Raw genomic sequence first — 1,137,126 nt, forward strand, 5'->3', positions numbered from 1 at the left:
AGAGGAGAGATGGCAAGAGTCAGCCCAATTTTTTTGTTGTTGTTGTTTAAATGAAAGGATTTCGTCCTCTTTGATTCTGAGCATCACTTTGAGGCTGCGATCACACGGCTGGGATCACGTGGATATTCATGGCTGAGGGGGCATCTCCATCTCTGCAGGAAAACTCAATATATTATCATTGACAAAAAAAGACAGAGGCTTTGTGCCGGTAGCACAATGCCACATGGGAAATAAAGGGGCTTTTAAAGAAATCACGCTGCTGCAAACAGTCTCGGAGCCAGCCTATTCCTCACCACGGACACCCAGAAGAGAGCTCGGCAGGCCTGGCCTGGCCTGCTCACTGCAGGGCTGCCTAGCCTCCAGGATACAGGCGACCCCATTATCAGCAGAGAAGCGTGGAGCAGGGACAGAAGTTTCTCTAAGATAGGTTAACAAGAAACCCGCAGCAAGAGGACATGGGAGCCTGCCTTGAACCTCAAAGAGGGGAGCAGTCCTGCGCAAGCCTGCATGGTGCCGGCACTGAGCGAGGGGCAGCGGGGCCAGCGTTTCTGGGTCGACAACACCTGGAAGCACCCCAACACTCGGGCATAAACCACTTGAGCGCCACATCAATTCATTTGTCAGCATTCACCCTCTCCCTGCAGCACCTGAACAATACAGGAACTGCCTCTGAAATAGACCAGCTTCCTTCTTTGCTCATGCACAAGGAAAGAGCGCTACCCAGTCTTCTCACTTTGGATTTTGCCCTCTAGCTCAGCCTCAGCCGTCAGGAGCAGTCAAAGTCCTCAGAGCCCTTTACCATCTATAACTAGGGTCACTGACAGTTTGCATTAAAATCCCCCCGTTTGCTATCTAATGCCCCTTTTAAAGGAAAACATCCATTGTGATGTGGGACAGCAGCCAAGCCCTTTAGATGCTAAACGTTGCTCCAACCATTTCCTCCCTCCACTGCCTCCCCAAAACCATCACTGCTGTCACCAGGCAATAAGAGCTGACCAAGTGGCTCCTCTCTGAGGAGCTGTAGGAGGGACTTCATTGCCATCAATACACACACATTCTTAAATTAGAGCGCTATTTGAACAGGGTTACGAACAGCAAATGCTTTGGCTCATTCGGAGATAGTGAAGTGCATGAACAAACAGAATTTAAATTTTCCACAAGCAGTTTTGGCTTCTTCCTACATGAGCATCACCAGGCACAGATAGAAATCGTGAGGTGTTTTCAGAGTGTAATTGCGCTCAGATAGCGTCATGAGAGAGGAATACCTTCACTCCTTACAAACTTCTCCCTAGCATATCTCTGCTCAGAGACAGGTTCCTCAGCTTTGGCTAGCTACTCTTCCTCATACGTGTTCAAGCACACTGCAGTCACCAGATCTGAACAAGCAAAATCCAGCTCCTAGCTCAGGATTTACATGCATCGGCCCAGAATGCATCCTCCTACTGTGGCTGTACGTTCTCAAGCCTGCTGGTTCCCATTGTCTAGGCACATTCTTGGGAAGACGGACAAGCCAGGCAGCACAGTCCCGTTCCTGCAGGACTCATAACTCTAGGGAGGAATAGGAGGCTCCCTTCAATGTAAAGGGCAAGTCTTGGATCAGGAGGCCAGAGCAGGGTGCCCACAGGGACCTGGACCACAAGAAGTCAGGATGCATTTATCAGGTGGACTTGCCATTCAAGAGGAAAACAAAAAGCTACGATACAGACCACACTGAGGTAGCCAAATGGGGATATGAAACTTTCAGGTAAGATTGTACTTGGCTTCAACAGATATGAACCACACCTGTGATGGGTTCTGACCATAACATTGGCTAACAGGGCTCAGCTGTTTGATAAAAAGAGGAAAGAGGAAGCGTTACCCAGCTGTGTTGATCTCAGCAGACTTTCTGCTATTTGGTTTCCCATGACCTGCAGCTCTCTAGCTTGACACAAAGTAATGCCCACTTGAAAAGCATACCCATCTTTGCAAGCGGAAATAGTTTTTGCCTCAAGCCTGGAATGCAAAACAGTCCTAAAAGGTCCAGTATTGCTCATTGCACTAACTGACAACATTACCACCCTTACATGCCATTACATTGAAGAAATTCAACTAGACTAACCTGTTTTGGACTATAAAACAGAAGAGCTTGCACGGAAAAAAAGAAAAAGAACCAAGTAGTGTTTGAGCAGAGCCCAGAACATCTACTGTTTCTACGTGCAGTTCTTTAATGAAAGGTAGATAAGGGGGAGGATGACTACTAGCTCAGGATGCTTAATATTAACACTATGTTGATGTTTGCCCAAAGTCAGCTGCAGACAGAGCTTTGGTCTAACTTTAGTCTAACCTTGCACTTTAGGTCCAAAACAGAGCCAGGATCACTGCCTGACAAGGCAAGAGCCAAGGTCTGCACCTGCCACAGCAGAGAAACTAGCACATCGTCCTGTTGGCGCTGTAAAACTCTTTTTAAAGAAGTTTCAGGAAAAATCCCACCACTTTTGAAGTATTAGCTCTTTAGTTAAGTGTCCCTTGCTCAATGTTTCATGTAGCCTCTTCCAGAAATGCAGCGCTAAACGTTGTTTCACCTCTGAACTGCAACAGAGCACCCTCAATCTGAGCTCATTCCCTGAAGCTTTTGTATACGAGAGGAAAGACAGTTTGCTCCCGGCCCTGGAGTGCACAGGAAATACTATATTTAGATCACTCTCGTTACTGGCACGTGCACCTCAAGTTAAACAGAGGAGGAGAGAAGGAATTTCTTAACACAGTAGCCACCCTCTGAGGAAACCACCAGCTAGCTTGAGCCTGCTCCTACACCTGCAACCTCAGAGTATTTCTTAGCTGATTCCAAGCTTTAAAGTTGCCAATAAATTCAGCCTCTAAAATAAGTTTTGGAGGTTTCACTGGAGAAAGCTCTCAGAGAGGACACAAGAAAAGAAGCTCCAGCAGCAAAAATCTTCCAGGGAGGAGCAAGCTCACTCCTGCTTTTTAAGTTCATGTAGCTACTAACTCTTCACAGGTGAGCTAACTATTGCAGCCCAATTACACCTAACAAGGTCCTTTTATTTAAGTGGAGCCAGGTGCACCTTTCAACTTTCTAAGCTGCCACATGCTTCCTTTGCTGCCTCTTCCTAGATAGGGTATTTTACTGCTAAATTGCTTATCAATTGAAGAATGCTCTGTAAACGCTGTATTTTCCTGTCTATCTTGTAACTCTGAGTATGTACACCTTGTTTAAAACACCAGCATTTTAGAAGAAGCTCTCTGTTTACTGGCGCAGTGTCATACCTCAGAGGAAAACGAGCCCTGGATGAGATGAAAGGGGATAGGAGCACCAAGGGGGAAGCAGCTCCTCATATTACTTCTGCATGTTTACAAACTGTGCTGTTACTTCAGCACAGCACTCTTTCTCACAGACAGATCGCAAGGTCCACAAACTGAAAACACAGCACTAACCACTGATAAAAACTTCTTTTTTTTCCCCTCCTACCTGTAAACTGCTACTGCTCCGTGCCCCCAATGTCCTCTGCAACAGGAACAAAACTCCCTACCTTCACTCACAGTCTTACCTTATCTGTAGAAGATCATCCTCTATCTCTGGCTTTCATCCTTCCCAGCCTGCCTGCCTCTCTCTCTCAGCCTCTGCACTTAAATCACTTGTGCTTAATAACATTGTAATCTTTGGCAATCCCAGGCACCTGTGGCTCCTGTGGTTTACTGTGTCCCTCTGCAACTCCACCTGTATGCAAGTCTCCCCTCTGGTGTCCTCAAAGGGTTAATAGCTGCACTGCAGTGAGTTTAAGCTGAAACATTTGCAAGTGTGTAGCTTAACAGGCAGACAGGTAGGGCTGGAGAGCGCTGAAGATGTGGGGAGGACAGGAGTACTGGAAGAAGGGCAGGGGCAACACTGGGGAAAAAGATCCAGGTCAAAAGGAGCTGGCTCCAGCTCTTCACCTCGCCAGCCTGAAACACTGCTGCTCCAGAGGTGATTTTGTCTTGGAAGAAGCTTTCATGGATAGCGTGTTTTTGTGAGAGGCAGGGACCAGAAAGGAAGGCAGGATGAAAATCAATCAAGATTTGTCAAATACATGGGAGAACTCATTTTCACGAGAGAAGTGCCTTCGAAGGAAACAGTGGTAGACACCTAACACATGTTCAGCCTGCTTACTGGCGAAGCACGCATCATTAATCACTGTCACTTAAAGGGGGCTGGGTTCCCATCGAACCATGTTCCAAGCTTCTTCCTTCCCTTCTTCAGTCTTTCTCTCCCCTTTCTCCTGCCTTAGCATTTATTTGGTGCTGAGCTGCTCTCAGTGCCTTGCGTCAGCTATTTACTCAGAACGGACTCATTTCATGTAAGATAATTAGTGGCATGTGCCAGAACGGTCTTTAGAGATGCCTGCTGCCCCTTAGTATATGGACTTCATGTACTCTGCTCTAAAGTGGTGTGAACTGCAGGGGGAACTTGCTCTTAGAAGGAGAAAGGGAAAAAATACAGTTGCCAGCTTGACAAACACAGTCTTCTCAAAGCTATTACTAATGGCAAGTGAAGATGGCTTGCTTGGGCTGGGCTGATCGCTCAGGAATCTGAACTCTGCCAAAAAAGCGTCTTGAGAACAGGAGCACATCATGGGACTCATGCAAGCAGGACTGCAACAGAGGAGCGTGCAAGGACCTGAGCATGTTAGGGAAGGGGAAAAGGTGATACGCTCCCAGAACGTTATCTCCAGCCTCCTCCATTCGACTCCTGCTCCCAATAACGTTGCTAACTGTAGCGTACTGTTTGTTCCTGTGGTCGTTACGGCTGTGATGCTTAGCTGTGTGTTATATGGCAACCCGTCCTGAAGAGGGGTGAATGAACTTCTGTCGCAACAGGGTCAGGGAACGGCCCCATCCTGAGGCGTGTTCAGGAAGGACCCCTTGGAGGGAGCATACTGCCCCCAGACTCTTTTTCAGAGACTGTCAGCCCTGGGGATCTTGTTCCCCAACTGAATAGCTTGAAGTATGAGTTTTGGCTGTGGCAGCGAGCGTTTTGTCTTCCAAGTATACCCCCAGGTAAGTGCTCTGGATAGTGCCTACTAGGTTAAATACTGCACCTAGGGGATTGGGGAAGACCGGTTTGTGGCAGCGCGTATGAAGTCCCCATGGATGCCACTGTCGGGTTTCTGTAAAGTGTTTCTTTGACTTCAGGGAAGGGGGTCAACAAACAGCTGTTCTCCACCTCTCCTAATAAAAGCAATACAGAGCCTTCAGGGAAACTGAAATGCGGGGCTTGTCAATGCAGTGACTGACTGAGCTGGGGAACTCACTGCTGCAAGATATCGCTGATGCCAGGGACCCACCAAAGCTAACGGCACAGAGCAATCAACAAAGGTAGCAAGAACAAGTTAAAGCTACAAGAAGAGCAAGAAAGGGTTAGGAAGTCATTAAAAGGCTCTATTTTCAGGTCTTAAGCCAGCTACCGTCTTTAGGGATTAGCTTCTGCTGAGAAACACACTGCCCTAAGCCTTGGGCACCATGGGACTGCGCGTCGCACCATCACAACTGTGGCTGAGGACAGAGTACAGGGTTAGAGAGAGGAAGCTCAATCAAGGTCTATTCCTTAGAGGAGCGATGACACCCACTGCAGGAAAAGACGAGTGCCATTTCCACAGCCTGCTGGCTGGGCAAGACTGCACCCCCTGACGCAGGACCTCATGTAAAACAACGGAAAAGAGAGGAACGCAACAAGGACCAGAAAACTTACTCCACTCGCCCAGTCCCCGACAGAAAAGTTGCCGAGCCAAAAGGTGTAGCTGCCTGCTCTCATCGCCCCCGGCTCCCTCCTGGACCCAGCTCTGATTTTATGGAGTTACTGGTAGCACATAAAAGCAAGATGCATTTGGGCAAGTCTAGGGTACCAGATAAAGAGTTGGCCAAAGCATTCTGTCGGCTATTGTACAGAGAGGCAAGGAGGGGGGGGAACAAAAATCTGTCTGCTAATGCCCCAGACTTCTCCCCTCTCATCCTAAAAAGGGATAGAGATTTGAAAAATTGGGTGAAGATAATCAGCAGTAAACATCTGAAAGTGTAGGTTTTTGACTTGTGTTTATCTTTCCTTCTCAGTTTCTACATCAGAGAAAGCAAAAGGCTTTTGAATGCTTTATATACTAGCATTTTTACACTTTTTTTTTTCTTTTTCTTGGCAACGAATAAAAGCTTGGCTCCTACATCAAACCCTCCAGAGCCCAGTCAGTAAACCTACTGCCAAGGTTATTTCATGACTTATGTGTTAGGGGAGAAAAGGATTGTTGCAAGGTAGAAATCACAAAAAAAAATACTTCTTGCTCATGGGTGCAGGGTGGTTCAAGAGATGGGCTAGGGGATGTGGTATCTTTTGGCTCCCTCTAGCTTCAGAAGGGCACAAGCCAGGACCAGCAGAAGCTTTGCTATTGTGCACAGGCACGCGAGCACTTTGGAAGGAGTAGTAACAGGGACACTGTCACCACCTCCCAGCTCTGCGTTACCACCCTGCTGTCGGAAGTTGCTCTGCCCCAGAGCCAGCAGAAGGGAGGCTGAGGGCGCTCCACAACCTGCTCCAGCGCAAAGTCAAACCGCCCCAGCGGGCTGCCGGAGCAGACAGGGCGTGCGCCCGTCATCCCGCAGCATCAGCCACAAGACCCTGTCCATCTGTGCCTCGGTCTTTCGTGATGGGAGTTTATCCACTGAACGTCCAGCAGATTGGACTGTCTTCCCATCTTCTACTTTACTCGCCCGTGGGTCCCCCCCATGTCACCCCAGCGTCGTTACTCTAATGCATCCAAGCCGACCTACAGCTTGTGATCCGCCCAGAACAAGAACCGTCTTCTTTAATGCCTTTTTTTTTTCCCCGCATACTGGGGCACTGAATCTAAGCCAGAGCTCCTACGCCCAACGCAGGCACAAACAGCCCCGCACGGCAGAGGGCTGCTGCACGCTCCAGTGAGGAGCGCTAGCGATCGCGGTCTAGCATTTGATCAGGAAATACCCTCGATCACAAATACCATCACCCCAGGCGGCCACCTGAGAAAACAGGACGAGGAACAAATCGCGGTGGAGACAGAGGTACCGTTGCGGCCCTAGAGGCGATCCCTCGAACTGAGGCGGTAGCGGATCAGCCCAGGCCAAAGGAGGGCAGAAAAGGAAGGAAGAGCGTTAAATCTCTGCTGCTTCTCTCTAGTCTTTGCGCTGTGAAGCCAGCGAACTATCCAGAACAAAGGGGGAGTGGAGAAAAAAATTAAAACTTCAGATACAAGTATTTATTTGCAGGTGCTAAATGATTTCTTGATTAATTCCGCAACCCGCTGCTTACTCGCCTCTAGCCGTTCCCTGCTCAGCAGTTAGAGGAGAACGGATTCGTTTAGCTCAACAAAGAGAACTTTCAGGCTGAAATTTGCCTGATGTGGGCAGCAGGGCAGTAATTGGCTTGAAAAACAAAACATTCAGGAAAAAAACACGAAACTAATCTGAAGCCTTTTTAGCTAGACAAAGGCCTTAGCTTACCATCTTCACATGTCTAAACTTCTCCAGGCCTAATAAAGAAGCATTATCAGTACAGCAGATGTTAAACGCAAGCATTACTTAAAAAGAGAGAGAGAAAAAGAACGAACGAACCTGCATATAAATATGGGTACAGATAAATAGGTACCACCACGAGCTCTCAAGTTGCAGGCTTTCGCATCCCTCTATTTTACAGTGGGATATCATCAAAATTAACATGACAATATATCGTTACAGGAAAGCAATGATAGCCATTGCTTATACCTGCAGCCCAAACGCTCAAACAGGATTTTATTACAGTATCCTTCAACAAATCGTCTTCCAAAGTCATTAGAGCTGCCATTTGCTCCGAAGAACGCACAGAGAAATGTGTGGAAGAGCAAACGTTTTTGGAGGCGTTAATAACAAAGAGCGTAAACTAATAAATTCGGCTCTTGCCTACCAACGAAAGGCCCAAGCAGCCGGGTCCCGGGAGCGGCGATATGCTGAAATCCTAGGTGTTTCGGGGGGGAAGCAGGTGAGGGCTTTTGTGTAGCACTGTTTGCTTTATTCAGGTTTTACTCCATGGCATGGACATCCCCTTTGCAGCCTGGGAAGCACCATATGCAGAGAAAGAAGCAGCCTGCACTCCATATATTCACTCCTCCTTCCTATATTAACTTCTTCCTTCCTACCGCTGTGACCACCCCCATCAGATCTGTGACAATCTCCCACATTTTCCCTTCACTTTCCTAAAGTGGCTGCTCCATCCTGACCCTTCTAGGGAGCCCCACAGTCCAGGGTGGGCTAAAACCCCACGACTTGGCCAAGACCTGCCAGGAAGCCAAAACGTCCCCGTAAGGGAGACCACGTCCTCCTTCCATACGCTGCCTTTTTAAGAGCAAAAAAGACAGACTGAAGCTCGGACCAGGAACTTGAAGTTAAACACGGAGAGAGCCATGCAAGCCTACAACCCTTCCAGGCCACCGTCACCCAGCTGCTCTCCTCCAGGATAAACCCATCCTCGGCTCCCAAAGGCTGGCACGCTGTAAGCCGAGGGTTATTTGGGCCGTTCCTGCCTCCCCTGCACGCGAGGAGGCCAGCCTGGGCCTAAGAAAATCTCTTTTCCTCTTGCACTGGGGACACTGGATTGCACCAAGGTGCGACAACTTAGAGGTATCACGAGCAGCGTGTTCGCTGGCGAGGAGGGGGCAGAGGGAAGTCCTCGAGCAACATAAGTCAGCTTAGATGGTACTAGCTTACAGATCCCTGCGTTTAAATTGATTAATAACGACACTTTTAAATGGATAACATAAATTAATTTCGGAATTGCACCATTAGTAAGTAATTAATTTCTTTGCTCTGTGAAACTAAGATATCACTGTTATCTAGATCTATAAAGAGAAGAAATGCTGAACGAGGACTCCATTAATGTAAAAATTGATTTTTCCATTTACCCTCTTCTGAGGGTTTTTTTTTTCCTTCCCCTCCCTCCAATGCATTTATTTGTCAAGTGGCTGGGGGTGGGGAGAGTAACCTAATTTATACTTCCAGTGGCAATCAAAAGTTCATGCATGCTCATTTCAACCAAATGATGTCATTATGAAGGCTGTTAAAGCTGGAGTTGCCTTGGAAACACAAAATACTGATGGTCGAGGTTGGGCATTTGAGTTCTCCGTGGGCACAGTCACGAGGAAACGGTGCAGCCCTGCCAGACCTGGCCTGACTGGTCATGCTGGGAAGATCACCACAAGTTACTCCAACGGTCTCTTTAGCACTTAGCACGCTACCATTTTTCTTATTCCTCCGACCACCTGCCATAATCTATTACTTCCACGGAGCCAGAAGCCGAGAACTTGGTTAAAAGGGAAGCAAAAGGATGAGGGCAAGAGCTGTTTGCCCAAGCGGGAAGGACACGCAAGCCAAAAGCTGCGTGCTTCTTAGCACCAGCGGTCTCAGTTCTGCGGTCCAGGCTGAAAAGCGTACCTTGGTGTCTCTGCCGCCCTGCTGTTGCAGCCCACGGTGCAGAATTACTGGGGGATCATCGGGGCATCTAGAACCAGGACCCAATTTTAGCCAAGGTTTTAGACCATCCTTTTCAAGCCAGCAGAGCCAGCTTATAACCTGGGACACGTTCCTCCTGGGTGCATCCAGATCACAACTGCTGCACCGTCAGCAACCTGCCATCTGCCCAGGAGCGGAAGGTGCAGTCTTGGAGAGCAGAGCTTTATTTTGCGAGCCCCTGAGCGAGGGGCTTCCTTGCAAAGCTCAGCAACCTCACTCGGGTTGGACAAAGCAAGAAACACTTGCCTCGCTCTCCAGATCCTAGCAAGCGTTCTCCGCCGTGACTTGGCAGGGAAAAAGGCAAGCAGGCACAACAAGGACACTGCCTGACTGGACAGCGGAGATACCGGCTGCTCGAACAACGTCTCCCAAAAGGGCCAGATGCTGCCTGCCAGGACACAGGGAAGCTGTTTCATTACGGAGTACACTGAGGCAGGAAGATGCCCACAAGCCAAGTCACATGTCGGGGGGGGGGGGTGCAAACACAGCTCCTGGATCTACAGTTCTACACGCTTTAGATGAGGCTATTTTGGCTGCCCTGCTGTATGTACATCCTAAACCATAGAAAGTTATTCTAAAAGGCACACTTCTACAGAAACAAAGACGGCTTTCTTTGCACTGCTTAAAAGGAAAAAAAGCCCACAAATTTTTCATGCAGTGAATCTTTCCAAGGCCTTGCTGCTGAGATGGCATTAGCCAGCTGTCCCCACTGGTGTCATTTGCTCGGGGCAGACAATAAGAAATGGTCTCACGGCGCCCAGGTTAGGCAGCAGGTTTTGAGCAGCCCAAGGCATCTGTTTGCTAACAAAGAGGATGCAGACTGATGCCACGATTTAGGGAGAACACCCTGGGTCTCATTAGCCAGTTCTCTTGGTGTTCACGGACCGAAAAACAACGTAGTATGACAGAAAGCTTAGGGCTAACAGGCGATGCATTAGTACCTCCAACGCAAAGAGCCGTGCCTGCCTCCTTCCTCCCAGAAAACAGCTATGCTTCCCGTTTTTGCATCCGAAAAGTGTATTACACACCTGTGTATTGCGTAGGGCAAGGCAAGGAGGTGCAAACGTCACTGCTGTCTGAGAAACAGAAGTTTTTGAGCCAGTCTTACTTTCGGGGCAAGACCTTGCAGCTGGCCTCTCTTAGTACAGCAAAACACAGGAGCCCCACCCCTCCCACCTGGGTCTTTCAATAGCTCTGAGCTACGAATTTCACAGTCCTTTTTCAGCTTTTTTTTTTTTTTTTCCTACCTACCCTGTCCCAAGAACAATGCGATGTCATCTCTGATCACATCATGCCAAGCTGAAAGCGAACTTTAAGGGACGCCTCGGTGAGTAAGGGGCACAGTCTGAAGCCATCTCTTGAAACGCCGGCACCGAATCCGCTGCGCTTAAGAAAAGAATAGAGTGGGTTGAATTATTTACAGTGAGTGTTTTGGCCCTATCTTTTTTTTCCTTCCTTCTCCTGTTAAAGAGCACAGAACAAAACGTGCATACAAACAAGTCAATAGCATGAAACACTTACTATCTGTGCAAAGAGTGTTAAATGAACTCATTTCAGCTGCTCTATTGATTAATATCTGGATGTGTCTCCTAGTCACTCTTAGGCGTTTTACTTTGGTAGGCAGGTAACGACATTAATAACATCACGCGCTCTTTCTGTTCCCTTACTGAGTCACCTTCCCCTTATAAGCAGGAGTTTCTTTTAAGGCTCATCAATTGAAATTGTTTGAATGCACCAAGAAAATAATAAAAAGAACATTTCATAACATTAGCAGGAGCGTTTCAGCCATGAGCACTTTGAATATTTATTCGCCCTTTGTGGGAGCAGTCTCAGGAAGAAAAAGTCGGCGTGAAGAAAAGGAATTGCAAGTAACAGCCAAGTAGCTTGATAGTTCTCATTCAGGAGAATATCTGCACAGGCTCCTGGGAGAATTATCAAGCTAGGTAATGCAAAATCCCTTGTAGCGTCAAAGCTTTGGACACGGTGTGATCCTTCAAGTCCAACAAAAAGCATCTTCTCCTGGGACCTGGGGGCCTGAGCTGTCATTTTCTGGCTTGGGGAGCTTGGAAAAGTGGTGAAGAACCTTGGAGAATCCTGCATCACTAGCCAGAGCTGTTTCTCTGCCCCCTTTCTACTTCACAGCGCTCCGATTTTCTTCCGCCTCTCATCTCCCATTCACCATCTCTTCCTTGAGCCAAAACTGAGAAGAGAGGGTAAGTTTCCTTCTGAAGTGAAGGTGGGCAACTCCCAGGAAAAAGCCAGTCAAGGAAGAACCTCCTACCTACGGGGCTGGATTAGAAGAAATCCCATACGGGAGCACAACGGGAACAAATTGCCAAGAAGCAGAACCAAAGCATCCTTCTGCAAGGGAAAGAGGGAGAGCAGGATAAAAGGATCCACTGAGATTTTGGTGCCCAGCAACAAAAGAGCCAGGGCCAGTTTACTCACAAGTAGCCTTTACGGGGGAGAAACTCCCATAGAATTTCATTCTTGCCATAGGCTATTATAGGATAGTTCAGCAACCTATGGAAAGGATATTGTTTTCCATTATCTTGCCCAGGTTTTTAGAGCATTTCTCTAGAATTCTCTAGAATTTCAGCCCTGCTAAATTCAATAACTTCCCTAAGGGAGTGCTTTAAGTGTCAGACTTGATTTGGTTACATCAAGGGATAAGGGAATAATCGTTAGACGGTGCATGGGGATGGGAGAAGTGGTTCCGCGTGGCACCAGTCTTATTTAAGAACAGTCTGAATTTATAGATGAGGCTGACGAGAAAGTTGGAAGCAACTAGCGAAAGTGTGAGAGACAAGCCCAGGCAGCGCTTTTACAGTACACTGAGAATAACTGGGATACCACAGAGACGTGAGAATGGTTTCAGAAGGGTATTTTAAGTGGTTTTAGATGTTTGTCTTGGTTTCATCAAGACGATACCTCCTGCACTCTTCTTGCTATTCCTAATGTAAGCTATGTGCATTGCAGTTTATATAAGGGCCAGTATTGCTTGCTTTCCAATGAACATATCCTGCAATTAGTAAACCAGAAACACTAACGCCTTGAATATTTCTTCTTCCTGGTAACACAAAATACTTTCCGTGTACTTTGCTTCTAATGCACTGTTTTCTTTGCACCTCAATTTATTATGGTGCTGTGAACCGTGACTAATCTGTCCTTCCGAGTACTGAGCACAGGCAGGGTCCAAAATCCCAAATCCATATCCTTCCGTCCAGCTACCCATCCAGCATCCTCACCAGAAAGAGGGGAGGTGGACAAACACGGCCTAGCTGCTGCAGCGGATGACCTTCGATCACAAGGAGATAAGGTGTGTGAGCAGGGCAGAACTTCCCCATCCAAAACTTGCTTTGCTCAGGAGGCACCTGCAATTTGAGGAGGAGAAAGGGAGTGAAGTTGGTTATACATGCCACGGTGTCACAGCAGGGGAGAGGCAATTCCCAAGAGCCAGGTTTCTAAAGGCACTTGTGAACCTAAAGATGCTCTCATAGACGTTTCACCTAGCCTGTGTCTCTCAGAAAGGTCAAAACTCAAGCAAATTTTTGAGAGAGGGGTCCAATTTCATCTTCTGCACCAGCAACAGAATCAAGTAACATGCACTTTGCAGCCAGGGACTAAAAATATCAAAGCTTTGTACCTCTAACCAGGTATATTTGTAGGCACTTTCCAAAAGATCTGCTTCATAAGCAGTCTGTCCTCAGGTTTCTTACCCACATTCTGAGACCAGCTGACAATTTCTGAGGTCCTCCAGGAGGCACCTCATGACTCCTCACCAACCAAACCCAACCGACCAGCCCAATTAGCTGGGACACTTACAGCTATGCTTGCGTACCGTGCAGCCACCTTCTGAAGTCAGCACTTGATGGTGCTCCAGACGATGCTGAGAAATGCTGTCAACACTACTTCTGAGTGCGACGTGCATATTGCTAGCACGAGCAGCAAGTAAGGCAGGTTTGGAGCCTTTCCCAGTTTTGCCATCAGTGACCAGAAACTTAGTTAGCACCAGGTAGCAGGACACGGTGGTTCAGCACATGGTAATGTTGCCTGGGTCTCTCCCTGCAACATCAGCACGGCCAGGGAAGAAACTTCTTCCTGGTCTCTACCTCTGTGGGCACCGGTCAACACCCAGAAGCCCAGAGACCAACAGCTCCTATTTCTGTACAAGTCAGGACAACTGCAGCAACTCTTTCCTAACTACACAAATGCCTACTTTCTCTCTGAAGTTACTTAGCTGTTTTCAGCCCTGCGATGGGTGCAGATTTCCTGGTCCGTAATTACAAAACCTTTTTATGACTTCTTCGGGTTTATCCCTGGCCTGAGTGTGAGACGCTCCATTTGTTTTGGAAAGAACGTCCCTGAGATTTATACCCATAATTATACAGGTAACCTTTCCGACAGGGATTTTTAAAATGATCAACGCTAAAGCAACCTACGCATTAAATGTGATTAATAAGACGCCAAATGGCCAGGAGCCTGTGCCTCCCTGCTTGTTAAGCATGTCAGCCAAAGCGTCCCCGGCTGATCTCACCACTGGGAGACATCACGGGATACCTGAAACGGGTGCGGAGTGGCCTCGGGTCATTTCCACTGGACATATCCAACAGGACAAACGCCTCTGCACCCAGGGGCACTGCTGCCAGGCAATGTCCACGGGATGGGTAGGGTACTCACGAGCATAGGTGACGGTCCATCTTCTGGGGCTTCACTTCCACTCCGTGCTAATATGTTCTTCTGCCCCTCCTGCTCTCTCTCTTTTTCTTTTGTTCCCCCCTTCCCAGCTGGAACCGGCACCAGCCTCCGTGGCAGCTCGAGGGATGATGAAGAGGTGACGGTGGAATCTAAAGTGACAGGAGACAGATGAGCCCGAGCCTCCCTGGAAGGCGGGTTAAGTGAGGGGCCCGTTTGCTCCGCCACGCAGTCTGTCTCTACAGAATTGTCTTGCAATCCCGCGGGGCGTCTAATGGAGCTCTTTACCTCACTCACTGAGCAGGAACCGGCTTCACCTGCTATCAAAGCGCCCACTACCCATAGCATTGGGGAAAAGAGCATCTGTCAGGATATCTATCATGCCCTGCAGATGCATGGGGTCCACTCCTGCCGCCAGCGAGGGTAGCGCGAGTGCGAGACGAAGCTCCACCGTGCGCAGCGCTGCCAAGAAAGCAAGCTTCACGGTATGCTTCGCAGGTCGCACAGCACTATCTGTTATGGCCTCCATTTAGTCGAGGTTTTACAAAGCTTGCATTTTGCTGATGGGTTGCCCAAAGACAGTAAAAATCAGTCATAGTCAAGCTTGCATTGACCTTCAGTCGACGGCTCCAGTACACTCAAATTACAGGAGAAACTCTGATGGCTGCTTCCCCATTTTCTTGACAAAGTTATTGCGTAAAAATTGTGTATTGATTAGAGGCAGGAAACGTTACTCAGCTCCTTGGGAAAACTGGAGGGTGGAAAGAAATTCAGGGCCTGAGGAAGGAGCTCCTTTAATTAGAAAGGAAAACAAAGTAGAAGAAAAAACCAAACCACCACAACCTCCCCTACAAAGCATCCCACCCCGACATAAAAATCTCATCAGCAATTCTCTCTTAAGGAAAGGAAACCGGACTCTTAAGCTATGCTGGATGCAGGAAAATGAGTTGTATTCCTCCCTTTACCCAGCCTCAATCCGGATGGCGGCTGTGGAAAAGAACCGCTACATACTGCTCCCGGATTTTGCATGCGGTAAGGGGAAACCGATAGATCACCTAATGAGTGTGTAACGACCTTGCATATTTCTGCCTTCTTGCTCAGAGTGCTTACAGGGTAATGACACATTTTGGACTTACTAGCTGTTAATTACTAGTTTCTGTAATCTGCAGAACGTGTCACTAAGAGCACGCACAACCTCAAACGGTCTAAACATGCTCAGAGAAGTTTTCTGTTTATCTTTAACTTTTTCTGTCTCAACATGGCACTGCCATCATGAGATAAGGTGCCCTCTCGCTGTTAAGGCTTTCCCAGCCCCCACCGCCTAGTAGCTGGAGGCTGTGATTTCCTGACCTGGGACAGATGGGACGCTCGTGGGAACAAACCCAGCCCTCGTCTGCAGCTGATTACAGTCTATGGGAAGCTTTCAGAAATCCACAGATCATTCATATAGCCAAATAACAGTCAAAACACTCCCTTGGATACACCCTATCCAGCGACGAACATTTGGATCAGCTACAGGATTTGAGACTGTTCCTTCTGTCCCTTTAACTACTGGGTATCGCTAGGACTTTGCCTTAAATAGGATGGCTTATGATTTATATAACCATCAGTAAGCAGAAAACAGAGCTCGTAGAGTCAGTCTGGAACTACAGAGAAACCCTGCCAGTCCATCACAGGTGGGACTGGTCCAGGCCACAGGGCGCCCAGGTTCCTAGGCAGATACCAGAACGCAACGTACAGAAATGAGCTATTTCAGCATTTTCCTGCCGACCAGACTGGTACAGCCCAGGCTGCTGCACCGCCCCCAGTTCACAGCCTACATATATGACTCACTCCTCCTCTGCACGGTAAACTCTCGCTGCTGCATTTCCTTTCAGCCTCCCCTGCTTTTCAGGACGCAGCCTGGACCCTCACCTCCAGACGGCTCATTCGGTGAGCTGCAGTGACCCCCGCCAAGTCACCAAGTCCCACCCTGCAGCTATCTCACAGCCCAGAGCCTACCTTCGCTACCTCACAGCTAATATCCGTCTCCCTTTGCAGACCAGACACACCACCGCTGTCACTGGGAAAGCTGGTGGCTTGCCCGGCACTGGAAAGGCAGAAGCCGTGGGAAAGACGGAGATTCCCACACCTCAGACAATTAGCTTCTCCATAAATGATTTCCCAGGGCAGCTTAGCTTTGCTAGGGCAGCCTTTCTCCAAAATCCCGTTAATTTTGCATCGATGCATGAATCAGAAAAGCCAGTCTCCCAGCCCATCCTGCAAACCAGTACCCAAGTCGCCTGGTGAACACAAGCCAGGTAGAGCCCCAGGAATCACCAGAGCTCCTGATGACACTTTGCTCGTTCAGAGAGGAGGCACAGGCAGGAGGATCCTGCTACCCAAGGCTGAGAAGAGTCCACAGCAGAGAGGTGAAAGATCCCTCCAGGAGGAAGGGTGAGGAAAGGACATGAGCTAGCTCACCCCTACCCCCACATCAAGAGGCCTCTCAGATCCAAGCTTTCCTAGAAATCATGAAGCTGTAGCAGAGGTCTCCCAGGACCTCCTAGAGCTGGGCTAATATTCACCGGCTGAGAACACGGCTCTGCAGCCTTTGCCTCAGATGTAATGCCTCCAAGACCAGCTGCCGACGAACGACCACAAATCAGACTGTGCTGCAAAGCTGAGCTTGACCTAAATACATTGCAGAGGCTGCTCCTAAGTTCTGTCCCTGACTGATCTTTAAGCAGGTTTTGTTTTTCCCCTAACATATGTCTTTAGGAAAGCTGTACTCTTCTTCCTCACATGATGTGGAGTCAGGTTTCATTTCTTTCTGGGTCCTGCTTATTGTTTTGGCCCAAAATTTACTTGCAAGGGAGGAAAAAAAAAAAGGCCACAAAAAAAAAAAAAGGCTAGGCTGATAGAGAGGGACCAAGCTCTGCACAGGGGTCAGGACTGCCTGGGACAGTTGACCTCTTCCAGAGGCGGCAAACTCCGGTCCCACTAACAGAGCTAATGCACCACTCCAGGGCTGAGCAAACGTTATCCTCCGTCAGGCAACAAACTTCGGCCGAATGCTGCTTGCTGAAAAACTGAAATCATTTCCGTGTCTGCCACAGACATCACAGTGCTGAGCAACCTTAATCCTTTTCAATCATCTTCTGAATTAAATCTCTCCATTTGCCCCAAATAACTCTCTGATGTTGGGGACAGCCCCCTGAAGGGCCTCAGCGCCCGTTTACTGCAAAGTCTCTCCGGGTAGCACACCTATTCTTGCCACCAGTTGGAGGTGAATCTCTCTGGAAGAGAAAGGCAACAAAACGCAACCAAGTCAACATAAACAAGCATTTTCATGGCAATTTTCCCCCCCCAAATAACGCATGGGTTCTTGTTTGTGAGCATCTAGTACTCCTTGAAAGCGGTACTCGCTTGTGGGACTCTGGTGGCCACCTCACACAGAGCTGAAGAGGACAGCAAAGGTAGCGTACAGCCAGAGCACTGTCCTGGTAACCCCCTAGCAAAAGAAAAAAGAGCAAAAGAAAACGTGACGACCGTTTTCTTCTCGTTTCCTTGGCTATCAACGTCCCATTCATGAGGCAAAAAACGAACTACTCAGGTAGACAAATTCTGGTTTCTCTTCCCTCCGGGGAAGTCTCTGAAGAGTCGCCACTAAAGTCAGTAGAGCTCATCTGGATTTACACAGACACGACAGTGAGGAACATGGGCTGTAGGCTTCAAAAGCATTGCCACAAGTACGTACTGCGGTGGCTCCACGTTTCTGGTTGCCAGCAAGCAGGTTAGATGGCGGAATTATCCCACAAGTGTCCTAGATCTTTTAAGCATGCTTAAAATTTGCCACTTTGTTTCTTTACCCTGTAGCAAAAAAATCACTGCCCAACGCTTAGCGAAAATAGTGGATATAATGTCAATCATTAGAGTAGCAAATACTTATCTCACAGGAGCTCTGAGAGGCTTAATTAGTTAATATTTGTAAACCACGATGAGCTCCAGAGATGAAGGATGTAAAACATCCAAAGAGAGATGCTCATAACAAAGCCTAAAGCATCTCTGCTTTCTCGGCTCTTCAGCTTAGCGTCCAGAAAGCCTGGCCAGCTTGAACCCCTCTCCTCGCTGGCGGCGCTGCGTCCGTAAAGCAGAAAGGCACCTAAGGGAGCGTCTCCTGCTGCATGGGAGCTCTCTGAAACCCAGCGTGAATATGACACTAATGACATCTTTCAGAAACGTAATTAGCCTTCATTCATGGCAAGGTACATTAGGGAGAATTCAGAGGCTCGGCGGAGTGGGTTCCAGTGGGTGAGAACTGAGGCTTGCGCTTTGAACGCTGCATTAGGGAAGGGGGAAAAAAACAGAAACAGAAAATGTTCTAATATTATTTAATTACCCCAAGTCATCCTCAGATGTAATCGAGCTTGGAGGGCTAAATGAAGGCTGCGCGTGTGAGACCAGCAGAGGCTGATGCATTTATAATGAGACCACTTTGCAAGGCAAACTAGGTCCCCGCAGAACGAGAGGGGGGTGAAGAAGAAGGACACGAGACGGGTTGGGAAGGCATCACAAGCCTGAAGGTTTGCCAAACTCCAGCAGCTTTGAGTCTCTCTCTCTCTCTGGAGACAACAACTGGCCTGGAGACCAGCTCGGTCCCAGCCACACCATCGTTACACCAGGAGCTGACCCTGCCGGAGCGAGTCCCGTGGCCACGCACTAAACACGCTCGGTAAAACGATCCCCGTTTGGGAACCAGCGGAAACCAGCAGAGCTGGGGAGCGCAGCACCAGCGACTCTCGGCGGGACAGCAAGAGCGAAAGGCTGGGCAAAGGGGGATCAGGAACAAACCTTTTAAACCGGCTCTGCTGGCAGCCGAGCAGCAGTAGGGACCCGCAGCCCTGGAGGCATGGGAATTCCCATACAGCTGCAGGCGCCGTGAGAAACGGAGCACTTACCATCACCGCTGCTTTGCAGGCATGCCGGCTTGGCCCCAGCCAGCGTCACTTGGGCGCCTAATCAGCATCCTGCTCTGGAAGCGCCTCCGGGTGCTGGAGCTGGGGTGGGAAAGGGAGCACAAGGCGTCCTCGGGGCAGGGCTGGCTCTGAACGCGACGGGGAAAACCTTCCCCACGGCACCCGGGACTTGGCCACACTGCTCCCGTTAACGTTAATGGAAGCCGTGAGGCTGAATCCCAGTACTAAAAAAATCAGTCCTTTTATCCACAACACCAGAGGCCCGTTCCTGCCCTGATTTACATACTGTACAGAAGGAGACATTAAGATCTGAATGGTTTATGGTAATTAACGCTCATTTAAATATTATACTGTTAACTCTCACTTCCAATTCCTCTCAGCCTTGAAGGGGCTCTGTGCACATGTATATACGTATGGGGAGATTTTAGAGGGATACTATATCTTTTCTGATTACTGCTTTCCCAGGAAAAGGATGTTTAACGGTTGTTAATTGTTTCACTTCTGGAAATTGCTGTGAAAAGACACCACAGGAGAGAAGGATTTTTTTCTTTGTTTCAAAGAAAGTAATAATAATGGGAAGCCCTGCCTGTCCACAGAGGTATTAGCTGAACACAGCCCTGTTCAGGGTGTTCAAGCGCTGCAGGGGGTGACAAAGAGCTACTAACACAGAGTGCTCCTCCACTGGAGGCATGAAGACTATGGAGACCAGACACCTTAGGCGTGAACAAAACGCATTATTGATCACCAATTAGTCGTCTTCCTCCTCGTTCACTAGGAAGCGCAAGCAAGGAGGAAGAGAGCTTTGCCTCGCTGAAGGCCAAGGTGAAGAACACAGCAGTTTGTCCCTCAAGCGACACCCAGCGAAATCCTTTCTGGCATCTGTGAGACGGTCAGAGAGCCCATCCAACCGAACACATAAGCAGCAGCTTGCTGGGAATGTCTCCTGCACAGGATATCTCCCTGTGTGGAAAAGGGCCAATGTGATTACTCTACCCCATAGTCACCTCATTCTCTCTTAGCACCTGGAGCACAGCCAGAGAAGATGAGACCCCTGCACAGCAAATCGGTGGGATCCGGTTATCAGTGGCTACCACAGCTGCCCTCCAGTCCATCTCATAGCACGTGTGATGCAAAGACAGCAGAGATCAGACATGGTCCCCTCCTCATCTCTGGCGCAGCCAAGCTCTGCTTAGTGCATATGCTGAACCCTAGGCCTTCCACGTTATTCACCTCGAGCTCGCAGGAAGAACAGTGACAGAAGAAGAACAGCCTCCTTCCGTCTCAGATCCATCCCTTGACCGTGACTCCCAGCTTAATTACACAACGTTTTCTTGCAAGGGACCACCAAGCAATGCTGAGATACGTAAGCAGGAGTCGGTGTCCATTCCAATCACTTGACAAGGGCTCGCGAGATCCATGTTTGCATTAAAAAGAAATTAAAAGGTTTTCCACTCCACTAGCTTGCCTAAAGCCTGCATACTAAATAGAATGCTACCTATGAGGTTGAATAAAATCTTCATTAAAAAAACTAGCAGTCATTGAATACATCTTGAACAATGACATTGGGGAGGCATTGTTCTTCTTCTGCCTGATGGACCATGCGGAAACACCTGTTTCTTATCTTGAAACCGTTAATAACTGTCACCACTGAAATCAGTGCTGAAAATGTGTCATTAAGTCAAGTTACTCCAATCACCACCTAAGTGAGAAAAAACTGCGAGGAAGAATAGAGGCAAAACTAGATCTTTCAGATAACCTCTTACATATGTCAAAACCATACTTGTCCGTTTGTCCACTGAAAAAAACACTTGCCACTGGGGAGAAAAAACACCACACATATTCGCACTACCTAGTAGACAGCTCCTGCCTCACAGACTTTTTCCAGCTGACATGAAAGACACAGCTGGGTAACTACAGGCAATTTTAACTTATTAACTACAGACATTGACCCTTTCAATTAATTCACAGGGGATCTGTTTCATCCCAATCATCTCCTAAAGCTACAGCCTCCCCATAGGACCAAGAGAAAACCAATTTCTGGTCCTGCCTTTCTCCCACGCCAACTGTAAACGGGTAACAGGTCTAGCTTGTTCAAGGGCATTTATCGTACTAACTCAAACAGGAAGGACAGAAAGGACGCTTTGCACTTACAAGGGCGGACGTTTGCAGAACACAACCCACTAGGGGCCATAAGGTCTCTATCTTCTCAAAGAAACTGAGAGTGATGTGCAAATCAAACCCTCTAATACTGCAGAGTACAGATGCGGAAACAGATCTAAGTTCTGCAGTTGCAGGACCAGCTTCTGTAACGCAGCCTCTTGCCGGCATTTGGTGCCCTGCTCGCCGCTTCTATCGACCTGATCTTCTCCCATAACTGCTGGAGCTTTAGACTGTGGAAGACCTTCATCCTTCTAGAATTAGACTGGCTATTTCTGCCTACCGTCGTGACTGGTAGTAGTCTCAGCTTCCTCTTAAGTCTGCCCATTGTCCAGTCTTGCTTTTGGTCCTTTTTTGGACCAGTTTCTTCCAGTGGAACCCCAGTTACTGCCTTGCAAATTAACTCCCCCTACCTCACCTGAGGCAGCAGCACCAAAGCCAGAGCAGGTCTTCTGCCCTGGCAAAGTAGGCACAGATATGAAGGCTGGTCGTCCATGGGGGCCTACCTGCTCTAATTAATTAGCTGCCTTTTTTCCTGTATTGAGGACTCACCCTATCATAGCACTGATGGAGCACTTCACTTCATATAAAGAAGGGTCAACTGGAGGAGGAAAGGGGTGCTGCATCCCCTACATTTTTGGCACAAGGCTACACGGTCTTTTTAGCGTAGCACCAGATTTTGAAGGGGGTAGCACAGGAACTGAAGCCGCCCGCTGCAGGCAGCCCCGGGAACGCTCGGGGCGCAGAGGGACTAGCGCTGTAGGTGCCAGCTGCCTGGGGGAGCCGCAAGGAGAGAGGAGCAGCCAGAGAGCCCCTACTTGCTGAAAATGGTTATATGCAATCCTGCCCAAAAAGTCAATTACATTGGTATTTTCTCTCCAACCCCCTCTCCCCGCCAAAAATCAAAAAACAAAAAAAAAAAATCAAAAAAACCCCAACAACCTAAGCGGAATTTCCTGCCCAGAGTGACTCTTCACCCTCACCCTGGGCATTCACATTGTGAAAGCTTCGTCCTTCTGTCCTTCTTATGCTGCACAAGGAGGCTGGATTGCCTCTCTGTGTTTCTTTTTTCTTGCCACGTTCGAATTTGTTTTCCTCTGTCGCCCACTTGGCTTTGCGGCTATAATACCAGGAAGAATTTAGAAAGGATCTGTACTTCTTCAGCGGTCCAACGGCGCTGGACAAAAGACGCGCCTGAGGTGACCTTGAAACCATTTGAAATGAATCTCCAAACCGAAGGGTGGCGGAGGGGAAGCAGCATGTTTTTTGCCCGCACCGGAGCAGCCCGCACGCGGGCCGGAGTCAACCCATTAGCATGTCTGCAGAGAACGCATGCGTGGTGGTCCTGAGGTCCAAACCAACACAGCAAGCGGGAAAACAAACAGTGAATCTTCGCCCAAGTCCACAGCTCACGGTCACAAACGATGCTGCAGTAGCCTGGGCCGCTTTTATTTTCAACTTTCGCCCGCCGACAAGCCAAACGAATCTTCTCGCAGACAACTGCTGCGTGCCCTCGCCAAGTGGCAGACCTCAATCATCTCCGTCCCACCGCTCCGCGCGCAGGCACGCACCAAGTCGTGGTAGGTGCTTTGGAGAGCAGGAAAGGGATGGCCTCCTTTTGTCTTCCTCAACAAACTCTGTGACAGCCCCAAAAAGACGGCTCAAAGGAACAAAACAAAACACTCACCTGCCTGACAGTGTCTCGTTTGCTTAATCCCCCAAAGGCAAATCCTGTTAGCACGTAAAACTAGGAGCGATAATTGTAACCAGTTTTCAACCTTTGCTGTAGTGGAAATAATCACTTCGGCGGCACTGCCTTGCTCCCCCCCCCCCCCCCCCCAGGGAGCTCCTTCTCCGCAGATTAAACTAATCTAACGAGGGGGAATGGGGAGGGCACAAGGATATAATATAAAATTAAAGAAGAGAGACGATTTTAGATGGGGGGGAGGACGCAATTCAGACAGTTACAGAGCTCTCGGGCTGATCTTAATAGCATGCCGACTTTCAAACAAACTCCAAGGAAAATGGATAAAACGCAAAATGGATTTAACACAGACGGATTCTGCCAGGCAAGCCTAGTAAATATAAGTATATTTTTTGGTAAGATAATAGACAAAAATCAATCTTTGTCTTTTGTAGGAGGGCTCGACCATCTGGACTTCAGAAAAACATTGGTATTACGCCACAGAGGCAAAAGATTAGTCCAATTGTAGGAGGGGAATATTACAATAAGAATTATGAATCAAAGAAAAGCTTTGCCCGAAAAAATAAGATTACAATAGATAATACCAAAAAAGGAGGCAATCTGGAAGAATTTTGCTGATCAGCTGCTCAGCGACTACCCACATCCAATGCTTTCTTAATGATTTTCTTAATGACGCTCATCCGCACACCAGTGAACTGTGCTGCTGAGGCTAAGTTAGGAGGCAAAATAATCAAAAAACAAGAACTTGTGGCTTCATTTGGAAAGAAATGACGACTTTGAGAACCAAAACAACAGAAGTAAGGATGACGCTCAATGGTACAAACCCCAAGATTTAGAGAGCAGTAGGCAAGGACGCCCAGTCCAAGACAGAAACTTGTTCACGGGAGATGACAAATGGGGAGATCCATCTGTGGATTTTAGCTGTCCTACAACAAATTTGGGAGCCACTGGCACTTTATGACTGTGTGCCAGTCATAAAGGCAACTAAAACTCTAAGGAAGTCCGGGACAGAGACGTATTAAATACTAACGAAGACTGTTTTAGAGAAATCATCTCCTGAATGCTGCAGTGACCTTGGAGGGAGCAGATATAAAGCAGTCTTGAGTACGCTTTGATTGACGATATACTACTAGTCCCCATCAAATGAGCAAGGGTCTGAGGAAGGCTTCGTGGGAACAGCAGGAGCAGAAACTTGTTTGCCATTAAGATAGCTTCCGATAAAGTTTATAGAAAGGAGCGTAGCGAGCGGCTGCTTAAAATAGCAAGCGATTGGACACAACGACCCAAGAGATCCTCGCAGCCCCGCTTTCCTATTATACCAGTAATTACAGAGAGGGCAAATAAAAACACCACAGCTGGCGCAGCGCCCGTGGTTCTTTGCACGCTCACCAACTCTCCAGGAGGCGAGCAGGGAACACAAAGAGGTGCCAGCCCGTGTACGGCTAAGCCCGTAATTAGTTTCTGGTGGCACAGCCCATTCTCGGGTGCCTCGGTGCAGACATGGCTCAGTCCCCTCGCAATCTCCAGAAGTGCTGCTCGTCCCACGGCACAACTCCTCTGCCGAGCTCGATACGCTTTCCACGAGCATCGTTTAAGGGCTTCTGGGTTTTGCTTTGTATAGATGCTTGGAAATAACCCCCCGGCTTTTTCCCAGGTCCAAAACAGATTAATTTCAGGCTTGGTCGTTCTGGGAAGGTTGGTCTTCACTGCAACTGAGCCAGCCAAATTCAGTCAGCCTGGAGTTACTCTCTCTTACTCTAGGAAGGCTTTACAAGAACACAGATTTTGATAGCTGTCTCAAAAACCAAGGCGCCAAATAAGATGCCATGGGAGCTGGTCTTACGTAGTTCCCAGTCCCAGGGGCTGAGGCTTGGCAGCGCCAGCCGCTGCAAAACACCCACCTGGCAAAATCTCCTCCCCAAACTCTGCCATGTGCAATCACCTGCTGAGGAACCCCCAACCACAGTTTCTCTTTGTAGCTCTCTGTCAAAGGCCTGTAGTAAGCAGGAGGAATGAAGCTAAGGGATTTCAGCAGATATTAAATAGAATTTACTCCTGTGAGTTTTCAGTACCAGATACTTTGGGCAAACGTTATTAAGCTTCCCTAGGGAATGTAATTAGACGTTCTATTCCTTTTATCTAGAAATTGCACCCAAAAAATCCATCCCTACATCACTGCATTAAAAGGTAAAAAGGTTTTTTTTTTCTGTCTTCTTCTTAGTAAAGGTTTTTCTAAAGCCTTCTCTAAGCAGGAGACCGTTTCATTAAGAACCCCAGGCTCAGGTTTTACATCAACGTACTATGGCAGTAGGCCTCAACGTTCAGAGGGGTATTAAAGAGATGGCAAGACAGCAACGGCCTCTAAGGGAATTACTCAGGTACACCCACCAATTTCTGTATTCATGGGCAACACCCACTCATTTTTGAGTAAAGATGATCAGACGCTTAGACAAAAGGGAGTCTTAGTCAGAGGACGTCAACGTGCCAAACGCAAAACCTTGCGGGGAAGGGGAAGAAAGGCTATTTCAAACGATACATTTATTTAGCAGGCCAGAGATTTTTCAGAGACCCCCGTGGAGTTGTCAGCGGTTAAATAAATAAATAAAAGAGCTTCATAAATTGTGAATAACCTGGTCTGTCGGGCACCGGCCGGGGATACAGACAGCTCAGATTCAAGCCCTTCCAAGCAGGGATGTGAACCTCTCTGCCTCCGACACTCCCAGCGAGTGCCCCAGCAATAAACCTGTCCTGAAGTTTCACTCTCATCTTCTTTTAAAATATATATATATACATACATATATATGTACACACACACACACACATACACATAGAGAGAGCAAGAGAGAACGAATATCTTGGTGTTACTGTGATGCAGAAAAGGAACTTCTTTTGAAATCTCAGGAAGGCTTGTAGATGAGAAAGCAGGTCCCTCCCCTCCCTGTTTGCGATTACAGCTTATTACTCTCATGGTTTTGTTTTAAGATTTCCCATGAAATTAAAATTTCCTCATAAAACTAAAAATTTTTCCCCGGAAAAACCCCAACCAAAAGAGTAAACAAGTGTCAACAGGCCAGGTGCTTCATCAAGACCCCAGTTCCCTAAAGAACAGGAGCTCCTACGTGCGTGCACACGTGGCCATCTCAGGCAGTCTCTCCTCCACGTTTGACAGAGGGTAGAAATCTCAAGCTATTACGTTCCTGCAAGTTTAATGGAAATAAAAGGCTGGACAACAGAGATAGTAATAGTACAGCCTGCTCAACCTCATTAGTAGACATCACAGAAGCCGCGCTGAGAGAAGCCAGAGGAAATCACGCTTTGCACCTTCCCCTGCTAGCACAAGTACTCGACTTCGAAAAAAATAAGCTATTGACAATGATAATCTGGACTGCTAGGGGGGAGGGAACAAAAGAAAGAAAAGAAAAAGCCTTTTCTTCTCCCTTCGGCACGCTCTTCGGCTGGGAAAGGCTGTTTCCTCGCTGCCACTCCCACCCCAGCGAGGCAGCGGCCGCGAAAGGATGCCGTGCCCATCTCCCCGGGCCGAGCGCCGTGCCACGGCAAGCTGCGAGCAGAGGGCGCGGACACGCTTCTGTAATGAAAAGCCTCTCCCAGAAATTAACTTTAATTAAAGTACGGCCATTTAATATCTACGTTTGAGAACATGCCTTCGCAGAGGGAGGGAGGCAGCGGCGGGGCCAGGAGCAGCCTCGCGTCTCACACCTTCTCCATCCCCGGGCTCCGTCCCTTTGCTGCGCGCGGGGTCGAAACGAAGGCGGACGGCGCGCTGACCTCCAGCAAAAAATCAGACGGAGGAGGCTCCCCGCGTTTGCCCTCCCCAGCACGCGCTGCCGCCCAGCCCTCGCTCCCCTCCACAGACGGGGCCCCGGCTGCTCATTTGCACAAAACTCGTAGGAGCTTCACGTCTTGGAGCTCCCGATCCCTTCCAGTAAACTTGACAAGGGGTTCAAAACTGATTAAGAGGACGACGGTGGGAGGAAAAGTACTGACAGACAGTACAATCACATAAGCCTCTTTTCCTCAGGAAACCAGGCTAAAAATAATACCCTGCAATTTGACAGCCTCAGCCCAGGAGATGCGCAAGTGTGCTGGTGAGGATGCAGGAGCCCGAGCAGAACGAGACTGGGCGGCGGGTCCAGGGGCTGCAGGACCACGGGCTGAGCGGGATCGAACGCCCCCGGTGTGGACGTAAAACATGGGGAGGACTGCCTCATGGGAAAGAGCACCCACAAATCAGAGCAGCACTCTGAAATGGGAAACAGGGCTACCCACAAATCAGAGCGTTCCCTAACCCCCCCCCCCCCCCAAAAAAAACAAGGCTACTAAATCCCAGATTTGTGTGAGCAAGATCATTCCTGCAGGTACCACCACTTGCACTGCTCAACAGTGCTTATACGCTGCGTTAGTCTAAAAAAAAGCAGTTTTACTGTCCGAAAGCATGTTCCACTGACGCGAGAGGAAAGTCTCCTTGTCACAGACAATTCACTCTCAAGATCCCACTCTGGCGACGGAGGAGAAAACGCTCTGGTAGTAATTGCTACGCAAAGGGGGGAAGAGATTCTGATAGCTTTTATTATCAGGGTATGCAGACGTAAAACGAATGCTGGCAATATTTATACATGTCATCACTTATAATAAGTAGCCTGATTTGTCAAAAGCAGACAGATTCAAAGATGTCAATTGGGAGGAGACGGAGGGAGAAGGAGGAACGTTGCACAGTATTTGTGTCAGTGCTGCAGATGCAGTTTCCTAAATGGCAGACAAAAATCGGGGGAAGGTTTTGCTGGAGAAGGCATGGCCAGACACCCGACCCAGGGTGAAGCGGGCGAGCGGAGCCAAAGGCTGAGGCAGCAGCTGGGCCCCGGGTTCAGGCCAGTCCTTTACTCCTTGGGTGGGTGCAAGCCCATCCAGGCAGGAGAAGGAAAGAAAAGGTTTCCTGGGACTGCCCTCTAATGCCAGGTAGAGGAACAAGAGCAGCGGGTGCTGGAGGAAATCGCAGGTACCAGCAGGACAGCGAGGCTGGGGAACCATCTCCATGAGGAGTCGAGAGGTGCTGCACTAAAACCTGATGGAGCCAGAAAACAGCCCAAGGGAACTGTATCTCTGGAAAAACCAGCACCGCCTGAGTGGTACACCTTCATGGATATTTTAGGCCATGGTTGTTGACGGAGATTCCCATTTTCCCCAGAAATAATTAGTCCTGCAGAGCAGCGATGGACAAAAACCTTGCTAAAAGCAGGAGTGCACTCACATGCAAAGGGCAGTTCTTCCTTCCCACCCCAGCTGATGGAAAGCTTCACCCACACTAGCGTTCACCTCAGCAAGGCACTGTCTTCTGCACAACCTTTAACCCCGGCCTTGCCAGCAGCATGATCAAGGCTGAAATGCTGACGAGTTCATTCAAAAGTTAGCAAGCCCTGGCACCGGGTTTCTGGAGGGCTGCTAACACCAGTCTGGGGCAGCCTTGAAAACCTCCCTTTCTTGCAACCACGGGCTGCGCTGCTGTCTGGCATGTGGTTGTCTCAGGGCAACGCCTAGCTGCTGGAGTCTCATCCTTCCAGTGCTGCAGAACCACCTCCAAACGGCAAGCATGCCACCGCACACTTGGGGATTGCCCTTGCTGCCAGGAACGCCCACTGCTGCCGCTGTCACCAGGCAGGAGGAAGTCCCTGGTAGAAGCAGGGCGATGGGGAACTACAGCTTTTGGCAGCTTTATACTTAAAAGTTTATGTGAACTTTGAGCAAAGCTCCCAAAATATTTGCGCCCCTGTGGTGCTGCCTGCACGGCCGACACCTGCTTCTTCCCCTGGCTCAGCAATAGGTGGCAGCAGTGAACTGAGCTGACCGTGCTCTGCAGGGCTACTGCGCCTTACCAAGGCAGCCAGCTGGTGGTCCCTGGTCAGCCTCAGTCAACAGGGCGCTTTCCTTCAAAGCACGGCCTTTTCTCCAGCGCGGGTGGAAATAACTTCTGCACCGTCGCTAGTGGCTAGACTGTAACCAGAGAGGAGGTGTTGGACAAGGAGCCAGGGAGGGGTAAGCAGCCCTGCACGCGGTCCAGCTGACCACGAGTAGCTGGGATGAGGGATGGGGGAGAGAAAGAGAGGAGACCCACGTAGAGTCCAATCCTCTTACTCGACAAAGTGAAATTGCCCCAAACCACCTAAACTGACGATGATGCATGAAAGACCCCAAGAGACGTGATGATGTAATTACAAGCGATATTGTTCACTAATCAAGGCAAAAGAAGGGCACCGAGAGAAGCAGCTGCAAACAGCGAGAGCTGGTTCCTCAACCCCAGATTAGCAAGGAATGAAACGGCTGAAGTGCCTTTTGCCACTGAAAATATTACACCCAGTCAAGGTTTTATTCTGATCGCTCCTCAGCCACTCAGGACAGACGGACAACACCCTGAAAGGCCAATACCCTATACGCTTCTTGAGTCAAACGCAGTTTTCCAAGTCTCTGGTAAAGAGCCCTGCAGAAGGAATCTCCAGTACGGGACCGCTGCAGAAAGATGGAGTCAGAGCCACCCTCTTGCCTGGGAAGCAACATTATATCTCAGACGGAAAATAACCAGCCAGTTCACCAACTACCAAGAATGTCACCTGCACCAAAGCCACCAGGAGGAGGAGGAGTCCTGCAAGAGCAGGAGAAAAATCCCTAAACAAAACTAAGGGAGATGCTGACACTGGGATTCATCTTGTTTAACTTAATAACTGCAGGCACCTACATCTGAGCTACTAATTCCGCACGCCTGTCTGTCTGTAATGAAGAGAAATAGGCGCTTTTAGGTTACAAATCGATTTTAGACTTCTGTGGTAGCAGAGAAAACCTGAGCTGAAAGCAATTGCGTGGAGGAAGCTGCAGGTGTCCGCGTTCAAGCTGTCCAGGTCCATACCTTGGCTTTTTTCACAACGGTGAGGCTGAGACGGGCTTTTCTCGCTGGCAGTCGTGGGCTATACCTACAGCGGCAAACAACAGGCTCCATGGGGCAAACCCCTCGCAACGGCAAGACGAGAGACAGCACAAGGGACCGGTGTGAGAGTGAGATGCGTCTTCCTGAGAAAGGAGCTGATGTTCAGAGACAGCGGTAGCTGACAGCTAAGCAATCCCGACTCCTTCCTCCAGCAAAGACAGAGCACTGAGCCTACCCACTTTCGGAGACGGGCCAGGCGGGAACAGCAATGACAGACACATTAGCACCTTTTTCGTGTTGACAAGTTTGTTTTCGTCTAAGCTTTCCTGTCCTTTGCTAATTATTTCCTTTTGATTTGGAGACTTCAGAAGAAAAGATGCAGCAGTAGCCTCCAGACACCAGCCTTGGGGCTGAAGAGGGGGGGGGGAGAACCCTGAGGGACAGAGAGGACACAAAGGAAGGAGGGAGCTCTTTTGCCCGTCCCTGCATGGAGAAAGCAGGAGTTTCTCTTCACAGAGGCCTGGTGTCCTCAGTACGTATCAAAACCAGATGCTAGACCTATGCGCTCCACCAAACTCCACCGAGATTTGGGGCCAACTCAGGGAGACCCAGCAAGGGCGAGCTTCAGTGGCAGGGGGGATAAACAAGGTACGTGTGCCAGGCTGATGAGGGAGAGCAGCCGAAACACAGCACAAGGATACGGGTGGCCACCTGAGAAGTAAGGACAGCTTTCAAGCCTGGAGGAGCACTGTACTCGCCTTGGGCCCCATGCCTCGAACCAAGCATAAATCTCTGCATGCCTCTTCAAATTAATCCATGGGAAGAGGCTCGCTAAATGGCAGAAGGTCAGAGAGGGTGATTCGGACCAGTGAGTTGGAGAATTCTCGTTTTAACCAATAACCAAAGATTAGAAAGGAAAGGGCACGCTCACAAGAGACGGAGGACAAGATATCTAATGGGAACGCGAACTGAAATAACCTGAACGGAAACGCAGCCACTGGCTTTGACCATATGCAACAATACCACCATGTGCATATTCCTCACATACTTTCATTAGCACATTTTTTCAGTCCAGGTCCTTTCCCCAACTCCTCTGAAGTGTGTCCAGTCTTACACGAGCACTGCTCTCTGCAGCAAGGCTGCATACCCAGTTCTGCAAACGCTCCTGCTGCCACTCCCAGCTCACAGCGAGGGGCTTCGGGTACCAAAAGCGTGAAGCCGCAGAGACCAGGTTACCAACCACCCCCAAAACATCACAGTACATGCCCACGGTGGCGAGGAGGCACTCAAATCAGCACAGACCTTCCAGCGCCTTCCTCGTGTGATTTAAGCCAGGTTGAAAGGACCTGCACAGCAGTCGCAGCGACCCAAGGCACCGACTTGCTTCCCGCACGCAGGGCCAAACCTGGGGCCGGGGAGGAATTTGCACGCAAAAGTCCTCTGCCTGCTTGCAGCTTCTTCAAGCCCAGACGTTTGTATTAAATGGTCTGTTGGAGATTTGCCGGGTACTTTTCAAGCTCTGACAGCCCTGTTTTTATTTCAATTGCCTTTAAGCCACTTCAGGAAATTTTCATATATAAATATGGAAATATGCAAAAAGTCCTCAGATTTATAGGACCCGACACTGTGCTTTAAATGAATCCCCAATGATCTCGTCCCCAGCGCATGCCTTCTCTATTGCCACCCCTTCCCCTCCAGGCTCCAACATCCCTACTCAGTACAGAGCAATCCTTTCCAGGCAAGTGGGGCGTCATGTCTCGACTCTCTCCTGCCTTGCAGCCTGCCAGTCATCTGTCATTTACTTTAAATCCCTCGCCTCCTAACGAGCAAGGACCTGGGCCGCTGGTTTGCTGCCCTAAGCAGCAGCCCCAGTGCCGACTCGAGAGCCAACGTGTCACCCTGGGACGCCTACCCGGGTTGTCCGGGTGCGCTCCTACCCCTACCCCACGTAAGCCTCCGTCTCCCTTTTCCTCATTGCAATCTCCCCTTTAGGTGGAAAACGGGCTCCATATCGCATTGTAAGAGTTTGGTTTTAGCCACCCAGGGAAAGGCCGCCGTGTGGCCACAACCGCATTAGTAGACACCAGAGAATCCACACAGCAGACGAGGGAACGGGGAGGGGGGCGAATAGGAAATGAAAACCTCCGTCTTCTGCTGCTGTCTGCCCTCCTGCGGCAAGACGACCCTCCTCCAGATGCAACAGGAACCGCAAGCGCGATCAAAGGCGAGGGCAAGCAGCGTTTTGCTCGCTCTCCACCGGCACACGGGGATTCGGCTGCGCGGCGGTGACTCCCGGGGGTGCTGCTGGGCTAATATCCCCGCAGGGCCTGCTTCGAAAAATTTCTTTTACGTCGCTCCTTAGCGGTCGAGTGCAACAAAAAAACCAACAAAACAAAAAACAACCAACCCTGAACACATAGCTGCAGAAAACCTAACAGCCCATGGGCCCAGCGGTGCCGTTTCTACCCCAAAACCTCGCTCTCCCTGGCAGGGGGCACCAGAAATATCCTTTCTCCTCTCGAGCACAACAGCGGGACACGAGCAGCGACGACGGGACTCAGCTTTACCATTTACATAGGATGCTGCGGAAGAGTTAAAATGGGAAAGGTTTTCAGCAAGTATACTTTTAATGGATTGTTTTTTAAAATTCATTCTTAAAAATCACTAAAAAAAAAATCACGATTAAAGTAATGGTAGCCTGCACGAGTCCAAAGTTTGCCAGGGTTTAAATCGCTTAAAGGCAATTTAAAAAAAAAAAAAAAAAGCAAAAAGTCATGCATGCTTGCTGCTGAAGTTTTAAAGAGAGTCAAATCAGTGGTCTGGAGAAAATTACTAGTTACGTATCTGGAACAAGAGCTGGTTAAAATAACTTCCCGACAGCTCTATTTTTCTATAGGTGCCCCATATTCCCCCTGCACGCTAACTCGCTTAGTTAAGTTCCTCCGGGCCCGGAGGCAGTTCACGCAAAACCGAGAAGGCAGTTGCCAAATGAGCGTGGCATCCCCCAGCCTTTGCTGCGTGCACTTGTTTCGGTTCAGAAAGTGCAAGTCTGGCCTGCCAGCAAAGCTTAAGTTGTAAGCTTTAAGGACACACGAGAAGAAAAACCCAGAGGAAACCAGTTTGGTTTCCTAGCTAGGAATAACAACGCCTTGGTTTAACAAACCAGGTAGCTGAAAACACAAGGCATCTTTGACCAAGAAAAGACAGCACCTCATCTCCATGAGTTTGGTGTTTCTCTTGGACCTTTTTTTTTTTTTTTTTGGCCTGTTTTCTGCATCAACAGAAATTCAATTTCCCCTCAAAGGCAACTTGATACAGAACCCAAGAAGGAAAAAAAAAAAAAAATAAAGCACATTGGTGCAGTTTTTACTGCAGGACATGCGTACAAACAGCTGTGCTAGAGCATCTATTCCTTCAGATGAAAGGGATTTGCAATTTCCTATGAAACTCTGAATTTAGAACTTAAGCTTAATGTTAGGGCCATACTTGGTTATCAAGTTAGCACCCTGATTAACCACGGAAAATTAACTCTCGTCGGTTAAGATGGGCAAAAAGAGCCGACTGTTTAAAAACACAAAAAACCAAAGTCTCTTTTCCAGTTCAAATCCCGACGACAGTCAGTTCTCGCAGGCGACCCATGCTAATACGTTCTTGGCTGCGCGTGTCCTGGCATCCGTGCGCTTTACTGGCTAAGGCGCGTCACGGCAAGCCAGGAGGGCACAACAAACACGGCCGCCGGCGAGCGGTCCCCAGCAAACCCTCGGTGCCGGCAGCCCCGCTGCAAGGCACGCTCGGCAGGCCGCACCACGTCCGCTCCGCTCCTCCTCAGCCTTTCCTACCACCTCCCGCGTTATTCCTCCCCGTGCATCGTACCGCTGTTAACTCGGGACACCACTAGCTCTTGCTGTCACTGGAGCAGACAATTAAAAAGGCCCTCGAGAACTGTCTGCTCGGCCCGCAAGGAGCGCGGCGCCGGGGTGGGGGAAAGAGCTGGCAATAGGCCACTTGGCCCCATCTTGTCCAACATCTCAGCACCTCGGCTTGCAGGAGCAAAACCCCTCTTCTCCCAAGAAAAGGGTGCCCGAGGTCGCTGGGAAGGGGACGGAGGCGCTTGCACCCTCAGCACGCGGCCCTCCCTCTGCGGGGAGGCGAGCAGCTCGCCGAGGAACGGTCCGACCCCTCGCTGAGGATGGCAGCGCGCGGGAGCCCGCCGGCAGCCCCCACGGGGGTCCTAACGGCAAGGCAACCCTCTCCTCCTGCTCCTCCCCGGAGCAAAACACCTGCAGCTACGCCAAAGCAAGAAGCAAAAGTTGCAATGCTTCAGCTCCCGAGTTAAGGCTCGTGAACCTTTCTCTGCGGCTAGCAAAGTAGAAGCTAGCTTGTAGAAGAAAAAGGAAGAAAAAGGGGGGGGGGGGGAAGAGGAGAAAAAAAAAAAGGGCAAGACTTTGGCACTTGAGAGTTAGGATTTCAACCCTTACCTCATAGGCATCCAATCTGCAAAACAAAACCCAGACCCCGAGCTAGATGCAAACAGCTCCCTGCATGAACGTATGCACGTGCAATGGTGCAACAGCGCTAAACCCTGAGCCTGCATACGCGGCTACGTAAGGACCACTCGGCCAAAACGTCTTCAACGTGACACATACACACGCGCTCCTCTCCAAAGTCATCCAGCCTTCTCTTCAAGGTGGACGGCACGCACCCATGGGCTCGCTGCCAAAGGATAGCCTTTTCTTTCACCCTTTTTCCCCATCTCTCACTTTTAACCCAAAAATCAGGGTTCTCATCTGGAAGGAAAGAGACCGGGGCTCCCATCAGCATGCCCAGGACCAGCTTAGGGGAAACAGCCACTGGATAACATGATGAAAACCTCATATATGGCCTTTGACAGCAGGGAGAAATTTGAGAGCTTGCCACTAAAAAAAAAAAAAAAAAACATTCTCTCCCCCCCAGGTTTGAATCACCAGCACAGCTTTCGCTCCTTGAAGGAGCTTGATACTCCAGGGAACAGAATCAAGGCCAAAATCGTATTATACTCTCCAGGTTATCAACGGGGCATCCCACAGAGATGCAGCCCCAAATTATTTCCTCCTCCCTCCCTTTTGCCTACTGAAGCATGGCAGAGAGAAAGGAGAGAGAGCCTGTTTTTTGTTTTTTTCCTTTGGAAGGACAGAAATTGATTCGTTTTTTAAAGAGACTTCGATTTAGAATCAATTTCCCAATTAAAAAGAAGGGGGGGGGGGTTATAGCTGGTGCAGAATTTAAGCTGGTCTGTTTGTTTGTTTCTGTTACGAGATCAATGCGCCAGCCGAAAGCGCCTTGGCTGCCACTGGTCTGACGAGAAGTCTTTCGTTCACCTTTCGGGGGGAAGCGTCCCCTTGCTCCAAACCAGCGGAAAGGAGAGCTGGCAAAAAGGCTACGCCGAGTAAAACAGCAGCAGGCAGCTAACCGGGAAAGAGCTGATACAGCATCGCCCACCTTCCTAGCAAGAGCAAAGCAAGCAGGGGGCAGTGGCTAATAAATCGGGGTCAGGTGGGGTGGATTCTCTGCTGTCTACTAAGGGGCTGGGTCACTCTGAACTCGTTCCCCATGGCGGGGTGGGGGAGACCAACAGTGCCCCTTTATGGCCCAGCTCCCTCTTCTCACCACTTCGGCAGGGACCTGATGCATCGCCGGTGTCCGCGAGTCAGCTTCAACTGAAACAGGTCAACGGGTTCACGAGTTAACAGATGCAGAGGAAGAGAAACGGGCAGGAGAACTGAACAAACGGCCTCAAGAAATCAGGCTTTTAAAGAAATAAGGCACGAGGGGGGAGAAGAGTGATGCGTTCCTTGCAGGTGTCGAAGGATTTTGAGCTAGGCAGGTTCTTGTGGGATTCCTCTCCTGTTGGCTGACTTCTGCCTTCTGCAGTCCTCCTCCCGTGCAGCTTGAAGGAACAGGTTCAAGGCTAAACTCTTATCTCCCACAAACAGAGCTCCGCTGGGCCACATTTGCCGCAAGTCCTATTACTTTGGGGCAATTCAGAGCTAGAAGCTGCTTATTACAAGCAAGGAAGGGACATTCTGGCTTCTTCACTATTTACAGCTTTTATCGCATAAAAATCCACCTGCGCAAGCTATAAAAATAGATAAAATCTCCCAGCAAAGCCTGCTCTATTCAGGATCCCATGTCACTAAAAAGTCCCTCTCCGTGCTGGAAACCCCCCCCCCCCCCCCCCCAGAGAGCAGGAGCTCTGGAAAAAGCTGCAAGGTTTTCCTCTGATTCAGTCTGGCCTGTGATCCTCGCTTAGGATAGCTCTAAAGAGACAAACTTAATACTGACAGCGCAGCACATTGCTGCTTTGCACAGGGTCACGCAGCAAGCTGGATCAATGCTTCCATCTCTTGGCACGGCGATGCACGTCAGCAGCCACAAATGTGCATTCGCAGCAAAGCAAGTCGCTTTAGCAAGACCAAGCGATGCCAAGAGGGAGAAGGAGAGCACGTTAAAAAAAAAAAAAAAAAGTAGTACATCCCTGTTCATGTACCAACAGAGCTACTTTTATGCCCAGAGCACAGGAAGCCCATTCACGATGATGTCTGCACTTGCTCTGTGGTTATAAAAGATGTTGACTGCTTCCACGCTTCCCTTTGGAAAGAGGCTGACAGCAGAAAACCACATGCTTGGACCAAACAAAAACATAGAGGCACTTGAGCCGTTAAGAAGCGAGGGAGGTGTGGAGAATGGCAAGGAGGTGTCTAAAAAGAAATGAGGTGGAGAAATGCGGTAAAGAATACCAATGCAAGAAAGTTAGGAAATGGAAGGGGATGAAAGACAACTTTGAGAGAGGAAAGGGATTTAAGTGAGTAGCAGCAAGCAGCGCTGAGAGTGCAGAAGGGAGCCTGAGGGCTAGATGATGTTGGAGAGCCATCACGATCAAGTAAGGGAAGTTAGAGGAGGGAGCACCCGGGGTTGGCATCTGAACAAAACGAAACCGAACACAGCCACCCTCTAAGTCTTTTTAGGGTTTCTCAGAGCCCTGGTGCCAGCAGAGAGGGTTTGACGAGCTGAAAAAAACCTCACTTTACGTTTTAAAAAGTGTCCATCTCCCACAGCTGAAGGGAGAAGAGAAGAGGAGAAGAAGAAAGTGTAAACACCCCAACACAAATTGCCAGGGAAGGAAGGAATCAGGAGACATGCAACAGAACCCCACTTTTAAGGCGTGACTCATGTCTACTGATGGATGTAAAATGAGTCTACCTGTACCTTCCTCCAGTACCTTCACAAGCTTATATCCAGTCTCTGCATTAGCCTCTCTCCCTCGAGAAGCCTCCGCTTCCACTCGACCCATTTCACCAAAACGCAACAAGGCAACGGAGCTCTCCAAGACACACAGTTCCTACCAGGCTTCGTGAAAATCTGCATCAGCGTCAGGAAAGAGATCTAGGCTAGCACCTCACCGACTGGTGCTCATACCACGTGGACCCGGACAAAGGAAACGGTGCCTCATCCGATGGCCAGGGATGCGGGTGAAGCCGCGGGTGCCGTGCAAGCAGAGCCGGTCAGGCAGACCAGAAGGATGAGGGCACAGAGAAAATCAGGTTTCACACCTGTGTTCTTCTCCCCTTATGACTTCTGCTGCTCACAGGACAGCTTGCTTTTCTTCTCCTTCCCCTCTCAAGGAAAGTCATCCCTCCTTTTCATCTCTTCTCTGGTGAAGGGCCTGGCTTGGTCGCAGCCCAAACCCAGAGGCCCGAAGCTGTGATAAGCCAAATTACCAGAGCAGTTCTTTGGCCAAGACGACCTTTTCCAAACCCGGGGAGCAGATCCTCCTGCTTCTTAAGAGTGCATTGTTTTCAGTCTGACATTCCTACAAAGTTACTGCTTCCACAAGAGAGGGAAATTTTAATTGAGGCTCATTTTCCATTGAAAAAATCCCCTCGGGATTTTTTCCACTAGAGCCAAGATAACACAGTACCGAGGGGAAATCAGCTGAAGGACAAGGCAGCATGGGACTGCTGGAGGGGACGAGAGCTCTTGCAACCCTGTCATCACGGCCGTTTGGATGCCCTGATGTGACAATATCACTTTTATCCTCATCTCTCCTTTCCAGTTCTCGGATAGTTAAGGCAAAGAAGTTTTTAGAGGGGGCAGGCAAGCAAGCGTACCCTTTTACAATGCTATCAGCAGGCTGGCCGTTGCCTGGGGTCACCGCTGTGGCTAAAAGCGGCCACAATAACCCTGAGAGAAGCGAGGCACAGCCTTAGCTCAAGGCAGAACCCACTAGACATGTCAAGGTCCTGGGCCCTGAGCACCCAAGCCCAAGTGACATGGGTCCTCCGCCTTCCTTTGCCCTCCGAAATTCACTCCCTTCGTTCCAGGAGTTGCAAGAGTATAAACCCGTTTGCTGCCCCATTGCCTCTTTCCTTCTACGTTGTTCTCACACTTCAGCCTTCTCGGCTGCTCAAGGACTACGTTTAGAAGCTCGCTAAATATGGGTTTTTTTCTAGTTTCTGAAACCTAATTTTGGGCTCACTGCTGTCTTCACAGACACACCTCAGCTGAGAAATACAGTTCAGGTAACGCATCGTTCGTCCAGGCCTGAGAGGAGACAGAAATTGTTCACTCACTCCACCTACAAGCCCAGGAAAACAAACGTTCCCTCCTACTCCTGCCGTTTCACTAAACTAATTTTATGCATGAGATGAGATGGCATCTTTCCTTAAAATAATAATAATAATAATAATGAATACATTTTTCTCCCACGACAGGATCAGTGATGGGGCTATGCTTTACTACAAAGTACATATTCCAGGAAATCCTCATCTTGGATGATGCTTGGTTAAAAATTTACAGCCAACAGCCAGAATTAGCACCTGAAGGAATTTATGAGGTTTTTTTAGGTCATTCTGGAGCAGAAAGGTTAAGCAAGCCAGCCACGTGGAAGATGCACACAAACATGTTTCCAAAGCAGCTTCCTTCCAAGGGCAGGAACAAGGCCAGTAAGATTCACCCGCAGAACTGTACTGAAAAGGACAAACTCGGAAGGCAAAAAGTAGAGATTTCTAGATACTAACTTTGTTAAAAAGCAGAACCTTTCACAAGTCCAAAACATGACTCCGGAAAAGGGATGCCAGACAGCTCCCTTTGGAAGAAGGTACTCCCCAAGTGAGTTGGGAATCGCAAATCTCCACATCTCCTGACTTGCTTCGCCCCCACCACTCCCCCATGAAATCCTGCCCAGGACTCAGCAGAGACTTTCGGCACGTCCCAAACCGATTCACCAAAGCAAGTGGGTCTGGAAGTGCCACAGAGGTGGGCTCGCAGGAAACAGTGACCCTCAACGCTGCCTGGAGGGTACTTATTCAGTGAAGCCACACCACGGAGAGGCACTCCGGAAGGACTCCATGTGGTCTTCTTCCCAAGCCCAGAACACAGTCGTAAAGAAAGGTGAGACGGGGAGACAAATAAATCAATGTTCAAGTTCTTCAGAGAGACACCAGGAAAGGCAGGAAGGGAGCTGCCAAGGCTCAGGGCATCGCGTTGTGTGGGCACCTACTGCCCCAGAGCCGGGACACGCTCTGCAGTAGCAGGGTCCACGCTCAGCTGGCTGGCTCCTAACACAGAAGTAGCTTTCGGGCCAGACAGAGCATTTCAAGGAGGTATCTCAGGAGAGAGAGTTCCACTATGCAACACAAGGAGAAGAGACAGAAGGACAGAGCTCTCTACAGAAAGAAAAAAACATCTGAAGCTTTTAGCACCTGTTTTCTTGCACTTACAAATAAGGAAAGAGGCCATTCCAGTTAGAGAGGACAGTAGCCACCGATCCTCCCGTGAATCCCGGTCACTCTGTCCTCTGGGTGAACTCTGCGCTTCATCAGGGCTGCGGCAAAGAAAGCTACAGCTGTGAAAGGAGGGAAAAGGTGAGGAAAACAACATCCCGCTTCCTTAATGAAGGCGGGCATGGAGGAGTGTAGGGCTAATCACATCACACTTGCAGACGACTTTCAGAGAGAGGAAAGCTGAGAAACCTATCACCTATAATTAGAGGGCAGAAGTTATAAATACAGCAGCTGAATTAAAAAAGCAGAGGCCTGAACAGAGAGAAGTCCAGACCAGAAAAGCAGGCTTTTGAGTACCATCCAATCAAAGCCTCCAGCTCCAGCGTTTGACCAGTCCTTGAACCTGATGTGCACTGCTGTGGCACTCGATGTTTCCAGCCAAAGAACTATGATGCACTTAAGGATATGACAACTGCTTAGCTGCCAAAATAACCCCGAGCACGCAGCCCACCACCCCGGAGAGGGATACGTCCTTTTCCAGGAACGTGCATGGAGATGCCTCCCCCTATCGTTATTTCGCAGGGCAGAATATGTTTAGCACGGGTGATAAAGCGTAGTCATTTCGGAAAGCCGTTACAAGCAAGGTGACGGGCACTGCTATCGCTGATTAAAGAACTGAGCGCAGTTTTTACTGAGGTAGGGTATTTTGCTGTCTGCAGCCAAGCACGTAAGGTCAGCGAGCGCAGTTCCTCTGCGACACAGGCCAGAACTCAATGGCCGTTTAACCCAGCAGGGTTTCCAGACTGCCTGCTCTGTATGCCACAAGGCACCCTGAACACCCACGGGCCTCATAACCACGAGTTAGGATTTACGATACGCACGGACACAGGACGCTCCCAGACCGACGACCGCACCTGAGCCTGCCCGCAGCTGTAACCGCTGAAGAGGCTAGAGAACCAACCAGCAAGCTCTGCGTCAACATGCTGTTCCTCCTCGCAGCCCCATCTGACTTCACTCTGCACCATCGAACAGAAAAGGCTAGCAACAGGCACAATTCCCCGCCAGCACGCGCAGCGGGGGGCAGCCGTTGAGGGAGCTGGGAACGACGAGGCTGCTGAAAGCCGTGATTGCCCAAGGAAGACATCACAGACATGCAAGCTGCTTGCTGAGACAGAAAGCAAAGGACCTGGAAACGGTGCAGCATCTTGTGGGGCGAGAACGGGCTGCAAAGAGCCTTGTCGCCTCTTGACCTGCCAGTTCGGTCTTTCAGCACGGTAAACCAGTGACAATTTCCCCCAAACATCCTGCCCTGTCTGACAAGCTGCTTGACCCTGCAAGGGGCAGCGTAGGGCAGCCAGCCGAGGATGGTACCCTGCCAAAAGCATGAGCAGGGCCGGTCAAGCTGTGCACAGGGGCCTAAAGGTCTGTTGGCCCTCAACTATGATAAGCAACCATTGAAGACGGGGAGCAGGGGGGAAGCAAGAGTGATTTGCAAGCCACGTTCTCCCTCTGGTCACAAAAGGGACAAGTGCACCACTGCAGCACGTGGAGTAAGCTCTTGGTTTTCCCTCTCCTGTGGGGTAGTCTACAGGTTCTGGCTGATCCTGCAGGGAGAAGTTACGGGCGTTTGTACCGCCAAATCTGTTCACAGAGGATAAGGAAAGCAAGAGCGGTGCTTAAGTTAACAGATGCTCCGGACACCAGCTCCTCAACCCCTATTGAGGGTGAGGAGAACAACACTGTTGGGAGACTTCAGGCCCTCTTGTGAAGTTGCATCCATAGTCTCTACTAGCCTGGAGACCCAAGCAAGAAAAAAAAAAAAGAAAAAAAAAAAAGAAAGCAAGAAAAAAAAAAAACCCACCCAGTAACTCCAACCAGTGCTGGAAGAGCTGACTTGCCTGCTAATCCTGGCAGACTTGAATGGCAGCAATAGAGGCCAGGCTCAAATTTGAAGGGGTTGCTAATAAACACATGACTACAATAAGCATGAGCTCCAAGCATTAACCATCTGAGGGGAAAGGGGGCTGGAGTTGTGAAGGAGAGGAAAAAAATTCATGTCTTTTTCTTCCCCCCAAGCAAGTCTGCACTTGACACCTAGACACCCATGGTTCCCTCACCCCTCCCCTCTTGGCCCCCACCCCATTCCCATGCCCCCACCATAATAGGGACACTTCCATTTCAGCCCACCTCTCCAGGCCCCCTCTTCTCAGGAGAGGGCAGGCACCCCTTGCATATTTAAACATCCTCCTCACCCTAAGTTTCTTTCGAGCTTTGGATCAGCCTCAGTGTTGCAACAGTTTTCACAAAATCAGGCAGCTGCGAACAGGCAAGAGGCCCTGTTTTCTTCCCTCCAAAGGAAAGGTTAATGAGCTTACCCTTTATTAGGCATTAGAGACCTGTCAAGACAGCCGTCACGATCCCACCAGCAGAGCAAGGATCCAGCCAGCAGGTCCACCAGCATTCCCACCCCCTCCACTTCCCTCTCCCCATTTTTCCAACCTCCTCCTGTCCCTGTCACTAGTCAGCATTTACCCAGGGAGCAGCAGCCCAGCTCAGCGCGGCGGAGGCACCCACGGGCTCCTCGCAGCCGGCTCCAGGGACGTGTGGCCACGCTGGCGCAGACAGCTCAAGAGATGTGGACCGCGGTCCACGTCAAGTTGCACGGGCTGCTGTCACTCCTACCACCTCTGCCAGCTGGCTGTGTCTCTAGCAGGCAGGATCTTACCGGAGGAAAGCACGTTAAACCCCAAGAGGCAGCATCACCAGGCGCCTTCAGAGCGGGGACAGCCCTGTTCCCAGGAGCACGACTTCAAAGAGAGCTTGCCTGTTTATGGGCTTGCCTCAAGACCGCGGACTAGACTCACTTAATTATTACTGCAACGAGGGACAGGAGATTTTCACCAACGTGGCATAAGGGCTACGAGCGGCGGCGTAATGTCTCACAGGGCTGTTCCTAAAGCGAAAGCAAATCATGCCCACGCGCGCAGCTGGACCACCAGCCAGGTCGCAAACACCAAACACCTCGCACAGCGCTGACCAGCACAGAAGCTATCCTGGCAACTCACAGACGGCTGCGGGCCATCAGCCGAAAGAGCTCAACGTTTCAGTCGACATTAGAATGAAAGTGAACGACATTTTCCTTTGCACCCCCAAAAACACCCACACCTTCAGGACAGCATCTCCGAAGCAGAGCTTCGGTGGGACGACAGAGGTGGGAGGAGATCAGAACGAGACCCCCTGGGCTCGGAGGAAGGGCTGGACTGGGCACAGCATGCCTTTAGCCTTGCACTACCAAAAAAATGGCCAATTTCCTCTCCACCTGCACTCAAGCATCAGCAAGCAGAAACACTCCCAAGCATCACGCAGGAGGCCTTGGCTGATAAAATCTGCATGTTAAGGAATCCTCGTTCAGCAAAGCCAAAACAGTATGCAATAAATAAAGAGAAAGCGTGAGCATTTCAGTAGTCTAAGGCCCCACCAGGACCCTCCCCAGGTGGGCTTAAGGCAGCTCAACTGCACCCATCACACAAGGTTCGGGCTCTCAGTCACCTCTCAGCATGGACCGCAGCCCAGCAGAGCCGGCATGCGGGGGCTTCCTGCTCAGCTGAGAAAGTCTGTTTTTATCCTTTCCTGATGTATTCAACTTTACCTGCAGCCCAATTATATGCTGATGCTTTAAGGGAATAAAAAAAACAAAAAAAAAACTCTTGATACGTACAAACTGTTGCTTTACTAAATTAGCTTGGCTGGTTGTATGGTTTAGGATTTTTTTTTTCTTTTTAATGCATTCTGATGTCTTTTCTATTTTGCTTTATGAAGAAACAATTGATAAAAATTAATCCAAAACCTGCTATAATGACAGGGAAGAGGAACAGAGTTTTACTAAAAAAAAAAAATCAGCATTAACAGGGTTAGAACTACAGGCTTTTGAAAAGCAAAGCAGTAGGTTAGGAAATGAGGCGAACCCTCGCAGTGGAGGGGGTTTCTTTTTGGCTACATAAGAAACTTCCATTCCCCCCCCCCCCAGCTTCTACATGTGATAAAACTGATAATGGTAACTAAGTATATAATTGCAATGAAATGAAAGGAGTGTAAAGTTCAAACAGATGCACTTGCTACTCTTTTGCAAGAGCTGCCTGCACTCAGAACATCAGCACTAGCACAAAGCTTTCCTCCTTCATCAAGAGGAATTGTTTGAATATCCGATGTAGCACACGCGTGGCTAAGGCTAGTTAGGCGTCTACAGCCAGAGAATATGAATGAAGACAGGCATTTGTAAGGGCCTTCAAGGAATTAGGTGCTCAAAACACACACATGCAGGCTTTTAAGTCCCATGGACATCCAGCATTTCGACTTATCTTGCTAAAGAGATTTCTTCAGATAACCCAGAAAGCTTACACAATACAAAGATTTTTCTTAGGGACACTTGCCGTACAACGTTATGATTTGGTTGCAAGAGGAATTCTGTCTTAGGCTTCTTCTCGCGAGACCTCCAGCCTTTGGGGAAGTTTCAGAGCGCGTTTACTACTTATTCTGGCAATAAACAAACAAAGTCTCTTGCCTAGTACAGCGGTACCACCTGCAAGCCAAGAAATCCCTTTCCTTGCTCACGCTCGCTCACACCTATCATCCACTGCCCGTATTTTTAGTCAAAAGGCAACGGAAACGTCTAAACCGCATTGCCGTGCCTCAGACAAACAAGCAGAAACAACCCGCACGCAGCTCTCGCAAGCCAAGAGCATCGCTGCAGGCGTCCTGGCCCGTCTTTGGGAACGCGCCCTTAGCCGAGGACGGCTCAAGCACGCGCAGCATCCCGGGCTGCCACAGCTGGACACCGCGGTCCTGCCCACCGCTGCCCCAGCAGTCTCACCATCCATCTCCGCACCGCCATAGTTTGATGGAAGCACGAGAGAAGACACAGAAAAATTGAGCTGTTAGGAAGCCCCTCCCGTTTCCCAGGCCTAGAAAGACATCCACAAACGTAACATCTCCCAGAGCTCTGGTCTCGGGTTACGGCCGCTGCGCTCCTGCGGCTGCTCAGCCTCTGCGGCTCGCAGGGAAGCCGAGGGGAATTCCTGGCTCTCGGCCCCTCGCAGGAGTTCCTATGCGACTTCTCCCCTCCCCGGGAAGGGGCGAGAACAGAAGTCCTTCTCCACGAGCAGGACAAATCCTATCCAGGCTCATGTTGCTGCACGGGCTGGAAACAGGCTCTGTTTCCTAATTCAGGCTCATTTAAACCAGGTAGGAAATAGCAGACTCCCCTGCAGCGGTGGAGGTGAACCTCTCGCCTGGGCACAGCACGGGGTTGACAGTGGCTTGGGAAAGGCTGTGCCGTGCCGTGCCAGGGCTTGGGAACACCGCCTGCATCCCCCACGGCCTCTTTCTCCACGCAAGAAGAACAGATGGATAAAGAGGGATCAAGCACGGAGATAAAAATTAAAAACTGCTTAGGCCCACACGGCTGCACACAGGTCACCCTAAAGTCCCAGCCAGCCCCGTTTCATAAAACTTAAGTGATTTTTCAAAAGGGGCAGGATGACAGAACTGAAAGCCTACAAACGTGGGCGATAATTAAGCAAGCATCAAGAACACCACAGGCTGTGCCAGAAAAAGTTATTAGTTAAAAGAAAGCCACCTGCATCAGAAGAGAACGAAGCCAGCAACTGAGATATATATACATCAGGGGACAGGGAGGAGAGCGCGACGTGATGAGAATCGACATAAATACGAGGCCAAGGCAGAAAACTGCAGGAAAATAAGGAAAGGAGAAGGCGTGTAGCACTACAGGGCATCCCTGGTTCATCAGATCTGGCCCTCTGCTATTGCAAGCCCCATCTAAAAGCAGGAAGAGCCTTCTCCTTTCTACTCCCCCGGGAGGCTGGTCCAGCGTCTGATTGCTCTCTAATTGTCAGAAACGATCTTCCAATTTCCAGGCTAAATTTATTCTGGGCCAGTTTATGTACATTTGTTCTTGTGCCAACACTGTCCTCAGGCATAAATAGTTCTCCTTCGCCGACGCTCTCCCCTCCCCGTCTTCCGCCAATGTATTTATAGGCGGCAATCTTCCTCAGCTTTCATTTTGCTAATTTAATTAAGTCAGGCTTTCCCAGCCTTCTCTCCAAACACACGAGCTCCGGTTCTCTTAGCACGCTAGCAGCCCTTCCCAGCCCCTGTTCCCGAGTTCAGCTTCTGCATCCCTTCAAGGGAAACGCGAGCCGTAAAATCGCCCGTGGTATCTCTCCTCAAGAACAGAGGCTTATGAACCGAGTGCCTAATTGCAAAATAATAGAGACAGTCTTGTGTTTTAGCCTGTCAGCTATTTCGAATCCTTTATAGATCATAAATAGCGTTCTGGAGCATAAGCAGGTCTTGTAATGCTTTGTAATATATTCAGTTTACATTTTGGCTACGTTATCACTCCATAATCCTGAACTGTTCTTTTTCCAATTACACTGTGCCACTTTGTGAAACCCGTATGACGGATGTCAGATTAAATATTATCCTATTTGGGGTTAGAAAGCAGCCGATATTGCAAAAGAAAAAAAGCTATGTCCAGCAGAGCTGAGGACAATAAGAATTTTCTTTCCTGCTATTATTATGAAAGGCGAGAACTTCACAGCGGACTACACGGGAACATAAAGTCCCACTCCCTTTGTGTTGGAAGGAGTAGCAAAAATTAATGCATTTCATAACAACTAAAGATCATGCAAAAATGACCAAGAAGAATGTTACGTGGCAACTACTGAAGCGCAACGTGTTTAAGTGACCAAGGCTAGGGAACTTGTACTCAAGAGTTTTAAAAGAGCTGGCCAAGGAGCAGTTTGGGCCATTGTAACGCTCACGTTTCGTAAGGGCCAAAATGCTGGAAAAACCTTTTGAAAACCAGGGAAAAGCTAACATGACATAAATATATGTATATGTAAATGGGAACGGATTTGAAAAAATGTGAAGTCCTGGCCGCACGACTTCAAGTGCAGGTAAAACAGGACACTGGTCAACACGACACAGTAAAAAAAAAAAAAAAAAGAAAGAAAAAAAAATACGAGGTGCAATGAGCAAAGCAGAGCTTTAAGACAACTAGACTTTACACTATTTTGTTTCAATATTGGTTAATACAGGTAATAGCGTTGCTGTAGCAACTTTTCAAGTTTGTTGCTTCTGATGTGCTCATGCGCTACGTTTCCTTTAGGAAACTAGAATACCACAAAATTGGCCAGGACAGATGACAAACACAGAGACAGACGCAAGATCTCCAAAGCGAATAGTGAATGGAGCTCCTTGTTTGGTGGGTCCCTCCTCAGCGGGTCCCACAACAAAGGGTGGAAACCAGGCACTGACACAGAGGATTACTTGCTGTGCAGGCACATGGGGCAACACGTGCTGTACCGGGAGGTCTTGCTTCAAGAAGAACCACCCTCAGAAAAAGAAACACAGCTTTGAAGGAGATGCCGTGGCTGGAGGGGAAAACACAGTCCTTGCAGGCATAAGGCAGGATGGCGCTGCATAGGGACAGCAGCTCGCAATACTGCTGCCAGCACTGGCACAGAGGCAGGGGAGGGACACGAGAACGAGAAACGCTCTCCAATCCCAGCGCTCCCGTGTCCCGCTTAGAGCCGCTCAGGTCAAGGGAGGGCTTTGCCTGCTGCCAAAGAGTGCACAAAGGGTGGGTTTGGGGCAGAACCTGCTCCTCCCGTGAGGGTTTTGGGGAGTCAGCACATTGAATGGGGTCTTTGCACGGAGCCTCTGCAGCCGAACGCATTCAAGGCCATACAAATAAAACCCCAGTGCTCTACAGATGGGCCAAGAGCCTCGTCTCCCCCATCCGGTTCAATCCTGCTTGGAAAGCATGAAAATAGCATTGCTCATTTTCTACCTGGATAATTACCATGGCCCACCTTCCATACGAATGAGACAGGGACAGATTAATAAGTACAGCCAACGGGCTGAGAAGTCACCCAGGGTATAGCTAGAGCCAGGCTGCGAGGTGATTGTCATAACAACTACTTCTAGGAGGCGGTTAATTCCCAAATATGACATCTTCAGAAAAGTAGAGGCACAGATGCTCAGTGTCTCTGCAGCTGGTGTTAGACTGACATTTAAAATGACACCGTCAAAGCACAGCCCTCGTTTTCAACCTACACAGAAACGTTCATTAATCTGGCATAAACCATCCTCTGGCTCCTCTAGCCATCCTTCTCTGTCCGTCTTACCGACGACCTAGACCAACCTGCTGGCTCAACAGCCCTTTCTTTACCCTGCGCGCAGGGTAATAAGGATCCCACGCTGCACCTCAGTCTCGTCTTGATGACCACCAGTGAGAGGGACGCGGAGCCAAGAGCAGACCCAGGCGCCTCCCTCCTGCTGAAAGCTGTCCCTCGAGCCACCCTCAAGGTTTGAAGGGTTACAACAGTCAGAGCTTTTGCTGACCATCCACGCTGGGGAGGCGCCAGCGCTCTACAAGGTGGCGCGCGAAGGAACTCAATATTGCTTCCACATGCCATCGCATCACTGCTGAGTAAGGCGTTATTTTCACACAGTATCCCCCGCTGGGTCATTGCAGGACTCGGTAAGGTTTCATGGGATGCTTTTTGATCACCCAGCAAGTAAGATAGGCTCCCTCCAGTCAAACTGGAGGAGAAAAGGTGCAGCAGGAGACCAATTCGCTGCAGCACAACTGCCAGAAATAGCAGAGGAGGATGATAATATCCTAGAAGAATCCCTAGCCCTTCAATAAATAAGGAAAGATGTTGTCACGAGGTAAAATAGTAAGGTGTTACTCGTATGAGACCAGATAGCAGTGGAGTGCAATAGATCCAGAAGAACAGTTATCTCCAGCTGCTCGCTCTTATTTCTTCGTGAAAATCACGTTTGATGCTGGCTCAAAGACACAAAAGCCAGGATAATTTCCAGCGTTAGAAACACAACCAGCACATCAACAATTTGTCAAAATGACAAAACTAGCAGAAAACGAGAAGGGGAAAAATGTTGTTTTCAAGCACCTCAGCAGGGGATTTGCAGAGAGCAGGTGTTAAAAATAAAGCAAACGGTCAGAGTTCTTTAATACAACTCGTTCCACTTGTGACTTGATGCTTCTGGTTGCTGGGGTCTCTCCGAGCCAACAAGAGAGACAGGTGTCCGCTACAGAAGATTCAAGACCATCTTGCAATGGGTTCTCCTACGGTTAGGAACGAGAAGATCTAGTGCAAGTGCCTCCTGGCTAACGGAACATTATTAATATCAAGAGAGAGACCGCCAAGTCTCTTGGGCTACTGAAATATTAGCTTTTAACTGCAACCTGGGCTTGCCCACAGCCTATGCCATTCTCACGCAAGGTGCTCACAGGGAACCTAACATCAGGCTGCCCAACGTGCGAACGGGGGACGGGGTGTAAAGCTGGGTCAGGTCATCACGCCTCACAGCAGGCCAGGAATAAGAGTTGGAGAGGTTCCCGCCATGGCTCGGCAGCCAACAGGTTTCCCCTCCGCCGGCTCCGCGCCCGCGGGCCCCGTTCGTGGAGGGGGCGAGCGCGGCGGCACGCTGCCTGGCAGAGACGGATGGCCAGCCTCGGGGCGGCGTGGCAGAGGCAGAGCGGGGACTTTGCAGCATGATTGATTTTCCTCGTTAGCCCGAGCGGTTAAGTGGGGTGGAAGGGTTGCCACGCAGCGAGCGGCGGCGGAGGGACGGGGTACAGGGAGAGCAGTTTGTCTTGCTAGATGCAAACGCCAGTCTCCCTAGCAGGGCAACAAGCAGTAGACAACATAGAAGAACAGAAACCTCTTTCTGCTCCTAAGATGGACTGTAACGCGTTAATGGAAGGGTTTATGTGAAGCATCATAGCAGGGCCAGGTAGGACAAGCCCTTGCTCATAGAATAGATAGGTTTTCTCGCTGCTCCCTGATGCCAGGCCCAGCAGCGGCTTTGCCTGACCAGCTCCTTGCCCCACCATGGTCTAGGCACCGCTGCTGGGCAACACTTGGCCTCATAGCTCCCACACCTCAGGGTGACAAGGTCCTCACCACCTCTACCACCAGGCTCCTCTCCTCAAGATAGCATGAGCATCAGTTCCAGCACAGGCACCAACCCCTTACTACTGCTGCTGCAAGGGAAGGACTTGTCTTCTTTGGAGAGGTTCCCCTCTCCATACGAACCACAGGCTGAACTGAGGCTCAAACAGCTCATACTGAGGAAAAGCAGAGGAACAGGACCACTAATGGGCCTCTTGCTGACCACGGAAAATATGCCCTGAGTTGCTCCCCCCCCACCCCCCCCCAAAACCGATCCTGAAGCAAACTCACCCACGGAAAACCCCTCAACTGGCTGCAACCCCAACACAGACCCTGAGCCTCACAGGGCAACACCTGCGGTGGGCGAGGATGCTGCCTGGTCGTGCCCCAGCCACAAGCTGCAAGACCAACCCCAGAGCAGTGGCACGCTCCACCTCGGTTTCTCACCTCCCCAGGCAAGCTGTGTCCCAAAGCAAAGGCGCTCAGAAATGTTTTCACAGCGGTCAGACACCCACTGAACTCACCAAGAAACACCCAGGTACCGCACAGTTGAGGTGCGCAGGGACTGAACAATCCTAGAAAATCCACAGGTTTGGAACAGGCGTTAGCAAGAACAAGCCTTCCCAGCCCCCGCTTCATAACGAAAGTAATGGAGGGTTTGGCCTTTTTCTGGACAACATAGTCACGTCCTCTCTGACGTAACCAGGAGCTGTCGCACAGCACCTTGCTGGAGAGTTTTACAGCCTGGCCCAAAAGTAAAGTTTCCCAGAAAGTTTCCTTCCAACTTACACAGCTCACTTCAGCTCTTGAGATTGATTTCTCATTTTCTAACTCGCTAGTAGACGTTTCCGTACTGCTATTATTCCAAAACAGGGGCTTCCTTGGGAACTCAATGGCCATACTACTCTACCTCACAGGCATCAAATCTTAGGGTAAGGCCACAGAGAGAAAGAGCAAGAAACCACTCCCGCATCTCAGCATAAAAGGTAGGTTAAAACTGGTGTGGTTTGGGGTTTTTTTTTTTTGTGATATCCAACAAAACGCACCAGCCGTCATCTTGCACATCACCCACAGCATGAATGTGTAAAGCAGTCATCAAACAAGACCGCCACAGGCCACAACAGAAATGAAATATGGGAAATTATAAATCAGCGCAGACAAGAGTAGGAGGAAGCACCAGAGGGAGAGGGCCGCAAGCAGCCGCGGGCTATGAGCCCGGGTTGCCTTTGCAGCAGGCCACCGGCCATGCCCGGGAGCCCTGCGCTCTGCAAGGGGCTGGTTTGAGGAGGAGAAGGGCACCTTGGAGTCCCGGGGCGCTCTCAGGAACTACTCCGCACGGGCTATTTTTTTTGTCCTGGCAGATCGCCACGCCAAGCTCAAACCCGTGCTCAGAGGTGGGGACGCGGGCATCCGCAGGCGCGTATAATCGGGCACAGTATATAGGTCAGCTCCAGCTCTTGGGTTTGGTGGAGGCACGTATGCATTTGTCTTGCCTCCTTAGGCAAGCTGGAAAACGTCAGGTCCTCACCAGGCGCTCACTCGGCGCGTTGCTGCCCTGAGCGACCACCTGCTCCGCTTACGCAGGCCTGCCGCCACGGGAGCACGCGCCAAAGCCCAAGTCTGCAAGGCCGACAGCACAGTCCTGCTTTGTAACACACTTTGCCCAACTCTTATTTCTAAAGGCACACAAAACGATTTAGAGCAGGGGCCTAAAAAAAAAGAAAAAAGGCAAAAAATTCCTACTGGTGCATCCACCTCTGTTCCTGCCTGTGCAAACAGCATCTGCTGCGCAGCTTTCCAAAAGCATCCCCATAAAGCTTTTCCTTTAGGGTCGTGCTGACTCGAGCAGCAAAGCCCAACGCGCAGAGGAAGGTCTGCGGCGGCCTGAGAAGTCACAGCGCGCCCTGAGGCCAAAGCCCCGACCAAGACAGCGCGTGCAGGACCTGTTCGCGTGCGCAACGTTGCAGGCGCGCCGGAGAGGGCTCAGCAGCAAGCAGGGCAATATTTACAGGCCCCAAAGCATCTGGCACCCATGCATTTTAACCCGTCAGGAAACGGCTGTAGGACACCATGCTCAGTGCTTTTAAAGACATTACTGGCAAGGGGAGAAAAAAAAACGCCTCTACAGGAAAAGCAGCCTCCCCGCATCGCTGTCTCAATTACAGAAGATGCATTAAAAGGTTTTAGTAATGATTTCTTGTCAATAAACTGGATCTTCAAGTCCCCAGCACTCAAGCGTCCTTACTCAAACTCTCCTGGGAGCAAAACGTCCGAGCAAAAGGGACGTACCACAGACACAACGGCAGGGGAAAGATAACACGTATCGGACAGAGAGAAGAGAGCAGAGGCAGCCATCCGTACGGACGCAGACAGCTGACGAGTGTAAAGGAAGGTGATTCTCCACCCTGTTACGGCCACTTTCCACCTCTGGCAGGGTAAGACGAGTCCCTCCGACGCAGGGGAGCAGAGTCCACGCTTTCCCAGAAACTCAGCAATGCTCTGGGACACATCCAGACACTTTTGCAAGCCTGGTTTCCTAAGGAAACAGCATACACCTGGTCACAACTTCTCTCTGTGCGCCACTGATCATCTCTGAACCGGCTGGCCAGTTTTAACGGCATATGAAGAGAAGGGAAGAAGTCCCAGAAGTCACCCGATACCACAGACTTCACTCCTGCTAGCGAAGGCAGAGAGCGGGGATGTCTAGCTAGCTCAGAAGAAAGCCAGCAATTAGGAGCTTGCCCCTTATTAGACTCCAGGGAATCCACCGGTGACAAACGCAGGCACCACTGCAAAGCAGGCTTTGTAGCTCTGCTGGTCCTGGGATGACTACTTTTCATTAGATGAGCAAAACTGAGTAGGCCCTCACAGGAGAAGCTATTCCTCGCGCAATCAAAACTTGCCCTGAACCACGGGGCACTGCAGGAAGGTACATTTTGCAGCCTTCCCTTGCTCTGATGAGACTCCCAGCTCACAGGAACAGGAAGGTTGTGGTATGAGGGCTTGCCTGAATTTTCTTTTCTTAAGAAAAAAAAAAAAAACACACCTTCATCTCTCTTCGCCACCGAATGTTGCCTGGAGCCCATCCAAAGCTTTCCAGGAGCACAAGCGTCTTGAGCGTGCATGCCTTGCAGCTTTTCCATTCTTCTTGACGTTGTAAAACTGTCTTGTAAAAGCAAAATTAAAGGCCCGAGTGCTGGCCACAAAGCCCTTACTGTGGGCATGTTTTTTGTTGCGTGCAACTCCAAGCCAGGGGCAGGGAAAGAAGGGGGAGAAAAGAGCTATCGGCATTAAACTTCTTTATAAATCCATTGAAGGTATTTTATCACTTCCCGACATTCCTCTATAAAAACACTCGGCTACGTTTACAAATTTAAAATTAGTTTTTATGTGCAGGGTCCTGCTAATGGCCCAGCTAAATCTAGGGAGCAGGAAGATTAGATGCTTCTCCCTTCCTCGTGCTAAATTTATTGCGTTAGCATGTTTGTGCTGGGAGCAGCGTTCCCCGTGGGGTGGAAGGTTTCTCCTCTTGAACCAAAGCTTTTGAAGATCAACAAGGAGTCGATGGCTAACCGAAGAGTTTTGGAGAAGCTCTGTCTGCGGTGAGGAAACGGAGCTAGCCAGCTCAGGGCAACATCCGTGGTTCACAACTACGAAACGTCACCAGCAAGTTAGGGAACAAAAGACTAAAGAACTAAAATCCTATGCAAGATCGTTTATGCACGTGGGATGGAGGGAGACGTGTTATTATGAACTTCTCAAGAAGAAGAGAGAGTTGTCGTCATTCTCCTTACGCCACGGGAGGCAATCTGTGCTGAATTGCACCAGTACCGCCTGGCACCTCGCACCAGGGACTAGCACCTGCCCCACAAAGCAAACCCAGAAAGCATCAGGGGCTCAATACCGCCGTCAGTGAAGCACTGAAAGCCACGCGTGGGTGCCCACGCACGGCCTCCCTACCCTGGCGGCGAGGCACACGGAGGGATCTCGCTCCAGAGCAAGGTCACCTCCTGATATGTTCGGCCACTTAATAGTCCTCGTGCTGCTAGGGATCAGCTTAGCAGGGGAGAAGGGAAAGCAACCACGACTCCCCCAATTAAGGCTGCAGAAATAATAATAATAAAAAAAAAAAAGCTAATCAGCCTTGAGCACAGGGGACATGAAGAGAACAAGCTTGCTCAAGGCAAGTGCTCAGCTTTAGCTCTTTGCTCCCTTTAAAAAAATAATTTCCCTCTGTAGTGTATTAATCACTGCAAGTCAGCCCTGGCAAGAGTTATCCGTGTAGCTATGCCGTGCCTGGGAGGACGCTGTGTTATAGCAGGATTATTTACTTTTATAACCTTTACACAAACAAGAGATAAGTACCCTCGGAAAAAAACTTCCCTGCACATAACAGCTTCCCTGCGAGGGCAGCAGGCGCCCTCCGAGCGCCAAGGACGTGCCCAGAGGATAAGCACTCACGGGCGGCTATCGCACTTGCGGGCAAGATTGAATTTCCGCTCATCGACCAAGGCGCATCCCCAAAAAGGCAACGGAGCAAGAGCCGCTGCAGCAAGCTGACTCGGGGGCGGTAGCGGGCCTCCAGCAGCAGTGACACCGGCCCCCTGAAACGTTCCTTTGCCCACAAGCAAACTCTGCAATTTTATGAACGCTGCGCCCGGAACGACGGCACTCAGCAAATTCCCAGCTAACAACCGCGCCGGGAGCGGCTTCGCTCCGCTGCCGTTCTCTCCAATCCACCAGGTGCAGTTTGCGACTGCCTCACAAAAAAATAAAAATAAAAAATAAAAATCAAATGACACACGGAGAAAACAGAACAATTACCTCCATCTCCCATCTCAGCAGCAATTAGTCAAACCTTGAAGCGAAAGTGCTCTTGCATCCCTGATTTCCATTTGCCCCTGAACCCGTGTCTTGCACCCTCTGGAGCCGTCTCCCATTTCCGCAGAGCGCTGTGGGTGACATCCTGATCTGCAGATGTATAAAGGAGTTTTTGTTTACCAGATAAGAGCCGCAAAATGCAAATAAAAAGCCCCAAATAGCACAAGATCAAACAGGGTCCGTATCTAGCCTTTCAAAGGCATCCAAACTGCAAAGCTCACCATAAGCAATGTTTTTGTTTGGAACACTAACTAGGAACACTAAAAGCATCTTCTGTTTGAAAACAACATGCATATGAGTTTATTTATGTTATAACTTTAATCTCTTCAATAACAGGTCTTTAAAGCTTATTTCAGGCTGAGAAAATAATACCGAGTAATGAATCAAGGCCTTAAGAGACAATGAGCAGCAGGGAACCACTGCAGAGAGTGCCCTCCTGATTTAATTAAACTCTTAAAGATACTCCAAGAAACAAAATCCATTCACCCATCAATATGATAAAAAGACTGTAAGTTCCCTTAAACTCACCTACCTGCCTCATGAATGCTCTGGCTGGGAAAACGAGGCAAAACAGGGTCCTCTTTCATTTAATTCTTCAAACCAGCAATGTTCATGCAAGCATGAGCCTTTTAACTGCTCCCAGGATGGCCTGGTGGGAGTTATACCGGCGTGGGAAGAGGGTAAGAGGCATCAAAGCCCACCGAGGCAATTGTAGACGGGCTGTTATTTTTAGGACGGAGGCATGCCCTCTCTTCTGAGCCGATGCTTTAGGAGACGGAGTTTTCCAAAGGCAGCGGAGTTTGGCCAGGGCAAGCGATCCCGGGCACTGAGCACAACCGGGGGCAGGAATCGCAACCAGCCTCCGCCTTTAGAAATCCTCCCAGGCGCTCGCCCAGCTGCAAAGCTAGAGCCTGCATGGGTAAAAAGAGCACACGCGCTGTCCCCCTCGCCCTGTTTGCGGGGTCGCACCCAAGCATACACCCCTGGGATGCAGGACCCCTGCCACAGGCCCCTGGCTCAGCCCTCCTCCAGCAGCCAGGCTCCAGCACGGGTCAGGGCCAGAGATTTTGGAATTGGTATAAATAATTGCAGGAACGTCACATGCGTGAATCTCTTCCCCCTTCCTTTAGGCAGCCCCTGCTATGATATCCATCAAACATATGTATATATACGCGTGCACACACACAAACATATGCATATATACACACACAGAGAAAGAGATATGAGAGAAAGCTATATATATATAATCATACCTATACACACATATATATAAAAAAAATAATGCACCTAGGAGCTGTTACGTTTCTCTGGCTTCACGCGGGACTTTTTTACAAGGTGGCTGTCCCGCACTGCATCGCCAAGGACTTTTCTTACACCACCTTCCCCTTAAGGTCATGCATTTAAGTGGCCTCCCTGAACGATTCTTTCAGGTCCCTCTAGCTTAGGGGAGAAACGCCCAATTCGGTTGAAACCAGAGAACCCCAAGGGATTTAAGCATATACTTAACGTTAAGCATGCGAGCAACGTTTTCCCTGAATCAAAGCCTGAGCAACTAAATGAAAAAAGCAAATATTTGCTAGAATGAAAACGTCAAACGCTTGGCGGCTTTCATTTTGCCTTGTGTTTCTATTCATGGGTGCTGCAGCCAGTTAATAACCATGTAATTCATAGGGTTTTTTTTTTTTTCGGTTGAGGGGGCGAGGTGTCATTCTGAGGCAATTCAAGACAGTTTTGTTTATATCTTTCTAAACGAAATTAAAAGCGAGGAGAAAAGGAAAAAAAACAAAAGGTTCACTGGTGGGGTGTTGATCATTTTTTCAAAGTTAGCATTAGCTTCACTTAGTCTCAAAACATCACTTCAAAAAGCAGAAGTCAAAGCATCTCATTTCAAAAACGCTCAAAGAAATGAGTCTTTTTTTTAAATTGCTACTTTCTGTTGTAATTATTTGTTGAGTTCAACACAAATAATTTCAGCTGACCTGAAACTGTATTTTTCAACACATGCACTCGTGTACATTAAAAAGGGAGGGAAAAAAAAAGAAAAAAAGTCCAGTTCTTTAGCCCGAATTGTGCAAAACCACTAATTTTTAGCTGTTGGCCTTTAGCTTGAGAAAAACAGACTGAACAAACGGCTGAATAAACAATCCTTCTCATGGGCGTATCAAAAGGGCAGGCAAGAAGAACAAAAAAATAAGTCAGGATATCAGAAAAGTATAAAGGGGTAAACAGATACCGGTCACTAGAAATACCTCTAGAAACGGAGCTCCGACATCGACAGCAGAACATTTGCACCACTGGTGCACGCTCCGCGCAGATTAGGTTGCACATCGTGGCACCGCGTGCATCCTCCTGTAAGCCAAAAGCTACAGAGCCAAATTTCCCCTGCAATAGCTTGGGGCGGCCTCAAGAACAAGCTTGCTTCGCTCGGGGAGCTCCCGTCGCCTGTGCCCTCCGTTGAGCCGCTCCGAGGACTCGGGGACTGGCACCACCTTTCCTCCTTACATACTCGCGACCGCATCACCAAACCCACACTGTGACCTAACAGAGGGTACCCCTATAAAGGCAAAGCCCGCTGGGAAAAAAAACAATCATTCACTGCCCGTCACTCACTCCGCAGTCACATCTGCCCCTTCCTCCCAGCTTAGCGGGGAGACCGCCGATAATTTTTGTTAGTTTATTGCCTTCCCCCCCATCCGCATCCAGCTCTCATCTTCATGCCGCAACAAAACCAAGACCCAACAGTTCGTCTTGGGCAAAAGCAACGGTTTTGAATATCATTTTCATCTGTTTCTCTTCAACTCCAGCTGCCAGATGCAGATGACCCGAATGCCACCAACACCCCCATGCCTTTTCTTTCCTACGGGTCGGCTCTTGGCCTTCAGAGGAGTCCAACCAACAAGCAATAACGAGCATAGGGATGTTAACAGACAGTAGGTCAAACCTTACGGGTTGTATTTGTCTCTGTTGCTGGTAGTTGGGTATCTGTGACGAGGCGCTCTTTCTTCTTTTTCTTCTTTTTTTCTTTTTTTTTTTTTTTTAAACAAAAATAAACCAGCCAAGCTGCCTCCGGGCCTCTCTACACACCCACACATCTCTGCAAGCTACCTGCAGTGCAGGACACGGAGACAAGTGAACCCCGTGCCGATGCCCTTAAAGGCAATCTTAAAGATGCTCACCCTCACACACTTCTAAGGCCCGCAAGCAGGCACGTTCTTGGGTCAACATCCGGGGGCGAGAGACCAGTTTTTGAGGAATTTTGCCAAGTAAGAGAGAAATGCCCTAAGCACCTGACTTTTTACAGAACTTGGCAGAACTTTAGAAAATCTGTACATCTATGCGGCTGCTGAACAGGGAAATTCTCTTTCTGAGCCATCACCACTGTATATTTTCTTCTGATATAAACATGAGTTAAGGTTATGGCTCAGTGCGATCTTCCCAGGAAGAAGCACAGATTACATCAGTGTGACCTATTAAAGCAATCTTAAATGCCTACTGATGGTTCATTATAGCACATTACTTTCCTTCCTGATGTAATATTTATTCAAGATCTTGGGCAAAGAAAAAAAGGCTCCAGGAAGGCACTGCCTGGACATCGTATTCATGAACTAGGGCAAGGCAAGGAACGGTCTTGACAAGTTGGGGAGTTCCCATTTACCCCCCCTCCCCTGGATGAATTAAAATACCTGCTCCTGAAGGGCATATGGGCTGCTATTAGCAAAGCCAAAGGGAGAGCTAATTAACAGGAGTCAGAAGGAACAAGGACGTTTTCATCCTGTGCAGCAATAAATCATGCTGTGTGAAACAGAAGAAAACTCAGATGAAGTTTTAGGTCTCCCTAAAAACACTCAGGAACCCTTTTAATATAGGGTATAGGATTCCCCATTGAAGCCACTTATCCCCCTCCGCACACCTCGCCCAGAAAGCGGTGACATAAGAAGCCCGAGACACCGTCTGAGCTCGGGGGAATGAGACTTTATGAGGCCTTAAAAAGAAAAATATCATCTTTTTTTTTTTTGGTCACCGCAACACAAAACTGAGTCAATAAACGTCTTGCTGAGAGTCAAGTCTAGAGGATTTTTTTTTTCCTCCTTGCACCTGCCCTGCCTGACCGACCTCCTGCACAGGCAGCCTTCTCCTCCACCCTGGCACCTTCTCCTCCACGCAGCAGCTCCGATGCCTGCTGCCACCTAAAGAGGAGAGAATTAGAAAAAGAGGCACAAAACCCTGCTCCAGATGGCAAAAGGTGGCAGAGTGGCTCTTCCTCCCCACGGGTCCCTGCCCACACAGGCATCTATTTTGCACAGGCTTCTCCCAAAGCGCTCGCAGGGCGCCGAAGGTTGGAAGGGGCGTCATGAAGATGCCACCTCCTCCAACGCTCCAAGCAGGGCTGGCTTCAAACATGGACCGGCTTGCTCAGGCCCTCCAAGGACAGGCATTTCACAGCCTCTCGGGGACCCTGGGCCAACATTTGACCACTTTTTCTTTTTTTTTTTTTTTTTTTTCTTTAACCTGCCTCTGTCTTCTCTATTATAGCTGAAGACCACAACTGAGTCTACTTTTCCTTGGCCTTTTCTTCTCCGGGGCAAACAAACCTAATTCCCTCAGTACACATACCAGCTCCCAACCATCTTAAAGGCCAAAATCACCTGCCTCTCTCGAAGCACAAGGAACCTAAGACCAAGCGAAAAAGTTACCTTTTCCCTCCCCGCCATGTATTTCCTATTGGCTCACCTTCTTCATTCGGTACAACTTCCTTCCAATTTTCTGTGTTATTCATGCATCTAATTAATGATTCAGATCATTAATATTTTTGGAGCAGATATTCTTCCTGTCTCTAAAGCGGCTGTGCCAACTTCTCGCCCTAATTTTAAACAACGTATTTTGTGTAAGCTTTCCGCACAGAAAACAGCTTGAGACCAGACTTTTCTGTCCTTCCACAAGAGAATTATTCTGAATGCTATCAGAAAATCTTAACACACCTTCATCTGCAAGGAGGCTTTTTTTCCAACGCTGCTACAGAGTACACCCACCTATAGATGTGCACAGGAATACAATCAATACATGTTAATTAAGCTGTAGCCCGCTCCAATTAAAATTACAGGATCTGAAGGATAGGCATTTATTTTTGTCAGTAAATTCATTTAAGCATTCATTAATTTTAAGTTTAATTTTCAAATTATATAGCACTTTAACAATAAATAATTCCTCTCATTACAGAAAAAAACATATGGAGCAGAAAGATAAAATGGGAAAGACTTAGACTCAGTCAAGAATATATTCTCAGGCACTTCCTTCTCTTTCAGCACATCAGCAACCCCATTTATGTCAGCAAACTGGGCTCTTTTGAAAATTTGCCCGGATAGCACAGTGTTGAAATAAGAACAGAGATTCTTTGAAACTCTCACCTCCTTCTCTGCTGGGAACATGAAAGCTTGGCTGTGAAATCTCAGTGTTTTAGAATAGCTGAAACTTTGTACGCACGACCAAAACAAACACTTTTCCATGAAAATAAAAATATTACTGTGTTAACAGTTTTCTAATTTATATAATTTATTTTTTTTTTAAACAGCTTAACCATTTTCGCACATATCCCCAGCAGATAGCACTGATTTCCAAAACGAGTTTTGCGCAGAGCTCACTGTGCTCGGAGTTAGAGCCTCCCTGGCCTAGGTAATTATATACGGAGCAGAGCAGCAATGTTTCAGACCTTCTTTTCCCAGTAGATACTGGGGGACAAATGATCTGGGCTGGTCCAAACCAAGGTTTTAACCCTCAGATTCTTCAACCCAAACGACTGCCCAGCGGCTCACCTCTCAGCGTCAGTCTCCTCTGGGCTTTCAAAGGTCTCTGCTCCACCTCAGTGCAGAATTAAACAAATATCCCAAGTCTCTTCCCTCTGTATACAGAGGGCCCGGCGCCCCAAAATGCTTCTCTGAGATCACAAGCTCTTCACTCCACCGGATGTAGCCATGCAACACCTCCCATAGCCAGGATGCTGAATAAATACCAACACCGCATATCACAGACTCCTCCATACAGACGTATCGCACTCTGCCTGAGACCTGTCAAATGCCAAAAAAATCAAAACAGAGGATCTGAATAAATTATTCGGCAAAGAACGTCAATACTCCTTAAGCGCTGTGAGGCCTGGACTGGCAATAATTGAGCTTCACAGAGTGATTCGGGATGGCAGTAAATAAATAACAAAGCAAATAATTCGGCGAATAGACTATCTGACAAAAAGGAGCTAGAAAACCACTACATCTCAGCCTCAAGGGAGCTGTAGTCCTGCAGTGCAACTTGACTCCCTTCTTACCATATTTCTCCCCGTGAAAGACCGCACCCAGTCCTCTTCCCAGGCCAGCTTTGCAGCTAGCAGTGAACCGTTGCTGCCTTTACCCCACGAGACATGCGCCGAGGCAGGGAAGAGCCCGTGGCACAGCCCAGCGAAGACCCAAGGCTCCCCTGCCACGCTTAGCATCCATGCTAAGCGGGGCAGGGCATCCCCGTCTCAGAGCTCCAACTCGCTTCTCCCACCTCCTCTGCCTCTTACCATCTCCCATCTCACATTGTCCCCTCCTTGCACAGGGCCAACGTTAACCATTCCCTTCGTGAGATCCCACCACCAGCAGCACCCACTCTACCTCTCCAAAATCAATCCACCATCTCCCCCCCTCCTCCTTTTGCTCCCAGCACTGGGCTCTCTCCTATCTCCTGCGTGCCCCTTGCCAAGCCATGCGAGAACAAACCCAACCTACAAACCTGGCTGGAAAGCGGTATTTCCGGCCTCAAGTGCCTGTTGCGGGGTTAGTGCAAGTCTAGTACATTTTGTCCTACACTTTTCCGCAACCGCGGTCACAGATGAACAATGAGAAACCTCTCAGAGGTAGGCAATGATTGCTCAGGGTCACCCTCCCACGTCGTAGCTGGCCTCCTGACAGCACAGTCCACTGGCCCTTACCGTTGTCCAAAGCACGTCATTTTATTCTTCGGCACCCCAATGGAAGCTTCCGGTACAGAGACACTCGCTGTCTCGAGGCCACGCAGTCTCGAGGCATCGCAGGGCCCTTGGTGACGGCGTCTTTCCACAGCAAACTGCCTGCTTCTCCACAGCAAGATGGCTCCTGTTAGCCCGAGCAACGCCTCTAAAGCCAGCCCGCACCTGGAGACGGCTGAGGGAACATCTCCAATTTGTGCTTCAGCGAGGGGAACTAGCTTGACCGCTTAAATAACACTGCTGTGACAGCCCACTGCGCCACTGCGCTATCCCTGCTAGCTCCAGCTAGAAGCATCCTGGAGACGTTTTCAGTAATCTTTCCTGTGCTTTGCTGAAAACGAAGGGATTCCTCCTGCAAGCAAGAACACCGCGGCCTGGACCAGGGTTTCCATGTGTTGGCACAGAAGCAATCGGGAAACAACCTTGTGCTTTCAACAGGCGGGGAGATGGACTAACAGCTTGGACAAAAAAAACCTCCTTCAATGGGAACACGCTGGACGTATACAACGCAGAAGATTCAGTCAATTCCACGCCAGTAGTAGAAGCTGAAAAGGGACGGGGCAGTGAAAGAGAAACTATGCAAAACACATTACTTCCTAGCAATCTTTTTGTTTCCTTAGCTATTGCAGATATTTGAGCATTTAAAAATGCTCAAGTGATTCCTCCACCCAGCTGTGCTGCCAAACTCCCATATTTATGGCAACGGTGCGCATGTTGCTATAGAGATAATTAATTAATGCAACATAATAAATTCAGGAGTTTTATTACTTTGCAGGTCAACACAGGATTTGAAACAGAGCGGGGAGGGTAGGAAACCTTACTTCTAAAAAGCAGTATCTTTAACGATCCTCTGAGCACAGAGTAAGAGAGTTGGGCCTGAAAATCATTTCCATGGTACATGAAACGTGCCGCATTTGGTGTAATCACAGTGATTCGGAGCCCAGAAGAGAATTAGAAAAATAGCAATACAGACGAATGAAGGTTCAGCTGAACAATTGCAGGTGGAGGAAAGAAAGTTCTTGGAGCTTTCAGCAAAATTCTTCCTCTCAGCTTGGCAGAAACGTGTCAGATCATCAGGCACTGGGCCAGAGAAAGAGTTAAGTTGTGATGTCCAAGTGGCTGACTCTGAAGGCACAGGGCTCTTTTCCAAGAGTCCTCAGATACCAGCCTCCCCACAAACAAGCTCTCCAGGGGTGTCCAATTTGCTACAGAAGAGCCGCTGAAGGAGGAGTAAGCGCAGTTTCCTCCTTGCGGGTCCTTCTCAGCAAGGCAGGGAGGAGAGAAGGGCTCGAGACAAGCCTGCTTGCACCCCAGAAGACTCGGTGTCACACACAGCCACGAGCCTGCAGGTCTCCCCACCTGTTACCCAAAGCAGGATTTCTCCTGCTTGCCACGGGTGGGCCATACGAGGAGGCATGAGGTAAGCCCACAAACGTTCACCTTTCTCCTGAGTATCAGGTTTCTCCTGAGCATCAGGTTGACGTTCACAGGTGATACAGCCATCAGCAACTCATCAACACGTCCAGCAACACAACTCTAACTCTTTGATGACAGAAATAACCCCACCGCAGAGCTCACCTTTTTACATATAACTAGGCCCAAGGATGCTGTCGAGCATTCAAGTAGGTGCCACGCTTTCAGTTCACTCCAACTCTGCCATTTTTGTTGATTTAGAAAATTAAAAACAATCCTCTCCTCAAGCGGGGCCTAATTTTATTATTTGTCCAGTGCTAATTAGAATCTTTTCGTGTTCCTTTCAGTTCAGGGTCTCCACCTTCTGAGGTTAGAAAGAAGAAAAAAGCACAGAAGAAATTGGGTCAGCTAATCCTCCGAACGCTACTGTTCTTCAGCAAAGCTACTTCTGCACCCAATGAAACAAAGGGGAAAATGCTTTGAGACATGCACACACACGCAGAACAAAGGAGCCCAAGTCTCTGTTTTGGGACAAAAGCAACATCATCAGACAGCATCTCCTGCAACCAAGACAGCACTAGTCACGTTGTAACACTGTCACATGGCAAGCGTCACTGTCACACCAGGAGTGGAGACATCTTCAACCCTTTACACTTCTTAGAACCGCCCAGTTACAAACAAAAAACAAAACCAAAACAAAAAAAAAAACAGGGCCATTTACCAGAAAAGTCAGAAGCCCAGGATACCTTTGCGCAGCTCGTAAGCCATCTCCGCATTATGCTATTTCAATAAAAGCACGGAAATGTGTACAGCAATATGAAAGCTTTTATAAAAAAACGTGTTCAGCTTTTATATTGCATTTAGATTGCATTCATGTTCAGCACAGTTGAGGAAAACCAGAACAAAAAATGCCCCAGTATTAAATGCATTATGATCTGTTTGGAGACTTCAGGATCAGCTACCAGTTCTTTAGAGGCTCAGCTACCTTCAATAGGATAAAATTGCATGGAGTCATTAAAATCCAGAGCTTACTGCGTACCATCTGCAAGCAGAGATAGTTTCTCTATTCCCAAGTCTTAGCTGTTTTCCTGGCAGGCTGCTGCTCCGACCTGTTGCAAGACTTCCCCCGTCTGTCTGCAGCGTACTCCCTGAGGGGACGGGTCCATCTTTAGGGGCTGGTTTAGCTGCAGAAAGAGTGGCAGAAGTCGATCGGACAATTTTCATGAGACAATTAGAGTGGCAATACCCAAAGCCAACAAAATATTTGCTCGATCTGCACAAAAACCAGAGCAAAGCACAATCCCGCAATGACCAGCTGCTGCATAGGTTTGAAACTAGAATAAAGAGAACACATTTTTAGCTAAACCCAGTCAACAACCCAACCCAGAAAGCAGAGGCACGCATACATCTATGGCGAGAGTAACAATGGGCAATTTAGCTTGATTATATCCTTGCAGATCTTCCTTTTTATAATAGTCTGCATTATTTTGAATGCAGACTGTTTTTTTTCCCCTGAGCATCAGCTCTTGTAACCAAAAGTTATCATTAGCTCCTGATTAAAGGAGGCTTTAAATAAAGAGCGGAAACAAGTTCAAACAAAGACGTGCTGCTGCATCCCAGGCCTATGGTATCAGGCCGACTGCTGCAAATGTCAGTTTTATTTACTGTTTGGAGCCCACTAAGCTTTTCTTCAGCAGCCTTATTTGTAGCTGAGGTAAAACTGGGAATGCTGGGCCAGATGGGACAAAGGAAGAACAGAGAAGAAAGGAAGAGGGAAATAAATAAGCAAACACGGGGCCCATGGCTCCATGACGATCCTGGTCCTGGTAGTTCATACCAGCAACACACGTGCACGCGTGCACACGGCCGCAACCTGCCACAAATTACATAAACTTTACTAGTGAGAGCCTGACCTTTTTCATCTCCTCCCCCCCCCCCCGCCACCCCCCAGCAGAAACCAAGCTCCATCGGGGACCGAGAAGCAGGTTAGAAATAGCAAAGATGATAAGGTCAGTCGTCAGAAGCACAGAAGACTGAAGGGGAAAGACAGACAGGTGAATGGACAACAGCAGCAAAGCCCGAAATACTGCAAGTCATTGTCTACTGCCAAAATCCTGCAAGGCATAGCCGGCCCCACTGACACAGTGGCAGTCAGGGTGCAGACAGGCAAGGCGAGCAGCTCAGATTTTGAAGCTGAGAGGAGGAGCCTGCTCCCGTTTATGCAAGGAACTGCTCCTTTTGGCACGCGTTTGCCGAGTGTTTTTTAGTGGAACAAAAGTCCCCTCCAGCAAAGCGAACTCAGACACAAAAACAAGATTACTTTGAATTTTCCAGTCTCGGTGCCATCCGGACCACGGGAAATGGCAGTGATGATTTCGAGTTGCAGGTTCGCAACCCCCTGGTGGCGGCTGAGCCTTTAGGGCACGTCTACACTGCACAGCTACCGATTCCTGCCGGCCACGCTCTTCCCAGGCCAGCAGAGAAAACCAAGCCAGCGCTGAGCTGGTCGACCATGTCACCGCAGGGCTCTGCATGGGTTGTTTAGTCCCTGCTTAATTAGCCTTCGTTAGTTCTTGAATGCTCTCCCGCAGCCCCCAGGCCAGATGCGTGCAGACCAGCCAAAAAGCTTTTCCTTAAGAAATCTGCAGCCAGATGAAAGCCTTTCACTGATCCTGCTGATTTTCATGCGGACTCTGACCCAGTATCCTAGCAGGGCTTTGGTCCTTGGACCGGAGAGGAGAAAGCAGGCCGTCTCTCCACCAGATCCAACATCTACCGTACAAATAACGCGAAACTTTCCAAATACGCAAAAAAAAAAAAAAAAAAAAAAAAACAGCAAGAGAGTAAAGCAAGGGGAGGGGGAGGAAAACAACCAAAACCAGATGTTTCTATGCAGCTGGCATCTCCGTTTCTCCCAAGATGCTGATGAATGCAAACACTGCAGCCTGACAGACCCCCGTCGGCCGCCCTCTTCCTGCTAACAGAAAATTCAAATCAGCACTGTTGGATTTAATCATCTTCTCGCCTTAAATAATAAACTAGAAGGAAAGAAAACGGATTTATTCATGTCACTAACTGTCAAAAAAAAAAAACCCCACACATTTACTGTGTTAAAATAACCTGTGCTCTTCAAGCGCAAAAAAAAGAAGAAAAAAACCCACATACACACAAAAACCACCCAGGGGAGAGGGAAACGCGTTAGAACATAAGCTCTGTGCAAGAGAGGGATGAACTTGCCTAGGTAGACGTTAAGGCGAGACTTTTGCGAGGTCTGTTCAGCAGATATTCCCAGGGAAACGCAGCGAAAGCGGGCCAGAAGGGACAGGGGGAGCAAACCGGTTGACTGAGCTGAGCTGTCGGAGTCGAGGGCCAGTCTTCGGGTCGAGCTGAGCACATCTCTTCCTTCAGCGGAGCCTCGTGGGATCCAGGCCAAAGGATCACAGCGCCTAATCCAAACGCTCGCTCAAGAGCGTGCACGGCAGCTTCCTGCCGGCTGTACCCCCAACCCACCGCCCTGCTGCCCCTCCGCAGCAGCAGGTCGCCCTCTCCAAAATACCTTAAACAGCAAAGAGACACAGCAGGAGGTGGAAGCAGCCCTAAAAGTTGCTGTTTCTGCTTGGGGGAATGGTCAGGAGCTATAGAAGGCCCTAGAACTAACTATGACAACTCAATGTATCAGGGAAAAGAAAAAAAAAAAAAAAAGGCTTTTGAGTGTTACTGAAAAACGTTCCCAGTTTGGTCACGCAGTGCATGAACCGCAGAACTCCTTGCCACAGCATATCCGAAGGGCTCAAAACATAAACGTTGAGGCAAATTGGCAGAAGTCCATCAAGGACTATTAAACATGACATTACAGATTGACTTCCAGCTCAGGAAGCTGCCAACACCCCAGAGGGGAAAGAAGCGAGACAGGGGCTTGGAGTCTTGCTTCGTGGCGTCATCTGATCCTGCCTCTCGCTGGAGACCTGCTAGGGAACGCATGGACCTTCACGCTCAGCAGGGCTGGGGTTTTTTGCATCTGTCGCAGATAAAACAGCTGACGGCCAGATTTCACTCCAGGGTGGTGCAGGCACTGTGAGGCCGCGGCAGCACTCCCAAGAAGAGCGTGCTCTTTTTCGGGGGAGCCACGCCCAGCTATAGCCACCACATCCCTAAGACTCCCTTCACCTCCTGCCAACAGGAAGCTGGGAGCAGGCTCTGAGGACACCCAGCTGTCCAGCCTGACCCACGCCATCCCGTCCTTCCTAACACCCAAGTGATAGCATCGCAATTGCGGGCAGGAATAAGGATCAGTTCACTGGAGCAGGGCCTTCAATCAGCTAAGAAAGCCTTCTCAGAGCAGACATTCCTCCAGAACAAAGACTGAAATGCAGTGGAAATATCCCAGGCCCCCTACAACTCATTTCATCCACGCCCCTCCCAACCTGCCTCCACTCTCTCACAAGCCACCACTACGTTTGCATCGGTGTCCACAGCTGGAATCCTGCACAAACCTTTTTCTTGGTGTTTTGAGCACGAACCAGACCCCTTCAGAGCTGCTCAGTGCTCAGCTGTTATTTCTCAGCCTGGGAGACACTCTGCTGGTGGGATCTAACAGCACAGCAAAGGCGCAGCGGGATCCAAACCAACCGCTCGCATCTCCAGCCTGAGGGTCAGAGGCAACAGCCATCTGCAGAAAGCGGTCAACAGGAGCATTAGCCAGCGACAACGCAGCAAGCCCCTCAGCCAGCTGGAAAGGAGGGAGGACTGCAGTGGACTTTCTTCCTCTATTAAAAAAACAAACCAACCAACCAACCACACTCAAGCTAAATCACTACAAACCCGCAGTTGGACGACACTGATATAGCTCTGTCCAGCAACAAACCTTTTTCCCCCCCATAAATTGGGCCTTTCACTGCAGTCCTTCGGGAACAAGCAATGGAACAAGATTTCTTCCTGCCCAGAATTAAATCAGGACATCAATGACAAAAAGAGCTCACTTTGCTGCACAACGGCCTTCGTTATTCCGGCAGCGTGACCCGGAGGCGGTCAAACCGCCACACGGGCCGTACGTAGCTTCGGAAGAGCCAAAAGGCACATCGCATACCAACAGCTCAGCCTTCCTTTGCCCTGCACGGAGCCAGGGTGCGCGGGAGGCTCCCTCCGGACACCTGGAGGCACAAGGAGGCTTGAGAACCAGGAACTGCACGGGAACCAATTTCTCTGTGGCAGCTGATACCTTGTTGGTAGGGAAAAGTAGGCTATATATAGGGTAGAAAAACGAGGAAGGAGAGGAGCCTTGGGGCTGCATAAAAGTGCTGTTACGTTGCTTGAAGGGTCAGGAGGTTTGGGCTCCCCAGTATAACCTCACAGAGCAGGGCCAATGCTGGATGCAGCTTCCCCAGGAGCGATTCCTAGGGAGCTTGCATGAATTCTCTATTCCAGCTCATTTTCCCTCTGGTTCGGGAATATTTGCTGAAACTGAATTTTACAAAAGTATCAGAGAACGTTTCAAAATGAAATCCGAACTGATACGTTGGGACATTCATAATGCAAAAGCATCTGAATTATCTGGCTCTCCCTGCTCACCCAGAGCCACCAAAGGAGGGGAAGAAAAAAAAAAAAAGCCTTCCAAAGAAAGAGAAACCAAATCTGAAGCCATCGCCCAGCAAGACCAGATCCTGCAGAAAGCACCTATCGCAACAAAGAAGCGTGCATCTCCTGGAGAAGCAAGCTTCCATGACAGAGCTGCAAATCCCTATCTTCAGAGCTCCCACCGAGGAGAGCTAGATAACCTTGGAAGTAGAGCCAAAACCCACTGTGGAGGTAAGCGCGCAACCCGTGCTGAGGGGTGGGGGTGAATTAAGTCTCTGTGATGTTTCAAGCAACCTGACACGATTTAGGCATCAGGCTCAGGCTGAAAGTAGCAGCATCCCACCTGGTTTACCCAGTAGCCCTTTCTATTAAACCAGGAGCGTTGTTAAGAGACGCAAAAAAGACTCCTAAGAGAAACAACCCCCAAACTTCTTAGATTCCAAATCAAAAAATACCCTCAAAACTGCACAATTAAAAACAAAATTGAAATAGCATCCATACAGCGTCAACAGCAACAAGGAAAAGCATCCACACGTTCCAGCTCGCATGAGAAATCCCTGCGGATAAAACACAGCCAAGCAGGAGAGACGGCAGAGTTCACAGCCCGGGTCGCCAAGTCCCAAAGCCAGGGGAAGGCACGGAGAGAGTCAGCAAACGAGCCCCGTGCAAAAAACGAAGACAACAGCGACCCTGAGCTGAGAACGCATTTGTAATAGGTCTATAAAGGTGCCAATCTCCTATTTATAAAGCGGATAAATACCTACGCAGCTACACAGGAAGCCATGCATAAAAATCCTGCACCAGGCTCCCAAGAAAACTCCACACCGACGACTTCGGCTCCCCTATCTGCATCGATCTACAGCAAAGCTGTTCTAAGTGCTTTTTTCCCTCTCCATAGATAACAACAGAAGACCTAAACGCTGTGCGTTTTATCTGAATTACCAGCATCCGCTAGGCCTGCCTTTAACTATGCAGGCAGCAATCGTGGAAGGGAAAAAAAAAAAAAAAAAAAATCAGTACTGCTTATTCAAAGGCTGGAAACGTCTCACAGCCCTAGTTGTTACAGGGTGATTTTCTTGCATGTCTCTTCAAACAGAAAAGCAGCATGGGAAAAACCACAGCTCTGAAGTAGCAGCTGGACTGACCAAGCAAAATGCTTGGGGAAAAAGCAAAAAATACCATGTGAAACCACTCCTATTAGACAGGCATCTACAGAGGCCCTTGAGAAGCCAACAGGGAACACCAGGCAGAGACAGAAGCCCAAGTTCCCACAGTTTGCATTTCCTACCGCTGCCTTCCCAGTTCGTCACGGGCTCTCCCAGGCTCCGACCCACCGCGACTCACCTCCCACCGCAGCGCTGCTCCTGACTGCCTAGACTCTGCTTTGAAAAATGACGGTTAAAGGTGCAAGTTTTGACAAGGCATCTGGTAACACCTCTCAATAACTTCAAAAAAAAAAAAAATCCACCTTTCAATTTCTGCACGGCACCACATCTACTACCCCTTTAGCTTTTCAAGAGCATCAACAGCTGACGGATCCAAAAAAACGTGAAAGAGCACTTTGCAAGGTCCAAAATCTTTCTGGGAGAGCTACCTGGGGAAAGCAAGCTGACAAGAAGGCCCAAGAACACACTCGCCAGCTCCCCGAAACCTCGCGTTTCTGGTGCGAGGCACAGATCTGCCAAGAAGCCTGCGGGTGGCCATCCAAACGCTTTTCTTTTCACAAACCGCTCTGCTGGCAGAGGGCTCACACGTCCCCTGCTCCGCTCCCGAGACGGATTTGCCGAGAGGTTAGCTCCGGCCGAGATGTGATCAGTAGACACGCCGACATCTGCAACAGCAGCAGCTCTCAAACTCCCTTCGTCTTCCCAGGGCCGCTTCGTCCTAATTAACACACATTTGTGGGAAGAAACAATTTAAAGAGGCAGCAGGGAGGAGAAGGTGCAATTTCATCTGATAAAATTTTAAAGGGGGACTATCTTCGAGCCAGAGGAGAGCGGCAGCAGGGAGGGATGCATTATTTAGACGTGGGTTCGTGTTTGTCACCCCCAGCAGCAGCCACGCGATTGCCAGGCAAAGCACAGTACCTCAGAGGCAAAAAACCCAAGCGCCCCAAGACGAACATCGCGTAGCAACATACGCTTAAATAATCCGTTTATTGCATTCTCTGATGGTAACTTTAACAAGGCACAAGTTTTACAGCTAATATTTTGGAAAACTGCAACGCTTTTTACGGCACGCCAAGAATTCGTAGGAGAACGAGTCTCACCTAAGTTTACTTCTTCCATCAGGGGGCTAAATAGATTTTTCACATAAAATTACATATCACATAGTGCCTATAAAAAGATGCAGCTGTAAACGTCCCCATCTCATCCCCGCAGCTGAAAGTTAGTATCACGACGAGCGGAAATTCATACAGCAAAACGGCTAGCTGCAAAAGATTTTACACCTGTCTGGAAACTCTTCCTTCAGTGCTGTGTTCCTGCATACGCTACCAGATGCTGGACTGGGGTTGCGTTGTTGCTGTGTGGCATGCAGCGCCGAGGAGGCGGGGTGTGTTTGACTATCACTTGAAGTCAAAAGAAAAGAGAGAGAGAGAAATGTTAAGTCAAAGAAGAATTAACCTTCTCCAAAAAACGCACAGGCCATCTCCTGCGGTGCTGACACAATAGTTTTCACTTGCAAGCAAATGAAAGTTGAACTTAAACGTCAAACGTTCATTTATCAGCGTTAAACTAGCTCCCCCACACACACTTTTGCCTCACGGGCGTTTTTCTTATTTGTTTTAAGTGGGCTCATGAGTGCGTTGGCAGAGCTGTTTCTGTTCCTTTCTGTTTGCGAGTGGTCGCCCAGCTTACTCCATCTCCTCCGGCCTACCAGTTGTCCCCAGTGACACAGTTGCCTGTTCTAGGCAACGTTTTAAAAAACAAAAATCAGACTTCCTCAAAGGTTCCCTTTCAGGAAACCCATTATCATTAATGGCAAGTCTCCCAGAGTCTGTTCTTCATTTCTTTTTCATTTTAAAATGTCAATGCGTGTCGTCAGAATGCAATCGTTTTCCTTAATCATCTGCAGCAGTGAAGTAGAAAGCGCTCGTCTTCAGGGTGCGGAAAAGTCACTTGCTTTATTCATATCACACTCAGCAGTTTTCAACAGGATGCTTTCCAGGCTGGTTTTGCCCTCAAGAATCAAGGCTTACACGGGCCCGTCCTGGAGGAACCTCTGACCAATAACGATCCTGCCACCAGGAAACTCAGACTGCTTTGCCAGGACTGCCACTGAAAGGCAGACACGAGTGCGAGGACCCACGCTAGGAGACGTCAGAGAACCCTGAAGGAAAAGCCTTCCAGAAAAACAAACCCGCAGGAAACAAATCAGGTATCCTTCTAAGGCTGGAAACCAGAAAAAGAATTTGGGTATTGCTGCCATCTTGACGTTCGTCAAAGCCAGAAAGGCGAACGGCAGGGCGTCGTCCCACTCCATTATCGCTTCTCAAGAGTTGCTCCTCAGTGCAACAGCTACATACAATCTGTGCGGTTTGCTAATTGTTGTGTTTTCCCCAATAATCACAAAGAGAAACTGCTGACAGGTTTGAGCAAGAGGTTTCTTAAAGAGCTGTTGACAACTCCCAAGAAACTTTTCCATTTAGAACGCATTCTGCCTACATTTCATATATTTTCTGTGTTTCTTAAGTTCCCCAATTTAGCATACAAAGCTATTTGCATGAAAATAGCATCTTGAGAGTTTCTTACGGAAGACTTACAATACCTTTCTTTAGGGGAAAAAAAAAAAGCACATAATTGTAGAATTGTGTGTTGAACGTCTCAGGTACATGGGGTAAGAGGAGAATGAAGCACAAAACTGATTGCAAACATTTTTCTTTCATTTTAGATCCCATCAAGTTCTCATTCTCCAGCTGCCACTCACAATGGTACTCCTGGATACATTAATCTAGCGCCATTATGATTCGCTAAAGGCAAGGAGTGCTTTTATTAAAGCAAAGACAAACGAATTTAATAGTTTGACTCTCTGCGTTTCCAAAAATACACACAGACTTCCTCTTGACCTGCAGGTAGTAAATTTTATAGTGATATATTCCTGAACTATATTCACTCCCAGAGAAAGATAAAACAGCCCATCTGGAAAGCACCCGTTTCCTCCAAGTCCTAGAAAAATGACTTGCAACCTATGATGCATCTCACAGGTCAGCAGAGTGTTAGCTGGGAGAAGAAAACCGTTTCCAGATGAGATGGTCCTACGTAAACCCACAGGACTATGAACTGCACCAAGACCGATTTGTAGTGGTGAAGCGTTATGCACGCAAGGAGATATCTCTTTGGTAGCCAGAAACCACATCACGCTGGACTTTGTACTTCCAATCAACATCTTCAATTGCACCAGACAGCAAACAGGCAGTTAGCGTTTCAACGTGCTCCAGACAGGAAAAACGTCAAAGCTACGCATTTGCCAAATTGTACACGTGCAGGAGTTACCAAGGATAACCAAGACACGGGTGATGGCTTGCAGCCACCGTGGGGCACCCTGCCTGCGCAAAGGCCTTGGACGACAGATGTTCTCCGGACCCTTCCGGACTAAATGTTTCTGCAGGTTACCAACAAATACAGCGAGCTGGAGCCAATCACTTGGGCCTTCCAGCTTTACCTGCCTACTTCTAAAAGCAAGGACTTTCTGGCCAAACCCGTACCACACAGATGATCGCAATGGACGCAAAATCAGTTTTGCCACTCCAGTGGGAAGCACCACTCAGTATTTGGGGGGCAAGACAGGACTGCAGAGAGCACTCTTCCAGTCTTCAGCCTGTTGCACACTAGACGACTCATCCCGTGGCACCAGCTAGTGGAAACAACAGAACCGAAGGAGAAACACCACCTAGCTCCCTTACCCAGGCAAGCCTGTTCTTTCCTCTCATTTCAACCCACAACCAAAACTTCTCCCAACACCTCTAAAAGTTAACAGCAACTACAATTTCCGTCAGACGACCACACTCGGTTCCCTACACGTGGCTCCATCACTGTCAAGCTACTCAAGGGACGTCCGTCAGAGCTGTTCTCAGAGGTGAGAGGAAGAAACAGAGGATCATGCAGCTTACCGTAGCTCCAGTGTACCTACATTTTACCACCTATCAGGCAGATTACGCTGCTACTTCAATTGCCCGTGACTCTCAGAATTACAACATCAGATTTCCACAAAAAGTCCAAGGAAGAGAGACACAGCCACCCTATAGGCAGGCTATGTTCTGAAGAACTCTGGAGACACCATGTTGCCTATTTTATGTCTCAGACAGTTCGCAAGTACTTTTACACAGTGGCCTACTCAGAGCGGCAGCTTCACGTACCCGTGTTCACCCAGACCCGGGTCTCGGAGGCATTCACACGTAGAGACCAGAGACCGTTTCACCAAGGGCCGTATCAACTGGGGATGCCGCTGCAATAGCGTTTTGCTTGAACTTCCGAATTAAGTTTCACATTTCTGCTTCACGGTCCTTAGTAAAGGAGACACTTCTCAGACAGAAATCTTGAACTCCGATGAGAAAAATTACTGCACAAGGCCAAGGCTTAATAAACTATTTTACCCACCTGACCAGGTGCTTCCAGAAATTAACATCATGCTTCAGATACCCCTGGGCGCACAGGAACACGACTTGCCACAGGCTTGATTTGGAGCGATCTCAGCACAGGGGAAGTCAAGTCGATCGATAGTCTCTCTCTCATAACGCAACCATCACCCTCAAGATCACTGGAATGTCACATGTAAGAATCTCTTCTGCCACCTTCTAGGGAGGATCACAGGAATCGTGTACGATGTTAGACATGAGTAAAGAGAAAAAAAGCAAACAAGGGAAAGAAACCTCAAGAAGGAAGGGTGAACAGCATTTATCCCAAAACTGGAATTGCAACAAGGCTAGGGTTTCTTGAATAATTAATCCTTGAAGGATTTTAAGATCTGGCTATGTTGTCCTTTCATCTATAAGCAATTTTTGCCGCACACACACGTACCTCCAAATAGGACTTTATTCTAAATAAACTAAATAAAGTTTATTCCAAATAGATGCCAGAGGCCTTATAGATAACCGCAAGTGCTCAGATCCTCTGTTTCATGCTTCATCCAAAATAATACGGACACCATCATCACGAAAAGTCACGACGACAGAACCTGGAGGAGGAGGAGAACAGCAAATTAGCCAATATGAACCCAAGCAGCACCTGGACTTCCCTTTGTGGGCATCCCAGCTTTGATGCTGCTTATCTCATGAACACTGTCAAGATCATCTCCTAAAACAGCACAGGGGGAGAGAGGTGGGGGTTTGGGTTTTTTTTTTTTTAAACATGAAAAGATGCCCAATTATCTTTGTGGCTGGCAGTATTCAGCATATCGTCAGACAAATTCATTTAAAAAAAAATTACAAGGTCACCTCCAAGCAACTCTTAAGTAGCTATTCTCATGCAAACGTTTGTGTGTGTAAACGCGAGAAAAACACAAAGAAAAGGAAATAGACTGCAAAGTAGGAAAAAAAATCACTGAGTAGAGGAGCTCTCCCATGAGACAGCAGTTTTTTTTTTTTTTTTTTAAAACACTTCTGTCTGTTACTGCAAAGGGAGGAAGAAAAGACAAATTAGAAAGATGAGAAGGTAGCAAAACACAAGGTCAGCAACAAGGTATTATTGAATTCAGCCAAGGTTAATCAGGGAAGCCAAGTTTTCACCTTGGCGCCTTCGCCAGGTACCTAAAAATGATGTAAGGATCCAGCTCAAGAAACATTAGATTCTCCCATTTCTGCCTCACAAAGAAGTATTTGCAAGACCTCGGTTAATTAAACCAATAAAGCACAAGTGAAAGCCTGGCCTTATGCCACATCTTTACTAACATGTTGTGCAGGACTGTTGCATTAACAGCTGTTATCCTAGCACCGAGGGGGATGGGGGAGACCAGAGCAGGAGAAGGAACAACACAAACCAGCTGATTTTCAATTAACAGTTGAAATAAAAATGAAGTGCTTTTAGCACTTGGCCTTCAAAGTGCCAGTACGCTTAAATAACACACATACCTGGCCGCTCTATAGCCCTATTAAATCAACTTAGCATTTGTTTTAAGCCAAGCTTAACAGCACTCATTTAACGAGCTCTTCTTCAAGCATGACTCAACACACAGGGAGGAAGCGTTGCAGGGCAAAGAAAAACATCTCAGAGGAATGCCGGGAGAAGAAATTTCGCGATGGACTAGCAATCACTTGCCACAGCAGCTTCTGGCCAGTTCAGGAGCATCTGGAGATGAGCAGAGGAGCATCTCTTCATCGTCAGGCTGGGGTAAACCCTTCTTTGCCCCGTAAGGGTTTGGTCGCGTCCCCAAGCGTTAAGACCCTGACAGAGGGGCGAAGTGAGGACCTGGGGCTCCTGAAGGGAGAAGCGGACACGTCAAAGGCGATTCCACTCAGTCAGAACTGCTAGCCAACGCCCAATTTTTGGCACTTTGTTGCTCGGTGATCTGAACATCTTCTCGGGTTACCTCCCTCCTCCTACCACCACCTGAAACCACTCCACTGCCACAGACTTAAGTGAAGCAGTTAAATCAGAAGCAAAGGTCCTCGGGCTAAAAGGTGCTGTGCCTCTGCCTGCAGACACGAGGCACGCGGTGCAAGGGGTAGCAACAACGGCCACGGTGCCTAGCCAGCCTCCCGTGATGCCCTGGCAGTTTTCTCCCGCAGGGCTAGGGGAAGCAGCGTGGCCTCTCTCGTGTCTCCCTTTTCCTCTCTCCACCCGCGCACCAGCTCTCCCCTCAACAGCCTGCTCCTGCTCACGCAGCCACCCTCCGGAGGCACCGAGCATCTTTTATAGCTACGTTTCACCCAGGGAAGTAGAAACCTGAACATACCTGCGGCTTCTACAGCTTCTCCACTGTTCTCAGGAGCTTCCACCCGTTCTGCTTTGCCCTCCCTCTTGGTACTGTACCAGCTCCCTGTGCTCCACTTGCATTGCAAGTAAGCCCCCTTACAAAAACACAGTGACACATGCAACACTTCCCTTAAAAATTACATAGCTATTTCCCACCTTATTTGGGAGTCTTAGCCCTTCCATTTCTTGGAAACATCAAGGATTTTGCCCGAGAGCAGAAAAAGGACAGGCATACTAGACCCACGCTAGCCATGACCGAAGCCTTCCTAACATCCTCACAGCCTTGGGCCTCCCAGGCCATCTCTGCTGTCCCAGACAGGGCACATCACAGGTAAATTCTCACCCGCCCTAGTCACTTAGGGCTGAGTGAAGGTCCTGAAGCTTCTTCAGGAGGTTTTAAGTACTCAAGAGACTCAAGTTTCATTAGTGCTTGCTTTTACCCATTGTTTCCTTTTGTCTCCGTTTCTGCCTCCTGATCTTTGCGATCCATTTACTGGGAGATCCACTTACCTTCGGTCGCCAAGCCCTCATTTTTGACACAACACACGACCAATTCTTACTCCGAGCCTCTTTTGCTCTGCCGAAGAGCTCTCCACAGAGCAGCTTTGTGCTGCAGCCAAATTCACTCAAAAGCCCCTTCATACGCTTAACCTGAGATTCTTTCTCAACTAGTTGCAGGTTCTCCATGTGCAAGTAACTCTTGTCCACACGCGACCAAGGCTCCTGTGTGTTCAGCACAAAGCGTCTCAACGCATTCAAAACGCTGTTTACAAACCAAAACTATACTAGACAAGCTGCATTAACCTTACCTCTTGAAAAAGCGAAGATGGAGAACGACGGTTATCCAAAAGGCCTTACTACAAGCTGGGAGCACGATGTCCTGCAGAGCACTGAATTCCCTTCCTGGGATGGTTTGATGAGGGACATAATCACAGGAGAAGCATTTTGAAAGAGCCTGCCTTCATCTCTCTTAAAACCACCAATAATCAGTCGCTAATTTTCTCTGTCCTGTTAGAGCTCGCTTCACTTCTCGAGAAATTAATATCTGTCCCTAAAGTTAAGCTGATACAAGCACCACTGATTTTTCAATGGCTCAACTTCAGGGTGGCTAAAATAGCAAAATTATCACCACTTAAAGGCATCATTAGTTAAAGCAGAAGTTTCATTATTTGAAGTAAAACTTGATACCAGAATATCGTTTGCAATCCACGCAGAAGCAGCACACCTCTCGACACAGGGATACTAATATTTTGGAAAACAGCCCCAACTCTCCGCTACCATTAATGTAGTCGGAAACACAGACTAAGCTTCAGATGCGGGGAAGGGATAGCACCACCCACTGAGTACAAATACTTTACCTCTCACCTGCCCCCATAAGCCTGCTTTTAAATCCTTCCTCTATATCTTGCCTGCCAGGCGCTCTGAAACGCCGCTCTGAAGGTTCAGATCCTGGCTTTAAAGCCTTCGTTGTCCGATGCCACACGGCCACGCTTCCCCTGCAGCACCTCTCCCTAGGGACCCACCCCTGCTTCAGGAAAAAGCATTGGAAAAGGCATCAAATGCAGCAGGCCACTCTCCTTCTCCCCAGCCCACAGCCGGGTGACGCCGAAACAGCCGCTCCCCTTGCCACCACCCACTTGCTATTGCGCGGACAAGCAGGACCCCAGAGACCAGAGGCACGCGAAGGCGCCCCTCCGATCCCCACCACAACGGTGGCCCAGGCACGGGGCCGCACAGCCCCGGAGAGGAACGCCATCCACGCTCGCCTGGCCAGGGCTGGCCGCAATCGCGGGCAGAGAGGAAGGGACTGTCTCGGCTCCCGGTAGGCAGTGCCACCCACCAAGACCGTCTCCCTTCCGCCCTCCCCTGCCATTTCAGAAGCAATCAGCAGAAACTGGACAAGGCTGCAATTTATTATTCTAGGTTTCAAAACCGGGAGGGATGGGGGAGGCTAGGAAATGTCACAAGCTTCTTGCGGACGTGACACAGGCTGGCTTGTGGGCAAATTAACACAACCGGGAGAATTCACTCAGGCTCATCAGGGTAATGAAATGTGATATCCACTGGAGAAAGCAGTGGCAGGGACACACTCCACTTTGCTGTAGCCGCGATGCCCTTTAGACAAAAGACTCCCTGGTGAAATGCAAAACAACTCCGGGACGGAGTGTATTCAAACAGGATCCAAGGACAGCAGAGCCATCACTACCTACCTAGATACTTTTCACTTATTTCTCTACCACACCGGGATATGCCAACATGAATTTGGGGAGAAATACACGCTCAGAAACACTACCTTCTTTCTTGTTTTCTGTTGCCTGCACTGTAACAGTCCTATTGTTTAGGGTCCAGATAAAAAAGCCCTGCCTCGCAAAAAGCCCGCTGCCTATAGCTACAGGCCACGCACACCAGTCACAGGTTCCTTAAGATTGCCTTATGGCAACTGCTGCACCACGCGGGGAGGCAGACTAACCCAGCAAGGAAAGCAGCTCCTGCTGACCATCTAGTTCCCCACTCTCTTCACATCCAGACTCCTGTTCTCTCCTGCAGAGCTACCCAAACCTGCCAGCACCCTTTTCCTGTGAAGACAGGCAAATTCCAGGTTCCTGAGCTGCTCTTAAGCTCTCTTGGTTCAGGATGCATTGCTGTCCGTTAGGACAGACGGTATCATCTCTATCAGCTCTCAAGACCAAGCAAGGAGATCTTCACTGCTAATACATGGGGTGACCCATCTAGAACCTGGCCAGGAATGCCAGTCTCTTCCCTTCAGAGATATTTTTTAGTGGCGCGCCTAGCTTTTGCCCACATTTGCCAGTCTCCAAACAGCCCACAGCTCACATGACGCCGCAGACTTGCGGGTGAAGACTTGCCTGTGGACCTCTCATTATCAGCCTGAGAATCAGCTTTATTTCAGGGCCCCCCTGCCGTGTCTCTGCCTGTACCCATCCTTCCATCTTTACAAAAGTCAGTTTGACTTTTGCATAGATGGGGCTCCTGGAGAGCTCTGCATCTTTTCGGAGGAATTTTGAGGAGGTATTAGGAAAGGTTCTGCAGAACAGTGGCTATTCCAGTCCGAGTATCATTAGGCATGGTATGTATGCTATTAAGCATACATACTGAGCAGAAAAATACCCTTTATCCCGTAGATAACACTACCTTAGACGTGACTCTGGTGTAGCGCTGAGCAAAAGGGAGACATCAGTGATAAGCTGAGGAAAAAGCAGAGATCGCGGTTTACACTTTACTTTCCACACTTTCGCTCTTAGAGAAGAATCTACCCTTAAGATGTTGGGTGAAGTACAACAAATCCCACGTTCCCCACCTTGGCCCAAGGCGCATAGCCCTCCACTGCGGAAATCGTGATGCTCAGGCACGTCAAAGTAAGGTGATACGTTTTTCCAATCACTTCTTTGATGTTATGCGACTTGAATTAATTCTAATGGGTACAAACCTGAAGATGCCAACACTTCTCCCTCCAAGAGCGGGTTGTTGTTAACCATCAGATGGAATTGCTTGGACCTGGCGGGCCTCAGAACCACCTGGACCTGTTGATACCAGCAACACACAGGCATTTATTTCTCCATACAGGGTTTTGTTAAGGACTTTTAGAAGACTGTTGGGAAAAAACATGGACTTTACAAAAGAATTTTCTACTTGGAACAATCTATCTGATACATACCATATTAATTTAGATGTGTGTTTTAAGGATGCTTCTCCAGCCAGCAGCTAGCTGTGGGAAAGTTACATAAATCAGTACGTTTACGTTTGTACTAGCTAACAAGCAATGAACACTTCTTTCCCTTCCAGTTAGCACTTGCGTGTGTCACGGGTGCAGCTCTCTCTTCCCCACCTTTTCCACTGTCTTTGGGATATGACCGCAGAAATTGTCTTATTGAATTACACTGATAACCCCTCTAATTTAATACTCTCTCTACAGTAATACCCCGCACACCAGCTGCTACAGAGGAACATTTAACACTCCTTATAATTGACAACGATGGAACAGCACCACCACGAGGAATGCATTTCCTCGGTGTCTCTTACGGATCTCCCCCTTCCCTGAAGCATGGCCATTTATATTGTTATCCTAGCTAACACACCTGTGAATGTTTTACGTCACAAAAATCTGCTATGTTTTAAGACTTGGTGGTATCCTGGGGCAATGAGTCTTGTAGGTTAACACGTTAATTGGGTATGCAATGTTCTGCCCCTTAACAGTTGCAAGGGGCTGCTTCCAAAATATCACGGAAAAGGCTACGTGAGGGCATGGAACGACTCGCCCGTGTCGTTCGGCAGCTTGCATGCCTCTGTCACGTCCTTTCTCTTTCTTCTGTGAACGGAAGCAGTCCTAGCAACTAACGCAACCGAAGACAGGACAGTTTGAAAAAGCGTGACGCTATCTTCCCAAACCTTCTGTTCACGCTAGATCGCCCTTGCTGCTCGCTGCAGAGCTCCAGGCAGCCTGCCAGCTCCTACGGATACTTGCACGAATGGCTTCGAGACCTCCTTCACCCCGCAGCAAGAAGAGTTTCAAGGAAGGATGAAACAGGCCAGGTTCAGCCCGGCTGGAACGCCTCCTCCCACGACGGGGAGGCACGCCGGGCACGCACGCAGCCCCGCGCCGCGACTGCGGCTACAATACGTTAGAAAGACGTTACTAATTGGATGTCGCCGCGCTCCTGTGGCAGGGAGGGGACGGGAACGAGGTTGGGCTGGCTCGTAGAGTTCAGCTTTCTTCCTCGACAGGGAAATTTGCGGCGTAATTAAAATGAAATGTTGATGTCTGTGTTCCATGTTGAAATATTGATGGAGGGAGGCATAAAACATTTTATGAATGCATAGTTCCATTTTGTAATTTACTGCCCCCAAACACCATTTTCACAGAACCGACGCAGGAAGAAAGGGGTAGAGATGAAAGAGTGATAGTGTTTTTATCGCCGTAGAACAAGGGAATGGAATTGGACTGAGTTAAATACAATGTATTGAAAGGCAGGCTTTCGCTCTGCACTTTATATATAGCAGGAGCGCCTTCGCACCTGGAAAGTATCCATTTAAGCCTACAGAACTTTTTCCCCTTTCCTTGTGCCCTACCGTGTAACGCTGGGAGGATGGCTATGTTGTTCAGCAGCAGTGAAAAAGAGGCGACTCCCCTGTTTATCAGGGAGCTTGGGGTAAAGTACTCACAGCTGGCCTGAGAAGCCACACAGGCAGGACTCTGGACCTAGAGGTTAAGTCCATCACTTGCATTTACCTGCCGCTGCGGTTTTTTTGTTTGTTTCTTTCTTTCTTTCAAAAGACAGCCCCACCAAGCATGGTTTGGCCAAACGGAGGTCTTATTCCGTTCGTATTTCGAAGGGGGGAAGAGAGGAAATATTCAGAGCGCTCTTTAAATGATCTAATTATGGCACAGGCTAGAACAGAGGCCTTTGCCGTGGCTGCAGCAAGGGCAGCAGCTAACTCTGCCCGAAGCCCACTGGCCACCAGGACGTGGCCTCCAGAATCAGCAAAATCCCAGTTCTGAGCTCGTTTCAGCCAAAGAAGAGACTGCAGCATCTATCAAACCTCGGGCAAGGGGAACGGAAAACAGCAGGGTACGGAGACGGCAACCAGCTCTGAAGAGGGGGAGGGAAACATCACCACGCGCCAGCAAGAGAATTTAAAGTACAGTTTCACTCCACTTAATCACTGCTGTTTTCCTTTTTGCTCCGTCAAATCAATTAATGAGCTGCAGCAAGCAGGCAGGAGTCAGAGAAAACATTATTAGCCCGGACGCGGGTCAGGCAGGGCTGCCGACCTAGCGACCCAACCATCTGCGCTGCCGCCCGACAGTACTCACCATTTCCCCTCTTCTGCCGTGCTCCTGCCTGGCTCCCTCTCCTCCCGCGCTACTCCCTCCTTCTCCTCTTCCGCTGCTCCTTGTCAGCGGGTTCAGGGAGGAGAGAGGAGTCGCTGGCCACACACCTGGGACGGGAGAGGGCCCCAGGGTGCTGTGCCAAGGTCTGCGCCCTAGGACAAGGAGAAAGGTCAATCTGCAGAAACCTCTGCAGCGTCAGAGAAAGAAGTCTTCATCTTGGGCTGGCTACGCCGGTCACAACCACACCACACGGACACACTGCACATTTCACTCCAGGCCACCCAAACAGCAATGCTTTGAGATGTAGTTAAATAGTACCTCCAAATTCCAAGCCGAGGACACACAAATCAACCATAGCTCCCCAGGCTGACCCACACACCTGAAAAAGAGTATTTGCATCACCCACACACAGAAGCTTTTTGAATGTTCAGGCCTGCACCAACCTACCTGATTCCAGGTCCCTAACTTCACATCCTGGCCACTGTCAGGTCTACCCAGAGCTGCAGAGGGAGGCAGGTGCCTCAGGGAGCAACGTGACCCCGCAGGGATCTGAATAACCCCTCAAGAGGCATTCAAGCCCCCCCAGATCACCTGATGACACGAGGGACCCAGGCACTTCACTCAGGGGGTCTACAACAGGTTGGGCTCTTGCTACTGGACTTCAGGTGCAGATGCAGGCACAATCTTGCTTCAGTTTTTAAACTACTACTCGTTCCAAAAAATGAAGCTTTTATCGTTAGACTTCAGCTTTCTATTTTCTACCTATACTTCTTCAAAGTTGCATTTCTTCCGATAACCCCAAGACCTTGGTTTTCTGTGCCAACCAGAAACATTAACATTCCAATGTGTTCTCTCTGAATTCAAGCATTTCCACGTGCAGTTTTGAATCCCCAACACAAAGCATATGCTGTCCCATAAGCATACTATAAAGTGAGGCAGAAGAGACAAATAACAGAAGGAAAACCCTACAAAATTCAATATTCAAAAGCTAGCTGGTTGGAAGAGTTCTTACTAGCTACATATGCTGTGAAAAATTCATTTCATTTTTAGGTTTGATTCTCTTTTAACACAGACACATGGGATTTATACAACAGAGCAACTTTTTTGCAAGATTAATTTTTATATTCTATGTTCCCTTTACAAATAATTCACTCATTGCAATGCAACAGAACACTCTTCAAAGTCCCTCAATTTACTATTTACTCAGCAGAAAATAACAGTAAGAGCGCTCTGCAGAAAATTAAACATATGTACACGCTAGGAAAAACAGGAAGTGATAGATCTCGCTCAATGAAATTTTATGTGACCGATAGCTGTTTCTGGATATGCGATTTAAAGGTTGCGTTACATATCTGAAGCTTTAGCTAATCGCTCTATAAATAACTTGCAGCGGTGCTTTCAGGCAAACTACTTGTATAAGGTTTCTCAGCAGAGACAGACGTGTATCAAAAAGGGTGACTCTTGAATAAGCACTACAGAAGGAGAAAATATTCCTAGAAACAGCATCGGAAAAGCTGAGAGAGAAGAGGGGGAAAAAAAATTCTCAAGCAGTTGCTATGCACAGAGGAGCAAGCCGAAAAGATGATGTCTCTTGCTTGTTCATCTCTAGCACGCTGCAATGCAGGAGGCAGTCAGGCCCCAACGGATCTGCAAGCAGCAACATGGTCTGAGCATCCCAGTGGCATCACAGAAATTTCCCTCGACTTGCAATGCTCCTTTTTGATGCTGTAACTCGTAAGATTTCCACAGAAATCTCTGGAAACTCTTTACTTTTAGCCTGATGCTCTAACCTCCCTAACAGCCTCAAGTGTTTTACTTTCAGCGCTTAACCCATAATCGATGCAGCCAAATACAAGCCATTCCTCCTCCTCCTCTTGATTCGAGGAGCTTTGTGCAAAGTCTGCTTTGCATTCTTGCATTATTTACCGAAAAGAGACCAAAAGGCTCCCCAAGGAACACCACCGTTTAACAAGGCCCATGCATTGCCAAACTGCACTGCCATCCTAGGAGGTGGAATCTGACACAGAGAGCGCCTGGAGGGCACCTGGGCAGGACCTGCACTCCGCGAATGCCTCTGGGCCCAGGCCAGCATTGCAGCCGGGGCCGGCAAGCTTAGCGCTGGGCAGCTCAAAAGCCAAAATTTTGCTTTTGGGCCACTTTCCTATAGAAGGGGATTTCAAAATCACATCAGGACAACTTGGTCTCTATGGAAACAAGGGCTCTTCGGGCAGCGCGGAGCATACCTCAGTGTGGCGTGCGATAGCTGACGGAAGTAGAAAGCTGGCAAAGCTGCTCGGCCAGCTGAACGCTTCAAAGCTTGGCCTTTTTCTTCTTTGTTTTCCCTCCCCAGCTGACAAAAAAAAAAAAAAAAAAGATACGCTTTAGGAGAAAGTAGTAGTTAATAGGGCCAAACCCACCACCCTTCACGATGTTCATGGAACGGAGGACCACATCATCTCCAAGTGTGGAGACAAACCGCAGCGTCTCAGAACATCTCCAAGACCGGTAGCGCCTTTTAGCTCTTTATTCTCAATAACGCTAACCTGATGAAAGGAGGAATTGCTTTAATTGGCACAAAAGCCAACTCCAACACTGTAAAAAAGAAATAACGAAAACAGAGCCCTTCCCCACCTGCCGAAGCCTGAAACACGCATAGAGGGTTGGAAGAGCACAGAGTTGGTTTAGGTTGCCTTTCGGAGAGGTCGCTTAAAAGGTAAGTTATTTCCACACCTGCAGCCATCCCCAAGAAGTGATTCTGGTCAACAGAGGGTAAAGGCCCCTGCCCAAAGGTGTCTGCATCCAGTCAAACAGGGCCTAACCACTCCAAAACGATCCTGGTGCGCCTCTTTGCCACTGCCACTCCTCTAGCACTTCAGGGACTTAGTTCCTTCAAAAACCTGCTTTCAGATATCTGCCAACAACTGCTTTTGCCCTGCAGAGAGCTCACCTTCATTTCAGAGCAGGTTCAGCCAGGAGGAAGGAAGTCACGCGACTTCCCAAAGCGACCGAGCATTCGCTGCTTTGCCACGTGGCAGCAGCCTTTAGGAAATAACCCTGCAGATGAGCAAGGACAGCACTGCCCTCTCGGCCTGTGCAGCAGCAGCGAGTGCACAGCGATGACTCTTCGTTGCTTCCAGGAAAATACCAGATGTTCAGTAAGGTTTGGAGCAATGCAGTTATTGAGCACTTCCAAGCAGCGTTAACATAAAATTTTGGGGCAGTTAACATAAAATTTTGGCCAGTTTAGGGTTGCCTGTAGGTTCCTGCAACTACACAATTGGCAACGTTTTTTTTTTTTTTTTTTAAAACTACGGGGGAAGGTAATTCAGACATCAATAAGTATTGATCTCCACTTTCTTCCTTCTTGACCTGAGAGGCATTCTCAGATTACTTACAAAATGAGGATAATCATAGGTTATTTATCCGCTTTTAAAGAGGATCCCGCCCATTTTTTCCCCACTAAGGATAACCCCCTGGGTTAAGGAGAGGAGCTGAAGCTCCTGCCCATCTTCTCCTTTAACCAACGCGCAGCAAGGCGAGAAAAGAAGAAGATCAGAAAGGTCAGTTTTCACTGGGACGAGAAAAGGACTTAGACAAGAAACTGTCCTTTTACTGTCACTCAGGGCAGCTCTTCCTGGCACTGAAATCCAAAAGCTAATGAAGATAGATGGGTTCATCCATGCTGTTGGGCTCTGGATACTAATGAAAATTATTTAATGGTCAAGAGCTGTCAGTAGGAGCATTGATTAATCAGCAGAGTTAGGAGGAGAGTGACTCTAATGGCATGTGAGCTACTAATAATAGAGGCCCAATCACTCAGGAAGCATATCTGAAAGGAAGATGATGCAACCGTAGGCTCTCCGCTCACCTTCATTGGAGTAGCAAAGGCAACAACTCTTCCCCAAGGGTCCGCTGGCATCCCTGACCTCCTGCCAGGGACAACGCGCCCAGGATAAGTTGCTACAGGGCCAGGAGCACTCAGGGAGGAACTTTTCCCCGAGAACTGGGTGTTTTAAACACCTCTGAGGAGCCCGGTCTTAATTCCTCTCTACCTCAGCTTCCTATCTGCATAAATAAGACTCCTTCCCCCCCCCCCACCACCACCTCCCTTTCAAGCATAAGCTGCTCAGAGCAGGAAATCTCTCTCCCTATGTGCGTACAGGGCTGGGGAGCGGGGAGCTTGTTCTGGGGCTTTTCTACACTCCTGTAAAACAAACAGAAAAAGAATTAACAAAACTGACCCCTGGGAAAGGAGGGTGCACTTAAGATAAGCTCCCGGGTGCCTGGAGAAGTGCAGGGAATTATGATGAAATAGCTGTATCATATATACACACATTTGTTAAAGCAAATACTGACACAGCTGGGAGACACTGACAGCTCTGCAGAGTAAGACTAATTTCCAAGCGCTGAAAATCATCTTGGTGGAAGGCTTAGGGGTAAAAATTATCCAGCCAATCTGACAGAGTGGTCATAATTTCGGTGTCTAATGTCTCAGTAATGCCTAAGCCACAAATTACTGTTCTGCATCAGCAGAAAGCAGAGGTCTTAACGCTTTTTGTTGACATGGCAGACTCGATCACCAGCTAGAGAGATTTGGAAAATAAAGACAGCCCCTCTGCACCATCTTTACTGCCAGTGAAGACGCAGGCACAAGTCAAAGAGGAGAAAGATCCCGGCCTCTTTTCCAGTTTGTTAAAGGATCCTCCAAGCTCTAAAACACCCCCTCCATAGTTCTAAAAAGAAAAAAAGAGTTTCCATTCTCTAAAGTGGAACTAAATCCTCCAGCAGTGTAAATGGAAAGGAGTAAAAGAATGAAGAGCAGTGTATTATTTCTTCCTCTTAAACTAAACGCAGAAGAGATCTCAGGTTGCCCCTTACATTTTGTCAGAAGATGGTACCTCAAAGACAGTAAAAACCTCGCACCAGTTTCATCCCTGCTCATTGGCTATTTTTGTCAGTGGATCGCACGCAAAACGTGACCCAGAACCACATCAACTGTCTAAGCTCTGATTTTTCCAGTTCATGGTTCATCTTCAAAGTACTTTACAAAATCATTTAATGAAAACTAGATGCCACCGCTAGAAATTCGAGCATTAAGTTCCAGTCCACACCCAACCTCCAGGAGGAGCAATTCAGATCCCAAATTGTGCACTACCTCGGAACAGACAGGGTAGGTAAGACACACCCCGACTTCGTCTCACTGGACAGACTCTCCTCCTGCACCGCCACATTTTGTGAGCTGGAGAACTGCAATAGCACCAGGAGGCTATCCAAAAAAAGCAGATGCTAAGCAGAAGCCCAAAAAGTCTCCCTGGTGTAGCACAGCTCGCCCAACGGAGCAATGACCAATGGCTCAAAAGGCTCCTGCGCGTGGGCCATCCACCCAGGGCAAGTTCAGGCAACACACTGGGACCTCTAGCAAAGAAACCAGCCGGCCACAGAGACCACCAATTACCTGCTCAAGCAGCTAATCAGCTGCAACTACCAGTCTGGAGTGAATCAGCCTCACCTGCTCAACTGTGCATCAGAAAAGAGGGTTGAGTTATTGCAGAGCCCGTGGTCATGCAGGCCTAGAGAGAGGGCTCCAGCCAGCCAGCAGTGTCTGTATTTATTTGTGTGCTGGGCATTGATTTCAAACTGCTGATCAATAGCCAATTCCTAGAGAGAAACACTCTCTCTGCTTCTGTAAGGGCACACGGGTTGCTTTCTGAGACTACGGATGCATGCCCTTGCTGCCACGGTAGGTAAGGGCACATAACATCTCCCAGGTGGCGCCGGAGCTGTCAGTCCTTTCTCCCAAACCCTGCTTGATCCAGGAACTGGAATCCGGGGAGAAACATTCCCTTTTTGCTCTCTCTGCTCTTCCTCTGCCCTTGGTCACTGGGCCTGTTCCTGCCCCAGCTCTGCTTGAGCCATCTGTTCCTCTGTAATTGAATGTAAAGGCAGTTTGTCCAGTGCTGTAGCCACTATGCCAACTTGGGAGGGGCAAGCACCAGTAGATGAGCTTTGCTGAGCACCCTGATATGCCAGTAGCAGCTTTCCTCAAACACATCCTCGCATCGGAAACCCTCCCATACCACAAAACCAGCACATCTCCCCATCACGGGGCACGCGGGTGCTCACCTTCCCTTCACGTGACCAGCGCGAGGAACAAGCTCTCACAGGGACCTGCTGGAGTGCTGAACGTTCACAGCTGCTGTGCAAGATACCCTCCTTCCAGAACAAGAAGCAAGTCTTTTTCCCAGCAAAATCCTCCTTCCCAGCATTGCAACTTCCAACACTGTCACCAAAGTCTTGGCTCTTCACAATGCATCGAGCAGCCAGTAGCAGCCTGCAGCGCAAGCTCTCTTGCCACGGGACGTTAGGTCTGAGATAACAACAGGGGGCATCTGGTGCCACCAAGCAACGTCCCACAGGAGTTCAAGGCACCAGTGATTTTCCAGTTCAGCTCAGAGACGGCCACCTCCCTTTCCCCTTTCCCCTTCCTCCCTCCCCATTCAACACCGACTTTGGAAGGTCATAAATCCAGCCTACCCCAAGTAACAATTTCCAAGACTGATTCAGGGCAACAAAGGCCACAAACAAAGCATCGAGCTGCAAGGGTATTTCACGAGCATGACAGTCTTCTGGCGATGCTTGCACCTTCCCTCTCAAGCTCCAGCGGTTCAGAGCAAGGGCCGAGCAGTAGGTACTGGGCTACGGAGAGCTGGTTCGAGTCCTGACACTGCCAGAGACTCCCTGCCGCACCAGGTGCGAAGGGCGCTATTCAGACCATCCTCAACATCACCTCAGACGGATGTAAGAGAGTGAGCATCCCGGTCCAAGGGACCGAGCAAACCGTTACGAGTAACTGTCCGCCCCCGTTTGAGCCCAAAGTCCCTCTGCAGACACAGCTGCCGCAGGAGGGAGCGGAGAGAGCTGAGATTTAAACACAGCTCCGTTTGCCTGTAGCACATCAGCAAACTTCCCAGCCCAGGCTGCGAAGCAGTGACAACATGTAGCATTTCATCTCGGCCCTTCTTAGCAGACCTGCCAAAGGAACTCTTTATCCTCACGCTTTGAAGCGAGCTGCTGTGTTATTTAATTTGCTACCCCCAACGGGTGAAGCACAGTAGCATTTTGGTTTCTTAAGATGCTGCGTACGCTATTTTCCCATTAATTTTTATCCTGCTTCGAACAAACAGCGCAGACAGCATGGTCCAGTGGTCGTTCCCACTAATAGCATGAACGAGCAAAGCAGATGGATTCAGTTTGTAAAAAGCAGTACAAACTCATTAGGCTGGGGAGAAACAGAGGTGGCAATATAAATAAGAGGCTAACCTCATCAAAAGAATGTATTTAATATTAACGAGGAGGGGCGGGGGGAAAATCAGCACTGCACGTGACATGAATTTCACACGTTAATTTCTTCCATGATATTTAGACCAGACTTGAGAAAAAAAAACACGTGTAAAACTTGCCAACATATCCCCAGTAGATTCCCTTACGCCATGCCCGCTCCATCTCTGGGTATTACACCTCTGCTGCCATCAACGTAATACTCTTCATCCAGCTCACCTAACGCCCTTCTGGGAAGGATATAAATGAAACTAAGGAACCACTAAAGCATCCGCGCAAACTCCCATAGACAATCTGCGAGGGACAAGCACATCCAGCAGCCAGCTGGGGACTACTTATCACACATACCAAAAAGAAACAGACATACAGCGCTCTCTCTCTCTCTCTCCATATCTCGTTCCATCCCTGCGCTCTCAACCCTGATCGAGGGGGACTCTACAAAACTACTCCCAAAGACAGATGTGGAAAATATAATTCACAGCTCAGCTCTCCTGGAGATCAAAAATCCTGGACTTCACCACTGTCCCCCTCCCCCACTACACTCACCCCGTTCCCCAGGCCATACACTACCTGTCTATCTCCTGGGAAATCGCTATCTCGGCGCCTCTTTTTCTCTATTCACCTATCATCGTCCCCTTGACGTTACTGCCATCAACCACTCTTTCTGCCTAAAGCAACCGTACGAGTTAAACGTGACTAATCTCTGAGCAACTGTTTGTAACACGTGTAGCTTTGAAGCCCACTGTTCCTATTTCAGATGGGAAGAAGGACCTGCATGGCCAAAAGCTGATCTAGTTTGTCTAATCCTACCTTCTGGTCCAGTAAGAGGTCTGTGCAGAGAGACCTGGCTGTTACCTCCGTGCACACAGCACCTTCTGCTGTCCCCACCTCAGCTACTGCAGCATGCAGACCATGCTATATAACAACAAGCAAATGCTTTTGGTGACCTTTGTCACCACAGCTTTCACCTTTCCTTTAAATGTCTCCGAGGATTGAGCCAAGACCTCCGTTCCTCTCCATTCTCACTTTGCACTAGTTTGTAAAGGAAGCAAAACCTCGCCACTCCGCTGCTGCAGCGTCCCCAGGAAAGAGGAGCCAGCACAGGGCTCTCCTCTGCTCCTCTCCCCACCAAGCCCTTAGGGCAGGGAGATGGCCCAAGGAGGCCAAGTGGGCAGAGTAAGGGCTTGGAGCCTAGTCAAGTTGAGGATGAGGAAGAGCAGCTGAACTGAAACAGGTGCTCCCAACACCTGAAATGAGGAAGTCGGAAATAAGGCCAAGGACCTCCAGGACTCAGGAACATGAACGGTAGCCAAAAAAAATGTAGCAATCTGGCTCAGGAGATACCCTCAGGGCTCACCTACCCACGGGAGCGTGCGCCTCAGGAGTTATGATAATATCCCGACGCATAGACAGACAAACAAGTTCAAAAGCCACCAGGGCAACTCGGGCTTGCGGGACTGGAAAACCAAGGAGCCTTCTTTTCCCACCTCCCCTGTTTTGCCAGATGCCCCCAGTATACCAAAGGCTCGGGGGGTGCTTATTCCCACATCAGATACAGCTGTGCCGTGAGGATACAGCACCTTGTTTCCCCTGTCCTGCAAGGGTTATACGTAACGACGATTGGGAGAACAGGCTTTCAAAGAGAGAGGCTTTCAAAGGAGGCTTCGTGGAGGCAGATGGGAGGCAAGCTTTGAACTAAGCCAGCTCCCGTGTCTTCCCAAAGCCAAACTGCAAGGTAGAAGCATGTACATCTGGCAGCTACCGGAGCAGATGCGACTCAGAAGGCACCCAGGGATCGGGGCCAGGCAGGAGCATGGGATATCACTGAAGAGCTGTTTTTCTGAGTGTAGCCACTGTTTAGCTGAGCTAATAACGTCTGCAATCACTTCTAATGTTAGACTGGTTTCTGAAAGCCCCAGCTCTGCGCCCTCAACGCAAGGGATTGCGATTTCAGTGAATTCTCCAGTTTCTTAGCATTTTCCTGACCCCTAGTGACAAGAAGCAGCTGTTACAGCATGCACATCTTAATATGCAGTGCCCAACACTCCCTGCATAAACACAGAGCCAAGCTCACTCTCTAAGATGGAGAAAGGTTTCCAATACCATCAAAACATTCACCTTTTGCCTCTGCACATCTGCCAGAAGATCCAACCTGCTTAGCAAAGAACCTCAAATTCGGATTGCAATTAAGGAAACAAGTCAAATACAGGAAGATACCCTTGTGACAGGCTCCAGCTGTGCCTAGGGCAGCCTGGTTACATGATTAATCCGTCACCAGACTGGACCAAGCAAAGGGTGGGGAGAAGGCATTTTTGATGCATTACCTTCCTCCAGAAAAACACATCCTGGTGCAAGGAACACCGTGGCCTCGGCATGGAAGCAAACTGCATGGTCTCACCAGCGTTTCTCATGGATCAAGGAGCAAACGCCCACGGACCTGGAGAACTAGACTTGTGACGCCAGTGGAGCATTAGCTGCCAGGCACCATGCCCCCCACCCTCGTCACTGCATTTGGTTTCAAGGACAAACCAAGGATCACAGCAATAATATTCTAGTCTAACTCATTCCTATAAGATTTCAAAACCATTTCACGCCCGGCTTCTCCACGCACAGGCTAGCAACAGGTTGCCTCTTCCAGCACCAGTTCAGAAGAGAACGCATCCACTGAAGTCAAGACCCCTTACCTAAAACATCACGTGAGCAGACCAGAGAAGCCCTGATTTGTACACCAGCCTCCAATTTATTTTGTTCACCGCGCTGAGGTACAATGCAGACCTTCGCTGACTTTGATAAAATGACAGTACCACAAGTCGTCTCACACAGGATAATTAACGATTCATCTCTATTTACTGGGCCCTTTTGTCAATTTGAAGTTGTCACAGCTGCCATAAATCGCCTCCAAAGCTAAACAAACGCTTTAATTAAATCTATTATATCGCAAGAGCAATGCTTCAGATACCAATAGAGTAGTCAGTGATGAAAGAAGTGAGCCCACCCTTGCCCAAAACACCCTTTGAGGTCTGTGGGTCACCAGGGCACTCAAGTTCACCTGCTCAGAAGCCCTAAACGCAGATGCAGACTTTGAAAACACATTTCCAATGAACTCCTGAGGCACTTGAGCTGGTTAACTGTTCTCCTGCTGACTAAGCAGTCATTCCCCCCCATCCACAGCACATGAGTTGTGGTCTCATCACAGAGGCAAGCACAACGCCACAGCAGCTAAAAATCTGTCCTCCCCACTCGTGGCATGCTAAGAGATCCCCTGCCTGCCCTGGTCTCCCCACTTTGGGAAAACGGGTGAAGCACAGCAAGCTCCTCTCCCTCCCAAATGGCGGGGAGAAAGGAGGAGGAAGGATGATACCAGACCTGAAGGAAAGCCCAGGGCGTCAGTTACAGGTGAAGCACACTGACGGCATAACAAGAATTTTCTAAAAGGCCTTCTGTAAGGACCAGGGCCATCCTGGCAGGGAAACTGGTTCAGACTGAGCGTCTGTCTAGCCCAGTATCCTCACTTCAGGTATAGCCTAAGTGGACCAGGGAAACGGGAGAACAGGGCAAGTACAAAACAATGCCTCTCCCAGGTTCTCCTGGGAGCTCTCCTGAGTAGCTTTCAACTACTTTCAGCCCAGGAGATCTCCTTCCCTTGACATGTTTTTTCTATTTAGTAACCCCCGCTGGATCTCTCTTGGACATGACAATCAAAGCCCTCACGTGCAATGCTGAGGAACACCCACTCGTCTTCCAAAGTACAATGTAAAACAAACACACAGCCCTGTAACTGCACCTCGGTTGAGATAAAGACTCCTTCAGCCAGTGTGATCAGCAAGAGTAAAGCTGCTGACACAGCACCAGGACGAACAACCCACCCAGCGCAAACTTTCTTCACAGCAACCAAGACAGCAGAAGCCACCGCCTTCTTTGCCGGTTAATCCCATTTGCCTTGTGAGAGGGCCTAAAATGCAAAATCCAGGTGAACTCACCGTGACTCGAAACGTGCAAATGCCAACGCTAACCCCATGGGTCCACAGTTCCAAAGGGACGCCTGGAAAAGCACACCTGCAGAAAAACGACACTAAGCACATTTTTAGCACTATTTAAGTGAGGAGCCAGCACAGACCATGAAAAGCCAACCGCACGGAGCAGACGACCTCTTGTCCTCTTGTTGCTGTGTTGGAGAGTCCTAGGTTCCCGCAGGGAGCTTCTCCCTCCTGTGAGCAGCAAGCATCATGCTCCCCACATTGCTTCCAGGATCGCGGGCAGCGTCGCTTTGCTGCTGGCGCTCTCGGAGAAGGCAGCTGGCGTTCCTCTTCCCTCAAAAGGGATCATCGAATGTTTTAGGGAACGTGAAGCGAGAAAGGAGGAGAAAATTCACCCCAAGAGCAAAACAAATCTGGAGATGGAGAACAGTACATGGGTCTCACGTTTTGGGACCAGGTGGATTTTGTTAAAAAGGTATTGCCAAAGCAACAACAACAGCAGCAGCAGATTATTGACGTGAGAGCTCCATCCAGCTACGCAGGAGCCACCACAGATACAGCACTGCATGCACGTGACTTAAGCTGCCATCGACCTGGCCCAAAAAAAGCAGTTATAAACGAGACAAAAAGGGCGGGGGGAAGAGAGAGAGAGAGAGAGAGAGAAAAGTCCCCAGAAATCTCTTCCCAACAAGCACGACCCTTGCATGGCACTGCAAACTACTCTGAGCAAACACCTTGCCCAACACCACTCAATTAATCATTAAAAGCAGATCTATAGAGTCCCATCTCCAGAAAAGAAGTCGAAGCAGCGCCGAGGGGGAGTTTCACATGGCAGGGGCACATTAGGAGGAGTCAGCCACAGGATGCCTCCCCAGCCACAACCGCACACAGAGGAAAACCACAGCTGCCCTGCTGCCTGCTTTCAGCAGGAGCATCCCTCTCCGCAAGAGCTCTCTCACATGTAACACCGGCAGGTCAGCTTGATTTATAACCGAGGAGAGAAAACAGCATTACCAGGGAGCTGGGTAATCGGTAGACACAGGATAATTAATCGTTTTTCTCCTGATGCTCTCCTGCCACAAAAATCCCCACCTTTAATGAGCTGAGGTGTCTGGCAAGTGCTTCGCAGCAAGCGTTGGCAAGGTAAACAGGAGCAGTTCCCAGCTGCGCTGCAGCAAAAGCCACCGAGGAAAAGCAAGGTACTGTGAGAGGTGGTGTATTTGCTTCCTCGCTCCCCCTTCCAAATCCACAGGGAGGCAAAACTCCGTCAGTCAGCTGGAAAATCATCACAGTCCCTAGGTGCACTGTCACCCAGCTGAGACATATCAGAGGCCCTGACAAGTCACCATCAAAACTGCCATTGCATTTTAAGAATCTGACTGCAGCCGGGATCGCCTGGGCACGACCTGCGGCTCCTGCAGCAGGACGTTGCTTCCTTCACCTCCTGCTTACACCATCACCTACAGGGGTGTTTCTGGCGGGCAGCACCAGGTGCGCCTCAGGCTAGAGGCGATAAACGCTCGAATGCAGAGTTGCCAGGGTTAAGATTTGTACTCCATTTCAGATAGGCACTGCTTCATCAGTTATTCATCTGGCTGCACCACCCAGCTCCCCCACCCCGGTAAGGGATGGGGAGACTCTGGCCGGGTGTGCGACTAGGACAACCCCTGCCACGTCTAGCAGCGGGCTGACGCTGAAGGCCTCAAGGTCTACAGCTTCATATCTGCAATTGTTTTCTTCTCAGGCCCGCTTTGCTTTCCGAGCCATCTCTCCCTGGACAGATATACAGCTTCTCTCAGGACGGAGGAGACGCTCGTTTTTCCTCTCCGTTACTATGGCAAGAAAATCTATTGAGGACGACAAAAGAAAGGGAGAATTTGTTTCCCCTCAAACTTCTTGCATGCCGGCTAGAGAAAGAGTTGATGGCTAGATCTCTGTGCGACCCACGAACGCCAGGAGCAGAAGCCAGAAGGGGCACCAAAGAGTACCCACAGGGAACGTATGTCACGTTATATTAAAAAACTCCCCACAATCACTTGCTTTGCAGGCACTGAGCTGCAGGACGTGGCACAAATCCAACAGGCCAGAAGACGACAAGCGGGCCAACAGCACGCAGCATCCCTGCGGGCCCGCCTCCCCGGGCAATGGGAGCACCCACCTAAAAAAAGACTACGTACGCTCCCCTAGTTACGCCAGCTATTGAACCACGCACACCCTGCCCGAACGAACGCAGCCTTCGGGGCTCACAATTATCGTTGCCCGGGGGGTACCTAGGGGCTAGGAGAGCAGCTGCAAGGATGGCCACGGTAACCGCGTGCGGCTCCACAGCTGCCACTCGGCGCTGCTCCTCTCCAGCCCGCTCCGCCTTTTGCTGCAGCCAGGACGCTGCAACAGGTTAAAGGAAAATCAAACCAAAAAGAAGCAGCCCTACAGGAAAGGGACTGGCAGCTAAGAACCACCAGACAGGCGCTGCCTCTGCGCACGGGGGTTCAGGAGACGACTGCGTTTTAGCAACACCCCAAGGCCTGGCAGCGGGGGGCCCGCGGGGAGGCCGCCGGCCGTGGGTGGGCCCAGCGTCCTCGCCACGCCTCCCGCTGCCCCAGCCGCTCGCGCACACGCTGCTGCTCCAGCGGGCTCGGCAGGCACGCGCAGCTGAGCCGGGACGCGGAGGCCGCGAGGGACCCCGCCGGCCATGGTAAGCGACCGCTCAGCGCTCCGGCTGCGCAGCGGCAGGGAGGTTGAAGGCAGCGGCTCCAGCAGAGACGAGACGGGAGGGAAGCAGGGCAGTGGGGCGGGGGGGGGGGGGGTGAAGGGAGAACAAGAGCGATGCTCTGCGCTTCGGTTAATGAGTAACGCAGGGAAAACTCTGCCCGCGCCGCTGCATCGCCAAAGCCAGCGCTCGCCGAGGTTGGCGCTTCCCTGCGCCGGCCAGCCGGCTCGCTCGGGAGGGAAAGGGCTGCAAGTGCGACCCTACCGCGCACACCCGCTCCACGCCACCAGCGCGGCCCCGAACCTACGAACCAGGGCGATCAGACAGGGGCGCCGGCTTTTTCCCAGCCTCGTGGCAGAGGGGCGTGCGCAAGCTTGGGGGACGAGGGGAGAGGAGCCAGAGACAGTGGGTCCCGCGGCATGGCTAAACACAGCCCTGCTTGCGGGCCCCGCTGCGGTCAGGGCTGTCACCTTTACCTTTCCTAAGTGATGGATAGTTTGGGCAGGGAGGGTGGTTTAATCTCCAGAAAGCAAGCCCGGGAAACTCACGGAGATAAGCTCTCCTGATTCCTCGCACCAGTTCCTTTGCTTCAGTTAGGCAAATGCATCTGCTTGGTTTCAAAAGCACGTTTAAAAAAAAAAAAAATCCTATGCCTTAGCTGTGGAGAGCCAGAAAGAAAACACCATGATGACACATGCACGATGAGAAACACGTACTTTAAAGGACCAGGCGTGCGTGAGCAGCATTAACGTGCAATAGCCAACAGCAGCAGCAGGCTGGCCACCACGCTGGGACACAAAAGGGGGGCCCTGCGGCAGCCAGCAGAGAGGACGGGAGCCGGGTCGAGGACACCGGGGGGCCGGCAGGGCGCCTTGGCCGGAGGGAAACGCAGCTCAGGCGTTCACCAGCCACAGAGCGGCCACCGGACGCCGCCGGAGGAGCTGGCTTTCACGTGGTCTCCGGGCCAAACCTTGGCCTGGCCATGCCTCCCGCTGGCTCTGCGCTCTTGGGGACGAGCTGGGCCTGGAAAAAAGCCCCAGGGGCCCGTTCTCCCATGCAGTCACCATGCCGAAAGGGGTTTCGGAAACCAGTTAAGCGCCGTCTTTAAAGCGGCCGGGTTTCTTGCTCTCTCTGGAGGAGGCTGGATCAGGACCTGAACTCGCACCCTAAACGCAGGCACTGCCTGTGCCTATCTGTGTGCTCTGGGCAAGCAGCAGCTTGGGCTTTAAACAGGCTGCCCTTGCTCTAGCACAGAGCAGCAGCTTTCGGTCCCCACTCCCATGACACCTCAGGGTGCAATGGCACCCGTGCTTCCCCTGGATTACCCCTCCCTCCAGGCACCCACAAAGCACTCCAGGTTGAAAAGCTTGAGGCAGAGCAAGGAAGTCCCCTCGCAGCCTTCGCTTCGCTAGGCTACACTGAGCAACAGGCATCCCTGCTCCCTCCTCATCCTCACCTCTACCTATCGCCCAATGGGGAGAGCGGGACTTTCCACATCCCACGGGGCATCTCGAACCCAAACCAGGAACCGATTCCAATGCGCCGAGAAGCCCGAAAGGCTGGCGGGCGGGCGTAGGGGCTCCCTTGGCTCTCCCTATCCAGGGCGGGGAGAGCCGAACGCTTCAGCATCCGTACCCGGCCGAGACCCTGCGGTCCCTCCACCTTGTGCTGTGCGGCGTGCCGGCTCTGCTCCGGCGGGCCCCCGTGCAGCCGGCCTCCCTGTCCACGTTATCCCAGTTGCTAAGATACCTGGAAGCGGCTTATCGCGCCATCGCCGCAGAAGGGCAAGGGCTGAGGGTTTATTGCGCAGAGCAGTGTTTGCTCTCTGTCCGCCCCCGAAACCGAGCAGTCTGCTCCCAGGAAGGGACGGGGCCGACGTTCGCAGGAGGAGCCGGGGCTGGCAAAGGGTCGTCCAAAGCCCCCTAACGTTTCATCACGCACCAGACCCTCAACAGCACTTCCAGGGCTGTCGCTTTGGGCTTTAACGATGGCGAGGAGGCGAGCTGGAGAAAAGGACAGTTTGCCTTCGTCAGTCAGCGGTCCCCGGAGACCCTTAGATGGGAGAGGGGCTCAGAAGCAGCATCTCAAACAGCTGAACAAACACAAGAAACAGCGGGCTGCGTTTGTTGGGACTTGCATTTACCATCCCGCTCTTTGCCCTACGGCAGGCGAAGGGAAACACATTGCAAAAAGATGCTGGTCTTTGCCGCTGAGAAGCAACGGTCTCCGCCAACTCTCAAGATCAGATCGCCCACTAGGAAAGAATTCCATTGCCAGAACAAGGACGCAGCTTTCCAGATGCTACCACACCCGTCCACACTCGCTCATGCCTTCCTCACCGAGCCAAAAGACACACCGGCTCGGGTAGCCCCCGTCCTTCCACTAGTTTAGTACTCCCATTTCTAGTTTCACCTTTGCCATTATTCGCTTGCCAAAGCTAAGCTAAGAAGAACAGCAGCTTTTCCACCCCCCCCCCCTTAAAAAGCAAGCAAAAGCAGCAGCAGCTCTGCCCAAGAGTAGAAGACAACGCTAAGTCATAATTGCTCCCTCTGCCCTTTGTTACGCATAGACAAGAACAGCCTCTTAAACCCCACTGTAACATAAGGGAGATTGCAACGGAAAAGGAGCTCAACTCCAGTTTCATGTGACTCACGACTATGATTCACGCCACTTCTTTCTCCTTTATGAGGCTTCTGATACCTCTGCCCTTGAAATAAAGCCCTCCCGTTTCGGAAAGGTACGCTGCGCACTCCAAAAGCGAGCAGTTCTCGACTCCGGAAGTCATCACTGATCCTTTCCAGAGGATTAAGTGCAATGTATTTGGGAGCATAACCTCACCCAGCCATTACTTCTTAGTGCTTCAGATGATAATGGGCCTATTTTTATATAGGTACGTATATACACACACACACACTCACTAATGAAGTGTGCCAGGAGGCTCTGTTTGTTTTGCAGATCAGGACACCACCCCCATAACCCATAGGATGCTTCCTTTATTTGACCACTTGCTTCACCTTACCTCTGCCCTGCTGACCTGCTCCTTTTCTCTTTTTTCCCCCCTGTCTGCCAGGCAGGGAAAGCCCACAGACTGAGCGCCGAGGAGAGGGAGCAGCTGCTCCCAAATCTGCGAGCTGTGGGGTGGAACGAGCTGGAAGGGAGAGACGCCATCTACAAGGAGTTCCACTTCAAGGACTTCAATCGGGTATGAGCGTCGGTGCCGAGTTTTACAATAGGGGAAACCTGGTGCGCAGAGCGGGGAGTCCCATTTGCATGGCTCACGCATAGAAACCCCTTTCCGTTTTTCTTGAAATTTAATGGCTGAGCAAGGTAACACAATCAAGACACCAGAACGCTCAACCAGTACACAGTTTGTGTGGGCAAAGTTCTTCGAAAAGAGGAAAACCCATAGAAATCCCCCAAGACCCAGCACATACCAAGCCTTGCCTCTGACTGGTTTTCTAGAAGTATGGGGTATGTAATTATTGGTAACAGGCTGAGCGAAGAAAGAAAAAAAAAAAAATCCCAGGATAAGCTGTTCAAAACTAACTTTGCTTCTTCACCCACCGAGCAGGCCTTTGGCTTCATGACCAGAGTGGCTCTACAGGCAGAGAAACTGGATCACCACCCTGAGTGGTTCAATGTGTACAATAAGGTAAGAAACACGCACGTGGGGGCCACCAAGGCTCTTCAGAGAGCGGTTCCCGTTTACGAGGAATAAAACGGCACCAAGAGCAGCAGCAGCTCCTGTTCAGCTCAGTGGCATCTCTTCCTCCCTCAGATGCTGTTCCCTTTGTGTATCATAGATGGGCTGTGACTATCGCATACCACGTCCTCTCCTCCCCTCCTCCTTTTCTGGCCAGCTGAGCAGTAGCTGCTTGCAGGCCGCCACCAGGTCGCTTCTTTGAATTGCTACCAGGAGTGGCAGCAAAGTGAGAAAGGGCCTGGAGAAAGAGCTAGTTGAGAGGTGGCACAGCGGCTGCCGTGATCAAGGGTGGCAGGGCCTGCTTGCGGCCAGGACGAGCTGCAGGAAAGGTGAAAGTCACAGAGGTAGCAGCCACCAGAAAGGGCTGGGGAAACATCCTGCTGTGGGGATGGGCAGTGGAAGAGGGGCTCCCTGGGAACTGGGAGAAGGGTAGAGTCATCGCACCCACCAGCCTCCGGAGCTGGACGCAACCGGGCAAAATGCCAGAGCACAGCTCCCACCCTGAGAAATTTCACTAACAAGCCTGGAGAAAGTAATAACACTACCTGCTCCATCGGGTGATAACTGTCTGCAGCTCTGGGGGAACCCGTTCCTGTCCTTTCTGCCAGCAACACTTGGTCTGTCTGTCTGTCTGTCTGCCTGGTTCAGGTTCACATCACCTTGAGCACCCACGAGTGCGCAGGCTTATCCGAGCGAGACATCAATTTGGCCAGTTTCATAGAGCAGGTTGCAGCTTCTCTATCCTGACTAGAGAGGAACACAAAGTTCACATCAACGCCTCGCGTCTCGCCCAGAGCCTTCTCCCCGCTCCAAGCTAGCTGCTGGACCCAAACAGTGTACGCCATCCAAACCCCCCACCGCAGCTCGGCGTTTCCCTGGATGGAGGCACTTCTCCTGCACTGGGAAGGAAGCCTCTACTGCTTTGTGTACCACCACCTCTGATCTTGCCACTTCCGTTTTCAATCCCGTCTTTATCTGCGTCTGCAAATTGCTGAAGCCGTGGTCCTTTCGGTAGGCATGCCTTCTACCAGAAGGAGCAATGTTACACGACTGCACGAGCCAATCTTTTCACAGCTTGACCCCATCCAGGCACTGTGCTCTTGCTTCTTAGCTATGAGAATATGCTCTACCACCTGAATTTAAGGTGGCTTGTGCCCTCTGGTTATTACTGTAACCCTTTCTCAAGCAGTATTAAAAGCGGGCATGTGATCTCATCCCTATTGTAACGGGCCTTTTAGTAGAGAACCACATGAAAATGTTTACAATAAAGTTCCCAGTTAACCTGACGTCAGCTTGGCAGGAGGCTTCTTTGTCAGAATTACTGCAACCGGTTTTTCCAAGCCAGGCACTGGCCTGGCTCCTCTCTCTCCAGAAGGTGTTTCTGTCATGGGAAAGCTTCTCCACGAAGCAGCACGGAGAAACGGCACGTGCCTTCGCAGGCCTGCGCCTCACAGGGAAGAGGGTCTGAAAGAGAACCAGAGTACTGAAGCACTTTCCAAAAAAGCCAGAGCAGATCTGGCAACAACTGTTTTTAAAGAGGCACAACTATCATACCTAAGGCAAAAAACACAGGCAAGGGACAACCAGAAGGCATAAAAGCAGGCCAGATTGAGACCAGAAGCTGCTTAAGTGGGGTACCTCTCAGACGAGGTCCTGAATGGATTTGGTGCTGCAAGATCTTCGCTCCAGCAACACAGTAACTTGGCATTAACATGCAGGTGAGTCTGCGCTCCAATCACTGCTTTTCTGTTAGCAGGAATGATTTGCTGTGAAGCCAAGAGGAGCTGCTTCCAGCAAAACATTCCAGGAAAATACTACAGACTCCCGATTCAGGATAAGGGGTTTTTAAAACATTCCAGGAAAATACTACAGACTCCCGATTCAGGATAAGGGGTTTTTAAAACATTCCAGGAAAATACTACAGACTCCCGATTCAGGATAAGGGGTTTTTTGTTTGCTTGGTTTTGGTTGTGTTTTTTTTTTTTTTTTTTTTTAAAAAAACCCTCCAGGTTCTATAAAGTATTAAAAGAAAATCCATAGCTCTTAAATGCAACACTTTCAGCATCCTTGACCATCACCCGCAAGGCATAGTCAGGGACACCACTTTTATCTCGACAGAATGACAGAGCAGCTCCCAGGTAGAGCTCGTAAGATTCATAAAGTATTCTCCAAACCACAGACCAGGCTGCTCGTGAGCACAGCCAGGCGTGATAGGTCCCCATCCATTGAGTAAGTGTTAAAACAGAGGAGTTCAACAAGCCTATAGAGCTAAGTGTACCATTTTAATACACACCAGGCCTTCTTTCACCATCTCTTCAGTTATGTCAGCCTACAGCTTTACACAGTGGTAGACTAGAGTGATACAGATTATCGTCATCGGATGAACTCTTGTCCCAGAAGTTCATTAAATACACACTGACCATTTTTGAAGGGCAAGACAGCGTGCTGTACGCAACCCTTACACCCCCTACCCTCCCCCCCACAAATCATCAGAAAAGTGCAGATGAAATCCATGGCATGAAGACAGACATCTCTCCTCAGTCCATCCCACTGGATAGTCTTCAGTCTGGTACCTACGAGCACCCAGCTCCCTTGGGAGCGCTTTGTACAAAAAATAACTTTAACGTCCCACTTGCTAAACCTAACCAGTCAGAAATCTTACAGGAATTAACAGTTGGGAAGTTCCCTCCAAGTCTAAAGTACCATCCAGTTTCAGGTCATAATCCAGCCCACAGATTTTTTTCTTCCCTTTTCCCACCCCCCCCCCCTTTTCTTTTAAACTACACAGCCTATCAATCTCATCGTTGTTCTAAAACCATGTGGCATGATAAAGGTGATGCAGATTACATATGAGATGACAAGGATGAACAAAACTACACACCAGTAGATGACAGTGCTCTTTCTCCTGACCACAAGAAGATTACATTTACAGTATAAAACAAAAACACATAAAACAATTAAACCCACAGATATTACTAGCAGTTCGTGAAGCCCAGAATGGAGTACATTGACTTACAAATAACATCTTCAAATACCCAGAACAGAGTACATTGACTTACAAATAACATCTTCAAATACATCCAAAAAAGTGAAAGGGAGTACTGATCCCTTAGATCCATCTACTTCCTTGGAGGAGAACACAAGTGGGGAAGGGGAAGGCATTTCCTCACCCCTACCCCAATCTGTCCCCACTTCTTTTAAAGCAGAAACAGAGTACTTCCCTTCTTTGTTTTCCAAATCGTGGCTCAAGGACAACCATCACAGCAGCCAGATACTGAAGACTCACTCTCCAAAGCACAGAAAACTCTTGAGAGATGCACTTAATAGTCACATTGGCAAGATGTTAACAGAATAAACAGCTCCAACACAAATGCTGACCTCCAGAGCCCACACCACCATCAAGAGAGCATCAGGCAACTTAAATGCGCTGCTTTCAAAAGGGCTCAGAGACATGCATACTGTCATCCGTTTAACATTGCCAAAATACAACGTCTCACGGCAACGAAGAACAAACCTGTTAAAAAGCAAATACTCCTCCTCACAGACATTGGGCCAAGGCTATGCTTGTTTTTGCAGTGGCTAAGTAACCCTCTCATTCAGTCTAATTATCGTGCAAGTGGGTGCTTCAGCTATGTTAAGCCAGTGAGGGTCAGTTTAGGGATAACCAGTCCAGTACCGCAGAGAGATGCCTTCAGATGTCCCGCACAGGACCGCGCACTCCTGGCGTGCAGTCTTCCCCCAAGCGTTGCACAGCAATCCCATCCCTTGGGCAACCCGGCCCGTGAAACTCTCCGTAGCACGCAAAAAAAGCTAGGAAGAAACGCACGGGAAAGCCCTGCAGGAATAACCCCACCACCGTTCCACAACTCAAGTGATTCTGGTTTGTCCTTAAGGCCGCCACTGCCTCACAAGTTGCGCTGGTAAAACTCTCTCACGGTAAAAATAGTGGAGAAAAATAGGAAGGGTGGGGGGCCATGCAGCCAAGGCTCAAATACCCTCAACTTGGTGCACCCTATCACTCAGCCTTTCAGCACTATACCAGCATCTCTGTAACGCGGTGAAGGGACTTGGCTCAATACAACTACTATCCTACCTTATGGGCAAGCATACTTCACCTAAGGTCAGTCTGCCCTTGAGGTTTTTTCAATATAGTACCGTATGGAAATGACTGCAGCGAGCGTTGCAGTCGAGAGCTGAGCCCTCAAACTCTCCCTGGCGTCCCACAAAAAGCCAGGGAAGCGTCAAGGCACCATGGTGAATGCCCTTTTGAGAATGTGCCCTAAAGGAATCAGTGCAAAGAGCAGACAGAGATTGCTACTTTCTATTACAAAAGTCACCTTTTCATACTAAAAGATTATGGTAAAAAAAAGTGTCAACTTTGGTGCCATACGTTTGCATACAAGCCCGTAGCCATAACACACACCAGGGCTCGACTGACTCCACTACAGCATTGTGAGATAGTGCAAAACCTTCAAGTTATCATCAGTGAAATCACCGTTTTGCACATCCCTCCAGAACTGTGCACAGTACAACAGCAATCTAGGTGGCAAACACAGGTGTTCTGCAAGAGGCAGGGAAGCAAAATAGATACCACGTATCTAAATTCGGAGTACCATCCAGCTCCTCTCCTGCACCACCCACTTGGTTTCTATTTCTGTTGCTATTCAAATAAGAGATTCCAGAAGAGGATTTGGCGGGTTTTTTTTTTTCCCCCCTCTCCTCTAACAGATATCGATTGCAGTCTGAGACCTCCAGGAGGGAATTTTGAAGAGTATGTGACCATCTTTCCTTTGCCAATTTATCAACCCTGCATTACACTGATACAAGGCTCCTAGCACAGTCTGTTAAATGCATTAGCTTGCAGGAACACTCAGAAGAAAACAAAACTTTCAATTTATTTTCTACCTTCAACTTCTGGGAAGCTCGAAGCTTTGGAAAACATCATCAGAACTGGAATATATCCCTTGGCTAGACATTGGCCAAATACAAGGTCTGAGGAGAAGAAACAGTGAGGAATTAAGTGACATTTAGGTATGATACCTGAGGAATTTGGGAGTTGTGGAATGGACATTCATTTCACCATCAGTAATCCTGATGAAAACGGGCAGGGGGAAGGGAAGAAAAGCCCCACAATTAAAGTTGGGCACGAAAATAACGCAGATTTCAGAGCAGACACAGGTGGGGAAGGAAGTTTCCAAGACCAAGCTGCCTTCGGATCTGCACTTGTGGGAACTAAGGCTTACTGCAATCTCTTCCTCAGAACACCTTTAGAGCCACCCCAGTGCTTGCTGGAAAGACACCGATTGCAGCACTGCAGTCAGCGGTGGCCGGGAGAGCCGTTCATGTGCTTTTCGCTGCAAGGAACATCCGTGCTGTAGAGGCCGTCCAGGTACGCCTGAGAAATCTCCGCTACCAAGCTCCGGTCCGGAATGGACTGGGCCATTCCATAGATGGCTCCCTAAGGGGAGAGGAAGGGAGCGTTACTACCATCAGGGAAACACGCTTCGACGTACGCAACCCTCTCACCCCGAACACACCCTTGCTATCGCTGGCTCCTTACCATGCCTGTGGTCTTGGCATTGACATCCTTCATGATCTCGCCAACGCTGTCTTTGACATCTTTCAAGAACTGTTCGGCGACGCCCGGCTTCGTGTGCAACTGCGTAATGCAAAGGTGAATGCTGGGCAGGCAGGGGAGAAGGGAGAGATTAGCCACACCACCTACGCACAGCTCCACATTCGCAGAGCAAACAACAGCATCTGAGTCCTTTCCTGGCCAGTGACAGCTGTGTATCTCCTTAAAATACCATTTCAGAGGTATAAAGGGAGCTCCGCTACCTTCCAAATAAAGGCACTCCCTGCATAATACTTGCTATAACCAAGCTCTTCTTTTGCAAAATGCCAAATCTACCTTCCTCCCCAACATCACCATACACAGTTAAAAGCCTGTGACTGCCTCACCTCACTCCAGTTGCATCTGGTTAGAAAGATGCAGCTGCAGGGAAGCACGCTTCGCTCCCAGGGACGCTTGCCATAATTTCCCTCCCCTTCCTCTCCAGCTGAGGCTTGCTGTCAGCCTGGGCGCGTCGGCCACCCCCGGCACGGGAGTCAGCACCGACCAGAAGGGACGAGGCTACTCACACCTCTTGAGCTACTGCTTCAGGCTCTCTAGGCTCCTCTTCATGCTAACTGCAAGTCTAAAACATTTTTTCAGCGCACCTACAACTTAAAAGGTTTGCTCTTTTCACACACAGGAACACAACTTCTACCCGCTCAAGGAAAATCCTTGACAAACATTCATTTCACATCAGGCTGGAAAGATCACTGAAAACAATCAAGCCTTCACTGTTCTCTCAATTACCTTCCTGTTCAGCACACAGGAGGAAGATACAAAAAAATCTACAAAACCTCAGTTAGCTAGCACAAGATAGAGTCCTGGCTATTTGTATTTTTCTGCTTGTATAATACAGAGGTAAAGAGAGAGAAATTCTCAGATATGCCCTCTGCTAGGCTCATTAAAATTACTACTGCCTCATCTGCACTGCAGTAACCATTCTGTATCAGCAATTACAAAGGCAATTGCTTCTCCACAGAGGAAAAGCCTACGTATAATTTATCAGATATGGACAACACCACTCAGCAAATCAAGAGAGCTACGTGCTCCAAAGACGACCATCTCGCCTAGTCCAGACCACGCGCGTCGCTCCGCTGGTCTACAACAACGGCTCCCCCCTGTGACCACAAACTCACCTTGATGGGAACTGCAGGACATTCAAATTCCATCCTTTCGCAGCTAGCAAATTAGATAATCGATAAATGTCAAAAACGTCCGAACCGATGGAGAGGACAGACACCTCAGGTTTCCCAAAAATGAAGATGCTGTCAATTTTTCTCAACCTTGAAACAATATTAAAGAGAAAAGAAGCGACTGGTCAGGGTTACAGCAGAAAGAGGTCAGCCATTCTGCCCATCTATCTGGGGCCTCAGAGAAAAGATACATACGGAGGGGGACAGAGCACAGCACCTTCCAATCAAAAAGCATGCAACCGGCCCAGGCCGTTAGGACTTGCAAGAGGACTCGGGTGATTAGAAGTCCTAAGTCAAGTACGCTCAGGAAGAAACGGAAAGAAAGGAGGAGACAGAGAAGCAAAGAGCACTGGTCCCTCAGATCACACAGCAAGGCAGGCACCCTAACAAGGGCAATTATAACCCCTTACTCCAGCAGCTGGAGTAAGTCCTTCCTGATTCCCCCTCGGCCATGACCGATGCAGAAGAAACTCCTGAAGCGAGGCCAGCTAAATAAAGATGCCTGAACCCCTCCTCTCTGTGCCCTTCAACTGTCTGAGGGAGGGCAGTACCTTAGGCATAAACAAAGCATCTTCTCCCCCAGTTTCCCTCCCAGTGGATCCCCACCCAGCGGCTAACGTGCTCCAGCTTCTCCAGGGAAAAAAGGGTGCAAGAGAAACCAAAACAGTTTGGGAGAGGGAGCCCCAAACGGGGCTAAAGAGTACAATCAGAAAGCTAAGTCATGGACATACTCCGATTCGAGGAAGCGAGCCGTTTTAATGATCCTTTTCGTCGCCTCAACGTAGCCAGACTCCCCCATGTGCATCAGCGTCGCCCAGCACGCGGCGATGATCCCACCAGCCCGGGAGCCCGCCATGGTGGGGGAGGCGTATATGCCCCCTTGCCAGTCGGGCGCTACGAAGAACTGGTAGCTCCTGTACTTCTTGTCGCTGTACAGCACCACAGAGGAACCCTTGGGAGCGTAGCCGTACTGCAAGAGGCACACGAAGCATTACAAAGTGGCAAGAGGACGCAGGAACGCTTTCAAACGCTTATCGCGCGCGGTCACCACGATCCCATATGCCCGCACCTTGACGCGCTGCACAAAGCATCCGTACAGGGCAGTCCTTACCCTGGCACTCCTCCACAGGGCAGACCAGCTACACCACATCAGGACTTGGCACAAGTCGTCCCACCTCGCTGTGTCAGGACCTATGCCCTGAAGCAGGCTGAGGACCTGCTTTTCCCTGCACACAGCTATGTACCTGCTTCATATTCTAACTATTGAATTCATGAACTCAGAAAAGACAAACTTAATTACTAAAGATTAATTTCTTAGAAGCAAGGGAAAACTCTGAGGGGAGCCTTAACACAAAACCTGCCACGCGATGAAGACTTGAACAAAGCAGCATTTCCTCTTCATTTAAGTTTAATGCCTCCTTACATACCATGGCTGAAGCAAATGAACTCGTCTTTACCTCAAGTATACCCCCGAAAAGGCACCTCTCCTGCCCTCCAGCAGCAGGGCTGCAGCACTCCTGACTGCTCTGGGACTTGAGTCCCTACAACGAGGGAAGTTAACGCCGGTGGGTCTCCACCACCCCTGGACAAACCCCTGCTCCAGGTATCTGACACCACCTTCCCATCACAAAACACAAAGTCTGTGAATAGTTGCAGCCACTGCCCACAGTTCAAGTCACCTTTCCACGACAGCCCCCCGCCAGCCATGGGCCATTGTTTCTGTTTAACATCTGCTCCAATCCCCCACAGGCCCATGGTAGCCAAGCCCTGAAAAAGCAATGCAAAGTGTACTAGAAATGCCTGAAAACAGGGATGGCATTGAGAACGGCTCCCCAAAAACGAAAGCATTGAAAGAGCTTTCCACCCCCGGCTCACCTTGTGGGTATCAGCAGAAATGCTGGTCACACCTTTCACGCGGAAGTCAAAGGGACGCTTTAGAGGGAACCCTGCCTTCTCCATGAAAGCAATGAGAAAACCACCCAGGCAGGCGTCCACGTGGAAGGGGATTTTGTACTCCACTGCAAGCTGCATGCAAACAAGAGGTTCTGGTGAGTAATGCACAGCCAGGGAGGACAATGATGTGGTTGGAGGTAACCAAACTCCAGTCACCAAAAATGCTCCGTATTTCACACGTGGATGTTTTCCGGACCCTTCTGGAACATCATGCCATTCTCAAGCTGTCAAGCACTGCAAGATCTGGAAAGGCTACTTGTAGGATGACTCCTCCTACCACTTTCCACACATTTAGGGATTAACAGGGAGAGGAAAAAACAACACTGTATTTTGGCAGTTTACTGTATTTGCCAAAGAGATGGGACAACTCGGTCTGAAAGCCGGTATCCAAAATACACTACAAGAACGTGGTCCAAAGGAAAAGAAGATCAGATGCCCTGACTGGTTGCATACAAAACAAACAACAGGTGCACGGAGAAAACAAGACAAAAACAAAAAAACAAAAAAAAAAGAACAAAAAAACCCAAGAGGCCTGCTTCAAAAATGAGATCCTGGTCCTTTCATTCCTCCTCCCTCCACATATTCCTAAAGACTTCTCCACTGAGCTTGCTGCAACCAGTAGGCCCTACACCTAAGCCTTTTACCAGGTGGACTATTCTGCTGTTATTTCCTTTCGGGTGTCAAAAGAACGAGCTTGCCTTGTGCTTGGTGCCGCAATGGAGCGGAGCTCCATTGCACAATACATACTGTGCACAATACATACTGTTACAGCAGAAGTTTACGGCACTGACTTCAGAGACAAAACACGCACTAAAGGTGCGCCCGTGCCACTCCGCCTTGCTAGGACACATTGCACGCAGTGGCCCAAGTTTAAATCCGGCCTCACGCAGCCAGCTTTATGACAACGTCCAGAGTTAACTTCAGATATTTAAAGCCCACCCTCCCACGGCAGTGGGTTATACCAGTTTTACTGCTATAGCTCCCAGAAGCCATGGGCGTGGGTGGAAGGGGTCCTACCTTGGCCACCTCTTCAATGGGGTCCATAACTCCATGCGGGAACTGGGGAGCAGAACAGACCAACACAGCGGTGTTCTTCGAAATAGCTCTCCTCATTGCCTGAAGATTTAAAGAGAGAAGATGCTCACACTCCCTTACCAAGTTCCACCCTGCCAAAAAAGATAAAAAATGAAAACATGCAGCTTCTGGTCTTAAAAATAAGCCAGCCCAAAAGAGCCCATAGAAACCAACACAATGAGCTGTAAGCATCAACAGGCATCAACTCAGTCATTTAACTCGTCCACTTGGAAGCGCTGGAACATGTTGTTCACCCTCATGTGAAACCTGTAGCTGTCTCTGAGATACATAAATTATTTGATCCTAAATGAATGACACGGGACAAAGGGATGGTTTACATCCAATTATTTCAAATAAGACTTTATATGCAGTGAGGGGCATTTATTCTTATGTTTTCTTCCTTCTTTCCAGGAAACACAGCCCGCCTCTCTGTATCTATCGACTTAGTACCCTGCCAGGTAGATGCCGGCTATTTCCTGTACACTGTTAGTTTCCCACACAGAGAGCGTAGCGCTGCCTAAAGCGATACCTGAACGTCCACTTCCATATTCTTGGTCAACGGGATGTGAATGATCTTCAGCCCAAAGTAGTGTGCTGCTTTGTCAAACGCTGCATGAGCGCTCTTCGGGACCAACCTAGGAAAGGAGCAGATCCCAAACTTCAACCCAGGTTGCACCTAAGCCTTAAGCTGAACAGGAGGGGAAAGAGCAAAAACGCAACCTGTAGGCGTTTTTGAGCTTCCTCCTTTATAGACGGGTTAAAAACAGGCCAATGCCAAAAGTCATACAGACTGACAGAAAAGTTGGGGAAAACAGGCTTTGGGGCGCAAGAGAGGCCATGTGCTATTCTGAATTAAAACAAGGGTCACTCAATCTTCAAGGACACCGAGTAAACCTATTAAAAGTAATTCTATTCCGCTACATGGTTTTCTGTCTGTCAACCCGGAAACATAGTTCCTGTTTAAAAAAAAATAAAAAAATAAAAAAGTTAATTCCTTGCCATAACAGACAATGTTGCACGGTCTCCAAAGAACCACCCTCTCCGAGGGCACATCACAGCACAAAACAGAACGAACAGTATAAACGCACGAACCCAACGCTTGCTCTCTCCTATCTCCAATGGCAGTGGCTGGACTACCAAAAAAAGGCATTTGCTTTGTTTTCTGTGGCATCCTATCCTTATCAGGGCCTTTAATAGCGTGCAGAAACATTAGAAAGGGAAGGAAAAAAAAAGGCACAGTAATTCAGCAGATGAGCCCCACAGTGTTTCATCTCTCATGTTCTCCTCTCGTGAGCAATTACCCAGAGAAACAATCCTGAGGTGCAGCTTAGAAAAAAGATGCACATCAGAGAGAGCAAATCCTACATTAGCAGCCTAATGATTAGCACAGATTCTCATTACAGTCCCAATCAGCCCTGACTTTAGTCCTCGAGTTTTCAGGCTTAAACGTCTTTGATCGGAATAAATTAACACACTTATGCACTTCAAAGTGCCTTGCAATCTGTGCTGAAGAGGGGCCCAAAGCCGAGATGAGCAGGCTTTTCCAGAGCAGTGCAGAAACACTGCCAAAATACATCTGCACGGCATGGCTACGACAGCAACGTAGGCTGCGTAAAGCTTCCTATGCTTTTGCTCCGTTTCTCTGCATCCACGCTTCTCTCCTGCGCTCAGTCCTTCAGGCGCAGAAGGGATGGTAAAGAGCTACAAATCGAAGGAAGACTGAGGTCAAGCAGCCACCTCTCCTCAAAGGAGCAATTAAGTCGCAAGAGCCTCCAAAGAGGAGGTATTGCCTACATTTCTGGATGTTTGACTCCCCTCTCGTACGCCAAGTCTCGGTACGCCTTGCAGGCCATCAGAATGCTCTCGGTCCCCCCAGACGTCATCTGTTGCAAAGAAAAGAAACAAGAAAGTAAATAAATAAATACACAAGAAAATCACCTGCGTGGGTGTTACAGAAGAGAAGGGCAAAAAAAGGGATGCTGCCACAGCACCTCTGCCCAGAAATGTTTCAGAGGCCAGAGATGCACAGGACAACTCAGGCTTGCAAGGGCAGCAGAACCCATCGAACAGTTCAAGGTAGCTTTCTAACGTTCACGTTGAAAGCGCACCATTTAGGTAAGCACTGGCTCTGCTATTTAAAGGGGAAAAGCCACCCAAAACCCTGGCAAGAGAGGAACGGACTGCGCAGTCGCTGGCAGTACTGGCAGGGATGACCGCACCTCACGAAAACACAAGTACATACTTAGCTCTTGATTACCTGGGGATCGTTCTTCTGGCTTACAGATTAATTACGCCACGTACACGGAAACAACAAAGTTGATTCAGTACCAAGATAGCTCAGGTATGGTGGAGTTTATTAGGTCTGGAGCTCTGCCAGGTTGAGGCCCGGAGCCAGCTCGGGGCTGGCACTGCTCCGCGGCCAAGGAGCCTTCCTGAGCTTGGACAGTGGCGAGGACGGGGCTCTCTCCCACCCCACGTCTGCAGAGGCCAGCCAAGGTCTGGCCAATACCGGGCTGGAACCAGTAGGACCCAAAGGATCCCAAAAATTTTACACCACAAGGGATTTCTGCCGTACAAGCCCCTCAGTCTCTGTACGGCTCACCACCCACACCGCCCCAGCCCTTACCACCCTGAGCGCAGCTGAGCAATGGGTTTTGCATCAGGAGACAGGAAGAGGAACGTACGGGTGTGCACACACACCAGCTGCTGGAGCACGTGTACTATTGCATACCGGAGCTCAAGAGCTTTTAAAAACAAATGTATTGAAGCCCTCTACAGGAAGACAGCCATAGAAAGGAAGGCCGACCAAGGGGAGGATTGTTCCTCCTCAGCCAGCCTTTGTGAGCTCTGAGGTGCAAGGGACAGAAGAGAGCGTGCGCAAACCTTTCAAAGTCAAGTTTCACCCTAATAAAACCTGGGGCTGTTTCTTGCAGCAGGACTCGTGCTCTGCGTGAAAGTCAGCGCCAATGCCAAGCGAGCTGTAACTTGAGGAGCGCTGGTGCGTGGCCCTGGTGCACATAGTTCAGGTCAAAGCTATACACATTGCTTAGGGAAGACTCACTTTTCATCTCCTCGGGTGCTAGACTGACTGTCACTTCCCCTTTTTTACCCCCCTCCTCCCCCCCACCAGAAGCATAAAAGGGCACAGTTGCATAGGCACGTCTTACGTTATCTGCTAGTCTGGGTTTTGGGTTTTCCCCAGCTGACACTGCTGCAAAACCCCAAAACACGAAGGGCGACTGCGTGACTGTGACAAACATAAGTACAGAGACGAGGTGGGGGGGGGGGGGAACCCACGCACCCCCGCCGCATTTGTGCGTAGCGTGAGCCAAGCCAGCAGCAGCTGCTGCCGCGGGCATCGTGGAAGCAACTGTCTCACCACAGACAAACAAGTCTTGCTTTTATGTACTTTGGAAAGCAGCAGCTGTTGCAGGGAAGAAAAAAAAAATCCTAACAGAGCCTCACACTGGAAGAAGAAAAAAAGAATCATTGCGCCTATTGTGAAGCAAATGGATGGTAGCAGGAACACAATGTCCCGAGTATTTTATAGGCAGTGCCATTCACTTCTCAACCCTTCTCATGAAAAAAACTTGTTAGCTATTATTTGGGGGGAGAAAACAACTGGCATCATGCCAACTTCCCTTCCTACTGCAGGGTGGTGGAACAGGAACGGAATTATTTCGCCCTTACAGCACTGCAGCGATTGCGAAAACGTTGCTGGGCACGATGTTGAGATCTTGGACAGATGTTACTGAACACTAAGTAAGTTATGGCAGCAGGCCCTGCTACTTGTTGAATAAGCAGACGCTTACCTCTACCTTCATCTAATTCGCTCTTCAAAGAGCAGCCCTGGGAACAGCCTTATGCCTGCGCCCATCTTTCCACCGAAGCGCCAATACCTCACCCTTATATATGAGACCTTCCTTCAAAATCTGGCTTGCAAAGTTGCTGAAGTTGAGCCACGCGCACCTTTTGGGAGGTCAAAGTCAAGATTATTCACTGTTTGATTGTAGAGGCAGCTTAAGGGCAGCTCCGCTTCCCTGAGCGCACTCCACCACGGATCCCGCCACACACCGACACGGGCACGCAGGCGTCCACGCGGGTGGCTCGCTCAGGCAGCGGATCCGGCTGCAAAACCCACTCCAAAAGCCTGCTTCCAGCCAAACCAGCTTCCTAAATCGGCCCCCGGGCTGCACGTCAACCCTGGCACGAGCCCAAGCCAGGGAAACGCGACAGCCCGGCTTGCTCTGGCGCGGCGACTTCAGCACGGATGGAGTTACAACAGCCTGCTGGCCTGCGCGCTTTCCACCTGCAGAGGGAGTCCGCTCCGGCTCGGGAGGCTCCAGCAGCTCAGCTAGACAGCAAACCTACGCTAAGACCCTCCAGGCCTGAATCACCATCACAGGACACAACTTCCCCGCCAGCCAGCCGGCGGTGATTCAGCACCGGCCAACGCCAGGCATAAATATTTCTCGCTCTCCTTTAATTTGAAGTCCACAGGGCTGGAAACAGGCATTGTTTTAAGCAGCTTCCCAACTGGGCGCTATCTGCAAAAGCCAGAAGCGGCATGGGGAAGAGGTAAACAAGCATGCTTTTCTGCTCCTGATTTGTTTGTTTTTGCAAATAGGAGGGGAGAGAAGCAAGCACAGGGGAAGAAAAATATTCCTCCTGCCTCCTGAAATGGATACACCCGTTCCATTGCTTGCTCCCTCCAAATCCCAATTCTCTGCAACCTCAACATGACAGCAGCAAGGAGAGGTACAGTCCCTATCACGTGAGTCTCTGGTGAGGCCACTTTCGTGTTGCTGCCAAACTGCCACACACCTCGCATAGTTAGGGGTCGCTAAAATTTTGCTTGCACTTCCCCCCCCACCCCACCCCACAGGGAATATCTCCATCCAGGCCCCGGAGACCAAGCTGACCAAAAGTTTCTCTGAACTACCCTATGAATAAGATCAGTAAACCGCAACTCATTTCTGAGATAGCATGAGAGCAAAAATACACCATGATCCACTGAACGGTCATAACATAGACGCAGGCGGACCTAAAACCCCTGTGAACCCGGGGGTTGTAAATGCCACAGTTCTCTCTCTCAAGATGACCCGCTTATCACGGCAGATAAAGCCTGAAAGAGCTGCAGGAGGGCAAGTCGGAGTTTAAGCCTCCCAGGATGCAGCATTCATATTTCACTTTTAGATTTCAAAGCGGCAACTAGCTACATGACAGAGTTGGGAAGGCCCAAAACACGGAAGGAAGGGACAAAAGTCAACTTCTTCAGGGCGTTTAGGTTTCCATCGTCTTCTGATTTTGTGTCCTCTATTCTGTCCTCTGCTGCAGAACAAGTGCAAACAAGAATCGAGAGAGACAAATGGATGTCAAACATATACATACACAAAGACAACTTTCCTCTGCACTAAACCTGAGGTTACCTTTTCTTCTTAAAGTTCACAAACACTAATCATGTAAAAAATAACAACTATTGAAGTTTGCAGAAAAACAGTGACTTCTCAAATTACAGGGGAAATCCTCAGAGCCGGCACTGCAAAACAGAGCTCGCGAATAGGAACAAAAGTCCACATGAGCCAAAACCAACCTTCTATGTACTCAGCTTAATTAGTCCCTCCAAATCATGGAAAGGATGTTGTCAGAATCTCATGGGAGCCAAAAATCACCAATTCCTGTCTCTTCGCTCCTGCATAACATGACTAAACGTAAGAATAAAAGCAGCAATTAGTGAGAAATAGAAACCATCTCTCCACTCCTGAAAATGATTATTTTTTAACATGGCTTAAGAACCTGGAAGATCTTTTAGTGCTTTTTAAGGTAAGAGGCATGCCTGAACAACCCACAAGGGAAGTGTCAGTATTTTTGTGCTCATGCTTAAACTAAGAAGAATTGTAGCCCCCATGCCTCAAAAAAAGGCAACTTCTGTAAATCATGAAAGCTACTCTATCTAATTTAAAATTCAGAAAGCTAAGACACCACCATTTCTTTTAACATTTATCTAATGCATCGGCATGAGAGCACAAACTGGACTGCTCTCCACAGATCCTTCTTTAAAAGATGTCCACGCGACCCAGGGGCAGAACCGTGCACACCCGTGGTCTCCCAGAAGCCCTGGGAACAGCACAGATGAGGTACTGTGCTGCTTCTGCCAGGCTGAGTAGCACAGAGTGTTAGCCCAAGAAAGTGCCTTTCTGCAACACACCATGGAAATCGGGGCACAAAGGAAGCGAATTTGCCTCCCGGGGAAGCAGAGGCAAACACAAAACTGTGTTTTTTCCACCTAGCACAGCCATGGATGGACAAGCAGAAACACCAACAAACTCATCTACCTTCAGGGACCATCACCGGACACCAGCAAAATTGGACACACAGTCCCAGGTGCCTGAATCACATTAGTAAACCCCCTGGACAGGGACAGACAACAGACACGCATCCATTGCTTCTCAGAGATAGCTGTGACAAAATTCAGGGGGGAAAAAAACGTTTGTTTTAGTTTACAAGCACTGCGAAAGTTTAATCAAGTGAACGAGAAGCCTTCTTGCTCAAAAAAAGCGGCAGCACTTCCTAAACATATCAATTTAAAGATAACTCACAGCATCACGCCCTCCCTGATGTAGCCATCTCTTATTTTACCGCCTCGCCAGGTATCCGAGTGCAACTGTGGCAGCATGAGCGACCAGTTACAGCATGGCCTCGCAGAGACAGAAGGAAGATCATCAGTTTGAGAAAAACGTTCTTTTTTAAACAGCTATCGAACTGTCTAAGCCGCCAAAAATCATGCCGAAATATTAATTCTGTTTTGGGGAAGAAAAATAAGTGTCTTTTGACTCCAACGACTCAAGGAGCAGGTAACCCCCACATCCCCTCCCAAGTCCCTCCATCAAGCGTCAGCTCCTTCTGGACGCTCTCACGGTCAGGAAGGGCTGCGTGGGAGGAAGGTATGAAGTCCAGTGGAGAGACTCGTTTGGACAAGATAATTACAGGGATATAACTAATCTGCTGCTTCCGCCCCACCAACTTTTTTCAGCCCTCCCTCTGATCCCGCAGATTTGACTGTTCAGCCAGCTGGAACGTAACTTCACAGCAGGTTGAACGCTTCCCCTTTTGCTTGGCTTCGGCTTGAGTTTCAGCTTTGCGGGCTGATCCTCTGAAGGGGGGGGGGGGGGCAGAGAAGGAAGGAGCAGAGGAGAAAGTGGAATTCCCCAGAGAGCCTACGCTGCGGTTCTCACGCTGACTGCGATCACTGTGTGATCGTGGAGCAGCTTCTTACCGTTCCAAGTTTTTCCTCTCACGCAATTCTACTTTCAAATTGCAGTGAAAGCGCAGGCAGGGCCAAAACTGACACTTCTACAACATACACTTTACATAACAGAACACGTATGTGCGTGGCAGGCTTCAGCGAGCACAGTTCCCCAAACAGATGACGCGTGTCACAGAACTACCTATCTGATCATTATATCCCTTAACATCTCAACCGCGGCTCAAGATGAGTTTCAACAGTTAAGACCCAGCCTCTTCCCACTCCAGAGATAATCTAACCAGTGCTCTCAGCACTGCAAGTCAACAAGGAGAAGAGATGGGGTTAGATGCTTTTTAGACACCAACAAGCACGCTCATTCTCTAAACTGGAGGGTGCACAGAGAGGTGGACCTCCTGCTATCAGAGGCAGTCATGTCCTACACTCCCAGTCACACACACTGATCAAGTTTTTTCTTCAACCCAGTTGGAGTTTGGTCCCAACTAACCCTACTAAACAGCCCTTCCAGCACCTCCCTGCACTTAACACAACCATGCTTCCAGCAGTCAGATTAAGCCCATTCAAAGCCAATTCACCCTGTCAGCTCTTGGGCCAACACTGTCTTCCTACAACGATCTTCAGCCTTTCCTGGCCTTCTGCCTCCCTAGCATACTTACAGAGAGCAGCTGCCTCATGCCCAACCTCTGAAAAGTCTCTTCTGAACTATTCTCACAAAGTACTTCTGCGGCCAATTTGTATCGCAATAGCACTTCAAGACCCTGCTGGGAGATAAAGGCCTCACTGTCCCATGCACCACACAAACAGGGAGAGAGAAGACTTGGCCTGAGGAGTCATAATCCTCATCAGAGAGGTAATGCAAGAGAGGAGCATTAAAAGAAAAAATATATATATTTATGGTTTCATAACAAAAGCACAAAAATCTGAACTCTTTCGCTGCGAACTCGATCGAGGCTTTAGAAATTGTTTCAATCCTAGCACACTGGAAGGCAACACAAATCCACTTGCTAAGATGGTTTTCCAGTCAGAGAGATGACAATATATGCCATGCCTGCCTGATCACCACCACTTTGAGCTGCTCATGGGCGACTGTCCAGCCAGCCAGCTGGCCTTGTCCTCTGCCTTAAGTGTTCTGGCAAGCTTGCACATTTCCAGCTCAAAGACTGAAACTATAGGGAGTTGCTCAAAAATGACACCGCTCTGGTCCCCATTCTCCGCCAACAATCAGCCAGGTTGCTGTGGCACATTACACGGAGTCTCTTTTCCTACTGCCATCAGGGTAACATCATTTAGGAGTATGAAAAACAGATCAAGCAAACGATCTTCTCCGAAGAACTACTTCCCTGGTTTAAATTGTCTCTCATAAACCTTCACCAAGAGGAGGAACTGGCAACTTCCTTCTGTGCGACTGTGCTGCCATGGCATTTACCAGACGCCCGTCTCGCTCGGCGTGACCTTGACCTCCGTCTCAGCTGGATAGCAGAAGTTGCATGTGTACTTGGAAAATCCAAGTCCAAAAACATACAGATGTCCATGGGACACTTGAATACTCACAGCACCACACGAGTTGGGGCCCCCATTGAAGAGCGCACAGGCTATCCTCACTACTTCCGCTTCCATTTTCCTCAAACCTGGGAATATATCCGGATGGAGAGGGTTACTCCAGGCAAACTCCTCGTACACCTTGAGAAAACAGAGACAGAAAGTTAGCCTTGCAAGGCAAGCCTTGTGTTATCAGCAAAGGGGTCCAGACTTGGGAATTCACCATACGCATACAAGCAACCTAGCCCAACAAACAGCATTCAGCCTCCACAAGCCCAAGGAGCTCTGCAGTGCTAACTCCTACAGTGAGTAAATACACAAGCTGGGAAGCTACAGCTGGGCGGGGGGGGGGGAAGGGGGGAAACCACACATTTGTTTTTCTAGGACTTTCTGGCCTCTGGAATGCTTATATAACAAAGCAATATTGCTTGTTGTACAGACAGGTTTAACGGTTTAGCTAGTTTAAAAAAAAGATTTTTCCATTAAACCAGTATCATATATATATAGGCACTCCGTATTTGCTTTAAACACAGTAGGCCACTATGCAACCCCAAAAACTCACTTTGCAGAACTAGTTTTAAAGGAAGACCACAGGCAGAAGAAAACAGCAGCAGCAACCACCAAGCAAAACTCCCTGCAGCTGTTTTTAAAAGCCTTGCTCCCAGGAGCAAGGCGGCTAGATTTCCCTTTCTAGCAAAATAGTTCTTGAAGTAGATATATTTTAAAAATAGACCTTTGGGCTGTTCAGGCTGTTTCCGACCTTCTCTAAGGGAAAAGCTCCCAACTAGGTAAACAGACCTAACAAAGACTTCACTGAAGCATGCCAATCCTCCATTGTTGTAGGATTTGGACCGCATGGTAATGCCAAAACACATTGCAAACTTCTTTTTTGCCTCAATCAAGAGCAATTCAGCTTTGCTCAGGAAAAAGCTGTTCCAATCCAAAATCCCACAGCACCTCTGTAATGGGATAGCCGGGTACGCTGTCACTCCAGCCTGCAGCTAAGTCACATCTATCAGATGGTCCTGCTGAAGCTGACCTACAGCAATTTTACGCCTCGCATCACACTCTGAATCAGAAGGTCGGTACCAATTTCCAGCTCACGTGTAATCAGCTTCCTGCTTTCTTACTCAAAACAACGTCTTATCTGAACGGATCCTAGTTATCTCTACACAGCATCTTCACGGTGACAGCCACCGGCCAGCTTTACACTGCCCAAATGCTGTTCTCATCGTTTCCCTTCCACTTAAGTCTACCCTAGACTCCGTCTTTGGCGCTGGCAATGTTAGTTTCAGGTCTTCCCCGTTTATCTTAAAAGACGCTGGAACAGTCTTGAGGGGGTTTTGGTCACCCTGAGGGTCCTTAACATACCTGCAGAGATGCCACATTAGACCGTTTGCACTTCTTTACCTTGACTAGTAGACGAGTGAGCTTCTCTTCACCACTGTACACAGTCCCTGAGACTTTCCCATCCTCCCAGCGTACATCTCCTGAAAGAGGAGGGAGAAGAGCACATCGCTTGCAATCACAGCCATTCCCAGAAAGCACTCAGAAGTGCACAAAGACGTCTCCCACCAGGTCTGAGGAAGAGGATTCAGGTTTTGAGACTTCACTGAGGAGAAACAAATACATTTTTTGCGCCACAGAGATAGCTTCCTAGAACGCTGCACCTCTGGCACCTTGCGCCCTACGAGCTTAGCAAACTACAAGCAAACGATGAATAGATTCAGCACATAAACAATATCTAGCTGCAGCAAGCAGTTATATCAATAAGTAATCCACTTAATCCCCGTTCAAACACCCCAAACTGCTGTCCACACAGCCGAGTTCACATTGCTAAAGTTACAGCCAGATGCAGAGAACGCCCATCAGTACTGCAAGCTGGGAAGGGAGAGAAGGGCCAAGTACGCGTTGCTAAAACCCGCAATGCAGGATGCCGCAATTAAATATCACCTAAAACTACACGCCACGGAAGCATTAGCAAACCAGAGCAGCATCAACAGTGCATCCCGTTTAACAGCCCCGCAGAGTGTTTCCACCTGTTTGGTTACGCGCTCCTCCTCCAAACCATGAGCCTCCTTCCTACAACTAACAGGCATAAGCTTCACAACCATACAGAGGGTGAACACAGTCACAGTCCAGCCCTTGCTTCCAAGTGGCATTGGAGGGGGAACGTATGACTGTGGGAAGAAGGGGGCAACAGGGGAAGGGGAAAAAAAAAGAAAAAGAAAGAAAAGAGGGAAGGAAATCATCTGAGAAAAAACACAGATGCAAGACAGACCCAAAAAGCTACAAATGCAACATAAAGAAGTAGGAAAGAAGGATGTGGTTACAGAATATTCATTCGTGAAGCTGTCTGCTGGAGTAAAGGCATCTGAAGTCAGAAACAGCCAGTTCAAAGCATTTCTCAGATTTGGGAGAGGAGCAGGGCAGTCATCATACTCTCCCCTGGACAGTAAGCCACCCAAATTTCCAGAGTAGAAGTAACAGTTATATGAATTGGAGTGGAGATATTTACATCAGTGCGGCAACTCAAATTAAGTTTCAGACACTGCTTATGCAGACTCAAGCCAGGAGAACGTCACGGCTTTGTCTTCCTTAGAGAGAGTTTTCAAAGCACGAACCGTTATGACTTCAATTGAGAGAGACGGTCCTTGGAAATTCCCTAAAATACTGTTTGGAAGCTCTTTTTGTTACAAATATTCTTTGGGGCTTTACAGAAAACGCATTTCTGGTAAAAGCCAAACATCCAGGTAATTGCTCAAAAACGCATTCAAACTTGCATTCAAATAATTTCCTCCGCACTTCCCTTATCCTCAGCTCTCATCACCTTCAGCCTTAAAAATCTCTTGGGGAAGGGAGGGAATCTCAATGTAAACACCCAAATACAGTATCAGAAGTCAGGAATACTGTCCTTAGTCGCTTCCAAAAGGAAAACAGGCATACATTTGCAAGTGAAGGACATCAAGGAAGAAATACTGAAGATGAAACTATGAGCAGGCGTCATTAAATCTCACAGTACAGAGTAAGCCTCACGTTAGGTCCAGGAAGCAGGCCCACCTCTGTAGCAGCACTGCCTCACGATCATACCTTTTGAACTGTACTCTTTCATCTTCTCTAGCACTTCAGCCTGGCTCATGCCTTGCTCCGGCAGCACTTTGATATAATCCTTTTCATCTTTCAGGAAGGATAAACTGGAGGTGACATCATTCAAGGCTTCATCAATCTTCTTTTGAATCTAAAAAGAAAGGAAAGTCCAATCAGCAATGGGGCCGGCCACATTTTACATAGTTTTTCCGTGCCTGCAAGAGCAAGATCACTAGCGGGAACCACTCTGCTGAGAGAAACACAACTAGGAACTCGTTCAGCCCTCTGACCAAAACCATAGCAGGGATCACAGCCGCGCAGCTGAACTCGTCCTCCCTACCTACCTCTCCCTCCAAAAGCAAGCTGCCACGTCCAAAATGCCTACGGGAACGGTCACGGGCACACGCTAGTCTCTAAAGCGCATCCGAGCCGTCAGAAAGCGCCAGCCGGTGCGGCCCAAAACTATGCCAACCAACCAGCACGGACGACCACAAAGCGGTGCTTAGGCCACAGCTTGGCTGCATTTTATTTAACAGCACAGTCACCATCACCACATTCAAAGAGAATATCTTCTTTAGGGAGTACCAAGGAGCAGTGGGAGTTTTAAGCCTCTTTAACCCTTGAGGAGGAAAAAAAAAAAGCTTAAGGGAAAAATACGGCATTTTTATCCACAGAATCTTTTTAAGCTACTGTTCTTCATTTGTAGAAGTCTTCAGACAGGTTATGTTTTGTACCTTGTGTCCTCTACCATCCCATATGCAATTTAGAGACTTAAGAAAACAGAGATGTGCGTTAAAAAAACACTCCATTACAGACAGAGTTAAGAGATTTCTTTCTTCCGACCCACACCTTACACTCCAGAGGCCCAGATTTCTTCTCACAAGACATTCTTGCACAGAGGCTCTCCTTCCAGAGCCACTAGACAACACAGCTGTGGGGATGTTATCAGCTTTAAAGACTTTTGGACATTGAAATGCCTCAAAGTCAAGGCCTCCTGTACGCGACTGATAGGATATCACGTACCAGCCGGCCAAAGAGTGGGAGCAGTGCACAGACAGGACACGCCAGGAGTCCTCTGGCACAGGAGAGCGCAACGGTGCTACCCTGGGAACATGAGTACCGTACACAGGGACCCCAGAAATTGTCCTGTTCTAAACGGCAGAGAACAAATATAAGCAGAAGAGTTCAAGTCATTAATACGCCTGATCAAGGGCTGCTCAAGCCAGAAGGTGAAAGTCGGGGCACTTAACCTCAAATAAAGGGGAAATGCTAGTCCCTTATCGAGGGAGAAACTTGAGAACTGCCTCCACATCAGAGACCACAAGGAATAGCTCCTACTACCATTTGATAAGATGGCCTATGACAAACCCGCCCCCCGCCAAGTCAATGCTTAAAGACGCCTACACATCAAGCAGAAGGTCAGTCAGTAGGTACGACACCATCATTTACTAGGTAAATGAAACCAAACTGTGTGTTAATGATCAAGAAATAAGCGCTAAAAAAAAAATGCTGAAATTTGTAGTTCCAAGTTTTCCTGTAAAAAACATCTCCCAGACACTAAAGCCTGTCTCATTTTAACGATTACACAAACTCCTGATATCTCTGTGCTAAAATACTAACTGTTGCTATCAGATATCTGAGCTCTCAACTAATCACAGCCAGCTATCAAATAAAAAAAAAATTCATCCTTCTGTGCGGCACAACAAAGGCCTGGCTATTTCACACTTGCTCAAGAATAAACATGTTTCAGAACAACAACCCAAGTTCAGTCCCGTCCCGTTCTTCCACGCATCAAGTTATTTTCTTGAAAATCAACAAGGAGAAAACATCACTGGCAAATTCTGTGACTGCACTCGCTGATTATTGGCTAAAGAGGTGGCACCCCCATTTTCTGAGAGTGATACTGTTACAAAAAGACCAGGGAGAAGTTTTATTTTTTATCAAACCAGGTGACAGCCAAAAACCTTCCAGATACATATCCTCGGAAGAGTACGATGACAACATGGCAGTTCAGATGCAAAGAACTAAGTTCTCCAAGTCAGAGCTACACAGGCTGAGACAAGGACCCGAGATAATACTAAGAAAAGCTGCTGAAATACTTACTATGGCCCCGACAAAAGGCATCTTCCTCAAGAGTTTAAAGAACTGTTTTTTAGTTCGGGATGTTAAACCTGAAAGAGAAACGTCAGCAGTTAACGTAGCAAGACTCAAGAAAGCAAACACACTCCGAGCACAGTACTTCTGATACAAGCCGTGATTCAGCTGTAGCATTTCTGGTCCAAGCGACTATAACACAGAGAGCAAGGGGACACAGGGAGACAGATGAGCGCGTCAGAAAGCAAGGTTCAGACACGTACCAGGCCACAGAAAGAACTGGCTTGCAAAATAGTAGCTGCCTATGAGGATCGACATTTGTCTCACTTTCTTACTTCGCTGCTAAGGCTGCTGCATAAAGGCAGGCAACCTAGTAGGGCTAAAATCTTTGCTTCATTAGAGCCAGAAGAACACTTTTTGAAATTATTTTGCATCTTCAACTCAGGATAGTACTGCAACATCAACACACTCAGAAACGCAAAACAACATTCCCAGCCCAAAGGAGGAAACAGCAGCCCAGCTGGAAGGGGACCAAGTTTTCTTCCGGTCTCTGGCCATTCGACATAGGTGCCGGATGATGCTACGGGCAGCGTTTCAGCACCCACTGCTCAGGGGAAGGGGAGAGAGGGAGAGAAACTAGAAATCCCACCACAGGCCAAAGACTGAAATGGGAGAAGCCAGTTACGATGAACACCGGAAAACTCCTGGGGTAACTTTAAAGGCAGGAATGAAAACAGGATGAGAGAGCTTCTTTTGCCACCAAAAATGCCTTTTGAGTCCTCCAAGCATTGCAGCTAATTAGAGAACACTTTCACCAAGATATAATTAAACAAACTTTAAAAGCCAGCCTTTTAAGCACTTCACAATCTTAACTACAGCATTAGCCTGCCTTTTTTTTTTTTTTTTAAAAAAAAAAAAAAAAACCCTCAGGTGTATTTTGAAAAGCTGCAGGAGAACAGTAGTCGCAGTCTGGCACATTCTGTAGGAAATATTTAATGCTCTGGAAATAACATTTCTACTGCAAACACTGTGCACAAACAGTTTAAACAGGAACTTCCACGCTGAAAGACGACTTACAGTTACTGTAAACTCCTCAAAAATTCAGACCATATAATCAGATTTCATGCCATTAGTTAATATTTTAAAAAAATTAAATTACATAACTAAAAAAAATACCACGCAACAGTACAAACATCAGCCAAGAAGCTAATATAACACTGTACTGAGCAAAAGCTTCATATCATTTTGTTCCTTCCACAGATGCTCCCCCTATTCAGCTACTCCTGCCTTTAAAAGAAAAAAGTCTGCTGGGGAACAGAGAAGCACAGTTAAAAATCAAGTTAAAACACTGAGTTTAAAACATGGCTTTTTTTTTTTTTTTTTTAAAACCAAGCTGCCACTAGAGTGCAACCCTACGGCGTGTGGGATCTGCAAAGCACCATTGCCTCCTCCGAGAGCAATCGAGCATCTCTGACCATCCCACAGCCACAGTAAAAACTGCAGGCTTATCAAAAGAGCTGTCAAGAGCAGAAATCGCTCCAAGCAGAAAAAGGCTCCAAAAAAACAACCACACACAATTATCTTGAGCATCCCGAGCACGAAACATGCTTCCAACACCAAATCAGAAGCAAGTCTCCTCCTCGGACTGAGGAACGATCAAGAGCTAGAGCTACCCCGACATTTTGCTCTAGCAACTACATTCACAGAGACCCCAGCTCTCAGATCGTTTTCCCCAGGTTTTGAGCCAGAAGGGAGTTATTTGGCAGGAAAATGGCTTTGCCAGAAGCTAAAGGGAGACAAAAGGCAGGGGAGAAAGAGAGGCACATTCCAGGCAGGCCCACCACACCCTTCGAAGGAATGGGGAAGTTGCATTGACCAAACAAGCCTTGACCCCAATTTGGCAAAGGTTTCATTAATACTAACCAGTTGACAGCAGAAGGCGCATTTTAATAGCCGTTTGGTCTCTTTGTTCCCCTCTTTCCCTCCACAGCTAAGAACAAACCTGCCGCCCGCAAAGCCATAGGAAAATCCTCCACTTTAAATACTTACTCTCAGACTGGAAGAGGAAACCATGCAGCCATACAGCAGTAAGAGTAGAAGCAAATGTCAGTGCCATCAACTGCCAGGGTTCGAGTCCATCGCACCAGGCATTCACGAAGCTTGTTGCTTTCTCCCAGTACATCTGGAGGATTTCCTTATAGGGGATAATGGCATCCTACACAAAGGAAAACAAGGTGACTGATGGTGAGAAAACAGCCATGTTCCAATGCACACAAACAGGGCATCAGAAACGCTTTAATGAGAGAACTGCCTCCCATATAAGTCTATTGCCTATTTAAAAAGGGCTACTTCAGCATGCAGATCACGCGCTTTTCTTAATTCTTCCTATACACGGAACGGGCAGGACATGGTTATCATTCGTTTCCAATCAAAATCCACTGATAAGCATACACAGCTTGAGAGACTGAACATTCAGAGAGAAGGGCCACTGGCGGATGAGCAAGATGCGCAAGCCTCCAACGCCCATCAGGAGACCTCAAAGCGAGATATGCAGCAAGCGCCCGAATCTTACTACAGACAAAACAAACAGGAGCAACTGCATTAATCTCGACATTATTTCCAAGGACTTATCAGGTCAGGTGGCAAACGAAGGATGAACTACTACAGCTCTTCCATTAGAGAGGAGTTACCACTCACCAGGTATCACCAAACAGGTCTATCCAGGTACCTATGGCTGGGTTTTTAAAGACGACGCAAGTACGCAGCAGCTTTCCCAGTTTAAGACCTAATTATTACACTCCTTACAAAGGGAGGGCTGCAGAGACAAACCCTGCTGGAAGAGAAAGGGGGAGGGGGGAAGAAACCCTGCAAATCGTGATGCAATCACAATTATTATGTTAAACTAGTAATTACGGCAGGGCCAGAGCCCAAGTACCCAGTCAACAGCTTCAAAGCTAGTCTCTTCAACTGTCTCAAAAGAACAGGGTGGGGAAAACTGGATGTACAAAAGGGAAAAAGGCCATTTCCCTCAAACATAAGTCTTTAGCGCAATACTCTGTAAAAGGGTTCTTGAGCTAAGAAGAATCCAGGTAACCACATGTTGTCTAGAGCTAGGACACAAATAAGTATTTGGGGGTCTTGCTGTATGGTACAGATAAAAGCTTGTGCATTTTGTTTCATTTCTTTAAGCTCCGGCAGACTCTTTCCAACCCTTCTCCCCTTTTAACACACTGTCAAACCTGGTTTGCCCCGGGTTCGCTGGAGAACTTTCTGGGGGAATCTCAAACGTGCTACAAAGCTTCATCTGCCAAACAATGGAAAAGGTACCCTGGGCCTTCCAGATTTGTTAATAAATCCGTGGATGGGAAGAAATATGGCCTTGATATGACATATTCCCTTGACGATGTCATAAGCATGGTGGTTTTAGAGTAGCCTGCAAAGAGTTTTGCAAGTCAAAAGCTGCTAAAACTTCCCTTCTCAGCACTCTCTATAGATCTCACTTCTGGGTCAAGTTAACAACAGAAGCAGCATTTAATTTTTTTTAGGTCACCATTTAGGGGTGCAACCAGAGAGACTACAAACTGCTTTAAAAAAAGAGCAAAAAAAAAAATCACCAAAAAAACAAGTTTTACCAAAGGAGGAAGGCAGGATTCCTTACAAAAAACACTACTGAACTTCCACTACTTTGAGGAACGGGGAAAAAAAAAAAAAATCAGTAAAATACACGTAATGTGAGAGAGGTTAAACACTCTTAAGCATCCCCGAAATAAGGGTAAAACAACAGCATCAACCCATCACAAGAGAGTAGAATCACCCACAAGCTAAAAGAAGTGGACCAAACTAGGCAAAAACATTTCTGCACATAAGGAACGGCACGTCAAATTAGCACCCATTTACTTGGCAAAGCACAATTTAAAAATACCCCAGCTATGTTGGCCTGGAAACTAGACAGCTGCATGAACCGCTACAATTAGGAAACATCAGAGTTAATGCCCACTCCCACAACCCAGTCACCACAAAGCTGGTTTAACCCTCGAATTTAGAGGGAGAGCTACCTTTTCCAGCTAATCAAAGGCGCTTCTAAAGTATCATTGAAGTTGCTCAATCTTCTCAGGGGGAAAAAAAAAATGGAAAGCGGCGCTTGACTGTGCGGAAGCCAACAACCATGACTTCGGTTGATAGACACTAACGCCTGGATATCATCCAGTTTTGAAACAGCACTGAGAAGGATGGCAACGGAGCCACCAACCTATCGGTTTCTTCATAGCTGTTCTCAACTGATGGCAAGAAAACGCTGTAGTATCCAAATATAGAGTGGTGCTTTTTTTTTTTCCTCCTGAAAATGGAGAATACTGTAAGCTGACTGTCCCAAATCAAAACTGAGCATTACATTTTAGGTAGAAGTCACATAAGGCAACGGCCAACTAATAAATCTGGCAACGAACCGTTCTCACTCCAACGAGCTGATCTCACTCTTGGATGAGGATCTGGACAGAAGACCTCAGCCAGCACCACATTTTGGTGTCAAATCACACGCTCCTCACCGAAATCCCTGCATTTTGAAGGGACGGAGGGAAAAGAAAATAAGTCCGCTTTTCTAGACCCAGCCAAGCTGCACAATACCAATAGCAAATCCTGCAGGTTACAAGAGGCATACGTGCACCCACAGGCCCCTCCTGTCCTTCTCTGCCCATGACCTCATCAAACCCGTGGCCTGCTCTGCAAATTCAGACTGCTCGACTCCAGACTCGCTTCTGCAGCGCGTGACCCTGCCTTACAGCAACGCCAGCGTGCTGCCGCACAAAGCTATTTCCTCAGCTGCTATCAGCTGCAAAAGCTCAGGTGCACAGTGAGGACATCACAGCTGAATGAGCAACACATGAGCTGACCCACCTGCCTTCCTGCTCTCTGCCTACTGCAAATGCGAGCTAACATGCCTTGGCTTACACTCCTGCTACTCAGATGCAAACCAAAACATTTTACCTTCAGCTTACCCCCAGCCAAAAGCACGCAGGCTGCTACCGCAGCTCAACCGATAGCTGGCAGCTCAATGATGTGCCTAAGCTTTGAACGAACAACGAAAGAGCTTCACGCTGTTAATCCTAACCCGCTGAAAAACTTCTTTCCCTTTTTCAGTTCAAAAAAACACAAACACACAACACACACACATACACAGAGGGATCTCTCCACAAAGGAGCACAGTTTGACAGAGGGAGATTTTCCTCTCTATACTTCTCACTCTGTACTTCAGCCATCTCACTTGGCTTCCAGACTCCTTGAGAGTTGGAAGGACGAGATTGATCAAGTTAGGATATTAAAAACAGGGATTTTAAAAAAGATTTTTAAAAGGTGGTGATTGGCATGCAAGAAGAGTTAGCTACGAAATATAAATTCTCAGCTCCTTGGCTAATAAGTATCCAGAGATTTTAAAGTGCTTTTTTCCCCAAAATATTCAGTAAGGTAAGCGAGACCTCTGCTTTCCAAATTACTAACTTAATCCTGGAGAACCTGGGAACTGCATTTAAGTGTAATCTATTTTTACGACATCCACCAACCTGCAGTGCTAGCCTCGCTCCTGCGGTTCTACGCTGCTTCCTTATTCTATGGGGAGGCAGCGGCAGGGGGAACAAATAGCCTATGCTCAGCCAAATCATTTGAATTCCTTCCCTTCAGGTGCTGGGGAGGCGGCTCCCGATAGAGGGAAAAATAGGTTTTTGCACCAAACCAACCCATGCAAGAAGAAGGGATGCACTTCCAGCTTTGCGGGATTATCACTTCCCCTCTCCTCTGCTATTGCCACTTTCCCAGCTGGGCTAAAGGCAACGAGCTGGCCCCATTACAACTCAATATTCAAGACAGAGTCCCATGTAAGATGATAACCTGCGTTATGTGTGAAGGCATTTCAGAAAAAAAGCTTTCCCTTCCTACTACAGGAGAGTGGATAAGTAATTCCCCCCCCCCCCCAAAAGAACTTTCCCCCAACAAAAAAAGCTACCCAACTTCATGAGATACAGGATTATTCTAGACTCAATTTAAAAGCCTGACTTATGAGCGCATTAATAAGTATGGGAGAAAATCTCCACTAGAGGATTTCTTCTTAATTCTCAGAGCACTAAGGCAGATCCAGGTATTAGATAAAGTTACTAACTGCTATCATTAGGATAGGCACTATTCATTTGTACCAATATTAATGCACTTGGCAAGCCAAGCAGTTTACATATTGCATTTTTAGCTACACAGATTTAGGAATACATCCGTAGGACTTTATTTCTGAAAGCCATTAGCTAGCTGAGCCATTTCAGGGATAGCACTTGCACTGCTACAAAAGGGGACACATTAACTGCACTAATGCTCTTCTGTCCCAGATGATAGGAAAGAGGAGGGGAAAAAACGCCAAAGCTAATAAGAGCAGATTTTGTAGTTCTGCCAGAACAGCGTCTCCTTGGCAGCCAGTTTTAGAACTGTAATAAGTCCTTGTATATCATTTAAAAAAAGTGCAGAAAGGTGATAAACCAACAAACTTCGCACTTCCATTACAGCGTGCGACAGGCACCTGCTTCCCATTCCTTCTACAACTCCTACGCGTCGCCACGGCTGTACGTCAAAAAATCATCCTGGACAGGCAACGCAGGTTGGCAGCGGCTTCGCCCGGACCAGTGCCGACGGAGGGGTAACACGGCCACGCGCTGGGGCTGGAGCCAGCCTGGCCGCGCTCCCAAGCCAGAATCTCAACATTCAAGTCAGGAGGTGGGCACACAGAGCGACGCCGGACGCAGGTCAGAAATTAAAACTTGTGAACCTCAAGATACATGGGAAAGAAAGCCACGTTCAGGTCGTGCTCATCATACCTCAGCTTGCTGGTACCATCACCTTCCTCGCTGTTACACTTCTTTCCAGCACTGCCACCCTCAAGACTTTTTATTTTTTGCTATTTAGAGGGATGGCAATTTTTCCGTCATATAAAACACATGCAAAATAATGTACACGCACTATCCCAGCAGCCTGGAGGGCTCAAGGGGAGTGGCTGGAGAATGGCTAATTATAGCTTTCGCACAAAAATAAACAAGGCAGCAACTGAGACTCAGAGCAGCAGCACCCCTGGGTTCCACTTCTCAGAGGCAACACAAACCCTCAGAACAGGATGTTATAAAAGCTAATTCCAAACTCAAAAAACACTGTGGTCTTTATGACAATCCAAAGGACTTTCAAAATCAGGTGAGATTTCAGATTTCATTTGCGTGGGGGGGGGGGGGGAGGAAGGGGGGAAATACAAGCAGTGGTTACTATGAAGAGCCTCATCGATGCTCCCCTTAGAAAGTAAAAGGGAAACTAAACAGAGTAGGAAACAGACTTCCACTACCACAATGGTATTTACCCGAAAATCGCATACAAGATACTACCTAGGCCACTTCATTCCCTAAAATGAACCGATTCATAAAAGCAAAGTTGCTGCACAACTCTCGGCAGCCAGGCACACTCTCGATAGCGCAGACCCCAAATCTCAGAAGAGAAGGGATCTGCTCTGTTTCTGCCCTACGTGAACCTACTGCAGGTCTCCTGAAGGGCCACTGGCTCCAAGAAGGGGCAGTTTCTGCTTGGAAACCTCCTCCCGGCATACACAGCGATCAGGATAAAAGAAGCGTTGGGTCCTCCGTGCACTAGGACTCCTCCAGACACAATCCTTCACTCCTCTGCTCGGCATCCTCTCCCAGGCAGATCACGCAGCCCCTTCCCAAGCTCCTTTTGGAGAACAAAACGGGGATTTATTCAAAACGTTTTGCGAGCAGCTCGGTGCCACACAGAGGTACGCAAAGCATTTGAAAATAAAGCCTTGGAGGGAGCTGCCTGGAAGCAGACAAGAGCTGAAGCACGTTGCAATTGTTCGGGGAAGCGGCAGCGGAGCGCAGAGGCGGCCGGGTGCCCTGGCACAGCTTCCCCGTGGGTTACACAAGCCTTTGAGAAAACCACCAGTATCAGCACAAACCAAACACCACTGTTAGACAATAAGGGTCCTCTCCTCCGGCAACTCTGACCACCGCGCAGAAGCCGCAAAGGCTCTCTTATCAATACCAGCCTAGCGTTGTGCAAAAAAGCCCTTCTGCCCTTGCGAAACCCCGTCACGTGCCCTTCCTGGTGCTTCGCACAGAAGGCTCTTCATGAGCTAGAAGGGACAAACAAAACAAAAATTCCCCGAACACGAGGACTTGCAAGAGACCATGGCCTGCAAACTTCTGGGAAACGCAAATCTTTTCTGAAAAGCAGCCAGCTGTCTACAGGCACCTCTGGCAGCTGCTGGGTGACCCCAATCCGAGGGAACCAAATCTCAGCTTCACATCATACTCTAAGGACAGCATTAAAACATACTGAAAAGCAGGATCTAACTTTGAACGAATGCCCTTTTCACACCAGAATTAAGCGTGCTTTGCAGCAAAGGCAAATAGCACCTCAGAATCTGTATTCATGGAAGTTTTCAGACTCTACTGACTCCCTTTTCTCAGGACAGTCACAACAAGGTTTCAAACACTACCACAGCAATCAAACCGTGCACGCACAACAAATGCTGTGATCAGGTTCAACTTCGGACCACCGAACAACAGCGGGAAGGTACCCTGGAGAAAACAAAGGCCAGGAGCAAGGCGTCCTCTCCACAGCAGAAGTCAGCAGATCCTCCCCTGCTCGGGTTCCCGATTTGCCTATAGCCTGTACGAGTAGCGAGAGGGTGGAAAACTTAGCAGGCTGAAAGTGTGCAGCGGATGGGAGAAGCAAGATATTTTTTTTTTCCTTCATTTAGGCAAAAAAAAAATTTCCAAAGTCTCACAATCCCCTTTGCTGAGGGCACGGGAAGGATCACAGACTGAAACCACACCTCAGGAAAAATGCCATAGATTGGTGGCTCTCCAGAGAAAGCTTCAACCCCTGAATATATAGCCAACTTCGTTAGCTTTCCAGACACCAATAACCCTTTGCAAAAGCTGATGTCTAGTCTCATGAATAAGACAGCTAAGCTGCACGGGTCTTCCAGGCATTGCAAGTAGCCATACGCTCAACAAAGCCTTGGCAAGGAGAGACCACAAGGCGAACGGCCTGATCACACCACACGCTTCCAGAAATCTCGGGCCAGTCTAGAGCAGACGGCACACAAGATGCGCCGTAGTTATTCAGTGCCAAAAAAGCGAACTTTTGACAGCCAAAAGCCACCAGAACAAGCGGCACGAGGAGCCACGAGGACAGAAAAAGTAATTGCCGACACTGTCCCCAGACGGTGTGGGCAGGCACGAGGCCTTGCCTCCATCCCTCCCACGGAGGTGGTGACACACTGGCTGGGCACAGCTCCACATCAGAGTCGAAACAGGAAGCAGCACTTGACTGCTTGGGCATGAATGACCTTTCCCTGGCTCCCACTAGGGAAAGAGAGGCAGCTGGCCAGGGATGCTCTTTCATGGACTACCTTGGAGCAGCCAGCACCATACCGTGACTTCAGAGCACACAGCAGGGACCCCCAGGTCGCAAACGCCTTGGGTAGGAGAGACGGCGCCTCTGCCACGTTTGAAGAGAGGGCTCACAAAACACGCGCCGCGCCACCGCGGCCCGGAACCGACTATGTTTCAACAAACCTCGGTTCGCCCGCAACGCAGCCAAAGGCTTTGCTTCTCTGCTACTACGGGCAAAACAAAGCGAAAGAGTAAAAGAGAACAGAGCAAAAGAGAACAAAGCCAAGAAGACGGGTCTCCACCAGGCAGGTGGCGGCGTGCAGAGCCAGGCGCCTTCACCCAAATCCTTTGCGCAAGCAGCAGCTACGACTTCTACCCCCCCCAGCAGGCAGCGCGGCCAGGAGGCAAGAGCGCGGCCGGCAGCGCGCAGGCCGGCTCTCCCCCCACCACCCCCCCCGCGGGCAGCAGCGGGGCCAGGCCGCGGGGCGCAGGCCGAGCCGAGCCGACTCCCGCCGTCGGGGCGGCCGCAACCGCGCCGCGGCCCCTGCCCCGCTCACCATCGCCGCCGCCGCCGCTCCGCCGCGCGGGTCCCGGCTGGGCCCGGCTCCGCCCCGCCCCGCGGCACCGCCTCGCTCCGCCCCGCGCCGAGATTGCAGCCAGGCGGCGCCGCGCCCCCCGCTGGCCGCGCCCGACCGGCCCAGGGGATCCAATCCCAGCCCCACGCCGGGTCAGCGGTTTACCGTGTCGAAGGATTACGCGCACAATCGCGCCAAGAGATGCAACGTAGCGAGGTTTGCAAAGCAAACCTCAGGGAGACCCAGACGCTGCCTAAGGATTCTATGCACGATCAGTCAGCGAGGTAACTTAAAGTTACAAAGTTTTAGCGTGCTATCAGTGGCGCTTACCGAGGAGCTGTCCTGGGTAAGGCATCTCTCAACCCCGCGGGGTAAGCTTGACCTTGAGAGGCATCCCTGCTCAAGAGGAGGTTCGGCAGGGCAGCCCGCCGCCGTGCGGGAGAGCTCAGCGGGCTCTGGGCCACCCTCTGTTTATGGGGGAAAGAAGACTGACTCATAGTCATGCTAGCATGCTAGATGGTGCTTCATTAACCCCCCCCCCCACCCCCGTCCAGGTGTATTTACATAGTAGACAGGTTTTAGTTAGTGCATGCTCAGCTAGTTCCCCCACCCCACACTACCATGTGCTGCTCTTCCCTCTCAGCCCAAACATCACCTGCTGGCAAACAGCACCTGGAGAGGGGCTAACTGAGCACGCACCAACCAACATGGGTGGGCAGCTGACTGTTGGGGGCCAGCCTCCTACCAGCACAGCAATTTCCCTGCATCCTGGGCAAACAGCACCTGGCAAATACCCAAAGGGTGTTTTTTCAGCTGTGGGAAGAAGCAACACTGGGAAGAGAACACCTTAAACCACTGGCCGGGAGAACTTCCAAACTGGCCACCAGCCGCTTCACAGCGCTGATGTGCAAGTGGATTCTCTGATAGCTAGTAAGTGGCATGAAATAGGACAGGACAGACAAACAAGGCAGTAGCATCCAGCACATTTCCTTAAGAAACCAGGCCAAACATTAATGTGTGGTGCAACCGGGGTTCACAAGGTTTCTGGCCTCTGCCACCATGACACAGAAGCAGGAGCGAGGCATGCACCCTCACCTGCGCTCACAAAATGGCTCAGAGAAAGCACAGCCTGAATTCCACACTCTGGCCACTTACGAGTAAAATAATCATTTATTTTTATGACTGGATGGTGCCTTTGCTCACACTGAATCGAAACCTGCAATTATTTTATGCCCATTGTGCCTGTGGAATATAGTAAAGTGCGTTTAAGGTACACCTTCTGTTGTGAGTTGCTAAACCTATTAATAAGGCAATCGGGCTTAAACTGGAGACTTCTGGCTAGTCACCCCAGAACACATTTTGGCTGCAAAAGGTGCAATTCCACATCTACTTGCTTGTGCTTGCGCAGGTTCCCATGTGGCTTTTAAAATGCTTGCATTTCCCCTCCCGCACTTCTGGTTTTGCAATGTTTTGGAAGGGGCATGCCAGCATCAGACCTTGGCATTCGAGCTTTGTACAAACATTTAACTGGGCGCTGTGTTACAAACAGTAACTACTTTCACCAGTTTGTCCCCGTGCCACCCAAGCAGTCGCCTCACAGAAAACGCCATCTCGCGTACGTCACCAGCCACTACTTTTTAACTCGAGAAAACTGCCCTCCTGGGATCCCCGTCTTTAAGAGGGCCCCCAGGTACCTGTGCCAGGAGGCCTCCGCAGAACGCCCCAGCCAGCCGATGGCCGCTTTGTCCTGGCACAGTAACTCAGCCGGCTCCGTGCACTGAACGGGTTCGGGGTGGTGGCACAGGCGTCCCTGCTCCTCAGGGAGGAGTTTACACTTGCAACAGGTTAAGCAACAAAGCTTAACAATGAATTAGTGAACAGTAACGATAACTGTAATAATATTGGTAACAACATACAACAATCACAAGGTATTAAGTTATTTACAACGGTATAACTGAACCTTCAGGCCTTGAAAAACACCGCCAGCAGCTCCACCTCCTCTCCCTCCTCCTGGCGTCGCCCCCCGCATAACGGCTCGTGGCCTTTTATAGCTGGACCGCGTCACGCCCACAGGCATCCCAACACTGCCATTGGTCACACCCGTCTGGACCCGCCTTCCGATTGGTGCGTCCCGGGTCCGTCACCAGCTTGTGGCCCCGCCCCCGTCCAGAACGTTCCGTGACTGACAGTCGCCGCCATGACTCGAGGGCGGGAGGCGAGGGTCAGGCCAAGGACAGCACGACGGACAGGACGCACAGACCACAAATAGAAACCCTTCCAGCGGATCCGAGACAACTTTCAATCCGCCAAGGGTTCTACTATGACACTGTCTGACGTGCTTTTTTAGCAGCGAGGGGAACAGGCCGATCTGCTAGCCCACCAGCAGCCTCACAAAGCGGGTCCTCCCCACGCGCTCCCCGAGCGAGCAAGCTTCTTCGGACCCCGAAAGCGCTAAGCGTTTTCTTACGGAAAGAACCTCTGCACCAAGCACTTGAAGGCCTCCAGACTTTCAGAAAAACATTGACACTCGGAAAGCGTTCTGGGGAAAAAAAAAGTTTACTCCTAAATCACATTTTACTCTGAAGGGTGTGAGAAGAAATCTCATTTGTTCCTTAAAGCCTGAAATAAGCCTCCTCAGATGCATCCTTCCAAGCCTTGTTTATCTTTAATACCCACCTCCACGCAATGCCAGGAAACTGGGTGCGTGGTTCCTTTAATCTAGCTGAGCACAGGTAGAAAGGGCTATGCTATTGGGGGGGGGGGGAAGAGGACCCCCCCCCCCCCAAGGAAGGAAGGGCCATGCAAGCAAAATACAATGGTGGCATGAGAACAAATGGCTGCAGGGTGCATGGCCCTGAATCCATTTAGGCCAAAGAAACTGGAAGAAGGTTTGTCACCATTAGAGAACTGAGGTCCTGGAGCAGCCTGGCCATTACAGTAGTGGGAACAAAACAAAGCAAAAAAAAAAAAAAAAAAGAAAAATCAAAACACTAACTTGTAGGATTTTTAGACTTTGTGGAAATACCTGCCTGTGTAAAGAGTAGTCTCAACTCCATTATGGAAGGAGCTTGTTTTTCCCCCACCTCCCCAATACCCTCATTATGTGGCAGGATAACATATAGTTCATATCTAATACAGTAAGGTCATTTGATGTCATGCCTTGCTACTGTTGCAAGAAGCCATTTAAGTGTAAACATTTCTGGTGCTGTTTGGGGAATCGGGAGCCATAAGCATCACACCATAACTACTCACAGAAAGCAGAGCCACTTCTCCAAAGCACATTGTGACAAAGGACAATGGCTTTGTCCAGGCTTTAAATCCCAGAGTTTAAGGAGCTCCCTGGGAACTGGAAGGCTTTCCTAACGGGGACAAGAGTATTTTCAATCAGAAGTTATAAGTGTCTTCTGGATGAGATTTTCCATTTCTCTGGGCTAGCATTGCCCATGCTGAAACAGAGCCCTCATGCTCCTTTAAAGGCTGCCTTGCAAAAGGGGCTAAGGAGGAAAAAAAAAAAAAAAAAAAAAAAAACAGACCTGGTTCTAAACTGCTCCAAGACCTTCCCTGCCACAAGGGCTGTTAAAGTGACCCTGCCTGTCACACAGCTTAGTTACATCCTTATGCATGAAAACACATTGCAGAGGCCAATCCAGCAGGACAGATTGGGTGAAGGGCTGATCAAGTCAAGGCTGAAAGCAGTCAAGCGTGAAGGGGAAAAGTGCTTTTTTTCCCCCCTCCTTCCATGGACTAATGGAAAGAGGGGATTATAACAGCTTTCCCAATGGAACAAACACTTCTCCCTTCCCTCTGCCCCAGCTCTGCCGCCCACATCTGCGGGCAAGCAGCAACCAGCCGGCTAAGAGGAGCCAAGGCAGCTGCGATGCAGCAGCAGGAGCCAGCACCCCGACTTCAGCACACATTGGTCAGATGGCCTCACAAGGCAGAGACAGGAGCACAGATTTAAATATTTGTGTTTATTTTAAAAGCATATTGCATTGTTGATGCAGTTTAACAGCTCCACCTATTCAACCCCACTTGGCTCAGCTCTGGCAATCCAGGGAAGAAAGCGTGGGCTAAGAGACAGGAAGAAGCAATGGGGATTTCATTCAAAAGCCCGTGTCCCTACCGATAAGCATCGCTCCCCAATTCAGCAACAGGCAGGAATTGCCACCTCTGCTCCAACCAGCCCCAGCCTGTAGGACATGTAGGCAAGAAACAGTGGCTTCCTAGACCAGATCCTGATGAACATGCTGCTGTGCCTCTCCCCAGACTCCTTTCTTCTCCATGCATCCCTGCTGATTGATTAAAGACCACAGTACGTGGTGCTGGGGAGTTGCTAGCAGCTGCCAGCTACCCCAAGAGGCCCAAACAGTGGTCAAGTCAGCAGATCTGGACTTCCAAGGGCCCCTCCACCCCACTGTGCCAGCCAAACCCTTCGTGCAGCCATGCCAGAGCCCGCAGCAGTGCTCCTCAGACTCTCCAGGGCCTAACCCTGCAGAAAATTTGAAGCTCACAGCTGCACAGCAGGAACGTGGAGCCATTTTGTTTGATTTTGACAAAAGCCATGAATCTGAAGTATAAAAGCGGGGCCAGTAAAATTAAAGTGACAAGCATTCCCAGCTAGTGTTTTAACTGAGGCTTCAGTTGAATAGTAGTCCTCTGACTGCTGCTTCTTGCTTGTTTGGAGGACATGAAAGGCCCAGGGAGGAGACGCTATCCATACCTGCTTACCCATCCTTTCACCTACCTGATCAAGGGGGAAATACAGTGAACATGTGCATAACCAGTACAGGGCAGATTCATGCATGAGCTAGCAGGAAATCTCATAAAAACCTTCCTAGCTAACGGAATCATTTTAAGTAATAAAATAAATCTGACTGAACTATTTAGGAACAGAAAAGAAGCACAATTAGTTGAACAGATGGTCCCCGCAAACAGTTTGAACAAGTTTCCCACGTTTCCAGTAAAAACGCCCAGCTTGTTAACACAGCCCAAGTCCAGCGGCTGGGGGTAAGGCACATCCAGCCCAGCTGCTCCATGAATATGTGGTTATTTAGGCCTTCCTCAACAAAAGCTTCCTTGCCCTGGCTTACCCTGAAACTCTTTGGAGGCAAGTCTGGTCCTGAATGGAGGCTCTAAGCCTAAGCTCAAAGTACAGCACAAACTTCAAAGAACTTATGGTGCATAAAATTAAGTTTGGGGATATAGCTTTGGAGGATTAGGACTAGAAAACAAACTCAATGTGAAGAATACAGACTCAAAAAAACATACATGGAAGTGAGCTCAAAGAATCCTTGCAAGGAAAATTTAGTGTGGATTCATGTAAAACTACAATGTCTGTTTTAACCTGGAATTTTCCAGCTGATTTGTTTCAGTTATACATAAACACATCAAGAACAGTATCTATTTTCTACACTAGCAGAGCTTCCTTCCTGTAATCTTAATTGCAACATTTGTGTATGAATAAGCTCAGCTCCTGCAAGAGCTATAAAACATTCCTATCTGGCAAACAACATAAGTTCTCACCTTATAGAAAATTATACTTTAACTCTAAATGATAAACAATTAAATTTACACTGAGGCTGGCTTTAAGAGGTGACCTTTCTTTTATTTCTAGTGCTGTTCAGGGACTCAAAAGTATTGAAAGTGCTGAAATATGAGCACTCAGAATAGAGACTTACCTTATGCATGTTGTATTTGTCACTTAATGTACACAATTCTGATTTTATATAACCTCTCCAGAAATTAGAAGACAGCGTAATACATTTTAACATCTTCCCACAGATATTTAGGAAATTGCTTCACTTAATGATAGTTCAAAATGGAGAGAGAAAAATCACTCCAAAGCAGTTCTTTTGAAAAAAGAGGTAGTTTTTCTTCTCCTGTGTAGCTTTGTAGCCCCATATGTATTTCCAAGATTTGTTTTCTTTTCCAAAATAGAAAAAAACGCATCTTTCCAAAGGCAATAGAGAAGCCTATCAGGTACAAAGCTGTTCATATTATACACCACGTACTGCAAGATGACAACAGCAAACGTTCAACTCCTTGAATAACCCAAGATCCCTTCTCACCCCTGTGCATCTGACAGTTGGTCCTATTCGACCTTGTGCTGCTTCTATCTGAATGCAGTGGATCTATTACCAAGATCAGTGGCATCAAAGCACTGCAAAAGGACTCTAATCTGAAACACAAGCCTGGTTTGTTGCAAGGAAAAAAACAGGACTGTCATACAAAATAAGACATTTAAATGGCACTGTGTCACTGCCATTCCAAAATGCTTCTCCCACAGCACTGTAGCTAGGCCCAAGAATTTCCTCGACTTTTTCACTAATAAACTCCGCTGCAGACAGTTCAGAAAAGGAAAGATGTACCATATTGCCAGTATGTTTGTGTGCGTGTGACTTCACCATCAAGCCCAGTCTCTACTGCCCCAGGAAAGCCTTGTAGACGTGCACCAAGAGGTGCCCCCAAAAAATTAGACTTCAAATATATTGTTTCTATGAAGTAGTCCCTGGCGTTCTCAGTGGAATCCTACAGGAGTTTGGTACCACACTGCAGTCCTCGCTGTCGAGGATGCTCAGAGTCCAGGGAAGCTGCAAAAGAGTCTTCATCCAAGGTGGATTTTTTCTTCGCATACCTGCTTTATTACTCTCAGCCATTCAAGGCAGCAATGGGGAATGAAATATCTGCAGTCCTTTACCATCAGCAACAACCTCAACAGCTCATTCTTTACAGCCCAGCAGCAAGTAGGGTCACATTGCTACAGAGCACATATTGCCTGGATTCAGAATAGAGCAGTAGAGTTTCTTTCTACCACCAGCACCTTTTGAATACCTAGTGGGGGTTGTATGTGTATTTATGCATATACACACACACATATATAATATATATGTAATTGTCTCTTCCCACCTGTGCTTTCTTCATTGCTTCTTAGCAACGAGACTTTTCTCCCCTCCCCCAAAATTCTGTTATTCAGGAGATGGAGGATACAAACTGAAAAGCTCCTAGTCAGGTCAGATCCAATTTCAGTTCCTAAAAGCCCCGGGCATGAACCACAAAGTCCCCTGGGAACACCACCTGGCAAAGCCCTCCGGAGGCTCTCTGCAGTCCATGGCTGCTGGTCCCCAGGCTCTGCGCTGGGGTCACAGGAGCCCAGGAGCCTGCAGAGCTGAGGTTTTGACCCTGGACTTTCCTCCACGGCTGCACAAGCACCAAGGCCTGGGTTAGATAACCTGTGTGACCCTTCCTAGTATTATGCCCCTTCATTCAATAAACAGCTTGGGGAATCACTATATTACTTTGAGTTAACTGCATAGCACAAAATACATGCAAAAGTGTGTCAGACCAGAAAGATTTTGGCAAGACTCTCCTACTTGTAGCTGTCTCTTTATGGTTAGTAGTGCTTGCACAAGCACTTCAGCAGTGTTTCGCCATCTAGAGCACTGGGATCCAGCCCAGTTCGGAGTAATTCCATGAGTTACCACATCCTGCTGCCTGCTGGCTCTGACCAGCTGTCTGAGCAGGATGTTAACAGCACCACAAAACATGGGGCTTTTATGACATCAAGTGACTTTCTCAGGAGTTGCAAAATAAACCTTAAAAGTAAACAAAGCCTGTGAAGTCCACAGGGCACTAATTCCCAAGGCAATGGCAAAGGTTTTATCACTGCGTTGAATTTGCCCAGTAGATATTAAAATACTTGGATTAAGCCATAAATGTAGCAAGGTCCTTTCCACTCCCTCAGTGGAATAAGTTCAGTCCAGGCTAGAAGCAAGACAAACTGTTTCCAGACAATTAAACCACAACTGAGACAGCTTCTAGCTTCTTCCCAGGAGCAGCTGTTTGAACTCAAAGAAAAAAAAACCCCACACTTGCCAAGGCCTGGGCAGAGGCAACGCTCCCCATCAGAGGCACCTTTCCAAGTGGATTTGGATTGCTGCAACAATTACCTCGTGGTCCCGGGCTCACAACGGCTGCAATATTCAGTTTCAAGCTGCTCTTTCTTCAGTGTTGCAATTTGCTTCCCACTGATTTCTTCAGAGCTTCTTGCCAGTGAAAAATTATCTTAGACTTGTTCTGGAGGCAGCAGAGAAAGAAACAGAAAGCTCTCCTTTCAAAAGGAAAGGCTCAGCATTTTGCAAGGTGAGCTACCAAAAACAAACAGGACAAAGACTCTCTCAGATGTCATGTATACACAGAACAATTTCTGTATTCCTGCGTCTTTGGCCTGGAGGGCTGATACCAGTCCTAAGCACATGAGATAATGGTGATAAAATGTTGCCTATCCCACATCACACAGCAAACTAAGCCTCATTGGGGAAAAACGTTACTGAGAGCCAGTTTTAAAACCAGTGCCTGGGAATCAGCTAACAGTCTCATATTTATGGTGGTAAGCCCCACTTGCAAAGCTGTGCTAATATCTGCATGCACTCATGCATATTAGCTTGTTATCTCTGAGGATCACTAAGGACCTTGTTCCTACAGCTGCAGCCATTAGATGTGGTACATAGACATGTAACACCACTTACAGTCCCCTTCCAATGTCTAATGACAGCAGACTACCCTCAACAGCCCCACTGATGAACTGGTGGGAATTAGCATAAAATAGTATAACTGCTTAAAAGCTGATCCGAGGCCCTGGCTGCGTGACACAGCCTGGATTTATCCCATTTAAGTGCAGTGCCCAAGTCAGGAGCAGAGTCTTCCCGCAGCCACACCTGGAGAGAGCTACTTCAGCCACAGGATTATCCCTGCCACAAGCGGGCTGAGTCACCTTCAGGTGTCCCTCACCCTCCTGCTGCCACCCACCAGAGGTGACCACGCTCCTGGCCTGAGCCTCCAGCTGAGCACCCAAAGCAACAGAGGAGGGACTGCTACCTGCACCGTGCCTTGCTCTGCCAGGAGGCCCCTGGGTCTCACAACTGAGCTGTGCTCAGCACCTAGGGATGCAAAAAAAAACCCATCTCCACATCTTTTTGCAATTGTTGTAAAGGGTTCCTACGATTTGATAAGCAAGGCTCAAAATCCCAGCAAAAAGCAGCAGGCTGCTGGCTGAAAAAACCTGCACTGCAGTTGCTCTGCCTTAAGCTCAAGCCCACCTCCAGCACCTGTAGGCAGATGATCCTGCGAGTGCCTCCAACCATGCTGGGCCACCTCCACCTCCTGCCAGGCTTCCACACAAAGGCAGCTCAAGCTCTCTTCTTGTCTTTCAGCCCAGAACCCTGTCTTCCACTCGAGTCCTTGTTATTTTTATTCATATGCAAACGCTTTTGCGCCTTGTGTCATGCCATCCAAAGAGCAATCGATGATCCAAATCGCAGCTCTTGTGAGGAGGGTTACCACCCTGAGTGGGATTTACACCACGGCTTTAGGAAGAGGCAAGGCTTTCTCTATAGCTACTAGACAGACAACTCCCACTTCTTCCAGAGCGCAGCGAAAACTGAAAGAGCCCCCGAAGGAAGGTGTCTCTCCCTCTTCTGACCGTAGAGGGAGCTGACTCTCCAATGTTAAGCCGGAAAAAACCCTGCGTTTTTACAATATACCTCCCACAAACGACACAGCACAGTACCCAGACCTCACACGTAGAGGAAGAGGGCAGTGCAAGTTAAATTATAATTGATGCCCCCGGATACTTTTTCTACTGCTGCCCCCTTAATTGTAGGTGATCGCTAAGAAAAGCGCTTTTCTTAAATCTGATTGATTGCTCTTGCTGGAACAGGAAAAGAAAGAAGTCAGACTGGAATATTCTCCTGCATTCAGCTGAGGATTTGTCAAATACTACGGCTCCTGCATTTAAATGAATGCTAAGTTGCTTTTAAGTCAGCTTGCCGCAGTTATGTCAGCGAGCACGTTCATCCTGATTATACTAATCCCACACAGGAAAGCAGTCTTCATATCCTACCCCTCTTCAAATCATCCAAAGAGTCTGGAGGTCTCTCTATAGCAAGCTCCTAAAAATCATATCTTTCTTGTCAATCTTATCAACTGCCTGTTTAATTGTAAAAATGTAAATTAAAATGCAGCAAGAGTTGGCCTAATGGCTCACACATATCTCCCAAACAGAGAGAAGCACGAGGCTCTTCAGCAGTGCTTGAGGCTCCTCAAGAATCATTTTAACTCTGAGTCAGCACTGGCTTTCTTGTAGCTACCTCTAACCCCAGCTGCAGCAGTCTGATAAGGAACAAGATACATGTCTCAGAGTCAGGAAAGCACCTGTGATTTCCTTATATCTGGTTAAACACCAGATCAAACATCAGTTAGAGAGTGACACCTCCCAGGAGCACCTGCAACTCATGCCATGACTTAGCTAGCTGTCCTCGCTACATAAGGCGAGGATGCTTTCAGTGGCAGCAGAGATTATGGGCAACTGAAAGATGATCCCAGCACAGGCTTCTCTCTCCACTTTAGGTTTTTTTTGTTTTTGTTGTTGTTTTTTTTTAAATGGAGCATGCTTTTGTATCCAGGTAGCTTAGGTTACACTGCTAAACAACATACCTTGCATGCAACTCGGGGATGCTCAGCAAAGTAACAGGACACCCAGCACAAAGGGTAATCTGGTAATTACACCCCAGCATGCAAACAAAGACCTAGCTGATGATACCGGCTACTTTGAAAAATTCATGGCAAGGTAGGACTTGAACGTCCACCGATACGAGGGTTTTACATGTCCTCTGGTTGCTCCTACCTTTATAGGCCCAACATCAGCATCTCCTCATTAGCAGGTCTCTGGGACAAGATCAAATGACTTCTAGAGTTACAGACAAGCACCTGCATAGCAGAAAAGCCCCCAAAAGCACTCACTCGAGAGCAATCTACTCCCAGACCCAGAAAGATGCACAGTGATGTTCCAAAGACTTCAAAAGGTGTAATCCTGCATCTTCAAAAAACAAGCAAAACCCAAAAAACAATTTCCCTCAGATGGAGCAAAGCTCTTCACTTTCTGAAAGCCTGATCACTTTAAGGGGCCTTCGTTTGGGAAATAATCTAGTTACAAGCATGGATAAAGGTGAAAAACTATTCACTGAAACAAACAGAGGAAACAAAACAGAGTTGTGAATTTTTCTTGGGGGGGGGGGTTGGGGAGGGAGAAGAGTAAAACCCCTCAAAGTACCATAGTAAAAAAGTTAATATTGCTTATATATATTTTAAAGATCTAGAAGAACAGCTAGCAAAGCTCCAATCTGTTTCTGTTCTGTTAAATCCTTTACAATCGAGGCATCTCTAAAAACCCTTTTATTTATATTCCATTTAACCAGAATGAGAAGTGATCTGGCTGCAGACTGGTGAAGCATTGACTGCCTAACCAACAATAAGGGAGCTTCCTCTCATCTGCAGTTATCCCACTAGGTCCCAAAATACTGAGCATTGACTATTAGCTTTTTCAAATTTAACTGCAAAAAAGGCTGCTGGGAAGGACTACTCTTCAGCTATGTCGGGAGATCTCTTTTCCACAGCAAGGTGGAGAGCAGGCTGGGGCATATGCTTTAGCACACAAAGCTGGCCCTGTGCATTTTCCTTCTACTTCGCTGGTTTTAGCTCAGCCCAGACCCACTGCGCTCATGAGGAGCCTGACGCGGCGTTGATCCAAGGATGAGTTAGCCTTCTGCATCACGCAAACTACAGCCTTAACCCATGCCAAGATGGTTACCTGAGCTCTCCACTTCAGTGGCGCTCCAAAGATTAGTCTCAAATCACAAGCAAACATGTGCTTGTTATTCTTTGACCTTTGCAGAAGGCCATTAAAGATACAGAGCAAAGATCCTGCTGAACAACCACTGGCTAAATCAAGAATTCAAATCAATAGCAGAGACACCACCAGATTTAAAAACCTATTTAAAAACTGCATTAAAAAGCAGTTACATTGCCAATTGACAAGATAGGAACAGTTTCCCTAGCAATTGTTGAGAGTACAAACTAATGAACCATGTGGAGAGAAGATGGAGCACCGGGGGCATTTGCACTATTGGTTTTAACAAGTACAGTCATGTCACAAGGACTTGAAGGAAGCATTATTAGCTTAAAGAAAGGAAAATGTTCCTTTTTCCTCCTCCATCGCTTTTCAGCAGGCTTTTCACACTAGCCTAAGGAAGCCCTGATCACTGCTAGAAAGTCCAAAACCAGAGTAGTAGAGGGGAGACTAGAACAGCTACAAGATTATTTGCTCGAGCAAAGGGAGCAGGAGGTGCTCATCAAAAATAGACCTTCATCCACGGCTTCTAGGAGATGGAAGAAAGAGCAAATAACAGAGCCTTCCCTGGCCCCAAAGGGACAAGCAGTTCGCAGAAGATGTGCGCTGATTACCAAAGGTTTACAGAGGAGCCACAGTAACGACAAGGGGTCTGGAAAACAGGATCCTCAAGGTGAGGCAGAAGGCAACGGGGCCATCAATCTCCTCAAAATCTCTTGTAAAGAGGAAAAGAAACAGCCCTCCTTGTCAACTGGGATTGCAGGGTTAGAAGCTATAAGCTACAACTGAGGCAAGATGAGACACCGGAAAAAACCTTCAAGGCACTGGACTGAATTCACAGTCAGGAAATCTGGGAAATCTCCACTAGCAGAGGGGCTTCACCAAGAGGCAAGACAGTCATCGGTCACAAACTGTGCTGGCAAAGCTGACCCTGCCTCAGAGCAGGGAGAGGGGACACACAACCTCTTCCAGTCACTTCCCGCCTCATTTTCTGCAATTCCAAAATAAGTCATTGGGCAAGGTAACAAAAGCTTTTCTTAGGGTTATCAGGCCCAAAGAGCTATACAGTTGGGCTTGTGAGACTTTGGATTCAGATGCAAAACTGGCTCCTACCACTCCACCATGCCCAGACAGTCTTTACTGACCTCATCTATTAAACCCCCAAGAGGTAACTATGGTGAGCGACCAAGACTTGCAAGAAATGGAGTGGCAAGGTTATTTCACAGCCCCTGTGGGTGAGGGGGATGGAGAAACCGGGGCGGGGGGGGAGGGAAGAAGAGGGGGCAGGCTCCACTGTTGTCCTGAGAAATGCAGCCTAGCAACCCAAACACAATAAGGCACAGAGCACACACGCATTGCCATACAAATGGGGAGATTTCACAAGACTCTCTCCACGCGGTGGGAGCCAGTAGAAGGGCTAGTGGTAAGTAGTTCTTTTCATATCTCTGATAACAGAGATCACTAGCATTGACTGCTTTCCTTTGTCCAGGTATCACAGTCTAAGTTTTCCCTACAAAACTATTGCCTAAAAATAGGCTGGGAAGAGAGACCTTCTAGCTGCTAGACTCAATTTGCATGAACTGTCTTAAGAAAAGGTATAGCACAAGACCAGAGCTGTACAAAGAAGAAGGTGGATTCATAAACAAAATGGCTCCAAAGATCTCAAAGCCCAGTACACACTGCTGCTGCCTGAGAGTGTTTGAATATTTGCACCCACCTTTCTTTGTTTATCATTCGCTTTTTTTAAACAAGCAATAACAGTACCAGCCAGATACTTTCTTGTCCTTCCTCACAAGGCAGGATATGGAGTGCTTTGCAGGAACGACCTCTTCACCTAAGGTACTCATCCTGAGGAAAAAGTACATCTCCATAGTTTTGCTGCCAGCATCTGACTACGCTTATACAATTAACAGAGCCTCTGGGAGCAGAGTCAGACCCTAGGTGCCCAATCTTCCTCAATCCAGCCCCAACTTACTGCTTGGCAGGATATACCCCATATACCTCAGAGAGGGGAAGCAGGAGGAAAGGGCAGATGGCCTGGGAACACTGACAGTTCCCTGGGGAAACCTACCTATCCAACAGGGCACCAGGCTCCACTGACAGCCCCAGATGCAGCAAGGGGATGAACCAGGTCCAGGGTCCCTCCAACCAGGAGCAGCCAGAGATAGTGCAGCAGCTAAGGCTGCAAAATGGACCTGAAGGGCCCATCCAGGGCATGGGACTGGGCTTAAATGGGGTGTGGGCAGGTGGGTGGCCACCAGGTGAGGCTGCTCAGGGCCGCTAAGGCCCGTTAGTGCCCTCAGGGCCTGTCATCAGCTTTATGCTAGGCACGTGCTTGGCTCTCCTGGCCTGAAGGGTCCTGGTGGCCAGCGTTGTCTGTAGGTGGCAGGCACTGCTAGGAAGCTTTCCTCCGTGTTAAAATACATCTTTTAGCAGGAAGAGCATTTGCACAGGTTGATAAACACAAGAATTAAAAAAGCGCTAGCAAAGCATCAGGCAGGCATGCCTGAACAGGGAAACCAAACTGGGCGATATGATGACACCCCCCTCCCACCTCTAAACTGTTTTGCAGATGCCTCACTCAGAAAAAACAGGTTATTTCACAGAGGGATGTGTTTGGAGAGTTTACTGTTTCCAGAGAAATTACTGAAATGCCTTTTGCTTATATTATTTGTGCATGGCAAATGGTTTAGAGACCGTGTGTTGCAAGGCTGTGTTTCCCGCCGAGTACTTTACTCCAGTGCTGCACACTGTTGGAGGAGAGCATCATGATCTGCTCCCAGTGAGCTCTAGGATACTCTTTCAAGTTTCCTCCAATATCTCCATGAATTCCCATAGAGGAGCTGCCCCCAGCCTGGAGGAGAGAGGCAATGAATGGTCCGGCTCAGATGGGAAATGGACAGTTCAGCCTCTTCTCCAGATGTTCAAGCACTGGCCTCTAAAAAAGGCTGATAGAGACCTTGACAGGCCCCCAGCTCAGAAGGTGCATCAGCAAACAACCTATCAGTGGCCACGCTGCTGGGGAGCATGGACTTTACATCCCAAGCATCTGGCTGTGAAAGTGAAGTCAGGGCCCACCAGGTCTCTTCCTCCGGTTTGTTCTCCCTGCTCCAAAATCTATATACATGAATACCGCACTGTGACACCCTCCGGTTTTTGCTGAGCCCCCACACCCAGAGCTGGCTGGTGTGTGTCCCTGGCCACCAGGGCATCCTTACCAGCCAGGTGCAGTCACACGGAGAAGCTGCATGGCTTTACATCATCCACAGGTTGTTTCGCAAAACTGGAATCTAGACGGGGACTGGGAAGTTAGCGGCAGCATTTGCCCATGTAACACTAAACAGTCGCGTATCGAATGGACTGTGTGGCTAAGAGCGCTGGGATAACCATCAGCTTTCCTGTGCTCTTAGAGACCTGCTCAGATGCCAACAGACACCAGGGATCTGCAACCTGACCCGCAGCAGCCGCAGTAAGTACCAGGGCCAGGAGGACTCGTTGAGCAGCATCGGCAGCAAAGGAGAGCTGCAGATGCCGTGCGTTGGTTCGGGTTCAAAAATCAATAGCAGCGCAGCAGCGGCGGCGGCACTCGGTCGTTTCTCTGGGGTTTTCCCTCGCCGGCTCCTTTTTCTGCATTTCAGCACATTCCCGGGAGTCGGCACAGGCTTGCCTCTCGCTTCTCCTCGCACAAGCTGCCTCTTGGCCTGGAGGTGACAACACCACGTCCTTATAAATACTGAACGAGCCATTCGCCGCAGGACTCCTCTGCACACACACATACACGTGTCACGAGCCCGGCCGGTCCTCCTGAGGCAGAGAGGTTTCATCAGCTGAGACTGCAGGTAAGTGATTCGCTTTTCTTTTCCTTCCAGCGCCAAGTGTGCCCCTGCGGCAGAGGAGAGGCGGAAGCTCAGGAGCCCCGGCGCCCGGCCGTGCGAAGGAAGAGACATCATCGCTTTAGCGAGCAAGAAGCTGAAACGCGTGGCCACGGCCACCCCACTGCTGCTCGGCCCGGGGGCTGCGAGACCCCCCACGCAGAGCAGCTCCCGCTTCGGCAACCTCAGCCACCGCTCCTTCTTCTCGCGCCACAACCCCCACCCGCACCGGGTGACCCACATCGCGGGTGGGTGGCGCGGGGAGGGGACAGCGGGGGCCGGGAGCAGCCGGAGGATGCTGCGGACCCCATGCTGCTTGCAAAGCACTAGGGGACACGAGAAGGGAACGGTATCTTTTCTGAGTGATGTTTCTTGAGGCAGTTTTTTCACAGCAGCCACTTAGAGCACCAAGGGTGATAATCTGGGAATCCACACGTCCATCCTATACCTCTCTCTGTTTCCCCCTCAGATCCCTTTTGATGCATTAAGACATTCCCAGCTGAATAATTCTCATGTAAACACCCGGCAAAAGCCATCCTTTATCCCGCTTCTCGTTTAAAAATGGCAGAGACTGCAGCTCAACTCATCTAGACCGCATACCGTCCAGACTGGGGAGGGATCCTGAAGCAGAGACGCTGCAGGAACCCACCTGGCTGTGCAGGAGGAAGAGGAAGATTTGTCTGTCCATCCTGCAGAGCCGGGCACCTATAGACGTATTACCCCAGTGGGACACGACAGAATACACTGACATTTGTGTGGGCTCCTTCCTCTGATGGCCGTGCCGTTTTTTCCTCTTTTCTGCAGGCCTGAACGGCATGCCGGTGTGCGCAGTGCAGGACAGCTGACCAGCGCTGAGCCCTCTCTCCCGGATGAAGGGCCAGCTTTCTGCCTCTATCCCAGGGGCGCCGGGCAGGCAGATGCCAATCGGGGACCCCCCTAGCAAGGCGATCCCGTGGCTGACCACAGGTTAGCGCGCTCCCCACCGCGGGGTCCGGTAATCGTTGTGCCGATGAAGCCGGGTTCGGGATGAACGGCTCCACCTTGCTGGGCTGAAACAGCTCCCGGTTCTGCTCGAGACGCTGCTGGATGGGGAAAGCAGGAGGACGTCTCTTTGCTCGCGGTTTTGAAGACTTTTGGATGTCACCGGTGTGATTTTGTGGGAGTTTCTGACAGCTCTTCAATTTTCCCAGGTGCGTTGTCGGAGGCCTGGAGGGAAGAACTGAGGGAACTCACCGCCAGAGTTGAGGCTTTCTCTCCCGCTGAAACGGCAAAGGAGGAGGCAGCAACTCAGGAAAAGGTTCTTGGAGGGGGGGAGTGTAGAAGGGCGCTTTATGGCTGAAGGTCATTTAGAAGCGAAGAGAGGAACGGAGGGGGTGACAAGGAGAAAAACCAGAATTACATTCAGTCTGAGGTTGCTCCATCACTTTTCTAAGTCCTGATCTTTGGATGTCGTTTAGGATTTCAAGGGACTTGGGGAATCTCCTTCAGGGTGAAAGGTGCAAGCGGAGGAATTCTGCTCCCAGCCCCAAGCTTTGAATTTTCCCCTCCCAAACCTGGAGCCCACACAGTGCGCATCCCTTCAGCGTGTGCTAACTCGTAGTCTCTGGAGCCCTGCGAACCCTTTCTCTGGGACACTGGAAGGCCGGCTTCCCTCTTCAAAGCCAATGCCTCCAGCAACAAAAATGAAACTCCTGAGCCAAACCAAGAACTGGTTTAACACAGTCGTTTTTCCACCTCTTGAATTGCAAGGCCAATGCTGCCTCAGCACACGGATGAGACGAGCTGGCGCTGTCCCCACTTCAACACCCAGCCCCAGCACCCAAGAGAGGCACAGCAGCAGGGGTGGACGAGGGTTTATAAGCAGCTGCAGGTCAAACCCAAGGGGCACCACTGGGGAAAGGTAGCGGCTGGGCACAGAAGAGGCAGTACGGGGCAGGAGCAAAGAAACTAGAGGGGAAGCTAGAAGGGAAGACCTCTGCAGGTTAGGAGCAAAGCGCATGTGGAAACCCAGCTGGTGGAAGATGGCACCCTTGTGGTATATGTTGGCCCCTCCTCAGACCGCACATTGCTTTTCCATTTTGGCAGGCCCAGCGGCCCCAGCGAGTGACCCAGCACTCAGCGGAGACCGGGCGGCTCATCCCACCTCCCTCGCGTGCCACCGCTCGACACTCATCCCGCCAGCTGCACCGCAAGAGCGCCAAGACCGAAGGGAAGCAAGCTGCCCTCTCCTGCCAGGACCAAGAGCTCGCAGTAAGTAAAACTGGAGCGGCCAGGCAACGAGGGCTGGGACAGAGAAGCAGACAGCAAGACCTGCCTTCACAATCTTCTGGTCCATAATAGAAAAGATAGGTGTCACTTGATAAGATTTAAAGCCACTACGGGTCGTTACATCATGTCATCTGACGTGTTGAGCAGAGGCTACAGAATTATGCCCGCTTATTCTTGCACTGCCAGAGCGGCCGTTTTCCTGAAAAGTATTCCTTCTGGGATGCAGGTTACTGAGAGATGGAGCATCCGCTGACTCCCTCGGCAATGTGTTCTGCAGTGAATCAGCCTCGCTGCTAAACTGCACGGTCTGTTCCCAGTTAAAACATGCCTGGCTTTGCCTCTCGGCCAGCGCACTGCACGAGGGGGTGCTCAGAAGCACCCGTGTGCAGGGAGGACCAGAGGAGTGGCAGCCACCTGAGGGCTTCCCCTGGCACAAAGCCCAGCTGGCTGCAGTGGGACCTGCTATGGGTTGTCCTGGTTAGTAGAAGCGAGCAGACCCTAGAGAGCTTCCTCAAGGCAGCCATGATATCCCTCGGGAGAATAACTCGTACCTTCTCCTGCTCTGTAGGTGCAGCCTGCATCCCTTGCTCTTGCCTCTATGGCCGTGCTTTTCCACTGAGTCATCCTGTAAAGATTTAACCCTGGGTGCCTGTTATGTTCTCTTCTTTATCTCCCACTTCCCTCTTTGGGCTCTCTGCATATTTTATTAGTGGGTTTTTTTGCACAGGTCTTTCCTAGAAACTCCTGAATACTAAGGGGCTGGAGCGAGTGTATAACTAAGGAGGGTCATGTAGAAGAAATGGGAAAGGAACAGAGCCCTCAGGGAGTCTTTCTTTCCCCCTCCGATCTGCCCCAGGGTGAGCAGACACTAGAAGTGGAGCTGGAAATTTCCCAGCAAGCTGAGATCTGGGCTGGGAAAGCCATGAGACCATGCAGCAGCCTCTGCAGTTCAGATCCGAGTCCCATAGCTTCCTACTGCCTCCAAGCCGAGAGACCCTGGCTTTCTTCTGGTGCTGGCACTCGCATGGCTAATGCGTTGCTGTTTCCAATAGACGTTTCTGTCAAGAATCTGCCCCCGCAAATCCCCCGTCCCATGTGCGGGTACCCATGGATGGGGAGGCTGGGCACCAGCAGAGCCTGAGGAGCCTGTGCCCATTCAGGACTGGTGGCTGGTCATGCTTCCTGCCAGCCAAGACCATGTGTTCAGGCTTGCAGCTGAGGGTCTTTCGTGCAATAATCTCCATTTCCTCCACCCTGCTTACAGCTCTGCAAGTTAGGCTTTTGGGCAGGGTGACCACCCTTTGCCAAAGTCCGCCCTGATGTCATAACTAGGTGACCAAGGTCCCTGTGTGTGCCTCGCTGACCCGTCGCGTGATCCAGGCACGGCCTGGGGCGCAGCGACCCGACTATGCTGACCATTTCTACTATGCTCTTCTGCCAACAGGTTTTGGAGCTGCTGTGTCAGATCCTGCAGACATACTCCTTGATGGCAGTTCAGCAGTGGCTGCTCACAGCTGGGCCGAGGGGTGAGGACAACCAGGAATATGAGGGCTGGAGACCAGGGTGAGGGGCAAGGGATCCCATCTCTGTCCTCAAAACTTGCCACTCTCATTACTTCGGCTGGGCATGCTTTGAAATTCAGCATTTCGTATCTCATGGAGCCCAAAGCTCCCTGCCACACACATCCCCGGGGAGGAGAAATGCTGTGACAAGAAATTTCTTGGCACTTTCTAATCCCTGTCTCTGTAACGCCTGCCCTTTGCCAGGGGTCCATTCTGCTGCTGATTACTTTTTTGATGTTTTGGATACTTCCCAAGGGAATCCAGAGCTAGCTCAAAAAGGTTGTTTACATTTGAAAGACATTGGTCAACGTTTTCAGCTACGAAATTTCCACTTCTGTGAAGCAACCACTCACCCCCAGGAAGTCATAAGTGCTCAGTGCTTCAGAAACTGAGGTTAGCTGCTTACCTAGTCATTTTGGCTTCAGCTGCCCAATATTTGGCACAGCCACTTTGGCTCTAAGTTTTAGGTGCTAGTTGCAGATAAACCCCCAGACAGCATTCAACTAAGAAAGTATGATGATGGGGAGGTAGATGTCCTTGACCGCATGGCACGGATTTAATTTATTAGGAGAGCATTTACACTGGCAGCGTGCACCAGGAAGGAGGTGGGAGATCATGTCTCTCTCGGGTGATACGGTGAGGGCTGAGGGGCTGGAGGAGCACCCAGGTGTTTAGCAGCACTATTTTTAGGACAACAGATCTGTCCATAGATCTGCGATAACGCGAAAGCCGTCCTCCCGAGAGCACGGCGTCCCCAGAGGCTGTGTGATTCTCACCCTGTCCTGCATGGTACGGATGGTGGGCATGAAAGCGGAGATTTTTGGAGCAGGGAGGGCAAAGATGGAAGGAAGGAAAACAGGAGGTAAAGATAAAGGCTTTGGGGAGAAAGTTTAGCAAATCAGAGACCTTATACAAGTCGGTTAATTTCAAAGCGAGTAGAAGTCAAAAGTGAAAGTCCAGAAAGCAGGGGGAAAGAGGGCTGGCTTACAACACCAGGGCCAAGGCTCTTAGTGCAACGGTGGAAACGCGCTGCTTTCTGCTTCCTCTTTGCCCCCCTCTTCTTTCAGAGAAGGACATTGCCGTGGGCTTGTTGCAGACTACAACTGCCACCCTCCAGCTGGAGCTGCAGGTCCTGAGCACGGGCACGGGGGACAGCGCGGGGTCCCAGGCATCCCAGAGCACAGCGGGCATCTCCTCCGGGGGCCAGCGCAGCGGGAGGAACCAGCCAGGCAGGTACCTGCAGGGTGTTTCCAGGAGAGGACTGGGGAGACCCACACTTTGGGACCCACGTATGGGAAGAGAAACATCAAGGGGTCCTAACCAGATTAATCTTGCACAAACACTTTATTCCTCCTCCTTTTGGTGGGTCAAAGCTCACTAACGTTTACGGCAGGCCTGTGACTTTGTTAGCACGTGGGATGAAAGCACAGGATATGGGTAAACCGTGTAGTGGTGCTGGGCAGCAGACCCACAGCCGCCGTATTATATAGTCACTACAGAGAGGACAGACACAGCGACCAAGCACAACACTGAGCAACAGGCTAAGCCACCTGTCCTTCATATCTGTGACTCGCACCGGGAATATAAAGCATCTAATTTCTTCTGCTCTCTCACAGATACTCCCAGCGACAGAAGCAAGAACCAGTTCCACAGGAAGAGAAACCAGGTACAAATAGGCCTTAAAACGCGTTGCGTTTGTTACCCACGCGCTTTGCATCCCAGGCTTTTGCGGTAGCCTTGCAAACCTGGACCAAGGTAGCCTCAGCGGACGCTCAGGCAGAGAAGCCTTGTTCCAGTGACTGCCCAAGCTGCACGTCACTTGGCGAGTGTGATTCATTTCTAAGCACACATCAAAGCCTGAGCTAGGTATTAAATTTCCTACATAATTGATGGAGTTAAATAAATACCATCAGAGGGAGATTAATGTCACTGTAAGGCAGTGTCCAAGATACGTGGCACATAGCATCCTCCAAAGACACCTCTCTTTTCTCCTTCGGTTTTAGAAGGATCCTGGATGGCTGGTTTAGTCTAGAGACCTCATTCAGGAACTTAGCAATAAATCCCATCCCTGGCGACTTTCTAGCTATGCGACCTCTTTTCCTGCCTATTGCCATCTCATTATGAATGTGAAATTATAACAGAGCAGGTAAAGAAATGCCAGCGGGAGCGAGCAGTAGCCCAGGCTGGGGGAGCAGGTTTCCTCCCGCCAGGATTTGGGTGCGGGACAGCGGATAAATTCCCTTTCTTAGGATTGCTGGGAAAATTCTGCCAAGTGACTAGCACACGGTTTTGCTGCTCAGGCTCCCCTGCAGGCAGAAGTCAGCAGTCCAGAGCTCCACGCAGCAGAGCCGGTTGCACCTCGTCGGCGTCCCACACTCTTGGAATGACATAGCATCAAATCTAAACAAGCCAACCTGCCTTAGCATCCAAAGTTCAGTCCCCGTTTGAGACCTCCTTATCAGCATGCTCTTTTTTCACAAGCTATTTCTGTTTGCCCTTCCTGGCCAGGTAGCATGTTTTTCTGCAATCAGCAAGCACTCTGGAGCCTCGTTTTTAGATGGGACTTAGGCCCTTAGAAGCCTCAGCCGCTTTGCTCTTCTAAATATTTCACTTTTCCCACCCTAGCCAAAGGGCTAAATTTCTTGGTGTTCAGCAGAACTTTAATCCTTCCCAAATGTGTTTTTCTTCTTCCGTGCACACTGGCACAGCAGAATTCCTCCAGGTCCATTCGTCCCAGGAGGAGAAGCCAAGGCAGCCAAACCCTACCAACTAATGGTGTCACAGTCCTGTGGGAGGAACCGCTATCACATCAGCCACTGCACCTGAAATGCTTTATTCTCTACATAGCACAAAGAGCTCATGCAACAAGCTGTACGGTCTCGGCATCACCTAGATCCTCTCTCCTTGCTTTTACTTCGTATGCTGAGATGCACCGAAATTAACTGCAACCTAGTTACTGACCCACTCAGTCCTGCAGTGACCCCTTCATGGAGTTTCTAAAATTGTCCACAGCTACAGGGGTGCCTGAAGTCCAGCTACACTTGCACGGTTTATTATTCAGAGGGATGGCAGAGGAAAGCTGGCCTTGTGTTGACAGCCCTTCCAGGCATAGGCAAGGCAGCAAGCCTGGACGTGGGTTGACTCTGCCTGAAAAGACGGGCCTTCACACATCTCACCCCTTCCTCTGAGACGGCAGAGCACAGAGCAGATGCTCACCCTCCGATCCCTGCGCAAAAAGGGGCCAAGCGCCGCACTCCTGCCTGCGTGCCCCCACCTTCTTGGCATAAGCAACCTCCATAAATACATACCTGACCCTCCTAATTTGTGCTAAACGTAAAGCTTCGGCTGAAATCGCAGCCCTGCAGAGCCCCGCAGAGCAACGGTGGACAGGACCGAGCAGGACCAGCAGCGCAGGACCCTGCGCGCCCACGCTGTCCCAAGCCCTGCACTGCTTCGTGTGGTCCCTGCTGCTTTCTGAATAAAAATCCTGTTGGGAATCACATCCTCAGGTTGGTGGATGGGTTTTGGCCTGGCTAGTCAGAACCTGTCTCATATAAAGGGCAGTAAATACAGCAAGGCAAAGCTCCCCCCTCCACCCCCAAATCCTGGCACTGAAGCCTTCCCCCGCCCCAGTTTCCTCCAGTTCACACAAATTTCCATCTCTACCCCTTCAACCAAATGAAATGCAAAGCTCCGGGAAGGGAAGAGCCGTCACCACCCTCCGCGCAGCCCGGCGCAGGGTGTCCCACGGAGGTGACAAGCAGCTCGCGGAGCACAGGGGCGGCCGAACGAGCTCCCTCTTCCTCCACACCAAGGACTTGGCGCATACTTCAGCTGCCGGCCGCCCCAAAGCCACACGCTCCACGTGCAAAGCCTTCCCGAAGCCCGCTTCAGACGGCCACCACATGAAAAACGTTTGAAGCGCTCCTCTCCCCACAGAGAGCCTGGACTCCACGGGACCCGAAGTCCCTCCATCACCCAGCCGGAAGGGGCCCTGGTCCCTTGCAGCCACAGTCTATAGGACCTTTAGGACTGAATTAAACTCAGCAATTCGTGTTCAGAAAGGCCAAGCACAAAAAAAAAAAAAAAACACCCAAAACAAGGAGGGTGGGCCATGGCGTTAGCAGGCGGAGCGCGAGGGGTGCAGCACCAGTCTCCGAAGCCTTTTGGCCACCCTTTCCCGTGGTATTTTTGCAGGGACCTTATTTTTGCCCCCTGTGCTTGGCGCAGTGCTGGGATGGAGGCCGATTGCCAGCTTGACTCCCTCCACGGGTGCACGTGTACGTGTTTCGTGGTCCACCCGGTCGCAGGCGCTCCCGCCTTCCCCCTCCAGCCTGGCCCTTTAAGTAACTTGAGCCTCCGGGCTGGAAATCTCAGTCTCTAACTCAAAAGAGGAGGGAAGGCTGCTGCTTTTCCATTCATCGCCTTCTGGGTCATTTCTTTTAGGAGCAACAACTTCTTCCGCTTTCCCTTCTGATGGGGAGGGGGTGGGTAGGGGGGAAACGATGGTTTGCTAAGGGACAGAGCTACTTTCTGAGCAGCCCCCTCCCACACCGAGGCAGATCCAGCCGGCCGCGCTGCTGCATTTTCTCCACCCAGAAACGCTCCTAGCAGCTCTTTTTTGCAACTTTCCCCCTTACCAATCTTTGGCATAAATCAGCCAATTCCCCAACTTTCTGTGGCTGCAGGGGGCTGGTGCAAAGGATTAATTATTTGCTTTTCCCGGGGTGCGTAATGCAGGCACAGGGAGAAGGTCGGGCTCAGTCACCTGACGCTGCAAATCTTGCCCACTTTTTTGCATAGTCCCTCTCCCACCCGCTTCCGTCCCCATCTCCCGCTCTCTGCCCAGCTCCCAGATCCCACCATGAACCTGCAGGCGGTTTCGGGATACATTTGCCTGCTTTGCTTTTCCTTCGGGAGCACGGCGCAAGGTAAGAGTCTTTGCACTTTGGTCCCGGCAGCGGCCCGGGCTGCGGAGCGTGGCCGGCTGCCCCGGGACGCCCGCGGGATGCTCATCCCCTGCACGAGCAGCTCACAGGCTGCTCCGCAAGGGAAGCGCAGGGAAACAAGGCTGGGGAAACGCTCTGGCTTCTGGGCAGCAGGGAAGAGTTATTGCCGCGGCTGCTACGGCCGTCCCGTCCACGCTTCTCCCGAGCTGAAGGACGAGTCGGGGTAATTGCGTTTTCAGGACCATGCAAATCCTCTCGGGGGTGGGGGGAGGTGAGCAAAGCTGGGGCTTTCGTAGCGTAGGAATAACTCCAAATTACAGAGGAAAACCCAAGGGAGCCTCCTGGATTTTCATTTATTCCTGACTGCATCATACGTGGATTTTTTCCCTTCCTGGAGAACGTGATAATTTTTCAGAGGGATTTTAAAGCCTAGTGTGTCAGTTATCCTAAAAGTAGCTGCACTCTAAACCATTTCAAAAACCCAGAAAGTGCATCAGATCGGGAGGAGTATTTCACGTGACTTCAGAAAACAGCAAACTCCCCAAGCCATTTTGCATATGAACAAGGCAAGTCACTGCAAATAATTCTAGGCAAGTAAGAGTGAAGCAAAGAGGGATTTTGATATAAAGCTGCCCGAGTGACTTCATTTAGCCATATCACAAGGCCAGCGATTTAATTAAGGGTGAGCAGTTCCGATAGAGCTGCTCTTCAAGTGGGGGAGGAAAACAAGAGGGAAAAGGTACGACCTGAATAGGACCTCTCATTTCTCTTAGCTAAAAACACTAGTGTTGTCCCTGTTGAAGCAGAACACTGAAAGACCCTTCAAAACAACTTTCCCAGCCGTAGGCATGCTCAGGAGACTGTGCTTCAGCATTGAAACGTATTTCACTGGCACTTTCAAGAAGTCCCCAAGCGGGGCACCCACTCTGAACATCCTTTCTAAGGCAAGCCTGGAAACTTACCCAGGAGTCAACTGCCACCCTGCAAACACCCAACTATCCCCTAGCCTGCATATGTTAGAGGTGGGTGTTGTCTGGAAGAAGTATTTGTCCACTGTAACCTGCCAGAGGAGCACAACTGTTCCCAACATGAGTAAAATCAAAACCAAACTGCAGGCACAAATATTTTTCCAGGAAAAATCTTCTCATAGCCTTTAAAGTCAGTTCTACCCAGGGCTTGGTGAAAAAATGGTGCTTTCAGATGGCAAAACAATGCAGTTTGCAAGTATTTCTGGAAGCCCGAGTCCTCTCTAGCGTGGGAGCACGCCCGCTGCAGCAAGCAGGGGGACGGAGAACCACGGACATACTCAAGGACCTTCAGCGCTTGCCTCTTTCTCTAGGGAATCTGCAGCCACTTTCGTTCCAGCCCGGGATCCTGTATCAATACCACTACACCCTGGATGTCCAGCTGGATTATGTGTCCCAGCTGTCCCTGCAGGGAAGCTGGCTGAAGGCTGAAGCTTTGGTTCAGGTGCACCGACTCTGGAGGCATCAAGCAGGGGAAGAGCTTCTCCAGGTGCAGGTATGCAAGGTTGCTGAAGGGTTATTCGTGTTTCTCATAGCAGACCTTGTTTTTTTTTTTTTTTTTTTTTTTTTTTTAAAGTGAATGGTAAATCCATTGCAGCTTGATACTCCTCGTATGAGGAGTGGGGGTTTTATTGCCTTAGCCCCTTCCATTTTGAACCCAAGTGATATGAACAATGACCTCAGCGACAAAGAGCATTGCCTGCAGGTTAAATGCACAGAGGCTATGGGGAACCTGGGAGCAGATGTCTTGTCATTGCTTTCTTCTCTCTTCCACCACCATAGATCCAAGACCTAAAAGCCCAGCATGCACCAGAGCATAAGACGAGTCACAATGGTGCTGGAGACCCATTTGTGGAGATTGCACTGAGCCAGGAGACCCAAGCCGAGCTTCAGCAGCCGGTTTTCATCTCCTGGAACAGTGGGAAGGTGAGCTGGAAGCATCCTGCACCCACCTGTGTCCCCCATGAACTAATCAGAGTGGCAAATACAAGAACTCATGGTCTCCCACAGAGCCTGGTGTGCCTCCAGATGCTCCAAGCTGGGACAGTGCTTCAGACTCAGAAGCAGCTCCAACACGCCTTTTTTAGCAATGCCTAGGCCTTTCTTGGCCTTGGGAGCTCCTTTCTGACCTTCATCTCTCCTAAGGTTTGGGAAAAATCAGGAAAGCTTTGCTGAAAAGAATAGAGTTGCCAGCAGAAATCCACAAAGTCAAGGCTGGGCTATTCAGGGATGTAGTCTTTCTTGTAAAATCTCCAGGTATCCGCAGGGTATCTGGAATCACTTAAGTTGCAGGGGAAGACCCCTTCGAGCAGAGAAAGCCTGCTGGGCATCAACAGGGCTGCCCCACAGCCAGTCACCAGTTTTATCCTTCTAGGTCAAAGCCTTCTACGGAAACGAAGCAGAAAGTCCCCTGATCTCTAATCTGAAACGAGGCCTCATCAGTCTGCTCCAGGTCCAGCCCCATCCTGGCACAGCAGTGGAGGTAGGTGCCGAGCTGGGGTTAGTTCAGCAGGCAAATCTTGCAGGAAAGACGGGCCCGGAAACCTTGCCGCTGCAGTAAAACCAGCCCTGAAGCAGAGCCAGCCCAAGCTTCTCAGCAGAGAGGTAAAATTGAGGATAAACACAGCTGGGTTTGCTGCTCCGCTTGCCCCTGGGGTGTGAGCGAGGATGACTGTTGGAAAGGACGCACCAGGGCAGGGGGTGCTGTGCAAACACCCTCACTGCTCCTGCCAGACAGCGTTTATGAGTGAGGGAAATCCCTCACTTGAGGGCTGAGCTATTCAGAAGTGAATTTTGAGCAAAACTAAACACTCGCGGGACTGTAGGCTCAGAAGTCCAGGCACAAAGGTGCTGCTGCTGCTAGCCTGAAAACGCAAAGAGGGTAACGTCCTTCCCAAATGGATTTTAAGATATCAAACACCCTGTTGGGGCATTACTTGATTTACAGATGCAATCTGATGCTGTGGCCATGTTAGCAGCTCTGCACAGATAACTGGACACGGGCTTCAAACTTCATGGCCTTGGGACCAAGTCTGCAAAATACAGCCCCGTTCCTAGCTTCTGGATGATTTTTGTATTCATTGGGTTTGTCTTTTACTGTGTCTGCTGTCTACACAGATCATCATCTTCAGGCTTTCACAAGGTGTGATGACAGCTGACTGCCATTCACCACTATTTCTTACATTTAATTGTGTTTCAGGAGGATGTTTCCGGGAGCTGCCAAGTCACATACGCCGTTTCCAACGATTCAGCCATAAAGACAAAAGATCTCCTTAGGTGCACAACGCCGCAATTTGGATTTGCCTCCGTAAACAAAGCAAGTCCATTGCTCTCGTGGTGGGGGCAGGTCTCAACTCGTGACTCTGTCAAATATACTGTGGTCTTCCTCAAATCTTACTACAGGTGGTCTTTGACTCCCCAGCCTGAGTGACCCACTTATAGCTGGGAGCAGCCTTCTGCACCAGTCTGCAATGGGTCTTCAGACCAGCTGCCTTTCAGCTCCCTCCCCCTATGCAGGCCCAGGTGCTCTGATAACATCCCCTGGAGTTATCAGCCCTCTCCACATCAGGGCTGTAAGATGAAGCAGAGGCAAGGGGTGAAGTCCAGCATGTGCATCGTTTCTTTTAGAAGGAATAAAAAAAGAAGCAGAGAGCTTCCCCAAGGTCACTGCACAGCATAGCAAAGAAGCCGGGCATTTTTGGCATAAGTTCACCGGTGATTATTTTTGCTTAGCTTTCTCTTTTGCTTGGAGAAAGTCCTTGCAAACGTTCATCAGGACAAGGCAGGTTTCTTTCAGGGTGCTACCTCCTCCCACACAAGACACTTGTGTTGGGGCACCTACATCGCTAGTGCTGTCAAATGGACCCAAAGGAAGGGCAATGCCTTGCGAGGAACTTATTTCCAGTTTGCGCAGCCTCCGGCCACCACTCACGCCAAGCAAGGGGCATCCCCTCCCTTCGGGCAGGCCCTCCTGGCTCTGCTTCCCCTGTTGTCTCCTGTAGCTGAGCTGGCGACGCGATGAAGTAAGTGTAATAAAAGAGAGCATCCACACGGTGTCACCAGTCTTCCTCCACATGTCAGCCAGGGCACCAGAGCATCTGTGCAGTGGTCCTCACCAGGGCTACCGTCTCCCAGGCCTGCAAAGAGACTGGGTCCTTCCCGATTTTCCCTTCTTACCCTCGAAGATCAAGAGGGAGACAGGAAGTGAAAGAGGTTGAAGGGGTTTTTTTTTCCTTTTTTAAGATTTTTGGAGTCCAGTGGCAACCCACCAGCAAAAGTCTCTACTTGGTGAAAGACAGCCTCATCCGATCAGTGCTCGCAGAGGAAAGCCACGTGGTGTCTCTGAGCCTGAGGTCCACCACTGGTATCAAAATCAATTCAAGGTGAGCAATGGCTCTGTGCAGCTGCCTAAATTGGCCAGCCTAGCACAGGATGACCTTCCATCTGTTGAAGTTGGAAGCTGTTCATTGCTTTCATGCCAGCTCAGTTAGCATAGCCTGATGCAGGCAGCGAGGAGATGCAGTGGTCCAACAGCTGGGAGCACAGACATCAGCTTAGTGGCAGGACACATTTCAGTGCTTTCCCCCCCACAGCTGGCTGTTTCCCCACCTCCTGGCCCATGGGATCCATCCCTTGAACCATAAGTTTCGTCTGGAGAGAGGAGCTGCCAGGGGATGTGCTACTCATGGGAGCATGCCAGCACAGTGGGGATTGAGAGAGGCCCAGAGGCCCTTGGGGTAGAGATTAGAGGCCCACAGCTTTGGTTGAGTGAGCAGTCATCAGCCTGGGGTGAAAAAGGGCAGCAGGACACCTCTGCAAATCTGTCTCTGAGAGCTTCCCCTTCTCTTCCTGTGTGCCTCAGCCTCTCCAAAAATATCTCATCTCCCTCTCTATCCCTTCCTTCTCCAAACCTGCACAAACCCAACCAGCCTCAGAGCAAAGGAGGGTGCAAACGATGTTCCCATTTTCTTTTTCTCCCCTCCACAGGCAACAGCTCGAGCTAGTGTCTTCTTCGATGCCTGGCCCAGCAGAGGTGCCCGGACAAGGCCTTGAGGAAGCGCTGGCTAGCACAGAGCAAGAGCGTCAGCCCCTGGGCATGGCCTGCCTGCACTACCAGAGGGTCTGCACCCACTGCCCTTCGGTCAGTGCCACCAGACGCCCCCAAAACACACCTCATGTGCTCCTCTCCCAGCTGGGCACCCACACGCACATGGCACAGGCAGGAGATGGCTTCCAGGCTAGCTTCTTGCCTAGACTAGAAGGGAGAGCATCCCACCCATCTTAAGCCTGACCTGTTATTTCTCTCCTAAACAGCTGTGTCTAATGTTGTTACAAGCTGTGGAAAGGAGAGCTCTCTCCCCTCAGACATAGCTGTGTTTCTGTGATGGGAGAAGCAACCAGCTGCATGGCTGGCATGTCTAGTCAGGGTTAAACTCATCATAGGTCTGAGATTAGGAAATATGCCCACCACTCACCCACCCTGCAGGTCAGGTTGGCAAGGACAAACAAGGGGTTGTTTCTGCCTCCAAGCATTCTCCTTAGGAAATCTGGAATTGCAGTGCTTTACACACACTGGTGGTGCCCTCAGTTTCAAATCTGTAATATGCTTTTCAGCTCCTGTACAGCAAGACTTCAGTGGTGGGAGAGTGCAGCAGATGTTCTGTGGCCCCCTCCGTTTGCAGGCAATTGCATGGCCTGAATTCAGTGTCCCTATGGCTCCCTCCACTCCTAAGTATTTCCTTATTGTGATGTTGTCCCCTGTTTCAGGATCCTGGGAAACGAGGCTAAATTGCACGTGATGCCAGTAACAGAACAAACCTTACCCTTGCAGCTCAGAACCTATCTGAAGACTTTTGACAGCCAGAAAGTCAAAATGGACATCGCTGAGGTGTCAACAACATGGCAGTTCCAGAGGTTCGTCCAGATGCTGCACAGAGCAAAGAAGAGAGATATCCTGCAGCTGCTGAGGAAAGCTCCAGAGGAGATGGTGTAAGACCTCCAGTATCTATCTTGCCCCAAGTGGCTCTCTATAACAATAAACGGCATGCAGGACCCTGGGATGTAGGGTCACTTCTGGACATGCTGGTCCATAAACCATACCTAGCCCAGGCAGCTGGGCAGGAGTTTTCCCAGCTTATCCTCAGTGGTGCAAATAGACTCCTTTTCCCTCAGTGCCTGTTCTTTACAACCACCGTACAGCCTGTTTTCACCGAGCAGCAGGCTTTGGAGCAGAGCAACGGCTCCAGCAAGGCTTTGGGAAATACTGGCAGAGGCTTGGCCTTTGCAAGACATACAGCCCTGACCCTGTCATCCGTCCCCTGCCAGGGCCAGGCTCCTGGCTGCAGCAAAATGCTAGATGCAACCGAGTTCAGAGCAGAGTTCACAGTTGTAATACGCACAGATAATGCCAGCTCAGTGGCCAGTGCCAATGAGCTCGTCTTTGAGGAAAGTCATCTGCAAAAGTCCCAACCTGTTAGATTTTTTAAATCTGGGAATTGAAACTTCAGGGTGTTTTTCAGTAGGGAAAAGCAAATGAAACTGGGATTATCTGTAGCAGCTTTAGAATGGTTGGGAGTCACATTCAGCCCCAGTGGCAGTGCATGCAATCCCAGCACCCCTCAGAGGACTCAGCCTTTGCTCCTTGCCTTGGCCTGGAGAGGAGGAGCCAAGGTCCTCTGCCAGGGCCAAGGTCACAGATCCCAGCAGCGTCGCACCGGGCACCTCATTTCTCCTCCGCCTCAGACTCCTCTGATGACCGCTTCCCCTCTCATTCCAGCCCCTTCTTCGTCGAGGCAGCGGTGGCCGCCCAGTCAGCAGCATCCTTGGCAGCTCTCTCCGACTTCCTGGATTTCGGCAAGGCTCCCAAGTCCCTGCTGGAGAAGTTTCTCTATGCAGCAGCTTTCTCTCCCCGGCCTTCTAGAGAGCTTCTCAGCCTGGTGTTAGTAAGTAGAGGCATTTCTCTCTCCCCCTTAGGGTCCCGGATGCTGAATGGTTTTAACTGGACACCAGCGATGGGAGTAAATGCATTCAGCAGAAAGTCCTTTATGTCAGTTTATTACAGATAATAAAAGCTTAATTACCTACTGTGAAAGCTGGCATTTATCTGATTAGACCATGCATTGCCCCCTTCAAGGCTGGTAAGAGTTAGTCTTTCACTTTTTTAGTAAACACTTTGAGATAATAGCTAAGGCATACCCCTTCTGTCTCTTTTTTGCCATTTTCCTTGTTTTTCTTAACCCACTTCTCCTCCTCTCAGGACAAGCTCCAAGGGAAGCGGCTGGCACCAGAGATCTGGGAGACGGGGATAGTTGTCATAGGCTCTCTCGTCAGCAAGTTGTGCCAGCAGAAGCTGTGTGGATCACAGGTGGGTTCCCTGACAAACCTCCACGCTTGGTTTTTTCAGCCTTGCCATCCTTGCCCTTCCTCTGCAACTGCCTGAAACATATTCCACACATCATCCTCATCCTCTCCCTCTCCCCTCCTGCAAAAACCAAACCAGGAGGTGGAGCGTGGAGTGGAAACCATCCTGCAGGGACTAGGAGGCGCCAAGGAGGAGTCCGAGCTGGTTATCTACCTGGTGTCCCTGAGGAACGCTTTGCTGCCCGAAACCATCCCCACCCTCCTGCGTTATGCCGAGGAAGGCCCTGCTGCGGTTGCGGCTGCAGCAGTCGCTGCTCTGCAGAGGTTTCCCACGCGGCACATCTCCAGCAAGGTACGAAACGAAGCTTCCCAGTTGAAGCCGAGACACTAGGGCTGGGGATGCAAAGCAGAGCCCGAAAGCCTTGACCACCACTGTTTACACATCAGTGGGCATGACACCAGTTTTAATTGCATTCGCACAGCAGGTGAAGAGAGCAATGAGGAGGATTTTCCATGAGAAGAGGAAGAGCTATGAAAAAACATGTCGCCTGGCTGCTGCGGAAATCCTCTTAGACAACGAGCCTTTGCCCATGGATGTCATCAACATCCTCCTGGCCACTAAAGAGCTGGAAACAGAAACAGCAACGTTTCTGCAGCTGAAGGTCCAGAACAGTTTGCATGCTGACCACCACCCAGCAAGGTGGGTCAGGAAAGGAAAGTTGTAGATCAGCTGGGGAGGAAAAAAAAACTGCATCGTTTTTTTTCTCCTCTTCTACACTCCAGCTGTGGCTTTGAACTGCATGCCCCTCATAGCTGGGTCAACATCTGAGCATGTGCTATCAGGGCTGCAACAGTGCCAGGGCTGCTTAGTAATTCCCAGCTGTGGGAGGAAGAAAACCACAGGGCTGCTATAGGCAGGTGTTGCCAAGCGAGCCCAAACCCAGCATCCCTCCTCACCCAGTCCCACGGCACAGCAGCACCAGGGCTCGTTGCTTCAGCAGGAGCCCAGCAGCAGAGTCCTTGGAGGCCAAAGCTCTGGCTTACAGGACAGCGCACAATTTGTAACTGCCTTAATCTTTCTGTGTGCACAAAACAAACCAAGCACAAAAGTTTCCAAGCTAGGCAGAAGCTGCACAAAAACATTTGAATGGTTTATTCTGATAAACCAGAGGAGAGGGAAATTCCAGCGTGGTCCTAGTCTGCTCATTTCCTTTTTGCTCATGTTTGTCTGGGCAGTCAGAATTTCAAAGAAACATCTGTAGAAGTCAAGCCAGTTATACATATTCACATCTAGTGGGATTTACTAGACTTCCACCCTGTAGGCATTCACATAGTTGCTCTGAATGCTACTTTGAGGATCATTGCCTTGTAAAACAGAAACAAACAGTGCTCTATAAATTAGCGTGCCCTGTGACATGCTTGCTCCAGCTGAGCGGCATAAAAAGCTGGGGGAGTTGCTTATTTTTCCTGCAGTTTTTAAATTCGTGTTTCCTTCTTTTCTTTGTCCAGCTTTCTTTTTCAGCTATTGATTTGGCTTATCTTGAATTCTGACTGAGACTTCCCCTTCCTTCCTTTCCAGTCCTCATATCCCTTTTCCCTTTTGTTTCCAGGGGGGTAGTGAAGGATGTCATGAGAGACCCACGGATAAATAACTACAACTACTTCTCGAGAGCTGGTGCCTCCTCTGCCTTCTCAGGACCCCTGACAGGTGACGCTATGGTCGACGCTGTTCCCCTTCCCCCTCAAAGGGCTAAAGGAGGGGGCCCAGTGGGTGCCTCTGGTTTATAAAAATTCCCCAAAACTTAGTCCGAGATTTATGAGCGTCTCCCACAAGCATCTTCTGAAGCCCAAGAGCAGGTATCACCCCTATACGTTCCTATCCGGTTGCCTTCTGTGCAGGGCTCGGGCCCTTGCCCTGCTCTCATACATATAGGCCTTCCTCCAGCTTCTTTGCAACCACCTGCTTTCCAAAGAACATGAGCTGGGCCACATACTTTTCCCAAATGCTGCTCATTTAGGGGAGGAATTTCATCTGAAGGTGAAACCAGTGGTAGAGCGTGGGAGGGAGTTTCTGTGCTTTTCCTGATAAGTCAGTTCTTTAGGTATTTTTAATAAGCGATTCAAAGAGGAAAATCCTTGGGCTGAGATAAAAATCATCAGACCTCAGAGACACTGTGGTTAATGCCTGCTAGATATCTGCTTAGATCACCTGTCAGCTCTCACTTCTAATCCTCTTCAAGTCATCTTCCTCTAGCTTTGTATTTGTAAAACTCTGTTGGGGGGGGCGGGGAAACATGAAGGCAAAGCAACCAACACCCCTAAGAAAAGTAGGGCCATGCTAAATCCTCTGAGCATTGTAAGAATAGAAGAAGATGGTACAGAGAAACTTTTCCCTCTGAATATTTTAGCTTTGTCAGACATTCAATCACTAATGTATTCAGCCACCTCGACCACAAACCCAGGAGCTCTACAGGACTAGCAACACAACTTCTTAAGTAGGCTTAAAAATTACCAAGGAGCTCTCAGGACTCTGTTTTCAGGCATCCTCAGTGACCTCCCACTTTCCACAGTAAACCTGGAGAAGCTCTTCATAGAAACCTCACCTAGTCTGCCAAGCTCAGGCTCCATTGCACCAGGGGAAACACACTTGTCAGCCAGGTTGCCCATGGTCACACTGGCATCTGCAGCTCTCTGCCAGTGCCTCCCCCAGCTGCTGGTGGGCTCTTTATTATCTAGTCAGTGTTGATCCCCTGCAGCTGCTAGCAGAGCAGTTGTGATTCATTCACAAAAAGCAGTGTGTCACATCCTGCTGCGGTGCAGGCCCATTCACAGGCACCTCTCTGTCTTCCAGTCACCCAGGACCTGCTTTCCACCTTTGGGCTGGAGCTGCTATTTACAGAGGGTGGATTCCTGAGAAAGAGCCTCTCCGACTTCTCGCTGCTCAGCCGTGGCCATCAGCTTCACGTGGCTCAGGTGTGCTCCCTGGAGAGTGGCCAGGTGCCAGCCACGCAAAGCAGTTCAACAAGCGTGGTATCTCAAGTAGTACTGACTCTCTAGCTTTGCTCTGTGCAGCTTACATGGCTCCATCTCTATGTTTTAGGTCACTATTGAAGCACAAGGGATGGAGTCTATGCTGGGAGAAAGCACCCTAGAAGGAGAAGAGGAGCCAGAGCTCATGGCTGGGATGTCTGCCACTTTCTTCGACGTTCAGTTGCGGCCGATTGTGTTCTTCCAGGGATATACGGACTTAATGGCCAAGGTCCTGTTAAGCAGCGGAGAACCCACAAGTGTGGTCAGAGGGAATCTCCTGCTGATGGACCATCGCCAGGTAACAGAGGGAGGGGTGACCTGTCTCCACCCCCACTGGCTGCTAGTCTGGGCTATGGACGCCAAGGCATAGTGAGTCCCGATACCTGAAGTGCACTAGGTCATGCCATGTTATTCACTACGGACCCAAACCTAAGAGTGAGATGGCACTACCAAAGGCCTTTAAGGGTTGGTAAAGCAGCCGGATGGCTGTGCTCTGCCATGGGACACACATGGCTCTAGTTCCTGTCATGCAAACCCAGCCAGGAGGATTAGCCTACACATTTCCAGGAGCCTCGCATCATTGCCTGTATCAGCATCTCAGCCAAGAGCTGTGCGTCCGGCCTCAGAGCAAGTGCTGCCTTTTCTATCTCACAGGTCATTCCACTACAGTCTGGTCTACAAGTGGTGGTCAAACTCCAGGGTGGGCTTGGGCTTGACATCTCAGCCAACATGGATGTGAGCATATGGGAGCAGGAACTGAAAACCAGCATCAGCACAAGGTCAGTGGAGGGGGAAAGGTTTGGCTCTGGGAACGCAGGCTACCCCGGAGGGTCTTAACACTCAGCACAAGGGTTGCCCCATCTTAGACTGCTTTGCAACAGTCTCCATGCCCTTCTCCCACTGTGTCCAACCATGCCTCTGCTAAGGGAGAGTGGAGATGGGGGGTAGGGAGCTGGTGGGCAATGGTTACACACTTTCTTTCACCAGGGGGACTTAAAATAGAGGCGATCACGGGCTTGCAGAGCGCCAGTGCAGGGTGTCCAGGTACAGCACCGTGCCCGGCGCCTGGACCTGCGCTCTTTGCTCTTGCAGAGGAAGTTTAGCCATCGATTTCCAGGCAGAACTAGATGCCCCTTCCTTCCAAGCCACCGTGAGAAGCCAGACTGAGATGGAGACCTCAATCCACTTTGACACGGTCCTGCAGTTTTCTGCGAGCCCTGTGCTCATGTGTCTGCAGCTGAGAGAGGACCAGGTCCCATACAGGTAAGCTCTGGAGCTGTGGTCGAGGACGTGGTCGGGGATTCAGGCCCAAGGAGCAGGAATGAGGCCTCTCTGCTCAGTGGGTCTGCACTGGTGTCACCCTCATGACACAATCCAGGAGGCAGCATTGCTCCTCGCTGAGCTGAGACCGTACCTGGCCTCGGCTCCAAGCATGGGAGCAGCAGGAGCAGCAGCTCCAGCAGCACTCGGTTAAAGACAGGGAGGCAGAGCTACCCAGGAGAGAGGAGATTTTAAAAGCTCATTTTCCTCTTCCCAGGGATGAGCTGATTGCTTAGTACCCTGCTTCTTGGAGGGAAGGATAACAGCGTCCATGCCCATAATTTATTTTAAGCAAGTGCAAGTTAGTCCTCTGCCTGGGTACCTGAGGGGAAGGCTAACAGAAGCCTCAGACAGCCCCAGGCAAAGAGCTGAACTAAGGAATGTCAAGATTAACTAAATCCTCTCCCCAGAAAACCACTAGGCTATTTTCCGCTGTTAAGGTAATAAACTGCTCTATGCAGGAACCGTTTATCCTTCTGTTAATAATAATCCCCTGACCCCAGACATAACAGCACCGATTTCTTACACTCTTCTGGACCTTCTGTCTTTTAGGGGGGGCCAATACAATATATCAGTCTCAGACAGCCTTTACTGCAGGTGTCCAAGACACAAAGATCAAGTAACGAGCACTGTACCCACCCCCAGAAAAGCTTAGGGAAGGACATCCACTAACAAAGCAGAGTAAGGAGGATTTCCCTTGTGAGGGGCTGAAACTTTTCAGGGTTTATGAGTTTCCCCACAGATCAAATCATACCATAAGAGCTTTCCCAATTTCTGCCTTGTTCCGTGGATACCTCAAACACACAGATGCTGCTCCTTCTCCCATACTCTTCTCAAATAAGAGCTTCTCCATTTCAACACATGGCTAGAAGGGAGACGGCACCCAAAACAACACTCTTGTTTTCTCACCACCAAAAGGACAATGTGGTTCCACCTATTGTGGAAACCCCATAGGACTCAACCACCTTACAAATAAAACCAGCGGTGACATTTCCCTTTCTGCCGCTCTGACAAAAGACCTAGGCCTTCTCAGGGAGAGGAGGGAATTAACGTTTGCACCTTTGTCGAGCAGGGTGGGCCAAAACCGGGAGGGAGACCAGGGAAGCACTCCGCAAGTTCATGGTGAGGTGGGTGGAAGCACCATGCCCGGACTATCAGGTCTTCAGGAAATATAAAGGCCCAAGTGTGAATATGCTGGTGTGGGAGACGGATGAGGTCCGCTAGCACAGCCTCCTGACCCATCTGCTCTGCCCCACAGAGAGATCTTCACAGTTTCCAAATCTGCTGGGAGCCAAAGCAGCACTGTGCGAAAAGGCCGGCAGGGCACCAGGGCCGGGCGGGAGTTTGCCTTGCATGGGGCCAACTCCAGGATGTGCAGCCTCCTGCTGACAGCAGAAGAATAGGAGAATCGGCATGTTTCGGGCCTGGGTTACTGCTCCCCTCCCACCACGCGCCCCAGTTCCTCAACGTGAGCTGCCAAGGGCCCTGCTGCGCTCCTACGCAACCGTCTTCCACTGACAATAATAAAAAAAAAAAGAAAAGGAAAATGATGAAATCAGGGCATAAGAAGAGTCCAGGAGAGGAACTGCTACAGAACAGCAAGAAGCAATCCCTCCCGTCCTGCGCCAGGGCTCGGGGATCTAGGCCTGTCCTGCAGCCCCGCAGGTTTGTCAGCCTGAACTCTTCCTCTTCATGGAGAAGGGCAGTCTGGAGGTGTAAATGGTCTTCAGTGAGCCTTGAAAAAACCAGCCTTCTTTTGCAAATGAATGAGTTTCAGATAGCCTGAGAGAGGGTTCTGCAAGACGACACCGGAAACACTGCCTTGTTTTCTCCGCACTTATCAAAGCAGTCAGGAGGGAGCACCTCTGCAGCTGGCAGGGAGCAGGTTCCCCAGAGAGAAAGTGAATGCCCCGTCCTTTAATGCCTGGTTTTGTGGCTGCCAGAGAGTCCAGGGAGGAAGAAATTTTCATTTCTGGGGGAGGTGCAGTGTTGTTTTTTTTTTTTTTTAGTACAACCACAGAGACATTCACCCCAGAATAATCCTCAGAGAGAGAGAGAGAGAGAGCGAGCAGCACGACAAAATGCTGCATAACCTGTTGGTGTATGTTCTTTCCAGCATAATTGAAGGCGTTTGCATCTATTTGCAGAAGAAGGCAACTCAGCTCCGTCACAGCTTGTCGCCATCGTCTTATCCCTGTGGGCAATTTGAACTCTGTTGCCAGGGATATGGCTGATGTCACATCAGGCAGCAAAGATGAGACAAGGAAAGGAACAGCTTATACTTCAGAGAGGTCAGAGTCGCACTTGGTGCAAGGAAAAGGAGCGAGGCAGCTTAGGAAAAGTTGGACAAAAAGGACTGCAAACTAAAGCACAGTTAAAACAGAGCAGAGGAAACTCTAACCTATGGCAAGAGTCCCTCCTTAAGAGCACGGACCAGCAATCTCAAGCCTCATCTTAAAACAGCCTGAACCTTAGCGAGCGCGAAAAGATGCTGAAGACCCACTGGCTGCCAGTGAAAAGTGGAAGGAGACAGGGAGTCTGGAGCAGGAACTGGCTCAAGGAAAAGGGAAGAGACACTGGTGGGCCCAAGGCATTAGACCATCTCAGCACACCTCTGCATACCCCCTCGTGATGCTGATCCGCAGAGATTGCTTCCCGTTCTGGTGTTCACACTTGCATTTTTTCCCCACACGTTTTCTCCCCCTCCAAGAAAGGCTACAAGGACCAGCCAAGGTCATGAAAGACACCTTGCAGTGAAAAACTGCAAGAGCACAAGCATTTCAGTCTGCAAAGACCGGACTTAAAGAGTGCCGTGATTATCAGGACTGCCAGCATGGGGTGAAGACGCTGGAAGTAGAGAGGTTACTATTCCAACAGGGGTAGCACACAGAGCTGGATCTGAAGTCAGCAATGCTCAGTCGAGGAACAAGACGATTTCAAACCACCGCCCCAGGCTGCCAAGAGGTTTGGAAAACTCTCCATCCCTTGGGTATTTTTTCTATGAGTTGTTGTTAGTTCAGTCCCTGTTATCAGGGCCAAACACGGGTATCGGTTGCCGTGGAGAGCAAAGCACCACGTTTGACTGATGCGGTCCTCTCTGGGTTTGAGAATCCGTCACAGCAAGTTTGGCCAAGGTAGTACAAGACCATTACTTCAGGTAATCATCCTTCAGTGTGGACATTAGTCAACCAGAACTGGAAAAGCTAAGCTGAGGGGGGGCCACACCTCCACCCTGTCCCTTTCTGCTCTCTATGGAAGCCAGCAGATGTTAGTAGTATATATATTTTGCTTATGCGTACAGATTCAAAATTCATATATGGAGGGATGGCTTCTGTCTAGAGCCTCTTCTTTTTGATCCAAAGTTTACATATTAAAGGAGAAGCCTCTGGTCTCTCTTATCGCCTGAACAGCAGTTCCTCTTCTCTTTCAAATGAGGCAGTAGATGAAGATAAGATCACCTCATCCCTCCATGCAGAAGGCAGCGTTCCAGCAACAAAGAGATACAGCAGCTTCCCTTTTCTGCTTATATTTGGGCACTTTTGGTGACAACTCATGAAAGTTACAATTAACTTCAAGTAAATATTGTTCTGCTGTTTTGAATTCTCCTCTCAAGCCTGACTTTTATCTGCCAGAAAAGCTGAACATCCCTTCAGCACCGGAGGGAGGCTTACAAGGCAAAGCTATATTTCTTCACCCCTTTCTGATAACAGCGCCTTTGAAACACTTGTACTTTTTTTTGTATTAGAAAATACACTTTTTAGGAAGATGAGGGACATTGAACATTGTCAAAATTGTGAACCTGACGTAAATGCAGCACGGGGGTCTCCTGGTTTTTGGAGAAGAAACGTGGCTGCTTTTTCATCTGCAGACACTAATTCTGAGTGCAGTGATTACGTACAGAAATAAATGAGATGCTTTTTTCTCTGTTCGTTAGCTTTTCCGGACCAACAACCGGGAAGGAGAGGAAGGCAGAGAGCAGCTCCTGCAACACAGGCATTTCCAACAGGAAGAGCATGGCCACAGCCAGCTTTATTTAATGCTGCTCCCCAGGAGCCCGATTTCTAGGTCCATACTTAGGGCCCTGCAGAGACCTGTGGCTAAACGCCCCACCGGGGCTACCAGCCACGAGCAGCTCGCCCCCAAAACCTGGAGAGCGCCGGCAGGGACAACCTGCCACCCCATGAGCAGGTTCCCGTGGGGCTGCCGACCCTAGCGCGTCCACTCCTTCCAATTGCTGCGAGGGTACTGGAGACCATCCAAGGCATTGCTTAAAAGAAGCAGGGCTTCCCCTGCACCAAGGCTTTGCTGATTACGGGGCGATCTCGCCCAGAGCGGGCCTCAAGGACAACAAGTAATTGCGCGGGGACTTGCCCTCGGGTCTGAACAGGAGGATCCCTGCGTGACCGCAGGAGGAGCAGCCCCTATCTCCCTTGTTGTATTTCTCACACAGCTCTGCCAGCAGCCTGGGGAGGACTGTTTGACCTGAAACTTCCCAGAGTGAGGTGCAAAACAGCCTCAGCACCTTGCTCCTCGGCCAAAGCCGAGAGAAAGGGGCGGGGGGGGGGGTTGCCAGCAGCCCATCTGCTGTTTTGGACCATTTCCAGAAATCTCTTCCCTGCCTCGATTTCCTTTGCCTCTCTCTAGTGGATAAGGAGATTTATAGAGGCAGATTTGTCATTCAGCTGGGGTTTGCATTTCACAGTCTAAATCAGAAAACCCTTTAGGTTAACCCTTGGGATGGGGGAGAGTAACACTGCCGAGCGGTGAGCTACTATAGCAGAGAGCAGACTGCTCGCTACCCGCAGCAATCACATGGTTTAAACGATCTGGGCAGCCAAAAAATGGTTCCTCAAAAACACGGCCAACAAATCCCAGGTAACAAGGACAAGGTACTCATTTCACCCGCCCTTTTCCCTGTGATTGCTGCCAGAGGCAGTGCAGCTGCAGGCGTTAACCGCGGCATCCTCCGCGCTGATTTGGCATCATCGCTGGGGCCCAAACACCGATGGTTGGATGTTCAAACAGCAACAAACAACGAAGAGGCGTAAGCACTTCTCCAATATTGCCGGTGTCTTTGGCAATGCCATGAGGCCCTCTTAGAAGGCTCTTTTCAGCCCCAAACCCTGGCTCTGACTGCATTGCACACCCGGAGCTGGAGCACCAAGCTGCCTCCTTCGAGCAGAGCAGTGAGGGGCGCTGATTCTGGCCTCTTGGAAGAAGCAGTCATTAAAATGACTTACCGGGACCACGACAGTGGGATGGTAGCTTTGTTTTTTAAATCAAAAGGCAAAGACACAGTCTGGCATTTCCAAATAACCCCCTTGGGCAGACTAGCAGAGGTTTTCCTCCTGCCAGGTTCAGGCCCGAAAAGCGTCTATTTGCTTTTCACTGTGGCCTGGGACAGGCTGTAATGACAGAGCTGCCAGTCTCCCATAAAGGCACGGAAACACCCTGAGAAAGGGCAAGGCAAGGAAAAGGAAACTCCGGAGAGTGCATGATAAAGCACGGAGACAGTGCGTCCTCTCCCCTTACCCAAATGCCACCTTCCCCGGGGCTCCCCTGCAAACGGGTGGGAGGACACAAACATTTGAACGCATCTCCAATTACAACCCAGTGAAATGAGGTATAAAAGGAGAAATAAAAAAGGACACCCTCCTTCAAACGCACGTTACTCCTAGTGGACTATTAGCCAAGAAGAAGGAGGGGAGAACTCACTGCCGAAATCCTGGCGTTGCTTCCCGAAGCGTCAGCTACACGCTCTGCATTTCACGTTTGTGTTTCCTCGGGAGCTCAGGCTATCCCCAGAGCCCATCTCCCAAAACCGAGCTGTGCAATAGGACCTGACAGCGTCCTTTCCTCTGGAGCAAAGGACAGCGATGGTCAGGGCGGGTCGAGGGCGCCAGACCCCTTTTCTAGCGGGGCCAGGAACGACCCCACAGGCTTCGCGGGGGCCGGAGCAGCCTCGCTGGCTGGCTCTGCACCTCGGAGCTGCGGATCAGCAGTGACCTCCAGCGGCTGCTGCCAGACGCGGGGGGACGTGTCACCCCCAAATTTGTGCTGCTGCCACGGCCAGCACCCGTGGGGGCAGCAGGGGTGAGGGATCAGGCCACAGTCATGCCGGGCAGCTCACCGCCAGCAGAGCCAAACCCGTCCCGTGCAGCCACAGCCTGAGCCCAGAGCAGCCACCTTCCTCCTTTAGGAACGGGACCAGGCACTGAGCTGGTACCCAGTGCTCTGGTAGGTGGGTCCTCCAAAAGCCAAGCCTGCTCCAGCACATCACAGTCTGGGAGATGCCTGCAAGAAGCAGCACCCCAGATAGGCTGGTGGAGAGCAGGATGGGGAGGAGGACCACTCTTCTGCCTTGTCCCTCCTCACCTGGAGCTGCCCTATCTGGGGAAGGGGGCAAGTGGGTCTGAACTGAGATCTCCAGGTGGCCATGCAACACTCTCTGGGCCTTCAGGTTTGCCACCATAGACAACTTTTTAATTTTTTTTTCTCCTATAGGTCATTCTACCCCTGTACCCCTGGTACAGCTCTCAGGAGAACATATGGGCAACGGTCATCGGGGTGGGGGGTGATAAAACATTATCTGCATGCCTGCTGCAACTTTGTGCAGAGACAGAACTAACACAGGCAAGAGTGCACAAAAGCGATGGGACTGTGTGCGAGAGGAGAGACCCTCCTCCAGGGGAATAGGCCCTCTCAGGGAGGTAGCAGAGGCACATGTCTGTAGCATCAGGCTTCATTCTCTTATCCTCTGCTCCTGGGCAGCTTGCAGAAGGAGAGCAGCCTAGCAGGAACACAGGATTTTCTAATTGCTGAGCCTCAGAGACTCTGCAGACCCCAAGACCCCCAGGACTGAGAGAAGGGGCTTGTAACTCACCAAAGAGTGAAACCCAGCACTGAATGCAGTTTCCTGGCAATATCAAATCTACCGTACAAACAGAGACAGGCTACAACAGGCCCCAAAACCATGGCTGCAAAGCATGCAAGTGCTTTGGGCTGTGCATACAAGACATGCACGCCTGTCAGCCCTTCCTGCAGGTGGGATGTGTCCACAGGTATTCACCTGGGTTAGCCGTGGTGGAAGAAGTCACCCCAGAGCAGGTCAGAAGTACAGCAGCATGCTGGGAGAGAAGAGGAAGAAGAAGGACACAAGCAGAGCAGCTCTTCTGGGGAAGCACCAGCTGAAGGTTAGCTCTTCATAACCCACCCAGCAATCTGGGAGCACGTGCAAACGTCGCTCAGCTGCAGCTGGGCACAGCTGCGCGAGCGGCTGTGGAGGGAGGTTATCCCCAACGCAAGAGCCTGGAGGGGAAAGCTGAGGGCCAGAGCTGATGGACGAGCCAGGGAGGGAGCATGGGAACTGGGTGAGCTGAGGTGGCCAGGCCCCAGGACCGTGTTAAAAACCCTCCGGGGCAGTGTGTGCGTGCTCAGTTCTGTCTGCAAAGCTTCTGCCACGTGCCCCACCAGGGTCCCCTGCCACTCCGAACGCTTTACTGAAAAAGGCAATGCATTTTTGACGATCCGAGGTGATATTACAGTCCAGAGAGAGGACATTTCAATCAGAGGAGAAACAGAGAGGCCAAGCAGCTTTGGAGACAGCCCAAGCTTCTGGGCTATGGTTGAACACCCACGTAGGCATTCATCTGCCCTGGCAGAGGAGAAAGGCTTACAAAGGGCCGTGGGACTTGTGGATGACATAAGGAAAGATGCTCCCGAGTCTGATGTTAGCTAATCCAGTAACCTGAGGGAGCTACTTGGGATCAGCTCCCATCCACTCAGCACAGGATGCAACCACCACTGAAGGCTTCGAAAAGTGCCTTGGTTTGAACAGGTCGAGTGTGTCTGGTAACAGCTGGGTTTTAGCCAGACGAGCAGCTTGCAAGGAAGCACCAGCTTTCCTATGGGACTGTTCACCCCCCGCCACCCCGCTGCCTCCTCGCCTCTCAGAGCATGGTGACGTGATGCAGTGCTTGCAGAAGGTGTTTGGGGAGACATCTGGGGCCCCAGCTTCCACGTGGGACAAGTGTATCAAGGGCAACATCTGGGCCAGCTTCCTGCTTGGGCGCTCTCCCCCATATAGGCATAGCGTGTTGACTTTCTCAGCCCCTGGGACACCCTGGGCCATCTGCAAGGGCCACCAGTTAGGTTAGAAGCTGCTTCTGGGAACTCACATCCACTCAAAGCAACCAGCCGTGACGAGACAGAGAGAGCCAATAATTGTATTTATCTCCACCAATTTTCTTTGGGTGAAAACAGTCATTTCCTACCATTGCCCTTCCTACCTGTTCGATTACTCTCTGCCACTGTTATTCCATGGCTGAAAGACGTATAGAGGCACCTCCCTTGCTACTCCCCCCCCTTCCCTTAGCACGTTAAAACAGCATGCAATGGGACGTAGGTCCATCGGACCGTCCCCGCTACGGCTGCGATTGCCCTGGTGCTGCGAGGGACCGGGGTCTGGGGGCAACCGGCAGCCGTGGGCGCGCCGTGCTCCAACAGCAGCTGCAGAAGAGGGGCCGGTCCCAGTGCGGCAAGAAACCCGCTGGCCATAACCGTAACTGACTGCAAGCTCCCGCCGTTCCCTTTCAAAGCCAAAACTGAGGCCAACTGAGGCAGCTGACGGCTCGGCGGCTCAAGCTGAAATTAGCCGTCGTGACACTAAGCGCAACAGCAGCATCTGACCCAGCGGGTCGCTGTGGGTGGAAGAGCCTTTGCGTGAGCAACAGAGGTCTGCAGGCGGTTTACTGAGCGAGAGGGGAGCCCGCAGCGAGCCCCCCCCCCCAGCCGTCCCCACCTTGGGGTGCCTTGGAAGCCGAGGGGGGGGCTCATCGAGGCCGGGGACGGCGCGGCGCGCGCCCCCGCCGCGGGGCGGCCTCTCCCGCCGGCCCCCTCCTTTGGCGTGCCTCGTCCTTGAGCGCGCCTCCTTCCCAGCTGCTATCTAGCAGCGCCGGCCCCTATCATCAGGTGTTGGCCTTCGGGGGCGGCTATAAAGGCGGGGGGGGGAGGCGAGAGGCAGCCCCGCTCGGAGCCATGCTGCGGGCCACCGTCAAGCTGTGCTGCGGCATCGCGCACGACCACCTGCGCGGCCTGCCCGGTAAGCCCGGCTCGCCGAAAGCGGCGCCCTGCAAGGCACGCCGAGGCTACGCCTGGGCTCTCCCTCTCTCCCCCCCCCTCCCCAGGCCCGCAGACAGCGGCGCGGAAGGACGCGCGAGGACCGGCGTCGAGATGCTCCGGTGCAGGATGCGGGACGCCCTGCTGGCCGCCCCGCTCAGCAGGTCTCGCCGCCTCTCGGGTAGCTTCAAAACCGTCCCCTCTACTCGGGGCCAACAGCGCGGGCAGGGGCGCTGCAGGGTTGGGGGGGGGGGGGCGCACAAATTAAATCAGCTTCCAGCAAAGGTTACGGGCGCTTCTCAGCGTTTCGGCGCCCGGCCGCCGTGCCTGATCCCCCTCCTCGGCTCACATCGAGATTTGGGCTTCCCGGCCCCGCAGCCACGAGCATCTGCAGGGATGTGAAGCCGGGGGGGGGGGGGGAGCTTTCCACATTGACGTGCCCGTGCGCTTGCTCCTACAGGCGCGCGCCCAACCGCTGAAGGCGACCTGGGCCCCGGGCAGCTCTCCAGCCTGGACCTGTCCTACGTCAGCCAAGGAGAAAGGGCCCTGCGCAGGGCGCTGGGCATCTTGCAGCAGCACGACAGCTGGCAGGCAGAAACTATGCTGGTAAAAGCCCCCAAAACCTGTTGCCTTTGCTGCTCCGAGCCAGGCACAAATCCAGGGTCGAGACGTTATTTGGGGGAGGGGGGGGCACAGAGTTTGCTCCTCTTATTCCTTTTGGTGACAAGAGCAGGCAATCCAAAAGCTCAGCCGAATTATTTCGTTTAGCCCGCGGGACGCCTGCAAGCGGCGACTGCAGCGCGGAGGTTTTACTCGAAAGCGAATTTAAAACAACAACAGAAAAAAAAAAAAAAAGGGGGGGGGGGGAGTTGGGGATGGGGTTGAGCCGCAGCGGGGCTGGCGAGGCGGAGGGGAGCGGTGCCTTCAGCCGGGCTCTCGCAGGACGCGGGCGCCGCGGTGTCGAGCGCGGCCCTGCCGGGGCTGGGCAGGGTGTTTCGGGCCGAGGCGGTCCTGAGCGTGCCGGCGGCCCGGCTGCAGCGCGAGCTCTTCGAGGACATCGAGCGCATGCCCGAGTGGTACCCGGCCCTCAGCCACGTCAAGGTAGGCGCGATGCCGGGGTGGCGGGCGGCGGGAGGGGGGGGGGTCCAGCCATGCATGACCCCAAAGAGGTGGTTTTTTTTTTTTTTTGGGTGGGGGGCCCGGCAGGTGCTGCGGCGCGTGGGGCAGGACACGCTGCTGACGCACGAGGTGACGGCTCGGGGCGCCGGGCGGCTGGCGGGGCCGCGGGACTTCGTCAGCGTGCGGCACCGCGGCGCGGCCGGGGCCGCCCGCTACCTGGTGGGCACGGCCAGCGGCGGCCAGCGGCCGCCCCCGCGCCGCGGCTGCGTCAGGTAAGGGCTGGCCTGTCCCGGGGGGGGGTCCGGAGGGGGGGGTCCGGGGCGCAGGCTGACGGCGCATCCCGCCGGCAGGGCCGAGGCCAGGCTGAGCTGCATCGTCCTGCAGCCACTGCCCGGCGACCCCGGCCGGACCCGCTTCACCTGGCTCCTCTGCGTGGACCTCAAGGCAAGTCGCTCGCTGGCCCGCGGTTCCTCTGCTGCCCTCCTCCTCTCTCTTCTCTCCCCTTTTCCTCTTTTCTTTTTCCTCCTCTTTCCTCTTTTCCCTCCTCCTTTTTTTTCCTCTTTTCTCTTTCCTCCTTTTCCCTCCTTTCTTTTTTCCTTTTCTCTTTCCTCCTTTTTCCTCCTTTCTTTTTTCCTTTTTTTTCCTTCTTTTCCCTCCTTTCTTTTTTCTTTTCTCTTTTTCCTCCTTTCTCTTTTCCTTTCTTTTTTCCTCTCTTCTCTTTTCCTCTTTTCTTTTTCCTCCTCTTTCCTCTTTTCCCTCTTTTTCTTTTCTCTTTCCTCCTTTTCCTTTACTCTTTCCTCCTTTTCCCTTTTTTCCTCTTTCCTCTTTTTCCTCCTTTTCCCTCCTTTCTTTTTTCCTTTTCTCTTTTTCCTCCTTTTCCCTTTCTTTTTTCCCTCTTTTCTCTTTCCTCCTTTCTCTTTTCCTCTCTTTCTTTTTTCCTCTCTTCTCTTTTCCTCTTTTCTTTTTCCTACTCTTTCCTCTTTTCCCTCCTTTTTTTCTTTTCTCTTTCCTCCTTTTCCTTTTCTTTCCTCCTTTTCCCTCTTTTTCCCTCCTCTTTTCTCTCTTTTTCCTCCTTTTCCCTTTCTTTTCCTCTCTTCTCTTTTTCCTCCTTTTCCCTCCTTTCTTTTCCTCTCTTCTCTTTTTCCTCCTTTTCCCTCCTTTCTTTTCCTCTCTTCTCTTTTTCCTCCTTTTCCCTCCTTTCTTTTCCTCTCTTCTCTTTTTCCTCCTTTTCCCTCCTTTCTTTTTTCCTCTTTTCTCTTTTTCCTCCTTTTCTTTTCCCTTTTTTCCCTCTTCTTTTCTTTCCCTCTTGTTTTTCCTTCCCTCTTTTCTTTTTCCTTCCCTCTTTTGTTTTTCCTTTCTTTTTTCTCTTCTCTTTTTTCCTCTTCTTTTCCTCTTTTTCTTTTTCCTTCCCTCCATTTCCTTCCTTCCTTTTTCCTTCCCTCCCTTTTCCTCCTTTTATTCCTTCTTCCCTCTCCTCTTCTCCCCTCCTCCTTTTTCTTTTTTCCCCCTCTTTTCCAACTCACCGCGAACCAGCCCGAGCTCCCCCTAACCCCCCCGCTTGATGCTACGTTCTCAAAGGGCTGGATCCCCGCGTCCGTCCTCCGCCGCGTCCTGCCGCAGTGCCAAGCCGACTTCATCGGCCACCTCCGCCGGCGCCTCTCGGCTGCAGCGCGCCCCTGAGCCGCCGCCGGCCCCCCGCGAGAGAACCCGCTCCCGGGGCCGCCGCCGCGCTCGTCCCCCCCAACGCCGGGCCCGGGGCTGCGCGAGGCGCCCCCGACCCTTCCCCGTCGCTCCCCTCACCTCCAGCCCGTTTGCACCGCTGGCTTTATTTATTAGCCGGCGGGCTCCCCGTGGCCCTGCACCCCTTTATTTATTCTTGGAATGGCTAAAGCCTGTATTTATGCAGGGTTGCATGTATATACCCCTCTCTCTATACATTTACTCCTATGCCCCTAGCAGCGCATGCAGCCAAAGCGGGCACAGGCCACTACAGTCGTGCCGCGAGGGGCCAAGGTGCATTTTTTTTGCATCGCAACTCCTTCGATTGCCTTGATGCAACCTTGCTAGGTCTTCGTCTCGTTCATTTGGGGGAAGGAAAAAGGAAAAAACAAAATCACATTAAAAGAGCTGTGTGCGACGCTGGCTGATAAACAGGAGCCTTTGGGTTGGAAGAAAATAAGCCGCCGGTACCTTGTAACCGGGCCGCGCGGAGGGCGGTGGAGCTCTGCTCCTTCCCCGCTTCCTTGTCTTTCCCTCAGCCGGACGGGGAGGGAAGCACAGAGCCCAAAGGACGCGGCACCCCAAGGTTTGTCCCCCCCCTTCACTAACCACACACAGGTTACACCATCTTCTTATGGTATGTTGCCCCCTCCCACACACCAAAAAATATATATAGAAAGAGAGAGAGAGTTTGGTGTGGATTTTATTTTATTTTACTTTTTTTTTTTTACATTGTTAGAGTTCCAAAAAAAACCAACAAAATTAATAAATATTAAAAATTAAAAAAAGCTCTGAATCTCGTATGTACAAGACTTTATACACGGTAACACTGGACGAGGTCACATCGCGGGAACGACGCCGTGCGCCCGGCCGGCCCCGGAGCAGGCTGCGGCTGAGCGCGCGGGCGAGAGCAACCCCGGCGCCAGGGCCGCCTGCTAATTTTTGGAAAGTTGTTTTTTTTTTTTTTTTCCCAAGGTGGGGGGGTGTCCCCCTGCCGCAGCTGACACCCTGGCCCTGCTAAAGATTTGGCCAACCCGCGCGCCGGCCCCGCTCCCCTCCCCGTTCACGCGCCGAGCCCTGCCTCTCTCCGTCCGAGCCCTCCTGCCCGCTCCCGGGGCGGGCAGATGGCCTACAACCAAGCGAAACACACGGGATGTGGCCCTTCTAAAGTGCTGTGCAAACAAACGTACAGTGCCGGGCACAACGTTACGTGATGGCTTTACCCTTCCCACGCGACAAGAAAGCAGATCGGCTGCTTCCAGCTGTCCCAGACCAACCTTCCTCTCTCCTGCCTTTGCAACCGCTCGCACAACCCCTTCCTGCTACTTTTCTTGAAGCCAAAACCAAGCAGCTTCACCAGTCTGGCTTGCTCTAGCCCCTGTAGTCGTGTTCCTGGCACGTTTGTCTCCCCCCTTTGGCCCTGAAACACGTTGATACCCTAGAGACACCCGGCAAAGAGCTACGCAGCAGGTAGAACAAGAGTACGGCAGTCAGGGTGGTGGGACTGGGGACGCTGCAACGTGACGCTAGTTCAAAGGCGACCAAGAGCGGCAGAGGCTGCAAAGCCACCGCGGCACGACAGGCATTTCTAAAACGCGTTGGTGGCCTCTGATCATGTTCTTACTGCTCGCGTTACAGCTGGTCCTCACATAACAAGCCTCAGGAGAGAGGTTTGCGAGCTGGAGAGAGGCAAGGACCCTGGAGCGCCGTGGAGATGATGGCCAGCTCCACTAACATCACCGACCGCTGCGAGCGGCACCTTTCCTCAAGCCAGGATACATCTCATCAAGGGGCCCAGAAGGAGCCCTTGAAGCCCTCGGCCCAACGCGCCTTGCTGCAACGCACAACACAACCGGAAACCGATACCCAACACGAACATCTCCGCTAGCTCAGTCACCGCTCCGGAGAGGAGCTCAGGGACGTGGGGCAGCGAGGGCAGGCAGAGCTCATTCGAGTGCACCTACGGACTCAGGCATGCACACCCCGGGCATATCGGGCACCGTCTACTGACACGACAGCAACACGCAGGCGGCACCCAGGTCACCTCCGTCCTCACCACGCAACGCCGGAGAGACGCCAGTCCGCCGCTTTGGTCCTTTGGGCTCCCCTCAGCCACGTTCTCCAGGCTCCCTGCTCCAACGGGGAGCAGCAGCGCGGGCATCTTCCGACACTGTCCTCTGCTTGGCTGGCCCAATTATTTTCTTCTCCCCCACCCTGAAGCCTCCAGCCCCAGCTGGCTCACGGCGGCATCCACGCGGAGCGGTGGCCGGGCGAGGGCTGGACCGCAGGGCCGAGATCCTTTCTGTTGCGTTTTGCGTTATTGCTTGGGGGAGGAAGGAGGGAGGTGAGGGAAGAGCAAGAACAACCACCCCATCGTGTAGCACCTTGGTGGTGGGAGGCGGGGGGGGGGGGGGGGGGGGGGGAAGAGACCCGTCAGTTCAAGCCACCCATTGAGGTAAGAGCCCTGTCCCAGCGGCTGTGCGCTCCCGCCGGCGGGTTGGTCGCAGCCAAGCGCCTGTCGCTTTTTGTTCCTTTTGACCTTTTTCCGTGGCGCTGTCCAAATAAAATAAAAATAGAAATTAAAAAAAAAAAATTTTAAAAAGTGCCACAGCTGGGAAAGGGGGGAAAAAAATAATAACAACAACAATAATCACAAGCAAGCCAGCCGCTTTCCCGGGAACTTTCAGGGCGAGCCAGTTCGTTTCCAAGAAACTAAAAAATAAAATCACAGGTTTCCGAAGGGCAGCTGGGGAACGCAGCCGCTCTGCCCGCGAAAACCGTCGCCGGGGGAAAAGCGGGGGCAAGAACAAGAAAAAAAAAGGGAGAGAGAAAGAGAGAGGGAGGACGCGGGTGGCAGAAGGCTTCATGTGGCCGGCGGCGCGGCGGTCCGAAGCGGCGGCGGGGACGGGTCCGCGCCGGCGGCCCGAGGTCCCGGGGAGCCGGTGGCAGCCGGGACCCTCCGCGCGGAGGTCCGGGCCGTGGCGGGCAAGGAGAGCGGCGGAGCGGGGCTGGGAGAGGCCGCGTCCTCGGGGCCGCTCGGGTCCGTGCCGGCGGGCGAGCTGGCCGTGGAGGTTTTCTTGCCGCAGGATTCGCAGCAGAGCTTGTTGTAGCCGGGGATGGAGCAGTACCGGGCCAGGACTTCCATCTGGCAGAAGATGGACTTGTCCCCGAGGCAGGGCTCCTCTGGAGAGGGACAGGAGCAAAGCAGAGAGCGAGCGTCAGCCACGGGCATTTTGGCAGCGCTTGCATGGATGGAGCGGGGGGGATGAGGGAGCTGAGAAAAGACCACGGCGCGTAAGCCGAAACGCTCCTGGCTTCTGCGCGCGAGGGGAAAACGCGGAGTACGGGACTCTCCAAACGAGCATTGCAAAGAGCGGGCCACGAGGCGTCGCGCCCCAAAAGCCAGACCCCAGCGGGGGTAAACGCAGGAGGCTGCAGAAGAGCCGAGGTGGAAAGGAAACGGCATAAAAATCAGGAGGTGAAACGAGTGCAGGCTGCAGCCCCCAGCCTTCTTGCTGAGCAAAGGCATCCCAGCCCGGACCTCCACGGCTAGCCGAGGGCGTTATTCAAGTCGGTGGCGTTTGGGAGTATCAACTTGAGAAGGAAACGTCTGATTTCTAGCAGAAGGCAGAGGGAGGAGACCGCAGGAGATCCCCAACTCCACGAGATGGCAACCGAGCGTCAGGGTTTGCATCAGAGAGGCAGACGGCACCGATCAGCGGAGGGTGAAATTCACTGCCGCCCTGAAGTCACTCGGCGGTGCTGGACGTAGCCTTCCTTTGAACCCCTTGGCCATCACGCTGACCGCACCAGGGAGAGGCAGGGCAGGTCCCAGCCCCGAAAAGGGACTCGGGTTACACCTCTTCCCTGGTGCTCTCTGTTATGGGACATCAGCTTTTCAACTTCCCCCCCCGAGAAATTCGGACCTGCTCTTAAGTCACCTCCCCATCAGAGAGGCACGAGGACAAGGGCCACGGAGACGGTCTCCAAACCCTCGGTCCAAACCCTTTCCCCGAGCATACGGGCTCCCACCAAGGAAGGCCAAGAGAGTCAACAGGAAGACTTACTCGAGGAGATCTTGTTCACGGGATTTTTGGGTCCATCCTGGGGCACCCACTGCACTTTGGGCGTCACGTGGTCGCTGGTGTCGGCGTTGGCCGTGATGCTGGAGAGCTTCCCTGCAGAGAGAGCCGCGTCAGGGCAGGAGCCAAGGACAACGCGCAAAAGCCACCGATATTTGGGGCACCGAAAACACCTTGGAAGGGATTTTTTTTTTTTTTTTTTAAAAGAGGCTTTTAGAGGGATCGCCGTAAAAACCGCGCCCCGACGCAACGTCCGCTTGGCCCGGCGCGCCGCCTCCTCTCACCTGGGCAGCCGGCCGCGCGGCAGACCTGCACGGCCTCCGGCTTCTCGCCCTCGCACTGCCCGCCGCCGTCGCTGCCTTTGCACACCACCTGCCGCTGCTGGATGCCTTCGCCGCAGCTCGCCGAGCACTGCGCCCGACAACGGCCGCCGGCGAGGGGGGAAAAGAGAGAAAAAATTGAAAAAAAACCAAAAACAACCACAAGAGCCGGCCGAGACGCCCCAGAGCGCGGGAGCTTCCCGGGCCGCAGACAGCTCAGCCTTCCAAGCGGGAGCTGCTCCCGCTCCTTTTTCCGGGGCGGACTTCCGCAGAGCGCGCGGGCGCCTGCCTTCTCGCCGCCTCCCGAACGAACGAGGCGCCGAGCGTTTGCGCGCTCCGCGGGTGCGTCCTGCTCTCCCTTCCTCCCGCGCTCTCCTCGGTGGGCTGCTAGCACCCGTCTTCCTCCGCCGGAAGAGCTCACGTTCTCAGAAACCGCATCGAAAACCTGCCTGCCTCTTGCCCGCTTATTCCATCCCCACGCGCGGCAGACAGGGTCCGGCGCTCTCCGCGGGCAGCTCACCTGCGACCAGGCGCCCGTCCGCCACTGGGCCGGGCAGGGCAGGCGGCTGCAGGGCCTGCGGGTCTCCGGCCGCTCCCCGCTGCAGTACTTGGCGTGCACGGTGCGGTTGGTGCCGTTGTGCAGGTGCTGCACGCACTGCACGGCCCGCACCTGCAGCCCCAGCTTGCCGCAGGTTTTGCTGCAGGCGCCCCACTCCTCGGCCACCCAGCTGCAAAGGTTTAAAAGCAGCAACAGGTTAGCGGCGGGCAAGGAGAAGTCGTCCTAGGCGAGCTCCGGCACGGGCGGCCACGCTGGGGAACGGCTGGCCGGCCGAGGAGGACTTACGCCGGCTGGGAGCACTCGTGCAGGTTACACCGCCGCCGGATCGGCTTCGGCTTCTTGCCGTTGTCGCAGAAGTTCCTGTGCACCATCCGGTTGTCGCTTTTCCTCCGACAGCCGTACTTGGTGTACTGGATGCCTGGGGGGGGGGGGAGCAGAGGGGGGGTCATCCGGGCGCCCCGTCCTCCAGCTCCTCCTGCGCCCCACCAGCTCTCGGGTGCCAGGCTGCTCCAGGGCACGCCAACACAGCAAGGGGCCGCCAGGGCCAAGCGGGCTCAGCTCCCCAACTTTCTCCCCCCTCTCCACCCCCCAAAAACGCTCTGCCAAAACCCCAGGCCGAGATAGCGGCTGCTCAAGCAGGGAGCACGGACCGAGGGGTGCTCCCACGGAGCGCCTGATGGAGACACAGCCGCCGCAGCGCTACGAGCTTTTAATGAGCTACGAACTCAGCTTCGGTTTTCCAGATGGAGGAAAAAAAGCCACATCACAAGCACGGCCAAAACTGCTACAATTTGCCAAAGGAACTGCTCTTGCTTGGGAACGGACCAGGTCGGGGCCAGGCTAGCGCGACGCATGAACCGCCCGTCACCCTGCAGGGCGGCCCTGCCACATCGGGTCAGTGGAACGAGCAAGGGCTCGGTTTCCATCTCCGCAGGTCCTGAAGTCTTCCAACATCTACGCCTGCAGTTACGTGGAAAGGAGAGCAAGCTGGAGCCAGTGGATCTGCACAGCCTATTAAAACCTTCTCATTTATTTCAGCGCTCTTTCCACAGAGCTAAAGTTTGCTTGTTCTACGCTACACTTTCACCAGCCTTGGAAAGCAAGTCGCGAGCTGTCTGGTGCGAGGTGAAAGCGCGAGGTCTCATCTATCATTTCAGAGTCAGTTAAGTTAGAAGCAACCTCTGGAGGTCTCTGGCCCAGGCCCTTGCTCAGAGCAGGGCCAACTGCAAAGCTGCGTCCAACTGGTCATCTCCAGGCAAGGCTTTCACTAGCAAACACCCCAGCAGCAGCATGCAGGCACACGTGCTTCCTCTCTCAGCATAACTCTTTACCAGAGGGAGTAATCCAGCAGTGACCCCGCTGCGTATAACATACCCATGAGCTCACGTGCGCTACCTGACCTCCAATCACAGCAACGCCTGGCGTGTCTGCTCTACGTGGGCACCGCTTTCCATGCAAGTTTTCAGAACTGAGTCATCTTCAGCACCACTACTCCTTGGCTCAGAGTGGGTTAAAATCAGCCAATGGGTTCAAAAATGATTGCAGACACATGGATGGACAGACAAAAGCATGCACACACATGATCATATAAGCCTCTTTCCATAGGAAATCTGGCTAAAACACTCACCTTGCACACCTAAACCGCTCTAATAATAAGTTTTAACACTCATATTTCCATATGGTAGATTAACAGAAGTGCCAAGAACAGATGTATCACCCCATCAGGTTTGGGGAAGAAAGCTGGGCCTCCAAGCAGTACCGAAGGAAGCTGGATGTTCTCCTCTGACAAACTAGCTCTGAAGCCTTGCAAATTTGTCAAGGAGCAGATAATCAGCTTAAAAGAGCATCTGCAGGTTACCAAGCCAGAGATCTCCAAAAGGACTCATGCCCTGTCTAACAAAGCCAAGCAACCTCCCAAGTACATGTTGCAGCCTGCTACAAAGAAGGGGGAAGTACCTCCTCCGCACGCCTTCGAGCACTGAGACCAGCTCTTGAGGGCCCACTCGTAGGAATCCATCTCTTCCAGCAGGACGTTGTTGTTTCCAATCATGGGCAGCAGGTCCTCGTGGATGATGTACCTGTACATCAGGCTGCTCTTCGCCTCCTCCTCCTGAGGGACGACCTGGAGGCAGAGAAAGGACGATCGAAGTGGAGCAAAGAGGGGAAGGGAAGGAGACCATGGGAAGGGAGAAAGGAGGAGAGAATCAGAGACAAAGCAATGAACAAGGCCAGCGTGGTACTGTACACAGAACATAAAGAGCAGGAGAAACTAAAAATACAAGAGTTTCACAGGAGTGAAATTTAACAAGTGACAGCAGTAAGAGAGAGAGAGTAAATACCCATTTCAAATCCAGAAATCTCAGGCCAGTCCAAACCCTTTATTATCTCCAACAGGATTAGTTGGGCCACGAGCACTCACAGCCTACCCCGGGGGAACGTACCTCTCCAGTTGCACGTTTGGGCAGTGCTTTCCTTCTCAAACTCCAGCCTTGGCTTGCATGCCCCTGGCCTCTGCCCCGACCTGCAGAACCACATTCTGCGCCGAAAGCAAACGCCGGTCGCGGGGATGGGGACGGGAGCTCAGAGCTAACCTTCCCTGGATTACCCAGAGGATCTGATCTCTAACTCAGGGACAAACACCTGAGCAAAGCACCCTTACGCTATTCTTGTGCTCAGTTGATAGCGAAATGAGCTAGCTGAGCTCAAGTGACAGTTTTTAGTGACACGCCCTATACCCTTTCTCTGTAAAATTCTTCCATCGCCTCCTGCGTCCCGTCCCAGACCGTCCTCCTTCTCCGCATCGCTGCGCGACGGTCGCCCAGGCTCTCCCAGGGGACGCGTCGGCAGGACTCACCAAAACGCTGATGGCTTCGTGCAGAGGGCCGCTGGTTTTCAAGCTTTCCTTGCCATTTTCAACAGCGTATTCCCATTCTAAGCCCATCCCGATGAACACTTTGCTTTTGGCCTCTTTGCCCTTGGCATTAAGGATGAAGTCCCCTGTGGCTTGATTCTTAACAGCTGGAGAAAAGAAGTAGGTATTTATAAAGTCATTTCTTCTGGCCACTGCCTTCGAAGGACAGCGCAATGCCCCAGACAAGGTCCTCCCAGCAGGGTTTGTCAGAACGGGGCTTCGAGGTGAGAATATTCCCGGCGGAGCACAAGTCTCTGAAGCTCCTCTAAGCGGACGGTCTTGACCGACGTGTCCAGCACACTAACCCCGGACATCCCCCCTTGCACACTCCCGCATATGCCCCCCCTGCTATTGTGGTCCTCAGGACGGACCAACGGCTATACTGGGCTGGCCAGAATGCCAGAAGATTTCGTGAGGCAGGAAAGGACCGACTTCGCCCAGGAAGAGAGGCCCAGATCTACTCGTTTCGCTCAAGCAGGAGCTGGGCATTAAAATAGCCTTTTGCTCTCGATTACCACCCTCCAGGTGCGATGAGCTCCCTGCATTTCCTGCCTCCTCTGAAAGGGTGGCTCATGCAACTTTTAAGAAAGCTCAAGGTTTCTGTGTGGAAGTAGCACCCAGCAAAACCAATCTGCGCGCCTCTCAGCCCCCACAACAGCTCAGGACTCACCGATGCTGTGGGACGCTGGCTCCATCTCTTCTATCTGGACGTGCCTCGCCCCAGCAGGAATCTCAAACATCTTCGAGATGCCTACTGAAAGAGAGAGGGGGAGAGAAAGGAGGGATGGAAGGAAAGAGCAAGCTTCAGGAAAACAAACAGCAGAGCAGTGGCGTGTGCTGCACCCAGACACCACCTCTTTGGGGTGCTGCAGTGGGATGGAGGTGGCTCCGGGGTGCTCCCCGTCCCTCCAGCTCTCAGAGCCGGATGAGCTCTGCTTTGATTGCTCCGCTCTCCTGCCAGGTCTGAAGACCTGAAATATAGCAGCCACTTACTGGGACTAGTCAGCAGCCCACTCTTCCATAGCAGTGGGTCAAAAACCAGATGTGATTCAGATGCACAGCAAATCTGGGGATCCCTACTGGGAAGTTGCAAGAATACGAGGGTTTTTGTCGTCTCAATCTTTAGCGCTCGCTACTGTTTGTGGGAGCAATCCCTTAAGACGATTCAGGCTTTGCAGCTGCCAGGGCTGGAGTCTTCCCCCCAAAACCTGCCAGTCTCCCGTGGCACCCCCTTTCCCTATGTGGCGCTCCCCAGAGCTGGCCAACCGAAGGTCAGTTGGAGAATGAGCCAGACCACGGTCTGCAGAGAGAGGTGTCACACGCCATTGCCTTCTCACCCAGCTGCTTCGGGGTCTTGGCCAACGTGCCCTTCACCGTCCGGCAGTGAGAGTTGTCCCCACCGCACACGCCACACTTGTCGTCCTGCTTCAGCGAGCCGACCTCCTTGTCGCAGCCAACGTGCTGTCGCCCCAGGGCGGGAGGGAAGGACGGGGTTAGGTCTCCCCTGCTCGGCAGCTCCACGCTCGTCGTCACCACCAGCCTTCGCCACCCGTCCTGCCCTCCCCAGAGCTGCGCGCAGGGCCGGTCAGCGGGGAGGGCGAGCCCCTTACCACGCACTCGCCCCGGACGCAGATGCTGTACGGGTCTCTGTAGCTGCACCTGGTGCCGTCGTGAACCACCTGATTCATGAACACCACGTCCCCCGTCCCCTCGGACTGGCAGATCAGCTCACACTTCTGGGCATCTGAGACGAAACAAACAGGAAGGGAGAAGGGGGGGGAAAAAGAGGAAAAACAGGTTGGTGGAAATACATTAGGTTGATCAAAAATAAAAACCCCTCTCAACTCACGCCCCTGAGCACAGCCAGAAGATTCCTCAAGTCCAGGCTCTTCCTGATGGACGTTTTACCATGTCCACTTGCTGCTCGAGAGCCTGTACTTTCACCCAGCACGCTACAGAAAGTGAGACGAGGCAGCAAATGGAAGGAGCACAACCGGACAAGCTACTCCCACACTGCAACGCGAACCGTTTGGCTGCGTGCAAGAGGAATACGAAAGCAGGCACGCGGACCTGGCTCCGATTCCAGCACGGAGCAGCGTGCGCCCCGCTGCAGCTCCACGGGACGGCAGGCAAGATCATCACCCCACTGCTTCCCTCCATGGGATGTGGACGGATCCGAGAGCAGAGTTAGCACCGCACCATCTCCAAGGAAAACAAACCTTCTGTGTGCCAAAGTACACAGAAAGGGGTAATAAAAACTTAAGATTTGTGCAAACTGATTTATCTCCATTTACGATTATGAGCAGTTCTTCAGCTGACACAGGAGGAGCAGGGAGAGGTTTCAGCACTGGCTGATTTTCTCAGCCCTCCTCTGCTGCCCTTTGGGACAGCACAAATCAGAGCAACGCCTGGGTTTCTCTAAGTTAAGGGCAAGCAGAAGAGAATTATTTGTGAGGGCTTTTGTGCCTTGTTTTCCAGCTCAGGAGCTTCCTACAGCCCAATCTCTGTGCAGCAGTCACGGTCTCCTTTCCGAGGCACTTTCCACCAGCACAGCTTCCGCTGGGAGGGAAGAAAATTTGGCTACCGCTGCTTTCTTGGGTGAGAGTCCTACTAACCAAAAGCAGCAAAGGTGGTGGGGCAATATGGGAGGGAGGTATACCTCTAGGTCTAGCTAGAGAGCCAAAACTTGCTAGAGCGCTGTAGCTCTACAGCTAGAGAGCCACCAAACTTGCACCTTCCACTAGAAATTTATTACCGTTTACTTCAAAACAATCAAGACACATCCCACACGTGACCTCGTCTGTGCCTTCACCCCAAGATACTTGTGCCATGCAACCAGATGCCTTTGTGCCACGAGACAAGGAACACCCAAACGTTGGTCACCGGCCACAGGCAGGAGAAGCACAGAGACCCTTTAAGAAAGGCAAGAGCCAGGGTCTGGCTTGGACCTGCCGAAACAATTCACCTTCCCCATAGCTCTCTCCCTCAAAGGGGGAGGCAGCAGACAGGGGACCACACAGCAAACACAGAGGGGTACATGAAGTCCCCGCGTTGCAGGTGGGCTGCAGCTCACTCACCATCATGATGCTCGTAGGGAAGCCAGGTGTGCTTGGCGCTCTGGTGGGTGTAGTACGAGTTGCGCTTGGAGCACTGCTGGGCGCGGAAGTCCTCGTAGGGCCCTGGGCACTCTTCAGGGTTGCACACTTGGTACTCGTAGGTGGCTCCCGGGCAGTGGCGCCCACCATACGCCGGACTGCAAAACACAGCCCGTAGGCGAGCAGGGCGTCAGGGCGACGCTGTTCGAACGCGACATGGCTCAGCTCTCCAATCTGACCAAGCCCCAAGGAGAAGAGCGAGGAACCTCATGCTCTCGGCCAATCCCCTTTTTACCCACGCTAAAAGACGAGGCAAACATACGGCGGGTTGCTGCAGCTCCTGCTGCGAGAGCGTACGCCTCCCCCGCAGGTCCGGGAGCACGAGCCAAACTTGGACCAGGAGCTCCAGCTGCCGTCCTGGCTGTAAGGCTGCTCCGAGGTCTTCCAGATGCAGTGACCCTTGAAGCACCACTGCAAGGAAGCAGAGACGAGGGTTACCTACACATCTGCCTCACCCAAAGCGCTCGGGAAGAGAGCGTTCCCGCACCCACAGGGGCGCGCGGCACCGCACGATCGTTCGCTGGATCGGCCCTGGGGATTTCTCCCCACTGCCACAGGGGGTGGCAGGAATCCAAACTCCAGCAACTGGCGCTGCAGCGAGCGGCCCGGGCCCAGCCCACAACAAGTGTCTTTGCACCCGATACTGAGCTTTGTACGTCTCCTCAGCTCTCTGAAGTAATAAGGAAGCTGAAAGATCTTCCTTACTCGTTTCTGAAGTTAGCAGGCATTTTGCTATATGAAATCCAGAGCTTCTTCCCACACGTGCACGTGGCCTGGAGTTGCCACTGCTACCCCAGCGCAAACCCACGGCGTCAACCCCATCCCAAGGTTTCACTCCAGCCCTGGGAAAAGGCAAACTGTCTCGTCGGTGCCCACTGCGACAGATAGAGAAGGTCCCCAAAGATGGCCCCTCACCGAGAGGCAAAACACCCATCAGCGCTGGAGACCGTGGTGGCCCTGGGCGCTAGCAGGAAAAGGCTGATGTTGCTGCTGTCTCACATCCACCATGGGCCTAAAGGAAGGATTTCCCAGCCCAGATGTTTCAATCATCTGGAGCCACGTGCCAGCGCTACATGTAATGCATTTGCACACGTTTCAAAACGTCTAATTTTAGAAGCTCTTGGCAAACGATCATTCAAGTCCTGGGCACATGACAAGGCAGCATTTTCAGTGAGAGCGCTGTGATTTATATGGAAACTTATTAAAAGTCGCTGGATACTTTGAACACATCCATTCTCCGGGCAAAAGAATTTTGATCGCAAATTTGCTTAAGTGATAGGGAAACGGAAGGGGGACATTCACCCCAAAAACTTTTACCAGCTTGCCAAACAGATGACCTTCTCTCAACAGCATGCTTTTGGGCAATCACTCCAAAAAAGTAAAGCTTTCAGCTGTCGTGCTGAAGGGAACCCAAATTTGACTTAGTCCAGCAGCTTTCCCAATGCATCCCCACTTTCACACCGTGATAACGGGCATGCTAAGAAAACCCAAAGTGAACCCCATGACATCATGAGCCTGGATGCGTGACGTCACTTCTTCTGGCCACGTGACAGAAGGAGCACTGCTGCTCTCGAGAGCCGGGCAGCAAGGGCAGATGGCTCAGAAGAAAAAGTCCTTGTTTGAACACAGTTGCACTGGATAATTGGAGAGGAAAAGAGGAATAGTGCCACTTCTTCAAGCAAGAGAGGGCTGCTGAGTGGAAGGAAGGACTTTGAACGAGCTAATTTGGAGCATTCCTTAGCACAAAGGACTTCCTCAAAGGCTTTCCTAAACACTCAGCACCCATACCTTACGTGGCTGTGTGAACCCGTCGGCGCAGGGGTGTGGGGGGGGGTGGTTCATACAGAGCCTGCTACACCCAGGCACCGTGGGAGAGGCAGCGTGCAGCGATACCTTGCCCGACGAGCACTCGGTCCCATCCAGCGGGGGCCCCTTCTTGGTCTTGCAGAAGTAGGGGTTGTCCGGGTGGCTGCACCACAGCTGCTTGCAGGGGTCGAAGGTCCGGAACTGCAAACCAGACAGGAGGGCGGCCGTCACATCCACGGGGACACCCCCGTGCATTCACACCGCCCTCCCTAGCCCCTGGAGACCCCTTCCCCAAGGGGAGGGAAGGACGGTGGAGGATCCCGGCGAGCACACAACGTGCTGATACGCCCCCGGGCTTGGGTGGCGGCCTGTGCCAGCTCTGCAGGACCCAGGACCCCGGGTTGGCTCTGTAAGCGCCCATGCTCCCCGTGCAACGGTGAGGTACGCCCCACCAGCCAGCTCCACAAGCCTTCCTTGTCCTTCTGCAGCCAGAGGCGGGCAAGGGAAAAGCAACGCGGGGGCCGTACTCACTGCTGTGCACGTTTTGTAACCCACGCCGAAATCAAAGCGGCACTGCTCATCCATGGAGTAATTAATCCCTGGGAGTTCGGGTAACTTGGGCCACTGGTGCTCAAAGGGATCATCCAGCAGGCAATCGTAGGAGCTGCAGAGACATCAGCGGGAGGCAAGCAAAGGGTCAGGTGCTGAGGAGCTCCCTCCGTCATTCTTTCCATTACCTTCACCCTCCTCCCTGATATCAAGGGATCGGGGTTTTCTCGGCCCTGATGCAAAAGCCTACCCACTGCCGCAAAACGTGTTTTCTCACCAGCTGAGCTGCCAAAGAACAACTGGCCAGAGTATCTGAATAAAAAGCATCCAGCTGCTGTTTGCAGTCTCCTCGGGAGACGGACCACCTTAACGCTAGCAGGTACTGTCACCGCAACCTGTTCAGTTTTCAGGATTTATCTGCGTTTGTCTGCACTCCACCAACAGAGAACTTCTGCAAACTTGCGTGCCACGGATCTCTGCAGCTTTGATTAGCCTACCGCTTGTCTTGACCAGGCTACTACTACGCCGCCCGAACGGAGGACGTCAGCGGCTCGCATCGACCTACTGTATGTAGCGGTTCAGCTCCTGCTTGCTGCAGCGGGACCAGTGGTAGCGGTGGAAGGCAGCCTGCACCAGCGGCGCCATGATGCTCCCCATGCTGGTCTCGTCCGCGCAGCGGTTGCCCTGGCCGTCATGCTCCATACCTAACCTGTTGGAAAAGCCTGTGAGCCACCTTCCCTGGGGCTTCGGCCCCACATCAGCCCATCGTATCTATTCAAGACGGCGTTTAGGCTGTGCTTCTTGCTCCGCTTTAACATAGGAGGCAAGCTCTGCCTGTAGGTTCCCTGTCAGGGCTTTAAGGAGGATGCTGGGGCCATGCTGGCGAGGCTGCAGGGTTTGGGATGGGCACGGAGAGGCATTTGAGAAGGGCAAAAGGAAACAATCGGATTCTAGTGATTACGTATCCAGAATCCCCTTCAGATGTACAAAAAAAAAAAGCACGAGTGCTACTAGCTGTTCATTAAGAAATCCCCTTTGCAAAGCACACTCCACTACAGATGTCCTGCCCTGATTGCTGGCAGAGGTAAAACAATTTGGAGGAGGAAGAGACCCATCCATCCCAGCGCTGCTCATCGCGGACTGATGAACTAGCGTGACGATGGCAGCAGGGCCTCGGTCACCTTACCCGCAGCCCAGCCGGGCCCTGCCTCGACAACGCCTCCCTTGCCAAGCTGCTCGGCCACCGCAGGAAGGAAAAGAGCCCAAATGGGGCAGCCGGCTCTCCCCAGGGCGACTTACACGTGGCCGGTCTCGTGGGCGACAACGAACGCCGAGGAGAAGCCGTCCTCGTGGTTGAGGGTACAGCTGCGGAGGGGGTGGCACATCCCCGTCACCGGTGCGTAACCTGGAGAAAGAAAGAGAAGGGAAAGAGAGAGGAGAAAAAAAAAAAAAGAGAAAGACCTTTGGAAAGAGTAAAATATGGCAAGCAAGAGCCGTTCCCGTCATGACCCGCGGCCAGCTCCCGGCGCGGGAGCCCGGGGCAGACGCAAAGGGAGGAGAACGAGCTTCCGCACGCCAGAAGCTCGGAGACGGAGCTCCCTCTCCAACACGTACCTCGGCACTCGCTACGCGGGCGGCCCGACCAGCCGGAGGCCGCAGACTCGGCGGTCGCCCTAGCGAACCAGGCTCTCGCTGGTGACCTCCACCAGCGTCAATCCCTCCGGCCGCGGGAGCCCTGCTGCAGGCCGCCTGGAGGGCGGCCGGCCGGCCGGCGGGCACGCGCTCCGTCTCCGGCAAAATCATCCTGGCTCCTAGTGCCGAAAGCGGGCTGATGTTACAGCGACGTGCCCAAAGGCTCAGCAGCGCTCCTACACCCTCGTGCTAACGCACCCGGGCCAGCACGAAGGCGGCCAAGGGCCCCGCGGGCCATCGGCGAGGTTTGCTCGCAGAGGCGTGCGGAGGTCTGCTGCATCCGGCCTCGGCTACGCCTAACGCTGCCTCAAACCCTTGGGGCCACGCTGGTTAGCACAGCTGCTTTTTCTGCCTCTTGATGCCACCGCTAATCTTAGCGCAAAGCCATAAGGAGCCTTCGTCCCAGGGGACCACGCGAGGTTTGCTTTTTTTTCCACCCCCTTAGATCTGTGGTACTCCCGACTCGGCCTGGCTGCGCTGACAGCTGCAAGAGGTTGCTTGGAAAAAATAAAAAGAAAAGAGAATAAAAGAGAGTGGTGTCCCTCATGGCCCAGAGCCCCTTGAAAAAAACGCAGTCTAGCCCAGGCCAGGCCTCTGCGATGCACCCGCACATGCACACCCCCCCAGCCCCGATAATTCGGGGCACCCACACACACGACAGAGCCGGGGAGGACCATGCACCCCCCCCCCGGACACGACCCCTCGATCAAGTGAAGTGCAGTGGGGCAGCGAATGCCTCCCCCTCCCCACGAGCAGATTCAGCAATGTGCCTTTTTCCCCCCCCCCCATCTTGTTGCTTTTTCCCCCCCCCCTTCTTTTTCACACATGCTGTCTGTCCAATTCAATCCATTCCTTGTCACCTTCTACAATTAACTTTCCAATGTATCTTTCCTTTTTTAATTTTTTCCTCCAAAAAAGACCCTTTTTGGCATCAAGGGGAAGAAGTTAGTGAAGGAAGTACTTACAGGTCCTAAGGGGCTTTGGCGAAAGCGTGGCAGGACCATGCTGCATAATTCCGAGTTTTAGGATAGGAAAGCTCTAAGAGTCAAGCTCAGCGAGCCAAGAGGGCGGCTGAGCTGCCGTGGAAGAGGGGAGTTTGATGACCATAACATTTCCAAGCCCCATCCAGGCATTACAGAGGCTACAGTGGGTTAAAAGTAGGGCTGGAAAAGCACCTTTGCAGAACAGCTGAAGCCACCAGACAAGCTCAGGGCTAGCAGAGAAACTCAGACGATGCAAGTCCGGGAGCTCTGGCCTCACAATGCAAGCAGCCTCCTTCCAAGGCCAGCCCAGAAGCGCCTCGGTCTCCGGGCACAGCGGCCAGGAAGGGGCTGTGAACACATGCCGAGAGCTTCCAAGGTGGACCACCATCCCCAGGACTCAACCTCAAAGCCCAACTTTCCAGGCAGACAGCCCCATCCCTCCTTTGCTACCAAAACCAGCTACCAAAACCAGCTGTTGGAGCATCTTCACGACTGATCACGCACACGTGTTTTTGCAACAGTGGCAGGAAACGTCCATGGGCACACCAGCAAAATCCACCAGGCAGCCAGCCAAAGACAACAAACACGTTGGAGCAAAATGAAAAGCTTTCCTACCTCTCCTCCCAAACGAAGGCTCCAAAGTCAACCATAACTGGCTTTGTGGCCATACTGAGAAGACCGGACACTCAAGGGAACAAGGGACAGGTTGTCGCTGCACAGCTGGACACCTGGAATATGTTGTCAGCCAAGGCACAGAAAGAAAAAAAAAAGAAGGTAGGATAGAGGGGCAGGATATCTCTGAAGTTTTGAGCTGAACAAGCAGCACCGCGAGGTTCAGGGCTGAAAAGCAGCAGCAGGACTGGCAAACACTAGCCCGGCATCTTCGACACCCGTGCCCTAACCCTTTCTGAAAGAGGGGAGCCCAAACTGGCCCAGCGGTAGCACTTTCGAACCCTCCTGCACACGTGCGTAATCTCTAAGCAACACAGACATGGAGGAAACTGCTCGTTTGAGAGGACCAGGGTGGTGTTTCCCTTGATACTTCTACTTATCAGCTGAGCAGAGATTTTCCAGGGTGTCGTCCTGCACCGGAACTTTTAAAGGAAATTTCTCTTGTCATAACAATTTAACTTTTCGAAGCAAGCCTAGACACTAACCCTTGAAGGGCACATCCACAGGGTATTTCGTGGGAAGGAACGGATCCTTTTTTTTTGCCTCAGCATAAATTGAAGTGGAAGTTGGCTGAACACGATTTCCAGAGCAAAAGCCTAAAGTGAGCTCAATACCTGCATCTCCCTACACGTAGGGCAAGCTCACTTTTGCCTGCAAAATACCACATAACCTCAGAGGAAAAAAAAACCTCATGTCGAGGATCTTTTCAAAGTAGCCTGCTTTGGATATCTATACTTGGAGTTTCATTGAACAGGAAAAGAGTTTGATTTCATACTCCCCCCAAATTCAAGCGAGCAAAGAGACTTCGCTCAAACAAACAAACTAAAGCATCATCAGAAAAAGAGCAGAGAGCAACTGCCGAAAGCTCACACAAATCATCTGCTCAAGGGACGCTGCAGTCAAGAGGAAAAAGCAAAGGGTAGCAGGCCAAAATTAAGAGCTTGAGAGAGATAATCCGATAATTGGGTCTTACTATACAGTAATGCATCGAGTCCTGGGTAAATCATTTCAAAAGATTTTGTTTTAAATAAATGTTCCACCAAAAAAAAAAAAAAGGAGACATGGAAAGTTTTCTTTATAAGAGAAGAACACGAATATTTTGTCTAGAACAATTATGGGATAGATTCCCTCCCAGAGGGGCCCCTGATGTCTAGCAAGGAAATGGGAGATAGGAATACAAAAAGGTACCCTGGCTAAGGATGACCAATATTTCATAGTTAAGATCCTGGTGAGAACTGAATGCAATAAAGGGTTATCCATGGGAGAACGATGACAAGAAGTAACTACCTGCAAAATATCGAATTGCTAAAGATGAGATTAGTCTGCAGAAGGTCGCCAGACACGCGCGCAGGAGAAGGGACACGTTCTCAGCTGTGCGAGCAAGACACAAGCCACTACCTCGTTTCCTCCAAGCGCCCATTATTCTCCTCTGTGGAGATTTCACGCTTGTTTTCAGCCTCTCTGACCTCTCAGATGGACCGCCGGCCTACCCTGGTAGGCTCACACAAAGACCAACCAGCTGTAGTTACAGGGCAACAAATTAAATTTAGGCAGAAGCATCCTTCAGCCTGGGCCAGAGGCCTCCCTGCGTACCTGCTGCGGAGGGACTGGGGGAATGGCAGTCTGCTCCAGTTTCAACGGGGCCTTAACACATCAGCAGTGAATAATTTACAACCCGCCTGTCTGCTGCCCAGAGGCGGCTCTCTTTGGAAGAGAGGGTTTTATTCGCAGCCCACATGCGAGGACAGAACAGCTCAGCTGTGCCTCGTGGCCCTTCTGCTTCACGCTTTCCAACTTCTCCTAATTCAGAAAGCAATAATTGCATCAGCTTTCCAAAATTACTCAGAGTTGGCCAGGACTGCTCCCATGCACATCAAGAGATGCTGCGAGCAGGGCTGCTGCCAGCGCGGAGAAGGGTTTTCAAGCCCCAAGGACTTGGCTTGGACTCGCACCAGAGAGCTATCCTGCAAGACCGCAACGCTTCGCAATTGCACGCCTCCGGCTTAACCTGTGCCAAGCTCCATCAGACGCTTGTCATCTGTTCTACTGGCCAAGGTGAGGCAGCACGATACAGAGCGAGCCACCGGCTGTGTCCGAGGGCGATATAATGAAGGAGCAGCCACCGCACAGCAGGGAAACAGCCCGGCTGCCATTTCACAGCCAACCTAAGAGGACTGCAAAACCCAGATTTCAACCCCAACTCCAGCACCCATCGGGCACATAACTAGTGACAGGATTTCCCACAGCCACCCTCCCAGGAGCAGCTTAGATACCACCAACGAACATACCCCGTCAGCAAGTGTTGTGAATATGGAGGCACCACAGCCCAGCTCTTCGTTGCTATAACCCTGAGCTGAACAGCGGGGTAAGGAGGGGAAGGGACGTCATTTTGGGAAAAGGGAGCAAGAGTAAGCAGAACGTTACTATTCCAGCAGCCCAAAGAGAGGGTAGTTCCTGGTGGGCAAGAAGCAACCATGCACCGGGCCATGCAACACAGCCAGGCAAGAACACGACGGCCACAAGTTCTGCCAAAAGCAAACAGGTCTCCGGAGACACGTGAAAAGCAGGGGCCTGATCTGTAGGGAAAAAGGCAAGGAGCTGGAACGAGCATCCCTAGAGCAGGGCTACTCCACTGATTTTATCCATCATCATCTGACGTGGGCTCATCTTTGCCACTTAGCGGCACCAACCACCTCGGTAGCTGGGAGCTGCCAAAATAGCTGCTCCCCGAGGGCATGGGAGCACGGTGAGGAAAAAAAAAGTTAGGATTTCCAGGATTACGGGAGCCACCACACCTCTGGATCCCTGTGGTCTAAGCCCTGCTCTAGGGAGCAGAGGGGCTGGAACCTTTTGCATGGGATTTACCTGCAGCTCCCTCCAGGGACAGAGGGAGTTAAAACAGCGAGAGAGGAGCTTCGGCCCCCTCTCTGGTAACCCAGCCCATTTCACAAGGCATGTATCCACCACAACGGAAAATTCACAAGCAAATCCCAATTTTCAAGGCTCCTTCCCACCAAGAGGGAGAGTAGCGAGCCACCTCCTTTCGCCCGCATGCCAAAAAAGGTCCTTTCGCCAAGGTCTTTGGACACAGCCGTTTTGCCAGGAAGGGTCTAGAAAAACGAAATAAAAACTGGTATTTCACCAACGCTGCCATACGACTCCAGAGGAGGTTCCCCGGAGGAGGAACTGCCCGTGACTGGACCTTGGAGGCGACGGGTCGGTGCGGATGCTGCTGGCGTGGCGTGAGCTCCGCTCTCTGCTGCCCAGCTCACGAGGACTCCCAGGCGGGTGTCTCCTGTGATCAACCCCAGCAGCGTTTGCTGCTGAGGAAAGACCCTTTCTGGGGAGCTAACGGGGGCGAGGGCAGGATTCCTTCTCCGTCTCTCATCCATCCTACACACACACCCCGGAATGACTCATGCTAGAAATTCGTGCGTTTTCTGCCACCAGGCAGCAGGCTCGGAGAACGGGAGCGCGTTCAAAGAGGCAGAAGTTAGCTCTCGTACGGCCGCCAAAGCATCTGTTTCTCTAACGGAGCAGTCAAACGCCAGAAGCCTCTTCTGCAAATTCATTGGTACCCACGCTGATTTTCGCCTGGGCTTCTGAACTCTTTGACTCAGATTTCGGGCATCGCTACCGAAGACTGCAGTAAAGCTTCCTTTTCAGCCCAAAATTTACTGAGTGCTCCAGTGTCCAGCCCTAAGATGGCCAAGAAACCGATCCACGTAAGAATCAGGCTTTAAAGGTCCTCCGGTGGGCAGAAGGGACCGACTGACCCTGTGAAGCTCCCTTTGGCATTTCATCCTTAGTTTTAACTGCTAAATTTAAACTGCTTTTAACTGTTCTTTGGGACTAGAGGAGGATCGGTGCATGACACCAAAGCGGCAGGTAAGGGTTTAATGAATTAAAGAAAGCAGATCTTTTCTCAGCTCATGTTGATGCCCTGGATTAATTGCCTTCTGTTTCACATTTAAAAAAAAAAAACAAACCACTCATTTTTATAACTTTTTTCTAGACCTGCTGGCCAGCAACATCAGGCCATCGGCACACGGACTGCGTCTGCAAGAAGTCTTCTCCCCTTGCTGGCTTTCCCCCAGCAAACTGCACATACCTGATCGAGATAAATACAGTACCTTGCATACCTGCGGGACCAAAATCTTGCCTGGTGAGGAACACGGCGTGGTCGTGGTACTCGGCGTGCTCCGGGTCGGAGCGCTGCTGGGAATGAGCCCAGCGACAGACCTGCTCCAAGCTCCGCGACGGGTTCCCTCGCTCGATCAGGCTGACTGACTGCATAGAGACCGAAAAAAGAGGGGGGGGGGGGGGAAAAAAAAGAATCGGGTGATCTTAAGAAAAAGGCTTTAAAATTCAGGTCAGAAAGTTTGGATTTTCCCCACGTTTTCTAGCTGCTGAAATTCCCTGCTGGTTTATAGATCCCTCCTGGTAAAAGGGCCGTTTTGCTCCACGCTGCAAGACCCAGAGCTCATGACAAAAAGTCCTTTCTTCAGAAACGCCCCAGGAGCCCGGACACGCTGGAAAGCAAAGAGGATTTAGATTCCTAGCTCCTACTCAGGCTCCTCGGTGAGAGGTTACGAGACGAACTCGCTCTGTGAGCTGCTGACGCTGAACAAGGAGCGGAGCAACGCTCCCCCGTAAAAACCTGGCCCGCGGAGACCGAGACCCGAGCAGAAAATGGGCAGAGGTGCTCCAGGACTGATGGGGAGCAGTCGCCCTGGTTTTCATCTTTTTTTCTCTGACTACACAGCTCCCTGGGATAGCCTTTTTGCAAAAAAAAAAAAAAAATACTTGCAATTAAAATATATATATTTATATATATATATTTATATAAATGCACTTGTGATGATTCCCTGAGTCACATGCTTTCCTGGTTAGCAGGTAGCTGCTGAACTGCAGGAGTCATACGAAAGGTAAGAAATATCGCACCTCGTGCGGCCCGGAGACAGGAGTCATGGAGCCCTTCTCCTACAAAGAGCGAGGTAGGAGCCAAAAAAAACCCAACCAACCCGAAGGTTTTGTTCGCCACCTGAGACAGGTGGCACCTTCAACGGTGGCCAGGAACAAAGGCTCAACCAGCGCAAGCTGTGCCCCGCGCTGTCGCCCAGGGCCGCGAGAGGACCCCTCCGGAAGCGTCACAGACCAACAGCGGTTAACGGTAGATGCAAACATCTGCTCCGCGCTTCCACGTCATCCTCCGAACCTAAACAACGACCTAGCTAGGCGAACCAGACCAGCTGCCTCCAAGAGCAGGGATTTGGGAGGATAAATCATCCTAAACAGAGCCCTTAAGTTCTCATCCCTTCAGTTACTGGCCGTAACGCTGCAGCTGAATCCCTTCCCCTCCGTATATCATCCTCCAGACCAGAGCACAAACCCCGCCGGCAAGAGGCCAGACGCTCTACTGGCTTTCTCAGATGGAGACGACGTTTCCGGTCTCCCAGCAGTCTGCCTCCGGCCAGAGAACCGTCACCGGGTCTGCAGCATGCCTCCGCTTTCTGCTGGCCAAGCACATTTACGTAACAATCAGGTGTTTGTCCAAGACCTAACGGGCCTTGTTTATGGACCACACACAGATAATACGGGACTGGGCTCGTTAACGTTCTTGCTACAACGTTTCAGGTAGGACAGGGGCTTGCCACAAAAAGTACACCAAACTGCAGTGTTTTAAAGAAAACCCTTTGCGCTGCCGCACTCAAACCTTTAAAAAAATAATAATAATAATTAAAAAATCCAGGCTGAGAAACCACGTGAAACCTTGGCGCGCTTTTCCTGCCCGCGTCTTCCCCCCGCTGCTGAAGACTAAGACAACAGAGCCTTCTAGGGCTACATCCCCCCGTGTTTTTCCCTATTCCTAACCCCCGCTCAGGTACTCCGCAGAGGGGTGCGAACGAGCGCTCGCGGGACACGGGCGTTGAACCGCCGTACCGCAACGTTACCGCAACCGCCGGCCGGGAGAGCGGCCGCTCCTCGCCGCGTCTTAGCGCGAGCGAAGCCCCCCCCAGCAGACTGGGGTCTTCGCCCCACCGGCATCCCCGCGGGCTCGCGCTCCGCATTTACCTGGCGGTAGCCCACCATGATCATTCTGACCAGCACGATGTTAATGTGGACGCCCAGGGACTCGTCGTGATAAATCTCATCCACCTGAAGAAGAGGGGTGGGGGGGGAAATAAAATAAGATAAGCTCGGGAAGAGGGCAGCTCTCAAGCCCCAAGCGAGCTGCCCAGCACCTTCCCATCCGCCAGCGCTCCTTTCCCGCACGAGCATCCCCGGGAAGCCCTCCATCCGCCAGCTCGACCCCGCGGGAGCCGCAACGGCGTCAAATAACCCTCCCTCGTGTCTTCCAACGAAAGGTGTTTGGAGGTAAAGCTGGCAGCAGGACCGCAGGAGTAAAGCGTCCCTCCTTCCCGGGGCGCCAGCAGACGCCCTCCGTTTCCGCCCCGCGGCGGCCGACCCTCTTCCCCCGGTCGGGCAGCACCAACTAAATATTTAAAGGCGCGCGCAAACACAGCCACCCGGAGACGCGGCGCCTGTTTAAACAAGCCCTCCGCGGCAATAAACAACCTTCCCCGAAGCGGGCCTGAGCCCACGCTCGCTCGCTCCTACCACGCTTCCCACCGGCGCGCGAGGCCAGCTGCAAGAATCGCATCCTCCTCCTCCTCTGCCCCAGCTTTTTCCTTTCTTTTTTTTTTTTGGCTTGAAAACCATAAACCAAAGCAGCCCCACTTGGAATAAGCAAAAATTCCCAAGGACCCGGGCTCAGATGTTCAATGACATCACCGCTCCCGTCCGGGGAGCTGGCGACGGCCGGGTTCCTGCCTCCATCACGGAGCGTCTTGCGGTGAGCAACTGCCCCCTTCGGGGCACAGACTGGTCGGATGGGAGGAACCGCCTCAGCCTCACATCCTTGCAAAGTGGGGAAAAAATAAATTAATTTTTAAAAAAAAAAAAGGCTGATGAGGGAGAGGTGAGTGATCTTATCAAGCCAAGGGGGTTAGTCAGTCCTACCGGTGAGTCAAATTTGACCTACTGCTTCAGAAACCCCAGGAGAAACCCCAGGGAGAAGACAATATAACTCAAAGAGCAGGGAGGGCTTGTGAGTCAATAAGATCTACATCAACATCTGCTGTTCAAGATCAGTTTGCAAAGGAAAATATGACTTATAACCTTTTTCTTCTCCATTTCTAGCAAGTACAGAGAAGGGCGTTTTTTTTTTTTTTCTCTCCCACTCCCTCTGTAAAAAAAACAAAAAAGGCTTTTCTTCGCTGGCTTTTAGATTGGAAATTCAGGTCTTGCCTCCCCTGCTCCCCGTTTCCTTCTGGGAGATCGCCTGGACGCCTCGGGGGCTGCACCATCACACCTACCCAGCACGCTAAACTTGCCTTACGAGGAGCAAATTGTACTTACTGAAGCCGCTACACCCACTTCTTTTTCAAATACCTGTTCTGCTCCTAAGCGCTAAAGACGGAAGAAGACGCGCGCGTTTTGAGGTCGAACGCTCACCACCTCACGCTTATTAAAAACACAGGGTCACGTATGAGAAAGTTGTTCTCCGCGTGCTCCAGAGCTCTTCCACAGCAAAGCACGAGGAAAAGCTCGAGATTGATGACCTTGCTACGGCCAGGACAGCTCTGCAGTACCTGGGAGCTGCTAACTCCCCCCCCTTTTTTTTTTTAAATTAAAATAATCTTTTTCACTTGTCCAAGAGAGAAATAATTTTCCTTGACTATGTCATAATTTTCCAGGCCAGATGAACATTATGCATATATAAGCCAGATTTATGGGGCTTTTCTCTTTTTTTCCCCTTTTCTTTTAAAAAAAAAAAAAAAGAAAAAACCACCCTTCTGTTCGAAGCCGAGGATGCTGTGACAATTCACGCAGATGTTGCACGGCTCCAAGGCTCCAATTTTCCAGGCTACATGAGTGCTTTATGAGACTCAAAATTTATCGGCTGGGCTCCCGTTTGAAAAGACCTCGTTTTTAAGCTCGTAAAGAACCGGCATTAACCTTTCTGCGTGACAACTAATCCTCCCGCGCTGAGCGGGCCTGACCTTTGCAAAGAGGTAACACAGGCCCCGATCCTGCAAAACTGGTTTCAGCCAAAAAAAAAAAAAAAAAAAAGAGGGGAAAAAAAAAAAAAAGCATTAGCGAGTCCCGATCTTAAAGAAAATCCCTCCAAAACCACCCGCTCAGCGAAACGGCTCGGCTAAAGGGACCTAACAAAGGTTTAAAGACCTGCTTCGCCAGCTGGGCCACATGTTTCTATACCAACCCTTGACGTTGCTAGAGCCTAGTTAAGGTTGCTCTTGGGATTCACTGAAATAAGCGGTTTTAACCCCAAGTCTCTCGCGGGCCGCAAGCCGAGGCCCCCGCGAGGCCGAGGGCGACGGCCTTTGCTCAGAGGCGCAGAAAACCGAGGCTGCTTCCCGCGGACAGACGCTTTTCCCCAGGGAAAAGCCCAGGCAGAGAGCGACGGCGTAAGCGCAAATCCCGGCGGGGCAAAGCCTTCGCCCTCCCTCCCCCTTCCGAGGGCGGACACCCCCCTCGCGGAAAACCACACTCCTCGGAAAGAAGATCTCTGCTGCTTTAACATCCCCGTGAGCTAATCCCAGGTTAAAAGTAAAGAAGGGGGGGTTGATGTCTCGAAGACCATCTATGGCGTTGGGGGGGGGGTCTCGGCAACTCCCTGCCCGCCTCGGACCCTGCAAAGGAGCCGCCCGACGCGCAAGCCGCAGCCCGGGCAGCCCTCCGACTCGGGAGGTGTCCCTCGTGCCCCGAAACGGCAGGGAAGCACCACGCAGCCGGGGACCCCGGGCGGAAAGAGGAAAAAACCCTGCTGGCTGCAAACCCTCGAGGGCGAGCGAGCTCGGACGCACGCGCACATCCAGGCGAAGAGGTGGCGAGTCCCAAGGGCGGTGGGGGATTCCCTCTCCCTGCCGCTTCTCCCCTCCCAACGCGGTCCAGGAGCCGGCAGGGGTGCAGCAGGGGACAACCCCTCCGCCGTCCCCTTTGATCCGGGGCAAATCAATCAATCAATCACGTTTTCCCAGGCCTCCGCGGGCTTAGTTGGGTAATTCGCCCTCGAGGAGCCCAGCTGCATGACAAGGGGCTGAAAAGCAAAGCCGGATGCAAAACGCTTGCTCTGGTCTCCCCCCCTCGCCCGGGGCCGGATACGCTCTCGGCTCCCAGCCCCGGGCGGCCCTCCGCATGCAGCCGGCGCCAGGTAGGAGCCGGCTACGCAGAGGTCTCAAAGGCGAGCCGCTGAACCCATCAGCGCCTTTGGCCGGCCGAAAAGCCTGACTTGCTGCAATTTTAATATAAAGCGCACTGGAAAAACAAAACTGGTTTGCGCTCGGCTGCGTAGGCTCGAGGAGCTTCCCACCAGGCAGCAACGGTTCAGCCGGCCTTCACACGCAGCCACCAGTGCTTCACCCGCCCCGCGAAGCCAAGGGTCGTTTGCAGCACGATGCTCTTGGAAAGGAGAAACAGCCCGAACCTTGTGCCCGCCGGGCCCCGGCGCTCGCTGCACCGCCTCCACCCGGGCCGCGTCCCGCCGCCGGGAGAGCGGCTCCCGCGCTCCATCCTCCCCGCGGCAGGAGGGAGGACGGAGGGCTGCCCCCGTCCAGGGCACGTTCACCCGCGAGCGGGGCAGAACTGCCCAGAACGAGCTTCAGCTCTCGCGTTGGCGCATGTCTCCTCAGCCGGGCGCCTGCCCTCAAATGCAAAGCTGGGGTAGAAGCAGAGTAAGCGGGGGAAACCCCTAGCCAGGAACAGGGTCAGCAGCGGCCGCTTGAGCCAGTCCCACCACACCGGTCTACCAAACCCTGCCACCCGGATTCAGGATCGCCTTTGCGACCGCTGAGGCCAGCGGCGGTCGTGAGTTGCTCCAGCCTCAGCTGCTGGGAGGAGCAAGAGGTCGGTAAACCCCAGCTGGGCAGGATTTTCAGCCGCCGTGTCCCCATGTCTCTGCTAAAAAGATGATGAAAGGGAAATGGAAAAGGAAGCCAAGCGGCGGGGGGCGGGGGGGGGGGGGGGGGGATGAGAACGGGCTGCCCGGCGGCGCTGCAGGATATCCAGGACTGCCAGAAGCAAGGCCTTGAGCTCCGTCCTTGCTATAAACTCAGCTTTCACAAACATCTGACTAATCTTCCAGCTCAAGGTCCACAGCTTTTCTGGTCAACGGAGGAGACGCTGAAAGTCTCCCTTGTCCAGAGACAGGAACCTTTCAAAATAAATTAGTGGAAAGGATTGTTCTCCAAAAAACGCAGCTTTCCCAGGATTTGCTGGGATTTCAGCAATGAGGAGGAGATGACCTTGCCCAGGAGAAGCAGAAAGTGCTCTTGAACGCAGGTGACACTGGGGGCAAGTATCCATAAAAGACGGGGAAATGGGATGCAAACAAATCGGAGAGAGGGTGCACACGTCTTCCCCATCTCCCTTTCCGACCCCGGCGTGGAAAAAAAACCAGAGCCGGAGCCTTCACCCAAGAAACCTACCTGCTCTCTGTTAACAGGCGCACGGAAACTGCCTCGAACGCACGTTCGGAGCGGGTCCACGCTGCCAGACCGCCGCGGGCGATCAAACACGCCGCCACGTGCGGGAGCGACGTCCCTCCCCGGTTGTACCTTGCTCCCACCAGCATCCTTCAAGCTGCGCTCTGGGAAGACAGTCCCGTCCCCCCCAAAAAAAAAAAAAAAAACAACCGAGAAAGCCTTACTATGTTCATGAGGGTGAGGACGTAGTTCTGGACGTGCTCCTTCCCGTGGAAGCGCACGACCGAATCATCCACCGCCAGCAGGACCTCGATGTTGTAGTCGTCCCTCTTGGCGTGGCGCCGCTTCCGCTCCGCGTCGCCGAGCCGCTCCTCCACCAGCTCCAGTGAGTTCGGCAGCTCTCCCACCCGGAAGCGGGGCGCTGAGCAAGGGAGGAGAGAGCAGCAGGACAGGGTAGCAGAGAGGGAAGAGAGCCACTAAGGCCAGGTCGAGCAGCGACTTCCGGCTCGCACCCGGCTCCCACTGATTAACCAGCCCCAAACCTGCTCCCCGACATGAGTTGCGGGGGCGATGCGAAGCCATGAACACGTTTCTCTTGGGATGGAGAGGCCAAACCTGGCCCCGAAGGTAAACGAAGCAAGCTGGCACGGGGGCACCTTGGTGCTCCTGGCACACGGGCTCCGCAGCCCTTTTTGGAGCAAAGTCCTCCGCACTTCACTCCAAAACACAGTTAGGCAGCAGAGGCTGCAGACGGAGAAGTGCAAAGCCCAAGGCTGCTCCTCGAGAGCCGGCAGTCGCGGTCAGAGCATCCTTCGCTGCTCTCTCTCCCTACCGCTGCACCATCCCCTGAGGCTTTCGACCGCAATTCTCTTAGCGAGACTTCACAAGCAACAAGCACATCCTGGAAGATTTAAAAAAAATCACAGCTTTTAGCTACGGAAGCGATCGCAGCGTCGCGAGAGGGGGGCGACGAACGCTGCGGCAGGCTAACGCCTCTGCCTCGCTGTAAACACAGCGCAGCGCGTTGATGGAGCGGCCTCGCAGCGCTTTGACCCCCCCAAGCCTGCAAGGGCTTCCGCGCGCCCAGCTTCGCGCGGGTGAGAAGGGAAGTCAGCGGGCTGCTGAGGCGGGCAGAATCCGGCCCGCGGCCGAGCGATGCCATGGAAGGGGCACGCTTTCTGCCTCAGCGCAGAAAACACACGCGCACGGGCGCCAGAACGGGGAAAGCAGAGACGGGCATGAGGAGCACTGCTGAAAAGAAGAACTTGCATCACCCAGGAAGAAAAAAAAAAACAAAGCAAACCAAAAATCAGCACCTCGTTTAACTACATAGAGCTGATTAACACAGAACCGTGCAGCACCTCCGTCTCTGCCTCCAAGTAGGAGGAGCTGCGCTTTGAGGCCGAACGCGTCCTCCCACCCACTCCTAGGCCAGGCCCGGCGCTTCCCGACCCTTTTGCTCACGAGCCCTGAGTCTACGTCTCACCCCGGTTTCCCGAGGGTGACGAAATCCACCATGGGTCTGACCACACATGCCTAGGAGTGCTCTCCCGCCTTGACCCGTATGACTCATCCAATTTTCCCCAAATGCGAAAGAATTCCAAAATTTCCGGCAACAGCTCAGCATTTTCTCGTCTTTGATCCTGCTAATGATCTCACTGGGAGTTATGGCTAGCCTAAAGCCACAGCGATAGACCTACAAGCCTGAGGGCAAACGTCATGAGAAAGCCTCCCCGTGCAAGAAGCAGTTCAAAAGGACCAAATTTTCTTTGAAGTACAGTAAGAGTGGCTAACGGACAAGTCATGGTAAGTTGATTTTTTCATCGGACGGGGGACAGGACTGGTGGCAATGGCGCGTGCAGGTAGCGGGCTTCGGTAGCTCTAGAGCAGTGGGACAAATAGAGACTGCTGCAGGGTTTCGCTAAGATGACAAGCCTGGAAGTCAGGAACCAAAGCTGCAGGCGGATGACCATCAGGTTTCTGCCCTTTAGCAAGTCACTTCTCTAACTCGGCAGCAAAACCTGCTTCTTACAGGTGTTCGCATGGATGTTCTCGTTCCTATGAAGTTTTCCGATGCGGGCCCTGTGAACACTCATCATCTACTTTATTACAAATGCTAATTATTGGGGAGCGCTAGACTTCAGACTGAGGACCAGACCTGCAATAGGACTGAACAACCTTCACATTCACAGGCGATTCCTGCCCGTGCCGACACGAACGCCAGCTGCGCCCGGAGGCGCCAGCCCTCCCGAGGCCCAGCCGCACGAGAGGGGACAAGGAACGGCCCCTCTCCAAGCCGGCACCCGATCCGCAGCCGTGGCCAAGCGGCCGGCGCTACCTCTGGGATGGAGATCCTCGCGGGGCTGCGCGCCGTCCTGCCGGATGGCCGACCTGCGGTACACCACGTGGGCCCTCCCGTGCGCCTCCTTCTCCTGCTGCCCCCTCTCCAGGGGTTCGATGAAAAACTCGTTGCTGTCCGTCCGAATCAGGCCCGCCTGGAGTCCACAAAGGAGGAACAGAAAAAAGGGAACGTGTGGGTGTATATAAATAAGTATATACATATTGATATATATGGATAAGCACATGTAGGTGCTCCGTTTCAGGGCAAAACAGGTTCGTTCAACCACCGCAACATCTACCGTAGCTCCACCTTGCCCTTTCAATCAGCTGTACTTTACAGGCCAACCATCAGCGGATGGCAGTGGGCTGAATTCATCATCACGTTCATGTATAATCGCCCTTAATTTCTCCTGTGGGTGGGAAAAGAGCCGGGAAAACCAACCAACCAGGCCACATTTCAAACTACGTCTCCGTACGGCTACAGATCGCCTTTCCTCCTTATCGGCAAAGGGTGGTTTTGCCCAGCCCTCCGCGTCAGAGGAGATGGGCTCCCCCGCCGCCCGGCTTTCTAGCTGCCCTCCCAGAGCTCAGTGTCCACCCCCAAGTCACAGCCGGGCACACCAGCAGGGAAATCGGTCGTTTGACCGACGGCATTAACTACAAGGAAGGAAAAAAAAAAAAAAAATGAATCACCGTTGCCCATAACGTGCTTGGAAACCGTGGCAGGGGAATCCCTTCCGAGGTTGGAAAGAGTCATGACTCTGAACACCTCCCAGTCAAGGGGAAGAAGAACGAGATGGGAGATGGCAAGCAAACACCGGAAACGTCGTCCCGGCTACTCGCCGCTCCCAATTAACACCAAGCTCCCACAAAGCCCTGCCTGGAAATCAGCTCAAGCAGTTGTACCCCGAAGCACCAGCTGCCGAGGAGCTGGGGCAAGCAAGAGACACCAGGCGACGGGAAATAACCATGTAAAACCAAGTTGCCCGCTCGTCACTGCGTCCGCCCAAATCAGCGGGCTTTCACCTGGTGGTTCCTTCATTGCACACGCAACATCTCCGAGCCGGTGGCAAAGTAAAGGATTTTTTTTATTTTTATTTTTTTAAGTTAAGAGACTCCTCTACACGCAACGCGGCCTCTGCCACCAGCTCTGCTGGCCTCCAGCACACAGGCGCAACCATTTCCCTGCCGCTGCCCTTGGCGCCTGGACTGTCCCTGCTAGCTTATTATTGAATAGCTGCCTGGAAAAGCCGGCAGAACATATAGGTCCGTCCTTACAGCGAAGCCTCTGACAGGACGTACCTACTGGAGTACTCATCAGCGCTCTGTTACTGGAACGGCTTCGTTTTTTTAGTAACTAAAAAAGGATCGCGGGGAGCAGCGCTGGCTTCTCACAGCGGCACGGAGGCATAGCTGGACTTTGTAAACAGCAAGTCAAAGCTGGGGCTCTTCCAAGCTCGCCTGTGTCATTTGATCCCCTTCGCATTCATGTCGGGTTGTACTCATTGTGGCATTCGCCAACCTGGCTCTGCTAAACTTCATCAAATTTCCTGCTCCACTTCAGTTTTATTAGCTGCTTAACTCCTTTGGAAACCACGTTCTGGGCTGGTTTTCTTTCTTTCTTGCTCCCTTGCCTAGGAACCTAGGTACGCTCAGCTTTGCCAGGATCAGCTTGCTTGCCACACGTATCTCAGTTCCTTGCTTTCCGCAGGACGCGGTCAGGCTGCACCTTCGAGCCCCGTCTTCCACGGGCTGTCGGCACATCAGAGGGACCCTCAGCGCAGTTTTGCCCTGCTCTGTCCCCCCGCTCTACCTCTTTTCTCCTCCTCACCTTCAGCTGCTCTCTTTGGCACGCTCCCAGGGATATGGCATTAATTGAAGCGCCGCACTGAGTTCAGCAATGGTGACAAGACTCTTCTGTCTTGCTTTTTTGATTCCCCACCACCGGCATAGCAACAAGGAGAATTTTCCATCCATTTTCTCCTTCCTTCTCATCATCTCGCCGTTAGCACTGGGACAGCACCGCCGCAACTGGCCAGCCATAACTCTTCTTCCCCCTTCTGTCTCTTCCTTCTTCCATGCTCTTCTCTTCTTCTTCCTCCAGCTCCAGGCCATCACCTCCGTGGGCCTCAGGAACGCCAAACGCGACGAAGCGCGCCACCAGACCGCTCAAAACGCTCTTGCGGGGCCCGCGCGCTCTCGCGGCCGCGTCCTGCACGCCATCGCTCCAACTCGGTTCTTCCTCATACCGCAACGGGCAGCTCCTTCAGTGCCGCCCCGGTGTCTGCACGGGGACAAAGCACCAAGTGCAAAAGCAGTCTGCTGCTCCCACCCCCAGAGGGGCCTCCGAACGATTTGTCTTGCCTATCCACCAGGTTGCCGAATTCCCCTCTGGCTTCGCTCAGCGCCTGCGGAGGAACAGCACCCATGGCCCGCCGGCGACAGACCCCTCTTGCAGGGCTCCGCGGCACCTCTGGGAGCTGATCGCTCGAGCGGACTGAGATTGCTGAGCGGAGCCCAGTTGTCAAGCGACTGGCCTTTCCTCCGCAGCGTACGTCCCAAATTCACCGGGTTTTTCCCCCGAAGCTGCATTTAGAATTCGTCTAAGAAATACACGTCCCGGGATCTCGCTTTTCTCTGACGCTTGCAGCTTTCGTTTGCCATTTCTCAGTTCTCCATCGACTATTTTTAATGCTGCATTTTAAAGCGCCGGTTTTCAACAGCCAGAGAAGGGAAAACTTCCACCCTAGACCACCTGATATATTGTTTGCAGCAGACAATTTGCCGAGCATCGTTAGCGCTGAGCGGCTGAAAGCCAGGAACTCCGCGCAGACGTTTCCACGGTGCAGACTGGGAAGCCCCCTGCCAACCTGAGCCGTCGCTCTTCACTACGCTGCAAAAGGTGGTGGGCACCACTTACTTAACTTAAAAAGCGAGCAGCTGCTGCGGCACAGCTCGGACGCAAGAAATAAAGCGGGGCAGGCTTCCTCGGCCGTGCTCTCTCCCCAGCCCACGAAGCAACGCGCCGTCGGCGTAAGCAATCGCCTCCTGGCGAATCGCAAACACTGAGTGAGGTTTTCAAATCCTGCTGCAAATCGACTGTGGGATTTTTCAAATCCCGCTGCAAATCGACTGTGGGATCGACAGCGGCTGCAGCCGGCTGCCCGCCAGCGCCCGCCGCAAGTCAGGGTGCGAGCAGGCGGGACAAACCGGCGCAGGCGCCCGGAGCCCCAGCTAGCGCGGGTTTTCTTCATCGGCTTTTGCAGTAGCACCGTGCTTCTGCCTTGCTGGAAAAAGCCAGGAATAAATCGTGTTTCCCTCTGGAGCGGCCGTGCCTCGAGCATTACTCAATAAATACTGACTAGTACTCTAGCGAGCGGCAGAGGAGCGTTTTCACCTGTAGCGGACACGGATGGGTATAAAGGCCACGTCGGCACCGAACACAACTTTGCAAGCGGCTCATCTCAGAGCGAGGACTTGCCGCTGCGCGTGGGCACACCTAATCTGTACTCACAGGGCGGCAATACGTGCAAACGAAACGGAAACCACAGCCGTCACCTTGGCTTTTGCAAAAAAAATAAGTGGGGCACGAGACATGCACCAACCTGCTCGTTCTTAAAAAGGAACGGGTCACGTTGTGCTTCAGGAAGGCTCAACTGCAGGGAGGCAGCAGGAAGGTGCCAGACACCACCCCAACGGCCCCAAACACGTTCCCCAGGGTCCTTCCACGAGGTTGATCCTGTCCTTCACGCTAAACGTGCCCCGCGCTCCCCTCCCCGTGGCTCCCTGGCATTAACCACGTCGCAAGGACAACCTCCGTTCCCACCCTCGGGCCACCAGACGCCCACAGAGAGATCCCACCACCAACGCGTACAGGTGGGGGGGGTCAATCCGTCCCAGCAGCCACGCTGAGGACCTCACTTGGGGGGCAATCCCCCTCACCTGGAGGGCCCCGCGTGAATACAGGGGGGCACATCCTGCTGCCGAGCAGCGCCGCTGCCTGCGAGCAACATCTGCAGGGTCACTTTTGTCCCCACCGATATTTCCAAAGGTGGGAAAAGAAGCCCATCAAGTTTTGAGGCCCCCCCCCCCCATCAAGGCTGCAGATAGAAACCAGCACAACACCGGGGGGGAGGAAGGTATGCTAAGGGTGGGAGGGGGGTTAACAACAAGTAAAATTAATTCTGCTTTGGCAAGATGGGAATATCGTTACCGATTTTTTATTTTTTTATTTTTTTTAAAAACACACCAAACTCATTTCTGCCAGCACGCAGAGGGCTGGTGCGGGACGAGGGCTCTTTTCCAGCTCTCTCTCCCGACGCCGGCACGGGAAGCGGGACCTCTCGGCCCAGGGAAGCCCCCCGAGAAACCTCTCGGCTCTCCCCTGCCATCAGCGGCCGAGAAAGAGCCGACTCCCGCAGGGACTCGGGAAGCTCTCACGCTCCAGCGCGGCTGAAACGTGGAAAAATTAATAAGCCCGCTACACGCAGCCAGGGGAGCACACAGTTCAGCGCAGGGGGAAACACAGGCGTGCGTGTCGAATGTGTATTTTTCCTACGCAACTCACACTTAATTTGGACAAAACGTCCCAGAAAGCGGGGCCGCGCGACAGAGGTGCCGTCGCTAACCGCCCCGACGGGCTGCCCCGGGCAGAGTTAACGCCTGCCCCGCTCTATTTTCCCGCAGGAAAAGGCTGCCTTCATTTAAACGGGTAATTGCAGGGGTATAGTCGGGACTAGGGAGGCTGTTTCCTCCCGGGGCAGGCAGGAAGGGCAGCCACCGCTCGGTGCTTTCGGAGAGGGCAGTCTCGCATCCCGCCTCCGGCGAGCGGCGGCAAGCAAGCAGGGGGCACGTAAGAGGTAGTTCTTCGCCTGCCAGGTCCTTCAGAAAAGCTACGGCCTCACGCTCGAAACAGCAAGGGTGAAACGCTGCCCGCGAGCCCTCCGCTCGCTGCCGAGGCTGGGCTTTCACCCCAAGCCCGCCGCTCGGGAAGGCGCGCTCGGCCCCAGGCAGAGAACGGGGAGCAACCTAAACCCTTCGTCCCCTGAACGGGCCGGACAAGGAAGCGATGGAAGATGCAGGCGTTCATCAGCGCAACGAGCGCTCCAGCAAAGCACAGCCTCAGAAGAAGCGTTTCCTCCGTTTCCACCCGAATTCAACCCAAAAACCAGGCTTTCAGGCTCTTCTGCTCTCTCCCATTTCCCCAGCAAGCGACCTCTGCGGCTAGCAAAACACTGAGGAAAGGAGACACACAAGGAAGGGCAGAGGGGGAAACAAAAAGGCTGGCAAGGGCTCTGCCACCACCACCGCTCTCCAGCCTGTTCTGAATTACTCTTCCCGCGAAAACCGTGGCAATCCCAGCCCAAACTCGACCACACGCTGCCAAGGACTGCGGGGAAAGATGGGACCCTTCAGCAGCAGGGAAGCTCAGACGCCTGCAGAGATGTGTCCGCTGGGGGAGGTTTCGTACTCGAGCTACTTTACCCTTTGGAAAATCGGTAGCTCGGACCCACTTTGAATTTATGGTACGGAAGACGGTGTCTTCCCACCCCGGTACAGGACTCGCTCGCAACAAAAGGCCAGACTTCCACGCACACGTGCCCACAGCGAGTGGGAAACACAGAAGGTGCCACGGGTTTGGCCCCTCTGAAGAAATCAGGCCACTTCTTCACGCGGCTGAACGTAGGAAAGATTTCATTTGAGTTCTCTTCCCCAAGCAGTCCACTGCTGTCGTTTATAACCCCAGCCTCGGTCTATGCGCAGCACCATCTCTTTGCGTACGCAGTCTCCCTCTGCAACGCCCCAGAACACTTCATCCGACCCGAGATGAGCTGCCAAGAGAGATCCTGCGTCTCCCACGCGTGCTACCCCGAGACCTGAAAGCCATAATCCCTTTCTGAGGTTCACAGATAACTTCCAGCAAAGTCAACAGCCGTTACAGGGCACGCGCACAGCAAAGGGAAACCCAGCTACCTACAGCCAGCTCTGCCCGGCTCGGGTTAGTTCGGGTCCACCAACGCAACGTTAACAGTGTTACTTCAAGCATCCTGGTCGCGACCGTCCCCACCTGGGAAAGTAGAGGTCCCTTACGGCAATTTTTGCCAGCAGGGAAAACTATGGGAGAGAGAAACTAACTGCCGTGGGAGACATATCGCAACAGCAGGAGTCCTTCTGACCTCTTCCCCAGCCTGCAGTCTCCACGCGTGCTTGGCCGCACGATAGGAAGTTGCTGCTGGAGGCCACGGCACTTACGTGTTGGCCACAGAGCAATAAACGCGCTGTAGAAAAGAAGCCTTTTTTCCCCCTCTTCCCCCTGGTCCTACTAAGGCTATAAATAAAGACACCCAACATCTGCAAGACAATACATCAACATTAATAATGATAACTGGTGATTTCAGCCCATTTCTTCTGTCTACAGTTTTTGCAGCAAGAGATGCTGGTCTAAATGGGACTTACACCAGTACAGTCCCCCACCGCTTGGATTTTAGAAATAGCGCATCAAGTGCATCGCCTAAATATGCTTATCGCAGAGTGACTCTACCTCTTTGCCGAGAGACAGTTAAAGCTGTACAAACCCACACGCAAAAGGCAATCTGCATTACAAGCTACCTCCTCAAGCGCAGGTTTATGAGTTGTGGCAAGGTGCTCGATGCAAGGAGAGAGCTGATAACAAGGACGAGCCGCACCTGAGAAGGTGCGAAAGGGGCTGAGATCAGAGCACCTGGAGCTAAAGCCAAGAAAAGCCTGAGGGAAAAAAAGAAAAGAAGAGAGAAAATCTACTCAAGATGGATACAACACCCAAAATCTAACGGTGGAGTGGATTCTGCTTTGGCAGAATCTGCCCTTTCTAGCAGGATCTACCAGGCTTTGGGCAAGGGCTGCCAGGTGCCTCCCAGCCGGGGCAGGAGAAGCTGAGACAGCATCAGGCTCCGATGCCACGGCAGCTTCCCCAGGATGCTCCAGCGGGAAGGCACACAAGTTTTCCTCCCGGTTTGACGAGGAAACGCGGGAGAGATGGCACAGATTCATCTGCCAGCGGTTTAACAAATTTGGAGAGAAAGCGGCCTTTCGCTCGGCGTGTCAGTAGAAATTATTTTTGCAGTGGAACCTGCGCGCTTAGAAAACGCACGTTTGTTCTAGAGGCAGCGCTAGTAATTGCTCGCTACGCTTATGGGAAATATCTGTAAAACTTTCAAGTGTGGCCAAATTTCCCAGCCCCAGCAAAGGCCGCGGCATGGAGGACTCGCTGCAATTTCACAGCCTCGCTCGGTTCAGAAAAAGGCGCTTTAAAAATTGTGGGTTTCTTGGTAAAGCTGTTGGCAAAAACAGACTACTATGTGTAGGTGAAATATATATTTCCATCTGTATTGCTCTGTCATTTCTGTACGTACAGTAACACTATGCAACATATGCAACACCACAATGTATAGTAACACCATGCAATATATAAAAAGAAAGGAATGCCAATCTGTTTACACCAGCAGCCAAAAATAGTTAAGGATCTCCCAAAATAAAACAACAAAAAAAGAAGTGAGGGAAAAAAAAAAAAGGGAAAAAATGAAAAGTTTGCTCCACCTAAAGAGCAGCGTGAACAATACCGGGAGGAAACAGCTAACGCTATCGTGCGTAACGCGGATTAAATTGGCCCAAAGGAAATTAGAAGGGCAACGATACAAAGCTGTAACAAAATAATCGGAAATTCTTCAAACTGTATCAAAAGTAGGAAACCCACGGGCATATCAGATGCCAGGGATACAAAGAGGGGACGGAGCAGTTTACTGCTGTGGCAGTAAGTTACCATTGCTGACTGTTGCTCCTGACCCTAAACAAATCAGGAGACTCGGAGCCACTACTAAAAACGCAGAGGTCCTCCACAGAAAGGGCCTTACCGATGCTAGGAGAAGCAAGACAGACAGCAACGTAGCCCTTGTCTTTAAAAAAAAGGTGCCAACAGGGATTTGGGGAGATGCAAAAGCTCACTGAACCTCACTTCAGAAGTGGGAAACACGCAGAAAGGTTCCTTCAAGAGCGGCAAGGTCTAACGGGTAGGATGCAGGGTGCACGGCCTCTGCTCCCCGCCGGTGCCCTTCACGGATGGAGGCTAGGAGAAAGCGGGCACGCGTAACCCTCTTAGATGTTGGGCATTTTACCCACCGTTCGGCTGCGGGAAGGTCTCAGCCACGTGCCACCTCGAGGCAGGAGGCGGCTCTGGCATGGGCCAGGCAATTTTTTTAACCCCTTGGAGTAAACGAGGACATCTAGTTGGATATATATTCCCCAGAGCGCTCTGGGATGGACGTGCCCGCATCGGTCTGATACCGGCTTGGTAAGACTCTTTGCACTTTCCATGCAAGAGTGGCACCTGTGACTGAAGCAACTAGGGCGAACACATCAAAATCTCCCGTTAAATTTCTCCCGGTGGGCCATAACATAGGAAACGCATTTCTGGCCACAGGCCTGAGGGTTTAATCGAGAGCTGGAAGGAGCCCCTGGCCAGATGGGCATCAAAAAGCCAGCAACCAGCATCTCCCGGCTCCCCTGGGCCACCAGCCCATCGCCGGAGGGGTTTCTTTAGAGGACAACCACCCAAAGGGTGGCGAGCACGAAGCACCGTGGGGCGGGCGGCCTCGCGCTTACCAGTCCGTCACAGTTGCTGATGGCCACGGCGGCGCCGGGCATGCCGGAGATGCCGCCCGTGAAGACGCACTCCTGCCGCAGGGGCTCGCGGAAGAGCACTTCAAAATCCTCCTGCCATTCGGCCACGGCGCCGGGCGGCACCAGGCGCCGGTTGGGCCTCACCCGCAGATGCAGCTCCTCGCCGAAGACGGTGACGTTGAAGTAAAGCAAGCGGCTGGCGGCGGCGCGCCGCCGGGGCGACTCCTCGGCGGCGCTGCGGGCGACCCGGCGGCAGGCGCCTTGGCCGCGGCCCGCCACCGCCGAGCTCCCGGACACCACGTGCGAGAGGAAGCGGCCGCGGCAATCGGCGCTGAAGGGCACGATCACACCATATTCGCTCAGCTTGCCGGACAGCAGGAGCTCTGCGGAGACACACAGACGGAGAGGGCTTCGCTACGGGTCCGGGGCAAAGAGCGAGCCACGGAAACCCCCCCCCGCCACTCGGTTGGCTCGTTAAATTCGATAAACCAGCCAAAGCCACGAACGCTACCCGCCTCCCGCCGCGACCCCGCTTTAGCGCCCGTCCGCTCTGTCGTTTTCAGAGGGACGCGTCAAGCGGAGCAGAAGAAACTCATCCTGACGTGCCTCTCGCATGGCCCGCTCACGCCAAAGCATGCAAACTATTTCGCGCCCGGCCTCCGTCTACCCCTCCAAACCCGCGCGTCCCGTTGCGACCGGCCGGCGGGTTACGGCAGCGCGTTGGCCTCCATCCCCACCGGCCGGGCCGCCGTACACCTGTCAAAACAACCCCACCGAGGGGTGAGGGTGGGGGGGGGGGAGGAAAAAAAAAATAATAATTAAAGGGAAAAAATAATAATAATTAATAGAAAGAGAAGCTCAAGCGGCGCGGCGGGAGCCTACCTGGGGCGCCGCCGGCGGCCAGGCAGCCGTGCAGGGGGACGAGGCAGGAGAGCACCACCCGCAGATAATCCATTTGGGGCCGGCGGCGCGGCGCGGCGCAGCGCGGCGCGGCGGCTGCGGGGCGGGCGGGCTGCGGGGCGGGCGGGCGGCGCCCGGCCCCCGCCTCCCCCCGCTGCCGCCGCCGCCGCCGCCGCCGCCGGAGCCGCCGCCGGGGCCGCAGCCGCCGCCGCCGCTGCTGCGCTGCGCTGCGCGCCCGCGGCCCCCGTGCGCGGGGCGGGCCGGGGGCAGGGTCTGCGCCCAAGGGGTGGGGGAAGCCGGGCGGAAAAATTATTTCTTCCCCCCCCCCCCTCCTCGCCGCCCGCCGCCGCCTCCTCCTCCGATTTTTTTTTTTATTTTGTTGTTGTTTCAGTTTTCGAGTATGTTTAGCACCTTTTTCTTTCTTTTTTCCCACCCGCCCCCTCCTCCCTTTTTTTTTTTTTTTTTCTTTTCGGTGAAAAAAGTTCTGCGGCCCCGCACGGGGGAGGCGGCCCGGCCCGGAACAAAGGCGAGCCCCGGGCGGGGGCCGCGGAGGAAGGAGGAGCCTTCCTCCCTCTCCTCCTCCTCCTCCTCCTCCTGCGCTGCCCCTTCCCCCTGCCCGGCAGCGAGGGCCCTCCTCGCTCCGCTTTGAGCACGTCGTTTTTTTCGGGAAACGCACCCTGGCCAACTGGGGTAGAAACACGCGGGGTGATTCGGCTTCCTCCCCAGTTTTCTCCCCTCCACTTAAAAAAAAAAAAAAGGGGGGGGGTGAAACAGGGCGCAGCGCCTTGTTTCTGCACCCCGGTGCTTGCACGCTCCCTTCAGATGGGCATTGCCGGCTCTTTTCCCGAAGGGCAACCACCCAGGCTTGGCGAGCGGGAGGCGCGCGCCGTGCCGGCTCGCGACGCTCCTCAGCCCTGTCCTGCGGAGGACAGGTAATCCAGCGGGCGCAACCAATCGCTATTCCACGCGAGTAGGGCAGGCAGGCAGAGAGGCAAAGGGGGAGAAAAAAAAAAAATTGCCAAAACGCCTTCTCCAAGGCCAATAAATATGACAAAACTCTTAGAAAAACAAACATCACCGGCTGTTATCGGAGCTCCCGTCTCTCTTTTCTCGGGGCTCAGCGGCAAACCTCCGCGGGCAAAAAGAAATACGAGTGTTCAAGGAAGAGAGCACGTGCTCACAGCGCGGGAAACAGCCGCTCCCAAGGGCAGGGAGAGCGCTTCTCACGCTGCTTTTGTTTTTGCGGCTCCCAGGGCAGCGCAGGTAACTCCCCGACAAGCCAACGGCGGTTCAACACACTCCACGCTGCAGCAACGGGGCTTCCCTCGGGCCTTCTTTTCCTTGCAAAAGACGCCCGTCAAGAATTGGACTTGACTGCTTAAACCGCATGGGGAGAGGGTCCCGGGAGAGGACCGATGGCTTAAACCGCATGGGGAGAGGGTCCCAGGAGAGGACCGATGGCTTAAACCGCATGGGGAGAGGGTCCCGGGAGAGGACCGATGGCTTAAACCGCATGGGGAGAGGGTCCCGGGAGAGGACCAATGGCTTAAACCGCTTGGGGAGAGGGTGCCGGGAGAGGACCGATGGCTTAAACCGCTTGGGGAGAGGGTGCCGGGAGAGGACCAATGGCTTAAACCGCATGGGGAGAGGGTCCCGGGAGAGGACCGATGGCTTAAACCGCATGGGGAGAGGGTGCCGGGAGAGGACCGATGGCTTAAACCGCATGGGGAGAGGGTCCCGGGAGAGGACCGATGGCTTAAACCGCTTGGGGAGAGGGTGCCGGGAGAGGCCCGATGGCTTAAACCGCTTGGGGAGAGGGTCCCGGGAGAGGACCGATGGCTTAAACCGCATGGGGAGAGGGTCCCGGGAGAGGACCGATGGCTTAAACCGCATGGGGAGAGGGTCCCGGGAGAGGACCGATGGCTTAAACCGCATGGGGAGAGGGTCCCGGGAGAGGACCGATGGCTTAAACCGCATGGGGAGAGGGTCCCGGGAGAGGACCGATGGCTTAAACCGCTTGGGGAGAGGGCGGGCGGCAGGCAGCCGGTAGAGCCGAGTCTTTGAGCCGCTTTCACCGCGCTCTCACTTCCTTCCGCCCGTTACAACCCGTTTGGCACCCCACCACCCTAAGGAGCCGCCTGGGAGGGGAGGTCACGGCCGCTCCGTGCACAGCTCCCGGGAACCCGCGTCCCCGGCCCGCGGCGAAACGGGTGAAACGACCCAAAAGCAGGCTGCAACGACTGCGCGCGGGTAGCTGGCGAGGCAGGCGAGCCCACGCTGCAGTAGCACGCCTTCTGGGGCGGTTTGACGTTCGCTGGGTCCAGCTGTTGGTGGTGGGATCCGCGCTGGATCCCACGCCGGATACGGCCGCGTAAGGCCAGCTCCTCGCCGGGCGCTGCGCTGCGTCACCTCGTCGTTCTGGAGCTCCTCGGCGGGGCCTGGGCGGCCGAGAACGGCGGGAGAGGACCGACGGTTGAGAAGAGCCACCTCGGAAAGCCCGCGCCGGGGGTCCGCGGAGGCAGGGTCCGCGGGTGGGGATGCGGCCCCCCTCGGAGAGGGCTCTGCCGCCAGCCGTTTCCACTTAAGCGCCGGGGGGAGCGGTGCCTTCGCGCTGGCGAGTCCCCTTATGCGGTCCAGATGTTGCCCGAGCGACGCTCCCCGGCGTCGCGGAGGAGGGTGAGGAGTGTCGCTTCCTCGCGCCGCGGTTTGTTTGGGGGTTGGGGGAACGAGGGCTCAGCAAAGTCCAACCCCCAAACCTTCCCCCCCCCCCACCTCCGCCCCGGTAGTAAGGCACCTCCAGAAACGCCACGAGCCAACTTCAACCAGAGAAATGGGACTTCAAGTTGGAAAAGCAAACTTGTGCTTCCAAAATCAAGTCTTTTAGCTTGTTTGTATGCTTCTGTTGCATAGTGCAATATATAATTTAACACAGGACTTGAGACATAAAAGATTCTTTGCATTAACCATAGAAAAAAAGAGTTTATGTGCTCCAAGCATTTTTGGTAACTTAGGCAGATATGCCTTCATTAGGGCATTAAAACTGGAACAAGCCATAATTATGACTGAATGGATTTATGAGGAAACACGTAATAAAGAGCATATTTTACTCATGAAGAACAGCTCCCCAAACATCATTTAATTAGTCTTCTCAGAGGCCAGAAACTGTTTCTTTATCCGCAATATCCATGAACTCATCCAGTCCCTGTGGACCATTAACACTTCCCCTAAGTTAGCAAACCGTTGGCTTCAGGGGGAGCAGCCGTGTCCATCTGAGCTGACGAACGGTTCGTTCAAGTCTGGCTGGCGACGACGATCACGGCTTTAGATTCGGTTCCCCCAGTACGCCGAGCTAGCCTGAGCGCACGCCCACTGAAGATAAATAAGAGATATTTTAAGGTCCTGGTCCTATATCTTGCTGCGCACGGTGGCAATGCAAGACCTCAAGATCTCTCCCAGATCCATCGCCCTAGTAGTGACATCAACCCTACCGCTTTGTATCACTTGCCTTAAATGTTAAAATGACCAGGACTAAAGTGGATTTTGTATCACCTCTGGTAAGACGCCACCGTTTAGAAAGAAAAGGAAGAAACAACCCTGGTCGTCATCACAGCTAAAAACGGAGAAAACTTCCTCTCCCGGTTTCTCTCTCCCAGTCGCTCCCTGCCCTGCCTCATCCGGTGCTTTCCTAGGGATTACTAAACAGAGGAAAATACCCATTAGGGAAAAGATTAAAACAGATTGAACTGCCTGCATTCATGCAACAGTGTTGGGTGGAAGCTTGAAAAAAAAATTCCTGCTCTCCTGCACAAACAAAGAAGAAACGCTTTTGTTTGGTGGAAAAGAGACCCCTGTCTTCAGCCTTCTTCCTCCCCCTGCCCCTCGCTTTCCTGCATAAGGAGAGGAGGGGAAGAGCGAAAAGGGGAGGCAAACATGGGATGCTTTTTTGCTAGGAACGCTAAACTGAGGTTTGCAGCGATTGAACACTTGATACTAAATCTCAAGATACCGTTCGTTCAGAAGAGGCCGCGTAAAACGGAAGGTTTTACTCCAGACAGCCACTTCTTCTACGCACGTTTTCCCGGAAGGAAAACGTCATTTTTCTTAAAAACAGACCAACCATCGCAGGAAACCAATTTTTGGAGACTTGGCGACAGCACGCAGCCTCCTCTTCCTCCCTCCCTAACGCAGCTTGCCATCCCGCGCCCCTGTTCAGGCGGCCCCTCTTCTCTGCCCGTCACGGCGCTGGCGCGCTCGACCTAACGGCAGACCTCCAGCCTGGCCTGCTTTCCTCGGCCTGACCCGAAGGGCGTCTGGGCGACCAGCAAGCGGCCAAGTTCTCCACGTCCAGCCTAAATAAGGGGCCGGGGAAGCCTTCGTGCCGCGCTGCGACGCGCCTCGGACGCCCGGGGACCGAGAGCCCTTGCAGGCAGCGCCATCCCACCCAACCCTCCGCCCGGCTCCCCAAAATCCAGGGCCCGAAGAGAAACTGCCGGCAGCCTCGCCGTGAACGGGCATGACCTCACCCCTCAGACATGCAGCGCCGCGATTAGGTTAAAACAGCAAATATTTACTGCTGCAGCATCGGGGGCGAGAGGGGAGCCTGGCTCCCGCGAGGCCATACCTGCCAGGCAAAGCGCCCCAAGCCTCGTCCCCCTCCCGCCATAACAGAGACCCCCCCCTTTTCCTTCCCCCCCCCCCAAAAAAAAAAGCACAAGTGTGACGCTGTGAACAGAGAAATCCATGCAAGCTGGGAAGAAGTCCTTAGGGAGAGCATCCCGGCCAGGGGAAAAGCTCTGTCCCGGACAAGGCTGTCACGGCCACTCTGCTGGGCTCCTGCCCCACTGCGAAGCGCCTCTGAAGGCAGCGGTGGGTCCTACACCTAAGCTCTTTTCCTCTCTTCTTTGCCTTCTAAACTTCAAAAAAGGCTAAAAATCAACGAGCCGGATCTGCTGACTGGCAGATCTGTGGCCCTGCCGGTGGACCGGGGCGACCTCCCGAAAGGCTTTGAAGGGGCTGGTGAATGGCGAATTGGCGTCTCAGCTTTTTGCACCTTCCCAAGGTGCTTCAGCCTCCACGTCACCTCTTCCAGGTGCGATTTTTTAAGAGCGTATCTAAAAGACCAACAGAAAGAGTCACAAAGGTGCCGCCGTCATCAAGGCCAACCTTTGAGGAGAGGAAGATAAGCGCAGTCCTGGGTTTTAGAGGCAGGATAGCACAGCGAGTGAGCTCAGAGGCTCATCTGGTCTCTGGCTGCCCCAAGGCAGGACCATTCCTGGCGGATCTCTCTCTAATCCGCGCTTAAAGACCTCCAAAGACGGAGGGAGCCTCCACAACTCCCCAGGACATTTTTCGCCATGCTTTGCTATTCGCATCTTGGAAAGCTTTTCCTCCTGTCTGATCCGCATGTTTTTCACAGGGGCTTGAGAGCAGATCTTTCTGTTCCCGCAGCCTTCCCCATGTGTGAAGGTAGCTACTGCGCCCCTCTGAGGTCTCCTCTGATGTCCTCTGACTTCCCTCTACCTTGGCCAGCTTTCCCTAGCTCGTGATGCACGTTAACCACAATCCAATTAACCTTCCTAATCCTGAACCAAGGTCTAGCGGGACAAGCTAAAGGCTTCTGGGTCTTTTGCTGCTTTTGTTTTCCAGGAGCGCGAAGCCGGTCCACGCGTGCCTTGCGTGCTTGCACGCTCCTTAGCTCCACCGCGCGTGCACCGCTCGGCGTGGAAACGGCCGCAAACCCGGAGCCCCAAAGTTTGCGCGTGGAGATAACTCCCGCAAATACGCGTGCCTGACGAAACCTGCCACCAAAGCCCTGCTGCTAACGTACCAAGTACGCCAGGCGCTGCTACGAAGCCAAGCGAGAAGGGCAGCTACGGGCAGCTTTCTTCCGAGAGGCCCCAAAAGCATTGGCGTCATCACGTTTTTAACGGGAGACTTAGCTGCAGCTAGAGGGTAACGCAAAAGCCGTTCAGCGCAGACTTAGCGCTCCGTAAGCGAGCACCGCCCAAAACCCCATTTGCACACGCTGGAGATTTCCCGGAGGACTCGCGACGCGCTTCTCCAAGACCCAGAAGGGAAAGGAGAAACGTGAGGCCAGGCCCTACCCTCCTCCCCTCGGCGAGCCGACGCAGGCTCTTCCGCAGCCCGCGTCGCTGAAGGCTGACGGCCCCTTTGCTTCCTTGACAAATCGGGCGTCCCGCAAGCGCCGTGAGGCCGTTTCCTGCAGTTACGGATCCCGTGGAAGCAGCTGGATACGGTAGGCCAGAAAACGCGACGGCAACTTCTTGCAGGAAGGTACGGGAAAGCACGTGAGGGATGACGGGAAAATCCCTCCAGAGAGCAACAAAGCTCTTCACTGGGGGCTTTTTGCCTGTACGTGCGACTCGAGCGGCGTCCGCCGGGGGCCAGGCAGCAGGGGACTTGCATCGCCTGAGTAGCTGTCTCGCAGGCGGCAATCCCACTCTACAGCCTTACCTTTTCTTCTACCTTTTGCTTCTTCCAGCTGCGTTGGGAGTCGTCGACAAAAGCGTTTTCGTCGCCGAGCGCTTGGTTGCATCTGGCCCTCCGTATTCCTGGGAGCTGTTTTGCTTGGCAGCCTGCCCCGGACGGACCCGGGAGGTTGGCCTTTCGGGTTACTTTTTCACCGCTGCAAAACGGGCATCGCTGCTCGCAGGCAGCGCCCGCGGACGTTCCCCACGCCGGGAACGCAGGCCGGGTCGTAAGGGTTTTATCTGCACCGGGTTTTCAGCAGGTGGGTGTTCAACCGAGAGAAGGCAGGCCGAAGAGTCGTACCCGGCTCCCAAAGCCGGGGCGGGAGGAACGTTTTTCCCAGCAGATTGCCCCTAAGCAAAGCTCACTCCGCGCTCTCAGCCTAGACCCCAAAACACCACTTGCTCCAACAGACGAGCTCCGTGAGCCACCCGCTGGCGCGCAAGACACCCGCGGCACCCGCACCGTGGCGGCTGCGGCTTTCTGCCCGCCTCCCACCGCACTAGCTTCACCCTTGGGTCTTAGTGCAGGATACAAGCTTTCCCGGCCCAAATATAGGCACCTTCTGCATCAAGATGGGGGGAGACATCTGTCCCTACCCGCTTTGTTGCCGGTGCGCTCCGTATCACCGAAAAATATCTGCCGCGTTGCTCGTTTTTAACCATCCTCCTGCTAAAATTAACCTTACTGGTGTGGAAATCCCTTTTTATTTTTTTGGCGCCTTAAAGCTAGCGCTTGAGCGTTTTCCATTGCTCTGGGGCCTCGTTCATCCTCCCGGCCAGCGGTTATCGTTCTGGCGTGACCCAGGGCTGGACGGACACCGGCGGAGGGGCAGGGAAAGCGCCCGGCGCTCGGGGCGCTGGGCTTGTGCATGCCTGGCTGTTATTTTTAGTTTTCCAAGCCCTGGCTCCACAAAAGCATCTTAATTACTATTCTTTAGCTACGAAATGAAACACAGATGCTCTCCTCTTGCGGAGGGCCAAGAGTTTCCTCGGGCTTTCTGGGGCAGTGGTACATCACAGAAATCAAAACATGGAAATTATTATTATTATTTTAAAAGAACGGTTATGTCAGAGCTATTTGCGGCGGCGGCAGGCCAGCACGTGCCTTCCCAGCAGCGCTCTCCTGGCGGCAGGTTTCTAACGGCGGGCTGGCCGCGGCCCCGGGAGAGCGCAAGCCGTTCCCGTGCGCTCTGCCCGCTTCTCCTTCCCCCCCGGCCAGCTGCTAAAGGAGACAGCAATGCAATAAAGAGCCCCCAAAACCATGCTTTTCCAGCGCCGGTCAGGAGCGCCCCAGCACCAACTCGCCAGGGCGCCGCTGATGTTCTCCTAGGCCACAATCGCAGCGGCTGGGCTGAAAGGATACACGATGGGGTCTTTTTTTTGGGGGGGGGTTATGTGCGCGTGGGTGATTTTGGGGTGTGTGGTTTTTTTGTTTTTTTTTTTTTTGGAAAAGTCTTTGCACCTGCCTTGAATTGCTGGGGGAAAAAAAGCCGCGCTGCCGTTCCCCGTTTCACACCGACGCGTTCGAGAAAATGAATCGTTAAAATGAAAGGGGGGGGGGCGCTGGGGGGGGACGTGCACGGGAGGCAAATACGGTGGGCCGGAGAGCTGCAGCGACGGGACTGAAGCCGCACCAGGTTTCCCAGCGCCGTTCCCCGGGCCAGCGGAACATTGGCTCCGCGATACATTTTCCCTTTCTATCCAGGCGGCGAGGAAACAGAGCCGGGCCGGCCCCGCGCGCAGCTCTGACCGCCCGCCGATGCCCTTGCACGTGCTAGGGGCTCCCCTACACCCGCGCGGAAAAGCCCGCTTGCGATCCTGAGCTCCCGAGGGCTTTCCTTTGATCCTGACAACGCTCTCCTCGTTTAGGGCGAGTATATTAAAAAGTGTTAAAATATTAGTCCGGGCTGCCTGGCTGGGGGCAGCTCGGGTTGGGGACGTGCACGCGGCATGATAAAAATAGCCTGAAAATAGTGTCACGTTACCCCCCCCCCCCGCTCCCCGCAGCCAGGGGGCAAAGCGGGGGGGGGAGGGGAGAAAGAAAAAAAAAAAAATCAAAATCACTCACTGCTTTTACGACAACAGAGCTGGACCGGCGAACGGTCAGCTCCTTTGATGACAATCCAGGCTGTTTTGGCAGCCGCGGACGAGTCTCCCTCCTTCGCTCCGGCGCGCGGGGCGTCCCGAAGGGAGAGGGAGCAGCCCGAATTCGGGCAACGCCAGCTCGTGCGAGGAGGCAACCGCTAACCGCAGGCTTTGCCCCGGGGAGTGAATGCCCCCCCCAGCCCGGGCATCACCCGGCCTTTCCGAGGGAGAAGCTCAACGGGCCGCAACACGCCGATTCCCGCGGGAGGGCAAAGCGGCCGGCGCGGCGAGCAAGCCCGTCCTGCGCAGCCAGCCTTACGGGAAGGTAACTCGGTGCAGGGCGATGACGAACCGGCTGCCAAGGGGGCAAATCCAGGCAGATGTTCTGCTGCTCTTGCAATAAGGAGGTCCCGACTGGAAGCCCCTGCATTAGACACGTGGCAGTTTGGGGTTTCTCCGATCAGCCGGTACGATACAGGGAGGCTACCAAAACCAGCTCTGCTTCTGGCTGGCCGAAAGGTTTGTAGCAGCCTCCCCGGGAGCTGTTAAAAAGTTAAGCTGAAGTCATGGCTTGGTGGGGGGGCCATAAGGCGGTCTGGCACGCCAAGGAGATGACGGGCTCGTAGGATCCCACCACAAGAGAGCCTGGGGAGGAGCCTCAGGTTCCCCGGGCGAGTCGGCTCCATCGCTAGAGGAGCGTCCCAGAGCCCCACCGCTTCAGCTGGGGCAGGCTCGCAGCACCCCTCGCCGCTCTACGGCCAGCCTCGCTCGAGCCACCGCGTAGAGTAGCTCTGGCCGGGACGAGCTACGGCACCTACGGAGCAGCAGCACCCCAAAGCGGGACTTTGCTCCGTCTCAGCTCAGCCGCTGCAGAGGCAGAAAGACCTTCAGCAGCGTCTCAGTCCGCCCCCCTCCTCGCCCCGAGCCGGGATGACTCAGGCTGCGGTCTTCGAATAGCGCAGAGGGACCGCGGCCGCGAGGATCAACGCCCCGGGCACTTCTGAAAAGGGGCAAAACCCCTTTTGCTCGAAATAAGCGCATCCCGACGACCTGATGCCCAGGCCGCGATTTTAGCTGCTCCGGCCCAATAAATAAATAAATCCCGCTGTGACGTGCCCTGCGCGCGGCGGGATGGCCAGACCGTGATTTAGCTATTTATTTCTTCCCCCCCGCCTTCCAGCGTCACACGCGTTTTGGCCGACGAGCCCCAACGGGGGTCTTGGCGCCTGCCGCGAGCGCCGGGTAGAGCGAGACGGGGCTGAGCCGAGCGGAGCAACCCCTGAGCAACCCGGAGAGCAGGAGCAAGAAGCAACGCCGAGTTGCGTCCTCTTGTCGACGCCACGCGCGTAAACACGCCGGGGTTGGGGGGGGGGGGGGAATAAACACCTGAAGATAGGCGAGAGATTTGGGTTCCTCTCCGGCTGCTCAGTTCCTAAGTGGCAGCCCACCCGCCAAGCCCGCACGGCGCCCTCGGCCCCCGGACGGACCTTTCCGAACAGGTAGCGAGGTGCCGCTCGGCGGGGGATTTCCTTCCATTTAGGAAAAGCCATTTTTCCCCCCCCCCCGGCGAACCGAGAAGCGTCAAAGCTCGGTTTCTGAAAGCTTCGCCGCGGTTCGGCTCAGGGGCTCAAAAGCACGGAGGGGGAGGGAAAGAGGCTCTGTGTTTCTGCTTCCCTCCGCTGGGGAAAAAAAAAAAAAAAAAGGGAAAGCAAACCTACAGCACGGCTGGGTTTTCACTAACGCGTTCGTATTTCAGAGGCCCTTTCTCTCCCCCGGGGCAATTGCTTTTGCCCACCGCTCGAAATCGCTTGTTTGGAAGGTGGGAAAGCGGAAGGAAGCCTTTGAGGCCGCAGGCCAGGTGATGCAAATCGCCAGCCTTCATTACCGAGATGAAAGGGCTGCATCGCCTACGCAATTAAAGGGAAAAATAAAGCGGCCTAATTAAGCGGCTGCTTGGACTTCCCTCCGGAGAGCGTTTCCCAAGCTTTCGGCGGGCGGCGAGGGGCAGGAGAAGGGGGGCGACCCGTTGACGCCCCAAGGGCTGGGGGGGGGGGTCTCCTCTTTGGTCTCGCTCTGCCCCGCGAGTCACAGCCCGCCGGGTCCCCCGCGTGCCCCCCGCACGCGGCCAAACTTCCAGCTTCGTGGCGGCGGACGTCCCCAACACCCCTTCCGCCGGGGAGAAAGGACGTCTGTTACGGGTCGGGGCTGCGGCTCGCCGTAAATAGAAAACAATTTAAAAAAAATAAATAAAAAAAATCAGGCTGTTTCAAAGCTTTCCAAAACGCCGTGCGATAAACTCCTCTCAACGAGCAATTTCAATGGGTTTTACCTTCCTCCGCGCAGCTCCTCTGTCGCTGCAGAGGATGCGGGCCAACGGAAACGTTGTGCGGTGCCAGGCGGCCGTGGCAGCAGTTACAAAAAGGACAGGAGGAAAAAAATATATAGATAGATATATATATAGTATCGACAGCCTCTTGCCCGTCGCTAGCTTAATTCTCCTCCTACCTCACCAGCGAGTTATCCCAACACCGACGTAACCCAGCGGGAGACAAAACGCTCCGTCACGTGTTTTGGCGTATAAAAAAGTAAGACCCAACCGCCTGCTTAAGTCACGAGCGAAACGCTTCGTCCAGGGAGCCCTGGGGGGATTCGGGCTCTCGAAGCAGCAGCAGCAGGAGCGAGTCCAACGTTTTTTTTTTTAAAAAAAAAAAGCCTCTCTTGCCCTTTTTTCCCCCACCTCCACCGTGCACTTCTTGACTTCTGCTGCCTGCACCCCTGGGCTCGCGCCCACCGCTCGGTAAAAACCTCTGGGGGGGTGGGCGAGCACGTAGGCATAGATGTCCGAAACGCCCAGGGCTCTGCCAAGCGTCGCCGGGGGTCCTCCGCGAACGCTCGCCTCTCCCGAAACACGCGCGCAGCCACGTGGCCAAGGATGCGTGGATGCGTGGATGGATGCATGGAAGGATGGACAGATGCATGCATGGGCGGATGCATGGGCGGATGCATGGACGGACGGATGCATGGACGGACGGATGCATGGACGGACGGACGGATGCACGCAAGGACGCAGGGATGGACGCATGGATGCATGGACGGACGGATGCATGGACGGACGGATGCATGGACGGACGTCAACGAACGCACCGGGATGCAGGGATCTATCCTACAGGCTACGCTGGCGCGGTAACAGAGTGAGAGGCTGGGGGAATAAAAAAAGAAAACCGCGGCGCTTACGGTTAGCGCGCGCAGGAAGGGCAGAAGACGGCGTCCTCGCCCGGCACCGACGTCCTCCAAGCGCCGGCAGTTAAACGCCCGCCTTGAATTTACAGCATTTTTATTGCGCCTAGAAGAACGCCATAAATTCATAAATTTAAAGGCAGTTTTTGCGGGTTCTCCCCTTCCCCTCGCCGGGGCTTGCTGCGAACAAAGTCTTTCCCGGCAGGCCAACCTCCCGCTCTCCGCCATCCCCGCCACCCACCACGGCTTCCCGGGAAAAGCCGCCGGGGTGGGGGCTCCGGCCGGGCTCCTACACGAAGTCTCCTCGGAAAGGGCGCGAGCCGGCGCGCGGCTCCCGCCAGCGGCAGCGCAGCTTGCACAGCGCCTTGCCCTCCAGGCTCTCGAACTCGGCGAATCCCAGCTGGTCCAGCACCTCGTAGACGCCCGCCCTGGCCGCCACCTGAAAGCACAGCAGGGAGAAGACTGGCGTGAAGCGCCCCGGCGGCGGGGTAAGGTGGGAACGGGGCGGCTTTTCGGGACCGGCGAGAGGCCGGGCAGCAGCCGGAGGAGGCCGCCGGCGGAGCCGCTGCCCGCCGCTGCCCAGACTTTCCTCCGCCTGCTGCTCACAGGTTTTACAAGCGGCTTCTTGGCGGTGCGCCCGCCCAGCGCCTTGGCTTTGGCACGGTCCCGGAAGGCGTGCGACCTCGCTAAAAATTTTTGCTAAAAACCCGGTGCTTAGGAAGGGAGGGACGGGCGCCCGGAGACCCTTTCCGCCCTGCGGGAACGAGCCCCGGCGAGAAGCACCGGCGGCTTTTTTTGCTTCCAAGAAGCTTTTCGCTTTTGCCCCGTCCCGCGGGCCCCTCGGCGGGCAGCCGGCCGGGGACGGCCGCTGACGGTAAGCCGGCTTGGCAGCCGCCGCTTTCATCTCTCGCCGAGCGCATCAAACATGCCAATACGAATTAGCAGCGGCGGCGGCGACGCCGGAGCGGCCAGGTTTTTTTTTCCGCCCGCCGCCCGGCCGGCTCCCCGCTCTTCCTCGCGCGACGGACCCCCGCTCGCGAGAAGAGCCTGCCAAGAGCGGCAGCGTGTCCGAGAGCCAGAGCGAAAGCGAGACAGGCCCTCAGGAGGGAAAAGGGCTTTCGCAGGCTAACGCAGCCAGCCAGACAGGCGGACGGTCCCGCATGGGTCGCCTGGCTTCCTTCCAGCCCCAGATGTTGCCGTTTAAGCCAGCAGGCAGCAGATCGAAACAAACCCGCGGAAAAGCACGTCTTCGCCGAGCCCCGCGGCTCAAGGACTCGAACCGAACTCACGGGAAACCGACTTCCCCCCCCCCCCCACCACCCCCAAAACTCGGGGGACCCCCCCCAACTCCCAGCCCCTGCACTGCTGGGCGACGAGCAAACCCCCGGGTTATTTTAGAAACGGTGGCGCCGCTAGCGCAGGGCGCAGGCAACCGCCGAACACCGCGACGCCGGCATGAGCGGGGCGAGAGGAGAGCTTGCCGATGCTCCAAACCACCGCAACCAGCGCGAGCGAATGGCGCACGAGACCGCAACAGTCGCGTTTCGGTCTGTAAATGAGCATTTAAATCCACCGCTCTTTACCAAATCTCAGGCCCGGTCCAGAGATTCTGGGGACAAATCTGGTTTAGGCAAAGAGGGAGCAAAGGACTTTCGGTTTACGCAGCACCCTCGTCTCTTCTAAAGCGCAGCAGCAGAAGGGCTCCAAGGCAGGAAGCCCTGCGCTGGGGCACTAAGCAAAGGAGCGTGAAAAGGAGCCGCTAAATTATGTGACTAAGCACCGGTCTCGCTGACACGGACCAGGTGCAACCGGCGTGCGGCTGGGGGCGCGGGAAAGGCTCACCTCGCGCATCCACACGCTGAACGGCCGCTGCCAGGAGTCCTTCTTCTCAAGGTGCAGGTAGGCGTTGAAAAGGATCAGGTAGATGTATCGCTCCAGGTACTGCAGGCTCCTCAGCTGCAAGGTCCGCGCCTCCCGCTCTTCCTTGCCCGTTTTCCCCTGCAACGAAGCACAATTCAACCTTGGGGCGCTTGGTGCCCGGCAAGCTGCCAGAGGTGCCCATCGCAGGTGTCCGCGGCAGCGAGGAGGCAGGAAGGCCACTGCTTTTTCCTTCGGAAAGCAAAGGGAACATAACGTTAACCAGCCAGGATGTACCGCTACGGAAAAGCTACGTGCCAAGTGAGCCCCGCGCGGCTCTCCTCTGAGGCACTGCTCTCCATCCTGGTGGCCCTCTCAAAGGAGAAGTTTGGTGGGAGAGGCGCACAAGGAGCTCCTGTGCTAGCGAAAGTCATTTACACAGCCACCAGCCAACCCTCCCTCCCCGTCGCCCCGCCGCAGAGCCAAGCACGGTCCGCAGGACCAGGACACGCGGCAGGTCCAGCTCAAGAGAAAGCAAGCCTCAAGGGTTCAGTCTCTCTTGCAAGCCCAAGAGCAGGAGGCATCTCCTAAGCAGAGGGTTTTTGCCTGCCTCTAACGCGCAGAGGGGACGAAACCAGCCTGGATCAAGAGCGAGAGGACGGTAAGCCCAGGCCCTCCCTTTCCCGGCTCTGCGAGCGGTGGTCGCGCAGCAGGCTTCAGGGGCTCGGTGCTGCCGGGACCACACGTGGTGCCCATCCACTTTAGCACCCACCCCTTGACCTCTGCAGCATCCCTAGGGCTCCCTGAAGCCACCCTGCAAGGCAGGACCGCTTTCTCGGTGGGGACGGAAATAAGTGCACGCTTGCAGCTCGTCCCTGCTTCGGCTTGGCAGCTCAGGCTCTCATTAGGTTGCGGCTTCCAGCAAATAAAAACTTCCCCTTTACCGTGCAGACCTCAAAAATAGACGAGGCGCTGCTATATGCATGGCGTGGGTTTGCGCGCCACGCAGAGACGAGCCAGGAATAGCCCTTCGGCACCTCTCCAGGCTACGAACCGTGCCCGCGCTTCTATTTTTGAACAGGTATTAAGGGTTAGCGGTCCCTCTGCTGCTGACCCGAACCCGAACTTGGCCTGGGTGCAGCACCTCAGCTGCGCAGTCTGGCGCAGCGGAGAGAGAGGAGAGAAAGGGAAGAAAAGAGAAAAAAACACACATATATATATAGCGATATATAGCTCTCTATATATCTCTATATACACACACACACAGAGACATATATACGTTCAAAACCCAGGCGTCATCCTTCCCGCGAGACGCAGCGTAAACACCATCCTTGACCGTTCTGGATTTTTTTTCACGTTTTAAAGCAAACTGGGAGAGCTATAGCCTAGGACTAGGGCCCCCCTAGAAACCACTGGCAAGCTAAAGACCCTAACGGAGACCGGTATCTTCGCCCGACCGTGTCACACCACCCCCCAAAGGAGGCTGCGGCGACTCCCCCGCGTTGCAGCCACGGCGCGACAAGAAAGTCAGCTTTTTGCTCTTAGCTCCCGCCGAGGCTGGCGGTGAAGGAAAGGCGCCCGCGCTGCTGCCGGGGGGGGGCCCACGCCGTTTTTCACGTGGCGCCAGCCTGAATGCCGGATGCCATCGCTTGATCCCCTCTTGCAACCCAGCAACAGTTTAATGCACTTCCCAGTGAACGCTTTTCAAGCCCGGGCCTCCTCCCGACGCCAGGCCTTGCTGAATTTTGCAGGATTTTGCCGTGACGCAGACAACCGCCATCCGTTACAGTCCAGGCCAGGACCACTGGACTCGCTTCCCTCTTTTGCGGCCAAAGCTGGGCTGAAATGCAAATACCCCTGCAGGCAAGGAGCTCTGCAAGCATCCCCCACCCCGTGCCAGTATGCACGACACCCAACCCCTGCATTTCCCTAAATCCTTGCAGACGTCCTTCACAGGCACGGAGACCGTATTTTTAAATACGCCCCAAAACTTTGCATTCGCCTCGGAGAAGCGCGCCGCCGCTGCAGGGCCGCAGCGAGCCCCCGAAGAGCATCCCAAAGTGCTTTTAAGCTGTTTACTGACACCGGACGTCCCTCTAAACACCAGCCACGATCCCAGCGCCTAGAGTACACGATCCCTGCTCAGCAGCTAGGAGCAATCCTCTTGTTTAACTCTCTCCAAACCGGCTACGCGGTCGGGGGTTCCCACGCGCCACAGCCGGAGCGGTTTTTAGGAGAAGAGAGGGTCCCCGTGTCGTGCCCCGCGGCAGAAGAGGAGCAACCGTCCGTCTCAGAGGGGCCTCGCTCAGCGCTGGCTCGTTTTGGGGAGCCGCCGGTTTTGCACGGAGCCGCCGCGATTGTCGCCCTCTCTTTTGTCCAATTCCGCTCTTTGCCTGCGCGTCCTCGTACTTCACGGCCCACCTACGCAGCTCCTCGGCGCCTCCCCAACCTCACGCGCCAGGTGAAAGCCGACGAACGCGATCAGCCTGGGAGCGTGGACCTCACTTGCGGTCCCCTCCCACGGCGGCAGCGGCGTTGCTGCAGCCGCGCTGACGGCTCGGTAAGGGTTATAGAGGGAGGATCTCTTCCAGCTCTCTTGGCCAGCAGATGTGAAGCAAAGCCCGCTCGGCAAAGCCCAAAGCGAGGTTTGCATGCACCTGGAAGCATATCCACTTTCTTCCAGCTTGCATCTGTCGGTCTGACTCGAGACAGTCCTCCCAACAGACCTCGTCCACCGAGCAGCTTTTCCAGCTTTCCGGCTGCAAACTGGCGTCCTTGGACCCCAAACCGGCCCCTTCTCACGTGCACGGCGTGGCACGAGGAGGAGGTCTAGGGCTTGTCCTCTCTCCTGCACCCGCAGCAGCCTTTTACCAGGGAAAAAGCATCTCTGCAAGGTCAGGGAGAGCCGTACGAGTTGGAAACGGAGAGATGGGGGCAAAACGAAGAAACAAATGAAGCGTCCTGCCCTCCCAGAACACACTTACTGGCAAAAAACGTGATGCGGGGCCAGTCATTCCCAGCACAGTGAAGGAAGGAGACCCTTCTGCGTACCTTCAGGCAGCGAGAGCCCCATCTCCAAAGGCCACCTCCTAGCAGCCCAGGCCAGCCCTAAGGGATGGACAAAACTCAACACGACGGACGGAGCAGCCAGAACTACCGGGACGAGGCGGTTTGGACGGAGGCGACGCGGCGGGAAACCGAAAACATAGGCAGCGACAAAAGGTCTTCCTAGGGCAAAGAGCGGATGATCCTCAGCTTATCTCGCTTTCCCATCGGGCTGTGAGCTGGATACGGCTGGCCGGGAAACAGGATGCACCACGGGAACACCCACGCGTTGCGCGCTGCCGCCGAGCGCCAGGAAAGGGGTGCAAGGAGGTCGCGGGAACTTCGCCGCAATCGTCTTCCAAGGAAAAAAAACGGGTTCGAGGCTCTGGGAGCAACCCAGCAGCTTCGCGTGACTCCGAACGGCTCCCCGCTCCCCCCGCCACAGCGTCCCCTCGCTGAAGCCCGTTTTCAGCGTACCGGGAGGTATTCCCACCTCCGGCTTTGCAGGACGAGGCTCGACTGCCTGGGCTCAGCTGATGTAGGGTAACGGCACGCTTTCAGCTCCTGGTGAACGGGAGACGGTTCAAGGTAGCTGAAGGCCTCCAGAAGTTATGTCCTAAGAGCGCTTTATAAATACGTTTCCAGTAAAAAGAAAAAACAAAACAAAACAAAAGGAGGGAAGAGGTAAAAATAGCGCGTGCCGCTTCCCAGATATTCTTGGACCGACCGTGGCAGCCCAACCGTTGCTTTTTATACCAAATTGCCCGCTGCTCCCACCAACTGGCTGACCATCAGCCTCCCGCGATTAGCTGTACTGCTAGGACGGTGCTCGCCAGTAGGCGCAATTAAGGAAAAGGAAACATGCTCCAAAAAAGCTGCGGGACCTCGAGCCCTGTTTCAGGCCAAACTTGTTCTGCGAATCTAAACGAGTAGTCTATTAATCTGGGAGCTGTTTAGTTACGTTCAAGGCCACGGACTTCAAAGCGACTGCCAAGCAAAGCCAGATGGGGTGGCCACCAGCACATCTTCCTTATCCCTTACCTCCTTGCCCCTGCTCGGTCTTCAAAAGCCAAATGGAGATTTACAGCAGTTACTATGGCATCTTAAGCCAAACCACAGCAGGGCGCCCTGCACGGCCGGCTGAGGACCGCTTGCAAGTTCGCAGAGCAGACTCCTTGTCCTTCTGCGGTAAAACGGGAAAGACTGCGCCGAAGGCCACGGAGATGCTCCAGAGACAAAATTTGGTCGCCAGGCTCTGGTTAGCAATGTCAGAAAAATATAAGCGAGGCGTTTTCAAGGCCTGAGACAAGAGGCAGGTTCTTGCTCCACCTCCCCTGGAAGTAACCACGTCGTTTATTAAAACCTAGCAGCGCTAGAAAAGAGAGAGACCCCCAAAGCAGGGCACCTGCGGAAAACTCAGGGCGTGCGTTTTACCTCCTCACGGCCGACCAACGCCGCGGTCCGTTAAAACCGTTGCGCCCCGCCAGCAGACGACCCGCCGCCCTGCCTTCTTCTGGGACGGGTCCACCTCGCGCCAGCCAGAGGGGCAGAAAGGCACCGCTGCGAGGCCCCACCGCCTGCCTCGGGAAGGTGCTGCACGCGAACGACCCGCCGAGGTGGGTGCCGGCCACCAAGATAATCCGCTCTCCCGGGAGCGGGAGCTCTTCCACGTCCAGCTCACACCTGATATTGCCGAAAGCCTTGCCCCGAGGGAGAGTTCGCTGAATACTTAGCTGCTCTCTCCAAAGCCTTTTCCGAAGAAGTATTACAAAAGGGGAGGGAGCAGGACTAAACTTGCACGTCCAACGCCGAGCTAGGGCGCGCGCCCGCAACGCGGCCGCGCAGCCGGACCACAGGGTCCCCAGCCCCCAGGGGTGTCCACCTCCAGGCCACCGGCAGCCCTGGGATCTCTGGTCCTCCCCAGCCAGGCTCAGCCTTGCTGGATGTTTAACGTGCCAAAAAAGTTAAAACCGCCCCAAAAACCCAAAACGTTCCCCAGCTTGGAGGCCGTTCAGCTGCTGTTTCAGAAGGAAGACACGACTCCGGCTCGAGCCTTGAGGCCGCGTTACCTTGCGCTAAACCCCAAGCAAGCCAGCGCAGCCTTATGTAACGCATCCAAAACGTTAGCAAAACAAACCGTACAGAGCCGAAATCTGCTCTCACTTAGGCGAGGGCCCATCCGAGCCAAGCTTCCTGCGCGGCACAGAGGCACGTCGAACGGGAGCCAGCAGTAACGTCGCCTCACCAGGGGCAGAGGATCATTCTGGGTCACTGCGCGTCCTAATCGAATCCGTGAGCAGGCAGAGTCCCGCCTAGCGGAGGGGTTTGCACTCCGCCGCGGCAAAGCGCGCAGCAAGCTCGGCGAAACGTCTCGATTCCTACCGGCTGCGTGGGCCACCTGCCCGTTAACGCCGCGCAAGGCTTAGTGCCAAACGCACGAGGGTAAAAAACCACCCGACAACACGACGCTAACTACGGCTGCGCATCAGCCAGCTGCGCAACAGTTCGTCCCGCGCGGCTCGGGTTTTCTCTCCCAGGCTGGTGGCGTGAGGAGCCAGGCAAGGTTGGATCTGGGCAAGGTTGGACCCGGGCAAGGTTGGATCTGGGCAAGGTTGGACCCGGGCGGTGCCTTCGGGCATCCTCCGTCGAGCATCTCCGGCCGGGCGACGTGGCTCGACTTACCCTGCCCTGCCGCGCGGCTGCGCGTGCCCAGACCTCGCGGCCGAAGCAGCCCGGGTTTCCAAAGTCAGCGAGGTCCCCCGCACCTCCCAGGTAGCCGGAACGGCAGGCGGGGGTCGGGAAAACCCCGCCGCGGGCCAACAAGCCTCCAGCCAAAAGTCCAAAAGCATGGACGGACCAGGACCGACGGGACATCCCGGTGGGGAAAAAAAAAAAACTCATCTGGTCTTTACGCCCGGGTCTCGGAGCAAGACGCTACGCGCCGTGCTTCGGATTCGGCCACCTCGAGCCCGCGGCGGGGAGCCGTAGGGAAAGGGCTCGCGCCGGCGTGCCCCACCGGCCCAGTAACCCCCCACCCCGAGCCCGGCGGCCCCAGCGAGCCGGGGGAGCGGAGGCACAAAGCGCCCTTGTCTCGCGGCCGGGCGCTTCGGCAGCCGCATCCGGCCGCAATCACAGCGCCGCTCTCGGCCCCAGCGAGCGACGGCGGGTGGGGGGGCGAGACGGACCCGCCGCCCCGATCCAAGGCTCGGGGAAGGGCAGATTTAGCAAGAGGGCGGCGGAGATAACCATAGCACCAGGCTGTCCCGCCGGGGATATTTGGTGAGCGAAAGCCGGCCGAGGGTTTGAGGCACGGACGCGTGTTTCCCCTTAGCCTCCGCCTGACCTGCGGCGCGGAGAAGGGGAGCTTTGTGCCAGCGCCGCGGGAGGGCTCCCAGCCCGCCCGCTGCCTTCCCGGAGGTAATTTAAAGGGCACGCGTGTGCACGTAAAAAGGCAAAACCAAAATATCTCCCAGGTTTTATATTGACTTAGGGCATGTGGGTTTTTTTTTTTTCCTTCTGCTTTTTTCCTTTTTTTTTTTTTCCCCTCATTTCTCTCTCTCTCTCCGCAGCCTGGAACCCACGTACTCCGGCGAACAAAACCGACACGCAGCTTTTATGCAGAGAACGACGCTTGAACAAACACTGGCGGTTTTTCTTTTAATAACAGTCACCAAAACGCACGCCTACCTGCCTTTCCGCTTTGGAAACGGGGAGGGAGGAGAGGCGAGGACGCCCACCCGCCTTTCACCACCCTCACTCGTCACTCTTCCTGCAGAGAGCCTCCTGGCTCAGATTTGCTTCCAGCCAGGTCCCGTTCCTAATCGATAAGCTGCTGTTTAAGCAAAGCCTAAGGCACTAAAGCCACACGTGGTGCCAAAGCCGCCCGCTGCCCTGCAGCACCCCGGGTCTGTTTAACCGGAAAGGTTTTCGCGTCGCGTTTTCAAAGCCACCGCGCGGAGCAGGGGCTGATCTGAGGTCGGGGCAAACCGCTCTCTCAGCGGACGCAGGACGGGAGTACCTGCGAGCGCAGGGGTCCCGCGTCCCCCCGAGCGGACTCAACCGGCCGCAGCCCCGAGCGTCAGGACCGCGACGCTTCTGCGCAGCTTCCGGCAGCGGCGCGGTCCAGCTTTCGGAAAGTCATCCCCAACTCGACCGTTTCCAGCCGGCCGACCACCTTTTGGATGCCAGCGTCCAAAAGGAGATCCCTGACCCTGCCTGCTGTCAACTCTGCTGAAAAGATCCTTCCTCCCCTTCATCACCGCGCGCGCCTCCACAAAAGCTCCCCTCTAAAACCGCAAGGCCGCCCAGCGCCCCGCGAGCGCCGGAGCCGGCAGGACTCGGGCCACCTCCGCGGCCACCACGGGGACGCCCGGCCCGCCGGCGGGCAAGGCCTGCCAAAAACGCAGGAGAAGCCGCCGGAGCCGGCGCCGAGCGAGACGGACGGACCGTCCCTGCCCTCTGCCGGCAACGCGGCGCTGGACCTGGACCGGCCCCTGCCCGCCCGCCGGCTGCGCGTAACCCTCGAGCAACCGGCTGGCTCTCCAAGCCGCTCTGTCTGCACATCGAGCAGCACCCCTCGTGTACCTAGCGTCACCCAAAAGTGCCCTTTTTCCCCCCCTCCATTTGCTGTCAAGCGCCTGAACGTGCCGGGATGATTTGCAAATTCTTAGGGATTTACTCTGATGGGGAGCCGCCACGAGTTAACTCGCCGCCACGAGTTAACTCTGCTATCTGCTTTCTGCTCTTTGCCCCTAAATTAGCCACCCATTGGGCCCAAAACAGAGATTCAGTGAACGCTGGAGAGCGGCGAGAGCTCTTCCGCTTTACTTCATTTCCAGCTGCTGAAGCACCGAGTGAAGAAGGAGCCAGACAGCGGAGGAGCCCGGCGCCCATCACCGGGTGAGCCCAGCATCTCCAGTAACGCGCCCAAAAGCTTCACCGCAAAAAACTATCCACCACGGGGACCAGTCCAGGACCCAGCTGGACCCCTCCGGCACCTGGCACAGCAGGTGAGACGGAGCGGGGCTGGGGCGCACCAGCGCGTCCCCGGGCCGATGCGAGAGGGAGCCAAGGGCCCACTCACCTGCCGGTAGGTGCATATGATGATTTCTCGGAGGTGGTAGTGCATGGGCGTCATGGTCTCACTCACAGTGTCCAGGGCCATGTCCACCTCCTTCTTCATCCGGTGGCCGTCGGGCAGGAGCTGGACCACTTTCATCACCACCTGGAGGGCGGACGGAAGGAGCACAGGCTTCAGCCCGCCGCCGCCTCGCTCTGCTCCTGCCTGCCTCCCTCCTGGGCCGGTGGAGGAGACGGCCTGTGCCCGCCGCGACAGCGCGCTGCCTCCCCGCGGCACAGCCGCCACCGCACACGGCTCTCCCGCCGGCGTGCCGGGGCCTTCGGGAATGAGCGCCAGGCACTTCCGCAGGGGACACCTGCCAGCACCCAGAAAAATTTAAAAGAATAAAAAAGTCACTGCCCAGCTGCTGACGGTTCGGTGACCTTCACCAGGATCCTTATCAGAGCGGCCCTCTGCAAAGCCAGCTGCAACCTAGGTGCAGCTGCAAACGCCCTCCGAGCAAAGCGCCCAGGAACCGGGGTCAACCACCACCGGTAAAGGCGGGAAGCAAATAGGGACATCAGCTGAGAGCACGAGGAAGAGCTGGCAGCAGTGCAGGGGGGCTGATACGTGCAGACGAGGACAAGGCGACTGCCCTCCTCTTTACTGAAGACCCGCTGCTGGCACAGCACGCTTGCTCCACAGCTTTGGCCAGAGCAGGGGCAGGCCCAGGACTCACCTCGAACTCTCCTTTGGTATACTTGGCGTCAGGCACGCTCACAATTTCATCCTCGCTCATCTCGGGGATGCCCTGCAGCAACCAGAGAGGGTCAGGCAGGTCTGCGTTGTCAAATGCTACGTGATTCTCTCTCCTCACCAAGAACAGGGCTCCCCTCCCTTCCCAGCCACCCCAGGCAGTGTCTTGGGATGCCCAGGCCCACGACTTTGGGAGGCAGGACTCCCGCCACATTGCTTCGCAGCGCAGGGCTGCTCCTACGCGGCATCTTTTTTTGCAGGAGGCAGACGGAGAAAGCAAGGCACAGGGCGCTCCACATCTCTGCCCACAACCTGAGCAGAAAGAGCCAAGCCTGCAGATTTCCAAAGCCGAGCACGACCCACCGGGCTCCCCGACGTCCTTCGCCTCTGCTTTGCCCAGGCAGAGAAAGGCTCGGGAGACAACTCTGAACTTTTACCCCTCCGTGCCCTGATGGGTAAGAAGGAGCCACATCCTTCCTTTCCTCGGCACTTAGAGCTTCTTGCAGTTCCCCACCTGCAAGCGCTAAGGAACGGGGAAAGGGAGTACCCAGGACGCATCTGCTTATCTTCTGCAGCTCATTTGCTGACTTGTGCACAGCAAAAGGCCAACGAACAGGAAAAGTACACCTCCTGCAGCCAGCGCTACCCTTCCCCACGCTCCCTTTAAAGCCCCCACGCACCCTTCTCACCAAGCGCACGCTGCTGCAAACTTTGCAGAGCCTCCCCAGCAGCTAAGTGCTCCGACCTAACGCCCAGAGAGCAGAGCTCAGAGAAAGCTGCTGCTCTAGGCCGGGGTCTGGCCCCGGGCTGCTACCTACGTTGAAATGCCACAGCGTGAGGACAGCGATGACCATGGCGGTGGTGGTCCTCCCCTTGCCGCTGTGGCAGTTGAAGACGAAGGCTGCCCGGGAGTCCTCGGCCAGCGTGCTCTTCATGGCCTCCAGCAGCCGGTCGAAGTCCTGCGGAGGGGGAAGCAGGCACGTTAAACGGGGGTGCAGCCGGCTCGCTAGGCAGGCTCCTGGGCTGTGCCTGCTCCCAGGGTTACTGCAGGGGAACCTGCTTTCTGCCGCGCTCACCCCAGAGCCACCGCAAAGCTAAGAGGTGCCCGTGGGTGGGAGCACGCGTGTGGAGATGCAAGAGGGGCAGAGCACCAGCTCTCTGGCAGCGGAAATACGGCCTAATGCAGGGCCACCCACCCCGAAGCTCCCCTGCCTGCAAGGGGCAAATCCAGCTCCAGACAAGGACATCAGCGCCCAGCGCTTGAAGCACCCTCCGGATCGCTTGCCGGGCAGACCGTGAAGGCCCTCCAGAGCACACGGGTGCCCCAAAGGCCCGCAGCCGACAGATGACAACAGCACATTTCGGATAGACCTAGCTGCCAAGCGGTCTCCCGCCCAACGCCAGCCAACCAAACGCATCCAAAAACACAAGCGGTAGGAGCAAAGTTTCCCGGGAGAAGGTCCACGCCCAGGGGAACACAGGCACCCCGGGAGGCTCCAGCCGGCTCTTCGTCCGTCCCGTACTAAGCCCAGACACTTGTTGGGAACGCGGTCCCAGCCCACGCTGAAGGCTGCAAAGCTCGGCCCCCGACTGCCCCACAGACGGACCCTGACTCCGTTTCCCCGTGCTGGAAACGGGCAGCCGACTTCGTCTCCCTGCCGGGTGGCACCTAGCGCGCGTGAGGTGAAACGCAACTCGGCCTGCAGCAGAGGAGAAGGTGCAGAAAGCCCCTCCGCCGGGCAGCCAAGGGCTGGCACCGACGGCACCTCCCGTCCCTCCGTTACCTGCTCCTTGGGAGCGCAGAAGTCGGGGATAGGGATCCGCCGGTATATCAGTCCCTGGCACGTGTTCTTCTGCTGATTAAATATCTCCTGCGTGGTCAAGCAGCTCTTGAACATCTTCATCTGCTTCTCCGTCTCTAGGTAAACCTCCAGCCACTTCTGGGATTTCAGCACGTCGCTCTTCAGGGTAGACTCTAGTTTCTGCAAAGGACAGAGAAGCCCTCACTATAAGACTCACTCCTGTTCCTACCGTTCCCCATATTTAAGAAATCTTCTCCGCACACACACGCTTTCTGCCTCAAAGGCACCTTTATTCCCCAAAGCTGACGTCAGCTCAGAGCTCTTGGAAAGCAGCAGTTTGCACGGGAGGGGATACGGCGAGGCCGCTCTATAAATACTCTATAGGCGCAGCGCTTACTGGGCGCCTCGGGGTCTGCCCGATGGTCTGCCGGGAGCTTAGCTGTGACAGCTCGAGGTGGCTGCCTTCGGGCACCCCCCGCTCCTCTGCGGCACTGCCAGAAGCCGGTGGCCTCTCTTGTCCCTAGCTGTGCCGGTTCCCAGCCTGGCTTAGCTGTCATCGGCTTGAGATGCAGCCTGACATGCCTCTCACAGCAGGGTCTGCCCGCGACGCATGACACCTGGCAAAGTGTGACCGAGAGGCTGAGCACAGACACACACATCTCCATCACCCGCCCGGCTCTCCTATCTCCTCTCCTTCCTTCTACGTAATCTTGGAGGCAGGACACAGCTTTTCGTCCTGCCAGTCACTGCCAATTGCTTCCTTAATAGATTTCTTACTACCTCCTCCAGCACCCTGTTGCCAACACGAAAACAGGCTCCAGGGACTGGCCACCACTTCTGCCCAGGACGCAGGACCACATTTGTGCTGCTCCTCAGCCAGCTCCACTGGCTCTCTAGCTTTGGAAACCTCCTTGGAGAGATGCGAACCGCGGGAGGACGATCTCTCCAGGCAACAGAACAACGCTTTGGAGTTCCTCCACGCGGCTGTGATGTTGTTGGCACAAGGACCTCCTTCACTTACTGTCTCCTTTCAAAACCCAGCTGGGAACATCTGTTCTCCTTTGCCCGGATGCCTTTTACACCCCCTTTCAAGCCACGCTATAAATTCTTCATGGGAGGAACTCTGTTTTACTCGGACACTTTGTAAACTATTACACAGTTGATAAAGTCATGAGGAATCATTTATTTATGCAGTATAATAAAGAGCAGGTTGGTTGGTTGGTTTTGTATCAGCCGGGGTGTCCCAAGCTTCCAGCAGACACGGAGCGCATGAGCCAAACGCAACATGCGATAGGGCCGCTTCCCCTTGCCGCTAAAACAAAAAGAAACCAAAACAAGTAGCTCTGTGGGGTTAGGGACTATCAAAGCCTGGTTTCCTCCGGACATCTCTCATGAGGACTCCTCGAAGGGGGAGATTAGCCTTTCCCTCAGTGGGGACATGACCTATGCCTCTGTCCCACATCCAGTTATTTATTTGCATAAAGCTTGCAAGAACTTAATGCGAGATCTCTTTCCCTCTGTCAAATTCAGCTGAAATTGGCCAAGGGATTAAGTTACTGGAGCGAGAAGGGGAGGACGAACACAGCTGAGGCCCAGGCAAGGAGAACAAGGTTTTTGACACAAGAGAGCAGCCAGGCAAGTCATCAGGCAGATGTGTTTATACAGGCAACAACTTTCAAACGGTCCCAGATATATGGGTGTAAACCTCCGCTCACCCACAGTCAACACTTGTCCTGTGCTTGGGGTTGGATTAGGGCAGAATATCTGCTTTTGGCATTCCTGCTTTTATTTATTAGCAGGCTGAAAGCCGTCCAGCGAGGATATTCCTGGGAAAAGAGATTCCTTTAAAGGGGAGAAGTTACCATCTCATTTTAATACGTCACCCAAACCCAGCTGTCTATCTTATATGCTCAAATTAGGATGGATCCGCAACGTAGCCCAGGAACCCAGGAGGTTGCACAGCTAAGACACCTTCAGTAGTCGCTGTTTGGCCACGGGAAGAAAGACGATGGGGCAGGAGAGGGAGCGAACGGGGCCAGGGGCTCACCTCGAGCTGTTCAGGCGAGGAGACAGGCACTGTGATCAGTTGTTCAAGGTTTCCAGGTTCCCTGAGGGTATAGATTTGTTCGTTCCCTTCCAGGACTACTTCTTCCCGGAGGTTGATCCACAAGATGTGGGAATGCTTCCTCTTGGCATCGGTCAAGTACTGCAGGACGCTCCCGATAGTCTAGAGGAGGCAGCAGCAAAAAAAAATGAAGTCCCAGCACCTCCTCCTGGGTTGAGCACGCAAATCCCGCGCGCGGCCCGGCGAGCGGCCCCTCACCTTGGAGCTGGGCTGCGCCATCCCGTAAACGGACATCTTGGGCACCCGCCGGAAGTTGGCCACGCTCATCTCCTTGACGGTGCTCAGCACGTCCGGGGAGAAGCGCTCGTCCGCCACCTGCGGCAGAAGGAGCCCAGTGCCGCGGGCGCCCCGTGGCCGCTCCGCTATGTTTCTGCTGCCCCCTCCAAAACGGAGCTTTCCAAAGGGGCCTCACCTGCTGCCCCCGTCCGAGAAACGTCTCTCCACCCTTTCAACACCAGCAAGCTCAAAGCCAGAGCTGAGCTTCAACCCCAGGAGATGCTTGCTTGCACCAAGACCGTGCAAAAGCAGCAGCCACCCCCAAGCAGCTCTGTCCCCCCTCGTCCCGCATCAGCCACCCAGGAGCGGTGATAGTGTTTTAGGAGCATCAAGAAGCGTGAAGGTCCATCTACGCGAGCACCTGAAGTTCACTTTAGGGGTGCTGGTGCCCTGGCTGCGGGGGATGGACACCCATCTGTGTGCACAGGGGACCTCTGCCCACCCGACCAGCTCTCTAAGGGTAGAGGCAGGACACGTGGCTGGAGACCAGGACGCTCTAGGGAAAGCATCTGCCCAGCAAAGAGAAACATCTTGATCTTACCACCCACCCAACCTCAACACTGAGGGTGCTGCAGGCAAGGGGGTTTTTTTTGAGGGCAAGTGTCCGGGGAGTCCCAAAGCGGGTGCCGAGCCGTTGCCGGCAGACGACCGGCAGGAGCAAGCCCCGTGCCGGCGGAGGAGCGACACGCGCACTCACCAGCACTCGCGTCCCCTTGGTTATGAGCTCCGCCGTCACGGTGAGCTCCGAGCCGTTCATGGTGGCCTGCAGCCGGTAGAGCTCGGGGTGCCGGCACATCCACCTGCTGAAGCTGAGGGCAAAGCCCAGGGGGTACTGCCGGCGGGGGCAGAGCGGGGACGCCGCCGTCAGGAGGGGCGCCCACGGCCCGGCCCCGCGCGTGGCCCCACCACCACCGTACCATCCACCTCTTCTTCTGCCCGGCGCAGAAGCCCAGCCGCTCCTTCCCTCCCTCACCCTCCCGCCGCTGGAGCGGAGGGCAACCTAAGTAAAAGGAAAAGGGGAAGGAGCTGCTCACCTGCTCGTGAAGGTAGTAGTTGAAAGCGATCAAGTAGAAGTAGCGTTCAAGGCTCTGCAAAGTCCTTTGGAGGAAATACTCTTTGGTGCTGTCCCCCTGAGAACAAACAACGCGGGTGGCACCCGGCACATCCAACGTCACCTGAAACAGGACCGCCTAGCACTGCGCCCAAGGGCGGACCGTGAGGGTCAGAAACGCGGCCGCCTGCTGCTAAGGGTAGGAAAACGCTCTAAGCTTGTTGGCGGCTTGCTCCGAAGGGAGAGACGCTCCTAAGAGGTAAGCTGCCCCGGCACTGCTCCTACCAGGGAGGGAGCAACCGCAACAGCCTCGTTTCTTTCTCGGCGGGGGCACGTGAGAAACGCCGGCGCTCCTTCGACGCCGGCAGGCAGAAGAGCCACCTGGCCAGACAGCCAACAGGACTACTCACTGCAAGCGAATGCAATCTCGGGGGCGAGCTTCACTACTAAGTTAAATGCAAAAAAAAAAAAAAAAAAAAAAAGGGGAGTTTATTCTGCTGTGAATGACATTCTCCTTGCAGCTTGGTAGGAGAGAGCTTAAACGGTGGCCAGATCCTTTACAGCATCTTAGCTGAAAGCATCTTCGACCCAAGCAGGCACAGAGCAGAGCAGCAGCTCCTTCAAGCACGCGCGTTCAAGGAAGGCAGGGCATTTAGTGCAGACATCGCTTAAAACATCGCTGTTGTATAAAACGAAGGCAGCAGCTGCGTCAGGGCTTTGCCACTGGATATCAAATTTGTTTCTCAGCGCTTCTTGTAGCCCGGTTTACCCCTCCACGGAGCAGAAGCTAAAGATTAGGACAAGCCTTTTGCAAGCCTTGCTGCGGTGGGACTTTCCTCCAGAAGAGGCCAAGAGACGCACCGAGAGGTCGAGGACGTGCTTGCTCTGGCATGCCCCGGTGAGACGGGAGGAGGCGAGGGGCGCCCGCGAACGCACCCGTTATCTCTGCTGCAGCGACGGTACCGAGGGCAGAGACCACCCGAAATCCCCCAGGTCATCTGCTCAGGGGACATAAGCTGGGGGCGGTCAGGTCAGGCACTGCTCGAGCACTTCTGAATGAAACAACGATCCAAAACACAGGGATTTCGAACTTAAAAACGCCTTCCCTGTCCACGAAAGACCCACAAAAACGACCTGCGAGGCTGGGACCGGCAGAGGTTGAGCCACGGGAGCACCCAATCTAGGGAAACCCTAAGCGACGAGACAGTACGATGCTCCTTCAACGTCTCCGGAGACCATGGGTTGCCCGAGGGAGGGCTACATGGGCACCTGTGAAGACCGCTCGGTTGGCCGTGCCAATTTGACCGTCCTCCCCCGCGAACGAAAACCGTCTTCTGAGATGTTATGGAAAAATCTTCTAAGGCAGCACCGCGCACTCGGAAAGAGCCTTCCGCTGCGCCCCGGCGGGAGGAGGGAGACTTGGCAAGCGCCGCTTGGAAGTCGCTGACATTATGTAATTGACTCATGAATATTTACTTGTTACCCGCAAGACAAATCCGGCCGGCTCTCATTTATCAAGAGGCAGAGAAACACGCTTACTCTGGAAACTCAAAACAAAGCCTGTAACGATGGAAGCGGTCCAGGGCTTCACCGCGGTCGGCACCACCAGCAGAGCGACTCTTTCCCCCTCAAGCGCTCGGTTCCCTTCCGTAAAGCCAGTACTAGCGATTTACTGTGGGTAAAAGTGCGATAACAGGCTCCGTGAAACCAACTTCCAAGGAAAGGGGGCAGCGATCCATTAGGATTTACTTAACCCAGACCCAGGCAACAGCTCAGGAGCGGGCCACAGCCAAAAGCGATGGAGAACTGGGTCCCGCGCGGTCTGGTTATGCCTCAACCAGCATCATCGCACGCCGAGACCGACCCCGGCCACCACGTCGCACCCGACGTGCCCTTGCTGGAGGGCTTCAATCTCCACTTTTGCCATTCAGTCCCGGGCAGAAACACCCCATTGCAACGTGAGATGATTCTCGTGCGCCCGGAAGGGCTCTTCCCTTCCCACTAAGCGCCTGGGGCTACAAAAGCCCACGCAGGAGGGCTTCAGAGCCCACCCGCACGACCCGAAGACCCATCGGCCCTGCCGGCCCCACGCCGCTCTCCGACGCCGCGGATTAGCCCCTCTTTCCTCTCCCCTCCGCTCGTTCTCCTCGCCTCCCCTCCACCCCGCACGGGCCGCCGGGTCCAACGAGCACATTTTCCTGGCCCCCTGCCACTGTTTAAAAAGTGCTATTGCTACATTCAAACTTCAAATAAACACTCCTCTCGGCTAATTTACAGCAGTCCCCGGCCGTTTATTTCCCAGCGTCAAAGACGACACGTAGCAGCCATCCCCAGGGTGGCAGACGAGCCGCGGCGGGCAGCCGCGGAGGACAGCTCGGGAGAAGCGAAGGCGGGCAAAGCTGCCGCTAGCCGCAGCCGGCATGCCCAAATCCCCCCTAAAAAGGGGCTGAGGGAGAAATTCAGGGTTTCCCATCCAGCGCCAGAGTGGTGCCAGCAAACGCTTCTTGTCTGCTTAATCGTTCTAACGGGGCTTTTCCGTTCGATGACCGGGGAGCGCGGTTGCTTCGGCCGCGCAGCCTGTTTTCCGGCTGCCCTTTCAAAACTGCCTGGGCATTTCCTCTCCGCTCTAGCTGCCCCTTCATCACTTAAATGGGGGGGGGGGGGACAACAACAACAACAACAGCAAAATCTCTGAAAAGGCTGGAAGTGAAGTCAAAAGATGAGTCAAGTGCATCTGGGATCCGCATCTCCTCGGCTAGCCAGGAGAAAGTTGGCTAGGAAAAAAAAAATCGATGGAAGGAGCTGAACTACGACCCGGCCAACCCGCCGCCCCCACGTTAGCCAAAGCTCGTTGCAGCGCCCGCGCCCCGGCGGCAGCAATCTGTGCCTGGGTCGGCGCGTTGCAACCTCACCGTGCCCAGCCGTGGCCAAAAGTACTGCTAACCTGCTCGCCGCGAAAGCCCCAGGGCTTGCACCGGCCGCCCACGGCGGAGGCGCAAGGATGTTTGCCCCCCAGGTTGTTTACCAAAAGCGGTGACAAAGCCAGAAAAGGCCAGGTTTCCCCCAAATCCCAGTCTGTTCAGTTTGACGGTCTCCGTTTCTGTAAACGATTGAAAAAAAAGGACAAGCAGCGTGGCCGCCCAGCTTTTCACGTCCTTGGGAAGTTTCCAGATCACAGGAAGTTTTGGATTTCCATAATTTACATTCTGATTATTCGCTCGCGAAAACATTTCTAGAAATCACCGTCCTGAAAAACTCTGAAACTCGGGGCGGCTCGTGCTGCTTTCCCGACACCTCCCGCGGGAACCAGCACGCGTCGATCCCGGCAGCGGGGCCGACTACGCGACAGCGCGCACGGCGGAGAGGCTCCGCCGCCTTTCTCGCCGCCTTGTCTCGCCGGAGAAAGGAGGACAAAAATAGATAAAAAGAAGCAAAAGAAAACACAATAAGCGTTTTATTTGGGTCACTAAAGTCAGCAGCACGGAGCCTGCCGCCTCCCGGGAAGCCCAAGAGCCGCATACAAACGCGCTCTTTCCTCGGCGCTTTTTCAAAGGGAAGCTGCGCTTTGCAACTCGCTCCTCCTGGCCGTGGCGGAGGGCACTCACCGGCCAGACCTCTCCCCACCGCCTCGCAGACCGCCGCGATTCCCAGACAACTTTCGGCACCAATGAGAGCAATTCCGCCCGCAACGGACCTTTACCCAGGGCCCCAGCCCGGTTTATTTGTCAAAGCAAGAGCATCTTTGCCACCCGCCTGGCACCTTTCCTCGCCAGACAGCTGCCACGGTTTAGAGAGGGGAGACGCTAATCTTCCCGCGCCCTGGTTCGCTGCTATGCCTCCCGAAGACGTGCCTCCGCTCCCGGCACTGCTCCTCGGCGTGAGCCCCCGAGCGTGCCTCCCCGCCGTACCTGGATCTGGTAGTCTTCTCCGATCCCTTCCAGCTTCTTCTTGTACTCGTAGATAGCTTCCTTCATGTCGTGCATCTCCGAGCAGAAGGCAATAGCGCTGTCCACCTTGCAAGGACCAAGAGGAAATGCGGTCACTGGATCCCTGGCAGGCAGGGGAGCCAGGTTTCACCCTCTCCCCGCTGCCCTTTCCCTCGCCCCTTCTCCCATCCCATAGCCCTCTCCTCGAGCAGCCCGGTCTTTTGGGGCGATTCAGCCACATCAGGGGCCGAGAGCAGTCCCGCGCTTGCCACGGGTTTTACAGACACCCACTTACCTCCTCAACTATCTGTTGGCCTTTCGGTACCATCTCAACGAAGTTTTGAATAACCCGAAACCTCTCCCTCGGAGAGGTTTTAGCTGGATGGGGGAGGCTACAGTTGGGGAAGAAGAGAAAGAAGATCAAACTGTGAGCGACAGGACTTGAGCCATCATCTCTTCCCTCCTCCACCCTCCTTTCACATTTGGGTCATCCCAGAGTTCAGAAGGAAACTGCCCTTCCTTGAAGCGCGCACCGCTCGCTCCAGCGGCACATCTCCTACCCAGGCCAAGCCCGCTACCACGGCTCCTTTCATCCAGGCAGCTCTTCACCTGCTTCAAGGCAAGGGCCAGGGCAACCAGAGATGTTCCACTTTTCTCCTCGTTTCGCAGCACGTAAGGCAAGAGGACCACTTAGCCTGGATCCTCACTGCAGCACCGTACGGGTCAACTAAATGCACGGACGTGCTGCACTGCTGCAGCAGGAGGCTCTGGGCATCCTCCCCACAAATGCCCCCCATCTCCCCTTCGTCTCAGGCCACCGGCGGGTGATGGACCGGATTGAGCTCCAAGGGAGGAGGAGGTCCAGGCTGGAGGACACTGTGGGGCACTTCTCGCCCCAGGAGAGCTGTCCCGCTTACTCTGGTTTCTGCGTTGCTCCCTTGTGGTGGAGGAGGACGAGCGTGCCCATGGCCATGGCCAGGTTGGTCCTGCCGACGCCAGTCTGGCAGCTGAAGAGCAGAGCCGGCGGGGGTCTGCCGGGGTCGCGGAGAAGCAGCAGGTTCGGGCTCTCCTAGGGAGAGGAGATGCAAGCGTGCTGCGCCGGGGCACCCTTCACAGGAGCACCGCGCAACCCCTCGCAGCGGCAAGGGGATCCTGACGGGCTACCGCAAAGGCCGGCACCGAGGTGGCATCACCGCGGGGTTGCGGAGAGGTGGATCAGCCCTCGCTTTGCTCCTGCCGCGGGGAACCAGGCCGATGCGTCGGGAGGGTGCACCGGCCGGTCCCGAAACGGGGGGACCCGCGTGCCCTGGCCACGTGCGCCCTGCCCCAGCCACGGCCCCCCGGGCGAGGGGATCAGCGGCCAACCCTGCTGGGGATGATCCCGAGCACCGATCCGCCCGTATCACCGTTCCCGCCGTCCCCAAGGCGGCTAAGACAGAAGAGCCAGGCTACAAAAAACAAAAATCAATTCCTGCCACCAAAAGAGTTCGCCGCAAACCTGGATGGTTTCTGCTGAGCCGGTTTAGGGAGCAGCCACGGGAGCAGCGACGCCCAGACGGCAAGGGACAGCCACCTCCAGCGAGGGGCAGGGGCAAACAGCTGGACAAGGACACACGTTTCTCCAGCAACGCGCGGTCTGAACGGGAGACGCGACTGCGGGCACAGTCGCCCTCCGACGCGGGGCGGAAAGCCAGGAGCGGGACACGGGAGACAGAGGAGACCGCGACTCCTCCAGCTACTCCTGCTAACTTCCAGCTGACGCTTCCCAGACGGAGGCTGTTTGGCAAGGAAAGGATTTCTGTTTTCACTCAAAAGGGCAGGGACCCAGCGATACCATGCCTGCACGTTGGGTTGTTATTATTTATTTATAAAGGACTTGAACAGTAAAGGAAAAAAGTCCACCTTGAGCAAGGTCAGCCTAGGCGGGAAGCTACCGAGAGGGCATTTCCAGCAATTGAAGCAGCCGCCTAGGTCCCCCGCAGCGAAGCAGAGATCCTCCTCGCTAGCATACAGCGGGAAATACAAATAAAAACCCGACCGGGCTGAGAGGAAACAGTGGAAAAATACAAGCCGGGGCTGCGGCCAGGGGCAGGAGCGCTCCACGGCACGGAGAAAGGTCTCGGCGCAGCGGACGCCCGCGGCGCACCTCAGCAGAGAGGAGCTGAGATAAACACAGGCCACCGGGGCCTTCCGCTACGCTGCATTGGAGTAAAGACAAGTGAGCGTGGCCAAAAACCCCCAGGAGCGGCCGCCTGGTGCTTAGGCCGAGGCTAAAACCGCTTCCTTGGGGGAGGACGGCGGCACCAAGAAAATATGAGTGCAACTCAGCTGGGAGCGAGAACCTTCTACGGGCCTGAAGAGAACCAAAAAAAGAAAACCCGAACCCGAAATAACCATCGACTAGGTGTTTTGGGTTCAGCTGCCCCTGAAACACCCCTTTACAGAGGCACGTGGTGCTCGGCAGCTGCAAACCCAGCCGGCGCTGGTGGGGCTCCGTCCGCGGACCTTACCCTGAGGGAACCGATGAAGGCGTCAAACTGGGCCTCGAGAGGTGCCCCGTCCACGGGCAAGGGCAGCCGATGGTACCTGCCGGGCACAGGGAAGAGCCCCTCGTTACGGGGAACGGCCCAAAGGGACCTCTGGAGAGGGGCTCCCCGCCACATCACGTCGGTCAACTGTCCTTCTCCTGGCAGTACCTGTAGGAGGGCAGCAGGAAGACGGGCCGCCTGTAGACCTCCTCCGTCACGTGGATGTCCTCCTCGCAGTGGATCCTCACGGCGTGCGGCTCGTCCTTGAAGTGCTCGATGTCGTTGTAGACGTAGTACGTGCTCTCGCTCAGCTGCGCGAAGTCGTGGAGCTGCGAGAGACGAGCCCGGCCGTCAAAAGCCGCAGCCTCGCCACCTCCGGTCCCCAGCACCCAGACGGAGGGCGACGACCCCTTCCTTGCCCGCCAGCCCTTCCCACGGCCTCCCCCGTCACCTCTTTCCGAATGGCGAGCTCCAGGCTTTCCACCTTGACGCCCCTCTGCAGGCTGTGCAGGTTTTCGTGCAAGTTCTCCTTGCCGCGCGGCGTGTAGGGCACGAAGTCGCTCTCCACGCGCAGGAAGACCACGGGCTCCTCGCGAACGCAGAAGAAGACGCACTCCTGCAACGACCCGGGAGCTAAGCCGAGAGCGGCTTCGGCGGCTCTGAAGCCATCCTCTTGGGGCTGGGACGATCGCCCTCCGCAGCCAACGGCTTTCGGCTGCCCCGGGGAAGGGGAAGCCGGGACGCCCCGCCGGGAGCAGGGCGCCGCCGCCGCGGCCACGCTCGCCCCGAGGATGCACCGACCTTGTGGCCCTCCTTCTGCAGCTTCTGCAACACGTGCTTGAACCCGTTGAGGCTGGGCTGCCCCATGCCAAACACCGCGTACCCGCCTTTGGCTTGCCGGAAATTGGGAGCGCCGCAGCTGCCGGTAGTGTTCAGGACGTCTAGTTTACTGTACACATCTTTGACCATAAAATATTTCCCCTGCAAAGTAAGGGGTGGAGAGAGAGAGGGAGGGCAAAAGTGGAGCGGGGTGCAGGTGCAAGGCGCAGGGACCGCCAGCCGGCTCCGAGGCGCGGGGAGCGGCGGGGGCGACCGGGCGCCCTTCCGTTTCGGGCGCTCTGCCCAAAGACCGGTTCGATGTATCGCAGCACGTCCCAGCAAAGCCTTCCCAGGCGTCTCGGCGCCGCTCCGCCCGACGCGCGCCCAAGCACCAGGGCGACCGCTTGACGTCCCCCTCCCCGAAGCCCCGCTCCAGCGGAGCCTAACCTCCTCGAAAGCCCCCATCCCGACGGACCCTCAGGGCTTCCCCGCCGGGTTCAGGGACCGCTCTCCACGGCTCCCCAAAACAGCCGGGCACGTACGGTTTCGAAGCCGTCGGCGGGTTTCAAGACGCCTCCCAGCCTCTCCCCGAGCTGGGGCTCCCACCTGCACAAGGTAGTGCTCCAGCGTGGCTTCCGAAATCCGCCCCACCGCGTAGTTGGCCTTCAGCAGGTCGTCGTGAATCTGAAACTCCTCCCTGCAGTTGTACCTGCGAGAAAGGGGCGACGGGCGCGATGCGGAGGGGGCCTTGCGGCCAGCCGCGAAGGCGGCGCCCCAGCAGCGGCCGGCACTTACGTGATGACCACGGGCGCCACTTTGTTGGTGATGATGGACTTGGCCTTGCTGTTGTGGAGCCCGACGGTCTGGAAGGAGTGGATGCTCAGGGAGCGCTGGTCCTCCATGGCGCCGGCGGCCCGCACGGCCTCGAAGGCGGCCGCCGACACCGTCTGCGGAGCCGTGCTGGCCGTCGTACCCATAACCGCAGGCGGCTTCGCGGGGCGGCGAGGCGGGAAAGCAAGGGCGAGAGGAGGACGCGTTCAACGGGGCCGCCCCGGAGAGGGAGCGGGCCGGCTCCCTCCGCCACCCGCCCTCTTCCTCCGGCCCCAGCCCGCGAAGGCACCTTCCCACGACGCCGGACGCGCGCCGACAAACGGGGCTAGCCGGGGGGGGGGGGGTGCGGCAGGGGCTCGTTTCCAAACGACCACGCGGACGCAGCCCTTCCCGGATGCTCCGGTTTCCTTCCCTTCCAGGCGAAGCCCCTTCCCCCCCCCCACCACCACCTCCCACCGCTGCTCCCGATCCCCCCGCCGGAGCGGGACCAGACGCACACCCACACCACCCCTTCCCCGGCCGGCCCCACGGCTCTGGGATGAGGGAGACAGGCGAAGCCCTAAGTGCGGTCGCCCAAAAGGCGATGAGTCAGCAGATGGCACCGCGGAGTGACCCAGCAAGGTTTCCCCTCCCGGCCGGCCGGGCTCCCGCTGGCATCGAAAACAGCCGCCGGCCGCCTCCTCCTCCTCCGCTCGCGCACCGCTTCCCAAGCCAGCTCCCTTCCCCGGCCGCAAAGGCTTAAAAAGCGAGGAAACGTCAGCAAACGCCGAAGCCCTCCGCGTGACCCGAGCCCCTCCGCTCGCTCCCGGCCCGCCGCTGAGTTATCGCGGCACGCGAGGACGGCGGGGCGCTGGCCGCCGCCGCGGGGATGCTCGCCGCCGCCCGGCGCTCCCTTACGCGCGCCCGCGCCCGTCCTCCGCGCTCCGGCTGCGACCGAAACCGCCCGAGCTCAGCCTAAATTTAGCAGTTCCTCGAGCTCTCCTACAGAGACTTCCTTGTCCTGCATCCTCGCTTCCTCCAGCCTGCTGACCACTCCCCCGGCGCTCGCAGCCCGGACCGGCGGACGGACGGACGGACGGAGCGCCGAGCGCACCTTCCCGGCTGGAGCAGCCGGGGTCGGTCGCAGCCGGGTTCAGCGCCCGTGACCGCAAGGCAAACGGCGGTCCCCTCCGTTCCCCCCGCCCGCCAACGCCGGGTAAATTACCGCCCGCCTGTGTTGCGGATGCTCCTTCGGCCGGAGACGCCCCCGGCGGGGGCCAAACCGGGACGAAGCCGGAGCAGCGAGAGGCGTTGAGGCGAGCGGGAGGAAGGAACCGCCGGAAGCGAGGCGCGACCGCAGCCTCGCGAGCCAGCCCCGACGCCGTCCCTTTCGCTCCCGCCGCGGGAAAGGGGGCGCGAGCGCAGGGCGGCGCCGACGGCCGGGACGAAAGCCGGCCGGCCGCCCCGCTGCTGCCGGGCGCTGGCCCGTCCCGCGCCGCCTAATTCGCATTCCACCGGAGTCCGGGAACTTGGCCGGCATTCAAAGCCGGAGCGAACAATGGCCTAAATTTAGCCGGGGCGGCCGCCAGGGGAGGCGAGGGCCGCAGCTGCAGGATGCATCTGTCTCGCGGCGGCGGCAGCGGGGAGGAAGCGTGCGCCCGCCCGGCAGCCGCATTGTCAGCGGGAGGAATCGGTACCAATAAATCTGGCCGCCCTCTCACACCCCGGCCACGTTTCCCCCCCCCCCCCTTTTTCTTTTTTTTTTTTTTTAATAATTAAAAAATACATATATCCCTGCTCTCCCTCCCTCCCGAGCAAGCGGGCCGGGGGCAAGCGGAGCTTTGGCCGCCGCGAAACCCGCCACGTGCCGAAGCAGGAGGCTGCACGGGCGCCGGCGGGTGCAAAGCGCGACGCGGGCCGCAGCGGGCTTGGGGGGGGAAAAGCTGCAAGTCAAACGGACCTTCCTCCGCGCGTAGGAAAACAGGATGCCAAACGGCTGGCTCTCCAGGTGACCTCTTCCGCGAGGTTTTGGCCGGCGCGCTCCTCGGGGAGCGGCTCGGCTCGGCTCTGCTCCCCCCCCGGGGAGGAGCCGCTCTCTCGCCCTGCCAACGCGACGAGAGCCTCTGCCCGGGGCGCAGCGGCCGCCCGCGCCAACCCCAAATTACAGCGCTGGCAAGCAGCGGGGCGCTGCCCGAGCGACGGCGGAGCGCGCTGGACCAGCCGGATGCTGCGGCAGAGGCGCCCGCCGCCCGGCCCAACCCGAGGCGAGGCGCGAGACGTTCCCGCTCTCGCCTCGCCGCTCCTCCGCGTGTTTTGGGGTGGCGGCTGCCGAAGAGCGCCGGCGGGAAGAGCCCGCGCCGGGAACCCACCCCAGAGGGAAGCCGGGCAGGCAGAGGAGGGACGCGGCCGGGCTCCGGCTCTCCCTGCCCGCTTGCTCGCGGGAAGCCGAGCCACGGCGCGGCCGAGGCGGGGGGCAGCGCTTCGCGCCTCCGTCCCCGCCGGCCCAAACGCGGGGCCGCCCCAGCGCCGTCGCCTGCTCCCTCTGCCAGAGCGGGCAGGGAAACCCCTTTGGGGGCGGCAAACGCGGCGGGTAAAGGTGCTCCAAAGCCCACGGGGCGCCGCGGACACGCGTGGGCTGTGTAGGGAGGGGGGTTGCTCCCACCCACCCCCCCCTCACATCCCCGCAGCGGGGCTGCGCGCAGAGGCCGGGAAAGCAAAACCACCCCCCCTCCTCGAGACACGGGGCACGCGTGGGCGCGGCTCTTCCCCCCCGCCCCCACACCCCGCCCGCGACGCCTCCGTACCTGCGCGGCGGCGCTCAGAGCTGCGGCTGCGGCTGCCCCCGCCGCGCCGGGCGCCCCATGCGGCCCGGCAGCGCGGAGGGCGGGCGGCGGCGCGTCCGGCCGTGCCCGCGCGCGCGTGCGCGTGCGCCCGCCCGCCCGTGTGCGCGCGTCGGGGCGGGGCTTTGCGCAGAAGCCGCCGCCGCTGCCAATCAGCGGCCCCGCTGCCGGCGGGGCGGCCCCCTAGCAGCCCCCCCTCCCCTCCTCCCCTTCCCCGGCGGGGGCGGCCCGAGGCCACGGTGACGGGCTCCCCCCCCCCTCCCCTCCCCTTCCACCCGAGCCTTGCAGCCTGAGGAGAACCCAGCGCCGCCTCCGCGTCCAAGGCCGTGGAAGACGACCGTGGCCAAAGCTACCGGCAGCGAGGAAGACCACCCTGAGGCACCACAAGAAAGGCCAAAAGGAGGAGGACACGGGTTACAACTGCAGAGGAGCGAGAGCCAACACACGGCTGGCTGTACAGGCCAGGCCTAAGAGCAAGCTCTTCTGAGAGCCCCTGGCCACATAGTCCTGCCTTGCAGGCGGATTGCCCGGACTAGGAGCAGGGGTCAGCCTGCAAGCACACGGCCCTTCCGAAACAGCAGGGTGGCCTGAGCCCTCCCGGCCCCGAGCGACCCCGTATCGCTTGGGTCACTGGAGCACCTGCAGCGGTGACAGCAAGGACTCCCCTGGTGGAAAGCGGGGCCGGGCCGTTGCTGCCACACGTCCTGGGACCCCCTACAGCAGCGGTGTGGTCTCCGAGGACCTGATGGAAGGAGACTTGCTACAGGAGCCCCTGAGGAGCTGGTGCAAGATGCCATGGCAGGTGCCTCAGGCAGGGCCGGCCAGCCCCGGAGAGGACTCCATGGCTCTGGGGCCGCGCGCACCAGCTGGCGCCCGTGCCTCCAGCAGCACCGACGATGCCGTGAGGACTGGACCGGTGAGTTCTGCCCCACCGCCGTGAGGCTCAGGTACTCCACCTGCAGAGGAGCCACGTCACGGAAATAGGTCTGGTGCCCGCTCCGTTGTCCCTCTGCACTCTGGGGATAGCTGTCTGAAGGCCGAGCTCGCCCAGAGGAAACAAAAAGAGGGAACGACCGTGTCCTTCTCGGAACGACGAGTGCAAGAGACACCGTCCAGACCGGACTTAGCTGGGCCAAGTTTCAGCTGCGCGCGTCCACGAGATTTCCCAGGCCCGCCGGAGAAAAGGGGAAGGTTTGCGGCAGGTTCCCGTCGCCGAGGACCTCTTCCCTTCGGCGTGTCGTGGCCGCCGGCAATAGCCCGGCTTCCCTCCAAGCCTCGGAGAACGGCGCTGGCACCTCTGGGAGCAGCTTGAAGACACGCGGGGAAATCAGGCTGCTGGGGAGCAGGCTTCCTCCTTCCTTCCCGGCAGATACGGCCCTTCTCCCGCCGCCACGGGAGGACGTCTCCCCTGGTAGCCCACCACCACCCACCCCTAAATCTGGGAGGACGTCCGTCTCGCCTCCTCCAGGACCTCCGACTCCTCAAGCACCTTCCAAGGACTCAACGTTGCTCCTGAACGTCCCCTGCCCGGCACGGCCGCCGAAGAGCAGCCCGATAAATATTTATAGGGTACCAACAGGGCCAAAGGAGAAGGGGGGGGGGGGATTAAAATTAGATGGTATTCACACGTGCACTGTCACCGGCGAGCAGGGACAGGAATGTAAACGGAGCCCAGAAGCAGTCCGAAAATGGTCAGGCTGGAAGGCCGGGCGGGAAGGTCTGTTAACGCGTCCGCCGATGAGAGCGGGACCAAGGGGAGAAGGAGGGATTTTCCACTCTTATAGGCAACGTTTGCCCTGCGGGGACTCTCCGAGGTACCAAGCGGGGCTTAAATCCCGAGTGCCCCTCTCTAGCTTGGTGACGGGGAGCCCTGCCACCACCTCCGTGCCTTTCCAGCCCGGATACGTCGTGCAGGATGAGAGACAAGTCGGCGGCACTTTCGTTACGTGCGGGGATCCTTCCGGTCTTGCTTTCGCTCTCGCGCGCTCTTTGCTCAACGAGGGACGGAGCGACGCTAGGGCTCCCTCGTGATTTATCGCCCTCGGCCTACGGTGTATTTTTCCAAACCGGAGATTTGGAAAGCGGCTCGCCTAAAGAATCTGGGGGGAGGGAAAAAAAATTGGCAAGCAAATCCTCTCTCTCACGAAAACACTAGGGCTTTTTAGGGCTCGCCTCGGCCGGAAAATTACGGCGCGCCGAGCTAGGACGTGGAGGGGCAGAGCTCAAGCCCTGCTCTCCGGCCGTTCCCGTCGGAGCAGGATTCCCGCGGCGCCCGTTTCTCGGCGCCCGTTCAACTAATCTTTCCCGAGGTCGACGATCGCCCGGGTGAGGCTTACTAGGATGCGCTGCGCCGCCTTAACGCCCAGCGGCCGCCCGTCCCTCCCAGGGCGCCGGCGGGCGACGCGAGCGTTAAAGCTTGCTGGGGGAAGCAGGCAAGTGGGTTTCCCTGCTGCAGCACATCGGCTTGGAGGTATCTCACCGTACGGCTCCTCCGCGGGCAAACGCGGCCTCTCCAAAGCTGGCTAGAAAGACAACCCAAGCGCCGTAATTTAACAGAATCAAGATCTTTATTGATCTCGCTGTAACAGCAACCACTGGTGAGAGCTTCTTGTTTGTTGTTTTGTTTTTTTTTTTTCTCCTCTCCTCCCAAACACCTGTTTTGAAAGACGGTAAAAAAAAAACCCCAAAACAAACCTGAACAGCAGAGAAGCTGCCCAAAAGACACGTCAGGCACTCCTTGCTTTTCAGCCAGAACCCCCTTCAAAAAGAAAAGTCGATGGGCCGCGAAACGGAGACCAAAGGAGGCCGGCAACGGGGCGTCCGGAAACGAGCACAAAGTGGGTCTGCTGCTTTTAAACCGGCGGGTTGAACGGAAGAGGCGAAGGACGCGCGACGCCGGGGCTGCTCCTCCGGCCGGCGGAGGAAGGCACGGAGCCGGCCGGGGGCTGCCCGCCGCGTCGCTCTTCCTCGCGCGACGCAACGACGATGGACGAAAGCTCTCTCCAGCTGCGCGCGCCTTCTGGCTCCTGCCCGTTAGAAGAGTTACTCCGTCATCCTCAGGTTGGTTTTGGGCTTTGAGAGCAGGTTTCGCCCCAACGAGTCACTCTGCCCAAGTAGATGGTCCGAGCGGGAGCAATCTCCTTTCCCGCTCCACGCAGGACGTGTCCCCCCCCCCGCCCTGCTGCGCCCTCAATCCAAGGACGCTATAGACTTCCTAGGATCTTCGCTTTAAGGAAAATATATTTATCTATATATAATATATATATTTGTGTGTGTTATAAACATCCACCCCACACGCATATACATATTCCTACTTGCACTCATTCACTCGCGCGCCTGAGAGGGCCGTCGCCCAGTCGACGGCCAAAAAGCACGCGTCGCGGCCGGCCGAATACCACGCGTGGGATTTTACGGATCAGCGCGACGGCGGGGAAGGGAGCAGGAGCTTCGGGTCGGGTGGGAGCGCTTCTCTCTCACCGTCTCGACGCCGGGGTCGCGGCGAAGCGAGTTCCCGAGGAAAGGGGGCTCGAGAGGCCCGCGAGCGGGAGACTTGGGGTTTCCTGGCGTTTGGTTTCTCCCCACCGAAACGAGCGACAGAAACCACCCGGGAGAGCGGCGCTCCTGGGACCCTTCCGCCTCTACGTGGAGAAGTGGGTCGAAGACAGGTAGCTTAAAACCGGACACGGCACCAATCTGAACCAAGCACACCTAGAGAAATAAATTACCAAAGACGACGACGACAAAAGTGCACGAACCCCGCGTCCTCGATGCCGAGCGGATCCACCACGCAGCCGCCAGCACCGGAGGATTTTAACACTGTCCCCGAGAAGACCAAGCACCAGGCGGAGGTCAGGAGCGCAGAGCGGGCGGCCAAGGCCACCCCGGGCTGACCCACGCCAAAGGGACCCTGCTGGGGAAGGAAAGGGGAGCAGGCGCTCGGGCGGGAGCTGCTAGCCGAAACCTCGCCGGAAGACGAAACGCGGGCATTTCCGGCGATTACGGCATCGCCCCGAAGACGCAAGCGTCCCTGGCTTTCGCTCAGACGGCCAGGTTTTGACCCATCTCGGCTCCGCGTCGTTCCCAGACCGGCCACGGGGCCGGGCGAACTGGTTGCACCCGCCGAGAAGACGGGCGGGAGGCGGCGGCGGCGGGGACGGGGGGACGCGCCAGCTCCCCTCGCCTTCCCCGCGCGCCCAGGTCCTACGCGGCGTCTTCGCCGGCGCCCGCTGCCCGCCGCGTCCCAAAGAGCCGCCGGGCGCGGGCGCTCGGGAAGAAACGCAAGCCGTTAACGACGAAAGAGGAGCTGCAAGAGCTGATCCCGAGCAGGGCGCGAGGAGAGGAAGCAGAGCTAACGGGCGTAATTAGAAAAGGATTTCATCCTGCCCTCCGAGGCCGATTCAGCAAGACAGATTTGAAAGCCCGGGGGGAGAAACGCTGCATCCACAGGCTAATTAGAGCTGAGAACAGAGCAGCTCGGAACACGTCTGAGCTGTCAAAGGCACGCCGCATGGGCGGCCAAAGCCGGAGAAGGACAGCAATTCCCTCGAAGAGCTTCGGAGACCTTCGGCGCTTGCGACGAGTCCAACAGCGCATCGCTGCTGCCTGGTAGCCCTTGGCCCGGCCAAAGCGGCCGGCTCACGTCCTCGGAGAGGGAGGCAAGAGAGCTTTTCCATTCGCAGGGCGAGACGCCTCCCGAAGCGCTCCCCGGGAAGAGACGCGGGCCGGGCGAAGCACAGGAGCGACGTGGCGCAACTACGCTGAGCTCGCTCCGGCGGCAAAGCTCTCCGTGTCGCTGCTGCGCTCCGTTCCTCCGCAGGGACCACGGCGGTAAAGCCTCCTCCGGGCGGCAGCCCCAAGAACGCAAGTCCCACCTCCGAATGGAAAAGCTCCCTTGCGGACCCGAAACGGCCGACGGGCCGAGCCGGCCCTCAGCTTGGCGCAAACGCCGAGGAGCGTTTCTGCAGAAGCAAAGGGCAGACGGGAAGAGCACGCAAGACCACCACGGACGCCTCCTCGGTTCCTCTGACAGCTCGCCTTTTGTGCCTACAGCTGTACCGGAGGGGAGGACGCAACGGAAGACCTTGAAGAGGTTGGACGCGCTTATTTTGATCTGTCAGAAGGAAGAGGCCGACTGCCAGAGAAGGGCGAGAAGCCAGTAGGGAACAAGGTTGCGTGACACCTAGCGCCCGACCACTCCTCTCTCGAGTATCTACCGCCTGTTTTGGCGGAGAAGCTGAGCCTACGCTGTGCAAACTCCTCCAGGACCCTGGGAACTAGCTAGCAGCCAGCTAGCTTGCAAGGCAGAGCAAGCTCCCGCTAGGCTGTCTTCGGTGAGCTCACGCTTCAAAGTGGGGGAGTAGGATCCTTCTGCAGCTGCAGAAACCGGACCAGGCGCGGGGTCCATCTGGCGCGTCGGACCCTCCGCACCGCCGGGCCGCTTTGGCCGTCTCGCTGTAGGCATCTAGCACGCTCGGGAGAAGCCGCAGAGCGGCCAAGGCAGCTACACGCGACGGGCCGAAAGGACGCAGGGGCCGGCAGGAAACGACGCAGGAGCAGCGGGCAGGGCAGCCCAAACCGGCGCTAGGCACCTACGCGCCAACAGCTCGCTCTCACCGGGGGTCGGACGAGAGCAGGAACGGGAGGCCAACGCCGAGACTTAGGGAGGCGGCTCCAAAGCAACCGCCCTGCCCGGAGCGCCGCGGCGCTTCATCGCTCCGTAGCGGGTCGGTACAAGAAGAAGGTGGCCTCGGGCGGTCTTTGCGCTCCGGAGTTAGTCCCAGCAGGCGAGCAGGAGACGGCCACGGGGCTGCAGCGGCTCGCAGAGCCGAGACAGCGGCCAAGGTGGGCCCCGGACCTCTGCCCCCGCTGCCCGGAGGCTCCGTACCACCGCGGGCTCTCGAGCCAGCAAGGAGACTCGTCCCACCGCCGCGTAGACCGCATTCAGGTGGACCGCCCCGAAGCGCGCCTCGAGGCTCTCCGTCGCCCGGGGAAAGACCTAGCCTGCAAGATTTGGGACACGAGGGTTCAAAAAGGCAAAAGTTTAGGCTTTTTAAACCCCCCCCCCCCCAACCCACCCACCGCCGGCCAGAGGAAGTTGGTCCTTCCTGCCCACGGCGCAGCGCCGGGCCGGCGGCTCTGCTCTCCTCTCCCCTCCCCTCGCCGCGGCAGCCGGGCAGGGAGCGCCGAGCCGCGTGGAAACCGTCGCCCCGGTTTTACGGCTTAGGCTAAGCCCGAGGCGAGCGGCAGGCTGAACGGGGAGGGGGGACAGGGCGGCTTCGGCCTTCCAGTTTGTTAGTTACGGGGAGCGAAACGTTTCTCGCGCAGGGCCTGCAAGAAACAAAAAAAGAAAAGAAAAAGAGAAAAAAGAAAAGAAAAGGACGCTGCCGGCACCTAAAGGGCAGAAGCCCTTTAATTTTAAACTCCAAACTGGCGCGCAGAGAGGAGGAAGGGAGTGGGGGGAAAATAATAATAACGCAATATAGCCAGAGCACTTTTCAGGAGACAATTCGTGCCCCCCCCCCCCGCAAAAAAAAAAAAAAAGAAGTTACCAGTAAAGTGCCCCTTTTCAGTACCAAAAATAAAAACAGGTTGGTTGGGTTTTGGGGTTTGTTTGTTTGTTTGGGTCCGGCCAGCCCGGACCCCGGCGGCGGGGCAGCGCCTGAGCTGCCGTTGGCAAAGCCCGCAGCGAGCGCAGCAGGGGAGCGAGCTGCTTTGCTTTCTCTCTTTCTTTTTTTTTTTTTTTTTAAATAAAAAACTCTCGATTTTTCACGCGCGTTCCTTAAAACGAGTTTCGGGAAGGGGTCGGGGCGAGGACAGGACGGTCGCCGGCCGGAGCGGGGCACGAGCCGTTTGCCGAGTACCCGGAGCGGTCGTCCGCAGCCGGAGAAATCGGGAGCGGGCGGGGGGGGGGGGGAAAGAAGAAGAAGAAAGAAGGGGCCGAAACCGGGGAAGGGCGGCCGCGGAGGGGGACGGCAAGGCGGGCGAAACGCAGGCGCCAAGCGCGCGCCCACGGGAGGAGGAGGAGGAGGAGGAGGAAGCAGCCGAAGGGCGAACGGAGGCTCGGGGGGCCGGCTAACACGCGGGACGAAGGCAACCGGCCTCGGGGGGAGCGAGGCCGGCGGCCGAGGAGGGGGCAGAGCCGCGTCCCTCAGCGGGGCTGCCAGGGGAGAGGAGGAGGAAGGGGGGGACGAGGCCGAGGAGCTGGTGCGGCCAGGCTCGGGGAGGGGGCGCCGCCGGAGACCGCCGCTTCCGCCGTCCGGGTTGGGGTGCTGCTGGCCGAATCGGGTGGGCGCAGGCGACCGGCCGCTCAGATATCCATCTCGAACTGCGCGTCGTCCCCTGGCGAGAGGGAGCGGGGCGTCAGAGGGCAGGAGAGGAGGAGGAGGGACGGCGGGCGGGGAAGGGTCCCCGCGAAGCCCCCCGGCACCGGCGCGCAGCGCTCTCACCCATCGAAGGCTTCCCGTCGTGGTTGGTGAGGTTGTTGGCGTCCGCTTTGGGCTCCTCGGCCGCGGAGCCGGGGCTGGTGACGCCGGGGATGTCCGGGAGGTGGCACGGCGGCGTCTGGGCCATGGGCGAGTTGCGGCGGTCCAGCAGGAACTTGCGGTCGTAGATGATGCGGGTACCTGGGGCCGGGCGAGAGGAGGGACCGGCGGCGCCTCAGGACCGACCCCGTCCCGTGCCCCCTGCCGAGCTCCAGCCCCCCCCCCCCAAAGCCCCGACGCGGGCCGGAAGGGGCAAGAAGCATCGCGCGTGGGGCGCTGCCCTCGCCCGACGGGACGCGGCGGCCTCGCCAAGGGGAGCCACCACCGCGCGCCCAAGGAGACCTCCCTCCCCTTTCCGCCCCACGCACCAGCTCCTGGCTACCAGGAAGGGGCCGGGCAGGCCGCCGGCTCGCCGGGGCCCCGCTCCAGCCGCTCAGAGCCCCGCGCGCTTCCGCTTCCCGTCCCGCGGCCGCCCACCGAGGGAGGTGGAACCCGCTCCCCGCAGCGCCAACAACTTTTATCGGGACCGCGGAGTGCAGCGCGACCGTTCCCATTCCCAGATAAGGGGGGCAGGAAGCTGAAAAGGCCCCATCGTCTTCCCGTCCCGCTTTGGGCGCGCGGCGGTGGGTAGCTGCTGGGGCGCGCGGCCAGCCCGCCGAGCTCGCCTTTGCGCACGTACAGCGTGAGCCCGTCCCCCCCCCCCCCCCCCCCAATTAATTTTTTTTTAAAGAAGGGTGCCAAGGGCACCCAGCTGCTCGGGGGGAGGTGACCCGAGGAGGGGGAAAGAGCCACGCGCTCGCAGGGACCCCTGGTCGGAGGAGCGGGAACCACCAGGCTAAGCCTCACCTGCGGCTTACAGAGAAAATAAAAAGAAGGTGGGGGGGGGGGAGAGGAGGGCACGGGGAGGGCGCTTTTTCTTGTCTTTCCAGCCCTCCCTCCCTCCCACCACCCCGTCCCAAGGGAAAAAAAAATGAATAAATGAATAAAATAATAAAAAAATGAGATAGTAAAAAATGAAATGAAATAATAGTAAAAAATGAAATAGTAAAAAATGAAATAGTAAAAAATGAAATAGTAAAAAATGAAATAGTAAAAAATGAAATAGTAAAAAATGAAATAGTAAAAAATGAAATAGTAAAAAATGAAATAGTAAAAAATGAAATAGTAGTAAAAAATAATGAAAAATAGAATGAAAAATAGAATGAAAAATAGAATGAAAAATAGAATGAAAAATAGAATGAAAAATAGAATGAAAATAAAAATTAATGAAACATTAAAATCATAAGATAGTCATTGAAATCAACAAAAAATTAAAACGGAACGACAGAACAAAATGAAACAATGAAAGAAAACGATAAGATGAAATAATAAACAGGCAAAAAAATAATAAGTCAAATAAAGAGTAGATAAGGAAATAGCACAGCAGACAAAAAACGCCGCCCAGGGGGCGGGCGGCGGCTCGGTGCGCGGAGGGGCAGCGCGGCGCGCGCCCGGCGGGGCGGGCACGTGCCTGCAGCGGCGGCAGGGGAAGGAGCGGCGGGGGCGGCAGGAAGGTTGCCGGTTGCAGTGATTGGGGGTCGGGAGGGCGCGGGGGGGGGGGGGGGGGCGGCGCGCGGGGCCGCGCTCACCTCCGGGGGTGGTGGAGAAGAGGGTGCCGCCGGGCGTGGTGCAGTAGTCGGGCGGCAGCTGCGCCGAGTCGCTGATGGCCACGGTGCGCGTGGGGATGGCGCGGCTGCGGCTCGCCTGCTGCCCGCCCGCCGACGCCATGGCCCCCCGCGCCTTTGTCCCCGCCGAGGCAGCAGGGCCCGACGGGCCGGGGCGGTGCCCAGCCTCCTCCTCCTCCTCCTCCCGCCCCGGACCGCCCGCCGGGGGCGGCCCCCGGGGACCCCCCGCCCCTGCCGGGGCTGCGCCCAGCCCGCCGGCGGCGGCAGCGGCAGCGGGAGCGGCGGCGGCGGCGGCGGCGGCAGCGCGGGGCCGGCGGCAGCGGCGGCCGCGCTCCCACGTGGTCTAGCGGTGAGGATTCCTGGTTTTCACCCAGGCGGCCCGGGTTCGACTCCCGGCGTGGGAAGCTCCCGGTCGCCCTCCACCCCTTTCTTTATTTACTGTTATTATTTGTTCGTTGTTTCTCCTTTACTCATTGTTTCTCCTTTACTCATTGTTTCTCCTTTTTTCATTATTTCTCCTTTACTTATTATTTCTCCTTTATTCATGATTTCTCCTTTACTCATTATTTCTCCTTTATTATTTCTCCTTTACTCATTGTTTCTCCTTTACTCATTGTTTCTCCTTTTTTCATTATTTCTCCTTTACTTATTATTTCTCCTTTATTCATGATTTCTCCTTTACTCATGATTTCTCCTTTATGATTTCTCCTTTACTCATTATTTCTCCTTTACTCATGATTTCTCCTTTACTCATGATTTCTCCTTTATGATTTCTCCTTTACTCATTATTTCTCCTTTACTCATTATTTTTCCTTTATTATTTCTCCTTTACTCATGATTTCTCCTTTACTTATTATTTCTCCTTTACTTATTATTTCTCCTTTATTCATGATTTCTCCTTTATGATTTCTCCTTTATGATTTCTCCTTTATTAATTATTTCTCCTTTACTTATTATTTCTCCTTTACTTACTATTTCTCCTTTTTTCATTATTTCTCCTTTTCCCCCTTTCGGGCTCTGCCCTCCTGCCGTCGTGCGATGGCCCTCGGCTGCCCACCCTGCTGCGGCCTGGCCCCTTGCGCGATGCCAAGCACGCCCCCCCTCCGCCCCCAGCACAACATTTCAGCGTTTGGTCCAACCCGGTGTAAAATCAATATTCCACATCGTCGCTGTGGCTAAACAGCCCCCTACGCATTTGCACTGTGCCCGCTTCGGGCTGAGCATGCAGGAGGGAGCGCGGCGAGGACCCGTGTCCGGCGCTGTCCCTGGGTACGAGAGCCGTCCCCGGGTGCAGGAGCCGTCCCCGGGTGCAAGAGCCGTCCCCGAGTGCAGGAGCCGTCCCCGGGTGCAGGAGCCGTCCCCGGGTGCAGGAGCCGGCATCGGGTGCAGGAGCTGGCATCGGGTGCAGGAGCCGTCCCCGGGTGCAGGAGCCGTCCCCGGGTGCAGGAGCTGGCATCGGGTGCAGGAGCCGTCCCCGGGTGCAGGAGCCGGCATCGGGTGCAGGAGCCGTCCCCGGGTGCAGGAGCCGTCCCCGGGTGCAGGAGCCGTCCCCGGGTGCAGGAGGCGTCCCCGGGTGCAGGAGCTGGCATCGGGTGCAGGAGCCGTCCCCGGGTGCAGGAGCCGTCCCCGGGTGCAGGAGCCGTCCCCGGGTGCAGGAGCCGGCATCGGGTGCAGGAGCTGGCATCGGGTGCAGGAGCCGTCCCCGGGTGCAGGAGCCGGCATCGGGTGCAGGAGCCGGCATCGGGTGCAGGAGGCGTCCCCGGGTGCAGGAGCCGGCATCGGGTGCAGGAGCTGGCATCGGGTGCAGGAGCCGTCCCCGGGTGCAGGAGCCGGCATCGGGTGCAGGAGCTGGCATCGGGTGCAGGAGCCGTCCCCGGGTGCAGGAGCCGGCATCGGGTGCAGGAGCCGTCCCCGGGTGCAGGAGCTGGCATCGGGTGCAGGAGCCGGCATCGGGTGCAGGAGGCGTCCCCGGGTGCAGGAGCTGGCATCGGGTGCAGGAGCCGTCCCCGGGTGCAGGAGCCGTCCCCGGGTGCAGGAGCCGGCATCGGGTGCAGGAGCCTTCTCCGGGTGCAGGAGCCGTCCCCGGGTGCAAGAGCCGTCCCCGAGTGCAGGAGCCGTCCCCGGGTGCAGGAGCCGTCCCCAGGTGCAGGAGCTGGCATCGGGTGCAGGAGCCGTCCCCGGGTGCAGGAGCTGGCATTGGGTGCAGGAGCCGTCCCCGGGTGCAGGAGCCGTCCCGGGTGCAGGAGCTGGCATCGGGTGCAGGAGCCGTCCCCGGGTGCAGGAGCTGGCATCGGGTGCAGGAGCCATCCCCGGGTGCAGGAGCCGTCCCCGGGTGCAGGAGCCGTCCCCGGGTGCAGGAGCCGTCCCCGGGTGCAGGAGCCGGCATCGGGTGCAGGAGCCGGCATCGGGTGCAGGAGCCGTCCCCGGGTGCAGGAGCTGGCATCGGGTGCAGGAGCCATCCCCGGGTGCAGGAGCCGTCCCCGGGTGCAGGAGCCAGCCCCGGGTGCAGGAGCCGGCATCGGGTGCAGGAGCCGTCCCCGGGTGCAGGAGCCGTCCCCGGGTGCAGGAGCTGGCATCGGGTGCAGGAGCCGTCCCCGGGTGCAGGAGCCGTCCCCGGGTGCAGGAGCTGGCATCGGGTGCAGGAGCCGTCCCCGGGTGCAGGAGCCGGCCCCAGGTGCAGGAGCCGTCCCCGGGTGCAGGAGCCATCCCCGGGTGCAGGAGCCGTCCCCGGGTGCAGGAGCCATCCCCGGGTGCAGGAGCCGGCATCGGGTGCAGGAGCCATCCCCGGGTGCAGGAGCTGGCATCGGGTGCAGGAGCCGTCCCGGGTGCAGGAGCCGTCCCCGGGTGCAGGAGCTGGCATCGGGTGCAGGAGCCGTCCCGGGTGCAGGAGCCGTCCCCAGGTGCAGGAGCCGTCCCCGGGTGCAGGAGCCGTCCCCGGGTGCAGGAGCCATCCCCGGGTGCAGGAGCCGTCCCCGGGTGCAGGAGCCGGCATCGGGTGCAGGAGCCGGCATCGGGTGCAGGAGCCGTCCCCGGGTGCAGGAGCCGGCATCGGGTGCAGGAGCCGTCCCCGGGTGCAGGAGCCGTCCCCGGGTGCAGGAGCCGTCCCTGGGTGCAGGAGCCGTCCCCGGGTGCAGGAGCCGTCCCCGGGTGCAGGAGCCGTCCCCGGGTGCAGGAGCCGTCCCCGGGTGCAGGAGCCGTCCCCGGGTGCAGGAGCTGGCATCGGGTGCAGGAGCTGGCATCGGGTGCAGGAGCTGGCATCGGGTGCAGGAGCCGTCCCCGGGTGCAGGAGCCGGCATCGGGTGCAGGAGCCGGCATCGGGTGCAGGAGCCGGCATCGGGTGCAGGAGCCGTCCCCGGGTGCAGGAGCCGTCCCCGGGTGCAGGAGGCGTCCCCGGGTGCAGGAGCCGTCCCCGGGTGCAGGAGCCGGCATCGGGTGCAGGAGCCGGCATCGGGTGCAGGAGCCGGCATCGGGTGCAGGAGCTGGCATTGGGTGCAGGAGGCGTCCCCGGGTGCAGGAGGCGTCCCCGGGTGCAGGAGCCGGCCCCAGGTGCAGGAGCCGGCATCGGGTGCAGGAGCCGTCCCCGGGTGCAGGAGCCGTCCCCGGGTGCAGGAGCCGGCATCGGGTGCAGGAGCCGTCCCCGGGTGCAGGAGCTGGCATTGGGTGCAGGAGCCGTCCCCGGGTGCAGGAGCCGGCCCCAGGTGCAGGAGCTGGCATCGGGTGCAGGAGCCGGCATCGGGTGCAGGAGCCGTCCCCGGGTGCAGGAGCCGGCATCGGGTGCAGGAGCCGTCCCCGGGTGCAGGAGCCGGCATCGGGTGCAGGAGCCGGCATCGGGTGCAGGAGCCGGCATCGGGTGCAGGAGGCGTCCCCGGGTGCAGGAGCTGGCATCGGGTGCAGGAGCCATCCCCGGGTGCAGGAGCCGTCCCCGGGTGCAGGAGCCGGCATCGGGTGCAGGAGCCATCCCCGGGTGCGAGAGCCATCCCCGGGTGCAGGAGCCGGCATCGGGTGCAGGAGCCATCCCCGGGTGCAGGAGCTGGCATCGGGTGCAGGAGCCGTCCCCGGGTGCAGGAGCCGTCCCCGGGTGCAGGAGCCGGCATCGGGTGCAGGAGCCATCCCTGGGTGCAGGAGCCGTCCCCGGGTGCAGGAGCCGGCATCGGGTGCAGGAGCCATCCCCGGGTGCAGGAGCTGGCATCGGGTGCAGGAGCCGTCCCGGGTGCAGGAGCCGTCCCCGGGTGCAGGAGCTGGCATCGGGTGCGAGAGCCGTCCCCAGGTGCAGGAGCCGTCCCCGGGTGCAGGAGCCGTCCCCGGGTGCAGGAGCCGTCCCCGGGTGCAGGAGCCGTCCCTGGGTGCAGGAGCCGTCCCCGGGTGCAGGAGCTGGCATCGGGTGCAGGAGCCGTCCCCGGGTGCAGGAGCCGTCCCCGGGTGCAGGAGCCGGCATCGGGTGCAGGAGCCGTCCCCGGGTGCAGGAGCCGTCCCTGGGTGCAGGAGCCGTCCCCGGGTGCAGGAGCTGGCATTGGGTGCAGGAGCCGTCCCCGGGTGCAGGAGCCGTCCCCGGGTGCAGGAGCCGTCCCCGGGTGCAGGAGCCGGCCCCAGGTGCAGGAGCCGTCCCCGGGTGCAGGAGCTGGCATTGGGTGCAGGAGCCGTCCCCGGGTGCAGGAGGCGTCCCCGGGTGCAGGAGCCGGCCCCAGGTGCAGGAGCCGGCATCGGGTGCAGGAGCCGTCCCCGGGTGCAGGAGCCGGCATCGGGTGCAGGAGCCGGCATCGGGTGCAGGAGCCGGCATCGGGTGCAGGAGCCGGCATCGGGTGCAGGAGCTGGCATCGGGTGCAGGAGCTGGCATCGGGTGCAGGAGCCGTCCCCGGGTGCAGGAGCCGGCATCGGGTGCAGGAGCCGGCATCGGGTGCAGGAGCCGTCCCCGGGTGCAGGAGCCGTCCCGGGTGCAGGAGCCGGCATCGGGTGCAGGAGCCGTCCCGGGTGCAGGAGCTGGCATCGGGTGCAGGAGCCGTCCCCGGGTGCAGGAGCTGGCATCGGGTGCAGGAGCCATCCCCGGGTGCAGGAGCCGTCCCCGGGTGCAGGAGCCGGCATCGGGTGCAGGAGCCGGCATCGGGTGCAGGAGCCGTCCCCGGGTGCAGGAGCCGGCCCTGGGTGCAGGAGCCGTCCCCGGGTGCAGGAGCCGGCCCCGGGTGCAGGAGCTGGCATCGGGTGCGAGAGTCGTCCCCGGGTGCAGGAGCCGTCCCCGGGTGCAGGAGCCGTCCCCGGGTGCAGGAGCCGTCCCCAGGTGCAGGAGCCGTCCCCGGGTGCAGGAGCCGGCCCCGGGTGCAGGAGCCGGCCCCGGGTGCAGGAGCCGGCATCGGGTGCAGGAGCCGTCCCCGGGTGCAGGAGCCGTCCCCGGGTGCAGGAGCCGGCCCCGGGTGCAGGAGCCGGCCCCGGGTGCAGGAGCCGGCATCGGGTGCAGGAGCCGGCATCGGGTGCAGGAGCCGTCCCCGGGTGCAGGAGCCGTCCCCGGGTGCAGGAGCCGGCATCGGGTGCAGGAGCCATCCCCGGGTGCAGGAGCCGTCCCCGGGTGCAGGAGCCGGCATCGGGTGCAGGAGCCATCCCCGGGTGCAGGAGCTGGCATCGGGTGCAGGAGCCGTCCCGGGTGCAGGAGCCGGCATCGGGTGCAGGAGCCGTCCCCGGGTGCAGGAGCCGTCCCCGGGTGCAGGAGCCGGCATCGGGTGCAGGAGCCGTCCCCGGGTGCAGGAGCCGTCCCCGGGTGCAGGAGCTGGCATCGGGTGCGAGAGCCGTCCCCAGGTGCAGGAGCCGTCCCCGGGTGCAGGAGCCGGCATCGGGTGCAGGAGCCGTCCCCGGGTGCAGGAGCCGTCCCTGGGTGCAGGAGCCGTCCCCGGGTGCAGGAGCTGGCATCGGGTGCAGGAGCCGTCCCCGGGTGCAGGAGCCGTCCCCGGGTGCAGGAGCCGGCATCGGGTGCAGGAGCCGTCCCCGGGTGCAGGAGCCGTCCCCGGGTGCAGGAGCCGTCCCTGGGTGCAGGAGCCGTCCCCGGGTGCAGGAGCTGGCATTGGGTGCAGGAGCCGTCCCCGGGTGCAGGAGCCGTCCCCGGGTGCAGGAGCCGGCCCCAGGTGCAGGAGCTGGCATCGGGTGCAGGAGCCGGCATCGGGTGCAGGAGCCGGCATCGGGTGCAGGAGCCGTCCCCGGGTGCAGGAGCTGGCATCGGGTGCAGGAGCCGGCCCCAGGTGCAGGAGCCGTCCCCGGGTGCAGGAGCCGTCCCCGGGTGCAGGAGCCGGCATCGGGTGCAGGAGCCGGCATCGGGTGCAGGAGCCGTCCCTGGGTGCAGGAGCCGTCCCCGGGTGCAGGAGCCGTCCCCGGGTGCAGGAGGCGTCCCCGGGTGCAGGAGCCGGCCCCAGGTGCAGGAGCCGGCATCGGGTGCAGGAGCCGGCATCGGGTGCAGGAGCCGGCATCGGGTGCAGGAGCCGTCCCCGGGTGCAGGAGCTGGCATCGGGTGCAGGAGCCGGCCCCAGGTGCAGGAGCCGTCCCCGGGTGCAGGAGCCGTCCCCGGGTGCAGGAGCCGGCATCGGGTGCAGGAGCCGGCATCGGGTGCAGGAGCCGTCCCTGGGTGCAGGAGCCGTCCCCGGGTGCAGGAGCCGTCCCCGGGTGCAGGAGCCGTCCCCGGGTGCAGGAGGCGTCCCCGGGTGCAGGAGCCGGCCCCAGGTGCAGGAGCCGGCATCGGGTGCAGGAGCCGTCCCCGGGTGCAGGAGCCGTCCCCGGGTGCAGGAGCCGGCATCGGGTGCAGGAGCCGGCATCGGGTGCAGGAGCTGGCATCGGGTGCAGGAGCTGGCATCGGGTGCAGGAGCCGTCCCCGGGTGCAGGAGCCGTCCCCGGGTGCAGGAGCCGGCATCGGGTGCAGGAGCCGGCATCGGGTGCAGGAGCCGTCCCCGGGTGCAGGAGCCGTCCCGGGTGCAGGAGCCGTCCCCGGGTGCAGGAGCCGTCCCGGGTGCAGGAGCTGGCATCGGGTGCAGGAGCCGTCCCCGGGTGCAGGAGCCATCCCCGGGTGCAGGAGCCGTCCCCGGGTGCAGGAGCCGTCCCCGGGTGCAGGAGCCGGCATCGGGTGCAGGAGCCGTCCCCGGGTGCAGGAGCCGGCCCCGGGTGCAGGAGCCGTCCCCGGGTGCAGGAGCCGGCCCCGGGTGCAGGAGCTGGCATCGGGTGCGAGAGTCGTCCCCGGGTGCAGGAGCCGTCCCCGGGTGCAGGAGCCGTCCCCGGGTGCAGGAGCTGTCCCCGGGTGCAGGAGCCGTCCCCGGGTGCAGGAGCCGTCCCCAGGTGCAGGAGCCGGCATCGGGTGCAGGAGCCGGCCCCGGGTGCAGGAGCCGGCATCGGGTGCAGGAGCCGTCCCCGGGTGCAGGAGCCGGCCCCGGGTGCAGGAGCCGGCCCCGGGTGCAGGAGCCGGCATCGGGTGCAGGAGCCGTCCCCGGGTGCAGGAGCCGTCCCCGGGTGCAGGAGCCGGCCCCGGGTGCAGGAGCCGTCCCCGGGTGCAGGAGCCGTCCCCGGGTGCAGGAGCCGGCATCGGGTGCAGGAGCCGTCCCCGGGTGCAGGAGCCGGCATCGGGTGCAGGAGCCGTCCCCGGGTGCAGGAGCCGTCCCCGGGTGCGAGAGCCGTCCCCGGGTGCAGGAGCCGTCCCCGGGTGCAGGAGCCGGCATCGGGTGCAGGAGCCGTCCCCGGGTGCAGGAGCCGGCATCGGGTGCAGGAGCCGTCCCCGGGTGCAGGAGCCGTCCCCGGGTGCGAGAGCCGTCCCCGGGTGCAGGAGCCGTCCCCGGGTGCGAGAGCCGTCCCCGGGTGCAGGAGCCGTCCCCGGGTGCAGGAGCCGTCCCCGGGTGCAGGAGCCGTCCCCGGGTGCAGGAGCCGGCCCCGGGTGCAGGAGCCGTCCCTGGCAGCAGGCCGCCCTGGCAGCTCTCCCCTCGCCCTTTTATTTTTAGCGGCCCTTGGCCCGGAGGGCGCCGTGCGGCTCATTCGCTCTCTCCCCGCCGCAGGTGCTCGGACGGAAGCGCTCGCTCCGCATGCAGAAAAGGATGGGGGAAGCGGTCGCCAGGGTGGCCCGGAAGGTGAACGAGGCGGTGGAGAACCGCAGCGACTCGCTGGGTGAGCGCGCGCCCTCGCCCGGGCGCCGGGTCGGGGAGGCGGGATGGCCCGGCGAGGGCGACGGGGGGCTCCTCACTGGCCGCGCTCGCCCCGTCTCCGGCGCAGATCTGGCCGAGTGCGAGCTCGTCGCCTTCCCCGTGGGCATCTACAAAGCCATGCGGAGCGTGGCCGACGGCATCCACCGCGTCACCTTGGCCAACAACCAGCTCAGGTCGCTCGCCGGCAGGTTCGTCGTGGTCTTCAGCCAGCTGCGAGGTGAGGGCGGGCTGCGCCCCGGCCCGGTGCCCGGGGGGCACCTTTTTTCCTTCCTTTTCCTCTTTTTCCGCAGCTTGGTTTTGGGTCGGCGGGGGGCGGGGGGGGTCTTGCAGCCAGCGGGAGGCTGCTTGGGCTCAAGGGCGACGGCAAAGCCGAGGGCTGGCGCCTTTCGCCTGCCGGCGTCCTCCTGGGGCGCGAACCTCGGTCGCTCGGGAGCACGTCGGAAACCCGCCCCGTTTCTCTTCGTTTTGGGTCTTTTGGGGCGGGGGGGGGGGGGATAAAAAGGTCTCCTTTCCCAGCAAAGGGTTTTGCAATACCCGGACGCGGGTAAGTGCCCCGCCGCGTCCTTCACCCCAGCGCCTTCCCGCTGCCGGGGGACGCCGGCCGGACCGTCGCGGCAAGGGAGGAGGGCGACGGTCTGAGCCGCTGCCGGCGAGCCCGGACAGGCGGCACCTCTAAATACCAGGTATTAGCCCGGGTATTTATAGCGCAGACAGGAGACGGGAGGTATTCTCACCCGGCCGCGCCGGCAGGTCGGGTTTCCCGCGTGCAAGACCGGGGGGAGCCAGATCCCCGGCGGAGGGGGAGAAAACCCTCTTTAGGGCTCTCCGGATGCAGGGCTTAACCGCAGGGGCTTGCTTTGCCCTGCCGTCGCCCGCCGAATTTCTGGCGGGTAGGAACGGGTCGGGGGCTGGCGACGGAGGCAGAAACGGGGGCAAATCTCGCTTCTTCCCGCGCCCTCTTCAGACTTCCGGAGAGGTTCAGGCTCGCGTTAAGCCGCGACGTCGGTGTACGCGCTGGCACGGCCAAGAAACATCGCTTGCAGACCGGCCGCGCTCGCCTCTCTGCCCGGGGCTTTTTTCGTTGCAGCTTCTCATCCCTGCTTTTTTTTTTTTTCTTTTCTTTTGTTTTTTTTTTTGCCTCTCTCCTTCCCCGCCGCCCCGAACTGCAGAGCTGAGCCTGGAAGGGAACTGCCTGCACCGGCTGCCCGAGGAGGTCCGCTCCCTGCTGCACCTGCGGGCCATCAACCTCTCCCGCAACCGCTTTCGGCACTTCCCCGAGCCCCTGACCGCCGTCGGCACCCTCGAGACCATCGAGCTGGAGGAGAACGAGATCACAGGTGAGGGGTGCCACCACGCAGCCCCTTTAAACCCCCTCCGGTCCCCCCCCCCCCCAAAAAAAAGGCCTTTTGCTGTGCACAAGCAGCGGTCGGGAGCGGTAACGCCGCCGGACCAAGCTGCTTCACTTGTGCTCAGAAAGGGCAGCTGGCAGCGCTCGCCGAAAAGTCTCACCCGCTGCCACATGAGGCATCGCGTTTCTCCTCCGTTTATAGCCGGGGGCGTCCAAAGGGCTCTCCCGGCCGGCCAGGAAGGGTTTTACGCCTCTCGTGTAGCCCGTTAACCCGCCTGAGCGTTTCAGCGAGCAAAGAGGAGCCCTAAAGCTGCAGCCCCTCCTAAAGGGCCAGCGGAAAGCTGCTCTTGCGCTGAGCCCGGCCCTGCAGAAAATCTTCATGCGCGCAAAGCAGGAGAGAGAAACAGCCGGAGCTGCAAAAAGCTGGGCGAAAGGGGTGGCTGCTACATGCAGCTGAAAGGGAAATTAAGTTTGGGAGCGAGTTTTCAGAGAACCGGGTCCCCAAGGAGGTAAGTATTAGAGTGAAGCAACGTGTTTTGCTTTGCACTCAGGAGCTCTTCAGCTGCGGCGGGGAGAGCCGCTCTCTGCAAAGCGGTCTGCTGGCATCCAGGTTTTATTCGCAGCGTCAGCTGCTCCCTGGAGCCGCCTGTAGAAATGCAGCACGTTGCTTCATTCCTCGCGGTGCAAGCCAGCGCGGAAAAAAAAAAAAAAAAAAGAGTATGCTTTCTTGCCCCTTTTTTTCTGCTGTTTTGCAAAGAAAGCTGGCTGCCTGTTAGCTCCCTCGCTACCTTTTGGACCTAATCGGCTGACTTTGGTCTGACACGACGCGGGAGCCGAGGTCTCCAAACGGCCCGCTCCCCGCTCGTTTCGCCCAAATAAGCTGCCGCATAAAGCGAAGGCGGCAAGGGAAGGGTAATCGGGGCCGGACGAGGCGCGAGCCTCTCCAGCACGCCCGGCACGCCGGCGGCATATCTCGCGAGACCGTGCCTCCCCCCTGGCACCTCGGGGGCTGCTTCGCAGCTCCTCCTCTCCGGATAAAGATTATTATTATTGCTATTTTGTTTTCTTACAGCAAGCGTGCGAATGCAAGTTAAACATATCCGGGGGGCAGGATAGCCGGGTGGCGAGCACGCTACGGCCGCCTGGTTGCGGCAGGAGGCAAGAGCTGCTGCGAGGGGCACCGGCCCGTTGCAGACCCTGCTTTGGCAGCAGCCTTTTAGGGCTTTTTCTCACCAAGAGCAGCCGGTGCATCCTTGGAGAGGCTGCTGCAAATTCCTGCCCGGCCCGGGGCGGTTGCGGAGCAGCGGGAGCCCGGCCGGCTGCAGCAGAGCAGCTCTGCCCGAGCCCTGCAGTTGCCCAGCAGCCCGGGAAGGAGCAGGGCAGCTTTCGCCGTAAAGCGGGCTGCAAGCACCTCCTGAAGGAGCCCCGTCTGCCTTTTCCCCCCCCTCCGCCTTTGCCCTCAGTGTGTTTTTCCCTCCCCGAGGTCACCTAGCACCTTGTTAGAAGCCGAAGGAAAGCCGCAGCGAGGCCGGCGAGTTGGTAAAGTCTCGGCGGAGCAGTAAGAGAGGCGTTGGCTTTGCTTAGCTGCCTAAACGTCAGCAGTTTGGGGGGGTTTATTGCTTTGGGTAACCTTAGGAGCTTTTTGCACGGTCAGATCGATCATAACGTAGCGACTTCTGCGCGTCAAGGCGGGGGGGGGGGGAGAAAAAAGGCAAGCGGAGCCGTGATGAGCGAATCCATCGCGAAGAACAAACGTCGACGGGAAGACCAGCCTGATGAGATACGTGCTGTTGAGAAATATGTGCCTTTGCAGCTCTGCAGTAGTGCAGAAAATAGGACTGTCCTCCGGGGAGAGAGGGGAGGGGGCGCAAAAGCCATCAAGGAGGACCTGTGTTCGCATCTTTTCCAGGATAAAATAAGCGTCATGGTTGAAAATGTCATAATCAGCCGAGCAGCTATAATCGCAGCGGTAGGGGAAGGCAGCTCGTTAGTGAAACGGGCTTCTGTGCTGGATAAATATGTGCATTGAGGAGGGGGGGAAAGGCGGAGTAGAGCGCACCTAGCAGGGACTCACCTGCTAGCACCAGCAACCGCAGTCCCTTATCGTTCACCCCGAGGCGGAAGGGGCAGAAATTGCGGGTTTCTCGCAGCCGGGGTCACGCTCAGCCTGCGGCTTGCAGGGCCCCAGGGCGCCCCGGGGACGACTGCGGAGAAACCCGATGCGGTAACTGCGGAAGAAAGCCCCAGTGCTCAGGCAGGCCTGAGGTCACCGAGGCGGGTTCCCGCCGGCGCGGGGCAAGTTCTCGGGAACGTTGGAAACGCCCGGGAAGGGCAGCGGGCCGGCGCTCCTCTTTGCCTTGCAGACGTGCCCGTGGAGCAGCTGGCGGAGATGCGCGCCCTGCGGCGCCTCGACCTGCGCGCCAACCCGCTGCGCGCCGACCTGCGCGCCCTCGCCCGGCCCCTCGTGCCCTTCGAGCTGCTGGTGTCGCCCGCCGGCCCCCAGGCGCATTAAAACCCGCTTCCGCGCTCGCCCGCCGTGTCGCCCGCCGTCTTTCTTAGCTCTCCGTCGTCTCCTTGGGAAAAAACGCTCGGCCGGGCGGATGGCCCCGTCCGCCCCGCGCGGCGGCGCGATGCTCCGATGTGCGCCTTGGAGCATCCTCGCTTGCCCCCCCCCGCCGCCGCCGCCGCCATCACCACCACCGCGGGGAGGGGGGGGATCCCAGCAGGGCGGGCGGGCGGCGGTGCGCACGGGGGGGGGGGCTCCTCGCCCGTCCGTGCAACAGGTATCGCCGTATCCATGGCGACGGGAGGATGTCACCCCCCCCCCACACACACACACATACACCCAGTCCCAGCATCAGCAACCCCCCCCCCCCGCCCCAAACTTCCCCGGCCCGCAGCCTGACTCATCCCCCAGCTCGGGCCGAGCGGCGGGGGGCCGCGGGCGGGCGGCGGATGCGGCTGCGCTCCCGCTCGCCGCCAGCCGCCCGAGCGGCGCGGGAGCCCGGCCCGCATGCAGGCGCCGCAGCCCCCCGAGGAAGGTGAGCATCCCCCCCCCCACCTCCTGCTTCCTCCCTGCCTCCTCCTCCTCCCTCCCGGGCAGTCCCCTCCTCTCCCGCTGCTCCCGCGGCCGGCCCGGGGGGGGGGTTATATTTATTCCCCTCTTCCCTTACCTCCCTCTCCGGGTATTTGCCGGTTAAGTCCGCCCGCCGGCGCGACGCGACGACGTTTTCAGCCCCCAGAGTTAACGAAGCCCGGCAAAGTTTCGCGCGGGTGGCGTTGCGGGCCGGGCGGCCGCGGACGCTTGGCGGAGCGGGTCCGACCTCGGGCTTTGCCTTCAAAACGCGACCCTACCGTTTCCTGCCTTCCAACGGCAGCCTCAGCTCGGTGCCCCCCGCCGGCCCCAGCGGTCCCCAGCCCTGCGCCCAGCACCCTCCTGCCTCCCAGCCTGCTCAGTAACCGGGCTGCGGGGCCGCCCTCTTAGCTCTGCAGCGTCCCCCCCCAAGCCATCAAAATCTCCCGCCGCCCCAGATAATTCCTGCTTTTCTCCGCCTAAGGGCAGCGCGGGGGTCTCCTCTCCCCCCGGCCCAGGCTGCAGCCTGTGTCCTCCCTCCCGGCGGGCCCGGTGGAGACGGAGGAAGGAGGGCAAGCCCCCTCCGGGTGCCTTCCCTGTCCCCTCCTGGGGGGTTTTGGCAGCTGAGCAGCGCCTGCCGCTGACATCGGGCTTCTCTGCTCCTCGCCCCGAAGGGTCCCGTCACCGCGCGGTGAGCGGCTGACGCTGAGTTCACGGGGCGGCTGTAAAACTGGCCCGGAGGAGGACGATGGCCGTTGGTACTCACCAGATAACAGCCGTCAAGGCCATGTTGGACGCAGGCAGCCGCGCCGTAGGCCGGCAAGAGCAGGAGGTGGGCCACGCGGACGCAGCTCCCGCGATTCAGGACACCGATTTCTTTCTGCGCCCCGCTTTCCTTGCGCGATTCCTCAGAAGAAGACCAAGAGAAGAGAAACCTTCTGGGTTTCTTTCATCGTTCGTTACAATAAGTATTGACCGTTGGGGGCAGGATACTGTGACCCGTCCTGCCTTTTCTGTGGACCCTTTCCACCAGTTAACGCTGAACCAGCATGAAAAGTGAGGCTCAAAGCAGAGACGCGGCACGGCTGCCGGTCTCCGTGCCTTTTATCCCCTTTCTCCCTCTCCATCTGGTCCTGCTTCGTCATAAACTTGTGCCTTGCCGCTTATTTCCTATACACACAGGAAAACAGGGGTGTAACTAAAATCTAGAAAAAACCACCTCCTAGGGCACTAGAAAAGCGCGGAGGTGAAGGAGATAATCACTTTATCCTCTTCCTACTTCGTTTTTCTGCCTTCCCTTCCTCAGGCCCTTCCAACGGCAGCTGGCCAAATTCCAAGGAGAGCGAGAGCCGCCACTTCAGGGAAAACTACACTTTCTCGGCGTACTACCAGCACTCCTCCCCTGTGGCCGCCGTGTTCATCCTGGCCTACATCTTCATCTTCCTCATGTGCATGATCGGCAACATCCTGGTGTGCTTCATTGTGATGAAGAACCGCCAGATGCGGACGGTCACCAACATGTTCATTCTCAACCTGGCCGTCAGCGACCTGCTGGTGGGCATCTTCTGCATGCCCACCACCTTAGTGGACAACCTCATCACAGGTGAGTGGAGCAGTGGATGGGGAGCCAGGTAACACGAGACGAGACGTAAGGGCACAAGGGGAAGGAAAGTGATGGATACCGGAGAAATAGTCTCCTTTGGCCGGTGTGGCCTTGGTATTAAATGGGAAGGGGAGCGACAGATAACGCCAATACAGTTCTGTCCTGCAAACGAAATCTGGAGGCATTTTTTCTCCCATCCCTACAATTCCACCCTCAAAACTCCTTCCTGTGGGTGCTTTTTTATCCTGAGGGTGAGAAGGGCAGTCAGCCAGGTCTGGTGGAGGTATAAAACCTCAAGATTGCCTTCAATCTCTTTAAGAGGAAGGGACTCTAAGTTATTCTTATTGGGAGTTCTTTTATCTGTTCTTGGCCAGCGAACATGTAGATCACGCTCTAGTCTGTTCAGACTTTTCTTCTGCAACCACGAGGGCTAAACATTTCTTTCTCTTCAAAAACCAAAAAGGAAAAAGAAAAGCTAAGATTCATGCAGGCATACACAGCTCCAAGGGGGCCGGGACAAAAAACCTCCCAAGGCTTGGCACCACCGCGGACGCTCCTGGAGATACAACGCATCTCTGCAGAACAACATGCAGAGCACTCGGACGTCCCTTCGGACAGGCCGTTCTCAACTGTCGGTGAGAAAAGGAAACAGCATAAGAGACCAGAGCAAACCGACAAAGAGTAACCAGATGAGCGCTCCTTTCCTACACGGGTCGCTGAGCCGTCTGACGGCTGGAGACAGAACTGCAAGAACCTCTAGGAGGACTCACTGGCCAATGAAGATTTTCTTTCCCGCAATTATTTCTGGGGGGAGGAAGCACCTGTATTTTAGCACTAGATTCTTTACTCTTTTGTAGCTCCCCCTCTCTCCCATGCTGGCAAGGCTCCAGGACATGCCAGTAAAGAGAAAGGACTGACAGTGTAGGGCGCAGCTCTGCTTCTGGGAGTCTGCTGGCCTCTGGATGCCATCGAGGGGAGCAGGGGAGGCAGATCCCACACAGGGCTGAGGTGAAACGTGAGTTCCCGCTTCGCTCTTTTTGAGCGCGTTGCCTCTCCCTGCTGTCGGCTTCATCAGCAAGAACGGGCCAAGTCACGGTTGCTTCCAGAGTTGTTTGCGAGCGGGAGAGCTTCTCCGCAGGAACAATAAACACCCCTTTGGACGACGGCCATTCAGATGGTCATAGCAAAAGAGAGCCCGAAGAAACCAGAAGAAAGGTCAGCGCCGGAGGGTTTTTTGAGGAATGGCCAGGGGTGGGTCTCAGCACCCTCCCCAGATGTTTCCAGTGCTTCACTCTTTGCCAATAGAAAGATTTTCATAAAGTCCAGCTCTTTCTTGCTGCCACTTACATCTCTGATTTCTTGTCCCACCCACCGGCGACATGAAGACCTTGACTCCATTTTCCTTGCAGCCACCTTCAACGGACCTGAGGGCCGCTACTGTGTTCCCCGCTCCTTTCTCCGGGTTCCTCCATCCCAGCATCTCCACCTCCTTCATCCCTTCAGTCTTCCTTGTGAGTCATCGGGTCTGCTCCACAGGCAACGCCGGGTCGGGGCAGGCTGCCCGGTACCTGGCACCCAGCAGCCAGGAGCACAGCAAAGAGCACAGCACCTTTTCAACAGAAACCCCTCGGGTGCTGCTGGTCTCCTCTCCCCATCCATCTCTGTCCAGCTGTGGGTTTGCTCGCCTGGGACGGGTTTCACTCGAGAGCAAGGCACTTTGCTTTCCAGTCCCCTCCCTACTCCTCACAAACGCCAGTTTTTGAAGGGCAAACTATGGAGCGATCCGCCTGATGCGGGCATGAAAGCTGCGCTGCTCTGAAGCCGCTCAGCACGGTCCTCCCGCCTGGGGGCTCTTCTCACACACGCGGAGAAGAAAAACCCTCAGTTAATCTGGAGCATTTGCCAAGGCTGCTTTTAGCTTCTCCTTGCCTTTCTCAGCACAACTGCACCTTTTCCAGCAGCAGGTCGACAAACGAACGACGAGCGCGCTGCATTATATTTTTTTGCACGGCCGCTCCAGTGTCTGGGCTGTTCTGATGTTATCCGCCGCTGCCTCATCCAAGACTCGGCGCTTATCAGGAAAGACAGCCCGCCTCGCTGCCGGGGATTTGTCTCCCCTGCCGCCGTGCAGCGAGGAGACGGGATCCAAGTCACACGCCGCAGTCCCGGGACAGCCCAAAGCAGGTTCACGCCGGGACCGCCGCGGTTTGCGGAAGGGTCCCCGCTCAGAAGGGGCGACAGAGACCCACCTGCTGCTGCTCTTTCTGGGCAGGGACAGGATTTGGCAAAACTAAACGCAAACGCAGAGACCAGCGCAGATGAGGCAGCTCCGTACGGTTTATCTGTAAGAAGAGCAATCAAAGCAGATCAAATGCAACTGCACATCTAAGTCTGCTCCAGACCCTCTTTCTTGGGCGCGCGTCGGGCTGCGCGGGGAAGGGAAGCCCACGCCGGGCGCTGCTTTGGAGCGGGCCTGCAGCAGCGACGCATTTGGGCTCCCGGGCTGGGGCTCCCGAAAATGGCCCGCTGGGGCCCCGTAACTAGGAAGGAGAGGTTGCTCTTTCTCTCTGCTGTCTGCAGCCAGCACCTGAAACATGGCACCGAAAGGGACTCCTTTCTATCTTTTATGCCTCACAGGTAGCGCAGGTTATAAACAGGCCAAGCCGGGCCCTTAATTACATCTTTTTAACACTCCTCTCCCCCAACTAATAATTCTCATTACCTCTTACTACACATCTGCTTTTAAGCAGAGTTGTTGGTAATAAATTAGGCTAAAGTCCAGCTGTCTTTGCCCTCTCTGTTTTATCTGAGCAGTGCTAACAGAGAAAAAAGGCAATAAAGATAAAACTTGTTTTGGGGAAAGGTTATCACTTTATTTACAGCTACTGTTTTAGGGTTAAGAAAGTCTGGTCTTTTTTGAGTTTTTGGGCACTTTCTGGCAAAGTAAGTGTGCCCTTAACACTGCGTTTATATATTTCTTTCTCTAAAATTCAGCTGTGCTCTGAGAAGCGGCTTGCCAAGAACCCTCTTGTTGCACCAGTCTTCTCCTCGCATTGATTTAGCTCTGGCTGTTGACCTTTCTGAAGATAAAACTGCGGTTTACTGCTCCCGGTGCCTGCAGCATTAGCACAGCAAAGTTTAGCCGAGGCGGTAACCATCTGTGGCACAGTGCCGGGGCAGAGCCGGTTCCCAGAGCCGCAGCACGGAGATGTGCCCTTGCACAGTTGGACATCCCTGCCGGGGAGCAGGGATCTGCAGGGCTGGCCGGTCACGGTCAGCGATGTCCCGAGGAAGCTGTAGGAGCATCTAGCCAAGGGGAAGATGGCAGGAGCCCCTGTCCTGCCCTCCCCTCCGCCCCTTGCCCTGTGCCCCCAGCCTGTGCTCCAGCAGGACGTGCTAGGGGAGGCGACGGTGGGTCCAAATCCCACCCAGGCGGGCAGAGGTCCGTTTGCTCGTCTCTTGCTCCCAGCAGGTGAAATTGCATGGGATTTGTTAAGTGGGAGTCGCAGCCTGGAGCAGATTTGGTTTCGCACGGGTCTGAGTTTCCAGCGCTGTCCGACAGCAGCCTCGCATCCGCGCAGTGACCACGTCCAGTTTGGGAACGAGAGCGAGGACACGGCTGGCGGCAGCAAGCAGAGCTGCGCCGTTCCCTCCCGGTCGGTAGCAGAGCCCTGAAGGCAGTTCCCCGAAGGCGCGCCGGGTTTGTGCAGGACTTAAAATCCCCTGATTCATGTAAGAAGAGATCTTCAGTCCAGCACACAGGTAAAGGGCAAAAATATGAGTTTGAAGGATGCAAGTTTCAGAATAAAGGCTGAAGTGGGCTTGTCTCCTACCAAGTCAAACCCTCTTTGTAGGAAATAAAGCCCACACTTAAGTCCACATTCAGGTAAGGCAAGGGAAGAAGAAGCAAGCAACGCTTTAGACTCGGGCATTGAGCTCCTCTAGCTTCAAACGTGTCACAGTACGGTTTTCAGCCACACAGTATTTTAAAGGTAAAAGGGTTTTGGTTACATTACGGCCCCGTGGTAACATAAGATCCCTTACACTACGTGTTGCCATAAGCCACGTCCAAAGTTCAGTATTTAGGTTATCTGTGTTTGTATCTGGTTAAATGCGGTAGCCCTATTTGTCAGACATTTGTTATCTCAATATAACATGGGCTCATACTGTAATGACGTGCTTGCACAGCACTTTGAATTGCTGGAAATATCTTAACAGGGGTCAAGATACAAGATTAAAGCTCTTATGATCAAGGATCCCAAGGCTGGTCCTCGTAATAACAGTTAGAGACCTATATGAATAAAAGAGAAACAACAAGGAAGAACATTTATAATGTCAGTTTGCTCTTAAAGTTTCTAAGAAAACTAATACAGATTCTTTTTACCTTTCTTTTTTCCAAGCAGCTGTACTGCTAAAGGCCATCTCTGTATGATAACAAGCCTAAAATTTAGTCCACCCTTAGGACCAGGGTTTAGCATTCCTTCCCCTCAACATAGGCCAGAAATCACACAGTGCATGGGGACATCTAGAGGAAGCTGCTGATGGATCCAGAGGAAGCAAGGGCATTTATAAACTCTGTTCTTCGGCGGGTTACCAAAAATGGAGAAGCCCTGCAGCAGCTCTACGGGCTGCCCAGCTCCCCGGCTGCGGCGAGAGCCAGGCTGCACGGGGCGACAGCTCGTCTCACGCGCCGCCAAAAACGAGCATCTGAAAGCGAGAAGTTAACGAGGGTTTCCCGCAGGCTCTGCGTGACGTATGGCTTAGGCAGCAGCCACCTCCTCTGGGGAAAATTTTGCTGCTCTTCTCCTGACGTTTTCCTTGGAGAAGAGAAAATTAGTCAACTCGGGTTCATAATCCCTCTGCCAGCTTGGAGCACTTCTGATGAGGGGAATCACGAGCCGTGACAGTCTCTTGGCCCACCTCGCCAAGCCGCGGGCAGCCCTGGGTCGGTGTTTCGTAGCCTAGCGCGGCCGCCTGACGCTCTCTGTGTCGTTCCAGGTTGGCCCTTTGACACCATCATGTGCAAGATGAGCGGCCTGGTGCAGGGGATGTCCGTCTCGGCCTCTGTCTTCACTCTGGTGGCCATCGCTGTGGAAAGGTACGTTGGCACAAGGGAGCTCTTCCAAGCCTTCGCCCTGCAGGGCGCAAGGAGGCGTGGGTCAGATCCAAGGTCTGCCTGGCTCAAAAGCCTCTCCCGAATAACGTTCAGGAAGCAGAACCAAGCCAGGGCAAGCATCCCGTGATATATCCCCTGGGAAACCTTGCAGAGACCCTCTTCATTTGAATGCGGGGAGCCAGGAGTGTTTTCCCCTCTTTCGCCAGGAGACCACAAAGCCTTTTGGAAAAAGTCCGGGGGGACATCCCAGCAAGGTGTCCACTTGCTGTTACTTCCTCTTCTCCCAGGCCCGTTCAACAAATATCCCAACAAACCCAGCTGTGTTTTGCTTGGTAAAAAAGCATGCCTTTCTTTAGAACGTCTTTCCATCTGAAGGTTAAAAATAGGAAAGTCACAGAGATATCACCGTCTCTGTAATCAAAAGTAATATGCAAAGAACAGCCCACATCTTTGCATCCCCCAAGGGCATCTGACCCACAGCATCAGGAGGGAGCGCTCATCAGCGAACGCGTTACCCTAACGATGGCAAACTATTTCTGGTCAAACTCCCACAAAGCAGGGGCTGGCACCGAGTCCTGGCGGTGTTTATCAGGGAAGAGGTATCAGTGAGAAAACAGACAAAGCTAACGCAAACCTGACTTGAACTGCCTATGCTTTAAGGTTAAGTGGCTGTTTCCCTCCACTCCCAAGGCAACGCAGGAATTGCTACAGAAAAGACTTCCCATACAAGAAAAGGGAAAGGTGCTTTTGAGCTTTTTGGAGTTACCGGCCACACTGAGTAAAGCAGGAATGGAGATTTCCTGGCACGTGTAACCCTTCCTTTCCACAGCTGGGCCTTGCTGGGTCGTCCCATCACCTTTCTTGCCAAAGGACATCCGGTCAGGGGCACGTCCCTCGCCCCACCGAGGGCCACGCACCACTGCATTAGATCCTGCAGTGGGGCAGAGCGCTGTGGGTCCAGCACCCACGAGTACGTGAAGATGGAGATAGAGAAAACAAAACCGAAAGAGAGGAGCTTGCAAGTCTAACCCATGGAGGCACCTGGGGAAGGAAGAGCTAATCCTCTGGGACTCGAGGAAGACAGACTCTACGGACAGAGGAAGGCCAAGGGGAGGCAATCCCAAAGAACCAGCTGGGCAAGGCTGAGAGAGGGACGGACCCCGGCACTGCTAATGCAGGTGGCCTTGCTCTTGGGGGTCTTAGAAAGAGGGCAGGGGCGGTAAAGCACCACCCAAGCAGGGAACGGCAGCAGACGAGAGATGTTAAACGTGAAGTTAGAGAAGCTCCCGGGCCTTTGATCGTCACACCAGTGGAGGGAGGGGGGCTGCATGTACCCCGAGCGCCGCTTCACCTTCAGCTAGCACTGCACACGCAGCGGGACGGGGACAGAAAGGTGCTTTGGCCAGACGCGTCCTTTTCTCTCCCCCAGCCTGCGCTGGCACGCGTCTTTGGCAAATCGGCAGTCCCCAGCGCCGTCGCCATTTGCCTTCTGCCCTCTCCTAGGTTTCGCTGTATCGTCCACCCCTTCCGACAGAAGCTGACGCTGAGGCAAGCTCTGGTCACCATCGTCGTCATCTGGGTCCTGGCCCTGATCATCATGTGCCCCTCCGCCATCACCCTGACGGTCACGAGAGAGGAGCACCATTTCATGGTGGACACCTACAACAACTCCTACCCCCTCTACTCCTGCTGGGAGGCCTGGCCCAACACGGGCATGAGGAAAATCTACACGACCGTGCTCTTCTCCCACATCTACTTGGCTCCCCTCGCCCTGATCGTTGTCATGTACGCCCGGATCGCCTTCAAGCTGTTCAAGTCCGCGGCGCCCGCCCGCGGCTCCCAGGCGGAGGAGCCCGAGGGGAGGAGGGTCTCCAAGAGGAAGGTGAAGGTCATCAACATGCTGATCATCGTCGCCCTCTTCTTCACGCTCTCCTGGCTGCCCCTGTGGACGCTGATGCTGCTGACGGACTACGGCCAGCTGAGCGAGCGCCAGCTCCGCCTGATCACGGCGTACGTCTTCCCCTTCGCCCACTGGCTGGCCTTCTTCAACAGCAGCGCCAACCCCATCATCTACGGCTACTTCAACGAGAACTTCCGCAGGGGCTTCCAGGAGGCCTTCAAGGCCCCCTTCGGCTCCCCGCGGCGGGAGCACCGCGCCGCCTCCTCCGAGCGGAGCCACAGCCGCCGCGGCCTCCTGGCCGGCGCCCGCAACCGCGTCTTCGCGGAGGCCTGGCCCAGCCACTCGGCGCCGCCGCCGCCGCCGCCCTCCGAGTCCGGGCCGAGCCGCCGGCCGCCGGGGCCCTTCGCCTCGCGCCGCGGGCCGGCGGCGGACGGCTCCGGCCGCGAGGGCAGCAGCGTCGCCGCCTGGGACAGCTGAGCGGGGCGGCGGCGGCGGGGGGAGACGATGGCCACCCGAGGGCCCCAGCGCCGGCAGGGGCGGCAGCCAACGGACGGACCCCCGGCGGCGGCTTCGGCCCTCGGGCGGGCGGCGCTGCACATGGCGCCGCCGAGCCGGGGTGGCGGCAGGTGCGCGCCGGGGCGGGGGGCCGGGGTCGCGCCGTGTGAGTAGCCGGCAGCTGGCCCAGCCTGACCCAATAAAAGGGCATACATCCCGCTCCCCACCGCCTCCGTCCCTGCCGGGGGCGCCGCCGCCGCCGCGCACCGGGGCGGGGACGCGAACCCGCGACCTCCCGGTAGTGTTTTTTTTTTTTTTTGGGGGGGGGGGAAACCTTGAGGGAGGGGGGAGGCGGCCGCCTCACTGCGCACGCGCCACCTGCGGGTGGGTTTTTCCCCCCCCCCCTCACCCCCGCAACTCGGCGCCAGGGGGCGGGGCGATGGGTGGGGAGGCGGTGCGCCTGCGCGCGCGCGCGCGCGGTGGGGGGGGGGCGCGGCCGTTAGTGCGTGCGCGCGGGCGGCCGTTAGTGCGTGCGCGCGCGCGCGTGAGGAGCCGTTAGTGCGCGCGCGGCGGGGGCGGCGGCAGCAGCAGCGGCAGCGGCAGGAGCAGCATGGCCGGCTACAGCGTGGAGGAGCGGGCGGCGCCGCACAGCCTCGAGTACCGGCTCTTCTTCAGTGAGTGTCCCCCTCCACCCCTCCCCGCCGGGCTGCCCCGGCCCCGGTTCGGCCGCCGCCGCCGCCGGCAGGCAGGCAGCCCCCGGGGGCCGGCTGCGGCACGCTAACGCCTGCGGTTGCCTTGCAGAGGACGGCCGGGGGCAGTACATCTCGCCGTTTCACGACATCCCCATCTACGCGGAGGGCGGTGAGGTAACGGGGGCGGCGGGGTTTGCCCGGGGGAGAGACCGGGCCGGCCTGAGCGCGGTTCTGTCCGCGCGGGCCCCGTCGGGAGCGAGGGAGGAGGGGAGGGGAGAAAAAAAAAAAAAAAAAGAGTCATCGGAGTCATCGCTGCAACTTCGGGGTGCGTGGATGAGTGTTGTGCTCGTATTACTTAACCCTCGCGTTCGCGTGCTCGGTGGTACTAGCTTGACGTTCCTGAGGTTCTAGGTTCTGGGCTCCTCACGTTGCCTCCTGGGAGCAGCACCTGAATGGAAGGGGCACTCAAGCTCACGGAGAGCCAGTGCCCTCCTCTTCCTCCAGCAAGCCGCTGCCAGCCTCAGGTAGAAGGAAACGGAAGAGGATTAAGGGAGGTGATCTCATTCCGATGGTCTTTCACTAGCGTGCGATGCAAGTAATTGTCTTGGACTTGCCCGTGAGGTCGCACAAAAACGCCTTGGCTTAAAAAAGAATCCGTTCTGTGGTTAGCTGAATGCTGCGTTCTTTCCTCTGGAGGTATCGGCTATTGCTGCATGATGTTTCAGGGTTGGGCTTTGACTGCGTTAAGGCTGCGTTGTGCTACTTGCCTGCAATCCAGTCAGCTACTGAACAGAAGGTGAGAACATTGCATTCTCACCGTGGCAGCCCCTAGAGACCTTTTGCATTGCAAAAAGAACAGCTGGGGAACCTGCCCCCTACAGTTATGCAGAGTCCTTGTGTCCCTCGGGCAGCCAGCAGTGTGTCAAATTAGGCCATTCTAAACTGTTCGCTAAAATCCTTCAGCTGTGGGACACCTAGGAAACCATGGCAGCTATTCTTCAGTTCTCACTGAACACTTTTTCAGTGATAACTTGGACTCTTTGGCAGTGTGTCTCCCCATTATGGGTTGACTTTTGTTTTGACAAGTACTAGAACACCCTGCAGCTTGAGAGGCCTAGTGGAGGGTACTGATCTAATAGTGAAAGTGATAAATTGCAAGCTTTCTGAACCTCTGACGATCTTTGAGTCGTGCCATAGCACGTCCCTAGACGTTTGTTGGAGTAAGTTAAACTGTAGCTGAATGAGTCATTCCATGCTGTCATACTTGGGCAAGATCTTGAATTCCAGCGTGAGTCCTTCTTGAGGTTCTTTTTTTCATCTTTGCTATTTCCTACTTTGAATTTCCCTTCTTTCTGTGACATAAGGTGAACCGTAGGGGTCAGCCTTCCAGCTGAGTTCCAGCAGGGCAGACGCTTATCTGTTGCTTCTATGTTGTTGGAGGGTGCTGTTGAGGTGGGTGTAGAGAGGACGTGAAGAGCAAGTGCTTTACCAGTACGTCGTTCGGTGACGTGAATTTTCTGTCAAGCTACTGGCTAGGTTAGTGCTCAAGTTAGTACATATGTATCCCATCTCCTCTCCAAGTTCTTGAGAATTTTTGTGAGGAAAACAGATGTATAGCATGTGTTATTAAGGATAAGCTGGGAGAGCCACCCCAGCCCCTGTACAAACTCCCCCTCACTGTCCACAGTCTTTCTCCCAATAAAAATGCTGCAGGAGGAAGTATTTGCTCACCAGAGGATGAATGCAGCCCCCCTGTTGGAGGGTGTCTAGATAGGACAGGACAAGAGAGTCCATTGGCTGGCTAGCTTTTGTTACTGCATAGCGTTTCCTTCTCAGCAGAACTGTGGAGGTACAGGGTAGTTACGGGAAACAAAAGAGTAAGCAGAAAGGCAGCCTACTTGCTTAAAAGCAGTCAATTTAGCTTTGCGATGGGGTTGTCAGCTTGGCTTTGAGATGGGGTTCGCAAAATAGACTCTGTCAGGAAACCTGAGGTGGCTTTTAGCTGCTCAGAAGGGAAAAAACAGATTATAATCATGGACAGCAGCAAAGCAGTTTCTGTGGTTGATTGGGAAACCAGCTTTCAAAACCAGATGTCTGGAAGGTAACTCGGGCAAAGACAGTTCAGACAGCATTAAGCTTTGCAGGCGATCACAAAATAGGGTGGGGAAGACCTGGGGGGTGAGGAGGTCTCTCTGGATGAATAATGATTAACCAATGAACCAGGACTACTGGTGTCCCTTCAGACACAGTGCCGCTTGCCAATGCCTCTGTGCCAAGTCATTAGGAGTCACCAGTATTGGGAAGGTCACTGGCTCCAGAGTTGCATAATAGGACTGATCCCTTGGACCTCTCTGTGGCTGGAATGCCTCTCTGGGGAGATTTTTCTTGTTACTTAGCAGGTTTATTGGCAGCTGTGATAGGGAACCCAGCTTAGAGCAAAAGGAGGTTACCTTACTCTCTCTGGGTTCCTTGATCTTTATCCTGATACTTCTAAGACATTGAGAGGATTGCAAAGTTGTTTAAGTCTAGGGCTGGGATATAAGCTAACCTTATCTGTACCTGTGTGCCTTGCTCTCCTGACCTTGGGCTGCTCACTGGGTATCCTCGACCAAGGTGGATCTGTCTCTTGAACTTCTGGACTGGGGAAACTGTGAGCACAAGTTCCTAGAAACTTCCTTTGAACATATCAAAGATGCACCCCTAAATCCTTTTTCCTTGCCTACAAAGCCTTAAGCGCGCCCTTTCTAACCAGTCCCGATCCACCTTTTTAAATTACATAAAAAATCTTACACTCACCCACCCACCCCTGCGTGCACTCACACCCTTCTGCCTTTAAGTTGGGAATCAGCAGTGCCCCCCACCCTGCAATTAAGGAGATGTAATAAATTTTCCTTAGGGAAGGGTGCGAGCAAAGTAAAATGACATAGCAGCACTGATTGCACAATAGCAATCCAATTATGGTGCAATACAGGTGGAAGGGATTTAGCATGCCTTGTATTACCTTTTGCAATGCTAATACTGCTTAACCTGGAGATTAGAAAACTTGTCGATGCTAGGGAGCAACGCTTGACTCTTTGTTAAAAGCGTTCATCTCTTCAAATGGCAAATGTTAAGATTCAAGTGTGGAAGATCTCGCTGTCTTGGGAGAGAAGAGATGCGGACATTGAGCTTTCAAAAGTACTCTCAGCCTAGCTGCAGTCACTGGGAGATATTTTCAAATGTCACCTGTAAGCTAGATACTGCGAGGGGTTGTTCTGCTCCACTCCCCTGTATCCTCGCTCTATGCCCTGCTTAAAAAAAGAGTCTGCTTTTGTAGGAGGGGAGCTTGGGGAGTGGAAGCTAGGACATCTTTTCCTAGGTCGAGGCAGTCTGGCTGCAGTATTTTGGACTGATTTTCTTTGTGTTCAAGATAGTCTGTAGATACTTGCATTCATAAATAGATGGCTTACTCCTGTAAGTATTGTCTGTTCTAAATTGCCACGATGGCTTTTGCTGTAGAAGTTAAACACTTTGTGTTTAATGAATGTGCCTAAAACCTCATTTTGTTAAGCCCAGAATTGTTGGTATGCAGCTGAACTTGATTCATTTAAACCTGCTGTTTTGTGACCTAAAAATGTGATGGAGATGGTCACAGGTTGCAACTGATAGAAAACGTGTTGACAACCTATGATCTAGCTTTTGCTGGTGTTTTACATGGGATTAAAATTAGTCCAAGCGATGACATGTGACTAACTGGACTGTGGGACTTCTATCAGGTGTATCCAAATTGGCACTGGAAAAAGCAAAAAAAAAAAATACAGTTTTCATGCCAAGTACTTATGTACGTGTCCTAGCTTAAACTGTGGTCTTGAAATTCCTTCCCATTAACTGATATTTTTGCTTTCTTCAGAATGTGTTCAACATGGTTGTGGAAGTACCTCGATGGACAAATGCTAAAATGGAGGTAACTGGATTAAAATTCCTACCCGAAGTATTCAAACTGATTAGTGTATTAATTGTTGGCTTTGTTGAGTCTCTCCTCCTCACCCCCGCTTCCACGTTCTGAACAAGGGTAGCCCGACATTTGTGGCTCCATAGCTTGCAAGAAAATAATTCATCCTTGGTAAATAAGGCCTTTCAAAACCTGCCCTACTGCAGATGTTGTGTCAAGCAAGTTGTCGAGACTGGGTGCCTACTCCCTATGTAAATATATACTTAGTACTAGAAGCAAAATATGGAGGCTGAGACTTGCAGAAGTCGGAATGATTTGATTTTCTTCTGTGACTTCTGATTAAAGCAGCATCTGAAGGGTCTCAACCCCATGTCTGGTTGTGACATTGATAAGTCTGCTGAAAACTGAATCTTGGGAGCTGGCAGTGCAGCAGGAAATGTCCAGTATTTACTTTTGGTCTCAGTGGTAGCTCTTGGCCTCCTGGCTTGTCAAGTAGCAGTCAACTTAAGAAAACCTAAGCAATTTTTCTAAGCAAGCAAAGAAAAGACAGATTAATGCAATTTTTCTTCCAGATCGCAACGAAGGATCCCTTAAACCCAATTAAGCAAGATGTGAAGAAAGGAAAGCTGCGTTATGTAGCTAACGTGTTTCCCCATAAGGGTTACATCTGGAATTATGGAGCCATCCCTCAGGTACTGCAGTGAGTCTCTGTGGCTCACTTTTTCTGGTGGGGAGCAAGGAGGGTGGCTGTGTATCGGCCACCGAGGCCGTCTTGATAGGCTTGCATGCGTCTTTGATTACTACCGGGTTAACAAGGGAGGTCAGCTGAGAGTCTGATGTGTAATATAGCATTTGCAACTGCATGTATAATCTTGCTAATGAGAAAACTTGTCAGGAGAGCAGTCATAAGTATAAGCAGAAATCTCAAGAGGTAGGCTTACAGCTAATACTGTAAACAAGCTGTTGGAAAATTTAAGGGTGAGCAGCTGTTGTTATTGAAGTGCCAGCTGTGTCACTTCTCTGCTCGACTTTGGCCACTTAACAATTCAGTTGGACAGTAGCTTACAGGTCCTTTCCTTTGGATGAAGGAAGCTTCCTAACGGACATCTGGCAACACAATATACTCTGTTCCTGCTTGGTAAAGCATTAAGAGCCAAAGTTTTAAGCTGATGGTACAGGGTCTAGGTGTACAGCTCCTAAGCTGACTCTTTACAAGCGAAATAGCTGGTCATTTTGGACTTTGTGGACAATGAAAGCCTGAATAGACCTGAAGACTGTAATCCTTTCCAGTTTCTGGCCCTCTTACTGTTCAGAGTCTGGAAAACCTCTAAAATTCACGGCGTGACTCATGTGTTGACCTGCTGCACTGTGATAGATGCCCGGTTCTCGGCGTTGGGACTGAGTGGCAGAAAGGCGCTCTGAAGTCCAGAGACTGCGTGAGGCAGATATCTGCAGTTGCACAGACAGACTTTCTCTGGCATAGCTGCCCAGAGGGACCAACAGAGATGGTGACACCTCGAAACAGTGCTCTTAATTGACTAGTGTCTGCTGGGTGCATAGAAACTTTGAGCAAGGGTGTTTGCCTCTGATGCCCTTCAAGGCTTGAGGTTCCTTTAGGGAAGTAAATTCCATCAGTGACAGTGGAAACACTGAATTTTCTAATTGTGGTCTTGTTAGCAGTACATATCAAGTGTTTTCTCTAAACGTCTCCCATAGCTTCTGGATGGAGGACTCTAAATAGTTGTAGCTTTGAAACAAACATAGGAAGTACGCGTACTTCTTCTGCTAAAGGTAATGAGCAGCAAATACCCCAGTCTATATCCTTCTGAGCAAAAAAGCATTAAGTGAAATCCAGTCGGATCTTCTCATCACTCTTAACAAATACCGGGAAAGGGAAGGCTTCAAGACCACGTCTTTTGTCTTTCACGCTTCTTTTGTGAGCGCTCAAGCTTTCTTGTGACTTTTCAGAGGCCTCCCAGAGAGGGAGAGATTGGGGCCTATATTTGCCCAAGAACTGTTCTGTTAGTGTGGCCTTACTGTTCTTTAGGCTTAAGTTGTTTTGAAGGTTGGCCTGATAAGCAATTTTTTTTTGCATCTAACACCGATGCTCCTATATTTGATGCAGCTAAAATTCAGCTGGGACGTGGTACGGCATTCTAGACGTTCCCAAGAATGCCTAGAAAGGTGAGGGCCAGTTGAAGAGTCTAGTGGAGAGCTACAGGAGCAATTGTACCTCTAGAAACGATACCTATGTAAAGAGAGAACGAAGGAATCGGAGATGTTTTTGTCTGAAATAAGAACAGAGGAATGCAAGTCTTCGCCTGCCTAATATGTTGCTGCAGCGTGAGAATAAATAGGGACTGAATTGTTTGTCCTCTCTGTTGTGGAGAGGACAAGTAATGGGCTTAACCAGAAAATCCCCTGCTCCAGTTTATACCCTGGAGAAAATCTTTTTCTATCGCCGGGGCAGCAAAGTACCAGAATGGATTCTCTGGGAGCACTTGCCTAGCCTTGGTCTTGTGTTGGGTGGAGGGATGACCAAACATCTCAAGGTATCTTCCAACCCTTCTCTGTGATTTGAAGTTTTAAATGATAGAACACCTTGGCTTGTGAAATAATAATTTCTAGGTCCTACACAGAGAGTTTCTCTCTCAATTCTGAATGCATGTGCGGCTCCTGTCAAGCGAAGTAGACTTTTGGAGCTACTTTGGAGTCAGTCTAACTACTGGGAAGGGTTCTCCCATACTAGTCTCTCACGGTTTTGTGGCTGCTTAAGGTGGTGGTTCAAGGTTAGACTGTTTTCTACTCGCGTGGATTCTGGAGTCAGTTTCTTTGTGCAGGATTATGACTTTTGATGCCTTTGCTTAGTCGTGTGTTATTGGACGCAAAGAGGCTTGCGCTTCAAGGGCAAATGACTTTCTTCGGCACCACACGCGTTTCAGTACGCTTCCGTCGGTGCTTTAGATGCACCATGTGGTTGTGACTAGAGTTATGTCCCAGCATGCAGACATCTGGCAAGAGTATTCCTTTTATCTCCACAACCTTAGAGTTGGGTGCTTCCTATGATGTGAGTGGACGCTATGTTCTTTCACTCCTGATCAGAAGTGTGTGGTAAGCAGCTGTTACGTTAGGAGGCATAGCTCAAATACCTTCCACGATCCTGTCTTCCAGTTTACAAACTAATGCTGCTTCAGGTGAGATACAGTAGGATACTGGATAGCACAGGATATGGCACATTATAATTACTGCTCTGGTGTAACAGTGTATCTTTAATTGTTTAACTAGAAGGAAACAATACACCCTCTCTCTCTCCCATCTCTCTTGAACAGCTATCTGGAATTCAGGAAACTTCTGTTAAGAAATGAATAGGGAGAGGAACAGGCAGGCAGCCAAATCAATGAATGTTCTTTATAGATGTGAACTTCACCTTTATGCAGCTGTTTAACTGAAGAGGAAGTCTGGAAAGATGTTTTGTCTGGAAAGAAGGTTTGTCAGTGGGAGGGAGCAGATTACCCCTGGCAAAATAAGAACTTTTAACTTGGATTAAAACTGCATTTGCAGGCACACGTAAAATAGTAGCCCAAACATCAAAACTGAAAGCAAGCGTGCAGCGGGCCGTCATCTATATCCTCAGTGCATTCGCTTGTGAGAAATGAACCTCCTCTTTGTTTCCTCTTGAAACACGAGAGCTCTTATGAGGTTTGTGTGTTTTTTTTTTTTTTTTTTTTTCATAGACTTGGGAAGACCCAGGTCATAAAGATGAGAATACTGGCTGCTGCGGAGATAATGATCCAATTGATGTGTGCGAAATTGGAAGCAAGGTAATGCATTCTAAAGGGTAACTGTCTTTTGAAATATGTCATTAATATCTCTGGAGTCAAGTAACTTACTGAATTCTTACTTCTGTATCTTAATGTGATGTTTCTCCTCTGTGGTGCCTCTGAAGATTATTGATGAGATCTCAAAGTATGAGCCAAGACTCATGAAAGGCTGATAAACTACAGCTAATCTCCTGGTACTGAACTGCTTGCCAGTCTCTGACAGCTTGCACAAACCTGTGTTGCGCGTTCCTTGAATGCATCGGTACGGCCCGCCAAGTCTTTTTTTCCTTGCAGGTCTGCTCTCGAGGAGAAGTCATCAAAGTGAAGGTGCTGGGCACGCTGGCCCTGATTGATGAGGGAGAGACTGACTGGAAGATAATTGCTATCAATATTGAAGACCCTGAAGCAGACAACTATAACGGTAAGGAACAGGAGGGAGTTTCAGGTCAGGATGTTGACTTGCTCCTGCAATGTCACAGAATCGGTGTACTCATCGAATGTGGCACTGGCCAGGGCAGCAGAACAGGGCGCTCTCATCCTCTAGCACAACAGTATCCTACTGTTTAGCACTAATTATCAGTCCTTTGCACAGCCTGATAGTGAAGAAAAGGATGGCTGTTCGGCCTGACCTCTGAATGGAAGGAAAAGGCTTGTCTGCTAAATCTCTAACCGAAGCTGTTTAAATGTTCTGAGCGTTTGGGGGAAGCCGGGATTTAATCTGAAGATGAAACACCAACTTCTCTGTCCTTTAGCAGGTACTCACCTTGTGGCTTTACTGTAACCTGTCCTGAAGACTGCAAGGCTACTTGAATATAGTGGAAGAGGGGCAACTCAAAAGAGCAGGGTTGATAACTTAACTGACTTCTGCAATTGCTATCTGGCTAACAAACCTTTTTCCCTGGCTAGATATCAGTGATGTCAGAAGGATGAAACCTGGATACTTAGAAGCTACAGTGGACTGGTTCAGAAGATACAAAGTACCTGATGGAAAGCCAGAAAACCAGTTCGCTTTTAATGGCGAATTTAAAGGCAAGGTAAGGACGACGTTCTTCTTTACTGTGAATCTGCAAAGGCACACTGCCCAAAAAGTAAGCTCTAGATGCGTGGGGACATGGATGATGAGTTGCTGAGACACTGGATTTCTGCAGGGCTGGTGATAGCTGGCTTAGTTCTTTCTGGTATTTTTTCAGCCTACCTGTTCAGCTCGTTTCCGAGGCTGGTGCTAGCAGAAACGCTAAGAGCAAAAGCGTGGTGTTATCGCACCACTGCTGTTGGATACTACCAGTTTTGCCACTAGATTCCATCCATGTGGGGTCACTTGAGGGCCAGGAGTCTCAGTCCTAGAACCAGAATGGAAAACCCCAGGTTTCTGTGCTGTTCCTGCTGTGGTGCAAAGGGTGCTTGACTTCACTCTTTCCTTCACTTGCCCGCTGGCTTTTTTCCAGTGAAGCAACTGCAAGGTGAAGTAAACTCTAGGAGCTGAAATGCTTCTTCCCCGTGTGCTTGGGAATGGAGCTGTTTGCCCCCTTTGCGTGCATGACTCTTTCAAGCATGTATTGTAACGCTTGTCACGTGTTCCCTGATGCCCTTTGACGAAGGGTTCTGCCTTGGCAACGTGATTCCTCGGCCTCCGCTTCTTTTCAGGGTTCGGTCAGATAAAATCCGAGTGATCTGGTAATGTACTGCTCCTGAAAGGGAGAAATCCTGCTTTTGTGTCCTCCCTTGTGCCAGGTCCGATGAGTTTCACCATAGAGCGAGAGGCGTGGGGGTTTTTTGTTTTGTTGTTGTTGTGGGTTAGTGCGTTGAACCTACTCACAGGCTGTAAAAGCTCCGAAGGGGGCACAAAGAAGCGAGGGAGAGCCTGAAAAGTCTGATGTGGGAAGGAAAGGGCAGGGGAAACAAGGAGGAGTCAAATGGGAGTGGGTTTGTCCCCTTCAACAGGAGCAAGGTGTTAGGTTGGGTGGGCTGGACCATCTAATTGCCCCTCAGAAGGGATGAAACTGGAACAAAGGCTGAGGTGGAAGGTTAGGGGCAAGAACCTTGTGCGCGTTCCTGTAGTGTTTTATTTGGCTTCGTCTGTAGTATCAAACCAGGATATTTATTCCTGGTGTTTGTGCTAACAAAGGACTGTGTATGCTTCCTTCTCTAGCTGACAGATTAATGCTTGAGTACATACCACTTTTTAAGAAAAAAGTGAGATATGATTGGAAGCGGATTCATTTTTAAATACTTGCAAAGCTAGAGTAGGTGCGTGTCTCTTCCTGTTGACGTGGGCAGCGGCTGAGTGACTTGCTTAGAGCGGAGGAAAGGCTGCAGGTGGGTCAAGATCCACTCTTGTCTTTAGACAGACTGAGTGGGAGGAGCAGGAGGGGGGTGCTTTTGTACTGTAGCCCTTGCCCGAGACTAGAATATCTGGATTCAGTTTCTCTTGGCTTCAGGCTCACTAGGTGACCTTAGCCTGTCCTCCCATCTTGAAGTTAAAACAGTTCATGTTATAAAATCCCCATTGTTTCAGCTGCTACTCATGGAAGGCGTGAAAGAGGTCTCTTTGGGTACCTTCCTGAGTTAGAAACTATCTAAAACCAGCCTGTAAATACAGGCCTCTCATTCCATGTAACTGATAGTCTGGGGCACGTGGTCTAGTATTTACATAATAACGCGATGTTTGTTCTCATCTTCAACTTTAGGATTTTGCAGTGAACGTCATCAAAAGCACTCATGAACACTGGAAAGCTTTAATAGCTAAAAAAACGGACGGCGGGGAGATCAACTGGTAGGTGAACACTGATGTTACAGCACATATTTCTTTCTCCTAAACAAACAGGGCTGAAACTTGCTTTCCTGACCATAGACTTCCTTTCTGTTAGGAGCTCACTGACTCTGCTGGTCTTCCCCTTAAATTTGGCAACTCAAGCGTGTTTCTTGGTATTCCATTGTTTAATACTCTCGGAGGAGAAACTTAGCTTTCACGTTCTCACAAGTAACCTTTCTCTTCTAGCACGAATCTGACTGTGTCAGACAGCCCTTTTTGCTGTAGTCAAGAGTGTGCAAAAGCTACTGTGGATGCAGTAAGTACAAATTGGTCCAAGTATCCTTCCCCCAGCTTCAGTGTCGGACAAAATAAAGTCATTTGTGTGGTACCATAAGCAGTCCTCCCTCTATGAATGGTGTTTTGAATACTCGGAATTTTTCGGATGACTGGACCTGGCACCTGTTTCTGGCTGAATATGAAGAAGGATGTAGAGACAGTCAGACATTCTTCCAGAGCCGCCTCCTTGCCCTTGGAGTCATTGGGGGGATGGAATCCAAAACAGGCTTTCTGTGGGGCTGAATTTCTGAACTATAGCTTTGCTCTCAGCTGTTCAAAGACTGTTTAAGTATTTGACCTTTCAGGAGTTTCACAGTACGGGTCACCACTTCTGATTAGAAAGCCTGACTTCTGAGAGACTGGCAGCCAGGGGCCCTGGATCCTTTATGATGAAAGGCTTGAAGTCAGTGGACTGGCCCCGTCCAGATTCGGGACTCATCTGAGTCTCCCTAAGCTTGTGAAACACTGTTATTGGCAACTTGAAAGCAGTTAGAGGAATGGGACAGGAGAATCAAAAAGAAACTATCGCCTCGATGTATGGAAGTGTAACTAGAAAAGTCGTTTCCACTTGTATTCCACCAGCACGTTGTGTGTTGGTGGGTTTTTTATCTTCTTTTTAAGAGCAGGCTACAGACAAGTGCATAGACAGTGGAGCGGTAACTGTGTTTTGAAACAGATGGCTTTACAATATGAGCGGAGTGAATGGCTGCTTGTGTTTAGAGCAGAGCACCTCAGGCACGTAGGACACGTACAGAATGAGGAGGCTGAGTGGTGATGACAGGACTCATGTTGTACGTGAGCTTATTTTCTCATAGTTGTCCAGCACTGACTGCCACAGAGCAATTTATGCAGCCTAGATTTTACACTGCGCTCAGTGTGCATCTCGAAATGATGCTTAGTGAGCTTCAGGTGTAGAGTTAAACTTCAATTGCTCTGACAGTTTCTCCCTGCTAATACTCTTGTTGTTTCAGGCACCACCATGTAAAGCTGCCAACCCAATCCCACCTGAAGGTAAGTCTCCAAAACCCACGTTACGTTGCAAAGCAGAGTGGAGGCTTCCGCCAAGGAATTATCAATAGGAAAATGAGGGTCTTAACTGGTAGTTATGATATGGTTCTGGCACTAGGAAAAATGAAAGCCCTTGTCGGATCTAACTTCTGTCAGCAATGCTGTTTAATACCTGAATAACTTCTATTGTTGCCTTAATTCCTTATTTAAGTACATGAGGCTGGTATATGAGCAGTAAGTAGGAGACCTGAGATGCTCTAGTTTGCTCCCAAAGGCACGTGGCTCACGACAGGTCCTTGGAGCTGGAAGAAAAGCACTTCAAAGGACTGAAGTGTTACAATAGCAGCAGAGCACTTTCATCAGTGCCTCAGAAACGAGGCTTTTTTTTTTTTTTGTATCAGTATAAGGAAAGTGCAGGTGAACTGAAGAAGGAAAGTACCTCCTCTCCATGGAGAGGAGTGGTAGAAGCTAGTCATGAATTTGGTACTCCAGTTGCTGCTTAACCTGCTGATCAGAATCCTGTCACTGAAAAGTGTCATCTACAAGCTGGTAGAAAGGCTCTTTGCATGTGTCTGGAACGTAATGTGTCACATAAGGCACAACTCCGTAAGAAAACTGCAACTGTGGGACAAGTCCTGGTCAGCTGCCTTCCTTTCCTTCTGCGCGAGGTTGTGGAGGCACCTTATGTGTGAAATCAGGATGTTGCTGTAATAGGGACAAGACCCAGGGGCAAGTAAGACCTAACGACGCTGTCTCGCGAAGAGCTGAGAACTCGCAGCTGTATGGCTGGAGGATGCCTGAACGAAGCTGTCATTTTGAGTCTCTTTGTGGGTCACGTGAAAAGAAATTGAAGGCGCGTAATTGTGTCTTCTGTGCTGGCACGGGAGTCTGCAGTAAAATGAGTTTTACCTTCCCGGGTCAGACAGCTGAGCGTCAGGGAATCCGAGCTAGCTCTGGATTGCTGCCCTCACCCTGCATGAGTCATGTGCAGTTATCCCCTTTTGGAAGTAATGGTAAACTGAGTAAGGGTGACTTCCTCAGAAAACAAATACATGTGCAGATATCAACTGGGCTGCAAGAGCCTATTGGGAGTATGAAGAAGTTAGCCAGTGGAAACCCCTGAAGTAATATGGAGTTGAAGGGGATGCCCACAGTGCTGTGCTTGTCAGATCATACCAGGAGTTTTGCTGTGTTGGCTCACTCGTAGTGTTTATGAACACGGCTTGCTGCAGCGGCACGTGGGATACCACTGTCCCTCCTGCACACCGAGGCTGGCCTATGCACGGCCGCCTGGGGAAAGGTGAAAAGACCCCTTCTAACGCTTCTGTACTGTAGCTGATGGAAATGCTTGTCTGCTCCGCACAGCGAGCAGCAGGGAATCATCTTGTGAAGGATGCTGAGGAACGGCTCCCTGTCTTGGAGAGCAGTGGGTCATAGCTATGAAGATGCCTTAAAACTGGCATGATGAGGCCTTCACTAATGAGCAGTCCATCCCCTGGGTCCGCAGGAGTAGGACAGGTAGACTACTCACCTCAGCGCTGAGGCGTAAAATTCAATCGCTGTCTCTTAATTTTGCTTCTGTACATAGCAGAAGCGTTTTGGATGCTAGGCTGTGCTGTCTCACAGAAAGGTGCTGTGGGCTGCAGAGGAAGCACTGCAAGCGCCTGAGCACAGCTTCGACCGCTCCGGGAGCGAGGAAGGGAGTAGCAGTTGGCCCCGAACCAGATGGGATAGTGCTGCTAGGGAGGCTTGTAGCCTATGACTGTATTTGATAAGTGTGTGGCTGCTTGAGGATTAAATCTCCTTTCCCTTCCTCAACACAGTTGACAGGTGGTTCTATTACCAGAAAAACTGAAGCTGAACGACGGATGGTGGAACGACTGCGTTCTTCTCCCCAAGAAGCTACTACGTGCGGGAATAGAGAAATAGCTTCACTGTCGACAAGAAGACCTTGCCTGTAACTTATTCTAATTAGACTTGTGTACCTACCCGCCACGTGTGTGTCGGTGTGTGCAGGTCGCGTGCAGGCCGGAAGGTGCGACTCGTGAAACCGGGCCTCGCGCCGTCCCCGTAGAGGGGGACGGGGGGGGGGGCGCGGGCGGTAGGCGAGCAATAAAAGGGCTGCCGAGACCGGCACCGGCGCCGCCTCCTTCCTGCTCCCGGCCCGGGGGAGCCGCCGGCGGGTCACGTGGGGGGAGGCGAGGGGAGGGCGGGGCGGGGCGGGGGGCGGTCCCAGCGGGGCCGACGTGGGAGCCAGCGCGGCGCCGGCGCGGCCGGAAGGGGCGGGGCGCGCGGGGTGACGCATTTCCGGCGGGGAGGTGGCGGCTGCCGAGGCGGGGGAGTCGCTGGGGCCGCGGCCGGAGGTGAGGGGCGGCCGGGGCCGGGGCCGGGGCCGGGGCGGCGGCGAAGGCGAAGGCGGCGAAGGCGGGGCCTCCCCCGCTTCCCCCGCCCGGCCGCGGCGTCGAGGCGCGGCGGCCCGGCCCGGCCCGGCCCGGCCCGGCCCGGCCCGACGCGCCGCCTTCGCCGTGCTGGCGCACAGGCGCTGCCCCTCTCACCGGAGACGCGTGTCGGTTGTGTCCCTGCAGGCGCGTCGTCTTCAGCCATGTCGTTCATCTTCGAATGGATCTACAACGGCTTCAGCAGCGTGCTGCAGTTTCTAGGTAATGCCAGCCGCCCCTGCCAGCTGGGGTAATTCTTCTTCTTCTTCCCTTTTTTTTATTTATTTTTTTAAAAAAGCCCAGAGCTCCCCTCGAGCTGTAGGGCGCTCTGCGTTCCCCAGCTGCTAACTCTCTGCGCTCGTTTGGCTCCTGTCGGTTGCTGATACAACTTAAAAGACAGCGGTTAAAGTGGATCTAGTCGGGAGCGCGTAACCGAGCAAACTAGGCTAGTGTGAGGTCTGGTTAGAGACTTGCCGCTTGATAAACCTTCCCCCCCCCCCCCGCCCCCCCCCCACCGAGAAACTTTTAGTATATCTTCAAGTTGGTCGGCTCCCACCGGAAAACGTGAGGGCCACTGGGCTGACGCCAAAGGCCCGTCTAGTCCGGTCCCCTGTCTCCAACAGCAGCCGTTTCTGGCAAGAAAGACTAACAGAGTCATAGAAACGTTTACGACTTAGCGGATTGTTAATTCTTATCGGGACGTGCACGGTGCACAGCCAGATGGTTTGTGCAGTAACCTGATATAACTCAGTCTTCCCCTTCACTGCAAACATTAAGGGTAGGGCCTCTCAGTCCTGGTTGGGCAACCGCCTGTCTGCTTCCCAGACCGGTGAAGAAAGGTGAAGCTTAGGAGAGCTGGGCAGAGCAATAACGTGGTTAGGCAGCTGCCTAAAGAAGCAAGAGCCACAGAGCTGCCCACACCCTCTCTGCGTGGGCACCGAGGGCAGTGCTTTTACAGATGTGGAATCCCAGATGTGCGAACCTGGGCCTCCGAAAAGGTGAGGAGGAGCCTTTGTGGACGGCCCGGTAACACGAATGCACCTGAGAGATGCCCGAGGGCCTCGGTGCATCCTGTTGCGAGTGACTTGCCGAAGGCAGACCTGCTGCTTAGTCAGGGAGGGAACTGGTGTAAATTCCAGCCCTCCTCCTGGTATCCAAGCTAACCAGCTCCACCAGAGTTCACGCTTTTTTCTCATTGCTGCGGCCGGCTAGCTTGCTTTTCCTCGAGCTGTCGCTTCCCATTATCGAGCCAGCAAACTTACCAGCACGCGGGGGAGAACGTGCTGGCCGCTGACGAAGGCGCCGTTGCCCAGGCTAGGGAGGCCCGTGTATTTTGGCTGCCTGCTTTACCACGTTGCGAGCAGTTATTTCCTGAGCTGCGGGTGATGGTGAGCCCGTAGGAAGGCTCCTCCTGCCAAAGTCTTGAATCCAACCGCGGTCCTTGCTGGAGGACTAGGTGCCCTCCGTCCAGGGAGCTTCTTGGGATGTAAGGGAGGGAGGTATCCCATGCTCGTGCAGATGCCCCAGGCGGCTGGCTTTTGTGAGGTCTCCCTTATTGCAGGTACGTCAAGGTATCCCGAGTGTCTTCTCTTTGTAATGAACCACTGGAATTTGATGCGATTACTTTATTCCTGACATCCAAATCCAGCCTTTTCTTTCAGTAGCAGTGAAACGGTCACTCGAACGGCTTTATTAACAGTCACTTGCCTACAAAAGACTCTTCTCACAGTTTTCAGGATTTTTTTTTTTTCTTTAAAAAGTCCTGGTGGAAACATGATGGAACTCGCTTAGGGCAGATGCATACCTAGAGTTGGAAAAAAGTCACTGTTTGTGTAAAGAATATGTTGTATTGTTTCATGCTTTGCACTTTTTCTTCGGTAAACCTGCTTACCGTGCTATCTTCTCCGAGTGTATTCCATTTTCACATTTAAATACTCCTTCTGGGTGGCAGATTGATCTGTAATCCACTGCAAGTAAAGAATATTTTCCTGCACGCTGTTCTGATAGGATGTGTCAAACACAGGGGCAGTTCAGCATCTCGATCTGATGCTTCTGTCATAGACACAGCGTGTCCTCAGAGAGAAGAATATGTTATTCCAAGAAATATGACCTTAGAAAACGTCAGTTGTTGTAGGTGTTATCTTGCATTGCCTTGGTAAAAGCCAGGACGTGTTTTTTGGTGGTTGTTGTCTGTTCTGTTTTGTTTTGTTTTGTTTTCCTGTGGTGTTCTCTATCTATTCTAGAAGTACTGTCTATGCACAGATGACGGTAACGTTTTGGGAGAGGGATTTGTGTCTAAAAAGTGGCAAGTATCGAAGCATTTCTGCCTGCGTGCAAAAATAAGCCTGCCGGATTTTTTCTTTACCTTCTTCCAGGTTTGTACAAAAAGTCTGGAAAACTTGTGTTCCTGGGCTTGGATAATGCAGGCAAAACCACTCTTCTGCACATGCTCAAAGATGACAGGCTGGGTCAGCATGTCCCTACGCTACATCCAAGTAAGCCTTCCAGTGACTGAACCCAGGGTGCCCCGTGTAATTTTTCTCTTTAATTACTGAGTCACGTATCGGAGTGTGGTGTTGAAAGATGCCCTAATGATAGCTTTATGCTGCGGAGATGGACTTTAACAGCCTTAAAACTGGCTTTGAGGATGCGGTTACCTTTCACACATTGGTTTCCTGAGCTGAAGTAAATTTGCGTCTCCCTCTCGAATGTGAAACTGAGAGCCCAAGAGCTAACGTGGTTCAGTTCGCGTGAGCTTACCCCTTTTGCGGAGGGAGCGTGTTTCTAATGGGAAGAGTAATGAGGTGTAATAGTTGCAGATTAATAAGCATGTGCTTGAGTGAGGAGGTAGAAGTTTACTTTTTCCCTGTCGTTGTCAGTGGCTGAATTCTGCAGCGTACGAGTATCTTATATAAGGCGTGTGTGTGATGTTAATATACATATACCAAGAAATTCTGGCCATGATAGCATCTGTGTTTCCTGGAATGCAGCCTGTGCTTTTATTTTTTAGCATCGGAGGAGCTGACGATTGCTGGAATGACTTTTACGACTTTTGATCTGGGTGGACATGAACAAGGTAAAAGTGAACTTGCTGAATGAGGTCGGTCAATCTTCTGCTTTCCATGATGTCCTTCCACCGCTTTAAGCAAAATCTACTGACAAGAGCTAGCAATACCTAATTTCTGTTGCCTAAAATGGTTTATGGAGTTACGTGCGGAAATAACCTTCTGGCTCTAGGATACCAATCACTTTAGCAGTTAAATATTTACACTTAATTCTGGCAATCTGGAAAAAAATTGCCGTCAGTTGATGCTGTGCTGCCTGAAATATTTTTAGCCGTAGAAGACTTGAATGTAGAAGGCTTATTCTTTTGAATAATTGCTGAATTTTCATTTTTAGGCTTTTTAGAAGTTCTAAGAAAGTTTTTCCTGTCTGTTTTTTTTTTTTTTTTTTGAACGCACACAAATAAAGAGAATGTCAGATCTGGATGACTCGGCTTTTGCACAGGATCTTCTGAGCCTGTTGCGTGCATTGTAGTACTTACACTCGAATTCAGTATCCTAGTCCTTGAAGCGGTCATCCTCAAAATGTTAGTCATGCAAAAGAAAAGCTTTCTAGCGCATCCTGGTGCCAGCTCCCCCTGAGCTAGCCAGGTTCCTTGCCAGGAATCCTTTCGGAACACGGTGCATAGAAAAAGAGTAAAGGCTTTTCTTAATCCCAGTTGTAATTTGATTATACTCTCTTTGATTGTACTAGTACACTAATTTAAGGTACCACGGAAGAATATTTTTTGATATGTTACCAGTCTCTGTATACTCGCTGTCACAGCGTCAGGCATCCCTAACCTCTGGGAAGAGATATGTGGAACAAGGCCAGTTCAGATCCATCGCACTCTTCAAACTCTGCAAAAGGCGTTTTTTTAATCTTTCAGTACCTAAATGTTGGGCTGAGCCAGGTATACGCTTCCTGGTTGGTCTGTTAGTTGGCATGAGCTTGCAAAGCCAGTGCCTTTCTCCTCACGAAAACAACTCGCTGTGATAAAAGCACTTCCAAGGCTGCCGACGCGCAGACGCGATTAGTTTATCCCGCTGCACAGGAAGAGCTCTCCGGTGTTACTGGACTAGACCCGTCTCGTGGCCTTGCGCGTACTGATTTTTCAGGGGAATAGCGCAGTTCCCTCCTTCACCGGCGCTCGGTGTGTGAGAGGTTACCGAGCGGTCGCGCCTGGCTAAAAAGGCATCCTTGGTTGCTAAGCATTCCCTTGGCTGCTGTAAAGCTGACTAAAAATCTTCCAGGTATATCTGACACAGTGCTCAGCTCAGGGAACACGAACGTGTCGTCCTCCTTTTGTGTAGCCAGCAAACTAGGCAGAAGACTGGCAAACGGGATTGTGACGGGGGGTTGCTCTAAGAGCTAGAACAGGGAAAAAATAAGACTCATAAACAGTACATAGGTGAGCTAACTGGGTACTTGGGCATGTGGCATAGCTCACTGACAAATGAGGATTCGTGAGCAAGTGCTAGGTGCACCTTGCTTGTGAAAGCCGAGGGAGCATAACTGGCGCTCTGAACTCCGTGGTTTCCTAGCCTCTGTCCCTTCACTAGAAGGTCTTCTGTTGCCTTGAAGAAATCATGGCAAAAACTGTGGCTGTTGATTCTGGGTGTGGTTTTCCTGTTCCTTCAGGTAGCGTTTTTACAGGGTGGTGGTTTATCGCTTCTGTGTTCCAGCTCGCCGGGTCTGGAAGAACTACCTGCCGGCAATTAACGGGATTGTCTTCCTGGTGGACTGTGCGGATCACTCGCGTCTTATGGAATCCAAAGTTGAGCTTAATGTAAACTTGCCTTTTCCTTCCCTCCTCCCCCCCCCCCCAAACCCCTTTGAATAGCTAAAGTATAAATAGCGCTCCCCTTTTTGGGGCTGGAGCAGTGGGCTCTGAGAGAGTCTCCTGCTTCAGCCTGGCACTTCCAATGCACCCTTTATGCCAGCGATGCGGTGTCCGAAGTGTGTACTCATAGGAATTTGCACGTTACTTTTATGCTGTGACAGAATCAGTGTGGATCTATAAGAGACTTGGAGGAGCCTAGACGTCCTTACTGTGCATCCACCGTAGGCTCTTGAGCCGTCTTTGAAGAGTCTTCTCATAGCCTGTGCACTTAGCGGCTTCTTCTAACAAAACTTTTCTGGAAAGATTCCTCTTCTGGGGGGTACTGAAGCCCCAAAAGATAACCCTTGTTTTTCATGGCGCTTAAAGAAAGAAGCAGAAAGTTTCTTCACGCGATGAACGTTTGTTTTGCCTCTGCTTAACTTGTCTGTCTTGCACGCAGGCGCTAATGACGGACGAAACAATATCCAATGTGCCAATCCTTATCTTGGGTAACAAAATTGACAGACCAGAGGCCATCAGTGAGGAGAAGCTGCGGGAGATCTTTGGGCTTTACGGACAGACCACAGGAAAGGTAGGGAAGCATTCGATCTTGTGAAAGTAACGGAGAGCTTGTGTGTTTAATTGCAGAATAGAGGTTCCATCTGGAAACTGCTTGACATGTTACTGTGAATTTGTCCAAAATATTGACCAAGCTGAATCTTTAATAATAATAACACCCCCGGGCAAGTTTTGAAACCGCCAGAATTGCACAGAAAAGCAATACCTCTGCAATGATTAGGAGATGAGGTAGATGTCAAGCTGGTATGTTAACACATCCTCTGGCTCTCCTGCTTTCATTACTCTGCGTTTCTGTCCAGTTGACTGTCTAATCACTTTGTCAATGTTTAAAAAGAATTGATCGAAAACGCTGGATAGCGGTAGTAAAACGCTGCAACGCTGCTCTTGACGCTAGCTTATCCACGCCCTTGAAAATTGCTTCTAGTGTTACTCTGTAAATATTGCAAATGCTGGTTTCTGCTCTTACTACATCAAATTAGGTGTCCAGCAAATGGCTTGTTTAAGTGCTTCTGATGCTCCTTCTCCCAAGCCACTAGAGATCAGTGTTCTGCTTGCTCTGAAAGTCATCTCAGCAGCTGCTCTGGTACGTTACGGAGCTCAGCAGCACGCAAACGGCCTTACCGACGGGTCTGTGTAAGGCGGCAAAAGGAGATACCCTGGGCCAGGAGGGGTTTCCCTAGATCGTGACTCTCACTTGAGAGCAGCCAGAGGGTCTCTTCGCGCAGGCCTGGCCCTGGCGCTTGGTTTCTTGCCATCCTGACTTCCCTTTGGCTTTTTCTAGGGAAACGTGCCACTGAAAGACCTGAACACGCGTCCCATGGAGGTGTTCATGTGCAGCGTGCTGAAGAGGCAAGGCTATGGCGAAGGTTTTCGTTGGCTATCGCAGTATATTGACTGATACTGGGACAGACCTAAGAGTTTTACTCCTCTGGACTGATCCTGTTCGCAGCTTCCTATGGACTTTTCTATTAGAACGTGGAAGGCTTTCCAACCGCATACTGGCATTGACCAAGAGACTCCTGGTTTTCAGCTACTCCATTGCACAGTGGTGACACAACTCTTTTCCACATGACTGGGAGACAGCACAATTCTGCACCTGGGTGCAAGTTGTCCCTTTCAGTTGCCACGGTTTCCTATGGAAACCGTGGCTTTCGGTTACAACGGGGCTGGTGTGATCTGGGAAGTAAAACTCTGCACACTGCACTGTAACAGCTGAGAAAGAGAGCACGTCTCACCACTGTGGTTAATTGACTCAAAGGAGAACAAAACAAAACAAAGAAGCAATTATATTTTTTAAAGAAAGTGTTAATGTAAGCAGCGTCCCTTCTAACTTTTTAGTTTAACACTCATCTTGTTTAGTCCAGAGTCTGTTTAGGGTTTTTTAAAAATATATTTAACGGTATTTAGATATTTCGCAAATTACTGAACAAAGTATCATGATATTAGAAGTCCTCAATAAACATAGATTTGGGCTTAACTCATCTATAGGATGGTTGTGCTGTGTCACACTGGCTGATGGTGAAGAGGGTGCTGTTGGGACTGACTTGTGCAATCAAGCTTCTTTACTTCACAGGGATTTTTAGTTGGAAAAGAGCACCCGCGAGCACATCTGTTGGCTGTTGCCTCACAGTTGTAGGTGTTTGAACGTGGTTACCGGCCTCTGGTCCCCGGAGCGGCGAGCCTGTGGCACGGGCCCCGTGAGCGCGTCCTCTGGCTTCCCAGCAGCGGTCTGCAGCGGCGGGCCGAGCGCGCCGGGCTGTCGGTCGGGAAAGCGGAATCTTCTTACTGCAGGGCTCCGCTGTGCTGTAACAGTAAGAAATCATGAAGCTGTTTTCGGTTGTTGTAGCGTGGAAGTGTTTGACATGTGCATATCATAAGGTTATGAACGTAGACTAAACCGGTTTCTTTTATACTCGACAGATTTTTGTCTGAAGTTTCATTACTGTCTAGCACTCATTTTCAGTTAAATAAAGACATGTCTTTCTCCTCCGAAGGGTCGGTGATCCTCCGTTTAAACTGGCTTTTGCCGATCTGCTGCTTGGCGCTTTGAGTGAAGTTGTTTGGCCCATCTTTCCGCCGGGGAAGATGGAGGTCTGTGGGGGAAAAAGCCGAAATGCAAGTGAAAAGGAAAACAAACTCACTGTTGCATCTTGCTGCGTCTTACGCCGTAGGCAATCCCTACTGGCAGCGGTGAACTCCTGAAATCGTTATATGTGCTCAGCACAAAGCTTGGAAGCACCTTTGCCTGCCTTGCGCCCTGGAAACGCGGCACCAGGCAGGAAGCGTCTACAGTTACGCTTTGGCATATGGTGCACGTGCGGACTTAGGGCAAATCCGTATACGGACACGTTGGAGCGCGCGCAAAGAGGGGACGGGCGGCAGAATCGGCATATATCTTCCTTGTCCTGGCGTGGAACGGTTTCCTTAGAGAAACGTGGAGAACGGGACAGCTCTTGGCTGACGGCAAAAGCAGAACTGAGCGCAGCAGCGTACCTGCTGTCAGGGTGGAAAACTTGCTTGCCCCCGGGCTTCTAGAGAGGCAAAGCTTAGAGCCGGCAGAAACCTTCCCCGCCGGTACGCGGCGGTCCGACCCATGGGCGTCCTGAGGCCCCGAGGCTTCGTGTAAGCTTGGTGCAGCGCGTCCCTTTTGGAGGGCGACGGGGGCCAGGCTGGAGCAGTGCTCCGCAGAGGAGCCGCCGAAGCATGCCGGGAAGGATTTGCCTCTTTGCACAAACGCTACGGTTACAGCCGGATTTCGGGGGGTGGAGGATCTGGTGCTGGGAATTAGCGCAGGCGTCGAGCGTGCTGTAACAACCCCAGCGGCTGAGCACCGAGGGACGCGGCCCTGTCCTCGGAGCCGGGGGGGGGGGACCGTTTAGATTCGGGCTCCGATTTCCTGCAAGCAGTGACGGCCGCTTGCAGTACAGGAGCGCTGCTCATCTGCAACGCCTTGTTTTGCACTTCCAGCGTTTTCAAACGGAGTGCGGGGAGTTGCGGGACGGAGGAAGCCGGTCCGCGGCGCAGGGGCCTCCGCGGCGCGCAGCGCCCGGCCGCAGCAGCGCGCCGGGCCGACGCGTTTGGGCGAGCGCTTCCTGCGCCGCCGCGAACAAACGGGGGGCGACGAGCCGGCAAGAGAGCGGCGCCGCCGCCCGCCTCGCTGCACCGCCCCGCGCCACGTCGGCGCGCGCCCCGCCGGCCACCCCCCCCCCGCCTCCGCCAATGGGGCCGCGGCGCCGCCCCGCCTCGGCCAATGGGCGCCGGGGCCGCCCACGTGGGGGGGGCGGGGCGCGCGCGGCGCGGGGAGGAGCCGGGGGCGCGCGCGGCGCCTTATTGCACCGTCGAGGTGCGCGCACCGCTCTGCACCGCACTGCACCGCGGCTTGCATTGCGCTGCACCGCAGCACCGGGCCTTGCATTGCGCTGCACCGCAGCACCGGGCCTTGCATTGCGCTGCACTGCTCTGCACCGCACCGCAGCACCGGGCCTTGCATTGCGCTGCACCGCTCTGCACCGCACCGCAGCACCGGGCCTTGCATTGCACTGCACTGCTGTGCACCGCACCGCAGCACCGGGCCTTGCATTGCACTGCACCGCTCTGCACCGCACCGCAGCACCGGGCCTTGCATTGCACTGCACTGCTGTGCACCGCACCGCAGCACTGGGCCTTGCATTGCGCTGCACCGCTCTGCACCGCACCGCAGCACCGGGCCTTGCATTACACTGCACCACACCACTCTGCACTGCAGCACTGGGCCTTGCATTGCGCTGCACCGCAGCACCGGGCCTTGCATTGTGCTGCACCGCTCTGCACTGCACCACAGCACCAGGCTTTGCATTGCACTGCACTGCTGTGCACCGCACTGCACCGCACCACAGCACTGGGGCTTGCATTGTGCTGCACCGCAGCACTGGGCCTTGCATTGCACTGCACTGCTCTGCACTGCACCACAGCACCGGGCCTTGCATTGCACTGCACCACACCACTCTGCACTGCAGCACCGGGCCTTGCGTTGCACTGCACCGCAGCACTGGGGCTTGCACTGCACCGGAGGGCTTGCACCGCCGGTTCTTTGCATTGCAGGCGCAGCCCTGCGCCGCCGGGTCTTGGCACGGCGCCGGCAGACCTTGCCCTGCAGCAGCCCAGCGTGCCGCAGCCCCGCGCGTGCCGCCCCCGGGTAGCTGTGGGCACTGCTGTGAGCACCCCCCCCCCCCCCCAGCAGGGGGTCGTGGCCAGCAACACCGATGCAGGTTGCCGGGGGGGGGGGGGGGGGTCGGGGTTCAGGCCGGGGGGGGGGGTTGTGTTTGGGGGGGGGGGAAGGGCAGGGCTGGATTTGGCATCTCCCCCCCCCCCCCGGCTTTACTTGACCTCAACCCAGACCACAGACCATCCCCCAATGCAGACCCCCCCCCCCATGCTGACCCCCCCCTCCAATGCAGAACCCCCCCCTCCTGACCCCCACCAAATACAGACCCCCCCCCAATCCTGACCCCCCCCCCAATGAGACCCGCCCCCAAATACAGATTTCCCCTTCCTGGCCCCCCCCACCCATCCTGACCCCCCCCCCCAATGCAGACCCCTCCAAGGAAGGCCCCCTATCCTCATCCATCCCCCCAATGCAGACCCCCCCCATCCTAAACCTCAATGCAGACCCCCCCCATCCTGACCCCCCCCAGCCCCCCCAGCCCCCCCCGCCCCCCCCCCCAGTGCAGACCCAACTGGGTCCCAGACCCAGCCTGCCCCCCCCCCCCCAGGTCACAGCCCCATTGGGCTTTGGGGGGGGGGGCAGCTCTGGCTCCTGGCCCTGGCCAGGTCGGGGCTGGACCCCATTTTGGGGTAGGGGTGGGGGGGGCTGCACCCAGAGGGTTGGGGGGGGCAGTTTGGGGGGGGGGTGGCTCTGGGTGCAGGTCAGGGTGCTGCTGGGCAGGTTTTGGGGGGGGTGGTTAGGAGTCTGCCCCCCCCCCCAGCCAAGACCCCTGTTGGGTTTTGGGGGGGGGGGGTCAGGGTCAGGTGAGGAGCCCCCCCCCCCCCAAACCTGGGCCGGGAGGAAGGGCACGGCGAGCGACTGACACAGCAAGGGGTGTTTATTGCACAGCCGGCTACACAACACCGCGCGCCGCTACAGCAGCAGGGCAAGCACGGGGGGGGGGGGGGGGGCTGGCGTTTAAGTTTTATTTTTTGGCTCAGTTTTTAACTTTTTGTTCAACTTTATTAGTATATATATAGAGATATATATATATATATAGATGTCGTTTAGGCCCAGGCAGGAGCACGCTGGGCCGACGAGGCTCTACCCAAAGCTCGGCTCGGCGTTAGGCTCTGCCGCTGGCGCCAGCCCCCCCGGGGCCGGGCGGGGGGGCAGGGGGAGGCCGCGCCGTCCCCGCGCTCGCCCGGGCCCCCCCCGTGCCCACCGCCCCCCCCCACCCCCCCCCGGCGCCGCTACCAGATGTAGCCGCCGTCGTCCGCTTCGCCCTCCTCTTCCTCGGCCTCCTCGCCGGCCTCCTCGGCCTCCTTCTCCTCCTCGTCCTCCCAGCCCACGCCGCTGCCGAAGTCGCCCGAAAACCCCACTATGTCCTCTGGGGGGGGGGGGGGGGGAGGGTCATGGCCTGGCTCGACACCCCCCCCCAGCCCCGTCGCGGGGTGCCCCGGCCCCCCCTTACCGCAGCGGGGGCGGCCGTGGCCCCGCGTGCCCGTCAGCTCCAGCCCCAGCTGGTCCACGCACCAGCACTCGCCGCCCCCCTGCTCGCACTGCAGCGGCCGGTAGTAGCCGTCCTCGTCGCAGCTCGGGATGAAGACGCCTGCGGGCGGGCCAGCGTCTGTCCAGCCGGCCGGCCGGCCCGACCCTCCCCAAAAATACGGGCCGCGCAACCGAAAAAATAAAAAAAAAAATGGGGGGGGGGGGAACGCGGTCCCGGCGACTCACCAGGCTTCTTTTTGGCCCCTTCTTGGATCTGGATCTTCTCCAGCTCCCTGAGACAGGGCGGCTCTGGGAGGCCGGGAAGAGCCACGCTCAGGGTGTGCACCCCCCAGGTGTGCACCCCCCCAGGTGTGCACCCCCCAGAGATGCATCTTCCAGCCGTGCACCCCCAGAGATGCACCCCCCCAGGTGTGCACCCCCAAGAGATGCACCCTCCAGCCGTGCACCCCCAGAGATGCAGCCTCCAGCCATGCACCCCCCAGAGATGCACCATCCAGCTGTGCATCCCCAGAGATGCACCCTCCAGCTGTGCCCCCCCAAGAGATGCACCCTCCAGCCGTGCATCCCCAGAGATGCACCCTCCAGCTGTGCACCCCCCCAAGAGATGCACCCTCCAGCCGTGCATCCCCAGAGATGCAGCCTCCAGCCATGCATCCCCCAGAGATGCACCCTCCAGCCGTGCATCCCCAGAGATGCACCCTCCAGCTGTGCCCCCCAAGAGATGCACCCTCCAGCTGTGCACCCCCCCAAGAGATGCACCATCCAGCTGTGCACCCCCCAAGAGATGCACCCTCCAGCCGTGCATCCCCAGAGATGCACCCTCCAGCTGTGCCCCCCCAAGAGATGCACCCTCCAGCCGTGCATCCCCAGAGATGCACCCTCCAGCTGTGCACCCCCCCAAGAGATGCACCATCCAGCTGTGCACCCCCCAAGAGATGCACCCTCCAGCCGTGCATCCCCAGAGATGCAGCCTCCAGCTGTGCACCCCCACAAGAGATGCACCCTCCAGCTGTGCCAAGAGATGCACCCTCCAGCCGTGCATCCCCAGAGATGCAGCCTCCAGCCATGCATCCCCCAGAGATGCACCCTCCAGCCGTGCATCCCCAGAGATGCACCCTCCAGCTGTGCCCCCCAAGAGATGCAGCCTCCAGCTGTGCACCCCCCAAGAGATGCACCCTCCAGCCGTGCATCCCCAGAGATGCACCCTCCAGCTGTGCAGCCCCCCAAGAGATGCACCATCCAGCTGTGCACCCCCCAAGAGATGCACCCTCCAGCCGTGCATCCCCAGAGATGCACCCTCCAGCTGTGCAGCCCCCCAAGAGATGCACCCTCCAGCTGTGCACCCCCCCAAGAGATGCACCCTCCAGCTGTGCCCCCAAGAGATGCAGCCTCCAGCCGTGCATCCCCAGAGATGCAGCCTCCAGCTGTGCAGCCCCCCAGCCCCCTACGCAGGCCCTGGGACTGTGGCCCCCCCCCCACCACTGCTGCCCGCCCAGCCCCATCTTGCCCCCCGCGCCCCGCGCCACGCACTCTCCCTCCAGAAGCAGAAGCACCACTCGGCGGCGGAGACGCGGCCGTCCTCGTAGGTGTCGCAGGAGTTGAAGAAGGAGCGGATGCAGATCTCGTACTTGTCCAGGTTGACGGCGGCCAGCTCGGCTTGGTCGAGGAAGAGGTCGCCGCTCGTGTCCAGCCGGGCGAACATCCAGCCGACGGCCTCCTTGCAGCTGGCCGCCAGGCTCTCGTCCAGCGCTGCGGCACAGGGACGCGGGCCCGTGGGACCACCGCCCCCCCCCCCCCCCACCCCCCGTCACCCGGGCAGGTCCCGCGGTTGGGGTGGGACGGGGCGGGGGGGACCCATCCGGCGGCACGTACCGGCGCCGGGGCCGCCGGAGCCGTTCTGCTTGGCGTTCTCGCGGAGCAGCTGGAACCAGTCGCGCAGGCGGTCGCCCAGGTCGGCCAGGTCCTGCCCGGTGCACGTCTCTGCGGAGGCGACAGCGCCGCGTCGAGCAGGGCGCCACCGCCGCCGTCCCGTCCCCCCGCCCCGGCCCCGCGCACCCCGCCGCCTCCCGCTCACCGGGCTTGCCGTCGGCGGCGCAGGGGCACGGGCCCTCGCACTTCACCGCCAGCTGCTTGCCGGCCAGGCACGCCTGCTGCTCCAGCTTGCACTGCGGGAGGAGGGAAGCAGGCGTCGGCGAGGCGCCCGGACCCCCCCACCCCGTCCCCCCCCCCCCATGCCCGGCGCCCTACCGGCGAGCTGTACGTGTGGCCGTCGGAGCCGCAGACGGAGGCGGCCGGGGCGGCGCGGCAGGGCTTGCAGGCGCTCTCCTCGCCCGCTCTCCAGCCGGGCGCCTTGATCCTGCTTCGGGGAAAGGGGGGGGGGGGCAGGCGAGGTGCTGAGCGCCGGCGGGGGGGGGGTGCAGCCGCCGCGGCTCCTCGCCCCCCGGTCCCGGCCGCCGCGCTCACCTGTGCTCCAGCTTTTTGCGGCTGATGCACATGGCCCGCCGGTAGCCCTGGGCGACGCAAACCTTGTGCCGGCTGCATTTCACTTTCTGGCACGGGTCCTTGGTCGTGTCCAGCGCTGCAGGGAGGGAGACCGCGGCGGCGGCGGCGGTGGGGGGGGCTGGAGCCGCGGCCTCCATCCCCCCCCCCCGCCACCGCCCCCTTCCCCGAAAACGGCGCGCCGGGTTACCTTCGTCGGCGGGCTGGTTATCCTCCCAGCTCCTGATGTAGTCGTCCTACGGGAGGGAGAGGGCGGGTGGGCGGCGCGGAGCCCCGGGGGTGCGGGGCGGGGGGGGGGGGACGCGGCCGCTCGCCCAGCAGCCGAACCCGGCCAAGAAGGGGGGGGGGGTCCCGAGCCCCTCCGACACTCACCTCCACCTCCTGGCCGCACGAGCCGGGCCGGTCCAAGACCCCCCCCCCAAAAAAAAAATAAATAAAGGAGAGAAAGAGAGCGGTGAGAGGGGGCGGCAGCAGGCCCAGCTCCCGCCGCGGGCGTACAATAAGGACCGTTTTAAAAAAAAAAAACCCAAAAACCCCTCCGTTTGCCCCAGATAGCGGCAGGGACATTAAAAAAACAAAACCGCAGGACGTGGAAGGAAAGGCGGGGGGCGGCGGCGGGGTGCGAGGGCGGCGGCGGGGGGTGCGAGGGCGCCCGGCGCGGCGGCGGGGACGGCGGCGTCGAGCCCCGGCATGGCGGCGGGGACGGCGGCCTCGCACCTGGGGCGGGAGGTGGGCAGCGCCGAGCGCCGCCGGAGATTTGGGGGCAGGGAGGACCCCCGGGGGGGGGGAAGGAGGACCCTGGGGAAGGGGGACCCTGGGGAAGGGGGACCCCGGGGGGGGGAAAGGGGGACCCCAGGGGGAGAAGGACCCCGGGGGGGCAAGGGAGGACCCGGGGGGGGACCGGGGGGGGGAGGACCCCAGGGGGAGGGGGACCCCGGGGAAGGGAGGACCCCGGGGGGGTTAGGGAGGACCCCGGGGGGGGGGACCCCGGGGAAGGGAGGACCCCGGGGGGGTTAGGGAGGACCCCGGGGGGAGGGGGACCCCGGGGAAGGGAGGACCCCGGGGGGGTAAGGGAGGACCCCGGGGGGGGGACCCCGGGGAAGGGAGGACCCCGGGGGGGTAAGGGAGGACCCCGGGGAAGGGAGGACCCCGGGGGGGTGAGGGAGGACCCCGGGGGGGTAAGGGAGGACCCCGGGGGGGGGACCCGGCTGCGGCATCCGCAGCGGCGCAGCCGCCCGGTGCGCGGAGCATCCGTCGGTGCGGGGCCGGGGCGAGACGCCGCTAAAGCGCCCCCCCCCCCCCAAACCTCCTCCGCGGCCGCGGCCGCGGCGGACTCACGTCTCGGAAGCGGTTCCAGTGCTTGATCTTGCCGCTGTACTGGGAGATGGAGGAGAGCCATTGTTCGTCCTCCATGAAATTGCCGGGGCTCTCGCCCGCCCCGGTGCCGGTGCCGGTGCCGGTGCCGGCGGCGGCGGCGGCGGCGGTGGCGGTGGCGGCGGGCAGGAGCAGGGCCAGCAGGGCCAGGGCGGCGCGGCGCCCGCCGCAGCCCCGCATCCTGCTGCTGCAGCGCCGAGCGGTGCGGAGCGGCGCGGAGCGGAGCGGAGCGGAGCGCGGGGAGGCGCCGGCGGCGAGCGGCGGCCGCGGGGCGGCACCGGGCGGCACCGGCGGGCGGGGCTCCCGCCGCGCCCCGCACCTGCGCGCCGCCACCGCCCGCCGCTGTCGCGACATGCGGCGGGGGGTGTCGCGACATGGGGGCCGGGGCGGGGGGGGGAAGGGGGCAACATGCCCAGCACGGGGACCACCCGCCTGTCTGCTCGGCCTGCGGCGGAAAGCCCGGCTCTCGGTCCCGGGGACAGACGGCAGCAGCAGTGAGCCGCGGAAGGGAGGGTCGGGCTCGTCCCTCTCCCCTGAGCCAAGTAGAAAGAGCCCTAGGAACAAATACACACGTCGGGGTAAGGATGGAGCCGCTTCCGGAGCCCGAAGCGGGGCGCGGGAGGCAGGACGCCGGTCACCGGGAGGACTGGAGAAGCGCGTGTGGACATGCACGCGCACGCGGGTGCGGGAGGCAAGGGACGTGCCTACGGGTGAGCGCTCCTCCGGTAGCTCGGAGGAGCGAGGCCCGCGCCCCGGCGGGGCTGCCGGATCTGCTTAGCTCAGGCTAAGCAGCGAGCAGGAGGAGAGCAGCTCGAACGCCCCTGGCAAGAGCCCTCACCTCCTCTGGCAGGGACGGATGAAGATGCCTCCGCTCTCCCCCAGGGCCAGTTCCCCGGCCTCTCTTCCCCAGGGCAGCCAGGCCCTTTTTTATCCCCGCCACCTCAGGAGCTCCCATTTACCATCCTCCCGGCTTCTCCAGTTTTTCCTCTCTCCATCTGAAGCCGGAGGCCCAAGGAGGCACCGATGCAGCGGGACAGCTTGACTTCCTTCCGATCCATCCTCCAGCGTTTCCTCTTTGCTCCCTGCTGCTGGCGCTCAGGTCCGGCGCGGGAGGAGACATCTCTCCTGGCAAAGGGGAGCACCGAGGGGAGATCCCTCTCGCCCCGGGCTGTCTAAGAAAGCGGAAGGTGAGTTTGGGGGAAGGGGCGAGAAGAGCTGCTTTTCCGAGGCGGCTGCGGCTCTGCCGGGGGGGGGGCTGCAGCATCCGGTCGCGCTTCCGACCTGGCCTTTATGTTGAGCAAAACGACAACCTGAAACGACTACCCAAACCGACTACCTGAGTCCTTTCTTCGTTCACGGAGCAGCGCGGACACGGGGATCTGCAAACAGCGCGGCAGCCTCAAGCGCAGCCCTGGACGGGGGAAAGAAAGAGGCAGCCACAGATTTCAGTTTTAACATTCAAGACCTACTCGCTTAAAACGTTGCGTCACGCCTTGGAAAAACGTAACCCACGCGGCCCGGTTTAAAGGGATTTCGGTTCGGCTGTTTGGCACCGCGCACGAAACGCTGTTTTGCCACGATTAACACGCAACGAAACCATTCTAAGCAGTCGAGACGGGGAAACTCTTGATAAAGGCAGCGCAGAGCGCTTTCTTCGGGCTCCGACCCTCTGAACAGTAACAGGTGTGTTTTATTTCGGCGAGCAGTCCCGCTGTGCAACGTTAAGGAGATCCAACACCCAGTTCTGCCGCTCTCATTCATACAGTAGCGCTTCCATTTAAAAGGCACCGCCGGCAACGCAGAGCTGCAATTCCGCGACACTTATGTGCGCGCTTAATGTTATACGATGGGATTAAGCAACGCGTAAATTTAAGTACACGCATAACCGTGTGCTGGATCAAAGCCTAACCGACGACTCAGTGAACGCGAGGAGCGGATGAGGACCCTTAATTCTACCAGGCGACTGAGATGTGAAATGAATCCAGCCGTGCCAGACTAGAGCAGCTAGATAAGCTGCTCACCACCAACGTTCAACCACCTCCCAAACGGTCACAAGTGGGTAGGGAAACAGTCACAATTTGAAACGTTTTTAAAATTAGCAGCGGGGCTGGGAAGCGGGAGAACGGTTTAGAGCGGCCGCTCTTTCGGGAAACCCTCTACGCTTGCCTGCACAGTTAAACGCCGCTTGCGAGGTCAGACCTACTCGCGTGACCCTAAGAGGCAGAAAGCACCTCGCCCTTCCACGCTGGCCCCAGCGCCCTACCAGGGGACCGCAGAGCTCCCGCTTTCGGGCAGCGCTGCGCGGGAAAGCCGGCGTGCACGCAGGACCGTGCGCCCCGTCCGAGTTTTGCGGTAGGCAGCACGAAGAGCGCGGCTGAGCGAATAAGCAGCTTCTTGGTGACGGTTGGTAAAAGCGCAGCAGCACGCCAGGAAGCTTTCGGAGGTACAGCTTTTCTTGCCGCGGCAAAAAGGATTGCCGGCTGTTGCGCGAGCAGCTCCCAGGTCTGTTCTTTTGGGTGGCTGACGGGATTTGCCAAGTACCTCTTCAGACTCACTGCAAGATGACATCAACCGGTGTTAAGTGCTCTCAGCACCTCCCTGGATTGGGCTCCTAGTGAGCATGCCAGCGCTCTACTAGCTAAATGAGTCGTTAGCCAGCTTTGAAGGAGGCTCTTCCTGCGCAGAGCGAAGAGCACAAAGATGTTTGGCTGCAAGGGGAGAAAAAAAAAAAGAGACAAAAATCCCAACCATTGTAACTGGGTACAAGCGCAGGCTGAGCATAAAGGGCCATCATCAAAGCCGCAGACATTTCCTAGGAGACCTGCAAACCGAGATAGGCAATTTTGCCTTGGAAGCGCGACCACACGCATTGGGGGAAAAAGTAAAACCACCCCAAATCCCGACTCTCCCCCCCCCCCCCATTGCCAGTGGTTTGCGCATCCAGTCAGAGCACAGCCACACAACCAGTTCAGTGAGGGAGGGAGCGAACCGGATGGAAAGCTCTTACAGACAACCACGAGTAAAACCGGGCGCTGTCTGAACAGCCCTGTTCATAGCTCCCGGACTCTCCGCTCCGCCGACAGCGTAATTCCACAGTAACGGCAGCAACCAGCCGCCGCTGCCGCCAACGTTTTAAAGACAGAACTAAACACCAGGATCTTCCATTTCTCAAAGCATTCATCCGCAGATAGGTTGAAAGCTTGCGTTGCTATTGTTACTGAACTTGGAGATGTACAAGGAAAAGACCAGTCTCGTTTAGATCTCTGAGGCATTTACAACAGTATCAAAGAGCTTTGCTCTTTTTTTTTTTTTAAATGGTGAAACCACCTACAAGGCGTATCTGTTTTTTTGACACGCTCCGAAACGGTCACTGGAAACAGCTCTTACCATAAATGCTTTCTTATTAACACAGCCATGTGCTGGAAGTTTAATTACAGAAACTATCAATGCAACAGGAGATAAACACTTTGCTTTTGAAGGGAATTAATTTATTGGGAGATCAACATCACACAGGCACGCTGCTGGAGATCCAAGCAATGGCTGACCTCAATATTGTTAAACCATGCTCCGGGGAGCGCTGCTCGATTTTAACTACTTACTTTAAGAATAAACTTCCCCTTCTGAAATAAAGCCGCACTCAGACGTTGGTGATGCCCCCAAAGCCACGTCCACCGCTTTTTCTAGTCGCTTACTCGGAAAAAAAAAACAGGCACTTGAAATATCTCTGTGATCAATGAGGAAAGGCGGAGGAAGGGCCCCAGTTCTCTCCGTGGGGAGGGGAGGCAACGTACGTAGGAAGAAGTGCAGGGAAACGCCACGGAGAACGGGCAACGTCTGCTCCCGGCTGCAACGCGCTTCCGAAGAGTAACGAGGCATCCTCATTTGGAGCTCTTGGGTTCCTGGCCCAAACTCCTATGCTATAAAAACGTATTTTACTGATGAATAACTGAGCCTCTGTGCACAGATCAGATCCACTGAGGAAGCCGCGTTCTCGCTTCAGGAAAAGGTTAGCTGCCCAGATGTCGCGTAGTAACCAGAAGCATCCGAGGAGAACCTCTGAGAAAGACGGACCGAATCCAGCTGCACCTCTCCGAAACAGAAGTTCTCAAAGAGCTGAAAGAGAGGAGAGAAAACATGTCAGGAACACCTCGAGAAACGCAACCTGCAGCTGGTTCATAGATCCCTTGCAAGAGTCGGCCTTGCAAAAAACCCGTTTTTTGCAAAGAGCCTTGCAAAGAGCCTCATAGACTTGGTTTGCCTTTGATGGAACTATTCTTAAAAAAGATTCTTTTTCCTCCTAGAGACCGCATTTAGCCTTCAAAGCAAGCTCCGAGTAAACAGCGTATGAAACGGATACCATTTTATTTATAGCAGCAGCCGCCCAAAGCTTTCCTACCTTGTTTTATGACCTCTTCTCATGTAGTGAGCTTGGTTAGCCTACTCGCTTGCCTCGAAGGGCACCATCCCAGGGTGGCTCTCTGACACGTCAAGGTCTGCAGCCTCCAGCAGGGAAAGGATTGAGGCCAGGGCACGCTCTACCAATCCAGGCCACAGGACACAACCACTTACAGTCACAGCTTAGCTCCAATTCCAGCAAGCAGGCTAGAGGCAACAGGCCCTCATCCTAGCGCTGAGCCTGCTTTGTGCAGCAAATCCTGCTTCGCTCAGCAAAGACTTAAAGCGTAAATGAATGAAAGCAAGCCAAAACTCAGACCCCGATCTATGAAGCAGACCGAGGAGTGACGTCAGGATTTCTTGCAGGGAAGTTCCGCAATACTGCTTGGAAAGGCATCGTGTCAAAGTGCCAAGTGCTCCTCCCTTTCCATTAAGATACAGGAGACTGCTCTATAGTGGAACATCATGCCTTAGGAAAGCCTTGCAAGGGAGATGCTAACTTTAAAGCTCCGTTTTAACACCTGTGCCGTGGGTCACCGAGGGCCTGAGCGGTACCATCTCCCCACAGCAGAGACCTTTGAAAAGTCCATTCCATCTCTCTTCTATTGAATTTTCTACCTGTGCCTGCAGGCATCAGTTCCAGACAGTCGGGCAGCCTTTCCCTTCCTGCCGTTACAGAACACGTGAACGCTAATGGCCGGCGAAAGCCGATACATTAATTAAAACCTGCCCTCCTAGAGCCGATGGTGCATCGATTCCTCCATACACCTAATCATCTAAAACCTAAATACTTAGTTAGCATCTGAAAGGCTGCATTTCGCCTCCTCCAGAAACGCGTGCGGTTCTGCCTAGCACCGGTTTAGGCATTACCACTCTTTTGCTGGTTCTCCCAAGGGTATTCTACTTTGCAAATATCCCTTTTCGCAAGGGAACGGAGTTGGGGGTTTCTTTCAGGACAACTCCTGGCTTGGCTGTCGCTCCTCCGCAAAGGTAAGGTGCCTGGTCACTGCCTCGGGGCAAGAGGTTCCCTGCTCGTCTTCGGGGCAGGGTAAGCAGGGCTGCAGCCAGGGAGCGTGGCCCCAGCCCAGACGCCAGGCGCCGTGACGAATCCCATCTCTGCTCCAGACTGCCCGCTCGTCTGGACAACTGTCCGCTCAGAATTTGGCGGAGACCAGCCGTTTCTTGTCAACGCATGACAGATTGGGAACGGCATCTCCACAGAGGAGGAGTGTTGATGCACCCAGAGCTAGCCCTCCACCGCTTCTGAGCCCCTGCCCCTGCCCTAGCGCCTCGGTTCGAAACGGCTACAGCTGCAGTCAGACGTGCTGCAGGGAGCTCGCTGCCGGCAGCCCACCACCGCCCGTCGGCCAGAGACCCCCAAGCTGCCCGCCCGGCAGCACAGACACCGACCCCCAAGCTGCTTCTGCAAAGAGCATCGGGCTTAGTGGAAACGCCTCTAAGACGTGGGTTTCTCTGTCCCCGAGGTCAGTCATGCTGCCTGCCCCTCTAAGACTCCTGCCCAGAGGAGGGGTGGGCACCCTTTGAGGGGCCGCAGTGCCCCTCCAGACCTGGGAGGGTTTCACTCATTTCTCCAGGACCTGCACGCTCTTCTCCCTCCTACCAAGCCCCCCTCTGCCCCAGCCCGTCAGAGACGTACGCTTTTCCAGCAGCGCTACCCAAATCTTTCCGTGTTCATGCTCTGCTTTTCCTGCGCTGCTTGACCCCCTCCAGCCTGTGAGCGATGCCCAAGATCCCAGGTACCTCCAGCCCAGAGCCTCGGCGCGCTGTGCTTCTGCTCTGCACCCGCTCAGCCACCGCACTCAATCACTTGAGTCGGGACGTTATGTTTTTCCTGTCGAGGGCTTCTAGTATCACCCTTGGGAGCCCGCTGTGCGATGCTGCTTTTGCGGGCCTGGCAGCGGGGAGCAGGAACGTAAACTGCTATGCAACCATGGCTCCGACGCGGGGAGCATGCTGTCGAAAAGAAGCTGTTCTAGGAGGGTATCTCAAACGGGGAAAGGGAGAAAAGAGAGGAAAGAAGAGAAACGACTCCAGCCATACAAACTCCATTTTATACCATTAAAGATTTATACCATTAAAGATTAATTATGTCCCCAAAAGCTTGCGTAGCTCATGTTAGAGGACTCAGGATAAAATGTCTCATCAATAAGAAATGGTAGGAAGGAGGCTGGGGTTTCTCTTTTTGTTTTGGCTTACGTGAGGAAGAAGGATGATTTCGCTGGGATGGCTCGACCTCGAGCTCTTCAAGGCTTCCTGCAAAGTTTACTGTCGGGGTGTCCCCCACGCCCCAGACTTTAGCACCCCGGCTCTGTCACAATGGTCATACGTGTTTACATTTGTTTCCCTCGCAGAGCGCTCTCCCCTGAGAAAGTAACGGGAATCGACCCCCTCTGTTCCTAACGGAGGGACTGCGAGGTGCACTGCTAAGTGTGGAAATACTAGCATTGCAAAAGGAGGCTGCCAGTGAGGGAGAGGGAGGCAAGACGCATTTATTTCTGTAGAAACCGAGGTCCACAAACTTTGCAAACATGCAGAAAAAGAGCGAAACGCTGGGATGTGCCGGTCCCAGCAGCAGCCCTGGAGGAGTCACACCTTCACACAGCCCAGCCCAAAGGCAGTGGCTTTCAAATACCTGTTCCTACTAACTCCGCGCACCACAATCTGTTTTTCTGATTAAAAAAATGTGGATACGTCAGAGCAGCAAGTAGCAGTTAGCGAGACTTGTTAACGAGACTAGTTAACGAGACCAACTCTCCCCCTCAGCCCCTCTTGCTTGACGCAGCCTCAGTCACACCAGATCAGGAAGATGATCGGAAAGCCCCAGAAGATACGGCCCAGGTCAAGGGCCCTCCACTTGTACACTGCTAAAAGTAAAGCAAAACCCTTGTACTGAAGCACTTTGTATTCCCTTGGCTTTTTTAAGATCTGCCACCTCTCCTGTGTCCGAGGGGGTGCGTGTGTGTGTTTCCCAGGGAGAACACTGCTAGAACTATTGATTTTTGGTAATGTAGCTGTACTTTCTGAAAGTGAACATGCTACAAGATTTGAAGGACAACCACAGCCGTTTTTCCTACTTTCATTTCAAGCCAACTTTTCACTGACGCTTCCTTGCTCCCTCAGGCTTCCAGCGACAAAAGCCACCAGATGCCACGTGTGGGGATCACAGTCAAGACACCGTAAGGCCCGAGACCTGCCCCAAGCAGTCAGGAAAGAGGCCCCTCAAACATCACCCTCCGAGACCTCCAAAACATCAGGAGTGGACTTTCCCATCAAAGAAGGTGTACTACATTTAAGCCCCTGGGGGCTTGGAAACACATTTCAGAAAGTCGAGCCTCCGCTTTTGACTTTCGCTTCTATTTATCTTGGGGAGAAGCCAAGCAGAACTGAGAAAGATATAAATATCTCCCCTCCCTCTTTAGCCACGGAAGAAACACTCTGGTTTTAGAGGATGGCCTGTAGCATCGCCAACAAAACGCTTCCTATAAAAGCACTTCAGCATTCTTTGCTCTGGGCCAGGAAAGAAGAGACCTGGAGGTTGTTACGCTTCATGTGCAAATTCTGCTAACCCTAAAGCACGGCCAGGCCCTTTTCCTCTCCTTCCTGATGGTGTCTTGGTCCACCTCTGCCAAAAAGGCTGCCTGGAGCACTAGGAGGTACGAATCAGTACAGAGCAGTTAGCAGGAAGGGGTGGGGTGGGGGGGAGAAATCCAGTCCTCCGCATGGTTACTGAAAGCCGTGTCATTTGATTGGAGTGGGATGCAAGGCTCAGCAAAAGCACAGTAATTCTATAAATCCAAACACACTGAAGGATTTATGTCGTCGCTGCCTAAAGAATAAATAAGAGGTTGGGGGCTGGGATTTTTCTAATATTATAAATGAAAACGAACCCGATAGAGGCAAAGGGCAATTTGGAAAGTCAACACCACGGGTACCATGCAAGCTCCTAACTCCCATCAAGGGAATAGCACTTACTAGACTAAGTGCCCTCTGTCTTCCCGCTGCCTTCCCCAAATTAAATTAGACCTGAGTAAGGAAAACACGTGGTTAACTTTTAACTCCCGTCCCCGCATCTCTAAGTGAATGTGCCAGAGACGTGCTGCTGTGCCACTCAAAACACATCCCGAGGCTCAGGAGCTGCTCAGCAAGGATGCCTGGAAGGACACCAGCATCTCCCATGCCAGGTCCCCTGGAAGGGAGTGGCAGTACAGCATCCTCCCGGGACCAGAGTCCCAGGACCTGCAGGAGACTGCAGGCACAGCAGCCACGCTGCTTTCCACGAAAGCAGTAAGCCCCTAGAGGGAGGAAGCGCACAGGTCTGTAGATAACCTACATTTCACATGTCAGCCAGCAAATTACCATAGGTCCACGCAGGCAAGCGCTCCCCCTTCTTCCTCTCCCTTCCGGGAGGCCGGCTCCAACGGCACAATCTCGCAGGTGGCTATGAAAGGCAAGCAGTTCTGCAGCAGCTCCCTGAAAGAAAGCTCTTCTAGATTTCTACCCAGAAGCCATTTATTCTGAGCCAAGAAAAGCCAGCAGCACAACAGCTGTCATTTTTAACAGCCCCATTTCTCTCCTTTAAAACAATCCCGTTCAGACGTTTGAAACCTTTCTTTTCCTGAGGTCCATTCCCATCTATTACACACAAATTACAGAGCAGGGCTCCCCTGAGGTGCCAACAATAATGTTCTTAACAGAAGACAGAGACTGAGTATTTGTTTTGGAAGAGGAAGAATCACACATCAAATCACTTACTCTTAGCAAATGCAAGCCAAAAATGCTAGTACACGCTTCAGCCCCCAAACCACAACAACCTCCTTATCAAAGTCGGAGCAAGAGATCAAAACCAGGATGGCTCTTTTCTACTTTTTTTTTTCCCCTTTGCCTAAGCTTGTAAAGCAGATTTTTTACTGAAACACTGGAGAAATAATTGTAAAGGAGGAACATTCCCCGATGAAGCAGTTAAAATAAGCGGCAACAAGCTTTCCTGTTCCCGAGCGCGGGTATTTGTCAAGCAGCCATCCTCAGGCGCTTGCTCCCCGCAGACAACCCTCCCGGCATGAGGCGGCACCTTTGTTTTCAAACCTGGAAAGAGCAGTAATAAATCACAGTGCTAATCCACGTCAGGACAGGAGTAACGGGTTTCAGCTCCATTTATGAAGAGCGGAGATGCCAACACAAACTGGTACTTTAAAATCACCTGCCACAGGCTCAACAAGCATGAGAAATATTAATGGCTTCGCCTGAAGAAGCACTGGGCAGCGGGAGGACAAAATAAGTCCAGGCAAGGGAAGGGAGCAAGAGGTATTTAAAACTTCCTTCACGTAATCTCCGGTTTGCACTCACACTGACTGGCCTGGATTTTGTTGCTGCCGTCAGGATTATTGATCAGTTTTAAAGTCTTACCCTGTCTACAGCAGTCAGCCAGGAATGACCTATTCTGAATTAATAACGAGTCCAAGCAGCTCTGCCGAGTGTCTCGGCGCTCAGAAATGCTGAGGGCACACAACAACGCGCTGCGCTGCCTTGCAATTAAAAACCTACCACCAAAGAGCAGCGTTAGCACGGGATGAAACGCACACACACATAACAGTCTGCGGGGAGCTCGCTTTGTTGTGAACTCCAGCCACATAAAGCGCTGCCTTAGGGTAGGGGTATTATAGATTAACAGTACAAAACTGTCCCTGGTGAATCAGCGCTGCGGGCGGGCAGAGGCATATAATACCATTAGTCTGTGACCAATCAGCCTAAGAAAGCCGGTTACCCTCTGCAGAGGGCTGAAGGGGGTTCCCATTTTCCAAACCTGGAACAAGCCCAACAGTTAGCAACTTCTGAGCTGCATGAAAGAGGAGCGAGCGCAAGTCCGGGAATCCTCAGCTGCGGATGAGCTCGTTGTCATTCATGCTGCGCAGTCCTCGCCGACGACGGGACACCGGCGAGCTTTCTCCTCCGTTCTGCCCAGTTTGTAGGTGTTTATCCACTAAAAGACCCCTTCCTGAGACCCGCTTGTCCCTGCCTTAGTGAGAGAACACGCATGCAGAAGGACTGCTTTTGAAAGGCAGAACATAGCCGGCAAAACAGCTCTGTGGCTATACAAGGCGGCCCTGGGAATCAGAGTCCAGCAGCAGAAAACAGCGCGGAGACAGCTCAAACTGGGAGATTAAACTCAAGCTTCAGAGGAGCTGCAGGCTTTACAGCTTCATCTGTCTTGCACGCAGCGACAACAGGCACCAGCTCGCCCGGCGGCGGCCACTGCCCCCGGCATGGCCTGACCGGGAGCAGCAGTGAACGGAGGGATGGATCTTGGAAAGCGGGAAGCTTGCTTTCCATAGGAAAGCAGCACGCGACAGCGCCGTTTTCCCCATCACCGAAGGGAACAAACAAACAAAATCCCGGGCATCCGCTGACAAGCGGGGAGAAAAATTAAGTGGCGTTTCTTAAGAGGTGCCTGAACACGGAGCAGCGAAACACGTTTGTTTTCAGATGCTCCACACAACCCCGTGGGTACTCCCCACTCGTGGCACTCGCAGCAGAGCATGACCTCCCTCCCTTCCTCCCTCCCTCCCTCCCTCCCCTCTTACACTATTTTACACTAAAAGTGAGGGGAGGGACCCAGATGGCCTCACACGATAGGCTGCGACTTGCCCAAGTAAAGATCAGGCTATTTTTTTCATCTCACAAGGGATGATACATTTGAATTAACACTTGTATGAGGCAGTCACAGCTTGGAATGGAAAACTGCAGAGGAGCAAAGAGCAATCGCTCTTCCAAATAACCAGGCTAAAGCCCAGCTGCACTACCTATGCACTACCAGATACAGCAGGGAAGGCACCAGCTCTTCAGCAGACTGCTGTGTCACCGAGCTGATGCCGGCACTAAGGAAAAAGACCTGACAGATCAAAAGTTACCAATGGCAAAAAAGCACTGATGGATTAAAAAAAGGATGTATACATATGAAAGCGACATTGAGAAACACCAGCTAAGATGAGTCCATCACACCAGCAAGCGCTCTCCTGATTAAGCGCCTTTGCTATGTGAACCGCAGCCTCCTGTCCTGCTTCCGGGATCTCGCTTACCTGTTTAATGTGCCTCAGTCCTAATGTGCCTCATTCCTGCGATCTCCCACACAGACCTGCCTGGGCATCGCAGCGCTGAGCAGCGCCTCCGTCGCTCCTCAGCGGGCTTTCTCTCGAATACGGGCCAGCAATGGAAAACTGTTGGTAAAACAGGCATCTCAAGGGCCTGTCTGTCTGAACCCCGGTCTAGCTGTGTGGATTTACGCTGGCGTAGCTAACAAAGCCTCTCTGGAGTCCATCCCCGGTGTCTGCTAAAGGCTATTACCTCCACAGCACAAATGGCAGACGCTGCCCCGGTTCAGAGCCTGCAGTACGTGGTGGCACAGCTCATCCTCCTCCTCCTGAGAAAGGCATCACCTCTTTCCATCTGTGACCTACACCAAAGTCCCCCTGACCTGTAACAGACACACCCCAAAGCAAATCTTCTGTCGGTTCACAGAAGATGAAATACGACCGGGTAATATGTCAAGATCTGGGAAGTTTGTTCCATCAACAGATTTTTAATTCTATTTTCACTTTCAAAATACGTTTTCTGAAACGGTTCGGTGCCAACAAAGAAGATGTGACTCCTCTTATTATTCACTCCGGACACCACTACGCCAATGAATACCTGTCAGAGGTTTAATTGTGTTTGGAAGCTTGCCAGCAATAATCTGCAAGAACTGCAGAAAAAGCAGGTAGACGGGTGCTAATCCAGAAAGGCGGCTCTTCACGGAGTTCCCCACCTTCTGTCAGAGTTAGCAAGCGACTCCCTTTTAAGCAGCTTTTTAAAGGGATGCTGGCCAGGCACTGAAAACCTTCAATTATTGCACAGGTGTTACAGGATTAAGACGTCGTGCAGAGTCGCAGGGCAAGGGTGGAAAGGAGGACTAGGAAGGGCAGGGAGAGAAGGCAGTTGTCATCTGAGCCGTTACCGCGAGCACGCTCCCTACACCAAGGCCTCAAGGAGTCAGCCACAAAACAACAGACATATGTGGACGATTTGTTTCAGTCTGCGAGCGTGCAGCTTGCTCCGAGTGTCTTTCTATCACCAATACAGCATCTGATCTGCACACCCAGAAAACATGCGGAACAGCCCTTCCCCTCTCATTTTCTTTCAACCTCACGCAGGTTTTAAAAGGTGACAGCACAGGCCATTTCCCCTCATTTCCCTAAAGACTTCAGGAGGGAAAAAAGCTGGTCGTAAAAATCCCAGCGGCTCATCTTCTGGGAGCTGACCTGTATACAGGCAAAGCACCAACTCCTTTGTCATTGACATTCAGATTATTACTTCTTGAGCAAACCAGCTTGGGCCAGCTATCCACTAGCTTTGCACCAACCCACAAGACCTGAAGTTGCAAACAAGCGAGCAGCTTGGGACAGCGCAAGCCCAACACAGGATGCAAGTCAGTGGTATATTTTTTATGACACAGAAGAAGAAAAACCGGCTCGATTAAATCACCTATGCTGTCCCTTGGAAAGCAATAACAATATAACCACTTCCATCTCAAAAGATTTCATTACTGTAAGAGCAAGAAACACGTACGGAGTTCAGGGAGAAAGCTCGTAGGCACGTACGGTTGGAGGTTTCTTTCTTGTATTTTTATTTTACTGAGACAAAGTAAATGCCATATAAATACCAAAAAGCTTTTGCTACACAAGCAAATGCTTCCTCACGTTGGGTCTTTTGCATAATTTCACGCAGTAACCATAAAACAACTGGCTGAAGAAAGGACCGATAGAGGTCATCTGCTCCACCATCCTCTCCTTCCCCGAGGCAGAGGATCAGCTCTGCTTCTGTCACTGCTGGCAGATCCTGGGCGAGCATCTCTCCTTCTTCTACCTCCCTCCAACAACAGAGCCTCTCATGGCAATCTACTCCAGTGCTTCATTATCCTTCCCATTATGAAGATTTTCCTAACACCTACTTTAACTCTCTCTTGCTACAATTTAAACCCATTATTTCTTGCCCTACCATGAGGGCATGGAGGACAGAGTATTCACCTGCTACTGGCACAAGCTTTCACATGCTTCACGAGTTTTTCCTATGTGTTGTTCTCCTCCTTCCCTCCTCCTTCTCTTTATTAGCCTCAAACCAGCACTAAGTCTTTTAGTCTCAGCTCAGAGATCACATTTTCTAGCCCTCACCTTATTGTTGCCTTCTGGGTTGTTTGCATCCATTCCACAGTGCCCAAAACTGGACAAAGTACTTCAGCTGGAGGCTGAGAGCTAGACGTAGTCAGAGGATAATTTTACAGACCTTTGCCTCTTCCTTTTTTTGCAGCAGACTGACTCAGCTGGCTTGTGCTTGGCAGCAGTCCCCTATAACCTCACGCCCCCTTCCGTGGGACTGATACATCGGCAGCTCTTCCCAGCCCTGCACCGAGGCCACTGCTCCCTCCTGCACCTGTCCTTACGCCCAGCACCCCATTTCTTTCGACCTGACTTATCAAGATCGTTTGGAGCTCTCCTCCTTCCTGTTAACATGCACGCAGTTTGCCTGCTCCTCCCCAGCAGGAATTCGCCTCCAAAACCAAGAGGAGCCTGCTCCACACCACTCGTAATACCCTCCTGACCTCCACGGGTGGGAAAGGTAAGAAATTCCCAGCTAAGCTCTGTGAGCATGAAAGCAGCGGATCCTTCTCCTGCAATTGCTGCCACGTGAAATCTCAGTTCCTCATAAAACCAGAGTACCGTCACCTCAGCTGTAAGAGAGCAACGCAGTACCTAAAGGCAGTGGGGAGGGAGACACTTAGCTGTAGTTTAAATTCATGTGGCAGGCCTGACTTCTTCCAAATAAAACTCTCTGGGGCCAGCTGCAGGCCCTTGTTCAGCTGAGATCCTCTCCCTATGGGGTTCCCCGCTTCACAAGCAAAAACCACATTGCAAAACCTTTGCTTTAGCTCGGGGTTTTGGGTCTCCCCCCAGCTCTAAGAAAATTCATGCGCTCGTAGAAATCAAACCCTAGTTGCTATGGTGAAAGGCACTCTGCAAACTAAGAAACAAATACAAGCGGGACATTTGGAGGTTACTGGATTTTTGCACATCTTTCAGACAAGAATAAAAAAAAGCAGCACATTTCAGGCTCTGCTAACTTCCCATGCCCTGCTACTCACACATGAGGGATTTACAGTACCATTTATTTATGGACATTAATAATCAACCGCTGCATTTCTTAAAAGCAGCCTCATCCCTGTGGCTCCTAGCAGCCCCTATTATAGCAAATGCAGCAACAGTTTTTAAGAGAGCTGAGCTTCATTCAGTTCTGCTGCAGAGATGCCAGAAGGCTTGACATATCTGGATACTAGGACAAGTTGCTCCCATCAACGTTATCTACTAGCTATTCTCACAGAAACAGAGATGAAGAGCCCATCTATGAAGACAGTAAATTAATTCAGACAGACCTGGGAAATTATCCAGCCCAACGGTCATGGCACCTTTGGGATGAACTGCCTGCTTTTACTAATCAACGCGTTCTTTCTTTCGCACTTAACACGCCGGGTCCCTACCTTCTATTAAGGAGCCACTGTAATTCATCCCCTGCCAGTTTTACTGGGGAGGAAAAAAACCCACCATCCTCTTAAGATCAAAGAGGTGATGCTGTCTCGGATGTCTGTTGCCAGAACAGCAATCTCGGGGGGAATTAAGAGAAACAAGATGCCCGTGGGGCGGAGAGAGGCAGAGGCACCTAGAGCTCGGCGACCGCCAGAAGGGCCGAGCTCCCGGGCTGGAGCCGACGCAGGCGGTGCCGGGGCCGCAGAACCTCTCTGCCCTCACGCCGCGCAGCCCGGCCCACACCTGCGGGCGCTACCTGGAGCGGGCGAGCGGAGCGGAGAACTGTAAAACCCTCTGAGTAAATCCTCCCTCCGCCAGCACTCAGAGTTCCTGTTCCAATTAGCCAGGGAGCTGCTGAGCGCCTCTGAAAAAAAAAAAAAAAGAGGCTTCTCTGCTTTACTGTAAGGTCACGAGAAGGATCTCTGCCACATGCAAGCAAGTCAGCCCAGACCTTGTGCACCTCCTGCACTGCAGTCTCCTCAGTGCAAGGTCTCAGCCTTTTCTGAATACCTCCAGCGCCACCTCGTCACTCTGCTCCAAGGCCCAAACACTCCAAAAACGCTATTTTCCCCCTATTGTCTAGTCTGATTTCTCAAATGCCACTTCAGATTCCTGTTTCACCGTATGCAAATAACGTGAATAAGCCTTTTTCTTGAAGAATGTCATTCATAGGAAAGCATTTTCACGGCAACCCCAATTTAATCTCCTTTTCCAAGATCATACAAACCCTGATCTCCAGTCTCATCTGCTCAACTGTCACATCCTCCCATCCCACTGTCGCTCTAATTGCACGCTGCTGAGCCCCCTCTGTTATTTCAGTATCCCTCGATAATGGCAGGATCAGAACTGAACGCAAAAATCTCTCCTCTGCAAAGCGACATTACGGCCTTTCATTTTTGCTTTTGATTCTTCTTTAAAACCTATGCGAGGAAAGCACTGGCTTATTTCTGACACAGTGATGTTGCGCCACAATCTCTTATTCAGTCTGTTCTTACGCAGTGTTTTTTTTTTTTTCCCCTCTGTTTTAACTCAAAACTTTCCAAACAGCCATCTCCCCTTACGTGCTTCTTCAAGCTGCCGTTCCTAGTTTGGATATATGCCTTTATCATCCCACCGAGGGTAACAAAGCCTGCACCTCCTTTCTGAACATTTGCCAGTCTCTGTCTCACCTAATACGGGTTCTTTGGCCTTTTGATTTCATCTTGGTTTAGAAATACAATGGGAAAAGACTCCGTCTCCTTAATTTTGTTACACAGGAAAGGCCGGGTACCAATGACTGCAGAACACAAAAGACATCCCTTATCTGAAAGTGGAATTAGTCAGGGTGACTCTACGCAGGGGCAGGTGTTAATTTGTTTAACTAGGTGTTGGGTCCGGGGTATTCTGAGGGTTTCTATAAGGCACCACATCAAGTGCTTTACTTAAACTGAACTACTACAGTGCAGCACAGGCACTGCACTAGTCTTGTTCAGCAAGATAAAAACGATACCGGAGACCTCTATCAGATTTGTTTGCTCCGAACTGTTCTTCACCTTGGCTCTGTGCATCACTCAGGAAACATACTTTCCCCCCTGCTGCAAGTGAAAGCAGATACAGTCCCATAATTTAATCCCCTGTACGGAGGTCCCAAAAGAGAAGAAGCCTCACTGAATTATGCCTCGCCTGCCCTAAAAGCCCTCCAAGAGCCATTCTGCAGCTGGCTGCCCTGCCGCTCTGCTCCCACTGCTGGGCCAGTGCAAGGCAACGAGTGTCACTGCCTCGACTGATCCGGCTCCCGTTCTTGCCTCTCAGCTTAAAGGCTCCTCTAGCAGCCGCAGAAGCTAATACACGTGGCTTTGCATTGTTGTACCTCAATAGCTGCCCCCTGAGTTTTAATCTCATAAGCTGTTAATGCACGACTTTGTGCTAAGTGGCAGGGTTCACCTTTCTGCTCACACAAGTCTTCCTTCCCTCTTGCTTGAATGTGGCAAAAGCCACCCTTTTACCGGGCATGGTCTGTTTTCTTGGCATTCACCACAGCCTTGGCATTTTCACTAATGGCCAAAAAAAAAAAGGAAAAAAAAAAGTCTCAGGCCAGAGGCAGCCAACCTGTGCCTCTGGAGATGCACGCAGCCGCCCCAGCTGCCTCTGTATCACTCGGCCAGCAGCGACGCAGGGCTGCAGCACGACTGTGGCCCAGGAGGAAAGGCAGAGAGGCTGCTGAGTCAGCATCTACTCAAGGCCATCTACCTTTCTCTCACATGGAAGAAGCGGCCGTTGTCTTTCATTTGCATATTGCTTCCCCCTCCGTCCGCTCTCCAAGAGATGTTCCACTTTGTTCCCAACTGGGCCAAGAGTTTAGTACATGACTTGGCTGTTCAAAGGAGTCAATCAACCAACCACTAGCCACCCTAGGAAAAAACCAAACACATACTGCTCTGTATGAAGTGGTTTATAAAGCATCCCCAGCTTCTTGGGACTAGATGAGACAAGTATGAAGCTAAAGCATCTAGCACTTGACTGGGAGACACAAATCACTCAGCTGTTTGGGCACAGGCTTCCCCTGGGCTTTCAGAACCAATTAGACGGCGGAGCCTTTTTCATGGATATTCCTCAAGATAGAAGTATTTTATACTCATAAACGCAACTCATCCTACAGGATCTATTTTCTGAGCAGTGTGGGAAGGGTACCGGCCTGCGTAACCATTTATTAGCACAAATCAGAGTCTATGTTTAACTCTGTGGAATGGGTAGAACAAAGGATTATTAAATAAAATTCTGATTAGTTCTGCTGAAAGCAAAATACCAGCTGGAGTCTAGGGTAATGCAGGCATGCTATCAGCAAACATGTACTGCCAAGGCATCTGCATGCACACGTCAACTGTGACCGCGCGGGAGCCTGAGACTCTAACAGCAAAACCAAGGCATCCCCGTCACATGCCGTGCTTTGGTATTTCAGGTTCTGCCCTCTGCTAAACACAGCTGACCACTTTGGCTGAAGAGTGCCACGGTCTTAGTTGCACAACAGCAACGAAAGCGGCTAAAAACAAGTCTTCTGACGTGACGGCCTCCTAGCAGTAGCCTTGCTCTGTCGGCTTTCCAAGCGGGAACACTGCCACGCCACACAGCTATTACAGAGTCCCGGAGTCGGGAAACATGCACCCAGCACGTTGCACTAGGTACGCGGGGACAGCTCCTGCAAACCAGCCTGCCTAACTGCAGCCACGTTCATTAACAGCCTGTCGTTTAGATCCTATTGCAGAAGTTAATGAAGCCACTTTGCGAGAGGGCAACCTCTCCGAACAGAGGAAGATAAATAATGTATATAGAAGGGGGCTGGGAGAGAACTGGCGCATCCTTGCAAGGTCATGCTAGAACGCATCAGTGACTGGCTGAGGTTGGGCTTCTCTGCTAAGGAGCCTGGAGCTATTTATGACTCATGTAATTAATTAATGCCAACGGGCGTTCTGCTGCAGGCACGTGGGAGACCAAAGGGAAATATGAAGTGAGCAGGTTAGGAAACGTAGTGGAGGTGGGGGAGAAGGATGACATTTCTTGCAGCAAGACATGCTTTGAAGTAATTATCAACAGTCCAAACAGCCAGCAGCTCTTTTGGCTATATCAGTACAAAATCAATTAGGAGTTTTAAAAATGCATCACCTCATATTCCAGAGAGTAGCAGAATAAGAAATGGCAAACTGAAGTAGAGCAGTTACGTTCCACAGCTTCTAAGTGCCACACTCGACAAGACCCACAGATCCTCAGACCCCGCAGTGCGATCCATAAATGGTGCGACCAGTAGAGGGAGCATCGTCGTGCCTTTGGAAACGTTAGTGGTTTTGGATGAAGAGCCTTAAGGAAGGCTAGTTTGATTTTTATGTCTCTCTACAGTCTGAGGACAAATTTAACAAATACAAAAAGACCAAAGAGCCAAGTGAAGTGTGGACGTATGCCTTGAAAGCTAAGCCCCCCCCCCCACCCCCCGGACACTCTGGGCTTCTCACACACACCACCACCTCCTTCTGGAGCCAGCTCTCAGACACCAGGAGCGAACCAAAATCTCAGCTCACATTAAGAACGGCACCATGTCTGTGGCTTCTCTAATTCAGTTTGCAATAACGCGGTCTCACAACCAAACACTCAACACGTGGCAATGCTGAGTCATGACACTGCACTCCCACAGGCATTTAAGAACAACGAGAGCTTAACCTAATTTTGTCCCTTTGTTTGTCCTCTATACAGGAGAGCTCAAACAGTTCCTCACCCTGTCTTTACATCCCCACACATCCAGCACTTAATACATTACACAGCAACACTGTAAACACAAATAAAACACACCCTTTCCCTCCTTCTGATGCCCTAAAGTCCTTCCGGGCTCTCCATCTCCCATGCAGCCTGCATCCTCACTCATGTTTCTTTGTTGCCAATTTGTGGCTAAAACATCTTCCATCATTTTCCAAATGTATGCAAGCATTGTCCTGTTTCCCTCGCAGAGCCGCTTGCAACAAAACCCCCTTCCCTCACACAGTGAGGATTCAAATTTGCTAACAACCCAGTGTAATTTTCCATTTCTATTTCTCTGTGCTTTTCTTTTCTCTCTGGACACTTGCAGGGGCCAAGCACCATAGCATCAGTCTGACACTGCCATCTGGAAGAGCAGCAGAAGCTGCCTGCAGTCTCAGCCCTGGCTGGGAAAGCCTGGGAGGCTACAGCATGCTCTGGTTCAAGCCCTTCCCACCTGCGCTATCTGGAGGATCTTCCTTCTTACCCTCTGATCACTGCCAAAGCCCTCAGATCCTGGCTGGTGGGACTCCCTACTGCTATCCGTTACTCTTCTGCGGCAAAACCAAGCAAATCAATAGCACAGATTTTTTAAAAATAATAAAAAAAATAGCATGTGAAGTGGCAGTTGGTTTTAGTGACGTAAATATATATGAGTGAGTAGAACGCGAGCAACAAAGTACTCCTTTCTGGTGGGCTGAGAAACAACACGAGCCTGAATCTCCAGGGTAAAACACGAGTGAAGTAAACGACAACACGAACACCCACTTGGCATTCGTGCTACATCCTCCTGATTCGAGCCTCACCAGCTTTAAGAACGCTTCTTTTAAATACTGTAATACTCCCAATTCTGAATGATCTAGATTGTTTATTTCCAAAACAGATCCCCTCTGGGAGCTCCCATAAGCTTAAGACAAAAGTAGTTTTAAATCTTTTGGTTACACTGTATCCAGAGCTGGCTCGATTCCCCTAATTGCTTCATACTGACCTTGAGGATATTTCGGCCATTAAAAGACTCTCGTTCCTTGAAAGATGATTTACCAGTCGCTGTACTGTTTTGCTCTTCAGCTGTAAAGAGAAAAGCCACCACCACAATGAGCTTCAGATGGGAGAGCCATGCGTACTGTACTTCACCCCCTCAACCCCCCAAAGTCTGCTGCCAGCTAATAAACCATCTTTGCCCAATTCTTCATGCAAAAACATTTCCACTTTGATTTGAAAGAGAATACAGCCGAATATGCAGGAAGTGGTGCCTCTGTCAGGGTCATCTAAGTTACCTGGAGGAAACACCCTAAATCACAGCTACTGCTAAGGTGATTCTTTAGGGCTGCTGGCTCAGTGCAACACATCTGCTTCTCTTTGGCTGATTCTAAATTCCACATCCTGCCAGGGTAAGAGTCAGCAGCGACAAGCGCTCGCATTGCCTGGAACAGCACCAAATACCAGGCTGAGCATGTGAGCGTAATGCTGAACACGTTCTGAACAGCACCTATACAAATCCTCACTGCCTACTCTGGGAAGCATCCTTGCACACCGCATACATGCAGCGGGTGTATTTCTGCAGGGTGGGCACACAGCTACACACGAAGACACTAAGAATAGTAATCTATGCCTATAGCAACTGCCAAATGCCTACATCCTAGATCAATTTCCCCAGGGTATGGCTGGATTTCAATATAAACCCTAAGTACATGATCTGTTCCTTCCACAGGCCCCCTGCCTCACACAGGGAATAAATTCAATATTTCTTTTTCATCTCCAGCATTAACTATGAAGTCCCACTCACATCTAACACACTATTCAAATCCGGTATGGAATATAAAGCAACCTCTGTGGCTATCTGTATAATGCTCTCACCATTGTGTCTGGATGCCTCACAGGTATTATGTGCCTGTACTCTGAACAACCCTTCTAGACTAGATGCTACTGCCCACATGCCAACAGAGAGCAACATCAGTACTTTGGGCTGGACTTCCACTTGCACTGATTTTCAGGGCTCCATTTGAGAGACCTAAACCCTGTCTTTTCAGAATTTCTGCCGCTTATCTGGCTTCAGTAGCAGTCATCCCCAGCATCCGCCCCTGGCTGCCCAGAAAACCACAACACAATCTGCTGCTACCACTGTCCACGCAGAGACTCATGGAAACTGTAACTGGAGAACACTTGGACTGACCTATCAGCATTGCACATAACCCCCTATGCCAGAGGAAGCTATGAAAAGCTTTAGTGCAATGCTGTTAAGGCTTGCAAACCACGCACCAGTGCCAGAGCATATGCATGTTTGCACACTTGCACACGGAGCACAAGGCTGTCATATGCAGCCCCTCCCTAAACGCAACGCATGTGAGGCTGCTTTATAAGTAACGTGGCAAGAACGATGCCACAGGCTGCTAGAGCAGACAATCTTTTGGCAGAGACGGCAGATACTATATACTCAACAGCAGCTCATATTCAGCCTCACGGCAGTCTGAATCTGATTTAACGAGAAGGCGTACTTTGAGAAAGACACTGGACTCATGTTCCTAAAGCGACAGGCAATCTTGAACTTGACCAAGGAGGATCACATTTCGTTCTTGCTTAAAGGTCAGCACAGCACATGAAGGTGCTACTGAATTTCAGTTTACTGTCGGGGCAGAGAGAGCCCAGGGCCTCACATGGTACCTGAACGCATTCCTTTCTGATCCAGATCTTGTGAGCGCTACTAGTGTTTTTGTAGCTCAGACAAAGAATCTTAGAAAGGGACCAGAACGTACTTAAAGCACGCCTGCTTTCTCCAGCTCTGCTGACTGCTTCCTCATTTTCTTTTGGGTTTTCTTTAATGACCTTCCCCTACAATCTTGTAAGTAAAATTTTTGAGACTAAGAAAAAATTGCAACATTGAACAAACAAACAAAAAATACCATACTAGTCAACAGTTACTGACCAAAGCACCTCCTGTTCAGTGGTGCTGCTTTAAATACATTTAATAGTAAGGATCAGGGATACCCACCACTTGGATCTTTCCTGAAGAGAGTGTTCATGACAGTAGCATGGAGTTTCACCCTATCCCATTCTTTAAGCATCAGGCCGGAGGCCACAAACCGTTCCACCAGCTTATCAGCTATCACCTGCAATCTGCAAAGGCAAAAAGAGAAAGAACAGAGCAAGGCAAACCAAGGAGAAAACCCCGTGTTGTCAGCTTTTCACTTTTCAGCCAGCGAGGGTAGCATGTGTGAAATGAAGTCTCTGCATGCATACGCGAAAACTGAGTGAGCCTCTAATGGAAAGGTAACAAACTAATCAGAATTCTGCCAGGCAAATCAGTTCTAAGGCAAAAAGTTCTGGCTGTTTTTGCAAAGCTTCCTTGGTGATCACTTCTGCTGCAAATACTCCACGAAGAACGGCAAAGTTAGCATAGCACCGAGTTCATTCACAGTGAAAAGAGGTATTACTGGGACTTGAAGGGTGCATCTTTTTCCTGCCATGAAACATAATACAATTCTCCTTACAAGTGCTAAAATCTCAGACCCACAGAGGGACTTGGGTACCTTCGCTCCAGGAGGATCCTGCTTTTCAGGAACTGTCATTTATACAGTGCACCAAGAGTGCTGGGCTCAGACCTCCTCTGTCCCCAATAAGCAACCCAGTCATCGGCTTCATTTCCAGGAAAACCCAAAACATGACGACAAAGGGCACAAATCCAGATGGCACATCCTGCTCAATGCTCTAACTTCTGAGCTACTGAGCAAGCAGAATCAGAGCACTGCGGTCTGGGATGAAAGCAGCTGTGGCTGCCGTGAGCTGCAGTACCCCAGCCTTACCAAAACCGGCAAGGATGTGCTACAACAACAGCATCCCATCCACTGACATGAGACAGAAGCATATTACTCTGTGAGGTAGGATTTGGGCTCCTCTCACCACGTCCAAGCAGTCAGACAGCGCTCTTGCTCCACTAGGTGCCACCACTTTGGTTTCTCAGCTACAACGGGGAAGGCAGAGACACGGCTGGCCCGCAGAGCCCAGCGCTGCCGCGCTCCTGGACGCTGGCTCGTACAACGCCGCGGGCTTTGTGCTGCCCCTCATGGGCTTCCACCAGCCACGTGACAATTTCAAGACTTGAAAACTACCAATTGTCATGGATTTCTACCACTTGCTTTCTGGCTTTACACCAGTGATTTTTAAAATTAGCAATGACAAAGATTAAATGAATATCATTACAGACAATACTAAAACAAATTAACAGAGAATAGCTCAAGTGAAAATGGTGCTTTATTACGTTAAAAAGTTAATCAAGGAAATAAAACAAATTAGAATGAATTATAATGGAAATTATTTGCCATGTGGCAGCCATCAGAGCATGATCTCTCTCTCAGTCTGAGCCATTTTATGTGCAGAAGGGCTTGCTAACCCCTAATACTGTCTGCAGTTATGCAAGCTAAGTCAGGGTAAATCAAATCTCCTGCTTTATAGCTTAAGCTGATCAAGATCGTCGGAAGATCAGGAAGGAACTCCACCCTTCAGCCATGCCGGGAACCACTCAGAATAGCTAGCCAGACATCTTGCATGAGACAGGAAGGCACCCACCTCTCAAACATTGGCGGCAACCATTTGATCTAGCACAGCAAACCACATGGTCCCCACTCTCTTCTAGTTTTGGCCTTGCAGCTGAGAAACCATGATTTCTACCTGCTTTGCCCATTTCCCCGAGTAAAGTGCAGCTCTACTGAAACACAGCACCCAGGTTTCAGCAGGCAAGAGGTGCATGGAGCTGTTTAGCGGTAATCTGTCTAGCAGACTGGAAAGCAGAGCAGAGTTTTATGGAAGAATCTCCATTCATCCCTTCTTTAGGATCACAATTTGGCCAATATATAGTTTCCTGGAGTCTCAGCAGAGGCAAAAGAAACTTTCAGTGCTCTAAATCAACATAAAAATATCTTCTTTCCCTCTGCAAAACTAAACGTTTGCTGAACTCTCACTACCAGCTAAGGGACTATATTAGGACAGAAGCGCCAGTTCATCCTGCTGCGAGAGATGAATCAATTTGCAGGTAAAGGCAGGACCAGCCTGGGCTGAAGATAAAAAGTTACAATCACGTGACCCTCTCTGAGCACACTGCTATGCAAAAAGCAAAAGATGTGTTGCAAAACAGAAGTCTGCGGGTGCCAGGCAAAGCACGAGATCTGGGTTTGGCCAAGACCTCAGCTAGCAGACCTCCGTGAAGGACAGAGGAGACATTACCTGTGTAACTAGCATCTCGAGGGCGGAGGTCATGTTCAATTGCAAGACAAGGTAGATTTGAAGATCCCATTTCTCTCCCCAGCCAAAAGCAGCTCTGCCACCCCACACACGCACATCGGCATTTTCTGCCGGCGTTAACGCTAAACAGGTTCTCAGCAAGACAGGTAACGTTGGCATCTGGATCAGACTGCAATGTTAGTATGTAACAACTCAAGCTGTCCACGGACTCAGGCAGACATCACTGCATCACTTCAGTCCCTGCTTACACTCTACAGGGTTTCTCTATCAGCTCCTCAGGTCACAGGCTTATTTTCAAAAGTACAAGCAGACTCGCAAGCACTGCACTTCGGAGACGACCCAGAACTAGGTGATTAAGGCAAAAAGAGGTCCATAGCTCAGCTCTGAGAGCTGACGCTTTGGTCACTTTCTACAAGAAACCTAGAGAAAAGCATTTGGGTCATACAACGTTTGCCTCTGTCTCATCTTTCTGAGTGCTTCTTCCCTATTTCTCCCTGCGCTTCTCTTCTGTCTCCCGGCTGGTGGCTAGCTTGTCATGGTCCTCCACCCTCCCCATCTGTTTTATCTCATCTCTTTCAGGGCAGAACAGACTTCAAAGCCGAAGAGCTGAGAAGGGGAAAGGAAGATTTCAATTCGTGCTGCCTCCCAGCAATTCTTACATTTTCATTTTCCCACCCATTTTCTTATCCCACTTCCGATCTTGCACTTCAAGATAGCCTCCAAAGTGTGGTTTCCTCTAGGGTTTTAGACAAGCCCTCCCCTCCTCCCATCTTCTCAGCCCTTGGGCAAAGGAGATGCTAGAACACATCCTTTCCTCCCTGAGCAGGTCCCTGCCCACAGTCTCCCTCCTCCAGCTGCACTGCTCTGGGCTCCCCTCCTTGCTCCCCACTGTCCTCTAGTAAAGGGACCAGACAATGAAAGGACAGCACCATAGGAAAAAAAAAAAAAAAAAACAAAGCTAAAACTCTTTTTGTTCCATCCCTCTGCCCCCTTTTCCCACCTACTTCACAAACAACAGCAAAGGAGCACAACAGTTCCTACATTTCCCATAATCTTTCAGAAAGCACAGAGAGAAAAGAAAATGCTGCCACTGATGATGTTTTTGTCAAAAATGAGATGGAAGAAGGTTGCCCAGACCCCAGCACATCCTAGCCAGCTCTGGACAGACCCGTTTGTAGAGCCTTCTGCTAAAACCATCGGTGACAGTCGTGAACAGCACAAACACACATACCGACACCAACCGGGCTTCAAGATTTAACACCAGCAACTCTGAAGACAGACATTTCACACCCTGTGAGTGTTGCAGGCTGCTTGCAGACACAAAAAAACAACGCTGTAACCAAGTCACGCTTTTCAGAGGACCTGCTGGTGCAACTGGGTTTTAAGAATAATTAAATGCTGCAGAATATGTCAGGCTGTCCAGATTAATCTGATTCGCAGATTGGGAACTAGGCAGCAGAGGCCAAGTTGTCCCGCATTCTAAGCCATCTCAGGAGTATCTCCTTGGCCATCTTATCACTGCGCGAGCCATGACGCCATTATTCAATCTGACAGACTGCTACAGAAACAAATGACATGTTTCAGCAGCACCACCAGCGACCGATTTAAAGGGCAAACACATCACAGTCTTAACTGGGTTAGGAAGCAAGAATGACTTAATCTTCCCGGTTACTGGCCCAGTAACTGCTAGCACCCACCAGGCTGGGTTTCTCTGGTGCACCGTTACTGCTGCCTCGGCACTCTCTGCACACTGAGGGGAAACGAAAGAACGGAGCGTGGGGAACTTACCTATCCGAGCCGTCCTTCATGTGGACTTTAGCATAAAGGACATCTGTCATAGCAGGGTCATCGTTCATGTATTCCACCCCTGCCACCTCCACAGTCAGGGGTTTGCCTCCAGCAATTTGGCTGCAATGCAAGAAATCCCTTATGGTAAAACACAAAACAACACACCTGCTTTTGAAATACAATGCATAGTGCTCTTCATGTACAAGCTAAATATTTGGCTTCACTAATAATGAAATAAATACATTTTTTGCTATAGCTAAATACAGCTTTGAGGTTAAGCGAAACTTAACTCTTACAAAGATGTTATGAAGCTGTGAACTCCACAGAGGAGTTCTTTCCCATATATTTAATGCTGTTTGCACTGAAAAATCCCCCCTGCCCAAAAGCCTCCCTAACTTCTAAAGCTTCAAAACGGCCATTGTCTCATTTTCTCAAGAAATACTGCGCAAACTTTTAAATCCACACGTTTATTGTTCTGGACATCCGTTAAGTCCACTTTGTCAGTATTCGCAGGCCATCTCAAGGCAGAGAGGTCTATTTAGTTTTTATACAACCCATGAGCAATAATATGGTATAATTTCTCATTCCAGGGAAGCTCCTGTCTTCCCTGTGAAGAGACGGATTGCGACACTAAGTCTCCAGTTCATTCATTTCACTGGGAAGAGCACTCAATCCTGAATGCAGGTTTAAGCATATTTCAACACGCACTTAAACACGCTGTAGGTAAAAAGAACTGTTTCATAATTGTCTCCAGCTTGCCTTCTTGCAGGAAGGCAAAACCTAAAATGTGTGCATGATACAATATGCACTCCCACACCTGCAAGCACACTGTGAAGTGTATCTGCTTCCAAACAACCGCCTCCTTGCCTTTACCACCAGAACATCACAGGGAGGCAGAGCGCTGCAGCGAGAGCTCCCTGTGAGTAAGTGTTGTTGTCTCATTTAACTCCGAGGTCTCATGGAAAGTACAGGGAGTGTCTGGGCAGGCAGAAGTAATAAACACAAGTTAACAATATGAGCATGACTTTGTTCTAACCTTCCTCACTTTTGTTCAGCCTGCCTGAGAGACTGCCTTTGAAGTTTTTAGTAAAATTTCCAAGCTGGAATTAAGAGAGCATGGTTTCCTCTTCCAGTACCTTACTGGGAAGAAAACGGGCACTAGCGCACTGTCAAGCGCATGTGAGGTTAAGAGTGAATGAGGCGACATATTCTATAAAGGAGCAACAGAGGCATATCCACCTTCATAGGGCACAGCCTGTGTTTAGCAAAGTAAAGGAACACTAATGAAGGTATATGTGGATGGTTTAATCAATTTAAAACGTGTATTTATGTGGCAACGGTAGGGGAAATAACCTGAAGGTGATATTCAAATATTGATCCCTCCTCCACCCAAGGAAACTGTGGGTAAAGATTTCCTCCGTCTCAGTTCAATCCACTTATGAGGAAGGCAGCACTTTCCAAGCACCGCACATAGACCCTGTCGCTGGAAACTCACTCACCTTTCTGTTTAACAGCTGGAAAAAATGGAGCCTTGGTTTTAGAGGAGGAGGTGAAATTTTGGCCATGCATTAATTCTCACAGATATTAGCAGGGGTAGGATGGCTAAATCCTCATGGGCCCGAGGTAAAAAGGAAGAAAGGGGTCTACATGCAAAGGCTTTGCATAAATAAACAAACCAACCAACCCCTCAGGCCGTCTCCACTTTCTAAGCTGTTCAGAGATAAGCTAATTACAGTGTCATGCAACCACATTTACAGTTAAAGCCATAACATCTGCAGTTCAGCGTTAAAAGGCAACGAGAAAGCCACAGCCCTAGAGCAGCATCAAACATTTCAGACCTATTACTCACACGGCTCATGCTGGCTTCCCTGCACACAGCTCCCTGCATCAAGAAACGCATGTCAAGGACACCTCAGCATCTGCTCTGAGGCAGGAGGGAAGCAGCATGCTGGAGCCCCTTGCAGGCAACGTGTGAAGGTAATGGTGCTCTTCCCTGCCTCTGCAGCGAGCAGGGAATAACAGCAAAAATTCTTCACACAAAAATAATTGGGATTGCTGTGAGGAAAAGGAAATGACTAGAGAAGGTTTTCAGGCAACGCTGAGGGCTTGAGCAGAACTACAAAATACAATTACATTCTCTGCTATCGCTCAGTGATTTTTGCTGCTTCTATTTGAAATGCTTCAGTCTTTTTCTAAATTCCTAGGCTGCTGAGTTGTGATACGCTACTGAGTTGCTTTCCTCTTCACTCTCCCCTGCCAAAGACAGTTTGCGTCTTCCCCGGAAGCATGCCCTTTGTGATTACACCCCTTTGTAACACTTACTCCACAAAGTCCTCTTTGCATCTCTGCAGGAGGTCACATGCTTTCTGGATCTCTTGTTCATTCAGGAGTACCAGTGTCCCAAGAGTCAGATGCAGCTTTGCAGGGTTCTGGAACAGACTGCTACTGATCCCGTGATCCTACAAATCAATCAAGAAATCATATATCGAGGCATCTCATCTCACGCACGCACATCCCTTAATCAGAGGGAGAAATATGACAGAAAAGAGGTACCCGGTCACATGCAACAAACCTTTTATCTCTACATCACTGGCCAACTTGAAAAAGGAGACAAAGAATTCAGAGGCTTCGTGAGCGGGCGAGTTGAGCCCAGCAGGTAAGTCACAGCCCACCGCTACACACACACACACACACACACACACACACACACACACACACACACACACACACACACACACACACACACACACACTCGCTGCCTGCCTTTTCAGTGGACTCGCTAAACGGCAGCGTGGAAAGTGAATCAGAGTTCTTTATGACAGGCCGCAACTCAGCATACAGGAGCAGCAGCCCTCACTTGCACGGACTTTAGAGAGGAGAATTCTACAGTAGTCAGCGGCAGCTGTGCCGCACCAGCCAGAAACTCAACACAAGTCAGCACAGACTTAAAACTTGAGTTAAGTACATTTTTTGCACAATGAAGCTGGAGCCAGCTGTAGTGACAAGCTCAAAACGGTCTCTAAATCCTGTCTAAACAGAGGTTGTACCTTCACAACACAAGCACAGCTAATACCAACTCTGATAATTACATTTTGCTTGTTCCCATGTGCTCTATAGTTTGCTGAGATGAATCAAGTTTAAATTCCCTTTACAACAAGGGCTACGTGTTGTTGCTGGGGAAGAACTGTTCCCAGGTGGAGCAGTGGTTATACTCAGCTTTAAGAAACAAGCTCTTTTGTTCTGGGATAGTTACAAAAATACCTTGAGGATGGTTAACACACCCATATTAAAACAATTACTTCTACTTAGTGGCCATTTCCCATCAGTGTATTAAATAACCTCTACTTTTAACTCCCGAAGAAGCCAACACCACTTACCACACCACTGAAACATTTCTCTGTCTGCAAAAACTTCACTGACAGAGTGACAGCTTTGAAGTTTCCACCTGTGCTTCAGAGTTTGAAATGAAACCTTTCAGATGTTTAAATGCTGCGGCATCTCAGCCTGTCAAGAGTTTAAAGCCTCACCTCTCACTCAGCATTGTTCACGTCTAATGAAAACCTCCATACCTTTCTTTACAGCACTGCTGATGGGATGTACTAGAGACTAGCCACCCTACAACACGGAGCCCGGGGTACTTGCTCCAGCAGCCACAGGTTAGCAAAGCTTGGTGGTCCTTGGAAGACACAGAGCGTGCACACATCTTGTGCTGCTGCTAATAACTTCACTGCTCATTGAATCCTGCAAATTGCAAATCCCAGGACCACGCAGCAGCCTTGAAACAAACACAGACTGACTGCTTTCATCATGGCAGCAGCACAGGTGAAGAAGGACATCTCCATCTCGCTTCTCCCCACTGCCCCCTCTCCATCTAGGCTCAGAAAGAACTACAGTAGAAGCCTTTTTATTTTCTCTAACTGATGCTGCCGTTAGCATGCGTGACAGGACGTGATTTCTCTCTATCAGTCTTTTTTCCTTGATGGTATCCATAGCTAGAGGATATTTGGCCCATCACAAAACAATAGCTCAGGTAACAGAAACCGGGAGAAAGCTTGATTCATTCTTGTCGTGGACAGCCAGCTGGTGTCGCTTCCACAGATGCACACAGATGATGAAGATAGCATACAGTCACGAGGAAGCAGTTCACAGGTCAGAAAACAAAAACCTTACCCTTATTTTTTGGAGCAGGGAATGGGGCAAAAAGAAAGCACAATTTGTACTGTAAATATCAACTGGCCCCCAAAGCAGCATTTTCCCCTGAGCTTTCAAACACCTGAGCGTGGGCTGATGGCTGACAAAATGATGGCACGTCACCTCCATCTGCCACGTTACCTCTGCTGGGAAGATTAGCAGGGAAGAGCAGTGCATAGTGAACAGGCCAAGACCTAGATAATCTTCTTGCTTTACTCCCCGGTATTTCAGACAGCTCCTAAAAACCCTCCTTACACCCCTACTCTTTTACGGGCCGATAGATCCCACACCTCCCACGCACAAAATAGATGCTACGTCAGAGGTGACTCTCCCTGAAAAAGGCGACGTTTCAGCAGCCGCTTTAGCAGCATTTCATGGCTGGATGCTGCTCTCTGAGATGCACAAAAGCTTGAGCCCATTTGTTCTAATCCCAGATTACAATTTGCTATTAGCAACCGCCTTGTCGCCTCACGGGAAGCCGCACTCCCCAGTGATACCAGTCCTCTGTAAGCAGACCAGCAGGGCCAAAGAACAGCAACTCAGAGCAACTCAGTCTAACAGGAATAAGCTCTTCTCTCACCAGCGTCCTCCTCTGTGAAGTGCAAAGCGGGCACTCCTCCCATAGCATAAGCTGCAGTGAGGAGCGCAGGTGAGCTTCCAGCCCTACGGAAAGCAGGGCACCTGATTCAGGAAGACAAGGTGTCACAGCAGGGAATCCCCCATATAATACAGAAGAAACCAAAAGCTGCATATTAGCAGAAAGGTACTGGCTGATACAAACACATAAAACAGACTTCACCCTCGCTCTCAAAAATTCACTGCCCAAACCTGAGTTTAGGAGAATATTCCCTTTATGCATCATCTGTATGTGACAACTGTCCATTTTAGCTCGTGCTTCCTACCCAGACACTGCCCTCTCACGGTCAAAACACAACTGTCAGGTCTGCCAGGAGACCTCAGCGAACTTACAGCGTACAAGGATCTAAACCAAGGGAATGACAGAGCAAGGAGGGAGACAGAGTAACAAGAAGGCTGCTATCTTTCTCATGTGATAAAACCGTAAGGTCAGGAAAGTTCCCGTTGCTCCTTGACCATGAAACCACTGCAGGTTTTATGAACAGAAGCAGCAGGCATACGAGAGTTAGGCACAGGCAGAAAGCAACCTATATTTATTTCCTCAAACACTGAGGATGCAGTTCAATGGGTTGCAGTTATTACAAGGCTTTTAACTCTTTGCTGGTTAGGCTTAATTCTTCTTTGCACCTACTATGCTCCAGGAGCAACACACCTTTAGTCTATGATGCACAGCTGATCTCAAGCTTCCTGAATAGATCTTTTGTGGGGAAGGAAAAAACCCCAAACCAAAACAAAAAACCCACTCAGACTCCCTTCACTGTGACTGTAAGTTACTCATTTTCTACATGGAAATGGACCCATGGCAGAAGACCAGCACCTGACTTCTTCTAACGTTTTTCTAATTCCACAGCTTAAGAGGGCAACTCACTTTCACTTAGGTAGCCTTAAAAAGTAATCCTTTCTTCCCTCCCACTACTTTTGACTTCTGCCATCGTTCTCCTCCTTCAGATGGAACACGGAAAGGGTTTTCTTTGGAGCCCTAGCCTCTCTTTTCAAAGCCCAGGCAAACTGTCCCTGCAAATCTAAGACACTGTAGTAGGGAAATCATAGTCCAAATGTAATTCAGGCTTCCTACGGGGCTAGACAAAGGATCAAACTCCTTTGCTCTCTCTCCCTGGTTGCATCCTTCATACTGTCCTAAGACCTTCCAGTACTCACAGACAACCTTATGACTTTTTTTCCCTAATAGCAGGATACTGCATTCCAGCTATATGTCCTCTCCCACCGTGATCCACAAACAAAGGAGCGAGCCAGACAAACAGCAGTTCCTCAGAACTGACTGGAGAACTGCAGGCTGAAAAACCCCTCCCATTTTCTGTCCCCTCCACTCTGAGCTATAATATCTCATTAGCAATGCTTGATATTTACAGGTTGCCATATATTACAGCAATCATATTTCTCTTCCATGCTACATCTGCAGCCTGTTAAGACTGCAAATGCTGCGTTTGCACAGCTCTGAAAGACTCGACTGCGATTTTTCACGGCAGTATTACTGCATAACCAAAGTCACTTTCCTTTTCCACCTGCACATTCAGACAAACGTTTCAGTCTTCCTCTCTCTGACACCTATATGACTGCGCTAGGAGACTTCCAAGGTCATCCAGTCATCTGGCTCTCTCACTGCACCACGTCAGTATTGACCTTGTTCACGTGAGCCACATCCCAACGTTTGTATTAAATTAGCCCCAAAAGAGCCTCTCCTCAATCCTAGCTCACTATCTGGCTGCACGGACCACACAATACCTTGTACGACACTTAAAATGTAAAATGTTCCATATCTCCACACAAGGTTCACCTTATAAAAAGGTCTTGAAGGGGAAAAAAGAAAAAAAAAAAGCTGGACAATGTATACCCACCAACGTTAACACTATGTTATAAAATATAGATGAATGGTTGTCATGGTAACTGCTCTAGAGAGACAGAGTCCCTCACAAATGCTCAATGGCCAGAAGAAATCTTCACACACACACACCTGGTCTTCTCCCTTTCTTACCATTATTAACGAGCTTCATTCAAAGACCAGAGTCTATCCAATTCTGCAACGTTGTGCACCAGCAAATTGCAGCAGGAAGAGAAGCACATAGCTTCTATCACTGAAACCTATTCAGATTTTTTTAAGCATCCCGAGAAATCCCCTTGCTTTGGACAAATCTATAAGCTCTCATATTGCTCTGCGAGGCACAGTTTTGAATTACTGTTTTTCATTACTGATGTGCTTTCTAGCAGACCCTGCTGTGAGATAAAGTGGTATTAGAGTGGCATTACTGGCTGTGGAGTGATTGAGAGACATATGGGGCTGCAATATACTCCTTGAACTAACAGGCAGCAACATATCTAGAAGCCCTTTTGCTAGTGCCAGGAGGAGAAAGGGCAGAAAAACAAAGCACCATACACTCCCAGGCGATACATACGCAAACCTCCAGCTACCTGCCCCTGCCTGAATTCTACGTTTCAAACTAAAACCGGAAGCTCGAGACATGATATAGGGAGTACCGAGAACACTTCAGACCCTCCTGAGACGCACAGGGCACTAGCTCAGGCACAGAGCAGCGCTAACACGACCCTGCAGCTCCCAGGCCAGGGTGCCTCGTGCTCGCGCAGCGTGGACAGCGGGAGCTAGAGCCTCAGCCCATCTGCCTCCACCCACACCGACATGTCCTGCTATGGGGCACTTCCCGCTGACACCATTTTGGGACACTTCTGAAAGCCCCTGGCTGCAGTGAAAGGCAGACTGCAGCTGAGCCTGCCCTCTCTCAGAGATGTTGCCACACTGTTATTAGGCGGATTCATGTCTAGGTGCTGGTTTTGAATAGAGCTCAAGTCACATGTAACTGAAAGCCAGAAGTAGCTGCTAGGCTGAAACATGTTCTTACACGCACACCCAGGCTGCAAGATCCCTAGCCATGAAGCAGAGCTTTACAGGACTCAGTGCTGTTCAGGCACAGGACAAAACAACTGCATGAGAGAGAGAAAGTAAGGCAAGAGGAGGAAAAATTGACATGACTAGCTTAGTTAGCAGTGGTCTCAGCACATCTCTGACCAAACTTGAGCTTCTGCAGCCTTCTAGGCAAAGGCGCATGGGAAGGTTCACAGAGGTTCCCATGCATCCCAGAACATCCAGATGTTCTTCTGAATGTGAATGACAACACGGGGGAAAGCATCAAGATGATTTTACGAAAGCGTTTCGAAGTGGATGGCAGACACTGGCATTGCTGCCTAACCAGGGTTGTGAACTGACATTTAAGAGTGAGCAAGAGATGAACAATATGACAGGCACAGATCAGGAGGGGTCTGGAGAGCCCGTATGAGCATGAGCAGAGGCTGGGCCAATGGAGGGATGCATAGAGATGTGACCAAAACAGCAGGCAAGAAAAACGTCTTCTGAAAGGAAAAGAACAAGTCCTGCGTGAAAGTCAGTGTGTTGCAGGAATAAAGACACAAGATGAGAGTGAGGATGACAGCATTATCTGCAAAGGTAAATAAAAGAGGCTACATCTTAGATATGCCATGCTGAAAGGATTCACCTGACACAGAGGCAACCGGGACACAAGAACTTAGCAAGACGTACAAGATGACCCTAAGGTTACCGGCCTGAGCAGCAGACAGGCCCACAGGGAGAGCCAAAAGAGGTCCACAGGAGCAGCTGACAGACAACTAGAGAGAGGAAGAGGATCAGATAGGCAGAGGCCAGGAGGCCAAGGCTTCAGCCAGAGCAGGGCCAGCCGTGTCTGAAAGGACTGACAGGTCAAGGGAGACCAAGAGAAAGGACTGCAACAGTCACAAGCCCAGCTGGAAGGGGATAAAGGGGAAGAGGAACACCAGACTCAAAGCAGCATTCTCAGCTCTGGAGTAACCACATGAACAGCCACTGCCAGAACCCCATGCTGAAGTCACCAGCTCCCCAGAGCGCAGCCTTTCTCCCCATGACCTTGGTGCACCCTCCTCCCGCAAGCTCTGGAACTAGCAACCAACAGAGGGAGCCAGGCAACTGCTGACACCTGCCCAAGTTTTAGAAAGTTCTTAAGACGTCATGGAAGTAGGCAGCTAAGTGCAGAAGAGACTCCAATCAGTAGAGCCGGGAAAGACAAGGCTGCAAAGGAAGCTCAGTTCTGCTCTCAGAGAGCAGACAACCCACATGCAAGCGACCACGAGAACTTGAGCAAGAACTCACATCTCATTAGATATCAGATAATTCACTCACGAGGCATGAAGACATAGGAAACTGAACTTCTTAAGTTTTGCTACACTGTATTTGCCCCTTTGAAAGGGGCAAACAGAATTGATAGGCGCAAGAGTAAGAATATCAGCCCACAAAACCACTGCTGCATGGACACAATTTGGCCTTCAGCTGTAGCAGAGGAACTCATCTCTCTTGCCTAGAAGTGTCTTCCCAACAGACCCAGAGGACACAGGAATTAAATACCATTCCCTCTTCTCAGCTTGGCCCTGTGCATTGAGATACCACTTCTGTCAAGCTAGAAGCACATTAAAATAAAACAGGGAATACACAACTCTCACTTCATTCTGGTCCTCATTTCCCTACGCCTTACTGTTTCCTACTGCTCCCAATACAAGATCTAAAGACAAGTAGGAGGGACTGTCAGCACAAAGTCTCCTAGGGAAGAAGAGAAGTGATTAGGTTTGCAAGATGGCATGTGCTACCAAGTCATTTCTCGCTGAGCTCCAGTAATGACACCCATCTTCATTCACTGTCAGTAACCAAAAGAAAAGTGAAATAGACGCTGCAAACACGTGAATTCCCACCTGGCTTTTCAGTTATGTAGAAATCATATAAAATGCACAAAGGTCCACTACATTATTTAGTGCCTTTCATATTACAAGCAAACAAAAAAAAAAACACACACACACAAAAAAACCCCTCTTGGAATCTCAGAATATCTTCCTACCTAGGAAAATCTCTATAGGGAACAAATATTTTACTAACAATTTACTAAGCAAGCCACTCCATGTTCCAGAATATTTCATAATAGCATTCAATACATTCACCGTATATCCACCAAGTTAAGTAAAAGGCCTGTTAAAAATACCTTGTTATGAAAGGTAATGAGGCCTTGAAGGTAAACACCAAAAAGCTACCTCAATAAATGAGAGCAGACCCTTCCTGAAGAGCTTCCACGCCATTTAAATTCTTTCACGGATCCTTACCTTTGAGCATTTCTCCAACACTTCCTCCTTGAACTGCAGGAATTTCTCCTGAATTACAGGCTGGTTGAGAGCAAAGGACAGGAAGTGTGTGAAGGGCTGCTTCTTCCGGAAGCTCTCGAGAAGAACATCAATACGTGTCCGGGCCGAGATGACACCGCTGCGCTGCTGTCCTGTAATCACTACGAGGAAGCAAAGCAACACCTGTCTGGCTTTCCTGAAGCTACAGAGAAATTAGTGACACCGTACTTCCATGTCCATGCAAAATAAAAAGTAATTAAATGGATTGTGATTTTGCATGATACTTATCCATGCGCTTTAAAATACCAATTGTAGGATACTGTGAAGGTAAGACTATATGTTCCCCTGGGCAGATATTTATGGTGTCCCGGCCCCCATGGTTGAGCTGAATCACAATTGTCCTTTAAATGACTACAGAAGAGAAAGAGATGGAGATGCCAGGAGGGAATTAAAATAACCTGCAGAACAGCACCTCTCTACTTTTAGCCCAGGGCTCACTAAAGAGGAGACAGGAACTGAAACCCCCGACCACGCACAGAGCAATCTTGCCAGACTCCCTGCTTGACTTAAAATACCTGACACGGCTGGGCTTTGCTGTGCAAAGACAGGATGATGCCATCAAAAGGTATCCCTCCGTTCTCAAGAAAGTCAGCTCTGCATGTCTAAAAAACAGTAAGCTAAGAGTCTATCACTTTAGTGGCTCTTCAGATTTCTAGAGCATTATTTTAAGGTTTCATAAAGGCAGTCTCTTAGTCAAAGTGAAAAAGAAATCTATCAAAGATCAAGATGGCCTATATCGTTTGTGCTTGCACTTCAAGGCCCCAAACAGAGAACAGTCGAGTTTGAAAGGGAAGAACTGCAAGGAGCAAGATGTTTTTTGCTTCCCATTATCATACATCTTCAGCATCTCTCAACCTTCCTGATAGTCCTTCATGGGTCTCAGGGAGAAGTCAAGACCCACTTATTGAGAAGCACGAGCACATTCCTGTGCAGTAAGACAGTCAGATTCCCCCAGTCACTTATTCCCCACAGCTCTGTCATGAACATAACTCTGCACTGTAACAACTATCACCATAATGTGTGTAAGGGACCCTCCGGATATCCACTCAGGCAGAAATCCACACAGGCCAGCCCTTATGAGCAATGCCTTCTTTCTTTTTAAGTCACTAGAAGTGACTAGATGGAACATACGGTACACGAAGGCTTGCTCTCACTGTAACGATCCAGCAACAACACCAGGAAAGCAGAAAAGTCACCAAAATACCTTTCACATTAAAGAAAATGAAATTTATTTCATGTATAAATACACAACTTGGTAATTTCTTTCTGGATGTATATTGCAGCTCTACATTAACAGCAATATTATATATGGTAATAATGGAAGTAAAAAAGGGGGGAGGGGGGAACCAACACATTCAGGCCCCAAATTCTCAAGATAGTCATTTAAGGCCCAGAAGACACTTCAGCAAGACTATTCATTGCTTAAAATAGCATAATTTTAATCCGAAGTCTCTGACTGCTTTATGAGAGTCTATAGACAGGGAAAATAAATTCAGGAGAAAACTGAAGTGATTTTCCCAGGGCCATAAAGTGAGTCAGTGACACACCAGAGGAAGGAATTGGAAGAAGATGATCTCCTGTCCCCCTCTGCCCGCATAAACTGTGGCTGCAGGAGAGCCAATGAGAGAACAATCATTTTGTGTATGTTAAAGCTCACCAATTTCTCCCTCCACTCCAGGCTTGGGAATGCTGATTGAGGTTCGAGTCTCTGTTTCTAGTCTCTTCTTGGTCTCTCCCTTCTTCCCAATTATGTACCTAGGGGCATAAAGGTACAAGAGTCACTCACACAACTTCACTGCTCCTCTCGCAATCAAGTGTGTGCAGCCAGAAGATTAACCATGCCCTGAGCTGGCCCCCGGAAGCCAAGCTGGGTCCCCCAGAACTCGGTATCTCAGTGCTACAGGGATGCACGGAGTCAGCTCCAGGCGCAGGACCCAGTCCTGGCGCAGGGGCTACTCCTGGGACTCTGCGTAGAACCGGCACAGGATCACACGACGATGTTGAGCAGTGGCTAACAACTCACTTAAGCTAAAATGAGTCGGGCCTTGACAGCTCTTCCCAGCACTTCCTGCCGCAGCACTCACATTATTTGGGTTTTTCCATTTGACCATTACCCCAGACGAAGAACTAACTGCACTTTTTCTGGCTTGTGCTTTGTTCAAGGTAGTCATTTGCCATCCAAACACACAACAGAATACCTTTCTTTTTTTCCACATTTCACTAACACTGTTGTACCAACAAAAGTGTCAAAAATAACTAGATAAAGCTTTGAACTCCAGGACAGCCTTCCCAGTAAACACCAGATTTAAGTCAATAGTCAATTCCAGTAGTGTGTGCTTTTTCTCAAAGCTTTCACAAGCTCTCCCTGCCAGGCCGTTCACCCCAGTTCTTCCTCCCCCGCTTCTTCCACCCTCCCTGATGCTTTTATGTTCAAGGGAAGAGATGCTCAAAAACTCTCCTACCAGCAAGAAAGCACCACCTGCTGTCTCTGTCATAGCACAGGCTAAGAGTCAAACGTGGCACAACTGCACTAGAAAGGCATTGTCTTTTTTCTCCTCCCGAACACAGGACATTCCTAAATGGAATGCGTTTCAGAGATCTGGCACCTGCCCCGATCTCAAAAAACACTCTGCACACAACTTCCTCAGCCAGAGGCAACTCAGATAAGCCAGAAACACACAGGCTCACTTGTAAAGTGGACTGGGAACCTCCACTCTGCACTGGAAGCCTTTCTCGGTCTCTTCCACCACAAAGGTGTCACATGGCTCATCTGCGCAGTCACCAGGGCCTAGGGGGAGGGGGGGGAAAAAAAACAACAGACCTTTTACAACCTTTATAAAGTTTGGCAGTGCTTTATGCAAGACAATAGTCTCACAGTCATCTTCTCCCACGGTTAAATAGAGGAACAAATAGACTCTCCTCAGTGGCAGCTAACTGCTTTTTATTTCACCTTACTACCAGCTCTGAAAAACATAATGACTGCTTCTAAATTCGCCAGGCTTGGAGGCGTAGGAAAGCAGTAGTTACAGCCCAGGTTTTCTCTTGGCTCCAATTTGTACAACTCCCTGGTTGGAATGCCCTCTTCCAAGTCATGCACCGCTCTCCTGGCAGGGTGGAAGCCACCAGCCCATTCAGAGAACGCAGCAGGACTTTGAAGTCACAAAGGAATAAAAATAAAAGGTGTAGACAGAGAGTTTTGGTTCAAGGGTTCAAGTACAGCGCAGGTAATATTTAGGAAAACAGGGGAATTCTCACAATCTCAGCAAGGGCCAATTAAAGACAAACCTTTCCGCGGTGGGCCATTCAGTCTCGCCTGCTAAGACCAAACACGATTTCCTCAGAAAGAGGATGGGGTTTCTATCTCCTTCATAACATAGACAGAGACAGATTTTGGTGGCAAGCAACTTATTAGAGCTTTGTTCAGTCCACTGAAGAGCAGGGTGGAAAGGGAGAAACAGGACACAGCAGCCCTTTCTATTTGAAAAAAAAAAAAAAACAGCTGAACTTTCTGTGCCCACAAGAACTCATGCAGAGCTATGACAAATATAACATGCAGGTAGAAAGATGAAGTCAGTCAAATCAGAACAGAAACAGATCTCCTACAAAAACAGGCAACACCTCCTAAAAGCCGCATTGTAAGAAGTCAGTTCTTTAAGGGGCAAACAGTGCAAGGACAGAGGATCTCTAGCGAGCAGCCTTCAGTCCCTCCGTATCTGCAATTCACAGAATAGCTGAAGTTGGAAGGGGCCTCTGGAGTCCAGAGGGGAGGCCATCTAGTCCACCCCCTCCCGGACTCAAGCAGGGTCACCTAGAGCAGGCTGCCCAGACAGAAGTTCCCGTGTTTCAGTTTGTGCAGACTGCCTCTCATCCTCATTGCTCCCGCAGTAATCCCACTACTGAAAAGAATTACAGTTCAGGGACCCAGGGAAAACAGATCTACAGATATAAAGTTTTTGTCTCCGGTGTTGATCCTCCATTTGCCGCATGTCCTGATACCACTGTGGTCACCCCCATGCACCATTCTTTACCTGCATAGAAGTCCTCTTCCTCTTCATTCTGGTAGGCCTGTTCTTGGACAAGATTCTTCCTGTAAATTCTCCCCCCAATCCTTATCAGGGTGGGACGCAGAACATCCATGGTGCTCCTCAACCTCAAGGTGGCATGCTACGAAAAAGAAAGACAGCTCTGCCAGCCTACGCCAAGGAAAGGTTAAATCTGAGGTTTCTCCATCGATAATAAGAGGTACCAGGGAAGCACGAGGGGGTTCAGCAGTAAAGACTGAGCTACTTCCAGAGGAGCAGTAAGTCTTTCTGTGTGTACGTACGAGTGATTTCAGAAACGCAGTACTCTGTCAGAACTTACGTGACTCGTTCAGAAGATTACTTTTCTAAGAACTGACAAGTGCACTCTTTGTCAACTCAGAAAACACAATTAATTAAAAATGAGAGATTTAAGCAATATAAGAAGTGTAACAAAGCATCAGATTTTTCCCTCCACAATGAGGTCAGCAACTGATCGCCGTTCTCTCTGAAACTCGCAAGTTTTAATTAAAACTCACTGCAACCTCAGTCAGATGTGTCATTTTACTACCATTCTGGGATCTGGACAGTTTCTCCTCCTCATTATTTTTCATAGGTGAAGTTTCAGCTGCAGAGGAAAGACACTATAGGAGTCTCCCTTCAAGGAATCCCCCAGAACAGTGACCTCTTTCACAGGATCTGTCATCTTCCACCAGTTTCTCTAAAAACGTAGCCCCAGCCACTCTCCTCAGCTTGTCTCCTTTTAGAGAGGCACCCACCCACACCTGCCTTTTTATTAGAGATGCTGAGTACTCCCACCTTCTCACACCCCAGGAGACCATCCCTCTTCCCTGGCGGAAACTGCGCCTCGAGCCCATTTGAAAAGGGTCACTTTGAAAGAGGACAATTCTGTCTGGCGTGCAACCTCCGTAGAAACAGTTTAATACGAAAACCGACCACCGAACCGAAGCAGCTTTGCAAAAGCCAACCAAGTTCTCCAGCTGGGAAAGGGAAACAAAGCGCTCCGACAGAGCAGCTCTGGCTGCTGCAGGTGGTTAGCTCCTGCCCGCCGGCAGCACAGAGCGGGTTCCCACCCCGCAGCCCCCGCGATTCGCAGCGCAGCCCCAACCGTGGCAAAGAGCCCTCGGCCGTGAGGTGCCGAGCACCGAGGAGCGGCACACGCCGGTGCCTGCCCTCGGCTGCCCCGCTGCAGCGGGGTGAGTCCGGGAGCGGAGCCGGCAAGACCGCTGGGGCCGGTTATTCCTTCAACCGCCCCATCTCCGTCTGCCAAAATCCTAAACACGTGGGGGGCAAGGGGGCACACGTGCACCTGCCGGATGAGGTGAAACGGGGAGAGGTGGGAACAGTGGAGAAAGGGAGAAACGCCGGGGCGCAGCTTTGCTGTTTTGCACTGCTCAGGGAAATGGAAACAGCTTGTCGAGTTGCTGTGACTGCCCATGCGATCTGTTCTCTAACGGGCTAGAGAAGGATAAGCCATCACTGCGTTCCCAGGAGGCTCTCCTCTCGAGATATTACAGCATTAAAACTGATTTAGGACCCGATACAGCGCTTCTGCAACGCCTTAACATGTTGCATCATGTGGTCCTTGAACTCTTGAACGCTTACGCAGCGCTTTTTTTTTTTTTCCACTGAAACAACCAAAGAGAAAGTTCACCGTGAAAAAAACGCGTCACGCTTGAGACACGGCCCGCGCTACCCTTCTGGCTGTTACTCCAAACTAAGCTTCAGGAAGGCGGGACACCGCGCTCCACCCGCAGACAACGTTTTCTGCCGCAAGAGCAACGGGGGCGATCCAAGGAACGGTCGCCGCCGCCCGCCACAGGCGCCCCTGCCTTCCGGCAGGCGCGGAGCTCGCCGCCAACGCTCCGGTCGGCTAGCTCGGGCCGCCCTTCGCGGCTTCCAAACCATCCGTTTTGTGAACGTTTCTCGGAAGGCGGAAAACCCTTCGGGCGGCGGGGGAGGGGCCGCGGCCGTTGGCGCACGCGCGCGCGGCCGTTACCGACGGTTGGCGCGCCCGCGCGGGAGGGGGGGGCGGGGCGGAGCGAGGGGGGGGAGGGAAGGGGCCACGCGCGGGCGCGCGGCGGCGCCCGCCCGCTCGCCCGCCCCAGCATGCACCGCGAGCGCGATCACGCGCGCCGCCTGCGCCAAGCGGTCCGGGCGCCCAGGTGAGGCTGGTGGGGGGCCGCCGCGGCGCGGAACGGGAGCGGGAACGGGAGCGGGAGCGGGGGGACACGCGAACGCCGAGAGCTTCACTCACCGAGAGGCAGCTCGCTACGGAAGCCGGGGAGGGGCCATGGCGCGAGGAGGCGGGGGGAGGAAGAGGGCGAAGCCGGGCCGGCAGGGCGCAGCAGCGGCGCAGGCGCACTGGCGCTCCTGAGGCTGCTGCCCTCCCCCTCCAGCGGCAGTGTGGGCGCCGGGTGCTGCTGCGCATGCGCAGGGGGCCGGCAGCGGTTTCCCCCCCCCAAAATGGCCGCTGTGGGGAGGGGAGGAAGGCGCTCCTGCCTGCCTCAGAGCGAGCTGCTGTGCGGCTTTGTATTACATGCGCTAAACAAAACCACCCTGAGCTTACTGTGACAAGCTTTTAAAAACCCGTTTTCTCCGCTAAATGCTCGAGTGCTGCCCAAAGCCACTGTAAAGCGTCTGCAGAAATGTATTAGGCAGGTAGGATCAGTGGGACGCGTTCATAAGTGGTTTGCAGGAGTAGCAAACACTGTCACTTCTAAATGCCAAGTGATAGCTTTTTTTTTTTTTTTTTAACTCCCAAGTAAAAAGTTGTAAGCACTCCCTCATAACAAAAGGATACAGAGAATACCTCTTAAATTCAGAAAAGGATATGTAAGAGGTGTCTGGACTATTAAATTCAGAAAAGGATATGTAAGAGGTGCCTGGACTAAGAGAGGGCTGCTCAACTGTTGCTGCTCTAGGCCAAAGGCAGTATTGTTAAAAGCAAAAGCATGTCTGGAGCAACACGCTGCAGTTGCTGCAAACGCGACCTGGTGTTGCTTCATACAGGAAATGGCACTGGAACTGGCAGTCCTGCCGGTTTCCAGGTTTTATGAGGAAGCAGGACTTTTTCCATGCTTATGCCCCTGGAAACAAGGCAAAAAAAAAAAAAAAAAAAAGGTCTGTGTGTGTCTTTAGGGAGTGGGAAAAGAGCCAAGCAGCTGAAGGCCAGTGAGTTCAGGCCAGCGACCTGTGCCAGGTTATTTTTACGCGCTCCAGTCGTCTTGCTGAACCCCCAGGCCCCCTTGCCCAAGGGCCAGAGCATGGGTTGCCTTCAGTTTCTGGGTGCCACCGCGTGGTGCGACAGCTAACTGCACCCATCCCCAGAGCCCGCGGGAGGCCCCGGCAGCGCGCCGAGCTCCCTCCGCCTCTCCCAAGCCTGCGGGGCAGCCTTGGGCCACCAGCGCTCCCTGAGGCCGCAGGCTAGCGGAGCAGCGGTGGCAGCGTTTCCTTCTGGCTCCTTCTGAACTTCTCTCTCTTCGTCTGCTGTGAAATACGTACGCGGTCGCTGGCTCGGTGCCCTGTCCTTTAACGTCCCTCGGTGAGCAACGCTTTGGGAAACTCCGGCTCAGCTGCTGGAACGGATGTGTGGTGCAGGTCCCCAGGCTCGGCAGAGGTGCCCTTCCCGCACCTGGGTCCTCGCTCCGGGCTACGGAGGACGTCACCACCCACGCAATGTATTTGAGACAGGGATGTGGGGTGAGACTCGGTAACCTCATTCGTACTGATAAGCACGATTCCACTTGACACCCAGGCCCAGAAGTAAGGAGCCTCACTGCCAAGATGCACTTCCTGACTCCGCTTTGCTTCCTTTTCATTGTTCCAGGCTAGGACGGAGTGAAATGGCAGCTTCTTCTTCATCCTCTTCGGCTGGCGGAGTCAGCGGCAGCTCTGTAACGGGATCGGGGTTTAGCGTCTCAGACCTGGCGCCACCCCGAAAAGCCCTCTTCACGTACCCCAAAGGAGCTGGAGAGATGCTGGAAGGTGATTGCTCTGGCTGACTTCTAGCCCCCTTCCCCGCTCTTCCTGTTGCACCGAGAGCATTGCAGAGGAGATGCCAAGCTTAGGACCTCAGCGCCGTTTTAGACTGTAGCTGGCAAAAGCTGGAGGGAAGAAGGAAACCCTAGGGCGAGGATAGGTCAGAGTGACTTTTCCCATGCCCTGACTTGCAGCCCCAGCTCTCCCTCCCTCCAGTTACTCACAAGGAGGTGACTTGTCTTGCAGTCACGTGGTTTTTAGATCCATGACAACGCTTCAGATGAGGAAGCGATATATTCTACCTGAAAGGGAACATGTCAGTGTTAATTGCTCATTGTTAGCTAATCCTTTGATGCCAGGCAGGAATTACTGTAAAGCTAGCTGAGGCAGGGGTATTTTTCCTAGCAAAACGTGCTCTGGGGTTGAATTTGACTGGGCTTACACGGAATACAGCTTGTATCCCTGCTAGCCAGGAACTGGCAGGCTTGCTTTGCCCTCAGCCTGAATTAAGACCTTGCTGCCGAGGTCTGTGAGAGCGACACAAAGGGCTCTCTCAAAGATAAAGGCTCTTGACGGGGAAGATGATTACTTGCAGGCTGTTCTTTCTGTCTGGCCCCGTGGCACAAATGCAGCAACAAATGAGGACCAGACCTCTCTTAAGTGTTCCAGGCTGAGCACATTCCCCTCTCGAGGTCGCTCCTGTCGGGGGCGTTTCTCTAGGGAGAAACTCGGACTAAGCCTTTCTGATGCCAAAGAGAAGCTCTCTTCCAGAGCTGGTTGTCCTCTGCCTGCAGCTAACTCGTAGGGCCACCTGGAGAGGGCCAGCACCCCGAGCCAGCGCAGCGTCTTGCCTTCGGGTACCCTGGCCACGTCACCTGCTTGGTCAGGGTCACCTGAAGGAGAACAGGGCTCGGACGGTGAGACCCAAACTTGCTGAGGCTGCACGTTCCGTCTCAGCAAGGTTTCCTCTGCCTGAAGTCCACGTGGTCTGCTTGAGGGAGGAAGGGAAAGCTGTCCGCATGACACGTTCAGCCAGGGACTGGAAGTCTGCTCGTCTTGAACTTCCTGTGTTACCAGGCCACCCGTTTGACTGTTGAAGCCCGGCGTCCATTCGGACGGCCGGGGCCGGTGCACAGCTGCACAGTGAGACATGCATCAGTTGACCATGGCCCTGTAGCTCAGAAATAACTGTTCCAGTAGATATGTGTGACCAGAAAGATTAGAGATGAACATGACATCACAGCACAGGGCAGCTGCGTACTCATCACGCTGTTGCAGTGAAGGTTTTTATTATAGAGTCCATATGCCGGTCTACTGAAGTAATTATGACTAAAGACTTGTTCACAGAACTTAATGAGCCCTCAAAACGAATTAAAATAATGAAGCACCTCATGTTGCTGAGTAGACAGGCAGCTGTTCTTCCTGAGAGCCATCTAGGCTAGATGGCCCGACTGAAGGTGAACGGGGTGTCAGAGGAGAGCGAATGCAGTTGTCTCCCACACCGGTAGTACTGAGAGCGTTCAAGCAGCAATCGTTATGTTTGGAAACAGCACAGGGCAGCATCAGCGTAGTATCTCAAGAGTCTGCAAGAGGATATTCTGGTCCTGATGAAATTCTGATTATTCCCTATTACCTGGAGTTCAGCTTGGGATTGAGTTGTCCAGACCCAGCGCTGGGGTCCGTTACTACCAGTAGTTCTTTGAAATTGCTTCTCTCCCTCATTTTTTACAGCACAGAGCATTTATTTGATTTTGCTTTGGACTGACCTGCTTGCCAATAACATGGCAGTTCACCTGTTTTGGGTGGCAGCAACAGTTTAACTCCTTCCCTGTCGCAGGAAGCTTTAGGTTAGCTTTTTAATTTCTGAGATAAAGGTGATACACCCATTCTTTCCTCAGGCAGTTAAGAGTGGGCTAGCTGCATATTCGTTTCCTCTTCAAAAAACCCCTACTGACTGACTGACTTTTTTTTTTTTAATTCATATTTTATCTCACTTTTTTAAAATAAACCCTCTGGGGGGAGGAGGGGTGGAGAAAAAAGTAGTATAAACCATGTTAGTACTTGGCACACCATTAGGTAAGCGTTTCAGATTGTTTTAAGACAGTGGTGTGATCGATGAGTGATTTAGATTGTAAGACACGGATTATTTGAAATTTCTTAGGCGGGGTTATGGTCTGAGCCTGTGGGATTCATAAAGTGTCATGGGGACGCAAGCGTCTGAGCCCCGAGGGAAATCAGAGACTGTCACAATACTCGCTGGCTTGGGCGTAGCTTACCTTCTATTTAAAATGGACTAAAACTGATTGACAGAGGGAACGTGACAGAATATTTGTGGATTTGCAGCCTTACTGCAAGCAAAACCCCTGTGCCAGTCGGACAGCACTGTACAAATTATTCAAGCAAATTTAAAAAAAAAAAAAAAGCATGATCATTCACATACCCGAAGGAGGCGAAGGCTCGAATAACTCGGCTACGTTCAGCATCCGGCCAGCGTGTGAGAATCGCCTTCTGCGGGTCTCTGTTGGCAGCTCGCGGTCACATCTCGCTGCGCCAGCCAGGTCTTTGTGACGCTCTTTGCTGCTGGCCACCGTGCAGGATGTGCGCTGTCTCTGCCCCTGCTAGGAGATTAGCTAGAGAGACGGTTCCCTCCCCGATCTGGGCAGACGTGGGGACTTCAGCTACCTGCAGAAGGGCACTTGTGCAAAGCCTCCTCCAGGCTGGGTACGAGTGGGCGCAGGTCCCCTCCCAAGCAGGGAGGATTTTCCGGAGTCGGTGAAAAAAATCATCCTGTTTGGTGGTGGTTTCCCTCCCTCCGGCAGGGCAGGCTGCGGTGCTGGTGCAGCTCTTGGCCCTGCGGTTGCGCTGCAGAATTTGTGAGACTTAGTTGAAACGCCGGCCGCGGTTTTCTCTTCAGAAACCAAGAGAGTTTCATTCCAGCGAGGAGATGCCAAAGCACTGCGTGTCTGGAAGGGTTAAACTGCTGGCACTCGTGCATGCAAGCTTCAGTTGTTGGCTTTTTAGAGTTATTTTTAGAAACGAAGGGGGAACTTTGAGTTTTTTTTCGTCGAGCACCTTTTGCACGTCCTCTCAGGCTGCAAGCGTCACCGACGCGGCTTCAGGCTCGGGTGCAGCAGCTGCGACAAACCCAGCACCTCGCAGGTGGCGGTGGCCAGGGTCTAGAGCCACAACGCTCCCAAAGCTCCCGCGATCTCCGTGCCAGGACTGCTTCGCGGGAGCTGCTGGGTCGTCACGGTGTCCGGCTGAGGAGGGCTGCCCTTGCCAGGCTGTCCTCTCCTCCTTGCAGGCCTCGGCCAGCTGCGATGCCACGGTTGTCTTCTCGTCCGCGAGCAGGTCCCTTCGCCCAGCTCTCCGTGGTGGCGGGTCCTGGGAAGCAGCGTTAGCCCCTGCCCATGCGCTCTCCTCTGCTCCCAGCCACAGAGGACCTGGGTTTCCCAGGGCAGGGACGTTACTTCCTTTGCCTTACCCCCTTCGCCCTCGCTCTAGACTATTCAAGTGAGTGCTCCTTAGGAAGGAAGCGTGGGCTAGGGGGACCAGGCTTTCTCTCGGCGTGCTGCGGCACCCGTCGCTTCCTACCTCCTGAAGAGCCGTTCTCAGAAATGACAGCTCCCGGGTAGCACAGCCGCCTGCCCACCCTGAGCGGCCCTGGAGCCAGCCAAAGCTCCGGCTGGGGCTCAGACGCAGGGCCCCACGGCCAAGAGACCGAAGGGCTGCACGCTGCCAGCACGGGAGAAGGTATCCAAACCAGACAAACGGGGAAGCCCACACCTCAGACATAAAAAACAGAAGGTCCACAGCACTTAGTTAAGGCTGCTAAATCATAAAACTCTTAGGACAGATTAAACCACCTCCCTTTTTCTGTTTACAGATGGCTCAGAAAGATTCCTCTGTGAATCTGTCTTCAGCTATCAGGTTGCATCTACGTTAAAGCAAGTGAAACACGGTAAGTGCGCAAGCATTATATATTTTCACTGCATGTTGATCAGGGAAGATGCAGGGGAGTGCAGAGAAGAGGCTGACATATTCTAGGGCCTCAACCACAAAAAAAAAAAAAAAAAAGGCAGAATGGGCTTTTAAGTTTGTGAATTAGCGCTAAGCCAGACTATCACCCGAGTCCTGTTGCAAGCCCTATGCAAAACGAAGGGAACCCACACAGTCTGGGTGGGAACGGGCTATGCATTTCTAAGCTTGTTTTTTCCATTGCCCTGTGCTGTGCCGGCTTCACGGGGAGGTGAGGCCAGAACAGGAGGTTATGGGCAGGAAACGCCCACGTTCTGCTCTTGGCCCGGTACTGACTGTCTCTTTGGCCTTGGGCAAGTCACTTGATTTTTACCTTTGTTTCTTTGCTGAGCCCTCATGACACTGGCAGGGTCAAATAAGGTTTCCAAAGGTGTTTTGAAAAATGGAAGCACCACCTCTCCGCACAAAAGTGTCAGGCGTGGTGTGACAGGACTGACTCCGCCACGTACCTGCCCCAGAAAGAGCCTTGTGTGTTGTATCAAACTTTTGTTTCCCTCCTCGGCTCTTTGCCTGTGGCCCAGATGTCTACAACCGAATGATGGGCTTGATTGCACAACAGCTTTTATGCTCAAGATGTTGAGCTCAGCGCAAAAAACCCATCTGTTTCTGAGGGTCACATCCTTTCTGGTCTCCACCCCTTCTCAGCTAGAATGGGCATTTCCAGGTGTTGTCTTAAACTCGCGATTTCTGCTGTCCGTCACCACTGAGGGTTCCCAGTGGGAGGTCTCAGGGTGTGCAACAGCTTGCAAGGCCCTCATTATACTTCAGCCAGGATCTTGTGTTTCTGCACTGAAAAGCAAAGCTGCACTTCAGAGCCCTCGTTTGCACAGTTGCAGCGCTGCTGTGGCTGTGACTGCCAGAGGCTGCTGCGCAGACTGGCACCGTAACGAGCAGCAGCTTTGCAAACTGGTTTGTGGAGCACTGATTACCGCCCTGCAAGAAAGGGGAAAGGCTTAAAATAAGCTCGATGTCATCATTTGTTTGTTTGAGACATCCCAAAAGTACCTAGTTGCCGGAGATGGTGTGAGAACAGTCCCTCTTCTCAGAAGCACCCATCCTCTGCTGCTGCAGTAAGCATAAATAACGTGCATTTTTATGTTGTGCCTTTTGCCAGTAAGTCAGCTAGTACTGGGCCATTTTTCCAGCAGTTTGTTAAGGCTAGTAAGCTTGCAGTGGCGTCAAGAGAAAACGGGCCGTGCTCATCTCTGTACCACTTCAGCCAGTTTAATCAAACACGTGGTCGTGGTGCCAAAAGCATAACCGGTTTTAAATAAAGCTGAGAGCAACAGGTTTCCTTGGGGAACCCCAGGGAGACAGCACGTCTCTCCTCAGTGACATTTGTGTCACGAGCATGGTCTGATTGCAGGGCATTTCTACTGCTATCACCCAGGTCCTTCTCCAAGGTTGGACATTAAAACGAAGAGTTCCTCATGCTGGACCCTGCTCTACCTCGGGCTCTGTGCAGACCGGGCCTTCTCTAAACTTGCTTGTTCTTTTGCATCAGAAGTGTTGAGGCACGAAACTGGCTGAAAAAAGATTTGTGCTGAAGAAAAGAACATCACATTGTTTTCACTGCTTTACGCTCATCGGCCTTGCGTTCCCCGCTACAACTTGAATTTACGTGGCGTGGGCAGGGATGGGGTAAATACACGTTCAGCATCGGACAAGGCAGAGGAGTCTGTCCCGATCCTTTGCTGTCTCGTAAGATCTGGTGAGGTCGTCTCACCATTTGCACAGGGTATTCAAATTAGTTTGGGGGGGGGGTTTAGTCTACTCTCTATTCCCCATTGACAAGGTGAGAATTTAAATCTAATTGAAAGGTTTACCTGCGATGTCATTGCGAACCACGGTTACCTTTGAACTTCTTGCAGATCAACAAGTTGCACGGATGGAAAAACTAGCCGGTCTGGTGGAAGAGCTGGAGGCAGATGAGTGGAGGTACAAGCCAATAGAGCAGCTCCTGGGATTCACTCCCTCCTCGGGCTGAACATGGCCGGATCACTGCTGTCAGAGAGAAGAAGAAAGGCACTCTCTGGCCTGATTTCAAAACGCGCGGCCGTTTCTGTGGATGCTCACAGCTGCATCAAGGGCATTGGGCTTTTCTTTAAGTTTGCAGTGGGGAATCCCCGTTACAGCTGCCACTAAATTGAAATTACAGAAATCTTGGCGTCTTCTGCAGCGAAACAGTGCGGCAGAGCTCAGTTGCTGGAACTTACACGATAGGAGCTGTTTTAAAGAAGTTGGAGAACAACCCGATTGCGTGCAGGGAAGGGAAGACTTAAAGTTTGGGCAAGGTTGGGGTGGGGGAAGGCAACCCAGTGACTTAGCCTGACCTTTCTGAAGACCTCCCCAAGGAGCGGGCAGGCTTGAAGGGCCAGGTGATCTGTCGGCTGGGAAGCGCGTGTCTTGGCCGCTCAAGTCGGGCCTCCGTAGGGCAGAAATACGAAGCGCTACCAGAAACGCTCCTCGGTCCTGGCCGTTGTTTTTTTGCAAACGAATAGGAAGAAAACCGTCTCGGGTCAGTTCAGAAGGGGCGAGCGGAGCTGCTCTCCCCAGTGGTATCTCCCGGGGTTGCTGAAGCCGTTTTCTCACCGCTGCCGTTTCTCTTTTGTCTGCGCTGAGAGTACTGGTAGGACACTGCTCTTGAATGCAGATGCTGTTAACTTTAATACCCTGACGCTCTTTTCCCCTTTATTGCATACTAGATTGTTCTGTGATAATAAATGGTTTCAAAGGCAGAATTATTTTCTTTATCTTTTCAGAGCTTGGTGCAGGGGGCCCAAAGAAAGGAACAATCGTTCGTTAGGCAACGTGGGGTTTTATGAAGCTCAGAGGCAGCTCTGCTGTTACAATGGTAAACTTCAGTTCAATTTAAAAAAAAAAAAAAACAACCTCCAAAAGAAAGCAAACCACACTTGCTTTATGCTCAACATGGATTGATTTAAATCAGATCTTAATCCTGGTTTAACTCTACAAGCAGAAAACCCTTATTTAAATCCATCCGTTTTGGTCATGTTGTTTTTGTTTTGTACTTCAGTTCTGTTCTTAAGGGGAGCTGGATTTCCGTTTTCTGGCATAACCATTTCGGCATGCTAATTTTCCATTTATTTTAGCCTTAATGCTACATTTTTTGCTAACCAGCAGGGGGATAGGCTCTGTACTATATTTAAGCAGTTATACAACTTATTAAGCCAGATGCCTAATTTTTCCGTTTTCATTATTTCAAACAGTGGCATCTGATTCGTTCCTTATTTACCGGGGGGGGGGGGGGGGTTGTGTGTCCCCCCCCCCCCCAGTAATTTCAGCCCTGCCACACCTGGACTGAAACTGAGATGCATTCGCGTCGTCTATGCTCCTTTTAGCTGGGTGCCTGGCAATTTGTTTTGACTAAAACTTAAGGGCAACAAGTATCCAAATATGTTTTCCGTTTATTTCCATTGATAAATGGGTTCCAGTATCAGGGCCAACGTGGCGTTATCCAAGGCGAGGGGCTGCGATTACAGCTAACGGGACAGCCCTAACAACACCGGCGCCCTGAAACCATTTGGGGACCTTTTCGCCTAACGTTACACCTCAGCTTGAGACGTATGGCGCGCTGCCTCCCGGGAGCCTGCTGCCGTCATCGCGTGCCCCGCGTTGGATTTACGCCTGCCTGCGGTCGAGCGGGGCCCCCGCGCACGGCCGGAGCAGCGAGCGGCTCCTCGGCTATCACCGATCCCCATGGGAAGCGATGGCTTTGTGTGTGTCCGCGCTTAAGTTGAGACGGGGCTATTGTGGAGAGAAAAGCGCATTTCAGTTTTCACACTTGTTTGTTTTAAATCGCCTATTTTTAACCCTAATCCAGCCACCGAAACTTACCTTGGCTTAAACTTGCCAAAAATACCCACCTAGCACATGGTTCGGTTTAGACGCGGCGCTGTACACCTACGGCAGCCGACCACACAGCAACACCCCAAACTCTCCCCGCTACCCGGGGCAAGTTTAACTCGCCCCCCCCGGCCTCGCCGACCCGACGAGCTTTAAACCTTCAGTTTTCACTGCTCGGAGGAGGCGCGCCGGAGCCGAACGGGGCTGCGGGGAGCTGCCGGCGGCCGCGCGCTCTGCGCCCTACATGGCTTGTTTGCATGCGTGCGCAGCCCCAAAATAGACGTGCGCGGCGCGCGCGTGCGTGTGTGCGCGAGCTGCGGGGAGGAAGCCAAAAAGTTCAGCGTGTACAGCACTGCCAGTGCAAAAACATGTTGTCGGTCGTCCCCTCCTCCCTGGCCCGGCCGGTAAACACTTGACGTAAGGCGGTGAAAAAAACCCGGGAGGCTGTCCGCGGCGAGGACGGCGGCGGCGGGTGCCCTCCGGGCGCCCCTGGGCGATGGAAATTCCCACGCTGCCCCGTTCCCGCGGCGGGAAAACCTGCCGCCCGCCAAGGTTTTCGACCCGCTCCCTCGCCCCCGCGGCGAGCGGCTCGCCGCTATTTCGGGGCTTCGGCCGCTGCCCCGAGTGGAGGAGGGACAAAAAACGAAAAAAGGGAAAAAAGCTGCGCAGCGAGCGTGGGTCAGAGCCGCCGGCGGGACGCTGCGGGCCGGCGCGGGAGCCGGGCCGCGCCAGGGCATCGCTCGCGTCCCGCACGGCCGCTAGGTCGCCCGTCCGGGCGCGAGCTCATTTCTAGTGGGCCTTTGTCAGGGCTTTTGTCGTCCCCCCCTCCCCACCAACACCACCGTTTGCACCCCAAGGCCACCAGTTCCTCCTCGCCGCGGAGAGCGCGGCTGCTCCGGCGCTCGCAACCGCCCTCGAACCCTGCCAGCGCGTGTACGGATGACTTGGGAGCGGGGAGGGAAAAATGGGAAAGAAAGGCAAAAGAGAAGCAAAAAAAAAAAAAAAGGGGGGGAAAGGGAAGGGAGGAGAAGGAGGTAAAAAGGGGGGAAGGGGGAAAAGGAAAAAAAGAAAAAAGAAAAAGGAGAGAAAGGGAAAAAGAAAAGAGAAAAAGAGAAAAAGAAAAAGAAAAAAGAGAAACAGAAAAAGAAAAAGAAAAAAGAGAAAAAGAAAAAAGAAAAAGAAAAAAGAGAAAAAGAGAAAAGAGAAAAAGAGAAAAAGAAAAAAAGAAAAAAAGAAAAAGAGAAAAAAAGGAGAGAGAGAGAGAGAAGAAAAAAGGGAAAAAAAGGAGGAAAAAAGAGAAAAAAGGAGGAAAAAAGAGAAAAGGAAAAAAGGAGAAAAAGCAAACAAACAAGAAAAAGCAAAAACCCCGACCCCCCCCCCCCCCGAACAAAGCAAAGACAAAGCAGAACAGCAGAGCGCGGGAGGCCCCGGCCCCGGCCCCGGCCCCGCTCCGCTCCGCGGCGCCCCCCGCCGCCCCCCCCCCCCCCCGCGCCGCCCCCCTGATGCAACCGCGGCGCCGCTTGCGCGGCCGGGCCGGGGGGGGCGGGGCCTCCCGCTGTCACCGGGCAGGAGAGACGCCGCGGACGTGCCCCGCGCCGCCATTGGCCGGCGCCGCCGAGGAGGGGGCGGGGCCGCCCGCGCCGCCTCTATATAAGCGAGGGGGCGCGGTGGGGCCCGGCGAGGAGGTGGTGGAGGAGGAGGGCGGCGGTGGTGGGGCCGGCGCCATGCCGGGGCTGTGGGAGCGGCTGGCGGGCGGCCAGCCGGGCCGCCTCGACGGCTCGGACTGCGAGTCGCTGGGCAGCGCCTCCGGCTCGGAGGGAGGTGAGTATGGGGGGGGGGCGCAGCCCTGAGGGTCCCCCAACGGGTGGGGGTCGGGGCAGGCACCCCCGAGGGGCGCCCCGGCCCCCATGGATCAGGGATGGGGGTGTCCCCCCCCCCATGGGACGGAGACCCCCATGTAAGGGCCGGGTGTCGCCCGCCCTGGGGAGGGAGGGGGCGGCGCGGCCCTCGGGAAGGGCTAGAAGCGGGACCCTGGCCCACACTGACCTGCCCGCCCGCCCCCTCCGCAGAGCCCGAGGACGCTGCCGACGAGGCCTCCCTGCCGGACCTGGAGCTGCTGCACGACCCCGAGGACGAGCTGCTGTGCGCCAACCTGCTGGCGGTGGTGCGGGCCACGCTGGGCCGGGCCCCGCTGGGCACCCGGCGACCCTCCCGCCTCCTCATGCCCGAGCAGCTGGCGGCCCAGGTGGGGACGGAGCTGCTGCGCCTGGCCTGCAGCGAGCCCTGCGGGCTGCGCGGGGCCCTGCTCGACCTGTGCGTGGAGCACGGCAAGGTCTGCCACGACGTGGGCCACATCGCCGTGGACCCCGCCGTGGTGCCCACCTTCCAGCTCACCCTCGTGCTCCGCCTGGACTCCCGCCTCTGGCCCAAGATCCAGGGACTCTTCGCCTCGGCGCCCGCCTTCGCGCCGGGCTTCGGCCAGTCGCTGAAGCTGAGCACCGGCTTCAGGGTCATCAAGAAGAAGCTGTACAGCTCCGAGCAGCTGCTCGTCGAGGAGTGCTGACGGGGACGCGCCGGAGGGGGCCGGCTGCCGCGCGCCAGCCTGGAGAAACAGCTCACCCAAGTGCTTTTGGAAGAGCTAACCAAAAAAAAAAAAAAAGAAGAAAGTTTAAAAAAAAAGAAAGGAGGGGGAAAAAAAAAACCCACACAAGCTGGTTAGAGCGTGGCAGCTCTGAGCAGCCACTATAGTTTAGGTTAGGCTGGAGTAGGGCTCTAGGTGGAAGTAGTCTGGGCAGGCGGAGGTCCCTGCTGGGGTGTCCCTGTCCCCAGCGCCCGTCAGGCGGGAGGGGGGGCCATGCCACGCTCGCTCTACATGTTCGATGATGGTAGGATGTTCAGAGCGCGGCGGCTGTGCGCCCCGTCTGGGCAGCGGGGCTGCTGCGGGGGCAGCCCCTCTCCCTGCTCTGGCTGGTTGACTCTTGTTGTTGTTGTTGTTGTTGTTGTTAACGATGATTGTAATCGATGGGGTTTCTGGGGGAGGGGGCGCGTGTGGGAGCGAGTGATGGCTAAGCTTAAGGTCCGATTGAGCCGAGGCTGGATCGGAGACAAAACTCCACTACTGACAGCTGGGCAGCTACGTTCAGACTCCCAGGAGGGGCGGAAGCTGGGATCACCGGCGCGGGGGGGCTGAAATCATGTTGCGTCTTTGATCCCGAAAGAAACGGGCTGCTGGGAGATGCCCCCGGCACCGGTGGGAGAGGGAGCGTGAGGCGACGCTGGGACGGAGGGCAGGATCCCTCGCGGACCCCCTGGGCGATACGCGCTCCCGGCCGTGACAGTTTACACTAGTACACTTGATGTTCAAGTGCAAAACTTCCTATGCAATTGTGTTGGGGTTATTTTGTACTTTTCTAATAAAACTTTCCTAATGTTGACATCTCGCTGTCTCCCTGTCTTTGCCTGAGGATGCCCTGGTGGTCCCGGGGCCAGCAAGGCGTTATTCCCACTTGCCCCACGCACCCACAGCTGGAAGCACCTATTTCAGTGCTGTCACATGGGGTGGGGGGGGCAACTTCCAAGCTTGTTTTTTTTTTTTCCTTTGAGCTCGGCCATCGTGTGCCCGGCGTCCTCGGGAAGCCTCTCGCCCTGGTGGGGCAGCTCCTCGCGGAGGCGGCAGGAACGCCGAGGCGCCCCCGCCGTGCTCCGGTCACCTCCCGTTGCAGGGCACGGCGAGGTGGCCGAGCTGAGTCAGGCCGGCGGGTGCCGAGGTCCCCGTCCCGGGGAGGAGCGCCGCCTCACCCGAGCCTCCTCGGCTCGCTCCTGCCGCAGGACGCGAGGAAGCGGCGGCTGGTTTTTTTCAGCCTCTCGCAAACTCGCCGACCCCCCCGGCCCGGCACCCCGGGAGGCTGTTTTCCAGGGCTGCATTTCCCACTGCAAAAACCAGGGCTCTATTTCTAGAAGGGAAAAGCACTATTGCTGGTGGTCAACTGAGGCGGGGGGGGGGTGGAAAACCAGCACTAATAAGTTGTTTGTTTTTTCCTTTTTTTTTTTTTTTGGGCCAGAGCCAGGGGGGCCGGAGCAGCCCCCCCCCCCCCCCAATCCTGCTGCGACATCCCCGTCCGAACCGGGAGCTGCACGTCACCTATTTATAGCGAAATGGCCTTTCCGCGGTGAAAACTGGGAAGGGTTTTTGGGGCGGGAGGGGGGCAAGGTCCCTGGAAGCGAAACGGGGACGGGACATTTCGCAGCTCCCCCAGAAGGTGCCAGAAAGCCGCTCGTGGAAGAGGCTTTATTTAGCCCTTTCCAGGAAAAACAAGCGGCGCGGAGGGATCTTTTCGTGCCTGCGGGGGGATTATTTGCAGCGCGTGTGACCGGCCCGGCAACATGCCAGGGCACAGTTCCCCCCCCCCCCCCCAAGGCGCTTCCCATTTGGCTGTTTTTGACCCAGTTAACTAAGATTTTGGGGGGGGGTGGAGGGGGGGGAAATCATACCTGCTGGGGCAGCCACCTCTGCTGCCACCTTTCCCACGGCCCAACCTCAGCGGGCAGCTGCCGCAATTAAAAGCTCGGCCGGTGGGAAACGAGCTAAACGAGCCCAAATCCCCTGCACCTTTGCTGTGTCCGGGGGGGGGGGGGGGGGGGGGAATCACCGTTGCCCAGTGCAGGGCCCTAAATCTGGGGCTGCCACTGCTGCAAATCGCTTTTTCCCATGGCGCGGGCCGCATGCTGGCAGGAGCCGCAGCGGCGCAAACGCCGCTTATCCGGGGCCCTTGCGAAAGGCCGGCGGGGCGCCGGGTTTGCAAAGCGCCCGGCGGCGCTGACTCACCCCCGGCCACCGGGAACCCACCGCAGGGGCCACGGTGGAGGAAACGGGGGCTCCTAGCCGCTGGCCTTTCCAATGGCGGGGGAAAACCGTGGCTTAAGGCAGGGCAAGCTGGCTCGAGGAGGGCGGCTCGGCACGCGCGAGGGTGTGCATGCCCCGGGAAGAGCTCTGGGTACGCAGCGACGGCGGTCGGGGACCGATGCCATGCCCTGGGATAGAGGCAATGGAAACTTGCCTGGGTTAAATTAAAAGAGGCAGCTGAAAATGCAGCATCCGTACAACGAGTGTTTTCTGGCTGGTCTAGTCGCCGGGGGGGGGGGGGGGTTTCCTTTCTTTTTTTGTTTTTTTCTCCTTCTCTTTTGGTTCCCTTCTTCGCTTGCTGTGATTTGCACGCTGGGGACCAAACGGTTGCCAGCTCTGGGAGTCTCCTGTGAGAACAAACGCGGGATTTAGTCAATTGAAGTTTCTTCCCAGGCACGGTCACGGAAAGAAAAATATAACCCGGGGCTGGACTTAAAAAAGGCCAAAGCGAGCCGCGAGGCCGTCGTTTCTGCGGGGTCCCCGGAAAGCTTCGCTGCCGGAGCCCGCCAGCCGGCGCGGGAACCACGGCGCGGCCGGAGCAGAAAGCCGTCGCCTCCAACGGGGTTTACAACCAGGGCAGAGGCAGAGCGAGCGAGCGATGCGCAGGCAGGAAACGCTACGTGAGGACGCGCCGGAGCGAGGAGAGGTGAGGGAGGGAGGAGAGGGGCTGCCAACCCGAGGTGCCCCGCTAGGAGCAGTTGAAAGCGAACCCGCGTCCCCCTCCCCGGACAACGTGACGACAAATCGCTGATGGCAACTCTCTAAGAGCGAGTTTTCGAGCTCGTGCGCAGCTAGAGCAAGTTTCTCCAGCCGTCGACGCGCAACGCGAGAGTCTGCGCGACACAAACACAGCTGAAGCCCTCTCACGTTATAAACATTTATTTATAGATGTACAATTTGGTAATTAATTCTAAATCAAGAAATACAGCTGCTGGGAGCATCCGTTAGGATCTATGCTTTCTCGCTCATATTATCCGTGGATACCTACTCCAAAAAAATCGAAAGGTTTTTGGCGGGCAGGCTCTGGCCAGGGAACACCGTTTTGCAAGACATTCAGCACCTTTCGCAAACGCGACTTTCACTGAAGTCCCCTCCCCACGATCGCTTCGTGCCAACTAGCCTGTGCCTCTATTACGAGTTACTTTAATGCCATACTTCCCCCAACTTCCTTCCAAAGACGGAGGAATCATCATCATCATCATAACAATAAAAAAAAAAATCAGGTCCAAGTCACGGGAGCTGTGGGATAATAAGGCTTACAGTTAACAGGAGGCCTGATATTTTGCAAAATAAATAAAAACCCAAAGACAGAGCATATGGATTTCTAACGATAAAGAAATAAAACCATCTTCCCTCCCACTTCTTCCAGCCCTTGCCACCCTACCCAGAAGCCACTGCTGTTTTCATTAACTCCCCTAAGGGTGCCGGGGACGGTTCTCACAGGAAACGTCTTTACACAAAAAATGAACTGCGGGGTACAAAAAAAAAAAAAAAAATCCAGTTTATTCCACCGAGGGTAACTTTGCGCTCTTTCCGTTTTTGCTTCTCTCGCGCACGCGACAAAGAGAGAGGGCGTCACCGCGAGCGCTCGCCCGCTGCTCTCGTCCAGGTCCTGCCTGCTGCAGCAGGGAAGCCGCGGCTTTCGGCGCCGTCGCTCCTGCTTCTGAAACGCCGGACTGGCAAAGCTGTCGCTACAACAGAGGTACGCCTGGAGCTGTGATCTAGCGAGAGCGCTCTGCAAAGCTCAGTCAGGAACGCGAGGAGATCAAGGACGCCCGCTGACGGCTGATCCCCCCAGCAAAACTTCTTTCAACAGAAGCAATGCAAAGCTCCGTTTTTGGTGGTTTTTTTTTTTTTTTATGGATATCAATATTTTACAGGTCTCCTCGAAGAAACATCAGAAATATCGTGTCAAGGCCACAGTCACGTTACAAGTAGGAGTGCTGGTGGGAGAGGAACCCCAAGTTTAGGGGGAAAAAAAAAAAAAGAAAGGTGACAAAGGGACGCAGCTGGTGGAAAGCCCTGTTTACAGAACGAACGCTGCACGCTGATTACGAGGCAAAATGAAAGCAGACTCTGCAAAAAAAAAAAGTTACACGCACAAATAAACTGAACAACTGATGAGCTAAAACCATCTAGGACAATCCTTTCCTTCACTGAACGAGACTCCAGTGCTCAGCTGACCTGCTGTTAACTTCTGCCAACGTCGCAAAACCAAATCGCAAGTCTGGATAATTTCTTCCCCCCCCTCCCCCCCCCGGATTTGACAATTCTGGTATTAAAACCCCAAAGCCAGGCATCAGCAACCCAAGCCGCGGAGCGCTGCTGTCCTCAAGAAAGCAAAATACAGCAACTGCAAAGCGCTCCTTGCTTGAGCGCGTCAGGCAGGAAAGCTCCGTGGAGTGGGACACCCTGGCAAGAGAGGCTTCCTGCTTCCCTGTCTATTAAACCTGGCAGAAAACAAAATAATTTAATCCGACCCCTGCATAGTTTAAAAGTACAACATATATACAGCTATAAATTAATTCTAAATAGATTATATTTTCTTTTGTAAGCTTTCTTTTATCCCCAAATTGTCCGATTTCTCTCTCCATCAGAAGTGACCAGTGCAGTCACGAAGGGTCTCCTTTTGCTTCGTGGCTTCTGCAGCTTCTTTTATTATTTTACACTCTACACGTTTGTTCTCATGGTTGTGGTATCCTAGGAGCAACCAGGCTGTCGCACTCTAGTGGTGTTGGAAGGGAGGGAGGAAGACCGGCACCTTTATTTCCTGTTCTAATTGCTGCCTGAGACGTCTAACGGCGGAGACAGACAGACAGAAGAAAGAGGGCAGTTGTGCGTTGCTAATTCTCCAATTCCATTTTAATTTAACGTTTGATTCTTTAAATATAAAGTCTGTCACCTTGGCTCAGTGCACTTCACCAAAAGTCTTCAGGCATTTCAAGAGTCTGGGAATAAAAGCGGTAACTGTGTCAGTCTCCAGCCTACTACGTGTCGCAGTACCCCCCTCCCTTTGCCACCCTTCCCCTAGACTACAGGAGACGGCTTTTTCAGCCGCACCAACTCCACGTGCAGCGGGCCCTCTGTTTCAGAGCGATTTTCTCTTTTTCCGAGCACGGGTACAGAGAAGTGCCGCATTTCACAAAGAAAAGCGGGCAATTAATACCAGTCTCATTAAATAAGAGGCGCAGTTATCAAAACAAGACAGCGGGTGTATCAAGATAAGAATGGTTCCAAAAACAGGATACACCCAAAAAAAGGCAGAACATGACCCAGAGGATTTGATCTAAGGGCCAAGTTTTTAGATGCGTTCTACTTGCCAAAGAAAATAAACACAAATTCCACTGCTAAACCTTCCTACTCGTGCCTGCAATTCAAGTGGCTAGGTATCCACTGTCCCAGAGAAGTCTCTGCAGGCCTAAATGGTGTCCACAAAACTAAAACTTGCTCTGAGCTTCACCTTCAATTTTCTGAAGAAACCCCACTTTCAAACAGTTCTGTGGGTAGAGGAGGCCTGCAGGTTTTACAGCTGTCCTAGTAGTACCTCGTAGGTGAAATCAGCCCAAAGAATCGAGCAGAAACGGGACTCCGAACTCCATGCCAATTTTTTCATTATTTTCATGCAGCTCTCCTATGACCCGGTGCACCTGGTCTCCTCTATCTAGACTTGCCTTAATTCACGCTCTCCAACCCACGAGTCTCCCAGACTTGTGCTCAGCTCTTTTCACTTTGTTTCCCAGTTTAACATAGTAGGTTACTTCTACAGCCTGCTACAAACTCTGACCATTTGCTTTGTTTTCCTCGAGTGCCACGAGAAGGCCACAGGGGGCAAGGAACACCTGTTTTGTAGGAGTCCATTCCCTGTCATCGTATTTCTTCAAGCGCCATGGGATAACAGCTTTTCAATAAAACGGACAATAAAGCAACAGAAAAGGTTCATTAAAACGTGGCAGCTGGCTGCCAAGGCTGGTAAAGGCGTTGCAAGATACGGGGAAAAAACCTCCAACCAGCCAAGGCACGCACTGCCACAGTATCGAATGCACGGTTGACAAGAACTCAGCTGAGTCGCCAACATGCCCGGGGCTTTTGCTTTTTTCCTAGAGAACCAACACCAACAATGCCAGAGAAAACAGTGAGCTTGGAGAGCGCTGTGGGTGCTGACATGCAAACTAAACAAAATCAATTTCCCAATTAAAGTGTGTACACTTGACAGAGGGCGGCGCTTCCCCCCATTATGTGTGTGCATCCAGAGGAGACTCATGAAGACTTGCGTCTCAAACAGAGATTTAAGTAAGTATTAAAAGCACTGATGTGCCATGCTTCAGTGTCACGGGAAGCACCACCAGCTCGTACTTAGACCTCTGCTGAGCGGGCTGGCAGTGACTATCCGTGCAGAGAGGCTTGAACGTCTGACAGTCTGCTACAGCTGGGAGTGCCCATCCTCTGTGCTCGCTGGTACAGATCTGAGTCTCCGAAGTAGCGTGCCCGGTACAACAAGCCTTCCTCTGCAAAGGGAAAAGCCTAGCGTTACAAACACGATGTGAAAGGAGATCATCCGCCAGGCCATCCATCACCAATACCCCGTGGACTTTGCTGGGAACAGGAAGCAACTCAAGTTCTTGAGCTTGCAAAGTTTGCGCCACACCGTGCTGACCGGCTAGATGGCCAAATTATCTCACGCGCTGACTGGCGGAGTCCCTCCTATCCCTGTGTTCGTTCAGTAACACGCAAGATGATTTCAGTGCTGCCAGAACAACTTTCTGAGCGGGGATGGGACGTGGGATGGAGGACATCACAGGCAGCAGACTTTCAGACGTGCCTATTTTGGGAGCTGGATGGATACGCCAGAAATATTCAAAAGGCATTCTGTTCTGCGCAAGAGGACAACTAAAATACTACACAGAGTCACCGGGGTCTCCTGAAAAATCAGATGTCTGCAACCTTCCACCCCCACTGGAAATTAGAGATACCCGACTGAAACAGCAAGGGGGTCCCTGGGGCACAACACGTCTGACCAGTGCTACAGCAGCATTAGAAAAAAAAAAAAAAAACAACCCAACAACCAGACTAGATTTGTCTAAATCCAAAAAAACCCAGGAAATGCCCTCACACCACATTAAAACTATAATTTTAGCATAACTCGGTCTCCAATCACAGACTTTTCTCTCAGACCTCATGTCGCAGGCAAAACCCTCCATTCCTGACCCCACGCTACTCACTCTGCTGCTTCTCCTTCCAGCAGTTATTTCGAAGATTTGCGATGTAGTCATCCTCCACGCTCCTTTCAACGTTTTTCAGGTTCGTGCCTGTGTACTCTTCTGCAAAGACCTCAGAGACGTAGTAGACGACCTTCAAGTGCTCTGTCACCCTCCTGTGTATGTGACCCACAGACCTAGTTCAAGGAGAAAAGTCAGAACAGTACAGGGCACGCTTCAAGGGCAGAGCAGAAAGCTCCCAGCTCTTTAAAATGCCCAACGTGCCATACACGATACCAAACTGCTGAAAACATGTATTGCTCCTGCGCATCCACAAACTTGAAGCTTTGGTAAGGAGAAGCATTTCTGGTGGAAGTGAAACACTAACACTGGGAAAGAAAACCTGCCAGGGCTCCAGCTAGGTGGGCAGAGCTCTGAATACAGACATCTCTCTGAGACAGAGTGCCCAAGGACTAAATCCATTTAAAATAAAGTGTTTATTAGAACTGTCAGCACTAATTAAATCCCTCTGCAATTTCCTTGCTGACAACACCATCATCTGTTTTCGATGGTGAGCTCCAAGGCTGGTTATAAAGCTCGGAGGCGGATGCGTTTGCGACGCAGGATAAGACCAGCCAGCAAGGCAGAAACGTGTCCGCGCAGAGGACTAAGGCAGCGCAGGGGTCCGAGCGGAGCGCAGGCTGGCTGTCACAACTCCCCAGCAGTCCCACTTACTCAGCAAGACTGCCTCTCAGATGAACCCAGTCCCCTTTGCTCTCTTCTCTGAAGCTATCTGCTAACCCCAGGAGCGTCAGCTTCCTCTACCGCGTCACATGCTGCAGCAAACGCTGTTGCTGCAAGAACAAAATTAGATCCACTCTGCACTCAAGCCTGCACCAACTAGTACGGAGAGCACTTTCTAGAAGGAAATCTCTTATTACCTTGCCCCTGTAGATTCGCGTTTCAGTGGGTGCACTTATTTTCCCCAGCACTGCAGCAAATCTAAGAGAGGACCTGTGCCCAAACACTGATTCATCAGGAACAGCTCCACCTGGAGACGTGCCCAAAATTTCCCACAATAAATACCAGCTGGCTGCTGCATTAAAAGCGAGCCTGATTCTTAAGCCAGGTATAAACATTAACTCATCTGGCTCGCCCTTCAGTCTGTTATCAGGGTTTAGAGGAGCGATTCCAACACCCTTGCACGTTTCAGCAGGGACCAGCTTTCAGGGACAAGCGGTGTGCAACTGGACAGACTTAACAAGGCCAAAAAGCACCCTCCGCGTTTTTCAAGACAAACGCTAGCCCATCTCAGGCAGCGTTTCTTGGCAGAGAGGCAGCCTGGGAGAAGCTCAGCTCACTGTTTTACCTGTCAAGACAGAGCCCTAAGCTCTCCGAAAGTTTGTTTTCCTCTTCTGTATAAAGATGAAGGAAGGAGGCTTCAAAGCGTGCCCTCAAAGGAGGAACATCTTGCGCTGGCAGAGCTCTAGCAGCGTGCCTGACTGTACAGAAGGTTAAGGCAGGCCCTGGCGCAAGAAACCTGCCGCCTGAGGTCAGACACGCGATTCAGTCGGGCAAACGCCATGAGGCTTTTCCTGACTCGCCGGGCAGCAAAGGCACACAGGCACACAGCTAGGCAGCTCTTCCAGCAGAAAGCTATCTTTTAAATTAAAGAGCTTTACAAAGGGAACTGAGGGACAGAAGGCTCTTTAGGACTCTGCCACTCTCACAGTGACAGTTTTCTATAAACAAGAGGCACCAAAACCTCTCTGTGTCATCAAACGTTGCCAGGTTCAAAAGCTTCTCGCCTCCTGCTCCCTGAGTTCACGGCAGGGAGCCCGCAGTTCTCTGCCAAACAACAGCCGAGCACAGCGTTTCCCTCTAGATCCGGCAGCAGAAAGGGGCCGGCTGCCTGCGCGAGCGAGCGAGCACGCACGCACGCAGCACCGCCTGCCGGCACACGATGCATTTTCAGCTTGCTTCGTTTCAAGTGCCGGGGCCACTCAAACGAGATGACAGACGACTGGATCCGCTCATTTGCCTCTCCTGTCCAAGCTCGAAATCGGTGTGCTTGCATTAGCTGAGCACATAGAGACAGTCTAATTTAGTGTCCCAGCCAGTGTCCAGCCGAGGCAGGAACTGCACCGCGCCACAGAGCTTTTGTCTGAGAAGCACAAAGTTGAGACCCAATTTGTCCCGAAGAAAGATGTGAAATAGCTACAGGTCAAACCCGCAGAAAAAATGCACTTGCCTTAGAGCCAAGCGTAGGCCTTAATATGCAGGGCTCAGTTGGGTCCCACGCTCGGCATGGGGAATTGCGTGGTAGAGAAATAGCTGGGACTGAAGAACGGTTCTCCTCTGACAGCCGACAAGGCTGGAAGCAAATCCCTGTCCACCTAAAAGCTGTCCTCCGCTGAATGTCTCTTCACCTGATAAACCCCCTCTTCGCCAAGATAAAACCAAACAGCTCTAGATACATATATGCTCGTTTTTATAGTCCTAACAAATACTACAGAAATCACGTCTAAACACTCTTTAGCCTCTCAGAATGGCCCTCAATTACGCTTTGTTCAAAAACACTCCATCTTTTGGTTCTAAGCACTACTGTCCCAGTCTCCGCCTTGGACTTGAAAGCTAAGCTGGGTTTTACAGTATTTAAGGTCATCATCGGCAAACATTGTCGTCAGTGAAACTACACAGGGCCCACTGCCTATCACCAAATCTACCCTCCGCTAGCCATTCAAATACACATAACAAACTCCATTGGAAATATATTGAGCCTTTGTCAAGAATGATGCAGGCAGCCAGAAATCAAGCCTGTTCTCCCTTTTCTTGTTGGCACTGCAAAGTGATCAGACCATGGAATTGCCACAGGATCTGGAAGGAGACAGCATCAGTTTTGGATAGCACATTTCTGGCTAGAGCTATTTCACGGCAAGGTTAGAGTTCAAAAATAGGGGGGTTCCTTGGGAGCATCTGCTGTTCTGCGCCTTTCGTTCCTTCTCCTCCTTCTGTATTGCTTTGTACTAGGTGTAAATGCAGCTGAGGCTTTCGTAAGAACAGGATCTGATTTTGTTCTGTGCACTCCAATTTCCCCTCTACGTCTCGGTTCATTTTGCACATGGGATCCCAGTGTATTCAAACAGCTCCAGTGGGCTACAGCCTCTCCAAGTCACGTAGTCTGTCCCCTTCCCACCCAGCAACGGGAACGGGCTGCAGAAGTTCCCGGCCAAAGAACACCCTCTGTCAGGCAAGCGTGCACCTTCTGAGAGATGCCTGCGCCTTCCATCTCAAGACCTGCTTGCGAACCAGGAGGTCTTCCCTGATGTGTGTGACATCTGGGAGTAAGAGCAACAGTGGGACAAGCTAAAGCAAAAAAATGACAGGAAAACCAGACAGTCTAATTCCCTACCCCATAACGCCACCCTGCCCTCCAGAACCCCACCCCAACCCCAGTTTGATAAGTTTTAGAATAACAGGTACTAACGGCCTCTGGCTCAAACTGTAGGGTGGGCTGGAGACCATCATCTGGCTGAGAGCAGACACAATGATCAGGATGAGGATAGGCATCAGCTGGACAAACAACCCAAGGCCACCCTGAAGAACAGAAACACACAGTGGAGCGCCATCCGTATACTCGTACACAAGGACCCTGTAGCATTGCTCTCCCTCGCAGTCCTAGCACAGCCTCCATTTTCCTGCTCCTCACAGGCAGCGGGCTCACAGCTCCCCTCCAGCAAGGGCAACATTACTCTGAAGGTCCAGACTTCTTGCCCCTTCCGCAGACGTGACAAAGGATGGAGGGACTGGCAAGGGAAGCCTTGTGAGTGGATTTCAAAAGCCTCACGCCCACATTTCATCTGTCTAGAGCACAGGCCACCGTGCAGTTCCTGTCCTGCTCAAACCAGTGAGCAGAACTGCACAACTGCTTTTACGGAAAGCACTCTCCCCTTTTTCAATGTCAGATAAAAGTAATCTCCCCTCTGCCTCAGCTCCAGAGCTCCCTCCAGTTCTAGCAGAGCATCCTTCCACCTTTAACCTTGAGGAAAAATATGCAGGAAGTTCTTGGTTTTTTTTTTTTTTTTAAAAGCATATCATTGGCTATCCCCAGAAAATAGCAATCTTCAGTACTATTTAAGAGACCAGGGTTACGTAACAGTCCCTTATTCTCACTTCTCTAGATTAAAAGGCTTGGAGTGCTGGAGACATACTTAGATTCTGTGATGAAAAACATAAAAATAGATCACGTTATGAAGTGCTTTCCTTGGTTAATTAAGTATCACAGATTAGGAATACCCCATCTTAAATACTGGAATAACAGGGAGAAAGAGTAGACGCTGGGAGGAGCCAAGAGTATACGTCATCTGAAAGGTGGACTGGCTTTTTGAAATTAAGGGATTAAATGAGAAAAGAAATGTTTATCCTGTGTTAAAAACAAATACATTTTACCGAGGCAATCTTATTTCAGGGTGTCACTGTTTCAAGACACATCACTGTTTTCTCCACTGGAAGGCAGCTACGACAGCCCAAGGAGAACCACCAGTTAATTAAACCAGCAGCTTCTTGTAAATTCTGAAGTCATTTTTTCTGCCCAGGATGGTGAAAACAAGAAACGTCTCCTTAAAATAGCCACACTAGCTAGTTGCAATTTGTATACTGGAAACACTTTTACAGTCCCAGCCCTTTGGCTGTTCTCCACTCACATCACCCTGATGTTCTCGTCTGTCCTGCCGCTGATGATAGGTGTATCGCATCCTGCCATTGCTGTATACGTGAACGTTACCTACAGGCAAAAGAAAACTGTTACAAAGCATTCACAGCACATAACACTGCATGGGCTGGCTAGGATGGAACCAAAAAATATGGCCGCGTTCCACATCAGCCTCACCAATTAAAAAGGCGACAGATAAAGCAGACAGGGTGCTAAAAAGCCACAGCGAATTCAGAAATGTTCACTCTGAACATTGTCAGAAGGGGCTAAATCTGCTCCTTTGGTTTCGGGCACATTCAGCAAAGATATAAGGACAGAGGGAGATAACGTAAAGGGAATCGACACCGTGCTCACACTCGGATCCGGTCTGCTGTTACCACTGCTCCCAGGTCGGCCTACCTCATAACATCCAGTAGCAGGCCAGCCAGCGCAGAGCTGGAAGGAGGACAGCACACCGGCCTGGCTAGGCTGCTTCTGGGCCGGAGCTGGGATGTCTCCACGGAACGGTGACTTACTGAGCTCGGTTAGCCCCGAGACCCGCACGTTATGTCCCAGTGCACAGGGGTGCAGGTCCCGTCAGCCTTAACAGCTCACCAGAGACTGCTGTTGCTTTGGGGCAGTGGGGATATGCGACTCCACAGGAGACTGATAAACGAATCTATACAAAACAATGAATACGTATTGCCTGAAGTCAAGCATTTACAAAACGAGCTATGGACAAAGCCACAGCCTAAAGAGGAACGTATGCCGAGTAGATTTGTCTGAAGGTGAACTGGTGGTGGGCACAGAGATCCAGCTATAGGATTTTGTAGGATCACCGGAAAATTCAGGTTGAAAGGGACCTCAAGAGGTCATCTAGTCCAACCTCCTGCTTGAAGGAGCCTCAGCTATGCAGAAAGAATATCCTGTACAGGCCTCCTCACTTCTAATAGAATTTCATTTTAGATTAAAAATCTAAATTAAAAGAGAATTAAACTAAAAAGAGAACATTTTCGTATTTTTCCCACCATAAAAACAGAGCTCTTCCATGCCTTGTCTTAAATGTCAAAACTACAGCTGAAAAGGGAGACCAGCTGAGAAACTGATCCTGAATTCCCATGGGACAGTGAGAAAAGGAAAAGAGATTAAGCTAAAATAGCAACTCACTGTTTTTACTGGAGTAGCTTTACCTCTCCAACAGGCAGAACATGAGTACAAAAGGCCTCAAGATGCCGTTTCAAGTACTTGACGCTAGTGTGTTAATTCTTATATATCAGATAGGAAAGAGCTACTTTCAGTCAGCTACTTTCAATCTATTTGGCTGAAACAGAAATATTTATTTTTCCAAGTTTGTCCAGAGAGGCCAAATAATCAGAGCCTCCACCTCCAGCCAAATATGACTACAGAAAATACAAGGGAGTCTTCTAAAATATCCCTACCCTGATATTAAATGTGTCTTTTTGATCTAAACGGATCAAGAGAAACAACAGTCCCTCTGTTTTTTCCTGCTCCCAAACAATGATCAGCATTGTGTACAGACATGCTAGTGATTTGACTTTCAATTCAAATCGTTTAAATTATGCTCTAGAAATAACACTTTGATCTTTTTTATGGGACAAGTGGAAAAAAGGAAGTGGAGACTGATCTCAGAGAAACTGCTTCAGCTGCGTGGCAGAGCAGATACAGATCAAGGGCAAGGCCTAGAAGTTAATAAGAGTTTCTTCTGATGAGAAGATTTAACTTCTAAAACCACCAGGCAGAAAAGCCCTCTTCAAAATAGGATTACTTTTACAACTAGCATTAAAACAAATTATTGGTGTTCTAATGTTCAACCCAACCTAAAAACAGTGAATGTTGCCAGCACGTAAACAAATCCCTGAAGCCGGGAAGAAGCGCGGCTTTGATGCTATTACCTGCTGGTTGCCAAGTTCTGCGAGAACCCATCTGAACAATTTAGAAACCTCTAGGTGTTTAGAGCACTTGTGAAGGAGAACTCTCATCAAATTTGGCTGTGGAGAAGAACACAGCTCTCAACCCAGCCCTTGCACCGCCAAATAAATCACTACTGCATTATTGCCCTGTCAGAAGGACTGGGTCCCATTCAAGAGATTAAGGTTAACAGGCTTACTAGAGGGAAAACCACCACCAAAAAACATGTTGAAGAGGTCTTCTGGGGAGATGTCTGCTTCAAACCCGCGGTGGAAGTCTGAGTGACTGTGTCCGTGCCGAGCAGGGTTGAGTTTCTCGTCTCCAAACTGGTCATATTGCTTCCTCTTCTCTGGGTTGCTCAATACCGCGTATGCATTACCAATGGCTGAAATATTGGCAATAAGGAAGCAATTAGCTTCTTTCTTCTAGAAATAATACATTCATCCCTGCACACTGGCAAGACTTGCCTTTCTCATTACACAAACGAGACTCTCAGCTACGCAACTCTTTTCAGAACGCTACTTCCGCAGCACAGCACTAGCACCTGGCACACTTCTCTGGCAAACACAGAAAAGAAAACCAGGCCACCAAACTCAAAGAATAAGGCCTTAATTAATTCCAGCTAAGAAGTTATAACATCATTGGCTTGAATTTGGTATGTGCCCATTAAGAAATCCTCCCAGACGAATGAACCTATGAATTGCTATGAAATTCTGGTAAGAAAGCAGCTACTCATTCCACTTAATTAAACTTGCTATTTCTTTTGAACAACAAACATCCAAACCCTTCAGCCGTAAGCAATTGTACAGGAAATTATGATTTTAGTTGACAATTTTTTATCCAAAAGCAGCATTATGGGGATTCAATATTACAGCCTGAAACCAGAACTGCAAAGGATTTAACTATAGCCTACATCACTGAAAGAGGCTTTAAAACCTCCAATAAGACCTAGTAAGAAAACGTTGGCTAACGGTTATGTCTGTGAGCTAAACAATTCCCAGATGCCAGAAGTGAGGTGCATAATTACAAGGACGGTTAACCAGCGCCCGTGACAGTGGAAATGTACTGACACTAAATCCCTGCCAGTTTCCCAGGTAACTCTCTTTCCAACCTCAGCACGTAAGAACCAGGCTGCCAAAAATGTCTGCTTGCCACCTTCCTATTTCTGTACTTCTTTCTTTACACGCCCCAGTTTACCGCTTCCACTCAGTACCAGCCCACCCAAGAGCCTCTGCATTCGACTGCGGAGTGCCTCCTCTCTCCTCCTTGCGTCCGCAAGGAGGTTAAAAAAAAAAAAAAAACAAACTAGTAAACCTAGTACCGTTTCATGGTACTAGAGCTGACTGATGTAAAAAAGGCAGGAGCAGAAGTGACGGAGAAGGGAGATGCATGCCCTTTTGAGCAGATGAGCCCTAAGAGTCACAATTTTGCCAGTAGCCACACCGAGGTGTTCAGTTTCTTCTTGGACTAGAGAGCTGGACAGCGGAGGATGTAACGTCAGCATATTTGTTCTCAGTCTTGGTTATATTCAGCACAGCCAGTGCAAACATTTCTACAACCAAGCAAGAAAGCTAGACTACAAGGGCTGACTCTCAGCAAATTAGCTCCTTCTTTCAAACCGTATGTTAAGCAATTAAATTTAGGAGAGATTTAGGATTCGTTCATTGTTTAACTTTCTGCTGACAAAGCCCAAGAAACATCTCATTCCAAATCAGGATTTTGGCTCCAAGCAGCCAGGTTCAACTCTTTTTCCAACGTCAGCCAAAGAGAGTGATGCAAACCTGCTCCAAGACAGACTCTGGCCAACTGCAACTATGGACTGAGACAAGGTCTCAGGACAAGACGTAACACTTTATCAGCTGTCATTGGGAAGATGAATGCCAAGACATCAGTTCATACATCAATGTTAGAAAAAATTAACTAAAATCCTCACAGCAGTGTACACTTCCCCCTTCACCCTCTGGAACCAGATAGCTGGACTTTAGTGAGCACTGCAAACCAGGAGCTCAGCTTGGGGGCTGAAGGACCGGAGAGCCAATGAGACAAGGCTGGGAAGAGAGATAACCTGATAGCAGATAGCCCCGCAATGGAGGATAAAGGGCACCTTGCTTAACGCACGACTTCTGGCACGTAACTCTTGTCAAAGCCTTCGGCAAACACCATTATTTAAGATTACAAGTGAAGAAACCTGCCTTTCGCCACTTAGCAAGGATTGAAAGATAAACTATTGAACAGCGGCTTACTGCACATGCTATGAGGATACATGTCTACAGACACTCACTGCTTAATCTGGACCCCACACTAAAAAAGGCTCTCCCAAGTAGCTGAGGGTCAGCTCATTATTTGCTAACAGCAACACACTTATCAGTCACGGATTTAAGTCTTAAAAGACTTGCACAAACCTTACATAAGACTTTTACTGCTGAATTTGTGTCTACTAAAAGCATATACCCAAATACTGTATCAATACGCTCACACCAGTCTGGCCTGGTTCCCTGTTTCTGCAGAAGTTCTGTGTATTTCCCTCCCAAGCTGGCTAGAATCAGATCGCAGTATTTAAATGGCTTAACACTGCAAAAAGCAGTGATGGAAAATTGGCATCAAGAAGTTCTGTGTTTGTTCAGTAAAATGATAACAATCAAACTTCCACAGCTTGCAAAAGACAACACAGTTTCTAGCCACCTGGAAATTTACTGCGTTGATCCAGATCAACGGGGTAGTTCTCACCACATCAATCACCACTGCTTAAAATCCCGCAGGCCAAATCACACAGACAAGAGTACCACCACCAATGCCCATGTCCCCTCAGCAGGTACCACTGAGGTGAAAAAGGGTAAGTCTTGGGCATTAGCGTCAAGGTAGATTCTGAATGCAGGGCTGGTTTCAGGAACAACTGTCGGAAAAGCCCTCATTTTACTCTTGAGCAGAGCAATTTCAGAACCGGTCTAGGGGAAGCCTAGTGGCATGATCACCATTACACTTCCTTTATTTTACTTGACATAACTGGAGTTCTCGGGTAACTCTACTGCCTTTATTCTAGGGATAAAAGGCCTGCAGTTACCTGTAGCGGCCCACAGGTAACTACTGAGCCTTCACAACTGCAAGGCAAAAGCTCATCTAAGCATACTTCCCAGCTCTTCCTGCTCAGACTTGTGGCATTGTGACAACCTTACTGTTAGAAGCTTTACATATTTCACTCTATTGGACTCGTGAGGTTGTCTTTAGAGTTCCTGCTAGCCCAACTCAGCACCAACATTTGACGGCTGAGGGTAAATCACGAAGCTGGAAATGTACTTTACCTTTAAATGCCTCTGTAGCCCCTGGCGCATGGTTCTTATCTGGGTGAAATTTCAGCGCAAGTTTCCGGTAAGCCTTTTTCAGGTCCTCATCAGAAGCTTCTCTGTTTACTCCCAGAATTTCATAGTAATCTTTGCACTGCTTTACCCTACCAGTAGAAAGATGAGAGGACATGGACAGTTAGTTTTGGCTGTGGAACTTTCTTTGCATCGAATATGTCAACTTTGCAACATCACGCACGACAGTTTAGATCAGTGCTGCTCAGTGAACTCTGGTTTACTCAGTTCTAATTCCTCAGGGGGTGACCCATTTTTTTTTCAGATACTCACTCACACTGTGCCTGCATTACTAGCACACAAACATTCTTAAAGAACAAGTCAAGCCAGTAAAGGTAGAAGGGCCTCTGCCCAGGCAATGAGATCATCTGCAAAGTATCTAACTGGCAAATAAGCTTCAGCTTCATCGTGATCACATTTTGGTGGCTATACAGGAGATGCAGGGGTTACAAACGGCAGCCAGAATCTGAAAGATAGCTGTTTTCTGTTTTTTTCCCCCCCCAGACTTAGTTCATTCACAGACCAAAAAATAAAATCAGTTGATTTCTAGAGGAAGAAACAGGAAGATGCCCAGGCCTGTGCGAGCAGCCCAGTTCATACTGCGTACCTTCACAGTTCCATAATTATTTCTAGTTTCCACATGACTTCGTCTACACAGAGGAGAGCAGGCTGGATTCTTGGAGAAATGGATGGCGTAATAAATACACCCAGAAGTCAATGAGCCAGAGCAGTTCTTGCACAATTCAAACCATATCCATACCCTTAAACAAACTTTACCAAGTGGTTGTGTCTACAGTTCAGCCCTTCAGCTTCCAACATTTGGGAATGGTACAAAGGAATAAAGAAAACCTGAAATAGTATTTGGAAGACTGGAGATTGGATAAACACGCCCTGAGACTTTTCAGCAGGAGCTTTAGAAGTATATCGTGCTAACAGAGCAAAGCGTCCTGCGGTGGCTTTCTATTTTATTGGGCTCTAGAGACCATGAGTACAAAACGAGCAAGAGAGCGGGACAAGGATGTGCCCTGTCTCAATGGTTACTGTCACTAGAGCAAAGCTTAGAGCAGGAAGGGTGCCTGCTGCAAGCTGCGAGTCATGACTTCCACTCATACGCTTCAGGACTGGGATTTTTCACAGTATTATTGAATAGCACTAAAACAAGCATTAATGTGAAATCCGTGAAATGCATGCCTCCAAAATGCCTCTTTGGACTTCAGCCAGGAAAAGGCTTACAGAGCTACAGTTCTAGCATTTGTACATGCCTTTGGGAAAACGCCTCATCCTTCATAGATCCCATGCAGCTGCCACCCAGGGCAATAAAGATACTTCCTAGGTATCTTTTTAACACCTGGCCAATTAAAAAGCACTCAGGATGGTTCAAAGCTGACCAGATCTCCTTACACAGTATGGAACATGAATTATCGTACAATTCCAACCTACTCTCTCTGCCTTCCTCCTTCATGTTCCATCTTCATATCTTTAAAACACTGCAAAACCCAGACTGGTAACGACATCTTAAAATCAAAACAAACAGTGGGTCAAAGCCATGGAGAGCTGCGCACGCACCTCTTCACCGCATCCACCTGGTCCTGAGTATAACCCTTGGGAGCCTCCCCGCCAGCCTCCCCGTTGGCCGATGGGAAGTCTCCACTCGTTTTCTTGTTCTGGGGGTTTGTGGACTCCTTGGAGTGGGGCTGGCCATTGGACGATTGTTCATCCTTGTTGAGTGACTCGAGCAGAACTGAAATGAGAAAAAGAGGAGAAGAAAAAAACAAGGTAAGAGACCACCCGGCTCAATCTGCGCTTCCCATTCTCTCACAAAAAGGGAAACCCCTCTTATTCTCTACCACGGCTCCAAGATCTCCCCAACCTTTCATCAGAAACACCATCACCTTTTCACTCAATGAACCCTAGAGTTCCTACTGCCTCTTGTCCAAACGGGAGGGTTAGTCCTACAGAGAGACTACCTGCTTCACCCAAAGCGCACAGCCTCTACCAAACCCCCGGGGCCCTCCAGCCAGAGTGCCAACAGCTCTGGGAACCACAGTGGATCACCAAAGAGCTATATCTTTGTCCTCTCACTTTCTTCCATGTCTTTCCTTAACAATCAAACATTTGCATATTATTCATTTCCTGTCTCCTGCCTTGGAGATCTCACTGTGCTGGCTAAATCATGTGACACCATGTCTTCAGAGAGCTTAGAAAATAATACCAGGGGATGACAGTCACACACACCCCAGGGAGAGACCGAGAACAGGGACACTCCCCTTTCGGGACACAGAGCTGCACTACTTACTGATGGCAGCACGCTAGGAGCAGTAACAAATGAGTCAGAAGGGTGCTTTGTTCTCCTGCACTGGTTTACATATTTCACCAGTGTAGAGGAAGCTGTGAAAATCATCTTTTCCCTTAATTACTGAATATCAATTGCACAAATTTGTGCCCTTTCCTTAAGCACATATGGGGTGCGTGCATATATCTGGTACGTCGTTTCAGACCGTGTCCTTCTCTTTGCGAGGCTCAGACACCATCTGCCATCCTTTTCAGCCAAGAGGGGAAAGACACTCGGGCCTGGCCTAACAAGAGAGGTCCTTAGCTGACCACACGATGAAAGCAAAGACCTCTCCAAGCACAGAGTATCTTTCCATTAGACAGTTGTCTGACAGCTGGATATCTCCATCTTTTTAAACTATTTTTGTCTTTTTTTTTTTTAATCAAATATCAGACCGATCTCTTCGTCCAAGCAGCTTCTGAATTTTACGTTTTATTCCTATTAAAAAGAATAGACAAAATAATAAGATTTGAAATAGAAAATGGTATTAACAGAGGCATCTGTAACTTGAAAAGTTTGCAATCCTTCATCCCGAGCCTAGAACTGAGAGAGACATTTCATCTCCTCCAGCGGATTGCATGTTACAGACCTTGCACTATGGGGGTATCACATTCTTCATGCAAGTGCAAACAACACACGCAAGCCAAAAGATGAGCCAAGATATCATATCTGCCTGGCAAAGTTTGTCTGGGCAAGAAAAAACTGCTCAGTAATCCACCAGCCAATACAGGGAGTTGTTACAGGATGAAGGATAAAAACGAAAGAATGCTAAAGACCAGCAATGCCCTGAATGGCCGTTTAAGCTTGTGGGCTTTGCGGATTCTGGCTTTCAGAGCGCTCTAAATGGATCTGTTACAAAATCCCTTGGAGGCATCGCTTACAGTTTACTTCTGGCCTCTCCTGATATTTTGGGCAACACCAGATAGGATACCTGGCTCTTTCTGACATTCTGTCAGAGTAAGCCAGGAGAAAAATGTCCAGTCAAATGATCGCACCCAGCCCTCTCTTTTATTTTTTTTTCCACTAATGCTGTTCGCGTTGTTTTCTGGAATCGCAAGCCAGAGACCTATCAGCATTTTTCTTGGGAAAATTATTGCAGTTTAATAAATCTCACTCTAAGGAAGTTCATCTTCCAATTTGGTCTGGATTCGCTCTTCACTTCAGTCCACTGTTCTTAGTTACAACGCTATGAATGAATAAATCTCTGCCTCCCTCGTATTTACCCTACTCAAGCGTTCCCAAAATTACAGCCTTCGCTTTGTTACTTCCAAAAACAGAGCAATGCGCCTGGCACTTTTAAGCCCTGTCTCACAAGGCAGTCCCTCCACCCATCCTTCTCTCGTCTTGGGCTCTGCTCCCTACAGCTTGCCCACAGATTTTCGGTAACGTGGTTCTCGAAACCAACCACAAAAGCCTGTGTACGGCCACGGCTCAGTCCCGTTCTGCTTTACAGCCTCGTCCTTCTGCCTCTGCATCCCAAAGCCACACTGGTCCCCTGCACGATCACAGCACAGTGCAAGTTCAGGAACTACTGAAGCAGAGACCACTGAACGCATTTTCAGTTGTGCCGACTCAGCTTCCCACCCAGCATGCGTTACGGATCACTTTTCCTCACTTATTAGCCAACATTTGGTCAACTCCCGTTATTTTTTTCCCAGAACTACTGCTGCAAAAGTAAACAGTGGAATTTTGTCTATGACGGTACGTCCAGCTGCGTTTATGCAGGAGATGATTTTTGCTGAAATCCCCTAGCAAAACCATTACTGGCACTGTGACGACATCCGTAGGCTTCAGCCAGGGTCAGAGTCCGAAACGCTGCCTGCACAAGGTCCACGCAGCTGATCTTTGCCAAATTTAACGGAACTCACAGGAGAGAGAAGAGATTTCCCAGGAGCACATTGACTACGTAAAGGCTCAATGACCAGTGCGTAATGTAGGAACTTCAGCGATATTTCCCAACTACAGACCCAAAGCTCACTAGCGGAAGAATGTCAAGTAAAGCTCAATGGAACAGACAAGCCCCAGAACAACTGGCTCCGGAAACACAACTCAAAATCAAAACTCAGATAAGGTCTGTAAAAATAACAATAAAAAAAAAAATCTACAGCCCTTTGCAGGCATTTCTGCAGCTTAAGAATAAACCGGGACAGAATTGTATTTAGCTTGTTTTACAAACCACTTCCCCGTCACTTTTGCAATACGTTAATTACATCTGTCATAAAGCTTCTAGGAAGCTTTTGAGACACTTCCTCAAAAAGCATAAAACAGGCACATGGTCTCCAAGAAAAGAATATTTTTTACGTACTTTGAAATGAACTGCAATAGCTGTACTGTCATAATCAATAGGGTCTAAGAAACAAGACGCAAAACTTGCTGAGAGGCATCGCCAAGAAAACCAAACACACTTGATACACGCAAGCTCAACAGACGAGGTTTGTTTGCCTGCCGACAAACTACGTGAAACTACTGCAATTCCTCTGGCTGACGTGCTCAGGGAGGGGATTCTGCAGCTACGTCCACAACCAAAGACATTTTACTTCTACGCGACGGACAGAGCTGCAGGACTGTCAGAACAAGAAAACGGGAGCCACCGGCTGAGAGGATGGAGGCTTTCTGTAACTCACAGCCTGGGATGAGAACTTTTATTCTACAGTACAGACCAGGGCAGCCTCCACAACGATGGCCTCACAAACATGATCACACCCCCACAGCCAGCTAACAGACCAGAAACAGGAAAGCAGCTACAGTTTAGAAGGTTACTAGAAGTGCTGTGTTCTGCTCCTAACGTATCTTCTCCCACCTTCATCCCTGCATAGCAACCCTTCTCCTCAATTCCTGAAGTTCATCGTAGTCAGTGAATAAGGACCATGAATCAGCAAGGGACAGCAGCCGCGAGACGCGCATTACCAGTAACAAGTTATAGCAGAGACACTGTTCTAAGGTTTATCCTTCGGCAACGCAGTCCCTGGTTTCAGACCGCCGGCAGCAACCTCAGCTTGCCAGGGAAATTCAGGTGGCCTCAAGCCTGCCCCTGCAGCTCTTTTCCCTGGAGGAGAGGGCCAAGAAATAGCAGCCTGGGGGCAGCACTGAGGTCTCGCTCTGGCCAGTTCCTGTCTCCTCATGGGAACAGTGAGAGAAAGCTCCCTGTATGAGGGCACCCCTGCAGCCTGTGCCCCACTCCTCCCCAGGAAAGAGGTAACGGCCAGCGGGCTGCAGAAACCGCTCTGCCAGCTGCAGGCGCCTCCTCGACGCCCTCTTCCCCAGGAAGCAGCCATGCTCTCGCTGCACACCGAGGCTGTTGCGTGCAGAACAAGCAGTCTGGCTGTGGGGCAGTAAGGAGTCAGGCTGCGCAGCCCTGCCTCCCCTGCCACCAGGAAAAGGTGTGCGACCTGCCCAGCCGGGAAGGCTGGTTGTCCCTCCTCTGTGGGTGCTGCACACCCAGATCCAGCTCGCAGACCCGTGCCAGCCTGCACACGTGCTCTGCCCCCCCGCCGAGCAAGGGTTCCCCCTTCTCCCCTCCTTGTGGCCAGCGTAAAGGAATACAGGCGTTATCCCTTGGCTGCCTCAAGTTCAGATGTTCAGCTACACCCAGCCTCATTTGCACCTAGACCTAAGGCTACAGCAGCACGCGCTAACCTTGTGGCGGGAGAGAAAGAAACACCTGGGAAAGAGGCCCGCACGATGTTGCCATAGCCATTCCTGCTCCCAGCACCTGCCCACAGCCTACCCTTTGCTTTTAGTCAAGGCAGCTTTTGCTACGTTAAGTTTCCGGGGGTAACAGGGTGCCTGCGGTCCGCCTCCGCGAGGGACGCGCTTCCTGCTCCGTGACTGAGAGGGACGGCGGCCACCCAGGGGCGAAGGGCGGCGGGGCGCAGGTGTCCCGACCTGTGAAAGCGGCCCTGGCTCGTGCTCTAGAGGAGGCAGCGTGTAAGGGCACCCTGCCGGCGGCTGCTACCCGGGGCCGGGGCCGCGGCCGCGCCTCCACCGGGGCGACCGCGGCGGGGAAGCTGAGGCGGCAGCTGCCCCGGCGGCCCCCCCGGAGCAGCGCTGCAGGCCCGCGGCGGCCAGCGGAGAGACGGGCAGCCGGCCGAGGCCGCCGCCGCCGTCCGGGCGGCCGTTACAACCGTTGGCGGCGGCGGCCGTTGGTGGCGGCGGCGCAGAGCCCCCTGGGAGCGGCAGCGCCCTCGCGCTCGCCGCCCCCCGCCCGGCCGCCGCGCCCCCCACCCCCACCCCCACCCCGGGCGGACTCGCCTGCCCAGCGTGCCCCGCGCGCGGCGCCGTGCGCAGGCGCAGTGCGGGTGAGAGGTCAGGCGGCGGCCGGCCGGCCGGCCGGCGGCGGCGCAGGCCCGGGCCCGGTGCGGCCCCTCCCCCCGCCGCGCCGCGCCGCTCCGCTCACCGCGGACCCGCTGCGACGGGTACAAGCGCTGGGCCTTCTCCAGGAAGCGGCGCGCCTTGTCGGGCTGGTTGGCCTTGGCGGCGGCCAGGGCGATGCCGATGCACCGCTCCGCCTCGTCCCTGTTCGACTCCATGGCGGCGGCGGCGGCCGTCGTGACGGCAGCGGGGCGGGGCGCGGCCCGGCCCGTTCGCGCGCCCTGATGACGTCACCCCCGCTCCTCCAGCGCCGCGCCGCGCCGCGCCGCGCGGCCGCCCTACCGTACTGGCAGGAGTAGGGGCGCCGCTACCGTAGTGGCGGTAGCGCGCGGGCCGGCGGGGTAGGAACGTACAAGTGGGCGCCGGGCAGAGAGGAGGAGGAGGAGGAGGAAGCCGCGCTCGGGGGGCAGGAGAGCAGGGGAAGGGGCTGCCAGCAGCGGCCAGCAAGGGAAAGGACTAGAGGAGCTATGGGCTCCGCCAGGCGCTATGCTGAAAGTAAAATAAAATAAAAACTAGGAAACTTCTCATGTGCTTCCTACTACATCCGGCACAAGACAAAAAAAAAAACAACAGCTTGGAAAAGAGAGCGGCGGCTGCCCTCTAGCTCCAGCTAGCAGAAATTTTGCCTTCTCCTTTACTTTGCGGTTGCCCCGAGCCAGGGCGTCGTATTTCACAGCCCCCCGGGGGCCTTTGCGCCCGTGAATTTGTTTCCCCGCTTTCTGAAGCCCCGTTTGGCCAGGGGCCAAATCAAAGGGGACCCTTTAGGCAAGAAACCCTCTATTTCTGGGAGGACGCGGTGGGAAGGTGCCGCTCGCTCCAGGCAAGAGCTCCCTCCGGCGCTTCTTCCCCTCCATCGCTGCTTCGGCGGCCCCCAAATTCCCGTTTGCAGTGAGAGGGGGCAAACGGCAAACCTCCCCCCCCGCGGCTGCTGCCCTGAGCCTGGGAAGGGGTTGGGAAAAGCCGGCCCAGCCCGGAGCAGCCTCTGCACCTCCAGAGCCAGAAGAGCACATTGCCCACAGAAGAGTAAAAAGAAACACGGCGACACAGATCCCAAGGGATCTCGGCGCTCCCAGCCTGCGGGTCCCCACGGGGAGGCCTCCCCCTTTTTATAAAAGGGCCTCTTTCGTCGGAGCAATCTGAACATTTAAAATAAAAATCATGCCGTTTTGTAATATCATTACATTTTTTTTTTTACATTGTTTCTTTACATTCTTTTGACCAGTTCCACTCTTTGTTCCTGAGAGAGAGAAATACTAAGGGAGCACAAGCAGAAGCAGCGGATCCAACAGGCTTCGATTTCTACCAACATGTTTACAAATTCCCCAGTTATCAACAGTCTCGGCTCTGGTTCGGGGCAGAGCCCGGCGCCGGCAGCCGGTTTCTGCAGGCGCGAGGTCCTCCTGCGGGTCCCCGTGGGCCGCGCCGCAGGGCCGCCGGGCTCCGGGAGCACGCGCCGCCGGGCTCTCCTGCCTGCCCGGCTACTGTTTCGGCATGGTGAAGTCCCAAGCCGTCTCCTGAGCGCATTTCCACATGGCCCGCATGAGCCGCGTGAAGCCCATGTCTTTGGGTTTCTCCAAGCCTCTCATGAGCCGCTGCTTCATAATGGCGACAAACTCCTTGTTGCTCAGCTCTCCGTTCCCTAGGAGGAGAACAAAAATTATTAGAGACATAAAACCCCACAAACTCCCTTCCCGCTCGCATACGCGCTAATCCACCTGCAATGCAGTTTCCGAACTGGGAGAAACCTGCCTCCCCACAGGATCGATCGCCCCAGGCTGGACAAGGGCAGCACAGATTTCTTCCTCAGGGTCGTCTTTGCAGCAACCGCAATCTGAGCGTCCCTGCCGCGACCGGCCTTTGCCCAAAAGCGTGAGCGCGCAGGGACAGACGTGGCCTCCCTCGCCCACGTGCGCCGCGAGCAAGCAGCCATGATATTTGCAGCGACAAGTTCAACACACTTGGCTTCAGGAGCGCCGGGGTTTTCACAGCGTCAGTAGAAACCTCAGCGAGGGCAGCACGGACGAGGCACGACGTACCGCCGGCATCCGCGCCGCAAGGGTGGACGCCGTGCAACGGGGGGGTTCACGTTTCCCTGAACCAACCTGTCACCAAAAGCCTTCCTTGGGCAACTCTCCAAATCAGGCCTTCGTAGGGGGAAGACCTGGCTTTCCCAGGGAGTTTTGGGCGAGCTTTACGCAGGGGGTCACACTGAGCAAGGGTCACCCAACCACAGCGTCTAACCGCCTTCCTGCAGTCACTGCCCTGCTTAGCCCACCAGCACGCCGGGTCCCCCATCAGCTCCGCAAACCACAGAAACGTTAGCACTTGGGTTGTAAGGACGGAGAAGCCAACGGGAAGACAAGCCCAGGGACACCACGCGAAGGAAAGCTCTCCACTTCGGGCGCTTCATGAAACGCCATGAGTGCAGGGTACCCGAGCACAGGTTTTCTCAACGGAGGAGAAGGGAAGATTCATTAGAGCGACAGGAGGTTATCGAGAATTAGGTCGGTGTAATTTATACTAAAAACAAGGTCACAACACATTGGAACAAATATCCCACAGTCACTGGCCCACCAATAAGCTATGGCCTCCGGGATTTCTATTCAGAGCCCTGGGAGATGAGAAGGGACGAGCACCCACCACCTTCCTGGAGGAAGCCAAGCTTTCTACCAGGTCGGTCTCGCTAACCCTACGGTTGTTTTAAGCAACCTGTTCACAAGGATCTCTACCAGTTTCCTCTGGCTTTGCAGAAGCCAGGGCGCACGCACCTGAGCACGTTTCCGTGTTAAGGCATTCAGTGCCAGTCCCTCCAACCCAAACTGGATGGAGAGGCATCTCTCTCCACACTAACACCCCTTCCCCTACTCTTCTTTAAGGGCTATAGGGGCAAATAGTCATAGCGGCTCTCATCTCCCCTTCAGGCTGCCCCCAAGCAGGTTACGGCATCGATTTTCCCCTCTCTGGCGGGTTAAACGTTGCCTTTTTTACTCTCCTACCCATGGCGCGCATCTGCTACGGCTGATTTCAGCCTCTGAGTAGCGTCATAGAAAAAGCAACCAAACTATGTGAAGGGGAACGGAGGTCGGGGGAACGTCATCTCAAAATAACCCTGAGACCTCTCCTTCACTTCTGTGCTTTCCCCGCACTAAAATTAAGTATGCACTGAGAAATAAGGCACTTCAGTCCTTCAAAAAAACAAGCCCATCAGTTCCCCAGCTTCCCAGATCAAAAGAGACAGCACCATCTCTCTGGCCAGTACTAGGAACCGCATCAGTTATATTTAATGAATGAGTTTTTTTAATTTAAGGGTTTTTTTTTTTCCCCTGCATTACTTCCAAATGCAAATTTGGGCAGTGAAATTCCAGCAAATTATCACGAGGTGAGTAAAATTCCCTCTGGCTCTGCAGGTCTTTGATGTGTGAATAGTAATGGCTACAAACACTGACAGAGTGAAACCAAATAAAGAGGTCTGTGACTGCTTTTCCGCTTTATTCCTTCCTTTCCAGGGGCTTCTCTGACAACCACAATCTTTCCCTCTAAAGGTTTGCTATCAAAACATTTAGCAGATTGTCCTACGAGAGGATGCAAACTGAGAACACTTGGATACCCCTCAGTTCACGCTCATCTCCAAGCGGATCATCTGGTTTTGAGGATCTAATCAGAAAATGGCCCTGGACTATAGAGAAAAATAAAATGAAGATGCAACTTTACTTTAAAATGGTGCAGAGAAGCAGGTAGGGCTGACACCAAGAGCGACTACCCACAGCAAAGTAACTCAAGAGATGGGCGCTTTCTTCCAGTATATTTAAATCAGCAAGCAAACAACGGTTTGCTTATGCAGCACTGCTGCAGCAAAAGAAAAGAAATTTCGGGAAGATGCCGTAAGCCAGCAAACGTGCTGGACAGCCAGGGAAGCAGCGAGGTCGCTCGACAGTTTTGGACAAATGCAGAATTTGGCTTCTCGCAGCCAACGAGTATCCTTCTCTCACATCCGCCAACGTGCTTCAAAAAACTGCGGCTTGCTGTGCCATCAGCGGGTGCAAGAGGCCAAGTGCCATCGGAGCAATGGCAAGAATCGGTTTTGAGGGAAGGATTTTTGGCCGGAGCCCTCCGCCAGATCGGCGGGCGCAGCTCGGCGGTGCTGCCCGCAGCCCCCTTAGACAGCAGGGTGGCATCACAGCGGCACACGCGCGGCACCAGCTCCCTCGCTGAAAGGCTGCTGTCGGCACCTCTTACTCAGGACTGCACGGAGAGGCCTCTTGCTGCAAGGTGGCACTGCACAAGGGAGCTGAATAACACGACAATCATCATTGGAGCCCCCAGACCCATAGGAGCTCTCTTACTACTGGTTTTCAACTCCCGCTCTTGAAGTCCACATCATCCTCTGACGCTGAAGACTCTGCTAGCTCTCATTAAATCAACCCGAGATGGCTTCAGCGTGGTACCTCGGCATTTGCTACCCCGGCGTGCTTTCGGCCTCTGCAGGCCAGCAAAGCCAGCTGTTGGGAGCAAAATTCCCAGCAGGGCACCGAGCTGCCGTTAATTAAGTGGCTTTTGTACAGGGCTTTGGCAATACGGAGTGCCAGATAGGCTAATTTCCAACACTAGGACACAATAGCTCCTTTTTTTCAATGTAAGAGTTTCTCGGGAGAGCAGACAAGTTGTTTTGTCTCTGCAGTAAGCTTTCCGCTGTGTTGCTTTATAAGCAACACATAGGGACATATAGGCAACATATAGGTAGCTGTGCACCGTCAGGTGCCCTTCCGAGGAAGGCAGGGACATTGAGCACAAGCACAGCCCAAGGCGCCAGCGGTGACGCAGCGCAGGACGACGCACAAGGCCACGAAGACATGGGCAATGCGAGTGCAGACAACTGAAAGTCTGTTCTCCGTCTCCAGACAACAGAGCTGAAGAGCAGGGCAAGAAAAGTCAACTAGGTGAAGAGAGGGTGAAAACAGTCTTCTAAATTTCATCTTAAATTTGGTCTGTCTCTCATGACTGATTTCAACTTTTTAAGAGTATTTCTCTGCTTTAGCTGATGCAAAAAGAGCAACAAAAGTATCTTAAACCTCTGGTAGTGATATGAGCTTGCCTGAGAGGTTGTGGAGTCTCCATCCTTGGAGATGAATTCAAGAGCCATCCGGACAGGGTCCTGGGCAACCTGCTCTAGGTGACCCTGCGTGAGCAGAGGGGTTGGACTAGATGATCTCCAGAGGTCCCCTCCAGCCTCAACTGTTTGTGATTCTGCGAACACAGCCCCGCACACGCTTTCCCGAGAAGGAAACATTTCTGATGCAGCCAAATCCCAAAGAGCGCTCCAGACGACTTTCACGGCTATCACTTTTTCTCTGTATTTTGTCACCTGGATAAACTCTCGCCCACGTGGGCAGCGGACACGGCCGAGAGCGGTTCCCGAGGCTCGGGTCACTCACCGTCGCAGTCGAAGAGTGCGAACACCACGTCGCACACGTGGTCGGAGAGCTCCACCTTCGCCACCGTCCTGGCCACCTGCTGCATCGTCACTGCGAGGGAAGCAAAGGCACAACGTTAGCGCAACGCCGCAGCCCGCCGGGCGCAGAAACGCTGTTCCTCCGCGGGAAACGGCCTTTACAAAAACAGGCGCTGCTCAAAGAGGCTTGAAATAAGGTGTCTCCCCAGCCTGTCCAACACACGCCTCCAAACTGGGCCCCTCAAAGCCGTTGCTTTGTAAGGCAACAAGGAACAGCGGGTGGAAAGGGCGCTTCAGGCAGCGAGCACTGAAGCCTGTTAGCTTTGTGTTCAAGTAAAACATTCAAGATGCTTAGATGGGAATTTTTTTCCACCCTTTGGCTGCAAAATCAGAAGTCGTCAGCTCGGGACTACAGTAAACACCAGGTGGGAAACGTCTAACTTCTCCTGATGGGCTTGATGGAGAAGGCAGCTCCTTTCAAGTGTTGCGAAGACAGTACTCTATAAGACAACTGTTTTAATAGATTGGGGGGGGGGGGAAGACGTGAAGGAAGAACAGCTCAGTTATTTTTTTGCCAGCATTGAAGCATCCTGCTCCGCTTCCCCGTTCCAATCAAAGCGCCGTTTTAAAAGAGAGCTTTAAAGAGCCACCATCGGCCGGGCGACGAGTCGGGCAGCCGGACACCCGCCTGCTAGAACCGCGCTTGATAACACGGAAGGGTTTTTGCATCGGTACATCCTAATTTGTGCCCTATTTGGCTGAGGGAACGGGAAGATAACATCGCCGAAGGGTGCGCTGGGGGCATCTATCAGGCAAAAACGCCAACAGCCAACCTGCACGGTCTCATCCGTGAAGGTAAGGCAGAAATTCTGGGCTCCAGCCTGGGGCTTTACTTGACAACAGCGTCGTTGAGGGTTTTATAGGGTTCGCCGTCCCAGGAAGGAGTCTTGCCGCCTCCTCCGCTCGCCCGCAAAGCCCTGGCAGCCTACAGTACTTGGCAGCGTCTACGGAAACACGCCGCTCTTGGCACAGTTATTAGCAAAAGGAATTTCCCAACCAATTCCATAGCAACACCACGACAGCCCCGGTGATACCGCAACAGCGCCGAAACCACCCTCGGGGCCTAAATCGGAGCAGGAAACTATGTTTATAGCAGAACTTCTGTCAATTTCATTAGAGAATAAGGGAATTTTATATTAAAATCGAGGACGGTGATGGCACACAGAGCAAAGATGGGAGAAGAGAGTCTGGGAAGAAGAGTAACAGGATTTGTCTTTTTTTGCAATCGCTTTTTTTTTTTTTTTTTAAAGAGAAATCTAGCAACCCTCACTAATGAAAAAACATATTTTTGCAATTCTAAATTGTTACTTTCCAGCGATGTAAATCGATAGTTTGCAAAGAGCTGAACGAATGGAAAGTTGGCACCAAAACAGTGCAAATGAAGGGAGATGAACGCAGCCAAAACACGTGTGATCTCGGAGCGCCGCTTCAGCCGAGCAGTCGAGAGAAGTGGCGTGACGCAAAAATCAAACTGAAACAACAAAAACACGCCTCTGCTTTCACCCGCAGCATGTTTCTTGCGCTGTTCCCCTACTGCAGAGCTATTGGCCTTTCAGAAATTGTGGAGAGCGTTGTGTCAGTGGTCCCTCCAAGTCCCCTTTCTCCTTTCCTCCTTGCCTCCGGCCTGAGCCTGCGCACGGAGGTCCATCCAACAGCGGTCTGTCCGACCGCCAGCGGCGCACGGAGAAGGGGACCCGCTGGTGCTGGCAGATGGAAACCGCCTCCCACGGCTCTGCGGAGAGCCCTACCGAGAGCCAGCCGGATGGCAGGACACCCTGCCCCACGCGCAACGGAAGGGGGTGAGAACCTGGAGAACCAGGGAGACCGTGAGGGGCATCTGTCTCAGAGATGAGTGACTTTCCCCAGACACATGTTGCAGATGCCTTTCCCCAAAAACGAGCAAAAGCCTGTCCGGGCCCGAGCGAGGCTGGTTACGCACCAGGCCAGGCCAAATCCCCAACCTTGCCACCGGTCGCCTTTCCCTCGGGCTCTTGCACCCATAGCTCGAGGTGCTCCACGCAGGGATGGACGGCCAGGAACATTGAAGGCCCTTCAAGAAGTCCCCTCGTCTCAAAACGGCTGCTTTTAGCTGACCTCTCCTTGGACCGGCCCCTGCACAAAAGCACCAGCTGCTCCTCAAAGCCAGGAGAAGAATCAAAGCAACCTGCTGGTCCCCTCTGCTGAACCGCTGGGGCAAGCCAAACCAGTGAAGGTATCACTAGAGCTTGGAGAAAAAAGCTGCACAGGGAAAAAGGAAAAAAAAAAAAAAAAAAAAAAAAAAAGAGGAGGAAAAAACCCCCATGCAGGTGGATGAAGCCCTGCCACTGTCGCCCACCAGCCAAAACGGATCGCCCACCCTCCGGAGCGCTCCCACACGCTTCGCCCCGAGCTCGGCCTCTAGAAAACGGGAGAAACCTTCCCGCAGCCCCCCCGAGCCATTGGGAAAGAGGCTGTGGAGCTATGTGACAATCGAGGACAGTTTCAGGTGTCCTCCCACACAGGACGAGTGGAGGGCAACGTGACGGGGGGGAGGAAGGAAAAACAAAAAACAACCGAACCAAAACCCCAAACCAGCTGATAACAGAAGCATGAGATGAGGAAGGGAGGAAGGAAGGGGCCCCTGGAAAACAGCTCTGCCGTTGCCTTTGCTGCAAAACCCTCGCTGGGGCACTACGGCAGCGCTGACCCACTTCGGCGTCGTCCCGACTCGCTGCTCGAGAAGCGATGAGAAAGCCGGAAAACCGGTCGCCCGAGAGCCATGGCTGCGGCGCGGGGGACGTCAGAGGAGTCCTCGCAGCCGCCCTCGAGGTGGGGGAACAGGTCTGGGGAGAGCTGAGTTCTTCTTTTACCTCCTAGCCCGAAACCTAACCCTCGACAGCACAGGAATTGGCAGCTAAAGATATATATATTTTTTTCCTCCCTTTTCGACTTTGCCTGCTTGCTCAGTTTTGCTTTTATAATAGAATCGCACATCCCCCAAAACAGAACAGAGCAGGCCTATAAATTACATGGCTATAATGCAATATTTATAGGTCTCCCGCAGAGGTCCCAGTAAGCTTTTATCTTCCGTGCCGGCACAGAAACGGGGGGCTCCGGTCGAGCAGCAAGCCCCTGTACGCTGCTGCAGCTAATCAGCCGTACGGGCGCTGCAACCCCCAGCGCTCCCGTAGCCCCGCGGGAAGCAGGATGGCGTATAGGCGCCAGGGGTCTTAACGCTGAGAAAGCATCTTTCCTTTCCTCTTTGATGCACGTGCTCCAGACGGCAAGATATCTCGATGAGGCAAATAAAATTGAAAGTCAATCTCCTTAAGAGTCATTTCTTTACAATTTAGGAAAATGAACCGCGCTCTCTGTGGGGAAACCTCTCTCTTAAAACAGATCTGGTCAAGATTTAGATTTGGAGATGGCTCCATCGGTTTTTGTGCAGAGGAGTCTCCCGGATTTTACGCCACAGAAAATGAGTTCTACTTTTATACCTTGGAAAGCCATTCTTCTTTTAAAATTCCTGCAATCTCACATTCCTTCCTTTCGGGAGCCTTCTGAGTATTTTATGCAATAAAATGTTTTTTGTAATATTTATGCATACTACACAGCTGTTATCTTTTTCCACTCAAATCCTCAGAATTACTTAGTGCGCAATGTTTTTGCGAAGCGCGCCTGCAAACGCATCTTTTCTACGCGCTACAGAGACGGGCTGGAATCTAAGCAGATGCTAAGCTTTAGGGTTTTTTTTCCCCCCTCTGTTTTCAGACTGTTCACACATTTGGCCAAAATAATAGCCAGATGTTTTAGCCCAAGTTATCCGAATACCTTATTTCCTTCTCTTGCTAAAGCTGAACTCCAGACACGTGTCATGTACTGCTCGAAACTCTATGATTTCCGTCCTTTAATGCTGCTCTTATAAGCTCCCCGGTCACTCTGCTAGTGTTCAGAAAGCAACATTACTCCTTCAGGCAGGGCATTTAATACCACCCCCCCCACCCCATGCATTTTACCGTCAGCTTCTTTAAAACATCACCCACAGAGCTACAGAATATCAATGCCATAGCAGGGCGTCCCTTCAAGTGGCTCGGGATACGTTTTGGGCCACTTCCCCCTCACCTAGGAGGGGAGGAGGGCTTTGGAGCAGATATCTCACTGCGTTTTCAGGCCACGAGTCATTGATGGAAAATGCAGTCTCTTCGCTGTGCCCCCGCCTAGCTGATGTTCTCTATCAAACTGCATCTGCGCCTTGCCCTAAAATACAAAGGAGTTATATCATCGCTCTCTCCCGGTGCCAGCGCAAGAGCTCCTTGGAGAGTCTGGCTGCAGAGGGTGCCAAAAGAAAGTGCAATTCACACCCTCTCCTCGAAAGGGGAAGAAGTGATGAATTCGGCTCCAGCCTGCTGCCAGCTGCGAGCCCAGGCCAACTGGCTGGGAAAGTTTTCTAACTGTGATTTGTTTATGATTTAAGAGAACGATTGCTATTTCGTTTCTGGAAAAAAATCAAAGATAGACCAGCTAGTAAGCTATGTGTCATTCTGGGCTTCGTTAAAATACAATTTTATGATCTGTTTAACACAATAGCCTATCTAAACTTAACAGGGCGAATGAGCTGACCAAGCTATGGCTTGTTCGGCATCATTCATTTTTTCCTGTTTCATTTTAAACAATATTTCTCAAATCATAACAAGAGAGCTTGCTGCATTAGGCTAGGAACAATTTATGTGGCATATAAACTATCCTCTTTTTTTTTTTCCCTTCAAAAAAAGGGGTGATTTTTACATTTGTTGTTTTTTAATAAGCAGGGATTTCTCCTTCCTAGTTTCCACAATTGCCAAACGAGTGTTGACTGGACCTTTCTCTGCTGCTTCCGGACCTGTTTGATTTCTAGGGGAGTGAAGCAGCCTAAAGCCTCTCCAAGGTTTCTTACTTCAGCCAAAGGACTCCTAGATCAAGGTCTGTGGCTCCAGCACAAACTCATTAATTGCACATAATTAAACAGCAATCACATTGATTTACCAACTGCATGTGGGTCTAAATATTCCCCAAATATATATGTGGGGAATATTTAGACTGTTACTGCAACTGCTAATTTATTACAGACAGTCTGAGAAATTTGGATTCTCTGGGCTATTACCTGCTCGCGGTACGCTGCAGAGGGGGCTCTGTGCAGGAGCAGATCCTTATTTAATATACAGCATTCCTTGCTCGCTTTTTCTTTTAAATGAAAGGAAGAACCTATCAGGTTCTTTTAAGTTAAGGCTTAAAGACACAATGATCTAAAATAAAGAGTACAGGTGATCTCAAAAAAAAAAAAATCAAAGCCAAGAAGGGCTGTCGACACATGGAAGAAGAGATGTGACATGTTTGACTCTCTTTGTAATTCTACTGCCCCAAAACCTATTAATGTCTCAATACTCCCACAACGGCAACAGTTCAGAGAGGAACTTGTTCCCAAAACATTTGATTTCGCAGCTGTCTAAATAAATCAGCTTTAACTTTTTAAGGAGAGAACAAGAGTTTCCATTAAACTTCAAAAAACTTTTAATTAGTTTGCAGTGGTTTCTTATATCCCCAGTCTGAGCATTTGAAAAACTATTCTTTCAAAAAGAGATCTAGACACAAGACAGGCACGCACTTGTGACAGATAAAGACCGCAGAGAACTCAAGGTTTTTTTTTAAATTGTACGGTACAGACCTTCGGTACGTTCAGACCCAAGAACATACCTGCGATGGATTAGTTCAGAATAGAAAACGCACGGTGAGATGAAGGAGATGGCTTGGTTGGGTCAATAAACCACACTATTACAAATCTCCCCAGGAAACCCCAGCTTTCAAGTCATTTAGCCAGCGCCTCTGGCCACGTTCTCTCTGGATTATGGGTTATTTGAAGAAAGCCTGCTCTGGAGATACTTTAACGCTCAGTCGGGGCACTCAGCGGGGTCCCCAAGTGAAAGACAGAGCCAGTAAGAAAATGCAGGTGGGCTCCCCATCCAGCGCTCTCCTTCCACCCTCCACTGGGCCCGGACGCTCCAAAGGTGCTCACCACTACTTTGATTTTAGATCAGCAAGGGCAGCATTTGGCCACGAGATAGGAGCCCTTATTTTCAAGCAAAGTCAAAGCAAAAAACGGTTCCCAGGAACTCCGCTACCATTTAGGGTTATTGCCGCACCAATCATGGGGAACTCCACAAAAGAGGCTCTGGACAAAACTTGCTGTAATACCACTTGTCATGTCCAACAATAATTTTTCAAGTACTTCATAAAAGCAGAAAACACTGTCACTCCAAAGACGACTTAGAAGAAACCCTGCTCTGCCCAGGCCCCGGTAACACAGCCAGCGCTATATTCACTAGGCCGTGTTTGCCTCTGCACACAGCAGACCTGAATAATTCTGATGAAAAGTGATATTGTAGACTACTAGTTTATTACGGCAATAAATTTTAGCACTTTTTCCCCTCTGTATCTAATACGGGGGAAGTATAAAAGCTAAAATCCCTCTTCATCCATGCACCGGAGCAGGTTAAAGCTTCCCTTTATGAGAGGAAGTGTGATTTCAGTACATTTTTAATCCGTCCGACTAGGCTTGTTAGCAGCATCCAAAGTCCAAACATACCACATCAGAACGTTTCCCTGAGCTTTCAGGCTCTGTCCATCTCACAAGTTTTAATACCTTTATCGAGCGAAGCTCCAGCCATGTGGTAAAAGCTCAAAGCCGTGTCCACATCATTTATGTTCTTCAGAAACGTAAAGAAGTTCTCCACCTCCTCAAATGTCAGCCCCTACAACAAAGCAAAAGAGTAGGTCTTACAGTTGAGGAAAGCGCTCGGATTACAAACGACAAAGTAACTCAACAGCACGAAGTTATTTCAAGGGCTCGACCGCAGCACGTCCAGACATACTTGAGGTGGCCCGGCCATCCGATTAGCCATGGAAGCACATCCTGAGATGCCCTCACCCATTGCACTGCCATGTCCTAGCACAACTGATGGACAGACAGAAACACAAAGGCTCCATCATTGCAATGGTGATAAGCTGCACGCTCTTAATTGAGTGCATACAACCTGCGACCCTCCTGAGTCCCGTCGATGCAGGGTCAGCACCCAGGCGAGCACAAAGGTAGAGAGGTAGAGTAGGTGCTGGCAAGCTCTCCCCCGAGACCTGAGTCCCACAGCCCTCAAGTCCTGCCTTTAGCAACCCTTTTCCCCTGGCTAACACCAGCAGAACCGCATCAGTGCTCGAATAAGAACAACAGCTTCCAAACTTCAGCGTGAGCAGCCCTGAGCGAACACAGTGCTTGAGGCCACAGAGGACGTATGTCATCACCTGGGTCATCAGCACTCACACGTCCTCCTTGGAGCGATACATCAGCATGGCAAGATGAGTTCAAGTTCAGGCTCCTCCTGTCCTGTCTCGCAAGACAGATCAATACACCGAGACACTAAAAGTCTCATACATAATAAAACAGATTCGCCGTTTGAATGGAAGAAAACGCATTCAGCTGGAACTGTCAAATATAAATTTATACGATCTACTGTAACCCTGCTCAGAGCAGTCCCAACAAATTCACCCTTTCCATCAAACCAGGGAAGAAGTGACCTATCACTCTGAAATAAAAAGCACCTTTTAAATCATCTTACAGAGACACAGCGCCTCTCAAGTTTTAAATAAGAGAATTACAGAAGATTTGCAATCTACTATGAAAGTATTTCAACCTGTTCCTACCTTCACTTGCAACGTGGCTCATACGTGTCTCACAGTATGCACGCTTTCAGCTAGTGCAACTGCAGGTTTTGCCACCGCTGGATTCATGAATCCAGAGCAAAAAGGATGAGTTGGCAAAATGCACATGTGGATAACATGCACATTAAAAAAAAAAAACAAAAAAACCCACACATCACCCAGTTGCTGCTTGGAGAGCTTTCTTCAAGTGTATGCCTGCTGCACTCCCCCTTGAAGCACATATAGAAGAAGACCTGAACGAATCGTTTCTGAAGATCACATAGCGGAGGGCTACCAAGATGAATAGAGGGCTGGAGCACCTCTCCTATGAAGAAAGACTGCAAGAGCTGGGCCTGTTCAGCCTGGAGAAGAGAAGATTGAGAGGCGATCTCATCAACGTGTACAAGTATCTGGAGGGGGGGGAGTGTCAAGAGGATGAGGCCAGCCTCTTCTCCGTGGTGCCCAGCAACAGGACAAGAGGCAATGGGCACAAACTGAACCACAGGAAGTTCCACCTGAACCTGAGGAAAAACTTCTTCACTGTGAGGGTGACAGAGCATTGGAACAGGTTGCCCAGAGAGGTGGTGGAGTCTCCTTCCCTGGAGATATGCAAAACCCGTCTGGATGTGATCCTGGGCAATATGCTCTAGGTGACCCTGCTTGAGCAGGGAGGTTGGACTAGATGATCTTCAGAGGTCCCTTCCAACCTAAACGATTCTGTGATCACCTCGGTTGTCTAGCGCTTAGGGAGACCTGAACCCGATATTTCACCTGCGGCTGCGACAACTTAAGTCCATTACCAGGAGAAAAGCAGCTGTGCAAGTGAAACTCGACGGGAAGGATCGTACGCAATTTTAAACAAATTAGAGTGCGGCAGTGCCAAAGAACACGCCGAGTTCCTGCATCCAGGCTGAGGGGGGATTTTTTTCCCCTTCAAGAGAAATAAAAATTAGAGCAGATGATCAATCAGTACAAGAAAATATTCCTAAAAGCAGGAACACAGAATAAAATGATATTGGAAAAATAGCTGAAGATTAGATTAAAATCATAGCTTTAACCCTTTGGAAGCTGTCAAGATTGCCTTGCACATAAAGGATAACTCTATTGGACAATGAGGATGTTGTTTGGTGGATTTCATAATAAAACAGTGGCAGGGCAAATTGTATTTCCAAGCTGGATTAGAAAGCTTCCCAGATAGGTTCGGAAAATTCTACCTACTGCTGCCACCCCGCTTCCTACACCTCACCAATACAATTATTTTACTCTAGCTTCCTTTGGAAAGCAATAGCAAATCAAATTTCCTGCTGCTTGAGGTGCACAGTGCAGTTGCAGCAGGTTAGTAAACTGTGCTGGTAATGACACCGTATTGCTATAAAAGTAGGCTAGCCAAGTGTGAAATGAAGGGATTTGGAGGGGGGGAAAAAAAAAAAAATCTTCCTGCAAAGCACGTTCACGTTGTAAAGTGCTCTGATCAACACGGTGCTCAGCGACAGGAAATTATTGCAGCATAAACAGCGAAACGCCTGGGCGGCTTTAACATCTCTCTGAGGTCCGGGACGCAAGGGAAGAGCAGCGGATAGCGCTGGCTCCGCTCCCCTTCGCGGGACACGACTCGTGCTCAGCCCGACCCAAGCAGCCGCCCGCTCTGCAGATATCTGTCTCGGTTACAGTCACAGAGGAGGAAGCAATGGCAAAGCTTCTGGCATGAAGCTTCTGCAATGTCAAGCGCAAGACCGCTCTTTAGGTTAATACCATATTCATTACTCATTTACCAGGGAATCTAGGCAAGCGCTTTCCTGAGTAAACTATCCAGAAAGGTGAGTAATGTCATTCTGTCCATGGCAGCTTTATTTCTACAGAAATGGGAAAAAAGTAAACCACAAAAACATTAACAGCTGCAACAGGGTCATCCCAATAAAAGCAGAAAGCATGTTTAGATACAAAGTGCTGTATTCAAACCTGCAAGGGATATTATATTCTAAAATACCCTAATGGTGGGCGGGGGGAACGCTTCTCATACAAAGATGATGCAAAGTTAGACACCAGACTGGATTTTCTGTGAGCTAAAACGTGCTGCAATGGATGATCTACCTGCCGCACTTCGCTAGCCCCCCACATAGTCATTGGCTTTGAAATGCCCTTGCTGCTAGAGGGTTTATCTGCCCCCAGTGTAAAGCAGCTGGTATTTTTTGCATCCTTTACATCGCCCTAAAACATTAAACACCTTGTACTTGCTAATAGAGCGGCTGCCTGATCTCAGGACTTTCGGTGTTTCATTTCACTCGGCCTAAGGATTACGTGTTTTCTACCAATTCTCTTTCTTGCAAGTGTCAAATTTGGTACTGTTCCCCAGTTTCTCTCCACAGAAGTCCTTGGAATAAAGAAAGAAAAAGACTGGTTATGAATCTGGTTGCCATCTACAAATAGAAATACGTTTTGGCAGATCTGTAACCTTTTGATTTTGGGGTAAGTAATACGGCAAAAGAAAAAAAAGTTCTTCTGCCACATATGTCAGGTTTTTGACTTACACATGGAAGGTGGGAAATATTTTCTGCAAGAAATCCCCCCAAAATAACTCCCTCTATCCAATTTCTCATACACCTGCCTACTGCTTTTTATTTTTACTTATATATACACACATATACATATAACAAACAAATCACAGCAGAAGACCTGATAGTTGGAAATGTAGCAATGACAGAGCTGCTGTCTTCTGCTAGACACGCACTGCAGTTACCAACTCCCAGGGCAGGCGAGCGCACTCTGGCACAAACTCCACAACATTTCCTTTTGGCTTGCTTACGTTTCCCTCCAGTTTTTAACTGGTTAGCTTTTGGCACTATTTGTCTTAAAGCAATGCGTCGGTACAGCACCGGAGTTTGGACTTCCACCTGGTGTTGGGACAGATGGAGAAGTTTCTGAAATACCGATACTGCTGACGGGGTTTCGCTTGCACCCCAAGCAAAATCAGCATTTTGGGGGTGTTCAAACACAAGGAGCCTCCGTGCTGTGTCAGGAGAGATCAAGGACTGACTTCGAAGCCAGGTAGTCAGTCCCCGAAGGCACTGAAAACCATTGCAGCTGGCAGGAGCACCATCTGGGCCTGAAATGGAACGAGAGGGACCAAAACCAACTAGAATCTGGCCAGTTCTAATGTTTCCTACGATTTTTTGCATCTAAACCAATTAAGACATAAATGACAGTTCTGGTGTCACAAGGAAGTGGCTCTAAAACAGTCAGGCCTCGCCAACACATAGGCAAAGATCTTCCATCTGCTCTCGTTTTGGTTAATTGCTTGTTCATGACGTAGTTAAGAAAAGAACAATCCATCCTTATAGAAGCAGACACGAAATCCTAATACTGCAGTCATTTTGCACACTTTCCTTACCTGATAAAACACATCCTTTCAGTATGGATGCGTTACTCCGAGGTCTCTCACTAAATGAACTAGTGCAGAACCTGCAGCCTTATTCCCCTCTAAATCATGAGCAATTCAAATAATTTTTCATATAAGTTCATAACAATAACAAATTGCCCAGGCATGGCAGCTAATTAATCCAAGGTCACGCCAGCGACTAGGTACACATCTTTAATGTTTATCCCGGCTCCAGACCCAGAGCGCTGTTCAGCAAGCATCAGTTTTTAAAACTGCAGCTTCCATTTGAATATGGAGAAGCCCACACTCTGATCCGGACACCGATCGCTGCATTGCTCTCGCTTAAAGGATTTATCGTCTGCCAAGTCAGCACGTCTCCTTGCACTGTCTAACAAGGTGCAGGTGCTTTTCTTTAGGAGACAAAGATTGCTTAGTGCGGGGAAAGACCCTTGCATGTCAATCTACAGCTTAAAGGAAAAACAGTTTCCTCATCTCAGCCCTATTCACAGTGAGGGCATGAAACTGCCCCACGTTTTGTCCATCTCTGCTATCAAGCATCATTCAACCATGCTTATGTTGGACGAGCCTGTGGCAATCGCCATCGGTGAAGGTTACTGAGTTTATTAGCTCATTTCTCAGCGCAGCGGGGGTTGGCTGCACCCAAACTTCCCAGATTCACTGCAACCACCACTGACCTCTCCGTCCTGAAAGTGCTTCTTGAGCTGCTTCAGCATGACGGTGAGCTTCTTGGACTGCACCCCGCTGTAAGCCAGCAGCATGCTGCCAAACTGGCGCTCCGTGATCCGCCCGTCCACCGGATCGTGCCGCTCAAACTGGAAGGGGAAAACAAAAGATGAAAACACTGTGCAGCAAAAAGCTCCTTCAACAGGAAGGGCATAAAAATGTATAATAATAACAATAATAAAATAATGAACATCATCAGATACACTGCTCAGGAAGGACTCCTAACACATTTGAACGCTCGCTTCCCCCCCGGACAGTCTCCATCAGGAAGTCAATGTTTTCCGTACATGCTATTCCCTGGACAAGTTTTCAAAAAGATTTTGTATCTTGACCTCCCAGTTCTGTCTTCTAGAGGCACCGTATTTATAAAGCTGGGCTTGCAGAAGCAGGACGGCTATTTTAACTTGAAAGGAAACTAATGCCTGCAAAGAAGTGAAAAGAAAGAAAAAGTGTTCAGATGGTCTTCGCATGTGCTTCCAACTTGGATGTCTAAATGAACACCCAAAGGATTTGGCTGCTGCCGTAGCCTTGCTGATTGAGCCAAGGATCTATGCTGGGCTGAGCTGAGGTGCAAGCGTGCACTTCAAAAGAAGCACATACAGGAGCGGTCTGATGATCGCTATAAAAAGACCTGGGTGTTAATAAGCCAGGAGAGAAAAATTCTTGCAGAAAAACAGCTCTCATCAGTTTCTTCTGGCTCGTCTCTGATCCAAGCTCCGTACCAGCAAAGGAAGATTCACGCAGGTCTGGAGATTGCGCCTTCCCAAGCCCTAGCAAGTTCTCCTAGTCCCAAACCCCTTCAAGACTGTGATCCCTACGAACACTGCTGGAAGGGCCTTGCAAAACCTCCCGCAAGCCTTTTGGCAGAGAAAGACCTTCCCCATTGACCAATCTCTCCAGCATTCTGGTTTTTCTTATTGGAAAACATCCGATTTAAACTACAGCTGATCACAAACCTGGGAAAAAAAAATTAAAAAAAAACATCACATTTAACAAAGAAATTCCCTTTTCTACTCCTATGGAACAACTGCTTTAGCTCCAGAATAACAAATGGATTTGACATCGTTTGGCTTGGTGAGTTAACCATTTCTACTTCTGTCCCATTTTTGTACTTAGTAACCCATCTAACACAACAGCCACCAATCCATCCAACTAAGAGCAAGGTGGGGGGTGCCGGGGAGATGAAAGCTAGCGGTGCGGCGAGTGCTGCTTTCAGACTGGGTGTAGACAGGTCATTACGTGCAGTAACGAGTCAAAATACTATATAAGTATCAATCATATGAAATTTTAAAAAATCAAAAACGGGGAATTAGTGTTCCTTATTTTGTGTTTTGTCTTATTTTAAAAAGAGCACCCCTAATATTAAAATAAAAAGCTCTCTCACAGATCCCCCACATCAACACCTGGCAATCAAGTACTATACTCCTATCTACACAGGAAGGCAGCCGGGTTCACAGCAAAGGACAGCCTAGAAAGACCGACAAGGGATTAAGTCGATGCGACTGATCAACAACCACCTTCACATTCAAACACAACCATTAAGGAGCTGCGGGAAAGCCAGCAGCCAAGCAGCCGTGCAACGATGGCAAAGCGTAAGGAAAGTTCAAACTTGGTTTGAACTAACGTCTGGTATGTTTACATTAATTCTGAAAGGGCTGAGCAGGGTACAGTATTTAAAGATAGCGCAGATGATGATACGATGCAAAATATATTTCCAGAGCACAGAAATTCTGCTGATTTTTTTTCCCTGATATGTTAGCACCAGCGATGCTCTGTAAAGAAGCTTGGCTTATGGTGACTTGTGTAAGAAAATCTTGTATTTCAGGTTCTAAAAAATAAAATAAAATAAGAGAGAGAGGAAAAAAAAAAAATCACGTTCATCTACCGTTAACACCTGCTTTCCCACCTACCTGTCTGGAAGCAGATGCACTAAAGCTGTTCTCTCCTGCCTCTCTCAAATGTCTTCTGGACAACTAAACCCGCTGTCTCAATGCGGAAATGAAGGAGAGCGCAAAGTCTAGGAGTTTTTTTTTCTTGCAGTATTCCCCGCACAGTCCCTGAATGATGCTAAATGTTAAAAATCCCTCAGCTATTTTGAAAGGCAGAATAAACAGTAGCGTCCTTTCCCAGGCCACTGTAAAGGGAGGCGATACGGGTCCTGCCACGGGGACCAGCCGTTTCCACCTTTTGATAGCTACCGAACCCGGCAACAGCACGCGGCTCGGTTTTGATATCCCCTCCTCCTCGTGGCTACCACCGCATTTCAAGTTCTCGCTCAGGCTTGGGACCGGTTTGTTTTGCGCGGCGTACGGAAAGCCCGTCTGCGTTCTCGCCAGCAGGAAAGGCAGCTCGGGCGCCTCCTGCACAGCTCCCACCCGCGGCCGCTGGGTGCCAGCAGCGGCCGCCGCGCGCGCCGCTGGGACGGCGGTCCCAGGTGGCCCTCCCACGAGCTGCGATGTGCTGAACAGACTAGCCCAAAATATAACAGGCACCTGGCTGACATTTGTTAAAAGCACCTACGTGTTTCTTTATCATCCTGAAAGGCAAGCAAGCTCCTCTCTAACTTAGCCTCCTGCGCGAAGAAACGACCCTGCCGTCTCGACGTCACGTTGGGGAGACAAACGCGACAGTAATTTGTTAAGAAGTTAAGTAGCAAAAAGACGTGCCTACGTATCGGGTCAGCTTCGGTGTCCGGAGGCAAAGCTTTATCCCGCGAGGAAAGCTAAAGGCGAATAAAAGGAGAGCCGTTTTCTCTGCTTCCTTAATCGCATAACTTGTCGTAGGACGATGACGTGAGAAGCCACCATAGAACGACAGCCTCGATATCTGCGGGAAAACAACTGTCAGCCTCTGACGAGCAGCCGGCCCGCACCGAGTCCAAGTCAGCACCGGGAGAAACGTCTCTATTCAGACGGCTGCAGCTTCCTACGGACAGACATCAGGGCTTTTCCCGTCTTTCCTGCGGCTGCCCCCAGCTGCAAACCCTGTCTGCCAGGATCCGAGGCAGCACGAGCTCTCAAACACACCCTCCAAAGGTACCAGCACCGTCACGTCTTCAGGATTGGAGATGGCGCGTCCCAGCGCCAGGGCTGACTTGCCCTTCGTTCCGCTCAAGCGCGGCGGAAGGCTTTGCCTCACCTGCCACGCGCCACGGTTTCCCAAAGAAAATTTAAGATTAACTGGTAGGTTTTAACTTTCCCCCTCCAGGGCATCCCTCCTTCAGGAAAAGGTCACGCTTCCGTTTGACTCTCCTCAAGGGAAGATTTGTCTTTCCAGCCGGCTCGTCGTAGCCGATGGCGTTAGAGAGACGCGTACAGGAAACGCCTCCATAAAACCGCAGCGTTGCAAACCGGTTTGCTCTGCCAACTAACCGTTGCGTTTCGGGCCTGTACGGTGCCTTGTTTCGCTCTCCTTGGGAAGAAGAAAGTTAGTAATGTAACTGTCGCCCTTCCGATGCTCGGGCTCGGCCTACGCTCAAAACGGCAGCCAAGATCCCAACGGCTCGCTTGAGCGAACAAAAGGAAAACAGAAGTCGTCCGATAGGCCTCTGAGCCTGAAGGAAACGCAGGGATCTGCGCAGACCCGAGGAGCGGCTGTCGCGGGGCACGGCCACGCTGAGACACGGGCGTTTCTAAACCAAAGCAGGACGCTCTTCACCCGAAACAGCGAGAGCCGAAAGACGCGCTCAAGGCACAGGAGCGGGGAACGCCCGGTTGTAACGCGGCCCAGCATGCTGTAAACGCGCACCTCAGGTTTTTCCTAAAACGACACCCAAAGAGAAAGCGGTGACACCTCCCACGCTGCCCGCTGACGACCTGCCAGCTCCAGAGCTGAATGAAGACAGAAATGAAGCCTCCGGCCGGCGTTTGAGAAGCCGAAGGAGCTGCCGCCCTCGGCCAGCGCGCACCTGAAGCGGCGACGCGGACGGGAGACCGGCATGGACTTCCTCATTTGCAGACTACCGCTATCTGCCATCGCTTGCGGTACACGCTTCCTGGCGCGTCCCTACTTCTCTTCAGGTCATACACGGCATCAGGAGGTCAAGGATGGAGGGAAAGGGGCTGGGGGGTCCCTTCTGCGCCGCCCCCTCCTCCCCTGGCATTTACGTACACCAGGGACTCGGGGACGGTTTACGGAGCTGTGAGATTGGGGCTGCGCAGCAATGCCCAGGAAGACGCAGCGGCCGTTCGAATCGAGTTCACGCTCTTGGAAATCACAGCGGCAAAACGATGGCACAGGCAAGGGCGTTACTGCTTGGGGTTTTTTTTAACGAAAACTATCACAGGGCTTTTAACGCCCAGCTGCAGTAGGCGCAGGAAGGCCCAGGAGAGCTTCGTTCAGTATCACTTCTAACGCACAACCCTTCCGGCAGCCCCGGGGCGGTAACTCGCTGAAGTCAGCTCACTTGGCAGTTTGGGACTTGCACATATATATTCCACCAACTTCCCTCGACAAGAACACCAAAGCTAAGCTAGGCTGACGAAGCCGAGCAGCGATGCTCTGCCCCGGGCACGACGGCTGGCTGGGGCCTCCCGCTGAATTGCTTTTTACCCAGTTACGTCCATACTTACGACTACGTCGCTCCCGAAGCGCACGGGCTCACCGGAGAGTTACTGCCAGACCTTGCTACGCTATAAACACGAAGGAAGAATATGAAACGCGGTCACATCAGACAGTTTTAAAAGGGATATTAAACACAAGAACCACGAAGCATAGCACTTACTCTGTGCAAAGGTCGGTCTTTGGAAGTTATTAGTTTTTTTCCTCATTTTTCAGAGGTGTTATAAAGAAAATCCCTGCACCAACCTTCTACCAATTCAATACAGATACCTCTGAACTTCAAACTATTTGCAACGAGGCATCCTGGCAATATAACTTCTATCCCCTTCAAATACTCATATCAACACAGTATCTAGCTGTATTTTAACAGGCTTTTAATTGTATAGGAAGGTTTCTCCTAAAAAGAGATCAAAACCGATATATTTCCTAAAAATCTCAGTTTCACTAAGCATCTAAAAAAGAAATGTATGTGCGCACCACTTGTTATTCCCAGCTGAGAGAGCAACAAGAAAAGCCATGAAGACTTTTAGCTTGTAGAGCAGAGTGCTGAGGATGATTTTTGAGCTCATTTATGCCGTACGAGCAAACATCAATAACAAATACTGCTAATACCAATTCCGTCAGTTTTAGGGGCATCTGAAAAAGGCGACCTGCTGTGAGACACTCGTATGTGTGTATAATGAGGAATCAAAAGCGTCTGGGAAATAATGATTTGTAGGCTAGCATTCAGATTCGCAGTATATGCCCCTTTAGAGTAGTATTTGCTCAAAGCTTTACTTGGCAGGCCGTAACGCATTATTTATCTGCAAACTGCTGCAGCGCTGGCTCTGGCGACTGTTCTGGAGAAGCAGATGGCCAGGATACCCCGAGAAAGCTGTCTTCGATGCTGTACGTCCGCGGAGCGCCAAGTCCTCCGACTCCCCCAGCTCGCTGCAAGCAGCTTAAGTGAGTATGTAGTAACAGAGTTAAAATTTACACCCGCCAGCATCGGTGAAATCCCAGCAGACCGGCTGTTTGACAGCTGCTTTGGACGTTTCATTGACCTTGGCGTTGCGCCACTGCCTCCGAGGGGGAAAACTTAATTCCAATCAGCAGCAACTTGCTACAGTTTAATGAGCAATTTAAAAAGGTTACAAAAAGACAGCCAAACTTTCACTTTGTCTTCGTGAATCAAAAGAGCTTCTTGCCAGCTCTGAAAAGATCCACATTTTGGAATTTCCTGGGGCAAGGGAGCAAAGTGAAGAGGATGGGAAGGAGAGGAACCAGAAATGCTTACCAAAAAAAAAAAAAAAAGTTTTTGATAAATTAAAAGAAAGCATTAACTTGACTGCCTAGAGGAGAGGGGGAAGAGGCTGCCAGAGGCAGCAGCACACCCACTGCCCTGGGAACCTATAAAACATCCCTGGGAAACACCTAAGCCTACGGTCATCCCTGCTCAGGCTCAGGGTGGACTGGGTGCTCCAAGTGCCCTGATCTCATGCGGTCGGGAAACACAGAGAAAAGTCTCCAGGGAAGCGGCACACACAATTTTACTGAAAAAGCACATCTTTCCTGCCTGTCGCTGGGTTTCCGTCGCTCCTGTTGGACCTTGTTGCTCAGTTCACCGAGAAAGAAATCTGCAGCACTTTCTAATCCAGCCTAACAAAGGAAACGGAGCGCCTGCTTTCTGCTCCCCTCGCCATTAGTGCATCAACAGCAGCAAAGTCGGGAGCTGCACTGAAGATGACAACGTATGGAGGTAGAGAACAGCTCTGTCTTCAGAATTAAAAAGGGGGGAAAAAAAAAAAAAAAAGAGTACAACAACTAAAATCTGTTCATATAGCTCAAGGATGATGCCCAAGTCAAAGGTACCTGACACGAGAACCGTTCACCTGAAACTTCTTAATCAGCAGTTTTGGTCTCTTCTTATTATCCAGGATTCATTGTGTATTTATTTCGGGTTGCACTTAAAAAGCCGGCTGCTGCTCTCACCCAGGGAAGCGGAGAAAGCCTGTGAGGTGGTAAATGTTTCTGTGTTTCCTGCGATTGCTAGAGCACATTACCCCTGCTCCAACAGCCGCTGTGCTGGCCAACCCCGGGAAGATGGAAAACTCACAGTGACGCAAGGGTCTCTAAAGGTCTGCTTTTATTGAGGTGTGCTAATTGGGACATTACAAACGAGTAACTAACTGTTCTACAATAAAAATAAAACCTCAAACGCTTCCGAGATGTTTCCTGCCTTTTTTGCATAGCTAACAGTGCAAAACCCAACCGGCGCTGCTCGTATCCGCAGCTTGCTGGACCCGAGCTAGCTTGGACCTAAAGCCCTTGGCACGGGGCTGACTAGCGCAGGCCAAGGTAGCTATACGGCTTCAGTCTTGACCGCCTGATCAACGCTAATGTTTATGCAGCTATCCCTCCAGCGTCTTGCCAGTCAACTTTTCAGGCTTTCACCTGACTGAACTGCATGCGCTGTACACAACAGCGGTCTATTCTAAAGAGCTTATTCTTTCCACTCGATTGATTTGGCTATATAAGCCTCCAGACGCACCCTTGTCACAACAAAATTAATCAAAACATCCCTCTTAAAATTGTATTTTCAGGAGGCGAGCAAAACACGCTCCGCTATCTGCTTTTGCAGAGCGCTCAGCGCGCTGCACTGTGGGACCTCGAGAGCAAATTTACACCCGTTTCATAAATCACCCGAGGAGCCCTTCGTTACCAAGCCCAACCTCATCGGACACTAACGACGCAATAAATAGGCATCCTAATAACTTCCTTAACCAGCCTCCCCTGTAGAGCTGCTGCATCGGCCACATTTTAAAATGACGGCTCAAATTCAAGTAAAGAAACCGAACGTATCAGAGCGGGCACGGTACAAAGATTTTATCACCGGGCATCGCGACGGTTGCTTTCATCAGGCACGAAGCATCCGTCCCAAAGGAGCGCTGTGAAATATCCTCTCCCTGGGACGCACCGTGCACGTTCTACTTCGTTGACTTTTGTCAGCACAAAGCTGGAAAGGACCCAGCAGGAAACAGTGTAAATGAATTTCCCCTTTTGCTAATGCCTGGTGCGCTGCTATGATACGGAGCCCCCCCCCCCCCACGGCTGGTATCAGACCACACCGGGGGCGCTCCCCCTACTTAACGACAAAAGTTTCTGAAATTTAATCTCTCTTGCATTGAAACTAAAGTCCCTCGTTGCAGGTGCAAGCCTTTTCTTACTTGCTCTGCCGTTACCGGTTGATGAAAATCACTGGTCTCGGTCTTCTTTATGGTGACTCTGTGTTTACTGAGGCAGCTGCATCTCCTTTCTGCCTTTCCTTCAAACTGCACGTGCCAAGGCCTCATAACTTAACTCTTACAGCCACGTTTTCCCAACTTTTTTCTCCATCGTAACATCCCACTCTGAATTCTTACAGAAGTCTTTGGTTGACATCAGGCAAAAATCTAAACGTAAGGTTTTTCTCAATCCTAACCAAGACTCTACAGTCTGTCCGAATGCTTCACGTGACCCTTCCCATTCACACACCAAGAACAAGCACACTGACAACAGCTTTGCATTGTGCAACAGCACAAATGGGATTAGCTGCCCAGATCAGCTCAACTGCCCACCTAGACACCCCCGGTGCCCCAGGTTATCTGCTTCAAGCTGGGCTGTGACTCCTCACCAGAAGGACTTCAGAGTTGCCTGATATGAAGCTAGTCACGGTGGTTAGTTCCCCGTTAACTGGAGGTGTCTCAAAACTCTGCCATCCACAACACCTTGATGGTTATCAGTCTCAAAAATCATCAGCTCCACTTCTAGTCCCCAAGACTTCTAATATACATAACACAGAGAAGAGGAAGCGTGGAAATCTCTACGCTTGGTAACTCCTCCATAACTTGGCACTAAACTGTTTGTGGCTTTGTCTACCCTGACTACAGTAAGCATTTCTGGAGGAAAAGTCCTCAACGTCAAACTCTTCTCCCCTCCTAGAGCTATTCTTTTAGATTATTGACATCAACGTACCTGGAACCTAACGTCAGGGGACGCTGAAGTGATACAGACCCAGCGCGTGGGGCTATCGGACCGAGAGGCAGAGATAGGTATGTTCCCAAAGATCTCCCATTAGCTGATCCCATCATTCCTAATATGCCTGCACCAGCTGGGACCGCACAGGAAAGAGAGGTTCAGGCTGAACTTGGCAAACAACGCCACAAAGGACAAGCTGGTAGCAGAGGACCTCCCTTCTGCATGCAGATCTGGTCCTTCACTGCTGTCTCCTGCGTCTCTCAGCTTTGCAGCATCCATCTTGCGGTTGCACAGGCGATCCACAAACACACGCTTGGTCTGTTGTCTTAACAGAGAAAAAGCTCCTAGGCAACACACCAGAATAAAAACAAAAAAGCCAAGCTGCTCCTGGGTTTGTTTTAGTTGCCTAAAAAGTGGCTGCTTCTTTAAATCATATTTGCAGTTGATTAATATTGCTCTCCCTGCTCTGTGCTTTAGCCAGTCCCTCTCTCAGCAGCCGTCGCTTGCCCTTCGCCTCCCCCAGACTTCACTGCCGTCCTCCCACCGACTCCGACCCCAGCTACGGTGCTTCTGCTCCTTGGGCTCTCCAGAGCAGAAACCGTAAAGACACGCAGCAAGTTCAGAGATGTGCATGACTTAGCCTGACTCCTCCTGATGTCGCCTCCTGACCTCTCGCATCTTCTTCTTGAATCGGCTTTTGCAACAAGCAGAGGACCAAAGAAGTGAATGCTAGGATTTCTGTATGTAACGACCAGCCCGTCCTCTCCTCCTTTCCCATAGCATACTGAATGGTTTCAAAGCCTATTTTTAATGTCTAACCGTGATGGATATTATCACAAGGGTAAGTTAAAAACAAAACACACAAACAAAAACACAACAAAACAACAAAAAAAAACCCAAAACACCACTTGTGCAAGTTCGATAGGAAACAGAACTCCAAAAATTTGAGTTATAGGCCCTTGCTTACAAAGCTTAATCAGTTTGACACTGCCAGACTTCATTTTTCAGGCTAGTCACAATAACGTACGTAACTTTTCTTTCACCTAAATCACTGCATCAAACATACAGACTTGGGACTCATTGCTGCAAACTTAGCTGCCTGTGTTAACATTTACTGAAACTCTGTAGCAGTCAACAAGGCCATATAAAAACCAAGACAGAACCCCAAAAATCTTGAGTAAGGTGGTAACAATGTGCTATTTTTTAATATTTGCTACAGGGTGGCAGAACTCAGCTGCCAACTACTCCAGCTCTGCACAAAAGCACTTCTCAGGGACTCCAGTAACTACCCTAAAACCAGGCTGTGAGGTATTGTAAGTGTCTTTATGAAACAAAAGAACATTAGTTAAGACAGGGTTTAGGTCCAAAGGGATTTAGGACTTCCTAACAAGAATCGTGCAGATGGAATAGGACAACACCGTCCACCAGACCTTCTTGATAAAAAAACAAAACAAAAAAACAACTGTGTCATGAAAACAGGAGCTTCCAGGGTAAAGGAGGTACTGAGATTATCCCACATCACCTGCTACAGAACACAGGCACACAAAATGAACGATGTTCTGGATGGTGGCAATGCAAGGTGCTACCTTTGCTGTGTTTTCATGAAATCCCATTTTACATCTCTTTGCTCTAGCACTTGAGGAGACCTTTTGCTTGGGAGGGACAACTAACAGAAGCATCCTTGATCTGACGGGAAACAAAGATTGGCAAAGAGTCTTAAGCTTAAGCATAGGGACACCCATCTGCACAAGGATCTGATTCCTCAGTCTGTCTGGCAAGTTCCTTTATGGGCTCCATCTGAACGGGCCAAAATATCTAAGTAGCATCCCACCACCTGGAGGTGAACGCTCCAGCTCACATTAGCAATGCTTTCAAGTGTTGCCACATCACCCCAGACCCCCCAGGGGAAGTGAGGTTGCTCATGGCTGTGCTTCGCAAGCTGGCCGCTCCAATTGCGGCAACTCGTGACCAGAAGACAGGGCGTTTGGCCGGTTTAGTCCTTGCTGCAGCAATTCAACTGAGAACAAGTGTCCTCAGGGAAGTGATGTGCTATAGAAAACTCACTGCAGGCATTCTGAAAAAAATTACTAAGGTTTTGTGCCATAGGCTCTTAGCCCACAGTTGGCAGTAGGAGGCCAGCTGGAGGACTATATGAAAATAAAACTAAGTATTGAGACTAAATCTCTATTAGCAGGCTTTTGGTTGCCTTTCAGAGGGCGAAGAGGTGATGCAGGTGTGAAGGACAAACACCTAACTTAGGTCTTTTCCACATATACTTATGGAATCAGAAAAACTGAGGCTGAAAGATAACCACAGGCTGGCTGGGACTTCCGGTCCACTAAGGATACAGAAATATCTAGGGCAAACACCAACGCGCAGAAACGGGATAAACTAGGATGCCAAGTTCCATCCATCTTCAACTCGCAGAACTATATCGCCCAAAAAGCGCCATTCAAGCAATGCTCTACACGTCCTAATACAACATATGACAGCTCCCAAGTACAGGTACCAAATTCCTATTGTACGGATAAATAATAGGTTTCAGTTTGTTTTTACACCTCTCCTGTAGGAACCAGAAGCACCTTGCATGCAATTTCTGATCCGGAAGACTATTAAGCTGTGAGACAGGAGCAAAGCAGGAGAGAAACTGAAAGTTGCCAAACCACAGGAAAGTTCTAATAACCCATTAAAAGCGTCTGTTCTCCCTCTGGCTGTGGTTACTTTTCTCATTTTTTCCCCTCCGCTACTTAGCCAATTGCTGAGTTTTCATAAAATGAAGGAAAATGTGCTTTCATCACAAAATAAGCAAAAGGGAAGAAGCAAACACCAGGCCACGGTAACTTAAGCGTGGTGTCAGCATTTCATCCACAAGGAACGTGGAAATGTTCAGGGCTTTATCTGATCCAATTGCTCTGAGAAAATTTCAGTTCAGTCTTAACAGGAAACATGCATAAATATTTTTATATTAAAAAAGAAAAAAACCCTAAAACCACTAAGAAGAAATTGGGTTCAGCCGGTCACAAAGCATTGTTCCACCTTCACAGTCAGCAAAATAAACTAATTCCAGAGCACATTAACCACAGGGCATGTCTGGATTCCTGAGCTCAAAGGGGGAAAAAAAAAAAAAAAGCTTTAAAAAAAAGTCTTAAAAGTAGGGGTTTTTTGGAAGGAAGATCTGAGCCTCCCAGTTTGAGGACAGAGGCACTGAACCGCTCAGGGGCTATACTACAGTTCCAGATTATACTGCGAATTAAGAGTTTCCCCTAAGCCTATCCTGGAGTTAAGACACTTGCCCCAAAAATTAAAAATAAAAAAAAATTGGTTTTCAAATTAATCTACCAGTCTCGCACTGTGTACTACTTCAAGCCACTAAAAGATTAGTGGATCTGAACTCCTGGCAAATCCGACACAAACTTCTCCTTTTAAGTGCCGACCAGTAACCAAGTTACTCCAAGAGAAAGAGCTGAAGATGATCTATGAGGACACCTGGGCACTGGCCATTTTCCACACTGAGAAAGGAACAGTGCTTGCAGGCTCATTACCTAAAGACAGACAGATAAAACAAGGGAAGCCGTTAAGAAATGACCTGAGTGAGTTATCTGTTGCTCTGCAGCAGAGCTATTTCCTAATGCCATTTCTCATACTCTTCTGATCTGTACAGAAATACTTGAGAAATGTCTCTTCACTATCGTGTTTTCATAAATGGCTGAGTTCATAAAAGCATTTCTTCAAAAGGGAACACCACAAACCCACTAGACATTTGTGTGAAAAGCCACCTAACCGTGAATAAAAACATCAAGAGTGAAGCAGAAGAGAAGATGGGAGATAACGTCAAAAGAGATAAAAGCAGAAGAGGGGAGAGGCCAGGTTACACAACGCTAGGGAAAGAAATAGGTCTGTACTGTCCAAAGTCAGGCGCTGTAATATCATGAACTCAAAAAAACCACGATTTTGGCAGAACTATTCTCTTGGCATAGGTCAATTTACAGATGAAAAGAGTATCAGAAATGCTAACCATAGCACGAACCACGTTCAAGTGTGCTGTTGTTCATTCAATAACTATGCATTTATGATAGTCATTAACTTACCAGTAAGTAAACCTTTTTTGCACTGTACCTCAATTAACAAATAACTTGTGAGCAACAGCTAGAAAGGCAACTAATATACACCAGAGAGAATCACGGTTGACTTAAAATCATTAAGAACTGAATTAGGACTCAACTGCTGCAGAAGAAAAAGGAAGAAGAGGTACCATGAAACCAAATAACCCTATTGCTTCGTTATTAGATAAGTGGAAACCCATGGAAGGAGCATACGACTCCAGCACAGGGCTGGAAACTTCAGTGCCCGCTCTTTGCCTGACCTCGGAGTGAAAAAACGGACGCGGGAAAACAGAACAAGCTGACAACAGAGGATGGAATAGCCTTTCTCTTCCCTTCTAGTTTGAATTTCATCTTATGTCTTTTAACCTTAACAATTATTTCATTCATTCTCAATGTGCAGAAACACTGAGTAGACACGCTCCAGTCTGTGCAGAACATCTTGCCTCACCAACTTATTCCCCATGCAAATGCATAGTCAGATCCCTGACTCTGTTTAACAAAGTTAGGTGAAATCACTTAACTGAACAATAATAAAGAATTAGTCCTTAAGTGAGTCACCTTAGTAAAACTACAAATCACAAAGGGGATAAATTCAGGTTACGGTTACCAGGTTCCAAGTGACTGAGTTACAGCAACTTAGCAAGATACTGCTCGTTAGCTAAATTGCACAAACTGACCATAAGTACATTCCTACATCAGACAAAAGCATTAGTGAACTCCAACTACTGTCTTAACAGGTTGTGAGGAGTTCTTTTTGTGCACAAAATCCTCACTCCTGACAAATAAAAGAACCAGTTTTTGATCAAGCCCAGTCCAATGGGCAAGCTTTCTATCAAGGACGACAGTGTTTTAAACTAAGGCAATTCTACTTGGGAGCTGAGAGAGAGAGAGAGATCAAGAAACTCCCTATTGCTATTTTTGTATTCCCTTTAATCAAAAAAAGAAAATTTTGAAGCTTAATGCTTAAATCCAGGATGCGTGACTAGAAGGAGGAGACTGGGAGCTTCTGTTAACTCATAGTAACACAAAGAAAACCAGAGACATTCAATCTAACAGAAAGGAAGAGGGTTCAAAACAGATGCCCAAAATTTCACATAACGTACGTTAACCCAAGAACGTATAACGGAGGTCACATAACACAGACCATACGTTTAGCAGGATTCAAAGGCGGCTTGAACACTCATGTAGCAGAAACATTCAGAATAATAAACAAATAAACGGGGGAAAAAAAGCACACCAGGAGTTTTGCAAAGGTAATAAACCCTCATCCTTCAAGGGAAAAGCCACCTGAGACAAACTTTCTTAAGATAAGTTAGGCACAGACCCAACTCATAACTCCTTTGGTCCTTTTCTGAAGCATCTCGTAATCATCTCCATAAGCAGCACCAAGGCAGAGTAGAGGGAAAGATGCCTGGGACCTGCCAGCCTCTGCCACGGCTCAGCAAGAGCAGCTACAAAGAAAAGCTGGGGATGGTGCTGGGGACCAAGATGCTCATCAGAAATTCAACAGCAGAGCTGATAGGACGCAAGTGCTATGAACCGCAGGTGCAGTAATACTCTCCAAACCCCTTCTGTTCTTGCTTCATCCTTAAGAAACCAGGTTTCAGGCCGCATGATGCAGAAACACGGCAGGTCTCAAACAGCACGGTCTGCTTTGTACCACCCTCTTCCCACATGCAAGAATACAAACCTCGAGCTTCAGAATATCATGCTGAAGTTTGCGCTGGAAATCTAAGAAGTGAGAGATGGTGAGCTTCCCTTTCAGATCAGCTCCGAAGAAGTATGTCGTCAGGGCAGAGCTGAACCCAGTTTTCAGGGTGTTTCCAGTTGTGGAGCGGTCTCTGTGGCGCATGCCCATGCTGGTTTGGGAGCGAATGATGCTCTGCACCTAAAAATAAGAGGGAAGGCATTAGCATCAAAAAAGTACTACTAGGGCTTGGGCTAACCAAGTTTCATTATGAATTATGCCAGTTCAGCCATGTGTTACGCTGGACCATCCTCTGTTTTTTTTTTTGTTCGGTTGTTGTTGTTGCTTTTCTTTTTTTTTGGCTGAAATAAGTAATTCTCAAAGGACACCACAATCTAAAAACTTGGCTCAACTGAGGATTTGGAGTTTTTTGGTCCTTTAAAAAAAAGGAGTAGAAAGCGCTTAAATTAAGTTTTACCAAACAGTTCACCTGGTTTGCAAATACCCATTTTAGAGCTGATGCTACGCCTGGTCAGCAGAGAGCAGTGAAGTTCTCAGTGAAGGCACCAGTGGGGAAGCAGCGGCATGTTTTAGAGGTTTTGCTTTCTGCAGCAGCAAGTAAGAGCCCAAAGCATGCCAAATACAATGAATGAGCTGCTCTGGGCTGACCTGGCTCAGATTTGGGCTGTGCAGACGACGCAGCTGCCAACACCTAGACGTGCCAACACAGTGCTCTACCCAACTTCACGCCCCCGCCAGCAAGAGCATCACCATCTCCGACAAACCCTTCCCAAGCACTGCTGATGCTCGTGCTAAAGAGACACCAAGAAAACAGCACACGTATCACCCCCGGATCTAAGTTCTTGCAACACTATTTGACAGATCCTTTTGCAAAATTGACCCATTTTCTATATTAATTTCTATCCTCTACTTCAACTCTCTTCCTCTATTGACTGCACTTCTTTGTTGGTGCACACCAGCTCTAGATAGCTCACACAGTGTATCTTTTCCACTTACACAGAGAAACAGGTTTTCTGCGTAAGCGCATTCTCACATTTGCTCTCTGATACCTTCTGCGACGGGATTTAAGCTGCTCTGTCCCACGGACTGTGCTGCAAGCTGCGCTAAAGGCTGACCAACGGGCTCCTCAGAAATCCCATAGACCACAACTGGCCCAACTAAAAGCCCAGCTGAAGTGTCAGCAGAACAAATAACGTGAAAATATCCGAGTTACCAGCAGACTTGAGATCATACATATTTGCATGAATGCAGGGCAGTGCGAAACCAAACACCGTAACAACTGTATTTTGCAGAACCCCTGCTCCGAGAAAGACCCAGGCAATCAAACCAACCGCTCGACGACAGCGCACGGCTCAGCGCTGTGGCTGAGAGGCTACATAAAACGCTCAGAAGGTGGGGAGCCACGGGCAGGGAGAGGCTGCGGAGATCGATATTCGGATGTTGTATACAGCCCTGTCTTTAAAAAGGACTGGAGCTTGCAAAGGAGAGCCACCACATTTATTGCGGCGCTGAAAAAGGACACCTCGGTCACGGTCTCCCACAGCTCAACCTGCTTCATTTACTAGGAGGGAGGCTGGGAACGACAGCTTGATTACACCCTATCCGCATCTTCACGCGGAGAAAATACTGGAGAGTAAAAGGCATCCTCATCTCACACAGGAAAGCTGGAAAACAACAGTTTGAAGCTGCAAGCAGAGAAACGGCAGCTGAGGCAAGGTGCACGTTTTAGCAGTTTGGCTGCTCAGCGCTGGAACAAGCCACGCAAGGAAGAGAGGCGGCCTCGTGCCCCGAGCTTTTGGCGACGCGCTGCCTCCTTCCCAAGTCGCAGCTCACGTCAGACAGGCGTTAGGGGATCTCCGGGCGAAGGAGGCGCAGCATTTCCTCCTGCGAAGATGGCAGGGGAGGAAGAGATCCTAAAGATCGCAGCTCCCGGAAGCGCTGCCGGAGGCACGCCGGGGTAGCGGTGCGGCGGAAAGGCCCTCGCGAGCCGCCGCGCCAGGGCTCGGGCAGCCCGGCGGCCCCAGTGCAGGCTCCCAGCACCTGCAGATGCATCACCCCATCCCTACGCAAGCTCATTAAGCTCCAACTTGCAATTAAATTTCTCCTTCCTGCGTGTATATTGAGGGTAATTACACCGCTCTCGGCCTTCGCTTTGCTCACCTAAACACACACTCATCTCCTCTCCCCACTTCCCAAGTATCCTAGCAGCCCTTCCCTGCTAAAACTCTGCTAAAACCTCCCAAAGTTCTGCCAAATGCTGCCCAGCATTCGGCACCGCAAGACTGCGCAGGGCGGCCACGCGCGGCAAGGCGGTTCGAGAGCCTTTCTGAGGCGAAACCAAACGCTGCTGCTTTGCCTTCAGCCTCTTCCTCCTCCTCGCGCTGACCAAAACTGAAGGAAAGAAAAGCAACACGACAGCTGCCAAAGGCTTTAGCTCTGAATAGGGCACCAGAACCTTGTTAACACAGTATACGGCAAGTTCAATTTTTCTCTACAAGAGCCCCAAAACAACCCCAGAAGGCTCTAGAGGAGAGCGCAGCATTTTGCTCCTCACCGCTCCCGAAACACTGTCTGAGCTAGCCATTATGGGCTATTCTTGCATTGCAAAGGAAGACAAGACAAGGCAGAAGAAGAATGCAGAACAAGAACACCACAGGTATGGGTTTTTTTTTGGCCTTAAAACATGCACCACAATGCGAGGAAGGATTTTGCCCTTTGGTTTGCAATGGCACCGTAAATAGCAACCCCTTATTCTGTTGTGTGCTCCACTTGAGCTGCGAGTTCTGCATGCACATTTTGGAGGAAAATATTTATAAAACCTGCGTGAAGCAATGCAGTTTATGACTGGCTTGGAAAATTGCCTCTCCTTCCGCAGAGCTGATTGTTTACCCGGCTGCAGACCGGTTAATAGCATGTCTTCTCGGATGTTATTATATACGGTATCTTATACCACGGTCAAGCCTGAGCCCCTCTGTTTCCCTTCCCATAAATAAGTAGTATCAGGCAGTTTGGAAACCTGTCCGGGGGCACTGGAGGCAAGCCGATTTGCTCACTTCTCATTTTAAGGAATTCTTCTAAAACAACAAAAAAACCACAGGCAACCACTGCAAAAAGTCCTTCTCTAGTCCCCCCAATGCTCTCTTTCCCCGTGCCTATCGATCACGCAGCGATTCTGCAGAAATGCTTCACGGTCTTTTCCCCATATTCCAAACCAAGTGTTTAGGACTTGCTTCATCTTTTGTACCAGCCAAGAAAAAAATAAAAATAATAAAAAAAAGTTAAACAAAATGGTTTGAAGAGAAATCACAAGTAAAGCCGCAAGTTAACTGTTTTTCATCCAACATTTTTTAATTAAAAATAGAGCAGTAAGCTAGTAACTCATGGATAACATGCTGGAGGATGAAAAATTAAAGCTGATACCAATGGAGGCAAACTATTTAGAGCTGTACTGTGATTATAAGCATCAAGAAAAACACCCGAGACTCTTCAGTCTCGGCACAAGAAACCCAGTATTTTCTTACCAGGTAATTAAGCCTCTGATTTACCTGCATATTAGCGGAATTACTGCAAGTAATTTCCTTTCTTGATGATGAATCCCTTTAAAGTTTCTCCCTACCTTAGGGAGACAAGAGAGACCTGTTGTTGGCTCTCTCCAAAGAAAACGTGTTGAAATGGAGCAGGGAGCTCATCCCCATGAGCTTCCAGCCAGCAGAGACTGTATGATTCTTCTAGAGAAGAGCACGTGCCAAGCCTCCTTTCCTTCTTTTTCTTTCCATGCTCCCTCCAAATTATGTTGCTTTTCTAAATTAAAGCCACCTCTTTTAGGAGCATATTTCCCCAGAAACGGCCAGTTCTAGCTGTCCCTGCCAGATAAGACGTTTAGGGGGGAGATCTTCAAATCCTGCCATTCTTCATTCTCTTACTGGGGCATTTCCATAAAGCAGTGTAAAAATTATTTAATATATAAATGATTGTGTGTCTGTGTGCGTTTATACACACAAAAAATATACATACTGCCTCCCACTGAAGCTATGCATTTGCTTTAATTCTGTTTGCAAAGTGCCTCCAATCAGTAATGCTGGTATCTGCAAAGAGCAGATGGTAGCAATTTGCTTTGACCATTCACTTGAGACAAGATGCTTGTGTTCCCAAATGGGTCTTCTTACTTCGATATGGCTGGTTTCTTCTCACTTTCCAAAACAGCTTCTTCATCTTCTGACTGGAAAGCTCAGGTTCTACGTTTTTTTTTTTAAATTAGTGTTCACCAAAATATTGCTGATGCTAAACAGTAACTTTATACTTTTATATTCACAGTGACACATGTAACAAGCTTAACAAAAACGTTCTTCCTCCTAAGGATTTGTATGACTTAACACACATATAACAACTTCCCTTTGCCTATCAGATGATTTGGGATTACGTAATTCAATTTTGCATCTTCTTCCATCTTCAGAGCACTTTCAAAACATTCATCCTCAAAAATGTTTTCTTACTTTACCTATGTAGATAAGAAAGCGAAACACGACACCTGCATTAAGACCTTGGCTTCGCTGCATTTTTAGTAGACAATTAACCATTTTCTATTTTTCTTAAATTCATTTATCTACATAATTGATTTCACTTGTAGAACATAGTAACTACTGTAAAAACACGTTTGGAATTGTTAAATATTATCAGGTGGCTGTGGTGGAGCTTTACGTTTACGTATTAAGCAAATGGAGGAAGAACAGTATTCTTGACCTGGGGAAACAGGATACCCAATTTTTCCAATGCTAAATCAGCGCTTTTTAGGGAGGTAGCGTCAAACAGCACAATAACTTGGACAAAACTCTGTATTCAGATTTGCGCTTGGAGGACAAGGAATAAATTCACAGGTTTATATTACAAGTAATATCATGTTGGAAGTAAACATACTCTAGGCTCCTCATGGTCCAAAGTTTGCACCTACAAGCACACAGTTTACCAACTACATTACACAGCTCTGGAGCAAACCAGTATAAACAGGAGCAAACCCACAGGTAATAATTTAAGGACAACAACAGAAGACTGGGAGCAGGGGAAATAAATTCAAACACACCCGCTTTGCCATCCGTTCTTCCTATTTACAGCACATGCCCCAAGCACGACCTCTTACAGGTGCCCCTGAAGTGAAGAGTCATTCAATCAACCTACGAGGAAGAAATCATAACTGGATCATCGAGAGCTGCTATGTGCTCAGGTATCAGGAGACAGCTCTTCCTCCAGCATAAAAACTGCGGGAGCCAGTTATTTTTCTGACCAGCCTCTCACTGCCTTTGCACAGAAGCAACGGCTTCCACGTGCCCATTAAACACTGCTCTGAGATACCCTGGGCTCCTCCAAAAAGCATCAGGGGCCCCCCAAATTTTAGGTAGACCACTGGTGTATTTTCTGGGGACTCTTCATATTAGAGTAGCGGGGTTGGAAAATACTTGAGGTCACATCACAGCTTGACACGCTAATTATGCTTTTGAATATATTTTACTTCAACTGCATTGTTTTGAAGCTAAATGAAATCCATTTGAAAAACAGCCAAGTAAATTGCAGACAAAAGACATTGTTTCACATCGATAGAAATTAGCAGTAACAGATGAACAGCAAATAGCTCACCCTTCCCTTTCCTCTCCTTTCCTGTGCCTCGCTCAGCCCTTTCCCATCCAAATAGCAAGTTACCTCTTTGCAAACGCGTTTACGTTTTCTTCCACAAGTAGCACAAGTATGGAGTTTTCCTAGTACTTGGCAACTTCTTAAGTTGCTTAAGGCTGTTTTCTACCTAAATTACAATACAGGAAAACACCACGCTTCTGCCTGGGTGCCTGGGGATGGCCAGCAGAGGTAGGCTCTTTCCCTAGCGACAGCTCAAGTCTTCAATCCATCCTCATCCTAATGCTGTCATGAATCCTAGCTTGCAGGAGCTCCTCACTCGTGTCAAATATGTGGGCTAAGAGATGTTTATTTTTCAAAAGCCTTGCATCAGTCAAAGTCACTGGTGGCAAAGCATTGTAAGAAGCCCGGGAAGCAACTGATGAAAATACGCTCTCAATACATACATGCTTTTTGACTACATTGAAATAAATGGATAAATTCTTCTGCCAGGCAGAATAGGCCTGGTTATACTCTAATGACAAAAATAACACGCACAGTAAAAGCTGTGGATGACAGGAGGGTCAAAATCCTCTGATACTGGTAGAGAGAAAAATTTTCTTTACGTGCTTTGGAGGTGACACCTTGTAAAGACACATCTGTGACAAAGTCACAGGGAACTGGAGTTTATACTTACAGTTCTCCTGGTCAAACGAGAAGTTACATGTTGAAATATTCAGTTAAAAAAAAAAAGTAGGCACTGAGGCACAGTAGAGCATAGAAGGAAAAATCATAAACCAGCAGCAACCACAAATATCAGTGACAGTAACATCACAGGAGTGCCTCAGTTATGACCGAGATGCTGTGGTTTTAAGAGGTCAATCCGTCATTCAACTTGCCTGCTCAAACTCTTCCATGTCCACTTCACCATCACCATTCAGATCAAACATCTTAAAGGCGATTTCAAAATTCCTCTGGGGAGCTGCATTAAAAAAAAAAAAAAAAGGACAAAATCATCACAGTAGAAAAACAACATCCAGTAAAAAAAAAAAACAAAACAAAACCATACAAGCTCAATAGATAAGGCACAAGTTGGATAACAAGTTCACAATGACTCTGTCCAAAAGCAATTTTTGATAATTCTTGCGATTTTGATCAGAAAATGCAATTGTTTTCTATTTTGCTTAAGAGCCATCCCGCGCTTCACGGAATCGGTGTTTTTCTTCTCCTTGGAAGCGCAACTCTCAGCTGCTACTAGTTACAAGCTCCATAGTTCTCCTTCTAGCAGACGTCTAGACAAGAAAGTTGGGAAGGAGAAAACGTAAATGGAATACGTTTTGTTTATTAACAGCTTAAAAAGCAACAGTCCCACAAAAATGAATGCAAGTCACCATCTGATGTTTCTAATGACAATGCTCCACACGGTATGACACAGGCTGGGCTAGGCGAGAGCCCTCGGGTCTCTGCAGAGCATCCTTCGTGCCTTCCGGCACGGCTGCTGGGTGAGGAGCACAACCGCAAATTCGGTAATTCTGTTCCAGAATTGGGTCTCGTCTTGCTGTGCAAATTTAAACAAATCACGAACAAACCCTGTCTCGGTCCAGTTATGAACTAGAGGCAAGACATGAGTCAGGGATCACCAGCGGAAACATATGCGAGACGGTGCGGTACCTCATTTTCCATTGCGTTTATGTTGCATTATGGTCGGGTTAGCCAGAACCGTGTGATTACACCATGCTGAGGCATTTGCTTCACAGCCAGCAGTTCCAGCAAAACAACGGCTCTTCCTCATGCAGCCCACATGACCGTTTCACACTCTGCTGTTATCAACATTTAAAGCTAGAACATGGTGCTGTAATTTTTCCAAATTAAGCTAATAGAATAGAATTCTTATTACTCTGCTGCTTTCAAATACAAGCCAGCTACATGCAACTTCATGCAACTTTGCTGTTTACTGAGATTGAGGGAATCCTCCAGGCTGTAATTACTGCTCAGATCATTATCTTAAACGACCATTTAAAACTCAGCCCTTTTTCGACCTGAAGACAGCTCTTTTCCCCTCCCAAACTCTCAGAGCAATACATGGATCCCTGGTGAGGTTCAACCCCTGTTAGCCTCATCTGGTTCAATCAGCTTGTAATATTTCTCACAGACGGTCAAAAAGTAATACAAATTTCTGCAGCCTCTGTTCTGTGTTAAGGCAGGGAAATGAGATGATACTCTTCTTGCTCAAAAGACTTGATCATCCAAAAGAGCTTGTAAATTATCTCCAGTTGCCCTTTTACTGTGATTTTTTTTTAAGCATTTCTTAAATTGCAATGGGCCCACAGTCTTGGGGAGAGAAATCCCTGGGGTGGCAGTTGAGCAGCCGTTTCAGTAACGCCCCTCACCCATACCCACCAAACCCCATCTGCCCCAGACACCTTAATCGACTCTTAGAAGCTGCAATGGTTTAAAAGCAATGTGAAGACACTATTTTCCTGCAAGGAGTCCCTCTGCAGACACTTCAGCAGCAGAGGGTAACACACTCGTTTCCATCAAAAAAGCCCCGTGATTCGTTTCAATCGAACCCACGCGCAATTCACGTTCACCATCTGGCGAGCCTGGGTGCCGCCATCGCTGGGACCTGGGAGGGGAAGGACCAAAGAGGAGCCACTCCAACAAAAATTAACTAACGTGGAACTAACGGAGCTGGATGTCGTACATCAGTTCCAGCTTCAATTTAGGGCCAGGAGACTTTTTCTTAAGATTGTCTTTTCCCCTCACTATAATAAACCGCAGCACTTTATTGCTAAAAGATTCAGCAAGCCTGTTAATGAGGTCACTTCTTGAATAACTTTGTGCCTTACCCAGCACATACAGTCCTGCAGTTATAACGTCTGGATTTCCAATTTCCTCACGTAACACGCCACTTACTCAGGCTTTAAATCCCAAGTGTCAGAACCAAGGGGTGCATAAAGTAGACAACCATGGCAGTCACCACCAGCACGTCGCGCGTTATCCTCCCTTCGGGTGAAAGCCACCCACCTCCGCAGCAGAAGTCCGCACCTCTACCAAAACACGCTCTAATTTACCGGTGATGTTGCTCTTCATATCTGCCCATCATTTCCAGTGGTACTTCCCCATTTCCTTGGGGAGCAACAACAGTAAACGCCTGCCAGCCACCCTCCTAACGCTGAAATAACGCAGGCTACTTCATTCGCTTCAACGGCGAGCAGCGCATGAAAGCCTGGGAGCAATTTCGCTGTATTTAGCCCCAAACTCTAGCGCTGCATTGGAAGAGCTCAGTTCCTCTACGAGGAAACAGGGCAATACAGAAAATTGTCATCCAGTTAGCAAGGGCTAGAAAAAAAAGAGTAATTTCCACATCTTATTTTCTCCTCCATCGCTCTCTCCTGGCGTATATTCTGAGACTGGAAAAATCGGTCAAACACTGGTTTCGCTTCTTCTCTAGGCAAAAGCGAGTGCCATGCCCCGTTCAGGCACACACGGGGCGAACAGCAGGCAAGGAACCGAACCGGCCCCTCGCAGAGGCCATCTCCTTCCTCACCCCTTTTCTGAAGGGACGTTTTGCAGAGGCGTTCAGCGAAGCCCCGGAGGGGGACGCGGCTTGCAAGATTAAAACGAAGAGTTCTGCCTGCGAGAGTCACGGTGATTGCGGCTTTTTTTTTTTTTCCCCCCCCTAACATTATTTCTGGTCTTTTCAAGCACTCAAGAGTATATATTGATATACTCTCCACCCATTTCTCCAAACCATTAGTGCGAAAGAAAAAACGGCACGGGACCACACACCAACCCTAACGCAGGAGACGTTTACTCCCTGCTTCGAAGCAGGGCCGTTAGCCCCCCCGCCGTCTTCCGCTCGCGTAGCGGCACTCGCCTCCAGACCAGCTCAGGGTCACTTGCGGATTCGGAAACGGCTCCACAAATCCATCAGGTCTCCATACTGCATTACTTTTTCAACTAACCTAGACGTCAGTGCAAAGGGCAATGCGCCGCCGCCTTGCATCAGCGGCTCGAATAAAAGCCCCACTGAAACAGAGACGCAGCAAGGAAACCAAAAGCCCCAAGCCATAACGTTACAAAGCCGACCGACCTTCCGCAGACAAACGGACGACAAACGGCAGCACCAACCGCATCAGAAAACCCACTCAATCCATCAGGAGAAAGCCCCAAGGAATCTCGAAGCAATTAGATGGATTGATTAGGCATCTTTAAGCCAATTACATCATTTTTAAACTATTTTGAATTATTCAACGGACCAATTGGCAGCACTCAATTGCTCTTTATTGCCATTTACTACCACCAGAAGCAACATCTTCGGAAAGACGATGAATGCTCACTGATGAGAGATGTCACGTTCTACTATTTTTCAGCTCATTGGATCTTTTCTTCCTCGCTCTTGCACCAGACACCCGTGCTCCACACTTAAGGGAGTCACTCTCAACACACTTCTCTGACTCCTACCGCAATTCACGCAGTACAGGGTTATTGTCACAAAATCAGTACCTGTACAGCAGCTTTCTCAGTCAGATGCACTACATTTTAGGAAGGCTACTGTGAACATACATTTGCACTTAGCTCTTGGACTTGACCAGATCAAACTAAAAGTCGATCCAGGCCATTTGTATTTATTCAATAATTAATATATTTACAGTGAAGAAGAAATAACCGAAAACACTGTGCTAGAAAGAGTACCATAGGCCTTTTCTTTCAGAAGAGCGCTCCCCACAAAGGCTAAAGGAATGAAGAACATAAGACAGACAGAGATAAAGACTCCTCAGCCCTTTTATTCTAACAGGAGAGAAACCAGATAGGAGCAGACAGCAAGGCCACAAACTTGTTGAAGCGGTGGGTACATCTGCGTGAATTCATCCCCATGCTTTCCCGCAGACACACAAACGGGGAGCGTTATTACAGACTGCACGTCATCAGCCCATGGGATGGAAAATTAAGCACAAAGCAGCTCAAGACTTCAATATCCACCTCGAAGCCCAATAACTCCACGAACAACTAAAGCGTGGGCAGGGGAGGAAGGATCGAGATTTCAGTGGGGGAGTTACTTTAAGAAAGATAAGTCATTCGGACCACCTATTGACTGCTTCATTAACCACCGAATGACTGCTTCTTCTCCACTTACCCCAAAGTTAAGAAAATATATGTACAAAGGCCACCTGAGCCATATATATAGACAGATAGATTATCATCAAAAGTAACACAGCTAAAATAGAGAGAAAACTGCATCCAGAGAGAGCTAAAGAGATGGATGCTCAAGCCACACAGCCGTAACAACATTTTTCCTTTGCCTTTTTTCAGTCTACAACATTAAAGGAGGCTTACCTTTCCCTCTCCAGACAAAGATTAATAAAGATTTTTTTTCCCCCTCCCTTAAACCACACGAATCAGCATGGTGATTATCTCCCTGACTCAGCACAGTGGTATCCGGGCCAAGAAATCTTTATTCTTGACAAGTTTGAATCAGAACAGCTTTGGCTGCAGGAAAGAACCAAGGGTCACAGGAAAGCTCCCTCTTGCAAGACTGCAGCTGGGAGCCAACAACGGTATCTAGTGCATTATAAGTGATTGCACTGATAACGGGAAAAAAAACAGAATATGCACTCACACATAAGGGATCTCCAAAAGTTGGAACATTTTTGGAGAATGAAGTAATAACCTCCTAGGGAAGCGACTATCCACAGAACATAGATGCGTCTGAGCCCCAGCTCCAAAAAACGTGGGCAAAATTTAAACATCCTCATGTTCCAGTTATTTTCCTTTTGAATTATTCCACTATTCCACAACAGGAATCCAAGTCCTAACAACTCAACTAGGTCTTAATTTTATAAACATTAGTCAACTGAGAAAAGTAAAATAACTAGCAAATAATCAAGTCGGCAGCATGGATACTGAACCACAATCTCAGTCCTGCAGGTAAGTTATCTTTAAACAGCTAAGGGGTTATTTCTTATCCTAAAGAAGAATCTTAATTACCTCTGACTGAAATAATAAAAACCCATCTTCCAAAAACAAAGTCTACAAACCCCCTGAAATAGAAATCTAAGCTTTAAAATCCAGAGAAATTTGGCATTTCATTTGATTTTTTTAGTTTTCAAATTCCAGTTAAAAATTAAGACTATAACATTGCTTTTACTGAGCGCTAAGGAGGTATTTCACGTGGGGTAGAAGTGTAACCTCCTTCGTTAACTAGCATATGTTTGGGGTAGGAAGAAGCAGCAAAGCAGATGAGCTTCCTCCAAGAGCCCCGGTTAGCTAAGCCACGCAAGCAGCTCGATTGCAACGTGCTTCATGCCATGCAATATTCTTCTCTCATATTCAAAGCAAAGAAACACCTCATCACAATTAAAAGACATTTTCCCCGTGCTTATCTGGACACGTGTGCCCTTTGTACAAAATTTAAGGGCAAAGGATAGCCGCTAATCATACGATCTAAACTGAGAGATGTTCCCAGAGCATTTCACTGCTCTCAACTTGTCATTACAACAGCTGCTCTGGGAATCGGGTAATAATAGTACTTATAACAAACCCACAGGATGCCAAAAACGCTATTTCCCACCAGCAAGAGGTGCATTGCGTTAGCTAAATGGTCACGCCTGGCTCACTCGCGCACCTCTGCACACACAGGCAGATGGAGGAGGTGGCTGATAAGGAACCTGCCATAAGGCAAAGGAAAAATAATAATAATAAAAATCCTAAAGCACCTAGACCAAAAGTGAAGTTAGTTAGCTCTTCAGTCTGAATCTGTGCTGGTGGTTCCCGCGCCCGAATGCGGCGCCCATCAACGTGCCCAGAGGACCCGGGGGCACGTGCTGCCATGCTCGACCTTTACGCTCCCAACTTTCTTAAAACCGGTAAAACGAGAAGGGACAGCAAAACACCTGTGCAGAAGGAAAAGTGTGTTTGAGGAAAAACAAGCCATCTCCACTCAAAACACATTTACAAACCAGCAGAAATCAGTCTGCACCTGCCCCTCCATCAAAAGGTATCCTCACAAGCAAACTGACTTAGGGGGAAAAAAAAAAAAAAAAAAACACTACCTGGCAGAAGATCCTAAAGCAGAAGCCAAACACACCTGCACTGCTCTCTGTCTCCCACAAACCCTCGTCCCTAACTGCTTCTCTTACGAGTTTGCTATGAATTTACGTCATCACCGCCCTCAGCCCTGTACAAACCTTCTCGGAAGGGCCCATTAAAGCTATTAGGTATCCCACATGTTCTCGTGAAGCTTATCCAGATGACCTTTGGAGAGAAACGGGCAGGGAACATCACTGCAATCCCTGCCTAGAAATAAATTACCCAGAGCATAAAGTGAGGTACCTCCTCAAATGGATTTTTCAAGGGAAAGGAAAAAAAAAAAAAGCAACATCCTTGGCATAATGTCATCTTAATCACGTCAGCAGACCAGAGAAAGGACTCAGACTATAACTGTCCTGGCGGATGCACAGAAAGCAAGCCACTCAAGAGAGACATGCTGACCTCGAGCAAAAATTAGAACTGGGTTACCCTGAGCCTGCTGTGAACCAAAGGGTGCTGAGCCACCACCTGCTGCACCAGGCACTTGCGCTATGAACGTTGTAAGCACCAGGGCCTCACATAGCCTCTAGATGAGCAAAATAACTAAGCAGTCAAGGAATAGCTGGGCAGAGTCATCATCTGCCAACGCATCGCAGGGTAAACTCCGCTATGAAGAGGAAGCGCGTTGCATTCACAGCGACTTGGGAACCTCATGGTCTAGACACACATCACCTCTTGTGAAGAGTGCAAGTAATACTCTGATGTGAAACTGCAAACAAGTATTAGTTGTGCTGGTCTGACATTACTGAGAAGCCAAGCTCCAAAGCTGTACAGCTGCACACTCCCACGTTCCCAGCTTTCTTATACTGGCACATATAGACACAAAAGCTTCTTAAAACACAAGGTTGAGTAGACTGTGAGAGGTGTCCAGCAGAAAGCACAGAAGTGGTTAACTAGTACAGTTGGCAGATAGATAAAATCGTAAATATACTGCCTCGTTGTGCAGAAATGCACAGATCAGATAGATACATTCGTAAGACAGAGCTGAAGGTTCTGCAGCAGGGAACGCACACCATGACCCACCCTTCAGAAAGTTGCACCATGAGAATGTGCTACCTCCACATAAACTCATTCCAAGCACGCGGGGTGCTCTTCCTGGCACTGATGTCCCAGATGACCCCACTTTTAATGTTCCTTAACTTTAAAAAATTGCATTAAAGAAAAAAACAATTTTTATTGCTGCTTCACTTTTCTGTTTTGCTTGTTAGCTTGTGAACCAAAGAGTATATAATTTTGATTTAAAAAGTTGCACTTCGGTTGTAATGTCAATGACACGCATGTCTCAGTTTCTGAGATCTGAGAGGATCTGACAGGACTTAGTACAGCACTTGTCTTTCATCAACTTTTCTTCAGTTACGACATGACCTGCAGGTGACAAAGATTCCCTCTTTAAATGCTTCTCCCAAATAAGAATCTGAAAACGAGGTGTGCAAACGGCAACTTAGACCAAGATCATTAGCAGCCTGGATTCTCTGTGCAGTCCCTGGGGAAAGAGAGCATCCCAAACCTCACCAGGTTCTCAGATATTGCTGTGAATGACAAAATTATTCCATTTCCTAATCTATAGAAATAATCACAAGTACATTGCTAGCCACATCTACAAAATCCAACAGCAGTTCGTCCACGTACATGAAAAACCTCCTAAAGACGCTATGTGTGATCTTGTCCTATGCTAAAGACTAAGTTTATTGGAGCATATGCAGACATAACTGTGAGGTAACTGCTTAGCAGGTATTATAACATTGAGATTTGATCCTTCAATCAAGTTTTAAGAACACTGCAAAATCAGGAAAGCTAATGAACGACTGCTAATCACTTCTAGGCTGGGGAGAAAGAGCCAGCTGAATACCGGCTGGAGATATAATACTGAAGACAAGTAGCCCTTCCCAGGCCCCAAACTGCCAATTGTCAGACCTGTCTTCTCTTCCACACCTGTGCCCTTCAGCATTGCTACTGGCTGTGACAGACCTGGGACACGGAGCTAGAGCCCTTTGGTCTGAGCCGAAGGGGCCAGGCTCACCGTCAGTAATTAGGATGACCCTTGGGAGAGGATCTCTCCAATGTTGGAGACTTCTTGGGAATCCCACATAGCAGCAGCTAGGCTGATAGAAAGGTACCCAGGTGCAAAATTTTGGCCAGAATTGTTTGTTATGTCGGCTTCATGTTTAATTTTTTGCACTGGAACATGCTCCTAACCACAAAGCCTGGCACAATGAGCACCTATAGGCATGCGGAGGCCAGAGGAACCGAAGTGAAGCTGACAAATCCAGGGGATCCTATCCCCATTGCAGCAGTAAGCCGATGGGAACGGGCAGAGCAGCTTCTGGCCAGGGGCCTGCACTGCTGAAGGTGCATTTGGGAAAGCCTCCCACCGACACCACCGGAGGAGGAATCGCCCTGAAAAAGGGGGGATTCACCCCAGCGTGATACACGCTGCCACGGCAGCGCTGCGTTTTGGTGAACGGCAATAACGACTCCCTCTCAAGGTGGGCAGATATGTGGAGGCGACTGCTCGGGCTACAAATCTGAGCACTGTTTCAGTGCGACGTTTGGACCAGCCAACCTCACGTAAGCCACTGTATCCAGCTACCAAAATCAGAGCAGCCTGTGGCTGCTGTATTGAAGATATCCTTGCATCATATGGCATGGATGAGGGACCTGCATATAGGCATGTAGGTAAAATGAGGGTCTTACTGTTTTAATTTTACCATTATTCTGAAGCATTAAATATTGCACGTAACAGGACCATAAACAAAAATATTCCTGCAACCTCAAGGCAGCCTTATTTCATTTTCTTCCAGAAATGAGCAATACGGCATTTAGTGTCACTTTGCAAGATTAAAACAGCAGTAGGATAATACATCTCACTTATAGCAGGGTAGGAGGCTGTAGCGTCAGCGAGCAATATATATTCAGAACTACTGCAGAAAACACAGACCACAGATAGCTCTGTCTCCTGGTCCTTCTTAGCAGAGCAGAAGAAAACAGAACCACTTCCATTGCAGATACCCATCAGAAAATCATTCCCAGGGCTAAATGGTTTGTGATTTATTTTCTAAACAGGAGAGAAAAAAGAGGAAAAAAAACAACAACAACAAAAAAGCAGATCTATTCTAGGTGAGAGGGCTCTCAGGGGATTACCTGCAACAGCACCAGGAATTCAGGTGCCAGTCAGGGACACCAACCTGGGCAATAAAAAACAAACACGGGTGCCCAGCGCACCCACTCTGCACAGCTGCCGGGAAGAGAAGGAGCTGCAGGTCAGCTGCAAGAGCCCTGGCAAGGCTAGCAAGAGGAGCGTTCCTTCGGCTGGAGCCGATGCTGTTTCACCCTCCTTCCAGGAGGGGGGAATTCAGACCCAGTTACAGTCCAATTATGGGAACGCCACCGACTTAGTCTTTTAACGTCCCCTTTCAGTACCTGATAATCAAGTAGGCATTAGCATGCCTGGAAAACAGGCATTTGCTCCAAAATTGCAGTTGTTGGTGATTGAAAAGCTCTTTCTCCCCTTCCTCCAACTGCTCAACAAGATCTGCGTGTGCAAAAGCAATCACCTCCGCAGTCAGGGAAGTGGTGTCTTCGCTCTCCCATTGCTTTCCTGTGACCTTTTAAAGACCTAGCTGAAATCCCATCTACATTTTGCTTACCCCATATCTTGCTCCTCTTTCTACTTTCACCCCAAAATTTCAGCTTTGCTGGTAGGATTTAAAAATCTCCACTCCAGCAAGCAGCTGAAGCAACACACACAGCGCAGCTGTAATTGCCTTTAATAGAAGGCTGACTTTCTGAAGCGGTTAAATGCTATTTTATTAGCCTTTTTTTTTTTTTAAATATACATTTTCACAGAAACACAGCAAACTGTGGGAACAGACAGTGCTGGAGCGAGAAACTACTTGCAAATAAAAGATGGTGACAGACTTCATTTTCCGCACGATATGCAAACGGCTCTCTGCCAGTAAGACAGATGAGTTGTGCCTCAGCCCTCTCTCCTTTTTACCTCCCCGGTGGCCAACACGCACTGCACGCTTCACAGGCAATAACAGAAACGAGCTTCAACCGAAGTTAAAGAGAAGCTAAATGCCACGCAGTAGGAAAGCTCCCTAAATCCCAGCCCCACGGCATTTTTGATAGGGCCAAGGAGACGACAAAGGCAGCGCAGGACGGGGCACCAGCCATCTCGGCAGACTTGCTCGACGTAGCCTTCCTGAGGAGCCCAATAACACGAGGCTCCGTGTGCATTTGATCAGCGCTTTGATTTCTCCCTGTTTTCAGAGGGGATCACCCTTAATCAGTGTTGGGCTCAATAAACCAGACAGGAACGTGCTCGATCTCATCCTGCCGATTCAGGGCGCAGCGGGAGCAGCCTCTTCTGCCTCCCTCCCACCCCACGCACTAGACCTCTCTCTCCCGTTCTCCTTATCATGCTCTACTGCTCAGTACGTGATCTTCCTTTTTTCAATATTTAGTGGTTTTCAACCATTTGATGTAATCTACAGTTCCCTCTTGTGCCCACACATTCTTAATGGCTGAGTTATCTAAACAACACCGCAAAAAAAAAAAAAAAAGGATATTGAACTGTCAGGTTTTTAAGATGCACTTTGGTCATTCTACTTTATTTATTTCCTGGAGAAAAAGCAAGTACTACTGGACTCCTGCAAGGCAGCATACACTAGTAAAGAGAGGAAGAGACAGTGTGGCATAACAGTGAATTTTCTCTCTTGCCACAGGGCAGGATTTGTTTGGAAGTTTCATTAAAAGAAGGCAAATGCTTTAAAAATAAAAACAAAACTCTTCCTCTGGGGAACTGCTGTTTGATAGTAGCTCTAGAGACCTTTCTCTATCTTCTCTAGGCATTCAAATTACGACAAACTCCAAAAACATACCTAAAAGGCAGCCTAAAAAATCTGGAACGCTATTTTTTTGGAAAGCTTCTACCTTGCCTGCCCTTCACATCGTTCCTCAAAACGCATGCCACCCACTCTGTCTCCTCTTGTTAGCTTGATTCCCCATAAATTGTAAAGACATTTAAAAGCCCAAGAACAAAAGAGGAAAACCCTTCGCTCCCGCTGAACACTCAGAAGAAGATTTGCTGCTACTCTATGACAAGGCAGTCGGGTTTGTTTTATTCTTAAGGCAAAGAAATTAAACCACAACAGGAAGAATTATTTCTGCTCTCTGAGAAAGCCCATTAAATTCATTTTGCTTCCCGTGTATTTGATTAGCAGGTTGTTCAAGAACAGCACAGCCATAACGCCAAGGGCACGACCGTGTGCTAAACCACAGTCAGTAATGCAATCTGAGAGGTTTGCGAGCTTGCCATCTGTGAGAGACTCAAATTAAAAGTCCTTGCTATAGAAGTGGAAATACCTTAGATATATTAGTCTAGGACTATGCTGAAATTAAGATGAGAATGGCAAAAAAAGAGTCTGTTCTGAGACATCATGAAGAATGAAGCAGATTAAAATCATAAAACAAAGTCCTTGGCTCAAACGAGCGTTATTTAGCAGTGGTTTTTTCCATGACATTGAGGTCACACACAGGTCTCTTCCCCCCACGTCGGTGTGACAACAAGCCAGACCTTGAATGTTGCTTCTCCCATGTAACGGATGCTCCAAAATGACAGTGTTTGATAAATGAAGAGCTGTCATTTTTGGTTGTTTCCATTCCAGAATGCAACACAGGAAAAAAAAAAAAAAACCATCTGTTGCTGCTTCAAAAGATCAATGAATTACCCAACTGACTCGCTGAACAGAACAAAACAGACGCTAATGCCTCCTTAGTTAACTGTGTCACAACCAGCTTTTTTTGATTTGAGGGCTGAGATTTTCTTTAGACTTCCCTCTTTGGAAGACCAAAAATAAATTGTCTCAGTTCATTTTGAAAGCAGTGTGTTCCTTTTATCCCACGTTTTTCAGCGGGGCTGACAAATAACTGGAATTTCTGTGGACTTTCCTCTTTGTGACCTGGCATCTTCCAACGGGCCAGAGAAGCTCTGCAAGCAAAGCTATCACTTTGGGTAGCCTGGGAAGAAAGGCTAAAAGTGTCACTTGACATTACCACGGGCTTTGGTTTCACTATTTTTTGCCAACGAAGCAAACTTTTAAGTCCCTGCATTTCAAGAGTAGACGTCTTTGCTGGGACAGATTAGCAGCTCGCATAAATATCACAAGTGCAGCAGTGTGAAAAGACAGAAGGTATCTAATGATACTTGTTGAAATGTAAAGTATTCAACTTTGCTCCTTGTAGGATTACATCATTCACAAGCCTGAGGTTATCCGAGGGAAAATACAGCTGGAGAACTGAGTTTGTACTGTCTTGTAGCTGGTGAAGAGCTGGAGAGCAACGTTCTCCAAAACACAAGAACGCTCTGTAATTAATAGGACCAGACATAACCAGAGAACAGATTTTTGAACAGCAGGTCAGCTGACTCGTTCATAAACGATTTTGCCACAGTTTAAAATAAGAAATAAATCTTCAGAAGTCAACCTGCTTATCTTTCCAAACAATTTGGAGCTAAGACCGAAAGAGATGAAGTAACAGCAGTTATTTATTCAGCTCAAGTTTCAAGCAATCAACAATGCCTTTTAGGGAAATGTATGTAGAATATCTTAGAAAGAAACTCATTGCTGGTAAGCCTTCAAAATTTGTTTTAAAAAGCAGTAACAGCAGAGAAAAAAACTATACTTACTGGAAAGGACCGTAGTAAGGAAAATGTAGTCAGAAAAAGAAATGAGTCCACATTCTCCAAGCGCGTAAAATATGCTGTCTTCGTCAGCAAACTTCTCTCGCTCCTGGGATAATTTCTATTTATGCATCCGACCCACATCCCAAAAAAGAGAAAATAAAACAATCGATTAAATACAGTAACAGAGCGCTTTATCTCTACCCTTACCACCATCAAGCCAGCGCACGTACACACACTCCTACTATCACCATTCACATTCAGTGGACCTTTTCCAGCCTTCAAATCTCTCAGAAACGGTCTGCAAAGCTCAGTGTATTCCTATCTCACATCAGGGATAAGGCATTGCATGCTAAGCACTAGCTGTTTTAAGCCTAGCTGAAATACAGATAGGTAAACTATATGTCCATTGCGTTTAATATCGTTTAGATCTTTGAGAGAGTATAGTGCTATGAAAAAATAGAGCTTTTTAATACAGAATGCAAAAAGGAAATTTTTTGGTTTCACTAATGGCATTTTAGCCCTAGTTATACGCTACTGTAGTAGCGGCCAAGAACGAACAATTTCATGCAAATACAAAGGATGACCAAAGTTATCAGAAATACATCGTTATCAGACACGTACACTTCAGGAGCGTGTTTAGCAGAATCTACTAGGAGAACCAGGACCGATATCGTTCTCATCTTTCTTTCTTCTCCCATTTCTCTAATACCTTTAAGTTTTAAGTTTGCATACCACATGTATTTTAGCATCTCATCTCCCTAAGTAAGCTAAAAAGCCACAGTCCCTTTGACCCCCCTGAAGCTTCAAAGACTGAAAAGGATCCATAAAACTGTTACAAGTTGCATACCAAATTCCACGCTGGAGACCCATGTTAAGAATATTGCAAGAGGAGGCACGCACACACAGACGAGAAGAAAACTAATATACAAGGAGGAGGTCTGGATGAGGTTATTTCATAAAAATCAGATCATGCAAGCACAGAAGCACGTTCAAAGCAGGCTGAGTTTAGGAACGGTTTTAGGAGAAAAAAAAAAACAAAAACCCAACAACACACGCCACCACGCGAGGGTCCAGCTACACAACTGGCCCCCCCTGTTACCTCTGTCTAGCGGAGATCCCATCATATACAAGATAAAGGAAAGAAAACTGGTTAACCAACAATAAAAAAAGCAGGCAAAACATAATACCAAGTTGAACAGTTAGACTTGCAAAAGCAAGAAAGGCCTGAAGCACCCAGGCGGTTGCTTCGACTGAACGCCGCTAAGAAGCCTAAGTATGTATATCCCAGCAAGAGTTAGCGCTTAGCCTCCGAGGGCGAGACGCGCTCGGCAGCTGATGTCTCTCATCCGGCGGGTATTTGAGAGAACTCACCGTTCTACGTGACTGCGCATTGGGGATGAGCTCAGCTAATAATTTAGATGAAAATTTTACCCGTATCTGGCTCAGAAACCACAAAAAAAAAAAGACAAAAAAAATCATATTGATCACCAAAAATACAGTTTTCAGGAAGAAGTTCAGCTCTGTTGATCAAATAAAACTCTTTGCAGTAGCTCTTCCGTTGAGAATTTATTAAGTAAATCACTAAGAGCAGACGTGCTAATGGCATTCATTTCATGCAAAATAACTATTTTCAAAAAAAAAAAAAAAAAAAAGATTTTACCTCCCATCCCCATCAAGCTGGATCCCTAAGCAAAGTTGGCTTCACTCAAAAACAGTTATTTATGCCTAAGACAAATAAACGATAGCCCGCTTTCCATAAAAGCGGAGGAAAAACCTGTTGAGAAAGTGTTTTTTCTGCAACTGCTCCCCGGTGGTGGGGTCAGCAGCGTCTCACCTGCGTGTGCTACTCATGGGCTCTTCCGCTCACTGTTTGTCTTCAGCAGAGTTTATGATAAACTAGCTATTAGCATCCACCTACTTCATTCGCTCCTAGTACTTCATGATAAAGTCCCAGAGGCTGGTTTATTAGTTTTATGGTTTTCTTTCCTGCACTTAAAATTCATACTCAGCAACAAATAGCTCAACATAACCCTCCACTAGTTCAAGATTGCGTCCACAGACTAACAATAAAAAAAAAGGACAGATATCAGGTTAAATGTGTTCCAAAATACAAAGGTTTAGATGGATGGGAGAGACAGGCATCGACTTATCTGCATCTGTCTTTGGGCAAAGAGTAAATGTTTTTTTTACAAGCATCTCCTCTGCTTGCCAGAAGCCCGGCAGAAACGCGGGGAAGGGGACCTGACACTGTCACTGCTGTGCCCAGGGCAGGCAGCCAACGGAAACGGCAATTGGGCAATTGCTCCCGCTGATCTTAACAGGGCAAAAACGAGCAGCCGAGTTGCTACAATAGCTCATTTTACATAACAAGGTTTTCAGGCGCTCAGCACTGGGAGGACAGACACTTAAAAACCTCACGATTCTCCAATTTGGATTTTTTCTGGCTTACTGAGACACTGGGTGTTTCACTGCTTCCCATAAAGTACACGGGCAGCTTCTCTACAACAGCAGAGGCTCAAAGCTTCCTCTGCAGGCTTCCCCCCCATCCCTAAAGTACTCGCCAAACCAGAGCAAACCCCAGGATGAGAACAAGGGTTTGCAAGCCTTCGTCCCGTCGCAGTTTAACACTATCTGGGAATAGAAGAGGATCCCCCAGGGCTTTTTTGTGAAGTTTCTGGGGAAGATGCAGACTAGCAAAAGCGTCCCAGCTGAAAATCTCTAGCACGTAGCTTGGGCAGATAGCTGGACTGAAGAGAATAACGCTTTCACAGACAAACGTCACGTAATTAATGCTAACATCCAATAACAGCATCTATAAATCTTATGTTTCTTTTCCGTATTCCACTTTCAGTTCAGTGTGTTATACCATCCGTTCCAGCCAAAAAGGCTATGCATGGGATTGGAAAAACATAGGAAAAAAGAAAAAATAACAAAACTTTCCAAGCCTCTATTTTAGAGATCAATCATCTTTACAAATTACATGATTAGTTACCCATACAATTTCAGGACAACTTTCACATTTCATGCCCTTTTGTAGCTGAACACAAGCTAATTCTCAACAATTCATGCCGAGTTAAAATGATCGGTTGAATCTCCTCGATCAAATTAAGTTTTTTTTCCCCCATGTTAAATCCATGCCCCAAAAGACAGGATTAGGTCAGGACCATTCAGCACTGCCCAAAGAGCATTCAAAATTGAGCATTCGCAAGTGAGCAAGCACTGGAAGAGGTTTCCAATGACGATGTGCTTTTTAATCAAGCATTGAATTCATATTAAACAAGCATACAAGCAAGCAAACATCCGCAGTTAAACATAAAAAGAAAAGAAAAGAAAAAAAATGTGCCATTTATTTCAATACAGTGAAAAGCTGCCAGTGTCAGTGGAATCACTTCTTACACATACTCAAACAAATAACCATACAATACTGACAAACACCAACAACAGCTAAAACGTTTAAAAGCATTTCAAAATCTAAAGCTTCGTTTGTCCTTGGCAATTTAGGCTCCAATCAGCCCTGCAAAGGGCTCCAAGAATGATCCCATAGCTAACGAAATAAAACTATTGTCTGCTGAAGGCAGTCTTCCATTCGGATGCGAGAACTGGTGTTCCAGCACGTTAAGGTGCTTATATCAACTCTTTACTACAGCATCTCAGGAGAGCACCGCTGTAGTTAGCAAGGGACATTAGAGGGCTTTTTGAGACGCTTCCCTTCCCGTAAAATAAACCTTGTAGGGTTGGGGGGCGGCGGGGGGGGGGGGGGGGGGGAAACAGAGGAGGAATTTGTTCTCCTGTCAGGAGATGACCCAATGCAGACCAGGAATTTTTTTTTCCCCCTCCCCTCTTGCTTATTCTAGAAGCACGACCTGCTGCAAGTTAAAAGATTGTGATTTTTCCCCTTTTAAGTCAGGGCTTAGAACTATTTGCTGGAGGCCAGGCGGGCGTTTCATACACCTTCAACCAGAACACAACTGAACATAACTTCAGGTTGTCCAATAACAGCCACCCACCTCCCCAAACCTATGAGCTGTAGGAAGTGAAGTTGCAGGCCACGTCCAGACAACAGGCTCCCTTGCGTTACGGGCAGGGACTTCACAATCGAAAAAACATCTACAGATACAACATGCACTTCTTTACATATTCTGCCAACACACGCCTAGGCACTGAGCCCTCCTCCAGCCAAATACACGGTCTAGCTCTTCAGGACGGGCAAATGCACCCGAGCTGAACCAAAGCTTCCAGGTACAAAGAGTCTTATGGAAAAGCCACTGCGGTTCCTCCCTCTCCATGCCCAAAATAAGCTTTACTTTGGGCAAAAAGAGGCGGGAGCAGAACACCAGAGTAGTTGGGCGTCCTCTGCTCAGTCCTGCCAGGCTCTGCTCTCCTCCGCCACGCTGGGAGGACACCGGTGGAGGTGCAGGCAGAGCTCAGGGCCCTGGATATTACTAGGATTAATTCATAGCTAACAGATCAAAGCACGCGCTCCATCTGTTTAACTAAGCAAATCCGAAAAAAAAGATGTAGCTTTGCCAATTAGTAGATGTCTTCTCTGCAAAGGCAGATAGGGGCGCAGACTGCAGCGTTGATGTTTGCCCTGCGTTACTAACGTGCATTAGAAAAGCCGCATCAGCTAAATCCTGGCAGTACCGTTTCATTTTGCGTTTCAAAAATTATTTAATGAGCAGCATTTAATTTGCCACTTCGGGAAGAATATACTCTTGGTACGTCATTTAAAATTGACAGTATTTCCATCTAGGGGAACAGAACATACATTTGGCACATTTATTCACATAACTATTGTTTATGTTTCAACACCACCTTTGTACTTATATGCACCAAAGCTTCAGCAATTTATCCACCTTATGTGTTCACTCGACAGTGACTTACCCCTTCCAAAACAACAAGAAATTAAACTGCATGCAAGATAACGAGCAATTTTTCAAGAACCCAAAAGTAATTCTGCAAATTAGTAAGGAACTTCAGATGAACCATTACCATTCCTTATTGACAAACGTCATCCATACCTTTTTTTAAGCATTAAGTTACCAATATCAGGGAAACAAATACAAGAACATGAATGTTTAAAATACAGCAGTCACCTTGCTGCAAAGCAATTCTCTTTCAGTCCCAACTGACCACCTTCAATTATGCAAACTGCTTAAAATACAGCTATTAAGATATTTCTTTTATAGTTAGCTATAAACATAGGGGAAAAGGAGTTAAAAAAAAGTACGTTCAGTGTTAAAACAAAAAGATTCTCTCTTTTGTCTTATACTGTAAGGGTTCCCACAAATCTGTTTTATAAGCTTGCCCCATAGAAACAGTTACAATTTGTTTGCCTTGTTCTGAGCTTTCTGACTTTATAAGGTAAAGACGCCCTTCCAGATTACTGCAATTTCGGGATGGGTGTCTTGAAAAAGAGATCGGGGGAGGTGGGGGGAGCAAGTTGAAAGAATATTTGTTCCAGACGTATTTCTTAGGAAGCAAACCCTTACCTGAAGTCTCTCATGGATCTCCCTTCTACTTTATTGCCCTTGTGAACAAGGACTGCATTTTAAAGTTGCTGTTTAAGTCCTCGAGATTAATACGGTCAATACAGAGGAGCTACGGAATTTTGGGGAGGAAAAAGCCCTAATTAGTACTTGCGCGCACAACATTAAGAGGTAGGCATCGAGGCTGGGCCCTGCTGGCATGCTGCTTCACACTTCAGGCTTAAATCAGTAGGCGGCATCCCTATAAATAAAAGGTTATTGGAATCCTTTTAAGGACACATTGGCATTCATAAAAACGGATCTTTTTGCAGCTCACTGGGCAATACACTCAATGAATACTTTTTAAAGACTGTTTAGCACCTACCCCGGACATTGTTTGACATCTTTAAAGCCATTAGGCTGTCTTAACCATCTCGTTAATGCTACGCAACATGGAAATGGGTACCGACAGGGCTCCTCTTGGCCCAAGACCAGCGAGCTCCCTTGCAAGCAGGGCTGCCCCCATCTGTGCAAATCTATACAGAGAGGCCCTGTATTAGCACGTCTCGCAGGAAAGATAAGGGAAGACTCTTAAGACATGCCACTGAAAACCATGGACAACGTATCCTGCTACAGCAACTAAAAACATTAATCCTTTAAACGTTGTCTGTATCAAAATGCCAAGCTAGAGGCTATGAAATGAGGGAGATTTTTGGTTTTGCTCATTTTTTAGGAGGCAAACTTTAAAGAAGCATAGCCATCTATTTAGAGATTTTTATGATACAATTCATGTTGGCACCTCACTACCCACACATTAAGAACATTCAAAGAGAGATCAAACAAAAAGGTTTTCAGAACCAGATTAAAAAATATGAAATGGCTCAGCCCTCATGTTCAAAAGCTTTATAGGGAGAAAAAAAAAAGGCGGGTAGGTCCTCAGAGCGCTCTGAAACAGGCACAAAAAAGGCTTTTAGGGAAGGGAATGGAGGGTAGGTTTTTGGTTTTTTGTTTTTTTTTTTAACTGGCTTTATAAAGTGGATGTGATATAAATTATTTTAGACACATAAGCCTGGGATTTTTATGCCTCTAAATGAGAAAAAAGCATTCTATGGTTTCTGATTGAAGATTTTATAGCATAAGGAATTTCTGAAAATAACTCATAAACAACTTCTCGCAATGGAAAAGTTTACAATACCATTACCAGTGGCCCTAGATAGTTTATTTTGAAGCCTACATGTTAACACAGGCAAACGCAAACAGGTTCCGAATGTCAGCTTAAGAGGTGGCCGAGTAGTAGAACATAGGAAGATACTTATCCTTTACTATAGGCAGATAAATACTGCAGCTTATTACCTTTCAAGAGTGCATTTTTGCAAAGAGAGGTTTTTTTGTTTTGTTTTGTTTTTTAAGATCTTTGACTTTAGGATTAGTTATTTATAAGGGGATACAAATATCTAGTTAGATGTTCTGCACACTCTTCCCCCCCCCCCCCCCCCCCCCCCGAATTTGAATTTAGACACGTACAGATACTCAAGAGTTGGGCAGCAATTATTATTACTGGTGGTCTCCTGAGACTGGAAAGAGAAATTTGCATTCGCCCCCTTCCAGCAAGGCTGTAAATATTCATCACCTTTAAAACAAACGGCACCTGAAACGCAAGGCCAGCATTCTGTACCACCAAGAAACAGGACACAGACTTCCCAGACCCTTTGCAGGCAGCAAAAACCAGTCATGCAAGGGAGAAACCCCTGCTGGAAAAGCAAAAAAGGAAATGCCTCTTAAAAGGGACAGTCTACACTTCTTTTTTCCCCCCAGCTGGAATGCCTCAGCCCTTTGCAGGGCAATGAAATGTTCACACAGCCAATACTCCCACTCCTCTCTTTCGAGCAAAGGAGTGGATTCATTATGCAGGGTCTTTTTTGCTATAATAGCAGTTTAGGAAGAGCTCCGTAAGAATAACATTAAATTTAATCTTTATCAACTGCAGGTATTTTCAATTTATCACAGGTTCCACAAAAATCTCTCGTAAATAAGAGGTTAAGCGAGATCTCTCATGTGTGAAGGGTGATTACGTTCACATCCGAAAAGAAGAACTCCTCAGTGCTGAAATGGCACTGGATTTTCAAGGGCTCTCAGAGGAAGACAGAATCATTATTATGGGGTGGAAAGAAAATCTGGCCAATAAGGCATAGGTAACCTGTCTCCCCAAGCCAAAAAGAAGATAAACAAAAATCACCTAGGAATCTCTGAGGGTACCACACAGCCCACTGGAAGGTAAACTCAACCCTCTGAGGTCAAGAGATTTGCTATCAAAAGCAAAGCTTTGAGGCAAGAGATTAAACTCTTCTGTTCTCACTCCTGTCACAACAAGAGCAAATTCACCGGCATTTCTGATGTCCTAACCATACTAATTAGGAGAGAGAGTGGTGGGACCACCTCTCTTGCTATGCTGTTCTGCCTGCTACTGGCTCAGCTGGCTTAAATTCTGCCCCCAAAAGATCTATACTTTAAGAGTCATTCTCACCAAGCTGAATAATCAGAAAGGATGCCCTGAGGTTGCTTATGCAATACCATTTTCCTCCCACTACCGCTGCCCTGCACTGGATGGTTTCTATTACCTGCCCACACACTTTTTTCCCCATTAAGTCTAAAGGGCAGGCAATGCTCAGGAGATGAATCAAGGCTGTGAGACAGCCCAGAGATGTCTGCAGGACCGTGGTGTCATTTGTTACAGAAGTTTGATAGGGAAGGATTAAAACCAGGTCCCTGATGTCCCAAAGCATGCTTCTAAAATGAGCTGACATTTGACACCTTTGAATTTAAATCACTGTGTAGTTTTCCAGATGGAAAAAATCAGGATACTGCTTTACTTCATCTCCGACTGTATTACAAAGATGAATTCATTTATTTTTATAATGCACTGTGATCTTTTCTCCAGGAAATACACTGTACGAAAGCACATGAGGAAAATAATTCTGTGTTGAAAGCAATATTTTAAAATGGCTCAGATGATGACATCAAGGCCATACACTAAGTACTAATCAGCCACCAAACGAGGAAGAGGTTTGGGGAAAAATAGCATGTAATCATGTAATAAAAAAAATTGTCATCATACCTACATATGAGTTAAGGAACTGAATTAAAATATGACTAGAAATCTTGCTCTTCCCTTCCACTCACTCCTTTCCTTTCCACCTGCTTCTCCCATCTAAACTTATGTTCTTTTCTATAGTCAATGAGGTCAAATATCTATCAAAATGTTCTTTCCAATCTTGCTCAGTTTATCTTCCTTTCCCTATTCAAAGCTCAATTTTATGCTCTTTAAATATCAAGCTTTCATCTAAAGCAGTAAATTATATATTAAAAAAAAGGCCAAAATGACCCCTTAAGCTGCTTAAGTCTATCCCTTTTCTGAATAAAAGGCAGCATTGCTCCATACACCCTTAGCCCGCACGAATAAATCTCAACATTATACCCAGCGAGTGATGTGAATAGGGATCAGCTGCCAACTAGCAGTCTCAATGCACAATTGCTGCATTTTCCCAGGAAGCTCCAAAGAAGGCACACTCCACTTGCTACTATTAGGAAACTCAAGTGGGACATCCACTTTGGCAGGAGATCGCTTATTTTTTGCTAACTTCCTCTATGGCTTTCCTTTACCACCAATGTGGTAGGACAAACCGAAAGCATTTAGAGTAATTTTCTTCTTTACTTACTAGTGCCAAATGAACTCCCCTCCGCTTTCCTGTTTCTTTTCCTAGAAAGCATTTTATGAACTATACCATCCATCTTCAATAAAATCTTCAACAAAATCACTGAATACAGTTTACCCTGCATAGTTCTGCAACCTTAACAATTCAAGGAAGTTTGCAAAAATAATCTTTCCACAACTCTCATACCTGATGTTTCCCTCAAACCTTTTGTAATATTTGGCTGGAGAAATGCCTGCCTTCTCTCACAGAGCAAAAATAATTCCATGGCCTCAAGCGGAAAGTGTCATTTTCTGACAGAGAACGAGCCTACTGCAGTCTAATGAAACTGTAGAGAAGTCGGAGGCCTCAAAAGACACCATGAAAACAGAAGGACAGGAAGATATGTCAGCTGAAAGCTGTTCCCGTTAATAAAACCACATATTAGAAGCTACCCTGAGGACTTCATTCTTAACATTCCAAATTCAAATATTTAGAAATAAACCCTTTGTGCTAAAGATCAAGAAAAACGAGGTGAAGATTATTTCTTAAAGGAGCAGGGAGAAGGCGTAAGTATACACTGTCCCTTTTACATGAAAAGTGCAGGTTATGAGGTCTGAAGCACAAACCAGTTAAAGCACATGCTGTCTGCTTTGTACCTGCCAGAAATCCTGGTGGAAGGGGAGAGGGTTAGAAAAGGAAGAAAACGAGGGAACGCTTGGTTACACCCAAAACAAAACATAATTAAAACAGAGACACAAGTATACAGATATTAGCAGCTGGAGCGAACGCTGGATACCTGGAGACAAGAATAAAAGAGCACATACAGCAACCAGAACCTTTCAGAAGAATCTGCCAAACAAGCCCTGTGAAAATTAGTAATAAAGTTAGCAGTACAAAAAGGCAATAGCGCGTATTGCTAGCTCTGTCAAAAATGGAACACGCCACCAGTGTTTGGGAGAGGAGGTAAGGAAGGGGGAAATACTTTCTACAGGTGGATGTAAAGCAACTAGGGCTTCCACAGGGAAGTCTGTGCGCCATGCATTTACCTATGTTATGAGCGACCAAGCATTTTCTTAGATAGCCGTTTTTATTAAAAACAAACAGAGAGGAACCTGCAGTTCTGTGTCCATACACATCCCAACGAACCACGCACAGTAAAAAAAAAAGAACGAGAAACACGAGCAAGATGAGACAGCTGATGACAATCAGTATATGACTGACCGCTTCCTCAACAGATATAGCAGTTGCGCTTCTCTGGGTAGATCTGAGTCCTGGTAACAAATTCAACCATTATCTGAAAACTAGCTGACTCCCCACAGGACAGCACACTGCAGTCACTTTGTATTTAAGTCTTGATACGATTTAAGTCCAGAAAAACTGAGGGAAGATTGTGCATAGTATGTTGAGATATGGAGGAACTCAAACAAAACTGCTAATCAAAGTAATTAGGAGGGATACGTTTGGCTGCAAGAAAAGAGCTAACAAAAGGACAAGTGAAGAGGCCCAAAGACACGGACCACTGATACCACCAAAGAAAGTGGAGAAGAGAAAAGTGTGTCAGCCTCAGAACACAGTTTATTGCAGATAATTACAAAACCTCTCTCTGCTTGTTTCCACCAAGAGTCATACGCAAGAAATCTCTCTCCAGGTTGTTATGATACTTTTAGTGACTTAAGAAGAAAAGAATGTAAGGTGATTTTCTAAGAAAGAAGATACTTCCTGCTTATTATGTAAAAACTATCCTGTACTAAGTAAGATCAGAAGCTGAAGGAATTTAAAAGCAGGAAATCTGAACTTGGACAGTGACATTTCATATAGATTACGGAACAGGATATATGATGTCTCAAATTATCTCTGAGCCAGCCATAACCTAGAGTCAACAGCTGAAAGTGGTTACACCAGAGACTTGTTTATTCCAAACACTCTAACAATAGGAGCTGGCAGGACCTCCTACAGTTAAAGTTACAGGACTCCTCAATTATTTCCCTTGTGTCTTAGCTAGAGAAAGTACTGAGCATCCTTCTCAATTAACAAGCATAGTAAATCAGCTGCACGTGCACTTTAGGCTGAACTGCAATCGTTTGTTATCTTTAAGATACCGTTTAAACTTAATTCAAAAGGATGCAACTCTTCAGTTGCACTTAAACATCACAGGAACAGAGCTCCGATCTGATGTTTGCCTTCTGAATGAGAAAAGGACTTCAAACTTGTCCTGCTTACAGCACGCTCAAGCCTACAACAGCTGGTAAGCACGCTGGTGAAAGTCTGATGCTCAAGCTTGAACTCATGCACAAAGCAAAAGATCCTGGAAGTGCAGGCCAATGAATAAAACCTCTATCTCTCCTTCAGATGTGGCAGCAACATCCTTCAATCTATTTGCAGGACCTGTTCTAAGGATGGTCCATCCACGTCCAGTCTTCTCTGTGGGGACCTACCTGCAGGGCCTGTTCTAAGGATGGTCCATCTACGTCTAATCCTCTCCGTGGGGATCCTGCCTGAGCAGTTTTCAGGCCCCTGTGCTCCCGAGGTGCTAGGTAAAGCTTCTGCCAAGCAATCCCCTCCTGGGCTGGCTTCCAGCAATCTGCAAGGTTTGCTTCCAGGGCAGCCAGTCTTTGATGGGCCTGTACCTCGGCCTTGGCACATGAATGTATTTTAAAGCTCATTATTCTACTGAGGCATTATTCAAGCCTGTCCATCTAAATTACTGGATTGGTTTATGATCTTAGAGTTTCTTTGGAGTGAAAGCAAGCTTCAGATGTTTTATTGGTCCTTAACTGATTATTCCCTCCCTACACAAACTCAACGCAAAAAGCATCTCCCCCCCCCCCCCCACCAAAAAAACGAGAGAAAACAAGCACAGCACAAAAGGATATATGGTTTCAAACAAATCGCCAAGATCAAACAAAAATGGAAACCATAAACTTGTAACCTAAGTTAGCAGTCAGAACACCTGGAGATGCTTAAAAGCCTTTCCTTTTGTGAAGTGAAGACGACTGGAACAGACCTTGACCCTAAAATATCCGTAGACCCTTCTGGCTCCAAGCAAGCCTCGTGCCACCAGTAGGGACTGACTGCTTGCTAGCCCGAGAGGCAAAATTCTCTGCAAGGAAAAGGCACAGAAGCCATCTGATGTATTTTCCTATTCCTTCATTTTATTGTTGCTCTGCATTACTGTAATGTGCCACAAAACATCTATATATGTAAATATAAATGCTGGGAGGAAATACTTAATTCATAAACTAAATGACAGCGCTGGAAAAGCCTATAATTACTTCTTGCGTCAATGGTAATATAAGGGTGAGCTGCTACTGGTAGCTTTTAAGCTTTTGTTCACATTGAGCAGCAGCAAGAAATTTTCCCCCATGGGAGGAAAAAGAGGCAAGGGAAGTATATTCTGTATTAAATTAACATGCCACCTTATTTTTTCTCTGAATAAGCTACACATCTCTTAAACAGTACAGCTTGCCTTCAGTGCGAACACCCAATTGCACCGAGAGGTACCTATGCCGTGCACCCACTATATCGCTTTCCCGTCTCTAACCGGCGCTTGGCCCCAGCTGTGCTACTGAACGGCTCAACCCCAGGACGCGCTGGGACCTCGGCCCCCTCACCAGGACCCTGACGGCACCCCAGGGGTGCTCTGTGGTGAAAGAAAGTGCACATGAAAATTGTAAATAAGTTCTGTATTACAACTAACGTAACGTTAGTAAAGCTCACGCCACATGACATGCATTATAAGATATGCTTCTGTTTAGTAGTTTGAGAGTCTATTGATTTGGTTATTCATCACTATTGTCCTGCTAAGCAAGAGGCAAGCCGAGTGATGAAAGGGACAGTACAACGCATTGATTTGAAAAACTGATGCGAGGCCAGCTGCACTCGTTTTGTGCAGTTACGCTTAAAGGTATTCTCGACAGCTCCTAGCGCAAGCCTGCCGTTCCTCGGCCAGAGGCCGCTCTGGAGACAGCACGCACAACCCACGGAGGAGAAAAATCTCCGCATCGCTATCAAAAGCGTTAAAAGCATTTTTTTCCTAGGCCCAGCTGAGGCGCCCTAATGAACATTACACAGCAGGGGAAAGGGCACACCTTAAAGACGTGCTTAAAGAGCACTCGGCTCTTGCGAACAAACAAGCATGCTCTTGCGAACAAACAGGCATGCTTTAAGGAGAGACAGCACGCGGCACTGCTGAGCACACTGTTTTACAGGTTAGCCAAAAAAGAAAAGCATTTGCTTTAACACAGCCAAAATGTAAGAGGAGGAAACGGGCCCCATGTGAATCAAACAGATGAGGAATTAGGGTCTGGACCCCTTCACCTCACAGCACTCTAAGCTACAAAATAGGCTTGGTCTATTTTTACATCAGCCTCTTCACCAAAACTCAGTGATGGCAGGCAGGCACCGGTCCACGCGCCTACCATGGAAATGCACCTAAAGTATGTTCAAGTCCAATATGAACACTTCAAAAGTGTTTTTTTTTGTTTTTGGGCCGGGGGGGGGGGGGGGACTGAGTGAATAGCACTCAATGTCCTTTTTCCTCTGCTTTCCGATAGCTCGCTCCCCGGGAAGAAAAATAGGTACGCCCAGCCAAAGCAGAGCCAGGAGACAGAGCTGCTTCCCTACATGTTCAGCCCAACAGCAGGTCAAAGAAAAACATGAATTCACAGTGGCAAATAAATCTGAGAAAAGACTTTGGCTGGATGAACGTCTCTGGGGCTGTCGGTCTCAGAATGAGCAAGGAAAAAGCATTTAGGCTCAAGTTACATGGGCGCTGTTCCCATTAATAAGGCAGTCACATTTGTCTCCCTCTCCAACAACTCCATAAATTAGCACTAAGGAGAAGGAGGAGTAGAAAGAGGAAAGAAGAGAGTATTGTATCATCACTGTAACACTCAATTACATGCACAGCAAGATGCTTCGGAAACCTCACGCAATTACAACGTGAGGCACATCGCTTCAAACACCCTTTAGCAAGAGCAGTCCCAGCGATTGCAAAGCAGCCAATTAGTTGCTTTGATTGGGGTTTTACATAAACAAAACTTGATCTGCAAGAAGAGCAGCTCATACACCTGTAACAGTGCCATTTTCGGTCTGAACAATATGCTCAAAATGACACTGATACTTCAAACTTTGTCCTACAGTATATAATTAAAATGCAACCGACTACACAGCTGGTTCTATTCTTTGTTCTGAATCTCTCTAAATTATTATTTACATGCTACCATAAGTATAAATCTCTGCCTGGAACTAAAAGCCATTCGCTTTTCTGCTCTTCAGCCAGTATCTAACTTGCAGATTACGAGTACTCCCTAGTACCGCGGCTTGCTTGTGTCCAAAAACTCACATATTCCTTTCACCTCACAAAGAAAGGGGATGTTTCCAGTGAATAAGTCTGTTCTCTCTTGGGTGCATGACTGTACCACAGCTCCCGTTACCTCTAGGAGAGGTTCATAAGGATGCTTAAGGGAACCTTAAGGGACCTCTTAGTCTTCTGCCCAGACTCCTCATCTCCGTCAATATGAGGAACGAAAGCACCAGCACCACATCGCCCAAGGCAGAGATGCAGCTGAGGAAGACGTCTCCAGGTGAAGGATGCTTTGATAAGCCAAGAGGAATAAGCAATTGGAAACAGGCAAGACGACACAGATGCAAGAATATTTTATCCCTCTGCTGCTACTACACAACTCAAACCTGAACAAGGACGGTCAGCTCTGCGGCACCTCAGCTGGCACTTGGCTGGGTTGAGGCAAGACAGTTTTCCAACTAAAAACCAAAGCAAGCGCTAAAATGAGAACAAGTTGCTGTCAGAAAGGTAGGTTGACTCTCAGCTTCATTCTTTACCGAAGGGACCGCCAAGGCCTACTTATTTTGTAGTCTCCTCACATTATCCTCTCACCTGGACATTACTGCTACCCTGATAGCCAGAGTTAGATTTAGGCAGTCCCAAGATGTCTTTAAGCAGACAGCCAAACAAGAACCTCTGGTTTTTTTCAGGTTAAATGGAGCAAACTGCTTGTCAAGTATTATTAGACCATGACAATGAGGTCCCAGGAGAAGACTATAAAGTCCATTACACTACCCAACATCTGCTGTTTCAGTCTATTCGGACCACAGCACACAGATGTCCAGGTGCAGCACGGACATCTGCACATTATGTAAAAAGTAGTTTCACTCTGCCGCAGGTCAGAGTGAAAGATGAGCAGTGCACAAGGCAAAGAGCTATCAATATTCCACCCTTCGCTCGGCATACACATTCACCGTTTCGCGTGGCAAGGCCCTAAAAGCACGTGTGATGCTTTTAGGCACGGTATCCCCAACACCGATTGCGGTTTTTAACAACCTAGTGCCGCAACCGTGTCAGTAACATCATAATGTGTTGCAACTCCAGCCCTCGGTGCCGAGGCACGACAGGACAGAAAGTCGAGGTCAGCAAACTGTTTGGCTTTGAATCTTTTGTCCCACCTGATGGGAACTGAATGCAGAGTGCTCAGGAACAGAGAAACTATTAGCAAAAACAGTGCGAGATTCAGCATTTCTTCCCTAAAACGAAGTCATGTTATGTAAAGCCAAAGGGATGAATGAGATAGCTTGACAGGATAAAGCGATGAAAGTGGGCTGATGGAAAATAGACCATCACAAACCACAGGGAGAAATATTTGACATTTTGTAAAGAATACATGTACTCTTTTTCTTTGTTTTTAAATAGTGAAAAGCAGATATTGGGGGTGGGGTGGGGAAACAAGTGTTCACAACATGCTTCATAGCTTTATGCATCAAAAGCAACTGCCAAAATACTACCTTCCAATTGCCTGTTTTCAAGCAAAACCTTGCTCTGCTGCCTGGGAAACCAGAACATTTCTGCACCACTGATGACAGGGACCCCATATATTTGATCACCTTCTTTCTTTAGCTTTTCCTACTAAATGCAAAACAAGCCAGGAAACAGCACACATTCAGCCCTTACCGAGTTTATACAAGGCTTTAAATGCAAATTTCCATGTCAAGACTTCCTGGAAATGCCTGATGGCACATGTCAGGTCTATCATTCAGCCACGAAGGGATCAGAGGACAACTTCCTTTGGAAAGGGGGAAGTTTGTATTCTCAGGACATTCTGATGCAAACGAGGTGCAAATATTGCATTGTGTGTCCACAGTAATATAATGAGGAATTTAATTAAATCACAGTTACCGGCACCAAGAGGTTAACGGGCACATGAGCTATTAACGCTGGGGTCAGGGCTACCTGATTTGCACAAAGGGCAGGATGCTACACCGGCAGACCAAACTATCAGAGGCTGCTCAGCATATTATCAGCATGCGTCAGGACAACACAAACATCCCCAACGGTCACGCACCACTGTAGAAAGGACCTAGAGTTCAAAACAGGGGAATGAAGTAAAGGCATTTGAAGGGGGTGGAAATGTATGCTAAAGAAGCAGAAAAAAAAAAATCATAAGAGTGTTTCCTTCCTTTAGGAGTCTGGAGGCAACTCTGGAAGGGAAAAGGTCAAGCAAGTTTCCCCTTAAAAGGCATAACTCCTGGGGCTCTCATATAGTCATATAAAAAAAAAAAATCTAGGAAGTACTAGTATTACGTATAATTCCCTTCCCTGCCAGCATGGAAAGAAGTAGTATTTTAACTCTAAACATTAAGCCCCCTTAGGAAAAAAAAAAATCTTATTTGCTCTCATGATGTGAACAACGCTGCAATGCTACCAAAAAAACTCAAAAAAGATTACGTCATTTAACTTAGGCCTACATGCAGCTAATAACTCAAGGACTCTACGCTGAAAAAAAGCTATCGAATAATATATATTCAGTTGTCAAACGTGCTCACCTTTCCATCATAACGTTTCACGATAAACTGATCCAGGCCCAGGTCTGAAAGAGAAAAGAAAGATAGTTTTAAAAAAAATGCTTTTAGAATATAAGAGTTAAATTTCCTGGGACTGTTGCTTGAGTGGGGATTAGAAAGTCAAAAGTATTATCTGAACAATAACATCGCTAGAAAGTACAACGAGAGAGAGAAGGAAAAAAATTAACTTCTTCCATTTTATATATTGCATTTTATCATGAAAGGCACCCAACTCATAGCATAAGAAACGAAAATCTCCTTCCAGCAGGGTCTATAGCAGCGTAATACTCAGCATGTCTCATTAGTGGATCTGAAACACCTGCCCTGGTGGAAAAACAAAAAATTGCTCCCAAAATTAATTGGGAAGTCTCCAAATTAATCCCAAAAGCTTGCTCATATTTTAATATAAAAGTGCTTGCAAATAGTCAAATTTTAAAGTTGTAGCTGCATGCATAAGCAGGCGAGTGCTTTAGCTGGAAAGGTACTTGGGGAGAAGGCATGGAGAGAGGTTATTTATATTACTAAGTTTTATCTCCCATACCATCACAAAACAATTTTGCTATCCCTGAGAGATAACCCCCCCGCCCTCAGCATTTGCAGAGTTAAGGAACAAAGCTCTCAACCTAATCAGCAATGCCCAGAACGCTCTACATACACCGATGAATGCACAGATAGGCAAGATGACAAAAATATTCAGAAAGATTAATTATTTGCGCTTTGCAATACAAAGCCAGAAAGATGCTTTCTGAAAGGACATAAACCAGAACTCAAACTGAGCTCTTCCAATAACTCCGGAGAGCAGGGGCCAATTTTTGACTCTCCGAAGAATAAAAAGCCCCCAAACAGCTACAACCCATGCATTTTCTGCCACTGCTTATGATAATTACCACATCCTCATTTCAATCTCAATTAGCAAAAAGATGCAAAAACCAAATGAAACCTCTCCAGCTGCATTCAGAAGGGTGACAAACAGGCTGCTGCATTATCCGATTGCCAAGGAAAAGAATAAAGCACTTCCTAGCTATTCAAAGGGTTTCTAATGGTTACGGGGCAGAAAAAGGAGTTATCCATCACTGCAGGATGACCTCCTGGACCTTTCTGAACCAAAGCAGTTGAAACTCCTCTACCATCATTCTCGGAGGTCGAGAGCATTGTCAGAGGGCTTTCTGGATTCATGCAGAAAGTGAGAAAGCGCCTTCTCAATATCTTGCGTTCCTGACAAGAGTGTGAAGAGTGCATATTTATACTTGCTTTCAGAATTTAATCTTCTTTCCTTCTGAAGAATTTTGTCCCTCCTCAAAGTTGTGGGCATAACACAGCAAGATAAGCATTGTGGCATTCAGAGGAAGGATTTGTTCAATTAATGTGTTTATTTTGCCGGAGACCCGTGATCTGGTCTGAGCTGACACCTGAGCATCCATATGGAGACTGACCGCTTAGCTTTATGCGTTTGTGTGTTGTAAGAAGGTCAGGCTCAAGCACACCTCGTATTCCCACGCCAGAAAACAGTGCTGCAAGACATAACCCTGACAGCCCTGCATTATACACATACCCCTAGAAAGCTAACAAAGGCCATGGGTTAAAAATAGCAAGTGAAAATATGTCTTAATGGCAAAACCCCTCTACCTGGACACTAGCACTAGGAAAACAAATGGGTTTCAAGCAAGACCCAAAACGAGCAGATGCTTGTGCCAACGAACTGATACAGACTCCCATAGAGAAACACATATATAACAAGCTATTAAAAACAGCCAAGTGACACCTAAAAAGACAGAACACCAGTATCTATCCTAAAGGAAAAAGCTAAATATTATCAACTTCATGCTTTCCACATGCGGTGGGAAAAAGGGGAGGTGAAGAGGGGTATGACTGGAGGAGACTAAAAGGGACCAAGGGAGTCAACAGTAGCAGGCTGATGTTAAAAAAAAAAAAAAAGTGATGGAGGACACGTGTTCAACACAGGAGAATTTTTCTCTGGGCTGGGGTTTGATCCAGCCTCACTCACTCAAGCGTGGAGATGCTTCTTCATGTTTTTCCTCAAATGCTATTGTATGTAACCAAAAGGCAAGGGAAGACAAAACATCCAGGTAACCCGAGATTATTCCTGCAAGGGACAGAGCAATGGACCGGGACGTACTTCTGTAGCTTTTTTGTAACCGCATCTGAACGTTCATCCTAGATGGAGAAGCTGCCAGGCCTAGCCAAGCTTAAGAGCTTAGAGCATTTCACTATTTGCTGAAGAAATTGCTTACAACCGCAGCAGTTGCTACAGAAATGTTTCCATCATTACCTTAAATTTCAGAAATATCAAGTTATGTCAGACTCCTTCAACACAACCATACTGAAGAGAAGCAAATAAATAATCTTGCTTTACACGTGTCTCAGAGAGGGAGTGAAGCAATTATGAAAATGCAGCACAAAAAACTGTCACATCTTTCACTCCCTTTTTTCCTGTCACTGTATCAGCATGTGCTGATAAACAGCCTCACGTACTAAAGTATTGCAAGCGCAAGTGCACTGATTCACATCAGCATTTAACGTTCAGCCTCTCCCCCAGAGTTATGCACGTTGTTACCCCATCTTCTTTGCTGCATTAACTAAGCTGTGCACTTAAGTCTATCGACAAAATTTCCCTTACAATAGCCCCCAATAGAATAGGCTAATTCAAAAACCGTGAAAGTTAAGCCAAAAAGGCATTTGCATGTTCTAGGCATGCAAGATTTTACTCAGTACATTTTACTTTTGCCAGTACAGTTTGTTTTTTTAATGGACTTATCTACATATTTTTCCCATGAGACTTTAATCTTAAAAGGTGACAAAAGGAAACAAAGAAGAGACTGTGGCCTGATGCTTGTGTTTTTCTTCCTTTGCATTACAATAAAAGAGCCAAAAGGATTTTCCTCAACGATTTCTGCAACAGGATCGCAGGGTTTGCGTGGGCAGGAGAGCTGACGCGAGAACCAGCAAAATGGAAACGCTGCAAGCATCAAGGCAACCCAGTCTCAGCAAGGAACGGAAGAGAAGGTTAGTTATTACATTTTTGTTATTCAAAAGGGTGCGTGCGAGGTTAAAGCTAGCACAGGATTGTCTGTAAACCATCCCCAGACTCAACACACAAAACGGATTCCCAGAAGCTGAGCTAGTACCAAAGAGCTCCAGGAACACAAGGTAACAGGCAGGTTTGAACAGTAAAAAGAGCTTTTCCACCTTTCAGGACGAAGCAGGGGCTGACATGCTATCCTCGCAGAAGCGGATTAAAGCATTTCCTCCAAGAAATACCACAGCGAAAACGAGAAATGGTGTCAGGAGGACAGACAGCAACGGTGTCGCTTCACGGGCCTCCTGGGGACCGCTGTGCATCGCGAGCGGCTCAGCTGCAGGGCTCATTTCGTTCCGGACGAGCGCCTACGCCGGCTGCAGAAAGCGCACTAGCGGGGCGAGGATTTGTATGCGGGCAAAGAGCCTTCACAGCAAGTCATTCGGCTGAAGTAACGGATTTCAATCCTAGAGAAGAAAAATGAAAGCAGAAAAAAACGCCCCACTCCTTAGCTTCTCCTTTCTGAAGGATACAATGCCGCTTGGACGCAAGCCCGGCACAAACCACTTCTACGAGCTCTCTGCAATTTCCCGTGCAAAACCATGCCGTGACAAGGTGCAGGCCTCAGCTTTCCCCTGACGAAGCTTTCCTCATCTTCACCTCGCTGCAGGTTCTTCAGCCTCCCAAAGGCAAGCGCACAGAGCTCTTGTCTGCCCTGTCCCAGCCCACGTCCCCTTCTACTCTTCTCGCCTTTCACTGCCTGCCTGGGGATTATCAAAGCTCTGCTCAACCAAGAGCCATGCTCTGCACCAGCCATTCACCTTCAGCAGCACGAACGATGACCTGCGATGATTCCCCCACATGCTTGTCAGAGCCAGCTCAGCTGTGAACTTTAAATACTGCTGTTCATTCTCATACTAGCTGAAGCATGACCACGAGAGCAAAAGGGAGCAGCACTGCTGCAAAACAGCCAAGGAAGACGTGGCACCACCGTTAAGCGTTATTTCAGATTAGACTGACGTTGCTCAATCACAAAACACTAAGAACAGAGGCCTCCGTTCTTATTCATGGGAAGATGCTCTCACAGCACTCCAAAAATAAGAATGTTTTAAAATAAATCCAAATGACTTATACTCACTGCCTGCCATGCTAGGGAAAAGAGGCAATTGGAGAGAGACCTATATTCTATTTGTTTACTCCCTTCTTTTGGGGAGGAAGGATGTCCACAGGCAAGGAAATACTTACGCAAAGGAAGAAAAAACCCACACAAAATCAACCTGCTGCTACTCTTGTTCAGCTTTCCTTAAAACTAAAGGTAATTCTAATGATTAATGAAACGTATGTGCTACAGGTCCACTCAAAGCTAGCTAATTACTACACTGGATAAATATCTAAACAATCATTAAGCTCTTCATGGTATCCTGGAAAATAAAGCCACGGGCAGCAGATTATAGCCTGCACTTTCAGCTTGCGGTTGTAAAAATATTTAACAAACAAGCTTCCCAGAGAACGATTATATTATGGGAAGAAAACAGTTGAGATCAATGAGAACACGTAATGACTTCCTCCAGGATGTCAACAATTTTCCACTGAGATGGAATGACTTTTTAAACTCCCCTCAGACATGATATCCTTGTTAGATTTTTCACATTATTTGGGTAACATTTACTTATTATCTCCCTTTCTTTTCCAACTGCTTGATATACAACACGGACTCCTTTCTTGCAAGTAGATGAGCAAAAGGACTAATTACTGAGATGGAGGAAAAGCCTGCTAACAATGAACACTGCATTCTGGGAGCAGGAAAAATGGGATTGAGATCGCCCATCCAAATTCGTAATCCAGGTTCTAAATTTGTATGAAAAACTACTTAATCTCCAAGTAAACAACGAGCTTCCTGAGATTTCTCAAGTGACAACGTTCTCCAGTTTGTGTTGGAGTTATGCCCTTTGAGGGACTGTTTTGCTCAAGTCTAGCTTCCCCCTCCTCCAACAGGCAAGTTACTACCTTCACGACACGCGCATTCATAATACAATGTAAGAGGCATACCATCCCATCACCTACACCAGTGGTCCTTCTGACCCTTTCTTCAGAAGACTATCACGCAAGCACGTGCCTGAACGCACTGCTCATTTCTCTCCATCACTAGGTCTCTAGGGTATGAAATCAGGCATTACAAGGCTCAGCGATGATCCTCTCCTAGGACTGACGTATTTCCACAGAAAAGAAGAAGCAGATGAAAAACAAGCACACAGAAAGGACTCCTAGGAGCCAAATGACTACCATTTGCACTTAAGTGTGCTAATTGTTTTTGTTTTTTTTTTTTTTTTTGGGGGGGGGGGGGGGAAGGGAGCAGGGAGGAGAAGGAAATCAAGCTTCTAAAGAAGTGACTGTTTAAAACAACTGAGTTCCCTGTACCATAACCAGCTCTGCATCCATGTGAAAGCCATTGTAATGCACGTGAGCGTTCCCTGCATCGCTGGTTATCCTCACTGCCCTCTTCCCTTGAAGGGCCGCGAGAGGTGGTACTTAACTCCGCTGGCAGCCCTTACATAGCTTCCAGCTGAAACCCCCAGGCCAAGCCTTTGAAATCCTACAATGTAGTCTCAGAGGAGTTCCCCTCCAAAAGGGCTACTTTAACCAAAAGAGTGTTGTACTAGTCTTGTCTTAACCAGCTCATACAGTAGTATGTTTGCTATTAGAAGATTTCAAGACAGGCTCTGATTCGTTCCACATAACAGCTTAAATATTTGATTAGAAATGGACACTGTCACAAATGAGAAGAAAAATACATTGATGCAAAGTGATGAATGCCTCTCTGAAACTTCCCTTGATTTTCAGCTCCAGCTCAGGAGCTGCTTCCCAAGTTGTTGCCCAGTCCCTTGGGCTGCTAATTAATTCTAGTGAGCGTTCGAACAAACGAAGCCTAAATGAACCCATTTTGGCTCCTAATCTATCCTCCTCGTTCAGAGAGCTAATCACCAAGTTACCTTCTCCCCTCGCTCACAAATTACGCTCGCTCCCTGAAGACCTCTCCAACAGGCATATTTGGAGAAGAATGCAGAAATAAGTCCCTGTCACCAGGAGCAATTTTCTATACAGGTAAAACACATTGTCAGTAGCAAATCAGAATGCAAATTCAGTATCTCTGGGTCCTAAATATCCTAGCTGAACACTTTGCATAGATTCCCATTGTGTAAATCCCATTGTGTAAATCCCGGGAGTTCTTCCTCTTCCCCACAGAGCCTGGACCGGCAACTGGTCATCACAGCTCAGCACTGCTGGTTTCATGGAAGATCTGATCCATGTTTTACAAGTCTAACCCAAAATAACAAACATCACTCATCGTAACAATCAGAAGTCAGCTTGCGTTCAGCTGCTCACCAAGTCTGCACATGATAAATGAACCATTTAAAAATCTGGAAATAAGCTATCCAGTGGGCATAAAGCCTCTCCACCCCCACACCCCAACAACTTTACAGGCTTTCTTCCGGCTATGGGATCATAGCTATTGGACGTCCCCTCATATATCCACACCAATGTGCTAGGAAGCATGAGAGTTTTGCAAAGTGGCAATCAATTGTAGGTCATATAAATGCAACACTAATTATTTTTACAGTACAGCCCTGCTTACTCTAAACAACGATACTAGGCTGATCAGTGCCCAAAAAGCTGCTGCATGAAGCTGAGACCTCTTTTCTTTTATATATATTTTAGTACATAAAACTACCTACTGTCTGCAGATTCCACTCTAAAGGAACGTGTATACCAGGGTTGCAATTCTGCCCTCAAACACAGTCCTTTCAATCAAGTACTTTGAAAAGAGCAAGCCACAAGACATCAGCTTTGTTCTTGGCAGCTCCCCTCCGCAGAGGGCAGAGCTGTCCTGTGGGCAGAGGCTGCAGGGGACACAAAGTCTTTTCTTCTTTTAATCTTTATTACAAAAGCAAAGAAAACCGCTTACTGGCTTAGTAGGTCACATCTCCTTTTTAGTATAGGATGTCCAAACAAAATTTGCTTCCCATACAGAATAGAAACAGAAATTTGGAGAAATCCAGCAAACCAGGACTATGGAAAGGGAGCAGCACTGGGAAGGCAGAATCCCTGCTCAGACCATCACGGGCATTAGAAATTTTCATACCTATAATCAACTGCGTTAGACTATTGAAAACATGCCAGCAATGGCCTTGTGGGAGGAAAAGAAAAAAAAAAATAGGAACCAGTTACAGCTCCTGTGACATGTCACAACCTCAACTTTTCAGCAAAAGTCCATGATGCCTTCAAAAAACCACAGAATCTGAAATGGGGCTTTTCAAACCCTCAGCCTCTGCCTCAGACTACTCGAGAACCTAGCATTTTCTGTAGTTCTTGGGACCAGGTTGGCGCAAACAAACTCTAGGGATGAACACACCATCCCTGCTCACGGAGCCTCGTACAAGAGGCGGTGGGAGGAGAAATGACACAAGACTGCAGGGAGCAGATAGCACTGCCCACGCTTCTGATGGCACCTGGACTTTCCAGATAGTACATACAGAAACACTTCTTTTTTTAAATAAAAGAAGCTACCAAGTTTAACTGTGTTCTCTTTTGGCTCATTCTAACAGATACGTCCAAGTTCAGCAAGCGTGCGTCAGGTTAAGCACTTCTTGTCTGCTTGTTTGTAACCCAAGCGGAAGTCGGGGCTATGGCAGAAGGTTTTACTGAAGTATTAAGAGAAAGTAACCTACAAAAGCTAACAAATTGGCACTCATTCTCCTCAAACTAGCAAAACAAAAGTCTAAAAATAAATTGGGATTTTACTGACAATAAATCAAGCCTTCCTTCCCCTGTAATAATCTTTACAAATTAATCAGGCATAAAATACCTCACAGTAGACTAGCAATTTTAACAAATAAGAGGCTTGGACACCTTGTTACTCCCTATCACTTTATATTCCATAGTATTTTGCTCTCCTTAAAACAGTACAAATGTTAGTGGGAAGTTACTGAAATCGCCACATGGCGACTTGAGCACCTGCAGGCTCCCATGCCCTCCTCAGATCTTGGAGTGCTCACAGGAGCGTTTTAAAATTGCGCAAATCAGGTAATGAGTGAATCGATGTTCAGGGTCTACTGGGACAAATATGGATGGCCTCTGGCTTTCGGAGGTCGGACATTCAGCAAGGGGTCAGTCACGCACAGAAACCACGCACTGTATCTAGTGGTCCTGACAGCGTTTCAGAGCCCCTTTTTCTGCAAACTAGTCAGCTTTAGGCCAAGAGAGCCAGATGTCATACAGCAACAGCTCCCGGTGGCACAGGCACAGTAAGTGCCCAGCAAAGCTGCCTTTGGATGTGTCCCCCTCAGAGGATATTTGAGGAAGGGCTCCTCATTTTGTTGTATTGGCAAAGAAGAGTTTACGCACAGCAAAACCATTTAGGGAACCTGCAGGAACAGGAAGCCAACGGAGACAACTGGGGGATTTGCACAAAAAGCTTATTACCGCCCAGCCAGAGTACTAATCTAGGCACACCCTGTGACGATGCCCCTATGATCCTTGCAATTTAGGCAAACCACCACGTGGAGTGGTGTTCGGCAAGATGACTAATTCACAGGCTGTCCACCAGAACTCCTCTGGAGCACAGACTTACCACCAACTACTACCCATAAAAATCTTTGAGGCCAGGGCCACCGCAGAAAGAAAGCCATCTTAACTTAAGTTCAGCATTACCTGATCTAGCTTGCATGATTACAGCATGGATACGCCACTGCCTTGAGGTGGTTTCCGAGGCAGGTTTGGGCTGAGGCTGACGCAGGGGCCAGGCACGTGGCAGCCCTGGCGGAGGGCGTACCCTCCGCCGCTGCATACCTGAGTTGTGACGGCGCAGAAAAGGAGCCCCGGCATTTCCCTGCCGAGTGTGAATTACTGAAGCTCAGAGAGCAGGCAGGGGCCACAGGTGCTAACTGTCCACGTATGTCTACGGAGCAGACCGGACACAGGTCCAGATCTAGATCATCATCGATGAGTAAAAACGACAAAATGAATGTGAAATATAAAAATAAGCCAGCCAGCAGATAGCAGACTTAGTCATTCTGTAACCGCTGGTTTTAATAAAGAAAACGGGGGTGAATTTACTACCAGCTTTTAAAACGTTTGGGAACAAGGTTATGGCTGGTATGGCTCTACTATAGTATTAAATGTTTTCTAATCTTCATGATGTATTAAAAACCATTTACCACGACTGTCATGGTCTAAAGCACTCCTAAGAAACGGACAACCTACCAAGTTTTTGATTTTAATCAAATCCACACCAGTAACGTTTGTTGGTTTGCGAGTTTATCTTGACGAGACACAAGGGTGCCTACATGAGCTGTTTTGCTTGCTGATGGGAAGCCAAGGCCAAATTTCCATGTGGTGCCACTTTCTGAGAGTGCCTGTTATTTTCTTCACCCTTAAGCTGCCTCGTGCCACTTACTAGCAGCCTCGGCAAGCATTTAAAGGTCTGGCCACGCAGGCTTCACAGGGCTGTTTAAGCTGCTCACCTAGCCAGAACAATAATGGTTACAATGGCAAGTTAGTGGCTTATAAGACTGACACACTATTACCCATTATTCATCTTCACTTATCTCCAAAGTACACGTTTTCTGAACGCTCCTCCACATATTATCTATGTACCAAGCACACATATCGCACAGAAGCGGAAGAGACAGTCAGACGTCTTACAACTAAGGATAGGACAGTTTTTATTTTTTGTCAGCCTCCTTAAAAATAACTTGCATAGGAAGACCTAAATTTGACCAGGTGCTCTGCTTCTCCAAGTACTAATTCAAGATGCTTTCGATATTGAAGATAAAAAAATTAACGTACAATTGCAGCACCTATAAATAATTATCTTGTTTGTTACTCAAAATATACCAGCACTTAAGATGAGAACACGTAATTCATATGAAAAACCATAGCTATATTTTCAGGACTTGATAAAAAATAATCTTCATTCTGATTCACAAGCATGTTTTAGCACTAACAGGATTATTTTTTCTCCCCCCCTGTATACACTTCATGTTGTTTTCTGAGTACAAGTATACATGGCATTTACTTAGCAGCTGTCAAATAGAATATCAAAAGTTTCACAGTTTATACATAAACCCCACTCTCAAAAAAGGTAACGCTCGGGGGCTGAGGTTCTTCATTAATGCTTGAAGAGAGAAGAGGAATTTTAATCTGACAGAAATCTGTTTTGTGCTTTGAGATACAATGTGAGAGACTACAAAATTTGATATCCCAACACCTCATCCCAAATAACAATCTCCTCCAAACGAGAAGAACACACAAAATCCTCCCGCCAACCTCTTCCCAAATGCTCAGGACGCAGCTTTCCAGACCAGAGAAGTCTGTGACTGCTCTCTGGTCTGCTGCTTGCCTCCCCGCAGAGGAGCCACAGTTGCCATGTTTCATCCCAAACCTTAGGGGAATTGCAGCAACCGGACAGGCGAGTCCTGGCCTGGCCAGCTGCATCGCAGCTCAGACCAGTCACGCAGATCGGGCTTCCAACAGCCCTTTATTTCAAAGGTCTTCCTTGCCAAAGCATCCTCCTTTCGTAGGTTTATGGCAGTTATTAAAATGTTTCAAGTTAAAGTAATCAGTAGTAAATATGCAAGAAAATCATCTTGCCTGCTTTTCAAGGGCTCATAACCAAGGAAGTCTAGTATGATGGAACAGCACTTCACTGCAGCATGGGAGGGTTGTTCAGGCATATTGTTAATCTTGGTTTGGGGGTATGGAGATAAACTAGACAGCTTCTGGGGGTGCTTTCTAGCCCTAACAATCCTGGATTCAAAATTCCCAAGAAGGTAGTGCTGACTGTACCATGACCAACACGTGGGGGTATGAGTTACTGCCACTATTTGGCAGCATTGCACTGCTGTGAGTCAACTGGTTACAAACCAGCATGGACACGCTGCAGGCTCCTCTCGGAAGGGCGAGCGTGGCTCTTGCTCAGATGCATTGGTAGCCCTCTGCCTTGTGGCACTCCGTTATCCTTTTGCATATTGTCACGCTGCTTTGAAGTATGGGGTGAGAACAACACTCATTTTCATCACTAGAGTACCCCAGGCGCTAATCAGCTAGCAAGCCCCCGTTTTGTGCTCAGCGCTGTATTTGCCAATATAACAAGACAGATGATACCTGACAATGTAATTCTTTGATGGGAAGTGTAAAGACCAAGTAAGCAGAGACTGTAGTTTTTTTTCTTCCTCTTTGCTACATCAGGTTCTCCAATTACTACACACACACACCCCCCACTTACTTTCCGGTTGTTTCTCATTAGGTGTTATCGATCTCACAAAATCCTGCGGTGTCATAAAAACCTCCGATTCACCGTGCTCGTTGATTACTTTCAAAGTTGCAAAGTATCTGAAGATTTTGTCTGGCGTGGAATAGGCTCTGATCCTGTTCTCATATTCCATCACCTAGAAATAAAATGTAATCAGCATTAGATGTATAGAGTTTCTCCCTCCATATCTAACTCGGCAGCCATAGCTAGTCCAGGGAAGGTTTTGCCATATTACAACCAAGTTGTACGTGCAACAGCAACACAACACTCACAGGAAGCAATGCTGACGGCATCAGAACTCCCATTTATGCTGTAAAATTGGAAGTATCAGCTCCTGATGTCATGGGATTAAGAGCAAAACACTAAGATTCCTTATTATCGATAAGTTTATACTCTTCATGATGGCGGGGGAGGGGGGAGAACAAAACCCCTGAAGACACTTCTAGACATGAATCCTAAATATGAAAAAAGTAGTATCATTGAATCTGAATCTTAAGTATTTCAACATTTTTAAACCAAATTCTATTTTCAAGGGTCAGGGCCATGATTAATGAACGAATGAAGAGAAAGCAAACCATCTTGGAGAGCTGAGAAGGAAATTCTCTTTTGGGTTGAAGCTTGGAAAAAATTACTTTGAGCCACAGCTGGTTGCTCAGTCCTCCAGCCTCACTTTTTCCTCTTTTTTATCACATTTATGCAAAATTCTGCTCATGTTCCACACTCAGTCCTCTTCTCCATACCAATTTGCCATTTGCTAACTCTGCCAGCAGAGATTATTTTGTACCTAGAACTATTTTTCCCAAAACAGACAGCTGGAGTTCATTAAAGAGGAGAAAGCTTTAAAAAACAAAAATCACAGAATCACAGAATCGTTTAGGTTGGATGGGACCTCTGGAGATCATCTAGTCCAACCTCCCTGCTCAAGCAGGGTCACCTAGAGCATATTGCCCAGGATCACATCCAGACGGGTTTTGAATCTCTCCAGCGAAGGAGATTCCACCACCTCTCTGGGCAACCTGTTCCAATGCTCTGTCACCCTCACAGGGAAGAAGTTTTTTCTCAGGTTCAGATGGAACTTCCTGGGGTTCAGTTTCTGCCCGTTGCCTCTTGTCCTGTTGCTGGGCACCACGGAGAAGAGGCTGGCCTCATCCTCTTGACACTCCCCCTCCAGATACTTGTACATGTTGATGAGATCGCCTCTCAATCTTCTCTTCTCCAGGCTGAACAGGCCCAGCTCTTGCAATCTTTCTTCCTAGGAGAGATGCTCCAGCCCTCTAATCATCTTGGTAGCCCTCCGCTGGACTCTCTCCAAGAGGGCCATGTCTCTCTTGTCCTGGGGAGCCCAGAACTGGACACAGTACTCCAGGTGAGGCCTCACCAGGGCTGAGGAGAGGGGCAGGATCACCTCCCTCCACCTGCTGGCAACACTCTGCCTAATGCACCCCAGGAGACCATTGGCCTTCTTGGCCACAAGGGCACACTGCTGGCTCATGTTTAACTTGTTGTCCACCAGCACTCCCAGGTCCTTCTCGGCAGAGCTACTTTCCAACAGGTCAACCCCCAGCCTGTACTGGTGCATGGGATTATTCCTGCCTAGGTGCAGGACCTTGCACTTGCCTTTGTTGAACTTCAGGAGGTTCCTCTCACAATATAAGGCCACAAACAGGGTAAAAAGTGCAAAATCTACTCTTTTTTAGAGCAGAAATCTTTCCTCATTAATTTTTATTTCTACGTTATCAAATACAATGTTTAATAATCCATAATGTACTCAAGACCTTCAGTACTACTGGCTAAGAGCCACATTTAAAAAAAAAAAAAAAAAAAAGAAATGTTCTGCTAGGAGAGGAGCAGGCAAGATCAAGGATACTGCCAAGGCATCTGTAGATCATTTATGTCTTCGGTCCCATTTCAGCCTTGTCCTTAAACGTGAAAAACTTCTCCACCCTGATATTTATCAAAATGAAAACAACCTCTCTGTCTTCACTTTCCTAGGATAAAGTAAGCCAAAGACTTGCTCCTGCCTGGAAGATGGGTCAGTAAAATAACTAGGGAAAACCAAGCCTCTCCCCTCTGCCCTTGTTCCAGTTCAGCTTTCCAGCTGCCTGCGGCTAGCTGATAAGTAACACTCAGCAGGAGATCCCACTCCGGTGCTAGCAATGGTACTGGTATGACGTTGTCATTACTGGAATTATTTTTCCCCGATACATCTTCGCATCACCATAGCTTTTTCACACCTAAGCATGTCAGGAACACAGAGATATCCTTGCAGCAACCAATACGTTCAGCTGCCTCTCTGCTTCAGCCACCTGCCGATTCATACATGAAAATTTTTGCTACTAGTCCCTTTTGTCACTAGCCTTTGCACTTAGAGCCAAACTTCACCCCGTTTCTATTGCTTCAGTCCACAAGGTCCTCTAAAGATACAGGCGCTGGATCAAGAGCAGGTGTTTTATTGCAGAATTACAAGTTGCTGCAGCTTAGCTAATGGACAGTGAGTGACAACATATCCCTTCCTAGCTCTTCCCAACTGCAAAGTTGCTCCTGACTTCGTTTAAAGCATCCACCGGACCGGTGGTAACTTGTTATGTCAAAGCCATCTTTGGACTTGTAATTGTAGGCCCACATCTGACTCTTTCCTATATCTCCTCAGTAGTGGCAAAGCAACACCTAACTTAGTCAGCCAAAAGCATACTTAAATGCTCTTTGCTTGGAGCAAGAGCTGTGTACAACCAGAGTACCAAAGCCAGGACTGGAACCAAGAGCAGACACTCCAGGGCACAACTAGTAACCCTCTCCATCCTTAACATCTCTTTCAACATAGCCTGCTTTAGTGTTCCTTTCTAGCTGAAATGCTCCTCTGCCAGAGACTTTTTATATTAATCTTGATTTTCCAGGCTTGAGGAACAATTTCTTGCAAGGCACTATCAAACCCTTTGCTTCAGCCCAGGTAGATCATAGGCAAGTTGCACCACTTTTACTCGACCACACAGCTGTTGCACCAGAGATATTAGCTTGACTTTTCTTCTAGTAAAACCATATCGCGTGCTACCCTGTTCACCTTGACATCTGCGATTGATCTTCTCTCCAGCTCCGATTTAAGACCTCGCTAAAAAGCTACTGACGGGCCTGTTGCTGTCTAGCACTTTTCCTCTTCTCATTTCTGGAATACGAGCACTGCAGTTGGTCCTCTCCAACTAGCAGTACAACACCTGGACAACTTCACCGAGATTCCTCCTTCCTGGAGTGCTAACTTCACTGCCATTTCTTTCTTACCTTGAGCTTGATGTAACCCAGACCCCTGCTCGATGTTAAGCACTCTACCTTTTGCCTCGACTTTGGCCACAGCAGGTTTCCAACAGCCCTTCTTCAGACCGCCTTGGCACCCTCAAGCCTACCACAATCATTTCCAGCAACAGAAGCAAAGTGTCCACTTACCGCATGGGCCTTCCCTAGGTCGACTGCCACCTCTCACCTTCTGCCCAAGCACATCATGAAATGAAAAGCTTCCTTGGATCTATGCCAGGCACCCATGAAGATACAACTATAAATACGTAGCTCTAGAACGGAGAGGGGCAGTTTGGCTCCAAAAACAATGTAACACAGCCCACAGAAGCCTAACAAAGTCACAGGCTAAAACCGCGTCTCCTGCCTCTGCTGGCAGCACAGTGAGCATCAGAGACCCCACACAGTCCGTGGTTTTATAAGAAATGTAAGAGCAGTTTCAGGTTTCCCTTCCTCCAACAAAAGCAGTTAAACACCTTTGCAAAAAGAGGATTTAAGAAGGCAGCAGGTAGAGAGCTGACAATTTCATCTTGCAACAGGCCACAGAGCAGTATCAGGCAAAGTAGAAAATTTGACATAAAGTTTGCCATGTTTAGCAAAACTAGAACTAAACTAGCCAAGCAACTCCCTAAGTTTAAAACAGTCTCTCTGAACTCCTTCAGATACAAGGAATGGGTGTCGTCTGTTACGCGATTTGAGTTTCAGATTCTGAAGTGAACATGATAAAGCAGTAATGCATCTGCTCAAAGCTTCATGGGAGGCAACCGTTCATTTTTATTATTTGCATTCTTTCAAGTTCCAGCAATTAGCAGTTATACACACCAAAGAACAAATACATGCCTGAGAAACAACTGTCCTGAATAACTCAAAACATGGAGCAAATGGTAGAATCTTAACAAGTTTTACTATCTAGTAGGCTGTCCTCACTACAAATTAGATCACACTTCCTCAAACTCTCCAATAAAGCAATGAGCAAATGCAGCCATATTTTTTTCTTTTGCCCACAGCTCAACTCACAATTACCTCAATTTTGCTAACATGATCTCATCAACTGACACACAAATATGCTGCAGGCCATCCCTCTAATTTCAAGACTGAATTGAACACAAAGTCAAATCAAGGAAGGAATGGGTGAGGATCTACAAACCATTTATTTATTCCAGACTTGCTGCTAAAACAGGAAATCAGCAATAATATGGGTGCCCTGATCTCACCCCCCGGGGTAGGTCCTTTCCAACATAGACATCAAAGGTCACTTGCTCCACTTCTATCAGTGCAGGGGGAGAGAGAAAGAGTGAGTGAGTGAGTGAGTGAGTGTGTGTGTGTACATACATGCAAGGGGGTGTTTGTAAGGTTTTTCCACTATACTCTGCGATTGTTTAGAAAAAGAAGTCAGCCTAAAAACCAGACTCCCCTCCCATGACACGCTGCCCTCTTACCTAGGAAATGCTCCAGAACATCGCCCTGGGAAAGCGTGCACTCCCAGGGCTGCGTTCCCCCAGTAATCACCAGTCCTCTGTGCAACGGAGGCCAGTCACCAATTTTCACCCAGCTGCAGAAAGCCGCAGCTTAGTGTAATCTGGGCCTTCCAGAAAGATGTTTTACAATCAAAAGGTAAAAGCTACTTTTGAAGTGTATTAATGCAAGCATACATTGCAGAAGAAAGACCAGCAAGTAAACCCTACTGCTCCACAGGATTGAAGCTACAGTTGAGATAGTCATGTCCATGTTAAACCTCAAGTTAAAAGAAAGAAGAAGGAAGGAAAAAAAGTGTATATATGAAAATACAGCTCTAAACTAACATCACAATCCACTCCCAGAGCATTGCCAGAGCCTCCCTGACAGTGAGACAGAACAGGACCTCGAGCAGTCCGGCTTCACTGCACACCCTGGGCATACTAACAGGGTAGATAAATTAGTACTCATTTTCATTAGGTTTCCTACCGTAATGCACACCGAAATGAAGTCTCAGCACAATTAACACTCATAACACAGCATACCTGCCAGGACCTAACGACCATTGCAAATAGATCTCGTTAAGGCAGTCCAAATTCTTTTAGAAAATTAATCGACATGTCAGCCAACTCGCAGCATGTGATCATTAACCTTCAAACTCAAAAAGTACTCAAACCTTTTCCTCTTCTGCCCTATGCAGGCGGGACCTATACATCATATACATGACAACAGAGCACTGCCCTCAAACCATCCACCCATGATGCGAGCACCAGCTCCCCCAGATCCTGAATGATTTATATTCCATTTCCTCTTCGCTGAGTCACTACCCAAAATAACACCAGCATGCTTAATTTATTATTCCACCACTCATCATCAGCTTCATTAAAACCAACATTGAGATAACAAACAAGTGGCAGAATTAAGCTTAATTGAAAGCAGTTTTCTCAAGGAAAACCCAATATATTTTTCAATTAACTATAGGGAAAGTTGGAAAGGGTTTTTTGGGGTTTGTTTAATATCTAGAAGTCTCAGGAATTCCTTAGCCACTACATATGACTGATTGTGGGAGCAGCGTATCCTGTGAGTACACCTGACTTCTGAGTCAGGAGCACAGATGGGGCACACCTTCCTCTGTCATCAGAGCAGGCAGCATTCACATCCATCTCCTCAGGTTACTCACCAGGGCCGTCACTGATTAAACACCAAGCCCACAACGGATCTGCTCAAACACAACAAACACTGAGCCCAGCACTTGAGACACCACTGGTCACAGCCTGAACTAAAGGAAGGAAAAGCAACCCCAATATCAGGTTCAGCACACTCCTCCCTGCCTAGTACAGGAAGAAAGGCGCTGGTCTGTTTAGGCCTGTCTCCTAGCACCCAAAACAGAAGTCCTCACTTGCAAACAAACGTTCCCTGGCTTCTGTAGCCAGAATCAACCAGCCATGTAAGACAAAAAACAAAAGAACCCCAAAAAACCAGTCTTAATACTAACTAGATGAACAAATGTTCTTTTGTTTAAAAAAAAAAAAAAAGAAAATATGCATAAAGGTCCATCATAACTTTGCTCTTTGCAACCTGCTTCCATCTGCTGACACTGAAAAAAAATAAGTCTGCTTTTCTTGAGTGGTACTGGCAACAGTTGAAATTTCGCTGATGCTGTCAGAGTACCTAACACCCAATTGCCAAGAAAACAAAAATGGAGAATGCAGATTCCCTGAACAATTCTGAACATCTCAACCTAGGATCTTTCAATACAGCTTCACTGAATTGTCACCAGATTGTCACAGCAGGCAAAGGCTATAGCTCCAAATACCATAAGACAGTAGGAATTTAAGCAAGCTGCATCATCTAGTCTAACCAAGACCAGAACATGATTCAGCATCTTGAAACAAAACAGCTCTTTAGGTTTTATGAAAAGCTGTTAAGCCACTATATACGACCATTCACAATTTAACAACTAATGAGATGCAGCCTCTGAGATATGAACTTAAAATAATTATCAGAAGCAAATCATATAGAAAAGAAATCGTGAAGAACACATACTCCTATTCTCCTCTTCGGCACTGCAAAGATACTAAATCAAACAGCCCAATAAAACCAACATCCAGACAGGTTAAAAAAAAAGAAAAAAAAAAAGTGCTGTCTGCCAACTCTCAATTACAGGTCTCTTCATCAGACCGAATCGTACATCTTGTAATAACAACAGTTACAGATAGTACCAGACTAGTCGTCAGATAATTCTGAAGATCCCAAAGCTCTCAGGACTATCTGGCAATGAAGGTAGGTGACAAGTTGACAACAAAAAATCATTATTCAAGCTTTCTTCCTCTTGAAAACTTATCTGATATGAAAATTAAATAGGCATAGGCTTCGAGAGAGAAACATCACCAACTAAGATGAGAAGGGAAAAACATTGTATTCCAACAACTACATGTACATAGAATAATTATAAAGGAAAAAGTCATAGTTACTCCTTTCCTACCACCCTCCCTTCTATACTTGTCCTCTACTTCTTTCTGCGCATGCTGCCCGTTTGTAGACACATACGAATAGATGGACTTGCACACAAACATAGGCTAGATACTCAAGATGGTTTTAGAACTATCGCATTTATTCCCTAGTTTGCATTCACTGTTCTAACAGACCTCAAGGTAGGAGCCTTGATTTCCCAGATATCCATTTCTCATACTTCCAACTGGAGGTGCCATAAGGGGTCTCCATTTCAGAGGATCTGTGCACTGCGCTTTCCAAAAAGCAGGTTTCTACCTAAAGAAACTCCAGGTAGCAAGCCAAGAAAGTAGGTTTCTAAAATAGCTAGGTCCCTTTAGAAAATAAGAGAAGTACAGACCAAAAGCCACATTTGGAACACACGCTTGGATTAATCGTTCTGCAAATTTTCCTCCCTTTTTCACTGCAGTGCAATCGCTGCAGTGTAACATGATAGGGTTCCATACCTTACGGTCCCTGAATCCAGAACGCTTTTTCTTCTTCCCTTCTGGCTGAGCCTCCTCACTGCCTGAGGCTACAGCATTCCTGCTGTCATCACTGCTGCTCTCCTCCTCCTCCTCCTCCTCCTGGTGCTTCACCTTCTCACTTGGTTCTGCCCTTGGATCGTGCTTTACGGACGATGAGTCTTCTGCATAGGCCCTGCAAAAAGCAAGAAGAAAACCCTGGTTTAGAAGATTAACAGATCTGACTGACAGGGATGATAAAACCCTAAAGAGAGCCAGGCAAGGCTCTCCATGAATGAAAGGCTTGCTACAGCTCATTGCACAGGACTGCAAAGCAAAAAAATTAGAGATCTCCAAGGAATATTTTATGCTGCTCCCTGTTTCTTTGATCAAGGTTTCCCCCCTCCCCCCAAAATAAAAAAAAACTAACAGTCACAGTGATTTTTTCCCCCCAGTTCAAAGCCATCAGGATGCATCACTAATTGAATTATCATACCTTCTCCTAAAAAGGAGGTAGGCAAGATTCAAATTGGGAAGGGCATACTATAGCCTCTCCTACCTTTAAATTCCAACCCCTGGCCCCAATAGAAATACGATATTAACGGAAACGTGTTTTACTGTCAGCATAGCAAGATTCAGAAAGAACAACTATTTACTTTTTGTCTCCCACAGGTCACAGGCGAGTTATTTCTCATCCACCTGACTCCTGCAGGTACTAGCGCTGCAGGATTTGTTCATCCTCAAGGTGGAAATACAACTCTGGGCAGAGCAAAGGGCCCCTTCTCCCCGCTGCTCAAATACAAAGACTGTCAGCGACCCTGTTTGTAGACCAAGACTCACTACTGGAAATTGCTTCGTCTCCCTGCCTAGCTGCTGAATAACCAACTGCCCACAGACTGGTTAAATAAAGAGCACGCTAAGTCCATGAGCCAAACACAATGCCAGGGCTTTCCTACGTTTTACTTGCAAGGCAGTTTAAGACCGTACACACTGACATCAGTGAAATTATAATCCTAAAGATATGTTAACACGTCACAAGGAACAACATTAACGGCTGGAAGAAACTGAGTATTTAAAAAGAAATACAAGATATATCTGGAACTTAAGCCAAGTCATCTTTACTTTGCATTCCTGACAACTTACTTGGGACCAATCAGAGAGTATAGGGCTGACACAGTCCGGTAGCGCCCATTAGCCGTGAACCTTCAGATGAAGTTTGGTACTTTGGTACCAAAAAAAAAAGCAAAGTACTTTGGTACCTCTGTGACTGAGAACATGACTATTTACAGCTGCGTTATTTTCTTCATAAAAGCTTGCCTTAAGAGAAAAACAAAATGGAGCAAGCTTTCAGCAAAAGGATATTCATATTCCTTTCTACTAGTTGCCTGGAAAACACAGACACAGGGTATAAGGTTAATAAAAAAGAATCCACGTATGTCTCCCCAGCAATACACAGCTCCGGAGCAACCTCAGCACATCATATTCCAAGAAGAATGAATGAGGGCAGGGGCTCCTTAAGTTACTTTTAAATGCTACCAAAATAAAAGACAATTTATTCCTTCCCAACACCCAATAGTTCACCAACAATTACAGTTCAGCATAGATTTGGGAGGGCTTGGAAGGGCTAATCAGCTCAAATCCTTTCCACAGTACTGATGGGAAGAAAAAAAACAAAAACAAAAACAAAACAACACAACTTTCTAGAATAGACTCCCAGAGAGTACACACTAAAGAACAGAATGAATCACGATGAATACAAATTCAGTTTTCTTCATACCGGGATAACCACTTCAGCAAGTTACAGAAAACACTGGAACGACCACCACCAAGTTGCCAAAACTGCTTTGAAAGCGGTAAGGTGCACTACCCCAGTGCGCTACAACGGGGTTAAACAGTTCAGCTTTCTCATTCACACCGAGACAGAATACCACCTCTAAGTTGTGCGGATTTGATTTAATAAAAGACACAAATACCTGGTGAACAGCAGTACTAACAAAGCTTTTTCATACAGAATGGAGTCTAACATGTCATCCCCTCCTTACAGGAAAGGTCCTTAGCATTTATCTGCCAATATACTTTGGCAAGACAGAGCAAAGCAGTACCTTTAGGTCTTCCACTGAACCAAACTTGGATCAAGTAGAACAGAAGTTTGAGGGCACGGGCAGAACAGATAAGAACAAGTGACTACATATCCCATTTCTGTAGGAATACATGTTAAAATTAATCATTTCCACATAACTTGAGACTCTTGCTTATTTCAGACAGGGGATCCTAACCAAGGCTTTCTGCATCCTCCAGGAGCGTCTCAAGACAAGGAAGTTCGCTTCCCCAGAAGAGCCTGGCAGCCAATGGGTCACTTGGAGCAGAAAGTCCAAGCTGGCGCTTCTTCTGAAGCCTTTCCTGAAAGTATAATCAGCACTGGCACATGTTCACAAAGTTGTGGTTTTGGCTGATACTGCAGTTCACTACAATAAGCTGCTGCCAGCTAAGGCTACAACACCAACACTGACAAGGAAAGTCCTCTTGCAGGCAGGAAACCAGTCTTAAATAGTTGTAAAAAATTCTCTTTGGAGAGGGTCACCAGGACACGAAAGCCACTCAGAATTGATTGCTTATCTACACAAGCAAGCTACACCATACAAAACATGCTAGAGGATATCTGTATCAGTAAGATTTTCTCCTGTAATACTTGACTGACAGTTAGCAAGCGAGTGAAGGGACAGCTGAAACTCAAAAAAAAAAAAAAAAAATCAAGCTTTTTCAGCAAATCCCATGCATTCCTTTGATCCATCATGCTGTCAAGCCAGTGGGCTATAACGATGCAGAAACTGGTTCTCTGAGTACAGTCAGCTTTTTCTTAACCTCTGGTTTATCCAGGTAATTAACTCTGCCCTGTAGACAGACAGTCTTCCCACCATGCACGCAAAATTAGCTATGAGAATAAAAAAACAATTTGTAACCTACTTCTCAAGCAAGGTTTTAAACAGTCCCTGTTACTCCTCACCTACAGGCCACAGTACAAACTACTCTCCGAGCCCTGAATTAACCCTTGAAGGATCTGCTCCCTATGTATACCTACTACTCTACTCGTTTTACATCCTCCACAACCAACCTCTGTTTAAATTTCTTGACTTCCAACACTAACTTCCATGCTGTGCCCACACAAAGAACTCTTTCAATGGGGATGTCAAAAAGCAGCTGAAAGAATCCCACTGCTCCAAAGACACCCATCTTGCTGCATTGCCATCAGCAAGCGAAGACGCTCCACCTCCACCTTCCAGGAGGCCAACTCTGCAGCTACAGCCTTGCTCCCCCACCCTTTGATTGAGGCTGGCATGGCAGCTGTTCAGGTAGGAATGGTGTGCCTGCTTCTACAGCTTCTACACAAACCTAGCACCAAAAAAGGGAAACAAAAATATAAAGAATCGTTTCACTGGTTGGTAACAGGTGACGCCAAATGTCAGCACCTATCCATAGAGTATGCCTGCCCTGGACCCTAGGTGCTGTGCTCCAACCCCTTCACTCACCTCAGTTTTTCTCCTCATTCAATTGGGTTCAAGGTAAAGATAGTATTTTCCAACAACGAGCCATAAAATTATGTTCATCGTTCCCAAAGAAACCCACTTGCTTACCAAAAAGGTCTACCACATAATTTAGCACTGTTTGACTCCTTCAAGGATATACACCTAGGAAGAGTCCTGGGACTCACAGTAGAGACTGGTAGGATACCGCACAGCTGCAGGTCTTCCAATTTGAGAAATTACAATCCCCTACTTCAAAGGTTTTTCTTTAAGAGGCAGGCAGAACAGTGTGTTAAAATAACAAAGCTTTGGTCAGAGAACAGTGCTCAGTTATTCTGATTCTGAAAGCAGTTAGAAAAGTAATCAGGTGCAATGTAGTCTCAGAAGAAAGTCAAGGAGATCCAGCAAGCTCACTGAAATGACCCAAGAAGTAGGGCATCCAGGAGTCAGTAAAAAACAGAAGCAGGAGAGAGGAGTTCTGCATGACAGAGATGCTCTTTGACTAGAGCTGCCACGCTTCTTGCATGTAAGCATCTGGAGACATCTAAGTGATGTTTAAAAGCCACTTCAAATTTCAAGTTTTCATATTGAAAAGCAAGAGCGAGCTTGGCCTAGTTGGGACTTAACATACATAAAAACACGCAACCTCCAGGGACAGGGAGTACTTTAAGGAAGGAGTTCTCTTCTATCTCATCCTCAGCTCAATCATGTTCAGTGATTTATTTAATTACATGAATGAGACATTGGCCCAAAAATGATGAGCATCCATAGTCCCATTTTCCACGAAGTCATCTCTCACAAAACTTCTTAATACTTTGCTGCCTCCACCATTTTTCACAGTATTTGACACTGACGTAAATTAGCACAATGAATTTGTGACAAGCGCTAACAAAAACACGCAAAAATCAAGGCGGATTTCAGGGATGAGTATAAACAATTAGATTAAGGAAACAGCTCTGAATCTTAATCATAACCTAAAACAGGTCAAGAAACAGACACAGAACATCTGGATTTGTTTTTTTAAACACAGTTTCACCATCTGCAATTCATCTATGCCTCATCTTATATCCTATTAGACATCTTATTAAGATTGGAATAAACTCTGTAGCTTGTGGAACACGTTCACTAGCATTTGACTGTGAGCTTTATAAAAGCTCACTTCAGCGTTGCTAAATTCAAACATGACCTCCAGACTTATTTGTGACACCTTCCCCTTGTCAGATTAAGGTCTGCTCAGCCAAGCTGACCTGCTCTTCTCCTCGGAGGATGGGACACCCGCCCGAACGCAGGGCCCTACAGTCTTTCTTTGGCAGCCGCTTAACACTTGCTCCCAGATCTTAGTGCATCACTCTGTTACCCTTCCTCAAGCCCCCAACTTTCTAGGAGTTCAGTATTTTTTTCAACCTCTTTTCAGCCTCAGCAGAACAACACACTTCAAGTTTGTAGCGTATAGAACCTCCCATTCACAACTATCAACCCACTTACTGTGACTTAATCACAGAGGCAGCATAAACACCACTACAGATGAACATAAACCTTTGCTTTAGAGATACGTGGCAAAACCTAGAATCTCCCTCCGCAGACTTCTAACAACCTAAGGGCAGACAGACTTTCAGGGACTTCATACTAAAGACATAGTTTTGCAAGGGGTTGATGCGTGACAAGGCAGTATATCATCTTCCCAGAGTCAAAACTAAGGGCACAACTGTAAGGCTGAGCAACCTCCCATCCAGGCCACGGGGCCAAGCTTTGCAACATATCTTCACTTTAAACATTTCCATAAGAACGTCACTACGATATAACCCACACTAAGTGATTGAAGCAAGGCAGACAATTGGTTGAAAACTGTGCTCAAAGAGTCATCAAGAATTCACTATAACAGAAAGATTACATCCAGCAAGACTTCACACCAATTCTGCTCTGCTTCAGATACTAGTTCAGTATTTTTAATTAAGAAAAACCTCCATTTCCCCAAGCAGTTAAAGTACGCCCAGAGCTCAGAAACCCAGCATACACGAGACCACAGCAGAAGATGCTGCGACTCTACCAGCGCAACCTCGGCGTTACAATGCATCACAAGCTGAACTTGAGCCCACAGCGTATGCTGCTGTGGCAAAGATAGTCATCACATTGGGAGGCATAAACAGCATAGTAATCTAAGATGTGCAAATCCTTACTTGTGTTGGCTAGGGGTGAAGGAATGTCTCAGCAGAAAGCACATTCAGTTACTGACAGCGCACTCCAAGAAAGAGCTTGACCAACTACAGAAAAATCCAACAAAGAGCAGCAGGAACGAGTAAGCATCTAGGACACACTGTGGGGAAAGAGGCTCAAAGAAGTTACACTGCTTTAAGATAGAAAAAAAAAAAGGAAGGGATGGTAACTTTAATTTATGTTAAAATTACTGCCAGACTGGTCTCTCAGTCAAGCAGGGGCAGGACAAACAGCAGAGGTGCTTACGGACATAACAAGGGAAGAGACTTGCACTTTGGGGAAAGAGGGAGAAGCGTGCGCGCACACACACACTTTTTAATGTTAAGGACAGGGAAGCACTGGAATCAACTGCCTGGGAGGGTTTATTCCACTACTGCTCTCGCCATCACTAGCGGATTTCTAAAAATAGCGGGACAGCTGTCTGTCAGGACGGGCTTCGACACAACCAAGCCTGCCTCAGGAGCAGGCAGACGGCTAGAGGACTTCTCACCATCCCTCGCACCCTCCTCTGCTGCAGTTCAGGCAGCAGCACCACAACTCAGACAGAGACAGACAGGCCAGGACGTGAGCATCTCTGCTGCAAGCCTATTAGAGAGGACAGCTCTGAAGACGGTGAACCTGCACGGCTTTAGGTCACTCTTTCCAACTAACTCGGATCACACGGGATAACAGAGCACTGCTCCTTAGAGATTCCTCCCTGACGGCGTGCAGAAAATAAGTGCTTCAAGGAGGCCTTCAACGTTAGTGACACACACTGGCGGCATCCTACTGACGTTATTCTAAAACCCTTGTAAACCATAAATCTCTGTTACTGTTAATTTCTTAAGCCAGGAAACGCTGCTTACATTTCCAAACAGAGCTCACCTCGAGTGGGATAAAGAAACAGAGCGCAGAGCTGTAGCTCTGACGGAAACTTGGATACAAGCAATCGTGACTCAGTTACATCTGTCGCGCACAAAAAGAATCGAGTTCGGGGCCGTATGCTCGCGTTCTTCACCTCCCAAACGTGCTGCTCGCTTGAACTGCTGTTGATCCAAACTACATTTTTAAGGCTGACCAACTTAATAGCTCTTTCCTAAGAAAATGACACCTGCTTCTACTCATTGCTACAACTCCCCTTGTATATGCTCCTGGGTACGCAGAAGGCCTGGCAATGGAAAGGAATCACATACAACTGCAAGAGTGAGAGAGAGAGAATGACAAGCGTGAGGTATGACAATCACACAAACTTGGTCGGCTCTCGGACAGACCACAGCCTGCATCCTGTTCTTCGTTCCCAGTCCTCTCCAAAAAAGCAAGTTTATTAATTACCCTTCGCGGCCGTCCATCACTAACATTTGCTTTCACACAACAAAACGCCTTAGGCAGGCTGGGAGAATAAGGGAGGCAGCGCGGCTTGAGCAAGTCTCCAATTCTAAAAACTTTCTAAGGTGCCTTAAGTACACACAAAACAGCACTTTTTACAATACTTGAGGTTGTGTGTGAAAACCTGGCCTTTTCCAGGCTGAAAATTAGGACTGAGACAAATAAGTCTGACTTAGAATGACAGCTACTCATGGCTGAAGAGTGTTTTATTGGGTATTTAAAGACTATACCCAAGGGTCAGAAGGATGCCAAAACTGCTGAAAAATATAAGTGGAAAAAACCCAACAATCTGCTTTAGAAGAAAGCAAAAGCCTGTAGAAATAAGGAAACAGACAAGATACAGAAATAAGGGGAAAAGAAAATTGAAAGTATTCCAAACAAATTAAAAGCAAAATACTGCACAAAATTGATAAGGGACACAAAAATACCCAGGGATGAGATGATGACCAATAATATGGTCTTTTTGTTGTCTGAGTTATCAAAACAACAACAAGGAGCATGTAATAAATCAAGATTATTGTTTATTATGCTATTGGAAGTTACAGAGCTATCACAAGCAGAGTAAGCTTTCACTCAGAAATGAATTATTTGCCTAGATTCTGGTTTCCTCAAGAGGCAGTGCAGATAGACTCTCTCCGCTCAAATGATAACTAAGGTCTATATTGCACAGCAACACGATAGACAAGCATTTTCTGTTCAGCAGCTTTGGGAAACTTTCTTCAGAAGTCTGAGGTTTAGTTTTATTAAGAATTGGCTGAGCCTTCCCTGGAAAAAAGCATTCATTATTGAATATCTGTTCATATTAACAACACTGAGTTAAGGCTTATTGAATATTTGAAAATAACAGGGCAATCTGTATAATTATAGACACGTTATGTAACCCGAGTCTGGTGTCAGACTAAGCAAACAAGATCTAGGCTTCTTAATTAAAAGAGCGTGAAGAAGAATTTAGTGACAGCCAACAAGGGCTTATGGGAAATGAGTCTTGTCAAGCTAAAGTGATGCCACTTCTTGATAAAATTACTGGTGTTGTTGATAACGGTAATAGCATTGGTGTAATGAACATAAATTCCCATATGGTATTCCACTTGCTGCTAAAACGACATTGTGATTAATAAACTATAGCAATAAAAATCAATATGACATTCAATGGATTAAAAAACTAGGTAATAATATGCTTCAAAACACAAGCATTTGATCATCAACGAGTGGCTGAGCTACTCTTGTTGGAGCTTGGGAGAAAGTTCTTGGCCCTATGCCACCTCTTCTATTAATGACCTAGAAGACAGAGTCATCAGGTCCCCTGTGATCTATCAATAAAGATTCAGGGCAGGCTACAAATGACAGTCTTGCTTGGTAAGCTGAGCACAAGCAAACAAACAATACCCAATTCAATATGGTCAAACAACAAGGGGAACGTCTAGGAACAACCACCAAAGACCACGCGTACATGATAGGTTGTGTTTATCCTAAAAGTTAATGACTCTGAAAGCCATTTGGTGTCTTAGTGGATCATCAGCTCAACATAACTCCTGGTGAATCATCACAGTCAAAAGAACTAATGCAAACCTTGTACATATAAGCACAGGAATCTCAAATCGTCTCAATATTAAATTGCTTCTGTTTGGCACTGGGACAGCGCTCCTAGGCCGCTGTGTTATAGCGTTTCAGTTTTTTAGCATTTGTTTTTTTTCCTGAATTCTACCCAAGAAACGCAAATTGAATATTTAGTAGGGCAAGTTTGGGAGTCAGAGCTTGCTCTTTATGGGCTAACAAAGAGCATACAAGGAGGCAAACTGATCATAGCCCAAGTTCACACTAGAGGAACAAGTTAGAGAGCGCTCTGTAACCAATGACAAAAAGAAACAGCTGAAAGCAGGCACTAGTATTCGCCAAGCTAGGGCCAAGAATAAAAACAGACCCTTTTTCACAGTGCAGACAACTTACCATTTGAACAATTTCCCTAATGCATGGATTCTCTGGCCCAAACGGCTTCTAAGAATTGAGGCTGAGTGAGCTCCCCCTCCAAAAGGTAAGTACTGCTTAAAGCAGGGCTATTAGATACAAGGAAAGCATCAATTCTGAGAAGTTATAGTCTATTATATCTAGTTTCACCTTCAGCAATCATCCCCTTTGCCTAAAACACTATTAGCTTACTGGGCACATTATAAACATCTTATATCAACTACAGAAAACAGGTGATGTGAATTGTGAGTTTAAAGTCCTTCTTTTCTCTGACTGAGCTCCCTGAAAATATTTAGTTCCTCTGTAAGGACAGAGGAATCAAGTCCCTATAAAAAAGTTTATCAATTTAAAACACAATATTCCATCAAGTTTTACTAGCATGTATCTATAATTTAAGCATCGCCAAAATATTTTAAGAGACACCAACCCCAGAACCCAGTGAGCTGACAGGGAAGGCATATGAATTCCCTTCAACATCTGTTCCCTTTCCCAAACATCCACAAGTATTCAACAAGCCATTAAGTGAAGACATGTTACAATATTAATCACTCCAGCATCTGATTTTGTTTTGCCAACTACAGGCTCAGCACTGCAAGGCAACAGAATTGGTGAGCCTCCTCGCGTGCAAAGGACAAAGCACGAGTTTTCATGCCAGAACATTTCCTAGGCTCACAAGAAGCGTTTGCCTGCCTAACTGTGCTATTTAATCCATCTTAATTTCCACTGAGGATGGCACAAAAACACAAGAGACCAAGCACAGAGCTAAGGTAAGTGGTGTCAACTGAGGACAAAAATTATGTAAAATAGTTACCTGATGAGGAAGTTGAGCAAATCGGGGGGAAGAAGAAAGAGAAAAAAAGCAGTTCTACCTCAAGAAGCTAACTCTCTGGCCAAAGACCCTCATAGTACGACCCTGCAAGGTGGCCTTATTTAAGTGTTGGGAAGTTCTCACTGCTTTGGATACCTAGAAGAACATGCAGGAAACCTTCGATTGCTTCATGGGAAAAGGCGTGAGGGGAACAAGATCCCTTTAGATTTCTTAATTCCTTTGAAATTTGGTCTAGAAACAGATAGCGGGGGAAGACCACAGAAAGACCACGCTGTGCCACACTACAGGAAGCCTTCTCAACCTCAGAAGCCTTTTGTTCTCTTTAACTGGCCCCAATAACGGCACTGGCACATGAACCTATTTGTGGGCTGGATACCAAAAAAACAGCATACAGCTTTTACCAGCAAGTCTCAGTGATAGTCAACTGCAGTAGACAGCTGAAACTGTAGAAGCTTGCTAAAGCAAAAAGCAACAAAAACAAGGTTAGCTTAACTGCTGTTTTAAAGCTTTAATTACCATGAATTATGCCCATCACTAATTTTCTCCCTTGCCCTCCTCCCCCCAGACCCAACCTTTAGCACAACATGGAGGGCAGCCGGGCGATCAGGAAACAGAGGAGGCAGAGCTTCTTGGGGAGGGAGACAGCAGTGAAAAGACTAGATCCTAAAGGGGTAATGCTCAATGACTATATGACTCTACTTCCAAACCCAAAGTTGATCAAAATTAGATGATATTTGCAGTGTATTATTATTTTTTCTTTTTCTACTCAGCCAGGAAATTATTCCCCTACTCCACTCCCAAATAACTTGACTTCTTGGAAAGGCGTTGCTTCCCTCAGAGGTACTGGAGGTCAGCCAACAGGCTCTTCCTGACGCAGGCAAGGTGAGCTCGCGTTTTTAGTTATTTAGTATAAAGGGGAGGCAGCAGGCACGGATTTGGCCACCAGAGGGCACCCATATTGCTTAAAAACGAATTAAAAAGTTCGCTCTCAAGTGCCATTAAAGACCTAAAGAGTTCAAACACTCAGTATGTTATGAGATAGAGAATTCAAAGTTTAGTCCCATTAGGGGAAGCAAAGTCACAGTGAACCAAGATGTTTCAAGAAGCAGTTTCTGGCACTTCCATCAGGCTTCTAAGCAAATCGGATCTGGGATTTATGCAAAGTAACATTTAAATATGATTTTGTGAGCATGCACACTCACTAGTCAAATTTCAAGGCTCTGCAGGTTTAGGGAACTACCTGTGCTTTAAACTTTGCAGTTCATTTAAGGTCACTCCCCTGCAGAGTAGTTCAGATGTTTTCCTAATCGACTCAAGTTTGGCTTTGGCTCACTCCCTGGCATCAGATTCTTCCCTTCCCCTGCTGTTCACGGGTAAAAGTGATATGAAGCCAAAAGCCACCAGAAAGGACACAGTGCTCTTTCAAGACACCGCTCATAGATCACTGTGCCTTTGGGTCTTGGAAGAAAATCCTTGGCACAGCAACCCCAAGCATAGTCCCTTAACTCTGCTGCCACTCCATCCCCTGACAAAGAGGATTAAAAATGAAACAGAGCTCTCAAAACAAGAACATAACCCAGCAAGGATAATATCTACATTTTTTCAGCTTTTCTTTCCTACATCAGGTCCAGTAGTACCCGATACATCTATAGTTATAAAACAGGTCTCTCCCCTCTTGACTATAATTTATGTGGTTTTCTTTGTTTCGCTAGAACAAAAATTAAACGTGTTTCAGTTGACATGAAATATTTCCATCAGTCTTGCTATTAAAAATGTATTCTAAGCAAATTACCTAAAGCCCCCAAGACTATGATGGAAAAAGCAATACATTCTTAAATAGAGGTAGCTAAAGGCTGATCTGTGCTTCAAAATTAATTCCAGAAGCACTGAAGGAGAGTACCCATGTGAAGGGAAGACAAAAGCAGTGAAGCTTTTTGTGTCAGCAGAGTGAGGAAGATTACAAAGAAATAGTTTTTTCTCCAGAGAATTTTTCAGGAAAGCAATCAGAGAATTGATGAAGGATGGCCCAAGGAGAACATCAGGAAGAAGGGAGTAAGAAATGGTAAAGATGAAATGAACACGCAATCTATTTCAGCAGAGGCAACAACCAACATCAAAATAGCTAAGCTTGCCTAAGCAGAGCAGAGCCTGGGGGGTAGGGGGAAGGAGGGGAAAAAAAAAGAAAAAGAAAAAAGAAAAAAAAGGTTCTTCCAGAATGAAATTACACCATAGCACTTGGGGAACAGGTATCTTAGCATCTTAAGCTCAAGGGCTTACACTTCTGCACCGGATGGGGCAAGACCAAAACAGCACAGAATAAAGCCAAGGGGCTGAGGCAAAGTAAGGCAGAGCACTGTGCAAGACAGAAGCATGCTGGTAGCACAGAACCTCATTGGTAACCAACTTCCAGAGCAACACAGATGTCTTGCTCTTATTACTGCTAATATGTTTAATGAAGGATAAGAAATTAAATGCAACCAAAGAATTCAAGTCTATCAGGAACAGCACTCCTAACACTGCTTAGCAATCCTTCTGTATTTCCAAAAGGGACGGTCTCCCTCCCTTCTTGCAGCAGCTCAACCAGCCCGGGCAGCACACCGTCCCCCAGCTTCCGATCAATGGTAACCTTAAAGCACAACCACTGCCAGGAGAATGAGATGCAGGTTTTTCAGTTTCCCTGAAGGATCACAGCACAGACTTACGCGGCTCCACGAGATCCCTCCACGAGTCCAGACTAGGTCATCCACACTAGAGTTATCTCCAAACTGACTATAACTATTCTTTGCTCTTCTCACCTCTGCTTAACATCAAGCTCTAAGCTTGCTAGTCCAGGATTCTGAGCTGCCAAGCATTTTAAGGCTTCATCAATGCAAGGTTTTACATTGAAAACATATATAGGTCATTAAAATGCTGTTCCCTCTTTTTAGCAAGAAAGAGAATTTTCTAAGACACCAAAAAGGAAAAACCTGTAACAACGGCATAGCTCTTCACTCAGGGCACCAAAGCCAACATACTTCATCTTGTTTATGTTTTGAAAAAATATAAACAGTTCAGCCTAATGAAAAACAAGCCTAATAGATTTTTAGAAAGCAGTAGCCATATGCACCTGGCCAGCTTTCTGTGCAGAAAATGAGCATCTGCTTAGCTCCAGCAAGAAAGAGAAACATCTAAAGAGTGGAAGTCTGCTCAAACATTAATTTCATTCAATACCAGGTTGATTTAGTGACAAGTTTCAGAATTGAAATGCCAATTTTAAGACTTTCAGCTGTCCACTGCCCACAGATTCTAACAGTCAGGATGGTTTGTGACAAAGAAAATAAATCTTTAGACATTTAATAATATACCAGATCAGTATTTTGAACTACAAATGGAGACAAGTTTCACAAGACTATCAGTAACAGAATTTTTTTTTTAGACAAACATTAAGCTTGCAGCAAACTATAAGGTTCAGTAGTTCTCATATATTAATGCCTCATTTAGATTAGTCAATGATTGCACCAAGATTTATTTCAATTAATTAGTTAATTCCGTTTATTATATCAGTGCCCGGATATTTAATTGCTTCTGTTGCCAGATGCAAGTCCCAAGAGCGTAAGTTATGGCTTAAAAATGGTGAATTCATTAGTCTAAGCTCTGTTATTTGCATTCGTGAAGTACAGTTCATGACAGCAGAATGCAGCAGCATTAGTTACTTGTTTTGTGTAATTATTTAGGTTAGATATATTCCACTGAAAGCATGCAGCAGCAGATCACAGAGGACAGAAGGAAGTAAGCGCACACCCCGGTATCGGACCCCACTGCAGAGGCAGATTAAATGTGAAGGTCCCACCAGCATATCTGCAGTCTTAGAAGGACAAGAGAAGCATCATTTCCTACTTACCTAGCTTTCTGCTTGCCCAAGAAGCATAAGATTTTCAACTGCTTCCTGATTTGGCCTATTACATCTTTAATGCCGTAACTTTAAAGAATTATAAGGGGGGGGAGGGACGAAGCAGAGGGAGACCACGCAAAAGTCATCTCAAAAGGAAGCTTCAGTGACAGCCTGCTAAAGAGCATCACTAACGGGGTTCCTTATTCAAAGGCAACGACAGGCCACAGCATCAGTAAAACAGCCCACAACGTTAAGGAGAACATTAGCAGCTGCAAGTTGCTCCTGAGCATCACCCACCACCAAAGGGAAGGGAACTCTTTGCAACGGCAAGAGAGCCACACTTAAGAAATACAGATCCCCTCAGGAGACCAACTGTGCAGCACAGCAAGGTTTCATGTAACAACAAAAGCACATTTGCTTAACTAATTGAAGGAAAACAAGCATTGCCTGTCATCTGTAGACTAACTGCACTAATAGAGCTGTTTACATAAAGAACCTCCTTAACTTGGTTCCCATTTAGATACTGCAGCAACATTTATTAAATCAAAATCACTTACTCTTAAGAGTAATTATGGACAATCTTAAAATAGATGCACGTCTGTGTTACTCTCTGAGGTACACGCATGGCATTTTCAGTGACATTTGGCTTCTTTGATCCCCAGGTCCTTGGCTGGATGTATTACATAAAGTCATTTAGCTTTTATAACTAATTCTTTATATGTAGTGCTACTTGTTGTAAAACGACTGAATAACCCAGGATGTCATTACAAGCATTCAGTATTCACTTATTTTTAAGCTCCCCTAATCACCTAGTTTAGGTATCACGAAAGAATTTGCAGTTCCTCATCTCTTGTTTATTTAAGCACTGTTAGAAGGTTTATTTGAAAGTCCATTTAGAACTGCTACAGGTAAGTGTATCAAGGATTTTCCACACAAGTCATCAGCTTTGTTCCTCCTCTTTAACACCTATATGTCAAGCAATTAAATGACTATCATAAGCCCAAATGTACTTTTATTTCAGTTACGCACACCACAGATTACTCAATGGCTGATATAAGAAAGGACTACTTCCAAGTCTGTACAATCCTATTTAGTGTTTTACAAATATCTATAAAAAAGGAGACCATTTAAGGAAAAAAAAAAAAAGAGCAAATCAGTCTCTCCAGACTGATGAGAACTCAGGAGATCACAGATCACCCTACTGCAAAGACACTGCTTATCTCCTTTATCTGATGTTACCTGCACTCTAAGCTGAGCAAGGTCAAACCTGGTCACAGCTCGGAGGAGCCTCTAAGGACCAGCCAAGTACTGCCAGAACAGGAGCTAACAATTCCCTCCCATCACTATTGACCCAGCACTCAACATACCATTAGCAGCTCTGTTGCAGGAAGCACCTGTCTTCTGATAAAATGGAAAGCTAACAACTAACAATCTGGCTATTTCTGAAAGCACAGGTGAATCTTTTGCAAGAGGGAGATTAACCCAGGTGTCTTAGAGAGCTAGGACACTATGTTCTACCTACTTTACCATCACACTGAGGATGTTTTAAATGAAAAAAGCGCTCCCTTCCCTGACTGGGAAGGGGTGATGTCTCAGCCATCACTGTACAACACCTGCAGTGTCCCATCTCCCCTGAGCTGCAGCGCTGTGCATTTAGGCCCTGCAGATAGAGCAGTGTTAGGTAAACATAGTTTGTTAGTAAAATGTAGCATCACAAGAGACTGCACCGGATCACGATCACGGTGTTCTTCCTAGGTCTGGGTAGCACCTTTTAACAGAAAACAAAGTCTTGGCAACTCCAGGAGTAACCAGAACAATTAGCATCTTTTTCCTCCCATTCATGTTAAAACTAGAGCCCTCGAGGCACAAAACAGGCTAGCAGAGAACAAACAAGAAATCCCAAGCCTGCTCGGGGAATTCACTGTGACTCTGGGGAGGAGGCAGATGTGCCTGCTGATCTGGAAGCGAGCCAGCAAGAAACCACCTCCAAAATTTCAGGAATGAAATAAGACACATTTTTCAGAGATGCCTTCACCTTCAGACATTTTGCAATTGCAGCCCTGGGCTCGAGTGCCACTGCTGGGGCCATGCTGCTTTCGTGTTTCAAGTGAAGTGAAAGGATTCCTTGATTTATTGCAAACATGGCACGGCCCCAGAGATCAGCGAAGGTTTCTAAGGCAAACACAAATACTGCCTTTCTCCTAACAGTTATGGAAAGAGGTTCTGGGCCTCATGACTCATGAGGCGATATACTTATAAACTCTGGGCCTTAAAAAAACCCACCAAACACACACCCAAAGTCTTGCCTGCAGCTATTTTACCACTGAAAGGTAGACTGTCCCCTTCTGCTCCCCCGCTAGATTTTATATGAGGCAGTCAGCAGAGTACAAAGAAAACTAATGCAACATCCACCCACTACACGTGCTTTCCCTGGCAGCCCTTCCAGAAGCTGGAAGTACTACATTTTTGTCTGGCTTAGTCAAGTCAACAGAATGAGTTTGCACAGCGCCACAGACCTGCAGAACGGCAGAGCACGGGGAGCCGGGCAGCAAACCCCACCAACTGCAGACAGGCTGGGCTCAACACAGCCACAAAGAGCAACTCTTCAGCCTGCAGCCTTCTTGCTCTCTCTGAGTATGAGAAGCTCTGCAGTCACCTGTTCAGCAGCCGTGCCTGTGTCTCCCACCTAGCAGAAGCAGGACGAGCAGCAACGCTTTACAAAGCCTCTGGTATATTTTCAGCATACCAGCAGGTGCTTTCCACAGGACTAAAGTAGCATGAAGTCTTGGGCAAGAAACAAAAGAAATGTTACCTCTGCCAAAGGAATCTAGCACTTGCTGTCACTGCCGTGGTCCCTACGAAAGCTGCCACCACAAGCCTCCGCCTGGCCCCGGGGTGACGCGCTGTCCCGTGGTAGCGCCGGGAGACGGCAGACAGCCCTGCTGCAATGGGAAGGAGTCGAAGGCGAAGCATCCTGTTGAATAAGAGGGACAGATTACTAAAGTAGCAGAAGAACACAAAATAACTGTCACAGCTGTTCATTATTTGCTCTGAAATAGGAATTTAACTGGTCTAGTAAACAGTAAATTACAAATATTACTTACTGGCACACACCTGCCTGACACACCTTGCTGTCACATCCTAGCTACTTACTCATCTGCTCTTACAGCATTTTTTAAATTCCTCTTCATGCCTTTCCCCAAAACACTTTGGGAGAACATATTTTTCACAGTTACCATGGCCTGAAAGACGCAAGCAGATCTTGCAAGTACAGCAAATAAGTCATTTTTCCAGACGAAAAGGTGCAGTTGGATTTTAGAAGGCAAATTAAACCAAAATAAGCAGCAAATCGAACAAAAACAGTCATTTAACCATTTTAAGCTTCCCTAAGAAAACCCAAGTACTCTTAAAACATTTTTAGCTAGCCTGGAGGAAGACACTTATACTCAACTCCAAGTAGCAGGCAAGTTTCAGGATGTCCAGTCTTCTAAAATACAATCTCTACCCTGTTACGTAGGCAACAGGACAAAGACAAACATGAAATCGAAGCTACACATCTAAACATTACTGCAGTGGAGAAATTCAAACTGTGAAAATGTTACCTGATAACACACACCAGCTACAGGAGACGTTTGAGAGCTCAGAAAATTGAAGGTTAAGAGTAAATGTTCCTTTTAGAAAGAAGTGCTGCTTCTTTTAGCAAAAAGAGGTCGTATTCTCAACTGCTGCAAATTCAATCTTCTGAGCAACGTTCTCAGGGTCAACTTGGGCATAACAGAGCATGAAGCAGCATAACAATTTGGGAGCAGAATAGGAGAAGAGGAAAAAACTCCTCTACTCGACAAAAAATGGCAAGGGGGGAGCAGTAGTCTTCCTTTCCCTCCGTTACCCATTCTTAGGGATTCCTGCTGTTCTATTCAAATATCCCCATCCAGCGAATAAACAACCACAGAAGACAAAAAATAAATTATGTTTATTGGCTTCTATTTGCTCCTGCAACACAAGAGGCCACTACATGCTTTTACTAAACCATTAACGCCCAATAACAAGAATCTTGGGACCATTTTGTACTTTTTATATTGCTGTATTCTCACTTTTAAGCTGTAAGGAGTTGAATATATTATGTACTTTTCCGCCAACTAAAGCAACATACAGCTTGAGATACCATAACATGAACTGGCAACGTGAACTTAGGCAGGAGAAGAGGAAGAGGGAAGGAAGAAACACAAAGTAACACAAAGTATATCTACTGATAATCTAAGAGCTTAATAGCTGCTGACACACACGGTGTTAGAGATGTGTCTGAAGACTTCACAGTACAAACAAGACAAGCGTGGCAAGAGGAGCAAAAGCAGATAAGGGCTTTGCCTATGATTTTGCACTAATCACGTCAGATCTAAAGCTTTTGTAGAGCCTTGGGACACGGGAGATGGGGCAAGGCAGCAGGAGCACCAGACGGCCAGGGCGAGGGTGGCCTGGGATGGAGAGCGGAAACACCCAGTTCCCCATCCAATTCCCTCCCCCAGGAAGGAAGGTCGCTCTGCCGGGCTCTTCTGATGGATCGCTAGGGGCAGACAGACAAACCGCGATGCTCTGCCTCCACCGCTCTCATGGCTATATTTATAATCAATGACGACTTAAAAAGACACCTTACAACATCCACAAGTGCAGAGAGAGGTCTTCATTTTGGATTGAAAGTGGATTGAATTGAAATCAAATATAATTTAAGTTAAAATTGGATGTGGATTTAAAGGAGAACTTATCAGCTGCTTCTAATACCATTTCTGAGAAAAAGTCAGCAATGCAGCATTTGGCTGCTGTCTCCTAAGAGCCCAGGTCAGCAAGCAGTGACTCAAAACACAGTCTACTCCAGCATCCTCTCCTTCATTACCCTAGTTTATGAGCAAACTACTATAATGTCCTCCGCTTCTCACAGCTATTGAATTTGAATAGCACTGATTTGATATTCATTTGTGCACATACCAAAAGCTAACTTTGCAAGTCGCATTATCATTTTGTTTTTTCCTTTAAAAAAAAAAAAGGCTTAAAATTAAAAGATTTTGAAATACAGCCAGTCAACACTACTGGTTCTCCAGTCCTCTCCTGCCTAGAACAATAGTAGATTTTGATATAAAAAATAGCTCTTATTTCACATTTTAAATTATTCCCATCCTTCACAAACCCGCTGTTCCCACTTCTTCTCTAGGGATGAATTTGTTTCATATGCAAGGAAAATTTGCAAGCGTTATTTTCACCGAGAGGCTAATGTTGCCTTTATTTGGGTTTCCCTTCCTCATTACAGTTTTATATGCATAAGATACAATGGATAAGGAAAGCGTTGCCAATATTATTTAATCAGTCAGAATGAAAATCAACCCCACAGCGATTGCTCTTGAGCTCGAAAAGATTCTACAACATTTCAGATTGCTGGCTATAGCCCTGCATAAATGTACTCTCAGTCTGAGCCCTAAGAAACAGTAAATTATCCTCTTTGTCCAAATAATCTTGATAACGCTGTGATATTCACCCAGAAGCTCACTGCAGTGCTCACTTGGTAGCAGTTGCCCAAGAGAGGTGAGTGCAGGCAGTTCCTATAATAATTCTAAAATAAAGAGCGTGCTCATCTTGGAACACAAAACCACCACCTTAGAAGCTAGATTATCCATGCTTTCCATCTGCAATTTTACTAACGCTTATATATTTTTAATTGTAAGTGCCATGATATTTGCTATGTTTTGTTAAAAGCCTCACATGTTTCAGTCAAGATCACTTGAGAAAGTTGATGTTCATTTAAAAAGAGTAAAAATGAGCATCTTGCCCTGGCTGTAGCAACAAAAAGCCTAACACCAGTAAGTAACAGCCTAACTGCAGTAAGATAAAGAATAAAACCAAAGTAAGGTATAAAACTCCCAAGAAGTGATACGATTATAGCTTACAGTATGAAACAGCCTCACAGTTTTTGCCTGATTTAATGCAATAAATTTGGTGTACAGATACAAAGAAGTAGCTCAGAGAAAAACCTTAACCCCAAAGCCCTGCAATTAAGGACCAAGCAAAATAGTTATGATCTTCCAATATAACCTGTTTAAGAGGTTACTGCTACAAGGAATACATAGATCACATTTTTCACTAAGAGATAAGCGAGTTCTATCCTAAATCCTTGCTAGGTAGCAGGTTGAATTAATATCCCTGAACAATAGAAATGGATTTTTTTCAGAAAAGAATGACATGTCCGCATTTGTTTGTGTCACAAGACTTAATTTTTTTTCTAGCAGAAGAGTCAGCTAACAGATTTGATGTTTTTTAAATGCGGTTTTGTTATCGTCCGCTCCACCATTAAACACGCGCTGCTCAAACAAAACTCATGGATGGGTACGTGCAGCTGAGAAGCTGGAACAGCCCAGACCTTCATACATTTGTAATTTCACATTATAAGTGTTAGTGTCTGACAGGTGGGAAACCCACAAACCCACTAAGGAAGTACCACTTCTGATCTAAGCTGCAGCAGGTATCATTCAAACTGAAGACATAAGTGATTTCAATAGCTATTTACATTCTTGCTTTATGTGTATATTTTATTTTACCAAACAATGATCCTCTCTCCAGTAAGATGCTCTGCAATGAAACACAGCTTTTAAGGAGACATTGGAGACTTTTTGCCAGTTAGAAGGTACCTATTCTTTGCAAAAGCAGCCCTATATTCAAAGTGACCCTGGGAGTCCTACTTTTCCATTACGCTGGGAGGCGGTGAGCAACGCCACCTAAAACTTCTGCTCAAATTCAGTACTGGGTACTGGAATTTGGTGTGAAAAGGGTACTTAAAGTTGTACTGCTGAGTAAACAGAGAAGTTTAAACTTCCCTAATACATGAAAAAAGCACATCAAAAAATGTTCTGTGATGAGGAAAGATATTCAGAGAGGTGCTGCAGAGGGGGATAAAACAGGAAAAAAAAATTATGCTTCCCCATTTTCCCCAAGAAACACCAAGAAGCAGGAACTTAATTCACCAGCGTCATTGACACCACAAGCCTACAGCAGGGTGCTTTTGCACTGCCCTTTTTTCTAAGGGGCATCTAGAGCATCAGAAGTAGCCGAGCTCTGGATGGGTCAACGCTTGGAAGAACTGGTAGAGCTCATCTCTCATGCACATTTTTCAGACACTGCAAGGAAAAGAAAAAGAATTATTCTCACTTTTCCAGTGCCCCAATAATTAGATGGGTCCATAACTTAAAACGTTATCTAGCCCAACACAGGGAGGAAGAACCTCTTCAAATTTGGATAACTCGCAGAACTAAAAGTGCTCTTTTTGACAACCCAAAGTAGTCTCCATTTTTAAGATGGAATACACGTAACGGAGCTTTTTGATGTCTGAGGTCGCCTCAGTGGCACAAGTATGCGTGAGCAAGAGCAGTAACTGAATGAGTTGATGGGTCTTTAATCTTTAATCAGAGCAGGGTTCATTAGAGGTTTTCATTTGAACAATTTTACTGGGACATGGTAAGCTCACACATTAGCACAGAAGGCCAGTTGTAAATTTAAATCAGCAACATTTTTATACGTTATGATCTTCTTAAAAAGGAGATTTGTATTTAAAAGTCATTGCCTAGGCATAAAAGCTTCTGCAGGAGATTGCCAGAGACAGTCATTAAGAGCTGAATGAGCTTTCTGGAGCCATATGCTAATTAAACCAAGCTGGGACATTTCCAGAGCCTACAGAGACCTCTGTCACAGCAGCCACAGCAGGAAAGTTCCCAACCTGTTTCCATCCCAGATGCTCCTGGTTAGTCATGTCCCCAAAAGGGACCAGTGCCATCCCAGAGTAAAGAGGGAACAGTAAAGTACATAGCTGCTTGACATTCAGATGGGTTTCTAAATATACTGCTTTTCCATATTAAGTAGCTACAGCCATGACACACGTCTTGTTCCAACTCGGCACGAGTGTGCAGTAAAACAGGAACCCAATACCCTCAGACCATCAGCGCCAACATCTTAATTCCAACCGGATGGCTTCTGTGCAAGAAACGTTGCACACACCACAGGATACTTTGTGGGATACGAATCCAAGGCCAAGACTCATCATGGCTAGTGTTTCACCAGGTAGATGGTTTCAGATGAAGTGACCAAAGGGAATAGTCTTTGGCGGTACCTGAGACTGACTCATGTAAGTGACATAAGAAATAAAGCCCTACTGAGAGAGGTAGTAAGAGGGTAACAGATCCATTCAGTGGACCACAGAAGGATTTCACGTGACATTTTGAAAAGTGGTGTAACAAAGCAGAACAACTTTGGCTCTGCTAAGAAAACACGCTCCACTTGCCAGTTCCACCTGAAGTGACTAATGCAATCTCAGCTGCAAGGATTTGCCGTACAATTCCCTGCAGAATAGACACGCACATCCTTGCCCTCCTAACTGCTCAGCAAGAGAGGAACACCGATCAAAATAGCAATCACAGCAAAGCTCCCCAACTCCTGGCAATTAATAGCACAATATTTCAGGGTAATGACCTGGAAACAGGATGTTTCCATCTTCAAGAGGGTTATTGGGAAGAGGGGATGAAAAATTTAAAGGAGAGAAAAGGACAACAAATAAATCCAATGGGCAGGAAAAGTCCAGACACAAGGGAAAGGGCAAAGCAATCAGAAGTTTCACTGTCAACCCTAATACAGACACATTTCTCAGTGACCAAGCGTTACCTCAACCACCTTCTGCACCTCCCCATGCTCTTCAGTGGGGAACAGACAGGACAACTCACCCGCCTAAAGCCCAGCACGTGCAGGCAGGAGTGGGCATGCTGCTGGACTATGGCCTTAAGCGAAAGCAGCACAGAGCGTTTCATAACACTGGTCAGCCAGAGAGCTGCAATTGGCATGGGAGCGCTTGGATCTGACTGCTAGAGTCGCCTTGCGATTTATTTCTAATTAGGCTATGTTTATTGCCTTTCTTTCCCACGTCCCCCCAGTTTTAGCATCAAATCTACCCCTACTACAGCATTCAAAATGATTCCTCCTCCACTCTGGAGGAGCGAGTGTAAGGCCAGATGTTTAAGAAGCTGTAAGAGAACAGCCAAGAAAAGTCTACATAAAGAGCCCCTCCAACCGAGGGGGCCAATACCTATTATCACTAATACAGCTCCAGATCACATAGTGTAACACTACATCCCATGAGTATGTGAGAAATTTTAATCCTTCCCCCCACAAATGCATCGCTAACTGAGCATTAAAAAGTGGTCCTAAAAACATTTCCAGATATCCTACTGAGGACATGATACAAATCCCTTCCTCTACCTATCCTCTTTCAGCATCAACTGTGGCCCTGACCAGGAGGGCAAGGATGATAACTGTCTAGAAAGTTTTGCCTTTGTTTTTCAAGCTTATTATTCAAGACATGTCACTATGATCAGTGGAACTGTATTGTGCTGCCAGAAGAAACTACAAACCAGGTCCAAGCTCTTCTCCTGCTGAGCGATAAACACTGGAGAAAGGACACACGGTCCCTGACAAAAGCTGTGTTAACTCATCTACAGTTACTCGAGACCACAAAATTCATAACATGAGTGTGCTGCCTTGAGACGCTTAAATGAGCTGCAGATATTTAAACTAGGGCAAAAGTTTCTCCTCTCTCTGGAGGAGAAAAGAAATGTTAACACCAGAATAAAATTTGCAAGCCTCCAGAGGACGTATATCGAAGAAGGCTGTCTAAGTACTGCCACAAAATGAGATAGTGAAGTCTCACGCAATTCCAAGTCCATTCAGAGCTATATAACTCTGAACGACAACGGTATTCTGAAATCCAGTCTCCCTTCCCAAACATGCCTCTCAGCACGGCATACATAAGCACGTTGTAAATCCTGCAAAACTCACGCCGCTTGCTTTGTCAAACGCAGCCCTAAAACAGAAGGGACTGCTTGCTAAACAAGTATGAATGCCCTTGCAAGGGGTAAACGGTTAGCCCTCTCCCTTCGGAGTAGATATCCGCAACACTACCCAATTCCACACAATTCTGGGCTGGAATTTCCTTATACAGGCAGCTGACTGGCAACACCCGGATCTGACAAGTGAAGAACTACTTTGGCATTCACTTCCAAGTAGGCTGTGCTGGTTGCCTTTCCCTCTTTTAGCATCAAACCTACCCCACCAAAACATTCAAAGCCTGCAGTTTTCCAGATTGGGAATGGTATTTATTTTACTAGGAAAATTGTACAAAGAGGGCACAGTTGTGATACGTAAAGCCACTCAGGCTGAAAGGGGTTTTGGCTGACTTTATGGAAAGTTAACAAGCTCTCTCATTTCAGCCGCAGGTGTGAGCTGCAAGTTGCTCAACAACTCCTTTGTATGGGTGCGTTTCACACCACCTACCAGTCAAAGTTAACCTGCAAAATACTAAATCACAGCCAGAAACCAAATTATTCCTTTTGACAGCTCCCCCTCAAATTCTCTCTGTGCTCTTTCCATTTACAGACTAAGACCACTGAGAGAGATTCGTGCATTGATACAAAATACAGCACCGAGGGGGTTTCTAGCTACCAAGACTTCCAGATCTGCTCCTTCCCCCCAAGAGAGACTGCAACTCCAGATGTTCAGCTTACCTCATGCTATTTTCAGAGAGGAATTACCCACATTACTTACATTATTAACTTACTAAGAGACATAAATCAGTTTTCAGAATGAAGATGAAATCAGTTTCAAAAGCAATTTCTTCCCAGATAGGAGTTTGGGGTAGTATTTGATCACATTAATTTCGCCAGAGAGGCGAACTACATTTGTTTTAGAGCACAATTCAAGTTGACTGATGGTCTGTGGAGCATCAATCCATAATACACTGCCACATCTTTAGCACGAATCTAAGCCATAGCTTGGCAATCTGTTTTTAACCGTCATCACAGCATAGGTTCACCGCTTGCTAAGAATCGCAGCTCTCAAAATTGAATTAATAAATAAAAATAAATAGAAAGAATTCCCCTTAACCTATCATCCACGTTTCAGTGCTTTATCTCTGCACTCCCTTCCCTTCCTGCAAAACTTCAGAGTAACTGGCATTCTTCTAATAGGAAGCTCACGTTCGTGCCACGGTGGGAAAAACAGGCAACAAGGGTTTCAGCAATTCCCTTCCACGTTTGGCTACTTTGCAAGTCAAAAGCTGTATTAGGTAGTCTCTTCTTCAAGCTTCAGCATACTATCTTCTTGGTGTTTTTAGACTGGCAATGATACACAGAAAATCCTTAATGTCACCACGATCCTGATAAGATTGGGAAGAGGTTTTCCTTTTTCCTTCTTGGCCAAGGGAGGAATATTTCATTCATGCTAATTCTCTTCCGTAACATCCATCTACAGTTGCACGGGCACTAACACCATTGGTGTAAGAGAAAGGAACAGGTTTTGAAAGACCGATATGGAAAAATAAGCTCTTTTGGGATTCAGTATTTAAGAACCTCTAGGCAAGAATGCTACATACTGTCCTACCTCAAAACAAAAAAGGAGATGGTTTTATATTCTACTTTTGGAGGCAGAGGTATGTTTTCTAAGAGCGCATTCTTCCAGAAAATAGTAAGATTGTGAAGTCCTAAGACACTGAGAAATACACCTCTAGATGTCTCCTGAGATGGGGACCCCCCCCGCCCCGTCCCTGTGCTGTTCAAAAACAGGCATGCGTGTCAAGTCTGATTTTATTAAACACATGATACAGTATATAAGACTAGACAGTGAACCACACAGACGCACACTCTTAACTTTGTGGTCCTGTACTATATCCAGCAATCAATTGTCATCCCCTCGGAGCTGATCAGTGCCGCTCGTTTTGTAATATTAACCTTCATGCTACTCTGAATGCAGTTGCTGTTAAAATCATACTACTGTATTTCAATACTTACATTTAAATTTTCAAGCTCACAATTAGAGCACGTTTTGGTATTTTGCAATCACCTTGTCATTAGTGTGGCTTACTTAGTATATGTGTTTACCAGGGCGATATCCACCCAGATTTCATTATTTATGCCATCCGCATCTCTTCAGCTGTTCTATTATGCCAAATGGATCCATTTGGCATTACAAGACATTTAAAGTGAGAATAAAATAGCAAAAAACCACAGCTAGCTTCATATCCAGTTTGGTCAACTACCGCTTTTATGCGTAGGTATTCTTCCCCTCAACTTAATATGTATATCCTTACTATTAACTATATTTAAAGTAAATAAAATTTAAGCTTCTCTGCTACTATCAGTTGCTCTACCTTTTATCTCCCCATACCCACTTTGGGTCTTACAGCTCGAAAGTCAATAGTCTGCTTTTATCCACAACTGATTATTCTGAAATACTAGTTACTATACAGAACACATACCCATTTCTCATTGAGCTATACAAGTCACCCGTGCCAGTTTTTGCTAATCTGCTACCTGCTCCAACAGGAGCTGGGCCCTGCAGCTTAAGCAATACTGAAGTGAGAAGAGTCAGGAACCCCAAACGCAGCCACACAGAGAGCCTCGATTAAAACTGACAGCACTAAAAACAACTTCATCGATTTTCAGTGCTAAGTAGAAAGGACAAGGCATTGTGCACACAAGACTTCCATTTAGTTTTAATAAAGAAGTGTTAGTAATTACAACAGGATTATTTATAACGCACAATTCAGTAGCTAACTTGGTCTTGATCTTCCCCTCCATAATATTAGAAAGGCAGACGGGAGTGTTTATTCACGGGGGAATGATCTCTGCCCACGTGCCTGCAAGCATTTATGTTCTACTCAGGATGAAGACTTTGGTGTCAATTAAAATGGTAAAAGATGCATAGCCTGGTAAGCTAAATAGCAAAATCAAATCAAACTTGCTAGCTCAGTTGCTAGAGGACTTATGAATGGATATAGATACCAAGAACAGTAGCTTTTGAGAAATGAATGAAAAATGGAAGTGCAAGCGAACAATATAAACCAATTATATCTGTTCCTGTGGCACCGAAAATAGCACCTTCACAAGGCTAAGATATTTGTGTAATACTTCAGACATTTGGTCTCCAGTAAGGCACAGCAGCTTTTTAAAGGACAGCTATTATCTTCCATAAAACCAAATGCTACTTTTTGAAAAGAACAGAAACTTTTAACTGCAAAGGCAGCCCACTTCTTGGGCTTTTCTAAGCAGAGAAGATCACACGAAGCCCCAGCAGTGGCAAATTCCTCAGCTGCATTTCAACAATAGGAGCCAGGTCTTAACCAGTGGAGCTGTAAGAAAATTATCCTAGCCTCTTTATGGATAAAGGCCTTGTTTCATGAGCTACTTCTACCTTGAGGGGGCAAATTCTCTTTTTTCAAGTAACTATTCTCAAATAATCAGGCTGTTTTTGCAAACATCCCAGCAGCCACAGAAGCAGGCGCAACAGAGTAAAGGTGGTTTCAGAGAAGAAGCAAAAACATTTACATAGATTCGAAAGAGCAAAGATGAGGCAGAGAACTATTAGCATGGGGCTAGGAGAGCCTAACGCTTCTGCCCTCGTTCTCTAGGAAGTTATGACCAGCAGGAATATGGTTTCTTAATAAGGTGATTTATCTCACTTTTCCTGGTTTGTATCAATGGCAGGCAGCCTAGCAGTCTGGATCGAGACAGCAGATGCTGGAAGGGGGAAAAGGAGAGGGAGGGAACCCTACACAGCCACACTCGAACAGCACAAATGCAATCGTCTTGGGCATCCCACCAGGGCAGAAAGGAGCTATCTGGGCTACAAAGTGGTCTCAGAAATGCTGCAAATGAACCATTTTTCAAGAGGCCATTATGAAATGATAATAAAAAGAGTGTGTTTTGCTTTTCCACTTTACTTTTTTCTGAGAATTCCTAACTCTTGCACCAAATGGGAAGATGCTCTTTGAAGCTTCTGCTGCTGCCCTTTCTCAAGCTAACAGCCAACTTCCTGTACATTAATTAGAAGAACAACAAATAGAAAATCCCAGAGCCATTAAGGTAGATTTAAGAGGTGTTTATGACTTACTCTGCTCCAAGGAGATTCCTGTTAATGAATAAACATGTATTCCAGAATTAAAAAAAAAAAAAAAAAAAAGATAGATGTTGGAAGAGAAGACCTAAGGTGACTGAGGAGAAAATAAGAACCTTACAAGGTTGTGAACACAATAATTCAGACTTCAGTTATCTGCAGATACATGCCCAATGAGAGAAAAAGGGTGATTTATTTTTAGAGACTGGCAGGCAGAGAATCATCTCAGCATTGGACATGGTACTGTTTGTACCTCTTTTCCTCTCCTACACTGAGTAAGAAGATCTGTTAACTTGCTGAGCACCTCAGTTGGAGTATCATCATACAAACCCTTTCCCCCTTTCCAGCTCGGCCTCCTAAACAGAAATCTCGCCTAATCTAGCCACAGCCACTTGCTTATTTAGAAAACTTCTCTCTCAACTCCTGCCTGAGCAGCCACGCTTTGATGCAACTTATTCAATTAAATGAATAAAAATCTTACCAAAACTAGAAAAAAAATCTAAGAACTCAACTGTTTATCACATCCGCATTGCATCTACCAAACGGTGATTGCTGGGGCATTCACAAAAGGAGCACTGGTTCCCCACAAAATTAAAAGCAGGTCTGAACTGCTGCAGTTGCTTCTCCAGTAACTGCTTATTTGATTAAATTTGAATGTAAGAGAGACCTCCTTTTAGAAAAAGGGAAACTGTAAGCCTAATCGATTAGCGAGTTGTGTTTTTACAAGAACATGAGCTGTCTGAAAAGTTCACTTTCAGCGTTCACAAGCCAGCAACAAATACTTGGCTCTAGCCAAGGCGATCAGCTAGCACCCTTGTGTTTATTCCAGGTGAGCATGCAAACACCACGTTTGCTTTTGACAAACGAGGGCAGAAGCAAAGACACCAAGGAGTAACAGCATCTTAGCAGGAACCTCCACCACCTCCCTCGATAACTATGGTTTGTGTAAATTGAAAGGTAAAACGCACATCAGTGGACTCAAGCTGATGGAGGAGTTTTATCTCACAGCCCACCAAGACTTCGGCCAACACCTCTGTGGCCTTGCCATCAAGGGCAAGCCAGCAGCTTCGCTGTGTTCGTGCTCCCAGTTCTCACCTGGGGTTGACCATGCGCCCAGCCCTCTAGCTGGATTTAGCTAGATTCAGAACCAGGAAAATCTCCATGGGGGCGGGGGGGGAATTATTTTAGTGGCAATAGTAACCTTAAAAAGCACATGTTAAGAATCATATTTTAGAGACTGTCAGAAGAGTGCTTTAAAAAAAATAAGCCTCCCTGTATCAGAGCTGTAAAGCTTTAAGTAAACAGATGGGGGCAAACTTTGACTTGAACAGACACTGACCAGATAACTCGGGCAGCTGCACACACGATATCTAACACCATTACAATCCTTCTGCACTCTTTGACACAGAGCAGCATAAACCAGCTGTTAATTCTTCCATATTTTCCTTGTGTTCATGTCATAGCTAAGGTTGTAGTTAAGAGCCTTGTAGCTCTTGAAGTAGAAATGCTTCTGATAAAGTTTGCATCACAGATACGAAAAGATAGCTGTTCAGTTAAAATAAAGGGCAATATGTAATATATAAAGTCTATACAGGTACTGGGTCTGATTTCAGTATTGCTGCAGATTGACTTCACCTGCATCTCACACACATGATACAAAATAATCAACTGACACTGATTCACAGCTCTCATGTTTCAAGCACAGGTAAACTGCTACATTGTTAAGCTCCAATCACAGTCTTCTTCCTTGCTTTCAATATGAGCTTGAGTTCCACTTTAAAGAGCTACAAATTTTAACCCTAATAAAAAAAACCCAAGACTTTGAGCTTAGGACTCAAAACTTAAAGAACACCACACACACACACTCCAGAGAAGCCAATTATTTTCTTTTTAAAAGAAAAAGAAAACCAAAATCCATTACTTTAAGTCAGCAGCTTGTTCCCTGGGGGACAGAAGAAGCTGGCAAGTTGCTAGGGGTGGCAGGGACAGACGACAGTGCAATGGCATGACACTGCTGTTGATGCAAAGCATTTAAGGCCACGCTTTCCAGGCTATTAATAACCAGCTTGAGCGAGGAAGGCAGTAGCCGACCGTAGCTGCTGCTTGTTCCCACTCTTATGGGGGCCCTGGCACATGCGGCTGCTCTAAATCACCAGTTAGAGCGAGGATCAGCCCTCAGCCCCATTCACCTACTCCTGCCCCATATCTCCAGTAGCGCCACCACAAACAAGAGGATCGTTGGGATCACGTTAGGAACGCGCAAAAGGAAGCTTCATAGCAGATTTACGCGGGATAAAAAAATTCACTGCAGTCGAAAGCACAGTGGCAGGCTAAAATAACCCAGAATTTATTGGTCAAGGACTTCTCAGATAATGTTACAGAAGTTGCAATAAAAGAGTGTATGAGTTACTTCAAAACCAGTCAGAACTGTCCATTTTTCCTGTTTTATAGGGTCTTGAATCTCTTTCACTAAGGAACAAAGACTTATGGATGGTATGTGCTTAGACATACAAAGCTTGTTTCAGCTCAGATTTTACTATGACTCCTTGCGTTTCTTACTGAAAGTGTCAAATACATCAGCCTGAAGAGATACAGCCATCTTCCTCATTTACGGTGGAAATGCCATCTGCATGCCATGCCACCTGCAAAGCATCTTTCTAAAAAAGAAAACAAAACAAAAACACCACACACACACACACAGTTTTGCTTAAAAACTCCACGGTATACCACATAGGCCACAATACGCAATACCCAAAGTCAAGATGACCCCAGACAACAGTTTCCTACTGAATTATTCTGGACACCATCACCTCACCCAAAGTCACATCTACACAGAGATACTTCTTCACTGCTAACACCCCTGCCAAGTCCCAGCAGGCAGGGAGCACACAGTATCTGTCAAATTAACAAACACGTTTTTGTGGTGGTACACAAGCATTCCCAGCACTGTTTCAGTGAACGGACTCTGGGCAGCTGTGTTAAAAAACAGTTAGTGTTCGCTCGGGCTCCTGCCAGTAAGGCCCCTGGAAAATTGGCAAGAACGAAACAAGTATTTCTACGTTCCAGCTCAGCCCATTTCAAGAAATGCTGTGGCAGCAAACAGAACAGCATATATCAATGTGTTTTTAGAATAAGCCTGACTGCTACACAATCTGTCATTTTGCTTAAGAATTAAAAAAAAAAATTGTTTCTAGATTCTAGATCTAAGGAGAACTGATCACTCCTTCAAATATTGCCTGGAAAATGTAGTTTATAGGATACTGTTTCAACACAAGGCTCATTCTTTTTCCTCAAAAGAATATAATAAATACCAAGATTGCTATAAAACGATGACAAGAGTGCGATCCCCATCCTCATCCCAAGAGGAAGAAAGCCAACTTGAAGTGACTGCATTGATACATGACACAGATAACCCCCAGGGCCCTAGGGAAGAAAGAGAAGCCAGGTATCAAATTGATTTTCTGTTTTGCGAATGTGTTGCATTCTAAATGTATAAGTATCTAAATATCGATTCAAAAATTGCTCTGTGGTATCCATAAACCAAATACTGCAGTACTTTGTGTAAGCTGTACTTGCTTGTTACGGGTTAGCATACTGTCAAGGATATGCAAAACAAAGACAAAATGGACTGGTATTAATGACATAACTCAACCATATACCTTTAAAAGGTATATTAATCTCTCAAACACCTATAACGCTTATCCCTAGGCCTTTGGAGATTTGAAACAATTTGTAACTCCCGCAGCTTGTCCTGTTAACCTACCCAAGGAGAACAGGACAAGCTCTCCTCCGAGACCACCACCAGCAGCTTATTCAGGATCCTGACTGTATCAGACTGAACGGCACAACAGGACCCTCTAAGGAGAAGTTATACTATGACTAACACAACACCAGAGGAACCTCAGAGACCCAAGCAGGCAGAAGTTAATGAGGTGAGCAAGTTGCACCCTTCATTTTCCTCCAGAGCATGAAATTTAAACTTTAGGACAGAAAGTGTAACTAATATCACAACAATTTATGCAACAAATGGGTCATTTAAAGAGCAAACAGTTTCCATGTATAAACAAAAAGCAGGGGTTACATGAGCTTAAAACCCACTGTTAAGTACAGTGGGTTAGACTCTTGCTAAAATACCCCTGAATACCAAAAATTTAAGAGGATGCTTATAAGCCACAGGAACCTATGTGCTCCTTCTAGCAGCAGCTATACTGGCTAAAGACGTTGCTGCCTGATCCGCTGGCCTGTACCCCCTCCAGCCTCCCAGGGAAATGGGCGGTGATGAAGCCAGTGTATATTTGCTTCATAACCCTGGGCTGGGCAAGACGCACTTGGCTGCTCCAGAAGGACGAAGCACATGCACAACGTGAGCCTCTCCAGTTGGCCTTTTTTTTTTTTCCTTAAGATAGCTCACTATGCTCAATCAAGTTTTTATTGAGTACATACAAATAGTAAGTTTTTGGGGGTTTTTTTTTGGTATTTTATGAACATGGATAAAGTGGGATTGGGTTCCCATGCAGCTCCAGATGGGACATTTATTCCACAGCTCACTCCCATACCTCCTTCTTTCCTGCCAGAGCCTCCCAAGAGAAAAGCCAGCACAACTTTTAACACTGCGAATAGGCAATGCATTTTCCTACTGCTTTAGGAAAAATCCCAAATGAACACATTAGAATAATAGTAATTCCAAGCAGGACAGCGGTAAAGAAAAGCATCAGCCAGATGACTAGTTCAGCACAGTCAAAAGTAACTCAAAGCAGGGCCATATGATGCTAGGAGACACACATGCCAACAAGCAGCAATCCTAGGGCTTGCCTACAGTGCAAGGGTATTAGCTCCCAGTTTACGTTGCTACGTTAAGCAGTCATGACACGAGAACGCAAGGAATTACTTCTTGGGAACTGTGAGGTTTTGCTCCAAGAACGAAGAAGGAAAAAGAAGAAGAAGGAAAAAAAAGAACCACCACAACCCACAGTAAAGACTCTAGCCCTTTACTTCTAGCAGCGTGTTTCATACTATTTCTCTCCTGGCAGTCATGCCCGCTTGTCAGTGCTCACACATATCCCCAGTATTCACATCATACATAGTACTCACATCTTAACCAAATAAAGCCAAGAGGGAAGAAAAAAAGAAAAGTTATATAGCTGATAAAGCTGAAAGCTGTCTGAAGCCAGCCAAGTCTTTACTTTAACTCATGTCTGAACTGACACCCAAGTTTCTAGAGAAAAAAACTTCATGAAATCCTGCCTTGTTTGATCTTCCCACCCTAGGTGGTAGACCTGACTAAACAGTCTCTCTCTGTGCTGGACTACTTAGCACTTTCTACCTTGTGGATGCCTTCCAGCTAACCACATGGTTAACACTCTACACCACAGTTCACAGTCTAACCACGTGGTTAGACCAGCTACCTCTCTGCAGGAGGCCACCCAGCAACAGTTGCACGCTGGTGCAGCAGGCACACAAGTCCAGAGCAGCATCAGGAAACTCCTCGAGGTCTTAAACACGAGCCAGCAACGTGCCCTTGTGGCCAGGAGGGCCAATGGGATCCTGGGCTGCATTAGGCAGAGCGTTGCCAACAGATTGAGGGAGGTGAGCCTGCCCCTCTCCTCAGCCCTGGTGGGGCCACATCTGGAGCGCTGTGTCCAATTCTGGGCTCCCCAATGTAAGAGGGACATGGCACTGCTGGAGAGAGTCCAGCGGAGGTCTACAAAAATGATGAGGGGACTGGAGCATCTCTCCTCGGAAGAAAGGCTGAGAGGGCTGGGACTGTTGAGCCTGGAGAAGAGAAGACTGAGAGGAGATCTCATTAATGTATACCAATATCCAATGGGAGACTGTCAAAAGGACAGGGCCAGACTCTTCTCAGTGGTGTCCAGTGACAGGACAAGAGGCGACGGGCAGAAACTGTAAAGGCAGGAAGCTCCATCTGAATATGAGGAGAAGCTTCTTTACTGTGAAGGTGACAGAGCACTGGAACAGGCTGTCCAGAGAGGTTGTGGAGTCTCCTTCTCTGGAGATATTCAAAACCTGCCTGGACGCAATCCTGTGCAATGGGCTCTAGATGACCTAGTCCAACCCTTCTGCTCAAGCAAGATGATCTCCATAGGTCCCTTCCAACCTTGGCCATTCTGTGATTCTGTCTTCATTAGCGCAGCTGCTACAGTCCTCTGACTTCAGGGTGGTTTTGTTGGGGAAAACGATCATGCTGCTTAATGCTATAACACGCACTTAGAATCTCTATATACCATGTTACAAGCAGCGTTTTGATGAATTGGGACCATAAACTTCAAGTAAGCAAAACTGAGGAAGTGTGCGTAATAAATCCACACGGTGTTACCAACGTAGAGTCCACTACATTATAAAAACACCTCTCAAGTGTAATACAAATAATTTATTTATTCATCCTTAAGCTAGTCATTTTTAAAGTCTTTGCCTGCTGCATGCTCTCTCGCTCCATGCACAAGAGATGCCTCGCGAAGCTGCAAGGGGAGGAATGCCATCGAACAGACCCCAGGAGACAGGCACAGCTCCTTGCTTGGCCGGGAAGGCCTGCAAGAGGAGGCTACAGGGACAACAATGCAACAAATAGCGGTGCCAGTCACCTCTCCCACAGATATTTGTTATCTAAGAACACTTCAGCACTTAGAATTGTTCCCCCCCCCCTTGATGAATAGAAAAGTATACTGCTTCTCAAAAAGAAGGGGAAGAAAAAAAAAAGGAAATACAAAAACCCAGTAACAAACTTCCTCCAAACAATAACGCTAAAGAGCACAACTGCGTTGGTGTCTACAAGGGTGTAGACACACTCTGAAGGAGTTCGGGATGGATCAGATTTTGCTGCCCTCACTCAGTTGTACCCTCTTTCCCAAGTAACTCATTAAACCAAAGGCAAATATGGTATAGATAAATCAGAATAAAAATCAGGCCTTTATACTCTCAGAAGTTTATTAACTCAACTTCACACTGAAGGGCTTTCCAAAGACAGACAGCATACCAAATACAGTTTGGCTATTCAGTGAAATTAAGCTTATTTAATGAAACGCTATCAAGAATAGTCATTTTGACACTAGCTATAAAATATAGCAACAACTCATGTAGCCCCGGAAACACTGTGCTAGCAATTACCTACAGTAACAATTCAAATAAATCAAAACTAAAGAGGAGAGACTGAACACTATTGTTACATAACGTAACGAGATCTATTATTCTTCCTTGTCCTGCTTCTCCTTGCCCCTTCCTTCCATCTCATCTAAGTTCTCCAGCAGAGAAGTCCAAAGACTGATAGCATAAGAAAGTGTTTTTTCTATTGTCACATTTATCTAAGGTAAAACACACCAAACAGAACAAGAAACCCCACTGCTAAGTCAATTCAGCATCCTGAGTCCGACTGAATAATGAATTGCATATTTTAAGCTTGTTCTTAGAGTAAGCTTTAACTGCTCCGTCAGCAATAGGTTTTTTACGAATACAAGTCAGATGACTGCAGAGATACGACCAGCTTTCCAGAGGGATTTCTACGTTCTTGGCCTGACACAAATAGCTTAGGGCAAGCATGCATCATAAGCTGATGGCACGAGCAAGTTGTCATTTCCTAACCGATGCCGGCTAAACGCACCACATAGGTATCCATACTGAACATGCTCACACTCACTAAGCTAAGTCCTGCTCTTCCTCATCAGTGCCGCTGCCTGCACTGGAGCCATCTAACAGCCGAAATGCAGCATGGGGACAACTCCCAGTTACTTCTCATGGAGCCAGCATAAGGTTTCTCCAAAAGGGAGGCAGTACAGAGTTTTGCTGCTGTACAGCCAACAGCCTTCAGCAGTGTTTTCACTTACCAGTTTTGGGACAAAGTGAAACGGATGACAGGAGTTGTACAGTGAGGCACGGGGTCCCTCCTCCTGGACGGACCAGGACTCGAGTCCTGGCCACCTCTGCCTGCATCCACACAAACTTCTTTTATACCCTCTACTTAATCCAGACTTGACATGTCCCTCGTACCTGCTGTACTATGCAGACAGGATCATTGCTTTACATACAATTTTTACAGCAGTCATATCTGAGCATTATAATCTAGGTACAAAGCTTAAGACTTATTTAAAAAAAATTATAACATGTACTACTGCTGCAATGTTAAATGACTGGGCGTGAGAAGGGCCTAGGAGATGGAGAAGCCATATGCCCATGGCTTATTTTGCGAGCATGCCTGTCATTGTATAAAACTTCATTTCCGAATACACTGCAAGACCTGTTAAGATCTTTCTCCCCATCTTTCAGAGAGCAGCCACTACATTACCATTAATCACTTACCTTGCAATAGCACCTAAAGGCCTCAGCAAAATCATCAGGAAGCCCCAGTAAGCAATACCCATCAAATATATATCTACTTTCCCACAGTGTTGAAGGATTCTGCATTGTTGTGCATCAGAGAAGCATAATGCTCATCCATGTACCTTACCTGCTCCGTGGCAGCATCGCAACTGTTTACTCTATAGACAACGCTTAGAGCACACAGACAAAATACCACTAAAACTCAAGTGCTTTTGCCCACTTCCTGCACATCAATAAAACAATTTACCAAGCACCAGGAGTTGCACCAATAATCAGAGAGTATAATTTCAACAACAAAAAGCTTTTACGATACTTGATGACATGCAAGAGAGAAAATACGCTAATTTTAGATCTCACATTGACTTTTTAAGAAACCTTTTTACTAAGACCCAAGTTCTTTATATACGCAAGTTACCAAATGAGAACAAAAACAACCTCTAACCTTATAGATAACACTTGGCTTCTATACAGAATTTGAGTTTCAACGCCAATCTTCCCAACATCCATACGGTTACTTACACATAAAGTTCCGGTCCTCTAGAAGAACGTGCACAGGCAGAACGCAAATTCAGAGTAACACGCAAACAGCCTAGGCTGCATGCAAAAACCAACGCTCTCCGCCAGCGTTTCGCTACCCCCTAAGCCAGCGGGCCCACAAGGCTGCCCCAAGCTCCCCTCCTCCACCCACGCGCTGGAGTTCCTGGGACGTCAGTCCCGCACCCTTTAGGGCGCGGGGAAGCTGTTAGGCTCCTACCCTTCGGCGTTCGGGGCACATGAAGGAAGCTCAACGCGACCTGAGGTGCCGGAAGCCTTTGAGGACTACGAGTACTAAAGCAAAAGGAATTTGGCTCGGAAAATAAAGTTCTCACACCGCGGGGGGGGGGGGGGGGGGGGGGGAAGCCAAGCCCCCAAACAGCTCATTTGGCAGTAAGTACACACGCGTGCTCGCCTGTACAGAACGGCTCTCGGTCACCGGGACCCGCAGCCATCAAGTCACGCCGCCGCTTCAACAGCGTCTGCGCCGCCGGGCCGCGGGGCCGCCCGCAGGCGGGACGGGGGGGGCGGCGGGGCCGCCCCGCTAACGGCCGCCCGGCCGCGCGCGCCGGCCGTTGGCGGGGTCAGGCCCGCGCAGAAACGCTCTCGCGGCCCGGCCCGGCGGAGCCCCGCGGGGAGGGGGAGAGCGACAGCGGCCACCCGGCTCCGGCCCCGGCCCGCCGCCCGCTCACCTCACCTCACCTCAAGCCCGCCGCCAGGGGCCTCCCCGGGCACCAACTGCCGACGCGCAGAGGGGCTGCCCCGGCCGCCGCCACCGCCCTTCCCCACGCGGAGGCACGCCGGGATTGTGGCGGACGGCGAGCGTGAGGGGACGGGGCGGGGCGTGCCGGCCACGGGGGGGCGGGGCGTGCCGGCCACGGGGGGGCGGGGCGTGCGGCGGCGGGGGGGCGGGGCGTGCGGCGGCGGGGGGGCGGGGCGTGCGGCGGCGGCGGGGCGGGGCGTGCGGCGGCGGCGGGGCGGGGCGTGCGGCGGCGGCGGGGCGGGGCGTGCGGCCCAGCCTGCCCCATGGCCGCAGCTGCCCCCGGCGCGTCCGAATCTAGGGCTTGAGAGGCCTATACGTAGGGTTTAAGGTACCTATATATAGAGAACCCAAGGGACCTGCTCCTATATAGGGCCTGAGGGGCCTGTGTACAGGATGTAAGGTGCACAGCGGTATGGCCTGAGGGGCCTGGACCTATACATGGGATGGGAGGGGCCAGTATGCAGCATGTAAGGAGCTTGTATATAGGGCCTGAGGGGCTGGCACCTATATATACAGGAGAGCCTGTATACAGGATCTAATGTGTGTATATGTCTATATATACGTATATATACCTATATATATTTAGGTGCACGTGCTTTCCGTGCCACCTGTCTTTCACAGGCAGCCTCCCGCGAGCGGCGGCCCGCAGCGCCGGGCGCGCAGGGTTTCCCCTCGCGGCCGGGGGAGCGCGCGCCGGCCCGATCCTGGAAATCTTCGGCGCGGAAGTTATCTTCTGGAACTCGCCCTTTTGTTGGCTCTACGGACGCTGGTTTTCTCGTTGCTTCCTACGCTTCTGCTTAGGGTCTTCTTATAGGCCTGTGGCAGCCGAGCTCCCGACAGCCGCGGGCGGCTCGCGTCGCCGCTTCCAGCCCCTCGTGGAAGAGGCCCTTAATTCCTAACCTCAGGCGCTAAGTTGCACCCCGTGACATTTGATGTCTCCTTTTTAGGGAAGCGAGCGGTGAGATAGCACTGCTCGTCCCGGCCGCTGCGATGCTGCGGCACCAATTCGCTTTGATTACACACGGAGGGGAAAAAAAGGAGATGCGGGAAAGGTGACGTTTCTCCCCGTCCCGGCAGGGAGTTTCTCCTGCAGGCCCCGGGACGGCGATGCCGCAACCCACCGTTCACACCACGTGTGTGGAGCGAAAAGGACAGGGTTTCGCCAGGGGACCGAAACCCCCTTTCTGCCATGGGGGGAGACGGACGGACGTCACTTTTTGGCCCCTCCGTGTACGTTTTTGTGAATGAAGGTCTGAGCCCCTTTCCCGTGCACGTTGGCGTTCAGAAAAAAACAGGCTACGGCGGGAGTCTGCCCCGGGCTCTTATGCTAAAAGCTAAGTGCGCGGGGTTGTTTTCTTAAAAAAACAGCTACAGATTTTGGGTTTCTCGCTGGGTGTGTTTATCATTTCCTCTCCTTTCCAGACAGGGAACCGCGAAGCAGGACGAGCGCTATGCAGAGATGCTCGGACAGATTGCTCTGGGAGGAAGCTGCGGCTGAAACGGATGCGGTCGCTGTTGGCTTCTCCATAACGAGAGCAACGTTGGCTCAGGGTAGGACTTTTTTTCTTTTCTTTTAAACAAGGAGAGCGCTAAAGTTGGCCGCTTCGCAGGCAGGAGCGCTCAGGTGGCACCTCGGCTCTTTTCCTCCCTTTACCTTATGTTTATCTCTTTAGTCACCAGCCCTAATGCGCTAATAAGATTGAAGCGGCGGATTATTTCTGCCCGGGACAGGCTTGGCCTTCTCGTGTAACTATAAAAGGAAGGTTAAAGTTTCCAAATTAACAGATTATTAACCACGGCTCCAAAAGTAACCATAGAAACTGCGCAGCCGCGCTTCGGCTGCAGCGGTTCCCGGGGAACCCGCCGTTGCCGTTGGCACAGCAGCCCCCAAACCGAGCCAAAGCGCCCGTCTCGCCCGGCCAGAGGCGTTTCGGGAGCCGGCTGCGGCTTTTCAGCTCGTGCACGGGCTGGGCGATCCCGCTCGCCTCTTCATATAAGCCGGCTAGGCACCGAGAATAAAATCTGGGGCGCCGCCGTGGATTTTCCGCATTGCTTTCCTGCCCGGAGCCGCGGCTCCTGTTTGCTCGCCAGTGTTTGCGGAGGCAATAAAAGACGCGGTTCGCTCTCGTTGCCGGAGCCGCCCGGCTCGTGGCTCCGCTCAGCAACGTGGACACGCCGAGGGGATGACGGCATAGCGAGGCAGCGATCCTGCGGCAGCGAGACGCTGCACGAGGTGGCCGGCGGGAGACGTGAGGAGCTCTCCCACGGCTCCCCGGTTATAAATATATAGATAAATATAACGATTATAAATAGCAACATTACGTAGAGCATCTACGTGCCTCCTGCCTAGTGCTGGGATGCGCCCACGCAAACGCTCTTATCCACCCGCCCTCGAGCCGCCGGCGCGCACAAAACCGGGATCGCGGTGGGGCCAGGTTGCTAAACCCAAGCGCAGCAGCGGCTCGAGGGCTGCTGCGCTCCCGACAAGATTTATGCGCCACGCTCGGGGCTGCAAAAGATCTATTATTTCATTTATTTCCCTCCAGTCGGCCCTGGTTATTATCAGGCAGTGCAAAGTTGTTAAATCATCCCGGGCGCAGGTTTTTCCCAGGTGTGCAGGCAGCTGGGGACAAATTGAAGCCCGTCAGCTCGGCCAAGCGGAGCGCCGGGGTCTTTCCGCCGGTGCGTGGTCTAAATTACCGTCGCTTCCAGGAGAGCATCTGCAGGCAACGGCCTCGGCTGAAAAGATAACCGGCGTTAGCAAAGTAAACGCAGTGCTTTTTAGGCAAATTGTACAGGAAACAAACGGCATTAACGGGGCTTGCTTTCCGCTGGTAATGCTCGGGATGTTTATCCCGAGCAGACCCAGCATGCGAGGGGCCGGATCGCAAGCTTAAACAGTGGGGAGAAACGTTTCGGCAAGTCTCGTTGCTCTTCCGCGGTGTTTTTCTAATAAGGCGCCGGTGGGGCTGGTGCAGACAAAACCAGTGGTTTTTTTTTTTTTTTTTAACTTTCACCGCTCCATCCGCGAAGGGTGAACGGTCAGCGTGGGTATGAGCCACCCTGCTGCGGTGGCCGCCGAAGCTCTTTGGAGCTAATGAATTATCAGCCTTTTCGCCCTCGGCCAACAGTTTTGCTTTTTGTTGATGTTGTTGTTGAAGGAACGTTACCTAGGTAGTTGAACCCCACTGCGCATTTCTCCTCCTCGCGGCACCCGGCTCCTGGCACTTCCTTCCTATTTCTAATCTCGCCTTTTCAGCCGCTCCGCACGGCGTCAAGCCCGTTTTTTGCCACCTTTGCTCTTAATCCCATGGCGCAGGGACGCCCGAGGCTCGCGCGCAGGCGTCTCTCCGCGGAGGCATCCCTGGGAGAGGGGGGCGAGCCGCTTCACGGACCTGGGCGCAGGTGGCAGCTCCTCGTGCAGGAACGTTTTTGGAAGCTTTGTTTTCGAAGGAGCGCTCACTCCTGGGGCCGCTCGCAGGGTTGAAAGCGATGCCCTCGCTTCCCTTCCTGACCGCTCCTTCTGCCGAGCTCCAAGGGGACTGTCAGCGTTGTCAGAGCATCTCCCTGCAGAAAGGGGAAAATCCTTTCTAAGAAAAATATGCAAAGCAAATAACCGTTCAAGCAACTTCTTACACGTGTTGCTGGTTTATCCCCTACGCGGTGAGCGAGGTCTGCGCTGGTGGCCCGGCCGACCACGTAGGGCGACGTCTCTCTCTCTCTTTGCAATATATATCTATATCTATATAAAAAAATATATCTGTCACCTTTGTGCACTGCATTTTGCATCGTCTCCCTTTTTTGCATCCTGCCCTCGTGCCACCCCAGCTCCCTGCCCCCTCTCCCCCGCGCGGCGCCCCCACCCCGCTGCACGCTCCCGGCCCCGCCCCTCGCGCTGGCCCCGCCCCCTCCAGTGGCCCCGCCCCTCAGCCTCCCTCCCGCCGGCCCCGCCCGCCCGGCTATGGAGTTTCCCCTGCCCTCTAGCCCGAGCGCGGCCCCGCCCGCCGCCCGGAGGGGAGGGAAGGCAGCGACCAATCCTCTCGCCGGACAGGGGCGCCGCGTGGCTCTGATTGGCGGTCGGGGCGTCGCTTGACAAGCCCCGGGCCGGGCAGCGGAGCGCGCCGATTGGCCGGTACCGCCCGCGAGCCCCGCCCAGCCTCTCCCACTCTTCCCCGCCCCGCCCCGCCCCCCGGGCGGCAGCAGCAGCAGCCGCCGCCGCTGCCGCCGCCGCCGCAGCGTGAGCCTCGCCTCGCCTCGCCTCGGCGTGCGATGCCGTGCGCGCCGGGCGGCTTCAGCGGCGCGATGGCGGCCACGGCGGGCAGGGCGCTGGGGCTCCTCCTCGGCCGCGGCGGCGGCGCGCTCACCGCGGCCGGCTGCTTCCCGGCGTTGGGGCGGCGCCGGCAGCCGCAGCGACACCGGACGGTGAGTGAGTGAGTGAGTGAGTGAAGCGGGAGCGCCCGCGCCGCCGCCGCCGGGGCTGCCGGCGGGGCTGTGCCCTTCAGGCGGCTGAGGCGGCCGTTGAGGCGGGCGGGGGGGGGGGGAGGAGGCGCGACCGTTGGGGCGGGCGCGGCCGTTGGGGCGGGCGCGCGCCGGGCGCCGCGTGAGGGGCGGCGGGGGGTTGAGCGCCCCCCCCTCCCCCGGCCGCCTCCTCCTTCGCCTCAGCGAAGTTGTGGCGCGGCCGGGAGGGGGGGGAGGGGGAGGCGGCGCCCGGTTCCCCCCCCCACCCCCCCCACCCCCGGGCGGCGGCGGGAGGCGGTGCGCTCCGCCGGGGTCCCCGCCGGGGGCGGGCGGCGCAGGCCGGTGCGGGGCCCCGGCGCGGCAGCTGCGCGTTATTCTTAGCAGCGGCGGCGGCGGCGGGGTCATCGCTGCGGGCGAAACTTGAGCGGGGCGCTGCCGGCGCGCCCCCTTCGGCGTCCGCCCGCCTCGCCGCGGCTTCCTTCTCCCTCCCCTCGGAATAACGATTCGTAACAGGAGGGAGAAGCGCGGCGCTTGAAAACTTTCCTCGCCTCCAGGCTGAGCCCTGAGGCGCGGCTGCCGCGCCGCTCGCGCGGGGCGAGGCGCCGGGTGCCTTCGGCAGTCGTAGCGTGGCAGGAGAGCAAGCGCGGCGATAAGGGGGCAGGAGCTGTCAGTCAGATGATGCCTGTGGCTTCTTGAAAGATGAGTCTGCGGTGTTCTGCGGGCCAGGCGCTCGGAGAGCCGGGCGTGTTTGGGGGAGATTAGGAGCGATCCCGTGCCCGAAGTGTCAGAGGGCTAGCAGGACGTCGCTGGCCTGGAAGGGGTGCTCCCGCGCTCTGACAGCATCCTCTCTTTTTCCGATGTATTTGAAGAAGGGGCGGGGGGGGGGAATCCCCTCTGCTCTAGTGAAATGTTTGGTGTTTTCATGCTCTCCGCCAACTCCTGGATCAGCCCCCTCCGGCAAGGTGGAGAGGTACGCTTTTCGGCCCGCCCGAAAGTAGGAAAAGATCCTTTTTTTTTTTTTTTCCTCCTCTCTCTCTCTGAATAGAGCCAAGTTAAGACCGTAATATCAAAAATATGACTGGCCTCTGGCAGGGGTTGGGGAAGGGGGGAATTTTTCAGTTCGGCGTCGCTGCTACGGTGCGAAGAGAGCGGGCCTGCCCTGTTCGGCTCCCCCCCCCCCGACCCCCCCGAAGTGGGGCTGCGGCGGAGCGCTGCGTCCGGCCGGGATCGGCCCCGGTTCGGGGGGGAACGGGGGCGGCCGAGCTCCGCGGCGCGGCCGGCAGGTGGCGCCGCCGCCGGGGCGCGAGGGGCGGCGGGGAGACCCCCCCCCCCGCGGACCACGGTGGTGGGGGGGGGAGGAGGGAGGAAGACGCGTGAAGTGATGAAGCGCAAACACTCAGGGAGCGCTTTCCCTCCCTCCCTCCCCCGTTTCGAGGTCGGCGAGGGTCCCTCGGCTTACGGAAGGAAAACCCTGGCAGCTTTTGCTCGCTGCCTGTGGAGGAGTAGCGTGTTCATCGGCTTCGCTAGAAAACGAATGACTAGCCGCACGAGCGTTGCTTACTATGCCTCTTTAGGCTTTGACCGAAAAACCTGCAAAGGCAGCAGGTTGAATCTTAGGGCTTCAAAGATTTGCTGAAAATACACTGAGGTTTTTCTTTGTAAACTAAGGGAACAGTAGGTAACTTTGCAATATTCTTCCAGCTTTTGCTGAAATCTTGTCTTATTTCTGTCTATTAAAAAAACCCTACAGTTGAAGGTGTGGACCTGTCACTTACTTGTTGTTTTACTGAAGCAACTCACTGTGAAACTACATAAAAACACAGATATCATGTATTAATCAGGTCATGAAGCAGGACTGTGAACTCATTTCAAAAAACATATGTAACACTGGATCCCTAGGTGCTGTTTAAAGAGCAGTTAAGCATTTGTATGTGTTTTGTATCTTCACGGAGTTGGTAGTTTCCCTACCTGTATCAATTAATGTGTTTCTACAGCTAGGGAGATTGTGCAAGTATCAAGTGTCTCAATGTATCAGTCCAGTATTTGCACTGTGGTCATTCAAATGCATGAAGTACAGCTTCTGCAGTGTTGAATTCAAACTTTGTGAGTACTAACCTAAGCATGAGGCCACCAATACCCTGAATTCTGGTCAGGCATTCTAGTCCGGAACAGCTTTTTCAGCTTGTTTTGGTTGTCATAATTGTCATTATGTTATCTTTTTAACCAGTCTGGCCTTGAAAGCATTAAATTATTTATCTAAATTTAAGTTGACCTTTGAGATTAATTTAACAAGAGACTCAAACTTATATCTGATCCTGCTAATCGGGCTGTGTAGAAGCAAACATTCAAAAAGAAAAGGGTTAAAAACACCCATGGAAAGATATCTCAAATCTCCTCTGTTCTTCTGGGCTACTTTGCCACTGCTGGGGTCCTAGCTGAAAAGACATTGCTGAAACATAGGCACGCTCAGAAGTGCGCTAAAGCCATCCTGTCCAAACTCTCTCTTTTGGGTGAGTTTAGCTTATGTCCCTTGAATTGATGGTTCGAAACTTCTACTGGCTGTGATACCAGTCGAGATGTGTTGTATGACTTTTGGCAACTTCACTGCTAGCAGTTTGTGATGTTGCATTGCTTATTATTATTTTTTTCAATAGTGACTTTGTGCACAACTCAATTCAAACAGTTTGTAATCTTCATACATAGTCTTTGGCTGTGTTATGGTCTGAGAGACGATGATAACTGTGGTTGCTGTGTGCTTAACGTTCCCTAGTTCCCTCACCTCTAATGGTGAGGTATCACTGAATGCACTGGGCAAGTGAAAGCTTGCTCTGAGCATTTGGGTTCCTAATATCGTAACTATTACTTTTGAAAGTGTCTATAATATGCCTGTTTGTCTCCACAGAGAAAAGACGAATTATCCTTTCCAGTGCACTGCACTTGAGAAACTATGAGGACCAGTGGGAGAGAGCAGAGACCTAAGAATGTCAGAAGCTGAGAAAATAATTCTCCAAGGAGAAATTAGAGGAACGGGAACTACTCAGAATGAAGAGAAAACTGAAGGGAGGTTGTTGCAAGGAGGAAGGGAACAATCCGATCAGTGCTGAATAGGAACAGGAAGTAACAGCCTTACCTTGCAAAGGGAAGGTTTCAGTTAGGTGCTGGGAAACTTTTGCTAACAGTAAGAGCAGCGAAGCACTGAAATATTTCCTGGAAAAGCCATTGAATTCACATCATTGGAGGTGGTTAGGACAGGTTAAAATAGCATCCACCAGGTAAGGCCAACCTAGAGTTGCACCTGCTCCATGGTAGGATTGGACCATATAAGGTTCTTGAGTCAGTGATTTTTATATTAGAAAATATGTAGGAAAAAGTTGTATAATATAGATGTAATTAATATAGAGATTATATTGGGTGTGTCTTTGCAGTATTGATTTTAATACAGTGAATTCTACTCAATGACTTCTCAAGGACGATAAGGGGTGATAAATAGGCTTTCTTGAAATAGGATGGAAATGTTAAATGGCCTTATAGGTGAGCCCTTTCAAGAGGGATAGATATAAAATATGCTGGAAGAGCCTGGACCATTTGACCTGGCTACTGTGAAAGGACAGTATTTAAAAAAGAAAGAAAAAAAGAAAAGCTGAAGACAGATAGAGGGTAAGCAATGAGGTTGTGACAGTATCAGGCATGACAGTATGAGGGGGTAAAGAATTAGGACTGGACTCTTGAATTGTGAAGGTCCTGATGTGAATTCAGGAATAGTGGGAGACGTGTAGTGACTTGAATGAAGTATTTACAGCTATTTTAAGAGCTCTGAAAGAGAGAGTTGCGAAAGGTGAGGGCAGCACAGGGATGTGAGAATATGGAGGACACAGCATGTCTATCTGTTCTATCCCAAACGAAAGGTATCAACAGGACGTGAGAAGTCTTGGGAGGAGGAAGCAGCACATATGAGAAACTCATTTACTGGTCGCAGAATAGGAGGAGGCAGACAGGAGGGAGTGTGTACTGATAGTTGTGACTTCTCCCTCTGAAGGTGATGAAATGTTGTGTCTATAAAGATGACCATGTGTGAAGAGTAAGGAGAGAATCAGTTGGCCTAACGACTTAGAAAGTCAGCAAGGCTGGGGAATTGATATTGTTACTATGGTAGAGCTGAATAAATGGACTAAGCAGATGTAGTTCAGGTTATGTGTTTTTGTTACTCATTCAGTTCCACTTAAAGGTATGTGATATTGGGAGAAACATTGTAGAGGAGGAGACAAGAGATAGTTAGCAAGCCTATGTGCAGTGGAGAAACTGTAGACCTAGACTGGAGGAGTTGTAACGTTTCAGGGGATGGGTGGATGGCTACAGCTTTGGAGCAGAGTACAGGTGAATAGTTCATTGAGTGAAACTTGGATGAGACTTGTGTTTGTTTTTAAATTGTAGTTGTATGCATTTCATCTTCGGGAGGGAATTGTGGGGATTTGTTGCCTAGTTGGAATGTCAAAGGTGGAGATAGGAGATGAAAGAGGCAGTTAGTTTAGTCAGTCCGAGGTAACTTCTGCTGGAGTGAAAGACCACAAATGGCAAAAGTCGAAATCAACAAGTGAGGGGTGGTGGAAGAAAGGTGTTTTGCGTGGTTTCTCTTTCTATATAACAGATGCATGAGAGAAGTGAAAAAGGATGGAAGCAGTAAGAGTTACGGGGAGAAGCTTGACTAGTGCTCATCAGAAGAGATTTTAACTGTTGCAAGGTGTGTCAGGGTAGAACAAACATACAGTCCAGTGCACTGCCTTTTTAAAGCAACAGGAGTTGAATGTGGATGGATCCAAGCTCTTAGGGGATTAGGTGGAGTTTTTTTGGTCTAGTGGTGTTTGACAGAAGAGCAAGTAGCGGGCACTGTAGCAGCCGTAAATTGGAATACTGCCTATTAATTAAAACATCCATTCTGCAATAATTTCTGGTGCTTAAAAACAAGGCTTGTTGCTACTTTTCTGTTAAACAGCTTGCCCTCAGAGAAGCGTGGAGAGAAAATTACTTAAATTGGTGTTCCTAAGAGGAAGCTTTCTTATGAAGCAGGGCAAGCCTATTCTATTCTGCTTAATCTGAGTGGTGTGGGTGTTAAGGGTGAGAGCTTAAAGGTAGAAGCTCCACACTTCCCGCAGAAGAAGTCTTTTGTGAAATATTCATAGAAAAGTAAATTATGTTTTTTCAGATGTGTTGGTAGACTAAAGGCTTGAAGTACTCTGTTTTTGCACTGCATGTCAAATGCTTAATCGTCATAGTTTTCCTCCCCCAGGGGTTAGTCTTTTGCTATTGTATTGCCGATTGTATGTAATCAGGTGCTTCAGTTATGTTGGATCAGTATGTAATCATGGGTTCAGTTCCAGGGTGTGTGGGGGAGAATCTGTAGAAAAATCAAGGATTCAGCTATATATGGCATTCATGTGGTAGTTAATCCTGGTGGTTCTGGATAGGTTTAAGTGGTGTTTGGGAATAATGACTCCTAGTGACTTTTTAAGCCTAGAAAAGAAAAGGAGGAGGATATTGAAACTGAATCGAATTTAACTGCAGCCAAATTTTAATAGGTATCACAGATAACATGCAGATTTTTATCTCCGTTCTAGTGGAGGAGTAAAGTTATCTATATTGAACAGTCTTCTCAGTGTGGTAGGATTTTGATACAGGTAGTCCTGTGTTAAAAATGCAATAGAAAGCATTTCTGTTAGACAGGAGACCCTCTTTCTTTTGAGAAATGTCATAGGATGCAAGAAATCTTGGGAGGAAGATGCAGTGAGCCTCGTGCTGAAGCTTTCCTTTACTTGGCCTAGGTACTGATACATGCTGGTATTGAACATGTATTCAGAGATGTTTCCATGCTATGGCCAATACTACAGTAGCATCAACTCTTTAAAAAGTTGTTGCACAGTAGTGTCCTAATAATTTCCCTTTTTGGCACCTGTAACTACCTCAAGCTCTTTCTGTCACAGGCAACCTTACATTGCTCTACTGTTGCCTATCTCTTGGAACAAATTGTTTAACACTGGCAGGTTGGGGCTGACAATAAAACTCATGTATTGACGGTGACTGACTGCCAGGGAAATAAGATTTGGAAGAATATCTTGGTGTGGTGTCTGTATTTTTGCTTAGGATGGCAGACTGCTTTAATTAACTGAACTTTTATTTTCCTGACATTGCATACTGCTGATTGTAATTTTCAAATGAAAGATTAAAATGTTGAAGAACTGGTGACTGTCCAGTGTATTGAAGGGACGTAAAGAGAATTAAGCTCACTGGATCTTTGGCTGCAATTACTGTCTGCCCTGACCTCAAATGCATCCCGTACCAGGATGCAGAATAGTATGGTAAATCTGACTTCACCATAAATACCAAAAATACCTCCAGATTTTATGACTGTTCTGTGTTGATTATCTCTCGTGATCTCTTGGGTGTGTTTTTTTTTTTTTTCTTTTCCTCTCAGCACCGAGTGGACGACTTACTCATTTTAATAGCAACAGTGATGTGCGGTGCTATAAAACAAGAAAAGATGCATCTCGTTCTGCTTCAGAAGTCAAGATGGAGATGTGGCTTGAACTGAAATATAAATACTTGTTCAGCAGAACTTCTGTAAATGCAGAGAATACCCTAGCATACCTAAAGTTCTTGGAGCCAAATGCACTTATGCTGCAGTGAAGTTTCAACTAGGGGGTTATCTTCTATCTGCAGTGTGTTCGCCTAACATGCGTTCTCTTATATGAATTCTGATTGAAACAGTTAAACGCTTCCCTTGTTTCATTACAGATTTTGCTTGAACGCGTAGTGCAAATGTGCTCAGAATTCAAGAGGCGATTTAACCTTAAAAAAGGGTATCTCCACCAAAACTAAAACTCACTTTTCTCCTGCTTCTTTCCTCCCTTCCCTCTCCCTGCCCCTTCCCACATGCATATACTTGCTGCCCTGCTGACTTCTCTCTCACCTCACCCTGGCAAGAGGTGGTTAAAATGTAAAAATGTATTGTAGCTCTCCTTGCCGCTTGCCCACTTAGAACCTGTCTAAATTGCTTAAAATGCAAGGCAAAACAAGGTCTGTAGCCTCATACTAGATTTACTGTCACAACAGAGGCTACAGCTGAATACTATTTTGAAAGGCTTGGATAGAATAATAAACATTTTTACTGCAAATGAGAAGTGAGAATCTGATCTTAGTTAATTCTAGAGAATGGAAGGCTAGTACTAAGTCAAAAGTTTTGTATTATTAAGCTTTTCTGTTAGATTGCTTTTTTTTTTCTTGTACAATGCAAATCTTAGTGGAGAATGATCAGAAAGTCATTTGGTGTATGAAAGTCATTAGAACATTCTCTTATTCTTATGGAGCAAAGCAGATTCTGAAGGGAGGCCAACCTTAAAACAAGAAAGCATTTCAGAGCTTTTGATGCACCTGTAAAGTCCTGTTCTTAGTGAATAGGAGCAAACTACTTTGTAGTATCCAGGGAACCCTTTCTGGGCTTCTTATGTGAAAGATGTGGGCAATTCATAAAGGAGAAAATATTGGGATTTTTAACTGTTATTTGATGATACTGCTTTTTTTCTGGCCCCATTCTATGGGAATAATCAAGACTTTGCATATAGGGTGTAAAATGGGAAAGGAAGTTACAGTCACGCTAAGGCTGATGTTACTAACATAAAAGTTTGAGGACAGCTCTCTTTCCGTACGGGTGTGTTTCTCAGCTATCCTCAGGTACCATGGGTGTAGCTCTCCTTAAAGTCAGGCCTCTAAACAATTTCTTTTTTTTTTTTTTTTTGCTTGTTTGCTGAAGCTGGTTTTAGATTTGATCTGAAGAGCAAGACATTCAATAAGATTAGGACACACCCAGTCTTGAGGGTGAAACCTAACCTTTGTGACTTGAGTTCAGATTTGTGATACCAGTCGTTTGTTTGCTGTTTTATAAAATAGCCTTCACGTGACAATAATCTGTAATTTAAATTATTTTCCTCTTTTGTAAGTACTTACTGTTCTTAGATATGTAGAAATTCTCACTGGGAAAAGGACTTGTTAAGTAGTTGTGTAGTTTCTCTAAAACAAATGCTTTGCCTATGAAGGCTGTCAGTAGGCAGGTTCAGTGTTAGTCTACTGTTAGGTTTGGTTGATGGAAACGAGGCCTTTATTAGTGTTCTCCATTGTAGTCTATTGTGCTGAACGTTTAGAGGATGGGGGGGGGTTATTTTGGGGAGTTTTTTGTTTGTTTTTTGAGCAAGTATTGCTAGTGTCAGCTAGTGGTCAGATTTCCTGAGATCCCAAATGCTACTTTCTGTGTTTTCATTCCCTCCCACAGATTTTGCTAGACAGTATTGTGCTCTCTCCATTTGTCATGGAGGAATAGTTCTTTGAAGCCCTATCTGGGTGAGAGACCACCTTTGATATTCTTGATACGTTGATTATATTTTGGTACTTGCTTTTTGAGGGCAAATTAGAATGATCTGTCTTTAAGGATTGATTTGTCCTTGAGTATTTAATGTTGAAAGGAAAATGACTTGTCCTTTCTTTTTCTATTAAAGCTTTGGCAAGGGGTTTTCTTCCCCTTATTAATGTCTCATTTGGTCATCCAAATGGCATGTCATTTTAATGAAGATGAAAATATGCAGTACTTGAAAGTGACAGGGAATTATTTTCCAGTATGGCCAGCCTATGGGATATCACTTATGTCTCATGTAAAATATGAAGCATGTCCGCTCTCTTTTTCTGCATTTTTGGCAGCTTGTAGGGAATTAAGAGATATAGAACAACTTGGATAAGTAGGAGAGGAAAAACTGTGGAGAGCAAGCTTGTTTGAGTGAATCACTTACGTTGGCTCTGCAGGAGGAAGGGACTGCCATGCAGTGAGGTAACTGTCAAATCTCAAATACTGCTTAGTGAAATTTGAACTTCGTTTGGGTAGATAACTTATAAAGGATCTACTTGAAGATGGCCTTTGTTCTCGAAGGAATCTTTTGAGTTGTGACAGATGCTGCAGGGTGGCCTAAATTCAGTACGCTTCCAGGGCTGCTTTTATAGCACTTGGTATGAGATTTTAATTGGCCTGGGTGGGGGTGAGGAAGGTGTCACAGTCCACAAATACATCTCCTCCCTGAAAGTACTTAAAGGGTGTCTGGTCCTTAATATTTTTGGAATCATGAATTTCCATCGGGGACAGTGGCATACCTGCCAGTTCATAGCGAACGTGGTTAGCGGTGACTTGGCAGGCTGACTTGCATGCTGTGCTTTCCTTGGGCCAGTACCAGGCTGTGACAATCCATCTCAAACTTTGCCCGGCTAGGCATTGAAGAGCATGTTGCCTTGCCTCATAGTCATAAAAATGTGTAACTCATGAAAATGGCTGGCTCAGTGTTACATTCTGTCTTGTAGCCTTCTGGGAATAAAAGAATTTACTCTGAGGTCATAGCCTAAGGAGCTGTATGGAGTTGAAGAAAATACTTAGTGGAATGTATTGCTGTTTTAAGAGGATTTGGGGTTGGAATAATGCTATGGTAACAGCTTCAGTTGCTTCTGTCGTGCAAGTCCCAAGTGCCTACTTAGCTTCTCCATTTCTGTTATCTGACGTTTATTTAGACTCCAAGTGGTGCGGGGTTGTAGAAATGGGGCAAGAGAGAACGGGTTCCGGATAAAAGTGCAAAGCCAATTGTTACAAATATATGCAAAGCAGGGTATATTGCTCTGTATGTGTGCAGGAGCTGTGGACGTTTAAGCACTCAATCAGACAGGTACTTCATGGAGCTTCTTACTGTACAGCGTGTGAATATGGAGTGATCAGAGAACACCTTTGCTACTGGATTTCACTTCAGTTAGTCGATATGCGTGGGCTGGAAGGAGGAATCGAACGTAACTGAATTTCTTGGCTAAATCTGCAACTCCAGGTGGGGAAACTGTCTCTAATCAGTTCTTGAGTGAAATGATCATAGGGTCAGTGGCTGGCAGACAGCACTGTTTTCTTCTAGATTCTGAACGGAGTTTCCAACCCATCCTCCGATTTCCTAGGTCAATTGCTGGAGAAAAGTCTTAAGTTATTCCATATTCTCTTTGCATCACCCTTCTGCATCACCCCATTAACTTGAAAAACCAGCAGGAAAGGCAAAACTTCCATTGCTTTGTTTCATTATGAAAAATGTGATGTTTCCTTAAGCTGTGCAGTGAGTGTATGTGGATGATCTCATGTCCATTATTATTGTACCTTACTAAAAGAGGAGTCTGTAACTTGCAGTTTTGTGGAGTTGCTAAGGAAAAATGTGTTCCCTAAATATAGTGATGCAAATGTTTTGCTTCTCCATTTGAGACTTGTATGTTTTAGAAGCAATTAAGACAGCAATTTTAAGAACCATTCAGTTAAAATCTGACATGTTCCTTGTAAATTCATCAGTTCTGTCAATGATTCATAAAAAGTAAGCTTCCAATTAGCAAGAGGTACTCCCTTGACATATGGGGTTGTTCACTGTCAGCTAAAACTTGACATTGGTGGTATCTGCTAAACCCTTATTGTTTATCGTGTGTCAGCTTCTGATCCCCTTTCCATGGGTTCCTTCATCCTTACGTCCACCTGTCACTTGGTTTATGTACTGTAGACCCTTAGTTAAGGGACTGTGTTAATTTGGACTGCTCTGTCGCAGAGCAGAGTCTAGAAGTACTTTGTAATGCAGATAATACTCTAGTTCTAAAGTAAAGAAAGTTTAGTTTTCGGTAAGAGCTTCCCTGAGTTCTTGAAACTTTATATATAAAACGCAAGATTGCGTGGAACCCATGATGTGCTCAGAGGGGCTATTTCATGATCTTAGCATGTATCTTCATGATCAGTTAAGACTTGTGTTCTTGTGAAAGCCTGTATCTTTATGATTGATCAAGACTTGTATTCTGGTGAAACACTGACAGCAACTGATTAACTTATGGAAAAACTGCATATCTAGTTGTTCTAGGCAGGTTTGCTTTTCTGGCATCATTTCTCTAACCTACTTCCTCACATCTTGGCACTGCAAATGTTTGAAATCAGACAATTACTGCAGATAACTGTGCTAAACACTAATTTTCTTTTGCTACGAAACAACTTCTTGTGCTGCTGCTTTCCTTTCAGTTTGCAAATGAAATCTATGGAATGAACAGCAAATGGGGTTTTGTCAGTCAGAATGCTGGTTATGAAATTTAATCAGAACTGTGGACTCTAAGGTAACATCTTGAAATCAGAGAGATTGGTTGTGACAGATTATTGAGAAGGAAATAGATTTAATCTCTCTGCTTAACAAAACCAGATTTTTTTTTTAATACTATTTTCTCATCATTTACCCATGGTTTTTTTCCTTAGTTGTTTGGGCTTTAAATGACAGTGAGTCTTCTGCCTGGCAAAGTGCCCCTAAAAGTAGGAGTTTTGCATACTACTCTGACAAATGAAACTTTTAAGAGGAAAAAGGAGGGGAAGCAGAAGACTGGGGAGATATCCATAGCTGTCAAGAGAGCACGATGCTGAAATCTCTCAGATTGCACGTTAGGATGCAACATGCATCCTCAGGTCTGGATGATGATTTTTGTTCGCAGAGGGGAAGCGTTACATACATAATGACAATATAATCCTGTACAGGAAAAGTTCTGTGCAATTTGATACCATGTCCCATTTCTGTTTTCTGGTTCGAGACAAAACTTGGACACAGTTAATATGCAATGCAGCAGCCTTTCTTAAGCCATTTGTATTAATTGGGAACCCATCTGAAATGTTGCAAAGGTTCTTTTGTGAGGGAGGTGACTCTTTGGGAGAGATGGGAGGGAAGGCTACAGGAAAAAATAATTTTTGCCTCAAATAACAGTGAACTGAGAAGTGCACAGATTTCCCGGGGGGGAAAAATGTGCTTCCTTTTTTGGAATGAAAATGCTTTAATTTATCATGTTACTTGGGAAATCCTCTTGGCTTTCTGCAGAGGGGAGAGGGGGAGTTGAAGAATGTTTCATCGCATGATAGGACATGGCATATTTATGATGCATAACGGCATCTGCTGCATTAAAAAGCTCATAAGGGAGACAGCTGCTTGCTGCAAGGCTGTTCCCATTATCAACAAACTTGTTTCTAAAGTGGAAATTGTGGTAACGGGCATGCCACTGACTAAATGTTAAATAGGTTTGGTAATTACACTAATACAGTGCTGTATAGTTTCCTATGAATTTGGGGATATTGTAGGTAAAAGGAGAATAGGTTTTCAACTTGGACTTGCATGCAAAGGATTTAAGAGAAGCAAACTCTAGTCTGTTTTTGAAAGGAAGAGTTGTATTACAAGCAATATATATTGCTAATAGTGAAACAAGCTCAAAATACTCCTTTCTGAATTAAAGCAGTATATTGAAGAGCGCTTCCTTCCTGTTGCAAGTTCCCAATAAGCTGTTCTTGTGCTTGTTGAACTGCCTGGAAAAAATATGATGCAGTACTATTTGGCTGTCACTCGGACTACAGTGTCATGCATCAAACAGAAGAACTGAAGCAGCAGAGGTCATGTTATTTGGGGCTACTTCCAGGCAAGCAAAGGCAAGGCAGCAGTAGGAGTAAGTGTTATGTGAATACCCACACTCCATTTTGGCTGCAGCATCGTTTTAGATTGAATATTCTGGCTTACTTGCAAACTGCCCACTGTGAAATGTCAGGTTGGTTGTTGGTTATTCAGTGGTGGCTTTGCTGTTTTGAGGGAGTGGGTATCCTCCCCCTCCCCGCCCCCCCCCCAAAGGCTTTTGCTTTAGTAGAGCCTTTTTGATTCTTTAAAAGGATTGTTACTAACCTTCTTGCTCTTTTGAATACCCTAGTACAATGTCATGTTATCCACAGAACTTACTGGCTGGGTAGGTCTCTGAAGGGAGGTAGCTTTTAAAATGTTTCCAGTCAGGGTCTCACTGTAGACCTGTTTTTCTGGAAAAGTGGGATTGGATGGAGAAATTGTGGCATGTGTTGAAACAGCCATTCATAGCTGCTTGTTGGGGTCTTACCTGTTGATTGAGTCTTACTCGTTGCCAAGTAACAAGAAGCTGACAGTGCAAAACAGAAATTGAATCTGAAGCCCAAAAGCCACGGATTTCTCTGATGAGAGTTGAATAGAGTTATGGTGTCCAAGAATAATTTTGTCTTAGCATAAAAATAATTTTATCCTAAGATAGAGATCATGACTCAGATTTGCACATGTACTGATGAAAAATACATCACAGTTTTGAACCAGCTACTCACTGTTGTGTGTAGGAGTGACCATTTCCATATTTCCTCTTGGCTTTTAATACTCAAGAGTAGTTTTAAACAAACAGTTCCACAGAGTACTCCTCTTCATTATTTAGCTAGATTGAATAAGGCAGGATATGAGAATCCTGCAGGGATGGTCTTTTGAGTTGGCAAGGATGCTAGAGGAAAGGAGCGCAAGAAAAGCGTTAATACTATGGACATGTGTGAAATGCTTTTTTTTTTTTTTTTTTGTAAATTGCATTTTAAGCAGTTCTTGTTTTTTATCTTTCTCCAAAAGTTATTTTGTTTCTGTTAAGTGCTCCTGTAGGCTGTTCAGTCTTTATCTATATAGTAGCTCCTTTACTTGTGCTGAATGTTAGCTTATAATTATGGCATTATGCTTTTTTCCATTTGTGGTCAATAACATACGCATCATTATCATGTCTGTTGCAGGACATCCTTCTCTTTCTGTCCCAAGTAAGTGGGTGACAGACTGCTGTGGTTTAAGTAGAGTACTGGAGGCTTTGGATCTCTGGCAGTGAGATTAGCAGAGTTGCTGTTTTTCTGACCTGCTGGTTGGGCAAGCATGGAAGCAAAAACTGCTGCTGGTGGCACTAGTCAACTTTTCGCTCTGACATAAGGTTCTGCCTAGTGTTTGTTTTGGGCTGAAAAGTAATCAGACTCCAGTTTGTGACACAGTTTTACTCCTCAAGGTTAGGAACTCAACGTCCCCCTGAATTATTCAAGTAGCATTGAAGAAGAATAGACTAGAACACCTAACAAGCTTAGATCGTTTCTGCTTTCAGAATTTAAATAAGCATTCCTTTCTCCTGAAGAGTTTTGTCCTTGTGGTCAGTCATAGTATAATTTCTTAGTTTGTCCTTCAAGGGAGGTAGGTGTGTAATTGACTCATGCTAAACACTTATCCACACTTGTGCTTTCATTTATGAGATTTGGCAACATTTGTAAAGTACAATTACTGTGATCAGGCTGACATTTTATATAATAGAGTACACTGTGGAAGGCTGCTTGTTCTTGGAATTACAATGTTGAAGCGCTGCTGTACTTTTCAAGGCAATATTTACATAATTTGTGTGGATTTCTACACTAGATGGAATCTTCATTGCTATTTGACAAGCAAACGATAAGTGTATATTCATGTTCACTGTGCATCTGAACTAGTTAGTGTACGGATTTGATGGCAGAAGAGCTCTGTTTGGCTCCTTCAGGTTGTGATTTTTTTTCTAGCCACTGTTTAGAGCCAATGGTGCTTCAAGTCAGAATTCTTTTGCCACTCATGAGTATTTACAAGCTTTCTTATAATCTTGGGAACATAGAAGTACATGGCTTGCAGACACATGAAGAGGACGGAATTGCTATCATTGCTCTCTGAGATAGCATAAAGTACGTGGAGACCGTACTATATGGATCTTTCAGTGAGCTGACTGAAACTTCACCAGAGCATGTTGGTACTCAAGTCTATAATACTGAATTATCTTTGAAAAGTGAAGTAAGCCCTTTCCTTGTTTTCACTGAACACATTAAAAAATAAAACCCAACCGATTGCTTTCTGGTAACTTTAACACCCTCAAAATCTGTTACTGTGCCTCCTTCAAGCTTTTCTAGAGAAAACAAAGCAAAAAATAAAGCTTTCAACCATTTATTGTCTCACTTTCCAAGTTTAAGACATTTCTATTTTTTGTACTATGTACCAGTGTCCTGTGAATTCTGCTTTTATGTTAGGATAACTTAGTTCTCTTAGTTTCCCCCTTTTTCTCAATTTGTAAGCATGAGGTAGCTTAAAACACTTCTAAATGTGTTATTTTGGCCATAATTTGCCTTTGAAAGGGTTTTCTATGAAGCAGTTTATTTGAAGACAGTTATACTTACCTGGTAGCGACTGGCTCTTTCTGCCTAGACTAAAAAAGTGCTACGCATAAAACTTGTTTAATCCAAAGTGATTAGCATTCCCTTTTTTCATTTGTGTTTACAATTGAATTTTCCCGGCTCTGGCTTTCTCTGCACTGGGACGGAGCTTGCACCTCGGTATTCATTGTCAATCATGATAATCACTGAGTTACCTGAGGCTTTCCCCATCCTTGTTAACAGTCTCTGCAAGCTTTCAGTCCTGAAGCCTGTAAGAATGAGCAGATCTCTCTAGCTCGTCGATTGTCTGAAGAAATATAACTAGACGTAACAGGAGGAAAAAGGTGCATTGGTTCTCCCCCCCCCCCCCCCCCCCCCCCCCCGCTCCCATGTCTTCTCTCCTATTGCAGTGATATTTTGCTGAGTCCCTCAGCTTCTGCTCTAGGCTGCTTTCGATGCCTGAAAAGTTGATACATAAAACATGAGATAAGCACTGGAAATTTTGATTTGATTGTATATTACCTGAGTGCAAAAACCTTTCAACTCTCACTGTGAGCGATATCTACTAATTCATTGCAGAACTGAAAAAGTTACTACCCTAAGTATACCCTTGTAAATATGATACTGTCATCTTTCTGAAATCAGTTAATGAAGTTCAGCTTAAACTATATTGAAAGTCACCTTAATAATTTGCTGGTCTGTATAAAAAAAATTCTTGCTGACTTTCTGGGAAGCTAGCTGTTTTCCGGGCTAGAGGGAAAAGAGAATTTCAGGCAGGAAAAAAGAAAGGAAAAAAAATAGAAGAAGGGTAGGATGCAGATAAAGTGTCATCTGTTTGTATTTTACTTTGTGATCTATTATTATAAGTACAAGATTTTGATGGCACATCAGAGCACTTCAGTAACTTCTTTTATATTCCTGTTTTATATTCTGGTAACTTTTTTTTGTGCAAAGATGGTGTTCTTAACCTAAGCTTGGGGTCTTTGTAGTGTTGTTACTTTTTTCCCCCCTTACTAAATAGCGTGCTCATAATGAGAAACCTTTTGTCTGCAGTAAGGCTTCTGCCTGGAAGATAGATCTTTCCTCTTCCTTGCTGTAAAAGACTTCCATATTGTTGGGCATTACACATGACTCGACATAAAATGTCTTGCTTTTAACAGCTGTAATTACTGTCTGCATGCTTAATTGTGATAGTTTTTGTGATGTTTTTGCAAATAGTTTGATAGGAGAAGTCATCTACCTCTGACTGTGTGGTTACTTCTCCCTCCACTTGCAGTTCTGATCAAACACTAATATCTTTGCAGTAATTAGGGTTGAACTGTGAAGTTCAAAGCTGCTGCGTAGTATGTTAACCACTGTGTCCTGAAGAGAGGAGACAGATATATTTAACTTGATTAAGGGATGAAGTGCAGAAAAGACTGACAGCTCTGCTGTGTTTAAGATGCAGAAGATGATGATATCCAACTGCGTTTTTGGAATTGTATCTTCTGAGTGATAGAGCCATGGTAGCAGCTTGACCATGCCATGAAGCGCTTTCTAGCTGAGACTTTGGATGTCATGGCTGTTGCAGCACTCAGGATGCGGGTTTGGGGCAAATAACAGTCAAATGGATCTTTTCTTCACAAGTACTAAATCTAGCTGGAAACAAGCCTCAAAACACTCTGTGCTAATCCTGCTGCTTATTACGGTTATTGGAGATGAATGAAGAGAGGGAAGTCACTTAATTTTTCATTCTTGGCCTTCGGGGGGGGGAAAAGTACTTAGTGTCTGGAAAGACAGACCATGGGCCTTACCAAATGACCAGCTGGCTGCCTTTCTGAAGAAGCATGGGATATACTTATGTTTCGGAAGTGGTGGTAGGAGCAAGCGCTTGCTTCCCCCCCCCCCCCCGGTTGTAAGTGTACGTATGTACGTATTGCAATCTGCAGTTTCATGGTGCCTTCTCATGATTAGTGTGATCAGCCTGCTTTTTTGTTAGCTTTAGGTGGTGTTAGTAAAAATAAATACGTGCTTTATTAAACAGCTTTAAGTAATCTTCAGGTAGAACTTGGAATAACAAAGCTGAATAAAAACACGTGACAAGACAATATGACATTTTTCTTTCCAAAGAGGCTAAAAGCTGCTTGTTTCTTCTTATTTATTGCATTGGAAACATCCTGTGTTCGTTTTCTATAAATACTGCCACTAGAGCAAAAGTTTTATCAGAAACACTTTCATGTGGCAGTGTGGATGATTTGTTTGAGTATTAGCATTTCTTTTGTAATTATAACTTAGTGTCCAGAGGCTTTTTGGAGTATGGGACCTGCTTCCTTTGGAGTAGCAGTCCTTGCTGCTTGTGTGATGAGACGAGGAATCTCCCTGGATCTTACGGAACAAAATATAACTGTTGTATGTAGGTTTTTTTCCTCTCTCCTCTCCTTGTTTTATGTGTTTAAAAATGTTCTTGCATCAGTAATGGGTTCTGACCTGCTACTTGAATGAAAATTGCCTTTAGTCTTCTGAAACAGGCCCCTGAATGCTCCTTGGTGTGTTACCTGCTTAGTCAATTCAGCACTGTTTCCTTAGACCGCTAAGGGCTCCTCCTTCCAGCCCCTGTGGTGCTGGAGGGACCCTTGCTGCTGCACTTACTGCTGTGGCCGGCTATTATATCTTCAAATAGTGTGCTTCTAAGGAGGTACAATCTCATTTTGTATGTCAGTCCTTTCTCTCTCTTTTTGTAGCGCTTGTTCTGGTGTTTCTGAGATGCTGTGACTATCTGTAGAATTACTGACTGTGACTAACATCTTACTTGCTGAAAAAGCTAAGCAGTAATATCTGGCAAGATGAATTTTATATAACATGCTACCTTGAGGCTCCAGAGCCTCCGATGATAAATGTCTTGCTTGCTCTTTTCCCTGTCCTCTCCTTTTTCTCTTCTCTTCTACCAAGTATAGATTCTGAAACGGACAAACCCAAATGGAGTATATACTGGTGTGAAACGTGTACTCAATCCAGTACAAGCCATCATCTTTCTTGGTATGCTGATCACTGTTAGCCTTGTTTCTGCAGATTAGTTTCTGATTAATAATTGGTGAAAAGCCGCACAAAATGCATGCGATCTAGCAAAAAAGAATAAATTTTAAAGCACTGTTGATTGACTCGCCTTTGTTTAGATGTTTCACTAAAAATAATTTTAGGAAGGAAAATTGTTAAGTATCGATACTTGAAGGTTTGTGGGGTGCCTAAAGATTCTGGGGACAGTTTTCATTTAGGACTTGATTGTTGAAACTGATTTTCAAAAACATAGCTGAAGATATGTACTTCCAAACATCTTATCTTACTATGTGTGTGTTAAGATTATCCTAGTTTAGAAAAATAACATGGAATTGCTGTCAGTAAAGCAGTAATCTGACAGACCGGTGTAATATTGACTTAAATGGGTACACCAGCAGTATTACTAACAAATTGCTGCTGGTAAACCGAACAGAGGTTTAGCATGAAATATTTCTAGCTTTCTAGCTGCTTTAGATATTCAGATGAGACCAAAGCTCCATCTCTGTTTTTAGAAGCTGTAAAGTGAGAAGTTTAGAGGCAAGTTTCTTTACATTTTGCTGATTCCACATCCAAGCAAGTGGAAAATGACATGCATTTTGTCAGTTTTAGGGCCATCATGTTTTTTTTGTTTTATTTTTTGCTATCTCCTTTAGTAACCAAGGTTTATAGGGGAGTGTTCTTTTGGCGAAAAGCTATTTCAGTTTAAATATACTAGTGCACTGCCAATCTTGCCTATACAGGTTAGAATACCACTGGTGAATTGTGTAAGGGTACGGTTTCATAATTACTATGCGAAAATCAAATTTTTACTTTATTAAAATGCAAAGCAAATTAATGAAATGCTTTTGCTTGCTGTATTTCTCTTTTCAGGAAGCAGGATATGGGTCTTTGCACAGGAGCTCATCCATGGATGGCAGAACACTGATATTTTTCACTTCGTATCTGTATAAGCTGTAAACGTACAACTTCATATATTGAAAATTTTTAGTAGAAGTACCAAGTTTACTTCTTTTGTGTGTGTGTGTGTCGGTGGGGGAGCTTAGAGCTTTGACCAGGGAGGTCAGTGAAGTCTCTTTTTTGAAGCACTTCTGACAATTGAGGGTCAGCAGAATGAAGCTCTAGCGCACTCCTCCCGTCAAATCTTAAGGATTCAAAGGTACCATAGATTTTCTGGGTCTAATATATTCACAAGACATCCATCATGAAGCTGGAAAAGTTGTACTGTACACAACCTCAGCAATGTTGTGACTACGGTTATAGTGCACTCTTGATTTGTATCTGCTTATTTTCTGTGGAAAAGTTAGTCTGAGTTGGAGCATTGCTCCAATCTCCCTTTTGAGTCAGATGTCATTTATATCTTCCAGGTATAAAAAGGGAAGCCGTGGTACTCCTTCCCTATTCAAAACTCATTGATTTGCCTACGTGTCCTAACAACTGTGGTGAAAACTTCTCTGTGAAGAGAAAGCAGTGCACTAGTTTTCATTAGGAAGAGCTGGTATTTGTATGCTCATATGTTAGCAAAAGCATGTAGAGTGACAAGATGGATATCTTCGAGGCTTTCAGGATGAGTAAGCATGGGTTAATATGCAGGAGCTGCAGGGTGACCCTGACCGCGGGAAGCAGTTGAAATTTCTTTCATGCTTCCTTTCTGTAGTCATGCACTGGGGAGACGCCTTAAGAAGGTAATTTCTACAGTTCCTGTACTGGTGACTGATTTAGCTTTATGAATCCTTCCTTCTTGGGATGCAAGCAGCTTTCCAGAGAATACTCTGCAAGTGTAGTGAGGATTCTCCCAGGTATTCTGAGTAAATATTTAGTTTCTAAGCATCTCTGCCCTTTGAATGGTGACCTTTGGATCATCACTGGAGTAAGGGTAAGATTCTTGGACCTCTTAAAGGATATTTGACTCTTAAACCGGCTTCATTCTGACTTAAAGTTGCCTTTGGGATTATGGAGCAGTTCGTGTTGCGAGCATGAATGAAAAAGGAGGAAGCTGAGAAATAAGAGTTAAGTGAAATGCTTAATTAAGATTAAATGTACTAGATGGTGGTGTATAGTGCATATCTGTATTTTTCAGTGATTGTATCAGTGCAGTCAAGGTTTTCCTTTAACTGATGACATGCCTACTTCTGCAACATAGCAATAATAAAAATCTTCAAATATACTCTTTGTGATGTTGTACTTTAAAGTCTTGTTCTTTGGTGTCAAATGAGTAAATGTGGCTGTGGTAGCACTAGGGTTAGAGCTTGACGTATGTATAACTTGGTTATACTATGATGGTTGCAGTTGCAGAGAGTGTGCCATTTGTGTATGCTTCAGAGAAAAGCGCAGGAACCCTGAAGGGCCTAACTTCTTCCTGGCTGGGAAAGCTATCCCTGTTTTCCAGTGATTGCAAGGAAGAGAGTTGCTATTACTTCCAGAATTTTAATGTCTCTTTTACCATCAGGTGGTATTTTCTGTGCAATGTCTAGTAAATGCTTTCTTAAATTTCAGTGTTTTATGGCATAAAATCCACAACTGTTAGGGTAGAAATTAAACCACTTAAAAAAAATCTTGCTAATATGTTAAGAATTTAAAAAATCCAAATAACAAGATGGAGGCATTACAGTACAATCTCTTCTGTGATACCTGTTTTTTCCTCTAAAGTCCCCCTCTCTCTCTCAATGGCGTCTTTTTCTTCCCTCTAACAGCTTTGTCTTGTGTTCAGAGCAAAACCAGCTGAGTAGAAAATAGCTGATTGACCTAGATGATTTGGTGGGATAAGTCCCACCTGGTCCAAAGGGCCATTGGAGGGATTTACTGCCTGTTGTGTGTATGAGAAACAGCTGGGTTTGGAAGTGGCCTAGTGAAAAGCAGCTGTGGAGGGGGGCTTAGCTTCAAGTGTGGATTGAGCACAGCAGAAAGACTGCAGGAAGGACACCTCTCTTGGCTTTGCATCAGCTCTCCCCTTCCTTGCTTGTGGAGTGTGCAGTGAGTAATAAGTATGATATTTGCTAGAGTTCTGGGCTTCTGTTAGCCTTCCAAATTACTCAATGAATTGTGTTTTAATTATCTGGCATTCAAGGTCTAATTTCTACATGCTGAGAGTGTTGGGCCAGTGCTTGGAGTGTTACCAATGCCTGGGGCAAGTAACAAATTCTTTGCGGGGAAAGAATGTATCGGGCATAACCAGGGCCCTTGCTTGTGGGGAAGTGCTGGTTTTCCCTGCAACCAGAGTTTTCCCTTCCAGCCTTCCCCTAAACCTCAAAGAGAGTATGTAGCAAACTTGTAAACTATGGCTTTGGTATATTCATTGTGTTTTATTCTTGTTTCTATTGTAGCAACAACTTCCTGAAAAATCTGTAACACGGCAGGAAACATATGCAAACTTTACAACCAACGCTGGTTGTCATGTTGATTTTTGTCTGTGTACCTAGATTAGAATTAGCCTTTTCCATGGCAGGGCAGAGGATGTAACTCTTTCCAAGTATGCAAGTGGTCAGATGATTAAGGGTAATGCTACCCAGATTTGTATCTGCTGTGCTGGATCACGTGATACAGTAAGCTGGGTATGGTGTGCAAAAAATAGCAGTACATCCTAATTCTTGAAGTAAAGGAAGAAAGGCGTATGCAACTTTTAATAAAGGAAAGTTGCCTGTGAAGATCATGTTGAGTGTGGAAAACGCACACAGCCTGTTATCTGAGTGTGTGCTATAAATCCACAGCCGTGCCCTCAGTGTAAGATGAGCTGCCTACTGCTTTCCAACTTTTCCAAGCACACCTCAAGAACGTTTAGAGCAGGAGTAATTGGTTCTAGGTGAGATTTCAGCATAAAAGATGGTGTATTCTCTGGTAATTTATTTTGGAAATTTTACTTACTGAAAGGCTTAGTAGTTTAAATGAATGTATATATTGCTAGTGAAGTTTTTTTTCTTGTAATGAGGCTTGTTGCTCTGCTCTGACAGAGGCAGTTGGTCTATGGCTAACATGCATCACTATCATTTTTAATCACTGTTTACCGACTCAGTAAATACTTGGCTTCTGTTCCCTGTGTATAATGGCTTTTTCTGGCATGTGTCTAGTAACTTTGACTTAAAAAAAAATCTTTCTTTTTAAGTAAGCTTATGTCTCTGGAGGGGTTGGGGGGGTTATGAGGGTTAAGGCCTTCAAGTAGGGCTAGTTTTCTGATAAGCAAATAAATGATTAAATGGTATCACACTTGTGGCCTAAGTAGTAGTGTGCGTAGACTGACAGTGATTTTTGCTTGCAATGTGTAAGAGTCTGGGATCTATCTTGTTAAGGTTTTCATGTTAGGAACTTCTAGAATGGAGAATTTGGCCTTCTTGAAGGATTTTAAGATATTTTCAGTGATACTGATTTTTGACTGTCAATGGTCAGATTGGAAGAATGTTGAATCTTGCATGTTTTCACAATCAGAATGCCAATCAGTGGTGAACCTGAATAGGTGTTGAAAATGACTGAATAATTTTGACTGTGCTTGGGGGGGGGAGGGGTTAGACTTGAGAACCCCTGGAGATCTTCTCCAATCAAAGCCAGGCAAGGCTGAGTAAGGCCTTGTCCAGTTGTGTTCTGAACTTCTGAGGATGGAAGTTCCACCGCCTCTTTGGGCAGCCCTTTCCAGTCCTGCGCAGCTCTCATTGAAACCTTTCTTCCCCCCTCCCCCCACCCCCTTGTCTTATGAGAATTTTTTCTTTGACCCTCTTTGGGTCTTGACCTTTTCCTAGGCAACTTCCTCCAAGCCTGCAAAGTGTTTGGCTTCATCTTGCCTGCAATTCCTCTTTGGGTAGCAAAAGACCCATTAGATCTCTGTAGCAGTCTCCAAGCTGAACAGCAGTGGTTACTGTAGCCTCTCTTTGTCTGTCCTGTACTCTAGCCCCCTGGCCAGCTTATGGGCCGCCTTTTGGGGTTTTTCCACTTCTCTGTTGTAGTGTGGGTGTGCACATCTGGACAGATTATTCCGGATGTGGCCTCATGTGTGCTAAATAAGCTAGCTGCTTCCCTCAGCCTGCAGGTTATACTTTTGGTTATGCTGCCTGGTATGTTGTCATAGCCTTCACTGCTTAATCTTTCAGCTGGTCCATAAGGAACCTCAAGTCCTGTTTTTCTAAGGCTGCTATCTAGCCAGTCAGTCTCCAACCTGTACCAATACGTGGAGTTATTCTCTTCTGGGGCAGGACTTTGCGTTTGGATTTGAACTTCCTGAGAGTCCTGTGGCCCATTCCTCCAGCTTGCTCAGATTCCCGAAGTGATAGCTGTGCCCTTTAGTGTGTAAGCAACTGCCCTGAATCCAGTGTTGTCTTTGAACTTGCTGAGAGAGTGTGTTCATTCTTGTCAGCCAGGTCAGTGGTGAAGATACTAGTGTTGCTGCAGTAATATCTGGCTTATATATGGACTTACCACCACCACCCTCAAACTTACAGCTCCACTTCTCCTTTCTTATTTTAATGCTGCAGCGCTGATTTGTCAGTTGCCTTGAATTGCCCAAGTTCAAGGGGTATATACTCGTACTTTTAAAAAAATTTAACGTTGGAGTTTGGCAATCCTGTTCTTGCGATGCTTTAAAGATTAATTAAATCTTGCCTCGCTAATAAGGTTCTTTGCTAATCCCCCCTGCGTCGCTCTCCCAGTGCTATTTGTTCTCTTCTGGCATCTTTTTTGTTCATCTTTTTAGTATTTTATCATTTTTATCTTCAAGCTTTTGTCTATCAGCATGAAAGTGAAAACATGAAAGTCTTGAGTAGTAAAGGTTTTGATCCTTAAGAGTACATTAAGATATGTTTAACATCATTGACTTCAAGTTTTGGTGTTCGTTAATGGCAATGATCTCCTGAAGTTTTTTTCGTATGTAAAATGTAGAAAGGCAAACAAATTTTACTTCTCTGTGGGCTAGTCTTCAAGTTTCATCAAAGGTGGGAAGCTATTGATGTGCTTTGAGAATAACTTGAAAAGTTGCATGACTCGTTTGTAAGTCCAAGAGATTTCTGACCAAGTTGGATATAGCCTCCTGCTTATTGGGAAAACTGACTGAAAGGTAACTAGAAAGAGTATATTCTTCTCGTGCAATACAGTTTGTAAAAGGTATGAATGAGAGTCTCTATTCTGTATCACTCAATGTTTTTGAGACTACTGAAATCAATAGTCAACAGGATGATTAACACAACTGTTATCAGTCAATATTAATATCAGTTCAATAACTGAATTTCTTAACCTCATTTCACCCTGAACTTATCTTTAAGCAGCTGGGAACTTCTACGCTTGGGTGAGGGCAAGATGGTGAATGCACATGACTCCAGCTAGTGAGGGCACTGGTCAGAGCTTCAGTAGTTAGTGGTTACTGTGTTGCCTTACTGTCATTACTCAGCTCTGAGCTAGTTTCTGCAATTGCTTTCATTTAGAAATGACTTGCTGCCTCTCTAGCCCGTGCTTTCCTGTCTTTCTGAGGAGCTGGCTGGATGCTATGTTAGACCATGTCCGAGCTTTCATTTAAATTCTTAGCTGCCTCTTTTTGTTTGTATGTATGCAGATAGGTTTTGGGGGAATTGTATATATCAAAATAGTCTTTTTGCAGTTTGTAATATTTCCTTAGATTGCTGTATGACTTCCAAACACTGAAAACATGCTGTAATTTGTTCCTTTTGAGGACTGTGAACTAAGGGCAACCAAATGACAGGAAGTTATCAGGATGTTTCTGAACTAGGAGTGTCATCTGGGCAGGGAAGTGTCTCAAGTTACAGCAAGCTGAGCCTTGACAATCATTGTTGTGCTTCCTAATATTTGCCCTGATAAATGATTTAAAGCTCACTGAATATTAACAGTTTTAAACAAGAAATAACTAAATGGCAGATGAAACTGGCTCTTCTAGTTTGGAATTAACTGTGCTTGACCCTTGCTTTCCTTCATATGGCTTTGGTCTATGTACAGCTACGTACGTACTGTGTGGTAAGACTGTTTAGTTAGAATAATGTCATAGTGAGGCCAGTTTGGCAATATGTACTTTTTTTATTTTTGCCTTCTTCCCTCTTTTAAGATATGTGGTATACTGAAGACTGAGCAGGTGGTAATGAGGGAGTTCTTGCATAGCTTCATCGCTTCTGCTGGAGTCTATAAGCAGCAAGAGCAGGAGGACTGGTGCTGGAGGATGAATTTCCATTTTTGGTGGTGTTTGTGTATTTATCTGGCAGACTTGTAGAACCTTTGAATGCTGAGTTAATCTTCATAGTATGTCCTACATACATCCTGTACTACTGCATTACAGCAGCCTTTGCTGTCATAACATGAATTAATTGTTTACTGCTAATGGTTACAATGCAGGGAGCGTTCTGACGTTTTGTGAGGCACTGTTGATAGCCTGAAATGATAACTTGGACCTGCATTTATATGCTATATATATAAAAGATATTTTTGATGCTCTTGATATGTTCTATGCAACTATGCTCTTGATATGTTCTATGCAACTGAGAAGAAACATGTAAAAACTTGAATATGAATCTGCATTTTATCTTCCTAAACAAAACAGATTTTAGTGACAGAATTCTTTATTCATTAATGATTATTTCCCTTGATGGTCTGTCTCACTTTTTTTGGTGACAGAATTCTTTATTCATTAATGATGATTTCCATTGATGGTCTGTCTCACTTTTATGGCTTCTGTCTGTTCCTGTCTTAGATAGCAACAAATATTCTCAAATAGGTAGATTTAATGCCCTTAACTTGCAGATAAGTTTTATTCCTCAGGGATTAGGGAATGCTGCAATTAACAACTGACTTGAGTACATTCGAAAGTACTGTAGTTCAGATAGGTGTCACTTAGCTGGTATTCTGTAGCAGCTCAAGTATCTGGGGCAACTTCTATTCGCTGAACATGTTTTGAATGATTCCTTCCCCCCCCCCCCCCCCCCCCCCAAGAACAGAAGAAAGATACTTTAGAGTATCTGTTCTCTAACCAGCTATGAGTAGTTGCTTTGGAAGCTCTATTCTGCAAAGGCCAAGTACTTTGCTTTTGTGGTAGATTTAGGTAATAGATGTGAATGTGAAATTGTGTTGGATAAGATTAAATGCCCTTGACCATTCAGAACTGCATTGTGCTGTCCTAACGTTAGGCTCTGCTCTAGATGATACAAATGTGTGGTTGCTTTCTTTTTAGTTAAGGAGCTTTTAGTGTGTGTAATACAGCACTTGAACTTCAAATGGATAACACACAGTGTATGAGCATATAAATTTTTCTTCTTTCAAGACACCTTTTTTTTTGTTCTTTCCTCATTGAAGTGTTTCAAGCTAGAATGATAGGGTTATGGGGAGAGTAGGATAAGTGCAGGAAATAAATTTTTGCCTTTTTAGCTTTGACTCTGTTTTGCTTTATTCAGATGAAACTGAGCATAGTGTCATACTGTGGTGTGCTTTTTTTCTTCCCCCACTGTACCAGTCCTGTTCAAGTTAAAGCAAAATATGTAGTGTGTTTTTTCTCTCGCTAGTGATGAACACAGTTCACTTCCCAGTGGTCTGAGGGGAAAATCTTAAACAGGAAGCAGATGGGATGGCTTGGGAATCATTTCACATAGTTGATTTAGGCTCCCCCAGAGTTCATTTTGTTGAAGGCTAAGCTTGCTGTAACTTTGTGCACAAAGGATTGAGTTGGCATTGCTGTCGGATTTTAATGCTATATACAGGAACTTGGCAGCTGTGCCAAACAGTTTCTAAATACCTATTATATAGTTGTTTGTACGAACTTCACTCATTCCATGTTCTTGTTCCAATGTCAATCTTTTTCGCAGATAAGCGTGCGGATGTAGGAGATGGTAAACACTTGTGGTTGTGCTCTTGTCGTGACTACTCCAGGGTAAACTATTCCCTGGAATGAGAGAAGGTCTAGTATCTGTAGATCTTGCTAATCTTGGTCACGGTATTTAGTTCTTGGAAGGCATTGCCTGTTCTTTTCTCTGCCCCTGAAACCATGTATGAAATAGATGAAATAATGACTTTCTCAGTAACTTTTTAAAATGAAAATCAAGATTAGACATATATAATAACAATGAACACAGGTTTCCTGGCCATCTCCTTAAGGCTGCTGTTGGAGACAGGATAGCAGGCAAGAGACCTCCTGGGCCTCACCCAGCACAGCTCTATTCTTATGCAAATTTAGTAAAAAAGCAAACAAATGTTTATCAACAGGTAGAGAAGTTTGTGTGTGTGGAAATGGTGTGAGGCTGGTTTTTTAGGCACTGGGTGAGGGAGAGTATATGCTTTTTCCCGGTTCGTGTAGCTCACGGCACTTCTCCTTGTCTGTGTTAGGCAGGTTGCAGGTTAAGGGAGTAGTGTTTTCATGTGCTCTCATCAGTGGCTCTTCTCAGCAGTTCCAGGAGGGTGTTTAAAAGCTACAGGAGAGGGGCTCTTGAAATATATGAGACAGGATAGAAAATGCAGGTATTGCTTTCTTTTCTCCCTTCATGGGCTGGGGAAGAGTTTTGATGCCATTTTAGCCAGACTTGATCGCAGTTTCTGCTTTATTGATCCGCTGCTCACTTTCTCCCCTAGCATTATGCTCCTTTTGGTATATATTACTTGTAGACATACCCTCGTCAGGTGAAGGTTGTGACATGGTGACAGCAATTTCAAACTCTGATACAAGGCTTAGCTTGCTAACTGAGAGAACTGAAGCATATGAGTTCTGGTTTTGTTCAAACAGGGCTGTCTCTCACAGAATGCAAAGCCAGATGTTGTTGGACACAGGCATGCACACAGAATAAGCTTTCTGTAGCTTCATGATTTACTTAAGGACTAGATGTTATTTACGGTTTATCAAATATTATCAGGAATCAGAATGAGCAGTGCTATGGATGCCCAGGCTGTAATTGATTTTTTTGACCAGCTAAGCGGATACTTCCAGGTGGGCTGCCTGTCTGTTGTCCCTTGTAGCAATGAAACTTTAGTCGTTTCCTGGTTCTTGTTTTGTTTCTTCTCCCTCTTCAGATGTGTCCAGGTTTTTGGAAGTGGCTGGGTTTTCTGAAGCAGTCTGTTCTCCTTTGTAAATTGAGCAGTTGCTCAGTATTAGTACCATTGCCATCAGCTGAATGAGAGACTGAGGGGAAGAACAACAGCTACCTGTGAGAAACTTCATGCCAGCTGTGATGTCTTTTGCTTTTTTCCTCCTAACTTCTATTGTCTCCATCCCTACCACTGCATGTACACAATGATGGGGAGTGGATTTCTTGCTCCAAGCTGGAATAATAACCAGGGCAAGATGATGTGAAAGGGAGACAAATACTGGAAGTAGAATACACTGTTGGGCAGCAGAGTGGATGCAAGCTACTGGTCTGGTGGATGTTCTGAGAGGTGTCATCAAAATGCAAAGATGGACCTGCTTCCTGGCGTGTGCTTTGAGAGCTGGTACAGCACTTTGAGAGCTGGTACAGCAGCCTGGGAACGATGCAGGGCTTGTCTGTGCCATGCATTGTCTGGAAATCACAGTGTAATTCAGGTTAAGCAGGATTCTGCAGTAGGCAGAAGAGCTGTGTGGGAGAGATTTTTGCAGCACCTTTGAAATAGCTTTCATATTTCAAACGTTTGTGCTTTCTACTCTTTCTTATGTACTTTCCCAGAACTTCATGTGGACTAAACGTTAAGGATAGAGTTGTGACCTGGAAAATGTTTACTTTTGAAGTAGATGGTTTTTTCAATTGGCTGTGTGTGCGCGCATGTGGGGATGTTACTGTGCCATGGGAAGGCCAAATAGAGGAATCGCAACTGTGCGTTGCACCAAAGGGTTGCAAAGAGGATGTACTGAGTCATTTACACTCTCATGGGACTAGGTGGATCCTGAGCAGTGAAGTCATCTGAAAGCGAAAAAGGTGAGGAAAAGCTGCACAGATGTGGCTGTATAGGGTACCTAAACCAAAGCCGCTACTTACAGCCTCTGTTTTCCTTGGCACTTGGTGCAAAGAGGCTCTTAATGACGTTTGGCCTCTTGCTGTAGAGATGCTGCTGTTTGATTAAACTGCTGGATCTCTGAGGTGAAAATTTCAGGACTTCTGCTGTCCCTGTCCAGACTTGCTTGCAATGGCTGTAAATAAAAGGCCTGACACATCTGACATGAAGTTTTACTTCACGGGTGCTTGGAGCCTTGAGGATCCTGTTGGTTTTAACCTTGTGGATTAGCTCTTTTCTCGCCCTCAGTAACTGTCTGGGAGCAGTTGTTCCTAAAAGTTCCTAAGCTGACGTCTTTAGGTTGGGGGAGAGCAAAATGAAAGTGTAGAAATATGTCTGAGAGACAGGGTGAAGTCTGGCAGCATTAAATTGCAATGTACAGAAAATACTTTTCCTAAAACGCTTGTGGAGAGGCTTTTTCAGGCTTTACTAAGTGCTGACAGAGCTCTCCAATCCAAATTTAATGCCCAAGTGCAAAAGTTTAAGGGAAACACCTGCCTGTTACAGGTAAACTTTTAGTGTTTAACGTTATTTTCACAGAAAATCCTGTGAAGAATGTCTTTCTCTGTAAACCCCTATGGCAGTAATCATGATATTACTTTTGGCAAAAGTAAAATAATTTAATCCTGCTTAATGCTTTGTCCCTGAAATAACATGTGACAAAGAAAATACAAATTACTACTTTTCTCCTATTTTAGCAAGGATAGGATATGTCTCAATGTTACTGTAGACGAGTAAAACGAATTACTGCGTGCCTTGCTCTGATGTTCACTAGACCTTAAGGTGGCGTTACACAGAAAAGTAATGGAAATCTAGAGCTCCAGGAAATGATTGCAAGAGTTTGAATACAGTTTTTTGTTATCTGGTTTTTGACTGTTAAATGAATTATATGTCCTTCCCCCCACCCCGAATGTTTTAAAAACTGATCATGATGAAGGTGCGTTCTTGATTAAAGTGAGATGTGTTGCTTTTTTGTAGACCAGTTTGTGGTGTTTCATTGGCTTTTCGGTCTGTCTGTTAAAATACTTGGTTTCTTTCTCCTCCTCCTGTCCTACTACTGAATTTTGTAGGAGACAGCTGTGAACTTCAAATGCTGCTTTGTCTTCTATGAGCAAGTCGTGGTGGCTGCGTCTGCACGCAATGCCGCCTTTTCTTTTGTGATGGTTCAGTTTGTCTTTGCTCGAGTATACTATTTTCTTAGCCTTCTGCTGAAATTGAAGGATCAGCTAATTTTTTTTGAGGAGAGATGTGTGAATAATCTAGTTTCTTACCAGTATCTCAAAGCTGCTGTTATAACCTGTCACAGCTACATTGTTCAAGTGACTCTTCTTGCTTAATAAAATTTCACTATAATAGAACTGGACACTTTTGATGGGCTCTAGCTATATTTACTGGGATGCTATTGCTTTATGAGGAAAGTGTGGGGGTGGCCTGTAATACAACAGTGGACCATTTTTCTTCTGGATCACAGGTGGTCTGCTGACTACAGAATGAATAATATTGTTCTAATATATTCCTACTAGCTTGTGGAAAGAGCCTGTCAAACCACTTGCTGAGATTTCATTTTTTCCGTAGTGTTTCTTACAGGAATTCTTTAATGGGTAGATATGAGTTACGTTATGTCTGGAAGGGGGGAGCCCTGAATGTTTTGTAATGACAGGAATACTGTTGTTGAGGATTTTTTTTTTTTCCTCCCCATCATGAGGACAGGCAAGTCATTACAGTATACAGTTGTGTGGGCATGTAGGGGGGTGTGTGTGTGTTGGGGGGGGGTTCTTCAAATTGTGTATGTTACGCTTATGTTAGTTGCTTTTGTTTTCTCACTAGAGATCTGGAAAGCAGAACTGATAAGTAATAAATACACCAAGGCTTCAGTTCATCTTTCCCGCATCAAGTTGCAGACAAACCAGAATGTTAAGGACCCGAACAGTGCTGCTAGAAAACATCCTTCTTGTTAACTCTGTATATGGTGTACGTATTCTGGTTTTTAGCCATATAAAGGTATTGGGAAGACTGTTCTTGCCTGTCACAGCTATGAGGCTTTAGGGAAAGGAAAGATTAGTTGTGAATGTAGTGCTGAGTGGCTTTAATGGATGAGGAGTTCAAGCTCCTTTTCAAACTGTCAAGGAACAATGCATGTGGTTAACTTCAGTTTTGAGATAAGAGTTCCTGTTGAGGTAGCACTCTGCTAACACTAATGTTATTCCTTAAAACTTTATCTTGCTTCTATTATAAACACTCGAGAAACATATGTCCTGTAGTCTATGTATCTGGAAGTTTCTTTGTGTCCTGCTTCTGAAAAATAGCTGCAGTGTTTCTAGTGTGCCCTGATCTCCAGAGTTTTAGCGTACATCTCTGGCTGGGAGTTCCTCTGGAACAGAGCAGTGCTCTTGTGAAAACTCTGCATCTAAAAACTCTGCCAAAGTCTCCTGATATGAAGAAATCATGCTCCTTTTGAACTCAACCTGAGGTTCCTGAAAGTAAGCTACCCCAAGGCCTTTCTGAATCTTTCAGTTCTGCCATCCATACAGTCAAAGTTTGAGAGCAACTGGGTTTTTACTGGTCAGGATTGTAATTGCCACTCTTTGTCAAATGTCTTGTATGATGTGAGTGCAAGGTTTTTGCTGTCACGCTTGCGGAAGTCATTAAATGCCTTTTTCTGAAGGAGAGCTTCCACAGGAGATTTTTCTTGGTCGCTTCTGAAATGGGTGTCAGCCATAGCCGGTTGTTCTGAATTTTTTCCCTTTGTAGAGAGGCTGTAACTGGTTCTGTTTAAAACAAAACAAAAAAACTCATTAGAGAGGCAGCTTGGAAAAACAATTGTGTATTTAGATATGTTGGAGAGGAAGCCTTATCTGAGAGCCCCCACCTTGGAAGGAAAAAATTTTGTGTTAAGCTTCCCTTGAAATTTTTGCATGCATAAATAATGTTGGCCAGAATCTAAAATACTGCCTATAGATATGGGTGTGATGGGAAGAGTTTATATAGTTATAGCAGTAATTTTGTATGTACTCTAATGACTATTTCTCCAATTTTCTTTCCATTGGAGTATTAAGATAAAGTTCAATGGTGTCTACTGACACTGGTGTATCTGGTCTTGCATGACTGCAGTCTGCTAAAGGACTTGTCAGCTACTTCATAGTAAGTGACCATCTGAGCACTGTCCCCTGCCTGCTATGCCTTGAAATGAATGTGGAGGCATAAAAGATGTTATCTTAACGTTTGAAAGTGATGAACCACCTTCCATGCAGTGCAAAGCAACAGAAATATCCCTGCCAGCTATTTTGCTGTCAGCTATTCAGTAGCTACCTGCATGGTGTAAGTGTCTCAGTTCACCCAGTCTCCAGAACCAGTACAAATATGTGGAGTAAGAAGGCGCTGCTGCTATTGGCTGTGTCAGGTCTAGCTATTGAGCCAACGTAGTAGTTGGAGACTTTCTACGAAGAGCATCCAAAATACCTCAACCCAGTTTTCAAAAATATAGAAGTCTTTTCTACTATCATGTATCCTAATTTTTTTTTTTATTTTGTTAAGGCAATAAAGTGTAGATGTAGTTGAGCTTCACTGCACAGTTAAGAACTGAGTGCTTTGAGTCTTTACTTAGTTCCACTTCTTTGGGGAGATAAAAGATGTGGGCATCCTGTGTCTGCTAGATGTATTTTAGAAAGGACACTGCTAATGCTGGAGTAAAACATACAGTAAGGAAAAATAACTTTAGAGGTCCCTTCTGACCTGGGTTATTCTGTGGCTCTTGCCCCACTTTGTCTCTTGTGCCTTGACTGGCCTGACTGTGCCAGGGCTTTGAAACGTTCCCTGAGAACATGTTCAATCAGTGTATTGCAAAACTCTTGTGTATGGAAGAGAGAATGTCACTGTGGTAGCGATGGCCCCGAATCCTCCCAGCAGTTCCTATTTTTCCATGCGGTTGGTAGAATTGAAAGGCTAATAGAATCGAGACCAAAAAATAGGTTTACCCTACTAAAATGGGTTGTCAACTGCCACTGTAGCTTCTGAGATGTAGCCAGTTGGTGCCAAATAATTATATGCTCTCAGCTGGAAAGAAGCTGCTTCATTCCCTCTAGCAGAATATAAAATTAATTTCCTGTGATTGTTTGCTCAGCCCTCCTTGTATATCCTGTTTGGGAGGTTTTGACTGTCGAAAGGGTGAAGTCAAGGCCAATGATAAGTCCTGTGTTGTGAGTAGTTTGAGTTGAGAACTTCCAGGCTGATTTGCTGTCTTGGAGTTCACTAGTGCAAACTTGGCAAATGTGAGTCCGTGGCTCCTGTTGCTGCTGTAGGACTGCATGTGTTAATTCCAGTTTTGGGGGTTTCAGTCTCCTGTAGTACACTCTTTCCTCCTCTTCCACAGTTAAAAGAACAGCAGTATTTCTGGAGAACAACACTTGCTTGCACTGGGCACTGCCAAGCTACACCAATATAAAAAATAGTGGTGGCCCGAGAGGGAGTAGACCTGCAGTGTTTACTTGTGTTTGGTGCAGAAGGCACTGCCATGTGAAGCCACTGAGCTAGTCCTAAAGTAGAAGCTTCAAGGTGTGGGTAAAGTAATGTGAGGACAGGATGTCACCCATATTGTTTCTGGTGCTGGGCTAGCTTGGGTGTTTTTGTGTAGGCCTGTATATACTGAATTCTGTATAAATAACTGTAGCATCAGTAACAGTTGAGGTATATCCAAAGGGATACAAAATCCTGTTTTCTCATCTTTGTTGAGAAGAAGGCCTTTTTGTCTTTAGGAGAGCTGGAACAGTGCCCCTGTGTAGCTTAGGCTTTCCCCCTCAGTAGAGAGAGAGAGCACGAGCGTGTGTGTGTGTGTATATATATATATATATAAATATATGTATATATAATTATTCCTCTATTTTTGTAGGCATGACTAATCTTGCAGCTTGAGCTTCTATTTCCTGGAGGAAAAACCTCTTAAAGGCGAGATTTGTTTCAGTTCTGTAGTATCTAGTTTCTATTGCGTGTAGCAAGGAGACTCATTTCTCATGGCAGCTGGTCATCCTGATGAAAGGTAACTTTGAATTAATTTTGAGTGTGGATTAAACTGTATTGTCTGCACAGGAGTTTAAGTCTCTACAGGTGTGGTGGTTTTTTTTTTTGCGATACTAAGCTTGATGTAAATCTTGGCTTAAAAGAATCTGAACCAAGATGACCTTAATTTGGTCAAGCTATCCTGTTTGTCCCCAAGTAGAAAAGCCTTGGTCAAATTTCTGCTGCCTAGTACCATCCTAATCTGTTTTGTCAGTTGGTACTTCTACCAGCTGGATTATACCTGCCTGGGGGAGTGGAGCCAAGTGCTGACCTTTCCTGCAAGCTTGGATCCTTGAGGCTTTTATAAAGACACTGCATTGTGTATTAGAAACTTAGCTGATGGTCGAGTTTTGCATCAAAAAATTATGTTAGCATGTGGATTTTTTGTTTTCAATTTTTTTATTTTTATTTTTTGCTATGAGGAGGCTCTTGCTTTGTTTCTGGTTGTTATAATTAGCCTGAAACAGCAGACATGCTTTTAGGCAGTACTCTAGAATATCCAGTAATTGTTGAGCAAGCCCTCCCACTCCAGCTTTTATGCAACTAATGTCCTCATATCCTTTGAGCCCTTTATCTCTTTGCACGTTAGGGTGCAGGGGAGGAAGATGGGGAACTAAGGAGACTTACCTGAAATATCTTGTCTTCAATGACTTTCAGCAATGCCTCTCTCTTAATAGACTTTTTTGGAAAAAGTCTAACTCGATCCGTTCATTTGTGTAGTGGGTGAGGCTCTTAAAGTGGCAAGCCGTCGCTAAGACGGTCCCCTTCTGGCTAGGATGGAAATCTGTGACCACGACTAAAGGGGGCGTTGGAACCAGTGTGGTGCTGTTGTGAAGCACAGTGCAAGGCCCAAGTGCTACAAGCCAATAAGTAGCTGATGTGTTACCGTGATGTCACCCTGCTGTGTTTTTTTTCTTGTTTTCTTTTTCCCCCATTTTCCTGTGTTTCTTTAGTTGAGGGTATGTAAATAATGAATTCCACTCGACTTCCTCAAAGAAGATTCTCCTGGGCTGGTGCTCGTGTCCTTTGAAGCATTTTATTCTATATAAACTGTTATAAAACTTAGTGATATATGTATTTGCTGAGGTAGGAAGGTGGGAGCTAAAGGTGATTTTTGTCTCATAGTAATAGTTATTTTGAATGTTGTATACTGTTATTTATCTAGGAATATTTTAGCAAGTGGAAAATGCTCATGTTAGCAACTACATGATACAGTGTTATTGAAATGTGCATATTGAAGATAAGTAATTCTCAAACCCTTTAATCCATTTACCTTACTATAACACCGGGAACAAAAAACCCTCTCAATTGTTTGAGCTGTGCTAGTGGGCCTTATTCTAACAGCTACCTCTACAAATTCTCTATAGCTGTGCCAAATAGCAACTTAGTGCTTTGAAGAAAGTCTGGGACTCTTCAGTCATTGTACTGTGACAAGAGTTGTCTTTGCTATACTGAAAATGGGAATTAGTCATCATCAAGGAGCGAGACTGGTTGGTTTAGCTCTAGTTTGGGCTTTTCGTAAGCAAAAGGTTGCCAAGGAATGGATTTTGCAGGAGTTGAACATTCAGGAAGAAGTTAAACTTGTGAACCAGGTGCTGTGATGTGCTCCTTCTAAGGAACCCTTGCTCATCTGAGCGTTGCGTTTCTGGCCAATGGGTTGCAGTTTTGGGAAGAGGCTGCTTTGGGTGAACTGTGTGTTCTCCTCTGTCGTGGATGTCCTTGTCCTTAGTGATGACTTTTCTGCTCGTTCTCCCTAACCTGTATTCCTATGGCTCTTGCACTGGATGTCAATTTAGCGGATTATACTGAGTAACAGTTATGTCTCTTTCTCTCTCTCTCTCTCTCTCTCTCTCTCTCTCTCTCTCTCTCTCTCTCTCTAGATCATTGCTGCTTCTCTGATGTGATGCCATGAAGCTTCTGTTGGCTCTGTAATTTAGTCTACTCCCACTGACAAATCTTAATGCTACTCTACTTCCACTTTTTAAAACAGAGTACAACTTGATGACTGCCAGGTCATTTGATAGTGTGATGTTACAGACAAGGGCTATTACCTGACTTAACAGGTTTGTTCAGTGTTGAGAGGAGCTCAATTTGTCTGAAGTCGGGAGAAGATTGTAGTGTCATGCCAGTTTTGAATTTAAAGAAATGGTTCTGTTGAGGAACAGTGTGACTGGAAATGCTGACCTTGTTTCTTTCCTTAGAGCTCTATGAGAGCAGTGGTAAATTCCAGCATCTTAAGTCTGTTAATCGTGCAGCGTTACTCTAGTTGGAAGTGAAAAGGATCCTGAACTGTTGGTTGTTTGAGGCGAGAGCTGGCACCTTAATCCTGCTCTAGTATCAATGGTAAATCTCTCTGATCTTAAAGGAGGCCTAAACTTTTAAACTTCCCTGAAATCACACGTAGGCATCTTCCACTGGCAGCTTTGAAAGCGTCATTGTAATGCGCTAGCTCAGAATATTTCCAGGAACATGTAGAAATAGTTGTCTGATTACATCTCTTTTTTTTTCCTTAGCTGACTTGAACTTTGAAGGGCATGTTAAGGCACATCAGGTCAGGGGCATGTTGGCAATGGTAGAAAGCCTCACGTAGGTTTCTATCTAGAGGATTTCCAGGGCAGCCTTTGGAGTTGTTGACTTTCTTTGTTAAAGCCCTATTGCTTGGACTCAGCATCACGGCATGAATCCAAGTTTGGCCCGTCAGTGTTAAGGAACCTACGTGAATTGGGAGTAGCCCAGTTCTCCTGTCTGTTTTCTCAGATGTAACTCTAGTCTTTGTATCAGATTTTTATTTCTATTGCTGCTTGGCAAGTACCTTACTCCAGAGAGGTCATTACGCCTAAATAATTTCGTCACTGGGTGTCATACCTATTGTACAAGACTGTAAACTTTTGTTCAGACTGTAATCAGTGTTTCCATCCTAATGTTTGCCTGTATGATTACTCTTTTAGTCAGAGAGTAAAGATGCGTTGCTTTTGGAGAAAGTGGTTACCTTTGTAAGAGGCAGTATTTCCATTCTCTTCCTTTCCATGTGATTGGTCGGTGTCTCTGTGTGCGTAAGAGATGGTGGTTTTCACAAGCGCTGTTCTCCATTGCCTCTATTGTTGACTTATTTTCACTTTCCCTACCCCCTCAGCCCTACTTTATGATGCTGTTCCCCAATTCAGACTTAATTAACTTCAAAGCTTGGAACATGGATATGACGACAAATTGGACAGGATCTCTTTTCGCTCTTGTATCTTGAATAAATTAGAGGTAAGTAACTTTATTCCCCTCTCCTGAAGAGAGAAGGGAATTTAGTTCAGTTGATCACATACCTTTTCTAAACACCTTTTTGTGTGTCTATAGTCTATGTTCACAGAAATGTACTTACGTATTAGGTTATAAGAATCTAACGCGATTCTGGAGTCATTTTGGCTGTTCACACATACATTAAAACGGTGGGAAGGGCTATTTCCTTTCCTTGAGCTTGGCCCAGTCCTGCTGTGAAGTTTCTTTTGCTCAGGTGACTTAGGATAAGCCCCGCTTTAGAAATGGTAGCTGATTCTCTAGTCTTTAGACTTTGCTTTTGGCTGACATGGGAAAATTGCTGTCCTTTGGAAGATTTTCATCATGCGGGGACAGGGTGGGGATGCAAAGCAATATTGCCAAGGTACTGTTTATTACTGGGTTATCAGTGGAAAGCCAGGGGTTTTACAGTGGCATTTAATCAGTAACTCTGATCCTTTTTAAAAAGACAGTACAGAACTTGTAAAAATAGACAACTGTGTTTCTTCACCTGTATAACCTTTGCTGCATGTCTACAGAACATTTCTATTTCATCACTTAAACCATTTTCTTGACGTTCCACTGGTTTTTTTTTTTCTTTTTGAGTGCTGCAGCTTCTGGTGACTTAAATTACTCCTTGTACAGCACTGCACCTCCTTAGTATTCTTAAGCTTCACAATTTTGTAAATCTTGGCTTAAAATAATCTAGCAGAAGATCCGGGAGGAACAGATGAATGCAAGGAATTTCAGTTGTTGAAATAATGCATCTATAAAAAGCTCTGTCTTGTGATGCATAATGCACTGTGGTGGCAGAAGTTTCAGAGGCTTATCATAGCTGAGAGAGCAACCTGGATCGTGCTAGTAGTAGTAGGTAGAATTGCCTGGGCAGTGCCCCACACCCGTCATTGCGTCATCAGGCACAAGCAAAGGTTAAGATACTGTGGCACTGCTGAATGTGCGGTAGCTAATATAGTTTGAGGCTTTCCAAAATGAAATATGGAGCGTTCTAATCTCTAGATAGATCTCTACAACTGCTTAAATAGGTTTCTGTCAAAAAAAAATGAGGCAAACCGCTGGAGGAATGGAAATGTTTCGCATGGGGCAATAGATTATTTAAAAATGCACTCCCTGTTTTTGAAAAAACAAATGGTGATATGGATTTGCAGTTTACTATGAGGTTTTGTTCACACTGAATAACTGAAATAAATTGTACCCTGAAAACCATGAATCACAATGTAGAACCCCGAGGAACAAATAATGGTATATTGTGAGATAATGGCATATTGTGAGTTAGTATCCTGCAGTCTGTTATGCCATTTAGCTGTTTGGCAAATCGAGTCCTTACTGTGTTTAGTTCCTTTGCAGGACTGGGCGCTCTAAGGGAAGAAAAGGACAGACTGTAAAAATACCTTCAGCATCTGAGTCTTCTCCTTTCAGAGTTTGTTGTTAGGAAGTGGGCTGTCATACTGGAGTGAAAACGTTATAGGTGTTCCAAATTCAGACACTGCATCCAAGACTTCAAATCCAGGTTAGCAGCTGGTTGCATTACCCAGGAGGAACAATCAACATCAATCTTCAAAGTAAAGCTTTGCTTGCTGTAGGCTCCTGGACTGTCATGTACCATGTGACAAATCAGCTGAATGCTGCAGAAGCTAATAGTTGGTATTATCTGATTGCAGTATGTCAGTTGTATTTTTTATGATAATCTTGCTACTTGATCGTCTATACGGCTTTGAAACAATTATAAACGGGAAGAGTGCTCCTGAGGATGAATCTGGATGTGGTCTGTTGCTCCTCAGGCACAAGAGGAAAGCTGCCTTCTGTGAAGGGGAAGAAAAAAAATCTCATTAGCTTGGACCTGGGTACATCTGGATACCTGAACTGTTTTGGAATATATTTGCTGCACTTTGAAATGCATGTCGGTGAAGTCCTAAGATGGCCTGAAACAGAGGTCGAAAACTGCTGGGAATCTGAGGAGAGAGCTTTTTACTTTTTCATGCTGTTATCTGTATCTTGTTTTAAAATCATTTATCAATTTTGATTTTGAAGTGGTATTATTTTTCTTCAAGTTTTAGGATGGTGTGCCACCACCCAGAACAAGTAAGGTTAGAAAGAAGTGTTAGATTACAAAAAATGTACCTGAGCACTTTGCATTCATTTAAAAAAAAAAAAATCCTGTTGAAAAGGTATCACTGCATTTTTAAATATTAATAATTTTAAAATGATACTTAATCAAAATGAAAATTGCTTTCTGCCGTGGTGTTCCTATGTTGTCAGTAATCTAAGAAAGAAAACCCCAGTTTTATTTCACTCTTAAAGTACTACGAGCAGAATTGTGGAGGGAGTACTGTGTATGCCATAAATTCTGCCAAGATCAGCTTTGTGCATTATATTCCTGGTTGTGTGTGGCTCAAGGATACCTAGGCAGAGGTTTCTCTGTCACTGAAGTTGGGCTGCTGGAAGTCTTCCCAATCTCTATTTTGGCTAGTTGACTCAGAAGTCAAGAGTAGGAAAATGCTCCATGTTTAACTCATAGCAAACGAAGAGGAGAGGTTGGCAGTAAAAATAAATGCCTCACTGCTCCAGTCTCGCAGTTTGCTTGTCTTTCCTATCAACACACGCACCAGTGGCAGGATGCTTTTCAGGCCATCTTAGTGGAGGGAAGGGTAGGTACTGTACATACTGTTTTGTGCATTTGGTTCGCTTGTACTTTGGGCACACTGTCAAATTGGTGTAAGGGGTGGTTGTAGAAACGCTGGCATTTCAGGTTGTGCCTCCGAAGGCATGTAAAGGCTAGTGTTGCTTAGAATACAGATCAAGCTATTGGTTTGCCATTTCATGTGCTGTAGCTATCATCTCCTGTGTCTCTGCTGCGGGTATGTAGCAGTCTCTATTGAAGAGGAGCAGCTGTAGCTTCATGTGCAACTGGCTTGTGAATTCTTCGGAGGCAGTTTTGTCCCCCATCCCTGGAAAAATCTTCCCCTTTCTCTTTCTGCAGCCACAGTTTATGATTCCCTGCAGCTGTATTAGTGGGCAAAGATTTTTAGGCTGAGGTAGTTAAAACTGGAAGTAGTAAAAAGTAAGACGCAGTCAGTTCTGCTAATGGTGGAATTGTGCTCTGCCTTCTGAAATGCATCTGTTTTGTTTTTTTTCTCCCCCATAATGACTTGCATAATAAGGTGTTTTAGTAAATTTGTTTTGCATCTCATTAATTATAAATGCTTAGAGTAATGATGGTGAGACCTGGTCAGTCTTCACATTACCTTAATTCTGTAAAGCAAGTGCAGCCAGTTGTTGGAAGACCTGTTTCTAGAATGTATCTGCAGTAGGGGAGATGCTTACCTGTGACCTGGGTTTGAATCTCTGCTCACAGAACTGCATAGGCGTTTTGCATTATTTATTGAAGAAAATGCGTAATCAGTCCTATTTTTTTTTCTATTTCTGTCTTGCAGCAGCAACAATGCCACAGTAAGGGTAACCTTTCAGAACTCCAAATGCAAAACTTAACATTTGCGCTATTTCCAAATCTGTTTTCCACTAAGGTTTCTTATATGCAGCTTTTCTCTAAGCCCCAGGTTCACAGATCACATATGGGAATATTTTCGTCTTTTAAAACGCTAGTTTCGTACTTAATGACTGCAGTGAAAATGATTAAAACATGACACAACTCTCCTCCATGAAGATGTACAGAGTGAGGACAGCAGCCTTCTGGATTGTATTTAAAGGGGAAAAAACAAAACCTTATGCTGCTTGTCATCTGATTTGTGGGTTTCTTAATTTATGGGCTTGGCAGGAACAGCTTACTTGAAGGGAGATTGATCAACTCCAATGTGTTTTGGAAGCCTGAAGTTGTAGGCTCTTTGGGACAAGGCTGTTTATTCTGTACAGCATGGAGTACAATGGATCTGATAACCTATCCTAGCTGCTAGGGAAGTAGATGTAAAGACTTGATTTTTTTAAAAGCTGCTTAAATAAAAGACAAAGCTGATAGGCCAATGGCATTATTTTCATTATGCCATATGTTACTACCCTCTGGAGTATTTTTCACTATTGGCATTTATCATCAGAGAATTTGATTAAAAAATCTGTTTAAAGGATCGTCTCTGGAGAAGTATCTTGGTGCACAGGAGGAAGTGGCTAGCTGAGACAAACAATTTCCTATAAACCCTTGCAGAGGGAGAAGGTGACTGTAATCTGAGATTTGGTTACAGATGTATTAAAAGGTAAATCATTATTTTGTTGAGCAGGCTGCTGCCCAGTACAGAAATTTGGCTTCTAGTATTTTTGACTCAAGAATCTGTCTTGAACTGTGGCTGGCTTTTTCATGCTAGCAATGTGCTGTGAGTGTTGAAGATTGATCAGTGAGTCATTGTGGAAACTGGGAATGCCTTCTCAGAGGAACTTTTCTTTTTTTAATGGTACTAGATAGTTTTTTAGCTTGGCTCTCAGCATTTGTCTGAGCCACCAGGGAGCTGAAGGATATCATGTGGAAAGAACTTGGATGACTTTCTAAGCTTTCATGAAAGAAGAGTGAAAAAGCAGTTTTGCTGACACTGCCTCATAATATGAGATCATTAGAGTAGTCTAAGAAAGAATGCTGGAAAAAGAGCTGTTTCTTATATAATGACAGATATTTTCTAGGAGCAAACTGAGGTATATAATGTTTTGCAATTTACTGTCTGTAATTTTTACGTGTATGCATTGCTGTGTATGTGCAGGCATGGACACGCATCCCATGGTTTGATAGCCCATGGTTTGATCCCAAGGTTTGATAGCCTTTGGATGGCTTAAAGAGTGTAGCAAACGAAGGTGATAACTTTTGCTTGGCCTAATACTGGTTCCTGTTTCCAACACAACAGGACCTGTCTGAATGGCTTCTTGTGCTGCTCTCCTGCATATCATAGATATTATAAAAACAAGGAAATGAATTCACAAAAGATCATTTTTAACCTGTTTGCGTCCTCACAGGTTGAGAAAGAAAGTACAAAATGGTATGTGCCTTGGAGCTCTCAAAAATGTAATCAAGCACTCTTCAAATTCATCAGTTAGCTCACAAAAACTGGCTTCACCTTGTTGCTTCTTTCATATCTAGAAGGTCTTTCAGCTCTTGAAATGGGAAAGAATGAGGTGGGTCACTTTGGGCAGTCATACAAGCAGAGCATGTAAAGTCTGTGGAGCAGGGAGTGCTTTTAGCTCCGTTTGGTGCTTAGCAAAACATCCTGGCCTAAAATTGTCCGAAGTGTTTGTGATAATACCTTGCTGCCATAAATGAATTTCCATTGTCCGTTCAGAGATTTATTATATAACTAGTAGAGGTAAGATAGCAGCAAGAATCTTGCTGTCAGATTTGACTCCACAAATAGACAATACTAACAAAAAAAGAATCAAATAAGATGAGCAGTCTAAAACTCACTTCTCCTTAGGGCATGCTCGTGCAATGTGTGGGGTGTTCTTATTTTCTTTAGATTTTCAGTGAGAGTTGTGAAGAGTCAGCACTTACTGGGGCTGAATTGCATGTCCACGGAAGTGAGGACTGTCTTTTCGAGCTTTCTGGACATCAGTCATTTCTTCTTTTTTTTTTTTTTTTTTTTCCCCTTGCCATCCTCACAAGAAGTGGCAGCTTTCTCTTAAAAAGGAGGAAAGAAGTGGTAGCCACAGAAAGTGGGGTTTCTGCCAAGTTACTGATGGCCCAGAGTATAAGTCCCCAATTTGTGGAGATTGTGGGAATGCAAGAAACATGTGGATGGCATAAGAATTGTTATTATACCAGTTACCTGAAAGCTGTTCTCTGTGCTAGTACACAACCTGAAAGGTGTTGCTTCACCATTCAACCTGAAAGCTAACGCTCCTGTGTGAGATGGAAGAAATTGCCTTAAAATCTGGGTCTTTGTAGAAGAACAGAAGACATGTTGACTACGGTGTAGCCTGTAATGGGATCGCATCATATGTTTTGAAGTTGCCTGATGGAAATTCTTGAAAAGAAAATTTTACTTCCTGAAAGTACCACCTTGAATACCACCATCACTGTGGTATTGCCACAAGATGGGGAAATTTAGGATAAAATGTTACTAATATGATGTTAATAGTTAAGTATGCTGCTAAAAGCTGTCCAGAAAGTCCCCTGCAGAATCATTCAGAATATGTTCTTGTCTTTCCTATTGTGTACAGTTTTTGTCAGTATCTTGAAGGCTACTGTTTTGGCACTGCAGTGGTCTGTGCGCCGGTCCCAAAGCATCTGGAGTTGGTCTGAGGAGTAATAGGTGGCAGGGGATTTGGAAAGGTCACCGGCGCTGCAGTGGGAAGCGTGTTGGCATTACCTGCAATGAAGCTAACAGAGTTTGCGTAGAGCAGATGCCTAACACGCTTGCAAAGCAGATCTAATGGGAACTGCTTCTGGTGCATGTGCAGGTCATTCAGAACACGTGAAGTGGATGTGGTGCTCCTTGGAAGGATGAAGGTAGTATAGTATGTACAACAGCAGGTGTACACAACAAGAAAGCTTCTGAAAACTGGAACACTGGAACCCCCTCCCCCCACTAACCCTTTAAATTTGGCTGAAATGAGAAACTAGAGCTATAAAGCAGTCATTTTTCCTCTTGAGTGTATTGTCATCTCTTCCAGCTGCATAATGATACTTTCTATTTGGCTGACTTTAAGCAAAAGCAAAATCTCATACGGGGAGTGTTATGGTAAGATTCTCCAGGCTGAGTTACTTTCTTAAGGCAGTTCACTAATGCTCAGTTTATACCTTTCTATAGAGAGCTAGAAATGTCTATAATATCATTTGAAAGGCAATGAAAATAGTTTCATTTATAGTATCTGTTTAAGACAGCTGACTGTAGCTGGCATTAATTCACATAAAAGGTATCTGATTTGCCTTGTGCTTGTTGGGAAGCCAAGCTGAAGAACTTTCTGCAAAAGACGTTTAGAAATAGGGTCTCTAGTGATGGATGCAAAAGCTGTTGTTCAGTCAAGCTTTATAGCAGTGCTGTCTAATTTCATAACTTATGTTTTTTTTAACAAAAAGGTTTAATTGCCTAGAATACTTATCCATGTGGTGATAACACTTGTACAGGTTTCTCTTGTAAATTTTTCCAAATCCGTGCTTTTATTCTTCACTTTGTAGCACAATATCTTTTTTTTCATGGCTATCAACTGAAGAAATATTTTGGCATCTTTGATTCTCCATTTAAAGCCATAGTAAAAAGATGTTACAAGTAACTAGAGAGGAAAAAGCTTGTGTGTGAGTTTCTTTATCTAAGAAAATTTCACAGCAGAGCTACAGCTGACTGGGATCTGAATGAAAGCATGTTGGCAGCTCCTGGCAATTGCTAGTCATTATCTAAGTAGTTATGAAAAGGCTAGTGCTTTATAACCCCTGGATCTAATGTAAGTCACCTTGTTCCTATTAGCTTGATTACTTGGCCTTTAACCAAATGGCCCTTTTGGGATTATTTTAAAGATGGCAAAATTCTTGACTGCTTTTGTGCAACTGACTTTTGAATTTTGGTATGGAACTAAGCAATTGTTGTATTTGAACTAGCTGCATTTGCCCAGGAAGGTTGGGAAACTGCTGTTGTGGGGGGAGTATTGATCTCCATCACTCTCTCCCCTGTAGTTTTGCTGCTGACTTGCAATAGGGTTATGTGGAAACAACGATATTCTTGACAGCAGCAGAGGTATGTAAGCGCTACAGGATGACCAGGCAGCATTTAAATATGTTCGCTCAGGTAACTGAAGCCCTAAGGCTTCTGTTCAGCCTTCTGGAAATCAATACCTGGATTCTCCCCTGTGAAGTTAATGTTTTGTTTTATGTAAAACCTGGAAAAGATAAAATTGCCTTTGATCAGTGAAATGATTCAAGAAACTCAGAGTTGTGCTTCTGTTCTTATCCCTCTAATACCTGAAGACTTTGCTGCTTTCACCTGAGAGCAGCCCTGTGTGGATCTCGTAACAGTGGCGCTTTCCCTATTTAACAGTAGGGATGTGGGTTGCTTAGGGTCTCGGACATCATAAAAATGCATTGGTTAGAATTGCTTAGGACTTTCTTTAGCTCTCGTTGTTCAAGTACCTGTCTATTGCACTGGAAAACATAACTTAATCTATTAAAGAGGGAAAACATCTCTCCCTCGTTCTGTGTTAGAAAAAAACCAGCGCTGATGCGAGAAGCGATGCTTTCCAGCATCTTCAGCCTGACATTAAGGAACTGATATTAGTTAAGCCTCACAACAAGGCGTACGATACGTTTGGAGGCTGCTTTTTCTGTCTGAAATACAGATGCCTCGATGGGATAATAAACCAGTGCAGGGGGTTTCTTGTACAGCCAAGCTAGGAAGTTGTGTGGTGTAACAATAGTCATAGACGAGAGCAAAGACGTGTCTTTCTGCCTGCTAATCTGAGTTTGGAGTTGGACAAGACACAAAAGAATATACAAAAACCTGCAAGATCTCCAATAAACGTTGGCTGTTTTATTTCTTTTTCCAGCCATTTGATGTGTTTGAAATGCTCAAGTGGCACTATTCCTTCAGCTACCCTATAAGGGAAAGTGCTTTTCTTCTAATGATTGGGTAGAGTCCACTGAGACCTCATCTCCTGTTCCTGCAGCCCAATTGAGTGATCCTGAGGTTTTGCTGCCTAATGTATGACAGTCCCTGCTCAGGTAGGGTAGGTATCACCAAGTCCTTCTATCCTGGTTTCTCCAATATACTTCCTCCAGCACTTCATTCCTGAAAATCTGAACAGCTTTTTCTCCTGCAGAATTACAAAGCAGTGATGTGATACTGTCAGCTTCATAAACAATTGTAGCGAGAGTGTTGTGACCCTGGCACAGCAGCACTAATGCATTTATTATTATTATTTTAGTTTTTTCCTCCTCTGTTTCCCAGATTGGATAGAAAATCCCCTGGATTGTGGAAGCGCTTCTGGGTGTGGGACCCAAGTGTTTGAGTCAGTACCCTTGAGTAAATAAAAGGGTATCACACTTGAGGCACTGCGGTTGTATGTTTGCTAAGCAAATGGATGCTGCTATTTGAAGTTATTCAATACTGGCATAGATTCTTTAAATGAACATTAAAATTAGTATATTAGGAGGCAAGAGGTTTTAAAGCTTCATAAATGCTCTTGAAGAAATGAAGAGGAAAATGTTTTTATTAGATTTCACAGGGATGCTGATGGTGATACTGAAGAGTGTTAATCAGCTGGGTCAGAAAGAACTTACAGAAGGGGGGGGTTGCTGGGGGGTGAGAAATCTTGACTTTTCAGTTCACATTTGCCAAAAAGTTTAAGTTATTCCCTAAGCATAAGTCCTTATCTGTTGTGTGCAGTCAGCTTCTTCAATTAGTTGAAATGGATGTCTATCTCAAATACAATATAATTAAAAGCCATAATACAGAATGAATTAACTGCAGAGTACAATATGTTACTACATAGGAAACTAGTAATTGATACAATCCCGAGGGCTCTCTTTGTCGTGTTCTACCTGGAGCTGAGCATATTGCCTGGTGCGTGACTCTTTCTACATCCAGGAGATTTTGGCGCAGATCTCTGGCAGTCTTATAGGAGGCTGGTCAAACAGTAACTGCAGGAAAGCTAAGGTTTGCTCGCTTCTCCTGTTGGAGAAATGGGCTAGTGAGGGGAACGCAAAAGTTCAAAGGAAAGTAAAATCTCCAAGAAGCATTCTGTTCAGTCCATGTTCACTGTTAGTTGTGCAAAAGATCACGTGGTGTGTTAGTGTGTAGGGTTTGCATGTGTTTTGGGCTTTTTAGTTAAAAAGTCACTGTTGATGTCTCAAAATTAAAATGCACAGTGTTTCCCCCGTCCCCTCCTCGGGTTTTTGAATGCAGTTTGAAAACAGCCTCCTTTCTGAAGCTTGGTTTGTGCTCCTTTTTTAAGGCAAGGGCACCTGCTGAAGTAGAGCAGCAGTGCTGGGTATCTTGTACTCTCCGTAATTAGCTCTGCTGCTTAGTGTTACATGTGGACAGAACATGTTACGCTGATAGGCGCCCCAGCCTGTAAAAAGGATTACTTCCTGATTTCAAAAAATACTGTAGCATATTACAAAGGCTTTATTCTGAAGCAATAGCCGCAGTAGAAGCGTTTGGCTGTAGCAGGACAGAATGATTTCTGCAGGGATAGCTCGTGGTATTAACGCAATTTTGGATCATGCTTGTATTTAGGTCAATGTATATTCTTTGCGCAAAGATGATTCTTAGCTTGTTAAGATGGGTGAGTGTTGAGGATCTTGAAGGATTAATATTTTTCTACTAATTTTACAAAGCCTATTTTGGCTATATGAGTGTTCAAGCTATTTCTGTGAAGCGTTTCTATATCATTTTGGGCAGGTAATGTTTTTTCTGTACACCAATCATCTTGATTTGTGTGCTTTTTCATTGTATTTACATATTTATTTCTCATAGGCTAATATAATTACTTTTTGGGGAAAGGTAATTACGGAAAACTGATTGGAAGTGTAAAAATGTACTACTACATCTGCCAGTATTGTATGCTCTATTACTTCAAGCAAAGAATATGGGGCGGTGACAACAAAAAAATTAATTATGGAAATATTCTCGTACATCTGGAAGATCAGGCAGTTTCTTATGCCTGTAAATGCAACCCAGAGGTGAGACTCCAATTTCAAAGTATCTGGGGAAACCCCATGTACAGCAGCATGCTGAAAATGAGGCTGCAGAACTGCCGTATGCTTCTGATGCTTTGCGTGAGAGTCCCTGCAGCAAAGGTAATTTTCCCAAAGCAGTGGTTGCTAGCAGTTTTTAGTGAGGGAGGAAGGAAGAGTTGGAGATTTAGTTTAGCCTAATATCAAAGCCTCTTTTTATTATGCCTGACTGAAATCTGTTCAGCAAAGGCATCTTGTTGCCAGGGGAGCTGGGATTCCTAGTGCATCATTCTCCCCCACCTTCCCACTTAGTATGCAGAGGGAGTTGCGGTATCGAGCCAGGGTATCTCCCGTCTCCCACCTACATCACGTGCTCAGCAAATCACGCAGCAGTGGACGCGGGCAGCCCCTGCTGCCAATGCACTACTAATAACCTTGAAGCTCCTGGAGCAAGGTTTTTGTTTGTATTGGCAGAAAGCTATAACTTAATTTCTTGTATTGTCTTCTCTGGAGTGCCCTTTGTCTCTAAAGCAACTCCTCCTTTTAAATAATATAAATAAGGGGGTTACATTTTCCTTTTTGAGTATGCTCCTGAAAATGTTGCTGTTGGAATAGCAAAATTTGTACTAGAAAGCCTGCTGCTAGCAAGTTGCTTTTTATTTATTTATTTACGAAAAAGAAAGAAATACATGGTAAGGAGCCTGGAACAGATGGTCTCAGTGTGTTTGGTTTGATCAGTGAATGTAGAAACAATGAAATTTGAATGCTCCTGCCCCAGAATAATTATTCCAGGGGGCTGCAGAGCAGGGAGAGAAGGGAGGGATTTAATCATGAAGGCTTGCTTCCCGTGAAGTGCACATTAAATGGAAATCCCTTTGTTCACATTCATTGCACCACTCAAGTATTCTTCATTTTGAGATGTGATCCTTGCTGTATAAATTGGCTGGCTAAAGCAATTATTGCATACAGGGCTTTCCCGGAACAGCCATTTTTGTCATAATCTTGCTTCGAAGTGACTGAAATATTCTGACCTATAGGCAGCGTGGAAGGGAAGGAGGTTACTCTCAATTAGATGATTTCCCATCTACGTGTTAACATGACTGTCTCGACTATTGTCCTATGGATTACTGGTGTTATGTAGAGGAAATCTCTAATCTTGCTGTAACCCTTTGTTTAGCTAGAGTTTATCATCTACAGACACGAGATTATGTAGTTGCAGGCTACTTGAAACACAAATCTGAGCGCCAATGAGAGGTGGTAGGAGTGAATCAGTATCACTTATGCAGACATTAAATATTGATCTACACTGAAAAATCACTCTGGAAATGCTCTAACCAGCTGGTGTGAGATTGTTTTCAAACTAATCCTGCTGATTTTCCCTGCATGTACTTTCTCAGGTGTTCTGAATAGTGAACAAGGTCAAGCCCTGCTGCGTTCAGACTTTGCTCTTGGTGATTCTCTTGTAAACCATCAAAACCGGTGTGATTGCTTAGCCTTTAGCAAAGGCATGCATGTTCAAACAAAATTATCTTGACATCTAGTCCAGGTTGAATTTGGTATGAGAACACCAAATGTTTTCCATACTGCCAGCTTCTTGACCAGAGCTAGGAAAATTGATTAAAATAATGATGAGCTTGTGCAGGGCAACTTCTAGTCACATTTTCAACATAAGCTTTCCATATGCAGTCTATCTGGAAGTTTGGGGTATGAATAGAGACTTGCAATATGAATGTGTTAACTGCCCCATACTTAAGGATATTTATTGCACTGAAATGTGCTGCATGACTCTACGATGGCCAGATGTTCATAGATCATGATTTGGAGACTAATCAGTAAAAGCACCGTTAATGAGCGCTTCTACTTGCGTCTTATTACAAGTTCCTTCACGTTTTTCCCTCAAATACAAGGTTATATGCAGGTTGCTCTGTAGGTAGAGTTGGAACCGGTCCACTTAGTTGCAAGAGGTTGGCCAAGGTGACTTCAGTGCAGGTTCTCTTGAGCCTCTTCAGAGCACAAGCTGCAAATGAAAGATGCACTGAGAAAGGAGAGCGTGTTTCCGCCTTCTGAGAAAGAGGGGAATTCTCACTGCTACAGTCGGGCGAAGCCGCAGACAGCAAAGGGGCTGTCCTCGGCAGGCAGAAATCACGAGAATCCTGCAGGTGGGCTTTGTTTTCCACATGCCAGCAGTCTAGGCTCGCTCTGCAGAGCACAGGCACGAATACTGGTGGTGAGGGAAGCAGACTGAGCATTGTGAGAATGCTTGCCCTGTAAGTGGAAGAGAAATTTGATGGTAAAAGTCAAGGAAGAGCTAGAGTGGCACAGCAGACGTGCGAGGTGAGAAGGTGTGGTCTTGGCTCTCGGTTGTTTATTGGCAGAAGTGAGAAGTCCCCTGCTAGTTTGAACTTCAGCTCCCTGTAGCTAGAAATCTAAGAAAAGTCCTGTTAAGAATGACTTAACTTTCCAAATAAGGCCTTATTTTCTAAATAAATGCTTTCAAAAATACATTCTAAAAAGCTGTGATGCTTGCAGCTACTGGATGGGATAAGAGAAGCAGGGAGAGGATATGCTTTCTTTGCTGCCATAAGGGTCGCAATTTCTATTTTAACCTTGCTTTCGTTCACACTGTATATGAGAGGTCTTGTGCTTCTGTCCATGGTGTCTAAATTGGTCCTTTTCTGCTAAATGCCACAGTAGTCTGCCTTTTTAGTGGTTACCAAGAGCATGTATGGTACTAAAGTTATGTTAAATGGCTAAGTACGGCTGAAGCATGTGGATTAGATAACTTATTGTATGGCCTTCTTATGATCTGAACTTGGCTTCCTTCTGTGTATGTGCTAGAAGAGACACTACTTGCTATTAACAGGTTCCTTCCCAAAGGAATAGGCGATAAGACTGTTTTCTTATCTTTCTCCTTTAATGGCTACGTGAGGTTTGTGTGCTATGTGCTCTATATGGTCCACTTGCCAGAATGACTAGAGGTCAGATGTTGTACACCTTTACTCAGGCTTTGTTGAACAAGCATTTGTCGGATACATCAAATCACGGCAAGTGAAAAGACCTAAGTCTTGGCCTGAGGAAACCAAAGCCAGTCTATTTCCTAATGCACAGTTTGGTGTGGTATGTGTCACCAGTAAACAATGTAATTATTGTACTTGCTCGTTTTCAAACTGTTACTTAACAAAAAGCTTTCCTAAATGTTTAAGTCAGTCTTGCAATAAACAAAAGACTGGTAGCCAGAGGTTTGTAATCAGGTTCGTATTTCGGGTAGAAGTTTATGAAAGTCTTACTTGTTTAACAGTGTTTCTCAGTCTGTGACCTGAAGATTTTGAAAGAGGAAATGAGGCAGAAAGAACATACCCCTGGCTCATCTGGGAAGCCGCTTGGAGTACTGGAATGGTTCTTAATTTATTTGAAACAGCATGAATTTGAGAGATGAAAGCAGCCCTGCACTAGAAATCCACTTTGTGAAAGCACAAGCCAGACTGGTTACTTAGGGGCAACTCTGCCCTGCTTCCACGTTCTCCTCGCCAAAGTAAAACGCTCCACGTAAGCTCAGCGGCATGACGGCGTGTGTTAGGAGATGGACGTTCTGGCAGAATCGGCCTTGCTCTGGTGCAGCAACCGGCAGGCTGCTGCAGCTGGAAACTTAAAGCCAGGGTAGTGTGCAAATGGGTTACTACCAATGTAAGACAACGCAGCTGGGCATAGGGTAAAGTGTGTGCAGTGGTCCTTGTTTTCTCATCTCTGCACTTGAGATGAGAGCGTGTGCTTTAAATCTGAATGTTTGCTGTAAAGCAGGCGAACTCATATTCAGTAAGACTTGCAGCCCTCAGTAACTCTAAATAACAGGCGTGGGTTGACTATATTGTGGTGTAGGTAATATGCAGATTGCTTATACTTTGTATAAGCATCATTTATCCATTAAAAAACAATGGCTTCAGTCACTTCCTCCTCCTGGATCGGTCCTGTGCACTGGTGTTTAGAGGATGGCAGCGAGCCCCCAGTTCTTGCCTCATTTCCTCTTTCAGCACCTTCAGGGCACAGGCTGAGACATACATGAAGGATGCCTCTCAATTGCTTTCCTGGATAATTCCAGTCTTTTAGCTAGCCTGAAAAGCAGGGGCACAGTAGAACCACCTAACTCTCCACGTGTCACTACTTAGGTGCTTGGGTATCTTTTAACTGCATATCCCTTGGAGGTTTATGGTATATTGGTAACCTTAGTTCACACCTGCAGAGAGAAACTAGTAGGCATAAGTGATGATACATGTTACTCCTTAGCTGCCAGCAGGTTCAAGCAGGGATCGGAAGCCTGCTTGATTCTTCTCCTGAAGCACAGAAAGTGAAGGCATCTGAATGTGAAGGCCGCCTGCTTTTTATAGCTATTACAAAGCACGCAGCTATGATGTTCGCTGAGATGGAGATTAGCTTTGGGTGACAGCTGAAATGTGACAGGAACTACCTCTGCATAGCAATTTGGTAATGATTTTAGATAACAGTATTTGGGGTTCTCAGAATGGCAGATTCTTTGGTTCCCTGCCCCTTGAACAGTGGGGAAATTGTACTGGAGAGAAGGGAAGGGCATGGTATTAATTCTGGGTAATTGTAGCCCTGAACTTGGGAGGGGTAAGTGAGCTCAAGGCCTTTCTTCTCCAGTTTTATGCTGTATAGTGCGGATTTCATTTTGATTAGATGATTGCAGCATTAACGAGCCTTCTTCCTCTGCCTAAGGGAAAGTTTAAATTAGACACACAGAGAAAATGTGTGTAGGTTTCTGAAGAGAGACGAATTTGGCTGTAATCTTAAGTTTATTACTAAGTGATGTTGGGGTTAATAAGAACAAATAGGTCTTCTGCATGTCTGTAGAGGTTTGATGTTATTGTTTGGACTTCAGAAAGAGTTAAATCCCACAAATTAACCATGGAGGTTTTATTAAAATAAATGCTCGTTGCATAAATACAATGCTCTTGTCTAAATGATCAGAAAGCCAAGGTCTGAAACAGTCACTTGACAGTGTCCTTGTGGGGGCAAGAGTTACCCCTGTGCTTTTATGGAAGTAAAAGAGCTAGAAAATTCATCTTAAGAACTCGAGCCCACCCTTCGGGGGGAACAGAATGCTTCTGAACCCTCAACACAATATTGGAGACTTTACATCTTGTTGGCTTTTTTCAGTTTAAGCCTACCTTTGCTATCTACTTCAGCAACTTCTTCTGGCAGCGCTTCTGCTGTGGTATTCCCTGGTGTAGCTGTGTGTTTGAATGCAAGGCACACTGCATCTTCCCCACGTGCTCTGGGGAGCAAGGGTGAATGCAAACCAAGATCTGCAAACAACCGGTACAGTATTTAATAAGATGCTCTGCAGAAGGTGCCAAAATGAAGTTTCCATCAAATGCTAGCTTTAAATTTGGTCTAGAAAGAAAATGTCAGCTCCAGGTGTGAGCAGGGTATTTCTTGTCTTCTGCTTGTAAATACCATGAGCAGGAAAAACAATGATCAAGTAGTTGGGCAGCAAGTTGAATCAGTCTCTTATCCAGCTGCTAACTGTCCCTGCAGGAGGAAAAAATGGTTGAGCTTGAGTGCAGGGGAGGACATAAAGCACAGTCATGGGTAGGTGTTGGGAAGGTAGTCTCTTTCATTAGCAGCACAGGCTGGGAGAGGCTTAATTAAGGTAATGACAAATTGTATGCTGGTAATTGTGAGACTTCATCCTAATAGTAAATTGAGGTGTGCTCTATAGTAGCAACACTCAGCATTCATGTAATCTGCTTTTGTGTTTGCTTCAGCTGGCCCAGCTTTGGGTCAAATTTACTTTTTCTGCAGCGCACTAGAGTAGAGTGAGTGACTTGGAAATTAATGTGAAGGATAAGAACTGTGCGTTACATGAAACTTAAGCGAATATCAGATTGAATACTGAAGGTACTGAATGGAGAGTATTCCCTGAAAGGCAAGTTCAGTGTTATTGCCTGGTCTGAGATTTCTGGCTTTACCGTTTGGGACATGCATAACCACACTAAGCAAGATTAGTGCAATTGGTAGAAATGCCATCTACCTGCAATATTAAGAAAGCTTTGATTTTTCTTTTCTGAATCTCTGTATTTCTGAATCCAGGAGCAATGTGGTGAAAAAGCAGGACTTGGAAATTGAGCAGTAAACTAAGGGGGAGAGATGTGGATGAAGAGAAAGGCACAAGAAAGCTTTCAAGGGGCCAGATGGGAACTGTCTAAAAAAACATATGCTGGTCAAGCAAGACTAGCAATATGTTTTAAGTGTGGCGTACAGACATGGCCCAGGACATGGAAGTGATGCTGTGGCGGAAGTGTTTACTATGGGTAACCTAGCTTTACCTTTCCTGATCCAGTTCAGCTGAGATAACTGTCCTTGCTCTTTGCCCTCTGTTGTGCTTTTACTGGCAGTAACTAAGGAGCTCAGGTGATAATCTGCTGACGGTCTTCCTTCTGGATGCTTTCCAAGCCGCATAGAATAACCTTACCTGTGGGGGATGTATAAAGGGGCTTTAAATGAGACTTCTAATTTATCTTGGCTATTCTTTGGGCAGAGAGATGGGTCTTTTGTTTTTCACTCCTTACACAAGAGTATCAACTGGATAGGATTACCTCTGCTGAATGAAGCTGGCACAGCTCTACCCATCGAGGCTCAAGGGCAAACTTAGAACTGTAGCTTGTGCAAGAGCTGGAACGGAGAAATCTCGAGGATGGGAGCAGAGTGTTGATCCTCCCATCCCTTGGTTTGTGGTTTCTTTGGCAAACAGAATATTCATCAAAAAAAGCAGGTTGAGCTGCCAACCTGTTGACAAAGTTGGCTTAATTCAGGAAATATTCACATGAAATGCTTCACTGCAGCAGTTTGTGCAATGCTTTGAGCCTTTTGGAAAGATTCGCAAGGATATCCTGTACTCTTGATTTCTCTGCAGCATAGTAGTTGGATTAATTTTCCAGGGTGTGAGACCTAGATTTAAAAAAAAAAAAAAAAAAAGGAAAACAACCACCAACACCCTGCTTGTTTACAGATGGATCTGAACAGGTCTGTCTACTCAGGAGAATGCCTGAACTGTCACGCTGCAGGACTTACTCAGTCTGCTGTTAGAGCTACTTGCACAGTAAACTGAACTTGTCCTGGGGGTTGGTGTCCTTGCTGCTTGGGTGTAAAGAGGGGTGCTGAATTTCTGTGAGCGCTGCCTGTGTCCTTTTGTGAAGGTGGCTTGTTTAGAAACTTCAGCTCCTCCAGGGCTGTTCTGCATTGAAATAAGAAAGACAAGATTCAGTCTCTCAAAAAAAAAATCATTATTAAACAACTAGTATTTTTAAAAAGTAAGTCTTGTTTGCTCAAAACCTTGTGGTTTTCAGTGCCCTCACTAAGATCTTGCTGTATTTATATCTATTGACCACAGCAACTACAGTGATGTTTTTGAAAATAGTGTCTTTATATGATCTGAAACAATTTCAATGGCTCTTTCAGCTCCGTGCCAGGCTGGGAGGAAAACAAATTATTTGCATAGTCTTAACTGTAGGTCAGGGCTGCTGAGCTGGCTTGCGGCACACGGACACGAGCTGCTTGGGGTTCCCGGGATGCCGCGACCGCAGGCCGTTCTCCGCGAGGCCGTTGGCCGGCATCTCCGGCGGGCACGGCAGCGGGAGGTGACAGCTAGCGTGGCCGCCCGCTTCGATCCGTCTGCGCCCTCCCTGGTTTCAGTGCCTCGTTTGTGCGGCGAAACCCCTCTGAAGGGAAAGAGGGTAGGGGAAGCCTCGGCTTTGCACGCGTGCTGCCTGTCCTTGCCTAAATGCAAGCAGTTGTGAGCGTTTCGCATGAATGAAACCTAAGGAGCGAGTCGTGCCCTGGGAAAGACCTTGCTCCAAATCGCGGCACAAAAGGGGAGTGTTTTCCGTTGGGGAAAATGGCTTGCTCCGGCTGGGGCGCCTTTGTGTGGTGGTAGCAGGGAGGAGGGAGCCTTGAGCAGTGAAAGCGTTAGTTCCCCTCTGAATCAGCCTTGCTGACCGAAGGAAATCGCGTAGCCTTAAGCATTACTGGGATTCCCTGCCGTTTGTTTATTCATAGGCTTTGAGAGCTGCTGAAAGCAACCAAAAAGAGAAAGCCCTGGGCACACGCAGTGACGCGCAGCTTACTGTAAGCAACGCATGAACGGCACAGCTGGCTTTGAGATCCCGTGCCTGCCGAAATAGGAAGTGTTAGGGGAGGGAGGGAAACCTACAGGTTTGCTCTTTTCCTGAGGCACAGACTGTAAATCGGACAAAAGATCAATCCAGTTCCATAGCAATTGGGTGAAGATCTGTGTCTAGCTGGAATCTTTTTTGTTTCTGTAGGCTGTGGGTGAGGTTTCCTATTACCTTTAATCCAGCTGGTACTGCACTTCTATGTCTTTGTATGCCTGATGAAATCCTAAACACGTGAGGGTTGAGATTGCCCCGACTGTATTGTGACTGTCCACCGCAAAAAGGTGCTCAGCTTTCTGGGAGGCTCTTGAAGCATCAGTGTGTGTAACGTTGATTCAGTTGTCATAACAGTAAGGCTCTCTAAATTATTCTTCTAGCATAATCATTAATACATTTTGCAAACTTGGTTAAATTTAGAAGTCCCTACATGTCTGAACTTTGGGATAGAAGGTGTAATGGGTCTACTGAAAGATGCTAACTTGTTGGTAAAATTTGGGAGGGTGGCAAATAGAAAGAATTGATTTCTGCAGAGTTAAATAAGCAGTAACTTTTCTCACCTGCAGTAGGCTTGCTCTGCCAGAGTAAGTGAAGCACCCTGCTTGGGCAATGATAATAGCTTTATCTGCATAATAATAATAACAAAAATAGCTAAATGCAAGTTTTTGACTATGTCAAAATCAGTCAATTGTGGGCTTTTCTTATTTTGTAATAATGCCTAACTTTTTTTTTACTTTGTGCATGCTAACTTTATTAGACTTTGTAACTGAAATAATAGAAATAAGCATAGGTGCTCTAAGCATATAAAAGTCTTTTAATTATTAGATTCTCTCAAGCCTTAATATTTTAAAGGTGTTGCTTTTTAAATACAGGCTAGGAGAAGGAAATGTATCTTATAATAAGATCAGCTTCTGGTCTGTGAAAGTCACAATTCCCTATACCATGTTAAATTTTTTTCCATTTGCAACAGGAAATGCAGGTAGCTTTTTTTTTTTTTTTCCTTCAGGTATCTGTACTCTTCATGTCTGTTATGCAATGAAGACATTCTTCAAGTCCATTTTTTTGTCAGCTTATAAAAATAAAACTTGATAGGCAAAAGTGTTAAAGTTAGGCATGTTGGGACTAGATTTTTAAATGGTGTTGGTGTTTAAATGGTGGCTTTTTAGGTGTTTAGGCACCTAAAATGCAAATAGGCTGCTAGAAAGATTTCCAGTAGTACTTAAGTGGATGTAATTCTTGTGTTCATTTCTGCCTCATCTTGTTTTTCCGTGGAAGTCGGACATCAGCCCTTGCTATATTTCTTCTGGAAGCATCTGGCTGCGGTTTTTCTCTGACATGCATAGGCTAAACTTTGTATCTCTCTCTCTCTCATTATTGTTAGTACTAATTTAGTTAGTTTATTGATGTATCAAGCACATTTAAGGTAGCTATATTTGACTGAATGCTTGTGTTTCAGCTTCTGTCCAGCAACTGAATAAATCAGTTTTAAGTAACTTATCACTTTGAATATAACATATTAAAGTTTGACCTATACAACTGTTGGGCGTTTTCTGAGACAGTGAACGTAAATTTGGAATAATGATTACCCAATCTCAAGTTAATGCACTCCAGTGTAGGTAAACCAGCTGCTGAAAATGAGCTGCGTTTCAAGGAAGCAGCACAAGTATAGATGGTGAATTTATTAAAGGTTGATAACTTAAAATGAGATTTCCTGCTTGGTTGATTAAATGTGTTGTTCAAGCTAGTGATTCCTTAAGTTGCTTAGTTTTAATGCCATGCAGCCCAGAACTAACTTTTGTTTTGCAGTGTCTCTAAACCAACCTCAGAGATTAGCTAAGGAGGTTTTGACAGGCTTGATTAAATCCAGTAACATTTATTTTTGTTTAGTTAAAAGTAGATATAACTAACCTTTCTGCTCTTGAGTTCTAAATCTTTAAGAACTCTGAAGTTAAACCCTTAATAAACCCAAGCATCAAATACTGTTCCCAGAGTCATGAGTGGAGGCTTTTATTCCTTTTCCCTTCTCTGTTTTTCACACTTAATGTTTCTCTTGTTATCAGAGTGATGCCTTTGAAGGCGATTGGGTTCATGTAGATTGAAGCCATTTTGTTTTTCAGATATGTCTTTGCTGTCACTAAGCATTGGGTGGTGGCGGGGAGGGAGGGGAGAAGATGGCTAAAAATCATAGCCGGAGACTCTTTGCTATAGACCCAAGAGGAGCTTTAGTGAACGCTCTTCTCCCTCCCCTTCCCAAATGAAGTGTTGCTGTGAAGCTAGTCAGGTGTTTCAAGAAAAAAGCATAATGATTTGTCTAAAATCTTGATATTATCCATAACTACAGCTTGGGCAGTGCAGAAAGTGCCTTATCTTGGCACTGGCAGTGATCAGCTAGTGATCCAAGCTCTGTTGTCTCTTGGTGCGAGTTCTGCTCTCTTGAGAGCCCTAGGAAGCAACTGTCATGGTTGAAATGGCAATTAAGAATATATTTCTGCAATCTCAAGGTGCTTATTTAACACTGTGTCCATTCCTTCTCTGAAATAAATGGCAGGGAAATAACAAGGACCGTAACTGGCTTAAATGAGTTGCCTTAGTATTATTATTGGGTGGAAATAGTGTAGTGGTGCCTATTACTCTCTCTGTAACCAGTAGATAGCACAGTGCTCGGGTTAAATGAGGTGGACAAATGCAGGTTAAATGATCTGTGGTATCTTTTTTCAAGGCTCTAATAGCATTAAGACAGCAGCTAGAACGGGAGACTTGGGGGCAGAATGCTCTCCCGAAGAACCTGAAACCATACCTTCACAAGCAAAATCACTCACCTCTGATTTTCACCTCAACAGATTTCTCTATTTCCCTTGCAATATGTTCAAGAAAACACCTTGTTAAAAGTAGCATCTCGGCTTCAAAAACGTTGTTGAAGTGGTGAAAACAGCGTGGTGGAATGTCTCTGTGGCTGAATGCTAGAGAAAAGGGCGGTAACCCATGTTAGGGTGATGGGTCTGGGCAAAGACCAAGCTGACCATGTGAAGCGAGCAGAAAATTCCCATCAGTTCTCAGGATGTGTCCTTTAGTTTCATTCGGTTTTACAGGAAGAAGGGTTGTAATCCCATAGCAGTGAAATGCATTGTGGTGTTTGCTTTGAGGCTTCAGTGGTGCCAACACGCAGAGTAGGGCACAGAGGGGCAGTAAATGCTCTGGCTCGAGTCCGTAGTCTCTCAGCAACTGTTATGAGCACGGGCAGCAGCTGAATGCTTATTCCTTGCCTCGTGCACCCTTTCAGACTGCTGCCATTGAAAGGGCGCACGTTGGCTTAGAAGCTTTTTCTCAGGACATCGTGTTAGCTTAGGCCTATTCTAATGGTGCTGTAACTACAGTATTAGAGCCTGCTATCCTCCTGCTAGCGTCGTCTGCTGAAATGCAGACTGGTAGATGAATAGCAAATATTTAACAGAAAAGTTGCTTTAAAATATTTATTCAGTAATTGGGTTGAACAGCCTTTGCTCTCTGATTTAATCAACTATTTTATACCCATTTCAGGCTGTAGGTAATATACTGAACTGAATGTTTTATAACCTACCGCTCTTGCATTATTCATTGCCTGTTGTCTTTGTACTCATCTTGGGAGATAAATGACCTCTGTTTTCAATAGTTCAAATTTGATTTATTCTTTCTTCATCCTGTATGATATATTAACAAATCCCAGACAGAGTTGGAAAAACAATTTCTCTAAGAACAAGTGTGGGATTTCATTGATCTAGCATCCATTGATGCATCAAAATGATGGCATCCGTTTGGGGGGATGTGGACAAAGAAGAAAGTATAGCTGAGGATTATAGGTTCTTTCATTGAACCATTTCTTTTTTTCTACTGTCAATATTAGAAAACTCATTTCTTTTAATCTTATTTTGGTGATTCGTTAGCCCTTAAATACTCTAAAGGTATCTGAAGTCCAGAAGTTATGTACTATGCTTTTTGGCAGTAGAGCTGACTTAAGTTTCTGAGACTGCTGTTTATCCTGCCACTGCAGCAACTGGCCCTATGCAACCGCGTGAGGAGCTGTGCTCTAAACAGTGTCACATGTGCTGTTTAAATCCAGATCAAGAGTAAATAAAGATTGGAGGGTTTAACTTAAGGAACTTCAGTTATCTCCTTTGCAGTGCACCTTATACAGTGGGCTGGAGGGTGAGCAAGAGCTCGTCGCACTTGAATTCATGCTTAGTATGAAACAAGTTTATTTTACAAGAAGTAAGACGAAAATAGGAATCATGTGATTTCAAGTTGGATGACAGCTTATTTGACCTGTGTACTTCCTGCTTCGAGTTGGACAATCTATTTGTGCTTGATTCCCATGTCAAATCATGCTTAAGGAGGAGTAGGAAGTTTATTGGCTGGAGGAAGAACACACTTACCGTGCTGGCATACTGATAAATTGCTTGCTGTTTACACGAGTTACTGCTTTTGGTTGTCTCCATCCTACCTGAAATCTCCTGTTTGAAGGAATCTGATCAATGGTTGAAGTGCTGTGAAACAGGGGGGTTTGTAGCAATGCAGTGACCATTTTTGAAGTGACACAGCTATTTTACGTTCCTTGGCTACTCCAAGTAGGTGAGAATTGCTTCAATTCAGAGATGACTCCTGAATGGCTTCTTTATGCAGACGCTCTCTCCAGGAGGAAAGAGCATGAGCGAGCGTGTTCACGTGTACGCGCACACTTGTGTGCACGCTTAAACATGTTGGGGAACTAACAGTGTCTGTTCTACTTTGCCTCTCTGAGGAAACCCTGGAAAATAGCTTTGCAATTAATCAAATTGTTGATGTTCATCACAAAGCAGTGATCTCATGGGCAAACTTGCTTAGAAAGTATTTTTTTCAAATATTGTAGGAAATTTAGCCAAGCATTGAAACACTTAGTTTTTGCCTGATTCTGTGCCAGAAATATTTTAACTGTATTAAACATACTGGGATATCTTTGTGTGAGCTAATGATAGCTTCTTACGTCCATGAGCCAAGAAGCTAACAAAAACTGCACAGTTCAGCAGAATTTTTTTGCCCTGGCCCAAGAATATTACACTGTGCATAATACAGGTGTTTGGTAATTTGCTGCAGGATGTACCGTACTGATAACTGAACGCAGCAGGCCAGTGGCAGACGATTGGAAGCTTGGGAAAGCAGAGGTAGGTAGTGGTTTCTTTCCTCTTGTTAAATTTGACTTGGACAGTCCTAAAATTAGGTCTAAAACATTAAAATACTGTGTGTCTGGTATCTGGGAAGCGTGAAAATTTTTCCTCAATAAAATTGGCAGGAGTGTCAGCAGGCAGCCTGCTGGAAGGGGAGGCTTTCATTTGCCAAGCATGTTAACTTATATGCCTAGTGGAAAAAGAGAAACTCAGAAGCTGCTTATTTTTGAGCTGCTGTTTGTTCCTAAAAGATGGATTGCAAGTTCAGTCCTTGCACTTTAAGTATTCAAGTAGCATGGTCTGTGTACGAGGTTTGGCTAGTAATGCCAAACCCTCTACTGAAAGTGATATTTGAGCACCTTTTGTGACCCTGTTGAGAAATCCCGCAATGAAGCGTGCTAAGAGTCAAATATATACTCTTACAGAAGTATAGGAACAGGTTTCAAGCTCGTGTTAGACAAACATTTAGTAACTTATTAATTCAGAGTTCAATTTTGATTCTTGTCTTCATCCTGTTAGCTTTATGCTGCTGAGTCTGTTGGTATGAACCTGCTTCCTCCCTCCTAGTTCTCCACTGCAGGTTTGCTCCTGGAGAGCTGCGGCTGAGCCACCGTATCTGATGGAGCAGTGTAAAGAATTTTTTCCCACAGTTCCCTCTGCTCCCAACATGTTAACAGAAAGAAACAGAATTAAAGCAAAAAAGCATCAGAACCTTTTCCTTCCAAGTAACTTAGTATTTCTGCATAGAAATAAGCCCTCTGTCCTCTTCTGTCGCTTTTCTCTTCCAGGAACGCCAAGTTTTGAATCCACTTGCATAGTGGAAATAGTTCTTAAACAGGTTCTCCTGTAGCATAGTGACTAGGAGAAGAACGTGCCCCTGAAAGCCTTAAGGCAACGCTGGTAGTCTGAGCAAAACTATACAGGTGTTCACTTTGACAGTCACCCTGTCACTCTTGACCAGTTATACAGCTATGAAGAAAAAGCTTTAGCCTTTTTTACTCCTCCCTCTCTGTGCAGAGGGGTGCAGCAAAGGCTTATTTTAGCAGGGCGCGTATAGCATCTGGCATCACACAGAACTGGTGTGAAGATGCTGAGGTCAGAAATGTGGTGGGGGAAGCTGGTAAACAGGGCAAGGGCAGCCTCTTTTGTATGTGAGACACGCTAGCTGACTGGTGACAGCTGATGAAACAGCTGCAAGGGTGGTGTGTGAGATTGCCTAATAGGTGGCATAGCCCAACCATGCATCACTTCTCGGTTTTTAGGTTTACCCTGAAAAGAAATTATGAATAAATCTGCAGGACCCTGCTGATTAGTCAAATTCAAGACTTGCTCGCTTGCTGCCTTCCCAAGATGATTATGTCCTTGGGTTTAAGGACTCAGTTTTGGGTTTGGGGATGCAATGAAATGCTCTGTGAAAAGCTGAATGTTCAGCTAGCTTTGGCTACAGAGAGCTTGTGGAAGTTGTTCAGGCTGATAACAGAGCCTATGCTTGTAGGTAGCTGTGCTGTGCTGTCTGTACCCCTTAGACAAATGAGGCTACTTTGGAGGGACTTGTCACTGCTTTATTTCGCACTGAAGTAGATGACTGTTACGAAAACCTAGTTACCCCCTTCTTTATTGGTAACTCGTGGGTCTCTTGCTCAAAACAGGGGTCTAAATGTGGCTAGAGCTGTATTTGTATAGCAGGTATGGGTGTGCCATGGACCTGGTGGCTCACTGCTGATGTGCCTGCTGGGTGCAGGAGCTGTTGAGCATTTGTTTAATTTGTTTTGAAGGCCATGCTTGTTTGCAAGCTGTGCCCCAAAAAAGGGGGGGGGGGGGAATCTGCCTGCTGCATTCACTATTAACTGAACGGTGTTCCCCTAAAGGGGGAAGAAAGCCTCACAGAAATTAGGACTATGAATGTACTGCTTCAGAAGATGTTAAGTTGCAGTAAAACTGTCATCTTTCTCATCCTTGTTTTTTGGTAGCTGGTGTACTAATGCCTATATGTTTAAGATAACGCTTTGGAGTTGAACGGAAGCCTCTAGTTTTGCCTCATAAATGAAAAGATTTTATTTTCTCTGCTCTTCAGCTTGTGTCAAGTTCAATAAAGTTGTCTGTGTATTACGGTGGCATAGACATCCATGAACTGCTCTAATAGGACCGGCTTTGATAGCTCATGAATTTGCTGTTCATCTGCTTGCGTTGATAGCCATTAAAGCTGCTACCAGGTGATGGTCGCAGAAATGATGGTGGTAGAGCTTTAAGAAGTTCTTTTGCCTAAGGTTGTGACTAGGCCCACAATACAAGTCATACATATTCTCAGCGACAGTTTAAAACAAGCCAGCTGACTTTGAGTGCTTTTTCCCTAGTGGTGCAGGTTTTCCAAAGCTACGGTGGCAACTTCTACTCAAGACTGGCAACAAAGACCTGAGTGGTGGTAATTTGAAGACAGCTGCAGTGATTTCTACGGAAATACTCTAACCATATGCCCTGCGAAGTGCCAGTAATTGCGCTTGGCTGATGGATTAAGGCAAATATCTGTTGCAATGATCAGCGACATGTTCACAGTCTAATATTAGTGCTCTGAGGTCAAGTCAGTAAAATAGACCTTTAAAAGCCCATTTGGAATTTTACATATAGTTCCCCAACTGTGCCAGGTAACCTGCTTTTTAATAGTCTGGCACTGCAAACTTTGTGATTGTGGCAAAAAAGAAAAGGATGTCCAGTATTGGGTTGCAAGAGACCTTGGATTTTTCTCTTGCAGTGTGGCTAAAACGTCTATGAAAAGCATTCATTGTGCTAATTTTCTAATGACTTCTGTCATGTGAGATCCCTTTTAAGGGATATGGAATGTCTCTGCTTGGTCTGTATATCGGTATCTACGTATCATCCTGTTTGCAGGTGCTATAGGAAAGGAAATGAAAAGGTGCCGGTCATGCAAATGACTGTTAGGAAGTGTGTCTTCACAGTGAAGAGCAAACACTGGCACTAGTTTAAAACCTTCACTCCTATCTCAGTCTTCACTGTAAACGAGCTGTTTGTGTTTTCTTTATACAGCTTTTGAGGGCCAGGTGAAACTAGTTACCATAGAGAAGACAGCTAAACTGCTAATCTACTTGTCTGCTTGAATGAGCTGATGTTTCCATTTCTTCACATCATCCTCCATAACAAGAGAAACTTCATGTTTGATATTCTGCAGAGACAAAAAGCTAGTCAGCTGTGCTGCCGAACAGGCGTTTTTACAAGTGTACGTGCGTTTGTGTAACTTCAGTTTCCCACTGTTGTCAGTCGAGAACTTCCCAGGTCCACCTTTGTTGAAATGGAGCCTTGAACATCTGCTCTTTCTCTGCAGTAGTGGAATTGTGTTGTGATGCTATTCATTTACAATCAGACGAGTAACTACATGGAAGTTAGTATAGCAAAATAAACATGAGTTTTAAGGAAACTGGGAGGAGAGAATCGAAATGGATTGAAGGTAAGGTATTCACAGCTCAAAAATACTGCTATTATCTCCAGATGCGTTCTGTTCTTGGGCCTGACTATAGAATGACTGATGCTGTGGCTATATATCTGTTGCTACGAAGTCTTGAATTTGTAACTGTCCTTCCTTCCCCTACCAACAAGGAAGAAAGAATTAGTGGGTGCAGAGGTAAGGTGGAGAGGGAGTGAGTTGCTGAAACAGCTGCTAACAGGTAGTTGGTAGAGTCTGTAGCTGTGACTGCTGCTGCAGAAGGCTCTGGCAACACTGACTTTGCAAAATGAGTCTTCCATGCAAATTTATTTTTGGACAGAAGGGTGTCATGAGAAGAGGTATTTTGAAATTGCCTGTTTGTGACTCTGCTCCGAAAATTGATTTGGGTACGATGAATTGTTGAACTTTTTTTTTTAATGGTTTACTTAGCTATTTATTTTAGGGTCCTTGCAGGAAACACAAGGTGGAACAACAGCACAAACACTTTCTTCATAGAACATAACCAGCCGGAGAATGGTTTTTGTATAATATTCTCATGAGGCATGAGAATGAGCCTGCTTCCGAATGCATCTGAGGCACAGATTTTTTTTCAGGTTAGCAGGGAATGACTGAACATGCTAGCTTTTCTCCTAATGTAATAAACACAAAGCAACGTTGCAAAGTTGAGCTGATGTGCTCTAATACGGTTTGTTAGAACATGTCAAGGGAAGTCTGACTTCTGGGTTGTAAAAATGGAGTAGAAAGCATCTTTGCGCAGTCTGTGCTCCAGTACAGAAAAATGGATAGTCTTCTCTTTGGCTGGTGTAGCTGTTATGTACTGTAGTGCTGCTGAAGTTCCCAAGTGGATGATTCTAGTGTCTAGCTATTGTGTTGTCCTTCAGAGATGACCTTGGATGTAGGGCACCAAGCAGGTTGGATTGAAGTGATGGTTGCTTGTTCTGCCTTAGTTGTTAATGATAAGGAGTATGGGATTTCCCCCACTTAGTGCATTAACAGCTATAGTCATATGTGTATAAAATTTAAGCATCAACATTGTTTGTTTCTCTGGAGTTCCCTCAATAACACTTGAGCATTGTTCTGTCAGATGGAAAAGAAAAATACCACGTGAGCTGATGATTTGCTTAAAACGGCAGTTAAGTGCCAGTGCAATCAATCTAGTAGCAGAGTTAAAATTATCTCCTAATTATGTTGAGAATCAAAGAAATCCTGGCTGGTGGAGGGAGGAAGGGAATTGGGACAGCTTGCATTTATATGCCATTCTAGGAAGGCTTGGGGCACGTAAGGAAATTCACATCACCCCACTGAAGTAGTCTTACATAAAGGTAAGCCTGAGACTAGTTTTGAGTTATCCCTAGCCAGATCAGAATGAGCATTTTAAGCCCCTTGCTGGCCTGAAAATGGGGTGAACAATCCTCTTGAAGTGTGTCTGGGGTTAGACAGGCATGGCTTTATTCCTGTTGTTTAACTTTCTAACTGGCTTTTACACAAACTCTGTGAGTACTTGGCTTTTCTCACCTGGAAATAAGCCTTAAAGATAAACCAGCTAAACTAGCAAGGGCTGTAGGAGTTGTTTGTTGTGTGTGATCCTTTTGTTGTGTGTGAGCAGGCCAGTCTTCCAGCACCTCACTGTAAATCTCCCAAGTATCCCGGAGGACATGAGGTGGATCTTTGCAAAACTGCCCGTTCTTGTTTGAGACGTAGCAGTGCAGAGGTGCTTGTGAAGGAAACGTCCGCAGCGAGGCTCGCAGCTAATACCAACTTCTTGGTATACAGCAGACCATAGTGCTGGTGACATTTGGAGATCAGTGAAGTAACTGCACTGCAATGTGAAATTTGGTTTGCTTTGCATGCCCATTCCTTGCAGCCAGCATGGACTAGGAGGGCTTTTTAAACTTGTCTGTGATTTTTTTTTTTTTTTTTTGGGGGGGGGGGGGGGGAATATATATTCGTGGAGTTAAATATCATAGGGACTGTCTCTGTCCAGAGAAACTAAATAAAGATGTGGCGTTTTGGTAAGAGGAGTGATTGGTACTTGATTTCCTAGAGATCTTGTTTCCTTGGTGAAACCAGGTAGTTAATCTCGCAGTACTCCTTAGGCAAAATCTTCTGCATGAAGGGTATAGAAGTCCAAAATAGGAAATGAGCTCAGAATAACAAAATGCCCCTGAAAGACTCCCTCAGCCAGAAAAAGTCCCCTCAACTGTCACATGGCTTCTTTGAAAGTTTTTTTTTTGTGTCCCCCTGCCATTTGTTACCCCTGGGAAGGAAAAGGTGATTGTTTCGGTGATCTCTCCAAGGCAATTCTTCCAAGTTCTTTTGTGGTTTTTGGAGAGTAAAGTTTTTGGCAAGTCTTTGATAATCAGAAGGGAGTGATGATGTCTAACTCTTATTAAACTTAAAGCAGTTGAGATTCACCTCCCCCTTCCAAATGGGGAGGGAGGAAGGAGGAGAAGAGCACTTATAAACTGCCAGGCTTACTACTATGTAACGTTGTTTTGTCCACCTTATTTCTATATTATTAAATAATATATTATGTAAAAATAACACATTGAACATACCATGAAAAATAGAATGGGTCTCGTTTTCAAAAGATTCTGGACAAATGACGAAGGACTCCACTCGCATGCAAAATTGTTACTGTATCGTTTCATTGTTATGATTATTGACTAAAACTTTAAACTGGTTTAAACCTGGTCTGGTGAAGCACGTGCTGGTGGCAGTCCTCTGGTGTAAGTAGAGGCTGTTGACAACTCGTAGTTGATCGTCTCATTTTAGAAGGCTGGAGCAGGTCAGTGATTCTCTAGTTTTTCCCTAGTAGCTTAAGAAACATCATAAATAACTGTCTTAGTTGCTTTATAGCAACCATTACCTGTAACTTGTCAGTACCAGTAAAAGAGGTCCGGTAAACTTGATTCTATTCCTCTTGCCTTTAGTCCTGTTGGAGTGAATCTTCCTCTGCTTCTAACGTGGGAAAGAAACAGGGCCTCAGAAGAAAATAGCGTCCCTATCTCCTGCCAACCATACATCCTTCCGCAGACTTTATTCGAACTCTTGCAGTCATAGCTTAGTCTATTCTGTCCCACATGTTTTCTAAGATATTGAATTGCAGGAGTGAAGTGTAGAAGTCACCTTGGGTTTTGCCTTTTTACAATTTGATGGTTTTAGACTGTTTATATAGTGTGGTGAGCCCACTGTGGGAGATGGTAAGCTAAAAGGATTTCTTTGTCTGGTCAGTTCTGTGACCTTATTGATAGAGTGCAAAGTTAGTCTAAAACCAATGTGGAAATCGTGCTCTTCTGTGGTTGAATAACCTCCTCTAGAGCCATCCACGTGGACTGTGCTGTGGCTGACGGGCTTTGCTGCGTTTCAGTATTCCTGGAAAAAAAAACCGTTTGCAATTGCTGCAATGCCCTAGGAAGCTGCCCAAAGCACACACGACTCCTTGCCCAGGTGCGTCTGTGGGGTCCCGCTCGGCTGTGCGGCGTCGCAGCGAGGCAGTGACCTGCGTTCCTTCGGTTTTGCTGATCTGTTACCGTGCCGCTACTTCGCAAGCGATGGTTTGTGCACGCCTTTGCTTTTCAGTTATGACTGCGTTTGCCCTCGCAAAATTAATAATCTTTGCTATTTAGTCTGACTTAATTAAATCTGACAAATATTGTTGTTGTTTCATGTGTCTTAAAGTGGTATCTGCTTTTTTAATGACTTGTCAGAATACTTCAGTTTCTCCCAGATGCTGAGAAGCATGATATTGTCAAGAGGGAGGGCCTACTTAATATTAAGACACCTTCAGCGTTTTTTTTAACCCCTACATTAAAAATAGGGTAGCACCAACTTGACCAAGATTTGGTGGTGAAAGCCTCTGTTAGAGAAGGCAGCAATTCGACCTTATTCAGCCTATGTCTTTTGTCTTAATCCTGTAGTGCTTTTATATGCAGAGCATAAGATAAATTCTTATGTTATTTTTCACATCAGGATGACTCAAGTAATGTATGTGCACCATGAATTTTGTTTGAAAATAGTTACCTTCTATTCACTTTTTGAAATAAGATTTTTTTTTTTAATTGTGTACTTGTACTAAGCAAGGATAAATCCAAAATGGTAACAAATGAGAAATATTGCTGGTAAGCCACTATAACTGTTGTTAAAACACTGCCTTGGGGGATACTGACAAGTAAGCGATGCCCTCCTTGCAAGGAGGGTGAAACAGGGTGAAGGACAACTCGGAGTAACTAGCTAGCTTTAATGCTCAAGTAACTAATAGCAATCCACTTTTGTGGATGTGTCAACGTTTAGTGCTTCAGTTCCACTCAGGTGTGTCCTTTTGAAGCAGACTTCCCAATTGCTGCCACTCACTGAGCTCTAGTTAGCATCTGGAGCAGTTTCAGCACAGGCCGGCTTCCTTTTGGCCTGAACAAAAGCCGGCGGTGTGCTCCAGGAGGGCACCAAACACGTTGCCGCTGCCAGCGGAGGCTGTTGACAGCAGCATATTAGAGCGGTGAGATGAAAGCCCCTTGCAGTGTGTACAGCGTGGGCTCTGGGGCCTCTGCACCGACCGCTTCGCTCTGCAGATTGCCTCCTGCTCGGCCTGCTTTGCTTGGTGAGTTTAGGCACAGCCTGAGCCCGCGACACCTCTAACAGTAAGGCTCTTTACCAATTACCAGGTATTCAGTTGGACAACCATTTATATTGCTTAATGCCAGCTATTTTAGTACTGTTCTTTTAGTGCTTTTCAAATGGCTAATGTGTTTTGGCTGCTGTGCTGAGAAAGCTGAAACTTGTCTTAGCTTGCTTTAGGTTATCTGTGCTATCAGGATCGATTGAAGAGAGTGCTATCAGAGGACTTAGTCTTTAGAAATAAAAATGACTAATAAAACATCCTTAGTTGGAAATGCCTTGGACTTCTAGCTGAACTCTGAAGCAGTAGTGCCTTAGTGCTTTGTGTTTTGTTTCAGTAATAACCTTTGGGGCGAGGGGGAGTGAGAAGAAGAGTCTGCTTTTTGTGTCCCATGGGACTGTTGCTGGCTGTGAAGGCCTTTAGCAGAAATAGCTAAATAGTCATTAGGAGCTCTGACAGCTAACTGTGCTCGGCTTACAAGGGCTGCTTGTATTAGAAGGAAGCCGGTTGTAGTGGAATGCTGTATTTAAATTATGTTCTTATTTTGCATGGATCTGCTAAATTTGATGTTGATATATGTTTGGAGATGATCGCAAGCTGTGCCCTGTGCCTCATTCTTGGTGTGAGTACAAGTTTGCAGAGCTGTGAACCAGCATATTTCGGCAGCACAGTGCCGCTCTGAAAGCGAGGCAGAGTCCTTCCACAGCTGTGGAAACTTGCTCTCTCCATCAGTTGTTCTCTTAATACAGCCAAAATACGATTACAGGGAGGCTTGGATAGAAACACTGACCTGCTTTAAGATGATGACATCCTGGCCTCTGCGTGGCGTCTTAGTGAATAGGATTTTAGCCTGTCTCCTTAAGGAATGATCCAAACGGACTGCTCAGTGCTGGTGAAGGTCTTGATTAACCTCTCGTACGTTTAGTCCCTTCTTGACTGTAATGCGTAGCGTCCCTGTAGCGCGGCCAGCGTGGCTCGGTGAAAGCCTGACTTCTCTTCCGTGCTACGGGTGTTCTGTGCGCCTTGCTTGCAACCACGCAGACCTTGCCGGGGGAAGGCTTTTTGTGTTGTGCTCCCTGTCTGACACCAGTGCAGATGACTAAGTTGGACCTCACCTCCTTGCAAAAGGAGATGTGTGTATCTGGGGGACTTAGGGGGCTTTCACCCACCTGGCTTTAGCAAGTCTGCTGACTTATGCATAAGGTGGTACAGGTGTGTGGTGGTTTATTCAGAGAGGCTTTTTTGCACTGTTGCATGCTATGTTTTTTTTTTCTCCTGTGAAGGATGACTCAATTTTCATTAACTAGCTGAAACTGTCGGTGAAAATGCGAATTGTTAAAGGTGTTTCTGACAGCTTGTATAATTCAGAGCAAAATTGTAAATCGCTTTCTCCTAGGCGGCCGAACACCTATCAAAATGCATTAAACCTGGTTTAATTGGTTTGCAGAAGATTTAAGGAAGTGACCTTGCCAAAAATCTCTGTTCCTTCCCATTTTAAATACCCCTGTCCCTAGAATCATCTCTTTTCCCAGAGTTATTGCTTCTTAGAAATGGTCTTTGCTCTTCCAGTGCTTTATTTCCGAGGCTTCTCAGTCTCTGAATATCAGTTAAGCCTCAGTGTTCGTATTGGAAAGAAGCATGAACCGCAAACCCCAGGTAGCGTGCGTGGTTCTGGTGCGCGTGGCTTACAGGCTATAACTTGGCAAGTAGCTAAAGCTTGCTTTTCAGGGCTGACTGTTGAAAACTGGCTTGTTCTTGGTGTCGGAGCTTCCTTGGGTTTTACTCTTTTGCAGAAAGCTGCAACAGTGTCCGTGGGAAACGTTCTTAGGCGGTTGAAAGTAAAGACCTGTTCTGACTCATTTTTAAACAAAACAAAAAGATGCCTGAGCCAAAACAATGTGCAAGGATTGTTTTAGTAGAATCTTAATTGAATTCTTCCCAATCTGGATGATAGAATTAGTACAAAACGCTCTTTTAAACTGAAAACAAAACAGAAGCAAATGTTTGGTAATTTTTTCATAATGCGCCCCCTAAAATCCTAGTTTATCGTTTATACTGGCAATGAACTGTCAAGGGTTTAATTTTAGATAGCTGACTTGATGATCATTGAAAATGCCTGGGAAAGTTTTTGATCTTTTTCTTCTTTGGATCCTTTAACTAGTGATTTAACTTAGATACGTTGGCTTAATTAATCATTATCTAAACTAAAGGTGTGTTTGTATGTACTCTGTGTGTCCATAAACCTGGTTTCAGTTAGTTGCCCTGAGATAGAGGAGGGAGGGTCAGGAAGTGACAGCAGTAGTAGGAGTTAAGGGGAGCCCGGCCACAGGCTGCTCCCAGCTGCTCTGTGCCTTGGCACCTAATGGGGAGGAAAAGCCTTTTGCTGGGTGCTTGGTCTTGCCTCTCCACGCTCAGCCTGAAGACATAGCTATATTCTCTCAGAGAACAGCACTGGCCCGAGGTGAATTGATTAGCTTTCCTGAAGCTTTGTGTAGCTATTAACACTCCCATAGTTTCATGCATTTAGGCAGAAAAACGTTTGGTTTTGTGGCGCAGTGATTCTGCACAGGAGACACTGAAATTAGTAGCTTTGCTTTGAGCTCATGAGTACGAGGAGGACATGCTGTTACAGTCTTTTATTCTCTTAATGAGCAGTTAAATAAAAAAGTCCTTATTTGCTCTGGCTCTTCCTTATCTTCCTGGAGGTGATTGATTATGAAGTGGTCTGTGCTGGCACAGGAGTTTTTGAGTCTGACCCATTGCTGCGAAGGCCAGGAAGAGGTGACTTTTGGGGAGCAGTCCCACAGCTTTCAAACACTTGCCTCTTCTGGAGGAGCAGGGCGAATGCTGCTCCTCCTGCTCCCTCGCTAGCCAGGCTACAACTTTCAGACGGCAGTGCTGAGGAGGTCTAGGAAACGCTGCTGAGTTTGTGTTTCCGGAGCCCTATGCCTAGTGGATGTTGGGCACCATATGGCTGTTCCTTGTGATGAGCCAGGTGAGATGAACGGATGGAAGTCTAGCTGGGAAAACTCCCAAACAGGATCCTGAGTCCTGCTTAAACTTCAGGTTCTGATAAGTGTTTGTTCTTAATGCGCTTCGCTAGTATGTCAATAGTTCTGCTCCTGCAAATTACTGCCTTTCGATTATGTTTAACTTTTACTGAGTTGCCTTTTCTAGACACACGCTTATGGCACGCAGAAGATGTGCATCGTGCAGCTCCCTCTGTAAGGGAAGAAGTGAGGGAACTGTGAAATACAACCAGGTGCTTCATTAACGTTGATATGAAAAATTCGTGTATAGGTTTCTTTGCCCTGTGGTCTGCTAGCTTGATGAAAGAATGCTCTTTAATAGCTTTAAATATTCACGTATTTTTGCTGGAATTGTTTTCTTCTGTGCAGGTTGTGGTTTTTTTTGTTTGTTTGTTTGTAAGTTCCCTCTGCAACCCACAGAACCAGAGCCCTAAACCCTGATAACTTGCCAGGGAATATAAGTGATTTAGAAGTCAGAGTTGTACAATACCAATAGTCATGGCAGGTAATATATCCAAAAGAAAAATGTCAGGCATGTACTCTTAATCAAATGGAAGATTTTTTTTTTTCCAGCGCTTTGTGATGCGTAGGGCTAGTGAAAGGATTGACTTTAGTGTACTAATCTTGCCTGGCAGACAAGTGATGCAAATTGCATGCAGAAAGTGAAGAAGCATTCCAAGCTGAATTTCCTATGTTTTGATATTTATTGCGGGAGAAACTTGGCCAATATTAATTGGGTGCATGTGTTTGTACCCATTTATCAAATCTACCTTTTTTTTTTTGTCTCAAGACCTGTGACTCCTAATGAATACAAAGGAACGGCCCAACGCACCCCTCAGCTAAGACAAGTTTCTGCTCCGCTCATTCAATTTTTGGACCAAAACCATGTGATGGTGCATGGAGAAGAGATTTTCTTTCCTGCAGATCAATAGGCAGGGACTTGCTGGTGTAGGATATCCCCCCCCCCCCCCCCCACACACACACACCGGTACTGGGAAATACTGGACTGCTGTGGCTTGGAGAATGTTGTACTTCAGCTCAAAGTTCAGCTTCTGCAAAGTTGGGCGTAGGCCGGTGTCGGGGCCGTGGTGGCCTGCTTAGACCGACTCCGTGTCTGTGAGAGCTGGTTGTTTCTCTTCAAGAGCTGAAAACGAGATTTCCTGGTTTCTGAGTTTATTTCCCTGGTACGGAGGTGTGAGTTGGCTCATCCCCAGCACATGCTGAGGCAGAAGGAATTTCCTTGCACTTGTGGAAATTTCACTTCAAGAGTGAATCAGTAAGAGTTATGATCTTGTAAATGCTGGCTATGTAAGTAATGTTTCCTTAGCTGCAGCCCTTGCTGTCCTTTATGCAGGATGGAAGCAAGATGGGAGAAGATATTCTCTCCAAACTGGCTGTAACAAAGAAGGAATAAGCTAATGGGTTTAGATAAGCACTAGAGACCAAAAAATGAGGGAAATGCTGAGGGGAATGAATCTGATTCCTTTTCTCTCACTGCACTCCCTTAACAAACTGTGACTGGATGAAGGACTAAATCATGCTGTGAAGAACCCTGAAATCAATGGGATGAAGATTTAATTCTTCAAATTGATGTTTAAGCTAGGGTCAGAAGCCCTTTTAATTTAAGCAGAAAGGTAATGTTTTTGTTACTACAGGCAGATTCAAGTAATAAATTTGGAAACTAGCGGTAGGAATTCAGAGCTCTCGGGTCTTTGTGCTCAGATTTCAAAACTGACACAGGCTAAAACATATAATGGTGTTTTGGATTCTGGTTTTTCAAGCCCTTAGGATGGAAGGGAATTAAATTTTTTTTTTCCTCTTCTCCAGTAACTGTGAGGACTATATTAAAGAAACGTGGGAATTTAAACCAACCTACTCCAATAAAGCAAAAATATTTTAATAGTAAAACCATGATCTGGCATTGCAAAGTGTAAAGGAAGTGTTCCAGCCCCTCCTGAAGTTTCCTGCTCGAGGTAGAAGGGACAGTGTGATGTTTGGGGGGGGGGGGGGGGGGGGGGGAGAGGTGGAGAAAGGAGTATGTTAATGCAGTGTACCTTGGCTATCATCTGTTTCAAATAAAATAGGAATGGTGTAGTTAGTGCAAATCTCAGTGACCTGCAGGAAGATTAAGAACAAAGACTGAGGAAAAAGAGGTGGGGGGGGGGGAGGGGGGTGTTTGTGGTTGGTTTTTTGGTCTCTCTCCTTGGGAGAGAGTTGGGAGTTGGATGGTGCAAGGAAAGGCCCCTGTTAAAAGCAGTAGAGGCCTCTTGACTGACATGCTTAACATGTCTGTCAAGCTTTTTTCCTTTCATTGTCTCATCCTCTGTCTCTTGCCCCCGAAAGAATCTGTCCAAGTAATCATAAGCAGGGATGTTCTTATTATAAAACTCATCATTGCAGCATCTCCACAGCAGCAGCAGCGATGCCTGGGAGAAATGTGCAATGAAGAACGTGGAGCAGTTGTTCCCTTCCGTGGGGAGAGAAGGGATGAATCTCCTTCGTTCTTCCCCCACCTCTTCCTGATACTGTAGGTTACCTGTCTCTCTTTTGGGCGCATGGGCAAAGGAAGCAGGCTGACAAGGGAATATTTATAGCTCGCCTCCTGTTTATGTTCCTTTCCTAGCAGATGTGATGAAGTACTAATGATTGGAAGATAAGAAAATTCAGGCAGGAGTGGTAAGGGTGGCAAATAAAGTCCATTTGCTACTGTGTAGGTTGTACCAAGTGCTTCAGAATGCAAAGTTTAACACTTCCCACATCTTACTGGCATTGCCTTTTTTGTGTCCTTCTCCTCAGCCTGATTAAAAAGAGAAAAAAGCCCACAAGGAGCAGTAGGGCTGCTCAGCCCAGTTCTCATCTACTTGACCTTCATCCGCAGAAACATTGCCCCCTGGAGGCAGTGGGTGTGAAATGTTCTTTTCAGGGCAAAACGCCACCCGTCAAGTGAAATGTGAGCAAGGATGTACTGGCAAAGGCAACAAGAAATGAGTTCAAGCCCGTGGGTTTTAATGAGAAGCCCAGTGGTTGGGTTGTGGGAGACGAGCTGTATGCAGTTACCTGCATGGCAGTAGTTTGGATTTATTGAAAACTGCAAAGTGTTCATAAGGGATGTAGGGTTCCTCCGCCTTTGCAGCAGCCTTATTCCAGGAGTGCTGCTCCCACGTCCATGGCCTTTCCCTGCCGCTCTTCAGTCTCTGGTCAAGTCTTTGTTTTTTTTTCTGATTGCCAGATTGCTGCAGGGCTGCAAAACGGTGTGCTTTGCCTGTTACTTTAGCAATGGTAAGAGCTGTATCAGGGTGAGGCTACATGTTTTATTGTGTAACAAACTCTCAAACAGAAGCACACCATGTTTAAAAAAAAATATATAATATTTACTATGTGAATGTATCCTGACAGTGCCTGACAGTGCAGAAAAAAATTGGCGGAAGCCTGCCGAGCAGGATTAATTATTTGTTGAATAAACCCTTGGTAATAAAGTTGAAAATTTCAATCTTTTTCTGAAATTGAGCCCAAAGGGAAATAATACAAGATAGCTAAGGAGTCCAGATGCCTTGCAGGCATGAAAGGTGGAAAAGGAGGGGGTGAAAGGTGCAAGAAAAGATATCTGATGCCCGAGGTGAGGGACTGATGCAGGTGTGCTCCTGGTCCTGAACTGCATGTTCTTGCTGCGTTTTGAGGCTGCAGTGGGAATTCCAGGCATGCCCCACTGATTATTTTTCCCTTTTTCCTTTTTTAGCTTGCTTCCTTTGAATGCTAGCTTGTAACAAAGAAAAAGTTAAGGGAGGAGGAACCGTGATTAAAAAAAGGAGTAGATGCTTGATCCTGATGCTTGGAGATGTGAAGGTGCGAATAGGGTAACTAATGTGCCCAGCAGTGGAGGGGATGGAGCTGTGAAGGCCGATCTTGTGCTGGCTGGGAGGAGGGTAAGGTAAACTCGCTCCTCTGAGATAGAAGTGTTTCTGCCTAGCTGTAGTAGCAATAAGATGCCAAGTGTTGAGGATGAAATTGAGTTCAGAGCCAGCCAAGGGGTGTGAACAGAGCTCACTTTAGTATACTGAAATGCTCTTGCATCTGTTCATGTGCTCAGAGTGTTTTATTGGTTCATTTTCAAAAGACTTACCAACTGTTTGCTTTAATAGATGTTGATCCTTGAAATCAGTAGGAGCCTACATACCTGTGCAGAAACGTTAGCAGTTTTGGTGAGTTATGCATCGTGGGTTTTGGACAGCAGATTTCCGGTCAGAATGGTGTTTTGTTCTGTCTTTGTGAATGCGGTGTTAGTGCAAGGGGAGGAAGCAAAGCAGGAGGAGAAGACCTAATGATATATGTTGAAGGGACTGTTTAATAGGGATGACTGAATATAGGAGGAGCATATGTAGTTGGATTCCTATAGTAGGTGAATTCCCAAAGTGAGGGAAAGATCATTAAAGGGAGCTCTTCTGCACTTCTGAGGTGGGTGCCTTGGGTTACTGCGACTGCTCAGGGAAGCTGGCAGCAACTGCTGTCCTAACCAGGAAGTCTTAGAATAACCAGCGCTAGAACTGGGAAAAGATGTTCAGTTCTTCGTGCTGTGAAAGTGGCTATAGAGGAAAATAGCTGTTGCTGGTTGAAAAGATGAGCTGCTTCAGATCTGACTCAAGGCAGCCTCAGTTTAAGACCCTTCATAGTCTGTGAAGCAGATGTTGCAGTTGGCACTTGCAAATGCATCTTTTAAAATTGCTTACGGGTGAGATCTCTTACACGGGGAACGCTCTTTTTCACAAAGTCTGCAACAGCATGTTTTACTTCTGTTTTGGATCAAATTTGAGAGATTCACAATTTTTCTGTTTTTTCTTTTTCTGGTTAACTTTTTTCTGGTTTTAATCAGGCTTTGGAGACATAGTACCCCGAAGGTATTCTACTGTTTGATAATTATGTAAAATATAGAGCGTGAGCTCTGCCAGATTGCTCCCTCTTTTCCCGTCAGACAGCATTTGCTGCCTTGCTGGTAGCCAACCGGCTGTTTTTCTAGTACAGCTTTGATTAACCTTCCTGTCACCAGTGTAGAATCGAGCTAGCTACGTTAGGCCCTCTGGAAATGCTGGTATTTTACTTCTGGATTATCTAAGATGCACCTGAATGAGGCTGGAAGAAATGTTAGTTTTAGACTGAGGACTGGGATTTTTACTCTTGCTCCCTTGATCATTCTGGGAGTTGAGCTGCTGCATAACCCTGCGCCTTTTAACGTGTATCTTACTGCAGATAAGGTGGGATAAGAAGGATTGAACAAATGTGGAAAAACATTCTTGCTTCTAGTCCCTTCAGACCTACAAAGCCATGTTGGTATGTAAAGCCTCTGTCTGATTTCAGTGGTCTGGCTCTGCCTTTCACATCCCAAATATTGTTCACTATTTATTTCGGAAGTAGTAAACCTGTCCGTCTCAGTCGCAACGCGGACGTAGTTACTCTGTGCTGCTTTGCTGAAGTAATGAGCTCTCGCCGAAGCGCCTGCAGACAACCGGTTGTGAGATGTGGTCAGCAAAGCTTGAATCAAGGGTCCTGCTTGGACCCCCAAGGACTTAAGTTCAGGACTAAATTCCTCTGTCGCGTTTCTGTGTAAAGCTGTTGAATTGCAGACGTTAGGTAAAGGGTACATGAACTTCTCTTCATCTCAGTTTTAAAGTGGTATCCAGCCTTCAGAACAGAAATGATAAATAATTCCTTAAGCTCTGACTAATGTTAGGTGGCAGAAGATGACATTTAGGCCTCTGCTGACTTAGAGTTCCTTTGCCTTTTTTCCCTTCTCCCCTTGCCAGTTGAGACTGTTGTCTTAAGTAAGAAATTTCTGAGAGCAGCGTTGCTACTGCAAGGTGCAGTTCAGAACCGGAGGTGCTCAGTGACAGGTACGTTTCGTTCAAGCAGAGGCCCTTTCTCTAGAACGTAGTGGCGGTGTATTTCTGTATGGTTAATGAAAACACTGAATTGCTTCACATCTGAATCGGGGTGAGAGGACTGTCAAAGATGAAGATTTTGAAACAGGTGAAATCTGGGGATTCCTCAGCTTTTTGATTAGTCATCTAACATGTCCTGTTTTCTGAGCCGTTTTGCTGCTTCCCCTGCTCCTGTGTATATGAAGGCAGGAGACTTTTGGAATTAGCTTATACCTATGAAACACCTGTGACCTTATGTTAGGATCTTTGCAGATGGTAGCTGATAATATATTTGAATTGTATAGCTATTCTGCAGTGGGATAGAACTGGGTTTAGAAGGTTTTTGGATTGTCTGAGAACAGCTACTAAATTTTTGGGCTGCCATGCAAATCTGGTAGGAAGGCAAACTCTTGGTGTGCTGTATCTTAAAAATAGAAGATGAATGTCGTGTAAAAGGGAAGAGTAAAGGAATAAAAAGCAGGTAGATGGAAGTGCCTGCTCTGCCATAGGACTGGGTGAGGCAAGTACGTAAATGGTGCTTTGTGAGAGGGCTCTGAAAGGCAGTTCTGCCTCTCGCTGTATAAACTCTGCACAATTACTATTGTATCTGGGGTGATGCTGTTTTTAGAAGCATTGAAATTGAAGTTGCTGGTTTCAAATAGGAAAAGGTATTGCTTTTTTGAGACTTGCTATAGAGGCTTCCCCTCTTTAGGTAAAACTTGGTATTGAATTCAAGCTGAAAACTGGCTTACCTGTGATGCACAGCTGCTGACAATCGAAACTTCTGACTTTTTGACCATGGCAATGGCAAGACAGGGAAGCTTGGCTTATCTGAGATGTGTGGTGCTTTGAATTTTTTTTCCCTCCAGGTTGGGATGGTTTCCTGGTTGCTCAGCAGTAATACATGGGTGTTTCAATGCAGTAAACGTCCTATTTTTGAATGTTAAAAGGCAAATTTGCACTTCAGTTTCCAACGTATATGCTTTCTTTAAACATTTCTTTTTCCAAAACATGCAACTTCTCACTTACATTCAGTCACAGCTGTTTAATGCCCGGTTCTCTTCTGCTGTTAACCGCCTGCTTGACCCAACTGTGAGGAGCTGAAAATGCTACTGCAAAATAGAAGCAAAAGAGAAGATGACTTAATTGATTTATTTCTTTTTTCCTTTGTCAAGGCTGAGGAGTTTGGGGGAAAGGAGTGTAAATACAATATAAATTAGACTGTATTTCCAGAACCGTCAAGGTACTGACCACCTGGGCATAACTCCCACTTTCAAGACTAGTGTAGTTGGGGCTATCTTTGATTTGTATAGCAGGTTTCAGAAGAAAACGAAAGTAGTGGAGGAATCTACCTGAAGTAGGCTGTTGAGAGCAACCTAGCTAAGAATGCATGTCTGGAAGGCTTGACAAAGAAATAATCAACAGCTTGGATTTTTGTCTCCAAACTTCAATCTGAAATTTACTGAAAGCAAGCCCTACCTGTGCGGTACCTTTATAGAAATGCAGGTTTGGCAATAGTGTGTGTGTGTGGTATTTTTTGTTTTGTTTAAATTAAAAATAACATGGAATTGGATTCTAACTGTTGAAAAACCTGAGTGCCAGGTCAGGATATGAGAACTGGTCTTGCGCCTTGTTCTGTCTAAAATGGGGCTCTTCTGTGCTAGGACTGTAGTTTAATTGTTGGAGTTTTCTGGTTTGTAACCAATACAAAATAGTCTTCACAGAAAGTGGACTTTCTAGGTATGAATATTTAAATTTGTTCATGACAATCTAGAATTGGATCAATGTAGTCGTTCCTCCCCTTTTTTTTTTTCTAGCTCAGCGTCAGGTTATTTTGGACGAAGTGTTCTTTTTCAGAAACAGTCGTACTTACTACTGTTGTCTTACAGTTTGGCCTCCCCCTTTCTGTTGTAAGGACAAGAAAATCCTAAGTCAGCAGAGAAGACTGAAGAGAAGAAAACCTACTCCAGAATTTCCTAACCCTCACCCTTTGTTATACTAAAAATTTATACCACCTTTGAAAACTGTCACTTTGCGTGATTTCTCCCTCTCTGTCTGCATAATACTCCAAGTTGAATTTAAAAAAAATGATTACGCTCATGGGGCATCTGGGTTTAAAAATATATTTTTACATTAAAAAAAAAACAGCTGTTCTGTTGTGCGTTCTCCTTAAAGTATGTAAATTGGCAGTGAGCTGCGTCGAGGTGAACTTGGCTGAGGAGGCAAACCCTGCTGGGTGACAGATGGTCAGAGAAGATGCTGTTCTTGACGGGTACTCCTTGTCTGCGGTTAGCCTGGGGCGGAGGGAGGAAATGCCTAGCACAGGCAATAGGATGGATGGTGGCGGGAGGAGGGGGACAGGAGGTGGCAGCAGGGCGCAATTCTGACAGACAGTGCGACTGAACATTTGTCTTTTTGCTGTGTTTGAATTTTCTAGGTGCATCAGAGGCTTTCTCCCTGGCAGAGTCTAAGAGTGGTCTATTGCAGTACGGTAGTGCCCTCTGACGGTGAGTGTTGGCATTTGCAAAGTTTGGGCTCCCTTTTGACTTCACTCACGTTCCCTGACCCCTCTTCTGGTTGAGGGCTGTTTTTTTTGGATAGGAGGTAATCTATTTTTGAACTAGGGAAGTGAAAGAGAACAAAGTAAGTTAAGAAAAACTAAGAAAACAGTCTACTCTTCCAATAACTATCTTTACAAAACTGAACAGGCTTTATGAAGGAAGATGAAAATTATGCATAACTGTCCAAAATTTCTGCTAGATCTTTTGCTGATGTACCTGTGTGGTCTCTGTGATACCTGCCTTCGGGGATACCATGTGCCTCATGAACTCATTTTATGTAATGAAAATGTTGGAGATACCTGTCGCTTAAGCGGTTGAAAGCACCGTGCCTGCTGCAGTGAATAAGTTGTGAAGCCAAGCACGTTTTGTTCCTTTATTTAAATTCTAAGACAGCTCAGACATTGACAACGTTATCAAAAAACCTCATAGCATAAAAACAAAGGAATATACTGGCAAGGTACGTGGAACTTTGTAAAGATCTCCATATGCCAAAATACAAAGAGGAAACAAACGGCTTTGAGATCTCTGCCTACTTCATGTCTGCATGCTGTGTGCAAAGAGTAGAGTGCTTGTGCTGACTGACACAAGCAGTTAGTGGATCCTCTCACCCTTAAGGCTTGTTTAGTAATGCCTGAAAGCTAATAAAGCAAAGGGCTCAGCTACAGTTGCTTCCTCTGTCAGGATAAGGGCCATGTGCAGACACAATGAGAACGTGACTGCAGTGGAGAGCTTGGGAAGGAGCTGAAATAAAAACTAGGAGACTTAAATAGGTGGAAATGTAGATTAATAGAAGACTGAGAGGATAATGGAGGTGTATAGGTACTTGCCTGATGTATTGATGTCTGGTTTTTACCTCTTCTGATATTGTGCTTGAATATTTCTCTTGTTACTTCTTCTAATAACTTTGCTTTTACTAGCCGTGCAATCCTAATTGTACAGAAGTACAATCCTGATTTCTTTGCCCATCCTCTTTTTTAACTGTACATTATTTTAGCCTAATGTACTGTTTAAGTTCTTATGCAAGAACAAAAAAACTTGAACAATACCAATGATATCTTGCTAGCTCACATATGACTGAGTCCAAACTTTGTGGCGCATGGATGGAATTCCTACCTCGGAGCAACCTCATGCTTAACACAGTGTGTAAAGCTGTGAAATCTTCCATTGCCTTATTTAGTGACGCACCTGGCTAAGCTGTAGGTGACTGCACGCGCAAGTGAAATACGCTTATATGCAATTACTTTCCTTAATATTTCCCATGTATTTAAATACTGGTCGGATATTTCATCAGTGATGATATAAGCCAAAATGTTAGCTCTGTAGTTAGTGGGATGCCAAAATGCTTTGTCCTGTTGGTTACTTGTACTTGTCTTGAAGCAAGCAATCCACAGGGCTGTCAGAGCAGAGGAAAGCAAGGCAGACAGCCATATATCATAGTGTTTTGTGTCACTCTTACTGGAGTTGTCTTGCTGTCTTTTTTCTCTCTTTTTAATAATTTGATCTTTAACACTTCACCTAAGCTGGAAATCCTTGAAAAAGGTTTCATCTTGTTACCGATGCTGAAGACTGTTGATACAGACCTACCTTTCACGTTTATCACCTGCATCTGGTCTGTACAAAGTTAAAATGTGGTGAAGACTGGCACTGTATGTGCTTCCTTCAATGCTGGCGGTACCAGAGCTGCAATTGTTGTGTTGTAACAAAGGGGAAGAACAGAAATGCGTTGGTGCAAGCATTGCTTTTTTTCCTGTTATGCTGTACAATAAAGAAACTGGCTTACTAGCTTTATACACAGTAGCATTTTAAATAAAATTTTTTCGTGTGAACTGAGTTCTCTACAGCAGTCTTTGGTGCAGTGGCTTTGTAATGAGTACCTAAGTTAATGTTGTATATGCTCCTCACAGAACCAATGCATTTAATACTTCAGTGGCTATTTTAACCTTCTAAACATGTTAATCATACCTTTTGAGCCTGCTCTCTCAAGTAGAAAATTCACAAACGTAGTTAATGCTAATCTATTTCTTACCAGTCTTTCTCTCGCGCAAATACATGGGGGAAAGAGAGCAAAATCTGATAGCTGGTGTCAAAACAGCTGCTGATGTGGAGCTTGAATTTCTGTTCAACTGTCCAAATAAACTGGCAGTTTGCATAATTTTTTTCAGTAAATATCTGACTGTAGTCTGAGGTGGAAGCTTTGAAACACTTAAGCTATTGAAATCCTGTCAGGTATCTGATTCTTGAGAGTAGATGTTTATAGGTTTCCAAATACTGGGACCTTGAGAGTCTTTAGTCATTTCGGATGTCATGTGTGGTCACTTCCACCTAGTCTTTAAAGACGACATGAGAACCTCTGTCAACATTGGATAGTAATCCCTCAGAGAAAGAGGAAAAATGTACTCTTGCCTTTGTGTACTTGACTCAATACATTCAGACGTGATGGTAAACTCGAAGCTCAAGACGACTGTTGTCTTGCCTTTTAAAAATTAGTAGTGTATCCTTTCTCAACATCCCTGAGCCTCCTTTTTGAAAAAGGGATGTCGCTCCAAGATTTATCCCAAAGTGCAAAGGATCCTGTAGTAAACATGGTGCTCGTTTGGCAACAAATCTCTGAAAGGAGGTATAAAGGCCATTGGTGGTCGAACGTGCTGAATGCTAGCATGCTGAGAAATAGTGTCCTTTGGTAGTTAAAATTACTCTTATTTGCCTCTGCTTTCGGCACAGTCCTCTTTATACCACCTTGTTTTGATGTTAGTTGCTCAAATTAACTTGGAATGTCAATATGCGAGTTAAATCCGTTTAAGTAGGTGGTGCGGTTCATGCAGTAGCCCAAAGCTACAACAGGTGGGAATATTAAGCCAGCTGCAGTGTGGGTGGGTGACTGCCTAATCTCCTGAGATGTGGCAAATGCCCTATGCAACAAAAAAGACCTTACCTTTTTACGTAAGGAAAATACATGAGAACCCAGGGTGGATCATTCTTAGGTGTGTGCCACTGTATCCTAGCAGCTACTGCATTTAGGCAATTTGGACTGTTCGTGACTCAGTAAAGGGCACAGAGAATAAAAACTTCAATTTTATTTTCATGTCTCTTCCTCCCCTCACCCCCCCCCACCCCCTCTATCTATGAATATCCCAAAGCAGGCAGAGTGTGCTGGTAGTGAAGTAATAACTAATTTACAGTTCATGAAGGTCAGTGCAATAAATTTTAGCAAGGTTCACTGGAGTCACAGAATTGCGGAGTAGTTGATGTTGGAAAGGGCCTCTGGAGATCTTCTAGTCCAACACCCCCCCTCCCCTTGCTCAAAGCAGGGTCAGCTAGCGCAGGCTTCTCAAGACCTTGTCCACTGGGCTTTTGAATGTCTCCAGAGCCAGAGATTCTACAACCTCTCTGGGCAACCGGTTCCAAGTGGTTGACCATCCTCACAAAAAAAAAAAAAAAATCTTATGTTTAAATGGAATTGTTTGTGTTTCTGTAGGTGCCCATTGCCTCTTGTCCTGTCACTGAACACCAGTGAGAAGAGTCTGGCTCATCATCTTTACATATGCTCCATATTGCCCCCCTCCCCAAAATCAGGTGTTTATAGGCATTGATAAGATTCCTGTTCCCTTTTCTTTTCCTTCTCCCCTCAAAAACTTCTCTTCTCCAGGCTCAAGGATTCTAGCTCTCAGCTGCTCCTAACGTATCAGATGCTCCAACCCTTAATCATCTTCGTGGCCCTCTGCTGAACTCACTTGAGTTTGTCCATCTCTCTTGCCTTGGGGAGCCCAGCACTGGGCACAGTGCTCCAGATGTGGCCTCACCCATGCTAAGGGGGGAAGGATCATCTCCCTTGACCTGCTGGCAATGCTCTTCCTAATACAGCCTGGGAGGCTGTTGGTCTTTGCTGCAAGGGCAAATGGCTGGCTCGTGTTCAAGTTGATGCCCACCACCAGGCCCCCCTAGTCTTTTCTGCCAAGCTGCTCTCCCACTGATCAGCTCCTAGCATGTACTGGTGCATCCTTAAGAACATATTTGAAAAAGCTTCTGGCAGCCCTCAAGAAATAGAAAGTGTTTTTTTTTTATCTACACCTAAGAAGTAATGCCTGTCTTCTGAAGTACAAAGTGTATTGATTCCCATGAATTTTAGATGAAATGACCTTGAAGCATAAACTCTGTGAGTGCTGTTCCTGCAACCCCATACTCCTGACTGCTCTCTTACGCATTTGTTGCCGCTGTACACAGAGGAAGAAACCAGAACTAAACAAGAGTAAAAGTGTTTGAAGTAGGTCCTTGCTTGAGGTCTCCTAATGTGTGGTCTGCCTTTGTCTTCTGAGTTTTAAATCCCTCTAAACTGTGCGGTGTGCTTTGTTCCACAGTCCAAAATGCTTTAGTTCCCAAAAACTAATGGAAACATACTGTATGGTTATGTGCTGTTCTTCGGTACCCTGTTACGTTTGCTATAAAGATGGTTGTGCTTAGAGTAGGTATGTTCATGTTTTACTTTTCCACAAAACATTAGGAGCTTAATAGATATTGCTAGGTTGATAGGAGTGAAAACCTCTGATATTCTTTAGTTTTCAGGTTTGGAGGACGCATCTCTTGATGTGAGATGAACCAAAATTTTTAAGTTTCTGCTTCTTGTTCAGTTTGTAACCGTATTTGTCTTGTTTCCATGGGATAAACATCGGTTACAGGGAAGCCTGTTATGTTTTTAACGATAACTTACGTTTTTATCTTCTTCCTAGAAGTGACGGTGGTTTACCAAAATGGGTTACCTGTTATTTCTGTGAATCTTCCATCCCGACGTGAACGTTGCCAGTTCACGCTTAAACCTATCTCAGACTCGGTTGGTGTGTTCTTGCAACAGCTGCAAGCGGAGGACCGGGGAATTGATCGGGTTGCAATCTACTCAGCAGGTACTATTGCGTGCAGACTAATTGATTTACTTGTTTGTTGGCTGTTTTTGTCTTACCTTTAACTTTTTAAGTAAGAGCTTGTTATGGAGTGAGTTCTCGGACGCCCTGGAAAAAGCAGAAGTGTCGTTTTTAGAGTGGGAGTGTTCTGTTAGTTGTCTGCACGTGATCAGGTCTGTCAAGGAAACGTTTGACTGAATAAATGGAGCGTATAGAGTGAATAGAGAGGAAGCAGTTCCTAATGCTTAGCTTCAGTCTTGAAGGTTCTGTAACAACAAAAGACGTAACCTTTATTGTTTCTTCGCTTATATCCAAGTGACTTTGAAATATTGAACAAGAGCGTAGTAGCCCATGCTGCAGCACTTATGCTAATTGTGTGGGTATAGCAGCCCTGGAGCACTGAAAAGTTATGCTAGTTTTCGGGAAGGATTGATGCTTGAGGTTCTGAAGATGGTAACTGATAATGCAAGGTTGATATTCAGAATGCAAATCATTGTTACAGACAACTGAAAAGCCTATACTCAAGATATTTATGAAAATATAAACAGCTGTTGTTTTCAGTTGTTTTTGCCTGAAGCCCCTCATAATCTTGTCAAGTATACTTTCTCAATTTACCTTTGTAGGATTAACATCAAAGTTTTAGGTGAACGCTTCCTACTGTGTAGTGTGAAGATTCAAGTTGTTTATATAGAGGTTCTAATCAATTTGTAAGGAACTGGGTGTAAAAAGTGGTGTGGGGGAAACAGCGTTTCACTTAGCTAATTAAAACGCAATTGTATTTCACTGAAAACATCCTATTTCATTGTGTCTAACTCAAACGCTATGCTGCGCTAGTTACCAAGGCTCTGAAACGTTGTTAGGGTGTCTTCTAAGAGTGACATAAGAACAGATGTTTCATTGAAGGCCTTGGCCTGGGAGGGAGGTGATGCCAAAGCTGTCAAACTAAAAGGATGGAAATAATCATCTTTAATAAATTAAAAGGATGGAAATAGTCATCGTTAGTGCTAGTATGGAGAGGTGAAAGTCACTGAAGTGAATTGTGTTGCAGAATGCGGTAAAATATTCAGCTTTCATACAGTGGGATGAAGGGGACTGACTTTTATAAGACGACCCCAAAAATCATGTATTTAGAAAAGCAACTCCGTACCTTGTTTAGCTATTATTTGCCAGGTAAGATCTCTTAGTCTGTACATCCAGCTTTACAGAGAGTGTTGTCAATGAAAAACAGTCCTACAACTGGATTTAGGATACTGTTACAGCCTGCTTAGCACAAGCGCAGCATGTTTAGAGGCTTTGTTTCTACTGTTGAACAAATTCACTTGTGTTTGCCTTACAGATGGTACTCGTGTTGCCTCCTCCACAGGCATAGATTTGCTTCTGCTGGATGACTTCAAGCTGATTATTAATGATGTCACGTACCTTGTTAGACCACCAAAGAGAGGTAAACCAACCAAGTAAACTCCAAATACGCATTTCGGCATTCAGTTCCCTGTAATTGCAGCGTGCTTTACTAACCCGTAGAAATAACACTTCGTGTTCTTGAAAATTAAATCTTGCAGTTCCTAATCCTGCCTTCTCAGTCTAATTTAGTTATATCTATAATCATAGAGTAGTCAATATTAGGAAACAAATACTCATTTTGTTCAGGGCCAGTATGCCTCATAAGAGGAATAAAAGAAGAAATGGTGGAGGGAAACCAATTTAACCTTTTTAACTCATTGTGAAGGAGTTGAATACAAAGCAAGAATCACATTGGAACTCCTGTTACCTGATTTGAAAGACTAAACCCTTTCCCTAGCCTGGAAGTAGGGATTTTTGTTTCCTTTGAGCGTGGCACTTTATTGCAAGCCAACCTTGAAACCTTGTTAGCTGGCAAACAGTGAAGTTAATAATAGTGCTCTTACAAGGTCGCATTGCTAAGAAACCTAGTAGGAAGGGAAACCAGCCTATTTTGAATCAATAGTGAAATCATTTTAAATAGTTGGCTTCAGCAACTTGTTTAACTTCTAGGTCTGAAAACTCACGAGAAGATTTTGAGGCGCTGTAGACTTACTGAACGAGGCAGAAAGCTAATATTTTCATCTTTCCCCTACCCTTTCATATAGGTAGCTGTTGGATAAAATGAAGTTCTAGGTCCCTGCGTGCCCTTACTTAATTTGTTTTAGCCCTGTAGTCAGGCAAGCAAAATAAGAAAGGTTTATGACTGTTTGAGTTCAGATGGTGGGAATACCTTCTGCTGTCTATCTGGATGTTCTACGTATGCTTTTGGATTTTCTTACGCCTCTCTCTTCAAGTAACAGTTTACGGACAAAATCATTCATAGGGCAGAAGCTGAGAGGGAGCTGTCGATGCTCCTTTTACTGTGTTAGACAGTTTGAATAAGGCAATGTGTTAAAGCAAGTTGATCTATCAAAAAATTAGAGGATTCTCATGATATCTTTTGGGTCTGAGACTGCCTTGGGTGACCGACTTCTAGGAAGTTCTGCGGATAAGTGCTGTTTTCTCTGTAGGACTGTAGTTGGTTTCCTTTTTTGCAAGGAAAACAAAAATAATAATGAAAACAAAGGTTTTCAGTGTTTTATTGACCACAGTATAAAAATACTGCGTAAAAAAGAAAGTTTTGGTGACTTGGGCAACTCTGTGAAGCCACTTGTTCTTGGTATGCAACAGGTACCTTGATTTGGGAGTGCAGTGTGCGAGATGCCATTTCTCCCCTCACTCAGGGTTAGACTGATCTCCCCCTGGAGATGGTTTTTACAATCGTTTTAAGAGTATTTTAACAGCAAGCTCTCCGTTAAGACTGGATATCTAAGCTGGATGGGTCAATGTGGAACAACATGAAAATGTTTCTCTCTCTTCTCGCCTTACTGCTGTGAGTCCTGAATAAAGTATTTTCACAGGCTTCTGAGGCTGTTATGCACCAAGGAAATGGAGAATTTTAACAAGATTTCTCTTCTAATTGTTAGCCCCTGAGACCAGGTGGGAGAATTAGGCCCAACTGATGTAGTCGATAATTTTCAGTACAACTAAATGAAAATGCGAACATTATGCCTATTTCTGTATTGGAGAAACTGCTGTCCTAAGATAAGGCAATTTATACATCACGCCCACCTACTGTTTGAAAGAGCAAAGTCTCTGTGTTAGCGAGCTGGTATGTTTTTGGTTATAGCTTGCTTGCATGATCTACCCATTGTGCGCTGGCAGGATGAGGTCTAAGATCACCTAGGTGGCATGAAATTGCCACCTCCGATTCGTTTGCTGAGGAAACTTCTATAGTTAGCTTCTATTAAAATTAATGTGCCTGTAAGTAGGCACTGAAATCAATTTGGTTAAACTTTTCAGCTATTGCTTTTTATTTTAGAAAATCAGCCTGTGTATTTTGAAACGTGAGTGCTAGAATGCTGCAGTCTGAAATGCTAAGTACTCTCTGACAGTCGCTTCATGTGGGTTTTTTCATGTGGGTTTTTTCTTCGCAGTCAAATTAAAGACATTTAGCTTTGAGGCGGGGGGAACATGCTTTGCTTACTGTGTACTTTGGCATGGACAACTGAATTATTTCTTTCCCTCAGGCTGCTAATGTTAGAACTTAAACTGTTTAAAGCTTTTCATGGGTCAGAACTTTTTCGTTTGTTGCTTGAGCGTTGCAAGCCAAGACCAGCTTCCCCAGAAAGTAGGGTGCTGCAGTTTTCCTAAGTTGGTTCTGCTTTCTATGCTGATAAAATGATGTTTAGAGAAGATAACCTACGGTGCAAGCCCAAGGACATTACGCAAATTTAACGTCAATTTTTTCTTATTGCTTCGTTTGGCTAGTAGTTCTTTTGCTTTATTTCAAAACTTAGGTGTTTTGTATGGAGTGCGTAGTGTAATGTCACTAGTCACGACTCCTTTACAAGCTTGTTTCTTTGATGAATGCTCCTGATTTTGAAATACTGGGATAAAGGCTATTTCAATTAATAGCCTTGTTATTTATTTGCTTGCAGCTAGGTAGAATTTTGTGGCCGTATAGGCAGTTCAGTAAGGGATTGCCCTCTGAATGTTTGGAACCAATTCCTAGCATCAGTATATGGAATAATTATCGTAAGACTGCATGTTCTGGGGACCACTCACACAAGATCCTCATCTGCTGTCTTCAATAACTACAGCTGCTCATGGACTATAGTCTGCTTGAATTCTGGCCGTTTCTTGACAGCTGGTGTGATGGGTCATACTATTCAGCTGTTCATTTATCTTCATTGTCTTTTGTATAAAAATGGATCTGAAGTAGCTGTAGATAATCCAGCAAGCTACTCGTATCTTCTTTTTTTCCTATTTTTATCAAATTTTAGGCATATTTAGTAGTAAAGCCTGGTTTTCTTTTGAAGAAATTACATTGTCCTAGAGTGCTGGAGCTCTCCGAAAGGCTTTTGTGTTGGAAAGATAGTTTCATACGTTTCCTGTGCAGAGTAATATCGATTTCTGAAGAATCTATAAGGAGTTGTGTGGATAAATGCATATAAAGCACTCTCTCTCTTTCCTAGAGCTCTTAAGCCACGAAGATGCAACCACGCTGAATGATGTCAAGACATTGGTTCAGCAGTTGTATACCGCCTTGTGCATTGAGGAGCACCAGCTGAACAAGGAGAAGGAGCTGATAGGGAGACTAGAGGAACTGAAGGAGCAGCTAGCACCGTTAGAAAAAGTGAGAAGTGAAGCGTCTCATTGTATTTGACTTATCCTCCAAACACCAGATTAATTTATTTCAAGATTGTAATTAGATCCCTGACACGCTTCAAATAGTTTTAAGATCAGTGAAGCAGAAGATGGCACTAAATCTATATCAAGCTATGTCTGTTTCTGCAAAAGTATTTTATTTCCTTGCTTTATATAATTGGAAATGAACTTGGTAATAAATAGAAAGATTGGTGCTTATACCACGAAATATCCCTGCAAACATAGAGAAGTAAGCATCTTTGCTAAGTATCCAGAGTATGCTCAAAGTAAAATAAAGGTGATGGGGAGGTACTGATGGAAAAGACATTTAGAGATGTCTATGTAACCTAGGGTTAGATCACGTATCTCAAACAACGTAGGATTTTGTGTTGATAGAGAGCATTGTTTTTGTGTTTTAATGATCACATCAGTACAATGTTTTTTGAGAATACAAGGCACGTATTTCTTTTTTTCTGCAGGTAAGGATGGAGCTGAGCAGGAAGGCAGAGAAGAGGACAACCTTGGTTTTATGGGGAGGGCTGGCCTACATGGCCACTCAGTTTGGGATTCTGGCCCGCCTCACCTGGTGGGAATATTCTTGGGACATTATGGAACCAGTCACCTATTTCATCACCTATGGTAGTGCCATGGCAATGTATGCTTATTTCGTAATGACTCGCCAGGTAGGACATGTTGTGCTGATGTTGACACTTCAATAGAAGACTTGATTTGAGCTCTACTCCCTAGAAAAAATACAAAAACTGTATCTATTAGATGTCAGTTAACCCCTTCCCTCCTCTGTCAGAGTCTGGATGCCCCTTGATTTAGTTTTTGCTTTGCAGAGTGCCGGGGTATTCTTGTGGAGTTGCTTGGTGGTGGTCATCGCGGATTTCCTGATCGTCCTAGCCATAGATGCTTGTGTACGCTCTATGGTTGACTGGGTTTAGCTATACAGGTTCATGTACTGACAGATAATATTTTCTACCTCCACCCCCCAATAGACGTTCACTTGCAGTGCAATTAAGTTGTGCTCTACCCTGTAGTCTCTAAGTATCGTGACTTAGCAGTTCAAATAAACTACGGGCACAAGAGGTACCTTCTGAGTTTCAAGGAAGCAGACTTCTCTGACATACGAGATGCTCACCTTTCTAAAGAGACAAGAAGGGCTCAGAAAACATGTAGAAAACGCTTCTCTTTGGGTGTGTCATGGATCTGGCCTCTTATCCAGAAGTAACAGATCTATTTGGATCCTCGCCCTTTGGTACGATCCCAGATCTATTGGCACTCTGGCTAAGTCTTTGGAAACTAGTCCTGCTCCGATGTTGGGAAGTCTTTGGACGAAACAGAGGTGTGCTTCTCTGAGTCCTCGCAGTAGTGACAGATTCTTGGCGGGGTTTTCTAGTACGTGGTTTGTCTTATCACTCCTTCATAATCCCACCCAAATGATGAGGGAGGAAGGACTCAGAGGGTCTCAGACCACCAAAATAGATGCTGTGGGTGTTCCAGCATAGTCTCCCAAGGGTCCGTGTCAGCTGCCTGATTTCAAGGATTGAGGACACATGTGCCACTGTCAACATTATTTTCTGCCAAGTCCATTTGGGACTTCTGTCATGTTTGAACTCAGAGTTGATGTTTTGATCAAGTCTGTTTCAACTGGTACCCTTTCTGACAGACTTAAAACCTCAGTAGTTCAGGGATGGCTTGCCTCTGAACGCAGCTTTTCTCCATCTTACAATCTTACCATCATCGCTGGACGCATGCCAGAGAAAGAGATGGCGTAATATTCTAGTGCAAGGGATAGTTTACTTCAGCAGACAGACCTGTGCTTTGCAGAGGTTGTGTGGGATTCAGCTGAACAGCATCGTCTGTGCCCCGTTGACTCCGAGCTCTGCTGCTCTGAGTTACCTTCATGTTCTAAAAAGCTGTGACTTGTTGCAGTGCAGTATCCCTGGCAAAAGCTATGGTATGGGATTTTTGTTCTTGCCTGCGCAGCTTGGTGGAGAGATGAACTCATAACTGTTGTTGTGATGAACTCAACTATTGTTGCTTTAATTAGCCATTGTGTATTTATGATGCTAAGAAAAAGCAAGTAAAGGCTATATTACAGAGGCTCATTCTGGTATTTTTTTTTTAAAGAGGCAGGTTGTTAACACTGGGAGGTAAAAGAATAGTTAGCCTGATGTTTTAGACTGTAGCTTTTTTTTTGTTCATCTCCCAACTGCCAGCGGGTGAGAACCCTGTGAAACGTTTTAGTTTTTGTTCTTTATGCACGGAAAGATGCACGCATTCAGGACAGGAGAGATGCTACTGCAACTCACCATCAAAGTATAAGAACACACCAGGGAAAGGAGCAAATGCCTGGCTGAGCTTAGACAATGCTGTCTAGTCTTGTGTCTTAATTGACAGAAATTAGTTATCCTCCCAAAATCACATCTGATACATGCTGGGTGAATTGTATCCTGTGTTGGGATGCTTTATTCTTATGTTTTCTCCTTGTCTATTTCTAGGAGTATGCTTATCCAGATGCCAGAGACAGACAGTACTTATTATTTTTCCATAAAGGAGCCAAAAAGACACGATTTGATCTAGAGAAATACAATCAACTCAAGGATGCAATCGCTCAGGTAAGGAGAATTTCTCCAGAACTAAAAAGACAAAGAACCTAGCTTGCTTGTTGGTTTGGCAGCTGCTATTAATAGATGCACCTCAAAGAAGAATGGATGCCTTAAGTTTTCGGCCTATTTTCTTGTCACAGCCCCAATGCAATCACTGAATTGGCTTTGATCTGCCCAGGAATGGAGTTGCTGGATATATAAATCAACATCAAACAGTTGCCTGGATCTATCCATAAGGATCTTTTAGAAACTGCTGGCAAATCTTGAATTGCTTCAAGCACTTGGCCCTAAGAGGGCCCTAGTTCAAGATTTCCTTTCTTCTTTGTTCCTACACACCAGATAGATTTAGTGAAGAGTGAAGGCTTGCATCCATTCAGTTCACGTCCTGCTGACATAACACTTGAGTACCCGGGATTGCAGACCTGGAAAATAGTGTTCGAAAGTGAAGCTATCTTGTTAGAGGAGATGAGAGCGGATTTTTCATATTCTAGTTGAAGGCCGTTGTGGCAGTCTGTCTGCATTGCGGGATCAGATATTTCCCTCTGTGGAAGGGAGACAGGAGCAGAAAGAGCAGAGCTACCACATCCTCTTTTCCCTATTCCATATCATTCTCTGCTTATTCACAGGCTCTGGAAACGACAGTGTAGGATATTCAGGGCAAATTGTCCTTTCCTTGCCTTGGAGGAGGAGCTACGTGAGGAGTAGACAGAGATCAAGACTGTGCTTTGAATGAAAAAAACCCAGTTTTCTCAGGCTGTGTCGAATACTGATCCCGTTTATTTGGTTTGGTTTTTTTAGTTGATTTAAGTTTTGCGGGTTGTTTTGTGTTTTCTTCTAGTGTCAACCATGCTCATTAACTAGAGCGTGTATGTACTTCTGAAGAATGAGGGAGATGAGGACTGAGTGAGTTTATGCAGATCATATCTTCCCTACTATTTTTCTTTACTTTAGTTCCCTTCACAAAGCACAGCTCTTCCACATGGTAGATCTGCACATCTCAATTGCAGCCTCTAGGTTTTGGCTCTGCTACAGTCACAGCATGGGTTTTTTTTCTTTTCTTTTTTCTTTTCTTTTCTTTTTTTTTTCCTTAGTGGTTGAATGTAGGCAAGTTGCGAGAGATACAGAGCCAAGATCTTTCAGGAAGTGCTGGAAATGGTTTTCCCTAAATCTCAGCCTGTGACTTTGTTTTACTCTTTATCCGCTTCCCTCCTGGATAGGAGAAACAAGGAAATATAAAAAAGCTTTCCATTTTGTAGAGGGGCATGGGATTGGAGAAGGTGAATTGGGAGCCTGTTCTTTATAATATATTTTTTACTTTTAGGCAGAATTGGACCTTAAGAGGCTTCGAGATCCACTGCAGGTTCACCTGCCCATCCAGCAAATTGATGAAAAGGACTGATCAGCCAAGAAGCTCTGAACCCCGGCAAAAAACCTGTTCATAGCTCTTGCCTTTTTAATTAAAGCATTGCAGGTGGAAGCTGGGAGATGGTGTCAGGGTGGAGGGTTTTTACCTTTAATCAAGACAAAGGACTGTAAGGGAGGGAAACATCTTAAATCGGAAGATGGGGCATTGTGGAATGCCTAGCTCTGAAAAGGGCTTGGCAAATAGTCACCTTTAAAACTGTCTGAATGACAATTATGTACAAATACAGGATTGGGGGGGTTTCATGAAAAGAATGTAATGCTGGGATAGGGGTGTCTTCTTCCAGTTTTGCAGGGTCTGCCCCTTGATAAGACACCAGCAGCCTGCTTAGCTTTTTAAATTTTCCTTTATCTGATTCAGATCTCTGTCTTTCTCTCTCAAAAAAAGAAAAAGGGAAAAAAAAAAACCCACAGAATCCAAGCCACCTGGAGCCATGCCTGGTGATCGGAACTTGCGCTCCATCACCATTAACACGCACACTTCTGATCAGACCTGGTCTCTTTTATAAAGTTACTACAAGACTGCTTTCTACTGGAAAACCGTGAGCTTCTCTTCCCCAGCCCACCCCATGTGCTCCACTGACTTCCTCCTTTGCTTATTTGTAGCACAGATTGATTGTAGCCAAGTGAGAGAAGGAACAAGTTTTGTTCTGGACATTTGATAATTGATATTTTGGATTATTCCTTAACTACATAAATTTTGAGTCGCAGTGCTCTTGAGCTCCTCCTAGAAATCAATGGCAGCATTGCATGAGAGTTTTTATATTCAGTCTTAAGAGAGGGAGATTCCCCTCTTCCCACCCCAGATCTGATAGCCACCTGGACTGTGAAATTATGAAGACTTAAAGGATTATGAAACTGGCTCAGAATCATGACTCCTGTTTAACTGAACAGTGTTAGAACATGGAATAATTAAACTTGATATTTGACTGCTTGTGTAACAAGATAAAAGGTCTCACACATGATCAAAACATTTTCCTTGTTGGGAGGCTTTTTGAAAGCCCAGGCCTCTTACAGTGCAAGACAGAACTATTTCAGTTCCCTAGTGCACTTTCCCCTACTTAAGTAGCTTTAAATGAACTTTGCGCCCACAGATCAGGATTTCTTAGGAGTGGCTAATGACATCGCTTGTTCTTAGCTAAAAGAAATAGAGGAAGGGAAGTCAAGCCGTTGCCCTCTCTCCTAGCCAAGACTGACTGATTTCTAAGCAGATAAAACATCTCTTGTTTTGAAGTGGGTCAGCCTCTTTTTTTAGCATCCTGCTGATAAATGCTGTGGAGACAGGATGAAGGTGGTAGAAATGCACTAAGCTTTATATATGGAAAAGCCGGCTGCTTTTTTTGACGTTTCACTACTACTCCTCACTGTGTCATGGCAAGAGGCTTCCATTTTTTGGAGAACCATGTCTGAAAAAAAAAAAATCAGTATTAACCAGACGCCAGGTGCCTTGCAGATGTGGAAACACAGCTGGGATTGCTGCCTCTTCTCACTCAATGGCATGTTGGACTGAATGGGTGCATGTTTCTAGTTTTACCCCCTCCCCTTTTCCCTCTGTCTTTCAATTTAATTATATTGTGTGATTATTTTTTTTTATCTGTTTTATCCTGTTTGGGTGATGATTTTAAAGGGAAAAAAAAGGAACACAATCCTGTAGCTGAATCCTTGGTGTGTGTTTGGGATGAGGGAGGGAGCATGGAGAAAAGTCCTTCTTTAAGAAAAAAAAAAAATACTGAACATGTGTAAAATCCTGTATCATTTATGAAATATGTATAAAAGAGCAATGTACTTCTGGAACAATAAATAACTATTCAATTTTTGAATCTGTGCTCTTGAATAACATTTATTTCCCCCAGCTGAGACAAGATTAACATATATGTGGCAGCTGTCTCCTGAGTTTCCTTCGTTTCTCTTTGTTTAGGTTATTTCTTCCTGACCTTACATCACTGAGGCCGTGGTGGTGCAGATAATAGCTTTCCTGAAGAAGCTTGGATGGAGATCTTGCTGCCATATCTAGCTGCGTAACACAGGGATCTCAGGAGCAGTCGAGGTGGTGAGATAGATGTAGAGCTGTTTGGTCTACTAAAGGTCTACTCTTGTTTGACCAGCGGAGTAGCTCCCTGTGGAAGCTAACAAAATCTGGAGCCATATGGCAGGTTGCAGGATAAGAATATATATTCATGGGCACGTAACACCTAGCAACCTCAAACATATCAAATGGTGTCAAGCGTATTTCAGTTAGAAGGCTCTATATTGCATTCCATTTTCAGAGGAAAATTGAAGTTTTAAGATTTTTGTCCCTTTCTCCTGGGGCCCTTGAATGGCTATGGTCTGGTTTGTAATGACCACCTCTTTCGTTCATCGAGATTGGAAATCAGCAGAGGGTGTACTTTGTCCCAAGTTTATAGGGTGCTAGGGTGAGATGTTAGATGCTGGAAGATTTTTATCATGATGTGTGTTCAGATAGGCCTCTTTTGGGATTTTAAAACAGAGAGGAGGGACTGGAAGCTGTTAGTCAATGTGACCTGCCTTTAATTACTATTGAAATTTAGTGCAACAATAAAAAGCCTTTTCCTCCCAGCAGCTGCTAGCCTGTTGCCCTGTATAGGTGAGCTGCTACCCTCCCTGTGGCATAAGAACTAGTCCGAATTGGCATCCAGAAGAACTCAAGACTTGGACATCTGCCACTAAAATATTTTGAAAGCAGGAAAATGCTGTGACAAAATTGTACCTGCACATGCCTTGATGTTGTTTTAGAGATGGTGTGGCGAAAGGAGAAGTAAACTAAATCTACACCTGTGCCCTGAAACGTGGGCTCCCCTGGGGGGCTCCTGTTTGTCTGTACCCCTGGAAGCTTACTTTCTTACTCCTCCCTGCACTTCCAAGTGCATGTTGTCTCTGCTGGTGCTGGGTGGCACACCACAGACCTCAGGAACTCAAATCTTGGTGCTTCTGCTTTTGCTCTCCTCGAATGGTAACGTTCACGAGGACGATATTCATTCTTCTCCTTTATGTTGTTTTATAGCAACGTTGACAAACTGGTTTGCAATAGATATTTCGTGTCTATAAGCCAGGCGGGTAACAGTGTCATGTCCTGCTGGAAGTGTTTTAAGAGCAGGCAACGCTGCTTGAATCTTACTGCAGCACTCTGTTCTTACAACCCAATGATGGATAAACAGCGTCGTGTGCTACAGTGCTCAGCTGCTACTTTTCTCTTCCTACTAACTTCAGTTTTCATTTGTTTAACCTCTCTTCCCTTCCTTGATATGAGGGAGCTTGCAAATAAATACATGTACAACTTATAATTGTCTGGAGAAGTTCGTTAGGTTGCTTTTTGCCATGCCTGCAAGGTCCTAGCTTGCAAGCCTTTCTAGGGGGAGGTGTCGTGGCTCTTTGTTTCTGAAGACCAAAGAAGAAACCTTCTCTCTCTTTCCCTGTAGCTCTTCCTACGTGAAGGCAGTGGTGGTGATTACCTTGTACGAGCTCTTGCTCTTTTTCCATGTTGGTTCTAAGAGGGTTTGTATGATACTCTGAAACTGCTGTTGGCTGTCACATCTTTGCAGTATGTCAGTCAAGTAAGCTGGCTACCCTGTGATGTTCTTCTGAGTAAGTGGAACATTTTACTTGATCTACTTTTTGTGTGGAATCGTAAATCTGAAGCGCTGTTTACTGTGCCACGTTGTGTGCCTCTATTTTCCCTTTTCGCTTGAGGTAGAAGCTTTTTCGTATTTTAAATATATTTCTATCCACCCCTAGAGATTCCAGTTATTTCAGTTTTATTTCTTTACTGACATTAAAGGGGTGAGAATTAGAATATGGGAATGAAAATTGAACTTGCTATATACCTTAGTCCTGAAGTATTAAGAGAAGCTGGTGCTATGGTGTAGCATTGTGACTCTGAACTTGTAAGAGATAGGTTCTGCTCCTGTTTCTGCTACTGACTGGTTTAGTGGTAGTGGCTATGCCATCTCTATGCGTGGATTTCTCCATCTTCAAATTGAAGATTAAGGAAAAAATACGGGGCTCTGTAGAACCTCTGGGGAAAAAACCCTCAAAATACCAAGTTCAGCATCACGGGGCTCCTGTAAGTGAAAGGAGATAATAAGTGCTCTTCACGGGGAGTCATGTTCTATTTGATTTTAATGTGATCTTGATTTTTTTTTACTTGTTGAACATGCTCATTCTTCACCAAACTCGTATTCACTCCCTGATCTCAATGGCCCTTCCCATTGGCACTGTGTCCTGGGACAAACTGTTTACAGAAACAAGAGCTATCTAGAAGTCCTTGACATTCTTGCAATCCATCTCAGCAGCCTGTCAAGGCTTATTGTAAACATACATCCTCAAATCAGTTGCAGACAGGGATCCTGTCGCATATGTCGGCCTCTCAGCGGCAGGAAGTGCTGATTAGCTCTTCCGCCTGCCCCTTCTAGACAGGCTACACTAGTTACGCTCCTGCAGCAAAGGCTTTTCTTGACACGCCTCACTTTTCATCAGTCATTGGTGTGTCTTGAGAGGTGGCTCTGATGAAGGGAAAAGGCCAGCTTCAGCAAATACTAGAGGGTCTTTATTCACTAGTCCATTATAAACAAGCAGCATGATGCTTTCCAGCCTAGCCGACTCTTTGAAGACTTCAGCTTCCTTGTGTGAGGTTAAGCTGTCTACACCTCTGGGAGAGGTGAGAGGTTTGGTTGCCACCTACAAAACTACAGACGTGGAACTGTCTTAACTGCTTCCTCTTCAGCTATCCTAGCTGCTTCTGCCCTAAATGAGTCCAACCCGGAGAACGCGCATAAGACAAAAACTAGCTCTCTATTTTCCAGCACTCTTTCTTGTGTTTAGAATAGACATACCTGGACTTAGACTGGGGTAGGTTTCGAAGGTCATCTCCCTTGAGTACCAAAATAAAATCCCAGGTCTCTATTTATTTTAATATCGTCTTCTGCCCCTTGCATCTTTTTGCCTGCACTGACAGCTCCTTTTAGGAAATACTAAAGTGATCCCAATTCTTCTCTCTGCTTGGGAACTCAGGCTGGCTAATCTCTGAGGGTGCCTCAATCCAAGGTGTCAAGCCACGCGGGAGTGGAAGCAGAGGTCAGGAAAAGTAGGTTTACCAGATCTGTCTAAGGAGTGCAGGCCCTACGGTATCTAGAGCACTTGCTTGATCTTGAGTTCTCTTCCCCCTCTGGAGACTCTGTTAGGCAAAAGATCAATTTTTCCTTTTTCCTACTGGGAGTAAGTGCTCCAGTTCCTTGAGGCAAAGACTTGCACTGGTCCGGATTGCACTCTAATACAGGCGGCTATTATTGATGTGGGAACCAGAACTATGGATGTCAGCAGAGGGACCATGCAAAAGTAATAAAAGAGCTGCCTCTGGTGTTTCTTCCTGGAGTCTCACATGATCTTTGTCTTTCCTGTGGATCCCAAGGATGCTTGGAGGCAGCACACTGGACCTTCTGTAGCTTTAGACTTTTTCTTTGAACTAGATACTTGTGATTTTGGAAGTGTTGACTTTGGGAACGCTGGGGCCTCTCCTTTCTTAGTCCTTCTTGGAGAGCCTGAAAGGTGCTGTTTTGAGACCCTAGAGGCTTTAGAACTGTGTGAAAGGGGATTAGGATGCGGTTTATTTCCATATGTTAATTGTCAGTTGTCAGTCACTTGGACATAACTGTCAAAACATTATCTTGTCAGACCTAATGCACCACCTCCGAAAATAAAGACAGCTGGTAATGAAACAGTCCAGAGAGAAATATGCACACCTCTAACACAAATAGAAAATTCAATTCAAACTTGTCAGTTTTATTTACCTGGGATCATAAGAATAAATCAAACTCTGAATGAAAATAGCAAAACACAACTTCCTCTGGCTTGCTGTATTATTCTCTGTTCAATTTTAGTTTCTCTTCTGGGAATTCACATAATCACCTCTGAGTGTTATCTGCCCTGCTAGCTTTGCATATAATGACTTTGTTCTCCTTTCCTGTTGTTGAAAAAAACTTTCTGGTACTGCGCAGCTGTCAGCACAATATAACCACAGAGATTTCTTTTGTTGGTGGGAGCAATGATAGTCACTTATAAAGCTTCTTTCATCATTCACTGGAGTCATTCACCACTTAAAAAAAACCCTCGACTGCTAGGGTGGAGCAGAGCAGCACATAGCACTTCACTGCCAAGGGAACACCCAGACAGAGAGACCACTGAGGACTTTCTGCAGTGTAAAGTATAGGTGCCACCTCTATGCAAAGCAGGCATGTACCCAACTTCCCATCTTGTGCAATGCAAGTTAAGAAAAACGGAGCCAAGATTTTTTTTTTCCACTTGACTTGAAGCAAGGACGTCAGGCTCCAAGTTCTTCCTTGCATCAGCCTGCTGCAGAAATGCAGGCTGTGAGAGAAATGGGAAATGGCCACACTTGCTTGATTGTGGAATTGGTGGAGGCTAACTGTACTCTTTGCCGATGGATAGCTTTCTGCCTGGGGGAGGGTTTGAACTATTGTTCAAATAGCAAGCGAGACCTGTGTGTATGTATGTATGTGTGTGTATATGTATACATACATCTGCATACATATATATTAAAAACACAGCTATGAATCTATCCTCTGCAACTGAGGAGGAGCTACAGCTAGTAGGAAGAGAGCAAAGGTCCCTTTCTGTTCATTCCAGTTGTCCTTGGTATCTCTTGCTGCTCATCATGGAGCTTGCTTTGCTTTAGTAGAGAAAGGATTTAAGAAGTAAGCTGGGGACTAGCACATTCATTTCATCTGTACCCAGAGCACATAGTTGTGATCTGCAACTCCACCCAGTTTGGTTTGAACCAGTAAGGCAGAAGTTTTTCAATTTTTCAGTTTTGCATTGAAGTAAATTCAGCACTTGTTGGATGTTGACTTTTTGGGTTTGTTTTTTTTTTCCCCTGAAGGCAGAGAACACAAGAGCACTGCAGGGAAACTTCTTTATTAGACTTCTTTAATAATCTGGCTAAAGTGGTCAGGGTAAGCGACCAGGAGTGGAAAGAGTCTTGTCTAACATGAGAACAGCTTGTTTCTCTGCAGGACACTAGTCCTTCACTTTGACTGATGTTCCTATTGTAGCACTACTTGAGGCACTCGTCTGCAATCTCTGCTCGGAAGGCTCACTTTTCCTTTGGCCACTATTTCCTGCAGTTAAGGCTCTCTAGCTGGCGTTTTCTGACTGGGGGAAGCCGTGAAGTCATATGACTTGTGGAAGGAGCAGAGATAACAAGCACCAATCTTTTCTTCTCCATCCCTTCAGGATGTCTGGGTGTCCCCTGCTCAGAATTCTTCTCCAGATAAGATAGTGGAGGTGTCGCTATGGGGCAGTCGGGCAAGAAAACAATAGCGGGGTGAGTCCAAAAACAAAATCGATCAGTAAGTACATCTCTGTTGTCAGTAAGGGGCAAGAGCTGCTCTGAGGAGGTCAAGGTTGGACCTGTACCCCATATCCCTTCAGCTTCTTCCTCTGATAAATCTCCAGGAGAGCTATCCCAGTTGCTGTTCAGAAAGCTTGGGGTCAGAAGCTCTACCAAGAGGAAGACTGCAAGAGCCACAGTGGGTGTAAGGGTTTTCAAATCTGTTACTTGAGTAGCAACTGTTCCTTGGCTGAGTGGGATGTTCCAGTACTTTTTTTTCTCTGCCTGCTTCGTTGTCCGGTTGCAGCCAGTGTCTTCGATGGGTGAGTAGAGAGGTATTGCCTTCAAGCTTATTTCTGTTCTCACTTTTAAGGTTCATGCTGAGCCTTGGTATTCTTAGGTGAAAAGCTGGCATACAAGATAATATCCTTTTTACTGAAGGTGGTGCAAAATTCTTTGCATTTAGAAAGGCATTTCTGTTTCAGAGCCCGTGTTATGAGAATCCCTACTGTCAAGGTCTTTAAAGCACTGGGGAATTTTCCTTTCCCTTAGCAGTGGAGGCTCCATGAGTAGATATTATGCCATTTTTTTCACCCACTCACCTGGCGAATTTTACCTGAGTTTAGAGTCATAATGCAGTGCTGCTCGTTTCATTGCTTATGCTTATCAGAGCAGAGCCCTCTAGTTAAACAATACATAGAGGATTAACCTTTCTGAAGAATGGTGGACTTGGGAATGCTTATTAGTCTGATCTGTTATCCAATGTATATGTTAAAATGTCAGCCAGAGAATTAATGATATCATCAAGATTACAAATTGAACAGCTCTACGTGATCGTTAATGCTCTTGTCGTGCTGAATTACCCAGGCCAAGCATAAAGTGCTGGGGAGGAAAAAAATTGAGCCAAGAAAAATGAAAAACTGAGAGGGCTGGAGACTGTTGTACATCTTGTGCAAGGTTCCCATGCTTTCATTGTTTGGGTAGAGAGATGAAAGATTGATTGTTTGGTCCTATTTTCTTGCAGTTTTTTCTTAAATTATTTTTCCGTAAACTGCTTTTCCAAGAACACTTGGTGTCTGCAGGGAGGTGTCTTGGGGCAGCCCTGGCAGCCCGAGGTTGGCCGCCAAGGTCTGCAGTGTTTGAAAAAGCACTGCCTGCTTTTTCTGCTTGTCTGCCTCCCCTTTGCTCCTGCTTGAAACTCTCCAGAGACATGAAGGACGGGAGGGTGTGCTACTCCATTCCCCTGAAATGCATTATTCTAGCTCTCTCTGAGCCCCTACATCTTCATTTGAGTAAATTTTGCCTTTGAATTATCTCTGGTCTGTTTAGGAAACAATCTCTCTGGATGCGTGCTTGCAGATTCTATCTACAAAAGGGTACTTTATAAAAGTTAATTACATTGTATGAAAGCTAGTGAGCGTGTACGTATTTTTGGTGCTGCCCAGCTGGAGAGTTAACAGGGCATTCCTCTCCTTGCCCTGTTTGGCTTTTAACACAGAAAGCTTTTAATCTTAGTGACTCACCCTAAAGCCAAACGAAATCACGTTGTGGAAACCAAGTGAGTTAAACTGAGGGAAGCCCAGAGGGGAAGCTCTCTGCAGCTGTGTGCAAATCACTGATCTCTTCCTGTCTGAGGGGTCAAGTAACCTTTTGGAGGATGCAATTTAACAGTGCTGCCTGTGGATAAGGGGAGGCAAGAAAAGGCAGGTAAAGTAGTGCACGAAGAATTGCGAGTCTCATCAGAGATTCTTGCGACAGGTCTCTCTGCTGTTCAGTAGAACCAAGGGCTGCTTCTGGTGGGACTAAATCTGCTTCTCTGCGTATCTCATGAATTATGGCGCTAGAGATTTCCTTTGCAACGCAGGCCTGATCTCTCCCTGCCAGCTTGCAGCTCTGCAGCGCTCTCCTGACACCTGCAATTGTCTTTTATGCTGGGCTCAAAGTCAAATGAAATGTAGCTATGGCCAAGGATGATGTCAGGATGTTTGTCAAGAGAGATGATATGTTTGTGAGAAGGTAGAAGATAGTGTGTCAGTGAAGCAGCTATTTGCAAAAGGACCTAAGTAAGGCTGAATGAAATCCATTCTCAAAAGCATTTAGTTCCCACTTTAACGTCAGTGAAGCAAATCAGAATACTGAACCAAGGTTTGTCTTCGTCCAAAGTGTTTTACTGGAGACAATACAATGTCTTTTTTTCCCCCCAAATTGCATCACCTCATTGTTTAAACAAAGCAAGCAGAGAGAGTACTTCTAGAGCTTAAAGAGAAATGTAGTACAGAAAGTACAGTGTGCAAGTCTCCAGTCTGTTGAGATGCATTTAATTAGAGTGATTGGTTTTATTAGCCTAATTCTAGCAAACGGTAATCAATTTTCCTCTCTCAAGGCAATATTAACATTCATTTTGCTTAATAGGGAATAGCTAGTCGTGGGTAAGTGGTGCTTAATCAGGTATTAAACGTACAGGAAAATGCAATCTCTTGACTTTTACTGAGAAAGTTGCCAAATCAGGGTTAATTATGAGAAGGCTGAAAATGTCATGAGCACTTTCATTCTTCCTTTTTTCTCCCTATGGTGTTCTTCTATTTTAGTTGTTTGCAGAAGGTTCAGAAAGGCTTCTGAAAAGGGACACGCTCCTTGAACGCTGCGTGAACAGACATGAAGATACCACATGGTCCATTTGCTTATATATTGCCTACACATTCACTCACAAACATCTGCTCTCATATGGAGATGAAGGAGGGTCTGTGGACTCACAAGGAACAAGACTGCAGAAACAGTTGAACGTTTTGCCCCCTAGAAGGTCCTGATTCAGAGCTTCATGCTCTCTAGATTTTGAAATAATGAAGAAACACAAAGTATGAAACTTAGAGATATGGGAGGTTGTTTTGCATGCAGGGACGCAAAGAACATTGTCATACAAATCTCAGTAAATGTTGTGATTCGTAGAGAGGGTTAGCGTTTGACAGAGAGGGAAAGTTGGGGACGGAGCCCCCGAGGAAGACTGAGACACATCTAAGCAGATCTTGAAGTATAGGGATTGCCATTTCCCTCTCTAGTCCTACTGCAGCATCTTACAGAGCACACAGGTTGGGGTTATAGCCCTTTAACCTCACTTGACGCAGATGTACATGGCTATAGGAGTGACAGCGGAGAACCAGGTGCCAGGTAAACAGAGCAGAGTTTCTTTCTCATACATCACCTCTCTAAGCATCTGCTCTTGGTAGGAGTCAGGCTGCTGGACTGTAGATGGACTTCATTCTGACCTGGGATAGCGGTTCTTATGTTTTAGCTGTTTGAAATTGTGTCCTGAAATGAACAGGAGCTAATAATGACGCTTACAGTGGCTTACAATTATATAAGGCCGTGATGACCATCACTGAAACAGTATTTTCCTTTTGCACAACTTCAACGTGGCATTCCTGTTGCACAACTTGCAGTTTGCTTTATAACTGGTGCTTTGCAAGGCTTGTGGTTATAGCAACTGTGAGAGCTGAAATGAGCTGTGAATGGATTTTTAGAGAGGCTGCAGAACCTGTCTGCAGCTTGGTCCTCTTCTCCAAGGCATGTGGGAGGGTTATGAGTGACTTCAGGACAGGATTACAGGTGCTCACTTAGCACCTGACCAAAGGGTGGAATGTCCCAGGCTTGATCTAGTGCTCCGAGTACATATTTTCTGTGGCAAAATCACCCCCTGGAACTCAGGTTTGCTTATATGTATTCTCCTGTCACACCCTACAGCAGCTAAAGAGCAAGTCAGATTGTTGCGTAATGTTGTAAGAGCTCTATTTTAGTTTGCTTTTTCTTCCAAGACATTTAAGCCAAGCTGTCAGAATTTTCCGTGAGGCAATTAGTTAGCTGGTATCGCTTTTTCTTCCCAGGGTTCTCTATCTATCACAAGGATTCTGTCAAGTCTGGAACGGGAAAAGAAATTGTTTTGTGTTTCTTGCATTTCTTGCAATTATCAGTCAGCAGCTTGGTTTGATATCTACCAGATGTTCTCTCTTGTCCCATACTGCATGTCTCAGCTCTGGACCCCTGCTCTGCCTACATCAGCCTGAACGAGCCCTGGAGGAACACAGATCATCAGATAAATGGTTCCCATGGCCAGCCCACCTGTGACAATCAAATAGATGGGGAGTGGTATCGCTTCACTGGCATGGCTGGCGATGCCATGCCTACCTTTTGTATCCCTGAGAACCACTGTGGGACCCATGCTCCCATTTGGTTGAACGGCAGCCACCCGCAAGAGTCGGATGGCATCGTCCCCCGCCAAGCCTGCGCCAGCTTCAACGGCAACTGCTGCCTCTGGAATACCACCATTGACGTCAAGGCGTGTCCAGGCGGGTACTACGTCTATCACTTAACCAAGCCCAGCGTTTGTTTCCATGCGTACTGTGGGCGTAAGTAACTGCTGATATCTCTTTCCTGAAACCTCTTCTTCCTTGTGATGCAGGAGGGGCAGCAAGTGCCTGTATCCTTGAGACGGTGACCAGCTTCTTGCTTTCTCACGCAGGAGCGTGTCAGATGGTGCAGTGCAGATGGTGGCCTGTCAACGTGAGAGCGATTAGACAGTTTCACTTATGTGAATTCCAGTCTTTGTTCATCTACCGTAAATCTTCCATAGCTGACCCGGCCATAATGATTTAACACTTGCAGAGGGCCCTCTGGTTTGTCTTGGCATGCTACCAAAGCCGAAATTTGCATCTGTGCCTTGCAGTAATTAAGGCAGATTGTTTCTGATCAGCTTCAGCAGTTTAGCTTTCCTAATGTGGGCCAGGTCTGTGACTGATGGACTGGATGCAGGACGTAAAGCTGACAGTACAAGTACAGTATTTTCAGTGATGTTCAGTGGCTTGTGTTGACAACGCTCTTGTCGTGCCCTGCCCTAGATTTCTATGACATCTGCGATGTGGTGGATTGCCAGGGCTCCTGCCTGGACACCAGTGACTGCACATGTTCCCCAGGGACAACGCTAGGACCTGATGGACAGACCTGTCTTGGTAAGGATGGAAATAAGTCAGGTCAATTACTGGTGCTTTCTTTCCCATTTGTTTCATTGCTCCCATCTCAGTCTATTGTCTTAAAAAGCAAAATAAAAAAGGAAAAGAATGCCTGAGATGAATTTTCCCCCTTGCTGCCTAGAACAGGCTTTTGGTTCTGTAAACGATCCCCAGTCTCTCCCTGCAGGAGGAAATACAACATTTCACGACCGAATACGTTCTGTTGCCCCTGGAGCTATGCAGTTACGGAGGCTAAGTTTGCTTTCTGCATGCTCCAGCAGCAGGTTGGATGACGAGCCCATGCTGAGGGCTGCAGCATGGCTGTTGGTAGCTGAGACTCTGTGCAAGCTCGCTGAGCAGTCTCACTGTATTCAGACGCTGCCTTGCAATCTGTCATTAGAGACGTCCTCTCACCCACTCTGTTGAATTACTCTTTCCTCCAAGAATGGTCTCTTTGGCTGGTGTGGGGCTACACACTAGGCTTTAATATGCTTACGGTCCTTGTGGGGCGTTGTCCAGGGCTTGGGATTTGAGAAGACCTAAAGGAGTGCAGGTCCTAAAGTGCAGCACAGCCTGAATGGCTTTTAGGCAGCATGACAAGGTAGGATTCAGGGGGCCAGCACTTGGCGACTGCGCTGGCAGAGATGAGCATCATGGGCAAGTGGAGCAGGAAAGAAGTAGGTGGAAGGCTGGAGGGGAGGCCAGAGGGCTGTGAGAACAAAGTGGGGAGGGTGGGCTTCAGGGCTTTGTGAGGTGCTGTGAATCCGTGAGGAGAGGATAGCTCTGGTTGTGTGTGGCACTGGGAGGAGGGCAGCTGGGCTGTGAGGTCCTAGGAGGAGACTATCTGTGGGGCAGTGCAAGGGGCTGGGGAAGGGTGGCTGTCTGGGGGCTGCAGAGCCACACTAGTAGATGAGAAGAGGCCATGTTGAGGGTGAAAGGCGTGCCGGTGGGGAAGTGGGCTTTCATCTTTGTCTTTGAGGCTCGATTTGATGGAGGAGTCAAGAGCAGAGTTGTTCTGGGAGGCTGTGTGGCAAATCACTCATTCCCATATGGACTCTGGCTGGCAAAGCAGGCGTGGGCGGTTTCTTTCTTCACACTCCTCATGTCTGTGGGCATTGAGGCAGTGGCTATAGTTGTTAAAATCCCTGGAGAGAGCACCCCAGCCCTGCTGCAGGTTTACGTTTGCTCACACCATTTCTGCAGAAAGGTTTTGCCAAAGCTGCTCCACATCTCTGCAGCTGAGTGGCTGACTTAGCTCTCACAGCTAATTAAAAACATCTATCAGCTACTTCTCTGCAAGACTTGCAGGCACAGAAGTGCCCTTGACGAGCCCCAACGCTCAGTAAACGCGTGGCAGGCTTGCGAGGTGGGATTTCCTGCAGCAGAGAAGCATAGAGGAATCCTGAGCGTGTCCATGTGTGCTGGAGCAGCCTTCATTCCCCCATGGCAAGGCTGGGTAGGATTTCCCCACTGCTGCTTCTCTCTGTGATAACTGGATGGTGTAACACCTCAGCAGTAATAATCACACTGGTTTGCCTACCTGCAGCCTCTCTTGTCATATGGCTCACTCATCTTTCTAATGAGTTTCTCTTGTGCTGAGAAATGGCACAATCACATTTACTTTGAAAGCAATCCTGTTGGCCTTCCAAAAAACCCAAACACATCCTATGCCTTTTCTTCCTTTCCCAGCCCACTGGGTGCTGGAGATGCTGCAGTAATGCTAAGCAGGTCTGTGAATCTTCCCTGTACTAGGCTGACTTCTCTTCAGTGCGTTATATGCTTTGAATCCCAGAGCAGAACTGCTGATCCAAATTTATATGTTCATTTGCAGACTCACTTAGGGGTTAGAGCTAGGTCTTAGACTTCCTGTCACTGGTCAGCCAGCTCCGTGCATTGCCTTTTACCTCCTGGAGGTGTGGATTCGTGCTAGACTGAGTCATGGTTAAAATCAGTTCATTCCCAAGCTAGTTTCAGGAAAACCAGCCTGTGACCCAGAAGTGCTGGTAGTCACTGCTGTGGAAGAGGAAGGACTGAAGTTGCTTGGGACAGAACCTGCTGGATGTTGCAGAGCTTGGAGGACCCACAAGGAGAATTGCTTGGTAGAGCCTTTGACTAAGCTAGGCACTAGGACCTTCTAACAGCATCTCTATGCCTTTGTCTGTAGCCCCTTCCCTCTTCACCCTCAGCTTTCAAGCAATTTTAGTTTTATTTTTAGAAGGGAAAGTGTAGAGCCTGTGAGATTTGTGAAAAGTGAACTGTGCCCGTCTCTCTCCTGGACACGCTTTGTGCCTCTCACGGCAGGGTACCAGCCATTTCTTTTGCTAAGAATATCCAGTTCATGTTGCTTGCGGAAAGAGAACACACCACCAGCTGCAAGATGCTGGTACTGTGTCCGTGTGGGACTGCTTTTACCTGAGAGACCTCATCTCTGACCATGTATCTTAAAATGGTATTTTTCTTTTTCCTTGCTTTTAAGCTTCTGTCAGCAAGTAACTTCAAAGCTGTTTTGGTGAAACCCCATGTGAACCTTGATTGATGACCTCAACATTCTGTCCTACCTAAGAAAAATCACTGGATTTGTGGCCCAGCAATATAGCAATGACTTTCCCTTCCTCCCTTCCTCTCTCCTATTGATTCACATTTTGCCCACTGACAGAGATTAAATCAGGTTGAAGAATGAGAATCTCAGATCGCAAAGTACCTTTCAAAAAAAAAAAAAAAGGAACTTAAACCTTTAAAATAGAGAAAATTAGGAGGAACGTTCAGAGCTTTATCAAAAGCATCTTCTGTCCTTTTCTTTCTCTCAATAAATTGATAAATACCATCAGCACCCTGGAGGGCTCTGATCTATAATTCGATGCAGCCAACACAGAAACATGACACAGGTTCTGCTCGTGGGTAAATTGCTTTGGGTTATAAGGACTCAGTTCAGGCCTGTTTCAAGGTTACTCCAGACCTTGATCTAGAGTCCATTCCAGGTAGTGCAGAATGCCAGCTCAGGCATTTCTCTTTCTCCTGAATGGGAAAGGAAGGTGCCGCAGCTCTGGAGGACTGCAGAGGAGCGGAGCGAGTCAGGGAGGGCTGTTGGGGTGCAGTGAGAAGCTGAGTCACAGGAGGGAGAAGCTCAGAACTGAGCTTTTCGTCTCACCTTTGGTACAGAGTGTCTGAGCAGCTAATGGTCGTGGTGGTCTGTGCAATGCCAGCGCCCCAGGTCAGGTCTCACTGCAGTGAGGACCTGCAGGAACACCTGGGCTGTCCAGGGCAGGAAGCAGTTGGAACTGAGGCAAGAAGCCAAAATGATGAAATTTCTCATGACGTGACTTTTCTGGGAAAGTTTCATAGGATTCGTTAAAATGTTTTGGTTTGATTTCAGCTTTGTTTGTATGTTTATAGCTGTTTTTCATTCTTGTGTCTTTTCAGAATAAGAATTGAATCGTTTAAAATTGCTGTAGAATAATTGGCCACGTGTAGCAGTAGCAGGTGTAATAAAAAAAACAGATAAGGTTTATTTTTGACTGATTCTGGTATTCACCTAGTTTTATCGCACAGTGAAATCATGTTAACTCCTTTATTGTCTTTGTGAGTGGAGCAGGGAGGAGTTTAAGATGAGAAGGTAAATTGAAACATGAACTCCCTTGGCACGTAGAACCAGTTTGGAAGTTTCCCAGTGGGCCTTTGTCTGTCTCCTCTCTGAAATGGCTGCTGTTTGCATGCTGTTTTTTAACCCCAGCTCTGCTAGGGTGGGCACAGCATGGCAGGACAGTCTGCTAGAGTCAGTAAATACTGGGATTACTAATCTCTCTTACGCTGATCCGGGTCATGAGGCCAGGAAAGCTAGTCTGTGACCTGGCCAGCACTCCCATATGGCAGCCCCTTTTTCCCAGGCACGTGTTTACCAGGAAGAACGTTAATGACCTCGTGTTTTTTGTAGATGACAACGAATGCGAGAAGGGAAACGGAGGCTGCAGTGAATTATGTGTTAACCTGAAGAACTCCTACCGCTGTGAGTGTGGGATTGGGCGCACACTGGGAAGCGATGGGAAAACCTGTGAAGGTGAGTTAGAAGGAGAAGGAGCAAAGGTATCGGATACCACAGTCTGCTGGAAATGATGTAAATCACTCTCCTTCCCTTTGTTGTGGAAACAGATCGACCCTAGGTTTCCAAGGAGCAGAGTCTCATGCAGAGATAGCAGCAAAAATAATTATTTATTTAATTGGCAGTACAGCAAAGCAACAGCTTGAGCTGGGTGCCTCCAAGGAGGGACCCCAAACAAAGAAATTCTGGGGTAATTATACCCTTTACAGTCTTATTTCCCTGCCTGCCGGTGAAGGTATCCTCCAGTCTTCACTGAGTCAGTGATCTCTCTTCTTCTGATTGGTCTTGGCCTACATCCTAGGATGGTTGCTGTGTCCTTATCTTTCATAGTCCCTTATCTCCTCGAAGGTCAACCACGACCCAGGTGCATCCCATCTTGTCTCCTGCATCCTGTTTTATATCCTTATTAGCTGGTTTTGTATCCTTAGCCTGTTCTAACCTGTTTTGCGGTTACATTGTCATGTTTCCTGAGTTCATTGGCAGTTTTGGCCTTGAGGCCTGCAGGCTTCATCTACTTTAGACACTAGTGCTAAGCAAGAGTTAGACTTATGCTAAGCCGAAGCCAAATCAATTACGATTTCCTTCTCTAACACCTTGCAGTACTAGTTCTCTCTTGGCTCCTGGCAGCTGAGGTGAAAAGTCACTCAGATCGCTTTTGTGCTTGCCAGTGATGTTATTACTGAAACATCCTCCTAATCAAGCAGAACAGAGTCTCCTGTTGTTCTCCCTGCCTTGTTCATGACTCTTAGCCTTCACTTGTATTTATCTCCAGGAGGAGAAAGAAGCAGCAGTGGACTTGGAAGGTTGGTTGTCCAGACAGAGCCTGTAACTGCTGGAGATGCCAGGGTTTGACTCTGGAGATTTGTATGATAGTTGTACTGTGCTGACTGCTCGGATCAGGTTTAGCATCGCTGTTTTTTGACAGCTAGCATTAGGTTTGGGGTAACGTCTAGACTAGGGTGTGAGGATCTCGTCACCTCCCAGAACAGAGTTTGAGGGGAGAGGGAGCTAGACTGGGAGCTGAAGCTAGAGTTAGGATGAGGGCTGCGTTTCGACTGTTTGCTTTCTGTTGGTGGTTAGCTGTGGATTGTGATGTGTGAACTGCTGCAGTTACTTCCAGGTGGTCACACCCCAGCAGTGGCACAGCCAGGCTGAAAACCCCTGTTGAGTTTGGACTTTGGCAGGGGCCTAGACAGAAACTAAGACCAAAATGTGGTTTTGAGCTGCTGTCGCTTAAGATGTACCAACACCTTCAGGCAGGAATAGGCAAAACCAGCAAAAATTGACTTGTGCCTAATGTCCCCTGTGGTCAGCTATGAAGAGCACCATGACTCCTGAAAGGCAAAGCTGCTATGGAGAATGTTCACAGCTACTCTGGGGCCTCAAGCAGGAGTATGACGAACCTTGACTTTCCAGCCACCTGACTGCCAGAATTAGATACATCTGCAGCCTGCCCGCAACTGTGCAATAGTTGCTGCTTGGTAGACATCTGTGGTGCAGAGATTAGGGGACTGTTAATAAAACACCAGTCCTGTCAACGATGCTTGCCTGGAGAAAGCTGCTGCGCAGAGCGCCCCTTATCTAGTAGGTCCCTTGGTGCTGACAGCCCCGGTGGGGCTGTAAGTGGCCTGTGGGCTTTGTTTCTTCCACATCCAGCACTGAGCTGGTGCGACGTCCAATAAACTAACTGCGCTGCATAGCCATTTTTATTCCTGAGCACTGCACACTTCTGACAGGGCTGGAATAGCCTGTGCTTGGAAACACGTTTGTTCCCTGAAGTTAGACTTTAGGGCCTTTGCTATATCATTTAATTTCCTGTCTAGTAAAAGGAATGGTGCTTTTCCCAAGTTTAATACTGCTGTTGGGGATGTTTACAATCTTGTTAGTAGGTTTTATTTCTAAAGATGTGCCCTCAGCTTTGTGAGCCATTAGGGTATGTGATTTACTTGTGAGCCACCTCACAGCTGTCGCTAAAGAGAGCGAATGCAAGAGATTTTGCTTGATTGCATGATGATGATGATTAGCAATTATACTTGGAGCTGTTGGGGTAAGCAGGTAATGCTTTACCTGTTACTTTGACTTGTGTGGAGTGTTCAGGCTGCTGTTTTCCATGCCAGGTATAGGACTGAGTATGGGTTTTCCATTGTTTTCTTTACGTTTCATCTAAAACCACACAGTTATTTCTGATGGCAGGCTTAGGAAGAAATATTTTGCCTTTATGATTTGTGTATGTTATATGTACAACGGTTTGACTGACAGTATTTGTCCCAAACGGTTAAAAAAAATCAAGCGGTGAAGATTATTTAGGAAAAAAGAAAAGAAATCATGATATTGTCTTTCTTATATTCTCTATAATAGAAAGCCAACAACAACTGGAAACAGACTTATTTGCTTTAGGTTTTCACATCTTGAGAATACACTCGGATGACATTTTTGAGCTCTTTTCTGTGGCTGTGTAATGGCTAGAAATAAATTTTACGGGGAAACTCAGACTCTCAAAGAATTGCCTCACTCAAACAGAGAAGGTTTAAGAAAAACATGAGAATCTCTTGTAGGAGCTGTACTGCCCTCTTTCCTCTGCATTTTAGAACAGGAGAAACGTAGGAGGCAAATTGACCTTATGCCATGCACATGTGTCCTTCGGTCCCTCTGATAACGCATCTCCGCATACCCAGCCTTGAAGCCAGAAACTCACGCTAAACAAGCAAAATTCCTGCTAAACAAACTTCTGCAAGCAAGTCACGTCCTCAGCCTACAAAGGGGACGTGGGAATGCAGTGTGCCCCCTTCTATCAGAGCTGGGAACCCCCCAGACAAAGAGGGTGTCATCTTCTCCCTGGTATTCCCTGCTGGGGAGAGGAGCTTGGCTACTTGCTACCACCAAGTCTGTCCTCCCTGGTAGTAGACTCCTGCCCTGCAAATCTCAGGGCTTTAATTCTGGTGATGGAGGGTTCCATGTGGTAGAATTTCTAGGAGAATTTCCCTCTCCTTTTTTTAAAAAGTAAGAAACAACATAAAAATTTAGATTAAGAGAATGTCTCAGAAGCTGGAAAGGGCAAAGCTGAAGATTGCCTATTCAGCCTCTTTGTTTATGTGATTTATAGCATGTGATTTAATTTAGTAAGCTTTTTATCAGAAATCCTTGTTAACTTCATGGTGAAATGGCAAACACAGGAAATTGGACAATAACATTAGGCTTCCCCAGCATTTTCTGGAAGCAAGCTCTCACCCTGCTGTCACCTCCAAGCTTTGTGATGGTCATACTGCTTGTTAGTCATCTGAGGGTATATGCTGGGGTCTGCATAACTGTCAACAAGTTGCCTGAAGAGCAGGATGTGCTGATTTTCCTTTCTTTTGCAGAAATTGAAGGTTGTCACAATAACAACGGAGGCTGCAGCCATGCCTGTATTGAAGTGGAAGACACATACCAGTGTGAATGTCCGAGGGGCCTGGTTCTGTCAGAAGATAACCACACTTGCCAAGGTAGGTCAATGGATCCGAAACCCAGGTTCAACTGTGCCAACACAGCAAAGAATCTCCCTGACAGCCTCTATCCCCTGGACATGCAAAGCATGTTAGAAAGAATGTTTTTCATTGATAGGAGAAGGTCAGAGCGGGGCCCAACTCCTCTGCAAAGAACCCTCCTGCAGTTTCCTTCAGAGGAGGCATCCCACATGCCCTCAGTATGTGAAAGTGTGTTGTGTATCAGGTGTCTAGCAAGAAGGACTGACTGATTAGTGCTTTGAAAGGGAAAAACATGTCAATCAGTGGTACCTAAAGCAATAGTGTGTGGGAAGAGTGGGGCCTGGCAGAACTCTGGGAAAAAGGAACAGTATATATGTGAAAGAAAATGTTCCTTCTTGTGGAAGGAAGGGGTTGCTGTCCACCTCTGCTCTGCAATAGGACGTTCAAGTTGCTTTCAAAAAAATGCTGGATGAAGACGAAGTTTTCAATGGCCTTCACTCACTGAGGGTTTTTATCAGGGGTGGTATTGTTTCCGACCCACCCCCGAACTTTTCTTCTTGTTTTTGTTGTGTTCTCTTGGTTTCTCCTTTCCAGTTTAGTTTATGGAGCTTTGTTGAAAATGACAGATCATCCCAAATTGAATTGCTCTTTTTACCAGGCAGGAGAACAGAGACACAGGACCCTGCTGAGTGCATCTTACATCACAGGTGGTTTTGGCAGTGATCACTTACAATTAAGATTGCTTAACATCTCCCATTATATTGCTTTGCTTCAGCTGTGTATGCTTTTGCCAAATTTTTGCTATTAGAGCTGAAATTTTCCATGCCTCAAACTTGGTCTTTTTAATTTCAATTAAAATGGTTTGGTCACTTCCAAGAATGGTGTTAAAGAATGGCAAACGGTGTTAAATATCTATCTAGTCATTTCAGTAAGCATTCTGGTGTCTCAAAAGCGGGGGACTGGTTCTGATGTCGAGTGTTTCTGCTGTCCCCTGGAAAAGTGCCCAAGAAAGTGTCTGAAAATTGACAGTTGCTTATGCTGAGTAGAGGCAAAGGCAACACTATCCTTGGAGAACCTTCCATGGGAGGTTTACTGCATCTCTGTGCACAGGGAGTCCTTCTTGCTGACTTGCTTGCACCTGTGACACATGCATAGGATAAACATTTTCCCTTTCTTGGGCTGCGAAAGCTGAGCAGGATTTTCTTGCAAATGCATTTCCGGGCTCCCAGGAGTCCATCTAGCTCTGCAGCAGTGAGCGCAGGGAAAAGAGCACGGGGGAGGCCTCACCACTTCTCAGCCTGTCAGGCTCAGCACATAACTGGAGAAGGAGCAGTGCTGCCCTGATGGGGACAGACCAAGCTCCTAGCTCTCTGCTTGTCCTCCTTTTTGGTGGGCCCAGGAAGAACCAGTGTTGTTGCTTTCAGACATTTTCATTGGAGTTTGCTAATGGGCTGGACTCAGGCCATAGGCAGGGGAAGATCTCCATGCAGGAAAAGGAGCCTTTCATGAGCTGATTCACTTGGGCTGTAGATAATTCCAGCAAGGGTGAGCTCAGGCCTGAATCTCCTGTGGTCTGATGTGTTACAGACGGTGAAACATCAATTAGAGATACAGATCCAAACTGCCAGGGCAGATATATCCTGGAGAGGAAGTCAAAATAGTTCTATTTGATGCAATTTCCGCTTTTTAAGCGTTTAATTTTTCTCCAGAAAAGTAGGCCATACAGTGGTGAAAGAATGTAAAATTAATGCAAGAATTACAAGAAAGACCAGTAATATAGGAACGAACGCAGATTGTCAGTCTACGCCTTGTGCATATGACTGAATCTACAGTGCAGACATGGTCGTTCAGTGCAAGGGATGCTGGTGACCATGCAGGAAGGAGGCTGTTTGCCTGTAGGCCTCTGTGGTAGGAAGGTGCGTGGTGAATGAGGAAGGGGATCCCAGGAAAGGAGAAGTCTTGCAGTTGGGGCAATTTAATTGCCCTTCTGGAGTGCCCCATCCCAGTCTCACTTCCTTGGGAGGGGAGGGGGACAATGGCAGCTCCTTCTCCCCCTTTCCTTCCCCCAGTTAAGCAGCTGAGTGCTTGGAAGTGCTTATGTCACAGAAAAAGAGTTGTCAAGAGCCTGCAAGAAGGTGCTGCATGTGCAGAGGTCCTGTGCACACTATCCAGAGGGCAGCATGTGGCTGCCTTGCAGCAGGGCTAAGTTGCCCTCTGCTGTCTGGATGTCCTCTGTTTTGTCATGTTGTATTTTTTAGGGTGTTACCACATGATCTGGGCTTCCTTTTTTCCACATCGATTCGCTTCTCTGCCCATCTGTTTTTGGGAAGGTTCTCGTACATGGAGGTTGGGGTGAGCCCTGCACGCTTGTGATTCAGTAGTCCTCACTGCTCTGGCAGAGCCAGGTGGGGTGGAGGCAATGGGGATTTCCAGAGCTGTGATTATTCTTATTGATTGAAGGTGGGAGGCCAGACAAGAGCCGTGTTCTTCCATCCTGTCTCCTGGAGGCAGCCCCAGCAGGGTGAGGAGGCCAAGCATTTCACAGCCCACTCTCCTCCTCCTTATGAGGCTGCTAATGAGTGGCAGCAGTGCTGGCTGCCGCGGGCGCTTGCAGTACAGCCTCTCATAAAGCAAGGTTCCTTGTTCTTTTATGTTTTGTGAATTTATGGCCCTATCCAGTGGTCTGCGTTTTTGAGCAGGTATGTATGACAGACTGTATTTGGAACTGTACCAGTACAGTTTTTTATGGCATCTAATCAAGTTTGTAGTGATACAATTAATAGCGCAGGGCAGACACAGTTGCCTGAAGCAATCGGATCTGCATTCTATCAACCCACCCCTGCGCTGCCTATACATTCAGGGCAAATATCAATCTTCTTCCACAGAAATCAATGACTTGGCTGCAATTTTCACACAAGGATACCAGCCAAAGAAGTACTGGAAATTTTGCAAACGGTTTCCTTTCCCTTTCCTAGTACCCCACCTCCTTCTGAAGTGTGATGCTGAAATGCTTTTTTCTCTGCTATCCAACCCTTTTGCGCAGCTAAGCAGGTTACGACGACATAGTTTATTTGTGTTTGTAGTAGCGGTTCAGGGCTCCCCAGTGCCAGAGAGCCTGTTCTATTGAGCGGTCTGCACAGAAAGGTAGCCCCTGCTCCAAGCAGCTGCACTTTGAAAGGCCAAGGAAGAAACCACCGGCTGGACAAAGAACAAGGTGCAACAACAGCAGGTGGAGGTGCAAAATAAGCAGTGGAGGCATTGATACAAAGGAGAGTTTAAAAAGAGTAAGGAGGTGGCTCTGCCAGTGCTCACAGATGCTCTGCTGTGTACAAAGGTAAAAAACCATGAGCCAAAATGCTTGATGGGCAAAAAAATGGGTGAGGCTAGGAGGAGCCTCCCAGATAGGGGTGAGCCACGGCAAAGATGTGCGAGATTCACGTGGCAGCAAGTCAGGAGAGCGGAGCTATCTGAATAGATGCAAGAATTTGTGAAGAAAAGGGGATTCCTTGGTACTCAGGAGAACGCGTTTCTGCTCGGCATCTCAGTCTTGGCAATTCAAAGCTCGTCACCTGCCCTTATATAATAAGAATAACATGTTTCCATATAATCAAGGCTACCTTGCCGGCATCTTTTCAGTTCCCCCTGCACTGCCATTGCCAGCATCATCTTTCTTGGGGGAATCGGACCTGCTCAGAGCTGAACCATGCTGAGGCAAGCAGTCTCTCTGCCTTGCAGCACGATTGTTAAATTAGAAGAACTGAAATGCTGCTCTCAGTATTGATTACTCTTGTGTGTCCAAGTGCCTGATGTGGTTTGAATTACATTTTGTTATTGTGGGATGATTAATAGAAGGGGTTGCCGGCACTGGTGTTTCCCCAAGTGTTTTCCCAAAGAAGTATAGGCGACTTTGAATCCAAAGTGGATCCACTCACGGCAGTTGCTGTATGTGGTTTCATTCACTTGTTTCCGTGCCCACATGGAGGAGTGCACAGAGGAGTCTCCTGAAATGCCAGAGCACAGCTTAAACGTCACGGGTGTCTCCCTTATCATCGTGTGTGCCAATCAAGGACATTTAGATACAGAGATAACCTGGACCAAATTGGTCCTGAACTTTGGAGAATTGCAGTTGGGATCCAACTTGTCTTGCTCAGAACTCCACCTTTATAAAAGCGTGACAATTTTTCATTCACCAGTGAGTTACCAGAACAGTGAAGCTAGAGTTGAGCCAATCAATTCTGCAAAGGATATTCTTCTTTCCATCTGCGTTAGACTATGTTCACAATGTCCCTTTGCCTCCTTTAGAGCTTTGCTCAGTTATTCCGGTTTGCCTTCTACTGCTAATGGAGTAAAAGTGAAGGTACTTCTTTAATTTTCCATTCTAACCCAGCAATGTCATTAGGAGAGCATATTGCTTTGGGCACACCACATGCCGTTTAGCATAACACCTTGAAAATGATGGCTCTTTAGTAAAAACTATTCCCTGCAGATACATGGTAGCTATTATGAATACCTTAGCTGGGACACAAGAATTTTTTCTTAGAGGGAGAAATGTGTGTTTTAGCCATGTTCCTTGTGTCCAAGTTCCAGAATTCTAGATTGTGTAATTAACTTGATTGGAATTAGGGGAATCATATGGAATGGCAGGTGTTAGAAGTTTTAGGAAGAAAAGTTTGGTGAACTGGTATATTTGCAAAAAAGTTTTGTCATGTGATTTTAAGCTATGCTAAATGGTGATTCTGGAGGGCTTTTGTCTTTCTGCAAGCAAAAGAGCACTTGCCCCAAATCTTATGGAATAGACGTGCATAGGCACAAGGAATATATACTGCACTTACTTTTTTATTGACAATCATTCCCTCTTCTTTCCATTTTCATTTTGTTCAATCACTGCTTTTTCCCCACTTTTGTAATGTAACAGAATCAAATTTTTTTTTTTAAATAAAGCTCACACGGAAATCTTTTTTATGAAAATTCAGGGTAGATTGGAAGGAGGTGGAATGAGCTAATTGAAACTGTTTGTGTCAGAGATGGGTTTATTGCATATAGAAATATAAATTATTATGGCCTTTCAGGATGCTTCGGTTTTGGATGGGTATCTATATGGAATTATTCTGTCTTGTTTAGGCATGTTTTGGATTTGATGTAAAACCTGATAAAGGGTCTTAAAATAATGGCTTTGTCTGAGATGTTGCAAATTGGATATCCATATCTGGATAAGACTCTTTCCAGAGCATAGTAATGCTAGCAATATCAAGCAGACCTCTGCTGAATATAAAGTATAGCTCGAAATACTGCCTAGCTGAGCTTCTGCTGCACGCGTAGCAGTCATCGTTGTCGTCTTCTGTGGCATGACTGTGCCAGGAAAATTTAGGGTAGTGGTGGATTAGGAGGTTTGTGTTGCACGGATGGGAACGTAAGATAGACAAATAATAAATGCAGCGTCCTTTTTTTTTTTTTTTTTTCCCCCTCAGTAACAGTAAGTAGAGCCTTTCTGCAACCCCCAATAGATGTGCAGTGCTTAATATTGTTCTGGGGCCTTTTCTTGTAGTTCCAGTGTTGTGCAAGTCTAGCTCTATTGAGGTGAGCATCCCAAAGGACCTGGTTGGAGGCCTGGACCTTTCCCTCATTAACACTTCCTGCAAAGGAGTATCCAACGGCACTCACGTCAACATCCACTTCTCTTTGAAGTCCTGTGGCACTGTTGTAGACGTATGTATACTCATCGCTATCCTGGCTCTTGGGATCTCTCAGGTTTGGGGGCTGGTTGATAGCCTAATTGGGGAATAAAGTTGATTTAGCTGTACCATCAGAGCAGTTCCCCATGCTGCCATGCAGCTGGCCTCAGACTAGACCTGAGGGGGGAGCATCCTGAAGTGGGAGAGCTGCTTCCATCTGCTCTCCAGTAGTGTGTGTCTGTAAGTGTGGGCACTGCCTTCTCTTCACCTAGAGCTTCACAGAAGGGGCTTCGCTATCACCCTGGTGCTGAAAGGGCAAGTTGTGCCATTCTTCACCCTCCTGTTGAGGCTGTATTTGGTCTCCAGATTATGCTTCAAAGGCTGTACTGGCAACTGGTCAGGAACTAGAGAACTCCTCTCAGAAGGTGGGTAGCAACTGGAAGCCAGTTCCTCTGCTTCATGCATGAGTACAGTGAATCACAATTGATAGCAAACTAACAAAGGCCCTTGGGCCGTAGGTAAAGATGAACATTGCTCTGGTTGTAGTGTATGACTTCACAAGCTGCGTCTTCAGGGGCTAGTTTATGCCTGACTTTCTTGAGCAAGGTAAACTCAGCTGCTGGTGCTTGTCCGAACTTGGAGAGAGGTATTTCTCTCCAAGGGTGATCTCTCTTTTCCCTTAAATCCCTTTCTTTGCTGCAGGTAATAAATGATAAAATCATTGCCACCAATCTGGTGACTGGCTTGCCAAAGCAGACTCCAGGCAGTAATGGGGACATTATTGTCCGCACCAGCAAGCTGCTGATCCCGGTGACCTGTGAGTTCCCGCGCCGGTACACCATCTCCGAAGGTTATGTGCCCAACCTCAAGAACTCCCCCTTGGAAATCATGAGCCGCAACCAAGGAATCTTCCCCTTCACTCTTGAGATTTTCAAAGACAAAGAATTTGACGAGCCTTACAGGGACACCCTTCCCACCCTCAAGCTTCGGGACTCTCTGTATTTTGGGATCGAGCCCTTGGTACACGTCAGTGGACTGGAGACACTGGTTGAGAGCTGCTTTGCCACTCCCACCTCAAAAATTGATGAGATCTTGAAGTACTACCTGATTCAAGATGGGTGAGTTCACTGCTCCCTCCTTCACTGGCTATTAGACGGGAAGTGGCAGGGCGGCTGAGTCGTGTTAGCTATGTGACGCAGCAAATACCCTTGCTTCTCCACAGCAGTCTGTCTGCTGTATTCCTAGCAATCACCAGCGGCCAGGGTTATCAAGCTGAAGCACCTGTCCCATCAGAAGTGATTAGGAGAAACAGCGGGAGGCAGTGAGAGAGATTACTCCAAGTGCAGCTTTTACGGGACATCTGTCTCTAACTAGGCTTGTGCATAATTGAGTTGGTTCCTGTAGAGGAGATGTCTTTGCCGATATCCTCTGTCTGCCAGCTGGCAAAGTGCCGAACCAGTCAGCAGAACCCCCCCAATGGCGGTGTGCTGCTGCGACATGGCTGCTGGAGCAAGTGTCTTCATTTTCCCATAGTGGCCTTTCTGTAGCATAAGCCAGAAGACTCCGTGGCTGGTCCTGATTGGAGCTCCCCTTTCTTTACTGTCTCTCTGATGGTTGTCATTGTAGAAGGCTTAGGGTCCCTTAATTTGGTGGTGAGTTTCTGGGCCGTTTGGGGTTAATGATCTTTCCAGGATATGCTAGTAAAAGGCTCAGGGTGGATCCGTGGGCTCACCCTCAGGCCTCCTTGGGACAGATTTTGTGTCAGAGGTTCTGGGGAGCGTTCCTCTGGGCTCTGCTAGCTCCAAAGGTGACCGCTGTTTTCGGAGACTTGTTTGGGTACCAGTGTGACCGTGCGATGTTGCGATGTTGCTCTGGAGTGTTTGCATCCAGCAGTGTCTGGCAGCTTAACCAGAAAGCATTGTGCAAAAGGCATAGTTGGGAAATGTCTGCTATTCCTTAGGGAAGAAAGTCCTGCCGAAGTGATAGCTAAGACATATCCAAGTGTCACGGCCGACCAGTGAAGGGATTCTGTTTGTGTAAGTGCCGTGTCCTGTCTGCCCAACCATCTCATAAGGAAGACCGTATTTCTTCAGCTGCCAGGCTAAATCATCCACCATTACAGCTGCTGATGACAAATCCTATGGGATAGTCCTGTAGCAAAAGGATCCTGCTGAGTGCAGTACACAAAGATACTGTTTTAATTTCCCTCTAACAAAGATTTCAGCAGTGGCTTGTCCTCCCTCCCTCCTAGGCTGCAGTTCTTCTGTGCTTGACGTTTCTGGCATTTGTTATGAGCAGACTTGTATTGGAATATTTGATTTGTTGACTCCCTGGCTGTCCGTTTGGACCCTCTCAGGGCTCCAAACATTCATTCATTTCCCATGACGAGTGAAAATGATGGGCATCCAAAACAGCGGTCAAAACCTGAGACGAATAAAGAGAGAGGGCTGAAAATGGGACCTCTCTAATCCACCACAGCAGCAGTTTCGGGATTTGTGCAGAAAGGAGCTAGAAGCTTCCTTTTTTCTCCTGGCGGGGAAGGCATGAACGGCCCCTTTGGTTTTGTTATCCTGCAGAGGGCATTAAAACTTCACGGAAAGGAGAAGTGGGCTGGAGCAGACTGGCTGGAGCTAATCCAGAGCTCTGCTCTGGCACAGTTATTCAGGCCCCAGCATCCCCCGGACATGCCAGCCCCCTGCAGTGTGCTGTATTTAAATTGTACTGCTGACTTAGAGCAAAGACTAATGATGCACTATTGGGCTAGCTGGAGCTCTTTGTCTCCTGCTAGGCTTGCAGCAATTAAAAAGCAAAATTAGCTGAATCCACTGCTGATTTCCCCTTGCTCCAAACAGTTTTGTAATAATCCCTTTTCCTTCCATCAGCCCAGCCTCCAAAGCCCCGGATGAGCTTTCTAATAGGTTTGATTATGTAGCATCAGGTCTGCAGGAGTTAACTGCAGCCGAGACTTCCAGAGTGAAATTCTGTATAAATACCTTTATTGAGGGGATATACTTTAGACTGAGGCGAGGGGAAATTTCCTCTTTTACTTTCTTCTGATTATTCCCTGCCATCTCCAGCTGGCAGGAGGTGGGAGGTGCTCTCAGCCCCTCTCCCCTTGCTGATGAGAAGGGCTTCATAGGTAAGAAATCACTGCTGTCTGAGGCCCTGTCACTGAGCTGGAAATGTGGATTTGCCCAGATCCGTCTCTCTGGGCTCCACAACACACCCCACTGCCGCTGCTAGAGCCAGAGCCCCAAAGGGGGCTTTCCCACTTCTGCTCCTGCCCTTCCACTTTCTCCAAACGAAAATAAACAAAAGGCATCGACCAGTTGCATGGACAATCAACATTGCAGCTCTCTGGGGCATTTGGAGCAAGGTCACGTCACTATGGGCAATCCATTGTAATCTGAGATGGTCGGGAGCTGCCGCTTACCAAGCGTAAGGAGGTTAAGGTGGTTCCACTGCACTTGGTTAGAAAGGCTCCCTCTCGATACACCGCGTTTGCAGGTGGAAGTAGCTTTTGTGCTTGCTGAGCTCTCCTTTCCACCCTGCAACCGGCCCCAGGAAAGGGTCAGAGCAGAGCTACCACGGCACAACCGCTCTCCACTCCCCTGCCCTCGACACGCTGTACATGAGAAGGGGTTGTTTCCCCCTTGTCCAGAGCGGGGTCACCCATCTTCCTTCCCTACCTGTGCTCCTCTGCTCCTTCTCACCTCTCTAAGGCAGAAAGCGCAGAGTTTGTGGCTTTCCTAGGAGGGTGGGACTTGGTATGGCCCCTCATACAATGCTAAGGTACTTGTCCCCATGACTTGGGAGGTTTCTGAGCTCTTCTGGTCATGCTGCAATGCATTTGTGGCAACCCTCGCTAAAACACATGCTTAGGGGCATGGTAGGGGCTCTGAGGTTCCTCCTTGTTTTTCCATTTTCCTTCTCCCTAGCCCCAAACCAGTAGGTTCCTAGCCACTGCTGTGGAGGATACCCTTGGGATGTAGGAGTTGGGTTTGAGCCACTATCCAAGAATCACCGTAGTTTATAGGCTTACAAGCAGGGAAATGCCTCTGAGTTGACTTTACAACCCCAAGGCTTGTCCAGTCACTTATGGGAAGTCTTTAACTGATACGCTTTGCAGTCAGGTGCCTTGAGGAATGATACTTTTATAAGTAATTTTGTACTAAACAACTTAATAGCATTTAGTATTTGGCCTCAAGGGGAAGGAATCTATGTCACTTTTTCTAGAGGCACAGTGTTAATTTACTGGCTCCCCTTGGACAACTTTTTATGTTTGCCTCCTGGGCAAGTTAACTAGACAAGTATTGCAAACAGGGATATCCCTTCAGACCATGACCTCCGCTGGCTGAGAAAGCTACTGAAATAAATGATGGTATAAATAATGCTGGGATCAGGCCAGCGCTGAGCGCTCCCATGGACATTCAGTGCTCTGCCGCGCGTGGCAGAGGGGCGATTCTGGGAGAGGTTGCAGCCCAAAGAGACAAGCTAGCCAAACAGTACAGAGATTTCTAAATACACATTCTAGTGTAAGCAGAGCTACATGTAGATGGAGGGGGGGGGGGGATTGCTGCTGTTCTTGTCGCCGTTTGATAAAGGAACGTGTCATGACATGTCAAAATTGTCAGTGTTTCTGACAATACGTGGCATATTTCTGGTGTAAGGCTTGAAGCTAAAGGTTGCTTCTAGAGTAGGCTTTGAGCTGTCACGCTATCACACCTCATCTCTTCCTTTTTTTATAGCTTGCAAAGTCCATGTTTCTGGAATTCACTTGCTGGAAAGGACATGCTGCATTGCAATGCAAAGTAACGACAGCATCTGTGCCTCTCAAAATGCCCAAGGCATTGCAGTAGGCAACAGTAATTTTCGAGTCACCGTAACTTTTTGTCTTGCTGTTTCACTGGAAGACTCTAAATAGTCTGTAGTAGTTTATAAACTGACTAGGCATGAAATGTAACTTTCTAAAAAGGTAGTTTATCTTCTTTCAGTGTTTTGACCGCTTACGTACCTATATATTGCTAGTGACAAAGAAACTGAAATTATGAATTATAGCTGTAGGGAATTTGAGCCATCCAGCCAAGTGCATCGAGAAGTAAAGAAAAATATAAATGAGATAAAGCAAAGTAGATCTAGGTTTTTGTTTTTTCATAATCTGTAATATTTTAGTAACGTGGGCAAAGGCTTCTTCATTTTAAGCGTCATTTGTGTGCTGTATACGCAGACTGCCTAATATATTATAGATGTTCAACAGTTCTGTTGATCACTGCAGACTGTTGCACAGGAAGGTGAAATGAGGATAAATTTGCCTGCAGTTCTCTGGCAGCCCCTCTGCCGAAGGGACTGGACTGTGTCCTGCCAGCGCTGCTGCTGAGCTGTTCTTTGTCTGGAGATGCTATCATCTTCCCTGTTGTTTTTTCCCCATCATTCCCGAATTTTCTCCTGTGACCAAAGAGGAAGTAACGTGGATGGTAGCTTAGCCTAAGAGAGCCAAGCCCTCCTTTTCTTTTTCTAGTTAAATAGGCTGGGATGTTTTTTTTCCTGTCTTTTCTTTTTCCATTTCTGGGAAACCCATTAAAGCCTATCCCTTTGCTTTCCTCAGCTGCGTTTCTGATGATTCAGTGAAACAGTACACGTCAAAGGACCATCTTGCCAAGCACTTCCAGGTTCCCGTGTTCAAGTTTGTGGGCAAAGACAACAAGGTAAGCTCAAAAACCTCTCGGACCTTGCCTCAGCCCTGATCTGACTGAGGATCCTCAACAGAGTTGGCTGTATGTCTGTAGTGTTATTAGAGTACCGAGGGGAGGAATGGCTGGCCCAAGACGCACAGTGCTCTGCCTGTTCCAGCAGCTGTTTCTTTCAGGAGCTGAACACAAGTACTTCGGAAGACGGTGATAAAACCAAATAAAATTAAATAAAATGTGAACGCCAGTTGTGGCTGCTGTAGACTGACCCAGCCTGCTGCGCAGTATCATGTAGCCCAGTATGGGGGCTGAAGCCCTGTCATAGCCTTTCAACTCCGTCTAGTCTCGACTGCCTCTTCCTGCCATGCACAACAGCAGCCGATACAGGTACACTCAAAGCTTGTGTGCTGGCGGGCTGAAATCATCGCTCTTTCCCATGTAGGCTCTGGGGAGCCTCCTACGCTGGGAGAGAAAGGTGTTTGTGTTTCCAGTGACCAAACAGAAACCCAGGGAGTTAGGCGCATTGTGCAGTGTCCTGTCTTTAAAACAAGACAGTCTGTAGCTTTGGATCTCTTCAGCCATGTATCTTCTCTGGGTCTTTGAGCGCAAACGCCCTGCAGGTTTCCAGGCATGAGGCCACCATACTGATTAATTCAACATGAAACCAGGCAGGCCAGGCTGATGGCAGTTTGTGGCAGAGGCTCTCTAGTGTGAGGACAGCTGAAGGGTAATGCTGTCTTCCTAATGCAAATAGCTTTCCTCTTCTTTGCTAGAAGAAGTCAGGTTTTTCAATCACTGTTGTTATGCTCAGCCAGTACTGCCTGTCCCAAAAGGCATAAAGCTGCCTCTCCGGCCTGTGCAGAGCCTCAGTAGGGTTAAAAAGGATAAGGTCCTTTTAAATTCATAGATTTCACTGGCCTTCTGATTGCCACTGCTGCCTCCACCCCACATCCTCCAGGGCCGGTGCAATGGATTTTGCTTCAAATCTCACTGTTGACTACGCTTTCACAAATATTCGCTTCCTTAATCACTGCTTGCAGGGATCTTGCTTACTCTTCTTGTCATTTAGAGGGAAGGGAACAGCAATCCTATCACTGTCTACCTTTACTGTGCAGAAAGAAAAGGCAGCTGTCTCCATGCCCTTTGTACTCTCCTCCTTTCAACTACCAGTCCTGGCCCCTCATGAGCCTGTGTTTTCTCCTTTGCTCCTCAGTCTTCTATCCTTAAATGCTTTCTCAGCGCATGTCAAACTCTTGCACCTTTGCGTCAATGCATCTCCTTGCGAGGCTTCATGCGTTCTTGGCCTGCTTCCTACCACACTTCCAGTCCATACGAGCTCTTCCAAGCTCACTCCTGACATTTTCATACCTTCTTCTGAAGGTTCATTTCATGCGTTCATGTTCTCTGTCTTAGTCCCTGGCTAAGAGGCAAACAGCATGCTCTGAATTTTCTGCCGGGCAAACATGCTCTCACCTGAGCATCTAAGAAAACAGATGGAGCAGCCAATTTGGCTGTCATGGTGGATAAGGACATTACTGACCTGGACAGAAATGGCTGTGCTGTGGGAATCGCATACATCCCATGCTCCGTGAGAGCCGGCAGCACTGCCAGTCAGGTTCCCACAGCCCGTTGTGCACTGACTTCGCCTGCTGTCTTGCCGCCACCAGGAAGTGTTCCTGCACTGCCGCATCCTCGTGTGCGGGGCGCTGGACGAGAGCTCCCGCTGCGCCCAGGGCTGCCGGAGACGAGTGCGCAGGGCAGCCGAGACAGAGGAGGAGGAGGAAGCTGGTCACGTGGCAAAGCACATCCTGACAGGCGGCCCCATCAGAATTGACTTTGACGAGTAACACCCACTTGCTGGCACAGCGTCTCTGCCCGAAACCGACCTTCTCTAGCAATGCCTTCTTTCATGGGCCTTTGAGAAATGAGAGGTCTTTGGTGAAGCCCCACTTGAACCTCCTCTGGACTTGTTTCCCTAACATCCTGATGCTTTTGTGTGAAATATATTAGACGCACGAGGCAACCCTCTGAGCGCAGCCCGGACTGCAGAATAGTTCAGTTCTACCTGCGTTTCTGCCGGTTAAAAGGACCCTGTTGCTTTGTTACTGAAGCGTTACCTGGCTTTGTTTTTCCGTGCATCCGCCCGCAGGCTCCACGGGACTGTTCGTCCTTGCCTAAACAAATGTTGTTCAAGCCCTTCTTTCAGCAGACAATACAAATGGTGTCATAACCAAACGTGTTTGCTATGCAAGTCTGTGAATGATGCTGAAGTTTTTGAGCGTGATGAGTTTTTGGATGACCATTAAGAATAGACATAAAAATATATATCTCGTAATATGCAAGTTCCTTGCAGGTGTAAAACAGCTGTCATCACAGGCAGCTAAAGCTCAGAACTACCACAGGCACATTTGAATGCTATTTTTAAATAGTAAAAAGTATTTAATAAAACTTAATTTTTTATTTTCTTGTGATAATTGCATGCAGTATAACAGTGTTTCCTCTTTATTTAGTGTATCGTTATTTTCTCTCCCCCCTCCAGCAACCTGGTGCGTTTTGTGTTATAGCACCTTCATTGTAAGAAAAAGCTAATTAAAAACCTAAAAACACCCCCCCAAGTGTGCTGTTACCAAATCTGTGGTTGAAAGTTTTAATGCGGTTGAATGTTTGAATGCCTGGAAGAGAGTCTGTGGTGCTGGCAAAGGGATTCGAGCAACGCACGTTACAAATGATTGCTATAAATACTTGATGTGGTGGCTCTCTGGGTAGCGTTGTCCCCAGTGAGCCTGGTGACAGGAGACATGGCAGTGTTGTTAAATTGATTGTGTGCATTTGCAGTCTCTTGCTAGGTGTGAGATGACTAGAGAGAGAATTACTGGTGACAGCAGGCATAATCACGCCTGTCAGGAGTCCCTTTGGGCCACCACACTCCTTCCAAAGGAAATATAGATTATCAGCTCAAGCTCCTCTGGGCTTCATTCAGGAGCAGGAGCACTCTATGGTAAAGGATTGGTAATGTGGGGTGAAAGGAAGGAGGCACAGAAAGCAGTGAAGGAGAAAGTAAGAGGGGCAGGGCTGGAGGCTGAGAGAGGCAAGGTCCTCATCCGAAGCTGGCTGTGACTCAGCAGTGTGTTCATGAGGTTTTCTGCAGTAAGTTTCAAGCTCTGTCGTAAGCGTGTTTGGAGGTGTGCTGGAAGTCCCCCCTGGTCTGCATTACTGATTATCTATTTCTGTTGGAGGCAGGCAAATTGCTGCCAAGGCCAAAATTTGTTGCTACCCTCAAATGGATGGGGAGTCCATTTGAAGGGACCTTTTAGAAAGGAGTCACAAATCACGTCAGCAACGTTCCATTTCACAGATTTATTACTTCTGGTGACTGAGGTTTCAAAGAGGAATGGGCACTTTATGGGCTGGGAGTTTCATGGTTTTGTTTTTTTTTTTTTGTTAATGGCTTCCTGGCTGTTTTTTCTGACTTGGGATTATGTGTGCGTATGCATGCGTGTTAGAATAAATGAAAATATTTCTATGACTATGAATAGGTATAAGTGGAAAGACGCTCATTTTTATGTGTTATCTAACCATATGAGAAAGGAAAATAAATGAAGAAGCCTCCCTCTTGCGTTGCAATGCGTCTTCTGATTCTGCTGATTCACTTCCATTATTAGGACCACACTGGCAATTTCCCGCTGTCACTTCTTTGTCCAAGCAGCCCCTGCTGAATGTACTTGTTTTGGTAAAACAAGAGCTGGGAAATGAAATCAATTAGCCAATGCCTTCTGGAGAGGCAACGGGTACTTTTTGTTAGTGTGAAAGGGACATGGGGAGTGTTGGAGGGAGAGGTTCGTTTCTTTGCTTGCTTTAGTTATTGTGCAAATTACTTGGTTCTTTCTGAGAAATTCATGCAAAGTGGCCTTTCCGCTCTGCAGCTTTTTATTTAAATAAGTTGCAAGGTAATGAGGTGGAGATGGAGAGTCTGTGTGGCCATGTGAATGGAATGACCTGGGAAGGTGCTTGGTTTGTCTTGCAAGCGGAATAGTAGGTGCTTCCCTGCACTGCCCTGTGGACATGTCTCCTCTGACCTGGAGGCGATGGCTCCTAGGCACACAACAGAACCATTTTTCAGCATCTTTTGGCTCTCCTCAGCTTGCCTCTTGTTGCCATCTGTCGTCTTTGCTGGCGTAACAGCCTGGATATGAAATCAAAGGCAAAACTCCTCTGTGAGCCAAGGGATTTATTTATCTGTTTAATTTAATCAGCCACACCACTGAGTGGGAGCAAAGCACGCAGGGCAAGAGGCCACCATACCTGACCAGTGCTCCCGAGGGTCCGATCTGCGCTGCCAACCATGGTTCAAAGTCCAAGCTGCGTCAGTGCAGTTAGTGTTCTGGTTGGTGCCGCTTATTCTCTTTTAGGACGTAAAATGACTCTCTGAGCCTCAGATGTCCAGGAATAAATACCTCATACCTGCTCTCCTAGTCCCTGCTCTTGTGTTCTCGGTGAAATTTTGAGGTTGCCATTTGAGGCACTGCTAGTAGGAGAGGTCACGCGAACAGAATGGGTTGGCCGTCAGCGAGAGCTGCAAAGAGTCTTGCCAATACACGCAGTCAACAGGGAGCCATCAGAGTAAGCATGGTGGTGTCTTCCTGTTCAGAGCAGGATGGAAATAGAGATGGTCCGCGGTTTGCATGTTGTATGCCACTGAGTAGCAGGAGTGGCAGGTAGGGCAGGTAATTTTTAGTGTGGCTGCAGAAGTTTTGCCATAGTTCACACACTGGTTCTCTCCTACACAGGATTATTTAGTGGTTTTCTTGCGTCATTGCCACCGCTTGAAAACTCAAAGGTTTCACTGTAGAGCAGCTTGTGGGATTTTTCAGATTGCTGCAGCCTAACTTTGTAGTAAAAAATGCAGTTCTTCCATAGCTGCTCTGTGTGCAGCAGTCTGTAAAGTGTTTTGGGATGAATGGTGGTCTGAGAGTATAAAGAAATTGTGGTTTATATTAGTGGTGGCTCCAAAGTGTCAGCGTGTAGATAGAGGGATTCTGTTCAGAACCTTTCAATTTCTCCTGTATATCATCTTCTGTCATCACTTGCTTGGCCTGGCTTTAATTCAATATCACTTGAGCTAAAATGCTTTAAGATGTCTGCTAGCCGGTTGGCTATTGAGTTTACACAAGATACGGTTTTTAAATTGTATCATTTAATCATAAGAGTATGCTCACATTTCAGACTGACAACAGGTGCCATTTCATCAACAAAATATGAAGTTTGGAAAGCGTCTGGAATGAGGAACATTTCCTTCCTCTCCTTAGCCAAAAATACATATTTCTTAGGCAGATGATCAGATTGTCTCTCCAGCTCTGATGGACACATGCTGCGATGGAGCTTGGCACTGCAGTATTCGCTCTCCAGCTGAGTTAGCACAGCTAGGAAAGGATGTCGTTGCATCCGATCAATGGAAATTAAGGTCCTCCTTAGTAGAAAGCATCCCAGTACACCTTGTGCAATTGTTTTTTATTTTCCTATTTTTGTATCGATAGACTCCTGTTGTTTCAGTCTATTTGGCGTGAGATGAATGGCTCACCACTGTTCACCAGAAAGCAAAGATGACCAGCAAGAACAGGAACACAGGGCTTAAATAATTATATAGCTCCATGCATCCATTTGAACACATAAACTAGAAGAAAAGTAACTAAAACAGATTCTTTTCATTTTTTTTTAAATTACCCTTCTGTAGCCTCAACTTTTCTGTGGCAGATGGAAGAACATAACCATAAATATGTTTGCAAGAGATGCTGAAGTATTTATGTGGCGTGGCACGGGTACCCAATAGCAACTTCCTTTCAACAAGAAACACAGATGAAAGCTGTCTGCAAATGTTTTATGTAGATGAGTTTCTAAATATCACTTTTATTTCATATAAAATTAGAATTTAAAGCTCCTGATAGCAGATGGAAGTATTAACCACATTTCAAAGAGAATGAAGTCTGAAACTGCTCATCGCTCTTCAGCTGGCGGTCTTTGCCGCACAGAGGTAGCAAATAAGCCCTGCCACCTGACAGATAAGCCTCTAGGATTTTGAAAATCTCATCCAGTGCAACTGTGAGCCTCCTGTTCCCTTTGTGCAAAAGACAGAGGTTGACATCCAACTGTTTTGTGTAAAAAAAAAAAGGAGAGCCTAAGGGAGAAACTTTGTTAAATGGTAAAGGAGAGAAATAACTAAACATGCAGTTCATGTCTGGATGACGCTGAAAATGAAAAGCAGCTGCCTTTCCTGAGACTGTGGGAGAGTCCTATAGGTGTACAAGAGATGCATTTATTATAATGCAATTATTGCATTTCAGATCTCAGACGAGATGGGCTTTGGTCCCCTTCTGCCCAGATATGTGCCCATATCACAGCTACTTAAAGCCCTTCCCACGTTTACCAAATCCCAGGGTGTTTTAAATTGGTTTAGGATCCGTCAAGTACTTAAGTAAGCAGGGTTGTCAGGGTGTGTAATGATGGGATGGAAAACGTCAAGGATGGGTGTGAGCAACATACTGAGAGCAAATTATCCTTCCTCTTCAGTCTGTCACCAGTAGTGGAAATATTTAAATAGCGTGGTCATGGATTGGGGTTTTCAAGGGTTGTGGAAACCTCATGCTTTGCATTGCAAATTAGAAAGTTAGGGGGCAGGGGGAGCTAATACACGTGTGTCTGAGGCCCACCAACAAGCAAAGCCCCTTGTTTATCGCCAGCGCTGCATTCAGCTTGCCTCTTGTGATCAGTCTGTAAAGAAAACTGGCATTCAGATCATTCAAGCTGATAGACCTGGAAAGGGAAGGGGCTTTTGGACTGCATCTGTTGGTGACAGCAGGCATCACTACCTTATTTCCATAGACTATCTCCCCTTTCACAGCCCTCTGCCTGAAAACTGTCGCCAGCGCGTATTGCTCGCCCAGGTCCCCCGCATCCCGTGCTAGGCCAGAGGGCTGATAGAAAGCAGTGTGCTGAAGTGCTGTATCTGAGAGGGGACGCGTGGCAGCAGGCTCGTGGAGGCCAGGGGGATCTGCTCTTCTTCACAATTCATCTCGTTCTTCCTCGTTGCAAATGCAGGCGCTCCTCTGGCTGTTCATGAAGGGCCGGCAGCCCAGGGTCCAGACAGCATTGAACACTGTATCTGCGACGGATTCACAAGCTGTGGAGAAAGGCAAGATCAGGTAGGTAAGTAACAGGCACTCAAGGAAGTCTGAGGGCTGGGTGGGAGCACCCTAGCCTGAGTCCTACACTGAGTTGAGTGGTATTTGCAGGTGGAAATGTGGGTTGTCTTTTTCTTTCTGGGTACCACATTTTTATAAATGCAGAAGTTCTTCCCTTCTCTTTCTCGGTCTGTCTGGCCACCTCACTCTAGCCCTGCTGCTTTAGGAGTCTGGTTGGTTGGCACGTGTTAAGAGAAGAGAAGGTTATAGTGAGTCAATGGGGAAATCGAGGCTTTGATTAACTCATCACGCTGATGCAACTGGAATGGGCTGGGGATGTTTGTACCCATCTGAAGGGTGTACAACCCCCTCCCTTGCTTACTTGCTCTGAACTCCTGGTGACTCTGGAAAAGGTGCCAGATAAGCTGTGGGGTAGCGGGGGGACAAGAAGGGAGGACTGTGTGACAGGAGCGGCTGAGAGCAGCCTTGAGGACAGGGAGTGGCAGGTATGGAGCACAGGGCACGGACAGGCAGAGTGAGAGGAGAAGAGGGCTCAGAAGTTTGTTTTAGCAACACTTGTGTGTCCTCTGGCAACCAGGAGACAGCTGGAAGAGTCCAGTCCTGCTTGAAAGCAGGTAAAGGTGGCTTGGTTCAGGCATGGAGTGTGAGCTCTGCTCCACCTTAACTCAACAGGGCCTATCTGTTGGCTTCACTGCAGCAGGCTGAAAGGGAAGAGAGGTGATCTGAAAAATTGGCAGAAGAAAATCTAAAGAGATAGGAAGGGGGTTGGCTGCAAGAGAGCCTGTAGATAAGGGCGATCATGAGATTGGGTGTAGTTGGCCTGTAGCACTTAGGTCTCAGTCCACCTCTTTGTTTTCTCTTGATCACTGCAGGCTTTTTCTAACCATTTCTCTGCGATCAGGTAGAAAGCCATCAGCACTAGTACCAGTGTCATGCAGACTTCCCCATTTGTCCTAATCAAGCTACACTTTGGAAAACAAATGTTTTACAGTAGCTTACAACAAGCCATCTTCAGTGGGGATTAAACCACAGGGGCTGGCTGCAGTAAGCAGGAGAAACATGCAGCACCTAGTTTTATTGGGCTTTTGGAATGGACTGTTCTCAAGAACTCTGCCACTTGTTCAGATCCAAGCTGCTGTAAAGATCTTCAACTGTTTTAATGTCACCTGCCTTTAGTAGATGTTATCCTCAGTGTATTCAGGACTATTCACTGCCTCTCCTGCATTACTGCTGCACAGCCCCTCTGCAAGAGAAATCCCGTCTTACAGAGGATGGGGACGCCTGAAATGGCCTCAGGAGGGACAGCCTGGGGAGGCCTCCCTGCCATGGCTGACCTCTGGTAGCAGCAGGGTAGATCTTTCCTTCTCCTCGCACAGCAGAGGTGCTTGATGTTGGCAGAAGGGAGCAAGAGGGAGACTTGGGCTATCACCCCTGTAACCTTCACCGGACTCTGAACACAGCTTGTGCTAAAAAAGCTCTTCTCAAACTTGCAGACTGAGGCTTTTAAAACTAGGCAAAACCAGGGTGGCTCCTGAGCTGCCGATACATCACCTGAACTTTGCTGGCATGCGGGTTTCTGGGGAATCCAGATCTCTCCAGCCACCAGCCACACAGCGGTATATCCCTGGGGCCATCGTCATCTCTTATCAGTGAACTAGATCCCACAGAGCCCTTGCCCTTGGCTCTCCTACGTCATTCGCCCTTGGCCATGTGCTGGTTTCACTGCATGACTCACAGGGTCTGGAAGGTTTGTTGGTCTCCCATGAAGGCGTTTGAAGTCCCAGGGAGGGCACCTAAGGGTTAAAGGAATTGCTTCTAGGTTTTTTGGGTTTTTCTTCTTTTCAGGTGTGTTTTGTCACATTTTTCCAAATGTAAAAAATTGTAAGTGTCCAGGCTTGGGGCAGGAGTGTGTGTAGGCAGATCTCAGCACCATGAATTCTCATTCAGCTTTGACCCATCTGTGACGAGCATAGGACAGCTGCGCATCTCCATACTGCAGACTTTTGCTTTGTTTGGCAAGGAAAGAACTCCCTGCGTGCAAACACCCCTCCCTGCTGTCAGTTGTTCTCTCTGAAGCAGATCCCCCCCTGCCCCTGGTGGGGGACACGAGCCAGGGAAGCCTACCTTCCACCTTGGAGACGAACCCGAGGCTGCGCTTCAGGTCCGAGCAGATGGAGTGGAGGCACCAGCGGAACTTGGCATCGCAGCGGTATTTGTTGGCCCCGCAGGTGTCGTAACAAATGTCCAGCTGGTTGCAACACTTGGTCATGGCAGGGATGCCCAAATCTAACTGGGGGAGGAAAAAAAAGCGTCCCTTGGCTGCACCCTGTCCTCAAACTCAAATGGCTGCAACTGCCAGAAGCTATCCTGCAAACCTGGGGCAGCGGGAAGGAAAGCGCGCTCCTCCTTCACCATCTAATGTAAGTGTCCACCAGTAGTGCAGTCTGCCCCCGTGTGGGGCAGGCCACGTTCCCGTCTCTCCTCTCGGCCACTGGGGAATAACCTCTGGCAGAGAGGTGGAGAACAGCCCCTCTGCAACGTTTCCTAGGTCTCGTTTGTCAGAGCTCATCGGAGAGCTTCTTGTCCTTACCAACTGTGGCAAAGCCCCCTTTTCTTTTTCCTCTTCTTCCCAAAGCCTGATAAAACCTGCTTTTTGGCCTAGCACGTCTGCTGTAGGTACTATTAATGCCTTATTTCTCCCAGGTGCGCTTGTGAGGCCAAGGACAGATATGGTTTGGACATGGCAGTTCTGTTCGCCTAGCCACAGGGATGATGAGGCTTGTCTCTAGAGAGACTGGAGTCATTAGCGTATTATAAATTCTTCCTCTTTTTGTCCTTCCTCATCTAATAGTTAGGAGGTGAACTTTTTCTTCATTGCGCTCAGCCGTCATGACTGCCCAGATAAGGAGGAGTTACCACAGAAATGCCCACACATTTGCAATGACGTATAGCTTAAAGAACTAATCTAATATGAAAAATTGGCCATAGCGGGCAGGGTTTTTCAGAGCAGGAACTTGCTTCATTGCTGCAGACTTCATGGGCAGCGGTAATGCACCAGCTAAATAGTGATTCCTGGTCTTAGAGTCTCCTGGGAATGCTTTTTCCTGGTGGTTCCAATTTACTTTGATTTCATTAATTGCCTTTAAAATTACAAGTGGGTGCAGTATTAAAGCCCACAGCTTTATTGCAGTGCTCAGTAGGAGCAAAAAGCATGGGAGGAGATGGAGTGCCAGGTGTGGAGAAGGCCTTCAAGTATTGCTGTTTGTCATTATGGGAAGTCACTGAGCTGCCCAGCACTGAGCGTGTTCCCTGTCACAAGGGCACTGGGGTTGATGAGGGCTTTGATGAAATGCATTCCTCCTCTAGGGCTAATGCGTAGGGTACTTTATCTCTCAGTAACTACTGAGACAACCAGAACAACAGGCCGGTCCTCCGTGCATGTAACTCCTATCTAGATAATTCCTCTTTCACTGCCAGCAGCAGTTGGGATCTTAATGCTCCTCTGATTGACAGTAAATTAGGAAGGTGTGCTTAGACTGAAATGTTCACCTTTGCTTGCCGTCTGCAGCCACCCGTGTCTTTGGCAGTCCCAGGCACACTGTCTGTTGCACTCATGTCTGTACATGAGTGATATTTCCTCCCTTTTCTAGTGCTATGGCTTTAGTTATTGAAGAGAAAAGAAGCCGTCACACAGTCGGCATGTGGCACAGCTAAGCCTCCTTCCTCCCCAGTATGATTATCTGGTTACTGTGATTAGTAAATTGAATCATCTAGGAATAGTGGGTTAGGCAGTACATACACTTTCGGGTACCTTGAGCCCCAGAAAATAGGAGCTGCAGCCATTCGGTTCTTGAGGTTTGTACTGAGGTCGTGGCATTGGAGCCTTCCCTGAGAAAGAAAGAAAAACATTAGGAAAGCCGATCTTCTCAGAAGTAGCATCAAAGAGCGAGGAGCGGCAGGCACCTCCCCTCTGGTCTGCATCCCCAGACACTTCCTTCTCCTCTAGGAGATGCAGGGAGTGAAGAAAGGGTACTAGCACTGGCCGAGACACACTGCCCAGGCCCCTTGGAGGCAGAGTGTGTCCAGGCAGAGCAAGGTGGTGCTTAAAAAAGGGGGTGGAAGCTGTTTCTTTCAGAGGGACAAAGAAGTAGAGCAGCTCTCTAGCATCTGAGGATAGCAGGCAGCCCTGCAGCCTGGCTCAGCTCTTCCCTCCTCCTGCATGGCTGCTGGAGCACTGTGGAGTGTGTGATTTGGGAACCCAAATGTCAAAGCTGGGCCAAGTCCAGTCCCGAGGTCTGGGGTGCTCCCAAACTCTTGCGATGCGCAGGTCCCTCTTTGCAATGTGGGTTTTTGCAGTTCAGCACCCCTGTGTGCTGGAGCTAGTGCCTCAGTCCTCCCAGGCCTAGAGCTTTCCCGAGAACTTTGCACAGCTGGGATCACCCATCTGCATTTTTAACTCCTCCAAGAAACTACTAGCTTAGCAAAAGGATTTCTTTCCATCATCACTCACTCTCAGAGTGTCAGTGAGCTATGGATCTCTGCAAAGTTGTGCTAGACCTTAGTCATGCCCTCTGCACGTCTGGTCTTACTCCAAGTATGAGGTCGTCTTGGCGCATTTCCTGCATGCGATTCCTCCTTCTGCAAAGTGTTTCTGTCCCTTTATCTCTGCACTCCGTCAGTATGCTCCTTTGTATGCACAGAAGAGCAAGAATTTCATCCCTGAATAATTATTTACCCAATGTAGAAAGAGTCCAGCAGACAATCAGCTAAGAGTAGCTTCAGCAGCAATTTAATCTCTTTTTCTTTGCTGTGAAACTGTGCGAACCCTCCTGTCTGCCTGCCATCCCAGTCTGGGGTTTTACATGCAGATGATGGAGAGCTCTGGGCGTGAGGGGCGGGTGCCACTGGTTATTTGATCGTGCCCCTTCCTGCCTGGTACCACCTCAATGTCTTGATCCAAAAGGCTGCGATCTATCTGTATCTGAGACCCTAGTCTGCTGTGCTTTTTACGGTGCCAGTCTGTCAGCAGTCCTACTGCTGAGAAACCCAGAGGGTTTCCGGTATTGTCAGGCTGGTTCGTTCACAAGCAGGCTCCTCCCGGTATAGGGCAACTCTGCAGGTAATGATGGTGCCACCTAACTCGGAGTTGTGTCCTTGTAGGAATCGTTCCTCCTTCACAGCCCTGCGTCCTCCCCACTCAGACGTGTGTGCAGATGGAGCTGCAGCTCCAGCTCTGAGGGACCATGCTCCGGCAGGAAAAGAGGAGAAGGCATCAGCTCCTTTGACAAACATTCATGACTCGCTTTTCCCAGGGTGAGATGCCAAGCCAGATGGAGAGGTCCTGCAGACTGGATTGCTCTCTTAGGTCACCAGCTGGAGTGGTGTGGATTGGCTGCATTCTCGACAAATTCCAACCCAAGAGAAGCTTTGCTCCTGGTCAGATGTTTAGCGACAATGAACATGGCACCAGGCAGTTCCCAGATACTGTGCTGCGGGGTACTGTCACGTCACAGGGAGAGCTGGCTCCCTGCAGTCCTGTGTTGCTCAAGTCCATGTCCATTTTGGACACCAGTCATGTTTATTTCAGGGCAGGGCTTTCAAACACGCCTAACAGGGTCTGTCCCCATGGAAAGGAGATCTGCCTGTTCCCTGTCCTGTCTCATCCTCTTTCCTTCATCCCTCCCTCTAACCTGACACCTCTGCTTTGGGGAGGGCAAACTGCCAGGCTGCCACTCCAGGCCTCTGCACCTTGACCTAGCTATGCAAAGAGCTTGTTTAAAGATGGGAGACGTCTGGAGAGGCCAGGGCTGTCCTGTTTCTAGTGCCTTGGAGAGCACCCATCACAGATTCTGGTTTCTCTCTGGGTCATCCTTTGATGTGTGCTCATTGCTTGTTCTGTTTCTGTGCCAGCTGGGCGTATACAAGGGAGATCTTAAGTGTCCAAGCTGGACATTTGAACCCTGCTCTGGGAAGACTTTGTAAACTGTGTGAATGCTCCAACAAAAACATGTTTGAGATAAGCCTTCAGTAAGTCCGTCGCCTTTTAGGGTTAAATTTCTGCTTCTCTAAGCACTCTTAGAGAATGTATATAGATAAAAAATAGAACTAATTTAGCCCTTAGGACAGGGTTGGGTTCTTTTAAGCTCCATTTGCACTATTTGCTTCTTGCCAGTGCTGATAATCATTTAAGGCTCTTTTCCCCGTTTTTCTGTCAACGTACCTAAAGTACCAGAGGTAATATAACCATAAATCTACTCCGTTCTTGAGAAGGTGACACAGCCAAATGCCTAATTTTCGAAATGCCCCAGAAGGTCATATGCAGGACCCCAGCATCTTCTAAATTAAAAATTGCTGGAGCTGTTTTGTTTAAACAATAGATTTGCAACAAACAAACAACAAACTGAAATCCCATCCAGCTGTGAGATGCCCATAACCAACTTTCTGCAACCCTACAAAAATTCAGAGTGCACCAAAGCTTCAATCGTCTGCAAGCCAGGGTAAAGCTCTCCAGTTTACATGACCTCTGAAGGTCTGGGGGTTGTGTGGGAGGGTATTTCTCACTACAGCACAAACTATTTTTTCTACCTTATTACCCCTTTGAGTAGGTCAGAAGTACTCTTCTAGTTCAGAAACCAGTGTTATTTTGAGCAAGCAGAGCTGAGTTAACTGTAGACAAAGAGCGCAAATCAGTGGGTTGCTGCCCGTTGCCATTGTAGAACCATATTGCACCAAATATTGCACCAAAAATACATCTTGGTTCCATTGAGGTGCGCTGAACTTCTGAGTTCGTAACAGATTGCACATCACGCTCTTTGGGTCGTTATGCTGTAGAAAGAAGGTATATCAGGTCTAGAGCTGGGCTGAATCTATAACCTAAGGCTCCCAAGCCTTGCAATGAGAGAGGAGGGCTGCACGCAGGGGCAGCTGGGATGCATTTCACAGCCCAGTTCTTCTTTTGGAAGGGGCCAAGTGAGGCTCCGAATTCAAATATCCTTGAACTAGGGAGCAGAGGCAAGTGCAGAATCCAAGGTGGATTTTGCAGGATGGGATCACATTTTCAAGACTGACTTGTAATATTGAAGAAAAGAAGCTACGTCCCTGCAGCGCGTAGTCAGTTATGGGATAAGGTGGCAGGTCAGAGCAGGAGTGAGAATGTTTGGGGATATGGAGATACTGTGTTTCCAGAGAAAACTTTCCATTAAGCTGAAGTTACAGCTATTATAATATTTTAGAAAGGTGGCTTTAGAAAAAAAAAAATCTCATGTGAGGATTGTAGCGATCCACAAAACATTGACGTGCCTGGAAGGTGACCCCTTATAGCAAACCCGCGCCCTCCTCTCTGAAAAGCGAAGCTTAATCATTTGTGAAGTGCACTTCTGTGAACTCCTTCTCGGCTAGATAAAGTCCAAGACACCATAATTAACCTCTCTCCCTCATCTTGTTTTCTAGCTAACGCTGAAACAGAAGCAAAGCACGAAAAGGCATTTCCGACTTTACGTGAACTACATGAACATCTACTCCGTGCTCTTGTTACCATTGACTGCTTGCCCGTCCTACAGGGCTGTCTGTGATGGGGAAGGAAGTCAGGAGGTCACACCAGCTATTTTGCTGGCTGTATTTTGTCGGGGGCCTGTTGCAGCGGGTCTGCTTGCTGCAGGGCATCGCTAGGGAGGGACACCAGGGGATCACTTTGGGCGCAGCAGGATCTGACCAGCTGCAGCATGGAGAGGAGCGACACTGGTGCGTAGAAGCACAGCGCTGCTGAGAAAGCCTGTTCTTTGGAAGAAGGTACGTTTTAGGGTACTGCCTTGTTGGCATGGCCTTAGAGAAGGGCTGAAGTTGAGCTCCTAATAGGAAGTGAGTTTCCCTGATGCGTTTTAATATCTCTAGGCTGTTGTAGCTGTGCCAAAAGACTGGAGAACAGCCAGCTGGCTGCAAGGGATTTCTGGCCCATGCAGGAGGTCTCAGATGCTGCTGCCCTGCTGCACTCTGGCAGGGGGAAGCGAGTATACTTCTGGGTGAGCAGATGATCTTGGGGCCGGCCCCTTGCCGCTTGGAGCGGTCCCTTGAGACTTCTCTGCCCTCGCTTAGCGCAGCCCTTTAGGGCTGGGCGGGAGAGCGCGACCTCCAGGGCTCTGCTCGCGCGGCCTGGAGGTGCCTGCGCGTCCCAGGTCCCTCGGGACGAATCCGAAGCGCTGTGCAAAAGGGCGCGAGTCCTGCCTGGCCAGGCAGCTGGAGGAAGCTCTCAAGGGATTTAACCCCCGTTCCGGCTGCGTTTCCCCCTGCGTTGCCGGAGAGGTTTTATAAGGAGGAGTAGGCATTAGCCAGCAGATATTTGTGTAACCCTAAAGCGCTGAATTAAGGACGCAATCCATCAAGCAGTTTGTTTTTCAGGCCTCGCCGGCTGCTGAAAAAGCAGGAGGAGCGTGCGACCGCCGGAGCAGCCAGAAAGTGTAGTGCTCAGCTGCAGAGGGGTATGGCAATTACAGGCAAGCTCTGACCTTTACCATGGCGAAGCAAGCTATTACCAGCCTCTCACGGCTGGAATGAGAGAGAGCTGAAGGCACCGTTTTTACTGGTTGCCTGGGGAAAGAGCAATCAGGTAAAGAGGTGCGTGTTCGCGCCGGCCCAACGGCCGCCGCGCGGCCCGCAACGGCCGGGCGCCCGCCAACGGCGGGGTCTCGCGCACAGCCCGGCGCCGGCCCCGCCGCCCATTGGCTGCTCCTGCCTCCTACCCCCCGCCCCCTGGCCAGAGCAGCCAATCGGCGCTGCCGCCTCGGCGTGATGGGCAGCAGCGGGCTTGAGGCGGCGGGGCCACGAGGCTGAGGTAACGGTCGGCGGGGCTGAGGCGACGGGCGCGCTGGGGGTATGGGGGCTGAGGAAATGGGGCCGCCGGGCTGGGAAGTGGGCCTGAGGAAATGGGGCCGCCGGGCTGAGGTACCTGGCTTGCTGCGGGGCCACGGGGCTGAGGTGATGGGCCCGCTGCCAGGCCGTGGGGCTAAAGTGAGGAGCCTGTGGGGCTGAAGTAACATGGCCGCCACGCTGAGGTGATGGGCCTGCTGCGAGGCTCAGGGAACGGGGCCGCCGAGCTGAGGTAACGGGGCTGCCAGGCGGAGGCTCCTCGCTCACTGCTGGGCCACGGGGCTGAGCCTGGCTTGCTGTGGGGCTGAGGCGCCCGGCTTGCTGCTTCCTGCTTGCCGTGGCTGCGGGTACAGCAAAGGCCTGAGGGGCAGAGCTGGCAGGGAGAGGACAGGTGTATACACCTTTTTAAAACGAAACAAAACAAAAACCATGCCCCTCTCCTTCCAAAGTTTACATCTGACATTTACATCTACGTTTAAACAATTCTTGTAGCCCCGCTTTGGCTAAGAGTGGCCACGCTGCCTTCTTGCCCTGACGTGCCAGGGAGCTCAGCTCCCAGCACCGCAGCCCAAAGTGTCTGCATTTCTTCTGGTGCCCTCACTCCTGGCCCAGGAGGGAAAGGAGGTGCTTCCTTTGGGCTGTGTCTGTGAGGAAGCATCTTACAGACAGCACAGCACAGGCTGCAGGGGGGATAGTTTGCTTTCTGAAAGAAATGAGATGCATACAGACTGTAACTGAGTTGGTGGGATATCTCCAAAGCATGAAGTTTGTGTGTGTGAAAAGCCATGCTCACGGGAGGAGAGAGGTTGAAATCATCTCAGTGCTCAGGAGCATCTTGCCCTGGCAGTCAGCAGGGGACATGGGATGAAGCTGGAGGTGGATGAAGGTGCTGGCTGGGGTGGTTGTGAACAGGGGGGCTGAGGTCACGGAGGAGAGCTGTGGGGGCAGGAGGAGAGGCTGGGGACAGGGCACAGTCTGTAAGAAGCCTTCTTGCTATTCCCAGGCAGGTTGTTTCAGCTGTGTGCTCTCGGAGAACCCTGCTGATGGCTGACGCCCCTCAGCTTGCGCTGCCTGTACGTTGGCCTGCCCAGCAAGCTGCAGCGCTGCAGACCTGTGCCATAGGGGTATGTCCCAGCCCTGGCTGCACCACTGCCAGCCCTGTCCCCTGCCCTCCCTGTGCACAGCCCAGGCTGCTTTTGCCCTGCTCTCTCTGAGATGTCCCCCCCTCCATCCTGCTCCTAGGACAAACCAAACTCTTCTTTTTTTGGTAAATCACTCTAAAGTCCAAGGCAAGCAGCAGCTGCCTAATTCCACCTTCAGAACTAAAGGTTCCTCCATGGTGACGGCAGGTTTCATTTACCTTCCTGTTATCTCCCCTCCTCCTCCCCACGTTATTAGTCAACTTGCAACTGCTGAATAATGACACTCTGAAGGTTGCCGGATTATGGCCACCGGCGACACTAACAACCTCTTCTGAGTCAGGTCTGCACAGGTTGCTTGCCCTTTCCTCTGGGGCCTCGTTGCCTACCCTGTTCCCTCTCTTCAGGGGTCCAGGCAGCTGGGCAGCGTGGTTACCTGTAGGTCCTTACTGTAAGACCTATATCTTCTTTTGTCAAAGAACGCAGTAGCCTCAAGATCAGGCCCTTCTTGGTCAGGGGAAAGATGTGGATGAGGTTTCCCTGCAGTGACACCGGAAGAGAAGTTGTGTCTCCCTGTGATGACTTTTCTGTGACACGCACTATAGATGACCAGGTCACAGACACAAGCCAGCTCGTCTCAGGGGAAGCGCTGCGAGTTTTCACACAAGAAGGAAAGAGGGGAAAGGGCAGGGAGAGAGGAGCCAGCAGGAGTTAAGCGCGGAAGACTTAGGTGCAGAGACTGGCACCACGACTCTGAGGGCCCCTTTAGCATCGGAGTAGGATGGTAAACAGAGCATATGCAGTGCCAGGATACAGCAGTGTGCAAAATTCATAGCCATGCCACTTCTACTGATTACCCTTCTGCCTTCCCCCATCCGGAGGGCTCATACACGGAACTGACTGACACTGTCTATTATAGCAATCAAAGCAGTCAGCAGAGCCAGCTGTGGAGTATTTTGCCCAAGTCCTTAGGGTGGGGACACCCTTCACTTACCGTATCGACATCTGTACTGACAAACACCATTTTTTCCCCCAAGTAGTTCCAAGAAGGAGTCGACGTAGCTGTTAACTGCTTCGAAGCTGTCCCGGATGACCCCAATGCCCCAGTCTGAAGAGGATGACTCCGCTGGGGGAGCATGGTGGACGGTGTTCTCCTGCGTTGTTTCCTCAGTGCATTGCCCTAAGCCCAGGCTTAGGCACAGAACTGCTGCCTCAAAAAACAGCCTCATGCTGCAGTCCAGATCCAGGCCCCGGAGCCCCCGTGCACACAGATGTGCAGGCAGGGAGGAGTGGGACTGAGCTGGTGTGCGTACAGGGCAGGTAAGCACCCCTCTCCCCTGGACTTTAAACACTGCTGAGGGAGCTGGGATGAGGTCACGGCAATCAGAGTGCAAAGTGCACTGTGGAGATTTGGTCCGAGTTCGTCTCAGAGAGAAACACTGGGGTATAAGTTGGCACGGTCCCGCTGGAACAGGCTCAGCCCTCTGCAGTGCCAGGGATTTAGCTGCCGTGTGAAGGTGATGTCCCCTTTCTGGGACTGCTCGCGGAGGGGCTGGAGCAGGGTTTGCCTGCCCAGACACTGCAGCCCCTCGGGGTTGTAGGGAGCAGCGGAGACCCCCGACTTGTCCCACTGAGGCATTGCATGGGCTGCCTCCCCCTCTCCCCTGCCTGTTGGGGGATGGAGAGTCTCTCCTCCTGCAGACTTTCCACTCTTCAGGCAATGGGAGGAGTAGCCCATCCAGAGACAGAGGAGCACTCCTTGCTCATTTCTGAGGTTTCCTGGTCCTGTAGCGCCATGAGGTGAAACATGCACCAAGCCTCCCTGCTGCAGGGGGATTGTCCATAGCAAAACCTGTGGGATCCTGGGTCTGACATGCTTGTACAAAGGCGCTTTCCATGCCTGCTTCCCCAGAACAGACTGTGTTACAGATAACCAGCACACTCAGGGCAGAAGGACCTTAAGGTGGCACAGAGCCTTATCCTGCATGCCTCTGCTGTGCTGTGGCTAGTGGTGCCGTTGGGACCTTGCAAGCCGTATAGGGGTTGATGGAGCAGTCAGGAGTAGCTGGGGTGTAGAAACACCGAATGCAGGGAAATTCCCTGGCACGCCCCCTCCAGCTATAGGATCAATGATGCAGGTGGGTATCTGCCCTGGATGGGACGCTGGAGGGCTGGTTTTAGACGACCGGTTGCTATAGTGCTGCTTTCGTGAAATACCAGTGTTGCTGAATTTGACATGCCACGTAGGTGGCCCACAGCGTGCGAAGGCTGACCTAGACACTTAAGTCAGGTGACGGGCTTGTCGAGGTAGCTGCAGGTCCTGGTTCGGAGGTGGGACCCAGCCTGCCAGGGATTTGTGGGGTGTGCACAGCTGGTGGAGGTTTTGAAGGTGTTATTCATGAGAAAAAAAAAACAAACCACCAAGAGCAAACAACAGTGCGAATGAGTGAAAAAGAATCGGGAAGTCAAAAGGCGTGAAAAGGCTCCAGCTGCTCTCAGAAAACTTCTGATGTGTCCCAGCGCAGTAGTGTCTTCCAGAAATAGCAGCTCTGCAGGATGTCGACTGGCCAGTCTCTGTTGACTCCAAGGGCCAACTTTTCAGAGGTCAGCTCTGTTTGCAGAAGGCTTTCAAACAGAGAGAGCAGTTTCTAGAGAGCAGGGGAGTGGGTCTTTCAAATATAGGGCAAGCGTAAGCACAAATACTGACGTTTCATTGTGTTGCAGGAGACAGCCCCTGCAGCGTTGTTACTTCTGAAATGCCAGAACCCTGCAGCACCCAACTGCTTGCATCTTTCTGTACCCTGTTCTGCCTCCTTGCTCTGGATATGGGATAAAGAGGAGAGACCACAGGTAAATCCAGGCTTCTTGAACAGGTAAGTTGGGGGGGGGGGAGGGAAAGTAGGGAAGGGGAGAAAACAAGTTGGTTATCCCTTTCCTGGGAAGTGCCAGTGAGATGTGGAGCTGGAGCCTGCTGCTGCCTTCTTGTTGTGCCTGTTTTGCTGCACGCTGCTGACTGCGTTCCTGCTCAGCGCAGCCCAGACGGGGGGTGTGAGGGTTCATCAAGTCAGTGGGCAGAGATGCTTTGGTTGTACAAGTGCCGCTGAAGGTAGCGAGGTGGCCACCCTGAATGCTGTCACACATCCCAAGGCAGGCAGCACACGGGTATTAGTCACAGGGCGGAAACTAAGCGGAGCTGCTGGATTAGAGGACGCATAAGGCGTGCAGGAGGTCCCAAGGGAACCCCAGATCGGGACCGATAAACTCAAGCGGAGAGGCAGGGAGCACCAAAAAGGGAGGTTGGCAGTGTTCGAGCTGTGGACAAGGAGTGGGGAGCACCCCAATGCTAGGTGAGAAATTAGGGTGATGTTTTGGGTTGAGACAAAGGTGCCTGATGGCTAATCGATGGTCTGTTCCGTGAAGCCTGGGGGCCTGAAAGGCCGTGCCTCAGTGGACCTTTGCAAACAGAACCTCATTGCTGGTGCAAAGCAGCAGGGATGCTACTTGTGGGCAGGCTTTGCAGGGTAGGACAGAAGAGCTCGGGCCTGTCTGGCTGTTCAGACCACACCTAGGACTGGCTTGTCCCTCACAGCTGGAAGTGGGCCACGCGCATTAGAAATTGTTACCAGGAAGCACTGGTAGAGAGAAAACCAGGTTCAGCAGTCCCGTGCTTTGTCTTGCACTGTGTGGAGATGTTTATATCCCTGTTGGCTGAATCGCTGCCCTGCATGACATGCTGGATTGCAGTTGCAGTGCTCCAAGCCCTCAGGAAGGGTCTGGCAGAAATTAACGTGAAAGACCAAAATAGCTTTCAGAAGTAACTTGAAAGCATCCTGTAGAGCCACTGGGTGGCTGTGTTTAGTGCTGTGCTTTTATGCTGAGCCTTTTACGGTTGCTCTGGAGTTAATTCCAAAATATGGCTTTCTTTGTCATTGCCTATTCCCTAGAGGCTGATCCGTGTGCTGTTTAATGTGGAGAGCTGGGGAAAAAATGTTGGCAGGATTGCAGGGAATGCAAAACGCGGTGACTATTGCATGAGCTGTCTGTGCTACACCACACAGGACGTGCAGCCTCGGGGGGTGGCTCTGGGCAGAGGCAGCCGAGCCAGAGCCATTTGCAAAATCTACTGGAATTTGTTAGGGAAGCTAGGCAGGGCAGCGGAAGAGGGGGGAGCAGCCCGCAGCGTGCAGAGTCTGGGAAAAGAATCAGAAACTTTCCTGCTAGTTAGTCACTTGTTATCCTGGCGCAAAGTTTTGTGACGTACTGTCTTTAACTGCTTCACCAAGAATGTGCAGCCCCATTACCCTGCCCTAGGGATGACCCAGCCTCTTTCCTTCCTCCTGCTTCCTTCCATCCTTCCCAGCCCAGTCTCGAGACATGTGGCATCCAGCTGCAAATGTCTTGGTTGCACCCAAATTTCAAGATCTAAAAACCAGAAGAAAAAGCTGACAAATACCACACATCATCTCCCCTCCCCCCCATTTATCTCAGGGTAGGGAATCACTGCTCAGGCTCAACAGAAGTGAGCACTCCTTAAAGCAGATGTGGATAGCTTGTACCTAGCAGGTTGTCTGGCCTCTCTTTGACTCTCTGTGATTACAAATCCCCCCACCCTATGCCAGTCTTTATCTCGCTAAGGATATAGGAGAGAGGGATATTTTTTGCCATGATGATGAACTCTTGACAGCCAATTTCTGAACCTCACCTCAGCCTCAGGATAAGCAGCTCATAACCCCGTGCGTTCATTTCTCACTCGGTAATGCTCCAATATAGAGCAGCCCTCAGGCTGTGATGAGTCACTTCTAATGATACTGTCAGACAGGTGGCAGCCTGTGCTCCTGTCAAATAGGAGGGAAAGCTGACCGCAGTCGCACGGGGCGGAAACCCAGCGCACAGCAGCGCAGCTGTACGGGTGTATCCACATCCCCTGCTCCCGTGCTAACAGTAGCAGCTGCAGTCCTGGGCAAAGCTGGAAGCCCTCCTTTGGCTTCGCGCAGCAGCCGTGCCAAAGCAAATGCCAACCCCCGCATGCCTGAGCTTGGCTCCTGAAAGGGAAGCGCAGGAGCGGGTCCAATTCCCTTTGTGCGTTTCTTTTTAGAGTACAATGTTATTTATACACGGAGGCTTGTGTTGTGAGCTCTGCCAGGATCCTTCCCTTCGCGTTCTGTTAGGGATATGAGGGAGGAATGAGTGTGCAGAGACCCAGCTCTTTCTGTATTAGTTTTGGTCAGCTTGATGAATTGCTGACTGATGTTTAAGCATGGCCTAGAGGGGACTAGGCTGCTTGCGGTTAAGATTCCTGGGCAATCTGTTGTTGGTTCAAAGCCTGGCTTAGGAAGCAAATGAGTCGCTGATGACCAGAATAAGAAAAGCAGCCTGATGATGAAATGTCCAAATTCCTAGTAGAGGCGGGTCACAGTCAAGCTGTTGTAGGGAGACTGGGGGTGTGGCTAAAGACCCTGCTCCCTGAGGGTTGGGGGCTCCATTCAGGTTCTTGGTTTAGTCCAGTTTCTCCATGGATCCTGACCCGTCATTTCAGCTTTCTGTGCTGCACGTCCCCTCTCTCTCCTAAGCACAGATGCCGTCAGACCCTGACCTTTCTCTTCCTCTGTTGTCCTGCCCTGAGCAATTCGCAGGCTGTTTGCCTTATCCCTGTGCTACCCCATGTTGCTTAGCTGTAAGCTACGGCAGTTCTTACCCTGGTGGGATTTCCTCCCCCAGGTGCTGGGCTGCGGCACTGGGGGTAGCTCTGCCAGAAGGGCCCCCGCGGGACAGTTCCACTCTGGCTACCCTGGGATGGTCACAGCGCTTAAGTGCTGCTCAGGGGTGGCGCAGAGGCACACCACAATTCCCCCCCCACCCCAACACCTGTATCCTCCATGGGTGGCAGCAAAGGCTGTCTAGGCCCTGCTCCCCCCCCCCCCCCAAAAAAAAAAAAAAAAAAACCACCTTGTGAAGGTTTTTTCACAAAAACGCAACCCAAGCAAAGGCAGGGCAACATGTCCGACCTCTGTGAGAGGTAAGGCTGAGGGCTGGGCTCGCCCTGTGAGGCCTCTGCACTGAGCCAAGGCAGTGCTTTCTGCTGGCACGGTAACAGGGGCCCAGCGGTCAAGTCTCACGGCTGCAGCTGAAAGCATGTACCTGCGAAAGAGGGAGCCTGGCTTCAGCCATCACTGGTCAAGGAAACAGTGACTGAGGGCTGAGCGACTGGAAGTTAGCCAAATAGAAACACCCTGAAAGCTAGGCCAGTTGGAGTAAGCCCTTAAAGAACAGAGCCACGTGGCTCTGTTCATATTCTTATGGCATCGGCCCACCTAGTTTTGCTGAGAAGCAAGGAAGATGTTTAGCAGTAATGTATGGAATAGCTGGGGATGGAATACGTTCAGATTTCCAGAAAAATCAAAAACTGCAGGTATGCTTTAAACTTAATTCCAGTGGCTGCCAAATTATCTCAGTCTGAGAGCTGCGTGGGGAAGGGGGAAAAAAAAGTTGCCTGACTGCAAGCTCAGCCTAACTCTACCAGCAGTGCAAGGAAGGCTCCGTTCCACAGACGAAAGGATTAAGGCGTCTAACCAGCCCTCGCACCTCTTGCTGCAGGATCCCGATGACTATGAACTACTAGAACCCTGATTTTTGAAAGGGCAAAGCCCACGGGAATGGCGAGTGCGTCTAAGCTGCAGCAGCAGTCTTGGTTAAGGAAGAACGCAACCTAAACTTCCTACATGTAAGTGTTCTAGCCCCCCCCCCCCCCCCAGAATCATGCTGTTGGTGTCTGTGTTGCAAGATATTCTGATCTCTCGTCCCTCCCCAAACTGTTCAGAGTAGGTGTTTGAACTCTTGGCTTCAGGAAACACAAGACCTTATCGTCCCTGAAAAAGGGTCTTTTGGCCACTGACACTTGCCCTGGCTGTTGGCAGTACCTAGCCAGGACACAACAGAGGAGCTTGTGCAGTTCCCAGGTCTCGATTAAATCCCGTAGCAGCTACTGCCATAAATCAGCGTTAGAGACAAAGGTGCTGAGACATGCTCCTCCCTCAGAGTCTGCCTCCTTTTCTTGAATTTTTTTGCACACAACATGCTTTCAGTCCAGCCTTTTATTCCGTCTTCTTTTCCAGTCCACTAGTGCTGAGTGTTTCCATTTGAGACCCAAAGTTCAGGTTTGAAGAGCTGTTTAATAGTAATCTGTCATAGGAGTGTCTTCTGCACCTGCCCAGCTAGATTATGAAGTGAAGCAAATGAGCTCAGTTTCCAGGAAACACATCTGGTGAGAAATGCGTGTATGCGCAGATTTACAACAGCCATGTAAGACAAGCGTTTGATGTGGAGGATTTTTTTTCACTGCTAATGGCAGTGGCTTTTATTTTAAGCCCATCTTTTTTTACATTAAAAACTTTTGTTACAAAAAAATTTAACAGTAAGGCAGTTTCGCAATTGTCAGTCACTGTGAGCCAAACAGTTTTCAATCATCTTTAATACAAAACTAGATTCACACAGGAGCCAAGCTCTTGATCCAAAAGCCCTTTGAGAAATGAAAGGATAAGGCAGAAAGCAACAATACTGCCTGTGTAATCATTTACACATTTAGTATTTAGGTGTATGAACACTACTGCAGTGGAGAAAGATGAAATATGGATTGTCTATAACTTAAAAAAATAAAATAAAATAAAGCTTACCCTTTCTCTTCCAATAATCTGCCTTGGGAGGTTTCAGGCTAAGTAAGTGTGCCTCGGCAGGCTTGAGTTTGTGCTTTTGGGGGATTTTTCTTTTTTAAACCAAGAAAAATTTTCCACTGACAAAAGACACAAACCATTTCCGTTCTCTGAAGAACTGCACATCATTGAATAGTTCACTGCTTGAAAAAGTCATGCGCTGCAACATTTTTTAACTCCCTAAACAGTGCCTCTTAATGGATCATTTTAGAAATCCTATTGACACTAGAAATACTCAGCAGGAGGTGAGATGAGGGAGGTAAAGTGGTTAGCAAACTTCCCAGGTCACACGTTGCAAAAACAACAACTTTTGTGCTTGCCGCGCCCCTTTTGGTGTTGCTTGAACAGAGATGGGAAGTCACTGCTTGATAAAACCAAACTGTAATTTTTTCATCGCTCCAACCCTTCCCTTTTTATTCGCCACCTAAGCGGCCTTGGTGTTTTCTTCCAACATGACAGTACCTAACTCGGGCACTGGCACCTTTCATCCAGTATTTCTCTTTTACCTTACATAAATTCCACAATTTTTAGCTTTTAATTATTTTAATGTCGAGGAACTCCTCTGCTCGCTTTGGGAAAAAAAACAGCTTTTCTGTAATAGCAAAACCAGATGCTGTTTCCTAAACATGTTCACAGTGATAATACACCGTTTTCTTTTTGTGCTCGTTAGCTACCCAAGACTGGCTTTTAGACAAACATTTATAGGTGCCTTTGAGCTAGCCCCAGAATAATACTCCTAACACCATATTTTCCACTGTATTCTTTTACTTGCAGGAAAAGTGGCAGGACTTTCCTGCAGCCATGGTTACCAAAAAAAAAAAAAAAAAAAAAAAAAGCTTGAAGTAGCCAAAGAGCTGTGAAAGAGAAAACCATGGATGAGAATGGAAATGAATCTACAGACACTGTGTAAAAGGGAGCAAACTGGGGTAAGTAGAAACATGTTACGCTTTTTAAGGGCTACAACCTAGCAAACAAAAATATGCTCCGATAACTCACTTGGCTGAATCTATTTGCATCAGACACTGCTCTTTTGTACTAGCACTTTTGATGAAATGAGTGGTACAGCAGCAAGGGGGAACTTTTTATTTTTCTTGGTTTTATCTGTTTTCCTAAGCGCTGGAGGGACTTTGTTTAACATCTTTGAAAAAGCACTGGCCAAACACAAGAAGGTGCAGGGCTAAGGATGAGCAGTTCTGTAGGTCCCATTGCTAATAGGCTCAGAAGAAACTTAACTGCATTTTTCCAGCAAAGTTTTTAGAGTCTTTTGTAACTACGCCTTCTGAAAGTAAGTATGCAGTTTTTAAAACTATAGTACCTTAAACTGCATTCTCATTGTTCCAGAGGTATGTCTAACATGTTAATAGCAAGTTTCTTCTACCTTTTGGCTCAATTTTTAAGATTTTATTGAGGCAGAAAATCCAATAAACTAAAATTGGAATTTTTTCGTTGGTAAAGACTTCTGGCTTGACACCCCCTCCCCCCCCCAGCAGTACACCATCATCATCCAGAAAATTAGACTCTTTTAAGACGGGCAGAGTCTGGTGCAGCTCACTGATTCTTGTCCTCATGCTAGTGGAATATTTAGACGTTTTGCTATAAATGCTGAAAAATGGCTTAGGAAAGCGAGCCTCCCTGCAGCCTCTGCGCCTGCTCTGCTTGCTCTTTCTGTGCTGGGAAGCAGCGGGGACGGCAGTTATTCTTCCTGCAGGGATTTGAACAGCGGGACAGAAGTTCAACGGCTACAGCAGCCACAGTCTCATCCCTCTCAGAGGCTTCATCTTCAGTCCCGGGTAAGGATGACTTGTCACAAACTAATGTACTTGAAAGCCACTAACAAGCATGTTCTTCCAGTGTGGGCACCAGTGACTCGGGGACCGTTTTTCTGCACGCTTGCCACGAAACAGAAAGACTGCGACCCTGGATGGTGGGGAGAGGAGCAGTGAAGTAAGCAGCACCAAAGCCTCTGGAGGAGGCCCGCTTCCCAGCGCTTCCTCGCTCATGCGCACCAGTGACAGCTAAGAGGAGGGGGCGGCAGCGCCAAGTGCTTTGCTGCAGCGGAGGCAGCGTCCATCGGAAAGGGATATCAAGCCATCAAGAGCAGGTACCTTCTCTAGCATCCTGTGCAAACAGTTGCCCTGCGATTAAAGGCATGTCACTGTTGTGGCATGCATTCCGCATCCACAACAGAAAAAAGAAAACATAACGCAAAATAAAAAGCATCTAAAAAAAAGATTTAGGATTATAAATAGGTCATATCTTTCTCACGAAATACTCAAGAACTGAGAGGACAAAGTTGGCTTTTCAGGAATAAGAACGTTCTACGGTGACTGCATATTATTACCTCATCACCTGAAGTCTCAAAACCAATTTGAAATTCCAGTATCCTAAGGCACAATTACTTTGATTAATGAAGATGGTAACATGCCCATCCCCACTGCCCAAGGAATAGATGTAAGTTTACTACTAAGACAGAATTAAAGCAGCATTTGTTTCTTGTTATGTGGACAAACTTACGAAGTAAAAAATGGAGGGAAGACGGGCTGTAACTTTTGTCGGGCTGCTCTGAGGCAGGCGAGCATTTGGCACAACACTGCTAAAGCGTCTGGTCTGTGCACACTGAACCGCTGGCTCACGTTTTCAAGGGTAAGAGCCAAATTCACCAGAGGCGTAAAAAGGAAGACAGTTCACAAATCTGGGCTACTGTGGAAGTGGAAAAACAGGCTAAAACAGGCAATAACCTGTTCCCCAGAGAAACACAAAGCATGCCCACAGTTTTCAACAGTAGTGGTCAGGCACTCTAGAAAAGCAAGGAGTCCAATGTCTGCGAATTTAGGAATATGAACTGGTTTAATACAGCCTTCCTAGAAAAGAGTCCTCCCATTACATCACCTGGTCAGCATTTATGCCACCATTAGCAGACTGACGTGTGCAAGGACTCTAAAGCAAACAGTCACTGGCTTTCTGTGCTGATCAGCGAGGCTAATGGTGAAGGGCGCACCACACGCAACACCACTGTTAGTTGTGGCTCTGATCTGTATTTTGTCCTTTTTTTTTTTTTTGTAACACTCATAGACCTTTAAAATCAATATATTCTGTGTATAAAACCATAACGGGATATTTTAGAGGGAACTAAAAGCATGTTTGTTTTGTCCACAGATGAAACATGGGTGTAGTTGAAGACTGAACCTGTAGTGGAGTGTTAGTCAATTGTAAACTGTAGGAGATGTGTGCATTTTACACAAATTGAATACAGAAGAGAAAAAGGAGGACTCTGCATCATTCCAACTCTGATAAAGTGCACGGTCTTCGGAATTCCTGTCCCCGTTCATGGAGCCATTTATTGGATACTGCAAAAACAGAAAGGTATTTGATCACCGTACTGGAATAGCTCCTACTTCTGTTTAAATACATGCTGTTTGATAGCTTTCAGTTAAGCAAAGGATCACTTTAACATACATACAAAAATGTGGAGCTGGTTTAACAAATCCAAGAGGAAAAGACCTTCCAATAGCTGCAAAATTACAAAAGACTATTAAAGTAGATCCCTGCTACTAAATCTGTCCTTTGTAAAGGAACTAACGAACTGTTTGGGCTGCTTTTTATCCCATCACGAAGCCCAAAGGAAAAAGAGAACTAAAACAACCCACGAACAAATCCTGAGCCTCCCGCTCCCAGGCACTTAGAACAACGTAAGGGATGCTTACCCCATTTGTTTCCAACTAGTACTGGGCAGGCCGCATGCCGTGTGCTGTAGTCGCCTTCTCCGCTTGGAAAGAGATTGTACCAGAATACAGCTGTGCCCTGGAAATCGCAGTGGAGACTCTCAGCATCTTGCTCTGTGGTGCACGCTTTCGCCCCAACACTACTTAACCGTAAAGGTAGGTGTCTTTGTATTTCAAACGTTCCTTTTAAATAGAAGATTCTCTTCCATTTTCTAAAAGTTGCTTTGCTAAGGAACGGGTCCTCCTCTGACCCGTATATCCCTTTATTTATTTATTTAACTCTAAGCCCAAATTCCTTCAACTCTGACTACTTCTAGAAAAGCCAAGATAGTTTCCTAAAAAGGAGCAGCAGGTTAGTGAAGAAAGACCTTATTCCTGAGCCTTCTGAGGCAAAAGCCACAGCAGGAGCACAGAATTTCAGACAGAATTCCCTATGGAAGCCCCAAGACAAATCTCTAAAAACCACCACAGCAGTAAGGAACCTACGCTCAGATTTTAAAATTTTAAAAATGTGTTTTGAAGCACTGTTTTCTTTAAATGTTTTGCAGAGTCTATACATTAGAAGCAGTTAAGTCATAGTTATGTTTCGGACTTTACACACAGCAGATCAGAGGTCTTGACTCGCTTGTGTAAGAAGTTTAACACAGGCGAGCAGCACCCCTGCAATCACTAGTACTGCTCCAGCAGCTTCACTTACTGGTGTAGTACCCACGTGCTCCCAGGAACAGCACTCGTCATCTTCTTTCAGTAAGCTCACTTCATAGTTTCCTTTTCAACGTTCAAACGTACAATCTACCATCGTTTTGAGGAGATGGAATGGCTAACACAGGATCAAAAATCCTGCTTACCTTTTTAGGCCAAACGCTAGCTCCTACTTCAGGAAAGACAGTAGCTCCCCCTGCTGACACATCGCTCATCTGGAAAGGTGGAAAAGGGCACAGGTAAGTTGCAAGCCAGTGCATTCCCAAAGTGCCACGTTTTAGTAAAATAAGGTGCCGAAAAACAAAAATTTTACCTCCCCACTAGAGAGCAAAGGCTGTGTGACTAAAACCCACCCACTTTGTGCAACTTTGGCTGCAATAGCCAGCCTTGTCCCAGCAAGTTACGTGCTCAAATGTTTTGGCAGTGAGCATAATATTACTATCTATGCAGATATAAAAGTGAACAGAGTGTTACATAGTTTAAAGCCTCCTTAGGAACGCATGTAAGAACAATTATTTATGAGTAAGAAGATACCCACATTTACCACTAAGTTGCTGGCTGCTTCATTTGTGAGTCACTTCAGTAAGAAATTTAATGAAGTCACTCAACTGTATAGAATATGCAGAGAAAGATATTTTTGGTAATAGCACATGACAGAAATACATCACTTACATAAAACAACCAAGTAGCAATTCTGTTGCCTGTTCCCAATTCCTTAAAAGCATCTGGCTCATCTTTCTGTGAATAAAAGCAAGCAGATTTAATAAGCATTTCATTTTGATTATGTGGAGGAGCCAGTGAGACACAGCTGCAGTGCCAGCAGCAGACAGACTCATGTAGAAAGAAGAATTCATTCCCTCTATTTGGAAGGAGGGGAGAATGCTATGAGTGCCCCTATTCATTCAAATAAAGCAGACACTTTAAAATTCTACCGGACAGGGAAGGCATGAGCCCAAGTTGCTAATGGTTAACAACAACTTTCTTGCCTGAAAATTAGTACCTGGATCCTCTTCACAGCCACAGTCTTAACTATTTAATTGCACTCACATCTCTCCTCTTGTCCTTGCCAGAGATGAGCTAGAGCAAACCTGGGACTCCAGAGCTGTCTCACCAGGACTTGTCCTAGGGGCAGAGCTGGCGCAGTAGGGGCTCCCACACATGCCCTGAAGGCAGCGCGCCAGCTCTGCTCGCTGCTGGGTTTCTGCCTGCGCAGCTCTCCCCTTTCCTGCTCGCGGCGGGGGCTGTACGCGCCAGCTGCTGTGCCAGGTATGCTGCTGCTCAAGCTCTTTGGCTTTCTGCATTCTGCACTTCTGCCTGGCGCACACACACACACACGTCTTTGAGTGCCATTAAACGTCTAAGGAGGTGATTCATTAAGCAATGCCCTCTCTCAGCCACAGAGCACCTGTGCCAGTAATGCCTGAAGCTTTCAACAGGGATAAGATTAATCCTTGCCTAAATGCGTGAGAACGCAGAGTACACCATAAGCCCAGAGCGGTGTTCAAAGGGGAGGCCTCTTCCCCTCCACGCTCCAGCCTAAGCGTCTGATGTTACCTGAAAATGTCTGTGTTACCTTTCCTTACAGCTGGGGAAAGAGTGAGGACGATCAGCGCCTCTGCAGAGCTGAAGCTTGCAACAGGCTAACAAACTAGCCAAAAGATCCATTTTGGTAATGAGTAATTTTATAATCACTATGACTTAACAAAAATCCCATTTGATGGGCTACGAGATTAATTTTTGTCGCGTCTTATTTTTCTGTCTAGAGCCCCATCCACTGAGGCCACTATTTGTGCTCAAACGTCAGCAATCATTCCTCTGAAAATTAACCCATGCATTTCAAACCAAAATCTGTTAATCATTTGCAATGCTTTCGAGCATGTGCTTAAAGAGCAGAGATTCTGATTAGGAGTAGGTGGATTTGATTCACAGCATAAGGTTAATCTGAAGGTGTTAAATCACGCATACGTATGCCCAATAAATAACCAACTGAATTCGGTGGCATTGTTTCCAGCAATCTGAGATTTAAGCTGGAACAGAAATAGGTTAGGATTTTAAATCAAATAAACAAAGCAAGAACGGGGAGATGAGAACGTAGTAGGCTTTGGCAGTTTCCACAGTCTGTTAGCAATCCGCATGTAGAATACAATACAGAGCATTTATATTTTAAAATGTCTGCAACAGTATGGCAGAGGCCTCTGTCTCAGCTCTGGGGGACACAGTTCTCTCCGCATCGCACGCTTGCACAGTAAGCTGCACGGCAAGTTTTCCTACACCGCCCCTGAAGTCCTCTTCTCACAGGAAAGGGCAATGAGCTCTCACCCACACCATCGGGCTAGCCTCCTTCAGCAGCACTCTGCACTGCAGGTGCATCTATGGTAGTTACGGTGCACAGACGCTTGTTAGCTGATGCCACTATCTTCTGTGCACGGCAGGAACCCGACACGTGCCCGCTGCGTATGTGCGGTCTGGCTGCACTTCCTTCAGTGACTTTAACAAAAAGGGCTTTACATGGCCAGCACCTGGGCCAGCAAAAATATTCCTAAATGTTTCTCCAGTTTTAGAATGAAGCTAATGCCCTTTGCTCTGTTGAGAAGAATCAGTCATCCCTTAGGAATAGCTCTTTTTTCAAAATTATGTTTCTAGAGAAAAACCTTGTTGCTCCATAATGCCTGTATTGTTTTATCAGTTCAGCTGGTGGTTTAGAGGGCTTTCTCCACTAACATCGATTAGAAAAGTTGAAGGACTATAAATTACACAATTAAAGAATAAAACTGGTGCCACAGCCAAGAGGCCTCGGCTTCACCAGATTACTAGCTCGCCTCCATTGTTTTACTTGCCCGTGCAAAGTCAAAGTGGGGTTCATACTGTCCTCCCACTCCATAATTTGCCACCTGAAAAAGAGAAACACATTGCTTGTGAAGAAGAAAGAGACAGAGACAGAAGACAGGACTTACCCTTCCAAAATCAAAATGAGGCTCATACTGGCCTCCTACGCCGTAGTTGGCTACCTACGGTGAAAAGGAGAAGCACAAATAGCTAGTAAAGCAATATTTTATCTAGACCAGAAGCAGCAAGAAGTTGACACATACAATCTATAACCTTTGGATAGATGACGTTCACAGGAAATTACAAGTGCTCATCAACTGAGCTGAACTGTACTGTATGCAGCAAAGTCCTACTGGGTTTAGTCGCAAATAGCTGATTTCACTGCGATTCCTCATCAGTTTAGAGCCAGAACGTGACTCTGAGCTTTGGGGACTCAGTCCCTCGCCAGTTCTCTCAACCACGCGCCAGCGTCCAGCCAAACCGCAGCTTAAACTTCCCCTCCCTTCCCTGAAAGCTCTCCTGCCCCTGCTGACTGGTAAAGCCATTCACCCGTTTTTGAGCACCTGCTGGAAATGCTACTCGTCTTCCTCATGACTTCCAGCTCCTTGAAACTAACTGGCACCTTTCAAGACGCCTGAAGACCTGGACAGCCACAGACCCCCAAGGAGACCCAAGCTCCTCGGCTACAGGAGCAGCAGCCCATCCAAGACCAGTACTGCAAGCGGTAGTTTCCCCACCGCTTTGAAGGTGTCTCACTCCAGGTAAGGACTCTCGTTCTCAGAGCAGCCACTAACGTTACTGTAACCTGCTCCCAGCCCTCCTCCATCCAGCAGCTGTCCTACAGCTGCCACAGCAGACACAGAGCAGTCAGTGACACCATCAGTTGTTTTCTCAGAACTGCGCGCACCCCTCTCTGCACCAGCCTGCCTGCAAGACATGAACCGTTTTGAGCATTCCTGCTTGTAAAGGCTCACTGGGTTTTATACCAGCATGTTCCCACCTCCCTTCCCCTCGGGTCCCAAAATAAAACTTTTCTATGAACACTTCAAAGGCTAGAAATAGCCTTAAAAAAAAAAAAATCTTCAAAATGAGTCATAGCACTTTTTTACATTCTCCACTCAATTTTAAGTCACTTTTTGATCTTGATGTCTATCAATCAAGACCCACTGTCCTTTCTTCCCCAATTGATTTTCTTTTTTCTTCTCCTCTGTGCATTCAAAAACCTCAATTTTCAGCCAGATGCTCGGGCACCTTATGACCAGGAATCTTCATGGAGCAGCAGCTTTCATGGAACCACAGTCCTGCTTTCTACATATTAACACTTGCTCAAAATCAGCAAAGCAGCAATCTAGCTGGTCACTTAGGAACCCCAAGTGTATGAATAAAAGTACTTTTAAAATACAGCTTATGTGAGTTACATGTACAGTCAGTCTTGCCACGTTAGAGATTCTGGACACACTGCTGGCCTTCTACGACCACAGAGGTGATGGGAAATCAGAACAACCAGTCTCCCCTCCAATTTCTCAATTATCAATCCAGCTAAACTCGTCACTGTTACCACAGAGCAAAGTTTGACCTTGCGCTGATGAAACTGGCTTTTATTAGTGTAATAAAAAGTATACTAATTTGCATTCACTTCAGTAAGCAGCCCTCCAGCAAGAGCGACTGCAATTCCACACCTTAGTAATCAAGCAAGCAGTACTCTGCAACGACAACTTTGTTCTACCTGCCTGTAAACACCCCCCCCCCAAATTCTTCCCACAGGCTTGGCTCAAGCCAGCCATCAACTCAGCTGGCCCTCGATCAAATCAGCTTTTGCAGCCACCTCACACTCTACCTGGGTGCGTACCATGCTGCACACGCATGAGACAGACTGACACACAGAATGAGAGGGCTACTGCCCTTCACTAACATACTTGTTTTAATGGTTTACCTGGAGTTCCTCTGCTGTGGAGACATCCAGTCCTGTTAGGTCCTGTATCCTTGTGTTAATGCGCGATACCACAGGGCTTTCATAGCCAGACAACCAAGCACTAAGTTTAAAAAAAAAAAAAAAAAAAATTAATACACTATGTGGTAATAGCCAATAAGCTACCAATACAAATGCCTCATTTGGCAATGCTTCTAAGTTGAGGTTTTTTTCCCTCTCATTCTAGGAAAAAAAAAAAAAAGGGTCAGAAGTATTTCCAGGGGCATTACTGAGACTTGCATTTAATAAGCTGTATTGTCTAGAGCGCACGCTTACAGCAATGGTTTACGAAAGCCCTAAAATTAAGGGCCTTACTGCCCATACTGGGAACTAGCAGACTGAGAAAACCCATACTTAAGCAAACACCATTCCAAACAGTGAGCGTTGGCTCACGCTATTGTCTAAAGCAGGCATACCACAGGTTTGCTCGTACCCATGCCAAACAGCTAATTTAGGCCACACGCTTGCTACACTTTGAAGCAGCTCCTGGGAGCGCGGCTTCAGGGGACCTGCTCTAGTGTGCACAGGGGCTACGTAATTGTAACTCAGCTCTCCTGCGTCAGCCATGCGCGGCTGCGCAAGCCCTCTGCGCGCTGTCATTTCACATTACTTACCTGTCTGGCAGTACTTAAAAAAAAACAAACACACACCACTAAGGAAACAATTAAATAAGGCATAAAACCCTTCACTGGTTTCCCTGTTGAACAATTCCTACCAAAATGGCCTAAGAATTTGGTAATTAGCACGTTTCAGGGACACAAGGATTAAAATATAGAGTTAGTCCTCTCTGGTACACGAGTCAGCCTCACAGTTCCAAAACCAGCTTCAAAGTGTCTGCCTCCGCTTTACAAATTAGGAATCGTCCGCTGGAAATGCTGCATTTGAAACACTTTGCAAACTAGTCAGCAGAGATGGGTACAAAACAGCTACTGCAGCAGTGCTACACAACAAGTGCTGCCTTCACCCAGCCTGTCTCTTGACCCAGTTTAACTTTTTTTTTTTTTTTTTTAAACTATGCTAAATAGTTGCTCAGTCTTTAAAGCCGGATGACTGAACAGCAGCTATGTCATCCAAAAGCAGCCACACACATATCCCAAATACTGCTGTTTGGCAGAAAAGCGCCCAAGCTTAGTATGGCCACAGCTTTGCGCATCCCTGCTGGCCCCTTACCAGCCCTGAACACATCCAGTGACTTACATGGAAATACACATGCATTTCAGCTCTTTTTTTATAAAAGAGAGGTAGCCTGTTCATGTTAAAGAAATAAATAGTAAGCCCATAGCTCCACCTGCCTTAAAAATAAAACAAGGAAACCACCCCCCCCCCATCTGCTCACATGGTGCTTGTTTTTTTTTCTTTACTCCTCCAGTTCTAGCCCACTGCACCTTTACTGTCTCTGCTCCTCTTTTCTTTCTCTGTGCAGGCTCGCTACCCACCTGGTCCTCTTCTCTGTTTAACTTGGCAGTCCTCTCACTAGTGGCTAATATTCATGATAATAATAATGATTTTTTTTGGGGGGGGCATTTTTCCCTCACTACAGCAAGACCACTAGTTCTACCTTTTCTCTAGCATGACTTGGCCGCTGGGATCATCAGTGGTTCCTGCTGCTTTTACAGCAACTGTTCCAAACACATACCCGGGCTCAGAACCCAGCAGGCAAGTATGTTATATGGCATTTCTACTCAAATGAAACATTACATCTATGCTAAATTCAAATTTTTGGGGGGGTTTGTTTTTTTACATAATTAAAAAAAAAAAACACACACACACACTAGAATGCTTTGCATGGGAGGAACAGTAGCATGACACGTGACACAAGGCACTGACACAGGTTACAGAATCTCTATGAACGTGGATTTTTTTTTTTTTTTAAACAAAATGTGAACTATACAGAGAAGAAATAAAATTTCTCAAGACAGACTTGTGCCAACACATAGAAAGCTCCATCCACTTCTGAACACTGTTACTGTAAGAAAGTGTTATAGTGCGATCCTGCTAGACTTAAGGCAGTAGGAGAAAGCAAGACGACTGTGTCTATGAAGCACTTCCCAAACGAAAAGAAGCCATGCAGCCCGCATGCTCGCAGCCACATTCAACAGGCGATGCTCACAAGCAGTCCTAACCTCACACTTAATACCCAAGAAAAGCCCAGCGCAGCCCTCAGGCGAGCCCAGCACGTCTTCAGCATGCACACGCTCGCTACCGCTGTCCCGTCTACCGCAAAAGCTTAAAACAAACAAGCAACAAAGAAGCCCAGCATTCTTAACTGCATTCGTTATTTAAAATGGCAGTGAACGCTTTCAGCCCTTCATCAGGGAGAATACTACATCATTTCATGAAGTAAAAATATTATATGTATTTTAGAAATAAAGTTAATTGCCCATGGATACAAAGAAAGTCTATGGAAGGGGGCGGAAATGGGAAACTGAAACTATTTTTCAAGTGCCAGACTTGGCACCAGGCAAATTTCAAAGGAGGCCTGTAGTTCTCAGCAGTGTCACCTGAGCAGCGAGAGCATGATTTAACCCTGAAAACATCACGAGCTCGGCTTCCGCGAGAGCACAGAGCTCGGCAGGGCCTGCAGAGCCCCACGCGGCTTTTCCAGCATCAGGTCTCTGTACCTGCTGCCTTTAGGGTGCACAGGAAGGGCCTTCAATTCTAGCAGGCTTTGTTTCAGCTGGCCTTCACACACGACAACAACCCCTTCTACGCTGTCCTTTTTCATTGCTAGTCTCAGCCTTGGTCCTCCAAGGATGCAGTTAGTCTCACTTTGGTGCCGACATCGAATCGAGTGTCCCGTTCAAGACTGTGGAGAGGAGGTGTTCCTTCACTCAGAGAAGTCTTTTTCCTGTTCTTATCTGCCAAGAAGCCACTTTCCCCCTCGCCAGTGGCACGTGCGATACAGGATTAACAGGTTGTTGAACTGTGCTCCAACTTTCCAAATATGTGCAGTCCAAGGTTCAGAGCAATTCATAATTAAACGCACACAAGTTCTGCTCTTCAGCGGAAGTTTGTTAAGCCGCTCGCTCGGATGAAAAGCACTCCGTTGTGTTTTTGACTAGCTGACGCCCATGATTCCACTATGGGCAGAAAACTTATTCTTAAGAAAATGGGACAAACTTACTGATTTCATACATAGGGAAGCCATAAGCATTGCAGTTTAAGGTGCAACCACAATGACTTTGCTTACTAGAGGATTTGACGTTTCCTTAAAACCTGCCACATCAAAAGCCCAAATTCCCAAAGACTACAAAGCACCAAAAGACATCCATGAACTAAGCTTCCATTTTACGGAAACGGAAAGTAGTTCATTAAAGTGCTCAATACACACTGGGGGTGTTTCGTTTTTTTCCTCCTCACACCAAGATCTGGCAGCAAGCTTTTAACTTTATGTTCAGTATGAGCAGCTAGCTCTTTTTTTTTTTTTTTAAAGAAACATTTACTCTTTAAATTGTCTCAGATACCCCATTAGAGATTTGAATAGCATAAGATTTCATAAACAAAATAAGATTTGTACGTAGAAATACTTTAGACTAACCAGCGTATTTGGAAAAAACAGACAACTGTCCAGATACGAGCTCGTGTGCCCAGAGGCCAGTCTGCTTCTCTAACTGCGCTAAGCTAGTCTAGTAACAGACGCTACAAACCTCACGGCCTTAGTCGCAGCTCCAACGGCAGCGCACTAGACTATCCCAGCATGGCTTCTGTAACCATTATTGGTTGAATGAAGTAGTCCTGTGTGTTTAAAACTTTCTAGAATGTTTTTACTTTGTAAAAGTATTAGTAGAGAGGCAACAGTGATTGCATGAAAACCCAGGCTGGTATTCCTGCAGAGGCAACTTTAACATCCTATGCTATGAGCGTCAGCTAGCTGCCTGAAGGAAAGAGCGCGGAGGAAAAAGGTGGGGGAGGAGGAGGAGCAGCTGCTTGAAAAGCAGCGTAGTGCCAGACTGGCTGAATTTATGCTGGTATTGCACACAGCATGGCTTGATGGTGCTCCTCGTACTGCTGGCAAGGTGCCCCCTTTTATACAGTCTGCCACGTACTGCACAGCGAACAGTAGTCCTCTCAAAGAGAGGAATGCTGTAATTTAGATGTGCATTTGCTAGGAAAGAATGTCTGAAGGGGAAAGCAGTAAGCGATTAAAAAAATAAAGCGAGCATTTTTTGGTTTTCAGGAGCAATGATTCATCTGGAACCCAAACCAGCTCAAACAGCCCCAGCAGGAGGACGTTTCTACCAGTGATTCTGCAAGAAAAGTTCCAGTGATCTAGCATGAATAACATGATTTTTCTGAAGCAGTCTGGCGCGGGGTTTATTTCCCATCAGAGTTTTAGCAGTCAAAGTCTCCCAAAGTATATACCTCCTAAAAAACTAGCATGGGGAGGAACGCAAAGGAGAGGGGAGGCACGAGGAAGGGCGATTCCCCTCCTCCCACGCCTATGGCCATCCCTTTACTCAAAAGGGTTCTCTTCGCTAACTCCTTAGCGACGTCTTACACCCGTTTACTGCTACTTCTCCTTGCAGTCCCAGATGTAGCTTCCAACGAGATAAGGAATTTAAACACTGAGCCCAATACAATCTGATTTCTTTCTGTGAGTTCCCTGTGTACACTGGAAGGAGTCCCAGACTGACACCTTCTGGAGCACCAAACCCTGCCAGTGTAAGTAGTTTTAAGGCTCTTATTCACAAGGTACTAGTCGCTAGGCTTTATTCCAGGTGTGCAGCACACCGAGGTGCCAGCAGCACTTGGCTCTTGTACTTGATCACACAGTTCCTAGGCCAGGTAGAGCGCACAGCGGGTGCTGAAGTGACATTGCATCCCTAAGAAAAATAGTTATTTGGTCATGTCTCCCAGGAAGCCAGCGGTAAGGGCAAACAGCTCTGGCTGCATTGGGCCCAGTCCGACACAGGTTCACGAGGAAAACGGCTGGTAATGACGAGTACTGTCTAACACTTTCTCCGACTATGGCATTTGCAATGCACGCAGAGCTGCATATAATCCAATTCCCTTCACAAACACAAAATATAGTCTTTAATATGTGAGATAACAGCAATAATACACTTGGTAGTCGCTGAAACGCCTAGAACCCCCATATTAACAGGGTGTTCAGCTATGTGATTATCAAAAGTGAAAGTACTATTTCCTTATATAAGCTGAAATTGGTATATTAACATTGCCAAGTAGCTGAAAGTTAATGGTCTTACGGATGGTTCTGTCTGTATCATTGCAAGATACAGCCTAATTGGTACCACGTTTCCAAGGCATAAGACTTCCCACTAAAGAGAAAGCAAAACTCTAAAGAAAAAGTCCTGTCAGGAAGGGTCGTCTGTTTACATAGGGGCCAATTACGCATCTCAGTCGCTTTCAGTTAGCGATCCACCCGCTAGCATCAGACAGCGCATCAAGTTCACGGTAACTGCGACAGCGTGTCCACGTGGACTAACCGGCATCTTCTACAAACGCCTCAAACCGCTTGAGTCACAGAAGACGAATCTTGAAACTGAACAAATGCTTTCTGCAAAAAGCATGCTCGCAGATGACCGAGACAGAACACAAAAAGACTTACAAATAAAATTTAAAAAAGAATGAAATCTAATGCATGGCAAGTAACAAGCCGTATGTTCCTAAAGTCGTTCTGGCCAGGACCCAGAAAGTAGTTTTAAGGAACAAATATGTAAGAGCTCGCTTTTGACACTTTCGAAAAGACTCCAAATATTTGCACGCGCCTTGAAGAGTGAAACTACATGTTTTGAAAAATGCAACGTAGGGGGGGTGTGTGTGTAAATACAAATTTTTTAACTTGCCACTACTTGTAACAAAAACGGTCTTAAAGATGAGATTTCAGCTATAAGGTTTGGTAGTTCCCATACCGGTTACAATCATCCCTGGATCAATCAAATTTTGTGATGAGTATTTGGAAGCACTTTACCTGTTTAAAGTATTACATAAATAAATAAAGCACATTTCTGCTTAAGCTATTACGTCTTTCTAATTTCCTTTTTGTTCAAGGAATATGAATCAATACCAGGGTTTCTATTAAAGCAGCAACTACTTTCAATCATTTAGTATTATTACAGTTACCAGCTAGCATTAACTTGCAGTATACCTATGAATTACAGCAGCTCATCGGGTGCCTAGTTCTCAGTACAGAATTTATCAACCCTGAAGGTCAGAGGTGCAGAGGAGTGACACACAGCCTTCTCCGATTGTTAGTGTAAGCAGAACCCTTCACTTTGACAACATTTTTAGTACATTAGTTGCATTATGCAGGCCATGACAAGCGAAAGTGGAAACCTTGGGTTTTAGCTACCACCTAACATTTAAAAATACTTTAAACTTCAGCAGACCACTTGCTTGACTACGACAGTTATTTCGCTTTAGGCCGTTCTCCTCCTTCTAAAGAGGAGGAACACACCCGTATATGCAAAATCCTTATTTGCCCCACGTTTAGAGATGAAGCAGTGCAGTCACAGAACAGACTTCCTCGGACTGGGTGAACCTTCGGAAGACGTTCCCTTACCTCTTAGAGACTCTGTAATGTGCTGTGGTCAGTTTCCCAGTCTCAGGGTCATGCACAGTAGCACGGCTCAGCTACAAAAAGAGAAAGGACAAGGGCTTACCCACGTAGTAGGCTGCTTTTTTGCCAAGCCACAGGTGTTTGAAAGGGTTCCGATTGGTCTGGATGGTATGCAATGCTCTTAAATTAGCAATATTAGAAGGGCAACAGAAGCTGCAGCTGCCATTTCCAAATCAAAACAAATCGGTTGGAAAAAATTTGGTTAGATTGTCCTTTCACTTTTTTCCTCTTTTCCTTGTTTTTTGGTTTTTTTAACTAGAGACTTTCTGCAAATAGTTTATGGTGCTGAGTTTCACAGACAATTCCTCTTCATGCAGACGTTTAGCCTTTTTGAGAATTTTGGCCTAACTGAACTTTAACCACCTTTAACCACTTTAAAATTGGGAGGGAGGGGGGACTGGTTTCTTTTCAAGGCAGCCAGGCTTGCTCTTGAAGTACGTTTTGGAAAACAGTTGCTAAATTCAAGATTTGCAGCACTTCATAGGCAAACTGGAAAGAACCAGGAGTCCAGTTAAAAAAAGAAGTTTGCTTTCTGTCAAATTTGCATCAGCAGGAGGCAAAAGCCCAGACAGGAGCACGGGATTATCTTGGACCATGAAATTCTGTGAGACTAATGAATGTGTGTTTTGCACGCTAATCCAGCTGTCGTGCAGGATAATGAGCTGAGGCATCTCGCACGCAGGTAAAGGCACTTTGTAAGTGGCAAGGAAAAGGAGGACGAGTTTTAATTGATGATGATAATAGCAAGGGAAAGGGAACTTTAAAAAGAGGGATTCTACTGAAGGTTTTGTACCTTCGTGTGTTTGTACGCTGAACGTACTTAAAAGACCTGCTTCTTGTACAGATTATTAACTGAGAACACACACCAAGAAGGTGACCTTTTTTTTTTTTTTTTTTTAAATAATCAAAACACAATCCCAGAACTGAAGGAAAACACTGAGAAACTCAGCAGTAACAGCCTGTTACAATATCTGCATATAATAAAGCGGTGGACTACAAAGCCAAGTTGTCTTTTTAGACCACCTCTTTCCCCATAATGAGCAGAATCTACACACTCATTACAGGCCCAAAACGTCTGGCATAGAGCTCTCTTACCTTTTGCTAATTCTGTAATGTGCCGTCTCCAAGACTCCTGTTATGGGGTTTGAAATGGTGGCTCGCCTCAGCTGTGAAGCGAACCATCAGAATAGTTGCATTACAAAGCACATACGGCATCACAGCAATCCGACCATTCAGAAGCCTACAGGAAACGCCACACAAGCTGCCACGCAAGCCACCCAGTCACCTTCCGTGGTGGTGTCTCTTTTATCGAGGGGGAAAAAAAAAATCAGAAGCAGTGATGGCGAGGAAGGGGAAGCCTGCGATTTTACTTAAAGAGAAGTTTTAACAGCACCTTAGAGAAAAATTGAGTTTTCTAAGAAATAACGTTTCCGTTGCTGGAGCAAGAGGAACAGCTGTCTGAATAAAATAAACTAGAAATTTTAATTTCCTTCATATTGGAAAGACTGCTGGCAGCTGTGCAATATGACACATGTACAATCGGTCCTTTGTTAACACTCTGTCCTGCGCAGTTAAGATAACCTTTACAGTTAAACCAAATCACTGAGCTTGCGTAAAGGGAATATGATTAATCTTCTACCTTAGAGGATCTTTCCTTAACCACAACAGCACTGAAGCGAACTCCTCTAACGTTGACTACTCACAAAAAAAAATGACTTTGTTTAGACTGTGGACACATTTACATTGTGGTCCTTACAGAGAGCGAGGACTTTTGCCTCAAGGCCTTGCCTTTCCCTCTATCATTCTACAGTTATGTGGTACCATCTCATTTAAGTTAATATTCTGATTCAGTACCTTACATGTGCTACATAACTTTGTTCGTGTGCTTTTCCATGCGTGGAAAGCTTCAGCTTCAGAGCCCAGTGTTTAGGAAAAAATGTTCCCCATTTTGGTCAGTTCTAGGAACAAAAAGGCATACCAAGTCCCACAACAATTAGAAGAAATGTTTTTCTTTGCTTAAAAAAAAGAAGAAAGAAAGAAATCAAAGCTTCTCCATCTCTACTGACAAAACCAGGTATGAGGGACTCTTCAATATGCAGCCTCTCCTCTCGTCCCTTGCAGAAGCACAAACTGTTACTCCAGAGAGACTCCCAAAGCTGAATAATACACTTTCACCCTGACAGCTTATGCCAGAGCAGGAGAAGGCCGGGCACAGACCATACAGCTGTGTCCTCCGAGAGGCAGAGACGGTATCATCCTCGGCGTCCAGGAGGGAGACAACCTTTCTGTCTTAAAAATCCACACGCCTCCTGTTACATCAGTTGCCGAGCCCTGCAAGACCTAGGCTGCAGGAAAGACGTGGAACGCTAACACTGTAAGGATGCTTCTACATTAATGAACTGTGCTATCTGCAAGGCTTTACCGCAAGTCAAACATTTCGTAGGAAAACAATTATCTCAGCAAGTTTAGAAGCTTAAATCTGCCACATGTTCAGAGACCCATGCAGTTTTTCTATTTTCAGTGATGAGGTTTATTTCTATTCCATAAAGAAATGATTTAGTCATATTCCAGAGACATAATGCCAGAGCTTTTCTGCAGCAGCAAAGGGGTTTAATCATCAAACAACCGGGACTCTGACTTGCAGATCTGCAGCAAGGCTGCCTGACAGGAGAGCAGGAGGAGAGGTTTTAGGGCTAAGCAAAGAGAATTGTTTGAACTTTCTTGTTTATAGTTCAGAATGTCACTTCACAAATACAATGCATCATCAGCCTTTACCAAGCTTTAAAATTTGCTTCTGCCTACCTAGCACGCAGGGCTGCGACCAAGGACAGCCTCGTGCTTGATGTGCCCATGCATAACCCACATCTGTTTTAATCTGTAACAGACCTAGCTAACAGTTTGCCCCATATTTAATGCGCTTATTCATCTAACCTACATCGGCTTTCCCTGGACCAAGAGCCATTTAGGCTAAAAACAAAGGAAAAGGCAGATAAAATGATATAGACAAGCTTAAATCTTATTTTAGAAGTAACTGGCAACTGATAAAAAATAAATAAATAAATCGACTACATCTTAAATGCACATCTGGAGCTGCACAGTCAAACCACATGGATACAGAAGGCAAGTAGGTCAGTTTTGTTTTCTTTTTTTCTTCCTCTTGGACACCCCGGTTACATTCTGACAGTTGGGCTGTATTATTTTGAATTCAGAAACAAGAATCTTGGATCCGGTTTCTGAAACAGGATTTGATGAGCTGGAATTGCCAATAAGAAGTTGAGTGACATCAATTAAGTACTGCCTCGTTGAAGCTTTCACCCCCAGGTAACTTCAAACCAAAAGATATATACAAAACCTGGGAGACAAAGTCAGTTTTACATTGACCGGAGAATACTAGCATTCGTTACTGTCTATTCAGTACGTTAAAATAAGGTGACACCCAAGACCAGAGGAATGGCTGCCTTTCCCTAAAAGGCACTGTTCTGCATGTCACAGCTTTGGCAAATATGGAATTAAGAAAGCAAAAACAAACCCCCCTAAAACCCATAATATCCACATGACAGGTGCATTTTGAGACAACCTAGCTGCACCATGTGTTCTGTTGTGCAGCGCTCTCCTCCTCGTCTGAAACAGTGCACGCTGAGATTGTGTCTTCCAGAAAAGTCTGCCAGTCCTGGACTGCTGTTACCTGGCTCTCTTAGTTACACAGAATTTCCAGCTTCCCCACTGTCCCTTTAAACAGTGCGTCACCAAGAGTCACGAGGTGAGAAAGCACACTGCACACACCCAACTGCACGCATCTCTGCATTCAAGAGGAGACAGAATCACACACACACACACACGCACACCCCCCTACGAACAGAATTTAGGATTCCAAAAGGCAACCAAGTGTAAGGCATTTACCCTTGGCTTTGCTAGCTCTTTCACAGTTTCGATCTCGTCATCGGAGATGATATCAAGGAAACGAACGATTCGAGGTTTGTCCCACTCATCTTCCTGTTTGACAGGACCCAGAATGTACCTAGGATTTCTGTTTCCGTCGTAGTAGCGGCAGAAGAGTCTTTTTTGCCTCCGCGGGGTCTGAAAGCACGAGAGAGATAATCAGAATGTGTCCATATTAACATTAATATCTCTCAGAAATATTAGAGGTCTTGAGAATAAGATACAGGAACAATTCACTTTCCCTAACTTACTTTTCGGTTACTCGTTAAAGAGATGCTTTAATTTAGAGAAATTTAGAGAAATCAGTGCTTTAAGCAAACGCTGCAACAAGCAGTACTTTACACAAGCGACTACTCACATTGCTAAGTCCTATCAAAAATAACTAATTGCGTTGCTGAAGGAAGAAAAACCCTCATTCATACATAAACCCACACTGCAGCATACTTACTCAGTTAATTGCAATTACTTAGTGCATTCGCTGGCTTATTAAGTCAGTCAGCAGTATCTGCGGCAGTATTGTTTTTTCTTTACTGGACAGAATGAAACAGGGATGAAATCCAACACACACTAATCCTCAGCTCTGTATACTCAGCCAACTGCTACAACAACTTCCTCGCTTTCAGGCCACATACAAACTCCTGACAATGTTTGTTATGGTTGGTTTTGTACGCTTGTACATTTTAAAACAGTCTACTGTTTTAGTCCACTTTACCATTTTGAGACCCTCCCCACGGCACAGCATTTCGTACTTCCTTCTTTCAGGCAGGTAATCCTTTCTCTTAACCTCAGTTTCCTTCTCTGCCTGGTCTTCTGACTCCGGACTAGATTTGTTCGCTTCTTTTTCTTTAGCCATGATATATTCAAAATATTTCATGTTTCCATTTGCTCTTTGATGTTCAGGATCTATTGACAAAGAAAAGGACAAGATAACACTAGAAAGCTAACAACTTGCGAAGTAGTGCACAGGAGAGGCTATTTACAAACAGGGGGAAAAACCGGACACACACTACTGCTTTTCACACGGTAATTAGTGAGCTTCTGCTATTCTGGCTGGAGAGCATTCACGGTACAGTTGAAACTTCTAGCTAGTCCATAAGTCATGCTGGCCTGTAGCATGCACATAGACTTACTCCTCTGCAGGAGGATACACGATGAGCTTTCAGAGTTGAGCTTAACTCTTTCACATTTAAGAAACTGCTTCTGGCGAGGCCAGCACCCCACCCTCAGCCTCAGCACTCACAGGGTCCGAGCACTAAGCATGAATAGGTTTTGGTCATTCCAGCCAATACAAGCAGAGAGGGAGGGACAGGGAAATGGGAGCGGACAGGCAGAGAGCTGGGACATCACGACTGGCTTTACACCAAACAACCTCCCTGATGGGAATTAAGATTGCCGGTAACAAAACTTCTAACAGTCACCGCACTTACACAGTTTTGCTTCAGTTCGTTAACAAAGGGTTCTCACTAGCCATTGCTATAAAAAGATTAGATTTGGTTCTAAACTTCCCAAGCCATCTTCTACACAGTGCAGTACTTACAGAAAGATAAATGCATTTGGTATTTCATCAGATGGACAGAATTTTAGCTCATTGTACTGCATTCTGTATTTCTTACTTCTCCAGTTTTTTCAGCTCAAGGGTGCTCAATTTGCATTTAAATGAAAATTTGGAGAGAATCAGATGTTATCCATTTAGTTTCAATTTCATTAATTTTTTTCCTCGCCTGTACTTAAGGGAAAGTAATCTCAACTTATTCTAGAGCACAGGAAAGTAAAATAATAGTAAGAAAACTGATTTCAGACAGTAAAGATTAAAATTGGTCATTAGAAGCCAGGAGGCAAAAGTTACTTCAACAGAACGGAGCAATTGTTAACCATGACGCTTTCTGTCACTGTAGTTTAGAATATAATTGCCCGTTTAAAAGGGCAGCGAAATACGATTTACGGTAGTAATAAGTCTTATTTCATTGAAAGCTACCCCAAGATGTTAATGGTAATATCAGGAACAATCAATTTTTAAAACCCATATACAAGCCAGAACGTAAGACCAGCACCTGCTGTACAACTCAGACGCTAACACCTCCTAGATCATAGAGCTGGACCTTGCTGAGCTGTGCATCTCTCTGGACATACCCAGTTCAAGAAGGCGTTTGGTGAGCCTCACTGCTTTGCTCAGATCCCCTTGCTGATACACGGCGTAACTCAGATAGTCCAGGATGTAGACTTTATCCACAGAAGAAACTTCTCCCTCATCCAACTGTTTCAGAGCTTGTTCCATCCAGAGCTCGGTATGGTAGTAGTCAGCCTCAGTATAGGCAATCTTTCCCAGCTCAAAGCAATCCTCAGCCGTTAAAAAGGATTTGTGCTTTACGCCTATATTAAAGAACCAAACCAAACAAAAAAAACCCCACAGATTTCACACACAATTCTGCACAGATCTTCAGAGCGACATTCAGTTATTCCTTATGCGTCACAGCACAGTTTATTTCTGTTCAGGTTCTAGTCTTAAACATCTGCCGTCTGTGGTGGCTACTTGTTGCGGACTTAAATATTCAGGTTTAAATATTCAACGCCTGGAAAATTTTCATAGCAGAGTATAGAACTGGTTAGACAGAGTTTTCCATTGCCAAAATGCCAGCAACTAGTTTCAAGGTCTTTACGATTAAGGAAATAAGATAAATAAATAAATAAACCCTCCTTCCCCCAAATCCCCAACTTGTTGAGCAGGAGCAACAGTGACCCAAATACAAAGTTGCAGAAATCCGTTTCCAAAGATTTTGTATGATTGTTTTCGAAACGTTACTGCAGCACATCTTGCTAGGAACTACTTAGCAGGGGAAGGGAAAGAAAAGAGTAGTCAGTAAAAGCCCAGCTGCCGAAGATTTTGAAGTAAATCATTTTTAGAAACATTTTAAAGGACCTCTGAGAGATTAAAGCTCTAGTAGGCAAATTACAGATTCCTATTTTGGCCACTGCAAATTAAGGCCCACTGAAAAACCAAATTTAATCTTGTAAAAAGGAACCAAAATATCTATGAGATAATGAAAAAAAGCAAATTCAGTCAGGCACAGAAGCAATTTTTTTCTTGTTCAACACCTGCCAGTTTTACAGCTAAAGTTATATTGCTAACCACTTAATAAATCCTGAATTTCTAACACCAGCTCCCAGCTGTGTTTTGGCAGGTGTAATTTTCTATTGAAGACAAGCCTTCAGACGTTAAATAGCTGAAGAGACAGCCCACAAAAAGGGGCGTTCCACAGAAAAACTTCGTTTCTGCTCATTAGTTGAACATCTGGTGCTCTACCCTGTATCCTGTTTCAGGTTCTGGAACCTGAAGAGACCTGCAAACTCTAAGGTAATGCAAAGATTAGATAATCTGGTAAGGGGATGGTGGAGGGGCACAGACAAAGAGATCCTCTGGAACGAGTAAAGGCTGCAGAAGCAGCTTAACATCTACAGATGAGGACTTAAAAGGGTGCTTAAAATAGCAGTAATCAAATAGCACTGATAATTAGTATAAAGAAACAAGGTAACGTGTAATGCAGGAAGTCAAAAAGAGAATTAACCAATAATAATAATGTGACAGTAATAGTTGTATAATAAGCAAATGAGAGTCGTTAAGAATCTGATCAAAACTTGGCCACCGAGCAATAGAAATTCCCTGGGAAAGAAGACAAAGAACACAAGTGAGCGCGTGGTATGTTCCACCCTGCCGCCTTGAAAGCCAAAACAGCAAACTATTTTCTTTTACGCTCTAGAACTTTTGATTGTGCAATTAGACTATTTTTATACACAGTTTGGACTGTGCAGTGATTCAAAAGAAGCAATAAGCTACTGTCCACCCGCTTTGTATTTTTGTGCTGTTATCAGAAAAAAATGAACTTATTTCTGTAGTAGAATGAAACTGTAAGTCTTTGAGACAAAGTCTTCAACTCAGCTCGAAAGCAAGGTTATACCTCCTAACATATAAAGCCAACTACTTTTAATTTCATTAGACATCTGACCACAATGAGTGTTTGTGAAAAAACACGGATTGTACAGCACAGATTTCCGGCCAGTTGGCACAGCAGTATTTTTGAACAGAGGAAATTAGAGAAAAACTGGCCGAGAAAGAGTCTTCTAACAAAAAAGAAGTGTGTTTCTCCTGCTTATAAACATTATCTTAGGTAAAGCCACATAAGTGCCAGTGTTTTGTATGTGCACCATATGTTCCCATTTTCTTTCTCCCAGGTTATACACACTACAAAACTTAAGCTCAAAGAAACTTAAGTCACTTAACATTTTACCACTCCCAACCTAAAAGGTTCATCTTATCACTGAGAGGGAAAGGAATGATAAAACAAGTTTTGTTAAAATGCATTACAGTGTGCTATAAAACTAAGTACCTGCCAGTATACAGCTAGCTTAACAACAAGGAAAATACTCACCCAAGCAAGATTTTATTCCTAGTGATTTTACTAAGACCTATTAGCACTAAATTCTCTTACCATAAATAGAAGAAAGACGCAGACTTCAACTAAGGCTTTTTTTTTTTTTAATCACTTATTCAAGCAATGAACTTGTTTTTACCCACTGAATTAAATTTAAGGCATGCATTTAAGGTCTTGTATTCAGGTAAGAATGCATATTCAGGCCAGGCTAATCATGATATTTCAAGTAAGACAAGAAGCAGGCATACAAATGGAAAAAAAAAATTCACTTACAAGTCTAAATAGCAATTTTCAAGTTCTAGCACAAGCAGACCACGAGTATGTGAGGAGAGCGAAGAGAACGAAAGTGAAGTCTAAATTCAGAACGAACCTCGTATTCTGTGCAATACTTGTACCACAGCAACCTGAAAGACAGTGTGCTAGCAGTAGAAAGCCCATCAGGCAGCAAAGCCGAGGGAATGTACTTTCCAAAAGAACCACCATAAGGATAGACCTGTCAGTATGCCAAGGATGGGTCCCTGGGTTCCTCTCCACCGGTTCAGTCTGAAGCAACAGGCTCTCTCCTGAACTGTGGCAGAGTTAAAAATTACACCTATGTCAGCCTGTATTCAACTACCCACATCACACCACTTTTCAGCCAGCTCAAATGTTTTTCTCGTCCTGGTACCTTCACGCTACGCAACTACACAAGAGGAAAAGAAGTCAAGGGATTTGTAATCAGGACATTTAGTAAGTTCACAAGTGTCTTCTGAAAATAACGTAGATTAATCTTACCTGGGAGATTGCCTCTTGAGAGGGTGTCTGTATCCAAATTGTACGTGTCTTGAAGCCGCAAGAGAGCTTTTGCAGCACCAGTCTGATCTTCATCATTTGGGAAAAACTGGCGCTGGATAGTCATGTTGGAGATAAAGCCTGGGAAGACAGGGAAACACTTGGCCTTTTTTGTCCTAAGAATTCAGTTCAGAACATTATGTCAAAAATGACTCCCTACTCTAATAAAAAAAAAAAAAAGAGTATAACAGAATAAAATCAAATAAATTTACATATAACAAAAAGACCTCCACCACATGGAGAACATTACAGATACCGTACTGACAGTTTCTGTAACCGTTCCACTCAAACCTTCTTCCAGAAGATTTTCTGTTCAGTATCACTGAACTTGCAAATAATTTAGGACAGAAAAAAACAATCACCAAGGAATAACAGTGCAAAGATTAAGGCTGGTCAGTATGAAGATGAAAATAAAATGCTGCCATCTACCCTCAAACAGCTGTTGACAGGACTTTAAGCAAATAATCAGGCGCTAGGAGCCTAACTGCTTTTTTGTAGACTTGGACATTAACCTATTTACATACAAACTTGAGAAAGATCCAAAGGTAAAGAGATTTCTCAAGAAAGTTTCTCATTTTCACAAAACTCAAAATACAACTAGAGACACATTTTGAAACGCTGAGCATTTCGATTGTTTTCAGAAAAGACAGCAAAGGAACACCAAAAAGAAAACCTAGCCATTTGTTTGCTTGTATTTGTTTTTGACAGGAGCACTAAGGGTGAAGTTTTGGGAACAAAAAGGCAAGCAGGTTCTACAAAATAAAGCAATATTCTCTCCAGGAACCAATCCCCAGTCATCAGAGTTGCAGGTAAACATCTACTGTGAAATCCCAACAATTGCAATCAATTGTAGATCCTATAAACATCTAAAGGTCCAGGATTCCCCCACAACAACTTAATTATATTCTCTCCAATTGTAAGAACCGTCCTTTTGGCATCTCAAAAATATTCATTATTAATATTAGCTTTTCTTTGCCAAACCGATGAGAAAAGAGAAACACAAGGGGAAGGATGGTGTATCTACTGTATTTCCAACCACATGATTCCTTATGCTGCTTGCATAAGCTGCGCTGCAGAGCGCTTCCATATCCTTTCTACATTAGAGGAAATCTATCCATAATTTTATTCCAATGTGGACAAGCACTACCTTTGTAGGGAGACTTAACTCATAAGGGAGGGGAAAAGAGACGTCTCCAAATATAGAATTTGTTCCGTCTCCCACGTTTTTTCATTGGGACAAAACATTGAACCAAGATCAACTTCAAGCTCATACTCCTCAAATTTATAATAGAGTTTGCCAGCCACGCTGCAGACGTTTCGTAACGGGAATTTCAAGAGATACGCCGTCATGAAAGCATTCTTTATACGCTCCTGTGAACACATACACAATCACTCCTATTCCTTTCATTTGAAGCGCCCCTCCTGTAGAGCTAATGCATTATCCTCTCTTCAGTGGGAGAACGGCCTCTATTTTTCCCCTTCTGCTTCTCCACGATTAAGACGGCCTCTATTTTTCCCCTTCTGCTTCTCCACGATTAAGACGCTTATGGGCCATTTGCGCTGACGAGGTAAAGAGAGCTCTGCAAAACCAGGAGGTCACTGGGAGGAGGCAGAATAAGCATCCTCACGTGAGGAGACAGCAAAAGAGTTTGCCAAGGAGAAAAGTTGCCTCTGCAAAAATGTCTGAGCGTCTGTCAGACGTTTTCACAGAAGCAACTTTTCTCCTTGACATACTCTTTTGTCCTTAGATCTAGAAGCACAGCAGGCTTTATAACTTTACCACGCCAAAGGGTGGTACCGCTAAGACGCCTATCAAGTGCATCTAATATCTGCCAGTTTGAAAACTAAGCAGCATAATCAAAACCAAACAAATGTAGTTCCAAGTAATAAAAGGGTAATACACAGAACTTAGCTGCAAAGCCATTAAAAAAAAAATGAACTGGCTGAATTTGTCATTTCTGCCGCATTGAGTAGACCTTTTTAACCATTCTGACTTCATGACGTTATCTGTTTAGGACGAGGTTTCCTGCTCAAAAAGAAAACAATCTCCTTCCACTCCTTTGCATCCTTTCTTTTACAGCATTATGATTCTCCCAATATTTTCCCCTTTCCTGAAAATGTTCATAAACCAAAATGGTCTACTTTTCTCTCCCACCCCATCCCTCTTTTTTTTTTCCTCTCCCTTCAGAAGGGCGCAAGTTGCATTGGTCCAAATTTCTGGCATGCAGGTGAAGAGCCTTTTCAGTTAGAACATTCGCTCACCCACAGCAACAACCGTCAAGCTGAATATGCTGAATTCTTATTAGAGACTATCCACCTCCCTTTTTTTTTTTCTCCCCTGAAAGCTCAGCTTTTTGCTATTTCTTACTACAAACCTACACTTGGTACTAGTTAGTTGTTGACATAATTTTCATAGGCCAAACAATTATCCCAAATTCCTGGCTGCTGAAAGTCTCTTCCATAGTCATCTGCTGTTTTATGCCCTCTTCCCTAGCAAAGAGCTTCCACTCTTTCTGAGGAAAAAAGGCAGCAAAGTACAATTAACGCTAATTCGTATCAGTTTCACCAACACTCAGTCTCTGCCAACATTCAGGTTTCACATGATCACACCTTAACAAGACCACAAGCCACAGCACCTGACTACTCAGACAGGCCCACACATCTTGCACTTGGAAGGTACTTTTTTTCCCCACGCTTTTTCTGTTTTCAATTAAAGTCGGGGTTTCACAGAAGTTTGACAGCATGCTTCCACAGAAAAATCTCTTTTCATCCTGCAAAATTAAGTTACCAAATTTAGAGGTAAAACTCTCTAACAGACTAGATTATATGGAGTGGGAGAGCAGATGAAGCGATCCTGATCTCTTGCAATCCCCGATCTCTTGCAAAATGTAAAGCCTCCATGGAGATGACGCTCTAAATATCACAGTTCCGCGGAACTCTTTTAGGGCTCAAATTATAGTACTTCGACAGTAAAGTAGAAGATCTTCTAGAGTGTTTGTGTGTTTTAATGAAGGCATCTTAAAAATAGAGCTAAAAGTCCAGTTCAGCCTGTGACATACAAAAGACATAAGTCAAACAACTGCACTTACGATAGGATCACTGTTTGGACTGCAGACATACTTACCATCTGACATGTCCTTCAGAACCAGGTTCTCCAGCTCACCCCACTCTGTGTTAAGCCGCTTCATCAACTTGAATGCATTTACAGGATGTCCCAAAAATCCCTCTGGGTCTTTTGTAGCAGTATCTGTCAGCTGATCCAATTTCTCTGCCCATCTATAGTGAAAAGATGTACTAATTATAGTTTCATTTAAAAGTCTTCCGCTGTACTACAGAACTACTCAACACTCGGCTAGCAAAAAACTCAAGACAACAGTGCAGGCTTTCATGTTATCTTCTGTGTAAAGCTCTTCTGGCAGAAACAAAAAGGCCTTTTTTTATTTTGGAAAAAATCCTCTTCCTCAGCTGCAGCTTATGTTTTAAACTTGTGTTGCTCTTGTGATCTTTGCTGCAACATTGCTGAAAGAACCCCTTCCTACAAACACCAAACGAAGCGTGCCAGCAGATCCATTATGAGTTTTCACGCAGGACTAGTCAAATACAAAGCTTCACCCGCGTTTTTGGTCATGTATTTTTAAACGCACTTTTTCTACAGTTTACAAAAAGGTAGTTCAAAATACACGTCCCAAATTATTTTACTTTGAGACACTCAAATCTGTGCTAAGCTCCTCGCCTCCCACCACAAAACGGCTTTCCATATTATGAACTTACGTGAAAGAAAACACGGCTCTTGCGCTCCCAAACAAGAAGCCTCAATCAACCCAGTGATGCTATAGCTCCGTCTTGACAAATGTCCCTAATTCTTTCAGTGACATAAGCCATTCACAACTCCAATTCATTCAGAAATAAGCAAACCTTTCAACAGCTACTGCTGTTCACCTGCCTGTCACTCTAATGGAAGCATCCAGTGTACTCGAGTCCCAAGTCAACAGGCCCATCAGTCATGCCAAGAGCAACAGCACTATGCTATGTCTGCAAAACAGCCAAGTTCCCTCTCGCTATCCAAAGCGACGCAGATCTAGAACATAAAGACCTATGTTCATACGTTGTAAAGACAACATCCTGAACACAGGATAAAATAACGTGTAAAAAAGCCACACTCCACAGAGAGTATCAGGCATCAACATTAATATAAAGCAAATACAGAATCTGTAGCCTGCAGGGGACTCTCTACATGGGCTGGCAATCAGCTTGCTCCAAAACTCGGTATGCCCAAATTAAGTTCCCGTGCTTTACTCGATGCAGGTAAACGTTTAATTTCCCAACTGTTAAGCGCATGACTGCATTCAGTCTTCCCCCATGATTTTCAAATGGTTCCCTACCATCTGACAGCCCCAGCCTGTGGTTCTTATCAGGAGCAAAGGGACAGACAGTATTATCTCCAGGAATCAATATATTCTGAAGCAGAGGGCTCAAAGTGCTCCTGTGGAACAATTGCAGCTTCTAACAAGCTGAACACTGAAGAGAATAATTTCAAGAAATCCACTGCACACTTCCCACTGCATGACTATCAAACTTACAGAGTAGCTAAAAGTCACTGCTGTAAGCCACAACCACAAGGTTAAGATTTCTTCCGAGTTGCTTCTGTTTCAGAAGAACTCCACCACAAGCCACCCACAAAGGTGTAAGACATCTTCCTCATTTCAGTACATTACTTTCATTTTTGGCTTTTTTTTTTTTTTAAATATACTTAAGTCAATAGAAACTACCACTATCTTTCAGCTAGAGAACAGAGCCTCAAAAATGCTGTGATTTTTTTTTCCAGTTTCTTCCATCTCCGAGACAGTTATTTTAACTTTTTTGTCCTGACAGTGGACACCTCTAATATAATAAACACACAGCTGTGATGCTTATACGATGAACTGTATTTATATGTTTTTGGCTGTCCGATCTGTATACCAGGAACGCGTCCAGTTCAGTGATGCAAAAATCTTATTTTCTAGTTCTGATAAAGTCTGAGATACTGGGTTCTGGTCCTCAGACCTACAGAGCTGACCAGTGTAGTAACTGCAATGGTCAGGGCTCTCAGTTTTTTTTTTTTTTTTAAAAGCAGTAAAGAAGTTTTATTTTGCTTTATTTTAGTTATAAACCAAAAAATAACACACAAAAAGAGACTCTGTTCTTATAGCAATTTACTACTACTCACTGGTAAGTCCCCTTCTAGCTTAAACACTCCTGAACAACACAACCAACACCAACAGCTTTTAGAGCTTTTACATCTAGTGCATCGTTGCAGTTTTCGTAACACACCTCTAGAGATTTCTTGGTTTTCAGGTGCCACTAAGCAGAGATCGTCTTTCAAAGACTTACATCCCTTCAGGAATTACGTGCGAGGAATCCTGACAGTGAGGATATCATACAGAAAAGCAAGCTGATGAGATTTCACCATTAGAAAGCTGCACAAAACAAATCACTGGCTTGGGGATAACAATTTAGGACAAAAAATGAGCAAAACCTGTTAGTTAATCTTTGCCCCAGAGGCTAAATTCCTCAAACTTAGTCAGCCTTGGTAAGTACTTTTTACAGTAAGGGTGGACTCAAATTATTAACCATTAGCATTAAGAAACAAATTGCTTACTTTTTGATCTGCTCCAGCTTGCTCTCCTCTGCCTTGATATAATCTTTCAGTGATACCACCAGATCTTTTTCTGTATTAATTAAGTCTGTCATATGACCTAGAAAATAAATCAACAGTTTGGTTAGACAAGGAGAAACAGAAACTGAGAACTGAAAATAGAGTTCTTCCTCCTTTCTACTCTTCCCTCCCCAAAGTACTTCTGTATTCCAAGATGCCTGAAGCAGCATTTGAATAAGCCTTTTTTTTTTTGAAGGAGAAAACCTCATGCTGGACAAAGCTTGTTGCCATGGAAATTAACACAGTATTCACAAATTTATTATTAGAACTAATTTAGGATTCATTTGAAAAAGGAAGTAGGTTGCAACTGAGTAATCTTTCATCCAAGCAGATATAATGTAGAGCAAATAATGACAAAGCTACACAAATATACAAAGGCTTCACGTTTGACATACAACACTGGCCCTTTTTTTTATTTTTAAGATTATTTACATGACTTCAACGGATCCCCTAACAGTCTCTCAGTTCATAATTGCTTCCTTCCCTGCAAGCAGGCAGCTGAACTGGTTTACTGTGAAGAGAGAAACTTCACGTCTTCAGTTGCGTGCGTTACGTGCTACTAGAACACAGGAGAGGGGGACTCTGCCATATCGGTATCATCATACACCCTCAACAGTTGTTTCACTTTCCTCTACATAGGTGCAATAGTCTAAATCAACATTTTGTTTAAAATTCAATACCTTTAAGAACGCACAACGCATGCAAACCCTAGCTCTCTCTTTGGACTAACTGGACTGACTTAAGTAAAAGCATATTTCTCCCCAAAGTAACAAGTCAAACAGATCATAAGAACTAATGAGTGGATTTAGTTCTGTCCTGACTACAGCCTTGTGCTCCATCAGCTCATCATTGCTGAATGAGTTTGAGAGCCGTAAAGAAATTCTTTCAGCTATGTACTATACACACCCAAGTAGGTCTTACCAATGGAAGTGAAGAAGTCCGTATGGGCATAAGAAAAAGGCAGTAGAAATCCAAGGGCTACAATATACCAAATCTTGTTGAATGCCATAGTTCAATAGCTGCCACCTCACCAGGTACCTAGGAAAGAAACAAAGTAGGTAAAACTTCCCCATTCAGAGATTCGAATCTACCTGTGAAAGAGACAGCTTATTGTCTCAGGACTGCCACTAGTTCTTCAAGCAGCAGAATTTTAGTAACAGAGGTTCACCAACCAGCAATCCGTTCTTCTTTTATAGTTCTACCCTTCATAAGTTTGAGCACAGAAGCTCTCACAGAGGTCTGACTCCATTCTGCAAGACATCCTTGTGGTATTGTTGCCTTGTGCAACAGGAGAAAGAAAGAATAGCTTGGAGACAGGGTCATCACAGGTATTCGTCATCTTTTTGACAGCTAAGAAACACTGCAGATAGAGGTGTATCACAAAAAGCACCAAAAAGAAAAAACCAAGACTCCTAAAACCAAATGCTGAAGAAAATCATAATAAGAAGTTACCATACATGACATCAAGTTCATCCACCCACTGGAAAAACAGTTGCTTCTGATGAGTCAAAAAGACGCCTTGTGGAAGAGGTATAAATAAAACCCCTGTACAATCAGTCCACAGAATAAGATACTTGCATGCTCCTGCTCTTCAGCCAGCATCCACTTCCGAACGCCCACCTAGATGCAAAAGGTTACTCTGCTGGCTGATTCAAAGTCAGTCCTTAGATGATTCTATAACAGACATATCAGCCCGTGCTTTCTCCCATGAACAGCTACCAAGTTCATGGCCTTTCAGGATCCTGAACCTTCACAACGGCCTAGGAGTTCCTCAGTAACGCATACTTTAAATGTTCTCTTGGAATTCACAAGATATGAGTTTTTCATATGCAAAAGTCTGTTCAACCTCTCAAGTATAGTATCTCCTCTGATAAATTAAAACAACTGTAGGTACTAACAGAAACTGTTTTACAACTCTTCCAGAGGCAAGACCTCATGAAAAATCTTCTACTCCCCCAAAGAAACATCCCAAAGTCAGTCCAGAAAGCTACAGAATCGCTCATCTGTTGAGGGAAGAAAGCAGCATGCTTTTGATTGAACTGACAGTACTCGTAGCGTTCAACAGAAAATCAGGTGTGCCATTCACATAAGGCGCAAATAAAATGAGAAAAGTGCAAAAATCACACCTGAAGAAAAATCACTCATCCCACAATACTCTCAGGACATCAGATTGCAGTGTCATCTTCTCTTATTGCACATTAAGGGTCATCAAGCAATTCATGCCTTTCCTTTTCATCTCTAGCACTACAGAAAGACAGATACACAGATTTGGATTTACTGAGTCTGTGGACTGCTTCTTGGGCAGGACAAGAGCAGTGTCACTGGCGCAAACAGGAACAAGAGGAAACTCACAAGCGCCTAGCAGAGCAGGGCGGTCTCAAACTCTTGCAAACCATCTGAAACCTCCATGACCAAAACCCACAGATTTACCAGCAAAAGGAAAGCTGTAAAGTAAAAACGCGGAGAGGGAAAGCCTGGAGCCCTGCTTTTTTCCCCAGTCGAGTCAGAGGCCTCAGTGCCACAAACGCTCTAAACCAGCACTTTGTCCACAGTCGCTTCTACAGAAAGGAAGCTTTCTCACAGGGAGATTTACTTTCACTTTCTACTTCAAAGCTGCATCCACATGCACAGGGACAGTGAGGTGTACCTGAGCTCCCAGTAAAAAAAAAACTGCTCCATTTCCTGCTTTGCTTTCCAGAAAGCCGAGGACCTGCTGCTCATTCAGCACTCAAGCAAACACATCCATGAATCCATTACAAAGCACAGTTCTACTACACAATAAATATTTTCTAGTGTTATCAGTACTCAGAATTAATCGAGCTGTTTATTGCGCTCAATAAAACACAAGGAGGCCATCATCCAAGTTACTTTAGTATTAATCAAGATGAAACCTTAAAAAAAGAAAAATATACTATGAGAAAAGATATCTCCTCTCTACCAAGTGGCTTAGTGTCAGTCTTCCACCTAGCAAGACAGAACAATGTCTTAAAGCCCGAGGGGTAACGTGCTTTGGAAACAGTTTTTCCTCTTCTTTACAAGGACAGCAGTTAAGCACTGGAACAGGCTGCCCAGAGAAAACGGCTTTTCTCTTCTTGGGAGAGTGTCAAAACTCAATAGGATAAGTCCCCCTGCAACCTAACCTCCAAGCTCACCCAACTTTAAGCAGGGGGTTAGACAGGATGACCTCCACCTTCATTTTCTCTTTCATTTCAGTCTTCAGCTTCTCTGTCACTTGCGAGGACTGACAAACTTTCAGTCACGCCCAACCGCTTCCCTCCCAGCTGGAATTCAGGTAGTTGGAAAGGGAGCCCAAGGCAGCGGTCAGCCAAGCTTTCACTGCCCTAACAACAGTTGCTAAGTAGCACAGCTTTTAAAAGGACCAGCTACAGGTTCCCAAATCAACAAAAACAAAACTCAGTTAACACAGATGCTGGAAATCTCTTAGACACGCAGGCTGCCAAGTAAAGTAGGCTTATTTTTTTTCCTATCACTGACATGAAGTAAATCAAGATGAAAATCCTCTCTACGTTATTCCTGTCTAGTCTGACTCTCCTCCTCAACTGTCCCTCAGGCAAGTGCAAAGATAGTAGTTCAGCAGCTTACAGAGGAGGGAATCTACTGCCCACATAGAGAAGAAATGATTTTACTCCTGATTTCAGTGGGAGTCAGGCTGATAGCTGTAAACCACAAGTTTCCTGACTTTCTATACAAAGTATGTTTGCTAAGCTTTGAAACAGTGAAACACGGCAGAGCAAAACACACACACACAAGCTCACTCGGGAAATAGCAAAAAACAAGCAAATATGAAATAACATATATATGCAATTAAGATAAAGCTGCAATTGGAAAAACCGTACTGCCAAACGTGGCATAGCATTCCATAGCAGGGATGGACAAAAAATGCCACTTCCTACGTTGAAGCTCAAGATTTCTCCTTGAGCTCTTGTATAGTCTTCATCTTTGCTCTGCAAGGGGAAACAGGATTGCAAGAGACGCATCAGAACGGGTGCGCATGTAGCATCCATGCAAGCAGAAAGGAAGAGCAAAGTTAAGACAAACTACAGAGACTGATACAACCTCAAAACCACCAAAGTTGCACTGATTGGTGACCAAAAACCAAAGTGTTTGTCTGAATGTGCTTTTTATACAGCCACCAACACCACCAATTCCAAGCTCCCAGGTGCCTACCAGGACCCAGAAAGTAAGAAGCGACAGATGAAAAATGGAAACTGAGGGTGTACTCGCATATGAGATTATGATGCTCACTGCAATGAGTTCACCCTACGAACAGGGTTCAAGGGTTATTATCGTGTGACACGACATGCTTGGAAATATCACTCAAAATGAAATACTTAGGAGATTTGGGAAAGTTCTTAAGCATCAGGAGTAGTTAATTCCCATCATTCTTTAGCAGTCTCGGTACCGAAACGCAGGAATTCAATTATCTAAGTTCTCTGTCGGGTAGTATTTAAAGGCTGATTTTAATTCCAGATCTAAGCGGTGAGAGAAGAAAGCAGATTTTCTACAACTGCTACTAACACAAGAACATAGGATGTTTTAAGCATCTTTTTACTGTCAAAGTTGCAACGTAAGTACCACTTTGAAGAAGTCTGCCGATTAGTGATATTTTTCTAATTTTTTTTACTGGTTGGTAGTACAAATAAAGGACTTCGTGTTCCTACTTTTATTTGAAAGGGATAAAAAAAAAAACAGCCAATATACTACATCTCTGAGATCTTCAAGCCCCTCTCTTTCTGCAAGACAGAAGCTTTTTCCAATAAGGGATAAGAATCAATTTTAGAGTCAAAGTAGCTGATAAATGTATTTTAAGTTTCATTTATCACTACCTTGTATGGAAGTCAGCATTCAAGATATTCTGACTATAAAACCGGAATGTCTGTACACAGATTTGTTCCTAAGAAACTAAAGCAAGTTTCTCCTTGTTTCTTCCAGCCTAAGACTGAATGGACACAGTCCTTTCACAGCCCACTAGTTTTAACTTTCTAAGTCATGTCAAATAACACTGGCACTGCAGTGCAGCACTTATCTTTTTAGACACAACAAGCAGAAGGCTATCCTTCTAGCTATACTCTGCTAATCCTTGAGCAGAGAATTTAAGAGATGCACAGAATGTTTTCAGATATTAAAAGTAATTATAAAGAAAAAAGGAAAGTTCCAATGATCAGCAGCTCTACAGCTGAAGAACAGTAACAGATAAAAGTTATTTTAGGCTAAAGTTCTAGCCCAGCAGGTTGCTCTGCAACAGCAGAAAGCTTATTCATCTTTTGAGAGGAACACTGAAGTTACTGGAATAATATCGCCTAGAAACACACAGTACAAGCGACAACAAAGATATTGTTTCAGCACAGACTTTATTCACGGTCTTTCTTCTGTTAAATATACTCCGTTCATAAAGTTTTTCAACAAGTATACCGTGTTGCACCACTTTCAAAAACAAACAAACAAAGAGGTGTTTCTTTATCTGTTTCGATCTCAACACGTAGGTAGAATCCTCCCCTCCCACAAACCTGTGTTTATCTTCATTCCTTCTGTGGGGTTGGTCATTACTTGTCATTTGTGTTTATCAAACTGCCCCAGATATATTCTAATCTGTGTGCAGGCCTCAAAATAGTTTCAAAAGCTAGAATTTAAAACCACTCATTATGCAGCAATGTTTAAATCTATAGGTCAGAGATCTTCTCTCTCTTTTAGCTCCACATATAGGTCTCAATGCATATATCCACTCTGTAGTTCAAGACAAGTCTCTGCAGCAGCTCCTGGCTCCATACTACCACCTTAGTTGTGCCAGCAAAAGGCCCATCACTTGTGGGGCTCCACACTGAATTAGCAAAGGGAAGTAATCCACACCAAATAGCTATTTCTTACTGGGAGATGAGGAAGTGATTCTTCCTCCCTCACGCTTCCACTATGGTTTGCTATGCGACAGCACAAGCAGATGTACTAGCACTGACTGGGAACTGCTCTGAACAGTACTGCCTCTAGAAGTAGTTCTTCAAACGGTGCTTCTCTTCAGTAGCTAAATGAGTTACAGCTAGAACAGATGTGCGCACCTATACCACAAACACAGGAACAGCAGAGTTAACACTCTTAACACGGCCAGATTTAGGCATATCCCTGTTACTTCGACTCCAGAGGGCAGGGAGAGGGAAATCAGGACCAATTTTGTCAGCACCTAATTAAGGAGCACTGCAAAGTAGTCTGGGTCCAATCCAAGCATTTATAGCACAGTTAAGACATTCAAACGCATCCAACAATGATCCAAAAGTAGCACTGGGCACAGAACAGCAAAACAGACACCATCTCTTATCCCGAAAAGCAGGCCTTTGCTTCCTGAACAAATTGGGAAGTTATTACCTTTACTATCCACCCCTGCCAGAGTATGGTTTGCATGCTCGCTTGAATGGTCTTCTCAGAAACTGTATTTAACGTACGTCTGCTTGTTATAACTGATAGCTTCTTTCTAGTACTAAAACCTTGAGCTCAGGCTCTTTACTTAACCTAAGTAGGTGAATACTTAAGCACTCATGAGCCTCTGCAACTCCTGTTCTTGAATTCAGCAGGGAAAAAAAACCCACATCAAACTGAATGCTGGGTAATCCTTTACACGTCAGTAAGACCTTTCCACAAGCCCGAACTCTCTTTCCTCTACGGGCATGCAGCTTTTCAGGTAAGCTGTAAACAAAACTCACTCTAACCATATTTGACGTTCTTACTGTCTCTTCATTTAACGCCATCAAGACACCATGCTGCAATTCCCCCTCCAGCCAAGTTAATCCCTCCTATCGAGATACCTGCTCAAGGGTGTACTTTCCTGCAGGTTACTCGAGATGTAAAACAGGTTTTACACAACGTAGGTGACTTGCTCTGACCCAAAGCAGTAGCGAGTATTCCAGACCAGCCTTATTCCTCCTAAGGCGGGTGCTGGATGCGGTGCTGGCCACGTCCAGCACCCACAGCTGCAAACCCAGAGCGCAACGCTGAGACAACTGGCGCAGTCCCCTCAGCGCTCGTGCGAAGTACCTCACGGGTTTCTCCAGCCTCGAAATTACTTGCGCCGGTACCGCAGCGCCCGTACGTTCCCCAGACGGCGCAACTAAGCCGGTGGGCGGTTGCCCCCAGCTCCCTCCTAGCTCAGCCCCAGCAGCCGCCGCCCGAGAAGCCCCGGAGGCGGAGACCCCCCGGCAGCGGGGGGGGGGGGGGGGGGGGGGGGGGGGGGGCGCCCGCCAGGCAGCGGCGGCCACCGCCCGCGGAAACGCCTGGAGCCCGCCGACAGCGCCGCCGCCGCCGCGGCCCTCCCTGCGGCGCCCTCCCCCCACCCCACCCCGGCTCCCGTTGCGTAACGGCCGCCGCCGGGACACCGGCCGCGCGGCGCGCCTGCCACGTATCGCACCCCCCTTCCCCCCCCCCCCCACACACAACGGCGCGCGGGCGGCCCCGCCGCCACCGGCCGGGAAGGGGGGCGGGGGGGGGGGCGAGGGCAGCCCCCGCCGCGGGGCGGGGCGGGGGGCAGGACGACGGCCTCACCTGAGGGAAGGGCGGCGGCGGCGGTCGGGACGGGACGGCAGGGCAGGGGCCGCGCCGCTCTAACGGCTACGCCGCGAGCCGCCGAGTGGCGTAACCGACGGCGCGCGCCGGGCCCCGCCGCGCCTTTTATAGGCGCGCAGGCCACGCCCCCTCCCGGCCCGCGCGAGGGTGGGCAGGGGGGCGGCCGGCCGCCAGCCGCCGCGCTACGTGAGCTCGGTCACAGCGGCGCCCGCCGCACTGCGCACGCGCCGCCGCCGCCGCCGCTCCACGTGGGCGCGGGCTGCCCCCGAGAAAAGAAACGCAAACGCTTTCTTCCTTTATTTGTTTAACAGCGCGGAGGAGACGATGCCGCAGAGGCAGGGACTTTTATAAGCATTTTTTCCCCTTTCTTTTTAGAGACGGGCTTTGACGAAAGAGCGATCTCCTTACTCGCCCAGCCAGCCCCGACCCTCCTTTGCGCGGCTGGTGTTTCTGGCTACAGCCAACTGGAAAGCTGTCGCGACAGTCTTTACACGATCCTGACAAAGACTCAGGAGGGGACAATCCCAGAGCCTTCTTTAAAAGCTGTTCCTGGGGAGCAGGGAAGCGCACGGGCCAGACGCAGCAAATAGCGGGGTCGCTTTAGTCTCGCTTAAGACCACCTCCTTCATAAGGAGGGACTGGCGGTTGCAGCGTGACCCACGGCTAACATTTCTTCCCTGTACCCAAGTTGTCAGCTAACCTTCAGTTCACACAACAACGTCTTCCGAAGAGCAAACGCCACAACGCTGCGCGGTATGCCCCGTCTCGCAGAGAAGCGTGAGATGTGACATAGAAACAAACAACAGTGCTTAAGTGAGTTCAGTCGCGTCTTGTCCAGATGTGGACACATCTGCATCCCCACAGCTGGCTACATCACCCGTACGTGAGCGCTGCTGCGCCCGAGTAGGAAGAAGGCCAGTTTTTAGTGGAACTATCCATCAAGAATAAGCCTTCCTTTCCTCTCATCTTGGTCGTCTTCCAACAGAAATACAACTCCTACAACTGGCAGGAAACACTGGAATGATATACAAGCCTCTAGCTGAGGCATCTAGTTAAAGCCTTATTATCCAAAGAGTCCATGATATCTAGTCTGAGATTTAACAGCAGCTTCTAGAGATTTGGGGAAACCTCACACGCTGTAGCCATTCAGATCCTTCCTAGGGGGATTCACTGCTTTCCATATACTTCTTCATCAGACTTTCTTTTGCGCTTTTCAGAAAGACAGTGGGGAACTCCAACAAAAGCAAGTTTATTAGCGTGTTTAGTAGCAGGCTTGCTTGTATTTTGTCAGCATGGGGCCAAAGGCTAGGAGCTTTGCGTCAAAAGGAGCCCAGGAGTTTGACGTATACCAAGCACCCAAATCAAGGGCTTTTCCCAATGGTCGTACAATCGCCTTGCTCTACAAGCCTGTTCCTGCCCCTTATCAGTGCTTTCTGCCCCTGAGATAAACAGTACTTACTCACGTTGTCCCACCTTCCACGACTCCAGCACAGTCACTGGTGCTCCAGTCAGGATAAAACTTTGCTTGCAAGTCTCTACGCTGGTCTTGTGCATTATCGCCTGCTGTTGAACGCCGACGGCGTAAGCGGCTTCAAGCAGGCCTTGGGGGAACAATTTGTCACTTTAGCACTTTGTTAAGAAACACTTCCTATCTCTAAGGACAAGCGCAACAGGAACGCTTGTTGGGAGAGAACAACAGAAGAACAAGCGGCTTTCGGACTTTCTTTTGGATGTACAGGCGCCTATGTGTTTTCCAGTAGAAACACTGACTCCTTTGTTGCAAATACAAGCCTAACAATTCAGTTTCTTTTCTGAGCAATCCCACAGAAGTACTCTGGAGGTCCTAAACTGAAAGGATACTGGAGGAAAGGTCAACCCAGAACAAGACTAAGGCCCAAGCGGCCTAATGAGAGTGATCGCGACGGCTCACACCAAAGCTTCATCTAGCTCATATAGGTAGAAAGCTGCCCAGAGTACTATCACAGCCTCTAGCACTTTTAGCTTAGGGGTTTCCTCAGCTTTATCTGGTCTATTTAGTAACCCTCAACAGAGTTGCCTGTTGAGCATTTCTCCTGCCTCCCCCTTAGCTAAAACTGTTTGTGGGTAGAACACCTTTTACGTAAGAGCTGCACCGTCCCTTACCAGGGACGCCCCTGCTGCGCTCACTGAACCTTTTCCAGTCCTTCCATATCCTTTTAGAGACAACAGGCCGTGACCCGCAAACAGCGTTTAAGATGCAGACTAGTCATTGCAGTTAGCTCACGGTACTGCTTAACTGCTTTCAAGTATATTAACAACTTAGGCTTATCCTTCAGAAACAGATGAAGCCTCATCTGGTTTCACACAGTGCTTTCGTTTCAGCGCATGCAGACTAAACCACTGAAAAAGTGAAGTCATTACCTGCAATCAAGCAGCTGGACCCTATAATGAATTATTCTGTGTAACACAGCAAACCGCATCTTTTCTAATCATCAGCAAAGGCAGGTTGGGGGCAAGAGGCAAAAATACATACGCTGTCCCAAGGAGCTGACACGAACAAATCCTTCTAAGATGTCATTTACCTTAGATCTATCTCAGACGTGAAAACATCTTCTCCACACCCGTGCAAGAGTTAGAAGCATAGATTATAATGAGCAGGATAAAACCAGACAGCTCCTCTCTTCCAAGGTCCACCCGCCCCAAGTGTGGCAGCTGGAGAAGCCCCTTGCATACCTAATACAGGCTACAGTCTAACTTTAGAGCAAAGCCAGATTTGGTTACTTTGCATCTAAAGTTTAATAGCAGAGGGAGAGGCTACTCATTAGCCTTCTCTTTAAAGTGGGTTGTCTTTCCTTGGCCTCTCACTAAAAAAAGAATTCTTTTTCTACCAAGAAGTTTCTTGTGGCTTGACCATAAGTTTTCAGCGGGAGATGGCTAGCCATATGTATTTAAAGCAAGTAATTAACAGCTATTTTGCAAAGGTCAGCTGTTAGCAGTTCCATACATGTTTCTGCTTATTAGGGGCAGCTGGAGGGGTACAAAATAAAACGGCAAGAAAAAGCAAGGTAACCAGTATAATCATTACTAGCTTAGAGTCATGTTTTTCAACCACTTCTTTGGCTTGAAAGTCTTTTTACCAACTGCTAATATTACTAATAATGTTTAATAAACCCAATAATAAAAAAAACCTCTAGCAATGACATTTACAAGGCAGAACTAGCCAAACACTAATTATCTGAGGCAATTAGTTATAATTCATTTAAGCTAATCAGTGCAGTTTCCAAATACTTCTCTCATGAATAACATCATCTGCAAGCAAGAGAACACATATACCTACACCTTAAGTAATTTCTTCCTCTTTGCTTACCAAGTCAAAACCACTCACCAGTCCAAAACCACACCATCAAATCAACGCAAAGCCACAGCCAAATCGATACGTGTTCTCTCTTACCCACACGCCCTGTACTGTTTGGGCTTCTCCTCCACATCCTCATTTCCAGGTCCTGAAAGTTATTTAACAGCCAATTCCTTTCCATAGAGATAGAGATGAATCTCAGGTTTATTTTTATCTACTCCCTTTTTTGGATAATTTTGGTAATCTCAGCAGAAAAGGGCATGAAAAATTGAAGCAAGGGTAGCAGGAGCAAAGACTTGCCTGTTTTTGCAGCGTTCACTGTATAAGAGACCACACGTGTTGGTTCCCGCTGCTTGCGGCTTCCTTGCCTGCTACTTCTGTTTGCTCTTCCTGCATCCGAAGAGTCTTAGGGAGTCACTTCCTCTGGTGGCCTGACAAAGTTCAAATCAGGAAGCTACAGGAAGCTACTATCAGAGACGCAGCTGTATGTCCAGGCCTCTGCTTAACTCACAGGATTGCTCCTAGCGTGCAGTATAATGCCTGCAGAACAAATACAACGTACACGCTTTATGGGTGCAATTCACACAGCTCAGAGCCCAGCCTGAAAAAACTTACAAAGAGCCACCTCAGCGCCAAGGTGACAACCGACATTTGTACTCCTTAAATTAAATAATTACACGAGTAAATGTTGAGAAAGCCTCTGTCATTTTCAAAATGATCTCCCCTGCTTATGTGCTGCTGAAATATTTAACTGAGCAATGCACTACCACAAGCAGGTGTACAGACCCTTGGAAAAGACACGTGGACTCTCTCATACACGTCACGGCTTCCCACCTACCAGGTCACGGTCCCAAGAGTGACTCCAGTCTCACTTACTCTGCAGATCTCCACGCAGTGCAGAGGCCAGGCATACAGGATGAGCCTAATCTGTGATCTCCACCAGCTGCATCTAGCAGCAAAAGGCTGTGGCACTGCACTGCCTTCAGAGGAAGCTTTTGGTTGCAGCTTTATGCTCTGGCCTTTCATCCTTCACACGGATGATAGAGGTGTGCCTATAAAATGACCTAACCCTTTGGGCTGAAGAAAGTTGAGATAGTGTCCCAAAATTTAAGGTCTAAGCTACCTGGGTATCTTGGAGATACTTTGGGTATCTTCCCCGACGCTTCCCTCTAAAACCAGCTCTTGCTGCAAGATCCATTTCTGAGGGCAGTTAGGGTCAATAGCTCTGTTAGTTTAACAACAGGGTGGATATTTCCCTTGGGGATTATACTTCAATCTTTTATCTTATTAAGAGAAGATGTGTTTTCTCCATTAATCCAATTAGCCTAGTGGATTAATATGATAGGGCTTATTCTGTTTCAGGAAGCACATAAATAGCAGTCAAGCATAATTAAACTTAAGCTTGTAAGTAACACTGGTAACGAGTGCTATTTCCTTGCATATCCTGTTTATTATTTTTGAAAGCTATGCTCTCAAATTACGTGACATCATTTCTCCTCTAGCATGCCTTAATTCATGACCAAAAAGCAAAATGTGGTGGCCCTGAAAACACTTAGATGTTTGTAAAATTCTCTTTATGCTAAAGAGAGGCATATAGGTTCCAGCCTAGAATAAAGTGTTCAGTACTTGTTCGGTTATAAAGGTATGAAAAATATTTGTCACTACTCTGACATCTCTCTTGGCAAAGTGCACTGTCCAATCAGGGCTATTCACTTCCAAACTCAACTGCGGGCTCAGGTGCTTGCATGCTAAACAGCTCCATCAGATGGACACAACTCTTGGCATGCTTTCCTGCTCCAAGACACAAAGAGGAGTATGAATCTTAACTGTAAGCAATGCTCTTGTGTTTCAGATACAAAAAAAAAAAAAAAAAAAGAGAGAGAGAGAGAAGCTTGCAAAAAAACCCCCAAAAAGACAGGAAGAAACGGGAACAAATTCCCGCGCTCTACGAGAACGGATCGAACTGCAGCAGCATTGTTCTCTTGTTTGGCAAAATACAGCACGTGGCTTCCTTGCCGCATGAAGCAGCTGTGGAAAGTAAAGACGCTACTCTCAGGCAGCCTCACTAATGCAAGGAGTTAAGCAAACCCAAAGGGTTAAGGCAGGAGCAAGCGGCGACGCATCAGCCATCTAACTTTGGCCAGTGTTCCCCAGCAGCCTCCGCAGAACTACATTTCCCAGAGCTCCCACGGAGGGAAGCGCCACGGCAAAGTCTGCTCAAAACCGTGGGGCAGCTTCACGGGCAGCTGCTCCTCTGTGTCCCGCGGGATTTGTGCTTCCAGCTGAGGTCGACGAGGGACTTTTATAACTTTTCTTAACGCTTCTGGAGATAGCGCTCCTTCTGCACGGAGCACAGTAAGTGGGGGAAACGTGCGGGAAGTCACAGGCCTGGATCCACCTCCTGAGGGCTGTGGGACATAGATAGGATTGGCAGGGAAGGCAGGACAGTTTAGGCTAGCCTGAGATGCAAGTTTGCAATCTGTCGCCAAGTTCTTAATAATCCTTAGTAAAATCTAGCATTGTGGTTCCTATGAAGGAAGGGGTTAAACATGCATTGCATTTCACTGTTCCAGGAACAGTTTATTCCTTTTCTCCCTCTCCTGGTCACATCCTGCATGCCTTCAAGGCTGCCCATTCTGGAGCAAAGTGCAGAGCCGTTTGCAGACTCCTCCTCGAGTCAACGCTGGCTGCCGTGCTGGAGGTTTTCAACAAGCTGGGCTATATGAGAAGTGGGGGTGGAGAGATCACAGCCACGTAATCACCGCACCACAAAATTGTTTCAGACACGGTCTCTGTGACAGTTGCGGTCCTCGCCTGCGCCTGCCGGATCCGGTAGGCAGCGTGCCAAGTTCCCATTGCTGCAGCTGCAGAGCGAGCAGGGACGCCGCTCTCCCCAGCGGCTTGGCTCACGGCTCTCCCTAGGGATTTGCCTTGCTCCGGGCTCCTGGTGAAGACCACCCTCAGCTGACCCGGTGGGAAAGAGGCCTCTGGGGCAGAGATGTCAGAAGCCGCAAAACAAAGCACCAGCAGTACCTCTCTCCTCCGTGCTGCTGGCTACAGAAACTGGCTGCCCTGAAGGACAGGAGCCTCTGCTTAGGCACCACCCAGCCTGGAGAGCCATCACTGACCTTCACTGCAAGGCAAGGCTCGCAGGCTCTTCCTTACCTCTGCATACGTGTCTCTGTAAAACAAAGCAAACGTAACTTCCTTCCTAAAGGGCTTCAGAATGGCACATTCAAACTACTTGTTAAGGACTATTAATCATAGTTCATTTTTGTTTCAGAAAAATACCAGCGATAGCAGTGTTTCTGGTTATTTTTTCTGACGTCCTGAAGCTGAGTTCAAATGGCAGTCTGCTATTGCCTGAGCTGAAAACGCGGTAGGCTCCTTTGGCACAAAACATATTCCTAGTTGGAGATGATCCAATTCAGCTGCAACTGCTATCTTTCATCTAACTCATGGAGTTCTCTTCTGCAGCTGATATTTTGTCTTTCCTTCTTTTCTGGCCTCACTGCCTTTCCCACAGATCTGCTGTTTGCTGCAATAGGAGGTTCAGTTGGATTGAGACCATTACAACTGTGTAGGAAACAAATGAGAGCAACTACCTTCGCTGCTCTCTATCCCAGTGATACAGGAGTTTAGGACAGCGCTATTTGACCTGCAGCAATTTCTGTAAGACCTTCTGTGCACACTCACAGCAGGAAACAAACTGTCTTTATAAATTGCCTGAAACTGCACTATGACCCAAAGTGCTCATTTTAGAAAGCAAATGCCAGCGTTCTGCAGACTCCTTGGGAGAGGGAGATTTCTGGTAGCCCTGGGATATTGCACCGTTTAAACGAGACTCATCTTTGCAGAGCCGCTGCGTTACACTCTGTGCTTCTCTTTTTAGGCAGAGACAGCTACCCTTAGGTATTGATTATGGCTGTGATTTATCAAGCAGCGTATAGAAGAGCTTCCTCTCTCTTCTGCAGGTTACACTCTACTTATGTTAGGAAAATGAGGTAAGTTCTCCTCTAATTCTTGCCTACAGTGAAAAGACCAGAGTTTGGCACTGCGGTGTCCACTGTCACAAGCAACCCTACCTAAATCTAAGCCAGGGGTTAGTCTTGTAACAGTTCACTGGTCATACAGTAATGGTGCATGAGCTCTGCGCTGAAACTCTGTAAATTAATGCCTACGCTTGCTGTCTAAAGACCTCTTAAAACACAAGGCAGAAATGAAGTGTCGCTGCTCACCCCATGTTAAATATTACTTCAAGCAGCCTGAAAGAAGCACCTTCTGAGAGCCTTTTTCCAGCGACTGATTTTTCCTAGCTCAGGCCCCATCCACTTTGGCCCTGAGATTTCAGCTTGCTTTTTACATCCCGAGTCAGCGTGGCAGGTAGAACGTACTCTCTAATAATCCACGCAGCCTGACGGGAAGTATAGTCAACATTTGAAGTGTTCAGTAGTACGTTCGGTCAAACAGGACTTGGAGCCATCCAGAGGGGGGATATAAAAGGGAAGGTCAAGATTTCCTGCGCACAGATGATCATGTCCATAAAGCAGAGCTTGGGCATAAAAAGACTGGATGTCCAAGACTCGAGAGGCTGCCTGTGTGGTAGTAGGGAGTATTTCTTGCCTACGCAGCACCTTCATTAAGCTACAGCCCACCAATGAGTAGACTCCGCTGTATAAGACTCTGCAAGCACGTATAACGCACAAGATCTGTACCGTCTGTTCTGCCCCACTGCTTTGCCCAAAATAAATGTGTCCAAATAAGTGTGGCACATGTAATCTCAACTGGATCTTGCATTCATATTCCCAATTCTTTTCTTACTGCAGATACTTAAATGAGCTAAAAGAAGATGACAGCTTTTGCAGACAAGCCCAGACCTCAGGAACTTTCTCCCTCTTTCACAATCTCTCCCCCTTCCTGCAGAAAGCTGGGAGGAAATATTTGGTACCACAGCTAAGTGCAACAGGTAAGCAGGTGTCCAGCAAGAAACATTTCTTGGATCAGGCAGCTCAGATGATACAGGCTCCTTTGCAATAAGCAACCCTTTGTATGGGGCTTGAAAAATCTATCAAGCTGTGCAGGAACATCCCATTATTTGCAGCATGCTATTTGTTACCAACAAAAGACTATTTAGAGTTAAAGGGCTCTGCATGTGGACACAAGCTTATGCTCTGCACATACGGAGGGTATCAACATACGCCTGATCTGTTTTGAAAGGAACACTTAAACATTTGGGACCGTGTCTTCTGAAGAGAAAGGGCTGGCAGGAAAACAAACAACAAGGTCTACTGACAAACGGAGGAGGTGATCTGGCATAACCCAGAAGATTTTTTTGTGAGAAAGGTATCAGCCGGCGTAGAGGAGAAACAGCAGACAGCTGCTCCACAAGCAGTAAAGCATTTGCATCTTTAGCTTGATGTGGTGGTTGAAAGATCTAACAGTTAGGGGAAAAGCCAGACTTTTGGTCTCTATCAGCATGGAACCTCTTGCTTGGTCGCTCGCTCACACCTGCGCCCTGCCTTGAGCCAAGACTGTGAGCACCTCAAAGATGTAGAACATGATGGTTGTATACATTCATTTTCATCACAGCTTTCTCTTCCCCTTTCTCCTGCTGTTTAGAGATGAAGAGGATCCTGGAGAAATTCAGAGAGACTGAACAGTGGATAGAGAAGTCGGTGCTGATCGGCTGTTCAGACGAGCACATACCACACTTTGCCTTGGATTTAGGTTGGGATGACTCCTCTTCCATCCATGTCGGCATCACTTTTGGTTAATTGAAATGGAGATGCTGCCTAGGCAGCACGCTTAGTCCTCGCTGGGTGACATTTACTGCTAAAACACCCTCTGTCTGGTCCTCTGCTGGAGGTGTTGCAAGCGTCAAGCGTGTCAGAGCCACCGAACTGCACTCTTCTTCCTCTGCGTATTTTAGTAAAGATGGGCTGTTTGTAGGTCACTTAATATTTTGAAATGTGTTACCGCTGATGTGATGTCACTTCCATGGGAACTTCCAGAAATTGTATACCGGCACAATGAGGGGTGTAAAGTTGGGATAGTAACTGCAATTTATGACATCAGAGATTTTATTTTGTTACAGGAGCCTTGGAGAAATCAGTCATCGAGTCTGAACTCGAGGGATCGTTTACTGACATACGAAAGGCTCTCTTTGTAGTGGATGAGAAGGATTCTCCTTTGCTGGCCTCGGTATGGTTCAGGATTTTTCACTGCAGAAAGTTATGATTTCTCACATCAGCCCTTTTCCTCATCTCCCATATTCGTTTTATGATTTAGCATGTATTGTGGAAGTACCTACTGTACCTTTTCAGTGAACTGGGTACAAAACACACTATAAATTACAGCAGCTTTCTCAAATTTGCTCTCCCAAAAGGAAGATGCGATGGAAAGAGACAAGTGGCTTACAAATGACTGCAGTAATTAGCCATTTAGCATTAACCTGCTATATGTTCAGTGTGAAATATAGTAATCTTAACAGTTGCAGTAGTCACAGCAATTCCGATCCGTTCCCAGCTTAATAACTGCCAGGCACCAATTTTCTGTAATCTTCCTGGCAAACCGAATGTCAAGAAGAAACCTACAGATATTCTCTCAGAGCTGCTCTTTTAAAACTGCTCCCTTATAAGCTGTTACTCTGCAGATGTCCTATGTTTGGAAGCTCTATGAAAAGACTTGTGTGTGAAAATCAGCTGCCCTTACCCATAAGTAGAAATAGCTCATGTTTCTCTTCCTGCTGTATAATGTCTGTGGTGCGTGAGCTATATTTCAAGAAGCCAGTCAGGTTTGGAGACTGCTTAGAATAGTTCAGTTCCCATTACTCCCCCTTCTGTATCCCAGTATCGAACGAGTCTTCCCCCACCTCCCCTTAACATACTGAAATTTGGTCGCTAAAGCAAGAAGCGTGAAGTACTGCCTGCAGGATCAACCTTTTTTCAAAGCAATGCCAGAATTACATATACATTTCTGAGGCTTGCAAATGTGATCGCAGTTTATCCATGTGACTGCACGCCAGCAAGAACAGAGCAAAGTATCACTCGGGGAGACTGCCTTGACTGCCTCCCGTGTAAATTGATTTGCATTCCTCTCTTGGTATTCACAGGCCCAGGCCCTTCTCCAGTGGCATGATTCCCACCAGTATTGTAGCAAAACTGGGCAGCCCACTCACAAAAACGTAGCTGGCAGCAAGCGTGTCTGTCATGCCAGTGGAATAATTTACTATCCCCAGGTGAGCATCTGAACAGCAAGGTAAGCAACACAAGGTCTTTGCGGTGGCAAGCCAACACTCCTGGGCTGCAGGAAGGGGAATCTTAAGAAGCAGCAGGAGCGCTTTCTGTGTAGCTGGGCAATTGTTCTTCAGTGTTCATCCAGTGACCCCAAATGGCTAGGAAAAGCAACAGTCTGCACTCACTTGTTTGGTCTGAACTCCTTGCTTTGCTTTTCGATGCCTTTGATAGATGTCTCCAGTGGTCATCACCCTGGTTTCTGATGGGAGCCGGTGCCTCCTTGCACGACAGCCATCGTTTCCTCCGGGGATGTACACTGCTCTGTCAGGCTTCTGTGACCTAGGTAAGGCAGTCTCTGATCAGTGTTGTGGCCTCAAGACGTGCAGGGCTTGGGGCAGAACTGTGGGACACCAACTGCAAGCCTGTTCAGAGGAGGATGGGCACATATAAACGATATCAGGGGAAAAGGTGTTAGACCTAAGTAGATCGGCGTTGCCGTTCAGACAGAACTCAAAATAGCTCCATATATCTGAAGAGAATGGGAAAATTATGGGGTGTATCAGTTGCTCCAGTCCCTGATACTAACTGCAGATATAACACTCACCAACTGGAACCCAGGACGCTTAGTCCACTTTGTGTCTAGTGCAGACCGGCTGGAAAAACAAACAAACAAAAAAACCAGCCCCCCCCCCCCCCCCCCCCCCCAATAACAGACTACTTATTACGGGAGGGAAAATAGCTTAAAAAGGAAAACGATGAAGAGGAGCAGCGTTGTTCCGTCTATCTGCTGTACGTATACAAAACCAGCTCACCCTGGTGTCTCCCTTCAGGGCAGGTAAGCATTGTTGATGGATTCAATTCTGCATCCTGCTGACAGCAACGTTCCCAGGTCAGCACAGCCACAGATCCTGCTTGAGCAGTCAGGGCTGGAACGCCTTTGAAATGAGCGTGCCTACATTCCCTTGCCACGGTTCACAGCCCTGAGGCCAGGCTGCCCTTGCCTACCTTTGGTTGCTTCTAGGTGAAACTGTGGAGGAGGCACTCCGACGAGAGGTGGCAGAAGAGGTGGGCCTGGAGGTGGAGTCGTTCCGGTATTCAGCATCTCAGCACTGGCCATTTCCCAGCAGCTGCCTAATGATAGCGTGTCATGCATTGGTGAGGGCACAGCAGACTGAGGTGAGCAGTCCCCCTGAGGCATTTCACTATTCACCTTCCATAGTGAAGTCTCTTTCAGTCCACAGACTTTAGTTTGGAAAGTGTCAAATCCTCTCTCAATGCAGTTTTCAATCAGTTTTCTGTAAGTGAAGAGCAAGCTTAAAAACATCATCTTCTGTTGCAATGTGCCAGATTTTGCCCAGGTCACTATATGAATCCAAGCCCAGAGCCCAACACTCCTGTGTTTTTTCTTCTCTGAACTTTGCAGATGAGACTTCTGTCTACTATTAATATCACGTTTCTAGTGGGACATACAGTTTCTGCTGTGTTAATGATTGTATTCAGCCACTGGTATTGTATTGTGTAGGCCAGTGCTACAATGGCTACTTGATTTAGGGCTTTCCTAAGGAAACCAAGACCACAGAACACTGGTGATCAGCAATATCCTTTTGGCATCAACACTTAATTCAGGAGCGGATTAAACACTCTGGGCATTGCAGCCTGGGATATTTGTGGGTATAAGAATAAGCAAGGTTCTGCTGGCCACATTTAAATCTGATTTAAGCAACTGGTACTCTCTGAATTCCTTCCAGATCAGTATGAGCAGCCTGGAACTGGAGGCAGCCCGTTGGTTTGGCCTGGAAGAAATCATGGAGGTTCTCAAGAGAGACCACGAATCTTCAAAACAAGAGGATGGTAGTTTTTTACCCTGGTTCCCTCCCAAGCAGGCCATTGCTCACCATCTGATTCAGGAGTGGGTTAAGCAGCAGACTTCCTGGACAGCTTAGGCACAATGACTTAATCAAGTCTGCAATTTGACCAGAATTACAAAAGCTCAATACAAAAGATCCAAAGCTACTGAAGACAAAATCTGTGTGACAGCGGGGATGGCACTAGACTGATGGCTCTCTCACACTAAGATACGCAGACCTACGAAGCCATTTCTACCCTGATCGTCCTCAATCCCATCTACAGTGGATTACCTTTGAGATCCTCTGGCTTGCAGTGAATGTACAACAGAATTCTTAATCCCAGAGCACCAAGCACGTTGTGACCAGCTGCTCATGTTGCCCACCAGGCAACAAAACAGTGACCCCTGGCAGCTATGGCTCACCTTTCTCCATTTTACTTATCTGGAGGTCTTGGATAGATGTTTGAACCTACAGTTTTTCCAGAAAAAAACTACAGGAGTGTAGCCTTTCAGTGTTGGCATTCATATAGATTTGAAAGAACGATCAAAACAAACAAACAAACAAAACCCCCAAAAGTCGAAAAGCCACATTTGGTATGCTCTCCTTCCTTTCTTCCCCTTCCCATTAAATATTCTAGTTTCATATAAAACATTCTAATCTCTTGCAAATGCTGAATGGGTTCTTACCTTTATAATATATCTGAACAGCTAAAAACATCTCTGGAGGCACCACTTTCCCCACCACTAAGACAGAGCTTAATACTTCCATCCCAAGAAAGAGAGCACAGAGCTTTCTGGTGGTAGGGAGCAGAAGAGCAAAGCCTACATATGAGCATTTAGAAGAACCCAAATAAGAGAACGGTGAGAGGAACTGCTACAAGAACGGACTGCGTTTCTGATGGAGAACGTTCCTGGAAGGCCAACGTCTCTCACCCTGCGCCAACAGTCTGTGGCTTGCCTGGAGAGTTGGTCTTGCTTTACCAATGAAATGACATCACTTCTCTAGAGAGAGAACAACAAAGAGGCAGCCTGGGCAAGGAAAGCCAAGTCACAGAGACAGATGCCATCAGTATAGATACTTGAAGGGGAAACATGAATATATCGTTGACTGTTACCATTAGGATTCATCGGAGGAGAAGGACCTTTTGAACAATGGTAAAAATTTGGGGTCACAGCATCCGAGCAGTAAGTAGAAAGAGGGTTTTTTCACACGTCAGGCATGCTTTGTTTCCTCAGGTTAATTTTACTTTAGGAGGTGAGGGAGGGGATTCCTTCAGGCCACAGGGGCGTGTGCAAGCACCTTTCCCACCATCCCTGACTCTCAGCCAACGAAAGCCATGTGTTCGAGCATGCCTTTCATGTCTATGAACTAGATCTATCAGTCATCCTGATAAGAATGTACTCAGGTACAGACAAGGGCATTGCTTCCTCCCCTCCAGCCCAGCCAGATATACCTCATGAGCCTACATACCATCAAACTTAACTGCAACACTCCTGCATCCAGTTTTCTTTGAAATGTGTCTCACTGCCTCACTCTGTGGTAGTTCCTCCTGCTTTCTCTCCCATTGCGCCATTTTAATTCCCTTACGTTTATTTATTTATTTTTTTCTCTTCCTCTCTCATTTCCGGAATCTGCCATTCTCTTGTTTTCAGCTTCATTCCTTTCTTCCTCTTTTCTGCAGTAGAGGATTAAAGAGTTAGATACCAACCAGTATTCCTGCCTCTCATGCCCCTTCCCAGTTCTCCTTATTGCCTTCCCAACTCACCCCTACGTCTTTCGCTAACGTGACCTGAGCAACGTGCTTTCAGTGTTAGGACATCCACCTCTGTGTACTGCAGTGTTTTTCTCGGAATATCCACGCGCAATCTGCTCCCCCAGTGGCAGAGAGAGGACTAGGAAGTGAAAGGATCAAAAGGTAGTGCATGTGAGAAAGGAGGAATGGCTGTGTGACTTCTGCAGCAATTTGAGCTTTTGAGAATTTGAGCTTTTAAGAGTATGCAATTCTCTGTTGTTGTTGTTGTTGTTTAATTTACAGTAAATATATGCAGTGTTTGTCAACCAGCTGTAGTGTGACCTGATTCAACATTAGAGAAAATTCTCCTGTGTTTGACTGGAAACACCGAGTTGCTCTGCTTATTAAATAATATTTCTTAATGTTGACATGCAACATTATCAGTGGGCTCTAATTAAAAGAGAACGAATACTGAGTCACCAGCTTCTTCAGAATTGTCTCCTCTACACTGCTGACAAGGACCTGTTTTAGTAGGATGTCCCCTTGGGGTGCTGTGGCACCAAAGTGATTTTGGGACACAGCAGGTGGCAAGCTGGCCACACCGGTTGAGAGCATTACTGCTGCCCTGAGAGCTGCAGGTCCTGGCTCGTACTCTGACTACACCAGACTTTCTCTGATTTAAGTATTCACCACCTGTTTTGTTCTTGTTTGTTGTTAGAGGAAAAGCAAAGCTAATTGTCTCATTAATTTTCTTCTGTGACGCACCTTTTGAAAAACAAACCACTTAAGTCTGCGGGTTCCTTTTAATTATCGATTGAGGGGGAAAAAGAAAATATTTTCGATCTACTTTATTATTATTTTTAGGGCAAGAACAACTCCAAAGCACTACTCTCACTGAATCTTTTAAAGGGCTTCTAATTTTAAGCTGTTTTAAAAACTCCTTAATCCATACCTTTTTGACTTAGGTGTGAAACAATAACGGTGGTCTTCACTCCTCTTTGTTAACATCAGGAATAACTACAGGTAACATACCAGCTAAAAACAGGACAGAAAAAACAAGATGAGAGAGACACTGCTCTCCCTTGAATTTGCCTCAAGAATCTGGCTGAAGCCTGAGCAAAACTCACTGCTGTCAAGACAGAACACGCTTCCCAAAGGCAGGTCACCTGGAAAAAGAAACAGGCAATTCTCCAACAGATGCTCTTTCGTCAAAACGCAGGGACTGCTTACTTTCCATGTAAAAGGTATCAGACGAGGGAAAGGGACTTAGTAACACATTTCTCTCAAAAGTACAGGTATTAAAGGATTCCTCATTAGAGAGACTTGGTTTGTATAAATCACAGAAGCTCCACTGCTTTCAGAGTGTGCAGGGACTTAGACGTACAGAAAGACCTGCCACTGAAAGCCGGCCTGTGGGAACGACGCTGCCTGCGGCCCCTCGCAGTGCTACCCTGTTGTTTACGCTGTATAAGCATTACCAGTCAGCATGAGACATGGGCAGCCATAATATAATAACAGTGTCGGGATTAATCTGAGATAGCTTTTCGGAGAGAAATGCAGTCAGGTTCAGAGCAGCGTTCTGCCTACTGACCAAACGCAGCAGGGCATAAAAGTTACGTTTATCTCCAACAAGGGCCAGCGGAGGACTAAAGTAACCGAACCACATGACACAACTTGTCCATCTCTGAGTGCGGGAGCTCAGAAAAAATCTTTCTTGGAAATGGTGTGGACTGCAAATACTTGCTTCAGTGACCACATGCTCTCCCATCACCTTGGACTGCTCTGCTGATGTCCAGAAAGGTTACGTTCTCCTACCAACAGGGGTACTCGTCCATTGTGAATGGCAGGCAGTCTGACTTGGGCATTACGGGTCGAGGAGGAAGCTCTTGTGGCAAGGTATGCCTCACCTTAAAATATGCTCCGAGACACAATAGACACATGCTGAATCTAGTGTTCAGCCTGAGAAAACATGAGCAATTAATGGAATGCCCTGACAACGTGACTGTGCTAAAGCCATTTTTCAGGCAACCACAAGCAGTTCAGCTCTGGCAGCTGCACGGGCTAGGTTGTCAGAACAACTTTTAATTACACAAATATTGTTTCTGTGCCTCAGTCTGAATCATTGCTGAAATGAATTCAGCAGTCTCGGGCTCCAGTTTCCATTTTAAACTCATTCACCTTTCAACTTAGCAACAGCAGGCAAGCAGCTGCGTAAGGGAAAAAGTACTGCCAGATGTCATTCCTGGAATAGTACATATACCTGGGAATGACTGAGTACCACCACACCTGCTTCTCTTAGAAAAAGACGCTAGGTTACCACTCTGGAAATTGTGCGACTTGCTTTTTCTTCAAAACTCATCAGTGGTATTCTGTAGGCAATCAGATGCATCCACTCAGTGATGTCCAGAATCATCATCATACGGAGACACTGAAGGTGGCATCAGCTGTCTGAAATAAGAGAAAGATCGCAGGAGCAGAAACACAAAGCTGCACTGACTTCCTAACAGCAGTATTAGCACAAGAACACAAAATGCTGATAGATAATCCTTCTCCACTGGTTCTTCTTCTCGTATATGACAATATGTAGTACCTTTTACGTAAAGTATTTGCTCTAAAGCTTCACATGTAAACAAAATGTGGCTAGCAAGAGAAATAGCAGAATGATGAGGAAGAGATTTTTCAGTAAGATTTAAAGTGACTGGGAGGAAGAACGATACACAGTAAGGTCTTTCTAATGGCAGGAAACACAGAGAAGGCCCTATTGGAAGGAGCAGAGCGATTGCAAAGAGACATAAAAGAATTTACTAGTATGTCAGTGAAAGCACACAAAAAAAAGACAAGATTTGGGATAGCAACAGAAGCAAATTTACACGTCACTTATTAATAAGCTAGCAATCTCAACAGGATCTTTTAAAGAATGGGAAGCTGCAAAATCATAAATGGCAGGGAGGACACCGCAGTGTAGTGTAGGGTGCTACATAAACGTTTGTTGGACTAGGCTGCGCAACTGTTTTTCTGAAAACACCGTTGGTTGATTTGTGTGATTACAGGAACACAGCACCAGCAAAGCAAAACCCCACACAAAATTCAATAACACTGATCTCTCTGATTAGTAAGAACCTGGAGTTTTTATTAGTGAAAAAACACATCTCGACAGTCACAAGGGGTATGCAGTAATGGTCTGAGAAGATAGGGTAGTTAAAAATGACTACTGTCAGTAGCATGGAGAAGGCCAAAGTTAGGTTATATTGCTGAAAAATAAACCATGAGAAAATGAGACAAGGAAGATGCATAAAAAATGAAGGGGGTAGAAAGAACTGTAACCTCTTAAACAAGGTCTCAGCCATTAGTATTATCAGTCAAGGGGAAACAATTTCCTAACATGTTTAATCCTCTATCAACCCTGTAACTGTATGGCCTTGCAACTGCAGGTGGATTAATTAGCCTCATCAATTGGGAAAGAAGGGAAAAAAAACACAAAAGTATAGCCTGTATTTAGTTGGATTAACACCAGTGCAGCCACTGGATTTCATTGCTCCTTTTTTCCTATTACATTCAAAAAGCCATTACTGGAATTACTTGATTTTCTGCCTCCTACCTACAACAATGGTAGTAGCTTGCTTATTTTGTTTCGAATAAACTGCAATTTACCTTCACATGAGCTTTGCTCTTCGCTTCCCGTTTTTGTGTGATCCTCTGGATCCTTGCAGAATTGTATATATCCCCACGAAAGGGGTGACCTGCTTAAGCAGAGGCTCTACTCTAAACAGCAATCCCGCTCACACCGTACGCAGGAATAATGCCCAGTGTGATGTTCGTCTGCCTCCATGGAGTACTTGGCTTTTTAGCTACAGTTTTACATGAGAAACTCTGTACGCTGTTCATGGTACCTGCTTCCAGGTCACTGCACTCCACCAGACAATTTCCTAGCCTGGAAGCACAGCCAGCTTGTAGTCCTAAATCTACGTGTTTCTATCCTGTTACAACAGGACAGATTGCCTGTGCCTATAAGAATTCATACACAAGATAAGCTGAAACAAGACCGCAACAGCAGTCTCAGCATTTGCCCTGAAGTCAGACAATTTACTATTGAATTAGCTATCCACTTTCAGCACCTGGAGTCTGCTAATAGGAAACCCTCTCCCTCCTTGGGAGGTGGTAATCTTGCCGGTGGCTTAGGCACACACTTGCCACGCATCAACTAAGGTGTTGTTTTCGGCTTCAAATCCCTGACTTTTCATATTCTTGAGAAACCCGTCTTGTAAGACGCTCCCAATCTGGTTGTTCAAGCGAAGAACCACAACTGCCTTCTCAGTCATGGTGATATTTTCTTAGAGGGAATAAAATAAAGTTGAAAAATAAGTTTCCATCTTAGCCCTGCCAGAACAGAGGCTCTTACGTTCCATTCCAAAGACCTAGAAGGCAAGAGGGAGGGCAGTTGCTGCTGCCCCCACTTTGCAGCGTCCCCCGGGACCCCAAAGCGGTACAAAAGGCCTGCGCCAACCCCTGCTGCTACTGAAAACAAAATCCGATTTCTCACTTGAGTTAAACGAGCAGCTGCGCAGACCAGAAAGGAGTTATGACTCGCGCTGAAAACACTGCTAGCCCGCGAGCTACTGACTTCTGAGACGAACCGCACACGCTCTGTTAATACAGAGAAAATAAAGGCCCTCTTTCTTAGGCTCCTATCTACTCCATAAAGCTGATCGGTGGAAAGAGGCGACAGCCAAACTGTCCAGGTAGTTAGAGCAGTTTGAACAAGTTAAAGGTCTCTGCTGTCTCCTGGGACTGGTCTGGAGCTGGTGCGCGGAAGACTAAAGATCTATTGTTGTTTTTCCAACTGGAAACATCCCAGTCAACAACTACCCCATTCACAGCAGCGGCTCCAGGGGATCAAGCCACAAACAAGAAAGCTACGTTTCTGGGAAGGGTCAAAAGTTCTAGGATAAACAAGGCTGTACGAAAGGCAGATACTCAAGCGAGCAAAGTTAATAAATGTGTTGGAATGCAGTTGCAGCCACATAAATTTAGTGCATAATGGAAACTTTGACAACAAACTGTTAAAAGGGAACCACACTACGCTTGTCTACCCAATTAATACCATCAGGCTTCCTTCACTAAAAATAATCTCTTTCAAAATGAAAAGCAGAAATGCCTAGTATGGTACTTCAAAGCAGTGGAAGAGGCAACACAGAAGTGCTTATTCTTAGAGGACAAATTCTATTGCAAGTAATGCTACAGTCTAGAGGGTCTCTGCTGTGAAGCTGCTAAACAAATGTAAATAGTTGGAATAAGTACAGCCTCAGAGAAATAACAGTCTGATTGATGTAAAAGTCCCATTATCCAAGAAATAAGATCAGCTGAAGCGCCTCCAAGAAGAGCAGCTTTGTTCTGAATGTTAGCTTAGAAGTTTTCTCCGCTTACTACATTAGCGCAGTGCTTTGATCTATTCTGACCTTTCGCATAGTGGTCGCAGGCCACAGGAGAGCTCATACTTGCTTGTGTTCTTGAAACGGGAATTATTTTGGGAAAAGTGTCCAATCTCGATGTAACTACTCATCAGTGGAGAACTTTATGCAGTGTCAGTGTTAATTACCTTCCCTGTTAAAACATACACCCTTTTCAGTGTTCGAGTCTACCTGCTTTCTACCACTCACTGCTGGTGTTAGCTCTGCCTACCGGATTCGAGAACCCCTGCAATCCAGGCTTCCGCTGTAGCAGTCTGTAGACTGATCACAGTCCACTTCACCACCTCTGCAGGCCCAACTCCTTGAGCGTCTTTCTACCCTCTAGTTCTTGCTGTTCATCTCCGATCCTGTCCATCGTTTCAGTATTCTCCCTGGACTGTTGACAAAGGATCTTGCACCACGTCCACAGAAGACGAACGCAGAGGTAACACAGCCTTCACACTTTACTCCTTCCGCGTTCATTCACATATGGAATCTCCATGTTTACAGTGTTATATTGGAGCGTTCTACAGGCGTCAGTAAAGATACTCTCCGTTTGTAAAAAAACAAAAAAAAAAAACAAAAAAAAAAACAAAAGAAACCACGCCACGCCCCCAACAAATCAGGGGCCTAGACCCTAGAGAAGTCAGGAAGCCTTCAATGGAAACTGTCAAGGCTTCATGAATTCCCGTGAGAGACGTTACGCCATAGTGCTTCATCTGAAGAACTTTCTGTGCATTTGTCACACTCTGTCAGCACGGCAGCTATATACCAATACTCATCATGCAACAAATTTCCAGGTCCCACAAGGAAACAACTTTGGCTACGTTCTGCTTTGCCACTTAAAATAATGCCAACGCTTACATGCAAAAAATTAAAACAAAGACTCCAACTAAACAGACTCCCAACCTTAAGACTTAAAATAATAGTAATAAAAATAAATTAGTCTGTTCAAAATAGCTAGCTCTGCCTTCAGGATCAGCAATCATGTTTTCATTGAACACTACTGTACTGAATAAGCAAATCAAACAAACAAAACCCACCCACCAAAAAACTCAGCACTGAGCTTCTCCTCAACCAGTTAAGACATTTGATTAATTGTTGTGTGGAAGAAAAATAAAGACAACACTTGTAGAAACCTGATCCGGACCCAGCAAGTAAGTACAGCAAGAACTTTTATATATTTTATTTCAAGTTAATCTTTTTAAAGCTAAGACCTCATATCTAGAAAGAATAGTTTACTACTTCGCTTTAACGGGCTTAAAATTTTTCACTCCACATGAAAGCAATATGTTGAATGACTTCCAGTTACATTTTCACTAAAACAAAACAAAGCTGTTCAGACTGGGCTCGTATACTGCTGGCACAATACTAGCATTCAGCAATAACGGCATTCAAGAAATGCCTTATTATGAAAATGCTTTAAACTCTAAGAACTTCTGGTATTGCACTGAGGAAATTATGCATACCTTCAAAGAAAAAAAAAAACCAGCCCTTGCAATCAAGTTGTACTTCTGTTTTTATTTAAATAAATTCAAAAAATACTTATAGCAATATTTACACATTCAATTTGATAATTCCTCAAATAGTCCCGATTAATAAAAAACAGATTCTTCTAACAATTATCAGATGTTCTTACAATAAAGCATTAATACTTTTGGGAAAGTGATTAAGTGTTTGCTGTTAATCAGGGTCTCCAAATCCACAAGAGAACACTTCTTATAATATAGTATTCCTTTATCTCCCCAAACCACAGCAGTGTTTTCAGAATATGAACTGTTTTCTAGATATTGAAACCAATTCGTAATGGGTAAAAGGATATTTTTGAAATATGCCAAATTGGATTGTCAATTTTAGTATTAAAAACAAGCTTTGTAATGAGTTTCATTCAAGTCACAACACCACTTTTCAGTTTTCTGAAAACATGTTAGCACTGGGAAAATCCACCTTCCGTCCAAGACGGCATCCAAACAGAAAGCCTTTCCAGAGAAATTCACCTTTGTATTTTTAAAGCCACGTGTAACTAATGCATAAAATGCCTGAAATTCAAACCTTTCGTCTCTTCTGCCAAAACACTGCTAATTCTTTCTGTGCTGCTTTTTCCAATCAGCCATATATTCAGAATTGAGATAATCTGTTATTCTTCTGCTTCCTTATTAGAACCCATCTGATCGGCATTTTCAGGTAAATACACCCCCATGCTCTGTAAAATGTTAGAAGCGGGTCCTGCTAGGCCAGCCTGAGCGCTATAGGATTCAAGCAGGTTAGCCACGAGGTTCATATCCACATCAATGGGTGTCAGCTCAGTATCTTCAGCCCCAGAATCATGGCCGGCATTTTGAGACACAGTTGCTTTAACAGAACTCACCTGTCATAAATACAAAGAGGAAGTTTTATCGAGACAAATCATATAGGTAAACAATCAGATAGGGGAAAAAAAAAAAAAAAGGACAAACCACAAGAGAAAAATCAAGTAAATAGTTCTGCAGCGAACAAAGTTCAGTACGTTCCACGCTGTCTTGAGAGACGGGAGTTTAGCCACCAAATTTTCATGCCAGTTTAAAATCATCACTTTCCTTTATACACGTTAAGTTCCAAGAGAAGGACAGAGAAGGTTACTGAGTTCTGGCTGATTTCCTGTGGGAGTAATCTATTGCAGAAAATCAGAAGAGGCCAAGCTGCAGCTGCTTGCCTCACTACCAAAATAGGGAAATGAAACCAAGTCCTGGAACCAATGTGCAAGACAAAGCTTAATTAACTTTTTGTTTCAAAAAACATCCTGTGGTGCAACTCCAGCACATTTTGCTTGCACATGAGATTATTATTTTTTTTAAATAATTACTTAGCACATGATCAGAGGACAAAAGTTGTGGATCACGTCACTCAGAACGGCCACTTAGCCTATTTCCCTCTTTCCTACTAAAACTCTCAGGAAATTACTACGCTACAAACTAGAACTCAAAGGATACTTACCCCTTTCTTTCGGGTAGTGAAACTTCTACCGACATTGGTATGTGCCAGCTCACAGTCCATCTCCTTCATATATGACTTGAGACTGCCTGTAACTTCATTAGGCAACGCCTTCTGCGCTTGCCTTTGATTTTCAACATCTAAGTCTTCATCATCCTCATCTGAGAACTCAAACTCCTCCTCTTCATCCAAATCATCAGAATCCAGTTCTTCTGAGTCTGCACCTATATATTATTTTGTTTAAGTACACATAGCAAAGAAAGTCAGTGCAGTGCCAGAGGATAACCAGAAAGCCAAGAGAAGCCACATAACTGAATCAATCTCACCTAAAATTCTGTCCAAGGCATTTGTAAAAGAGTCAACATCAAAGGTAACATGGGCTTCATCAGATGACCTGAAATATTAAAAATCATTTTTAATAAGCGCTGCTTTTCTGCTTGCATGAGGTTGACATAGGCAGAAAAAACACTTGGCATATTGAGTTCCTCAAGCCTAGACTAAAGTTCAGGCGTTTGACCTGATGGCCCAAGAAGCACTTAGCTTGAGGCCTGTGTGAATCAGAAATGAAACTGCAAGTGTTGCAGCTCTTGGCATGAAGGAGAAAAGAAAGCCAAGAACTAATTGTTCCATCTTGGCAGGCAAAAAGGAAAAAGGAAAACTAACATTGAAGGCAACCAAAGTAAGTATGCCTGGCATCCTTCTGAAATTAAGTGGAAGTGTTATATATTAGACAAAGATTTGTAAAGCTAAGGATCTCTGAGGTTTAGAGCACCTACCCAGAGAGAAGAAGAGAACGCTAAAAACTTAATTCTGGTCTCTTGTAAGGCTCAGTAGTTCCCTTCCCCTCTTTTTTTTTTTTTTTTTTTAAATTAGCCACAAAAACGCTACATCATATCTCAGACATTGATGCTGAGTCAAGCACCTACAACTTAACAAGGATCAGTTAAGAGAATAAATTGAGTATTCCCTATCTGTTTGATATAGCTTACACAGCATTATTGTCTCAATATTAGAGTTATTAAAGAAGAACTTGGACAATATGCTACTACGTAATCCTTTGTTTTTTTAAATTCAAGGCCTGCTCACTCACCATTCACATACGCTTTCTCGACTCCAGCAACTAACTTTGTGGCAGTCTGCTTTTGTCTAGATAGCTAAGTATCTTCAGTTAGCACTTATCTTCCACTGTTGGGACTAATGACAGGGATCCACAGTGATTCTTTTTTCTGCTTCCATGTGTACAGTGTGTGCTTTAGCGATGCAAAAACAGGCACAGTATATTCAGCATATTTATCTACAGGACATCTATCCACAGCTGTACCATAAAAATCAACAGTCTTAAATTGAGGGAGTCTGGGCTCTATGAAATTAAGTTACATTTCTGTTTGCCTGCAGCCTCACTAGAGGCATTTTAGCATACTCCATAGCTAATCCTTCATGGCAGGAAAAATTCACCACAAATGAACTGTCTTGAGAGACACATTTTAACAACCGGGCTAAGAACTATGGTAACTGACAACAGTGATCCTCCAGTTAAGACATTTACCAAAAAAACAACCAAAACTGAAGTAAAGCTCTGGAAAATAGGGCCGCTTCAGCTATTTTTACTGGCACCAGTGTCAGAGTGGTCACCGAGTTAGTTTAAAAGCACGTACATATCCACTGCTGATACATCGTTGTTCGGGCCTCTGCTAAATAGAGCACTTGGAAATTTTGATACTCGGATATTCAGAACCACCTAAAGGGCTGCAATAGAATGAAAACACAATCCATACCAAACACCAAACTTAAAACTAACAGTACCATGGCATTTCTGCTCCTTCATGTGTTGAGACTTTGGATACAAAAGCCTTCATACTTTCAGCAACCGCTTCCAAGTCATATTTTTCCTCTTCCTTATTTGAGGAAGAATGGGACTCATTTGTTGCCTCCTTCAACATCTGGTCTAGATCATCTGGTGAAATCTCCAGCCAACTGTCATCTGAAAGAACATATTTGTTGTTTGTGCAGAAGTCTGTTAGCCTACAAGACTCAATCTAGATGATTCAAAGTACTGTGAGCATTCTGTAACTCACTTTTGCACTCTTAGTTTTTCACGCTTAGAGTCCAGGTAGTTTTAGTGCTTTAAAACACTGCTTTATATACACCTTCAAAGCAGCAGATACTGTTCTAGACAAAGATAATCTTTTTGCCACTACATGAAGGATAAGAATGCTTACGCTATAGGAGGTGAATGACCCAGCCAGTCCTGGTCCTATGATCATGAGCACCAAATGTTGAATTTGTACACCACATCATCCAGAAGTACAGATGTGATCTGCATCACTCACTGACAACAACTACATTTCTGTCAAATGAGTCAAAACACACTATATAAACATTATGCTCATTTTATATTGGCCATGGGAGCCGACCGGAAACTAACTAAACCAATTCCAATACTGACAATACAAAGTTAATTTAATAAAATGTTTTAAATACTTTGTCTGGCATACAGTTGACACAAAGTACTGGATCTGGTATGAGTGTGCATGATGTTCCTGATCCAGTGGTATCAACCCCAAAACTGGATTGCTATCTTGCCAATTCACAACCGCAAGCTTTACGGCTTACGTAAGCCAACCAGTTGCCTCAAATTTTAAATAACTGTCCATTAATAATGCCTGTAGCAGTCACAAGATAGAAGATAAACGAAGTAGACACGGAGACTCTACACACACAGTTCTGTGAATATTCCTCTTCCCGCCCCACAAATAATCATTTGTGAGAGAGTCTACCCCTGCTATCCTGCTCACCATCCTCTGGAGGAAGACAAGCTGCTTCTTTCTCAAGCTCCTTCAAATCAAGGGTTGTTGTCTGCAGCAATGTCAAAATTTCATCACCTGGGCTCACTGCAACAGAGCTTAAAGAAAAATTTTCAGCTTACTGAAATGGATTTTTACTAGCAACACAATGCCAATGGCATCTCACACTCCACACGCATGTTTTGGCTCAAAGTCTCCATTATTCCCGCTGTGCAAAAAGCACATCAAAAAGATAAGCAATGCTCAGGGAAGTACAAGCGTGCTGCACTGACAGTATTAGCCAAAACAAGACACAGACAGCAAACTGTATTCCCTGCTGATGGCTACAAAGCCCATTTTTCACGTGCTTCCTTGGTTCCTTAAATTTATTTTGTCTTGATTAATAAGTATTAGGATGGGCAGATCCCAAACAGCACAACTGGAACTTCAAGCAACTAACAGTCCAGCTACTACGAGCTGACAAAGTCTCAGATATTTTCACAATGATTTATTTTCTTGGATTTGATCTTTTCTACAGCCAGCTGCCTGCCTTGAGTAACGGAGATGGATTACTCTGTATTTATCATTCATCGGGACTGCTTTTCAATGAAACTTTTAAACAATTTTAATAGCCAACTGACCAAATGAATAATAATAATGCTTTTCGGTCAGCTCTTAAAGCACTTGGAATACCTTTATATTTTACAGAACCAAGATAAATAGTTACTCAAGCAATAATGTCTACTGGTAGAGAATACTCTAGAGGAATTAACACCTGCATGCCCTAGTCACAGCACCAAGGTTAAGTGTGGAATGGAAAAAAGGTCCTGATTTAAAGCAAAAAGAAAAGCAAAACAAGTGTTACAAAAGCTTAGTTAAAGTACTTACAGGTACTGTGTCTGATTAATCATGAATTTAAAGTAGCTCTTACCTTTCTGGCTTGGTAACAGAGCGCTGGAAGTAATCTTCTGCCATATGCAGCAGTTCCAAGTACTTAGCAGATCCTTCCATTTCTCCCTGTTTAAGACCAGTCACAAGCATGAATCTATACAATTCTCCCTCCACTTCCTTTTCACAGTCAGGACTACTACTGACAACTCTTAGTTGCAAAGAAATTTAGTGCTGAGAGAATCAAGACGAGTAGTACTCCTTTGCTGTTTACACTTGGAGTATGATATAAAGAACGGGCATAAGGTGCTTTCCCAGTCAGATATAAACTAAAGACCAAATATTGTTTGGTCTAGGCTACAAATAAGGAAAGACAACACTATGATTCTCACAACAGCATGGTTTTCAGAAGCCGATAGAAAGGTTATGTTGTACAGGAATCGTGAATGAATCTCTTGGGTTTGCCACTTCCCCAGAAGTGGCACTGCAGTACTGTAAGAATGTACTTGCAAGACGTTAACCTGACCACACTACAAACTTCAACTAAGTAGTTAAATGCAGCATCACCTAACTAACGCCCCTTCACTAAAATCTTACATGAGCTCAAGTGGCCTACTTGGTGTTAAAAAAAGAACTGTTAAGAATATTTAATCATGACAGCATGCAAATGATATGTAAAGTACTGAAAACAATTATACTGATACACAACTGCATTGTGGTTTTCTCCGTTCAAATGCAGTCCCTCTTTGTTAGAGATAGGAATTAATCCTCAAATCCTACTTGTTCCTTTTTAATTTCAAAAGGAAATTAATTTCAAAGGGGAACAAATTGTACATGCCTCCAAGAAAGATATTCATCCACTTTCTACACAGAAAAGCACTACACTCCTTGCCCTACTATAAGTACTTAGAGAAGTTCAAGAGCTAAAGGTGTTTTTCCTGAATTACACACACACAGAGCCTCACCTTGAAGTAGTTTTTTTCTTTCAGACTGCTGAAGAATCTCTCCCACAGGGGACTGCTTAAGACATTTGTCTTGGAACCAGGAGAAACTTTACTGCATTTAGAGCACAAAATCTCAAAGCCATGAGCCTGTATAAGAGATACAGCAATAACAGGTTCCAAGATGTGGCAGATGTAAGTTCACCTTTAACAACCACATAAAGAACACACTACCGCTGAGCTCCTGAAGCTGCCATTTAGGAAGTAGACACCAAAGCTGACTGCCGAGTCAAAATGATCCATGATTGCTGCAGAGAGACAGAGTCCAACTTCCAGACAAGCAAGATACTGCTACCTGACATAAAAGGTTTGTCTACAAAAGTTTCTGAAAACCAAGTTAGAGGACAGATTTGCAGTGCACCAACTGCAAAGCATCCAGACTTTATTTGTATTTATAATCTATGCTGAACTGCAAACTTGCCTTGCTTACACATTTTGTGGATGTGAACCTGCTGCGCTGGGGCACAATTCTGAGAAAAGGAAACTTCAGAAGAGAAAACCCCGGCTCTCGCTATCTGTGAGAACAGACTTGGCTGCATATCTACTTGCAGCAAGGTCCCAGGGCACACTGTGCCCGATGCCCATCCTGCCCTTCAATCAAACACCCTCCCCCCCCCCCCACCCCATCTCTGCTGTTGCCTACGCTAAGGCGGCTGCAACCTGTAGGCAGTTCAAGCTCGGGATTCCTCTGTGCAGCAAGGATGCACTGTAACGAGCTTTGGTGCCCCCACCTTGTGCAAAAGTGGATGTGCAGGACAGGGTAATGGGCTGTACTGGCCTTTAGCCTTCCCCTGTGGGCCCTGATGCCTGAGGCATGGCACCAATAGTTTTGGCGCACAGCAGCTAGAACTCTAAGCCGAAATGCAAGTTTAGCCCACAGAAAATTCTCCCCATACAAAGGCCGTAAACAGCAACTTAAAACATGACAGGATGTGCTACTTCAGGCAGACGCTAAAACCGATCTCGTCTACCTTGAGATGGATGCTACTTTTCATATTCATTTAGGGAAAATTAACTGGATTTGACACCAGGTCAGCTATGGCAACACAAACCCGTAAGTCCCGATTGGAACAGTTTCTAGAGTACAAAAGTGCTCTATAAAAGAAAACTCCCAGAATACTTAATATCATATTTCTACAAAAATTGCAATTGCCAGTTTGCTTACATCTTCCTGTTGAAGCAGACAACCCGCAAAGTGTCATTTCTTCGACACCTCTAAACAAACAAACTAAACAGACTAAGTACACAACGCATAAAAAAAAAAAAAAAGATAATAATTACCAGTTTCATGCCCAGTTCATGGGCTTTGTACTGAGGGTGGGATGGCGGGGGCAGCGTGTATCCACTGCGTCTGTCTGGAACAAACTTCTGCTGCATTAGTTGTGCATATAAACACTTTGTGAAAGTAACCTGAAAACAGCAGAGCAAAAGAAAAACACTCGCTGCAGCGCGACCGTGTTCTATATGGGCATCACCTTTCACACTCTGCCATCTGAATTGTATTTTAAAGCATCCATACTACAGACAATCTGTCAGATGGTATTTAGAAGTTGACAGATGTATTTGTCTAAGATGTGTCACTTCTTAGATTTTACACAGTATATTCAAAGATGGTAACATCTCTAAATAAATACGAACTTTGTTAGATCTAAATACATTTTAGCAGAGGAACTTTTAGCAGTAGTGTCCTCCGACTTCAGAAATTCTTCTCTGGCGTTTAGCCCGTTTGAAAGCCTAGCCACATCAATCTGAAGGCAGCAAAGCTATTAACATAATCAACTGGAAATCCATGGCTAGTGTCAAAAGAGAAAATCAGAAAACGTGCTATTTTAAAAATGAAACCCATACATTTATCTAACTTGACCACAGAACCTCCATCAGTAACAGAACTTAATTCAGTGATAACAAGTTGAATTAGAAGCATCACTTACTACAGTCATCACACGCTCATCCGGAGGGAAAGTCCGAAAAGAGCGACACGCTCGCAAATCTATGGGATCTCGCAGGTAAAAGGCCTGGACTGCTGCAGCCACCAACGAAGGGCGCTGCCTAAGCACTGCCACAATGCCTGCCGGGAGGTAGCAGTGGGCTCGGTGAAACGAGGCCTGAATTTTCTCAGGATACCTGTATCGTATGATAGCAATATAGTGTATTAAGTGTATTGCAAGACCAAACCACTCCTTTTTAATTACTGTTTCCATTTTTACTTTAATATTAGTCTGTACTATGGGCCGAGTACAAGAAGATTATTCTGAAATAAAGTTAAAACTCAGCTAATCTACCAGATGGAACGCCTAAACAAGATTCACTTAAAAAAAAAAAAAAAAAGAGAAATAAAAATATATAGCTAAGAAAAATTTAATCCCCACATTGGTAAAAAGCATCACTGTGAATTGAACTAATATGTCCAGCTACGCAGCTTCCTTCACTGTGCTGACTGCAGAGGTCATCTGGCTCAGGCTGTCACATCCTTGCAGAAAATTACATGTACTGCTGACCATTTCAGAGAGTGAGCTGATGCTCTGAAAAGCATGCTGGTTCTGCACCGTTGTTCAGGATTGCCTCTTCCCCCAGAGGACTCAGACAATTTTCAGATTTCCTCACCAATTAGTATGGGAAGGATGTGGAGTAACTCCTACCACTGTCAGGTGCGGCATCATCACATTGAACCTCTACCTGAGCCCCCAGACAAGGTTACAGTTTACGTGACTGTGCCGCCTCCCCCCAAAGAACGCCACAGAAAAACTCTCCCTGGGGCTTCAGAAAAGGAAGCAGCTTTAGCACAGTGAACAGGAAAACGACCGAATGCAAGGAAAGAAAGTACCCCAGAGAGCCAAGAATCAGCGGCTACAGAACACCATAAACCATCCACGTACCCACTGATGCGTTTATACACGGCCGTTCTAATGGGTTTTGCGGCCAGACACTCCTCCGCACGGGTGGATAACAACGTTAACGCCTGTGAGATTGTCGGACTGGAAGCAGGTAGCTCCCATTCCTGCCCATGAGTCTCCGGCAGTGGAATGATGTGCAGCTCACCTTTGTAAAAGAATACCTGGCAGACAGTAACGTTTTCATCAGAAGGGTAAAAACAGTCACAGACTGACCAATGCAAAATTTCTTTTCATAGATGAACGTGTTTGTTTAAACGCAGAGAATACTGGAGTACGAATATTGAAATAACACAGGAAACAGCATGAAGTACATACAGGCACTGAAGACCATGACCTAACCACTAAATAAAGGCTATTTTAATAGCAGCAACAGGTTTGATCACATAAATCTTGTTTCTTTAATAACTGCCGTACCAAAAGTTTCTCTTAAATTGGAGATCCACTTCAGGAGAACCTGACAGCAAAATAACCTAGCTGCTGAAGAACAGGACAATGACTGAAGAGCACCATTTCGGGTGCCTCTGACATGTGACCTCTGCTGTTTTCTTAGCCTAAGAGAAGAACAGCTGGATCTAGCATTGTCACCTCCCAATCCTTGAAATGGAAGGAGAACATGGTACTAATAATCCAGTTAAGGGTTTGTGATTCATTTTTGTGTTGTGTCTTCCCCCGCCTCCTTTCTCTTTTTAACTGCCTTGGAGGAGTACACAAAAATTCTCCGCTAACGAAGAAGTAAGTTCTTTCCATTCAAATCTGTAGGTAAGAAATTCAGTGACATAATCCACTGACAATCATCTACGGTGAGGTGATTCAGCTGCAGACTCTGGCGAAGGAGTCAGCTCATCGGTTCAGCTACGCCAGACCCAGGCTGTCAACCTGTAGAGTCAGAGACGCTCCAGTCTTGAGCGTTCCCCAGGCTGCACTACATGTGCAGCCTGAGCACTACATGGTAGAAAAACTCAAGCGGCTATACCCGAGCTAGAAAGCTCACACAGGGGCAAGAGTGCTCCTCAGGAAAGCAATATGGCATGCGTGCATAACAAATATATTCCGCAGTTCCCATATTATCTAAATTTTCCTAGCACTCCAGTAACCTAGATAACGGGAAGGAGACTATCAAACTGGTTTTATAGATTAATAAACAGCATGACACCTTCTCTGTCTTCGCAATTGCACTGTTTTAGCCAACACTAACGGTAGGTTTACAGAAGCCAAGTCAGTTAACAACCCTGAAAGGCTGATTTATGTGCAAGAATCAGATCTAGCTAATCAAGAGGGATTCAGAGGCTCTCAGGCAGGTCTCGAGTCTCTGCGCGAGCGTCACGTTATGAGTAGAAGAAAGCTCTCTTTTTTCCTCCTCTGACTCGAGCGCACGAGGGCTTTGAAAAAACGACTCTAGAAGAACCACTCGATAGCTGCAGCACTTTTAGATGTTCCTACAGCAGTTTCTCATTCATTTTACCTAGCATCCTGTAGGAGCACGCGGGGCAAAAACAAGCGTCAGAGCCGGCCAGCGGTTAAGTCTCCCGTACACCTGCTCATTTGCAGGAAAGCCCTGAACTCACCCGGTTTTCACTGTTCTCGGGATTCAGCCCCTTCGGCAGGAAATCAGCAGCTTCTATCAGCAGAAACTCCCCGTCGTTGTCGTCAACCCTGGCCAGGGAGAAAGGGGGCTCTGCCGGCAGGCGGGCTCAGGGGGCCCGCCCTCGGCGCTCCAACCCCTGGGCGGGAGGCCGCTCCCCCCCCAGCGCGGCCGTTGGCCGTTGGCCGTTGGCCGCTGTCGGCCGTTGGCCGCCCCGCCCCGCCCCGCCCCCCTACCTGGCGGCCAGCTCCGGGAACTGCCTGGTGATCTCGCGCACGAGGTAGACGATGAACCACTCGTCCTCCACGTTATCCCCGAACAGCGTGGTGCCGCCGATGTGCGCCGGGGTGTCGCCTGCCCGGGGGGGGGGGGGGGAAGGGAGAGGAGATGATGAGAGGCGGCTCGAGGCCCCGCTAACGGGCGCGGCGCGGCGCGGCGGCGCTGCTCACCGCGAGCCGGCAGGCAGCGCAGCCGGAAGGGCTGCCGCTGCCAGATGTAGGCGGCCAGGAGCGGCGCGAAGCGCAGCAGGATCCTGTCGGCGCAGCGGCGGAGGGGCGCCTCGCCGCCCGCCACCGGGAAGAGGCGGTAGCGCACGGCGTCCTCCGCCAGCGCGGCCCGCCGGCCGCCCTCCATGAGCGCAGGGCCGAGCCGTGCTGCGCAGGGCCGCGCAGTGCCGCTCCGCCTCCCCGGCGCGGCGCGGGGCGGGGCGGGGCGGGGCGGGGAGGAGCGTCGCCATGGCGGGGAGGCGGCGGGCGGCGGCGTTGCCGCTGCCGCGCTGAGCTGAGCTGAGCTGAGGCGAGGCGGGCGGAGGATGATCTCGCGATACGCGCGCAAGCCGGTGCCCCCCGGCGCCCGGCAGAAGTGAGTGGCCGCCGCTCTGCCCCCCCCCCCGGCCCCGCCGCGGCTTCCCCCGCGCCGCCCCCGGGCTCCGCCGCGCCCGGCCAGGCCCCGCGCTCGGGCCTGCTGGGCGGCCGCCGAAACGGGGCCGGGGGGCTGCGCCGGGTAACGCTGGGGCCGCGGGAGGGGGCCGGGATACGGGCAGCCTCCTGACGGGCTGAGCGCGGCGGTGCCCGCGCGTTGTCACTACCGGGAAAGGCAGGTTTGGTAGGAGGTGATTAACTTAAATTGCCTCTTTTTGACCCAGGGGGTAACTGATGCTTTTTTTTTTTTTTTTCCCGGGGAGGGGGGGTATAGGAAAATACCTAGGTTTTGGTAGTTAGCTCCTTTGATGCGGTGTTGTTTACTTCGGTAGCCTTGCTCTCTCCAACACCAGAGGTATCACAGAAGAGAGGGCTTCTTCGGCCGGTACTCGGGATAAAGACGTGCTTTGTTCTTTTTTTTTTCTTTTTTTTTTGTTTGATCTTTGATCTTTCTTCCCAGAGCTATTCACCGTAGTTGCCTTCCTGCACTTCTCTCTCTCCTACTGCTCTGCCTTTTCTTGTCTCTTTTTCCTAGACATCTAAATTTTAACAAAACAAAAACTAGCAAATACCGTTTTCCCTTATTTTGCCTGTGCTTGAGTTTAGAGGCCAGTGTTGTTCTGTGTGATTACAGGTCGCCTGGGGGGACAGCTATGTTACATCTGCTTTTACAGAGCTGTAACCCAGTTCACAACAGTATTTTAAGTTTACTGTAAAGGAAGATACTGCTTTCTAAGCAAAGCCCTTTAACTCCGTGTTTAGCCTGGAGTTAGTTTTCATCTCAGTTCTAAAGCTTTGATAACAGGAACTAGCCTTTTAACAATAAATGAGGTCAGGTATGCAAATGAGTGCATTCCTTCAAGAGCCAAAAAAAACCCAACAACAACAAACTGTAACACTTTGGAACTCTGCAGGTGTTTATTTTTCTAACTTCCACTTCTCTGTTTTAGACAAGGACTTACAAAACATGCCTTGCAGCAGCATCCCCTGCCAGAACCACGAGCTGAGGTCCACCCAGCTGCACCCACTGTCAAAAGCTATGGGGAGACCTCAAGGTACTGGTAATAACATAAAATGTATCTCTGGAGACAATAGAGGAACAGTCACTTCGGTGTTACTCCGTCACAGAAGTGCCAGAGTAATACAGTTAGGCTTAGGCTTTAACTCCTGACTGTAGCGTTTCAGAACATGTCCTTTCTGTGGGTACTCAAGAGGCAGGGTTGCAGCCTCAGGTTTTTGAGATGGTGGACCTCTATTTCAGTTCCATTAGACAGTGTGGTACATTTTGCAAGCCCCAGGATATGTGCTGCGGCGCAGATGCATTTTGGAAATAATAATCAGTGTTTTTACTGTGTTCTGTTCCCAGCCTGTAAATGGCATCTTAATTGTATGCCAGAAACAAGAGGGAAAGGGGAAGAATAATTCTTGAGTGATGTAGAACTGGAACTAGAAATTGTCTGCAGAGTAACTAAGATAATTTTTGGAAAATTAATGTTTGAAAGCCTGACCCCCTAGACTTCCTATGTCAGTGAGGTTATTAAGAATTACAGTTCCAACCTAGAGTAACACATACTATGGTTTCTGCTTAAGTGCCTCTAATTTAAATATTTACCGTTTGAAAACTGTTCTTAGAGGAGGGTTGCTGAGACCTGTTCTGATATATCTGTGCTCTTTTGTACAGAAAGAAAAGTTTACTTACCCACTTGTTTGTGATTCTGTGATTATTGCTTTTTTTCTTCTTCCTTTTTTCTCAATGTGTGCATTTCAGTGAATCTGAAATTTCGAAGGAAACAGATTACCCTTCTGTTACTCCAACCGATCATGGGAATTCATGGTCTGTTAGTCAGAGCTATGCAGGAACCACCACTGAAGACAGCTCAGTCTTCTCTTGGGGCTGTGATGTGAGTAGAACGTAATCATCCAAACCAAATCCAGCACAGCGAGTTGAAAGACACTTGAAATGCCATTGGAAGTACATTTCAGGGTAAAGATGAGCACTGGATCTGTAAATAAAGCAATGACAGTGGTTATAGGAAAAGCATTGTTTTGACCTCCGTCTTTCCCTTCCTCTTAGATCAGAACATACTCGATTTGTAGTCAATTCATATGCAATTAGTATTCTGCGTTCCCGGTCTAAAGAGTTGATGGTGCAAATATATTTAATGCATATGCACTCACACACACATATTCACACATATGTACATACACAACATTAATGCTATTATTGTGGAATCCTAAATGTGAGTGGATGATTTTCATATGCTTTGCGTTTCTCAAACTTCAGATTTAAGAAAACTTGTGGATATTTGTATGTTTCTCAAAATATAGTAATGCCCTAAAACATTATTTTAATTTAAAAAATGTCCTTTATTCCCCGTCTGCCAAAACAAAGGATGCTATTGCTTTCTGTGAGGTAAAGATGGGGAACTGTTCAGATTTGAATTACTCAAGAACCATTTTCTAGCAACACGACAACATTTAGCAAAGATCGTGATCATCCTTCGCTGCATAGTGTTTTACACCGGTCTGCATTGCTTTTTGTTTTGGTGTCATCTGTGGACAATACAAGCAACGAACTTTCCATTTCATTAAAATCTTGCTGAATTTTATCCTTTGTGTTCGGGTATGTTTTATGCAAATTATTATGTCTCTAACTTAATAATGTAGACATTTCAAAATGTTTTAATAGGTTTTCTGTTGCGTCAATTTAAGCTTTTTATGTAGCTACCATCGACCCCAGCAGTGGTCTGCATCATCTCCCAGTGAAAAATTATTTAAAGTTAACGTCTTTAAATGCAGTGGAGGTCATTGCTGTTTAAATCCATCCTGCTAAGCTTTAAACAAACAGGTGTCTTTTCAATTTTAAAAATGTCAATTAAAAAAAAAACTCCAAATACCATTCACTAGGTTTTTATTGGATAACTTTCCTTTCCAGGAATTTGATAAAGCTGCCACACGACAGGTTCAGCAAATGTTCAGACAAATTGATGAGCTTCTTTATGAACAAAAAGAAAATGTACATGTTGAGGGACTGCAGGAAGAATGTCAGCAGTGGACTTCCAGCTTTCCTCATCTCAGGTTTTTCATTTCATTTTTTTAGACTAATGAAAGTAGCATCACAGCATGGCTGCTCTTGCTCTTTTATAATTCTAAGAGCTGTTTTTTGAAACACTGTTAGTAGCAGGGTGATTTTATGCAAGGATACAGTAGATGGAGATAAAGATCGCTTTAGTAGTCTGCCTGCTGCTGTCATTAATAAACATTCTGCTATCTCACATTTCGTTCCTTGCAGGAGAATTATGGCTATTTGCAAAACAGCCGTAGCAAAATTCTCTTAGAAAAGATGTATGGTATCGCTAAAAGCAATGAGCTTAAAAACAATTAGAAATTTCTCCTACCCTAACTCAGCAGTCCTTATGGCTATATGGAAGCTTAAATTTTAAATCGTCCTTACGTGAACAGTTTTGTCAGTATTCAAAAGTCTTCCAGTTAGCAGGGTATAAAAAATCAGCGCAATTTTCTTAATGTATTTACTTGACTTGAAGCTATCTGTACTAGGGAAAACAACTCAAACCGCATTTAACTGTCACCAATAAAAATGCATAGCTTCCTAGCAGAATTTTCGGTCTTTGCTACTGTGTGCTGTTGGACACTTGAAGAATCTTACTTTCAACACTTTCTGATTTATTTATCTTTTGCCTTTTGTCATGGCAGGGTTGTGGGGAAGCAGATAGTGATCCCCACAGACGAAGGGTATGGATGGTATTCAAGTTCACCTTCTGGCAGTTTAGGTTCATCAGATGTAAGTTCACCACAAGAAAAAGATTCTAATGAGTAAGTACCAGCGGTTAATCCGGACTGTGCCAAGGTGGGAAGGTTATTTTCTTCTCAGCGGGCTGCAGTGATCAGCTTCTTAAACTGTGTGAAGGAAAGTTTTTGAACCTCTTTCTTAGCCTGAGTTTTGAACACAGCATTTTTTTTTCTTTTAACTAGAAGAAGTACATTCAGAATAGCGGGACTGTCTAGCTGTGCTTGTTGTTAACTACAGTAAAGCAGTAAGTGGAAAGAATTTCGCTACTGCTGACTTCTTAAGGATTTGTACATATTGTAGCTGTCTTTATTGTTAATCGTCTTTCAAATGTGTATAATACTTCAAAGATGCAAACCACTCCATTACTACTGCTTTTATTATTTTATTTTTTTAATGTTTCAGAATGTTTTTTAATTAGCTTTGAGCTTTCTTGTCTGAAGTTTCAAGCTCCTAAGAACTAAAAATATACAAAACTAAAGAATTCATTCTATAATTAATACACGTATTTATTGGTCTCCCTGATATCTAGCCTTACCTACTCTGTCGTCTCTTAGCCTCTCAGTTCACCAAATGCTGCTATTACAAGTGGAATAACAACTTCTTTTCATTTCCGCTTTCTGAAAACTGTCACCTCTTCAGATTTAGTGTTTTTGGCAAGAAGGTACCTCTTTCTGTTACTCCTGTTCACAAAAAGGCTGACCGTTCCAAGTCTCCCACCTTGCGTTCTCCGGAGAGTGAAGAAGGTGAAGATGGGGTAATCGTCTCCGAAGGTGTAATGGAGGAATATTTAGCATTCGACTGCAGAGATGTGTAGGTATTGAATATCAAGACAGTAACTAGTACCAGTGTCCTGGAATTTCTGCTTTTAAGACTTATATCTTTGGCTTTGATGTTGGTTGATGAAACCAACTTTGAAGTGTTTGAGGAAAACTTTTTTTCTGATGTCTTTCCTCCAGAGAACTTTGAAAAGACTAAGGTTTGTAGGGCACTGGGAATTGGCTTTATCCATCCCCTAGAACAATTTATTTTGCAGTATTAGTTTTAGGGTTTGGTTTGTTTGTTTGTTTTGCAGTTTTTCATACTAGCCATTTCTCTTCATGGTTTAAGTAGTTTGTTTCACCACAACTAAGAGCCTGATACATTTTGGCATATTTAATAGAACTTGTTTAAGCAGCATTTATTTTTCATATTAAGTCAAATTCATTGTTGTTTGTCGTGCACTAGCAATGTGCTGCTTTGTTTTTTGTACTGAAGTGCAGAGACTAGCGTTTTGTGTGGAATTGTACCTTCCCAGGTTTTCAGTGGTAATTGAAGGATTAGTGTGGATATGATGCTTGCCAAGAAATAATTCATACTATTTTTTACCTTAAGAAGAAAGGATTAAGGGTGACATAAAGATGATTCTTCTTGCCCCTTAACTTTATTCAGTCTAACAATATGAACATATGACCTAGGTAAGGACTCTAGATGGTAATGTCCCTTGCTAACTACTTAATTGGTTTTAATAAATAAGGCCACTTAGATGCATGGACCATGAAATTGAAATTGGTGGATGACATGCTTTGACCAGGCCAGAGGGGCACCACTATCACAGCAAACGGTAACTGCTGTCTCTACAGAAACTGGCAAAATGTTTTACAGCTTCTTCTAATGGTCTCTCCCCCTCCCCACCCCCAAGGTTTGTAGCTTTTTGATGTTAAGTATTAATTCAGGGAGCAGATACTAAAGTCATAGTAAATGTGTCTGCATCAGTCCCCTCTATAAAGTTTCTTTAGGCAGATGAATGTACACTTTTTTGAGCAGTTGTCTTCCAGGCTTCAGACTTTAGAACATGGGTTGCATGGTGGAAGAGTCTGCAGCCAAGGACCCTTGCTGCTGTAAATTAACTTTTTTTTTTTCTCTTGTTGATTATGTCTAATTCTCTAAAATTGAATTAAGCCTTTGCCCTGAGCACCTGGTGGCTGTTAAAGCAGCAGGCGAAAAGTGGCATTAAACGCTCATGATTAGTAGCATCCAAAAATACAGGAGATGGAGAGCATGCCTTTATGGTACAGATAACGCTCACTGTGTTACAGGGAGGAGGAGCTGCACGAGAGGAAAATGGGACTTTCCTCTAATAGACGGAAATTGGGGTTTCCTCCTATCTCTCCGTATTCCTGCATGAAAGATTCTGTGCTCACATTTGTGTTTGATGACGTATGGAGTGAAGTCCTAGGCTGCATGGAGGAATTAATCTGCAGACACTGGGAAGGATCAGCCTCTGGTAAGGATCACCGTTAAACTGAAGACACAAAAACGGATTTCAGTTACTTAATTTTGCAAGGATGCAATGAGAAGGAGAATAATCTTTGGGAATAATCTTTTCAAGGCAAAAAAAGATTATTTGCTTTGCTAACAGTATGACACATACCTTGGAAAGATTAAAACAGAGCTTATCATCTAAGAGGATCCCATTTTAAAAAATGGATTCATAGTACTGTCCACAAGTAATAATGCAAATAATCTGTATTGACAGGGATTCTTTGCTTTTGTTGCTTTGCGTAGATGATGAGAAAAATATCATAGCAGTAGAAACAACAACCACAGCAGATTCCGGAAGCCCTTTGATGCACTTTGAACCTCTGCCAGTGTTGTTACCTCGCGTGCCACAAACTAAAATGCCCTCAGTGACATCAAATCTGGTAAGTGTTTTTAGCTAGCTGGTTTGTGTAGGGCTAAGTTGATACGACGCTACCTAAGCAAGCAGATTCAAGTATGTTGGGGAACTATTTAGATACGTAACTAGTTTGGATTTTGCATGGTTGCTGACTGTCCTTTCTAATACTTAAGTTCTGTTATTCCCCAGTTATAGTTTTTAATTCCTGTTTTTTCTCTTTAAAACTTAATATTTTATATATGTATTGGACAACCACATGGTGTCTTTGCTCATTAATGATGTAGTTCTTTCTATACTTAATACTTGAACTAAAGTGTGAGAACCAGGATTGCACATGTGAGACATCCTTTTCTCACGGCCCTACCAATATCTAACTCATCGAGCAATAGAGAACAAATCTCAGTGAAGCTGTAAAACGTTTTTTTCCCTAGAAACTGAATTTGACACTGTATAATCTGCTTTAGGACTATATGCTCGTAGAGGGGTGAGCACCAAAGTGTTATCTCTGTTCATTCAATTTTAATTCAACTCTTTCCTTTTTATGTCTCTTTATTTCTTTCTCCTTTATTTCTTACCCCTGCCTGTTCCTCATGTTCCCCCTACTGTATGTGTAGTGCCCAAAAACCAGATGTGGCCGCAAAACCAAAAAGAGGAGAAAACCACCTCAAGTATGTATACTGGAGACATTAAAGCTCTGGTATTTTTCTATTTGCTATCATTGTGGTGGGTGGAATTTGATCTTTTTCCAGATCAGCCTGAATTCCAGGAAAGGAGTTTACAGTTCTGTTCTTGACATAAAATAAATGCCAATATACACCGTAAAGGAGTATTATAAAGTTCCCAATTATAACCGTTTTTGCCAGATTGGTTCATGCAAATGAGAGCCTCAGTTGGAAAATGAGACATAGCATGGCAGGATATATTTTCTATGCGCTACCATTTGCAAGAACAAATGGAAGGGTAAGATGTTCATCTTGGAGGAATAATATAACTGAGTATATATCTGAATGTCTTGGAAGGAATGAGTTTCCTTCCAAGATTATTTGCAAAGACAAAATATATACATATGTGTGTATGCATGTCATTGCCAAGCTGTAATTTTTAAAAAAAAACTTTTTTTTTTTTTTAAACTCTCAGATAAATCTGTCACAAGGGTCAAGTAATGGCTCTCAGCGTAATCTAAATGGCTTGCTGGTGATCCATGGGATCCAGTTACAGCAAAGGAATCTGTCTGTAATGGAGAAAACACTGTAAGAGCTATTGTTTTTTTGTCTGTTGTAACATAGAGCTTTCTCACACGGACAGGAATTCAGCCCAAAATATTGTGAGATAATCTCCCATGCTGGAAAAAGCAACTCTCATTTATTTTCTTGCCTTTTTTTTTAATTTGTCCTGTATGAAACAGTATACTCTTAAGTCCACTTTAGCTTACAAAGCAAATTAATTAATGTTGTTGTTAACATTAAAAGCTGGTATGTAATGGGAGTATTCATACTCCCATTCAGCTGATGGGAGTATTCATAACTTTAAAGACAGATATATACTGAAGCATCTCGTTAAATCAAGACTGATGACCATTAAATTAAAATGTATTTGTTTAGCTCCTAGTAGCCATAAGGATAACCGTGGGAGGGCTTGGAGTTTTATGTGTGTTCCTTCCTCTTGCCCCTTGAAGTTAAAATCCTAGAATAGCTTAGGTTCCTCTGAAGGTCGTCTAGTACAACCTTCTGCTTACAGCAGAACTGACTTAACAAGTGAACAGGTTGACTGAGTGTGTAAAATGCAGCTATTTGATTAATTTTGTCTAGAGTGAGGTATGGGAAGGAAAATACTACTGTAGTTTCCTCTTCACATTTTGTCAGTGAAAAAATAGATGTTGATTTCTGTAACAAGCTGCAGTTTTACTACTGAAATTTTTAATAACCATGTGGCTCATTGCACCAGGTGGCTTATGTTATATGGAGATTTTGTTATATACAGCAAATATCTTTTCTTCCTGTGCTAGCTTTGTTTAGGAAAATGAAGGATAAACACATATACCTGTCAAGATATCCAACCTCAGATTTTATCTTATTGCTGCTGGTTTACCACTTAGTGAATTGTTGTGCCATTACTGTTAGCACTAACTGACATCCTGAAAAGAGAGAGAAAGCTTAGAATGGGATCGGGAAACTAAACGTCTCAGTTCGTCAGTTGAAGCAGTAATCTTCAATCAAACAGTGCATGGTTCAGAAAAACTTTCTCTTTTCCATACCCTATCCTTTTCTAGTTTCGCTGTCAGTTGCTTTATACAGTTATGCAAAAAAATGAAAACACACCACCTACAACCACATATAACATTATTAATTTAGCATATAGATCACCACTGTGGTAACAGGGTGACACCAGTCATATTGACCATGTCTCTCTTGATTCCGTGATTCTTTTGTTAGGGACCTGGATGACAAACGGCCGGGCTCCAGTTCTGTCCTCTCAACCAGAACGTGGCCAAGTCGTCCTCTAGAGCTCAGTACGTCATCTCTGCCACATTCCGCAAGAAGGCGAAACCCACCACCACGTACCCTACATCCCCTCAACACAAACCACTCTCGTACTGGGACACCAGGATCCGTGGATGATGTCATCAGGGGAACTCGACTGTACGTTTCAAAATCAGTTTCTTACCGCAAATTACCAGATTTAGAGAACCAAACCTATACAAAAAGCAGTCAAATGAATGGAAAGAATGCATCAGAACTCTTCTGATTAAAAAAGTAATTGCTTATTAAAGCATAATCCTCTGAGAAAGTCAAGTTTCTAAAGTTAATGTTTACTGTGCCACAGTCTGTGATACAGCGAATTCCATAAACATGCTGTTTGAATGGGGAGGTACTCTTTTTCTCAGGTGGTCCGTTAGCAGCAAACCAAACTGAACACCATGCCATGTTTGATACTCAGCTATCTTTTCCGATAGCCTATTTTCCAGACAGACTTAAAACATTGTTCTTGCCTATTGCTCTCCTAGCCCAGCCTAGGCTGTAAAGATTATGCTAATCTCAGGTAACCTGTTACAAATCTAGTTAAAGGTAACTGCAGGACTCCTACTGATCCCTGTGAACTTTCAGTCATGTTTAGGACATATTGTTTTTGTTTGGCTTAATGATCTGGCTGAATTTAGACTTCAAAGTATTATAAAGTAGGTGAAGTCACATGCCACTTTCTTTGGAAAGTGTCAAAAGCTTAAACTTATGGATTTACCTGTAGCAGCTCAGAATGTATTGGTTTTGGAAGTCATAAGAACCAAAAGTCCATACAGGATTGTCTCTGTATGCAAACTAGGTATATTACTGGAATTCATGTACTGCAAAAACGATTTATTTGGAAAGGGATGCTGAAGTTTTCCTTTGTCAAGTGTCCATGCAGTCACTTACAGGGACTACAGGGTATTAGGTACTTCTGTATTTCACCTAAGTTTCATAAACTGACATAATTTCCGTTTAGTTTCTCAGTTTATAGGTAAACGAATCCAGTCTGTCATTGTCCTCTGTAATGTATCGTTTAGACAATTGTTACTTAAACCTGTAAATCCCTGCACAATTGATGTTTCTACGTTCTTCCACTATTTTATGTTTCTGTTCCCTCAGGCTTCAATCCGCTTCATGATTCTTAACATCTCCCCTTCATTATTAGCGTATATATTTAAGTGTTCATAGCAAATACTCAGAGAGGCGTTAAGTGCTGATTATGGTTTCAAGCTTTTCTGATGTAATCTTACAAAACATCCTTCCTTCTGTCATTTCCAGAATGTGTCTAGAGCTAAGGCCTCTTGATCATTTCTAGCACTTCTCAAACATACCATAATATACAAATACCTTTCATATGAAAAGGCTGTATCTTGAAAGAAGAATTCACATTCTTTTATGTTCCTCCTGTGACTAAAGCTTAATTCGTTTATTTTGTGCAATTAGATTTGTGTTACAGGGATGGTTTAGTTCCCTTAAGAGGCTTCTGAAAGCCCCAGTATGCTTCTAAAGCTTGCTTTTTACTTTTGTTTTTTAAGTTTTTTTTTTTTTAGCATTTTTCCACGTGTTGTGCATTAGGATATTTTGATAAGTTATCTTTGAAAGCAGACAATCGGTGAAGTTCAGAGCTTAAGTCAGGCAACACGTGACTGTTAGCCAGGTTAGCAAGAGCTTATGTTTTGTTTATATTTAAAACTATATTTTTAAAATCTCAAATTCTTAATCATATGTAGGTTGTTTTTATCTTTAGAAGTAATAGTTTCAATCTTCACAAGTAAATAGATTTTTAAAAATAGTTGAAGTTCTCTTTGCTTTTTAAGACTTGTATATTATTTAAAAGATGAATTCTGTCTTTTCTGCAAAAAGGTTTAATCACGATTAAGGGAAAGTAGCCTTGTTTCAGATGCTGTGAAATACTATCAATTCTGCAAGGTATTTAACTCTACTCCTAATAGAAAAATGTTGGTCCATTTTTTATATAGCCAGTTTGCTGTGAGCAACCCTTTTACTTTTTCAACTTTATTTTGTTTAAAAAAAAAAAAAGCAATCTCAATGGCTCATTTCATAGTAATTCAGGAAAAAAAAAACAAAAAACATTCAATAGAGAAGGGAAAAATCTGTTCCTGAACTATATATTTGAGCAGCATCTCTGTGAGTCTTGAAATTCTGCCAAAAACTATGACAGCTATGGGCACAACAATCAAGCATCTTCCACCCTTTTTTGGACTGGGTAAAGTAGTAGCTTTTATAAAGAAACAGTATAAGTAGATGATTGTTGTATTGTGCACTAAAAGATGCAAGGCATAAAACAACTTTCTGTCATGCTTTGGCAGAGACTGTTGTCCAGGGCCCTGTAGCATAAAGTGAGGAAGTCCAGTAATGAGAATTTCATACTGAGCTCTGACTTGCACCTGTTACTTCAAATATTCAAAGGAAATATGGAGGAGAAGGTGGGAGCCTTGTGTTTCCCCCCAGCAGTTTTGTTTGATGCTTGTAATAGGTAGGAGAGCTACAGCTGCATTTGGAACATCGTCCTTTTTCACTTGTTCTGCTTAAAGTAGAGGCCGCTGCATTCTAGGCTAGCGGTTTATCTTCAAGTGCTAGGCTGCAGTAATCAGTAAGCAGCGTTCCCTCCTAAAGGTCGTTAACAAAGAAATAATGCCAGCTCTGGGTCATGGGCAGTCAAGATTCTATTATTCTGTGGTAGTTGCCCATGAAGACACCTTTACACCTTTATTCTGCAGCAGCAGCCACCTAACACACTCCTTTAAAATGTACTAGCTAGCATGCTTGTTAACCACCTGTGTTATCTGTCTACTAGGATTTCTGCTAGGGTGTCATTTCCCAGGCTTACTTTGCCTATATGGTTAATGTTAAACATCCTGAAAACCAAAAGTTCTTGTTAAAAGATGAAAAAAATTTGACAGATTTCACCTACTGCACAGCTCCTTTTAAATCTACATGTCCCATAGTCAGCCCTAACCCCAGCGTCCTCTAGTAAAATTCTACAGCTGTTGTTCTTAGTTTTAACATTATATATTTGGCGTTGTGTAAGGCAAACAAACTGACAATAGCGTATGTCTTCTGTTCTTACTGGTGCATTTTAGTCCAACTGCATATGATCAGCTGACCTCACCCTCCCCACTGCCGCTGAGTCGAAACAATCTCCTACCACCTATTAATACCACTGATGTGTCAGAGCACGTGAGCACTGCAGGATCCCAGAGGCAAACGGTAATCTGACATGGGCACGACCATTTAATTTTACTACTTGAAAGTAAAAAATTGTAACCATTGCGGACCAAATTTTCAAACCCGAGAGTTCTGGTTTGTTGTTTATGTTAGAAGTGACAGCAACTGAAGGAGGTACCTAAAAAGTACACCACATCAGTTTTGACCAACAGCATGAATCAGAGTTGAATGCTTCAATTCCAATAAATGCCAAAATGTTTGTCCTCCCCCTGAATGGCTACAGTATGATTGGCTTGCAAAATTAGGTTTCGTTCCTAGACTGATTACTTATTTTAATATACTGCTGCAAAGAAAGTGATAACTTTATTATTCTTCAATACAGAAGTCTCAGGGAAACTCAAGTCGAGCTCACAGTGCAGCAACACATGAAGATAACCACCTGCAGCTACAGGAGAGGCTTTTCTTACCTGATAATTTCTCCAGGCCTAACACAACAAACACATTCTTGGTAAAGCACGGCAAGTTCTACCAAATCATCTCCAGTTTTTAAATGGGGTGCTTTGACAATTAGCATGGGTAAAACACTACTTGAGAAGAAAGCGTGACAGGTGATTGGTGCGCTAAATAGGTGGTCGTAAGGTTAGTCATTAGATTAGACACCCAGAGGTTAGCAGAAACCTTAGTGCTTGGCACTTCTGAAACAAATAGCTGAGGTCACTTACTTAAGGATGCTTCAGCCACCTCGCTGCACTCCCCACAGCCATGTGGCTGATGGTATTGTACTTTCTTGGACAGGCTGAAATAAATTTGAGATGGGTTTGTAGGAAAGGATAAGTATAACTTTGGGCATTCCATTTGACCCATCCTCTGTATTGTTAATCTAGCATCTTCCAGGAAGGTTTAGTAAGAACTGTGGGGTAGCAGAGGGTGTGTTCAAGTTTTGCATAGTCTTTCAAGTTTGTTCCTACAGCTGTATTCACAAACAGAAGGGTAGGATAGTCTTCATAACTTCATAAACTGTGCAAGTTTGCTGTACTGGTAAAGCTATGCCCAGTCTGTTTCCATATCAAGCGCTCCTATGCGACTTTTCAATTTATTGAAATAGTAACTAGAGTAGCTATCTTGTCTTGTCTTCAACAAAGTAGTTCTATTTAAACCTTAAGTTTAAAAGCCTTAATTTCAATGATAGCTTTTAAACTGCTGGTTTGGTTTCAGTATATAATTTCAGCATCCTTGACTTTGGAGTTTTGAGCATACAGGCTTTCTAATATTTTGAAACAGAACTATTTTCAGAAGTGGTAAGAATGCTGTGAACTAGCCAGTGATCCTGTTAAGTAAGAGTATTACAAAAGAGGGTATTTTTTTCCCCACTGAAAGTTGAATTAACCTTTCTTAAACATGAAAAAGGTCTGTTTAGACCTTGACAGCATCTTGTGAATTTGATAGCTCAGGAAAATTGTATGTTCTAATTATTTTTTGTTGTATTGTAACATTAACATTTAAAAAAAAAATTTATGCAAACATAACTTGCACTGTCTTTCAGCCAGATGCACAGCATCGCCGTTCTTGCACTGTTATTGATTATAGTAATCAACCTTGGACCAGCAGAGGATCAACAGGTGCAGGTATGTTCATCTTACCAATCAAATAATTTAATAAGATCAAGTAAGCATTTGGGACATGGATGGATTTCCTGCATAGTTAAAGTGCACACAGTGAGGGGGGTTCTTAAACGGTTCTATTTCATTTTGTAGTTTTTCATTATAGGAGTTTTACGCTTGCATATAAAGCGTGTGTATCTTGTTTTACCACCTAGTATTTTGTGTCATTTAAAGGTGCTTAGTGCCGTCAACCCCAGTTCCTCTCCTGAGGAAGTAAAGAGCAGGAGTCACTGATTTAAGCAGTAACTAGCAACAAGTACTTTCTGCCCAAGGTTACCTGTTTTCTTCCTTCCTGCTTAGTTACACAACTGAAGCAAATTGCACTATGTCTGAAAGAAGCTATTTGCACTACATCTGAAATAAATTGTACTAGATCTGCACTAGATCTTAAAAGAATTACTCTAGATCAAGTCTAAGTGTATTTTAAAGCCAGTTAACTGAATCAGTACAAGTTTAAGTACATACTCTGAAGTCAAGAGCATACTGGTACTGTTTGATTTGCAACACTTAAGTTATGCTATATAACTCCATAACTAGTTCATCTCAAATTAAACTACTTATTTTTAATTGATCAAAGCATCAAGGAAGCAGGAAGATATTTTGGTTGTGAACGTAACGTATACTCTTTTCTCCAACTTCCCTTCTTTCACTGCAAAGTCATTTCCTTAAATGCTTTAATTATTGTTTCCTTAAATACACTTTGAAAATAGCCTTTTCATAGATGCAACACACCAGGTTGACTTTCAAAGTAGCAAGGCATAATACTAAGTTGCATGCATATACATTACTGTAATCATAGACCAATGTATCCTTCTAATTTCAACTCTACCTGCAGAGAACTTGTAGGGAGGTTGTAGGGAGAGTTTTGGTCGCTTTCTCTATGTTCTATTGCACAGCAATCAACCAAATGGAAATATGTTATTCAGAAAACATCCTCATCTTTGAATAATGCAACATGAATAAGCATTGCCTCTCTGCTGTTGTGGAGGGCTACTAAAGACCTGGCTGGATGTGGGCTTTGAACTCTCAGAAGGACCAGCTTAGTCAGCTGAAAGGGAGTTTGTTCAGAAAGTATGGCAGAGCAAAAAGCCAACTTCCATGCCTTGGAACAGCTTTGCCAAATGCCATTGTTATAGCTCTTACCTGAGTTCACCTCTTGAGCGTTCCTTGTCAGCTTCAAGTCAAGTTAGCAATCACCTCCACCTGGAAGAGGTGGCACAGAGTAGGGCATTAGATACACTTTCTGAAAACTAGATCCATCGAGACAAGTTGCATGGGACTCCTTTCATCCTGTTTTTGGGTTCTTTATGGAGTTATCAGGAGTTCCCTTATAAGAAGGGTATATTAGCAAAGTAGGACCGAAACTGCAAAGGTTAAGGCAGCACATAGGAGGTTAATTATTACAGAAGAGAGTGGGCTTTTAGCTTGTCTCATAGGGACTGGTTCCTACTAACATGAAGAAGTATCTGCCTCCTTCCTCCCCCCCCCCCCAAGTGACATTTTTAAATACAAGGTGACTTTTATGACTGCTGTATTGATTAAAAAAAAAATTAAATCAGGATAAAAACTTTGTGGACTTTAATACTTCATGAGAGAGAGGTGAGTACAGCAGTTCCCAACAATGTGGCAACTGTGAGGGCAGTCTTGCTCTTTTGAGAGGTCCAGTCACTTCTCTCAAACTTTTAATTTCCAGCTGCACATGTTGTTTGATACATAACTCTTTTCCTTTTAAGAGGACCTCAGGCTAGGAGCAAGAGCAAGATATCTTGAAAGGTATTTGAAACTTTTGTTGAAGCTTAAGCTTCAACAAGTTACTGATTAACTGACAGACAGCTTTCAAAAATATATTGTAGTTATACATATTGCATTATGTTAGCAATAGTAGAATAAAAAGCCAAAAAAGTGTTTTAATATTAAGCTAAAGGAGATGTATTACTTAGTTCTAATACCTTCCAGAAGTCTTAAAGTTGTACACAATCTCTATTTACTAGGTCTTCAGCTGCATGGTTCTGTGAAAGCCCAAAGTCGAAGCGGATCAGTCACAAAAAGCAAACAAGGGTTATAACACGTCACAAAGAAGCATCCATCCATCTCCAGAAAGTCTTGAATCACCTCTTATTCTCAACAGTGTCAGCATTGTTTACAGAGTTTTCAAACACCCTTCCTTATGAAGAGTCTTATTTTTATATAGACCTAAGAAGCAGCTGCCAAAGATTAGAAGGGGTATATTTACACATTGCATTTTCGACTCCTAGAAACAGCTATACTCCAGTAGACAGTGAAGCCTAATTGCTAGAAAACCTAGCAAATACCCATAAATCACTGCTGTTTTCTCATTAATCCTTATTGGCTTGTGACCCGTTCACGTTGTTACAGACATGGACTGCAAGACGTGCTGATTTCTCCATTAGCTCTAGGAAAGGTAGCCAGGCCTTCCACAGCAGTAGTGATTTAAATTTTTAAATTGCTATATTTAAAGCTATGTTTATATATTTAAAGCAGTATTATGCTATAAGAAGCAAGAACTGCATACGATATTGCTTGTACAACACAACTTGAACAAGCTGTGAATCCTGTAGTAGGAGCACCAGAGACTAACGCAGTTGTGTAAAATAAGGTAGCAAAACAATTAATAGAATTGACAGCTTTTTAGGTAGCACACTAATGATCCTTCCTGTGTTATATACTACTACCTCTTCCTCATTGACTCGAGGAGGATTTTTAAGGGGGGCAAAAAGCGGTCTCTTACTGCAGGTAATTCCAGGCAGTATTCAAAAAAAAAAAGTACGTTTTCTTCCTGGTGAGCTATTTTATGGTGATTTCCCTAGGTCAGTCATTCACCCTTTAAAAAAAAGCCCACCCTGCAGTTACCTAAGTACTTCTGTACTTGTCCGTCACTGTCCAAACTCCGCTGATGAAACGTAGCTTTTTAGTAGTAGGGTGTTTTTTCTGCACCACACGACAGACCTCCTGGAGAGTATTAGCTTTAGCTGTAGTTGCTCTTGTGGCTCCAGATAAAACAAAGACATGAAACACAAGCTTTTCAAAATAAATGATTAGTTGAAGGCCTTAGTCCTAAGCAGTAAATGCCAGACTACAAATAAAGCGTAAAGACAAGGTAAAGATAACCACTTACCGTATTTTTAACCAAGTTAGGATACCGTACAAAAAAAGTTGTAGAGAAGTTTTATCATCTTTTACAATCCAATTAAAAAGCATATTTTCTAAGCTTGCACTATGGATTGTGACTTGAAAGATATTAATAATAAGGAAAAACTTGTTGGTATTCTTTATAAAGTTGCTCCCCTATTTCCCCACTGTAAGTGATGCAATCTACCAAACATTAGTGCTACCTACAGAACAGCTGATAGTTTTTACCCTAGGTTAAAGTTCTTCAGTCCGGTCGGTTCAAATATGCTCCAATCAAAAATGAGGGAAAAGAAAACAAAATCAAACTATGGGAGTGTAACTGCATTAACTCCTTCCGTTGCATTTCCCTGAGGGGAAAAAAAGCACGATCCTCTAGCTAGATCTCACAAGTTCACATCAAGATAAGTATTCTAATGGTTAAGACTACTGGAACCACATGTAGCGTCATTTAATTATCTCAGGGTAACTGGAGATAAGCATCCTGTTTGTATCACTGCCATAGTAGGCCGGCGGATTAACATGACAAACCTGCCACCTGGCAAATACATGACATTGTGGCTTCAGTTTGTCATGTTATTTTGGTCAATACAGACGTTCCTCTCCTTAAGGAAATTAAAGTATTCTCTGTTAAAACTTGATCAGAACGGTGTGGGCTGTGACCATATCATGACAGCCCATCCTCAGGAACCAAACTAGTTTTCTGTAGCTCTAATGCATAAGAACTTAAAGATATACGAATAAACTCCAATAGACTTCTAGTAACATAGCGTAGGATTTTATAGGCTAGGGGAGTCAATGAGTTGAAGACAATCTCAAAGAAAATTCTTGTTTTTTGTACAATTAGTTGACGCCAGAGAGTTGTCTACACTGTCAGAAATGTGTTTTGTAGAGTAAAAGTAATGTTCAAGTCCTACACGTTCTGCAACATAATGATACACTGCAGTCTCTGAGAAGTACCAAAGTGGAAGTTCACAGGGAACGCAGTTAACTCTCTACACCTCTGACTTCTACCTAGCAAGCTGTATTAAATAATTAGTTCCTGAATGCTATCGTTAAAGTGATGAGGACCACTCAAAAGTGCTCCTAAGCCTTTGAAAAGTGATCCACAAAATGAAGCAGGCCTCGTTCCGTCAAACTACAGCAACTTGAAAACTAGTTACTCTTCAAATTTCATATTCCCTCACACTACATTAAGTGGTTTAAAATTGAAAAAGCTGAAATTGGGAAAAAAAAACTTGAGAGAATTTGTACATCTTACAGAAGTACTGCACTTTTGAAATAATGAACCAGTGACAAATACAGTGCACACAAAACCAGGAGTTAAGCAACTAATCACTCCGCCAACCTAGAGCAGATCCGACTGTGACACTATTGGAATAACACACAATACATTTTTCAGCTTTGGAACTCCTTGCCATGGGACATCATGAAGCCTAGAAATACACAGAAGCAGCTGCGCCCTGTGGTTTTTTTAATTTATGACCTCATCTCTAGCTCCAGAAGCACGTTAGAGAATTTTAGGAGCACTTCTGCAAGGTCACTCACTCACTTGCTCTAGCCTCTTATTTCTCCTTAGACATCTGGTACGGGCCACTGTCAAAGACCAGATGGCCCTTCATTCTGACCTAGTATCACCAGCACCAATGCTGCTATTAAGCACAGAGCCATATTTTTAACTATTATAGAAGTATGCAGTATTTACTTGATTTGAATCAGTCAGACGAGTAGACAGTATCAGTTTCTGGTGTTTTGAATAGTTAATAAGAAAATGGCACATACAGGGCTGGGGAAGCACAATAGCACAGAATTTTGCAAAATCTTGTACTTTATTAAATCTGCAATTTTCAAAAGTATTTTTATAAAACAACCGAAATATCTGAAAAACCACACATCGAACTGAAGTGCAAAGACCATTAAAAACACCAAAAAGTTTGTTACAGAAGTGTATGAACAACAGAAAAGATAAGTCTTCTAACTAATAAGCCATACGAGCCAGCATTTAAGACTCTCCCAGAGGTATTGAGTCGTGTTGTTTTACCATCAGCCGTACTGATATCCATAAGGTAGTTGGAGGGAGTGTGCTTCAACACAAGTTTAACATACAGATATCCCAAATACCATAGCACTTTCTTACTGCAACAAAACTGTTAGTCAAGACTCTGTTTGATCTTAACTAAAGATCAACTAAAAGATTTTAAACAGTTATGCCAGCATGTTTTGTCTTTCTTGTTCACAACACATTCTGTATCATACTTCCCAGCTGCAGCAAGTTGATGCATACGCACTCTGAAACAGCAGCCCAGAATACCTCTGAAATTCTCCCAAACCCACACAAAGTTCCCATACAAAGTGATACCTGACACTCCAGCCTAAACAGTTATTTACTTCTTCCCTTTCTTGGCTGCCATCTTCTTTCCTCCTTTTTTTGAATTATTCCCATATTTTGCTTCCAGTTGTGCCAAGAAGTCATCCATTTCCTTTTTTCGATCTTTATTTCTACTCTGGGGGAGGGGAAGAAAATACATAGATAACGTTTACCTCTACCAAATACAGATTATTCTAATGAAGTCGAGTAATTACATGAAACCTTAGAATGTATTAAGTAGGGAATACAGATTACAAAAGATATAGCACTATTAAGTAAAAGCCAGTTGTACACTCTAGACACCCCTAAGGTCTGGGAGTATCAAGAAAAAGGTAAAGAAGGGCTATAAAAGTTTTAAGACATAAGCCTAGGATTAGCAAAGCAAATTCTAGTTTAGACACAAAACCAATTCAAAACTAAGGAATGATTTCTAAGCAAACATATTGGGAAGCCTACTGGACATTTTAAAAAGTAAAATTGAAGAACGGAACCTAAACAGGCTGTTTCCTCATTCCCCAAACTATAAAAGCAAAATAGTAAGATCTATTAACTTTTAAAGAAAAAATAGTTTTGAATGGATTTGTTTTCTTAAAGGAACATCCATTTAGAACCCCTTCAGCATTCCTTAAGCTCCCTCAAAGCGATAGTTGTGCAGCATTTATGGAAGATAAATGCAGTCAGGCTGTTACAGCCACAGGGAGGAGAGAGCCAGAGGACCTCACAATTCAAGCATTCCCCAAAGAACGTTCCAGTATTAACCTCCAACATAGCAGGAATTCTAAATTCAACAACTCTTGTTAACATCAACTCCAGTAAAGGGGAAACGTCAGTTCCTTTGATTAGAAACCTTGTGGTCACTTGCCTTTTCAACGGAACCAAGCATTAGAAATTGCCTGCCGCTTGGGAAAATTCAATACAATGGAACGTTACAGCTGTAACAAAGCACCCTTAAATTCACATGCAAAGCCAATAATCAGCAAGTCTTGGACTTCTGGCAGACTAATAGCACAACGTGCCACTTAGCCAGCCACATATGTAAAGAATACAAAAAATTGCTAACAAATAGATTTATTGTCTGGCACACCAGTACCGGACACCAGATTACCAGATTGTAGACATCCGGTTAAGGGGTGGCAGGGGAAACAGATTACGGTAGCAAGGCCTATATGAAATGACTTTCTAACGAAACAGTTTTAAAAGCCATCTTACTCTCAGCCTGCTTGGAAGAAGCAGGAGCCTAGCTTAATGTAAGTTTTGCAGATTTCTGATCAACTTTTTTTGATCACTCTCTACAGACCAGAATCTCCAACTCCTGTATTTGTACCCTGCCTTTTTGTACGATAACGAAATTCTCAGGACCGAGTCTCAAGTCACGTTCTGCAAGCTTGACTCGTTCTGCTGTTTACTGACGGGACGACAGTAGTGTGGGCAAACTAAGAAATATAGAGATGGACACTGCTAAGAGGAGAGAGATTTCAGCAACTCTTAAGTCAGTTTTCTAACCTACACATTAAAAGGTGACAGGCTGGATCTTTATTATACCATAAAAAAGATCACAGAGCAGATCACCCGTGCCCTTGTGGAAGCTTTCAGAAAGACAGAACCATTAACACTCCTCTCCAAGCCACCTAAAACTAGAAATTACATGTTTTTAAAAGGCATGCAGTAAGGATGAACATACTAGAATAACGTGGCATGTTTTCAAAGGACCCAGGTAATAAAGATCCCATACTCAGTGACTATTAACTAAAATACATACATAGTTAACATTACGGTCAGATTTTAATCTCAGGAAGCTCTTACGGTAAGAGGAGCTGCTAGGATGCAAACTACGAAGATGCTCAGGGAAAACACAACTGTAAGCCAATAAGATAATTATCTTCATCAGATGCAAGAAGTCTTACTTGAATCAGTGCTTTCAGATCATCTTCTCCATCACCAAGGCCCAGTTCTTCTCTAGTCTTTTCTGCCTCTCTAGCTTCTTTTTCTGCCTAAAATAGCAAACTAGCTTTTAGAAGAAGAGTATTTTGCACATTATTTGACAAAGCCTTATAATGGTTACTGAACACTTTACTTTTGCAGTCTATATATGGCTAATCACAAGGAAAAATGAGCAGTCTCCGAGTTCGGCCACAGGTGCATGATTCATCATTCCAAAAGATAGCCCATTCTGGTTCCTCGGTTTGGTAGAGCAGGCCAGTTTCTGCTGTCTCACAATACTCAGTATTAGTGTGATGGATGTCCCATCCCGTTCCCCCTGCCCAACCACAGCATGCGTGCACAAACACGCACCTCTTTTGTCCTAGCAACTGTTACGGTTTTCTTTCAGTTAGAAACTAACTGCCATGATGCGTATGTAACATGGTGCTATACAAAGTGTCCAAAATAGGCTGGAGAAAAGGTCCATTTAGTCCAGAATGTTATTTCACATGGTGCCAACAAGCAAGCCAATTATACTTCCCCCGCGTGCTCTCCTAAACGCTGGCAACTTGTGGCTTACAGAATAGACCGAGGGACATGCTAGACTACGATAAGCCATTAGGAATCATACCCCAAAAAAGAAGAAATAGTAAGCCACCTACTAAGCATATTACTACTCAAAGTCTTTCGCAACGTTTTGACTGAAATTAAGTTTTAAAAAACATTGGGGGTGGGGTGGGGAAACAAAAGGTGACTAAATGTGGAAGTCAAAGATGCTGAGCAAGATCTGTAATTCAGCAATCCCTGTGACAAACATCTATCTTAAGAAGAATTTTATTTATTTCCACCAAAAGAGATTAAAAGCCTATAATAATTATGTTTCCCTGTGGTCCCTGCGTGATATAACCTACCCGCCTTTTTCTTGCGCTCATTTTCTGCTTAGACTCTTTTACAAAAGCGTTGTAGGCTGGGAGTTCTCCAGAGTCAATGGCTTCTTGTATGATTTTCCTTATCCTTGGTTCATCTGTATAGTCCACGCACAGCACAGACTCCAATATTTTGTCCATGTCACCCTCAAAATCCACGTACGCTGCTTTAATATCATCCAGCTCCTCTTCTGAATCCTTGTAATTCTTCTCAAAGTCCTCAATGTCTTTTACGGTGATCTGAGGGCAAGAGGGGCAGGTAACACGTCGCGAGCGACAGGACGTATTCGGCAGAGAAACTTTTACGAGCAGCCCAAGCCACAGCGCTTCGGGGCCAGAAGCCGGGTGACGCCTCGCGAGGGAGGCACGGCGCTAGGGCCCCCGCCGGGACTCACCTTCTTGAAGAGCAGCCGCCAGTACTCCTGCCAGTCGCGCTCGGGGCGCAGCGCCTCGCCTTCCTCCTCCACCGTGCCCCGCTCGTCGTACACGGCCCGCCGCTCCGCGTCGCTCAGCACGGCGTACGCCCGGCCCAGCACCTGCGCCCGGACCGTTAGGACCGTTAGAGCCGTTAGGGAGGGAAGGAGGCGGCCGGCCGGCCCCTCCCACCCGCCCGGTCTCTCTCACCTGGAAGCGCCGCGTCGCCTCCTCCTTGGAGCCCGGCTCGGCGCGGTCCGGGTGTACGCGGAGCGCGGCGCGGCGGTAGGCGCGGCGGATCTCGCCGGGCGCCGCCTCTTTGGCGACGCCCAGCACCCGGTAGAGGTCGGCGGAGCCGAAAGCCGCCTCGCACTGCTCCAGCAGCCCCATCCCGCCGCCGCCGCCGCCGCCGCCGCCCGGCCTCGCGCGCTCGCAGCAGCGCCCGGCGGCAGCAGCCAATGCCGCGCGCCGCCCGGCTCTCGCGAGACTTGAGCGCGGCGGCGGCGCGCCCTGAAGGGGCGGGGCCGGAGCCGGGGCTGAGGGGGCGTGGCCGGAGCCGGGCCCCGCCCCCTCAGCCCGGGGCGGGGGTGTGACTGACAGCGAGCACACACCTCCCGCTGGCTCTCCCCACGGCCTAGGAGTTGCACCGCGACAGGGAAGGCCCAGGAAGAAAATAAGCAGCTCTTTAAAATGCCTCTTTTTATTACATCACAAAAATAACGCTGATACATTGTTTTTCTTGCAGGCTGTCCCCAAAAAGGACAAGAGGAAAGCAACGTTGGTATATATTCAAGCAAAACCATGGAATAAAAGTCCAATAAAGAGTCTTTTATACAAAACTCATATGGCCTTTAATTAAATGCAACTTAAATGGTATACACAGATGTTCGATACATACAAAAAGACAGATGCACAAACATAAACAAAAGTTAGTATTTTACATTTGCTGCACCTTTCATTGCAGTGTAGTACATCCTCTTCAGCTACTTTGCACGACCAGTATCATGGAGGGAATAAAAAAGAGCAGCATTAACTTAGATCTCAGCTCTTATTTACAGAACGTAGATGGTAGTACTTGCTTTCATAAAAAACGTCTTATAAAAGCTAGTGATTACCTACCACTATTGGAGGGCTTTGCTGATGTCAGTCAGCGTCACTATTCACAGCTTGATTTACCGATTATACAGTTCAGGTTCCACCTGCAGTGATTACGTCAGTCAGTTTCAAGAGATATTACCATCTCTCTTACCTGATCGCTTCTCCTACTTATGTGATGAGCCCTTTATATGTTTTCCAAACTTAAGTGCTAATGCTGACTGTAGCATTAACACAGCAGGATAAAGACACGACAATCAAAGGAGGTTAAATACAAAATACTTAACAGTTTCATTCTTCAGATTTTTTTGACTTCAATTTTGTCTTGGTTTCTCGTGACGAAGCTTTGGCAGTTTCAGCTTTCTGTACAGTTTCTGCAGTTTTCTTTACAGTTTCAGTAGTTTTCTCTTTTGGCCTTTGCTTTCTGGAACGTATCAGGTCTTCGCGTCCAAGTTCAACCATTTTTGCTTCCCAAGACTTCATTTCATTTTCGTACCGAACCTTATCGTCTTCAGCAAGCTGCAAGTATGGCTGGAAGAAAATTATATATTGACAGCTGTGAAAGTGGCTATTTCTAGAAAATTGCCATATCACTTCCTCCCCTTTTACACAAAGGCAACGTTACTAAACGACCCGGGCAGCGCACCTCTGAGGTGTTCACTTTCATCTCCAGCAAATTCAAAAAATGTCACACTTGTGCAAAAGTACAAAACCTTAACACTGAATTATGGTTATGTCAACAGATGGCCATTCCTGAATGGGAAGGTTATTCCATTTTACTACTAAGCTAAGGCTTTGTATTTGAGTACAAGTTTAGGAAAGCTGGGATACGTAAGGAACAAGAATCCAAACAGGTTTTGCTGCTTAACATATTTCAAATTCTCTCTTCAGGAAAACCACAGAACATGAACCCAGCACGTGTTCTAAGTACACATTCAAAACAGTCGGGAAGGAGGACGTTTAGGGAAAAGGACAGAAAGGTATAGAGTATTTATAAAAATTGGGGGCTGATTTTATTTCAGTATAGCACACCTCTGATTTTCACATACCCATCTGAACTGTCGTACTTCAATATCCCAAGAAAGCTGGCAGAAAAACATCCCTGAGGCACCCACTGTACTCAGCTGCACATTTCTGCAGCATTCCCCTCTGTTAACAGTGTTTCCACGACTAGCAAGCTACTACTCTGACATTAAAACAAAGTATCTTATTTTTAATTTATTAAGGGGAGGAAAAAAAAAAAAAAAACTGTTGAAAGTTATTCCATCTTCCCTCCCAGATCCCACTCAACTTCCATTCCCAGGCATACAGAACTTCCATCCTATTGGACTCGCTCACAGTTCATCAATACCGTTAAAAAAAAAAAGGTCACTACTGCCATAAAAGTAACGACAATCTTTTTCAAGATGCGTAAATAAGATGTTGGAGTATTTTCCTCAATACTGTCTCTGAGTACCCGAGTTCAACTCATTTTGTGAGAATTTAATAATTTTGTCATTTCCTGATTAGAGTAAAGCCATCAAAAACCACAGACATACCTGCTTTTGAGAACTGGATAGCTTTCGCCAATCTTCAAATAAACGCTTCAGCTTTGCCTACAAGATATTAAATATTCAAAACATTAATATGAGAATAATATTAAAGACACCACAGAGGGTTAAAGATGAATGCCACACCAGCGTAAGCCAGGTATAAGCCAATATAAAAAAGCACCCACGCAAAGTCGCAAAAGCTTCATTCCTCCATCTCTTAACCTAGGTCAGCAATAAACAACGTGGCTTGACGCATTGCTGTGCATCATGTAAGCCACGTTTACAGATAACATAAGTAAAAAGTAAGTTAAAATTACTTCACCTGCAGCAAAAGCAGACAGACAGAACGGCTGAACTAATTTATAGCAACATGATTGCATCCTAACCTACACGTCAGTTTAATTTAAAATCAAGCCGTAACTTAAGCTAAACCCACAAAAGCGTTAACCACGTTCACAGGAAGCCTTGCCTGACTTCAGGAGTATTTAGCCACGTATGTGTCAAACTGGGACGCAGCTGACTAGAGATGCCTTGTAAATAGATAACGGAGGAAAAGAACCATTTCCCATCCTTTTTCATCTGCTGCTAAACATGTTGACATCCTAATTAAACCGGTCTTACTAATTAACACCACAAGGTGTTTCTGCAAACACGACCCATCATATCCTTCATTAAACTACATTATCACCACTCCCCAGCTGCCTACCTGCATAGGGTAAGGAGGATATTAAAGACATAGCAGAGGTCTCTGATGCTTTAAGCGCAGTAATCCAGCAACGTAACTTAAACCACCCCAAAGCGCAGTTTAGTGTGGAACTTCTGACTTTGCTGAGGAACCCTTGTGTGTCCCACAGCATTGATTTTGCTATAAGAGGAACAATAATTACTACAGATACGGTAGCAGATCACCATGACAGTTTGAAAAATTCATGTATTTCTAGACTGAAACAAAGAGCAGAATTCTCTCCTTACAGGAGAGAACAGATGAAGTCTGTAGCCCTGAAGTGCAAGAAGTACAGCAGATCTTTTAAGTCTGCATATCCACACACCAGCTTGTACAGAATACACCTTCAGCAGTATATCCAGAAGATCACTATAGTCAAAAAATACCCAGCAAAGCAAAATCCAGAGATACTGAACTGTTGAACAGTTGCTTTGAAAGTACTGAATCTAAGAAAGATTTCCTGATTAAAAAAAATTTCATAGGACAACAGGTACTATTATTACTGAATAAACTTTTTTTTTTTTTTTTTTTAAAAAGAACAATCTTTCCCGGCTTACCGTAGGTGAAATTCCCTCACTTTCTTGAAAGTTTTCTGACACAAAAATGTTAAATCCACTACGAGGTCTTTTAGGTTTTCCAAGCACAGTCAATTCCTTTAAAAACAACAAAAGAAGTCATTCAATCCACCCAACATGCATTTTTCCCAAAACTGAACACATCACTTGTCTTTGTTTTTTTACAAAAAAAAGACCAGCTTCAAATTCAGTTTCTTGTATTTTGTTCTGTTAATTGGACCGTGCATCAAGGTGATCTGGTAATTCTCACCACTTCTCAAGACTAGGGCTAAACTAAACTAAGAAAAGGTAACAACTTGAATTTTCACGGACATAATAGTTCAAAAATGATTTTATCCTTGTTTAACCTCAGCCAATCAGAAACCAAATACAATATACTTCTGCTCATTCAGGAAGAAAGTCACGACAATGGGGCATCTATTCTCTTCTGAAGGCTGCGGCATTTGGTGTGAAACACCATAGGCTTGCAGAGAGAAGAGCAGTAGCTAACCTCGCGGGTGGGGAGAAGGTGGAACAGAGCCAGTAAATTTCCAGGGAAGCAGAACCAGTTTTCTGCTATCAGAATGCTTGCCTACAGGGACGACGGTGACAGAGGGGAAAGTACAATAAATTATGGATGCAACTACGCTTGCTGGTTTCCTCAGCCATAAGACTACCACTATGGACTTGGTGCTGCAAGTTAACACCTGCTTACTATGCTGCTTAAATTCCTTGTAGTGCCATACTCTTAAAATAATAATAATAAAAAAGATTAGAATGATAAAACACTTCAAGCAGAGTATTTCAAAACCCAATTCACTTCACTTCTACCAATTCGGGCAACATCACACAAGGAGCTCAGTTCACACAAATGAACAGGCTGTAACCTATTTAATTGGTTTTGCCACCGGACAAAGCACAATGTGGTATTCTTACAGATGGCTCTGTCTGTCAGGATTTATATATAAAAACAGCTAAATGGGAACAGGGAGAAGATGATCTGTATCAAGAGGTCTAAAAAACACACTAGGAGACATGCAACTATATAAGCCTAATGCAACATGTCAGCTGCTACATCGATTCTGAAGTGGCAGAACCCAGAGAAAGGCATGAAGAAAGGCTATTCCAAATGGTTATTACCCTGTAGGGGCCAAAGAAAGGACAGACACAATGTCTTTATGAAAAGCTATTTCTGGATATCTTCCCAACCAACGGACCTGTGTTGCCGGCTCAAATGTCCTCAGACAGCTTTAGGAATGCGGGAGAAAAAAGCACAGAGAAGCTACTCATGAACACAAAGATATGGGCTACTTCTGGTCTTCAAGCACAGGAAAGTCACTAAAATAAATAGTGACACCGTCTATGATTTTAATTCATGCTTTTTTTTAATGCTGAGCTTTGATTTTTTATTTCTAAATACGCCTCAACTCTGCTTTTATCTAACAACTTTTAACTAGCAGGCAAATAGACTTGTTTCCTTGAGAAAAAACTTAACTCGAAATTTGAAATACTTACTCTTTTTTCCCTGAACAACCTTCTTTTTGCCAGTCGTCGTCTCCTTTCTTCTTTCAAAGCTGCAGCCTCAGCTGGACTAAGCTGCGCTTTGTATGCGGCCAACTGCTCTTCGTATCTTTGCCAGTCTGTCTTCCTGGCTTCCTCGTAAGCCTACAACACAATCACCAACCTTAACCTGACGTTACCATTCCGCTAAGCACGGTGCTTTTAAAAGTACTGAAGAGCCAAATCCCTTCTGAAACAGTGCTGTCTGCAAGACGACGCAGATCTGGCTACATACCTAGTCAACCACCATTCAGAATCAGTGAACAGAAACAAATCCCTAAAAATGTTTTATGTGCTAGAAAACACACAGGAACACGAAGCAAGCAAATTTTTGGAGATCTTCTCTCTACCTATCATATACTGCCTTCTGTCCTCCCCTAGGAGCAATCTACGTCGAACAATCTGAGAAATAATCCACAGGGCTTGACACAAACGGAGGGGGGGGAAAAAAAAAAAAAAGCTTTAGCTGCACAAGAGTAATTTAAGCAATTTCTCGACCCTCTGTCACACATACATCCTTGTGAATGACACACGTATGAATGTCACGGTGGCACGTGGTGCAGCCCTTACTGAGGGTAAGGGATGGCCGTGTATTTCAACACGGAAGTGCCAGCACAGAAAACTGCCATCACCTCTTCACGCTGGTCATCACTCGTAGCGTAAAGTCTGGCTTGATGTGAAGTGGTTCTGACCCTTGAGAAGCTGTCAGCACGCTAAGCAACTTTTAACTAACGTATTACCTTTTATCTCCTTCTAATATCATATTCTCTCTTTTCTGTCATACGCCAATCTCAGTAACAATGCAATATACCAAATGAATAAAAGACTACTTGCATAAAAACCTAAGGTTTAGTTGAGAATTTCAGTAGTCTGCACTGTCTGGCATTCCTCTAGTGATTGTAGGAGCAGGTGGGAGGCTTATGCCTTAACTTTTCACATTTTAAATGCCATAAGCAAGGTCCACAGAACATTTTAAAACTATGGACTGTTTAAAAGCCGAAAAGCTACATGGGAATGGAAAGATCAATTATAAACAGATAGGAAGATGCTAGACTAACTCAAAAAACACAATAAAACCCAGACCAGACTTTTCCAAATAGTTTGTGGTTTGGCACCATCTAAATACAAGAATATTTGGCATAGGAATAACCAGACAAGCACTAAGGCCTTTACTAGCCCAGAAAATCTAGCAGCAAAAACAAACACTGGCCACAGAGCAAAAAGGTAGGAGTAATGACACCCGAAACAGCATAAAACTGAAAAATAGCGGCTCACCAAAATGAAAGCAGACACTGCATGCTGAGAAAGAAAGTCACAAGAGTGCTTAAGGCAGAGGCCTAGAAAAACACTGGGGAAAAAGTACTTCTTCTAGAAAATAGTTAGACGAGATTAGATGTTCTTGAGAGCGATCAACCCCAAGACAAAATTATTTTGCTAACTGCAGTCAAGAAAGAATAGACATTCTTTTGCTACAAAAGGCATTTCTATTCAACAACGATTAGCAATTGCATTCATAGGCCTGTTTTACATTATCCCTTGAAGCTGCTACCGTTAAAAAAAAAAATTAAAGAAACTTCACTACCTATAGCAAAAGATGAGTCAAGCAGATGAAACTTAAAGAAAGGCACCTTTGAATTAGGTCTGCAGTTATCACCAAACCATTAAAAAGAGTCAGTCCTTTCACCAAAAATTAAATCGCATCTCACCTAACTTAAGCATAGGAAAGCAGAATGCTTTTGTTATTACACATTAATGCACACCTGTATAATAGCCATTCAGAAAGAAACTCGGTGTCAGTTTTCAGCCGTACAACCAAGTACGGCAAGCTTTGTGTCATTTGTTTCTTTCCGGCACTAGATTAAAAATATGATCATATAGAGAATTATCAAAATCTGTCCCCCCGCCCCAGTACTTCAAAGCCCTCAGTTCTCTCCAGAATTGTTATGCCTCTACTTTTGTATGCAAGCACTTTTTTTTTTTTTTATTTTAAATGGAGGACATCAAACCAGGTAAAATGACCAGTAAGATTCTATACAATCCTAAACACACAGGGGGGAAGCACACTTACTTGTTTCTCCGATACTGGTAATTCCTTCCAAGCACCTGCCATTTTTTTAACCAGCTCCATATTAGTCATTTCTGTACATTAAAAATAGAAAGCAAGAAATGTTCAATAATGTATTCCTTCAATTCTCCCCAGGAGAGAAGTTGTCACTAATACCTCTTCCCTGTACAAATATATTTTCTTCTTTTTATAAACTTGTTTACTTACTGTGGCAGCTAACAGGAACTATGATTTTGGGGGAGAAAAGTCTCTGCTCTTAGTTCAAACTCTAATGAAACATGCAGTTATAAAGGAAACACCACTTCCAAGACAGACATCTATCACCAATCTACAAAAGTTTCTCTTTTAAGTTGGCTCCTTTTCTAGGATGCAAGATGATCTGAACTTGGGCAGGGCGGCGGAGGAGGAGGAAGTTTTATTTCTTAAGTTTTTACTCAATTTACCTTGTACATACCACAAAAATCAAATTTCTAGTTCCCAGGTTTTGGCAAACATGCTTGATCTCTATGAAAATTAGGTCCCTTATCTATAATACTATTCAACAAGGATTAAAAAAAAAGTCACCTCCTTCTCCCACAATCAGAATTACAGACAGTGACTTGAATTTGCTTAATTTCTCAGCTGACTGGCTTTCTGACTCTTTCACTATTCTCATTTGATGCACTTTTCAGTCTTACACTACTTCAATGTCAAACAAGACCTGAAGTAGTTGAGGGGGAAGGAGAGGAGGCAAAGAGGATATAAGCTTTTCCTTTCTTGAAAAATCTTTCCAGGTTTTCCCTATGCTTCATCCTAAAAGAAAAGGGATAGATCCAGAATTGGGGGGGGGGGGCTGAAGAGGGGGGACACCCACACACCACCCCCAACGGACAGACCAGGGGAGTTCTTGGTCCAGATATACCATTCTTAAAACTTTTGAAAATTGTATGTTTTGCCAATCAAAATAGGAAAAAAAAAACCCAGGTTACTGAAGATTACTTCTGCTAGAACTAGAAACCAAAAAGATAGCAATCTCACTTCATAGGATAAAGTGCATGTATTTGTAGATTATTCAAGTTCTGGAAAGAGACAGCAAAATATTGGTCTTCAGGTACGTAATTGCAACAATATCTCCAAGCTCAGTGTCTCAATATTTTAGACTGTTAAGGTCTTGAACTACTGAGCCAAAAAAAATTAAAAAAAAATCAAAGTTTCAAGTTCTTTTCCCAGCTCAAGTTAACCTCACAACTTGCCCGATATGATAATAGCTCTTTAAACCTTTTAACCTAACTTAGACATAGTTGTACTACATTTCCTCATTCCTACAGTATTTTCTGTATCAGCAGGGCTTTCTGTTTTGCTGTCCTCTGCGTGCAATTAAGAGTGATCACATTTACTATCATAAACTTTATTTTTAGGCGACTAAACATACTCACAGAAAGCCACTTGCCTCTAAATATAGTTACATGTTGCTAACAGCCCAATACATATAGTTTTAAAGTTACTAGCAAAGCATCAAAATAAAAAACAGGTGCAGCTCATTGTATCAACAAAAATGTATTTCAAACATGCACAGATTCAAAATTAACCGAAAAACACTCATCACTGTTAACACAAACGGCTCAAGAGGGTTCTTTCCTTCAAACTTTTTAAAAGTGACATGCAAACGTTTACTCCGCCTTAGTTGAGCCATTAAGTATAAAAGACTATGCTAACACAAGCATGAGCAGTAGGTACAGTAACCTTGAGCTTACTTTGCGTTACTGATAATAAGATGTCTTTGGTCTCCTAACATGACAGTAACGTTTCTTAGTTACTCCTACGACACTTAATGTATTAAAAAATGTATCAATACAAAAAATTGTATATATACACACACACACATATAAAGCATATATATTTCACGTCCATATGTATGCTACACCTTTTTGCTTTAATCACACACCAGAGAAAAAACCCTCAATGCATGTAAAGTAATAGTAGCTTCACAACAAAACCTATGGCACGCTCGACGCTTTTAAGACGTTACATTTCTAAAAGCAAAACAAAACCGATCACGAGTAAATACTGCGGCACCTAATTCCATTAAGATCCCGTACCTGGGTTTTTTTGCCGGAAGACCGAATGATTCTCCTTCAGAAAACGGAAATAGGCCGTTAAAGGTCGCTTTGGGCGCTCGTGGGAGCTGATCCGCCTCGAAAAGCCCTTCTCCACCGACAGCGTGACGCTACAACGGCAGCACAAAGCCACAGCCCGTTACCACAGCCCCTTACCCGCCGCCGCGCCAGGCCGCGCCGCCGCCGCCGCCGGCAGCGCCGGGGGGGGGGGGCGGCAGGAGCCCCCGCCCGCCCAGCCAGACCCCCGCCGCCCCGCCCCCGCCCCCGCCCCCGCCGGGCACCTGAGGAGCCGCTGCGCGCCGGGGACGAGGGCCGCGGCCCGGCCCAGCAGCGCCAGCGCCGCCGCCATGCCGCCCTCCCGCCCAGCCGAGCGCGCACGCGCAGCTGGCGCCGCCGCCGCGCGGCATGCTGGGACAGGGCCGGCCGCGCGCAGGCCTCCCGGCGCCGAGGCAGCGGATTGGCTCGGCGGCGCCAGGGCGGGAAGCGGCCCCAGGCCAGGCCAGGCCGGGCCGCCGCCATGGGCCGGGCCGCCCCGCTCCTCGCTTATCCCGCCCCGGGGGCGGCCCCGCCGGCCTTTCCCCGAAAAACAACACCCCCCCGCCGAACCCGGAGCACTGCCTCTTCTCACAGCAGTCGTCCCCGCCTCGCTGGTTTAGTGCATGTCCAAGGCAGCTTAAAAAAAAAAAAATATATATATATATACACACACACACATCAAAATACAAACATGTAGTAAAACATCACCCCAAACCCCAGCCCCGGCGCCCTTCAGCAACCGTCGTGAAGTTTAAGCCCGGTTATTTACCCAGCAAAGCAGCCCTTAAGAGAGGCACACACGTCTTCTCGTGGTTTCCTTCCAAGTTTATTTTCGCTTAGGCCCTCAGGTGATATAAGCAGGCAGAAAATAACACACAGATCAAAAAGTAATTAAACAGAAGGTGATGAGCAGGATACTTTCAGTCATTCCCTCTTAATAAAACGCTTTCAGCTGTGGAAGTGTCCGACGCAGAGCACAGGACAACCACACGCCTGAACCAGGATGGCTCTCAACAAGACCAGGAGCCAAAAAGGGTTATGTGAATTATGTTTTGTTTTTTCCATCATAGTAAGAGACACAGGATTGAGCAACCTTTCAACTACAGAAAACAGCAACAAAATGTTACGATAGCTTGAACTGCACAATACTGTGAAAGTATTAACGGAGGAACTCTGAAGGGGTTGACCAACTCTTTCATTGACAGTTCAGGCTTTCTGCCTCTGAAATGAAGAGAAGCATGATGATCAAAGACCTAGTGTCAGCCTAAATGCCCCTAAAAGAACATGCCCACAGGATAGTTATTTTCATAAACATGCTGTAGGCAGAGTATGTTACATAGGCACCAGCACTACAGCCTTACTCTGTTTCGTTTCGAAGCTCCTCACCATCCTGCTGATCTCGTACTGTGATGGAGAATCATTCTTGCACGTACAGCGCACAGCTGCAAGATTAGCAGTCAGGAGCATACGCCTTTTCAAACCAGCCCCAATACATATCAGTAAACCAAAGAGAGTGTTCTGAGATACAAGTCAAACTTCCAATTTCACACGGTTCAATACAGATATTGCAAACATTTAAATAACTTCTAGTACAAGCCTATCACTAACCATCTAGAAAAATTAAAAGCTCTGGGAGCACATTCTGATGGTCAGAATTTTCTAACATCCATTTAGCAATAAGTATAAACAACTATGGCTTTACCTTCCTACCTACGTTATCCTAATTCAAGTATAATGAAGCATTTATTTTCATAACAAAAAAAATGTTTTTCTTCAACATATGAAATACTGTTACAACCTAAAGTGAACAGGGACATTTTAAGATTAATAAAAGTCAGTGCCCATCAAGCTTTTTTTTTTTCTCGAAAGTCATTACTGGGTCACAGACAAAACTGTAGCACAGAAGTGACACCTTCCTGTATGTGACCAGCTTATGCCACTAGTCAATAACCAGCAAGCGTGAGCACACCAATATTCCAATGGTAGGAAAAAAGCTCTGACTCTGCAATGCTTTCCTCCCACATCCCAAATTCCAGTTTGACGTCCATTTCAGTGAAAAGCAAATATTTTGTCTTCTTAAAAAATGTATTTTCTTGTGATGGCAAATTTCCCAGCTAGAAGTCACTTTTGGTTAACGGGCAAGGTACAGAGCGAAACGTTCGTCATGCATTTTTACTTCCCGGTACCTAAAGAGAATTTACTATAGGAAATGAAAATTCTTCTGGTTTTAATACATTTTATAAGAGAAGATTGCCTCTCTCCAGCACTACTGGTTTGCTACACGCATAGTCTGAAGGAACTGAAGTGACAGTTAATGGACAATTTAGCTTTAAGTGTAAGAAATTTACTGTAACATTCCGATACTGCAAATACACCACCTGAAATAAAGTGTTCGGTGCTCAAACACTTGCGGTATTTCCTCAGCAAATTAATAGATGTGTAATACGCAATTAAATTAGTTGAAGTTCTATATAAAGCAATGGGTACAGCATGCTAAATAAATGCTATAAAGCTAGCATACAAATTAATTGCAACAAAGTTTTGAGTAGTATCAGATGCATGGCTTTATTCCCCTTTCGTCTACAATACACATGCATACTTAATATTTTGATTTTCTCATGTTAGAACAAGCACTTCAAAGATATGCATAATTTAAAAAAAAAATAGCCAAGAGAAGTAGTAGAAAATGCATTTTATTTATATGGAAAAGGCTACATTTAGATTTGTAAAAGGTCTGTGAGAATGTTATGTTGCCCACAGGGAAAAATCAGGTGTGAATAGCAACAAAAAGGTTACATATCTTTCTACATAGCAGTGCAATTAGTTCACATTGCAATAAAATTAAGTCAAGTATGTAACAAAATCAAAAACAAGTGTTTCTCCATAATCAGCCTACTAAGAATTACAGTGCAAAGATCATTTTAGGTTTTAAGAAATCTGCAGTCAGTCTTCAGAATATCCTAACAGGTGGGATACCCCGATTATTTTCATTACTAGCAGTTGCATCTTGTCAATACTGTGCACAAGTAAGTCTAAAATGAATCGACTTACATGGTAAATAAAATATATTTAGTCTATACAGTAAAAAAATACAAATCATATAAGTGAACTAACAAAATGAAGTTTGAACACACTTGTGAAACAGACAACATATCTTAAAGACACACATACAGTATTTATCGCGTAAAAACAGCTTTCTCCAGCAAAAATATTTTGGTTGCTTTACAACTGCATTATGGATCTTGTAGTCTGAAGATGCAGATGTCCAACTCTTAAAAACCATAATAAATGTCTTCTGCAAGCATACAAAAAAGATAAATATTCTTATCACAGTCATAAGGTTATTTTTTGGAAGTTTGTTTTCCCTTGTTCCAGAAGCACACTTACATGGGTTAAAAAACAAAACAGGAAAAAAAAGGGCATTATGGTACACTGAAACGGTAAACTGTGCTCCATTTCCTTCTAATTTGAAAAAAAAAATCCTAGAATTTACAGTACTCTGTGGTATATGAAAAAGTCTTCACAAGTTTACATTGCATATTTCTGAGTCCATTCTCTTGCATGTCTGTTGTATCTGTACGTGCAGAAAGAAGGCATTACAGTGAAGATCTGTTAGAGATACATTGACAATGCCCACGTATTTGCTTAATACAGACCTTACTGAGCTTATCACCTCTTACAATTGATTCATATTATGTCAAAAAAAGTCTAAAAGACAAATAACACATACCCACTGTATGTTTAGCTTGTAAGGTTACCTATCAAAAGAATTTTGACTGAAGCTCAGAACATTCTTAGGTTTTAATACAGGTTTGTATTGAAACGCGCATCAGTGTGCATATCTCACTTGCATTTCACTGCTAGTTCCATTACTTGCATATTAATAGAAATTTGTTGCTGATCGTTACCAAATGTGTATGCAACTTCACAAAGCTTACTCTAACAGCACAAAATTCAGTAAAACTAACTGGTTTTGGAAAGGGTTGGGATGGAAAGCTTTTTGAGGAAGCTTGCAGTTCTCTGCATTAATTTTGAAGGAGAGCTTTTTTTTTTTTTTAATTCTCCATTCTGCACTGCTGTTTGAACTTAAAAGGAAAATTTCTCAAGAAAAAAAAATTTGCAAATAGATTTTAACTCTTTGGTCTTCTCCTTCTGGTATGAAGCTAACTAGCACTCCCAGAAGTAAGTGTCCTCAGAGAATCATTAACTAACTCTCCCTTCAGTCCTTACATTCGTTACATTCCACTCTTCAGACTAGATTCATCTTCTGGGTTCTTTAGAAGAAACACTGAAAAGTTCCCCTCCTCCCTTCCCCCAAACCATTTCTCAAGTTCAGTATACCAACTCGTGTGCTACTCGTTTGTGTTGCTATCATACAAGTCTGGATTTTTAGCACACGCTAAAAAATCCGGAGATAGATGCTCATACGTATCAGCCATATCTTTCATTTCCCAAATCTGAGATAAGAGTAAACAATCAGTAGGTGATTTGTAGAAAAAAAGATAAGCCCTTCAGTCAAGAATTTCACCTTCTCTGTATATCCCACAATGATTAAGTTTCTAGTTTGGGAGACAGACAAGTTTCCCTTCTTCACCTCAGTCACAAACAGGAGGCACGATAGCTGAAAGCAGTATTGAGCAAGTGGATGGGCAGAGGCTGAGGCACATCCTCAATTTGAGGATTATCTGCCTTGCAGTACAAGCCACAAAGTTCAAGCCCTTCAGAAGTGGAGCACATGACTTGATTTTACAGACATAGAGCTGTCAGGAAAAGGCCATCTTAATAATTCTCACTCTGGGCAAGAGGCTCATTCCAAATATTAGATCACAGACTTCTAATTTCTACCTCATTCCTTCTCTATCCAGGCCTCCAGGTAAAAGCAATACTTAAATCTTCATGAGTGTGATATGTGATGAACTATAGGCCTTTTTCATGCATCTCAACAAGTTCTTCAGTGGCTCAGGACTAAAAAATACCAGAAGATCAGCAAGTCTTCTGGATATCACACAAGAATTCCAGAGAACATGAAACAGGGAGTCTAACAGTTGAAACAGCTAAAAGCAAGTTTACCAAAAATCAGCTTAAGTACCGAGGATAGAATGACCTGCCCCAAACTGAATTAATGACAACAATTTCAGTCGCTCCAACAAAAAGTCAGATAATAAGTGGTGTTTAGGCTATTCATAAACGTGTTGCATGGCTATGACTATTTAATTTCTTGTCGAGGCCACCAGAAATTTTGTAGCGGATTCATTTTGGGGAAGGTTATTTCATTCTTGGTAAATTAGGACTCAACGCTGGACGTGTCTGGAAAACCTTAGACCCTCCTACTCTTTGTCACTGTCCTAGCTTGATCTCTTCATCGAGGCTTACTTACTCTCATACACACCTAGGAAAGCAACAGGCATGAAAATGCTGTTAGAGAAGACAGCTCAGGCCATACTGGTAAGACTGCATCCTGGATTGTGCTCAAAATACCTAAAGCAGTAGAGTCCCACAGAATCTCCCAGTAGTAAGCAGAGTAATTTGTACTTCTTGGATCACTGAATCTGTAACCTTCTTTTATGCATGGAGTATAATTTCTAAGCCTGGGAGAAATAAATAAGCTGATATATCAGCAGAAAGCAGCAGAGATACAAAATCGCTCAGAAGTAATATTTCCTCCATGTAACCCTTCAGACACCACGCAGTCTTAGTCTGCAGCACAAGGGGCCTGAGCTTCCAGTCACCCACATCTGCGACGAACTCTTAAGAAATCTATGCATAAGTTTGCTTAGCTATCAACAGACGTCACTACTGAAAAGTCTGAGCGCCCACAGGAACCGCTCTGTAGAAGTAGCGCTCAGGAAAGAAACGTCGTTACGCCAAAGCACCGGACTTACTAGTGACGGCTAAATCCTGTTATCTGATACTCTGAGGGTTCAGCCGTGTACGTACTTCTATCACAGCATTTCAAAACCCTCCTTAGGAGGGAAGTACAACAGGAAGAAGTCAGCAAGCCTCAAAACTGCATTTTAGGAAATACAGATGGTTCTGCACTAGAAGTAAGAGACCCAAGAATAGAAGTTGCAGTCAATACAATACTTTCAGTTAAAACTTTTGGATCAAATTTGATTTTGATTTGAGAAGTATGCAATACTTCAGTTATGTGCCGTCCATGTTACCTTCCCAATACTAGAAACTTCCCACAAGTTCTACAACTGTTCCAAAAATCAGAAAGAAGAGGCTTTTTCCTCTGTAAGATGTTGCCATTTGCAATAAATGTGACACTAACACCAAAAAGAGCTGAATATTAGCCCATGCTACATTTATAAAATTGTGTCAAATCATATGTTCCACAGTTCACACCTAATTTTTTAACAAATGCATAGGTTTTAGAATTGGAGGACCACCACAGCAACAAATAATTTATATTTGAGAAGGGATTTTTCATGCAATGAAAAATGAATATAAACATTTAGTGTAACATTGCGAATTTTTTCTGCAGCTTTAAATACGAAAAATTAGTATCCAACAGTTTCTTGCTTGCCATTCCATGGATAGATATCTTCAAGATTTAAACATCTACTCCTTTATACTGTAGAAATCTATGAAGAGAGTATCTTGAAAAGTTTAGGTAGAAGGTTGTATAGCAGACAAGCATCTGCGAGTACTACACATCCACAATATGTATATCCATGTACACAAAATACGTACATCTCTGTTATACTCACTTTTCCTTGTCTGACTTGTAGATCTGTGCAATATCCGGTACTAAAGGATCATCCGGATTAGGGTCACAAAGTAAGGAGCATATGGACAATAAAACTAAATAAAAGAGACACCAGGTTAAACGTGTCATTTTACTTTATTTCTACAGTCCTTTAATATATTCCAATATACTGAAGTAGGGGGAAGGAAAAGAAGGGTGGAAAGGAAATGCATTTTAGTATTAAGCTTTTACACAGCAGTTCTGCTCAGAAATGTTTATACAAGACCAGGACCATTTTTCTGATCACTAGCCTAGACAGCTTGCAACCCGTGGACCTGTAATTTTTGTACTGATCTCTCTCCCATGCTTTAACCTGTGAACATCGGACAAACTACAGACTACACAGTTCTCTATGAATACTTGATCAAACTAAGCCCCCTTCCACCTCCAATTATTTATCATTAATGTTACACTACCACACAATACTGGATTTCTGCACATCCTTCCCCACTTCTGTGCTGACAAAGTTAATCTCTCCTTCATATCAACATTTCACTTAATGTGATTCAAGCATGACTTCCATTTTGGGGGATACTTTATCAGTATTATATACAGGTATGCACTTCTTAATTCCATATTCATTTCCCATGGTATCAGACAAAGGATGTTTGATTTTTTACAACACTTGCAGTATATATATATATATATATTTCAGGAAACTTTTACTTTTATATGCAGAACTAATATGAATATTTGCATACACTGTATCAGTGTTTTAATAATTTATAGTAAACAAAGGTGGTTGGTGACATTTCCAGCATTTATATCATCAATCGCATAAAAAGTCAGGTGCGCAAAATCTGTTCAAGATCTTGTCCTGGAAAAACCAGAGGCAAGTCAAAACATATGCAATGACTCATGACCAGAAAGAAATACAGAACTTTTGACACTGTACTTACTGACCCAGGAGTACACAGTTTATAAGATGTTTAGAATTGCTTAAAAGGAATTACACACCTGTTAAGTTCCCCAGATCATTAAGTTAACGTCAATAACTAGCTGCTGGAAAATACAAGGTTTTCTTGCTTTGTCTGGTTATGAAAGAGTTCAACCTGAACTAATACCCATTTTTGGCTGTAGCAAGCTCAGCCACTTTATACTGACATATTTCAATTTTATTAAGTGCCAAATACATTGGTAATATTAGAAATCAAGTTATAATACCTGGTCACACTAATCAGAGGTTACTATCAGATATGTTGTAATCCCTTGATTCACTGAAAACAGGAACCATAAAGGAGAAACTTCCACGAGCCACTGAGCTGATTCCCAGTTTAAGGTACGTAATGTGCAAGGACGCTAAAAGCTCTTCAGCTCAGACCACGTAAGACCAGCAGACTGCTCCTCTTTAAGACTGAAAGAGCACTCACCAAAAGGTAAAAACACTTACAGAAAAGTACAGAAGACCTGAAAATTCAGAGGTTTATTTAGTCCTAAATGCTGACCGTTAGGCAAGATATAAATGCCAACCCTCATTTGTTAAGTGCCTTCTAACTAACTGGAAACGAGATGATTTTTGCTCAGCAATGCAACAACCAGCTAGTTCTGTGGAGAGCTGGTATCAGCTACACACAAGTCATGCCTTTCTTCAGTAGCTACATCAGGAAAGAGTGTTAAACTTAGATTTTACTTAGCTTCTAAGGTTATTGCACATGATGATGTGCATGGGCCGCAGTTGCTTTTCCAAGGAGGTACAACAACTGCACTTGCATAGAGCAGTTTTGATTGGACAGACAATTTTTTCTTGCTCATACATCAAACTGACCAAACAAAACAATGACGTTGCTCTTAAAAAGAGAGAAACATACTTTAGGGAGCTCTTAAGCAAGATGCAATATTGATTAAAACTTTGAGACACCTGAGAATTTTCCGTAACACGACTGAGAGCGTGGCTAAGCATTTTGAATATGGGTGAGAAAAGCAACGATAGCACCCACATTTTAAGCAGCTTTTCAAGTGACACAAAAAGGCTACAATGAAAAAAACGCCTAACTATAATCTCAACATTCCAAGAATCAACAGTCTTCAGACCTAAGAAAATTTAAATAAAGCACTAAAATAGCGTAATAAATCTTTTACTGATGATCTGGAAAGCAACTACATTTTTAAATATTTACCTTACAGAGGAAAGCAAACCAGAACAACGCATCTTCCCTTAAAAAAAAAGTAGAATAAAACTTTAGCCCAAGCAAGGATGCTCAAGCAACCCAAAAAGCTATCCAAAAAATCCAGTACGCAGTCAGGTAAGCCCAGGCACATGTCAGTATCAGTGCTTTCCATTTACATCCAAATCCATTTGATTTTGCAGCTCTGTCATCTATCAAAAACCAGTTCCTCCTCATTTCTCTGTGCACACTCAGCTATAACACAAAAGTTACATTTCAGGCTAACTGGACCTTTATGATCCTACCCAACTTGTTTTAGAATATTTCCCTGCCACACGTGCAATCTATTATGTAATGTGACACTCCAAACAATTTGTGATAGGTTTTGGATTGTAATAAGGATTCCAGTGGAATTTGCCACTTCTGTTAGTGTGTGGGATAACGGAGTTCCCGCTGCTACCCTCAGACACTGAAGTAACACCAAAGAAAATACCATGGAACCTTATGCAATCTCATAAATTCACTACCACACCTGTGCACTTACCTTTAGATACAGTCAGAGCCGGTGACCACTGTGATCTCAGGATATCAAGACAAATACTCCCGTTACTGTTTATGTTTGGATGGTATATTTTTGTTGTAAAAGCAATCTGGAATTTAAAACAACACAAGATGTTAACATCAAATCTTGTTTATTACAGTTGGAAACCTAAATACTATCCCTTCCGTTCCCAGTCATACTAGATCTGCCATACCCAACACGTTCTATTGTACAGTCTCTCATCCTATCACTCACTTTCAGGATTCAGTCACATCTATTTACTCATTACAGACACGTACCCTATCGCTGGTCTGTCTGGTTTCAGCTCCCTAAAGTGAGCCCCTGAACAGTTAGGACATTGAAAAAAAGCCCTGACCTAGAACTTGCATAACTTCTGAGAGAAAGGACTTACCTTTGGTGGTTTGAAAGGATAGTCTGTTGGAAAGTGTACCGTGAGAAAAAATACTCCGCCTTGATATGCACTATCTGGCTGAAAAACAAACAAACGCAAACCGTTAACATATTTCAGGTATTTTGGTACTTCCCTTCTGAATGCAGAGAACCTCCCAAAGCCACAAGTATTTTAGAAAATTCCTTTTCCCCCCCAGCACGCAGCCCACTCAACAGGCTGTGTACTGGGAAGGCACAGAGCTGACACTGAGGGAACGGCATCCTCCCACCGGTCTGCAGAGCTATGGCAGAGCCAAGCACGGCTACTACTGCAGCAGCCCAACACAGCTACCGAGTGCTGCCCTTCTCGGGGAGAGAAAGCAAGGGAGCAGTGTTGGACTGGTGGAGCAAAGCTGCTGATCCTTCTGCTCCAAAATAGCTCCCTGCTCAGTGTCTTGACTGCAAGGTACTCCCAGAGCTTAGCTCCAGGGCACCAAAGGGAACACAAAATCCAGAGCAGGTCTTTCAAATCCTGCCTCCGTGCAATATCACAGCTGCTCTGCTATATTCAGGATCTTCCTCCACCTTTAAGCTACAAATATACTTACCTCAAGAAGTGGTTTCTCTTTGCAGATGCAAAGAGTAGGATTTTCCAACATAACTCAGTTGATCATGTTGACATCAGGGAGTTTTAAAACACACAACATCTTTGTGACCTGCACAAATCTGTGAACATGCATTTTGTTAGAGAACATGTGCACAGGTTTAGGTCCAGGTTGCACACAGTTAACAGGCAGAAGTAACCCTGTTGCAGTCATCTGTTGAGGACACCTTTCCTTCCCATTAACTACAAAAGGGGAGGAAAGTCTCAACACTAAGTGACGGAGAGCAACCCTGCAATTTCTGATTAAGGGAAGGGAAAGAACGCCTCTCATTACTTTGATAAGTTTAAAACAGCCGTGTAGGGACCCAGTCTCAGCCAAGCTGTAGGACATCAGGTTTTCGGTTTCCTTATGAGAGGAAAGGTGGTCTATTCTTAAAAGAAAGGTTGACCATAGAAATGAGCAAAAATTACAGCTGTAGAGAAGAACGTAATACGTAAAGCCACAAATGGTTCATTTTAAGACAGGTCTTCGTATGCACTCAAAATGCAGACAGTGTGGCAACGTAAGACAGGTTATATATAGTACTGCTAAGAAGTCAGCATTAGGTAACACCAGAAGAGATTGCGACTGTACTTCCAATTAGGTTTGAAAGCATTGCTTGCATGCATACTAAATGGATTTGTCAAAGCTAAAATAAGCTGAAGATCAGACAAGTTCAGCGTCAGAGAGAAGGCAAAGTGAAGTCATGCTATGTTTGGCGGGTAAGGTATACAAAACAAATTGATGACGCCCAGAGACAGGAGGAGAGGTTATCCTACTTCCGCGCATCGGAAGTGAACTCTGAAGGTAAGCTCTAGTCCTATGCTCCCCTCAGCCCATCAGGAAGTATACAGAAGCTACATCTGATTTTCTTATCAAGATAAAGGATAACATGCTGATAGTGTGGCTTTTTTGGGCAGATAAGGCTGAAAAAGGCCGGCAAGGGAGTCTCATTCTTACCCGGAACTAGAGAAATCTAAGGAACTTTAAGGGAAGAAAAGACCATTTTGCCCTATAGGCTATTAAAGGTGAACTGCAAACTGGAAAAAAAAGAAGCCAAGTTGGGATTTATGTGCTAGTATTTCCCTTGTTCAGGTCACTGGGTCATTCAGAAAGAGATAATACCGGGGACAATCAACACATAAGCTTTCCTTAACACTATATTCTTTGCTATTTTGCCACTCACCTTTAAGCAGTGCAGAGGAGCAGGGGCAGGGGCAACGACCCACTGAAGTCACAGTTTGTAAAGAACAATGGCACAACTTTTAGCATCCTATAGAAAAGCTCATCACAAGCGTTGGAGTTGCTGCTGGGCGACTGACAAATTGGGCAACAGGCTCCAGCATTTCACTGGTAAATTAATAACTCATCTTTCATTGACACAGAGCAGCGGTGCTGAGGATGCAGAAACACTGTCTCAAAGCAGCCACAATTCAATTTTTTCCAACATGTGAAGCTGTATGTCACTGGATTAAGTACTGACTCAAATTTCCGACTCGTGGACTGGTTCAGCTCACTATCTGAACCAGAAACTCCTCTTTTCAAGTTAGCAAGAAGTCCAAAAGGAAAACAGTAGGAATACAAACTTACCGTGGTATTAACAAACACCCCTTCCCTCAGGTCACGTTCCTCTTCATTCTCTTTGCTGAAATCCTTTTCAGGATTGCTTCATAACTTTTCCTTAAGCATTCCTACCCTTTCTTACATAATTCTTTTGACAAGAGTCTTCAGTCTTTAGAGATCTCCCTCAGCCTGAGGAAAGCAGGCTTTTCTCATGTAGAAGCCGAAAGCAGGCACAATTGCTGGACTACAGCTCCCAAAAGTCATTTGTTTTTGGCAGAGCCACCTCACAGCCATCAAATGAGCTCCAACTATCTGAAAGCCTCCAAATCTCCTTGTGCAAGATCACTCTCGTTTGCAGTTACTAACTTTTACGTTGTATTACATCAATTATTTCACCTTTGGGATAGATGACTCTTTCAGAATTGTAATGATCATCTTTGGAAAGCAAGCTTTTCACAGTTCACAGCACATCTCTGATTCACACATTGTGGCTGACTGATTAAACATCTCTGATTTCGAAAACAGGAGAAGGAGGAGGGATTTTTGAAGAGTTATAGAAAGAAATTAGTACCAGATTACTAAGAACAGCAACAATGCCACATTTAAATATTTAATCTGCACGTGGCACAGCTGAATTTGATCGTTATGTTTACAGACACCCAAATGATTCCTTCCGTAATCAAAAGGAAAACAAGATCTTACAAGATCTATATACTTACAGGTCCCATAATAGTTGCTTGCCAATGAAACACTGAAAGTCAAAAAGATACAACGATTAGAGTTCTTTTGAGTTTGCTCTTAATGGAAAAAAGGTCAACTGTAGCAATATACTACAAAGAGCTTACAGTCATCTCCAACAGGTCCAGCAGAACAGTGGGCCGGCGGGTCACGCTGCAGATCACTTAGTTCCTGTAAGGAGCATACAGATATTGGAAACATATTTACGTGAACATACACATTGCATAACATCACTTCCAAGAGTGAAAACACACCAAATAGGTTTCATGAAATCTGAGCTGAAATGTTTTTAAAGAAATCAAAATGTGCAGTGCCCTGCAATATGAAAATATTTTGTCTAGGTAGATTTCCAATAAGACAATATGATGCTAACAATTAGTATCTGAGAGTGCATAAGAGTTATAACCAAGTTCATAAGTTGGATCTACTGAAATTTCGCTGTACAGATAGAAAGAAACAAAGAAAACGAAGGGTTAGCTGATCTCTCAGTAAGATCCCTGCTTAATTTAGAAATTGTTGCATTAATCTGACGTTCCTTTAGCTTTAGAGTTTACAAAAGCTTTCTGTACTGCTCTAGTCTGTATATACTAGCTGAGTTAAACTAGCTCATAAAGTGCTTGCAGCTTTCCTAGAGGCAACATACGAACGGATCATGAAGGCTCTTAAGTGAACTAGAAAACAAAGGAAAAATATTAGCTTCACACTTCATGTAATGTACCTGGATTTAATTCTCTACGCGATCTTTCCCAAAACGATTTCTAAGAAAACTCAAGAAAGCTGAAATTTAAGAGAGGCGTTCAGAATCATTTTTGCAGCTCACCTGATTATTTCTTTTACAGAAGTCTACACAGTCTCAAATAACTTAAAATTATTATTGAATTATGCAAAAACACCACCGCCTTTCATCTGATTTATCATCACTATATAAAATACAAGACAAGCCATTTATTAATGCTGGTTTATTTTCCTTGTTTCTATGTCTAAAGCTTTTCTGCGCTAAGAACAAGCTACTTGCTTGTTCCAATTCCCAGCCAGTAGGAACTCTGCTGCTATAAGTTTAATGATTATGTGTAAATACTTCCATTGCAATAACCTCAAAGAACTGACCTAAGTCACTGTTCATAAGTTACTCAACTAATTACTCAGGACATATACCGTTAAGTCAACTACAGAAATAAGCAGGTCTGCAAATATCTCCTAGAGTTTAGCTTAAGGAGTAGCAATGAAAACATTTCCAAACAAAAATCATTAATCAAGACAACTACTTCAACAAAATCAAAGCTTAAATTGGAGTCAAGTCTGTTTAACTCAGAGTAAAATTCATGAATGTACTGTGATCAGACCTAACGTACGTAAAACAGTATACTTCTCAAATGCAGCGATGTATTCATCTGATTACAACATCCAGTAAATAGTTCAACTCACTCAGTGCTCTGTTCAAGACATCTCATTTCCCAGGGGACAAGGTGCAAATGCTTGGCACCTAAATTCAGCTACACTTCTTACAGAGCCCCTCTTGTTCCTGAATTTAAGGAAACGCACTGCAACAAACCTTCACCAAATTAATGGAGTGGTAACTTGCTCTGAAGTTACTCCTCATAAACTTTGTGATTAAAATGGACAGGTTTTTTTTGATATACTGGAATAGTTCAGGTGGCTAACTAGTTTTACTTGTCTGCCCCAATTTTATTCTGTTGGCAAAATCATGTGCTATTCCAGAAACAATACTCCAGGCTAGACTTTAACCAACAGCAGCAATAGCAAAACCCTTTAAAAGGGCAGTTTCCTTTTTAATCTGAGGATTCAAATTTCACTAAGGGAGCGATATAGAGAACCAGTAACCTATGCAAAGCCAAGTCACTGCCAGTACAAAAAGGGAATCAACAAGTCTCAGGTTTCCACAAGTCATGAGAGTTGCAACAAGCAGCAGCAGAGCAGTGATAGCTACTGCCTAGTCTAATTTGCAGCTCAGGATCTAACCCAACAAGGGAAGTTTTACGTCTTGTACAGATGCTAAAAAAGTCCGATAGCTAAGACCGTTAGCTGAAGTGAGGAACTCAATCAAAGCCTGATTTCAAGTGTTTTATAGCAGTTATGGATGACTACTACGTTAACGGCAGTGATGGGGAAAATCTGTAGCTTAACTCCTCAGAAAGTCTCTAAAAGTTAGGCAAACATTTCCTTATGCACAGGCGAACACTACTACAGCTGCTAGACAAGCACTCAACAGTTTTGGAGTCTAAAATAGTACTTGTAGTTGTTAGATGCTTTCCTCAAGATCCTTACACACTCAAGAACCATACAAACAGGTTTTTTCATTCATATGTACACGCGCGCTTCAGAACTAGTAGGTATATACTTTCAACTTCTCCAGGCTAACGGCACTGACATCTGTCTACGATAAAATTATGTTTTTAATCATAGCTCATAATACCAGATCTAGAACTACAAAAAGTTGTGATTAACCTTTCCCTAACAACGATGAGGAAAAAGCTCTCTAAGGCCACTAAATGGGAGCAGTATTCATGGATACATTCACAGAGCTTATGCAGATGGGAAAAATAAAGCCAGATCCTAACAGAGCAAATTCAGGCCATAGTTTCCAGTCACGAGAAATAATGTACTGAAGTTCATGTGGTTTAAAAATACAAATAGTAACAAGATCAAGCCTTATAAATTGAATTTGACAGGGAACAGTTTGAGCGTTACACACAGAAGCTGAGATCAAAGAGCGATTTTGCTTTATACTGTTAGAGTAATTATGCTGGCTAAGCTTCGCACTCGAAGCAAAATTATCCAAAGAGCTGTAAGATTTAGGCTTCAGGCTTTCTCGCATCGTTTGAAATGCTTCAAGGACATCACCAGAATGACCCCTATGAGTCAGATTGGCCGCTGACTTGTCAGTGCCCAGAGTAAAAAACACTATAAAATAGTTGAGCGTAAAGATGCTCTTTTGCAAGTGGAGCTAGAAAAACTACTGCATGACTTTGTATATTGGCAAGAGAAAGAGACGTTAAATCCAAGATTTCTCTACACAAAGCAGCAAACACACTCTTCACAAGAAAGGGGACCTTGCTGTGTCAAGGGACAAGGCCGAAGAACTGCAAAGCACAATGTACTGAACCCTCATTAAGAGGTGCCAAGGAACTGCATGTAAGGCTAACTGGTTAGACAGTCAACACCTATAATTTTCCTGTAAGTCAGCTGATTCTGGCGTCTTTGTCCATATTTTATAGATTATCATCTTGTTGCTGTATTATGCATGCCTGGCTGCTTGCCTACACTAATACCTTTAGTCACCGGTATTGAAAACGCTGGTGCGAGGCTTTGATGAAGGTAGGCGAGTGAACAGGACCCATACCTCAAAGCAATGCAGATTCCGTTTCAAGAGAGACAGGCTCAGCACTGCAGCTTACAGCATACACCAGCGCAACATGTCTCTAACGAGAATATGCAAAAGCACAATAATATTTTGTTTGCAGGAGATGCAAACACAAGTACCAGTCGATTTCAAACAGTGGCGAATATCACAGCATAAAAGTATCTATCAGGAACCTCCAACACGTGCCAGACTTTACTCTGTTCTGTAGTATTTTTCTTTGTTTGAGAGTATTAGACGATTTATTCCTATTAGCATCCCTCTCTCTGGACAAAAAGTTTATCCTTTATTGGGATAAAACACTGCTCATTCGATACCTCTAACTAGTCATGATGAATGGGTGCAACACTAAACTTTTTGTCATGTTTAAAACTACAAAACGTTAGCAGAACACAAAAGCAAACAAGATTGATCACCAAGTATAGCTAACACAGTAATATCAGATTAATGATACAAACGTTAGACAACAATTGGTGGAGATGGATGAAACTAAACTTCCACATTATCACCTTTCACCACACCACATCCACACGAGAAGGAACAGTTCTGCAGAAAGCATGAGACAAAAATTTAAAAATCAAGTTCAATGGATGTAAAAAAAAAAAAAAAAAAAGTGTCTTATATATTCTAAAGTTATAAAAGCTAAAAATACTTTTGCATGTGAGGACTATCACTCGTTGTCACAGTTTAATATAGCATACATTTCATAACAGTATAAAGATGGTGAAGAGTGCCAGGAAAGTTTTTCACTTCAGAATTCTGGAGGGCCAGTTAAACAGTTAATACACTTCATTAGCGGTCAGGGTTTTGTCCTAAAAAGCTACTGGATCAAGACTGAAAAGGATGCTTTGATAACAGGAGGATAAATATCCTCATCACAGTACTCAGGGACACTCACTGGCTACGTCCGTGAGTAATAACAAACGTCAGCCCTCAAAATTTCTCATTTATTTGCGGTTCTTAAAAAAAGTCAGAAAAAAGCCTGGAGGCTATCAGAAGACTGAAATCAATGACAGGCAGCGTCACTAAAAACTATTTTAATTCTCTAAGATACAAGCAACCACAACCAGAGCCTCTTTTTTCCTGCCCCATTATTTAAAATGGAGGTTTTAAAACCTGCCAGCTGTTCTTCATTTCTCGCACAAAATGCACTGTAGACCACAGACTCGCTTCTTTACAGTTCCATACATACACTGCTGCTATAAGATTACTGGCGTTTGGAATCATCTGTCCAAAAAGCACCTAAAGGAGTGATTGTGCTCGTAGGCAGTTAAGGATTCTCTGTTCTTCAGGAATCTGGTAAATATAAAGCAGACAAATATTTATCAGAACATTCCTCAAATAGAGAGTAAGTTAAGTTTTATGACAAGTATACATTCTATTTTTATACGCCGTGTTAATGCAAAAAATGTTGCTGTGATATCACAGCTGAAATTTTGAAGGCAAATTTAAACATTTTACATTATGGCTCCCAAGAAGGAGTTTCCTCAGTTTGTTTAATACCATCCAAAGAAAGCACGCGACTCAACAGTTTAAAATCAAAAGCACAAGCGCTGACAAAATTTTATCTGAGTTAGTTTACAGTAACAAAAGTTATTTTGAACATGAAGATTCCACTTGGTACATCCTGTTATTGTATGTATATATGAAATATGCATTGAAACAAATAGACACTTAGTTCAGTGGCACAGTGAAATGTTTGAATGCTTCTTTTCTCATTGAGTTGTGGGAGAAAAAAAACAATCAAGCACTATGCACTGACAAGATAAAAAACAACAGCTATTTTTAAACAGGGCTTCAAACGTGTCAGAAAATACTCTGTTGCTGTTTTCAACTGCTGTTTTCAACAACTCTTCCCATCAAGAGCGCAAGGGTTTTTTTTTTTTAATGCTTATAACGAGAGCAAGCGAATACCGTTTTTGCACATTCTTCCCATTTGTCTGAGCCATTAAGAGACAGAAAAAATTTGCATTCCCTCCGTTAAGATGAGAAGAGCACCCAGAAGAGCAGGATTTACAGCTAAAATATATTCTCAGCCGTAACACAGGATAACAAACTCACAATTACACATGTAAACAAAGAATTTTGAGCAGAAACCTGAGGAAAACGCTTCTCCACAGGAACGACAGATAAAACTAAGCTAAACAATAACTTATATAACCTGAAAGTCTGACTATTTTCTACTTAGCACATAAACGACGGCATCTCAGTTTTCAGAGTCGATAACAGTAAAGGCTTCTTTGCAGAATATCCTTTCCCAACTAATTAGAAACCTATACTCTTTGGTTTGTTCTCATAATTTGCAGCAACTGGAGTTTATGAGGGCCCCAATAAAGAGGATTATTCTTTCAGTGGTAGTTCACAGACTACACAGAAGCAGCTCCCGCCCCAAGGAGCTTCCATTCTACCATAACACGCACAGCGCAACCTAGCGGTTTTGTCGGTGTAGAAACATACCGCCTCTCTTTCACGCTAGGACAAAGCAAAGCGCTGACAAGGTAAACTAATACAGGCTCCTCGGTTTAAGATGAATTAGAAATCCCTGTCCTCGCAAACTTTAGGATGAACTCGTCACGGAGTCGGCAGTGACTGTTGTGCTTAGGCAGCAAGGGTTCATGTCCTCACTGCTATTGCACCCTCAGCGCTGAGCTGGAAACACCTTCATGGGCAGTATCAGCTGCTTATTGGTTATGGAGTTGCTTGTTTTGTAGAGAGTTCCCCAGCACAATACATCTTTTCATTATTAGAAACACGTCTTCTCACTGAAGTCTGCAAGCTATCCACCTTTGAAGAGTCCCTTCTCAAAAGAAAATACTGCAAGGCGCATGAACCAAAGGTGAAACGGCACAGATCACAAGGGCAACATTATGCTAGAAATAAGGAGTCCCAAGCAACATGAGACAACATAGGCTAACTTCCTAATGTTCACTGTGGGTTACAGCCCTGTTTCCTCAGTTGGTGCCATCTTGACCACACAAATTGTCGGAATTATTGTGAACAAACACTCAAGCTCACCACCATAATCCCTTAGCTATGTTAGAATACAATTCTGAACTGCCATAAGAGCGCCCAAGCTTAACTAGAGACAGTACGTCTCGACCGACAAGTTCCCAAGTAATACCATCGTGTTTGTTCTCTGAAGAGTTCCTCTAGGCACTCTGTGAAAGCATAAAGTCCTTATGGCATGTCCTCTACTCCAGATTCCATCTCCCTCTGCCTTTGAGATACAACATAACTATCAACCTATACAGGCAGGCTGAATCATCTGGAAATTAGTTGGGATAAGCACACCATCGCACAAGTCCATTTCATCTAGGACTAGTTTTTCCAGTCTTGTAACTTTAAAGAAAGCCTTACATATGACAGTGGTCAAGACAGCTTGTCTTTACAAACATTCTCCCCTTCATTTTAAAACTTCTGATTTGAAGGAATTCTACTTCCTTGCCACTTTCCTCTTCCACAGCAAGTGACTTATCAAGACGCTGCTTTGGAGGTAGCCTGCTGAACAAGTCCCTCTGGTAGGAGTATTTTCTTACCCTAAAAAGGTAGCTGAGAGCACAGAGAGGAGTTAATGAGAAAAAGAAATCCAGCAACAGTCATTTCTGCAGCAAACTAGAAGCAAGAGGTAAGCAAGAGCAACGGAGTCTAATCTCAACTCTTCCGGCAGCTCCTTCCCCAATATTCCTTCACATTTCAGAAAAAAGCTATCGTGCAATTGGGAAATCTTATACAACCGTGACTTCAGTATCCCGGTCAGCATTTCTTCTTTTCAAATACTAGAAAAAGGCTAATACGGCTAACAGGATAAAAAAATACTCTCTCAGCGTGATGATTTGCTCACAAAGTTCATGTCTATCCAACACGAAATTTGTAAAATGTCACATTAAAGTAAGTTGTGGCTTTCCAATACATATGGAAGTCTCTAAAGCAGGAAAAGAAGTCACATAGGGAAAGCAATAAGAGAAAAAAATACAGACAGCAGCTCTACTCCATCAGAACCTCGTTTGGAAGGCCACAAACTACTTATCACTTCGTCTCAAAAACACTAGTGCACTACCAGGCTTTCCACCTCCTCTGCGTCTGTCACCATAGCAGGAAAAAGCTGAACAAGAAAGGGAAAGAGAAGGTATCCAGGGCAATTACTTTCTTATAAGCACAAGGGTGAGGAGACACTCAAGGAAGAGATAGGAAAATAAAAACCCACAAAAGGCAAAGCGTTCGCATAACATGCACAAGCATGCCAGAACTTATTGTGAGAGAAGCGTATTCATTTAGTCACGTCTGAGAAAACATTCACATGTAACAGCCGTAACAAATAAATGATACTGAGTAACCAAAGTCTCCCTAACCGACTGTGGTACCTATACAGGTATAATAAGGCCTGTAGCATGAGACCTGATTACTGACTTCCGGCAGAAATTCAGGCAAGTAACCTCCTATCTGTTGCAGGGTGCACCAAATCTGCTCGCTGCAGGGTGCACGGGTCATTACGGAACTCTACTTCTGTAACGTCTACACGCTCAACCGGGGCAAGGAACCGCAGCACGGTAACAGAACCAGGAGAGCACAAACGACCTAACACATCGCAGCGGCAGAACAACGCAGGCTTTCCAACGCAGCCAACGCGCTAACGGTTTAGCGAAGTTTCTGCGCTTGCTGCTCGTAATACCTTTCTGTTTCCACGCTGCAACGATCAGTTAGGTCCGGCAATCAAAAGGAAGCTAGAAGTTTGCCTCTCGTTTAAAACCCTGCCGTCTACAAACGTTACCTAAAAAAAAAAAGAGACTCCCAAACCGGGATACAGCCTAAGGTCACAGCAAGCGCTGGGCCGAGGGTACTTCCAAATGTGGAAAAACTTGCGCGCAGAGCAGAAGGAGCCAGCTGAGCGGTGCACAGCGCAGCAACGGACCCTTGACTCGCGCCTCTACCCAGACAACCGGTTAACGCCACTTCGCCTTTCACCCAGCGCTTCCCGGTCACACGGCCTTAGAGACGGGGCAAATATTTCAGAGGGTTTATTCATGACAGCTTAAGCCACGTTTGGGGTTTTTTTTTTTTTGGGGGGGGGGGGCGTTGTTAAGGAAGGCGAGGAGTGCCGCAGCTGTAACCCCTCGGACCAGAGCCGCCCTCACGCCTGCCGGCCCGGGGCTGCCCTGCGCAGGCCGGCCGGGCCCCACAGCGTGACGGAGCCGCCGGTTAACGGCTGCGCCGCGGCCCGGCCGCGACCGACGGGCGGTGGGGGGGGGGGGAACGACCGCGCTCCCCCGGGGGCAGGACCCTCCCCCCCACCTCCGCGGCTCTGCCCCACTCACTTTCTGGATGCGCTTCAGCGCCATGGGAGCGCGGGGCGGGCGGCGGCGGCGACGGCGGCGGCGGTGGGGGGGGGGGGCGCGGCGGGGCGGGGCGGGGCGGGGGGCGGGTAACGGCGGCCGCGCGCGCCGCCGCCGCGGGGGAGGGGAGGGGGGGAGAGGGGAAAAGGGGGCGGGGCTCGCGCTCGCCGGAACCCTTTGTGTCCGCCTTGGCGTGCGGACGCGCTGCCCGCCCGCGGGGACCGATGGGAAATGTAGTCCGGCGGGGGCGGCGCTCCTTCCCCCCCCCCCGCGGCGGTGCTGCCCCCTGGCGGCCGGCGGGGCGGCTCCCTCCCCTTCCCCATCCGCCCCCCCGAGAACGGGGCCGTGGGAGGTCAAAGGGAGCAGGCCCCCAAGAGACAGCCTGGTCCGCCCTTGCGCCGTGGCACGGCCCCGCCCTGCTTTCTGGGACGTAGCTCCTCTCCTCCTGCGGCAGCTGCAGGTGAGGCGCGTCCCCTTCAGGTTTTTTAAGGTTTTATTTAAGGTTTATTCTGTTTAGTGAGAGGGCTTTGTTCTGGCCTTTTCCTCTCCACCTGGGAACTCAGCGGACAACTGGAAAACTAATAGAACTAATCAGGCTGTTTATGTGCATCAAACCAAAGACGTTTGAAGGTCACGTCCTTTGCAGGCACGCAGCCATCTGAAGAACAGGAAACTTAATCCCACGGAGCTGGAGAGTTACAGCAGTTGTAACCGCAGAGCAGTAAAACACAGATGACGCACGCAGATGCTGTAGGAGAGCAATGAGGTGCGCTGGCTGGCTGGGAACACCGCTCGATAGCTCCCAGCCTCGCGAGCCCTTGCCCAGGTACAGCTCTCTGGGATAATATATGTGTATTTTTAATGAAGCTGTAGCTTCTCACGCCAGTACTTGCCTCTGAGGCTAAAGAAGGCTAGAACACGAACAAACGCCAGCAACAACAGATGAGAAATAGCAAACACCCATCACCAACCCTCTTCACGTCCCTGTGTGGCCCCGATGCTATCGCTCCTCAGACATCTCCCATACGCAAGCTGGACGCTAGCAACATGCCTTAGCTGCGTTATGCTTTAAGCCACAGCATTTCGGGAGGGGGGGAAGCTAGGGCAGGCACCATCAGACGGCACCGACGCCGGACAGGCCCCTTTCCCAGGGCGGGAGAGGCCGCGCTCACCTCTCCGCCCCGGACTAGGGAGGGGCCGTGAGGCGAAGGGCGCCAGACCGCTATTAAGAGGGCAACATTGCAGCGTCAGAAAGCAATACGGCATGTCCCTGCCCCGCGGCTCCCTTTTATCCGCCGGCAGACGCCGCCGCCGCCGCAGCCGGCCGTTAAGGGGGGGGGCGGGGCCGGCCGCCATTTTGTGTAGGGGGTGTGTGCGTTCGCGCGGGCCGGGGGGGGGGTGTTGCGCGCATGCGCGGCGAAGAGCGCGGCGGAGCGGAGGTGCCGGTGCGCGGTGCTGCAGGGCGTCGGAGCGGGGAGCCATGGGGCTCGGGTCCAACTCCGCCGTGCGGGGTGAGGAGCGCGCGCGGGAGGGGGGGGCGAGGCGCGCGCGTGGCGGGGCGGGGGGAGGAGGGCTCGCGGGTTTCGCTCCCCGCCGGACCCCGAGGGACAAAATGGCGGCGTGGTGGTGGTGGTGGTCGTCCTTGTCCCGGCGGCGGCCTCTTTAACGGCGCGGTGGTTAAGGTGAGCGGGTGGTGCCTTGGACTAGCTTGGCGGGGCTGCGGTGGTCTTGTTCGGCCCGCGGTTGCGTCCTGGGAAGTGAACTGGCACCGAAGGAGGGTCGCGAACTCCTGGGGGAGCGGAGGCCGTGCTGGGTCCGTGCGCTTGTCAGTGCGGGCGGAATAACGGGCGCTCTTCCTGCGGGTAAGACATCTCTGAGCTCTTCAGTGGGTCCTCAGAATGCCTCTGCAGCCTCGGGCGGGAGACGCCCAGAGGAATTTTCTAGCCGGTTAGGAGGGGAAGGAAGGAGAAACGCGATGACCCGAGTCTCCCCCTCGTTAGCACGTGCCCCGAGGATGCAGAAGAAAATAAATTCCCATCGCCAGCTTGCTGCTCTTCTCACCTTCTGTTGTTTGCTTGTGTGTGCTGTCTGCTCTCCGGGGATTATGAGAACTTCGGTTTCCTCCTTTTCCACCCTCTTCTCTCCTTTGCGTGCTTATTTTTCCGAAGTTTTAGCCAACCCTCTTTTTCCATTACACAGTGCATACAATGCCGAAACAAACTTTCTGCTATGTTAGGTGCGCGTTTGTCCTGTACTGACTTGTCACGTTGTGTTTTGGTACTGTACTAGAGTTAAGGATTTGCATAACGATCACTTCAAAAGTCGTGCTTAAGCTTTTATTTTAAAAAAACCACCTTGTCATTCCACATCAGTGTCGCTCTGTTGAAACGATCCTCTTCAAGCAATGCATGTCTGACCTTGAGTTTGGCAGCAAACCGTAGAGTTGATGCCGCAGGCCTTTTGAAACAGAATTTGAAGTATTTTAAAAGATTCTGAAAAGTGTTCTGTGTCACAAGTGCAGTTTTATGGTTAATTTAATTTGAAAGATGAAGTGGGCATTCCAGCTTTTTCCAAATCTCTTATTGTAAACCAAAACAATAGTTGACAGCAGGCCTTATTTTCAGTTGACCGCTGAAACTTTGCAGGGCAATATGATTATGAGAGAGAGTTGAATTCAAATGGCTTTCATAAATTCCAAAGATATTTATTAAGCGCATGCTGAAGTTTAATGAATAGGCTACTTCAAATATTTGCATTTCATGTATTATCATTTGATATTATTTTCTGCCCTGATAACAGCTCCAGAGAAGTGATGAAAAAGTTAATTTAGCGAAAAAGTCACTCTGACCTAATAAAGGGTGAAAAAAAACCATATTAAGCTGTTTGTTCATGTATACACAGTCTTCTCTGTGTGAAATAGATGAATCGGGGCCTCGGGAAGAGAAGTGAAGAGTAATTAATATATAAGATAACAGTTGCTTTAAATGAAAGATCTCTGCTTGTTCAATTGAATGTGCTGTGCGTGGTTATTTGGTAGGTGGCTGAGGGGTCATCAAAGGGATAGAGGTTTGCAGCATTTGTGCAGAACAGCTCTTTCTGCGCATATTGGCAGGCTAGCAAATTTTAGTACAGACATCCTGGCTCATGCTGCTAGTCACAGAAGTGTTTTTGCTATCAGAATCTTTTTCTCTGCTCGGTTCTGAAACTGATACGCGCTTTTCCTTTGGATATATGCAATACAAGATTGCCTGCCTTGACAACTTAAAGGCTGGTTCTAGGAGTCATCTCTTGGCTTCATTAACGCTATTCTCTCTCCTTAGTTTCCTAAAGAGAATGAATCTAGTCTAACAGCGTCCTCTGTCGTTTGGGTTAAAAGTGATAATTAAGACTTGATCCATTGGCAATGCATGAGGCAGCAGCTTAGGCAATCCTTGTGACTGCTGCTCTTCTGAAATCCCCAGTATGGGCAGTACCTCTGTTTCATGGCCTACCTTCACCTGCCACTATTGTACCTGCATTTCAAATTTTGTCAGAAATCACTTCAAACTTGTCAGACCTCGCTCGGCCCGAACCGGTTGAGTACCTCCTCCCCTCTGCAGTTCCGTTCTGCTTGTGCTTACGGAAGGGTCCTCAAGCAGCAGAGTCCCAGCAAGAGGGGGAAACGAGGTTGCAAAGTGCCTGCAGTGACTTCCATCGGGAGAGATCTGCTGCCTCTGATTGAAGCTGTGGATGTTCTTTGGATCAGTTGGACTGTTTTGCAAAATTAAAGCAGACTTTCATAGGCTCTTTTTATAATCTCATCTCCTCACTTCCTCCCTTACGCTATGGCGATGAATGCATTACTTTTACTAGTTTGTAATGGGGAGATTAAGAGGTGAGAATTCACTACATAGGTATAGCAACACTGAATTCAAAATGTGTTCTCAGGTGCTTTGATTGTTCTAAGGCGCTTGGGAATAGGAAAACATACCCGAAATTGCTTGATACTAAGGTGCATTAAGCATCTTTAGCATCACCCTGTTGTTAGAGGGATGGTTTGTCACGCAGTTAGTTGCAGGGGACTTCTCAGCATACGTAGGTCTCTTCTGCTTCGTTCACTAAGAAAATGACCTTTGAAGAATTTCTGCATCTGTTATTCCCTTAGTAAGACATTTATCCAAGAATTCTCCATATCTCTTCCCTGACCTTACAGGGCTGTATTCGTTCTGCAAGCATTTGTCTAATTGCACGTCTTGCTAAAGCCAGACAGTTGTGGATCAGCATGATGCGTGTTAGCTAACGTGATGTTTTAGATGAGGAAAGAACTCGGCATTCATTTTAGAAAGGACTCTGGGACATGGCCGAAAACCTCCTCGATCCTGTTTGTGGAGGTTCACAGTGACAACACTGCAGGTCAGTTAGCTGTGGAAAGTATCAAGAACTGACAAAGGTTTTTTGTTACTTCTTGTCCTTCAGAGTTGGAATTAAGGTAGTAATGGCTCTGGCTCCAAAGATAACCATTTGGCTTGATGTCTTTCAAATGCAATGCACACGCTGAAGGCTTAAGATTGAAATTCCCAACTGGAGTGGGTTTTCTAAAGTAGTATAAACGCTCTAAAGCTTAAATTCCCCTTTGATATACTGTAGAGTCAGCTGAGCTCTTAGGTACACATCAGGAGTACATCTGTGAGTAGAAGTGGTGGTTAAGAAGTGAAGAAAGACATTGCAGATTTGGTACGCTGACTTTCTAGGGAGGGAGCCGCTTTGAACAGAAGGGGCCGTGGCTGTTATGGCAACCAGAACTCTGTGACAGTTGGGCCCGAGTCCAGGATATCTTCATGGTGCAGAGAGAAAACAAGAGCCCAAAGAAGCAGGAAAACTCCTTGCAGAAAAGGAAATGATACCAAGTGAGAGAGACTACAAATATTTAGAGATAACTGTTGGCCAGTGGAAAAAGTAAGGCTGGTGGGGTGTTAGAAAGAGGCTTTTTAAATGTAAGTTGCCTTTCAAAGAGTCAGGACCTAATCCACCAAACTCGTGCTATTATTGTTAAATATAATCCTTTTGGATCCATGTTCTTTCCTGTACACCGCAGTAGGGATTTAATCTAAGATGGCTTTTGTTTCTCTTCTGAAGTGGTAGTATATTAAATAATCTCCCCATTGCCAAGCACCTGTTCGCTTTTTTAGTTACAACGTGCATAATACGAAAAGCTCGTTCAGTACCAATACCCTGGAGGGATCCTGTTTACGCAGGTGATGTGTAAGAGCGTTCTTTAGTGACTTTCCTGCAAACGAAACAGACAGCAGATTTTCTTGATGGCACAGGCTCCTGAAGAAAAAGAGGGGAAATAAAAGTGCCGTGTTAATCCTAGCCCTTGAATGGAAGGGATTGGGGTGAAGGAGAACTCTGATCAGTAGATTTATCAGTAGATAACCAAGTAGATTATCAGTAGATAACCAAGTAGGTTACTTGGACGAGCATCAGGAGAAAATATTCCAGTTTGCAAACGTTAGATTTCTGCTACAGAACAGAAAGGTCTTTTGGCAAGTAGAGGTGTTGCCGCAAACATGGAGACGTTTGCTACTTCAAGTAAGTTTAATACAACGTTGTGGTCAAGAAACTGACTCTCTTTTCTTCTTTTACTCTAGTTGAATGGGTTGCTGCAGTCTCCTTAGCTGCTGGAGCAGCTGCTGTTGGATATCTAGCTTACAGAAAGTTTCTCTCTAAAGACAAATGCTGCAAAGCAATGGTAAATCTCCATATCCAGAAAGATAACCCCAAGGTAGTCCATGCATTTGATATGGAAGATTTGGGAGACAAGGCTGTGTACTGTCGTTGCTGGAGGTCTAAGAAGGTAAGAGAAGAATGAATGCTTTAATTTTGTTGATGTGCATGCATCTTTTAACAAAACCATTCTCAAACTGCTGTGTTTAGAGAAAACTAGCTTCTCTTCACCTAAACTATACTGCAGTGAAATGTAGCCTTGACCTGTGCGCATAGTGTTATGATGGTATTGGGCTTTTAGTCTAACATTTATTGTTATATTGCTGTGTGGCAAAAGGTACCTATTTACAGTACACAAGTACAGTGATGAAATCTTCCCAGTGTTGATGGAGGTAATCTTAAAAACAAACACAAAAAACCCATAGAGTTAAAAACTTCTGAAGGATCTAGAAAGACGGGCTTAATGCATTTGTGCCTTTGCAACTCATAATTGTACGAGTAATTCTAGAGAAAAGCCAGTGAAATAGTGCTGACACACTTTAGACTCTATTTTTGAGAAATTAAGAATCCAGCCCATATCCAGACATGGGATGTAAAGCTGGGTTGCCCAAAATTAGTGGTCAACATAGTATCTAGCCTTTTAGTAACACCATAAGATCAGTTTTAGATCGGAGGTACAGATGTGAGATGTCTGAGGTAACTGAGATCTATATGATGTATGATAGTTCTGGGGCCTGTAATGAGAGAAAGCAGACTGCAAGAGTAGTCTGGTCAGTTTACAACTGCCACGCATTTAAAAGCCACTTCTGAAGCTGAGACGCTAATGTGCGGAGACTGAGATATTGCAAACCTTCAGAGCCAGATAACTGAGACCAACAGCCTTGAAACCTAGTTATCTCTCTGTTAGGGAGCTAAATACTATACTTCTCATGCCTTAGAGACTGGTCTAATCAGGCCACGCTGTGCGTAGTTCTCTGGGTACTGTAACTTACAGTCCTTGCTGTTATCTGATCTGCCTTCGTTACCTGAACGGAAAGAGGGGGGATTGGAAAAAAAAAAATTAACGACACTACTGACAGTCTGACAGCATCATGACTTGATTCTGAAATAGTCCTGTGAGACTGACATGTAATCTAAGCTCTCTCTGAAGTCTAAACTGCAAATGAGATTTTTTTTTTTCCTCTCTATGGCCAGTGTGTACCATGGACTAAATTACATATTTACATATGCATATTTTACATCTTAAGGGATGTATGTGCACGTACATGTAGTGCTGCTGATGACTGTACGGCATGCGGATGTCATGCAATATTCTGTGTATGGCAGCATTGCTTCTAAATCTTGAATGTAAATATCAACTGAGAGTCAAAATCCTAGCATTGGAGCCTAGCCATGAGCTTCGGGGGGGGAAAAAGGGGAGGGGGGAAGCTGTTCTAAGTATCTGCAGTGGTGATATCTGAATTTGGGTTGAAATACTGTAGGCACCGCCTTCAGTGCTTCTGCCAAAAAATGTCCTGATGTGTACCTTGGTTTTTGTACTTTTGGCTTCTTTCTCTAGAAAACGGGAATCGAAATAGCGTCTGGTTTTAGTAGTTGCATTGCGACTCCTGCCATTATTCTAACTATTGTTTGATACTATCTCTTTTCTGAAATACAAATCTTATGAAATACATTTTGGCATATATTGAAGGGGTGTTGTCACTTTAGGAACGTACTGTCCTGCTGAGTTAGGCCTCTGTAATCAAACGCGAAAAGGAAGCAGACAGGGACCACCTTACAATGAGCCTGTTCTTAGAGCTGTAATCTGAAAGGTCTTGTAAAGGCATTAAAGAGCTCAGTGGAAAATTTCAAAGGCATTTGTTTTCTTCTGCTAATGCTTAGTAGAGTTAGGAGTATTTTAATCGGTGTGTTCTGCTTCAAAGGCAGCAGTTTTCAGTATCACTGTCTTCCCCCTGTGCTGATCAGTTGACCTTGTATGGTGGATAGCATGATCTTTAAGATGGTGCGCGTGCTTCTTCTCATGTTCTCGTATTGCCAAGCAGTAATAAAATACAGAGACGTACTTCATTTTCACATGCTTGTCCTCTTTGGTTATAGTTTGCTGGCATTATTTGTTTCTTACAGTACTTGGACCAAGATCCTGTTAAGATTTGTAAGATAACGTTTACATGATGGCACAATTGTAGAATTTGGGCCCTTCCAACGCAGGGAATTACTGTTACTTCAATGGCAATAAGCACCCACTGTGCTTTTGTTAAAGAAAAGCGGTGTATGGGGATCTCTTCTTCATGTACAGGTCAGAAGAAACTTCATCTTGTTTGAGTATGGGAGCACTTCTGATGAGATTTGGCCTGATCTGAGGCACGGAGGCTGTTAATGGAACCCACAGTGTTGTGAACCATAGGATCTTTCTATGTATATGGACAGCGTACTCTAGCTGGCTTTGCACGGTGTTCCTCCTGTACCAGGAATAACAAAATAGTTCTATGCTAGTTGGACTATACCAACATAGCTCTTAAAAAATGAGCAGGGTTATTTTCAGTTGTTTCCAAAATAGGATAATGTAAAGGCTGTTTTTAACTTTGTGCTGGCTAAATTTCTAATGTTTACTTCACGTTTTGTAGAGTGCATGTGTTTAAAAACAAACCAACCAACCAACCACATAGCATCTTCAGATAAGTCTGTCTTGGGATGCCATTTTCTGTCTGCTGAAGTAGGTGGTAGGTAGTTCTTTAAATGATCCTTTCCTCTTCAGTATTGTGCTCTACAGGGACTTCATAGCTGCGCTTGTCACATTTCGTGGGAAAACTCAGTGGTCAAAGTTACCAATATAGAGGCAAGAGTTTTGTCTTGAATAATAATTAGTGTAAAGTTAGAACACTTTTTTTTTTTTTCTTTAACACTCTTCTGCACTTTTCTGCCTGTGATCTGGGAAAATTTGTTCTTAATTTGCTTTTTGCAGTGACCTGCAATCTCTGTGTCTTCCGGAGCAGTATTGCAGTATTTGTCCCTATTGCACGGGTTGAAGAATACTGCTGCAGAACATAAGGAACAGTGATAGAGAATCTGAACTTGTTCAGCGTCAAGGGAAGCAAGCTGAGCTTTCTGGAGCATCAGTGCCCGTTTATTTCCCTTGAGCCATACAATGCTTTGACTACTATTGCTAGCCTGCTTTATCTTAAGTGAGCATGAACATGTCGTCTCAGTCTGAGGATCCATCTAATTCCCTGACTGGTCTTGAAGGTGACCAAGAGGGATGCTTTGGAAAAGGGTTGGGAACGCTTTTTTTCCAAGAGAAATTGAAGTCGTGTCCCAGCCTCAGAAGGCTAGTGGTTCAGTGACCAGTTGAGGCAGGGGATGCGTTAAGGGTAGTCCAAGTTGGTAGCTATTCGAGATGCCTCAATGCTGTCTGAAGCCTATGAATTTCACCGTTTTTGTCACTTGCAAACTTCAAGCGAGGATGTTGGTATAGTTGGACCTTTGGCCAGCCTCCTTGGAGCAGTGAAATGTTACGTGTCTGACAGAAGCTGGGTTGGAGTTCAATAAAGAATGACGGACTGTGGTGTTGCAAGGAAAAATAACTGGTCCAGAAATGTCTGGGGTGGAAGCTGATCAGTGTCCCATGAGCATATGTTCTTGTTGTTTGCTCTCATTTTTGCAAAGTACCTGTCGGTGCCTAGTCAATGAGTCGCAAATGACTGGTTTGATGATCAAGTTCCTGCATGATTCAGCATACCTGAGTATTCTCCAAATTCAGGGAGTTCTTTATTTGGAAACCTCACCTGCCATTCATAGCATGGTTTTCAACATTTTTTAACTGTGAAAAACAGACCTGCCTGCCTTGTCCCCCAGTAATAAATGAAGAAATAAAAATCCTACGCAACAAGGCATGTGACTTCAAAACTCTGCTTTTTTTTTTTTTTTACAAGTATGTTGTTTTAATGCTATTGTTTTCATGCAGTATTTTGAAATCTTTTATTCTAACAATGCATGGCTGTTAGGATGTTAATGTTATTCAAGGGGCTAGGACCGAGCTGTGAACGCTGGGATCAAAGCAGTGTTGAAGATGATTTGATCGTGACTGTAATGTGAAGGGGATATTGCTGTTGTAAAGGCCTAAGCTGAATAATGCCCAAGTTTGACCATTACAAGTACTTCTAAGCAGACAAAATAGAAACGGACTGCGAAATACTGGTGTGTGACTTCTGTGCTGATCTTCAGAGTTCCACCTCCAATATAGGCTTAGCCTTGGAAACCCATCCTCGAGAAGGGATGGGGTTTGACCTAGTTCTTGTTGCTTCACAGAATGTTCTTTGGCTCTTGCAGATGAAAACAGCTGCCCAGGAGCAGAGCAGTTGTGAGCAGTCCAGGACCTGAGCAGTTATTACTGGCTAAAGGAGAGTCCCTCTGGGTCTTGCTCTGACCAGGCTGTTCTAGTTTTTTATGGAACAAACACTTCTTCAAATTACTTCCTCAGTGCTAGCCTTAAAAGCCCCTAACGAATAACCCTGTCAGCTGGAGGTGTGGTTTACTTTCATTAGCAGGTCAAAATCCTAATGTAGAATCCAGCTTGCGCAAGGGGACCTTTGTGTCAGTGAGATAAGCTAGCTGTGTCAGGATGAAGTAAAGAAGGCTTGCCAGTGTAGCTGTCTGCGTGCAGAACTAATCTTTTGGCATCCTACCTTAATAAGAAATGACCTAAGGAAGCAGTCCTCTTCTCTTCACATGCTAGAGAAAACCAGGAAAAAAATCAGCTCAGGAACTCGACTCTTCCTCTCCCCACCTACCTTCTGTAACTACATTCAACTCTGTGACTTTTGCCCAGGAAATGGGAGTGTGGGGCGAGGTTGAGAGTTAGATACTCCAAGTAGGTTACAGTTGAAGGCCAGCTTGGGCTTCATTTTCCTAGTGGTGGCTTGAGGCTAGAACACCAAGCTGAGTTCCTCCTTTTTAATAACAAGCCCCTCATCTGCTGTGCTCATGTGAGCTAAACTAGCGATTCAGCCAAAATTCAGGGAGACCTAAAACACCAGTGCAAAATTTGTGATCAGTGGTCACAGTGGATTTTGAGAAGATACTCATAAGAACATTCGGCCTTGGTTCTTGATTATGACTCTGGGTATACTTAAGATGTATTTTATTTTTTCTCTTTTCAGTTCCCCCTGTGTGATGGCTCTCACACAAAGCACAATGACGAAACTGGTGACAATGTTGGACCTCTGATCATCAAGAGGAAGGAGGCGTAGAGTGGACAGTGGAAGCTGCAAAATGAATGTCTGACAAATCCTCTGCTCACTTGTAATTGGGGGGAAAAACACTTCTTTGTCATGTCACTGAAGACTTCCCAGTGTAGTATATACATCAGACTTCAGCATGTGTGGTTTTTCTGGTGTGTGTCTTGTTTTAATCACTACAATGTATAATTTACTAAATAGTCATGGTTTAAATTTTTTTGTCCTGTAAAGTGTGTGTACCTTTTCATTAAATAAGAAACTGAAATGACGGATAGAATGTACTTCAGCCGATGTGCAGAAAATAATATATTAAATTATTTTCAAATACCTGTGTACTGCTTTGAGGCAATTCAGTAGCAAGTATATTCAGAAGGTAGATCTTGATATTGAGAGGCTTGAAAGTCACAGGTGCAGGTAGACTTCTACTGAAAAGACGACAGCAGGAAAGAAATCATGGTGCCAAAATGCAGCTTAACTTCTGATTACACTGCGTTTTCTGCATGTGTCAAGTTTCTTCTGTCAGGCTACAGTTCAGTGTTGCTTCTGTAAAAGAACAAATTTAAAACAGTTAACTATGAACAGACCAACATAAAAAGCTTATGGCAAGATGGGGCTAAAGGGCAACTTTACCTTTGATCTTACAGCAGTGTTGAAACTTGACCCTACTACCTACCATATGGTATCAAGAACATATTAGTCAAACTGTGGAACTGTATGTAGAGTAGGATTAAGAAGATGGTGTCTGGGAGAGCTTTCTTAATATATAGGGGGAATGATACAAAGTGCTGAAGGAGTAGTGGGCAGCCTGTGGCAGGGTTGTGTTTGCTACTAGAAACCCTTAGTTTCACTTGCAGTCCCTAGCAGTGGAACTAACTTCCCCAGGACGCTTCTCCGGGGAGGCTAGGCTGCATCAATCCAAAAGTGAAATAAAAACGGAAAAAACCCAACCGCCATTACTGTCTGCTTCATCTTCACTCTGGCTGGTTCCGGAGGACCCCTCCCTCTGCACAGAGAAGAGGCGCACCCTTCTTACTGAGTGGCCTTAGGCTCTACGTGTCTTAAATAGTTCCTGCCTCCCTGGGCTAACTGTTGATCAGCTCATCTTACCAAAAGAACCAAAATGGACAAGGAAAGGGGAAAAGGAGGGATGAGACAAGGAGAGCTCTCATCCTCCATTTGCATGGCACTTGTCTGCCTCGCTTAACACTGCCACGCGTACTGCAAAAATGAGATGGCCGTAACATTGGTTTCCTTACATACCTTTGATTTATCAACATACAAACAGCTACGAAGCAAAATCCAAAGAGTAGGGTGGCAGAGAGCAGTTGCATATTAAATCCAGTCCACTAGTGTAATTGCACCTTATGTAAGACTGAGCTTTCAGTGTCCAGGGAGAGGGAGACTACCTCAGAGCTAGAGGAGAGGCCTTTCAATAAGCTGAACCCTTAAAGGTCCTTCCAGATGACAGGGGTACTAGAGGATTTTTTTTTTCCCCAAGGTGAGAGTTGGTATGACTGGTTGAGATTGAATAAAGTGTTTTGCATGTTCTCCTAGACGTGGGATGTTTAGAGGCTGAGGTCGTAGCTGGCTGGTCTGAACTTTGGTAAAAGGCACAGAAAGTAGGGGAAAGTAGGTTTGCAGCTGAAATGTTGGGGGGGGGGGCAACTACTGTTTATGGGAGACCTCTGCTAGAAAGAAGTTGCAAACAAATATATTTAGTTTCTATCTTCTCTTCCTGTCTTGACTGTAAAGGTACTTGATATTTTTTACTTGGCCAAGTAGTGATATGTATGGAAAGTTGTTTTAACCTTAAATTATCAAATAAGTTGGTTTTATCCAAAACAAGTTATTTCTGTATTACTAGAATATGACACTGGATGTTTCTGTATTTTTGTCAAATACACTCTTGAGCTCATCTTAACCTTGAGGTTGTAATGTCTCTGTTATCTTGTGGGTGTGCTGTTCCATTCAAAGGAGACTTACACTGCAAGTAGTGTTGTACCCCAATACTGCTGTAATCCATAAACCTGTGTTTGGGTTAGGTTTTCCTTCTGAGACTTCTGTTCCTGTTAGTAAAGTCTGGCTGCTGTTGAAGGAATAAAAGTGCATTGCAACTTGCATATATGTTCTAACAGTTGAAATCCTGAAGTTTCAGTTGAGTCTCCCAAGTCATAAACCTGTTTCCTGGAATTCACCAGTAAAACATTTCCTGCTGTTTGAAGGTGAGCAAAGTGGCTTCCATGAGAAGCTCTTGTTCCTGGGAGGCGAAGATCCAGAGGCACTCTCTGCCATTTACATCTTCTTTGTTTTGGAGAAGCGTCACATTTATAAACGTTGATGTGAAGCAGTTAAATTGAGTTTTGATTCAAGTGCAGTTTTCTGTACTGTACCTAAAGTTCCTGTTACTCTCATATGTGAGCTGTTTGAACATGATAATGAAAAAAATACTTGGGTTTGAGCAAACAAACTTGCCAAAAATCTCGATGAGCACCACAGAGAACACTTCTCTTTTTTCTCTTAATTACCATAACCTTCTGATGGTCTGAGTGCTTGCCTGCTGCAGTGTTTTCTGAAATCTTTGCTCTTCAGTGCTTTCCTCAAATAATCACAAGAATAACAAGTGAATTGGTTAGATCTTTGTCAAGTTTTAACCATCAAGAAATTCTTCTGCAAATGTACAGTTTTCACACTGGATTGAAACTCCTACCTGAAAATGTGGTATAAATCCTTCATAGCTGTAGCACTGAAGGATACCTGTCCCAGAGCAAAACTATATTTCTATTCTACACGATTATTTTTCAACGTGTTCACCTTCCTAATAAATATTTCCAGATTAAACTCCCGATTCTGCAATAATTGAGTCTGACTCATCAGAATAGTTTGAATGTCAAACACTCAAGTGTATCTAGGATCAGGATTCTTGAGACAACTGTAAATTATAAGGCATTTTCTGTAAGTTCAGTTCAAACGTTAACCTAATGGATAATTTCCAATAGTGGAGGCCAGCATTGCAATAACACACTCTTCCACTAGGAGGAAACAAACTATGCAATTGAAATTTCCTGATATAGAGAAGTTTGTTTTTTCTTTTTTTATATGTATGTTCTTTTATATGTATATATATATTTCAGAAACATTGTCACCTATCTGAGGCAAGGCACGTACAAGTTCTGTAAAGTGCTGGGATTAAGCAGTTTTTCATATAAGGAAGCTCATGCGTTTTGAGTCTAGGAGTTGGTGTATCACTGGTTCCCTGAGAGCAGAGCGGACCACAGGCCCTGCTAAAATTTCCGGCATATCTAAGCAATTTGGACCTTGTTTGGGTGTTACTGGAGCAGCCGGCAAGTTGGGGGGGGTCTGTGAAACTCATTTTACACAATTGCACAGCAGTTTGAGATTTTCCTGTAAGTGTAATCCAGCTGAATGTGAGTTGCTGATGTATCATTGTCAGTCACTCCAATAATAGCAGCATGTTTTTTAATGGCGGGAAGTATAATGTAGGCATGAAACTAAACAGAATCACAGAATGGTTTAGGTTGGATGGGACCTCTGGAGATCATCTAGTCCAACCTCCCTGCTCAAGCAGGGTCACCTAGAGCATATTGCCCAGGATCACATCCAGGCGGGTTTTGAATCTCTCCAGGGAAGGAGACTCCACCACCTCTCTGGGCAACCTGTTCCAATGCTCTGTCACCCTCACAGGGAAGAAGTTTTTTCTCAGGTTCAGATGGAACTTCCTGTGGTTCAGTTTCTGCCCGTTGCCTCTTGTCCTGTTGCTGGGCACCACGGAGAAGAGGCTGGCCTCATCCTCTTGACACTCCCCCTGCAGATACTTGTACACGTTGATGAGATCGCCTCTCAATCTTCTCTTCTCCAGGCTGAACAGGCCCAGCTCTTGCAGTCTTTCTTCCTAGGAGAGGTGCTCCAGCCCTCTAATCATCTTGGTAGCCCTCCGCTGGACTCTCTCCAGGAGTGCCATGTCTCTCTTGTACTGGGGAGCCCAGAACTGGACACAGGACTCCAGGTATTCATTGGAATAAACATTCATATTGGAAAAAAATGTTTTTGTCGGCTGGCTCCTCTTCACGTATCTTGAACGTGGAAGCTTCTTAAATTTGGCATTTGTTCCGATTCCTAAAACTTTTCAATGTCGATGGCAGCTCCTCCGGGTGCTGGCTGGGTTTGCTGGAGCGGTGTGATCCGTCTGTACCACGTGTGTGCAGAGGGGGGGATGCCCTGGCGTGGCTACCAGCACACTGAGTTTACCAAGGCTTGGTAGTACTTGGTGTCTTCCTCATGCAGGATTACTTCCAGGCCTGCCTGAAGCTGTGAAGAATGCAGAGGGGAGCGTACGAGGAAAACGTGTGACGAACAGAACCAAGAAGAAGGGAAAAGAGGAGAAATGATGAAATGACAGATGGGAGGCGAGCATAAGCCGGAGGAGAAAATTTAACTGTGTAGCAGTGCTAGGTGGTTGCAAGAAGGCTTACGTCCAAGTACAGAAAATTACATGTTTTACCTTTGTAAATACCTTTGTATAGAATGAAGCATAAGTTATACCAAGTGGCTTTTCATTAGCTGCTGCAACTAGACAGTTTTGTTATCCAAAAAATTATAATTACCAGGTTAAAGCCTAAGAGGTTATGTTCCTTGAGCGAACATCTGTTATAGTTTATACGCTCTTTTTTCTCCTGTGCTGTGTGTGAAATCCCGTAGTACTGGATGTATATATATGTATATGTATATAGCAATGTATACTTATGCCTTGGGTCCTCCTGCCCCTCCAGAATGTTGATGGTTTCAGTGGTCAACATTTCTTATCAGGAGCTTGTGCATGGTCAATATTGCCTCTGCTGCAGTATATTCAGCTGTAGGAACCGATGCAAGAACGGCTGGGTGCGCTGCAGGAAGTGGCTGTGTGGTCTGCAGGATTTGCTTTACGGACATTGCAAAGAAGATGCTGTTCTGCTAGAAAAGCATTATGTCTGGTGAGCCGGAGAACAAGTGGATCTGAAGCATTTTAAGGGACAGCAAAAAAGCTGGTGGTACTTGTTAGCATAAACCTAGAGTCCTAGTACGTTAGCCAAAAGCTAACTCCAGTAATTTGTTTACCTAATGTCTCCCTGCTCTTCTGCTAACGTAGGAGCTTATTTCCTGTACTAAACTATCATATGTCTTGTGGTTAGTTATGAACTAGCTGTTCCATTCGAAAAAAGAGTTTTATTTCAGCAGAAAGTCATTCTTTTGTAATTCTTACTCAATTCAGAAGAACTTTGCAATCTGCCAGTGAGACATCCTCTTGCAGTGCCACGCAGTCTGCACTAAATAAATGTATGCATCACATTTTCTTGATGTTATTAGTATTTACGTTTTTGTCAGACTGAGTGAGGTAAGATTGTTTTTCAGCGAAAGAGAAAAGCAGTGATGCAGAATTAAGCATATTTTTGCCTAATGCATTTCATTATTGGTGCATTTCCCACGGCTAGCACTGCCTGCCTCTTCTTCACAGCTGCAGTCCCTTTCAGTTTCTCTTTGAGTGCAATTTTAGGCCCAGAGATGAGAAACGTATACAGGACTCTTTCCTGTAGGTTCTGCTTTCAGTGAAAACTTATAACATCACACTTCATGGAGAAAAAAATCATTATTTATAATTTCTTGTGCCATCACAGATTAGCTTGTTTTATTTTCGGAGAGGTTTCCAGATAAAATTAGTGAACTCCCATGTACCGAGGCGCGAGGGTGGAAGGAGTGAGTGAAAGATACATTTACACCTCGCCTCATTTCTATATGTATAAACCTGACTATAGCGAATAGCAGCGAAAAGGAAATGGTCAGTGTTTACCTACTGCAATTACTCATGCTTCTGTATTTCCTTTAATCCCTTCAAGGTCCACTGCATGCAGAGGAAGGGGTGCGTGGGGCAGCAGGCACAGGCTGGCACCGAGGTGGACGCCCGGGAGCAGCTCGCCTTCCCGGCTGCCAGGAAGTGGCCGCAGGAGTCCTCGTGGAGCGACGCTGTCGGGCACGGCACTTCTGCTTTTCTCCTGCGGTGCTAGGGAGGACTCGCTCCTCGGTTGTTTTTCTGTGAAAGAGTTGACCGAGCTGTATTATTTCTCTACCGCATCAGCGTCTCCCTGGGAAAATTCGCTGTTGCCTGTGTGGGGAACTGAAGACAGGTGCTGACCTTTGTAACCATCATAATCTCTGGGGTTGGACACTGACAGATGCATTTTTCACTGACAGTGATTGACAGATGCATTTTTGGGAGGAAGGGACGCTTGGGAAGGAGAAACAGCTTTCCTGACCAGTCTCGTTATTTCACAAATGATGTTGCTGAACTGTTACCGCTGCCTTCCCTATCTTAACCAATTAAGAAACAGAGACGGATTGTTTCGCGAGCGCTGGGCCTAGCGAAACCTGATTTTTTACAGATTCATACTCTGCGTTCCTTTCACTCACCCGACTCCAATAACCCAGACTGTTCCCGGCTCCATATTCCCTGTGACCTGGCCGTTCCCCTGGTACTTTCGCTTCCCCAGTTACCAACTAAGATGCAAATGCAGGGCTCCTAATGGCACTCCTGCTAAGAGTCATCCCCTATAGGAGCCTCACAGGAATCCTTATCGTGACCTGAGACTGGTGGATACTGCGGCAAAAGTGCCTACTGCTATTTGCAGTTAAACTAATTTTAAGAAGGAAAGAAACGAGGAAAAGAAGCAAGCAGTAACTGCAGGAGGAGAAATAGAGCGGATACATGCCCTAGCGAAAAGCAGTTTTAAGAAACGTCTCCTACTCAGGCAGCGAGCTGTGGGGTCCTGTGAACGAACACAGGGCTTTTCTGTACCTTCCCCTACCCGCGGGAGGGAAAAGTCAGATTACAGATCCTTTTTCCAGTTTTGCTCTGGAGCCAGACCAGGTGTGCTGGCCTTAAATCCAAGTCAAACACCTGCAGAGCTGTATAAACTTTTTTTTTCCTCCAGACAAGTGTTGCATCACTTTAAAGTCCTTATCCACCTTAAAGGTTTTATACTATCTACATATTTGAAGGTGCAACTGGTTGTCGTCCAAGCGATACAAGGCAGAGAAAATAAACCTGTTTGTTTGCCAAAGCGGGGCCGGCAAACCTCGGCAGGTCAAGATCCTGATACCAAACTCTGAAAAGGATGTTGGAGAGAAGGTATTTTTCCGGTTACTGAGAAACGACGAAGGGGGAACGTCATCCACTTACCAACGCGTGAATCGATCGTGCCGGGCTCGGAGGAACGTTAAAAAAACAAGAGGAAAACACTGAGGCCGCAGTAAAAAAATATACGTATCGCCAAAACATTTTCAACGGAGGCGCTTGTTACCATAACGCACAGCTCACGCGTAACCCTACAGCAAGACACGCGACAGCGCGCGCTGAGGGACAGCGGCCACGGCAGCTGGAAGCCCCGCGGGAAAGGGAGACGTCTGCCAGATAAATCGGTGGGGGAAACGCGCAAAGGCGGCGGTTCGTGGAGGAGGCGCCTGAGGGCAGGTGCAGAGCCCGCGGCAGCGCCACTCCTCGCCGTCGCCAGCGGCCGCCGGCGGGAAAAGGCGGTTTGAGGCGGTTTGAGGCGGTGCGAACCGCCCCGCCGCGTCCGTTAACGGCAGCGCCACCGCGGGGCGGCGCGGCGCGACTCCGGAGGCGTGAGAGGCGGAGCCTCATCCCGGGCGGGGAGGTATCGCGGCGCCGCAGCCAGTCGCTGCCTCAGTGCCGGCGGAGGGCGGCGCGGCGCGGGCCGGCGCGGGGCTGATGGAGCCGGGGGCCCTCGCCGCCCGCGCCCCGGCGCGCAGCGCCCGCTGAAGCCCAGCCGCCGCCGCCGCCTCCCCAGAGGCGCGGGAAATGGCCACGGAGCCGCCGCGGCGAGCGCCGCCGCCGCCGCCCCCGGCCGGGCGGCCCGAGGGCGGGCGCGGGCGCTGCGCGGGCGGCGAGGCGGCGGCGGCGGCAGAGGAGGAGGCCGCGGCCCAGCCGGCGCTCGGCGTCGCCCCGGGCCCCGCGGTGGCGGCGGCCGGCCGGCGGTGGGGGCTCAACGGCTGCGTCCCGCTGTCGCACCAGGTGGCCGGGCACATGTACGGCAAGGATAAAGGCGGTGAGCGGCGGCGGGGCCGGGGCGGCGGGTGGCAGGTGGCGGCGGCCGTTGCCGGCCCTCAGCCGGGGGGGAAGCGTCGCCCTCCCCCCCCCCCCCCCCCCCCCGCGTTTATTTCATTTTTTTTAACCTCACGTATTTATTATTATTATTATTTTGACCGGTTTCGATGCCATGAAGTGGATCTCTTGAGTTGTTCTCCCTCTGCTAGTGGGAAGTCGCCCCTGGGAGCTCTGCTGTGGGGCAGAAATGCACCTTCAGCGCAGTTATTTTGGGGTTAGAAATCAGGTGTTCGTGTGTGCGGGAAACCTGCCGGTCAGCTGAGCCCGCCTGTGGCCGGAGAAGTTAAATGACGTCCCTTTTGCTTTAACCACACGTTCGAGTGATGCTCAGTTGAGTTAAGACAGACGGACAGTGTCCCTTTCTGCAAGGTGCTCGTGGCTATTTCGGAGAATAGGTAACTGGAAACTTCCTGTTGTTTATTACAGCTGCAGGTAGAAATAATTCCCAAAGCGCAATGCCAGACCGCTCCTGTTAGCGTGAGGTGTCCGTCTGGACTAATTCTGCTAAATAAAAGTTATGTAAGATACTGCATTACTAGATAGTACGGTCCACCTTGCAGGCTGTAGTAAAGCTGCTCGTCTGTCTCTCAGTATCTCTTTTTTTAAGGAAAGAATGCCTTCAGAAGGGAATTTCCTGCTATCTCCTAGTGCTGATCTCTGTACCTTCGTAGGAAAAGCTGAGAGCTTAATCGCCTGAAGGAAGACTTATTCCCCCTATCGTGGGCTGGAGGGGCTGGCGAAGCTTCACGCGTAGCGTGTGTATCATGAGTCAAAATACAGCGGTGTCATTGCTGCTAAATATCTTCTCTGTGTTTGTGTGGCTATTGGGTAAATCTGGGTAAGTCCTTCTGCACATGACTCCCTCATTCAGTCTTAGGCACAGTGGATGGAATCTACTTAAAACACTGTGTAGTAAGAGAAAGCGCTTCATGGTTTAATAGAGACTTCTTGGTGCTGTCTGGCAATGGGGGGAAAAAAAACAAACGGATATCTCTTTTTCAAGAGTGTGCGGTGATGCATGCTTACGTGAGGAAGAAGGGAACGTGTCCCTGATCTGAAGGCAGCACCTGAGCTCCCTGCTGGCGCTGGGGAGCTGTAATCTGGCGAGAGCATTGATAAACACGTTTGCCTCGCGTGTTCAGGACAGAGGAGGGCTGGTCTGTCTGCAGGCGGTCGGCTAACAGCAGGCTGAAATAATTCATCGTTTCAGTTTCATGAACGTGACTAGCTGGTCAATGGCGTCTTTAAGCAGGGCTTATGTAGTTTAACTTTTTATCTGACACCTTAAAAAGTGGGGAATTTAGGTAACGCATATCTTTAGGTTATTAGTGTGCCGTTAAACCCTACGCTTCATCTAAAATGTTTATCTGCGTTTTAAGGCTAAAAATGTCAGCAGAATATTAGTAAGCGATTTACCAGCTTGCAAAAAATTTTGGCAAATGTGTGTGTGAATTTAGAAGAAACGGGATGGCTCCTTAGTTGCTTGTTTATTTGGTGGTAAGAGTAAGTCCAAAACAATGGAAGATAAACAATCTAATAGTAGTAACGCAGATCTTGAGGGTCTACCTTTTTTGAAGTATGTCTCTGCTAGCTCTGAATTTTTATTTCAATTCCAGGTAGAGGTTCGAGATCGGGTACTTCTAAGGAAGGTTCCTTTTTATGTAGGTAGTGATCAATGCCAAAGCAAACTACCCAAGTACAGAGCTGACATTGCCATGTGGTATTTTTCACTCTTCCAGAACACTGGAGTTGGTAAAACTCATGCCTTTGAGAAAAGTGTGAGGTATGCATCTATTCAACTTCTAAGTGTGCCCTTTGAGAATAGCTGTAATGAATATGTGCTGTCACGCTGCCTTTGAACTCTATTGATCGGGGACTGCCTTTGCTGAATAAGCCAGGGGCAAGCGCTGACTGAACTTCATAATCTCTTCAACTGTTAGTAAGTGAAATTACAGTGTTAATGGCATTGTGAGCTTGTAACCTATAGCCCATATTCATCTCATGTCTTGCTGCTGATAATCTCCATAGCAAGGTAATTCTTGTCCCCTGCCTGTGATGCAGCCTGCGCAATTAAATGCTGAAGGAGGTGTATTGGCGCTCTAGAGCTGTACATCTACCTCTTTGCTAATGTATAACATGGGTGGTGTTAATGAAAAAGCTTATCTTCGTTCAGGAAGAGTTCCGAGTTTTACACGTCAATTTGCGTTGCGTTTGCCTTAGCTCTGTGTGGTGTTGATAATGACGCTGCTGTGGGTGAAGCTCAAGTGGGTTAGATAAAGCTAGGTCCACTAGTTCTAAGGAGCAAGACCAAAGTTTTCCTGCAGAGGTATCTCCACTATTGATTTCTTCAGCTGAGAAATTCTGTGTTTTGCCTTTGGGAGAAGCGTGAGCACCACAGAGCAGCTTTGCTCTTCATTTACATTTGTAACTGAATCTTCTTGTCTTATTTCTTTTCAGATGTTGTTTGTAGGAGTACAGGCAGTTGAGATCCTAAACGTACAGGGTCATGTATAATTCTGCGATGCTTCTCCCTGTGCTATCTTTGTTAAGAAGATAGTGGCCAGATGTGTGGATATAAGTAGTTGCTAATAGCACGGGTAAGAAATACCACAGGCAGTCTGTGTGCCAGAACCTATGATAATTTTAAGCACGTATGAGGAGACTGGTTTGTCTTCTGCCTTCTCCGTTGCCTTTGCAGCTTTTTCCCACAGTAGCCTGCCTTTCCGCTATTTCCAGTTTTGTCTTTTTCCTATCCCATTAAACCTTTAGCACTTTAGAAGCCTAAAACATAGTAAAATGGTGGGAAAGAAGAATAGACAATTCTTTGTCTAGATGTCTCTGCTGCTATGTATATAGCATGGCAAATGTAACTTACTGCAGGATGCACACAGCTGTTGTTATTTATCTGAGCTGTTTGCTGATAGAAGTGCTGAGCCTTCCTTACTCTGCCAAGCTTCCTCCTTCATGTTGCTGCTGCCCTCTGCTAGACTTCCCTTCTCTCCCCATGTACAGACGCGCAGAAGACTTGGAGGTATCCAGAGCTTGTATTTTTTTGACTTTTTTTTTTTTGTGGTTAAAGTACACCTTAATGATGGAATATGCCACCTTTTGGAGCCTCTTGCAGCTGAGTGTGGTGCGGTTTCCCTGTGTCCTGAAACTGCTGGAGGTCCCTGGATGGTTAGTGGGATTCTGTAGCAAGGGTACCGTTGTCTTTTAGTGCTACTCTGTGGTGCAAATCACAAAACTTCAGACTTGGACTTCCAACTGAGAAGGCTGAGGCAACCGCACACGTTCTGGTCGGTCCCTGTGAAGTGCTCTCAGAGAACAGAGGATCTTTTCCAAAGTAAATGTTCGGCGTGTTTGTGCAAAACAGGTTTTGTGTCTGGTTAACTGAAGCATGCACGTTGACTGTGAATGTGAAGAAAAGTGTGTATATCTATGTTACTTCTTGCTGTAGCTTTGTGAGCTCCAGCATGCTAGCAAGCTTTGCACGCAGAGCCAAAGAAAAGCTTTTTAGGACGTTTCAGTGCAGTTCTACTGCTTGCTCAGAAATGTTAAACTGCTTATTCATTTATTAAAATGATAGTCCCTCTCCTCATACTTACCGAAAGACCCCAGCACCCCTTAAACAAAACCATGACTGCAAATGATGCTATTTCTTGCTGTTTTAGATAGGAGAGAAGGTTGTGGAGTTTGTCTCTATGATGGGTGCTGAAGTATGAGAACCTTTGGTTTCCAGGCCTGTCTCGGTTGCGTTTAGAGTAGACGGTCTATCCTGTCAAGAATCCCAGAGGATGAAGGAACTTTAGGCAATATCAGGTTATACTAAACTCTTCAAGTAATAAACTTTATCATCCGTCATGATCCGAAGTGCAGTGCTTTGGAGGCGAGTTACTTATTGTAACTCGCCTCCAAAGTCCAAGCTTCTCTTCATCAATTCAGTAGTATATAGATTCTACCTCTGGGAATATTTGCCTGGTATTTCTGCCTTGTAGGTTACCTGCTTGTCTCATCAAGGCTAGTATGCTGTCATTAAGGAGTGTGTGGTTTTTAAAACCTCTTTTAATGTTGTGATTGTTAATAATTCAAGTTTAAAACACTTGTCATTCAAATACTTTGTGCACTCTGTTAAGTGGTTTCCACCACGTGTGAAAAAAGGTACTAAAAATAAAGCTGTTGTGTCTTGAAGATGATGTGGTAGTCTGTGCATTGTTGTGCAGCAGTTTTTTCTAGTTCTGGAAAGTGTAACTCCAGCCTTAGCAGGCAACTTGACTTGAGAGTTGTTATTCGCAAATCTTTTAAAAACACGCTTTCTTCACTGGCGCAGCCAACTTATGAAACAACTTTTCGAAGCCTGGTGTTTGTTTTAAAATAAATAACGTAGGCCCTAAAGACTTTGTTTAGTTTCCAGGGCTGCACAGCAGAACCCATTCAGAGATAATGCTTTCAAAAAGGTGAAAACTCAGTTGTTGCTGGAACTGCTAATGCTTTTGGAGGCACAAAGTTCCTGGCTTTGTTTACAGTGTCTTGTAACCACTCCTCAAGCTGTAAGCTGAAGATGGAACTTACTTCAGATATATCTGACTCTGTTTCCCTCCCTTCTACACAAAATAATTTGCTGATGAACAGCTATGAGTACATCCTGAAGTGGATTCCCAGCCCTGTAACTGATGGTCTCGAATTCTATCCTCTTAGCATGAAAAGGTAGTAGAGAGGGCTGAATCTCTTGAAAAGCTTGCTATCGTTTTGAGCCCGTCTTAGAGTACATATCACAAAGATGCAGTTACTTTTCTCCATTCTTGCCCATGTCCATCTCTTGAGTGCCCTGTAATAGAATTCAGTTGTGAGTACTTCACGCAGCTACTCAGCAATATTGTTAACTACGGGGTCGTTTAGGCTGATTATTATGATTTGGGGGTGCGGTGGGGTGCAGGCACAAAGGTGGCTGCCTGGCTGAGATGAAATCTTATGTTGCGTTATAGGTGATAGAATAGTAGCTTCTGATTATCATGGAGCATTATAGAAGTACTTTAGTAATAAAGAAGTGCTCCTTCTATGCCGGTAGCGTAGAAATGCATTCACAGGCCATATCTGTTTGTTTTCGCTAATGTTAAATGTGTAAAGCGTGGTGCTAACTCTTTTTAACTTAAGCCTCTTAATGTTATTGGAAAAAACAATTTGTTATCAGCTGTTTAAAAAGGAAGCGTCTGTAATCTTCCATAGAGTGTTCTTTGGGTGGAACTTGTAATGTCACTCTGAGTATTGTGTTGGCCTTGACCAGAACTAGACTCCAGCTCGTCTTGTGGGTAGAGAAAGAATGCGAGCGAATCTTGTCCAAGGGTTTTGTGCGAGAGCTGCTGATTTCTGTTATGTGTGTAGTGGGAACAGTAGAACTGAGCAAATGGGCTGTCCCTGATGTGTATTTGTTACTTCTGAAAAATACAAGCTGCATCTCTTAAAAGTAAGCCCTGAACCAAATGCTTCTCTTCTAGGTATATTGCAGCATCCAGATGGGACAGTCTTGAAGCAGTTGCAGCCACCGCCCCGAGGTCCCCGGGAGCAGGAGTTCTACAACAAGGTGAGAGTCCTGTTGTGTGGAGGAACTCGCTCCACTGAAGGTGGAAAGATGGGTATGATTCACGTAGAAGTACATCCTTCCTGGTTTTTGGGGGGAAAATGTAACCTAAATATGTGAATGGTGTTCTTTAGCAGCATTGCCATGGCATCTCTGTGCTCTATAGCACTTTTTCCTCTTGGAATATCTGTCCCCGCTTTACTAACAACTTTTAAGCTTGCTTATTTGCTCAAGGGGCAATAGGGTGTTCACAACGTTTAAGATTTTATGGAAAAGTCTTGCATTATTTCCTTCTACTACTGAAGGCTGCTTACGTGGGTTCTCATTGTTTTTTTGCCTCATGTTAAGTGTGTCAGAATTGATTGTCTAAAACATAGCAAGTCTTACCCATCCATCTAGTCTGGTTTGTTGCTAAAAGTATTGCCCAGTTCTCCATTTTATTAAAAACCCAGTCCTTTGAAAATGTAAATAAGAAGTGAAATCCTCTAGCTGTTTTAGTTGTCGTTTGATGTACTTGTCATATGAACCAAATCTATTGCTCGTCTTGAGTATGCTTCATCGGTAACTTGAACAGCACAAACCAAGAACGTTGTTGCTGGTCGTCTTACTGAGGGTCAAATGTTTCTAGAGCTTCTCTTCCTTACCTGCCTCCCCCCAGTTTCCAAGTAGCTTGTCCTGTGTTCTTTCCATGTTGGCTTGATACCCCAGCACTTTCTGTGGCTTTTTAGCTCCCGTGTAGGTACAGAGAACTGTAGAAATCTTCATGCAGGGTGAGAATAGTCTTGACTTCTGTTGTTGTTTTATTGCGGGGGCAGGGGGAGGAATAAGTTGTTTAAGTCACCAAAAGTTGTTATATATTTTGTGGGAACATCTTGCAAAAAGCTGACTAAGCAATATACTGTAAGTAAAATCTGTTTACGTACTGCTGTTGCTTGGTAGTTGATGTGATGAGACTGCTAGACAAAACTACAACTCTTAAGTTACTAGGAGCTCACCAGGAGCCAGTTAAACCTAAATGTAAATATTTTTCTGAGGTTTCGTGGTGACTATGTCATTTAGATGAGACTAAGAAAGATACGATCCAGGCTGAGTGGTACCTTTTCAGTAGAAGTAGAAAGCTTGAACAGCATATCCTTAGAGTGCCAGGCTACTTACTCCTATGTGCAGATCTTCAAGTGCAGATAATAATGTCCTATCACTGTCCAAAGCCAGCAGGTAAAAGGAGCAAGTGTCAACATTGCTTTGACATTAACCTTTTGCAATTCAGACTTTGTCCCTTTACCTGTTGCTTAGACTCATGTCATAAGTCCTGAGCAAGACCCTGGGCAAAATCTCCTAGAAAGAGGCCTGTATCGATGCTGTTCTTACTAGAGTCTGCTGTAGTGGAGGAAGGCAGGTCCCGATGCTAACGATGTGCAAAGCCAACTTCAGTTATGTCTGTTTTCCTTCCAGGGTCTTGCCAGCTCACTTCTGACACTGAATTTTTTTTTGGCTGTAAGCCATTTGGGAAAGGGGTTGGGGATTTGCTGGCAAATAGCAGAGCTAGGAGAAGGTGTATACACAACTCACTGCTTGTGTGTAGACTAGAATGCCTTTTTGTGGGAGAAAGTAAGGAGAAAAACGCATGTGTGTTGTAGGTGAAAGTGCAGGAGAAAGGGCTTGGAGATTTTTTCACTCCTCAATGATTAACTACTGTCGTGTTTACTCTCAGTCATGAGCCCCGTAATATGGGATGTAGACACCTAAGCACTACATATGTTTGTTACAAGGTAGAGATTGCTGCAAGTTGTGAGGTTGAGCGTAAGGTACGCTTTCGCGTACAGCTTGAGCTGATCTAATAGCTCATTGCTGCTGAGAAGGGGAAGGGTCGGTCGCTGTCTTCTCATTCTTGCTGCTTATCGTAAGCTGTGCTGGTGCTCTTCAGACACTGATGAACTGATTTGACTGACTAAAATGGCGGCAAAGCATGAACTGCCTTGCTGGAAGCCTTCTGTAATTTTCGTGGTTCAACTGATGCTTGGGAAGGTCTGATAAGCAGGGGGAACAGAAGGACTGCCCCGCTTGGACTGAGCTGTCATATCACTGTGGGCTATAATCCAAGACTGAGCACCCTGAAGCAGGCTAATGAGCCTCCAGAGGATGGGGGAAGGAGAATTTTACCCCTGATTGAGATGAGCCATTGCTTAAGAGACGTTCTGGTGCAGGAGATGATGAGAAGCAGCGCAGAAAATAAAGCAATGGTGCCTCTGGATGAGAAGCACGACAGGGCTGCCTTCTGGATACACATGGAATAGAAGCAGTTTCAAGGTAAAAGACTAACTCCTCCTGGACCCCAGGAAGACTTCTGGGGGTTAGTAGCAGTAAGAGCTGCTGCATTCAGCCAGGATAGAGCTGGAGCGTATTTGAAGGCCAGTTTTAACGTCTCCTCTAGTGGAGGATTCATCACAATTAAGTCTCTTGGAGACTGTGAAGCGCGTGAAGACAGAATCCTGCACTATCGCCTTGTCAGGACTAGACAGCAAGTCAATTAATAAGGGGGAACCTTTCTGGTTTAATCTTAGTATAGGTGGATTAATCATGATTTTTCACTTCTGCACTTGTTGTTTTCATAGACACTTTTAACTGCTTCAACTGTATCGATAGATGAGTTATTACTTCATTTGTATGCTATCTTACCCGAATTAAGAGTAACAGCCAGGTCCCTGGGCCGGAAACAAGCCCTCTTTTTCACTTGTGGGTTGGTGAAGCAAACCTCTTCAGCTTCTCCAGTTCATCCTCCGTGATAGGAAGGAGAGCGGCCACTGTTTTCAGCTGTGTGATTCAGATGGAGAGCAGCTATCACAGCTCTGAGGCAGGAGTCTCTCCTGGTAAGCAGCTGGAAACAGGATGGCTCTCTGGTGTAGCCTTTTGGCACGTAGTCTGCGTCCTCATAGGCTGAAGACTGCAGGGAATACGTCAAGATGGAAGATCATGAAGCGTTACCTGATGAGTTTGACTCTAACCCTGATATATATTCAGCCTGCTATCAGGTTGAATATCAGGCAGATACTACCCTCTATCTAGACAGGCCAACCTTCTCTTCTGAAGCTGCTGGATTTACCTTCTGCTGGCAGTCTTCTGAATATGACGGAGGGCAATAGTCTATAGCAAACCACTGGAATATTGCTTCCCCTGTGCAGATGATGGATACGTAATATTGAGCACAAAGCGAAGTGCCAACAGATGCAGCCCAAACAAAACGGGGTTCCTGCAGTGTTCAAATGGCAAACACTTTGAGCAAGACGCTGTACTGCAAAATGCTAATAGTGATCTAAAACTAGGGTCTGCGGGTCAGTCTGAGAAGCAGGTGGCAGTTGGAAGTTTTCAGAAATTTCACAGATCTCTATCAGAGTGGAAAATCTCTCTAGTAATTTCTACTCAGATTGCATTAGCTGACCTCCCTTTTTTTTCCTTGGGAGTGTATTTTCAATTCAGCAGTTTCGATAAACGCTTTCCCCTCCTCTCCACCCCATACTGGGCTTCTTTCTTATGAGATTGTTTCCCGAAGTAAACCAAATTTTACCTCTCCCACAATAATATGTGACTTTCTCTACTGATGTGGAAATGACTTGCCATTTTTTCCCTCTTCTCATAAACACAAGAATCATAAAGAATAACAAGATTATCGTGAATAAATTCTATGATTAAAATATAGTAGGACAACCAACCTAACTGTAGGTGTTCTTAATAACTATGTATCGCTTAACTTGTTACCATTGGAGTATGACTTTCCAGTGGTAATGTCCACTTTCTGTTGACTTCTGTAAATGTGAATAACTAACAAATTAAAATGTTTTAATTTTATTCCTGTAAACTCCCTTCCTATATTTGAGGTCATGAATTTCTCGCAAGTGTAGACTGCGTAACACGAGGTATATGACACTGTCTTCTAATATCCTTATCTGGGTTAAAAAAAAAAAGAGTGTTTTAATTTTGAATAGCTACAAAATACTTTATCTTCAATAGCTATGAGCAGCAAAGGAAGCGAGGGGAGTAAGTTAGAAGAAGGGTTGTAGTTTTTTTTAAGGGCAATTTAAACTGATGATCACTTGTTTCCATTTAATGGAAATACTTGGTGAGAGCCTGTAGGCGAAGATGCTGTAAAAGGACTGCTTTTAAAGGAGTTTAGGGAGGGAGAGGCATGCAGAGATGTGGGAACAGCAAAAATGGTGTTTCGAAAATGCAGTGTAGTGTATTATGTAGTAGTGACCCGTCTCCATTAACGAGAATAAATTGGGAGAAGACGGTATGTGTTTATGGTAGGCTGTCCACACGTGCATACTAAGAACATGACAAAAGAAGGCTATTTCTTGGTGAGTTTTAGTATTTGACTTTCAACCTGCTTTATGCTGGGTCGCACATACTTATGTGCTGAAACAGTCTGGTTTAATTCGGCAGTGCTAAAAGGGGGAAGGGAAGAAACCTATCAGCTCTCCTTCAGTGATCTCTTCTGGCGGATGAGTTGGGAACTGTGAGAAAAGCATCTCTTGAAAAGGTTAGTGCATTCGCTATATGAGGTAAAACTTTGTGCTTAGCTAGATGCAGAGCTCGTCTCAAACGTGCCAGGCTGCACCCAAGAGCAGTGTGCTAGCATAACTATCTCTTCCTATTTAAGAGACGCTCTGTTCAGTACAGGGCTTTTTTAATTTGTCATGTCAAGAATGTAATATTGCAGAAACTACTGTCCTGTTAGTGCCCCGAAGAGGGGGAGGAAGCTGGAATGTCACGCTTTAAATAGGGCAGCTGCTTTTGTGGGCCCAAGGAGAGATCCTTGGACTGCAAATGTTTTAATCTGAGGAAGAGAGAATTTATAGTTGTTGAAGCTACTGCCCTGACTGTGGTTTCAGACAAGCTCCGTTTTTTGCATAAGAGACGGATAATTTATTTTCATACCTTCAGAAGGATGGCAGAAGGCTGCTGGACTAGTTGAAACGACAGCTCTTTCGCTTTTTGTTTCTGGCATTCATTCCATGGGGCTCTAAACCCCTCTTATTGCGTGTATCTCTTCTGAGCATGACTTATTGAAGTTAAATGTTGCACTGGAAGCTAATGCACTGGAATTTCAGCATATATCGTTTAACCCATCAGTGAATGTTCCTATGAACTTCTGTGTGCGGAGGTATTGCCCTTTTGCTCTTCTACAGCAACTGCCTGGTGCTAGAGGTATAAGGAGTGTCGTCCCCCCCCCCCCCAGAAGCTGCAGAAGACTGTCCTCTCTGAGGAAGATCCTTGCAGTATGGACAACTTCCAACCTCTGCAATTTTCTTCTGTTTGTTAGTGGCTTTATGTCAGAATTGTTGTAGCTGGTGCTTGTGGTGTTGCCAGTTTCCAACTCTTAAGTATTGTACAGTACCAAGTCCAAGTACCAACTTCAAGTGCTTGCAATATTGTAATGTTTCCAGAGCTGTTGTATACCAAGTCTTATCCCGATTCTCAGATACCCTTATCCAAAGGGTACATGCGTACTTTTGGGGGACGGAAATGAAAAGCACGATTTTCCCCAGTCCTGCCTCTTAACCCCAGCAACCTATTCCTTATACCTTTACCCCCAGTGCTTGGGAAGTTGGAGAGCTGATTCACCCCATGTAGTGTTGGGAAAAGACGCTTGGGCTAGTTGTCTGGCCCTTCTGGAGAACAAATTTTTCTCCTATTGCCAATTAGCGATAAGCCTGTGACAGCTGTAGCAGTAGTCAAAGTTCAGGGTTCAAGCCCTGCTGACATACAACATGAATGCAAGGAAGCCGTTACCATTTTAGATAATAGAAATTGTTTTCAAGACATGTAACACAAGCGAAAAACAAAGCCAGGATGTAAGAGACACAAATAACCCCGGCATGTAAAACAGATTTATGTTGTTTGTATTAGTCTGGCACTTGAAAGCTAGGAAGTAATGGTTTCATGGTTGCCCACATAATTGTTATTCTGAACTTTTGTTGGATGCATTATAACGCAGTTTTCAATAAGGTGATGCGCTGTCTTCCCCCCTCCCTCTCCGTGGCATAAACTCAAGCCAGCGGTCTGAGAGATGGGTTTTGGCCTGGAACCTTTCTGCCCACCAGGCTCAGCCCTCTTTCAGCCCATCGAGCACAAATCATGATAAGGCAGCCTGTGTTCTGTAAACTGTTCCCTGCTAGTGAAGGAAAACGAAACGGATCTGGGAGGCGAAGCACGTCTTGCTTCAGGATGAATTACCGTATTTTGTGAGCTCAGTTAGCTGACTTTATAGTCTTGATTTAGACTATTTTTGACTGAAAAAGGAGTGGATGGGTGGCCATAGCGCTGCCATTGTGCACTACAATATCCTTATCGCTTGATCAAATCTCCAGCTAAGGTCCTGATTCTAAGCCTTGCATAGAGAGAGTTTCAAGGAATAAATGCACAGTTCTCTTCACATCTCGCTTTGGGGGTGTGATGTCTTGCCCATACTTTCCGTTACTATTATGTTCAGAGTAGTAGCTGGATACTGTGGAACATAATCTCTTGCCATGTGTCATTCTGGTACAATTGGATCTGCTGCATCTGCAAAAGAGTGGTACTGAAATTGTACAAATTAACTGTTTGCAAGCATAGTAAACAAGCTCTGATGCGCTCTGTTTCTGCCTTGGCATAGCTGGCTTTTTTTGCTTCCTTCTGATGTGAGACAGCCAAGGAGGGTTTCCTATTTTTTAGAGTGATAAGCAAATTCAAGTTCTCTAAGTGGTATGAAATTGCCATGTGCTCTTTAGCTTATGCCGTGGGCCTGAACAGAAGTATCGTAAGTAAAAGGAGAACGTGCAGTTCAGCTAATTAGAAGAAAATTACCATTTGACCGAACTATGAAATACTTGCTGCTTATGCTTATTTGTACCTTTTAAAATGAGGAATTGTCTAAGGGAGATGAAATCTGAAGTGTAGGTCCAAGAGTCTGCTGAGTTCCTACTACTATCCTATAAATACTCAGTTTTTATACTCCAGATCACTACTGAATGACTGCAAGCCTACTGTACCAAGACAGTAAGACTTAATGAAGAGTGGCACATTTTTGGTGTTCTTTGTATCCTGTAGCAAAATGAGCTTGGAAGGGACTCATGGTGCAATGGAAAGTGAACTTGGAAGGATCTACTGAACATCTATTCCCCATGCTCCTTGTATGTTGTAGGCCACAGAATAATCTATAGTCCCCTTTGATAAATGTAAGACAGACTGTAATAATGGCCTTTTACTCTCTTTTTTTCTAAATCTGGTGCTAGCAGGGAACTGCTGGCTAGAGTTGGTACTAAATAGACTAAGTAGTCTGCAGCCTGTACTGTGTAAATAAGCAGGGAGGGAAAACTCAGCTGCTCTTATCAATCTGATTTTTTGTGGAAAATTCCTTTCTGAGAGTAAATCTGGCTGAAAATTAAGCAAAAAATGTATGATTTTACAATGTGCATCCATGCTGTGTTCAACTGACTAAGTTGCAGTTCAGAATCCCTACTACGCTAGAGGGTCATGTAAGCACTAACTTATGCTGACGGGGACAAATATTGTTGAAGTGGAGTTTCAATTCTGCTATTGTGATAAAGGGTTCAGTTTCAGCATGTGCTTTTGGACTAAAGGTTGCTGTTATACAGTAAATACAGTGCTTCATGCCTTGTAAACTTATTTAAAAATCAGATACGGTCTGTAGACCTCCAGTATGGGATTGAGGAAAGTGCAGGTTGACTCCTTGGAAGAAAAACAAAGCTAAATTCAGTGTCTGAAAGCAAGAATTGTAGTTCCCAAGTTTTTAAAAAAAAAAAAAAGTTGCACAAAACCAGGACTATGTTTGTGTGGGAAAGATGTGAATCACAGTGTATATGACTGAAAACAGTATTTGAGTGTGTTCTTGGGCATCCAGGCACAAAATTAACCAGAAGTAAATTAAAAAGTCCATTAAGTATTATACTGCATGTCCCACCGTGTCTGTAACATGCTTTTTTAATTCCCCTAATGCCCAATAATTAGGGAGCAATTTGGTAGCAATTAGTTTTTAGTCACTGAATATTTATTTTTCTGAGTGTGTGTGTGTATATCAATCTTCAAGACAAGGCAAAACAAATGACTTGGCTCCCCATGCCTGAATGTAATGGAATCCAGTTATCCAGATGATTTTCACTTACTTATACGAGCGAACTCTGATCGAAGGCTCACTAAGGCTTCTTAGCGTTGTTGTTACCGTGGTTCTCTGCGTGTGTGTCTGTGTGCATGCGTGGGCACTTTCCACCCCTGTCTCTTAGCCCAGGTTTGTGCTTTCCTTTCTCTCCAGTGGTGAGCCTTGGGGGGAAGCGGATATTTCCAGGTTTGGGAAGCGGCACCGGATGGGCTTGTCAGGCAAACTGGTGAGTGAGGGGAAGACGGAGGATAACATATTCTGTAACTGCCAGTTTTCTGCGGGCCATGTGTGTATAGGACTCTTCAGAGTTCATTTTTAAAAGCAAACCATAAACATACCTGTGGTTATTACAAAACAGCTATGTTGATGGTAGTATGTTTTCCTCTAACAACTGCAGACCCATCAGTTCGGGTAGAGAACAGCAAAATAGCTTTTTGGCTGTTATTTGGGGCCCTGGTGGACTTTCCCAGAACCATAAGCCATTGACTAAAATTCCTGTTAATAGATCCCATTCTTTGTCTGTTCTAGGACAAAAACCATGACTGTGATAAGCTGTGTCTGTCTTGGCAGGTGTTCTTGTCCCAAAATCAGAGTGGGCCTCTAGCAGAGGGACTTGGGGTGTAGAAGCAGAGACTGCAAACCTGACATAGCACTTGCAGGGCAGCCATTGAAATGATTGTTTTGGCCACCCGGCTTCCTGTGAGAGTTGAATATTGTAAAATAAAGGGCAAGTTGTGCTAGAAGATATTTAAAATATATAGTTGCTGTAAAAATACAGATAGCTTAGCTCAATAACATTTTCAAAACTAAGTAGGACACAGCAGTGGGTATTATAAAATGTTTGAAGTGTTGCTCTGTAGAATATGCTGAAATGGCAGTTTAAACAGAGTGCCTTGAGCTGCCACTTCTGCAGTGAGCCAAATCAAGGAGTTCAACAGGCTGCGGGATCAGCTGGATGCTGGTTCTGCTGCCGGGGATGGCATGAAAAAGCGTGTGGAAGTGTGGTGGCGTTGCCTCGGCTGGGAAAACGGCACCTGTAGGGTAGCGTTGCAGCATAAAGTCTTTGTCAGGGTTGCCTCTTGTGGTCTGGGGAGCGGTGGGGAAAAGCGTCTCTCTCGCGACTCGTCTGCCCTTTCTGGCTTTCTGAAATGGAAAGTTAAATTTTGCTTATATGACTGAGCGCTCGAGGGTTCCCCCACCCCTTGTTTGCGCTCGCTTTCTAATTTGAATCTCCAGCTGTGATCAGGTAACTTTCCCGAAACAAAAGGTAATGCTGCTTAATGCTCGCGGAAAGCAGGACGCTGATGCTAGTTTATCTTTCCTTTTGCCCTGTTCCACTGTTTCACCTCTTTTCTGATATTCAGAGATTATTTAAACTTACTCCTAAATATTTGGAGTTGCCTCAAAAACCTACTTTGAGCAGAGAGTTCAAATCGAGACGTTCCAGCTACTGACTCTGTTCAACTTGTTTTTACCTACGTGAGGGTTTGGATGTGTTCAGTGTTTCCTGACCAGGTTAGTATCTTACCCTAACCTGAGAAGCTTTATTTATGTTGCACCGCTCTGTGCATTGGAGAGAGCTGGTTTTTAGTGTTGGAATTAAAGATAAATGAGAAGGGTTGTACCATATGTTTTCATCAGGGAAGTCTGATAACGTTAAGTGACTTGACTGTTTACCCTGAAATTTGCAGGATCTCTCTGCCTGCTGGTGCTTTGAGATTTGGCAGTGGGTGGCATGAGGACAGTGCTGTTGTAGCTGCTTTGGGTGAACGATATGGGTCACTGGATTAGGAAGAAAGAGTAGTGGCAAGTATTTCGCGTGTTAAAATTGTCAGGTGACCCATGGCAGAGTGTGAGGTGTGGGTTGTTTGTGTGTCTGTGTTTTTTTCCCCCCTTTTTTACTATATACTCCCCTGACTTTGGCTTTTAGGACTTCTTTCTTTTTGTTTGGGGAGGGCCTAACATCAGTTCTGCTCCAGTCCCGGTAGTATGTATGAACTGACACCACTGAGACAACGTAGATTCTGGAGTACTAAACTTGACTTGGAATTTGCCATGGACCACATTCACCAAAGGGTCTCTTAACTTGCTTCAGCTGCTTAACAAGTGTCTGTGCTGTTGACATAAATATAATTACCTCGATTTACCTGGGTGTCTGTTTGTGCATGTGTGTTTTGTTTTTTAAAATAATGAGAAAAGATGAATCAGATTATGGTGCCGGAGGGGTCAAGCTTTGTTGCGCATCCTGAACGGAGAGTTACCTCTGACTTGAGGAAGCTCTCCGGTTCAGCGAAGGCGCCATCAGTGGAAGCTGAACATCAGTTGAATGCATTGGCAAGCTGTGAACCCAGAAGGGGCAGAAGGGCAAGAAGCAACAGAGTTCTACAGCAATAGACTTGTGATGAAACGTGGTCTCCAACGTTGCAGTTCTGACAAATAAGGCCCTGATGCATACGACCTTGCTTTGTGCCCAGCTGGGTGGCTTGCATCAGTCGCAGGGTGTGTGGGAGTTTACCTTTCCTCTTGTAAAGATGATGCTGTTCCTGAGGCTGCCAGTCTGGCTAGGTTCAGCCTGATTTTGGCTATATAAAATTGTGGAAGTGGATAAAATAAAACTCACTATTTTCTTCTGGCTTTGTTTATTTAAAAAAAAAAACAACTGAACATATTTTAAAAAATCCTATTTGATACCAGGCTTAATAAACATCACAAAATCAGTGTATCTTTGGGAGATTTTGAAGTTATTTTCACACCTAGTATTTATAGAGACAACCAAAACTGATTTGGCTGGGGCAGGATGTTGAAAGTTCGTATACATGATCAGATCATGGGAAGGGGAATACATCCTGAATGTTTTAAGCTGTAGTCTTTAGGTGTCTTCTATGAGAGTAATGATTATAATGTATAGTACAGCTGTATTTTGGCTATTAAATGCTGCTATACTCAATTGCTAAATTCATGATTATCTTAATAAGCTTTTGGAATTGCTCTGGCATCAATTTTTTTGAATATAAACAGAGCTGGCTGAATTAAAACATTTGTGGAAACATGCTGTGGACATTCACAAGTCGGAACACAATGACACTCTTTTGAAAAAGAGGGAAGCGATGGGGGAAGGAAAGGCATGGTAAAGCCAAACAGCTGCACATTGCCAAATTCACAGTTGTTGTTTCAACCTCTCTCTTCTTCCCCCCCCCCCCCCCCCCGCACTTGTAATTACATGGTGTACTGAGTGATATAGGAGTCCAGAGGGAAGTGCAGGTTGTAGTCGGGTAATTAAAGTCTGTAATACAGTGCATACACATAGGGAGCCAGAGTTAAGGTTGCACTATCATCTGTAAATCTCATGTTTGCGAATTCAAGTGCTTGGCTTGATAAGGTTTAAAAAAACAAAACAAAGAACAAGCCTCAGCCATTTGAAGCTGGGAACTCCCTGCTTGATGTTGACAGCTGGCTGTATACCCTGAGTCTCTGCAAGCGATAGTACTACTCCTGCCTTAATTAAAGGACTGTCTACAGTAGCTGGTAACGAGGAAAAGGTGATATCTCGGGCTAACGTGGAAATCTAGTCTGACATTTCAAAGTTTCCTGCTTAAATAGCTTTAAAGTAAATGCAAATGTAATTAAATTATGTACTTTATTAGGACATTCCTTTTAAACTACGTTTTGGTCAAAGGTAGTATTCTTCACCAGAACACTTGAAGATGGGTCTCTTGCTAGAGCTAGTTTCCTGTTGAAATTTAAACATTTGTTCTAACCTCACCCCAGGCATTGATGTCATTAGCTAGTCTTTTTTTTTTTTCCTCTCCTTTTAAAAAAAAAAAAAAAAAAAAAAAAAAGGGAAAAAACTCATGCTGCTTCAGATAAGGAAAAAACATTCCCATTCGCACAAGCAGCCCCCTGTTTGCGTTAAGAAACGGATGAATCAGTTTGGATCAAGCTTACCAGAACAAACAGTATACCCTGGATTAAAATCTAAGGGATGGTAACAAAGTAAAAAGTTTTGAGTGACTGGAAGTTATGGCTTCATGATGTCTATTAGATTATCTGAACTGCCACAGAATATATCTGGGGCATGCTCTTCCTACGAGTTAACTGCAATAATTTGTGATGCTTGTTATGAGCCCTCCAAATGTCGGCATCCTGTTTACTTGCTTTTAAGCCCAACAGTTATTGCATTGTGTGTCTTCAATGTGTGCTATTGGAAAAATGTAGCCTGTGTTATGTAGGATGGATGCCTACTGTGGCTGACCTGACACTGAATTATTTTGCAATTCTTGGTTTGTTGAAGATATAACTTGCTTCTGCTTTATTGGTAATTGTACATGTTTGTCCATGTATGCTGGAGGAATGGACCTATCATATGCAAAACTCTTTTTTAAAAAAAAAAAAAAAAAAGGCAATTGTTTGACATAAGCCTGGAACGTTGCTCATATAAATAAGACATAATGGTTTAATACTAAAGGTTGTTCTGGGGTAAGTGGTAACCTCTCTCTCCCTCACAGTGAGTTTCCCAGCTTTGTCTGTAGCAAAACCTGGAGCAAAAGTGCATGGATTATTTCTTGTGTGATGTGGGGGATGTAGGATGTGTTGAGGAATGAGAGTTAGTTTTAGTATTTCTTTAGATGTTGGGCTAACGCTGTAAACGTAATTCTGAAATTCAGTACCATTTCTTTATTGTCGGACTACATACTCTCGGTTTTTGTCTTATAGCTACTGAATTTATAGTCGGCATTCGCAGTGACATTGGAATATGTGGTTTGCTACTGGATTACGTGAAAGGAGATGTCCGTAGTTGCTGTTTACAAGGTCCTCTCTAATGAGGGGAAGTGACTCCCTTCTGCATAGGAATGAGTGTAAATCATGAAATGTCTCTCTTTGCTGCTTTTGCCCACACCAAATGGCTTCTGCTTATTTGTTTGATGCAAATATATTGCAGACTGAGATTGGGGTCTGTATTAAGGCCAAATACGTATGTGTATATGTTAAAGTTCTTAAAGGGAGCTAAATCTTGCTTCTGGGAGCAAGATAACTTCCTGAGGGATGGAAAAAATATGCTTAAATCCGTTTGGCTAAAGTAATGATACTAAACAATGTGTTACTGTAGGAACGCCCCCCCCCCCCCCATGTAAAATGTCTTATATCCACGTATTAAGATAGCAGACCATCCAAAAGATACTATTTCTGGAGCTTTTTTCCTCCATTTGACCTTGAATTTGGGCTATTACATGCCATTGCATGTTATCTGAATGCTCTTATTGTGTCATAGCGTTTGAAATACACAGGAGTATACTGTTAGTTACTTGCTAAGTCCCAAATACTGGACCCTAATGTTGGTAACTTAAAAGGTAAGTCCTGAGTTTTCTCTGATTTTTTTTTTTTTTTTTTAATTGTGGAAGCGGTCTCCAGACGCATCACTGTTCTTGTTTGCTTATTTGCAAGTTTTAACTGGCAAGACAAGTTTTTATGCTTCCCTGTCTTCCTTTGCGTCCTGTATTTGTGCTCCTTGCCTGCTGCGCTGCTGCTCCCAATTCTCTCCTTTTTCTTTTTTCCTATCTTAAGTTTATGTACTCTTTGCTGTGTAAAAGCGATGGTACTGTATGAGGATTGCTGCCTCTTAAAATCCCCCAAGGAAAGGAGGAGTTGTACTGTACAATGCAGTTAGCTCTGTTAGCTATCAGATGCTATGATAAAACACTACAGCAGTAAACATAACTTATTTGTACTACTTTGTCTGAAAATATCTACAACGTGAGGTAATTCGACCAGTCTGTGCTTGGAGCCCTGGCCCAGAAGCAGTAGCCTATGTAGCAGGGGACAGTGAACTTGGATACAGAAGACAGCAGCAACTGGCCCTGTGTTTCAGCATCTCTGTGGTGCTGCATGCACGCTCTCTTTTCTTCCTTCCTTAATTTTTTTTCTTCCAGCTAGTAAGATCAAGCTACGTTGCTCTCTTCTGGGGAAAGCAGTGTTTTCTGCTGGCAGCGTCTTTGGAGGCTCATCAAAGAAATGTTGCATCCATTTAAAAAAAAAAAAGGCAGCTGCCGATCGCAGGGATAAGCAAGGTTTTCATCTTGTACTCCAAGAATATCGGCATTGGGGTTGGCCTGGAGGGGAAAAATAGGCCTAGGCTCACCCACGGTCCACAGAGGGGATGTCTTGCTTGTTAAAGCACACTGTGAAAAGAGAGGAGGAGTGTGGTGTGCCGCTGCCCTCTAAGATATGCACCCGACAACTTGTGTATGCCTGGGATCGCAGCAGTGTGGATACAGGGTGTAGCGAGAGGTACAGTGCCGTGGTGCTGCTTCCTGCTCTGCACAGGTTTGGGTGGCTTGGGCTTTAAGAGTTGTTCCCTTCTCCTTCAGGTCTTAAAAATGGTGGTCTTCAACCACCAGCTAGTAAAAGGAACGAATTTGGTTAAAAAGCGATCCAGCATAAGTTCCTTGTAGCTTTGGCCGTATCAGCTTTGTAGTTGCTGCCCAGGAACGGTGCTGCCATAAAGGAGCGTCAGGATTATGTGGCTGGGACAAGACCAGAAGAGCCCTGAATTAGATGTGCCTTAAGTGCTGCGAAACACCGCCTTATGTTTGAAGTGCAGTGGTGGATTTGAGTTTGCCCAGTTTGGGTCTTCTGTGATGAAAACTCAATTTAGCGTGAACTCGCGTTGACTAATTGTAACCTTCTGCTGCTGTATGAGGCTCTGTCGAGAGTTATGCCGCATCAGCGGTCAGAGTTGAGGTTTGCCTTGATGTTGTAGAATAGCAGCTGGGTTTCAGGCTTTGGAGGTCTTCCCTGAAGTCTTCGTGTTCCAACTTTAAATAGTTTTATTCTGGAATGTCAGCTGTTTGTCACAAGGTGCTCTCACACCATGGCTAAAGGTGGGTCTTGTAAGCGTGAGTGGAACTAACTCCATAGAGCTCCATTAACACTATTTTATTTTGTTTATTTAAATCTTTGAAAACTGGTAATAGTCATGCAGTTCTGTAGCAGGTATCCTTAGGCCTCATTTTAAGTGCACAAGGAATTACTTCAGGAAATAAGCCAACTGCCATTCCTGAACATTTTTTTTTCTTAGATGAGTTGGAAAACTTTGAAAAAGAGTTAAAGCAAATGAAAACAAATCTATTTGAATTGTGTACTGGCTTGGGTAGCTTAATTACAGGATGGTTTGTTTTGGAGGAAATGAAGAAATTCTGTCCAACCTGAATTTTATACTGGTTACCAGATATCTGAGGCTATAGTAATCCTATATTATCTTGGATTCAGGATAGAAGAACTGAATCCTTACTAAATAAGATTCAATACTAACAAATATGGCTTAGACTTTTACTCAAGTTAATGCATATGTTGTTTTTTGTTAGTGCTGGTGTATCTTCTACACTTCAAAATTTGAAAGAAAGGATGCTGTTGATTTATCTCAGATTGTGCTGAATATCTTGTGCGTTTCTAAATGTAAAGTAGGAAATCCTAAACAAATAAATGGAAAGGCTATAAAAATGATAATAAAGGGACTACTAGAAATATCAAAATGAATGTTTTAAATTGATCATCTCCCCTTCTACCCCATTTATTTCAGGTTTATGACTCTGACTGTTGTGACAGCGTTCTTCTGGAGCTGCGGGAATATCTGCCAAAATACTTCGGTGTCTGGTCACCACCTACTGCACCAAATGGTACTGTTCTAACTTTATCTATTAGTTCCAATCTGCTGAAAATTCTTCTGGAGAATGATTTTGGCAGGTGTGGGCTCTGTAGTGGTGTGTCTTCTTCCCCCAGCCCCCCCTTCCCTTTTAAGCCTCTGTAACTCACTCCTGTTCTCTCTAACGACACATTGCAGTTTGTAGTCCTCTGGCTGGGTCTGAGTTAGGCCTCCGTGCTGGGGTCTGCTGCTGGGGCTCCCAAGGTTGAATCACGCTGCTTTGTTGTATTGTACAAAGCAGTTATTTCAGTAGGTACCTTGCTTAAGAGTACTGCTTGTCCTACATCCGTTTTGAATGGAATGGAGCTCTGGTTTCTTACTTTAGTATTTGTGCAGCATGTTAGCAGTTGTGAAGAAAAAGATATTTTTGGAGGACAATTGGCAATAGCAAATAGATATTTTTGTTGTATACTTAAAATAGGAGCTAGTTTATTTCTTCTTCTCGCTCTTATTCACACTGAAGAGGCTGAAATTCTGGAACATACAGGAACCAAAGGACGTCATCAGTCAAGCCAATTTAAATATGTGGGCACCTAAATGAGAAGCTGTGATCTTGTAGTATAGTTCTAGCTTCTCTTCCTTGTGCTGTCTCTGGATAGACTTGTTTTCCAAAGACAGCAGAAATTGCACTCTCCAAACTCTCTGAAAACAAATGCAATGATGATTGTGGTAGTATTTAGCACTTTCTTGGTTAAAATTTGACTTCACGTTTTTGTATTTGGCACTAACTCGAATAGCTCTACCACAGCTCTCTTTCCTTCCCTTGTAATTTTGTGTCATGGAGCTTGCTTAGTGTCCTCTCCAAATTGCACATCAATTTTTCTTACTCACAGTAGGATCTTGGAGAAGTGAAAAATGTGTAATCTGGCTGAGATACAGTAATTCAATACATCCGTAGTTTATGTTGTGAATTAACTAATGCTGTGCACAGGGGGGCTGAGTTTTGGCAAGTCTCCACAAGTAGTAGAGATGTAGCCACTAGGAATAACTGTTTAAAGGAGGGGTAACTCTCCTTTGTTTGTTTGTTTGCTTCTTAAGATTATGCAGTATCAGGAGCTCCTTTGATAGAAAAGCTACGGCAGAGGGTTTGAATAAAACACTCCGTTGCCAACTGTACTATTTCTGGTATTAAAGGGTTTCTTGTAGTACTGATAGAAATCAAGTGCATCAGAGATTATGGCGTTTAACAGGAAATGTGCATGCTGGCTACTTCCAAAGCTGAGCACTTTGTAACATTTTAGCAAATGGCTTAAGCCTTTCAAGTTAGAAGTAATTTCTTGGTCAGAAGGCATATGTAAACACAGGTGTGGAAGACCTCTGTGATGTATTTGCATTTCTGTATCAGTGCTCGACACCAAAAGACACCGAAGCTGAAAAGAATAACCAATGCTGCATTTAGGCTGGGTAAAAAGGAGGAAGTCAAGTTTAGAAAAACAAGAAGGGAAATAAATAGACGATAGGGAATGTGGAGAGGCTATTTCTAGGGAAACTAGGGTTGGGGGTTTACCTGTCTTCCCTTGCCCCACTAGCTGTGATTTTAGCTGTGGCGCCATTCAAAAGGTTGAACTTTGTTTAACTGCTGTGGTGTGTCCCAATGACAATAGATGAAAGAATCGAGCCACTAAAAAGGCATCTAGTTGTTAAATTTATATCAAGGTAGCATTTGTAGCCTTTTGCAGTCTTGACACTGGAAGCCTGACGCTTCCTGCGGCAATCACTGCTCTACAGATTGTGGGGACGAAGCTCCAGACAGCCTTTGAGCAGAGAACCTAATAATTCCTTATTGTTGCCCAATGGACATAAGAAACCTCTTGCCAAGAATATAAGAATAAATCAGTTTCCAGATCCCTTCTGCTTGCTGCATTTTCTGGGTGGGTGGGGGGAATATATATATATATATATATATATATATATATATATATATATAAAATATATATATTATATATTTCAGAATTATCTCTATAAATGTAAATATATTTATATTTTAAAATAGTGCTTATGTGAAGGAGAAACTGCTTCTATATCTTGCCAGGACAGAGAAGAAGATGGCCGTAGGCATTCTTAATCTCTAAAGTTCCTTTATTTATGAGATAGTGAGGGAAGGGAGAGCTCTTTGGCAACAGGTAAGAGTCTTATGTGCATAGCTTCAGAGCTCTTACTTTGGGAAGAGGATTGGGAGTTTGAGTAGCGTGAAGAGAATCCTAGACTTGCAGTAGAAAAAACTGAGACTAAATTAATTTAGGACCACACTGAAGATAACTGTGACCCTCTCCAAGTGTCTATATGACAGGTAAGCAGGAATTGTGGTGGACAAGGTGGAGAACACAGGGAATCTCTTTTCGTAGAGAAAGGTTTAGGGAGACAAGTGCGAGTCTTGTATGCTAAAACTGCAGGTAAATGGATGAAATTGCTAGCTAAATGGGAAAAAATACATTAAGTGTTAATTAGAGCATAGGAATGGCCATCCCTAACCCTACACAAGATTCATCTTGGATTATATGCTCTCTAGCAGGTGCCTAAGTACACAAGAAGATGCTGATGCACGCTTGCCCTTTTGTTGAACTTTTCATCTTCTAAGCAGAAAAGATACCAGTATTCACAAGCATCGTTATCAATAAAAATGTGTGAAAACTGTCCTGTTATGCTAAAATCGCATACCTCAGCATAATAAAAGCATCTGTATAGGCCTTCTGGGTCTTGCTTTACCCTCTGTCACAGTGCTGGTGCTATGGCGTTGAGCCACCATTAGAGATGGATGACGCTACATCTCGTGAAGACAATCTAAAACTGGAGTGAGACAATTTGATTTGAACTTTGGTTTCAATGGTATTGTAGGCATTTGAAGTGTTTTCATAAACACGTGGAAAAGTTGTTAGGAAGATATGTAGGAGCCAAATTAAGACTTTTTATATCTCCTGCTGAGAGCGCTAAGATTCTAGTTTTTGCTGCCTACTTGTTGCCCCTGGTTCCCTTCCCCTCAGTAACTTTATTGCTGTTCATTGCATTTCCCTCTAGGCTCTAACTTTTGTTGCCTAAAATGAGAACAGGGTAGATAAATATAACTTGTAACCAAATCTTTCTTTTCTTCTCTTGTTGCTGGGAGCAACTGAGGCTTTCCGTGCTTATTCATGTTTTGAGAGCTGTCTTGTAAATTATGAAAAGACGTCAGATGCCTCAAGTTATTTTTTCACTTCTGATTCCAGTAAGGACTGAATGCTTCAGCATGTACATGCTGAAGTCTGCAGTGGTTCATGCCATACAGACTTGCTGAATTTTGGTCTTTTTTTTTCCTGCTTGTCTGCTTTGGGACTATAATAAAGTATTTAAAGACTGTGTCAAGCCACATCTTCCCCTCTCCTGAAAAATAGAAAGGAGAGTGATTTGTTTAAAATCTAGAAATGCATATTGAGGAATACCTGCCGAAGCTAAGATACAGGAATCCTTATGACTTCTTTTCTCTGCATGGGATTTTAATTTAAGCTCTGTATAGATAGCTTGAAACTTAATTTATTGGTATGCAGTATTTCTACGTGACATGTGCAGCATATCTAATTGTGTAATAGAAAATTGTATCGGTGAATATGTAATTTTCAGAAGCACTTTGGGTTAGCAGTGTTCTACGTAGTATTTTAGAAAACATGAAGCGCTTGGAAATTGTGCAATTTTAAAAAATAGAGTACGAAGGAGAGCTCTAGTTATCTCTGCTCTGCTGTAGACTTCAAAAGGATACTCGGGCTCAGATCCTGAAAGGGTAGAAGAGCACCTGACTTGAACAGGCACTAAAATGAAGTAGTTAAGTGATACCTACCTGTGTTTGGTCCTTGGTTTCTTTTTTTGCCTCAGTCTTAATGCTTTGCAAAGTGTTGTAGGGGTAACTGTGTTAAAAGTTGTGATCCACTCTGATACTGTGATGTTTGGGATCTGTGTCAGTAGACCGGAGACAGTAAGATACTGAACACACTGCAAATAAGAACCAGATAGTGCCAGGAGAAAATATGCATAAACACTTGCTGCATTTTCTGAAGCTGTAGTCAGCCGGGGTTGGGGGGGAGAATGGAAAACCCTTGGAATAATGCTTTATCTCTTGTGGCAACCTCCCCTTTTGCTTCCCTGCCCTGGCAAAAAGTCTTTCGAGACTGTTAGGTCTGCTCAATACATTCCCACAATCTTAAATCTGAGGTAGCAGTTAGTTAAAAATGAAGCCTTAAAGAATAATTCCAAAAAGCGAGTGAGAGATGAGTCATTTCTGGATAATTCACAAACTTGGCCGAGTGATTGGTGTTTTCCAGAGTTAGTATTCACTCTAAAGTTATTTTAACACTTTTATTTGTTTTCCGAGATGTTTGTGTGTGTTTGTATACGTACCTGCATACATAAAATGCATCTATCTGGTAGGCGCTTTTTCCTTTCTATGGCAAACCTTTGATGCAGTGCATCTGCGAGATCAGTTCTGAAAACCTTGAATTTCGCTTATTCATTTTTCCTGGATTGTTTTAGAGTGATGACACAAACCTATTGATTATAATAACTTCCATAATAAGCAAAAAGGGTAGGTGTGAAGGATGGCACTTAAATTTTTACTGTTTTGGTTGAGCTAACAGATGGAGAAGAGGTTACATAGATTTCCCTGGATTCAGTACTGCTCCCCCATAAACTCAAAGCTTTGCCAATATCTGACTCAGTTTCTCCACATTTGAATAGAAAAAGTGGAGGCTGCGCTTCAGGTGATAAAGAATAAACTTCCCGGTAGGGAGAATACTTGTCTTGCTTCCCCTTAGGGTGCATCTGGTGAACAAATCTGGAGCACTTTTGCTGCCCGTGGCTTCTGTGAGTGAAGTTTGAGTTATTTTTGGCCTGGATATCCCTGCGGTTGTAGTTAACAAATCTGTTTCGTGGGTGAGCTGGTCTAGAACTAGACACTTTTTTTTTTCTGTAGCTAGATTGATTTTGTAGCCTGCCGGGCAATGGAGAGTAACATAAGCTGATAACACTGAGTTAATGGAAGATTGAAGTTTCTTTTTAGAACAGAAGTTAATAGTTTGACATACTTCCCTGAGCGTGACTATACATTAAAAATATGCTTGGTCTCATTTATAGATAGGCAGGCAACTAGGGATTAAATCTGGTTTATTTGATTGATACGTATGTACTTTCGGGAGCTGAGTCATTCAGTCGTGATGATAACATGATGTAAAAATTATCAAGTTCTGAATAGGGCTACTTAAGTAATAAAAGCCAGTTTCACCGCTTATCCTTAGGAAAGCGTTTCTCCTTCTTAAGTAGAAACAGAGCGTAGCTGTTTGTTTGCTATCGGTACAGCTGATCAAATCAAGGCACTTTCTCTCTTCTGCTCTTTAAATTTGAACTGCAGAAGTTTTCCTTTCTTTGGCAATCCCATTTTAGACTCTGCTGGAGAGGTGGGGGAGAATAGGATGTCTGTGCGTATTCAGATTCCTTTGAAGCCAAGGAGACGCATTCATTGCAGTAGGCTGCACTTGAAAGAAAAATGAATTTTATGTGAAGTTTGTGACAGACTTGCAAAAAAAAAAAAAAAGGGGGGGGGGAAGGGCTTGCAGAAACAGATTTGTGAAGGGTGTGAAAAACTATTGTGTTAATGGTGCGGGTGGACTTGGTGCACCGGCGTGGACTGGAGATCTGCGCGTGTTTTCTCTAACCAGATTTGTCTGAAAGTCAAGCAGTTAAGTTTGTTTTCTGGTGCTCTGACAATCTGTGCAGTAAATCTTGTTGGCCAAGTATCCTACTTGCTCTGGGGAAAAGCATGAACCAGTTTATTTTAGATAGTCCTTTAGAAACTGGTTTTAGATGGTCTTTTAGAAAGCTTTCTTCACAAACATTTTGGGTTTTGGGGGTGTTTTTTTTGCACCCCACTGCCCCTATACATCTTTTGGGAATGGATAAAAAGCAGCCTAAGATTCAAGGAATATTTTCCCCCAAAGGTATGGCATGGGAAGGAGTGCAGAGGGAAGGAGAGGGGGGGGAAAAGAAGACAAATGAGATGCGTTTCTGCTGCTGTAGGGCGAGGCTGTGAAGTATAATTTCATTTTTTTTTTTAAATGAAACAAAAAGTTGCAATTTTAGTTCTAGCCCTTTCGCACATGTAAAGAAAACACAATCTTTGCCGCAAAACGAACCATGTGCCAACCTGCAGTTGTGTGCGCTTATTAATGTTGTTTGAAGTATGTTAATGGTTTAAGAGCTAATTAGGAATTTCATCTGGGCAATAATTTGAATTTGGGTGCTAGGTAGGCACTCTTCATGTATACTTTTCTAAGCCCTAGGTCTTTAGAAATTAATGTCAACAGAGCTTGTGGGTGTCAATGACCATGATTTAGTCTGTCTTCATAGACAAATTTTTTAAAGAACTTGCATGGTGCTAAGCTTTAAGCCCTTCTCCTTCCCCCACAAAAGCTCAGCAGGAATCTTCTAACTATTTTACTTTGATCCGTTATTAACCAAAGTTTTGTCTTTTTAACAGATATGTATCTAAAACTGGAAGACGTGACCCGTAAGTTTAATAAGCCTTGTATAATGGACGTAAAAATAGGTCAGAAAAGTTATGACCCGTATGCTTCAGCTGAGAAGATACAGCAACAGGTCAGCAAGTACCCACTAATGGAAGAGATTGGCTTTTTGGTGCTTGGCATGAGGGTAAGAACTTGTTTTGCTTTCAAATTCAGCTTATGCTCTGGCCTGTTGTCCAACGCCATGTTTAGTGGGTAACTTCCTTAGTGAATAGTAATCCATTTGAGGTTTTAGTGGGTAACTTCCTTAGTGAATAGTAATCCATTTGAGGTTTTATGCAAGTGAAGTGTTATCTGAATATATTGGTAGTACTGGTATCAGGTGTCACATGAAATAAGTTTCAGACCATTCATTGCTAGTGTTCAGAGCAAGTGTTTGACTTTGCAGAGTCCCTTCCATATGCTGCGCCAGAGTTCAGTAAATATATGTGACAGATGTTGGGTTATGCTGAAATTACTTAAAACTGAAGTAGTTCCAACTGATTTTTCTCACTTAGCAGATACTTAAAAGATTATCCAAATATTTGTTGGCCTTTAGGCTTATATTAGAGATTTACATACTGGATCAGGTCACCTAATGATTTAACAACAAGCTGCATCCTCTCCCAGTTTTTAATTTTGATTTTGTAGGTTTTTTATGTGCACTTGCTTACTTCTGCTTTAATGAAGTGAGATAAGGCACTTGAATATATTTAGGAAAGAGTAGGTTAACTTTCGGCAGATGATGCACGTAGTTATAAATAGCTGCTTGTGTTCTGCATTTAGAAATGTTTTCCACCAGAAGAAAACATCTGGTGCTTGTATGCTTGAGGAATAACTGTCACTTGGAGACTAGTTTGAGATGAATAAGGACCTTTAGATGTCCATACTAACTCTATTGCATTTCCTTGTTTTAAATACTTAATCTTCATTTGTCTCTAAAATTTTGACATAAATAAAAGTTTTGCAGAACTTTTGCAGATCAGGAACCACGGACAGATTTCTTTTTCACATCTATAAAAGAGATCCCTTATGCTGAAGTGCATTCAGATAAGGTTTTATAGCCTTATTGGGCGATAGGGAGACTCCATAGTCATCGGAGATGCTATCCCACAGTGCTGGGGTCTTTACTGTGTGTATTCCTGTGCTGTTGGTCAAGCTCCTTCTGTTTTGTTTCCTTATTTTGCTTTTTTTTTTTTTTTTTTTTTTTTTACAGAGGTCCTACTCTGTCTTGTTGAATGGATTCCTGATACAATACGCTTAAAGTGTGGGTTGACTTTTTTCTCTCCTGTCGAGGTTGGCACAGGAATAACTTTCTGGCTCTCCGATGTGAGATTTTGTTGTTGTCCTTGCCTAGAGAAAGCCAAAGCTTCTGAGGCTTTGCATCAACAAGCATAAATGGCTACAGCCTCTGTCAAGCTTCCAGTTTACCTGGGTAGCGGTGACACACAGGTTGCACCGTTGTTTCAAATGATTCTCATATCTCCAATGTGGTGGTACTTAATTGTCTAAGCTCTCAACCTTAACTCCATCTTGAGATAAGCTTTTTGTAGCTATAAGTTATAGTGGTCATGAGCAGTAGTTACGTAACATTGTGTAAGAGACTGTGGGAGTAGAATCAAAAGCCAGCCAAACAGTTTAGATCCAGAAGGAAGGCTGGAGATTATAGCTCTGGATTTGGCTTATGTTGTTACATAACCTTTCTTATCTCATGTGTGAAACAATGTACTTCACATTCTTTGTGTTTCAGGACAGTGTAAGAGGAATGCTTACTTCCACAGTGTTTGCGCTGGCGGCTGCTGCCTATAACACTGCTATTTACGGATGTCTTTATCCTGTTAGAGGAATTCATTCCGCTCCCTAATTAAAACTATCTTTATAATGATGGTTCTTCCAAGCACTGCAGTTTCCCACCCTCTGTTTAACTGTGCGAGGTCTGTGCAGCTGGCACCAAATTGCATGTTGAAGTTGTTTTCCAGAAAGAATTCAAAAGGTTCCTCCTCCCCTCATGCAACACTTCAAGTATAAATTCACAAGGCCTTTTCTGTGCTCAGCTGGTCTCTTCGTGTGAACAGGGCTCTCCTTGCCTATAATCTTTCTTTATTCTCACAAAACTGATAAGGTACAATGCTCTCCTGTGCAGGCGTTTACTGCCCGAAAGAGCTAATGTGCTGGGTGAGGGCCGCTATGTATTTTGTCCAAACACACACATCTTAACACAATTCAGAAAGTATTGGGGGTTTGATTTTAATCTGTGTAATATGTTTCTTTTTTACATGTGTGTATGTTGGGGGGGTATTTATTAAGTTCCTGCTTTAGGGGAGCAAGGAAGGGAAGAGGGCTAGGAGAATTAGGAAATAGTTACATGTGAGGTGTTTTCCTTAATTTTTTTTTTTGTATTAGCACAAACCACCTAAGTTATCGTGGAGAAAAGCTGCAAACAATGTATTTATCTAGTTCTCCCCCGCCAAAGCCATTGATATGAGCTGATGGAGCGTTTTTATGCTTTGGTAAATAAGCTGTCATTTATACGTAAATACAAGGTTTGTCTTAAGAAGCAGCGAGTGCTCTATTTGGCAGCACTGTTAATTTATATACATAGTTCTGGTATTTGGCCTGTGCTAAAGCATGTTCATTGTATTTCGGTGAATAAACATAATACATGGATGGAAAATACATTTAGAAAGTACAGGCATTTAAATAACACTGATAAAACGCAATTTCATAATTAGTTTTGCGGTTCCTTTCCTTAACGTATGAGGAGATAGATTTGCTAAATATGTAAGTAGTGTGAGCAGTTCTGCTGCTAGGAAAGTCGTGAAAATTTAAGCATGAGTCAGAGCTCTCAGTTATGGTTCCAGTAGCAAAAAAAAAACTAGTTGCAAGATGGTTCCGGTAGCAGTAATAGGAATAGGTAAGAAATATCTTAGCAGTGTATGCAGTATTAAAAATAGTGTGTTTTTTCTGCTGTTAAATACAAGAAGAACGTGTGGGTTGTGATTTTTATTTAGAATCGCAGTCCATTTAGCATCCACAATGCCCGACTTCATCAGGATTTTTTTTTTCTTCCAGAATATCTTGATTATAGTATTATGTAGTCCCTAATATTTGTGAAGCTTCATCTTTAAATTTCAGGCTGGTGATTATATAACCCTACCAGCATAATCTACAATTTAGTTTTTGTTTGTGCCTGTTAACTATTGCAGACGGTAACGCGGATACCTCATCAAAGCTGTCTTTGCGAAAGAATTTCCTAATCCGCAACACGTTCTTGAGAGATATTTTAAAACTGACTTTGGTCCGTTTCCTTCGTTAAGAAAGGAAACGCTCGCTAACGTTGCGATAACTTTCATGAGCTCTGATATGTTAATAGCAAGATTTAGGAGGGAAACAATAGTAAAGCTATCAAATCCTGTGTATGCTGGGCTTTTTTGCCATAGTTTTAAAAAAAAAAAAAAAAGAAAGGCAGCAGACGAAGGCTGTGGTGGTTCTGCCGAGCTGCTGCCTGCGGTACCTCCGGGTACCGCTTCCTCCTCCCTTGCATCTCTTTCAGCTTTCGCTTCCTGATTCTCGCAGCCTAGCTGCGTTCCTGTGTTTCACAGCCTGACTGTGCTGGCTGCGCGCTGCAAAACCGAACGCAGCACTTCCTCAGAGGCCCTACCTGCTGGATTCAGGGGATGTGTTTCAGAAATACTTCTCTTATCGAATTCAGAAGATTTGTCGGTCATCCCTTTGGGCAAGTTTTAGCAGCTGGGTGCTCTGGCATTTTTTTCCAGTGCTTTTTCCCATAGGCAAGGGACTGCTGTCATGTATATGACAGCTGGTACATTTGTGTCCTTATGTCTGATAAGATTTTCTGCATGTCAGGAAAAAGGCAACAATTTACAAGAGATGGCCTCTTTGTCCCCACGATGTAGAAAAGCCTGCATAGGAGAAATTTACTCTTAATGAACTGCTCCGTGGAAGTTCTTGGAGTCCAAGAAAATGTGTTAAGCTGTTTTAAAATATGTTTCGTGATTTAACTGCAGTATCTTCCTTTTTTGTTTAGAAGCGGAAAACTGTTCTGCTTTTCTACTGAATTAATTTCAACATAATTTGATTCTGCAGTTTGCTTATGCAGGGACCTTACTAAAGTTTTATGTTGCTTGTCATAGCATTTGACTGAATACTTAATTATATGAAACTCAGTCAAATAACAGAAAACCAAGCAAAGAAACAAAACATATATAGAAGAATATGCTATTATAGCCCTAGAAACCAGGGAACAGGTATGCATCCTGTCTAGGCTGAATTTGCAAGCCAGCAGCAAGCAAGGATGTGTGTGCTTCTGTTGCTTTTAGTCTAGCAAAGACAATATACGTTTAAAGAAGGAAGGGAAAAAAAGGACGTGCTCTTGGCAGCAGTGAGTGTTATAGCATTACCACAAAGCAGTAATATCAAAAAAAGAGAATATAAAAAAGCAAGCCTTTCCATCTCCCCCTTCCCCCCCAAATCTTCATTTAGTTTTAATTTTAAAAAAGGGCTTTTTAAAATGCAATGTTTAACTCCTCCTGTGGCAGGACAAGTCCAAGGCTCTGCTCCCTGAGAGACTGGAAAGAAACCTGGGTCCTTCCCAGGTGTAAAGGAGACCCATACATTTACATAGGGCTTATGGTGAAGTCCGGGGAAAAGGTGCCCAGTTCTGGATCTGGCATATTGGAGCTGCCTGACGCTAAGGTGATGGCCTGGTGCTGGTTAGCTGAGGAGGCCCCCGGGCTCCTCTTGCGATCGAGCAGGTTCCCGGGCGAGGGGTACGTGTCCTGCCTCCCTTTGCAGTCTGGCTCTCCAGGTTCGGTAGCGGGTTGGGTGCCAACTTTTACGTGCCTGTTGCAGAGAGGCCTTGCTGTAAGCAGAAAGCTTTGTGTAATGTTTCAACACTCTTGCTTGCTCCCTCTTACTGTGGAAGTGTAAAATAGAGGTGACTTAAGTGTAGTTATGGAAAAAGTACGGGGCAGAGGGCCAGCTAGGAGTGGATTGCCCTTTAAAGTCTGACTGTGTCAACATCAGCGCGTGTGTTTCGAATGGCCAGTTGCGCGCACCCTTGCTTAGAGGAGCAGGTCCCGAGCTGCCCTTGCGGGGCGCGCGGGGGAGCGGATACAGGAGCCGGGAGCTCCGCGTGGGAGCTGCTTCCTGGGCGTCCGCTGGGCGGGGGGACCCCCACCGGGTAGGGGTGCGAGCAGGGCCTCTGCGACTGCGTTGCTCTCAGCTCTGCAGCTACTGCTCTGAGCCACTGTTCAAACCAGTTCTGAATACATATATATATATATATATATTTTTTTTTTTTCCCCCAGTCTAAATTAGTTGGTTTTTTTTTAAACAGATGGTCGGGAGGTCTAAAAATTATTTAATGGAGATGTTTTGTGATGACAGTATCTCCACCACACAGACTAGTCTTAATTAGTATCTATTTAAATTATACAGTTACTATATATGTAAATTTTACACCCGAGAAGACTAGGGAGTTGCCGTAGGTAAGCATTAGAACAGTCTTGTGCGTTTTTCTGCCTTGCCCTGAAAGTCGATACCGAATTGCTGTGAGTGACGTTACATAACGCTTGAAGTTTCGCGTTTCTGCATCCGGGCTTCAGCTTGATGTCCTTAAGCTGCAGCTTCGAGTTTTGCAAACTGTGTGTCTCGGTTTTGTGATCTTGTGAGGCTTGTCCTTTTTTTTTTTTCTTTTTTCTTTTTTTTCTTTAAGGCCTCCCTCAGCTGAAGAATGTCAAATGAGCTGACGCTGTTTAAGAAATGGTACAAAAATGCGTACACAGGCAGGCAGCAGTAACCTAACACCTTCTGGGGAAGCCAAAGCTGAGTGAGTGTTGAGGAAGTTGGAGGATAATTTCCCTTGTAAGTTTAATTATCTGTATTTCTTGACATCTTGCCCTCACAGAGACCCTGTTAACAAGTTTATTATTATTAGCACCCTGGATTCCAGTTCTGTTTGCAGAAACCTCACTGAATGGGGACTGATCTTGTGTAGTATGAATGTATAAACGTCACCAGCTAAGAGGTTTTCTCGAAGGTGATGTTTTGCAGATAGTATGAGGAGTTTTCTTTATCCCGCATGGGAGCGTGAAACTCTGAAGATGGGAGGACAAAAGTCTAATGAGCTGTGGCAGGTGGACAAGACGTGAAATTTTCCTGTCTAATAATTTCTTGACAGTTGTTAAGAAGCTTGGAAGATTTGACTTATTTGACTTGTTGTCATTTTTGACAGCAATGGGCAAGTACAGACGGTTGCAACAGCTGGGGTACAGAAGAAGTCTCCCTCAAAGGAGACTGTCTCTTGGGGAAAGGTTAGTGGCGGGTTAGCAGCACCTGAGTGAACAAAAGCATGGTCAAGCAAGAAGCCTGCGCGCTAGGAAGCCAGTTCTGGTCTCGCTGTTGCAACGTGGCGTTTCCTTTGTTTTGCTGGGGTAGGTGGAGCTCGAGGGAGAACTGGTGAAAAGTTGGTCCTCTCTGAACTTGGGTCTCTGCTCCTCTGCTTTCAGTAGGAGGCTTAATGTATTTGTATTGGGTTGAGATTTTCCAAAAATGTTTCAAACGGTCACGGCCTTTCGAATGAAAGGGCTTTAAGCAGACTTAGGAGACGGCTGTTTGGCTAGGTGGAGAATACTTTCGTGATTACCTATGTGAGTTGGACAATAGTGTCTTTTTAATAATGCTGCCTTAAAAAAAAGGATTGCACGCATACCCTTTTGTAACCTAGGATATTCTGAGTGTTTGCTTGTTGGCAAGATAGTTAAATATATATTACAGTGTCAGTATGTGTATAGGATTTCGTAATTGATTATTGACCATTTTGCATAGTTAAAAATGTGCTATAAATGTAACGTAAAACGCGTGCCTGCCTGTGTGTTTCTAAGCTTATAGAGCACCTTTTTTGTGGGATGGTTTTGTGCAAAAAAATGAGCTGAGATGCCGCAAAGACCCAGAGTGGTGTCTGTGGCAGAAAAATGCGCCTTGTTAGTAAAACCTGCTTGAACGAGGACTGAAGAACTACAGTATAGCGGCTTCGCGGGAAGCGCGAGCCAGAAGCACAGGGTGCCGAGATGTTGCTCCAGAGTTTCTTTGGCAAACGAAACGAGCTTGCAGGCCTTAACGAGCTTTTCTTGAGCAAGTGCCCATATCGCAAAACCTGTGAGCTCCTAGGGGGAAGAGATAAGGTTCTGGTAAACAAGATTACGTGTTCAGGAGCGTGCAGTGTTGCAGAGACACGGAGGAAGCTGCCCCCAAACTGACTGACTAAACTGGAGAGCTTGATGTTATAGTGAAGGTGCAGCTAGTAAAAACTGAGGCAGTCTCCAGGCTTGTAATCCTGTTTCAAAGAAATATATGCGTTTCTGATTCTTATTCTAATTACTGGTGGCTTGTAGTTCTTTAGATATAGGCTTGTAGGTTTTTTTTGATAAGTTTAAAAAAAAAAGGGGAGGAAAGAAAACCCTGTGAATGGCTTGCTACATGAAGTATTTGAATAAGTATTCTTTTGGGTTCCTACATTATCTACTGTTTTATGCTTATGCACTTTTTTTAGAAGTGGTGAAAAAGGATTGTTTTAGTGAATCCACAACCACGCTTCTGAGATGCTGTTTTAAGATAACTCCCCTACGGCCTAGGCTTCTCTGACTGCAGGTCCCTGGGCCTCAATTTCCATAGCTGTCGTAACAGTGGACGTAGTAAGCACACCAGTGGGAACGGTCTCTCTGACCAGCTGGTCGTCTTGCTGTGCCTGGGAGGGGGGGAACCCAGCAGTGGAAGTCAGGAGCAGCGGCTTGTGTGGGGTGTGTGTGGTTTTGTGCCACTCAAACTATGCACCTTTATGCACCAGTTGCCGATGGGAGAGTCTCGGATAGCTGGGCCTTTCTGGTCAAATAATAACACTTCTTATTGCTGTGCAGTTTTGTTAAACACTTCCGCAGTGCGAAGAACTATACAATAATGAAAATGGAGTTTAATGAGCTTGTTAAGTTTTAATGATTTGATAAACACAGTGATATTGATAGGAGTGTGCTAGCTTCAAGTCTGGCCTTGCAAGTCAGCGTTGCGTGCTACAGAAAAGGCTTGCAGTAACTGGGATGGTGATTTTTAACCACTATAAGGGTATCTTTCCGATGAGAAAACTGCGGTAAGTTGTACTTGGTTAAATCCCAGGCTGCCAAATAGCAGTAGTTGGCAGACGAGAGCACTAGAGGGCAGTGTTGACCTCGAAATAATGCGTACCCCTGAGTCCGCGGGAGAGAGAGTAGCAAAGATTTTGTAGCCTGTCTGCAACATATCTCCGAGCTCTGGGGAAATATTGATTGCCGTAAATAAGTGCGGAGTTTCCTTGTGCTTCTTGCAGGTTTACCACGTCTGTACTGACAGCTATGAGACCCAAAACCAGCACTATGGAAGGAGCTTGACGAAGGAAACAGTAAAAGATGGTAAGGAAATTTGTGTGCGAGTTTAGTGCTCTTAAGTTAGGTTTCTTTGTTTGTGTTTTAATATAGAGTATTACATGGAAAGAGCTGCAAATTCTTTATATGTTCCTGACCTTTCTGTCCTTGTGCAAGGTGATTCTGCAACTGTTTCCTGTATTATTTGAGCTACCTGTTGATCATAAAAAAAAAAATAATAAAATAAATAAAATAAAATTGCAGCTGGCTGTGTAGGAATTTCCTCATTGCCTTTTCCTGCTAATAAATGGGTAGGTAGTAAATATTCTGGTATGACTTGTTTTCTTTGTAGGTATGATACTATAATGAAATAAAAGCCTTTTAGAGCTATTCAATCAATATTTTTGACTTGTATATTTTTCTCCAGAAGCTGTATGTGAATATATACTGTCTTTTATATTATAAGGCTGCTGTAAATGTTTGTCACTTAAACTGACCTTCTCAGCTGAAGTCTATCCATACCTTGTGGTGTGTTAATAACAAAATAAAAACATTTTCCTGAAACAACCCGGAAAGAATGAGTGGGGTGATTTACTTTAAACTGGTGTGTTCAAAGCAGCGTCAGGCCAGTACCCTGTTTAAAACAAACAAACAAAGCCATCTGGCAGTTTGATAACTCTTTCAAAACGGTTATTAGTGGACATCTGTTCATCCCTTCCCCACCCCAGGACGTGCAGACAGACATGAGTACACCCATGGCCACCCTTCTCCAGAGCTGGCACTAACTTGTCACCTCTGTCACTCATGATGAAGAAGCCAGGGACTGCTTGAGCCTGTTTATCCCTGGAAAATTCAGCTGGTCCCTGCCAGAAACTGTTCAGATGCTTGATAGGATGAAGTGGGGAGCAGAAACTGTGTTCGTCTAGTTTTCACTAACTTTTATTTACAATCAGAGCTCAATCTGTAATATTGCATAGCAGTCCTTTCATAGTAAGGCGACTGAAGGTATTTGAATTCCTCGATCTGGTTCTGAGTTATTAAGTAAGTGTTTAAAATGAAACTGTGAATATTTGGTTTTTCTTCAATTCAAGAACAAATCTAGTCCCGAAAGAAATGAAAACATTTTCATGATTTTTTTTTTTTCCCCCCTCAAAATAATCCTGAAAACATCCATTTCTTTCTTGTAGGCATCTCAAAGTTTTTTCACAACGGGTACTGCTTGAGAAAAGATGCTGTCGCTGCCAGCATTCGGAGGGTTGAAAAGATCCTGGAGTGGTTTGAGGGCCAGGAGCAACTCAACTTCTACGCTAGCTCGTTGCTGTTTGTTTATGAAGGTTCGTGTCAGGCAACTACCGTGCGGTTGAGCGATGTCACTTTGGCAGAGAAGAGAGTAATGCCCAAAGGACTGTTGTCAGGAGGAGACATACTGGAGTATAATAATAATATTCACGTAATAAATTCTACAGAGAATGGAAAAATAGAGGCCTCTGTAAGTAAAGGCTTGTCCAAATTTTATGCACTTCACAAAAAGGCATGCTCGAAGAGGCACCACGGTCAGCTCTCGCTCAAAGTTGAAAACTTGGAGCAAGACAACATGTGGAAAAGCAGCACTTGCATTACCCACGAGCATCTAAATGGAAATGTTATACCCCAACTGGAAAAAGTTTTCTGTCACGTGCCAGCAGAGATCAAGGAAAGTGCAAATGTGGAAGTCCGAATGATAGATTTTGCTCACGTGTTTCCTAGCAACACGAGGGATGAGGGCTACATTTATGGTCTGAAGAATTTAATCACAGTACTTCAAAATATTTTGGATAACTAAATTCTTTGTTAGGGTTTTTACTGGGGGCCAATGATAAAGAAGAGCAACAACATGAAGAATTTCTGCACTTGTAATGCTGTATAACTGGGTTTGTATTGTTCTACTATATTTTATTTGTCTTTGTACTTTTGGTAGAAGGGTTTAACTTTTTATAATCTCACTCAGGAAAATAATTGATAGTTAATTAAGTGTGAAAGGATGAAGATACTTGAGATTAAGCAGGATAGGTAAATTGGTAGGATGAAATGTATATGGCTGGCTTAAATCCAAGGAGTACAGTTATACAATAAGTAAGGATTGTGTTAGTTCCCCATAACTGCTTTAGCTTAAGTAACGTGTGCCCTCTTAGCCTTGACACTGAGCCATATCTCCATTAACAGGCTATTAGAAAACGGACTGAAAATGAGATCAAGTGCAGGATTGATGTCCTCAGTACTGCCCTCTTGTGTTTACTATGTTCGAATAACTGGAGTAACCCTACTTTGAGACAAATCCTGTTTAGCTTCCGTAGTCCAACTTGGGAACCAGCCTATGGAGAAGAGCTTCTCAATGTAACGGGGTGATATTGCTGTTCTTTTAAAACTGGTGGGCGCTTCCCCTCTTTGTGGTTGTCCATAGCCAATGCGCATCACAGACAAGCTACAACATAATTTGTGTTGAGGTGCTAAGAAAATGCTGGACAAAATTACCGTAACAGGCTTAAACTGCACAAATGCTAGAGAACCTATAGTCTCAAGAAAGAGTGGGGGTCGGGGAGGGGGGATTGCGTGCAAGATATTTCAGAAGCTAATTTGGTTTAGGAGATTACGTCGGTCTATTAATGGGATGTCTGAAGTCGTGACAAAGGAAAATGCCTCAATCCTTTCTGACGGCCCTTCTCCAAAAACTTACCTTGGGAAAACAAGTGAATGAAAAAAGGGAAACAAAGTATTTTCAGTAAGCATATTGAGATTTCCTTTAGCTGTTTGCTGCTTGTATTATAGCAACGAGTGTTTCAGCTGTTCACTGTGGGGGAGCACCAACTGGAAGCAATGAGCAAGACAGGTAAAGGGCCCTTTACTGCTAAGGTCCACTTCAGCCCTGGAAAAAACAGATGTACTTTCAGTTATTTCAGTGGAGTTGTGGCTCTTTTCCCCAGGGCTAAAATTGGCTCATATTTTTTTTACTGATGCATAGGCAAGCTGTGTATTTTGAAAATTGTCCCACCTCCTTTATTCACCGGCAAAATTAAGGCTTTCTTATAGGATATTTGAGATTGGGATGACGTAGCCAAACATTTTTTGGTGTGCCTCTTGTGTATCCTGTGTACGTGACAGTCCTAACTTGCGTGTATAGTCAGCGATATGAAAGTCACGACAAAAGTTTTGGCCTGTGAGGGGCAAGACTTCAATGCTTTTGTTTTATGCAAGCCTCAAGTTTTAAAAAAACTACAAATGAAAAACTCTGGAATGGATTTTAGTCATCGGAAACGTACATCTTTTAAATGTGGACTTAATGTGACATTGTGGCCTCGCTGCTGTGTATGATGTTCTGCACTATGCACTCATTTGCGTATGTCCTTGCAAGTTCTCGACGTGTTTTCTGTATCGGAAAGAGAAGCAAACATGTTTTAAATAAAGCTGACAAAGTTCAGTTCCATTTGAGATCCTAGGTGAATTGGGAAAAACAGTATTATGTATACAACTACATTGTTTAAACTTCAGAGCTAATATTGGATAATACGTTCAAGAATCAAAACAATCTGTTTGCAAAATAATACTTTTGAAGCATGGAAATGGATGCTCGCAGTAGGGGCACTATCTTTTTGCTGAAAATCTTACGCAAGTTATGGTGAAGGGGAAAATACCAGGAAGGTGACAACTTTTTTCCACCTGGTATTTCTGTTGCAACCGTACAGTTACTACCCACTATATTCCCAGCTGTCTGTGAACTAATTTAAGCCATATTGTGGGAAAAGCTTGTGTTCTTTGTTTGCTTTAACCCTGTTTTTTCTGGTTTTGTTGCTCTATCCTGTAAGTAGTCAACACTAGAATAGTCTAGGCTGGTAAAGACATAATTATAAATTCACAGTCCTCCGTAGAAAATACGGAGGAAAACATTTATGCATTTGAATTTTTGTCCTCTGTAATTCATCTCTTCTGGATTTGAATCCATTTTGTGCCGGGGAAATTAGGTATCTGCCTCAAAGAAGTCAGTTATTGGAAAATGATCTGTATTCTCTTAATATAAGCGCATTCTCCTGTCTCTGCTTTAAGATATAAATGTCTTCAGTGTTTGAATGCTCTTTAAGTATTGATTGTCGTGTTGACTATGGCAGTGTTTGTAATGCACCTGGAATATTGTTAAATTGTCAGAATATTTTGAATAAAAAATAAAATAATTTTATCAGTTTTTTTACCTGTAGTTATTATGGATCTATTTTTGTTAATTAAAAATGTAGCTTGAGAGAGAGAACTATTTTCGATTGGAAGTTGTGTAACGAAAGCTTGTTGTGCAGGTTTTTTGGCATAGTACCGACTGTATTGAAGCCTGCAAAGGTATTCACGCTGTTCTTGCGCATCTCTTTAGTGTCTTGTATTTGAAAACATGAGGTTTTCAGTTTTAGCTCGAGATGTATTCACAGCAATCATTGGCCAGATGACAGAATTCAGTAGAAAATGAAAAGGCAGATACTGGTCACTAAGCTTGTGTAGTATCACTTATTTTCCTTATCTGCCATTAGTTACCTTCTCCCCCTGCCGGGTACTGGGTGTTTTTGTTGAAAACACCCAGGGCAGGCAACAGGGACTGGGAAATCTTCCCGCAAATGGTAGCAAGGCCTATATAGGTATTTCTGCCCAATAAAACTGTAAAACAGGTCCCTTTTCCAGGCTGGAGTAGCACCCGATGGCTGTGTTGATGAAGCCCATCCGTCCCAATTTTGAGCAATAAGAATTTGATTTGGTAGAATCAGTTGTCAAAAGGGAAGATTCATGGAAGCATTGTTTTTTTTAACGTTATTCTCTGAGAATATAGTTAGTTACGCTGAAGACTTTCTAACTAGGCAGGTGTGCAAATTGTCTATAGGGGCTTGCCTAATGACAGTTTGAATTGTATAAAGTTTTATAAGAAGTACTTACATATACGGTATTTTTGGATATTGGTGGAACCTGTTGCCTAAATCACATTGGAAGTTACTATACTGTTCTGAAATGTTTAAAATATTTTATGCAAATATTTTATGAACTAAAACTGAAACTTTATCTGTGTTTGTGATTCACATGAAACTTGTACTGTTTTCTAATTTTTTGCTGCCGCTATGCGTAGTAGGACTGTGCTTTTTGTAACGCTCTAGTTTAATGTAGAATTTTTAAGTACTCGCTAGATCAGGCAATCAGTATTTCCCGTATTTTTTGATTAAGAGTGCATACGTTACTGACATGCTTAATGCACTTTTTTTTTTTTTTTAAGTAATGTTAGTGTATGATACATCTTAAGCTCCGCTAAACAATTCCTTACCTGCAGAGAGCTCCTGCTGGTTTGAGTCTGGATCGCAGTATGTAAAATTGGCCTGTTCCTGTGCAACAGCAGCAGTGGCAAAGAAATGGCCCACGCTGGTATGTGAGCAAGCGATGTTTACAGGTAAAACTTTCAGATCCTTGTAATTGTTTTTTCACTTCATGATGTGAAGTATTATAGAGTGTAGGAAGACAGAGAAGAGAGTCCATCCACATCTGTTGTTTGAAGTAATGATTTGCTTAGTTGTTCGCTCTTTCTTTTAAGTAAGCTCCCTTCCCTGAGTGCCTTCTTCAGCCCTTGCTTTGGTACCAGGGGTGACCTCCCACGAGTAGCAGCTAAGGCATCGTCATGGAATGATTTTTGAAATGGAGTTTTGATGTTTTTTCAAGAATTTCATGTCCCGTGACCGCTCTTAAAGCGCAGGTAGTGAAAAACATGGTCAGAATGCCTCAAATAACATGGGAGATGCAAATCCCCTTTTTGTACCCTTTACCATGAAAAAGCTGGAGTCACATTCCAGTATTGAACCTATTTTGACTGGAGATTTAGATCTTAGGTTTTATGAAGCTTGGTTAGGCATGTTTTAAAGAGAACTTTTGGGAGGCAAGGTGAGCGACAGCCACACTCAGCATGTAGTTTTCCTTCTCTTTGCGCGATAAACACTGAAGTTTAGGTTTAAGAAGGTGGCACGGCAGGAAACGGTGCAAGTTCATAAGGAGCCCCGAGTAGGACATTTCTGCAGCGCAAGTAGTTACTGCAGATAATATCCACAGGCCTTAAGTTTTCAGATATCTCACAGTCAGGCTAATGCTGTTGCGTATTCATCGAGTTAACAACAGACTGTTGTCAGGCGTTACTTTCAAAGTATGCTCCGCCACATATCCTCAGGCCAAATCCTGTGCGTTTGCTGTTGTTCACGGCAATCTGTAAGGCAAAGCTGCGCAGAACGTTGACATCCCAAGGGCAACGGTGACAATTACAGCAGTGTTGGAAGGGGAGGGAAGAAGTTAAGGATTATATAGTGGAAAACATATTTCAAGAAATACTTTTACTGTAACTTTGTCTAGTGGAGATGGGCCCCAGGTATTTGGAGTTTGACTTTTGTTTGCTTTATGATATTTAGCAGAAGATGCTTCTGCAGAGCAGTGGTGAATGGGGACAAAAGTACTTTCAAAACACCTTAGCTTGAACTGTGCACCTTGGTTCAAATAGTTATTTTTAAAAAAAAAAAAAAACCTTGTGATATATGACGTAACCTCCAAATGTGTATTGCACCCGACTATAAATGAAACTAGAGTGCACAAAGGCACTTTAATACTCTGGGAACTGTACTGGAAAATAAAGCATGTGAAATTGCACCTAATGCTGTGTTGTTAATTGTTTTAAAAATCTAAATTTCTGCATTTATTATGCTTGATGGATGAACGTATCTAGTCTGGCCTCAGTTTCTTTGGTTCAAGTGTCTAAAGCCATCACTCAATCTCCTTTAATTTGTATGTTTTTGACTGTAACTTCATTTGTGTGTGGTTTTTTGCCATTATTGGACTGCAGAGGGTATTGTTAATATATGACATGTTTGTTTTATAGAACGATGTACTATGCTATCTACCAACTTTTGTAATTTAATTATAAGTGATATTTAGAGTAATTCTAATAGCTGTATATTTGGCAAATTATTAAAATTTTCTGCAAGTGACTTGCAAGTATAACTGATTTCTTTTTGATACAGGAAAATGTTGACAAAAATTTTCCTTGAATATATCTATATTGATTAATCCCTCTTTCTCCTCTTGTCTATATGCTGCGTAATAGGTGTGCACCTTGGGTTTTACCACTTTTGCTTTACCATCATGTTTTTGTGAGGACATCCATTGCTATTCTTGGTAATGTTTGCTGCTTGCTATACATGTGTCACCTCTAGTTAAAAACGAAACGGAACAGGAACCACACGCGCAAAACGGGACTTGTCTCTTTTCAACAGAAGTCTATGCGTTACTGCACTGCATGTGAATTTTAGGTCAGCATCTTATTCTGTGTCCATTGTGCTTTTCTGAACCGAAAGAGCATTGGAGAAGGCAAAAAACCATCCCCCGAACTGGGCAACAGTTTACAAAAAAACTTCTGAATGAATCCATAATAGCTCAGGCCTTGGTGAGTAACTAGGCAATGGCTATTTTACTGCAGAAGAGTTGAACCTCAAGATTCAATGTTTGATTCAAAGCTTTTGAAAAATCATGCTTTAAGTGAGTTAAAGCTGACTTGATTTTAATTGTTCCTGTTTTGGAAGAGGGTGAGTAGTCAGGCGGCAAAAGGGAGGCATAGATGAAAGAGTGGAAAAGGGAACAAGACAATGTTTTCATCAGGCCTTGGGCATGTCATTGAACAAGTTCTGGCTAAAGTTGTGCCCCTTTGTAATCTCTGAAAGGTTATTGTTCCCTGTATGTTAAGGAAGCATAAAGAAACGTCTGTATCTAAAACTTTTGGGCTTTACAGAAAGTCGGGTTGGAAAACACTGAACAGTTTGACAGTGTAAGCAGCCTGCTGCAGATTATAAACCATCCTGCGGCCCTGATTAGTTCCCTAATTTTGAACTCTGGCTTGAACAAGCCTGTGGGAACAGTACTCTGTGAATCTGATGCTGTGATATGTTTTGTTCTTTTTTGGTTTGTTTTGTCTTGCTTGTATATGGAAAATTTTCTAAATATGTTCCTAAGTCTTAGTATTTTCCTGTGAAGGAGGGCTGTGCCAACCCCATGCTCCTGAGTTAGGGAAATGAGTATAAAGCTGGGAAGAGGCTAGACCCCTGGCAAGAAGCCTAGCTTTGCGATGTTCTAGGGGTTTTCACTGATTTTTATGTTGCAAAAAATCTAAATAGCTTTTATGCATTGAGCAGTGCGCCAACAACTCCCTCCGTTTCTGCTGTGTTTTGAAGTGAAGGAGGAGTTGCACTGCTTCATTTGCAGAAACATTGCCTGCTCAAATCGCTTGTGGATCAGTTATGATATTTGGTACGTCATTGAGTTGGGGAATGGTGCACAAAGCCTGTCTAACAGCCCTGAAAGTCACAGCCTGGCTCATTGCAGGGACAGAGAAGTACTTCGGGGGCTGTGGAAGCAGGGAAAGATTATGGCTGGGGAAGGGGATTGCTAGAGAGCCGTTAGAGGGGCTTAACTCTAATATCAGGCATTTTTCTTTGTTTCCTGCTGCTGCTCTTCTCTTTATTTATATGTCTTGGCTTGCTTGCCATCCCCAAAAGTTGGCTTCCACGAAATGTAATTTATTGTAGTTTGCGGATTAAGTTACCACAAGATTTGAGGATAGGTGCGATCTCGAATAGGAACTCTAAGATATCTGCAGTGAATACATATTTTCCTTTGGTAATCTCTAAGCTTGTTTTGACTCTGGCCAAAACGAATATTTTTGCCTCCATATTCTGCAGCACGTCCAAAGGCCGACCCTGCCGTCTGCCGGGCTCTGCCCACCCCAGCAGCAAAGCCGCTCTGGTTGCTGAAACAGGAGGGGGAGTAGAGTGCAGCCCATTTTTTTCCCCACAGCTATGTAAGCGCCGCAGTGTGGCTAGCAATAAAAACGTGGTTTGGTTAGCGAATTCGGGGAATATAAATGGGGCAAGCAGATGGGAAGCTATCAAATGGATACTGTGCCAAAGTACTGGTTTTGCAAAATTTAAAAAAAAAAAAAAAAAAAAAAAGCCAGAAACACACCAGGAGCAACTCTGAAGACAAGACTGGCTTGGACTTTGACTTAAAGCAAATAGTTGGAGTTTGTAGCTGGGGTATTTTTTTCACACGTATACAACAGCATCCCGCTGGCTTCATACTTCACCGTTATCTGCTCCTGTTAGATCCTGGCTTCCTGTGGAAAATGATGGGCTCAGCTGTCCATGACGGCTCGGCAGTGAAAGCGCGGAGGTATAATAAATAAAAGCTCCGGTCCCATAGCTTGAACACTGCGTGCAGAACACGAGGCTGGCTGGCTGGTCCCTAAATCTGAACCAGCACAGCTGTTTGTTTGGTCTTACCCTGTTCGAAGCTGCTGCAGTGCTGCTTATCCGGAGGTGATGGATCTTCCCCTAGATTCCTCTTCGGCTCCCCAGGGAGCTGCCTCCCCTCCAGCTCCGGCATTCAGAGCATCTCCCAGCTTTCTCCTCCATCTGTACCATGAGGCACAGGCCTCATGGACTCCCTTTCCTCTAATTTCTTTTTCCAAATTTTCTTCTTTACCATTAACTTCTTTCTCTGGTCTCAGGTCTACACGTTTGCGTTCACTATGCAACTTCATTATACTGCTGCTAATGTCCACATGTGGGGAAAAGTAGTAGTTTAGCCTGTAAAGTGCCATGTGATGCTCTGGATCCTAGAAGTCGAACAAGACAGCTGGATTGCTTATCAGAGACCTTTCCTCATAAAGAAGAGAAATAGCGTCCTTGTGAAGAGCCAGCTTGGCCTCAGCCTTCCACCTTTTGGCTCTTTTAAAGCTGATTTTGACTTTAGTGTTCAAATCACAGTTTGCAAATTAACAAGGAAAGAGATGTCCTAATTCCTTTTATTGCTAAACTGTGTAGTTTTGGTGCTCTGTATGAGTCAGTACAATGGAAAAGCACAATCCAGACATCAAAGCAACAGTTACGAGCTCTCCAGGTCACCAGATGTATCTTTATGGGTTTGTAATTATCATTGCAAATTAGGCAAGTGTACTGCACTAGAAAGAGACCGATAGCCCGACAGTTTGCACGAAGGCTTCTGTTTGCTTTTGTGTTGTCAAATTATACCAAAACCGTGGCCCAAACACACCGTCTTCTCCTTAAATTACAGGTATCCTTACAGCGTATAACTGGCTTTTTCAGGCTAATTAAAGCCCAGCAGTGTGCACGGATTTGTAGGATTTGTTGAAATCCCTGCAGGATCGCGGCAGCCTGGGATCGCGACTCCCTGCAAGTCTTGGGTCTGGCATAAGTGAGGTTGGTGCTGACGGCCGTTCCCAAGTCCCTCGGAGCCGGCGCTCGCTCGGTGGCTCCAGGGAGAGACTTTGTGGGTTGCTGCCATCTAACAGGCGCGCGGTAGGCACGTGCTGATGTCTGCTCCAGGTGAAACTGGAAAAAGTACCTTTGTAATACTGATACCCTATCTCTGCTATTAAAACTCTGGCTAGTGAAGCGACAGGGAAGCGATGAATAGCGGGATACCCAAAGGCTGGTGCGCCTCTAGGAGAGCGGGCGGGGGGGGGATAGAAATCCTGAGCGCACCCTTGATTGGTGATGGTTTATTGCCTCTTCCTCACTTTTGAGGCTTAAATCTCAGCTGGTTCTTCCTCATGCAAAAGCAGCTGTGCTGCATCTTGGAGGGGCCAGCGTGACAGCCTGGTGCGGGAAATCAGAAGTGAATCATACTGTGAATCAATCCTTGTAATGTAAAATCTTTTTTATTTATTTATTTATTTATTTTTTGCCAGCTGGAAACGAAGGCGCCTTGCACTGCTGCTTTTAGACCTCAAGTCTGTTAGCGTCGGTCTAAATGGAAGTAGCAGCTCCCAGGTTGTGGAGATCAATCAGTGACTCCTTTTTCTACCCACATCCTGAGGCTTCGTCCTACCATTTGGTACAGAAGACTTAAGCTGCTGTGCTTTAGTTGCCGTTGCTAAACGCAGGACACGTGAGTCCTCTTGCCTAGGGGACGTCGGTGGGAGCTTTCTCCTTGGAGAGCGTCTGGGGAAGACCCTCTCGCTCCTGGGATCTAACTCAGCCTGATTTTTCAGTTCACAAGTCGCGCTCGTGCCTTTGCATAGCTACCACAGCAAAAGTCAAGGCAGGAGCGTCCAGGAGGGGAAGGTGATCTGATTGCCAGCAAAACTGATTTTTCTTACTCCCACCCAGTACGCGCAGGGTGCACCCAGCTGGCAAGGGCAGCGTCTCCCCCAGCGTTGCTGCCTTCTCCTACCCTCTGAATGCAAAGCGTGCCTTTCCAAAGCTTTTTTCGAGGGCTTTCATTTTTACACGGACAACAGCGCTCTTGACATCTTACAGAGGTTTTTTTTTTTCCATCCTTCCCTGCTTCAGCTAACTAAAAACCGTTAAACTTTGCAACTGCGTTGGTGCCAGCCGCTGTTAAGAGCAAAGCTCTTTTCGGGCCGGCCGATGGGCGCGCGCCGGAGCCGCAGCGCGCCGCTGCTGCCTGTTCACCCGGCTTTATTGGCGGCAGCGTGGCCTGAGGTGTTTTTATGGTACATCACGAGGACCTGCCAGAGCGATTTCGTTGGCCCTGTGCCCTCGGGCAGAAGCTCGTTCCCACCTCTGCCCTTACAGACGGGTTTCTGCCGTTTTCCTGCGGAAAGCGGAGCGGAAGAACCGCTTCGGTTGGGTCGGCTCTCGATGAAGAGGGGGAAATTTGCAGGTGGAGGAGACTAATCCCAACGGGGCATTTAGCTTTCAGCCTGCAAACCTCCCAGTTGGAAAGAGCGTTAAGAAGTTTTTCAAAGGCTGATCAGACGTGACTTCCCGGCAGGATCATCCGTTGGTGTCGATTGCTTTTATTATTATTTTTTTTTTGCGTGGAGGCAGACAGCAAGAGCTGGGCTCTGTGCCCTCCGTGTTTGAAGTGTCTTGATAGCTGTCGGTGCCCCGCGAGACGTCCCCTCATCGCTGCTGCCCTCGCCCGAGACGGGGGTGATGCCGCTGGTTAAGTCCTGCGCACCGGCGCCGGGTTAAAGCAGGCATTCGGTTAAACAAGTTTTTTTAAGAGCTATTCTAATAGGGGGCATGGTTTGTCAGGCTGGTTCCTCAACGCCGCAGCAGGATAAAATTTGGGAGATACTGCCGACGCTAAGCGGAGACTCGGCCCCGTTAAAGCCTGGCCGAGGCAGGTTGACTGCTGCATAGATCTCGGGCTCGCAGACGTATATGAGCACCACCGTTCTGTGCGTCCGTGGGGTTGTTTCGAAGGCACAGAGGAGTAATAGAGCTCCTCTATCAATGCAGTTGTGGTGATTAGCGTTAGGACTAATTATTAATTACTGTTAATAAGCAGCAGCGTTTCCCCGAGGGGAGCTGTCGCACGTGCTCAGCGCTGTGTGTTGCGGAGAAATATTGACCTGTTTTCTTAAAAAGAGCCCAGGGCGGAGGGAGGCCTTTCCTAAAGCAAACCGGGCAAGGCTGGATACAAAACGGGTGGCCTGCGCCTGCCTTCGCCCCCCGAAGGGCGAGCGCGCGGGGAAGGAGCCGCGATGGCGTGCGCTTTGCAGCGCTGTGTGAACGGGCTCGTCCCGCGGCTCCCGCTCAAACCCCCAGGCGGGGGGGGGGGGTTTCTCCTTAAACCGGGGTGCAGGTGCCGGTCCTCCCCCGTCCTTTATTTTTTAAAGGGGGGGACCTGTTTGCTCCAGGGTGTCCTATGCCCTCGGGAAGACTTATTTTTACCGTGAGGGAGGAGGTGAAGCGAGCGGGGCCCTGACGGGGAGACGCGCGGCTCCTGGCTGAGGTGGGCTTCCTCGCTGCGAAACCTGAGGGGAAAATCCTTCGAAATACCCAGAAAAACGTGTGGGGGGTGGGGGGGAAGGCCCAAACTGGGGGGTTTAGGGGCAAAACTCACCCCCCTCCCGGGGCGTGTAGGAGCTGGTCAGGTTGGGGGAGGGGAGGCGTCGCGACGCAGCGTGGCAGAAAACACCCTTTTTTAAAATTTCCTGTGGTAATTTTTTTGTAATTTTTATTTTTTAAAGCAGAAAACAGGCTCCCAGGCAGCAGCCCGCTCTGGCGGTCGCATATAGCCAGGTAAAAAGCTGGGGTTTTTCTTTCTTTTTAAAAAAAAGGAAAAAAAAAAAAAGGGAGTTGGGGAGGGGGGAAGAGTGAAGTCGCCCTGTGGGTCGCTGAGGTCTGAAGCCTCCCAGTTACCTCAGGGCCGGCGGCGGTGCGGTGCCTGTCCTCACCTCGGGGGTTTAATTCGCCTTTTTTTTCTTTCTTTTTTTTTTTTCCTTTCCCCCTCCCAGAATAAGCAGGTACAAAGGTGTCGTCCTCTGGAAGTAACACTTTATTTTTACCAGCCGGAGGGCTCGACGCGCTCTTTCTGGCGGGAAACGTGATGTTCGTGGCGAGCCCCAGCTTTTGCCTAGTTTTATATATATGTATATATACATATATGTATATATATAAACCCTCTTGCTTCTCCTTCCTGTCAAATATTGGATGCGTTTGCGTCACATCTCTCAGACGAAGCCTTGGCGGTGGAAGGAGTTTCTGGAGAGCTCCTCTCAGGGGAGCGCCGTGGCAAATGTTCAGCTGGTGGCAAACGTTTATGGTTTGGCTCCGCTTTGGCTTGCGGGATGGAGTTTAAAAAGTGTAATTCTCTCTTCTCTTTTTCCCTTTTTTTTGTTATCTTTTTCTCTTCCCTACAAAGTCCTTGCAGCCTCTCATGGTGGGTGTTTTCCTTTCAGTGCAGTCAGAGGGCGCCCGACGTGCCGAGGTTGGGATCTCGGCCGTGCCTCGCCGCTGCCAGCGTTTACACATTGTGGGGAGGCAGATCGGGAGAGAGAAGAGGAGGGGAGGAAAAAAAAAGGTAAGCTGGATGTGAGGGAGCTGGCTAAAATCCTCAAACACAGAGCCACAGCGAAGTTTGGAAAGCTGCTGGATTTGGAGGAGCCGCTGCCCGGCGATCCTCTCCTGCCTTCGTCGCCCGGCGAGGTTTGAGCGCCGTGTTTGCTCCGCTCCCCGTGCTGCGCGGGCCAGCTACCGCGTGTTTGTCGTGGGCTGGCGTCTGCGATGGGCCGTACGAAGTGAGAAGCGCGTGTGGGGAAAAACATCAGGCTGCTTGCGATATTGCAGGGCAACGCAGCGCCGGGGTTAAAAAGGAGTTAGTTCGGGGATGGGTATTTCTCGTTCACCAGGCAGCTTAAGTCATCCGTTATTTCTTTAAGCGCAGAAATGATTCATGTGAGGAGGATACAAAGTGTCCGCAGAAGCCCCTTACTGTAAGTAAGATGCACTTACTATGTTTTAGCAATTTTGGTGCATAAAAGTTGTTCTGAGAAACTCAATTACTAGGGTATGAGACAGCTACTGGGGACAAAACTCAGCTGTCCTTGTTACTCCAAATCAAAACAAGTGAAACCAGCTGTAGATTGATGCAGCTGAATTTTAGTGCATTTTTAATTTACTTTCAGACTCCTCTATTGGCTCACAAGTGCGGCTACATCAAGTAATATTACAAAAATGCGATCAGCCTGTATTGTTTTGCAGTAGATAGTGTCACATCAAATTTTGCGAGCATGAGACTTCTCGCTCCTTGTTGGGCAATGAGACGAGAAGTAAAGCGAGGCCTGAGAATGCAAATGTGTGGTGAGAAAGTAAATTTGAAGAGTAGAGAAATGGCAAAAACTCCTTTTTCTAGGAGAATTCTTGAGCAAGGTGAGAAGCCTGGGGAAGGCCATGCTGTAATATTGGGAAGAATCCAGAGGAAGATAGTGGGGAAGAGAGACAAGATTTTCTTGTTTGTTTTTGTTTTTTTTCCCCTCTCTCTGTATTCCTGCCCACAGCAGGAATTCCTGCTCCTCAGCAGAGGAGCAAGAGGCTCTGAAGGCCCTGAAGGGGCACTCTCCTTGCTTTCTTCCTGCTGCTGCAAACGTCTCACACCGCTGCGTGCTTGCATTGCGTCAGGCACTGCAGCAACCCGAAACGAAAGGGTGTCTCCTTCCTCACGTCTTCCAGCCTGAATTTTAGGCAAGCGTTTGTGCCTTCTGGCCAGGTAGGCAGTTCGTAGCCACTGCTGCTTTTAAGACCAGCAGACCAAGTTGGTCTCAAAGTTGGTTCAGCTCAGTGGCATCGGCCAAACTCTGAGGTTTTGCAGCTAAAAGTCAGAAAGATAAATCTGCGAAGTCTTCAGATAACAATGCCATATACTCTGCAGGTCCTTTGTGTACTGAGACTCTTTCACTAAAACAACAAATAAAATTTGCTTTGTCCATGCGATTATTTCCAGTACTTTGAATTCCACTTGAATTGGAAGAAATGAAGGCAGATAACGGTGACTGGATCTATCCCCCACCAAAAAAAAAACCCAGCACTTTTAGTTAATCAGAGTAGGAGAAAATATTCTCAAATAATCATGTGAATGATACTGGCCTTAAAGGCTTATGAAGTAAGGCAAGCATTGCAGATAGGAAGGCAATATCATATACTTCAGTTAATCTGTACAAACAGCCTCATAATTATGAGACTTGCAAAACTTTATTTTACAGTAAGTGATACTGTTAGCTGTATGGGTTGCCCAGCATGAGTATCTGGTTGCTTGATGCTAGCAAAATTAGGGTTTAAAACGTAGCTATGTGAGTAAAGGATTTAATGCACTTGAGAGTGGTTTCAGTGCAATTATTCACTTATTCTTCTTGCTTATTTTTTTTTCAAATATCTCCCCATATATTAAGCAGCAGGTCTGAGTTGAGTGACCAGACATCTGAATTTTTTAAAAAAGGAAAGTGGTCACTTCTTGTGTGCCTTTTAAAGTTGTTCCCTGAAAGCTGAGCTTCATCCCGTTCTCCAGAACAGGATTATGAATACTAAAGGATTAAATTACCTCATTTCACATCTGCTAATGAATTGTGATTAGTTGTGGCTTTTCCTTCCTCGACTTCTGTTTTTCAGAAAAACAAGTAACTGCAGAGATAAGAACCTTTCCAAATCCTGGGCAGTGGAATTTGACCCTGCAGTGGGCAGGCCTGGCCCCGTCACGGTAGGAGCAGGGACGCAGTCAGCACTGCTGAGGCCCCCTCTCGTCAGCACACCTTGGAGATCTCGTCTCTCCTGTCGCCTCAGTGGCTGGTTTCCCGATGCTAAACGGTGCCTCTCTTGTTGCATTGAGAAACGAGATGTGCTGTAGTGATGAATGGCGGAGAGGGAATGAAATAGGAAAAAGCTCTTTGCGGGGAGGGGGAGATGAATGCCCTATTTTGGTGCTGGAACCTGAGATGCGTCTGACTCTGGCTTTATTTATGATCCCTATGGAAGATGGGGCTGAGGAAGTTAAGCATTGCCTGTCTACATTCGAGCTTGCTTCAGCAGTGCCGGCAGCGATTTGCAAGGGCAGCCTGCGGACCTGCTTGGCGTTTCTGGGTGACCAACCCGTCGTCATCTGCAGCCCACTCACAGGAGCTCTGGTGTCTCCCAAAAGGCAAGGGCAGTCTTGTACCGAGCAGTAAATGCTCATCTGGTCAAAATTACTCATCATGAAAATATGAAGTATGGTTTCAACAAGTGATGAGCTGAGTTTTCTTCCAAACCTGGAGGAGGTTTTGTTGGTAAGGGACTGAGAGCATAGGTCTCAGATGGGACCAGTCCTAGACTCTGGATCTCAAATCTGTAGAAACTCATAAGGTATGTGGAACTGTCCATTAGACTGCATATGTTACTTAAAAACAGAAACACCCCTTCATTTTTACTAATTTTCTCACAAACTATTCCCATGCTTAATACAGAATTAACCTGCAACATTAAAATAAAATTGTGCTAAAATAGAAACAAAGCAGTGGCAGTGGTGTCAAAGGCAGGAGGTCACTGTCCTCAGTAAGAGGAAATCGGGTGGATTGTGGGGGAAGAGGAGACTTTTGTGCCATCAAAATTGTGCTTGTTGTGAAATGAAGGGTAGAAAAAGGTTAGTGAAGTATAGACTGTAATAGAGTAGAACACAAACAAATAAATAAATTCCATGAAAAGGACACACAGTCCAGAGAGGCCTTTGATTCACCATGCAAAGGAGTTTTGTGCTGATAAGAGCACTCAGACACGACTCGGGAGAGATGGCTTTTGTCCCTGACTTTGCCATTGCCCTCAGCACCTCTCCACGTTTCTTTCTCCTTTCAACCTCTGCCTTGTTTACGTAGACTGTGTCTCTGTGTATCGGGGCCAGCCTGCCGGCGACTGTGCGTTCGTTCAAGATCTTGGCTGGTGACTGCAGGTATTTTTGTCATAAAAAATAAGTAATCTTAAAATGCCCAGGGAAATGGTAGTGAGTAAGATGGAGGTCCTACTCTTTGGTGCTGTTCTCAAGCTGGCAGTGATGTTCCGCATGTGAAAGAATTGCGTGGCACGTTGCTTTTCTTCTTCTGTCTTTAATCCCCATGGAAATGCGGGCAGCAATCTAAGTAGGAAGAATTATAACCCGACACAATGGGACTATTTTAAGACTCGTGTGTGTCTTGAACTTCTCAGCAAGGTTATCTCTCCACTGCCCTAATCGAGCTGATTGTTGTTTTAGTAGTGGGCGCTTGGTTTCAAAGCCATTAGCGTGAGCACGGAGATGACCAGCATCGCTCCCCAGACATGTGGGGAACTGTGCAATGCTCTCTGAACTGGTATTTTTGAAACAGCCAGCCATGTAAACACTGTTGAATGTTTGCAGTGTATTTTTTCATTATTTCTAAAGGACTTGCAGGTTATTCACTGAAATACATCATGATTTTAATGACAGAATGAGCATGTTCTTAGAGAGCCCCTCTGAGAGACGAGTAAATGCATGCATGTATGAGTTAGGAACTGGCGACAGGAGATGCCTCTATTTCTTGAGTTTGGTCCAAAAAGTTGATGGCCTTGCAGCCGCTATAGTGTGCGCGAGGCCTTTGGATGCGACTGCTCTTGCTCGCCTTCCTTGTTCCCGTTCCTGCAGCTCCCACTGCCTGCTGCCGATTGTCTTGCATTGGTGGGTGAGCCAGCGCCGTCGTCTCCTCTCACTCTCCAAACTTAGTGAAACAGGTTTGTGGTGGCGGGAGGATAGGAGAGGTGCTTTCCTTCGCTTGCTGCCTTACTGCTGATGGGCCTTGGGTTCCTTTTCTCCCTGGAGAAGTTTCTGGTATGAGCTGGGGAGTTTGTGTGTCGGTCCCCCCCTAAAAAAAGGAAAAAATAATCTCGATTAAACTTTGAAGGACGCCCTAGAAGACTTTTAGTCTAAGGAAAAATCTCAGCCTGGCGTATATTGAACACAGGATGGTGTGGAAGGGAAATGGAGTTTTAGTGGTGTGAATTTGGAATCACTGCGTTGCCCACAAATGGTGTCCTCGAGGCATGCTTATCTGGAACGCTTTATCGGGTTTATCTACAGTTCAATAAAAACCGAAAGAAATTAATCGGGCTGTGACACAATCTAGAATATGTTTATTAGAATTTCCTGCCTTATTTCAGTATAATTTTTTCCAACCTGTCATCCTGGTAGGACAGATACCCGTTTCCCTTGGTTAGCAAAAAACAGTTAAATTTGATATTCTAACTCCGAGTGAGCTGTTACACATATCCATTGCTGCTTTTTATGGTAACGTGCGAACCGATTTGCACATGAAGTGCAGACATGATTCACTCCAGAATTATGGCGAGGCCCCTTGGAGAGAACCAAAATTGGTGCTCCCTCCAACTGGAGTTCGTTATAAACCTGCCGTCTCTCAACAACGGTATCAGAGGACTGAAAGTGCCGGCTGAACAGCATTGCACTAGATGCGTGTGTTGATGGAGGATGTTGTATTGCCCCCGAGTCCCAACACGCAGGGCAGTTATCCAGTTTGTGCGATTGCCTGAATGAATCGCTACCTGCTTCCAAAGTTACGAGGGAAATAGTCCCCCCTGCTGGCTTTGACAGGGCTCTGTGCCCACTAGTGAAGAAGATGGTTTTGAGTCAGCTAACTTTTGTGGGCAGCTAAACAGTTTTTCAAATATGTAGATGTCATTGAGACTACTTGCTATGCATACATACTTCAGGTATTTTTGTATGTATTGCCAAGGTTTTTACTGATCAAATTGTTCTTTAGGTACTCAAAATCCCTAAATCCCACCAGGTAAATCCTGTTTTGTTTGTTTGCTTGTTTTTTGCAGAATTGCAGCTGCTGGATGTAGAAGCTCTGTCAGAGTATTAATCTCTGTCTAGACCTGTTCTACAAACTACCCAGCAAAAATCAGGGTGAAAAAACAAATGCTGCTGTGGAAATGAAATCAAGATGGTGGATGAGTTTCAAAGGAAACTCATGGCTGCATCACCTGCTGCCCTGGGCAAGTAAAAGGGGCAAATATGTGTTGAATCCCCCTCTGTGCCCTTGCATGCTACGGGTGGATGGTGCAGAGCTAGATTTCTAACTTCTGTGGGTACCATAGGCCAGATGAACGTCTCCACCTCATCTGTGCTATGGATGACTGTGCCCAAGAATTGGACTACTTTTTGGGGCACTGGACAACTCTGGCTGCCCGAGCCTCCTGGGTTTCCTGCAATCCTGTGAATAGTGACTCTGTTTCCTGTTATTCACAGGAGTTGGCAAAAAGGGGTGCCTGCAACCTGGCATGCATCCTTGGATTCAAGAGTTGAAAATCTAGGGTGTCTCGCAGCATGCATCCTGTCACTGGTGGTGGTTTGTTCCTAAAGCAGGCAATAACTCATGCTGTGAAGTGGCTGCTAGTGTGGCTGCTGCGGGTTTGGGTGTTTAAAAATTTGCTTGTTGTGAGGAAAAAGAAATGCAAGTCAGTACCGTGCAAACAATTGTGTTGCTCCTTAAAACCTGGGTGCCTATTACAGCTTCTGCAGCACTTTTCTTCTGAGAAGGCCTACTACTGCTGTTTGTGTTTTAGTGTTTCCCTTGTGCTGGTAGCATTAGTGAACGGAAAGATAAATGATGTCAGGGAAGTTGCTGGTTCTTTCATTTACAGAACTTATAGATGAAAGAGGAATAACTATAATGAAGTATGTATGTGTAGGAACTGGTCTGGTATTTGGATAGGTATTGCAATTCAGGTAACTTTGTGCGTGGGGAAAACCTTGCTGTAATCTTAAATAATCTTGAATACAGCTTTTCCAATAATAAAAATCCTGGCAGGGAGTTCACAGAGCTATTAAAAAAATTGACTGTGAGAAAGTCGATGAAATGGGAATAGTGCAGTTCTGAAAATACATTTTCTAGTCTGTCCTCTCATCCAGGGGTCAGGGGGTACTATTCCTTCTGCCATGGCTATATGTGAGCGTTTTCTATGCATTAGTTTTTTGTTATTTACACATCTCGTAAAATTTCTTCGAGTTTCGAAGCTGGGGAGGGAGCAATATGCAGAGGCTGGGAGTAGATGAAGAAACTGTCACTTCATGCAGTAGAGGATATATTTTGTACCAGAAAACATCATTTCTATACTAACAGAAAGACTCATAGTTCTCTGTAGATGTAGGAAACCTCAGAAGAGCTTGAATAGGTGGGATGTACTTTGAATCAGTCTTTGCCTCACAAAGAACAAAAAAACCCATGATGCTCAAAACCTGTTGTGGGCTGCGTGTGCTATGAGGTTGTGCAGTATTTTAGGTGGCTTTGTTGCTAGGAAGCTGGGCCGTATCAGGGTAATGCAGTGCTTGAAATGCTCTGCTGCAAATGGCTCTCCATCCAGACTGACCACTGAGGTTCTTTAGAAATGAATTACATGTCTGTGGTAGGTCTTTTCAGGCAAAACAGAGTGTATGGTTTTTTTCCCCTCTTTTTTTCTTTTTCCTGCCTCTGGAATAATAAGCAGGCACTAATTATCTTGCTATAACAATGAGATGGAGAGAGGGCACTTTGCTTTGCCCCTGCCCTGGAGTAAACTGTGTGAGATGGATTATGGGTAGAGCAGAGGGCTCAGTGTAGGTCTTGCCAGCATGTTTTAATTTTACTCTGTGGTTTATTTACTTTTCTTTTCTCTCCACCTTTTATATAGCCAAAGCTCCCCTACTCCCCCAAAACAGATCACTTTTCTGATGAAAGGTGCAACCGTTCAGTCCAGGTTAGTTCCCTGGAGATGCTGGTGCTCCTGGCAATATTGCCGGAAGAGGCATCTCTCTCTTAGCTGTCCATCTGCTGTTTGGGCTGCTTTGCAGCCAACTGAGCCTTGCCTCTGTGTAGAAATCCCAAGTGAAATGAAGAGGTTCTCCTTAACCTTTATTTGGGGCCTGCTGTAGTGCAGGACGTGCAGAAGGACCAGGTGCCATCCCTGTGTTTGCTAGCTGAGGGTCAGGTCTGGGTGACTGATGGCTAGCACGTTCCCGCCACGTCGTTCCCTGGGACCTTGGTGGTTCTCCTCCCCCTGCCCCCCCCCCCCCAACATCTTTGGAGATGCTACTGTGTTATTTTGCTAGTTCTTTGCTTACCTGTGCTTTTGGGATGGAGTACTGGTTATTTCTGCTTTGGTGCCTGTCTCTACCCCAAGAAAATGGTAGTAAATTCTAGAATCCAAACCTTGCCATTGTCAGAGCGTAACGAAGTGTGGTGATAAAGTATGTTTTCAAGCAGTTGGTGTGAATCCCCCATTATCAATGTGACAGGAACCCTGCTCGAACACTTTAGAGATGCAGATTTTGGGCACAATAACATTTCTGGATATTCTGGTGGGACTGTGGCTGGCACTTGGAGTTGGTGCCAAAGCCTAAATTGTAAAAGCGTTTTGCCTTGAAATAAAGACTTTGCCCTTTTTTATTGTGCTGGCAGACAACATCAGACATATTGCTATGTTAAAGTACTTTGTTTTAATGTGAGAGGAACAAAGTGCTTCACATATTAGGTGAAAACAGATATAGGGCAGCTTTCATGCATGTGTTACGAAGTTTCACATATTGATGTGTGTGTTATGTCTGGAGGCTAGAATGTCCTCGTTATATTATGATTGCAATAATGCCCGAACTTTGTATTTGCAGAGCACTAAAAAGCCTTCAACTCTTCTCCTCTATTCCAGGCTGCAGCAAGAAGCATCTGATTTCATGAGGCTGAAAGGCTCCACAACCGTGGGTTTTCTCCTATTTTTGCTTTCTAAAGGTCGTGTTTTGTTGTTCATTTTTTGCATGGTGATGTTGTGTTTTTCCCTCTTTTAAAGTAGAAAGTATGAGTCCTAGCCAGGTGCACGGCTCCTGAAGATCAGGGCCTGCTTTAAAATTGGCTGAAGCTGAAACCAGATTGGAAAGATTTGTTGCTGCTCATGCAAGTGGAGGAGCTGCCTGGTCGAGTACCAAGCAGGCTCTTTCCTGCTGGAACCCAGGGGCCCGCAGAAAGCTGTAGGCATTGGAGGGGAGCCTGTGTGCAACATCTTGGACAAATTCATATTTTAAGGTGGCAGAAAACCCGCTGCGTGTGTGTAGCAGCTACAATTAAAGCCGGGTACCTGCACGCATACTGCGGCAGGAATTTGGTGCTCCTCTGCTCTTGTATGTGGGATTTTAGTGCTTCTAAGTGCATTTTGGCAGATGCTTCCCCCCGCTGCCGTGCACCCTAGTTTTTGACAGGGCAGTATGATTAGGGGCAGGCGGCTAACAGGGCACTTGGCGCGCTTGTATATTTGAAACACACCCTGGAAGAGCTGTTCCCAAGGGGCAGGTTTGTGTTGGTGCCACGCTGCCCGCAGCCGTGCCACAGTTGTATGTGTTATGCGTGCTTATGCCCATGCTGTGCCTTCTCTGAAGCGTACGCAGCCTAGTTATGAGCATCCTGAGATTCTACCTCCTGCTTACCTGCTTTAAAATGAGCAAGCTAAACCATCCCTCCTGCCATGCAAAACACACTAATGAAAATTGCCCCCCAAATAACTAGCAAACTAAAAATGAGACGATGTAAATGCAGATCAGATGTGAGTTAGCTGGATTCAGGTGCCATATTTCTACAATGCCGTATATATGTAAACAATGTAAACTTGTAGGAATATTAAAATAGCAGGCAGTATGCGGCAACGTTTATTGTGATTAAAAAAATAAAAAGTGTCTTTGAGATCAGGTCTTTAAAGCAGGAATGATTCTACAGACGAGGCTTAAAAAAGCCCCTAAACTGCCCAAGAAATCCATCATTTTTTGTGCACCATTTTGCTCTATATGATAGAAATCTTACCCTTTCCTAAAATAGCCTGTACCCTTGAGCTTGATGCATCCAAGTGCATGTCGTTAGGCAATATTATTGCAGCCGATTTCTGTAATCTTTGAGCAATGCTGCCTTTTGCTAGACTTCTCTACAGTGCTGCACCTACACCCTGTTGCATTTAATTTCACTGATCACTAGCTTTTGCTTAGCCTAACCCTCATAAATTCAATAATTCACATGCTGGCTTGAAAAAAAAAAAAAGGAAAAAAGGGGATTTAAGACTAGGCCAGATGTGTTGTGGAGACTGGAACAGGAATCATTCACTTTTTTCCTCTCACTTCCTGATATTTAATCTAACATTGAGGACTAAATACTTCCATGATGTTGAGGCCTTAATTAAGGTTGAGAGCTTTTCATTTGTGGAATACTGCCTTATGGGACCTGATGATCAGGTGCCAGCTTGTGAATGCAGGATCCAGTTCACGGAGCTGAGGCCTGGTGTCAGAAACTATTTCTGTCGCCGAAGTGCCTAAAGGCAATGTTTAGGATTGCAGCACTGTTATGCACTACTTGTGCACCACTTGTCCTTCACGTCTTCTTTCTGCAGAGGCTGTAGAAGGGGTCTTGGAGAGAAGAATCAGGTTTTTCTCCCCCCTGCCCATATCCCAGGTTTTCCCGCTCCACGCATATATGCGAGAGGACACCTAGCCTTTCTCTCCTCCTCACCAATCCGTTTCCACTTGCAAAACCCTCTACAAGCAACCCGAAGTGCCACTTACACACGCATAAATACAGCTGAATCCTCCAGCCATACTGTTGCTTACTCCGGTATTTGCAAATTGAGCCCAAGTTTACTGAACAGTTACAGGTGGAAAATAGTTCTCACGGTGGGAGCATGTTGTCTTGGCTACGGTAGCCAAAGACCTGTGCTCCTGAGTGAAAGCCCCTGTTAGCAGGCGCTCGCTCCCCTGATGGTCCTACAGGCGGACAAGCCTGAGGAGTTCCTCCTTGAGTTAGGCTGCTGATTTTGCAGGTGGAGAAAGCCTACTTGGCTCAAGTGCGCCTGCGAGCACCCTGTGCCATGCTGTTATGTGCATACATGCACAAGCTCCTGCATGCATGCATGGCTAAGGAAGTGCCTGTGCTGAAAGACAAGTGCTTGTGGACCAGCACCTCCAAAAAACAGGGCTTGATTAGTCTGTGTGCTGTTTCTTTCTCTTTCTCTCCTTTTTTCCTCCTCCCCTTTCTGCATGGTCAGATTGGAAATGTTGTTGGAGCTCTGGCTTGCTGTGTCGATTATACCAGTTACGTGTGCTCTGCTCGGGATGCTGCATCCCTAGGGGCTCAGGAGTGTTGCATGCTGAGGAGCATATGGTTGCATGTATATACTGCCACTGACCGTGGGCCAAAAAACTAAATAGCTTGTAAAGGAGGAACAGCGATAGGGACCTTGCAAATGTGACAGACAGATTGCATCTTCTTGAGAACAGCCTCGCTTGATTTGTGTCTGAACATACTAAATAATTCTTTTATGTTCCATATGAAAGAAGTTGCTCAATATTGAAACAATGAAATACCCAGTGAAGCTCTGTCTGGAAATGCAACACGTTGAGCTTAGAGCTCTGCTTCAGCTTGGCCCTCTGATTAAATCTGAGAGGAGATCTCACTGAGGCTTTTCATTACTGGTGGAAAATATGACTTTTTATCTCGGGGCGCGAAGCTTGCCTATTTCCACTCACTTTCCTCAGAGTGTTGTGGTTAGCTTGGCAGAAGTGCCACTGGATGAGACCCCAGCGGAGCGAGGCGGCCGAGTTGCTGCAGGGCGCTTTGGAGCGTTTCCAGGCTGCAGAGCTATGAAGTAAGTCACCTGGGAAAAGCAGGATGGTGTTTCACTGTAATATTAGCCAAGGTGCTTCTTGGGGTTTCCACTGAGGCTGCTCTTAGTTCACCCTCTTCGTTCTGTTGCGTTAGCACAAGTTGCTGTTCAACCCACTCGCTTCTTGCATTGAGCTTCGGCGACGGGTGCTTGGTGAAAGCACGTTAAAAAGAACTAGGTTTGATTTGAAAACGCAAGGAAGTGGAGAATATACAAGCTCTCTGGACAGCTTTTTCTTTTTACCCTCTGCTGGCTCATGACTAAAGTTGTTGTAAAGTGTCATCTGACTTTGAGTTTGGCTTCAAGCTTCCAGGTGCTGGTTTTCAATGGGCCTTTCTCTGTTATGGTAAAGATTCATTTAGTACCCACTATCTCCTCCTTCTAAAAGTGCACATGGGTTGTAATCAACCTGGCTTTTGATCACCCTTTGATGACCTTCGTTTGACCGGTTGACGACTAACACATTTGAGCCCTTTATTTGGGCTTCTGGGATGTTTTCAATAGCTGTTGAATCACTTCCTCTAGCTTTTATTTTTCCCTTTGTCTCCTCCTCTCTTCTCCTCTCCTCTGCGTCCTCTACGATTTTCATCACTCTTATCCTTTCAGGGACTTTGTGGAAGATGAGAGGAGGAGAGGAGGCCTCCCCTCCTTGTTAGCGCTGGGGCAAGGTGGGCTCTGCCCTTGCTCTAGGAAGGGCCAGTGTAAATGCCGTGCAGGTACGTTTGCTCTTCACTCCTGATGTGCTACCCTGTCTGTTGCTGTATTAGACCCCTTCTAACAAAAGCTGCTTTTGTGTTACTCCTTTTCCCTCCCCCCTCCTGTGTGTGGTGCCTGTATACATATAGGGAGAGGAAGCAGAAAATCTCTTCGCATCTTTATTCTCTATTTGGAGTCACTCAAATGCAGATTTCAGCGCTGTTCTCTGCAAAATGAGCTAAATGAGTAACCTAGCAGCTTTGCCCTTGAAAATATATATATCTATTTTTTTGCTGAGATACGTTCAAGCAAGACACTTGTTATGTGTTGGCCAAGCTTCCAAAATGATCAGGCTCTTAGTGGTCTTCCCAGCTGTTACCGCAAAAAGGAGAGCAGCAACATTGCTGCCTAACGGCAAAGCCCTGGGAAACAGAGGGCTCTGCGCAACGCTAGATGGTGCTCCTTGTCTACGCAGGCTTCGTGGAGAGCTAGTGCCACCTCTGCTAATTCCTTTGGCAACACAGAAGGCTTTTTAATCTGTCTCAGAGTTAGTCATGATCAGGTAGGACATAGTTTATGTAATTTTGGAAAATATCATTGGTAGAACCCTAATTTAAATACTCAAATATGATCGCGCTGAGTGTATCCTATTATTGCTGAATCTTAAAGTACTTTTTGAATATTAACTAACTAACCTCGATGGGTGACAGTGAAGCTAAGTGAGCAATATATCTGTTTTATAGATGACTAAATTAAAGCACTGTGAGATTCATTAACTGCTGGGAGTCATGTAGTGAGTCGGTGACAGGGCTGGGAATAAAATCCAGGAGTGCTGGCTCACGGTTCCCCTTCTGGCTGTTTGTTCAAATGATTCATTACTTCAGTTCTTGAAAACAAAATTGGACCTGGGAGGCTAATAAGTGAATTAAGAAAAATCACTAGTGTTTGTGTTGCAAATGATAAAGGTATTAGGCTAGGTGTGAGTACGCAAATGCCATGTAGTTTTAGTACAAAAGGCATTAGGTGGATATAGCGGGGTAGCCCTTAATTTAGCGGCTGTGATCGGCAGAGTTGAGTCTGCTTATGCTTATGCAAACAGGAAATCCGCAGATTTCCCAAACCTCTCTCCCTATTGCTTTTTCTTTCCTTGTCTGATTGGGATGGAAGGAAACTTATCTTCAAGTTAGTTGCTAGAGCGGCTTTCCCCACTCTTCTCTTCCCTTGCTGGGGGTTTCCCCGACTCCTTCCTTTGAGGCTCTGCAGTCGCAGCCCTGTTCGCAGGCAGGTGATGCATGGCTGGGCTAGGAGCAACGGTTCATTTCGGAGTATATGGTTGCTAGGAAATAACGGTGGGTCAGGCAGCTAAATTAAGTATTGGAGGTATCCTAGGCAGCCCTCTGTTTTGGAAGGCTGTGCCACTTCTGATGGCCTCTGAAGGTGCCAGAGCTTGCTCTTGCAGCACCAGAGGTATTTTTCTGACAGGTCAGATGTGAAAATAAAATGCTATTTCTCTCAGAAGGCAGCAGGTGGTAAATTTTTTTTTTTTTTTTTCCATTGGAAAAAGGATATATAGTTGGAGAATCATGTGGAGATAGCTAGTCTGATGGCATCAGTCGTTCCAGGTGAACCGACAAGGAGAACACGTTTGTGGCTACCTTCTTCAGAAGGGTTTTTGCATGTTGTCTTGGGGTGTCGATGCTGCTAATGTGAATGTTGTAGCTCTTCAAAGGAATATACAGAGGTCTTCCATGCTTTAAAGCAATTTATTTAGTAATATGCACTAAAGCATTAAAGGCATTTTAACAGAACAAGGTCAGCAACAGCATCGTACCCTTGCACTCTCCCCCTGTGCTGTGGGAACTGGACTTTGTGTTTGCTCTTGGTCTCCATTGCGTGAATGTGATTAAACTGGGCACAAAGAATAACTTGTATAACGCTCTCCAAAACGAAAGCTGCATTAGGAGCCCATGTTCGGCATAAACCACATTTTCCGAAGCTTAACCGCATGCTTATGAAGGTGTGTGTACGATGCTAACTGAAAAATGCTGTCTGGCTTGGGAGGAGCAGCGCATTTGGGAAGCCTCATCAGCGGAGCGTCGCCAGGACTGCGGTGGAGAGGGAGATTCCCCAAGCCAAGCGCCTTAAACCTTCAGAAGTAAATTTTAGCAGTTTGGAGTAATGATTTATTTGCTAGCGTTTGCTTCAATTGCTGCCCTTAAGAAGCTTCCTATCTGCTAGTGACATTTTAGAGGCTGCTGTGCTTGCTGTTAGTGCATTTTATTGTGAAAAGCTGCAGGTTGCGTATTCATAACGCAGTGGTGAGGCCTTTGCAACTGCTGTGGCTTAGGATTGTTTTACTTATCACATGGCTTCTGATAAAGTGAACAGAACGTATAGATCTACTTTCTTTTCTTTTGCCTAGCTCCTTGTTAAAAATTGACCTAAATAATATTGAAATCTGGTTTCTTGAAGGAGGATAATAGGATGGAGAAGGAGCTCACTGGTGTTGAATATGAGCTCTAAAAGGTGAAATTATAATGAGCGGGTGAGAAATGTAATGGCTTTGTATGATTATTTTGCAATATCAATTTCCTAGCCACTTGAATTGGAAACATAATTTCTGCCTTAACACTCTCATCCAGATTTTCATGTGAGATTATGGGGAGGGAATAAATTTAGGGTCAAAAAGGAATCCAAAGTGAAAAATAGTGCTATAAAGCTATATGGAACTGGAGTTTAGTGGCAAATTTTTTGTGCAAATCTGTAGAGACTTAACATCATTGCTTTGAATGGTGATTATTATATCAATCCAGTTTCAATGCAAAAGTGTGGACAGCCTATTCTAACGTCATTACAACTTTGTCACAATTTGAAATTACACTGACAAAATGTTTGAGTGATTCTTTGGAGGCTGTGCTAATGATGCTGTTACCATGCAAAATCACTGTTGTGGGAGAATGGTTTCAGTGCAAATCTGCAGATGGCAAGCGATATAAAATCGTTATGCGGCTTACACCATCACTTAAAATAAAATCTAACTGAGAAACTATCTTAAAATAACTTTGCATATCTTCAAATATGTAAAATAATCGTAAAATATTGTTGTAGCGCAAATTCCTGTAGCGACAGGAGTTGAAGGCTATGAGGGACTGTGATGGTACCAGGACTGCCCTGCTGCATAGAGCAGCTGTGAATCCCTGATGTTTTGCAAGAAGTTTCTTGCAGGGTTTTGAAACAAACCCTCTTTGCACATAGCTCTGGCAGTGTGAAGCTGCACTTGGAGAGCAGTGATTCTCTTGGATGGTGTTGCTTGCGGACCTCACGGGACAGTGTGGTTCAGCAGGTGTGGGTGCGAGAGCAGCAGCGGGGGGACAGGGTGCGTGAACCCGCTCCTAGAGGAGGAAGAAAAAGGTTATAGGCTTGAGTTGCAGAAATGGATACTAAGAGTAGATGTTAGGAAAAAATATTAATGGTGAGGATAGTGAAACAGGCAGCGTGGCTTCGGCAGACCTCCAGAGAGGGATTATTTGCACTTCTCTGTTTCTCCCCTTCCACCCGCTGGTCCATCTCCACCTCTGGTATTTCTCCTTGGATGAGTCCCTGTCGGATTAAACTTGGATAACTCGCTGTGCAAAGCACCCTTCCCACTGCCTGGCATGGGTGATGGCGCTGCTATCATACCTGCTGTTCAGCCTGGGGAACCCTTTTGTTCTGCCCCATTGTCCTCAGGATATAAAAGCTGCTTCTTAATCCTATATTCCCTCTCCTCTAGTGTGTCTACAATGCGCCTGCTTTCTGTCTCCCCACGTGGGCAAAACCTTTTGTGGTTTTATGAGAGGTACGTTGGCGGTGGGGAGCTGGCCATCCCATGGGACAGGTCTGATAGCTGCTCTCATCCCCCTTGGGCTGCTGCGAATGGGTGAAGAAGAACGGGCGATCCAGGAGCTGTGGTGGCATGGGGAGGCAAAGCCAGGGCTGGGGCACTGGGGTGGATTTTGGGTGCCAGGGAGGGCAACAAAACTTAATTTCCTTTTTCTGATCTTCTATTTTTCATTTATCTTATCTTTTCTTCCAATAAGCAGGCTTAAGACTGTCATAACAGCAAATTCACTCCACTTCAACCACATTTTTGCCTTTTTTCAGAAAAGATGGCTGCTGTTGTTTCTTACTGCCTTAAAGATTATCAAGTGAAGCTGTTGCCTGCTGTATGAAAGGAGAAAAAAGAAAGCTCCAAAACGACGTCATCTGTTGCTAAAGGTAAAAGGCATGTTTGTATAGCAGATGATTTAACTGTTCCTGCTTTTCTGTAGCTTAAAAAGTTCCCCCTCGCCTCAAGGCCTCTGATTGCGGTGCAGTGTAGCAGTAGTGTATCCTTGAAAACTGAAACCTAAGGTAACATTTTAAAGCTATAAAGTGACAGGGCCATTCTAATGCTTTTGACTTTCTGAAGCTGCTTCTTTGATTAAAATTAAGCCAGTATTTTCTGCACCTCAATGCAGCACTTCCCCGGTGGAGGTGAGGAACCACCAGCCCCGGTGAGCAGGTAGCACCGGACCATTAGGGCTTGCTGCTTGATAAGCTCCCTGCTGTCAGCTCTTCTACTGGTATTTGCGTATGGTATCGATTCAGTAGAGATCATGAATCCTTTGAAAAAAGGGACGGTTTCTGTGCTGAGGCTTTGGTCCTGCAGGTGGCACAGTGTGACCCAAGCCTGATGGGAGGCTTTGGAAAGTAAACAGAATAACCTTTTATAAAGGTGGAAATACTCAGCTCATATGTTTGACTCCTGAGGCCCAGTCTTTTAAGATTTATTGGTATTCTCACTTTTCTAGTTAACGCCTTGTTTCTGTTGTGGGGAATTTCGGCGCGCTTTCTGCCCAGTTCCAATTTCTGGAGTCGTCTAATTGTATTGTATAGCCTTAGCCTTGCTAATGATGCATGCTGTATTGCCAAGCAGAACAAAAATTGTCTGTGTATAGCTTTCCCCTGAGCACGTGCTCCTTACACTGCCAGTAACATATTATTGTGCCACTCCTTGCATGCAGGTACTATCCACCAAAGGCTGCACTAAAGCGAATGCAATAGCGGCTGCTCAGCAGGGAAAAACCAATTCCTTTGCACTGGGCAACTATAACTAGCATGATATTTCTGATCGCTGCAGAGACATTGATTTCCCTTCCTCTAAGGCAGTCTCAGTCACTCTGGTCCCTTCACAAAATACTCCTTTCCCTCCAGCTTTAGATCTTTTTTTGGAGTTGAGGCAGGTGTTGAGAAAAGGAGGGAGGATGCATGATAAAGGAGGAAATGTAGCAGAGAAGCAAGTGTACTAAAATAACCCTGTGACTAAAGCAAAGATGATGCTAATAAGAGTATGATCTTGTAACAAGCGAATAAAACATCAGGTGATAGTTGGAATACTCGGAGGAAATTGATAAGTGCAGCATCTCCTCATCGAAGGATGACAGAAGCTATTAAACACATGGTAAGGAAGAGACAGGAGGGAAAACTTAGCTGCTGCTTTTTATTCTTTAGGAAATGCAGGAAATTGTGTTTTTTCCTGTCAGAAATGAAAACTCATTTTTCTAAGGGAGCACAGTGGGGAGTGGGGGAAACAAAGATTGCCACTAATAGCTTTTTCCACCAGAACAAGTTTAGCATTAGACAGTCTACAATACTGGGTCGGCCATGAAGTAAAAATTGAGTTTGAGTGTCTGTATTGTTTTTTCTTTCTCTGTTTTAAATGATTGCAGTGGTTATAGTGTGATAGAGAAAATCTATTAAATTCAGACTGATAAAAGTAAGAAACAACAATTACAACTAGATAGTGTCCAACTGTTTAGAGTTGTCTGTCTGAATACATGGAGAGTAGCAGCATACAGTGGCACGGCTGAGAAGAGGTCTGGCTGGAGTTTTTGCACTGGTAACTGTGGCTTTTTAGGAAGGCCGTGTCAGAGACTGAAAACCTCCCTATTTGTGCTGTGTTGCAATGGCATCGCATTGCAAAGCCAACTTGCTTTTTCATTCTCTATCACATCGATGATCCCCATAATCCTACCGTCCCTATGCTGTATTTCTCTTGTTTTCCCTTTCAAAATGATGTTCTTGCAGCTCTCAAGCCTTAGTAAAACATCTCTTACCTGTGCAGCGCTTGCTAGCTCAGAGGAGGTCCATTACCCTTCACTGTTATATCCACATGCAAAAATGTTTCCTGTAAAACCCCTATTAGCTGTGACTCAATGGTGCTGTTTCAAAGAACCTCAGCGATGCGGGAGGTGATTTCTTCTCAGACACATGAAACAAAAAGGACTTCTTTGCACTGAACGACTTGGACTTTGCCACATTATTGAATAGCTAATCCAGGTGTGAAAAGTAAAGCCTTGGAAGCTGCTGCCTGGTATAAATAGAAAAAAGGCTGTTAACTTGAAAGAAGAGCTTGGCTCACCGGTTGCACACAGTAGGTCCAGTTTGTACCCCTATGTTTGAGCGGGCCTCATACTGACTTTTATGATACCTGGTGCTGAGTTGATGTGGCCTAAAACAGAAGATTAAAAACTTAGCTTAAGATGCATCACACAAAAGGCAAAGTACCAAGGAGAACTGCACCACACAAGCAAAGAGCAAATAATAAACACCGCGTGCTCTCAGATTTGGGTAGGTAAATAAATACCGGCTACGTACTGTAGCAGTGTTGCAAAGGCTGCAGGTACTCTGCATGGGGTGAAAAATGTTAGGTGTGCAAAGCCCAGATAGTGCAGAAATAAAGTCAAAACTAGAGGCCAAATCCAGTGCCTTGTTTGCAAGGCGACCTAGAGCAAATGCACAATATTAACAAATTTGCTACTAATGATCCTGACAGTGGCAATTTAGGGAGGGGTGTGGTTTAAATCTAAGAACAGAAAGGTGAGTTGTTACATGTGTGTTATTGTGAGGCTCCTGGGTAGAAAACCAACATCCTCCCCAAGCCTCGACTTGTGTAGGAAGCACAGTCTTTGGCAACTGCCTCAGATGAGAGAAGGCAGCTGCAGGGATGCAGGAGGGCTTCGGGCTCCTCTGCTGCAGCGTGTGCAAATTGCACGGTGTTGCATTGCTGCAGGTGAATCGTGAGCTCATTGTGTGGGAGTGAAACCAGGAAGGTGGTGGGTATATTCCTCGATAACGTGCAGGCCTGATATATGGAGAAGATTCTGCTGTTATCTTAACCCCATCTTAAAAAAATAAGGATGGGGAGGTTTGATTCTTACTGGCTATTAATTCTATGCAGAAAACTTGTTTTGTCAATATTTTCTTTTCAATCTTAATCTATAGGCACTCCTTTCTGAGAAGGACCTGAGGGAGCACTAGCAACGATGCTGCCATATGGTCTCCTTAGGGCTGCGTTTTGGATAAAGGACGGTTTAAGTTTTTGCTTCTTGAAGTGCTGTATGTGCTGTTGCTGGTAGGCACGTTGTCCTATGCTGGTACCTGACGTTGCAGGGAGAAATCCCCCCGGTGCGTGCCCCACATGGGATGCACGTGTTGGGGTAGCTAGCATGTGGGATGCGCGAGCAAAAGAGAATTGAACAGAATTTGCACAGAACTTTGTTTTGGGTGTTTGGCTGCCAGAGTGGAGTTGTCTTGGCTGAGCCCTCCAAAGTCTTTCAGTTTTTAGTAAGCAGTGGATTTTTCTTTTTTTTCCCCCTATGGGAGAAATACTATTCTTGCCCATATCTGAACATGCTTAAAAGGTGGTGGTATGCTCCAGGGGATGACTAAGATGTGAGAGATTTGGCATAGGAATGACAAGCTGTCTCCTGCCCACTTTACGGTGGGAGAGGACCTCCCTGGAGCCTCTTCTGGGGCTGGAGAAGCCCCTCCTGTGGCTGAAGGGGGAAGAGGCTGGTGGAGCAAGACTGGACCTTGTCCGCTTGCAGGAGCAGTCCCTCCTGAGGGAGCTGGCTTTGAAAGTGGGCTGGTTTCAGGTTTGTACTTCATAAAGCAAATTATGCTGAAGGTGAGAAATGGGGGAACGGACAGTAGAAATGCCAAAACACATGTCTGTATAAGTAAGTATGGAGCTGTACAACTTGTGTGAAAAAGGAGGAGAGAGAATTTGAACGGTGGTTCCCTTTTTTAGTTTTCCAGGTCTTCAGGAACAAATAAAATTGAAACTTAGTGAAAATAGTTTAACATGTTTCACCACTGATGTGCCAGAAGTGCCGATGTCCTCAGCGTAGTGCCTGCTGATCGGCAGGATCTCCTATATTCCAATTAAGGGCTCGGCGAGGAACCTGACCTGCAGTTCGGAGGTGCTTATTAAATCTCTCTGGTTTCAGCCACTTGCTGTGATAATACAGGATAAAAATTTTACTTAAAGGCTAATAAGAAACCATTTTCATCGGCAACTTTGATGTGGTATCTTCAGAGTAGATATGAAATTTCTAATTTACTGCATAATGAACAATCTCGTTAGTTGTTTGAAACTTTAGCTTTTCCTTCAGCGCCATTTCATGCGGTAGCTGTCTGATGCCTCTCTCAGGGCGAATAGGAAGGAGGAAGAAAAAAGTATCAGTAGCTTAGAAAATTAGGAAATGCCAAGGAGAAGTCTGGGGGCTGCTGACGTGGGTAATGAATAACATCAAGGAGGTGAGAGTGTAGTGAGAATATCAAATGTCTGGGAAGGCTGAAGTGGAAATTTTGCCATTGAATTGGGCTGGGATGAGATCAGGCCCTGCAAGATGCCCCTTGACGAAGGTCAGTGCCTCCATGGGGGATGCTGGAAGGGACTGAAGGGGCAGGGGTAATGAGGGAAATCCCCACCCAACACTGAATAAACTGATACCTTGACTTTGGCAAGCAGGAGGGAAAAATCGTAGGCTGAGGTAAGAAGAGACTGGAAAGGAATATAGAGTATTTTTACTCTAAAAGAGTTAGCACTTTCACTTTTGAAGTGAAATGCAGTTTGAAATGGAAAAATAAAAGCATTGCCTGTCTTTAGATTTTTAAGTTTTTTTTTATTTCTAAAGTTTTAACTTTCACAGTTCAGTCTCTTCTCTTTTGTGCTTTCTCAAGCAATTCCAATTAAACATAAACTATTGTTAATTATTCTGTGAATAACTTCAACTGACCTAGTTCCGTCAGTAAGTATTCGATCAAAATATTTCGCTCATCTGTCTTAGTGAGTTAAGTCAAACATGTGACTCTGCCTAAATGTAGGTTTGGGATGGTGTTTGGTTGCACAGTTATTGATGAAATACTTTGAAAGTGTGCTGCCTTAATGTCTTTTAGGCTTGAGCTTCTCCTCCCACCCTCATGGAACGGAAGCGCCTGACTAGTTTGAGTGAATTAATCAGTGCTTCAGCAGTGATTATTTCTACCACCTCTGGACAGGCTAAAATGTTTTTTATTTTTCATATAAAGGGGAAAAACCTAGGAAGAAATGACTGCCAAAGGATTTTTGAAATGAGCATGGTAATGAATCATAAACAGCTCAAGCAGTGGTGTCAGGGAAACTTGTTTCATTTGCCATGTAATAAAATTAATTCTACATTTAAGAGAAGAATTAATGGAATAAACTACTACGCGTTAGGGTTATAATGATGTTTTAATGACTGGAACAAACTTACTCGAAAGCACTTACTTTACAGAGTGTGGTCCAAAAACAACAGGAGATTGAATACAGCCATTAAGACTAAATGCGTTATGCAAAGTTGTGGCATTTAGACGTTTATCTGCAGACTGATGTATTTTTGAATTATCTTCAACAAATATTAGGAACAAGTTAAAATCCCCTTGCTATAAATTTATTACCAGTGCAGGTTAGGTGGATGGCAAATTTAAACCTGCTACAAAAGTGGTCACTGGGTGACTGCAGGTTTGCTCACAGAAATGTGGGCAAACTCACAGTTAGGACCAGTAGACTGTTGAATGGCAAGTGGTTCGTTTTGATGTGTTTTGTATGCTAGTTCTCTACCCTGCGCCCTATAGAACTGCAGTTCATTTGCTGAGAAACCAAAAAATAAAGCTGCTTTAAGGTGTTTAAATCACGTGAATGGCAAAATAGATATGCTCTGCTTTTTTATTGTGATTGCTGTAGTCTTCAGATTAAACAGCGCACATGTACAATTTCTAAGAAACTGCTGAAAAAGCGTAGGAACTGCTTACAGTAAAGCTTCTTATTGCTGCTATTGTTAGTGTAAAATGTGAAATTTAATGGCATAAATCTGTAATAGCAAATATTACAGGTGAGTAATACACAGTTTGGCGTGCCCGGTATGCTTTATGAAGAACTGCTGCCCTTCAGCATGAGGGAACAACCTGGATATTTATTTAATCCTTTCTGTAACCACACCATTTTGTTTAATTTGGGGGTGGGGGGGAAGTATGAATTAAATGCTTGAATTCTTGTTGTTGTGCAAGTAAACTAAACCATCCCTAGATTTTCAGTTCAATGAGCTACTTAACCTGCGTGCCTCAAATTCACATGGAGAGGAGCTGATGGAATGGCTTTGATTCGGTGCCTTGCCGGGTAGCGGTACCGTGGTTATAGAAAGGAGGACAGCATCCAGAGCAGTTCTGCCCCTTGCTATAGGCATACTGGTACATTTTATGAGCACAAGGAAGTGCAAAATTATCTTGCAGATTGATATTATTTTGTGATATGAAGATGTCTAAGTAGTAGCAATGCTTCAGGCTCTGCTTCCTCCTGGGTAAACTTTTAGTCTCGCATGATGTGTTAAAATAGAATAGCAATAAAGTTTAAATTCTTCCTCCGTTTTTGATATTTTAGGAGTAATAACAGTGTTTCAGGCAGCACCATGAAGCGTGGTCTAATATCTTCAATCTTCATTGCACCTACTAAACTTGACCTGCTTTTTGAATACTAATGTGAAAACAAAATGAGGGTGGTGGTGGTGGGGAAGGTCTGAAGTTGGAGCCTGGCTCCTGCTTTTGTTGATTGGATGGTAAGTGGTGGCTGGGAATATACACACAATAAATGTTAAGCCCGTTTCAGGCACTTCAGTGGCTTGGATAGGATTTTGTTACCATATACTTAGACAGAGGGAGAGATTTGGTCACCCCTTACATGCATTTTAAAAGCTCTCCTAGCATAGCTCTTATGGTTCTGAGTCACATAGTAAGGCTAAACAAAATATATGTATGTCTGTGCAGCCTCTTCTGCATCCTTGTCTGCTAATGACCTATAATTATATAGCTGTGAGATCACTGTCATGTTATAGGGCCAGCCAGCTATTTCTGAATTTAATTGCATGTAATCTATGGTTTTTGAGGGCTCCCACTTACTAAAGCGAGCAGTTGTCGATGGCCCTCATCCTTCACCTTTTGCTATTTATTGCTAGTATTGCACGTTGTTGATATTGCCTTCAGAGGGAAACTGGGGAGCAAGGAACCGGCATCTCTGCGGGTCGGTCCTCCCCAACAGGCGTAGTCTGTCCAGTGTCATTTGTCACTCCTGAAGCACGCCCCTTGCCGCCCCTTGCCTCGCTCATGCTCTGCACCGCTGCAGTCAGCTCTTAATAGCAGACATAGCTTAATGCCCTGCCTTGGCCTTTGGTGTCGCTGGTGCCCAAAGCTATTAATCGGCAAACGGGGAGAGGTGTGGGAGGTATCACAGGCAACAGCGCTACTGCGGTTTTCTTCTTGTAGCAGCCTGGTAAATAAAAGACTTTGGGGAATTTGTTTTTTTGGAAGCTTTTTGAGACCAATGTACAGCAGATATAAAGTCTTCTGGGGTTCAAAAATCCAGTATTTGATAGGCTGTGGAGCAGGAGGTACTCTAAAGAGGTGCGTAGTGACACTGCTTTGCCTTTTGCTATGTCCAGAACCTAAATCTCAGTTTACCGTGCCTGTGGCCTATCTCCTAAAGAGCAGGTGGCCTCATGCAAACTGACAGCGACCCGGGTGCCTTCTGCTTCTTGCTCTTTTGTCTGCCCCTTTCCCATCTGCCTTTTGCAAATAAAAAGTAGAAAAATGAGTACGTGCCCACTTGGTGGCTTTCTTACAGAGGCAATAAGCAAACTTCCTTTTCCTGTGCTTTTCTCCTAAGCGTGAGGGGCCAGAAGCCCTCTGCGCCGCACGGGATTTTGGTCACAGGAGTTATTTCAAATGGGGAGGAGTAGGAGGAGGTTGGTTAGTGCAGGAACCTTGTCGGGTAGCAGAGGGCTCGAAGGGAAAACTGACGGGAGGGGGTGCACTGATCCTTCTCTGAAGAAGGAAAAAAGCTAAGGGAATCTCGCTGATTTAAGCCTGCATAAATATTCAGGTTTATTAATATATAATCTGGTATCTGGCAGAAAAATTTATATCGGAAAAGAAAAGGAACAAAATTACACTTGCGTACTTGGATACTCTGAGTTATTAGCAGTAACTTCCATTAATTTTGTGAGTAATGGGAAAGAAGAGATTATTACTATTACCAGACAAAAGATAAACCTTTGCCGCTTCGGTGAAAGCCTGTTGAAAAAGAAATAAACATGTAAATGGTACCAGAGAATCATTAGCTGATGGTGATAAATATGATAAGAGGCATTAGTGCAGAAATAGCTACACTAGCAATTTGTATGCATTAAATTCTCTATGAGGTGTATCGTAGTTTAGTGAAAGAGAAAATGATAGCATGGGACCAGAGAACAATGCTGCTGTTTGGTATATGCAGTATGACTGCAGCAACATGTTGATTGGGCCTACAGTTAAAGTTTAAACTGAAACAGTCATGCTTAAATATAGCTATAGGTTATGCTATTAAAAACAAGTTGGAAAATTTGCTTTGCAGCAAAGCGACGTTGCGAGTGAAATATTCAGGGATCTCTCCAATCATATGCAGAAAAATAGATGAAAGTGAATTTTGGAAGAACTTTTCATATAGCAAAGTGACAGGCATGCGTTTGAGTCAGGTTTTCCGGTGCTTGTGCAGTGAACAGAACTGACAAAACTCTGCTCACGTGTGCCAAAAAGGGCACTGGGCGCCCAAATGCGTGAGCAAACACGTGAAAAGCACATGCACACCATGTAAAATTAAGTATGTCTTTATAATAGACAGTTCTCACCATTAGCAGATGAGATTTTGCCTTTATTCTGAAAACATCTTGGACAGAGAATTCCCCATCAGGAACCCAGTCAGGGAACGCTGGTTCAAACCCTGCTATTTTCCTCCACGTGTCACCTTCAGGTTGTTTCTCGCGCCTAGATTAGCAGCCAGTGTTTTGTATGGTGCTACTGAGGGATCCTGTGAACTTGGAGGAGGTGACAACCTCTTGCTTATGCGGCTCAGGTTCTTTTACTATGTTATATGAAGTTATTCAAGTTAAATCACATAAAGTTTGCTTCACTGCCTCTAAATATGAATCTTGAAATTACAGAAGCAACATAACTGTCTGATGATTTTTATCCTTAGAAGCATTGTGACAGTCTTGGAGTTCAATGTCAGATAATACGTTTAATAACATTTTGTTGATGGAAGATAACGTTCTCTTCAGTCTTGCTTCCTAGTTTGAAAAACGTCCTTTATTTTTGTGGAGTTCGGCTTTCTACTATAAATCAAATATACATGAGTGAGATATCTGACAGGAAAAAAGCAACAAGGTTACAGTTAGAATCAGTCTCTGTTCTGCACTAGAAAGACAAGAGGTTATTATTTTTTACCGTTATTTTATATTAACAAGGATAACAAATGTAAGTCATAGCATGAACTTACAGGGACAATATATTTTCAGCAGCCCATTTTACATTTTTATTACAGTGATTTTAACATTCACATTTTTTTTGAGACATTCGGAAGGAGCACAAGCCCTATATTCAAGAATAAAATTTGCAAGCAAGTTGCTGGATGTATTCTTTAGACTCATTTCCTACACTATACCTGGCTCAACTTTTGTAAATCAGCCATATTTTCGGTGCCAGATAGTCATAGGTCTACTTAAAGCATTCTCCTTACAGCTAGAAGAAAGTCCATCCACATAAGATGTGACTTGTTGTTCTGGGCTTATTGAATTCGGTGAAGGTAGAAAGGAGCAAAAAATGGAAACTGTGTTTCTCAGAGCATTTACACTTAGATTTTGGAGATTTGAGATTTCAGATTTTTTTAAAATTACATTTTGGAAATGAACCTGACTTTCATAGTCTTATCTAAGAAAGGATGTTCTAAAGCAACATTTCCAAGTGTGAAAGGTGGAATTTTGGACCAGATGAAACATTAATTTTTGACTATAAATTTCAAAAGGTACAATGCTACACTTTACAACTCAAACAGAAACATTTTGGAAGGCAAAATAGAAAAATATTGGATTATGTGTTGTTTGCTCCACCCCATCCATGCTTTTACAGACTCCAAGATTTAAATATGACTTCTACTACTGACAAGGCACTCATGACAGTTGCATTAGGAAGAAATTGTGTCTGAATTTTTCCCAGTGAAATGCTGAGTTTCGCAGACAAGAAAGTGGCTATTTGCATCTCAGATGAAAAAACCACAGCATCTAGTAAAAGGCAAACAGGAGGATCCTGCTGAAGTGCCTCAGTCCTTTGAGTTAGGCATCTGCAGATAGACCATCTGCCCGAAGGCTGCGTTTGCATCCAGAACTTGTACTTTTTGGTTCAGGTTCTTGTTTTCAGCCCCTTCCTCCTCTCCTTCTCCCAGGTTGTGGCTTCTTGATCTAGTCTCTGCCCTGCTCGGTGTCTCAAGCTCTCGGTAGGGTTAGCATCCTCTCTATATGGTTTTTGGTCTTGCAGGTCACCGTTTTGATGAATGGCTATACTACTTTCTTCTCTGGTGGGGCAGCACACTGGTGATACCTCGGCCTTCCAGAGAGCCATTAGGTATGTTACTTTGGTCTTTGGAATTCACTTCTTGTTTATTTAGGTTTCACCTGTCTACTCTTACTCTTCACAGAGCTGCAAGCAGGTCTGGTCGTGCTCTCCTGTTTGCTTTTCCCCTGTAAGAATGCTGTTTCTGCAGATCTCCTACCTCCTCGTTGCTATTAAAAATGTATTTTTAGGGGGAAAAATACCTTAGGTGCTGAATGTGAGTGGCAGCTTGTGAGAGAGTCCCTCCCAAAGGGAGAACTGGATGAGCACAGACATGCTGTTGCGTTTTCTTGGGGTACCTGTAGGTCATCTGACACATCAGATATGGAACGCATCTGGCACCAGCGCTCCTGCCTATGCTCTTCTCCCCTGAAGGACCTTGGGAACCTTCTGTTTTTTGCTCACTTAATGCTCTTAGGTCTGTTTTGTTGAGGTAAATCAGTCTCTTCTCCTGCTTTGAACAGCAAGCCTCATTTATTAGTTTTCCCTTGTCACTTTTTCATTCCCTATAAAATGAACTTTTCCATCTCCTCTTCTGGCTTCTGCTGTAGGGAAAAGATTTCCAAAGGCGTGAGTCGTGGAGAGGCTAACATCTCTTTGCTATTTTATCCTGCTTCCCTGTCCCCTGGAAGACACCTGCAAATGCTTCCTCAACGGCTTCTGATCTCCTGCTCCTTTAACAAGTATACCTTTGGATGACATTAAGGGATTGCAGTTTACCCATATATCCAATTTCTCTTGCTGGAATAGAACTGTGGAGTCAGGATGTTGTTTACTTCCATCCCACTGCTTGGTGCCCTTCCTTTCAGGGCCAGGCACAGTGCCCTGCACCCCACTGCCTTTTGCATCCAACTTAAAGGTAACTAATGCCCAATTTGCTCTGACGGATAATCCATTTATTGTACCCCACAGCGCTGCCTGTGTGGTGCTGTGGCCTCGCTGTGCCATGGCTGTGCATGCCAGGGATAGAGGCCGTTTTGCTCTTGCCCGAAAACATTGCGTGGTCCGTTGTTTTTCTAGCATCTATTCCAGGTGCTGGGCTGATAGGGACTGACTGACGTACTCTCAAGCTCCACGTGTTGTTCTTGCTGAACTGGTTTTGAGCTGTGCAACTCTCCCTGCCTTGAGTGTTTCTCTTTTTTAAAATCTGCATTTTTCAACCATGCCTCTATTACTATGGTGCTGCACCTCTTCCATTGGCTGCCTCTGGATGGAGGGATTTCCACTGTTAGCCAAGCTCTAAATACTTTGTTAGTGGCAACATAGATGCTCTTTTGTACCTTCTTATGCTTGGGTACCTTCTTTTTCTTCTTTCCTTTTCTCCCACTGAGAAAGGAATGGGTGAGAGATGTACAACTGAGGTTTGACTTAATATTTCTGACCGCTATTTTCCATGTAATGTAAGATTTCAAAACACAGTACGGCTCCCACAGTATGTGAAGTCAGCAAGAGCAGAAGAGTGCAAAGCGTCTAGCCATCTTTATTATACCTAGCTCCTGGAGATCGGGTCTTATGGAAAAGCATTATTGGACAGAAAAATACTACAGCAGCACCACCCCAGAGAATCTGCTCTGACTTTCCCATCCTTGTTGAAGCAATTAGCTTTGTCACTGTATTTATTAAACAACACTGAGAGGCTGCTGCAGCGTTAGTGATTAAGCTTCCTAAACTGAGCCCAAACATTGCTATATGTTAATCATAAATAGCACGATGACAAATGGTGGCCTAACAGTGTCCCCTTGTCCTACGGAGGAGTAGTCACCAGTCAGACTGTTCGTTCTGCCCCCTTTTTCCCTTACAGCGCACTTCAAGATTTTTGGAAAACACATTGGCGTCTCGAGATGTGGAATCACAAATCTCAATGAAGCGGCTAGGCGGGGTGCACATGAATCACTGTTTCTGTTACCACTTTGAGCAAGGAGCAACCCTGCCCTGGCTACCCAACCTTCATACCTCCAGCAGGTACCGGTGTGGACGCTTCTGCCTCACCAGCTTTTGTCTTGAGTGACTTTGGGGCACCGTGGCTGCTAGGGCTAGAGGTGTTATGGCTGTTGGAAGGGACGTTCCTGAGCCGGTGTTGACTTTTCCAGCTTGGGGAGTGTTGTTGGGGGGGGCTTTTCATTCACTTGACAGCAATGCTTGGGTTTGTGGCCTGCAAACGTGCTGAAACTTGTTTCTCTACTTCTCAGTCTTGAGCAAAACTGAGTGGATCAACTGATACTGCTAGTCACACCTCCTAATGCAGTGTTGCACCTGGTCTGCCGTTCTCCTGGGGACTGGGGGAGGCATAAAAACCTTTATATACCTCTTTAGTAGCTGCTACTTTTCAAGAGAGGTTTAACTTGACAGTTGTCCCCCTTAACCATTGTTCCGTTTTTATTGTGTGCTGGGGTTGTTCCTTCAGTCGTAGGAGATGCTGAAGGACTGCTGCTTCGCGGTGCAGGTATGTCTCTATGACCAGTTAAGCAAGTAACTGTAGAATCACAGCATCAAAAATGGATCCCAAACTCATTTCCTTTTTGGGATCAGCAGCACCTATGTCGATGAACATTTGCCTGGTAGCTGCTTCAGGGCCTCCAGTGCTTGAGATTTTGAGGCTTGCTGAGGAATTGTAACCTAGTCCCACCCTGTCCTTACTCTTAAAAAGTTTTTCACTTTATCTAGCTTAGATCTTCCTTGCCAGAGCTGAAGTGAATTATTTCTTGTCCTATTCACAAAGGACACTGAGGACAGATTATTCCTTTCCTCTGTGCAGCTGCCTTTTTAGTAGCTTGTCCTTTTCTTCCTCCTTCATCTCCTTTTCTCTGCGTTAAGCAACTCCAAATTATTCAATTTTTCATCAGTGTGATGTTTTAAAGGCCTCCAAAGGGAAAAAAAAGTACATTTTAGCTGAAATATTTGTACATTACTTAAAATATAGCTTACTTTAAAAAAAAAATCCTATATAAATTGATCTGTGTAGATTGGTATTTTGTCAATTATATCTGCAGTATTTTTTGTCTCTCTCATTTAGCATCAAATCAGGCTTGCATTGTGACTCGAACTTTCATGGGCAGCATATACATGCTAGATCCATTATGGAAACTCCTGACTCGGGCGGTGTGGTCAGAGATCCACTTCTGCACAAGGTAGCCTGGAGCACTGGGATGTGCAATATCAGCCACTTCTACAGTGTCTGCTTTTTCCTGTATTTAGAATTGCTGTATTTCAACGTACTGTATTTCAAACAACCTCCAAGACTGCAAAGTGTTGCATGGTGACGATTGTCCTTAAAAGTATTTTGCCTTGTCGTGTTGTAGGAGTAGGAACTGGCTGTGAAATTTGGAGCATTTTGGATTAAGGCTTTGGTTGGGGGGGGCAGGAGGAGGGGGAGCTTGAATTGTTATCAGAGAAACAACTCGAATACATACAGGAAATGAGAGCTTAAGAAAATGATTTTATGGCTCTTAAAGTCAAAACAAATTTCTCTGTAGTGACATGAACATGGCTAACAGTATCTGTTCAAAGGTGAAATAAATTTTTAAAAGCTTAAACTGCTGCAAAGATGTTATGGTTTGGCTATCTTGAAGAGACCACGTTTTGCGTTTGTTAGCCCTTGGCCGCTTACCTTTTTGGGGTTAGATGTTATTTGTTTAACCTCCAGGTGCGTGCTTGCTCTCTTGCCGCCTTTTGCTTGTCCCTGTGCTGTGGAGGGGTTCCTACCCCCTGCACGCTGCCTCCAGGACTGTGGGCCTGGATCTTCGCCATATGGCTTCAGCCCTTATGGGACAATAGGGGTGGTTTTTCCCTGCCGTTTCACATGCCACCAGAATGTGCGTCTAGGCTCTCTGAAGAGTAATGGTGAGCATAGCACGCCTTCCTGCACGTATACCAATGTCTCACAGGGTAAGATTAAATATCTTGAATGAGAAAAGCCTAAATGTTAAGTCGGAGGTTGAGGAGGCAAAAGAAAACGTGCTGATGTCCTTCTTGGATGCAAGAAAGTTATATGAAGCTGGATGAGAGTAATGCATAGTTATTAGTGCTATGCTTATTCTGATATTTTTGATAACGGAATACTTCACTCTAACTTTCTGCACTGAAAAGTCTCATGCAGTTACACGATATAGCTTTATCCAAGTGACTCGCAATAAATGGAAGCCAAGCCTTTTTTAACCCCATCTTTCTAAATCTTTATTATCAAAGTCTTTCTTTGCAGTCTACTCTGATGCTGCCTAGAAATGCTTTTAGAAAGGTTAACATTCAGAAGTAATGAGGCTTTCCTCATTTATAATAGTGATTGGGATATTGTGTAGTAATAATGTCTACTGCTGTAATAAAACATTCTTCAGCAGATAGCTTTGAGTACCTTTATAATTCAAGGATAAAGATACTAAGGTAAGTCAAGCCAGACTTAATATTTTTAATACTATTCAAGAGAGGTCCTTGCAGTTTGTGAAAGTAGTTGTCTTAATAATGTGTCTTCTTCTGTCAGCTGCTCAGCTTGTTAGATGGGGGACCGATGAGAACGCAGACTCTCAGAAGATTTTGGTTGTATTTTTTGACTGGCAGAACTCATGGATTCATCAGGGTCAAATTGTTAACAGATGCTGCAGTCTGGTCCAGCTTCATCTTCTGGTTAAACCAGTTGGAGCAAATTCTGTGGCATTATACTCGCACACGTAGGAGAAACAGAAGTCAAGGTTTTTGTTCTCCTTTAATCCCCTAAACAGCTCAGCCTTTCTAAAGGATTTCAGTGGGACTTCCACGTGAACAGAAAAAGCAAGACTGGCGGAGACTGTCAACCAGACAGACTAAGCAACCTCTTTCTGTCTTTATTAATTTGTCCGTGGGCAAGTGAAGACGTTATCACAGTGCTGCCGAGGGGTATCTCTGTATTCCCTGTGCAATCCTGACACTGCTTGGAGAAAACGTAAGGAGCGGGCAATTTAAGGAACGTCAGCTCAGTATAGGATTTTGAGAAAACAAAAATAAGTTTAAAAAGAGCAGAGACCCAAACTGCTACTCTGCAACCAAATCTACACTGTGCATGTACAAGTTCAGCCTGGATATTTAATGTGATGTGAAATGCGGTTTTTGCCTGTAGTGCTTGTGAAGACAGGTGTATTTTTTTTTTTTTAAAGTGTTGGCTGATTGTAACCAACTGCTGTGTAAGGTTGTGCCCAGCAGCAATCGCGAGGGCAGTCTGACCAGCTACCTTGCTCCAGGCGGGTGTTAGGAGCCATGTGTGACTTCCTAAATCATACAGAGTTTCTGGGCCAGAGATTTTCTGGCTGTTTTTAACAACATGGGTTCTGTCCTGATAGGAGCTTTGCCTTCTGGATTTGTGGTGATGTTTCTGTGGTGCCTACAGTGGGCTGGAAGGGAAGTTCAGCCTTCAGTATTAGCTTATTTTTGCTGTCTTTGAGTATCATAGCGTAAAGAGTAAATGCAAGAAAACACCGTTGTGTAAGGAGGCAGCTATTGGAGAGGGCTCGCAAGAGCTCTGGGTGCTGCTACGTAAACTGCAAGTGCTGAGAGACGCATTTCTTTGGCTACTTGTTTATGAAGTTGCTGTGTTAAAGTGGGCTTTAAGCGGCTCTGTGCAAGAAGTCTGCGCTACACTGTGGAGAACTGAGTTTAGGAAAAGTTTCTGAGTCCAAACTTCTGCTGCACTGCAAAGGTAAGAGAGAAATGGAAGTAGGCAATGGAGTTTTCTTTAAATTCGCTGAGATCCAGTAGATTTACTGGCTGAGGACAAACATTTGAACTAGGTGCCACAATCCCTTCCCTGAGAAGGGAAATAGACTCCTCTTGCTTTTCTCAAGTACCCTGGAGGGATCCTCGCTCTCATCTCCTATATAGGCTTTCTGTATGTTGTGGAAGGGCCAGTAATAGGATTTTCCTGTCCCTGCCTTACAGGGAAGATGTTACCTGTGGCTTTCTATACATGACCCGTATGCTAGCGATGTGCCCTTAGCCAGGGTTCGTGGGTTTAAGGACCTGGAACAGATGCTTTCAGCTGCTTCGAGTTTCCCAGGGCTCGGTGACCTGCTACACTGATAGCTGTATCTACTGAGGCAGGAAATGTTTCTGTACGTTATCTGACCACAGTCTTCAAGTGCTAATTTAAAGTCTAAGCTCTACAAATTTGGGCCGTTTGACTGCTGTTGTGGCTTGTGGTTTTGAATTAATTCAGTCTCTTCGGTAAGCTGTCGAGAATCTTGTGGAAATAAATATCTTTTTAATAATGCCTCACCTTGCTTCAATTTAAGAAATAATTGCATCCAAGTACATTCATATTCTTTCTTTAATTTGATCACCAGAATCCAATAGTTGCAGAATCTCAGTAGAGTTGTCTTTAATGATGGTGAATGGTCAAAATGGAGAGGGGCTACTAACGAATCAAAAGGAAACAGAAAAGGAAAGATGTGAAATGAGGTTAATTGAAGGGGGGTGGAAAATAAATATGACCAATACTAGCAATTAATTGCCCATGCCTAAAGGCAAAGAAAAGGCCCTTTTCAGTGCCACACAAAGCAGCAGTTTTCCAAAGGGTGTGCTCTATTGCAAGTCATCTGGCAAATGCAACTATCTTGCTGCGCTTTTTGTAAGACATACGGCAGTTCCCAGCCACGTATATCCAAAGTAAAGCGATGACAGCCTGGCACGTGCGCAGACACTGCGTGGCAGAGACCAGGACTCCTCATATTTGCAGTGACTGGAAGTTTTAGTTTGAAATTAAATTCACACGAGAAATGATTTCACCTTTTCATTGTGCATTTTAATGATGGTGTCCCAGCTGCAATGAAATTCCAAGCGGTAATTTCACCTGCTGTACTTTTTTGTAGATTCTTTTTTTGTAGATTCTTTTTAAAAAAGAAACGAAAAAGCAACTAACAGCTAGTATGCAGCCTTCTAAAAAGAGCAAATACTTGCCATTTTTGAATGGCCCTTGTATTTTGCATTTCTACTTTGCGCCATGGTAGCTGAGCATTGTTTGGAAGAAATAATTTTCTTCTAAGTATTGTAAATGGTGGCAAGCAGTAAAGCAAGGGCATTGGAAGGGATGCGGGAGCCATGTTACTTGCGTGTTGTCACTCACTGATCTTGCTATGCAGAACAATTTGTAGCAAACAAGAAAGTGTGCCCGCCTCTTTGAAAGCGGAGCTGGGGACTAGGCTGAACGTAGCTCTGCTAGGTGAAAAGATGTGAGCCCTGGAACTGAGACGAGGGAAGGGATGGGCAAACTCGTGTGTATCCGAATTGTCAGTTCAGGCACAGCAGGTGCCCGGAAATACCCGGGAAGTGTGTAGAGGCCTCAGAACTCAGGTGTTTTAAGACTGCTTGTGGGGAAGAAAGCCTGTTTGTTTGTTTGTTTGTTTGTTTTAATGTTCCAGAAGACTAGCTTATTTTATGGAAAATTGCGTACTAGGGAAAAGAAAGCACTTCTGTTTGCTTCAGAAAAATCTTTTTAGTGCATTTTAATACCAACTTTAACAGTCGTTTCATTGTTTGAAAGATACCTTGGCAATGCAAGTTTCAGACTGGTATTTAAGTGTACGTGGCTTTGCTTTGGGCTATTTAGCTGCATTATGTCACAAATACTTTGTCTATCTTTACGCTGTCTGCATAGTTTGGAAGGGGACGCCTTAGTGTGAGTCTTTACAGGAATGTTCAAAATGTTTCTCTAAAGAGCACATTGTCAGCCTTGTTTACTGAAGTACTAGACTTACGCACAGAGTTATGCGCTTCCGAGAAAGTTCCTGCCCTGCACCAAAACACTCCTGTTTTCCTTTGTTTTTCTCCAGAAATACCCAGGCCAGGCAATAAGGTCTGTTGCCTCTCTCTGGGGAGCCTGGGAGCTGTTGGCCCGTCGTCTTCCTCGCTGCGCTTTGCCCTGCTGCAGAGGCACCTGGCTGCGGGCAGGCTCAGTGCCGGGGGTTGGCGCCAAAGGTAAACCTAAACTGCATAAATCTTTCCCAACTCTCCAGCCCTGCCAGGGCTCCTGCTCTCCCTCTGCTGCCTTTTCTGTTCTTACTGCCTCTTTTCGGGCACTAGTGGGAAGTATCTGTTAGCTGGTGATACAAACCCATTACTTGTGTTAGAAAACAGAGTGTTTTTTTAACCTCTTCCATTCTTCAAGCTAGCTCTGCTGTTGCATGAACACCCATCTCCTATTTTGTCCCAGGGCTTAAGAACCCCCCAAAATGCTCATTTAAAGGCTCCAACAGGGCTCCCCACCTTGCGCTGTCTGTCTGTCAGCTCCTACTTTTAAAGGCTTTTAAAAGCTTTTAGCTCCTACTGCCTCCTCTGCTTCTTTAGCCAAATCTTTAATTTATTTCTAAGCAAGGTGTAAGGAACAGTGGTTTAAAACAACAACAAAAATAAATCTGGTCTTGCACAATGAAGATACAGCAGCGTAAATGCTTTGGAAAGTCTTGTTGTGATGGACTTCCCAGTTATTAATTGGTGGGCACAGACAGGTCACTTCAGACAGCAATGTGTTAAGTGAAGCGGGAAAGGAGGAGTTTGGTGCAATTACCAGTTTTAATTGCTGTGAAAATGTCCAAAGGCTTTTTTGTTACCTGCGTGATATCCCACAAGTGATCTGCTCGTGCTGCAAGCGAAGCACAACAAGATGGATGTCTCCAGTTGCTGAGCAGTGGTACCAAATTGCATGAGACCATGCACTTTTGTAGCATGTAAGGGAGCAGCTGGCCAGATGCCACAGCAGGGAGACAAGCAGGAGCATTGCCTCCTGCCAGCTGAGAGGGGAGCTGGTACCCGGCGTGGATGACTAGCCAGGGCCAGTGTAAGCATGCAAAAGAAAGAGCTCACAAATAATTCATTTAGTGCATCACCCTTTTATTTTTCTTTATCCTAAGGGAGGAAGAAAACCTCCCCAGAGTCTGTGAAACAGCACATTTAGAGAAATCCAGCACAGTTAGTGCAGCAAACTAGGGGGTGTCTGAAGCATGCTTCAGAAGTTTTTGAGGAGCAATGTCTCAAGTTATATGTCAAGAAAGCCAAAGGAAATCTGCAGGTGATAGGTAACACCTGTAGCCTATTTTCTGGGCTTGCTTCATTTAAGACCTTGATCTTGAGGCAGGTGCTTACCTTTATTACTTAACAATTGTGATTGGGGATTTAGGTTGTTCTGAGCAGTAGCACTTTTAAGTTTTGAGAATTTGGGGGATTTGGCCTTTGCCTGCTCCACTTTCCCTGGGCTTGGGAATATTTTAAAGAAACGGGCTTCTCTTCCCGTATACATTTGTTTTTTAATCTGTAAGACGAACAACACTTTGATTCAAGTTTAGGTAGGAGCAAAGGTCTAAAGTATCCATCTGTTATCTATAGGATAGCATAAAACTTCCAGGGCTCTGCTCAGCATGCGGGGAGGCTGGCTTAGTGAATTCAAATTCCTAATTAACGCAGGTAATGAAAGATTGCCCAGCCTAATGCAACGGGCTAAATAACTGTTCCTCAGCCTGAGGATTCATGAACTGCTAATAGTAAATATGGTTGCAAAGGGCAAGCTGTGAAACTGTAGGAGGGGGGAAAAACTTAATGCCCTCTTCCCCCTTTACTTGTACTTCTTTCCACATATGTAAGAAAGAGATAATACAGGAGAAAATAAAGGTAACAGATGCACAAAGCTTTGCCGAAGCTTTAATTTCCTGGAAACGAGGAACCGTGTTGGCAGCGCTGTAACAATGATCCTTGGGCTTCCCTCCCCTGCCTGCTCTCTTACCCACACTAGGTGACTGGAAATCACTCAAACTTCTGCAAAATGCTGCTTTAGAAAATAAAAGTAGTAGCAGTTAGCAGTTGCATAAAATATTACTGCTCAAGGGTGTTTTGTTTGTTTAAAAGCTACTTCTTTCTCAAGAAGTATTATGTGCTATCAAAAATGTCTGGGCATTATAGTGTCTTCATTTTGCAATTAAAATTCAGAGGAGGGTCAGTCTATGCAGAGGAAAGCTTTTCCAGGATTGGGCCTTAAATCTGCACTGCTGTAAATAAGATATGAAATCCTTCTGGGCTTTTGATATACACTGTTAAGAAAATGAATTCAGTCTGTTCTAATACAGCTCATGCACAGCTCAGCAGAGACTAAAATAAATTTTACTCCTCTGCTGAACAATATGTTAGATTTCTGCCTGATAAAAATGGATATTCGCTTACAATGCCAATAATGAAGTTCAAAGCAAAATAAATCCATACTCTGAACCTATTACTACCAACATACTGGCAGCTTAATGCAATAAGAAATCATGAGGCCTGATTTACATATGCATTATTAATTCATCCTGGTAGAATGTTTTAACATGCAGTCAGGTAAAAGAGAAAAAATAGGCTATTTTCTAAGCCCAGTAATTCTTTCTCTCTCTCCCCTCCCCCCCCCCCCTTAAGCACAAGACCTCTTCCTCCCAAAACTCACATGAGGGAGCATAATGTACAAGCAGTTTAATTTTTATTGTGCTTCCTAATCAGCATAATAGGATCCCTCAGTGAACAAAGGCTTGCTTTGTCTTCCTGCCCCGCATATAATACAGAGGCAGCTCCCTGAGCCCAGCTTCTCCAGCTGTTCCCTTTTTAAGCTCAGCAGCCTGAGAAGTAATCTGTCAGTCCTGGTGGCAGCTACTAACAATGCTCAGGCTTTTAATCACATCTGTCTTTAATCCCAGCAGATAGGGGAGCTCTGGGTCTGCTGCTTCTCTGGTGGCTCAGAGCATATCAGGGAACAGGAGGAGAGGGGCTGAACTTCAGCACTTGGGCTGGGTTTTTTTTTTTTTTATCTGCATGTCTCTAAGTTTTATTCAGTGAAAACTGTCATTAGTACCTAAAGATACCTTAGGAAAAATGGGGAGGGGGTGCATCAATCATATGTCTTATTTTGACTCTCTTTTTCTACTTGCTACTTCTGTAGATGCTATTGTCTTCACAGAGTTATTTGTTCTTTTTTTGGTAGTGGTGTCAGTGACATCAGAGATGTGCCTGTCTCCCTTCATATATAGCTCATCTTTATCCTTCAGTCTCTTGATATGGTGTAGCTGAGAGATAACTATATTCTTTACATGCTATAAATTCTTTTTTGTTTTCCTCCTATCTCTGTTTTCCTTTTCTCAGCTATAGCCTGTCCTTTTTATTGAAACCCTTTAACTTATTTTCAGTTTCTATGCTCGATTCTGAGACAAGATAGCTGTTGTATTTCTCTATTGCTACTGCTTAAGAGTTTTTCTTTTTAGGGCTTGTAGATTTTTAGTTTATATATGAAGGCAGAGTTTGAATGTGGGCAAGTCTAAGCAACTAAGGCTTGTTGTCAGTGGAGTTTGCAGTGTATGCTTGGTCTGAACACTAACTGTATTTTCCTCTTGCTGTCGCTGTAATGCTGGGTCTGCCCTTTATTTCTGTGTTAGGCTGGGACAGGTCCGCTCCTGGAAGCGAATTAAATCAAACCTCAAGTGAGAAGTCAGCATTTTTCAGTCTGTACAAGGCCCTCTTGGGCAATAAATCTCACTCAGCAGAGCCAGGAAACCTCCAGCTGCATGGAGGATGTATGCCCTTGCATCTCCTGTCCAGTCTGCTGTGAAGGAGGCACCTAGATGTCCCTGTTCTGCCCTCCAGCCCTGGAGGGAAGCGGGCAAGGCCAAGCTTTCCTGTGGCACCTTGAAATATTCATCTGTCACTTAGTTAGAACTAATTCTGTGTATTGTCATCCAGCTTCCTGTTAAGTTGGAGCCCCCAGTATAGTCGTGTGGTTCATTGCCCCGCTCCCGGTGCGGTCCCTCTGGGCTGCCCTGCCTCTCAACTCAGGGCCAGTCCCTCAGCACAGGGCTGGCTGTGCTTCTGGTTTGTGTTGTCTAGTTCAGTGTTCATCATCAGAGTAAAAACTTTTGCTTTTCTAAGCAATGTTGGTCAAGGAGGAGACCTGTTTGCATAAAGTATTTTGAAAGCGCGCTTTGCAGACATGCTTCACAGTGACCTTTCCACACCTATATTATTCGTGAAAGCTCTAAAATGAAACACTAATGAGGATGCAGCTTCATATTCTTCAATGATTTTTAGGTTCTTTTGTGTCATATTACATGTTGAACAATCTTCTGTTGTTTCCTATATCTAAAAGTTTTCTATATCTGGAAAAGGTCAGGTCTGTTTCAAACCTTGGGCTGGCATTTCACACGCATCTTGCTTTTATGAAATAGCTTCAAAAGCAAATCATCTGGATTTGAATGGATGACACATGCATGTGCTGACTACAGGGGTGGTCACTTTCATCGAGTTTGGAAAGAGCCCATCTGAGTAAAGATGGGTCCATGTGAATGCTCCCCCTTCTCCTCAGTGAACCTTGAAGAATAATAAAATGAGTCCCACCTAGCCATGGAGTTGTGAGCACGGGCTCTAATGGGTTTGAATGTGTGCAAAGTCCTTAACGAAGTTTGAAAGTTGCGTTAATTCCTGAAGGTCATGATTTTTCTTTTGTACTTGAGGATCACTACTGAGGAGCTGCTCTGCTATACGTTATGGAAGATATCCAACTTATGTTTGAGCTCTATCAACAATTTAATGAAGAAACACCTCAAAATTCCTTCAGGCAAGGAGTACATTAGTTTTTCAGAGGGAATTCTGTGCTGTGGTGACCCGTTATCCCTGGGAATATGAAGTTTGGTTTGGCTGGCCTCTATCTCAAGTAGGAAAGCAGATCTTTGCAAAGAGAAAGGGAAGAGTCAGGAGAGAGTTAAATTTGTACAGAAAGAGAGGGTGAAGCAGAGGGAGCTAACTGAGTGTTCATTTAGCACAAAATTAAGATGCTAAAAACAAAATTAGTTAAGGCACAAAAGGGTATGGGGAGAAGAAAATTTTTAATTATCTCAATGTCAGTGGTGGGAACCTTGAAAAATAGACAAGATGGTCTAGAATAGCTCATGTATGAGTGTAACCACGATGGCACTATTGCTGAAATTGGATGGCAAAACTTGCATGGGTAGAATATTAAAACCTCTGAGTGTGACCTTTTTCACAAGGTTTGAATTGGAGAAGAGCATGATTGCCGCTGTCAAGAAAGGCATTAGCATATCTGAGTCCGTGGTAATCAGAAATACGTTATCTCAAATAGCTACAGAAGGGCCAGCACCCTTTCAGAGGTGGGTTTGAGACTGTATTTTTTTCTCTCCTCACTCGGAGGCAAGGTGTGGAGTGGGAGCCTGCCCCTCGAGGAAAGGGCAGAGCAGCCGCGCTGTGTGTCTGATACCTGGGCAGAGGCAGGGGCTTCCGCTGTGGCCAGGCATGGGGAGCTGTCCCTTTGTGGAATTAAAAATGTATAGGAGGAAAAAGTTTCAGCTCAAAACATGCTACTTTTATCAAGGCTGAAACCTGTGTTAGAGCACACTCAGACAGGCTAAAAATGAAATGTGGAATTGGAGTTGGAGGGCAGGCTAGATGCAATGATCATAACTTGATTGGATTGTGATGTGCATAGAATAAGTCCAACCAATTAAAATTTTTGGATGTTAAAAGGCCCATTTAGAAAAGGGCAAGGACTATTCGCCAAGCAAGTTGCAAGAAGGTATGTAAATGGAAAAAATACGTAATAGTTTGGAAGTGCTGAAGACTGTCTCACCATATACACCCAAAGTTCACAGTCAAGAAAAGACAACACTGTACCGGTAAAATGGATGAATGGGTACATCTGCATCTAATGTAAATCAACTGTAATGGTAAAATTCCTAAATATCCGAAATAGCAAGGGTAAATGCACGGTAAGAGATACGTATGAGAAAATAGAAACCAAAGTTGGTCAAGAAAGAAACAGGATATAAGAAGTAAGTATGGTCAGTGTTGCATATAATAAAGAAGAAATTTTTAATAAAGTGCATTTGGAGAGAACTACTTCTAACAATGGTACTTGTTCTCCCAATAGATGGTAATAGTTTTTTAGCAGCTATGTGCAGAAGCATGTGCCTAATGAATACTTCTGATCTGTATCTGAGAAACAGCCAGATGATGATGTAGTCATACCAAATAAAGATGGCTATTAACTCCCTTCCGCTGCGGTTTTACCAAAGTTGTGGGCGCGCGGATGAGTTACCATGAGTCAACTTGGATGGTGTAAGCTGTTCGGCAGTGATTTTTCTGCATTGACTGGCCTTTTGCTTAGTGGTGAGCCAACTTGCATTTTTCTGCGGGCAAGAAAGCGTATGTGGGTGCTTAATGTGAAGTAGCTGATTGCTGAAAGCTCATGCCATGTGTTATCTCTTGGTCATTTGTGGTGTAGCCATATGCCAGCAGGATGCTAAATGGCCAAATGTCATTTGTAAGCTAGTGGTTTGCATTATAAGGCAGTAGATGAAGACGTTTTTGACTGGAACTGACTTGTGTTTTGTGGGCGTTTTATTTTTAGCCTATGTTGAAATGTGGAGAAAGTACAAGAGGCTGATGTTAATCTCTTGAATATAATTTAAGAGGAGCTGGGGGAGATTTGGGTTACTCCAGGCCTGCTTGACCCCAGTCTCTAGGCCTGCTTGACCCCAGTCTTAGTTGTGACTGTGGAGTGTTGGTACATGTCTCAAATGACGAATACGAGATGAGAAAGTATTTTTTTTTTTTAAACGCAAAACAAAGGTGTGAGGAAAATTTCTTGTAAAACTGATTGTAGCTGATAAAACTAATGGCATTGATATAAAATATTTGAGTTTCTATGGGACATTGCACTCGGTACGTCATGATACTAAGATCAAGAAACTAACCATCCAGTGCATTAAAAGCCAGCTACCAGGTGGCAGTGCGCAGGTCTTGGTTAAATGCAGTCATCATTGACCGCTAAGTTCTGAGTGCTTTCCTGGCAGGGTTTCACACAGTTTGTGCCTTGCCTCCGTGGTATTTTATAGTTAGATCAATGATTTGAGGAGGAAAAAAAAAACCTGGTAAGATCATTAGCAATAGGAATTTTCAGATGGCACAAATAATTGTCATCTAATGTCCCTTCTAATCTGGTGGAAAATTGGAGTGATAAATAATGAAGAGATCAGATCATTGATTCGGTGCAGTCTGGGTTGTTTGGTAAATTGGGTATACTATGCCTTCTAATAAGACTAAAAGTGAAATTAGAAAAATAAAATGAGGAAAAAGATAGGGGGAAAAAATGATCCGATGTGATCCGTAGCTGTGTGTGCACCATGTGGGATGGGAATAAGAAGACTTTACTTTGCTCTGGGTGGCCCTTAGGAGCCTGCCCTGGGCTGCTGATCCAAGCAGCAAGCTGAAAACCTGAGCGGGCTCTGAGAAGGGTCCTGAGAGCTCGACTGGAGGACTGTCAAGGATTGCTTTTAGAGATTCGAGGAGTTCAATCTACTTTGCTTAATAAAGAGGAATTTGAGGGGTGACTTGATGATAGTCTATAACTGTCTCTAAGAGAACAGATATCTGACAGTACACCAGAAAAGACATGTTTTTTCTTAATTTTTTTTCCCTCCAAACTGAGTGAATAGTTAAGACTTAGACAACTGCTCTTCATTGTAGAGAATCTGCTATTGCTGGTTGTTTTAAGACTGGACTGCCCTTTTCTATAAGACATGATTCTAATGCAAACTGGACTTAATTCTGAGAAATCCCATGTGCGGCACATCACACTTAAACATTGTGCTGTTTCCTTCTAGCTTTATAAACAGAAGATATTTATTAGACTGGGAAGCTCATCCAGATAGGTGTCTGAACCATGAAGCTTCTTTTGACAGGAGCCTTTTTCCTGGTTTTTGTCTGGCTAAAACTTTGCCTTGGAGGAGGCACGTATGGATGATGGGATGCTGACTTGTTCAGCTGACTTGTTACTGCCTTCTCCAGTGCAAAAATGTGCAGATTGTCGTGGCACAGCCTGGAGATGGATACTGTCTTGCAGACTTTTCTGTATGAGCTGGGTGGTTTTCCAGTTGTATATGCTATATTCCAGCCATGAAACTTGAAATCTCCTAGGAGTATCATTTTTTGTTGAGATTAGTTTGGTTCCGTAATTTCCGCTGCAACGTGGCTGCTGATTTCTATGCAAGCTTGTTTAATGAGCTGCTCAAGGAAAGAGATCACTCGCAGCGCCGTTGCAGCTGTGAAAATGTGGCAGTCCAGACCTCCCCTGTTTGTTTCCGTAGGGTCACATCTGCAAGTCCAAACATGGTACTATAAATTAAAAGCACTATTTACCCTCTAGAATACTAGATCTGTCTTGTGACATTGAGTTAGGTCCTCTTTCTGTCCCTAAGCTTTCATCTCTCAGTTGTAGACGAATTGCTGAGTGCATCATAAATTCTCAGAGAGCGACTCTCAAAAATGCTTCAAAAAGTGGTTGTTCATGCATAAAAGGCCTATAAATTTTAAGCACTAAGTAACACGATCTGGTTGTGTAGTGAGTGGCAATGCAGGATTATAGGATAGGTGGAGATCTGGCTTTACGTCTTTCAATTTTCATTTCTTCTTTTTCTTGCATTTAATTAGTTTTTTTCCTCTTTTCCCTCACGCCCTTCCTTCATGTAGTGTCTCCCAGCTGTCTTCTCCCTGCCTCTCACCCTGCCTCTTCTCAAAGAAGAATTGCACATATTGAAGATGGAGAAGGACACCAGAGTGTACTTAGGCCAACAGCCTCCAAGGAAAATGAGAATATATTTTCCTTTCTTGCAGCACTTCAAACTTTTGGGACAGAAAATGTAAGCGTGGGAACTCTGTAGCTTTCTTTCAGGAGACTTTCCCATTGAATGGCAGATTATATAATCACAAAGCTTTCCCTGGAGTCCCAAACATTTCCTTTGTTGTCTTCATTTGATGGCCTCTAAACTGATTTCTTTGTTTCTTGGTGTGCTAACATCCTTCAAATGCTCCTAGATGTTCCTGTCTCTGCTGCGTAATCATTGCATTGCAGAGGCACGTCAAACCGGAGTGACCTCTTTAAAACAGTTCCTACAGCCAACTCTGCCATGTTGTCCGTGGCACAACCCTTTGTATGCCATCATCGTGATCCTGGAAACACAGCGGTAGGAATTTGTGGGACAGCTGTGGTTTGGCTGTGCCAGGGCAGAGTGACAGTCTAGTATCGCTTTTTGATATTCGTCAAGGCCTTTGCAGAGGCAGCCTGAATTTGATTAGCCTATTTTCATATCTAAACTGCGCAACACTGCAAAGTCTCAACAAATTATTGCTTGCTGTGTACTGACATTATCTTACTCTTCACAGAATTCATGTTGATTTTTGGAGGAAAGGCATGTTTGCATTTTTCCATTGAGGGTTTTGTTTTTATCTTCAGCCAGCATCTTCAGCATCTCTGGACCCCTTTTTTTCTCACCCCCCTCCTTTGACTAACCTTGCAGCTCCTGCATAGGTAGCATCAAGTTCTGTTACTTTACTTCTCTTCCATATCATTCAAATTAAAAAAGAGCTATAACATTAATATCATTCTTTGTCTACATTTTTCATGTATATAACGCTTTATAGTTTTGATGTAGCTTGTAGACTGATGCCCATATTTCATTCCTGTCAGCCTGAATTAATTTCCAAGCATGATTTCTTCACTGTCCAGTGTAGCTAAACATAAGATAGTTGTCTCTTTCCCCTCAGCCATTAGTTTTGTAGCTCAGTTTAAATACAAGATGTCTGGCAGGATTAATTTTTTATGAACCTGCTGCTACTTGTTGATTCTGTTACTTTCCAGATGCTTACAGTTTTTTTTTTTACTTTGTTTTTATATATTTTTTCTATTTAAATATACTCTTTTTTTCAGGTAGCTGCTTCCATTGCTTCTATTAAAATTTTACAGAATGTGCCTTGTTTGCTAATTGCTCAAGTCCCTTTAAGTCCTGCTCTTTGTTCATGGAGAGAGAGCCTTAGAAGCAGAATTGGGTCTTTGGTGATTTTCAGGTCATGAAACGTATGCAATCAAGTCTTTCACATATGCAATCCATGCATTTTCTACTTAAAATCAGGCAATCCCCCTCTCCGGAGCCCACCTAAAGGCTCAATTTTGACAGTGGTGCATGGTATGCATGTGAGAGCAATGCGAGGGAGGTTTACATCAGTGTGCTGCCTGCCCCAGTTTGTGGGTTGCCGTTGCAGGATTTTACCTGCCTTCCTGGTCCTGTTTCTGCTGGCTTGGCGCTTGCCCTCACATCTTCCTTTTGAACAGTCCGTTGCTCAGCCTTCAAGCCAAAGTTTTGTGACCTCACTGCAGAAAAATTAGGGTGGTAATAAGGTGCTTTGGTTGTGCAGTGAACAAGGTGAGTTCAGCCAAGGAGTGGGGGGACCTGTATTTGTGTTCGGTAGCTTCAAAGGTATGTTTCTTCAGTGTTTTTTATCGGATGGTTTCAGTTTGGATGAAAGCCCTGGATGTCTTCACCCTGCTCTGCTGATGAACGCAAAGAGGGGCTGCTGGTTTGTCTTTGGACCTGCCACCTGGTATCTTCATTTTGGTGTTCAGCCCTATATCATACAAAAGTTTGTTATCTCCCGATTAAAAACGGACTTTTTTTGGACAGGAAGACAAAATTTATACGAAGCAGCTGGTCTTTCCCCTGAGTAAAGGACTCTGCAGATGCTGCTCGGAATATGAGAGTAACCTGTCAGCTGTGACCTTGGTGTCCTACAGCATGAAGGTGAGGGAGGTTTCTGCTGTCTTCTGTCCCCACTTATCGCAGCGTAACCTTTATCATTCACGGAGCTGGAAACATGAGTATGACTCACCTTCAGAAAAGTATTAATTGCCAGAACTGGGATTTATGAGGAGATGCTGTACTTGAATCCAGTATGACCAGCTGTGGTCCAGAACATGATTTCTCAGCTTCCACGTGCTTCTTCTGAGTTATTGCCTATTGGGAAGAGTTGTGGGGCGTGATGGTGCTCTAATGTCTGTACATTTATTTAAGCTGATTTTGGGAGGGAGAAAATTTTGCATTGAGGGTTTGCATGGTGCAGGTCTGGCATATGTAAGGTTTCCAAGTGTAAAATGGTCAGATTTTGCAAGAGGTCAGAAGAGTTGCCAATGGCTATTGACTGTGACTGGATGATCTGTCAATTCTTTTCTGCACAGGGGGAAGGAGGCTCTGTTAGGTGAGGGAAATGGTATAGTTTGGCTTATTTGTTTGTTTATTACTGCTCTGAAAAGTGTTTGGTAGTGATGGAAGTGCAAGCCCAGATTTCAGTCTGTGCTAATTAAATACGCTCTAGAGCCCGAAGTAAATCCTGGCTGTACAAACTGGCACCTTAAACTGCAATTCAGAGGTTGTTCTTTCTTACCAAACTTGCACCTCCAAATGATGAAATTGGAGGAAACGGAGTAAGTTAGCGCTCAAGGAAACAATTTGTTCAAATGTATATGTGTCAAACTCCAGTAAATTTTACTCGGCCCACTGAAGCAGTAAACACGTTTCACCTCTTCAGCAGGCTTGACCTTCACTGTATCATGCAAATATTTTTCCTTCATTTAGACCGTGAGCTCCTCTTGCTCTTCAATGGTTTCTTGATGACGGTAAAGTGACTGAGCCAGATCTCTGGATCTTGGCAATGACAGGAATATGGCATTGTCAGTTTTGATCCTGAAATTTTGATATTCTGGCATCTGAAACAAGAGCAATCATAGGAGGAGGCTTGTTTCCACCCTCTTCCCAGCTGCTCGCCCACTTAAGGCACATACCCTATCCGCCACCCTGTGGTCCTGCCTTGCTCCTTGTAGAGAAGCTCTAGGCTTGTATTGTGGTTGATGCTGAGCTGGCTTGGGTATCACAGTCAGGAAACCCCTACCTTAAAACTTTAAGCACTTCCAGCACATCAGAAAATACAGCTCTCTGCCAGATGTTATTTCTGATGTTATGTCTTACCAGAGCGGGAGCGTTGTTTCTGGAAGAGATGTGACGTGAATGTTATTCTGGATCGCGTTGTAAGTGGAGAGATACTGCTAATACATTAAGCCAGTTGAAACTGCAAGAACTATTTATAGCCTTTTTTTTTTTTTATTGCTAGCTATGATATCTCAAAGCTTAATTATTTTGCTAAGTCAGGATTTTTTCAGCAATGTAGCTGTTCTAACAATGCCAGGAAGTATTTTTAGCCTTAGGCTGCAGCTCTCACTGCTTTCTAGACTACTGGTTTCTTCCATAGGGAAAAACAACATCTCTGCAGACCTGCTCCAAAGCCCGCTGAAGTCTTTGGGAAGTGCAAGTGGAGCCCATGTTTTTCCTCAGAAGGGAGGAAGACTGAGGCACCCTTTCCCAATGCCCCCTGCCCCGTGCCTGAGGGAAGCTGACTTCACTTCTCCTGGAGACTAGAATTATTTGTTGTCACTGGAATAAGAAGATCAGTTTTGGGGCTCACAAGAGTTATCACAGATGTTAGCAGGGCAAGTGGGACTGGGAATTAATCAGAGGGAGAAGGAAGTCTGAAAAGGCTTCTGGGCAAGATTTGCTGGGAGGTGGCAGGCCAAACCTTGGAGCCTTACCTGTGTGTCCTGCTGTGACAGGCAAAGTTTTAGCAGTGCTATAGATCTAGGAGTTGGACTGTGAAAAATGAGCAACAAAAACGAATGCTGAAGCAAAGATATGCATTGCCAAAATTAGATTTATTGGGACTTCAGGTCTGGAGGTTGACATTTTTGCTAAGCTAGCAAAAAGACAGAATCAAGAGTCTGAAGGTAATGAAAGTAGCTGAAAGGATTAATATGAGGTTCAGGTTCCTGTATATTAGCAGCTGAACTTGCTTTAACATCAGTAAACGTGTATATTGATAAAGACTAATTTTTAGAAGACCCAAATACATCAAATGACTTTTTGAGCTTTCCATTACATAATCTTGGAGCAATTTCACTAATGAAAATTCAGGGGTGAGGTGTTTTCAACACTAGATATTGTTGAGATAGGCAGAAGTGGTGTTTGAGTCCATGGAAGACTAATCTCTGACCAATGTTAAACCAGGTATACCCCAAAACATTAGATCTAAAAGAAAAGCGACATAGAACTTGAATGTTGATTTTTAACTTGACTTCATTAACCTAAAACTGTGCATTCCCTGAGCTGGCAGGATGCAGGATAGATCCTTGACACAAAGGCTGAAATCTGGCTGTCTGGAGATAATGCAGCTTTCCTGGCCTAGCAGTATCTCGACTTGAGGTAGGCGAGTGAGTGCCCTGAAAGGATCCTGGCAGGTATTTGGTTAAATACATAAATTTAAATAAACTACTCTTTTGGAAAATGGAAGAAGAGAAAAAAGAAAATAAAACAAAAATTCAAAACACCTCTGTGCTGTCAATCCCTTTTGCGCTCGCATGGACTAAAAGTCTAGAGCAGCTCATTTGGAGAGTTGTGGCATTTTTAACCTGGTCCGTGCCAGCTTATTATTCAAGCACATGTTCAGGATAAAACCTCTAAGTCTTTCCTTTTCTGAGTGCTGTTTGTATAAGAAGGGAGGTGACTTGAGCTGTGCTGGTTAGTGCAAGAGAGAGTAGTTGGAGGTGGCAAAGGGATCAGAGGATGGATGAGGCATAACTTCTTAATTTGGTGACTTCCCATTTGTTTCTCAGAGATGGAGACGGTCGAGGAGACAATTGTAAGACACCAACTTAACAACGTGCTTCAGTTAGATCATTCCGTGTCTTTCCTTGATTATGCGACTTTTGAGTAAATACCGTCTTTTATTTTGAAATCATGCCTCATAATGAAGTTGATGTTGAGTGACCTAACACGCATTCCTGTTGGTGTGGCAGCCACAGAATTAACTATATAAAGTGTTAAATTATTATTTCAATATACTAAATTAAATTGCTAGTTAAATCACTGGTAATACTTGGATGTTGTTATTTTCACCTAGCATAACTGGGAGTTCGCACTGTACACAGATTAATAACCATAAAAACTATGTAGGAATTAATGTTCTGGGCTATACAAACACAGAAGCGTAAAGCTGAGTGGTTTAATTTGGGCTGATGTGGAACAAGCAAGGAACTCTTAGTTTGCAGAAAGAAAATAATAATAAGAGACTCCTGGAAGCTTGAGTGTAATGGCATGTACCGTACAGGTGTTAAAGCTACTATAGTGGTGGTTTTACAGAGCAGGACTTGTCAATTGGAGCTCAAGGACTGATACAGCTAATGCAGAAAGTATACTTTTGGGATCAGATATTGTATGGTGTCTGGTTGTGCTGACTGACTGCTTTTCCTTGATATATATATTTTTTAATATTATTCTTTACTGTTATAAAAGCTATTAGAGTCAACTCAAAACTTCAATGAAAGCAACGAAGGGAGCGTGACCTTCTTTCCTTAACTTCTAGGAGAAAAAAATTGCATGCAAACTGTAATACCACTCTAAAGCAGATTACCTTGCGAGAAGGTGCAAGTCTACGACTCTGTCGAGGGCAGAGATTAATAGATCAGCAGCAAATCTTTAATTCAGCTAGGCAGAACATGTAAGTTAAAACCATGAGAATAAAAGACACAGTTTAAAACAAACAGACAAAAACTTAAGATCCAGAAATTTGCATCTAAATAGATCTTGCAGAACCTATCAACCACTCATGAGTAAATAATAGAATTACATGTCGCATAGAATTTCAAACATCTGTAGGATTTAACAAAACCACTGTAAATATTTCCTCATTATAGCACCCCTAATTTGTTGTTTTCATATTTCTAAATGGAAGAAAGAGGGATGGAACTTCTAGTGCATTTTAATGATTGTTTCCACCACAAGTATTGTAGTTAAAATATGTGATATATCTTGATTGTCACAAAACCTGTTAAATTGTAATTAGACCTTCATTATTTTTGATTACATGGTAAAGGGTTCAAATGCATTTCCATCCTAATCACCACCTGGTTCGTGGTTGCATTCATTACTCCAAGACTTTATAAAAAAAAAAAAAAAAAAAAGTTATGCTAATGAAACCCTCTACCCTCCCAGAATAGAATTAAATCCATCTGAAAGCATCCAATATTAATCTCATTTATATGGATGCTATTGGTGTCACTAGGGCTGCTGAGGATTTTGACCAGTGCAGAAGCTGGCCTACGGTCTAAGGTTTAAAGCTTGCTTAATTCTTTCTTTCCTTCTTTTTACAGTGACCAAAAGCCATCAAGAAATCAAGGGAACACAAAGCAAACAGAAGAGGGTAGGTTTGAATATCATTCTTTGTTTTTGTGCTTATTAAACAGTAAAGTTGTTCATTAAAAATCCCTTTTGAGTCTAATCTGGAACAAGTGGCTTTTTGAAATGCTTCCTCCAGACAAGTCTCTGGGAACGTCCCCTGCCTCTTTGCAATTAATATGCCAATAATGGCAAACGAGTTCCTCCAAAGCCCATGGGTTCTTAGGAGCTGCCTGACAAAGAATATTAAGCCTTTTAAGTTGTGTAATTCTACTTTGCTTGGCCTGATTGCTTCTGTTTTTATGCGATAAGGACCTGACATAAATTGCAAAAAAACCCAGCAGCTAAAAACATAACAGCAATGGAAGTTTAGTGCTGACTTTGTGCACTGAAGAAAACCTCTGTTATCCTTGGAGAAGCTGTTAATAAAATGCCATGCGTAGTTAGCTGCTGTTATTCTTTATTCACCTTGAAATCTGATGAAAGCAGAAGAAAAAAGTGTGTGTAGTCGTAAGATGAATATCATCTCATGTTTTATTGAGTATGAAATCATTGCTTAGGCTTGGTAACAGCCCATATAAACAGAGTATCCAGGAAAAATTAGCTTTGATGGTTTGAAAACTCTGTCATCCAACTCCTAAAATGTTCCCTTCTCCATGAAGTTTGTGTCCGTGAAATCACTGATATGGCAAATGATGGAGGTCTAAGGGTTTTCCTAGTTTCAGTCCAGGGTTTGTAATCTTTGACAATATAGGAACGTGCATATGATTCTTTCTGAAAGAGCCCTTGATGTATGGCATACAATATAACTGCCTGACATTACTCTAAGAATTCATGGTTTTATTTTTCTACCAGCTAACCGACAAATACTCTTGCTGATCTCTGTTCTCCAACCTTTCCCGAGTTACCGACTTACATTTTTGGAATGGTGTAGCTTTTCAGCTTCTTCCAAAATATTCTGCTTGCTGCAGTTTACTCAACTGTCAATCTTTGGTTGTTCAGGCTGAATTGTTATATGAATCTTGACAAATATCCAGTTAAAGATCTGAGGGGAACGACAGGTCCTTTCAGTACTTTTAAAAAATGTAATTATTCTCTACACTCTGCAAATAAATAATACAGGCCTTTATTTTCCCTTTTTCTGAGGCAGAGCAATTGCATTCAATGAGCAGCTCCACGGAGCACATAGCTGCTGAACACAATCCTTTGGTCCAACTGCTAGGTTTTCATAATATTTCCCATTTGGTTAAAAATGTATTTTCCCTCCCATATCTTCTCTTTACCAATGCCTTGTCACGCACCGTAGATACGCTGGGAATTTTTGCCATTGCCTTCAGCAGGGCTGGGATCTTGTGTGCTTTGTGCATTTGAACGTCAGTCCTGCTGCTCAGCTGGTTGTGAATGAGGCTGGAGTTATTGCCCTGCTACTGCAGCACTCCCTTAAATAATTTATTAGCCATACATGAAAGGTGAAAGATATTTTACTCCCTTCATCAAATCTCATTTGTTTTAGAGCCATTGGGACATGAGCTGAAAGGTCACAGAATCCGTAATAACCCCTCATAGAGCAGCAGGCAGGTTATGGAGTTCATTATACTTACAGTATTAACTAACAATAATTGCAGACTTCTATTTCTTATGCATAATGCAAATACCTGACGGTGGGAAATGGAAGCGAATTTACTTCAAAAGGTAGGAAAGCATGAAATATTAGAAGTAAATTTGGTAGCCCTAAATAGATATTGTGTGTGAAAAGTGACATGCGTTTTTCCTAACGCTTGTCTTCAGAAACGTATAAAATATATTTCATAACTTTCTGAAACTAAGTATTTAGCCAACTTTTATGTTAAGCTAAATTCTGAAGTTTCAAATGATTCTGAATTCACCTTCTAAAAGGTGAATTCCCCTCCATGATCCTCTAAAACTTAGAAAGAAGTTTCTGCAAAATTTATTTCTCAGTGAAAATCCTTATTGTTCTTGGTTTTATTTATTTATATATTTATTTATTTTTTGCCTGGCTCTGAATAGCTTATTTCAATGGCATGACTTGATATGCTCCTTGAGGTCAAAGTTATGAAACTAGGGAAGGAGCAGCGTGGAAATATTTACAATTAAAAATATTCTTGATTGCAGTAGCTTGTTCATGGGATTACAATTGAAATTTTATAAACTCAGGTCATTAGTGTTTGAACGATCGTCATTAGTATCTGATGGCTGTTTGGAGGCCTGTGTAAAAATGAGCTTTTGAGCTTCGTGATTTTAATATTGCTGGGTAGCTGCATCACAAAAAGCAACCTCCAAAGCGTCAAAGGCTTCCCATCGTTCCCGGTTAGTTGTTTGGCACGGCTGAGCTAGTGCAAGGAAGAGCAAGCTGTCACTTAAGAAACCCTCGTTTGTCTATCTGTACCTCGTATCAGTTTAGTGCTTGTCACAGGGGGGAAAAAAGTTAATTCAACAATGGAATTTAAGTGGGCATCTCTTATTCCTTAAGAAATCTGCATAGCTTTAGTGCTCATGGAGAATCTCAACCCCTTTCATTAGAAATGTGTCACTGACGTCACTTGATTTATCCAGGAGAAAGATGGAGAAGATGGCATGACTTACTCTTATTTCCCAGCAAAATCTCAGTTTATTATTTGTTTCCAATTCATTGCATAGAGCTGTTAACAAAAAACACTGGAAACAATTTTAGATTTTTGTTCTCAATTTACACGCGTAAAGCTTCTTGAAGTGAAAGCTAGGAGTAAGAGTTTAGGGGAGGTTACTTGCCCTCCATTCCTCCTGCTTACAAAAGTGCATCTTGTGGCTTTGCTGCATGTCCCATTTTCTCCCCTTGCCTGGCCCAGATGGATAGCCTGTGTAGACTTTTATTGGTATTATTTTTATTTCAGAGGCTGGCTTTTCTTCCTTGCTTGTTTATTTGTGATGATTGCTCTTCAGAGGTCTGAGCGAAGCTAGGTACAGCATTGCAGCAATCTTCTGTTTCCTGTTGTTGATTTAGGTGATATGAAAAATATTGGGCACTGTGGAAAGTCCATATTTTATAATCCTAATGCCCTTTTTCAAAATACTGCATAAAGATTGTGTTTATCTTTCATTCTGGTGCACTTGGGAGGGAGGGAGGGAAAAAGTGGGTAAAATGTAAGCAAGTACTGGGCCAGTTTCCTTCCTCAGGAAAAGTATTTTGAATTTGCAGCTGCAAGACTCAGGTAGGAGATTGTTGTATGAGAGGTAGCAGAGAGTTGTCTACTATACAACCAAATGTGCACCTGGATCTAAGATGTGATCGGTGCTTGTTTCTGCGGGGCTGTACCTCGGGCCAAGTGGAGTGGAGCGTTTTCACCTGAACAATTCCCCGGTGCGGTGCTGGGGCTTTCCTTTGGTCAACGACCATGTTTTTCCTGTATGAAAAAGTTTTGCCGACTGTTCACCCCAAGGTGTCTGGTGGCGTGCAGGATGTGTCCTTGCAGAGGGGGGCTATAGGGAGGCCGAGGGTGTTACTTTGGGGTAGCTGATTCGATTTACTGATGAGATGAACTGTACATTTTGGTTCTTTTGTCATGCCTGGAAATCAAATTTCAGTCCACTGGCAGGGTTAAATCTACTTTCAGTGTCTGCCAAGAGCAAGGTCTGCTTTCAGCTACTTTCCTCCAAACGTGGCTGTGCTGAAACTGCCTCTGTTGCCTCTTCTTCCAAAGTGTGAGGAGCGTTTGGTCCTCCCCTCTGTTGTCTTATGAATCGCACCCAAGCTGAAAGCTTACGGCATTGCCGTATGACTACATCCCAAATTTGGGTATCCAGTTTGGTTCAGCCTGTGTCTTCAGTTTCATTAGTGAGGTTGTGGCAAGGCTGGTGAGTAGGGGTTTTGAAGGCGTTTACTTCTCGTAGGTGTTCAGAAACAAAGGAGTAGACTCACGTCTGTTGTTGGTTATACGTAATGTGGCCGTTCACAAGCAGTCAGGAGAGAAAGATGGAAAATGAGTGGCAGAGGGAAGAGTCAGTGCTCCATTAGGAGTGCTTGGTCAAAGCCTTCCTTTGGTCTTACTGCTGCGTAGATTAAATAGGTCCTTTTCGTGAAGCTGTCTGACTGCTTTTTAGTGGTGAGACCTGCACAAGTAATCCACAGGCATCCTCCAGCAAGTTACTACTCTCACTTGTTAATAGGACTGACAGTGCTGAAGTTTACAAAGCGTTTTTTAATGTAATATCAGTGGAACACTTAACTCGCTTGACTCAGCAGCAGCAACCTTGCTGAATGGCTGCAATGGAGGACTGTGTGGTAGCGCAACCTTGTGCTTGATAGCAGCGAGGCAGAGGCCGTTTGCCCTCAGTGATAACGTATACATCCGTACATGGTACACACAGCATCATGGCCTGCGCAAGATATTCCCGGTGCGGGAATTTCAAGAAAATGAATTTCTGCTCAGGTATTTGAACTAGGGACCTACCTTCACAGTGTTGCTCTCTGGCAAGAATGTAACCAAGTAATTTCTTCAATTAAGCGAGGTAAATCTATTTTGTTTTCTGAAAACACAGTCTGGCTTTCACTTCCCAGTCTGCATTCTCTCTCTTTTTTTCCCCTTGCGTACTGTCCCAAGCAACAGATGCTGCAGCTGGGTCTTAATTAACAATTGGCTTAATATGGGAAACGGATTCCACTTTACTTTTCCAAACCTGTGCTAAACGTAACATAAAAATGTGGGACAGCTGATCAGGGCCATACCAAGTCTAATCCAGTCTGAGATCCTTTCTCCAACAGTGATCAGAAGTGGATGCCTAGTGGATACCTAGGGAAGAGTATGAAGCAAGAAGAAAAAAGGAGGAAAAAAAATCTGTCCCTCCTTTTCTTCTCTGTCCTGTCTCTCTCACTTCCACACCTTTCAACCAATTTTGGCTTTCTGGCTCTTCTGCAGAGTTTTTCCCAAGTCAAAAGAAGTTCCTCTGTATTTCATAACCCTCACAGATTTTCCTTCTATGAACCTGGCCAGCTCCATCTTGAATATCTATAAACAGCATCTGCAATAGGGTAAAGATAGAGCAAACAGGATATTTTTTAAGTAACAGAAGCTAAAGAAGCATGACAGTTAAGAAGATTTCTGGAAGATAATTTGCTGAAAGTAAAACAGCATTAGGTCACTTAACTTCTCTTAGAAGATGATAATGAAAATGAATTCGATCCTCTAATCTTTAATGCAATTTGTCCTGAAGAAGCTAAAATGTGAATAAAAATAGTGCTGCAAAGCTCCTCCTTCTCAGTCTACTTGGTTTATTTTATTGCATAGTTACTCTAAATAGTAACCGGGATCGGAAACATCTTAAAAGTAGCATGCAATTAATTAAATCCCAGAAGTGTATTCCTAAGTTATGCATATTTTAAAGGGAAGACTGATAAAATTACTGCAAAATAGTTCAGAACGTCAGAAAACGTTAATGGGTATGCTGAAAATCTTCTGTAACCAAAGTTTACTGCAATACCCTAATACTGAAACCTGCAATTAGTCCTAAATCAGCTTTTAGATCTAAATGTTATCTCTGTGAGATGGTGAAAGCTCTTGGCTGGCTTGAAGGTGCCCTTTCCCCACCCAACCCCATGACTCACCGTCATGGAAATGACCAGCCTGGTTCCAGCAGTGATCTTCAGCGTGGTGTACAATGATAAACTGAAATCACATCATCTTCAGTTTAATATGCTGGCCACAGTAGTTCAGGAGCCATCTCATGGGACCTTCACTTATCCTCGCTGCAGAAAGGACAAGATCAGTGGGCAACGGGGCAGTTGTAGGGAGAGAGGCTATCACAGTAGCTGCTGCAGGTGACTTTGAACTCTGATTTTGTGTTGAGATATGAATTTAACTTGTGCCTGTGCCCATTTTGCAGGGACTGAACCCAAATGTGGGTATGCTGGAGGCTGTTTTGAATGGGGTTTGGTAGCTTGGGCCTGTTGACTAGCATACAAACACCTACTTTAAAAAGTTTAGGAGAGTTTTTATTTTGAGTTCAGACAAGAGCACTTTTTTTTCCCCCCCCTTCTGGCACTAGTAGTAGCCAGGTATGTGCTGCTTGAGCAACAGTGCCTAGAATCCAAATTTGCTGCATGGAGAACAAAGCCAGAGGAAGAAGTGATGGTGGAGAGGAACCCAAATGCACAAAGCACTGATTATCTTTTCCAAATATATACATCTCTACTGTGCTTTGGGCTTTTCGCTGTATTCGGGGCAAATTGTCCAGTGGTTTTAAAAGGAGTTTTATAAATATGTGGACAGTTAATGTTAAAAACAGAAATAAACAAGCCTCCTTCCTCGCTTTGGTAGAGCTTAAGCAGATGAAATATAATTTATTTCTTGCCTCATCACAATACCAAGGCAGATGAATAGCTTGATCTGGTATCACTGACAGAGAGAATATGCTTTTTTGTAGTTTCTTGAATTTCAGCACTTGACTACAATGCCGAGGACTAAAATATCATCTTATTTTTCAAGAAGCTCTTTGAAGTTTTTTCAAATCCCTTAAATACCTATCAGACTTTCTCATAATGAAAACAGAATGCAATGCCATCTTCAGCACAATATGCTCTTACCTAGGCTTATATTCATGTTTTTAGGCCAATGAGCATTATTCTGCTAAGTAATTGACTTTCAGGGTCTGTCACGGTGCTTTCCATCCCTCTTTCCCTGATGCAATAATCAAGAGCTCTTCCGTTGGCTACGTTATCATACCAAGTGGTGAAATGTGTGATGCAATTGATGGGAACTTCCATGTGAACATCAAGTCAGCGGAAGAGGACATTATTTTATACCTTATCTAAGCTATCTTACATCTCCCCTGGTTTTATTTACCTCTGCTAGCAAATCTCTGTTCATCTCTTGTCTGCAATATGCAGCTTTCACTTTTGCTGCCTGCGCTTTATTCTATTTCATATTAGCCTTACTTAGCATGTCTAAAACCAAGTTGGATGTGGACTGTTTATAGCTCGAGTGCTTCTAAGCCTTCCTCTGCATTGATTTAAATAATTTAAAGCATTATCTTTCCCACAGGTCTGTAGCCCTGAGCAATTGAGCCTCTTCGTGTTTAGACCCACATATAAATGACCTGTTAGCTGAGCTGGGTTTTCGATAGCCTGAAAAATGACATGCTGCTCGAGCTTGAACTGCAGAGCCTACAGTCTGTAGCCATGGGCTGTAACAATTCACTGCACAAGGGGATTGGCACAGCGTGGAGCTTGCCACATGCATCTGCACATGAGTGAGTTATATTAGCATTAACTTTTTGCCTTAAGCCATGCTATCTTTTCTGTACTTGCAGTCAGGTCCTACAGATGTCAATGTCCTCTGCTTGGATTACATAAAAACTTCAGGATGACTGTGCTGGCTCAACCCAGAAGTTCATCTAATCTCATATCTCACTCCTGACAGCAGCCAGGAGCTACTGGGAGCTTGGGGACTTCCGAGATGATGGGAATGGTTGTGTTTCTGCTGACCAAGTTCTTCTCAGTGCAGGGAGTGTCTTTCACTTTTGAGGGGAGCGGGAGTTATTCTAGATCTTTATTTTTGGCTTTAAAAGGAGTTAGGCAGTATACAATACAGTATACAATATTATATATTGGGCAGTATACAATATTAGAGGAGTAAAAGGTTGGTCTTGTGTCCAAAATTCACTTCTGCTTTCTCCTGGGAGTATTTTCTTCAATCCTATAACCTCCTCTTGACATCTACAGCTTGGTGTGTGGTACACAAGTATTTTGGACCCCAAAATATTAAAACAAATGCTTGGGTTTGACAAGGCTTCCTCAAGCAGTTAAAGCCGTGCTTTCAGAAGAAGGCATTTTGCAAAAAGATCACTCGAGTGCCTTCCTTACTTTGGTATCTTGGGACCCCTCACCTCTGGTACAAGGTTGCAGAAGCCTCGTTGCATGGCAGAGATGCTCTGCTCTTGCTCTGGGTGTGGAGGCCTGCACGTATCCGTGAAAGTGCCTAATCTGGTATGGACATGTGAACAAGGACACTTGGCATCCGTTTTCCCATGCTGGCTTGGAGTGAGTGCACTCTAAAATACGTAGTGGGTATTTGTGAGAAGACTGAGGGAGGTAAACAGCCAGACTTGTGAACCTACACGGAACGCAGACCACCTTACTGAGACAGGGCAGTGCAAAATGTAGTGGTCCTCCTCTGTTTCACCTCCATTGCAGCCCCTTGCAGCAGTGATGAAGGAAGCCCTGGCTTCCTCATCAGCACCAGGCTGAGCTAGAGCCCTCTAACGTGGGCTGAACCCTTTATATCAAAAATTCATCCAAAAATACATCACATGGGATATAAATAAAATGTAAAAACTATGATGTAGGGTCTTGTATGCTCCATGGGCTAAAAATAAACCAATGCAGCCCTCCATCCTCAAAAAAAAAAAAAAACCAAAAAACCCTGCAAAACCATCCCAACCTCCGAATCCTGTGACTTTCTCAGCAGAATGACCCTTGTTGCAAACCACACTCAGATGCAAGGAAGGGGCCCTGTTACCTGTCTGCTGTGAGGGGCGTTGATGTTACTACTGGTTTGCCTCCTGAAGAGCGGTCTATGAGTACTTGCAGCCTGGTAGCACTCTACACCTATTAAATATTTCATGCTAAAGAGTGAGTGGAATACCAACTAATTTGTATCTATTTTATGCACACACACATGCCAGCTTGGGAAGAACCTCAATTCCCATCCTTTAATTTGGCTCTTTGTGCCCAGATGTATGCTACCATTGCATATTATACACACCAGGGTGTCAGATACATGATAGGCTTTCTCTACATCTAGATTCATCTTGTTTAAATTTTTAATTTTTTCTAAGCGCTGGAAGCATTATAAATGACGATGCCTGCGCCGAAGTTGTATCAGTGGCTGAAATTTAATAGTGAAATAGTGATGGCATGAATAAATCCAACAGCGTGTCTTTTACAGACTGATTGAATTACACTTTGGTAATGGCTCTTTATGATTTTTAAAAAATTAAAAAAGTTTTTTTTTATACAGTAACTAAGGCTACCCCAAGTGGCACTGCAAATGTAACGAGCTATCATGATCATGCTTCTTACGGTAAAACATAGCGTATTACAAATATTTCTTGGTGAGGATTCACCAACTTAGCGGTGTCTTTTCACTCATCTTCTGAGAGAGATTGGACTTTGTCTTTTCTCCTTCCTTTGAAGCACACAATTATTCTTTGACATCTTTTTCTTCAGGGTGCGGGTGTTTTTGCTGTTGCTTTTAATATCAAAGGCCTGACTGAGCCCATGAGTTTTGCCTGATGGTTGGGCTCGGGGAACACGGGAGCCCCAAGCAGCCTGTCTCTGTCAGTAAACACTGGAGGGCCTGGCGCTATTTGGAAGCTGAGGGTTTGTAAAGTTGACCAAAACAACAGATTTTTCTGGGACTGGACGAAAGGAATTTTGTTTTCACTTCAGTTAAATGTTTTGGGAACAGCAATATTTTAAATAACGTGGGGCAGGGTAGCCATATCCACAGATGGGTGTTATGTCGTGTACCACTCTTCCTCAGAGCCCTAACAATACTCCTTCCTTTATGCTTCCTTACCCCGAGATCTGCGTTCCAAAGAGAAGTATGCTGGGGAAAAAAGTTGAATAGTTCTGTAAGCTATTCTTTAACCAGAGTTTTGCTGGCTTTTGAGCTTCCATACCAGCTTTTGAATTTCATCAGTGTCACTTTTGGGGAACGTTATAGTATATTAGTAATGAAGGTGGAATCTCTAGCTTTAAGAGGAGAGCCATACAAAGGACTTGGTAGCAGTTTGTGGCAAAAAAGGCAGCTACTGGATTAACTTGAAGGAGAGAGAAAAAGAAAACAAAAAAACCCAGCATTTTAGGATGAATTTAGTGTAGAACAGCTGGATTTGACACTTTTGTTTCCTACGTAATTTTGTAACCTCACTGGACTGCAATGAAAAATCTCGCCTATTGTAGTATGCTGCCTCCCCTCTTCTTAGTCTTGCTACCTTTAGTTTTGATAGAGAAATATTTGGTTTACAGGTGCGTCCTAGTTCCCTGGGCGTCCTTTTCACAGGTAATGTCGGCTAATATCCTGAGAAAGCCTAGAGTAGTGGTGTCTTGATATTACTATCAATAAATAAATACTAGCTTGGCTTGTGCTTTTTTTTTTTTCCTCAAATAATAGTTTATCTTGAAATATGTCCTTGTAAGGGAAACTTGACCTTCAGAAGGTGATTCTTGATATGGCCTCCAAACACAATTCCTTCCGTTATCTCATATGCAGGCTTGTGATATCCAACTCTTGTGTCTTTGATTTGCAATATGCTGAATAGTAAAGCGGTTCAACTCTTACAAGTAATGGTTATGTTAAAATAGGAATATATTAAAAATATATAGATTAATTTGATGTCTTTAAAAAGAATTTCCTGTCTTCTGCTTTTAAATTTTTCAAGTCTTTATCCATCCATTAGCATTTATTACTCTTTTTCACTATTTTATTTATTTTTTTCCTCCCCATCTTCTGTTTCCTTCAGGGCTAGTAATAAAACCAAGTTAGTGTCACAGTATAACATTCTACTCTTATCCTCCTTTCATATGATGTAACTCTAATCCATCCTGTTGATAAAAGTAACTACCTTTAGCTATAGCAAACTGCAGCATCACTTTTCAACAGGTCAGCTACTGAAGTGATAATCCCCTGGCAAAGTGGATGTATGAGGCAATAAATTTCTCCCTGTTTCATAAACATGGAGACCTGTAAGCCATCTGTTCATGCCTCCAGGAGACATTTGCTGGTTGGTGGCACAGCAGCTTCTTTGCAAATACCCTTATGCTATGACGAATAAAGGAAATAATTTGAGATGAAATTTTCAGGCTTGCTTTTGACTCGATTCTGAGTGCGAGAAGAGCAGGCAGCCCAGCCCAGCAAAAAGGTTTGAACCACAGATGCCCTCTAACAGCCAGAGGCAGGGTTTCAAGACTTTTTTTTCTGTGAGAGAGAAGGTAGCCTGGCAGCCAGTTCAGCATCCCTTTTGGCTACAAAACTCGTGGAGTTTTAGCTGCAGCTGGCAGTAACTGCTCCATTTGAGTCGGAGTGGAAAGAAGCGGGCAATTTGTACAGAAAGCAAATGGTAAAACTGCAGTGTAGAGTAATTCTTATTCATAAATCATTTATATATTTAGGTGTGTTATCGCTTTCTGTCAATATTTTTTTTTCCTTTTGAAGAGCTTCCAGCTGAAATGTAGACTTTCTTTGAGCTCAAAAAGCTGAACTTTTGTACTGCAGCTGCACACTCCTTGTGCCTCAGCCCCAAGCCTGCTAGGGTTTAGTAGTCTCCAGATTAATAGGAGAACAGCATGTGAAGAAACCTGCAATTTATTAAGGTAACAGTTGGATCAGCAGGACTGGTCTTTGTGGTTTCATTATATCAAAATTTTAGGGAGAGAGCAAGGTAAATTATCCTGTGATGAGATGAGTATTTTACATTGAAGTAAACTGTAAAGTCTACAGAGGTACACCTCAGCGGTGATGTAAACCATCAAAACCAAGCACTTGTTGGTCACCAATGTTAAATTTCATCCTTTACGGCATATTCTCATGACCAGTGTTTAATGGTCATTTTAAAGTTTAGGTTTGCAAGTTCTTTTCTGTACCTTCCGCTTCCTTGGACATCTAAATTGGGAGGGAGGTTATAATCATGTTAATGTACTGCTGTCCAAGCGTCCTAACTCATTCCCAGCAACCTGATTTCTGATAACGATTGGTCACAGCCCCAGTAGCAGCTTTATACTGGCTAAAGACTTTGAAGCCTTTCAAAAATCTTAAATGTTGAAAATGATGTTCATAGGAGTTGGTTGGCTGATGGCAGTCCCCCTTTGCAGCGCGCTCAACTTCAGGTAGGGCAATCCTGTGACTAGTGGCAGCTTTGGTGGATCGACTGCCAGATCCGCCTTGGTAGGTGTCTAGCTTTTGCAGTATGGGTAAGTAAACACGCTAACAAGATCCAGTTATTTTGCGCTCTCAACAGGCTGTGAATAATGTAATTACGCAACTGGATTTCCTGTGGATCATGCAAAGAGATAAATGGTGTACAAGCCACATCATTATTGATTCATGCACCATTTGCCTCTTAGTTCACTCAGAGAAACACAATTACTGCTGTTACACTTCATTTACAAGAACTGCAACTTTTCAACAGTGCAAACAGCTATTGTATCAGAATTGATATTCTTTCTGGGCCAGACCTTAATGTGTTGTTTTATGTTTTCCTGATTGCGACCAAACAAAACTTAAAAGGGTTATAAAGCTGTATCTCTCCCATTACTGTTCTCTCTGTGCTGCCCTACAAAACTACAGAGCGTTTTCAAAAAGCAGAGCATAGCATTCACATTTCCATCATTTATAATATACATTACTTTTATAGTTTTAGAAATGATTGCACTGAATGCAGTGTTTTGCTGATTTAAGACTAAAGCCAATTTTTAGACTTTGAACGTGCAAACATATTTGCAATTTCTGTTTCCATGAAACGGCGCAATAAGCAGGTAGTAATCTCTAGATCCCAGCGCACATTTTCATGAAAATGCAAGTTTAGGCATCTTTTAAACTTCCTTGGGATAGAATGGTTTGATTAAAAATATTAGCTGTCTTACATGCTTATTTCAGCTGCTTTAAATGGTAGCGAGTGTTTAAACTGAGAAAGCATAGGTGAGCAGGTCCTCTGCGTATACCCAGGGAGGCCACGAAGGCTCCTCAGAGGTGTCAGCATACAGCGTGTATGCCGGGCTTTCAAGCACTCTCAGCATTTACCTTGCTCTATTCTTTCCGGAGCGAGCAAAAGTTGTATCGTTGCCATAAACTAGAGTAAGAGGGAGACTGGAGAACATCCTATTTGTTGCTGCTTCTCAAGTTGACTAAGTAATTGTCTTTTCTGGAGCAACTTACACAGGGGCTGAAGAGCAATGGTATTGTTTAGTGCAATAAGAACATAACAGGTTTGCCCTAAAGGCTCTTCTTATAGCCTTATAACTAGTTTTCCCTAGTAATAACAAAGTTACGCAGTTCACAGGTCATTTCTACCCCATGTTGAGTGTGTAAGGTGCGCGTCTAAGATGGATTATCCTGAAAGAGCTGGTAGTGCTGAGAAAGCGTGCCCGTCTGGGAGCGAGATGGGTCTGAGCAGCAGCAGTTGCGAGTGCTCTGTCTTCCTCCTCTTTGCAAAAGTGATTCCTGGGTTTCCAAAAGGTTTGTGCACCTGGGATGCGGGGTTTAAGCTGTTTTCCTCTGCGCTGACTTTGTTTGCAAGGAAGAATTCCACACTGCCCTAAATAAATAAATGAATGAATGAATAAAATAAAATAAGGACATTCGGAGGTTAACCGGCAGGATCTCTGCTTTGGGCTCTGCCGTGCTGTTAACGGAGAGCGTCTTCAGAGGTATCTTTTGGCATTAGTTCCAAATTTAATACTTGACGGTACAGTTGGCCGCAGATCATAATACACTAGATTTCCAAACAAATTTTCCTCCCAGAGTATGAGTCATACTTAGAAATATGCTTTGTAATCAGTTAAGTAGCAGTTTTGCTCTGAAATGTTGTTCCTCTCGAATGAAAGGCAGCAGGGAGAGTTTGCGTGTTTTGTGCTACAGTAATTTCTCTGCTGTATTTTGTTCTATCTCATTTACTCTCTTGAAATCAACTCTTTAAATGACTCATCATTATAATAAGGGTTATGCAGGCAAGAGCTTTCCCTTCCTTGCAGCTTCTGCAAGTTTGTCGTCTTTAGTGGGGCTTCTCCAGTGTAAACGCACAAAGAAACCAGCATTGTAGCCAAGCTGTGATGGGGAGCACTGGTGCTGCTGGAGGAGCCAGAGTAGGACTCGCATCGGGAGGGTTTTGTCCTAGTGTCTGTGGGAGAAAAAAGCAGTAATAGCTTGGTTTTGTTACTAAATAAAGCAGGTGAAATGCTAAAACAGCCTAAACAGCGTTGATTTGCTGAATAAATAGTTTGTTTTTGCCTAGATACCTCTGGAGTATAAATACGTGTTAAAGATGACATTTACAGAGACGTTAGGTGTTGACAGAGCTCTTGTTTGAGGGCAATGGGAACTCAGTGATGACTTTGAAAGAAGCAGAGCTGCGGTTAGGGCCAAGTGTATGGCTCCATTTTGACATATCTAGTCACCTCATTTTTATTATTTATACTCAAGCAAAAAGTTGTCTACCAAGCTGTTTTCACAGAATATTTCAATTTGACAAGACAATGTTTTATGAGAGGAAAAACTCTCTAAACCTTCTGAAAGCTTTACAGAATCTGCCAAACTTGCAGCCTCGTTTTGCAGCTTCGTTTCACTCTTATCGATCAAGTAAGTTATTGAGCACACCTGCAAATCTGTACCTGTTGTTTGGCTGAACAGACTCGAAAAGGAGATAGGTCAGGACTGGATTAATGCTAGCTGCTTCACAACAGCTTGGTCCTTTCCTGTAAGGTGAATCGTCTCTGCTAAGCTTTCCCTGGAGAGAAACAGGGATGCAAATTATTCACCTGGCTGGTTACTCCTTTAGGCCAGGAGTAGCCAAGGGACTTTGTCCTAGATTATTCTGGAATACAGCTAACGTACGTAGTCTATATATTTCTAGAGGATTTATGGGATTTTACATAACTTAAGAAGCTTGAATCGTTCCTTTTTACTATTACAGTTACAAAATCCGTAGAATGCAGATCGGTTTTCGAATGAAACATTTGATTTTTACTAATTAATTGTTAGTAAATATTGCATTCATCATATCTCCATGCTATATTCACATACGATCAGCTAGCTGCGATCATCACTAGTCATATGTCTCATATCCTGAACGCTTATTGCACACATTGGAAAGCGAACCGTGTTTTTGCCATTGGAAGAGTTGAGCATACCACAGATTTCTGGCACCGAATTCTACAAATCTGTAGATTTGAACAGTAATTTCTGTACCGCTTGGCAGGTTTGTGCCTAACACTGCTCCTCTGCCTGCCCGTTGGGTCCTGCTCCCCTCCCCAGTGCTTGGGGCAGCAGCTGCCTGATGCTCAGTGCTGTGGTGTCTGTTCTCATTTCTGGCCCGTGCCTGGCCGTAACGAATACAACTAATAGTGAACGGTGAGGGAATTGGCTGCAGATTTTTCTGTTGAAGAAACTGGCATCTGCTTTTTCTTCCCAGAGCTGTGAAGCGCTGTCTTCCTCAGTTACTTCTGTGAGCATTTCCAGCTGTGTGAGGAGTAATGACTATTTACAAATGTCAGGCTTTCAGCGTGCAAACTCATGGAAAAATGTGACGATCGCCCAGGGGAGCCGAGCGGATGAGGGCCTGCGCTTTTACGCTGTATTTCCGAGCTCTGGCGCATGTTGGGAATGACTTCTCAAGCCTCCGTGTGTCCTGTGACCAACAGCACTTCTTCCTTTTCCCCTTTTGTTCCTCTGTGTCAATAATGGAGTCCTGTTCCCGTACGAGGATGTTTGAGCGGTGATGGGACGCGTCGGAGGGGAGAGTCATGGCTTGTTGCGGGGAGCAGCCAGCCTGGCCTCCGTGCTGGCAGAACAGAGCTAAGGTGGCTGCTGCTGTGCAAGTCGTTTGGCTGATTGAACCCCTGGGTAGAAGCTCACATCTACCCACAAGGATGCCCTGGGCAAGGGGAGAATTGTACATAATCCTTTTTTTGTCTCCATTTTGTCTTTGCTGATTACTTCCAGTTTTCTCAGTTTAAAAAAAAAATCTGTTTTTCATTCAAATAAAATATGGCTTTTTGGAGAGCCTTAGTCTCGGTAGGGAGCTCAGTGTAAGGAGATAGTTTAGGGAAATCCACTTCAAAACCCTGAACAAGTCAAGATCCTGCCACGCTGTTTTTCTCTTGTATTTCCAGTGATAATTCTTGGGATGCACTAATTTCAAAACAATTTCAGCCTCCTGGGTAATCCTTTTATTGGCTCAGGGAAAGAACAATGATCCATACGCAACTGGTGGCGTGATATTACAAATTTCAGTAATTGCACCCAAGTGTTATCTTAGAATGATGTAAAAAGGATGAAAAAGTGCCATTCAGGGAGGGCCAGGCTGATGCAACATTGCAGCGTGGCGGATGCTTAATTAGGCATGTGTGCTCTGAGGACTAAAAGTGGTATAGAGAATTCAAAAATATTCTCTTGGTCATTCATCCTACGCAAGATTATATTTTCCATATCATCTTAAAAAATTGATCAGGAAAAAAAAATCACTGCAAAGGTTCTGTCTTAAAGCTGTAGAGATGAGGGCATTTTATTCATTTAGAGGGAGCAGAATATATGTTAACACAAAAAGTTATCAAATAACATTGAGAAGTTGCCTCTCCATAGAGTCAGCATCTAAGTAAAAGTTTTCTTGTTTGTTTTGTTTTTTTCCTGGACTCACTGTAAGTGATTAACTGTTTGGACCAGTTCAGGGCGATGGACTGACTGACCTCTTGAGACCTCTTACAGCCCTCTCATCTGTTTCCCTGATGTGTATCTTTTTTGTAGTTGAGGCTATATCTCAAAACCATATGTGGTAGCGGTGGGGTCATGTTTCAGAGCGAAAATGTGTCATCAGAGTTGCTTTCTGTGGAAGCTTTCCCGCCTGAGAACTTTGCTCCTGTCTTACAAGCAGTGGGAATGAGGGAGGCTGACTTTCTTGGCAGCAAATGCGAATGCAAAATGTGTTCTGCCAAGGACTGGCCTTTAGCTGTTTTTTGTTGTTGTTGCTTCTAATTTTTGTATCCTGCAGATAAGCGGACCAGAATGAGCAAATAGCAGCAGTGGCTGTAGAAAAATACTTATTTCTGCTGCTTACGTTTATGCATATACTTTTATTTGTTGAAATCAACACAAATTAACATGGGATAGACAGTTCATTTAAAACTGCATTCCAGTCCAAAATTGTTTTCAGATGACCCACAAATAACAGGAATATGGTTTATGCAAACCACAGGCTGCTGGCTTTCTTCAAAAACATGAGGTGCTCGCTAGGCGCGTTGGTGCCATTTCACTTCCTATTTGTGACTGAGTGAGTGTGTTGCATTGAATATTCCTTGTTGAAATGTGGGGAATCACAGTGCTTTGGCTTAGAAAATATTTCATGCAGATAGAAGCCCAGCCTGAAAGTGCAAATAGGAAGTTTATGGTGGATGAACGAGCACTTGAGAGCCGGGGAGAGGGTTTGCCCCTGCTGGCCCCGGGATGTGTTGCTGTGAATCAGCCACGTCTGCAGGGCCAAACTGCTGGAGAAGTCCCACAGTGATGACCGCCCAGCTTCCCCGCTGAAATTTTGGGCCCCACAGAGTTAAGCTAAGGGTATGTGCAAGTGTGTCTGTCACTTATATTCCTTTCCCAGATAAAAGCTAAATTCTCTGAAACAGATCTTGAGCTTTGATTTACCGTGCATGCTTGATGTACGCGCTATACTCTGGGTCTGGGGCTGGCTGTGGTATTTCTGCTTGGGAAACGCCTGCTGTGTTTTAGACTCCTCTCAACAGTACCTGGAGATGTTTTGCACAAGGAGGAGACAGTTAATTCCTGGAGGAGAGGGTTAATTCCTAGAGGGGATGATCTCCAGGAAATGCTGATGCTCTGGCAGAGCTTCACAGGCAGAGCTTGAAAAAAGAGCTGCTATCAACTCCAGGGCTTGATAACTGTTGAAACTTGCTGTTGTAAGCCAGGTATATAGGAAACCAAGAGGCAGCATGTCTTACGACTTAGGCTTCAGCAGCTCTTTCCCAGGGTCGGGATGTTGCTTGGAGACGTCAGCACGGGAGTCTCCAACTTACAGTACTGCAGATCAAAAGACGCAGTCAGGGTACCAACATTTTACGTTGATTACCCATGTCGTGTGTGGCTGTAGCATGGTTTCCCTGCAAATTGCTACAGGCTAAAATGCGATGTGACCAGTTAAAGCCTTCCGCGCTAGTGGGAGAATTGCTGAATTTGCCCATGAGGCGTTCAGTGAGGGAACAGCTTTGGAAATAATTACATTTCTCTTTTAGATGTTTGTCTGAATTTGCATCTGCGTCCTTCCTTCCGAGAATGCCTAGCAAGCTCGTAGAGGAGAGGTTGAGGTGGGTGCTGGAAGTGTTTAGCCAGGTGTTTGGGAATTATCGCTCTTCTAGGAGGGACCTTAGTATTGGAAAAAGGCTGACAGAGCAACCTGCATAGCTGCTGGGGAGTTTTTAGTCAGCAGAAAACCGTATTTGGAACTTTTGGTGGTTCTTCTAAACCTAGATTATTTTTTTAAATAAATCCATGCAAATAAACAATGATAAGTGGCAGAAGAACATGTTGTGCACATCTGGTGTGCTGTTTAAGTGTGCAAAAACATTTAATCCAATTACAGACCCCTTCTGCATATTGGATGTTACCTATATGCATGTACCTACATATCTTAAAAAACTTTTGGGCATTACACTGCAATTTTAAAGCTCTGCGCACTTTTGTTCAATTGGAAGTGCTGTAAGTGAATGTATTTGAATGCCCACATAACGTGTTGATGCTGATTATGCTGCTAAATCCAAATTGGTGCATGCATCCTTTTTTAAAATAGTAGTTTGAACCTTCCCCCACGACCTCAAAATCTCACCTTACCAGGACCCATCTGTCATGGGCAAAAGCATCTTTGTGTCTCATTGACTTCCAAGACCAAGGCTCTTAAGTCTCACTTGACTCTTGGAGCCAAGCGATAGCATTAAAAAAAATACAAAAAACCAAAAAAACCACAGAGCTATTGGTACTGACAGTGGGCACATGGAAGTGGGAATGCAGCAGTTGATGCTCAGGTGCTGCATAGGGGATTTTGTGGACCTTTTAAGTCAAATGTTTCCTTAGTGCAAGCCTCCAAATATGAAAAGAAACCCATTGGTTTTCCTCATAACCTCTTAATAAATAATGGAGGGCTGCATGCAGGGTTGTAGGTTTGCCATCACGCTAGTGCGGGCCCCAGCAAATAGGAATACGTTGTTGTTATAGAGAATAAACGCTCGTTTGCTGAAATGGACTTATTTCATTGCTCCAACACTGAGCGGAAGCATGGAAAATGATGGGCAATTTATTGGAGAGTTTCTGATGAGAGCATTTCACGTAGGGAAAAGAGGCCAAATGGAAGCAACGAGTTCTTTAAAACAAAATTAACGGGCAATCATAAAAATGTGTTTAAATTGTTTGCTAGTTTATCTTACTGAATTTTGTTCTTTTCCATTCAGGTTATGTCTTCCCATATGATGTGCTTTTTTTATACTGTGTATGTTGGCATGGGATGTACTGCGGGTATGGCTCGATGTGCTATTTATAAGCTCTCCGAGCGTGCTTGTTGAAGATTTGTTTCTCCAGGTAGCAAACCTAAGTCACCACAGCTAAAATAATTGTGTATGCTTTTTATTTTACTGAGTTAAAAGAGACTTTTCAGTCCCAGCTGAGGGCAAGCGGGGAGATGACGGGGCAGCCGCATCTCCAATAGGAACTACAGGGAAACGTTATGAATTAGACACATGGAGGAAGAGGGCGGATTACAGACAGATCAGGGTCTGGGTGGAAGAGATGGGGAGGGAAATGAAAGGAAGAGGAGCAGTGGGTGACTCATTTGGCAAGGAGCATAAATGATGTAAGAGGGTGAAGAAGCAACAGCTTGACCTTTTAAAGCTTTGAGAGGAGCCCAGGAAGCAGCAAATTGTATATGAGCTGTATCGATGACTGCGCTCTCTATGGTCTTCTGGTGTGTTGGAAAAGGGGTTTCTTACCTTTTAGTTATTTGACAGTGATGGCAAGACCCAGCCTGCAGCGTATTAAGTGCTGGAGATATACTTGGGGAGATCAAGCCCGAAAAGCTTCTAATGCAAATATGCAGGACAAATAATGGAAGGAAGTTTAAATGTAGGAGAAAAGAACCAGTGCAGCTGTTATTAACAGGGAAGGAAACGGCAGCTGGGCAGGAGATTTTGATTTTTGATGCGGCATCTTGCTCCACAGATGACTCTGTTTCTCTCGGAGGAATATGCGTGGAAGGTGGTGAGCGAGTTAGGGACCTGGCATTTGGCTCAAAGCAATACGACTTGTCCAGCTGGTCAGACAAGGAATGCAGTTTGGCTCTCCTGAATTTTGGTCTGTGCTCTCTCAGGCAGGGGAAACATCATTTTTCTCACTCGGTTTGCTGTATGCAAGCTATTCCTTTTCAGGAAGCAGAGAGATTCAACTGTATGGCCTGCACCTGAAAGCACACACGAGGTATTGGGAAATGATTTCGGTTAGCTAACATAGAAGGCAATAACAATCTGAAGCCCTGATATTACAGTATGGCAATAACAATCTCTTTATGAAAAACTTAATTGTAGATTTTGATGAGCAAATTGCACTTTTTGATTTTAATTGATTAGAAAGACCTAACCTGCAGTTGGGAATGAGATGCACAGCTAACTAACCCCCCGCAAATAAATTGAGATTCAGATTTTCCCAGTCTCCCCCTCAAACAAAAATTATCGATCTATCAACTGGAATTTTCATTTCAGAGGCCTATTTTTGCCATGAAAAAAGACAAAGCCAAGACTGTTTAATGAGCTCTCCAGTGGCATTGTTACCCAGGTTCTCATTTTTATATTCTTTACTGCTTATGAAAGGTGCCGAGCTGCTGGCGTCCTGATGTTTACTGAAGTGTGGTGGAGTCAACTTTGACATTCCTCCACCCTCAGGTCACCTTCTGCATATCCCTACCCAGGCCAGCTAGCTCCTTGCACTGTTAAGGCTGCATGCCTGAGGTGAATTTTAACAAGCATATCTGTTAATGAGAATTGTGTGAACTTCTGGCTGCACTGCTACTGCTGATTGATTTGCTACAGGATACCTCACCGCTGCCAGGAATAGTTAGAGGCAGGTTCGGAGCTTTTGTAAGTGGAAAGTTGACTGAAATGTTTCTTAGTCAATGTGTTTGAATGCCAAGCGTGGTATGTGGAAGAAGGAAGTGCAGGAAGGAAAGATCGTGCTCTGCTTTTGCTGGAGATGATTAGAAATGTGTTATGAATGGCTGTGAATTTGTGTCATCATCTGCTACTAATACAAAAAATGCTTCCAGATCTAAAGAAGGCAAAATCCTCTTTCTCATGAGTGGGAGTTTTGCCTTTGGAAGGGATGAAAGATACGGGCAAAATACAAACGATCAATGTTCTCTAATTCTGGCCCAATTTTCTGACTTGTTCTCTTCCTTTCATATGTTGCTTCAAAGAGTGAGGTGGATACTATCACGACTCCACTAGTCAGAGCTTTTTAAGTGCAAAGATGGGAGGCAGGTGGAAGTGGCTTCGTGAGTGGTACTAGTCACATAGCGTCGAAACCCTCAGCGTCTGTCCAGACCTTCAGAAGAAATAGACCCTTTCATCCAGCACTTTACAGCCTAAAAAGCAAAGGCGAAGAATGAGTACGTCCCACAGTATGGAGGGGAGCAGAGGCACAGGAAGGGCAAATGACTTGTTCAGTGTGTGGCAAGATGTCTTAGGTAGCAACAACATGGGCCCAGACCCAGATTTCTAGAGTCCAGGTGCTTTTCCTTAAATTCTCACTCTCTCTATTTTGGTCTCCCCTTCTGATTCGGCTTTTCAGTGGTGGTCGTTGAGAGTTTAGGTAGTTTCTCTCTTCCTGGACTCTGGTTAAACTGGAAATGATGTGGAGTGTCAGATGCTATCTATTCCAAAAGGGAGAATAGAGAGTCCCTATCCAGCAAATCCAATTTTTCTTGAATGTATCATTTTGGAGAATCTACACAGTAAGCCAATGCTTCATAACACGCTATTAATTTATTGTGCAAAGGCCACAAATCCTCCACAAGGAGGTCAAATGATGAAATTTATGGAGAATTTATGGCTTGGAATGAGGGAGAAGATAGATATCTCTCTAAAAGCATTGACAGTTAAGTTATAGGGTTTTTTTGGTCATTGAAAGTGGAAAAAGTGATATTTCATCAGGCGTGCTTCGGCTTATTGTCCTGAGTGTTCATCTGTTATTTTCTCAGTTAAAAATTGGGGAATGTGCTAAATGCTGCCAGTGTTTTCCGCTATGTGCCCTTGCTCTAATGTGCTGTGGTATAAAGACGTGCTTTTAATCAGCACACAGTATTTCACTTGCACTGCAACAACAAAACTTGTGATCAATATAAGTTGAAAAATTAATATTCCTTAATTTAAAAAAGTATAAATTGTCTGTTGTTTACATTTGGCCTTTTAAACTCTGTCATCGTTAATTAAGCTCTTGGACTCGCAGATTGTAAATATACAGGAATAGTTGTACTTCTGGCGCTCTTTCTCATAGATGTCACATTCATGGGTGGATGTAGAAGGACTAGGCCATTAGATGGCAATTTTCACTGCAAGGTGGTCAGACTCCGGAAGGCTTCACTTACTCTCTTGCCTTCCGTCTAGAGAAGTAAGATTCTAGCTGCCGTCCGTTTTGCTCCATTACGGTGACTTATCTCCCGAAACATTGAATGCGGTTGCATTAACCATGATATTATGGGTAAGCATTAGTGATAGCAGTACACCTCTAATCTCTGGTCTTTTTAATGTAAGCAGTATTACACTCTGTTTCTCCCTTGGGCAAATTGCAAAACGGTAATATCTGCCAGCTTCACACTAGATAGAATTTAAAAAAATTGGCCTCTTGAGATGTTGGGACACAAGTAATAAAACACAGGCCAGTCAGCCCTTTGGAAGGTTCATTGTGAAAGAAATAATGACCTGCTTCAGCAGAAAGCATCGCAGGAGATGCTTGGTGGTAGGGTATCTTCACTGCTGCCCTGGAGAGCTTCCTCAGTTATACCTGGTCGCCAGGAGTTGCATCTTCTGCTGTTAACCCCTGTGATACCAATCCACTCTCAAGCCACTGTCTACAAAGGCGGAGTCCTTAGCTAGCTTTTACCTCTCCATCACTCCAGGCCGCTCTTTCTGTCCCCTTTTCTCCTTCCGATTTTTGGTTACAATGGCTATTGCATATCTATCTTCATGCATTCCCAGCTGTGGGTTTTGAAGACATGCTTTAAAGCAAGATATATCATATTCTGTGAAATACAAAATGTACAGTTTTCTTACTAAAGTCATAACTTTTCTTTGGTAAGCATCCTGCAATATCTTAACATGACACCATAGCTCAGGGAATTTTTTGAGGGTGCTTGGATAGTTTCCCAGCTTTACACACGTGCTCTTTATTTTAAACAATCACTTTCTGGCAGCCATATCATAGATAGTTGCATGTGTTTACAGGGATTAGCATTTTCTCGCTCTTCAAACCGTGGGAGGAATAGCTGGACACTTATTGTGTTTCAAAGGGTCAAACAGAGCTGTAGGCTCTATTTGAGGCCCTACGAGAGGACAGCAAGAATTTCAGTCTATCAGTTGAGGTGAATTCCTTGATGCTGAGAAAAGAGCACGTCTGTGCTACTTCTAAAGCACTAATTGACTGCTGGTTATTTAACTGTCTGACACCCTATGCTAATTCACTCTTTGATGGAGTAATTGATGAAATATCAAGGGTGATCCAAATGCTAGTATGACACTTCTTTACAAAAAAGAGGAGCAAGTGGGAAATAGAAGATTTAAGTTTCAGTTTCTGATCTTCTTTGCCTTGCTTTCTGGCTCTGACTGTCTTGCAGGCAAATTCTTATGCACCCATCAGTGGTCATAATATAAACAAGGGTAAAAGTTTCCTTGCAGAGCTGTGAATCTGATGTCTGAATTATCCAGGGCTGAAATACCACAAATCCCTTGTTCTACAACCAGAACATTAAACCGTACCCTCAACTGACCAAAGAAAATTTGGTGGGCTAGTACTAAAGCCAAAACAGTATTTCCTAGTGTGCCTTCAGAGAAAAACATTTTCTTCTCGTAGCAGCGACGGGAGATATGACACTTAGGTAATGCCATGGAAGTGGTCGCTTAAGATGAGGCAAGGCAAACCTGAGAACAAGTTCTGTAACTCTTGCAGGAAAATGCTAGTTTTCGTGACTGTTACAACGCCCCTGTCATTTCTGCCTGGTAACTTATACCCGTGAAGTTGTAATGCAGTGGATTGTCTCGTTTTTTTTTCCTCAAATTAACACAGTTCATCCCTTAGCCTTTTGGGGATTAGTTGCATTGTCTTGTTTCTGGTAGCTGGGTTCAGTGGCTGAAGCTGAGCAGAGGGAGGGTGAGACCTTCACAGTACTTCTAGGGATTTATATCAGGTGAGGAGAAATGACACCACACCTCAAGAGAGCGGCTGAGCTGTGAGGTCACCTGTCAGCAAATCCCTTTTAAATTCCCCAAATTTCAGGAGAGAGGGGCTGCATGATTTCCTTGAGTTCATGCTAGGCTTCACCACTTGTGTTTATGTTCATGCAAAGTCATTCTGGAAGTGGAAATCATTAGGAGAACAGTTTTCTTGGTGCATGTGTGTGTGTGTATGGTTCCCCTCCTCACCTCCCCCAGTGTGTAGAAATGCTTGCTTTTAATGTTTTAATTCACCTGATGGCCTTGCGGGGGATCTGCAGCAGGCCAGAAGTGTGAATGGGGCATCTTGCACCTGAGCATGGCTGCGAACCTCTGCAGCCAGAGACAGCAAGTAATCAAAGAAAGACGGGAGAATCCGGTACCGGTGCCCCTGTGTTTTGGGACCAGAACTTCATCCTGAGAGATGCAGAGGAAGATGGAGACTGGTCTGGGTTGTATAGGCTGGTTCTTTCGGTCACTTATTTAAATCCCTTTTAGCCTTTGCAGGTATTGGCTTCAGCTTGTTAGCAGCTTGCTGCTGTAGCAGTAGTTTCCAGCGACTGAGGTGCAACTTCACAGCAGCATCTCAGCAATAGCTCAAATCAGGTGTGAAAGAAAAATGCCAGTGTGTTGCTGGATTACCCCATGCTGATGTTTGGTGTTAGTCCTGTATTGTCCGCGCTGTGATGAGGAGGACTCTGAGAGGAACAGAAGTAACGAGTTATACGTGTCATTGCTGCTGTACCACAAGGGACTTGAACTGGAAAGAAGCAAGAGTTTCACCTCTCTCAGTACCGCGGTATGGCAGATGCTACTTCTGGTTTTGCTGATGCATTTGCCAGACAAAAACCAGCCCCTTCCGACTTCCCCAAAGATCTGGTGCTATCACTGAGAGGGCAGGACTCCTGCTCTGTTGTGTCCCTAAAGCTAACCTGTAGGAAAGAGTTACTATTCAAACCCTGCGTTCTAAGATAGCTTTAAAATTGCTTTGTTTCCTTTCCCCTAAGGAGCAGCATGTCACCCAACCTTGCTGCAAGATCTTTGGTGCTAAGGCTTCATGTCACAAAGAATCACAGAACATTTCCTGGGAATATAAATAATTTCTGAGTGAGGAAAAGCCAGTCCAGCAGATAAGAGGGCCGAGCTGCTCTTTATAGTGAGCAGGAGTTGGGAGCGTGGAGAGTCTTGCTGGGAAATGCTCTGACTGTGCCCTGTGCTGGGGGAACGTCTTTCCGAGGCTGTGCACCATTAGTCTGTAGGAGTCTCCATGCAAATGCTGAAGTGCTGATGAGCCTTTCCTTCCTTGGAAATAATCTGCTGGGTCAGGAGGGATCACGAATACACAACTCCTGGGAGGCTCGGTGGGAAATGGAGAGAGGCTGTGCCACCACACTTAAGAGAAGAAATGATTAAAATGGGCCTTTCTGTTGGTGAAACTAAAGGGAGGGCATATACCTATTCAAATTTGATACCGAGCTGGATAGATCAATTAACACTTTTTAAAATGAAACACATGAAGGAAATTCACAGCATCTCTGTGAATCACATCAAAATCTTTGCATTTCATTGTGCGGAGATCAAAAATAACATGGCGAAGAAGGGAATTAGTCCTGCAGTACCTTGCTTCCCCCATGACAATAAGGGAAAGTACAGATTCAACGTAACAGGTAGGTGAAGAGTAGAAAAAGCTCAAATGTGATTAGCAGAGGGTCAGGTGAAAAAGTATAGCAGGGAAAAGTTATCCTTTTCAGGAGGAACTCAGAGACTTGCTTCTCCTTCCAATTCTGGGAAATATTCTGCTTTGGAAGCAGAGCAAGTTTATGCCAACTAAATGGGTATAGATTGATTGAAATGATCATCTGTCCTTTGTAGGAAAGGTGGCAGTAGATAAGAAAAACAATGTTAATGCACGTGTGGCTGCCCACTCCGGGATACTTGGGTGTCTTCAGCTGCGTAAGTGCCATGAGAGATGTCAATCGGAAAAATGACAATTTGCACTGTAGACCACTCTGCCTGGAAACGTTCAGCCTTGGTAACAGTGATGTAGTTTCAACGGGGACTTAATTGGTGACTTGTCTCTTTCCTATTCAAAGCAAGCAGAAAATACATTTGTCTGTCTCCATAATTAAAAGAAAAAAAAAGCAAGTTAATGACTTGTTTCTGGCACTGAACAGAGCTGTGTAACTGATACTGAATATTCAGTATGTAAATCTACATGATGTAAGAGTCAAACTTCCTCAAGGGGATGGAAAAAAATCCCTCTTAATTTTAAAATGGACTATTTTCACCCCGTATGTCATCTTATAATAACATTTTATTAAAAATATCTTGGATTAGGAGGCACTGTCTAGCACTTTGCTCATATAGAAAGGAATAAAGATACCAGGGCTTTTGGCTAAACATTTTCTAGGTTTGTACCACTGACTATTTCAAAATGTGTCTCAGAATATACTTAGAATTGTAAAATATACTGAATACACCTGTGGTCAATTGTGGAGAAAAATGAGATGTGCTATCAGGCTGTATGAGGTTTACGGTGTCAGACACACGGATAGCTAAACTGGTAGAAGATGGGCAATTAAGTAATTATAAGTTTAAAAAAACTGTGCGACAGTGCAATTAATCTACACAAGAGAAGCAAACCAGAGTAAGGTCCTTTCACTGAGGTACAGGTTGCAGCATGTTAAATTTTAAAATGTTTTCTGTCTCAGGTTAGCATGTGCCGTTGTGCTTTGTATGTGGGATTTGGCATGTTTGTCCCTGGAATTAATCCAAGCGAGCAAGGTGTAGTGCTATAGCTAATGAAATGACTTTGTTGGAAGTTAATCAAGGGCCACCTTAGGCATAGCTTCTTAGATGAGTAACATCCTCATGAATTTCTGACAAGAGCAGACACTGCAAAGCAAGAAAGTGAAAAAGAAACAGGGAAAATACTAGCAAGTAAACAAACAGATTCCCCGCCTCGCTGTTGGACATTTGGGAACCCAAGGTGCCTCGAAAGGAGAAGGGGGCCCAGGTGGTGCCGGGGAGTGGTCTGCGGGTGCATTGCAGCCCTGGCTGGAGAGCGCATACACACAGCAGATGCCAAGGACAGGTTCGCAACGATGAAGCCTCCTCTGGGCTTTCCAGTGACTTACCCCAAGCACCCTCATACTTGCTGACGCTTCCTTTTTCCTGTGGGTCTCGATTTGCATAAATATCCTGCAAATCCTTTTTGAGTAGGCTTTGCTTAGCGTTAGCTCCAAAATACTTTCGTTCTCCTGAATGGTGGGTTTTTTCCCTGCTGTGAGAAGATTTTTAGTTCTCTGTGGCAAAATGTTTAGATCTGTACCTGGCTATTCAGTGCACAAATTCAATCATCTGCTGTTCTAATCCCATGCTGCAGTCATTATAAATGCCTTGTAGGGGGCCATTTCTGCAAGGATTTTGCACCTAAAAGCGTACACGGGGAGGTGTATAAATCAGCCTTATAAATATTATAATACAGATACATGTATATAAATATAGATGTATTTTATATATTCATACATTTTTATAATATATAAATATGTTTGTGGAACAGTTTAAAATGAGGTGCAGTCTGAAAACCTGCCCTTTTGTGTCATGCTTGGATCAGAGGAAGTTTTAGATGCCTGAGGAAGGGGAAATGGAGATGGGCAGAAGTTTAGATCCTGAATATAACTTTAACTGTTTGCATCTAGCAACAAAAATGAACTTCCAGAAGAGAGACCACTGTGCTAATAGTACTGAATTCTAGTAGTGTGTTAACGCATCAGCATCTTATGCAGCCTTTTTCCAAAAATGACCCAAATTAGTGCATATGTTTAATAAGAAAGCCAGTGTTGGAGACCATCTGACAAACAGTGCCTGGCATCTTGTTGCTTGTACCCTAGGCCCCTAATTGATGGTATTTCCATGCACAGGAGTTTGGAGAGCGTTCAAGCTCGGTTTTGTCTGTCTGTTTAGTGAAATGTGCTTTTCTCTGGTGTTTAGTTGGCCTTTCTTTTGGGAGTACCTGTAAGCCAATAAAACATGACCTTTTTCCCCCTGAATAGTTACTAACTACCTCTGTTGGCTCCAAAAGCAATTCTTCAGATAAATAAGGCTCTTAAACATAATTAAGGTACCTGACTTGTGCACATATAGTTGAGAGATTTTGTTGTGAATTACTAAGGGCAGATGTTTATAATCCACTTACGTTGGAGCACTGCGTGGACATGGTTTTCGAAGGGGCTTTGATTTCTCTGTAGGTCTCTAAGTAAAACTTCCTGCTGAAGGGAGGTGAAGGGGAGCAGGGCCGTGGCTGGGCACCGCTCCTGCGCTCACCTAATGCTCCTTGTTGTAGGTTCTCCTTCTAGACCAAAAAGCGGGGTAGGCATGGGGAGGGGGGGCATCCAGAGGCTTTCCACAGACAGCTTCAATTTATGGTGGCTCAATTTATCACTGGCTCAGGGACAGAGAAGGGCATGAAGCTAAAGGAGATGAACATGGTCCCCTGATCACCTGCTCTTTCCCTTCTTCTCATGCCCCTCTGAGGGAACGTCAGTGGAAAACCGCCTTTGTGATAGCACTTAAGTCTTGCAGTAGTCTCATTCAGCTTCTGAACTTGGTATAAGGGATGCTTAAAGAGTTTTTAGGTGCTTGCCAAAGCAGTGAATGAAAAAAGTAACCTAATTTGAATCTCTGCTACAGAAAGAGGAATATTTGATTAATTCTGGATGCTAGCTATTCATTTTCACTTGGGAAAAGAAGCCCAGCTTATGCTCAGATCATAAAATGATTTAATTGCTATCTATATTTAAACAAGAACTCACTAATATCTTCAGCTGACTGCAGTGCAAGCAAAGTAACTTTACTTGTATACTTCAGGCACAATGAGAGGGGACGTAAATCAACTTGTCCTAGTGTTCTGCTTTGCGCTGAACAGAATATAAACATGTTATATTTAGTCTAAAAGGAAGTTTTTGTTAACCCTTGTTGAAAGTGATAGTTTTAAACACTGACCTTCGTTTCTCTGAGGCATAAAGGCATTCGTTTCATTAAATCCACTGGACTGTGTGTGCAGGTGGATGAGTTGGCGGGAATGGGAGGAATCAAGCAAGTGGGTAGATATTTGGAAAGTTGACTCCAAGGAGTTGCAAAAAGACTTGTACAGTGAAAAGCTAAGTGTATTTTAATGGTGACATATGCAAAGCAGTGCGCTGAGGACTTGCCTGGGAAGAGTACCGTATACGTGATCTCCTCTGAGCCTCCACTGCTGCGAGCAATGGGACGCGGAGCTGCGGGAACACTTTGCATGTCCATAAGCCAGACTGTGAAGCTCTGACTCTTGGATGGTGGGGCATGCTGAATGGCAGCAAATTCAATACTATTCACTGGAAGGCTTTGTGCACGCTAAAGGAGCTTTTGAAAAGCCCGGATAACCTGAAATTAGTCATAGCAATATCTGGAGGACCTAAAATCTGATCTCTATAATGTATTTGGTGTACCATGAAGCAGAATGGAAGTGAGCCATTTGAATGCACAACTGAGCCAGCTAGACGATATGTGGAAGACTGGAAATTTAAGGTTTTGGGTAATGCGGCAGGACCCAATCCCAGGAAAGGAGAGGAGTTCTGTTGATCTTGATGTGACGAGGAGCTAGTTGGCAGTTTTGGCTTGCTGGAGATCTGCTAAGAACGAGAAGAGGGAAAGACAAACATCTGGCTGAAGTACCAGGGGAGATGCTTTTTTCCGTATTTATAACAAAAAAATGTTCCAGGATAGATTACCTATAATCAGCACGCAGATACCCAGATGATGGACCTGAGAGTTTCTGGTGAACATCAGGCTGGGAAGAGCACCATGACCCCCAAAAGCTATGGAAGTTCCCAGTGTAATTTAAAACTTCTCCTTGCATCAGTAGAAGAAAAACTTTCTCAGTAGCAGTAGTAAGTGACCTGTACATGTAGTTAGGTGTTTAATGTGACTGAAATGGGGAAAAGGATCTAGTTGGGCTATGGACACTACTGAGTGGTTTTAGAAGGTCATAAATAGCAATGTGTCCTCTTTAGTCTAAGTGGGTAGTACAAGAAGATAAAAGGCCTAAACTGCAGTACGGGAAAGTCTTGCTTTTTGATTGCATGGGAAATAAGGCACTAGAAGAGACTATCATGGAAAATGGAGCAATTCCAGTACTGGAGTTCCTTAAGGATAAACTAGACATCTTTCACGGACAACAAATATTATCAGTCCTGCGTTGCCGTAAGGGGTCATAGAAGGCTTGATAATCATCTGTGATCCTTTCCAGTCCTTTGGCTGTGTGATACTGCCTTAAACATCCTAGTCCTTCTAGTCTGAAAACGTGAGGTCAAAGTAGGCAGATCTAACTGGCCTCAAATGGATGGTAGAAGGTATATATTTCTGAAAACTTTGGAAAGTTGGATTTGAAAACTGGCATCCAGTAATTTAAGTGAAAAAATCTGGAAGCTCAAATAAGGGATGAACAAATTAATGCTTTGTGTGTTGGCTCAGCTCCTGCTGGACGCTTCCACTAATCTCCTGCACCGTGGCTGCTCCCAGGCAGAGCAAGTCTGCCGAAGCCTAGAGCTGTCCTGTTCGGGTGACCCTGGACAGCCGTGGTTGCTATCAAATATATAGGAGTGCTGGATGGTTTTCTGTGGCAGAAACCTAGCTTTTGTGTAATCCTTTATGCAAACTCCTAGCCAAATTTCAATCTGGACATCTGCCTGTTTGCCAGGTCCTCGCCTGCTTTGCGCTCCCTGACAAATCTCCTTTTTTTGCTTTACAGCGTCAACTCACCATATCATATACTTTACTGAAGTACAGACTGCTGAGATCTTTGGCTTCTCCTTCATCTAGGAAATGGGTCACCTTATCTTACAGGAAAACTGTAGTGTAATACAACTTCAACTTACCTGACCCTAGGAGTGTAAAGTTAGAAGTACAAAAAAAGAATTAATCTTCTGGAGTCTTTCTACACGTTTCTTTGAAGTTCCTCAATAAATAATTGAAATCGGAATTTAAAAAATTTATTTATATAATTAACCCACTTAATGATAGTTAACAATAGATTTGTCCTTGTAGATTGTTTCCTGTCAAAGGCAGGTTCTTCATAACTGGAAATCCAAATAGTTTCTTGAGAGAAATTAGGCCCTTTTTAAAAAGTGCATTCTGTACTTTCAGATATTTATTTCTGTTTTCTTTTTTCTTTCTTATTCAATGCAAACACCAACAAAACTCAGAATTTTCCCTAGAATATTCCCTTGCTACCTATTTTTTTTCTGCTTCTAGGTGAGGTGAATTACATTGCGAACTAATAACATGGTAGTATAATAATACAGTAACATTTTTCCTTGATTGAAGGAGGCATTTACTGGAATTAGCTCCCTCTATTTAACTGGCTGCTTTTTGTCCCCTGTAATATTTCTTTCATTTTCTTGTGTGTTATAATTTAACTTACGGTGAGTAAACCCAAATAATGATTATGTTTTTTCTTGATATGCTCCTATGCAAAGCGAGTTATTAGCATTTTTAGTGGCTGTCCAATATTACTGCCCTGCCAAGATCATCATCTTATAGGCAGTCTCAGAGGTTTCCCGCTGACAGTTTTGCATAGACTCGCTGTGCGTGGGGCCTCGCGATGTTGCAAGCCCCAAAGGCCTAGAGAAATTTCTGAAGGATTTTAGGATTTTGGTAGTCTTTTGTACTTCTCAGTTTACTCTGAGTGGTCTTTCTCTGGTTTTCCTCTTCTTGTAGAATCAATTTGAAGAGAGTATCTCTACTTCCCTTTTCCTCGTTTCTGCCTTATTTTTCCTCTCTAATAGTCGTAGCCCTACTGGAATGAAACGTGTGCTTAAAGGCATTGCCGATTTAGGACTTCAACATGATGCTGCAGTTTTTGGCTTGCTTTTTCTTCCATAAATACTTCACGCACAAAAACTGCCCATTCCCAATTATCACAAACCCTGTTCCCTCACAGCAAATGTGCCTGAACGAGTAAGAAGCTGGACATCTCCACCTTCCTCCAAGCAAATACTTTAAGTTGATCAAGTTATTTTGCCCCAGCATGGATAAGCTGGAAGAGCAGCTGCGTACTCCTTTCTGATCCCGCTCGTCCGAAATACCTATCTCGGGATGTGTGGAGTTGTCCGTTGGAGACAGTGGTTACAAATGGGCATCAAAACACCGAGCTTTGTTACATCATCCAAGTTTGGTGAAAGATGCCCATTTTGAATGCTTGGCTGCATCTGGGGCAAGGTTCCTGAGTGGAGCGTCTGGCTGGCAGCGCTGAAGCACACGAGGTGACTCTGCTTGTATTTAATATTGTGTAAATGGAATTAAAATACTCAGAATTTGCACCAACCTTTTCCACTGCTGACTTTTTTTTTTTTTTTTTTTTTTTTAAGGTTTGAGAACTTTAGTTTTTTGGGGGCAACGCTGATATGTGGGAGTTTGGCACTCAAACTCAGCTAAAGTTTATACAATGGCATCTTCCATTTTTCTAGAAAATAATTTGCAAGTTTCCTAGAACTTTTGCACTTAAAACTAATTGTGAATATCCTCAAGCATGTTGCTGTCATAAGAATAGGCAAAGGAACCAAAATCAATAGAAAATGAATGGCTGTAATAAAGATGCGCCTGTAGAATAAGGATGCTCACAGAAATCACTTAGTTTTAAGAGATTTATTAAAGGATGCTGTAACCACAAGCACCTCGCTGGGCCTGATCCAGTCTCTGACCTGCAGGCTGATGGCCCAGCTTGGTCTCGGCAGTGCCGTAGGGAACGAGCCTTGGCTGCCAGGCCCTGTGGCATGGGAAGCCCCGTGGAAGGATACGCAGAGGACCTGTGAAAAGAGGTGAAGTAAAATCACAGATTAAATAAATAGTTTATTAATAATGTATTATGCTTCTTCAGCTTTTTTGGTCCTCTGCAGAAAACAGAGCTGCGGAAGACTTACTTGGTTTTTTTTTTTTTTTTTATCGGTGCTTTTGTCAGATGTTTTGGAAAGTGAATTCAAAGTGAATTTTTTAAAAGGCAAAGCGCTGTGGAATATATGACAGAAGTAGCAAAGTTGGAAAGTGTATCAAAAATCTATGTAATTTAAATCTCAGTTCATAGCACAAAAGGGCAAAGCGCACTGGAAACAAATTATTTAATTTATCATAGGAAAAAAATATGTATCGTAGCTGCTTTATTTAAGAGAGAGACCAGTGCAGTTCAGTGAAACAAAGTGTTTTGCTGGTTGCCAATAAGACATTGCCTTGCAGGCTTGCTTAGGATTCAAAGACCGCAATATTTTTAGTAAGACAATCACCCAGCTGTAAAAAGGAGGTTTCATTCTGCATCTTTGAGAAGCTGACAGTATCTTGGCTTTTGTATTTGTCTTATATTTGAGCAGTTCATATTATTTTTTATTAGAATTTGTGGGAGGAAAAAAGCAATGGAAATGAAATCCCTTGTGGAATTGCTTGAAATTGCCTTTCACTTGCCTGAATAAATTTGTTATTGATTTTTTTTTTTTTTTACCCCTTTATAAGAATGAAAGGTTAATGAAAACAATCACATTGCTTTCATCCCAAGGTAGAGATTATGTAATGCATATCTGGCGTGGTACTTTTTTGTTAGGTTTAACAAAAAAAGCATTAGTGTTTAGGTATTAGCCTTATGAAAGATTAGCTGTTGTGATGGAAAATGAATTATGCTACAATGTCTTCAAGAGCTGTCATATAGGATATGGCAGATTAATAACTCTGGCCTTTTTACATTTTACTCCTTGGTTATTTGAGACAGGCACCATCATAACTGGGATCTGTACTCCTCTAGTCCACAAAGAACGTTTTATTTTTTATGACTTCCCATAGTATAAAATATAAAAAATATAGTAGGCTCCAATAGGGCTTGGTGAGCCCATGGAGTGCAGTAGGTCTGACTGGTGGTACTGTCTCTGCGGTAATGAAGGGTGGAGTGATGCTTCCAGGAGCCCTTGAAGGTCTGCGGTCAAAAGTGGCACTTGCTACCCCTGGCAGAAAGCATGGTGACTCTTTCTCCTAGAACCTGTCTGAGCTTGCAGTACCCAAATAGGGAAGAGCAGCAAGTGTCTGCTTGGATATCAGCAAGAACACAAGAAACGGCAACAGCATATTCCCAAGAGGAATGTGAGATGCTGCAGTGGGCACAGGCTCTTCGTGATGCTTCATGGTGGTCTCCTAAGCAGATCCAAATCTGAGCCGGGCTGAAGAGTAATGGCTATAATAAGGCAGCAGCTGTTTCCTCGCTGTTGGTCACCCATCTCTGGTAAAGTCTGGGGTGGCCTGCTCCATCTCCAGTGCTGGCTGAAGCTCTGCTCCGGGGTCAGGAGATGGCATAAGGATGCTACTACGCAGCACTGTTCCCTCCTGCCCACCCTCCGCTTCTGCAGTACTTCTGGTGCATCTCTTACAACAGCCTTTTTTGCACTTTAATTGTAATGCCTGCTTTCATTAAAACAAGAAAATCATTTAAAGCTGTTCAATGTAGGAAATCTGGGTTTGAATCTAGGCCTTTCAGCTAGCTTCCGGCTTTGTGAGGGGCAGCACTAACCTGGTTGGACTTGTCTTGGCAGGTAAGGAGGGCTCCTCTGGTGTCTCTCACCCTTAACGCCCCTGTAGCACCTTTAAAGGCCTGAGCAGGGAGGGACGTGGGCTATGTGCATTGGCTGAGGGCGGTTAGCAAGTACCAAAGGAGAGCAGCGAATTTCGGTAGAGGCATTCGGGCTTTCGTGGTCTGTACTGCTCTTCCCAGGCCTGGCCTCAGCTGCTTTCTGCAGAAGAGAGGAACGCTGCCTCCTCAGCTGACTCCTCCTCTTTGTGTAATGCCTGGGAGGGATAGATCACTCAGCTCTGTCAGATATAATAAGATACAGTTATTATAGGTGAGCCTTAAATGTTAAGCAGTTTCAAAAGTGCTTTTATCTGCTGCTCTCAGCTGCTCTCGAGGAAAGGCTCAGCTTGACCTTTAAGGTGGCCCTGGCTCTTAACTCTAGTATGTAGTGATAGGTGTAAATGGAGATTGCTGAGCTTTGAAATCTTCCTCTCCCTGTGTGAGAGACCTGCTTGAAAGACTGGAGACCCTGGTTTCCCCCTGAGTTTCTCCAGCTAATGGTTGCTTGGTTCCTGCTCTTCTAGCATCTCTATGGGCTTCATATACATTGTAAGCTTTTTCTTCCTCATAAAAATGCAAGCCAAGAGGCTCAATCCATTTGCTATTCACCTGCCATGTACTCCTTTTAAGGCTTTGACTGAGATAAAGATTCATCATAATGCAGGCTTTCATGCAAAAGTGATTTTTTTATTCAAAACAAGCAATCAGATTTGATTTTTTTGGTGAAGCGGTTGCTGCGCTCACAATTCATTTTTAAGGTGTTATATAATCTATAGTCCACAAATAAACCTTTGGGCTGGAAAGCAATGAACCGGAAGAAAGAATGTCATTTCTACACCCGTGGTTAAAGTCTAATCACACCTCCCAAAGTAGACAGTTTGTGACAGAAAGGCAAGTTCATTTTCCTGGAGACAGTCAGTTGATAAATATAACATGCTGTTGGCAGGTCTAGTAATTTTTCAGCTCTTGAAAACCTTCACAATTCAATATAGCCGAAGAGACCGTGTGTCAGACACCAGATTGGGATTCTTTATCAATATCTAGCTATAGAGGAGGGGAAAAAAAATCCCATGCATGCATTTGGGTTGTCAAATATCCCATAAAAGGAATAATGAAAAACATACTTCAATATGATATTCCTGTTCGTATATTTGTACTATTTTGCCGAGAAGATTCTGGCCCTTTAGGGGGCATAGAAACAGCACGTCTACACAGTTCTTGGCATGGTATAAGCATGCGAGACACTATTCAAATTTAATTGCAAAATGGTCGAGTGACGCGATGCAATGTTGCTGTTATGAGCCACAGCTATCTGAAAATCCTCTTAGTTAGTGCTTAATACAGCCAGATTGCTTCTGTTTAAAGCTAGATATAACTGTGACCCACAGCTGGAGATTGCTGGGCACTTAGGCTAAGCCGAACTTAATGCAACCTTCCATAGGTGTTAACCTTATATTAAAGAAACGACTTCACTCTTTTTTTTTTTCTTTAAGTAAAGACCCTTAGCTTGGCGAGGAAAGGTGCTAGAGGGACTCATAGTTTGCTGAGTTTGAGACAGGGTGGTCAAAACAAGAATAAGGGGTTTGTAAAAAGCAGTTTTAGTCGCACAAACTTCCATTATTCCTTTTGCTGTTTGCTTTTGCTCCTTTGAATAGTTGTTGTGACCTAGATCTGTGATGTGAGGTAATTGCTGTGACTTGATTATCTAAGAAGTAATATTTCATCTCTCATTTTTACATTTTAAATAGATTAACCGATTGTATTATATTACACGAAGAACTTTGAACTTTCAATATTCAATATTTAGTACGTATCAGCTATAATCCAGTTTTTGGTCGTTTCCTGTCAACTTGTGTTTGCGCCCTGCCTGCTCCCCTGGGATCCCACCACGTGTGGCTTCCGTGTGTGACACCCAGGGGACAGAAAGGGCCCTGTCCAGAGACCTTTCTCTGCTCATTTTTTTTTAAAGTCTGTCAATCAGTAGACAGTGTTTATAAACTTACTGCTCTTGGAGCCACACTGGCTGATTTTTCTGTCTCCTTTCTAAATTAGACTTTGTTGTTAGACTTCATCTCTTTGACTTTGCACTCTCGGGTGAGGAAATGCCTCTCCAGGGCATTAGTTGTATCAGCGAAGAGTACTTAGAAAAGAGTAGCTTTTTAATACAGCTTTACTGCCAAGTGACTTCCACAGCCTATACTTGCTTTGAGTAGTTGCTGGATACTTGGGCATGTGGTTGCACTCATAAAAGGGAATGTATCAGGGACAGAGAACAAATTAAAAATGAGGAATGATGAGCGAGTCTTTGATATTCCCCCCCGACTTTACCCTCTGTAGACATTGGGAAAAGAGCTTTATGCCTAAGATTTGATATTCAGGTCCCACGCGGTAATGCTGAATTTCTAACCCTCCAGCAGCCGAGAGGAGTGTGTTGACACCACTCAGGATGACAGTGGGAGCTATTATCGTACCACTGCTGAAGCGCATCACAGAGGTCTTCTGCTTTCAGGTTTCTCTGTTCTTTTCCTTAACTTGCATGCTCCTGTTTGAACCCCCTGCATGCCTCCACCTGAAGAGCAAGAAGAGTTTTTTTCTGACGGGTCATATTAACCCTTTTGTTCCCAAGATGCTGGAAAATGAGTCTGATATTGTCACCAAGATGGTTCTTTGAATGTGCAGACTAAGAAGGATTCGGGTACTTGTCTTCATTGCTCCCTTACCTGGAAATGTCTGCTTTGTTGTCTAAGGCTTAGATTTCCCAAACCGTGCATGCCCACAGATAAGTTCCTTTCCTGCTTGGACATACAATTCAGGTGAAGGTTGCATTGAAAAGGATTTAGTTTAGGAAGGACTTAGTTGATTTTGAAAGTTTTGGTCAAAAAAAACTTTTTCCCGATATGTTGGGGGCTCTATGACTATTCCTAGCTGTCAATAATGCCTGATAACGGTCCATGCAACAAAAAATATGTCCTTCCCACGTTAACGAAAGCTGAGAAACGTAGCCTGTTACACATCAGAGTGGGCAGGCCTTAAAGATTGGTTTATTGGGATTGGGTTGAGCTTGGTTGAATTTGAATCAGATCAGGTGCCTTTAATTAAGATTATGTTGCTCTTCTAAAATTGATTTACTTTTTCAAGGCACAGTTCTATTGATAAGTATGTAGTCAAGCAATCCAGCTGATACCGGTGGGAAACACCTATAAAGCAGTAATAATACTAGTAATACCTGAGGGTTTGCAAGAATGGGTGTAACGGGAATTTGTCTTCAGTGAAAGAAATCTAATAATTCACTCTGCAAACTGGTAGGATTCCAGGAATGAATAGGAAGCGCAAAGAGGTATTTCTACCTTAATATAGTATGTGATAAATGTACAAGTTTTTGAAAACAAAGTCATCAAATCGGCTGCAGTATCCTAATTTAGTTTAGATAACTTTTCCATATCATTATGGTCTTAGTGATTTTGTTGGTTCTTATCTTGACAAGAATAGCATATAAATTCAGGAAATATAAAGGAGTAGCTTGGTAAAAATGTGCTGAAATATGAAAAATGGTCTTTCCGAGCCTCTTGAGATAGAAATCCTTTTTGGCGATCTCAGCAGGGCCATTGTTTTTAAATATTTCCCCCAGTGCTGTTTTTTTTTTTTCCTATGCTGTCAGCATTTTACAGCAGTAGCTTAAAAAAAACCCTCAAGTCAAAACACTGATGCAGTACCACTTGTAGGGTAGCACCGCCTATGCAGGGAGGTTAGACTGGAGTATTCAATTAACCCTACAGCTATAATTTAAATCAGGGTGGACAGCAGGTGATGTGCTTTATGCATAAGGTTTTACTTAATGCAAGGCTCAAGCACCCATTCATTAGCAGAAACAGCGAGCAGAGGTCCGCGGGGTGCTGCTGCGGTAGCTGCTGGCGGTCAGTGGTGGGGGTACAAGCCCCTTCACCAGTGGTGGAGGTGGCTGGAGCTGCACAGGAAGCTGACGAGGACGGGATGCTCTGGTGAGATGTTCCCGCCGAGTCCCTATTTGGCCAAAGCTGCTGCCGGTGGCATTGAAGAAGCAACCATGGAGAGCTGCAGCAGCGTCACATCTAGTGCTTTTTGGCTTTCACTGTTTTTATATTTTAAGATGGGCCTGGGAAAGAACAGCCTCAGCAAGTATGGTGAGAAATGTTCCTCCAAAACACCATGAAAGGCCCACAAGGGTACCCCGGTGGTGGGGATATCCTCTGGAGATACTCCTGTTGATTTCCAGTGCCTGGAAAGCAGCAGCATTCCTGCTCCTCTTTGCAGCTACTGACAGATTTGGTTATTCTGAGCTGCTGCCTTCTCCTCCGGCAGCCCTACGCTGCCCAGCTGGAGCACATGAGCACAGCCTTTAGTTCATAGGGTTTTCTCTGTAGTTGTGCCTTTCACGCAATTTTTATTATTAATTGTTTTCACCCAAAGGAAGAAAAGGAAGGGGGAAAAACCAGCACAGCCTTGGAGTGTAATGAGAATATAAAGTGAAAGCATTTCTGGGAGGGGAAAGCGAACTACTGAAGGAAGTAATAAAAGAAAAGTCATGTTGCTTTTTTCCCCAGATGTCTTGAAAAATAAAATTGCCAAACACAAAGCTGTCTTGAGAATTTTGGTGTGTACATTTCAAACAGAAAGTCCGAGTTGCCTTTTGGGCTGTAAGAAATGAGCAAAATTGTTATGGTCAGTGATAGCAAAATCCAGGTGGTGGCACCTGGAGCATTTCAACAAATGCACCCCTAACTTGAGTTTCACTTAACCTACTCACACAGCAGTTCCTGCATCAAGCAGGTGTTAAATTTCATATCCAGAGAAGCTGAGAAATTTCTAGCAAAGTCCAACCAAGTTGCATAAAGTCTCCCTCTGGCTTTCCCAGGAGGTCAGGGTACAAGCAAAGGATAAAGAAGTATTAGGCTTTTCTCTAGTTGTGCCTTTATTTGGATAGGGGTTCTCCAGAGAAAGCACTAGAGAAGGTATGTTAATGTAGAAAACATCAGTCAGGCTGCAGAAATTAGCCCCGTTTTGTTTCAAGTTCCTGGTTTCTCTGCTTGCTTGCAATCCCTTTGTAATGCTTAGTGCATATGGCAAAAGTCTTGGAGCAAAAGAGATTTCCTTCCCGCACAAGCGCTGTTGATTTCAAGGCCAAAGGGACCTTTGCGATCATCTACTCTGATATAAATCCTAATGTCTCTCAGGGTAGCAATGCACGCTAGCAGTGTTTGAGTTTAAATCAATTTAATTTTGTGTTATTTCTCTCTCTCTGGTCTGTTTTTGTATTGGAACACAGCTACTAACAGAGCTTACTCTAGGTGTCATGAATTTTTCCTTTTTCAGCCAAGACGCCTTTCAACTTTGCTGCTTCTGCAGTGCTATTGCGTGATGCTGACTTGCAGAGTGAGTGATTAGAAGAGAGCTAGTGATTCAAACCTAGTGATAGAGGTTATCTTTACTATCTGTGCCCTCAAAAAAGGAGGCTTTGCCTTTATCAGATTTGCATGAAAAGTTTTTCAGCTATTTCAAATGAAGTTGGGATGATTTCTCTGGTGCTTTTACCCCGGTTTGTTTGTGTGAGAGGCATTTAAGTTCTGTTTTGTCGTTAACTTTTAGCTGGGATCATTTTTTTTAGCTGATGGTCTTATTCCTAGAGGCTAGTCTGATGTAGGCTTTTTAGTGTGAGAAACTGTTTTACTACTTTTGTTCACTGTTTTGATTTATTAATGTATGACTCAAATATTTTGCGAGCGTCTCCATTTTTGGTCTGTATGCAGCTCGACAGAGTATGCTTCAAATTCATACTTGGGTTCCAAGTATGTAGCATCAAAGTGTCTCACAGTTAGGGATATATTTAACCTCCTAACATGTTCATTGAGGACAGAGGGTATGTTGCACTCATTTGACTGATGGGAAGTCCTGAGATATGGAAGCACAAAACAGTATTTCCAGGCCCGGGCCGAGTCTTTGCTGTCTCAGAGTACGACTGCTTCAAGGGCCTCGATTTGTTCTGGGTTAGGAGTGTGCGGCCAGGGAGGAAAGGACAAGGTGATGCCAATGAGGAGGAGTGTAATTTGCCTGTGCGTTAAATGCTTTTCCTACAACGTCAAGGCCAAGCAAGACAGTTTTAAATCTTTAATTAACTTGGAATTTGCAGTTAAATATATACATATATTTTTTTCCTTTGAAAATGGTGTTACTTTGGGAAGGAGGAAGAGTAATTTCCTCTCCTTTTCGACTGGTCCACACTCGACATCTTGTAATGTAGATGAAGAAGGCAAGGCAAGTTATGATCCTTCTGTGAATGCTCAAGGTCCTTAAGCTTTTGGAAACCTCCTTAACCTGGGGCTGCTCAGAGGCATTAAAATGTTATTTGACAGTCATGATTTGTATATCACATTGCTTCATTTGTGAACCGGTAGCAGCAAAACCTATCATTATACCAAAGTATAATTTGGAGCTTTTCCATATTCATGTCATTGTGTGTGGCTGGAAAACAAATGTCGCCTCGGCAGAGCGCAATTACTGATCACCTGGAATGACTGATCTTTAATTGGTTTTAAATTAGAGTCTTTGCTATTTTGCTACCCTGCAGAGTCCCACTAAAGCTTCAGGTGGCAAAAAGTGTCACATTTTGTAAGAAACCATAAAAACACCATTTCTGGTATTAGCTTAAAGGGACTTGGGGCCCAATTATTATAGACCAGGATGAACATTTTATATAAGATCACCACCAATTAAAAAAGGTCTCTGGTACTTCATGATCTCTAACATGCTATTTTTGGTCAGAATAAAGGCAAGTCAAGGTTTTCCGTTAATATCTTCAGAACACTTTTCCTTATGAACTCCCATTCCAATGGTACTTTAAATCCTTCATAATTATAGCTGTGCTGCAGTTAAACGCTGTCACCATTTCTGTTTAAACTTACCTTTCTGAAGGATAAACAGCAATGAAAACTTGTTCAGGTTACTTCATGGCATAGAAATAACCTTGGGAACAAGCTACAGAATTTTTACTGATTTTAGAAACTATTTTGATATCCAAGAGAAACTTGACATGATATATTTCCAATATCTTACTTTATACAATTAGAGAACAATCTGCCGGTTGTTTGGTGTGCGGTTGCTTAACTGCTTTTTAATGTGCAATGTACATCGGAAATATGGTTCAGCAGCTGGAGTCTCCTTGATTCCTGATCTATTTAGATCTAGCATCTTCTCTGAAGGAACCTATTTAGCTCTAGAGAGGGGAGAAAAGTGAAACAAACCCTAAACTTTAAATCGTCCTTAACCAGAGCCTGCAGCAATCACCATGTGATGCCTGAATTTAGGATTTGAAGGAGGACTGGGCAGGTGAGTAGTGGAGTTAGGACCCTAGATTTCAAGAAAGCAGACTTCAGCTTTTTTGCGAAATTGCTAGGCTAAATGAAGGGGAAGGGTGCCTGGGAAGGCCAGCTGATTTTTAAAGAAAACTGGTTAAGAGCTGTTGTTATGCAGGAAGACTGGGAATCTGAGCAGCAGGTTTGGTCAGGTGAGCAGGGCTTCACTATGAATTGAAATGCAGAAAGAGAGCAAACAAGAAATGGAAGCAGTAACAAGCAGAGGAGTATGAAAGCCGTGCTCGGGCATTAAGGGAGAAAATCGGAAAGGCCAGAGCCCAGCTCGACTGAAAACAAAGACAAAAAAGGTAACAAAAAGGGATTTTATGAGCAAAAGGAAGCTCAGAGAATCTGTTTGTCCATTCATGAATGAGGGAGACAAACTAATGATATAATGAGGGACAGAGGCCAAAGACTGCGGCTTGGGGAAGTTGGGTTGTATACGAGAAAAAAATGTTTCACCAGGAGGATATGCAGCCCTGGGACAGGTCACCCAGAGCAGCAATGGGCTCTCCATTGTGGGAGGTTTTTGAACAGACACGTGGCTGACCTCATCTAATGTTGGTGTTGGTCCTGCTCCAAGAGGAAGGTCAGACTTGGGGACCTTCAGAGATCCCAACCGACCAAGCCACACTTCCATGTTCCTATGAAATGTGATGTTGGCTTTAGCTTTTGAAACTATTAAAACTGCTGACTTCGGTGAGTGGCTGGTTATACAGCAACTGTGTTTAAAAAAAAAAAAAAGCCACGTTCTCTCAGAAAACTTCTTTTTCCATATCTCAAGACGTAACTTTCACTTACGATTGTTATATAACCATAACACTTTTTTAAACCACAAAGAGGAGTATTATAAACTCTAAAAGAAGGATAATAACTAGGCTCTTGTGTTCATGCACTGAGAATATGTTAATGCCTTGACTGGCATAAGCAGTTTCTCAAATACCAGTTTGTTCTCAACTCTCTGAATATTCACAAGCTGGCTTTTAACTATCTATTTTCAGAGAGTCCTGAGGAACAGATCTGATAAGGCTGTTCTTCCAAATTTTGGTACCGTGCTGAAAAAGCCTTTGATCCAGTCTAACTTGTAAATCTTCATACTTCCTACAGCAATTCCCTTCCAGCAATTTCCTTCCATACATAGGAAGAGCTAATCAATCCTAAAGGCAGTTTTCAGAATATTTTCTTAAAAAAAAGAGAAATGATAACCATTCTCTCATGTACTTTTCACCTCCAGCCCAAGCTCTGTTTTTCAGCTATGTGAAAACTAGAGGGCTATCAGGAGCCCTCCAGGAGACTTAAGAAATTTTTCTCTTTTTCTTGCAGACATTTATGTAATTAGCTCATAGGATGCCCATGAGTTTTATGCCTCTATGACTATGTACTGGTTTAAGACTAGATCCTCTCCCTATTGTCCTGCTAAGTGGAGATTATTCTAATTGTCTCCTGTAAATGATGGGCGCTTGCAAGGCAGTCACTTTGTACAATTTGTAATGATAGCGTATCTGCTTTGGAAATGGATGGCTTTTATCAAAGCCAAGTGCACTGTATGTACACAGTGCAGCTGCAAAGGAAAATAAGAGTTTATTTTAAGCTGTAGAATAGCAGTAAGTGTTTGGGAATCTGCATAGTAAATTATTTGCTGCAAAGAAGCAAGGTCACTCATCTTGCAGAATCTTGTCTTTTTGCAATCCATGCTGTGGCTGCATTTCCGCTTTACTAGATTCTAGTGAAACATTTTCTTGCTGAAGTTGTCTTTGGAGTAAATAAGTTATGGTAGAGAATTTTGGATGGAACAGCTATCACTTATCGTCATCTACGGGACGACCTGTGGACGATTCAGAGATTTAAAATGCAAGCCTCCCTTGGTGATTTCCCTTTAATGGGATTTTCTATGCTTACAGTATTACGATCCTGTATGTAATGCAGAACTACGTAGAAAAGATCAGTGATCTGATTGTCTTGAAAGCTTATCCAAACAGCTTAAGATTCTGCTAACGATTATTAGCAGTTTTAATTTTTATTTCATGGTGAGGGAGAGTTGGGCAAGAAACTTTACAAGTTCAGTTTGTACATAGTATGTTGCTATATTCCTTAACAAATGCTGGCATGTAGAGTCCTGTATTAGCACATAATGCTTTATTTATAATCACTAGAAAAAATAAATTATTTCTTACCTTAACAGCAAATGTTGTACTAGACTGTTCCCCCCTGCCGGGGGATGGCATTTACTTTGCTTATGATACAACATTTCTATTTTGCTTATTATGCAAAATTTAAAATATTTTCACATTTCAAGTGCAATTAAGCACAATATCTCTCATACTGGGAACACAGGAGAGAACATTTTATTATGCTGAAAAGATGTTCTGTATATAAGTAAGCCATTATTTGCACTACCGATTGCGTATTGAAAAGTACTCATCATTAAAGAGTCATCACTCATACCAAAGACCACAATTGTATCTGCAGTGTTATAAATGTTTTCTCTCTGGAGTAAGAAACTGTCCACTGTAATTATGTACCTATCGGTAAATTATGTCTATTTAAGAGCAGGCCGTATGTGTCCGTGGCTCCAACCGTGAAGTGGCTCGTTGTTGCTTCTGAAGTCCCTTTGCTGAAATGGAGTGTCCGCTGTCAATTCGTTTGCAATAAGAGGCTCAGCGCAGCCAAGGTCATGCGGGGAGCAGAGATCGAGAAGTCGCTAGCTCAACTTCTCCTCCAGTCTGCAGAGTATCACCTTCAAAACCCCTCAAATATGGGAGAATGAAAGCTCTGAGGAAGACGCAGTAATTGAACAGTTGGAGCCTCACCAGGAATCCCACAGTTGGAAGGTGGCAAGAAAAATAGGGAATAGAGGACTCAGAAAGGGAGCTGCATCTGCCTTTACAGCAATTATATGTGCACGGGTTACGTTCATCCTCCTTGTCGTTATGCAAAGGAGGTAGTACCAGGGATTAATTTCTTTCACTGTGGATTCTGTGTAAACCTGTTTCTGATGTAGCTCTGAGGCACGTCAGCAGCATATTTTACCTACAGCCACAGCACAGAGATATGCATAAGCATAGAGAAAAAGGGAGTAAAAAGACCCCCAGATTAATGCCAGATAATGCAGCTCACATTTGTCAGAAGGCTGTATTTTCAGTATAATACTTTTCCTTCTAGTTTTAATATTTCTCCTTCAGCTTAGAGACTCTGGAGTCTATAATCATCATACTCATATATTCCCTAAAATGGCCTATTTTCAGGTAGCTTTTTAGTCTGCTTACGCATTAGGCTATTTTTCTTTTCTGCAGGGAAATACCTGCAGTAGAAACGTAGTTGGGATAGGGTGTGTTGAATATCATCACAGCCAAGTAGGTATCACAGATGACAGAACCACAGAATAATTTTGGCTGGGAGGGATGAGACCTCTGGAGGTCACCTGATCCAACTCTCCAGGCACAGCAGGGCCCCCTTCAAAGTCTACTCCAGCTTCGAAGTTAGATTATATCGCTCAGGGCTGTGTCTGGTTGAGCATCTCCACGGATGGGGGTTTCACAGCCTCTCTGGATTCTTGCGTTTGACAGCCATCACTGTGAATTTTATTTCCCCGTATTTGGCAGTTGACAGTGTTAAGATCCCTCTTCTGACAGGTAAACAAACCTAGCTCTCACCCTCTCCTCACGTGTGCTGTGCTGGCCCCAGCTGTCTTGGTGGCTCTCCACTGGACTTGCTCCAGTGCATCAATGTCATTCTCCTACTTCAAAACCCCAAACTGGACACAATAATCCAGATGTAGATTATCCAGGTGTCCCATACCAGTGCAAAGCAGAGGGGAATAACCCCTTTATGATGCAAGATGCAGATCTTGAGGGTGAAGGTCCAAAGCGTTAATAATACTGAGATCCAAGGCTCTTCTCCCCCGCCACCTCAAGAAATTTTAATCCAAACTGTTCCTGGGGGCTGTTCCTCTGCCTATTTAGCAAGGGCTTTTGAGACTTCTGCTTTATAGCTTCATCAAGTAATTAAGAGCTTCATGAATGTCCCCTATTCAGGACCCATGAAGTAATTTGAAATGTGTTGGAAAAGACTGCCCAGCAGCTATTATTTCCTGGAAGCATTCATTTTGGTATGCTCCTAAATCTAATATCCCTAGTTTGAGTCAGATTGATTAGCCGCGCTCATGTTTCACTAAAGCCTCTTGTTGTTAATGATCACTGCTAGTCACTGTTAGCTAACTAGGCAAAATGCACATCATCCGTTCCTCTGGATGAGGTTATGAGTTATGACAGGCTGCTATGATGGGAGCGAACACATTTCTCCTGGCAAATACAAAAAAATGCACTCTTTAATTCTGGTTTTTCTCCCTCGACCGGAGCAAATTGTAGTCTTCAGCAGGGGAGTGTTAGGTAAAGTATTCAATGGCTGTTACCTTCAGAGGACCATCAAAGACAGAGAAATGGCAGAAAGTGCTATTTCAGACCGAGAGCAACCCTACAGGGAATAGGGAAGGGAGATGTATTCTACCACTTGATGTCACTATTTGCTCACTCTTAAAACTAGACTGCTCTTTTTTTTTTCCCCCTTGAATGGAAGACTGTTGTATAAAGGTAATTTGCCCAGCTTCTTGCGTGCTCCTTGCTGTCAAGGTTTTATTGATGATGCCAATTGTTGGAAAAAGGACGGTACTGGCGAGGACAATAGTGGTGAGGGAGAGCATCGTGGCTCTCTGTAATTTTTCTCACGTTTCCTCCCAAGTGGTGCATGCTTTCCCTAGATGAAGACTACTTTTGCAAACAGAGTAATGTTTCCCTAGACTTAGGAGGTTTGGGGTGGATTTTACAGATAGGAGCTTTTTACTTTACAGGAAACTTAACTGCATCATTAACATTACTAGATGAAATCTGTCGTCATGGGGTTGGTGTGATCTCAGCCGTCCGTGACTCCTCCAAATCCCTCTCTGTCCTGAGAGAAATGTTTCTTTATTGAACTCTACTTCCGTAAGAGCTGTCTTTCCGAGGCCTCTTCTCTCACACCTTTCCCCGCATCAGATTGTGGTGGAGGCATCAGAAATCTGTACTTTTGCCAAATTTGACTCCTCTCACTGCCCTCTGCTTTCCCTGCTTCTTGGTTTTTTCCCTTCCTTCCCCTTCAAATGTTCCCATGAACCTTTCTGGGTTCAGCTATGAGATTTCAGTCTTCCTATCTCCAATTTTCTTTAGCTGGTCATGGCAATGCCACCTTCCATGTGATCACCTTATAAGATCCCTTGATAGCCTGCTTTTTCCTTTCTCCTGCTCAGCTTTTTTCTGTATACCAAGATGTGGTAATTTCACTCTTTCCTGATACTCAAATTTAAGCTGTGTTTATATATATCTTTTCTATTTTCCAGCAGAACTTCAGTGTATCTGCCTACTTCAGCCTGCCTGGACATAACACAACCGCAGCCCAAAAGCCAGAGAGCTGTAGTAGGTCCCTGCCTGAGTTGAGCCACCTGCTCCTTCCCTTCTGGCTTATTTTGCAATCCCAGCAGCAGAAAGTGAACTGATTTTGGGGAGGGGGGGGGAGTCCTCCAGATTTATATCAGCAGAGGAAGCCACTGTATCAAATATCTAATATCTAACTTGGCCATCCTTAGGCAAAATTCTCCCTTAGCTCCCTGCAAGACTGAGTCTATCACTACGTTTACTAGTTGTTCCATGAGTACTTCACTTTCTTTATTGTTAATGTGAGCTATTTCTTTGCTAATATAGTCTATCAGAAAGCGAAGCTAAGATTTAAATAGAAATCTGTTTAATTTTAAATAGTTCAATTTTTCTTAACCTGAAAAGGCTGTTCTGGAATATCATTAGTTATCTGTTCGTATGTGCAAGATAATGCTCAATTTCCAGACTCTATGTTCACATAAACATTTATTTGCATGTCAAAATAATTAGATTGTCTTCAAATAATTAGCACATTTGATTTAGCATAGGCACTTAATACTCTTTTAAATCTGCTTTAACTCATTTGCATTAATTGTAATAAATCACTCATTTAAATTGGACACAGTTTTAGATATAAAACAATGCCTTCCCTGTGGTTTTGAAAGCTGTTGGAAGGAAAATGCTACCCACACTCCTGAGATCAAACTTTAATTTCACAGTTAGTGGTAGAAATGTGCTAATGGATATCTTGTAACTTCAGGAAAGCAAGGTTGTCTTCGCTAGTGCAGCCATTCAGATGATCTGTGTAGAAACTGGAAAAATCCTAACCCTAAAAATGAATGCTCCGGCTTATACAGGGAGTATTATTAAAAAGCGTTTAAAAATATAAAGGGTATAGATATCTTTTTAAAGTAGGCTAAACTGTGTAAAAATATGCTGAGGCCATCACCTAGATTATGCAGCGGACAAAGTCTGGGTAAAACTTCCCGTATGTTGGATACAGCAGAATAGGACTGGTTCAGAAAATATATTTCAATTCTGGGAGTGTTTGTGTGCTTCCAAAAAAAAAAAAAAAAAGCGAAAAGCAAATCCCAAGTTGCTCTTGAAAGTTAAACCCATGAAAATGCCGTTGGAGTTGTAATCTGTTAAAATTTTCTTTTGGAGATACTAGCAGCTGGTGGTTTGCTCAGAGGCTGCTAAAATCAAAGCATCTGTCTGAGAGCAGATTTGCGCACTCTGAGCATCCGTCTGGCTGTTTTTGTAGGACGTCGCCCTGCAAGGTAGGCGCTTTGCCGCCGAGGAATTCCATGCTGAATGCGAAAGGGTGACGAGATTGGAAGGCCCACCCTCCGAAAAAATTAATTACTCTTGGGAGAGTGATGACAGGGATCCCAAAGGGATTTCCCTTTTGGAAGGGGATGGGAGTGAAATGTAAATCCTTGGAAGTAACGGATTCCAGATTTTTACCCTTTGGTTTGAAAGAAGAATACCTCGTGACACCCAGCCAAGACTTGCCTACGCTTTTGGGCTGTCCCAAAGGGAGTGTGAACGTTTCTTCCTGATTTCCGATAAGGTTACTTCCTTTCTTTCCACATCTGTTAAGTGAACTAGCCCTTTGATAGGAAAGCACAAAACATTAGGTAGTCATGATGCGTTTTGCTGCCGCACAGCTATATGCCTTCTGGTTCTTTATTTGATGGGTATTATGGGATACTTACTGGAAGACAACGGCACTCTGGGATTTAGAGTCAAACTAAATTATTAGTAGCTTAGTATCTCATTACTCCTCTTTCTTCTGTGAGTCAGCATCATTTTCAGAGCACCATCTGGCACCGTGGAATCAACATTGCAGCACGTTGCAGCCATTAATAACAATTTGCTGATGCACATGTATTGGCAATCATTTAGGTGATTTGCGAAGCAGCGCCCTTGCAGTCATGCCCGAGATGGCGAAGGAGGTGCAATGGGTTACTACTGCGGAAGATTTCTCTGCTGGAGCCTGACTTAGTAGCCCTTGCTGCAACCTGCCATCTAGCCCTGACCGTCGAAATGGATGCAGCGCAGGAGAGCTTCAGGGTGTTACATGCCTTTCCCTAGATATCTCGACCTGTTGGTGCTGGGGAGATGGTGCCTTGGGTGACATCTGTGGCTTGGGATCTGTCTGTTGGCATTTCAGTGGCTACGGCCTCTTTTCCAAACCTCTATTCCCTTCCTGAGGATGCAGACTGGCAGATAAGGACGAGACCTGGTCTTTAATTAGGTCCGTCCTTTCAAATAGCTCCATGAAGTCATCGTAGGAAATATTTTATGCTTTTGTAGTGGAAGCAGCAAAGTGCAAGTTAAACAGTCTTTATTACTGACATTAGACGCCAGTCTAACAAGCAATCCCCAATGCAGTTTGTTATCACACTGAGAGTCTCTTTGGCTTAACAGCAGCAAGGTAAATAACAGGTAACAGAAATCTTGTTTTAAAAAAAAAGTCTTAAAAGCCTTCTCCTCTGAGTAAACAAAGCCCTCAAACTTGAAACGTAGGGATAAAAAACTGTCTAATGTATGTGTAAATTTGGCATACTGTTCCTTATACCATCCCCAATATACCTTATTTTACTGCTTAACGTCACAGATGAATTACACCTATTTTACAGCAGAGTTGCAGCACTGCTAAAAATGAACTTTGCAAGCCGTTTTGGTGTCACAACATGATTTCACGAATGTGATCTAACGACAATCGATGAGAAAAAATCCTTATTATAAAGTTTATGAACTTTTCAAACCTATTTCAGCAATTGAAGTAGCCCTAATGCGTTATGCTGTTAACTGTTACCACTCCACGCAACCCTTCCTATACTGAAGTAAACCTTTAGATACTGGCTTCAATTTTATGTATAAGGACCAAATGCTCTTATGTGTGTGGGTGAAATTAACACAGTTTTTTGATAAAACTCTTAAAGATAGGAATTGTTTCTATGTGAACAGCTGCTTTGGAAAATCTAACTTGTTAATATGAATAACAAATATGGTTATGTGGTCAATACTAGCCCTGCGCTGCATGGTTGTACATGATGCAGCCTATGCATCCTATGAAGATGAGCCAAGCCCTGTCTCTTTTGGTATGGACTCATCAGGCTTTTGGCAGGAGACGGTTAAGGAGGAAGCAGGGTTTTCCCTTTAATATCTAGTTTTGAGTATGCTTATGTGGTGCAATATAGATTTCACTTATAGAGCTGTAGTGAAAAATAGTTACTAGAGGATGGGGCTGTTCATCAGACTTATAGTTTATGCATAAGATAATAGAACAAAGTCATTTTACTGGATAGATGTCCTCAGAGACCCATCACACCATCATCGGCTTTCATCAGAAAACAATTACGAGGCTTCAAAAATGATTAGCATGCAAGACATTTTTCTTTGTGGCTTCGCTTACAAGAACGACAGAAATTTCAACGCATGATCTTCCCCTAGCGTATTCTTTATGATTTAGTAAAAGCAGGAGTGGGAAAGCTAGAGCATACAAGGTGCAAGTCAAGCAGGGAAAAGCCTTTAAATAAATGAGAAAATAGGAGAGGACCAAATTTTATCTGGTGTTACCACTTCTCTGCAAATTTGGGGACCTCCTGTTGGGAGACGGTACTCCCTGCTCTCTGATTTCTCCATTGTGTTGTCATCTTTGCTAGCAACTCTTCTCTCAAGATTTTCTTGTGCATCGATCTGAGGCTCCAGGTCTGAACAGCAGAGTTGTTAGTGTGGCTGGAGCCAAGCTCTTCCTCAGTCATCACTCCAGTCACTTACCTTTCCTAAAGACCTCTGAAGTTTTATCCCTGGAGGCTCTGAGATGTCAGCTGGTGCCCCATTTGCTCTTTCTAGGAGCTCCTCTTGATGCAGAAGTGAATTGCTCGCATGGTAGCACGGAGTTCAGCTGAGACTGTTCTTGATCTTCTAGTGTTGGCTCTTATATTGTGTACAGCTTTCTGAATTAACTGCTGTCGAGTAACATCAGTGGTTTTTCTCCAGGGGTCTGTGCACCCCTTGTTGGTCTGAATATTACCTCAAGTTACTGAAGAAAGGTAAGAAAGAAAAGCAAGCTTATTGGCAGTTGTCAGCAGCCTTAAACTACCCACAGGGAGGTCTGCACCTCTCTGGCAATTTTTCAGGACTTTCAGGACTCCACTAACCGAAAAAGTTTGAAAGCCACTGACACATGGAGCACCTTTTCTGGAGGCAATCCCAGTCACGGAGAAGCCACTGCAACGTGGGACATCTCATTTAGTTGGCAATTACACCACTGTTTACAAACTGGGCTTTATTTCTAGACTTGCTTTGTCAAGAAGCACTGAATCTTCTTGTATGTCTTTGAATGCGAGATCAAAAGGCCACTTTTAATGAAATTTTTGTTTCCCTGTGTGGTCAGCAACAGGCTGGGATCAAGTCGCCACTTAACCTTTCCTTTGATAAAGTAAATGGATTAATCTCCTCAAATCTTTCACTCTAAGGCATGTTTTCTAGTTTTCGCTCATGTGGGGGCTTTCACAGCTTATGGAGATTCGGTCCTTTGGAAGTTAGCTTCTGCTTATCGAGTTTGGCCTGAAAGGAGTTTGCTCACTGTTTGTGTCTGTGAGTTTTTTTTGACTCCTTGGGATACGTCAACTTTGTGCACAAAGCAATTGCTTCTTGTTGTGTGTCTCAGGTTGTTCTGGCAGACTGTAAAACGTCTGATTTTAAATGATTGCCAGGCTTGACTTAGATCAATATGAGGGAGATGAAACGTATTTCAGGATGTTTCTTTGTTGGTCAATAAAATGTTATACCCTGTGCCATCAAAAAATGCTGAAATCAGCTTTGAAGAAGAAAAATGCAAGAGTAGCAGATGCAATTATAGTGATTTGCTGCTCTAAATCGCCTCCAGCGTACTGGGGTAAAACGAAAGTTACAATAACAGGAAAGAACTGTTTGCACTTCTCCAAACCTGGCTTTTAGATTTGAAATGAAAGAGGTAATATATGCTACCGAGAAGCTTATTTGACCTTTTAATAATAAAAAAGATGGGAAATCAAATGCTTCATCACTGAAACCAGTGGCATTTCTTCTTAATTGAATTAAAGCCAATGGGTTTGTCCTACACATGGCCAGTTTAAACTTCCTTTTTGCAGGGTTTGTCCCCGTCGTGACACGCAGAACGAAACTGGAGTGAATGTTTTTATTGCTATCTTTGGATGGAAACGGAGGTCTAATTGTCTGCAAAGTGTTCCTTTCCCATCCGATTATTTCCCTATGAACACACAAATACAGATTACGCTTGTAACCAGTGACGTTCGTGTGTGTGGATGACCCGGGCTGCCCCATGACTGCAGAACCAGGAGTAAAATCAGTTTACCTTCGTTTCAGTTATCCGCAACACTAATCACTCTAGGTGGCTAAAGCGGAAGCAGCAGCTGACTTTATCGGGCTGGAGGACGAGTGTGCCTACCGCTGGGATAAATCCTTCAGGTTCACTTTTGATACAGATCTTACAAGTTGACCTGTTACGGTGTTTCTGGCAGTGCAGAGCTCAAGATGGCATTCTGTGAAGCAATAAAATCTGTCTGTCTGTCTGTCTTTACCATAACTAAATTTCTATCTTCTGTCTATACAGCAGTGGGTTTAAAAGGACAGAAAGTAAATTATTCTGACTATGTTACCTGCTTGTATAAGCTGCCTACTGGAGCCCTACAACTTTCCAGAGTTTGGGGGTGTTTTTATGCCACCGGTAGGAGGGTGGAAGATCCAAAGAGTCTAGGTTGGTCTTGGTAAGAAAGTGGTTTTCTGTAGGAGGAATGGAGCGACACTAGGGACTGCTTGGTCCTTAACAGAGTCCAGCAGGGAAAGAAGCTGAGTTCTGCCAATGGAAGGCAGCAGGGCAAATTACCTAGCATCCAAAAAAGGGCGATACACATGTTGTAGAAATTGTGAATGTTAAGAAAAGTTTTAAAGGAAGGTCAACGAGTATGTGTTCAGTTTCACTAAAGAAACTGTCATCAGCCAAAGCGTTTAACAAAAATGGACGCTCACCTTCTTGGTTGCACTCAAAATGTTAAAAATCAATGCAAAGAAGTCGCCATATAACATTAGCTTGACCATAATGCTTTGGCTTTTCGCATGTCCTTCGTTCTCCTGCTGAAAAATGTCTATCTTTCTCTTTTTTCCTGCTCCCTTCACAAATTTCCTACCATTACCATTTCTTTCCATATTTCTTGAAAGCTACGTAATATAATTCTGCAGCTGTGATACATCTGAGAAGCACCTCTGTGACTTCAGGGGAACTGCTTGCATAAAGTGGGGATTTCAAAAATAGAAATCTATTCCTTTTGTCGTAGAAAACAAAGTGAAGATATCAAGTCAAGTGTCAGACAGCCATCTTCTAAAATTTATAGTTTATTGAAGTTCTCGTTGTGGAAAGCAATCTTGCAGTGCATATAGAGATCCATTGGGCAGTGTTTTGCTGCCCATTTGAGGTCAGTGTGTAGGATTTGTTTCTAACTGCTCTTGTTTTTGATATTCAGGTGTCTGATATAGAAGCGGCTGTGAACAAGTAAATCACCATCCTCAAATAGCAGTGCAGCTTCCTAACTTTGGAATGAACAACATGAGGCCATCCTAGATTATTTTCAGTATGAACAGCCGGGTGATAATAGGTTTGAAATAGGACGTGATTCAGAGTGGTTTTGCAAAGAAGTGGCATTTGGAGGCTGGGAGGAAACGGCCTAGGAGGGGCTGTTAGCAATAAGGTCCAACAAAAAGTGCTCAGAAATCTATGGATCTGGCTGGACACCAAACACAGACTTTCCCCAGCACCGGTGGAAACCTGCAGAAACTTGGCTCCATGCTCTGTGAAAAGCTTTGAAATGTTCAAAGTATGTTTTTATGCAGTACTCTCCCAACATGGCGTTACTGACAAATTATTAGGAAGCAGGGACTGAACTTTGAAAAACAATTTCTGTGAATTTTAGCCTCTTGAAAATCCTCCCTTGACTTCCCAAACAGCTTTTTTAATTCCTTTCAAAGTTTTCTGTCAAATTTCTTCCCTGATCTCCCCCTGCCCTGCCTTGCCTTGCTGTGTTGTATGAGAAACAGACATCCCAATTAATGTCATCTTCTCTTTCCTTTATTGAGCGTTCTACAGTGTCGGATTAATAAATCCAACTTCCTCCATTTATAAAAGAACCAAATTACAATTATTGCGGTCCATGCCGATTGAAACAGTGCTAAGGAGATAACGCCCTGAGATACCTGCCGCTACGGCTGTAACAAATAGAGTCTACTAGATTTTGCGAGTGAAGATGACTCTTGGTATTTTAATTGAGCCACTAATCTAAGTTACCACTGCCTGTGGAAATACATTGTCTTTCATATTTTAGTAGAGTTATGTGAAAGTACGTTGTGGCACTGGCAAGGTTTTGTTCATCTGATGTGATGTCCTAACTATGATATCTCACTGGGATTTACTATATATGACAAGCTTTCCAAATACCTGCACTGATACTTTGCATGCATTTTTGAGATACTGCCATTTTGCATTAGAATTTGCATCTCCAGAAGTTAATGTTCATAAACATTCACGTTTATGAAACTTCATCAAGTTTCACATAAGAGTGACTTATTTTTCACTTTTTGATTGTAAAAATAATGCACTGGTTCTGGTTTCAGGCAGCTTACGTGGGATACGGGATGAAGGTGCTTGGACATTAAGCCATTTACAAGACTGCGGTTATATATTTCTGAGAAACGCCCCAGAGGGGTCATGACCAGTGTGTTTGAACTAGATCAAGGATGTTAGAAAATGGGTGCTGATTGTTTAGTTGAGGCTGTAGGGCAGAACAGAAGGAAAGCTACCGCTGATTGAACAGACCGCAAGAACATTTGGGAAGGTGTAATTTTACACAGAATGCTGATCATAATCTCTTGTCAAAAGCAGGATGAAGTACCGGATGTCGTAAAGCAAGAAAAATAATTAGCTTGATCGCTTTATGCCTCAGGGTATGTGACAACACTAGGGTACAAAGCACATTAGAGAGGTGTAGGAGAGCATTTGTTTCTAAGCATGTTATTTGTGCTGAATGCGATTGCAAGTCCATTCTGCTACTGAAGATATTCCTCAGTCTGCTGAGGATAGATGAGAGTCTCGCCTGACGCTCTGAAGCTGGCTCGGCTGGATCTGCTACGAATTCAACAGCCAGCTGTCCCCAAAATAATGCCTGTGCCTAGGTATTTATATATGTTACAATGTTTCTGCTGAATGCAACTGTGGAGGAGAAAAGCGGAGAGTTAGCCTTTTATTTTCTCTAGAAAATACTATATTTCAGGGCATAAAGTAATCAAATTAAAACTTGCTATATGTTATCATTATGGCTGATACGTATCTAGAAGCTATATATTCCAGTGTACAGTATCTGGAAATATTTATTCCACCTGGGGTCGGAATTACTGAGGATGCTATATAAACGGTCTAGAGCAGAAGTCTTAACCAAATGGCACATGTCATTCTACTCTTACACATTTGAAGCAGATCCAGAAGTGTCACGTCTTTCTTTTTTTTCTACTTTGTTTTTCCTGGTTTTAATTTTTCTGAAGAAGTAGCAAAAAGTAAGCGTTCTCATTGCAGCAAATCTCATTTTTCTTCTGTACAGGTGCTGACTCCTTTTATACCATCTATTCATCACTGAAGGCTACGTTTTTAATTGGGGAGCTGCTTATTGCAATGCAGTGAAAGAGTCATGTGATCTGACCTGGCGGGAGCTGCATTCTCCGGCTTACGGGGGCAACAGAGATGGTAAGGTGATTTATTCAGAGTGTTGTGGTGACTAGAAAAGGAAAGAGGCTGAATGAAAACGGCAAATATTTTGAAGCACAGTGTATCAGATGATGAAAAGCCAATGCAAATGTTCAACATCCAAATGATGTTTAATCTTATAAGATGAAGTACTGGGTGCTGGTGCTCTGTTAAAACAATGCATCACATTGTTATAAACAAAAGCATTCACCAGTGATTTCAATGATTATTCAGTGCTACTATGAATGGAAACTTGCTTCTCTAGATGATGAGGAAACGAGCAGAAAGAGAGCGCCTCTTCTGCAGCAAGATCAGGCTCAATTGTCATGCCAATATCCTCCCAAGGCTGCGCGCACAGCTCGTTTCTTCCCGTGCCATGCAACTCATCAGGCTATCATTTCCAGACATGTACCCGATTGGTTTGCGAGGCAAGATGTAATACTCCCCGAATACGTTGGTAATGACTTTTAATACCGATCGAGTCTTTTCTAAGTATGCTCCATTTGTCATGTAGGCTCATCCGTGGGAGTTCACTTGGGTCTTGACATCTTTCTTCCTTCTTGTAAAGCACACTGGGGTATAAAAAAAAATCCATTGAGTGCTCTGCTGTTTAGACTTTCAAAAGTGGGTCTTTTCAAGGACCGTTACTTCAGATTCTGAGCTTGCTATGCTATTAGGTTCGGCTCATTCCTCTGTACAGCTTCCTCTATTATATTTCTTCATCTGCAAGTGTAAGCAATGAGATTGTTGACGCTGTCATTGAATATCCTCTTCTGGTCTGGCACTGAAGCTCTCAAAGTATAAGGGCTCTGGCTCTCCCTGAGTTATTGTTCCAGTCCTCACCTGTAAGCTGCTGAGGATAAACGTTGTATCTCAGCACCAATTCTTGCATATATTTTTAATGTTGGATATAAAGCAGTACAGGCTGATGACGTTTTAAGTGGTGTCATTTCTTAGCAAGGGACTCTTGACTGTCTACATCTTTCTCGTGAACTAAATGCTGAGCAGTGCTGGGCAGCTCTGCAGCTCAGAACTGAAATAAGGAAGTATAGCAGTTTAATTTCATAAAACGCACTAAAGCGATGCCTAGGGAAAGCTGATGGTACACGACTACCCTCCTCATTCAGAGCTTCAGCTACTCTCCCCTTCTGGCATGTTGTTTTTTATGTAGTGTTCTCACTAAAGGTAGTTGCCCTTCGCAAGGAGTAGGAGTGAGGCTTGTTGAATGAAAATGATATGTTATCAGGCCCTCAAGAGGCACATTTATCATTTAAAAAAGAAAAAAATTCTGTGCAATACGGTAGCAAAATGTATTAATGCTGCTGCACAAAATTTTTGAGCACTGATGGAGTGGTATTCTCAAAAATCGATTGCATTTTATTTCGTCCTGCCCATCTTAAACAAACAGAACTCTGGCTGAAGTCAATACCAGTTTAGTCAGTGATAGGCTATAAATTCAGGCCCATAAATACATAAGAAGCTTTCTTGGAAAATAAATTTATATCTCTAGAAAATGCAGGCTGTGGGATTCCTTTCCTTTCTCCTTGCCCTCTTCTGTTTTTGCTCTGAGCTTCTCCCTGCTAGCCGGCCGCCATGGGCAATGGCCCAGGAGACCGCTGCAAGCTGCTGAGAAATGCAGTGGTGCTCCGGTGCTTGCTTTACTCCTCTGCACCATAAGGGTGTGCGCACCAGCAAGTAGCTTGCTGAAGAGAACAAGGAGAAAACCAACACAAAATACTCCCCTCCAAAGCACTGAAGCTTTTTTTTTTTTCCTGCTTTCAGCCCAACCGAGCTATACCAAACAATGAATTTCAAGTAAAATATATTAACTGACGTTCACAGGTACAACCTGGCTTTAGCAGTCGCTATTTGATTCTCACTGAAGGAATAAGTTCCCCCGAGACATTTTGGCTCAGATTTTTAGTAATTGTAATAATTTAAAGAGCTTCCAGGTGGTACACCAGGATGTTTGACTGAGTACACACAGCCAGGGGGTTGTCTCTCAGTTGACAAATATGATTTGTCATAAAATGAAAGATTTCTAGATGAAGCCAAAATGAGAGAAAAGATTTCACCTATATGATGGGTGAACTATTGCCCAGAGAATATAAAGACGTTTTAATAGCAGCAGCCTGAGAGAGAAGAGTGGTAGCAGGAACACAACGTATAGTGTGAGCAGATCATCCTTGGTGCACACGCTACTTTTATGGGAAGCACCGGGCCAAACCTACTGGTAGACTGCAGTTGCTTTCCCATGCTCTGGAGATTCAAAGGTGTGGTAAATTCAATTTAGCCGAGCAGTTAGGCAGGGTTTACAATTGCTTTGTGCCACTCGAGCGGAGCAAAGCAGCCAGACCTTATGCATGAACGTGGCCCATAAACGTCACAGAAACGAAGGGCGCGGAGTGTTGGTGCATCCCTGCAGTCCTTCGGGTGCACGGTTCACACGCGTTTGAGGCCGCAAGGGTGCGAGCGAGTGTCGCTGTGCGTCCAAACGGACAAATAAGGACGCAGCAGCACGTGCCGAACGCACCGTAACGTGTTTGCGCCAGAGCGCATGTAATGCGACTTCTGCTTATGGTTGTTTCACCGTATCACTGAAGCAACTGCAATTGGTTTTTAAAACACCAGAAAACTGCAGTTGCTTCTGATAGTGCTGTAAAGCGCTGTGCGTATAGAGTGTGTGAAACTGTCTTGTGGCTCCTTTTGTCCCCACTGCTCTCCATTGAATGGTTTGTAGCTTCTCTCCCCTGCCTCCACTTTATTCACTTCTGAACCATCATCAAAGTTGTGACTCTTTTTCAGGTGTTGAGATTAGAATTTTTCTCCCGTGATGTGACTCAAAGTTTTACAGCTATTAGTTAGTTACTTATCAAACTACCTAAGGGACATTAGGCAATGTCGCAGAATATAGCTGTAGTAAATCTTTAACTCTGCTTATAATATGCAGAAAACTACAACCCATAAACTTTTTAAATGCTAGAGGTAAAAGAAGAGCTGATGTTGCTGACAGTTTTATAACGTTTACATAAACGTTTCCCTACTCATGGCAGAATAAAACCAATGAATTAGAGACTCTAAATGGAGGCATAATGTGGCATATTAAGACTGCTTATTAAGGGAAATGCCCTGAAACTGTTGCAGCCGAGGGTAAGGAACTTAAGATCATGACAGCCCCATGTATACATTTTTTTTCTATCAAATTTCTTATTAAAATGTCCTCTAGAATCCTAATTGGATGTCGCAGATCGTTGTCTCTTGAGCGAGACCAGGCATGACGGCAGCCAGCACGCTGGGTGCGAACAGCTTTGGGGTGTTTGATCCCCAAGCTCCTTTCTTAGCCATACCATAATATCCTGCTTTTTGCAGAGAGGATCAGATGCATGATCACTAATGAGCTGAATTGCAGCAATTTGCCACTCTCATATACTATGATTGTTTAGTTTAAGCTAATCCTGTTCTTGGGATAAGGGAAGTTGAATATTTTGCATTTGCTGCAGGCTGGGAGCGTGTCCATGGGCAAATATTGCAGACCGGCTTACGCGCTAACAGTGTCCAGCGACGCAACGGCTTGCCTAGATTCACGAAACTCTGCTGTACGGTTTGGGAAAGGTTTTCCCTTCTATCTGCGCAGTTCTCCTTTTGCCTGAAACTGAAGCCACCTTTTCACCCCGCGCTTAGATGCTGTTTCCTCAGTTCTTTTGTAAGTTGGCTCAGTGTTTGGAAACAGGTTTAAAAAAACGTTGCATGAATCGTTTGCCGGGGAACATACCTCCATGCCAAGGTTTGCTATTTTCTTTTGTTTGGTGTGCAGTAAGGCCGTGTGGAAGCTGTGAGCCAAGTTTATTAGTATTGTACTGATATGTAAATAAGCAGAGATCTGTAATCTGTTTAGTTGTAACAGCTGCAAATTGGGCAGTGCTTTGGTTTCCTGGTAACTAATCAGGCTATCTGTACTTAACTGGGCATGTTTCAAACCGTCAATAGGTTTCATTTTCCTGTCAGCCCCCAGATGTATGCTTATGATGAACAGCGCTTCTGGTTTTGGAGATAACTCAGCAGAAACAGACATGCTAAACTTAATTTAAGATCTTACTAACCACACTGATCTCTTCCTCTGGATTGAAGGTAGCGGACCTCAACCCCCTTAATTTTTCTGTTGTTTATATGAAGCGTCATTTGACTAAATTGTGCTGTGAAAGGTGTGCAGAAAGCTCATGATGCTCATCAGAGTTCAAATCGAAAACTGCCTTTTAAAATTGCTTCCTGTCAAAGAATGATTTATTATTTTAATTTACCCTACAGCAGTTAAGGTGGTAGAAAAGATTCTTTGGAATGACTTTTTTTCAGCTGACATGACCTCATTACAGCTTCAAGGTATTTCCTTCGCCAAAGCTATAACCAGTATCTGCACCTTTTAGCTGCTCTGGAGCTCTCCCGAGATCTCTAACCTCTGCCACCCTGACCTACTGGTTTCAAGCAGTTTTGAAAGTCTTAAAGCCTCCTCTATGAAGAAAATATCAGCTGAAACTATGGTTAATTCAGCCTGAAAGAAAGACTAATGGAAAAACTGTAATCCAAGTATACTATAATGATGCCGCTTTTCATAAAGTGGGGAATCCTGAAATGAATTCACAGTCTAATGAAGTCCATGTCAGGGATACAAGGCCTAGACACTACCCAGTGTACGCAGGTCAAAATAGTCTGACTAATGCTGAATTTTGGTTGAAAGTTCAATGCAATTTGGTTCACTTTATGATGTGTGTATGTTCCTTTTGTCCAGATAAGAGTGCGTCTTTTTTCCCTTTCTCACCATAGGTTCCTACGCTAAGCCTTAGCGATTTTAGTTTCCCGTGCTGAAGACCCATCCAACGTCTTTACTCCCTCTTTTCTCACTGCCCTTCAGTTATCCTGCAGTCCAGCTTCAACTGCGGTACGTGATGGCAGGGCTGTTTGCTTGATGTGGCCCTCATCATGTCCTGTTGCTGCGATTTTTCCACTGCCAAGTTCCTTCACTTCCCGCATTGCCCGCTCCCGGTGAGCACCGGCTCGCCATCGCTTTTCTTTGACATGCAACCCAGCGTTGCCAATAAGATCTTTCCTCCTTCCTGCTCTCTTTTTTTTTTTTTCTCATCATTTTTTTTTTTTTTGATCTTTCTTCCCTCTCCTCCTTTTCCCCTTCACATCTTTCCCCAGCCCCTGGTGCTGGTGTGCTATGGCATGTCCTCGTGTCCCAGGGAAGCCCAGAAAATCTCAGGAAATCTGGAAGCCTAGAAATCTCTGGACTGGGGTAGATTCCTCCATGGCAAGTTTGTTTTCCCATCCTCTTAGCGAAATGTGCCACCTTCACCCTTACAGGAACAAGCCACCTTATTTTCTTTATTGAAGAAATTCACGGTCCTCTTTATTCCTGCCGTTCCTACAGAAAACTTGACGGCACAGTGGCCAAAACTGCCCCATCACTTCCCATCCGCCTCCACTCGATCAGAGCTGCCTTTTGGCTTGGATTGTAAGCTTTTGGGGAAGGAAGTTCCCCCAATAAATACAAATGAAATACTAATGCTAGTACCGCTGCTTAACAGTGCTCTGTAATAAACGTTCGTTGCAGATGCTTCCAGTTTCTTTTAGGGATCTAAATCATGGGGACTTCCCCTTTCTATTTTCAGGTGTTACACACACCTTCCCATTCTGGCAACAGGGAGTTTATAGCAGGGGACTTATTCCCTAAACTTGCCTTATTCTCAGGTCTGGCCCTAAGCCTCCACTCCTAGCCACTATCGGAGGGACTGGTCTGGGCTGGGTGGATCTTCCTGCTGCAATAATGCCACTGGGCTACTGCTTTCGCATCCCATTTCTTTTCACGGCTGCTACAGTGATTATTCTTCCTGCCTAGATTTTTTTGGAGTGCTCCAAGCCCCAAAATAAATGTTGCTTTTTTCTCTCTCTCCTGTCTTTCTGACCTCCAGCTCGTTCTCAATATGGAAGAGTTCGTGTACGATGTGCTTGGAAAGCTCCCTGGACATCTTGCACGCCCCCGCATTATAGCTATTATTAAAAGCATAGCGCTCTAGGGAAGGGGAATCTAGAGTATTTATGAAGTTTGTTTGCAGTGCAGAGAGTTTTCAAGACGAATGGAAAAATCATATTCCCTTTTAGAAATGAGATGCAAATTTTGCACATGAAAACAGGAACCACTTGATTCATATACTTCAAAAGTGAAAAAGCCACAGAGATATGTGTCTGGATATTCAGAGTGGCTAATTTTGCGTCAGTTTGAAAGTGTGCGTCTAAGAGGATTTAGAAATATTTTAACCAAAAGCTTTAGAGCAATTATAAAAGATATGGGAAGGCATAAACGAGCTTGGATCTTGCTGTTGTTGATTTTGTAGCTTTTGCATTCTTGGAAGCTCTTGTACTGATCTCATGTCTGACCTAAACTTCTGGCTTGATGCTTGTAACAAGAAAAACATATGGCTATTCAGCAGCGATTTTTCAGATATAGAGTAAGTCGAGGTAGGTGATGTAAAGCCAACAAGCAGACAGAAAGCATAGATAACATCTCGAAAAGAACATAATGTAAGTGGCAAAGTAACCCATACTTTCTAAAAACTATGCCAAAAGAAATCACTTTTCAAACAAATAGTGAGACAAGGCATTATGCTCAGTCAAGGCATGATATATATGGAACAACAAACTCTTCATTACTTGTGATTCGTAATAAATAAATCAAGAGGAAGATTCAGGAGAAAAATCCAGAATAAATTTGTGACTTTTGAATTTGCCTGCAAGTATCAATGCTGGTAGCCAACTGCCAGTTTACCATGTGAAGTCTGAACGGAAGTGGAAAAAATGAGAAAAACTTTCTACTGTATATAAATAAAAGTTAGAGATAATGTGACTTCAAATTTCTTGCAGAAGTGAGAGTTCTAGAATTAGATGCCTTTTAAACACAAATCCTCAAATAAACCTTTAGGGATCTTCTGATTTTAAGCCTCACTTAGGGGAAAAAATGCCTTGTAAATGGTATAAGTAAAAAGACAAACTTTGGATCTTAATGAAATATCCAGAGATAAAGAGGAAATTTAAATTGATGTTAAAATTACTGCTAGACAGTCTATACAGACAGTCTCTGTCATATGTTCCCTAGGGGTGGTGTTAAACATGTTCTTAACAAATCTCAAGGCTGAAGAAACATTTATATTGTAGCTTTACAGGAGAACAAGGGCAGGACGTTAAGAACGGTAACCTGCCCTCAGCAGTTACCAGTTGAGCCAGAGGGAATGTTATTGCCTGGGTGGAACAGAATGGGCTGGATTTTCAGAAGTTTTGGAAATACATCTGGATAACTACTTCACCACTCCAGAGAGTGCTGCAAAGTAATAGACTTGGATCTAATAGGCTTAACAAGACCTATAAGCGTGAAACTTAAATTCAGCAGCGTGGGTACACTTCACTTTGGCTGTAATAACTCACTGTGACGCTACTTGCTTCCAGTTGGATATCCTGCTGCATACGTTGCCGAATTACAGCCCAGTTCCCTTTTGTTTTTCATTTAATTATAGCGCTGAATCTCTGCACTGGGTTCAAAGCTGATTTTAATAGTTGTCTGTTCATTTTTATTTGTAAGCATTTCTATGACATTTATCATCTTTTTATCTAGGCATCCCATTACTAAGACTTAAAAGCCGTCGACAACTAAGAGAAACACACTTATATCATGCTTGATATTTCCCGGAGGTCATTCTGACTTGCGGTGTTCAAAGTATAATACTTAAAAGGAAACTTAGCACCAAATTCTGGAAGAAGACATTTCCAGACAACTTTTCTCACAAATGCTCCAATCCCATAGCAGAACCGCACAGGAGCACAGGGGGACCGGATGTGTTTCTAAAGCATTTGTCAGTGCTCGGTGCAAGGCTCAGTTTGGATAACTGCAGCTGAAGGAAGAGTTATGCACTTTTAGCATAGCTACTCAGATAATATAGATGATGATAATATAAATTTTATAAAAATTTGATAATTTATGGAGAGTACAAATAATCTCAGATACTACCGTGACGTTTCACAACAGAAAAACCCCGAAGAATAATGTGAAGGGAACAGTGACATGTTAAATTGCACTAGTTTGAAATTTGTACAGATGACACGTTAATTTAGGAAGACAATCTGAGGGAACATGACTGAGAAAAATTACAGTCTATTTAAGTGTAGCATAGAAGGAGAATTGAGTAAGAAAAATATGTTTGGGTTTAGAGATGAAATAATAAAATGAAAACACCGGGACCTCGTAGGCAACCTTTCTAAAGCTGAAATCTCTTCTAATTTTGGAGTAGGTTACTCAGATGGAGGGAGAGGAGGGGGAACGGAGGGAAAATGGGCAGGCTCATGGGAAATGAAATATTTGGCGAGCGATCTGAGAAAATTCAGACATGCACACATATGGCTGTGCAGAATAGTACACAAAGAGCCACTTTGGTAAGGTGTTTAAGAAACATCTTTTTGCAGACACCTAAAGTTTTGCTAACACAAGTGCCAATGGAAAGAAAACAAAGAAAAAAACAATTTTTGCTACCTCAAGTACCTTAAGAATTGGCAAGATGGAAGAAATGCGTGTCGAAGCAAAAACACTGGCTGCAAACCTATTGCTTTGACTGAGCAGTGAGGTGTTAAAGTTTAGCAGGAGGCCCTTGCCCGGTAGGGATATGATGGTGCCCGGCTGCAATCATACAAATGGCTAAAGAACGAAGATTTAGGGCCGTGCTAGCACTGAACGGATAGTGCTAGCAAAGGGAGAGGAAGCGGGTGATGAATATAAAGGAATCCCAGAAAGAGAGCAAGAGCCTGCTGCTCTGTGTAACGTAACAAATGCCGTTTCACCAGCTGCAAAAGAGGCTGCAAATTACCCCTAAGGCAGTGAAGAACCAAAATATTCTTGGCAGTTTACAGGTCACTGCTCAATTGCAGGAAGAAGTGAGTTACCTTTGAAACTGCAAGTAGGATGAGAAAAATGTGGGAGCGGAATAAAAGGGCTATTTGAGAGCAAATAATGGGGAAGTTCTGGTGGTTCTCTGTTTGAATGAAAGTAATGACTGGAACCAACACAAAACGCACCACAGAAGGTAAATGCATGGCTCCATTAAAGGCTGTAACTGTTAGAAAAAAGTGATCTTTAATAGGGGATATAAAAAAAAAAAACAAACTGATGGCTTTAAAGATAGGGTACACAAGAACATTTATTTTGGTGTCAGTGGGCTAATGGGTGCAATATTTTAAGAAGAAGCTTCAGAAGTTCGACAAGAACGACAGGAAAGTCTGGTTGCTCCCCAGGTATGTCCTGAGCAAAACTTTAAAAATATTCTTCAAGTTGTAAAGTTTAGGTTCATTAAAATCGAAGGCAGAATTTCTTTTTGGGGAAGAGAGAATGAAAATTAAACCAGAGGGAATATTTGAACGCCGTGGCCGGGGGCGTTCAGAACGTGTCAGAAGTAGCCCTAGTCCTTCAGGACTTCCCACCTCCGCACTGGAATATTGTTTGTCGGTGCTGCGCTGTTCTGCACCAACAAGGCTTTTCAATGTTAATAGAGCTGCGGTCTTTATTTATAACACTGGCTCGGTCCTGCCTGACCTCATAGAAATACTAGTGGCAGTTTGTAAAAACCTGACAGAAAAGCAGAACAGCTCAGGTGGGTTTTTTTCCTGTTTTTTTGTTTTTTTCAATTTTAATTTAAGCCTGTTGCATAGATGAGGATGTTGACGCTAGGCTTATGCAGCAGGGGTTGGATTTCTGGCAGATGGCCCTCCGCACCACCGATAAAAGACACGGAGTCGCAGCTAATAAAAAATAATTGGAGGAGAAAATCATGAAAATGAAATGTCAAATAGCGCTGGAAATGTTAACATAGGAGGGAAAATTATTAGTAAACACATAGATGAGACTAAATCATCTCATTTTATGAGTGGAAGAAGGACAATTATAGGTGAAGGGCAAATACCCTGATATTAAGTATTTAATTGGGATTATTTATCACTGCTTATTAGAAGAAGGGATGGGCATTTCAGTCGTATATTAAAATTATAAGCACAGAGAGCAGGGATTCTGCCAAAGTGAATTCTGCAATATAGATAGTTCCCTAACAGCTCGCGAAAAATTAGAAGCCTTGAAAGTGCCAGGACATAAAAAGCGGGCGATTCTTGCTGTTTGTGGAGCAGTCCTTGTGAAGAGCGACGGTAAAGCAGCACTTGCTGCTCTCTTGTGTCCCAAATCATACAACTGCTCGTCCATGCCCGGCACATGCAGGCAGAGATTTGTGGTTCATACAGGAAACTGGATATAAGGAAGGGCAGTTCTGAAAGGGTGCCTGGAGCGAGGGCTGGTTGATGGTTAAGCGAAGGCTGGGCATCCATGACAGGCCAGATTCAAAATTGCTCAAACAACTTAATTTTTATTTTCTTGACTTATAAATGTAAAAAAGTTCTTCCCTATGATCTTGGCAGGTCTTGATCGGCATAACCTCTATCCTATTACTGTGCAAGACGCAAACACCTACTCAGTTAGCCCCTGTTCTCTAGCCAGTTTAGCAGCTAAAATTCAGATTGGGAAACTGTCTGCCTGATGGTAAGCAGCTATTGCGGGGGAAAGCACCTCGAAAACCATGCAGCCGCCACTGCAAGACTGTTATTTAAATATTTAGGAGCAATATGACCACAGAAATCTGTAGTTTGAGCACAAATGACCAGCCTTTATGGCTTTTTAATGAGCAAACCTGAAGAGGACACAGCGGCCGGCTGAAATGGAGCAAGCAAAATGCATTGAACTGCCAATGACTTTGCCACCTCTCCGCGTGGGCAGCTGTGTCCCACCTGCTATGTCAGTAGTGCATCGTCCGGGGCAGGAGCGATGGGTTTAAAAGGAAGACCAGGGGTCACAGCGGGAAGTGCAGTTGTGGAAACGCAGCTATGTTGACTATTTCTAGTCCCTGGCCATGACATCTACTGCCCGGCGTTTTCTGCATGCACCAAGGCTCACAGAAAATGAGAGGCAGATAGCTGAGAATCGTTTCCTTAAATACATTTCCCCATCCTACTGGCTTCTGAGCAATAGAGAAGCAAAGTGAAATAAGCAGTTATAAACATAACATACTATAAAAGTAAAGAGGAGTTGAGGCTGTAGTGAGTATGTGATAAGAAAAAGTTGAATCGGAATACATTTCTTGTCACTGCTTTTTGAAAGAACCTTCCAAGCGGACTGATGGCTCTGGGGGTTGGAAAGAGCTTTGGGAATATTTCATTTTTAAGAGCAGGTCTGCATTGCAGGTGTGCGTTTGTCGGCTTTTGTGCATGCAGGACTACGTTAGCTAGGGGCTCTCTTAGCCTGTGCCTGTGGCAAGGAGGGAATCCAGGGATATTAGCAACTCGTAGCGGGGATCTGCTCTCTGAATGGGCTTTCAGTAGGTCTTGGAAAATTTTCCCCGTCTGCTCCGAAACAGGTTCAGTCCACTAAGACGGGTAACGAGGGCCCCACGGGTCCTTCCAGTGTATCTTGTCCTACCAGGGGAAAAGAAAAATACCTGCCAGACAAGCTGTTCCTGCTCTTGGCATGACAGTTTATTAGTGGGTGATTAATGCCCAGTGTTACTGTGGGAGCACCACGATTCATTGCCACGCAGGAATATTTTCCACGCGGAGCACTTTCAAGATACTGCTGTGTTCAGGGTCCGGTATATGTGATTTGAAAGTGGGTCTGTCATAGCTGGGCTGGGTCAAGGGGAAAAGATTTGCGTTTCCTCCACTAGCAGCGTTGCACAGACGAACGGGGATGAAGACTGCAGAAGTTAATACTACGATGGGGACTTGCAGTGGAGGAATGTTACATCCATGGCTTTTTCGGTCTTTATCACATTGCTTTAGCGGTGCACTTGAGCGACAGTTTGCCAGCTCTCAGTTTGGGCTAGATATGATGTACTTGTGACACTTTGATGCCTTTAATTAATAAATGCTTGTAACCCAGTCTCATGAATCTGCCTCATTTTGGCAGACAGCTGCATGCAACCAGGATGATTTATTAGCAACCCTGAAAGAATGAACAGAACCATTTTACAAACGTGTAATGCAGGAATAGATAAATTTAACGAGTGTAATCTGCAGGGCACATTTAGGCATGCAAAATGGTAGAAAAAGGAAATGGGCCCGGAGTCGTGGAAGGAGGTGCCTTCTTCGGGAAGCGTGCTCAGGCCGCGTGTGGGGGAGCGAGTTGTACCACAGGGGCAAGTATTCTTACGCGTGGGTAGTTTGAGAGTTTTGTGGCGCCTGTGGGATGCAGAGGAGAAAGCCCTTGAGGAATTGGCTATCCATGGCGGTCGAGCAGGGTTGCTGCTGGGCTCTGTTGACCCCCAAGTCCAGCTGCTAGTCTGGCCTCCTGCTCCTCTCTTCCGCAAGGAAGCGTTTATCCTTCCCAGGATGTTTGCTAGCTTGTGGGACAGCTCCCTAGTTTTCCCACCACCCTCTCTTTCCTCTGCTGAAGGATGATCGTGTCCCTAAAGTTCCCCTCCAGTGTGAATTTTCGTTCCCTGCAATGGGACTTGTGTTTCTCCAGCAAAAGAGCAGAAGCGCTGCCTCGGTGACTTCCGCTTTCCGTCAGTGCCTGATGTCTATGGCAAACATCTAACAAGGCAAATTATGTATAGGAAGGAGCTTTCTTATCACTGTTAGGGGTGATAGGATTTTTATCACGTTATAAACTGGTAACTAATACTGTGGCCATTACTGTTTTCCCAGTGTGTCAGGTATCGCTGTGGTCATGCGGAAGAAAGTAAGCATAACTAGAGAAACTGGAGATGTCAGGGGCTCAGGACACTAGACCTACGAGGAGAGGCTGAAGAAATAAGGCTTTAGTGTGGTAAAGGTGAGGCTAAGGGGCCTAACAGCCCCCTACAACTACTTGAAGAGGTACATGATGGAACTAGGCTTTTTTTTTGGCAGTGCCAGACCGCATAGCATGGGGCAGAGGCCACAGATTGTGTCTTGGGAGGTTCAGGTTGGACATCAGACTAAACTTTTCCACCTGGGAGATGCTGCAGCCCTGGGACAGAGCATGCAGCGAAGCAGTGGACGCTCCATCCGCAGAGGTTTTCGCAGCCCCACGAAAGCCCCAGCTGACCTGATCTGGTGTTGGGAATAGTCCTGCTTCAAGTCGTGAGTCGGATGGGGAGCCTCTAGGGGCTCTCCTAATCTGCTGTACTGCTGTAATTTTATGAAGTCCGGGATATCTGAAAGCAGGGCAATATAAATAACTGCAAAAGAAGGCAACATCAGCAGAATTTGGAGCAAATTCGCCACATATACATCAGTGTAAATACTGTGCAAGCAATTGTTCGCATGTATCAAAATCAAACTAAGCAGATTAGAAAAAACCTACTTAGTTAGGCAAATAAATGTCAGGAGTTAGGGGTTTCTCTTTTGGTTTAGGCAAGGACTCATTTGCTTAGCCACTGCATTTCAGACTGCCAAGCTAGCTACTTACTGCTAGGATTAATAAGTCCTGCTCTTCAGCAGAGCAACGTGTGTGACCTCAGTGGCTTGCTAGCTGCAGATCTTTCTCCAGATGATTAGACCCCTGCACAGGCACTGGCTTAAATACAAGGCAACAGAAAGACGCACATTTCCACAGTTTTAATTTACAGTAAGTTTACATTTTGCCTCATTTACATATAGAATACACACCCGTAAAAAGATGCACATAGTTACGGCTTTGTGAATGGTATTTGGAGACCTGTACCTATTGCTCAAGGGATAAACCGCAAGGTCTTAACTTGAGCCATAGAGTTCTAGGATTTGATCCACTTTGGGAAACCATGTGTTGTTTCTAATATTTGTAAGAAAGCAATTGACAAAACCTAAGTAAAAATACAAGCAAAAGATGGGATAAAGAATATTCTGCATGGGGTTTGGGAGAAGATTCTTCCTCGAGTGATATACAGAATGAAGAGGAAGAAATTCAGGTAATCCTTTATAGTGTATTGATAATCTCTACAGTGATGCTGGCCTTTGCTGCATACTCTAAAGTAATTTTTCCCTGTGGGGAAACCAATGTAAACACATGATATAGTTAATCACATAATCTGCTGGTGGATTCTTCAGTGTTACATGGAACACGTATCTCTACCAGAGCTCATGTGAGAGAGGATAATATTAACACAGTAATGTAGCGCAACCGTGAATTTGCTTCCTTAGAATTTTGTGACGTGAAGATCGTGATTCGATTGCCAAAAGAAGCCTCCTGGTTGCGGGAGGATGCGCTGCCTGGCCCCTGCCCTGGCTCCAGGAGAGCGCAGGTCTCTCGGCAGCTTCCTGGAGGTTCCCTACCGGCCAGGCAGCACCAATGTCTCCGTAGGTCTAGAGTACGTGGACTGGCATTAAGTGCTGTAAGTGCTGGCTACCTCGCAGAAATGATGTCATTTTTTACAAACGATAAATGCGGGGAGTTGGGATAGAGGCCGAAATTCCAGCTGATACAGTTTTGAAGTATTTTGGCATATGAATAGATCCGTGCATGTACCGCTCGGCAAGATTTTCAATGGTATTTGCGTTTGACTACTTGTATTTTATGTACAGTTCATCTTAAGCCTCTGAGGTCGACGGTTTTATACTTGACATTCAGGATGGCAAAACATGGGTGTTTCAGAGGTCTTACAGTCAAAACTACATTTCGGCCTTGAAATGCAGCTATTTTCTTTTATCAGAAATATGCCTATGGTAATTGTTTCCATATATACTGCTGCAAAATATTAAATATTAAAAAGGTAATGGTCTTCCTTTTCTCTGAGTATATTTAGAAGCATTCATTATACAGGCAAAAAATAAACATACATTAACCCAGAGAGCTGTTTGGGCTTTGAAACAGCTAAACCCTTGTAGTATTTTGATATTCGCTATTCGTTTCTTTGCTTTACAGAGTAAATTAAAATGAACTTTCTTTATTCTTATATAAACACTAATACAATAACAATCTTCACTTCCGCATGGGGCTTGCTTGATTAGAATGGTAGTATTAGGCCTTGGAATAATATTTTTTGTAGCCGTTAAGCGAATAATGCACTTCATCATCATTATTGTGCAAAACCCGGAAGCAGAACCTTGGCTGATACCAAACATCACTCAGTTACTCTGCGCGCTGATTTACGTCTCGGGCGAAGAGGATGGTGTATGTACGGCGCCGAGAGGCAGCCGGAGGAGAATCCAATGGCGCAGGGAATTGCTTTATTTTTATTTTTTTTGCACTGTGCCTCAGAGATACCTGTAGCACTGCAAAACTGGCTAGGGTCACGGAGAGCAGGTGCAGGGGTGCATTTTCCTTTCTATTTATTTACCTAGCATCAGCTTAGGGGACTGTGCCAAAAATTCGGTCGCAGACTAGACGGATGAGTGGTTTGATCTCATGTGGGTAGATCGTTTCTTCTTTCTTCCTGCTTCTCAGTAAAAGCATATTTATTTAGAAGGTAAACCTGAATAGTTAATATGAGCATGAGGAAAGAGTTTCATATTCTGAAACAATGATTATTGGTGTTGCAGTAATTCATATGTAAATGTGTTTTCCGTTCGAGTACTCTAGATGAATAACGTGAAACCGTCGGCCCTTTTCCACAAACTTCTTGTGCCGTACTAAACGTATGCCAATCTTTGTACCACTCTATTCAAAGAAATGATGCAAGTCCTTTTTGAATTATATCAAATCCACTTCTTCCACTAATGTAGAGGCTGCACTGATATATATACTGATATGTATATATGTCTGTGTGTGTATGTATGTATAAATATATGTATGTATATACATATAAAAATATATCTAAAGAGCCAGAAGGAGAAAGTAGCCATTGAAAACCAGTTGGTGACATCTGGCTAAGCGCTGCTTCAACTTGGACAGCCAGCTGGAGAAAAGAAATTTGATTTGTAATCGTGGAACAAGTGCTAGCGTTGAATACTTATTGGCTGGAAGCAAGCATCAGGCGAAGGAGGTACCGGGAGGCGCGTGAGCTCTTACTCGGTCAGCGAAGAAAGGGCAGAAATGTGCCACCGTCCAAAAACCTTTTTCTCCACTGCACAGTGGATTTAAACCAAATTAATGCTTATTCTTCCTACTTACCTGAGTATGTAGGAGGGTGGGATTAAGCTGCACCAAAAATAAGAAGTTTCAGGGTTTCTAAAATTTTTTCTGATATGGGTTGTGTGACTGGAGATTTGAAAAATGTCTCTTTTGGTTGGTGAACTTCAAACGCAGATTAAATTTTCACTGAGAGAGAACTGATGCACTCTGACGTGTTTGAAGAAATAGGTTTTTCAGGTAACTGAGTTATATCAAATGAGTATGCTGCATTTCTTTCAACCCTCTCTTACAAACTGTGAACGTAGGCCAAATTTTGTTCGTATTGGGAGAAATGGGAATTCAGCCGTGCTGATTTCACAAGGAGCAAGATTTGGCATCGTATATGCAGGTTGTAACAAACATGCATTTGAAAAAAATCTAATATACAGTTTATAATTTTGTCAGAATCTGTGGAATTTTAATGATTATATTTCCATTACTTTTTAAAGTTGCAGCTTACATATGCAAATGTGCACACATTTAGATTTCAATCTTGCTGCGAGTGTAGCCAGAAGGAACTTTACTCCCGGCTTTCTGGCACTGATAAAAGCCTACTAAATGTTCAATATCTATAAAACGAGGTAATTGAATTAATGCATTTGAAATGGATCTTATTTAAAATATAACTCAGAGACACATTTATATTAATTTAAAGAATATTACTTAAAACTAAAGTACTGCCTTGTAAAGCGATTTAATTCAATGATCTGGAGACAATTGTTAGCTAAAGCATTGTAACTACTGAGAAAACATGAGAAAAATTAAGTTACTCCAGATTTATGCTCATCTATCTGAGACCGAAACCTGTCTGAAGGCAGATAAATATATTGTTTCATATTACTGTAGCTCAGTAACGTTGCAGAAATATTAAAGCGTTGAAGTGAATGCCATGTAATTCAGCAATACAGAATGCAAGAGGGATGAAGTAGGTTTGTAGTAGAAATCATAATTTAGAATTTCTTGGGTTTTGTGCATTAGAAATAGCAACGATACATTTTCAGTAACACATATTTAATATTTTTAGTACAATATCTATCCCTGTTCCTCAGGTCTTACGCAGGACTATTACGGTCACAAGGCATTAAATTCCTGAAGCTCAGCAACTTGGTACAACTATGCTTGCACGCACTCAAAAGTTTTGACTCAAATTCTCTTTTAGTGTGTTTTTACTTGCATTGTAAGAGTTTGTAAGGGAGGTGGCAGGGGCTGAGAGGCTTTTTTTTTTTTTAATCTTCAGCGCAGCTCCAACCCACAGAGGTGCACTCTAAAAGCGTGTGGTTCCCTGCAGACACGCAGTGCTGCCAGTTTGTTAGGAAACGCTGTGGTGTGTACGATGCGTTTCTCTCGTGTCACGCCGTTTGTGCCTTCCTTGGTTTTTGAAGGGCATTAGAGAATATTTTTCAGCTCACAGGTCCAAGCCTGTTCTCGAGAGCTCCAGGCTGATGTGGAAGCCCTTTGCTCACCCAACTGTTATGATCCAAGGTAGATCCGGGAAGGAAGAATAAATTTTAAACCTGCCACTTGCGTTTTAGCGTTGGTTTAAACCGTTCGCCGGGGAAAAAACAAAACCAAACCAAACCCCTCCACCTGAAACATCAGGGCGGGACCGAGCAGAGCCAAAGGGCTGTTCTGATGTAAAAGCTCCTTGCAGCTCTGTTGTGCTACCATTGCCTTACACTGCGTTCTCCCATCAAGTGTGACTCCCGTAGCTGTACTCCACAGCTTGGAGTTTGCTCCTTGGCCACAGCAGGAGTTTGCACCTGTTGCATCACTGTTTTTGATGGCATCTCTTGGTCACAGCAAGGAATAGAAATTAGAAGGGAGAAGAGAGCAGTTTCGTTGCTGAAGCAGAGAGAACGTCTCCAGCTTGAATTAGCCTCTTGTCGTGTTCGCTCCACGTTTCTCTCTTCCTAGCTGATGGCTGTTGAGGATTTTCCATATAGGAAAAAATATTGCTTCCAAGGTCCTTACACATATTGAGACTGGCGATCCAGCTCATGACAAATTCTGAACAGGCCAGTGCAAACAGAGAGAGACATGTAGAATTGAAAAACAACGGACAACTTTCAAAATGAACAAAATGGAAGCACTGCTTCTGTTGTTGGAAGCCATTTATTTGTCATGGCTGTACATGGGTTTGGCTGAACCTTTTGCTGCAGCTAGGCTTTACGAAACTGCCTGGGCCGGCAGGGAAGCTGGAGGTGTTTGTGGAAGATGACTATGAGGAAGGTACGGTGACTCTGAGCATAGGCTGAGATGCTGGGAGAAGAGTCTGAAGGACGAGGAGGTGGTGAAAGACGAGGAGGAAAGATAGACCATCTGGAACAACGCTGGTAGATAAGAAATTGAGATCAGTAACAGGAGAAGGAAATATCTAAGTAATATTTGCTAAGGGCTGACACTTCCTGTGATAATGGCCTGCAGGATATTATCATTTCCTCCCTCCTAGAAGAGAGGATTTAATGATTATGCATCATCCATATTCTCTTGCAGCTAGTCAGCGTGGTCCTTTGCCTGAACTGCCTTTAGTCCATAGTCTCCACCAGTTCCCCTGCTTTATTTGCGTTCCACTGCCGCAGTGAGGGAACCGAGGAAAGGAATAGCTCATCCGGGTGTGCCGAATGCCGGAGGTGGTACAGGTGGGTACAGAAGATCGTGAGCTATTACTGCGCAGATGCAGACTTCTCTCATGTAGATGATCTGGAGGGACTGCCACAGTGCGCTGCGCCACAGAGCAGCTCATAAATAGCTGCAGGTTAGCGAGGAGCAAAGAGTTTTGGGGATATATCACTGGAAAGCCTTTTCTGTAGCATGAGTGCAGCGTTGTGGACATGACCGGGCGGCAGTGAGCTGGACACGGCCAGGCAGTGCAGAGGTTCACGAATAGTCTTGCCTTGCTTGTTCTGACCCAGGTACGCTGCACTGGGGACGAACCAAAAGAGATAGAGTCATTTGCTCACTTTCCTCTGGTGAGGACGTGAAAGATGAGAAGCACTTCTTAACATTAATAAGCAACGGGATGGCCTTGGGAATTAATATTTTAATGGTAATTGCAGTAAAGCATTGCATTTTAAATATATTTCATGACTTCTGCTTACTATCCTTTGAACTTCAAAAGTACTGAGGTGGCCAAAACAGGGCCCTCGCTGTGACTAAGGACCTGAGTGGGCTAAATGTAAATAATGGTGACAGTCTCTTTTTCTTTTCATCTATAGTGTTTCAAAAGCTTTTGTAACATGCACAAACTGTACACAATCCTTTATACAAGCATTTTAATGGTAGCCAAAGCACAAAATTATATTTCTAGGGGGAAATATGCATTGTTAGCAAAAAGAAAGCCACGCCAGTAGATAGCTTATAGCTAGGGGAGCTGGACTTGTAGAGGGCTTTTGCAAGACCCTGGAGAAGCCTGGTGTGTTGTGCATAGGCAGCTCTAAAGCGGTGCTGATCAGTTAGTTCCTAAGTGAAATAAAACTCTGTCAGATAGTCTGGCTTTCTTCATTTCAGAGCAAAACATCCCATCAATAATAAAACATTGTGAAACCTGGGAAAACAGAGCGGTTAAAAGCCCCACCAGAGTCAAATCCCTCTGGAAGCAGTGCTTCATCCTCTTGTCTGCAAGTGATGTGCACCGGCAAGAGGAGAGAGAGCCAGAAATAGCCTTGTGTTTGACAGTTGCTGGTTTTGATTTTTTTTATTGTTTTCGGTTAATTCAGACCGGGGGCGGGGTGGGGGCTAACTATGAAACTACAGTACAGGCATTTGCGGAGAACTAGGGTCTAAATAAAAATGAGAAATGTGAGAGAGGCATTTTTATGTGATGAGTATAAAAAGAAAGGTGAAGCTTGGGAGTCTTTTCAACTTGTATAAGGCTGAAAATTGCAATTTAGGGAGAACAGAGTTGTTGATAAGAGACCAGACTATGAGATGCTCAGAGAGAAACTATGGGAGGTCAAAAATTAACCCTCACCCTAGCCATGAGAGTTTACGAAGAAGGAGCAGTTACTCAGCAATGAAGCTAATAGAGTGGGCAGTGCTTTGAATTTGTAACGGTGGCAGAAAATCCAAAATACTACAGGAAAGCACCTACGCTGCAATGCCAGATGAAGCTCTAAAGTTTGCAAAACCTAGAAGATAATTCCAAAGATGCCAAAAAAAAAAGCATGTCAACATAATGATTGGTGTTAGTAAAAAGACAAAGTCAATTGTTTGGACAAAGAAGGTGATATGGGCAGCATTAGTCTGGAAGAATTCTTCATAGGAGCAGTTGCTGGTTTTTGCTGCAATGGTGCAGCAAAAAGATGAATAGACTATTAGCTGTCTGAAAGCTAGTGCTTTTGGTTAGACACTAGAGCACAGTGGCACCAGAAACAGGGATATTAGAGCTCTGAGAAAAGCTAGAAGCAGTAGAAAGTAAACAGATGAGGTTCAGCACTTTTAGCAATGAGCTTATCTCCACTAAAAGGGCATTTTGGCAAAACACATGAGAAAATAACCATTTGGAAAAGATACAAGATGTAATCGTAGCTGGATGGGGAGGAGGCAGTGGGAACCAACCCAAGGTTTGGTTTGAGAAGTGCTGAAGCCCTTGGTCTTATCCAGAGGTTGCCCTCACTGGGGAAGAAGGGAATGAATGCAGTGGTGGCACAGCTTGCAACACCTTGCAAAACACAGAAACGCTCTCAGAAGAGCAGAAAATGGGGGCAATATGACCTTTGGGTGAATTAGGAGAAAATGTATGTGTATTGCATGTTTCAGAAAGTCTGCTATGTACTTCTCCTAGTTGGGGGTGGTGATATTTTTCTATGCATTTTGGTAGAAAAAATAGTTGAGCTTAACAGCGGAAATAAAGCTTTTTTTCCCCCCTTCTCTTAATGTACTTTTCCCATATTGACTGTTATTAGGTCTTCATGTAGGAAATAGTCTTTTTAAATACATCTTGCATGAGCTTTCTGAGGGGAGGGTTCTACCAAACAGGAAAATATACCAACTTCTCGTTTTCATAGCAGAGAAGGTGAATTTAGATTTGTATCTCAATAGCTACAGATCACAAGGACTGAAACTTCTCCTCATCTGCAACTTCATCTTCAACATCTATGTTAAAAAGAAGAAAGGAGAAGGAAGATAAAATGTATAGATTAAAGTAAATATGAGATCATCATCCTCAAAGAACTGACAGGGGAGCAGAACTTTGCAGCTCCTTTTCCCATTAACTCGCAGCCTTCTGGCAGGTTAAAGGCCAGTTTTTGTCTGAAACAAATCACTAGATAAAAGTGGAATGAGAGCACCATAAAAACTCAATGTCAGTGAGAGCAGGAGAATTCTTATGTCCGCCCAATACAGAATATACATACATCCTCAGTAAAGGGGCTTTTGGTTTAAACTGATCATTTTCTAAAGCCTTTCCATTTTAAGTTTCACATTTCAGAATTGGCGAGAAACCTAATGCAGAGCGTACAATCTTTTGTCGTATTAACATTTCCTATTAAAGTCATGAAACTTTGAAAACAGGAATTGAAAGTAACTGCATGATAATCTGAACTCTGCTGGCAGAATGGAAGGCAGTAATAGAGCATCGCACCTTTCAGACTTGCTCTGCCTGGGTACCCGGACTGACATTATTAATGTAATGAAAGTTGTCATGTTCCGCTAGATGGCTGAACACGCTTTAATGTTTGCAAACCAAGAGTAAAACAGCTTGCTAAGTGCACCGTGATTTCCTTGGCTCCACATTTATGAAGATGAAATTGGAAGTGAGCTTGGACGGCTGTATGCAGCATTTGTTCCAGCCCCCCGCAGCGTGTAAGGTGTGTAGGGTGTGTGTTCCCATGATACGCACCCAGCACACACAGCTGGGCGGTAAATGGGAGAAAAATGCAGAGCTCCTCATGCTCTGTGAAATGTATGTTTGAGAGCACGGATGCCTTTAGTAAGCAGTGCTGGACATGGGATATTGGTGCAGAAAGACTCAATTTATCTAGGACGCACTCCATGAATTGGGCTCCCTACCAAGACAACGCAACCTAGGCTCACTTTATAAAGCACAGGCGACTAATATGCCAAGTGTCCAGAAGAAAAGAGTTTATCATAAAGCCACTCCTAACTGAAGGCACATGTTGAAGTGACTGCACTGCAGTTCACTCCTAACACCCTAACTCCCTGACCGGGACTTCTTTAGATTCAGAAAGCTGCATTCAGAGGTGATGTGCATGCATGAGCCATTGAAGAAGGAAAAAGGTAGATTATGCACTCATAAATGGGAGTTTAGATGCATTTCTGTAAATCAAATACTGAGGGCACCGAAAGAGTTCAGTCAGAATTTGACATTTATAGTTCTTTTTGCAAAATATCATGACTTGTTTTTGTAAGTGAAAAGAATATGGTCTTTACAGAAGGAAGAAACGGTCCTTTCCCCGTTTGCTTACTGCAGCACAGATTGTAGGAAATGCCGTTTTCTCTCTTAGGGGCTTTTATGGCCCTTGTTACTATGTTAGATGTAGAGAAACGTTATGGCTTGAAGAGAGAGAAATGTCTCTGGAGTGAGCATATCCCATCGTAAGAGCGCTGTGTAAGACTTGTAGAACGAATTTTCCACATTAGTTTAGGCTTATCTCTCTTTTTGGACTACAGAGAGAACCTAATGACTTGCTTTGACCAAGTCCTTAAGTATGAGATGGCTTAAGCTGGATGGAGTGATTTGCCACAGGCACACTAGGTTGGTTTCTGCGCTGTGCCCTCAAATTGTTCTGAACCAGCAAGTGGCACAGAGGTGTTGATGTGGACATGCACGGTGGCACTTAGCCTTGTTTCTGTAGCTGTACCGTTTCAAGGTAAGCACTGTCGGTATACTCCACGTGGCTGGTTGTGGTCATAGACGATATTGTGGTCATCTATGGCAAATCTGATAGGATCCATGTGTTTGATTTTATGAGCTAATTAAGAGATATGAACTAAGACTAATCTAAGCTCTCCATCTAAGGCTAGGGGATGTAAAGACAGAAGCTGGTCACTTGATCAAAGCGGAGAGAAAAGTGGCATGAGAAATGGTGCAAGGAAGAGAAGCAGTAACAGAAATCTTCATCTGACCAAAGTTCCTGCTTTGCCTCAGCCAGTCTATGGAACCTGGTGGTTTTGGTGGACAGGCTGACGTGTCTTCTCCTGGATATGAGCAGAGAGTGGGACTCCAGCGGGATGGATGAAGGCTGGTAAAGGATGGCTAGGTAGGTGCAAAGGCTCTTGGTCTGACTAACAAATTCAGAAACAGACTTAATCTCTCTGAGATTTATGTTACTTTCCTCTGAAGCTGAGGTAAGGTTTTGTTGGGACTTGCAGACTATCCATCTTCTCCCTGATCCTTTTAAGTAGATCTTAAGAATCCTGCTGCTGAAGGGGGCAGCTCCCTGCAGACCCATCCAAACCAGACAAGAATCTCTGACATTTAAAGCAAAGGCCTAAGAGATGATAAATTCTGGAATCTGTGTCCTGGATCTGGCAGAGTTATTGATCAAGAGTTGCTCTTATTGAGCTAGCCTGAGGATGATCTGGTTTGGGGACTTTTCCCTCATTGGCAAGCTGTGAAAAACTGTTACTGAAGGACATGGCTAAGTAATTATTCTTTTTTCCTTATCTTTGGGTTATTAAATATTGTTTGATGGATTAGGAAAATTCACTAAATCTGCAAAAAGTTAATAGAAGTGGCATATTTTACTTTTTTGAGTTACACGCTCCAGTAACTAATGTCTAAATTAATATGCCATAAACAGCAATGATACATGAGGAAGGACAACTTTGTAGGCCTCCTCTAGATGCGTTACATTTGTAAAATTAATTTGTTGTCATTTCCTCCATATATTGTTTTTACAACTCACAAGAACATAAGAAGCCGAAGGTGCATCATAAATGAGAGTAAAATCAGGACACCTAAGCACAAATAGAAATAAAAGTGATAAATACATAACAATGAAAAAATATTAAAAAGATGAATTTCATCATTAGCTGAATTTCTTAGAGCTGTTATGCTGTCACCAAAACAACATTAATAAGCAAGTCTGTGGGAAGATGCAGCAGAGCTGTGATTAAAGAGGGATAATGCTTAACTAACGGGCTTTAAAAATGTGCTTCTTTCTGAGTGGTGCTCACCCACTTGAGGAACATAGGTCTGAGGACCTTGCCTGCTAAGGGGCAGCGAGAGAAGTTTCTAAGAGCACAGAATTTGTGGTCAAACACAGAACTGGCATGTAGTGATAAGATGAAATTAGCACTTCTTCTGACAAGAGTCCTCCATCAGCTATCAGGACCAGAATTTAAGGAGAATTGAAAGATGTATACAGCTTCCCATCTCTTCCCTTCTATTTTTTACGCATCTGTGGAAAAAAAGATGACATAATTAAATAGCAAAAGGCCTTCTCATTCCAGTCGCAGCACAGAGCGGGAGTGCTAGAAATCCATTTCAGTTTTATATATCAAAGGAAACTAGGTACTTTTTTTAACAAGTCACAGATAAGCATGGAAATCTGTGGTGCTTTGCTCTGAACTTTGAAAATTTACCTGTCAGTATCGATGGGAGCCACAGAACAGCATATGAAAAACCCCGACCTTTAATAGAGATGTGGATCCCTATGGTATAAAGTATTGCGTGCAGATCTGCAGGGACATGCTTCATTCTCCCATGTTTGTCAGTCTCGTATTTAAAACTTGTGCATACCGTGTTAATTTAGCTGTGTAAGGTCGGAATTAAAACCGGATGAGACTATTAGCCTTTGTAGTATCATTAATAGGATACCTAAATTATAGCAAATTTTTTTTTGTAGTTGGACACAATTTCACTGACAACTTTCGAGAACATTGGTATAGTGTAAATCAGACTTTAGTTTTGAATTTGCGATGAAACTTCAAAGTTTGATGAATTTTATACAGCCAAAAGTTTTGAAGTGTGTATTTTAAAGCCATTACAATCAATCATTTCATCAGCAGTAACGTCTTTGCTAGATATGTTCCTAATTTGAAATAACTAGCTCAAAGACTGCAGAAGTCCGAATGACAGCTGGCGATGAATTGCGCCTAAATTCTCTAAAATAGCGTGTTGCCTTTGAGTTTGCGTTATAATTTTTATGGATTCATGTTCAAAGGTATAGTTTGACTTTCTATTAATCCTTGTGGTTTAGCCAGTATAATAGTCATTCAGTAAAGGAAGTTAATCAATCAGAAATAATTAGGAGAGGCGGTAGAAAGTAGATGGTACATCAGATTTTTTGGGACAGCACCTGAAGGTCTCAACGGAGCCATATCTAGTGCAAACACCCTAAGACTGTGTCAAGTGCCGTGACAACTTTGATAACTTTGTGTATTCTCTGAGGAAGCACAGAAGCCACGTGAAGGATAAGCTCTGTGTAACTCAATTAATGGCTTGCGTGCACTGTGACTGTAGTATGGAATTCAGTTACTTTTCAGTCCCTCTGTGGACACACTTCCAAGCACGTTACTTGCCTTCAAGACCAATGGCTTCAAATGTTTTTCCTTCTTTTTCCCTTTCTCCCATATCCCTCCCATTATGTTGCAACTGCTGCATAGAAATACTTTGTTCTGTCTGTGGCTTATTGACCACTTGTTTTCACCGGTCACGTGTCCCTGAAGTCTAGGAGGGTGGTGATATGGCAGGGTGATGGGCAGTTCATACACCGTTGAGGTGGCACGCCAGGTCTGAACAGGGATCTTGCTCAAAATCCTGCTCCAGAGGGAGGTGAGGGGACAGGGCCGTGCTCTTTATGGTCATAGCTGGCATTTAGGTTTACTACTTGATAGTTTGTACTGCATGGTACCTAAGAACCTGGGTGGCCTCTGGTCTAATTACAAGAAAAGAAGCAATAGATGGATACAAGCAGACAGGTGGAGAATACAGGATAAGAAAAAATTAATGGGAAAAAGGAGAATTATTCACTGTGCTCAGTGCATCAGCATCCTACTGAGCTGGCTGTAAATGGTAACCAGAGCAATTTGGGAAAGGTTTCGAAGGAAGACAGCTGGAAATTATCTTCCTGGAAGCTCTTTCAAAGCGTAACGGGCAGCATGGGAGAACACACAAGGATGCTTACGTACGACGTGCAAGTGGGTGCTGGGCATGAACTACAGCCAGATTTTGGAAAAGCGAGGGAGGGATGCCCGGATGGAGGGGAGCATGAAGCATGGAGCAAATGACTCAAGAAGAAAAGGACAGAAAGATATCGCCACTGATTACTGCATTGCTCAAAGGCACCAGCTTACAGTTACAAAAGGGGAAAGAGGTGAGAGAGACCCATGTTTGGGCAGAGCCAGGTCACAAACCCACTGTTTTCATGTGTGCAAGGACTGCCAGCAGAGGAAGAAGAGAGGGAAATAGTAGAAGGGCCTGGTTGATTTGACGCTTGGATGGCTACAAGAGCAGAAAGAGAAGAGAGGTGATTCATCTCGCAGCTGTGAGAGGACTGTATGATCTCCCGAGCTGCTGTTAGTTCTGGTAAGCCTGATAAAATGCAAGTCCTCTCACTCCTTATCCTTCAGCTGCAGGAAGGAAGAAGAAATATTCTGCTTTTTCATCCTTCTTTCCCACTTCTCTCTGCTGAGGAGGACTGGGCTTTACTTCCCAAGTTGGCTGCCTCTATTTTAGGAAGCTTGATCATCTGCACAGAGTTTCAAGAAGGGAACCCTAACTGCGATAATGTACTGGCCATTTCTGTCTTTTGTAATTTCTTCTGTTTGTTTTTTCAGTCCATACCAATAATAACTGTTCCCCGTACAAATGCCTTCTAAATACAATTCCAAATCTCCGGAAATTGCAAGGAAAATTGCAGTATAATGAAGCATATAAAATCACTGCTGACACTGAAATAACTTTTGGCCTTCAGCAGATGAAAGTTGCTTGATACAGATGACCTAGTAGCACATTTTAGTATGGGCCATCTAAGATTTTTAAGATTTTTCTCAGCAGATTTCATATTACACAACATTTCAATTAACCGTGGATTATCGCTAGAAAGGGAGGCAAGGATTCATCTGACAAATGATGATAATTTAAGCAATGCTTTAGGTGACATGCACTTAATGCTAGTTCTGCTATGGCTCGGAACAGAAGACATGATTCATTTAGACAGTCTTCATGTGACTAAAAGGATCCAGATATCAGCCCACAGCTGTTTGGAAAGCAGCTCAGATTTTCCACAGGGTGACGGAGCATCAATTTTAAAGGCAATCGTTTTCTGTTGAGTAGTCCTTGGCTTTTTTTGAGCAAAGGCGCGTCCCCCAGAGGGGACTTTGTCTTCCAGCAGCGCAGCGTGCGGGTTGCCCACAGCAGCCCGCATCCCTGCTCCCAGGTGCGTGGGCTGTGAATCAGCTCTGGTGGGAAGAGAGCTCTCCACAGCAATTCCCACACTCACGGCTGCCTTGGGAGCTCCACTGTCGCGCGCCGGGGCTGCCGGCACGGGCTCGTGTGCCCGAGCGACGAGCTACGCCAAAACATCTGTCTCCCTGCCGGAGGGAAATGGGACCTCGAGATGGGACTTATGCGCCTAACGTTATTCAAAGTCTTCAGAGATGCCCTAATTTTGCATTTCCTGCTGTATGCCTGCGTGGATGGAGGGGGGCCGTAAAGTGGCCGTACACTGCCTTGTTCCTCCTCCTATATAACATTTTGTAATTCCATAAATGATGTTAACTTTAATGATTTAACAAGAAATGTAATTATGTTTTCTACGGCAGCTGTGACTTTAAATATCCTGAATTATGTACATGTATAATCTCAAACATAATGAAATACTAATGCAGCTCACTGCATGTAAATTACATCGAAATTAAAACTTTTAAGACAAAACTGCTTTTGAATGATCAGGATGCAAAATTATGCATGACAAACCTCTCCTTATGCATGACAATTCATGCTGTTTCATGCTTGGATTGAAAAAAAAATCAGAAAACAAAAAACCCCAGAGATTTCCTTCAGAATTCCCAAACTAAAGCATTTCTTGGCTGCAAATAACCATGGAAATATTAGTTTTATATTGGGGTCTGATACAAGCTTATGCGAGAGCCTCCTGACGCAGGGTTGTAGCGTTGCTCCAGACAGACTGTACGTAGACTGTCATTTGGGATGGGAACGCTGCCAACAAAATGCCAAGGGTAGATCGCTGTTTGCTTTGGCCCTCCGAGGTTTTGCTTTGAGTTTGTCAGGTCCAAGTATGCGGTGTCCTGCGAGGGGGTATTTTACTGTTCCAGAAGAAACCGCCCAAGGGACTTCAGTCGTCAACGCCAAATTGCTTTCAGATAGGCCAGAAATAGTTCTTGCAGAAAGGTACGGTGATTTGTGCAAGTAAGGGCCAGCAGGAAGCGTGAAGGAAGAGTGTCAACACTTGAGAAGAGCGAAGCAGTTAGGAGTGAAGCAGCGCAACACTCGGGCTGATAAAACAGATGCTCTTAAAATAGCCTGAAAAATTGCCAACGGGCCGAAAGCACCAAAGTTGCGGAGGGCAAGCGAAGAAACAGATGGGTGCGCGGGGCTACCTCCCCACCTCGACGCGAAAGGAGCAGTCTTCCCCCCGGAGAGCAGAAGCTGCAGATATTTCATCCATTTCTCTCTCTCTCTCTCTCTCTCTTTCTCTCTCTCCTTTTTTTTTTTTTTTGTAGCAGGGGCTTGTGAAGAATTTTTTTGTCTTGCAATCGCAGAGCTGTCTAAGGTATCTAAGGTATTTTTTCCTGTCATTCAAATCCAGACTGATCTTTTTCGTTAACTCTTCAGTGAGGATTTTCTTCTTTCTTTTGGATTTACATGAGCGCAACTGGGAACAGGCTTCGGTTTGATGTCTCCAAATGAGTAATTTTGTGCTTTATGTCCTAATAGAAGATCTGTGGGGATATGGAGGATGTTTAGATATTATGATCAAAATACAAGAAGAGTACATATGCTTAGAGGCAAAGTGAAAAAACATTTTTTTTTTGGTCAGTGAACAGCATATTTTAATGACTACCATAGTGATGTATAAGGATTCATAATTTAACTTTAGGGCCTTATTAAAACTTCAGGTCTTCAGCACCACCTCACAGTGTCACAAGTTGAAAGATGTTATTTTGTTTCTGAGCTGTTCTAGCTGTAGGCAAGTATTTAAGTCGAAAAGTATACAGGGGAGTTGGTGAACTTTTAAACAGAAAAGCACAGCAGAAGTTTGGACAAAAGGCGAGCTAACAAGATGCAGGCGGAGATAAGGATTTTGCCTAGAAGTAGGACTTAAAATATTCAGTATCTCGAATCCCTTGCCCCATCATACTCTGACTAAACTGTTGTATGTTTAAATACTGTTGAAAGAAATATGCGTTAATTTATCTTGAAAAAAATCTTTTTTTTTTTTTTTAATGTGAGCAAAGCTGCCAGGTTGTGATAAACAAGATCACCTCTTGTGGCAAATTATCTATCTCGGTGTGCACAGAGACAGTGGATAGGCTAATGCCTTTTTCTCTTTGCAGGATACTTTTTTTGAAAAAGTAGAATTTATGTTTAATACTTGCACTGCTGACTTCTCTCCTTAGGATTATGTAACCACCAGATGTCTCTAAAACCATATTCTCTCATAAACATTTTATAGTCTTTGAAGATGCTGAAAATCTGGGATTTGTAGGACTATTATATCCATCTACCCAGGGACCAAAAAGTCTATTACAATTACCCCAAGTGCAAAGTCAGAAAATTTATTTAGCTGAGGAGATAAGTTTGAGAATTTTCAAAAGTCCTCATTTAATCTGTATACAGTGAAATTTAATGTATTAACCTCCTTTAGAGACATAAAATTGAACTCCCTGTGGGACACACTATTTTTATCAAAAATGTAAGTAAAGGAAGATTTATTAATCGAGATAGTAACCCCATGCATCTGAATATGCCATATGGTATTTTACTTCCTTGTGCTTATTTGAAGTTCTTTCAGTTTTGTACAAATAGACTTTTTGGATTCATATAAGGAAGCCCCAAAGGCAGCAAAATTTTGGATGAACTGGAGAAAAACACCTCCCTCGTATTCTGAAGGCTCCCTACTGCAAATGGGCTGTCCCTCATCTCCCAGTGTTAAATCTTGAGGCGGATAATTCAAGCAGGTCAGATGACAGCCCAGGAATGACCCTGCAAGTATTCAGGACAGGTATACGCTGATGCAGTGTCCTACTTGGTAAGCAACTCTTCCAGCTGGTAACAAAAAGCACAGCCCCTTGGAAAAAATGATCTCAACCCTGACGAATTAGAAACTGGCAAGAAGGACGAGGGTGAAGCCCAAGCGTCTCCGGTGTGGAGCCATTAGTCAGAGAGATTATCTGGAGCTGCGAGGCTGATCTGGTCTTTCCCAGAGACAAGGTTTTCCTATGGAGTCTTCCTGTGGGGAAAGACTTGACATTATCTTTGCACTTGCACTTTAACTTTGCCCAAGCCTGGGAGCGCTCAGATGGGAGATGTAAGGTGAGTTTAGGTTTAGTACTCAAGCAATGGCTCAGCTGTTAGGCTGGAAGATCCTGATGAAGCTACCAAATGGGACAGAGCCACCAGATGTAAGCACAGATGCGTTTCGAAGCTTTTTGAGATCTTCATGTTTCCAAGCTTTTGGAAATATTTGACCTAAGGCAATCTGCTCCTGCGCCCCACGCTGGCAGTCATTCTTGGTCCTCAGGTGTACATGTGCTCTCCCACCCAGTCCCCTCACTAGCGCTCGTGGAGTCGCTCTGGGGACTCCATCAGGGAACCAAGTCGTAAAAATCAGACCTTTGTGCAGGGGTTGTTTTTCTGAGGGGAAGGTCGGTTTTTTTGGTTGGTTGGTTTTTTGATAAGCCAGCTGACCTAACTTGCATGGGTGCAGCTGGGAGGAGGGTACAGAGGCAGGACCAAATGACTGGGCGAGAGGGCCGGGGGGGATGCCGCTGGCGGGAGAGGGCTCTGGAACACGTGTCAAGTTTCAGTTTTGGCTTTTCTATTTGACTGAAACAACAATCTGCTAATTGGATAAAAAGACCATAACTTTCATTGCCAGCTTGAACCAAAGTGGTTTCTATTGCATAATGTTTTATCTGCTTCGTATCTGCATAAATGGTAGGTAACAATATTTTACCTGAAATGTGATTCCTGAAAGAGAGCCTCAGGCAGAGAAAGTTTACTCTGGAGGCACCCTGAGCTCCCTAGAAGGAGAGCCGTGCTTAACCGTGAGTGCTTTTCCAAGTTTTAATTCTGAGTGATTTTTAACCCATTCTTACAAATGAAGTTCATCAGAGAAAAGTTACTATTGAAATTTATTTAGGGCAACGTTTTTTTTTAAAAAAATCCGTATCTCGTTAGGAGTCCCAACTTTATAGTAGCATTTTTTCCAGTTAAAAAGAGTTAAGCTCATTGTTATATTTACAGTGGAAGTAACGATACCTAAATTCGCAGCTCCTGCCCACTACTACAATTCTCTCACTGCAGTATCTTCAATGTCCCCGCTGTGCCCTCAGGTCCCACCATATCTCCAGTTTACTTTCTGTGGAAGAGGAGGGAAGAGCCATGGCAGGGTTTGAGGTACGCGTGTGCTGGCTGGCTGCATCACGGCTGTACTCATTAGTGGCAGCATGCTGGTCAGAACGGGTAATTACTGAACATAGTCTTCAGCCTTTCTATCAAAGAGGAAACCAATTTTGAGGCATGCTTTTATCACACCACCAATGTTCAAAAACTTGTAGAAACCTAAAAACTTCCAAGAGCTTCATGTCCTATCAGATTTGTTTGTTATTACCCAACATGCTCAGGGATTCTTGGAGGAAAAGCAACTTTAGATTGCATGAGTAAAACTCGGTAAGAAGGCTGGTCTATCTCACTCTGTATTTCACTTTCCCCCGTAGTGCAGTAGCAGTACTCTGTAATAAGCTGCAGAAAGCTATTTTCTTTCATGTTGGACCAAAGGCTGTTTTTCTGGTGACCATGTTGCTTTGCTTCACTACCTGTGAAACGGGGCCTAATATAAAAGGCCAGCAAAGTAAAATGTGTAAGTCCTGATTCATTCACATGTCAAACACACATTTGTAACTTCAGGCTAGCTTAGCACTTACAAACATGCCAGAGTGTTTGCAAGATCAGGAGCATTCTGATGAAATTTAGACAAGGGATATAGAAGTTTTTCCATTCAAACACTTTTTGAATAGTAATAATATCCTTAGATTTATTTTATTAACCAAGATTTATTATACTAGGATCTGATTAAAAAAAAAAAAAGCTGTGCTTAATTACTGTGGGACTTGCTTCTCAATGGCATTGGTATTGTAGGAATGAGCATACCACAAGCAAGCAAGGTTAAACGTGACAAACGAGGTTCATTTCAGCCAAATTGAGCCTGCTGAAGTTCAGGAAGCTGGTTTAACCTAACTAGCTAGTGTCTCCCTCTGCAGGGAAGAGGACATCTGGAGGAGATGTGTCCCGTCCCACCCCAGAATATGGACTAGGCAGGAGGAATTGCCTTCCGAGCATCTCTGTTTCTCCCCTGATTGTAGAGTAATCCAGGTAACACGCTCCAACTAGACGTTTCGATGCTCTATGCCTTATCATGTACATAGAGCGCCCACAAAGATGATATTATTCCTTTTCCTTTCCTGGTTTGCAGTCATAGCTGATGTGGCAATGTTATCAGGTGTTTGCTGTATCAAAGTGCGCGTGCGAACCCGTCGAGTCCTTTTTGTCTGACTAGGCTGTTTACTACCTTAATTCAGTAGAGGACACAATAGATTAATTAAAACAGTGAACCATATTTATATGGTCACATTTAGTGTCAGGCGGAGCAAGAGCTTTATGTGCCAATTTTGTGACAGCTGGAATGATTTATCACATTATTATCTGCTTCTTGTAGGAATCATTAATGAGTTAATGTAGTGTGTGAATCTGAGGCACTAATCAATAGTTTGTGAGAGCTTAAAAAACAGGTTATTGAAATCAGTCATCATTAGCCATAGATAAAATCCTAATAAATCACTGCTAATGCAGCAGTTCTCTTCAAACTGAAAAAAATGGAAGCATTACAAGAGGGCCAGAGCAGTGAGCTGTGAAATTATTCAGGAAATGAAATGATGACAAGAAGAAGTGATAGTGATACGGAGATACCTGTTCGGGAACATCTTGGTGAAGAAAATCTCCATTTCATGGTGGACAAACTTTGAGGGACAAAGAGAAACTGAGAGAGGAAACAATGATATCTTCCCCGGGAGCACCAGCCTCTGCCCACAGCTGGGGCTGTGTGTTGCCTCCATCTGAGGCAGCTGAGGTATAGGCTGTAATTTCTCCTTTCTGCATTATGAACACCTTCAATGGGAATATTTAATTTCAATCAGAACATTTAATCTTTCACAGGAGATGAAATGCTGAGACCACGCTGGCTCAAGAAGGGTTTTAAAGTAAGGCCCTGAATTATATGATGGCCTGTTATTCCATTTCAGTGCGTTGTCGGAGGGAGGGGAACAAAAGTATATGATCACAACTTATTCTGTATATGACAGGGAGTAGCATGAGAGTTAAATCCTGGCATTGCAGTTCCTGATGTAGTAAGACTTAATACAACTAATTTTTTACGTGGAAGCCAGCAAACATTCCTCTAATATCAACATGAAATATTCGCAACTGTTCACGTCAATGCCCTGCTTTTTAAATTGATATTCCAAATTAACACACACATATCTGTAGATACTGAGTAGTATTTGCAGACACTGAGATGCCTAAAAAACATAGAAGTCAAATTCTGTCTATGTAAAGGAAAACGAACTAGGTATGTCACATTTAAGTCCCTAGCCTGCTATATAAATAGCAGCAGCAAAGGTTGTTTAATAAGATACTGGTTTGGGTCAAGAGGGGAAAATTGCTGTCTCCTAGGTATTGTGCCAGCACTTTATGAAGTACTTTTTAGATGGTGTTCAGCGCATAGGGTCAAATTTTGGTCATTCAGTTTCAAAAAATAAAAAAAAAAAAAAAAGAGAGAGAGAGATAAGCCGGTAAAAAAACATTCTGGGGTAAAACAGTCAAGATAACGGATGGAATTTCTATCCAAGAAAAGACCAAAAAATGGATTTTTTTTGCTTGGCACATAATTAAGAAGTGACATTGCTGAAGTACTTAAATTAGCTGAGGACATTTATGACGTTAAGTCTTATGGCATACTCTGAGGATGTTGGGAGAAACAGAGCTAGGAAACATAGGCAGGAGAAGATGGGCACTGTGTGTCTGATGGGCACTTAGCAATGAGAAGTCACAGAGATTTTGGGACTTGTGTGTGTTTAACTAGCTGGATTTCTCTTCTCCTGGTATGTATGATGACCTTTCTGTGGAAGTGAGCTTATCCTTCCCTGTGCATAAAGTTTTAAAGACCAAAGAAATGACAAGGTCATGACAAGGTAATAACATAAAATTTTGGCTGTTCCCCATGTCTCTGTGCCGTGTGTGGCACCATCAGAAGGCAAATATCCTACTGGGTTGAGGGGAGATGGGATACAGGCTGTATTTAGGAGGCTGATCTCACAGGAAAGCAGTGCCTTTAAGAGCAAACAGAGTTAACCTATTTTTTAAGGTTGGTGATGGAGCGTTTAACTTGCCACTGTCCAGCTGTATGGATCCAAACAGATGAGTTTTACCTACTTTTTAATTTCCTGTTGCAAAGCCCTACTTAAGTGAGCGGTCTGCCAGGGCTATCTCTGGAGATGTAACTCACTCGGGCTGCAAGGCTGACTTACCGCTAGCATTATCTACTTCTGGGAAAGGAAGATTTCCTTCTTCTCCAGCTGCATGATGAAATGACTGCTGCCACTTTAGTCCGAGGTTGACACTGGAACAAGGCTCTAATTACACACCCTTGATGGGGATCACCTTTCTACCATCTCACGCTTCAGTGGAAGCCGAACACCGCCTGTGCAGGTAGACCTCATGCCCCTATTTAGTAACTACGTGCATGTGAAAGTCTTACGGCCACGCATGGAAATCATTGTGCTGAACTGATCTTCCAGTGCGAAATCCTTGTAATAAGAAGCTCTATGCAAGTAGCATTCAAATTGTTTTCCCCTCATGTGGCAAAAGACTCTTAATGACATCGTCATGGCATTTTCATGGACTTCCAAAGCAATTTCTTAGTATATTCTTGCATTATAATGAAGCCATCACAGGCTCTCGGCAGGTTAGCGCTGAATTCGTATTGGCGTTGTAATCACACACGTTGACAATGTAATGAAGCTATAATCTTGTATTTCTACTTATATAAAATCACTGTGAGGGAGTTACAGAAAATGATTTCCTTGTCCATGAAATAGGAGCTATTCACAAGATTTTAGTCCTTCATAGATGAAAAGGCTTGGTCTTGCAAGATGTCTGGTGCCCTCTGTTTCCGTGGAAAGGGCTCTAAAATGAAAACATGCACCTTTTTAATATACCACATTTAAGATGTCTTTACAGTTGTTCCGTTTAGCCCTCTTGAGCCAGAGGTAGGTAAAGTTAAAACACTTATTTTTCAGTATCTTCTACTCATCTAACCTAATGTGAACCATTGGAAAAAGTGTATCTATATTTTATATTTCAGCTTTAGGAAATACACTTTCTATGCAAATCACATTTTTACTTGTTAAAATGATGATCAAGGCTAAATACCGTAACAGTGCTCTCATGGGGTGGAACTACTGAGTAGCCCAATGCTTCTGTTAAAATTGCATCAAAACCACTCTCTGGAGAGCTGTTTTTCAAGGCTTGTCGCAGAGAGAGCTGTTGGGTGGTTAAAAGCCTCACGACCTGGGGTTCTTCCTTTCACTTCATCAGGCTTGACTTAACAGCGCCTTACGTGACTTAAGGGCTTGTTACGTACCTCTGGAGCCGTCACCAATGTGAAAGCATTTTAAGTAGTACATCACTGAAATATTTTGGGCTAAGGTAACAGTTAGTATGCCAGATAGAGTAAATGATCAGCATTTTTTTCTGGAAAAATAAAGACTCTATACAGACTTCTTCAGCTAGACAATTAGTGTGTTAGAAAACAGTGTAATTCCCAAAGTCTTAGTTTTATTAAGTTTATGCTAAAATTAAGCTGGTTCATGTTTGCTGCTCTGGAAACCAAGATTTTTCATTGTTGTCATGTCTGGATTTTTTTTTTTTCCTGTGCGGTACAGCTCCTGTTCTCTGAGTCAAATCTGTATGTCTTTTTAAAACTAAACGTTTACAGGACCAATAATAATCTTGTTGCCGTAATGTTATCTTTTCAGTTAAGCTTAAAGGCCAGTTTATGACTAAAAGGGAATATCGGCAACTGGTAGGTCCCTGAATCTAATTTGCATGTAAATTAAACATTTCAGAATATGACTATGATTTCTGAATACACACATAGTGCACTATTTTGATTCCTGGAAAATAAAGATGCATAACATTAATACGAAGAATATGATTTATACAGTAGCTCTTTTATCTCACCAATTTTTGTACGTCTTAGCCTTTTTTTTTTTTTTTTCAAAAAAGCTTCTGTGGCGCTGGCTGATTATTTCTGCAGTAATGTGGGTCATGATGTGGCAAAACTTTGCTTGTTTTCATGCACATTCAGAGGGGACTCGCAGGTTAAGAGCCATCTGAAGCGTAATGCTACAGGAATTGTTATTATCTAGCATTATTTTATTATAGGCAGGTGGTGAAGATATGACAGCAAATGAAGGAACGGAAATTTTAATATATGGATTTGTTCTTTGGCTTGTCTTGGTTCTTTCTGCGGTATCTAATTATATTAAACACTGTCCTCAGTCTTTGCTTGAGATGGACACTGCAAAAGAAGACATAAGGATAGCTAAGTGAAGCTAAAAAAACCCCAATCAGATAAAAAAAAGATGATAGATGCAGAATATTTAGGGAATAAATGGAATGAGAGAGAAAAAAAAAAAGATTTTTCCCTTGCTTCTAGCTTGTATTGAGAAAGCCATTATGGATCCTACGAGATTCACCAAACCCGCTGAAAAGTGGCCTGGCTCTTTGAAACAAAAGCGTTACTCAGATTTGCTGCTGAGTTATTGCTGCTTTTATGAGTGCCTTGAATTTCTCAGTTCCTGGGAATATTCAGGCTCACCAGCGCAGGGAGGAGGGAAAAAAGGAGCAGAGGAAGTTGTGGGGAGGAATAGGAGATATTTTTATGAGAACGTTTTCCTTCGTGATAACACGGACGTTCCCCTTGTGCGAACCCATGCTACCCGCACAGTCTGGAAACTTGAGTTTCTGGGATGGGTTATTTTCTCTTCCAGCCCACTTTGCGCTGTTTCTGCTGACCCCCACTGACCATTCTTTGCACCGGGTGCGCGTCCAATTTTAGTTCTCATGGCAAGGGGGTGATAGACCTGCCAAGGCGGCTCAACCCTGTGCCACTTTTCCTGTTGACTGCTGTTGGAGTTAGTTAAAACGCAGCTGTTTTAGGCTACTTAAGTGTACATAAAGCAGAGTCATAGCTGGGGTTCAGGTTGTGCATAGTTAGACCTGACGGTCTAACTGTGGTCGCTGGTGAACACTATTACGCTTCCTACGAGCATATTGCCGCCGTGGCGCACCACGTGGCTGGGCAAAGCAGCCCGAACCTGGTCCCTGGTAGAGGCAGGAATCAAACCAGCCTCTGGAGCAGCCAGCTGTGGCCAGGTGTGTAAGCAGCTGCCTCCTAGGTACCCTGTCTTGGGGGGCTTTTTGTGTTGTAGGAGGTTCTGGGGGAGAACATGTCTCCTGAGCAGAAAGGGAGAGCCAGCACGTGGCAGGAGCGGGAGGAAGCAGCCCTTCACCTTCACAGAGCAGCTGCCTAGGTTCTGTAAGGCTCCTCGCCCACTTGAAGCCCCAACTGTGCAACCACAGCTCGTCTAAAATAAATAGGGAATAAGCTGTTAGCAGCCTGCTCTGCTGTTAGGATTTTCTTCCTAGGAAAAATGCCCACTGCCTGGCCCGTGCTGGAATTGCCCGCTCTAATCAGCCTACAAAAACTGAGGAAGTTCATGCTCAGATATACTTGGATTAACCTCCCTCCCGTCCGCCTCCATCAGCTGTTATTTACTCTTTTAATTTGACAAGGACAAAGGAAGTCCCCTCCGCTGGCAATCGGTGCGATTGCTTTTCAGACCACAAGGAATGTCTACATCAAATGTATGAATACAGGGGTTTCTGAAAAAATGCCTGACAAATCCTAAACTTTGTCTCTGCTATCAACCGCAGTGGTATTTTTGGCCCTGCCGAAGCACAAGGGATATTATAATGCAGAGCCTTGCTATTAAAAGGAAGGTGATATTGAAGTTAGGAGTGCGGTGAAGTATCTGGAGAGATGTAAAGCTCGAGCTGAAAGGATGCTATTATAGTCCTTTCTGAAAGTTATCAGTACAGAAGGGCTGTTTTAATATACAGCACTAGTTCTGGAGAGCATCAGATTCCTGATGCTGCCGTTAGTCACGGCGCTCTTTCATTGGGAGCGGCGATACTGCATTTTCTTGCAGGGCGGCGATGCACCTATTTATTCCAACGAATTTCGTAGATCAACGTTGGCGATCAAAACTATGCTGATAAAACATCAAGATCTGAAAGGACTTCAGAAAATTAATGAATTAAGACCCTCGCGAATGACCGCCAGCGTGTGCATTTATGGGAAAGAAAGAAAATATGTGCACATCCAAACGGAGAGCTGGCTTGACGGATGGCAGCGAGACATCTTTGTCACGGTCCATGGCTCCTTCTGCTTAACTCTGCAGCTTCTCTGCCCCTCTACTGGGGCCTGGCTTTGCCTGTAATAATTTGGGGAAGGAAATTTGGGGAAGTCCAATGTTATCCCATGTGTTGCAACCTTGATAGGCCCTTTTAGCTGATGGCCCCTCACTTCACCGAGGGAATGCTCTTTCTCCTGAATTTCTTATTTCCAGTTACCTAAGCTGTGGCACTGCTAGGCAGAAGGGACAAGTAATTCACTGCCAGCCTCGCTCGCTGGAGATAACACCCTATGTCTAAGTAAGGACAGATGCACAGTACAAAAGCTTTCTTAAGCTGGCTGTGTGGAGCTTTCATTCTCACTAAAATCAGAGGTGTTCCCATTAGTTGTGGATGCTGACCCAGGAGGGAAGCATGGCCCTGTTTCAGTATAGAAGTGGCAGCGTGGGGAATATTGTCACCTTCTGCACAACCAAGAGGTCTGCAGCTACTTAACATATGTGCTTAAAAACACCACACTGAAGGAGTAAGTTAAAACATGGGTGTCTGTCATCATTAGGAGTGTATTTTTGGTTCACTGATCTAACACAGACAGTTGCGGTTTTCCGTGGTGATCATGTAGTACATTATGCAGCTTGGAGAATTAACTTGAGCTGTAAACATTTGTGCTTTGGGTGGTGAAAGGCTCCGTTTCTTCCCTCCTTAACTCGTGTGGCAGCCCTCTGTCCACAGTTCAGTGCGTGAGTATCTGCTATGTCCTAAATGTGATCCCAAGCTGCGGCTAGAAGGAGGCTGGGATAGAGCTGCAGGGCAGAAGACAGGAAGCCTTGCTGTGATGCAGGCTTACGGAGAAGTTGAGGTTCATAAATTAGAAAACACATCTGCAAAATGAGAGAGAGATCAAATCTTTGCATCAGTGCTTTGGAGGCAGCATGCGGGGGAGACAAAGGGCAGAGAAACCCACTGCAGGGAGCATTGCCAGAATGAACAACCTCCAGGATGTGTTTTAACAATAACGGTGAACATCTGGCCATGGAATAGCTTGAAATTATGATAGTGCTTCTGGGCTGCAAAGCCAGCACATCGCCCTGGGTGTCAGCCACCGCTTGGTGCATAGTGAGTTGTTTCTCTCCGTCGTTGCTTTTGACTTCCCTGGAAGTAAAATTTTTATCATGCTATAAATGAGATAACTGAGGGTAACCTGCTAGTAGCAATTTGCATGCCAGTTTGTCTCTAATTACTGGAATATCGTTACTGAAACTAAAAGCATGAGATGATAATAAGAAAAATATACACATAAAATCCGTAGGGCTAAAGGGCAGAAACTATTTTTGGATGAGCAGATTTGGCTTTTAACGGGGAAGAAAAAAAGATTTGTTGGTAACGATAGCATAAATGCAGACTAATGCAATTTCAGAGGTCAATTAGAAAGGGAAATCTCTTGAATTAAAAGCGATTCGTTGCATCATCTACCGCAATACCTGGCAGAAGAGGAAACCGACAGAGAAAACAGAACAACACCTTCTGGCAACGTAGGCATTGCCGTGGAGCCAAAGCAAGCAAGGGAGCCATAAGCCCTTGTGGAAGTTTGGGGCAGGAATGAGTTGTCTTTTTGACCACCAGCTTCCACTTTATTGTTGTGAGAGGCGAAGGAGACAGGGTGACGTGAGAGTGCAAGGACTCATGTCCATCTCGTTTCATATATGAAGGGGTTGAAAATGTCATAGTGGAATTATTGCTGGAATCTGTTCTCTCACCTTACTTTCCTGTCTAGGAATACTGGCTTTCAGCATCTCATGGGATTTCAGACAAGGCTCTTCTTCCATTGTCTTGCTTCCTATATCACTTCTAAGTCAGACTGGGTAATATCAAGGTGTGGATTTTTTTTTCTTCCCAAAATAATGAATTTAAATAACAGCCTAATCTGCTTTCTCTTGGCTAAAGCAAAATCTTTCCAATGCAGTTGTAGACATGGTTCTACTGAATCTATAAACTGTATGTAAAACCAATTTGTGTATCTAGCTCTGCCATATTTACAGAAGTGGTCTAGATTTCATTAATATTTGACTACTGCAGGGGAAATGGTAACTAACAAAATCACTAAGAGAAATGATGACTAATGCCAAACAACCTATGCGAACGTTTGTCAGTCTCTCTCTGGCTTCCTCCCACCCTGAAGGCAATGGGGTTTGTGAAGTATAGATCTATGTAACAACAAATGATAATGATGGAGGATTTAGGTGCATATGGCAAAATCTTAAGAAGAGAGTAAATAAAAGCATCCTGGCACCCGGGCAAGTGGCAAATGGATATTATCAAGTAATGGTGGCTCAAGGAGTCATAGGCAAACTCACAAGAAGAGGGAAAGTTCTGCATGGGGTTCATCCAGGCTGTTGCTCTTTCCACAGGAGGAAGTTTGTAGTTGTCTGAACAGAGAAAGAATATCTTCAAAGGCGCTGGAGCCTGAGGTCTGCATGTACGGGAAAAAAGTAAAAGCCGACCGATAAAACGTGGGATGACCGCAGGTATGTTCCCGCTCGTGTTGCTGCTAATGGTTACTTACAGTGAACCACAAAGTTACCGTTCACGTCACTGAATGAGTAAAATGTTCTGTCTGTGACCTACAAATAATAAGAATCGTCCCCGTACCTGGCCCTCCCCAAGCCTCTAAAGTAGTTTCCATGGGATGTTCCTGCAAGAAGTTTGCTGAAAGTGTAGGAGGAGCTGCCTCTCCCAACGTGTGTCTCAAAGGCGTTTCTTGCAGGCTTCTTTGCTGCTCTTTACTTTGTGCAATGCGGGATGCTTTTGGTTCATGCAATAATACCATTTTATACCATTTTGGCTCCTGGTATTTTTCATCCACGTTACAGCTGCTGGTTATATGAATTGCTTACTGTCTCGTTGAGAAGGTGGTTGTGCAGATACATTTCAGGATTTTTGTTTCGTCATTCAAAAGAACAAAAAATATTTTTACCAGGTATAGGAATAAAAATAGTTGAAAAGATCTATTTCTTGAGCTAATAATCTGAAGCCTAGTTAGGTAAGAGACATGTAATTCAACTAGCATTTCAGTTACAGTGAAATAAGTGAAAATATGTCTTCAATATAAAACTGTACTGTGCTGGATCTCAGTCCCATAGTAACCACAAAAGTGAGATGCTCTGTATCAGTAAAGTTACGATTAATGCCCACTGAATGAGTAAAATATTCTCTCTGTGAAATACAAATAATAAGATACAGAAACACAATCAGGAGGGAAATTACACTGTATAAGGAGTTCTACTTTATCAAAGCTGTCTGGACAGATCAATACACATCAGTTTTGCTTTGCTGTGTTGTAAAAGTGAAGCGGTGTCTGTGGTACAAGTATATGATTCCAATTATATCATTTTGTAAAAATAAAAAAGTATAGGGCTTTGGACAGCAGTAAAAAGTCTGCCGGAAGATGCCCTTGCAATTCAAAAAACAACAGCCTCATGTTTCAGGACTTCCTAGAGAAACGCTTGTGTCGCTATGTGGAGCCGTCGTTCCTCTCCATCTGCATTTCCTTCTGAGCAGAAGTAAGTTGCGACACTTAGCGCTCGTGGCGTGAGCTCACTGAAGTTATTCCATCCATTGATCAGACAGAGGTTACCCGGATCAATGCCTGCGGCGTATGGAAAGAGGCGCAACACGTTAGCTGTATGGGTTTTTTGCTGTTATCAGGAGGTGGGTGTTTTGCCGAGAAGTTGGAAAAAGGCAAAGGATACCTATGTACTAAAACTGGTGTCCTTTGCGTTGTCTGGAGAATACAGGTACGAAGGAAATAATGGGTATGTTTTGCTGCAACTGTAGTTGTGTCCTACTTTTCACCTTCAGAGTGCCCAGCAGCACCGCATCTGCGACTGGGGCGAAGTCTCCGGGAGAAAGGCCAGTGGAGTAGAGGGGGAAGGAGCTCGGCTGACAGGGGCTGTGAGTGGTTTTGCCCCAGAAAGGGCTAGCATAAGCTCAGTGAAGCTGTAAAAATTGTGACAGCTTGCTGGCCAAATCTTGTGCTTGGGCAGTGGGGAGGTGCCTTAAATGTATCTTCTTCCCTCGTCCTCCTTCCTAGATTTCGAAGTGCTAAAAGCAAGACGAACTCTTTTTTGCTGTCCCTTTTTTCCATGCTGGTTTTCCCTTTACTGAAGTTACTTCACTGGAATAATATTTTAAAATAATTGCAATGGTGAGATTCTGTGCCACACGTGGTTATGGAGCAAAAGCGACTTTCTACTGTGCTCTTTTCTTCTCGTTGTGGATAACTCAGAGCTGAATATCTGACAAGACCCTATGTAGCTCTTAGATCAGACCTTTCAAGGAGTGGTGGATAGTCAACAAACTGCACATTCCCTCTGTGGGTTTTTTTAAATCTTTCTTTTACTTTTTTTTTACTTTTTTACTGCCAATTTTGTTGAGAAAAAATAAATCCTTGTCCCCCCTGTTTTTTATCATGATCATCAGCTCCTTCTATTTAATACATGACCAAAAGTGATTAAAATGACACAAAATGATATAGGGACTGAAAGGCAGGCACAGGGCACAATTAAGTGTATATCCTGTCTGTAGTGTTTATAAAGGCTTTTCTTAAGCATCCTTTAGGTTTTTCCAGTCGGTCCCTAGGAACTGAAGCATTGAGGGAATTTTACTTTAGGCGCTGGAATGTTTTGTTAATTACTGTTGCTGTTGTTATTAATGTGAATATGTGCCTGAATGGCAAATTAAGTAGTGTGGCTAGACTTTTTCAGGGGAAAATATATTGTTTGGTCCTTATTCTTCTCTTCCTTGGTAAAAATTAAGCCTTTTTCCATAATCAAGGTGACCCTCTAGCAAATTAATCTAAGTTTTAGGATAGTACCCTTTACAAAGTCTCTACTAATCTTTGAAATTAGGACTTCATTAATGTGAGTAGATGGGGAGTCTTACCATCCTTTCATTTATTTATTTATTTTCGACTTGAGGCAGGTACTTCTATGACTGAGTTAAAAAAAAGGTAATGCTTTTTACTGTGAAAGGTCTTTGTAATGTAAATACGTATCAACACAAGGGTGTTTTTTCATATCAAAGCCTGATCTTGAGGGACACAGCAAAAGTGTGGAACAACACTAAATTTGCAGAATCCACGCATTTTTGTGTCTATGATTTTCTGCTGTCATTGAAAACAGTGAAATATTGGAGATATGAAAACCAGTGAAATATTGGGGATATGAAAAATACCTGGTCCAAGGTTAGCAAGGGCAGTAATCTACTGTTCATAAAGTCCGTGCGGTGTTTTCTTGCTGTGAAGGAGGCAGAGATTTTTAAGAGCCATGTGAGTTTTTAAGACATCTTTTATTGTTTTTGATGATATTATTATGATTTTCAATATAGTACCAGAGGACTTCAACTAAATCTTAGCCCCTGCTGTTCAAAATACTGTGGAGGAAGGAGACTATGAAGGACGGTAGGCAAGCCTTTGCTCTGGGTTGTTTGTGTTCTTACACGTTAACTGTTTTTCCAAGTTTGCCCTTCCCAAATCAGAGTTCATGATCTTTCCTCCCAAGTTTTTTTTCTATTATATCCTCGTCCATTAAGTTTTATATCACCCTTTATGCCACCATATCTTAGCCATTGAAGGAAACGATCAAAGCTGCCTTCATTGCTGGTATTTCCTTCTTTTCTCATATCTGAGTCGTGAGGGAAATGAAACAGCACCAGGGGTGGCCACAGCACCAGGGCTGGCCACAGCCCCACAACCATCCGTGCTGTTAGCATGTTAGCAGTGGCCCTCCCTTAGTTTGGGTTTCTACCAACTCACCCTCCTCCAGATGACTGCTGGTCAAGCACAGAGACTGGTCTCGGCCTGCAGACTGGTTGTGACCATGTTGTCTGGGTCAATAAGAGAGTTCAGTGGCTTGGACGCAAGCCATGCAGGAGGCCAGATGAGTAGGTCTCCCCGAGCACCCCATTACAGGAAAGTAAAAGTTGCTTTTTTTATAATCACAGCCTGCTCTCGAATGGCCATGTAACACAGGATTATCTGGATGTGAAAATACGTATATAAAGCAGCAAAGCCCATTCATGTTGGCCTTGGTGATAATAACTGGCCAGCTTGACCGCTTGAGCATCTCCCATTCACAAAACCACCACATCTTCTCGTAAGATTTTACCTTATATGAATAAGTGATTTGGCAGCATGTGGTAATACCAGTGAAAAGCTCTGCTCTGCTGATTTTTTGCTACAGAACTGCAGGAAACAGAGAATAGCGCAGATGAATAGCATGCTTGGCAGCGTCTCCCTGCCCCTTGCTGCCCTCTGAAAGCCTCACACACTGCTAAGGTTCAGCCATGGTGGCGCACATATGGAGATCTCCGAAATTTTGATAAATGGCAGATTGCTAGCGACTGTCTTCAGGTGCTAACCCCGGCGGCTAAACTCATAAAAGCTGTCAACGAAGGCAGGATGAGCAGCTTGGGATGACTTGCGATAGGGTATAGTTTTGTGTTAAGGAGATGTTACCAGACTGTCCCATGTTGTCAGTCTTGATTGACCAGCTTTTGGTGGAAAATAGCTATTCCAAACCTCCATCCACCACTGTTTTAAAGATGTGTGGCATAAAAAAATGAGTAAGGCCTGGCTGCTCCCGCTTGTTGAAGTCCTGTTAAGGTATGATTGGGCATGTGCAAGCAACTTAAAAATGGCTTCACTGTCTTTGCTCCAAGGATTGTAACGTCATCCTGTAGGTTACAGGATTATCGACCTGTCAAGAAACCGGCCTCCAACGAGGACTGGGAGAAATACAGCATCTCTATGTTGGGCACTGCCAGGTCGCTCGCGTAGGAAATCCACCTCATCCAGAGTTTTCAGATTTACTTCAGTGCTTGTCAGCCACTCCAAGTCAGGAGAAGGTTATGCAGTTACCCGTGTTTTAAAGCCTTTTATGATTAAGTCATTCAGCTCTTCTGCCTAGAAACTGTCTGAAAGCTAATGGAGAAGAAAGCGGTGTTTGCAAAGAGCACAATAAAAGCTGAGGAGTGAGAAGCTGTTCTTCAGCCCCTGGTGAAGAGAGCTGACATGCTGCAAAGGCATGAGAAGAGATCTTAGCAGACTCTCGGGCGCTGTTAGGCTGCGTCTGTCGGAGGCTGCTGTCCCTCGCGCTCTTCCCCGTGACCGGGCTGGCGAAGGCAACCCTCTCTGAGCTCTGGCTTGTGGGTGAGCTACTTCTGTGCAGCTTTGAATCCTGCTTATTTTGGCTGGTCTCATGAACCCAAGCCTGCATGTTCACACTCAATGCTTTTCATTTCATGAGCTAGCTGATTATGCAGTGCTTTTAATGCCTGCAGTGCTTTAACAGGAGTTTGTGTTTCGTACCTACAAGGCACAAGTGAAGTTGAGCTGTCTGGGATTCATACCTGAGAAGAGATTTTGAGGATTTCTTCTGCCAGATGACTTTGATCTTCTACCACCGCTGCCCAAACCTCAGGTTTAATTTGCACCAGAGCTCTGCCTGAAAAAAGTGTGAAATGGACCTAGCAAATCCATCTTTTTTTCTGTCTTGCTGAGGCTAAAGCCCTGCCCCAAGTTTGTTCTGCCTTCGTTATGGGCTACGCTGCCCTCCTGGGCTGCGTCTCTCCCTGGTGGAAGAAGGTGGTGCCACCCCTCGGAGAAGTTATCTGCGCTCTAGGGGCACCCACGTGGATTTGTCTCAGTGTACCACCGGCTTGCTTTGTGTTCAAGACTTATGTTTATAGCTATGAAAGAGGTAGAAGATGTTACATAATCCAGCTTTATAGACCTTGTTTTAAAAAATGTATGGGTTTTTGTGACCTGAAAATGCGTCCAAACATATGATGACCGGTATTCCAAAATGTCTATTTTATTTTCTCTGTTCATTGTGGCTGTGCAAGAGGCAAAATGTTAATATTTTTGCAGCTATATGTTGCAGCAATGTTGAAGCAAGCAGTGTAGCTTCTTGCGTGTGTTCAACTGTTTTAGGTGAATATTGCTCTCGATTAACCTTTAATTTATGGTTTTCTGAAGAATTGGAATAAAAGATCCAGTTTTCTAGGTTTCCAAATGCAAAACCATTTTTAGAATAATATTCAAATATTCTAAATGTACTGGCTTTATGCATTCTGATATATTTCTAATGATATTTGTGTCAAGGCAGATCTCTTAAATATGAGAAAAATAACCTCATTTGCACAAGTAATTGAGGTGGAATATTCCTGAGTAAAAATAAACACTGATGAAATTCAGTGTTTTCCATTTCCATCACAAACTGAAAAACAGATCATTCTGTCAGAGAATTTTTTTTTGAGGCTCCCGAATTTTTGGAGTAACAGTAGCTCCACTTGATAAATGAATGTAGCTTTGATGGTGACAATATGCAGAAATGTGCTTTTTCGAATGTCTCATTGAAAATAGGTATATTCAGAAATCAGTAACAAAATCGATTTATGTGAAATTATGCAGTTAATTCATAAGCTGACAATGGAAAAGTAGACTTTTTTATAGTATATATTAGCCTTTCTTATTAGACTTTGTAAAAGCTTTCCTGGACCAATATCATCAATATATAACCATCATCTTCTTACTGGGATAGTCACAGGTTACTTGCAAGCATATTTCAGCTTGAACCCTGTGCATTTTTGAGCCCCTTTTGGGTAATAAGTGGTGGACTGATTTTTCCTGTTACTGGGATTCTTGCACACTTCCAGAACATATTAGGTATAACTAATTTAATCCGTTTAACGTAGGGAAAAAGATAAGATGATGGCACTTTGTCTGCCTCCTTTCCTTGCAGGGACGTTTCTTGCTGGATGCTTCTTAGTTAACAAGTACAGACCATTCCTCGGAGGAACTAATGTGTGTAATTCTCCTTGTTATTAATTGCTGCAGCTTGTAATGAATGCAAGAGCCTCCGTAGGCTTTACAGTAAGATCCGATTAGCTCTGAAATCTCTCTCTTCCAGCAGTGCCTGCCTAGGCTTCACCTAACAAACCGTTTTGCTGCCCAGCCGTGCAAAGCCTCGGGTAGAGCTGAAGTGGTTGTTTTCACAACAATAAGAAAACCTGCTATCTCTCGGTACAAAATAAAACTGCTTTAACTACAGTGTGTCTTTGTGTTTCACCGCCAGCACACGTGGATTATACAACTTTTAAGAAGTCAGTACTGGGCGCAGGAGGCTGGAAGATGTGAAATAGCGGTGCAGGCTCTGGGAGAGCGCTGAGGCTTTCCCTAAGGAATTTTAAGTGAAACCCTCTTAACTGCTTTCAAATGGTTTTATTTTTTTATCTCATGTACTCTGAGGCTGAATTATTCCCTGCAGGAATGTGTTTTGACTTTTGCATTTGCAAAGCGATAACAGCCTTTCACTTTATGATATACCAGTTAATTAAAAGATACATGTTGTTGCTGTGACTGATGCTTTTGTAGGGACTGTCTGCCATTTTTGTTAACGAACTTAAAAGAAAGTTGATCTTACATATTTCAACTAGAAAAATTCTACTAAAGGGGAATAAATAGAAAACTACAGAAGATGGTGAATTTACTGGCAATTTATCTGCATTCTTTAAAAGGATGAAAACTGATGATTTTGCTATCATTTCCTGAATCAGTTTTATTGATGCATCTTCTGTGTTATGGTTTGAGAATATAACTAAAGGTATTAGACATGGCATAATGAGGCATTTTATAGATAAGATTTATTTTATATTGTTTCAAACTGCGTCCTCTCCAGATTGCTGAGTTTACAGGGTCATGGTGCTTTGTGAGAGAGACTTTGGCTTCAGCTGTGCTTAGGATGTGGAGCCTGATTCTGAAATATTCCTCACAGAGATCAGTGAGATCATAGTTTGTATCCAAAAGTTGAATTTATTTAGGGGAAATGGGACCCAGTGTCAGGAATCTGTGGCCAGTCAGTCCACTGAGATGCTATTTTTTTCACTACTGCACTATTGTTACTTCTGTGTATTCCTATTACAACTTACAAAGTCAGAAACAACCACTAAAGAATTTTTAAAAGCTGAAGCTTTGCTCTATTATATTCTAGGTCCTAATACTCTAAATAATAATATGTCAGGGTATTAAAACCATATATGATTAGTTCACAGGGAGAATTATTGGGTCATGTCCAGAAGTATCTTGGCACAGGAATAGTTCTACTTTTTGCTTAATTTTATGTTCTGAAGCTATGAAATTCTGCATGTCTCCAGGAACACGGCCATTACCTCTGCGTCCTTACAGTAACAGGGGCAGAGGATTCTTGTCGCCTTGTAGGATAGCATTTACCAGCCAAAACCTGATCTTCTCTCCCCAGTCCGAACCATTAAGCTAGACAATGAGGAGATGTAGGAAGAGACTTTTGGAGTCAGGAATGCAAGTAAGTCCACCTCATGCGGTGAATTTTTCAGCCCTTGAAATCACCAGGAATTATGTCACTGATTTCCTTTGGGCTAGACTTTCATCCGGAGCCCAGCTTTTGCCATGCTATGAGAGCGCAGTTAAGTGGGGTTGGCACAAATGTAGCAAATGTATCGCTAAATCTATCCCTCTTTACAGCTTTACTTCAAAGGCAGCTTTGCACCTGTTTCATCTGAAACTGGTCAGTCTCGAGACTTCTACATACTTCCATTCACACTTCTGCATTTCCGTTTTGTTTAGGCTCAGCCCTGGGGGCAGAAGCACCTGGGTTCAGTGCTGCTGACCTCCTTCCCCACTGTGTGCCCAGTGCCTACCTGTGACCTTGCAGCTCATACGTGTATTTTTATGGATGTGAGTAGCCTCTGTGATGCTTATGAAATAAATTAAACTACTTTACGCATGGAAAAGCCAAGCACATACATAAAGGTTGGCTGGAGTGTGGCCAAAAAGACTTTTCAGAGATATATCGTAAGCCACATCTGATGCAGTCTCAATGTGTTTTTCACATTATTACCACGATAAAGCCATTCCTTTTCTTTAACCATTCTCACTTTTCATAGACACGTTATCTTTACGCTGCTTTGTCTTTCTCTTATTAAAGACAAACACTGTAAAAATACTAATAAGGTGTGTGGGTGGCGAGGGCGGGGGTCCGCTGTTTTTCCATGAACTGCCAGCCTCCCAGAACATGCGCAGAATGCTGTTGGGTTAAAACCTTGTCCAGGATATAGAGGGTGATGATCTGTGTTCATGAACCCTGAGATATTGCCCCTCTAGAAGGAACAGTTCAGTGAACCGCTCCTGCCCTTGGTTATCCGAGATGAAGATCTGAGGGCTTCAGAGGTGGCTGCTGAGTGTTTGAGCCTCTCATAGCATGTTTCTGTTTTGTCACGCTGAAGTAGAGGTGTCTCCTGAGAAAAAGTTATTGTTGCCTGGAGAGGTGAAAGCCATTCACAGAGGAGCAAATTCATTCCAAAATCATTCCACTGACTTCAGCTAAATGATTCAAGGATGAATTTCAGTCTTTCTTGTTTCCTCCTTTCCACTCTTTCTTCCCTGCCATCTTTCTTCCTCCCTTGTGTATGGTACTTTACAATACTAATTTGGTAGGGCTCTGTGGTAAGTAGTTGTTGTTGGTTTGGATCATTTTTGGCAGATTGCTAATCTTTTTTTCCCTTTGTGGTATGCAGCTATATACAAGTATATGCTCTCCTTGTTTAGGATAAAATCGTATCATGAAAACACCTGAGACAGCAGGAGAAAATGACTTTTCATCCTTGCTGGTCCAGTGATCATTAATGTCATCAGAAAAACCTACCCTGAAGTTTTATTTTAGAATTACAACGAGCAATGCTAAACTTACAGGTTCGTTAAGGCAGACTAATGCGAAAAATCAGAAGATAACCTCTTTGCGCCATAATGTGTGTTGATGCACAGAAAACTTCAGAGAACTTGAGCCAAAGTCACATGAGAGGGGAGAGGGAGGAAAGGAGGAGCAGGCTCTTTAAAGAAAGCCAGATTTTGGGGGGGGTCTAGTGGTACCAAGGATCTTCATGGGGTTCTGGGTTTCTTCCTTATATCCTTCTGAAGTCCTGGGTTTTTTTTGACATTCAAAGTGCAGTTATGAGGAGTAGCAGAGTGTAATTGATTGGGAGAATAATAAATAGATGAAAAAGCAAGCCGTGAGGTGTCTTAGCTGTGTAGACATTTAAAAGATTATTATCTATAAAGAAAAAAAAACAGAGAAAAACTTTTTCTTTGCAGGCAAACGAGGGTATCATTTTCTGCATATGTGTGTTTGTTAGGTAAAGTCAAACTTTGTGATAGGTAATTAGGAAAAACAAAAGGCTTCCTGTAATGTTACATTGAAGGGCTGGCTGTGATTCAGGGCGAAGGTTTAGATGCTGTTCCAGCTTATGAGGTGTTATTGTCTCTTCCTGTTAGCGAAATACCAGCGTGGGATGTAATTATTGCTGTTAGTAATGTACCTTGTCCTGTAGCCATCTTTCTCTCTTGAAGTATCTTATGTGTGCTAAAATGTCCTGTTGTAATAATGACCTACTGCAGTAATAAAGTTGTCAGGCCGCGTGTATGATTGACCACTGCATATTGTTGTAACTGTCCTTTTTGCATCATATTAGTCTGACTTTATTGCTGTTGTGGATCATGTTTATGGGGGCACTGTAAAATCTGGAGGCAGTTAGAGCCTGTTACCCTGCCCCCATTCATCACTGGGGGCTCTTTTTCCCTACTCTTCCCTTATTGCAATTTCTTGAACAAGAAGTTCTTGTGTTACTGTTTTAACGTTACTTGAGCAGACAGAGGGCCTGTCCAAAAATCCAGACTCATCATTTATGAAATCACGTTGTGGACTTCAGGCCCAACTTCTTTCCATAGGATATTTGTCCAACTTGTAGCACATGGAGGGGTTTCAGTCCGAGGGCTGAGCTCCTTCGTCATTCTCCGGCTGATTTTCTGGAAGCGAAAGTCAAGTAATGGCCAGGTAGAGACATGAATGGAAACTTCTGCTTCTCAGGTGAACTTTCTAATCGCCGCACGTGAGTCTCCCTCAGGCTGTGCCACAGCGATCTGCGCGGCACAGCCTACTCGCGTGTACAGGCAGCGAGACCGATGCTCCAGCCTAGAGGGGCACGGGGGCTTCCCTCCCCGTGGTGGTGACGGCTTAAGTATGCTATATTTAATTATGCAGCCTCCCAAGTGCTTGAGAACCGTTCTTGTTGCCTGAAAAACCCTCTAGGCATATAGCTAAGCCATCCTTTACACTTCCCGAGCAGAAAAAAGGCACAAAATCCAGGTCTTCCACAGCCTGCCTAAACGTACTAGCCGCTGAACGAGAGGGTAAAGTCAGTCTTCACCGAAAATAGATTTACTCACACCTAATCTACAGGACATAAGTCCGCGCAGAAGTAGTCTGCATGCCACAGCATGGCTGTGATACGGAAAGTCAGGAAAAGCAAAGTTAAGCTGAAAACGAAAATGCCGTCTCTCTTTAACCGCACCTTTGATGCTGTTTTCTTATAACTGTGCAAGTTAGTAAATTGGCTAGTTGTTAGTAAATACATTGCAATATAAAAGGAAATTGCTTCTATAATTTTACAGCCATTAAGGAGGGAGCAGCTTCACTTTAAACTGTTGCTGTTGCGCTGTATGGGTTGTGAGCCTGCCCGAAGTATGTGGAAAGCTTACTGGGTTGCTCTGTGGGGCCTGGCATCACTCCTCTATCACACAGGAAGGCAGAGGGCTGGAATAAGCCAGGCAAAAAATCCCAGGTAATAGGTAAACCCCAGGTATGAAACTCAGATTCACCGTCACTGAGACTCACTGTCCGAGGGGATGCGGTCATTTGCTTTTACGTATGAACATGTGCTTTCTCTTTCTCAAAACAGCTCACGGGTTTGTAGGGAAATCACATGCACCTTTTTCCTTCTCGGATGACTAGTAGCTTTGGGCTGTGTCTCCAGCAAAAAACTACCTGAAATATCAATGTCAAAGCTGATTGTTTTGGATAATTATGATCATTTCTTGGACTTGTGATTAATGGTAAATTGAGATGCATGTAACATAAGGAGAGTAGGGGGTGGTGGACCTTAGGAGAAAAAAATATTGTTTTAATTAAATCTACAGAGCACTACAGAACTTGTCTGGGACCAGAAGATGACTGTGTGTCTGGGAGATGCATCTGGCCTTGGGCTGGCAGCAGAGCCAGGCATTCATAATTCTGCTGCTCCTGTATTTGGAAGTATTTTTGCAAATAAATTAAAGACTTGTGGTTCCTATGTCTGATTTTAATAGGCATAGTAACTTTCTGGAGTTTTCTAAGTACCATTTTGACGAAGATGACTGTCATTTTCTTCCTCCCCCCTGCAATTCTTTGTTATGATCCTTTGTGCTGTTGTTTTGACATCAATGGGAATCCATGCTTCAGTACAGCTTCCTGTGCATTGTATTCTTTTCTTTTGCGCTCTAGCTCTTCTCTATGGTTTTAGTTATCTGTGTAACTGAAATGCTTTTTGGAAAACTACAGGTCCTTATTTATGTCAGTGCAGGCTTTGAAAAGCTCTCCAAGCTTTAAAAAAAAAAAAAAGACAACTCTTTGGAAATCATTTTCTCCTTAGTTTGCTTTTGTGTTTCTCCTATTGTATCACCTGCTGAGTAAATGTATGTGATTGCAGGGAAGGAACGCTCTCTCCTTGCTGTACCTAAGGCTGAGCAGCCGCGTGGCCCTTCCTTCGCAACACGACTCATTTCCGGTACAGCTTGCCACCCTCAAGTCCAAGTGGTGAAGGCACTTGTAGACGTGATCAGGAGAGGAGGAGTATCTTCACTACCCTGAAGAGGCTGTGCAGACTGTAAGTCCTGGGGCAATGGTTTGACTGCTGTGCTCACAAAGCGGTTGGTTGCTATGAGGTTGGTTGGTTTTGCATCTGTTGCCTATTGGTATGGGGTCTCGGTAGCGCTATCTGAGAAGACATCTGGCTTGGGAATTGCCTAATGGTGACTCCCATCAGAGACCAAGGACTGCCTTAGCAGAAAACCTCCTTTCCCTGTAAATGAAACCATTTTCGGAAACTCATAGTATTGGTTGTGGAAGATAAGTCCAGCTCAGGAAGGGAAATATGTTCTGGTCTCCTGCGGATCTCGTCTGTTTATTTCCCAAAGGCAATCAAGCCCAGTTCCCTGTACGTGCCAGTAAGGAGGAAGGAAGGGAGAAGTCCGTAAAATAAACAACTTGGATCTATATTGCTTCTGGTAGGCTTTAACAAAAGAAAGGGTGACAAATCTTGAATGTAGATTTACCAGCCTCCAGAAGATAAATGTCTCATTATAACAAGGCAGGGATTTATCAATGCAAGTTCCTTAAGGGAGGAAATTTAATAGAAATGTTGACTACTGTCACTAATGTGTTCTGAGGAAATCTCCATGTATTGAATTTTCCAGCCATTTCTAGTTTTTTTTGAAGTGCTTTGAGTTGTTCATATCACATGTTCTTTATTATTGTAGTCTGATTAGGCTAATTTAAATAACTCAGAGCTTGGATTTTTAGTACGGTAACAATTTGGATTTCTCAAATGACCTCTTTGCCTTGCTAAAGTAACGAGAGAAAAAGCGAAGAAAACTTTGGCTGCTTTGAGGATTGTCAGGAGATGAATGAATAAAAAAACCCTGCAATTTTGCTGAAATCATTGCTACATCATGTTATCTTTAACCATGTATATTGTTCTTGATGCATTGTATTTCTGTTGTAATACAGATGGAGATAAAGCTGCATGAGTTTTGTGCCAGCTCTAATACCAAGTTGTTCGGTGGTGAGAAGGGCTGTGGTTGCAGAGGCTCTGAGAACCTGGTCCTATCCTCTTGCAGACAGACGTTAGGCTTCCATTTAGGAAGCTTTATGTAATGTACATGCTAGAAGAGAGAGCTGCTTCAAAATGCATTTACTGTAGCTTAGAGGATAGAATTCTCCATGTTATTCCATTACTTATAAAAGGAATTGGGTATGTCTGTCTAGAAGACATTCTGACTGTTGTAATAGTGAATTGTGAAGGGTTTTGAGCTTGTTTCTAAAGATATGTTTAGCACTGATAAATGGAATTGCTAATGAAGAGGACAACTTTGGAACCAATGTCTAGCAAAAAAAGTCAAATTAAAGCAGGCTTCCCCTACAGCAGAAAATTTTGAATTCTGATATTCAGTAGTTCTCAGGTAAGGTTAAGCTGTGAGGAAGTTCATTTTTTTTTTACAGAATTGCAGAATCATAGAATAATTTAACTTGGAAGGGACCTCAGGAGGTCATCTAGTCCAACCTCATGCCTTAAGCAGGGCTAACTTCAATATTCAATCAACTTTCTCAGTTGTCCAGTTGGCTTGTCCAGTTGAGTTCTGAGTATCTCCAAAAATGGAGATTACACAGTCTCTGTTTAGCCTTTCTACCCTGTTTGAGCACTGCATTACGGCATTTTTTTCCTGATATCTAGTCAGAATTTTGTTCAGTTCAGCTTGTGATTGTTGCCTCTTGTCCTTTCTCTATGCACTTCTGAAAAGAGTCTGGTTCTTCCTTCCCCAGTGCAGGACTTGGTTATCTACCTCCTAGGAGAGAACGACCTGTGGTGAGTGTCTCTGAATTCCAAAGCTGGGCCCGTATTGATGGCTTTGCACTGTGGGACACAACCCAGCCAGACTGGCCCATTTCGTCCTCAGTCATCCTTTTCGTGATGTGTACGGTATTACCTCCCTAATCTTTACAGCGAGATGGCTGGCTAGGTGCAAGCGTGGGAAAGGTCTTGCCCATCGCTACCCTAGATACTAGAGACACAAGTTTCTGGATCAAAAATAAAAACCCACAAAAAAGAACAGGAGAGTGATATGACAATACTGTAAAAAAACAACCAACCAAACAAAAAAAGCACAAATGAAAGCACCAAATCCCACAAGGCTGTAATCAGGAACTTAATCTCTTTCTGTGTCCAAGGTAGCTGGGACAAGAAGGACAATTTGAGACAAAAATTAGGAAAAATTTCAGGGGACTAATGAGGGTGAGCCAGCTGAAGAGCATATCCGTCGCTGCAGGTCTGCCAGGAATAACGTAGACATGGCTGCTTTTGCCCCGTGGGACAAGGAAATGAATGTGGTCCTACGCGTGTGTAAAGTGAACCCTCCAACTGTGAAGGCTGCTCCCTCCCTCTCTCTCTCTAGCTCTCCCATTTTTTAGCTGAGACACTGAGCAAATGCAGCAGTTGTCATAACTGGATGATTTCTTTAGAATTGACTAAAAAGTTCAGGCCATCTGTGATCCCATCAGGGGAGTAATGGGTAGAAGAGTACTATTTTATTGTGTATATTCAGCTTAAAAAATTCAACTTAGAAGAGAAATATTTATTTTCTTGTAGTTCCTTCTTGGCAGAAGCAGGCTATTATTTTTCGCATGTTCTAGAGATTTTTTTTTAAATATAGCTAGAAGAGAAGAACTCTCTTTAAAATTGTTCAGCAGACATTCTTTTTCATCTAAATGAGTAGCAATAGCTCAGACTCCTGGGCATGTGGGATAATAAAACGATATAGCGAGGTTTGAAATAGGAATGGGAAATTATGGAGACAGAGAGAAGTCTCAGATCTTTGGGCCAATGTGGAGGTACTGGCAGCTCAGCATTGTTTTGCAAACAGTCATGAAGCTGCTTCTGTGACTTCTGGGTACATTGACAGCTCTAGAAATGGAAGTGTCTGCTGAGAAGGCGGTGGTTCATGTTATGTCTATCCTATCATCCACTAAGTAATAATACGCAAACAAGTGTTTGTGTGTGCGAGTGTCATGAAATATCCAAAACCTCTGAGTAACAGTGGCTTCATTTAAACAAAATATAATTTCTTTATGAAAAGGAGAGCAAAGCAACCTAGAAAATCATAGTTTTGGTATATAGCGATGCAGATTATACCTGTAGTGGACATTAGAGGACTGATGCATTCCTGTGGCTTTCCATGCTCCTCTCACTTCTGGGAACGCTGAAACCCAGAGATGAACGAGGCTCAGAAGGGACTTTTCTCATCTGTGCTCTCGTAACCCAGGCCACAGAAATGGCTCCTTTATTTTGGGAGGTTGTTTTTGCATGCGATATGGTAACAAAATAATTTTTCATATCTTTTATAACACTGTGCTGACTAGCCACAGGCTCTACTTAGAAACCAGCTGAACTCTCTGCAAGAGCTGAGGCTAAGGAAAAAGGGATAAGAGAGCTATAAGCGTCTAAAGTATGCCTTTCCAGGTTCAAAAGTACTATTTTGAGTGTTCTTCTTCAATAGATATTTGTAACACTACCAAAGACATAGTATGAACCTTTTCCTTACTGGTATAAATCTGTCAAGACTTGCAACCTTAGCATTTGGAACTTAGACTAACAACTTGAAGGCTAAAAGGCTTATTTTTCTCTTGTGTACTTTTCTTAAGTAGATCACATTTATTTTGAGTGTCCTGTTTGAAATTTGTGCCCAGGTAATCTCTGTCTTCATTGAAAATTTATTAAAATACATGATGGGAATTCATTGCAAGTATCGTCTGCATGGCGTCCGCTGTCAGAGCACAGAGCTGGGGCCAAAAGCAGGCAGCCCTAAAAACTGATAGGGAAAGAGTTTGGGATGAAGCTTCTTTCTTGGGTGAAGAAATGACTTAAAGTAAATGCAGTTTTTGGAAGGATGAGATGCATAGGGAGAAGTAGGCTTTATTTTAGGCAATATTATTCCTAGCTTTCCTAGCATCGGCTAAGAAACTGTCTAGATGTGCTGGGCTAGTGCTTCCAGCTTGAGCGGCGTGTAATTGTGCCCTTTAGGGCTCAGCCCGTTGCCATGGATTCTGATCACGGTTTTAATGGCGATTTTTTGATTCTTGCATTTCAAGGAAAGATAAGTGAGCCCAGACTCTGCGAAAATACAATGTCTGTCATTTTTATTGGGAGCATTTGCTCCAGAGAAAGCACAATAAAGGCCTCTTGTCTGCTCTTCCCAAAAATAAATGTTCTTCCTTCTCTCTTTCTGTCTGGTTTGGCTAAACATTCAGAGTGTTAAAACCTTCCCTTACTCAAGCATCTCTATCACTATTTTATGTTTAATAATGGTGTCAGTCCTTATTTGTATCCTGCAATGTTTTTACATTAACTTTTTTGTGCACAGCTGTCTCTTACCCTTCAGCATACTTCAAGTAGCTACTTGATTTTTTTTTTTGTTCTTCTCACAACATTGACCGTCTAGTTCAGACTGTGTTACACTGATTTGGGTCAGACTATCATCTAGTGCAATAGAAAAGGACCTAAATATGTCTAGGGTCCTGTATTTGAACTGGAGAGATCCTGTAGGTTTCTGCTGTTCCCCCTCCCTGTCTGACTGAATAGCTGAATCTGGGCAAAACAAGACTTTAGTTTTGTGTTTTTCACAGTGGCCTGCGTACAACCATGGTTGCAGAAATGTGACTGTAAAAACCCATCTCTATTTTGCCGGTAACAACTGATTTAGTATTCATAAATATTTAGACACTGAGGTACCCTGTTATACTGTTTTTATTGCTTAAAGAGGTGAACTCTATTACCTAAATAAGACTACAGAAGACAGTGTGTTGATTTAAGCGGGGCTTCTGAGATTGAAGGATGTCGATCCACCTGCCCAGGTCTATCTGCGACAGTGAGAAGAGAGAGTTTGTTTTGCTCTTTCTGTATCTCTCGTCTTGCGTGCATCTATTTTTAAAGCTTTTGCAGATGGAGTTGCACATTCTGGCTGCGACGCGTATTCTGCCGTGACTCCTTGTTCCTGCAAAATGGCTAATTGAGTGAGAGACAACTCAGGCAGGAATGATTTACGCCATGTGAACACAGCTCAGGCTTCAGCAAATACTAGCAGGTTCTGCCAAACTGTCAAGTTATCAACTTGTTCTCTTTCTTGCCAGACTTCATCAGCGATCATTAGCTTCATGGTCTGGCTCAGATTTGTTCATTTTGGCGGAGTGTGAAATTGGTCTCTGCTTCTCATTTTCTCTCCGACTCCTGCCATCGGTGGTAGCCTGTCTCAATGTAGGCTGGTGATTGACAGCAGACAGTGGTACTCGACAGCTGAACAGGTACCACTGCAGTGCAAAAGAAATTATACTCCATCACAAAGATTTCCAGTCTCAAAATTTAGAAGGCACTGGGGGAACTGGGGAAGCCCTGAGTATGTGGCTGGCCTCTAGGAGCCTGGGATGGTTTAGTCACATTGGGTCTGTTGGGCTACTTTCTAGCTTAAGCAACTTGAGGATATTTTTTTTTCTTTTAAAACTACCTCTATCCACCCTTGGTCATGATGGTTTGGGTTGTGCCATGGTGAGAGGCTTAGGTATGCAAAAGAAAAAAATGTTTGTAAAACATCCCATGTTAAATGTCTGAGCTCAAATAACGGATGTATTCTCCAAGTTCTCGCCAAGCCCAGCATTTTCCAAGGCATAAGGTTCACCAGGGAAGGAACTGAGCTCCCTTGTGAACGCTGTTCTCAGACCAATGTTGGGGTGCCAAATTCTCAGCCTCTTCGTCCACGCTGAGGCCTTAGCTAGCATGCAGGTACCTACAGATGGTGGCACCAGGTCCCCAGAGGTTCATCTCTGAATCTTTGGGTGTCTGTTTTTGACTAGCACTCAGCAGCCAGCTCCTACTGTAAACAAGAGAAGGCTTTTAAAGCACATGGCTGTATACCCAGTGAACGAATGCTACTCTTGCACTGGTAGAGCTCTCTCCTGCAGTCCTTGCTCCAACCTCTTGCCTGGTATGTCCAGGGTGAGACCAGTGCTGCTCAGCTGAGATTGTCCAGGAGAACTGCATGCTCCCAGCCAAATAAGCTCCTCAGGAATGCAAAACAGTGATTTTAACAGAATATTGTAATATAATAACAGGACATGGAAGTACTTTTCACCAAAATGCTCTGTGTTTGGACGTATGGACAAATGCTTTCCTCTCTGTCTTCTGCTGCCTCTTCCTCCTTTTGATTAAAACTTGTCTCTCTGTGTCCTTTAACTGGTACAATTTATCTCACTAAGGAGAAAAAGACAGTGAGCTGAAAGGGCAAGTGAAGACAAATGTGGAACGCTGTGTTGTGCAATTGCCCACGTGCTGTACTGCTCGCCGAGAAGTTGCAAACGAAGGGCAGGTTATTGTGCATATATCTAAACCAGAACCAAATGTGGTGTTGGGTATGAACTAAATCAAGACTAGGCAGGCCTGAAAACCATAAAATCTAATTAGCTAGTTGTTTATCTGAAGTCCTGGGGAGTCTGAGAGCATTGCTGATAAACTAGGCTGCAGAAGGCTTGCAGTCCATCAAACAAAGGTCTGCCAAAGACACCCCTAGCATTTTACAGGATGGATGTACGGATGGGGAAATTTCCAAAAGCTGTAATGTGAGCAGATTACATTGGACAGCTAGGGATCTTGAACACATGGCTTGCGTGTGGAAAAAGTGATTAACCTACTTCAAAATGTTGATGAGAGATTCTGACAGCAAGAGAGACCCTTCGTTTTTCTACTGGTTATGGCATACAAGGGACTGAATAAATCTCTACAAAGCAAAGCCAGGGCTTGTTTTGGGCTGTTGGAACCTCTATGTGCCCAGCTGCCTTCTGTATGGGTAGCTGCTATCTCCGTTGGTAATCTGTGATATATGTGATATTTCCCAACCTGAATATTTTTACATGAGTAACAATAGCTTTTCTCAAGAGGAAGCCAGTGAACAGACACAGGATAATGGCCTGTATGCTCACTAAGACTTGAAGTGCTTTTTTGTTGGCCGCTTTTGGCCACATGCTTGCAAAATGCCCCTTCCTTCGGTCACGCAGTTGGCTTCTGGGATGGGTGAGTACCCAGCACCTACCGCGCAAAGCCCTGTGAAGCTTTCCCAGCGGTAATAAACAATGCAGCCAATATTACCGTGATTTATGCAGTAAGCCGAAAGCCCTCGTGTGAGTTACAGCCTTGATGGCTCTAGAGTGAAAACAATTATTATTCCGTACATAAAATGTCGTGCCTTCCCAATCAGTTATGCTACTTCTGAAGCCTTGGGAATAAAGCAGTGTTTTGCTGCTGAAAGGCATATATACTAGCCTTGAATATCTCAGCGGAAATGGTGAAAGAAATGTCATGCCAGGAGTCACAAGGACTAGCTAGATGGATTTCTGCTTTGGGTATTCTGCTGCGTGCGTTCAAATAGAAAGCAGATGGATAATGTGGTAGGTGAAGAGACAACGTTAAGCACCTATATTTTAGACAATAAGAGATCATTCTTTTCCCTTTACAGAGAGCTATTGTGTGCTTCTCATTTCATTATTCCTATCACACTTCCCGAACAATATGTTTCTGTGTGAGGAATTTTTTAAAGGTATCATTATGATTTCCTTGTGAAAACTTTGGTACAAGTTTTTTGTAAAGAAGAGCTCTTGTTGAATTGTAGGCTACATGCTAGAGCAGTATATGTGGTTATCACTGCCAGTGAATTTTAATTTCAAAGCCTCACATTTATTATAACATCTTGAAAAACACAAAGGGATTATGTTATAATGAACTTCTATCCACTCGATGAACTTGTTTAAGGTCTGTGAATTTTCTCACTTTTCTGTATCCTGCTTCAGAAGTACTGTATGGCACCCCCAGAATGAATTAGTCGGCTTTCAGGTAGTAACGTTGTAAGTCACCTCGCTGCTTTAAATCTGCTTCATAAGCCTCCCTCAAATTTCTGCGGCATATTCTTAGCTTGACTGTTGGACCACAGAGACATTTATGTCTTTATCTATCACTGTAGACAACTGTCTTAATTGAATCACCTTGTGGTAGCATGAAAAATTTGGTGTTCTTTGCTCTTTGGGTGACTTCTTTCCTACCTTGGATGTTGTCTCTGATTTGATAAATCTCTTCCAAAGCTTCAGCATGAGGAAAGCCTCCTCTCTTGCCATCCTCTCTGTGCAGCAGCGTACTGAGACTCAAAGAAAGGAAGGTGCTCTCCTAGGAGGAAGCAGCTCCAGGTCCCCACCCCACCACGCTACGTTGCTGGCTGGGCCCTTTGTAACTTGGTTTAATGTCTCTGAAACTCAAAGCCACTTTTATTCTGATGAATTTCTTGCGTTTAATTGAGGCATCTAATCACCACAACCGTCAAGGGAAGGGGGTGCACGTTTCTAGGGGCAGTTCCACCACTTTAGAGCTAAAGTTGTTCCATCCCTCTAAAAAGTCAGAGTGAATGTAAGCCGGTAACAGTTAAGTCTCTAAAGATAGCAGCCAGGCATGATCCATCTAACTCTCTAAAGTCTCACAGGTCAACGGTGCAGCTCCTACTGATCGTCAGCAATGCAGAATCACAGGCCAGCTATCTATAAAGATTAGTAAGGCCAAAATGTTCCGCTTTTCCCCTTCCCCTCAGCCTATAAATGTGGTGATGTCTTTCAGACCACTAGTCATCTACGGTCAAGAAAATGGAAGCAACAGACTTTCTAACTGTAATGTCAGAAAAATATTACTAGAGAGCTGGGCCAAATGAGATATCCCTCCAGTGGTAATGACTGCTTTTAGTCTCTGCTCCCATAAGGTATAACAAGCATCTTCCTTATTTGTAAACATAAAAGTGTTTGAATTGTGTGTGTGCGTGTTTGTGTGTTTTAAGGCAATTTACTTTTAGAAATAGCAAGGAAACATCATTTCCTCAGCAAAGAAAAATGGGTTTTGAATGCTGTATGTATCTGTGATATCCTGATGTTATGCAGCGTCATGCGGTCTAGTTAGTCTGTACAGTCATTTGTGTTTGTAGGAATTGCCTCCTTTCAGACAGGAATGCCATGGTCAGTAGTTTGGCTGCTAAATGGTCTACAGCAGGAATTTCATCTTCCACACTCTCAGAAAAAAAATTACGGTTTGTATTAGCTTTCAACCTCCATCCTCCTCCCCTCTGTCAAGCCCGCACTTCCTCAGTGGAGTGGTGTGGCACTAAAATCATGGGAGAGCTTATTAAATCTGGGCATTTGATGCCTCAATTTAAACCTTGGATAATAGAGGCCCATCTTTTAATTTAAGATGTGGATTTACCATCTGCACAAATTGGATTTTTTTTTTCTTTCTGTATTACCTGAGAAACAGCATTATTATGCACAAGTGGTGAAGCATTGGTTTCTACATGACCACCTCAATTCACAGTTAGGTCAATGTGCACAGGGGTTCAGGAACAGAGACAGGCACCTGGCCACTGCACATCCTTAAACCACGAGGTCAGGTAAGCACAGTCCTCAAACTGCATTTTGTTTCCTTTTTTCACTTTCTCCCACTTAAGCTTGCTCTAGTATCTGAACCTTGTTCCCTTCACATGTGGAAAGCAGTAACTCGGCATCTGAAGTTGTATGGTACCACAGCCTTGGAACAGGTCTTCTCCATGTGGAAGAAGATTATGGGCTAGATGGGTTTTGAAAAACTAAGGACAAGCTTTGTGTGTCCTGCTGAAAAATGGAGAGCATTTTTAAGAAAACTCATAAGTAGGATTACTCATGCTGGGAGGGTAATTTTAATTGTAATCAGGAAATGAAATAACATGTTCTGTCATCTGGGCAATTAGATTAAAAGGGTTGAATATTCAATATTAGAACAAAGAATTTGGGGAAAACAAAACCAAAACCTCTTTACTCAGGAATAATGAATTAAACTCAGATGACAATTCCTAAAGGAAGATTACAAACGCAGAACAAACTTTCAAAGGAATTAGCATCTGCTCCTACAAATTAACCATTAAATTTGTGTTCAGGATAAATTCACTCTATATTTTAGAGCCATTTTTAGGAAAAATGGCCTTTCAGAACAACAGAATATAAGCAATTGAGGCACAAAGTTTAAAGAAACCTGAAGCATGAACAATTGATGAAAAGTGCCTTGGACTGTTTATAGGCAAACTAAATTAATTGCCATAGTCACACACATTCTCTGAGTAGAGAATGATACTCGCCATTCAAACCTACGTGCCTGCTCCAGGATTTTCATATTTCATGTTGTAAATTCACACTTTGAACTTTTTCTTTTACACTAGGAGGTTACTCCTCCTAAAAAAAAAAAAGAGAGAGAGAGAGAGAGAGAGAGAAAGAGAGAGAGAGAGAGAGAGATTCAAATGAGGGCTGTACAAAATAGGACATTTTATGTCCTTCTCTCTGTTACGTGCATGTACGAATGCACTCCAAACCTCTCTGCACTGTGTTCTGGGACCAATAATCCTTGAAGTATCAGCCAAACTTGATGGAGCTGTGAAGAACCCAAAAAAATGGAGCTAGACTAGCCTCAAAGTTGCTCTAGCCTGTGTTGTTGGGAAGCCCTAAGGACGTGGGAGGCTGCCTGAGGAGCACAGAGCTGTAAATGTGGCACCCGCACCAAGCAGAGCTGAAGCTCTGTTTGAGCCCAGCTGGATCTGCGGGGAGGGGGGAGTGCAATTTTCATTTCTGATTTGTCAGCTCTGACTGTAATTTCGGTAAATCTAAGCGTGTTGCCTGCCTACACGTTGTAAAGGCAGTAGTCACACTTAATCATACTAATTGTATAGAGAGATGAAGAACTGCAAGGAAGGGCACATTTCACTTTTGACATTTACTTAAATTCTTAGAAAATTGCATGGCTTAGGGTCCAGCAAAGTTCGCAAGTCACTGCAGATTAGACCTACTAAGGGCTGATTTTAATCCTTAGCACACCCAAGCATCGAGTCCATCAGTGTCTGTTACTGTGTCAACGGAGAAACAAACTCCAAGCACCACCAATTTACTTTAGCAGCCAGCATATCTGCTGGAGGAAAATCGGGAGCACATGCATGCGTTATTAGGAGGTGTGAAGCAAGAGCCAGTGTTGCAGATGTTTGATGACCTTTGTGTGGGTCTTCTATCTCATTATCTTTGACAGGGACTAAATGCAATCTTCAAGGCTGATCAGTGCCCTCTGTCTCTCGGAAGAGACTTTATTTAATTTACTGGATTATATTACAGCATCTTTTCTCTTTAACTGGAGACTTCTCAATCTATTCTAGTGATAGTTAGACTCTATGTGCATATATATATATATGCGCGCACGTGCTTAAAAATAGAGGCGGTCCATATGTGTAGTGCATATTCGGAAAGGTGGTAGAAAACACAGCTCAACACAAATTGTTTGAATGTATCCAAACCAGAAAATGCTTCAATTACAGCAAATCTTAAATGGGCACCAAGCGTAATTCATAACGCAGGAGGGTGACGCTAGCTGCGGCTATGGGATGAGGGTCCTTCCCTGGGGGCACAGCAGCTCTGTTAGGGGGAGGATGCTTACGTGCTGGTTCCTCCTTAGCCTTACATTCATTTATGGGCTGTTCCTCCCTTAATTCATTTTTGAAATGGCATGATCTCTCTGCAACAAGAATTTATACGAAAAAAACCCATGCTATAGGTATTCATATCCCTAATGAACATAGAGCAGACCAAGTGGGCCACGCATGTGCTACCCACCCAAAGGTTAGGATATGCTATGGGGACTAATTTCTTTGCCGGGGAACAAGGAAGGGGCTATGGAGGAAGAGGATAAGCCTCTCAAAGACTTAAAGGTTTTTTACTGACTGAGGTAGGTAGTTGTATAGTCTAAGGGAAGTATAAAATACCAAGTGGCTGCTATGCTCTGATATGAGGGACTGAACTATGGCTGAAAAGATGAGACTAAGGAAAGCTAACAGTGCCCATTTCCAAGGTAACCCAAATTTTTCATTGAGGCTCCCCACCTGGCTGCTAGCGAGTCTGTGATGGGTGGCGTGACCAACGATGAGGTGCTACGGTGGCAGATGGTGAAGCAAATGCAACGCGTGTGACAAGAGATATTTTCTTTGCAGCTTTCTTTTGGCTAACATGATTTAGAAACTTGTCCTAACTGGACTTCATAAAAGCGCTTTCTTCTGAGTAGACCTCCCACTCATTTCAGCAGACTACGCCTATTCAGAAAGGTAGTAATCTGGTAGCTGTGATGTCCTAAAGTGATAAGGAGAAGTTGCTAAGTGAGATAAGACTTGTGGGAAGAGGTCCTACAGTGCATTGGACAAACTGGTATCAGCTTTGGGGAGAAGACAGCCTGGGGTGGACAGACTGGTTTTAGTTCTGAAATAAAAGCAATGCTCCTCAAAATTAAATACCAAGAGTTGCTTGCATCTGCTGGCATGTTAAACCGCCTGAGAGGGAAGTTATTACCCAAAGAGTTGGAGTGAGAGAGATATTAGGAGGAAGAGAGCTACATACATTTTTTTGCCAGTGTGTCTGGTTGCCTGACTCGGTCTGCCAGGTAACAGCACGAAGCTGTGAAACGCACGGCAGGGCAGAGCAGGCTCTGGAGAGAGCTTCTGCCTCTGTGAGGGCTTTGGAGGTTGAAGGATGGAGTTTAGTAGGGTACAAACCATAAATTGTCCCTAACGCCCTTAGCCTGACCCTCACAAATGTATTAAGGAGAGGAAAGGCTCAGCAGCTGGGCCATGAAGGACGGATGCTCAGCAGCTGTCCCCTCCTGGCATGACATCCCTGCTTTGGCTATGAGTTGGGAGCTCTGGGACTTTGGGAAATGGGATTTTGCACCCAAGGAGTATAGAGAAGACTGAACTTTCTGCCATGATCCAAAGCAGGTAGTTCCAATGTTTTTACTGAATAGCCCTAGCTCCGTCTCTTTCTATCTTCAGTCAAATTGAAAATGGGGTGTTCATACATACAGCAGGAGCTGTATTCACAGATTATCTTTTCTTAGCATCTTTAGTTAGAGAGTCTTTCCAGGTATCTAAACTTCAAACAAGTGCTGCAGTGCTGTTCTGTTTGCTCTGGCCTTTGACGACCAGAAGAGGCAGCAGTATCACTTCTGGGTTTGTCTTCCTGTTGCACTAAACTGTAAAAAATGCATTTGCACATTGATAGTCCTTTGTTTCCAGATGTATGCATTGCCCACGGCAATCAGTCTGCAAATCAAATTCTGCTAAGTGAACTGTCTCTGCATTATCTTCCTCTCCTTAAATGTTTTCCACTGGAGCGATTCAAACAAAGAAATTCATTTGCAGCATCACAGGGCTTCTGGGTGGGAGTGCGTTCATCTAGCCCTAGCTGGAAAACCTCTCAGATCTTACCTGGATCCTAGAGACCGCAGCTCAGATTGCATTTATCACCTTTTTTGCCTGCTCACATGTTTTGTTTTGCTGCGGGTTAGGCTGAGGAGCTGCATTCAGCCACAAAAGGCAAACTGCTGCTTGTGGCTTGATAGCTCGTAACACGCAATTGACAGAGGAGAGCTAATCCTCCAGCGCTGGGATGAGAACAGTGGTAACGAGGCTCCTGGAAAACTAATTATCCTGTCACTAGCAGGTTCACAAAGTCTCTTTTTTTCCTTCTTTGTCTAGTCTATTGCCTGTGACAATTGTGTCTCGGCTCTCCTCTCCTGGACTAGCGGGTGAAGCGTGCCCTGAAGATGTCTCTGCTGCTTCCTTAGGTGGAAGTGGTGCCTTTCAATTTTCTTGTTGAGGAGAAAACCAAAAAAAGAAAAAAAAATCTTTGACACCTCTCTTTTCCAAGCATAGGACTGCGGTTGTGACGGCAGGTGGAAGTAGAGCTTTCTCCGTGCAGCGTGTGGCCATGCAAAGGCATAGCACCAAAATTGGAAACACAAAAGTGACTGCTGGCTGCCACAAAGACAGTCAGAGAAATCAAGCAGTGTTGCAACTTGCTCTTAATGAAACTTGTGGACGGATGTTTTATTTGCAGCCTGCGGATGTGTTAAGTCTACGGCTTGAGCGTTGTTCACAGCAAACGCCTGCATGGTTTGACTGCTAGTAACAGAGCCCGACCTGTCTCAGTTCTTGAAGCACTCCCTGGCCAGCTATTTTCTTTAGCCATGTCTGAAAGAATAATTCTGACCAACCTGCTCCGATACAGTGTGTGTATTTATCGACATGCAACAATCTAAGGAAAACTGGAGATTTTTTTCCTAAGAGAGAAAATTTGGCTACTCCACCCACTTCTTTAGACATTGACCCTACTTGCTGCAGCGGTTGGCAATCTGCACACACTTTCTACTCCAGCAGCGACTTAGGTCCGTGCGGTGTCAGTAAGATGGTATGGACTATACGGTTATAATCGATATGTGCTGCTGTCTGAATAAGATTACCATTAAAGCTCTTGCTCTTGTTTTGACAGGTTTTGCCCAAACACACTTTTAAGAAATGAAGCCCCAAAATAGCTGCTGAGCTAGAAGGCTTCCGAACCGCTGATTTCAAATTAAGCATCCGTGATTCTCCATGCTTGAGCTGTGATGCTCGATAGTTTGTAGTAAAGCAGTCAAAGTATATCACTAAATTGAAGGAATAGTACAAATATTGGGCTTTTGGTGGCAAAGCGTAGCAAGAAGAGTGCATAAAGTGCACCAAGTTTATTACCTAGGCAGACCTATAATTGACTAAAACACATGGTGTCGCGAGGAAGGACAAGGGACAGACAGTGCCTCTGCTCGCGGCTGAGAGATTGTGGCAGAAATACCTTTGCGAAGGATAGAAAACAATAGTGCGCCTTTCAGACTGTCCTGAGCACATATATGTATATATATATATATATGTGTGTGTGTGTATGTGTGTGTAAATATGTTTTTATATTTATATATCTATATATAAATATCATAAAGCTACATATAAACTGCAGCAAAGTTGGGAAGGATGGGAAGCCTGTAAGCAAAACACGAGCGTAAGCGCGCTCTGGTAATTTTATTCAGTGGTAGTACACTGTTTTCCTTCATGCAGAAAATACTGTAAGTACTATAAGTCCAGGGAAGAAATAGTATGACTTCTTTTCCGTTAGGAAAATTGACTGGACACTGTTAGTCTTTAGAGGATTGCATGGAAATTGAGCTTTAATTCTGTATAATGCTTCCCTGAGTTTCTTGAGAAGAAATCTAAGTTGTACTTCAGTAAAGAATTAGATGAGGTGCAAAAAGAAATGTCCAGCTAGGATCTTCTCACTTGTTGTACCCTAGGGAATAATTTCAGGCAAAAATGGTTCATCTGGTTTTCTCAAGGTATGTATTCAATGGGATTTTGTGAGATTGTGTGCCTCCTTTAACTAGATCGGAAATGCAAATGCCAAGGCCAGTACTTGTAACTCTCCTTTGGATTTCCAAGGCCCTGAAAAGCCTTGGGTCTACAAAAGCACGTGTTCAGGTGCAGAACTTCCATCCCAGGTAGTTTGCCCGGTAAAAAATTAATTTACAGGCGTCTCAGTATCCAGTGTGCAGCATACAAAAGACTTCTGTAAGAGATACTCTCCCCTTTTGCACGAGGCACTGCAAAGAGTTTCACAAGGTTGGGCACCAGATGTTTTGCGAAATGCGTGTGCCTCTCGGATTTGACAGCCTTACAAAACTGCGTTTTCTTTTGCTGTTGTATGGTGAGCATTAATCAGCTTTAATGATCACTGGTGGATATACTAACAGCTTGCAAAAGTTGTGCTCTCCTCTCTGCTGTAAATGGAGCATCGAATAATTGTCATTGCCTATGGCTGTGTGCTAGAAAACCTGTTTCCTTCCGCGGATCATAGTCTCACCCTTTAATCAGAACTTGTTCTGAAAATGGCAGTGCCATGTCTCTTAAGAGCGATCTGATTTTTGAGGGCAGTAGCCAAGGGGAATATTGTCATCTCTTTCAACCTATTCAGTGAATGAGACTGAGAAAAACACATTTTGAACTTCAAAAAAATTGTTCTGGTTCTGAGCTAGTTCCTCTGGGACTCTCTCCCTGCTCTTGATTTCATTCATGCCATACCCCTTCTCAAGGATGTATAAGGACTTCTTTCCACGACAAGATTGAGGTATTCACCTCTGGGGCAATGCTGTGGCTGTCACAGTAGGTGTCTACATGAGAGTCAAGTGTCTCCGTTCCCGTTACGGACGACAGACCTGCAGAGCAGTGTAGCTCACCCTAAAGTAGGCACCGAAGGGAGTATTTGATTGCTTAAGCATAGCTGTCTGGTACTGTTCAAGATGTCGTATGATATCTGCAACATCCACACGGAGCTGGCAGGTATGGTGTGATTCAGGGAGGACCTTTGCAGCTCTGGAGCCCCAGCTGGAGGCCAAGGGGCTCCCCTTAGGCATCCAGAATGGTGCTAGGCACCCGTGTAGGGGCAACTGGATCCCACCCCAGCTGGCTAGTCATCTGAATTGGTCTCTGTGTGTCCGTGATTGCATTGATTGTGTGCCTGTGGATTACAGTGGGATCTTAAGTGCATGGGGGTGCCTAAGTTCAAGTGCCTTGGTCTCAAACCAAACCTCCCCTCCAGTCTGACTTTGTAAGGCACTATTACGGTTAAGATAATGCTTCTACTAAGGAATAGATATAGGCCAAATGCAGAGTGCACTTGCTGAAAGAGGTTTATAGAAACCATATGTGCAACAGTGTAGGTGTCAGGGCATGAATGATCTTGAGGACTGCATGACTGTGCATATGGTATGAGTCTGGCATTGCCTGGCTCTGATCTTTCTGCGTGGAGTCTTTGTTCTGACTCCTTCATGTGATTTAAGCTAAAAAAGCTTCTTTTAAAAAAAACCCGAAGTACAAATACCGATAGGTTTGGTTCAACTTGGAGTTCTTTAATTAATAGATTAAGCTGGATTTCTGATTAAAAATAAGGTTGTTATTTATTTACCTGTCTGGTGAAGGAAATGCCATCAAAAGTCCAGTGGCGGTGTTGTAGACTGACACGGTCAGCAGTGCTATAAAGCTTCAGAAGTTGCTCAACATACAATGGGCAATTACACCCTTCTGGCTGATGTTAGAGATACTAAGATAAGAATTGTCTTGCACGCTCTCTTTTAACCATTCAGAGCTTAATACATAGGTCTAAGCCTGGAATATAACTTTTTAATGTGAAAGCGTAGTGTAATTTTTTACCTTATTTTGAATTAACTTGCAAAATTCAGCTGCATTGCGATGAAGAAGAGGGAGAGGAGCAATGTAGTGTCACAAGTCTGATGTATTAGAAAGGGGCTATGGTTCACTTGCTAACTTCTTTCTTTTCCCCAGTAAATCTGCACCAGACATACGTATGCATACGTACAATATTCAGAGTATATTCTAGTTCTTGAGTGCCCATATGATGTGGTACTCACTTATGAGAACTATCCGTAGGATAATTCAGCTCAGTATGCCTTTTATTATGTTTTTGATCAGAGCTGACTTCTGTGTCAGTATACTCAGAATATTTTGCTATCATTACAAGATTTAAAATACAAATATGTTTTTATCTTATTTTACTGGCTTTTGGAGATTGACCCTAACCATGTTTTATATGAGTTTTGAAGACATTTTATTGTTATGGAATGTCTCATTTGAGCACTGAATTAGAAATGGGATCATAAAAATGACATTGAGGAACTTTATTGTTTCCAAATATTTTATTCGAACACCAAGCTGGAATTACAATAAGTCAGTCTGAATCAGTAAGATTGAAAAGATTCATTATTTTCGGTAAATGTCATCAGTATGTTCAGTACTTTAGGAGCTTGTATTTGATATAATGCGTATTTGGCAGAACACATCAGTTCAGATAGGTGGGACTGAGTCACTTCTTGAAATGAATCGAGTTTACTTTGATAAATCTTGTATTAGACATAATCCCTCTCCGTTAGCATATGGATAGCATTATGTAGGGAGATACTGCATTTCATTTAAATGCTTCAGCTTGTGGTTGATGCAAGTAACCGCTTTAAATTCACAGTGAGCATTAAGTTGCCCGTTTTATTATGCTTTTTTGCATGCAAAACAAAATTGCCTTCTAAGTGTAAATGTGACTTTGCCAGGCATGGTAAAAGCAAGTGTAGGCATGCGGAAGTTGCAAATAAAAAAAGAAGCCCTGAAGAGGTGGAGGCCTGCCTGCAGCACTGATCGGTAACGCTGTCCAAGAGGAAGATGATGGTGAAAAGGGCGTAAGGAGTCGCTTCGATTTCATGCTGGCCAAGAGAATAATGTCATAAAATGACTTAGATGTGACTGACAGCATCGCGGGGGAGACAATGACGCACTGAGAGGCTGGAAGGGGACAGAATTGCCTGTTGAGAAAGGAAGAGGAGAAATTGGCTGTCAGAGCAAAGGTCGAGTGGCGACGTGAGCGCCCATGGGAGGGGGAAGACAGCTGCCGGGTCCAACAGTTATTTCCAGGCACAAGTCACCGCGGGGCATCATCGGAGCCCTAATTAAATCAGCGGGTTTTGCGAAGGGCTTGGCCACAAAGTTTCCCCTGGGTGAATATTAAAAAACAAAACTAAACCAAACCCATCCCCAAATAAATCCTCTGTGAGAGAGCCTATTTAAAACAGAGAGCATTGCAAAAAAGCAAACAAACAAACAAACAAAACCTCTCTTAGCAGAATATGAATAAATCACTGGCACCCAGAACAGCCTGCCAGTGAAACACCTTGTATTTGCACCTTCAGAAACAATGAACTGAATTACAGAGCTTTCTGGGTTGTCTCAGCCCTGGGTGATGAACAGACCCTATCAACCTCCTCTCTCCATGGTCAGAGGAGATTGTTCTCTGATTAATAGTGCACAAGAATGCCAATAAAACTGCTGAATTCATCTTGTTTTGGCTGAATATTGGCAAACATCTGCGAACTCCTCAATTTGAAGAGGTGTTTGGCAGCAGCCTGGATGGGTGATGAGAAATGTGGAGGCCCTGTGATAGGAAATGTCACTGGAGTAGCCCTGCATGCATTTTCAAAGCTACCAATTTAGAATCAAATATTCTGCTTGGGGGCTACAGCAGCCTTCATTTCTTGTTCCGAATTATTCATTTGTATATGAAAATGCAGCTGCGTTTCATCCAAAAATGTACTTGACTGGCAGAGACCTTTCTCCTATGCAGTTTTTTTCTTTAATGGTGAAGATTTTTAGGGTGAAAGCTATTAAATTAATGTAAAAATTTTGATATTACTTCCCATACTGAACTGGTATGTTGGAAGTTTCCTTGCATACCCCTTTTCCTCAGCCACCCTGCAGGACAGCATGGGGTGCCAAAGGCATGCCCGAGGGATATTCCCGAGCACGATCAAAAAGCTGAAAGCTGCAGCACCACTGGGATTTTTCATTTTCCCATCTTTCTTCCACTACTTGATGCTGCAGTAGCTCCATTTCTTACAGCAGAGTAGTTTTAAAAAGAGGAACAGGAGCACCGTGGCCAGGCTTGTAGTATCAACCACGTCTTCCTAAAAATGCTGGGGTTTTCAAGCAATATTCCTGGAGGTTTTGCTGACAGTGCCATCTTTCAGTCTGGTCACCAAAGCAAGCCAGGGGCTGTTGTCCTCATGTTTTTCTTCTGCACGTCTAGGTGTGCACTGATGAATGCTGTCTCTGTGGTCGTACTCTGCTCCCCAGGTTAGGGGTCCGTGCTTCTTTCCCCCCTGCCTCCCACTCTCGCCTGAAGCTGAGAGCTCCTTACCCGTGTGTGTGTGTGTGTGTGTGTGTGAGACAAGATGTTGCTACAAAAGACTTTGAAGCAAACTATGTTAATAGGGAGGATTTTTTTTTTTTTAAAACTAATTTCCCCTCTTCTTGAAAATGGAAGTGAAAAGGTCTGGCCTGCTGTTGCTCAAGAGAAGGGCAATAATATCTTTACGGGCAACATTTTCATATTTCCAAAATTCAAACACTTCAGCCTGCCTGCAGTAAACCCCATTTTCTTGTTTCGCAGCAGAGAAAGGACTGTTGACTTACGGAGCTACTGTGGTTAGGAGAGGGGAATCAGCACCTAGCCCCAAAAGCCTCCTGTGCCCAGGTGCATAACTTCCCAAAGCGTGACTTTTGTGGAGGCTGGCAGTGTCCCTTAACTCCAGGCTCTTTGGTCCTTGCATTATGAATGGCATGCCAGGATGCATCATTGGTACAGAGGACCATATGCCACCCCTGGCCCGGCCCTGGAAGGTATCATTCTAATGGTGGGTTTGTGGCACCAGATGCCTTTCGCTCATCCCCGACTCCCGGCTCATCTCCTGCTCTTGCTTCCAGCCAGCCTCAAAGCATTTGTAGTGCTGGAGGACATCTGTCTGCACCAGCAGAGAAGTGGTTTTAGTCTGGAGCTCACGGCTAGCAGCCCTCATTGAGTGCACTGGCATGGGCAGAGTGTCCCTTTAAACAGCCGCTTTATTCCTGCGAGGGAGGGATGTTGGGAAAGAAAGGATGTGTTGATACCAGGAGGAAAGGTTTTGTTAGAAATCATCTTTTCAGATGAGTACATGGATTGCTCAGTGTTCATACGTTCATACCGCTTTTAATTCCAGGGTGCGCTCATGCTCTCTTCCTTATCCTCACCTCCGCGGCACTAACGATCCCAAGGAGGAGAAGAATCATCACAGGTCCTTTCACTAGGAGGTGTCAGACAGAGCTAACGTCACTAGGAAAAGTATTCACTAGTTTTCACTTCACTGTGTGGCCAGAAGGATTCTGCCCATGCACAAAGCACAGCAAGCCTGCGCAGAGATCAAAAATTAAGAGTAACACCAATAAAATCAGCCAAGGCGTTCCTCAGCGTTTTACTCGAGTAATGGGAAGAAGCGTACGAGAGAACTTCTAGGCCTGGCTGCGTGGGTGATGCCTTTAATTAGGCTGTATGTTGCTGGCTCTTAGCCAGAGCAGGAGAGTGAAAAAGGGTTGTGCACGCCTGTTCCTTTTTTTATAAGCACATATCTTATTTGGCATTTTACTCTTATTGTTCTTTCTCCTGAATTGTCATTAGTTTTTATCACTTCTCTCTGTGCCCAAGTTAGCTCTGTCAGAAATTTTTCACTTCTAAAAGCTTTTTGCTGTCCTTTGTGAGGCAGTTTAAGCAACTGTGATTCAAAATGACTGTAATGCACCGCAGCAGAAGTTTTTGTAAAGTGTACTTTTGACTTTCCTATCCAATTAGTTCTTGGCCTCAAGTTTGCTGACACGTGTGCCAGAAGTAATTTGTCAAACATTAGAGTGCATTTTTACTAGTTGAAATAACACAACTGCTTTGGAAAACAGAGCTTCATGCGAGGGGCTGTGCCAAAGACAGATTTGGGTCTTGAAAATTTGTTGAAAAATCAGAGGAACTCTTTGTGTGCTGTATTTCTGGACTCAACTCACAACTTTGCTCTGAGCTCCCTGCCAGAAACAGGGGGCTATTGGGCTTTAGTTGCTGGCTGACATCTCATCTGCCTCTGCTCTGCGCTGGCCAGATTTGGACACGCGTGTGGCATGATGGAGGCACATTCATTCCACTAGGCAATGTGTACACGGGGGCACGGCAGCTCCCTCATCCTCTGTGATACGTGTTTGCACAGAGTGGAGATGCCAAAACCGCTCCTCCAATCCCTGCTTCTAACCAGTAGCAAAAAGGGTGCTCCAGGGAGAGACCTTGCTTTTGCAATTCTTGGCTGTTTGTTGATGGATTTGGCCAGCTGTATTTCTGGTACTGTCTTTCCTAAGGCTGCACAGATTGCCTTAGCCACGTGGCCCACTGGACTTTCTGCCTTTCCACCAGAGCCAGAGTACAAAAGGGCTGGTTTTCTTGTATTCACTCTTACAAGAGCTCAAAATACTTCACTGTCCTGCATCAAACTGAGACAGAGGTTTTAGGGAGGGAGAGCTGAGAGTGCCAGGTCTTGGGGCCTCATGTTTGAGGGCGTGGGGCAGTCCATCTCGCAGGCTGGGAGGGGAAGGGCTCTTCCTCTTCCTGAAGAAAATCCAAAATCTCCCAAGAGAAGAAACTGAGAGACCGAGAGAGTCAAGTGAAGGCAATAGCTTGTGGTTGCCAAGCACAGCACTCCTATTACAGCTATCACGTCAGCAAGGTAGATAAACACTATCCTTGTCAAAACTGGCAAGTACCTTTTGAGGAATGGACATTTTCTAACAAATTCATAAATCTCTTTGCTACTTCTCTTGTGCTTTTCCAGTCTTCAGCTGTGCCAGAGAAGCTGTGAAAAGGAACTATTGGGTATTGCCTATAAATACTTCTTTATGAAAATCTGGATGGTCTGGAAAGAAATCGAGTATATGTATACAGTGAAGCTGGTTTTATTCATTTGTATCTGCCCCTTTAGTAGGGCAATACCTGTTTGAGGAAGGAGCAGGGGTATATGAGCATCGAACAGCACGGCTACTTGAGATGTAATCCACACTGTGGTGAGTGTGAAGATCCTTTCTCAAGACACACAGAAATGAATGCAACTGCTTATGGTGTCAGTAGAATCCAGCATAATAGGTTTGTCCTTTCAGTCGTATTTTAATTTTATCCTGCTTGCAAAAGTCTTCACAGTGGAAAGTGACTTTTGACTCTGTTTCCTGATTTGCAAGGCTTTCGTCTCATGAAGAGGGGTATGTTCCCCAGGCTGAATTTTGAAACTTCTGTAGGCTGTGACTTTGTATGGGGATGACAGAAGGAGGACCTGGGTCTTCACAATATAAAGCAAAGTCAAAACTGAGCAAGTCCCAGGATACAATGCACTAAATATGGCTGACTGATATGACTAAAGATTTTAAGATTCTCTACTAGTGGCGAATCAGAATTAAAAGCATCGATAAAATGCCTTAATAGCTAAACCTTCAAGTCAACATCCATAATCTAACCTGGGAAATTGTTTGCAAGTAAACGCTCAGGCACGCAGGATCTTACCAACCTGCTGCGTCAAAACACCTCTGTCTCCAGTGCGATTAAGTAGGTCAGTGAATTCACCTTGATGCAGGAGCTGGGACTTGTCCAGCTTCAATAACTTGAGTGAAGCCTTAGAAAGAAAAGAGAAAATGTATTTTGTGTGTTTGGCTGTCCTGAAAGTCATAGGAGATGACCAGTCTCTTTATGAGGGTGCAGTAGAGCCAGGTGAAGGGTATGCTGAGAAGTGTCTCGTCGGATAGCCACAGTAATGAGGAAGGCTTAGTGTCGTGCTAGTCACGGGATGGTGGGAGGACTCCTTAGATCTAGAGTCATAATCCAGTGAGTATGTTTATAAGTCCTTCCCCAACATTGTGTCTTTATTGTTCTTCCTCATGAGGAAAGAGTAAGATAAAGGGGGAAAAGTATGAAGCTGCATAGACAGAGAGTAGATTATATGGTTTCAGAAGTATGTCCCTGCATTGCCATCATAAGGATTGGCTCCTGGATGGCAACAGTGACGGGTTGCCATGTGGAAAATCAGTGGGTCCAGTTTACTTTAAATTCTCCACTATTTGAATTGAGATTTTCCCAAAATCTTGAGCTAAAATCTGGGTGCAGGACAGAACTCAGTTATATCCTGGGACTGTCTGCAGGAAAGGTGACACAGCGTGTGGCTGGGGCTACAACTGGCCTTGGAGCACCTTCACTGCACCGGTAAGTCCCAGTCTGAGTCAGAACAGTGCAGAGAGGAAGCTTTGGGGTAAGCGTCTGTCTCTAGATGCAGTTTCTGGGGCTGTGCGAAGAAGAAATCCCTCTCTCCTGGTTAAAGAAATAGCAGCCCAGCTGCTACTCAATAGTGCTGTGATTAGTCCTGAGTCTAGACCCCCGGCTTGATATTGTTATTCCAATGTGAAATAGTATCTGGGTTTGCATAGTTCTCCTCTAAGTGTCTAAGGGTGTGGATTAGTGCCCACTAGTTACTCAGAACATGGAAGAAAAAGATAACTGTCCCACCTGCAGGTGTACACAGAGCAAGGGTGTTTTCTCATGCATTTCAGGGTTCATCCAGCCTGGCTGTGCTATATTGGAACAGTAGATATTCATCAAAATAGGCTGAAAAAATGAAGAGCATCAGCAAACGCAAACTTTTCTTTCTTTCTTTTTGCAAATGTGCATGTCCAAATTAAAGAGGTGGCAATAAACTCCGTAAACTGTATTGTACGAAGTATTACCATGGGTAGCTGGCGTTATCAGGGTCAAATTTCTTTCGTGGCCGTTGATAAGTTCGGTTATCAAAGACTGAGCAGCAACAGCCCTCCTGAGGTGTTAATTGATCCCTTATCAGCCCAGTGCAGCTGTTGATTCTGTCATTGATGCTGCATGTTTCAGTCAGAAAATTAAGTATATCAAGGAAAATCCAGACAAAGAAGTAAAAGCCACTATAAACATGTTTTGGAGTGCACAGTAAAACCTGTTTATGAATCAATAAAACTATGACTTAGTGTTATGATGTTTTTCATCTTTATAACTGTGCTTTGGAAGCCAATGAGCTGATCCAACAGGCACCAGAGTTGGTGTAAAAGCTCCCATTGATTCTCCAATGGACTTTGGATCAAATCCAGGTAGTAGTTTTCAACTCCTACAGAGAGGATCCTGAGCCAAAGTAGGAATGGGGAGTACTCAGAAATTCAGTTCCAGTGAAAACCTGCACGCTCGGGTGTTTATTCCCAGTTTCATCCAGCACTTGTAACACTGCAGAGGGAGAATGCTTTTTCTTTTTTTTTCCTTTTCTTTCTTTTTGTCTCCTTTCCCTTTCTCGTTCTCTTTTCCTTCCATCCTTCCTTCCCCTTTTCTTTATGCTCCCATGGTGTGTCACGTCTAGTAGGGCTGGAATTGTTACAACACCAGGTAGGAGCACTTAGGCTGTACTGAAACTCGCATCTAAAAGTATTGCATGCCACACGGCTGCTTCTTGTGTCATCATTCCAGTTATATTAATACGGGTGAACTTTCCCCATCTCCATTATCCATGCACCAAAATCTTTGGCTGTATCGTGGGTGTTTAAGTGAAAAAAGAAAGGTGTTTTGCAAATAGAGGCAAGCACAGGAGTGAAATCAAATGCATGTTCTTGAGTTTCACAGGTAACGGTGTTGCTGATGCTATATGAGTTGTTGATTCCAGTCTCTTAGTTCGTGCACTTTGAATCACAGCTGCTTTTATTTCTGCTTGAAAAACTTGAAAGATGTAATCCTCACCATGGACTAAATGCTGTGCAAAGTATGCAGGCTTCGGCTGGCAGTTCTGGTTGGAAAGTGAGGTACAAAATGAGCATTTCAAACTGCAAAGATGTAAGGTATGAAGAAACAAACTGATTTAAGCCAGATTTAATTCTGCTGCAGGATGCAGCTTTGTGCTGTAAGTTCAGTGATGAAGTACATTCTTAGTCATTTTATAAACTTTTGGAAGATAGGCCTGTGAGCAGCAGATACCTTGGTTATAAACAACTTTTGATGCAATAGCGTCTAGAAATAAGAGAGAAGCTCTGCTAGATCTTTCCTTCCTTATGCCATTACCAAGCGTTCCTATAACTATTTACTTCTGGCTTCAAAAAATGCAGGAAGTATATGGTTTTTATCAGTGACCACAAAATGTCTTGGCAGTAACCTCAGCAACAAAATTCGTCCTTGCTAACTTTCTCTCCTTACCGTAGAAGAGATTAAAACTTTATTGGCATAGACAGAGGTGATATGGCAGTCAGGTAAATGTGAGGCTAAGAAGAACAAAATACTAAGTTACAAGGTCTGTGAGGCAGAAACAAGGTTTTGCTCTCTGCAGGACTTGGCTTAGCATAGGAAGGGCCTGCTCTGCACTGCAGCCTCCAAGCACTACACACACAGGCATATCAAAATTATTAATAGTTTAGAGTTCCCACACGCTTAACTGCAGCATTGCAATCTCTGAGCTCTTTCTTTGATTTATACACATCCGGTAATTTCAAGAGGAGAAAAAATACATGCAGATGAACCAGCAGTTACGTAGCAGAGGAGATCCGTTCTTTGCTGAATAATTAAGACCCCTTCTGCTCTTTGGGGTGCTTATTTTGAGGCAACCAATTGGAAGGTACCAACTGAAAATGTCCTTGCCAGAAGTATGGCTCAGCCAGCTTCTGACCAGCTACTTTTATCACGGATGTAAAAGTAAAAGAGAAAATAATTAGGAAAGCAGGCCTGGGTGGCTTCAGGCTCTTCGCTTGTCTCAGCATCCCTTGCTGGAGCTTGGGCTGGTAGCAATGGATAGCACAGCCCTGCCAGGGCTGGTGGCCTTATTTGAAATACTGGAGCCTTTTATCATCACGGACGAGCAGGGACGGGCACCTACAGCTTGCGCCCATCGTTCTCACCTACTTGCGGGTTTTTATGGGACAAGCACGAGGAGCTGGAGCTGTTACTGAGTTTTTTTGCTTTAGTTTTGGCAAATTTAGTCGTCAAGAACATATATCTTCCTGCAGCTTGTTTGGCAGAGGGGGGTGTGCAGGCAGGCTGTGCTGGATCTCAGCTCTCTCTTAAAATCAAGAGGATTTAGTTATTTTGAAGTCTGAGAAAGGGGGAAAAAAATACCACAGAGGGAAAAGCTCTTGTACCTTCCTACCTTTTCTGCTGAGAGCGTAAAGTGATGTCCTGGCATGGAGGAATAATCTGAAACTGTGGCTACGTGCATTGAATTAGCTTACAGGTTTCTTAGCAGGCAGCAAATACACTGAGGGGAGGCTGGCTCAGCACACCTAGGTGTCTGCACGGGACCGGCAGCTTTGGAAAGTCATAAGGCTCAAAGAGAAAATGTTGAAACGAAGGCAAAGTTTTGGGCTTTCCTGAACAATGAGCAAGTAAGTGAATTACCCAGATTCATGTGATGTTTAAGAAGTTTAATGGAGAAGCAAGAGCTCCCAGCGTTCCCCCACTCGTATGGTATTATCAAAGGAATGAACCAAATCACTCTGCTCTTAATGATTAAAAGGAAACTTGCAATACAGTGTTCGAAAGAGGACAAAGTAATGGCTTTGCACCTGGGAACAAACTGGAATTGCAATGGCAATAAAGCTTGATTGCTGTACTGAAACTTGATTGGATTTGCCACCGCGGGGTCCTTTCCAAGGCAAAAAAGTTGAAAACATGCAGCTACAAAAGAGAAGAAAACATTAAGCGAAGCTGTCATATGTTCCAATGTAAATTCAGTGTAAGCGTTTGAAAAAAAACCCTCCAAGTCTGGGAATAAAATCCAAGCGATATCAAGCTATCCTGAGGGAAACCAAAGTGACAGTCAAAAAGAAAGAAAGAAAGGCGTTTGGGGAATCTCCAGCTGCAACATACAGCAGGAGGGCCTGGCTGCTGGCATTTTATGCCAGATGTACGGTAGGGCCAGGAGTTGTGCAGCTGTGAGTTTCTGCATAGTTTCGGTGATGTTTATACTCTCGTCTTTGCGAGGAACAAGCGCCGGCACACTCATTCCTGGCCTTCGTTTGGCTGCGATGAGCTTACTTCGCTTTCTGAATTAGGATTTCTCAGAAGTGTTTTGTACGAGGATCACTGCGTAAAACGCATTTAAAAGTCCATCCCTTACTCCTATCCTTGCCAGAGAAAAGCTGTGATTTGCTCCTGGGTTGTCAAATGTGTGACTGCAGTGCAGAAGTCCAGGAGCAACTTCCAGGTGTTGAAGTAGCATTTGATAACCCTATCTCCTGGTACTAATCCTGGCATAAACCCTAGTTTTATACCAGAGCTGGAGTTCAGGGCCAAACCCTGGAAGAAAGCTGGGATTTGAGCTCCCTCTCTGTCTTCCACGTTTTCCGTTCCTTGGTTTGGCTCTAAATCCCCTTCTGGTGTGCTGACTCTGCCAATTTGATTAGAAGGAGCTTAGATTTCACTCCCGCTTCTGGAGGCTGAAAATTAGGTGACCCAAACCTCAGGATTTAGGTAACTCTGGGCCTTCCTCTCTTTCTGCCACAGTCTGGAGAGAATTACAGCAAAACAGCTGCTAGTTTGGATTGGGAATGATTTTTTGAAGGGAAAAAAGCTTCTTCATTTTTCTTGCAGAGCAGAGAATGCTTTTGTTTTCCTTGCAGAAAAGTTAAATCGTTAAATGAATTGAGAAGTCACATTTTTTACTGAGACTGCCTCTCTGCTACAGCCCAACCAGAAAACCTTCTGGGGAGGCTCTCAGAAGCCAGTGAGGTAGAAAACCTGTACTGATTCTCACAAAATTGATATTTTCTGGGATCCTTTTCTTCCCAAATCGAGAAAAAAAAAATCTTTGTCTTTGGCATTGATTTTGAGGTTGGGTGTGCTTCAAAAACCCATCTTTGTTATTTTCCCCTGGATAGGGAGTTCCACTTTCTTGTCTGTCCTAGGCAATGACATTTCCCTAAGCTTTCAGGAAGACAGATGCACCGAAAGCTGTGAAATGCTCTGAGATTACAGCAGCAAGGTCTTAGAAAGTTCACGAAATCTGACTTGTACTTTATATGGCTGTGTGGGATAGTAGCCATGCTCTAGATACTAGAAAAGAAAATGCAGCTAACTTGACAATAAATGCCTGTGCAGGGAACAAATGTTCACATTTTCAGCTTGTATAATTACAGTAGTAGGTTTTTCGAGTGTCATTCATTCATTCAAGTAAGATGAGCCTCACTTAATTTTGGGCATATATGATCATCGCTTCAAATCAGACAGCAATTAGTCTACCAAAATAGCTTAAATTTTATGTCTCTCTAATAATAAACAGTATCACGCTAGATGAATATAAAAACACTGTAACGTAAACCCCTTGTCTGCCAATCCCCTTCGCGTGTAATAGAAAACTTGCAGTTTAATTGATACCCATTTTTACGCTTTGGGGATTATTCTTCCTGGAGCGCAGTACATTGCACAAGTTACGGGGCTCTGCGGTGTCCATGGGGTCTTGCCGGGTCCCACACTGGCCCCCGGCTGCTCTCACCTTTCGGCCCTCAAGACGAACAAGCTACAGGTGATTTTTTTCCTGGCACGTTGTGTCCACGAGCCGTGTGCGTTGGGATGGCTGTGCAAAGAAACGGCACCACTGAGCATGAGAGGCTTCCTCTGCTGCGGCTGTGGGAACGAAATACCGAAGCAAAGGAACGGACCTCAAATCCTTCATTTGATCTTTTATTATGATCTTTGTCAGCCCACCCCTGAGTAAAGAGTTGCTCCAGATAATTTAGGAATGATAGTAATGCCCTGAAACTGTTGTGGTCAGAGTTGCTAACCAGCTGCGGAGCTGCCTTGAGCTCTCTGTTCAAGGGGGAACTATGCTGATGTATAAAAACATCCTTTTAATTACTAAATCCAGATCCTCTGCCCTGAAGACCCAGACACTTGAGAACTTGACTTATAAACTCAATTATCTGTTACATGAAAATTGCCCCTGTTCAGACGATGGCTGAGTGCTACTTCCTGTCCAGAAAATCAAATATATCTTCAAGTTATTACAATCCATATGTTATAAAGACAATACAGTATTCAGAATTCTCTCTACATCTGAAACATTTTGAGGTTAAAAATAAAGCTCAGTAAAAACGTTATTATGTTTTGTTGACAGTTTTGCTTAATTTGTTTCTTATGCTGTGTGCCTTTTTTTAGCTTTAATCTCTGTAGTAAGGAAGGAATTTGTTCTGCTTCTCCAAAGAGGGATCTTTTTTGTGTTTTTTCCCCGTAGCACTTGTTTATGTGGCAGAAAGAACAGCAGCGAATGAGGGAGAAAGAGAAATTACTCTTCTTCTGAGATTGATTGGAACAGCATAGGCATTTTTTACCTGAAGTGTGTATTTTTGTCTGATGTTTACTAACAGCGCTAGCTGTTTTGCAGCAGTCCCGAGAGATCTGGGCATCCGTAGCACTGACAGCAGCGGCATTTTTCTTGGTGATATCTTTGTATCTACTAGGAGAGCGGAAAAAGAGGCGACGGGGTGGCTGAAGGGGCCAATAGAGCCATCTGTGGATCCTCGGTCCTCTGCATTGCTGCTTGAGCTCGCTCCCAGGCTGGCGGCGGACCAGTGCAGGCGCCCAGCAGGCAGTCGTGGTGGGCCCGTGGGTGGGTATGGAGAAGGGACTGGTGTTTTCCCTCCGGAGACTGGTCAGCCATAGGGAAGATTACATAGGTATAGCCCACAAGTCGTCAGAGGATGCTGGTCTAGCAGTGTCAGTAGTGTCTTTTTTTTTTTTTCAGTTGTTTTCTCTGGCTATGAGCAGCGTTAAAGCTGTTTGTCAGTGGGCTCATGAGCTAGGACGGACGCCAGGAATCAGTATTGGACTTTCCAGAAAGGAAAAGCGGAGGGTAGGTGGGACACCGGCAATTTGTTTATCACTCCTGATCCTGTGATTTACAGGTTCTCGTTTAGATGGTTTTTCAGTCCCAGGCCAGTTTAGAGATACGACATATACGATTTGAGGACAAGGGGATTGGCAAGTATTTCACCAAAGGGTCTCTCGAGCATAATCCAAAAGCTGTGACTACCGTGGAGAAATAGCCCCAGATGAGCGTCTGCATGAGTATTAACTTCCGACGGACCACATCCTAGCATTGAAATCATTCATTTTTCACCATAAAAATAACGAAAAGCTTTAACACAGGGGTGCAAAGCCGCTGACAGCCAGGTTGGTATGGGTGCAAACTGGACTGCGTGTCTCCATGAGGCATCCGCGCCCGCGTGGGCAGCGCCGCTGAGGGCTTCGCTCCCAGCCCAGGGAGCGGAGCAGCGACCCTGCGAGCCTGGGAAGGGCGCGGACACCTCTGGGCTAACCATCCGCGCAACGGTGTGCAGTAATTCCTTCAGCCAGCTTGGAGAGGGCAACATCTCTCGTTGCGGCGGGAGGCTCAGTGAGAGAGAGCGCTTAAGATCCCCATTAAAAAGTACAGGCCGCTGACGAATGCGGCCCCATGCGCTGAAGGGGGCCTTACCGCTGTCTTAAGTAACAGAAAGAAGAAGAGCGTCTTACCATGCAAACACCTTTTTTTTTTTCCACCAGAGGTCCAAAGTATGGAAGTAAATTCAATATATTGCATGTATGGAATATGAATAACAACTGCGATGGGCGGGAAGAGGGGGAGAGCCGTTTCCACACGCCACGTGGTTCTGCTTGGAAACACCTTGGGTGGGAAACCAACACTACGCTTTTCCCCTAAGAAATGATCGGCAGTCGGGTACTTCCCATATAGGGCATATATGTCTTACTGGAAGTTGCATCTCGTGAGGGTGTACGTAGGGCTTGAGGGTTAGGCCTATACCCAGCTCTGACTGCTCGGACAAAGAGGGCTAAAAGGGACGGGGTAGGACAAGTGTGGCAGTTCGTGCCCTCCCTCCCCCCTCCCCCAGCGCCCTCTGGGTGACTCAGCATGTTCCTGGTCACAGGGCCCGCTGAAACCGTGAGGCGTGATTGGACGGGAGGGGTCCCTGGTCACCGCCTACCACCTGTCCATCATGCCGAAGGTTCTGGAATATGCAAATGAAGGCTCGGAACATGCCTCCTGATTGGTTAATGACCGCACGCGCCGATTAGCATGACGCTATATAAAGAGAGCAGGCGGGTGGGCAGTCTGGGAGTGTGAGGGGAGCAGCTGCAGGGCGGAGGGGGCAGAGCTGGAGCCGCCCCCGCGGCCCCTCTGAAGGCTTGGGGGAGCCCGGCGGCCTTGTGGAGGGCCGGGCCCCATCGGCGACCGCAAGAGGACCTGAGCGGCGGTAGCTGGCCGCTGCCGCCAGAGGGGCCTCGCTCTGCCCCTCGCCCTCGGTGGGGACGCGGGCCGGGACCGGCGTCGGATCCGGCCCCCAGGAGAGCCCCCCTCTGGGGGCGCGTAAGTGGGGGTCTGCCGCTTCCCGAGGGTGCGGGTTCGAAGCCCCGTTCTCGTCAAATCCGAGACCGGCGCGGCTGTAGCGCGGTTCGGCTCGCCCCGGCCTGCTGGGCGGCGCGTCGTGCAGGCGGGACCCGATAGAGAACAAGAAGAAAGAACAGGATGGTCTGTCGCTTCCTTTGGGGGGTCTGCGTACCTTTCTTTTGAGGTAGCCAACGTACCAGTATAAACCCTGTATGTATGGTATATAAATAAGTTGTTACTGTGAGTGAGTTGTTACTGTTGTTGCCAGTTACTGTTTGTTTGGAGAATCTCTGTAAACCCTTCCGCTCAGTAAAGCTCCCATCGGCACCCACGAGCCCGTTAGTTGGTGGCGGTTAATGTTGTTGTTCAGCATGCCTTTGGCTTGGCGCAGACGTGCTTCTTCATCAAACCGCGACAACAAGCAGTAACAATACTGGCTGTCCTCATCCAGTCTCAACCACAGGATTTTTTTCAGGCTTTTCTGAGGCCTGTCTTGGCTTCTGGTTTATTTTTGTGTCTGAGAATGTGTTGTAGTTTTGAATTATATGTGACCAGAGATCTGGTTTAAGGAGTCTCCTTTCTGCCCTGGTGTGTACCTGCCGTGAGTTCTCAGCTGAGCTCATGGACGGCTGATCTGCTGCCAGCGCGAGGCTGGAGCATGGGCAGGGTCAAGCTCATTGGCGAAGGGCTGAAAGTTTTCTGAAAAAATCTGGCAGCCTTCCTGCTTGCTAGCCTCCAGGGCGCTCTCTGCAAGAAGTCTGTTTAATGCTGAAAAACTTGGATAGAGTGGTTTGGGGGAGAAAAAAAATTCTAACCAGTACAGTGGAGGACACACACACTGTGCTTTGCGTTTTGCCAGGAAACCCAGCATAGCCATGAAATTCTGTAAATGACTTGGTGTTTAGCAGTGAGTTGAGACATCCTTGTGTTACTCACTGCACCCTGGAAATGCCTGCAGCTCTATAGAAATTAAATTGCTCCATGGTCTGCCAGCTTCGTGGTCTTTTGGAGAACTTGCCTGGAGATGCTACCCTTTCCAAGATAATTTCTTCTAGGGCAAGAGGTACACACTTATTAGTCAGTAAGTCTGGGTGCCTGTATGCACCCACCCACACGTGCACACAAGCACATATAGATAAGCATGTTTTTCCTCTTCCTGGTCAAATATATCCCATGAATTAAAAGTGGTACATGATGGGATAAATCGCATGGCCACACACTGCAGAATTTTAGCAGAGGTATCCAGGTGCCTTCAGTCTAGATCTCAGAGCAGAGATAAATGACCTGTGGCTCATTAGTTACAAGTAGCTTGCAAGCAATTAAAATCCAAGCCAGTCATCAGCTGTCCAAATTTCCTCTGAACTATGTATATTTTTCTACTGGAATTTGGAAGGCAAATGAGCCTCAGGCTGGTAAGCAATATAAACAGGAATAAGAGGCTAGCGCCAGAGCCTAAGCCCACTGTCTCCCCAAGGAGGAAGACACCTGGCATAAGCTGCTCCGCACCAATGCCTGCATATGGACTCCTCCTCCACGATATGTGTGAAACAGTCCTCTCCTCTGGACCCACAACGTGGGCTGAGATCTAGCCCAGGAAACACCATGGGACAGTAGCTGTGTAGAAGCTTGTTCCGGTGTCTGAACCTGGGCTTCTAGCTGAAGGAAAGCTTTGAAATGACACTGGTTATGGACATAGGCGTAATGGGCCAAAAAATTTGGGCTTGTTTGCCCTGATGCATCACTTCTGCATCTGCCAGACTTCCTGGGAGCCACCAGGCAGAACTAAGATGGGGCAATATGCTGATTCCTGCCAACTGGTCAAGGACACCCCTGGAAACTGGAGGACACTGTGCTCTTCTTCAGATGCTGCTGTTGTAGCAACTCATGCATTCATTGCTGAGCTGAGACATAGCTCTGGCTTATGTTACTTCTTGAGCAGAGAAAAATAACAGTTACAGAAAGATCCTAAGGCATTTCAGATAACTAAAGTTGTAACTAGCGCAGGACTAGCTGACTCGCTAGCCAAACAATTTTCTTTTTTTTAATTCAACGCGGCACAGAATGAGAAAAAGAGTCACAAGTAAAGTGGAAGTAGCTTCCACTAGTGGAATGTAGTGGATGTGTCTAGGAGTAAGAGTGAGAGAGAAACCTAACTTGTAAGGATAGTAAAGTTTGTGGAAAACCTTACCAATCCAAGAGTTGACAGAGTGGGTAAGTACAGGCTCCATTCTGGCACAGAATTTGCCGTTAATCATATTTACTGTAGTAAATATGTGCTGACACCAGAGATTTTAGGACAGGTTTGCGACCGAGGCATTTGGTTGTCCTTTGCGTGTGGGTTGCAGCTGATGCTGGTCTTTGTGCTGCCGTGCATAGAGGCTGTCCACTGTGGATGTGTCCTGCATATTTTAGGCTGCTAGACTTACTAACTCCAAGATTAATTGCTACATACTAACTTGAAGTGTTCAGATCTTGCTGACATCTTCATTTGGACAGGAAAAATGTCATGCATAAAAATTGTGTATCGACATTTATTTCACAAGGGTAGTTATCTAGCTATTGGTAGCCTGCAGAGTGAAGACCTGTCAAAAAGAATCACTTCCAGTTCTCATTTTGGTGAAGTTAAATAGTCTGAAGGGGGCAAAACTTGCTCACACTTTTTAATCCTCGCATTATTGCAATGTGAAAAATAAGCATATAAATATGAGGAAACTGAAAGTAAATCAATATTATAACATATTAGAAAACTGAAAAATGGTTTCTGGAGTAGATAAGACAATCTTCCGATAAAACATCACTTGTTAGCCTCAGATTTTATTTACATCGTATGGTTCTTTAGAGTGATGCCCATTAAAATCTGAAGAACTTTTCTCTACAGGAAATAACCACTGTGAAAACTTCTTCTTTTTGTCAAAAAAAGATCCTCATATGACCTGCAAGTATGACCAGCGCATTACGATACCAAAATGCTGTGGAATGCATCTATTTCTCTGGTCTGTTGGGACCATCTAAAATTTAGCATGACCAGAAAGTCTTAAGTTGTGATGGAAGATAATTGACCTTGATTGATATTGATTTTTTTCCAATGTGATCTTGACACACAGCCCATGTGATGAGTGTGGTATCTTTCCCTTATTAAAAAGCACTTAATAACAAATAATGGACTTCTTGCACAACATTGGCCCTCCTTCCTGTCAATCATGTGCATTACCTGTTGGTGTTTTTCATTTGTTTCACTACGTGTTTGTTCTTCTGCTATTTTAAAGTCAAATTTCTATCTGTTACACTGTTATAATTGCTGCTCATTGGCCCTCCCGATAAACAACTTTCACTCGGCAGTACGGACGTGTTCGGGGCAGTGGTTACTAATGCGACACCAAACAGGAAGGTGTTTGGAGTACAAATTATATGTAAATAATTTTCCACAGAGATGGAAGCATAATAACTCAGACCACAAGAGGGAAAAAAGTAAAGCATTTAAATTAAGGGTAATTATTAAAGTGCACATTCTGGCCACCTCATGTCCCACAGAAAAAATTAAAAACCATTATAGTGCATTACTCATGATTAACAGCTGGTGAATATGGACCTTCCCTAGTAAGTTGAGCACTCTAAGTATGCATAATTAGCAAGTTTTTTGATGAATGCTCTGGCTGAGGGCAAAATCCCCAGAGCCTGTGCTGCGTGGTGGAGGGCTTCAGTTAACACCAAAAAGTTTGTGAATTGGATCCTGGGAACAGATACATCTGTTTTTTCCAAAAATATTGTGTTTTCTCTGTATATGGGATACCTTTCCACGGATCATCTGTTGAACACGTCATGAGGAACTAGGAACTTGCGTTCAGAAATACTAATTTTGGTGGGAGTCCTTGAGGGAACTTGACAGAATGAGATGCCCACATGACAGTGCATTTTAATAAAAAGATGGTCTCCTGATCAACTTAGACTCTGTAGAATTGATGATGATAACCCCCTCTTCAGGGATGATCTCTCTATAAAAGAGATTATAGAGAGACTCTCTCTATAATCCCTTTTGAATTAAAAATACGGGATTGATATTTAGCTCATGATGATATAGGTGAACCCCAAGTGCCCAGGGAAATATGTGAAGCTTCTGGGTCATTTGTTGGGCTTACTCAGAGTTTTGGCCTTTTGAATAGATCCCTGAAATTGCAGGACATGAAAAACTATCTAAAAGTGATATTGAACTGTGATTTTTAAACATGAGACTGACTTCCCGATCTACATATTGGAGACGTGTTCGATAGAGCTACAGGCTCTCTGACGGCAGCCCCTTGGGCGCTGTCTCTCAACTAGTGCCGATTCAGAGGCGAGTGACCTTTTTCTTCATCCAAAAAGGTGGAGAGATGTAAATAATAGGGGTTTTTGTAAGTGTTGCAAATGCTGCGTGAGGTATGCCCTAGGAGATATGCTAGCCAAAGAACCGCAGATGGTGGGACAGCAATGTGGCTCTTCACATCTCCTTGCCTGCTTTTGGGCCGAGAATTTGTTTTTGAAATTTCACTCTTTGTTGGTATTTGCCAGCTCAATCCAGATGTCAGCCCAGAGAGCCCAGATCTTGTCACTGAATACAACAATTCTCGACTAGTGGATTAAATCAAAATTTCTGTGCTTTCAGCTCTGCCTGTAGTTCCTGGGATTGCATAAAATGGGCAACTCTCCTCTCTAAACTACGTTTCTGGTTGTGCAACGTTCGGTCCCTTTTCAAAGAAAAATTGTGTTGAAATTAAAAGTGTCTTTGCTTCTTCAGTAGCTTGTGCAAGCGTAATTTGTTTTGGCCAAAATTATTAAAGTCTAAACAGCAAAACCTGTGGGCAGTATTATCACAGCATTATCACCAGTCCAGCAGGGATTGCTACTAAGACTTTACTTAGCATATACCTGCCTTCCAGATCTGACTTTAGGAATGTGTCATAAGTACTTTGCCAACTAGATAAAACATTAACATTTTCCTCTTGGGTACGGTTAAGACAATTGTAGTGCCTTTGTGGTATAAAAAGTACAAAGGGTTTGCATAAATAATAGAGAGCCTTTCAGACAGGACAAGAAGAGTCCTGCGGTTCCCTGTTGTAAAGTCTCCCTGTGAGTACTTCTTAATGGGTTATTCTCCCTTCTCAGTGCTTCCTTCTCTGTGATTGAAGAGAAAAAAAAAAAATCTCATTTTAAAGTAACCCTCTGTCCAGCTGGGTAAGTGTTCAGTGAAACTAGGTTTCCGGCTCTTCATTGTCTAATTAGAAGCTCTCCGCGGCCCTGTGAGCATTGCCAGCTGCTCTGCGGCAGGAGGACGGGCTGGGAATGGCAGGGAAATGAAGACCCTTCCTTTTGCATTGGATGAAGTTCTTGGCACCTTGTCACAATATGACGTACACTGCAAGAAAATTTTCACTGACATTCAAATGTCTTGTCAGTTCTAACAGACACCTTTTTTAGGATGGTTTTTGAGTAGAAAGAGTATTCATTTATTTTCTTGCTTTTGAAGCCTACCTCTGAAGGCAGACCTGAGTAGCAGTTATTCCTTGGTCTGTGTGCACGATGGTTTTGGATATCTTATTTCACTTTTTCTTCTTGAATTAGAAACTTCCCTGAAATCCACTTGAAACCAGAATAACAAAGAAAAAGTTGTACTGCTTAGACAGCATGGTCTTTAAAAATGCTCTGTGGTTTGAAGCAGAAAAAGCCAATCCTGTGCTTGACAGTCACACTACAAAATCCCACTCTATATCATCACCAGTGATGGATGGTTCCTCAAAATCTATATGCATGCTTGGCCCAATACAAGGAATGCCTAACCTTTTCTAGTGTTGTGCAGGCTTCAGAGTCTTGGGAAGGAGAAGTGCCCAGTTCGCAAGTCAGAAAACTGCAGAGTTAAATGAATGCGTGATAAATTCTTTGCCCAGGGTGATTTGTAGCCATGGTTTCATACACAGAGGATAGTCTTCTGCCCCTAAATTCAGAGACTGAATGAGGATTTATAGAGGAAACTCTGCAAGTGATGTCACTTTTCAAAGTGCGAGGCATGAAGCATGGAGAAACAGATGATGGCAAGGTTTAATCTTCCTGACACACAAAGGTGGTTGGGGACCTGTAACCTTTTAAGGCTTTGAAAACCTTGCGTTGATTGAAAAAACAAACTTTCTGTTTAAAGTACTTCTAGTGAAGTACTATGTGTGTATGTGTACGATATATAAAACTTACCGGTAGAGAAGATACTACAATATGAAATCGATTTTATTTCGTAAGATATTTTACAACTGAATCTGCTTCCGAATTTCAAGTTACGCTTTCCTGTTACTTTGCTAGCAAAATTTAACCAATGCTATTAGGAAAATGCAGTCTATTTACCTGAACGTGTATTTGAATGTATCAATGAACCGCAACTGTGCAGCATCCCTGCACGCAAAGCATTAGCACAGCAGCTATTGGTCTTTGCGGAGGTAAACCTGAAGTAGTCAGTCATCTCCTTAAACAAATGAAATAAATCTCTTAAAGCCAGGACTAAGTTTATTAGACTTTCACAAGCCTGAACTGTGTGGATTAGCCATTTCAGGAGCAGTAATACTTATCTTTATGTCAAGCTTTGTCATAACGTGAAATTATTTCACAGAGTTATTTCCTCTTTTCTGAAAATGTTAACTTTGCAGTCATGAAGTTACTTGAACGCTGGGGCTCAGAACAACTCTAACACAGGTGATGTTGACAGTAAGTCAGGAAAAATCTCATTTTACAGTAAGAGGAACAGAAAAATGGGAATTTTTCCTCATTGGTTTTCCTTGTGTAAACTCCCAATAAAAACTTAAATCTCTTGTAAGATATTTCTAAGGGAAATAAAAAGATAACTTCTGTTTTCATTTCAGACATCTTTGCTTTTTTAATAAACATTTTGTAAATGGCAGTAGATGGGAAGAATTTCTAATCTTCTGTTTGTAATCTTCCTTCGACATCCATTTTCACCACTAAAAAACCCGGTTTTTGATCAATATTTCTTCCATGTCCACTGTCCTTGAATAAAACAATTTGTTTTATGAAAGGAAAGTTTTGAATAGGGAAACAATATGTAGAACTTTCAATAATGCATAGTGGTGTCCTGATCTGGGTTTTTAATCTAGCTCTAACTGGAACCAGTCCATTGCAAATAAAATCTGACTTAATTTGGTATGATCTTATCCTCTAGGACAGTTTTCTTAGAAACATTATTAGAGAAAATTACATACTAATGGCCTTTTACCCCTATTGCATTGTGCTTCTTAGAAATATGTGCATACAAATATATTAGTAGAGAAGTACCTGCTTTCTTCTTTGCCTGGCCATTTCAGTTGCTTTTTTCCTACGGTAAAGGGTGCATTAGTGATAGGTGTAATTGCTTTTTTTAGTTTCATTTTTTACTAGCTGAAAAGGTTACTTTTTTTCAAAAATTAATTGTAGAGATGCCTATGTGTTTCTGTTTGTTTACTTGCTTCTTTGCTGCTGCTTATTACCACCGAAATGATAGTTTGATTTTTCATAGAAGACCAATACAGCAGTTTAATGAAACTTCAAAGGGGTATTAAAATCATATTATGCTGTTGGAATATGATAAAGATTTTCCAAGCTGAGTTATATATTTGAAAAAGATCATCCCTTCCAACTTCTCAGTGTTTAGGGCTCTCAAGAAGCTAAAAAGTTCTGCAGTTGACCAGTTTCTCCACTGTGCAATGTGGAATGGTTTTGCTGAACCTCTTCCTCCCTCCTCCCTCTTTTTCTTTTTCCTCCAAATAGGAAATTGCTTGGTTTAGAGTCCTGTTTGCTTGGGGCTGGGGCTGCTGTGAACTCCTCGTGTTTCAGTAGATGTATGTTACAAACCAGTCCCCATCATCACTGGTGCAGCGTTGGTCCAAATTTTTCTTGGGCTGTTCAAAGCAGGAGTTGGTTGATTTGCATTTAGAAAATGCAAATGTCTCTGAAAATGTGGTGAGGAAAGCTGTCCAGCCACTTTAATTTAACATGCACCCAAAGGCACCTCATGCCAGCAAGTATCCAAAACTGTGTTACTCTGTGCTCTGCAGTGAAATCTTTCTGCTGACAGGAGTGTGCAAATGGTGATCATTCAGAAAGCTGCAGCGGTGGCCAAAGGTCCACTGCCCCGGTCCACATTGTTTATTCCCACTGTCACAAGCTAAATGTGATCCAGACTGTGTAATGACATCTTTGGCCACTTCACTAGTCTGCTGGTGTGTTCCGATTTTGTAATGTTACTCCTTGGAGAACCACCTCTGTGGGGCTCCACATCTGAAAAGCATGGTGGTTTCAGTTTGTTGTGAAAGGTCATGGGTTGATACGTGCTGGCACATATACAGCTGCGAATGAAAAATCGGCAGCGTATGTTATACATAGGCAGTGAGCAACAAATGGACTTCAGCACTGCTTTGGCACCGAGCAGGAAGGCAGCTTGTCTGTCTCCTGCTGTTATCTGGAAAGTGCCATGAAGGCAGTAAGAACAGGTCACTGCTTTGGATAAACTGCATGTGCATTCTACATATATCTTTATTGCCACGGCACAACAGCTTTTCTAGCAAGATTGTTTAAATAACTGATCACAAGCTTGCTAACTTGGAGGGCACCTTTTGCCAGGGATTTGTAGAATCACTTTATGCCTCACTTCTCCCAAATTTCCATATGATTTTGCAGCTGACTGCACAGTCCTCTCCATATCCACTCATCCTTCTTGCTAATGTTGCAATTAAAACATGAACACACATCAGTTAAATTGTCGGGAAAGTCATTACAGGTTTTTAGCAAGAGGCTGGGATAGAGCAGTTTACGTTGCTGGCCTTATGAAGAGGAAAAGATCCTGATCTTATTTGCCCCTGTGGTTTTCAATGAGGGTCCGAACTCGATTGCATTCTCTATGTTGGTAGGAGGAAAGAAGACTTTGGATCTTGCTTTAGCCTTGGTCCTTGTTTTACCCTGCTTGTCAGGCTGGCCCCAGGCCATGGACGAGCTGTATCAGAGCCTTTCCCTCTGATCTAGAGCTCCAGAAAGGTAGCCCCGCTGGCCACGTTTCCTCATGGACCCTCACTGGTTTCAAGCCTGCTAGGTCACTGAATCTACAATAAATCCATGCAGACATTTTACAGTGTAAACAGGTGCATTTTGCATTTTGCAAAATCTATTCCTGCAAGCTGCCTTGTCCTAGGTTCTCATTGACTTAAGTCAGGCCTTAAGGGCAAAAGTAATAGTTTAGAAATCAGTTAGTAAGTCTGAGGTGTGATTTTCACTGTCTGTTGAGAATCTCTCCCGTCCTGACTCTACGGAGTGGGGATGGATACAGTTCTTGCTTGTGTTAAGTATGAAAAGCCTATGTGAATTAGAATAGTTTTTTGGGCAATATGAAAATCTAATAGCACTTTATGCTCCAGGCACAAAGTCTCAGAATCTGAGGACACAAGTGTTTCTAGGCAAGGCAGTGGGCTCGGAGCAGAGGCTGAGGATTTGACTTGCATTTCCTAGTTCAGATGCGTTCTTCTGTCCCCTGCTTGCTTAGGGGACGACAGCAAAGGTCTTATGAAGGCTTGCTACTAATTTACGGATGTCTATCATAGCTGTGGAAAAGCATGCCGTGACAGCAAAAAAGTTAACATGGAGACTAGAAATTAATGTGTAGGAAGGAAGCATAGATTGAGTGATACAGATATGAAATTGGGGAGGTCAAGATAAGGATGGTACGATCCCAAAGGGACGAGTAGGAGGTACTTCTCTCCCCGATATAACTTTCTTGCTCATGAATATTGGCCGTGTGCATGGCATTTTGCTTTAACCTTCCCTCCCCCTCAGAAAGGCTTTTTGCAATGAGTCCATTCTCCATACTGCAGCCGAATGAGCACAGCGAGCGCGATAGATATACATGCTGTGATAATATGTTGGCTTACTGTGGACTTTGTGGGATAGTGCCACAGCTCCTCTTGCTCACGAGAAATAGTGGAACGGCAACAAAAATCCAGTTAAAGAGGCAATTCGAAGCAAACAGGGTAGCGACAGTGTGATATCGTAATTGCTTTTGCTAACAGGAAAAAACATTTAAACGTCGTTTAAATGAGTCACGACGAGGAAAAACAAGGCTGTGCTGTACTGCCGCTGTTGTGAACTACAAAGGCATGCTGACGAAAATACTGAACAACTGTAACATGGTCTAACAGGAGCTTGCACTTGAAAGCGGGGGGGGTCCTTTAAAGAGGAATTGTATTTTAAGATGAAATACAATGGCTAGAGAGTGCGTAAGCCTGACCTCGCTTCATGCAACTGTGTGCTTCAGAAATATCAAACCCTTAACGCAAGGTGAAAGTAAACAAATGGTAAAACATGTGGGAATCTGATTCTGCATATCAGAGGAAAAATTAATGGTTGTTCCCATCTCCACTTGAGCCGCTACCCCTCATTATTTTCAACGTTTCCTCCCTGTTCGGGCGTAGCATTGCTCTTCAGCCTCTTCTTTGCACCAAAAGTTATTTTCAGTCTCAGGTGTGGAGTTTGAAATGCAGCACTTCTTGATGTCGGGCTGGCCGGCGGCTCTCTCGTTCTCGCCTTCCAGTTCTGGTAAGCTTTCTGGAGCTCACCTGGGCTCGGCAGGTGACTCTCTGCTGCTCCTGTCAGTGGTTGCTGAAACGTATTTGTTGTCAATTCAAGAGCCAGATGCTTTCATGCCCCCAAAACAGTCAGGAGGCTGGTGTTTCTTTTCTCCATCCCTCCTTGGCTTGCTCTATTTTCTGCCCTCAGTGTGCAGTGAGCAAAGTATTGCTGTCTGCTTTAGTAAGGTAGCCGGTTGCTTCTTCTAGGCATACGTGCCTGATCCTTCCTTACTTTGTGCCATGTTTCCGTTCTCCTGACATCTGCCAAAGGCGTCTTTACTTTAAGGATAACACATGGGGGTAATTTTCTTCCGTCTGCTAGGACCCCCAGCATAACAGTGATTCTGTTTATTTTTCTTGGCAGTACTTCTGATGTGGACTGATTTGGGGCTTTTACTATGCACAGCAGCATTTGATGGTATGTCAGAAAGGACTACTTGTTTGCCCTAATAAATATGCATGAGTGTAGGTAGACCAATAAAATACTGGTGATAGTCAGCTAATTTTTTGGCATAGATGGAGAGCAGTTTTTGTTCCTGCACGGCTCCAGAGAGTGCTGGACCGTGCTCGTGATTGTAGCTGTGAATAAATTTATAGTGTTGGCATCGTTATCAGCTCACACGTAATGGTTATTCTCTCTGTTTTTGTGAACAACTGATATCATATGCTGCTTGACTCCGTCAAGGCTTTTTCTTGTTCTGTTCCACGATCAATGCAGAGAACTGCTATTTTTGCATATATTTTGGTTCTGCATATATTTTCGTTCTGCTCCGTTGCAGACCTCAGTATGACGTGTTCCCTAGCCACTCGTCGCAGCTAGCGATTTGCGTTCTTTATGCCGCTTGCAGTGATGAGTTTAAATGTGTTGCTGCAACAATGTCAAACCGCCTTTGGCGGCTTGTCTGTTTTGGCTGTGCTTGCCCAAGACATTGGCGCTCAGCGCGTGCAGCAGAGCCCTGGAGCTGCGCAGCAAACAACAGGAAAGGCAGCACGGACGGAGCAAAGCCTCACAAGAGCGCTCGTAGCCGACTTTACGCAAGTCATACAAAGCCAGGACAGATTACAACCATTAACTGCCTATTGGACAGTTGCAAGTTTAACCCTGCGGGGAGGCAGAAGAGAGCTGAGCAGACTCCGCTTTATCTTTCCCCTCCATAAGCATCAGTCGTGCTGGTGTACGCTTACAGCGTACAGTGGTGGAGACGGGCTGCAGCGCCGCACAGACCCCCTGACGCCACTGCCAAAAGCAAGAGACAAGTTACTGCCTGCCAGCTGCTTCGTCGCAGTTGCGGTGTGTGGCTGCTCCTGCCCCTGGACAAAGCGGGGCTAACTTACCCTGCTGCCACTGAAGGGCCAAAATTACCTCAGAATCAGTCTTTACAGCTCTGCGGTAACACCAAGCACCCATGTGGCTAGCAAGTGCCACGTATCAGCTGCTCCTTCATGCTCAGACGAAGCTGTTTGTGTATCCCCGCTCCGTATTCCCACCCCATATCCTTCCTGTTGTGGACATGGCGGCCACAGGAAAACTCGCAACGCCTTCTGGTACACCGAAAACAAACTATTCAGTGACAGACGATTCCTCTTCTTCCCTCTTCCCTAATACGCTATTCTGGGATCACTCTTGAATTTTAAATGAAAGGAAAAAGCCCGTTGCTTGGATTTCGGTAAATACAGAGGAAGAAACAACAACGCCTCTCCTCTGAGAGCAGTACCCAGCGTCTGCATCACTGAACCCTGCTCTGCTAGATTGGCTTGTTAAGCTCCCTTTATTAGAGCCTTTGTTTCTGTGGTCATATGGGTAAGAAGAGGAAATCCAGAGCTGCAGGGCTGCTTGGATATGCTGGCATCAAGCAGCATATTCAGGCCTCCCCAGCCCTGTTGATCCCCGCGCAGTGAACTATTCCCCCTAATTATTCAGTTTAGAAGCTCTCCATCAGATCATGGCTGGGAAAGGCCAGGGGAGCGTGAGAGAAGAGGCGCAGGTGCCAGCGTAGCATCAGGCAGCAATGCGGGATGGGAGATGGGTTGGCCCACAGTTTGTTTAAACCCATTAGGAAATGCATTTATATTATCTATCTACCCTCTGTATTTCTGGCCACCTCATGGCAGCCCCTAAATGACTTTACAGACGTCGAGGCTGTTTAGCATGTTTGAATTGCATGGTCCTAATCCTCGCAAGATTTCCAAAATATCCTGTGTAATGGGTTTCATATTTATGTATGCACTACAGTGAATTCCAAAGCACTCTTCTAGGCATGTCCCAGTCAAAGGGACAAGGCTGCCTGCCACTAATGACACTAAAGAGGACACGTTGATAGAAGTTGTGAGAAAAATGCTGCTTGACAGCTACTAAATCCTAAAGAGATTTACAGTATTGTGAGTAAATACACATTTACTGTTAAATAGTTTGTTTCAGGATAATTCAATTCTGCTCATCTGAAGAAGCTTACAAAGTTTTTTAGGCCTCCTGCTGTTCTTTTTATCCTATAACTGGGAGTAAATACTCAAGTTGGTGGCAAAGGATTTACTGTGAAATAACTATTAACTTCCACAGGGCTTTGGGGCTATGTCTCTAATCTTCTATGTAGAAATCTGAAAATGCACCCCATGCTCCTTATGGGAGAATCTAAATCATTCTGCACCTGTCGTCCGAAAAAAGAAAAAAGAAAAAAAAAGAAAAAAGAGGATATTTTAGATGATGTTGAGAGAATGTCGTCTGTTTCTTCTGCATTTTTCTATTTGCATCAAAAATGAGAATCCCTTTTCCAAAGAATTTTCTGTGCATTTTAAAATATTGAGTAATCCCACGGTGAGAAAGAAGGACAAACATCTACATAACATACATATGCACACATCTCTAATAATAATAAGCAGATTTGCTCATAATGTGCGCTTGCACATGTTGCATCATCTGTAGCATTTTCCTTGTAGAAGTGGTAGTGAGAAACTGAAATGATAACCTTTTTTTACTTTGGGATTTTACATTTTATAAGCTCATTCTTCTTGGAGAAAAATTGCTAAAGGACTGGCATGCAGAACCTTTTATTATATGAATAATTCATAGTAAAGGTTAAAAGTGTGCAAGATGCACATTAAAGTGATGATTGAAAAAATTGTTCTTCATTGGGTTACACAAAGGTTGCAACCTTGAGGAGCTCAAAACCAAATGCGATTCTGCTGTCTATAAGTAAAATGGGAAGAATATGCCCTTTTTTACCTGGCAAGGATAGTGTGACTAACAAAGCTATTCGGAATCACTGAGCATTTAAAACATTTTTACAAAAGGGAGTAACAGCACTATCATCCTTCCTTCCAGGAACTCATAAAACAGGCTGCATGTTAAACCCTAACACATCTCCTGTGCTGCTCTCAGGAGAAGAACAAAACCAAGCTGCTGTCAGGATTATAAAGGCTCATTGGTTGTTATGTGCTGGATAACTCAAGCTCTTGCTGACCTTACTTACACCGAGGCGCAATATTTTTTGCCAGGCTGAACTAGTTCTAAACACTTTCTCCACTGAATTAAATACACACATGATTTCCCAGGCAGGCTTCCTGCAGAAATGCTTTATTACAGATATTTAATTTCTCAGTGGAAAACCCTGTGTTGCAGTCACAGCACTGCACAACATCTTCATGTTACCAAGTGGTATTTCTGTATCGTGAGACTCTGTGCCAAAGCTTTGCTTAAGTCTATCTATTGGATGGTGTTTCTCCTTCGAACTGCATAGCATAAATTGGTGACCTTTTCTAGTAACACTGCCCTTCTGAGGATTGAGAGTGAATTGTCCTTTTTGGCATGTAAAGCTGGAAAAATGAGCATTTGTTCCACTATAAAACATTGACGATGTAGCAAAAGCTTTACAGACATCACAACGGATCATGTCAGGTTCCTGGCAAGAAGGGACTACGTTGATGCTGCGTGGCCTTTTTGAGAAGTTCAAGTAATGATATCCCTTAAACTGTTCTTATCTTTTTCACCTGAATGAACTAGGACGTAAGTGATGTCTCCGGGCCCTGTCATTTCATTTTCCTTCAGCTCCATTAGTTTTCTCACAGACACTCTAAAGACAGCTCATACCTCCCATTCTCCCTGGATCTTTATACACGGCTTCCGCTGTCCAAATGCATCTGCCTCTTACCTCCCTTGCAACCTTCCTGGTGTCCCTCTTGGCCTTCTACCTCCTGCTGCCACGAGCTGTTTGAGATCATATTTAATATACCTTGGGCTATTCTGAGCTTTTTTTCCCTCTGTTGCTTTGATGGCTTAATCGCCCCTTATCCATTCTTGTTTCTTCTTAACTGCTTCTGGCCTTTGAATCTTGCCCTTTCCCCCAGCCTAAACATTTCCGGAAAGTCGGTCTACACTGAAACCAAATGAATTCCCAACGTTTCTTTTATTTGCAAGAAGAACCTGGGTGAGAGTGATTGCACAATGTGTTACCTTGTATTTATATATAAGGCACTGAGGCACTGTACAATCCGGTGATTTGGGTACGAGCTCTCATGTGGCACAGGGGAATGTTTGTTTTAGTTGCGGAAAGCACAGTTTAGAATAGCATAGAAAAATTCAGTATTGTGCATGCTGGAGCTTCTCAGTGGACATCTGATTCCTTCCCCCCAGCAAAATGAGAGAGAAGCAAGGTTACCATAACCTCTGGAAATCTCCTAAACCCCTATAATGGCTCCTTTTAGTGGGCTGACCCTTAGGGTGGTCATAATGAAGTGGTAATGTGAATATTTAAGAGCTTTGCCTATTTTCCACCAAACAAAGCCTAATTATGCCTTAGAGAAGTACAGGAAAGAGAAAGAAACATGGAAAGACAGAAAAAAAACAGAAAGAAAATGATGATGTGTTGGCATGACTAAAATATTGATGAATAGTGTCTTTACTCATACTGGAGGGATTACCATAAGCAATAGAACCATTAAGATATTTTCAGTAGACTCCAAAGAGGATGTTTTATATTTGAAGTAGTAACTATACTGCAGATACAGCAACCAGCTATGTTATACTGAAATGGAATAGGCTTAGCTGCTTAGAACACAGAAGGTCTGTATAGGCATCAATCCACAACTGCACAGCTGTTTCCCAGTGTGGAATCATTGCACAATACGGAAAAAAATGATATTCTTGAATACATGGCTTTTTGGTAAGCCAGTATGTAGCCGATTGGGAAGCACAAATTCTCTGATTTGTCGTCATGCTACAAAAATCCCTTTTGCATACCTCCAACTTGCGCTGCTATGTTGAATTTGTTACAGCTGTCCCCCAAGCCCTAATTAGATGACAGTGAAAAGTAATCTGTTTTGCCCTTGTCTGAAAGCACTGGTCCTTTCCTCTTACCACCTTCTCTTCTCGTCTGTGAACACTTTCTTCCTTTTTCCACCTTTTTGCAAGTATTCAGCTCTGCACTGAAGTGTTGCCAGCTCCCTCAACATTGTATGCACCCGTTCTTGGAAACTTTTGACAGCCTAAAGAGCTCTACTCTTTGTACTGATAATGCATCATTTTGTAAGTTTTGCTTTTTGCTTTCAAGGCCCTTGTGTGCGCTGAAAAGAAAACCCGCTGAAAATGAGGACTTTATAGATTCAAAAACTGGATATTCAGAGAATCTAATTCTCTGCCTCTGTTTTATGATAATTTGGTTTCTTACCAATGGCTTCTGACAGCTTGAAAAGTCAATGCAGAGCACATGATGTATCGGTAAAATGCAGGAAACAAACTGCTTTCTATACGAAAGCTTGCTCTAGTCAACACGAGTTACATCATTTTCAAGTGGCCTACCTGCCCTTCCTCCTCTCAGTACCTGAGTGCCAGCATTATGGAGGCACACCGCCGATATGGCCATTTGTTGTCTGATCCGTGAAGACTGCTCTTTCTTCCCTTTCGTTTGGTAAAGAGGATAGGTGTAAGACTTTTCCCCTCTTGCCTAGAGCTGGTACCAAAACATCTCTCAGTTCTTCCAACAGCTGGTAGGTTCACCACGAGGTGAAATATGGACTTAAACGTAAGTAGGGGTTTGGTCTCTCATAAGATATTAGCTCAGGCCCCTTGTTTCTTCTCCTAATTTGTTGTGTGCTACTCTGCTGCAGGCTCGCAGGTGTCTTTTTTCCTGTTTAAACCTCCTCAGCATTGAACTGGGTAAGTAGCTCTTCCGACATGTGGAGCTCTCATTGCACACAGTGTGTTACCTCTTCTTCTAGCCACGCTAGCACAGTGTTGCAGTAAGCCTGTCCTACAGCCAGGGGGGATATTTTAGAGCATTCTGCAGTGGCTACAGCTTTATCTTTCATCCACGGGGCTACTGAGGAAGAGAGTCACTAGCCCAGGTCACTCTGGAGGCTTACAGGGCTATCATGCGCTACCTGACCATCTATTACTCTCTCTCTAATTAGGCTCAGCCCCCTTTCTGTCAGGAAGAAATGACGAGGTATTTGAACTGTATTGCAAGTAGTTTAGCCTTGCCATTTGGGACTGGGCTTGAAAGCATGAGAGGTGCTTATGGCGATCTCCTTGGGAACATCCTTTTCATGAGAATGTGGATATTGGAAGACGAGGTCTGCAAAATTAAGATGACGGCTGGGACAGACAATAAGAAGGCAAGAAGCAAACACTAAGAAGAGTCTGGACAGTAAGTGGAAGGTCTAGATGGCAAATGCTTTAACACATGAATACTAAGTTCTTCCAATGAAGGAAAGAACAATCTAGTATGCAAGCCCTGCCTGGTGTCTCCCACCGTTCAGTGACTCTTTCAATACTCTTTCAGTGAAAAGAGTATTCTCTTGTGTTCCTGTTTGTAGGGAACAAATGGAAAAGCCAGTGAAGAGCACATAACAGCTGAGACGATTGCATGGAGTGGAAGGGATGCATGTCTTTTGTGGGCATCAGATTAAAAGTATTTAAACGGTAAAGCCCTTTTTGACAGGATGCCCCAAGGAAGCTTTTTAACTTAGAAGTCTACTGAGTCTCTTCAAGCAGGGGAAAAGTGAATGCTTTCACTTTATAGTTTTCTTTCAATTTATAAACCTTGTATATACAAGTGATGATATTCAGGAAGAAAAACAGTGTGCACATTTGAGAGCTTTAGAAGAATCCAGAAAGAGAAATTAGTTTGTAAAGAACTGATCCAATATTTGTGAGTGGGGAGAAGCAGAAACATTTTCTGTTTCCCTAGCTGTGGTTTTCTCTCAGTCTCAGGTTTTTAAATGTACAGCAGTGGTTTTTATCTTGAGGATTACTAACGTGTACGTGAAAGTAAACTAAGGTGACTGTAAGTTTGAGAGCCAGAAAGCTATTTTCTGGTTTTTAGCTGACTGCATGCATAAAATGAACAAGATTTTAAACAAGTGCCGTAATGTAGCCACTGAGATTCCTGATGCCTTCACAGAGCTTTGTATCGCAATCATCCAGATGATGGTATGTGTTGTGGGTAACAGGTTTCCTGAAATTGATGTGGGAGTTCTACTATAAAGATGTCTTCAATGCTATATCATATATATTTGTAAATGATCATACTTGTTTGGTTTTCTTTGCACTTGACCTCGTTTCCTTTAGCTTTATTAAGCTGATGGGATTTTTTCCAGTTGAAAGGAGGTAGATTGCAAATCAGTGCATCTGGTTCCAGATTTAGAATTAAATAAATGAAAGTAGGCAGTAACCAGTTTTTCGAATGAGAGCAAAGTTCAGTCATGTCCATTACTGAAAAAAAAATAGAGCAGAGTGTTTCTCTTCTGTGGAGTTTACTGGTGAAAGACTCATAAGTAGACTCTGGATTTGTGAAAATCACATTTGTTTAGTGTTAGGATGTGATCCTAGGCAGTTGGCAGGAGAGAGGAGATCAATACGTTGTTAACATAATGAAAACGTCTACTAGCGTCAGCCTGGAACCACGCAGTATTAATTAAATGCAGTTAAGTGGTAAGGCTGAGTTCCTTTGGCACTTAAGAAATCTGTCCTCTTCTATTTCCATGTTTTGGAAGTATGCCAAATGATTACCTCCAACTAACAGGCAAAACTGATTTCTTTTTGCCATTTAACTGTGACTTACTTTGATGGAAGCGATGGCAGCAAAGGACAATTTACACAATAGTAGGATCAAGAGTGAGGAAGGATGTATACTTTGACCAGAAGGAGATAACGAAGTTATCTATAATAATGGTTAGGTGGGACATCGCGGTGTGTTGTGAAGACCTCCTAATAGCAAAAATCCCATTGGGAAGGGGAGCCGGAGGACGTGCAGCCTTCTCGGGACACCAGTTCGATTATCCATGGGACGTGCGACGGAGGAAATAGGTATAGGTCTAGATAACTTCTTTGTGATATGCTTGCTAGTTGTACCTGACCGTCAAATGATAACGGAAGGAGATGCAATTTTCTTAATAAAACTTGCTATTGATCGATTGTGCACTGACTGTAGGGGCCTAAACAGCGTTTTCCTGTTTAGACGACTTTGTTCTCGCTGCAGCTGGGTGACATTTTTATTCGCGAAAAGCGTTATTTGTTGTCTTCTAAAATAGCTGGGGGTGCAAACGCAACCACACGAAATTCAAAAACAGAATTGCATCGAGAAATTATTCAAAGATTGAATGCTACTTGGCAAGAACGTTAAAAAAAAAAAAGCCTGTCTTGAAGATGTGGCATGTCACCACATCAGGCGTTTTGCAAGCTAAAAAAAAAAAAAAATCAGAGTTGCCAGTTTTCCTTTGATATTTAAGATAAATATTTCAAGATCATACTGTTTTTAGTAGAATGATAGCGACTCCAGAGACAAATTTAACTCTGCAGGTAGATGCGTGCGACGCCCCGGCCACGCGGGGGCACAGCGCCCGAGGCGGGTGGAGCCGGCCGGCCGAGGGGGAAGCGCTGCCCCGCGTGGAGCTGGAGCCGGAGAGGGCGGGCGCCCCCGCCCGGCCGCCGCGCCGGGGAAACGCAGCGGGGAGGCGGCGGCGGCTCCCGGCAGCCCAGCGCCCCGCCGCTGCCCTCCTCGGCCCCCGCCGGAGGCGCCGGCCCGGCGGGACGTTGCCCCTCGCCGCGCTCCAGCTCGAGGAGGCGGTTGGGAAGATGGCGGCGGGCGGCAAAATGGCGGCCGTTGGGAGAGGCCGCGCGGCAGCGGCGCGGGCTGTGCGGCGCCGAGGAGCGTCCGTGGCTCTGAGTTACTGCCTTACTTTTCATCCAGTTAAAATACATCTTTTTTTTTTTTTTTGATTCGGGGGTGGGGTGAGCGCCCGTCCCTCGAGCGGGGACACCCCTCCCGGCTGAGGGGACGCCGGGGTGAAGGGGTGCCTCCCCCTGGTGTCGCCTGCGTGGCCTTCGCCATGATAATGCCTTCGCTAAAAACCTGTGGAAAGTCAGAAACCGTCTGTGGCACGTTTGCTGAGCTATAATACTGAGGAAGAGTAGCACCCTCAGGTACTACCTTGCTATTCTGTATATATTTATAACTTTATAATTATGATCCTAGATGACTTGCCGAGTATTTAAACCGCGCATGGTGCAAGCGTAATTCAAACTGCTGCTAATCAAACTTGGGGGGAATTACTACTCTAAGTAATGTGATCAAGCGCTTATTAAAAAAAGGGGCATTGATGAGATTTTTTTTCAAGCAGCCTCAAAGAAATAGGTGGCAGCTCCATGAAACTTCAGCGAGATGAGGCTCTTTCAGTCCCTCTTTGGAAGACTCACCCTCGGTTTCCTTCTTGTACTGTTGGCATAATAAAAGCCAGCAAAATTTAAGTTGGCTGTCAGTTTGTCACTGACAATAATGGAAGGGGAGGACAAACTTGAATTACTGTGAGAGAGAAGTGATCTCCCAATTTTGTGTAGTAATGAGATGCAGCTGAGAAGAATTTATGCTCCACATTAGCATGCAGGAAGGAGTAGGGAGTGCCAGGTAGCTGTGATAAAATTACTGACTTCCAAAAGCCTGGCTGCAAATAGTTATTAGCTGTTACACTTGGTAGCACCATAGCAATGCTTTGCAGGATCTCTCTTAGCTTGGTGGTGTGGCTGGTAGCAGCTCTGAAAATAGCAAGAAAAGCATGGCTTTCAGAACCATGGCATGTGAAAGCCAGGGATCAATGTGTGCTTTGAGGAGCTTTACTTTAGTGTGTTTTTATAAAGCTGGGTAAACAATAGAGATCTGAAGTTAGAAAGTCACTGAATAGTCAAGGAGATAGTCAAAGAAAGAGGTTTAAATATGCTTTGCTTCTAGCTTGAATTTTCAGGTGTGGCTCAGGCTTTAACAAACCCTGAGATTTCAGGCCATGTTTCAGTAGTTACCTGGTGCTTGCTCTTCCCGTTTATTGCTGTGTAGAACCTTCCTGTTTCTCTTTCTCATCCACTGAATGTAACGTGAGGAAAGTATGGGTTAGTAACTGAAAATATATGTAAAATCTTGGAAGTGCTGGTTATAGTTGACCTGCAGTAGAGAAGTGAAGAAATTTGGTGTAACTAATTTGAAAATTATGTTGTCATTAGGTTTTATTAAAGAAATTTGATTTTTTTGGTTAAGAACAGAAGTTGGGTAAACAGAAGATAGATATGCTCTTTTAAAGCAGGTATTTTCTTATTACATTGTATTCTGACTTTCAAAGTAACACTACTGAAAACCAGCATAGCTCCTACTAAGCCAGTGCATGTGTAGATGACTGGTAGCTGCTATACAGTTAAAGAGGAAAAATCATCAGCCGCTGGGATTTTATCTCATGAGGGATGTAGTCCAACCATGGAGAGTGGAGGTGTTTGGCTTCCTGACTCTGCTCTTACAAGCAAGACCAGATACTTCTAATGTTGCAGCTTCTTCACTTCCCCCCCCCCCACCCCCCGCAGGAATCCGAAACGATGTGGCTGAAGTTGAGAAACCATTTAGGAGGAGAAGTCAAAAGAGTCACACAATGTGATAGGCTAAAGCAGGAAGAATAACCGCCCAAAGTAAAAGGTGGGGAACGTTTGGAGAGAGTTCTGCAGCAAAGAAACAAGGTTGTAATCAGTTACAAGGTAAACATGAGTCAGTGTTACTTTGTTAAGAAAAGAGCTAACCCTTGTAGTAGAATATAGTGTAGTAGGAATGTTTCCTGTAAGAAGTATAGAAATGAGCCTTTTGCTCTCTTTAGCCCTGGTAAGAGGATGACTGCTGTATCTAGTTATAGGCATGCCTTAGAAAAACAGATAACAAGATGTAATTTTTCTAGAAGAGAGCAGCAGAATGGTAAAAGATCCAGAAAGCATGATCATGCTTTCCTCTCAGAAGGAACTGAGTTGTCCAGTTGAGAGAAGAAAAGATGGAGCAAAAGAACAACTGTAATGGGTCGCAACATAGGTCCACTCAGTCCAGTGAACTCTCTTGAATGGTGGCTCAGAGCAGATGCCTAGGGAGGAGTGTAAAAACTGGGCAAGTACAGCTAGATACTTTTTCAGAATGACTGTGGAGCAGCGGTACTGCATTTTCTTGAACTGGTGGTGCTAACTGACCCTTGTAGCAGTCTTCAAATACACATGAGACTGATGGAGAAAGGAAGGGAATAAACTGCTATTCATATTCACTCAGTAGATATCAAGTCATGTATGGAAATTTTAGCAAAGGAGGTACAGGCAAGCGTTCAGAACAACTACCCAAGTTAAGGTTAGTGAAGCACTAGCATAGGTTGCCAGGGAACATGTAGAGTCTTCATCCGTAGTGGGCTTTAAAGATATTAGACAAACGAGTCGTATTAGTGCAGGTGCATCCTGGAATAGGGACTGGAGTAGATCATCTATCGTTTTCTCTACCCTGTCTTGTCCACCCATCATCAATTGTATCTTACTGCTTTGCAGCTATGATTTTAGCAAATACTCTTTCGTTAAGTACCAGTCTCATAACATTCATGTGCCTGGTAAGGTGTTTCCCATCTACAGACATTGTTCAGTAATAGTACTTACTCTGCCGTTTCTTCCTTTGATTAAGAAAATGAAAATGAAAAGAAGAAAGACGTCAGTGCTCAATAGACTGATATCTTTTTGTCAGATGCCGAGCAAAGCGGTAATGAAACTTACTCTTTTCAAATATCAAGTGCTCTTGTAAGTTAAAATGATATAAAATGCATCTTTATTCTTTTTAGTCAAGTTTGGAGAAAAGTGTAAACTGTGGGGTGTAGAACTAAGTGAAAGCTTTGATTACTGCACGTCTCAGGAGTATTCAGAATGCTTGTTAGGCTTTAGTTCATCTCTGAGTGTGGTGCTTGAAATATTTTCTGCCTATCCTCTTGCTTGGATATTTAGTTGTAACATGGGTGTCTATGGGAATTAGGTGCTTAAGCATCTGCATCTCTGTACCTCTGTAAATCTGACTGTCCTTATCCTTTTTTGGTCAGATGCAGAGGAGGATGATGTATGTGCCAAACAATAGAGCACCTTGCATCAGTATTCATGGGAATGCTGGCTCTACAGTTAGCGACAGGGGTAGTTAAGACTCTCTCTCCTTAGCTCAGCTGTTCTGAGCTTGTTTCTTTGTGTTTAACTTCTAGACTTGACTCTACCAAATAATCATAATTTTTATATAAATTCAGTCACAAAAGAATGTCAGAGGAGCAACCATGTGCTGCATTTGGTTATCTGAAGTTAATGCTCTGCGTTTTATCTGATTCAAATTCTTATGCGTATAAAGAAAAAATGGACATAGTAAGAGTTATAAGAAGAAAATGTTTGAAACGCTACTGTAGTCTGTAATCGGTTGGAATGCATTTAACTGCAGCAGCTAGAGAGAGGTGTACTGGAAAGATGCTTTGCCCTCTCTGTCTTGACAGTCTTGACAGTAAATGTTTTGTGCTAATGCTTGGTAATACTGAGAGCAGGATGCTATCTAATGTATCCTCTAACTGCTGGTGTAATGGGAAGCATGTGTTCCCTTAGCATCTGCTGCCAGATGTTGGCAAGCACTCAGGGACTGAGGCCATAACCTTGTCCCTCACTGATGGGGCATGCCGCCAATAGTGCGTGTTGCCAATTTGTACAGTTTTCTCTACTGAGAAGAGTACTTTATTTTTCCATATTTTTCATTAGCTACTGTTTCTGTTTGCCTATGGATGCCTAACAGATCTATGTTGTGACTTCAGGAAGGACCGTTAGGATGTTCTTAGATTGACTCTACTGCTTGCATGTTCAAACTTCTTTTCCCCTCCATCTTCTTCAATTATCTACCACTGTCTAAAAAAGCTGCCTGTGTTCTTCCGACAGATCACCTGAAGACAAATCTATTTCTGAGACATCGGTCTACTAAGATTGGACCTTCCTGCAAGAATTGGAGGGCTGATGAAACTTTGAGGAAGCTCTAGTCCGCATTGTTCCTCTGCACTCGAAATGACACACTGGATCCTCAAGTGAGCGTGGTGAGTCCACTGATTCCTGCTTTGTACCAAGTGAGGAGGGAGGAGTAAAGTTAGGATTCTTGCGTTGTTCTCTTCCCCACAGGCTGGCTTTGGAGATGGAAACTTCATGCTGCCATCCTCCCTCTCCACCTTTATCTCAGTACATTTTTCATAATGACTGAAAATGCTTATTGCTTCTGTTTCACCTCCCAGAAGGCCCCTTGAGTCTTGTGAATGGCAAAAGTAGAGAATTCTGTTCCGTGTTTGTTTGCTGTGATTGGAACAAAGACGAATGTAAGTTTCACAGCAGAGATAACGATGGGCTTTGTGGGCTATCAGTTATAAGCCTGATCTTCACTGTGGATTTTTGTAACACTTAATTGTCTTTTGCCATTGGACATGACTTGGAAATGTATGTAGCAACAATGCCTGTGATGGGAAAGGTTAGAAAAGCATAAGCTCAAAAAGGATCTGTCCTTCTGAGAGAAATTTCTTTTCAACACACCAGGATTTAGGTTTGCTTGCAAGTAATAAGGTTTGTATTAAGTTTTGAATTGTACCTCTGTTGTATCTTTCAATTTATCAGCAAGAAATTAGACTAGAAAAGCTGGTTTCTGAATTTTAGCATTCATTTGATGAAGCTGAATCCTTAGATTTGGAGTATATGACTGTTTTCATAACATATTTGTACTTCAACAAGATATTATAAAATACCAACGGGTATAAAATACCTTTTTTTAAAAGAAATGTTAAACTTCCTTGTCTTCTAATCCAAAGTTAATGTCTTAATTTTACCACTCAGAGAAGTCTGAAGTTCAGCTACTTTCTAGTACAATGAAGTCATGGTCACGGATCCGTCCACAAAGGATCCGGGCAGCTTCTTGGGGAAATAAAATATTGCTATTATTTCCTGTTTATCAGATAAAATCCCTTGCTCTCGTCTATCAGGACTTGCAAAGGCTAATCATAGCAGAGTTTTGTACTCCTAGGAGGGGGTAGGCAGGGGAAAGACTGTAGTTTAAAAAATAAGATATTTTCCTTTTAAATGTGTACCACTTGAGAGCAGGAGCATTACTTTTTTTTTGAGAAGAAATGCTGTAGAACTCCAAATTTGGTTGCTCTATGAAGGCAGCACTTGATTTTCATGGATTTAAGAGCTCTTATGGCAACTTAGTGACAAGACTGAATTCCAGATAATTTTTATTACAACAGATTAATATAGTATTTGCGAGTAATAGAAGGTAACTGATGGAAAATGTACAGTTCTTTCACCATGGTGAGGATTACAGACTATTGAGCCAAATATTGATCAACTCCACACCTCAGGGTATTGAATCTCAGCTTGCTGGATGTTCATAGATGAGCTTAGAGCAGCACTTCCATCTTTGTTTGGCCTTGGGATTATGAATGTTTTTCCTCTTAGTGCAGGCATTGCTGTCATTACCCATGTTTTACACCGTTACAACTTGATTACTACTTGTGGCTATATCTTAAATCAATCTGGAAACTTCAGCTGATGTAGAAGGCTTAGTAGTATACAAAATAATGTACCCGGAGCACAGCAGAATTGAATCTTCTTGGCTCTATTTTAAATGAATTCCATGGTAATTCTAGAGGGTAGCGGGTAAATATTACCAGTGACAAATGCTTTTCTTTATCGAGCCCTATGGATAGTAAGAAGGCAAGCTGTCCTACACAGCCCTGACAGTCTGACTTACAATGATCTTATGGGATGGGAGAAAAAAATCACTTTCCTTGTGCACAAAACCTGTCTTTTCTGTGCCTGGAAGACTTTTCAACAGAGGCAATAAATGAGATGAGCACGTGCATCTCATAGAAACTAGACTCAAGTCCTTTAATGTCCACAGGGAATGGAATAGGCTGTAGTGTTTATGGTCTTGCTGGAAATTTCACATTGGTAAACAGCATAAGATGCAGTTTTTTTCACTTTTAAGATGAAAGATTGGTTTGTGTCTGCTGTCAATTTGAAGTTAAAGCTCCAGGGAGACTATATATTTGAAACCTTATTCTTTGCCCTGCTAATGCATCCCCTCCAGTGGTACCTAAGAGCTGTACTTCTGCTTTATTTTCTTCTCCCTTTTTACAGGAGATGCTCGTGTGAAACCTGTCATTTCTTCCCAGCATAGGAATCCTGAGGATATCATATTCCAAACGGAAAGCGAGAGAGTTTGCATGCACAGAGACTTCTATCTTGTCCGCAGTATTGTGCTGGGTAGAAGTGGTTGGGAACATTTTTATTAAAAAATTGTGTCAGCACGTGAGCCTAGGATATGGGAAACCAAAATTCATGCACCTGATTTGGAGCAGCACTTCGAATTTAGATCAGTGCATCCCCAGTGAGTGCAGTTGACACTGGGTAATGGCTAGTTTGGAATAACCATGTCTTGTTTTTCTTCATGGACGTTCTTGAAAGATGGTGCTCCGATTTCACACTTCAAAATTTCAATATCCTTGAAGAAACAGGTTTATTGTTGTTCAATCAGCCATGGAGTAGGTTTTAGTAAGGATATTTATTAAGAGGGAGTATGTGCTGGTGTTTTGAGCAGGTGTCTCAGCTCAGTGGAGAAGTGCTGTGGGATCTCTGGGAACTATAAGTGATTTGGGACAGGGTTTCACATTTTTTCCTGAAGATGTCACCTTTTACACCAGCAGACTGTCTGACATTAGGCTGCAGGTGATTTGCCTCCCGGGTTGCAGAGAAATGTTTATTACCATCTACTGAATGATCAGCTCTGTTTTTGTAAGAACTAATTTTAGTGTACTGGACTCCCACCAAGGCCTTTATGCAAGGTGAAGATACCTGATTTACGAGGCCTAAGGAGACTACAGTTAGAAGCTGTGTACCAGAAGGCAAAGGAGAAACAGAGAAATTAGTTATAAAGTACAAATTATAGGCAGGGCTTACAATATATGGCCAAGCTTATTCCCTGACCTGGTAATTAATGCACTTGCACATGTCATGCTGTAGCTTGCTACAGAACAGATATATGGGGTTAGCAGAGTAAGCAGAACAAAGTTTAATTTAGGAAGGAACGTTGCATGGGTAAGGTACTTTGTGTTCACTGCGCAGGTTACCTCTCAATTGCTGTCGTCATAAGAATTTGTAGAAGCGGCTTTGAATGTCTCGGGGATTTGTTTGTAAAGAAGAGTCTGAGTAAATGACCATCTGGTGTAATGGCTCCTGAGAGATTTAGCAACTCGAGTCCCTTAGTTTCCTTAGTTTATGTCCTTTCTAGGACTGTTTGCCCTTTTGTGTAATTCAGTGATCCAATCTGCCTCATTTGCTACGTCCAACAGCCTTGGCAACAGAAACTTGTTCCTCTTGGGGAGCCTGAGGATGGTGGCAGGCATTACTATGTCTAACAGTGCTGCTGCTGTAGGCTTAGGAACAAACACAATCTTACTTCTATTTTATTGTATACCAGCTCCTAAATATTTTTGTAAAAGGTGGGAAAAAACCCAATATCTGTTACAAAACTTTTAAAAATTTTTAAAAACAATACCTAATTCAGGAAAGCTGCCTTAGCCCTGTGATGTGATATCAAGAAATACTGGGTCGATCCTAGATTTTTCTCCTGATTCAAAGCCAGTACTGACTTCCAGAAGGGTCATTGCTCAGCCTTCTAATCTTGCTGGAGACTTTTTCGTGCCAGGAAGTGAGGAACGTTATTTACATAACAGTAGTACCAGAGCATCCCAGGGGGAGGTGAAAGTGCAATTGTTCTGGGCCCTGTGGTAACCGGGAACAAACGCCCAGCATTCCCCAGAGAGTTTGCGATTCAAGGCTTATGAAAAAGTTACAGAAGGCAGCCAAGAATTCTTGGAGCCGAATCAAACACTAGATCCTTGTGAGTCAAAGTAAGCCTTTTAGTAGGGATGCTCCTGAAGTGACCTTCCCTAAGTAAAATGCATTCATAAAATGGTTCTTGAAGCTGCTGGAGTGAGCTCTGTGTGTACACTGGCCATGTCAGGAAAACAACGTACTGTAAACATCTATTCAGTGGGAGATTTAAAAAAAAAAAAAAAAAAAAAGAGGGAAACCTGAAAGAGAAAGAAAAATGACAAGTGGCAAAGCAGCAAAAGATAAAAAGCTAAACTAAAACGTATTCTTGAAAAGGACCGAATAGATTTAGATTCTCTTTCAGAAGTGAAACAATTCTTTTTGTGAATAGGACACACAGTGAGGAGATATTAAGTGGTGGAAGAGCTGGCTCTTTTCGCAGAAAAAGCAACCAAGGTGGGTCACGACGGAGTGACTTACCTTCTGAGAGAAGGGCAGAAATGACTTAGATCGTAAGCATTCATTACGCTTCGACAGGGTATGTGTTTGTTCAGTCTCAAAGTGCGCTTAGTAAATGCTTGTTCCATGATATCTGTTGACCTTCATCTGAAGGTTTGAAGTCAAGAGTAATGACTGTTATATGTGTATATCTTTTTCCAAGGAGAAATACTGTTTATGTAGGACATGCCTTCAAAACCCCTTGCCACTTGAAGCCGAACTTTAATAGCTGAGTTCCTACTGATCCTGAAATAAAAATCTTGAAGACCATAGGTCAAATATCACAATACCTCTGTAGGCAATTCTTGGGAGCATGTATTTCAGCAAAGCATGATGCTTTGTAAGAAGTTGCTTCAGACATGCTTGCCCTTATCCGGAGGCCCGGGTAGGGATAGCAACAACTGTGCACAAATAGCCACTACTGTTCTTCCACCTTAATTTCTTCAGGAGGGAATGCTTATTGCACACGATGCTACTTGTGCACGTGAGGATTTGCAAGATAAACACTGGGCTTGGCAGGCAGCAAAATCCCACAGTATGCTGGGGCTAAGTGGGGAATGTGCTGCGTTGGATCCTGCAGCACCAGAACTGTGTAAAGCAAACACAATCCAGAGAAGAAAGGGAAGCTTCTAAAAGACATTGAACAGACTAGCGAGTAAATTAAAAACTAATCTTTTCCGTGCCAGCTTACTAGTTTTAATGTTACCCTTCTGGCTAGCTGTGGTCATGCTATTAGCCTCTAATTCTAGAAGCTGTGAGTCATTTGTGCTTATATTTCTGTAGCTACATTTGTTTTTCTCCTCTTGGAGCCAGAAGAGAAGAATTCATTAACTCTCGCTCATCTCAACATCTACCTTTCAGGCTTCATTCTTAATAGTCTTTAATACTTCTGGGAGCAGTTGTTGTTCCTTTTTGTTTATTTGTTTTCCTTTTTCCTAGTGCAATAAGTGTATTAGGGCACACCCAATTAATATTGATCAGCTTTCCAAATTGTGACTCATACTAGCGCTGGAGCTGCATCTCTTTTGGAGTGAGGAAGTGAGAGCAATCAGTGGTCCTACTGCAATTCAGAAATAAACTTCGGAAATCCAGCATTAACCTTTGTGCATTACTGAACTTTCAGCAGTGGGATGTAATTCAGTAATATTGCCTATATAAAAGTGAAAGCTTCCGTGAGGGCCACGTTGCTAGGTCAGCTGCCAGCACCACTGGTGGTTAGCTGCAGATCAGAAGCGTGTACTGGAGGAACGATGCTTGTGCACCTTGAAGGAAACGTTTCTGCTGTTGCTGTGCTGTGGCAGATCTTGGACCAGGCTAATTTGTTTTCTGATTTTCACATTTCTTGCTTTGTGCAAGAGTTTTTTTTTTTTTTTTTTTTTTCCCTTGCAGAAAGCAATCTTTGTCGTTTGCTGCTACTGCTGGCCATCCCAGGTCTGCATTGCCGCCATCCTACTGGCAAGCGTTAACTTCACCTAGCAACGGTGCACTATTGAATGAAATTCCTTCTGGAAGATGCCTGCCAAAATAACTGCTAGCTTGCCTCCGTATTCTCTTCTGATGTTCTTGTGACTAATCTGTCCAAATCTAAGCCATCTGGCTGCCTGAATGACTATACTTAGGAGCCTTTCGATTTACATTAGTAATCAACCTTGTGGTGCACAGGAGGGTTGGTTCTGTGTAGTCCGAAAATGTCTGGCTCTGAAAAGGTGGCTGAACTATGCAAAACTAGGATGGAAGTTTCTAATATGGTTTCACTCTTCCACAGAAGAGGAGGAAAAAAAAACCAGTATGTGATGGCTTCATGACAGAGCCTTGGACCTTTGAGGTAATCACTGAAAATCCTCAGTGGCTGTCCTAGAAAAGAAATGTGTCAATGCGACTTGATCCTCCTCGCAGCTGTTCTGGTTTAGCTACGGAAGAATTTTTTTTACCCCTCTGAAAACAAGGCTTCAGGTTTGACTCGGATGTATTCTCTCTATTTAATAAGTCAGTATTCCAGATGATGTGGAAAAATAGTTTCAAAGGTTTATGCCAAATGCTGGACTAAGGTATGTCTTGCTGGAGAGGCTTGTCTGGCTGGAGAGATGTTTAGCAAATGCAACTCTGCTGAGAGTCTTCCCCATGTGTCGGTAACATCTGTTCCACCATACATGGTGTTTTGGATCAGCTTTGCAACCTCACAGTGAGCCAATTTCCATGTGAAGACCTAAGGGAACGAAGTAATTCTTTGCTTGTTAGAAAGGAAAAGAGAAGGTGAAGCAAAGGAGCAAAACACTGAAGCTTTTGGCTCATGACTCCTACTTAGGTCCTGTAACACTAAAGCCAGGAAAGCCCCTTAGGGCAGTTTTTCCAGAAATATGGAAATCAGGTTTTTATTGAGAAGGTTCCTGTCTGGGTAGACTTTTTGACAGCAGATGTTACAAATAATTTAAGTGCACCTTCCTAAATTAGATTGCTGTAAGGGCTCATTATTTTTTTTGTGCTAGTGCACTTCAGTGCATTTAAATAGGCTTTCTTGCCCCTCGAGATTAGTGGTAATATGCCGGAGGAAAAAAACAAAATAAAATTAATATTTAAGCAAAAGGTTAAAAAGACCCTATCAAAGGGAGATGGAATGGGAAATAAATCTTATATGGGAAGAGTTTTTGCATTCTGAAAATCTCAAAGTATTAAGTTTATCTTGCTACCTTTACCCATTGATTGGCTAATCAGTTCAGTCAAGTAAAGTTTCAGTAAAATATTAGATTTTTGGAGTCAGGTGTACCACAATTTTAGAAAGTTGTATAATTTAGGGCTTGATCATGCATGCTCTTTCTTTATGGAAACCATCTAATTTATTGCCAACTTTTGAATTATCCTTTGCTATTTAATTGAAAACTGGATATTGCCTACAGAATCTCATTATATGGTTTTAGAGAATTAATCTTTGGAAAGTATAGAATTCTACTCTTCCCTTTTCTGTTAGTGCCTTTCAGGTTGATATTCTGGCCGTGTGCTGCTTCATCTGTTTCCTAGGTAGTTTTATCTACATAAACTACTGCTGTGTGCCATGAGCTATCTTGTATCCAATAAGGTACCTTGGACCTCCTTTTCAAGACCTCATTATAGCTGGTCCAGTTTTTACCTTGAACTTTACGTGGCTAAAATAGAGGCAGAGCCTTTTCTTTTTCCCGTTCTTTCTTCTGTGGATAACGCCTATCTGATAGCCACTCAGTCTGTTCCAGTTATTTCTGAATCTTGCTGACTCATTTAAAATATAAGTCCATCTAGCCATTCTGACAAAAAAAATCCTTTCTCATTCTCATGGCTTCTTTGACTGTCAGTGTCTGTTTTTGATGTAAAACATTCCAAGTTTGTTCTCTTCCATCCGTTTAGAAAGTTGATACTTAGCTTGATTGAGTTGTAAATGTAGTCATCAATCTCAAAACTTGTAATTTGAGGAGATACAGAGAAATTAGGAGAATGTGACAGCATATAAACCTGTGCTTGCTTTCATGGTTTCGTGGAGGCACTAATGCATATGTATAATACAGTGTCTTGTTTTACTGGAACTTCTTGTATAAAACAGATCAATTAGATTAGACCCATACCCTTTATTGCTGGACAAGGCTGCCTTTTTCTGATCTGTTTTTTTTGGTAGTAGCTAGCTTTCACAAAGAAATGAGAATATTGGTATTCAAAAGAGGCACACATAGACGCGTTAAAGTTTTTTGGTAATTAAGGCAAAGCAGATGGTTGCTTGCTACGTTTATAATATTGCTTGAATTTTACTTTGATTCATTAATGGAAACCATAAAATCACATAATGAAGCAATAGGGAATAGCCACAAATGGAAAATGTACTACTAGCAGTGCTTATATTACCAAACTAGTAAAAATTAACAAGTAAACATAGAAAACATAACTGTCACATTATTCATGCAGCTTTCCTATAGCATAAATATTATTGAATATACCAGGTGAGATTGCCTGCAGTACTGGAAGAATCCAAATTTGGCAATAAATTGAATTTAGGTGATTCGTCTCAAAAGCTTTTTAAGAAAAGTTTTCTGAAGAAAAACTAATCACGTTTGATTTTTCCTCAGTGTATGAATTCTCTTTCTAACATAAGGCGTTTCTTCTGATTTCTGCTCTTTGATTGGACTGCTTCCTGTAGAAACAGCAAGAAAGAGTATATTCCAAATACATTTAAATCTTGGTCTTGACAAAATGCACGTGCTGTATTCTTCTCCCCACCTAAGCCATCTGTGTCCAAATTTTTGCATGCCGACTTTTGAATAAACTTCCGACATTAAAAACAGCATGTTTCTCTCTTGATCTGGAGTTTTAGCTGAATTCCCTTAAGGCAACATTCATCCCATCTAAACTTAGGCACTTTGTGAAGTAACTGAAGTAGGAGCATGGTTGTTGAAGACGCTGTCTCTAGCCAGTTACAAGGAGGCGCCCTCCCAGGCAGTTTGGCTCACAAAAAGCTGGCTTGTACCGTCAAAATGCTTGAGGTAACTGAAAAGGGATACAGGGGTTTGGATGGGTTGTGGTCCTCGACTCCTAGTGAGGGCCTCCGGCAAAGTTTGAAAGCTTCTAGAGTTTTGTAAATGGCAGGGTATAGCAACCATGTACAACTTTATTTTTGATAAAACATCATTCTGCAGCATACGAAGCGGCCTGAGGTCTTCATCTCGTCCTTTGGACCCCTACTGACTGCAGTTCCTTCCTGGTACCTTTCACCCGTGAACTCTTTAGGATCAACTCAAGTTTATTGCAGCAACTACCACCATAGTCTGTACTATAGCCCCAGAAGCACTTTTTCAAGTAGATTTTCTCTTTTGCTCACGCCTAGGTCAGAGGTGGGAAGGGGAAAATGGATGGCATCTCTGTGCTGTGCCTGCTCAGGAGAAATTCTTCCTCAGCAGCTGATAACTAATGTCTAGGTATTTTCTAATCTGATCTTCTGATGAAGGCTATACACTCCTTTTGGATAGTGATGATGTCTTTTTATGTCTGTGAATCCAGTGACTTGAGGATTTTTTAAAAATGTGAATTTTTGGGGAGTGTTTCTCCCCTCTCTTCACATTCACTGTTACTACTTGTGTCTTCCTTTACTGCTTGCAAATGGCTAGGAAACTGTTGAGGTCAAAGTTATGACACGATTTGTCTTTAATTGCTCCTTTACCTTGTCTTTCCAACTAGAGAATAGTACTCTTCTCCTTTTTCAGTTTGAATTCTCCGAGTTAACGGTAGGTTACTGCATTTCTTGACATACGTACCTTTTGCTCTGAACCTTATCTAATGAGCTGTTATGCGTAAGACCTATTTCTTTATCCCCACTATTTCTAACAGGAAGTTGGTATATTAGTACTGAAACTAAACAGTTATGCTATTTTTAATTTCTTGTGTTGTACGTCTATTTATAGTAATTGCTGCAGCAAGAAACCGGCGTACTGATAGTTAAGCAGTTTGAATAGCAGGCACTGTGCAATACTATCAGCTCAAATGCCAGCTATATTCCACGGGCACACTAAGATCTGTTCTCGGTGCCCAGATTGTCTGTTGCTTTCTTGGCCTACAAATAAACCCTTGAATCAGCAGAAGCTCTGTGGTGATCACATGTGTGTGTTGGATCAGGATACCCCCAGAATATGTGTTGTGTTATATCACCTTGAAAAAATACAGGGTACTATATTGTCCCAGAGTTTTCCTAAGATGTGGGATACTCCTGTAAGATCTTCTTCAACCTTAGTTTTGGGAAGTACTTCATTCCTAACACCATGCTAGAACAGCGTGGTCCTGCAGGAAGATGCTCCTTAGTTCATGCCTCCGTTTGTGTATGCCAGCAGGGTACTTGTCTCCTCTACCCCATCCTTTTTAAGATACCTGCCATGGGTGCTGAGATGGAAGGGTGTCTAGAAGCAACCCTTGAAAGAGAGGCTCTTGATGCATAAAGGGGAGGAGAGAGAAGGATTCTTGTCCCAATTCTTGTCCCTACAGAGCTTCTATAGAATTCTATACATTTGCCCAGTGCTGTTATCAGAGTAAAGGCTTAAGGACACAAATCCTACGTTCGCTTGTTGTCACTGAGTATTGGCAAAAATGGGATTTATTGAGGTATTTTGCCTGTAATTGTTATGATATAAACAGAAGAATAAATGTATTAAATATTTTATTCTTCCAAGTTAGGGAATGATGCCATAATACAAGAACAGCTGTAGCCTCTAACAAGGGAAGATGGATGCTGTATATAAAATCAATCTATATGTGCTGTTTATACAATGAGAGCATTAAAATGCAAAAAAGCTGCCAGTCAAAATGCTGACAACATGCAAAACTATAAAATAGTGAAGCAAAGGCTTTTGGTGTTTAGTGATGAAATAAATGTCTGTCAGCTCTTTCAGTTTAATGGAACTCTGCAAAGAGGAGAGAAGGGGATGTGTTATGAACATCCATCGGTCGTCTGCTCTGTAGCATTCCAGGTACTTCTTGACTGTGTGCCAGAAAATGCTCCTGTCCAGCTATGCGTTATGTCATTAGCTTGCAATGACAGTTTTCAGAGGTGAAGAGGTCATATGGTTCAGCTATTCTGCATGTTGTAGCTCCAGTCCCCCTTTTTTGAAAGCACTTAAGATGAGAATAGTTTCCATTTCCATTTTCACTACATGTTTCTTAAAAATCTTTAGCAAATCTCTTTTTCTGTTGTTCCTTAGCTCTCTGGTGCTGACGCGGAATGTTCCTGCTGTACTGAATATTGTAACTCTACTATAAAACTCGTTGTCTCAGCAGTACAATGCCCGATACTAAGAGGAACCTGATACTGGTTGCACTGCTAAAACATAGGTATGAAATGGATATTGCTAGAAGAACTTTATTACTTTAGTTGACAAAATTTTAGCACGATCCAATGTCTGGATATCAAAGCTAGACACGTTCACAGGAAACTAGGTGCATCTCTTCAGGGTGAAAGTAAATAGCAATTGTAACTTCTCCAGTCCTTGTAATAGTTTCTCTCCCTACTATGTTTAAATCAAGATAGCATGCTTGTAGAAAGACAGGCAGTTATTTCAACCAGAAGATACTGGGCTTGATACATGAATTACTGGGTAGAAGTCTATGGCTAGAGGTCAGATCTGACCCTTGTGGTGCTTCTAGCAATATCTTTTATCTATTCTCCTAGGTACTTGCTCTCATCCTCGGAGTCTTTTCTCCAGTCTTTGCCATTTCACCACCCTGTCATTAGTTCCTGCAAACCTTTTCGTCTTGTATCTCTGCATTTCTGTCAGCTCTGCGGCAAGACCCGTGGAGAGTTTCCTTTGATTCGGGGTCCTTGGGTTGTCAGGGAAGCTGTACAGGCTGGAGGGCCTGGGTCAGTAGGACCAGGCGTCTCTGGGACAGTGATCGGGGAGGAGGAGAACCACAATCGGAACAGAAATCATGGGAGGTTGACTCAAAACTGAGCTGAGGTTCACGGCCAGTCTGGTTCTGTTCAGGGATCAGGAGTTGGATTGTTCCGGGTTTTATTTCTCTTGGTCTGTTTTGGACTGTCTCTCTCTTTTGTCTGCCTTATGGAGCTGCTTTAGATATTTTCAGCTCAGGGCTAGGTTACATCTTGTCCACTGCACGTTAGGCCTGCCCTCCCTTTGTCCCAGAGTACAGCAGGGGACTGCTGCTTCCTTCTTCTTACCTTTCTCTCTCATCCACAGGTTTGCTCTTTGACATTTGCTTTGCATGTTCATTGTGGTCCAGGCAGCACAGGAACTTGATTTTACTTTACCAGCGGGCAGGCTGGAAAACACAGTTACCCTGTAGATGGAAGCCTTCCTGCCAAATATACCTTCTCAGTCCTCCCCCAGCAGCTTAGTGACAGATGGAAAAGTGTTATAACGACAAAGAGGGTATGAAAAGAAGCTATGCTTGTAGAAAGCAGTATGATGGAGTTACAGATGATGTAAAGATTAAACTTTAAGATGCAACTTGCAAGAAAGAGTTCAGTGTCCAGAGGATGTTCTGAATTAGCCCCTGGCCAGTTTTGTTTTGTTGAATGGATATATTTATATTTTTCCTTTCTCGAAGGGGGGGGTAAGTTTTTCCTGTGTCCATAGTAGCTTTTTGGAAACTTTGAACAGGTAGAAATTGGAAGGAGTAACACATGCGCCTTCTGGGAAGTCTAAAACCTTTTGCCTAGAAATTTCACCTAAAACTTTGCCTAGAAATTTTAATTTATGGCAAAAAAAAAAAAACTTTCAAGATTTAGTTAATAGAATTTTAGCAAATTCTATCCAGAATTACAGAATGATGCAATGTGAGATTTGGAGTTCACTTTCATTCCTGTAACTTCTTCTATTTCCCTATTCTTTCTCTTACTCTTTATCTTCCAGCTCTTTGTTTCTAACTGTCTTCAATATTTTGGTGAGTGTTTGCCCAAGTAGCTGAGCAAAATAGTTTCAATAGGCTCATAAGCCCATGTTCTATGGTCGTGTTAATACCTTGCAGCACCCAAACCCTTTCTTCCATTTGATATGTTAGTATGTGGTACAATGTGTAGTTCACCTATGCATAGTAGAAATTCACTGTAGGATGAATGCTGCATGGTAGAACTTTGTGTAGCTTCTTTCACATAAAACATGTAGCTCTAGGTGTTTTGCAGGATGAATAATAGAACTACAGAGCTAAATAATATATTTATAAGGATAAATAATACATTAAAGTAGAGAAAGGAATTAAGAGGCAAAGCAAGGAATGAGTTTTAAGCTTTAACAGGAATAAGAATCGATAAAGCAAACAAGCTACAGATGTTGGGCTTTCCATTCTGGTCTTAGCTGATCACTCAGACTTCAGCTATGATAATCACAAGTGAAACAAGACCTGAGCGCTTCATTCGCCTGATTTAGAAATCCGACTAGGCTTGTTTATAACATAAGGTCAACTGAAATACAGACACAAACCTCTCCCTGCTGAGGCTGTTTCTCCATCTTTGTTTTTACTAATGTCTGTCCAAAACCATAGTTTGCATTGCATTGCATTGGAAACATTTGCATTTTTGCACCATTGCAAAGTATGAATTTGGGTTTTTCCTTCCTTTTTTTTTTTCTTTTTTCAAAAGGGAAGATGATTAATAAGAAGAATGGAAGAGAGAAATAAAACGGAAATCTAAAAACTATTCTCCAGTGTAAAGTAAAATAAAGCTCTTCAAATTACATAAATCTAGGATACATTTAGTCCATCTGGGTTCAACTCTCTAACATTCCACATTTTACTTCAAATATTCCTCTGTATTTTGAGTGCTTGTGGGATGATCCTACGCACACTGTGGACTATTCTGTGCTTTACTGATATTCAGGTACCGCCCAGAGGTCAGAGCCCTGTTATGTCCATTTGGGGCATAGTATCTACTATCGGTTGCTCTTTTCTTCAGGACTTACTAGCTAAAAAGACAAAAGAAATGAAAATAAAAGGGGTGCTGAATGTAATGCGTGAGTAATATAGCCAGGAGGATGACAGCACATAATGCTACTCCTCTCTTCCACGAAACATGAAAGAGAGAAAAATGGTCAGATGAGTAAAATCTTACTTAACTTTGTGCACAAAGTCCAGTAGTGTGTGTTCTGTGTTGGGTTTATTTTTCCTTTTTCATTTAAAGAAATGTACAGCAATAGTTCTTTGATCTTTGAAAGGTTGCTTCATTGCTTGTATCCTTTCTCACATCCTTTTGGAGAATGTTCAGTTCAAAATTATGTCAGGCTACTAAATTTACAGAACCTTTTCCACCCTGTGGTAGATAACATTAATCTCTGAAGCAATTAAGGGATGGGAGTAATCAAAATGCGAGTATGTAGCTCCAAAATTTTGTAGTAAGACTCTTTGTGTTGGAAGATAAAATTTAGCTTTGGGAAATACACTAATCCAGGCAAACAAGACCTTTATTTAATTTCAGCGTTTCTGTTTTTTATACTTCATCCCCTGCCTCCCCAAATCCACCAAGTTGCAGTGTCTCCATAGCTACTGGGTCTTTCCTGAGGGTTTATTGTACCCTCTCTATCTTTTATGTTCTCTTTGGTAATCCTTTATGAGGCACAATTAAGGCCTCCCACCTGTTATGTCAGGTGTGGTTGGCAGCGTTCTTTAGCAAGTCTGGGTTTTGGATGACTGAATCACGTGACTGAAGACTTCCTCATCCGGCGTTAAGTTCATGAGGGCCATATTAAGGTTACACAAAGTGCTGAGAGTTTGACACACTGTTAAATTTCTGAGTTCTTGCACTTGTCTTGATCACAACATGTTGTCATGTAGCTTTTTAACACATAAGTGGAGATAAGGTAAGGAGAAGTTTGTAGGAGTTGATCACTTTTTAAATAAATGCTTATCTGAGTGATAGTTGATACTTAGTATTTATCCTTTGGATAAAGTTGCTTCAAGATGTGTGTCATAAGTGGCCTTGTTACGCTCTATGTCCAGCACAGGAGGTTGAGCATAGATACTTGTAACTTACAGTCTTGTGCTAAAAGCCCTATCTCAAGTTGACATGCTCTTTGGACTGGGTGTCATACTAAGGAGGAAGAGGGGGAAAGTCCCTGAGGTATTTGGGATGTAAATACAAACTGGTGAAATGGAAATGGATGTGTCATGGGGAAACTCTGTTACTGAGTTCAGTGCATTTAGGTGCAGTGTATGTCTATGTGCGTAACTTCTTTATTTTTAGTGTTTATAATTAATTAAGGTCAGAGTTCGGGGTAAGGGGTGGAAAAATAGTGACTGTGGTCTGTCAAGGTGTCTTGTTAGAACCAGCACTTTCAGTTTATGATGTGCATTCATTGTATAGCGCCATTTTAAGAAGGGGTACCCTGGAGACTGTGATAGCAGTTCTTTGGTTGTTCCTGATATAGAATAAAGCTATCCAAGAAAAGGTGCGTAACTGCTTAGTGTGTTTGAGAGGACTGAGCCTTGGTGAGAGTGGGAGGTGATATCACAGGTGATTTCTAGATCACATAACATGAGAGAGCTTATGTTGCAGAGGGCCTTCAGAGTAAAGTCTAGAAAACTGTATCAATGTGGAGGTAAAAGGCACTGCAAAGGAAGACTGGTTACCCCTGAGGGTGCAAGAACATAGTTTTAGTTGCAGGCTTCAAAACGCTACTCATATTCATGAATTCCATGCTGTGAATTCTGCTGGATCACGTGTTATTTTAGCTTAAGTTATTCTTAAGCTAATTCTGTGCTGCTCTTCAGCTTTAATTCAACTTGCGGCGTAGAAGATTTTACATGCAGGAATTTAGGGGCACTGTAGATATATTGCTCTCTGGAATATTTGTGGATTCACCCGATCTATTATTTTATGTTGCTTTTATTGCTATAGTATATCTCAGCAAGATACAGTAAAAAGAAGAGAAATAAAACCTTTCCCACTAAGATTATTCATTATGCCAGAGGAGATGTAATTCTGTAATGCTGTGGGAATTGTCACCTTCAGCTTAAGGCTGGAAGAGCCTAACACACCTGGCAAACATTTGGTTACAAAGGTAAGCTGTTCCCTTCCCTCTTTGCTTCTCTCATGCTGTCCAAAATTAAACCAGTTTACCTGGGAAAAACAATAAAAATGATTTCAAAGAGGAATCAGCAATATTCATGTGGCTAGAGAGGCATAAATATAACGAGGCAGGAATGTGAAAGCAGATTTTCTCTGAGAGGCTGTTATAGTTGCAGAGGAGGAGTTTTTTTGGAGATCTCGCCCACAGCCTTCGTCAACTGTGAAAGACATCAAAAGCTGAGTGGAAGAGCTTGTTGTGAGCCTTCAAGGCAGAACTGTAATTTAAAATGCTGAATTTTGAGCCCTGTGGGTTTGCATATCAGATACTTATACTGTGATTGATAGTGCAAGGAGGCCTTCATATTTATACTACATGAGCATTAAGGCATGAGGGAACTGAAGTATCTTTCCCTTCAAGCAGCCGATGTTAAAATACAAGGGAAATGAAATATGTCTTGCACGTATTTCTGTCTGTTAAATTAAGCTATTACATACAAGGAAAAAAATTATGCTGGAAAATTAAGATTAAATTTAATGTTTTTCCTTCCTTTGCTCTACAATTCCAACCAGTAAAGATGAATTCTCAGCCTGCCTTCCTTCCTTCCATGTTTTCTGGGTAGCCACACAGGTCTAGCAAGTGATGTCCAAAACCCAGATGCTTTTACTGTGTTAAAGCACAGAAATGGTCTTTCTAAAAGGGAAAGATGATTTCATATTGGAGTTATACTTCTGACTGAAACATGAGAGGACTATGCTTAAATCGCATAGCAGTAGATGCTGCAGCCGTTAACTTTTATGAGAACAGGTGGGGGCAGGACCCTTCACCTTCTTTTGTATGAGTGTTTCGCAATTGTGCTTTAAAAAATGGGGTCACTTCTTAAATGTGATGAAGCTTGTTGCACTATTTCATCAGGGTTAAAAACTGTGACGGAAGCATACATCCGGGCCTAGCGGCTTGTTATGAATACCTGCTAAATGATGCTATAATCCCAGTCACCTGAAATCAGAGAAATATATATGCAAAAATTACTTGTGACACCTTTAAAACTTTACCAAGGGTAATTTTTTGAAGACTGTCATGAAACTTTCTGAAGGTCTAGATGAGATCAACTTCTGTGCGGCAGAGGTCTGATGGAATTTGTGAGTGCTGGGGTTCCACGAGGCACTGGCAAAATGTGTGAGGGTGTCACGATGGGCTCACAGAAGCCAAGAGGTATTTTGCCATTGAGTTTAGCAAGGATATTGTTATACATAGTCTTGCAAGTGCTGTTGTGGTTCTTCCTTTATCCGTCCTAATATGATTCATGCTGCAGAGACGCAGCTACTATGCAAAGCCTGTATTTTTATTATGTGCTAAACTTTAAGTCGTACTCATGTGATGACTGGCATCATGACAAAACAGAAATAACTCATAACTGTTAGTGTTTTGTGAGTGTGGATTTGTAGGATTTATTCATGATTTGGTCATCCAAGTTTGCTTAACTGACTTTGTTTTCCCAGAAAAAGGGTTACAGGTTGTTGTATGCTAGTCTTAAAAACAAACAAACAAACAAGCATCCCCCCACAAAATTGCCGTTCCTACAAAACTAATGCAGTAGAGTGACTGATGATATCTGTTCTCTAAAGACTCTGAACTTTCTTATATTCTTGTCGATTTGCTTAAGCTAAGTTACTGAATCTTTGTAAAGTTCTACTAAACTAAAGCTGTGGTGCAGAGAAATTGGCTGCCTTTCAGAAATGATTTTAGTCAGGTAAATGTGGCTTGGGAACTTGAAAATGTTGCAAAACTAATAAAGTGCAGCCTCAGCATCAACCTGCAACTCTTCTGTGATAATCACCCCCCCCCAGTATATTGTTGTGCCCGCTCATTTTTACAAACTGCCTTTCAAGGAGCATTTATATAGAAAGTACAGAGTTAAACTCTCTGAATTCTTGACCGTAAAACCTCAGCCTTTTTACTGAAAATATTTGAAGTGAAGAAGCAGCTGGTGTTCTGTGACAGGGTTTCCTCTTTTTCATTGAAGTCTCAGCTGTATTCCACAGGCTTTCCTTTGTTGTACACAGAGTTCGTTTTTTCATTAAAGAGGCCTCAGAAGTTGATAGGAATTACAAGCTACCGCGGATACATGGAGTGGAAAACAAGATCAAAGTTACCTTATACCACATGTCTGTTAGAGCTCTTGGATACAATGAAAGGTCTTTGTCTTGTCAGATATCTGCCGAATAATTCACTGCTATGTTAGCTGCTTATTTGTCCTTTGTAAATTCTTGTATACAAATGAAGAACACACCACAGCAAGAAAAAGATAAGAACAAAAGCCACAAGTGCTATCTGTGCGTGCGAGACATTCTGTGGGTGTTTTTTTCTTTTTCCCTTTTTATAGTAAGGGTCGAGGGAGAAGATGACACGAGGATCATCCAGCTTGAAGAGTCTTCAAAATGAAGGTATATTGAGAAAGGGTTGGGGGGGGGGGGTTCCCCTCCTTCCATAACTTCAGAGATACATTGTGTTCATTGCTCTGGGAACTGAGTTTTTTCAAGCAGAGACTGAGCTAGAAATTCAGTGTTACGCATAAGCTGCAAAATTTGTTTGCTACACGGAGAGGATGTAATGAAGTCCTTAAGGCTTTTTAAGAAGGTCAGCCAGTTTTAAAAGTGAACTGTGGTGTATGGCTCTCCAATAAATATAGCTGTGATGAAAACTTGTATATAAATGCAGCACAATTAGTTTTTTTTTTTTTTTAATCAATTTTAACAAAAAATGGCAACTCAACTTTTTTTTAACTGGCTATTTTTCCTTCAGCTGTTCATTCTTTCGGGTGCATGTTATTTTGGTGATCTTGCAAAAATACATACTCACCATTAACTTCCTTTAAATATGTTTATTCAGCAAAAAAGGAACATCTTCCCACATTCCACTAATGAAAAAGTGGAAATAACCCTCTTTTACCACATGCCTGTTCTAATAGCTTGCCCAGAGCTATTATCTCCTGATGTCTTGTCCCCTTAGTCTCAGCTCAAACAAATGGGCATCTGCCCAGTCACTGCATGGCCCATCAAGGACGAAGCCATTTAACTGCAGCTCATGCAAGGGTGTCTCTTCCCTATAGTTTGTCCTTTGGAGCAGCAGTGGCTGCAGCCCAGCCCTGGTGTTCTCCCCAAGTGCTGTAGTTTATGCTAGCTGTAGCTACTCTGGTTCTTCCAGATGCCCTTTCATTCCCTGTATTATTCTCTTCCTCCTCCTTGAACTCCACCACGTCTTTATACGTGCGGAATTCTCTCTTGCAGCACCGAGAGCTAAGAAGGCCTCTTGTAAAATTATGCCATGACTACAGAAGGTGGAGAAGGGAAGGAGGAGATGAGATTGATAAAGAACACGTGACTGTACTGAGGATTCACAATTACTTCATAAATGGTCTTTGTTGGCTTTTTTTAGGCCCCTTTACCTTCCTTGCTGTTTTTAACTTCTGTTTTGAAGATGGAAGACATTTTTTCTTGAATTGAAACATCAACAATTCCAAAACTATTACTCAAACACCCTGTGAAGGTCAGGTGATGTGCATCATATACTAATAAAAAGTACAGTTAAGTTTTATAATCTTTGTTGTAGAGCCTATAGTATCCTTGCCTTTCCGCTGGCTGACCCAACGGAGAATAGGCAAAAAACCCTGGTTGGAATCCATAGAGAGTAGTAGGAGATATCCCTTTTTCCCCCTATTTTATAAGTACATGGCATTATCTCTAGTTCATCTAAAAATTGTTTTGAAACTTTTCCAAAGATGTTACAGGCTCCTTTTTCACGTCTCCCCATCTTGTTATAACATCCTTGATTTATCACGTCGGCACTGAGAAGCAGTGGATTGAAGAGCCACTGCCGTTCTTCCTCTCGCTGGTCTTTGGTGATTGAATACGTTTGCATGCTGGGAGTACTGGTGAAGTTCTGCCTACGTAATGCTTATCAAATATGACTTGTGTTTCTGCCTCTCAAGGCCAGTGCCTCTTTTTGCCACAGGTCTCCGTGATGGTGGTGACAATGCTGCTGCAGTGAAACTAGACATGAATTTTGCTCTTTTAAGGATAAATGTTTTTAGGGTTTACGTATGGTTGCCTTTGGTGGCACTCTGACCTGTCATGGAGCTTGTTGCTGTAGGGAACAGTCAGCGAAGCTGAGATTAATTGAGACGTGTACTAAGATATTTTAAGATTAGCTTGAATGAAAACCATTTACTTCTCTGTTAAAGGGACTGCAGAGAGATTCAGTATCCTTCGTGTTCACGTTTTTATTTAATTCATCTTAAGTCTGCTGAATTTTCTGTATAGAAAAGTTTTATATTGTAACTCGTTCTAGTCATCTCATTTTAAAGAAAATGTAGGAAAATTCAACAGGCCTAGAGAACAGCTATATTCATGATATACAGCTTGTAGAAGCATGCCTTAAAGTAGAAATTGTTCTTTAGCTTTTTCACTTTCCAGAGCGCCTCTTTGAAATGATTATAGCAAAATAGGAGAAGATAATCAATGGCCTAAGGGTTTCTCACTGAGCTGGACAAAGGAGTAACAAAATAAGCTAACTTGAAATGGATGTGACCAAATTAAGAACAGAAAAGAGGTGCGAACTGAAACTGTTTAACTTGTGAAGCTGCTATGTTGGGGTACTGCCAATTTTCTAGTAGTGGAAGCCCTTAAATCAAGACAAGATGCCTTTCTAAAGGACCTAAGATTTGACTTTAACTAGAAGTTGGCTTTGTGCAAAAATTAGTTTGTGGTATTTGTGACGCAGGGGGTTGGTAGAGGTGATTTTAAGGTCAAAACATACGTAAGCTTCTGATTTCTGCATTTTTCTGTTTGAGAACTAGCACAAGTTGAGTTTGGTGCTGGAGCAGACAGTACTGTCCCCTGGTGCAGGAGAGAGGCTGAGTGGTGGAGGGATGGACAGCACCAGGCAGCACAGTTCTGGGGGGCTCCTGTTACCATTTAGAATTGCAGGCATCTTAAATTGTGATAATGTATGTTTTCTGTATTTCCTGTACTGGTAACTGGAACTTTCTGAGCATAGGTTAGAGAAGAGAAAATGAACCTAGACATTGCTGTAACGTGATAAGGATGACGAGAAGCATCTCAAGTCTCTATTTCTCCTGTTGCTTTTGTTTTGTATATAGTACAATTCTTTTGTAGCACAGAGGCTGGTTTAAAATTGCTAATAGTTATAGCACTGGCTTGATAAAAGGAAAGCCCATGTTCAAGTCCCTGATTAGAAATATATTTTTATTTACACGCAGTGGAATAGCTAGAACAGGCCGTTGAGAGAGGCCCCTCGTGGAAGCAAACGCATAGGGGTGAGAGGTATTAAAAAAAAGAGACAAAGGCATTGCCAAAGTTCTGTACTTCATTCTGCTGCAGTGAGGGGAATTGCTTGAAGTCTTAATTTGTGTGGGATAGGAAAGATTAAGTCACTTGTTTGCTGCTCAGGATGATGACCAAGGGTTTAGTCAGCCAATTCTGCAGATGAGTTGAAATCTATCTATCTGAGTTCTTGCATGTAATTCCTTGAAGCTGTCTTTTTCTGCAGTGGTAGCCCTCAAGAAATGTGGAGCTTTCTGGCTGGTGGTCCGGGTCACCTCTTAGAAAAGGCTGTGTGGAATGGAAGCACCTGGGCAAAAAGCTGTCTGTAATCTTGAATTACTGCTGTAATCCCCTGGGTTCTAGACCTGCAATCTCCCTGTCTCATCTATCACTCCTGCACAACCACAGCTCTTGTCTTAAGGAGTTAGAACAGGAATGAGAACATTATTCAGAGGTCAGATAAATTATGGGGCTTTTCAGGGGTAAGGTTTCCTATTTTCACGTTCTCTCACCTTATGTTGACTTGCTGACATTGGGAAGGTATGCATGATTTTTCTTGGATCAAGAAAATGCCATTCATTTGAACTTCAGTCAGTTTCCTTCTGAGAGTTTCTTTATGTTGATGTGCCAAAAACTCTTCAGAGGAGATTGGAAAAAAATATATTTTTAAAAATGTATAATTAAATATAGGTGAAATTGCTGTTGTGTCTTTGTTCATGTCAAAAACTCTGTTGCGTAGACATAAATTTTTCAGGGTGGGCGAACAACTGCTCTGCATTGGGGATGAAAGCGAGCTGTAGCACATACCCTTAACAGAAATTTGTGACCACAAAGCGTAAAAGTTACACATTACAAGATTATAAATGAAGTGAAAGAAGAGAAGCCTTTGAAAATCAAAGCAGCAAGTGTCTTCATGTCATAACATAAAAGAGCTCGTACAATTTTCTTTTGGTTTTAAACATGATAGAGAAGCATCACAGACAGATTTGCTTATGTTTTAGATGCCTGCTCTGTGGAAGTGCAGTCGTTGAAAGCCAGTTTTGCTTTTCAAGGGGCAGCGTCTGTTCTGCCCCGTGGCCTCGGCGCTGTTGAGCCCCAGCGTTGGTCTCGGCTCGGAAGGGCCAGGTTTCCTCCACACGGTGCTGTGCTGGGTGGAGGATCCTTGGGTCTAAGAGGCGTTTGGAGAAGAGTTGAGGAAGGGCAATACCTAGATCAATCCTTGGGAAGTTTTCCTGTGGGAGTGATACTGTATTTATGCTGGTGGAGGACCGGAACAGTGGCACGTAGATCCTTTCCTTTAAATAGGGAGAGGAAAGTATCTTTTTTCCACTACTAAGGGCAGTATTGCTGAGGGCACTCCTCAGTCTTGTTCTGCTCGCATAAGACTGCGGTTTTATATATCTGTTTTCTTGAGGAAAACCACTGCAACTGCAAACAGAGCTCTGAGAACTTAGGGAAAACCGATGGTTTTCGTTTTACCTGCAAGCCAAGGTCATTCCAGCTTTTATCTCGTATAAGCTATAGCTTGCTTGTGGTACGCACCTTGCTCTCCTGATTACACCTGCATATCTAGAGGGGATGTTAATTGTGAAGTGAATCATGTGGGGAATGTTCGTATTTCTTTAACCATTTTATGGAGCACTTAAAACATACCTGATCATTCTTGGAGTCTTAGGAAGGACTTCACTCAAGAACTGCTTCATGAAAATGAATTCTGCTGATCTACAAGCTGAGAAAGATGCAAGCAAAAGGTAATACCAGACTTCCTGTCCCCATAAGCAATGTAACATGGGTAAATTCAGGCTGTTTATACAGGCCTCGGTAGGTTTTATTTTTGTGTATGCTTTTATTTTTGTGTGTGGCTACAGACAAAGGTAGCAAAGCCAAAGGAGAATCTAAGAGTTTAAGTTTGTATTTAATATAAATTGAAATGAATTTCCAGCAATTTGCTTGCAATGTGTGTGATCCTTTATGAATTCATTTGTGAAGTATTTTTCCCTAAAATATTGCTAGGGAAGGGGAGTTAATTTTTCAAGGAGTGATATGCATGGGGTAGGTTGGCAGCAAGGACTCTGAGGAATTTTGGAAAAGACTCTGTATTTGAATGAAATCCATCATTATAATTTTTAAAATGTACTTTGAAAACAAACAAAACTTGTTCTCGCATTATTCATTCTGAAGCCTCAGGGCCATTCCAGCTAATCGGTGGTTTTTAGCTCTAAGAATTACACATACCCTAGATATTAGACTGAAAGATACGTGTCAATGAATAAGTAGAAAATTAAACAGAAAAGTTAAGTTTTTATCTTCAGAAAATATTAACCTTGTTCGTCCATTAATATAATGGAAGAAGAACTGTCAGGACATTTCTGTAGGAGTGAAATGCTGAAAATTAGAGTAACTATTACGCGATAACTGTCTGTCTGAAACAGCATACAGCGACAGATGGCTTGTTTTGACACTTAGGGACTTCTTTTTGTCATCTTCTGTTGTCAGTAAAAACCCTTGTCAAGGATTAGAACTGAAATGATTGTCTAGTGATCTGGGTTTTATTGGGAAATTCATTATGCGGGAAACTCCCTGTTTTTCAGAAGGCAGGCATGGAGCTGAAGGCTCAGCGGAGTCCACTTACAGTCGGAATTTAACTTGTGTAGTTGTGCTGGCTTCTGGCAGAGGTGGTTTTCATTCTCTATGAACAGGAAAGCTGAATATATGTTGTAAGTGTGGCCATACCTTAAAATAAAGAAAAGCAGAGGCAGGCTGGAGATCATTATTGCAGTCTGCTGCTAAAGGATGTGTTCAGAAGTGCCTAAAGAGCACGAAGGAATTGAGGAACTCCTTGCTACGAGGCTTTCAGATTTCCAAAATTTTTCCTCTTTCATATGATGGGAAAAACTAAGACAATTTCAAAGTGGCGACGAGGGGAAAAAGGGATCTATTGCCCTCAAATCAGTAAGTACTTGTGTGTGAGGTCAAGCAGCTAATTCTCCCTATGCCTAACTCCAGCTGGACCCTGAGCGCTGTAGGCTGCCTCTGGGGAGGTTGGTACGAGACGTAGTCATGCTCAGACTTTTCCGTTCTGTGTGAATTAAACAGCCCAGGAGCCTTCCACCCCCAGATTTCCAGGCTCTGGACTTTCCATCTGCATTGAATCACACTGCCCCTCCTTGTTGAAACTGCTGCATGTGTTTTTGTGGAAAGTTCAGCTCTTCACACCTTGGTATTTGCTCTGAAAAGAATATTTTTTGGGAGGAAAGTCTCAAGTATCTCTACTTAAGGAACCCACGAATCATTGTGAGGGAGTAGAATACTCCTATACCATTCAATTACATCTAAAAATATATCTTTCATCCCCCTCCCCCCCCCCCCACTTCTCCCCTGTGGCAGGTAAAAATCTGCTCCTGTGTAACCCCAGAGATCTAGTGATTTTTTTTCTGCCTTTTTCTTTGTGACCATTAGTTTCTTATCCTTGTCAATGAGATTACAGCATTGCCTACCAGAGGGACTCTGGTGTCATTCAGACCTGTAAAAATGGCAATATTAGATTTTGACTTGGAGCTATGTTGTTGGTAATGAGTCGGATACACAGGACACTGTGGGTGTTGTGGGAAAAAGAAGCCTCCAGTGGATTATAACGATTGTTCCTCCTTAGAGAATGGGATCAGCTATTTCTGTGAAATTTAGTATGCTGCAAACCTTGCAGTAATTAGAGACAGCAGGAGTTAAAGACTTCAAAGAGAAAACTCTAGCTTCTTAAGAGGCCTGAAGCACCTAATTAATATTCTTTCCGAGGTCACCTTTTTATTTTATCTGAACATACTATAGTCTAAAACACTGAATATTCGGTGCAGTTCGGAACTTCTTTAGCACGGGAACGTCTGTTCAGCTACTAAAATTGCCCTCCTGTCAGCTTTGTAAAGCAATCCATTGAATGCTTTGGCACAGGATACACCCCTAAATACTCTTCTGTTAGCTAATAAACTTTCCAGTGCAATTCATTGTGTACACAGGCTTATATACATGGCACATCTGAAATTTCAAACAGGGTTCGTGTTAATGGCATTAAAATCATAGAAGTGAGCAACAGCAAGTAAGCCCAGGAAAGTAAGGAAGAGAAAATAACTTGAGCTCTTACTGTCCTTAATGCAAGGAAATCTCACTGAGGCTATTTTAGCAAATATATAGGGATTTTTTTTAATCTACTGTATTTACTGTTAATGGGAGTTTTGCTTGCAGCTTCCCACGCTCTGCAGTTAAGAATGACACTCTCTTTTAATGCAGCTTTAACATGATTTTCTTCTCATTTAATTACTTATTGTAGGTCACCAAAATTACTCGTTTTCCAACTTTAGCATAGTCTGTTAATAAAAATTAATAAAATCAGGAAATATGTAAAAGACGTAGCTAATTCATCCTGATGCTGCAAGTGTTAGACGATCAGTTACTTTACACTTGAATGATTAAGTTAAGCTTTTCTTTATAGAAGTGAAAGTTTTACAAGAACGACCTCAGAATGTATTGAAAACATGGTTAATCTGGACTTCTAGTAGCTCTTCTATTATGTGTGCAGATCCTCTACAAAAAGTTAACTGGTTCTATAAAATTGCTTTGTTATGTGAATTTGCCATAAATTCCCCCTGCTCCCCACTAAAATTCATGTGATGTGTTAGCACAGTCGAGAATGAACGTTATTGTATTATGTTCATTAATTTTTTTTTAAGCAGTATAAAGTTGAGTAAATTGGGAGAGCTCTGTTAAAAAGCAGTGCATGCTCTTAATAAACCTTAAGCCTATAGCCGAGTTGTGAAGTAACTTTAAACTGAAAATGAAGGATTTTTCCTTTTGGCATACTTCAGTCTCACGGATGCTTAGTCCTAGCCTGGGGCAGCATCCTTGTGGAAGTCTATGGTGGTAGCCATTGCTGTTATAATAACTGTTATTCACTAAACCTTGATATTACCCAGCAGCCGCCTAGGTATGGCCCAGGAGTCATATTAGGTGCAAGTGAAATGCTGCTGTCTGTGTGCGCCTGCCCTTTCTGCAGCTGGCTGGTGAGTGCTGTGGCATGGCCTGGAACATGGTGCTCCTTGGTAGAATACCACATTCAGAGCCCTCAAGGTGATGCGTGGGTATGACGCAGCAGAAGTAAATTTAGAAGAAAACACTGAAGAACTATCAATGTAGTGAGGCTGTGGTTAAGTATTCTAGAAAATGAGAAAAGATGCATGTGCAAAGACACGGTCTTCCAGTGGGGTAAATGACATCGCTGTAGTCAAGATGAAACCAAATCATTTTGTAGCCAGGACAAAGAGAACGAAGAACGTATGACATTAAAATAAATAACATACCGCAACTGGAAAAAGAGGCAATTCATCTGCGTAAGAATAGTTCAAACACGTAGGAAACAGTGCAAGAATATATAAAAGGTAAACAATATAATCCTCTGTGAATCCTTGAGAAAACCATCAGTAACAGCTATTTGTTCTGGAACTGAGAGAAGTCTGTAACCTTTGACTGTAAAAATGAAGGGAAAACTTCATTTTACAGGGAATTGATCTAAAAAAACCCCAAAAAACAAAAACCCACCAACAACATAGAGCAATGGAACTTCATCAGCTTTATCAGAGGCGTCTTCAGAGTGGAGGGTTTCTGAAGGTGCAGTGTCATGAAACTTTCTATTCTCCTTCAGGATATTTGAGGAGGGGAAATTATGCATGGGGATTAAAACTGGAAAAATTTGGTTATGAGGTCAGTCCTGTTTCAGACTGCATCAGTTTAAAAAAAAAAAAAAAAAAAAAGAAATCCCAAACTTATGCTAATTTGATTGGGATCCTGATCAGCTGAAATCCTTTTAGCGTCAAATTTTCAGTGGCAAATACCTGAAACAGAGCTACAAAAGAATAAAATAAACCTTCATTTTCATAAAACTGAAACAAAAGAGAGGTTTTAGCCTGGTTTCCTAAGGAAATAACTTTTGTGACTGTTCTGTAAGCGTGTGTTTCCATCTGTCTGGCTGTCAGTCCCTTTCTGCCAGCACCAAATAATTTTTGAAACTGTTAACTAACTGCAGAATGTTTGACAGAAGTCTGATGTCTCAAAAACATTAGCTTTCTGTAGAAGCCTACATCTTATATCAGCAGCTTAGAGTAATCTGTAGCTCCTGGCCAGGGAGTCAATTAGTATTTGTATGTCTCTAAGCTGGCCACAGTGCATGCCCTTGGCTCAGCCAGACTTGGGGCTGTGTTAGCTTGAGCCCTGAGGGGTGTTCTTGCAAAGTACAGTGACACAGGTCTGAGGTACTGGGAATGATTTGGGGATGAGTTTTCCTCGTGCACGTTAGCTAAAGCGTAATACAACTAAAAGGGAAAAAAGCGCAACAGGCTACTGTTTCTCAGGTGGGAACTACATAGGCTTGCAAAAATAACAGACTATTTAATTCTAAAATGCAGAAGTGTACAAAAAATATAACAATTTTGTAAAGCAACATACAACAACGAGAAAATCTGAAGCGCGGTGTCTTGGAAAGTATTAAGAATCCTTGTATAAGAGGAGTGGAGCATCGTGAATGGTGATTAATAGGCTTGAAGTGGAAAGGTTCACGTCTCAAGCCCTACTAGAATGTATTGCTCAAACAGATAACATTGATACTAGATTTGCAAAGTGCTTTCAAATGGCAAGGTCATTTAAATAGTAAATGGAAAACCATCTACTGTGAAGCACTGAGGAAAACACCAGGGGCAAATCTAGTCAGATGTAGTGGATGGTATCTAATGAGAACTGGAGAAATAACAGAGAAGATTTGCGTCTTGGGGAACAGTAATGAGGGAGATATCCAAGATGACTAACACTCAGATGAGAGCAAATGCATATACATGACTGGGCAATGGAAATAGGGAGAGAAAAATAGCTGCGATAACAGTATAGACCATCCAATTGAGGAAGATTTGTCAAAAATATGACACACAGACTAGATGTCATCTAGCCCAAATGCCAGAACCACAAAATAAGGGTTTGTTCTATTTGTTCATACCATTATAGTGTCTGAGAAGTGCTGCTGAGTATGTAATGACTTTTATGTTCACCTGTGGTCACTGCACTACTGGCATCTAATTCATTATTTTTTTTAAAGTGCTTGAGAATACCTTTAGTATTAAGGACATAAAAGCAAATTCTGTTCCTCAGGCTCTTACTCCGTTCCATCATGCGAGGAAGGAAACTACATTATCAAGACTCAAAGGACAAGAACTCACAAAACATTGTGTTAAAAGACATGAAGCTAAGGCAGAAAAATTCACTCTGCTAGTCATTGTTGTAAATTCTAGATCAAATAGTTATTTGAATTTACAGTAGGCACTCAATCTAAAGAACTGTGTTTCTTTCAGTGCTTGAAATGTCACACTGAATACTCTGTATCATATGCAAATCAAATTTTAGGTTAGTTAGGCTTTCAGTTATGACTTTTAAATATGTTTTTCTTGACTTCATTCTAGTCTAGTTTTATGTCCAGGATAAGAAATGATGGTCTCATGCTCATATTGCTCGTCACTACTTATTTGCATATTCATGCATTTATTTTTGAATACGTTTGCCTTGTTATACAAGTGACTACTTCAAAGCTGATTTATTATTCATATCTGGTTGCTTATAAAAGATACTCAACAATTGGCTTATGTGACTAGGGGAGCAGCGGGGATCTTAGGCTTTACTTTGTCCTGCCAAACCTTTGCTGTTCCTGTGGAGTCAAAAGCCTGTCTATAGTACCTAGATCCAAACGTGCTGGCCGCGTTACTAGTTATATGAAAAGCAATGGATGGTATATGTAACTACAAGAAAAACTGCTAAAATATTTTATCTTATTTGAGAAAGAAGTATATGTCCCCCTGTGAAGAGTACACTCCCTCTATTGAAAGAACACCAGTGCAAAGACAGCGATGTTATCTACATCGACTGAAAGGGCTTAGACTATTGAGTTACGAGATTGAATTTTTTAGGAGGCATGATTGGTGTGGAAAGTAAAGTCAGAAAAGCTAATCATCTATTGACAGAGGAAGTCTCCATTAACAGAGAGAGAGAGATTTCCATCATTAACAGGGTTCATTTATGTGAAGGCTCAGAGAGGATGTTTTAGTGAATCATACTAAGACTGTACCTCTCTGTCAAAGATTGCAAAATCAGGAACAGAACTTGGAGTGTTAAGTGAACTTTTGGCATGAAGAAAACATGTGAAAAAACACAAAGGGACATGGAAAAGGGAGGTGAACTTACCTGAACATTTGGAATTTAGGAGTTTTTAATTCCTTATGTTAGTGTAGCCAAGAAAGTAGAATGGTACTGCTCTACTTTGGGACTACTAGAGGATCAGAAGATGTGTCAATACTCGGACATACGTTAAGAAGTTTAAGAAAGAAAACGGGGCTGGATGCCCTTTGACACCCGAGGGATAGACCACCCGCTCTGTGTGTGTCACCATGTTGATATATTCGGGACCATCAGGTGCTGGTGTTGGTGGTATGGTTGAGGATGAGTTCCAGTGTTAACTGGCTGCATTACAGCATTATTATTTTTGTCCTCGCTGTCTCTGCAGACCCAGAAATTTGGTTTCAGATGAGCCAAAGAGCTGAGTGAGTGAACTAGAAGAGGCTGGATCGCTTTGGAAAGTCAGGCAAGCCAGGGTTGTGTTTTGGTAACTGTGGAGATTTCTGTGCTCCCCCATCAGCCTAGCTGGGGTGTCAAAGTAGCTGTGACACAGATGCCTGTGTAGAAAAGCTGCCCGAACAACGCAGGGTCTGCAGAGACCCGCTCTTTGAAAGTAACTTGGATAAATAACCTGACAGGTTTGAACTACTCACTCGCATGCGCTTTTGCTATCATTAGTAGTGCATGCCTGGGGCGATGAGCATAAAGAGGGCTGTCCGAGGAAGCCTGTCCAGAGAAATGACATCCACTAATTAATGTTTTTATATTCTAGTCTAACTGGATGCTAAGGCAAAGCCTTGGGACAGGCAGGTTGGAAGGAAAGTTGATAAACTAGATATTCCTACAATGTATATTTCTGGAAGTATGTGCAATTTGTAAATAGCTGATGGAGGATGCAGCGTTAGAAAAAATAAAAGTACTCGCCAGTCCTTACCTCAGGAGGCTTCTGAACTGATGTAATACTTCTACCTTTTGGAACTGTACTACCAGTGAAACTCTGACGTTAGCCAAATTATGCTGGTTCACGTTTTCTTAAATACATATATTTACACTGCAGTTTAAGATCCTGTAGTGTACCATAGCAAATCTACTGTAGTTCTAGAAATTTTTCTTTTAAAGTTAAGCATAGCAAGGGTTTTTGTAGCCAAGTCTGTTTGGAGCGGATAAAACGGCAATCAGATTTTAAATGTCTATTTGTCCTTTCTTCTGTTATATGCATAATTGATAAATTAACGTTTTAATAGCAGTGATGTCCTGTATCTCTTTCAACCATTCCACAGATAGGTGGATTATTATTATCAGTAGTCTTACAGTTGAGGAGTGTGTATTTTTCTACTAGAAAACTCCAGGCTAATTATTCAGAGAACAATTTAATAATAAATATATAGATTTTTGCAGTATTTCATTATGAATTGTATGCCAGTGTTAGCTGGTGAGCGTATTACTGCCTTCTTTACTGTCAATATCCTCTCTCTTTTTTGAGTGTGCGTTTTGATTCTTATGGTGCAGTGTCTTGAACGGTTTTTAAAGATATTCTTTCAGTATATGTAAATCAAGAATGCTGGTGCTTATTTCCAGTGTGCAGCTTGATTTTTCTAAGGTGGTTTGTTTATTCAGATATTTGTAACTTACTTTTTCCATTTCCTTAGCAGGAAAAAATGTTGGCAAAAACGAATATAAGTAAGTTATATATTTTATTGTATTGCGTTTACTGTCAGTCTAGAAGCCATTGCGTCTATTAAAGTTGATTTTCTGTAGGACAGTACTTTGCTATTTATTGAGTAAGGGAAACTTGCTGAGCAGATAATTTTGTGAAAATGTGCCATCACATAAGCCCAAGAATGTAACGGTGATTGCTTCTGACACCACAAAAGCCCGTACAACCTAACTAAGCCTTTGACATCAACCCCCCTGCCTCACTTTATAAACCAATGGCTGCATGAGGTTGTGTTTTGGCGTAATTCTAGCAAACGAGGGGTCTGCGAGCCAGAAGTTTTCTGAAGGCATCGTGCTTGGCGTGACCCCTGCAATCTAATGATGCTGAGCTACACTGTAGAGGCACGAAGGAAATACGTTTCTGATCCTTAATTGGGAAGAAAGGTTGGTATCTCTGTGAACTTAACAACCAGTTCTCCCAAATGAGAACAGGCTGCCCCAGTTCAGCCCGGGGAGCGTGTCTGAAACCGCAGGGAGTGTTCTGCGCAGAGGAGACATCAGCGCGGCAGCTGCCTTTCTGAACTGGGGCAGCATGAGGAGGTTTGTTGGGACACCCCTAGCAGACCCAGGTCGAGGAGAAAGAGAATGCACCGAGGCAGCAAAGCTGTCTTTCCTGGTAAAACAGAGCCAAGGAGAACGTGGGGAGGTACCCACCTTCGCAGAACCAACTTTTTAGCAAAGCAATTTTGGGTAAACAACTGTACAAACACAAACCCAAATATAAAGAGAAATGGTAGCAATTCAAAGCAGAACTAGTAAGTGTGTGCAGAAAGAACTGCTATGACTTCCTGAAATAGTTTTATTCAACTTCTTAAAATAACTGCTCCTCTGCCAGGATAGCATTTTGTACAGCAAACTCAGTATTTCATTCCATAGAATGACTGCTCCTAGCAATATTGGACACTTGGGGCATAAACGTGTATTCAGGAAAAAAAAAAAGCGGGTTGAATATTCAACGTGGCCCAGTTAACTAGCGACTACAACAATACTGCATCATATCTGGCATTGTAGATAAGAAGAACTAAGTCATTCCTTGGCTGTTCAGACTGAGACACCAGGCATGAAATAATAGCTGGAAAGAGTGAAACAACTGCAAAAATGGCAGGAGCTGTTTCTTGTCCAGCTGCGTGATATCTGTGATTCTTTAAAACAGTAGAATGATTCTCTTAGGAGTCAGTTTGTAGTCCAACTAATTTAAAAGTCTGGCGTGACATACTAAAAATGTACAAAAGAGGGATACTGTTTGAATTTTGTATGTTTACATCTAGCATTTAAAAAAAAACAACCCAGAAGTTTAATTTCCCCTGTGTATTGTAAACTGCATTAATTAGACGGGTGAAAGAATACCTACAGTTTCCAAGAAAATGTTGATGAATATTTAAGTACAAGAGAAATTCTTAAAAAATTGGCAAAAACTGTTACTTTGGAATGCATGGTAGCGAGAGACATAGCAGGAAAGCTTAAATAATTAGATTCAGTCAGATTAGGAGAAGAGGGAGGTTCTGCCTGTACCCGAGTGCAGATATGTCAAAGAACAAACGGCCAGGACAAATAAATTAAAACTCTAGAGAACTCTCTTCCACGTTTTGCTATAATCAACGTTGATAATACCTCTACTCTGCTGTATTGTGTAATAGCGGGATCGGTCGTCACTGTGGGAAGCTTTTGGGGAATCAAAGAATCACACTTGGCACAATCTTGCTAACAAAGAGGGCGGACTTATGCCTCAAAGTGGCGACAAGGAAGCAATCAGCTTCTTGTTTTTTGACCGCTTTAGAAGCGTGAAGCCTATGGATTTTAAAAAGGCACTGCCTTTGTGTTGAGTTGGTAGGTGACCTCCTCCTAGCAGTGGCACATACTCGTACCTTTTGGTATATTAGCGTTTTTTGATGCAAGTCATCTTAATGTTGGCTAATTTTTTTCATTTGTAGATCTTAACAGGTTCCTCTGTTACATCCCACACTGGGAATAAATTACTGAACGCAAGAATGGCTTTGTGTGTTGTAAGAGAGTTTTTTGTTTGCTCAGACAAATACCAAGCTCGCGGCAATGAATATTGCCGCCTTCATAATGGTGTTTGTAGCAAAAGTATTCCCACGTTATGCGTTACTGTCTTCTGAGAAGTCACGGTTTGATAAGATTCAGAATCGATATCTGAACTTCACAAGAGAAAGCTCAGGATGCTTTTTGAAGTAGATTCAGTCCTACATTTTTTCAAGTATTGACTTGGGGGCAGAGGACTAGTAGTGAACAAATGATATTAATAGTGGTATGTAGCGAAGTTTTTTTTTCTTTACGGATGGGGTATGACAAAAGGTCTAGTCATTCGTGATCATTAAATCTCACGTAAAGTATGACGTTTGCAGTAAAGGTAATGCTGATGGTCTTAAAATCTTTGTTACCTTAACTTTGAATAGTTTATGCCAACCATTTCATAAACTTCAGTATTTCAGTTTGCTAACCGTATCCATATCATATTGTTCAGTACCTGTTCTAAGCTTGCTGTGTGCTGTTCTCAGTTAGTTCAAGGCTTGCTGTATCTCAGACTTAGTTGTAGACATATGCTGTAATAATACCTGAGAGGAAATGTAAGAGGATGTTGTTGTTATAGGCTGTAATACAAACTGATGATTGGAAAAGATTGGTTTGCTCTGTTGCCGCTCTCATTCAAGGAAAACATTATGTTTCGTAATAACTTTATTTAAAAGATTTTTTTATTTTGGAGTTCTGCACTCCTAGTAATTCAGTTATACTGAGGATACATAAAAACTAACAACTGTTATGTTTTTTGCGGAGAACAAAATCAACCTCTTCATAAAATCTTTGCGTTATTATTTTGCTGTCTTCAGAACCCAGGTAAAGAACCTCAAGCTAAAGAGACCTCTCCTGATTTGTGGAAGTTTTAGGTCACTGTAAATACTGCACTGGTTTAGAGTGCTTAATGCTTGTTTCTAGGGATTATAAAAGGCAAAAAATGTCCTACATGTGCCGTGTATATTGCAAAGCAAAACACTGCCTTGACCTGCACTTCCAGAAGGCAAAGAATGATGAGAAATCACCAGTAACTCATCCTTTGGTCTTCCAGAAACACATTCCAATAATATTTTGAAACTGCTCATGGGGAAAACTTAACTAATTCCTTCTCAAAGTGCCTGGCAAAAGGCTTCAGAAGGAAGAGTTGGTAAGGATGAGCTGAGCCGCCTGGAATGGCGGAAGGAATCAGAACTCCGTTAATGTCAATACTGGGCCAGGGAGCAAAAATATCCTTACTTATCCCAGGCCTAAATTTCTGAATCTCTTGGCACAGCGTCTTATCTCTTGAAAATAAAATGAAGCCCTGTGCCATATGAATGCGCTCATGTGTGTTACCTGCTTGAATGAGTGATGGCGTGGTTGGTACTTACCACATCCTTCTGCAAAGCACTGGTTTAGTAGCAAAGCACAGTTTCAGTAGCAGGTCTTGGAGGGTTTGGTAAGCAATTAGCGGGGACAATGTATTTTTAACGTGGCTGAGACAAAGTCAGAGCGGTTGTTTGAGTTCAGCTTTACTGTATGCCAGGAGTCTGGGTATGAAGAATCATTACAGATTTAGCTTGAAATACCTAATCTCTCTCCCCCACTTCCCCTCCAACCTCGGTTTGCTGTTGTCTTGACTAAACTTCCTGCATTTTGTCGTTAGGGTCGGAGAGGGAAAGAATACATCCTGAAAGTGGCTGAGCAGAATAAGAAACAGTTATTTTTGAGCATGAATAGCTCTACATGGAAGCAGTGATTGAGGAAAAAAAGCTGAAACCAAGTCATTTAAGTCAACAATAATTTTTCATGCTTAAACAAATCCATTCTTGCAATACGGAGTAGATATGATCTTGTGCAAAAACCTGATGTTCTCCTATATGTGCGTCAAATGGCTTTGTGGAGTTAGAGATGGTCCTCACGTTCTCCCTATGTGTTTTGCGTAATACATAGAGTACTGTATACGAACTGAAAATCAAGACAGGGTTATGATGATTTTCTAACAGGCAGGCACTTTGTTATTAAGTGTTTGATGGTAGAACAACGGTCTTTATCTTGGAAGCTTCCTTCTTTTTGGGAGAGAAGAAAATAAGTTTGTCTGCTGTCCCTGATATTAACCAGTCTTTCAAAGTTAGCAGCAGCCTCACTTGTTTTCTTAACAGTCAGAAGATTTGCTAACAACATTCAGAAAACATTTCTGTATTTGTTAGAGGACAGTATTTTATACTGCTTATGATACTTGTTTTTTAATCCTTCGCAAGCCTAGTAAAAGAGTTGATTCTTGTGTTTCAGCTGTAATACAAAAATATGATCTTCCCTTTTTCTTCTTCAGTTTCATCACAATTTTTAGACTAGAAAACAATAGCTTATTGTGTTATATTTAAAAACCTTCTCCCTTGTAGTCTCTTAAATTTTATTTGGAAAATAACTAGTACCCTGGAATATTTAATTAATTGTGTTAAGAATGCTTATGATGAACAGCAAAAAATACTCATCCATCGTTACCACCAGTGAGATCTTCTTTATGGAGTTGTAATTCAGTGCTATTTCTCTCCAGAAGTTATAAAAGGATTTAAAAAATAAGAGTGAACACTGCATTTAGCTTGCCAGGGCTGTCAGAACATAAGGAGTACAGAACACGTTTGTTAGTTCTGTACTGGCTTAATGCTACCTCGTGTCCTGCATATACCCAAAACAGAAAACATAAATTTCTAAAAACACTACGTCTTGAAAGAAAATGTGAATTTTCTACCAGAATTTTGAATTAGAAAAAAATTGTAGAATTTTAATGGTTTATGGTCAATATGTTGTAGATGCCCTTAAATAGTTGTAGAACTTGGGAGATTGTAACTTACTTGTTTACAAATCAGAGTATATTGTGGCTATTTGCTCACCCAATATTTACCCCCTTCCTCCCCGCCCCCCCAAACAAGAAAGAAAACAAATTCATGTGTGTTCATGCCTTCCCTCCCCCCCCCCCCCCCCAAGTGGTGAAAATTATTTGAGGACATTTATATGTCTCATTTATCTTCTAGTTCTATTTATGTAGCCTACATCACTACATTATGTGAGAGCATGCTGTCCAGCTGGGGTATACACAAAAGATGAGCTCACTATAAAAATATTCAGTGGGATTCATTATAATGGTAAAAGATATCATATGCACAGGTGTGTATGTTTATATGCTTTGAATAATTGTTTTTCTTTTATTCCCTGGCATTTCCTAGCTATCATGAAAAATATGCTGCTTGCTCTCCTCTCCATTTAAAACTGTAGATTTCATCTGCAATTTATCCTTCTTCAGAAGTGCTATTTCAGGGCCACCTTGTTTCAATCACTTATTTCACAAAGACAGTAGTAACTGGTTCAAAATATAAACTACTACTGTAAAATAGAAAAATGCACACTTAATTCACCTACCTTTTGCCAAACTATTTTCATCAGCTTGTCTAAGAAGTCAGCCGAGCCGGCAGATATTAGGATAAGCAGTAGAAATATCTAAGCTTAATCCATTTTTTGTCTCTCGTCTTCTAGAGCAGTAAATTAACTGAAAAGTATGTAAGAAATTAATCTGAGTTTTCATATCAAACTTGTCCAGTGCTTTTTCTTTCAACTATACCCCTTAGCTATATTGCATCTTGGAGATTTTAAAATATGAGTCTGAATAATGCTTATTAATAACAGACTCTCACAGTAATTATGCCTGGTGGAGGAATACTGTCTAGAGGCCAAAGCTCGAGCTCTTGTTCAGGACATCCTACATACATGATGCAAACTCTGCCCAGCTCCTACTGAGTTGCTCTCAGTCAGGCAGAGCTAAAAAATATGCAGAAAGTGTCAATGAAAGCTGTCTTTTTTAACTGGATCTTTTTTTTTTTTTTCCTGACTAGTTTTCTGGCTCCTTTTATTTCTGACTCCTTCAGTGTCCAGTGCAAATTGCACTTTTTATTTGCCAGAATCTCATACCAGAAGAAAATTGCATTTTCATGTAAGGGCACAAAACCACAGGCAGAGGCAGGGAAGGTATTACTAGGAAAGAGGGGCCTCACTGGTTAAGCTCCCCATGTGATTCCCCACACCTCTCTGGCTAGCAGTGCTGCTGAATTACAGAGTTCCTCTTTTTAAATAGTAACTCACAGGTATTCCTCAATTAAATTTTTTGCTTGGGTCACAAATTTCAGCTTAATGTAATTCGAAATCTGAAAATGCATGTGTTCCTTGAGAGCAGAACGTGGAGCAGAACTGCAAGTACGAGGTGAATTGCCAGTTTTCTTCAACTACTTCTTGAACACAAAGCTATAGGGTTAACATCAGATGCCCTGTGGGCCTCAGGCTTGATGTTAGTGATCCTGAGTCCAGAGAACAACCTTTTTTGGGCTTGCTGTGTTGGACGGCAAGAAATTTGGGATGCAGGGTGCTTGGAAATGTAGGCGGGGCCGTACTGAATAACGTAAGAAAGTAGAGATCTTTTTCTCAAATGAGTGAGAAGGCAGGACTTGGCAGATAAGTTGGACTTCCTTGAACTTTTTAGAAGGACAGGTATTCTATGTAGTTAAGGAATACATGAAGGCTACGCAAGACAAGTGTTCCCACCACTGATTTGCCAAGTAGTTATGTGCCCAAACGCTTGTGCCGTCTTTTCAGTTACACCAGTTACTCCAATAAAGACACTATTATTTACCTACACGCCTTCTTGCTGTGCCTGTAAACTATCAATCGTGACTGTGGCACGATACCAAAGCATCTGATTGAGAATGAGGAAGCGGAGGCAGTTGTAGTCTGGTTCAGAAAAGATAAACTTCTGTTACGTGCCTCACCATCAGATGATCCAGAGGATTTCAATTAGAGGTAATTTAATGAGAGTCTGTAAGAAACCAGTTTCCTGGCTTCACATTGGCTTTTCACCTCTCTGGTTTCCAGTAGCTTTATGGAGACCCCATAGCCAGAACAGAGATTTTAATCACAGTAACTTTTGCAAATTCCTTCTTTTAATAAACCATTTTCGCTGTTTGAAAGGGTTGTTGACGTTCTCCCTGCTCTCTTCCCCTGTGTCAGACTGAAGCACCTGCGGTCCAAGTTTGTGTTGGGTCTAGTTTTCGTTGCAGTGATTATACTGTAGAGCTTATTGAATGCTTTGTTATGGAAAATGCTGAATAGCTGTGAATTACAAATGTCAATATTTTCCTGGTTGTACGTTTTATAAGAGTGGTTCCTTAGTGCCATGTTTTTTATCTCTTGACTTTCCACTGATAATCAGCATTAGGTGCTTCTTTGCTACCCTATGTCTTTGTTAATAGTCATGCTGCCAAACGTCCGTGTTTGTTATGTTTTAGGAAAGCTATTAGGTGAACCATAGGCCAGAAAATCTTAGTTTACCAATATTTTTAGACTGCGTGGTTGTGAAGATGCTCATTTGAGATCCAGAGCAGCTGCAGCTTTTTATATAAGGGGAAAGGTGTTTTACATTATATTGTAATCCTAATTAGAGTGATGCTGGACTTCACCTCTTAGTACTGACCCTCTAATTACCACTTAAAATATTTCTAGAAATTGAATGATTGTCGTTCTCCTTTTTCATACTCAGTCTCAAGCTAGTCACAGGAAGAAAGTTTCAGCATTACCAAGTTTGTCAGTGTCAGTGGAAATGCCTTTTTTTCTTTTTGTAAAAAAAAAAAAAAAAAAAAAAAAAGTCATCACCTGTTGGAGAACGTGGTAAGGATGAGTGAGATATTTGTAAGTCAATCCATTTTCCAATGTTGATGATAATCTCATGTCCATTTAAAAATAATGCTGTAGTTTAATGTATTTGTTTATAGGAGAAGGCAGTTTATGGATGTTGAAGGAGATAAGAGTCTGGGTAACATCGTTTATGCATTGAAACAAAAGGGTTATAGCGATCCAAGTGAAGCCTTAAAGAAGCTAACACAAAGGCTCTGTGGATCATAAAGGGAAAAAAAAGATACTGTCCAAAAAAGATACTGTCCTAATGCTTTTGGCTCTCTAGACAATGAGATATCCATTGCACTACTTGTTAAGTTAGCTCCTCTTTCTGAAATTCTTCTGTAGTTGGTAGTCTGTTTGTGTAATAGGTATATTTAATTGGTTTTTTCTTAAAGGACAAGCAGTCTATACCGTATAAACGTTTTCTAGCATTTGGAAGATAAGTGATATCTGATCTTGTGACTCAAACTATTGAAGATAAATATCTGCGGTAATAATAATTCCAAAATGTAAAACCAAACTACTGTGCGTTTTCTGGCACATTTGGTCTGACTCTGCTAGTGTTTCTTGAGCAAATCCTGACTGAAGGATATTTATTTGATATTACTAAAGATGACTATAGACTCAGTGTCACAGCTGAGTTTTATTTTATTGTTTGTTTTAAGCTAGCAAGTTATGTGGTTCTTTAGTACTCAGAGGGAGTTAATTCATAGACTCAGTTAATTCACGAGGGGCACGTGTTTTCAGACTTTCTTTCCTGAAGAGAAACATTTTCCTCCGTTTAGTACAGATCTTATTCCTGCAAATACTTTTGCCCATGCAGAAACCTAGGAAACGTTGCTTTAATAAACATTTTACTAAACATTTTATTTTAAATGTAACCTTTACTATGGTAACACTAACGCAAACTGACTGTCTTCTAGCCACAAACAACTACAATTTCTAGAACTGACATCTCAACTCTTCCTCCCTTGACATATTAACCCAAGCCATATTGCCATATGTGAGGCTGAGAAGCTTGCTTTTGTCATGTGTTGTCTTCAATACATCAAAATGATGTTTATGCCATCCTTGTAAGCAGTTTTTCAAGAACCTTACTGAACGCCTGTTCATAACTTTAAAAATTAAATAGCCAAAATAGTATGAGATTAGTAGGCAGTTGTCTTTCAGGAGAAGACACAGAAACCAGAGGACTGTTGTGTCCTGATATTTTATAAATGTGTGCAAGAATGCACCAAAGTGGTGAACTACTACGTTTACTAGCAAAAGCAAAGAAAATACGGCCCTCCCACCCCCTGCCAACCTCTTAAAGGTGTCTCTGCTATGTTCAGTTATTTCCTGAGCTGAAGGATTGTGATACTGCTCCAGATCAGCAGGCCTCTGCTCTGTCACTGTACTCTGTAAACGGAAAATAGCATTTAAAGATTTTTGCAGAAACAGAAGAAAATTAATAAAACTTTCAGCAGTTTGCAAATAGAATAGGATTCCTTCTTGGGTACCACCGTCTTGCATTTGTGGAGAAAGGTGGAAGGGAAAATCGATAGAAAAGTCTCTGGTAGTGTGATGGGATCATATTCCTTACTTCCTTCACAAACCGATCACCTGTAATTGGGCTGAAAATTAAAACACTGAGGGGAGAAGAGTTGTGTCAGATGATTGCAGCCATGTATGTACCGCATTTGATAAATACTGCTTTGCTTGTGAAAAGCAAGCAGAAAGTGGACAAAACAATGTGCATCTTTAATCTTATAGCCCTGTTTATGCAATGATGCCAAGGTAACACAGGCATTTAGATCTCATTCTGTGTCTGGGGCTAGATCTGCAATTTCTGTATGCAACAACTTGTACAAATGCATGCCCAGGCTCCAGGCACATGCATTTGCAGAGGCAGTTTAAATGCATTTACAGGCGTACACATTTGTTGTATTTGTGAAGGGACAACTTGATCTTTTGCTTCAAGGGATCATCAGATGAAGACAGTCATGATTTGCTCAGAACTTGTGACAAGAGCATGGCTATCATTTATTAGTGTTTGATAGGTGTGGAGGGTGCGTGATTGCTCTTGAGATGATGAGGAAGCGCTGTGAAATAAGAAATGTTTGACAATTGAGACCTTGTACACTGTTCAAGAAGATGATTTGGGTGCACTGCTCTTCCTCTTCTAGTGCTGATTTTCATCATATGCTGGAGGCAAGCTCCAGGACTATAGCTGCAAGGAAGAGCGCGCAGCCACCCATGTGTCGTAGCCCGAATCAGGAGGGGGAACATCCTACACTTTATCCCTTTCATCAATGTTTTCTGAAACGCCAGGGGTGCCCTGCATCCCATGATCTCCTTTATTTAGCCGTCCTCATGGGGAAATCTCTTGTTTCAGTGAACAATTTGCTGTACTAGGTGTTGAGGTTCTGTATTGTCCATAGTTTACTCCCAAATTTTATCGTTCATGAGGAATGTTATGCGTTTAAAAATAAAAGGAAAGGAGTAGTTGATAGCGTGCATTTTGGGGTTGGGTTTTTTTTCCTGCTTTGCCTTTCTTTTTAAAGATGGCAGCATTAGCTCTGCTCATGCTGACTGGAGGTTGGGTCCAGGGTTTAGCGTGCACTGCCCTTCTGAATGTGGTTCTAATATTTCTCAGTGACTTTTCAACAAAAGACTGGGCCATAAGATAGACTCTGATATGGCAAATGTTCCAGAACAAGTTTGATTTTTACAAATTAAGTGAAGATACCTTATTCTGAACCATATGTGGAAAGTTGAACTAGGAGGATTAGTTCCTTGGCCTGTATCTGTAGATGTGAGGAAATGCATGCTTTCATCTTTGAAGCAACTTTTTAGTCAGTAAAATAAGATCAGATTTTGCAAGGAAGAGGCTTGCTGGAAAGGAAGGGAGAGATGTGTTTTGTGGTAAGTAAAACCAGTCTGAAATCACACTGTAATGGATTGAATCATTTTAACGTTTGAGACGTGCTTATTTCTTCCTGTAGGAGACACATTTCTTTGGAGAAGCATAGAATGGTATATGATGACATTATATATCATTCATATTTTTTTGTAATTTTTATTCATGAATTGCTTTCATTGTTACTTCTGTCTTTCTAGGGCATACTGTACCCAATAAAAACTGTAAGTAAGCATTGCCTGAGTTATGTTCAAATTGCATATATAAAGACAGTGAAGTAGAAAAAAGTGAATGCAGATTAGGTCCACTAGCAGCAAAAGAAAAACCTTTTAGGTGCTTTGCATTTTATTTTTTTTAATGCACTTCTGTGTTTCGTTTGACTGGACATTGCATTGAGATAAAACACATTCCAATTATCTATAATGGGAAACCAAATTACATTCCTCAAAAGAAATTCTGGTAATACAATACATGCAGAAGAATGAAAAATGATACAATGTATTGCTGAATTATTATTACACAGTAGCATGATCTCCATTGTTCTGATCTGCTAATGGTGAGTCACAGGTATGACTGTGACTATATTACGTTTCTATTGTAAATCTCTCTGACACATAGCAGCCTTAAGAATAATGTACCGTTGTGTCTCTTTTTATTTAGAACGTACTTTAATGGATGTGGTTTTGTCAGCTAGACAGCTCTGGAGACCATGCGCATATCAAAGTGACAAATGGCGTCGCTGTTAAAATCCCATGTCATATTCATCAGAAAAGCTAAGATCTTTCTTTTCCATAGATTATACAAAGTCACTACCTTTTGGGCCTCTTCTGGATAGCTACACACCTAATCTTGTTTTCTCCAAGCATTCTTTTGCTACAAAAAACTTGCAACCAGCTTTGATGGCAATTTTCAACATTAAAAACCTTCTTTATAGCAAACTCTGGACTGTGGCCGTTGATGTTAACCTGCTCACTAATACCGGAGAGTTTAAGGTAAAGCAGAATATAGAGGGGGTTTCCTGTCTTTCAAGAAGGAGCAAGCAACTTCATAATAGTTAAAATATCATACTAGGTCTAATTTTAAATGAGTGATAACCAGAGATGACAGGGTGCGTTATGAAATTCCAAGAAACGAAAACAAACCGAGAATGGATATTTCTAAGTTTGACATTGGTAGCTGGCTTTTTTTTTTTTTGGTAATGCCTTCCGCACTGTTTTGGCTATATGATGGTTTCAGTTGTAACTGGGAGTTTAACCTATCTTGAGGGATACTGGAATCAGTGGGGTCCGTGGTATGACTGTGAATGTTTCACGTCCCCTGAGACCTTGTTCAGGATAATCCTCTGACATGAAGCAACATCCACAGGCACTTGGGAGGGGTTGTGGGACAGGAAAAAAGAGAGAGAAATGTTCTGTGTTGTCTTTTTCTGACACCTTGCTGGTCAGACTCGCTGACTGGTATAAAAGTGTGCAGCTCAGTTGCGGCACAGGCTGTACTCACAGGAGTTTTGGGGTGGTTCAATGGGAAGCTTGCCTGGTTTTGAAGCTGGTCGGTTGTCCGCTCATGACGCCATGGCAGAGGGTCGGCAGAACCATACTAAAGAGCAGCATATGTGAGCTTACCCATTCCAGGTGGTTACTTTCTTGTTCTGGAGACAGTTTGGGAGCTGGCTGTGGCCTTTTGGCCCCAAAATTGGAAGCTGTTGTGCTCGTGCCTCAAGTAACAGGTTGCCCATAGCGGCTGTGGAGTCTACATCCTTGGAGATGCTCAAAACCCACCTGGGCACAGTCCTGGGCAACCTGCTGTAGGTGACTCTGCCTGAGCAAGGGGGTTGGAGTGGATGATCTTCAGAGATCCTTGCCAACCCCAGCTATTCTGTAATAACCGTAATGAAAGAAGGGCAGTGGATTTGGAGGAATAAAAAAAAATATATACAGGTCAATATTGCAATATTTTCTGTTTGTCGGTGTGCTGGGAGTTTCTATGTTAAAGGAAGTAAAGAGAACAGTTATTTTCTACCCACGTGAGAAAACTTTCAAGTATGCATGTAGTCAGTCAGCACAGACTAGTGATTTGCATTTTAGAAAGAAAATGTTCAAAACTGCTGAAACATGTCACAAAATGTCAGTTCTTAATGTAAAAATTTTCTTCAGTTTTTGTGCCCAGAGCTTTCTTGGCGTTGCTAGAGATGAAGAGGGAGGGAATGCTTGGCTATTTGTTAGCTGAATCGAGTTAATGAGGTTACAGAAGAATTGTTTAAGATGTATTCTCCGTGGATGACTAAATCTTTCAATGATGTGTGAAAACACACATGCATATTCCAAGTTTGCGTTCACGTTTCTGAACAAAAGATGTCACTAAAACTTGAAGACCCGGAGGCTTACGTTAACTTGTAAAGAAACTTTTTATTTCGGGTGCGTGAGTGGAAGTGCTAGATCCATAATCAGTTACATTCAAGGCAAATGGAAGCTAGAAGAAAATACATTTGGAAAGAGACTGAACATAGTTTTTCAGTGGCATGGTTTAAGGGTGAGGAACGAAGCCAAGAGAATCGCACGTGGCCTTTTTCAGATTGTTATGATCTATTACGACATGTTGACATCTTTTCCTGTTCTCTTTCCTTCTCTTCTGATTTTTTTTTTTTTTTTTTTTTTTTACTGACATTAAAATCCTAGTTCTTCACTTTGCTTCACAGAAGGACCTTGACAAGGTCTTTGGATAGCATGCCTAGTAATATAGCACTCCTCCCTTCTCCTGGCTGCGCAGAGAGCGCGCTCTTTTGCCAAAAGAGGCATAGAGACATCCAGGCCCTCCAGCAGAGTGACGCTACATACGGCTTTCTTTATATTTCAAACTAGAAATTCAAAAAGCCTTTCCAGGTCAGAAAGAATTAGAATGGCCTTGCTGACATTGCTGAAGGAAGGAATCTATTTTTCTGTGATTTCCTCTTTGACAGCTAATGACCTGTGAGAATTTGATTCCATTCCAGAGACAAGTGGGAAAATTTTAACTTTTAAAAAATATTCCACTTCTGATCCACCGACTAGATTCTCCAACTTAAGAAGAGAAATCTCCACATGACAGAATTTCCTGTTTTTTTTTTTTTTTTTTAAGGAATATTTTTAAGTCTCTTTTGCAGGAAACTTCATTGCCTTAATTTTAAGGAGAATGAAGGTATTCCATCATTTTTAGTGGTGTGCTGCTCTGCAGTTTAAAACTAAGTATGGTCCAATATGTGTCATATTCACTTTCTGAGTACAAAGGAGGTATGTTGGACTGAATGGAGAGCGGTCTCTTCCTGGAAGACAAGGAGGAAAAACAGGGGAATGGTGTACTTGTTTCCTTTCCCTCACCTGCACACCCAGTATTTCTGAGGACTGAGTGATGCTGAGAACGAGCAAATCTTATGCAGGAACGGTGCCCACCCTGCCGTGGGTTTTGCCTTTCCCGCTCTGTTCTCCCTCTGGACTATTAAAAACCTTGTCTTGTGTTTCTTGCCTGCTGGAAAAGCCCTGGCTGCAGTGGAGCCAGTGGCTGGTGCTCTTCCAGCCTCCGGTGGGAATCCCCAGGTGTTTTCAGGTGAGAAGGTGGTAACATCTGACCCGACATCGTTAGGATGAGGCCTGTCCTGGCTATGATACAGATCACCCCAAGAGGTCTGAAGTTGTGCCCTGCCAGTCAAAACCTGCTCTCGTATTGCTTTAGTTCAGCTGAGTGGTACAAGCAGTGAAATACATGGGATGTAAGGAGGGTTGCAGAGAGAACTGTAGAAGCAGACTGAGCAGCTTTCAATTAACTGCTTTCCTGAAAATTAGCAGTGATATTTTGTTCTTATAGTGAGGGAAATAATCGATTTCCTGTGGCAAAGAAAAAATTCAGCACTCTTTACAAGTGCTCTTTAAGCTGCTGACACATAGGCAAAATTCATAGTAGCCCAATGATCTGCCACTCTGTTTCCCAACTCTGGCCCGCATACCAAGACACATTAAAAATGTGTATGCTTTTATGACTAATCACAGCCAGACCACTCAGACCTATAGCGATGCTGCTGTCTGCTTCCCTGCTTACTTACAGCTGCTGCCTTTCTACTTGTATCAAGCTACAGCTGGTCAAAATGAAGTTGCGATTTAAGTTTCACTTCTCTTTTTTGCACTTAGCTGAACGATCTTGGCTCATTGTCAAAACATGGAGATTTACTTTCCACTGAGAACAAATACGCTACATTCTGGACAGAAAGGTAAAACTAACCTGGAAGATGGAACTATAAACCACAGAGCAGTCTTTTGGAGAGTTATTTTTGTACTGAACCAGAAAAAATACTTGTTTCTCTCTATTTTTTGGTTATGGGAGATTTCACGAGGAAATTGGTACTCAGAGGAAGCCATTTACTAAGGTCAAGTCTTGTTAATTGGGATATTTTTGCCTTTTAGCTTACTGCTTGACAAGTCAATAAAACTTCCCCTCTTGTCCATGACGGCAAGCTCCAGAGATGGTTTTACTTATTTTCTAATTTAAAAGAAGTAAAGTAAAACAAATGGATTTAAGGAAGCAGACTTGCATCATCAGGAAGTTCTCCGCTGCTTTGGAGTGAAATGCCGTAGGACCTTGTGCCCACATTTGAGACTTGCGTGTTCTGCTTCAGCATCGTAATTAGTAAAATTTTGTTCTTGAATTATCATTTCTTACTACTGCAATAGATGTTAGAGCATAGCAAGTTTCAATACTTTCTAGAAATACATAAGTTAGTTTATTTTTATTTTTTGCCAGTGCAGTGAAAGCAAAAAGTTGACTGTGTGTGTTGAGAGCGCACAGATGTTCAAGCCGCTTTCTCTGAAGGTGCAGTGCAGAAATCAGGAGATAAAGTCACTCTTCTGAATTTTCCTTTCTCTTCAGTTGTAGCGGTACTTATCCTACACTGAGTGAGTGGCCGGTTCGGGTCAGCAGTGGCTGATGTCATTTTGCAGGACGTAAAAGGAAGCTTTATTATTGATTTCTGCATACTTTGTATCAGATGCCTTCCTGATTTTCCTGTTACAGACTTGTCATTGAAACCCTTTTATTGGTAGGCAGAACCGTTACGTACTTGGAAAAGCACCTTAGCTTAAATTAGGACTTTGCCTTTCAAAGGCATATGCATGAAAACTATCCTTCATCAGGAGGTTTCTACTAAAAATCTGTTTACTATATTTACTTTCTTTTTCTTCGTTGTAATGAATTCATAAACCTTGGGGGGGGGTGGGGGGAGGTTCTACCCTGTTAGAAGAGAAAAGCAAATTGGCATCTGTGTTGCAGAGATGAACTGTATTTGCCAAACGCCTGCCTACAGGTGTCTTCACAGATACGCTTGCTTGCTACATGAGGCAAATAATCAGGCGTGCTTTGCTCTTTGGAACATGTGCGATAGCACACATAAGAAACACACAGAGATTCTTAATTAAATTTATGACCTAATTGCCCTTTTGTGTTGATGCTGCAGTTCGTGAGAGCAGCCCCTGCTGAGCCTGCGGTGGGAATAATGGATGTGCGCCCGCACCGCGCTCTGTGCAACGCCTTCCTCTCCTGCTGGCGCAGTTGCTTTTGATCGAGTCCCAGTTTTAAGAGGAAAAGAGTACTGATATCATAGGGGCTAAGGGAGAAGGAAAAGTTTTGCGTTTGCCCTCTGCTGGAAGATATTTAGTCCTAATAAGCTCGGTGTTATGGTGATAAAAGTTGCAAACTACTTAGAGTTGCTGTTTCCATGTTTTTGAAGAACTTTTCATTTCCGTGAGAGAGAAACACACAACCGGGACATTGCGTTTTTCCTGGTTCAAGAATTTAAGTTTCCTGCGTTTAACTTCCTTTCAGTGATGTTTTCTGCATATAGCTGTACCTACATTTTTTTCTTCTTCTTTGGAATGTGGATTCTTTCTTGTCTGAATTGCATTTCCCTTTTTTATTTCTGTTTTATCCCCAAATGATTTTTTGCTGGTGTGCATAATGCTCGTGACCTTCTGCAGGTCAGAAGCAGCAAGAGAGCAGCTAATACTTTTGTTACAGTCTTGTACTCACTGCAGTTCTGACTGAAATTAGAAGAGGTGTTCCCTGATCTTGATAAACATGTAATTTTGACACCGCCCGGAGGATATGGTTAATCCCTATAAATGTCTGATGCGTAACTGTCATTTCCTAGGCAACTGACTTTCATATATTAACATTTGGCTGTTGTCAGTTACGCGTTGAAATGCACCAAAATTTAACATAGCTCATGTATGTTAGCTTAGATTTCAAATACTCGCTTCCTAAATTATTTTCTAAATTGGAAAGAATGACAAATTTACAGATTTTCCTTTCCAAAAGAATTCAAAGTCCTTTGGCTATATACAATGGTTTTATACGTTTTTCTGTCTTATCATATATTGTTTCAGTACCTTAAATTTACAACAACAAGAGGAAAAGAAACGTGTGATTTTTAAAAGCGGAAAGGAGGGGAAAAAAAAGGCAGAAGTGACCATATATCATTATTATTGAGTAGTTACCATGAACTGTCCAATATAAATCCATATTCTTCAAGTCCGTATTGGACAAGCTGTCCAGATCAGTGACACTGAGACCGTTGGTTTCCTGACTCATTTTGCAATCTGAAAAGTACTGCTAAAGAAGTGCTTATTCTTATCATAAGTCTGAAAAGCCTCTACTCCTACCTGAT

The 1,137,126-nt window shown here is 46.5% G+C and overlaps 29 protein-coding genes, 5 long non-coding RNA genes and 1 other non-coding gene across 140 annotated transcripts; 19 read left to right on the top strand and 16 right to left on the bottom strand.

Moving 5' to 3' along the window:
* Window positions 1-95,795: 95,795 nt before the first annotated feature.
* Window positions 95,796-101,388, top strand: PCBD1 (pterin-4 alpha-carbinolamine dehydratase 1). The gene is made up of 4 exons (XM_068950949.1): window positions 95,796-96,384; window positions 99,470-99,601; window positions 99,971-100,051; window positions 100,751-101,388. Exons 1-4 carry the CDS (start codon window positions 96,382-96,384, stop codon window positions 100,847-100,849), a joined length of 315 nt encoding a protein of 104 aa, XP_068807050.1. The 5' UTR covers window positions 95,796-96,381; the 3' UTR covers window positions 100,850-101,388.
* Window positions 101,389-104,979: 3,591 nt separating this feature from the next.
* SGPL1 (sphingosine-1-phosphate lyase 1) lies at window positions 104,980-143,401 on the bottom strand. 13 transcript variants are annotated; one of them, XM_068950945.1, is made up of 15 exons: window positions 143,031-143,401; window positions 141,873-141,999; window positions 125,970-126,135; window positions 123,930-123,997; window positions 121,830-121,977; window positions 120,150-120,229; window positions 118,752-118,880; window positions 111,731-111,819; window positions 110,466-110,571; window positions 109,880-109,978; window positions 108,785-108,934; window positions 107,641-107,879; window positions 106,853-106,999; window positions 105,663-105,783; window positions 104,980-105,560 (listed from the first exon to the last, which is right to left on the bottom strand). In XM_068950945.1, exons 3-15 carry the CDS (start codon window positions 126,100-126,102, stop codon window positions 105,420-105,422), a joined length of 1,650 nt encoding a protein of 549 aa, XP_068807046.1. In that variant the 5' UTR covers window positions 126,103-126,135; window positions 141,873-141,999; window positions 143,031-143,401; the 3' UTR covers window positions 104,980-105,419. The 13 variants fall into 13 exon arrangements, with proteins under 13 accessions (XP_068807046.1, XP_068807042.1, XP_068807037.1 ...); XM_068950941.1 differs by having other exon boundaries at window positions 141,873-142,070; window positions 143,022-143,401; XM_068950936.1 differs by lacking the exons at window positions 141,873-141,999; window positions 143,031-143,401 and adding exons at window positions 131,468-131,660; window positions 133,909-133,929.
* Window positions 143,402-146,938: 3,537 nt separating this feature from the next.
* On the top strand, window positions 146,939-156,813 carry TBATA (thymus, brain and testes associated). Of its 11 annotated transcripts, XM_068950959.1 has the most exons (10): window positions 146,970-147,032; window positions 149,020-149,078; window positions 149,248-149,448; window positions 150,286-150,447; window positions 150,672-150,778; window positions 151,567-151,731; window positions 153,194-153,275; window positions 154,379-154,544; window positions 154,928-154,977; window positions 156,023-156,813. In XM_068950959.1, exons 4-10 carry the CDS (start codon window positions 150,351-150,353, stop codon window positions 156,082-156,084), a joined length of 729 nt encoding a protein of 242 aa, XP_068807060.1. In that variant the 5' UTR covers window positions 146,970-147,032; window positions 149,020-149,078; window positions 149,248-149,448; window positions 150,286-150,350; the 3' UTR covers window positions 156,085-156,813. The 11 variants fall into 11 exon arrangements, with proteins under 11 accessions (XP_068807062.1, XP_068807060.1, XP_068807063.1 ...); XM_068950961.1 differs by lacking the exon at window positions 149,248-149,448 and having other exon boundaries at window positions 146,939-147,032; window positions 149,479-150,447; XM_068950962.1 differs by lacking the exons at window positions 149,020-149,078; window positions 149,248-149,448 and having other exon boundaries at window positions 149,479-150,447.
* Window positions 156,814-157,681: 868 nt separating this feature from the next.
* LOC104144510 (microsomal triglyceride transfer protein) lies at window positions 157,682-173,924 on the top strand. Of its 2 annotated transcripts, none has more exons than XM_009675602.2 (18): window positions 157,682-158,242; window positions 159,600-159,781; window positions 160,069-160,212; window positions 160,661-160,768; window positions 161,486-161,602; window positions 162,529-162,668; window positions 163,273-163,426; window positions 164,117-164,274; window positions 165,062-165,227; window positions 165,542-165,649; window positions 165,785-165,997; window positions 166,128-166,345; window positions 167,256-167,353; window positions 168,497-168,618; window positions 168,746-168,973; window positions 169,330-169,454; window positions 169,768-169,938; window positions 171,254-173,924. In XM_009675602.2, exons 1-18 carry the CDS (start codon window positions 158,176-158,178, stop codon window positions 171,396-171,398), a joined length of 2,664 nt encoding a protein of 887 aa, XP_009673897.2. In that variant the 5' UTR covers window positions 157,682-158,175; the 3' UTR covers window positions 171,399-173,924. The 2 variants fall into 2 exon arrangements, with proteins under 2 accessions (XP_009673897.2, XP_009673904.2); XM_009675609.2 differs by having other exon boundaries at window positions 166,131-166,345.
* A 5,107-nt stretch (window positions 173,925-179,031) lies between these two features.
* LOC138067871 (steroidogenic acute regulatory protein, mitochondrial-like) lies at window positions 179,032-181,911 on the top strand. The gene is made up of 6 exons (XM_068951176.1): window positions 179,032-179,095; window positions 179,573-179,718; window positions 180,055-180,213; window positions 180,319-180,503; window positions 180,582-180,675; window positions 181,810-181,911. The coding sequence occupies exons 1-6, from the start codon at window positions 179,032-179,034 to the stop codon at window positions 181,909-181,911; spliced, it is 750 nt and encodes a 249-aa protein (XP_068807277.1).
* Window positions 181,912-182,635: 724 nt separating this feature from the next.
* On the bottom strand, window positions 182,636-221,142 carry ADAMTS14 (ADAM metallopeptidase with thrombospondin type 1 motif 14). 5 transcript variants are annotated; one of them, XM_068950965.1, is made up of 22 exons: window positions 221,065-221,142; window positions 220,165-220,565; window positions 211,526-211,682; window positions 209,412-209,608; window positions 204,755-204,838; window positions 202,822-202,969; window positions 196,632-196,737; window positions 195,898-196,041; window positions 195,315-195,447; window positions 194,871-194,984; window positions 193,240-193,388; window positions 192,900-193,075; window positions 191,433-191,566; window positions 191,160-191,283; window positions 190,493-190,576; window positions 189,766-189,929; window positions 188,868-189,033; window positions 187,197-187,329; window positions 186,873-187,080; window positions 186,317-186,443; window positions 186,018-186,128; window positions 182,636-185,133 (listed from the first exon to the last, which is right to left on the bottom strand). In XM_068950965.1, the coding sequence occupies exons 1-22, from the start codon at window positions 221,135-221,137 to the stop codon at window positions 184,814-184,816; spliced, it is 3,453 nt and encodes a 1,150-aa protein (XP_068807066.1). In that variant the 5' UTR covers window positions 221,138-221,142; the 3' UTR covers window positions 182,636-184,813. The 5 variants fall into 5 exon arrangements, with proteins under 5 accessions (XP_068807066.1, XP_068807065.1, XP_068807067.1 ...); XM_068950964.1 differs by having other exon boundaries at window positions 190,493-190,573; window positions 202,813-202,969; XM_068950966.1 differs by having other exon boundaries at window positions 182,636-184,503; window positions 202,813-202,969.
* A 10,956-nt stretch (window positions 221,143-232,098) lies between these two features.
* PALD1 (phosphatase domain containing paladin 1) lies at window positions 232,099-265,542 on the bottom strand. Of its 14 annotated transcripts, XM_068950969.1 has the most exons (21): window positions 258,175-258,445; window positions 256,935-257,128; window positions 256,746-256,848; window positions 256,122-256,301; window positions 255,772-255,936; window positions 255,489-255,649; window positions 255,303-255,378; window positions 253,710-253,861; window positions 253,088-253,184; window positions 252,775-252,879; window positions 248,850-248,990; window positions 248,513-248,647; window positions 247,738-247,854; window positions 247,462-247,641; window positions 245,397-245,594; window positions 244,431-244,571; window positions 243,596-243,667; window positions 242,881-243,021; window positions 234,738-234,893; window positions 233,137-233,334; window positions 232,099-232,857 (listed from the first exon to the last, which is right to left on the bottom strand). In XM_068950969.1, exons 2-20 carry the CDS (start codon window positions 257,114-257,116, stop codon window positions 233,185-233,187), a joined length of 2,652 nt encoding a protein of 883 aa, XP_068807070.1. In that variant the 5' UTR covers window positions 257,117-257,128; window positions 258,175-258,445; the 3' UTR covers window positions 232,099-232,857; window positions 233,137-233,184. The 14 variants fall into 14 exon arrangements, with proteins under 14 accessions (XP_068807070.1, XP_068807074.1, XP_068807078.1 ...); XM_068950973.1 differs by lacking the exons at window positions 232,099-232,857; window positions 258,175-258,445 and adding an exon at window positions 265,403-265,542 and having other exon boundaries at window positions 232,976-233,334; XM_068950977.1 differs by lacking the exons at window positions 232,099-232,857; window positions 258,175-258,445 and adding an exon at window positions 259,754-259,858 and having other exon boundaries at window positions 232,976-233,334; window positions 248,850-248,945.
* Window positions 262,338-269,112, bottom strand: EIF4EBP2 (eukaryotic translation initiation factor 4E binding protein 2). Its single transcript, XM_068950983.1, has 4 exons — window positions 268,899-269,112; window positions 267,235-267,411; window positions 265,868-267,127; window positions 262,338-265,789 (listed from the first exon to the last, which is right to left on the bottom strand). The coding sequence occupies exons 1-3, from the start codon at window positions 269,035-269,037 to the stop codon at window positions 267,096-267,098; spliced, it is 348 nt and encodes a 115-aa protein (XP_068807084.1). The 5' UTR covers window positions 269,038-269,112; the 3' UTR covers window positions 262,338-265,789; window positions 265,868-267,095.
* A 117-nt stretch (window positions 269,113-269,229) lies between these two features.
* Window positions 269,230-290,607, top strand: LOC104144948 (neuropeptide FF receptor 1). Its single transcript, XM_068951177.1, has 7 exons — window positions 269,230-269,283; window positions 276,944-277,052; window positions 277,158-277,307; window positions 278,260-278,427; window positions 282,818-283,114; window positions 288,113-288,212; window positions 289,734-290,607. The coding sequence occupies exons 2-7, from the start codon at window positions 276,971-276,973 to the stop codon at window positions 290,605-290,607; spliced, it is 1,671 nt and encodes a 556-aa protein (XP_068807278.1). The 5' UTR covers window positions 269,230-269,283; window positions 276,944-276,970.
* Window positions 269,267-269,338, top strand: TRNAE-UUC (transfer RNA glutamic acid (anticodon UUC)). The gene has a single exon. It is a non-coding gene; the product is annotated as a tRNA-Glu (tRNA).
* Window positions 290,608-291,063: 456 nt separating the features above from the next.
* PPA1 (inorganic pyrophosphatase 1) lies at window positions 291,064-305,153 on the top strand. 2 transcript variants are annotated; one of them, XM_068950984.1, is made up of 11 exons: window positions 291,064-291,299; window positions 291,427-291,491; window positions 295,207-295,260; window positions 295,821-295,940; window positions 298,983-299,069; window positions 299,364-299,490; window positions 299,976-300,103; window positions 301,757-301,842; window positions 302,068-302,137; window positions 303,129-303,168; window positions 304,989-305,153. In XM_068950984.1, the coding sequence occupies exons 1-11, from the start codon at window positions 291,236-291,238 to the stop codon at window positions 305,018-305,020; spliced, it is 873 nt and encodes a 290-aa protein (XP_068807085.1). In that variant the 5' UTR covers window positions 291,064-291,235; the 3' UTR covers window positions 305,021-305,153. The 2 variants fall into 2 exon arrangements, with proteins under 2 accessions (XP_068807085.1, XP_068807087.1); XM_068950986.1 differs by having other exon boundaries at window positions 291,132-291,299; window positions 291,427-292,113.
* A 287-nt stretch (window positions 305,154-305,440) lies between these two features.
* On the top strand, window positions 305,441-313,039 carry SAR1A (secretion associated Ras related GTPase 1A). The gene is made up of 7 exons (XM_068950992.1): window positions 305,441-305,528; window positions 305,751-305,825; window positions 307,979-308,098; window positions 308,614-308,679; window positions 310,331-310,434; window positions 310,928-311,059; window positions 311,828-313,039. Exons 2-7 carry the CDS (start codon window positions 305,768-305,770, stop codon window positions 311,942-311,944), a joined length of 597 nt encoding a protein of 198 aa, XP_068807093.1. The 5' UTR covers window positions 305,441-305,528; window positions 305,751-305,767; the 3' UTR covers window positions 311,945-313,039.
* Window positions 313,040-313,123: 84 nt separating this feature from the next.
* On the bottom strand, window positions 313,124-320,809 carry SPOCK2 (SPARC (osteonectin), cwcv and kazal like domains proteoglycan 2). 3 transcript variants are annotated; one of them, XM_068950991.1, is made up of 11 exons: window positions 320,579-320,809; window positions 319,431-319,476; window positions 319,205-319,319; window positions 318,989-319,100; window positions 318,816-318,906; window positions 318,614-318,721; window positions 318,272-318,490; window positions 316,967-317,029; window positions 316,704-316,841; window positions 316,487-316,619; window positions 313,124-313,139 (listed from the first exon to the last, which is right to left on the bottom strand). In XM_068950991.1, coding segments are annotated over exons 1-11 (1,242 nt in total). In that variant the 5' UTR covers window positions 320,795-320,809; the 3' UTR covers window positions 313,124-313,138. The 3 variants fall into 3 exon arrangements, with proteins under 3 accessions (XP_068807092.1, XP_068807090.1, XP_068807091.1); XM_068950989.1 differs by lacking the exon at window positions 313,124-313,139 and having other exon boundaries at window positions 316,465-316,619; XM_068950990.1 differs by lacking the exon at window positions 313,124-313,139 and having other exon boundaries at window positions 316,466-316,619; window positions 318,989-319,097.
* Window positions 320,810-323,876: 3,067 nt separating this feature from the next.
* On the bottom strand, window positions 323,877-368,749 carry ASCC1 (activating signal cointegrator 1 complex subunit 1). 4 transcript variants are annotated; one of them, XM_068950987.1, is made up of 10 exons: window positions 363,289-363,464; window positions 361,020-361,155; window positions 359,680-359,779; window positions 358,649-358,746; window positions 356,914-357,092; window positions 349,243-349,379; window positions 346,921-347,040; window positions 342,887-343,011; window positions 340,886-340,965; window positions 323,877-324,727 (listed from the first exon to the last, which is right to left on the bottom strand). In XM_068950987.1, the coding sequence occupies exons 1-10, from the start codon at window positions 363,460-363,462 to the stop codon at window positions 324,611-324,613; spliced, it is 1,266 nt and encodes a 421-aa protein (XP_068807088.1). In that variant the 5' UTR covers window positions 363,463-363,464; the 3' UTR covers window positions 323,877-324,610. The 4 variants fall into 4 exon arrangements, with proteins under 4 accessions (XP_068807088.1, XP_009673845.2, XP_068807089.1 ...); XM_009675550.2 differs by lacking the exon at window positions 363,289-363,464 and adding an exon at window positions 367,453-368,749 and having other exon boundaries at window positions 323,941-324,727; XM_068950988.1 differs by lacking the exon at window positions 363,289-363,464 and adding an exon at window positions 364,536-364,674 and having other exon boundaries at window positions 323,941-324,727.
* On the top strand, window positions 363,058-372,853 carry ANAPC16 (anaphase promoting complex subunit 16). Of its 3 annotated transcripts, XM_068950994.1 has the most exons (6): window positions 363,073-363,196; window positions 364,861-365,018; window positions 368,899-368,973; window positions 370,922-370,988; window positions 371,813-371,904; window positions 372,506-372,853. In XM_068950994.1, the coding sequence occupies exons 1-6, from the start codon at window positions 363,141-363,143 to the stop codon at window positions 372,586-372,588; spliced, it is 531 nt and encodes a 176-aa protein (XP_068807095.1). In that variant the 5' UTR covers window positions 363,073-363,140; the 3' UTR covers window positions 372,589-372,853. The 3 variants fall into 3 exon arrangements, with proteins under 3 accessions (XP_068807096.1, XP_068807095.1, XP_068807094.1); XM_068950993.1 differs by lacking the exon at window positions 372,506-372,853 and having other exon boundaries at window positions 363,085-363,196; window positions 371,813-372,049; XM_068950995.1 differs by lacking the exons at window positions 371,813-371,904; window positions 372,506-372,853 and having other exon boundaries at window positions 363,058-363,196; window positions 370,922-371,791.
* Window positions 370,250-370,989, bottom strand: LOC138067850 (uncharacterized). The gene is made up of 2 exons (XR_011142277.1): window positions 370,877-370,989; window positions 370,250-370,576 (listed from the first exon to the last, which is right to left on the bottom strand). It is a non-coding gene; the product is annotated as an uncharacterized lncRNA (long non-coding RNA).
* A 1,744-nt stretch (window positions 372,854-374,597) lies between the features above and the next one.
* Window positions 374,598-376,351, top strand: DDIT4 (DNA damage inducible transcript 4). Its single transcript, XM_068950996.1, has 2 exons — window positions 374,598-374,738; window positions 374,987-376,351. The coding sequence occupies exons 1-2, from the start codon at window positions 374,642-374,644 to the stop codon at window positions 375,478-375,480; spliced, it is 591 nt and encodes a 196-aa protein (XP_068807097.1). The 5' UTR covers window positions 374,598-374,641; the 3' UTR covers window positions 375,481-376,351.
* Window positions 376,352-378,683: 2,332 nt separating this feature from the next.
* DNAJB12 (DnaJ heat shock protein family (Hsp40) member B12) lies at window positions 378,684-399,956 on the bottom strand. Of its 2 annotated transcripts, XM_068950998.1 has the most exons (9): window positions 399,716-399,956; window positions 394,554-394,728; window positions 392,934-393,079; window positions 389,834-390,019; window positions 387,719-387,798; window positions 386,503-386,612; window positions 383,040-383,212; window positions 382,174-382,325; window positions 378,684-380,768 (listed from the first exon to the last, which is right to left on the bottom strand). In XM_068950998.1, the coding sequence occupies exons 1-8, from the start codon at window positions 399,846-399,848 to the stop codon at window positions 382,204-382,206; spliced, it is 1,125 nt and encodes a 374-aa protein (XP_068807099.1). In that variant the 5' UTR covers window positions 399,849-399,956; the 3' UTR covers window positions 378,684-380,768; window positions 382,174-382,203. The 2 variants fall into 2 exon arrangements, with proteins under 2 accessions (XP_068807099.1, XP_068807098.1); XM_068950997.1 differs by having other exon boundaries at window positions 378,684-382,325.
* An 862-nt stretch (window positions 399,957-400,818) lies between these two features.
* On the bottom strand, window positions 400,819-524,276 carry MICU1 (mitochondrial calcium uptake 1). Of its 6 annotated transcripts, none has more exons than XM_068950999.1 (13): window positions 524,122-524,250; window positions 503,399-503,560; window positions 486,825-487,017; window positions 479,104-479,266; window positions 467,765-467,808; window positions 452,140-452,205; window positions 450,772-450,886; window positions 437,891-437,973; window positions 431,373-431,570; window positions 416,975-417,112; window positions 411,855-411,963; window positions 405,123-405,212; window positions 400,837-401,329 (listed from the first exon to the last, which is right to left on the bottom strand). In XM_068950999.1, exons 2-13 carry the CDS (start codon window positions 503,557-503,559, stop codon window positions 401,169-401,171), a joined length of 1,521 nt encoding a protein of 506 aa, XP_068807100.1. In that variant the 5' UTR covers window position 503,560; window positions 524,122-524,250; the 3' UTR covers window positions 400,837-401,168. The 6 variants fall into 6 exon arrangements, with proteins under 6 accessions (XP_068807102.1, XP_068807100.1, XP_068807103.1 ...); XM_068951000.1 differs by having other exon boundaries at window positions 400,851-401,329; window positions 524,117-524,250; XM_068951001.1 differs by lacking the exon at window positions 452,140-452,205 and having other exon boundaries at window positions 400,819-401,329; window positions 524,122-524,276.
* A 140-nt stretch (window positions 524,277-524,416) lies between these two features.
* LOC138067852 (uncharacterized) lies at window positions 524,417-527,995 on the top strand. The gene is made up of 3 exons (XR_011142302.1): window positions 524,417-524,510; window positions 525,605-525,733; window positions 527,442-527,995. It is a non-coding gene; the product is annotated as an uncharacterized lncRNA (long non-coding RNA).
* Window positions 527,996-528,369: 374 nt separating this feature from the next.
* Window positions 528,370-624,972, top strand: MCU (mitochondrial calcium uniporter). Of its 7 annotated transcripts, none has more exons than XM_068951017.1 (8): window positions 528,370-528,604; window positions 609,411-609,480; window positions 614,259-614,429; window positions 615,763-615,867; window positions 618,944-619,104; window positions 619,595-619,798; window positions 621,623-621,739; window positions 623,052-624,972. In XM_068951017.1, exons 1-8 carry the CDS (start codon window positions 528,452-528,454, stop codon window positions 623,127-623,129), a joined length of 1,059 nt encoding a protein of 352 aa, XP_068807118.1. In that variant the 5' UTR covers window positions 528,370-528,451; the 3' UTR covers window positions 623,130-624,972. The 7 variants fall into 7 exon arrangements, with proteins under 7 accessions (XP_068807118.1, XP_068807124.1, XP_068807120.1 ...); XM_068951019.1 differs by lacking the exon at window positions 528,370-528,604 and adding an exon at window positions 528,972-529,610; XM_068951020.1 differs by lacking the exon at window positions 528,370-528,604 and adding an exon at window positions 548,364-548,431.
* A 96-nt stretch (window positions 624,973-625,068) lies between these two features.
* OIT3 (oncoprotein induced transcript 3) lies at window positions 625,069-657,043 on the top strand. Of its 4 annotated transcripts, none has more exons than XM_068951016.1 (9): window positions 625,069-625,202; window positions 634,541-634,915; window positions 635,405-635,515; window positions 639,447-639,569; window positions 642,971-643,093; window positions 648,621-648,781; window positions 649,450-649,865; window positions 654,353-654,452; window positions 656,102-657,043. In XM_068951016.1, the coding sequence occupies exons 2-9, from the start codon at window positions 634,672-634,674 to the stop codon at window positions 656,279-656,281; spliced, it is 1,458 nt and encodes a 485-aa protein (XP_068807117.1). In that variant the 5' UTR covers window positions 625,069-625,202; window positions 634,541-634,671; the 3' UTR covers window positions 656,282-657,043. The 4 variants fall into 4 exon arrangements, with proteins under 4 accessions (XP_068807117.1, XP_068807116.1, XP_009673774.1 ...); XM_068951015.1 differs by lacking the exon at window positions 625,069-625,202 and adding an exon at window positions 630,336-630,509; XM_009675479.2 differs by lacking the exon at window positions 625,069-625,202 and adding an exon at window positions 630,345-630,838.
* A 1,604-nt stretch (window positions 657,044-658,647) lies between these two features.
* On the bottom strand, window positions 658,648-672,964 carry PLA2G12B (phospholipase A2 group XIIB). Of its 2 annotated transcripts, none has more exons than XM_009675453.2 (4): window positions 672,626-672,964; window positions 665,430-665,518; window positions 663,755-663,920; window positions 658,648-661,608 (listed from the first exon to the last, which is right to left on the bottom strand). In XM_009675453.2, exons 1-4 carry the CDS (start codon window positions 672,858-672,860, stop codon window positions 661,490-661,492), a joined length of 609 nt encoding a protein of 202 aa, XP_009673748.1. In that variant the 5' UTR covers window positions 672,861-672,964; the 3' UTR covers window positions 658,648-661,489. The 2 variants fall into 2 exon arrangements, with proteins under 2 accessions (XP_009673748.1, XP_009673757.1); XM_009675462.2 differs by having other exon boundaries at window positions 665,442-665,518; window positions 672,626-672,944.
* LOC104144397 (uncharacterized) lies at window positions 670,403-695,073 on the top strand. 24 transcript variants are annotated; one of them, XR_011142295.1, is made up of 12 exons: window positions 670,406-670,457; window positions 671,496-671,616; window positions 672,669-672,951; window positions 674,356-674,504; window positions 678,226-678,352; window positions 680,112-682,700; window positions 683,061-683,215; window positions 683,916-684,000; window positions 684,832-685,430; window positions 687,189-687,348; window positions 690,097-690,216; window positions 692,734-695,073. It is a non-coding gene; the product is annotated as an uncharacterized lncRNA (long non-coding RNA). The 24 variants fall into 24 exon arrangements; XR_011142292.1 differs by having other exon boundaries at window positions 690,097-690,212; XR_011142294.1 differs by lacking the exon at window positions 692,734-695,073 and adding an exon at window positions 690,450-692,723 and having other exon boundaries at window positions 690,097-690,212.
* P4HA1 (prolyl 4-hydroxylase subunit alpha 1) lies at window positions 678,943-721,381 on the bottom strand. Of its 10 annotated transcripts, none has more exons than XM_009675426.2 (15): window positions 721,229-721,381; window positions 710,950-711,066; window positions 709,972-710,068; window positions 707,458-707,609; window positions 704,277-704,414; window positions 701,206-701,445; window positions 699,788-699,978; window positions 699,037-699,213; window positions 696,232-696,302; window positions 688,521-688,620; window positions 686,716-686,769; window positions 684,434-684,499; window positions 683,908-683,976; window positions 683,042-683,138; window positions 678,943-682,684 (listed from the first exon to the last, which is right to left on the bottom strand). In XM_009675426.2, exons 2-15 carry the CDS (start codon window positions 711,035-711,037, stop codon window positions 682,614-682,616), a joined length of 1,611 nt encoding a protein of 536 aa, XP_009673721.1. In that variant the 5' UTR covers window positions 711,038-711,066; window positions 721,229-721,381; the 3' UTR covers window positions 678,943-682,613. The 10 variants fall into 10 exon arrangements, with proteins under 10 accessions (XP_009673721.1, XP_009673692.2, XP_009673711.1 ...); XM_009675397.2 differs by lacking the exon at window positions 696,232-696,302 and adding an exon at window positions 695,080-695,150 and having other exon boundaries at window positions 686,599-686,769; window positions 721,229-721,343; XM_009675416.2 differs by lacking the exon at window positions 696,232-696,302 and adding an exon at window positions 695,080-695,150 and having other exon boundaries at window positions 721,229-721,341.
* Window positions 721,382-723,071: 1,690 nt separating this feature from the next.
* On the top strand, window positions 723,072-732,068 carry NUDT13 (nudix hydrolase 13). Of its 2 annotated transcripts, XM_009675368.2 has the most exons (10): window positions 723,109-723,283; window positions 724,212-724,307; window positions 724,821-724,932; window positions 725,755-725,894; window positions 726,548-726,655; window positions 727,023-727,129; window positions 728,040-728,165; window positions 728,395-728,506; window positions 729,185-729,339; window positions 729,912-732,068. In XM_009675368.2, the coding sequence occupies exons 3-10, from the start codon at window positions 724,850-724,852 to the stop codon at window positions 730,104-730,106; spliced, it is 1,026 nt and encodes a 341-aa protein (XP_009673663.1). In that variant the 5' UTR covers window positions 723,109-723,283; window positions 724,212-724,307; window positions 724,821-724,849; the 3' UTR covers window positions 730,107-732,068. The 2 variants fall into 2 exon arrangements, with proteins under 2 accessions (XP_009673666.1, XP_009673663.1); XM_009675371.2 differs by lacking the exon at window positions 724,212-724,307 and having other exon boundaries at window positions 723,072-723,283.
* A 6,622-nt stretch (window positions 732,069-738,690) lies between these two features.
* On the bottom strand, window positions 738,691-750,095 carry ECD (ecdysoneless cell cycle regulator). Its single transcript, XM_068951026.1, has 13 exons — window positions 749,757-750,095; window positions 749,544-749,661; window positions 749,291-749,378; window positions 747,708-747,886; window positions 746,763-746,955; window positions 746,113-746,241; window positions 744,796-744,921; window positions 743,874-743,959; window positions 742,955-743,061; window positions 741,963-742,140; window positions 740,486-740,553; window positions 740,163-740,383; window positions 738,691-739,557 (listed from the first exon to the last, which is right to left on the bottom strand). Exons 1-13 carry the CDS (start codon window positions 749,938-749,940, stop codon window positions 739,327-739,329), a joined length of 1,908 nt encoding a protein of 635 aa, XP_068807127.1. The 5' UTR covers window positions 749,941-750,095; the 3' UTR covers window positions 738,691-739,326.
* FAM149B1 (family with sequence similarity 149 member B1) lies at window positions 750,013-767,281 on the top strand. 4 transcript variants are annotated; one of them, XM_068951027.1, is made up of 15 exons: window positions 750,013-750,168; window positions 751,178-751,282; window positions 751,996-752,128; window positions 753,163-753,305; window positions 753,942-754,061; window positions 754,678-754,848; window positions 756,114-756,301; window positions 756,583-756,719; window positions 757,309-757,362; window positions 757,832-757,944; window positions 759,127-759,333; window positions 762,303-762,429; window positions 762,770-762,895; window positions 763,931-764,012; window positions 766,040-767,281. In XM_068951027.1, exons 1-15 carry the CDS (start codon window positions 750,119-750,121, stop codon window positions 766,111-766,113), a joined length of 1,830 nt encoding a protein of 609 aa, XP_068807128.1. In that variant the 5' UTR covers window positions 750,013-750,118; the 3' UTR covers window positions 766,114-767,281. The 4 variants fall into 4 exon arrangements, with proteins under 4 accessions (XP_068807128.1, XP_068807129.1, XP_068807130.1 ...); XM_068951028.1 differs by lacking the exon at window positions 757,309-757,362; XM_068951029.1 differs by lacking the exons at window positions 750,013-750,168; window positions 751,178-751,282 and having other exon boundaries at window positions 752,076-752,211.
* On the bottom strand, window positions 752,104-767,056 carry LOC138067853 (uncharacterized). The gene is made up of 4 exons (XR_011142303.1): window positions 766,920-767,056; window positions 765,998-766,057; window positions 765,192-765,251; window positions 752,104-752,230 (listed from the first exon to the last, which is right to left on the bottom strand). It is a non-coding gene; the product is annotated as an uncharacterized lncRNA (long non-coding RNA).
* A 1,724-nt stretch (window positions 767,282-769,005) lies between the features above and the next one.
* Window positions 769,006-773,257, bottom strand: DNAJC9 (DnaJ heat shock protein family (Hsp40) member C9). Its single transcript, XM_068951031.1, has 5 exons — window positions 773,034-773,257; window positions 772,805-772,945; window positions 772,395-772,649; window positions 771,468-771,554; window positions 769,006-769,699 (listed from the first exon to the last, which is right to left on the bottom strand). The coding sequence occupies exons 1-5, from the start codon at window positions 773,211-773,213 to the stop codon at window positions 769,580-769,582; spliced, it is 783 nt and encodes a 260-aa protein (XP_068807132.1). The 5' UTR covers window positions 773,214-773,257; the 3' UTR covers window positions 769,006-769,579.
* A 250-nt stretch (window positions 773,258-773,507) lies between these two features.
* On the bottom strand, window positions 773,508-782,850 carry TFAM (transcription factor A, mitochondrial). The gene is made up of 7 exons (XM_068951032.1): window positions 782,731-782,850; window positions 782,432-782,559; window positions 780,357-780,427; window positions 778,244-778,393; window positions 776,732-776,827; window positions 775,457-775,513; window positions 773,508-774,449 (listed from the first exon to the last, which is right to left on the bottom strand). Exons 1-7 carry the CDS (start codon window positions 782,796-782,798, stop codon window positions 774,210-774,212), a joined length of 810 nt encoding a protein of 269 aa, XP_068807133.1. The 5' UTR covers window positions 782,799-782,850; the 3' UTR covers window positions 773,508-774,209.
* A 2,312-nt stretch (window positions 782,851-785,162) lies between these two features.
* On the bottom strand, window positions 785,163-803,995 carry UBE2D1 (ubiquitin conjugating enzyme E2 D1). Of its 6 annotated transcripts, none has more exons than XM_068951034.1 (8): window positions 803,909-803,985; window positions 795,325-795,388; window positions 795,199-795,230; window positions 792,881-792,998; window positions 792,295-792,372; window positions 791,886-791,991; window positions 789,199-789,292; window positions 785,163-786,059 (listed from the first exon to the last, which is right to left on the bottom strand). In XM_068951034.1, the coding sequence occupies exons 4-8, from the start codon at window positions 792,929-792,931 to the stop codon at window positions 786,014-786,016; spliced, it is 375 nt and encodes a 124-aa protein (XP_068807135.1). In that variant the 5' UTR covers window positions 792,932-792,998; window positions 795,199-795,230; window positions 795,325-795,388; window positions 803,909-803,985; the 3' UTR covers window positions 785,163-786,013. The 6 variants fall into 6 exon arrangements, with proteins under 6 accessions (XP_068807135.1, XP_068807138.1, XP_068807134.1 ...); XM_068951037.1 differs by lacking the exon at window positions 803,909-803,985 and adding an exon at window positions 803,266-803,283; XM_068951033.1 differs by lacking the exon at window positions 792,881-792,998 and having other exon boundaries at window positions 803,909-803,995.
* A 1,119-nt stretch (window positions 803,996-805,114) lies between these two features.
* Window positions 805,115-816,787, top strand: CISD1 (CDGSH iron sulfur domain 1). Its single transcript, XM_068951039.1, has 3 exons — window positions 805,115-805,437; window positions 809,557-809,762; window positions 814,789-816,787. Exons 1-3 carry the CDS (start codon window positions 805,191-805,193, stop codon window positions 814,876-814,878), a joined length of 543 nt encoding a protein of 180 aa, XP_068807140.1. The 5' UTR covers window positions 805,115-805,190; the 3' UTR covers window positions 814,879-816,787.
* Window positions 816,788-822,733: 5,946 nt separating this feature from the next.
* Window positions 822,734-863,607, top strand: IPMK (inositol polyphosphate multikinase). The gene is made up of 6 exons (XM_068951041.1): window positions 822,734-822,980; window positions 828,532-828,617; window positions 844,343-844,439; window positions 850,962-851,134; window positions 859,367-859,448; window positions 860,588-863,607. Exons 1-6 carry the CDS (start codon window positions 822,734-822,736, stop codon window positions 861,220-861,222), a joined length of 1,320 nt encoding a protein of 439 aa, XP_068807142.1. The 3' UTR covers window positions 861,223-863,607.
* A 134,526-nt stretch (window positions 863,608-998,133) lies between these two features.
* On the top strand, window positions 998,134-1,032,982 carry LOC138067854 (uncharacterized). Its single transcript, XR_011142304.1, has 3 exons — window positions 998,134-998,242; window positions 1,020,699-1,020,815; window positions 1,032,904-1,032,982. It is a non-coding gene; the product is annotated as an uncharacterized lncRNA (long non-coding RNA).
* Window positions 1,032,983-1,137,126: the final 104,144 nt, after the last annotated feature.

The sequence above is a fragment of the Struthio camelus genome, chromosome 7 (genome assembly GCF_040807025.1).
Source record: "Struthio camelus isolate bStrCam1 chromosome 7, bStrCam1.hap1, whole genome shotgun sequence".
Taxonomy (NCBI): Eukaryota; Metazoa; Chordata; class Aves; order Struthioniformes; family Struthionidae; genus Struthio; species Struthio camelus.

Bases quoted from the DNA above. Each gene is read 5' to 3' on its own strand.
- PCBD1 (XM_068950949.1), top strand. The intron at 99,602-99,970 runs GTATGAGCGTCG...CCCACCGAGCAG, and splicing joins ACTTCAAGGACTTCAATCGG to GCCTTTGGCTTCATGACCAG. The intron at 100,052-100,750 runs GTAAGAAACACG...TGCCTGGTTCAG, and splicing joins GGTTCAATGTGTACAATAAG to GTTCACATCACCTTGAGCAC.
- SGPL1 (XM_068950935.1), bottom strand. From the start codon at position 132,909: ATGAGACTAGACATCAGCTTTTGCAAAGGGTTATTGGTGTCTGGAAAG. The intron at 107,880-108,784 runs GTGAGCCGGGGG...TGCCTCTTGCAG, and splicing joins TTTCTGCTGATACCCACAAG to TACGGCTACGCTCCCAAGGG. The intron at 107,000-107,640 runs GTATGTCCATGA...TATTGTTTCAAG, and splicing joins GCTCGCTTCCTCGAATCGGA to GTTGAGAAAAATTGACAGCA.
- TBATA (XM_068950951.1), top strand. From the start codon at position 150,351: ATGAAGGGCCAGCTTTCTGCCTCTATCCCAGGGGCGCCGGGCAGGCAG. The intron at 150,448-150,671 runs GTTAGCGCGCTC...CAATTTTCCCAG, and splicing joins GATCCCGTGGCTGACCACAG to GTGCGTTGTCGGAGGCCTGG. The intron at 154,978-156,019 runs GTACAAATAGGC...ACACTGGCACAG, and splicing joins TCCACAGGAAGAGAAACCAG to CAGAATTCCTCCAGGTCCAT.
- LOC104144510 (XM_009675602.2), top strand. From the start codon at position 158,176: ATGAACCTGCAGGCGGTTTCGGGATACATTTGCCTGCTTTGCTTTTCC. The intron at 162,669-163,272 runs GTGAGCAATGGC...TCCCCTCCACAG, and splicing joins GGTATCAAAATCAATTCAAG to GCAACAGCTCGAGCTAGTGT. The intron at 163,427-164,116 runs GTCAGTGCCACC...TTACCCTTGCAG, and splicing joins TCTGCACCCACTGCCCTTCG to CTCAGAACCTATCTGAAGAC.
- LOC138067871 (XM_068951176.1), top strand. From the start codon at position 179,032: ATGCTGCGGGCCACCGTCAAGCTGTGCTGCGGCATCGCGCACGACCAC. The intron at 179,096-179,572 runs GTAAGCCCGGCT...TTGCTCCTACAG, and splicing joins CCACCTGCGCGGCCTGCCCG to GCGCGCGCCCAACCGCTGAA. The intron at 180,214-180,318 runs GTAGGCGCGATG...GGGGCCCGGCAG, and splicing joins CGGCCCTCAGCCACGTCAAG to GTGCTGCGGCGCGTGGGGCA.
- ADAMTS14 (XM_068950963.1), bottom strand. From the start codon at position 221,137: ATGGATTATCTGCGGGTGGTGCTCTCCTGCCTCGTCCCCCTGCACGGC. The intron at 220,566-221,064 runs GTAGGCTCCCGC...GTGTCTCCGCAG, and splicing joins GGCCGCCGGCGGCGCCCCAG to AGCTCCTGCTGTCCGGCAAG. The intron at 190,577-191,159 runs GTGAGAAGGCAA...TCTCTCTTTCAG, and splicing joins CAAGACCCCGAAGCAGCTGG to TAGGCATCTCGAAGATGTTT.
- PALD1 (XM_068950972.1), bottom strand. From the start codon at position 257,976: ATGCAGGACAAGGAAGTCTCT. The intron at 256,302-256,745 runs GTGGGAGCCCCA...CTTACTTTGCAG, and splicing joins TGGAGCACTACCTTGTGCAG to GGGAAATATTTTATGGTCAA. The intron at 248,648-248,849 runs GTGAGCAGCTCC...CCCCGCCGGCAG, and splicing joins ACTACTACCTTCACGAGCAG to TACCCCCTGGGCTTTGCCCT.
- EIF4EBP2 (XM_068950983.1), bottom strand. From the start codon at position 269,037: ATGGCGTCGGCGGGCGGGCAGCAGGCGAGCCGCAGCCGCGCCATCCCC. The intron at 267,412-268,898 runs GTGAGCGCGGCC...GCCCGGCCCCAG, and splicing joins CTTCTCCACCACCCCCGGAG to GTACCCGCATCATCTACGAC. The intron at 267,128-267,234 runs GTGAGAGCGCTG...CCCTCTCGCCAG, and splicing joins CGACGGGAAGCCTTCGATGG to GGGACGACGCGCAGTTCGAG.
- LOC104144948 (XM_068951177.1), top strand. From the start codon at position 276,971: ATGCAGAAAAGGATGGGGGAAGCGGTCGCCAGGGTGGCCCGGAAGGTG. The intron at 283,115-288,112 runs GTGAGTGGAGCA...GTGTCGTTCCAG, and splicing joins AGTGGACAACCTCATCACAG to GTTGGCCCTTTGACACCATC. The intron at 288,213-289,733 runs GTACGTTGGCAC...GCCCTCTCCTAG, and splicing joins GTGGCCATCGCTGTGGAAAG to GTTTCGCTGTATCGTCCACC.
- PPA1 (XM_068950984.1), top strand. From the start codon at position 291,236: ATGGCCGGCTACAGCGTGGAGGAGCGGGCGGCGCCGCACAGCCTCGAG. The intron at 299,070-299,363 runs GTAATGCATTCT...TTTTCCTTGCAG, and splicing joins TGTGCGAAATTGGAAGCAAG to GTCTGCTCTCGAGGAGAAGT. The intron at 300,104-301,756 runs GTAAGGACGACG...CTTCAACTTTAG, and splicing joins ATGGCGAATTTAAAGGCAAG to GATTTTGCAGTGAACGTCAT.
- SAR1A (XM_068950992.1), top strand. From the start codon at position 305,768: ATGTCGTTCATCTTCGAATGGATCTACAACGGCTTCAGCAGCGTGCTG. The intron at 308,680-310,330 runs GTAAAAGTGAAC...TCTGTGTTCCAG, and splicing joins TCTGGGTGGACATGAACAAG to CTCGCCGGGTCTGGAAGAAC. The intron at 311,060-311,827 runs GTAGGGAAGCAT...GGCTTTTTCTAG, and splicing joins ACGGACAGACCACAGGAAAG to GGAAACGTGCCACTGAAAGA.
- SPOCK2 (XM_068950989.1), bottom strand. From the start codon at position 320,794: ATGCGGGGCTGCGGCGGGCGCCGCGCCGCCCTGGCCCTGCTGGCCCTG. The intron at 317,030-318,271 runs GTGCGTGGCGCG...CCGGCCTCCCAG, and splicing joins CTTCTGCTTCTGGAGGGAGA to AGCCGCCCTGTCTCAGGGAG. The intron at 316,620-316,703 runs GTAAGGGGGGGC...CCCCCCCCCCAG, and splicing joins CCACGGCCGCCCCCGCTGCG to AGGACATAGTGGGGTTTTCG.
- ANAPC16 (XM_068950993.1), top strand. From the start codon at position 363,141: ATGCACCGCGAGCGCGATCACGCGCGCCGCCTGCGCCAAGCGGTCCGG. The intron at 363,197-364,860 runs GTGAGGCTGGTG...TCATTGTTCCAG, and splicing joins CAAGCGGTCCGGGCGCCCAG to GCTAGGACGGAGTGAAATGG. The intron at 368,974-370,921 runs GTAAGTGCGCAA...AACTTCTTGCAG, and splicing joins GTTAAAGCAAGTGAAACACG to ATCAACAAGTTGCACGGATG.
- ASCC1 (XM_068950987.1), bottom strand. From the start codon at position 363,462: ATGCGCAGCAGCACCCGGCGCCCACACTGCCGCTGGAGGGGGAGGGCA. The intron at 359,780-361,019 runs GTAAAGAATGGT...CCCTCCCCCTAG, and splicing joins GGAAGAGGACTTCTATGCAG to GCCCTGGTGACTGCGCAGAT. The intron at 340,966-342,886 runs GTGGGTATCCCT...TTCTCTTTACAG, and splicing joins CTTCAGGAAAGATCCAAGTG to CTGAAGAGCAAAACAGTACA.
- DDIT4 (XM_068950996.1), top strand. From the start codon at position 374,642: ATGCCGGGGCTGTGGGAGCGGCTGGCGGGCGGCCAGCCGGGCCGCCTC. The intron at 374,739-374,986 runs GTGAGTATGGGG...CCCCCTCCGCAG, and splicing joins CGCCTCCGGCTCGGAGGGAG to AGCCCGAGGACGCTGCCGAC.
- DNAJB12 (XM_068950998.1), bottom strand. From the start codon at position 399,848: ATGGAGTCGAACAGGGACGAGGCGGAGCGGTGCATCGGCATCGCCCTG. The intron at 390,020-392,933 runs GTAAAGTACATT...CCAATATTTCAG, and splicing joins GGCTACAGAGGCATTTAAAG to CCATTGGTAATGCATACGCG. The intron at 382,326-383,039 runs GTGAGTAGCGTG...TTCCCTTTGCAG, and splicing joins CTGGAAGGAGAAGCAGCAGA to AGGAAGGCTTGTTGTACCGG.
- MICU1 (XM_068950999.1), bottom strand. From the start codon at position 503,559: ATGCTTCGCCTTCGACTCCTTCCCATTGCAGCAGGGCTGTCTGCCGTC. The intron at 479,267-486,824 runs GTATGGAACCCT...TTTTATTTCTAG, and splicing joins CTGGATTCAGGGACCGTAAG to GTGATGGAATATGAGAACAG. The intron at 467,809-479,103 runs GTAAGTGGGGGG...TTTCTCTTTCAG, and splicing joins TAATGAGAAACAACCGGAAA to ACCTGGGCCTGGATCAGTTT.
- MCU (XM_068951017.1), top strand. From the start codon at position 528,452: ATGCCGTGCGCGCCGGGCGGCTTCAGCGGCGCGATGGCGGCCACGGCG. The intron at 614,430-615,762 runs GTACTATTGCGT...TTTGCCTTACAG, and splicing joins GGTTGCAATCTACTCAGCAG to ATGGTACTCGTGTTGCCTCC. The intron at 621,740-623,051 runs GTAAGGAGAATT...TTTTACTTTTAG, and splicing joins TCAAGGATGCAATCGCTCAG to GCAGAATTGGACCTTAAGAG.
- OIT3 (XM_009675479.2), top strand. From the start codon at position 630,775: ATGTTCCAGTACTTTTTTTTCTCTGCCTGCTTCGTTGTCCGGTTGCAG. The intron at 630,839-634,540 runs GTGAGTAGAGAG...TGCATGTCTCAG, and splicing joins GCAGCCAGTGTCTTCGATGG to CTCTGGACCCCTGCTCTGCC. The intron at 634,916-635,404 runs GTAAGTAACTGC...GCCCTGCCCTAG, and splicing joins TTTCCATGCGTACTGTGGGC to ATTTCTATGACATCTGCGAT.
- PLA2G12B (XM_009675453.2), bottom strand. From the start codon at position 672,860: ATGAGGCTGTTTTTTGAGGCAGCAGTTCTGTGCCTAAGCCTGGGCTTA. The intron at 663,921-665,429 runs GTATGTACTGCC...TTCCTCCCCCAG, and splicing joins GGCTCAAGGTACCCGAAAGT to TTAGATTTGGGCATCCCTGC. The intron at 661,609-663,754 runs GTAGGCTTCCCT...CTTTCTCCACAG, and splicing joins GTTCGTCTCCAAGGTGGAAG to CTTGTGAATCCGTCGCAGAT.
- P4HA1 (XM_009675397.2), bottom strand. From the start codon at position 711,037: ATGGCATTCAACAAGATTTGGTATATTGTAGCCCTTGGATTTCTACTG. The intron at 699,214-699,787 runs GTAAAGTGGACT...TCGTGCTTTCAG, and splicing joins GTGGGGAGGGTCTCAAAATG to ACCCCGCGGAGGCAAAAAAG. The intron at 682,685-683,041 runs GTAAGCATCCCT...CTGTTTTTGCAG, and splicing joins ACTAGTTGGAAACAAATGGG to TATCCAATAAATGGCTCCAT.
- NUDT13 (XM_009675371.2), top strand. From the start codon at position 724,850: ATGGCTGTGATTTATCAAGCAGCGTATAGAAGAGCTTCCTCTCTCTTC. The intron at 725,895-726,547 runs GTAAGCAGGTGT...CCTGCTGTTTAG, and splicing joins ACCACAGCTAAGTGCAACAG to AGATGAAGAGGATCCTGGAG. The intron at 726,656-727,022 runs GTTGGGATGACT...ATTTTGTTACAG, and splicing joins ACACTTTGCCTTGGATTTAG to GAGCCTTGGAGAAATCAGTC.
- ECD (XM_068951026.1), bottom strand. From the start codon at position 749,940: ATGGAGGGCGGCCGGCGGGCCGCGCTGGCGGAGGACGCCGTGCGCTAC. The intron at 743,960-744,795 runs GTGAGGCTCTGT...GGTCTTAAACAG, and splicing joins AAGAAAAAAACTACTTCAAG to GGAGAAATGGAAGGATCTGC. The intron at 739,558-740,162 runs GTAAGTATCCTT...TATTTATGACAG, and splicing joins TCACTACCCGAAAGAAAGGG to GTGAGTTCTGTTAAAGCAAC.
- FAM149B1 (XM_068951027.1), top strand. From the start codon at position 750,119: ATGATCTCGCGATACGCGCGCAAGCCGGTGCCCCCCGGCGCCCGGCAG. The intron at 757,363-757,831 runs GTATGTATACTG...TTAAACTCTCAG, and splicing joins AGAGGAGAAAACCACCTCAA to ATAAATCTGTCACAAGGGTC. The intron at 757,945-759,126 runs GTAAGAGCTATT...TTCTTTTGTTAG, and splicing joins TCTGTAATGGAGAAAACACT to GGACCTGGATGACAAACGGC.
- DNAJC9 (XM_068951031.1), bottom strand. From the start codon at position 773,213: ATGGGGCTGCTGGAGCAGTGCGAGGCGGCTTTCGGCTCCGCCGACCTC. The intron at 772,946-773,033 runs GTGAGAGAGACC...GTCCGGGCGCAG, and splicing joins AGGCGACGCGGCGCTTCCAG to GTGCTGGGCCGGGCGTACGC. The intron at 769,700-771,467 runs GTAAGACTTCTT...CCCCTCCCCCAG, and splicing joins ATCTGAAAGCACTGATTCAA to AGTAGAAATAAAGATCGAAA.
- TFAM (XM_068951032.1), bottom strand. From the start codon at position 782,798: ATGGCGGCGGCGCTGGCGCTGCTGGGCCGGGCCGCGGCCCTCGTCCCC. The intron at 780,428-782,431 runs GTACGGGATCTT...TTTAATGTACAG, and splicing joins CTTCCGGCAAAAAAACCCAG to AAATGACTAATATGGAGCTG. The intron at 778,394-780,356 runs GTAAGTGTGCTT...ATTGTGTTGTAG, and splicing joins TACCAGTATCGGAGAAACAA to GCTTACGAGGAAGCCAGGAA.
- UBE2D1 (XM_068951033.1), bottom strand. From the start codon at position 803,932: ATGGCGCTGAAGCGCATCCAGAAA. The intron at 792,373-795,198 runs GTAAGTATATAG...TTTGTTTTTCAG, and splicing joins AAGCAACTATTATGGGACCT to CCAGATAGTGCATATCAAGG. The intron at 786,060-789,198 runs GTGAGTATAACA...CTGCACGTACAG, and splicing joins TACAAGTCAGACAAGGAAAA to ATACAACAGACATGCAAGAG.
- CISD1 (XM_068951039.1), top strand. From the start codon at position 805,191: ATGTCCCTGCCCCGCGGCTCCCTTTTATCCGCCGGCAGACGCCGCCGC. The intron at 805,438-809,556 runs GTGAGGAGCGCG...CTTTTACTCTAG, and splicing joins GTCCAACTCCGCCGTGCGGG to TTGAATGGGTTGCTGCAGTC. The intron at 809,763-814,788 runs GTAAGAGAAGAA...TTCTCTTTTCAG, and splicing joins GTTGCTGGAGGTCTAAGAAG to TTCCCCCTGTGTGATGGCTC.
- IPMK (XM_068951041.1), top strand. From the start codon at position 822,734: ATGGCCACGGAGCCGCCGCGGCGAGCGCCGCCGCCGCCGCCCCCGGCC. The intron at 822,981-828,531 runs GTGAGCGGCGGC...CTTCTCTTCTAG, and splicing joins GTACGGCAAGGATAAAGGCG to GTATATTGCAGCATCCAGAT. The intron at 828,618-844,342 runs GTGAGAGTCCTG...CATTTATTTCAG, and splicing joins AGCAGGAGTTCTACAACAAG to GTTTATGACTCTGACTGTTG.